This window comes from Nomascus leucogenys, chromosome 10 (assembly GCF_006542625.1).
Source record: "Nomascus leucogenys isolate Asia chromosome 10, Asia_NLE_v1, whole genome shotgun sequence".
NCBI lineage: Eukaryota > Metazoa > Chordata > Mammalia > Primates > Hylobatidae > Nomascus > Nomascus leucogenys.
Window position 1 is genome coordinate 92,173,217 of NC_044390.1, and position 1,153,433 is coordinate 93,326,649.

At 44.7% G+C, this 1,153,433-nt stretch overlaps 5 protein-coding genes, 1 long non-coding RNA gene, 5 other non-coding genes and 2 pseudogenes across 15 annotated transcripts; 4 read left to right on the plus strand and 9 right to left on the minus strand.

The window, feature by feature from the left end:
* Positions 1 to 8,312: 8,312 nt before the first annotated feature.
* Positions 8,313 to 11,235, minus strand: UBC (ubiquitin C). The gene is made up of 3 exons (XM_030821667.1): positions 10,885 to 11,235; positions 9,678 to 10,064; positions 8,313 to 9,598 (listed from the first exon to the last, which is right to left on the minus strand). Exons 2-3 carry the CDS (start codon positions 10,059 to 10,061, stop codon positions 8,375 to 8,377), a joined length of 1,608 nt encoding a protein of 535 aa, XP_030677527.1. The 5' UTR covers positions 10,062 to 10,064; positions 10,885 to 11,235; the 3' UTR covers positions 8,313 to 8,374.
* Positions 11,236 to 18,044: 6,809 nt separating this feature from the next.
* On the minus strand, positions 18,045 to 18,116 carry TRNAA-UGC. Its single transcript has one exon. It is a non-coding gene; the product is annotated as a tRNA-Ala (tRNA).
* A 5,498-nt stretch (positions 18,117 to 23,614) lies between these two features.
* TRNAD-GUC lies at positions 23,615 to 23,686 on the minus strand. The gene has a single exon. It is a non-coding gene; the product is annotated as a tRNA-Asp (tRNA).
* A 446-nt stretch (positions 23,687 to 24,132) lies between these two features.
* On the minus strand, positions 24,133 to 24,205 carry TRNAF-GAA. The gene has a single exon. It is a non-coding gene; the product is annotated as a tRNA-Phe (tRNA).
* Positions 24,206 to 32,640: 8,435 nt separating this feature from the next.
* LOC115837089 lies at positions 32,641 to 33,030 on the minus strand (annotated as a pseudogene).
* Positions 33,031 to 37,209: 4,179 nt separating this feature from the next.
* On the minus strand, positions 37,210 to 37,281 carry TRNAD-GUC. Its single transcript has one exon. It is a non-coding gene; the product is annotated as a tRNA-Asp (tRNA).
* A 247-nt stretch (positions 37,282 to 37,528) lies between these two features.
* TRNAA-UGC lies at positions 37,529 to 37,600 on the plus strand. The gene has a single exon. It is a non-coding gene; the product is annotated as a tRNA-Ala (tRNA).
* Positions 37,601 to 45,039: 7,439 nt separating this feature from the next.
* On the minus strand, positions 45,040 to 89,777 carry DHX37 (DEAH-box helicase 37). Of its 3 annotated transcripts, XM_030821669.1 has the most exons (27): positions 89,568 to 89,777; positions 86,047 to 86,216; positions 82,472 to 82,584; positions 80,473 to 80,794; positions 77,006 to 77,154; positions 75,093 to 75,185; positions 72,193 to 72,289; positions 70,991 to 71,104; positions 68,588 to 68,689; positions 68,253 to 68,367; positions 66,544 to 66,639; positions 66,214 to 66,299; positions 65,090 to 65,234; positions 64,357 to 64,433; positions 63,821 to 64,053; positions 58,982 to 59,093; positions 55,661 to 55,767; positions 55,325 to 55,513; positions 52,275 to 52,399; positions 52,068 to 52,184; positions 50,592 to 50,764; positions 48,887 to 49,001; positions 48,610 to 48,747; positions 48,346 to 48,440; positions 48,183 to 48,256; positions 46,297 to 46,394; positions 45,040 to 46,103 (listed from the first exon to the last, which is right to left on the minus strand). In XM_030821669.1, the coding sequence occupies exons 1-27, from the start codon at positions 89,671 to 89,673 to the stop codon at positions 46,018 to 46,020; spliced, it is 3,447 nt and encodes a 1,148-aa protein (XP_030677529.1). In that variant the 5' UTR covers positions 89,674 to 89,777; the 3' UTR covers positions 45,040 to 46,017. The 3 variants fall into 3 exon arrangements, 2 of the variants coding, with proteins under 2 accessions (XP_030677529.1, XP_030677528.1); XR_004032092.1 differs by lacking the exon at positions 48,887 to 49,001 and having other exon boundaries at positions 89,568 to 89,767; XM_030821668.1 differs by lacking the exon at positions 45,040 to 46,103 and having other exon boundaries at positions 46,160 to 46,394; positions 89,568 to 89,767.
* Positions 89,778 to 94,038: 4,261 nt separating this feature from the next.
* BRI3BP (BRI3 binding protein) lies at positions 94,039 to 131,507 on the plus strand. Its single transcript, XM_030821670.1, has 3 exons — positions 94,039 to 94,397; positions 113,221 to 113,323; positions 125,311 to 131,507. Exons 1-3 carry the CDS (start codon positions 94,188 to 94,190, stop codon positions 125,748 to 125,750), a joined length of 753 nt encoding a protein of 250 aa, XP_030677530.1. The 5' UTR covers positions 94,039 to 94,187; the 3' UTR covers positions 125,751 to 131,507.
* A 26,154-nt stretch (positions 131,508 to 157,661) lies between these two features.
* Positions 157,662 to 237,878, plus strand: AACS (acetoacetyl-CoA synthetase). 2 transcript variants are annotated; one of them, XM_003276260.4, is made up of 18 exons: positions 157,662 to 158,006; positions 166,130 to 166,233; positions 168,682 to 168,802; positions 179,318 to 179,431; positions 184,871 to 184,968; positions 196,492 to 196,606; positions 196,819 to 196,900; positions 200,608 to 200,755; positions 207,937 to 208,017; positions 212,170 to 212,294; positions 218,242 to 218,306; positions 218,439 to 218,561; positions 221,989 to 222,102; positions 223,163 to 223,288; positions 227,835 to 227,904; positions 228,647 to 228,705; positions 230,566 to 230,768; positions 236,645 to 237,878. In XM_003276260.4, exons 1-18 carry the CDS (start codon positions 157,874 to 157,876, stop codon positions 236,780 to 236,782), a joined length of 2,019 nt encoding a protein of 672 aa, XP_003276308.1. In that variant the 5' UTR covers positions 157,662 to 157,873; the 3' UTR covers positions 236,783 to 237,878. The 2 variants fall into 2 exon arrangements, with proteins under 2 accessions (XP_003276308.1, XP_012365560.1); XM_012510106.2 differs by lacking the exon at positions 230,566 to 230,768 and having other exon boundaries at positions 236,645 to 236,766.
* Positions 237,879 to 280,964: 43,086 nt separating this feature from the next.
* Positions 280,965 to 774,979, plus strand: LOC100606383 (transmembrane protein 132B). Its single transcript, XM_030821671.1, has 9 exons — positions 280,965 to 281,481; positions 442,327 to 443,218; positions 520,083 to 520,229; positions 630,283 to 630,469; positions 693,141 to 693,284; positions 757,141 to 757,346; positions 763,314 to 763,584; positions 765,067 to 765,258; positions 766,188 to 774,979. The coding sequence occupies exons 1-9, from the start codon at positions 281,415 to 281,417 to the stop codon at positions 767,331 to 767,333; spliced, it is 3,252 nt and encodes a 1,083-aa protein (XP_030677531.1). The 5' UTR covers positions 280,965 to 281,414; the 3' UTR covers positions 767,334 to 774,979.
* LOC100606052 lies at positions 487,673 to 489,378 on the minus strand (annotated as a pseudogene). Its single transcript, XR_122711.4, has one exon. The product of XR_122711.4 is annotated as a transmembrane protein 183A-like (transcript).
* Positions 774,980 to 1,068,897: 293,918 nt separating the features above from the next.
* LOC115837090 lies at positions 1,068,898 to 1,093,906 on the minus strand. Its single transcript, XR_004032129.1, has 6 exons — positions 1,093,736 to 1,093,906; positions 1,080,347 to 1,080,527; positions 1,076,382 to 1,077,524; positions 1,073,232 to 1,073,304; positions 1,071,964 to 1,072,203; positions 1,068,898 to 1,069,166 (listed from the first exon to the last, which is right to left on the minus strand). It is a non-coding gene; the product is annotated as an uncharacterized LOC115837090 (long non-coding RNA).
* Between the last annotated feature and the right edge of the window lie 59,527 nt (positions 1,093,907 to 1,153,433).

Here is a 1,153,433-nt window from a genome sequence, read left to right on the forward strand (position 1 = left end):
GGGAGGCCGAGGCGGGTGGATCACGAGATCAGGAGATCGAGACCACGGTGAAACCCCGTCTCTACTAAAAATACAAAAACTGTCAGGCGTGGTAGCTCACACCTGTAATCCCAGCTACTCCAGAGGCTGAGGCAGGAGAATCACTTGAGCCCTGGAGGCAGAGGTTGCAGTGAGTCGAGATCACGCCACTGCACTCCAGCCTGGGTGACAGAGTGAGACTCTGTCTCAAAAAAAAAAAAAAAAAGGGATGTGTACACTGAGTTTATCCAGAAGACAGATCAAAAGTAGGTGCCCTTAGGTTCCATCACTGCTGCTTTCAGCTGCCTACCCTCAAACCCATATGGCATTCTGATTGTTTTTTTCAGGGTGGTGACACATTCAGCTTCAACTAATGGATTATAATTGGTCTAAACCAGTGGTTTACAAGGAGGGAAAATTTTGCCTCCCGGGGAACTTAGAAAATGTCTGGAGACTTTCTGGGTTGTCACAACTAAGGATGACTGGGGTCCCCAGAGTAGAGGCCAGGGATGCTGCTAAACATCCTACAATGCATGGGACAGCCCCAAGCAAAGAATTATCCAGGCCAATACGTCAGTCAATAGTGCTGAGTTAGAGAAACCTTGGTCTAAACCAAACATAAAAACCCTACTCCCTACTTCACAGCCTCCTTTGCAGCTATTGACGGCCACTGGACCCAGTTCTGACCAATGAGACCTGAAGCAAGTCAGTAAATGCTTTTCTTCATAAACGAAACTCATGTGGCCGGGGGCGGTGGCTCACGCCTGTAATCCTAGCACTTTGGGAGGCCGAGGCGGGTGGATCACGAGGTCAGGAGATCGAGACCATGGTGAAACCCCATCTCTACTAAAAATACAAAAAATTAGGCCGGGCGCAGTGGCTCACGCTTGTAATCCCAGCACTTTGGGAGGCCAAGGCAGGCGGATCACAAGGTCAGGAGATCGAGACCACGGTGAAACCCCGTCTCTACTAAAAATACAAAAAATTAGCCAGGCGTGGTGGCGGGTGCCTGTAGTCCCAGCTACTCGGAGAGGCTGAGGCAGGAGAATGGCGTGAACCAGGGAGGCGGAGCTTGCAGTGAGCTGAGATCACGCCACTGCACTCCAGCCTGGGTGAGGGAGAGGGGGGGGGGGGGGGGGGGGGGGGGGGGAGCGAGACTCCGTCTCAAAAAAAAGGCTGAGTAAGTGAGCGAGAATCTAACCAGCGAGCTGCAGTAGCAGATCCCACCATAAAAGAATTCAAAAAAAAAAAAAAAAAAAAAAATAAAAAAAAATAAAAAATTAGTCGGGCGCTGTGGCAGGCGCCTGTAGTCCCAGCTACTCCGGAGGCTGAGACAGGAGAATGGCATGAACCCGGGGGGCAGAGCTTGCAGTGAGCCGAGATCGCACCACTGCACTCCAGCCTGGGCAACAGAGCGAGACTCCGTTTCAAAAAAAAAAAAAAAAAAGAAACTCATGTGGCTGACCCCAATCTTCCCTGCTTCTTCCTTTGAATACAGATGTGATGTCTGGAGTTGTGGCAATAATCTTGCAACTATGAGGGAAAGAACAACAGAATCACACCCTGACATCAGACCAGATCCAGACGTCATCTTCTTCTTTTTCTTTTTTTTTGTTTTTGTTTTTTTTGAGACGGCACCTTACTCTGTCTCCCAGGCTGGAGTGCAGTGGTGCAGTTATAGCTCACTGCAGCCTTGACATCCCGGGCAACCCTCCTGCCTCAGCCTCCCAAGTAGCTGGGACTACAGGCATGCACCTCTAGGCCTGGCTCTCATTCTTTTTATTGTTGTTGAAACTATAGAATCTATTTTTAAATTAGCCCAGCTATTTTTTTTATTTTTTTGTAGAGACAGGGGTCTTGTTATGTTGCCAGGGATGGTCTTAAACTCCTGGCCTCAAGTGATCTTCCCACCTCGACCTCCCAAAGTGCTGAGATTACAGGCATGAGCCACCGTCCCTAGCTAGATTTCTTATGTGAGAAAATTTACACCCCCTTGTTTAAACCTCTGTAGTTTGATTTTTCGTGTAGGGTGTTTAAACACCCCCTTGTTTAAACCTCTGTAGTTTGGTTTTTCTGTTTCCTAATCCATGTACTACCACTTAGTCTAATTCTAGTTGGTGCACCAATGAGATTTCAATTTCAGTTCTGCTTATAGGCCTGATGCTTCCCTTCTGCATAGTAAAAAGTTAGGGGCCGGGCGCAGTGGCTGACACCTGTAATCCCAGCACTTTCGGAGGCTGAGGCAGGTGGATCGCTTGAGCCCAGGACTTTGAGACCAGCCTGGGCAACATGGTGAAACCCTGTCTCTACAAAAAATACAAAAATTAGCTGGGCATGGTGGTGCACGCCTATTAGTCCCAGCTACCTGGGAGGCCGAGGTGGGAGGATCACTCGAGCCTGGGGAAGTTGAGGCTGCAGTGAGCCATGATCTTGCCATTGCACTCTGGCCTGGGCAACAGAGTGAGACCGTGTCTCAAAAAATAATAGTAATAATACCAGTCTGGCCAATATGGTGAAACCTCATCTGTACTAAAAATACAAAAATTGACCAGGTGTGGTGGCGCACACCTGTAATCCCAGCTACTCGGGAGGTTGAAGCATGAGAACCGCTTGAACCTGGGAGGTGGAGGTTGCAGTGAGCTGAGCCACTGCACTCCAGCCTAGGTGATAGAGCGAGATTCCGTGTCAAAAAAAAAATTAAAAAAAATTTTTAAATAATATGTTTAATTAAAAATATAAATAAAAATTCTCCTCACATTCACTTGTTTCAGGGATGGCAACCTTGACCCGTCACTGGCCATCCCATTCCCTTTGCCAGTAAATGGTTTAAGAACAAGCATGAGAGTACTGTTATTTCAGACTTTCAATATTTTTCTAATTCATCATTTGAGGAAAGACAACCCTTGTTCTGAGAAAAAAAATTTAATGATTGTTTTGGCCCAAAGGAAAAGCCAAAATTCTATTGTCATATATTAAAAGAAAAGAACCGGCTTGGCATAGTGGCTCACGCCTATAATCCCAGCACTTTGGAAAGCTGAGGAGGGCGGATCACCTGAGGTCAGGAGTTCGAGACCAGCATCTGAGGGGACAGTAAATTAATGCTTACTGATAAGTAAACAAGCCTCTGGAAGTAGAAAGGTAAAAGCATAAATTGCTTGGTCAACCACAACCGCTTGGGAGTGCTGCAGGCTTCATGACTAAACCAAAGTCTGTCCCTGAAGCTCCCTCTTCCGGCAGAAATAAACACTGCACTGCACACTAAGCTGGCTGACTCCTTTAATTAAAAGGCGCTTGCCGATCTATAAACAGTATACCTGTATGGGAGTCATAATTGTAATCTTTTTTTTTTTTTTTTTTTTTAGACGGAGTCTCGCTCTGTCACCCAGGCTGGAGTGCAGTGGCGCGATCTCGGCTCACTGCAAGCTCCGCCTCCGGGTTCACGCCATTCTCCTGCCTCAGCCTCTCCGAGTACCTGGGACTAACAGGCGCCCGCCACCACGCCCGGCTAATTTTTTGTATTTTTAGTAGAGACGGGGTTTCACCGTGGTCTCAGTCTCCTGACCTCGTGATCCACCCGCCTCGGCCTCCCAAAGTGCTGGGATTACAAGCGTGAGCCACCGCGTCCGGCTATAATTGTAATATCTTGGTGAGGGTTTTGTTGTGCTTTCAGGCAAACCATAAAAGGAACACTGATTTAAATAAATACAAACAACGTTATTTTGTTCTTAAGATTCATGCAACCACATCTATGTAAGTGAATCCTTACACAGTATTCATTCAAGTGTGAAACCAAACTTTGGGATGCTTTAAAATTTAACAATCAGGAACAAGCCTCTGTTAAAAAAAAAAGAAAGAAATGTTAGAACTCTGTCAAACTATAAAAATATAAAGTGAAATAACATAGTGCAGACAGACTGTACAGACCATTGCGCTACCTTTCATGTAAAGGGGAATTACATATGTTATATATACACTTTTTTATTATTTATGTATATACATAAACTCTGAAATATGCACTGTATATGCATAAACTCTGAAAGTACATGCTGGGGGGAAGGGGTGGATGGGAGACAAGGATGGAAGATTTTTTTGTTTGTTTTTTTTTGGAGACCGAGTCTTGCTCTGTCATTCAGGCTGGAGGGCAGTGGCACCATCTCAGCTCACTGCAACCTCCACCTCCCAGGTTCAAGTGATTCTCCTGCCTCAGCCTCCCGAGTAGCTGGGACTAACTACAGGTGTGCCATCACCACACCCAGCTAATTTTTGTATTTTTGTTAGAGATGAGGTTTCACCATATATATGTGTATATATATATATATATATATATATATATATGAAAGATATATATGAAAATATATATATATGAGAAAGATATAGCTATCTATATATTGGCCAGGCTGGTCTCGAACTCCTGACCTCAGGTGATCTGCCCACCTCAGCCTCCCAAAGTGCTGGGATTACAGGTGCGAGTGGCCTGGAAGATTTTTTATTATATATTGTTTAAAAGTTTTTAAGTAGTTGAAACACATGAAGCCATCACCTCAAAAAGTTATATTAACAATTCAAAAATATGCATATTAAGGATTGATTTTTTTGAAAAATTTAAAAATTGAGAAATATCATGGGACAGTAATACAGTAATCATGAATAATTATTATTATTAAACAACTAAGTGGTCTGGCCCGGGGCCGCCTCCCGCAGTCGGGCTCCAAGCCCTATGTATAATTCCCTATCACCTACCTTGTGTGGGAGCGGCCCGGAATGGTGTGGCGGGCGGTATATCAACATAGCAGGTTTCCAGGAGATCAAGAGCATCCTGGCTAACATGGTGAAACCCCGTCTCTACAAAAATACAAAAAAATTAGCCAGGCTTGGCAGCGGGCGCCTGTAGTCCCAGCTACTCAGGAGACTGAGGCAGGAGAATGGCGTGAACCCGGGAGGTGGAGCTTGCAGTGAGCCAAGATCGCGCCACTGCACTCCAGAATGGACAACAGAGACTCTGTCTCAAAAAAAATAAATAAATAAGTGCTAAGGCTGATTATTTTATTAGCCCTAAGAATCCAATTAAAATAGAAATCTTGTATTTATGCTATTCTTTCAAAATCTTTACGTAAAGCAAGCTTTTAAAAGGATGTTATAAAAATAGATTTTGCTCCTTGTCTTCAAGTTTCTCCTCTTGAAATCCCACATTTTCATTTTTAAAAAAATGAAAATTAAAAAACAAAATAGTATGATAGTGTTAATTTGGCACTTCCAACTTTAGTAACCTATCTTACGGAAATATGAGTAGACAAAATAAAGATGTGCGAGGATGTACTTTGCAGCAGCATTGTAATAGCAAAAACCTGGAAACAAATATTGATGGACAGGTTAAGTAAATCATAGGGCATTCATACAATGGAATACTACCAAAAATATTAAAAAGAATGAGGTAGAACTAAATATGCTAGTATGGAAAGATGTCCGTAATTACCTAGTTCCCCACCTCAAAAAAAAAAAAAAACCCTGAGAATCATTATACTGAGAATGGTCCAATTTGTGTCTGTATGTACATACATATGTACTAACAAATACAGTATATTTTTACACAGGGGGAAAGTCTAAAAGAATATCAACCTGTAAAAAACAGTTATCCCGGCTGGGCGCGGTTGCTCACACCTGTAATCCCAGCACTTTGGGAGGCTGAGGCAGGCGGATCACAAGGTCAGGAGATTGAGACCATCCTGGCTAACACAGTGAAACCCCGACTCTATTAAAAATACAAAAAATTAGCTGGGTGTGGCGGAGGGCGCCTGTAGTCCCAGCTGTTGGGGAGGCTGAGGCAGGAGGATAGTGTGAACCAGGGAGGCAGAGCTTGCAGTGAGCTGAGATCGCGCCACTGCACTCCAGCCTGGGTGACAGAGACTCCATCTCAAAAAGAAAAAGTAGTTATCCCTGGAAAGTAAAATTGAGTAGGAACTTAAATGGGTTACTATCACCTTTGACTTTATAAACCTGCACACAAACACACAAAATATGTGTTTAATTACAAACAGTAAGAGACCTGGTGTGGTGCCTCACACCTGTAATCTCAGCACTTTGGGAGGCAGAGGCAGGAGAATCACTTGAGGCCAGGAGTTTGAGACCAATCTAGGCAACAAGCGAAATCCCCTTTTTTTTTTCCTGAGATGGAGTCTTGCTCTTGTTGCCCAGGCTGGAATGCAGTGACACAATCTCAGCTCACTGCAACCTCCACGTCCCAGGTTCAAGCGATTCTCCTGCCTCAGCCTCCTGAGTAGGTGGGATTACAGGTGCCTGCCAACACACCCAGCTTTTTTTTTGTGTATTTCGTGTATTTGGTAGAGATGGGATTTTGCCATGTTGGCCAGGATGGTCTCGAACTCCTGACCTCAGGTGATCCGCCCACCTGGGCCCCACAAAGTGCTGGGATTACAGGCGTGAGCCACCGCACCCGGCCTGAAATCCCCTATTTTTAAAAAAGGTAAATAAATCTTGTTTTTTTTTTCTCTGGCAGTGACCATACATGGCAATTTCACTTTCTACATCACTAATTTTATGAATGTGCTTACGTTGCTCTATACTGCTTTTCAAAACTTTCCTAGTACCTATGCTTGTAATTCGTAATTTCTCATTGAACTTGATGGAAGCACTTTAGTTCAAGGGGCCAAGTGTTCTTCAGTGAGTTTTCAAGTGAGCATCCTCACCTCTACAACATTCACACACCTTTATTAAATAGACTCACATTCGCTCACACCAAGATCCTGCTGGCTCTGCATAAATGCTGTTAACACCATGATGACCCAGTTCCCACATCCCACATCTTCAACAGCTTTTGCAGCCATGGCCTTTCTTGCACTTGACTTGATGCAGCTTTGAAGTTTTCAAAAAGCACCTGACACTGATTTGTCAACGCTGCAATGCCTGACACCAAGCGTACATCTTTAAGACACTATTCAAGGGATTTTTTCCTTACACTAAGGTCATCCAGATTTTAACGGGCACTAAAATTACAGAAACTTGCATACTAACTGGAAGTGATCGCCTGCCTAGTAGTGGTTGAGTTTGTTAGGTTCTTGTAACATTTCCTGATTCACGTGCTCACTTTCACGGGAGGGTCATGGAAATTATACGTTGGATGCACTCATAATGAAAACTCACAATGGATTTCCTTAAGATTTACGAATTTCTCAAATTTTAGTCCAGTAACCCTAACCCTAAAGCTAAAACTGGTTTAAGCCACCCTTAGCTGCTTTACAATTGCTAGGGACAACATGAACTTATTCCACAGCAGAAGTTGTTCATGAATCCCCTAAAACTTTAGGGGAGAGAGGAGGGAGTGATTCTCCTTGGGAAAAACATTCCAAGGGCTTTAATGGGCCTCTGGATGACTGCCTGGCGTCCACCCTTGTACTAAACCAGTTTCCCTGCAACTTCCACCTTTGGTTCTAGTCGACATTAACACCTTACCAGGACCATTTGATTGGGCAAATGCTACTATACACTTTGACAAATCCAGAGGTCAATTGTTTCCCCCACTGGTTAGGTTATGTGCCAATCCTCCACCTGTAGTCACATAAAATGTGACATTTTATCAGCAAGAATTGTTTCAAGGAATTGTTTCAAGGAATAGCTCATTCTCTAACCACTAATTCCTTTTCTACACCTTGGTAGCTATGCCTTTACCTGCCACATCCCCTTAAAACTTGATCCCATGACTGTCTATGCAGCTCAATGTGCATTTATATAGACCTATGTAAAGTATCCTTTCAGTTACCCCATCACTCCTTTTAAAATTCCTTCCTCTTTCCTGGTGTTCCAATAATTCTCCCATTCTGCTACCTCACCTGTCACCCACAAACGAGTATTTTTAAAGTTAACTTAAGAGGTAAATCTACATATGTAAAATACTTCCATCTCCCAGTAACCTTTTTTTTTGAGGCTTGCTGTCCCCCCAGCTGGAGTAGTGGCAGTATCTCAGATCACTGCAACCTCCACTTCGTAGGTTCAAAGTATTCTCCTGCCTCAGCCTCCCATGTAGCTGTAATCACAGGCACTCACTGCCACACCTGCCTTTTTTGTATTTTCAGTAGACATGGGGTTTCACCACGCTGGCCAAGCTGGTCTTGAAGCTGGCTTTTATTTGCACCTACCTTCTACAGTTCATACTATTAAGGCCACCCTCCTCACTGATACTTCACCGTTACCAGAGGAACATTTGTAGACCGAAAACCCTGATACCCCTTCACCCAGTCTAATGCAAAATAACCTTAACTTAAAAAAAAAAAAGCCACCAATTGGGAATGCAACAACTTTATTGAAAGTGCAATGAAACTTGTTGAAACCTTAAAGGGGAAACTTAGACACCCCCCCTCAAGCGCAGGACCAAGTGCAGAGTGGACTCTTTCTGGATGTTGTAGTCAGACAGGGTGCGTCCATCTTCCAGCTGTTTCCCAGCAAAGATCAGCCTCTGCTGGTCAGGAGGGATGCCTTCCTTGTCCTGGATCTTTGCCTTGACATTCTCAATGGTGTCACTGGGCTCCACCTCGAGGGTGATGGTTTTGCCAGTGAGTGTCTTCACGAAGATCTGCATCCCACCTCTGAGACGGAGAACCAGGTGCAGGGTGGACTCTTTCTGGATGTTGTAGTCAGACAGGGTGCGACCATCTTCCAGCTGCTTCCCGGCAAAGATCAACCTCTGCTGGTCAGGAGGGATGCCTTCCTTATCTTGGATCTTTGCTTTGACGTTCTCGATGGTGTCACTGGGCTCGACCTCGAGGGTGATGGTCTTGCCAGTCAGGGTCTTCACGAAGATCTGCATCCCACCTCTGAGACGGAGAACCAGGTGCAGGGTGGACTCTTTCTGGATGTTGTAGTCAGACAGGGTGCGACCATCTTCCAGCTGTTTCCCAGCAAAGATCAGCCTCTGCTGGTCAGGAGGGATGCCTTCCTTGTCTTGGATCTTTGCCTTGACATTCTCAATGGTGTCACTGGGCTCGACCTCGAGGGTGATGGTCTTGCCAGTGAGTGTCTTCACGAAGATCTGCATCCCACCTCTGAGACGGAGAACCAGGTGCAGGGTGGACTCTTTCTGGATGTTGTAGTCAGACAGGGTGCGACCATCTTCCAGCTGTTTCCCAGCAAAGATCAGCCTCTGCTGGTCAGGAGGGATGCCTTCCTTGTCTTGGATCTTTGCCTTGACATTCTCAATGGTGTCACTGGGCTCGACCTCGAGGGTGATGGTCTTGCCAGTGAGTGTCTTCACGAAGATCTGCATCCCACCTCTGAGACGGAGAACCAGGTGCAGGGTAGACTCTTTCTGGATGTTGTAGTCAGACAGGGTGCGACCATCTTCCAGCTGTTTCCCAGCAAAGATCAGCCTCTGCTGGTCAGGAGGGATGCCTTCCTTGTCTTGGATCTTTGCCTTGACATTCTCAATGGTGTCACTGGGCTCCACCTCGAGGGTAATGGTCTTACCAGTCAGGGTCTTCACGAAGATCTGCATCCCACCTCTGAGACGGAGAACCAGGTGCAGGGTGACTCTTTTGGATGTTGTAGCAGACAGGGTCAGGTAGCGATCAGTCTGGGAGGGATGCATCTGGTTGATCCATCTGAACGGAGAACAGGTGCAGGTGACTTTCTGGATTGTAGTCAGCGGGTACGACCATCTTCCAGCTGTTTCCAGCGAAAATCAGCCTCTGCTGGTCAGGAGGGATGCCTTCCTTTCTGGATCTTTGCTTGACATTCTCGATGGTGTCACTGGGCTCGACCTCAAGGGTGATGGTCTTGCCAGTGAGTGTCTTCACGAAGATCTGCATCCCACCTCTGAGACGGAGAACCAGGTGCAGGGTGGACTCTTTCTGGATGTTGTAGTCAGACAGGGTGCGACCATCTTCTAGCTGTTTCCCAGCAAAGATCAGCCTCTGCTGGTCAGGAGGGATGCCTTCCTTGTCTTGGATCTTTGCCTTGACATTCTCGATGGTGTCACTGGGCTCCACCTCGAGGGTGATTGTCTTACCAGTCAGAGTCTTCACAAAGATCTGCATTGTCTAACAAAAAAAGCCAAAAACCGCCAGGATTTAGCAATTTACTAGTCTTCCTAATACTAAAAGTTACATGTTATAGTGACCCAAATGATTACATTTTAAAAAGTGCCTAAGAAACTTCACAAAATACACTCGCCAACCCCGAGCGCATAGTTCAAAACCCAAGCTTCCGCTTCTTAAGATAGATACACAAAACTGACCAAAAAAACTGACGTCTCGCTTATCCCTCCCCTCACCAGAGGTCCGGCGCCTGTCGATTCAGGAAGGCCTACCCTAGGCCCAAACCCTGCGTCCTGCGACGGAGAAAAGCCTACTGCACACCTACCGGCAGGTGGCCCCACCCTACATTATGAGCCAACGGAACGGATGACGTCACGACACGACGAGGGCGCGCGCTCCCCGAGGTACGGGTGAACTGCCAAGCGGCACCGCCATAACTGCCGCCCCCGCAGCAGACGACAAACCGAGTTCTCCAGTCAGTGACAGACTTCATTCACGTCAGGGTCCCCAAATGGTGCCCCAGCCCATCTCACCCGAATAAGAGCTTTCCCGCATTAGCGAAGGCCTTAAGGCCTTGGGTTCTTGCCGCCCACCATGCCCCCCCACCTTGTTTCAACGACCTCACAGCCCGCCTCACAAGCGTCTTCCATTCAAGACTCGGGAACAGCCGCCATTTTGCTGCGCTCGCCGCAACCTCCGGCTCAGGGCCACCTTGTTCGCGGACCCAGACTAGAGCCCTCGGCGGTCTCTCGACACGCCTCCATCCCACCGAGCGGCCCAACGGCCACGAAAGCCCGAGCCAGCCCAGCAGCCCTCTACTCACCAAGCGGCGATCACAGCGACCAACAAACAACAACCGCTACCCAAATCCCTGCTGCGACGGAACTAGCTGCGCCACACCCGGCGCGTCCTTATATAGTCATCGGCGTTCACCGCCTCAAGGAGATCCCTCCGCAGAACAGCCGAGAAGGGACTACTTTTCCTCTCCTGTTTCGCTCTCTGGAAAAAAAACCAGTGCCCTAGAGTCACCCAACCCCCGTCCTAAAATGTTCTCCTACTAATACTGGGGTTCTGAGGCCGAGTCTTGTGGGCAGCGGGCCGCCGTCCTGAGCGTCTGGGCGGAAGGATCAGGACGCTCGCTGCGCCCTGCGGTTGACGTGGCAGCGTTCGCCGTGAGGAGGGGGGCGCCCACGGGAGGCGCCAAAACCCGGCCTGGAGCCCGCTGCACCCGGAGCGGGTGGGCGGCCCGCGTTCCTTAGCCGCGGCCCCGCGGCCCCTCCCTTCACCGCCACGGTCCCCTCGGGTCGCGAACCCCGCGTTCGGCGGACGTGGGGCGCGGACCGAGCGCCTTCCGCAGAGTCGAGGTCTCCCTACCCTCCCTCGTGACCCGCCCTGGCCCACCCTGCGAGACGACGGGTCTTTACTTTGGGGTCACATTTGAGGTAATGACGGGGCTTCCTTTTCTCAGCCCCCCTCAACCTCCTTGAGCCTCCCAGGCCGGTCGCGGGGGCTCCCGGGGCCGCGCCCATCCCCCGCTGCGGGCCGCGGGACAAGAACAATGACTCGGCAGATCTCAGGGCGGGCGTGGCCCTAAAGCTGGGGAACGCTCGAGAACTTTCGAGGGGAGACCCTGCAGAGGAGCTGGGTGTCCAGGTTAAATTTGGAAAAGAGAGGCGGTAACCCCACACAGTTTGATTTTAGCTGGAACCCAAGGCTGAGCGAACGACATCCTTCTAGACTGTTCTTTCACCTTCCTCTATATTCTGAGGGCCGGGTATGGAAAGGTCCTGCTTGGTGCCAACAGGGAGGCATGGAAATTTCTCTGGTTTCAATGGGTACGATTATTGTAATCAGGATCCATTCAATAATCGGACCCATTTAAACCGGAGATTTTAAAAGACAGGAATAGAATCCCAGCCCTATTTCAGTGCAGGGTAGGGTATCAAATATGAAATGTAATTCTACAGGGCAATTCTATTTTGATAGAAGAAGTGGGGAGAAAAGAATCACCAGCCAGCTTTTTAAATTTTTACCACAACCTATTTTGTGATCCCTACGTGTCATTTCTTCAGTGTATTTTAAAAGTGTTTTAAAATATACGAACGTGGTGAGATTTTTTAAATGTGTCTTTTTGAAGTGTACAGTGAAAAGTCTCCCTTATGCCCTCAATTTCCCAGCCACTGTTCCTTCTGGACTCTTCTACAAATAGTCCCTGTTGCTACAAATGTATTGGAGGTAGGGAGGCTATTTTGATTTCTACCCTTGAAAGCTTCAAAAAAAGAGAAAAAGAGGCTACGAACTGAAAAATATTTTGCCATTAGGAAAAGGCTGCATACTTAAGTTATGAACATTACATTATTTAAACGGCACACTTAAAATATGCATCAAAGCAAAATGAACCTGCTATATATTTTCTATGGTAACCCATGTTTGTATGTATTTATGAGAATCCAAGATCTGTGCATTATTCAAAACAGACTTTGACATCTCTAATTTTTAACATTTTAAAGAGAATGAATTCATGTGTTACTGGGAAATTAAAACGAATAATAAAAGTGTCATTTTCCAGGATTGGCAGGATACGCCAGTGATTTCCAATACATATTTCTGCAAAGTTTTTGTTTTTTGTTTTTCCCCTAGATTTCGGGAAGAAGTTTTGAAAGGATTAAAAAGCTGAGATTCTTTCTGAGGTGACCAGGCCTGGCTTTCAACCACGCCCTGGTTGCTTTTGGCTGTTACTCTGCTGCAAGCCTTGTGATTCATGTTGTTTAAAGGCTGAGTCACCAGCTTTGTGACATAGCTTTTTTCAGAGTCCAAAAGGTACAGAGAAAAAACAGCCCTGACTGCAGAGGCAGGGGAGGGAGAGGAGGACAGGAGGAGAAAAAAGAAAGAAGAGGGGATGAGGGTAGGGTGGGTAATGGGCCAAAGGTTAGCTACAAAGAGAAACCAATGTTGTCTCTAGCAGAAGAAAATTATTGAAAATACCCCAGCATTCCCTGACTTAAATGGTTATTGAAGCAAACAGAAATAAACCTTTCTCCAAGGTCAATGAGGTTACAGGGAAGGGAAAAGAAAATGGCCTTCCAAAACACAGTTGTCTGATGTTTCTCTAGAACAATGGTTCTCAACAAGGAGTGATTTGCCCTTCAGGGGACATTTGGCAATATCTGGGGTTATCCTTGGTTGTCACAATTCAGGGGAGGTTAGGGGGTGCTAATACTAATACTAGCACTGTTGGTAGACACCAGGGATGCCGCTGAACGTTCTATGAGGGTCAGTCCCCCACAACAAAGAATTATCAGACCCAAATGTTAATAGTGCTGAAATTAAGAAACCCTGTCCTACAAAGGATTCTTGTTGTTGCAACAACTGCTTTTCTATTTTCCGAAAGGGTTCCCAAAGTCTAAATGTCCCACTTGGACTCAGGAGTCAGGTATCAAGTCACGCTCTTAAAACCTAAACCATGCTGACCTAGAATGCGATGTGCTAGAATGTGCGAGAATCGGGATGAGTCACTGGATCCGTTTTCAGTTCGTTCCACCCACAGATCCGTCCTTTGCAGGCGCCCCAGAAAAGATTGCTTCAGAGCTGGCACCAATGGAGAAGAGACGAGGCCCAGCAACAGGGCGGGATTGGCAGGCGGAAGGGAGCATGTGATGAGCTGAGCTCACAAAGGGCCGGGGTGCTGGGCTGCAGCTGGGGAGGGTGGGGGTGGATCAGCGCCTGCTCCTCCGCCTGCCTTTCTCCCCTCCCCCTAAGGATTCAGTTCCCCCTTCTGAAAGTCACCACCTTGTATGTGACTTAATCCAGCCCCATGAAACTGTCTGAGAGCATGAGTGAGGGTCAACAAACCTGTTTCCCCCAAGAAAAAGGGTGGAATCAGAGAGGTGGTGGGAAGGGTTTGTTTTGCTTTGGCATCGCTTATATAACCATAAAAGGTTGTCAAGGACGCCTGCAGGTTAGAGGCCTGGCAAACAGGAAGGAAAAAAAAACCCTAGGGAATGTGTTCTTCTTCCTGTTTCTACTTGTGCTGTATAGCTGTGGTGGAACACAAACCGCTCCAGCTTAAAAATAACCCATTCATCTCAGCAGTCAAAACGGGACTTAAGAGCTAGTCTCCAAATTTGCCTAGTTTAGGAACATTAGGAAGTTATTTAACCTATTTGGGCTTTGTTTGTGTCGTTGTTTGGTTTTGTCTTAAAATTGTGGTAAAATACACATAAAATTTACCATTCTTAAGTGTACATTTCTGTAGCATGAAGTACATTCAGTGTTGTGCATCAGCCATCACCACCAATCCATTTCTGGAACTCTTTTCGTCTTGCAAAACAAACTCTGTCCCCATGAAAAACTAACTCCCCATTTCTCCCTCCCACCAGCCCCTGGCATCCACCATTCTGCTTTCTGTCTCTATGAATTTGACTACTCATGTGACCTCATATAATAAGCTTTGTTTAAGGGTAAAATAAAATTTAATAGTTGAAAAAGCACTTTTTTCAAGGAGTATTTCTAGGAAGCTCCAATTCCTAACACCAGCCTTTAACAATAACAACTCCCTGCGGTATTTTTTTTTCTTGTCATGCACTAGTAGAAATATTTGGCTTTGTTTCTTTGTTTTTTGAAACAGTGTCTCGCTCTGTCATGCAGTGGTATGATCACGGCTCACTCTGCAACCTGGACGTTCCCACTCAGGTGACCCTCCCACCTCAGCCTCCTGTGTAGGTAGGACTACAGGTATGCGCCACCACACCTAATTTTTGCATTTTTTTGTAGAGAGGAGGGTTTCGCACTTTGGGAGGCTGAGGCCGGTGGATCACCTGAGGTCAGGTGTTCAAGACCAACCTGGCCAATGAGCAGAAACTCCATCTCTACTAAAAATACAAAAATTGTCAGGCGTGGTAGCTCACACCTGTAATCCCAGCTACTCCAGAGGCTGAGGCAGGAGAATCACTTGAGCCCTGGAGGCAGAGGTTGCAGTGAGTCGAGATCATGCCACTGCACTCCAGCCTGGGTGACAGAGTGAGACTCTGTTTCCAAAAAATAAAATAAGAGATGGGGATTTCACCATGTTGCCCAGGGTGGTCTTGAACTCCTGGGCTCAAGTGATCCTCCTGCCCTGGCCTCCCACAGGGCTGGGAATACAGACATGAGCTAATGTGCCTGGCTGAAATATTTAATTATAAGGTACAAAGTAATGTCATATAAGTGGGGGTCATAGTAAGAAATAAAAAATAAAAATAAAAAAATATTGAAAAAAATAGCCAGGCATGGTGGCCTACACGTGTAATCCCAGCATTTTGGGAGGCCAACGTGAGAGGGTCACTTCAGCCCAGGAGTTAAAGACCAGCCTGAGCTACATGGTGAAACCCTGTCTCTACCAAAACAAACAAAAATTAGCCAGGCGGTGGTGCATGCCTGTAGTTTCAGCTGCTCAGGAGGGTGAGGTGGGAGGATCACTTGAGCCCAGGAGTTTGAGGCTGTAGTGAGCTGTGATTGCGCTACAGCTCTCCAGCCTGGGCAACAGAAACAGACCCTGTCTCAAGAAAAATAAATAAATAAATAAACAAAAGAAGAGACAAAGTAAAACAGAAGTGAAACTGCCTTTGCAAAAGTCATAACAGAAAATTATTACAGTGAAAGAGATCTGACCTCCCTGACTCCATCTTGCGTCTAACCTCCAAACTGTCTTTGCTCATTCCTAGGTGTAGGCCGAACTGACTTTGGAGGAGCTTAGTTTACAGTTTAATTTTGAAACAAAGGTGATAACAGCCTTTTCCTAAAACAAGCCCCCTTCCTGCCCGCGCACTAGACTGCTTTGCAGGACTAACAAATTGGCCACAAGATTAGAAATTATGCTTTAGGAGTCACGCAGCTGGAGACTGCAAGATTCTGTCCATGCCCAAATTGCTCCTGAGGATAACATCACTATTGTAAAACCTAAAGCCAGTGCTTGAGATATTTTGCATACTCTGCACTCAGTGGGCCAACTGACGCCACCCAGATTGATAGACTGGCTCATCTGGTCTTGTGGCTCCCACCTAGGAACTGACTCAGGGCAAAGGGACAGCTTCGACTCCCTGTGATTTTATCTCCGACCCAACCAACCGGCACTCCCGATTTCCCGACCTCCCTACCCACCAAATTATCCTTCAAAACTCCAGTCCCTGAGTTTTCAGGGAGACTGATTTGAGTAATAGTAAAACTCCCGTCTCCCACACTGCCAGCTGTGTGTGAATTAAACGTTCTCTATTATGGCAGGGCGAGGTGGCTCACGCCTGTAATCCCAGCACTTCGGGAGGCTGAGGTGGGCGGATCACAATTTCCTTGTCTTAATAAATGGGCTCTGTCTAGGCAGCGGGCAAGGAGAAACTGTTGGGCAGTTACAGAAGCATGTAAGTTTTGTGTTAGGCCTGATGACTTCAGAAATTATCTTCAATGTTTTTTCCCCTAAAACCTTGTTGACATTTAGGGAGAAATAACCTTTCCTGAAGCTCATTAGAAACAAGCTGTCACCAATGCATCATCACCTAACTGGTGAGTCACTTCGTAAGTTTCAGTTGCCTCATCTCAAAAATGAAAGCTCTAGATCTAGGATTAGACGCTTTTACCATTTAAAACATGAAGTCAAGTCAAATGAAAGAAAGGGACTGACATGTGAGGAATTCATTATAATTGCAAAGAACTGTACCACAGAACGCAGCCGAATCCCTTCTTTCATTCTTATTATTATTTAGAGAGCTGGGACCTGGTTAAACTTTTAAAAATATTATTTATTTTTATGTATTTATTTTTGCCTAAAGATCATTCATGCAAGTAAATCAATCTCCCCTCCCTTCCCCTTCCCCTTCCCCTTTCCCTTCCCCTTCCCCTTCCCTTCCTTTCCTTTCGGAGCCAAGGTCTCCCTTTGTTGTACAGGCTGCTTTCAAACTCCTGGCCTCAAGCAATCTCCTGCCTCATGCCTCCCAAAGTGCTGGGATTACAGGCCTGAGCCACCATCTTTTGCTTTCAATGATAAAATACAGAAACACAGTGGAGGTGAAAGCAACTCCATCTTGGATGCTAATCCGCCAAGATAACTTCTGATTAATGCCTCTTCCAGGAAGGTCTCTAAGATTTCTACTTTACTGTTACCATAAATTCTGCCCTTAGATCAGAACAACCTAGATCATAAATCCTTCCCTTATGCAGATTCACATAACATTCTTGTCTTGCTTGAGGGGTCGGCTTCAATTGTCCTACATATTCCTTCCCTAGGGTTATGGCGCAGCAAACCTTATATCCTCTGATGACCACCCTGAGACTGTGGCTTCTGTTGGTAAGTCCCTAATAAATGTTTTTTCCTGAGAAACTGGGTTTGTCAGCCCCTTTGGCCTCTCAGCTCCCTTGGCCTTTGGGGTGGGTTTGCATAGGCCTGCTCACCCCGGAACACAGTGTATGAATATAAATGTAAATTGTACGTGCATTACAGCCATGGAGACGTGTTGCTGAGGAAGCAGAGAGCAAAGCCCCGCTGGGATGCGAGTTTGCTTTTGGGTTCCTCCCATGCAAATGAGGTGGTTAGTGGCAGTGCAGAGGAGGAGTGAGATGGCAAACGGGGGGCCCAGACCTTCCAGCAACTTACACACTTGCCCCCTGATGGCCAAGAATGCGTCAACAGCCCTCGAGGCCAGTGCAGTGCAATCACAGTGGCACGAGATGTGGTATACACTCCCCGAATGATCATCCTGCTCACTTTTGCTGTGGTTTCAGTCATCAAGTCAGGTTTTGCCTTAACACTTTTCTGCTGATTACTCCCATCAGCCTCTTCTAACTCATGTGCATTTGAAACATTAGAGATTTCAGAAAGGGAAGATCACGCCTGGTGTGAAAATCTGAGCTCCAAGTAGTGCCTGGAATCATAATACTTACAATAATTACATCCATGGCACTTTAATGATAAAGAACCACGGACCAAAATGAATAGAGAAATCAGCAAAACTACAATGGAGATGCCGGGGATCGAACCCGGGGCCTCATACATGCAAAGCATGCGCTCTACCACTGAGCTACATCCCCCTCCCTTTTCTGCAATTGCTTTTGGAAGTCCTTGCTATACTCTATTCTTAAAGTGTTTTTCCTGTTTCCACGTGTTTCATTTTTATTTTTGGCTTTTATTATTGTTTTGACACATAGCAATTGTGCTCTTTTATGAGGTGTGGTATGATGTTGTGATCTATGTACACAATTTGTAATGTTCAAATCAGGGCAATGACCACATCCATCCCTTCAAACATGTATCATTTCTTTGTGTTGGGAGACATTAAAAATCCACGCTTCCAGCTATTTGAAAACGTACAATAAGTTGTTGCATTCACCCTATAGGGACACTGGAACTTATTCCTCCTATTTAGCTGTACTTTTGTATCCAGTAACCCCCCTTTGGCTATTCCCACCTCCCCCCACCTTCACTGCCTGCAGTAACCACTATTCTCTCTGTGAGACCAACTATTTCAGCTTCCGCATGTGAGTGAGATCATGCAGTATTTATCTTTCTGTGCCCAGCTTATTTCACTTTATGTAATGTCCCCCAAACTTAACCATGTTTTTTTTTGTTGTTTCATAGAGGAAAAATGACAGGATTTCATTTTGTTTTGTATTTGTTTAAGGTCGGATAGTATTCTATTGCGTATGTACACATTTTCTCTATCCATGTATCTGTTGATGGACACATCTAGGCACTTGTGAATAAAGCTGCAATACACATGGGAGTGCGAGAGGCTTTTAGTTTTTGGTTGGTTGGTTTGTTTTGAGACAGAGTTTCGCTCTGTCGCGCAGGCTGGAGTGCAGTGGCATGATCTGGGCTCACTGCAACCTCCGCCTCCTGGGTTCAAGCGATTCTCCTGCCTCAGCCTCCCGAGTAGCTGGGACTACAGGTGGGCACCACCATGCCTGCTAATTTCTGTATTTTTAGTACAGATGGGGGTTTCAGCATGTTGGCCAGGCTGGTCTCGAACTCCTGACCTCAGGTGATCCACCTGCCTCAGCCTCCCAAAGTGCTGGGATTACAGGTGTGAGCCACTGCACCCAGCCAAGGATATTTTCTAAATTAAACTTTTGTGTGTTTAAGTGAGTGTTAGAGTTTAGCAAAACCACAACAACAATAAAAAATTGTTTTATGTTTCCCGAGTAGGTTAGCTCTTCATAACCTTGCAACTAAAATTCTAGCGGATACCGGAACCAAGGAACAAATGTAAACTGACCCATTCTTAAATGTTCCTCTTCACAGACAGAAGGGAAGAGAAGGAGAATCGAGTTTCTTTCCAATAAATAAGGGCATTGGCTTGATTGTACCTTCACCCAGAAACCTCTGATTTCTCATCCTTTAAAACCATACCAACCTTCAGTGACTTTGAGGTTTGCATATCAGCTGGAAGACATTTTTTCCTCCCAAAAGAACTATTATGGCCATGCGCCATGGCTCATGCCTGTAATCCCAGCACTTTGAGAGGCTGAGGTCGGCGGATCACTTGAGGCCAGGAGTCTGAGACCAGCCTGGCCAACATGGCATGAACCCTGTCTCTACCAAAAATGCAAAAAAATTAGCCGGATGTGGTGGCGAGCGCTTGTAGTCCCAGCTACTTGGGAGGCTAAGGCGAGAGGATTTTTGGAGCCTAGGAGGCAGTGGTTGCAGTAAGCCAAGATCATCCCACAGCACTCCAGCCTGGGAGACAGAGAGAGACAGCATCTAAAACAAACAAACAAACAAAAAAAAAACCCTGCATATAAAAATGAGCAAACTGAAAAGAAACAGATCCACTTCCCAGAATGAAGGCTTCGGCTTGGAGGAAGGAGTCTCTTTACAATTGCCCACCGAAAAGAGCCATTCTGTTTGTTTGTTTGTTTGTTTGAGACCGAGTCTCGCTATGTCGCCCAGGCTAGAGTGCAGTGGCGGGATCTTGGCTCACTGCAGCCACCGCGTCCCGGGTTCAAACAATTCTGCCTCAGGCTCCTGAGTAGCTGGGATTACAGGCGTGCACCACTACGCCCAGATAATTTTTGTATTTTTAGTAGAGATGGGCTTTCACCATGTTGGTCAGGCTAGTCTCAAACTCCTGACCTCGTGATCCACCCCCGCCCCCCCGCCCGCCCTGGCCTCCCAAAGTGCTGAGATTACAGGCGTGAGCCACCATGCCTGGACCTAAGAGCCATTCTTTAACTGTGAATTTGTATCTCTTCCAGAGGGTTTCTTAAGCACACCAGGGGAGAGAAGTCACAATGTTTGGTGTCCTTCAGGTCATCAAAAAGCCGTTCCTTGGGGGAAAGAATGGGTGAGAAGCTAGGAGAGGGCAGAAAACTGAAGGCTGTACCTCTTTCCATCAGCCTTGAGATTTCTTGGCTGGAAATAGACACTTATTGTGACAAGGAAACCTTGCATCAAAAATGTCCTGCCACCTTGTTCTCCATAGTTCCCTGACAGCTGCTGGCACCTGAAACTCTGCCTAGACAAAGGCCATGCACAATTGTCAGAAAAGTTAGTAGCCTGGGGGCAAGAAGTGCCGGACACAGCAGCTGTGATTGCATCACCTAACCTCTGGGCCTCATCTGTGAAAGAGATTTCAATGTACCTACCTCATCTGGTTGTTATGACAATTTAATGAGTTACACATAAAGCATGTATAATAGCGTGTGATAGAAAGCACAGACTCTGGGCTGGGTGCAGTGGCTCGGGTCCGTAATCCCAGTGCTTTAGGAGGCCTAGGTGGGAGGATTGCTTGAGCCCAGGCGTTCAAGACCTGCCTGGGAAACACAGTGAGACACCCCACCCCACCCCCACTCAGGAGGCTGAGGCAGGAGGATCTCTTGAGTCTGGGAGGTCAAGACTGCATTGAGCTGAGATTGCACCACTGCACTCCAGCCTGGGTGACAGAACAAGACCCTCTCTCAAAATTAAATAAATAAATAAGGCCAGGCACACTGACTCACAACTGTAATCCCTGCACTTTGAGAGGCCGAGGTGGGTGGATCACCTGAAGTCAGGGGTTCGAGACCAGCCTGGCCAACATGAGGAAACCCTGTCTCTATTAAAAATACAAAAAATTAGCTGGGCATGGTGGTGCAGGCCTGTAATCCCAGCTACTCAGGAGACTGAGGCAGGAGAATCGCTTGAACCCAGGAGGCGGAGGTTGCAGTTAGCCGAGATTGCACCACTGCACTCCAGCCTAGGCAACAAGAGCAAAACTCCGTCTCAAATAAATAAATGAATAGAAGGCAGGGACTGTGAAATGTGGGTCTGGCTTTTATAAATGTGTTATTATCATAGAACTCTGCTGGAGGGCAGTTGCCTTTTCTATTCAGCCCGGTGTGATGCTTTGCTGACCCGTTTTGGGGAGATGGGGGAGAGCAGGAGGGCAATGGGGAGGTGAGGAATGGGGACCACCGTGTAAACCATCCTCTGACCTCATTTCCCCAGCCTAAGTGGGAGCCACGGGAGAGAGACCCTGGCAGCAGAAGAGCAGGATGGCGCCATAGGTGGCATCGTTTTGGATGTGGTTGAGGAGCAAGCCCACAGGTTGTTCTCAGTCCGCAGGTGCCCCTGCTTCCTCTTGTGCCCACCCACCTGGCTGCCAGAGGGCACGCTCAAACAAACCTGAATGTTTCTCTCTGCATGAAACTCTCGAATCAAACCCATACCTCCTGCCCTCCACATCCCTTCAAGGTACGATGTAATCCGGCCTCTGAGGGCTGCTCTGACTTCACCTCCTTCTGCCCCCCTCCTCCATCCTCCCTCTCCTCTTCCATGGGTGCTCCTGCCACACCAGCTTCCTCACTGTTTCTTCCCAGTTCAGGGCCTTTGCACTTGCTGTTCCCTCTGCCTAGAATGCTGTTTTCAGCCCTTCTTTATTTATTTATTTATTTTTGAGACGGAGTTTTGCTCTTGTTGCCCAGGCTGGAGTGCAATGGCGCAATCTCGGCTCACTGCAACCTCTGCCTCCCAGGTTCAAGCAATTCTGCTGCCTCAGCCTCCTGAGTAGCTGGGATTACAGGCATGCGCCACCACACCCAGCTAATTTTGTATGTTTTAGTAGAGACGGGGTTTCTCCATGTTGGTCAGGCTAGTCTCAAACTCCTGACCTCAGGTGATCCGCCTGCCTCGGCCTCTCAAAGTGCTGGGATTACAGGCGTGAGCCACCGTGCCCGGCCTCCAGCTCTTCTTATGGTTGGCTCTTTCTCATTTTCCTGGTCCTGGTTCAAATGCCACCTCCGCAGAAAGGCCTCCCTGACCACCTCTCTAAAGGGGCCTATGAATCCCACTCACTCCATATTCCACGCCTCTGGTTTGCCTGGTTTTTCTTCATGGCATTTACCCATTTTATCCTATTTGTTCAATGCCAGGTCCTTCACTAGGTGGTAATCTCAACATGGCAGCACCTTCTCTATCTTGCTGCCTAGAACTGTGGCTGGCACATAATAGGTACTCAGCAAATATTTGTAAAATGAATATGGAAAGTTAACTCAGCAAAAGATAAGTGCCTGGGAAAGGTGATAGCTGTATTCAGGAAGCTGAGTCTGCAACTGCCTAAAGACAAGAAAACGTCTCAAATCTATCAACATTTTCCAAGGGCCCTCCCTCGGGGCTGGAGCAAATCCTAAAACGGAAGCAGAAGGAGCAGTTACTGGCCTCGGAAGTTGATAATCTTATTCTGAGAAACCATTACATAAACCAAACAGTTTGCAGGACGGGTGCAAGAAATGATGAACACGGCCAGGCACGGTGGCTCAGGCCTGTAATCCCAGCACTTTGGGAGGCCGAGGCAGGCAGATCACCCTAGGTCAGGAGTTCGAGACCAGCCTGGTCAAAACGGTGAAACCCCCATCTCTACCAAATATACAAAAATTAGCTGGGCCTGGTGGCGCATGCCTGTAATCCCAGCTACTCAGGAGGCTGAGGAAGGAGAATCGCTTGAACCCAGGAGGTGGAGTTTGCAGTGAGCTGAGATCACACAACTGTACTCCAGCCTGGTGACAGAGCAAAACTCCGTCTCGGAAAAAAAAAAAAAAAGAAATGGTCTCTAGGCCGGGTGCAATGGCTCACGCCTGTAATCCCAACACTTTGGGAGGCCGAGGCGGGCGGATCACAAGGTCAGGAGTTCGAGACCAGCCTGGCCAATATGGTGAAACCCCGTCTCTACTAAAAATACAAAAATTACCTGGGCATGGTGGCGGACGCCTGCAGTCCCAGCTGCTTGGGAGGCTGAGGCGGGAGAATCGCTTGAACACGGAAGGCGGAGGTTGCAGTGAGCTGAGATCGGGCCACTGCACTCCAGCCTGGGAGACAGAGAGAGACTGTGTCTCAGAAAAAAAAAAAAGAAGAAGAAAAATGGTCTCAAAAAGAAAAAAGAAAGAGACGAACACTTCCGCATGCGAGCACCGCCTTTTTCTTGCTTTCCTGTAACTGTGTGACACGCAGCAAGGCCAGAGACAACCACAGAACCAGAGTCCCATTTACCTGCTGGTTTTATTCTTTATAGGAAGAGTAAGGAAAAATACGAAAGACTGGGAAAAACATCGCTGGCCTCCCCGTCGGGGAATCGAACCCCGGTCTCCCGCGTGACAGGCGGGGATACTCACCACTATACTAACGAGGACCGCCTGTAAAGTGACTTCTTCAAGTGGCTGTCTTAAGGTAAATGCAGCTTTCCCTAAACAACTTCCAAAGAATTAAATATCTTGTATTTCCCACAAAACAACAGGTCCGACTTGACTTCATGCCATTTTAAGGCGATCATTTCCTGCTCGGTCTTTGATTTTGCCGCGAGAGTTCAGAAAGCAGACATTAAAAAACAGAAAGCAAAAATGAACAAACAGGCATCAACAAATGTGCATTTGAGACATGAAGGAGGTGGAGACGGGAAAAACTTGACCTTATTTGATTTACCCAAACGGGGAGTGGCGGGGGAGTTTCCTTTCCCTCTGGCTCCTTGCGGACACTGCTCGGGGCTTTCTTAAATACAGAAAGTAAAAGCCTTTGATCAATTGGAAGGAATCGGCTTCGTCTATGCACCTCCAGAAAGGGAGAAAAGAAAGAGGAAACTGCCGAAACCCGGGATCGAACCAGGGACCTTTAGATCTTCAGTCTAACGCTCTCCCAACTGAGCTATTTCGGCAGCCGTTGAGGACAGGATGCTCTTTTATCCTCCTGGTCGTTTTGCCTCCCCGGGTCTTTGGCACCAACGCTGGGAATGCAGGTTCAGCAGGGACTGCGTGCGGTGGCCTCTTCGTCTGTCAAGGCCACGACCTCTGAGAAGCCTTCTCTGATCACATCTCCCACCAAGGCCCAGCCCTTACTATTTATTGTTAACTTTATCATTTTCCTTGTCTGTCTCCCCAGCCAGCATGACAAACACAAGAGGGGCAGGAACCTTGTCTACCTCGGGCACCGCTGTGTCCCTCAGTACCTAGAACAGTGCCTAGCACATTGTAGGGGCTTGACAAATATTTGTTGACTGATTGACTGACTAAATGAATGAATGCATGCATGAATGGATGAATCCCACCTGGCTCAGAGCTCGGGTTTCTCAAGCCCCCTTCTCCGCGCAAAGGAAAACGGTCATCCCCTGGGCGCAGCTCCGCAAGCAGCGCGAGGTGTGGCAGGGATGTTGACCCCGCCAGGGCCTGCGGGAGGACGCGTCGGCCGGAACGCAGCGTTCCTCGGGCAGGGAGTGACTCAGATCCGGCCTCCGAGTGTTGCCTCCATGCTTGTGAGCACCTGCTCAGCTTCCAAGCAGGAAGACGTCAACAGGTTGGCATCCAGACTGGGCTCTTCGCTTTGGGAAGTGGGCGGTTGGACGGTGCGGGTGTTGTCCGGGAGAGAATCAGGAAGTCCCTCATGACCTGAAGTCGTTCAATAAGCATTCGCCGAGCACCTAATGACCGTCATCAGGTGCTCGGCCCATCAACAAATACAGTTAACAGGCCAGGTGCGGGGGCTCAAGCTAGTAATCTCAGAGCTTTGGGAGGCCCAGGCGAAAGCAGACTCGTTGTGGGTAGGAGTTCGAGACCAGTCTGGGCAAAATAGTGAGCTCCCTATCTCTATTAAAAAAAAAAAAAAAAGCCAAATACAATAACAAAATAAGTCCACATAATAGTAAATGCTAAGAAGAAAAATAAAATACCTGCACTGTGGGGGCAGCAAGAGAAGGGAAGATCTGAGAAGACCAGGAGACTGAAGAGCCACAGGAAGACCTGGAGGAAGAGCATCACAGACGGAGGGAACAGCTAGTACAAAGGTCCTGAGGTTGAAGCCAGGTTGGCTTGTCAGAGGGACAGAAAGAAGTCATGATGGAAGAGGTGGAGGGGAAGAGGAGTGAGGGGAGGGGGCAAGGTCTGAATGTGGGGCAGAGACCAGATCTCACCATCTTTGGAGGCCTAGGAGATGAGCCTGGATGCCCTGGAACTTGGAAAGCCATGGGGGAGTGAGATGATTTTTATCTGCAAAGTCACCCCTGCTGCTGGGGGGAGAATGGACTGGCCAGCCAGAGTGGCAGAAGGAAGTCCAGTGAGGAGGCAGTTGGAGGTATTGATGAAGGGACGAATTTGAGACTGGCTTCAGAAGGAGGGTGGGAGGACTTGTTGATGGATTTCATATAGGGAACGGGGAAAGAAAGGGGTGAAGGATGACACCCAGCGGCTGTCTGGGCTACTGGATGGATGGTGATGCTCTTGCCCGAGGGCAGGTGCCTCAGAGTGAGTAAGGAAATCAAGACTTCAGTCACAGGCATGTTACGTTTTGAGATGCCCACTACACTTCCAAATGGATGCACTGGGTCAGCCAATTTCCTGAACTTCCTGGAGCAAACCGGAGTCCCCTTGAGAGTCCTTAAACCTGGTGTCATGGGCTGAATTCTATCCCTCCAAAATCTGTATGTTGAAGCCCTAACACCCAATTCCTCAGAATGTCACCGTATTTGGAGATAGGGCCTTTAAATATGTGATTAAGTTAAAATTAGGTCATTAGGGGAAGCCCTAATCCAATGTGACTGTTGTCCTCGTAAGAGGAGGAGATTAGGATTAGGACACAGACACACATGCAGGGGAATGGCCATGTGAGGACCCAGCAGGGAGGCAGCCATTCGCAAGCCCAGAAGAGAGGCCTCAGAAGAAACCAAGCCTGCCAGCACCTAGATCTTGGACTTCCAGCCTCCAGAAAAGTGAGAAAATACGTTTCTGTATCTCAAGCCCCCCAGCCTATGGTATTTTGTTATGGCAGCCTGAGGAGACTAATACACCTTCCACCCTACTCACTGTGGCTGGATTTTCTGAAAGAGTGGAAAGATTTCACATTGTATCTCTTCTGAAATTCTTCGCTCCCTGCCTGTCAAGAACAGAGCCCCTTTTGAAGATCCTCCCGCAAGAGCATGGCAAATGGCCTTTGGGGGCGCCTAGCATTGTGTATTCATTTCTGACATCGATATCAGGTCTGGCTAGATCCAGCTCCAGACAGCTAGGCCAGCAATGCAGCCCATCCAGCTCTGAGCCTGTGAGAGAAGGAGTGGGCTTTGGTGTCCATCCAGATCTTCAGTCTACAGCAATCCCAAGCCAAGGTGTGTGTTCCGACAATGTGTATTGTTGAAGAAATTGAGAAGGGAAAACTGGAGTCTCATGGCAATTGTTAATATTTTTAAAAGTGACTTACTCACTTTGTTTTGTTCCCCATAGTTTTTTCTCAAATGATTCAGTTCATACAACCAATGCCCTATTCTTCTCACTTAATAATGTATCAGCTCAGTGCTTTGCATATAGGAGGCTGTCAATGAATATTTGTTGGATAAACAAGTTGCCAGGTCTTAATTACTTAATTACTTAATGGCTTCTAATGCTGCAGTAACAGATCACCACAAACTGAGTGGCTTAAAACAACAGAAATTTATTCTCTGAAGACCAGAGTCCAAAATCAAGGGGTCAGCAGTGCTTGTTCCTTCTGGAGGCTCTGGGGAAGAAACTGTCCCATACCACCCCCCACCCCCAGCTTCTGGTGGTGGCCTCGGTGTCCTTTGTCCTGTAGTTTCATCATTGCACTCTCTGCCCACTTTTTCACATGGCCTTCCTCTCCATGCTTCTGTGTACTTTCCCCTTTTCTTTCTTTATTTTTGTTGTTGTTAAATTTTTTGTAGAAATGGGGGTCTCAATATGCTGCCCAGGCTGGTCTCCAACTCCCAGGCTCAAGCCATCCTCCCACCTCAGCCTCCAAAAGTTCTGGGATTACAGGTGTCAGCTACCACAAATGGCCGGCTTTTTCCTTTGCTGTCTCCTATAAGGACACATGTCATGGGATTTAGGATCCACCCTAATCCAGGATCAACTCATTTGAGCTCTTTCCCTTAATTACCTCTTTAAAGACCCTTGGATTCCAAGTAAGTTCACCTTTTGAGGCTCTGGGCAGATATATCTTGTAGGGGGTCACTATTCATCCCGCTACAATTACCAATCATCACATATTTCTTTTTTTTACTTTTATTTTTTTGAGATGGAGTCTCGCTCTGTCTTCTAGGCTGGAGTGCAGTAGCAGGATCTTGGCTCACTGCAACCTCCACCTTCTGGATTCAAGTTCTCTTGCCTCATCCTCCTGAGTAGCTGGGACTACAGGCGCACATCACCACATCTGGCTAATTTTTGTATTTTTAGTAGAGACGGGGTTTCACTATGTTGGCCGGGCTGGTCTCAAACTCCTGACCTCAGGTGACCTGCCCGCCTCAGCCTCCCAAAGTGCTGGGATTACAGGTGTGAGCCACCATGCCCAGCACACATATTTCATTTTCATGAATTGATTTTTTTTTTAAGCAAAATATGAGGCTGGGTGTGGTGGCTCACACCTGTAATCCCAGCACTTTGAGAGGCCAAGGTGGGTGGATCACTTGAGCCCAGGAGTTCAAGACCAGCCTGGGCAACATAGTGAGACCCCCATCTCTAATGCAAAAATTAGTCAGGTGTGGTGGCACATGCAGGCAGTCCTAGCACTTTGGGAGGCCGAGGTGGGCAGATCATGAGGTCAGGAGATGAATACCATCCTCGCCAACATGGTGAAACCCCGTCTCTACTAAAAATACAAAAAAATTAGCTGGGCGTGGTGGCCGCGCCTGTAGTCCCAGCTACTCCGGAGGCTGAGGCAGGAGAATCACTTGAACCCGGGAGGCGGAGGTTGCAGTGAGCCGAGATCGCACCACTGCACTCCAGCCTGGTGACAGAGCAAGACTCCATTTAAAAAAAAAAAGCTCAGTATCAAGAATCATAGAAAAGTGTGAAGATGTGAACTAATAAGCATCCATATCCTTCTTCTTAGAAACATCCCTCATGGATAGTAATTGAACACCATTCTAAGCCTCTCTCCAGTGGATAGATACAGAGAGCATGAGAGATTGACAGATTGATTGTATTAAAATGGAATCAGATTCTATATTTTATTTTTAATCTTTTTTTGGGGATGGAGTCTCACACTGTCAGCTGGGCTGGAGTGCAATGGCGTGATCTTGGCTCACTGCAACCTCCACTTCCTGGGTTCAAGTGATTCTCTTGCCTCAGCCTCCTGAGTAGCTGGGATTACAGGTGCTCGCCATCATGCCCGGCTAATTTTTTGTATTTTTAGTACAGACGGGTTTCACTATGTTGGCCAGGCTGGTCTCGAACTCCTGGCCTCATGATCTCCTGCCTCGGCCTCCCAAAGTGCTGGGATTATAGGCGTGAGCCACTGCACCCTGCTTTATTTTTAACAAAAGGCAGCAACATCAATTTTAGTTTCACAAGAGAATAAGAAATCAGAAATGAAATGGAAGGAATTACTGAACTTAAGATAAATCTTTTGGGGCTGGGTATGGTGGCTCACGCCTGTAATCCTAGCACTTTGGGAGGCTGAGATGGGGTGGATTAACTGAGGTCGAGAGTTCGAGATCAGCCTGACCAATATGGAGAAGCCCTGCCTCTCTACTAAAAATACAAAATTAGCCAGGCGTAGTGGCACATGCCTGTAATCCCAGCTATCAGGAGGCGAGGCAGGAGATCACGCCATTGCACTCCAGCCTGGGCAACAAGAGTGAAACTCCATCTCAAAAAAAAAAAAAAAAAGATAAATGTTTTTTCACCCCATGAGACAAATTAGTTTGCAATCAATTCCATGTGTTAAGAAAAAATTAAACATTTAGAGGCTTTATTTTTATTTTTGAGATGGAGTTTCCCTCTTGTCGCCCAGGCTAGAGTGCAGTGGTATGATCTCTGTTCACCACAACCTCCGCCTTCCGGTTTCAAGCAATTCTCCTGCCTCAGCCACCCGAGTAGCTGGGATTACAGCTGCCCATCGGCATGCCAGGCTAATTTTTGTATTTGTATTTTTAGTAGAGATGGGGTTTCATCACGTTGACCAGCCTGGTCTTGAACACCTGACCTCAGGTGATCCCCCCCCCCCCCTCCTCCCCCCCGTCTGGTACCTGCCCTCCTGCCAGCTTTTTTTTTTTTTTAGTGTTTCATCCTCCCCTCTTGACCCTCCTCAGGTGATCCCCCCCTCCCCCCTCCCCCCTCCCCTCCCCCTCTCCCCTCCCCCCTCCCCTCCCCCCTCTCCCCTCCCCCTCCCCCTCCCCCTCTCCCCTCCCCCCTCTCCCCTCCCCCTCCCCCCCCCTCCCTCCCCCTCCCCCTCCCCCCCCCCCCCCCCCCCCCCCGCCTACGGCTCCGAAGGTGCTGGGATTACAGGCTTGAGCCACCATGCCCGACACCATTTAGAGGCATTTTAAAATAATTCACATCAGTTGGGCCGGGCCCGGTGGCTCAGGCCTGTAATCCCAGCCCTTTGGGAGGCCGAGGCGGGCAGATCACGAGGTCAGGAGATCGAGACCATCCTGGCTAACACAGTGAAAGCCGTCTCTACTAAAAAACCCAAAAAAATTAGCCAGACGTGGTGGCGGGTGCCTGTAGTCCCAGCTACTCAGGAGGCTGAGGCAGGAGAATGGTGTGAACCTGGGAGGAGGGGGTTGCAGTGAGCCGAGATCACGCCACTGCACTCCAGCCTGGGAGACAGAGCGAGACTCTGTCTCAAAAAAAAAAAATCATATCAGTTTAAATTGGCACGTGCTATTCATCACCTGATATAGAGCAATTCATTTAACTATCTTCTGATCTGTGGCTATTTAGGTTGTTTCTGCATAGGTTTTTCCTTTTGTGTTTAAGATTTGTTCACTAAAGGCAAAATTCCTTCTGTAGATTATGAAGGCCGAGTGTGGGATAACAGGATCTGGAAGCAGTTTCTGAAAAGGCTGAAGCCATTTATAGCTCCATCCTTCCCATTCCTATCTTCTCCAAACAAGGCTTAGGCTTCGTCTTTTTTTTTTTTTTTGAGACGGAGTCTCGCCCTGTCACCAGGCTGGAGTGCAGTGGTGTGATCTCGGCTCACTGCAACCTCCGCCTCCCAGGTTCAAGTGATTCTCCTGCCTCAGCCTCCTGAGTAGCAGAGACTGCAGGCCACCCAGCTAATTTCCACCTAGCTAATTTTTTTATTTTTATTTTTAGTAGAGACAGGGTTTCATGTTGGCCAGGATGGTCTCAAAGTCCTGACCTCAGGTGATCTGATCGCCTCAGCCTTCCAAAGTGCTGGGATTACAGGTGTGAGCCACTACTCCCGGCCGGCCGGTCATTTTTAAAAGTAAATGTTTTTGTTTGTTTTGTATTGAGGTGAAACTCACGTAACATAAAACCAGCTTTAGAGATCGGCTTCTCACTTATATCTCAAACTCCTGGCCTCAAGCAATCCTCTCGCCTTGGCTTCCCAAAGTGCAGCAATTACAGGCATGAACCAATGCGCCTGGCCAAAACCAGTTATTTTATTTATTTTCTTTTTTTGAGATGGAGTCTCTCTGTCGCCTAGACTGGAGTGCAGTGGCATAGTCTCAGCTCACTGCAGGCTCCGCCTCCCAGGTTCAAGTGATTCTCCTGCCTCAGACTTCCGAGTAGCTGAGATTACAGGCACTGGCCACCATGTCTGGCCAATTTTTTAATTTTTAGTAGAGACGAGCTTTTTTTAGTAGAGGCCAGGCTGGTCTCGAACTCCTTACTTCAAGTGATCTGCCCGCTTCAGCCTTACCAAATGTTGGAATTATAGGCGTGAGTCACTGCACCCGGCCCAAACCAACCATTTTATTTTATTTTTATATATTTGTGTGTGTGTGTTTTTTTTTTTTTTTTTTTTTGAGACAGAGTTTTGCTCTTGTTGTCCAGGCTGGAGTGCAATGGCGCGATCTCGGCTCACAGCAATCTCTGTCTCCTGGTTCAAGCGATTCTCCTGCCTCAGCCTCCCAAGTAGCTGGGATTACAGGGATGCGCAACCACGCCTGGCTAATTTTGTATTTTTATTTTTAATAGAGACGGGGTTTCTCCATGTTGGTCAGGCCGGTCTCGAGCTACCGACCTCAGGTGATCCGCCCACCTGGGCCTCCCAAAGTGCTGGGATTACAGGTGTGAGCCACTGCCCCTGGCCAAAGCCAACTCTTTTATAGTGAGCAATTCAGTGGCATTTAGTACATTCGCACTGTTGTGCAACCCCCATCTCTATCTCATTCCAAACATTTTCTTTCTTTTCTTTTTTTTGATGGAGTCTCAACTTGTTACCCAAGCTGGAGTGCACCGGTGGCGCGATCTTGGCTTAGTGCAACCTCCGCCTCCGGGTTCAAGCAATTCTCCTGCCTTAGCCTCCCGAGTAGCTGGGATTACAGGCGCACGCCACTACATCTGGCTAATTTTTTGTATCTTTAGTAGAGACAGGGGTTTCACCATGTTGGCCAGATTGGTCTCGAACTTCTGACCTTGTGATCCACCTGCTTCGGCCTCCCAAAGTGCTGGGATTACAGGCGTGAGCCACCACGCCCAGCCCTCATTCTAAAGATTTTCATCACCCCAAAGGAAACCCCATACCCGTTAGCAATCACTCCCCATTTTCTCCTTTCTCCAACCCCTTGCAACCACAATCTGCTTTCTGCCTTTAGAATTTTGGTTATAAAAACAAAAAAAGCAAAAGAAATTTTATTAATATTGTCAACCTAAATATCAAAGAGAGAGAGGCTCTCTAAAAGAAAAGATACTTATTTGGAAATACAGCATTGCAGTGGGAATATGTGTGCCATAGTAAACTATGTGCACATTCAGGGAGGAAAAGACAAAGGGTTTTTGTTTGTTTGTTGTTTTTTGTTGTTGTTGTTGTTTTCTTCTGGCTCCCAAGTTTTATTCAAGAACTCATACAAAATATTCCAGATAAATGAATTTTTTTTTTTTTTTTTGAGACGAAGTCTCACTGTGTCGCCCAGGCTGGATTACAGTGGCATGATCTCGGCTCACTGCAAGCTCCACCTCCCGGGTTCACGCCATTCTCCTGCCTCAGCCTCCCGAGTAGCTGGGACTACAGGTACCTGCTACCGCGCCCGGTTAATTTTTTGTATTTTTAGTAGAGAGGGGGTTTCACCGTGTGAGCCAGGATGGTCTCGATCTCCTGACCTCGTGATCCGACCGCCTCGGCCTCCCAAAGTGCTGGGATTACAGGCGTGAGCCACCGCGCCTGGCCGATAAATGAAATTTAATCCTCGTTTTCCTCCTCTTCTTCGTCCTGGTTAATTTGGAAGTAACGTAATTTGTAACTCTCTTTGCTGTTAGCAACTACGCGCAACCAATCACGTAGATTATTCTTCTTCAGATATTTTTTGGTGAGATATTTCAAATACCTTTTGGAAAAGGGCAGCTTTGATGTCGTGTTGGTCTTGCTCTTGCTCCTTTCGATGGTCACCACCCCTCCACCAAGGTTCCCAGCTTTTCCGTTCATTTTGATCCTTTCTTGGAAAAACTGCTCAAAGTTGGCAGCATCCATGATTCCATCTTCTATGGGGTGGGTGCGATCAAGAGTGAACTTTGGAAGCTGCTTCTTTTTTTTTTGGCCCCCCTTTACCACAAGCTTTTTCATGGGCGCCATGGTGGTAGCAGAGGCAGAAAGAAGCCAAAAAGTTTGTTTGTTTTGAGATGGAGTCTCTTCCTATCACCCAGGCTGGTAGTGCAGTGGTGCAATCTCAGCTCACTGTAACCTCCGCCTCCTAATTCAAGCAATTCTCCTGCCTCAGCCTCCCTAGTAGCTGGGACTACAGGCGACCGCCACCACGCCCAGCTAATGTTTGTATGTTTAGTTGAGATGGGGCTTCACCATGTTGGCCAGGCTGGTCTCGAACTCCTGACCTCGTGATCCTCCCACCTCAGCCTCCCAAAGTGCTGGGATTACAGGCGTGAGCCACTGCGCCCGGCAGGAAGACAAATGTTTTTAAAGGAAAAAAAGGAGGAGGATTACGTAATTGTTCTGACATAATTATGGTTGGCTACAAAGATCAATAACAGAGGTGACTGTAGTCTGAGGCTGGACAGGCAGCTGCTTGGCAGATGTCCTTGCAGTAGTCTTTTTTGTGTAAGTTGCGAAGGCTGTTGTGCAAGGTTGTGGTTTTTCTAGAGTCTTTTATCAGGCCTGCAAGCATGGGAACCCTCTCTTCATGGCCTTCCCTGGTTCTATTTGTCAGGGTTTATTTATTTATTTATTTACTTACTTAACATCCATGACTTCATTTTGATTCTGACAACTTTCACAACATCATGAGTTGAAAGTAGTAACTTGTGTTTTACTTCCATTTATTTAAATACTTCTAAGAGCCAAGCTTTTCTGTAAGTTTTATTAATGAATCATTTTTCATCTTCTGTAAATTCATTACCTGTTGATTGTGATCTACTGATATTTTTGAATTTTTCCTAGTGATTTAAAAAATTATTTCTATAATAAAGATATTAGGCTGGGCGAGGTGGCTCACCCCTGTAATCCTAGCACTTTGGGAGGCTAAGGCGGGGGCATTGCTTGAGCTCAGGAATTTGAGACCACCCTGGCTCCTCCTAGATGATTGAAAGGACACAACATAATGGATATGCTGTAATTGATAAAGAGACCTTAAAAAAAGTAAAATCAGGAAGATTACCAAATAGTTGGTCTGCTCAAGCTTGCAAGTTATTCGCACTTAGGCCCTAAAATATTTACAGAACCAGGTAGGAACTATCTATACTGACTCTAAATATGCCTTCAGGGTATCTCATACATTTGGAAAAATTTAGGCTGAGCGAGAACTAATTAACAGTAAAGGTAAGGAACTTGCTCGTGAAACACTAGTTGTTCATGTTCTTAATAATCTTCAATTACCAGAAGAAATAGCCATTGTCCATGTTCCAGGACACCAACCTAATTTTTCTTTTAAAAGTCAAGGAAACGGCCGGGCGCAGTGGCTGACGCCTGTAATCCCAGCACTTTGGGAGGCTGAGGCGGGCACATAACGAGGTCATGAGATCGAGACCATCCTGGCTAATGGGGTGAAACCCCGTCTGTACTAAAAATACAAAAAAATTAGCCGGGCGTGGTGGCAGGCGCCTGTAGTCCCAGCTGCTAGGGAGGCCCAGCCAGGAGAATGGCGTGAACCTGGGAGGCGGAGCTTGCAGTGAGCTGAGATCGCGCCACTGCACTCCAGCCTGGGCGACAGTGCTAGACTCCCTCTCAAAAAAAGAAAAAAAAAAAAAAAACTTAATAGAATGCAGTGAGGTCAGGCACTTCCAAGAGCTGACCCATCAGTCAGCACTTATTCATTCCCGAGTGGGTGTATGGTGGTATTGTGGAGAACCTTTACTGGACACTTTGCCAAATAATTGGAGCGGTACTTGTGCTCTTTTACCCTGGCATTTCATCAACCAGAAAAACAAACAAACAAACAAAAAAACACGACATCCTAAAACAAGAGAAGCCTCTCTTACGTCCTTTGACCCGCATGTTTATATAGATACAACTGACATTCCACGAGGTATATCAGATAAATTCAAAGCTAGAAATCAGATAGCTGTGAGGTTCAAATCCCTTCTCCCACAAATAACAATTAATAAGAATGTAAATTGGATAAACTATATTTATTACTATCAACAACAATTTATTAACTATACTTAAAGATGCTATTAAAGGAATAGCAGAACAGTTAGGAACCACTAGTAAAATGGCCTAGGAAAATAAAATGGCTTTAAATGTAGTATTAGCTGAGAAAGGTGGTGTTTGTGTTATAATTAAAACCCAACGCTGTGTACAACCCTCATCCCAAATAACACGACTCCTAACAGAAGTATAACCAGAAGCTTACAAGGTCTCACTGCTTTATCTAAAGCGCTAAGTAGAAATTCTAGAATTAATAACCCTATTTCAAATTGGCTAGGACGATGGTTTGGTCAACGGAAGGAAACTATAACCTCAATTCTCACTTCTTTTACTACCGTAATATGTATACTTCTCCTTCTCGGATGTTATATTACACCATGCCTCCGGAAGCTAATGACAAAATTAATAACGACAGTTCTTACCAAAACTACTAAAACCTATCTTAACTCTCCTCCACCTTATTCTAAGGGACTTCTCCTCTTAAAAGCTCAAGTAGAACAATTAAGCCAAAACATGCTAAAACAGTTTAAAAAGGAAAAATTATAAAAATTAAAAGGGAAGGAATTGTAGAAAGCAAAAGTTCCTCTTCAAAGCTTCCCCTTTAAATCATAAATATTATTGATATCTTTTCTCAAAACTAACTTTCTTCAAGTTTCTTATTTTATAGTAATAGTTAAGTTAAGCCTTAGGTAGCAAATGTAACAGAATAAGCACACTCTGACTTCGGTATCTATGTTAAACATGCTCACAGGCACATAGTACATTCTATGTCCTTGTACCTTTGTCAAAATATTCGTGCTGGACGTGCCCAGGCATGTCCCAGCTTGCAGCCTACACTCCTCCCTTATTTAGGAATATTATTACTTTTCTAAGTCCTTTCGTAAGGAACATCCTTTTTTCTTTTGTTCCTCACTGCCTTTACCTATTTTAAAAAGTTTTGAACTGTTAGCTAATCGGGTTTTAGTTTAAATTGTGAGGTCTGGCTGCAGCCAATGAAGTCAAAACACAGCAATAGGGACCTCATGCGTAAGGAATAAATATTATTTTATTTTTTTGAGACGGAGTCTCGCTCTGTCGCCCAGGCTGGAGTGCAGTGGCGCGATCTCGGCTCACTGCAATCTCCGCCTCCCGGGTTCACGCCATTCTCCTGCCTCAGCCTCTCCGAGTAGCTGGGACTACAGGCGCCCACCACCACGCCCGGCTAATTTTTTGTATTTTTAGTAGAGACGGGGTTTCACCGTGGTCTCGATCTCCTGACCTCGTGATCCGCCCGCCTCGGCCTCCCAAAGTGCTGGGATTACAAGCGTGAGCCACAGCGCCCGGCCGGAATAAATATTCTTATGTCTTTTTTACTTTATGTATGCTCGTGGCAGAATTGGACGGGCACCACCGTTTCTGAGAAAGTAAAAATCTCCTTGCTGAGGAAACTTTTTGTCTAATTGCTAATTCTTCTCTGCGACATCGGAGAATAAGTATTTTCAACAGTAGTTGTATCTGACTTTAAAAAAATAGACGTATCATTTTGATAAAAATCGAATAAGAGAGGAAAGAAAAGAAAGGAGAAAAAATAGAATTCCAAGAGTCCAGAAAGGTACAGAAATGGAAAGTCAAAAAGTCACTCCTCCCACCCACCACCCGTGTCCTTCTCCCCAAAGGCCCCCTAAGTCTACAGTTGATCGTGACTGATGTGAGCTCGGGCGGGCCACGGAGCCTCTGTCTGTGCCTGTATTTCATCAGTTTGATGTGGAGGAAACGGCTCGTTGGTAGGATGCTTGAGGACGTAATGCGTGAACACTGAAGCGCTTGCTTACCAATACCGCCCCGCACATGTTAAGAACTGTATATTGCTGGCTGCTGCTCCTGCTGCTGTTACCGTGATGCCAATCCGAAGTATTAATATACTCACACATTTGTGTGCATATCTATAATTTTTTGACATAAAAATGAACCTATTGTGCACACTGCTGAGCACCCTCTTTTTTCTTCCCCCCAGCTCTCCTTGGAGGGAAAGGAAGCCTCGTAAACATCGTAATTCACAGTGTCGCAGGCACACCTGCGACGTGCACGTCCTCGCTACTCAGTATGTTTTGGAACACTGAAAAGCACCGTCAGCAAGGTCGCCCCTCTGTATTTCAAAACGTTGGTTTAGTTGACCTCCCCGTCGGGGAATCGAACCCCGGTCTCCCGCGTGACAGGCGGGGATACTCACCACTATACTAACGAGGACAAGCCATACTGGTTTTTCTGCAGCTTCCTTCTTATGTCCGTACCATTCTCCCGCTGTCATTCCTACCCTTTCTGGGCCATCCAGGCTCGGCGCCTGGCGCCCTGGCCGCCAGGCTTTCCCAGGGCAGGCAGAGGCCCCTCTGAGTGGCTGGAGGCACTGCACGTTCCTAAGCTAAGGCATCTGAACTAGCAGAGAAAAGGGCACTTCCTGTATCATCATCCCCAGAAAAGATTAACACACGAGCGAGGGGATGTAGCTCAGTGGTAGAGCGCATGCTTTGCATGTATGAGGCCCCGGGTTCAATCCCCGGCATCTCCAGGGTTTTTTTTTTGTTTTTTTTTGTTTTTCCCTTTTTCGGGCAAATTACAGTCACACGGTTTAGAAAAACTGGGAAGAGGACCCAGGCAACCCTCATCAACGTGCCTGCAAAGAAAGCTCCCTTGGAAGGGGCTGCGCCAGCACGTTTCCCTGCCTCCAATCACAAACGCCCTGGGCGCCTCCACAGGAGATTCGCGTTCAGTAGGTCGGTGACCGGGCCGGCAATCGGCCGTTTGAAACGAATTCTCCCAGTTATTTGTTTCATCAAGCAGATAGAGAAACATGGATTCCTTAGAAAGGTTGTGCAACTGACCATCAACTCCTGAGGGCCTCATGTCAGCTTCTGTGCACGCACTGAGCACCTACTGTGTGCCGGGTAAAGTACACGTCCCCTGGTATCCCTGGATAAGACAGGCCAGGCAAGCTTTCTCAGCCTTCTTGGACTTTATAGTCTAGTCCTGGAGACTTAACAATAAGCAAGTAGCGATACGTTTTATGAAGACAATAATAGCGATGAGATGGAAACTCAGGGGTGCATGAGTGGGGGTTGCTTTAGATTAGCTGCCAGGGGAGACCTCTGCAGAAACCTCTCCGTCGAGCGAAGGAAACGGCAGTTGCCAAGGCCCTGAGGCTGGAGGAAGGGCGCTCTGTGTTGAAGGGGCAGGAAGAAAGCCATGCCCTGGAGCTTAGTGAATGAGGATGAACTTTTATCTTCCAAGACACTGCAAGGCCTGACGCAGGGGAACGCGACCAGATTCAGGTTTGAAAAGGCTCCCTCTGGCTGCCAGGCGGAGAATACACCCGGGGCATGGGTGGATGTGGGGAGATCGGGAAGGAGGTGCAGCCACCGCCCAGGAAGCTGCTGGAGACTTCCTCCAGGGGTGCCGCAGACGAGGTGCGAGCATGATGGAGTTCAGGACAAATTCTGGACGTGGTTGCATAGTATTTCCTAACGGAGGGGTAGCACGCTTTATTACCATTCCTCCTAGTGATTCGGGTAATTTTGTTTCGCCTCACTTTAGTGTTGTAGTCAGTGATCTGGTACATGCGTTTTCCTTGCCTTCTGGCGCCGGTACCTCGATGGGACAGATTTCCAGAGGGAGCAATGCGGGGTCAAAGAGCATGGATACTTTTAAAAACGTACTTCTGTCGCCCAGGCTGGAATGCAGTGGTGCGATCATAGCTCACTGCAGCCTCGAAATCCTTGGCTCAAGCAACCCCCCCAGCCTCCCCAGCAGCTGAGACGACAGGTATACTTCACCAGCTCCAGCAAATATTTTTCTTTTTTTTTTTTGTAGAGACAAGGGTCTCACTGTGTTGTCCAGGCTGGTCTCGAACATCTGGCCTCAAGTGATCCTCTCACCTCAGCCTTCCAAAGTGCTGGGATTACACGCATAAACCACCATGCCTGGTTTATTTTAAATATTGGTAGATTTTGGGCCAGGCATGGTGGCTCACACTTGTAATCCCAGCCCTTTGGAAGGGTGAGGTGGGCAGATCACCTGAGGTCAGGAGTTTGAGACCAGCCTGGCCAACATGGTGAAAGTTCATCCCTACTAAAAATATAAAAAATTGGCTGGGTGTGGTGGCACACACTTGTAGTCTCAGCTACTTGGGAGGCTGAGGCAGGAGAATCACTTGAACCCAGGAGGCAGAGGTTGCAGTGAGCAGAGATTGCACCACTACATTCCAGCCTGGGCAACAGAGCAAGACTCTGTCTCAGAAAAAATAAATAAAAACAATAAATATTGCTGGATTTTTTCTAAAGGCTGTGACAACTTACATATTCAATAACAATGTATGAAGGTGCACTTTTCCTTATATTCTCAGCACTGGCTGTGGCCATGATTCTTAATTTTTCCAATCTGTTGGGTAGGAAGTAGAACTGAATTATTTCTTTGCTTTTTTCCTGCCCACTTTCTAGGGTGTGCATGTTTTCAGGTATCTACTAGCCATGCAGATGCAGGTTTTTGTTTTTTCCTTTTCCAGGTGAGAATCTCACTCTGTCATCCAGGCTGGAGTGCAGTGGCGCAATATCAAATCTCCACAACCTCCACTTCCTGGGTTCAAATGATTCTCATCCCTCAGGCCCTCGAGTAGCTGGTATTACCGGTGCAAGCCACCATGCCTGGCTAATTTTTGTATTTTTTTATTCAAGACGGTGTTTGGCCATGTTGCCCAGGTTGGTCTCAAACTCCTGGCCTCAGGTGATTTATTTGCCTCGGCCTCCCAAAGTGCTGGGATTACAGGTGTGAGCCACTGCACTCGACCTCAGATGCAGTTGTTTTTTTTTGTTTTGTTTTGTTTTGTTTTTTTGAGACGGAGTCTTGCTCTGTCGCCTAGGCTGGAGTGCAGTGGCGCGATCTCGGCTCACTGCAAGCTCCGCCTCCCGGGTTCACGCCATTCTCCTGCCTCAGCCTCTCCGAGTAGCTGGGACTACAGGCGCCCGCCACCACGCCCGGCTAATTTTTTCGTATTTTTTTAGTAGAGACGGGGTTTCACCGTGGTCTCGATCTCCTGACCTCGTGATCCGCCTGCCTCGGCCTCCCAAAGTGCTGGGATTACAAGCGTGAGCCACCGCTCCTGGCCCTTTTTTTTTTGAGATGGAGTTTTGCTCTTGTTGCCCAGGCTGGAGTGCAGTGGCACGATCTCGGCTCACTGCAACCTCTGCCTTCTGGTTTCAAGTGATTCTCCTGCTTCAGCCTCCTGAGTAGCTGGGATTACAGGCGCTCGCCACCACGCCTGGCTAATTTTTGCATTTTTAGTAGAGACGGGGGTTTCACCATGTTGGCCAGGCTGGTCTCGAACTCCTGATCTTGTCTGACCTCGTGATCAGCCAGCCTCGGCCTCCCAAAGTGTTGGGATTACAGGCATGCATGAACCACCGCGCCCGGCCTGGATGTAGCAACTAATTTCTTCATGGCCTTTGCCTGTTGTGTTTTTCTCACCAAATTTTAATAGCTCATCCAATAGTATGACGCTGTTTATCATGTTTTGCAGTATTTTTCATCTATTCTTTCATCTTCTAACTTTGTTTATACAATTTACCATGTCAATGTAAGATTTCAATAAGGTAAAATGTCTCCCCTTTCCTTTATAGTTTCCGGGAAGTTTGTTCAACTTTGTTTTTGTTTGTTTTGCTTTGTTTTTTGAGAGAGACAGGGTCTCACTCTGTCGCCCAGGCTGGAATGCAGTGGCACGATCTTGGCTCACTACAACATCCGTCTTCTGGGTGCAAGTGATTCTTCTGCCAGCCTCCCAAGTAGCTGGGATTACAGGCGCCTGCCAACACACTGGCTAATTTTTGTATTTTTAGTAGTGACGGGGTTTCACCATGTTGGCCAGGCTGGTCTTGAACTCCTGGCTTCAAGCGATCCGCCTGCCTCGGCCTCCCAAAGTGCTGGGATTATAGGCATGAGCCGCCATGCCTGGCCTTGTTTAATTTTGAAAGCTTTTTCCAGTGTTCTTACAAATATTAATTGCAATTTACTTTTTTTTTTTCTTTTTTTTTGAGACGGAGTCTCGCTCTTTCACCCAGGCTGGAGTGCAGTGGCGCAATCTCGGCTCACTGCAGGCTCCGCCCCCCGGGGTTCACGCCATTCTCCTGCCTCAGCCTCCCGCGTAGCTGGGACTACAGGCGCCTGCCACCTCGCCCGGCTAATTTTTTGTATTTTTAGTAGAGACGGGGTTTCACTGTGTTAGCCAGGATGGTCTCGATCTCCTGACCTTGTGATCCGCCCGCCTCGGCCTCCCAAAGTGCTGGGATTACAGGTGTGAGCCACCGTTCCCGGCCGCAATTTACTTTTTAACATTTGCCCTCCCATGTTTTGGGGACCCAGGTAAAGCAAGACAGAAGATCTGCTGTCACTGGGCTTGCTGTCCAGAGTGGGTGGCAGGCAGGCCACCCTCCCTGAGGAGGCGTCTAGAGGGGCTTGCCTCTGAAGATGAGAAGCCAGAGGGAGCAGGAGTTAGGCTCAGAGCACCCTGGGAGAGGGAACGGCACCTGCAAAGGCCAACAGGGCTGCTTCGGCGAAGGTGGAAGGAGAGCAGGTTGGCCCTTGGGTGTGGTGTGAGTGGAGTGTCTGTGCAGGTCCAGTCTCAGAGGCCACGTTCGAGTTGGCCTTGATCCCTTGGGAAATGGGGACTCTTCATAGGGCTTTAAAGCAGGGCAGTGGCCGTGCATGGTAGTTCACACCTGTAATCCCAGCACTTTAGGAGGCCCAGGCGGGCATATCGCCTGAGGTTAGGAGTTCGAGACAAGCCTGGCTAACATGGTGAAACCCTGTTTCTACTAAAAATACAAAAAACTAGCTGGATGTGGTGGCACTCACCTATAATCCCAGCTACTCGAGAGGCTGAGGCAGGAGAATCGCTTGAACCTGGGAGGTGGAGGTTGCAGTGAGCTGAGATCACGTCATTGCACTCCTGCTTGGGCAACAAGAGTGAAACTCTGTCTCAAAAAAAAAAAAAAAGAAAAAGAAAACAAACAAAAAATAAAGCAGGCTGGTGATGTGATCTGATCTGGGACACAATTTCCACGGAGGACAACCTAACCATTTCTCCTTTTTCTTTTTTTTGAGATGGAGTTTCACTCTTGTCATCCAGGAAAGCAAGAAAAAGGCAGTGCTCGTCTGCGAAAGTGTTCATCCATTTCTTTTCTTTTCTTTTTTTTTTTTTTGAGATGGAATCTCGCTCTGTTGCCAGGCTGGATCTGCCTTAGCCTTCTGAGTAGCTGGGATTACAGGCACCCGCCACCACGCCTGGCCTTTTTGTATTTTTAGTAGATACAGGGATTCACCATGTTGGTCAGGCTGGCCTCGAACTCCTGACCTCAAATGATCCACCCGCCTTGGCCTCCCAAAATGCTGGGATTACAGGTGTAAGCCACCACGCTCGGCCACCTAACCATTTTTCCAAAGGAAGAATCCCCAAGTCTCTCGACCTGGCAATCCTATTTCTTGGCATTTGTCTTGTGGATATACACCCAGGTATGAAATGACTTGTCTATAAAGATGCTCAACACATCTTTGCTCATTATAGCAAGGTTAGGAAGTACCCATTGCTGGCACTGATTTTAAAAACAATGGTAGCGCTACATACTGTGGAATGTTCTGCAGCTGATAAAAAGGATGGGACAGGCCAGGTACAGTGGCTCACACCTGCAATTCCCGCACTTTGGGAGGCCGGTGCAGGAGGATTGCTTGAGCCAAGGAGTTCAAGACCATCCGGGGGCTGGACACAATGGCTCACACCTGTAATCCTAGCACTTTGGAAGGCAGAGGCAGGTGGATTGCCTGAGCTCAGGAGTTCAAGACCACCCTGGGCAACACGGTGAAACCCCGTCTCTACCAAAAATTAGCTGGGCATAGTGGTGGGCGCCAGTAGTCCCAGCTACTCAGGAGGCTGAGGCAGGAGAATCACTTGAACCCGGGAGCTGAGATAGTGCCACTGCACTCCAGCTGGGTGAGAGTTGAGACTTCGTCTCCAAAAAAGACCAGCCTGGGCAATATAGTGAAACCCTTTCTACCACAAATTTTAAAATTAGCTTGGTGTGATGGCATGCGCCTCTAGTCCCAGCTCCTCAGGAGGCTGAGGTGGGAGGATTGCTTGATCCTGGGTGGTCAAGGTTGCAGTGAGCTATGATTGTGCCACTGCACTCCAGCCTGGGTGACAGATAATGTCTCTTTTAGAGACAGTAGGGAGGGTCTTTTAGGGTCATAAGACCATTCAGTGGGGGAAAGAACTGCCTCTTTGACAAATGGCGATGGGACTACTGAGAGCCACATGCAAAAGAATGTTGACCACCTGACCACACCATATACACAGAAATTAATTCAAATTGGATGAAAGTTTTTTTTTTTGTTTTTTTTGAGACTTTGTCTCAAAAAAAAAAAAAAAGAAAAAGAAAAGCTAAATGACATTGGCCAGGCAATGGTGCTGTTTTTTTTACTCCTAGGTATATACCCAAGAGAATGGAAAATATACATCCACACAAAAACCTGTACATAAATGTTGACAGCAGCTCTATTCACAATAGCCTAAAGATGGAAACAAATAAAAATGTGGTCTACCCATACAATGGGGTATTATCCAGCCACAGGAAGGAATGAAGTACTTCAGGAGCTCAAGACCAGCCTGGGCAACATAGCAAGGGCTGTCTCTACTGAAAATTTTAGCCGAGTATGGTGGAGTGTGTCTGTAGTCCCAGCTATTTGGGAGGTAGGAGGCTTGAACCCAGGAGATGGAGGCTGCAGTGAAGTAGAATCGCACCACTGCACTCCAGCCTGAATGACAGAATAAGATCCTCTTGAAAAAAACAAGAAACAAGCCAGGCGCAGTGGCTCACACCTGTAATCCCAGCACTTTGGGAGGCGGAGGCGGGTGGATCACGAGGTCAAGAGCTCGAGATCATCCTGGCCAACACGGTGAAACCCCGTCTCTACTAAAAATACAAAAATTAGCTGGGTGTGGTGGCATGTGCCTATAGTCCTGGCTACTTGGGAGGCTGAAGCAGAAGAATCGCTTGAACCTGGGAGACGGAGGTTGCAGTGAGCCGAGATTGCGCCACTGCAGTCCAGCCTGGTAACAGAGCGAGACTCCATCTCAAAAAAACAAACAAACAAAAAACCAAAAAAAAAAAAAAAAAAAAGCAACAAGAGATAAATGTCCAGAACAGGCAAATCCAAAGACAGAAAGTGGATTCGTGGGGCCTGGAGCTGGGGAACTGGGAGAAATGGGGGCAGACTGCTGATGGGTACAGGGTATCTTTTTAGAGCTATAAAAATGCTCTGGAATCAGGTCATGGTAACGGTTGCACAACTGTGATATACTAAAAGCAACTGTACACCTTAAAATGGGGAATTTCATCGTATGTTAATTACATAACTTTTTTAGGAAGAATTGCCTAATTACAACCGTAGATGCTCTGCCGTGGTTGTGGAGTGCAATGAGGAGGCAGGGACGTCCCTGAGGAGGCTGCCCTGGCACCTGAGACACTAGTGGGAACGATGGCTTCTGCTTTCATCTCAGAATTGCCAGCCCATGTGCGGTGGGATTTTAGGAAAGCTGGAGGTCAGTACTTTCGAGTGGGAAACAGCCCAATTCTACATGTTAGTGAGGAATTCACTAACAATTCCTCAATCACTGGGCGGGTCGAGGGGAACGTTTCTGCAGGCCGCCCTGGCTCACGGCCCTGCCTTGGGCTCCTGGGGAGGAACGTAGAGTGAGAAGGGCTGGGCTGCCATCTCGGCTACAGGGCAGGTGGAGAGAGGGAGCTGCTCGGGCTTTGAGAGCAGCCAGGGAGGTAAGTAAACCCAGTGGGGAAAGGCCTCCTTAAAGCAGACAGCAGTGCTGGGAAGGCAGGTCGGCCACCAGGCCATGTCCCGGGATGGCACACTGGCCACCTGGGTGTCCTTCCCCAAGTGCATTCCACAACACGATCTGGGTGCAAGGAACATTTTATTCCCTAACTGTCTCCACCGAAGCCGCAGAAGCAAAGCCAGGAGCGGAATCCATCCTGCCAGCGCTGGGCTCTGGGGAGACGTCTGTGCCCTCACCATGGAGGACAGAAGGGCAGGGGCCTCCGGACTGCTTGGTCCTGCCTGGGGTGCTCCTGTCCCTCTTTCTTGCTGGGGGACCTACCCCACCCTCCCCCTCCGACCTTGGCCACAGAGGAACAAGGGAGACAAACTGAGGGCTCTGCAGTCCCCATTCAAAGCCGACATAATAGTCGTGTGGCCCCAGCCCAGCTAGGCCCATCCTCTGCGGCATGGCAGCGGTGACCAAGCACAGCCAAGGTCAGCTCCGCTCCCTGCCGTCTGAGAGCTGACCACAGGCAGATGAGATGCCCACTCTCTATTGCCGTAACACAGGAAAGGTGCTGGCGGCCACCCTCCCAAGAAGGCATGGAGCTTGGGGGGCCCCAGCCAGGCCCCTCAAGGTCAACACAGAGCTCGGTGGCTCACCTAACATCTGGGACGGCTGTGAGGCCAGGGTTGGGAGGCCCTCCCTGACTCTAGAGAGGGAAGAATTGCAGGAAGAGGCCCTCCACGTGCCTCCTCGGCCTTCTGGCAGGGCGGGCGGGGAAGGGACTGCAGAGACCTCCAGCCCTTTTGCTCCACAGGGGACTAATGTAGTCCAAAGAGCACACTGAACAGAACAGCGTCCAGCACGTGAGATGAAATCATCATCCACCATATAATAAACAGTTCAAAAAGTCACCCCCGGGCCAGATGGCACGGGCGGCAGCACGCTTCATACAGGATCGAGCTCTCATGGACGAGGGTTCCCAGGGCTTGACCCGCTTCCTGAGAGCAGGCCATGAAGCCCATGCCAGGTGGTCACGGTCGCAGGGTGACAGGCTGCTGCCAGCCCTCCAGTCCCCAAACCAGTCCTCGGCCCTGCAGCCAGGTGTCTGGTCAGTGGACAGTGGTGGGGGGCCAGGCTTTCTCGATATCGGGGTGCATGGCCTGTGGAAGCCACTCACAGTACTCAGCCAGCAGGTCTGCAGGGGAGGGGAGGATGACAGCGTCAGGATGACCCTGGGCCCAGGGACTCTCCTCAGGTGGCAAAAAGCTGGCCAGCAGCTGTGGGGCCAGATCCTGCCAAGCCAGGACTGACCATGCACAAAGCACAAAGCCCCTGCCTCGGTGACCCCATCCCGTCCACTCCCACCCCCTGGCCTTGGTCAAACTCACATTTGGGGTTTTTCTTCCAAGCAGCCAGCAAGGCTTCATGGCAGTCAGCCTTCTCTGCAACCAGGGCTCGCAGAAGGCTCTCCGTACGGGGCTGCAGCCTGTGGGGCAGGGATGCAGGTTGGTGGCAGGCAGCCAGTGCACAGACGGGCTGCTGCTGGGGGCCCGAAAGCAGGGTAGGCATCACCACCCCACCAGCCCCACCCAGGAGGGTGAAGAGCTGGCTGGGCATGGTGACATGCACCTGTAGTCCCAGTTACTTGGGAGGCTGAAGTAGGAGGATCCCTTGAGCCTGGGAGTTGGAGGCTGCAGTGAGCCATGATTGCACCACTGCACTCCAGCCTGGGCGACAGGGCAAGAACTTGTCTCAAAAACAAACAAACTGGCTGGGCGTGGTGGCTCATGCCTGTAATCCCAGCACTTTGGGAAGCCGAGGCAGGTGGATCACCTGAGGCTATGAGTTCGAGACCAGCCTGGCTAACATGGTGAAACCCTAGCGCTACTAAAAATCCAAAAATATTTGCCGGGCATGGTGGCGGTCCCCTGTAATCCCAGCTACTCAGGAGACTGAGGCAGGAGAATCACTTGAACCCAGGAGGCAGAGGCTGCAGTGAGCCGAGATCACACCATTGCACTCCAGCCTGGGCAACAAGAACAAAACTCTGTCTCAAACAAACAAAACTCAAAAGCAAAAAAACATGATTCTCTAGACAGGCCTTCTAAAAAATAAATAATAATAATAAAAGAGAAGGTAAAGGGTCCCCTTCCCCTAATCATCCCGGGATGGATGGCTCTAGATCCCACCTCCTCCCATCCACCCTGGCTGCCTCTGGTCCACATTCCTTGCCCACCAAGGCTGCTCTGTGCATGCAACTTGTCTCATCTAGAACCTTCCTCCAGATTTGTGCCCAGCTGCAGCCCTGGCTCCTTTGAATCTGCCCAGTGAGGCTCTCCCTGACCAGCCCAGTCGTACTCCACCCCCTGCCCACCGAGGCCTCACTCATGTCCTGCTCTGTCCCTCTGGGGCCGAGCAACGGCGCTGTGGGACAGAGATCGTGTCTGTATCCCAGCCCCGAGAACGTGCCTGGGACAGGGCCGCACTGGAAAACGTGAGCTGGGTGACTGACGCGGCTCCTGACAGCCCAGTAGTGGGTGCTGTGCCCCATGCCCCATCTCGAGTCCCTGGCACCTGCCTGCACCTTCAGGCCTGCCTCCAGTGCCCCAAGGCCCTGCACCAAAGGCCCCACCAGCCCCAGGAAGGGGGAGGTGTCTGTGGGTCTGGACCACAGGCAGGAGGAGAGCAGAAGCAGGAGGCAGAGGGCAAGGGTGAGCCCTGAAGCAGAGGTGGTGGGCGGGATGGGGCAGGGGTCTGCTCAGCTGGGAGGAAGTCCCCAGGGCCAGGAGGGCAGGATGCCTCCCACTGACACCTGGTGGCTCTGTGGGAGCTGCCCAGTGTTCCCCTATCCCAGATTCATGTCCACCCAGAACATCAGCATGTGACCTTATATGGAAAGAGGGTCACTGCAAATGTCATGAGTTAAGGAGAGGTCATCCTGGAGGAGGGTGGGCCCTGAATCCAATGACTGGTGTCCTTATAAGGAAAGAACACAGGGAGGGAGACTAGAGACACACAGAGAGATGGCCACGTGAAGATGGAGGCAGAGACTGGAGTGATGTGGCCACAAGCCCAGGAGGCCGGCAGAGGCAAGATGGACCCTCCCCGAGAGCCGCTGCACAGAGTGTGGCCCTGCAGAGCCTTCAGACCTGAGCACAGACTTCTAATGTTTTAAGCCTCCCTGTGTGTGGTGCTTTGTCCCGGCAGCCCTGGGGAGGTCGTTCAGGCCTCGGACCCCTCCTGCCCACTGCAAGGCTCCCACTGAAGGCAGTACCTGGCCCATGTCTTCAGCATGGTGCTGGGGCTGGACAGCAGACAGCTCTGGTATGAGGCCAGCTTGCGGAAGACCTGATGAGAGACCACAGGAAGGGGTGAGGCCCGGGCTGCTGCTGCCCACGGTACCCGAGATGAGGGTCTGGAGCCGCTGTGCCACCTACCTGCCCTTCCAGCAGGAATCGGGCAAAGTGCTTGTAGCGGTCAATGCCCTCTGGAAAATCCACCTCGATGGCGGGGAGCGGCCAGCCCACGCGATCTAGAGGGTGGGAGCCAGTGAGACAGGGACCCGCCTGCAGCTGCCCTCCCGAGTCCCATCCCTGCCCCACCCGAGACATACACGTCCGGGGGCAGGGGACGGGACCATGTGTCCAAGAAGCCCACGGCTGCAGGAGGCTCAGGTTGCCCAGGACACTGCCCCAACTCACAGAACACGCTGGCCCGGTGACACAGCACCCGCCCCCGCTCGGGGCAGTAGGCAGGGGCTGGCTCCTCCAGGGGCTTGTCAAACTGGCAGTAAGAGGGCAGCAGGGCCGGGATCCACTGGACCTCCACGCTAGAGACGCCTGGGGGCCGGGGGAGGAAGCTGGGGTTATAGCAGCACCCTCCATGGGAGGGGCTCCCATCCCTCTGCCCCAGGGTCCCAGCCACACCCCCATTAGAGCCACCATCGGGGGACAAGGGGCTGTCCGCAGGCCTGGGCACCTTTCATGTACATCTTAGTGGTCTCCACGATTTCCTGGTAGACCACAAACTCGGGGAGCTCTTTGAAAAGGACGGAGCTGGGGTGGATGAAGACAGGGTCGTCGAGGAGAGGGGTCTGCAGAGAATAGAGAGTGATGTGGTCAGGGAAGAACCCACGCCCAGGGGCTCTGCATACTTTCAGCCCAGGAGAATCCGATTATCCACTCCAGCCACAAAAGTGGGAGAGTGTTCCATCTGCCGGGAAATGCGGCCCATCCACACGCTGGAGTCTGATCCAGCTGTGAAAAGGAAGGAAGTGCCGGGTGCGGTAGCTCACACCTGTAATCCCAACACTTTGGGAGGCCGAGGCGGGCAGATCATCTGAGGTCAAGAGTTCGAGACCAGCCTGGCTGGTTTCACCATGTTGGTGAAACCCCATTTCTACTAAAAATACAAAAAATTAACTGGGCATGGTGGCGCACACCTGTAATCCCAGCTACTCGCGAGGCTGAGGCAGGAGAATTGCTTGAACCCAGGAGGTGGAGGTTGCAGTGAGCTGAGATCACGCCATTGCACTCTGGCTTAGGCAACAAGAGCAAAACTCCTTCTCAAAAAAAAAAAAAAAAAAAAAAAAAAAAGGAAGCACCGACACCTGCCATGGTGTGGATGGGGCTTGAAAGCATCACACTAAGTGAAAGAGGCCAGACATGAAAAGCCATGTATGTTGATTCCACTCATGCCAAATGTCCAGAACAGGCAGATCCACAGATGGAAAGCAGGATCATGGTGACGGGGAACTGGGGACTCACAGCTTACAGATGTGGTGTTTCTTTGTTGGGTAATAAAAATGTTCTAAAGTTAACTATGATAATGGTTGCAAAACTCTGTGAAAATACTAAAAACCACTGAATTGAACACTTTAAATGGGGTTAAATGCAGGCCAGATGCAGTGGGTCCCACCTGTAATCCTAACACTTTGGGAGGCCAAGGTGGAAGGATTGCTAGAGGACAGGAGTTCAACACCAGCCTAGGTAACACTGCCTGTAAGCCCAGCGTTTTGGGAGGCCAAAGTGGGCAGATCACTTGAGGCCAGGAGATCAAGACCAGCCTGGCCAAAATGGTGAAACCCCATCTCTACTAAAAATACAAAACTTAGCTGGGCGTGGTGGCACATGCCTGTAATCCTAGCTACTTGGGAGGCTGAGGCAGGAAAATTGCTGGAACCCAGGAGGTGGAGGTTGCAGTGAGCTGAGTTCGTGCCACTACACTCTAATCTGGGCAACAGAGTGAGGCTCTGTCTCAAAAAAGAAAACAACAACAACAAAATTAGTCGGAGGTGGTGGTGTGCCCCTGTAGTCCCAACTACTCAGGAGGCTGTGGCGAGAAGGTTGTTTGTGCCTGGGAATTCAAGGCTGCAGTGAGCTATGATTGTGCCACTGCACTCTATCCTGGGCAACAGGGCGAGACCCTGTTTCTAAAAAAGACAACCCAAAAAGAGTTTAAATGCTGTGTGAATTCTATCTCCACTAAACTGTTATTAAAAAAAAAAGTTGGGAGTGAGAAACTAACCAAGGAAGATGTGGTTGTACTGCAAGCCCCACTTGTTCCTCGGTGGGGACCCACAGCTGAGAGGGAACAGGCCTCCCCAAACCCTGAAGGCCCAGCCCGCCTGCCCCTCGCCAGGTGCCCCAAGCTACCCGGGCAGGGAGGCGGTCGGGGGCCCCACCTTGTAGGCATTCCTCCACTTGTCCTCCAGCAGCTCCTCGCTCTGGACCCTACGAGCCAGGTGGTCCCCCAGGCCGGCCGTCACAATCTGTCGCAGGTAGGTCACCTGGCTCTCGGTGGGCGGCTGCATCTTGGGATCCACGAAGAGCTCAGCCTCGGGGCACACGGCATTGACTGAGGGGAGAACCAAGAGTGAGGCCGGTGGTGGCGAGGCCCAGAGCCAGCTCTGCCCTGACCTCCTAGAAAGTCCGAACCACACTCAGTGCTCTAGCCTCAGCCACCTGCTTGTCTCAGCCCCTCCCCAGAGGCCACCAGCAGGACCCAAAGCCCCCAGCAGGCAGGACTGCAGCCGCTCCCCCATCCCCTCCTTCTCCCTTGGGACAAAGCCCCACATCCTGCCTGGGCAGCAGAGCATTCTGCTAGGAGACGACCCTCCCCTAACACGCAGGTGGCCTCAGACTCAGTTCTGGTCCATGATGTGAAGGAAGTTGCGGCTGGAATTCCTGGGAACGTTCAATACAGGAACAGGACAGCGGTGGGTGCCCTGGCCTCATCCTTCCCTTCTCCTGCCTGGAAGGCAGAGGCGACTAAGCCTCCAACTACCTCCTCAGCCCATGAGGTGACCTTAGGATGGAAGGCGCAGTGAATGGCAGGAGGATGGCAGCAGAGAAACGCCCTGGGCTGCTGACTCAGTGACTTCTCTTCCTTGCAACAATAAAGGTCTAATGTCACCAAGCCACTGCAACCAGCGCTGTCTGGAGGCTCACTGCAATTCTAAGCTGCTGCACCTGGAATGGGGCTGCTCTGGAAAGCCACAGCCAGAAGGACACACAGCATGGTGACGGCCACCACCATGCACCTGGCGCTGGGAGAAGGATCGGCTGGAAGAGAGCCATCAATTCTGGCATCAAACCCTGGGATCTGCTTAAATGGAAGGCAAATTCCCCACTAGCCTTGGGTACAAGAACGTGGCCTGCCCAGAAGAGACCCAGTGTCCATGCTGCCCTCTCTACGCATGGTCCTCTGGCCATATGTTGGAGGACATTTCCTTCCTCTCAAGCTTCCCTGGGTGTTGGTGGCAGGAAGTATTTGTGCTGCTGAGCTGAGGTAGAGTCCAGGGCAAGGCCTCATCCTTCTGCATGAGAAGGGTCTGGGGGACATGTGGGAGGGAAGAGGGGTCCAGGCCACAGTGGTGATGGAAAATGGCAGAGGGTATCGCCAGGGAAAAGGTGAAACCAAGTGACGACCTGGTGGGGGAGGGCGCAGGCTGGCAGCTCGAATCTGTTAGTGCCCTGCTCGCGTGCACATTCTTTCGTGCCTGGAAAAGCTCCCCCAAGTATTGATTTAGGGTTATAAATACATTTTGGTACGTAGCAAGTTTGCAAACATGGACTCTATGGATCACTTTTTTAAACATTTCAAGTGTCCAGGTCAGGTTGCCCGCTGGGTGCAGCGGCGTGCCGAAGCGGGGCCGTACCTGCGGTGGTCAGCTGGCCCCGCAGGCGCCGGATCTCCATCATGGCTTTGTACCGCAGCCCGTTGGCTTCGCAAAACTGGGGTGTGCAGCCAGCGTACTCGCAGGCTCCCACGGCGCCTGGGGAACGAAGAGGGGGCATGCTCTCTCTCTGACCCATCTCAGACCTGGGTGACCCTCCAGCCACCCTCCACCGGGCAGGGCACAAACCCAGCAGCACCATGAGGTCGCCGAGCTTCAGAGAAGCCCCCTGCCCTGCCCAGGTCCTCTTCATCTGGGCCACCCGGGCCCGCTTGCTCTTCAGCCTGGCAAGCTCCTCGTCACTGGCCGCTGGTCTGCAAATACACATACATACGTCTGGGCTGGGGTCTCAGCTGCACTCAGAGCCCCAGCGGGGGGAGCTCCTTTATTCATCAGGACAGGCTCAGAGGCCTTGTGGGGTCGCCGATGAATGTAATTAAGGTATTAAGGTCCAGCTCAGAATTCACCATTGGCAGCCACCGCTGCACCATTTTTGTTTTTGTTTTTTTGAGACGGAGTCTCGCTCAGTCGCCCAGGCTGGAGTGCAGTGGCGTGATCTTGGCTCACTGCAAGTTCCACCTTCCGGGTTCACACCATTCTCCTGCCTCAGCCTCCCAAGTAGCTAGGACTACAGGCGCCCACCACCACACCCGGCTAATTTTTTGTATGTTTTTTAGTAGAGACAGGGTTTCACCGTGTTAGCCAGGATGGTCTCGATCTCCTGACCTCGTGATCTGCCCGTCTTGGCTTCCCAGAGTGCTGGGATTATAGGTGTGAGCCACCGTGCCCAGCCACTGCACCATTTTTAAGTAATAAAAAACTCTGCAAACTGCTTAAATAGCCACCAAGGGTGGACTGGATAAATGAATGATGCCAGTGGTTTCCAAACCTGAAAATAATACTAACACATATGTGTCAGGCACAGCTCAAAGCACTTTGCTTGTGTTAACTCATTTAATTCTACCAACAATCCAATTATCATCATCATCATCATCCCCATTTTCCAGATGGAGAAAATGAAGCTCAGAGCGGTACAGTCACTTGCCTAAGGTCACACAGCTCAGAATGGCAGAGGGAGATTTGAACCATACCTGAGCTCTCAGTCACCACGCTACAGAGCCTTGACACCAGCATCGCGCGGGAGTCTTAGAGATGCTGATGAGGGGATCTGGGCAGAGGCCAAGACACCTCGGTTTTCAAGACCTTACATGTGATGGTTAATTTTGTGTCCACTTGACTGGGCAAAGGGATGCCCAGATAGCTAGTTAAGCCTTATTTCTGGGTGTGTCTTTGAATTGGTGACTGGCATAAAGCTACTGCCCTCCCCAGTGTGGGTGTGGGCCACATCCGATCCACTGAGGGCCCAAGTAGGCAGAGGAGGTGTGACTTCGGGCTCTGCTGACTGCGTGAGCTGGGTCTTCCCTGCCCTTGATGCTCCTGGTTCTTGGGCCTTCAGACCCTGACTGAAACTGACACCACTTTCTGTTTCTCCAGACAACCCTATTATTCTCCCCCAAGGGATTCTGACGAATAGCTGGGATTACAGGTGTCCATCACCATGCCTGCTTTTTGATTTTTAGTAGAGACAGGGTTTCACCATGTTGGCCAGGCTGGTCTCAAACTCCTGACCTCTTAAGTGATCTGCCTGCCTCAACCTCCCAAGTGCTGGGATTACAGGTGTGAGCCACCATGCCCGGCTAAAGCTGCTTTTGAAGTTCAGATGCACTGACCCTGAAAAGATACAGGACACAGAAAAGGCAAGCTGCAGGACCATCTGATCTCATTTCCTCAAATTAAAACTCTGTCCATGCAGAGCACAGGGAAAGGTCTGGAACTGCACTGGCCAATACGGTGGACACTAGCCACAGGTGGCTATTTAAATTTAAACTATTAAAAATAAGTAAGGTTTTAAGTCAGTTTGTTGCCGTAACTGCCACATTTCACAGGTTCAGGCCACGTGTGGTTAGTGGCTGCGATATGGAATGGCCCATGCAGTGACATGGCCTAAACAAAGTTCCTGGTTAGGGTGGGTGGGACTGGGGAGGGGAAGTGGAGAAGGATAAACAAAGAAAAACCATCCAAATCTCAAAAGATTCCCCAGTGTCTACCTAACTGCCTTCCCAACTAGTGTCTGCTCTGTCATCTGACAAGATGGTCCAAACACAGGCAGATTGACCCTAAGGGAAGCAGCAGGCTTTGCACAAGATGCAGAGGCTTACAGAGTCAATGAAGTGACATTGTGGGCCTGCCTGTACCATTCACAGTGGATGAGAGATGGTGGCAGCCGAAGCCTGGCTCACAGCTGAGGGAGAGATGGTCAAAACCGATGGCGTGAAAGGCTGTTTCAGGAGTAATGACGTGAACGCTGAAGACTTACGAAGCCCTTGAGAAACTCAAGTTGCTTCCAGAAATTTCTGCAGAAATGACCCCTTTTATCATCAAGCTGCCAAAGGCAGATCTATGCAACAGGATGCCAGGAAATTATTAAATAATTGTTCATTCTAAGAATTAGCATGTAGTCATAATCTATAAGTAAATTTTGTTAAATACACAATGCACTAAACATACTTTCAACACACTTTCACAGTCTTAGTGTCACTTTTCCTTTTCTTTTTTTAGAGAAGGGCCTCACTCTGTTGCCCAGGCTGGAGTGCAGTGGCGCGATCTCAGCTCACTGCAACCTCTGCCTCCTGGGTTCAAATGATTCTTCTACCTCAGCCTCCCGAGTAGCTGGGACTACAGGTATGCACCACCATGCCTGGCTAATTTATGCATTTTTTTATACAGACGGGGTTTTACCATGTCCAGGCTAGTCTCAAACTCCTGACCTCAAGTCTCAGCCTCCCAAAGTGCTGGGATTACAGGCGTGAGCCGCCGCGCCTCGCCTCGCCTTAGTGGCACTTTTCAAGGGTACTGCTTTTCCCTATTTTGGTCTATGTTTTAAATGGTTTCACTCAAAGTGTCCTTTTTCTGGAATCTATGACCCTCTGATGATCGGGGGGATACCCCCACCTCCTAGTCTCTCTATTTGATGTGACGTATAAGGGGCAACAGACAGGGACCAACATGGCCACTGCAGAGATCAGAATACAGAAGGGCTCAGAGAGAATGAGGGTCTTGCAGGAGGCCACCCAACACGCCGGTGATTCCCTAGGAAGCTGGGGTGCAGGTCGGCTCTCAGCCCGGAGCCCCTGTGGGGACTGAGCTTGGCCCCGAGTGCCCAGCCGCTAACCTCGCACCTGTCCAGCTCCTCAAACAGCTCCCGCACCGTCATGCTGGCCACGATGGTGATGGCATAGGGCAGGCAGCCGTGTTGCCGGCTCAGCGCCAGCATCTTGGCATAGCGGGGTGCCACAGGGAACGTGGCCATTGTCCGGCCCAGCGCAGTGATGGGGCAACTCAGCCGGTTCTTCTGCAGTTGCTTCACCCTGGAGATGGAGGTAGTGGTGGCAGTGCTCTGAGAGGATCTCTGGAGCCAGAGCTGGGAGGCCCCATGCTTGAGGCAGCTCAGGCCCAGCAAAAGGGAGAGGGCCCTGAACGGGGCAGGAACTGGGCTCTGCATCTCTTGGCCCTACCTTTCTGCTTTCTGGGGTGGTTGCAGGGCACCCAGCGCAATCAACAGCTCCTCGGCGGCAAGAAGGGCTTCCACGGAGGGGGGCGTCGGGAAGGGGAAGTTGATGACCTGGGACACAAGGAGACGTGGCAGGGACAGGGTGAATGCCAAGAAGCAAGTCCGGTGCTCTTGCTCCCTCTGTGGCAGGCACTCCCTCCACCCCCTCTCTCCGGGCTCAGCTCATGCCAGTGGGGACACAGGGGCCTGGGGCACTCTCAAAGGCCAGGTCCCAATGGAACCCCAAAGCCTCCTTCACTCACTCACATCATCCATTCACTCAAAAACACGTCCCAAGCACTGGCTAGCCACTGAGGGCTGTGCTTTGCCCCCGCTGGGTGCTTTTTTTGGTTTTTAACAGACTATTATACTCCTAAGGACTGAGCGTCATTTGACCAGGAGGGGCCACAGGTAGTTAGTGAGGCATAATATGAATACATTGGCCCAGTGCGGTGGCTCATGCCTGTAATCCCAGCACTTTGGGAGGCTGAGGTGGGCAGATCACCTGAGGTCAGGAGTTTGAGACCAGCCTGACCAATATGGTGAAACCCTCATCTCTACTAAAAATACAAAAATTAGCCGAGTGTGGTGGCACTCGTCTGCAGTCCCAGCTACTTGGGAGGCTGAGACAGGAGAATCACTTGAACCTGGGAGGTGGGGGTTTCAGTGAGCTGAGATCACACCACTGCACTCCAGCCTGGGTGATAGCGTGAGACCCCATCTCAAAATAATAATAATAATAATAATAATAATAATAATAATAATGTGAATAAATTTATCACAACAGCCAAAAGATGGAAGCAACCCATGCGTCTCTGAATGGAGGAGTGGATGAACAAAACGTGATCCATCCATCAAATGGACTATGATTCAGCTGCGAAAAGGAATGAAGCAGCGACACGCACTACGCCATGGATGGAACTTGAGAACATCACACTCAGGGAAAGACGCCGGGCACAAAGGCCACGTGTTGTAGGATTCCATCTGCATGAAATGTCCCAAACTGGCAAACCCATGGAGAGGAGTGGGCACAGGGGCCAGGGAGCTGGGAGGTGGTGACAGATAATGGGTACATGCTTTCTTTCTGGGGTGATGAAAATGGCCATGGTGGTGATGTTTGCACAACTTTATGAACACACTGGAAACTACTGACCCGCACACTTTCAATGGGTGACTGTGTGGTGTCTGAACTCTATCTCAATAAAGCTAGAGGCGGGGCAGTGAGCCTGCAGCAGGGACGCAGGTAGGGAGGCAATGCTAGTAACCCAGGTCTGGGGGAAGGCAGGTGGGGGCCTGCTCTGGAGCTGACTCAAGAGCCCGGGGAAGCCACTGCGGAGTTCCTACAGAGTGGACTTGATGTCACTTGTGGGAGGCACTCCTGACAGTGCTCCCAGCCACACTGAGCTCCCAGCCCAGCCCTGACACTTTTTATCCATGTGACCCACAGTCAGGCCTGTCTCAGTGCCTCAGGCTCCTCATCTGGGAAATGGGGTGATAACACTAGTAACTCCCTCCTAGAGTGGCTGGGAGGATAACCTGAGGTCACATGTGCAGAGCGCCCAGCACATATTTGGCATCCATGATTTTTTTCCTTTTTTGTGTGTGTGTGAGATGTGAGATGGAGTCTTGCTGTGTCACCCAGGCTGGAGTGCAACAGCGTGATCTCGGCTCACTGCAACCTCTGCCTCTCGGGTTCAAGAATTCTCCTGCCTCAGCCTCCCGAGTAGCTGGAACTACAGGTGCCCACCACCGCGCCTGGCTAATTTTTATATTTTTAGTAGAGACGTAGTTTCACCATATTGGCCAGGCTGGTCTCGAACTCCTGATGTTGTGATCCGCCCGCCTCAGCCTCCCAAAGTGCTGTGAGCCAATGCACCCGGACTTTTTTTTTTTTTTTTGAGACAGAGTCTTGCTGTCTCCCAGTCTGGAGTGCAATGCAATGGCATGATCTCGGTTCACTGCAACCTCTGCTTCCTAGGTTCAAGTGATTCTCCTGCCTCAGCCTCCCAAGTAGCTGGGATTATAGGCACCTGTCACCACACCTGGCTTTTCTCTTTTTTTTTTTTTTTTTTTTTTGGAGACGGAGTCTTGCCCTGTCACCCAGACTGGCGTGCAATGGTGCAATCTCAGTGCACTGCAACCTCCGCCTCCCGGATTCAAGCAATTATCCTGCCTCAGCCTCCCAAGTAGCTGGGATTACAGGCGTGTGCCACCACACTCAGCTAATTTTTTGTATCTTTACTGGAGATGGGGTTTCACCTTGTTAGCTAGGCTGGTCTTGAACTCCTGACTTTGTGATCCACCTGCCTCAGCCTTCCAAAGTGCTGGGATTACAGGCGTGAGCCACCGTGCCCAGCCTCCCTGGCTAATTTTTTTTTTGTATTTTTAGTAGAGACGGGGTTTTGCCATGTTAGCCAGGCTGGTCTCAAATTCCTGACCTCAACTAATCCACATGCCTCGGCCTCCCAAAGTGCTGGGATTACAGGTGTGAGCCACCATGCCCGGCCAGCACCCATGATTTTTATTAGGTGAAGAAATCAAGCCCAAAGCATGTAAAATGTCACAGAATATTCAGAAAACCACAGTAATGAAGTACAGGATATTATGTGTTTGGAAACATAACTGGGACACAGGTCACAAATGGTGGACAGTGGGACGGGCTTCACCTTCTCCCTGATGATCTCAAGTATCTGAAGTTTTTATAATTTTGAACATATTAACATCCAGAAAAATCAGTGAGCACAGATGTTTAAAAGGCACTAGGAGACCATGTGGGTTCTGTCACTTATTAGATGTGTGTCCGTGGACAAAAACCTTCACTTCCCTGCCTCTCTTTCCTCAGCGGTTAAATGGGGATCTGAATGCCCACAGGACAGCATGCAGCATGGCACGGGGCACTGCCTGGCTCAGCCTGCCCTGGAGGAGAGGGAGGGAGGGTGGGTGACCCTAGAGGGATCCACCCCCTCCACTGGAGGACTGGGTCGGAGAAGGCTGCAGCCAGGAAGAGCTGGCAGCACATTCTGCATGCCCCACGGACGGATAGTACACAAACAGCGTGCAGGACCCTGCTGCCTCTATTCCAGGCAGCCATCCCCTGGGTGCCCACGGAGGATGCAGCACTGGGGAGGCAGCGGTCACAGGAGCCCAGAAGCCCTGGGAGCACCTGCTGATGCACTGTTGTGCTGCAGGCCAGGCACCAACAGACCCAGCTCTGGGCTCCCTGCCTCAGGGAAAGGGAGGTGGCCCACTGGGGTGGCTGAGAGCGGGGCTGGGGGCAGCCACTGACCTTTTCAATGTTGAGAGCCTTCATTTGAAGGATTAAGTCTTCAACAGGCCTCCGGGTGATTTCTGGAGGAGGAAACTGCTCGAAGTCACCAAAAACCGCAGATGAATACAGCCTGGACAGAGAGAAACCGGGACAACTAACACAAAACTCAGCCACGCCACTGGGACTGGATCTTGACCTGACAGCAGGCACAGTGTTTCACCTCTTCCTGCCTCGTTCTCCTCACCTGTGAAATGCAGCTCAAATGGCAGCTGCCTCGTAAGGAATTGGTGAAAATTAATTAGATATTATTCCACGGGCTGGGTGTGGTGGCATACGCCTGTAATCCCAGCATTTTGGAAGGCTGGAGGGGGGCGGATCACTTGAGGTTAGGGGTTCGAGACCAGCCTGGCCAACATGGGGAAACCCCATCTCTACTAAAAATACAAAAATTAGCCAGGCGCGGTCGCTTAAATCTGTAGTCCCAGCTACTCGGGAGGCTGAGGCAGGAGAATCACTTGAACCCAGGATGCAAAGGTTGCGGTGAGCCAGATGGCGCCACTGTACTCCAGCCTGGGCGACAGAGCAAGACTCCATCTCAAAACCAAAAGAAAAGGTATCATTCCACTTAAAACAGGGGATGGTGCATAGCACTCTACACTTTAACTACAGTTACTTCTTACTGGTTTTCTTTGTAAATTTTCTAAATTTTCTACTTTTGTAATTAACATGTAGCCCTGACAAAAGGAACAGCAATAAAGCTATTTTTTACATACACGCACACACACACCCATACACACAATTACAGCACAAGGATTAGGAGAAAATATTTGTCAATGACACATCTGATTAGGATCTAATATCCAGGTTATATAAAGAACTTTTTTTTTTTTTTTGAGACGAAGTCTCGCTCTGTCGCCCAAGCTGGAGTACAGGGGAGTGATCTTGGCTCACTGCAACCTCTGCCTCCCAGGTTCAAGTGATTCTCCTGCCTCAGCCTCCCAAGTAGCTGGGATTACAAGTGCATGCCACCATGCCCAGCTAATTTTTTTTTTTTTTTTTTTTAACTTTCATGTCTGTTCTTTAATGTACTGCTATGTTTACAAAGTAGGCACTCAATATTTGTTAAATGTAGAATTCAATTTGAAGATTACGTGTGATCTGTCAGCACTTTAAATTGAAAGTGCCAATATAAGATAATTTTTACATGATCCTATGGCTTAAAAGCTCTAAAATTTTATATTAATAACAAGTCCAGGCCAGGCGCAGTAGTTCACATCTGTAATCCCAGCACTTTGGGAGGCCCAGGTGGGTGGGTCACCTGAGGTGTAGTCCCAGCTACAAGGGAGGCTGAGGCAGAAGAACTGCTTGAACCCAGGAGGCGGAGGTTGCAGTGAGCCAAGATCACGACACTGGACTCCAGCCTGGATGAAAAGAGTGAGACTCCATCTCAAAAAAAAAATTTAATGTCCAAGCCCTCTTTTCATATATATGAAGGTTGGTTTGGGTGGCATTTCATTATACTCTTCTTCAAACCTTTTTTCAAGAGGAGCAGAAACATTTATACTGGTAGATTTCTCCTCAGTTGCAACAGGTATAAACTCTGGAGACTAAAGCTCTGGAGATGTTTCTGCCAGCTGTCTTCGCAGTAGCAGTGCCGACTGCAGCTCCGTCATCCTCCCTGCCGAGGGCCCGGGCTGGCGCCGGGGCTTCCGAAGGGCTGGGGACAGGCTCTGGGGGCGGCTGGAGCGGGTGTGCCGGGAACCGGGCCCGCGACCGGAGCGCCGGAGCCGAGGGAGGCCGGGCTCAGGCGGCGGGAGCGGCGGCTCGCTGCCGGTGCGAGTCTGTTCGCTTCAGCTCTTTTCACAGCGACTCACGCCCGGAAGGGGAGGGTGCCCGGGCTGCCGCGGCGCGCACTGGGCTTGCTCGCCCGCTTCCCTCCTTCACCCGCCCGTCGGCCCCACCGGTGCCTTCCCCCGCCACTGCCTCACTGCGCGCAGGGCCGTTCAGCGCAGGCGCGCTGAGACTGCCGACTTGGGAAGCCTCCCAGCTAATTTTTGTATTTTTAGTAAAGACAGGGTTTCACTATGTTGGCCAGGCTGGTCTTGAACTCCTGACCTTGTGATCTGCCCACCTCAGCCTCCCAAAGTGCTGGGATTACAGGCATGAGCCACAGCGCCTGGCCTAAAGAACTCTTACAGATCAACAATAAAAGGAGAAATAACCTAATTAAAAATGAACAAAAGATCTGAATAGGCAGTTCCCTAGGAAGATGCATAAAGGGCCAATAAGCACATGAAAAGAGGCCATCATTAGTCATTAGGGAAACATATAACCAAAGCCACAATGTGATACCACTTCACACCCACCAGGAGGGCTAGGCTCAAAAATACTGAAGCTTTCATATTAAAAAGAAAGTGGGGGCGGGGGAGGTAGGGGCACCTGTTCTCAGGACCAGGGCAGGGCTGTGTGTGACAGGAAATAGTCACACATTAAAACAAAACAAAACAAAAAAAACACCTGAAGCCAGGCACAGTGCCACGTGCCTCTACTCCCAGCTACTTGGGAGGCTGAGGCAGGAAGACTGCTTGAGCCCAGGAGGCGGAGGCTGCAGTGAGCTATACTTGGGCCACTGAACTCCAGCCTGAGCAACAGAGTGAGACTTTGTCTCTCAAAAAAACCCCCAGCAAAACAAAAATATTAAAAATAAGTGTTGGTGCTGGCCAGGCGCGGTGGTTCATGCCTATAATTCCAGCACTTTGGGAGGCCGAGGCAGGTGTTCAAGACCAGCCTGGCCAACATGGTGAAACCCCATCTCTACTAAAAATCTAAAAATTGGCCGGGCACTGTGGCTCATGCCTGCAATCCCACCACTTTGGGAGGACGAGGCAGGTGGATCACCTGAGGTCAGGAGTTCGAGACCAGCCTTGCCAACATGGTGAACCCCCATCTCTACTAAAAATACAAAAATAAGCTGGGCGTGGTGGTGGTCACCTGTAATCTCAGCTACTTGGGAGGCTGAGGCAGGAGAATTGCTGGAATCCTGGAGGCGGAGGTTGCAGTGAGCTGAGATTGAGCCATTGAATTCTAGCCCAGGCCGACAACAGCGAGACTCAGTCTCAAAAACAAAACAAACAAACAAACAAAAAAATTATACAGACATGGTGGTGCATGCCTATCATTCCAGCTACTTGGAAGGCTGAGGCAGGAGAATTGCTTGAACCCGGGAGGCAGAGGTTGCAGTGAGCTGAGATTGCACCACTGCACTCCAGCCTGGGTGACACAGTGAGACTCCATCTCAAAAAATAAAAATAAAAAAGTGCTGGTGAGGATGTGAAGAAACTGAAAACCTCATTCACTGTTGGTAGGCATGTAAAATGGGGCAGCTGCTGTGGAAAACAGTTTGGTGGTTCCTCGGTAAGTTAAACCAAGAGTTACCATACGGCCCAGTGGTTCTCTTAGGTTCCACTGCAAGAGCAATGAAAACGGAGCCAGACAAATCCTTGCACCTGAGTGTTCAGAGCAGCACTATCCACAATAGCCAAGAGGTGAAAACAACCAAACGTCCACCAGCTGATGAACAGACAAACAAAACTCGGCACATCCATATGGTGCGATATCATTCAGCCACGGCCAGGAATGGGGTGCTGACACCTGCCACCCAGAGTGAGCCTCGAAAACTCACCGTGCTGAGCGGCAGAGGCCAGACACGAGGGGCCACACTTTGTATGACTTTATTGCATTTATCTGAACTGTCCACAATAGGCACATCCCTAGAGACAAAAACTAGTGGACTGATGCTTGTCACAGGCTGGGGCGGGCAAGAAGCGGGGGTGACTGCAATGGCCATGGGGTTTCTTTTTGGGTTGATGGGAAGTTCTGACATTGATTGTGGTGATGGTTGCACAACTCTGTGACTGTCCTAAAAACTCCTGGATTGTACGCTTTAAAATTATGCACTTTATGGTATGTGAATTATATCCTGATCAAACTGTTAACAAACAAACAGCACTCAAGAGCTGGGCCTGACCTCAGTAACAGAATAAAGAAACAGTGGCCGGGCACGGTGGCTCACGTCTGTGATCCCAACACTTTGGGAGGCCAAGGCGGGCAGATCACGAGGTCAGGAGATCGAGACCATCCTGGCTAACACAGTCAAAACCCATCTCTACTAAAAATACAAAAAAAAAAAAAAAAAAATTAGCCGGGCGTGGTGGCAGGTGCCTGTAGTCCCAGCTACTCAGGAGGCAGAGGCAGGAGAATGGCGTGAACCCGGGAGGTGGAGCTTGCAGTGAGCCGAGATCGCGCCACTGCACTCCAGCCTGGGCAACAGAGTGAGACTCGTCTCAAAAAAAAAAAAAAAAAAAAAAAAAAAGAAACAGTGCAAGTAGGCCAGGCACGGTGGCTCACCTGAGGTCAGGAGTTCGAGACCAGTCTGGCCAACATGCTGAAACCCCGTCTTCACTAAAAATACAAAAATTAAAATAAATAAATAAATATAATAAAAATACAAAAATTAGCTGGGTGTGGTGGCGCGCACCTGTAATCCCAGCTACTTGGGAGGCTAAGGCAGGAGAATTACTTGAACGTAGGAGGTGGAGGTTGCAGTGAGTCAAGATCACGCCATTGCACTCCAGCCTGGGTGACAAGAGTAAAACTCCATCTCAAAAAAAAAAAAAAGAAATAGTGTTGAGTATCTGAAAGCCAGCAAAACGGCTGGGGAGCACCCCAAAGTCACAGGGGCCCAGCAGGACACGGGACGCACTACAGATGGAGGTGGGGTCAGCGTCCTTCCCTTGTTCTTCAGTGGCTATTGCAAGGCGGCACCAACGTCCCTGAGGAGGAGCCTGGGTGACCCACCTGTAGCAGTGGCCGGGCTCTGTCCGTCCTGCTCTGCCCGCTCGCTGGTCAGCTGATGCCTGGGAGACCCAGGTGACACGGAAGGAGGATACACCAGTGACGCGGTCATAGTAGCGCTTCTTGACCTTCCCACAGTCCACCACGTACTTGATGCCAGGGATGGTAAGAGACGTCTCGGCCACATTGGTGGCCACAACACACAACCGAATCCCCTCCGGTGGAGGCTTAAAGACCTAGGATTTGGGGAAGGGATGGCAGGGAAACACCAGAATCAGGAAAGAAATCATGGAATGGAGGCTCAAGGACAAAGCCAGCCAGGCTGGTGTGCTGGAGAGGTAGCAAGGACAAGCCATCCCACCTGGGACCCACTGCCTTGGGGGAGGGTTCCCTATTCTCCAAAACTACCCCAGTATTCCTCAAAACTCTGGGGATGCTGATCAAACAGCAGATGGAGAGGACCACCAAGGGCTTGACCAACCCCACTGCAATGCCCTTAAAAGTGCCCCAAAAGCTGGGCACTGGCCCAGCACGGTTACCTGTGCTTGCTTCTCTGGGGCCAGCAGAGAGTACAGCGGGAGCACGTGAAGCGGGAGGGAGGCGTCGGGCTGCTCGCCTGGAGGGAAAGCAGAGGCCACTGGCACCCGGGCCGGGACAGATGCCTGCAGGCAGGAGCCGGCCACAGCGGCCCTGCACCCCCAGGCTGCTCCACCACAGCTCCTTTCTTTGCCCTGCTGCAGAGGCTCCCCTTGGGACCAGCCAGGCCAAGCCTAGGGGGCCTGCTGACGTTCCCAGGGGATCTCGTCTCTACTGCCCTGAACCGGATCTGAACCCCTGTGCTGCACAATCTCCTCCTCCAAACCCCTGGCATGGATCCCGGGGGCCTGACTCCACTCCTCGTGTCCTGGCAGCATTGGTGGGGTCAGGCTGAGCCCATACTGGGGTACTCTCTGCTGCCCCACTCAGCCCCTGGCTGGGCACAGCAGGGCACTGGGTCCGCCTACATTCAGGGGGCCCCTGCAAGCACACGGAGCTGGGCAACACCTCCGGGCCCTGGAGGCCTGCGTCCCTCAGCAAAGGGGTTGGCAGCCCCCATTACATTCAACTCGGCAAATGTTCGAGGCCTCCTCGTGCCGGGCAGTTTCAAGAACTCAGGAAGCATCGGGGACAAAGCTGCTAGAATCCTGGCCCCCGGGGAGCCCACAAGTGCTCTGGGCACATCCTCAGGGCAGAGCTAATGAATGTGAGCAGGAAGCGGTGCTAGGGCCACACCTCCATCTTGCCCGCCATCCCCTAGGTCCAGATCGAGGTCGGAGTCCAGGGCCCCCTCTTCCTCATCCACTTCTGCCTCCCTGTCCTCATCGCCTTCGCCTGCCGGTAACACCGAGTAATGATCCAAGTTGATCTGGGGCAGCACCTACGGCGAACAAGACATAGACACCTGGGCTGCAGGGATCCTGGGTGTGAGGACGCGGCACGTGCGGGAAGACAGGTGCCCTCGCGTAGAAGCCCCAGTCCACACCCATGGGCCGTGCAACCCGGGGCAGGCCACATAATTCTCTCTTCCTGCCTGAGTTTCCCCACCTAAACATTGGGGACTATCATAGACGTTGTCTCTCAGGCTGGTGGGAGGGTTGTGTGAACACACGTGAGGAACCTGGATCGCTGCCTGACACATCAGTGTGCAACAGGCAAGTCAGAGACGGCTGAGTGCTTACGCTACTGTCACGGACCACAAGACCCACGGTGCCTTCACGCAGAGGCTAGAGTAAAGCCCCTCCCAGCCCAGCCATCCCAGAGTAGCTGGGAGTACAGGTGCACGCCACCATGCCTGGCTAATTTTGTATTTTTAGTAGAGACACGGTTTCGCCATGTTGGTCAGGCTGGACTTGAACTCTTGACCTCAGGTGATCCACCTGCCTCAGTCTCCCAAAGTGCTGGGATCACAGGCATAGCCACCACGCCCGGCCTTCTTTTCCTTTCCTGAGACAGAGTCTCGCTCTGTTGCCCAGGCTAGAGTGCAGTGGGACCATCACAGCTCACTGCAGCCTTGACCTCCTGGGCTCAGATGGTTTTCCCGCCTCAGCCTCTGAGCAGCTGGGACCACAGGCATGCGCCACTGCACTGAATTAATCTAAAAAATTTTTTGTAGAGACATGGTCTCACCATGTTGCCCAGGCTGGTCTCAAACTCTAGGCCTCAAGTGATCCTCCCACCTTGGCCTCCCAAAGTCCTGGAATTATAGGCATGAGCCACTGTGCCCAACCAGGAACTGGATTTTTAATTTCATTTTATTCCAATTACACTTAAACCTAAGCAGCCACATGGGGCTGGCAGCCGCCATCCTGGACAACGCAGCCTGACTCTCCAGGAGTCCCTGCCAGCCTCCCACGTACCTCGGCCCGCGCCTTCTTGGCCCTGGCCCTTGACTTCTTAAACTTCCGCATTTCCTCCGCCGAGTCTTTCTGATCGTTGTCCTTTTCTGGGAGAGGGGCAGGTTGGGGAGAAAGGCGTCTGTGGCCGGCATGGTCGCCAGCACACTGCTCTTTGTTGTTCAAGGCACGGCCACTCAGTGGTGGCCATTTATTCGGGGGTGAGGTGGGGGACGGGAAAGGTGCTGATGCTTCCAGAAGGAAGCTCAGAGGCGGGAGCTGCACCCCAGCCAGGGAGCACGAGGCCAAGCCCAGCTGCTCAGGGCAGAGCGCTGGTTGGGGCGTCCTCTTTACCTTGTGGCCGGGCTCTGGAGGGTGGGAAAGCCTTCCTGAGCCTGCGGCACAGCGCATGAACCTCAGCCTGCCCTGTCAGGAACACCAGGATGCCACCTGTGGAAAGAATGGGCCCCTCTGTTATCCATCAGTCACTCACAAACATTTGCTTAGCAAGGAGCACCTGCCAAGCCATGCTCTGAGAGGCAAGGTTCCAGGGATAATGGGGGAGGACAGGAGTACACAGACATAGATGAGCAGGAGGCAGCACCGCCAGACTGAAGGACTTGCCGCCAGGGAGTTCAACAAACACGGCGACCGCACAGCCCAGCAGCACCACTCCCAGGAACAGACCCAAAAGCCCTGAGAAGCATGCTCACGCAGAACCCTGCACACCACACCCACGACAGCGCCAGCGCCACGGCTGCCCTGAGACCCGAGGCTGTAGGAAGGCTCACTGCCCAAGCTCCCGCCTCACCTCCTGCCAGCCCCAGTCTCCCAGAGAATGGATGGGAGCCCCAAAAGGCCGTAAGCAGAGCAAGGACAGAGCATCATGAAGCAGCAACCTCGGCTTCCTTGAAGGACGAGGTCAAGCTTGTTGGGAAGCACCCCCACAGCTCCTTGCCTCCCTAACATGAAGAAAGCCAGCCTTGGGCCGGAATTCGGCACACAAGAGTCTCTGGCTAGGCTGGGTGCAGTGGCTCACACCTGTAATTCCAGCATTTTGGGAGGCTGAGGCAGGCAGCTCACCTGAGGTCAGGAGTTCGAGACCAGCCTGGCCAACATGATGAAACCCCATCTCTACTAAAATACAAAAAATTAGCCGGGACGTGGCAGTGTGCGACGAGTGTGGGACCTGTAATCCCAGCTACTTGGGAGGCTGAGGCAGAAGAATCGCTTGAACCCGGGAGGCGGAGGTTGCAGTGAGTCAAGATCTGCCACTGCACTCCAGCCTGGGCAACAAGAGTAAAACTCCGCCTCAAAAAAAAAGTCTGGCTGGAAGCGATCACAATCAATTCACACAGAAAGGTCACATCCAGGCCGGGTGCGGTGGCTCACGCTTGTAATCCCAGCATTTTGGGAGGCAGAGGCGGGCGGATCACGAGGTCAGGAGATCAAGACCACGGTGAAACCCCGTCTCTACTAAAAATACAAAAAATTAGCCAGGCGTGATGGCGGGCGCCTGTAGTCCCAGCTACTCGGAGAGGCTGAGGCAGGAGAATGGCGTGAACCCGGGAGGCGGAGCTTGCAGTGAGCCGAGATCGCGCCACTGCACTCCAGCCTGGGCGACAGAGCGAGACTCCGTCTCAAAAAAAAAAAAAAAAAAAAGAAAGGTCACATCCATTTCAGTAACATGAGGTGGGTAACGGAGCAGGTATGATGGGGACAAGGCAGAGCTGTGAAGGGTATCCGTGACTCTTGGGGGGATGTGCCTGTTCCCCTGCAGTGTCTATGGTCAGCACTGGCCCGGGCCCTGTGGGTTTTTCTGCTTATCAGATGGGGACGGATGGCAAACTCTACCATCTGGTAGCTGCTGAAGCCTCATAGTATTTTGAGTGGAATAAGGCAGGACAGGTGTCGTGAACACTCTGGAATAAGTGAGGAAGCCGAGGCCTGGCAGGGACAAGGGACTTTTCTGAGCCACTCGGAGATGGGCCCTCCCACACTCGTGCCTTCAGCGAGGGTTTAGGAAGGGAGGCTTCCTTCCCCTGACCCGGCCAGGGCCTCACCTGCAGGCAGCATCCGGTGGATCTTGCGGACCTTCCGGAAGCACTCGCCACTGTAGTCTTCCAGCGGCGTCCGCTTGTTGAAATGCACAGTCACTGGGAACTGCCTGGATTCCACCTGTGGGACACCCAGGAAGGCATGGGGAGTGGGGCGGGGCACGGGCTTCGGCCCAGGGCTGCCTTCCCTTTCCCCATTATTCCGAATCAAGGTTTCTAACACCTCCTCTAAGCTGCTGTCAATCCCCCACGTGACCAAGTGAGGTCTCTCAGGAGGCTCCCGACACCAGGGCATCCTTGTGCCATCCCGAGCACAAAGAGGACATGGGACCCTGTGTTACCTTGATGACTGGGGGCGGCTTGGCGAAGAGCCGCGGGTTCTGGGTGAAGTCCTCCACCCGCAGCGTGGCCGACATGATGAGCAGCTTGAGTGGCAGGTTCCTCTGCGGGAGGACAGGCTCGGTGACCAGGGCCCCAGGACCACATTTGGGTCTGAAGCCTGGGAAATCGTCATGCGGGTGCCCTGCTGCCCACCCCATTTCCAGCCCCCACCCTCTGCCCCTTTCTGGATGCCAAAGGCTCCTTGGAGAAAGTGAGTCAATAGCGGGACCTGCCGCTCCCAGGGCGGTGGCTTGTTCCAGGGGGTCTTTCAGAGTCAGGCTTTGATGGTGGAATATGAGGCAGGCGGGCTGAGACGGGAACCCACCCAACCCAGCTCCCACCTGGCACCAAGATTCACCGAGTATCTGTGCTGGAGGCTCAGGGAAGAGCTGCCTGATTCTCTGGGGTCTGTTGTGGGTGGGAGAGAGCTCCCGAGAGCTCCCTGGTCCCCAGGCCTCTCAGCAATGCCTAATGGCCTCATGGTGAGCTCTGCTTCAAGCCCTTGCTGCCTTTGCTGCTACGAAACCCCAAACCCAGAAGCTAAGGAGTGGCCAGAGCACCTCTGTGGGAGGCATGACACCCAGCATAGGCCCCTCTCTTGCCCCACAGTGACCGTCCCTGTCTGCCTCAGCCCCGTGCCTTCCTGACCCCACCTAACCCTCTCTGCTTGGCCATCCCAGACTCCCTGATGCCTCCAAAGACATAAACCAAGACCACAGTGAGATGTCACTGTCCACCCACAGGGATGTCTAGAATAACAGAAATGAAACAGGACAAGTGTTGGCAGGATGTGGAGAAACTGGAAGCTCTGACACTGCTGGTGGGGAAGTACCACGGAATTCTGCAGCCGCTGCGGGAAATCATTTGCAAATGGTTACACACAGAGTGACCATGGTGCAGCTTCTTGGGGGGCTGAGGCAAAAGGATTCCTTAAGCCCAGAAGGTCGGGCTTGCAGTGAGCTGTGATTGCACCACTGCACTCCAGCCTCAGTGACAATGAGACCCTGCCTCGACAAAAAACAAAAACAAAAACCACCACCACCAAAAACCGTAAAAGGCACAGGGTTTCTTTTTGTTTTTATTTTTCAGATGAAGTCTCACTCTCTCACCAAGGCTGGAGTGCAGCGGAGCGATCTCGGCTCACTGCAAGCTCCACCCACTGGGTTCAAGTGATTCTCCTGCCTCAGCCTCCCGAGTAGCTGAGATTACAGGCATGCGCCACCAGGCCTGGCTAATTTTTTGGTTTTTCAGTAGAGACAGGGTTTCACCATGTTGGCCAGGCTGGTCTTGAACTCCTGACCTCAAGCGATCCACCCGCCTCAGCATCCCACAGTGCTGGGATTACAGGCGTGAGCCACCGCACCCGGCCTAGGGTTTATTTTTGGATTGATGAGTGACAAAATGTAAAACTGTGGTGATGGCTGCACACTCTGTGAATGGACTAAAAGCCACTGAATTGTACATCTGAAAGGACGAATGATATGAAATGTGAATCACAGTCCAATAAAGTTTGTTACCAAAAGAAAAAAGGCACCAGGCAGATGCCCGCCCCAGGACCTTTGCACTGCTCTCCTCCAGTCAGACTTCTCCTCGCTCTGCGATGCACGCCGCTCACTCCCTCCCTCACTCAGCCCTCCACTTGAGCTCAGAGGTCACCTTTTGGGTGAGGCCCTCGCTAGCCCTGCATCCTCCCTCCACTGCCCCCGGCTTTGTCTGTCACTGGCTCACATACTCTGAGTCTGCGCCCTGCCTGCCATCTTTGCTGAAGTGGAGGCCCCAGGAGGGCAGGAACTGTTAGAACAAGACAGCGTCTTGTTCACTGTCGATTTTCAGGGCCTTGAATGTGGCCAGGCTCATGGCACATGTGGAGCGCAGGCCCCTCTCCCCGCCGGGAGGGTGGGACAGGCCTACTGCACGGAGCCCCGCCCCAGGGTGGCACCCACCAACTCAGCAGGCCCCTGTGTCAGGTTGGGGCAGGGAGATGGAGAAAGAGGCCCTGGGGAGCCCCTCTCAGAGCTCCAGGAGCCTGACCCTTGGCTGGGCAGGCCCACCCGCTCTACTGATCCCAGAGGCCTCATCAACCAGCCCCATTGCGCCTGGCCAGGCATCAACACTTCTCCTGAGCCTCTTGCTTTGGATGGGGAGAAGGACACCAGTTTATGAGGCTGGCGCTGGGGCGGTGGGGAGGGGATCACACAGGGGCTGTTCCAAGATTCACGGCCCAGGGAGACCTTGTGCTCGGGGGACCTGCTCATGGCAGCAGCCCAGGGTACAACGGGGAACAGGTGAAGGGAGCCCAAGCCTCTGACAGAGCTGGGGGGGTCCAGGGCTCAGGGCTCCCCAGCACCTGCCTCCTGTGCTACCTTGGCCCGGAGAGTCACAATGCGGGACAGGAGGCCGATGAGGATGTCGGTGTACACGCTCCTCTCGTGGGCCTCGTCGATGATCACCACCTTGTACCGCAGCAGCAGGAAGTCCTGGGGGGAGGTCCAGGGGTAAGGCCCACCCTTCCAGCCTGAGCCCCAAGGGCCGCTTCACGTCCCAGAACCCCCACTTGAGGAGACAGTGTGAGAGGAAGGGCAGCTGCTCTTCATCAGAGGTGAGCTGCTCAACTCGAATGCCCGCAGGGCGGGAGAGCAGGTGTGAAATGGAAATGAGATGTGGGGTGGGGCTGCGGGCAGTCAGCCAGCAGGTGCCACACAGACAAGGGCCACCCAGACCCAAACTGCATCCACCGCCACCCCCAGGAGTCCCAGTGGCCTCAAAGCCAGGAGGGCTGGAATCACCTTTGCCATCCCCCTGGGAGACTGGCCCTGCCCAAGGGGACGTCACAGCCAGCACAGAGCACAGCTTCTTCACCAGACAGCAGTCCCCCACCCGGGCCCTGCATGCTCTCTGGACACACGTGCCACCCACTTGACCGAATGGCCGGCTCCCTAGGAAGCGTGGGGTGCTTCTCCAAGGCCCAAGTGGGCTGACCGGGGAGGCAGCAGCTGGGGTTCCAATTTACAAACGGAAAGTCCTTGGGATGCAGCTTCTGTGGCCAGGGACCGTGAAGACGCTCAAGGGCAAGGCCCAGCGGCCCCTCCCCTGTCCCTCAGCCTGAGGCTGGTACCCCACTCCGAGTCTGGTACTGCCCCTCACCAAACGCAACTGGACTCGAAGCTCCCAAGAGGGGGCTATGTCTGGGTCCCCCGCAGGGCACAGCCTGCACACCACAGGCATTCAGTACACCCTGGGCAAGGTGTGAACTCTGTGAGTCAGTCATAATAAAAATATAAGTTCACATTTCATGAGCACCTTCTAGGTACGGGCCACTGTGCTAAGCTGTTAGCATGCACTCTACAACTTCCACTTCAAAACGATTCTCTGAGGAATGCACCAACATACTCATCAAGAAACTGAGCTTGGAGAGGTTAAGTAACTCACCCAAAGTCACACAGCAGCAGCGTGGGAGTGCTGGATCAACAGGTGGCTCGCCGGTTGCTCAGATCCCAGGTAACATCCTAGCACCCCGCCCCCACGCCCACTGGCCTTGCTCTGTGAGCCAGGATCCGCAACCAACCTTCTGGATTTCTTTGAGCAGCACACCATCTGTCATGAACTTGATTCTGGTCTCCTCTGTCACATTTCCTTCATACCGGATCTGGTAGGAGACGACCCTGTGTGGGCAGAGTTTGGTTTAGGGCAGAGCCGTGCCTGGCTGGGGCTGTCGCCACGGGGCCACTACAAGGCAGGCCGTGGAGCAGGCAGGCGGCTTGAGGGCAGGGCCCGCCAGCAACCCGAAACAAGTCCCAGACATCTCCCCAGTCCACTCTCCCCCTCCAAAATCCTGGTTTCTGAAGGGAAGGGAAGGAGCTGTTGAGGGCAGCTGAGGAGCCAGGCCCTGAACACCTCGGCCAGAGCTGTCCTCGAATGGCGACTAGGCCAGGAGACGCCGGGGAGACCTGCACACGGGCTGGAGTGTGTTCCAGAGACTTCACAGACTTGGCAACTATCCTCGGGGTACTGCGGCTGTGTGTGTTTCACAAAAAGTCCTTGTCTTAATTCAAAAATTAGCCTGGTGTGGTGGTGCGCACCTGTAGTCCCAGCTACTCAGGAGGCTGAGGTGGGAGAATTACTTGTGCCCAAGAGGTTGAGGCTGCACTGAGCAAAGATGGCACCACTGCACTCCAGCCTGGGTGACAGAGCCATCTCAAAAAACCAAAAAATGGCTCACGCCTATAATCCCAGCAATTTGGGAGGCCAAGGTGGGTGGATCACCTGAGGTGAGGAGTTCAAGACCAGCCTGGCCAACATAGTGAAACCCCATCTCTACTAAATATAAAAATTGGCCGGGCACCTGCAATTCCAGCTATTAGGGAGGCTGAGGTAGAATTGTTTGAACCCAGGAGGCAAAGGTTGCAGTGAGCCAAGATCGCACCACTGAACTCCAGCCTAGGTGACAAAGTGAAATTCCGTCTCAAAAAAAAAAAAAAAAAAAAAAAAAAAAAGAAAGAAAAATTAAAAAAATTAGTTCTTATCTCTCAGATCTGTACAGCAAAATATTGAGGATAAAATAAGGTATCTAAGATTTGCTTCTAAACAGTGATGGGGAGGGGGGCCAGGAGGAGAGTACAGACCCAACAGGGTAGGGCAGGAGTTGACAATTATTACAACTGGGTCTTGGGTACCTGGGGGCTCATTATACTATCCTTTCTACTTATGTATATGCCCCCACTTTTTTTTCTTTTTTTGAGATGGAGTCTCACTCTTGTTGCCCAGGCTGAAGTGCAATGGCATGATCTCGGCTCATGGCAACCTCCGCCTCTCGGGTTCAAGCGATTGTTCTGCCTCAGCCTCCCGAATAGCTGGATTACAGGCATGTGCCACCACACCCGGCTAATTTTTTTGTATTTTTACTAGAGATGCGTTTTCTTCATGTTTGTCAGGCTAGTCACAAACTCCCAACCTCTGGTGATCCGCCTGCCATGGCCTCCCAAAGTCCTGGGATTACAGGCGTAAGCTGCCATGCCCAGTCCCCCCATTTTTTTTTTTTTTTTTTTTTCTGAGACGGAGTCTCGCTCTTTCGCCCAGGCCAGACTGCAGTGGCGCTATCTCAATCTCGGCTCACTGCAAGCTCCGCGTCCTGGGTTCACGCCATTCCCCTGCCTCAGCCTCCTGAATAGCTGGGACTACAGGTGCCCGCCACTGCGCCTGGCTAATTTTTTGTATTTTTTGAAGAGACAGGGTTTCACCGTGTTAGCCAGGATGGTCTCGATCCAAAAGTGCTGGGATTACAGGCGTGAGCCACCGCACCCGGATGCCCAGTCCCCAAATTTTTATAATATTTAACAAGTTAAAAAAGAGGATGAGGCAGCTTTTTCTAGACGCCCGCTGACTATGCACAGAATTGTCCAGGAGGATGTGCAGGAGATGGGCAGTGGTGGCTGCTACTGGAGAGGAGGCAGGGCACTGGGTGAGAAGGGGCCCTCAGTACTCCATCCCTGCCTTAGTGTCCTCCCAGCCTAATGTACAAAGACAACAAGTCCCCCAACTGGCATGCTGACCCAGGAGCTGGTGGCTCTGTCTGGTCCACCACCACGTCCTGAGAGCCCAGGACGGGCCTGGCACACTAGACGCTGCCTAGTAACATCTGATGAGTGGGCAGAAGAGGCAGGCTCTCACTCTGTGCTCTTTTGTGCCTTCTGGATCTGAGACCATGTTGGACATGTTAGACACAGGCCTCTGCATTATAAACACATGCTCCCAGCCATTGTAAAGCAAGTGCTATATCTGCCTGTTCAAGGTTACTTTCCAAAGCAACTTTCCTACAGACTTACTGCCAGAAGACTTTTTTTTTTTTTTTTTGAGACAGAGTTTCACTCTTGTCACCCATGCTGGAGTGCAATGGTGCGATCTTGGCTCACAGCAACTTCCGCCTCCTGGGTTCTCCTGCCTCAACCTCCCGAGTAGCTGGGATTACAGGCATATGCCACCACACCTGGCTCATTTTGTATTTTTAGTAGAGACAGGGTTTCTCCATGTTGGTCAGGCTGGTCTCGAATTCCCGACCTCAGGCGATCTACCCGCCTCGGCCTCCCAAAGCGCTGGAATTACAGGCGTGAGCCACCACACCCGGCCAAGATTTTGTACTTTAGAACCTTGAGTTTTAGATTAACCCGGCAATGCTAGGTACTAGCTCCGTGACTGCCTGCATCTGGCCCCCTGCTCTGTTCTCGAGCCCCTGGATGGGCCACTGTGTCCCCTCGGCACACTATGCAGGATGTAAGCCTGCTTGGAGGCCCCCTGCTTGGGCAGGTCCTGGAAGGCTGTCTCCCACAATGATTCCCAGTGCTACATGCAGAGGTGACACTCCACCCAGCACCCTCGGCACAGATGCTGCTCACCTCCTCCTGGGCTTCCCACGTCTGGGCAAGGCCACAGGACCACCCCACAGTCCGCCCCAGGAAGTAGAGCCCTCACCGCTGGGACAGATTCATCTCCTTGGCCACTCGCTGGGACATGGCCATGGCGGCCACTCGGCGGGGCTCCGTGACACCGATGATGCTGTCTTCACTGGGGGAGGAAGAACATGGCCATCAACAGTGCGCGGCCCCACCTGCTCATCCCAAAGCCTCATGCAGTTCCACAGCAAGATTTGCCATACTGACCTGGCGCTCACCCAGGGGCCGTGGGAAACAATGCCAGGTTGCACTACTTTTAACAGCAAAGGGAACAGCCCAGAGGCCAACAACACACAGAAAATGGTTCGACATTCACCACGCAGCAGACACCAGGCAGCTGCTAGAAGGAACAGGGCCCGGGGGAACCAGGCTGGGAGCTCTGTTTGCCCCAGTCAAGCACAAGCTCGTCCAGACACAGGAACCCGCCAAGCTGATGGGTGGCTGGTTCCAGCTCTGTGGGAACATTAACGCCACAGGCCTGCGGCTGCTCTCCCTCAAAAGGCTGTTGACGGGGCTGGCCCTCGCTGGGTGCCTGAACCTGTACAACAGGAGAGCTCCCTCCATTCCCTGTAAGTGCGGGGCCCACTGTGCCCAGGCTGTTTGTGCAAACAGGGTGGTTTATGCCGGACACCTCCTTTCCTTTTAGGCATCTAGGATTTCGTTCCTGCCAGGCAGGGCGGGCTTAGGCGACCCCAGTAACGGCAGTGGACTCTGAATCTCTAACAAGCTTCCCTGGTGAAGGATAGTTCCTGTGTGGCTACTGGAGAATCCAGTGCCTCCTGTGTGAGTCCACCAGGAGGGGACTCTGGAAGCTGGAGCTGGGCTTCCCCAGAACACCCCAGGTGCCACTGCCCTCTGCTGATGGCATCCTTCGCTGTAATGTACCATAGCCACGTGCAGGATAACACGCTGAGTCCTGGGAGTCCCTAGTCAATCACCGAACCTGCGCATGGTCTTGGGGACCCCAACACACATAGCTCAAAAGTGCCAATAGCAGGCTACACAGTGAAAATAGTAAGCACAGGCTGGGCGGGGTGGCTCACGCCTGTAATCCCATCACTTTGGGAGATCGAGGTGGGTGGATCACATGAGGTCAGGAGTTTGAGACCAGCCTGACCAACATGGTGAAACTGTCTCTTGGCCGGGCGCAGTGGCTCATGCCTGTAATCCCAGCACTTTGGGAGGCCGAGGCGGGCGGATCACAAGGTCAGGAGATGGAGACCATCCTGGCTAACATGGTGAAATCCCGTCTCTACTAAAAATACAAAAAAATTAGCTGGGTGTGGTGGCGGGCGCCTGCAGTCCCAGTTACTTGGGAGGCTGAGGCAGGAGAATGGCATGAACCCGGGAGGCGGAGCTTGCAGTGAGCCAAGATGGTGCCACTGCACTCCAGCCTGGGCAACAGAGCGAGACTCCATCTCAAAAAAATAATAATAATTAAAAAAAAAAAGAAAAAAAAAAGAAACCGTGTCTCTGCTAAAAATACAAAAATTAGCTGGGTGTGGTGGCGGGCGCCTGTAATCCCAGCTATTCAGGAGGCTGAGGCAGGAGAATCGCTTGAACCCGGGAGGCGGAGTTGCAGTGAGCCAAGATCACATCACTGTACTCCAGCCGGGGTGACACAGCAACATGCTGTCTCAAAAAAAAAAAGGAAAAAAGAAAATAGTAAGCACATAGCTCTATGTGCCAGGAATTAAGTGTGCTACTCACTTAAGTGTTCACTCAATCCACACGACAATCTTGTGAAGTAGGCGCCACTATTCCCATCTCACAGCTGGGGCCCAGAGAGGTTAAGTAGCTTGTCTGAAGTCACACAGCATGCGCAGGGCAGATCCAGGATTGGATCCTGGGGAGCCCAGGCTCTTATCGACCTTTCGGGGCATCTCCAGTGTCACTGAGGGACCCAGAGAGAACCCTGTGTCCAGCCCCTACCTGCTGTAGCCTGCTTCATAGAGAAACTGAGGCACCTGTGTGGTCTTCCCGCTGCCGGTCTCGCCACACACGATGACGATGGGGTGCTCAGCCACAGCCTCCATGATTACTTGTTCTTCAGAGAGAATTGGGAGCTTCAGCCGTTCTTCCTGGAAGGAGAGGAAGTCAGCACTTAGGAGCAAGACTATAGACAGTGATGTGACCTCCAGGAAGGTGGCAGCTGACACATGGGTGCTGAATAGATGTGCCTGCTGGGGAACAGAGGCCTTGACAGCTGGGGAGGGGACCAGGAGCCATGGTCCGGGAGAGACAGAGACAGGGACCGCATCCTTCAGGACACCAGGCCTGACATTCCCAGGCACAGCTTGGGTGGGGCAGAGCAGTCTCTCAGAGATATGGGAACCCTCGGCTGTTGCTGGCAGGAGTCTCAATTAATGGCACAGCCACTTCGGTAAATAATCTGGTGCGAATTTTCTCAAAGTTAAGGATGTGTGGCCCTGTGGTTCCTCTCCTAGGTACATATTCCAGAGCAGGGGCTTTCTACATTTTTTCCTATGACTCATGGAAAGAAACACATTTTATATCATAACACAGTACACACACAGGCACGTATATGTATCGTATATGGAAGGAACAGTTCTGTGAAACATGGCTCACCCTAATGTGTATGCAATGGCGCGATCTCGGCTCACTGCAACCTCTGCCTCCCGGGTTCAAGCAATTCTCCCGCCTCAGCCTCCCGAGTAGCTGGGATTACAGGCACATGCCACCACGCCCGGCTAATTTTTATATTTTTAGTGGAGAAGGGGTTTCACCAGGTTGGCCAGGCTGGTCCTGACCTCAGGTGATCCGCCCACCTTGGCCTCCCAAAGTGCCGGGATTACAGGCATGAGCCACCATGCCTGGCCAACAAGCTCATACCCTTAATTTTGTTCTATTTCTATTCTATTCTATTCTATTCCACTTGTTGTATTTATTTACTTTTTGAGACAGAGTTTCACTCTTCTTGTCCAGGCTGAAGTGCAATAGTGTGATCTTGGCTCACTGCAACCTCCACTTCCCGGGTTCAAGTGATTCTCCTGCCTCAGCCTCCCGAGTAGCTGGGATTACAGGCACCCACCACCATGCCCGGCTAATTTTTGTATTTTCAGTAGAGATGGGGTTTCACCACGTTGGCCAGGCTGGTGTCAAACTCCTGACCTCAGATGATCCACCCGCCTCAGCCTCCCAAAGTGCTGGGATTACAGGCGTGAGCCATCGTGCCTGGTGTCCATTTTTTTTTTTTTTAAATATGAGGCCAGGCATGATGGCTCACGCCTGTAATCCCCGTGACTTGAGAGGCCAAGGCAGAGGATTGCTTGAGGCCAGGAATTCAAGACCAGCCTGGGCAACATAGCCAGACTCTGTCTCTACAAAAAAATAAAAATAAAAAAGTTAGCCAGGCATGGTGGCACACATCTGTAGTACCAGCTACTCAGGAAGCTGAGGTGGAAGGACTGCTTGAGCCTAGGAGGTAGAAGCTGCAGTGAACTGTGATCGCACCACTGCACTCCAGCCTGGGTGACACAACAAGACACTGTCTCGAAAAAAAAAAGAAAAAAGAAAAGATAAAAAGCTACTCAATTCATGACCCAAAGATGGCTATGACGTCATTTGCAAACACTGCCCAAGAGAAACTTCTGCACGTGCGCTCATAGGAGAGGGACAAGAACGTTTAAAACAGCAGTGAATAGGCCGGGCGCGGTGGCTCAAGCTTGTAATCCCAGCACTTTGGGAGGCCGAGGTGGGCGGACCACAAGGTCAGGAGATCGAGACCATCCTGGCTAACATGGTGAAACCCCATCTCTACTAAAAAAAAATACAAAAAATTAGCCGGGCGTGTTGGCGGGCACCTGTAGTCCCAGCTATTTGGGAGGCTGAGGCAGGAGAATGGCGTGAACCCGGGAGGCGGAGCTTGCAGTGAGCCGAGATCGTGCCACTGCACTCCAGCCTGGAGGGACACAGAAAGACTCCGTCTCAAAAAAAAAAAAAAAAAAAAAACAGCAGTGAAAGCCGGTCACGGTGCTCATGCCTGTAATCCCAGCACTTTAGGAGGCCAAAGCGGGCAGACTGCCTGAGCTTGGGAGTTGCCTGAGCTTGGGAGTTCAAGACCAGCCTGGGCAACATGGCAAAACCCTGTCTCTACAAAAAAAATACAAATTTAGCCAAGCGTAGTAGAGTGTGCCCACAGTCCCAGGCTCCTTGGGAGGGTGAGGCAGGAGGGTCACTTGAGCCTTGGAGGCGGAGGTTGCAGTCAGCTGAGATCAAACCTCTGCACTTTAGCCTGGATGACAGAGTGAGACCCTGTCTCGAACAAACAACAAAAACAGCAGTGAAGATAATAGCAAAAAGCTAAAACAACCAACTATCCAGCAACAGAATACTTATCCTGTGCTATATTCGCACCGTGGAATACTCGATAGTGGGGAAAAAAATAAATGAGCCTCAGCTGCCTGCATCAGCATGGATGTATCCCAGGATATAATGCTGAGTAACAAAAAAGCAAACTGGAATAACATAAATGACATGACACCACTTTTAAATACAGGCAAACCTACGGTATGTATTGCTTAGGAATATGGACAGGATGCGAATAGGGAAAAATTCACAAAGAAGAGCAGGAACTGAAGTCCCAAGGGATGGCACGGACACGGGATGGAGGAGGCCAGGCCCCTGAGTGACCGCGCAGAGCAGAACCCCACACCCTCCTTGCCACCAGATGGCACTGCGTGATGACATCACCTAGAAGCAAACGTTTGTGGTGTGAAGCCACTGGCACTTTGGGGTCGTTTGCTAGAGCAGTCAGCTTACCCTGATGAAGACTTATAAAAGCAGAAAAATGTACTTAGAATCAGGATCCCAATTCCATTCAGCAGCCAACCATTATACCTCTAGGGATCCAGAGTTCCTGTGTGGGCTGTGGGCTTTCCATGCCCCAAATCCTTTCATTGTCTTCACAACCCAGTGAGACACTCATTGTACCAGGAAGGAAACAGGCACAGAGAGGGGGAGCCCCTTCAGTAGCCAGAGTATTTCCATTTTACAGATGAGTGGGAAGTGAGCTGGAGAGCAGGGGAATCAGCACTTGATTTCGGGTCAACTGATTCACAGCCCAAACTCTTGTCTGGATCAGGGCAGCCCAGGCCAGGCCTGCTGGTCAGAGGGCAATGGCAATGAAGCTACTGCCGCCGACTTCCAACGCCCCGAGCCTGCCAGGCGTGCCGCCAGACACCCGCCCTGCACTGTGATCCTCCTCGCGCACCAATCCCTGCCACAGCCTCAAGGGAGGTGCGGTCACTCTCCCCTTTCCTAGATGGGGACACGGAGGCACAGAGAAGGGATGCCCTGGCCCCACTTCACCAGGACGCCCTCTGCACGCCCCTCGCCTGCTAACCTAGATTCTTAATCACAAACACAGGGTGGCGAACCTGCATTTCCGGGGAGCGGTTCACAGGGATGAAGATGGCGGGCTTAGCCAGGGCCCTGGGCAGTGGTGGGGCTGCAGCTGGAGGATGAGGAACAGGCATCCCAGCCGGCATGGGCAGACTGCTGGGTGCTGGAGCTGGCCGCAGAGGTGCCACGGTGGTCCCCACACCAGCCTCAGCCGGCTCAGCAGCCGGGTCCTCGTCCAGCTCTGACTCCTCTGACTCCTCCTCCTCCTCAGCTGAGGGCCAGCGGCGACGCTTCCGGTGGGCACCGCTGAGGCTGCTGATCTTCTCCTGGCCTGGGGCTACCACCTCGTCAGGCTTCCTGTTGAGATAGCAGAGACTTCAGGCACAGAGGCCCCACCTCAATCTCCAGAGGTCAGGACTCCAGGGCCACACCCCTTTCTGCCTCAGGGCCTTTGCACCTGCTGTTCCACTCCCTGAAACGCCCTTCCTGCAGATACCTCCTCTCACTCCACTGAAGCCTCTGCTTAAGCACCAGCTGTCAGGGAGACTCCCTGACCACACACAGACCCCACATCTCTCCCTTCTCCCTCCACCTCACTCTTCCCTGCTTCATTTTCTGCTCAGGGCTTCCCAGCGCGGGACACAGATGCACTCACCTAATGACTTCCCATGATTACATCTCCCCCCATGACACTGGGAAGCTCCTTAAGAGAAAGGACTTTATTTCTGTGCGCTGCTCTATCCCCAGGGCCTAGCAGAGAGCCTAGGACAGTCTCTGCACTCCATAAACAGTCACTAACTGACAGTGCTCACAGACATGGGCCAGGCCTCATGTAAATGAGCAGCACGGGCTGAGGAGACCGCAGAGCTGGGTGGGACTGGGTAGGAGGGGCACACAGGCCATTTAAGGGTCAGCAGCTTGGTGGGGACACTGCTGGTGTGGCCAGATCGTCCAACTAGTCGAGACTAGGTGGGAATATGAATTCACCTTGTCGCCCAGGACGGAGTGCAGTGGTGCAATCGCGGCTCGCTGTAGCTTCAACCTCCCAGGCTCAGGTGATCCTCCCACCTCAGCCGCCAGAGTAGCTGGGACCACAGGCATGAGCCACCATGCCCAGCTAATTTTTGTATTTTTAGTGGAGATGGGGTTTCACCATGTTGGCCATGCTGGTCTCAAACTCCTGACCTCAGGTGATCCACTCGCCTCAGCCTCCCAAAGTGCTAGGATTACAGGTGTGAGCCACGGCACCCTTCCAGCTTGGTTGTTCTAAGCCACCGTTGTTTGCAGTAATTGGTTATGGCAGCGCCAGGAAGCTAACATATTGGCAAACAGCACTCACTCCTTAAAACACGACACAAACCGGTCGGAGGCGGTGGCTCACGCCTGTAATCACAGCATTTTGGGAGGCCAAGGAGGGCAGATCACCGAGGTTGGGAGTTTGAGACCAGCCTGACCAACATGGAGAAACGCCGTCTCTACTAAAAACACAAAATTAGCCGGGCGTGGTGGCGCATGCCTGTAATCCCAGCTACTTGGGAGGCTGAGGCAGGAGAATCGCTTGAACCTGGGAGGTGGAGGTTGCGGTGAGTTGAGATCACGCCATTGCACTCCAGCCTGGGTGACAGAGTGAGACTCCGTCTCAAAAAAACAAAAACAAAACAAAAAACACGACACAAACCAAACCAAACAAAACCCGCTGATGGGCCAAATCCAGCCCTTGACCACCTAATGGGAATTTCTGGCCTAATCAGCTGTACAAAAGCTGGAAGAGCTGTAACAAGGGACTCTACACCACAGGAAAATGACATCACTGCAGCGAGAAACTTTGCTGTCCTGGGTGTCGCAGAAGGTTCAGCAGCATCTATGGCCTTTACCCACTAGAGGCATTTAGGATGACAATGAATTTTCAGCCACTCAGGCCACCACAAAGGTATTTTCTCAAATGTTCCACCCCCAGAGGACCCCATAACCTGTGCGCCCTCCCTAGGGGGCCCTGGAGGGAGGGCAGCGTTAGGGAAGGACCAGCCAACTCACTCTTTGGTGCGGTACATGCGGTCCCCAGTGCCCAGCTTGGAGGTGGTATAAAAGAGTCTCATCTCAGCTTCGGAAGCCTGGACTTCACTCAGCTTCTGTAGCATCTCTGCTCGCTGGGAAAGGAAACGAGTGTGTTACGCATTTGCCATCACGACCCTCTCCTAAGAAGGGAAGTGAGACTCTAATAAAATTTCAGCATCATTAACACCTGGAGTCTTTAAAATCAGAGGTCAAATCGCAATTCTACTGTTGCATGGTGTTCTTCCATCAACAGACACAGCAAGCTGGCTTTTTTAACCCCTTTTACAGAATCTGGGGTTGTATAAATAAGGTTCTTTGCGGCAGGGCATCGCAGTAGAAGATTATGGCCCATCAGATGTCCATCAACAGGAGACGAATAAAGCACAGCTCGGTCATGTACAGCAGCGCTCCCTAGCTGCTCTGAGGAAGGAGGCGGCTTTGTGTGCCTGATGCGAATTGGTCCTGGAGCTACCCTGAGCAACGCTGTCTGCAGGGGGTGGACCCAGTCGGCTTCTTTCAGTTGGGTGAAGGTTTCGTGAGTTTTTGCTTTATTGTTCTTGTAATTGTACATACAGGTTTTATATACACTTCTTTTTTTTTTTTTTGAGACGGAGTCTCGCTCTGCCGCCCAGGCTGGAGTGCAGTGGCGCGATCTCGGCTCACTGCAAGCTCCGCCTCCCGGGTTCACGCCATTCTCCTGCCTCAGCCTCTCCGAGTAGCTGGGACTACAGGCGCCCGCCATCACGCCCGGCTAATTTTTTGTATTTCTAGTAGAGACAGGGTTTCACCGTGGTCTCGATCTCCTGACCTCGTGATCTGCCCGCCTCGGCCTCCCAAAGTGCTGGGATTACAAGCGTGAGCCACTGTGCCCGGCCTACACACTTCTATGTGTGTATTATACACACACACACATACACACACAGAGCAAGGTATAGCACAGCGGGAAAGGACCCTAAATAGGATTTAAAAATGACACGCTGACAAGGCGCAGTGGCTCACGCCTGCAATCTCAGCACTTTAGGAGGCCGAGGCGGGTGGATCACCTGAGGTCAGGAGTTCAAGACCAGCCTAACCAACATGGTGAAACCAGGTCTCTACTAAAAATACAAAAATTAGCCAGGCATGGTGGTGCATGCTTGTGGTACCAGCTACCCGGGAGGCTGAGGCAGGACAATTGCTTGAACCTGGGAGGCAGAGGTTGCAGTGAGCTGAGATCATACCACTGCACTCCAGCCTGGGCGACAGAGCAAGACCTTGTCTCCAAAAAAAACAAAAGAACATGCTCACAGGTGAGTGAGTCTTCCCCCTACTAAGGCTCTGGGGACTGCCCATCCACAACTGCTGGAGAGAGACCCTCAAGCCTCCTGATGCGAAGACACAGCTCCCATGTGCAGTGGCCTCACCAAAAGTCAACCTTGATTCTCATGAAGGCTCCAGGTCAGGGTTCCTCAATCTCAGCACTATTGACATTTAGGGCCAAATAAGTTTTTGTTTCTCTGTGCATTGTAGGCTGTTAACAGCATCCCGTGGCTCCACCCGCCAGATGCCAGCAGCACTCCCAAGTTGTCACAGCCCAAAATGTCTCAAGACACTGCCAAATGTCCCCGGGGCAGCGGGGGGCGGTGCGCAAAACTGTCCCGGCTGACAGTCACTGCTACAGATCCAAATACTAATGTACAAAAAACTCAGATGGCAGAGGAGCACATTTAAAATAAAATTTTAAGGCTGGGCGCAGTGGCTCACGTCTATAATCCCTGCACTTTGGGAGGCCAAGACAGGTGGGTCACTTGAGGTTGGGAGTTCAAGACCAGCCTGACCAACATGGAGAAACCCTGTCTCTATTAAAAATACAAAGTTAGCCAGGCGTGGTGGCGCATGCCTATAATCCCAGCTGCTCGGGAGGCTGAGGCAGGAGAATCGCTTGAACCTGGGAGGCGGAGGTTGCGGTGAGCCGAGATCATGCCATTGCACTCCAGCCTGGGCAACAAGAGCAAAACTCCATCTCAAAAAATAATAAAATAAAATAAAATAAAATAAAATTTTAAAAATCCAGAAGGTAGGACAAACAACAAATAAACTACAATGGGAAAAAAAAACAAGAAAAGGGTGAGGAGTATCCATGAAACAACAGGAAATTTAACCACTTGCTAGATGTTTGATATTAAAATAAAAGATTAGGTGTGCTAATGGTATTCTGGTCATTTTTAAAAGTCTCTACTTACAGAGATACAAATTGAAATATTTATGGATAAAATGCTATGTATAGTGGGTTAAATGGCAGCCTCCCTCAAAGATGTGTTTGTGTCCTGGAACTTGCGAACGTGACCCTATTTGGAAAAAAGGTTTTGTAGATGTAATTATGTAATTACGTGAAGGATCTCAAGACGAGATGATCCCGAGTATCTGAGTGCGACCTAAATCCAATGAGAAGTGCCCTTCAAAGAGACACACAGAGGAAAGGCCGAGGGAAGACGGAGGCAGAGATTGGAGTGACGCAGCCACAAGCCAAGGGAACGCCTAGAGCCGCCAGGAGCAGGAAGAGGCCAGGAATGACCCTCCCCTGAGCCCAGTGAGGAGCACAGCCCTGCTGACGCCTTGATCTCGGACTTCGGGCCTCCTAAGCTGGGAAGGAACGAATTTCTATTGTCCTAAGCCCCTCAGTTTGTGGTCATTTGTATGACATCCCCAGGAAACTAGTTCAGATTCACTGTATGTGGGATTTGCTTCAAAATGACCCAGGGGTGGGAAAGTGACCAGCAGTGGAGATAATCCAAGATTGACCAGGGGCTGATCAATGTTGGAGCTGGTGATGGGCACATGGGAGTTCATCATACTGTTCTCTTTACTCTTGCAAATGTTTGAATTTCCCTTGCAAATGTTTGAATTTCCCATGACAAACTTTTTTCCTCTATGAAAAAATGAAGGTTGGTCGGGCATGGTGGTTCACGCCTGTAATCCCAGCACTTTGGGAGGCCGAGGCGGGCGGATCACGAGGTCAGGATATCAAGACCATCCTGGCTAACATGGTGAAACCCCATCTCTACTAAAAATACAAAAAAAAAAAAAAAAAATAGCCTGACGTGGTGGCATGCACTTGTAATCCCAGCTACACAGGAGGCTGACGCAAGAGAATCACTTGAACCCAGGAGAACCTAAGATCATTTCACTGCACTCCAGCCTGGGCAACAGAGCAAGACTCCATCTAAAAAAAAAAAATTTAAGGTTTGGTAAAGCCAGAAAAGATGTCGGGGATGCGGGAACAAAACAAAAAAAGAAAACAAAATTAAATTTAAATTTAAAAAGAAAAGAAGAAAAAACAATGAAGGAAAAAAGTTTGACATTCTCCGGAATAGTTCAGTTCAGTTCCTTTGCCGTAGTAGCTGCATTTCAAGTGCTCAACAGCAATACGTGGTTAGTGGCTACCGCACTGGAATTTTTCTCATTCCAGAAAGTTCTATCAGTTGCGCCACAGAGACCCCCTCAGGAGGAGAGAGACCCCCCATCTCTCTCTATGCTGGAGAGCCACTTGCAGACCCTGCCCGAGTAGGGCATACCTGGCTCTTTTTCTCCTTCTGTTCTAAGATTTTCTGCAGCACTTTCTTCTCCTTCTTGGTCAGAGGCTTCTTCTCCTTCTTCGACAGGGGAGGGGCTTTGGTCTTCTTTTTCTTCTTCCCCGGTAGAACGAGCGCGTTGCTTGCATCAACTCCCTTCAACGTGTCCTTGTCTGAAAGAGCACAGTTATTAAGGCCCCATTCTCCTTGAGGTAGCTCTGGTCCCGCCTCCCACAGGCCCCCTGACCTGCATGGAGGCCTCCTGAGCCTGCGCACAGGAACAGGGGGCTCTGTGAGGTCAAATCTATTTTCATAACAATACTATGATGTTCTCAAGGCCAGGCGCAGGGGCTCATGCCTGTAATCCCAGCACTTTGGGAGGCTGAGGCAGGTGGCTCACTTGAGGTCAGGAGTTCAAGACCAGCCTGGCCTACGTGGCGAAACGCTGTCTCTACTAAAAATACAAAAATTAGCCAGGTGTGGTGGTGGGTGCCTGTAATCCTAGCTATTTGGGAGGCTGAGACAGGAGAATCTCTTGAAACTGGGAGATGGAGGTTGCAATGAGCCAAGATTGTGTCACTGCACTCCAGCCTGGGCGACAGAGTGAGACTCCGTCTCGAAAAAAAAAAAAACCCAAAAAAACAAAAAAAAATTATGATTTTTCTCTTGTTGTTTTTTTGAGACGGTATCTCACTTTATCCCCCAAACTAGAGTGCAGTAGTGCGATCTCGGCTCACTGCAACCTCCGCCTCCCAGGTTCCAGCAATTCTCTTGCCTCAGCCTCCTGAGTAGCTGGGATTACAGGCATGTACCACCACGCCCCAGCTAATTTTTGTATTTTTAGTAGAGACGGGGTTTTACCATGTTAGCCAGGCGGTCTTGAACTCCTGACCTCAAGTGAGCCACCCACCTCAGCCTCCCAAAGTGCTGGGATTACAGGCGTGAGCCACCACGCCCAGCCTGATGTTCTCTTAAGAGTGTAAGGTGGGGCCGGGCGCGGTGGCACATGCCTGCAATCCCAGCACTTTGGGAAAATCACCTGAGGCCAGGAGTTGGGGACCAGCCTGGCCAACATGGCAAAACCCTGTCTCTACAAAAACTAGCCAGGTGTGATGGCATGCACCTATAATCCCAGCTACACAGGAGGCTGAGGCACGAGAACTGCTTGAACCCAGGAGGTGGAGGTTGCAGTGAGCAGAGATCACGCCACTGCACTCCAGCCTAGGTGACAGAACGAGGCTCTATTTCAAACAAAAAAGAAAGTATATAGTGGACTAGGCTAAGTTTCTGTCATATCTATTTCTAAACATAATAGTTTGAAAGTATACAATCTAGACAATTTTAGAAAAATTCAGTTATCCCAGCACTTTGGGAGGCCGAGGCAGGCGGATCACGAGGTCAGGAGATGGAGACCACGGTGAAACCCTGTCTCTACTAAAAATACAAAAAAATTAGCCGGGCGTGGTGGCGGGCGCCTGTAGTCCCAGCTACTCGGAGAGGCTGAGGCAGGAGAATGGCGTGAACCCGGGAGGCGGAGCTTGCAGTGAGCCGAGATCGCGCCACTGGACTCCAGCCTGGGCGACAGAGCGAGACTCCGTCTCAAAAAAAAAAAAAAGAAAAATTCAGTTATCATATCACTCTTCAACTCCAACTGCAGAATCTTAGGTAAGACAGACCTTAGCAAGTACCTGGGTCTGCCTGATGTCTGATGCTGGGGTTTGCTCTCTGGTGTTCCTGTGTGGGGAGGATCTGATTCTTTGATTAACCATTTGGTTTCTACGTCTTCATGTTACAAAGAGGACAGGTTTTGTGACCCTAATTAATTAAGTACAATGGGCTGGGTGCAGTGGCTCACGCCTGTAATCCTAGCACTTTGGGAGGCCGAGGCAGGCACATCACCTGAAGTCAAGAGATTGAGCCACTGCACTCCAGCTTGGGGACAGAGCAAGGCTCCATCTCAAATAAATAAATAAATAAAAGAAGGTAATCTGAGTCATGTTCTTATAAGATTCCTCTGGACCCTGAGAAAGGCAGGGATACATGGAAATGTCCTGTTCTGATGTGAGAAACATCTTTCCCCAAATCTCTGGGTCTGAGAGACCGCAGCCCTTCTGCTCAAGTGGTCCAGTTCCAAGTGTCAGCCCAGCGTCTACGGCCGTCTTTGAGGTGCCATCCTGAATTGTCACTGCCATCGTAACGGTTGTCACCTGTCCCGGGACATACCTCACCTCTGTAACCTTTCTTTACTTTTCAAAGCAACATATTTTCCCAAATTACCATCTCCAAAACTCTGATAGGCGGTAAGACGGCTACTGCAGGTTAAATATCCCTTTCCAGAAATGCTAGGGACCAGACGTGTTTTAGATTTAGGAATATCTGTATTCTATTCACTGGTTGAGCATCCCTAATCTAAAAATTTGAAATCTGGAATGCTCCAGTGAGCATTTCCTTAAGTGTCATGTTGACACTCAAAAACTGTTGAATTTTGGAGTATTTTGGATTAAGGCTGCTCAACGTGTGCTACTGGTCCCATTCTGCAGACGTGAAAACGAAGGCACAGAGATGTTAGGGGATCTGCCTCAACTCCCAGCCTGTCTGTGGAACTTTTTTTTTTTTTTTTTTGAGATGGAGTCTCGCTCTCTCACCCAGGCTAGAGTACAGTGGCGCGATCTTGGCTCACTGCAACCTCCGTCTGCTGGGTTCAAGCCATTCTCCTGCCTCAGCCTCCTGAGTAGCTGGGACTACAGGTGCCCACCACCACAACTCCTCTGCTCTAAACGCTCCCATGGCTGCCCTCTCCCGTAGAGAAAAAGCCCCAGTCCTCGCCAAGACCGCAGTCCAGGCCCGACCTGCCCTGGCCACCTGTTTTTTCTCTCATCTCCAGGCAGTCACTCAGGTCTCCTTCAGATCTTGACTCTAACAAAGTGATGTCTTCTCCAGCAACTCTATGGGGTGCTGCAACCCACCCAATGACCTCTTCTGTTTTATCTGCTCACTGTATCCACAGAACTTTCTATATGTTTATTCTTTGCCTGTCTCCTCCTATACAGCAGGTAAACTCAGGGATTTTCTAAAAATCTCCCTTTCTGCTATGTCTCCAGTGCCTAGAATAGTACCTAGCATGTAATAAGGGCTACTACTAAAAAGGGGTCTGAGAGAAATGTCAGCCAGCCTGGAGCTGAGCAGACAAGACTGGGCTGAAAATACACATTTGGGGGTCGCTGGAGATTATAAAGAGATTATAATCGAAGTGATGGGAACGGATGGAACTACTCCTATTTTTTTGCCAAATTCTCCATGTTACTATTTGAGGGAGGGAGAAATCCCGGGCATTCCATATACACTGTTAAAACTAGGCTGTCACTAAGCCCCTCTCCTTTGGATCATCTGAAATGGGGGGACCCATTCCCCCATTCCAGATGATCCATTCCACCCCTCTGGGATCCCCACCCGAGTCCTGAAGGCAGGGCACAGGCCGCCCTGGGAAATCCCCGAAATCCAGCCCCCGTCCAGGGATGTCTCACCCTCCAGTTCCAGCTGCACGGGGGGCGGTTCGGGGGGGCCCTTAGAGGGGCCGGGGCCCGCCTGCTGGCGCCCCTTGATGTTGTACCGCCGGCGCAGCTTCCCCATGGCGACTAGGTCCGGGTGGGCGCTCCAGCGGGCCGGACCAGCAGAGCAATCCGAAACCCAGCCCACGTGGGCTCCCAGACCACCAACTCCGGCCGTGAGACTTCCGGGTTGCGTTATCGCGAGAGCTGTAACTGACTTTGCTGCTGAGGGGCGGGGTTGGAAGAGAAACCTAGCGGAGAGGCGGAGCTGGGCCAGGCAGGGGGCGGGGCTATTTAGAGAAGTAGGCGGGGCCTGAGGTCCCAGCGCAGGCCCACGTTTTAAGTCCGGGGCGTTCTCGCTCGGGGTAGTCTCGGTTTAAATATGACTTATATCTACTGATACTAATTTGGCTGCTTGGGAGTGGAAGTGTTTTGCCACCTTTTAAAATATACCCCGCCCCGAGTACTCCAAACTTCTTCCTCCCAACCCTGGTTTGCGCATCTGCATTTTCTGATACTCCTACAAGAAAGGTATTAGTCGTGTAGTTTTAAAAAGGCAGCAAATATTTCCATCACAGGGATAGATGGAAGATCTAAAAGGCGGACTCTACGGGCGCGGTGGCTCACGCCTGTAATCCTAGCACTTTTGGAGGCCGAGGCGGGTGGATCACGAGGTCAGGAGTTCAAGACCAGCCTGGCCAAGATGGTGAAACCCCCGTCTCTACTAAAAATACAAAAAAAAATTAGCTAGGCCTGGTGGCGGGCGTCTGTAATCCCAGCTACGCGGGAGGCTGAGGCAGAGAATTGATTGAACCCGGGAGGTGGAGGTTGCAGTGAGCCGAGATTGCACCACTGCACTTCAGCCTGGGCGACAGAGCTAGACTCTGTCTCAAAAAAAAAAAAAAAATTAAAGTTGTCTATTAGATAACTTTAAATTCCCATTACCGCATCACATAGTAACACACTGGGAAACAATGCATTATTATTATTGTTGTTATTATTATTATTTTTGAGACAAGGTCTGGCTTTGTTGCCCAGGCTGGAGTGTAGTGGAGCAATCTCGGCTCACTGCAACCTCTGCCTCCCAGGTTCAAACGATTCTCCTGCCTCAGCCTTCCGAGTAGCTGGGACTACAGGTGCCCGCCACCACCCCCGGCTAGTTTTTGTATTTTAGTAGAGATGGAGTTTCACCATGTTGGCCAGGCTGGTCTCAAACTCCTGACCTCAGGTGATCTGCCTGCCTCGGCCTCCCAAAGTGTTGGGATTACAGGCGTGAGCCATCACGCCTGACTTTTTTTTTTTTTTTTTAAGCGATAAGATCTCGCCCTGTGGCCCAGGCCAGAGTGCAGTGGTACAATCACCACTCGTTGCAGCCTTGACCTCTCCTCCCACCTCAGCCTCCTGAGTGGTTAGGACTACAGGCACACACCACCACGACCAGCTAATTTTTCTATTTTTTTGTAGAGATGGTGTCTCCCTATGTTGCTTAGACTGGTCTCAAAATCCTGGGCTCAAGGGATTCGCTTGTCTTAGCCTCCCAAAGTGCTGGAATTACAGGCATAAGCCACCTCGAAGGCCTTAATGACATTTTAAAAAAATCATAATTAGCGTATCAAATCTGTGGGGTTTTTTGTTTGTTGGCTTGTTTTTGTTTTTTTGAGACAGAAATCTCCCTCTGACGCCCAGGCTGGAGTGTGGTGGAGCAATCTCGGCTCACTGCAACCTCCACCTCTCGGGTTCAAGCGATTCTTCTGTCTCAGCCTTCCAAGTAGCTGGGATTACAGGCAACCACAACCATGCCCATCTAATTTTTGTATTTTTAGTAGAGATGGGTTTTCACCATGTTGGCCAGGATGGTCTCAAACTTCTGACATCAAGTGATCCACCCACCCTGGCCTCTCAAAATGATGAGATTACGGGCCTGAGCCACCGCACCCAGGCTCAAATCTGTATTTTTATGGATTTTGTTGCTTAGGATGACAGTGATTTAAAGTTTCTTCTTTAAATATGTTTATTTAAATAAATTAAAAGTTTAAGAAACGTTTAAAAAATGTTAAGTAGCGGCCGGGCGCGGTGGCTCACGCTTGTAATCCCAGCACTTTGGGAGGCCGAGGTGGGCAGATCACGAGGTCAGGAGATCGAGACCACGGTGGAACCCCGACTCTACTAAAAATACAAAAAAATTAGCCGGGCGTGGCGGCGGGCGCCTGTAGTCCCAGCTACTCGGAGAGGCTGGGGCAGGAGAATGGCGTGAATCCGGGAGGCGGAGCTTGCAGTGAGCCGAGATCGCGCCACTGGACTCCAGCCTGGGCGACAGAGCGAGACTCCGTCTCAAAAAAAAAAAAAAAAAAAATGTCAAAGGCCAGGCGTGGTGTCTCACGCTTGTAATCCCAGCACTTTAGGAGGCCGAGGCGGGCGAATCACGAGGTCAGGAGATCGAGACCACAGTGAAACCCCGTCTCCACTAAAAATACAAAAAATTAGCCGGGCGTGGTGGCGGACCCCTGTAGTCCCAGCTACTCGGAGAGGCTGAGGCAGGAGAACGGCGTGAACCTGGGAGGCGGAGCTTGCAGTGAGCCGAGACTGCGCCACTGCACTCCAGCCTGGGCGACAGAGCGAGACTCCGTCTCAAAAATAAATAAATAAATAAAAAATAAAATAAAATGTAATATATCAATGAATTACCTTCCAGAAGGTATAGACCATCCTAGACAGCAAGAAGAAGGCAGATACGTAACAGCATGGATGGATCTCACAAAGATAAAGTTGAACAAAAGCCAGGTATGGTGGCTCACACCTGTAATTACAGCACTTTGGGAGGCCGAGGCAGGCGGATCACCTGAAGTCACGAGTTTGAGACCAGCCTGGCCAACATGGCGAAACCCCTCTCCACTAAAAATACAAATATTAGCCGGGTGTGGTGGCGCGTGCCTATAGTCCCAGCTACACGGAAGGTTGAGGCAGGAGAATCGCTTGAACAGCCTCCGGAGTAGTTGGGACTACAGGCGCCCGCCACCACACCCAGCTAATTTTTTTGTATTTTTAGTAGAGACGGGGTTTCACCATGTTAGCCAGGATGGTCTCCATCTCCTGACCTCGTGATCCGCCCGCCTCGGCCTCCCAAAGTGCTAGGATTACAGGCATGAGCCACCGCACCCGGCCTCATTTTGTATTTTTAGTAGAGACGGGGGAGATGTCTCCATGTTGGTCAAGCTGGTCTCGAACTCCCGACCTCAGATCGCCCGCCTCAGCCTCCCAAAGTGCTGGAATCACAGGCGTTAACCACCGCACCCGGCCTACAAAAAAGTTTTTAAAAAGGCAAACAGTACGGGAAAAAATGTGCAAAGGATATGAATAGGTAATTCACAGAGAAGTAATTCAAATGGCCAATAAATCTATGAAAATCTTACTAGGAATCCAGAAAATGTAAATTCAAAAATAAGAGCATTTTTTATTCTTGGGATTGGCAAAAATTGAGTTTTATTTTCTTGGTTGTCTAAAAAAAATGTTGGTTAGACTTGATTTGTTTCATTTAGGATGCAAACAGAGTCCTTGCATTGCATGGGTTATTATGGCTCTTAAGTCTTTAAAACCAATTATCCTCCTCTCCGCTCACCTTTTATATCGCTTATTTATTGAACAAACTGGGTCGTTTGTTTCGTAGAATGCCCCACATGCTGGAGTTAGTTGGTTGCTTCTGCTGCTTCTAAGTTTTCCTTATCTGACATATTTCCTGTAAACCGTGGGTTTGATCTAGAGGCCCCATCAGGTTCATGCTCAACTTGTCTTGGCAAGATTCCAACGCAGGTGGCGCTGGTACTTCCTGGCACTAAGATCGATTGGCGGGACCGGGACTTCGCGGCCTGGCCCCTCCATTTTCAAGTTCCCCGCCAAACCCTCGCCTCTTGGTTTTACCCATTTCTGATGATCATCGCGTGCATCCATCATTCCATTGAGGGGTGCCAAATAATTTTCGGATTCTCTCATTCGTCCTCATGTATTAGCTGGACTTTGCTAAAAGAAACTCCCTACCCAACTATTTTGGGGCTCTGAAATACAGCTCATTCAGGAACGGCAGGAGGATGCCTGATGCTTTCTTGTTATTTAAAATTTTCAGAATGAATGAGCTGATGCCCACGAGGGCCAATTTTGGGGTACCATTATAATACATTCAGGGAGATTACATATATGTGTATTTCATGTTTTCCAGTCAGTTGCAGTCACTTTCCTGGTTGAAGCTGTTGCAAGTTTTACAGGCACGGGTTGCTTTTCCACGGATAAGTTAAAAAAGAGAATTATTTTATTTAAATGATGAGAAGCCACACCGGGTCGTGGCAGGCTTCCGGGAGGCGGGCGCGGGGCCCGGGGGCCGGGTCGCGTTGGTCCCGCGCCGGGGGCGGGGCGCGGCGTGGGCTGGGCCGTGCGCCTTTGCGCGCGGGGCGGGGCGGGTGGCGCAGCAGCGGCGGCGGCGGCGGCTGTGGGTAAAGGCGCGGCGCGCGGCCCCCGAGCGCGCCAACCTTGCCCTAGCCGGAGTCCGCGGCGGCCCAGCGCACGGCCCTCACCCCGCACCGCGACCCCGCACCCTGCCGGCCGAGCATGGGCGCGCGCGCCTCAGGCGGGCCTCTGGCCCTGGCCGGGCTCCTGCTGCTGCTGCTGCTGCTGCTGCTCGGGCTGCTGGCCCCGGGCGCGCAGGGGGCGCGGGGCCGCGGCGGCGCGGAGAAGAACAGCTACCGCCGCACGGTCAACACCTTCTCCCAGAGCGTCAGCAGCCTGTTCGGCGAGGACAACGTGCGCGCCGCTCAGAAGGTGGGCGCCGGGCCCGCGCCCGCGGTCACCTTGCCCCGGCCGCCGCGCACCTGGCTGCCAGGGCCGACCTGGGAGGAGCGCGGCCTCCGGGGCTGCTCGCCCGGCCGGCGCGCGGGAAGAGGGGGTCCGGCCTGCGTCTCGGGGCCTGCCGCCTGCGGTCCCCGCCGGGCCTAACCAGTGCGGGTCTGGGCGGCCGGGCCTCGGGGCGCCCTCTCCTCTGCGCCGCGCTTCTCCTTGGACCTTGCCCCCGCAGTCGGCGCAGCCAGAGTCTCTCCCGGCTGCGCTGACGCCCGCCGCGCGTCTCATTCATTCATTCACCGCGTTTGAATGGCTCCTACTGTGAGCCAGGCAGTGCGCTGGCGCCCTCGGTCCCCACGCGCCTGCGCCCTCCCCAGCTACCCCGGGTTTGTCCTAGCCTCGCATCCCGACCCACTTCCCCTGGGACCTCTGCCCCACTCCTCCTCCTGCTTTGAAGATACTTGGAGTTGCTTTTACTTTACAGGAAATGAAGGGAGCAATGCGATTTGCTCGGTGGCTTTGGGAAACCGAGCACCTACTGTGTGCGGGGCTTTTCGCGTGGAGCCTTTTGTTTAGTTTGGGGAGGTCCCGGATCCTGCAGCCTCCTGGGAAGGGTGTTGAGTCCCAGGAGGAGCACAGGGGGTTTTCCCCAATTCCTGCTCTCGGAGCTAGGTGCGATAGGGGTGCCATTCCGGGCGGAAGTCTGCCGACCAGCTCCTGAGAAGGAGGAAGTTCCTGGGGACACTGGTGTGTGGTATTGCGGTTCCTTTGCTGTTCCCTGGGGAGGAGGGGGATCTTGCTTGCTGCCAGCCTTCCTGGGGTTTTGGAGTCAGAGAAGTTTGGGTTGAAGTTGGAGCTCTATCAGTTGGATGGCTTTGGGGAAGTGACTTCACTTCTTTGAGCCTGTTTCTTTATTTGTTAAATGGGGATAGTAATCATACCCCTTCATTGCGAGGTTGTAATTATGACTAGTTGGTACCTTCCTGGCCCAGAATCATGGCTAAAAAGTTAAAGTTTTCTGCTCATTGAGAGGGAGTGGGGAATAGCAGGGAACATGAAGGCCCAAATCAGATTGACTGCATGTTCTTACTGGATAACATGAAAGGTTAATTTGTTAGGAAAACGGTAACTTTTGACCTCCCTTTCCTATGGGCAGGGGCACCTCTTGCACAGGTGGGTCTGTGTCTTCATACATGTGGGGGAGAGAACGCTTTGTAGGTGGCCAAAGAGGGGCAAGGAAGCAGGGCTGAACGCCTGGATATGAAAAGGTTGCCCTGGGGTCTGGCGGGGGAACGGATCAGGGGTGTGAGTGCAGGGAGTCCCACTTACTTCCTCTTGATGCGGTTCCGGAGCTATTTGAAGGCAGAAATCATTTGTTTTAGAGCAAAAATAAGCCTGTCTTTTTCACGAAGGGTGACCACAGGATCCCCATGTCTCAACTGACGGTGGTTCCATGTGACAATCTAAGGCCAACAAACATGAAATATGAGTGGATATTTAAGACTTTTACTTAAATAAGACAATCTGTATTCTGGCAGAGCATCTCCGAATCTGGGGGTCAGAGCTCTTCCTGGGGTAAACCGGGGTTTGTGCCTTTAATAGAGATGCTAATGATTACTAAGTGCTTTTGTAGATAGAATAACCTTATGTAATCCTTAGAATGACCCTGTGCGGTAGGTACTGTTACTGTTCCCATTTGACAGATGAGGAAACTGAGACACAGAGCAGTGAAGTGGCTGGTTTCAGGTCAGATGGGTGGCACAGCCAGGATGTGAACCTAGGCAGAGTGGACATGGAGCCCACATTAGTATCTCGCCTGTTTTCCTGCCTCATGACCCCTTCCCTGTTCCCCGAGTCCGGGCAGCATCCAGAGGCTGACCTGACTTGTTTCTTTCCTTTTTGTGTTTTTGAGATGGGGGTCTAGCTCTGTTGCTCAGGCTGGAGTGCAGTGGCGTGATCTCGTCTCACTACAACCTCCACCTCCCAGGTTCAAGCAATCCTCCCCCCTCACCCTCCCAAGTAGTTGGGATTACAGGTGTCCACCACCATGCCTGGCTAAGTTTTGTATTTTTAGTAGAGACGAGGTTTCACCTTGTTGGCCAGGCTGGTCTCAAACTCCTGACCTCAAGTGATCTGCCCGCCTCAGCCTCCCAAAAGTGTTGGGATTACAGGCGTAAGCCACCGTGCCCAGCCTGTTTTGTGAATTTTAAATAAAGGAAAATTGGGTCTGCTAGCAACTGTAGTTTTCAGCATGCCTGGGTTTACTAAGTAGAGCCAAACCTGCTTTGTGAAGTTTAATGGTATTTAAAAAAACACCCCATATTCTTTTTTTTTTTTTTCCGAGATGGAGTCTTGCTTTGTGGCCCAGACTGGAATGCAGTGGCGCAGTCTTGGCTCATGGCAACCTCTGCCTCCCAGGTTCAAACAATTCTCCTTCCTCAGCCCCCTGAGTAGCTGGGATTACAGGCGTGTGTGCCACCATGCCTGGCTAATTTTTGTATTTTTAGTAGAAATGGGGTTTCACCATGTTGGCCAGGCTGGTTTTGAACTCCTGACCTCATAATCCGCCCTCCTCAGCCTCCCAAAGTGCTGTGATTAGAGGCGTGAGCCACCGTGCCTGGCCCCCCATATTCTAATCTAGGGCTTGTCTGAAATAAACCTACAACCATCCTGTTTGGAGCATGAGAACAGACATGAGTTTGAATCCTAGCTGTTTCTCACTCACTGTGTGACCCTAAGCCAGTTGTTTTACTTCTCTCTCTTTTTTTTTTTTTTTTTGAGATGCAGTCTCGCTTCTTCTCCCACGCTGGAGTGCAATGGCGAGATCTCAGCTCACTGCAACCTCTGCCTCCCGGATTCAAGCAATTCTCCTGCTTCAGCCTCCCTAGTAGCTGGGATTACAGGCAGATGCCACCACGACCAGCTACTTTTTGTATTTTTAGTAGAGACAGGGTTTCACTGTGTTGGCCAGGCTGATCTCGATCTCATGACCTCAGGTGATCTGCCTGCCTTGGCCTCCCAAAGTGCTGGATTTACAGGCATGAATCACCGTGCACCGCCCAGTTGCTTTACTTATCTGTGTCCCATTTGTGCAGAGGAGATAAATTGGGGAATTAAAGGAGTTTGGTTGGGCTGCACAATGCCAGGCACTGAATAAGCATTTAGTAAATGGTAGAATATTTCTATATGAAGGGAATTTGTCTGGTAGGAGAGTGATAGACTTATTAATTCCTTTAAAAATTATTAAGTGATGGCCCTGGCACGGTGGCTCACACTTGTAATCCCAGCACTTTGGGAGGCCAAGGTGGGCAGCTCATCTGAAGTCAGGAGTTTGAGACCAGCCTGGTCAACATGGCGAAACCCCGTCTCTACTAAAAATACAAAAATTAGGCCAGGTGTGGTGGCTCACGCCTGTAATCCTAGCACCTTGGGAGGCCAAGGCGGATGGATCACCTGAGGTCAGGAGTTCAAGACCAGCCTGACCAACATGGTGAAACCCTGTCTCTACTAAATACGAAAAATTAGCTGGGCATGGTGGCACATGCCTGTGATCCTAGCTACTTGGGAGCCTGAGGCAGGAGAATCGCTTGAACCTGGAAGGCGGCCGTTGCAGTGAGCCGAGATTGCGCCATTGCACGCCAGCCTGGGCAACAAGAGTGAAACTCTGTCTCAAAAAAAAAAAAAAAAAATTAGCTGGGCGTGGTGGTGCATGCCTGTAATCCCAGCTACTTGGGAGGCTGAGGCAGGAGAATAGATTGAGCCCAGGAGGCTGAGGTTGCGGTGAGGTTGAGTCACGCCCCCTGCACTCAAGCCTGGGCGACAGAGACTCCATCTCAAAAAAAATTATTAAGCAACTTATACACATGTGTTCATAGCAACACTTTCTACAGTAGCTAAAAACTGGAAATATTCCGGCCGGGCGCAGTGGCTCACGCCTGTAATCCCAGCGCTTTGGGAGGCCGAGGTGGGCGGATCACGAGGTCAGGAGATCAAGACCATCCTGACTAACACGGTGAAACCCCGTCTCTACTAAAAATACAAAAAATTAGCCGGGCGTGGTGGCGAGTGCCTGTGGTCCCAGCTACTCTGGAGGCTGAGGCAGGAGAATGGCGTGAACCCGGGAGGCGGAGCTTGCAGTGATGCGAGACCGCCCCACTGCACTCCAGCCTGGGTGACAGAGCGAGACTCTGTCTCAAAAAAAAAAAAGTGGAAATATCCCAAATGTCTTATCAGCTGATGAAGGGATAAAATGTGATGTGCCTATATAATGAAATATGATTCAGCCATAAAAAGGAGGCCAGGCGCGGTGGCTCAAGCCTGTAATCCCAGCACTTTGGGAGGCCGAGGCGGGCGGATCAGGAGGTCAGGAGATCGAGACCACGGTGAAACCCCGTCTCTACTAAAAATACAAAAAATTAGCCGGGCGTGGTGGCGGGCGCCTGTAGTCCCAGCTACTCAGGAGGCTGAGGCAGGAGGATGGTGTGAACCCGGGAGGTAGAGCTTGTAATGAGCCAAGATCGTGCCACTGCACTGCAGCCTGGGCAACAGAGAAAGAATCTGTCTTAAAAAAAAAAAAAGAATAAATTTTGGAGGGCCAGTTACAGTGGCTCACGCCTGTAATCCCAGCACTTTGGGAGGCTGAGGCGGGTAGATCACTTGAGGTCAAGCGTTCGAGACCAGCCTGGCCAACATGGTGAAACCCTGTCTCTACTAAAAATACAAAAATTAGCCAGGCCTGGTGGCATGTGCCTATAGTCCCACTTACTTGGAAGGCTGAGACAGGAGAATCGCTTGAACCCCGGAGGTGGAGATTATAGTGAGTGGAGATCACACCACTGCACTCCAGCCTGAGCAACAGAGTGAGACTCTGTCTCAAAAAAAAAAAAAAAAAAAAAAAAGGAAGATCAGAACTTATCAGTACATAAACTTTGCTTCCTCCTTGTGAAGGGCTGCAAAGAGCACATTGCTGTAAGGATGTGCCATTGTTGAACCTGCCCCTGGTGGCTAACATTTGATCCTGTCTCGGGCCACTCTAAACATGGCTGCAGTGTAGGTCTTTCTATATGTATTGTTTTGTGTGCACCTAGGCAAGTTCATCTGTAAATTGTTAGAAGTGGAATTGCTGAGTCAAAGGGTCTGTGCATTTAAAAAGTTTTTTTTTTTTTTTTTTTTGAGACGGAGTCTCGGTGTGTCACCGAGGCTGGAGTGCAGTGGCGCAATCTCTGCTCACTGCAACCTCCGCCTCTTGGGTTCACGCCATTCTCCTGCCTCAGCCTCCCAAGTAGCTGGGGCTACAGGCGCCCGCCACCACGCCCGGCTAATTTTTTGTATTTTTAGTAGAGACGGGGTTTCACCGTGTTAGCCAGGATTGTCTTGATCTCCTGACCTCGTGATCCGCCCGCCTTGGCCTCCCAAAGTGCTGGGATTACAGACGTAAGCCACCACGCCCGGCCTTTTTTTTTTTTTTTTTTTAAGAGACAGGTTCGTGCTCTGTCACCCAGGCTGGAATGCAGTGGTAAAATCATAGTTCACTGAAGCCTTGAACTCCTCGCTTCAGGTAGTCCTCCCAACCTCAGCCTCCCAAAGTGCTGGGATTACAGGGGTGAGCCAGCACTCCCTGCTCTTTTACTTTTTTTTTTTTTTTGAGACAGAGTTTCATTCTTCTTGCCCAGGCTGGAGTGCAATGGCATGATCTCGGCTCACTGCAACCTCTGACTCCTGGGTTCAAGTGATTCTCCTTCCTCAGCCTCCTGAGTAGCTGGGATTATAGGCGCATGCCTCCATGCCCAGCTACTTTTGTATTTTTAGTAGAGACAGGGTTTCTCCATGTTGGTCAGGCTGGTGTCGAACTCCTGACCTCAGGTGATCCACCTGGCTTGGCCTCCCAAAGTGCCGGATTACAAGCGTGAGACACCACGCCTGGCCTTTGACATTTTTTTTTTTTTTTTTTTTTTGAGACGGAGTCTCGCTCTGTCGCCCAGGCTGGAGTGCAGAGGCACAGTCTCAGCTCACTGCAAGCTCCGCCTCCTGGGTTCACGCCATTCTTCTGCCTCAGCCTCCCGAGTAGCTGAGACTACAGGCGCCTGCCACCACGCCTGGCTAATTTTTTTTTTTTTTTTTTGTATTTTTAGTAGAGACGGGGTTTCACCGTATTAGCCAGGATGGTCTCGATCTCCTGACCTCGTGATCCGCCCGCCTCGGCCTCCCAAAGTGCTGGGATTACAGGCGTGAGCCACCAGGCCCGGCCTACATTTTTAATTGAAATGTAATTGGTGTATGTTTTTTGCTTACATCAATCTATAGCATCATGAATTGTCACACACAGAACACACTCCTTGACCAGCAGATCTAAAAATGGATTGTTCCAGCCTCCAGAAGTCCCTTTCTGCTCCCACATGGTTACTAACCCCCTAAGGTCACTACTGTGTTGATGTCTGCCCATGTGAATTAACTCTGTTTGCTTGAGGCCTTGCATAGTAAGAGCTCTATATGCATTGTTCATATTGCAAAGATACTACTAAATGGTCCTTCAAAGAGTGATAGCAGTTTCTCCACTCTCAGTAGACGCGTGTGAAGGCTAATTCCCAAGCCCTTTCCAATGAAGTGGCTCATTAAATTGTTTTTTTTTTTGAGACAGAGTCTTGCTCTGTCGCCCAGGCTGGAGTGCAGTGGCGTGATCTCGGCTCACTGCAACCTCCGCCTCCCGTGTTGAAGTGATTCTCCTGCCTCATCCTCCCAAGAGCTGGGATTACAGACATGTGCCACCACGCCCAGCTAATTTTTGTATTTTTAGTAGAGTTTTTAACCACGTTGGCCAGGCTGGTCTTGAACTCGCGACCTTGTGATCTGCCCGACTCAGCCTCCCAAAGTGCTGGGATTACAGGCGTGAGACACCCCACCCGGCCTCATTAAACTTTTTGGCTTTATTATGTATGAGACAGATGGTCTTTTCATTTATTCAGAATCCATCGGTATGTTCTGGGAACTGCCTTTTGGTTTTTTTTTCTTTTTGCCGTTCTATTGAGCTGTTGGGTTCTTTTGTTTTAGCATTTTTTTTTTTTTTTTTATAAAGAGGCTTGCATTTTTTGCTGTTTGCAAGAAAGTATTTTGAGCAAAATAACTTTGACACTTTCCAGTCCTTTTTCCCCTACCAACATTTTAACAGCTTTTTTGAGGTGTAATTGCACTACACCTCAATAGACTGTGCGTATTTAAAGTGTAAGTTGACACCTTTAGACATACACACTTGTGAAAAATTACCACAGTCAAGATAATGTTTCCCATAATTTTTTTTTTTTTTTTTTTTTTTGAGACGGAGTCTCACTCTGCCACCCAGGCTGGAGTGCAGTGGCGCAATCTCGGCTCACTGCAAGCTCCGCCTCCCAGGTTCACGCCTTTCCCTTGCCTCAGCCTCTTGAGTAGCTGGGATTACAGGCGCCCGCCACCACACCCGGCTAATTTTTTGTATTTTTAGTAGAGACAGGGTTTCACCATGTTAGCTAGGATGGTCTCGATCTCCTGACCTCATGATCTGCCTGCCTCGGCCTCCCAAAGTGCTGGGATTACAGGCGTGAGCCACCGCGCCCGGCCTGTTTCCTGTAATTTTTTATATTGAAAATTTTTCGAAGTACCAAAATGCTGAAAGAACAGAACAAGGAATAGCTGCAAACGTCTCCCCTAAAGTCACCAGTTCTTAAATTTCCCCTCAAACTTTTTTCTCTACAAACACATCTCATAGACACATACACACACGCACACACATTTATTTTTATTTTTTGGCAGGATCATTTGAAAGTTAGTTGCAGACATTTTAATACTTTTTCCTACAGAACCACAATACCATTGTCTCAGCCAAGAAACTTAAATATAGTATAGTATTTTGTAATAGACGGTCCATATTCAAATTGTCTTTATAGCTCATAAAAAATCCAACACCCAGTCAAGGACTGCTCATGCATTTGGTGTTCATGTCTTTAGTCTGTCAGAGTTTCCTCACTTTTGGTGGAGGAAGGGACTTAATTATGAATTTTTTTTTTTTTTGAGACGGAGTCTTACTCTGTCACCCAGGCTGGATTGCAGTGGCGTGATCTCGGCTCACTGCAAGCTCCACCTCCCGTGTTCATGCCATTCTCCTGCCTTAGCCTCCCAAACAGCTGGGACCACAGGCGCCCGCCACCACGCCCGGCTAATTTTTTTGTATTTTTAGTAGAGACGGGGTTTCACCGTGTTAGCTAGGATGGTCTCGATCTCCTGACCTCGTGATCTGCCCGGCTCGGCCTCCCAAAGTGCTGGGATTACAGGCGTGAGCCACCGCGCCCGGCCCCAATTATGAATTTTTTTTTTTTAGACAGGCTCTCACTCTGTAGCCCAGAATGGAGTGCAGTGGCGCAGTCTCAGTTCAGTGCAACCTCTGCCTCCTGGGTTCAAGCGATCCTCCCACCTTAATCTCCTGAGTAGCTGGGATTACAAGCGTGTGCCACCATGCCCATTTATTTATTTATTTATTGTATTTTTTGTAGAGACAGGATTTCTCCTCAAAATCCCTGTGTTGCCCAGGCTGGTCTCTTGACTCCTGGGCTCATGTGATCCTCCCGCCTTGGCCTCCCAAAGTGCTGGGATTACAGGCGTGAGCCACTGCGCCTGGCCCAGTAAGGGACTTTTACGGCATTGACGTTTTTGAAGAGTACAGACTAAATGTCTTTTTTTTTTTTGAGCTATAATTCATATACCATACAATTTATTCATTGAAAGCTCAGCGGTTTTTAGTATATTCACAGCACTGTACAGCTGTCACTACAGTCAATTTTAGAACATTTGCGTTACCCCAGAAAGAAACTCCGTACCCATTAGCAGTCACTACTTTTTTCCTTTGCCCCAACTCCCAGCTTTAAGCAACTGCCAGTCTGCTTTCTGTCTCTATTTCTGAGCCTACGGTGGGCTTTTCATGGGAATGGAGTCCTGTACAATCTGGCCTTTTGTGTCTCGCTTCTTTCACTTAGCCTCATGTTTTCAAGTTTCATCCATATTGCAGGATCAGTACTTTATTCCTCTTTATGGCTTTTTATTTACCCGATCATCAATTGATGGACATTTGGGTTTACATCACCTTTTGTCTATTGTGAATGATGCTGCTGTGAACATCCATGTGCAAATATTTGTGTGGACATTGTTTCCAGTATTTTGCGGTGCGTACCTAGGAGTGCAGTGGCTGGGTCATACAGGAACTTTTTGTTTAACACTTTGGGGAACCGTCGCCCTTTTCCAAGGCAGATGTACCGTTTTACCTGCCTACCAGCAAGGTAGGAGGGGCCTGGTTTCCCCACATCCTTGTCAGCACTTGCTATGGTCTGCCTTTTTGATTCTAGCCATCTTGGCAGAGGTGAAGTAGTATTGCTGTGGTTTTGACAGTCCAGAACTGTTTTTTTTTTTTTTTTTTTTTTTTTTTCGAGACAGAGTCTCGCTCTGTCGGCAGGCTGGAGTGCAGTGGCGCGATCTCTGCTCACCATAACCTCCGCCTCCCGGGTTCACGCCATTCTCCTGCCTCAGCCTCCCGAGTAGCTGGGACTACAGGTGCCCGCCACCACGCCCGGCTAATTTTTTGTATTTTTAGTAGAGACGGGGTTTCACTATGTTAGCCAGGATGGTCTAGATCTCCTGACCTCGTGATCTGCTCATCTCGGCCTCCCAAAGTGCTGGGATTACAGGCGTGAGCCACCGTGCCCTGCCCAGAACTGTCTTTTGAAATGTCCCACGGTGTGTATTAATCGGATTATTTCCTCCAGGTTAGGCTCAGACTTAGCTTTCATGGCAAGAATTCTGCAGAAGGCATCATGTGTCCTTGCTGAGGTAGTACCGTATCGGGGCTCGTGGTGTCTGTTTGTGCCATCGCGTTCTCGTTAGTGGATGCTGAGTTTGATCTCTGGGTTGAGGCTGGGCAGGCCCACTGCGCTGGGGGTGCCCCTTCCCCTCTGTGGTTCATATGTGGTCTGTATGTTATGTTCCAGCATTTTCTGTTCACCTGGTCTTTGCATTTCTGTGTGTTCTTCAGATGCTTGGGAAACCTTTGAATGGCAGAATTGCCCATCCTCTCTCCCTGGCTTGCTCATCAAGATGCCTTTGCCCTCGTGGCCTGATTTTCCATAGGACAAATTTGCATGTGCCTGAGGGTGATGGAGGTAAAGCAAGATTAGGATGCAGGAAGGCCAATGTCACCCAATCCGGGTGTTGGATGTCCCCGGGCGTTGGATGTCTCCCGCCTGACTGCTGCAAGAAGAGGGCTGATGAAATCCCAGGCTTGAAGCAATCTTGTTCCCTCCCACAGAGGCGATGGCTGGGCCTTGTTTGTCTGAGGCCTCAGGCATCCACAGTTTGCTCACCTGCTCCCCTTATTTCAACTTTCCATTCTGAAAATTGTCCAACATACCCAAAGGTAGGGAGAGTAGAGTGAACCCTCGTTCACCCAGGTCTTCCCATGTAGCAACTTTCTGCCATCTGGTTACTTCTTTCCTTCCTAAATTTTTTTGGGGGTGCCTGGAATAATATTTTAAAGCTAATCCAAGACATTAGTTCACCTTTGCATATTTCAGTTAGCATCTTTAACAATAAAAATTTTGTGAAAATCAAAACCACAATACTGGCCGGGCATGGTGGCTCATGCCTGTAATCCCAGCACTTTGGGAGGCCGAGGCGGGTGGGTCACTAGAGGTCGGGAGTTTGAGACTAGCCTGGCCAACATAGTGAAACCCCATCTCTACTAAAAGTATAAAAATTAGCTGGGCATGGTGGTGCTCACCTATAATCCCAGCTACTCAGGAGGCTTAGGCAGGAGAATTGCTTGAGCCTGGGAGGCGGAGGTTGCAGTGAGCCAAGATCGCACCACTGCACACCAGCTTGGGCGACAGGGTGAGACTCCATCTCAAAAAAAAATGAACAAAACACACACACACACACATACAAAAAAAAAAACACACAATACTATCATCACAGCTTATAACAATTCCTTAACATCTAATGCAGGTCCATTTTCTGATTTCCCTGGCCCAAAATGTCTTTACAAAACTTTTGTTTGAATTTGGATCTAAACAAAGTCTACACATGAAGTGTCTTTTAAGTCTCTTTTTTAAATTTTTAATTTTTTTTTAAATTTTTTTGAGACAAGGTCTTGCTTTGTCACCCAGACTGGAGTGCAGTGACATGAACACAGCTCACTTGCAGCCTCAACCTCCTAGGTTCGATGATCCCCCAGCCTCCTCCCAAGTAGCTGGAATCATAGGTACATGCCACCATGCCCAGCTAATTTTTAAATTTTCTGTAGAGACGGTGTCTCGCCATGTTGCCCAGGCCAGTCTCTAACTCCCAGACTCAAACGATCCTCTGGCCTTGGCCTCCAAAAGTGTTGGGATTACAGGCGTTAGCCACCATGCCCAGTCCCAAGCCTTTTTTAAAATTAACTTTATCCTTTTTATAAGTAGAGTTTAAAAAATAGTCTGTTCTTTTAGAGTTATAGAAAAATTGTGAAGATAATACAGGGAGTTGCCATATACCCCTCACCCCGTTTCCCCCATTATTAACGTTGTATATTCATGTTCTATTAATGAACCAATATTGGTACATCAATTATTTGCTGAAGTCTGTACTTCTGTAGTTTTTCCTGCCACCCTTTTCTGTCCCAGGATCCCATCTGGGATCCCACCCCACATTTGGTCCTCAGGTCTCCCGAGGTCCTCTCGGCTGGGAGTTTCTCAGGCTCTACTTGTTTTTGATGACCTTGACAGTTTTCGGGAGCATTGATAGGGCTTTTTATTTTATTTTATTTTATTGTATTATTTATTTATTTTTTTTGAGACGGAGTCTTGTTCTGTCGCCCAGGCTGGAGTGAAGTGGTGTGATCTCTGCTCACTGCAACCTCTGCCTCCCAGATTCAAGCAATTCTCCTGCCTCAGCCTCCTGAGTAACTGGGACCACAGTTGCATGGCTAAGTTTTGTGTTTTTAGTAGAGTCAAGAGGTTTCACCATGTTGGCCAGGCTGGTCTTGAACTGCTGAACTCAAGTGATCTGCCTGCCATGGCCTTCCAAAGTGCTGGGATTACAAGCGTAAGCCACAGCACCCAGCCGGTCAGGGATTTTGTAGGATGCTCCCTATTGGAATTTGTCTGATGTTTTTCTCATATTGAGACTGGGTGATGGGTTTTGGGGAGGAAGACACAGAGTGAAGGATCATTTTCATCCCATGACATCCAGGGTACAGCGAATCATGATTTAAGTCACTTTTTTTTTTTTTCTTTTTTTGAGATGGAGTCTCGCTCTGTCACCCAGGCTGGAGTGCAGTGGTGCAATCTCGGCTCACTGCAAGCTCCGCCTCCCGGGTTCACGCCATTCTCCTGCCTCAGCCTCTCCGAGTAGCTGGGACTACAGGTGCCCGCCACCACGCCCAGCTAATTTTTTGTATTTTTAGTAGAGACGGGGTTTCACCGTGGTCTCGATCTCCTGACCTCGTGATCCGCCCGCCTCGGCCTCCCAAAGTGCTGGGATTACAAGCGTGAGCCACCGCGCCTGGCCGATTTAAGTCACTTTTAATTTTAATGCCCCCACCTCATGCTTTTTCTTGGATGCCATCTTATTCTGTGGAGAAGCTGGGTCTCACCCCATGGCATCTCCACCATCTGCATCTGGCCAGGTGCATCCTCATGGTCGTGTTTCCCTGTGCCCCATTTCCCAGATCCCCAAGAACCACTGGTTAGATCTAGAGGCCTGGCCGGGGACGGTGGCTCACGCCTGTAATCCCAGCACTTCGCAAGGCCGAGGCGGGCAGATCACTTCAGGTCAGGAATTCAAGACCAGTTTGGCCAACATGGTTGAAACCCCATCTCTACTAAAAATACAAAAAATGAGCCAGGTGTGGTGGTTTACGCCTGTAATCCCAGCTACTCGTGAGGCTGAGGCACGAGAATTGCTTGAACCTGTGGGGTGGGGAGCGGAGGTTGCAGTGAGCTGAGATCGCGCCACTGCACTCCAGCCTGGGTGACAGAGCAAGACTGTTTGGAAAAAAAAAAAAAAGAAAAAACAAAAAAGATCTAGAGGCCCGATACGATTCATGCTTGCATTTTCACTGGATTTCTGCTGGAACCACCTCCAGGCTTTGGACTTTGCTGTAAGCTCCTGTGTTTGTGTGCATTGCAGCCCAGTCGCCTAAACAGCGGACATACATTTTCTCCCATTCTGGAGGCTGGAAATCTGAGCTCGAGGTGCCAGGGTTGCTTTCTCCTGAGGCCCCTCATCTTGGCTTGCAGATGGCCGTCCTCTCCCTGGGTCTTCGAGTGGCCTTTCCTCTGTTCATCTGGGTCCTACTCTCCTACTTGCATAAGGACACCAGTCGCATCAGATTAGGGACCACCCTAAAGATCTCATTTCAGCTTAGTCACCTCTGTAAAGACCCTGTCTCCAAATACAGTCCCATTCTGAGGTCCTGGGGTTTAGGGCTTCCACGTAAGTCTTTTGGGGGACACAGTTCAGCCCATATTATTCCCCTCAGGACTCCTGTGTCTCCATCCACACAAAGTGGGTCAGGGTGTCACACACCAGAGCAGGCAGAGCCAGCCCCACAGGGAACAGCAAATTCTCCAGCCAGATGGTTCAACGACAAGAGATGGGATCCTCCCTGAACTCACTCTCTCCTGCCCGGGGCCAGTTTTCAGCAGGGGACAGGTGCCGTTCTTTCCACCGTGAGAAAGAACCTCTGACCTGCACCTTTCTTAGCACTGTCAGGAGCTACTCAGGCACGCCAGCTTCTCAGGCATGGCAGTTTTCAGAGCACCTGCCTGTCAGCTTGTGTTACGTGGGAGGTGACCGCTCGGCTTGCAGGGAGTTCCAGGTTGCCACCCTGCAACCCCTGAATCCGACAAGAAGAACCTCAGCCGCTCAGACGCTCTGGGCACCTGCTATGTGCTGGGCACCGCGCCGAGGTCTTTACAGGTTCTGCTCTTGAATCCTCTCTTAGTCCCATTTCTCCCACAGCGGAGAAAACTGAGGCACAGAGAGGTTCAACATGTGAGCAGGAATGTCTCTCCCTCCCAGAATAACTGCTTCCATGCACCCTTTCCTGGGCACTTGCTGGCATTTTAAAGGCCTGCTACTCTTTTCTCACAGAAACCTTTCTTTTTCCCTCCATTTGAACAAATTATAGAAATTGCTATATATTGTCTGGGCGTGGTGGGTCACGCCTGTAATCCCAGCACTTTGGGAGGTCAAGGTGGGTGGATCATCTGAGGTCAGGAGTTTGAGATCAGCTTGGCCAACATGGCAAAACCCTGTCTCTACTAAAAAGATAAAAATTAGCCGGGTGTGGTGGCACACACCTGGAATCCCAGCTACTTGGGAGGCTGAGGCAGGAGAATTGCTTGAATCCACAAGGCAGAGGTTGCAGTGAGCCAAGGTCACACCACTGTACTCTAGCCTGAGTGACAGAGTGAGACTCTGTCTCCCTCCGCCCCCTCACCCCAAAATTGCTATATATTGACAAACATGTACAAGTCACACATACTTTAAAGAATTGTAGGTCAAGCGCGGTGGATCACACTTGTAATCCCAGCACTTTGGGAGGCTGAGGCAGGCAGATCACCTGAGGTTAGGAGTTCGAAACCAGCCTGGCCAACATGGGAAAACCCTGTCTCTGCTATTTTACAAAAACTAGCCAGGCTTGGTGGCACGTGTCTGTAATTCCAGTTACTCAGGAGGCTGGGGCAGGAGAATTACTTGAACCTGGGATAGGGAGGTTGCAGTGAGCCGAGATGGCGCTAATGCACTGTAGTCCAGGTGACAAAGCAAGACTCTGTCTCAGGAAAAAAAAAAAAAAATGTGGCAGGAAAAGCTGGGCATTGTAGCAGCAGCCTGTGGTCCTAGTTACATGGGAGGCTGAGGCGGGAGCATTGCTTGAACCCAGGAGTTTGAGACTGCAGCGAGCCATAATTACCCCCACTGTACTCCAGACTGGGCAACAGAGCAAGACCCTGTCTCCAAAAAAAAAAAAAGAGCCTACATTCTGTAATCTGTTTATTTACTCATTATTTTCTGCTATTTCTCGATGTTGCTGGATATGTCCATCGTTTGTTTTTGTTGCTGTGGAATTGGACTCCATTCTATGAGCAGATCACTGTCTTACGTGTCTCTTCCATTGTCCACGTATGTCTGGCCTGCCTGCAGCTTTTTAGTGCAGTGGCGCTCTGAAGGAACATGTGCAACTGCCTCTCTCAATCAAGGTCTTCAACCTGGAGTGTGCATCAGCATCACCAGGAGGGCTGTGGAAACAGATTGCTGGGCTCCATCCCTGGAGAGTCTGAGGCAGTGGATCCGGGTGGGGCCCCGTGAGTCTGCATTTTTGGCAAGCTCCTGGGTGACGCTGCTGCTGCTAGTCCGGGCACCACCACACTCTGAGAACCTCAGAGCTGGGATGTGTACCGTGACGTGCAATCTCTGGAAGACCTCTTCATGGTTGTAGTTCTGATTCATGCTGGTCTTCTGCAGACCCTCCTCCAAGATCCCCCCGCCTACCCCCACCCAAGGGAGGGGCAGTCACCCTCCTCTTCTTTCTTTTTTTTTTTTTTATTTTTTTGAGATGGAGTCTCGCTCTGTTGCCCAGGCTGGAGTGCAGTGGCGCGATCTCGGCTCACTGCAAGCTCCGCCTCCCAGGTTCACACCATTCTCCTGCCTCAGCCTCCTAAGTAGCTGAGATTACAGGCGTGCCCCACCACGCCCAGCTAATTTTTGTGTTTTTAGTAGAGACGAGGTTTCGCCACGTTGGCCAGGCTGGTCTTGAACTCCTGGCCTCAGGTGATCTACTCGCCTTGGCTTCCCAAAGTGCTGAGATTACAGGCGTGACCCACCACGCACAGCCTAAAATTTTTTCTTAAGGTAAATTAGAGATGGGGGGTCTCATTTTGTTGCCCAGGCTGGTCTCGAACTCCTGGGCTAAAGCAGTCCTCCCACCTCAGCCTCCCAAAGTGCTGGGATTATAGGTGTGAGCCACCATGCCCAGCCTCTGTACTGTTTTTTAGGGCTAAAATGTTGGTGTCCTCACAGGATATCGTGGAGTCAACGCTTCTGTTAGAATATTGGACATCAGCCGGGCGTGGTGGCTCATGCTTGTAGTCCCAGCACTTTGGGAGGCCTAGGCAGGCGGATCACTTGAGGTCAGGAGTTCGAGACCAGCCTGGCCAACATGGTGAAACCCCATCTCTACTAAAAATACAAAAGTTAGCCGGCTGTGGTAGCAGGCGCCTGTAATTCCAGCTACTCAGGAGGCTGAAGCAGGAGAATCTCTTGAACCCAGGAGGCGGAGGTTGCCTTGAGTTGAGATTGCACCAGTGCACTCCAGCCTGGGTGACAGAGTGAGACCCTGTCTCAAAAAAAAAAAGAATAATAATATTGGATGTGGATGTCAACAGGAGTCTTGAACACTTACCATGTGCTCAAAGCATTTCATGTGAATATCCCATGTAAAGCTCACGATAACCAGATGAAGTAGGTACTGTTATCTCCATTGTTAGTGGAAACCCTGCAGCCCCAGAGAGCTTATGAATATATATAATATGCTCATGGACACCCAGCTAATAAGAGGCAGAGCTGGGATTTGAACCCAGGCAGTCGGCAGCCTGGCTTAGGCTTTCTCAGCCACAGTGCTACCTCTGAGGTTATCGGCGTTTTCTACTCTCCTGTCCCTGATTCAGCCCTGCTCTTATCTCCTCTGTCCCGTAGGAACCATCCAGTCAGGATATCCAGTTTAAAATGCTATAGCCGGCCAGGCACGGTGGCTCATGCCTGTAATCCCAGCACTTTGGGAAGCTGAGGCGGGTGGATCACGAGGTCAAGAGATGGAGACCATCCTGGCCAACACGGGGAAACCCCATCTCTACTGAAAATACAAAATTAGCTGGGCATGGTGGCGCATGCCTGTAGTCCCAGCTACTCGAGAGGCTGAGGCAGGAGAATCGCTTGAACCCGGGAGGAGGAGGTTGCAGTGAGCCAAGATCGTGCCACTGCACTCCAGCCTGGCGACAAAGCAAGACTCCAAATTAAATTAATTTAAAAATAAAATACTGTAGCTGCCTAGGTGTGGTGACTCATGCCTGTAATCCCAGCACTTTGGGAGGCCGAGGTGGGCAGATCACTTGAGATCAGGAGTTCAAGACCAGCCTGGCCAACATGGTGAAACCCCATCTGTACTAAAAATACGAAAATTACCCAAGTGTGGTGGTGCGTGCCTGTAGTACCAGCTACTCGGGAGGCTGAGGTGGGAGGATTGCTTGAACTTGGGACGTGGAGGCTGCAGTGAGCCGAGATCATAACACTGCACTCCAGCCTGAGTGACAGAGTGAGACCCTGTCTCAAAAAAAAAAAACTGTAGCCAATTCACGGAGGCATTTACCCTTCACACGTGAGCCGAGTGGCCCGTGTAGGTGGGTTCTATTATGGCAGCACGCTGCGTGATGCAGCCCTGCAGAGTCCCAGCCCCCATAGATACCTTGGTCAGCCCTTACAAGGGAAGGGGCGTGTTTTACTCAGTTTTGCTCAGTTGTTGGGCTCTCATCATTTAGTATCAAGTTCGAGTTAATCCCCTGGGCCAGTAGACCACTTGATGGCATTCATCATGGGCTCGCTATTTTTTCCCCTGTAATAGCAAAGGCTGGGAACCATGTAGGTGTCCATGAGTATGGGCTGGCTCCAGGTGTACCGTGTTTTAAAAAGGATGAGGCAGCTCTGTGTGGTCTGAGTGTGAGTGATCTCCAAGACAGAGTGTTGCATGAGCAAAGCAGCTCAGCTGCACACCTGTGCTGCCATTGCGGAAAGAATGTGTCCGTGCCGTTATTCACCTGGCACATCTAAGGAAGGGTTCCTCCAGAGGGGGATTCGAGTTGCCAGGAAATGAGAGGGAAGGCTTAGTCTCCACTGAATACCTGTTGGTAGGCTTGAGTTTTATGCTACATGTATACAATATCACTTACTTTTTTAAAAAAAAAAAAGTTAAAATGAGGCTGTAACTTGTATTCATGTTTCTTTAGCCCTGTGTCACCGGGAGGGCAAATAAAGACCTCAGAGGCTCAGGGTCCTTAGAGTTGGATAGAGCATGGGGCTTTATCATTACCAGCTTCCTGGGAGCAGAAACTTCCACTCTTTAAAAATGAGAAACCCACGGGGTGCGGTGCAGTGTTTCACACCTATAATCCCAGGACTTTGGAAGGGCCAGGCAGGAGGACTGCTTGAGGCTTAGAGTTTGAGACCAGCCTGGACAACATAGCAAGACCCCATCTCTACAAAATAATAATAATAAAGCCTGGTGTGGTGGCTGCACCTGTAGCCCTAGCTACTTGGGAAGCTGAGGTGGGATTGCTTGAGCCCGGGAATTTGAGGCTGCAGCCAGCTATCATTGTACCACTGTGCCCCAGCCTGGTCAACAGCGAGACCCTGTCTCTTTAGAGAAATCAGGCAGAGACCCTGACCCAATAGGGAGCATGAAAGACAGCAGGAGCAATGGCAAGTGGCGTAACGCGGCCCTGCAGAGAGTCCCAGCCTCCATAGGTGCCTTGTTCAGCCCTTGCAAGGAAGGGGTTGTTTTCACCAATTTTTCTGAGTGGGGCTGTTATCAGTACCCAGTTCAAGTCAATCCCCCAGGCCAGTAGCCCACGTGTGTGGTATTCATCATGAGCTCGCTATTTTTCCCTTCCCAGGTATAAACTCCCAAGCTCCCCGGTTCACTGCTTGACTGATAGAGGAAAACAGTGATTGGGTGATGACCGTTTTCTTGTTTCTGCAGTTCTTGGCCAGGCTGACCGAGAGGTTCGTGTTGGGAGTGGATATGTTTGTGGAGACACTGTGGAAAGTCTGGACCGAGCTCTTGGATGTTCTTGGACTTGACGGTAGGTGTGGGGGTGGCATTCACGTAAGGTGGCATTCTATTTTGGTGGTTCTCATAGTGTGGAACTGGTACTTACAGTGAGTAATACATGAGAAGGTTGTGGAGGGCTGGCCAGTGAGGATATGAGTGAACATTTTTTATTTTAATAGTCTCATATATAGGCCAGGCATGGTGGCTCATGCCTGTAATCCCAGCACTTTGGGAGACCAAGGTGGGAGGGTTGCTTGAACCCAAGAATTCAAGACCAGCCTGGGCAACATGTTGAGATCCCATCTCTACAAAAAAAAGTACAAAAAAATTGCTGGGTGTGGTGGTGTGCACCTGTAGTCCCCATCCACTTGGGAGGCTGAGGCAGGAGGATTGCCTGAGATCAGGAGTTCGAGGCTGCAGTGAGCTATGATCATGCCACTGTACTCCAGACTGGACGACAGAGCAAGACTCCTCTCAAATAATCGTAAAAATAAAAAACAAATGGCTCATCAAAGCTGAGATTTCCCAGATGCTACTTAGGATAAGGTGCGACTGGGTAGTGCCAATTTGTGTGTCCCTAGGCAAAACACATGGACTAGAGGTGTAGTGCTCTGGCTTACTGGGATCCGTGCAAAAAATGACTAGTTATTTAGGCAGAAGGGGATTTCATGAGACAGAGACACTCACAGAACCATCAGAAAGGCTGAGGGAGAGATGCATGGCCTCAGACACTGCCGAACTGGCTGTCCAGGGTTGCACCTGTTGAAACCATTGAGTTCGAAGTCACACAACTGTAGTATAATTTGAGGACCAGGAGGCCACTGCTGCCACCACAACAACTAGACTTTGCATGTGGGTGCAGGGACCCTTGCCGTTTCTGGAACCATGCATATCAGCTGCAATACTTCACTTAATTTCCAAAGTCGTGTGTGTATGGGGGAACTGTTAGGCAGAAATTACTTTCTGTCCAGTCCCTAGCTGCGAGGGAGGCAGGCTAATGCGGTTCTTAGCTCTCCAGCTTCTGCCATCCAGGAAGGCAGGCTGGGAGCAAGTGTCACCCGATGCTGTACCAGCCCGTCCACCATACCCACCGCATGGGGCAAGAATTGCCAGGGGAGCTGGCCCCTGGTTTTGTGGGCTAGGGGAAGGAGGGTAGTGCAGTTTGATAGTGCAGTGCTAGTCACACGTTTATAGCCAGGAAGAGAACACTGGTGGGGCACAGCCCCTCCCTTTCTACATGTGGCAGGGGGCACTGATACTGGTCTTGGTGGATGGCAAGGCAGCAACGGTCATGGTAACTGAGCTGGGCACCCCCAGTCCAGGCCTGCAGCCTGTGCCACCCCCAGCCTTATACTCCCCTTCCCAGGTAGCTCTGCCCCACCTCCACCTGCATTCATTCCATCAGGGGGTGACAGGAGCTAACCTGGGCAGAGTGCCCAGGGTGTGCACCTTTTATACCCAGAGGAGACCTTGTCCCTTACCGCCTTAAGAGTTTCAGAGGCATCCCATGCTCTCAGGATGAAGTAACCTTCCCGTTTTCTCTACCGTGCCCCGTGGCGTGCCAGGTAAGCAGGGATCTCCTGGCCGCCCCCGCTCCACTGCTCTCCTTCCGTCCACAAGGTGGAGGCCGCTCTTCCCCTGGGCCTTTCCAGAGGCAATCCCCCAGCTGGGCTCTTTCCAGCCCCACCGCCCTGGTCCCTGGTCCTGGCTGCCACTTGTCTCACGGGAAGGTCTGCAGTTGCTGCATGTGGCAGGGTTCCTAAGACCACTTACAGGCTCGCCGGTTCCCTAGGAGCACTGGCAGGACTCAGCATATAGTTGTCCTCACGGCTGTGATTTATTGTGACGGAAGGACGCAAGCACCATCGGCAAAGGGAAAAGGTGCGCGAATTCCCGGGCAGGCCAGGCTCAAGCTTCAGAGTCCTCTCCCTGTGGAGTCACACGGGACACACTTCATTCCCCCAGCAGAGGGTGCCCACCAAGGACTCCATGCCCAGGCTTTTTACTGGGGGCTGGTCGTGTAGTCACCCTCTGCTTGACACGTGTCAAAATTCTAGACTTCCAGAGGGAACGCGGGTGTTGTCATAAACGACATCATTTGTGTCAACAGCCTAGGCCTGGTGTCTCCGGGCTGCACTCTGGCCCCAGCTCTGCACCTGGCACAAAGAGGCCCTTTTTTGTTTTTGTTTAGGATCTCACTCTGTTGCCCAGGCTGGAGTGCAGTGGCTCAGTCACGGCTCACTACAGCCTCAACTTCCTGGGCTCGTGATCCTCCCACCTCAGCCTCCCGAGTAGCTGGGACCACAGGCCCGTGCTACCACGCCTGGCTAATTTTTAGATTTTCTGTAGAGACATGGTCTTACCATGTTGCCCAGGCTGGTCTCAAACTCTTGGGCTCAAACCAACCATTCTCCTGCTTCAGCCTCCCAAAGTGCTGGGATTATAGGTGTGAGCCACCACACCCAGCCCACCCTTGGTTAATAAGAGCAGGAGGGCTGTGGGTCCCACTGCTTAGCCAGTCATGTGGGCTGAAATGTGCTCCCCAGGAATATGTGTTCCAGTCCTAACCCTGGACCTGTGAGTGAGCCCCTGTTTGGGAGTGGGGTCTGCAGATGTGATCGAGTTAAATGAGATCGTCTTGGATTAGGGTGGACCCTCAGTGTAATGATTGATGTCCTTATAAGAAGTGGGGAATTTGGACACAGAAACACCAAGAAACATAGGGAGAAGACGGCCATGCGAAACGAGAATCAGGGACTGGAGGGACGGAGCCACATGCCAAGGAACACTGGGGCCACCAGAAGCTGAAAGAGGCGAGGAAGTGAACTTTCAGAGGGAGTGTGACCCCACCGAGACCTTGATTTCAGACTTCGGCCTCCAGAACCGCAAGTGGATGAATTTCTGTTGTAAACCACCCAGTTTGTAGTGGTTTGTGGCGGCGGTCACGGGAAGCCATTATACCATAGCCCCGTTACATGCAGAATCTCTCAGCACCGCCCATCGGTCCTTGACACCCACATTTTACTGATCAGAGATGGGGGAGTGGGGTCCACTGACCATGATGGGCACACTGGTTCATACCTGTTGACACCCCAGGCCATTCAGAAACATCTCCAGCCTTAATTCATTGAGTTCAACCTTTAAGAGGCCTTAGGCCAACTCAGTCACCTCACTGCTCAGACAAAGAATCGGAGGTGTCAGCATAGCCAGAGGACACTGTGCACCTGGCAGCCCCCCGGGGCCACTCATGGCCCCTCCTGGGACTTGACAGAGTTAATGCACCCTCCCCCAGATGCAGCCACTGCGTGCAATCCTCTTAGCTTTCGTATCCACCACCTGCCGGGATTGTCAAACTGTGTTTTCGTCGCCACCCATTGAACCCTGGAGAAACAAACCTGATTGCAGGAAATCGCACGCAGCTTGGAATGAAAAACTACACAGTAGGAACAGCCTCCTAATCATATGGAAGAAGCCCAGAATAGAGGCATCGGCAGCAGATCCACAAGCCCTGAATGCCTGCATTCATCAGGGGAGCAGCTGGCGCGTTCCGGAGGCGAAACGAGCTTGCTTCCGTGTTGAAGCTTTTCTAGTTCTGTTTGATGCGTAAGCTTCAAGGCATCCAAAGGCCTTTGGAATTCGTGTCTTATGCGTAGAAGTTTGAGTGCAAAATGCTTTACAGGAAGCCGTACACCAACGTTGGATATTCTGGTAAAAAAAGGTTTCTGTGAGCGCAATTCTATAATTTCTCTTCAGTGTTTTTTTTTTTTTTTTTTTTTAAGAGTCTGGTTAAAATGGGAACTCAGTAGCCCTGAATGGTCTAATAGCAAAAACATGTGAGCCCCCTAGGTGATGTGAAGTTTTCTAGTAACCATGTCAAAAGAGTAAAAAGAAATGGTGAAATTAATTTTTCTTCCTTTTTTTTTTTTTTGATGGGGGGTGGTGGGGAGTGCGGGGCGGGAGGGATGAAGTCTCACTCTATCGCCCAAGCTGGAGTGCAGTGGCGCTATTTCGGCTCACTGCAACCTCTGCCTCCTGGGTTCAAGTGATTCTCCTGCCCCAGCCTCCCAAGTAGCTGGGATTACAGGCATGCACCACCACACCTGGTTTATTTTGTTGTATTTTCAGTAGAGACAGGGTTTCACTATGTTGGCCAGGCTGGTCTTGAGCTCCTGACCTTGTGATCCGTCTGCCTCAGCCTCCCAAAGTGCTGGGATTACGGGCATGAGCCACTGCGCCCAGCCTTTTTTTTTTCTGAGACAGAGTCTTGCTCTGTTGCCCAGGCTGGAGTGCAGTGGTGCAATCCCAGCTCACTGCAACCTCCACCACCCCAGGCTCAAGTGATCCTCCCACCTCAGCTTCCCAACTAGCTGGGACCACAGGTGTGCGCCACCACGTTCGGCTAATGTTTGTATTATTATTATTATTTTTTTTTTGAGACGGAGTATTGCTCTGTCGCCCAGGCTAGAATGCAGTGGCCGATCTTGGCTCACCACTGCAACCTCCACCTCCCAGGTTCAAGCAATTCTCATGCCTCAGCCTCCCGAGTAGCTGGGATTACAGGCACCTGCCACCATGCCTGGCTAATGTTTGTATTTTTTTTGGTAGAGATGGGGTTTCACCATCTTGGCCAGGGTAGTTTCGAACTCCTGACCTTATGATCCACCTGCCTCGGCCTCCCAAAGTGCTAGGATTACAGGCATGAGCCACCGTGCCCCGCCTAATGTTTGTATTTTTTATAGAGATGGGGTTTTGCCATGTTGTCCAGGGTGGTCTCGAACTCCTGAGCTCCAGTGACCTGCCTGCGTTGGCCTCCCAGAGTGCTGGGATTACAGGCATGTGCCACCATGCCCAGGTGAGGAAGAGGGGCCCTCTTCCAAAATGTACATCACTGTGCAGTTCTGGGACCTGCCAATCTCACTTCTCCACACTGAGGGGCAGCTGACCAGTTGCACCCAGAGCCAGCTTCCCCTGCTGCAGCCATCAGGACTTGACAGGTGTGCAGGTGTAAACCCGGCCCATGCTGAGGAACAAATCGGCCACCAAAACATTCACTTTGCTTGAACAGTGCCTGTTAGGAGTTGAATTGTGTCCCCCCATATTCATCTGTTTTATCTGTTGAAGTCCTAACCCCCAGAGCCTCAGAATGGGATGGTATTTGGAGATGGGGTCATTGTGGGTGTCATTTGTTAAGATGAGGTCATACTGGAGTAGGGTGAGCCCAAATCCAGTGTGACTGGTGTCCTTATGTGAAGGGGAAATTTAGACACAGACACACGCAGGGAGAAGGCCATGCGAAGGCAGAGTAGAGAGAGGAGTGTGTCTGGCAGTCACGGAGCGCCAAGGATCACAGCAACCCGCAGACACTAGGAGAGGTCCAGGCAGATTCACCCTTGAACCTCTGAAGGAGCTAGCCCTGCTGACACGTTGTTCACAGACTTCCAGCCTCCAAACAAACTGAGAGAATAAACTTCTGTTCTTTTTTTTTTTTTTTTGAGACGGAGTCTCACCCTGTTGCCCAGGTTGAAGTGCAGTGGCGCTATCTATCTCGGCTCACTGCAGCCTCCACCTCCTGGGTTCAAGCGATTCTCCTGCCTCAGCCTCCTAAGTAGCTGGAATTACAGGCATCCACCACCACGCCTGGCTAACTTTTATATTTTCAGTAGAGACGGGATTTCACCATGTTGGCCAGGCTGGTCTCGAACTCCTGATCGCAGGTGATCCACCCGCGTTGGCCTCCCAACGTGTTGGGATTACAGACATGAGCCACTGCGCCCGGCCTTCTGCTCTTTTTTAGCTACTTGGCCATGGCAGCGCTAGGGAAGTCAGACGGTGCCCCTTTGCTGTCAGGCAGAACATGCAGGGCCACTCGTGTTTTCTTTAGGATTTTCAGGGCCTCAGGGAGTGACGTTGCTTTGGACCACCCTTCCTTGGTTTAAAGGACAGATTTCACTGAAGTCACCGAGGGGTGGAAGGCAGGGGTGGCATTGTCGTCTCTGGGCATCTCTCCTGGCTGATCACCTATCTTGGCCCCTTGATGACATGATGCTTCTCAAAGTATGCTCAGAGGAACCCCAGGAGGTCCCCGAGACCCTTTTGGTTAGAAGGGGTGACTGTGAGTTCCTCTCTTCCCTGAGGTCAGGGATTTAGTCCGTACTTTAATACTCCCATATATATTGATGCCATGTTAAGATGATGACATTTTAGATGGATTGGATTAAACAAAATATCTTATTAACATTAATTCCACCTTTTTTTTTTTTTTGGCTTTTTTGCTGTGAGTACTTGAAAATTTTCACTGACAAACATGGCTCACATTTGTGGCTGGTGTTCTGTTCTTCTGAATTCAAAACCAGATTTGGGGGCCAGGTCTCCTCTAAATAGCTAGATAGGAAAGAGACTGGCAAACATTCAAAGCACTGCCACTGTTCTCAGTGTGGTTTGTTCTGCTTTAGAAACAGTTGCTTTTCGTGAAAAATATTTTGTGTTAACCTATTGTCTTGGTCAGTTCAGGCTGCTATAACAAAATTCCATAGACTGGCTTATCAATAACAGACTTTTTTTTTTTTTTTTTTTTGAGATGGAGTCTCTCTCTGTTGCCCAGGCTGGAGTGCAGTGGCACAACCTCGGCCTCCCAGGTTCCAGTGATTCTCCTGCCTCAGCCTCCTGAGTAGCTGGGATTACAGGCGTGCGCCACCATGCCCGGCTAATTTTGTATTTTTTCTTAATAGAGACGAGGTTTCGCCATATTGGTCAGGCTGGTCTCGAACTCCTGACTTCAGATGATCTGCCCACCTTGGCCTCCCAAAGAGCTGGGATTACAGGCATGAGCCACCCTGCCTGGCCTAACAGACATTTTCATTTCTCACAGTTTGGAGGCAGGAAGTCCAAGATGAAGGCACTGGCAGATGCAAGCTGTGGGGAGAGCCCTTTCTTGTAGACGATGCCTCACTGTGTCTCACGTGAAGGAACAAGGCAGTTCTCTGGGACCTCTTTATAAGGGCACTAAACCCATTCATGGGGGCTCCGCCCCCATGACCTAATCACCTCCCCAGGACCCCACCTCCTAAGACCATCACTTTTGGGGTTAGGATTTCAACATAGGAATTTTGTGGGGGACACAAACACTCAAAGCCTAGCGTCTGTAATGGGTTGTTATTTGAAAATGAGTTAATGATAGCAATGTTTTTAAATTATTAACAACGGCTGGGCACAGTGGCTCATGCTGGTAATCCCAGCACTTTGAGAGGTTGAGGCAGATGGATTGCTTAAGCCCAGGAGTTTGAGACCATCCTTGGCAACATAGTAAGACCCTATATCTACAAAAAATCAAAACATTAGTTTGGTGGTGCATGCTTGTAATCTCAGGTACTCGGGAGGCTGAGGTGAGAGGATCGCTTGAGCCCAGGAGGTAGAGGTTGCAATGAGCTGAGATCATGCTACTGCAGTCTAGCCTGGGCTACAGAGCAAGACTGTCTCAAATAAGTAAATGAAAAATAAATAAAATTTAAAAGATAATTCACAACTAATTAAAAACTACCTAATTTTCTGCTATGGAAAATAAATCAGTTAGGTAGAACCCACATAAACAAAAGCTCTGGGGATGCTTCAATAATACTGACGAGTGCAAACAGGTCTTGAGACTGAGAGGTTTGGGAAACACTGGTTTAGCCTCCAGTCTGCAGGGGACAGGTGTGAAAGTCAGCTCCCAAGTCAACCACATTTAGTCAGAATGCTCACGATGCCTCAGGAAGGCACGGTGTAGGGAACACACCCTGGTTCTGGGGAGTCCTGGTGACCCCAAGCCTTTAGTCTCAGAGATGGCTGCTGTTTACAGTTTTGGACTCTAGACACTGGCCAGCTGTGCAGAGTCTGATCATTTTGGGGAACTATGAGACATCCACGCCGTAGGTGTCGTTACTGACCGGAGGAGCTCCAGGGTTGAGGCTTCCCATCTCAGGTCTGCTCTGGATTTGCGCTTGCCCACCCCAGATCATTGTGTCACACTTCTCCGCCATGGTCCTCTCTGTCCCCAAATGCATGAGAGTTCATCGTGCCTAAGCCGGTGGATCTCAAAGTGACCCTTCGATCAGCAGCAGCAGGAGCCTCCCTGGCAAACTTGTAAGAGGTGCAGATTTGGCTGGGCGTGGTGCCTCACACCTGTAATCCCAGCACTTAGGGAAGCCAAGGCAGGCAGGTTGCTGAGCTCAGGAGTTCGAGACCAGCCTGGGCAACATAGCGAGATCTTATCTGTATTTGCCGGTTTCCACACTGCTATAAGGAACTACCTGAGGCTGGGTAATTTATAAATAAAAGAGGTTTAATTGACTCACAGTTCCACATGGCTGGGGAGGCCTCAGGGAATTTGTAATCATGGCGGAAGGCAAAGGGGAAGCAAGGCACATCTTACATGGTGGCAGGAGAGAGAGGAAGCAAGAGCGAGGGGTAAACTGCCAAACACTTTTATACCATCAGGTCTCGTGAGACTCACTCACTTTCATGAGAACAGCATGGAGGAAACCACCCCCACGATCCAATCACCTCCTACCAGGTCCCTCCCCGGACACCTGGGGATTACAATTTGAAATGAGATTTGGGTGAGAACACAGAGCAAAACCACTTCACTGTCTCTACAAAAAAATACAAAAATGAGCCAGCTGTGGTGGTGCATGCCTATAGTCCTAGCTACTCAGGAGTCTGGGGTGGGAGGATCGCTTGAGCCCAAAAGGTCGAGGCTGCAGTGAGCCAAGATGACACCATCACACTCCAGCCTGGGTGACAGAACAAGACCCTGTCTAAAAAAAAAAAAAAAAAAACCGCAGATGCTTGGGCCCACCCAGGACCTAGTGAATCAGATGTCCTGGGGGTGGGGCCCAGCAACCTGTTTACCTAAGCCCTCCAGGGGATTCCTGGAGGACTCACACAAGTTTGAGAACTGCTTGTGTGAGAAGGCTTAGGATATAACTCTCCTTGAACTCATTAAACAACACTGTCAGGAAACAAACAATTGCAGCATGTGGGACTTCCTGCAAGAAAACCATCCTGGAAAAACTAGACTTCAGAATTTCAGTGTTTCTTTTTTTTTTTTTTTTCTTCGAGACGGAGTCTCGCTCTGTCCCACAGGCTGGAGTGCAATGGCAGGATCTCCGCTCACTGCAAGCTCCGCCCCCTGAGTTCACACCATTCTCCTGCCTCAGCCTCCCAAGTAGCTGGGACTACAGGCGCCCACCACAACGCCCTGCTAATTTTTTGTATATTTAGTGGAGACGGGGTTTCACCGTGTTAGCCAGGATGGTCTCGATCTCCTGACCTCGTGATCCACCCGCTTCAGCCTCCCAAAGTGCTAGGATTACAGGCTTGAGCCACCGTGCCCGGCCCCAGAATTTCAGTGTTTCTAAAATGTCATGGGTCTCTTCTCGATTAATGGAGACTAAAGTGATGGCAAATGCAGAACATGAACTGTTGCTGGGTCCTGGTGAGGGTTGGGAGGAAACAGCTATTCCTGGATAACTGAGAAATTCAAGTGATGTTATATGGAATTGTTAATTTATTGTTTATTTATTTATTTATTTATTTATTTATTTATTTGAGACAGAGCCTCACTGTGTCTCTGGTTGGAGTGCAGTGGCGCCATCAGCTCACTGCAACCTCTGCCTCCCTGGGTTCAAGCGATTCTTGTGCCTTAGCCTCCCAAGTAGCTTGGATTACAGGTGTGCGTCACCACGCCTGGCTAATTTTTGTATTTTTAGTAGAGATGGGGTTTCACCATGTTGGCCAGGCTGGTCTCAAACTCCTGATCTCAGGTGATCCACCCACCTTGGCCTCCCAAATGCTGGCATGAGCCACCGCGCCCAGCCTGGAATTGTTAATATTCTTAGAATGATGATAGTATCATGGTTTTGAGGTGAATGATGTCTTTATTCTTAGAAGATGCATGATGAAATATGATTTGTACATCTTTCAAATGGGTTAATCTAAAAAGTATGTAAATAGAGAATGCAACATTCAGCATTTTTAATAATTGTTCAGTCTAGTTGGTTTTGAAAGGAATATTCTACTGTTCTTTTAACTTTTTTGTTTGAATTTCTTCAAGTTAGGCACACAGAAGATGCTACTCTTACATTTCAATGCATTCTTGAGATGGAACTTCGTGTGTGGGTACCAGTTAGGATCAGGTTTGGCTGAAACAGAAATCCAACATAACATTGGCTTAACCAAGATGGACACCTATTTCCCTCTTATATGAAAGTTCTCAGGGAGGTGGTGAGGTGGGTTTGATGGCTCTGATGCATGTGGTGCTCTGGACCAAAGCACCTTCCATTTTGTTGTTCCTCCATGAGTGCCTTCCCTGACCTCATGTTCCAAAACGGCTGCTCCAGTTCCAGCCATTGTATCCATGTTCCAGCAGGCAGAAGAGGTAAAGGACACATTCCTGCTACTTTTAGGGAAAACATGGCCAAAGCTTAGTTACGTAGCTGCAAGAGAGGCTAGGAAATGCTCTAATCCTAGGTAGTTGTGTGCCCAGCCTGAAGGTGGGCATTTGTTACTATGGAAATTGAAGGACAATTTGCAGGCTATGCCCCACTTCCAGAGGTGTTTTAGTAAAAGGTGAAAGTTGTTTTTTGAGACAAAGTCTTACTCTGTCACTCAGGCTGGAGTGCAGTGGCACATTATGGCTCACTGCAGCCTCTACCTCCCAGCTTCAAGTGATCCTCCCACCTCAGCCTCCTGAGTAGCTGGGACTACAGGTGTGTATGACCACACCTGTCTAATTTTTTTAAAATTTGTGTTCTCTAGAGATTGGGTCTGTATTAGTCTGTTTTCACACTGCTATAAAAACATACCCGAGGCCAGGCGCAGTGGCTCACATTTGTAATCCCAGCACTTTGGGAGGCTGAGGAGGTGGATCACTTGAGGACAGGAGTTCAAGACCAGCCTGGCCAACATGGTGAAACCACATCTCTACTAAAAATACAAAAATCAGCTGGGTGTGGTGGCATGTGCCTATAATCCCAGCTACTTGGGAGACTGAGGCAGGAGAATTGCTTGAACCTAGGAGGCAGAGGTTGCAACGAGCCAAGATTGTGCCACTGCACTCCAACCTCAAAAAAAAAAACAAAAAACCTGAGACGGGGTAATGCATAAATAAAAGAGTTTTAATTGACTCACAGTTCTGCATGGCTCAGGAAACTTATAATCATGGCAGAAGACAAAGGAGAAGCAAGCACCTTCTTCACAAGGCAGCAGGAGAGAGAGAGCAAAGAGGGCAGCTGACAAACACTTTTAAACCATCAGATCTCATGAGACCCGCCCCCAACTATCACAAGAACAGCATGGGGAAACCACCCCCATGATCCAGTCACCCGCCACGAGGTTCCTTCCTCCACATGTGGGGATTACAATTCAAGATGAGATTTGTGTGGGAGCACAGAGCTAGTCCATATCAGGGTCTCACTATGTTGCCCAGGCTAAAGGTGAAAGATTTATATGATTTGAAGATAAACCAGTGTATGGAGAGGTTTTTAAAACTCAACATGGCAGATCTTCTTAAAGGGCTTCCCTGGCTGGGCGTGGTGGCTCACGCCTGTAATCCCAGCACTTTGGGAGGCCGAGGCAGGTGGATCACCTGAGGTCAGGAGTTCGAGACCAGCCTGACTAACATGGAGAAACCCCGTCTCTACTAAAAATACAAAATTAGCCAGGTGTGGTGGCGCATGCCTGTAATCCCAGCTACTCGGGAGGCTGAGACAGGAGAATCGCTTGAACCCAGGAGGCGGAGGTTGTGGTGAGCCGAGATCACACCATTGCACTCCAGCCTGGGCAACAGAGCAAGACTCCATCTCAAAAAAAAGGCTTCCCTGTGTGTCCTCATGGAGCAAAGTGTGACTATTCACAGAGGAACTTCCTCGAGTTCCTTGGGTTGTTGCAGAGGCCTTTTAAGCCCGACAGGCCCAATTCTAGCTTGTCAAGAAACCCCTGGCCCCTGTGTAACCAGCCCTGTTCCTCTTTTCTGTCCCGCAGTCTCCAACCTGTCCCAGTATTTCAGCCCAGCCTCGGTGTCCAGCAGCCCGGCCCGCGCGCTCCTGCTGGTTGGCGTCGTCCTCCTGGCCTACTGGTTCTTGTCCCTGACCCTGGGCTTCACGTTCAGTGTCCTGCACGTGGTGTTCGGCCGCTTCTTCTGGATCGTGCGGGTCGTCCTGTTTTCCATGTCCTGCGTATACATCCTGCACAAGTACGAGGGCGAGCCCGAGAACGCGGTGCTGCCGCTGTGCTTCGTGGTGGCCGTCTACTTCATGACTGGACCCATGGGCTTCTACTGGCGAAGCAGCCCCAGCGGCCCCAGCAACCCCAGCAACCCCAGTGTGGAGGAGAAGCTGGAGCACCTGGAGAAGCAGGTCAGACTGCTCAACATCCGTCTCAACCGGGTGCTCGAGAGCCTGGACCGCTCCAAGGACAAGTGAAGGTCAGCCGGCCGGGCGGGTCCACAGTTACCAGCACGCCGTCTCAGAAAACGAAAACGGAGGAAAAAGACCCCAAACCCCAAACAATCTTAGTAAACACGACTGAGCAAGAAAGTGGCGCTGTGTAAGGCTATTTCCACCCACCCGGCAGCTCTTAGGACACATTCCCAGCAGAGCGCAAAGATCATTGACGTGGAACTACACATGAAGTGTCATTAGTGGGGAAAAAATATTTTTTAAACAAAGGATATAACCATATTTAGTTGTACAGTAAGAGAAATTTATCTGTGCATAGAGCATAAAGTTAATTTTTTCAAGCATTTAAATACATCTTTTGTAAGGTTTTTTAATAAAGGCAGATTGAGTCAAGTTTATTAAAACTTTACATGGAGGGGAAGAATATGCTAATTTGACATTTGAGAAAAGTTTAAATGCAAGTGTTTGTTTTCGCAGCTTAGGGATTGGTGGGTGAGGTCTGTGTGCGTTATTTTCATGTTCCCAAACTGTGAGCTTTATTTCATGTTATTTTTGGTGGATGTTGACTTAGTTCATGAATGTTGTCACTTCTAAATGTGGACAGTTGGGCTGCAGGATGCAACTCAACCTCTTTTGGACCCTAGAGACCCCTGCCAAGCCCCCATCAGTCCTATTTTTAAATGAAGACATCGCCATTTCTGGAAGACCTGAGATTTTCTTCCCTCTGTGCTTCGATGTATTTTAACCTCAACATTTTGAAATGGAAAATGCAAGGAGGGGCCAAGAAATGTCCTGGGGATTTGATGCCAGGAAGTACCTGGTAAGGATTGGAGATTGCTCCAGAATCTACTCCGTGTCCCAGTTTGCAGTTTGCTCACTAGGGCTATATACAAAAGCTGTACCCTTGAGGGGTTTTTTGTTTCTTTTTGCTTTTGATTTCCTCAGGACCTTAGAGGGAAAACAAACAGTAGCAGCTAATAACATTCTCAAGTGTATTGCTGCTTAGAAAGATTCTCAGGAACAATGAGCAGCAATAAGCCAGGCTTTGAAAAGATCTGAATTCTTTTTCCTGAAATATTTACGATACACAGGTGCTTATTATCTGAAATCTGTTGTGTCCTCCTTTTAGGCAGTCTCTGTGGGCAGAGAGTGGGACTTGCGAGGTGGACAGCTGTGGGGATCCTGGGCAAGGGAGTTTCAGAAGGTGTGGCTCAGGGGCTGGTAGAAACGCCCCTTTGCTAGGACTCGTTTTTTAAAAAAGGAAGCCCTAGGCCAGGCGCAGTGGCTGACGCCCGTAATCCCAGCGCTTTGGGAGGCCGAGGAGTATGGATCACCTGAGGTCAGGAGTTCGAGACCAGCCTGGCCAACATGGTGAAACCCCTGTCTCTACTAAAAATACAAAAATTAGCCAGGCGTGGTGGTGTGTGCCTGTAGTCCAGCTACTCAGAAGGCTGAGGCAGGAGAATTGCTTGAACCCGGGAGGTGGAGGTTGCGGTGAGCCGAGATCACGCCACTGTACTCTATCCTAGGCAACAGAGCAAGACTTCATCTTAAAAAAAAAAACAAAACCCAGCATTTTGCAGCTTTGAAGCTGCTGGTGATCACGACTGTCTCTGTGGCCCTTATGTGGCCACAGATGTGCCCTGGCAACCCACTCACAGTGCCCTGCGTGCAGGTTTATAGATACCCCTGCCAGACCTGCTAGAACCAAGACCTTATGGTCCAGGTCTCAGTTTGGAGAAGATTTAGCTGTCTACCACTTCTTGTGTAGTGTTCCTGTGAAGTTTTATTTTTGGTTGCAAGTATCTGGAAAACAGATGCAGATGTTTTTGTGGATGTTGATGAGACTTCTGTTTCTAAGGTACACATGATGGAACCCAAACTCTCCTGGAGAGTTCCATTCACTTCCTGAAATGTGCACCTGTTTCAGGTGCATGTTTATTCAGTGTGCATGGATATTTAAGATTTGCTTGAGCAGGCTGGGCAGGGTGGCTCACCCCTGTAATCCCAGCACTTTGGGAGGCCAAGGCAGGCGGATCACCTGAGGTCAGGAGTTTGAGACCAGCTTGGCCAACATAGTGAAACCCCGTCTCTACTAAAAATACAAAAATTAGCCAGGCCTGGTGGTGGGCGCCTGTGAGCCCAGCTACTTGGGAGGCTGAGGCTGGAGAATCGCTTGAACGTGGGATGCGGAGGTTGCAGTCAGCTGAGATCATGCCACCACACTCTAGCCTCAGCAACATAGTGAGACTCCATCTCAAAAAAAAATTATTTGCTGGATCAAATTTTTTTTTTTTTTTTTTTTTAGACGGAGTCTCACTCTGTCACCCAGGCTGGAGTGCAGTGGCGTGATCTCAGCTCACTGCAAGCACCGCCTCCCAGGTTCACACCATTCTCCTGCCTCAGCCTCCCGAGTAGCTGGGACCACAGGCGCCCACCACCATGCCTGGCTAATTTTTTATATTTTTAGTAGAGACAGGGTTTCACCGTGTTAGCCAGGATGGTCTCGATCTCCTGACATCGTGATCCGCCCGCCTCAGCCTCCCAAAAGTGCTGGGATTACAGGTGTGAGCCACCGCCCTGGGCCTGGGTCAAATCTTTATCCATGCACATTGGAACACAGGATTACTGGGTTGAAATCATTCTAGTTTTGTCATTTAGATACTTGTAGATGAATCTATTTTAGCATAGGGTATAAATAACTTGCGAGGTCATCTCCATCTTCTTTCCTTTTGTGCATTTGGCTATACCACGTTTAGGTACTAAAACAGCTTTGCTCATGTTGGCCAGGGGAAAACTGGCGTTCTGTGCACAAAGCTAATGATCGCCAGCCCTGCCTTGGCCCCTCCCTTGTTTATGGTCATTGTAAGATGCCCGCATGTTAAGGCTTAAGCTGTCACTGGGCTGGGTGTAATACCCGCTTCATTCCTCCGCCCACCCTCTTACCCAAAACATGAAGGGCACTGTGCTCTATTGAGATCTTGGTAAGATCATCATTTTAACTTGTATTCAACTGAGGGAGGTAACATGTTATCTGGGTGCTGGTGGATTGAGACCTCAAGCATCAATTCAAAATTGCTGTCGAAAATATGCACTATTTTTTTTCCACTTTGGCTAAGTGTAGGTTCTGAAGCCAATTTTATAGCTTGATACATTCTGGTAAAAGATGTCTTCATTTTTAATGAAAGAACCTACAGTTAGTAGGTGTCACCTCAGGGTAGAAATTCTGATAGAAATTCTGATTATTTGAAATTCTGATAGAAATCCTAGATGCTAGATTTGAAAGAAACCTGGGTTTTATTGCATATATTTCACCTTTTTTGGGGCACATCTTACCCCAAAATAATTGGGGATTTTTTCGTTCCTTCTCCATTCCATGGAAGCTTGTAGGGTACTGGGATTGGGCCTCGCCTCCCCACCCGCCACATCTCTTTGTTTTTTTCTCTCTTTTGTATGTGGAAAAATGTATTTTTGTACCATATCTCATACCTGGAGAGAAACCTCTTTTCTGCCTTCAGGGCTGTAGAATATATTAGTGTAACACTTCACTGAATGTGATGTAAAAGCATTCTGATGAAAACTGGTTCTGTTATAATTAAGACTCAGTGTTTAAAATATCTTAATCAGTGTTAATTTCCTAGTGTTTCAGTATCACAGTAAATACTTGTTTTACTGAGAACAGAAGATAATCCAGAAAAGGAAAAGGACCAGCCCTCTCTAGATTGCTGGAATTGTATGGGTGTATTGGGGTTGGTTTAGTGATCTCTTCCTTGACACCCTAGCAAAGATGCTTTTGTGGAGTGCAAACCTTTCATAAATATACTTTCCAGGCTGGGTGCAGTGGCTCAAGCTTGTAATCCTAGCATTTTGGGAGGCCAAGGTGGGTGGATTACTTGCAGTCGGGAGTTCGAGACCAGCCTGGCCAACATAGTGAAATCCCGTCTCTACCAAAAAAATACAAAAAAAAAAAATAGCCAGGTGTGGCGGGTTCCTGTAGTCCCAGCTACTCAGGAGGCTGAGGTGGGAGAATTGCATGAACCCAGGAGGCAGAGGTTGCAGTGAGCTGAGATCACACCGCTGTACTCCAGTTGAGGTGACAGAGTGAGACCTTGTCTCAAAAAAGAAGTGTGTGTGTGTGATATGCACACACACACACACAAACACTCTTACTTTCCAATATCAATTGGCATTACCTGCCCTTTGGTTTCTTTTGCTTTGGGTTTCAGCCTCCATATCACTTCTGGGATATCTGCAATAGAATTTCTGGGAACCGGGCCTTGTGAATCGTGCCCGTGTCTTAATTCACAAAGGGGAAGTGAATGCCGTTGAAAGGTGTTTAATACACTTCCCCCAGAAATGAGAGCCTGTCTCATGCAGGAGTCAGGAGGCAGCGATGTCAGGGAACTGGGTCTATGTCTTTATGACTGTGATGGTAGTAACCAAGCGGGGGGGGGGTCCCCTCTGGGGAACTGAGTAAGAACACAAAGGTTTGGGTCAGTGATTAGGAAGACTATAATATGACTTTTTGCATGCCCGGGAGGGCTGCCTTGCAGGGAGGATGTGAGCAGCTTAGTCGCTCATCTGGCCCTGTGATTCAGCAGGCTTATGGAGTGTTAAGAATAACAGCTGTCAAATGGCCTAGACATGGTTAATGCAATTTGTTGCTAGTGGAAATCCTGAATTGCTTCATTTCTGTGATCACTGCTACTTCTTAAGATGCTTTTGATGAATGTCATCTGCCTTACAAGTTGACACCTGATAACTTCTCCCTGATGGGTTTCGAACTGGCTGACTTAACCAAAAAGCCAGCTCTTGCCATCTATCTTGCGTTAAAAGGAATTCCTGAGGCTCCTAAGGGGTCAGCTGCCCCACTCCTGACTTTTTTATTTTTAATGGTCTGTACCTTCTGCAACATTTTTGTTCATGGCCATTTGAATAGTTGGACTTTGACTCCTCACTTGTGAATAATAGGAGTATATTTTGCAGAATCTAACATAATACCCTTAAAATTCATACTGGACAACCATCAGTATGATGTATAGTATCTGGTGTAAACAAATTTTATTCAACATATTAAATTATTCTGTGTTTTGCTTTTCCTTGATATGTAGGAGGTGCACCAGTACCAATTTTTCTCTTGTGGTGGCTTAAAACGCTGATTGCCATTTGCATTGTCTACTGAAAAGCTGTGGCAGCGAGTGCTATTATTGACCATGTGTTCTAATGTCTTTTTGCAGATTTAAAGGTTTTATTGTAGTGTCCATTTAATATCTGCATGTGTGTTTAATCTCTGAATACCATGTAATTAAACTGATTAACTTGTGATGGTGATTAGCACACACTAAAAATCCAATGAAGCAATTGTCTCCCTCTTCTTAACTGGAAATCACACTTGTGAGGTATGGTATCTGTTATCAACAGTGGATTCATGATCGACTTCCTATTTTGTGTATCTGGTTATAAATTTTGTATAGCATTTAATTTGGCACTTAATATAAATCCATTTGATTTGAATAGTGTGTGTGTGTACGTGGTGTGTGTGTGTGTGTGTGCACTTTAGTTTCGTGAGCCTTGGGAAACTGATTCTACAAATATCTTATATAGAGATAAATGTATCAGGCATTTTTTTTGCAAAGCGATATATACATTCCTCTTATTTATTAAATCACTGGCTTTGGTGTTATGTAGAGATATTTGTAGATCTCAGAACAGAATTAAAATATTGTGAACATTACAGCTTAATAAATGTTTATTGTAATTTTGTTGTATGGACTTTTAAAATATATTTCATCACTTCTAACCAAACATTCGTGGAGTTTCCCAAGTTTTGATATGTAACCAGGAATCTGTGGTTCTATTCCTCAATCTGAGAAGAGTCATAAAACCTTGAATTTATGTATTCAGTTGGAGGTAAGGTTGCAAGATAAAATACAGGATGCCTAGTTAAATTTGAATTTCAGATAAACAACCAGTAGTGTTTTAGTATATTGTAGAAGTGTTGGTTGCTTATCTCAAATTCAAATGTAAGCAAGTTTCTTGTATTTTTAGTTGCCAAATCTGACAGTCTTAGCACAATGATGTGTGCCTCTCCACCCCACCCCGCGTACCCATGCTGCTTTCTCGGGTCCTAAAAATCCTTTTCTTTTTTTTGTTTTTTTTTTTTTTTTGAGGTGGAGTCTCACCCAGGCTGACGTGCAGTGGCGAGATCTCAGCTCACTGCTACTTCCAACTCCTGGGCTCAAGCGAGCATGTCCGGCTAATTTTTGTATTTTTAGTAGAGATGGGGTTTCACCGTGTTGGCCAGGCTGGTCTCCAACTCCTGACCTCAGTGATCCGCCTGTTTCAGCCTCCCAAAGTGCTGGGATAACAGGCGTGAGCCATCACGCCCAGCCCTAAAAATCCTATTCTTAGTAAACATTTAGGAGCAGATGTAACAGGAGTATAATTTACCTTGACCAAGTATAATTACTCTTGACCCAAGAGTACTGCTCCTGCTTTTTATGCAAAGACAGTCTCACATAGGTCGATGAGGGGACAGTTTGAGGCTAGTTATTGTGAAGTTATTTGGGGGCAGCCTGGGTGGCCTGTCACTGGCAAAGCAGGCAGATGAGCGGGGGCAGTGAGGCACTGGAGGACGTGCAGTAGGTAGTAGTGACAGTAACAGCATAGGGTGAGAAGGAAACCAGAATGAGGGGGGGCAGCTCATTTGAGTAAAGTCAATATCTGCTATTAAAATAATCATTTTGGCCGGGCGCGGTGGCTCACGTTTGTAATCCCAGCACTCTGGGAGGCCGAGGCGGGTGGATCACGAGGTCAGGAGATCTAGACCATCCTGGCTAACATGGTGAAACCCCGTCTCTACTAAAAATACAATTAGCCGGGCGTGGTGGCACGCGCTTGTAGTCCCAGCTACTTGGGAGGCTAAGGCAGGAGAATTGCTTGAACCCAGGAGGTGGAAGTTGCAGTGAGCTGAAATCGCGCCACTGCACTCCAGCCTGGGCGACAGAGTGAGACTCCATCTCAAAAACAAACAAAAAAAAATTATTATTTTGTGGCCAGGTGCGGTGGCTCACGCCTGTCATCCCAGCACTTTGGGAGGCCAAGGCAGGTGAATCGCTCGAGTCCAGGAGTTCAAGACCAGCCTGAGCAGCATAGTGATACCTTGCCTCTACAAAAAGTAAATGAATTAGTTGGGTGCAGTGGTGCCTGCCTGTGCCTGTAGTCCCAGCTACTCGGGAGGCTGACATGGGAGGATCACTTGAGCCCAGGTGGTTGAGGCTGCAGTGAGCCATGATTGCACCACTGCATTCCAGCCTGGGGAACAGAGTGAGATCCTATCTCAAAAAATAATCATTTTGTAAGAATGCATTGAAAGCTAGATTCGAATTAAACACCGTAGGCCGAGGAGGAGGAGGGGAGTGGGTTATGGGATGGGGATTAAGAGGAATGCCAAGTACAAGAGGAATGAGACTTCACAGGAGAAGTCACCGAGGGCAGTGTTCCTCGGCCCTAGAGTGTGCCGGGAACTCTGCCCCAGCCTGACCAGCTACAGCCTCACCATCTCCCACTGCCCCTTCTGCCCGCTGCCAATCCCGCTGCAGCCCCAGAGCAGCTGGCGGCATTGCTACCAGCCCCTTTGCACCTATGAAGGAAAAATAGAATCTCGGGATCTCAAACTCATTATGCCAAGGGCAAAGTTAAGCTTGGGAACTGAATCACAAAACAAAACAAAACAAAAACACAAACTTCCTTCCTTTGGTTCCCAAACAGATAGCTGCCTACTTTATCTTGTGTGAAATGTAGATTTGGGCTGGGTGTAGTGTCTCACGCCTGTAATCCCAGCACTTTGGGAGGCTGAAGCAGAAGGATCACTTGAGCTCAGGAGGCAGAGGTTGCAGTGGGCCGAGGTGACACCACTGCACTCCAGCCTGGGTGATGGAGTGAGACTCTGTTTCAGAAAAATAGATACAAATGAATACATAAATAAATACATAAAATGTAGATTCATGAGCGCTCGCTCGTCAAAGCCGAGCGAGACTCAGCCCTGCCTCATTGACTACCATTCCCCACATTTTTCTTCCATCCTTCCCCTCCTGCTTACGCATTCCCCTTTAAATATTTAAGTCCTCAGAACCCTTTTTGGAAAGAGCACAGGCCACAGATCCTACTGTGACTTGTGTTTCTTTTCCCTGGGCCCGGCCTCAACCTTGACAAAATAAGCCACTAATCCATTGAGACCTGCCCCAGTCACTTTTTGGTTTACACTCCTATTTCCAACCAAGGCCCCCTGTACTGTTTTGTTTTTCTGGTTTTTTTTTGAGACAGAGTCTCACTCTGTCACCCAGGCTAGAGTGCAGTGGTGAGATCTTGCCTAACTACAACCTCCATCTCCACGGTTCAAGCAATCCTCCCACCTCAGCCTCCCTAGTAGTTGAGATTACAGGCACACACCACCACACCCAGCTAATTTTTGTATTTTTTAGTAGAGATGGGGTTTCACAATGTTGGCCAGGCTGGTCTTGAACGCCTGACCTCAAATGATCTGCCTGCCTCCGCCTTCCAAAGTGCTGGGATTACAGGCGTGAGCCACCGCCCAGGCTGTTTTTGTTTTGTTTTGGTTTGAGGCGGAGTTTCACTCTTGTTGCCCAGGCTGGAGTGCAATGGTGCAATCTCAGCTCACCGCAACCTCCGCTTCCTGGGTTCAAGCAATTCTACTGCCTCAGCCTCCCAAGTAGCTGGGATTTCAGGCATGTGCCACCACACCCGGCTAATTTTGAATTTTTAGTACAGACGGGGTTTCTCCATGTTGGTCAGGCTGGTCTCGAACTACTGACCTCAGGTGGATTACAGACGTGAGCCACTGCACCCAGCCCCTTTTTTTAAAAAAAAGAAAAACAAAAACAAAAAAACAGCTTTATCGATGTAAAATTGACATACAATAAACTGCACATGTTTGAGTGTAACTTGGATAACGTTTGATATATGCGTACACCATGGACATCAAACTTGCCACAATCAAAATAGCAAACATGTCCATCACCTCAGGGCCCTTTGGGGTCTCTCTCTCACTGCTCTCCATCCCCAGGCAACCTTTGAGCTGTTCTCTGTCACTAGACATTAGTTTGTATTTTTTTTTTTTTGGTGGGGGGACGGAGTCTCGCTCTGTCACCCAGGCTGGAGTGCAGTGGTGCAATCTTGGCTCAGTGCAACCTCTGCCTCCAGGGTTCAAGCAATTCTCCTGCCTCAGCCTCCCAAGTAGCTGGGACTACAGGTGCCTGCCACCACGCCTAGCTAATTTTTGTATTTTTAGTAGAGATGGAGTTTCACCATATTGGCCAGGTTAGTCTCGAACTCCTGACATTGTGTTCTGCCCACCTTGGCCTCCCAAAGTGTTGGGATTACAGGCGTGAGCCACCGTGCCGGGCCCTAGTTTGCATTTTCTAGCATTTTATGTAAATGGGATGAAACAGCATGTGTCTTCCCATGCCCACCCCCCAGCTTCTTTCACTTAATATAATTATTTTGAAATCCATCCCAGTTGTTGCCCTTATCAATAGTTCACTGTTTTTCATTGCTGCGTAGTATTCCATTGTATGGATGTACCACCATTTGCTTATCCATTCACCTGTTGATGGACTTTTTGGTTGTTTCCTATTTGGGGCTATTACAAATAAATCAACTATGAACACTTATGTATAGGACTTTGTATGAACATACTTTTCACTTCTCCCAGGTAAATACTTAGGACGAGAATGGCTGGATTGTATTTGTTTAACTTACAGGTTTATATAGGTTATATAGGTTTATATAGGTTATATAGGTTTAACTTTTTAAGACATTGTTTTCCAAAGTGGTTGTAGCATTTTACATTCCTACCCACTGTGCGTGAGAATTCCAGTTCCTCCATAGCCTCACCAACAGTTGGTATGATCAGCTGTTTTCACCCAAAACATATATTCACTTACTAATAGGTATTGTCTTTTTTTTTTTTTTTTTTTTTTTTGAGACAGGATCTTGCTTTGTTGCCCAAGCTGGAGTGCAGTGGTACAATCACAGCTCACTTTAGCCTCGACCTCCCAGGCTCAGGCAGCTCTCACGCTTCAGTATCCCACATAAATGGGACTACAGGTGTGTGCTATCACACCAGGCTAATCCTTTATTTTTTGTAGAGATGGGGTCTCACTATGTTGCCTAGGCTGGTCTTCAACTCCTGGACTCAAGTGATCCTCCCATTTTGGCCTCCCAGGGATTTCAGGTGTGAGCCGCCATGCCTGGCCTCTTTTTTTCTTTTTTATTTTTTTTCCATTTTTCATTTTGGGATTACAGACGTGAGCCAGTATGCCTGGCCTGTCAGGTGTGGTCTTAACTGAAAGTTAGCCATCTTTCATTAAACAAAGAAATGCTTATTTCTGACAAGTGTAAACTGAATTTCAGTAAACAGCTTGTGGAAATCTTATGAATTACATACGTTAGCCAACACTTGATCTTCACAGTAGCAAAATATCCACTGAAAAATGATAACATGCATATGTCCAAAGCACCTGTTCTGAAGCCCCAAAGAAAAGCAAACCAAGTCAATAGTCAATGGTCAAATCTTTGATGATGATTAACAAAAAATTAACAAAATAAATAATCTATAGTTTTTTTTGTTTTGTTTTTGTTTTTTGTTTTTTTTGAGATGGAGTTTTGCGCTTGTCGCCCAGGCTGGAGTGCAATGGCGCAATCTCTGCTCACTGCAACTTCCGCCTCCCAGGTTCAAGCGATTCTCCTGCCTCAGCCTCCCGAGTAGCTGGGATTACGGGCATGTGCCACCATGTCCAGCTTTTTTTTTTTTTTTTTTTTTTTTTTGAGATGGAGTCTTGCTCTTTCGCCCAGGCTGGAGTGCAATGGCACTATCTAGGCTCACTGCAACCTCTGCCTCCTGGGTTCAAGCGATTCTCCTGCCTCAGCCTCCTGGGTAGCTGGGATTATAGACACACACCACTACACCTGGCTAATTTTTGTATTTTTAGTAGAGACAGGGGTTTCACCATGTTGGTCAGACTGGTCTCAAACTCCTGACCTTCTGATCCCCTGCCTTGGACTTCCCAAAATGCTGGGATTACAGGCATGAGCCACCGCACCCGGCCTAATTTTTTTTTATTTATTTTTATTATTATTATTTTAGTAGAGACAGAGTTTCACTATGTTGGCCAGGTGGTCTATATTTTTTATTTAGTAACTGCTCATCATTGATTACCTTGGTGGCTTCAATGTAGATAATGCTAGGTTTAGCTCCAAATATGATCTAAATATATCTTAACCATTGCTAACCATGAAACAACAGCTAGCACAATGTCAACACAGGGCACTGTTGGGAGATTTAGTACTCGACATCATGCAAGTCCCTTGTAGAATGCTGAAGTTTTGTGAGCTGGTCACGGTGCTACAGAATGAATGTGTGCGTCCCCTCAGAATGTATATGTTAAATCCCTAATTCCCAATGTGATGGTATTTGGAGACAGGGTCTTTGGGGGGTGATTAGTCTAGATGAGGTCCTGAAGGTGGACCCCCATAATGGGACTTAGTGGCCTTATAAGAAGAGGAAAAGACCAGACACCCTTTGACTCCACCATGTGAAGACACAACAAGAAGGTGGCTGTTTTTCAACCAGGGAGAAGGCTATTACCAAATACTGAGTATGCCAGTACCTTGCTCTTGAACTTCCCAGCCTCCAGAACTGTGTGAAATAAATATTTAGTCTATAGTATTGTATTACAGCATCCCGACCTTACTAAGACAGATGGTTGTCTTCATATTAAAAAATTAAAATGACAAAAGGCTTTTTTTTTCTTTTTGAGACAAAGTTTTGCTGTTGTTGCCCAGGCTGGAGTGCAATGGCACAAGCTTTGCTCACTGCACCCCTGTTTCCTGGGTTCAAGTGATTCTCCGGCCTCAGCCTCCTGAGTAGCTGGGATTACAGGCATGTGCCGCACGTCTAGCTAATTGTTTGTCTTTAGTAGAGACAGGGTTTCGCCATGTTGGTCGGGCTGGTCTTGAACTCCTGACCTCAGGTGATCCACCTGCCGTGGCCTCCCAAAGTGCGGGGATTGCAGGCGTTAGCCACCACACCCTGCCAAAAAGGCTTTATTTGATCTAGTCCCTAAATCACCCCCAGATAGCAGATTGGCAACCTGTGGACACACTAATTTAGGCATAGCTATAGTAGATGAAATGTTCCCTTAATGCCCTGGAGAAGGTCCCGTCTGTCAGGAAATGATCTAATTAGTGGAAAGAAACTGGTGTGTGTGGCCGGGCATGGTGGCTCATGCCTGTAATCCCGGCACTTTGGGAGGCCAAGGCGGGCGGATCACAAGGCTAGGAGTTCAAGACCAGCCTGGCCGATATGGTGAAATGCCGTCTCTACTAAAAATACAAAAATTAGCCAGGTGTGGTAGCATGTGCCTGTAGTCCCAGCTACTTGGGAGGCTGAGGTAGAAGAATCGCTTGAACCCAGGAGGCAGAGGTTGCAGTGAGCTGAGATCAAGCCACTGCACTCCAGCCTGGACAACAGAGCAAGACCCTGTCTCAAAAAAAAAAAAAAGAAAAAGAAAAAGAAACTGGTACATGTATACACGTGTGTCAAGCATGCATTTATGTGAGAAAGTGTAAGTACACGTGTGTATGTGCATTTGGAATTTCTAAAAGTGCTGGTTTCTAGGCTTCTAATCAGAAGTGTGGCATCACTTCTCCCTGATCTTAAGCAGTAGAAGTTCACAATTCTAGCCAGACGCAGTGGCTCATGCGTGTAATCCCAGCACTTTGGGAGGCCAAGGCGAGCGGATCACTTGAGCTCAGGTGTTCGAGACCAGCCTGAGCAACATACCAAAAATACAAAAAATTTGCCAGGCATGGTGGTGTGCGTCCGTGTTCCTAGCTACTTGGGAGGCTGAGGTGGGAGGATCACTTGTGCCTGGGGGGCAGAGTTTGCAGTGAGCCAAGGTTGTGCCCCTGTGCTCCAGCCTGGGTGACAGAGTGAGACGCCATCTCAAAAAAAAAAAAAAGTTCACAGTTCTGTTCATCAAAAAACAAGGAAAGGGGATGTGGGATGCCTTTTCTTGGTTATCTTCAAATGGCAGTAATTATAAGCTCAAAATAAAGCATCTGATGTCTGACACTATATTAAGCCTATTCTAAAAGAAATGAGTTCTCAAACTTGAAACTAAGATGCTTGTGGCTTTCAAAATACTTAATTTTGAATTAAAAATAAAATCCGCCGGGCGTGGTGGCTCATGCCTGTAATCCCAGCACTTTGGGAGGCCAAGGCAGGTGGATCACCTGAGGTCGGGAGTTCAAGACCAGCCTGACCAACATGGAGAAACCCGGTCTCTACTAAAAATACAAAATTATCTGGGCGTGGTGATGCGTGCCTGTAATTCCAGCTACTCAGGAAGCTGAGGCAGGAGAATTGTTTGAACCTGGGAGGTGGAAGTTGTGGTGAGCCGAGATCGCTCCATCGCACTCCAGCCTGGGTGACAAGAGCGAAACTTCATCTCAAAAGAATAAAAATAAAAACAAAAAAGAACAGAATAAAATCCAAGGCCAGGCCTTGGCTCATGCCTGTAATCCCAGCACTTTGGGAGGCCAAGCCAGGCGAGTCACCTGAGATCAGGGGTTCGAGACCAGGCTGGCCAACATAGCGAAACCCCATCTCTACTAAAAATAGAAAAATTAGCCGGGCACGGTGGCCGGCGCCTGTAATCCCAGCTACTTGGGAGGCTGAGGCAGAAGAATTGCTTGAACCTGGGAGGGGGAGGTTGCAGTGAGCTGAGATTGTGCCACTGCACTCCAGCCTGGGTGACCGAGCACAATTCCATCTCAAAAAATAAAAAAAAACCCAAAACCAAATTTCTGTTTTGTATAAAGCTCAGAGAGGTTAAGTGACCTGCACAAAATGAAACAGCTAATAAGGAATCATGGAAGTCCGGACTGAAGCCCAGCAGCTCTGACTCTAAATTCTGTTTTCTGCTGCACTGCACAGAGAGTGCAAGGTCCACGGGTTCCCTCTGTATTGTGAAAATTTACAGAGAGTTCTCTTTTAATAGTTTTTTTTTTTTTTTCAAATGCATGCCTTTGGTCATTCTCAGTCAGTTAAACCAATCTCAGGGGAACCTTTGCTAGGATTCATCTTTTCTGGGCACTTTTTGGCCTGCAGGGTTCTCGAGTTGCCCTATGCAAAGAGGCTATGTTTGACTAGGCTTTAGGAGCTTGTACCAGGCAGGGTTAAACTGTTCTTGCTACTTGCCTTGGGAGGATATAAAACAAATGAACTAATTCTACTCTCATCAACTTAGATTTTGAAAGACTGAAAAATTGCTCCCCTGTTTTTAGATCCTTTCTTGATATTGCACACCCTGTGTCAGTTGTGGAAAATCATTGGAATGTTATTCCAATAGGGTTTTTTTTTTTAAGTATAGGAAGATCATGGAGACATGGAGGCTTAAAAGGGTTTGTTCATTCATTCATCTTTTCACTCATTCATTTGCATAGGTGTGTGGTTCTCAAAGTGTTCCTCCAGTTACATGCATAAAATAACAGGTTATTTATATTTTTCGCTTTCATTCTCTCACGAATGTACAATGGAATTTTCTAGAGGCCACGAGATGTGTGCTCTCCAAACAGAATGAATGTAAAAGTTGCAAAAGCGGAGATGAGGGTCCAGCTGTCTTCTCTTTAGCTATGTATCAGAGATTTGCAAAAATGTAGGACAATGGCTGGGTACGGTGGCTCATACCTATAATCCCAGCACTTTGGGGGGCCAAGGCAGGCAGATCACAAGGTCAAGAGATCGAGACCATCCTGGCCAACATGATGAAACCCCATCTCTACTGAAAATACAAAAATTAGCTGGGTGTGGTGGCGCACGCCTATAGTTCCAGCTACTCGGGAGGCTGAGGCAGGAGAATCGCTTGAACCCAGGAGGTGGAGGTTGCAGTGAGCTGAGATCACAACATAGCACTCCAGCCTGGTGACAGAGCAAGATTCCGTCTCAAAAAAAAAAAAGTAGGACCATGCCATTCTCATTAACACTATTTTTTTCAAAGTATAGGGTTTTTTTGTTTGTCTTTTGTTTGTTTGTTTGTTTTTGAGACGGAGTCTTGCTCTGTCGCCCAGGCTGGAGTGCAGTGGCACGATCTCGGCTCACTGCAAGCTCCACCTCCCGGGTTCACGCCATTCTCCTGCCTCAGCCTCCCGCGTAGCTGGGACTACAGGCGCCCGCCATCACGCCCGGCTAATTTTTTGTATTTTTAGTAGAGACGGGGTTTCACCATGTTAGCCAGGATGGTCTCGATCTCCTGACCTTGTGATCCACCCACCTTGGCCTCCCAAAGTGCTGGGATTACAGGCTTGAGCCACCGTGCCCGGCCTGTTTTTTTGTTTTGACACAGACTTTTGCTCTTTTTGCCCAGGCTGGAGTGCAATGGCATGATCTCGGCTCACTACAACCTCTGCCTCCTGGGTTCAAGCGATTCTCCTGCCTCAGCCTCCTGAGTAGCTGGGATTACAGGCATGCGCCACCACACCCAGCTAATTTTGTATTTTTAGTAGAGACCAGTTTCTCCATGTTGGTCAGCCTGGTCTTGAACCCCCAACTTCAGGTGATGCCCCCACCTCGGCCTCCCAAAGTGTTAGGATTACAGGCGTGAGCCACTGTGCCTCACCTCAAAGTACAGTTATTTTTTATAACAAATATGTTGTTGATGGTAACATGCAATGGGTTTATTCTTGTTATTTCATCTTATTTATTGATTTATTCTTTTTTTTTTTTTGAGACAGAGTCTCGCTATGTTGTCCAGGCTGGAGTGCAGTGGTGTAATCTTGGCTCACTGCAACCTCTGCCTCCCAGATTCGAGTGATTCTCCTGCCTCAGCCTCCCGAGTAGCCGGGATTACAGGCATGCGCCACTACACCCAGCTAATTTTTGTATTTTTAGTAGACGTGGGGTTTCTTCATGTTGGCCAGGCTGATCTTGAACTTCTGACCTCAGGTGATCCACCTGCCTCAGCCTCCCAAAGTGCTGGGATTACAGGCCTGAGCCACCGCGCCTGGCCTATCCTTGCTATTTTTTCTTTATTTTTTTGTTTTTTTTTTTTGTTTTTTTGAGACGGAGTCTCGCTCTGTCGCCCAGGCTGGAGTGCAGTGGCGTGATCTCGGCTTACTGCAAGCCCTGCCTCTCCGGTTCATGCCATTCTCCTGCCTCAGCCTCCTGAGTAGCTGGGACTGCAGGCGCCCGCCACCACACCTGGCTAATTTTTTTTTTTTTGTATTTTTAGTAGAGATGGGGTTTCACCATGTTAGCCAGGATGGTCGCCATCTCCTGACCTCGTGATCTACCCGCCTCGGCCTCCCAAAGTGCTGGGATTACAGGTGTGAGCCACCAGGCCCAGAGTTATTTTAAAATGAATTAACGCATACATATTTTTTGGTTTCTTAGTTTTATTTATAATTCGGTAATTATTTCTAGTTGTGCTACTAATTTTAATGGATAGATACAACCCACAGAAACAAAAGCTCTTGGGGTCCTTTAAGTTTCAGGATACATGTCCCGAAACCCTGCTGGCAAAGGCAATTCACCACATAGTACACAATTCAAAGCTACTTCAGGGTGTTGAATGAACACTGAGCTCCTGCCTGGTCCCCAAACACTATGTTCTGCTGCCCTAAGGCAACTCCTGTTACCAGTATCTTGTGGCTCCTGTTAGGGATATTCGATGACTACATGAGCAAATAAGTATGTATCTTTTTTTTCTGAAACAGAGTCCTGCTGTTTGACTAGTGTGCAGTGGCATGATCACGGCTCACTGTGGCTTCGACTTCTGGGGCTCCAACAATCCTTCCCCCTTAGTCTCCTAAGTGGGACTACAGGTGTGCACTGTCACAACTGGCTGATGTTTTAACTTTTTTGTAGAGATGGGGGGGGGGGTCTCACTATGTCGCCTAGGCTGGTCTCGAACTCCTGACCTCAGGTGAGCCACCGCGCCGGGCCAAGAGAGCCCAAGTTTAACTCAGACCATCCTATCTATCAAAAGCAGCACCAGGCACTATTCTGTGGTCCTTGTATTATCTCAGGGCACTAATGACTAACTCAGCTTGCGAACGTGTTCACTTTCTCCCACTGGGCTTAGCGTGGTTCCCTCCTATTCCCCAACGCACTCATCCTAGGGGCTCATCTGCGTATTTGAATACGCATACGGAAGAATAAACATCCCCCAGGCACTTCAGGCACAACCCTCCTTTGGCAGCGCAGAAGTCAAGCTAGAGGTCGTGACCCCCTGGAGTCTCGGTGGTTTCGGGTTGGGGAGCAGAGCCGCTGGGGGAAGACCGACTCTCCGGGGCCCGTCAGAATGTCAAGGTGACAGCGCCCGGCACTGGCCTCGGTCGAAGGGTGACTCCGCCCCATTGTTCAGCTCCGATTGGGCACGCCTTTTTCTGGTTCTCCCTCAGGATTTGCTGAGAGGTGCGGCCTATGAACCGGAACGTGTCGCCATTGGTTGGCGCTCAGGCCGATCTTCCAGACGCGGAGACCTGGGCTGATGTGGGTCCAACTCTCTGCCAGCCAATCAGCGCTCGGACTGAGTGTGGCGCGTGAGTGGGTCCGGGATCCCTCCGCCGCCCGGGCGTTGGGGTCGCGGGAAGGGAGGGGACAGGGAGGGGATGGGGTTGAGACGCGCAGGAGGCTTGTGAGTTTGACTTGGGCGAGGCGGAGAGGACGCGTGTGCTGGCAGATGGAGGAGAACCGAGCGGAGCCGGACAGCTTCGCCAGGAATCTTCCCCTACTGCTAAGGACCCCTCCTGCAAATTCAGAATCTTGCGTGACACCATGAAGAATAAATTAATAAGCTGGGCGCGGTGGCTCACGCCTGTGATCCTAGCACTTTGGGAGGCTGAGGCGGGCGGATCACGAGGTCACGAGATCGAGACCATCCTGGCCAACATGGCGAAACTCCATCTCTACTAAAAATACAAAAGTTAGCTGGGCATGGTGGCGGGCGCCTGTAGTCCCAGCTACTCCGGAGGCTGAGGCAGGAAAATCGCTTAAACCCGGGAGGCAGAGGTTGCAGTGAGCCGAGATCACGCCACTGCCCTCCAGGTTGGGCAACAGAGCGACACTGTCTCAAAAAAAAAAAAAAAAAGAATAAATTAATAATAAATTTAAAAATTAAAAAGGAACACCACCAAAAGAATCATGAAAACAAATAAACAAAGGCAAATAAAAATAAAGGAACGGCTTAAAGTGCCCAAAATGTCCAAAAGAAATGCACAATACCGACTTACAGTATAGACGGACCTGCAAATTCTGCAGCCTTAATACCTTCAGTCTTTTTGGAAATGTTTCAGGAGCTGCTGCTCTGTGCCTTGCCTCATGCTAGGCGTTGGGGAACCCCCAAGGGAACCACGGGGACCAGAGCCCGGCTGTCATGGCGCTTGCTCTTGGAGGCACATAAAGGGCTTCATTTCAGATGATGAAAGTGCAATGGGGTGATGGAGTGGAGAATGTGGGCGCTCTGAATTGTAACCACGTGCTATGACATGGGGTGGGGGAAGGCTCCTAATCTAGGAGCAGCCTTCTCGAGGCCTTTAACTATCTGCATAAGAGATAGTATAAAAAAGGAAAGGGACATTTGTGTGTGCGCGCAAGTAAGATTTCTTTGCATCTTATTACAACATCTATCCCCTCCCTTCACCGTATGTGCCAGCTGAATACACTAGGGACTTTGTATTTTTCAGGATCCTTTTCTCCAGTAGCCTGGCTACTGAAGAGAGAACTTCACATTTACATAAGAGGAAAAAGAAGCCAGAGGATGGAGTGTCACTTCCTCTGGTCACCTTTTCTTGCCCTGTTAGAAGCAAGACAGCAGAGCATAGCAAGCTTCAGATGGCTTGTTTGGCTGGTCTGAGTCTCTTTAGGATTAAATGAGGCCTCTATTTATGGAGATCCTTTGTTTCACTATTAGCATTAGGCTAATAAGTTTTAGTACTGCCTAAACCCCGTTTTAGGGTATATCACCTGGTTTGTTGGTGATGTTGAATTACAGGGTGTCCTACAGAGAGTAGCAGAAATGTAGCTGTGTCTTCCAAGTATTTGCTATGAGTCCTCAGTGGCAGATATCTGTGAGCTGTAGTATAAGATGCATTCATGTAACAAATATCTATTGAGTGCCTGCCACGTGTGAATACAAGGCGAAAAGTCCCTGCTTTCATGAAATTTCATTGTATTTCATTGTATTAATTTCATTGAAAGTATTAATTTCATTGAAAGTATTAATCAATTTCAAATAAGGATGATTTGGCCTTGCACTTGAAAGAAGCAAAACAAGATCATGTTTACAGTGCCTGGGGGTGGAGAGGGGAGGAACATTTTATAATTGTTGACTGCCTGATTTGGGGTCAGGTGATCCCAGCAAAAGTGGGCCGATTCATCAAAAATGAATTCATTGAAAGTCATTTTGCTAAATAATCAATTCAGTGATTTAGCAGAATTTTCCAGATTTATCAACTTACCAAAAATGGCATTTTATGGCTTAATCTTCTTGATTTAGATTCAATGAATAAGAATACAGTCATCTGAATTTTTTCGGACATATAAGAAAATACACTTTTTTTTTTTTTGAGATGGAGCCTCACTCTGTCGCCCAGACTGGAATGCAGTGATGTGATCTCAGCTCTCTGCAAACTCCGCCTCCCAGGTACAAGTGATTCTTCTGCCTCAGCCTCCCCAGTAGCTGGGAATACATGTGTGCACCACCATGCCTGGCTAATTTTTGTATTTTTAGTAGAGACAGAGTTTTGCCATGTTGACCAGGCTGGTCTTGAGTTCCTGACCTCCCACCTCGGCGTCCCAAAGTGCTGGGATTATAGACGTGAGCCACCATGCCCAGCCCCTTCCAGTTCTTTTTCTACACATATACATTAATGCATAGAAAAAAATATATATGTCAGGCTGGGTGTGGTGGCTCACGCCGGTAATCCCAGCACTGTGGGAGGCCGAGGCGGGTGAATCACGAGGTCAGGAGATCGAGACCATCCTGGCTAACACAGTGAAACCATGTCTCTACTAAAAATACAAAAATTAGCCGGGCGTGGTGGCAGGCGCCTGTAGTTCTGGCTACTTGGGAGGCTGAGGCAGGAGAATGGCGTGAACCCAGGAGGCAGAGGTTGCAGTGAGCCGAGATCGTGCCACTGCACTCCAGCCTGGGCGACAGAGCAAGACTGCATCTCTTAAAAAAAAAAAATATATATATATATATATATATATGACATATATATGTCAACAGAGAAATTTTTAAACACAAATGTTTTCTTGTATGTATTTTTCTACAACTGTACGTTATGTGTCATTCTACAATTTATTCTATCTTCTTCAACAATCTCTTTGAGGCTGGGCGTGGTGGCTCATACCTGTAATCCCAGCACTTTGGGAGGTTGAGACAGGGGGATCACTTGAGCCCAGGAGTTTGAGACCATTCTGGATAACATAGGGAGACCATGTCTCTATTTATGTATTTATTTATTTTTCGAGACAGGGTCTTGCTGTGTCACCCAGGCTGGAGTGCAGTGGCATAATCATGACTCACTACAGCCTCCACCTCCTGGGCTCAAGTGATCCTCCCACCTCAGCCTCCTGAGTAGCTAGGACCACAGGCACATGTCACTACGCCTGGCTAATTTTTTATTTTTTATTGAGACAAGGTCCCATTATGTTGACCAGGCTGGTCTTGAACTCCTGGGCTCAAGCAATCCTCCTGCCTCAGCCTCCCAAAGTGCTAGTATTACAGGGGTGAGCCACTGCATCCAGCCCCCTATCTCCATTAAAAAAAAAATCTCTTTGAGAACTGTGATGTTTGTAAGTGAATGTTATTGTTTTTAGTGGACGTGCATAGCATCGTACAGTATGAATTATACTATACTTTGCCATTCCCATGTTGAAGGACTTTAGTTTGTTTCTAGTTTTTCACCCTAGGCTTAGTGAAGTAAGACTCACCCAGAGTCTTAGGGCCCTGCTTTTATTAATTGTTTTATTTTTATTTTTACTTTTTTTGGGGGGCTAGAGTCTCGCTCTGTTGCGCAGGCTGGAGTGCAGTGGCATGCAATCTTGGCTCACTGCAACCTCTGCGTCTTGGGTTCAAGCAATTCTCCTGCCTCAGCCTCCCACATAGCTGGGATTACAGGCATCTGCCACCACACTCTGCTAATTTTTGCATTTTTAGTAGAGATGGGGTTTCACCATATTGGCCAGGCTGGTCTCGAACTCCTGACCTCAAGTGATCTACCTGGCTTGGCCTCCCAAAGTGTTAGGATTACAGGCGTGAGCCACCATGCCTGGCCTATTGTTTTAAATTGTGAGATGTACAAAGCATACAAAAAGACTGAATATAACATACATGTGCAGTTTACAGAATAATAATTGTGGACCATGTACTCACCACACCGCTTAATAGGGCATGACCTATTAAGTAGCTTGGAAATCCCTCCCTAAATTCAGCCCTTTTGTTTGCTCTAGAAGAAACCATTTCCCTGAATATGGTTAAGCATTTATTTGCTTGTCTTTATGTTTTTCTAATATGTATGGATTTTGTTTTTTTTTGAGACAGAGTTTCAGTTTTGTTGCCCAGGCTGGAGTGCAATGGCACGATTTCCGCTTACTGCAACCTACGCCTCCCAGGTTCAAGCGATTCTCCTGCCTCAGCCTCCTGAGTAGCTGGGACTATAGGCACATGCCACCACACCTGGCTAATTTTTGTATTTTTGGTGGAGACGGGGTTTTGCCATGTTGCTCAGGCTGGTCTCCAACTCCTGACCTCAGGTGATCCACTTGCCTCGGCCTCCCAAAGTGCTGGGATTACAGGCGTAATCCCAGCGCACCCGGCCTAAATACGTATGGATTCTAAAAAGAACTTTTTTGGGGCTTGCCTGATTTTGACCTTCTTGTGAATGGAAACATACAGTTTATACACTTCCAGGATTGCTTGTTTTCTTTGCTTCTCAACATGATGAGCTTCATCACATGCATGCATCTGTGGAGCATGAATTTTCATTGCATAGGATGACGGTTCCATCATTTTCTTTTCTTCTTCCTCTTTTTTTTTTTTTTTGAGACGGAGTCTTGCTCTGTTGCCCAGGCTGGAGTGCAGCTGCATGATCTTGGCTCACTGCAGATGCTTCCTAGGTTCAAGCGATTATCCTGCCTCAGCCTCTTGAGTAGCTGGGATTACAGGTGCCCACCACCATGCCCGACTGACTTGTGTATTTTTAGTAGAGATGAGGTTGTGCCATGTTGCCCAGGCTGGTCTTGAACTCCTGGGCTCAAGTGATCTGCCCGCCTCTGCCTCCCAAAGCACTGGGATTACAGGCATGAGCCACTGTGCCCAGCCGGTCCCATCATTTTCTTATTTTCTTTGTTCCTGCTGAGGATTTGAAGTTGCATGGTCATATTTTCTCCTCTGCTTTCCCCTGGGGGCTGGAGAGGAAGTGAGGAAGCTCAAACTTGAGACATCAACTCCGGCACATCTGGTACTTAGTAACTGGCACCGACTCAATATCCACAGCCCCTTGGGCCTGCGGGGAGTGTTGATGCAACCACACCATGGAGGCCAGAAAAAGAAACCCTCAAGCAACCTTTGGCCTGATGGACTCAGGGGATCTGGCTGAGTCTGCAGCTGGAATCACCCCTTTCCCTTTCTTCTGGCCTGACTTCGGGGAGCCACTGTGTCGGCAGCTGCTGTCTGTGCAGATGCCGTGGCTTCCTGTCCCTCTGCTCCTCCAGCCTTTCCCTCCATCTCGTTGCACTGTTGCTTTGGTTATGACTTGGGTAAATTCAGAGGCTCAAACTTGTTCTCATCTAGTCCAGCTCCAAGTACTCATCAAATCCAGCAGCATATCCTGATGGTTCTCCCTTCCAAAATAGTTCTATGTATATAGAGGTATTCACAGATTTCTATTTATATAAAAATAAATGTATATATTTACATTGTGGGATATAGAGCTATCTGAATATAACATGTATGTACAATTTATGAAATAAATGCACACCAAGTAGTCACCGCCCAGCTTAATAGGGGATGACCAGTATCGTGGAAATCCCTCCCTAAATTCAGCCCCTTTATTTGCCCTATGAGAAACCAGTGCTATATCTGTAGCTCTATATACCACTACGTAAGTATATACATTTATTTATTTATTTTTTGAGATAGAGTTTCATTCTTGTTGCCCAATGTGGAGTGCAATGGCGTGATCTTGGCTCACTGGATTACAGGCATGTGCCACTGCACCCGGCCATAATTTTTTTTTTTTTTTTTTTTGAGATGGAGTCTCGCTGTTATTGCTCAGGCTGGAGTGCAACGGCAGGATCTCAGCTCACTGCAACCTCCGCCTCCCAGGTTCAAGTGATTCTGTTGCCTCAGCCTCCCAAGTAGCTGGGATTACAGGCACCCGCCACCACGCCCGGCTAATTTTTCTATTTTTAGTAGAGACAGGGTTTTGCCATGTTGGCCAGGCCGGTCTCGAGCTCCTGACCTCGTGATCCACCCGCCTCGGCCTCCCAACATGCTGGGATTACAGGCGTGAGCCACCGTGCCCAGCCCATAAATTTATTTTATTTTATTATTATTATTTTTGAAACGGAGTCTCACTCTGTCACCTAGGCTGGAGTGCAGTGGCGTGATCTCGGCTCACTGCAACCTCCGCCCTCCGAGTTCAAGAGATTCTCCTGCCTCAGCCTCCCGAGTAGCTGGGATTACAGGCACCTGCCACCGCGCCCGGCTAATTTTTTGTATTTTTAGTAGAAATGGGGTTTCACCATCTTGGCCAGGCTGGTCTTGAATTCCTGACCTCGTGATCCACCCGCCTTGGCCTCCCAAAGTGCTGGGATTACAGGCGTGAGCCACCGTGCCCAGCCTACTCATGCCTTTTACATGAAACCCCTTTCAACATATTCCAGTATGCAGAGTGTGCAGTGAGCCGAGATTGCGCCACTGTACTCCAGCCTGGGAGACAAAGCCAGACTCTGTCTCAAAAAAAAAAAAAAAAAAATAAAAATAAAAATAAAAATAAAAATAAAAAAAGAAAAAAAAGAAAAAAAAGGGACATGGGAGAAGAAGCAAGGTGGGTCTTGAAAAGACACCTCCAAAGGCCCATGAGTGTCTGGAAGTGTGTCACAGGGGGTGAGGGCTAAGTCTCCAGTCATTCTGGCTGTGGCTCACCTCTGCCTTGGGCTACCTCACAGGTGTTGTGTCTGGTTGGGTGGGCCAAGCTGGAGGAATTAGGAGTGAACCAAGTGGCTGTCAGATATATAAATCCAGGCTTCTCCCTGCCCCATAAAAACTGGTCAACCCACTGGTCAAAGTGGATTTCCACATGCATGAGGGCTGGGTTTGTGCTTTACACAGCTGGGTCCCCATTGCCTAACTCACAGCGGGCAACCGCTAGGCACGTGGTGAGGGAATGAATGTTTCTTGAACTCCTACTGTGGGTCAGGCATTGGGGACCGCATGGTGCACTAGTGAGACAAGGATTCTGCCCCTGTGGAATTTGCATTCTGGTGTTAAAGGAATGAACACAAATACGTAGATCTCTCAAAGATGAGTCTCCCTCTGGGTGGAAATGGACTCATGCCTCGCAAATGCAATAACATGGAGACAAAGAGCCAGAGGTGGGCCCAGAATTTGGAGGCCAGGGAGGGGGCAACCTGGAAGTCATGTTTATATAGCAAGCACCCTGTTTTAGGTTTGAATCTCTGTTTATGTGTGGTGATTGGGAGATGGAAACTGTTTAAAATTAGGTGGTGGAAGTGGGAGGTTACTTCATAAAATTCCAATACTGGTCAGGCATGGTGGCGTGATCCTGTAATCCCAGCCACTTGAAAGGCCGAGGCAGGAAGATCACTTCAGCCCAGGAGTTTGAGGTTGCAGTGAGCTATGATTGCGCCACTGCACTCCAGCCTGGGCAATACAGTGAAACCTGTCTCTAAAAAATAAAAATAAAAACAAATTAAGCTCCAACACTGCAAAAAACTATTTTGGGGGAAGTTGATTGGGTGGCTAAGATAATAAATGAAGACAAACAATTTGGGATGGTCCCTAACACGGAGCCCCCAGCAGGCGTATGATAAATAAACCTCCAAAATATACCTGAAGTCCATCTCTTCTCTCCATCTCCACCCTGGTCCAGTCACTATCATCTTTTGCATAACTTCTCCTGCCTTTGCCCCTGAAGACTATTCTCAACTCAGCATCAGGGAGATTCCTATCACAGCCAGTCACAGCGGGTCCCTCTCTGCTCAAAACCTTCCAGTGGTCTCACCTTAACCCAGGATAAAGGCCAAAGTCTCCACTGGGCTCCAGGACATACCTGAGCTGCCACCCCTTCCTCTGCTGATTTTATCTTCTACCCCAGGTCTCTCACATCAAAAATCTTGTCCTCCTTACAAAGTTCTCTAAGCACCCCCGGCACTTGCCTGCCTCAAGGTCTGAGCCCTGGCTGTTCCCCTGCCCAGAGACTGAATTGCTCACTCCTGTCACCTTCTTCAGGTCACTGGTAGAAGTTGCCTTTTCAAAGGGGCTTTCACTGACAACCCTATTTAAAGAGAAACACCCCTCCTCCCACATTCTGTACGTCTCCCTTGCTTTCTCTCCGTAGCACTTAATACCTTTTTTTTTTTTTTTTTGAGACAGAGTTTCGCTCTATTGCCCAGGCTGGAGTGCAGTGGCACGATTTTGGCTCACTGCAACCTCTGCCTCCTGGGTTCAAGCAATTCTCCTGCCTTAGCCTCCCAAGTAGCTGGGATTACAGGCATGTGCCGCCACATCTAGCTAATTTATTTATATTTTTAATAGAGATGAGGTTTCACCATGTTGGCCAGGCTGGTTTTGAACTCCTGACCTCAAGTGATCTGCCTGCTTTAGTCTTCCAAAGGGCTAGGATTACAGGCGTGAGTCACTGCGCCCAGCATAATACCTTTTATTATACAAATGTTATATACAATATGTAGTTCTCTGTAATGTGTGAACCCAGAGAATCTTAGGGCTCAATTGATTTAGAAAGTTAACTTTGCGAAGGTTAAGTACGTGTGCCCATGACACAGACTCAGGAGGTCCTGACATGTGCCCAAGGTGGTCAGAGCACAGTCTGGTTTTACACATTCTAGGGAGACATGAGACATCAGTCAGTATATGCAAGATGAACACTGGTTGTGTCTGGAAAGGAGGGACAACTCAAAGCAAAGGTGGGAAGACTTGAAGCCTTGAAGCCGGGAGGGGGCCTTCCAGGTCACAGGTAGATAAGTGACAAATGCTTGCGTTCTTTTGAGTTTCTGATGAGCCTCTCCAAAGCAGACAATCAGATATGCATTTATTTCAGTGAGCAGCGGGGTGACTTTGAATAGAATGAGAGGCAGGTTGGCCCTAAGCAGTTCCCAGCTTGACTTTCCCCTTTAGCTTAGTGATTTGGGGGCCCCAAGATTTATTTTTCTATCACACTTTCCCCCTTTTCTTTTTAAAAATCTTTTGGAGAAAGCATTTTTAGAAGAAAATGAGTCTCTGCTCTCAGGTTTCATCTGATCTTTCATGGCTAGAATGGTTTATTCCTAGACAGGTAGGTCCCAAGTTATTAGAAAGGCTCATTTTTAGCAGGTTGTGAAGTCTCATGTCCTGTGAAGAGAAAATAGGGGGAGGCAGGGAGAAAAGCAATAACAAACAAAAGAGCAATCCTGGAAAATTGATATAGGCCACATTAGCCTGAAGTCCATACATCAGTAGGCAGGTATGAAAATGTCCTAGGTGTGTAAATAGGTTGCTGTTATTTTCTTCTGAAGTTTAAGTTGTCTAGCTTCAGTTTGCAGGGCTTTATGAAAGCATAGCTTAGTTTTTAGTGACTCCAAATTAGGAAAAATGGGAAACAAGTAGAAAAAAATTGAAAACGTTATTTTGCAGGCTTGTAGTCAAGAAAAATTAGAATTTGGTCCAAACTGTGGACAATAATAAAAATTGAAGGCCGGGCGCGGTGGCTCACGCTTGTAATCCCAGCACTTCGGGAGGCCGAGGCAGGCGGATCACGAAGTCAGGAGATCGAGACCACGGTGAAACCCTGTCTCTACTGAAAATACAAAAAATTAGCCGGGCGTGGTGGCGGGCGCCTGTGGTCCCAGCTACTCAGAGAGGCTGAGGCAGGAGAATGGCGTGAACCCGGGAGGCGGAGCTTGCAGTGAGCCGAGATTGCGCCACTGCACTCCAGCCTGGGCGACAGAGCGAGACTCTGTCTCAAAAAAAAAAAAAAAATAAATAAATAAATAAAATAATAATAATAATAAAAATTGAAGAACATTAGGTAAGACTAGAATCTAACAACAGGTGTACTATAGTTTTTGAAACATAACTTTTCTCTCTCCAGTTTCGCATTTTTACTAAGGACAAATAACGGTAGGACTTATTTGCCTTATTATACTTGGCCTAATTATTTGTATACAATGCTGCAAGAATAATATTTTTTTTAACATAGGCTTTTAAATTGGCTTTGATGGAACTTTGTTCCACAGAAGGAATCTCAGATGAGACATTTTAAAGCTGAGTCCAGGCGTGGATTTGTACCATCAAATACCTATGAGATGGTTGAATCCCTCTCCTCTTGAGGTTCCAAGATAAACTTGGGGTTCTTGGACCTGTCAGAAAGTGACATTCTTTACTTACCACAGGTCAGGAATCCTGTACAGGGACTGTGTAGGCAAAGGTATGAGGCCAATTTTTCCAAGGGGCTTTTATTGGCTCCATAAGTCAAGTTTGATCCCTTAAAGGAAAGCACACCATTCCAGTCAAAGCCTTGTTTCTCCAACTGTGTCCTGTTACAAATGAAAACAGGTTCTTATTGCACTTATGCAATTAACTGTATTGTTGTAAGTTAAGAATACTCACAAATAGTTTCCAAAATTTTGTAGAAATCAGGTAGAGAGAAACAAATATGCTCCAAATTTTGTTCATAGTCGTATACTATACTCAATTGTTAAAAGCTATAAATAGCTTAAAAGTTTTCTTCACTCAGAAAAACAAAATATCAGCAATGTTTTAAGCAAAAAGTTAAAAAGATTACAGATTACTTCAGACTTCTTCTTTTTTTTTTTTTAGACAGAGTTTCCCTCTTGTTGCCCAGGCTGGAGTGCAATGGTGTGATCTTGGCTCAATGCAACCTCCGCCTCCTGTGTTCAAGTGATTCTTCTGCCTCAGCCTCCTGAGTACCTGGGATTACAGGCATGCGCCGCCACGCTCAGCTAATTTTGTATTTTTAGTGGAGACGGGGTTTCTCATTGTTGGTTAGGCTGGTCTCAAACTCCCGACCTCAGGTGATCTGCCTGCCTCGGCCTCCCAAAGTGCTGGGATTACAGGTGTGAGACACCACGCCCAGCCCGGCCAGGACTACCTACCTCTTAACTGGATCTCTGAGCTCTGGGCAGAGCCCACGTTGTATCCTGGGTCTCCAAAAAGGGAGAATTATTTTGAAGTTAGACCATGTGATGCTTTTACAGAACACTTCAATTTTTTTTTTTTTTAACAAAGATATTTCTTTTTTTTTTTTTTTGAGACAGAGTCTCATTCTGTCACCCAGGCTGGAGTGCAGTGGTGCAATCTCAGCTCACTGCAAGCTCCGCTTCCCGGGTTCACGCCATTCTCCTGCCTCAGCCTCCCGAGTAGCTGGGACTACAGGCGCCTGCCCCCAGGCCTGGCTAATTTTTTTGTATTTTTAGTAGAGATGGGGTTTCACCGTGTTAGCCAGTATGGTCTCAATCTCCTGACCTTGTGATCCATCCGCCTCGGCCTCCGAAGTGCTGGGATTACAGGCGTGAGCCACCGTGCCTGGCCAACGAAGACATTTCTAAGTGTCTAAACTACACTCTTCCTTAAAAAACCCCAGAGTAGCATCTGTTGCAATAGCTGTTAATGAAAAAAACAGAATTCAGTCAACTGAGAAAAACAAAACAAAAACAAAAAGACCTTTGCTCTAAACAAAAAGCATCAGGTCCTAGGAGAGAAAAACAAAAACAAAAACATGATAGCCTTTTAAATACAAACACGAGCACATGCACACACACATCTTGGATGTTAGCTTTTAATTAAGCTGACTTTTAACCATTGAGCTCCTTTAAAAAAATCTTTTTAAAATCTCATTACTATATTTCTGTTAGGACAAATTGCTGCTATTTCAGAAGTACCAAGTAGCAAACCAGAAAGGGCTTGATTTAGGAACTAAATCTAGGCTGTCGTGGTTAGAAAAAGCAGGCAGAGCCTTAGCTATGGAACTGCAGCTTGGGGCAACAGCCATTGCTTTCACTTTGGCCTGGCTAGCAAAAAGGTGACCTTATTATGTAAATAAAGCCCCTTTAGTAATTAAAATCAAACATCTTTCCTCTTTTAATTTTTTTCTTTTGCTGGTTGTTTTCCTCCCCTACCAGGCCACGTGTGTGTGTGTGTGTGTGTGTGTGTGTGTGTGTGTGTGAATTTAGACACTTTAGAGTCCTTGTTCCCCGCAATTTGGAACTTTTCCTTTTGATTTGATCAAGTCAGATAGAGTTGATCAAACCCAACGGGAAAAAGACCAAAGCAACAACAAAAACAGAGACAAACAAACAACCAAAAAAGCATTTAAGCCAAACAAAAAATAGCACAACTTATATGATCAGTGAGCAGGCTCTAATGGTAAGGATAAATTAATGTGAGAGGAAAGGGGTCCCGATCCAGACCCCAAGAGAGGGTTTTCGGATCTCACGCAAGAAAGAATTCAAGGCGAGTCTATAGACTAAAGCAAACGCAAGTTCATTAGGAAAGTAGAGGAATAAAAAGATGGCTACTCCATAGACAGAGCACCCTGAGGGGTGCTGGTTGCCCATTTTCACGGTTATTTCTTGATGATATGCTAAACAAGGGGTGGACTATTCATGCCTCCCCTTTTTAGAACATATAGAGTAACTTCCTGACACTGCCATGGCATTTGTAAACTGTCACGGCACTGATGGGCGTGTAGTAGTGAGGTCACTCTCATCGCCATCTTGGTTTCGGTAGGTTTTAGCCGGCTTTTTTACTGCAATATCAGCAAGGTGTTTATGACTTGTATTTTGTGCCGACCTCCTGTCTCATCCTGTGACTTAGAATGCCTTCACTGTCTGGGAATGGAGCCCAGTAGATCTCAGCCTCATTTTACCCAGCCCCTACTCAAGATGGAGTTGCTTTGGTTCAAATGCCTCTCACATTAAGACCAGCTGGTTGTTAACCTTAACTTTAGCCAAGACAAACCCCAATTCAGTTACTTACCTAGGGACGGGTCTTAGGCTGTAGATTGCTCTCTACCATCCTAGAAGCAGGAAAAAAGACCTCATCTTCCCTGTTGGAAGTGAGCTCAAACTCCATAAAGGAGTTACCTGCCTTCCATTCTCATGGAAACAGGGAACCTTGCCTTCCTTGTTGGGAGCAAGTAAAACTGCAAAGAAGAGAGTGGTACAGCAAAATAAACTTTAGATCTCTACCAAATTTTGGGAGATCAGGGAGGCTCTGGAGGGGGTGCTGTCAGACCTAGGCTCACTCCTGTAATCCCAGCACTTTGGGAGGCCGAGGCGGGCGGATCACCTGAGGTCAGGACTTCAAGACCAGCCTGGCCAACATGGTGAAATCCCGTCTCTATAAAAATGCAAAAATTAGCCGGGCTCGGTAGCTCACGCCTGTAATTCCAGCACTTTGGGAGGCTGAGGTGGGCGGATCACCTGAGGCCGGGAGTTGGAGACCAGCCTGACCAATATGGAAAAACCCTGTCTCTACTAAAAATACAAAATTAGCCAGGTGTGGTGGCACATGCCTGTAATCCCAGCTACTCGAGAGACTGAGGCAGGAGAACTGCTTTAACCTGGGAGACGGAGGTTGCGGTGTGCCGAGATCTCGCAATTGCACTCCAGCCTGGGTAACAAGAGCGAAACTCCGTCTCAAAAAAACAAAACAAACAACAACAACAACAACAAAAACGAAAAATTAGCTGGGCATGATGGCGTGCGCCTGTAATCCCAGGTACTCAGGAGGCTGAGGCAGGAGAATCGCTTGAACCTGGCAAGCAGAGGTTACAGTGAGCTGAGATTGGGACATTGCACTCCAGCCTGGGCGACTGAGTGAGACTCAAAAAAAAAAAAAAAAAAAAAGCAAAGGTGGGGAGGGGGCCTTTCAAGTCATAGGTAGGTAAGAGACAAATGGCTGCATTCTTTTGAGTTTTCAATTAGCTTCTCCAAAGGAGGCAATCAGGTGTGCATTTATCTCAGCAGAGGGGTGACTTTGAATAGAATGGAAGGCATTCTATTCTGGGAACTGCTTAGGTTAGCCTTAAGCAGTTCCCAGCTTGACTTTTCCTTTAGCTTAGTAGTGGGGCCCCAAGATTTATTTTCCTTTCACAAATGTGTATTTTGATACCCATTGGCATAGTATGTATACTGTTGTATTATACTATGACATTATCTTGTGTATGTACACGATGTACTTATTTGTTAATCGTCTCCCGTTCTTCTCACACCTGTACCCCTCCTCGCCTGTTGACAGAAGGCAAGAATTTTGCTTTGTTCGCTGCTGTATCCGCAAGGCTCTCAAAGCGCCCGGAATGCCGCAGGCGCTCAGTAAGGACCTGCAGGAAGAAATAGTCAGTGAATGATGTACACGTGTAGGAAACAGCGGACTCGGACGCCTGGCTTCTCCGGCTGCCCTAGCGCCCTCCAGCTCCAGGTGAGGTCGGGGAGCTGGGGCCAAGGCACGTGGGCGCCCCTCACCCCCACGCCCCCCGGCCGCGGGCGCTGGAGCCGGCGGCTGCGAGCACTCCTTTGCGCAGCGCCGCACTCAGCGGAGGGTTACAGGCGGGAGGGCGGGGCCTGAAGGGGGCGGGGATTCGGGGCGGGGCCTGCGGGGCGGGGCCTGGGCCAAGTGGCCCGCCGGAGGCGGCGGCGGCCCTTCAGTCCGTTGTTCCCCGCCGCCGCCGTCGCTGCCCCAGCCCGGCAGGCGCTCCTGACCATCGCTTCCCCCGGTCCCAGGTCCCCGACCCTCGCCTCAGCCCCGGCCCCTGGTCCCCAGCCCTCGTCGCAGCCCCGGCCGCCCGCCGCCGCCATGTCCAAGGAGGGGCGCCCCGGTCCGGAGGAGATCCTGGAGTGCCAGGTGATGTGGGAGCCTGACAGTAAGAAGAACACGCAGATGGACCGCTTCCGGGCGGCTGTGGGCGCCGCCTGCGGCCTGGCGCTGGGTGAGAGTCGGGCGTGCGGCCGGGCCTGCGGGGGATGGGCAGGGGCCGTGCAGGGTGGTTAGGTGGTCTCCCCATGGCTAGTTTCATGCTTCTGGGGTTGGAGGAGCCACTTGATGGCGGGGAGGCCTTCTGACTGCGGGGTTCCCCCCAGTCTTGGGGAACATCACCCCTCCACAGCACCTCCTGGCACTTCCTGACTCTGCAGCGTCTCCTCTGCATGTGGGAGTCACCCTCTCCCCGGGAGAGTCACCCCTCGGGAGGGCCAGCTGCCTGTTGACTGTGTGATCCCCTGCTAGGCTTTCCTACCTGTGAGGTGCTCCCTGGAGTCTTGACCTCCAGCCTGTGGGGGCTTCCCCCGGACATAGGGCCTTTTTGACTTGCAGCTCTTCCTCTGTTTGTGGGGGTCCCTTGCCAGTCCCCAGTGCCGTGCACTCTGCCTCCCTGACCTCCCCCATCTCCAGCTGCCCCTGCTGGAGGCCAGCACCTAGAAGGATGGTCAGGTAGGAGGCCCTGTCCACACGTCTACACTCCCAGCCCCCAAACAGAACCTAGTAAAAGACTCTCTTTCCACTCATCACCTTGAACCTCAAAAACCACCTCTCTGGGTGTGGGTGGGGCAAAGGCTCCTTCTCCGTGGGGTAACCGCTCCGGGTGCTCTTCCTGAGCTCTGGCTGGCTTGCCCAACTACCAGCTCCACCCTTCCACCCCTGCCCTCCCCCAGGTGTTCCCAGGGCTTTTTTTTTTTTTTTTTTTTTTTTTGAGACAAGAGTTTCGCTCTTGTTGCCCAGGCTGGAGTGCAATGGCGAGATCTCGGCACACTGCAACCTCTGCCTCCCGGGTTCGAGTGATTCTCCTGCCTCAGCCTCCCGAGTAGCTGGGATTACAGGCATGCGCCACCACGCCCGGCTAATTTTGTATTTTTAGTACAGACGGAGTTTCTCCATGTTGGTCAGGCTGGTCTCGAACCCCTGACCTCAGGTGATCCGATCGCCTTGGCCTCCCAAAGTGCTGGGATTACAGGTGTGAGCCACCGCGCCCGGCTTCCTAGGGGATTTTTAACTCATAGTCTCCCCTCCTCACCCCCTCCGCTGGCGCAGGGACTCCCTTGTTTCTGTTGGTGGCATCACTGTTCTTACTCAGGCTCACAGGAATGGACACCCCAGTCACCTGGCCCGCACCAGAAGTCTTCTGCCACAGCCCCATGTTGCTCGCATCTCCTCCTTTGCAGCCCCTCGCCAGGGGTTCTGGGGCCTCCTTTCCTCCTCACCGAACAGTGGTTGGTTTTCCTGCTTCCTGCTTTTCCACCCATTTGCATCCTGCTTGCTTTGCCAGAGTAATCTTGAAGCACACAGGTCTTACTTTGTCACTCCTTGGCTCAGAACTTCTCAGTGGTTCCTTGTTGACTACAGACTACAGACGGCTGCCTGGCAGCTTCCAGGCCCTCCACAGCAGGGGGGAGCTTCCACAGAGTCCCTTTCCTAGGCTAACCCAGAGCCGTTCCTCTCCTTCCCTTCCTCTCCCTTGGAGACCCGTGTAGTCTGTTGCCCCAGGGGCTTCTGGACAGCAGTTGGTAAATGAGTGTGTATTGGATTAGGGCAGCCTGGAGACTCCTGGAAGAAGCAGGAGGCTGCCATGTGGGATTATGTTCTTCCTCTGTGTCACCTTGCCTTGATTCCATCTGTTTCCTCTGCCAGTAATAACAGAATGCTGGTGTGGTGCCTGTCTAGCCCTGATGTTATGAAATAATTTCAGATCGGGCAGCCCTGTTAGATGGGTGAAACCACCTTCCTCCGTGGGAAGTGTTGAAGAGAAGGGATTTGTAATCTAACTATCTGGATTTCTTTTTTTTTTTTAAGCTTCGCTCTTCTCCCCCAGGCTGGAGTGCGATGGCGCGATCTCGGCTCATTGCAACCTCCGCCTCCCGGGTTCAAGCAATTCTCCTGCCTCAGCCTCCCGAGTAGCTGGGATTACAGGTGCCTGCCACTATGCCCGGCTAATTTTTGTATTTTTAGTATAGAGATGGGGTTTCACCATGTTGACCAGGCTGGTCTAGAACTCCTGACCTCAGGTGATCCACCTGCCTCGGCCTCCCAAAGTGCTGGGATTACAGGTGTGAGCCACTGTGCCTGGCCGACTACCTGGATTTTGAACTAGCTCTACCATTTACCAGCTGTGTGTTCAGGAGGAAATAATTGGATCTCCTCATGCCTCGTTTCCTCATCTGTAAAATGGGCATAACAGGACCTGAGTCATTGAGTCGGTGTGCAGGTGACAGGAGATGGTCAAGCCCAGTGCTCAGCTCTGCCCTGGGTCCCTGGGGTTGGGGAGTAAACATGAGCAAGTGCTGGGAGGGCCCAAGCATGGCTGCGGAGCTCCTTTCCCTCCTTCAAGGCTCTCAGACTGGTGGCCCATGGGCCAGGTCTCATCTGCAGACACACTGTTGAGTGGCCTGCATTTAAAAGTTAGGAGAGGGGGCCGGGCGTGGTGGCTCACACCTGTAGTCCTAGCACTTGGAGAAGCTGAGATGGGTGGATCTTTTGAGCCTAGGAATTTGAGACCAGCCTGGGCAACGTTGTGAAACCCCTATCTCTACAAAAAACACAAAAAATTATCTGGGCGTGGTGGCATGCACCTGTAGTCCCAGCTACTCTGGAGACTAAGGCGGGAGGGTTGCTGGAGCCCAGGAGTTGGAGGTCCCAGTGAGCCGAGATCTCACCACTGCACTGCAGCCTGGGCGACAGAGTAAGACTCTGTCTCAAATAAATAAAGGTTGGGAGACCACACATGAAAAGCAAGCTTTCCAACCTCTGAGAACCCCAAGGCCTGTCATGCTGGGTCTGCATTCCCAACGTGGCAGCATTGTCCGGAGCTTGGAGGCCCCTCCCTTTAGTTTGGAGGAGGGCATTTAGCACTGTATTTGTCCTTTTCTCCTCTTACCACTCTTGAAGGTGATTTCCACCTGCCTCTCCCCTTTCATATTCCTGGCCCTGGAAGCTTTGGGCTTTGCTTGAAGATCCGGCTCAAATGCTGTCTTCTTTTTGATTATTCTCTTTGAATATTTCTGCCTTCCCTCTTCTCTCCAAGAACATGTAATTTGGGCTTTCATTCTGCCCTGCCTTTTTGTGTATTTGTGAGCATTCTTTTTTTTTTTTTTGAGATGGAGTCTCGCTCTGTCACCCAGGCTGGAGTGTAGCGGCGCGATCTCGGCTTACTGCAACCTCCGCCTCCTGGGTTCAAGCAATTCTCCTGCCTCAGCCTCCTAATTAGCTGGGATTACAGGCATGCGCCACCAAGCCCGGCTAATTTTTTTGTATTTTTAGTAGACATGGGGTTTCACCATATTGGCCAGGCTGGTCTCGAACTCCTGACCTTGTGATCCACCCACCTCGACCTCCCAAAGTGCTGGGATTGCAGGTGTGAGCCACCGCGCCCGGCTGTGAGCATTCTTATTGCTTAAAGACAGTACCCGCAAACTTGTATCCTCTCCTCTGTGTCCCAGCAGAGGCTCACTTGTAGCCTGTATACAGTATGGGGCCATGTAGTAGAGAGCAAGGCACACGTCCTCAGCAGCCTTGCTCCAGCCCTGCAGGCTTCAGGGAGGAAGGGAGGGGCATTCCCCACTCTCCGTGAGCCCGTCTTCCCAGACCAAGGTTGGCAGGAAGTTTCTATCCCTGCATTTTGGGAGGCTCTGGTAGGGTTACCCACCCTCTTTTCCACTACCAGAGCCACAGGTTGGTTGGCTCCTGTCACTGCTTCCAGCTGAAGCCACCTGTGCACTCCCTGCACATCCACGTGGGGCTCTGGGGTCCCCTGATGCAGACTTCCTTGGGGTCGGCTGCAGCTCCCGCCTGCCGTACGTGCCTGTGATTCCGGGCCTCTAGCAAGCTCTGGCAGACGTGCTGCATGTACTAGCCCTCTGTAATTAGGAGGCAGGGAGGTGGCACCAGTTTCAAAGGCATGCTCTTTTGGAGGACTGTGCCAAGTGTCCTTCTGTGTACCACAAGCTGCACGTCGGCTCTCTGTGCAAGCAGCTGGGATGGAGTTTGCCAACAAATAGAAGGCTTGGGCCCTGTTCTCAAATAGCTCTGGGGGGCTAGGGGAGAGATCTCATGTGAAGATAGTGCCACAAGTTAGTGGACACTGGGCTTTCCACGAATGGGGCATTGGTGTTGACATTCTGGGTACTGCACTGTTGTATGACAGATGCACCTGACGGCTGTAACTTCAGAAGAACGTGTTTTCAGAGTTCCAAGCTAAGGAATCCAGGAGTAGCCAACCTGGATTTACTCCTTGTCTGTGAGGAACATCTGAACCCCTGGCCCGTCCCATGGAACGCAGGCTCTACAGGGGGGTTGAGGCCCTTTCTTCTGGATTAAGTGAAGGTTACCAGGTGGAAGTTGCTAGGGGAGGGCGCTAAGTGAAGGTGCTGTATAAACTGCGTGCATTTTACAAGCGGTTGTGGTTCTCCTATCCAGCCTGCTGCCCCCGGACCATCCCTGTAGGTAAGTTTCCAATCAACCCTGTGTCTGGCTCACTGCTTCCAGATCTCTGGAATCTGGTGCCATCTATTGGAGTTAATAGGGGTCCAGCACAACAGCAGTGTGCTGGGTTTAGCAGAGAATGCGGTTTAGGAGGGCGGGTAGCCTGTCATCTCAGCTACTTGGGCAGCAGGGGCAGGAGGATTGCTTGAGTCCAGGACTTAGAGGCTGCAGTGAGCTATGATCATGCCACTGCGTTCCAGCCTGGACAGAAGAGTAAGATCCTGTCTCTAAGAAAATGAATAATTAGGAAAAAGGGCAGATAAAATCTTCAGCTAAGATTTGAAGGTGTAGGCTGGCCAAGGTTCTCGTAGGTGGAGAGGAAGAAGGGCTGAAAATTCAGAAGCCTGTAGGGACCAGACAGGTGCCCAAGATAATAATAGTGACTATTCAGTGAGCTCTCTGTATATGCCAGGCTCCATCTGGCACCTGATATGTATCAACTAATGTAATCCTCTCGGTAATCCTACCAAGTAGGTGGTAGTAGTAGCCCCATTTCACAGCTGAACAAACCAAGGCACGAAGTCTCAGTTAAGACTTGGTAGCTGTAGGCGGTGGAGCTGTAGTCTGGTTAGTTGTTGCCTCTGGCATTTGCCTGAGGGCCCGATGAGGCAGCTGTTCCCAGTTCTAGCTAATCGTCACTATGTGGTGTGGACAATGCATTTGTTACCTATTGCTGGTGACAAATCAGCCCAAAAGTTAGTGACTTAAAACAAGAATAAACCTTTATTACCTCTCAGTTTCTGTGGGTCAGGACTGGGGAGTGGCTAGTTGGGTGGTTCTGGCTCAGGGTCCCGGAGGGGCTGCAGTGGGAATGCGCCCATCCCCGAGAGCTCACTCACACGGCGGTAAGTTAGTGCTGGTGGTGGCAGCAAGGTAGTGCAGGAGGAATCTGCCATATGCCACCTAGGACTGCGTGAGCATCCTCACTGGCTTCTGGAGCAGGTGACCCAAGAGAGCCATATGGCTGCAGTGACCCTTACAACCTGGCCTTGGAAGTCACGTTTGGCCACTTCCACAATACCCTGTTGGTGACACGGATCAGCCCTCTCAGGTTCGGAAGGGGACCATAGAGGGCCATGAATGCCTGGAGGTGACAATTATTGGCTGATGACCACAGTCAGGTACTCACTTTTCGCAGGAGAAGCCAGAATTTCATTTAAAAATGGATTTATGTGCTTGCTTTGGTAGCACATATACTAGGTAGAAAAATTAGCGTGATCCCTGCACAAGGTGGAGATGCAAATTCACGAAGTAGTCCATCAAAAAGCAAGAACAGGCTTTTAAGTGTGAGCAGATTGCGCAGGCTGAATCAGACCTGGGCTTGTGGTTGCAGCGTCCTCCCCAGTGGAGGCGGGGAGCGTGGGAGCAGAAGAGTGTGTCTGAAGAGTCGCATTTGATGAGAGGGCTGAGTTGCTGACGGTGGGAAAATTTCCACCTGAAGTCGGCCACTTTTGCTGTCGTCTCCCAGGGTCCTTGTGGTGTCAAGATGCCATTGTGGCTGCATCCTTCCAGATTCTTGGGGCTGGCTGCGTCTGCCTTCCTTAGCAATGCTGTTGGTGAATGAACTTTTGTGATAGGCTTTTGTTGTTGTTGTTCTTGTTGACAGAATTTCACTCTTGTTGCCCAGGCTGGAGTGCAGTGGCACGATCTCGGCTCACTGCAACCTCCACCTCCTGAGTTCAAGAGATACTCCTGCCTCAGCCTGCCAGGTAGCTGGGATTACAGGCATGCGCCACCACACCTAACTAATTTTTTGTATTTAGTAGAGATGGGATTTCACCATATTGGTCAGGCTGGTCTCAAACTCCTGACCTCAAGCGATCCACCCACCTTGGCCTCCCAAAGGGTTGGGATTATAGGCGTGAGCCACTGCTCCTGGCCTTTTTTTTTTTTTTTTTTTTTTTTTTTAAATGGGGTCTCACTCTGTCACCCACCCAGGCTGGAGTGCAGTGGCGGGATCATATCTCACTGCAGCCTTGAGCTTCTGGGCTAAAGCGATCCTCTCAGCTGTCCCTGCCCCAGTTCTTGTGATCCCTCCTTGTCCAGCATAACAGGACCATTCCTGGACACCACAGTCAAGAGGGGACACTGCTGAAGGGCAGGGAGCATCGTGTCTCTTCCTCTCTTCCCCACCGGGGCTGGGAACAGTGAGGATGGGCAAGCTTGACTTGACTGATGGCAGTGAGATAATTCAGCTCAGCGGTTGTATTATGCCTTTTTCCCCATTCCTGATACCTCATTGGCCATCTTCCTGATATGTTATTATATCCTTGCCAGTCTCTGCCTTCCTGGAGCCCCAGCAAGGCTGTGCTTTGAAACAGAAGCACTGTATGGCTTCCCTTGGTCCCCGATAGGATAAAATTCTCCTATCCTTAAGGACTGATTGGCTCGCTGTGGCCAATCCACTTGGATCCTACGCAGTTGAGAGGGTAAAGAGTCCTCAGCGAGGCTGGGGTCAGTTTTTCAGTGAAGTCACATTTCCTTTAGGAGTTAAATACATCTCTTTGTATCAGGTTTCCAGCTCATGTCTTGATGGTGGGGAAAAGTTGTTTTGAGTATAACTGAGTGGAATCTGCAAGGGGGAACTCCCCTGGGCATAAAAAGTTAGATTGTTGTGGATTAAAAGGAGGGAGACCTTTTACCATGTAACTTTTTTTTTTTTTTTGAGACAGAGTTTCACTCTGTCGCCCAGGCTGGAGTGCAGTGGCGTGATCTCGGCTCACTTCATCCTCGGCCTCCCAGGTTTAAGCAGTTCTCTGCGTCAGCCTCCCACGTAGCTGGGATTACAGGCACCCGCCACCGTGCTCGGCTAATTTTTTTTGTATTTTTAGTAGAGACAGGGTTTCACTATTTTGGCCAGGCTGATCTTGAGCTCCTGACCTCGTGATCCACAAAGTGCTGGGATTACAGGCGTGAGCCACCGCGTCTGGCCTCCATATAACTTTTTACACTTTCGTAATTTTGAGTCTTGTGAACATATTGCTTATTCAAAAATCAAAATAAGTAGTAACACCCCCCAACATTATACTGGCCTTGAGAAGTCATCAACAGACTACCAGTTTTGAACTTCTGGGTTTTCCAATGTATCGACTATAAATTTCCTAAGGTTATATGGTATAATAATGGTGAACTCCTAATGCCATGGTGGTAATTTCCAAGACCCTGTTCTAAGCACTTTCTACATGTGCTCATTTAAATCCTCACAACAGCCCTGTGGCTGGAGGGGGATTACTAATTATCCCCATTTTGCATTTGCCTGAGGTCACAAAGCTAATAAGTGGCAGAACCAGGATTTGAACCCGGGCATTCGGGCTCTAGAGTCTGTATTCTTAGGCATGGTGGTTAAGATATAAAATCACTGAAGATGACTCAAAACATCACCGCCTCACCTTTGTTCTTTTTGGGGACTAGTGGTGTTGGGTTTGCATCAATACAAATTAAGCTCCTTCCTCCCCCAGACCATTTCTTCTCAGATGAATTTGGCTCGCTTGGACATGCCCAAGACTCCTGAGGTGTGTCCATCTTATTAATGAATTGCCAAGATTTTCCTTCCAAGGTTAATCTGAGCTATTTCATTTTTAGAGAATTATGATGACTTGTACCATTGGTCCGTTGAGTCATATTCAGACTTCTGGGCAGAGTTCTGGAAATTCAGTGGAATTGTCTTCTCACGCGTGTATGATGAGGTAAGTAGAGATTTTCCGTGGACGTCATCCTTTTTGTGGTCGTGCTTCAAAGTGAAATGCTAATTTTGGGGAATACTGAATCGTATCTTCTTTTTACAACCTCATGCGGATGGGAAAAAGTCATTGCTCTGGAGAGCTGGCATTAAATTATCGCAGACCTCATTGAGAACTTTGCAGCCTGTTAATCCTCTGTTGTGTGGGGACCCCAGGCCCTGTCCTGGGAACTTGAGTGATCCTAAATAATAGTTTTGTTTGTTTGTTTTTAATTTTTAAATATTTGGGGCTGGGTGCAGTGGATCGCACCTATAATCCCAGCACTCTCACAGACCAAGATGGGAGGATCCCTTGAGCCCAAGAGTTCGAGTGCAGGCTAGGCAACAAAGCAAGACCCTGTCTTCAAAAAAATAAATGAGCTGGGCACGGTGGTGCATGCCTGTGGTCCCACCTACTCAGGAGGCTGAGGTGGGAGGATCGGTTGAGCCCAGGAGGTCGAGGCTGCAGTGAGCTGTGGTTGCACCACTGCACTCCAGCCTGGGCAATAGAGCCAGACCCTGTCTCAAAAAAAAAAAAAAAAAGGTTTAATTATGTTAAAATACATATATCATAAACTATTGTGTAACCATCTTAACTTTTTTTTTTTTTTTTTTTTTTGAGTCAGAGTCTGGCTCTGTCCCCCAGGCTGGAGTGCAGTGGCACCATCTCGGCTCACTGCAAGCTCCGCCTCCCGGGTTCATGCCATTCTCCTGCCTCAGTCTCCCGAGTAGCTGGGACTACAGGCGCCCGCCACCACGCCCGGCTAATTTTTTTGTATTTTTAGTAGAGACAGGGTTTTGCCATGTTGCCCAGGCTAGCCTCAAACTCCCAACCTTGGGTGATCCACCTGCCAATCTCAAAGTGCTGGGATTACAGGCATGAGCCACCGTGCCTGGCCACACTGTCATAGTTTTTTTTGTTTTTTTTTTTTTTTTTTTTTTTTTTGAGACGGAGTCTTGCTCTTTCATCAGGCTGGAGTGCAGTTGTGTGATCTCGGCTCACTGCAGCCTTCAACACCCTGGTTCAAGCGATTCTCCTGCCTCACCCTCCCGAGTAGCTGGGATTACAGGCATGTGCCACCACGCCCAGCTAATTTTTGTATTTTTAGTAGAGACGGAGTTTAACCATGTTGGCCAGGATGGTCTCGATCTCCTGACCTCGTGATCTGCCTGCCTCAGCCTTCCAAAGTGCTGGGATTACAGGCATGAGCCACCACGCCCAGCAGTAGTTTTTTTTTTTTTTTTTTGAGACGGAGTCTCGCTCTCTCACCCAGGCTGGAGTGCAGTGGCGCTATCTTGGCTCGCTGCAAGCTCCGCCTCCCGGGTTCACACCATTCTCCTGCCTCAGCCTCTCCGAGTAGCTGGTACTACAGGCGCCCGCCACCATGCCCGGCTAATTTTTTGGTACTTTTAGTAGAGACGGGGTTTCACTGTGGTCTCGATCTCCTGACCTCGTGATCCACCTGCCTCGGCCTCCCAAAGTGCTGGGATTACAAGCGTGAGCCACCGCGCCCGGCCAGCAGTAGTTTTTTAAACTATTAGGAGTTTCATTCTTTCTTTTTCTTTGAGACTGAGTCTCACTTTGTCACCCAGGCTGGAGTGCAGTGGCGCGATCTTGGCTCACAGCAAGCTCCGCCTCCCGGGTTCCCGCCATTCTCCTGCCTCAGCCTCCCCAGCAGCTGGGACTACAGGTGCATGCTGCCATGCCTGGCTAATTTTTGTATTTTTAGTAGAGACGGGGTTTCACCGTGTTAGCCAGGATGGTCTCGAGCTCCTGACTTTGTGATCCGCCCGCCTTGGCCTCCCAAAGTGCGGGGATTACCGGCATGAGCCACTGCGCCCGGCTGGAGTTTTGTTACTTTTTTAACGTGCAGTTTAGAAAAACTTTTCAACTCCTTACACTGTGAATCAATCAATATCTGGAAAAAGGGAGTCCTGCCGTTCAAAGTCAAATTTATTGTCTCTTTGGGGCAAACCATTTTGAAATGTTGATTTTTTTGGGACTTTGACAATAAAAATCAAGGTTCCAGCACTCCAAGGAAGGAAGTAAAGGCTGAAACCCCCAAAAGTTGTGGGCAAGGGGCAGGTAGTCCCAGAGCTTGCTCTCCTGGTTTCCGTGTGTCTGGGCAGAGCCTGACGTGTTGGGCGGCGTCTTTGTCTTCAGGATCTCTCACTGAGTAGGTGCTTAATGAATGTTTGTGGAACACATACGTTACAGGGGATGGTTGTTTTCCGTTGGCATTAATCCCTATTTTCAGTTTCTAGCCTTTAGGCCAGTTCAGAGTTCAGTCCATAAAATGATTTAAAAAATGCTCTGGACCAATGAGTGAGCTGGCTTCCCAGGAAGCAGAATCGCTTTTGCTGATTTGTGGCGTAGTCTCGTGTGTGCATCTTGGTTTCTTGTCATTCTCTATAGGTTGTGGACACATCGAAAGGAATCGCAGATGTCCCCGAGTGGTTCAAAGGCAGTCGGCTCAACTATGCAGAAAACCTCCTGCGGCACAAAGAGAATGACAGAGTTGCCCTTTACGTTGCAAGTAAGTCCTGATGGCGAGACGTGGGGTTTCCTCTGTGGAAGTTCTAGATGGTGCATGCATGTGGTGCCACATATTTGGAGAGACAGGATTTCCAAACCATATGTTGGCACCTTTATTACGTAATTAAGATTTCTGTTGACTTTATTTTTGCTGGGGAGGGGAAAGGGCCAGTGTGTGGTCATGCTTTATGGGCAAAATGGAGATGCTCAGTATTAAGTAACTAGCTTGTGTCACACAGAAAGTTAGTGATGGAACTATAACTAGAATCTCTTCCCATTGGCTTTTCCTTTTAAAATAAAGTTGAGCCTGGGCGCAGAGGCCGGGTGTGGTGGCCCAGGCTGGAGTGCATTGGTTCGATCATGGATGGCTCACTGCAGCCTCAATCTCCCAGGCTCAAGCAATCCTCCCACCTCAGCTTCCTGAGTAGCTGGGACTCGGGACTATGCACACCACTATGCATGGCTGATTTTCTTTCTTTCTTTTTCTTTTTTTTTTTTTTTTAAGTAGAGACAGGGTCTCGCTATGTTGCCCAGGCAGGTCTTGAAATCTTGGGCTCAAGCAGTCCTCTCATCTTGGTTTCCCAGAGTGTTGGGAATTCAGACATGAGCTACTGCACCTGGCCCCTGTGCAGCTTTTAAAAATTTATTATTATTATTTTTAAATTGTATGTTCCACTTTGGGAGGCCGAGGTGGGCGGATCACGAGGTCAGGAGATCGAGACCATCCTGGCTAACACGGTGAAACCCCGTCTCTACTAAAAATACAAAAAATTAGCTGGGCGTGGTGGCGGGCGACTGTAGTCCCAGCTACTCTGGAGGCTGAGGCAGGAGAATGGCGTGAACCCGGAGGCGGAGCTTGCAGTGAGCTGAAATTGCACTACTGCACTCCAGCCTGGGCAACAGAGCGAGACTCTGTCTCAAAGAAAAAAAATAGTATGTTCAGCAAGAGTTTATTGGACACTCATTGTGTCTAAGACATCTTGTAATGTAAGACTCAGAAAGAAACTGAAGTCGTGTTCTGCCTCCAGAATATTACATTCTAATCATGGAAATAAGGCCAACATACACAGAAACAGTTGACAATCTATATTAAATGCCAGATTGAGTATCCGAGTTGGCAATTTTTTTTTTTGAGATGGAATCTTCCTCTGTTGCCAAGGCTGGAATGCAGTGATCTCAGTTTGCTGCAACCTCTGCCTCCTGCGTTCAGGTGATTCTCCTGCCTCAGCCTCCCCAAGTAGCTGGGATTACAGGCGAGCACCACCACGGCTGGCTAATTTTTGTAGTTTTAGTAGAGGTGGGGTTTCCCCATGTTGGCCAGGCTGGTCTCGAACTCCTGACCTCAGGTAATTCCCCCCGCCTTGGCCTCCTAAAGTGCTGGGATTACAGGCGTGAGCCACCATGCCCGGCCCGAGTTGGCAATTTTTATTAGAAGCCAGAGAAAGATTAATTCACCGTGGTATAAAATACTCATCAGAAACTTCACTCACTCCCTAGATCAGCACAAGAAACCAAACCAGTGGAAACAGGCAGTGAGTGGCCCTGCCCAGGCTACAGAGCAGGGCCTCCCTTCTGCCACTGTGGGAAGGACTAGCAGCCCCTGTGCAGTTGTTAAAGATCATGGCAGTCCAGTTCCCACCGAGACTTACTGGGACACATCTTCCAGGGCTGGGGCCCAGGCTTCCATGTGTTTTCAAAGCCCCTGGGCACTTCTGGTGCACATTCCTGGTGAAGAGCCGTGGAGCGAAGTCTCGACGTACCATTTGGGGCTGGTCAGTGTTCCATTGCTGTTTTCCTTGGTTCTCAGCCTTGACACGGTCAGGGCAGAGTAGATAGGTGGTCTGGGGTCAGGGCTCTGACTGGCTCTCCCTTGCCCTTTGCGTGCCCACCTGTCTGTTCATCCATTCATTCCTCAGATCTGTATTAAATGCCTCCTTAGGGCTGGGTGCAGTGGCTCACGCCTGTAATCCCAGCACTTTGGGAGGCCGAGGCGGGCAGATCACCTGAAGTCAGGAGTTTGAGACCAGCCTGTCCAACATAGTGAAACCCATTTCTACTAAAAATACAAAAAATTAGCCAGGCGTGGTGGCGGGTGCCCGTAATCCCAGCTACTTGGGAGGCTGAGGCAGGAGAATTGCTTGAACCCGAGAGGCAGAGGTTGCAGTGAGCCGAGATTGCGCCATTGCCCTCCATCCTGGGTGACAGAGCGAGATTCCATCCCAAAAAAAAAAAAAAAAAAAAAAAAAAAAAAAAAAAAAAAAAAAAAAAAAAGGCCTCCTCTGCAAGGTGCCAGGAAGACAGCGTTGAACGGGATAGACAAGCTCCCTGCCCTGGGAGAGGCTGATGTTCTGGGGGGAAAGCGTGGTGGTTTAACAATAAGTAAGAAAGCATATGCTTGGAAGAATAAGTAAAGCATCGTGATGGGAAAGGGATGATGGGGTGGGGTGCAGGGCTGTTTTAGACAGGGCTGCCAGGGAAAGCCCATTTGGAGGAGTCGATGGAACTTGAAGAAGCCTTCCTCTGGCTGACCCCTGTACCTGGAATCTCCTCCCCACACCTCTGCAGAAGTCATGTTCCCAGGCACAGGGAACAGCCAGAAGAAGACCCTGGGCTGGAGGAGGCTCTGTGGCTGTGGGGAACAGCCAGGAAGGCTGAGCTGGGGGGCCTCGGTGGTGGGTCCAGGAGTGTGGGGAGGTGTGAGAGGGAGTGGGCCGTCGTCAGGGTTCTGAGCAAGGGCTGGGTGATCCCGTGGTGACCTGGCTCCTGGGTGGAGAACGGGAAGGGATTGCCTCATGGGAAAGGAGACTTAGGGGACTGCTGTGTGCTCCATCTCTGCGTCCCCAGGGTCACCCCTCTGACAGGGTCTCACTCTGTTGCCTAGGCTGGAGTGCAGTGGCACGATCGTGGCTCACTGCAGCCTCGACTTCCCAGGCTCAAGCGATCCTCCCACCTCAGCCTCCTGAGTAGCTGGGATCACAGGCATGCACCACTGTGTCCGGCTAATTTTTTTTAAAGTTTTTTTGTAGAAATGAAGTTTTGCCATGTTGCTCAGGCTGGTCTCGAACTCCTGGGCTCAAGCAATCCACCCGCTTTGGCCTCCCAAAGTGCTGGAATTACAGGCATGAGCCACCGCGTCCAGCCAGCTCTTTTCTTCCAACTGGCATATAATTCATATACCACAGAAATACCCTTTTAAGGCACGCAGCTCAGTGGTTTTTAGCATTTTTCAAGAGGTTATGCAGCCACCACCCCTAGTTCCAGAACATTTCCATTTTCCAAAAGGAAACCCCATACCAATTAGCAGTCACTCTCTGTTCCTGCCTCCCCCAGCTCCTGGCACCCACCTCTCTGCTTTCTTTCCTGGGTTTCCCTGTTCTGGACATTTTGTATAATTGGATCATACGATATGTGGCCTTTTGTGATTGGCTGCTTTCGCTCAGCACAGTGTTACCAAGGTTCATCCACATTGTAGCATGGATCAGTACTTCATTCCTTTTATGTCCTAATAATCTTCCACAGTACAGACAGAGCACATGTCATTGATCGCTAAGAGGCTCCTATGAGACTGGCCTGCCCCAGGCACTGCAGTGCATGTGGGAACCTCCCTAGGGTGCCAACCCAGTCACCTCTTTCGTAATCCTGAGGAGAACGAGAACGCTGCGTCTCTTTTCTTTTCCTGGTCCCTTTAAATGTGTGTGCTTTAAGCCAATGTCTCAGACACTTCATGAGGTCCTGGTTTCTCCTGGAAACTGGGAACGGTCAAATGTGAATCCTTAAAAAAAAACCCCAAAACCCAAAACTAAAAATCTAAACCCAAAACTAAAAAACTAAAAATATGCTTGATTCCTAGTGATGAAATAAGCCAGTCTTCCCAGAACTTGTAATACGGGTGTCTGGGTGGAGACTGAACTGGGTGGGGTGTCTCTCTCTCTCTCTCTTTCTGAGTTATATACAGTATTGGCTGAACCCAGCCAGTTGCCTTTTATTTTTTTAAACCCAGCCCTGTCTTGAGGGTGGGTTAAGGAGGTAGGGTTATAATTCTGTGTCTGTTTCACACCCCCTACCCCTTTACCTTAGCCTCTCTCCTCTTCACTCCCACCATCTCTTCTCTGTTCAATATTTGAGTCCCCCTCCTTTTTTTAAAATTATTTATTATTTATTTATTTATTTAGAGATGGAGTCTTGCTCTGTCATCCAGACTGGAGTGCAGTGGCTCGATCTTGGCTCACTGCAAGCTCCGCCTCTTGGGTTCATGCCATTCTCCTGCCTTAGCCTCCCGAGTAGCTGGGACTACAGACGCCTGCCACCACGCCTGGCTAATTTTTTGTATTTTTAGTAGAGACGGGGTTTCACCGTGTTAGCCAGGATGGTCTCGATCTCCTGACCTCGTGATCCACCCGCCTCGGCCTCCCAAAGTGCTGGGATTACAGGTGGGAGCCACCGTGCCTGCCCTTTTTATTTTATTTTATTTTGAGATGGAGTCTCACTCTGTCACCCAGGCTGGAGTGCAGTGTCGTGATCACGGTTCACTGCAATTTCCACGTCCCCAGTTCAAGCCATCCTTCCACCTCAGCCTCCCGAGTAGCTAGGGTTGCACGCATGCGCCACCACACTGGCTAATTTTTGTATTTTTAGTAGAGATGAGGTTTCTCACCATGTTGGCCAGGCTGGTCTCGAACTCCTGACCTCAAGTGATCCGCCTGCCTCAGCCTCTGAAAGTGTTGGGATTACAGGCGTGAACCACCACGCCTGGCAGAGCCCCTTCTTTTAATGAGCAATTCCCTTATAATTGCAGTGGGAATAAGGACCCTCATGCCACTGATCACAGTTAGTTTACAAATCGCATCCCTTACTTAAGCAGGGGCCTGAGCAGCCGATTATTGGCTTGGGGGCTTTAAGATCATTGTGTTTCGTTTTCTGCATATTTTCCTGACTTGTTCCTTACCCAGCTGGGTGCAGGTGCTCACAGAGCTCTGCTCCATGCTCACTCAGGCGTTCTCAGCAGAACTCATCTCTCCTATGGGTAATTCTCATCGAGGTCATGTGGTGCCCCGTTTAAAAAAATACATATATGTGCACAATTGCTTTCATGCTCCAGCGAGTGGAGCAAACATGCATTAGCGCATCCGTGTTGAGATTGTTAGAACAGCTGCCTGCGCAGCACATTTTGCTTTTGAAGAGTAGCTATCAGCTTACCGAGTGTTTTCACGTGATAGAAAGTTTTCTGGGCTGGGGATGTGGGAGAGGTAACGAAAAGGCTACCCCAGGGCAGCAAGGAAAGGATGAAGGGCAGACGCATACAACTCTAGGCAAATAGGGAAAAAAAAATGAGTTTTTTTTTTTTTTTTTGAGATGGAGTTTCACTCTTGTTGCCCAGGCTGGAGTGCAATGGCATCATCTTGGCTCACTGCAGCCTCCGCCTCGTGGGTTCAAGATATTCTTCTGCCTCAGCCTCCCAAGTAGCTGGGATTACAGGCACGTGCCAGCTATGCCTAGCTAATTTTTGTATTTTTAGTAGAGAGGGGTTTCACCATATTGGCCAGGCTTGTCTTGAACTCCTGACCTCAAGTGATTCACCTGCCTCCCAAAGTGCTGAGATTATAGGCATGAGCCACTGTGTCCGGCCTGATTTTTTTTTTTTTTTTTTTTTTTTTTTTTTGAGATAGGGTCTTGATCTGTTGCCCAGATTGGAGTGCAGCGGTGCAGTCACGACTCACTGCAGCCTTGACCTCCTGGGCTCAAGCAAGTTTACCACCTCAGCCTCCCAAGTAACTGGGACCACAGGTACTTAACCACTGTGCCTGGTCTTTCTTTTTTTTTTTTTTTTTTTAAGAGATGGGGTCAAGGCCGGGCGCGGTGGCTCACGCCTGTAATCCCAGCACTTTGGGAGGCTGAGGCGGGCGGATCACGAGGTCAGGAGATCGAGACCATCCTGGCTAACACAGTGAAACCCCATCTCTACTAAAAATACAAAAAATTAGCTGGGCGTGGTGGCGGGCGCCTGTAGTCCCAGCTACTTGGGAGGCTGAGGCAGGAGAATGGCATGAACCCAGGAGGCGGAGCTTGCAGTGAGCCGAGATCGTGCCATTGCATTCCAGCCTGGGGGACAGAGTGAGACTAAAAAAAAAGAAAAGAGATGGGGTCTCCCCATGTTGCCTAGGCTGGTCTCGAACTCCTGGGCTCAAGTGATCCTCCCATCTCAGCCTCCCAAAGTGCTGGGATTACAGGTGTGAGCTATAACACCTGGCTGGAAAAAGCCAGATTTATGCCAAAGGGAAATTAGGATGTTTATTCACTTTCTAAAAGAGATAATTTGCCAGCGTGGTGGCTCACACCTGTAATCCCAGCACTTTGGGAGGCTGAGGCGGGTGGATCACAAGGTCAGGAGTTCAAGACCAGCCTGGCCAACATGATGAAAGCCCGTCTCTACTAAAAATACAAAAATTAGCTTGGTGTGGTGGCGGGTGCCTGTAGTACCAGCTACTCGGGAGGCTGAGGCAGGAGAATCGCTTGAACCTGGGAGGCAGAGGTTGCAGTGAGCTGAGATGGTGCCACTGCACTCCAGCCTGGGCGATAGAGCGAGACTCTGTCTCTCTCTCTCACACACACACACACACACACACACACACACACACACAGAGAATTCATATTATAGAACTGAAAAGCGGTGACCAATCAGGAGCAAAATATTTGCATCAAGGGTAATGGTCAAAAGGGTAACTTCTATACTGTAGAAATTATCTTCAGATCATTTTCCTGTACCTTCACAACACTGGGTCTTACTTGTGTTAGTTGTCTTTCCATGTCATAGATTACCTGAAAGCCATAGCTTAGAACAAACATTTCTTACCTCCCAGTTTCTGTGGGTTACAAATCCAGCAGTGGCTTAGCTGGGTGATCATCACTCATCAAGTTGCAGTGAGTATGTTGGCAGGGGCTGCAGGCATCTGAAGGCTCGACTGAGGCTAGAGGAACCACATCCAAGATGGTGTGCTCACATGGCTGTTGGTGGGAGGCCTCGTTCCTCCTTGTGTGGGCTGCCTCCTCCAGAGGCTGCCTCAGTGATCTCACAGCATGGCCGCTGGCATCCCCTAGAGTGAGCCAGATGGGAACCGCACTGTATCTTATGACCACAGCTCAGAAGTCATTGTCATTTCCACAGTAACCCATCGATTCCCCAGGTCAGGTGTGAATACCAGCGGGCAGGGGTCACTAGGGGGCTGTTGTGGAGGCTGGCTACACACTGTCCCTTCCCATTTGTACAGTCTGTTAGGTGAAAATTGGTATCTTCCTGTTTTAACATACATTTCTTTGATAACTAGGGTGGTTGATCATTTTATTTTTTTATTTTTTTCTGCACTATCAAAGTTTTTGACAGTGAGCTTGTGTCACTTTTAATCTTCTAAAAAATTATACTACTGAGCAATAAAATAAGTGAATTTTTTTTTTTTGAGACGGAGTCTTTCTCTGTCCCCCAGGCTGGAGTGCAGTGGTGCGATCTCGGCTCACTGCAAGCTCTGCCTCCCGGGTTCACGCCATTCTCCTGCCTCAGCCTCCCGAGTAGCTGGGACTACAGGCGCCCGCCAACATACCTGGCTAATTTTTTTTGTATTTTTTTTTTAGTAGAGACGGGGTTTCACCATGTTAGCCAGGATGGTCTCGATCTCCTGACCTTGTGATCCGCCCGCCTCGGCCTCCCAAAGTGCTGGGATTAGAGGCTTGAGCCACCGCGCCCGGCCACAAAATAAGTGAATTTTATTGTTTGTTTTTTTGTTTTTGTTTTTTTGAGACAGAGTCTCACTCGGTTGCCAAGGCTGGAGTGCAGTGGCACCATGTTGGCTCACTGCAACCTCCATCTCCTGGGTTCAAGCAATTCTCCTGCCTCAGCCACCCGAGTAGCTGGGATTACAGGTGTCCACCACCACGCCTGGCTAATTTTTATATTTTTAGTAGAGACGGGGTTTCACCACGTTGGCCAGGCTGGTCTTGAACTCCTGACCTCAGGTGATCCACCCACCTCAACCTCCCAAAGTGCTGGGATTACAGGTGTGAGCCACCGTGCCCGGCCTAGAAGTGAATTATTGATGCATGCAATAACTTAAGTGAATTTTAGTGGCATTGCACCAAGTGAAAAATGCCAATCTTAAAAGGTCACCTTCTGGCTGGGTGCGGTGGCTCGCGCCTGTAATCTCAGCATATTGGGAGTTCGAGGTGGGTGGATCACCTGAGGTCAGGAGTTTGAGATTAGCCTGACCAACATGGTGAAACCCCGTCTCTACTAAAAATACAAAAATTAGGTGCAGGTGCCTGTAATCCCAGCTAACTGGGAGGCTGAGGCAGGAGAATTGCTTGAACCTGGGAGGTGGAGGGTGCAGTGAGCTGAGATCGCACCACTACACACCAGCCTAGGCAACAGAGCAAGACTCCGTCTCAAAAAAAAAAAAAAGGATCACTTTCTATATTTCATGTAACATTTTTCCCTCCCTCCCTCACTTCCTCCCCTCCTTTCCTTCTTTCCTTTCCTTTCTTTCCTTCCCTTTCTTTCTTTCTCTTTGACAGGGTCTCACTCTGTTGCTCAGGCTGGAGTGCAGTGGTACGAACATAGGTCACTGCAGCCTTAAACCTCTGGGCTCAAGTGATCGTCCCATCTCAGCCTCCCAAGTAGCTAGGGCTACAGGTATACACCACCACGCCTGGCTAGTTTTTACATTTTTTTTTTTTTCCAAGACAGGGTCTCACTCTGTTGCCCAGGCTGGAGTGCAGTGGTGTGATCTCAGCTCATGGCAGCCTCAACCTTCTGAGCTCAGGTGATCCTCCCACGTCAGTATCCCGAGTAGATAGGACTACAGGTGTGCACCACCATGCTTGGCTAGTTTTTTAAAAAATTTTTTGTAGAGACGAGGTTTTACCATGTTGTCCAGGCTGGTCTCGAACTCCTGAACTCAAGCAACCTGCCCACCTTGGCCTCCCACAGTACTGGCATTACAGGCATGAGCCACCCTGCCTAGCCTTAGTTTTAACATTTTTTGTTAAATGTTAAGATAGTGAGATGGAGTCTCACTATCTTACACAGGCTGGTCTTGAACTCCTAACCTCACGTGGTCTTCCTGCCTTAACCTCTCAAAGAGCAGGGATGATAGACATGAACTACTTCTCTCAGCCTATATAACATTCTTGAAATGGCAGAATTATAGAGCTAGAGTATATGTAAGTGATTGCCCGGGGTGGGGGTGGTGTAGGGGTCAGGGATGACTGTAAAGGGGCAACAGGAGGGAAGGGTTTGGGGTGGTAGAAATGTCCTATATCTCAATTGTAGTGGTTGCAGGAAATTCCCTAAGGTGACAGAGAACCGCACATGCATGTTGCATCCACGTCTGTTTCCTAGAACCACGCACATGCACATTGCATCCATGTCTGTTTCGTGGAACCATGCACACGCACGTTGCGTCCACGTCTGTTTCCCGGAACCACACACGTGCACATTGCATCCATGTCTGTTTCGTGGAACCACTCACGTGCACATTGCATCCACGTCTGTTTTGTGGAACCACATGTGCACATTGCATCCACGTCTTTCATGGAACCATACACATGCCTATTGCATCCACATCTGTTTCGTGGAACCACACACGTGCACGTTGCATCCACATCTGTTTCGTGGAACCACGCACGTGCACGTTGCATCCACGTCTGTTTCATGGAACCACACACATGCACGTTGCATCCACGTCTGTTTCGTGGAATCACGCACATGTACATCACATCCACGTCTGTTTTGTGGAACTACACACATGCATGTTGCATCCATTTATGTTTCCTGTCTTTGCTGGTGTACTCTGGTTATGGAGGATGTAACCACTGGGGAAGCAGGGTGAGGGGGACATAGGACCTCTCTGTACTTTCTTTGAAACTTCTTGTGAATCTGTAATTAAAAAAGAAAAAACCCCACAATTATAATCAAAGGATTCTTCAGTTAATAAAAGCATTTCCAGTAGAAAATCTTATTTATTTATTTATTTTGAGACAGGTTCTTGCACTGTTGCTCAGGCTGGAGGTCAGTGGTGTGGGCATGGCTCACGTGATCCTTCGCCTCAGCCTCCTGAGTAGCTGGGACTACAGATGCGTGCCACTATGCCTGGCTAATGTTTACGTTTTTGGTAGAGATGGAGGTCTCACTCTGTTATCAGGGCTGGTCTTGAACTCCTGGGCTCAAGCAGTCCTCCCACCTCAGCTTCCCAAAGTGCTGAGATCATAGGCATGAGCCCCTGCACACGGCCTAATAGAGAATATTTATGCAGCACATGTTGTTAGTGTATTTTCTCGGCTGACTCTCACAGCCTTTCTTCTGCGTGAGGTTAAGTTGACCTGTATTTTGCTTGTGTTCCCTGCGTCTGTTTTCCCTGGGTGTAGATTAATAACCTGCATTGAAACAGGTGGGATTTTTCATTCAGTGTCTGGCTTGCAACTTTTCTTTTTGCAGTGGTCTGTGTACAATTTACCCTTTTTCTCTTCCCAGGGGAAGGCAAAGAGGAAATTGTGAAGGTGACTTTTGAAGAGCTGAGGCAAGAAGTGGCTTTGTTTGCAGCAGCAATGAGGAAAATGGGTGTGAAGAAAGGAGATCGGGTCGTTGGTAAGCATTTTGGGTGCTGGTGATGGTTTGAGGGAGGAGACCAAGCTAGAATGTGTGGCGTGAAGGTCAAGACGACTTTCAAATAAGGTGGAGTCGTGTCATATTACATGGAACCTTGTGGGACTTGGACTCTACATGCAAGGCAAAAAAAGACCAAGGAAAATTGCTGAAAGAATATGCCGCTCTGCGAAGGCAGGAATTTGCTTTGCTTTGTTCCTTGCTTTGTCCCAGAGCCTGAAACAATTCCAGGAACATCAAGGGAGTGCATTCAATATGGGCTTGCTGGAGGAATGAAGGCACATTCAATATGGGCTTGCTGGAGGGATGAAGACGCGTTCAATATGGGCTTCTGTGCAATATGGGCTTGCTGGAGGGATGAAGACGCATTCAATATGGGCTTGCTTGCTGGAGGGATGAAGACGCATTCAATATGGCTTGCTGGAGGGATGGAGACGCATTCAATACGGGCTTGCTGGAGGGATGAAGACGCATTCAATATGGGCTTGCTGGAGGAATGAAGGCACATTTAGGAGTTAGCCCTGCAGTGGGGCAGGGCGGGAAAGGGCAGTCCCGGCAGCAGAAACGGCCTGTGAAAGGCCTGGAGGCTGCTGGAGGCAGCAAGCAGGAGGCCACAGGCCTGGAGGCAGCGAGCAGGAGGCGTCTACACGGGCATTAGGAACTCTGTGGGGTGGAACATGGAGGGCAGGAGGTGGGGCAGGTGCCCAGGTCTGATCCCAAAGGCCTCGTCCACCTTCTTCCGCTCTGCCTAGAGTTTCCTGAGGTGCTGGTCTGTTCTGACTGCCCCTTCCCCCTTAAGCCATAAAGCAAAGGAAGTAGGACCGAAGAGCAGGCCCCATTTGGGGATTGTTCTGGAAGGAGCAGGGGCTGGAATCTGTAGACCTTGAGGCGTGGCTTGTCGTCCTGCTCTGGACCGGGGCCTTCCTTTGTTCCCTGGGATAGCAACTGAGGATTTCCATAAGAACTACTTAGGTATTTTTCTTACAATTTTCCTTTCACTTTGACTTGTGGAAAAAATGGTAAAGGCCTGTGCATGGACCTGTTCTTTAGCCCAAACAACTTGTTAGTTAATTGAGATGCAGGTAGGTGTGTACATGGGGATGAGCAGGTGCAGACGAAGGAGATTTATCTTCCAGTGCAGCCCTGGTGGTTGGGGCTCCTGACCTCCCTCCCTTTCCCCTCCGTGTCATGGGACAAGGACCACAGGGGGCGGGTGGCAGGAAAAGCCGCTGGGGAGGGGCTTGGGCTTTGGAGCCTTGGTGTTTGGCATGGGTGTGCCTCTCCCGAGGGAACTTACTGCAAATTGCCGTTCAGCTTGTTTGCAAAGAGGCAGGAGGAGCTGGGTGGCCTTGTCACCTATAAGTGCAGTAAGCGGCTGGACCAAGAATCCTGTGCGCCAGGCCCCCGTATCCTGCCCCGCCTCCCCCTTGAGTAACAGGACTGGGCATGGAGTTAGTGCTCAGCATTTGGTAGCTGACTAGAAAGGAATCCAGCGATGGGCATGCCGGCTGCCTCCTGTCTCAGCCCTTGGCGGCCTGTTCTCCTTCGGCCTATCCTCAGGGTTCACCCTGGTTCATCAGGATTGCCGCTCAAACGTTACCTCCTCAGAGGCCGTTCCTGGTTAGCCTTCGAAAAATGCATCCCACTCTTTCTGCACCTGCTTTCATCGTAGTCCTCGTGGCTCACCTGAACCTGCAGGGATCTTGGTGTGTTTGTGCGCATGTGTCCTCGGTACTAGAGGGCAGGGGCTTCGTTTTCTCCTCACTGCTGTATCTTCATAGAGAGTGCCTGGCACCCAGCAGCATCTAAGAAGTGTTTATTGAGTGAATGACTATGGGTATTGGGCTGATCATCAGAGCAGGCTTTTTTTTTTTTCTTTGTGAGACAGGGTCTCACTCTGTTGCCCAGGCTGGACTGCAGTGGCGTGATCATGGCTCACTGCAGCCTCAACCTCCTGGGCTCAAGGGATCCTCCCACCTCAGCCTCCTGAGTAGCTGAGACTACAGGCACATGCCACCATGGCTGGCTAATTTTGGTATTTGTGGTAGAGACAGGGTCTTGCTGTGTTGTCCAGGCTGGTCTCAAATTTCTGGGCTCAAGAGATCCTCCTGCCGTGGCCTCTATAGTGTTGGGATTACAGGCATGAGCCACTTCGTCTAGTCACAGATGCAGTTTTGAGGCTGAAACCTCACTTTTTGGGTGGTTCTTGGTCGTCTGATTTAATCTGTACACTTTTAAGGTCTTGCAAAGAATGCAAAATATTCTATCTCCAGTTTTTTTCTTCCCTCACAATTCTCATTTAAAAAAATCTTCTTTTGGCCGGGCGCGGTGGCTCACGCTTGTAATCCCAGCACTTTGGGAGGCCGAGGTGGACGGATCACAAGGTCAGGAGATCGAGACCACGGTGAAACCCCGTCTCTACTAAAAATACAAAAAATTAGCTGGGCGTGGTGGCGGGCGCCTGTAGTCCTAGCTACTCGGAGAGGCTGAGGCAGGAGAATGGCGTGAACCCGGGAGGCGGAGCTTGCAGTGAGCCGAGATCGCGGCACTGCACTCCAGCCTGGGCGACAGAGCGAGGCTCCGCCTCAAAAAAAAAAAAAATCTTCTTTTGAAGCAAACATTTCTGAGTGAAGGAGAGACAGAACAGGTTACATTGGGGACAGCCAAGGTTCCTCTGAGCTATGCTTTCTTTGAGGAGACGCCTGGCCCCGATGCCCTGGACCCTTCAGAGTTGAGCTGGTCCCTTGTGCCCCAGCCATTTTGTGGGTCTCAGTTGGATACCGATTTGACCTGATCACAGGTACTAGGATTTGGGACTTTGAGTTTTCCAGAAAACACTAGAAAATGATTCTGCGGATTAAATGGGGTTGGATGCTTTAGAGTCTTCAAAAGATGGAGTTAAAGCTGTGTCTAGCTCCGTTTTCCTTTGTCTGTGAAGTGGTCCCCAGGGTTGGTGTCTGATGTGCCATGGGAGAAGGGCCAGCTCCTCCTCACTTGTCAGCCGCATGGAGTCAGCTGGTTAAGCAGCCTCCCCTGGGCACTGAGTCCTGCCCTGCCCCTGGGGGTGACAGTGTTGAGATGTTTCAGTTTACACTCATAGCCAAGTCTCATCTTTGCTGCAAACTCAGCAAACGCCAACCATCTGCCAGATGTGGGTGGAACCCCATGGTGGTGTGATCCCTGCCCCTTGGATGCTTATGGCCCAGCAGGGGAGTTGCGTGTGAATCTAGACAAACAGAAATACCCACTGCAGGGGGGAGAAGGAGGGAAAAAGGGAGCCAGCTGACCAGGGACCCCTGGGGGTGCACCTGGGCAGCTGCACCTTGCTCTGATGAGGCCTTGGCCATGACCCTTCGTATTGCGACTGCCTTCTGTCCTACTGTACAGATCCTTTCCTCTGGAATGTGTAGAGTGATTTGATTAATTGATCATAGTCTCCTGTGGCCATGAGGATTCCCTGCCTCTGTTGTCATGAAAGCCAGCCTGCTAGGAGATGGAGAGCCTGAGGACCTCTGCGCCTTGTAGGCTTGAATATGGCTCTTGACAGTACTGCTTGTGTTCTTCATTCCCTCTCCTCTCTATCCATCCAACCAACCATCCACCAGTCCACCTGTCTGTGCAGCCATCCATCAACCCATCGATCTGCCCGTCCATCTATCCATCTTTCTCTCCACCTACCCATCCATCCATCCATTCATCTGTCCTCCACCCATCATCTACCTATTCATCCATCCATCTTCCATTTATCATCCCTCATCCATCATTCATCCATCCATCCATCCTGTCTATACATTCTTCTCTCCATCTGCCCATTTACCCATTATCCATCTATCCATCCATTTATCTATCCTCCATCCGTCATCTACCCATTCATCCATCCATCCTCCATTCATCATCCCTCATACATCATCCATCCAACTATCCATCCATCCATCTATACATTCTTCTCTCCACCATCCTCATCCCATCCATCCATCTATTCCCTATCCCATTCATCCATCTTCCATTCTCATCATTCTCCATCCATCCTCTATCTTCTTCTCTATTTACCATCATCCATCCATCTATCCCATCATCTCCCCCCCCCTCCCCCCCCCCCTCCATTCATCATTCCCATCCTCCATCCATCCCCCCCCCCCCCTCCATCCCATCCTCTATCCCATCTCATTCCCATCCATCTTCCATTTATCATCCCTCATCCGTCATTTATCCAACCATCCATCCATCCAACTGTCTATACATTCTTCTCTCCACCTACCCATTTATCCATCATCCCTCTATCCATCCATTCATCTATCCTCCACCTATCATCTACCCATTCATCCATCCATCTTCCATTCATCATCCCTCATCCACCATCCATCCAACTATCCATCCATCCAACTGTCTATATATTCTTCTCTACCTACCCATTCACCCATCATCCATCTCTCCATCCACTCATCTATCCTTCACTCATTACCTACCCATTCATCCATCCATCTTCCATTCATCATCCCTCATACATCATCCATTCAACTATCCATCCAACTGTCTATACATTCTTCTACCTACCCATTCACCCATCATCCATCTCTCCATCCATTTATCTATCCTCCATCTGTCATCCGTCCATTCATTCATCCATCCATTCATTCATCCATCCATCCTCCATTCATCATCCCTCATCCATCATCCATCCATCCATCTGCCAGCCATCTGTCCTTTATTCTTTGCTTCCACCTATCTATCCATCCATCTGCCAGCCAGCATATATCTGAGGACCCTTGATGTGCAGGGCATGGTAAAAAGCATTTGGTAAAGCAAAGAACAAAACAGGCAAAGTCCCAGCCCTCATGTGAGAACCAGATACTAAACAGCCAGTTACACAGGTGATTATTCATTTGCAGTTATGCTAAGTTTGGTGAAGGAGAAATACAGTGTGCTTTGCAGGTAACTAGTTGGGGGACCTGAGTTCACCGGGTTGGGGGCAAGACGGCCTTGGAGAAGGCTGCTCTGAGGAAGTTTCATTTGAGTGAAGAGCTGCAGGATGAGTGCACACTGAGTGGAGACTGCTGGTGTGCGTGGACGAGTGTTCAGCAGGTCAGACAGCTGTGCAAAGGCAGGAGGCAATTAGGACAACTGAGGAGTCAGAAGAAGGCTGCTGTGACCAGATCCCAGGAAGGGAGGGGGAGCAGAGGGAGGAGAGGCCACGGGGTCACTGTCATCAGAGCATGGAGAATGGATTGCAGGGGGATGGTGGGGAGTGGACAGGCTGGCAGCAGGCGATTCAGCTGGGTGGGGGCTGTTGGTCAGGATTCGCAGGCAGTTCAAGGCCAGCCCCCTTTCCACTCTGACCCTGGCTCTCAGAGGAACCTTCTGGACATCTGCTACCTCCCATACACCCTGAACCCAAGGCTTCTTCCTGTGTTTTCTCCGCAGGTTATTTACCCAACAGTGAGCACGCTGTCGAGGCGATGTTGGCTGCAGCAAGCATTGGCGCCATCTGGAGCTCCACGTCCCCGGACTTCGGTGTGAATGTGAGTCTGGGTCTGTGACAGAGGGGGCACCCCTTGCCCTGTGAGCATCCTGGGCAGGGGCTGCATGGGCTGAATTCCCAGGGGAGCCGGACAGCAGTGTGAGCCCAGCGGGAGGAGGTGGTATTGCAGCCGCCTCTATGGGGAAAGAAGCCAGAAGGACTTGCGTCTGGTTCTTCTTTCAAGCAGTCCTGACGTTCCCCTGCGCCTCGCCGTGTTCATCGAAGACGTGGGCAGGTGGCGTATGCAGCAGCCAGTGTTGTTAAGGTCTGGTAAGGTCGAGCCCTGTCTTCCTTACCTGGGATTTAGTGACCACGTGAGGTTTGCGAAGTGTGTGTCCTCTGAGGACAGTTCTCTAGATTTTTGTTCTCAAAGTCCTTCCTGCAGAAATTCCCCGGGACCTCCTTGTGTTGGTTTCTGCTGTTACCAGCCCCTTCCTCTGGACCCGTGCTGTGTGGGTGTGCACCCCGGGAGGGTGGCCTCTCTGTCCCCAGACTGCCCCAGAGTGTCCAGCTGCCCAGAGTGGCCCAGGCAGGGCCGGAAGCATGTGCTGATCCCCACTGGGGCCCCCCAGCCTATAGGTCTCTCCACGGGGCAAATGAAGCAACCACAGAGTGGGTCTTCCTGGGGTCCCCACTCCCCAGCCAGGGCCCTCTCCTGGCCGCAGAGCCTTGGGGCGTCAGGGACCTTCAGGAGCCGTGAGACCCTGTTACAGGACATGCAGCATCCATGTCCCTGACCGCTCCTCCTGGTGCCAGCTGCCTCTGTTCTGGGCCGGGCCCTGTGCCGTGCGTCAGTCAGCAGCACTAGCTGCAGGTGTGGGCGCTGGCCCTTTAAAACCCAGTGCCCGGAGTAGGTGTCTGTGCTTGTCCACAGGTGAGGCTTTTGGGTATGAGCTTAGAAATCATGTCCACTTAGAGGCTTGCTTTTTCAGTAAGGTTTTGGAGGAGGAGTGTCCTTTCTCTACAATGTGGGAGGAGAGATCAGACACAGGCCTGGAGAAGTGAGACTGGCCAGCCATGCATCAGGCCACAGCACCAGCTGGGCTGATGATGGAGCCCTGCTGGGTTCAGGGGTGTGTGTGGCCACCCTGTAGATCTGTACTGTGTGGCTGGATGGCCGTGCCCTGCCTTCTGGAACTTTCCTGTGTTCTTTCCCAGGCCATCTCACCCCAGGACCTCCCCAGGTCAGCAGGGACTGACCTGAGACAGAAACTCAACCTGTGGCTTCTCCTGTCCCTAGGGCCCTCTGTGGGAGCTGCCTGGGCTGCTGGGGCCAATGGTGTCCTTGTGGGAGGGTCTGGAGTGGTGGGGTTCCTGGACACTCAGACCCCTCAGCTGACCTTGAGCCAGGCTGTCCAGGGCAGAGGGAAGGGCCCCAGGGCGAGACAGGGTGTGCTCAAGGCCGGGCAGGCTGGCTGCCTCTGCTCCATGTGGCTTCCTTGATCAGTGTCCTTGGGCAAGCGTCCTGGTGTCCCCAGAGGGAGAACAGCAGCAATGTTAGTGCAACTGCAGGGAGCCCGTGCAGACGGCAGGAGCCACTTTTGTGTGGAGCTGGGGACAGGGTGTGACCCCCCAGGCCAGCCCAGTAAGTGTTAGCTACTGTTTTAACTAGTTGGGAGATGGGTGTGTTTTGAGTTAGATTATGACTAACCTTTTGTAAACGGGTTGTGAGAGGCTGGGAGAGCCGTGTGTGGCAGGGGAGTGATCATGGCCTCCCAGGGCTGGAGTGTAGCCCCCTCCCCCTGGAGAGGTGATGTCAGAGCTCCTGGAATCGGCCTTTGGTGGTTTGTCTTAGGCCAGAGGGTGGAGAGAGGGAGAGCCTCTGACTCTGCATGGCTGCAGTGGCAGGGCTGGACCCCAGCCTGTCTCACAGCGGCATCCAGCCTCTCTGGGTCATTGTCCTGTGCACGTCACTCCCCGCTGACTCCAGTCTGGCAGGATCTGCCCATCCTGGCAGGACCCAGGAGGGATGCATGGCTCTGTAGCAAACATGGTCTCTGGGACACTGCTTCCTGGCCGGGGTTGGTCCAGGGTTTTCTGGAATCACAGCCTCCCCGAGCCGCCTCTGGAGCGGGAAGTGCTGGCCGTGCTGCTGGGCGCACTAGATGGCAGCATGGCTCTGCTTGCCCCGTGGCTCCCGCAGCTTCTGGGAAGTGAATAGTCCCAGGCCCTGCGGCTACGTCTCAGGTCAGAAAACAGGGCCACCTGCCCTCCTGCTGAGACGCTTCTCTCTATCCCTCATTTTGCTAGTGTCTGAGGTATAGACTCCATCTTGCCAGAGACGGGGGTGTGTGTGACGCATGTTACTCGCACTCGAACTGAGATCTAGCCGGTTGGCAGGGAGTCTGTCGGCATTTGGTGGCTTCATGGCAGGCATTATTGGGCAGCACTCCTGGCCGCATGCACCCAGCGTGGGAGGCCCTGCGTGGATGCCATGTTCACAGCGCTTGGTCCCACAGACACCTGGACACCCGCTGTCAGAGCTGAGTAAGGACCTGGCACAGGTCAACTGCGCCAAAGCCTCTGCTCACCCTCCGTTTACCATCCTTGTTCAGGGGCTAAAACGAACAGGGATGAATTCCTGGAGTTGCTGACGAGGTGGGGCTGGAACTGAGCCAAGGCTGATGGGTTCTGGGCTCGTGGACAGTTCCCTGCATCGGTTTGCAGATCTCTACTTAAAAAAGAGGTCTTGTTTTTAATTTCCAGCATCACTGTGTTAAACTTCAGATGGTGCCCCGTTTTCAGTAAGGGGCGCTCTTCAGCAACTGCAATGAAACGTGAATGTCTTCCCTTTGAAATCATGTTTTCTCTTGCTTTGAAATTATATTTCTTTGAATCTCAGAGAATATTGTAAAGGGAAATTGCCACTCTCCTACAAATCCTGCGTTGACTTCTGGTCTCTGTTGATGGAGTCACATCGTTAGACTTGTGGGTTCACATGCCTTCCACTGAGAGCTCCTCGGCTGGCTGCGCTGGGTGCTGAAGGGACCCTCTCTGCTGCAGAGCCACAGACCGCAGTGGGCTGTCCAGGGAGTGCTGGGGCATCCATCTTTACTCGATGACACTGGGGGAACGCGTTTCTGGCCTCCGTCACTCCCCTGTGCTTTACTTCTACCCATTCCGGGCTCTCTCCCACCGCTGCCCACCTCCTTCTGCCCGTTCTCTGCTGGCTGCCTGGGCATCCCAGCTTGCCTTACTAATGCTTTTGGTCTCGGAGGGCGTCGCCAGGTTGGGGAAGTGCTCTGTTCTCAGGGTTCCCAACCTTTCCAGCCCCAGCAAGATCTCTAGGTCCTGAGTCTTTAGATGGCTTTGGGTTTTTTGTTTCACTGTTTACCTTTGAGCCTTGCCATTTTCAGAGATGTCAGGGAAGGCCACCCTCTGATCCCTGCACAGCAGAGAGCCCAGCCTGTAGCCTGCAGGCCTCGTCCTCCTGAAGTGCAATCAGGTGGCCGTGTGTGTGTGTGTAAATAGGACAGCCATTCTCGCTCGCTCTGGGTGGCTGTCAGCATGATTCAACACCGGCTGTTGGTTTCAATGCTTGATTGGTTGCTAAGCACCGTATTCAGGTCAGACACATGTTCATAGGTGTGTTTGTTTTGTTGCAACATGAAAGCCATCCTCGAGCAGCTCTCCTGGGCCAGGACAGGCTGACAGCTGGTTTTGGATGCTCGAGATCTTGATCCCTGCTGGTCTAGCCAGGAAAACTTCAGCTGTGTCAGAGGACCCCTGAGTCTTTTCATGGGGCCAGGGGCCAGACCTCTGATTCAGAAACACTTGTCTTGTAGCCTGATCACTGTCACTGCGCCTGGGGTCCTGTGGTATTTGAGCCCCAGATCACTGGCAGTCTCAGTCCTTTCACCCTGAGATCCTGGTCACCCTGTACTGGGCTGGTTCTCTGAGATCCCAGTTTCCTTGTGGAAATTCTCTACTGCCCTCTGGGGCTCTCCCAGGCTTGCTCCCTCTGTTTCTTCCCTGGCCTCAGGCTTCCTGGCAGGTCTTCCTCTGGGCCCCACTCCACCTGACCCTGGGTGTTGATCTCTATGTCCTCTGTTCAGAACAGCCTCTTCTCCCTCCCGCCTACTCTGTGGGACCCGCTTATTCTTGATGCCAGGCTTAGGAGATGCTGTCTTCAGCAGCTTTCTGGGTTTCCTCCTCTTCCTCCTGATTCAGTCTGCTGCAGTATCTCAGCACCCGAATCTGTTCTGCTGTTTTGATTTTCTGTTCCATGTATGGTATTAGTTTTTTCTGAGTGGAGCCAGCACAGTGGTGAGGAGCACCACCACCCACATCAGACAAGCCAGGCTGCAGCCCAGCCATGCCTCTGGCCAGTTGTGAGGCTTCGGGCAAGTCACTCACCCCGTTCCTGCCTTATCAGGGATAGGGAGTGGATACTATTGCCCCTCTTTTTTTTTTTTTTTTTTTTTTGAGACAGAGTCTCACTCTGTCTCCCAGGCTGGAGTGCAGTGGCGCAATCTCGGCTCACTGCAAGCTCCGCCTCCTGGGTTCACACCATTCTCCTGCCTTAGCCTCCCAAGTAGCTGGGACTACAGGCGCCCGCTACCATGTCTGGCTAATTTTTTGTATTTTTAGTAGAGACGGGGTTTCACCGTGTTAGCCAGGCTGGTCTCGATCTCCTGACCTCGTGATCCGACCGCCTTGGCCTCCCAAAGTGCTGGGATTACAGGCGTGAGCCACTGTGCCCGGCCTTATTGCCCCTCTCTTAAGGCTGTGAAGGGCAGTAAGTGCCTCTAATGAGCTCAGACTGGGGCCTGGCACATAGTAAGGATTCAGTAAATGCTCAATATGTTTTACTGGCAATCATTTCTTCCCCACTAAACCAAGAACTCTCAGTCCATCTTAGAATCCTGGGCACAGAGAGGGCGCCAGTGTAGACATGCCATTCGGGGTTTGTGTGTTCGCCACAGCCAAGGTCTGGACAGGCCCCTTACCTGTGGGTGAGGGAGCTTGGGTGTCAGGAGTGTTGGGACTCACTTTGCATAAGGGGTGGCTGGGGCTGGAGGGAGCCAGGTGCAGGGGTACCTTGTCCAGGGCCATGTGGCCAGGAAAGGGAGGAGTAAGGACCATGGCCTTAGAGTAGGTTGAATGTGTTACCTTGATATTTGCAAAGAGACAGTGTCAGAAGTAAACAGAGGGACACCCAAGTCCCAGCAGGACATGAAAGAGTCTGAGAAATCGCTGTGCATGCACTTGGTTAAGTGGACGTGGTGTCTTTCCAGGAAGGGCAGGCACTTGCTCTTGGGGGGTGCATCTGGGCACTGAGAATGGGGAAGAGGGGCACACCTGGCTGGGGGTGAGCTTCTGTTTGGATGCCTTCTTCCAGTGCCAGTGCCCAGGCACTGGTCTAGGGGGTGGAGGCTTCTCTCCCGGATGCTTCTGTCCCGGTCTCCTGCCCATCAGAGGTGGCTGGGGAGGAGGAAGGGGTGGCATTCTCAGTCCAGGAGGGTTTGGTGCCAGGAAGGGCCATTTCTGGACATTATCTTCTGATGATTTTGGGCAGGGTGTATGTTAGCATCAGACCCAAGGAGGACCAGCCCTGGTGGCCTGTGGAGTAAATGCTGGTGGGACCAGGGTGCCACCTGCCTGCAGACTCGGCCTGTTGCTGCTGGACTCCTGGGGGGCACCATTTTGTGGCTTTCTGCAGCCACCTCTGTGTAGCAGTTTAGAGTAGAAGAAGTAGTAGGAAATAGTCTTTGTCCACCAAGGGCGTCACTGAGGAAGGGGTACTGGGGGTACCCTTGAAATGGAGGAGGGAGGAGGTAGACGGTGACCGAAGGCCCAATGTCCTGAGGCCAGGGGCCAAGTTCCTGTCACCTGCATGTCCCATGCACTTTCTTTAAACTGATGCTGAAGTTGGCCAATGTTTTACTTAATGGTTTTACTTAAAAAAAAAAAAGGTGCGTTGGGGCGGCTCCAAGGCCATCTCTGTAATGTCACAGTCATTCCCTTGTCCCCCACCTGCCCGCCATGAGCTTTGCTGAGGGGCAGAGAAGTGGCGGGAGTAGAGAGAGGCTTGGCTGGGTCTGTGCCTCCTCCCGTGCCTTCCGCAGTGGTCAAGGTGTTCAGCTGGAGGAAGACCCCTCGTTCCTGTCATGACTGTGCATCCTGAGACCACTTCCAGCCTTCCTTCCCCCTGTCCAGTCAGCACTGGCGGGGCTGCCAGAAGTTCTCAAGACTCAGGGAGCCCCAGATGAGCTCACAAGTCCCCAGGGGGAGCCCCATCTCAGTAACCCCCGCCACTACACCCCTGCCAAACCAGGAGCTCGGGCTGTGCCCCACACCTTTTCACTCCCTTCCCTACTGTTGGCTATTCTTGCCGCCTCTCCACTGTCCTCCTTCATACGTTTGATTGAGCGGTTCCTCGTTTCCTCCGTGACCCTGGCTAGGCACTGCCATCTCCCACGCGTGCCATCGCAGTAGCTTCAGACCATCGCAGTAGCTTCAGACCAGTCTCGTTTCTGCTTCTCTCCACTGTACACCTTTTTATCTTTTTCTTTGCTTTCTTTTTTAACTTTCATCACCTTTCTACTATCCAGTATACACCCTTTAACAAGTGGATCCGAACCAGTGTTTGTTTCTATCTCTCTCCCAGATTAAATATTCTTCAGAGGGCTGGGCTGGGTAGCTTACACCTGTAATCCCAGCACTTTGGGAGGCTGAGGCGGATGGATCACTTGAGTCCCAGAGTTTGAGACCAGCCTGGGCAACATGGCGAAACTCCATCTCTACAAAAAAGAAATAAATTAGCTGGGTGTGGTGGTGCACAGCCTGATCCTCAGCCTGGGAGGTTGAGTCTGAGTGAGCTGTGATCTGTCTGCTGTACTCTAGCCTGGGTGACAGGGCAAAACCCTGTCTTAAAAAAAAAAAAAAAAATCCTTTAGTGACTTTCTGATTTTATTTTGTTCTGTTTTTCTCATTACCTTTTTTTTTTTTTTTTTTTTTTTCTGAGACAGAGTCTTGTTCTGTCACCCAGGCTGGAGTGCAGTGGCGTGATCTCAGCTCACTGCAACCTCTGCCTCCCAGGTTCAAGTCATTCTCCTGCCTCAGCCTTCCAAGTAGCTGAGACTATAGGCGTGCGCCACCACGCCTGGCCAATTTTTGTATTTTTAGTAGAGATGGGGTTTCACCATGTTGGCCAGGCTGGTCTTGAACTCCTGATCCTCAAGTGATCCATCCGCCTTGGCCTCCCAGTGTTGGGTTTACAGGCGTGAGCCACCGCTCCTGGCCCTCATTACCTTTTCAAACTGTATTGCTGGGGTTTAACACCACTGTTTATTTTGCTGGATTGAGTTATATGTGGCCACCTTGCCTAACTTTGATTTGTTCTAGTGGTTTTTCCGGTGACTTTCACAGATTTTGTGTGCAGCTGTTCCCATTGTGTGCAGGGGGCAAACTGTTTCTAGTTCCCACCCCGGGACATAGGTGGGGGTGTTCGGCACAGGTGCAGGTGGGCTGGGGGAGGGTGTCTTGCATGTCCTTTTCTCATTGGACATCTCATCTTTTACCAAGTGCGATATGTGCCGTCAGGTGTTTGCCAGATACCTTTTGTCAGTGAGAAAGTTTCCTTCAGTTTCCAGCTGATTAAAGCATGGGTGGAAAGCATGTTGCCTTTTATCAGAAGCTTCCAAGATAATCAGGCCATTTCCCCCTCCGTTAGCCTGTTGCTGTCGTCAATAACATTGGTCTGTAGTCTCTCTCTCTTTTGGTTTGTGTGTTTCCTGTTTTTCTCTGCCTTCTGTAATGGCTTACACAGAAGGGATGCTGTAGCTTAGAGACTTGGTGGTGCTTGCCTGCAGAGCTGCCCACCCTGGTGTCCCTGAAGGAGGTAGACCTTTGTCACTTCAGCTGTGGTGCTGCTTTTTGAATAAATTTTGGTAATTTATGTTTTCTTGAGAAGTCATCCATTCTATCTGGATTTCAAAACCTATTAAACATTGTTTTCTGGCTCATGAATCTTTTATTCTGTAGTCAAGTGTGATTTCTAATTTTGAGAGGCCACATGCTTCAGCTTAGTCATTTGCAATATGAGGGTGATAAGGGCACCCATGTCCAAGGTTATTCTGAGCAGTAAATGAGCGAATATCGGTCCAGTGCTTAGGGCAGCACCTGACACACAGTAAGTGTTCTGCAAGGGGCAGCTGGAAATGTTAGGTTTCCTTGTTTGTTTGTTTGTTTGAGATGGAGTCTCGCTCTATCAACTAGGCCGCATGATCTCAGCTCACTGCAACCTCTACCTCCCCAGCTCAAGCGATTCTCCTGCCTCAGCCTCCCGAGTAGCTGGGATTATAGGCATGGGCCACCGTGTCTGGCTAATTTTTGTATTTTTAGTAGAGACGGGGTTTCTCAATTTTTGTTAGGCTGGTCTCAAACTCCTGACCTCAAGTGATCTGCCCGCCTCGGCCTCCCAAAGTGCTGGGATTACAGGCGTGAGCCACTGTGCCCGGCTGAAATGTTAGTTTTTTTCTTGATCAGATTTTTCAAGAAGCTTACTTTTATTTTATTTTAAGACAGGGTCTTTCTCTGTTGCCCAGGCTGGAGTACAGTGGTGCGAACATAGTTCACTGCAGCCTCGAGCTCCTGGGCTTAAGTAATCCTCCCCACTCAGCCTCCCGCATAGCTGGGATTACAGGTGCCCTGCTAATTCAATAAAAAAATTTTTTTGTAGCTGTCCAAGCTCGTCTCCCAAAGTGTTGGGATTACAGGCGCGAGCCACCATGCCTGCTAAGAAGCTTATGTTATTGGTTGTTTTGGAAAAATGATTTTTGGTTTTGTTGGTCAAGTCCATCATTAGTTTTTCCTTATGGCTTTAATTCCTTCTCTTTTTCTTTCCCTGGCTACCTAATTTTGAGTGTAGTTTACTGAAAACATTGGAAATGGAAAACAATAACATTTGCAATTGTTTTCCTGTTGTGTTTCTGATAGATCGTATGTTCCGGGGAGTGGGAACCCTGTCTGTCTGGTTCCCTGGCATGGTGCCTGGCACCTAGCACATGGAATAAACAAATGCTTTCTACTCCCTACTCTTCTCTGTTAATTCAGCTTCTAGTTTGGGAAATCGGACAGTGTTGAGTAAACTCTCAGTCCTAGAACTCTTAGCACAGAGATTCTCAAATTTTATCACACCTCAGGATCATCTGGACGGCTGGTGAGAACAGATTGCTGGGTGCCCTACAGAGTTTCCGATTCATTAGGTCTGGGGCTCCAGGTGAGGCCAACTGGCTGCCCGGGGGACCGACCACACTTTGAGCTGCCCAGCCTCCCTCCCCCAACACTCTGCCCCTTAGAGTCCCGCGGAGTCAGCGCTTCTGCTTCCCTGCTAAGAGTCACCTGGGAGTTCTGAAAACAAATGCCCCGCCGCTCCTGACCCGTTAATTAGTTATCCTAATGAGCTTAATTAACTTAATAGTCCCACCGCAGGTGGTGCTACCAGGCAGCCAGGGTGGAGAGCCCTGTCCTGTGAAGTCCTTACTCAGAGGTTCTGGGGCCACTGTATGTGCCCTGGGGGTAGCCCCAGGTGTTGGTCTTGAACTGCTTGCATCAGGCTCATGTGCGAGGGAATAGCAGCCATCTGGGCGATGCCTACCCATGTTTGCAGATGGCAGTCTCTTAACACAGTGTAACCTTGAGGATGGCTAGGAGGGAAGTGAATAGAAGCCTTGTCTGAGAGTGCTTTAATCTGTTACTAACATTAATAGTCTGTTAATAATTAATAATCTGGATTAACACTCAGGGAGTGTCAGTGAATGTTATGAGTTCCAAGAACAAGCCCATGCCTGCATGGGAGGAATCCCCTGTTTCAGGAAAGCAATGCCCCTGGCTGGACTGCAGACTGCACGTGCAGTACAGACCAGAGACATGGGTGTGGCGATCCTGCCTTTTAAGATGGGGCTTGTTGGCCGGGCGCGGTGGCTCAAGCCTGTAATCCCAGCACTTTGGGAGGCTGAGGCGGGCGGATCACGAGGTCAGGAGATCGAGACCATCCTGGCTAACACGGTGAAACCCCGTCTCTACTAAAAATACAAAAAATTAGCCGGGCGTGTTGGCGGGCGCCTGTAGTCCCAGCTACTCGGGAGGCTGAGGCAGGAGAATGGCGTGAACCCCGGGAGGCGGAGCATGCAGTGAGCCGAGATCGCGCCACTGCACTCCAGCCTGGGGGACAGAGCAAGACTCCGTCTCAAAAAAAAAAAAAAAAAAAAAAAAAAAGATAGGGCTTGTTAACTAGTGTATGCACGTGTAGGCTTATGCCATTGGTTGGCATAAATGCACTGCTTGGAGGATTCAGGTTCCTCTTTAATTGAAGATTCCGAGAACCAAAATATGGGGCCACTTTGCTGGTGGGCCATGTTTGCTTTGCTGTTGTGGCCTCTTTGGAAGATGAATCTTCTTTTGTATACACTAGCGGAGCTGTGCTAACAGGCTCTTTCTGTAAAGTGGGGAATCTTTTTGGTAGTGCAAACACACACTCTATACTCTTCCTATTTCAGTGTATGTCTGTAAATACTTCTGGTATTTCTTGATGTTGATGCCTTCCTTGGCATGGTGGTTGTTCTCAGATATAAGTTGTGCTTTGATCAACTTTTTTTTTTTTTTTTTTTTTTTTGTCTGTCGCCCAGGGTGGAGTGCAGTGGCGCTGTCTTGGTTCACTGCAAGCTCCGCCTCCCGGGTTCAAGCGATTCTCCTGCCTTAGCCTCCCGAGTAGCTGGGACTACAGGTGCACACCACCATGCCTGGGTAATTTTTGTATTTTTAGTAGAGATGGGGTTTCACCTTGTTGGTCAGGCTGGTCTTGAACTCCTAACCTCATGATCCGCCCACCTTGGCCTCCCAAAGTGCTGGGATTACAGGCATGAGCCACCATGCCTGCCTTTTTTTTTTTTTTTTTTTTAAAATAACAAAGAACAGAATCTCCCTCTGTTGCCCAGGCTGGAGTGCAATGGCACGATCTTGGCTCACTGCAGCCTCCGCCTCTTAGGTTCAAGCGATTCTCCTGCCTCAGCCTCCGAAGTAGCTGGGGCCACAGGCATGTGCCACCATGCCTGGCTAATTTTTGTATTTTTAGTAGAGATGGGGTTTCACCATATTGGCCAGCTGGTCTTGAATTCCTGACCTCAAGTGATCCACCTGCCTCGGCCTCTCAAAGTACTTGGATTACAGGTGTGAGCCAGCGTGCCTGGCCTCATCGACTTTCTTTATTGGCTACGGGTGCTGGGGACACAGGGACCTGGTCATGCACTGATGATGTTGCCCTTTCTCTCCTGTGAAATGCAGTGGTCCTGTTGGCTACTGAAGGTTTTTGCCGTTTTGTTTTTTTAGAGACAGGGTCTCACTCGTGCCCAGACTGGAATGCAGTGGTGCAAGCATAGCTCACTCCAACCTTGAACTCCTGGGCTCAAGCAATCCTCCCACCTCAGCCTCCAGAGTAGCTGGGACTATAGGCATCCATCACCATGCCTGCTGGTTTTTGCCTTTTGGATGATCAATGATGAGTTTTTCCTCCTGCTTTCAGGGTGTGCTGGACCGGTTTTCTCAAATTCAGCCAAAGCTCATCTTCTCTGTGGAGGCTGTTGTCTATAATGGCAAAGAGCATAACCACATGGAAAAGCTGCAGCAGGTGGTTAAAGGTGTGTGGCCCTTCTAGCTCCCAGCCGGCATGGCTGGGTGTGTGTGTGGGTACATAAGCGTCTACCAGGAGTCAACCTGGGTAGTCTCTGCCCCAAATTGTGTTATATTCTCTGCCCCAGATTGTGTTACATTTTGTGGAAAAAAAAAAAAAAAGCAGCAGCCAAGCATCTTTGTCCTGTAACCTTGTGTTTTCTCCTCTTGCTCCTTCCAGGCCTACCAGACTTGAAGAAAGTGGTGGTGATTCCTTACGTGTCCTCCAGAGAGAACATAGACCTTTCAAAGATTCCAAACAGGTAATGTACCGCATTCTGACCCTCAGGTCCGTGTGGAACCCACTGGAGCTCCTGCGGGGAAGTAGGCCTCTGGATCTTCCACTTGGGGTCACTCAGAGAATTTTAGAAGTGGAGGAGGTTTTAGTTAAAAGCATTTGTAGATAAGGCACCTGAGGCCCCAGAGCGAATCCCCCAAGGCCACATAGTGAATGAGTGGCGGAAGAGAGATGGTCCCAGGAACCCTCACTCTTCCGATCTGGTGTTCCTTGTGTAGGGGGCTCTGATGGGGCCAAGCCCAACTTCCCAGATTGGCCACAGAAATTCTGCATTGGAAATCATGTGTACATGTATGTGCACATGTGGGTGCATGTGCTGCACACACGTGCACACGATGCAGGCACACATCTACATGTGTACACATACATGTGCATTTATACATGTGCATATGCGCACAGGTGCACATGCACATCAGCAAACACGTGCATGTCCCAGAAGGTGAAAAATACATATACGAGTCGTATATGTATTTTTCACCTTCTGGGACATGCACGTGTTTGCTGATGACATCTTCCTTGGCTTTTCTGACATTTATAAGAGAATAAACCGCATGTTTTGTGTACCAAATAGAATTGTAAGACTCTTAATTTTGAATAGAGATTAAGGAAATGGATTCTGGTTTAGTCAAAGTCGAATTTATCCCAAAGTTCTTGGAGTTACCTTCCTTTAATTTTTCTTGAAACAGTTGTGGGGAGAGGGTTCTGAGCTCAGGCGTTTACCCCCGCGGGGTAAGCTTTCCCTTGAGCCTTGGGTCTGGGCCACTGGAGGGCGCCTCGTACGCGGCTCCTTGAGGCCTGGTGAGGAGGGGCTGTGTAGACATGGCAGGGTGTCTTCATACCAGCCACAGGGACCAGAGGTGGAAGAGCGGAGGAGATGGCAGAGACCTTTTTGTTCCAGCAAGCGGTAGTTGGTGCATGGCTTATTACCGTCTGTCAGGGTGTTCTCAGGGGCACCACAAGGTACAAATCATGTGTCCTGTCCTCCTGGAGTTGCAGTCTAGTTGGAGAGGTGAGACCCACCTGCAGGGAGGATGAGCTGTGACCACTAGGAGTGGGAAGGACAGGATGTGCCCAGGAGTTGACAGCAGGGCCTGGTTGCTTCTCTGTAGGATCTGGGGAGGTGGCATCTGGGGGTGGCTTTGAGGTATAAGTAGGATCTGGGGACAGCTGTGTGTGCAGGGCACATTCCGGAGCCTGGAGGGTGCTGCAGGCAAAGTGGTGGCTTGGCGAGGGCCATGGTCTCCAGATGCGACTTGTCAGGTTCAGCTCTCAGCTGTGTGACCCTGTGCAAGTAACCTCTCTGAGACTTGTGTCTCCATCTGTAAAATGAAGATGGGCTGGTACCTGTATTAGGTCGTTCTTGCCTTGCTATAAAGAAATACCTGAGACTGGGTAATTTATAAGAAAAGAGGTTTAATTGGCTCATGGTTCTACAGGCTGCGTGAGAGGCCTGGTGCCGGCATCTGCTTCTGGGGAGGCTGTATGGAGCTTGTGATTATGGCGGAAGGGAAGTGGAGAGGGCACTTTACATGGAAAGCAGGAGTGGAGGGGGTCAGGGGGCGGGGTGCCACACACTTTTCAATGACCAGGTCTCGTGTGAACTCAGAGTGAGAACCCACTCATCACCAAGGGGATGGTCCGTGCCATTCACGAGGAATCCACCCTCGTGATGCAAACACCTCCCACCAGGCCCCACCTGCAGATTGGGGATTACATTTCCACACGAGATGAGGGTGGGGACAAACATCCACACTCTTATCAGCACCGTCCTCTCAGGCTGGCTGGGAGGATTAAATAAGCCGCTGCTCTGCAAAGCGTGCACAGTCAGCTTTCAGTGATCCTGGCCTGTCATTGTGCGGCTGCGGTGGGCTCTGTCGCCTGAAGCACCTGAGTCAGGATGGGCAGATCCTTCACAGGCAGGCCCAGGTGCCTGTCCCTGTGGACTGTGGGACCCTGCCGACCTTAATAAATTACAACCAGGTGCCAGAGCGCTGGCTTTATTTCATGCAACCTCGGATTTAGTGTCCCAGGTGTATGGATGGAGGCCATGATGCATGGAGGCTAGGAGGAAAACCAGACAGGGTTTACCAGCCCCCTGGTTGGCCCTGCTTTTATTTTTTCTGAATAATATTCATCAGCAGTTGATATAAAATGAGGGCATCCAGCAGACTCGTGTTAGCCACTTCATTTAGCCCGACACCCCAGGGGCTGGACTCCCACTGCAGTCCATCCTTTGACTGTGGATGCCACAGATAAAGCAGAAACGGGTCCATGCCCATCTGTGGAGAATTGACAGGGCCGAGGGAGCCACCCTGTGGGCTTTTCATTCTTAGAAGGGCTTTAACAAAGGGAATCATTATGTACTGTGATTTATGGGCCATTTAACAGAAAAGGCTTTTCTCTGTGTGAAGTATCTGATTAGATCCGGCACTTTATAATGGGATTCTTACAGGAGGTAGAGGTGGGACGGGGTTTTCATTGGCTGTAAAGTTCCACAGTGAATAGTTCTCCTGACATGCTGGAGCAGACGGCTTTGTTTGTTTCTTGCTTAGAGTTGAATTATTTTGGATGCCCTTTTTAAACTGCCGTGTCTTCCCCAGGAGAAACCTTTATCTTTAAGGATGCCTTCTCATGCAAGACAGCAAAATTCTTCATTTTAGTCTGTATGGCATTTGTATTTCAGAGTAATTATCCCTAGCAAATGGCTGCAGGCTGCATTTAACTGATTCCCACCTCCTTCCCTGAGAGAAAGTCCATTTGTCAATTGAGTATAGGGCCAATGTTTTGAGATGGATGTTGCTGCTGATCTCAAAATAGAAAACCACCTTTTCCCAAGATGGCTTGTGGCTTCTGCGGCTGTTTCTAGTGCAGAAAACAAATCTCCTGTTTGTGTCGCCCCTTTGGTGGTTCTTGGCCACCTACAACAATGCTGCCTGTCAGCTTTGGGGGTAAGCCTAGGCACACTTCCTGGGTGACAGTCAATAGCTGCGATTAATTTTATTTGTTCTTGCACAGATATTTGTATCTTGCTATTGTAAACCTCAGGATCTAGTAAGTTAGTGATAACACACGATATTTGCTGAGCGGTTCTCTGTCATTGAGCTGTGGTTCAGGAAATTGGCCCCACATCTGTAGGAAGGGCTCATTAATCTAGCATCTCCTCCTCTCCCTTCTCCATGGGGGAAGCATCTTACTTCAGACCCACTTGGTGAGTGCTTCCTTTTGGGCAATCATTGGAAACAAAGCATTTGCTAATCAGGTGATCAATAGCAAACAAAGGACATGGGCTCAGAAGACTTCAAGGCCATTTCCAAAGCCTCCTTCAGCAGTGTTGGTACACACATGGCTTGTTCATTGTAAGTGATCCTTCTCCATGGTGGTTATGAAAACACTTAAAAGATTCTCTAGAAGACAGCCCTTGGCCCTGTCAGCAGTGCTGATTAAGCAACTTGAAACCTTCAGTCTTTCAATGAGTTTTCCTTCAATTAGCTTGAATCTCTGAGATCTGACTGTCTCCCCTGGTCCCAGAAAGTTTCCAAATCAGGCCACCATCCCCCTGGAATCCTGGCTTTTCTGGGGTAGAAACAGAGGGAAGTGCACGGGTGGAATCAGCGAGTCTGGTCCAGCATTCTGGGACATTCATGGTGTGTTTCCCTGCGTTTCGGCCCACAGTGTGTTTCTGGATGACTTTCTTGCCACCGGCACCAGCGAGCAGGCCCCGCAGCTGGAGTTCGAGCAGCTGCCCTTCAGCCACCCACTGTTCATCATGTTCTCATCGGGCACCACGGGTGCACCCAAGTGCATGGTGCATTCCGCTGGGGTAGGTCTCTGGGGAAGGCTCTGCAGGGCCTCCCGTTGTCTGTTTGCTTCAACAGGGCCTCCCAGCTGTTGATGGCAGTGTTGGAGTTGTCAAACTGCACCCCATCCCCAGAGAGTCCAACGTGCAGCTTCTCTCCAAGTGGGGTGCTGCATGGAAATCCGGCACTGGGTCCAGGGCAGGGGAGTGCTGCCACTTCAAAGGCTGGGATGGCACCTACCACCATGGTGATAGGCTTGGAGGTCACTGTACAGCGCAGTGTGCCTTGGGGGTAGGGGGTGCGCTGGCTGAACCAGCTACATTCACCCTGCAGGTCCGGACCACCTGGCGGATTGTGAACTCAATAGGTGGGCCCTGCCAGCATTTTAAAAAGAACGAATCAGAATAGACAAGAATAGATAATATTAGCACAGTGCCAGACGCAATGGCCCACACCTATAACCCCAGCACTTTGGGAACCTGAGGCAGGCAGATTGCTTTGAGCCCAGGAGTTTGAGACCAGCCTGGCCAATATAGCAAAACCCCATTTCTACTAAAAAATACAAAAATTAACTGGACGTGGTGGCACATGCCTGTAGTCTGAGCTACTCGGGAGGCTGAAGCGGGACAATTGCCTGAACCCAGGAGGCAGAGGTTGCAGTGAGCTGAGATCATGCCACTGCACTCCACCTGGCAACAGAGCCAGACCCTGTCTCAAAAAATAAAAATAAAATAAAGTATTAGCACAGAATAGGCTCATAAGAGGTATGGGTGTTGTTCTGTGAAGCTGTCATTACATGGAGTGGAATGTGTGCATGTGCTGGGGGCGTTGTAAAACTTACGTCTGACCGTGGGTTGTGGTAAAATATTTGAAAGCCACTGGTTAGGTTATTAGAAGGCTAAGTTACTAGGTTATTAGGTTATTATTAGAGTCTAATTAACTGAGAAAGAGCCTACCCATGCTGTGAGTCTGTTAGGGCTGCCATAACAAAATACCACAGGCCATGTGGAACACCAAGGTGCCGCACGGTTGCTCTTGTCTGAGGCCTCTCTCCTTGGCCACCTTCTTGCTGTGTCCTCGTGTGATCTTTCACATGACATCCCTGGTGTCTCTGTATGTGTCCAAGCTTCTTCTCCTAAGGACCCCAGTCAGATTGGATCTGGGCCTGCTTTGACAGCTCATTTAAACTCCATCACCTTTTAAAGGCCCATTTAGTCACAATCTGAGATACTGGGGATTAGGGCTTCAACATACGAATTTTGGGGGTACACAGTTCAGCCCATGACGCATGCTTTTAATTTTTCTTATTTCACCGAAAGTCTAACTTTATTAAAGCACCTGAAATAATATGTTACTATTATGCAATAGAATGTATACGTATAGGTTAGTGACTTTTAACCTTTTATTTTATTTTATTTTATTTTGAGATGGAGTCTTGATCTGTCACCCAGACTGGAGTGCAGTGGTGTAATCTTGGCTCACTGCAACTTCTGCCTCCTGGGCTTAAGCAGTCCTCCCCCCTCGGTCTCCCATGTAGCTGGGATTATAGGCATGTGCCACTATGCCCTACTGTTTTTGTTTGTTTGTTTGTTTTGTATTTTTGTGGCTTTTTTTTTTTTTTTTTTTAGAGACCGGGTTTTGCCACGTTACCCAGGCTGGACTCAAACCCCTAGGCTCATGTATTCCACCTGCCTTGGCCTCCCAAAGTGCTGGGATTACAGATGTGAGCCACCATGCTCAACCAAACCTTTTATTTTTGAAAAAAATAAAATACCTAGAGAACCTCTAGAAAAGCTGCAAGAATAGTAAGCTCCATGGTACCCTTCAGCTGGATTCTTCCATTGCGAACATTCTGTCTTTAATATTTTCAACGTCCTTTTTTTGGTTTTGTTTTGAGATAGTTTCTCACTTTGTTGTACAGGCTGGAGTACAGGTGGTGTGATCATGGCTCACTGCAACCTCTACCTCCTGGGCCCAAGCGATCCTCCCACCTCAGTCTTCCAAGTACCTAGGACTACAGGCACGTGCTACTTTTTTGTTTTTGTAGAGATGGGGTTTTGCTATGTTCCCCAGGCTGGTCATGAACTCATGGGCTCTCACCTTGGCCTCCTGAGTGCTGGAATTACAGGCATGAGCCACTGTGCCTGATGTCAACATCCATTTTTAACATGTCCTAAAAGCCACTTACGCCTTCTTTCTCTCTCAGCGTATATACACACGTTGTTATTTTGCTTTTTGTTGAACCAGTTGAGAGTATGTTGGAGCCACAATGATCTTTCACTCTTTAATATTTCAGCACATATCTCCCAAGAACAAGAGCATTCTCTTACAGAAGAGTGTGTAGCGCGCTCATCAAATTCAGGAAGGTTGGCGTTGGTGCAGTGCCACCCCCTCATCTACGGTCCACATTCAGGTCGCCAGTTTCCCAGTAGTGTCCTAGCAGCTCGGGCGGTGGCACGTCAGTCGTCAGGTCTCGTGCATGTCTGGAGCAGCTCCTCGGGCTTCTTCGTCTTTCGTGACACTGACATTTTCGAAGCGCCCAGGCTCCTGGTTTGGCAGAATGGCTGTGTTTGGGTCTGCCTGGTGTCTCCTCGTGGTTAGGTCCAGGTGATGCAGCTTTGGTGGGAACACGCTGGAAATGATGTTGTGTTCTTCTCCGTGCATCTATCGGGGGGGATACAACGTTAGTGTATTTCATTTCTGTGATTTCACTAGGCCACTCTTCAGAAATGAAATGCCTGGGTCAATGTGGTGCTTTGCTTTTTTTTTTTTTTTTTAATTGAGATGGAGTCCTGGCACTGTCACCTGGGCTGGAGTGCAGTGGCGCAATCTTGGCTTACTGCAACCTCTGCCTCCCGGGTTCAAGCGATTCTCCTACCTCAGCCTCCTGAGTAGCTGGGATTAAAGGCGCCCACCACCACGGCTGGCTAAGTTTTTTTTTTTTTTGTATTTTTAATAGAGATGGGGTTTCACTAGGTTGGCCAGGCTGGTCTCCAACTCCTGACCTCGTGATCCGCCCTCCTTGGCCTCCCGAAATGCTGGGATTACAGGCGTGAGCCATCACACCCAGCTGAATGTAGTGCTTTTCTAATAACTGCTATCACATCTCACTTCCTCTGATCCTCCTCTGCCCCTGGCCTTGATAAGAGAGCTTCTTCCTGACTCGGCCGAATCCTTACCTTGCACTCAGACTTCTGGGCCAGTCTGTGGGAGTCAGGATGCTTGCTCCACGCCGTGGCTCTCGCCCTCACGCTGCTCTAGGCTCTCCTCTGGGCCAGCTCTTCAGCTCTCCCCATAGCTCATTTCCCCATTTCCCTCTCAGTTGGCTCAGCCCATAGGGAGGAGAAAAATCCACCGTATCTTGGTCAAACCTTCTGATCACCACTTTTCCCCCCAAACTCAGAAGAAGAGAATTCTCCAAGTGGAGAAACCTTTGCTTGATAAGACAGTGGCATTTGAAAAGGAAATATACAAGTTCCCTTATTCTAGCTCATTTAGCTTTTACAGATGTTCCCTCTACCTAGAAGCAGTTTGAATCCCTTCCATAAAAAGGAAACATTTACATTGGAATCATTTGAAAGCCCTATTAGGCTTTTTACAGAGTATTTTCATCAGAATGTGGAAAGGAGTCAGTGTGGTTTCATCATCACCTAGATCTGGATTCACTGAAGGTCTTGTTGCAGGCTGTGAAATAGATCCGAAGGTTCAAGAGCCTGTCCACGCACAGCAGGTTAATTCTCAAGAAACCCGGGGGTGGGAGCGAGGGGCTGAGGTCAGTGGTGGGGGGCAAAGGCCTTATTTCTAGCAGTTACACTGGCTCAACCAAGTTGCCTCTTTGCAGGCAGTGAGCTGTCCTGTTGCTCAAATCATCTGATTTTATGAAAGCCAGTCGGGGTGTGTTCACAGACTAAGGTGTAGTTGGAATCACATTTTCCCTGTGAAAGGTCAGCCCTGGTGTACCTGGGTGTAGGTCTGTTAATGAGCCACCGAGATGAGCATTTTTAGAAATCTTGCAGACAAGGGTCGGGGCGGGGGCAGGTGTATGTGGCCAAACAAGACATTTTAGGAAAAATGGAAATGTGTAACTGTACTTTTATTTTTAGTGCTCTTTGCATACTGCATGTCATTTTTTAAGGGGAGCATACAAATGTATTAGATATAATATAGCTTGCTCATAAAATGGTCATGCCTGGTATATTTAGAGTGTGGAAAAATCAGGAAAAATTATATGTACTCCATCTTCACTGGGCTCTTGCATCTCTGGAGAAGTGACTAAGCATCTTGCTCGTTTTCTAGAGTTATCTTGACCACAAACTTGAAAACAGTGAGGCAACACAGGCCAGAGTCCTAGGGCTGCTCATAATCGTCCCGATTTAGTGGGGTGGGGTTCTGTTACTGGTTTGTTGGTTTGCGTTTCCTAAGTCTGTGAAAGGTGTCAGAAAGTGGCTCCCCTTTCTCTTCCTTTACATGAAATTACTCTCCTGCGCTGAGACCCAGGAAACTGTTTACGCTGCCTTACCCTCAGGGAAAGCATTCAGACTTGACCATAAATATTTAAGAATTAAGGGAAAAACGATGGATGTAACTAGTTAAGATTCACACAGAGAAATTCTTGAGAGAGGAGGAGGGCCCATCGTTTGTTTTGTGCCATCTGAGAGAATGAGGCTAATGAACCACTGAACGAAGGTGGGCTTGTAGCTCCGCTGTGCTCTCAGCAGACCATGTGAGTGAAGCTGTAGAGTTAAGTGCTGATTTTAAGTGAAAAAGAAAGTGGGAGAGGGATTTGCCACAGGCTCCTAGAATCAGAGTTCCCTGTCCTTTAAGTGGATTCGTGGAAAGATTTAGTTCATGGAGACAGTTCCTGAAAAGTTCGTCACCCCCAAATTATTGCCTACCCACTGTGCAGGAGAACAGATTGTCATGTAACTTTCTAAGAAGCTTTTGAGTGCCTGGGGAAGGGAAGGGGAGGCTGTCTCTTGACCATGACTTGGGGATTCTTGTTAAACTGCACCCTGCAGCTCAGCTTCCAGAGCCTGGAGGCAGCCTTGGGGGACTGCAGAAAAGGGCAGTGTATTAGTCTGTTTTTATGCTGCTGATAAAGACATATTGAGGGCTGGGCGTGGTGTCTCACCCTTGTAATCCCAGAATTTTGGGAGGCCAAGGTGGACAGATCATGAGGTCAAGAGATCGAGACCAGCCTGGCCAACATGGTGAAACCCCGTCTCTACTGAAACTAAAAAAATTAGCTGGGCGTGGTGGTGTGCACCTGTAGTCCCAGCTACTTGGGAGGCTGAGGCAGGAGAATCGCTTGAACCTGGGAGGTGGAGGTTGCAGTGAGCCGAGATCGCACCACTGCACTCCAGCCTGGTGACAGAGCGAGACTCTGTCAAAAAAAAAAAAAAAAAAAAAAAAAAAAAAAAAGACGTACTGAGACTGGGCAATTTACAAAAGAAAGGTTTAATGGACTTAACAGTTCTATGTGGCTGGGGAGGCCTCACAATCATGGCAGAAGGCAAGGAGGAGCAAGTCACATCTTACATGGATGGCAGCAGGCAAAGAGAGAATGAGAATCAAATGAAATGGGTTTCCCCTTAAACCATCTGATCTCATGAGACTTATTCGCTACCATGAGAATAGGATGGGAGAAACTGCCCCCGTGATTCAATTACCTCCCACCTTGTCCCTCCCACAACATGTGGGGATTATGGGAATACAATTCAAGATGAGATTTGGATGGGGACATGGAGCCAAACCATGTCAGGCAGTGTCTGCCCGTCTGCCTGGCAGTCTCTGGAGGCTTCACTTGCTGCTGTTTGTGGGTTAGGTGGTGGTTGCCTGTTTGAGATGGACTCTGGAATAAGAATTGTGGCTCCTGAATGGGAGCCTGTGTTGGATAGGATTGTTCCTGGTGAGCTCTTAAAGGGGATCATCTCCTGCAACTGGCTTTTGGAAGCTTTTCCCTTGGGTATGATGAGGGCCTTCATGGCTGGGGTTTAATACACAAGTCCTTGCTTCAGCCCTCTAGGCCCTCCACAACCAGGAGCACCCATGTCATGAGGCAGAGGCTCACATTGGTGGACCAGACTGAAGGGCAGTGGTCACTGAAGGAGCAGCATCACTGTCTTTCCTCAGGATCTTGTACGAGATCCATTGGAAAGATAGGAAAACCGAGGCTGGGAGCGTGGATTGACGGGTGCAGGGGCCACTGGCTCTGCTCTCTGGGTTGTGCCTGGCGATGGGAAGCTTCCTCTCCTCCCTGCCCCTGCTGGACATACAGAGTTGCTTGGAACAAGTGTGTTCTGGGCAGTGAAAGATTATATAGTTGTAAACAGACATGAGGGAGCTCCTGGCATGCCAAGGAAGATCTCCCAGGTGTGCTGTTAGGTGGGAAAGGCAAAGTGCAGGACACTGTGTCACAATGAACAAAATGGCATTAATAACTATGTGCTGGCATCAGCAAGAAAGACATTCACAGGCAACTGCTAGGACTGGCTGCCTCTGGGGAGAACTGGGTACAGGACAGGGAGAGAAGATGGATTTTCCTAGTATCTGCTTCAGAGTTCTGGACCGTGCAAATATATTGCCTATTAAGCACCAAAATTAAAAGGTAATAGGGCATAGTGGGTGGGAGGGAGCGGGCCTGCTTGGGTGTTTTAGCCAGAAGCAGGGTCTTGTGCTGTCCCCTCAGCTGAGGCATTCCTGAAATCCGATCTCGAACGTGAGTCCCAGCTACAGTCTTGCTCCGTTGCCGGTGCCCCACTCTCACCACGTCCCCCTCACCCCCCTGTTCCCTGTCCCCCATGAGGCTGGGCTAGCACCCGTCCTGGAGGGTTAGGCCCTGGTCTTTTGCCCGTTGACTCTCTTCTCAGGGTCACTTCTCTTCTGCCTGAAGATGGTGGGCCTCCGTGGTGCCCTTGATGTCCTGGGCACCGAGAGCTCGAGGGCAGACCGGAGTGTCAGGGTTTTCCTCTCCAGACTACAAGCCACGCTCAGCTCTCGGGGCAGAGGGACATGGTCCATGGCTCATCACATGGAGATCCATTGGAGGGGGGGAGCCTCCAAAGTCTGCTTCTCCCAGGAAAGAAAATGGGGATCTGCTGGGGCTTCTTCCTGGCAGCATCTGAGCAGCACGTGGACCAGGTACCAGGTTCCTGGTACTGTATGCCTAACAGAGAGCACCCGCTCCCCCGTGTCTCCCCTGCAGGGCACCCTCATCCAGCATCTGAAGGAGCACCTGCTGCACGGCAACATGACCAGCAGTGACATCCTCCTGTGCTACACCACGGTAAGGGCTTGCCCGGGTGCTGGCCTGTGCTTCACCGTGATAAGGGCTTCCCAAGGTGCTGGTCTATGCTATACCACAGTAGGGGCTTCCCCGGGCGCCGGCCCATGGCACGTGGTAATGTGTCTGGAATTGGTGGGTTCTTGGTCTCACTGACTTCAAGAATGAAGCAGCGGACCCTCGCGGTGAGTGTTACAGCTCTTAAGGTGGCGCATCTGGAGTTGTTCGTTCCTTCTGATGTTCGGATGTGTTCGGAGTTTCTTCCTTCTGGTGGGTTCGTGGTCTCGCTGGCTCAGGAGTGAAGCTGCAGACCTTCGCGGTGAGTTTTACAGCTCTTAAGGCAGCGCGTCTGGAGTTGTTCGTTCCTCCCGGTGGGCTCGTGGTCTCGCTGGCTTCAGGAGTGAAGCTGCAGACCTTCGCGGTGAGTGTTACAGCTCATAAAAGCAGCATGGACCCAAAGAGTGAGCAGTAGCAAGATCTATTGCAAAGAGTGAAAGAACAAAGCTTCCACAGTGTGGAAGGGGACCCGAGCGGGTTGCCGCTGCTGGCCCGGGCAGCGTGCTTTTATTCTATCTGGCCCCACCCACGTCCTGCTGATTGGTAGAGCCGAGTGGTCTGTTTTGACAGGGTGCTGATTGGTGTGTTTACAATCCCTGAGCTAGACATAAAGGTTCTCCACGTCCCCATCAGATCAGTTAGATACAGAGTATGGACACAAAGGTTCTCCAGGGCCCCACCAGAGCAGCTAGATACAGAGTGTTGATTGGTACACTCACAAACCCTGAGCTAGGCACAGGGTGCTGATTGGTGTGTTTGCAAACCTTGAGCTAGATACAGAGTACCGACTGGTGTATTTACGATCCTTGAGCTAGACATAAAGGTTCTCCAAGGCCCCACCAGAGCAGCTAGATGCAGAGTGTCGATTGGTGCATTCACAGACCCTCAGCTAGACACAGGGTGCTGATTGGTGTATTTACAATCCCTGAGCTAGACATAAAGGTTCTCCACATCTCCACCAGACTCAGGAGCCCAGTGGGCTTCACCCAGTGGATCCTGCGTCGGGGCTGCAGGTGGAGCTGCCTGCCAGTCCCGTGCCGTGTGCTCGCACTCCTGAGCCCTTGGGTGGTCGATGGGACTGGGTGCCGTGGAGCAGGGGGTGGCGCTCGTCGGGGAGGCTCAGGCCGCACAGGAGCCCATGGAGGGGGTGGGAGGCTCAGGCATGGCGGGCTGCAGGTCCTGAGCCCTGCCCCGTGGGAAGGCAGCTAAGGCCCGGTGAGAAATTGAGCGCAGCGCCGGTGGGCTGGCACTGCTGGGGGACCCAGTACACCCTCCGCAGCCACTGGCCCGGGTGCTAAGCCCGTCATTGCCCGGTGCCGGCAGGGCTGGCCGGCTGCTCTGAGTGAGGGGCCCGCCAAGCCCACGCCCACCCGGAACTCCAGCTGGCCCGCAAGCGCTGCGCGCAGCCCCGCTGCCCGCTCGCGCCTCTCCTTCTACACCTTCCCGCAAGCTGAGGGAGCCGGCTCCCGCCTTGGCCAGCCCAGAAAGGGGCTCCCACGTGCAGCGGTGGGCTGAAGGGCTCCTCAAGTGCCGCCAAAGTGGGAGCCCAGGCAGAGGAGGTGCTGAGAGCGAGCGAGGGCTGTGAGGACTGCCAGCACGCTGTCACCTCTCAGTAAGGGCTTCCTGGGCACCGGCCCATGACACATGCTAAGGGCTTCCCCTGGCGCCGGCCGTGCTGCGCCCCGGTAAGGGCTTACCTGGGGCGCTGCCTGTGCTGCTCTGTGGTGAGGGCTTCCCCAGCGCACAGTGTCGAGTTGGGTCCCCTCCTCCGCCCACCCTGCCTCAGCAGCGTAGAGTCCATTCCCTGAAACCAGAACTCAACTCAAGGTGTTGGAGGCCTTCCTGCCCTTGCTGAGCACTGACAGACAGAAGGTTAGGACAAGTTAAAGGAAGTGTATTTTACCCAGAGGAGGAGAACTCAAAACATCAAGAGCTTCCACAATGATCTAGCTACAGGTCCTGGGTGGTGCTTCTGTGCTGAGTTTTTTTTTTTTTTTTTTTTTTTTTTTGAGAGGAAGTCTAGCTGTGTCACCCAGGCTGGAGTGCAGTGACTTGATCTTGGCTCACTGCAACCTCCACCTCCTGGGTTCAAGCTATTCTTCTGCCTCAGCCTCCTGAGTAGCTGGGACTACAGGTGTGCGCCACCACGCCTGGCTAATTTTTTGTATTTTTAGTAGAGTTGGGGTTTCACCATGTTGAGCAGGCTGGTCTTGAACTCCTGACCTTGTGATCCGCCCGCCTCAGCCTCCCAAAGTGCTGGGATTACAGGTGTGAGCCACTGCGCCCGGCCTCCCCACCTGGGTTCTAACAGCAGCCTTGGTGGCAGTTGTTTCATGTCCTGCAGCCCTGGGCCCAGCCTATACTGTGACCCACCCTCCCTCGCTTCCTTCCCCTTCCTTTCCCTCCCTTCCCCTCCCTACCTCTCCCTTCCTTTCCCATTTTCCCTTTGCCTTTTGTCCCCCTTTTTCCCTTTGCCTTTCTTGTTTTCTTTTGACAGTCTCACTGTTGCTCAAGGTAGAGTGCAATGGTGATCATGGCTCAGTGCAGCCTCAAACTCCTGGGCTCAAGTGATCCTCCCACCTCAGCCTCCACCATGCCTGGCTAATTAAAAAAATTTTTTTTCTGGAGGCCAGGCACAGTGGCTCACGCCTGTAATCCCAACACTTTGGGAGGATGAGGTAGGTGGATCACTTGAGGTCAGGAGTTCGGGACCAGCCTGGCCAACATGGAAAAACCCTGTCTCTATTAAAAAAACAAAAAAGTTAGCTAGGTGTGGTGGTGGGCACCTGTAATCCTAGCTACTTGGGAAGCTGGGGTGAGAGGATCACTTGAACCCAGGAGGTGAGCCACGATTGTGCCACTGCACTCCAGCCTAGGTGACAGAGTGAGATTCCGTCTCAAAAAAAAAAAAAAAAAAAAATTGTTTTTCCATAGAGACCAGGTCTCACTGTGTTACCTACCTAGGCCCGTCTCAACCTCCTGAGCTGAAGTGATCTTCCCACCTTGCCCTCCAAAATGCTGGGATTACAGGTGTGAGCCACCAGGCCTTGACTCAACTTTTAGCAGCTTTGTTGGACAATGAGGTGGCCAGGAATGCTATGCTGCTCGGGGCTTCCAGGCACTGGTTTCCTCTTTGTTGAGAAAGCAGCTCAATGGACAGGTGTGGTGGCTCATGCCTGTAATCCCAGCACTTCGTGAGGCTGAGGCAGGAGGATCCCTTGAGGCCAGGAGTTCAAGACTAGCCTGGACAACAAAGTGAGACCTCATCTACAAAAAATAAAAAAATTAGCTGGGCGTGGTGGCTCACATCTGTGGTTCCGGCTACATGGGAGGCTGAGGCAGGAGGATCACTTGAGGTTAGGAGGTCGAGGCTGCAGTGAGCTCTGATTGTGCCATGGCACTCCAGCCTTGGGTGACAGAGTGAGACCTTGTCTCAGGGGAAAAAAAAAAAAAAAGAAGAAGAAAGCAACTCAACTAAATGGAGACCTTTGGCTGTGTCCTTGTGCCCTCTGCCTTTGTGCATGGGAAGTAGGTGTGGGTGGGCCTTCCAGGGGACGTTGGTTTTGGGTCACTGTAGCCCGCATGATTTGGGGACGGCACTAGGCTGTGGTGGATGGGAGGCAGGTTCCCGACACCATTCATCATGGATGAACAATGTCTTGGGGATGGTTCCGTGTCAGTCCAGACCTCATTCTGTTTCATGGCTGCGCAATGGCTGCCGTCATGCTGCTGGGGGTCAGGTGCTGTTGGGAATGCCTCATGTGGGTTCAGTGACTGTGTAGGAGTGTCAGTAGCAAGTGTGCACTTCCTGTGGCCTTGCTCGTGTCGATAACACCTACATTGCTTCGTCTCTGTCACCAGCAAGGGTGCAACAGATGTTCTGTGACGCGTCTTCATGCACATGTGTGAATATGTCTGTGCGATTCACTCTCAGATGTGCAGTTGCTGGGCCAGAGTGTCCTGCATTTGAAATGGGCAGTTAGCGCCAACCTGTGACTCCATCTTAGGTGGTTTCTCAGGGACACGGGAAGCTGAGGGGGCAGTGCTCGGGGGAGCTGCCTAGCACCCGCTGAAGCCGCACCCCTCCTATCTTTGCAGGCCGGCTGGATGATGTGGAACTGGATGGTGTCCATTCTGGCCACAGGAGCGGCCATAGTCTTGTACGATGGCTCCCCCCTGGTGCCCACGCCCAACGTGCTCTGGGACCTGGTTGACAGGATAGGGTAGGTACCAAGATGCCATGCTCAAAGCAAGGGACAGGCAGCACCAGGAAGGCTCCTTGGGATCAGATGCAGAGCCGTGCCTGCCTTCTACCATGGTCGGGGCGCCTCCGGCATGCTCTGCCTTTGTGGACGCCTCCTCTCCAAGAGGAGGGCATGGGAGGTGCCAGAAGCAGAAGGTGAAGAGGGAGGGACACCAAGGGCCAGGGCTCTTCCCTCCAGAGTGAGGGCTGAGAAAAATCCTACAGGCAGCATGCGATCTCATTTCTTTTAAGAATCTATTTCTATTTTTAAGATTATTTTTTAGTAAAAATTGTATCATAAGGCACGCGGCATGGTATTTTGCGGTGTATACACATAGTGAAATGAGTACGGCAGTCAGGCAGATTCGCATTTGCATCTCCTCTCAGTTACCTGTTTGTTTTTAGCAAGGAGAGCACCTGAAATGGACTCTCTTAGCAAAGTTCCAGCGCTTATTACATAGTACGGCATTGTCAGCTGCAGTCATCGTACTGTGCATTCATCTTGTTTCTCTAGTTGTGGCATTTCCCAGCAAAAGGAGGAAAACTGAGGGTCGCTTAGAGTCCTGTTTCACACAGGTTCTGCAGACTCAGGAGTGAGATTGTATTCATCCATTTTCCTACTGCTATGAAGAAATGCCTAACAGTGGGTAATTTATAAAGAAAAAGAGGTTGAATGGACTCAGAGTTTCACATGACTGGGGAGGCCTCACAATCATGATGGAAAGTGAATGAGGAGCAAAGGCACGTCTTACCTGGCAACAGGCAAGAGAGCGTGTGCAGGAGAACTGTCCTTTATAAAACCATCGGATCTTGTGAGACTTTTTCACTGTGGAGAGAACAGCTCGGGAAAAACCTGCCCCCATGATTCAGTTACCTCCCACTGGGTCCCTCCTACGACACATAGGAATTATAGGAGCTACAGTTAAAGATGAGATTTGGGTGGGGACAGCTAAAACATATCAGAGATGAAGTGAGGTGAAGGCTGAATGCACAGGGGAGGTGTGTGGATAAGTTCATGAGGGGTGGGTGCAGAACCTGTGACTGGGGGACTGCGTTGCATTTGGATTTTCTGCCACCTTTCTCCTGAGCCCATTGGCAGGAGGAGAGCCCTGTTTGTCCCTAGCCGTCCCCAGGGGCTGGCGGCCACCTGTCTTCTAGGGTCTTCCTCACCTCATCATAACTGCACTGAGTGCTTCCTGGGGCCCCTGGAGGTGGTCACTTCTTTCCTGTGGCCCTGGCTGGATGGTAGACAGGAATTCCATGAGCAGAGGCGGGAGCCAGTTAGGAGAGACACATTGGGTACCCTCCTGGTGCCTGAGAATTCTGCAAATGGGGATAGGTGTAGTGGTCCCTGCCCGCCCCCCCTCCCCGCCCCGACCCCAACTCCTTCTCATCATCATCATTAGAAGGCATCATGAGATCCAGTCTCGTCAGCACTTTGCTGATGAATTAATCACAACTGGCTGGCGTGTTCTGGCCACTGTGGTCTTGGTCACCCTTGGCCTAATGACAGTGTTTCCAGAGATAAGAATATAGAAGTTGCCAGAGCTCCAGGGGCCCAGAAACAACCATGCTCTGAAATGTCCTAATTACATCGAATCTGTTCATGGGGGGATCAGGAGCCACTCATGTTTTTAAATCCTTGGCCATTAAACATTTTAAATATAACTTGGCCTGGGTAATATTTAAATCCTGACATTTGGCTCACAATCTTAGTGAGGAAGGCTATTTCCTAATGAGATTGTTTCCAGCAAAAGGTTAATCAAATCCCCGGGAACTTCAGATGGCTTTAGAATCTTTACCCTTTTACCCTTAAGCCAGGCTCCACGTGGAGGAACTTCTATTGGTGTGTTGGGGAGGCAGGCACTGGGTCGGGGGTTACTGGAGGAGGGGTGGAGAGGGAAATGTACATCAGTGGGGCCCGGTGCTAATGAGATCCAGCGATGAAGCGTCCCAGGGCGACCCTGCTCTGTGTGTGCATGGGTGTGAGTCTGCGTGTGTGCACAAAAGTGTATGTGAAAGTGTGTGTGCGCGTGCATGGAGCGTGATCATGTGAAAGGGAGCATGGGAGTGCGTATGTGCATGAGTATGTGCACATACATGTGTGAGTGCAAGTGAGTGCATGGATGTGTGTGCGTGTATAGGTGTCGGATGTGTGCGCGTGTGCATGCAGCTGTGAATGTTTGCTGTACATGTGGGTGCATGTGTGCCTTGTGTATGTGTGCATGTGCCTGTGTACACGCGTACATGTGCGAGTGTTCACAGCACGGTGGCTGGTTCCGTGCCATAATCACGGGCCCTGGGTTGGCCAGAGCACTGAGGCTGACTGAGGTGTGGTCGTGCTGTTGCAGGGCTCCCTCTGGGTGTGGCCTTCGCCCCTCTGGGAGAGCGTCCTGTGCAGTTTGGTGAGGCAGGTGTAACTTGGCACCCGGGCAGGGGCTGCGGGTGAGGGGCTCTCGGAAGGATGCAGGCTTTAAACCACTGCACTGGTCGCCACCAGCAGTGAGAGGGAGTGGGTGCTGGGTGGGGCAGGACACTTCAGCTCAGTTCTGTCCACCTCCTGGAAACTGAATATTGTGCAACAGTTGAAAGCAGTTATGGCAAACCCTGTTTTGTGGCAAGAGGCGTGTGGGACAGGCAGAGTCCTCGTGATGCTGTCTCAGTTCCTCTGATTAAAACCCATGTCTGTTAGTAAATGTGGGGTGAGATCTCTGTTGATTACCAGCATGTCAGCTCCCAGCCTTATTGACACATTCGATCAAAGAGCCTTTATTTTGTAGGCACAGACAAGATAATTTTAAAAGATGAATTTTCTTCTTCACGGGGGTGTGTTTCTGGGTTCTAGTGAGGGGACTATTCTGGATAGAATTAGGGCCAGGACCCCGGGGACTTTGTCCAGTTTGTTAGTAGCGGGGCAGGTGTGGATGTTGTCTAGGTTGCCCGGTTTTGCCCGTCTCTGAATGGGGCCATTGTCTAAGATGGTTCTAGAGGGCAGGGGCCTCGCGGGCGAGCAGGCTTGTCCTTCTAAGGAAGTGCATGGGTTGGGTAGCACTTTGCCGGGATCTGCACCCCGTCTGTGCTGGACTACGTGCTCTGAGCCAAGCTCCCTGCTGGGTCCTGGGGGCCACACAGCAGTGACCAGGGGCCAGCACGCTCTGTCCTCATGGGGCTGGCACTGGGAGGGGGAAGGTAAGGAAAAGAGACCAACCTCAGGCTCTGAGGAGTGCTGTCAGAGACCTGGGGTCAGGGAGTCCTCGAGAGGTCTTGGCATTTGGGCTGAGGCCGAAAGGTTCAGGAACTCCTTTTGCAGGACGGGAGATGTGTTCTTCAGGCAGAGGGAACCGTGAGGAGATGGGCCTAAGATCCATGTGTTGTGGAAGCTGGAAGGGACCTCCTGTGGCCTGAGTGTGAAGGGCTGATGCGGGGCTGGGGGCAGGAGCAGGGGTCAGAGGGGTGGGGACTTTTGGGGCTGCTTGGAGGGTGAGTTTTTCCCTGAGTGGAATGGAACAGCAGTGGACACTGAATCAGGAGAACACTGATCTGGTTCATGTTATTAAAAGGGCAGTGTTGTAGGCCAGGCGTGGTGGCTCACGCCTGTAATCCCAGCACTTTGGGAGGCTGAGGTGGGCGGATCACCGTGTCAGGAGTTCGAGACCAGCCTGGCCAACATAGCGAAACCGCATCTCTACTAAAAATACAAAAAATACAAAAATTAGACAGGTGTGATGGCGCAGGCCTGTAATCTCAGCTACTTGGGAGGCTGAGGCAGGAGGATTACTTGAACCCTGGAGGCAGATGTTGCAGTGAGCTGAGATCGCCCCACTGTACTCCAGCCTGAGTGACACAGAGAGACTCCAACTCAAAAAAAAAAAAAAAAAAAAAAGGCAGTGTAGCACCTGAGTGAAGAGAGCATTGCCGGGGCAGGGGTAGGGGCAGAAGCTGAGAGACTGAGGTTGCTGGAGCCCACAGGCACAGTGGCGACCCTGGAGGGGCTGCCTGTGGGCTGATCCACACTTGGCTCCGCACAGGGCTCTGGGCAGTCGCAGGCACCAGGTCCCAACGGTTTAGGGCCCTGAGACTGTCTCATGCTTTGGTGCAGCGACCCCTACAGTACTGGCTAGAAATAAGATGTGGCATGAGTGCCCGCAGGTGGGCTTCTGTGCTTCCAAGAGCTGAATGGTGTTGCATTTCCTAACTGTCTTACGTGCACCCTGGAGATAGATGGAGGACTTTGCCGCGTCTTCAGACAAGCAGGGCTGTGACTCACAGGCCGGAGAGCACCACCTCTGAGTGCTGGCGGAGCCTCACCAAGATCAGGGTTTGCAGAGTCTTGCCTGCACTTAGATGCGCTTTAGAACCACAGAAAGCCTTCAAGTTTTCTGTGGGTGGGCAGTGGGGGGATTGCACAAAACCCATGTGTTGTTTGGGCGTGGCTGTTGATTGGAGAGCTTTGTACCTGTAGCTGGAGGAGGTCACTGATGCTCAGGGCCGGGTGATCACCATTAGAGTCATGAGGTCTCCATCCTCTGTTAGTGATACTTGCAAAGGAAGTGACACCTTAATCCTTGGCTATGAAGTTGAAGTAGTTAATCAAACTCTGAGTTTATGAAAGAAGCATGGGGGACGGTGGGAGGAGCTAGTTTCCCTCCCCCAAAACTCCAGCCATCTCTAGGGTACAGTGGTGGCTTTGTTGGTGGCAGGGTGGGTCTGGGGAAGTAAGAGAACGAAGGTGTGGGAGGTGGAAGGACCATGGTAACCTGCCTCCTTGCATGGAGGGAGACCCACCCTGCCATTGCCTTAGCCACGCCCAGCTCAGCCAGCCCTGAATTCCGGGATGTTCTGTGCCATGTTGCCTCGTGGCTTCAGACAGCAAGTGCCATGACAGTCTTCCCTGGCATGAGTCTCTCCACCGAATGTGCAGGACTGAGGTTCTACTGCCCAGTGACCCAGAAGAGTCTGAATCTCACAGCCTCCTCTAGGCCCCGAAGAGAACAGTGTTCTTTAGTTGGACCGACTGAGTTTACATGTGAAGGGCCGCCTGGCTGGAGGAAAAGCTGAGGAAGGAAATAGCATATTAGACAGGGCTGCCCTTGAAAATGCAGTGATGTATATTCAGCAGCTTGTGTCGTTCTGTGAGCACAAATGCATAGAACGGTGGATTCTGAACGTTCAAGAAGAGCTGCACTTTTCTAAGTTTCAAAAAAACGTGAACTTGTTTAAGAAAAGGGGATGGGTGGAGAGTTTCAAGTATGGCACATGTATTAACAAAGAAAGAATTCTCCCAGCACTTTGGGAGGCCAAAGCAGGAGGATCACTTGAGCCCAGGAGTTCAAGACCAGCCTGGCAACATAGCAAGACCCTGTCTCTCAGCTGGGCGTGGTGGCATACACCGGTAGCTCTAGCTGCCTGGGAGGCTGAGGTGGGAAAATCACTTGGTCCCAGGAGTTGGAGACTGCAGTGAGCTGTGATTGCACCACTGCATTCCAGCTTGGGGCAACAGAAGGAGACCCTGTCTAAAAAAATGATAATAGTAATTCTGTAGCCCTCTCTTCATTGGTGAGTGAATGTGTGAGGATGGAATTTGAGGGGACTTGATTTTATGGCCTCCTTTGGTCCCCCAAGATACAATACTCTGCAGTTGGGAAGATAATGGGTTCGGGTGAGCGACTGTTTTATATGAAGCCTTGCGGTAAAGGGAGCTGGCCCTGCATGCTGGAATCGGCGTAAAGAGCAGTCAGTCAGGTGCACCTGTGAGCAAGGCAGGTGCCGTGACTCAGACTTGAGTAAACAGAAAGTATGAGTTCAACCCAGAAAACTGCTCTCTCTTGGGTTTTGCAAACTTGTCAGAAATAAATCACTAACTTTAGAAAGCTTTGGTGCGAAAGCCTTGAATAGTTCAGGTGTTTTCTTTCCCGCCTGCACCCTAGCATCACTGTCCTGGTAACCGGGGCCAAGTGGCTGTCGGTGCTGGAAGAGAAGGCCATGAAGCCGGGTGAGTGTGCCTCTTTAATACTCATTCCCTATACTGCCAATCAAGGAAATTAAATCCATCCTATTTCCTGCTTGCGAGTAAGGCTTCAGGCACTGGGTTTAGTTTTAATCTTTTGGTGATTCTGCACCCCAGTGGAAACCCACAGTCTCCAGATGCTCCATACGATCCTGTCCACTGGCTCCCCACTGAAAGCCCAGAGCTACGAGTATGTCTACAGGTGCGTCAAGAGCAGCATCCTCCTGGGCTCCATCTCAGGTATGGCCCCGGCGGGGACGGTCCTTCCAGCCATCCCCGCCGGCCCCATGAGTTATGCACACCTCTGCCCAGTGCTTGGATTCATCCCAAGGACATGGTCCGCTGGGCAGCCAATACGCACGGTCCCTTCTCATGATCTGAGGCAGTGATGTTCCACAAAGTCACTGTGAACACTGAGCCCATACAGAACCCTTGCTCCTGGGGGAAATATATTTATATCCACACACACACACCTCTCACATCGATTATAGTCTTAAAATCCAAAACAATACATCTTGGTAGGTTCTACATTTTTTATTTTGCAAAAGAGGAAATGCAGTTCAGAAGCATTCAGTGACTTGCCCAAGGCTGCCCCACTGTCAGGTGCCACAGCTGGGATGCCACGCCCGGGAACAGAGCACCCTGCCCCACCCTGCCCCACCCTGCCCCAGGCTCCTGTGTGTGAGAGCGAAGCAGGGAGGCTGTGTCACCTTGTGTGACCTCAGTGGGAATGTGCCTGGGTGACTTAGGGTTTTGACTGCTCTGCAATGTCTGAGAGTGACCGCAAAAGCTCCAGAGTATAGATATGGAGGTGTAACATACATTTTAGTGAGCAGGCAAATTCCCCAAAATAGAATCCGCAAATAGTGAGAATCCACTGTATGGAAGGACAAATATTGCAACATTGTTCATATAAGTAAAAAAGTAGACACTACCTGTATGCCCGGCAGAAGGAAATTGATTGAATAATTTAGGGTACAGTCTTAATTTATGCAGCCATTAGAAGTGCATGAAATACACTGATGGACATTGAAACATGGTCATGATGAATGAAAAAATCAGATTGCAGAATTACAAGGTGCGGTCATTTTTGCAAGTGGAAAACAGGTATATATGGATGTGTACGTGCACACTCATGTATGTATATATATGGGTGTATTATATGTGGATTCCAAGTGAAATTTTTTTTTTTTTTTTTTGAGACAGAGTCTTGCTCCATCACCCAGGCTGGAGTGCAGTGGGTGTGATCTCATCTCACTGCAACCTGTACCTCCTGGGTTCAAGCAGTTCTCATGCCTCAGCCTCCCAAGTAGCTGGGATTACAGGCATGTGCCACCACGCCCAGCTAATTTTTCTATATTTTTAGTAGAGAAGGGGTTTCACCGTGTTGGTCAGGCTGGTCTCGAACTCCTGACCTCAGGTGATCCACCCACCTTGGCCTCCCAAAGTGCTGGGATTACAGGCGTGAGTCACTGTGTCTGGCCCCCAAGTGCATTTTTTCTCATAACTTTTTTCTTAACATAAAGTTGTGCTTTAGACAATGGTTCACACACGTCGTAAAAAAATTCAGAGTCCACAAAGGTGTCCTCATTGCTGCTGCCCCCTTCCCCAAGGAAGCCGACGTTGTTCCCTTCAGAGATGTTCTGTGCGTAGGTGAGCGTGTGTGCTTGAGTGTGTGTGAGTGTGTGTTTACATTTTTACACAGATGTAGTTTAGGGTACACACCTCAGTTCCCCTTCACATGACTTAAGAGTTGATTCTGGCCGGGCGCGGTGGCTCACGCCTGTAATCTCAGCACTTTGGGAGGCCAAGGTGGGCAGATCACGAGGTCAGGAGATCAAGACAATCCTGGCCAACATGGTGAAGCCCCATCTCTTTTAAAAATACAAAAAATTAGCCGGGCGTGGTGGCGGGCGCCTGTAGTTCCAGCTACTCGGAAGGCTGAGGCAGGAGAGTGGCGTGAACCCGGGAGGCGGAGCTTGCAGTGAGCCGAGATCACGCCACTGAGCTCCAGCCTGGGCGACAGAGCGAGACTCCATCTCAAAAAAAAAAAAAGAGTTGATTCCATTGCTGCCCATAGAAATCTTTGGGTCACTTTTTTTTTTTTTTGTAAGACAGGGTTTTGCTCTGTTGCTCAGGCTGGAGTGCACAGTGACGTGATCATGGCTCACTGCAGCCTCCACCTCCTGGGCTCAAGTGATCCTCCCACCTCAGCCTCCTGAGTAGCTAGGACCACAGGTGCACGCCACCATGCTCAGCTGTGTTTTTTTTATTTTTTGTAGAGACGGGGTTCCACCATGTTGCCCAGACTGTTCTTGAACTCCTAAGCTCAAGTGATTCTCCCACCTTGGCCTCCCAAAGTGATGGGATTACAGGCATGAGCCACCATGCCTGGCCTGGGTCACTTTTATTTTATTTTTACATATTTGTAGTTCTGATTTTTCTCCTTGTGATTTAAAAACATACTCTCAAAGCACCTCTTTAAGAGGTGCCATTTATATAAAATTAGCCGGGCATGGTGGCACATGCCTGTATTCCCAGCTACTAGGGAGACTGAGGCAGGAGAATCGCTTGAACCTGGGAGGTGGAAGTTGTGGTGAGCCGAGATCATGCCATTGCACTCCAGCCTGGGCAACAGGAGCGAAACTCCGTCTAAAAGAAAAAATAGGTGCCATTTGCCCGAAGCCTGAGGCCGCCCCCCAGCCTTCCTCCCCACCGTTGGTTCCTCGGCCTGAGGTGGGGGGTCTGAGCCATTCCCCTCAGCAGAGTGAGCAGCAGGAAGGAGGTCAGGAGCCCTGCTCAATCTTGACGGTTGCAGAAACAAACGTGACTCACTCATTTTTGTGGGACACATCAGTCAGTGACATGAAATGGCAGAGAAGACATCACATTTTATTCTCTGCCTGAAGGAAGAAATAAAATCACACTCCACGGTCTTGCAGCTGGGAACTTTTTTTTTTTTTTTTTTTTTGACAGAATCTTGCTGTGTTGCCCAGGCTGGAGTGCAGTGGCACAATCTTGGCTCACTGCAGCCTCCGCCTCCAGGTTCAAGCAATTCTTGTGCCTCGGCCTCCTGAGTAGCTGGGATTATAGGCATGTGCCACCACGCCTGGCTAATTTTTTGTATTTTTAGTAGAGATGGGGTCTCACCATGTCGTCTAGGCTTGTCTCAAACTCCTGAGCTCAGGCAATCCGTCCACCTTGGCCTCCCAAAGTGCTAGGATTATAGGCGTCAGCCACCGCCCCAGCCACATTTCTGATTTTCCAACCATTGAGTCCACATAAACCATGGTGCTCGAGCCTTCCCATGTGACGGGTCCGTCTAGGCAGTGCCTGCCAGGTAGGTATCACAGGCAAAGCTTCCATTTTCTGCGATCCTGAGTCTTGAATTTCAGCATGACCACAGGAGGTCGTTTACTTAGCGGATCCTCTAGCAGGCAGTCGCGGCCAAAATGTCAATCACCAGATGTCGGGGGTTCATTCTAATTTCCATGTCACCTCTTCCACTGCTCCCTGAAAAGAAGCCCCACCTGTCTGGGATGTTGCAGTATTTGTCTAGGAGAGTAGATATTTGTCCTCTTGGCACTTTCTCCTTTGTTGCTCACTAATTTAACACAATTTGTCTTGGGCTTCTGAATTTTGAATCTCCCTTTGCCATTGCTTGCAGGAGGCACCGACATCATCTCCTGCTTCATGGGCCACAATTTTTCTCTTCCTGTGTATAAAGGGGAGATTCAGGCCCGGAACCTGGGCATGGCCGTGGAGGCGTGGAACGAGGAAGGTGATGGCTTCACCAACTGTTTCTTTCTGTGATTAGGCGTGAGTTGAGAGCTTGGGAGCGTTCAGATGTGTAACTTTGCTTGGTCATAGTTCTCCAAAACAGCCCTTGGAGGGGAGGCCCCTGTCACTTGCAGCGTGATGTCCTTTCCCCCCAGCTTGGTTTAACACCCACCGGGCTTCTGGTCCCCAGCCCCTGAGAGGTCAGGGTCGAGCTGGAGGACAGATGGAGAGCTGTGTGCTCAGGAACAGTGGGCAGGTGGGTGGTCGTTGCCCTGCATCTGAACCCTGGTGCTGGATACACAGGCAGCAGCCAGCTCGGAGCTTCTGAGAACCTGGTCATGGAAGGGATAGTCTCCCGCTATGCCGGGCCTGGCAGCTAGAAATCCAGCTGTGCTAGGAGGGGTGAGCAGGGCTCAGTGCACCTGCTCTGCAGGGCAGTGTGGGAGGAGTCAGTGAAGCTGAAGATGCATACGTGCCCTGTGATCTGGGAATTCCACCCCCAGAAGACTTACTTGTGATCCATGCAAGAATGTTTGTAGCGCCCCATGATTTGTAATGGAAAACAAAATGGGGAGCAATAGAAATGTCCATCTTTGGGAGGAAGAAACTCTGTGATCACATGTGGAGAATGACCACGTGGTGAATATGAATGAACCAGAGCGAGCCCTAGTAGCCCGAACGAGCCCAGATGTCATGCTGAGTGAGCACAGGAAGACACGGGACACATAGAAGGACAGCGTGTGTGTGTTCAAAGGCATGCAGAGTGACGACATATGCTATTCAGGGATGCGTGTGGATGGAGCAGAAATGTTAACACACATGGGAATAACAAATCACTACGTCCGAGACAGCGATTTTGGGGAGCACACAGGAAGGGGACTTCATCTGGGAGGAACGCATTGTTAGGCTGCCTTGACAGGTGTGTGGGCATGGACCATCTCTGTACCTTTGTATATGTCTGGTATATTGCATAATAAGTAATAGCTTAAGAAAGAGAGAGAGACAGCCAGGGTGTGTGGCTGTGGTGTGTGTTGGGCTTATTTTTAATTCTCCCATACCAGGAAAGGCGGTCTGGGGAGAGAGCGGCGAGCTGGTGTGTACTAAGCCGATCCCTTGCCAGCCCACACACTTCTGGAACGATGAGAACGGCAACAAGTACAGGAAGGCGTATTTCTCCAAATTCCCAGGTCGGTTGGAGAGATGCAGACAGAGCTGGCCAGCCTCTGCCTTGGCTGGGCCTTCTGTGTCTAATTCTGTACCATCGTGCCCCTCCCCTCTTCCTTCCCCCACCAGGGCTTGGAGAAGCTGCTTATAGCTCATTCCGCCAGTGGGGAGATAATGAATTTTTGATCAATATCTTGTTGTCTTCAGCTTGAAGCTATCGTGCACAACTGTAATCTGGTTTAGTTGAATCTCAGCCACCTCTGCCCAGAGCCTCTTGGCCCCAGCCCCTGCTGCTGGGAGCTGGCACGAGCCTCTGGTTTGCATGTGGGAGGGTGGAGGGCACAGGGCCCACTCGCTGAAACAGGGTGATGCCTGCCTGTTCAAGAGGAGTGGCATGTGGAAGTGGTGTCTGGCTCGGGTCTCTTCCTTCATGTCTCTCACCATCATCCAGTCCTCATGGAGATGCTGGAGGAAGAGCGCTTTTGCGGTGGAAGGATTTACAACCCGACACGTCACTCTCACATAGACTGACACCCTTGGGTGTCGTCTTTTGAGTGGTGCCTTGCCCCAAAGCAGGGAAGTCTTTTATTTAAAGCTCTGATTCCTGCCTCCCTCTAATCTTATTTCATAAGCAGGCTCGAGTTATTGCTGCTATGTAATTCATCGTTTAGCAAGCCTTCTGTTCTAGAGTTATTTATACTCAGTACTTGCTTTCTGCAGTCTCTCAAAAGGTAATCTGGTTTAGCACAGACCACGTATGGAGAATCAGAAAGCGGCAAGTGGTAGGATTTGCCAGGTATCCTTCCTGCCTTGCGTGTTTGCGTGTCACCGTTGAAGCCACTGTGCCTGGAATAGCGCCTTCCTGCAGCAGCGTGGGGCATCCCCCCAGGGGTGGCTCAGCCTCCACTGCATACCTGCTGCACCTATGCCTCACCTTGGCTCCTGCCGTGAGCAGCTGTGCAGACAGATGAATGCAGAAAAGCAAGAGTGGATGTAGAGAAACACTCTTCAGATGACCCTGAAGAGGAGGGCAGGGGCTCCTGCCTTGGGAGGAGAGGCCAGAAGGATTAGAATCTCAGTTTGAGGATCCATCCAAGAAATGACAGACCTTCATCTTCTGTAACATTGCTCTTTGAAAACTCTCTTTTCTGTCCCTTTTTTTGTCACATGTGCAAGGGTTCATGTGATAGATGTCTCTCAGGATTAATTTCAGAATAATCTTTTTTTGAAACTGATATTCCTTCTTGGAGAAGACAAATACTTTGTGACGTGTTATATTTCCATTTTTGCCTAGGCTGCCAGGAAACTCAGAGCTGAAATCATTGCTTTGTTTTTGTAGTCCTCTTACCTTTAGGGTAAGATTTTGCTTCTCTTTGAATAATCCTATCATGAAGTCAGTTTTAAAGGTAGCTTCCTCCAATACTTTCTGGGTGTAGGTGAGAGATATGAATAAATATGGAAAGACAAAGGCAGATCAGATAATGAGATCTGAAGCTGTTTATCATGGACAGGGTGAATGTAGCTGCACTTAGACCATTCCTCAAGCACCAGCGCTGAGACATTCTTGGGCTGTATAGGAAATGGCGTGATGGCAAAACCAAGCAAGTGAAGAGAAATTTCCCAGAAAGAGCAAGCCTTCCTTTCCACAACTCGGAGTGGGTTTATGGACATCGTTACCTTAAAAAATGATGCCAGGTGAAAATGTAAACAGGCCATGTGCTGGTATGGAAAGATACTCAGGATGTTAGTAAGTGAAAATGAGAGTTTAAGAACAGAGGACATAGCATCCCTTTAGTGTAAATTTTAATTTTTTTATTTTAGAGACAAGGTCTCCATCTGGCCCTGGGCTGGAGTGCAGTGGTGTGAGCTCGGTGCACTGCAGCCTTGATCTCCAGGGCTCAAAGGATCCTCCCGCCTCAGCCTCCTGAGTAGCTGGGACTACAGGTGTGTGCTACCATGCCTGGTTAATTTTTGTATTTTTGGTAGAGATGAGGTCTGTCTATGTTGACCAGGCTGGTCTCGAACTCATGAGCTCAAGCAATCCTCCTGCCTCGGCCTCCTGAAGTGCCAGGATTACTAGCATGAGCCACCGCACCTGGCCTTGTGTAAATTTTAAAAAGGAAGTACATATGTGTGATTGTGTGAATAAATGAATAATGAGTGTGAATAAGGGCTTACATGAGTGGTGAGATTATGAGCCCATTTTGGTTTTCTTTATGGCTTTTTGTTTTTATTTTTTGAGATGGTATCTCGCTGTGTTGCCCAGGCTGGGGTGCAGTGGCACGATCTCAGTTTCTCCTGCCTCAGCCTCCTGAGTAGCTGGGATTACAGGCGTGCGCCACCACGCCCAGCTAATTTTTGTATTTTTGGTGGAGATGGGGTTTCACCATGTTAACCAGGCTGGTCTCAAACTCCTGATCTTGTGATCCACCCACCTTGGCCTCCCAAAGTGCTGGGATTACAGGCATGAGCCACCAGGCCTAACCACTTTTTATTATTTTTAAAAACTTAAAATTTTAAAAGAAAGTAAAAGCAGACTTAAGATTTAGGTCATTGCAGATGCCACATTCCAAACAGGCCTGGTCTGTTATCGGCAGTCACCTGTTCCCACCGTATTTCCGCTTTCACCTCAGCCCCCAGGAGACTCAAAGCTTAAGTCCGTGCCTTGAAGAATGAGAATGATCTAAATCTGTTCAGTCTGCTGTAGAAAGGAAGACATTGTTTCTGCGGCTTTGTTTTGCCATCAGGCCACTTCCTCTGTGGTGCCCTGGAGCCAGCCACTAGTGGATTCCTCCTCTCAGCGTGGTTTTGCAAGGGATCAAAGTGTGTCAGGGAAGTTTTCACAAAAAACATTTCTTCAGAGTGGATTTACATCCTCCTTTTTCTCTGCATTTCCGGGGTCTCAGTAATTAGGGCACAGTACTACAGATGGCCCAGAAAACCCAGAAATTTCCCATCCGATTAAAGGGAGATCTGACTCCAGGCAAACAAGACTGTATGTTGTTGCTGGCACTGAAGTTCCAGAATGAGGAAGGATTCCCAGGTGAGCGGCACAGGCTTGCAGCTCCCATCTTCCAGGGCTGCCATTCATAAACTCAGTTTGCTGAGTAGCCATACAGATGTGCTCCTGCAGAAGCCAGGCACATCAATTGCAAGCCTAGGAGTGGATTTTTTTTTTTTCCCTTATTTGTGTATGTGAATCTTTTAAAAGTTCAATAAGAAAGAATTGGTTTCATTCTCTAGCTTGGGGAGGCAGGAGGAAAGACCTGAAGGCCTGCAATTCTCTTTTTTTGCATCGGAATAAGTAGCTTAGGGCTCATTTCATTCTCTTCAGCTGTCTCCCAGGGACTGTGCACTCCCTGTACACAGTCCCCTTGGCCTTCGTCCCCATAGAAGGCTTGGTGGTGGCTTGTGGCAGTGTCTCCTTCACGATGTCACATGAACGCGTGAATAGAGTAGGTAGCTGTTGAGTCATAAGCTGTTTGGGTTAGCTCTTGCCACAGAGTGGAGAAGTGTCTCGAGATTTGGGAGGGAGAGATGCCTTCTGAGGCTGCCACCTGTCAGTGAGGACACAGAAGCTGGCGTCTTTACTGTTTTCCCTTCGCGGATCGCAGGAAATCTTTGGGGCGTTATTGCAGGAGGCCAGCCTGCTGCTGCGGCAGATGACTTCTGGCACTGCAAAATGGCAGAGATGCGCTTTTGATTACGGACAGCCAGTTCCCCTCAGTGTGGCTGATCAAGGGCTGGGGGTGGGTGTCAGCAGGAGGAGGCCCCCAGCTGGTGAAGTGCTCCCTTGGTGACTCTCGGCCGTGTGGCTTCTCTTCACTGTTTGGCGCCTTGGTGGAGGATGTGGTAAAGGAACCTCTCTCCTTAGAGGCACATCCAAAGCTGGGGTTCGATCCCTTTGGTCCATCAGCTTCATGGTGCCACCCCAGCGTGCAGGCCTTCTCTGAACAGCTGCACACGTGGCCTGCTGACACTGTGTTGTTGTCACCCCTGGCTCTTTCCTCTTCCCCGTCTCCTCATCCCCTGGGTTTTACCTACTAATCGGCTCTCTGTCCATGTGGCTAATGCTTTGGTTCAAGCCTGCATGACGTGGACTGGCGCAGTAGCCTCCTTCCTGGTCATGAGCTTATGTATTCCATTCTAAGATCTGGCCCCAACCTCTGCACACCCTGTGCCCTCCACTGCCCCTGCCCACTCTTGCTTCCCAAGACATGGCTTATTCTTTCCTGTGCTACGCTCAGGGTTGTCTCCAGACACTCCTGTTGACCCCCAGTGGCCTGGCCGAGCTTGGTCCTGCCCTCTGTGAATTCCCAGGTCCTTGCTGGTGCCCGAGGAGCTGCGTTCCTCCTCACCGGCTGTGTCAGAGCTGCCCGGGCAGCAGCCCCCCCTAGAGGGCATGTTCCTTGGGGCAGGAACAGTCTGGCTGTCTCCGGCCCCCAGCCCCACACCAGAGCTGCCTCTGGGCCCCAGTGATGTCTGCGGACCTACATCCAGCGCCTGTCCAGGCAGGCTGTCACGGCCCCTTCTCCTCGGGGTGACCAGGTGCCTCTGCTGTCCTTGCAGGTATCTGGGCTCATGGAGACTACTGCAGAATCAACCCCAAGACCGGGGGCATCATCATGCTTGGCCGGAGGTAAGAGCTTCGGGGTTGGCTTCTCTTCCCTGGAGCCCCACCTTCCAGAGGCAGGGGGGTGGGGGAGGAGGCGCTTTCTGTAAAAGTCAGTGACCCCCTTCCTGGGCACCCCACTCCACTCCAGCATCAGGGTGTCCACGCCACCCACACCTCTGCTGGTGTCTGGGACCCCCAAGCCCCCACCGGCTGGTGCGCCGTGTTTCCCCACCCCTGTGCCCATGCACACACCATCCCTGGGCCTGAAGACCCCTCCGAGGAAGCATTGTCTGCTCAGTCTGCGACATGGCTGACTGTCCCCCATCTTGGACCCTTCCTGTGTCGTTCCTGGGGTGGGGCATCTCTGTGCCAGCTTCCTTCCCGAGGGCTGGGTCTGGGCGTGATCCAAGTCTCCCTGCCCTGTGATGGGGTTCTCGGGTAGGGGGTGTCAGGATGGGCGTCCCACAGTAAGGGTCCCACAGTAAAGGCACAGCAGTGTCCACACCCACAATGGGGGACACGTGCAGGTGGGAAGGGAGTGAGGTGACAGATGTTCCTGCACAGAGGTGCCTCCCTTGATGTAGAGCTTTAACCTGAGAGGGAGAAAGAGCCAGGTGGCAGGGCAAGGAGCTACGGAGGGGAGTGTCCATGACTAGTCCTGGGGGGTGCCATGGGGAAGTGGGGGGTGACTGCCCTCCCATGGGACCCCTGGGACTTGCTTCACTCCAGAGCTGCGGTGTGGCCCTGACCTCTTCTCTCTTTCCAGTGACGGCACACTCAACCCCAATGGGGTGCGGTTCGGCAGCTCGGAAATCTATAACATTGGTACGTGCTTCCCCTCCCTGAGCGTTCTCCAGTCTCCAGGAAGGAGGAGGGTGCTGGCGGGAGCCCCAGGGCCCTTTCCAAAGGCCCCACCTTTGGCACAACTCTGGCCCCTTGGTCTCTGGTGTGACAGTGGATGTTTGTGAGCCTGACCTCCTTTCCAGAACATAACCTTGCCCACACTGCTGTCCTTATAAAACCTCAAATGGGGTCTTTAAGGTCCCTTTGCCCATCCCCTTCCTCATTATAGCTCATCCTCCTGGTGAGCTCTGCTGGGTTGGTTACTTGTGTCTATCTACTCTTTTTTTTTTTTTTTTTTTTTTTTTTTTTTTTTTTTGGAGACAGAGTCTCCCTCTGTGACCAAGGCTGGAGTTCAGTGGTGTGATCTTGGCTCACTGCAACCTCTGCCTCCTCAGTAGCTGGGATTACAGACATGCACCACCATGCCCAGCTAATTTTTGTATTTTTGGTAGAGATGGGGTTTCACCATGTTGGCCAGGCTGGTCTCGAACTCCTGACCTCAAGTGATCCGCCTGCCTTGGCCTCCCAAAGTGCTGGGATTACAGGCGTCAGCCACCGCGCCCGGCCGACTTGTGTCTACTCTTTATGGTTGAAGAAACCAGAAACACAGAGAGGGTTCAGGATTGCTGAAGGTCACACAGCACCATGCAGGACACCAAGCACAGAGAGTGTAGGCCTGTGGGTCTCACAACTGCACAGTGGAGTCACCTGTGGGCCTTCAAACTCCCTGGCCCAGGGACCCAGACCCAGCCCAGGCCGCAGAGTCAGTCAGATGGCCTCATATGCTAGTGCTTAGGTCAGAGTCCTAAACTTACGTCAAGGTCGTTTGTGTGGCCAGGGTAGATAAATCCTGATGTCTGATTCCAGCCTTTGTTCCTCACTGCAGTGGAGTCCCCACCACAGGCACCCGCTTCCTTTTTATTTTTATTTTTATTTTTATTTTTTGAGACAGGGTCTTAGTCTCTTACACAGGCTGGAGTGCAGTGGCATGATCTCAGCTCACTGCAACCTCCACCTCCTGGGCTCAAGCAGTCCTCTCACCTCAGCCTCCCGAGTAGCTGGGTCTACAGGCGTGCACCACTATGCCCAGCTAATTTTTGTAGTTTTTGTAGAGATGAGGTTTTGCCATGTTGGCCAGGCTGGTCTCAAACTTCTGAGCTCAAGTAATCAACTCATTTCGGCCTCCTAAAGTGCTGGAATTACAGGTGTGAGCCACTGTGCCCGGCCACCTGCCTCCTTTTTTGGGAGGCCGACAGGGTCTCACTCTGTTGTCCAGGCTGGGGGGCAGTGGCGCAATCATAGCTCACTGTAGCCTCATCCTCCTGGGCTCAGGCGATCCTCCTGCCTCAGCTTCCCGAGTAGCTGTGTCTCCAGGCGTGTGTCCCATGCCTGGCTTAGTTTTTAATTTTTTGTGGAGACACAGTCTCCCTATGTTGTCTAGGCTGGTCTCAATCTCCTGAACTTCAGTGATCCTCCCACCTCAGCCTCCCAGAGTGCTGGGATTACAGGCATGAGCCACCATGCCCGGCCCTCTTTTTCATCTTGAATTAATTTCTCATCAAGTAAGGCCCACACCTGGCCTCCTGGTAGACCATCACCCATCCTGCCAAAGCTGAAGCTCTCTCTGCCTCCCCAGTGATGGGTTTTCTTCCACTTGTGAAACAGCTTCCTCAGCAAATGTCCCTCCAAGGCACTCCTCCTGGGTGGACTGGGAGAACACAGGTACCCCTGGTAGGCTTGGGGGACCCAGCCTGCCCCCCCTGCTCTGCCAGGTTGCTGTGAGGCCCGACCCTGTACTGAGGGGCCCCCTGCGTGAATGTGCGCCCTCTCCTGTCTCCACAGTGGAATCCTTCGAGGAGGTGGAGGACAGCCTGTGTGTCCCCCAGTACAACAAGTACAGGGAGGAGAGGGTGGTCCTCTTCCTGAAGATGGCCTCCGGGCACGCCTTCCAGCCTGACTTGGTGAAGAGGATCCGCGACGCCATCCGCGTGGGCTTGTCTGCGCGACACGTGCCCAGCCTCATCCTGGAAACCAAGGGCATCCCGGTATGGCCATCTCCCACCAGCGAGGAGACCGCAGCCATCGCCCCACGAGCCCACACATTGAGGGGTGCTTACATCTGAGCAGCTTGCTGGTGCTTTATATATCGTTTGTCCACGTTGCCTAGCAACGCCATCCTCTCCCTGCCATCCTTTCTCCTACCCTTCCTAAGACTGCGTTTAAAGCAACTTCTGCTAAATACCCATGTTCAGAGGGTTAGCGGGCCCAGCCCTGCAGGTCCAACTGACTTCTCCCTGCTATCCCCTGGTTTTAGTGTATTCTCAAAATTTTTAATGAGAACATTAATTTTAACTTTTTATTTTTTATTTTATTTTTTTTGAGACTGAGTCTCTCTCTGTCACCCAGGCTGGAATGCAATGGCTCAATCTCAGCTCACTGCAACCTCTGCTTCCCAGGTTCAAACAGTTCTCCTGCCTCAGCCTCCTGAGTTAACTGGTAGCTGGGATTACAGTCACATGCCAGCATGCCTGGCTAATTTTTTATATTCTTAGTAGAGACGGGGTTTTGCCATGTTGGCCAGGCTGGTTTCAAACTCCTGACCTCAAGTAATCCGCCCACCTCAGCCTCCCAAAGTGCTGGGATTACAGGCGTGAGCCACTCTACCCAGCCAATTTTAACTTTTTAAAGTGCTGCTAGGAGCCATTCCTCTTGTCTTTTAATTTTAAGTTCTGCCGGTACAGACAAGACTTGACTCTTTTTAGAGGCAAGTCTTTCTAAGGCTGTGTCGTCATCCCCCAGCCCCTGGCCCCAGTACACTCTACTTTGATTCTAAGTGGGGGAGAAGGAGGGTCACCCAGATTGGATCACAGCTTTCATTTGCATTGCTTACAAAATGGATGCACCGCAAGCTGACAGAAGCTGCTGTGTGTGTGTGTGTGTGTGTGTGTACGGTGTGTATGTGTGTGAATGTACACAACAGTTTAGACAGTGGCAGGCTGTATTTGAAGCCTACGGAATGGCTGTTCGTTAAGGAGAAGATGGGAGCAGACACTCACTGGGTTCCCAGGGGAAGCTGACTTTGAGTTGCCCGGGAGCAGGCCTGATTCTGTGAGGTGTAACCAGAGAAGATTTACCAGGAGAGGCTGCTTCCTGGAGAATGCTGAAATATGTGATGCCGTTGACTTTGAAACCCGTAGATCATTCTCTTTGCCTTAAAAGTTACTTCAACATCTTCAAAACAACCTGTCCAGGAGTGGGGGCTGGGGAGAGTGCTCGCAGCATGGCCATGGCGTGCAATCCCTGACCATCCCTGGAAGACTGACCCCTACTCGGGACCCTGTTCCTCTTCCTCCTGGCGCCTGTCCACATCTGTGCTGACACCCACTCGGGACCCTGTTCCTCCTCCTCCCGGCGCCTGTCCACATCTGCGCTGACGCCCACTCGGGACCCTGTTCCTCTTCCTCCCGGCGCCTGTCCACATCTGCGCTGACGCCCACTCGGGACCCTGTTCCTCCTCCTCCCGGCGCCTGTCCACATCTGCGCTGATGCCTACTCGGGACCCCTGTTCCTCCTCCTCCCGGCGCCTGTCCACATCTGCGCTGACGCCCACTCGGGACCCTGTTCCTCTTCCTCCCGGCGCCTGTCCACATCTGCGCTGACGCCCACTCGGGACCCTGTTCCTCCTCCTCCCGGCGCCTGTCCACATCTGTGCTGATGTGGACCCTGTTCCTCCTCCTGGCTTCTGTCCACATCTGTGCTGACGCCCACTCGGGACCCTGTTCCTCCTCCTCCCGGCCCTGTCACATCTGCGCTGACGCCCCTCGGACCCGTTCCTCCTCCTCCCGGCGCCTGTCCACATCTGCGCTGACGCCCACTCGGGACCCTGTTCCTCTTCCTCCCGGCGCCTGTCCACATCTGCGCTGACGCCCACTCGGACCCTGTTCCTCCTCCTCCCGGCGCCTGTCCACATCTGTGCTGATGTGGGACCCTGTTCCTCCTCCTCCTGGCTTCTGTCCACATCTGTGCTGACGCCCACTCGGGACCCTGTTCCTCCTCCTCCCGGCACCTGTCTACATCTGCGGTGTTGGTTGCTTTTTGTGGTGTCCACACGTTACCTTGGCTTTCTGGTTCTGCATGGGAAGAGCCCTGCAGCTTGGGGCTTTCCATCCATCTCTTTTTCTCTTATTTTTGGTTGGTGACTCTTGGCGGCTCTCTGTGGGGCCACTGGTGCTCTCCAAGAAGGTAATTCTTGAATCAGTGACCCTTATTGTCTCTTTCTGATGAGGGTCTAAGGTTTTCCTTTGGTGAATCAGTGCTGTCTCATCTGGAACATTTTAGGGAAATGGAATTTGAATTTGTCCCCTTGGCTTTATATTATTGAAAAAGAACTTGGGTCTTTTGCTGCCAAAACAGTTATTACCAAACCATATTTGATCACGAGAGTAGTGGAACAATTTATTATGAAGGGCGGAAACTCAGCACGTTTCTTTCCCCGGTTGTCCTGGCTTTTGTGGGCTTGTGGCCAGGGCGCCCAGCTGGGCTCTGGGCTCTTTCTCTCCCCAGATAGGGTCTTCTCCTGGGTCCATTCGGGAGGTTATTTGAAGGGTTCTTCCAGATATTTGAATGTCCTTACATTTTCGAGCCCTCATGGTGGGCTTAGGAGAGGATTTACCTCTTTTATTGCTGGGCTAGGGAGGGGCCCAGCCTCCACAGGGAGGTGACACGGCGTGGCCCCAGCCTGCCCATTCAGGAACTGGACCCACTTCAGGGTCAGAAGAGGACAACTGAGGTCTCACCTGCAAAGTCCCAGGACCTTGCTGAGGCAGGAGAGCGTGTTGCAGGTCTGACCCTTACATGTTGCTTGTGGGGAGTGGGCTACCCTCCCCTCACTACTCTGAGAACAGCCTGAGCCCGGGGTGCATCCAAGCAGTGGGAATAGGCGGCAGCCCATCTCTGTCTCTGCGTGGAGAGACACTGCCGCTTCTGTTCCCTGGGAAGTCAGTGCCATTTTCAGCATTTAGGGGTTCCTGGTGAGTGCGCAGGAGAGATCTGGGCCCAGAGCCAGCCACACTCCTCGTGTTGAGTAAGACTCATCCCGTCTCTGACCTGTGACACGAGGAGAGGAGCCCCTCACCCGCCCGCCACAGCTCAGGGTGGTGATGTGGCATCATCGGAGTGAGCGGCCCCGGGGGTCTGGGGAGGCTCTGGCCAGCGTAGTCCTTGCCGCCAGGCTTCACAGTGGGTTGGTTCTCTGAGGGTCTTTATGCACAGGGGCTCTGTCACTTAGCCCTGGCCCCCACTCTGCCCCTGAGGTATGACTTTGGGCAACTCAGCATCCAAGCCTCAGTTTCCCCATCTCTAAGATGGGTTGACAACAGAGCCTCTCTGGTGGGTGCTGTGGGCCACAGGGTGCCCAGAACGCAGTCCCCCTGCCTCTGTTTCTGTGCTGCCTCCACTCGCCATCAGCCTTCATTCGGAGTAGGTGTGCACGCTGTCAGAGCCCTTCCACACACCTGATCTCAGTTGCTCTCTGTGCAAAAGTCAGAGAGGCTTTCCCTGCATTTCCTGTTTGAACAGTGTCCTGGCCTCCATCTTTAGCTTTGACAGTGTTTACCATGGGGGTGCTGAGGGTGAGTTCTTGTGTATATTCACATCTTTCTGGTGGAGTGGAGGCCCCTTGAGGACAGGAACCTTGTGGGTTTCCCTCCTTTTCTTCAGAGCCCAGCTGACTGCCTGGCAAACAGCAGGTGCTTTTGGTGTCTGGTGAGTGAATGGGGGGTGGGGAGCTGGTCCTGTGACCCTGGTGAGGTGGGACAAGCTTGTCTTCCTCACATCCATCTTACAGATGAGGAAACCGAGAGAGATGAGGGGTCTTGCCCAAGGAAGGGGTGTCCATAGTCGGCTCCGCCTTCTGCTCACCCAGAATAAAGACCTGGGGACCCCGCGAGGGTCATGGCCAAGTGGAATGGACTCCTGGCATTTGAGGGCTTCCTGACTGCAGCCCTCAGGCAGCCATGGCTGTCCCAAGTGCAGCGGGCCTTTGCTCAGGTCATGGCTGGGATGTCTGGCCCTTCCTGACAGGAGGCTGCTGGGCTCCTGTCTACTTGGGGAGGCCTCGTGCAGGAGCTGCTGTGGGGGCGGGCAGGGGAGCGGTGGCTTCTTCCTTTCTCTTTCCCTTTCCTCTACCTTTCCCCTCTCCCCAGAGGAAATGGTAGCAGGATTTCTTTTAAGAGGATGCTGCTGTATTTTGCCAGCGAGTGGAAGGTGGCGGTATTAGCTCCCGTGAGCTGCACGTGGACCCCTGTGTGAAGCGTAGCGGGGCACAGAGCAGGCGAGACGTTTGCATCTCACAGCAGGAGGGCCGGCGACACCACATGAAGTGACAGGCAGGCCCTCGGAAGCCGGCGCTTAGATCCTTAATTAGTTCACACGTTGACTGAATTTTCAAGTGAATGAATTTTAATTACATCTCAGGTTAAAAAAAAAAAAAAAGGGCGCCAGTGATCGAGGATTCGTTACTGGGCTCTGTTGCTCCTGAAGTTTCCTAGCCCACAACACACCAACACTGCCAGGGGTGGTTTGCATTCAAGGTGAAACACATGTGCCATGAATCTTAGAGGGAGCTCTGAATGTTTGGAAAGGGCCCAACTGTAAGAAAAAGTAACACAGCGTCCCCAGCAGATGGCTGGCTCCGAGGAGGAGTTCATGGGAGCTTGGGGACACTCTTGCCTCTGGTTCTAGGAAGCTAGGCCACTTCTGAAGTAATGGCAATAACTACTCTTTATCATAGAATAATGTGATAAAATATATAGAGAAGTAAAGTATAAATAAAAGTCAAATCATCATAAAACATAGTAGCTAGGCACTTCTGAAGCTGTGTGCGTTGCTGACTCATTCATCCCGTGACTCACAGCCTTACAGCCTAGGTGCTGGCACCCCCACTTTCATTCGATGAAATGAACTCAGGTTCAGGAATTCACCTGGCATCCCCCAGATGGGGTGGCAGGAGCCACATCTTCCCTGAAAACTTTCTTGCCCAGGGTGCCTGCTGGGATTTAGGAATGTTCTATGCCTGCATTTTTATCCTGGTCAGGCAGACCTTGAACCCTGAGAGATACTCTTTTTTTATATTCCCATCTGGAATATGCACTGCCCGGGTCAGTGGGGTGTCTGGAGGGCCCTCTCGAGGCCAGCTTGGATGTGACGCGTGTGGTGGGTCCCAAAGGGGCCCAGTGGAGTGTGCAGTGTTAGAAAAATGAACATGCTCGGCCAGGCGCGGTGGCTCACGCCTGTGATCCTAGCACTTTGGGAGGCCGAGGTGGGTGGATCACGATGTCAGGAGATCGAGACCATCCTGGCTAACACAGTGAAACCCCATCTCTACTAAAAATACAAAAAATTAGCCAGGTGTGGTGGCAGGCGCCTGTAGTCCAAGCTACTCGGAAGGCTGAGGCAGGAGAATGGTGTGAACCTGGGAGGCGGATCTTGCAGCAAGCGGAGATCACGCCACTGCACTCCAGCCTGGGCAACAGAGCGTGACTGTCTCAAAAAAAAAATGAAAAATGAACATGCTCATGGTGACCTCTGGGCGACTTTGAAATAGCCTCAGTTTCCCAACAGCCATGCCAGGGGGGCGGGGGCGGGGTGTGGAGAGTGTCAGAGTTGGGTTTCAGCACCAGTCCTTGAAATTGCCTTTCAGAAGAACAGGTTTTATCCCCCAAACAGAGGGGACAGTGGTTAGTTCAGCTTACTTCGGTGCAGTTTGCAGACCTGGTGGGAAGAGGGGCATCTTAGAGCTGAGACCCATTCACTCTTGGTGCTCCAGGTGGAGCTGGGCCTTTGGGGCCTGGATATATCCAGGGCTGTGGATTTTCCCCCCTTCAGGTTTAAATGTTCTTGTTTTTCTACTTTTCCCTCGCAGTATACGCTCAATGGCAAGAAAGTGGAAGTTGCTGTCAAACAGATCATCGCTGGAAAAGCCGTGGAGCAAGGAGGTGCCTTCTCGAACCCCGAGACCCTGGATCTGTACCGGGACATCCCTGAGCTGCAGGGCTTCTGAGTCAGACTGGCTGGCGTGTCACTCAGCCACACCCGTGTGCACTGTAACTTTTGTGTGCTCAAGAAATTATATAGAAACCTACAGCTGTTGTAAAAGGATGTTCGCACCAAGTGTTCTGTAGGCTTGGGGAGGGATCGTTTCTCTGTTTTGTCGTTAAATCTGGTGGGTACCTGGGTCTTCCACACACTGGAGCGGGATTCTGGCCTTCAGAGACCAGGAGGGAGTGTCTGGGCCGCACGTGTGGCACTGTGGTGAGAGTGTGTGTCTTTGCACACACAGTGCAGTGGGAACGGTGGGGCTGGCTGGTGCTGAAGACAGACACACTCCTGAGCCAAGGTCTTGTGTTCAACCTCCCCCTCCCGTCGTCCCATTTTGCTCTGTGAAGGTGTAAATCCCTTTCTTCCCTTCCCGTCTCAGGCTCTCCTGTTTTCCCTCAGGGTCCAGTATGCCTTTGAGCTTTAGCTGTTACAAAGGAACCCCCGTGACTTGACGCAGCTTTTCACAGCTGGCTGCTAGGACCGGCAGGCTGGGTGCTCACGTGTGTCTGTGTCATGGATGGAATGCAGGCCCTGGCGGGCTGTGCGTCACCTGTCAACCCGAGCGCGCCTCCGGGCCAGCTTCCCTCCAAGGAACGAGTGGATTTCATACAGGATCTCTTTAGTGCACAGACTTTGAATGGCTTTACATGTTTCTAATGTGAATTAGGTGTGTGAAGCAGTGGGTGTCCACCCGTGTCCCTCATGGGTGAGCCCTCCAGCTGTGAGCCCAGGCAGCGTGGTCACCGAGGGTCCTCACCAGGAACTGCATCCCTGTGCTGCCTCCACCTGAGAGTTGCTAGGGGGTTCCTGTCGAGATCATGTCATCAGCACCCCTAAGTCACGGGTTTCCATAGCCAGGCAGTTGGTATGTACCATTCAGTTCAGCGTATGAACTTGTATCTGTAATCTGATGTTCATTTTTATATTTTTTGAAACTGAGCACAATGAAATCCTTTCTTGCATCATTTTCCTTTTGGATTATAAAAATATGGGGGAAAGTGCTATGAGGAATTTTATGCAATAAATTTATACGTGTGTGCACATGAACCCATGCTGTGTGTGCAGTGTGCTTGTGTGTTTTCTCTGGAGGGGGGACTGCATCTGCGTGTGTGAGGCTGGTGGTGCTTGTGCGCCCGCCAACATCTGTGCCCTGGAGTTGTGTGGTTCGAATTGTTGGGGGCACTTCCCAGGGCCCTGGTACTTACCCACATTCCCTTGTGACCAACGAGGAGCGCTGCTCAGTGTGAAGCCAGCACCCTGGGCCCCCTCCACACTGAGATCCCCCAACACCCAGCGCCAGCCAGGTTTCTGGCTCCTTTCTTGTCATCGCAAGAGCTGCGTGTCACTTGGGTTGTGTGTGGCTGCGTGCCACGGGATCCAGGCTTGGCCCAGCAGCATTTATGGCTCTCACGTCACAGGAAGTTGGAGCCAGTCCATTCTCCCGGGGCCAGGCAGCAACTCCACAGTGCAGCAGTCCTGGCTCCTGTCTGCCGCACTCTGCTGTCCTCAGGATGTGGCAGTCATCATCTTGGCCCTGCATGGCTGCCCCACCTCTAGTCTTTCATCTGTGCTCTAGGCAGGAAGAAGGTGGGAGTGAGAAGGGGGCTGGGTAAAGGCAAAAAGCTGCATCTCTGGAGTGTGTCCCTTTTTATCCGCAAAATGATGGCTTTTCTGGAAAGCCGGCAGCATCTGCTGGGTCTCACCAGCCAGCCTGGGGACACGCAGCCGCCTTCGCTGCAAGGGCATCTGGGGGTCTGAGTACTTCAAAGAGGACCCGTTCCCTTTTTTTGTGAGTTTCCGACAGCTGCTGTAACATTTCCACAAAGGCAGTGGCTTTACACAGCCCCAGCTTATTACAGTCCTGGAGGTCAGAAGTCTGCTGTGGGTCTCACTGGGCTGAAATCAGGGTGACAGCAGGGCTGTGTTCCTTCAGGAATCTGCAGGGCAGAATCCATTTCCTTGCCTTCTCCCGCTTCTAGAGGCCACTGTGTTTCTTGTCTGGTGCCCCGTTGTCTTCAGCAGTGGCCGGTCACCCCTTCCTTCCACTGTAGCTCTCTGACGCTGATACTCCCACCCACCGCCTCCACATGGAAGAACCCCCTGTGATTGCAGCAGGCCCACTTGAATAAGGATAATCTCCCTATTTTGATGTGTGCTGATTAACAACCTTAATTCCATCTGCAGCCCTCACTCCTCCTCACGACGTCTTAGTCCATTTTGTTTTGCTGTAACAATACCTGAAGCTGGGTGATTTATAAGTTAATAATTTATTAAGGGGTTCATTTGGTTCATGATTCTGGTGGCTGAAAAGTCCAAGACTGGGCAGCTGCATCTGGTGAGGGCCTCACGCTGCTTCCACTCAGGGCAGAACATGGAGGGGGAGCAGGTGCATGCAGAGATCACGCGGTGAGAGAAGAAACCAGACCCTTCAACAACCGTGCCCTTGGGAACTAATCCGTTCTCACGAGGCACAAGTGACGGTGAGAACTCACCGCCTACAGAGGGCATTAATGTATTCAGGAGGGATCTGATCCCTCCCAACACTGCTACATTGGGTGTCAATGTCAACATGAGTTTTGGCATATAGACAAGTCACATCCAACCCACAGCACCATGTAACCTAATGCATTCACAGGTTCCAGGGATTAGGATGTGGGTATATTTGCGGGGCTGCTACTCTGCTGACCTCACTTTGCAAACACAGTCTGGGTCCTGCTGGCTGAGGGAGAAGTGGATGGTGGTTGCTGGGAGCATCAGGGAGCCCTGGTTGATGACACTTGGACTGGGATTGTCCTCCCCCGTGAGTGGCCTGTGGACCTTAGGGTTCAGGTCAGGCCTGGGGCCTGCAAGGTCCTCTCCTCTCCCGGGTGCCTGGAGATTCCCTTCATGTTGACAGTGCCTGAGGAGTCATTACAGCTTAATCAGCGTGCCCTTTAGTTCCAGCAAGACGGCCCAGGCTGAATAAGCCCACGCGTCCTTATTAATAAGCCCTGCCGGACAACTTCATTAATGAGAGACAGATGGTCTGGAACAACAGCCAGTTGAGTGCACGTGGTGCTGAGCCTGCTTTTGACGTTCCTTGGCCCGAGCATCACTCTAAAAAGCCCACCACCTGCCGGCCAGCTGCCTTTTCATCTCTGAGATGGCCGTGGGCTGCACCGTGCCTTCTCGTCTTCTTCCAGCTCCCCACCAGGCCTGGCCCATCAGGAGCTTCTGAAGGCATCAGGATCTGCCACGCAGGCTGGCTAGGGCTGCCAGGATTCTGCTATCTCCCACGGCCAGCAGGCCTCTGAGCAGCTGGTCCTCCTCCAGGCCCTTCCTGCCCACCTCCCGGAACCTTCTCCAGGCTGGAGGCCTCCTCACGCTTGGGCTGCCCAGCCCCACCTTCTTGCCTGGGAGGATTCTCCTCAACTGGAGCTGAACCGATCAACTCCAGCTGCAGGCAGACACCGACATGTCCCCGCAGGGGCATCTGAGCCCTCTAGGATAGGGCCCAGGTTGGCTCACTCATCTGTTTCCCAAACAGAAGGCCTGAAACCCACACGCCTTAGAAAAGGCATCTTCCTGATATTGTAACACCCCATCACCATGGCTGTAGGTGAACAGAAGAGCCCCTTCCCTCGAGTCTGCAAATGCCCAGAAGGGCTCATGGGGAACAAAACTCCCTTTGAGGACCCAGCCACATCCTATCCCGTCATGGGCTCAAGCCTTCATTGGGAATGTCACATGCAGATTTATGGGGGATAATCTGTCACTAGGTTCAAGCTGGGCTGCTTTAACAGGTGCCCCCAAATCTGGCTCAATCAGGAATGTGTCTTCTCTCCCGTCACCGCTCTGAGGTGAATGGGTGGGCCAGGGCGGGCAGGTGGCTTTGTTTTGCAAGGTCACCCAAGGACCTGGGCTTCCAAATGGTTGCTGCCTCCCATGGTGTGCAGGTCTTGTCCGCTTGGAAGATGTTGGCTCACCACAGTCATGGAGGAGGTGACCTAACATTAACCCTCACCCCCTTAGCCACAACCTTGTCACCCGACTGCACTCAACTGTGTAGGAAGCAGGCAGATGTGCTGCCCAGCAGGGTGACGGGTGCCCTCCCAGAACTCTAGTGGTGGGTGGAGATGGCTCTATGACAAGGAAGGGTGGGGAATGGTGATGGGGGACAGTCGCAGCCCCTCCCACAGGAGTGAAGGAATCTGGCTGCTTCCGTGCCCGACTCCATCTGTCCTGGGCAGCTGCTGCTTTGCTTGAGCTGGGATGGGGTTACACCGCTGGGTCCTGCCCAGGAGAGATGAAGAATCGGCTGGGGTGGAGCGTGCGTGTGCACGTGTGCGGAGGCGATGCTGCTTGTGTTCGCATCTCTGTATTTTGAAGGGTAGACTGTGAGGTTTGTGAGGCAACCGCATCGGTTTTTACAACACTTTGGCCTTATGTGTGTATGTGAATGTATGTGTATGTGTGTGTGAACATATGTGTGTGAATATGAGTGTGTGTGTGCCCTTAAAGCTGACATTGCATGCCTATCAAAACCCAACAGAGCCAGGCACAGTGGCTCACGCCTGTAATCCTAGCACTTTGGGAGGAGGCCAAGGCAGGAGGATTGCTTGAGTCCAGGAGTTTGAGACCTGCTTGGGCAACACGGTGAGATCCTGACTACAAAAAAATCTTTAAAAATTAGCTGGGTGTGGTGGCATGCACCTGTGGTTCTAGCTACTCAGGAGGCTAAGACAGGGGGATCACTTGAGCCTGGGAGGTTGAGGCTACAGTGAGCTGTGATTGCACCACTGCACTCCAGCCTGGCTGACAGAGCAAGACTCTGTCTCAAAACAAACAAACAAAAAAACCCCCAAATCCCCAAACCCCGAAGAACAGAGCTGTCAGTATGTCAGAATGTAGTTTCTATTCTAGTTCAAGTTGAATCCTGAAAGCCCAGTGCCCATTCAGACAGGCAGGCAAGCAGGACGATTTCCCTGTTCTCATAGAACACTGACCGACTGCAGCTGCTCACGGCCCCTGGACCTCAGCCTGTGTCCTCAGTGGTTCTCAGTTCAGTGACAGCTCTATGTCCCAATCAAGTGGCTTTTCTTCGGTGTTCTGCCGAGCCAGGGGACCAGGTACTAACTCATGTGTCCAGTGGATATATCTGTGCTTATTCTTGGGCCCAGTGATCACCAGGGTAGTTGAGCTCTTTGCACCATAGAGGGTATGCCTCCTGGAAGGGGACAGATGGCCAACAGGAAACAAGAGGAGGTCTGACGGGACAGGATGCTCTTTAGCCACAGTGGTCAGGGGGCCTCCCTTAGGTGACACTGAAGCCGTAGCCTGGAAGGCCTGACACTGCCATGTGAAGATCGTAGGATGACCAGCCAGCCAGAGTTCCTGAGAAGGGAATGAACTTAACTACAGGAACAAGAAAGGCTATTTGGAGAATATGGGGGTGTGATGGTTACTACTGAGTGTCAACTTGATTGGACTGAAGGATGCAAAGTATTGATCCTGGGTGTGTCTGTGAGGGTGTTGCCAAAGGACATTAACATTTGAGTCATGGGGGAGGGGGGAGGGACAGCACTAGGAGATATACGTAATGCTAAATGACGAGTTAATGGGTGCAGCAAAACAACATGGCACATGGATACATATGTAACAAACCTGCACATTGTGCACATGTACCCTAAAACCTAAAGTATAATAATAAAAAAAATAAAAATAAAAATAAATAAAAAAATAAAAAAATAATAAAATACATTTGAGTCAGTGGGCTGGGGAAGGCAGACCCACCTTTAATCTGGTGGGCACAGTCTAATCAGCTGCCAGCCAGTATAAAGCAGGCAGAAAAACGTGAAAAGGCAAGACTGGCCTAGCCTCCCAGCCTACATCTTTCTCCCATGCTGGATGCTCCCTGCCCTCGAACATCACGCCCAAGTTCTTCAGTTTTGAGACTCGGACTGGCTCTCCTTGCTCCTTAAGCTTACAGACAGCCTATTGTAGGACCTTGTGATCATGTAAGTTAATACTTACTAAACTCCCCTTTATATCTATCTATAGATCTATCTTTATATCTATCTATCCTCTTAGTTCTGTTCCTCTAGGGAACCCTGACTAATACAGGGGGCAAGCGAGTGGGAGAGGAGGTGGGATCGCAGTGCTGGGCATGGACCACATTCTAAGGGCGCCCAGACCAGTGACATCATTGGATGAGCATTTGGAGGATCGCGCCGAGGGCAGTTCCTTTTGCTGGGCTCAGAAGGGGCAGCAGGTGGGTCTGCATTGGGCGCTGACTGGTGAAAGCCCAATGGCTCCATGACGTCGGCTCATCAGCTTCCTCCTTCCCTTCTTGCTCTTCTCCTGTCACTGTGCCTGAGCACCATGTGTGCACAAAACACGAGAAGGGTTCTGACCATCCAGCAGACAGGCACTGAACACACAGCAAAGATGATCAGGAGACTGTCTGACTAGGCCTCAGAAGCCTAAGCTGGCTTTGATGAGCTGAGATTTTTTTTCTCTGAGCCATGACTGCCTTTTAGATTAGTGCAAATGATTTCTAAAAGCTTCTTGCCAATTTGTGTCCAAAGAGAGTCATAAGTAAGTAAAGGCCTGTTAAGAAGGTGTTTAATGGCCAGGCATGGCAGCTCACACCTGTAATCCCAGCACTTTGGGAGGCCAAGGCAGGCAGATCACCTGAGGTCACGAGTTTGAGACCAGCCTGGCTAACAGGGTGAAACCCCATCTCTACTAAAAATACAAAAAAAAAAAACAAAAAAAACCCACAAAAATTAGTCAGGCATGGTGGTGCACACCTGTAGTCCCAGCTACTAAGGAGTTTGAGGCAGGAGAATCACTTGAACCCGGGAGGCAGAGGTTGCAGTGAGCTGAGATCGCTCCACTCTACTCCAGCCTAGGCAACAGAGTGAGACTCCATCTCAAAAAAAAAAATAAATAAATAAAAAAGGAAAAATTAAAAAAAGAAAGGTGTGTAAGGCACATGACAAGTGGAACGCTGGCTTTGTTGTCATGGTTTATCCCGTTGGAGAGCACTCTTGGCCATCACAGTGGTAAACTGATGGTCTAATAATTTCATTAGATGACTTCCAGGGGAGAAATAGGTGTTAGTCAATTCATTATGCTCTGCGACTATTTCCGAACGATTTCATCTTGGGACTCCCTCCTACTTCTTTCTTTCCCTGGCTCAAACAGTGAGATCACAAGTCATGTTGGGTTGTTGGGAGAGTAAAAGGGAGTGGTTGTCAAGTGGCACCACGAGGCTTGGACCAGTTTCCATTTTGCAGGCTCTGTGCTTATCAGTCTCACCGCCCTGCTCACTATTTACCTGTGGTGCCTAGTCCGCTTGTTTTTGACATCCACTTTTTTTTTTTTTCAATCATGACTAGGTATTTTGCTGGCTACTAATAACAGAAACCCCAACACCAACTGGCTCAAGCAGAAAAGGGGTAATTGGCTCACCATTTTGAAAACTCCAATGCTAGGATTAGCTTCAGGTGTGGCTGGATCCAGAAGCTCTGATGACATTATCAGTGTTCTCTCTCTCCATCTCATCTCTGCTTTCCTCCGTGTTGACATTCTCAGATGGACTCTCCTCTCATGATGACAAGATGGATTCTTTCAGCTCCAGGCTTATGTCCTCACAGTGTTCAGAAGGGAAGATTTTTCCCCTCCCAGCAGTTTCAACGTGAGGCCCTATCTTGAAGCTTATTGGCTATTTGGATCATATGACCAAACCTGAGCCAATCACTGGCCAAGAGGAGGAAATATGTTGATTGATTAGGCCTGGGTCATATAACCCCTTCAGGTGCGGAACCGGCTGCAGGCGTGGTGGCAGGCGCCTGTAATCCCAGCTACTCGGGAGGCTGAGGCAGGAGAATCGCTTGAACTCAGGAGGCAGAGGTTGCAGTGAGCCAAGATTGTGCCATTGTACTCCAGCCTGGGTGACACAGTGAGACTCCATCTCCAAAAAAAAAAAAAAAAAAAAAGAATACTATGTATCTCGTGGGGCTGTGATGCCAGTGAAATAACCATGTTGCCAATAAAACACTGCTGGGCACATAGCAGGTGCTCAATAAATGCTATCTCCTATTATTTTATAATCTCTCCTTCCTTCTTTCTTCTGCATAGGGTTCAGTCTCTGTCTTTTTGCCGAAGTTCCAACAAGAGGCCTGAAGAGGAGTCCCATTGGCCTGGCCCAGGTCATGTGCCTGTCTCTGAACCAATCATGGAGACCAGGGGAATGGGAGGTTCTGATTGGCGGCAACTGGATCATGTGACTGCCCGGTGGCAGGAGGAGAGGCCAGTCCAACCGGAGACACGTGACCTGAGCTTGGCGCGTGGAGGTGCCTCAGGGGAGGATAAGGGCTCCGAGGCTGGAAGGGGAGAGGATGGATCTCAGGCATGACAACCACCTCCACCTAATAACAGTCATGGGGCTTTGGTGAAGAGGCGGAATTCCAGGTGAGGAAGAAGTGCCGCGGCTGAGTTGTGAGCTTAGGTCACTGCCTCGTTCTCTGCCTAACTATGGATGGCTTAGCAGGGCTCCCCAAGCCCCGGGCCGTGGACCAGTACCAGTCCAGTGGCCTGCTGGGAACTGCGCCACACAGTGGGAGGTGAGTAGCAGGCAAGGGAGTGTTACCGCCTGACCTCTGCCTCCTGTCAGATCAGCCGCGGCATTCGAGTCTTTTCGGAGCGGAAACGCTATTGTGAACTGCAGGCGTGTCAGGGATCTAGGTTGTGCGCTCCTTGTGAGAAGCTAATGCCTTTCATCCTGAAACAATCAGTTCTCCTCATGGAAAAGTTGTCTTCCACGAAACAGGTCCCTGGTGCCAAAAAGGTTGGGGACCTTTGCCTCAGGCAGTGAGGTCCCCAGTGATGGTGGATGCATGCAAATCGGAAAGACAGGCCTTGTTTTGGGCGGTCGGAGAATTAAAGAATTGCCTGGCTCTGGCCTGGAAGAGTTCCCAATCAGAATTCCAAAAAAAAAAAAAAAAAAAGTTTTTCTGGGTCTGCATGTTCACGGGTCATGAAGACAAATGAGGCTTATTTGCACAGAATGCAGATGAAAGAATTGGGTTTTGAGGATCAGTGAGATTTAAGTGGGAGGCCACCTTTTGAGGAGAAGCAACCCCTTCCAAGATAAATCCATCTTATACAATTGTTGTCCTCTTGAACTTTACAGTTACCTCAGGGGTTGAGGCAGTTAAAGAAAAACAGCTGCACAATTTTTGACACTTCTTTTGGTGAGGGGCATGTCTGTATCCCCTCCCCAGCAATCTAGGTGGGCTGGTGACTGGTTTGTTATATAAAGTATAGTGGAGGTGACGCTCAGTGACTTATAGGCTGGACCAGGAAAACCAGTTAGCTCTGCCTGGTTCTTTTGGGGATGCTCACTGGCAGGAGCCTGCTACCATTTAAGAAGTCTCGGGCCGGGCGCGGTGGCTCACGCTTGTAATCCCAGCACTTTGGGAGGCCGAGGCGGGTGGATCACAAGGTCAGGAGATCGAGACCACGGTGAAACCCCGTCTCTACTAAAAAAAAAATACAAAAAATTAACCGGGCGTGGTGGCGGGCGCCTGTAGTCCCAGCTACTCGGAGAGGCTGAGGCAGGAGAATGGCGTGAATCCGGGAGGTGGAGCTTGCAGTGAGCCGAGATTGCGCCACTGCACTCCAGCCCGGGCGGCAGAGCGAGACTCCGTCTCAAAAAAACAACAACAAAAAGAAGTCTCATACTCTGAGGCACCATGCTGGAAAAGCCACGTGGAGGTGCTGTGGCCAGAAGTCCCAGCAGAGCCCAGTCTTCCAGCCATCCCCACCAAGGTACCAGGCATATGAATGGAGCCATCTTTTAGCCTCCAGATCGGCCATCTGCCAGCTGAATATCATTGAGTAACCTCAGTTGACACTGCGTGGAACAGAAGAATCACCCAGTCAAGCCCTGACTGAATTCCTGACCCGTGGATTCTGTGAAATATAATAAGATCACTTTTGTTGTACGCTACTAAATTTTGGGATAGTTATACAGCAGTCGTAATTGGAACAGGGATTTGGTGATGTAAATACAAGAAGGTTGGGTACAGCCACAGGGAAGCTGAGGACAGCAGGAGCCTGCTCTATCTAAAGGCTGTGGATGTTAATGGAAGGCACAAGTGTGAGAGGACTGACCCTGGATCCAACAGTCTGGGTTCAAGTCCTGGCTCAGCCAGCTGGGTCATACTACAAGTTTTTCGACCACTCAGGGCCTCACCTCTTCCATGTGTAAAATGGGACTAACCATGAATGGCAAATTTAGCAACAAGGGACAGACATCTCAACCCAATGGCCAAGGGTTCAAATCCAGCCCTCAGCTGTATCTTTCTTGCTTCTCACAATCGCTGTTTATTTGGATCCAATGCCAATTGGGAAATTGGGAGATTTCACAGCTTCTCTTGGAATAAAAGGGAAGATCAGGCAAGGCTGGGCCCACATTCCTTGGGTCCCCGATTGCCAGGTCAAAGTGGCTAACGTGGAATGACCACCAGCATGGGCTGGACCCTGTTCTAAGGGCTACATGTGCATTGATTCATGAGCCCTCAGACAGCCCTGTGGGGTCTGCATCATCATCATCCCCAGGCTCGGCCAGAAGGGCCTCCCTGGGCCAATGAGTAGATCCAGAGAGCAATGAGGCCACCTCAGTGGGCACCACGGTGGGGAAGTGATAGTGAGAACAGGTCTCCTCCATCCCCTGCTATGGTGAGACGCACTTCTGCCCAAATTTAGGCACGACGCTGGGGAAAGAAGGGAAGTCTCACCCATGGCAGATTCACCTTGCATCCTTGCGAGAGTGGGAGTTCATAACAAATTAACTTTGGTTACTAAAAAATAGTCATGTTTCTGCAAAGTCTACAGTGTGGGTGGAGCAGAGTGGAAACCACTCCTTGAGCAAACCCTCAGTGAGCTCTTAGGCTGTCCTGAGCACATAAAGCATCAACTTGTTTAACCCTCACAAGTATCCCCAAAGAAGCTGCTTTTATGATCTTTGTTTTTACAGGATGGGAACTGAGGTGCAGAGAGTTTGACCCACCCAGTGTCAGCCAGCCAACAGTAGTGGATTGGGGACTGGAGCCCGGGCAGCCTGGCTGCAGACTCTGTGAGCAGTGTACTGTGCCACCTGTCTACATCAATGGCCTATTTCCCTGAAAAATATCCTGGGAGAGCAGAGATGCCCTTCTATGATCCATCAGAGGCCGCAGGTAGGATGGAAACCTTGAGCAGCCTGGGCAGGAGTCCCTGGCCTGCAGGCAAGCAGTGCTGAAGGACTGTTGGTGGGAACTGGCACTTGAAAGAAGGCATTTGAAGAGGGGGGTGGTGGGTGCTCATGTTTCACCCAGGCTGGGGCGGAGGGAACTGCAGTTTTGGTAATGACTCCTGGGTCCCCTCTGTGCCTATTGCTAAAGTTTTTTGTCAGCCTGGGCTGTCTGGTGGCTAAAGGATATGGCTTCTATTGTGTGGTCTGCCGATCTGTCCTTTTGCAACAGGGCCTGAGACCACTGGCTTCAGGGGCTGGAGTCACAATTGTGTGGGCTTTGGGCTGGGTTCTGTTGAGCCGTTAGGGCTTAGCCACTTGGTGCCAATAATAGCTCACATTGCTCAAGTACATACCATATGCTTGGCACTGTTCCAGGGCCACGATCCTGACTATAACCCTAGGAGGTAGGTGTCATCATTTTCCCTATTTTGAAGATGGGGAATAAGACTCAAGTTAAAGGAACTTGCCCAAGGTCCCATGGGCTAGGGCCAGCCCTTTTGGAAAGAGCTCCCAAAAAGGATAGAGAGACTCCCTCTTTTGACAACCCTGTTTCTCATGGTCCTTTCTTTGGGTACTTCCTGAATATCTAGATTGATTAAAAGAAATCATACCCCAGTGAAGAAGATCAATTACATGTACGTTTTCCAAGCACTTTGACATTGTCACAAACTCTCATATGCTTGAGCCTCTAATTAGATTTGGAGTGAGAATCATTTCATGTGTCATGAAATTTTAAAAGACAACGTTCCAGGAATGGTACTTCCCATTATTCCAGCTTGATTGAAATTGTATGTTTCTAAAAAGATGCTATTTATACTCTTAAGACAATGGAGCTTTCAAAAGGATTCCGACTCTTAAGTCTTCTTATGTGATTTCTAGGGAAGTGGAAATTTTCAAATTTTCGTAATGAATGTGTCTTTGTGGCTTTCCTTCTTTTCGTTCTTTCTTTCTTTAAATAACCTGACTTGACAGTGTTTCTCTCCCCCTTGATGGGAACCTCATGTTCTTGCCAAAGTGTGTATCACATAATTGCTTTCATGTTCAGACGCGGCAAGAGTGCGTTGTAAATGACCGTGACGCAGATGTGACAATTCTATTAGGCCTGGGTTTTTACATGATTGACCTTGCAAATTGAATTCAGGGAAGGCAGCGCTTCTGTCTGACTGCTAGATTTCTTGTTCCCAGTTTGGGGAGGTGTGGGCTGGGATTTCCGTGCCCAGGCAGCCACCCCGGCTTGTCCTGTGCTGCATCCCTCCTTTCCATCTTGGCATCTTCCTCAGCTCTCCAAACAGAAGGCAGCGGCCCGTGATTGATGGGCTCCTGCCCGCTGGTGCATTATTAGCCACTCTGTCAAGGTGACAGTGTCATTTTTAATGTTCCATCTTCAGACTCGAGGTTTATTTTTAGGTTGAGCGTTAGCCAGCCTTGCCAGAGATAGAACCACTAAAAGTTTAGGGCATGGTTCTTGACCCTGGCTGCTGGGGAGCTTGCAACAATACTGATTCTCATGAGGGTACCTTCTGGGGTGCAGGAAATGTTAGATGTCTTTATCCATGTGGTGGTTACTTGAGTTCATATATGTGTACCAAACAACTGGGCTTTGGTGAGGATGTGGGGAAACTGGAACCCTGGTGCCTTGCTGGTGGAAATGTAAATTGGGGCAGCTGCTGTGGAAACACGCTGGGGGTTCCTCAAAAAGTTAAACTTATAATTACCCTGTGAGTCAGGAATTGCACTCCTAGGTATATACCCAAAAGAATCCAAAGCCAGGACACAAACAGATGCTTGTATGCTAATGTTTGTAGCAGCGTTATTCACAATCACCAAAAGGCAGAGACAGCCCAAGCTTTTGTCACTGATGAATGATAAACAAAATGCGTTCTATCCCTGCAATAGAATATTGTAGAAGATAGAAGAACTTCATTCCTTTTTATGGCTGAATAATATTCTATTGTAGGGGTAGAACACATTTTATTTCATAATATTATATGAAAAGGAATGAATATTATTTCATAATATATGAAAAGGAATGAAGTTCTGACACACACTACAGTGTACATGAACCTTGAACACGTTATCATAAGTGACAGACACCGGTCACAAAATGACAAATACTGTATGATTCCATTTCTATGAAATACCTAGAATAGTCAAATTCATAGGGACAAAAAGTAGACTAGAGCTTATTGAGGGACGGGGAGAGAGAAGGAATGGGGAGAGCATGTTTAATGGGTACGCAGTTTTCGTTTAGGATGATGAAAAGGTTCTAGAAATGAATGGTGGTGACTTTTGCATAACACTGTGAATGTACTTAATGCCACTGAACCGTATACTTAAAAATGGGTAAAGTGGCAAGTTTTATGTTATGTATATTTTACCATAATAAAAATATTTGAGATGCACAGTTAAAATTTTTGCTATGGACTATAAATGTATGTTATACCTGAATTGTAAGGCCCTACTCCCAGGGATTCTGATTTTTCTTTTTATTTTTTAGATGGAGCCTCACTTTGTCGCTCAGGCTGGAGTGCAGTGCTGTGATATTGGCTCACTGCAACCCTCTGCCTCCCAGGTTCACGTGATTCTTGTACCTCAGTCTCCCGAGTAGCTGGGATTACAGGCACGCACCACCATGCCTGGCTAATTTTTGTGTTTTTAGTAGAGACGGGGTCTCACCATGTTTCCCAGGCTTGTCTCGGACTCCTGACTTCAGGTGATGATTTGAATAGTTTGGGGAAAAGTCTAGGCATCAGTATCTTTAAAAACTTACCATGAGGCATTTATAGTTGAGGAAAAGGGGCAAAACTTAGGCATGCAAACCCCTGAAGAATAAGAATTGTGGAATCAACGCTAGGCCCTGTGTTTTATGAAGGCCAATGAATTTGAGTGGAAGGGACGTGTCATTTCTAGGCCACAGCACTTAATTGCTGATGTAAGAGTCTCCAAAGCTCTCTTTTCCCTTTGGTAATGTTTGACATGGGGGCTGCCCTGTCTGCCCGGTCCTGAGTGATATAGGTTCTGATATTGGGCCTGGAATGATGAATGGGATTGAAGGATTACAGGAATTGAATGATCCTATGTAACCTCATAAGTGGGGCAACAGTATCAAGGAAACTCATACATGGGGAAAGCTTTGTGAGTTTCTTGGCCTTTTCCTCATGGTCACAAGATGGCTGCTGCAGCTCCGGCACCACATCCTCACATACTTAAAGCAATGAGGTGGCCAGTGCAGTGAGAATTCTCTTTGAAGCCCATTCTTATTTTACCAGGGGAAAATTTATCCCAGAAAGATCCTCAGCAGCCTTCTCCTCCATTTCATTGGCTAGAATTGTGTCTCTTGGCCACCGCTAGCTCTAGAGGAAACTGGGAAACAGGTATCTGTATTCCTTTCCTTTCCTTTTTGTGTTTTGACATAATTTCAAATTAAAGAAAAGTTTCAATAATAACATAAACAGTTCTAGATATTCATCACTCAAACTGCCAAAGTGTTGGCATCATATGACGTTTGTTTAATCTTTTTCTCTGTCCCTACACACACACACATGCATACATACACACGTATGTGTTTTTTTTTCTGAATGGTTTGAGTCAACTGCAGACACAATGTCCCTTTGTCCCTAAATACTCCACTGTGAATTCCTAAAAATGAGGATATTCTCTTACATAGCCATAGCACAATCATCAGGAGATTAACATGGAAACTACTATTATCTAATCTACTAACCTTTTTCAGATCCTGCCTGTTGTCTTAATAATGTCCTTTGGCCGGGCGCGGTGGCTCACGCCTGTAATCCCAGCACTTTGGGAGGCCGAGGCAGGCGGATCACGAGGTCAGGAGCTCGAGACCATCCTGGCTAACACGGTGAAACCCTGTCTCTACTAAAAATACAAAAAATTAGCCGGGCGTGGTGGCGGGCGCCTGTAGTCCCAGCTACTCGGGAGGCTGAGGCAGGAGAATGGCGTGAACCCAGGAGGCGGAGCTTGCAGTGAGGCGAGACGGCGGCACTGCACTCCAGCCTGGGCCACAGAGTGAGACTCCGTCTCAAAAAAAAAAAAAATGTCCTTTATAGCAGAATAAAGGCCCAGATCACACAGTGCACTCTATTGAAACATCTCCTTATTCTCTGTGAATCAGAAGAACTTCTGGGACTTTCTTTGCCTTCCATGACTTTGATGTTTTCGAGAGAATAGGCCAGTGACTTTGCAGCATGCTCTTCACATTGGGTGGTCTGATGGCTCCTGATGTTTGGATTCAGTTAGGAATTTTTGGCAGGACCGTGTGGAGGTGGTGCTGAGGCCTTCTTGGTAGGTCATATCAGAGGCCACACATCAGAGTCCCAGTAGTGGGACCAATGCTCATTATTAATAATGGGACTAATGCCCATTAGTCCCATTATTGGGGATGTTAACTTTGGTTGCTTGGGTAGGGTGGGGCTTCTAGGCCTCTCCACTGTGAAGTTACTATTTAGGTATCGAATTTTTCACCTTGATCGTGGGAATGGCTGTTGGGTTGCCAACTGCAGAGTCCGCTATTCTCTTGCTGATCTGAGTGTGGGACCTGTGGTTCCTCTGTTATTGTTCATCTTGAGTGGCAGGGAAGGAGGTCTTCAGGAAGCAGCAGATTCAATATTCTCTTTTTAGCTACACTTTCTAAGAACCTCCGGGTGTCAGGCTCCCAGACAAGGCCCCACAGAATATAGACAGTAATGGATAGCACTGTCTACCCTCAGTGAACTTCCTGCCCAACAGGAGGGAAGGAACAAGTATTTCTTGTTCACCTACTGCCTGCCAAGCCTCGAGTTAGCCACTCACAGCCACCGTCTCCTTCAAATTAGTGTATCAGCTCTGGGAGTCCAGTGCTGGGACCTGGGTAATGATTTGTGGGGCTTTATTCCTTTCAAACCAGAGGAACCATTCATAGCTTTCTCCAATTCCTGGGTCTGCCTCACTTCACCTCACTTGAGTACAGTTTTTTTAAAAAAGAATCTGAAATTTATATCAAGTGTTTCAAGGACCTAATTATGAACTTCATTATAAGTGTTCATTAGTTATATTTTGTTCAATTACTTTAACAAGTTGCCAAATGGAACACAAAGCTGGCAATTATCATTATGTAATTGTAATGAGACACTCGAATTGGGTTATAGAACGTTGTCTTTGCTGGCATATTTTTCCTTCAGAGGAAGACAAACCAAAGGCAGTGGCTGGGCCTAGTTCTGCTCACTGGCTCCATCCAAGCTGTGCGGGGTGGAAAGAAGCCTCCTTTGATGTACAAAGGTCAAGTTTGGAAAAACAAAAACGTGTAAGTGTGGTACTCAAAATATTTTAGATGATGAGTATTATATCTCATAATAATATAAATATAAATATAAATACAAACATAAATATAAATATAAATATAAATATAAATTTACTGGACCTCGCTGTGATAGCTGCTGTCAGATTCATGTCAGGGGCTGAAGGCTTTTCTTCCCAGTTCTGCTTCCTCCACCTTTTGTCTTTCACAGGAATCATCCCCGATATCCCTTGTCCTCCTGGCCTCCTCTCAGGGCCTGCTTCCCAGCAACCCAAGAACACTCCAGGGGCATTTTCCAAGAAGCTGGCCTTCTTGGAACCAAGGGTTCCAGCAAAACTCCCAGGCCTGACTCTCATTGGTGGAAATTAGGGTACCTGGCTTGTCCCAAACCCTCTCTGTGAATCTGATTGGCTAGGCTTGGGTCACGTGACCACTCATGGTCAGGAGCATCCCTTTTCAACAACATTCCTTTGTAGTTCACCAAAGAAGAGCTGCCTCCTCCTCTCAGCAGGGAAGGGAACGGCTGCTGTGCAGGCAGAAACCGTGGCTCCCCCTTGGCCCCCTTGGCGGGCTGTGAGTGCAGAAGGCCTGGCCCTTGGCCAGCTTGTCACATCACCTGTTTTGGGACTCAGTGTCCATGTCTAGAAAATGGGGCACATGGCAAATGGATTCCTGCCCTGGATCTTCATGGGGCCTTTGTGAGCAGCCTGGGAACAGCCTGCTGAGGCATGGCTCTGGGAGGGGACTCTGTCACAGTGCTCTTCTTGCTCTGGGTCTGACCAGGCTGGGGGAAGGACTTGCTAACTGTCCCCGCCATGGCCGTGTGTGTGTGTGTGTTGGGGGGTGGGTAGGGATGGGGATGGGGGGAGGTGAGAGGGAAAGGGGTTCACCTCCTTGCACTAGAACCTTCTGCCTTCCTCCAAAGGCCCCCGATTCAGGCCAGCTTCCAATGAGGGAGACGGAAACGTGTGCTTCACAGATGCTCCTCTGGAAACCATGGTGACAGCCCCAAATGTGATTTAGTGATACCCTTCTGTTGTCTCAGGTCACCCGCCAGAAATGCCAAGCTGAGGAAGGAGCAGGGGAAGCTGTTGAAACAAATGTGCATAATTAGGACTGTTGTCTCCTGCTATGGTCTGAAGATTCATATGTGGAAACCTCATCCCTACCTTGGGGGTAGTAAGAGGTGGGGCCTTTGGGAGCTGGCGAGGTCATGAGGGTCCCACGGTCATGATTGGGATTAGTGCCCTCATAAAGGAGGCCCAAGGGAGCTTGTTCACCCCTTCCACCAAGCAAAGATGCTGCAAGAAGGGGCCACCTGTGATGCAGAGGGTGGGCCCTCATGGAATCTGCTGGCACGCTGACCTTGGACTGCCCAGCCTCCAGAACTGTGAGCGATAAATTTCTGTTGCTTATAAACGACCCACTAAGGCATTTTGTTGTGGCATCCTGAATAGACTAACACATCTCCCAAGGGAGATTTCTTCCTTTAAACTTTTGTTTTTTTGTTTTTTTAAAAACAATATTTTAAAATTCAGTTTCTGTATAGTATTCCATTGTATGAACTTGTGTAATTTATGCCCCTCCCTTATTAATGGACATTTGGGGTTGTTCCTCATTCTTGTTCACCTTTGACCCCTTAATAGGAGGGCCCCACCTTCCTTTGCAAGGCTGGGCATGGTGGCTGGGAGAGAGGGAAGCACAGCTGTGGCTTTATCTGTCCCAGGAACTTTGTCCCAGGGTACCCTGACACATCCCATCTCTCCTTGTCACGGGGTGTCCTCGACACTTTCTGTCTCTCTTACAGTCCCTGCTACTCAGTTTCCCTCCTTACAACTCTCTCTTGCTCACTCTCCATCTCTTTCTTTGTCTTTTTGTCTCTTTCTCCCCCTTTCTCCCTCTCTGTCTCTGTGTTTCTCACTCTTCTCTGTCTCTATCTCTCTCTCCTCTTTGATTTCCCTTTTCTTTTTTTCTTTTTTTTTTTTTTTTTTTTTTTTTTGAGACAGAGTCTTGCTCTGTCGCCCAGGTTGGAGTGCAGTGGCGCGATCTCAGCTCACTGCAAGCCCTGCCTCCTGGGTTCACGCCATTCTCCTGCCTCAGCCTCCTGATTTCCCTTTTCTGTAAGTCTCTCTCTGTTTTTCTGTCGCTCTCTCTATTTCTCACTATCTCTTTGTCTTTTTCTCCCTTCCCCTCTTTCTATGTCTCTCCCTTTCCTTCCCTATTTCTCTTTCTGTTTTTCTATTTCTCTCTCTCTGTCTCTCTATTTGTGTCTGTCTCTATTTCTCTCTGTGTCTGCTCTGTCTTTCTCTGTCTCTCCCTCCCTCCCTCTCTGCTGATCTCTGCTCACAGCTCTCCTAACAGCATCCATCTGGGCTCCATGCTGTTTGTGTGAGCCTCTTCCAGATGGTAGGATGGATTTGAGTTGATAGCATGGTGTGCTAATGACACAGAGCTAATTCTTAATAATGGTGAAATGTGATAAAAAAAAAAAAAAACCCTCATCTGGGTCAGCTCAATACTTGGCCATAATGGCAACTATCTGCAGCAGTCCTGGCCACTGTCACCTGAACAGATGTGATTGTACTAGAGCTGGGTGGACCTGCGGCCTTGTTCCCCTCCTGGTGTGGCTTCAGAGTTTGGAAAGTCAGGGTTATTCGAATCCAGGGCTGGAGAGCTGCAAAGACCAGAATCCCTCCCACAGAAGCTCGAGTCACAAGGGAGCTTATTGTAAGTGCCACAGCCACAGATCGAGGTTCACAGACACAGATGTGCATCAAATGGGACCCATCAGTTGGGTGTGAGCAACAAAGGCGGACTCCAGCTGACTCAAGTGGAAAAGGAATTTATTGAAACAACACCTGGAGAGCTCGCAGAGTTGTTGAGAAACTGCAAAAATAGACTCCAAAGAGGACGTGCAGACAAAGGGAAGCATGCCACGGAATTCGCCTGATGAGGCCACCGCTACCACTGCTGCCGGGCAATGGGCGACAGAGCCAGAGAACATCAGTGCCGATCATCACCGCCGCCCTGCTGTCCCTGGATATTCGACATTGTTGCTGCCACCGGAATAGCTTCTCCCTGTCTCTGCTTCTTCAGATCAATTGCTCCAGATTCCAAGTCTGGTTGGCCGAGCTCTGTCTCAAGCTAATACCCTCATTGGAAGGGTGGCAAGGCATTAAGTGCGTGGATGCTGGAGCCAGACTGGATTTGAATCCAGGCTCTGCCACGTATCTGTGTGAGCCTGGACGCCATGCATGCCTCAGCTTGCTCATCTACAAAGTGGGGATAGTGTAGTCATGCCTGCCTCTGTGGGGGGAGGGGGCTATGTGAACTAAATAACAGAATATATGTGAAGCATGTAGAAGAGGTGACTGAGTAAGCATTTTAAGTTTTAGTTATTACTATTATTATTATTATTTTGAGATGGAGTCTCGCTCTGTCGCCAGGCTGGAGTGCAGTGGCACGATCTCGGCTCACTGCAACCTCCGCCTCCTGGGTTCAAGCAATTCTCCTGCCTCGGCCTCTGGAGTAGCTGGGACTATAGGCGCCCGTCACCACGCCCAGCTAATTTTTGTATTTTTAGTAGAGACAGGGTTTCGCCATGTTGGTCAGGATGGTCTGGATCTCTTGACCTCGTGATCTGCCCGCCTTGGCCTCCCAAAGTGCTGGGATTACAGGCATGAGCCACCGTGCCCAGCCTACCATTATTATTTTAAAATTATTTGGCATTTATTGTGCTAGGCAGCTGCTGTTTCTCATGAAGACTCAGACAGTGGGGGATTCTCCAAATGTACGGAGGGGGACACACAAGACAGGTGTCTACCACAGCAATTCCCGTTCTTTTTCTACCACTCAGATTTATTTCTATTTTGAGCCCTGATTCCTCTGTGATTTCAAAAAATCCCAGTCAATCTGGAGTCCTATACCTGTTCCCTAGCGTTGTTTTTAAAAGATTAAATTGGAGCGTCTTGAAGCAGGGCGTGCACTCTCCAGTTTATCGCAGTCTAGTCCACTCCCTATTGCCCTACACTGCCCCGTTTCACTCACATACGGTACTTAGCCTGATTCCCATGGACATTTCACTTTATGATTCCAGAACCTAAGAGCTAGGGTCTTTGAAAAACAAAAGGAAGAAGGCCGGGTGCGGTGGCTCACACCTGTAATCCCAGCACTTTGGGGGGCCGAGGCGGGCAGATCATGAGGTCAGGAGATTGAGACCATCCTGGCTAACACGATGAAACCCTGTCTCTACTAAAAATATAAAAAAAGCCAGGCATGGTGGCGGGCGCCTGTAGTCCCAGCTACTTGGGAGGCTGAGGCAGGAGAATGGCGTGAACCTGGGAGGCGGAGCTTGCAGTGAGCTGAGATCGTGCCACTGCACTCCAGCCCAGGCAACAGAGTGAGACTCTGTCTCAAAAAAAAAAAAAAAAAAAAAAAAGGAAGCTGGGCATGGTGGCTCACACCAGTAATCCCAGCAATTTGGGGCGCCGAGGCGGGTGGATCATTTGAGGTCAGGAGTTCGAGACCAGCCTGGCCAACATGGTGAAACCCTGTCTCTACTAAAAATACAAAAATTAGCTGGGTGTGGTGGTGCATGCCTGTAATCCCAGCTACTCAGGAGGCTGAGGCAGGAGAATTGCTTGAACCAGGGAGGCAGAGGTTGCAGTGAACTGAGATCGCACCACTGCAGTCCAGCCTGGGCAACACAGCAAGACTCCATTTCAAAAAACAAAAAAAAAAAGAAAAAAAAAAAGAAAGAAAAACAAAAGGATGAAACTTAAAGGCTTTTGTATCTGCTTTTGTGAAAGTCACATCCCTGCCCCGAGCCAATAATCACAGATCTATTATCTGCTAGACAGGGGGAAAGAACACAAAGCCCACACGATACCACCCAGCCTCATGAGGATATCGAGGTCTCACATGTGGCCCCAGTGCAGGACACACAGCTTGGCCTCCTGGGAACTGGACAGTCAACAGCACCTGCTGTCTCTTTGCTGCTTTCTCTGGGGCTTCTGGTTTCTTGCCTCTCCTGTCGTCTGTGCCTCTGATTCTTTTCCTTCTCCTTGAGGTTAATTCTACGGGCCTAAACTCATTGCTCCACTCCCTTTGTTGTGAAATGAGTCCCCAAGCAATACTCTGGCGGGCTTCTCATCTGTTTCAGTCACAGGGACCTTGGGACAGTTAGTCTCTGCCAAACCTCCTACAGGCCAGGGCTTGCTGACCACAGGCATGTCGTGCGGTCCTTTATGGCGGGTATGCTCGCACTGCGTCTGGAGGTTGGGCACTGCCTCTTGGCTTCTGCTCTTGGGAGCTCATACCAGTGGTGGGCGCACCCCCGATCCATCATACCTGGCCTACAAAGGAGAAAGCCACAGACCTTTTAAGGATGCAAGTGTTCCCCCCATGAATGTATTTCGCAGTTCCTTCATAGAGAAAGCATTTTCTGGGGTCTCCTGGGGGATGTAGTTGGTGGGTGGGTGTGCAGGTTGCCATGGTAAATCCTTTCAACACTCCGATCTCCCTAAGCCTTTGGATTCCCTCCTCCATAACATGCCAGGGTAGCTCTGGCATCTCTGCTCACTAAACTTAGGCCACCATGGAGTCCTAGTTCCAGCCACCAACCAGATAAGCTTTGAGAGCCACCTCCAGCTAAGGAAACTAACACATGATATCCAAAATCTTAGTGCATCTCGGTCTGTGAGTTCGGTCTCTGCTCCTGTTCTTCTGCCTGCCTTGATCTGACACCCTCACATACTCCTTAGGTTTCTGCCAATATATATTGGCAAAATTTTGCAGTTCTCTTGGTGAAAAAGCTATCTCATTTGAGGCCATAGTGGATACTGAAAATCTAAGATTCTACTTATGAGTCTGGTGCCAACAGGTAGTAGTTGTGGTGGGTCTGAAGGAGAATGGGCATCTCCTCATGTGAGATTGTCATACAGTTTTCAAGAAAAGGACAGCTAGTCTCCTTAGATACAACAGAGCAAGCTCCTTCCTTTGGCAGCAGAGGCTCAGAGTGACTTGTGGGTTCAAGATTCTCAGTTTCATCTGAGTCCCACCAGATGTCCCCATTCTAAGCTTCACCATCCCTTTTAATGTCCTACCTTTTTTTTTTTGAGATGGAGTCTTGCTCTATGGCCCAGGTTAGAGTGCAATGGCACGATCTCAGCTCACTGCAACCTCTGTCTCCTAGGTTCAAGTGATTCTCCTGCCTCAGCCTCCCAAGTAGCTGGGATTACAGGCACCCACCACCGTGCCTGGCTAAATTTTGTATTTTTAGTAGAGACGGGGTTTCGACATGTTGGCCAGGCTGGTCTCAAACTCCTGACCTCAGGTGATCCACCTGCCTCGGCCTCCCAAAGTGCTGGGTTTACAGGCCTGAGCCACCGTGCCTGGCCTTTATGTCCTACCTTTCACATGAGAAATGTGGTGAGGCTGTGAATCCACCTGGTGTAATTCCATAACCCACACAATTCAATTGTGTTTTTTATTTTCAGTAGCCCTAGCCCTGGCTAATGTAAATAAGCCAGGCGACAATAAATAAGAATTTTCACTGAGGGCATCAGGGAAGCTCTTTGGCCCTAGGACTGTGCTTTGATATGAGTTAAGGGACCTGAGATTCCATTTTATTTTCCTGTAGGTGCTCCAGTGCACACAGAAGCATCCATCCCACACTGCAGCCCTTGAGGCCATCGTCACGGGCACTATGTCAAGTGCCTCAGCCACCTACCTTCCCAAGGCATGTGCTTCAGTCAGCACTTTGTCAGCACCAACCACAGGTGATGGTGTGACTGATTCGCTGTGATGGCACTGCATGCTATGGGTCACTGGTGTCCCATTTCACATGGTCAAAATCCCAGCATGGCATTCAACTCCAAAGGCATGACAAGTCTCCAAATCCCACTCCTGGAGGTCTGTATCTATCTAGACCCACTTTCTTAACTAGTTCTGTATCAGCCAGGGTCCAATCAGGAGACCCTGACTGATTCCACATCGGTAATTTGAACTAGGAAAGTCCAATATATAGAATTATTGCTGGGCATGATGGCTTACACATGTAATCCCAGCACTTTGGGAGGCCAAGGCGGGAGGATCACTTGAAGCCAGGAGTTTGAGACCACCCTGGGTCTCTACAAAAAATAAAAAAACAGGCATGGTGATGTGTGCCTGTAGTCCCAGATTCTTGGGAATCTGAGGTGGGAGAATCGCTTGAGCTTAGGAGACTGAGGATGCAGTTAGCTGTGATCGCACCACTGCACTCCAGCCTGGGTGACAGAGCAAGACCCTGTCTCAAAAAAAAAAAAAAAAAGACAACAGGGCTGGGTGTGGTGGCTCACACCTGTAATCCCAGCACTTTGGGAGGCCGAGGCAGGTGAATCACCTGAGGTTAGGAGTTTGAGACCAGCCTGGCCAGCATGGCAAAACCTCGTCTCTACTAAAAATACAATAATTAGCTGGGCCTAGTGGCACCTGTCTGTAGTCCCAGCTACTGGGGAGGCTAAGGCAGGAGAATTGCTTGAATCTGGGTGGCAGAGATTGCAGTGAGCCAAGATAGCACCATTGCACTCCAGCCTGTGTGACAGAGAGACTGTCACACACACACACACACACACACACACACACACACACACACACACACACAGACAAGACAACAAAAAAAGAATTATTAACTAATAAGATGTGCTTAACTTACTAATGGGGTCAAAGAGGACTCTAAGGGGTCTAGAAGTATTAGGTATAAAAAGGTTATTACTGCCGGGCGTGGTGGCTTACACCTGCAATCCCAATACTTTGGGGGGCTGAGGCAGGTGGATCACAAGGTCAGGAGTTCGAGACCAACCTGGCCAATATGGTGAAACCTCGTCTCTACTAAAAATACGAAAACTAGCTGAGCATGGTGGCACATGCCTGTAGTCCCAGCTACTCGGGGGGTTGAGGCAGGAGAATCGCTTGAACCTGGGAGGGAGAGGTTTTGGTGAGCCGAGACTGCACCACTGCACTCCAGCCTGGGCAACAGAGCGAGACTCTCAAAAAAAAAAAAAAAAAAAAAAAAAAAAAAGGTTACTACTCCCTCTAGACTGAGGGGAAATGGAGAGTGAAGAATATGGAACTATTCTAGTCCCTGAGACCAAGAACCAGTCCTCTCCGAAGAGAATGTGGCTACTACAAGAACATGCAGTTTGCTGGATGAGGACACTGTCAGATGACGAAGCCTGCAGCTGGTCCATATACACCATCTGCTATTGCCAGAGCATGTGAGTGGCCTGTTCTCTAGGAAATGCCCACCAGGTGGGGAGAGCATGGTTCAAGGGCAGAGTCAAAGGTGGTTGATTGAAGCTGCTTGCTGGGTGGGGTGAGGATGGCCTGCGGGGATGGCTGGAGCTCCTGCAGAAGTGGGCACTGTGTGGGGAGAGTGTAGCTGAGGGTCCCTCAAGGCTACTGTGGAAATGGCCACCAAGTGAGGAGAGCATGGCCTGAGAGGTCACAGAAGCTGGCCTGAGAGTTGCTGGCAGAAGAGCTGCTTGCAGTAGGAGAGGAGGAGGGGAACCCAGAGTGGACGGGCTCTCCTGCTGTATAGCTGCACAGTGTAACCCATGCCTTCTACGGACAAAGCCGAACATTCTACCAGCTGGCAAAGGAGAAATGTTTCCAGGGCTCAGCTCCAGGATCACCAAACATGGCAAAGAAGGATGGGTTTGGAGCCGAGTGACAATAAATTGACAAGTGGAACAGGAAGAAGGACCCAAGAGGCTGGGAGGAGAGGTTTGGGGAGAGTTTGGAGAAATGAGAGGAGGTATGGAGTGTGAAGGACATGGATCAGGGAGGGGAGGATAATTTTAAGAAATATTTCTGTGGACCATGTGTTGCCTTTATAGCACTCAAGAAATGCAAATAAGGGGCTGGGTGCAGTGGCTCACACCTGTAATCCCAGCACTTTGGGAGGCCGAGGCGGGCGGATCACGAGGTCAAGAGATCCAGAGCATCCTGGTTAACATGACGAAACCCCGTCTCTACTAAAAATACAAAAAATTAGCTGGGCGTGGTGGCAGGCGCCTGTGGTCCCAGCTACTCGGGAGGCTGAGGCAGGAGAATGGCGTGAACCCAGGAGGCGGAGGTTGCAGTGAGTCAAGATCACGCCACTGTACTCCAGCCTGGGCGACAGAGCAAGACTCCATCTCAAAAAAAAAAAAAAAAAAGAAATGCAAATAAGGACCATAAGTTATGTTGGAGTTCCCTTTTGGTTGATGGACAGTGTTACACTGACCACAACACTACTTGGAGACTGGAATACTTGGGTCCTGGGTTTCTAAGTGGGTTATGACAGTTTTCTCTTGGCCTAAAGCAGAAATTTACAACGAAAGTTTTTCTTTTTAGGTTTATTAGAGCTGCCCCAGGGATCTTGTTTTATATTATGGGTGCTTGTCTCTCCATAAGTTGCACTGGAAATTTGGAAGTCCAGGTTTTAGTATTTATTTACTTATTGAGATGAAGTCTTACTCTAGCACCCAGGCTGGGGTGCAGTGGCATGATATAGCTCACTGCAGCCTTAACCTCTTGGGCTCAAGTGATCCTTCTGCCTCAGCCTCGTAAGTAGCTGGGACCACGCGCATGCACCACCATGCCCAGCTAATTTATATATATTTTTTTGTAAAGATGAGGTCTCACTATTTTGTCCAGATTGGCCTTGAATTCCTGGGCTCAAGTTATCCTCCCACCTTGGCCTCCCAAAGTGCCGGGATAACAGGCGTGAATGCCTGTGCCTGGCCCAGGTATTAATTCTAAGTTTCAAGTTTCATTGCATAGTGGTGTGATGCTGGGGCAGGTCACTTAATCTCTCTGAATCTCAGATTTTTTGCCTAACGTGGGGGATATAAAGTCTGCCCATGCAAACTCTCAGGGGATATTGCCATGATGAGGTTGGAAAATGGGTATGCAATTGCTTTGGGCAAAAGACAAAGTTTCATTCACTTAAGTGAAGCTATTTGTACCCATACAGTCAGCATATTAGCAAGAAATGTTTTTGCTTACAAACACCAGGAAACCCCACCACTGTGGCATAGTTAGGGTTTATTTTTCTCATATACCAAGAATTCTACAGGTGGTTATTTATGGGTAATGATAAAGCTGCTTAGTGACATAAGGACCAAAAATCTCTGTAATTCTCTTGCCCTTCTCCTCATGGTCACAAAATGATTGCTGTGACTCTAGCCATCAAGGCTACTTTTAAGCAGGAAAAAGGGATAGGGCCTGGTCAGGCACCGCTGTTCTTTTTTTAGGTAGCCTTGCTGGCTGTATGCCAGGGCTGCTTTTAGCTCCTAGAGGCCCCCTACATGTCTTCTCATTGGGCTCCTCCGTCTTCAGAGCCAGCAGCAGAGATCCCTAGATGATCTCCAGACTGTTTTATTTCATCTCACGGGACAGAAGTAGGACTGCAAGAGAGTCCGGGGCAGGGGGTATTTAGGTTTGCCACCCCTTCTAGAGCGAGGAGACAAAAAGGGAGAAAGAAAGAAGTTGGGAACGGGTGTTGGATTAGACAGCTGACAGTGTCGGGAATAGCTGGCAAGTTCTAGATGGCAGCAGCTGAGACTGTTGCGACGGAGGGGAAGCAGCCGCTGGAGGATTTTGACTCCCACCCTTGTAACTGCCGCTCCTGTGTATCCGAGCCCTTTCATGGGGCCTGGCTGCATCTGAATAGCGAACATTTCACTTCGGAGGTGGAATTATATTAAAAATCAGATGCTTGTCATTATGCAAATAGATGTCTCACTATTGCTTAAGATTTTCATTTTTCTATGAATTATTCCTTTTTTCAGTGCTTTTTTTATTCCCCATGGAAGAAATAAAAACAACCACTGGCTGATCAAAGGAATTTTCCAGTCATTCAGTCAACAGATATTTCCTGAGTGTCTGTGCCGGGCCAGGAACTGTTCTAGTCTCAGGGAAATAGTGATGAAAAGACAGTTTCTGCAGCAGTAGAGCTTATATTCCAGGGGAGGAAATAAGCCATCAAGTGAACTAATAAATCAAATAACTTACAAGAATGACACATGCTATAAAGACAGTAAAACATGGTAGATCACTAGCTTCATGGGTGGGAGGTCTTCTTTAAATGGGGTGGTCAGACAAGGTCTCAGAGGAGGCGGTATTTCAGGAGAAGCCTTAAAGATGAGAGGAAGCTAGCCATGCAGCGATCTGGGGGAAGGGTGTTCTGGGCAGAGGGAACAGCAGGTGCAAAGGCCCTGATGTGGGAACAGCATGGTATGTTTGGGGAAGAGAAAGGATATCCAGGAGGCTCCAGCACAAAGAGAGAGGACAGAACAACAGGAGATGAGGTTGGAGATGGGTGGGGCAAATCACACAGGGCTTTGGAGAGGCGATTGGGCTAAAGATTCTGTCTGCTGGGGGCTGGTTTGTTGGCTTGGGCCATTGAAACTTAACCCATTGGCCAGGCATGGTGGCTCATACCTGTAATCCCAGCACTTTGGGAGGCTGAGGTGGGCAGATCACTTGAACCCAGGAGTTCCAGACCAGCCTGGGCAAGATGGCAAAACCCTGTCTCTGCAAAAAATAAAAAAATCAGTGGGAAGTGGTGACATACACCTGTAGTCCCAGCTACTTGGGAGTTTGAGGTGGAAGGGATCATGTGAGCCTGGAGTTCAAGGCTGCAGGGAGCTATGATCATGCCACTGCACTCCAGCCTGGGTGACAGAGCAAGACCCTAAAAAGAAAAAGAAACAGCCTGTAAGGCTGTCCTGGCATTACCTCCCTCTCATATTATCTTGTGAATTATTGTGTCCATTGTGTATTTCTTGCCCATTGTCCATTTTCCTAATTTGAATGTAAGTTCCGTGTAGAAGGAGTCTTGTCTGTCTTGCTCATGGTTATGTCTCCAGCACCTAACAGGGCCTGGCATATAGTAGGTGCTTGAAGATATTTAATGAATACGTATTTGTTTTCTGTTGTTATGTAACAAGTTACTCCAAACTTAGCAGCTGAAAATAAAACACACTTATGAGTTCCCAGTTCTGTAGATGGGGAGTCCAGGCATGGCGTTGGCAGGGTGCTCTGCTCAGGGTCTCACGAGGCTGTAATTAAGGGGTTGGCTGGGCTGTGTCCTCATCTGGAGATTGGGACCCTCTGCTAAGCTCGTGTAGTTCTGTCATGTGGGGGTTGAGTTTCTGTGGTGGTCATACTGGGGTCCCCATTTCCTTGCTGGCTGTCTGCCAGGGCTGCTTTTAGCTCCTAGAGGCCCCCACATATCTTCTCATTGGCCTCCTCCATCTTCAAAGCCAGCAGCAGAGAATCTCCCTCAATTTGAATCTCTCACACTTCAAATCCCTGACTTCAGAAAGAGTCCAGTCTCTTTTAAGGGGTCACCCAGGCTAATCTCCCTTTCTCAGGGTTAACTGCACCCTATAACAACCTAATTACAGGTGTAAAATTCATCATATTCACAGCCCCCTGGGGATTAGACAGGGCAGGAGTCTTAGGGGCCTCTCTAGAACTCTGCCTATGGAAGAAAGTAGGAATGAATCAATGCTCATTCTTCTTCCCCATGAGAGCCATTTCCATACCCTAGCCAGCCCAACCACATCTGCTTGTTGGTGGCTACAGCTTTTGGCTTACGGTTGCTGGGAGCGCTCTTCTTCTGGCCATGGGTCTTCAGTTGTGCCTCTGTAATGGTGCATGGTCCCACCTTAGGGCTTTTGCACTTTCTGCTCCCACTGCCTGAAAGCCTCTCCCTGTAGACCCCTGAGTGGCTCCTTCTCTCACTCTGTATTTGCTCAAATGTCATCTTTTCAGACTCCCTTCCCTGCTTAAAATCATCCCCTTCCACTCTAAAAATACTTTCTTTGCCTGTTTGGCTTTGCAGTTGTTTTCACCCACCCTGCTCCGTAGTTTACTTATTTATTTGGTGATGGTCTGTCTCCCTGCACTAGGCTGGCAGCTTCACAAGCACAGGGAATTTTGTGTGTGAGATCCGCTGTCACATCCCCAGTGCCTGTGATAGTGCCTGGCTCACAGTCAGGGCTTAATAAGTTTCTGTCCAGGGAATGAATGAATGAGGTTTAAGGAGCACATTTTTAACTTTCTTTATCTGATTTTTCTTTTTTCTTTTTGGAAGAACCTGAGCAGGCGCAAGTCTCCCTTCCCCAGGCAGCCTCGTTATATAATCAGGGCCCTGTTCTGCAAGGAGCTGTCAGCGCTGCTTCAAGCAGTTATATTTAGTGTTTACAGCCTCTCCTTTTAGCTGCATGAGATCTCCCAAAGAGCTCTGGAAATTAGGCCTTGCTTCAATAGGGAGAGGGGGCTCCTGGGACTGGTGGGCACTTGTTGGTGGCAGCAGCCAAGCAGCCCTGACCTCAGGGTCAGCCCGTGGCCAGTGTCAGGTTCAGAGCATCCACATCTAGAGATGGAAGGTGAGTTTGTCCTGTAAATCACAGAGATGGGGAAGCCAAGGATGGGAGTAGAAAGACTGACTGGCGTTCATATCTTGGTTCTGACACTTGTTAGCTGTGTGCTCTTAGTCCAGTTACTTAACCTCTCTGGGCCTTATCTTCCACATTTGCAGAATGGGGATAGATCCAGCATATCTTGATTCAGTGGAATCATTCATGGGCAGTGTCTTGCACAGGATAGGGACTTCACCAATCAGTTATTTTTAGTTGTGTTCTGAGAGGCCCCTTGCTTGGTTCTGAAGAAGGGGCAGGTACATCTGAGATGCTCCTGGTGGTGACTGGATGGCAGACCCATGCCCTGGGGGTGACTGATGGCAGACCCATGCCCCTGGGGGGTGGCTGATGGCAGACCCATGCCCCTGGGGGTGACTGATGGCAGATCTATACCCCAGGGGGTGACCGGATGGCAGACCTACACCCCTGGGGGTGACTGATGGCAGACCTATACCCTAGGGGGTGACCGGATGGTATTCCCACACCCTTGGGGGTGACTGATGGCAGACCCACGCCCCAGGGGTGTGACTGGATGGTAGACCCATGCCCCAGGGGGTGACTGATGGCAGACCCATACCCCAGGGGGTGACTGATGGCAGACCCCAGGTTTTCTCTGTTCTCCATGCTGTGCTTCCTGCTCCGTAATGTCCAGGGAGCTCTCACGGATTTGCTTGGAGGTGTTCTTTTGGGATGAGCAGAGCCATTTCTTAGGCAGGGGCCAGCAGATTCCAGTTCATGGGCCAAGTCCAGCCCATCCCCAGTTTCTGTAAAGGCCCTTGAGCTAAGAATGGTTTTTGCACTTTTAAATGGAAAGAAAGAGAAGAAATCTACAACAGAGATGTTGTATGTTTGCAAAGCCTAAACTATTTCCTATTATTTGACCCTTTATGGAAAATTTTGCTGACCCATGCCTTAGAGGATGGAGTGCAGTGGGAGTGGGGGGTGGGCTGGCAGGGGAAGGGTAAGGCCCAAAGCAAATTCCAATGTGGGTATCCCTTGCCCCCCACTGTAAAACCCAGTAAGTTAATAATGGCTGCTCCTTACCCAATACCTAGTATGTGCCAAGCACTTTATCTATGGACATATTCCAAGCCTCAGCCCAACTCAAGACATAACAGCCATCACCAACCCCATTGTATAAATGGTGAAAATGAGGCTCAGAGAGGCTGAGCTGCCTGCCTGAGATCACACAGCCAGTGAGTGGCAGAGCTGGGATTTGAACTGTGATAGTTTCTGACGTGGGAGCCTGTGCTGTTTCCCCTTCACCCCAAGGCTTCCCAAGAGGCAGTATCAAAGGACATGGAGAGGGACTTCTGTGTGACATCCATTGACTTTTCTGCCCCCTCCTCCCCCATCCTGTGGTCACCACAGAAACTGTTGGAGCAGTGACCCTGTCCCCAGCATACCTGGCCAGGGAGGCTGGAGTAATCCATGCCAGACAGGATAATTTGGTTGAAAGTGACAGAAATCAAACTGTGGATAATGGTGGCAAGCTATGGGGAAGCTCATGGAGTCAGCAGGAGACCTGCCGTAAAACTCATCTGTAAAACGGAAAGCCAGGCTGGAAGTGGGTGGTGCCAGGCGAGCTTGCTCCTCCTGCCCTATTCCTGCATCCCTGCTTATGATGGATGTGTTTGAAAGGGAGAGTCTCATGGGTCTGACCTGGCTGCATGTCCACCCCTGGCTAGGAGCGTGCAGGGAGTTCCGAGGGAGGTGATTCTCCAAAGGGATTTAGCTCTGATACAGAGATAAGGAGGATGCCACTGGCCAGCCAGGGATAAATTTCCCCTCCAGTGGCCTCCCCAGGACCAAGAGATGGCAGCCTCAGCCTTCTCTTGACCAGAACGGTGGCTAACTCTGGCCTCTTGCTGGCCGTTTTCTTTGCCACATGAATGGAGACATAGAGAATGCCCATCTGCATCCAGCGGGAAGACTGGAGCTGGCATTGGAGGAGAAGCAGAGTGGGGCTTTCTGTGCTTCTTACAAAGCCAGTCCTGGCTTCCAGCTCACTCTGGAGACCCGGCTGTGCCCACGCCCTTGGGTTTGGTGAAGCAGCCCTGGACTCATGTAATAAATTCCTGTCTTCACACAGCCTCCCTTCATGGGGCTTCTTTTACTTGCAAACCAAAGTGTTTTAATCGATGCAATGGCCAAGAGGCAGGTTTGGGAGGGGGCAGCCCTACTTACTGGCCTTCGTGACAAAGATTCTTCCAATCTCCCTTCTCCTTTTTGCATATGAACAGAAACCTAATTCTAACTGGCCACCCAGAATTAAGAAACGTACATCTCTCAGCCTTCCTTGCTGTGTAATGCGACCATGTTCCAAGTTCTGATCAATGGGATGGAAATGAAAGTGTGTGTGTTACCCTCCCAGGAAGTGTTTTTAAATGGACAAACCATGCCCTTCTCTACTTGCTTTCCTGGTTGCTGGAATCTGAATGTGATGGCTGGAGCTCAGCAGCCACTGTGGACTATAAAGTGACTTGGGAACTGGAGGCCAGTCATAGTGAGGCAACAAAATAGAAGGAATCTGGGTTCCTGACACCATGCAGCATCATACCCACTTTATACTGGCCACCTCTGGACTTTAAGAATTTGAGAGAAACAAAGTTACATCTTGTTTAAGCCTTTTTTTTTTTTTTTTTTTTTTTTTTGGTTACTGATAGCTAAACCAAATCCTAGCTGCCGCTGCCTTGGTGGTGATGTGCAAGGGATGGTATGGATATGTTTCTGGTAGACTGTGCTGTTGTTCCCAGTTCTTCATCTCTCTCTGTTTTTACACTCTTTGCCATGTGATGTTGCCATTTTTCCTACTAAGGGCAGAATATCCTTCTTCACTTTGGCTTTGCACTTGCCCATGTGACATGCTTTGGCCAATGGGATATTAGCAGACATGATGCAAGCACACCCTTGAAATCTGGTTGTGTGGTTGGGCTTGCCCTATTGTGTTTCCATCATTGCCTTGAGATGACCCTGCCCTGGCTCATCTGCTGGCCCAAAGAGAAGGAGAAACACTTGGACACTGGAACCAAACCACAGCTCATAGAAAAGCCCAGCTGAGCCCAGCTTGGATCAGTGGATCCTCAGCCAAACTGCAGATGTGTGAGCAAGAACAAATCATTGTGGAAGCCACTGAATTTCCTGGTGGTTTGTTACACAGCATCATTGTGGCCATAGCTGGCAGATACAGTGTTCTCTCATCCTTTAGTAGAACTAGATGGTAGTGCCTCTCCATTTTCCCCTCCCACTGCTCCTGAACCTCTGCCCAGCAACTCTCCCTCCTTGTCATCCCTCTTGTCCACAGACTCAAGGTTACATAGAACAACCCCGCCTACTTTCTAGACTCCAGGGCTCCTCGGCCTGGAGTTTCTGTCTGCTGCCTCAGTTACCTTGCTCTTGTCTGAATTCTCTCAGGACTTGTGACTAGAAAGGAAAGAAGTGTGATGTGACTCTGATGTTCTTCCTTTGCAATGGCCATGAAAGGAAGACAGAGGGTATAGGAAAGCTCTAGGTGCCTTTCCATCCAGCCCAGGAACCCGCTGATGGTGCATACTAGGGAGACCCTGAGACGATGCTGATGGTTAGCAGAGGCGGGAGCTGGCCTCTGAGAGATGTCACACACTGCTGCGTCCAGGGGCGTGCGTGTCCTTGAGTGTCCAGAGCATCTCAACATACCTTGGGAATTCAGGCAGTGCAAGCATGTCCAGCTCAGAGACTCACTCGTGTTTCTGAAATCTGCAGCAGAAATCAGCAAAAGGCATCACACCTAACAGCATCCACAATCTTGGTGGGAGATTGCACATGCCTGCACGACCTCCTCGATGAGGGAAGCCATTAGCCTCTCCAAGAGCCATCTCAGCGACCAGCCCAGTCCTCAAATCCCAAGGAGTCACGTGGACAAAGGCTCTTTTCATGGCCAGTTTGAGGTCTACAAACTCAATCTTGTTTGTTTTATTTATTCATCTTTAATATATACTCTCTGTTTTATGCAGTAAGAGATTTCCATTTCAGGTTAGTTCATTATATATTATGAATTTACAAATGTCAAGGAGATGATCACAATGAAATATAGATGGTGTGGTTTCAAGGATGCTGTACCCAGGGGGGACTTCAACAGTTGTGTTTAATAAATGCAGTGGTGTCCCTCGTTCCAGAACAGATGTGAGGTCTGCCTGGGGGCTGATGCAGACCCGAGCACCTTGGCATCTTTAATGCACATGAATTTTCATGGCAGGGATCCCAGTGTTTTCAGCAGGTCCTGGCTTTCCCAGCCAATCCGATTCTGTTCCTGAGGTTCCATCATCAGCTCTAATAGCCTGGTTGTTATTCCCTGTTCGCTTTCAACTTGGATGGAGGAAGTTACATAATACTCAGTGGTGAACAACGGTGTGGGCCACACCATGGATACAGCTCCTGCGAGGGCAGCTCCTGAGGGGTGACTGTCACCCAGTGACAGTGCTGTGTCCCTCTGTAGTTGGCTCTGGGTCTTGGCATCTGGAATCCCCTTCTCAAGAGACGGAGGAAGAGCACTGTGGTGGCTCAGAGAGGGCCCTGGGGACAGCTAGGTCTCAGTTCAAATCCTGACTCTGCCATTTGGATGACCTGGGGCAAACTGATTAAACCCTAGAGCCTCAGTTTTCTTATCTGTAAAACGGGGATAAATGACTTCCTTCAGTGTTCCTGGGATGGTTAATGGGTTTGTCACCTTGGAAGGTCTTAATAAACAGTAGGACAAAATGATCATAGTCATTTGGTTAGGTGTTAGAGAATATTCACAGTGGGACACCTGCACTGATAATGGTGAGGTTTCCTCTCTAAGCCAGAGAAGCATAACGATGAGATCTGGACCCACTGGAAGAAGATTCATCAGCTGGGTGAGGTGGTTCATGCCCATCATCCCAGCTACTTGGGACACTGGGGTGGGAGGATCACTTGATTCCAGTAGGTTGAGGCTGCAGTGAACTATGATTGCATTGTTGCATTCCAGCCTGGGCAACTGAGTGAGACCTTGCTTTTTTTTGTTTTTTGTTTTTTGTTTTGTTTAAAACAAAAAACAAAAAACAAGAAAAACCCCAGGCCAGGCACTGTGGCTCATGCCTGTAATCCCAACACTTTGGGAGGCCAAGGCAAGTTAATCACTTGAGGTCAGGAGTTCGAGACCAGCCTGGCCAACATGGCGAAACCCTGTCTCTACTAAAAATACAAAAATTAGCTGGGCATGGTGGCAGGTGCCTGTAGTCCTAGCTACTCGGGAGGCTGAGGCAGGAGAATCGCTTCAACCAGGAGCTGGAGGTTGCAGTGAGCTGAGATCGCATCATGACACTCCAGCCTGGGCAACAGAGTGAGACCCTGTCTCAAAACAAAACAGAACAAAACAAAAAAAGAAACCCAACAACAACAAAATTAGGGTTTCCTGAGCTCTAGGACTTGCATTTTGGGAGGGCCGCCCTTCCCCACTCTCAGTCTGTGCAGTTCAGATGGGGCTCATCTCCCAGCCGCAAGGTTGCACATGTAACTCAGGCCTGGGCAATTACCATAGTCCATCCCCTTGGGCACAGTGATTGGTCCAGGCATAGGCATGTGACCTCACTGTGGCCAATAATATTCCTTTCCTGCCACTTTCCTGCTGAGATTAAATCCTGAGTTTGTTGAGTCCCTGGAACCCGCCAATCCTGAAGCCACGGAGACTTTGAGTATGTGAGTCAATAAATCCCTTTTGACTTACGTTTTTTTGTCGTCATAAAAATAGAACACTATTCTGAGCCCTGTGGCTCCAGACAAGAAGAAAACTCTTGGCCCCTTGTAGGCTAAATGTAGTGACTTGGCAAGCCAGGCAACTCCAAGGCAGGTCCTCTGAGAGGATGTGCAGGACCACATCCATCAAGCAGCCGTCTCACCTCCCCACGACATTTCTGTAATTCCACTCCATCCTGTCCGTGCCGAAGGGATCACTTCCTGTACCTCCATGGAGCTGTAGTGCTTTGCAACCCTAATTAACATTAATCCTGGTATGGTTCTAAATGCGCTCTAATTTTCCCACAGGAAGCTCTCCTAAAGGACTAAAGAATAAATGTAATTTGCAGGAGAAATCAAAAATATTTATAAGCATACAAAGGCAAATGTGGTCAAGAGAAAGAGCTATGCAGATGGGACAACCCACCCATTTTCTCAGCAATGGCATAATTATGGCCCTTCACATCTGGACAGATCTTCAGATTTTTAACAAGGGGTAGTGGACTTAAAAGTAGGTTAATAAGGCCGGGTGCGGTGGCTCACGCCTGTAATCCCAGCACCTTGGGAGGCCGAGGCAGGCAGATCACCTGAGGTCAGGAGTTCGAGACCAGCCTGGCCAACATGACGAAACACCGTCTCTACTAAAAATACAAAAATTAGCCAGGTGTGGTGGTGCATGCCTGTAGTCCCAGCTACTCGGGAGGCTGAGGCAAGAGAATTGCTTGAACTCAGGAGGTGGGGGTTGCAGTGAGCCAAGATCGCACCACTGCACTACAGCCTGGGTGACAGAGCGAGACCCTGTCTCAAAAAAAAAAAAAAAAAAAGTGTAATAAGTAATGGTAAAATTACAACTAGTGATGATTTCACTGATTTTCTAAATTTTATTGAATTATCTTGATATTTACCAATTCTTGATATAGAATGAATACCTGAAGTTTTAATCTTTTAATAGTTGTGTAACACAGAGAGTGTAGGTTTAAAATGAGTCAATTAACCAGGCTGAGTTTGTAGACCTTGAATAAAGATTTGAGCAAACTGCACTGCCACACATTCACAGGAATTCGAATCTGCATAAGGTTTTGGAGAGCCAGTTAATGTGAAATTTCTAAACTGCATATATTTTCATTTTACCATGCATTTTTAGGAATACATCCCAAAGAACTAATCTAGCACATGTATAATGGTGCAGGAATAAGACTGTTGCTTTTTAACAGTGAAAAATTGTAAATGACCTCAAATGTTTGGCAACACAAAAATTGGTTAAACAAATTATAGCATATCCAATGATAGGACTGTGCAACATCATTAAAATTATATGGAAAAACATTTAAATGCCATGGAAAGACGTTCACAATATATAATTACATAGAAAAGCAATTTAAAACAGTGCATGTCATGTGAACCCATTTTTAATTAAAAAAACCATGTTGAGTATGCATAGGAAAGGGACTGGAGAAATACATTAAAATATTAGAAGTGTTTGTCTTTTATTTTTTTATTTTATTTTTTATTTTTGAGATGGAGTCTCGCTCTGTCGCCCAGGCTAGAGTGCAGTGGCACGATCTCGGCTCACTGCAAGCTCCGCCTCCTGGGTTCACGCCATTCTCCTGCCTCAGCCTCTCCGAGTAGCTGGGACTACAGGCGCCCGCCACCACGCCCGGCTAATTTTTTGTATTTTTAGTAGAGACGGGGTTTCACTGTGGTCTCGATCTCCTGACCTCATGATCCACCCGCCTCGGCCTCCCAAAGTGCTGAGATTACAAGCGTGAGCCACGGCGCCTGGCCAGAAGTGTTTGTCTTTTAAAGGTAGCAGTTTTGCTTTTTGAATATTTGTATCTTTGAGTTTCTGCGAGGAACAAAGAATTTGAAAAATACTGAGTTATGCCACATCAGAGAACTAATAATGATAATAATAATAATATAACTCTCACAAAGTCAGTTTAAAAGAAATAGAATTTTCTACTTTTTTTTTAACCATGGGACTTAAGGTCTCAGGCTATTTTGTTGACGGGATAAATGCATATAACAGTCCACTTGGGGCTTTTCCTGGACCCACCGTGATGGTTGATTGGCTGTCAACTTGCCTGGATTAAGGGTGCCCGGATAGCTGGGAAAGCACTGTTTATCCTCAGTGCTCCTGCAGGGATTGGGGCTGTCCCTCTTCTGCTGAAAGGGAAGCCCAGGTGGTTTGGTATTTGATTAGGATGATTGGGCTGTCCCAGGTGCGCTTGTGAGGGTGTTTTTGGAGGGGACTGGATGTGAGTCTGTGACCTGAGTACGGAAGCTCCTCCGTTGGCGGGGGTCCAATACAGTAAAAAGGTAGAGGGAGGGTGAATGCTTGCTCTCTTCTGCATCTGGGTTGCCCTCTTTCTCCCGACCTTGACATCGAACTCCAGGTTCTCCAGCTTTTGGACTCTGGAACTCACAGCAGCCCCCAACCCTGCAGGCTCTCAGCTGGGACTGAGAGTGACACCATTGGCTTCCTTGGTTCTGAGGCTTTCAGATTGGGACTGAGCCCACCACTGGCTTCCCTGGGTCTCCCGCTTGCAGATGGCCTCTTAAGAGACTTTTCCACCTCCACAATCAAGTGAGCTGATACCCCTAATAAATCCCTTTGCATAGCTTTCCTTCTGTGTATCTTTTTTTTTTTTTTTGAGATGGAGTCTTGCTCTGTCGCCCAGGCTGGAGTGCAGATCTCGGCTCACTGCAAGCTCCGCCTCCCGGGCTCATGCCATTCTCCTGCCTCAGCCTTCCGAGTAGCTGCGACTACAGGCGCCCGCCACCACGCCCGGCTAAATTTTGTATTTTTAGAAGAGACGGGGTTTCACCGTGTTAGCCAGGATGGTCTCGATCTCCTGACCTCATGATCCACCCGCCTCGGCCTCCCAAAGTGCTGGGATTACAGGTGTGAGCCACCACGCCCGGCCCCGTGTATCTTTTTTTAAAAAAAATTATTTTTTATTTTTGGTAGAGACAGGGTTTCACCATGTTGGCCAGGGTGGTCTCGAACTCTTGACCTCAGGTGATCTGCCCACCTTGGCCTCCAAAAATGCTGGGACTTATAGGTTCTCTGTCTTTCTGAAGACCCTGACTAAAACACCACCTTTCTTAATTAGGCTGCTTTTTGCTGAAAGTAACGGATGTCCAAATAGCAGTGTTTAAACAATGCAGTTTATGAACTCAATGCAGAATATCAGCTCATTGAATGCCCCTGGCCTTGAGACCACACTTCTAGGTGACACATTGGCTCGAGGATGTTGCCAGGATCTGTCTTTCCACTCTCCCACCAGTAGCCATCAGTGGGCACTGTGGTGCCTCATGGGCACAAGAGGCTGCCAGGGCCCTTCCCATCACACCTACTCAACAAGCTGCCAAGAAGGAAGAGGGTAGAGGGCAAAAAGGAACTTTGTCTCTCTTGTTTGATCAAGGAAAGTGGTCCTCCTCTAGCTCCTCTTTACATCTCATTGGTCACTCTGGCCCCCATGCCTCTTCCAGAACTGTCCCTGGCTTGAGGGAATGTGGTAGGCTGAGACCTGTTAGGATTCTGACCCCGTCCCCAGGGCTGGGCATGTTGCCACTCAAACAAATAAGGAGCCTCTTGGGAAGGGAGACAGGGCTGCATCTAGTTCCTGGGGGTCTTGAGTTGTGCTGAGGCATGGTGGGTGGAGAAGTGATGGTTGGCTTAACTCATCCATCTTGGTTAACAGACCCTGGGGTTGGACTGCTTGGGGTTAAACGTGATTCTGCCATTTGCTGGCTGACAGTGCAGCCATGGGAAAATTGCTTCACCTTTCTGTGCTCCAGTTTTCTTAGCCAATAAAATGGTTATGAGATTAAATGAATCAAAACACGCAAGCCCAGAAGAATTGAAAACAGGTGTTCTAACAGAAAATTATACATGAATGTTTACAGCAGCACTATTCATAATAGTGTTTTCAAGGTAGAAAACAACCCAAATGTTCATCAACGGATGATGGACAAACAAACGTGTTCTACCCACACAGTGGAATATTAGTCAGCCATAAAAAGGGGTGAAGCTTTGACAGGGTACAACGTGGATGAACCTTGAAGACATGATGCTAAGTGAAAGAAGCCAGACACAAAAGATCACACACTGTATGATCCCACTTAAATTAGTTAGTGGAGCAGTCAAATTCATAGAGACAGAAAGTAGTCTGGTGGGTGCTAAGGGTGGAAGGGAGGGGAGAATGGGGAGTGATCGGGTACCAGGTTTCTGGTTGGCTGATGAAAAAGTTCTGGAACTGGAGAGTGGTGATGGTTGCATAGCACTGTGAATGTACTAAGTGCCACTGAATTGTACACTTTGAAGTGATTAAAATGGTAAATTTCGTGTTACGTGCATTTTACCACCATTAAAAAACAACACACGTGCAAACTGCTTCGAGCAGTGTCTGGTACATATTCAATGATGCATCATTATTTATTATTATCATTATTATTTGTTATTAGTCTTGTTCTGCTCTAGCACACTTTACATTTGCTCCAAAATCCCATCCCGATGGTGCCTTCACCCCTGGCTGCCACCTCACACCCTTCCCAGCCCCTGCCGGTCGAGGAATCATTTTATCCTGGGAAGCCAGGGGTGAGAGCTGTTCAAGGTGCTTTCTGCTCAAACACACCAGGAAGCCATTTCTCCCCTGTGGCCTCCTCCAAGTTGGGAGTGGGCCTGGAAAGGAAGTCAAGTCCTTTCTGGTCTGAGTGTTCATGAGCTCACCTCCCAGGGCTCAGTGCTTACCGTACTGTCCAGCCCTGAGCTCCTTTCATTCATACATTAATATAACCAGGACTGATTGGGCCACTCTCTGTACGTATGATGCTGGGTGGTAACCACTGTTACGGAGAAGAATAAAGCAGGGGAGGGGACAGAGAGTGATATGGATGACTGCAAGTTGCCATAAAGAGGCTCCTTCCTTCCATCATGGGTCCCTATGTCCGGGTGTGCGAGTAACTGATTTCTTGAAATTCTTTATTCTTAGTAAATCCTTGATTACCTATATAAGTGAGCTTGGCTGCTATTTTGAGAGGCCCCTTTCCCCTGCCACTCATCTGTGGTGCAAATGCAATCTAAGTCGGTTCTGTGTTCCCTGAACATGCCAGAAACAATGTGTGCAATGGACAACAAACAGTCCCAAACAAAATGCAAATAATTTCAACGGGTGGTCACCACGGCAGCAGCTGCCTGCGTGTTGGCGTTCAAGGGCAAAGGGGTCTGTTATTGCCTCTGCCAGTTGGCTGAGGTGGGGAAACCTCTCTGCCTATTCGCCTCCATCTCACCCCTACCCGCACCCCCACCCTGACCTTCCTTCTGCAGCGCCCTCTAGACCCGCAGTTCCAGTTTCAGCCACGAGATGGCAATGTTGCTCTTCGCCGGTAGCCCGGCGGGCGCGTGGGCTGAGCTGCAGCAGAACTGGGGTGCGGGGATGGACCGGGAGCAATCCGTGCTGGAGGCAGTCTCTTGCTGTGCAGGGGGTGGTGGGGCCTGAGGAAGCCTTGCACGGCTATGCTGGGGCTTGAGGCTGGCTCTTAGTCGAGTCGGCCTCCCCACACTTACAGATCCACGAGAAGGACAATTCCTGGACTCAGATCCCATCTATACTTAGGGAGAGATTGTAGGCTGTGTAATTCTTACGGTCCTGCCCAGGCTATGAGGCCAGCAGGCTGGGGGCGAGAGTCTGGGTAGGAGTGAAAGGAGAATTCCGCTCAGCCCTGGGGTCTCCTCGTTACTGCCGCCAGCCTCTCAGATTTCCCCCCAGCCCTTCAGAATCCAGGGAGGCTTTTTTCTCCTGCTTATTTCCTCCAGAAATACCCCCTTTAGAGATCCAGGCTCAGGGGCCTGGTTAATATGCAGAAATTCTCATCCAACCACAAGACGGACTGAGCCAGGCTGGAATTCTCATCCCTACCCCACATATGAGCTCAGAGAGAATTAGGGGCTTGTCCAAAGTCACACAGCTGGGGCATGGAAAAGCTATCCTCAAAAACAGATTCCTCTCTTCAGCGTCTGGCTCAACCATCATCGGCATATTTTAATGGGGGAAGTGCCCTTCCCCACTAAAAGGTGCTTTCTTGGAGTATGACCAGGTAGTCCTGAGTGTGGGGGTGGGGGAAGGCAACTGCCATCTGCCATCACACCTGGGACTGTGTGACCACTGGCTTGGGGACTTGCTGGACTGATTCACAATCCCCTCCAAGCACTGCCACTAAGCCACAGAATGACCCCTTACCCTGCCAGAAAATGACTTTTTATCTTTGGCCACAGTCTCCCAGCCTCACTGACCTGCTTCCTGGTCAAACACATGGTTCACCTTGGCACCAGCACCCCGCGGTCACTCCTGCCGTGGCTCTCCCCTGCTGTCGTCCATTCATTTCTGCTTCACCATCCCCTGCAGAGGCTGGCACACAGTAGGTGCTCAGCTCTGCAGATGCTTATGAACAAGTGAACAGGAAAGAGCTGTTGGGGGCAGCCGGGCACAGAGGACCCTAAGAGAGCCCTGACCACGTCTCCAGGATCATCTTCTTATCTGGGGAAAGGGTCACAGAAAGGGGACAGATGGGCCCCTTGCAAGGCCACCCCAGGCCCGAGGAGATCCCCAATCCCGTCGTCCAGCCTGTTGTATGGCTGTCCACACATGGCAGGCCTTGCCAGGGAGCCCAAAGGGGGCTTGGCCTGGGCATGGGCCCCTTGCAAAGGAAGCCGATTAACAGCCACGGGAAAATCCCTTTACGTCTCCTAATTAACCTGGACTGGAGACTCACCACCTGCCCCTGGCTTTCTTCCTTCTTTTATCTAGGAAAAACTGAGTGCTGCCTCTGCTAATGAGCTTGTCTGTACTAATCAAGCAGGTGCCGTGTCCCCCATCCCCTCTTGGCAGCCGGGAGTGGGGAGGATTGTTCTTCTGATGTGAGCTCTGGGCCGGCAGAGGAAAATCGGACCTATCACAATAGTGGCCATGATGATGAGAATGACAATGTTGACACTGACTCCTTTAAATGAGTTCCGACTTCCTAGGTCAGGGGTTTTGTATGTGTTATTGGGGGCACCAGGTGATGTGCAATGCCTTCTATCTCTCAGATGAGAAAACTGAAGTTCAGGGAGGAATCAGGGACTCGCCCCAGCTTGCACAGCTAAGGAGTGGCAGAGCTGGGATTCTCAGCCAAGACTCCATGACTCCAAAGTCTTCCCCAAATCTATCTTTTCATCACCCCATGCTGCCTTATTGACCATTTTCAAAGAGTTTGACCCACTTTTTCATGGAAAACTGAGATGGCAGAGCAAGTGGCTGGTGTGATGGGGGCTGGGGTGGAGCCAGGACTCCAAGCCAGCTTCCCAGGTGGACAACCCCCCATGTCCCCTGTCCTCCCAGCATGGTGGGGAAGCTTTCAAGGCATCCGAGCGCTGCTGGAGGCTCCCCCACATGCTCCCCGCATGACTCCTTCATTCGGCTTAGCCCCCCGAGGCTTTGCCCTGGTTGGGGGTGGAGCGCCCAGGAGGATCAGTGGTTTCTGGGATAATAGGTACAGGGGCTCCGTGTGACCTGTGACCTCCCTCCGCACTCTGGCTACGTCCCTGCCCCTGGATGGAAGAATTCGACCACCCAGTACCCGGCCCTGCGCAACACCTCCGCGCCGTCACTGCCTGACCCTGCGCTGGGAACTCATTCCCGGGACCGCCAGGGAATCTGCCCTTGCCAGGAGAACTGGCTGCCTCCGCATGCTTCTAGGGCCTGCGCGAAATGGGAAGGCGCATCCTCTAGCCCGGGTAAATAAGGGACCCTGCCTCACCCGGGTGGACATCCCCAGGCCGCCTTCGTTGTGTTTCAGGTGACCGCACCCAGCCTGCGCGCCCCCAGCCCCCAGCCCCCATCCCGGTGCCGTGCAGAGGCTCCGCACACAGCCTCGGCCTCCCGGAGGCCCTCCCCCCTCTCCTCTCCCCTCTCCCACAGGCACTCCCTAGCTGTGCCACATTTAACCCGGGACCTCCTGTCCGCGCTCAGTCTCGCAGTCTCTGGCCCCGGCAGACACCACCTCTCCAAAGGTCGCTGCCCCATCCCGGTGACCCTCCGCTGGCCTCCTCACCCCTCGAACTTGGCAACTCCTACCGCTGCGCCCCAACACGCCGGATCTAGCCGGGCATCCCCTCTCTGCACTCCGCACCCCTCCCGCAGCCCCTGTACCCGCGAGCGCCCCCGACCCCCGGCGGGCTCCCCGAGCCTCCCGGCCGGGCGCCCTCCCCCGGGCCGCCGAGCAGTGGCGCGTCCCGCCGCCTACTGGCCGGGCTGCAGCCTGTGCCCCGGCTCCCGGGCGGCCCCGCCCCCGGCCGCGGCCCCGCCCTCCGCTCCTCTCCTCCTCCTCCTCCTACTCCTCCTCCTCCTCCTCCCCCCGGCGCTCGCTCGCTCACTCTCTCGCTGGCTCGAGGGGCGGCCGGCAGCTGGCGCTGGCAGAGGCGGCGGCGGCGGCGGCGGCGGACCGGGATGGGACGGGCGCTGGGGCGCAGGAGCCGCGGCGGCGGCGGCGGGGGCCGCGCAACTCGGGCCAAGTGCGGGGCAGCCGGCCAGGGCGCGGGGCTCTGAGCCTCGGCCGCCCCAGCTCCCCAGCCACGCACGGCCGAGCCCAGGAGAGCGCGCAGAGGCGCAGCCGAGGAAGCGCCGCCAGCGCCGGCGCCTGCGTCTGGGGAGGAGCGGCGCGCTGGGAGCGAGCCATGCCCGGCGCCCGGGCGTAGCCGCCGGGGGCTGCTCCGGGAGCCGCGGGCCGGGCCGGGCGCGCGAGAGGAGCAGCCCCGCGCCGCGCCCACCGCGCGCCGAGGACCATGCCGCCCCCGGGCCGGGCGCCGCCGCTCGGGCTCCTGCTGGCGCTGACTGCGCTCCAGTGCCCAGGTAACGCGTCCCCGGACCCCATCCCCGACCCCGGCCGCGGCGCACAAAGTTGGCTGTATGGGCGGCTGCCTCCTTCTCAAGTCCCTGGCAGCGCGCATCTCCCGGACTTGGACAGACCTGGGGAGACCCTGGGAACCCAGGAGCCCCCGGCGCGTTCCCCTTTGCCCAGCGCCTGGGGAGAGCCTGCCTGCCTTCTCCCCCAAACCCCTAGCTTCCTTGCGGATCCTTTCGGGACGCACGGGGGCCACAGACCGGGGCACTTAGCTTCTCGAGGCGGGTGGGGACGCGACTGCAGGAATCGAGCCCCCTCCCCGCCCTGCCTTGGGCCAACATCCCCCCCAGGTCCCAGTTCCTTCCGGGGTTTTGCTGGGCGGGGGCGTCGACGCAGCCCTTCTCCAGTGCCTTGCTGCCCGCGGTCGCACAGTGGTGCGTTCCCGGGACACCTGCGGGCCCCGGAGACGTCTCGGCCGGCGCTGTCTGGCTTGTCCGCAGGCCTTCCCCACGCCCCGCGGCCCTCCCCTGCTTTCACACCGCCCTCCCCAAGCTACCCACCCTCGCCAAATGGCCTCCTCTTGGCCAAAGAGAAGCCCGCTGCGCGCCTCCTGCAAACGCGGGCTACCCCAGCGCCCTGACCCCAAGGCGGGCGGGAGAGGGTAGCGGCGGCCAAGCAGTCCAGGACGCGCCGGGGAGCCTGGAACGCGGTGTTTGTCCAGAGCCATTGCCTGGGCACCGGGGAGCTGGACTCCCTGCTGAACCAGCTCAGCTGTCGCCCAATCCTAGTGAGTGGGAAAAGCAAAATAGTCAGGTATTGCCTGTCTTCGCTGGAGTTTGGAAAGCTTTCTACCCACCTTGGTGTGGCTACATGTTGGTTCTACAGAAAGCGTATCCTAAAATGACAATTCCTCCCCTCCCCCCACCCCATGCAAGCAGTGGAGAAAATCCTAAAGGCTCAGATGAAGCCCGGGAACAGTCACGAGCAGCCTTCATGTGCTTTTGAAATCTCAGTTCTCCAAACCTTTTAAAATCAAGACCCATGATTTGGGAACAGGTAGCTTTTGCTTTAGAAAATCTCTCCCCAATTTCTTAACAAACAAACCGCACAGACAGGCAGAATGCAGTAGAAAAATACAACTATAACTTTTCGGCTTTCACTGTCTTGGTAAGGTTGCAGTTAGGAGCAAACCTTGCATGTCAACTTGATGTTCGATGTATTTTATTTGCATGGAAAAAGTCAGTGTCGGCTTCCTTTGAGATGCCCTTAAGTGACCCAAAATATTTACCAACACCTTCGACTTGGAGAAAACCTTCTATTGGAGATCTCCGTCAGCGTTCGGCTTTGGTTCAGCCTAGAGAATGGCATTGGGCTTAACGTGGATGAATCTTGCCTGCTTGGCTAAGGAGCAGCTATGATCGTTGTTTTGCTTTCGGCATTCCTCTGTGGTCCACGAGAGGGGCTGCTGCTGGGCCCGAGGCTATTTTCTCTTAGCCGAAGCCCTGGGACCTGTTTGCAAAAGTGCACAGTCCCTCGGACTTGAAAATTGCGGTTTTGTCTCTATTTTGTTTCTCCACGGGGGTCAGCATTTGCCTGGATGTGCTTATAAGTGAATATCGGAAGTCTCTCAGAGAAGCTGCCTGCATAATGCTTTGTAAGAGAACAGGATGGTCCCCCTACCCTGCCCCCGCCCCGCCCTCTCCCCCAGCAGCAGAAGAGCCTGTGCCTGGCTCTGGAAGGCCCCATCTTGGGAGGGAAGGTGAGCTCCCACTGTAACCTGCTGCTGGCCGGCTCTTCGCCTGCTCCCCTGCTGCTCTTTGGGAGAGTCTCAGCAGGGCAGCTCGTTCCGACAAATGCCGTCCAGGCAGAGCCCCCAGTGCCATCGCCCCATCCCTGGAAGCACATGCAACTCTTTAACTGGTCCCCACCAGGGACATAAAGAGACGACAGTTTGATAACTATATTTAGCACTAGTTAGGAGGGATGGCAAAAAGAAAAAAAGAAAGAAATTCCTGAAAGATACTTAGCTGCCTACACTTGGTTTTGAGAGGTTCAGAGGAATTAACCAGAGCTTCCTTCAGACCTGGTTGGATTTTCTGGATGATTTCTGCCATGGTTTACCGACCCCCTTTGGCTGAGGCTCTGGAAGAGGGGCTGGAAGAGTTCAGAGGCAAAGATGCACACTCTGTCTCCCATCGCACACACGCAGGGACTGGCTTCTTTGTCCCCCACCCCCCTTCCTGCGTGGGTAGCTGCCATGGTAAAGAGTAGGGTGGGTGTACTTCTTTCAGCCTTGCAAGTGCTTAAACATATGGAACGGTACTTGGTAAGAGTCAGCACAAATCCCCCAGCTTAGCGACTAGGGGGCCCCTATTATTCGAGCCACTTTTGTACATGCTGTGGCTTTGCAAATTAGCGGCACAGTTACAGTCCCTGCTGAGGAAAATGAACGAACCTTGCTTCGTTGACTCATTATGCACGGGGGTCTAGGGTCTATGAAATCAGGGTGAGTGGAGCACCCCCCACCTGCCCCACGATAGAGGGGCCACGTGAGTGGCAGGGGGAAGCTTTGGCTTTCAGGGCAGAGGCCCTCTTCCTCCTGCCTGGCACCTTGGTGTGGCATGTGGTATATTTCTTTCTCATTGCAATAGTGATGGGGGGGGTGCCTGTGTGTGGCACTGCCCTTCAGAGAGGTGGCATTGGGAAGTGGTGGGGAGTGGTATGCAAATGTCGTCGCCTTCCCCAGTGATTTAATGGCTGCACAGTGGAGGTTCCCAGAGTAAATCATTTCATCCCCTCTCCTCCCACCGGATGCAGGGAGTTGGGGAGGCGTGGGGCTTCTGCATGAGCTACTGCACTCAGAGCCAACAATGAGCACGGTGGTTGCCTTGATCCAAGGGAGCAAAAGAAACCCCTCATTTGTTGGCTGGGAGTCTGGGGTGGGGGTGGCCTCTGGGCCAGCAAAGCCCTTTCAGGGGCCTTGTTCCCAGATGCGTCTCCCAGCTCTATGCGGCTGGGTGGCTCCTTTCTTCTCTCCTGTGTCTCAATTTGAATGGCGATGGAGGGGGTCCATTTCCCCTGAAGCCATGGGATTCAGCAATGCATCGCCGCCCATCACTGTGGCGAGATGGAAGCACCCTGGTACCATGGGTGACGGGGGTGCTGCCAACTCTTCAGCAGAGTAGGTGGGTTGACTTATAGAGCAAGAAGGCACCTCAGAGCCTCTCCTTCAGCAGCCCCCTGGCAGATGGGAAGGAGACTTGGGCACAGGAACTGCCTGTTCAGGGTCACACAGTGAAGTGGAGGCATGGGCTCCCCTCTCCTTAACTCCTCACCTACGACTTTCTAACCCTGTACCTGGGAGCTCTTCTGGTAGAGGAGTTCTACCCTACAGTCCTTTAGGGAACTATGACTCCATTCAAGGATCCCAAGGTCATGAGAATGACAGCCGCCTGGCCTGGCCAAGACAGCCAGTGTCAAATCTGAAAGTTAGAGAGCAAGTCTTAGTGGTGATGGTGATGGAAAAGGGGTGGTGATGGGGAAGGGGTGGTGATGGGAAAGGAGCGGTGATGGGGAAGGGGAAGAGGTGGTGATGGTGATGGGGAAGGGGTGGCGATGGTGATGGGGAAGGGGAAGGGGTGGTGATGGTGATGGGGAAGAGGTGGTGATGGTGATGGGGAAGGGGTGGCAAGGGGAAGGGGTGGTGATGGTGGTGGGGAAGGGGTGGTGATGGTGATGGGGAAGCGTGGTGATGTGATGGGGAAGGGGTGGTGATGGGGAAGGGGAAGGGGTGGTGATGGTGATGGTGATGGGGAAGGGGTGGTGATGAAAGCAGGTGCTTCTTCCTGTGCTGCAGGCAGCATCCACGCCTTTCCCTGCATGATCTCGATGGGATGCTCACCACTCTGGCAAGTGGACACTCTCATTATTCCTAGTTTACAAGGGAGGATCTGGAGGTCCAGAGATGCTAAGTAACTTGGCTGGGGTCACACAGGATTAGGATTCCAGCCCAGGCACTGGTCTGTGTCTTACCCAGCACCTCACGCAACCAAATTTCACTCTAGCCCTGTGCAGAATGGTGTGGCCCGGCCTCTGAACAAGCCGGGCTTATACTCCAAGGTGGTGGATAGTTGTTAAGCTCCTTTGATGTGCTAGCCTTTGCCGGGTCTTTCACTTCCTTTCTGTTCCCTCTGTCTTTGCAACAAATAAATGTATTAACACAAACTAAGGCTTAGAGCCGTAAAAATCAAACACATCAGAGTCAACTCTGTAGGCAACTGGGAGTCCTTTCGAATTCTGTGCCCCTGAGCGATTAGATGGCTATGTTGAAGGGCAAGACTTTGGCAGGCCGAATTTTGGTCTCATGCATTGGAATACTGGTTTATCCCCTTGGCCTCTGTGAGACTCAGTTTTCCCATCTGTAAAATGGGCCCTGAAATTCTCCCTGGCTGTTCTCATTACAAGGCTGGGGACTTCAGCAAGAAAGAGGTTCATAAATAACAATGGCGTGCTGATGCATGAGGCTATTAGCACAGGGCATGAGTCCCAGGACAGGAAAGGAGGCAAGAAAGGAAGGGCTGATGGGGGACATGTGCTGCAGCCATCACAGCTGCAAAGAGAAGAATCTTGTGCCTCAGAGTTAGTAGTAACACAATAACTAACCCTGCTGTAGGGCACACTGTGTGTTCTTAGCCCTTCGTAGATTTTACTTCACGGATTCTTCAACAACCCTAATGGGATAGGGACTTCTATTTGCCCCATTTTACAGATACGCAAACTGAGGCCCAGAGAGGCAATGTGAGGTTTGCAAAGTCACACAGCCAATCAGTGATGGGGTGCAAGTATGAACCCTGGTGTGTCTGTCCCGGAGTTGGTTCTCTTAGCTACTACATTCAGTTCATGGGCACTGAAGTTTTGGTGCAATTTATTGGATTTTGAGGCTGATTTTCACCCAAGGGATTAAGGGATGTGTCTTGAGTCAAGGGGAGAGTTGGGTTTTTTGTGAGAAACAGTTTGGAGAATTTTGCCCCTCCCCCGACCCCCACTTATTTTAGAAATGAGGTCTTGCTCTGTTTCCAGGCTGGAGTGCATTGGTGCAGTCATAGCACACTGCAGCCTCAGACTCCTGGGCTCAAGCCAGTCTCTTGCCTTGGCCTCTCAAAGTGCTGGGATTATAGGTGTGAGCCACCATGCCTGGCTGAAACCTGCCCCTTCTAAAGTCCACCTCCTCGTTTGGGAGCCCCGGCCTGCTTTGGCAGGAGGGACTTGGCGTTTGTGGAAACCGCAGATGTGGAAGGTCCCTGGAGGGTGGATGGCTGCAAACTTCTCTTGTTAGTCACCAGCATTTACAAATTGGGAGATGTCAGTGTCACAATCCAGTTTCTGGCTTTGCTCAATAAATTGGGAGATCTTGGAATACTGGTTTAGCCCCTTGGCCTCTGTGAGACTCAGTTTTCCCATCTGTAAAATGGGCGCTGAAATTCTCCCTGGCTGTTCTCATTACAAGGCTGGGTGCTCCAGCAAGAAAGAGGTTTGTAAACAACAATGGCGTGCTGATGCGTGAGGCTGTTAGCACGGGGCATGAGTCCCAGGACAGGAGAGGAGGCAAGAAAGGAAGGGCTGACTGGGGACACGTGCTGCAACCATCACAGCTGCAAAGAGAAGAATCATGAACCATCAGCCATCTGCCAAGTGGTTTCTCACTTCAGGATTTCATGGGATTCTTGGGCAACTGTTGAGTGAGGGGTAGGATGTGTCCTCAGATGGGGACACTGAGACTCAGAGGAACCTAGGGACTGACTCAAGATAAGTCAGTCCATGAAGGGCAGGGTAGGATCTCCTCCCCAGAGCTCATGACTTCTGCCCCGATGGTGCCTTCTGGCAAAACCTGGAGTTTTGCCTCAGTTTCCCTGCCCTCAGGCCTGGGTGCCTTGGGGCAGGTTGGGTGATGATGAGGAAACAAATAAGAAGCTCATAAATACACCCACAGGAAAATCCCAGACATTAATTTGTGTTTTTCATGGTCAATGCAAGGCGATATGATGAAGAGTGACTGTGCGATCCAGAAAGACTTCTTAGAGGAGGTGGCAGTTTTCTAATTTGAGACCTTAATGACCAGAAAGAGCCAACTGAGAGAAGGGGGTTCTGGGCAGAAGGCATGTGAATCCTTGCAAGGTTCTTTGCAGAGTGCCTGGTACACAGCAAGTGCTCATGAAATGGCAACCAGCTCATTCATTCATTCATTCATTCATTCATTGAACAGAGATATAAATCGGGGCTAAGCACTTGGGACACAGCAGGGAACAAAAGAGACAAATCCCACACTCTGTCATTCTTGCAGAGCAAGACAACAGTAAAGCAGTGGACAAAGAAATCTGAACTTCAGTGTCAAGTGCCTTGGGGAGAGAAAAGCAGAGGAGCTGGTCATCGCTCTCCTGCTCCACCAGCTGCGTGGCTTCCCATCTTCCCATTCAGGGCAGAATGGACTCTCAATGCCCATTCTCTGCCGGCTGGGGGCAGGAGAGAAAGAAGCCTGGGTTCTTTGGAGTTGAATTCCAGTGCCTTCCCTTGGCTACATCAGCTGGTTCTGCAGCCAGGGTGCTCCTGTCTCCTTTCCCTGACACCCTGACTCTTAACCGATCAGTACCCTCTCCTTATGCTTCGGCCCCAAAATAGTTACATAAAAAATCAATAGAGTCCAATTTGATTTGCTGTATTTTATTATTGAGGGTGATAGAGTCGCTCGGTGCTCCGAGCCTGGTCTGAATTAACCCGTTGTGGGGGCCTCACTCATCGTGGCCGCGCCTCCGAGTCCGGGATGCAGTGCCCGGGAGGGGTGACTCAGTAAATCATGCCTCAAATGTCTGCTTTGTGTCCTGAATGCCTCCTGCCGGGGCTCTCAACACCTCACAGCAAATGGACATATGAAAATACTGCTGTGGCTGCAGCCGGCACTCCTGGGGTGACTCCCCGGGCCTTCCAAGGGGTCTTGGCTTTGTTTTTGGAACTCTGGAAGGGGGGCTGGCAGCACCTCATTTCCTGGCTCCCGGAGTCCGTGGCTCTTTGTTTGCTGGGTCCTCTCCGTGTTGTTTACTCTGCTGGCGTATTTATGTCTTTGGCTTGGTATTTTTCCTTTTTGTAGTTGTGCCATCTGCTGCTGCAGGCTACTAGCATTCCTGGCGAGCAGAGGGGGCCAGGTCAGTGGGGTTGGGGGGCACCTGGGCAGAGGATGGCAGAGGTGGGAGGGCCGGGTGGGAGGGGAACCTGTTTTCTGCGAGTCTGTAGGTTGGGCAAGGGGAGGGAAGGGGGAGGCATGGTATAGATGGAAAATGTTATTTTGCTAGAAAACTTGTCTCTAAGCAGCGGCGAATCAGAACTTTTCCAGGCTGGTGGAGGGTTGCTGGCTGCCTCTGGGCCATATCTGGCCCGCAGACTTTTCTTATTAGTTGCCGACATTTAAAAATTGGGAGCTGTCAATATCACTATACAGGTTTCTGGTTTTTCTCAAGAAATTGGGAATTCTGGGCAGTGTTGGCCTCGCCTCTTGACCTGAGACTCAGTTTCCGCTTCTGTAAAATGGGCTCTGAACTCGCTCTGGCCAACCTTGTTCCTGGAGACCTCCCTCCAATTCGCATCCTCCCTGCCTTCCTGCCTTTGTCTGTTCCAAGACATTTTTATTGTGCACCTGCGCTGTGGCAGCTCCTGTCCGTGGTGCTGGGGATATCAGCAGGAAGAAGACAGGCAAAAAACCCTGTCTTTGTGGTTAGCATTAAGGTGGAGAGAGACGGATACTGAACACAATAAATAACTAAACACACTGTTCATTACCTGGTGGTCAGTGCTGTGGAGAAATGGAGTGGGGAGGCAGAGATGGAGCGCTGGGGAGGAGGGTTTGCGGGGTTTGTTTTTTTTTTTGAGATGGAGTTTTACTCTTGTTGCCCAGGCTGGAGTGCAGTGGAGTGATCTTGGCTCACTGCAACCTCTGCCTCCCAGGTTCAAGTAATTCTTCTGCCTCAGCCTCCCAAGTAGCTGTGATTACAGGTGCTCACCACCATGCCTGGCTAATTTTTGTATTTTTAGTAGAGATGGGGTTTCGCTGTGTTGTCCAGGCTGGTCTCGAACTCCTGACCTCAGGTGATCCACCTATCTCGGCCTCCCAAAGTGCTGTTTACAGATGTGAGCCACCGCGCCTGGCTGGGTTTGCAGTTTTATACAGCAGAGTCAGGAAGGTGGCATCTGAACAAAGACTTAAAGGGGTAAGGGAGGAGGCCAGGTGGCTATCTTGGGAAGAGTGTTCCAGGCAGAGGGAACAGCAGGTGCAAAGGCCCTGAGGTGGGAATGTGCTTGGCAGCGTCGAGGGACGGAAGGGAGGCCAGTGAGTGCTGTTCCCTCTCTCTTTGGGCTGAACAAGTGAGAGAACAGCAGGAGGAAAGGAGGCCAGGGCAGGGAAAGTTCTAACCAAACTAGTCTTTGGTTAGAGCTTTGAGTTTTACTCTGAGTGAGATGGGAGCTGTTGGCAGGTTAGAGCCGAGGAGGGATGTGCTGTGACACATGAGCAGAAGCCTTGAGGGGCTACTGCAGTAGTCCAGGCAAGTGACAGTGGCTGCTTGGACTGAGTGGTTGCTGCAGAGGGGGTGAGAAGTAGTGAGATGTGGGGTGTATTCTGAAATTTGAGCCACAAGATTTGCTGATGAATTGGGTTCATTTAGTAGATATTTATTGAGTGTCTACTATGTGGTCATTACTGTACTTGGAATTGGGACCAAATCAATATTTCTTAGTGAAGAAATTAACAAACAGAACAACAGAACTTCATCCGTGAGTTGGGCCTTTGCCTTTTGTTTGATCTTCCCAAGAGTCCCAGTGGAGAACGGCCTGCATTTTTGCATCTGTAAGATGGAGATATTTATACATCATTAATGGCCGGGCATGGTGGCTCATGCCTGTAATCCCAGCACTTTGGGAGGCCGAGGTGGGTGGATCACATTAGGCCAGGAGTTTGAGACCAGCCTGGCCAACATAGCAAAACCCCGTCTCTACTGAAAATACAAAAAATTAGCCAGGCGTGGTGGTACATGCCTGCGGCCCCAGCTACTCAGGAGGCTGAGGCAGGAGAATCGCTTGAGCCTGGGAGGCAGAGGTTGCAGTGAGCTGAGATCACACCACTGCACTCCAGCCTGGGTGACAGAGCAAGACTCCGTCACAAAAAAAACAAAACATCATTAAGGAGAATAAAGTTAAGAGGGGTCATGAGATGATAGTTGTGGAATGTTTACTGGCACATAGTAAGTGCTCAGTAAAGAGTGGTAATGATGAATATCGTTAGTATAATGCTGATAATGTTAATAATGATGCTTGACGGCACCAGGACTCAGTTATGCTGCTTGCCCCAGGACAAACACAGCTGGAAAGAGCAGAGTTAGGATTTGACCTGTGATCTGTCAGACTCAGTTTGGTATTCATTTTTCCTGCTGAAATCACTAAGATTTTTATTTTTAATTAACTTTCATTTTAAGTTCAGGGGTACATGTGCAGGTTTGTCATGTAGGTAAACTCGTGTCGTGAGGGTTTGTTGTACAGATTATTTTATCACCTAAGTATTAAATCTAGTGTCCATTAGTTATTTTTTCCTGATCCTCTCCCTCTTCCCACCCCTCCACCCTCCTGTAGGCCCCAGTGTATGTTGTTCCCGTCTGTGTGTCCATGGAAATTAAAAGAAAAAAATTCTAAGATTAAATTATTCTAAGATTAATTTATTCTAAATTAAAAATTCTAAGATTAAAAAATTCTAAGATTAAAAGAAAAAAATTCTTCCTCTGTTTATGATGTAATGATTCTGGCACAGTTTATTGTTCATTTGCTAGTACAGGTGTTTTTGTTTTATTTAGTGGAGGTGTATGTGAAAAGGTGTGTGTCAATCAAATTTTATTTCCTCCATCAACTTCCAGGACATTTTAGAGATGTGTAAATTCTGTTTGACCCTTTGCCGGCCTTGGCTCCTGACTTGTTGCTTGTTATTTTCTGTACCCTTTAATCCAGGCATCAGCAAGCCATGGGCCATGCACCAAATTCGGCCCTCTACTTGTTTTTTAAATAAAGTTTTATTGGAACACAGCCATGCCTATTTGTTTACATATTGTCTACAGCTACTTTTGTACAACAGTGACAGAATTAAGTAGTTGTGACAGGTATCATATGGCCTGCAAAGCCTAAATAACCTATCTACTCTCTGGTCTGGTCTTTTTAAAGACAAAACTTGCCTTAAATGTTCAAGTAGGGAATGCTCTGTGAATGTATGTTTATAGGACACTGACAGCGTTCAAAACAAGTAATCATTTTTAATGTCAAAAAAAAAATTATCCAGCTCCTCGGAATGAGAAGAATTGTGGGTTTGGTAACTCTCAGTGGAGAAAGAAAAACAGATTGATCGAAAGTTGCCATCAACTTAGTAATGCTTTTGAATGAGTAGGTTTTGGTAATTACAGTAGATTTATGTAACATTTAAAAAATAGTAGCACATGTGTGTGAGATATTTTTTACTCTGTAGGCAAAGCTCAGTGGCTCACAGCACAGTAGACCCCTTGTAGGGAGGCTGTGGAGGGAACTGATCAGTGATTTTATACTCAGCGTGATTCCAACCCATAGATGTCTTATAACCTTGTGTTTCTTCATATTGGGTTAAAAGATGGATGTAGTCTTCTTTATGTTTAATCTGTGGCATCCAGGCTTATGATATTTTAAGTTTCCAATGTGATGCTGCAATGGAGATGATGTGCCAATGCAAGGGTATGTCACTATTTTAGTCTGAATTCTCATAGTTGTAAGGGACAAAAATGGGAATGTGGGCGTCCTTGGAGCTGGGAAATTTAAGAGGGAAATGGCTTCAGGTATGGCTGGGTCAGGGGCTTAACACTCTCCTAATGGGGGCTTCTGCTCTGTCTGCCACTTGGTTTCTTAGTTCTTTTTCTCTCTGTGTTGACTTAATTTTCAGACAGCCTCCCCCCTTCTGATGGCAAAGCTGGCCGCAGTTGGCTCCAGCCTGTCCTCCAACCAGCGGACATAGAACGTTTCTTTCCTAGTCATCCTAGCAAGAACCCCAGGACTGACTTACTGGAGTAATTTGGGTCATGTGCTGACCCCTCAGCCAGGGACTATGACTGTGGGGATGGAATCTGATCGACCACACTTAAGTCAGAAGCTCATTTCTGGAACTGGAATTAGAACCACATTGCCAGAGAGGAGCAGAGGTTATTTCCCAAAGGAAATTATGGATGCTTGCATCAGAAGGAAGAAAAACTACTACTGCAGCCCACCAAGTAGGGTGGGGAGAACTCACAGGTCTGGAGAGCACTCACATGTGATTGATGCCTCTGGGATCCCTATGCCAGGAAAGGAGCTAATGCTGCCTCCCTCCCGCCCGTGGAGGCTGCCCTTTGAGCTGCTTCCAAAGCTCCTCGGGCTTCTTTATTGTGTGTGTGACCTCTGAAACCCCAGCCCAGTGACTTCGCACATATTTTGGTTGCTTTGGTTGAGGACGAATACTTGGAAGATAATCTGCCAATATGGATTAGAGTAGTATCTGGTCTTTGACCCAGCAATCCCACTTCTGGGAATTCTATATTGTATAAATAAGAGGATTGCCATGAAACAGGTGTGTGTGCGCTGTTTCAGAGGCAGCACACAGCGGTAGTGATGGAGTTTGGCTCTTAATCACTGCTGTTTGCTGCCCCTGAAACTGGCACACACGGCATCGTATGCACTTTTGCGTAATTTTACAAGTGTGCAGGAAGGCGTGGGGACCCATGCCAGTGGCTAACCTTACTGACCTCAATGAGGGAATGAAGGGGTGATGCTTGCAGGGCTGATGGAAAAGGAGGGGAGAGAGAGAGGGGGAGGAAACCAAGAATGCGTTGGATATCTTAGCTACAGTAATGCTGATATTTAAGTTGTGAGTCCAGCTCTTAGGGTTTCTGGGTCCCTGTTGGAGCAGGTGGAAACTCTCTGAGTTTGCTGCCATGGTTTGTAGGTTCTGGGGGGCCGTGATACAGGGAGCTCAAGTGACACATTAAGGATGATGCTTGGGGCACCTCTGGGGGAACAAGGAAGCCTAGATTTGTTGTGCTGTGTGTATCTGTTCAGATTGGGTTCATCAGTGAGTGAAGAGACTTAAAATAGTGGTGGCTTAAAAAGCAGAAGTTTCCGATAAGATTTTGAAGTTATGTAGCCCAGGACTGTTAAGTTGAATCTGTTCCATGAAGTACTCATGGACTCTCCCTCCTTTCTACCGTTTCAAGGTTGTGATTTTTGTCCTCATGGCTCAAAATGGCAGCTACAGGTGCAGCCATCTCATCTCCATCCCAGGCACCAGGATGAAGGTATAGATTAAAAAAAGGGCAGAGGATACGCATAAATTGTCATTTAAGGAAGAGTCCTAGAAGCAGCCCCATGGTGCTGCCTTGTGTATTGCATTGGTGAAGACTGAGTCGCATGGCTACGTCTTGCTGCAAGAGAACCTGAGAAATTCAGTCTTTATCTTAGGTTGCTAAAAGTCAGGGTTTCTGTTACCATGGAAGAAGGAAAGAATGGATACCGGGCACAAAGTTGTTAGTTTGTGGTAAATCCCTCAGCAGGAAGTAGGATTGCATTTGGAGAAAGGACTTGAACCACCAGTGTTATAACCACACTTGTCTTAATAGAGTTTGTGTGTGTGTGATTTCATTCTGCCTTCTAAGGTGGGGGCTGGGGACATGTAGTTTTTCTGGGTGCCAGGAGGAAAATAAAAGCAATTTGCTGAATGCATAAATGTATCCCTTTCAAATATATAAAATGGTTTTAGAAATATTATAGATAAGACTGCAGTCCTTTTTGACCAATTTCATATTCTCTCAAGAGGTAATCAATTGTTGGTTTGCCATGTATTTTTTCCTGTAGGAAGTCTATTGTATCCCATTGGTTTAAGTTTGTTTTTATACATATACCCCTTGTCTCTTCAGTATTCATCTCCGTCTTCCAGCTACATACAGAACTACCTTATTTTTTTTGAATTGCTGGCTAGTATTCCATGGCATGCATATAGCAAGGTGTAGCTAGTGAATTTCCTCTGCCTCATGAGATGGGGGATTCCTCAGGCATAGAAAGGGAGTTCAGAAAGATTTGCAAATGTCCATCCCACCCACCAGGAATACTGGGTAGGGATCAGCATCCACTGAAGATCTCTAGACATTTAAGGAAAGTGAGGGTATGATTGCATGATGGCAGAAGAAAGAACTGACATCTGAGGAGATTGAGTTAACACAGAAATGACGAGCCTAGGGGCAGTCAGGAAATGGTGGAAGAAGGGGACTTGTTCTTAGAATCCAGACCTCTTGCCCAAGAGTAGCTTCTTGAGGGCAGGACCCAGCCAGTGCTTCCCAAGTTTCTGTGCCTGGTGGTTCTGGCTGTGGACAATTCTCAGAGGTCTTGGAATGCTAGCCCATCTACTCATGGCATTTCTCCAGATTCTAGGAGCTTTGATCTTAGAATAGGAGCACCCTCTAAGTTCTCTGGTCTATGCCTCTGTAGCACTTAGCACAAACACATTTGTTTCTAATGGAAAACTGTCTAAAAGGCACTATGAATTTATGATGGAAATTTTATTTCTTTGATATTTTTTCTCTCTCCACCCACCACCCCCCATGCCCAGCCCAGTGAAGTGTTTCTCTCTTAAATGTATTGGGTTAGCTGCTGAGAGGGTCTGCATATTTCAGGGGGGAAAGTATTGGGGGAGGAGGTGTCGGCCTTGCTGTTTGCACTGGCATCATTTACACAGGCTCCGAAGCAGCCTTGTCTTCCCATTTGATCAATTTGCCTGTCATCTCAGGTCATTTCACAAGGGTGACTAAATTCTGCTTCTCTCACACTGTAGCAGAGAGGACAGTATGAGGGAGAAAGGTGCTAGAATTTCTTTCTCAATATTTCTTGTCCTTCAAGTTTTCCTTACTCCTCTTACTCCCTTTCTTTCTTCATGAAATATTTAAATAAGTGTTTGGGTGAGGGAATGAACTACCACAGCACTTCCTGTCAGCTTTATATCACTCACTGCTTCGTTACATACTGTTTGCCCCTCTGCTCGCTGCTTATGCTTGCTAACTGAAGTACATCACTGAAATTAAGGGCATGAACTTAGGCAGCAGGCTGCCTGGGTTTGAATCCCAGCTCCATCACTGGCTAGCTCGGTGACCCTGGGTGAATTACTTAATGTCTCTGTGCCATAGCATTTTCATCTGTGAATGGGGAGAAGAGGAACTCCTACTCCTTGAGATGTTGTGAGGATTAAGGGAGACATTGTGTAAGAAAAACTTAACGTAGTTAAGCTTGACATCACATCAGTGTTTAATAAATGTCAGCAACTGCTTTGGTCTGCTTTGCCAGTCGGTGAGTTCAGTGAACACCTACTGTGTGCCCTGGTGGTCGTCTCTGTGGTGTTGCTCATCTCTTCTCCCACATTATTTCATATTCAGATTCTGTCATATGATAGTGCTTGTCTGCTTCCTCACCCTGGTGTCACACCCTCATTTTCTTTTGGGGGACCATTTCTCCCTTGCTGTAAATCCCTGTGGCTTGGGTGTTGGTAAACTTTCTCCTCCCCCTCCCATGGGCCAGTTCATGACTTGCACACAACCAATCAGAACGTCCCATCTCTCAGGCCTCAGGGATTGGATCAGGGTTGGGCACATGGCCTAAGCTGGGCCAATGAGGGCCAGCCCTGGGATGTTTGTTGAAAGCGCTGGGGAAGAAGTCTTCCTTTTCTGTTGCAGATGCCAATCTGTTAGGATGTGAGCCTAGAGGTAAGTCATTACTGCTGTGAAATAAATGACCGCAGACTAACAGCTTAAAGCAGCACACATGTGTTATCTCACAGTTCCTGTGGGTCAGGAATCCAGGGACAGCCCCAGGTCCTCTGCCAGGGGTCCTCTGCCCCAGAAGCTCTCACAAAGCTGCAGTCAAGGTGTTAGCTAAGGTTTGGGTCTCATCTGAAAGCTGGACTGGGGAAGGATCTGCTGCTATGCTCACATGGTGGTTGGTAGGATTCCGTTTTTGTGGGCTTTTGCCCTGAGGGCCACAGTTCCTTGCTGACTGTTGGCCAGAGGCTGCTCTCAGTTCCTGTCCCTGGGGCCCTCTCCACATGGCAGGTTGCTTCATCAGAGCCAGTGAGTAACAATCTCTGATCACAGAAGTGATGTCCCTTCAATGTTGAGGCATTCTATCAGTTAGAGGGAAGTTACACAAGGAGGGCTACACAAGACTGTGAACACCATAAGGCCAGATCTTTGGAGGCTGTCCTAGAAGTTACCTACCATTATGGAACTGCCTGAGAATGAAGCAAGATGGAGAAAAACCTGGAGTGCAGGGGGAGTGAGGGAGAGTTTCCTGGTGACCATATTTGAGTGCCCCAAAGTAGCTGTTTCTGATATGAACTTGATCATGAACTTCCCCAGTACATGATCCAACACATTTTTTTTTTTCTTAATTGGGTTTCTTTCACTTGCAACCAGAGAGTCCTGGTGAAGTCCCATGAAGGCTTCTCAGATCCTGTTGCCTGCCACTGTCTTCTCCTTTGAAAGGCTTTGGCTTGACTGAAATCTAGGTTGGAAAATGTGCAGAAGCTTACGTCTGCCTCTATACTGAGCTCATCAGGGGCAAAGTTGCATGAATATTTTTTTTATTTCCTTCCCCACTTTACTTCCACTGCCTAGAATGCTGTGAGACACAGAGTGGAAGCCATCTGCCAGTAATTACTGGTACAAGAGGCCCTTCCTTGTCCCCGTCCCTTCCCCTGCTATCAAAAATGTTTCAAAAATTATCTCTATCGACTGCACCTGGCTTATGGTTGGAAAGCTGAATGTCAAAGACAAAAATATTGTTGATGCTACCCCCTAGAGGCAGTGCACAGCTGCACACAGAAATCTCAGTGAAAGTGTGAATTTCACAGCTTTGAGAGGATCTTCTTCATAGAAATGGCACATTACAAGCAACAGAGCTGATCAGAGGTAGAGCTTACCAGTGTCTTTAACATTTTATATGTTAATTGGTTACTTCTGTGACCATCTTGACATATACAAACATTTACCTGACACCAGTATATTCATTTTTACTGATAGGATTTTATAATTTTTTTCTAGAGTTAGTAGAATTTTACTGCCTATCCAGAACTCATGATCTGTTGGCTGCCAATATATAAAAAATGTTTTCTCCATAAAGCACTTTAAAATATTTTTCATTAATGCATGATGTAAAGTATAATTTTTTCCTCTTCCTTTGTAAAATTGGGATGTATCATATATACCAGAATTTCTCATAGGTTGGCAGACATGGATGGAGTATACACTATCTATAGGGCAAAACCCTGCTGGTGCATGCTGTAGCCTTATCTGCTGACCTGTGAGAAATTCCAGTATGTACGCTGACCTCCACAGAGTACTCTGAACAGGGAAACTTTAATATAAAGAACTATCAACTCCTGTGTGTAACAGGGGATTGGAATAAAAAGGGCTGAGAAGTAAAGAGAACCTTAAAGGAATAACAGATGCCCAAAGCAGCCTACCTAGGGCTGAGATGGAGCGGGTTAGGTCAGTGGACTTGCTGGATTCACTAAATGGCAGTAATCATTATCACTGCAGCCATCTTTCAATGAGGGCTGCATGCGCCAGGCACTGTGCTCAGCACCTTATGTAGAGTATCTCATGTATTCTTTTCAATGAGGGCTCCATGTGCCAGGCAGGGTGCTCAGCCCTTTGTGTGGAATATCTTGTGAATCCTTTCAATGAGGGCTCCATGTGCCAGGCAGGGTGCTCAGCCCTTTGTGTGGAATATCTTGTGAATCCTTTTAGTGAGGGCTCCATGTACCTGGGCACTGTGCTTAGCCCTTTATGTGGAGTATCTCATAAATTCTTTCAATGAGGGCTCCGTGTGTCAGGGACTGTCCTTAGCCCTTTTTGTAGAGCATCTTGTGAATCCTTTCAGGGAGGGCTCCACGTGCCAGGCAGGGTGCTCAGCCCTTTATATGGAGTATCTCATGAATCCTTTCAGCAACCCTGTAGACAAGGAGCCTGAGGCTGAGGGAGGGTGTGACTTGGCCAGAGCAGCTGGGGCGGGAATGGCCGGGGCTGCTGGGCCTCTCTCTCTGCCTCCATGTGGTCTCTCCAGCCTGGCAGCTTCAGAGCAGCCCAACTTCTGTGGGCTTCAGTGTGTGTGTCTCAAGACAGAGCCAGCTGGCAGCTGTATGGCCTTTTATGACCCAGCCTTGGAAACCATGTCCATCGCATTTTACTCATTAGCAGCCAGCCCATAATCCAGGGGAGGGGAATTTGGCTCCACTCTTTGATCAGAGGAATGTCAAAGAATTTGCAGACACGCTTTCAAGCCATCACAAATTATTTGGAGAAAGATTGCAGCAGGCGGGACCCTCAGCAAGGGTTAATCATTAAGTCACTGAAAATGCCTCTAACCCACCTGAATCTGGTCTGCGGAGTGGTGGGGTGGGGAAGGAGCTTCTTAGCTCCTGGATTCTTCAGAAAGGCTGTGAGTGGTGGGATAGAAGGTGGGACTGCCCGACCCCACAGCTAGGAGACAGTGGTCCCATGGCCTTGCTCCCTTAGCTTTTTTCCCTTAGTTTTTTCTGGTGGGATGGTATTCCTTTGGTCTTCCCCAGAGGCACCAGATGCCCCTTTCCTGGTGCTGTGGCTTGGGGGCCTATGATTTTTGTTTGTTTGTTTTGAGACAGAGTCTCACTGTGTAGCGCAGGCTGGAGTGCAGTGGTGCAATCTCTGCTCACTGCAACCTCCACCTCCCAGGTTCACATGATTCTCCTGCCTCCACCTCTTGGGTAGCTGGATTACAGGCATGTGCCTCCACGCCTGGCTAATTTTTGTAGTTTTAGTAGAGGCAGGGTTTCACCATGTTGGCCAGGCTGGTCTTGAACTCCTGGTCTCAAGTGATCCACCCACCTCGGCCTTCTGAAGTGCTGGGATCACAGGAGTGAGCTACCACGCCTGGCCTGATTGATAAAAACGAGGTCCTCACAGTCTCTGGTCTGGCTGCTGGACAGCGTGCTTGGTGTGGGTGTTTAGTCTTCCTCTGCTCAGCCACTTGGGAAGAGCCACTAGCCCATTGCTCGGTTGCCTTGTGTCTCATCCTGGCGGTGGCTTTGGGACCCAGACTTCTCTTCCTCAGAGCCACCTGCCTCCCCTTTCCACTTCATTCGTTTGCTCCGCTCCTCTACAAGGGATCATTTCGAGTTGTTAGCATTCCGAGCTGGTGGCAGCCAGCTACCTTCATCAATGTGAGAAACTTGAATTAGAATATTAATTTCACCTGGGGCTTGGACGCATTGTTTCTGTGCTGAGCACATATTTAACAGCGGGGGAAAATGCAACTGGCTCCTTCCTCCCATGCTTCTCCCAGAGGCTCCTGGGGGAGGTGATTGGGGTAAGAGCCCCGTCTGTTTCTCTGTGCAGGTCTGTGAGCCCTGGCTCCTGATGTATTCGGTGGAAGGAACGTTTACCTGTTCCTGTTCCACTGGTTATCAACCAGCATCTCGTGGCAGATAGAGCCCAGGGCATATCTGTGTGGCCAGCCCAGCGCTTTAATAACTTTTGAGCCAATATTTAAGAGCTAGAAGATTTAATATGAAAATCTGGATGTTTGGCTTCTCATTGAGACAGCAGTGGGGCCGGTAGCACTGGGTCCTCTTCCCAGGGAGTGACTATGGACTGCAGGGAGTGGAGGCTGCTCCCTTTAGACACACTCCCCAGTTCACTCCACTGGCATTTAGTTGAACACCTGCTATGTGCCAGGCATGCTTGTTGGTGCTGGCATTGTAGCCCCTGCTGTCAGGGAGCTGACATTCCATTAAGAATGGTCACTAATTTCTGTTGCCTGTTGGAAGCCTCCAGACCAGTGCTGTTGGATGCATTCTATAGTGATGGAGATCTTCTCTAGCTGCACTGTTCAATATGGTATCCACCAGCCACATGTTGATGTGGAGCATTGAAACGTGACCACTGTGTCTGAGGAACTGGATTTTTTTATTGCATTAAACATACGTAACAAAATTTACCATCTTAACCATTTTTAAGTGTACAGTTCTGTGGCATTGAGCACATTCTCACTGTTGTCCAACCATCGCCACCATCCATCTCTGGAACTTTTTCATTTTGCAAAATGGAAACCCCATACCCATTAATCAATAACTCCCCTTTCTGCCTTCTCCCTTGTCCCAGGCCTCCACCATCTTTCTGTCTCTATTCATTTGAATATAAGTAGAATCATACAGTATTTTTCCTTTCGTGACGAGCTTATTTCACTTAACATTGTATCTTCAGGGTTCACTCGTGTAGCATGTGCTAGAATTTCCTCCCTTTTTAAGGCTGAATAACATCCCACCAGGGAACTGAATTTTTCATGTCATTCCAATTTAATTAATATATATTTAAATTTAAGTAAATTTAAATGGCTTCTCGTGGCTAGCTAATGGCTACTGTGTTGGACAATGTGGGTCTAGGTATTTGAATTTGCATTCCCCATGCCTCAGTTAATCCAACTTCTTCATTTAACAGTTGGGGAAACTGAAGTACCCAGATTGCGCAGAGCCAGAGCGTGAACCCACATCTCCCTGGTAGCTCACCTGGCATGTCTGGTGTAACTAGTATCAGTTAGGCAATGAAAGGAGGGATGGCAGTAGACAGAGTTGGGGAAGGTGGGCAGGGCCATGTGGACTAAGGGAAAGAGTTCAACTTTAAAGAAGACAATTTATTGAGCTGAGATTTACATAACAACCATTTCAAAGTGTACATTCAAGGGCGTTTAGTTCATTCACAGTGTTGTGCAATCATCACCTTTAGCTAGTTACAAAACGTTTTCATCACCCCAAAAGGAAACCCTGTACCCTGCAGATAGCCACTCCCCACCCCCATTCCCCCAGGCCCTGGAAACCACCCATCTGCTTTCTGTCTCTCCAGATTTGCCTGCTGTGGACACTTCATATACATGGCATCACATAGCATGTGGCCGTCTGTGTCTGGCTGCTTTCTCGTAGCGTAACGTTTCGAGGTTCATCTCTGCTATTGCATGTGTCTGGACCGCATAGTGTTTTGTAGCGGAGTCGTCTTCCACTGTATGGATAAGGGATTGGGATTTGATCTAAGAGCAGTGGGGACACCCCTGCAAGGCCTTTGGTGGGGGTCTGTTTCTTGCTGAGATGGCCACGTGGTGGAAAGGAAGGCCCCTTCCACAGCCCTGTGGTAAACAGGTTTCCTCTCCCTGGGTTCCACGAAGCCCATCTCAGCTTTGGGTCCGGGGTCCAAAGGGACAGGGTTCTTGGCTGCCGCAGAAGTGGCTGCCCTCGTGTGCCCCTTCATGCCGTCACCACAGGCACCCTCCTAGGTGCAGAGGACGCTCAGGCCTCGGGCAGGGGCTCTGTAGCTGTGTCCCCTCTGAGTGCTGCGTCCCCTCTGAGTGCTGCGGCCACTCGGGTGTCAGCTGAGCCCGGGGTTATTGATTTACAGGAGGCAGATTATGTTTGGGAAATTGATTTGACTCAGAAGGGAGCTCCCGCATGGAGGGGAAGGGATTGCACTCTGATGTGGCTCTTGCCTGGGAAGCGGGAGCCAGCAGGTGGTGGTGAGAGGCTTGGGGATTAAAGGGAAGAAAAAGAAGAGGGGAAGCCTCTGGCCAGCCTGAGTCTGGGTGCACACGAGGGCCGCTCTCTTTCTGTAAATGAATGCTGGGGAGCCTGGCCTGCTGGGTGAGGCTCACGTCTCTAAGTGGGGCAGAGGCTCGCGGATGGTCCGCCCCGGGGGTGGTGCAGTGGGCTTGCTGGGTGCCTTTGTCCCAGCCCAGGACAGCAGATGCTAGCAGTGGCAGCAGAGCGGCTGGTCACTGGGACAGTGCTCGACTGGGGAAAGGGGGCCGGCCCCCTTTCTGTCCTGGTCACCCCAGGGGAGGAGGGTGTTGGCTCAGTCAGCCCTGCTTTGCTTGAGGGACTGACGGCAGGGACCCTGCCACCCCGTTTCCTTTGTTCCTGGCCGCTGTGGTGCTGGTCATGCTTGGGAGTGTGGAGACACTCGTTCCTTGTCTCTCCAACCCACCGGCCATTGGCCCAGATCGCAGGCACCTCTTTGGCAGATGTGGAGTCTGAGCGGCTCAGACAGGCTGCTTTTTTTGTGTGGTGGCCCTTCTTTGTTCCATGAGTTTCCTTTTTATCCGATGGAATGCAAGGGTTACTAATTTTATTAAAGAACACAATGACACCAGTTGTACCGGCATCGTCTCTCCTGGTGGAACATGAAATTGTTCCCCAATCCTGGTTTCTTTTCTCCTTCCCCAGAGATAAATACCATTAGGACGGCCGGAGTGTCTTCCTCGCCTTGTCCTGTGAGTCTCCTAGGTGTCTGCTCATTCGCTTGGTCATTCATTCATTCAACAGGTATTAATGTAATGGAGTCTCCTCTGTGTCAGGCAGCATCCAGACTCTGGGGATGTATTAATGAACAAGGCAGACAAAAATCTCAGCTCTTGCCGGGTGGACAGTCAGGTCGGGGAGGCGGATGAGAAGCTAGATAAGTCACTAAAATATTCAGCATGTTCGAAGCAGTAAATGCTGTGGAGAAAAATAAAGCAAGAACTGAGGTTGGGTGTGGGGTAGGGAGATGCTGTCATAGATTGGGTGGTCTGAGGAGACCTGGGCAGGAAGGTAATGTTTGAACAGAGATCCAGGGAACTTAAAGGGGCAAATTGCAGGGCTATCTGCGGGAAGGAGTGAGTGCAAAGCCCCTGGGGCAGAAGCCATCAGGTGTGTTAGAGGAGCGGCAGAGCTGCTGTGGGGCCAGAGCAGAGGGAGGGGACGTGGACTGCTGATGAGAGTGATCACACAGGGTGCCATGGGCCATGGCAGGGCTTTCAACTTTTACCCTGATTAAAATGGGGATGCTTTGGAGGGTTTCAGCAGTGAAGTGACCTGGACCAATTTCCATTGTAAAAGGTTCTCCCTGTTGTGGTATAGCAGGCAGACTAATGTGGGTAGTGTGTGGGTGGGGGGGGCAGGAAGGAAGCTACTGCTGTTGTCTGGTGAGCAGTCATGGGAGCTTGGGGTGGCGGGGGAGGTGGAGGGGACAGGGAAGATACTAGCTATATTTTGAAAATAGAGGGCTGGGTGTGGTGGCTCATGTCTGTAATTCCAGCACTTTGGGAGGCCGAGGCGGGCAGATCGCTTGAGTCCAGGAGTTCGAGGCCAGTCTGGGCAACATAGTGGATCCTGTCTTTACAAAAGATAAAACAATTAGCTGGGCATGGTAGCATGTGCCTGTAGTCCCAGCTACTGGGGAGGCTGAGGCAGGAGGACCACTTGACCCCAGGACATCGAGGCTGCAGTGAGCTGTGATGGTGCCACTGCACTCTAGCCTGGGTGACAGAATGAAACCCTGTCTTAAAAGAGAAAGCACAGGAGAATCACTTGTGCCCAGGCGACAGAGGTTGCAGTGATCTGAGCTTGGGCCATTGCACTCCAGCCTGGGCAACAGAGTGAGACTCCATCTCAAAAAAATATATATATATAGAAACAAAGGGATTATTTTTTCGTGGTTTAGATGTGGAGTGTGAAAGAAAGCGGGGAGTCCAGGGATATCCCTGAGGTTTTGGCTTAAGCCAAAACTTTAAGATGGAGTTGCCACCAGCTGAGCTGGGGTGTCTCTGAGTGGAACGGGCTCGGGTGTGATTGGAAACTCCAGGTTGGGCAGGTTCAATTTGAGATACGCCCCAAATATGTGTTCCCCAGTCATCTTTCTATCACATTATCTTCCTCTTCCTTGCTACCTCCCCAAAGTCAGCCTCCAACCCTGCGGGCTTCCTGGGGCACAGCCCACTGAGGGGGAGCGAGGCTGCTCCGAGCAGAGCAGCTGTCTGCTGCCTGTTTTCTGCACCATCTCCAGGGCATAGAATGTTGGAACAGTGGCCTGGAGGCCGAGTTCTGGTGGGAGGACTCAGTGAGGAGTAGGGTGGGAAACCAGGGGATCCAAAAAATAAAGACTAAAAATAGAAGGCAGCATGCACATTGCAACCGCCCTCACTCCTTCCACCCACTGCACACGGTTGACCTCCTTAGCACTCAGTCTGGCTTTCTCTGTCACCAAATATAATAAATGTCTTCTCTTCCTGGCTTCTTGCTGGCAGGGATGAGTGAAGGATGCCCTCTCTTTTTCCCATGCCAGCCACCTCTGACCCTGCCTTTAACCATCTTGTCTGGGGAATTGAGCAAGCTCAGCTCCCTGTGGGCAGAGCAGGTCTCAGGGCGTGTAAACACCCTTGTGAATTGCACCAGCTGGGCATTCATTGATGGGCACTAATGGCCTGAAATAGAGACACAAATGAACCTACAAATCATTTGTTTGAACAGGATCCAGAATGTGTGGATTTGGTCACCTTTCTTCCCTCTTCAGGGACCATGGCAGCCTCCTGCCATAGGTAGTTTTTCAGTCTGACCATGGACAGATGTGAGGCTGATCACTGGCAGCTTGGGTCCTGACATTTGGTGGGCTTTGCTTTGCTTTGTGTTCTGTTTTCGACGGCAGGGCTTCCTGTCCCAGTGCGGAATTTCTCTACTCTGGCTCCCTGGTAGAATCATTTTTGGGCACAGAGAACCTTTAAGATACTGGTTCCCAGGCAGGATCTAGACCTACTGAACCTCTGTGGATGTGACCTGGGTACTTTTCCTGTTTAGTTGCTCACATATTAATAAATTAACTAATTAATATATATTTTTTGTAGAGACAGAGTCTTGCTGTGTTGCACAGGCTGTTCTCAAATTCCTGGGCTTGGCCGGGTGCGGTGGCTCACGCCTGTAATACCAGCACTTTGGGAGGCTGAGGCGGGTGGATCGTCTGAGGTCAGGAGTTTGAGACCAGCCTGGCTAACATGGTGAAACCCTGTCTCTATTAAAAATACAAAAAATTAGCCAGGTGTGGTGGTGGGCACCCATAATCCCAGCTACTCGGAAGGCTGAGGCAGGAGAATCGCTTGAACCCGGGAGGTGGAGGGTGCAGTGAGCTGAGATTGAGCCATTGCATCCCAGTCTGGGCGACAAGAGCAAAACTCCACGTTAAAAAAAAAAAAAATTCCTGGGCTCAAGTGATCCTCCCACCTTGATCTTCCAAAGTGTTGGGATTACAGGCGTGAGCCACCACGCCCAGCCCTCTTTCACATACTTAGAATCCTGTTTAATGCCTCAATATTTTTTGTACAAGCCAAAATACAAAAACAAAGGGTTATATAACCTATCGTTGACAGGGTCTAACTGGTTCACTTCATTTTTTTTTTTTTAAGTTTTTCTAAAAACCGAGGTTAAGTTCACACAACACACAACCATTTTTAAGTGTACAAGTCCGTGGCATTTGGTACATTTACAGTGTTGCACAAACACCACCTCTGTTTGGTTCCAGAACATTTTCATCCTCCCAAGTGGAAGTCTCGTACCCACTAGCAGTCAATCCCTACCGCCCCCAATGCCTGGCAAATACGCTTCTACTTTCTATTCTATGGATGCACTGGTTCTGGCTATTGAATACAAATGCAGAGTCTTACAATATGCACCCTTTTGGGTCTGGCTTCTTTCACTTGCACAGTGGTTTTAAGGTTCATCCACGTTGTTGCCCGTGTTAGTGCTTTGCTCCTTTTTATGGTTGAATCATCTTCCATTGTCTATCGGATATGCCACCTTTTGTTTATCCGTTCATCTGTTAATGGATGTTTGGGTTGCTTCCACCTTTTGGGTATTGTGAATAGCACTGCTGAGAACATTTGTGTACAAGTATTTGTTTGAGCACCTGTTTTCATTCTTTCTGGTATACCTGGGTAATTTTTGAAAGCTCCATATATGGTTCTAATGGGAAGCCAACTGGAAAGCTATCAGAATTTTGAGCCCGGAGTTCTGAGCCTGTAAAAGATTCTTTTATTTTTAGTCAAATGGCTTCTAACTGGTCACTCTCTGGCTTCTGGTTCAGTGATGGCTTCTCCAGCCTAGATATTCTCTATAAATTACTGTGTGATTTTTCTGCTTAGCACTTATCACTATCTGAATGAATCTCCCTTGTTGCCTGGATAGAGGCTTTACTTGTACATGATCTAGCTTCCCTTGCTCTAGATAGAGTGTGATCTCCATAAGTATAGATCATGACTACCTTGCTCATTCATCCATGATGTATTCCTAGCATCAAGGGAGGTTCCTTGTGGCCAGTGCCAGGTTAGAATCTACTTTACAAAAATGGCAGATGCTAGGTTGCCACCAAATCTGTCTTTAGGATAACTCATTCATTTATCAATCTATCCAAATGGATGGATTTAGTCATTCAAATATTTATTGATGCTTTTTGTGTGCCAGTGTACATAAGTTTGGGGGATAGAGAGAACAATAGTACCCCTTCACCAGTGAGCTCTCAGTCTACTGGGGGGATAGACAGAAAAATAATTCCAATACAGTGCAAGGAATGCTTCTGTGGAGGTCTGAATCGGGAGCAGGAGCCATTAGGGTTACCTTCAGGAGGAGGTGTTAGGACTCCTTCAGTTGCAAATGACAAAAACCCAAGTCAAACTGGCATAACTGAAAGAAAACATCTTTTGATTTATGCATCTGGAAAGTCCTCCTAGGCTTCTGATATGGCTGATCCAGGGCCTTAATTGCCATCATCAAGACCCAGCCTCCCTCTGTCTCTCAGCACTAGTTTCTTCTATAGTGGCTCCATTCTTAGGGCAGCTTCTTCTAAAACATGGCTGTTGGGTAGACCTCATATCCCACCAGCTGAGCAGCCCAGCAGGAAGAGAACATCTCTTTCCTGATGGTTCTCACAAAAATCCCAGTTCTGACTCTCATTGGCTAGCATTAGGTCATGTGACAATCCTTGGACCAATCACTGTGACTCGGGCCAAGCCTAGGTCACGTGCCTTCTCCTGGAGCAGGGAGGGGAGGGATCCCTCTGGCTGGACCACTTTAGAGAGTGGACAGGAGGCCTCCAAAGGAGAAAGGCAGGGCATGGTTTCCAGGGGAAGGGGGAATGGCTGCTGTCAGGCCCAAACAACACGTGCCCACTCTAGCAGTCAGGCTGGTGCCAAAAAGAAGATTAGCTGGATATTTCCCAGTTGTCCTCTCCCAGATGCATTCTCCAACCTTCCTTGTCCTTTTCTGTTCCCTGGAAGCTGACCCACAAGGGCTGCAACATCTGGACTTCCCTGCCCTTCAGCTTCCAGATGGATTTGGACAATGAGAGACCCGTCTGGAAATGAGAGGGTTGGAAAAGAGGCTGAGGGCATTGCTTCCCTGCTCCTCTGTACTCGGTCACCACATTTCTGCCTGGGGCTTCGCCTCCTTCTGAGACTTCTGTTCTAATGAGGAAGCCTCTTCTCCCAGCTGCAGCCCTCACTGGCTCCATAACACCACTCTCTCCTTGTTCCTTGAGGCTCAAGAAGTAACAGCTTCCCCCTATTGCCAGCCTCTTGGTGCTACACCTACCCTGTCACTCCCTTGATGCTCCTCCACTTCTGTAAATAGACCCTTCATTGAAATCTCTTCCTTCCAACCATCATTGAGGGCAAATTCTTTTTCCTGCCAGGATTTCTATAGATATGAAGGAGACATTTGCCACTACATTAATTTCCTGTGGCTGCTGCAACATAGTGGCTTCAAATGACACAAATTTATTATCTGAAACTTCTGGAGGTCAGAAGTCAGAAATGGGTGTCACCCAGCTAAAATCAAGGTGTCAGCAGGCTGCATTCCTTCTGGAGGTTCTACGGGAGAATCTCTTTTTTCTTGCTTTTACTACCTTCTAGTGGGTACCTGCATTCCTTGGTTTGTGGCCCCTTCTTCATCTTCAAAGTCAGCAGCATAGTATGTTCTCTTTGTCTCTGACTTCTGCTTCCACCCTTGCATTTTCTCTGACTCCGACTCTCCTGCCTCTTTTCTTTTTTTTCTTTTTTTGAGATGGAGTCTTGCTCTGTTGCCCAGGCTGGAGTGCAATGGCACAGTCTCAGCTCACTACAACCTCTGCCTCTCGGGCTCAAGTGATTCTCCTGCCTCAGCCTCCCAAGTAGCTGGGATTACAGGCATGTGCCACCACACCCTGCTAATTTTTGTGTTTTTAGTAGAGATGGGTTTTCACCATGTTGCCCAGGCTGGTCTTGAACTCCTGACCTCAGGTGATCCACCTGCCTTGGCATCCCAAAGTGCTGGTATTACAGGCGTGAGCCACCATGCCGGCCCTCTTTCTTATAAAGACCCTTACACTGGGTCCACCTGGATAACAGAACGTTATCTCCCCAGTTTAAGAGCCTCAACTTGATCACAGTCTCTTTGCCAGGAGGGCAGTGTTCCAGGGATTAGGACATGCACATCTTTGGGCGCCATTATTCTGCTTACCACAGCCAACTTTATCTGCCCCTTTTTAAGAACCTCTCTGCTCTTTGACCTCTGAACTTGGGCATCCCTGGAGGCCTTGATTCCATCTGCCTCCTGTATTAGTTTGGGCTGCCATAACAAAATACCACACAGAGTGGTTTAAACAATGGAAATTTCTTTTCTCATAGTTCTGGAGGCTGAAAGTTCAAGGTCAGGGTGCTAGCAAGGTCAGTTTTTGGTGAGGGCTCCCTTCCTGGCTTGCAGATGGCAACCTCCTCTCTGTGTCCTAAATGGCAGGTAGAGGGTGGGTGGGGAGGCTTGAAGCAGGGGAGAAGCTCTCTCATGTCTCCTCTTAAAAGAACACCAGTCCTGTTGGATCAGGGTCCCACCCTTATGACCTCATGTAACCTTAATTACCTCCATTAAGGCCTGACCTTCAATTATGGTCACCTTGGGCATTGGGGCTTTCACATATGGCTTGGGGAGGTGAACACAAGACTTCATTTTGTAACACCTCTCTTCCCCTAAGCTTTATTCTCCAACCCTCAGCCTTGGAGGCCTTCTTTGTGTCTTTGTTGAGAAAATCAGTGCTGAGATGTCTTTTCAGCCTTGCATTGCCCTTGGAATTACTCCATTATCGTGGCCTGATTCTCTCTGCTCTGTGAGTGTGGGCAAATTGACAGAATGTTAAAGGATGTTCAAGAAAAGGTCACTGATAACAGGCCTTTGATTAGTTCCTGAGAAAAGGAGTTAGTGATTCCTTTTCTGAGCTGGAATGGTGGGGGAGTGCAGCCGTGGGGACTCAGAGATCCTTCTTCCTGCCAGAGACTCCACAGATGTCTGGACCCAGGGGCTCGGGTGGGTCCACCCAGGCGGCAAGCTGGCCGGGGGCATCGAGCAGCTCCTCCATTATCCACATGCCTCCTGCGTGGCTGGGCAGGATGCTGTGGCCACTGGCTGCGATCTTGGCGCTTCAGAAGCTGGAGCCGTCAGACCCTGAGCCACTAGGCCGTGCAGATGCCTTCCCTGTATGCACTGGCTTGTAATTAAAACTCAACTTGCCAGTCTGATTGGACTAAGCAGTTAAATTCATCTGGAAGAGTTTTTCATCTGCATTGTGTAATTAACAACATATGATGCTTGTATTAGCTCAATTAAAAGTTATGGTGATTAATATGGGTATCAAAGCAGAACCATAAATCAACAGATTCAGGGCACTTGGAGTTTATGGGCTGGGAGGCAGAGAGCCAGCTGCAGGCCATACCTCAGTGGCAGCTAGGCAGGAGGGTAGGGAAGAGAAGCCAGGCTGGGGTCAGGCACATGGCTGGGTAACTCACTGTCCTCTCCGAGCCTCAGTTTCCCATCTTATATATTGGGGTACCAGTACTTTTAGGTCATTCTGAGTTTCAGGGCCTGGGATGGGGTATAGATGTAGAAAGTGTTCTCTTTTGCCTATATACTCCTTCCCTTAATTCTTTGTTTGTTTGTTTGTTTTGAGACAGGGTCTTGCTCTGCTGCCCAGGCTGGAGTGCAGTGGCACAATCTCAGCTCATTGCAGCCTTGACCTTCCAGTCTCAAGTGATCATCCCGCCTCAGCCTCTTGAGTAGCTGGGACGATAGGCAGCCACCACCATGCTTGGCTAATTAAAACAATGTTTTTTTTTTTTTTTTTTGAGACGGAGTCTCGCTCTGTCGCCCAGGCTGGAGTGCAGTGGCGCGATCTCGGCTCACTGCAAGCTCTGCCTCCCGGGTTCACGCCATTCTCCTGCCTCAGCCTCTCCGAGTAGCTGGGACTACAGGCGCCCGCCACCACGCCTGGCTAATTTTTTTTTTGTATTTTTAGTAGAGACGGGGTTTCACCGTGGTCTCGATCTCCTGACCTTGTGATCCGCCCGCCTCGGCCTCCCAAAGTGCTGGGATTACAAGCGTGAGCCACCGCGCCCGGCCAAAACAATGTTTTTTTATGTAGAGATGGGGTCTCACCAAGTTGCCCAGGCTGGTCTCAAACTCCTGGCCTCAAGTGAGCTTCCCTCCTTGGCCTCCCAAAGTGCTGGAATTACAGGTGTGAGTCACCACGCCTGGCCTTCCTTCCTTTAATTCTAAACGCACTGACAGGCATTATGTATCAAAATTAAAACATCCATGCCTTGAACCCAGCAATTGCACACTGAGATATTTATCACACAGGTACATTTCCACTTGTGCAAAATGTCTTAATAATGACTGCAGCAATTGTTCGTAAGAGGAGAGATTTGAGGATAGCCTAAACTGATTAAGCAAATTATGACATATCCATGCAAGGAAATATTTTGCAGCTGTTAAAAAGTGAGGCTGGCCCATTTTAAGGGAGATGGAACTGTAAGATGTGCTTTTAATGCATAAAGCAAGATGTAGGGAGTTAGTACTGCCAAGTGTGGACAAGAGAACAATACACATGTATATGTTTGCAAATAGGTGGAGTAACACCCTAAGGAGTCCTACAAGACTGGGGGAGTTGGTTACCCTCTGGGAGGGTAATGGGTTGCCTGGGGGACAAGGGATGGGAGGTGATAATGTTGTACTGTGTGCTTTTGTACTCTTTGAATTTCATGCCATGTGCATTTTTTAACTTAAGTTATATAATAAAAATATTTTAAAAGAAAAAAAGGCAAGCTCTCAATCCTCCTTTCCCCTTAAAATGAGAAAAAAGGGCCTATTCTAGTATTTTCCATAGATTTTGTCTCTTTGTCCTTGTGACCGAGAGCTTCCAGAGCTATTTTTCTTCGCTGTGAAATTGTGATGTTTTGTATCTGGCTTCTAGATTTCCAGTGCAGAAATGAAATCTAAAAATCTCAAACGCCCACGACATGGCATTCTGGGGTAGGAGGGAAGAAACCCCCACCCTGGCTGTATTCTGCATTGTCGGTTGTGACTCGAATTTGGTTGTGGACCAAGATTATGAGTACAAGAAGGTCAGTGTGAGCTGTTCCCATCAGCTCCTTTGATTGGGCCACCCAGGATCCCACCATGAACTTGAGGCTGATAAATTTTCTAATCTGCAAGAGAAAAGTACTTGGGATGGGTAGGAGAGAGGGAGGGACATCTTTCTTGTTGAGGCGGGTTTTTTTTTTTTTAATTGGAATTACCCCGCAATCCTATTCCTAGGTTTATATTCAAAAGAACTGGAAACAGGTGCCCAAACAAAAACCTGCCCATGAATGGGAGGGAAATAGGGAGTGAGCGCTTAATGGATACAGGGGTGATGAAAATGTTTTGAAACTAGATAAAGGTGGTGTTTGCACAACAATGTGAATATACTAAATGCCACTGACTTGTACCCTTTAAAATAGTTAATTTTATGCCATGTGAATTTCACCTCGATTTTAAAAAATGAGAGCCATCTGTGGTGAGAGGTCTTGAGCCTCTAGATTAGTCATCCATTGCTCAAGATATATTGCTGGAGTGTTGCAATAAGTTGCATTTTTTTCCCTTTAAATGTATAGCCATGATGGTGAGGTTTCTGGTGGCATCTCAGGGCCACATGGCAGAGATGCAGAAATGCATTCCCAGGGTTTGGATGAAGATTCTGGATGACACTGACAGCTCATGATGGTCTCCTCAGAATTCTATTTTCTTCCTTGAAGCCCAAGGAGAGCATTTGGGGGACCTAGTGCATTCTGACTCGGAAGTCGTATCTCAATTAGATTTCTTCCTGTTAATCGGAAGGGTGCTTAACGATGTGAAAAATCAACTGAAGTGTGCCTGGAGTGGGCAGCTGTTTGTGCTCACCTGGCATCTTGGGGGAACTGTCCTTCCCCTAGGCGCAATAAAGGTGTGACAAGGCTCCCTGGATCCCCAGAGCTGGATCGGGGGGGACCTCTTCACACCTCTGTTGTGTGTGGGGGAAGGACCTGGTCTTTCTCAAGACCTGCTCCTCCAACCCTCCCCGCCAGGCTCTGGGCTGCCCATCTCCTTCCATCAGGTCCACTTTGGTTTCCAGCAATTCCAAAAGCCCCAGCTGAGACTGGTCTGTGACAGAAGACATTAGGGGCTTACGTCCTGGTTTTCCCAGCCAGCCCTGGTTTATACCTGGCATAATCAATAACAATCCCTTTCACAGGTGCCTCAGTGGCACTGGATCCATTCAGTGGGCACCCTAGGATCTGTGTATCTGAAGGAGGCACTGTTTCCCCCAGGGGTCCCCCAGCAGCCTTCCCCTGCTGGTCCCCTTTGCTGAGGGACCCCCTTTTACATCTCATCAATAGTGACAGCTAACATTTTTGGAAGCCTGCTGTGTGTCAGTATTTGCCGTAACTATTTACACACATGAACTCATTTGATTCTCTTGACAGCCCTATTAAGTAGGCATTCAACCTTTTCTGTCCCATTCCCTGAGCTCCACGAGGTGACCTTTTAAAGTTCAGCTCTTGTGGATTCTTCTAGAGTTTGTTTATGTAATATACAAGCAACTACTAATACATATTTTTATTTTCTCCACTTTTCTTGTAGCAAGAGTAGCATATTGCATGCATTGTTTTGTGGTGCACTGAACACCACATCTTGGTCAATGGAGGTATTTCTCATCAAGGTTTGGGAAGGGGCCTCCCTCCTTCCTCAAGCCACCTTGTGTCTGGGCTGAGGTTGTTCTTGCTCCAAACCACATCTGTGAGAACCAGGGGCGACCCAGCCTCACCACCTGGAGACACGTAACGAAGTCTACGGGATTTTGTTTGGCTGCAAACCTTTAACAAGCTTTCAAGATAATGCTGTTTCTTGGAGGCTCAGCCGCTGCTTAAACAAGTGCAGATTAAATGCTTGTGTATTCTGTATTGATTCGATCTGGGCATCCTGCCAGTCTCGGAGAAAGTGACGATAGCGATTCAGGCCCTTCTCTGTCGGCATTTCCAAGAGGTCTGGAATGAGAAGCTGACCAGGCTTGGGTTTTCTAACAGTGGGAGACAGGCACCACGGAGCTCCCGGTGTTGACATTCTGTGGTCAGGCAGTCAGTCAGCAGTTCCTGGGGCTGCGGCAGCCTCTGAGGTGATCTCCCTGCCTCCACCCTGGTCCTGCTTCCCAGATCGTAGCCAGAGTGTACCTCTTAAGCTGCTAAATCAGTTCATGTCCTGCCTCTGCTCCAAACCCTCCTATGGCTCCCAGCTCACTCAGAGTAAAACCCACAGTCCTGAGCTTGGTCCACAAGGCCTCTCCTGTCTTACTCGCTCTTTGTCAGCCGCTGGCCTCCTGTTGTCCCAGAGAGGCCCAGCACCCATCTGCCCCAGGGCCTTTGCACGTGCAATTCTGTTTGGAACACTCTTGCCCAATGTGTGCGTGGCTCACACCCTCAGTTCATCATGACTTTAGCCACATGTCATCATTTTAGAGGGGCCGTCCCTGAGCACCCCGCCTACAGTAGCGCTCAGCAGTCATTTCCTGCTGCATTTGTTTTCATAGCATTTCTGTCCAGCTGATGTGACATATCATTATCTGTTCATCTGTGTTTTACACTAGGATGTCAGCTTCATGAGAGCAGTGACCTCATCTATCTAGTTCATAGATATATACCCAGGACCTAGAATGATGCCTGGCAGATAGTAGGTGCTCAGTAAATACTAATGGAATAATGTTCTGTGAGCACTTACTTTGTTCTCTACTCAGTGCATGAGGATTCAGAGTGGATAACCCTTGCCCCTCGTCTTCAAAAGCTTCCTGTCTAGTTGGAGAAATGAGGGGTTGTTTTCTCCACTGGGTTCTGTGGGCACAGTGCTTAGGGCTCATGACTATATCCAGGCCCCCGAAAAATGTTTGAGATCTGAGAAAGTTATTGGTTCTAAGATCTGAAAAGAAAATGGTAATATCAAAACAAGTGTTCAAACAACCACAGTTTTTCCCAACTCGTAATTTTACGTAAGGCAGGTTGTAGGAACATTTCAATATGTTTAGTACAGTGGAAGCCTGTAAAAGAAAGAATGCTTGGGAGCTGGGAAGGTCTTGAAATGGCCTTGCAGATAACTGGCCAGCCTAAAACAAAGTGATTAAACAGAGGGTGTAATTCATCCCTGTAGGAACAGGAGACATTCAGAGAAGGGACATTCATGTGGAATTCAGAGAAGGCTTCCTGGAGGAGGTGTGACTTGCGTGGGGCCTTGAAGGTCTGGTAGAACTTGGACAACTTGTGGGAAGGGAGATTGGAAGGAGGAGTAGCTTTCCTGTATTTGTGGGCTGGAGCCCAACTAGCGTGGTTGGGTCAATCCAGTGAGGCTGGTAAGATGACGCCCGCTCATGGAGGCGTCATGGAGCCCCAGGACTGCAATTCAGAAATAGAGGGCTGCTGCAGTCTCCCAAGATGATGAAACTGGCTTGGTGTAGACCCTTTAAAATCTTCCCTTTGAGCCTTTGCATAAGAAAAACTGGATTGCTGTCAAGGCCCAACGTATTTCAGGAAGAAGGTGAGAAAACAGCCCCACATCACCTTTATTAGAAAGGGGGAGAGGGAGCAGTGGGTGTTTGTGACTCCCAGGGGACACTATGTTTCTCTGCCTTATTTGCTATATAGTTTAAGCTATGTGTTTGTTGCTTATTTTTATCTCTGTTTCCTTCCCTCAAGGACTCAAGGCAGCAAACAGAATAAATCAGTATAATAAGATTAAAATGATTAAGACAAAAGGAAAATAAGGGAGAATTGCATAGTTACTATAATGCTGGGGTGGGTCAGCACGAGAAATGTATGCCAGGAGATTGTAAATTTGGCCTTGGGTATCCTGGCAGCCAAGGCGACTAAGGAAACAATTGCACAAACCAGGCTTTCCATAAATATGGGGACTCCATACAGCAATATGGGGGATTTTCACTATCTGAACATTTGTTCTTGGAACTGCTTCAGGTATTTGCCTGGGAATTAAATGTCCAAACATGAAAATACTTGCCAATGAACTGACCATTTCTATTCTAAATTTACTTCCCACTCAACATCCCTCTAGACCAAGGGTTCTTAGCCTTGGCATTATTTACATTTTGGGCTGGATAATCTTTGGTTATGGGGCTGTCCTGAGAATTGTAGGATGTTCAGCACCGTCCCTGGCCCCTCCATCTGCTAGATGCCAGTAGTACCACCCACCCTGCAGTGTGACAACCAAAAATGTCTCTAGACATTGACAGATGTCCCCTGGGGGGCAAGACTGCCCCTATTGGAGAACTCAGTGGTCTAGGGTAAAATATTGATTGTGTCTGTTCTCACTCATCTCATTTTTTTACTATTCTTCCTTTGAAGGATCAGGCAGGCACTGTAGATTCAATGCATTACATAATGAACTGTAAATTCAGTGCAGATCACGAAGTGAAATTGCAAATCTTGCAAGAAATGTAGGATTTCAGGAAGTCGATGAAAGTGATATTGGCAAATTGCCAGAACCACAGCAAAACCACTGACCAATGAGGAACTCTCTCAGCTAGGGCACTTAGTGCTGGAAGAAAAGGAAATCCACGAAACTAACGGATGCTTCAAAATAAAGTGATTTGAATATCAAAAGAGTAAGAGATGACCTTGAGGAAGTTGATGATGCCTTGAGATATTTTAGCAAAAATGCACTTTTTATGATCATGTTACGGAAGTCAAATGGGAAGGGAAGGAGATTGCATCCTGCTCTTAACGATTCTTTGGATGAATTAAATGACTACCTTCAACAGTTTATTCTTGCTTTAGTCTAAGGATTGACCTGTAGTTGCAACTCTAATTTACATTTTGGGAAACATAAAACAACGGACTTATTTGTAAAATTTTTACTTGATTTTTCAAGAAAAATTTCTAGTCATGCCTTAACTTTTTTGTAGTAAAATACACATAACATAAAATCCATCATATGAAACATTTGAAAGTATATAATTCATTGGCATTTAGAATATTTAAAATATTGTGCAGCCATCACCACTAATTCCAGAACATTTTCATCACCCCAAAATAAAATCATACCGTTTAACAGTTACTCTCTATCCTGCTACCCCCAGCCCTCGCCAGCCATTAATCTACTTTCTGTACCTGCAAATTTGCCTACTCTGAACATTTACTAGAAATTGTGCAATATGTGGTCTTTTGTGTCTGACATCTTTCACTTGGTGTAATTTTTTTTTTTTTTTTTTTTGGAGACAGAGTCTTACTCTGTTGCCCAGGGTGGTGCAATCTTGGTTCACTGCAATCTCTGCCTTCCGGGTTCAAGTGATTCTCCCGCCTCAGCCTCCCAAATAGCTGGAATTACAGGCGCCTGCCACCACACCTGGCTAATTTTTGTATTTTTAGTAAAGAAGGGGTTTCGCCATGTTGGCCAGGCTGGTCTGGAACTCCTGACCTCAGTCGATCCTCCTGCCTCAGCCTCCCAAAGTGCTGGGATTACAAGCGTGAGCCACCGCACCTGGCCTAATGTTTTAAGGTTCAACCCCATTGGAGTATGTGTCAGCACTTCATTGCCTTTTATGGCTGGATAATATTTCATCGTATGGATATACCACATTTTTTAATCCATTCATTTGTTGGTAGACATTTGGGTTCATGGACATTTGGGTTGTTTTCGCTTTTTGGCTATTGTGAATAGTGCTGCCATTAACATCCCCGTATGAGTTTTTGTTTGTACTCTTGTTTCCATTTCTTTTCGGTGTATACCTAGAAGTGGAATTGCCAGGTCATAGGGTAATTCTAGGTTAAAGTCATGTCTTTTTTAATCATGAAAATTCAGTCTTTGTTTTAAGTGGGTCCACTTTAAGTGGACTTCCCCGAGTGCCGACTGTTTTCTGATATTAAGGACTTCCAGGAGATGGAGAGCTCTCCTTGACCACTGTGCAGTGCTGAAGCACTCATCCCATTGTCCTTAGGTAGGCGACTGTCTCGTATCAGGCAGGACTTCTTGTGCTTCCTGAGGGATTGGAGCTGCCCAGGCAGAACCTTCCCTGCCTGTCTTGGGGCAGCACTTCTGAGGGCAACTGCTCCGAGGGACACTTAGATGTGTTTTAAGAGGAAGGGCAGAAAAAAAACCCCAACTGAATATCTGATGCAATTTCTTTTAGAAAGACTTCTTCCTCTCCCTTCCCTGGCCTTTTCTGGCCACTTAAAAAAATTGTTTTCTTGAATCGAAGGCAGATACATGGTAAAAATATGCCAACAGTTTAAAAGGGATATCTGTTGAAAAGCAGGTTTTCTGTTCCATCCCCGACCCCAAGACCGTAATACCTAAACATGCAAACACACACACACTTTTTTGCATTCTTTCTTTCCTAACAGAGATCTTCTAAAGAATCTCCTAAAGGGGATTGCTGTATCCTAGGAGATGTAGACCTTCCTCATCCTTTCTGGTGGAGGTGTTGGATACCGCATGCAGCGGTTCAGGTGGAATATGGAGTGGAGGGAGGAGGGCACAGACCTGCACACATGTGCACATTGACACACCCACTGTGTGGCGAGGTCCAGTTCCCAAGTCAATCAGCTGAGGATGAACAAAGTTCTGGTCAAAAGTGAGGTGGCTGCCCAGGACAGGGGCAGATGCAGTGATTCATGGTGTAACTTTCCTGGGCTCCCAGAGTCTATAGCAGGTTGAGAGGTTACTGGCGACGTAAGCAGGACCAGCCGCACCATTTGTAAGGCCCAGTGAGAAATGAAAATGCAGGGTAGAAAACTGTCAAGAATTTCAAGAGGGCGAGAGCAGAGCATTAAATTAAGGATAAGGGCTTTCTGAGATCAGGTCCCTGTGTGACAGCGTAGGCCACTCACAAATGAAGCCAGCCTTGCACATAGGCAAGTTTTGCTAGAGGTGGGAAGTTCATTTCTGGCTGTGCTATGCCTTTTTTATATTTTGGATTTCCATCATGTTTCTGGAAGGACTTACTCTGTCACAGTGGGCTGACTGCTGTAACAAACAATGCCCACATCTCAGTGGTTTAGCCCAATAGAAGTTTGTTTCTTTTCCATGGAACAGTTCAATCAGAGTGTGAGGCAAGCCTTCCACATGGTGACTCAGGGTTCTTCCATCTTGTGGCTCACTTGCCTCCGCAGGGCTTGCAATTCTGTGCTGGGTCTCTGCATGTAAGAAAACAAATGTGCACATTCCCATATATGGGCCAGGTCTGGAAGTAGTGCACCTCCTTCTTACTTGCATTCCACTAATTCAGGCTCAGTCACGTGACCACTTCTAGCTGCAAGGGAGGCTGGGAAATGTTGTCCACCTGTGAGCCCAGGACAAACAGTATGGTCAAATCACCATCCTAGGGGAGCAAGCAGACAGGATCTAGGTTTTCTAGTACAATAATTCTGCTCTTAGCTTCCTATCAACCTACAAATTCCATTTTACCCTCTGATGGACATTTGCACTATTTCTAGTCTTTGCCTTATGCAAAAAAAAGAATACCGATAGTGTCCTTGTGTGTACCTCTTTGTGGGCTAGTTTCAAGTATACCTGTTTGGTTTTCATTTAAATGCAGCAGCAGCGTCAACTCCCCATCCATGTAGTAGCTTGCTCTCAGCTAAGGGTGTCAAATTTGCATATGACAGAGTCACACAGAGTTGTGACAGACCAAATAAAGGGGCCTGAGTGGGAGTTAGTACCCCAGCTTCCAGCCCCAGCTCCACCTTGGCCCTGCTACTTACCCTGTTTGTTAAGGGTTTGCAGCTGATAATAATATTAGTTGACATTTCTTGAGCACTGGCTGTGACACTTTCCTACTTGCTAACATCTCTTGAGCAGTGTCCTAAGCTCTATACACACATTCCCACATTTAATCTTCACACAGCAATCCTTCTGAGGAAGGCACTATTGTCTGCCCCATTTTGTAGATGAGGAAACTGAGGCATAAAAATGGTCAGCAAATGCCTAAGATTTTGCATTTCTCATGTCTGCTTCCTTCCAGACAGGGGAATCGGGAGAGTCCATTAAGAAGGCCTCATGGGCACAGTGGTAAGAGGCTAGCTTTAGAATCAGGGATAGGCATAGATTCAAATCTGAGCATTACTGGTTCCCTTGGGAAAGTCCACTCTTCCTAGGTCCTCAGTTTTCTCATCTGTAAAGTGGGGTAAAATCTACATGTCAGAGTTTATTGGACTGGTCATTCCTTCATGTATTCATTCAGCCAGTGCTATGCTGGCACTGGGGGGAAAATCAATCTCACCAGGTCCCAGATGTCACGTTTTAGAGGGAGAGTTCTCTAGGATTAGAGGTGATGCATGTTTAACGCCTAGCTGTGCCTAGTGCTTTCAAGGCCCTTGGGGACTGGTGGTTATTATAATAGTGGATAATTACATGTGTCATAAGCTGTTAAGTGCTGTAACGGTGTTAGGTAGCAATAATATTGAAAATTCCATTTTCACTTAAGGATGTTCCCGGTATGTGAGGCAGTGACGAACAAAAGTGCCAGGAATGAATGACTTCCAGGAGACCAGCTCCTTGGTGTGGGATGACTCCAAAGTGATTTTTGGCACTGTCTCCCAGCATTGCCCAGTGGGACTGTGGCCCAGTTACCTGCAGTGTTCTGTGCCACAGCACTGTCCTGGCTTGAAAGAGGACAGCGAGAGCCAGGTTCCATGGGGATTTAATACTGGCTGCATTTGTTGAGGTCTTTCTTGTGGCAGGAAGCACTTCACATGTATTAACTCATTTAATCCTCACAAAACCCCATGAGAAAGGCACTTCATTATCCCCATTTTATAGATGGGGAAAATGAGGCACAGAGAGGTTGAGGAGCTTAGTCAAGGACACACAGCTCCAGGGTGGCAGAGCTGGGATTCAGACCCAGGTGGTCTGGCTCCATAACCTGTCATTTTAATGACAGTGCTCTGTGGGCTCTTGTGACTGGATCTGGATACTGGGTAGGGTGGGAAATACCTGCCAGGCAGCAAAGGGCAGACTCCCTTGAGTCCAAGAGGGGTGGGGTTGCTGGTGCTTTGGAGATCTATTAGGATGGTTCCCTCTTTCTTTTCTTTTCTTTTTTTTTTTTTTGAGACGGAGTCTCACTCTGTCGCCCAATCTGGAGTGCAGTGGCGCGATCTCGGCTCACTGCAAGCTCCACCTCCCGCGTTCATGCCATTCTCCTGCCTCAGCCTCTCCGAGTAGCTGGGACTACAGGCGCCCGCCACCATGCCCGGCTAATTTTTTTTGCATTTTTAGTAGAAACGGGGTTTCACCGTATTAGCCAGGATGGTCTCAATCTCCTGACCTCGTGATCCGCCCGCCTTGGCCTCCCAAAGTGCTGGGATTACAGGCGTGGGTCACCGCGCCCGGCCAGGATGGTTCCCTCTTGATCTCAGTGTCTCCCCTCTCTCAGGATCACACATAATCAGCAGTTTAGAGACCAAGGCAGGTTCAGCATGCTCTCCCTCCCTGCCCTCACCCCCTTGCCATTCTTGTGCAGGTCCAGCATTCCACGACTGACACCTGTGAGTTTCAATGTGGCCATCAGAGCTGCTCTGGTTGTGTGTAGGGCTGAACAAAAGTACCAGGAATGAATGACCTCCAGGAGACCAGCTCCATGGGGTGGGATAACTCCAAAGTGAATCTCCACACTGTCTCCCAGTGTTGCCCAGCGTTGCTCAGCAGGACTGGGCACTAGTTGCCTGCAGTGTTCTGTGCCACAGCACTGTCCTGGCTTGATAACGTACCCTTTGTTGACTTCTTTCTTCTCTGTTAGCATTTCTCCATTCCTCACACGATGCTTCCTGGAATCATCTCCAAATGAAACACCTGTACTCTAATTATTGTCTCAGATCTGCTTCTGGGGGATCCCAAATCGAGACATCAAGAGTAGCTGGAATCTGCCACCTCATTAGCAAAGTTCCTGGGAGCCAGTGACATGGAAGACCCCTTCTTTCCTCCTCTCGGTTTCTAAGCCTCAGAAAGATGGACTGTGAGGCCTCAATGAGCTCGGACTGGCCAGAATTCCCTTGGCCTCTGGTCTTCACCCCGCTGCCCTCGTTAGCACCCCGGGGCTCCAGGACCATGTGTGTGTGAACAATTGCAGATGGTGGGCGAGTGAGGAGGGATTTGGCCCTGGGCTCTTGATTAATGGAGAGTTGTGGAGGTCAGCACCTCTGGGGTGAGAAGGCAGCGGCAACCGTTTTGGCCCAGAAAAGATCTGGGGGAAGAGTCGAACAATTTGGGTTTTGATGCTCTCCTGACCTCAGCATTTCTGCCGTGCTTCTGTTTTGACCAGACTGATTGGAAAACACAGGGAGGATAAAACTCAGTTGCTTCTGCCACAGGGCTGGTGGGCGGAGCTGGACCTGTTCAGGCTTGTTAGGATCAATTCTGTGGTTGGAATGTGTGGGGACATGGTGCATGGAGGGTTGGATCGAATGCTCTCTGCAGCAGACATCACTGGTGCCTACCCACAGCGGCGACCCCCTGTTGCCTGCTAGAATAACATTTTGTTTAGGAGGTGATGGGCCCAGCTCCAGAGAGGGATCCTGATTGGTCCAAACCGATGTATCACTCACTTCCCTCTTTTCCAGTGATTGGTTTAGAAGTGGCCACGTGACCAGGTGCTAGCCCATGAGATAGACGAACCTGTGTGCTGCGGTTTCTTTGACTAATTCTCTCCCTAAGAAAGGAGTGTAGGAGGAGAAAATATTCTTCTATTCCCATCTTTCCTGCCTGGATGCAGACCCTGAGCACCTGACCAACTAGAGCTGCATAGCTATGGTGCTGCCGGCGAGGGAGACCTTGCCAGCAGGCCGAGGAGGGCAGACAGGGAGCTGGAAGGAAGCCTGGGTCCCTCATGACGCAATGGAGTCTCTTAAGCAGCCTGGCCACCACCCACCTCCGAGTTTCTCGTTAAGTAAATAACGCATGTCCTTATGGCTTAAGCCGCTTTTAGTGGGTTTTTCTGTTATTTCAGCCAAATGCGTGCTGATGGATAAGGTCACCATTTTTGAGAAGTCTTTCTGGGGAATTCTTTAATATTTTAACCCTGGATCCAGGACTTGCTTTTGAACTCTCGGCACTTTACTACATTAGAGCATACTTATATTTTGTGCCTGTGATTCAGTCAATGCAGTGAGTCGTGGCCTCAAAGGTCCTTACTGTCACTAGGTTCATTCCTCCTCCATTACCTGCCTGTTAGAACACAACGTTTTAATCTGTGCTAGTTGAAAATCTTGTGGTTGCCATTAAGAGAAACCCGCTGCAACTGGCTAAATACATAAGTAAATTCTATCTGCCTATCTGTGTATCAGTGTATCTATCTGTCTGTCATCTATCATTTATCTATCATCTGTCTATCTATAGAAAAATCGTCAAATAATTTATTGACTCAGCAATGAAAAAATCAAGGCACAAATATTCTCGTGTTGCAGCTTCAGAAATAGCTGAATCCAGGGGCTCAAACAATAACACTGGGAATGTCCTCTGTGGCTCCTGGCTTTGCTGGCTTCTGTTGGCTGTGTTTCTGCACAGGTTTTCCTCATGAGATATCAGGATGGCGGCTGATGTTCCCAGCCTTGTGTGCTCCCAGTCGCCCAGCTGTGCAATCCCAGTGGAAAGAGAACAGCTATTGCTCGATAGATTAATCATTCCTCTCGTAATTTGGTCTAAGGGGTCTCCCTAAGGGCATGTGTCCATTCCAGAACCACTTATTATTGTGCTCAGGAGGATAGAAAATGCTGGGGCAGGAGCAGCCTTAGGTCACATGCCGAGGTGGCACCAATCTCCCTGAACGACAAGGGCCGGGAACAGGGCGGAGGATGGTTCCTCAAAGGAAAGCTGGGCAAGGTGAACAGAAGAAGGAGGACTGGAGCCCGGGCAGGCAAAAACAACAGATGTCTCCTCACAGTCTAAGGTATTTTGGGAGGAGAGGAGACACTGCAGATTTCCTCTAGTTTCTTTTTTTAATTGCTAGTTGTAGAAACTTTTGTTAAAAAAACCTTACACGTGAGGCTAACATGTTAAGGAGAAGGAGGTGGTGCTTCTCAGGTTGGCGCTGCGGGGAGGGGTGTGGTGGCTTCTCCTCTGTGTGAAGCGGTCAAGCAATGCTGCTTCAAGTGTGGCTCCTGGACTGCAGCAACAGCATCTGGAGACCCGTTAGAAATGCAGGTCCTCAGGCCTCGCCCTGGACCCATGCAACTAGAAGCTCTGCAGGTGGGGCCCAGGCATCTGTGTTTTTTGTTTTTTTGTTTTCTGAGACGGAGTCTCCCTCTGTTGCCCAGGCTGGAGTGCAGTGGTGCAATCTCGGCTCACTGCAAGCTCCGCCTCCTGGGTTCACGCCATTCTTCTGCCTCAGCCTCCTGAGTAGCTGGGACTACAGGCGCCTGCCATCACGCCCTGCTAATTTTTGTGGGTTTTTTTGGTGTGTTTTTTTTTTTTTTTTTTTTTTAGTAGCGACGGGGTTTCACCTTGTTAGCCAGGATGGTCTCGATCTCCTGACCTCATGATCCACCTGCCTCGGCCTCGCAAAGTGCTGGGATTACAGGCGTGAGCCACACATCTGTGTTTTATCAAGCCCTCCAGGTGATGCTGAGCACGCTAGAGTTCAATAACCACTGCAACAGTGAAGATAAAGGTGAACCTCTCTTGGTCTGGTTGTTGGTTCGTGGCCTGTCCATACTGTTGTTTACCTGACCTGTCCCTTTGGTGAGTTATGCTAATTTCCTATGGCTGCCATATCAAATTGCCACAAATCTGGTAGCTTAACAAAACAGAAATTTATTATTTTGCGATTCCGGAGGCCAGAATTCAGAAACCAAGTTTTTGGTAGGGCCATGCTCCCTCCGGAGGCCCTGGGGGAGGCTCCTCCCTTGCCTCTTCCAGCTCCTGGTGGTTTCTGGCAATCCTTGGCGTTCCTTGGTTGCAGTTGCCTCACTCCTGTCTCTGCCTCTGTCATCACGTGGCTGTCCTCTGCACGCATGTGTGTGTGTGTGTGTGTGTTTATCTGTGTCCTGCTCCTCTTCTCATAAGGACCTCAGTCATTGAATTTAAGGCCCACTCCAATGCAGTATGACCTCATCTTAACTAATGACATCTGCCAAGGCTCTATTTTCTGGGCGGACATGAGTTTTGAGGGGAAGGGGCCACTGTTCAACCTACTGCATGAGTGACCTTTTGTGGTCCAAGGAATGTAGGGTTTTTGGACTACATTGAGCTCTAAGAACTGGAACTCCAGAGCTTACTTTGGTCCACACAGGAAAATTTGAGCACATTTGTCTTAATAGAAACGATGTGAATAATCTGGCACATTTATATTGCCCATGTCCCAGTGGTTTTTGAAACATATTTTTAGTGATGGAACTCTTTTCTCCCCCTAAGAAATATTATGCAGGAACATAGGCTAGAAAACACAGCCGCTCTGATTGGAACCAGGGTAGAAGCTTGCTAAGGCATATTTTTTAAATTCTAGGATTTCACAGAACAGAGTTTGAAAGCAATTGCTTATACATCTTTTTCTTTAAATTAAAAAAAACCCCAAAGGCTTACAATCTTCGTACCGATCCCTATTAATACTTTAAAAAAATGCATGTACTTTGTAAAAACAGTTCAAATAGTAAAGTTACAAAATAAAACTTTTGTGGCCCCCCCACACCAAAACTCAGTCTTTCACTCTAAAAATACCACCTCTCCATAATTCTAGAAAAATTTATGCACAAACCAGTCGGTGTATGGGTGTGTGTGTTTTTAAAAAATCTATGTGAAGGAAGGCACAGTATACATACTTTTTTGCACTTTGATATAAAATATTTTCTTTATATTCTAGAACTTTCCACACTTATGCATATATAGATCTACCTTACCCTTTGTAATAGCTGTGTAATAGTCATCATCTTCATATATTATAATTTATTTAAAAAAATCTCTCCATTGATGGGTGTTTATGTTGTTTCTAGTTTTTTTCCTCATTATAAACAATGCTGATATGAACATCTTTGCCTTTCCTTTGTGTTTTCACCATCTCATGGTTCTTTGCTTAGATTCTTTTGTTTAATTCTTTTTGGAGCTCTCCAGTAGAGTGTGTCCATTTGAAGAAGATTGAAGTTTGGAACTGAGGTGGCCGAGGTGGGCGGATCATGAGGTTAGGAGATCGAGACCACGGTGAAACCCCATCTCTACTAAAAAAATACAAAAAAAAAAATTAGCCGGGCATGGTGGCGGGCGCCTGTAGTCCCAGCTACTTGGAGAGGCTGAGGCAGGAGAATGGCGTGAACCCAGGAGGCGGAGCTTGCAGTGAGCCGAGATCACGCCACTGCACTCCAGCCTGGGTGACAGAGCGAGACTCTGTCTCAAAAAAAAAAAAAAAAAAAAAAACTGAGGTGGCAGTCCCATATTACAGTCAGTTGATTTCTTAAATATTCTCTTCTAAGAATATCTTCTTGAAAAAAAAATAACTTTTTGCTTTTATCACTTTTCACTTACTTTTTTTTTTTAGAGACAAATATCTGTAATAGAGAATTCTGGATCATGGAATTTTCCTGATGAATTCCCAGCCAATAAACATCTCCTGATTAGTTGAATTATAAATTGGCATTAGGAGAAAGTCCTGGGCACAAATATAGAATTGACACCTGCTCGCCAGACAGGGATGTGCTGTAAATATTGGGACAGGGTTAAATGTACAAAGTCACAATGTGCATTTTTTCTCTCTCATAAATGTGTAAATAGCTCCCATGTTGTTCCTAAGGACCCAAGCTTCAAGCTTGACTTGTTTGGGCAATTAATTAATTGAGGTGTTCAGTGAAATGGCTATGTTGTTCTTTTCTGTTTTTAGATCTGGCAAAAGTATTATTATGGACTCTTCTAGCTAACGAGAAGATCTTTTTGATGAAAGTTACTTTGGTATAAAAAGCTCTAGCCTGGAGAAGTTGGGAAAATCATTTTTCTCCCAAGAGTCTCAACTTCCTAATCTGTGAAATGGGTTGGTTGGATCAGATGGTCTTCAAGACCTTTCCAGTTCAGTGATTCCATATCGCTGTGAGTGTCATAGTGGCCTGTATATGTGTCTCTGATGTCCCTGGCTTGGGGTGTTTGTTTCCCTAGGTAGGTCAGTGTGTTAATCTTCGCAAAAGGGACTTATCCAGGCCAGGACTAGGATTTTTAACTCACCCCAGTGTCTGAAACAAAGTGGTTACTGGGCCCTCAGCAGTCATGTAGAAGTAGGCTTGGATGTGTGTAGCAGAGAAAACCAAAATAATAAGGGATTATACAGGATAGAAGTTAATTTCCATCTCTCACCTCTAATGTGGTGGCTCCATGATGTCAAAAAGACCCAAGATCCTTCTAGTTTCTGCTCTGCCATCTTTGGCTTGTGACTTCCATCCTCATGGTCACCTCATGGTTGAAGATGGCCCCCAGAGTTCTGGCCATCATCACCATCTTCCAGGCAGGCCCTGGTGGAAGCAGATGTCCCAATAGCCATTTTGACTGTCTTCAAGCTGTCTTCTGAGAAGTCCTACCCCATGCTTTTACTTATATCTCATTGACCAGAACATAGTCAGTGGCCACACTTAGCCGCAGGAAAGAACAGAAAAAGAAATTTTCAGCTGCCTCAAATAAACTTGGGCTTCCCTTCTTAACGAGGAAGGGGTGGATGGATGTCGGCATAGGCAATTGAAAGTATCTTCTAGGACCAGGATTTGGCCATTTAGTCTGAATCAAAACAGACTTTTCCACTAGCAGGCTTGGAGCTTCTCCCTTTGGTTGGGGTCAGGGATGCAGAGCTTCTCAGCCACTGCTGAATTGATAATGCTTTATGCTAAGGACCCTCTTCCTGGAGCCTGAACCTCCAGGTTAGCGGACTCTCTCTTATTCAACTGCCTCCCCACAGAGCCTGGCATGGTGCTGGCCCATAGCAGCCGTTTCATGAGCACTTGTGGTCTGATCATGGAATTTTTTGCGATTTTATAGGGGATAGGAATTTCTCTTACTGGCTTCTTATTATGAGGATGTGTATAAGAGTTTGTCTTTCCCACTGGACACCAAAGGATTGCTGTAGTCAGGGATGTAGATATTTTTCCTGGGAATCTCATAGCACAGCTCCTGGCAGGCAGTTGGTCTTTGTAAATATTTCCTGGATTATATTCTGTGTTGGGGCAAGTGGCTGTGGCCAGGGATAGTGCTGGGCTGTGTGTGATGTGATGAAGTTCGTATTTTTTGCATCCTCTTCTTGTGTCTTTGCCTTTCCCCACTTCCTGACTCTTTGCTTTTCCTGATCACACAATTCTTGTTGCCCCAGTTGAAAATCTCCCATCCTGTGACTCCACTGCAAAGGACCCAACCCGCTATTTTCCATGGTGCTTCCTCCCAACCTAGTGACTCAGCTCTGTGAACTAGAGAAGGTGAGGTTTTCCCCATCACCTCCTGCTGAAACCAACTCATGATAGACTGCACAGTGGTTCTCCATGTGGGGTCCTGCACTGGCCACATCAGCACTCCCTGAAGCCTGTTAGAAATGTACATTCTTGGGCCCCACCTGCCGAGTCAGGTGGGACCCAACTGTCCGTGTTGTACCAACCCCCCTTGGTCCCTTCAGGTTCTGAGCCTCGCTCAGGAATCTGTATTTTCAGCAAGCAGTACAGATGATTCTGATGAAGGGGGTTCAGGAGCCACAATCCAAGAGATGTCCTCCGTTCAAGATGGGATCAGATAGGTCCTTGGCGCTGTTCATGAGAAGGTTCTGTGTGTCACCAGACACCAGGATGCACCTAAAAGGATAACACCTCCAGATAGACTTCTCTGCTCACTGGGAGACAAGGCTCTTCCTCTGTCCCCTATCTCTTTGTTTAATATCTCAATTGCTTTATCTTAGGGTGCAGGCTGTTGTGGGGATAAATGGGGTGTGGGGAGAGCTGAGGGGGCATTGTGAACAATGTGGTGGTGAGGAAGGGGTTGAACTGACAGATCTCTTTCCAGTGTACTCTTTGCAGCGGATCCTGCTCCTAGAGCCTGTAGCATCTTGGGGTTGGTGAATATTCCTAAGCCTCTGCATGCTAGTTTGGCTTCCTTCTTAACTACGATCCCCCAATTCCAGGGAGCTGTGCTGCAGCTGCCACTCACTCGTGGTCATGGTGGGCTCTGGATGGTGGTGCCCCTGGGAGAGGCTGCATTTGCATTTCTCACCTATACAATTAGGGGCTTGTGGGAAGTTCAACCCAGGTCAGGCAGCAAATAAAGACAGAGTCCACAAACTCTCACATGATGTCCTGCCAAAGCTGGGACTAGCCTGGGAGTGCCAAATTATGATTTGGAACCTCCAAACTATATCTCAAATGTTGCACTTCTCTTCACCTCCATGGATCCCACCTTTGTCCCAGCTGCTGTCGTCTCTCCTTCCTTCCAGCTGGCCCATTATCCACCTGTGGGCCCATGGAGGCTCTTGCTGCTGGATTTTTTTTTTTTTTAAGCTGAGGTGAAATTTACATAACATAAAATTAACTGCTTTAAACCGAACCATTCAGTGTTACTTAATACATTCACAACATTGTGCAACCACCATCTCTACCTACTTCCAAAACACTTTCATCCCCCAAAAGGAAACCCCATACCCACTGAGCAGCCACTCCCCAATCTTCTGCCCCAGCCCCAGCAATCACTGATCTGCTCTCTGTCTTTATGGATTGGCCAAATTTGGGTATTTTATGTAAATTGACTCGTACAAATATGTGACCCTTTGTGTCTGGCTTCTTTCACATAACATAACGGTTTTGAGGTCTATCCATGTTGTAATGTTTATCAGCACTTCATTCCTTTTTTTTTTTTTTTTTTTTTTGAGACAGAGTCTTGCTCTGTTGCCCAGGCTGGAGTGCAGTGGCACAATCTCGGCTCACTGCAACCTCTGTCTCCTGGGTTAAAGCGATCCTCCTGCCTCAGCCTCCCGAATAGCTGGGGCCACAGGTGTCCACCACCATGCCCGACTAATTTTGTATTTTTAGTAGAGATAGGATTTCACCATGTTGGCCAGGCTGGTCTCTAACTCCTGACCTCAAGTGATCCGCCCACCTTAGCCTTCCAAAGTGCTGGGATTACAGGCATGAGCCACTGTGCCGGGCCAGCACTTCGTTCCTTTTAATAGTTGAATTTTTTTTTTTGTTTGTTTTTTGAGACGGAATCTCTCTCTGTTGCCCAGGGTGGAGTGCAGTGGTGCGATCTTGGCTCACTGCAACCCCCTCCTCCCAAGTTCAAGTGATTCTTGTGCCTCAGCCTCCTGAGTAGCTGGGATTACAGGTACATACCACCACACCCAGATTTTTTTTTTTTTTTTTTTAGTTGAGGTGGGATTTTGCCATGTTAGCTAGGCTGTTCTCAAACTCATGACCTCAAGTGATCCACATGCCTTGGCCTCCCAAATTCTTGGGATTGCAGGTGTGAGCCACCGCTCCCAGTCAATTCCTGTTTATAGTTTAACCCTATTCCATTGTCGGGGTAGACCACATTCTGCTTATCGGGTGTAAGCTTATCTGCCATCTGTTAATGGACACATGAGACCCGTGGAGTCCTTTACAGAGGCAGTTGCATCATGTCTCTTGTCTGTATACGGTGCTACCTTAGAGCCTCCGCACTGCTGCCCCTGGGACAGAATCCTGGTTCCCCAGGCCAGCTGCAGAAGCCCACCCAGCCTGGCCCCACCTGATGTAGCCTGCACCACTTCAAGCTGTCACCTGCACCCTTCCTGGCCACTTACCCTGGCTTCTCTGTCTTTTGAAAAGCCAAGCTCTTTGCCCCTAGGGCCTTGATAGGCTCTTTCCTTTTCCGCATTTTCATGGTTGTCTGAACTTGAGTCTTTCCAAAAGCAGACCCCAAGACAAAGATTTGGGTACCTGTAGTGCATTGGAGAGGTGCTTGCAGGCAGGATGGTGAGGGAGCGGAAGTGGAGACAGGAGGGGGAGGAAAGACAAGCACAGATGCGTGAGTGAGCAGGTCACTGCTGTGGGCAGCTGGGGCTCAAGCCCCACTGAGTGTCCTACAGAGGCATGAAGGAGCTGGGATATTGATCCACTGACCCTCCTCCCTTCTCTATTTGGGTGCTACCCAGAGGCATCGACTTGCTGGCACTGCCAGCATCAGGCTGAGAATGCTCATGCGGCCAGAGAGAGAGCCCAGGTAGAGAGAGGTAGGTGTTCCAGGTAGGAGGTTGTTAGCATCCTGGGGCCGTCACCAATGCCGCAGGTGACCTCCAGGGGGCACCAAGGGGCTGTGGCTTTGCTGCTGCCGCTGGCTTACCCCGGATCCTTCAGCTGTGAAGTCAGTGTTCTCACTTCAGACAGGCTTTCCTGCACCGCCCCAGCCCAAGCAGGCCTCCCCTGTTCTCTCTCCTACCACCCTGTTCATCTCCTTCCTAGATGTGATAGCTTGCCAGGATAAGTTGGCAAACTTTTATATTTTTATTTTTTGAGAAGGGCCTCACTCTGTTGCCCAGGCTGGAGTGCAGTGGTGTGATCTCTGCTCATTGCAACCTCCGCCTCCTGGGTTCAAGCAATTCTCGTGCCTCAGCCTCCCAGGTAGCTGGGATTACCAGCGCCCACCACCACGCCCAGCTAAGTTTTGTATTTTTAGTAGAGACGGGGTTTCACCGTGTTGGCTAGGCTTGTCTTGAACTCCTGACCTCAGGTGATCTGCCTGCCTCAGCCTCCCAAAGTGCTGGGATTACAGGTGTGAGGCACCATACCCGGCCACGTTGGTGTACTTAAAGTTGCATTTGCCTCCTGGGTGGTGAACTTCACAGCACCAGCACTGGTATTTGCAGGCAGTGGCATCCCTTGTGCTTGGTGCTGTTGTGGTACATGGTGAATGCTTGGTTGATGGTGTTGAATGAACAGACCAGGGCTCCTCTGCTGTCATGGCCTCCTCCCCTGGTTCCTCAGAGGGGCCGTGACTTCAGGAGCAGACTTGATGTCCCAAGACCAAGTTTTTAGTGTATGTCACCAGAGAAGGTCACAAAAGCCCAAGATCCAGGGAGCATAGAGCAGCTACACTTTTTATTTTTCTAAACCAGACTTGGTTGTATTTGGATTTTGTAGTTCTTCTTCTTCTTTTCCTCTCTTTTTTTTTCTAAAGGGCCTGACTTCTGAGGACAAAGATGTTGGGGAAATTTCTGGGAGGTTATTGCATATTTTCTCTCAAGTGGTCGCCTCTGTTTGTCAAAACAGTCTCAGATGGTCCCAGCTACTTGGGAGGCTGAGGCAGGAGAATGGCGTGAACCCAGGAGGCAGAGCTTGCTGTGAGCTGAGATCGCACCACTGCACTCCAGCCTGGGTTACAGAGCAAGACTCCGTCTCAAAACAAACAAACAAACAAACAAACAAAAAACAGTCTCAGATGTGGGCTTTGCTTTCTCTGCTGCGTGTAATTTGGTTTTCTATCCCTGTTCCTTTTTCTTCAAGCTTTGGGCTTTTCTGCTGAAGTGAATTCCTGGGAGCATTAGGTGTTGATTTTTGTATTTGCTCGTTTATTGCAGTGCATTCAAATGGCTATTTTGATAAGTCTGGTGCTTCTGTTTTCTGGGTTCCATTTTTGAGAAACATTTTGTTCAGAAAGCTCCTAAGGCCAGAGAAATGCATGGAAGAAAAGGATGAGAAAAGTTGATCAGTGACAGGTGGGGTGGTCAGCACAGACGTTTCACCCACATGGGACATTTTACAGACCTGAATTGATTTGTTTCCTCTCAAAACCCTGGGTGTTTGTATTTAAAAATGTTGAGAATAATGAGAAAGAAGGGAATCAGGGTATTGTTAAGAGAAAGGGGAAGTGAAGCAGATGGCAGGCCTGAAGGAGTTGCATTCATTCCTTTGTTAAGAAAAGATCAGCAGAACCCCACACCAACCCAGTCTCTGACGTGGCGCCTGGAATAGAAGATGAAAGATGTCCTCAAAAGATTTACATTCTCTAGAGGGAGACTGAATTTCAGTCTAATATGGCAACTATCATGGTAACAACGTGTTCAGGGAGAGCATGGTGGGGGGTGGGGTGGGGCAGAATTGAGATGCCTGGTATGGGAAGGTCAGGGAAGGCTTCCTGGAGGAGATGATGGATGGACAATTCGGTTTTGGGGTGGGGAAAGAGAGAGAGAAAGAAAGAAAGATGAGATGAAGTCCGAGGCTTAGAAACTGTTAGGGAAGAGTGTGAGATTTTGTGGTGTGGATGAGTAGCCAGGCCAGGGGGTTCTGTGATGTTCTGATTTGTTCTGGCGTATGTTCCCAAGGATAGGGCTAAGGCTGTCTGGCCTCGGGGATTGAATTATAGTCATAGTCAGGATTCTTTTGGTTGCAGGAAACAGAAACTTAAGTCAAACGGCTTTAAGAAAAAAAATTCCCATTTGGTTTCTATAAAGGAAAAGTTTAGGGGTTCTGGCTTCAGGAATGGTTGGATCCAGGAACTTGGGGAGTTCCACTGGATCCTTGTCTCTTTCTTTTCATCTCTTGGCTCTGTATTTGCCTGTGTTGCCTTTGTTCTCAGGTGGTCTTCTCATAGTGATTAGATGGCTATCTTGTTTCAGCCAACATCCTTGCCTTTCCATAGGACCAACAGGATGGCGTGCATCTTCCCTGATGGCACTAGAGTCCCAGAATTGAGTGTGGCACCCCAGGGGCACTCATGTGAATGCGGAAGGGAGAGGTAAGGCAGGACCACCCTCTGCTCATCCTCCCGGTGAGCACTGCTGTGGAGGTGCCCAGCTTTCACGAGACAGTGTTACCGAGGCCCCACTGCCTGCTCACGGTTTGTTGTGGGGAGGTGGAGAGCAGGTCTTGTGGTACTGGCTTCAAGGGGTGGGATGCCGCAGGCATTGGTGCAGTAGGGGTGGCCTGTGGATTATGGCTTTTTCTTGATTGTAGTGGCTTCCTTATTGCAGTGGTTTCCAAATGGTGGTGGTGGTGGCATGATTTTGGAGCTAGCAGCTGTGGTGACAACATTCCAATTCAGCTGGTGGCATCTTCATCTTATAAGAGAAAACAGCTCCCTTGGTGCCCTGGATCTGCCATGTGGCTTGCAGGATCGTTTCCGGAACATTGACCTATAGAGCTCATTCCTTCCACCTTCTGGTGATTCTGTAAGGACTTTGCCCCTGGGAAAAACAACTCTGCTTCACCGAACTGTAGTGGATTCTGTTCTCTGCAACAAAACCCTGCCTAACACATTAAGTGTCTCTGGGCTATGGCTGTCACCCTGGAGTGAGGGAGTGAACTGGGGCTGGTTTTGGCCCAAGTCCCTATCATTTCCATGGCATCTGTGGTAGAACAGCCCTCACAGAAGTGCTATTTGGGTTAATGGCATGTTCCCAGCTACCTACTTCCTTTTGACAGGGCTGTTATTAGGGCTGACATCTTACTGGGACTCAGTAGTGCATTTTATGGGCCCTGCTAAGCTATCTTGCAAGTAAGTCCTCATCTATGGGCAGTTTGAAAAAGCAGAAACAAAAACAAACCCACATGAGCAAAACTTCTGGCCTTAGATGGCCTGGAGTCAGAGGGTAGGAATGAGTCCCGGATACCCCAGCATTGACCCCTTGGTTCAAGCAGAAGTTTTTAAAAAGGACATGCACTTTACTCTTAGGCATGCCCCTAGGGAGTGGAATGCAGAGCATGTCATCTCCAACACTACTTCTTGGACCCCCGTCTCTCTTCTGGACTGCATCCAGTTTCCAGGTGTGAGCTTCCTGTGTCCCCTAAGTTTTGTGTTCACGGAGCTCACTGTAGTGTGTGATTGCGGACTGTATGGTGGGATTAGTTGATAAATGTCTGTTGCTTTTACTAGGCTGCTAGGCTGGAAGCTCCAAAATGCCGGACCCTTGTCCCATGCCTGACGGAGAGCCCGTGCTCAATGCACATTTCTTGAATGAGTGATCGCATGAGTGAATGGGTGGGTGTGAAAGTCTCCAGAGCCCCAGAAGTGAGTGAGCACCTCCTTTAAAACAACGATTCTTAACCCATTTCGTGCCACGGGTCCTTTTAGTAGTTAGATGAAGTTGTCTGAGAAAAATGTCTTTTAAATGCGTATCATAAAATACAGAGGAGGACAAAAGAAACCAATTTTCTTGAACTCCAGATATCAAAATATAAGGAAAAAGAAATTTGAGATGTGGTAATTTGCTTTTCCAACATGTTAAACACCAAGATACAGTGGGGGATAAAATAGGCATCATTCTGAGGTCATGGTGAGCGTAAATGGTATTTTGAGATCTGAAAAAATGGGAATGGGATATAAAAATACCTGTGCTTCTCTTGGAGGCAAGATCACAGGTCCTGCTGACACACATAGGTTTGCTGCTTCAGTTTGTGATGCTCTGTTTCAGCTGGGGTTTCATGATGTGAGTTTTTTCCATGCACATTCATGGACCCCTGAATTCTATTCACTCCCCCCAGGCCCTGGATCCCCTGTTTAAAGGAGCGTCGTCTGGACTCATCTGGATGTGACTCATGACTCGAAATTCCCTCTTTCCTCTCACTCTCCTTTCTGCACGACAGTGGGTTTCCAGCATCACCTTCTGTTGAGCCTTCAGAGGAAGCATGGTTCTGCTGGCACCTTGTTGAGCCTTCAGAGGAAGCGTGGTTCCGCTGGCACCTTGGTTTTGGACTTTTGGTCTCCAGGGCCATGAGAGAATACGTTTCTGCTGCTAGAAGCCATCCGGTCCATGGCAGTTTGTCATGGCACCCCTAGGAAACGAACACAGTTTCTAAAGCTCTCCTTGCTATAGATGTGTATGAATAGAGTTTGATGACCAATGTGTATAAGTTTTCTTAGCATTGGCTGCACTTGGTGTATCTGTGGTCCACCTGTTCAAGGGAGGTCTCCTTTCTGCAAGTGAAATGGGACTAGAGACCCATGGGGAGCATGGCAAGTCCACTCAGTTGTGGTTTGAAGTTCTGTCCCAGCATCTAGCAGGTCCTCCAAAGATTTGTTGTGAATGAATAGAATAACAACGAGTATTTCTGAGATACTTAACTATATGCCAAGTCCTGTTCTAAAATACCATAGGAGGGTCCCTTTTTAATCCTCACATCAACTCCATGAACCCAGTCCTAGTATACCCCCTTTTTTAAAAATTTTGAGACAGGGTCTCACTTTGTTGCCCAGGCTGGAGTTTAGTGGTGTGATCATAGCTCACTGTAGCCTCAACCTCCTGGGCTCAAGCAATCCTCTTGCCTCAGCCTTCTGAGTAGCTGAGACTAGAGGTATGTACCACCCTGCCTGGCTAATTTGTTTTATTTTTAGTAGAGATAAGGTCTTGCTATGTTTTCCAGGCTGGTCTTGAACTCCTGAACTCAAGCAATCCTCCCACCTCAGTCTCCCAATATCATTCCCATTTTATCCTCAAGGAAACTGAGGCCCAGAGAGGTTGAGTGATTTCTTCCAAATCACATAGCCTATCAGTAGCAGAACCCGGCCTTGAGCCTAGTTGGAACCACTCCAGAACTAAGCTTCCTCTAGGTGGAGATGCAAAGCCTGAGGACATCCCAGTGTTAGGATCTTTCGTGTCCCTTCCCCTCTCCACATTCAGCTGGAGGAGGAAGCCCGTGCACTTGAGGTATTTGTCCCTCTAAGGTGTCTGAGGATCACACTGGGCAGTTCAGAGCCTGAGCCTGCAGGCCTCCTTTGTCCTTCAAGATCTCCTGTTCTCTGGGGCCAGGGTGCTGCCAAGCAGCAGTTGTCCCCTGGTCCAGCCCCAGAGCCTCCCACTGCCCACTGCTCCATCCTGTTAGTCCGCCTTCTCTTTTTAAATTATGTTAAACACATAACGTAACATTTACCATTAGTGCCGTCTGGTGCTCATTTTGCTGAGCAGCCATCACCTCTCTCTAGTCCTGGAACATTTTCTTTTTTTCAATTTTTATTTTAGAATCAGGGTACATGTCCAGGTTTGTGCTCTTTTCTCTCTCTCCATATATATATATATATATATATATATATACACACACACACATATATATACATATATATACACACACATATATATACATATATATACACACACACATATATATACATATATATACACACACACATATATACACATATATATATACACACACATATATACACATATATATATACTATATACACACACACACACACACACACACACACATATATATATATATAAAAATTTTTTTTTATTGGAATCTCACTCTGTCATGCAGGCCGGAGTGCAGTGGCATGATCTTGGCTCACTGCAACCTCTGCCTCCTGGATTCAAGGATTCTCCTGCCTCAGCCTCCTGAGTAGCTGGGACTACAGGCACCCGCCAGCACGCCTGGCTATTTTTTTTTTTTTTTTTTTGAGACAGAGTCTTGCTCTGTTGCCTGGGCTGGAGTGCAGTGGCACAATCTTGGCTCACTGCAATCTCCGCCTCCCGGGTTCCAGCGATTCTCCTGCCTCAGCTGGGACTATGGGTGCCCGCCAACATGCCCGGCTAATTTTGTATTTTTAATAGAGACGGGGTTTGACCATGTTGGCCAGGCTGGTCTGGAACTCCTGACCTCAAGTGATCCACCTGTCTCGGCCTCTCAAAGTGCTGGGACTACAGGCGTGAGCCACCGCGCCCAGCCACAAAAGTATATTGGGTGATGTTGAGGTTTTGAGTACAAATGAGCCTGTCACCCAGGTATGGAGTGTAGTACCCAATAGGTAGTTTTTCCAGCCTTTTCCCCCCATCCCTCTCCCCTCATAGTCCCTAATGTCTGTTGTTCCCATTTTTGGGTCTGTGAGTCCCCCCGTTTAGCTCCCACTTGTAAGTGTAACCATGCAGTATTTGGTTTTCTGTTTCTGCAGATCTGAACGAATGCAGACCTGCAAATGTAGCCACAACATTTGCCTCACCCTGAATGGAAGCCCCATACCTATTAGCAGTCACCGCCAACCCCCCCTCTCCCCACAGCCCCTGCCCACCACCAACCTCCTTCCTGTCTTTCTGAGTTTGCCTATTCGGGACATTTCTTGTCAATGGAATCACACACAATGCAGCCTTTGTGTCTGGTTTCTTTCACTTAGCATGATGTTTTTGGGGTTCACCCACGTTGTAGCCTGTGTCAGAATGTCGTTCTTTTTATGGCTGAATCATATTCTATTGTATGAATATGCTATGTTTTGTGTATTCATCGGTTGATGGACATGTGGGTTGTTTCCATCTTTTGGCTATTGTAAATAATGTTGCCATGAACATGAGTGTGAACATTTTTGCCCCAACACCCATTTTCAGTTCCCTTGGGTCCATGCTCAGAAGTGGAATTGCTGGGTGACAGGGCAGCTCCATCTTCAACTTATTCAACTTATTGGGGAGCCTCAGTGCTTCTGAAGTGAGAGCAGAGGTGGGTGTCAGGCATGACCGTGCTATGGGGAGAGGGTGGCACAGCCCTGTGCAGTGCTGGCCCCTCAGGGAGCTGCTTCTGCCAAACCAGCTTCCAGCCTGGGGACCCAGGGCCCAGACCCTGCTGACATGGGGCCTCGCTTTCCCAGGCTGCATCTTCCGCAGGGTTCTCTGTCCAACACCTCCTCTCGGCCACTGTCACAGGTATACACCCAAGGGAACTGAAGGTGGGTGTCTGGACAAAAATTTTACCAGCCAAGTCCCAGCGAAGTGGTTCCGACTGGGCTGGCTTATGGTTAGGAGACCTTCCTCCCCTCCCCAGAGAAAGGTCAGCTCATTCACATGACAGCGAGACCCCCTTGAACAAAACCTTCAAAGCCACGCGAAGGGATGATGGCTTGTCCTCATCTAAGCAGCCGTTGCAGGATGGCTTTACTATGAAAATTCCCTCCTAGATGAGAGTGCTGGTGGCAGCTCCTGAGCCTCTGAAAGAAGCATGGTGGGGTGGAAATGTCTGGCCAGGGGCCTTTAGGCCACCCCCGCCCCCACCATCTGCGTGAATTCACTTCCCTCTCTCGGCTCCTCCCTCAGTTTCCCCATTTGTGCAATTGGGGGGGATGGAGCTGGGCAACTGTTTCCCAGACATCAGTCAGCACCGACCATCTCTGCTAGTTTTTCCACTTAAAAGTATTTACTCAGGACGACAGCAATTCTGAATTACTAGCACTAATGGAAAGCCTGTATCCCTTGAAATAATTCTAAGGCAACAACTAAAGTACTTTTGTTGGTTTCCTTTCTTTTTATTGGTTGTTATTTTTCTTTTCACTTGGTTTCTTTTCAGAATCATTTTATAAAAAAAGGGCGATGTTGAAAATGAAGAACCTTTCCGTGTTCCCAGACGCCCCCCCAGCCAGCTCCCCGCTGCAGTTCAGGAGGGAGGAAAATGACTTGCTACTCTCGCCCCCACCATGCCTGCCAGGAAAAGACCCCCCGCCACCAGGCAACTCTTGCCCCTCCCGCCCACCCCTCTGCAGGTTGATCCTGGTCACAGGTGGCCGAGGTAGGAACTGTTGGGATCAGGTTGGAATTCTGACCCTGGAAGGTCACAGCCAGGGCAGTCTGTGAAGAGCACATTGCCCTCTGACTCCTGGGACAGGCAGGACCCAGGATGAGGGGCTTCGATGGGGGCTGTGCAGTTCTGTGTAGCTAGACTTGGAGGGGCAGCAGCTGCTCCCTGGCAGGAAACAGTGTCAGACCTAGCTGGTCTCATCTGTGAAGTGTTTGATGGTTCCAGCACCCCAGCCCCTTGCTCATACAGAATGTCGGGGGATGGGGGGTACTTAGCCCTGGGAACAGGGCTGGCAGCGTTGGTTCTTCTGCCAGGTGGGCAGATAGCCCAGGCAGTGCTAGGGGAGTGCTGGGCAGATGTCCCAGACCCTTCCAGCCTCTGGCTTTTCCCACATCACATCCTTGCAGGTGTCCCAGGCTTGTCCCACTACCCCACACCCCAGCAGTCCTCCAGGGTTCAGGCTCTGAAATGGGGTCCCAAGCTCCCAGGTCAGGCCTCCCTTGGGATACCTGAGTTGATTCACCCGACATCTCTGCAGCCAGATGCAGGCTGGGCTAGTGACGATAACAAGGACCATTTTAACACAAAATGGGACCCTCGTTTCTTCTTCCACTGGCAGGATGGGCAGAGCCATTCCACTGACCACTGGGCCCTGGCAGTGACTGGTGCTGCCTCTCCAGTGATCCTGCTGGCTTTTCGCTTCATGACAGTGATAGCTCTCAGTATTGACTGGACTGGAGGTCGCTCTGTACCCAGGAGAATGTCAAGCCCGTTAGATCATAAAAACCGGCATTGCTGTCAGTGTGAGCTTAGCTGGTGGCCCCTCCTTTCCCCGCCTTCCCTGTCACAGGGAACTTAAGCCGGTTTGGGGTTAGGGAGCAAGTTGATCTGTGTACATAATGCAAAGGATTATGAATATGAATAGGGGACTAGTTCTGTCCTAAGGAAGTCAGCTTCCTGGGCTGCGTCTCTCATCCTGTTTATTAACATGCCGTCCACACTCAGATGCCTTGTTTCGAAACAGTGTGCCGGTGTTATGATTGTGATTACTGTTATTATTTGTGCAGCGGCATTTGGAAGCCCTTATTAAGTGATTCCCGTTTGCTTCGGCGTGAATGCACAACATGCGAGACTTCAGGACAAGTTCAGCGTCTCCAGCACACACAGTGCCATTTAAAGATGAAGCCCTGGTTCCAGTGTTGGCTTCAGAGTACAAACAAATACTGATTTTTCCATTTCGGGCTCTTTTGTGAAGTGCTTTGATTCTTAAATAGCCAGCTTTCAGGCACCTATCTTCTCACCCTTTGTTCCTGTGGACAGAAGTGATGGATTTTGCAGTCTGGAGGCATCTGTCATTTTGAATCCATCTGCTTGTTAGGCACTTCCAGTGTCTCTGATGTGACACCATTTGGGATTTCAGCATTTCATCACATTTCCCACGGGGAGAGCCTGGGGTTGGTGGGGGAGGTGGCGGGGGTAGGGGCACAGTCAGGATTTTCCACTTAAGTTATTACTGTTTCAGGCTTGGGATAGTATTTTTAGAAGACATTAAATCAAATAAAAGGAATCTGAGAGGGGACCCTCCCCTATTCAGGACTATTCCTTCTATGTGCTGTTTGGTTGCTTCCAGTAATGAGGCACTCACTACCTATAAGGTAACCCATTCCATCACAGTTCACATCTGACTGTTATGCCTTATTTTCTCCTTTCTTTGTGTCCATAATCACTCACCCCTTTGAACTTCTGGAGTTGTTCAGAGCAATCCTAAAAGTCTTCTTACTTGTATGAGACACAAATATCACATCCCATCTTCAGGCTGAAAAAGCTCCATTCTGTCTGCTTTTAGTTTGATGGCAACTTGCATGGGACAGTTTCATATAACAGGCTCTATCTAGTTTAAAACCTCATAGGAGATAGGTCTGGGGGATCTTTGGAGGTTCTCCCAAGATTCTGCCTATTCACAGATGATGCGACATGAACCCATCTTTGATGCCCCTGCCAGGCCACTCCTGTCTGCACCCTGTTGAAAGGCATTCCTCGATGATTCTTCAGGCTTGATGTCCATGTTTCCATCCCAGTGATCATATTTGGTTTAGGGGTGGCTGACATATCTTGGCCCCAGGGAGACAAGTGACCAATCAGAGATAACATCCTGGCCAATCAGAGCATAGCCTTCCTATTGGCCAATCAGAACATAGCAGCCCACTGGCTGATCAGAGCACAGCAGCCCCCTGACCAATTAGAGAATAGCATCCCCCTGGCCAATCAGAGCATAGCATTTCCCCTAGCCAATGTCACCGGCTCTGGGATAGGCCTGACCTATTAGACCTCATTTCAGAACTTTTACTGGAACGGTGTGGGAATGTGCTGCCCCCACCTCCAGATGGTATGAAGTAGGGACTACTCCTTGCTGTCTCTTTTTTTTTATTTTTCAGCTAATTAACTCACTTTTCACTTAAGCTAGTTTGAGTTGGTTTTCTGTGATTTGCAGCTAAAAAGTACCTTGAGACACTTACTGCTTCAGGGCACATCCTTCAGTGTGACTTTGGATTAGCGCATGTATTCTATACAGCCAGGTTGCATGGCAGAAGACTTTAAATAAAATCCCAGCCACCATGATTTTTATTCCCAGAAGCAGATCTTGGAGGTGGTGACCAGGAAAGAGAGTCTGAAAAGAGGCTGCAACTGTCACCTGCAGGCATTTTGATACCCACAGCTTGTAGTTTAAAGTGACAGCTCTGCAATTCTGAGGTCCCTGATCTTGTCTTTCTTCAGGGGGAAAAATTAGGAGCTAGCAGGAGATATATATAGCCAAGAAAAGAGAACCTCAGAAACACTGGAAAAAGCATCTTTATGAGTGTAAGCCATATTAATTCAATCTGCCCTTATTTAAATATCTTAAAGCTCACAACAGGCTTTTCTCAGAGGAGAAAAAGAAAATGAAATCTCCATATGGAGACTTGAGTTATTGTAATATTTTAGACAGGTTACCAGGGGGCATCAATGATTGCATTGCTGTTGGTTTTTTACTACACTAACTTTATTACCTTTATCTGGATTTATATAGCGTTTGATAGAGTTTATATGCTAGATGTGTAGAAAGCCATCTGAATGTGCCCACAGCATTGTGTCTGAGTGTGCCCCATGGAAGGCTAATAAATTATAAAGTAATCTATTCCACTTAAAGGCATAAGTATAGTTGATTCTGGCTGCTTTATTTATGTGTTGGCTTATGCTTTAGGCTAGCATTTTTTGTGGGAAGGAGACTGGGTTGGGGAGTGGGGTTTGGGGAGCATGTGAGGATGTCTGCCCAGTTGTAGTCAATTTTGGGCCTGCACCACAGTTCCCCTTCTCCCTCTGCCCACTGTGGCTGCTTTTTCCCCTTATGCAGGTGCTGGTCTGAGGGTCCGCACCAACATGTCCTGCTCTCGTCTCCATCAGTCTTCTTCCTGCGGAATCCAACCTGTGACACCTTCCTCTTGTTAACCACCTGTCAGTCACCCAGACTGGTAACCCCTGGTTTAGGGCAAAGGTCAGGTCTAGGTGCCACTGAGCCCCTTATGAGCATGTGACCTCCAGGTGGGGTGGGGGAGGGCTTCACATACCTCTCTGGACTTGTGTTTCTCATGGTGACGTGGGATCGGTAAGATTTGTCCTAATTTTTCTGATCCTTGGACCACAGGACCTGAAACAATCTTTCAGACAAGTGACAGCTCAGAGGCTTAAATTAGCTCAGTGATTCTCACCCTTGAGTGAGCATAAGATCACCTGGAGGATTTGTTAAATGGCATCTCCTGGGCTCCATCTCAGAGTTTCTGATCAGTAGACCTGTGGTGGGGCCCGAGGATTTGCATTTCTAGCGGGTTCCCAGACGCTGCAGGTGCCGCCGGGTCGAGAACCATGCTCTGAGAACCACCGAGTGAAACAAAAGGAAAATTCACACAAGGGCAGGAGCCGTTAGGTCTTTCTTTGAACCACATTGCCGAGGAATTATCTAGAAAGTTGATCTATTAGTGGTGATTAGTTTGCGGTGGGACATAGAATCCTCTCCCACAAAACCATCAGCCGGATGCCACAGTGGGTTAACTTTACTATGAGATGGCGATGGAGATGATGTAATCATCACTGTGTCGTCCAGACTCGCTTTTACAAACGCAGCTGTCTCTGACAGGGGTTCTGCATCACTGAAATTCATACCAAGATGGTAATTACTGGCAATGTCGGGCAGGTTTTGAAGCAATTTGACAGTTGTCATCAAGCTATCATCAAGCACTGGGTGACTGATTAGATGAAGGGATCTGTAAGACCCTTTCAGAGCTCATGGTCTGCCAATGGGAAGGGTGGGACAAGTATCCTTTATCTCATGTCACAGATAGCAAAAACAGGTTCAGAGAGTCCCCCATCGGGCCACACAGCTCATAAGAAACTCAGTGGCACCTAGACATCACCTTTGCCCTGAATCAGTGGTTACCAGTCTGGGGGCCAGGCCAGTGGTTACAAGGCTGAGTTCCCAGGAGGAAGACCCTGAGGCGGAGGTCAGAGTGCAGGGCGTTTTATTGAGAGAATCCCCCATTAAGCAGAGATGCCTGTGTTTGTACACCCTTGACTGAGTCAGTTGTTGGCTCTGGGTCACCCTGGGCACAGGCAGGTCAGCTGACAGCTGAGGCCACCCACAGCAGCTTCACAGCAGCTGGGCAACAAGGCCCACCTTGTGGGGGGATCTGGGTGGCACACCCCAGTGCCCAGCACAGCAGGCGGGAAAATGTGAGCGCTGCAGACAAGGTCCCTGGTGAGCTCCTCATGGTATTTCAGAAGCCTGTGCAAAACTGGCTCATTTACCTGCAATAAGTCCCCATTGCATAAAGAAAATGTCAAGTCACTTTGCTCTTGGCAGAAAGAGTTACCTTGCTGTTCTGTCTTGCACATATCAGGCCTTCTCCAGATTCTTTGACGCCCTCGTGTCTGTGGTCCTCTTGCCTTTGGGACCCTCGTCCTGGCCCTGCTGACCTTTCACCCTCATCGTGTCCCCTTCCCCTCTTGCTCCCACTGCCCCCAGTCCAGGATCCTGTGCGGTCTCCAGTATGGAAGCTTTGCTCACGCTTATCACCAATTCCATCCAATCTTTTGTCTAAACACAGGAGCACTTAGTGTGCTCCAAGAGGTGCAGGCTTTTGAAACTCAAAAATTGAGCATCCCCTCTGCTTTCCTTGGCTCTCTCTGGGTTCCCCCTTCCCTGAAGCAGTGAGCCCAGAAGACCCAGTGGACTGAGTAGGAGGGGGCTGCAAGTGAGAAAGAATCACAGAGCTCAGCAAGCACAGCGATTTATGTTTCAAAAATATCCCATCCACACTCAGGAGCCTGCAGGCCCCTGCCCACGGTCTGCTGGGTAAAAGGAAGTGGCTATCCGCATCTTTACCTCCTGGAAATCTGAGTCTCCCTCTATTCCCTTAAAAAGCCCAGCACAATATGCACACAACTGCCAAGGTGACCTTTCAGCATTTCCTCTGCTTCAGTGCCCTGTTCTCCTTATTTGATTTTGTTGTTACATTTAATGAGGTTTCTCTAAAAAGAAGAGATCATTTCCAACTATTGCTAATTTAACAATAAGTGGAAAAGCAGTACTCAGGATGAGTGGCATCCCCTTTGATTTCTTCAGTAGGACATCATCCTTCAATAGGGCAGAGGTGTCTTCCTGGGCTGGTCTGAGAGATTGAGGATTTAATGGCATGGAGAAGGGATTTGATTCTCCATACATGGTGCATTGAGCTCAGAAAGTGAGATTAGTTTTGAAAATATCAAAAACTATCTTTAATTTGGGCTGAACCAGCTAGTTTTAAACATTCAATATTAAATACCATGAAACAGCATTTTGGAAAAAAGAACTGGATGGAAATGTATTTTGTGTCTTGAGATTTTTCTTCAAGGATGGGGCTTAAGATGGAGTCATGCTTAGGTTCAGTTATATGAGCCTTTAAACCAGGGATTGCAAACTGAAGTACCTGCAGGGCTCACACAGGAAATGTATGAGAGGGAAGAAGTCTGGGTTTAAGAAATTCGCTGCCTATCTTTGAACTCTTTTGATAGGCACTTGATTATAAAGAAATCTTTCTCTACCATAAGAAAAATAACGTTATAAACTCAATGAGGCAACTGATACCCAGGCTCAGGGTTGCTGAGACAATAGGGAATGGTGTGGACTGTGGCAAACTGGAGACCGTGTGCCCCAGATGAAGGGGACAGTGGTAACTCACTTCTAGCTTATTGGTTCTGTTTGGGAGTAATGAACCCCATGTTGCCAGAGCTGATTTTCTTAGAAAGGCCATTCGTTTGGATTTTCATGTGAAATTTCCCAAGTTTATAACGTTAATAATCATAATTTAAAAAATATCGGGTGGTCAAAACAAAGCAAAAGAACAATAACAGCACTTTAGAACACAGTTAGGTGCCACATCTGGCCTGAAGGCCTTTATGCATGATCTGAAGTTATCTAGAATTTGGAGCTGGACGGATTTCTAGGGTGTGCCAATTTCATCCTCCTGCCTAATTGGGGAGAGTTGTATGTGAAGCCTTCTTACAAAGAGGCACTCTTCCTCTAGTATACACTGACACTGGTGCATCCACTACCTAACGTGGTGGGATTGCCACTGTTTCCCAGCAAGAGTTGTAAGAAATTCTCTTGGGTGATAAATAATGACAACCAAGACAAGCCAAAAAGAAGCTCAGGGCAGAATGCAGCTAGTGGGTTTCAGGAAGGGCCCGGAGTAGGCAATGGGAAGCCACCAGAATTCCCCTTTCCTGGGCTCTGCTTCCCTCTGCAACTTGCTTGCCCTCTCCCTTCTCTCTAGTGAGTGCCTTTCTCCAGGCCTCCACTTCCCATGGTGGCATGTGGTGGCCTCACAGCTTCTTCCATTAGGCGTGTCTGTTCCAGCCTCCCACAGAGGCCTGCACTCGCTGTCTCTGGTTCTCATTTCCAAGGGTCCAGGAGAGAGAATCTGATTGGCTCACCTACAAGCAGGTGTTGTGCCCTGGTCCAATCAGCTATGGCCAGGGAGTGAGATCACACAGAACAAAGATGGCTTCTGAACAAACCTGGCCAACTCCACTGGTGGGAAATGTCATGTGATTCCCACAATTCTCCCGGAACCCCCAGGTGTCCCTGTGATTCTGTTGCATGGACCTTTGTCTCAGGGAAGTCTTCTACTGTGGCTCCTAATCCTGCCTCCTGCAGAACCACACAGACAAGCCCAGGGTCCCTGCCCCATGACCAAGGATGACTGTCTCCCCTGAGGGTGGATATTCTGGCTCAGTACCCACAGTTCCTCCCGGTTTCCCAGCTGATTAGGTTCCAAAGTCATTCTCCGGTCTGTGCACTCCCTGGGGAAAAGCTCAAATTGGTCAACATTTTCTTGAAACATGGTACCCGACCTCATCCCAGCCCTCTGGGACAGTTGTAAAAGTGGTGGCTTTCTAAGAACTCAAAGGGGTTAACTGTAAGACGAAAACAACTTTAAAAAATCTGTTTGCTCTGTGTCTGGAGCCCCGTGGAGCCAGGAGGGGATAGCCTTCCTCCTGGAGAGATGCTGAGATGGGAATGTGAGCTGTCTTGTTGTAAGAAATTCATCTGTCACTGCAAAGGAGCTTGGCAGAGGAAACGACCCCCTCGTGGAGGCTGCCTCTGACCCCCTCCTCCCCACACAGAATTAAACCCTCTCATCTCTGCATTTTCTCAGCACTTTATCCACCTTGTCATGAGAGCTGGGTCTCTGAGTGTTGACGTTGGTTCATATTTATGGAGGCTTCACCATGTGCCAGGCACTGCGTTAAGTCCATTAATGAGGACTAGCCAGTTACTCGTCTGTGCAAAATCTGCTAATGAAACAGTAATAATACTAAAGCCTATTTATTGAGCACAGTGCTGAGAACATTTCATACATCTCTTCGTTTTCTTTTTTCTTTCCCCCTCACTTTTTTTTTTTTTTTTTTTTGAGACAGGGTCTCACTCTGTCGCCCAGGCTGGAGTGCAATGGTGTAATCATGGCTCTCTGCCACCTCAACCTCCGAGGCTCAAGCAATCCTCCCACCTCACCCTTCTTAGTAGCTGAGACTACAGGTGTGTACCACCACGCCCAGCTAATCCTTGTATTTTGGGCAGAGATGGGTATTCACCATATTTCCCAGGTTGGTCTCGAACTCCTGAGCTCAATTGGTTCTCCTGCCTCAGCCTTCCCAAATGCTAGGATTACAGGTGTGAACCACTGTGCCTGGCCCATCCCTTCATTTTTTATCCTCATAATAACCCCATGAGGCTGTACTGTTATTATCTCTATTCCAGAGCCCAAGAAAGTTACAATAATGTGCTCAAGGTCACCCGGCTAAGAAACAGAGGATCAGGTTCTGAACCTGAGTCTGACTTTGGCATTTGCAGGTGGCATCACTCTCTTGAACAATGTTGTGTTTGTCTTTGTTTCTGTGGTGCTTGGCTTTTGCAGAGAGCTTGAAATAAACGGGCAAAGGAGGGAAGGAGCAAGAAAAGCCAAACTAGACCGGGTGCGGTGGCTCATGCCTGTAATCCCAGCACTTTGGGAGGCTGAGGCGGGAGGATTACTTGAGCCTAGGAGTTAGAGACCATCCTGGACAACATAGTGAGACCCCATCTCTACAAAAAATGCAGAAATTAGCTGGGCCTGTGGTGCATGCCTGTGGTCCCAGCTATTCAGAAAGCTGAGGTGGGAGGATCACTGGAGGTCGAAGCTGCAGTGAGCCACGTTTGTGCCACTGTACTCCAGCCTGGGTCACGGAGTGAGATCTTGCCTCAAAAAAAGAAAAAAAAAAAGAGCAAAACTAACTTTGAGAAGAAGAGCAAAACCAAAAAATTGTAGACAAGACCTGGTGGCATCCTGATCAGAACTCAAGAAAGGAGCTTGGGTGAGGTTCTGTTTGCCTTCGTCAGCCCCCTTAGACTGGGGACTTCAGGAAGCAGCAGCAGATGTTTCCTTGAGGTTTTGCTTGTAAGTTGGTTAGTGTTCTGTCCATCAACCAAGAGAGCCGCAGCTTTGCCTGGGGAGCCTCCTTATCCATCACCTACACAAAGACCCTGTGAGATTGCCTGTATCCCCTCCAGAGACACTTGGATTAGAGATGGAATTGCGTTTTTGTTTAAGTGCAAGGTCCTCTCTCCTGGGACTTAGGAATGGACCTAGGAGCCTCTTCCTACCTTTTTTTTTTTTTCAGATGGAGTTTCAGTCTTGTCACCGAGGCTGGAGTGTGGTGGCGCAATCTCAGCTCACTGCAACCTCTGCCTCCCGAGTTCAAGTGATTCTCCTGCCTCAGCCTCCCGAGTAGCTGGGATTACAGGTGCCTGCCACCACACCCAGCTAATACTTTGTGTTTTTAGTAGAGATGGGGTTTTGCCATGTTGGACAGGCTGGTCTCGAACTCTTGACCTCAGGCAATCTACCCGCCTCAGCCTCCCAAATTGCTGGGATTACAGGTGTGAGCCACTACGCCCGGCCGCCTCTTCCTACTTTAAACGATAGGGACTGTGATGAGGTTGACCGGGAGCTCTCATCCTCTTTGATTTGATGATATGTGTGGAGCAGCTGAGGGAGGGTGTTGGTTTGCATTTCAGTGGGGGTTGCGGAAATCCACGTGATGTGCCCTTGCCTTTGCCACCCTCCATCCCTAGCTCGGAACCAAGGTAGGGGCTTGGGGGGAGGAGAGGGTAGCAGCTTGCGGAGCAAATTCTCTCTCTTCTCTCTCTTCTCTTCTCTCTCTCTCTCTCTCTCTCCCCCCCACCCGTATGTGGGTGCGAGGGGGTGGGGGTTGTGGAGCCACAGTTGCCCATGGGGGCGGCATGGCTGTGCTGTAGGCTTTAGGCAATTATCAGTTCTCTCTTTAATTCTGTTCAAGGTGACTGTCAAAAATCCACAGAAGACTTTCCTAATGAAATGGAAAAGTGTGCAAATGTATCCTGCTGCATATAGATGCCTTTTCTTTTTATCTCCTAAAAATTGCTCCCTTAGGTTCAGCTCCACCATATTAAAGGATCTTTTCTTGTTCAACAATTAGTCAGAACAGTCCACCTAGTGCACCTGCTTGAGCCTGGTCCTTGGAGAGTGCCGGGCAGGGACTGGGGATCTTGGAGCGAGGTCTCTGCCCTTTTCCTTCCTCTCTTAAAATTTTATTTATTTATTTATTCAGATCTCACAGGGGCAGTTCGAATATAGGTGAAATGAGATGTTCTCGAGAGTGGATGTGTCTGAGGGAAAACAACATCTTTCAACAAGTAGAGATGAAAGATGGCTCTGGAAGGACATGTTCTGGTTGAAGTTGTCACAGCGACTGATCGTGGGTTTGATGAAACTGTTATCTGATGCTGAGAAACAATTAGTAAATTCACCTGGGCCCTGTTCTATGCTTCTGTTGTCAACCTTAATCACTGAGTTTTAAGTCATCTGGTTTTGTGTGTCGCTTTTTTTTTATTTTAAAAAGAAAAACATTTGAATTTCTCATCTCTTGTATTTCACAGAAGATTCTGGGTCAGTCAGTGCGTTCATGTCCTGGCCCCTGTCATCAAACCCTGAAGATCTTGCTGAAGCTAAAAATGATTAGCTTCTGCTGGAAAGAGACAGAGGCCAGCTTCAGGAATCTGCTGCACTTTCTTGACAGCCATGCTGGAAAACAGGGAGGTGTTTGGAAATTGCAATACAGTCTCCAAAAAAGGGAGTGTGCCACATCACAGGATTCATATATTTTTAATGAAGCCTTGCTGAGGGCAACTTAAGAACATCGGCTGTGCTTCGAGGAAGGTCAGGCACGGAGGGGTGGTCAGGGGAGCCTGTAAACTTGCTTCCAGGTCTGTTGGTGGTTGTGTTGGAAGGCCAAACTTTAACTTGGAGCTGTGTTGGTGGTTGTGTTGGAAGGCAAAACTTTAACTTGGAGCTGAGATTTGCAAAGTAGGGTCTTCGGGTCAAATCTGGTCCCCAGCCTGTTTGTTGTAAATAAAGTTTTATTGGAACACAGCCACACCCATTCATTTACATATTATCTGCAGCTGTTTTTGGAGCCACACAAGCAGAGATGAATAGCTGTCACCTGCAAAGCCTGAAATATTCACTATCTGGCCCTTTACAGAAAACATTTGCCCACACTTTCATTAGAGGGTTCTTCTACCTTTTAAGCTTTGTATTAGTTTGGTGCAAAAGTAATAGCAGTTTTTGCAATTACTTTCAGTTGCAAAAACCGCGATTACTTTTGCACCAACCTGATGTTATAAAAGTGAGACAATGAGGCAACCAAATTGTGCAGTCAGTTTAGGGCTGTTGAGGACTGTCCATTGACCTTCGCTTCACCTCTTCTGGGTAACTTTTCTTCATCTAAGGGTGAGCAGTTGAGAGAACAGGGGGCTCTTGACACAGGGATTTCTGCTTCTCAGGAGCAATTCCAACAAGAAGGCTTTTCAGAGAGGAGTTGGAGATCCTTGTCTTCATCAGGCCTGGGATTTATTAGAAATTGCAGTTTTTGTAGGTAAAAAAGGTGGTCAAGGCTGGCACGGTGGCATACGCCTGTAATCCCAACACTTTGGGAGGCTGAGGCTGGAGGATTACTTGAGGCCAGGAGCTTGAGACCCACCTGGGAAACATAGCAAGACTCCAACTCTCAGAAAAAAAAAAAAAAAAAATCAGGTGTGGGGATGTTCGCTTATAGTCCCAGCTACTTGGGAGGTGAAGGTGGGTGGATCACTTGGGCCCAGGAGTTCAAGGCTGCTGTGAGCTATGATCATGCCACTACACTTCAGGCTAGGCAGCAGAGAAAGACCGTGTCTGAAAAAAAAAAGTCAAGTAGCAATTTCACCTGGAGGCTCCCTGTTTCTACCGTTGGTCAGTGCAGGGAGAGTGAATGACCAAGCAGGCTTTTCTGCATGCTGTTGAATCTCTGCTGTTGCTCCTCCAAACAGATTCTATGTTTCTGGTTCTGGCTTCTGTCACCAGATGTGGCACTGGCTGAACCCTGTGCATGTGTGGATGGTGCGCGGGGGCTGCTCTGTTGCCCAGGAGCTGGACCTCCTGTCTTGGATGGTGTGGTAGGCTGAATAAACCTCCTTTCCACCAGGATGACCCCCATTCCTGGAGCCTGTGAATGTCACTTTGTATGCCAAAAACTTCATAGATGTGATTATGTTAAGGATTTTGAGATGGGGAGGCTATCCTGGATTTTTCTGGGTGGGCCCTAAATGTAGTCAAAGTGTCAGAAGTGGGAAGATAGAGATTTGACACAGACAGAAGAGAAGGTGATGTGGCCACAGAGGCAGAGACTGGGATGATGTGGCCACAAGCCAAGGAATGCCCGCAGCCATCAGCAGCTGGAGAGACAAGGAATGAATTCTTCCCTAGGGCCTCTGGAGGGAGTGAGGCCCTGGCTATAAGTTGAATTCAGTCAGCCCAGTGTTGCTGATTTTGGACTTCTGGCTTCCAGAACAAAGAGAGTAAATGTGTATTGTCTTAAGCCACCAACTTCATTCCAGCACAATTTGTTACAGCAGCTATAAGACACCGATGCTATGGTTTTTTAAACTGTGCAAGTTTTTGCCATTATTTCCCTCTATATTTGTTCAGGAAATATTTACAGGGAGCCTCTTCTGTATTGGCACTGTTTAAGGGCTGTGTACAAAGCAGGCATGGTTCCTGCCTTGGAGAAGGCAGACAAATGAGACGATTTCATGAAGCAGTAAGTGCCACGTTCCAGGTACTATTGCTGCATAAGAAATTACCCCAAACCTAGTGTCTTACAACCACCATTTTATTATGTTCTCAGGTTCTGTGAGTTGGGAATTTGGACAGAGTACAGTGGAGATGACTTGTTTCTGCTCCACAATGTCTGGGCTTCAGCTGGGAAGGCTCCAAGGCTGGTGGTGACTCAATAGCTAGCACCAATGACTTCCTCATTCATATGTCTGGCTCCTGGTCTAGGATGGCTTGAAGATTAGAGCTGCCAATCTGAGTATCTTCATGTGGCTTCTGTGTGTGATTGGGTTTCCTTACAACATGTTGGCCTCCAGACTCCAAGTGCAAGGCAAGCTGCATGGCCTTTGAGGATCCTGTCTCCAGAGTCATATAGCATCACTTGTATGGCACCCTGCTGGTCGACGCCCTCACAAGCCCACCCAGATTGAATGGGAAGGGACATAGACCCCACTTCTTGGTGGGAAGAATGACAAGATGACATTGTAGAAGAGCTTGTGGCATGGGACGTGGTATGCTGCTATCTTTAAAAAATGCAATGTGCCACATGTAGAAAAATGATAAAACAGGATAACGGGATCAGGAGTGGCTGGGATGTGGGGGGCTGTTTTAGATTGGATGATCAGCAAAGGCCTCTCTGCAAGGTGTCATTTAATCTGAATACTGAATGCGGAGAAGGAGCCATCCTTGGGAAGATCCGGAGAAAGAGTGATCCAGGCAGGGGAGAGGCACTGTATCCTTAGTAGACGTACAGTACGACATTGAGCAGTCAGCAACAACACCATGGCCAGTTGGGATGGATGTCAGCTGTGAACTGTGAGGATGACTGTGCCAATGATGTTCCAGGAAGAGGGAAAAAATGAGGGAAAAGTCTCTGGGTGGGAATGAGTTTAGCTTTCCCGGTCAACCTATCTTATCACCCCATCACCCTGTTTTATTGTCTCTTCTGCATGTAGTCGCTTTCTGAAATTATTTGTCTCCTTCTTGATGCTTTGTCTCCCCCACTAGATTAAAATCCCATGAGAACGGGGACTTTGTCTTGAAAACCAGCATTCTCAGTGTGTAACGGGATGCCTGGCATCTATAGGCATCCGATAAAATTCGCTGAATGAATGACTTATGCTTGACTAGGTCTACCTCTTAGCCACGGGGCTGCCTGGCAGAGGGTTTCTCCTTGAGTCTGATGTCTGTCACTCCAGTAATTGTCACAAGATTTAAGTAATTAGAGAAAAGCCCAGCAATGTCGTCAGCCTTCTGGACGCTTGAAATTTGTCACCGGGTTGAGTTGGAACCCAGTAATGACACTACTCTTCAGGGCCATTGGGTCTTTTAAATGAAATTCTCTTTCCTGGGTTTGAAAAATGCTCCGAGAATCAGGAGGGAACCCTTCTTAAATGGTTTCTGTAATTAATCCCCCGGGACTCATCGGCAGTGGCATCCCACTCATTACTTACGCACAGAAATAAAGATAAATGTGTCTGGATAATAGCCCTGGGAAGGTATAAATCTTGCTTGTTTATAGGGGAAGGCAGCACACGAGGACTTAATGCTGCGGTTAAGGTTTTGTTGGATTTATGAGAACCCGCATACTGGTAAGAGCTGAGATTTAGAATCAAGGTTAAAAGAGAGGATGGGTGTGGCTGCCGCCCTCGTGGCTTTGGGCTGAGCTCACTGCAGTCTTCCAGTCGGCTCTCAGTGACCCTGTTTGCCCAGAGGGGTCTCTTCACTCATTTGTGGATTTGGCAGCCATCATCCTAGGGAAGGGTTTCTCCCCACTGTAGAAATTATGTTTTGCTGTGGAATGAGCCCATGGATACAAGCTAACTTGGTAGAAACCACTGGTATCCACACTAAAGAAATTGTGCAAGCCAGGTTGGAGCTTTGAGAGAGAGATTGAAGTGAATGTTGGTGCCCAGAGATGTATTTTGTTCTGTCATTTTGCCGCCATTCACTTACATGTTTGGTCAACGTTTGTGGAGCTTTGGGGCTCCTGTCTTGCGCTAGAGCTTGCAGTTTTGGCAAAATGAGTCTTAGTCTCTGGAGTACATCACTACTTGAAATAGTTCCAGGGTTTGCCAAGCTGCCACTATTTCCTAACCACCATTTAACTGTGTACAAACTCTATTATGACTTATTAATGTATGTTTTTCTATTTTTTAGAGATAGTCTTGCTGTGTCAACCATGGTGTGATCATAGCTTACTTTAGCCTCTAACTCTTAGGCTCAAGTGATTCTCCTGCCTCAGCCTTACAAGTAGCTGGGACCACAGGTCTGGCTAAGGTTTACTTTTTTTTTTTTTTTTTTTTTTTGTAGAAACAGCGTCTTGTTATGTTGCCCAGGCTGGTCTCAAACTCCTGGTCTTCTGCCTCAGCTTCCCAAAGTTCTGAGATTACAGATGTGAGCCACTGTGTCTGGTCAATATTTATCTTTAAATTGCCCCACTTGTTTTTAAACTTAATGCCAAGTTTAGCCTTATCCTAAGGTATAAGTATTACTGGTTTGTTGTGCTGGTTATATTTCTTTCTAACTCATATTAAAATAAATAAAGGTGGGGCATAGTGGCTCACTCCTGTAACCCCAGGCACTTTAAGAGGGTGACATTGGAAGATCACTTAAGCCTAGGAGGTCGAGGATGCAGTGAGCTATGATTTCACCACTGCACTGCAGCCTGGGCATCAGAGCGAGATCCTGTCTCTACAGAGTGTGTGTGTGTGTGTGTGTGTGTGTGTGTGTGTGTGTGTGTGATTAATACAAAATAATTTCCCTTGTCTACCACCCCAAATAACCAAATAATGTGTGTGCCATCCGGTCATCTTCTGCCTCACTGATAGGTAGGCTGTGTGCACACTGGTTGTGCTTACATTGGCTGAATAGCGTACCTACTCTTCCAATGCAATGAAACTTGCAACTTCCACCCATTTGTCTTCCCGGTGAGAGGTTTCTGGTCCAGGTATTTTAGGGCAAAGATACATCGTGTCTTAAATTCTGTGACTGTTTTCAGTGCCCATTTTTTCTTTTCCTGCAAAATGATGTAAGGGCACATACAAGAAAGACTCTCTCAGATCACTGTTCATTGACTGCCACAAAATTCAGAGTGAGTCTCCTCAGAGGTCACTTTTCATGGACCTGAAATGTGCTATTATATTCTCTGGCTTCTATCCTAGTGCCTGGGATGGGACTGTGCACCAGGTGGTCTTCGTTGCTCTAATATCATTGTCTGATTTAAAGATCCAGTGGAATTGATTTTAATGCTTAGCTGAAAGAGAGAGGAATTCTGCACACTGGTGATATTTGGTGAGAGGTGAACTCATGTATACCATGACCATATTTCCTGTACCCCAAATCAAAATGTATTATCTGAAACTTATTAATATTCTTTGCTCCACAAGTGCAAAAAATTTGAATTGTCATTAGTAGCTATGTGACTAATCAACGGATTTTATTGAAAGAATAACATTACATGAAAATGTAATGGTTTCAGAATATCTGGAGTGTATGGAGGCTGAATGGACGATTTATTTAACCAGAGGAAGCCCAGAAAAAGGGGTTATATGTGTCCCTGGACACTGGCATTTGCTTCCATAATCAATAGCCCTTATTTCCCCTAAGCAGGAGATGAAGAATGATGCCCACTTGCTCTGGCAGGGTCTCGCTCTGATGCCCAGGCTGCAGTGCAGTGGTGAAATCATAGCTCACTGCATCCTCGACCTCCTGGGTTCAAGTGATCCTCCAACGTCGGCCTCCCAAAGTACTTGGGGTTACAGGATTGAGCCACCATGTGCAGCCTATATTTATTTTAATATGAGTCAGAAAGAAATATAACCAGCACAACTAACCAGTAATACTAATACCTCAGGACAAGGCTAAACTTGGCATTAAGTTTAAAAACAAGTGGGGCAATTTAAAGATAAATACTGACTGGGCACAGTGGCTCACCTCTGTAATCCCAGAACTTTGGGAAGCTGAGGCAGAAGGATTGCTTAATGGCAGGAGTTTGAGACCAGCTTGGGCAACATAACAAGACCCCCTTTCTACAAAAAAAAAAAAAAATGGGAACCTTAGCCAGACCTGGTGGTATGCACCTTTGGTCCCAGCTTGGATTCAGTCCAAAGACTGAATCTGACCAACAGATATGTTTTGTTTTGCTTAAGAAGTGTCTGAAAAAATAGGGGCCAACATAAAAAAAATGGACTATTGCTCATAAATAGCTGTATTTTTGGTCTGTCTTGAGACAGAGAAAGTGCTGGCAACATTGGCTGTGCATCCCCACTTAGAAACAGGCTTTTGGAGTGGTGCTGATGAGTGTGTGCCCCCTTTAGATAAGGCGTGGGCTTGCCACTTTGCCACAGTCACCACCACCCCCTCTTGTCTACCCTACATCGAGGCTGTCAGTTACCATTTATAATCATTCTTGAACTATAGTTTTTCTTATGGGAGGCAAATATCTCTCTGTTTCCCAGAAAGACTCTGTCAAAAATTAGAGGCTTCCAGAGGGCTGTGTGTTTTGAGAACAATAGGAGAGAACATCTTTGTAGAAGTGAAGATCATTCTCATGTATTTAATATTCAAGCAAAGTGTGTTGGCTGCCTCTGTTCATTTACTGTTGCTGTCTGATCCCTGCAGGCATTTGACTTTCTGACCCTTGAATTCAGCTAAGAGGCCAGGAAGGGCCTCTTCAAGGCAGATCGACTATTGGGGAGCACCTTGCAGAGCCTGGTGCCCCCAGATGCAATAAACCAGCCTCTCAGGCTGCTTGAGCATGGAGTGGATTGGAGTCTGTTTCATCCTTAATGAATGAATAGCTCACAGCAGGGGAAGCTTTTACCCAGCAGTTTTCCACTTAGAACTACTCGTTCCTTCTCAAGTAATCAACTGAGTTTGCTATTGTCTATTACCCCATGGTATTGGCGGTGGTGGTTTTAGATCTGTGGGGACAATGATCTCCCGACTTTGAGGTCAGATTTTTCTTATGTAATGTGTCTCTACCCTCCACTTCACCTAACACTGGATGCAGCTCAGAGTGGAATGAACATTTGATGGGAGCAGCTGTTTTTCTGCTGGACAATATGGAGAGGTACATGCCTCAAAGCATCATACTGGAAGCAAGACTGCATGTGGCATTGTGCAAGCTGTCTGACCTGGCTGTGCCTCAATTTCCTCACTTGTTGACTAGGCACAATAATAACACATTCTCATCAGGGTGCTACAATTCTTGATAAGCTCTGACGTGTAAAGTCCTTGGTGCCTGGCACTTGGTGAGGACGTTGTGTTTTTGTTCCCTTCTCTATACCCCAGACTCGGAGTACTGCCTAGCACATGTGAGGTCTTTGCACATATTTGTTGTTTCCGGCCATATCTTCAGCACCCAGGGCAGTTCCAGTCCCTTGGTGGTCAATAAATGTATCAAGAATGAAAGAAGGGTTTCAAAATGTTTTTTGAGGTTGGTGTGTATGTGAGATATGGGTATAAAAACATCTTCTCCAAACCAGAAGTCAGATGTGCGGTGTAACCTCTGGTGCAAGAGGTGGCCTGGGAGATGTGATTGGATGTGAACTGTTGGTGTTTGTGGCCGTGTTAATGGTTTATGAGTGAAATCCAAACAGATGTAGAAAGTCACAACCATCTGAGGGAATTGTGGAGTAGGTTTGCCCCAGACATAGTCCTGGGAACTGGCTGTTTGGGAAAACTTATGGTGTTCCATGTATTAATTTTCTATTGCTCCTGTAACACATTATTGGAAATTTAGTGGCTTACACAACACAAATCTATTATCTTACTGTCTAGAGGTTGGAAGTCTGAAATGACTCTTAAGGAATGGAATCAAGGCAGGGCTGTGTCCTTCTGGAAGCTCTAGAGGAAAATATGTTTCCTTGCTTTTTCCAGCTTCTAGAGGCCACTTGCATTCCTTGGCTTGTGGCCCCTTTCTCCATCTTCAAAGCATGCATTCAGCCTGTCTCCATCATCTCATTGCCTCCTCTGCCTCTGCCTCTCCTGCCTCCCTCTGATAAGTGCCTATGAGATGATGTTGCACCCACCATGGTAGTCCAGGATATCCACCCCATCTCAAGATCCTTAACCTCATCACATCTGCAGAGTCCCACTTGTCTTATAAAGTAACGTATTCACAGGTTCTGGGGTTTAGGATGTGGACATTTTGGAGGTAATCACTCTACTAAGCTTTTGAGGGTCCCAGGAAGTGAGAAAAGGTAGGGTGTTCTGGGTGGGCTTTGGCAGCCTGGAGGGGCCCAAGCAAAGCAAGGTGGGCCATTCTGGGCAGATAGGGCCTGGGGCCCAGGTGCTGGAGTGTTGATGGGGGATGGACTGTTTTGGGTGGGAGGAACGTTACCAGTTGTTCCCAGCTCAGGTCTTCAGGGGTCTCAGAAGCAGTTGGGTCTGGGAGAGTGGAGCAGCTCACAGCTGGTGCACAACTGTTGCGTGCCAAGCATGCAGTTCCCTGCAAGAAAATGACACACCTTGTTCTCAAACACAGTTTAAAGTGACCTAATTTGTTTTCTGGTCTGCTTCTCCTTCACCCCCCAGATTATAAAGTCCCTCTGCATTCTTTTCCCCTTGCATGAATGCAAACACCCAAACGCATGTGCATAGACACGCTCAGCCCATCTTTCCTTATGAAATTCATTTAGTTTTTGAAATTTTCATTGAATTATAATATATAGTCATGCATTACTTAATGACAGGGATACCTTCTGAGAAATTTGCTGTTGGGTGATTTTGTCATTGTGTGAACATCACAAAGTATATTTATACAGACCCAGGTGATAAAGCCTGCTACACACCTAGGCTACTAACCTGTACAGCTTGTTACTGTACTGAATACTGTAGGCAGTTGCAGCCCAGGGATAAGCATTTGTGTATGTAAACATCTCTAAACATGTATAGTAAAAATATGGTATTTTAGTTTACAGGACTGCTATTATATGCATGGTCTGTTGTCCACAGAAATGTCATTTTGTGGTGCGTGACTGTATATAGATACAGTATTACCCGCCTGTCTGCAGGGGATACATTTCAAGATCCCCAGTGGACGCCTGAAATCACAGATGGTACTAAATCTTATATAGGCTGTTTTTTCTATACATACATACCTACGATAAAGCTCAATTTATAAATTAGACATAGTAAGAGATGAATGACAATAACAAAATAGCACAATTATAACAATATACTGTGATAAACATTATGTGAATGTGGCCTCTCTCTCTGCTTCTCAACATATCTCTTTGCCGTACTCATCGATTTTTGGACCCCAGTTGACCACAGGTAACCGAAACCACACAAAGTGAGAGGAAGGATAAGGGGAAACTACTGTATATACAGAAAAGGGCACAAACATTACAAGTGTACAGCCTGACAACTTTTGCGAACTGAACACACTCATGAAACCAGGGGCCTCTGCAATCTGCACCTAATCACACAGCACCCTCCTTGACCCCAGGTGACCGCTATCCTTCCTCCTACCAGCATAGATGACCTTTACCCTTTACCTGATTTTTTACTTTCTATAAATAAGTCATGAGACTGGAGCTCTTGCTTGACTCATGTCTGTGAGGTTTATCCACATTGTTACAAGTAGTGACTTCTCATTCGTTCTCATTGCTGTAGAACAGAGAGGTTGGCAGAGTATAACCTATGGGCCAAATTGAGCTTGTGAGCTAAGAATAGTTTTTAAGCTTAAAGGATTATATATTTAAAAAAAACCCAGGCCAGGCGTGGTGGCTCACGCCTGTAATGCCAGCACTTTGGGAGGCCGAGGCGGGTGGATCACCTGAGGTCAGAAGTTCAAGACCAGCCTGGACAACATGGTGAAACCCTGTCTCTACTAAAAATACAAAAATTAGCCAGGCATGGTGGCGGGCACCTGTGATCCCAGCTACTAGGGAGACTGAGGCAGGAGAATTGTTTGAACCCTGGAGGCAGAGGTCGTGGGTGAGCTGAGATCGCGCTGCTGCACTCCAGCCTGGGTGACAGATACCCTAAAGAAAAAAACCCCAAAATTGAAAAATTAAACTCCAGACAAAGAAGAATATGCAGCAAAGACTAAATGGCCAGTACAACCTAAAATATTTACTTTCTGGCCCTTTATGGAAAACATTTGCCAAGGTCTGCTGTTGAGCATTGACTTACGTGACTCTATCACTGCTTTCCCATTCTATTGCCAATGGGCACTGGGTATTACTTTCCCTTTAAAATCAATTTATTATAACTGAGCATAATTATAATTAAAATCTTAAGAGTAATATATGCACACGGTCAAAATGGAAACACACAGAATGGCATGGAAGCACGTCTAGCTGCTCAGGCCAGGCCTGCTCACAGAGATCAAGTAATTGCTCACAGCATTTTCTGCTTTGGAGATTTTTCTGTTTTGGCATGGTTGGGGCTGAGGGTCAGGTTTGGGTTGGGTTAGGCCTTCTCCACACTACACTTGTAAAAAATGTTACCCAAGTTTTCTTCTGATACTTCAATGATTTCTTTTGAAAGTATTAGATATTTGGAATTTATTTTAGCATCAGGGTGAATTTGGGCTTCTTATCCAAGTCCCAGTAGCTCATGAAATTGGATGTGAGTTATCAATAAGTCCGTGTTTTCTGACTGCCTTGAAGTCATTTAATTTGAAAGTGAATATGTCCCATGGCACTCTGGGCTGGGCTGGGCTGTCCAGTGAGACCACGGTGGTGAGCAAATCATTGTATTGGACCCAGGATAGTGAGCCTTGGTGAGCTCAGGATGGTGAGCCTTGCTGGTCAAGCAGGCCAGGCATTTGAATGTTAAACACTTGGGAATATTCTTCTGGTTCACAAAGAACCATGCTTTCTCCCCATTTTGGGGGACGTGGCAAGCACTGTATCATGGAGACCTCAACGTGCAGTGGCTCAGACAAGACCGTTTTTTCCCTTCGCGTTTAACGATCCCCACGTAGGAGTTGCTCTGATCTCTGAGGTCATCCTGAGACCCAGCTGTTTCCATCTCTTTGCTCTGTTACTCCCTAGGCTGGTGTCTGTGTTTCATGATTGAGGTTGCCTCATCTCCATAGGTGTATTCCAGGCTGGGTGGGGAAAGGAGTGAGGAAGTGCAGGGCCGCGAATTTCCTTTTTAAAGGGTGTGGCTTGGAAATTGCATGCATCACTTTGGCTCATGTCCCAAAGTCTGGAAATGAGCCACGCAGGCACCGTCAGCTGCAAGAAGACTGGGAAAGGTAATCTCCGACCTTGTGTCTTGGGGGGTTCCACGAATAAAACGAAGAAGGGGAGAAGGGAAACTAGAATTAGCCATTTTCTGTCACATCCTCTCTCTTTTTGGTTCGTTCTTCTGATAGGCACATTGTCATACAGAAATGTTTCTCTACTATACAGAAAGTAACACTGCAGTTGGGATAATGAGAGGTAACTGAAACTCGCACTCATGGTTGGGGCATGCAATAGGGAGTGGTGGGGACTGTGGCTCATTACAGAGCTTGAGCATGGGTGCGGGGGGCAGCAGCTCCTAATCTGTGACTGCCACTTATTATTCTCTGAGAATATCAACTTAGAGGTAACAGATTTGATTTCTCGAGAGAAGCTAGAAATCTAGATTTTTTTTTTTAAAATGAGAAGTGTCTTGATTTTTTCAATCTTGGTTCAGTGTGAGAAATGCAGTGTGGACCAATCAATATTGGTGTGCAAGTTGCATTTGGCCCGTGGACCTTTGGTTGGCGCTCTCTACTCTAAAGGCTGCTATGAGCCAGGTGAGGTAGTGCACACCTGTAATCCCTGTACTTTAGGAGGCTGAGGCAGGAGGATGGCTTGAGCCCAGGAGGTCGAGACCAGCCTGAGCAACTTAGCAAGACTCCATCTCTACAAAAAGAAAAAGAAACAACAACGAAAAATAAAGGCTGCTATGCCAAGGTGAGATCATGTTATCCTCTGACTGGCAGAGCTCAGGGATCTATCAACTTCATAAATGAGAAAATTGGGACTCGGCTTTTATACACTATGTTAGAAGTGTTGGCTCACCCTCTCTGGAGGGGAATTCGGCATTATCAATTAAAATTACAAATGCACACACTTTGACTCATCCAGTTTACTTCTGAGAATTTATCATTCAGAGAGATTGTACCTGTGCAGATTAACCCATGCATGAGGTTATTCCTTGTAACCCTACAGTAGCATAAGGCTAGAGGCAACCTGAATGTCCATCAAGAGGGGCGTGGCGTGGGTAAATAAATGGTGGTGCATAGCCGTACAGTGGAATGCTACACAGCGTGAGAAAAATGACAGTGTATATATTGGCTGTAACCATCTCCATAAAAGATTGCTGAGTGAAAAACAAAAACAGGTGCAGAACAGTGTGTATAGTATGTGACTATGTTAAAAAGAAAAAGTAACGTATGTGTGTATATGTGCACTTTTATATACACACAATATTTTTGCAAGGTTCATGAGAAACTGATAACGTTGCTTGCTTCTGGGGAGTTGAGTGTAAGACAGAAGGGAGACATTTTATTCTAGAATCATGTATCTTTTGAAGTTTGAGACATGAAAATGTTTTACCCATTCAAAACATAAATAAAATTAATATAAAAGACAAGAAAGACTAGCGAGGCTCTGAGAGGGCGTGGGTTTCCCAGGCATCACACAGCAGCTGGGGGCTAGAATCAGCATCCCTGTTTGTGCCTCCCAGCACTGCATCTTGTTACCCCAGCAATCTTACCATGCTGCTAGTTTTTGCTCTTAGAGGCTGTTCAGAAGAACTTCTACCTTGTTAACTAGCAAGCTGGAATTTATTTTACTAACTGATATAGTTAATTAGGTTTCTTGCAGGAGCTGCTGTTTTTCTTGGCCTCAATAATAACCGCCCCAAGGCAACACCCTCTTCTGAAGGATCTTGGGTTCCCAGATACACCTCTGATTATATCTGCAGTTACTTTGCAGTTCATCGAGCAGACCTGGGCTGGTTTCCCTTAGGTTTATTTCATCACCTGAAGCATTGCCTGGGCTGGTTTCCCTTAGGTTTACTTCATCACCTGAGCATTGCCAATGACTCAGGGGCCAGGTGCTGCCCTGAGTGCTGTTGGAATTCCGGGGACTTGGAGGGTCTCCTTGCTACTTCACCTTCCTCCCGTGGCACCAGGAAAAATAATGATTCCTTGGCTGCAGAAAGCAGGGTGACAAATGCAGGCCCTTTGTGGAGCGAGGCAGGCAGCCTTTCTGGTTCCCTGGCAGAGGTGCCGTTTAAATGACATTTTTCTTGAAGGTTAGAGAGCTGTTGAGAGCTGCCTTGGGACTCGAGCCTGGTAATTAGCTCTTTACCTGTGTCCTGAGGATTCTCAGCACAGTAGCTTGTCAAGGGAGCTTGGAAGAGGATGTACTGTGTTCTCACTCAGGATGAATTAAAATCTTCTCCTTGTTTAAACAAAACGAGAAATCCAGGTGTCCGGGGATTGTCCTGTCACCTTACATCTCCCTAGTTCAGTAGGATCCAGCATGGAGCGTGATTGATCACTTAAATCCTATGTGTTAGGTTGGCTGCAGGGAACTGAGACCTTAAGTAACAATGGTTTAAGCAAGACGGAAGTGTATTTCCCTCTCATATACAAGCACAGAAATAAGTATCCAGAACTGGTATGGCAGCTCCTCTCGGCAAAACCCTCTTTGTTTCCAGTTCCTTCCAGCTCACCATCATTCCTAAGGTGTGGGTCTCTCTTTATGGTCCAAGATAGAGCTCCAGATGTGCCTCCCACATTCCAGGTAGCAGGAAATGGAAAAGAGCAAGGGAATCACTTGAGCCCAGGGGTTCGAGGCTGCACCATTACACTCTACACAACAGAACACGCTACACTTCCCAGGTTCCTTTGCAGCTAAGCATGGCCAGAAAGCTAATGCCACATCTCACATCTTTGTTTTGTGTGTGTGTGTGTGTGTGTGTGTGTGTGTGTCTATTTTAAGAGACGAGGTCTTGCTCTGTAACCCAGGCTGGAGTACAGTGGTGCAATCACAGCTCACTGCAGCCTTGGACTCCTATGCTCAAGCCATCCTCCCACGTTAGCCTCCTGAGTAGCTGGAACTCCAGGTGCACCACCATGCATCCTGCCCTGCTAATTTTTATTTTCCCTCGTGTTAGCATATGATCCTTTGCTCCCTAAGGCCACTTTCCAAGAAATTGCATGTAGTACCCCACAATGTCCCATTTCCTGAACTTACTGTGTTAACTTGGGTTCCCTCTAAAAGCAGAAGCTGATATAAGGGCTTGAATGCAGGTAATTTATTTTGGAAATGTATTCAAAGGAAGTGGAATGGGGCAACTGGAAAGAGGAAACAGGAGAGGAGGGAAGAATGAATCCAAGGCTGCATGACCCAGGTGGTTACCACTGTAGGCCTTGGGGTTCCCTCCTGCTGAGACTGCTTCCAGCAGCAGAGTGAAACATGCCTCAGGACTGTTCACCAAAGAAATGGATGAGGGGAGTATTTACTCCGTCTGCCAAACCCCACTGGTCAAGAGTTGCTCTCCAGGATGTTGAATCCCTTGTGCTCATGGTTTTGAGCATGTACAGGACAGCTGAACAGGCTCCTGCAGAGACTCTGTCGGGGGGGGCAGGTAGGAGGTGCAGTAGAGGTACTTGGGGGCTCCACATGTGCCCAACTTCTTACAGCAAGAGCCAGGGCAAAAAGATGGACTGAAAGAAAGTGAGATGGAGCATTAGCTTTATGGCCATGCTTACCTGCAAAGGAACTTGGGAAACATAGTTTTGTTTTTTTTCCCCAAAAGAGATAGGGCCTTGCTTTATCACCCAGGCTGGAGTGCGGGGGTGCAAGCCTAGCTTACTGCAGCTTCCAACTCCTGGGCTCAAGTGGTCCTCCCACCTCAGCCTCCTGAGTAGCTGGGACTGTAGGTGTGCACCACCATGCACCATACCCTGCTAATTTTTAATTTTTAATCTTCATTTTTGTAGAGATGGAGTCTCACTATGTTGCCTACGCTGGTCTCAAACTCTTGGCCTCAAGGGATCCTCCTGCCTCAGCTTCCTAAAGTAGTGGGATGGAAATGTGGTTTTTATTCACAGTGGCCATGAGCTTGGCAAAAGCCAGGGGATCGATTACTGTTGCAAGGGTGTTGGAGAACAAATGGCAGACTCTGGCACACCATGATCTTCATTCCACCCACTCATTATGATTGATCGTGGGAAGGAATTCCGCAGTTGTTTGACAGTGTCTGCCATGGGTATGGTGGTGGAGAGGTGGAAAGTTTTGTGTTGAGAGTCTGCTATTCTTGACCCTTGGTATTTGTAGCACTCACAATTCATGAGGGTTGAGTAAAAAAATTTTAAAAATTAGAGTGTGGCCGGGCGCGGTGGCTCACGCCTGTAATCCCAGCACTTTGGGAGGCCGAGACGGGTGGATCACGAGGTCAGGAGATCGAGACCATCTTGGCTAACACGGCGAAACCCCGTTTCTACTAAAAATACAAAAAATTAGCCGGGCGTGTTGGTGGGCACCTGTAGTCCCAGCTACTCAGGAGGCTGAGGCAGGAGAATGGCGTGAACCCAGGAGGCGGAGCTTGCAGTGAGCTGAGATCGTGCCACTGCACTCCAACCTGGGGGACACAGCGAGACTCCGTCTCAAAAAAAAAAAAAAAAAAAAAAAATTAGAGTGAAATGGGATAAGACCCATCTGAAGGTGGTACTTGGCTTATCCTGAGCTATGCTCACCTCTGGGGCTCTCTCTGGTTGTCTTTTATATTTTCAACAGTCTTGAATTGCAAACCTACTATGTGCACAGCTGGCATGTGCATAGGTAGGAAGAAAGGCTACAATGAAGAGGCCGTGTTTCCCAAACTTTGTTTTTTTTAATATATTACCTTCATTACCTTTAATATATTACCTTTTTAAATATATTACGTTCATATAATATATAATATATATTTAGCCATATCTACAGTATTCTCTGGCTAGTTTAAAAAATTTAATACCTATTTTTAAAAATCAACTCAGTTTTTACTTAAATATGTTTATTTTAAAAGCAGACTCTATCAGTACCACAAATAGAAAGCCAGTATCACTTGCCATAAATAGCCAGAAATCTCCAAAATAAAGACAATGAAAACAAAGCAATGATCTTAAATTCCAGCTAGATACTGTGGCTTGCCAAAGGCTCTCAGACAGAGACCTGCTGTCTCCCGTCTAACAAGGGCCATTAGCCAAATGTTAGAGACTCATTAGCAGAGATGGAAGCTTCCTGTCTTTATGAGAAGGATTGCAGGAGAATTAAGAAAGGAATAGCCTTCTAATGGTGGGATTCCACGTTCCTGAAAACCTTTTTGTAAATGGTCTTCCACATTGTTGGGAGGACTTGGGAAAAGGCTGTGGAGGGCTTTGAATGCCGAGCTGAAGGGATTGTTGCATTTGTTGCATTTGCAGAAAAGCCCTTGGGATACCCTTTGGGGGGTCATTTGGGGGTACAGGAGTAGTTTCTGCAGCAGAATATATTGATGAATAGGGCGTCCCTGTCCCCCAGTGGGTGGGAAATGCCCATTTAGGCAAAAACTCCCTCTTTGGTCCAGCGATTGGCAAGAGGCAGGCATGAGCCTCTGATCCCCTGCGCCCAGGCCTGTCTTTGAACAGCCACTGAACAACATCCATTCCTCAGGAGATGTCCTGCACTGCTCGAGCTCCTGAGAGCTCTCGGATAAAAAAAAAATAAACTCGAGTTGGCACCACATCCAAGTGGCATGTGGCGCGGGCGGGTGCAGTTGGATTATTTTTATTTATGATAGCTGATTCACAATCGTCTCCATGGCAATGGGGGAGCTAAAGGCGGAGGGAAGGAGGGAGTCGTCACATTATTAAATGACCCAATGAAAGAATAAAAACCCTCCAACACATCAGGGATTAATTTAACACTGTGGCCTTGCCTGGCAGGTCATTACCCATCCCTGCTACAGATGTTGGCACTTCCGCTTCCAGAGTGTTCTGTGCAGAGCATGGCTCATCTGTTTGCATTTGAATGTCATTCTTCACTCAAACGGTCAGATGCCAGGGGTCAGGAGGGCCACTGGTGACCTCATCAGGAGATGCTCTCCACATAGAACTCTCAGGAACCTATTCACAGTGCCCTTTTGAACACACAAACATCTCTATCTATATTTATCTCTCTCTGTATATGTAATTCTGTTTTTTATACTAACTTGAATAGATACAAAATCATCTTTATAAATTACACCTAAAGAATAAAACCATACAATGAATACCCATGTACCTACTACTTAGTTAAGAAAAATAGGCCGGGTGTGGTGGTTCATGCCTGTAATCCCAGCACGTTGGGTGGCCGAGGTGGGAGGATCTCTTGAGTCCAGGAGTTCAAGACCAACCTGGGCAACACAGTGAAACCTCATCTGTACAAAAAATACAAAAATTAGCTGGGCGTGGTTGCTCATGCCTGTAGTCCCAGCTACTTGGGAGGCTGAGGTGGGAGGATCTCTTGAGCCTGGGAGGTTGAGGATGCAGTGATCCATGATCAAAACCACTGCACACAGCCTGGGTGACAGAGCGAGACACTGTCTCAAAAACAGAAAAGAAAATATTATTTCTTTTACATAGGGTAAAAGGGTGATGTACATATAGTAACAGCATATCTTGATTTCCCCTGACATCCCAATTGTCTCTTGTTACTAAGACAACTAAGGGTAGAGTGCAGTGGTGCGATCTTGGCTCACTGCAAGCTCTGTCTCCCGAGTTCAAGTGATTCTCCCACCTCAGCTTCCCGAATAGCCTGGATTACAGGCACACACCACCACACTGGCTAATTTTTGTATTTTTGTATTTCACCATGTTGGTCAGGCTGGTCTTGAACTTCTGACCTCAGGTAATCCACCCACCTTGGCCTCCCAAAGTGCTGGGATTAAAGGCTTGAGCCAGTGTGCCTGGACTCTCCTCTACTTTTAAGCCCCCTCTGTGCTCTTCCCCAATCTCACTCCCTCTCCCCTCAGAAAGAACCTCTCTCCTGAATTCTGTGTTCGTCATTCCTTTGCTGCTCTGTTTGCTCCCTAAATAATACATTATTTTTTTGGGTCTCTTCGTGAGTGGTGTGTAGTGAAGTTGTACTCTGGGTGTCCTTTGGTGCCACTCTTCTTTCACTAAACATTGCATTTGGGAGACTCTTTCACACTGAAATGTGTAGCAGTGATTCACCCCTTTCTATAGCTGTATGCTCTTCCATTCTAGGAGTATTCCAGGATTTATCCGTTTTACAGCTGACATTTGGGTTGTTGCCTGTCCTTTGCTCCAATCAACAAGGCTGCTGTGAACATTTTTGTATGTGTATCCCAACACAGACAGGCCTGAATCCTCCAGGTTCAGTGTCTACAATGGCTGGGTCATATGTTCACTGCATCTTCAACATTGCCAGATGGTGACAAACTGTTTTCCAAAGTGGTTGTCCAGGTTGATCCCCCCCTCTGGCGACACAGAGGTGTTCCGACCATGGTGCATTGTTGTCAATGCTCATTGTCAGACTATTCAGACATTGAGTGCTGCCTGAGACTATCACTCAGTGCCCAACTTGGGTTCATATGGGGAAGAACCCCAAAGAGGAGAACAGGCTGTATTCCCCAATGTTAACTTTGCAGTAATACAGCTGACATTTTGATCTACATCTGCCTTACATCTTTGTCTATTTAAGTTGGTTGAGAACTTGGGTGCCTCCTAAGGGTGACCTAAAGGCCACTAGCTATGCCGTCTCTGATAACTTAAATGCCCACGGCCTGTCATTCATCTGAGAGGGGAAGATTACTTGAGCCCAAGAGGTCAAGGTCGCAGTGAGCTATAATTATGCTACTGCATTCCAGCCTGTGTGATGGAGTGAGATCAGACCCTGTCTCCCAAAAAAATAAAAAAAATAGCCTAAGGATTCCAAGGATGTAAAAATAACAAAATTACAATAATCCCCAAAGCTAGGAAGGTGGGACATGGTTAACTTACCATCTGTTCAACTCCCACTCATCTTTCAAAACCCACTTCAGAATTATCTTTTGTCTGAGCAACTTCACCCAACTTCCTCATTCAAAGCCCCGTCCCAAACCCAGCTAACCTGGAACTTGGGCTGGACTTTTCTCTCCTTCCACAGAGCTCTGTGATCACCCCAGCTCACAGCTCACTCCAGATTCTGAATTCCTAGGATTTGTTTGTAGATTCAGCTTTTTTGTTGTTTAATCATATTCTATTAGCCCGTTGTGGAGTGTGACTTTGGCTTTCTTAATTTGAGGTCATCTTAGGTTTTCTTCTTCGTAGGACCAGTGCAGTGTTTTGCCCTAGCTCGTTCTTTCAGGAAGTTATTGGCAGCACCCATTATGTGTCAGGCCTGATGGTCATGTCTGAGGAATCAAAGAAACTGAGTCCCTTGCCCTTGATGGAGACATGCTTTTCAGGAGAAACGTAAGAAATAAATGAGAGTGATGTGGTGTGGCTTTGATGGGAGGAATATCCAGATTATTAAGGAGAGTTTCTTTGAATGAGGAAGTTGGGTAAAGCTGCTCAAACAAAAGATAATTCTGAAGTGGGTTTTGAAAGGTGAGTGGGAGTTGAACAGATGGTAAGTTAACCATGTCCCACCTTCCTAGCTTTGGAGATTATTGTAATTTTGTTATCTTGCATCCTTGGAAACCTTTGGCTAATGTGTTTTTTTTTTGGGAGACAGGGTCTCACTCTGTCGCCCAGGCTGGAGTGTGGTGGTGTGATCACAGTACACTGCAGCCTTGACCTCCTGAGCTCAAGTAATCTTCCCATCTCAGCCTCCTGAATAGCTGGGACTGCAGGTATGTGCCAGCATGCCTGGCTAATTTTTTAAGTTTTTGTAGAAATGGGGTCTCTCTATGTTGTGCAGTCTGGTCTTGAACTCCTGGGCTTAAGCAGTCCTCCTGCCTCAGCCTCTCAAAGTGCTGGGATTACAGGTGTGAGCCACTGTGCCCAGCCTAAAATTATTTTTAAAGGTAAATACTAATGAAAATTGACAAACATCTTCTCAGTATCTATGGGTGTTTGACTCTGGCCACTAGAGCGTTAGAAATTAGTTGGGAAATCATTGCCAGTGGTGCCTTTTATGCATTCCTTTGTTTATTTAAATATATAGTTTACATCTGTTGGATATTTGAATAAAGGATAAGGAAAAACAGACAAACCCTATTCTTAGAACCGTGACTTCCCTGGCTTCTGTTCTGACCTCGAAGCGGTCAGACGACTCCAGCTGGTGACAGCAGCTGGTCTCTGCACCACAGAGGTGCATCTCTGAGCATTTTTCAGCCATTTAGATCAGACCGTGGGTCTCATCACAGTGACCAGAATTGCAGAGAGTTGTTTTGGGCATTTGGCTAATTAGAACAAAGCCATCAGGTGAAATGAACTATCCATCCCAGACTTTGTTCTAATAATCATTAGATGAGATTTCTGACGAGCAGGCCATGGGCTATCCTTGATTTCAGGCATCTCAGTGCTGTCTGGGGTGTCCATCAAGGCCGAATGGCTGGAGTGGAGTTGGGAACGAGAGGATGCTTTTTCTCCATGGGGAAACCTCAAGAGTGCATTTGTGTGGGTGTGAGTCCCTCGTGCCTTTGGGGGCTGCCTGTCTGTTAAGCAGTGCTTGCCTATGCCGTTGGCCTTGACCTTGACCCTTGTTGGTGTGGCTGTCAGTCAAATGGCGGAAGCGCTGGCGTCTCCCCTGACAGCTGGTGCAGTAACAACTGTCAGCGTCGGTGAAGTCAGCTTGCTTTCCAAGAGGCACGTGTAATGTTTAAGTCTGAAGAGAGGAATTGATTGAGGGTTTGGACTGTTGAAAAGTTTTCAGGGAGAGGTGCAGCCCTTCCTGGCAATCCAATTTGGGCATAACTTTGGATTCTAATCAAACGGTCTTTCATCACAGTGTCTTACCACATGCGATTTTAATGTAGTGGTTGCGAGTCAGAAGGCCATGAGCTGGATTTGTGGGTACTGTGGGTTGAATTGTGTCCCCCAAAACATATGTCCAAGTCCTAACCACTAATACTTGTGAACATGACCTAACTGTGAAAGAGTGTCTTTGCATATGTGGTCAAGTTAAGATGTGGTCATTAGGGTGGGCCCTAATCCAATATGACTGGTGTCCTTAGATGAAGAGGGAGAACAGGCCAGGCACGATGGCTCATGCCTGTAGTCCCAGCACTTTGGGAGGCTGAGGCAGGTGGATCACAAGGTCAGGAGTTCAAGACCAGCCTAGCCAACATGGTGAAACCCCGTCTCTACGAAAAATACAAAAATTAGCTGGGCATGGTGGTGGGCTCCTGTAATCCCAGCTACTCAGGAGGCTGAGGCCAGAGAATCGCTTGAACCCAGGAGGCGGAGGTTGCAGTGAGCCAAGATCGTGCTATTGCACTCCAGTGTGGGCAACAAGAGCAAGACTCTGTCTCAAAAAAAAAAAAAAAAAAAAAAAGAAGAGGGAGAACACACACACACACACGAGAAGGCCATGTGACGATGCAGCAGAGATTGGAGTGACGTGCCTACATGCCAGGGAACACCAAGGGTTACCAGCGACACCGGAAGCAAAGAGAAAGGCATAGAACCTCTCCAGAGCCTTTGGAGGGAGCAGGGTCCTACCCACACCTTGGTCTTGGACTTCTGGCCCCCAGGACTATGAGAGAATAAATTTCTGTTGTTATAAGCCATCCCTTTTGTGGTAATTTGTTATGGCAGCTCTGGGGAGCTAACAACGATGTTAAAAAAGAGTTGGACAAATGGCTACTGTTTAAAAACAGAAATTTTATGTAAAAGTCTGGATTTTTGGCATCTCTAGAAAAATCAGATCCGTTCACAGAGGGCCAAAATTCTCTGATGGGAAAAGTCTGGAACTCTGCAGTGTGCCCGAGTCACCACCACTTCCAGTTGTCCTAAAACCAGCCTGCTTCTCCCAGTTGTTTTGTGTCAAGACTCTCTAGGTTTCTAAGTTTGCAGCCCCTTCTTTTGTGATAGATCTGGGGTGGAAGGGTTGGAAAGAGCCTATCTCTGGCTTTCTGGTTTCTAGAGCAGAGGTTAGCAAACTACAGCCAGTGGGTCAAATGTGGCACTCTGTGTGTTTTGATAGACAAAGTTTTATTGAAAAGCAGCCATGCCTATTCATGTACATATTGTCTACGGTTGCTTTTGCACCGTAACCCCAGGGTTGAGAAGCTTCAGTAGAAACCATTTGGCCTGCAAGGTGGAAAACATTTACTCTCTAGCCCTTTACAGAAAGACTGTGCTGACCCTTATTCTGGAGAATCAAGAAATCCAGATTTTTATGTGAATTCTCCTTGTTTTTAAGTGAGGGCAACAAACTCATATTGGTTTTTAATTTCAAAAATTTAACTGTCAATCAAGGTCATCTTTCCATGTCAATAAATGGGAATCTTCATCTTTTTTTTTTTTAAGATAAATGGAGTAATATGAGTCATTTAACCAATTTTTTATTAATGGGTATGCAGGCAGTTATAAGTTTATATAAACTAGTGAAGGCTGGCTAGGTATTGAGCATTGAGCTTCTTTTTGGGGATGGGGCAGGAATGAGTGAGTGGGGTGTGTAACCCAGAGTTAAGAAAGCCAGCAGACTCTGCCATTATTTTTATCAGATGTTCATGTTTGGTTTCTAAAGGCAAGATATGAAACACTGGCCTTCCCTGTCCACAGAAGCCTCTGCAAGAAAAAACAGAACTTAAAAATGCAGCAGAAAAGAATTGTTTTGGTTGTAAGGAGGTAGCTTTTGTTGCTCAAGGTGGTGAACCCTGGAAAGAGTGGCTGAGAGAAACTCTTGAATTTCCCTCTCTGAAGACTCTCTAAGAGGCAATAACTCTGCCCAGGTTGGATGTAACCCAGCGAGGGAAGATCTGTTTGGCCACCAATGCTCCAGCACAAATAGCTCCCTCTAGCCCAGCACTGAGAAAGCTTCTGTGTCTACCTTGCCCAACAGGAAGAAGTGCCATGCTGGGTACAGACAGGGGTCATTGGTAGTGGAGGTATTTGGGCATTTAACCATACCTTTGCCATCCCTGGATTAGAGACCAGGAGCTGGGTCAGCTGATCACATGTCCTTCTGAGCTCCAGGGTCCTCATCTGTGATTGGCTGACTCCATTAGTCTATACGAGGCCATTGCCAGTTAGGTCCATCCCAGGCTATAGGGCTGTTTGAAGGGTATGCATGGAAAAATAAATGTAGCAGGCCTGAGACTTATCCCTAGAAAGGCCTGCTTACAAGGTTGACCTTTGGCTGGTGTTTGGGAGCTTGGCACTTGGACTGTTCCCTGAATAAGTGTGTGTCATGGTTCCTAGACTGTACAAACCATGTGACTTATGGTGAACATTTGCTTTCCTTCTGGGAATCTGGAATATGGGTACATGCTAGGCAGAGGGGTCTATGTGACTAGTTCCCAATACAAACCCTGGGCACTGAGTCTCTGATGGGCTTCCCTGGACAGAAACAGCATGCATATGTTGCTGTCTTTTTCTTGCTGGAAGAAGAGTGTGCTCTATGTGACCCTCATGGGAGGAAGAGAGAATATAAGGAAGCTGGTGCATGGATTTCTACAAATCTGCCTGTGTCTTTTCCCTTGTTGATCCTGTTGTGTATCTTTTTGCTGTAATAAGCCTTTGTCATAAGTCCAACCAAATGCTGAGTTCCATGAGCTCTTCTAGTGAATCACTAAACATATGAGAGTGGTCTTGAGAAACCCTCTAACAGGATGGTTCATTGTAAACTCAATTCCATCATTAAAACAATTCAGAGTCCCTGCCTTGATGAAGATGATAATGATACATGTATCAGTGATTATATTAATAACTAACACTTAAATTCCACAATGTGCCAGGTGCTGTTTTAACACTCTGCATAGATTGACTCATTTCATTCTCACAACCGTCCTTAGAGGTAGGTATTACTTTTACCCTCAGTTTACAGATGAGAAAACTGAGACACAGAGAGAGGAAGTGACCTGTCCTTCGTCACCCAGCTCATAGGTGGTGGAGCTGAGAATGAAACTCCCAGGCTGCGAATGGCAGACACTTGGGATCCTCCAAAAACGTAGGACTCTCCTTGGATTGGTGATTGGAGCCAGTGCTTTCTTGGAAACTAGCTTTAGTCTAAAGAAGTTAAATAAGGAGGATATTGAATGTTCCCAACACAAAGAAATGTTTGAGATGATGGGTATGCCAATTACCCTGATCTGATCACCATGCATTATTTGTATCAAAACATCACTATGTACCCCATAAATATGTGCAGTTATTATGTGACAATTAAAAAAATAAAAAGTATTTTTTAAAAAGAGGCTAACTCAGTTGGTCTTCGCCTTTTGACGGAGGGTGTATCAGTGAGAATAAGCTGGGATAACGAAGCATGTCAAAATGCCAGTGGCTTAAAATAACAAGGTTTATTCTTTGCTCAATCTGAGTGTCCATCCCACCTGGCCGTGGGCTCTGTGCCTCCCTCCCCTGAACCTAGGCTGCCGGAGGAGCAGCCCGTCTTCACTTGCTGTGAGATGTCAGGGCGCTGGGAGCAGATGCTGCTGCTCCCCTACGTCGGGACAGCTCACGTCTCATTGGCCAAAGTAGTCACATGACCCCACCCAGGCACTGGGAAGCCAGGAAGTGAGTCCTACCGTGCGTCCCCAGGACAGATAGTACAACTCTTCGGTCAGCAGCACGGGGAATGCTCCAGCGAGGATTAGGAAGGAAACCAGACTTTTGATTTCCGTGACTCCAGGCTTTGCGGGAAGAATGCTCATTGGAGGAAGATTTGGGAGTTGAGAGGAGGGGGTAGGAATGAGCTGATTATTGTCAAAGGCAGAAGTGAGAAAACGGGGGCTGATAGTTAAGTCCTTTCAGAGCAAATGAAAGTGATTTCCATGACAACAATTCAATTAGCGACATGAAGTTCTCTGTGAGGGAACGCTGGGGAATTACCACACGATGAACCTTAAGCATTTTGGCCTTGGGGTGGAGAGGGGTGAGAAAGGCCCCAGCAGGGGACCCCCAGCGGTTCCTGGATACAGGGCACGCCTCCCTAGTGGGAAGAGTCACCCCTTCCAGCACCCAGGGGAGGAAGGAGGGAAGAGGTTGGCAGAAATAAGCAAATGCGGAGTGGGTTGTGAGCAAGAATGGGCCGCGGGAGGCAGGGAAGCCCGGGGACTGGGGCGGGCGATTGAGGCACCTGTGTTTTGCTTCTGAGGTGGGGTGGCTTGGGATGTGGGTTGCTTGGTAGGGTTGGAGAATAGATGTTGAAATGTTTCCCCACAGAATTAAAATTCAGACATGGGTGGTGGCGGGGGAAAGTGGGAAGGAGGCCACAGGATGTGGTGGAAAAAAACCAGGCTTCGAAAGCCCACCCTGGTGGCTTTGAATCAGTTTTCTCCCCTTGCTTTCTGTGTTTGAGCTTAAGTTCCCTTAGCCTCAGTTTTCTTGACCATACAACAGAGCTCAGTTTGCGAGTTAGCAGAGCGATGGGGAAGCACTGCATCACGTAACGTAATACTGGGCACACAGTAGGTGCTCTCTACAATGTACCTCTACTCCCCTCCCTTGGATTAGGGATGAGGGTAAAGCGATTTCATCTCAGGTGCAAACTCTGAAGCTTCAGCAATGGCTCCCTGGGACCTGTGTTAAGAAGACTTTTGAGGTCGGGCGTGGTGGCTCAAGCCTGTAATCCCAGCACTTTGGGAGGCCAAGGTGGGCGGATCACGAGGTCAGGAGATCGAGACCATCCTGGCTAACACGGTGAAACCCAGTCTCTACTAAATATACAAAAAATTAGCCAGGCGAGGTGGCAGGCGCCTCTACTCCCAGTTGCTTGGGAGGCTGAGGCAGGAGAATGGCATGAACCCGGGAGGTGGAGCTTGCAGTGAGCTGAGATTGCGCTGTTGCACTCCAGCCTGGGCAACACAGTGAGACTCCGTCTCAAAAAAAAAAAAAAGACTTTTGAAGCTTGGTGAGAGTGTGCTCTAATTGCTTATTGATGCCTGTCATGGACATGGAAGTGGTGTTGTGTGCATCACATTTGCCATCCTTGGTTTGGCCTGTCTTTCCCATCTGAGCTTTACTTGTTACTACACCCTTCTGTAAATCCTTTGCTGCACTCACACTGCCCAACTCCCTGCCCCCTGCGATGCTGGATGCCGTGTGCTGTCTGCCTGCCTCTGTGCCCTGGTGCCCCTGCCTTCCCCAGCCTGGGACACTCTCCCTCACTCTTCAGCTCATCCAGGCTTGTCCTCTTCTGCAAGGATCAGTTCAGACTGCCCTGCAGGGAAGCTCCTCCAACCCACCCTTGCCCTAACCATTCCACAACCAAAGGATGCCGTCTGTTTCTGAATTCTCATAACACTCTCCCCATCTTCCATGGCCTGCACACACATCTCACGGCACCTCATGTAGGCACTGGTGTCCTTTCCTCATGCCTATTGCTGGCCTCTTAGTGACTGTGAGCCCCAAGGGCAGCTGTGTTGTCCCCTCCCCTTTGTTGGGGACAAAGAGAATATGATTTCGATGATTTAATTGGCAGAGCTTGGATGTGGCAATCAGAGATCCTAGCTAGGGCTCCCGGTGCTGCCACTTGGGGATGTGTGACTGTCCCTAAATCTTTTGACCTCTCTGAGCCTCAGATTCCTCTTCTAATAACACAGAGTCACTGGGAGCACACAGGGAGATGTGTGTGTCTGGTGCATACTGAGCTCTGGGTGCATCGTAAGCACTTGCTTAATAGCTGGTAGTGGCCTCCTTTCCTTCCTGGCCCCGGTTCCTTGAACAACCATTCCAATGTGTTCCTTACATCTGTCTTTGGGATGGCCCTCCAAGGATTTATTGGGAGTCCAAGTGGTACAGCCCGAGAGCTTGGTGCAGGAGAAAGAGGATATTCTGTTCACTCATGGAAAGACCCAAAGTTCATGGGAACCCCAGCATCAAAGGCAGCCCCACTTTAGGCAGCAGCTGTGTTCGCGCACAACTGTGTGCAGTTTCAATTTGATTAGCTTTAACATGAGCCCCCTTTTACAAGTCCCAGGGGACTTGCCAATTAAAGCTCTGTTTGGCAAATCCTTTTGTAAAATGCAGAGTCACCAAACTGTTCTGCTTTGTGGTTCTGGATTCATATATATTAGGTTTTCTTAAAGTAGTTACTATTTTAGCAGTGAAACCTTGTTATATTCTAGCCAATTTTTTGAGCTTCAGTAGTCAAAATTGCTATTTATTTAAATCCGTTGAATATGTATTATATTCCGGAAAGCTATTTTCAACTCATGAAAATTAAGTGAGAAAACTAGAGTTACCAGGGTTCGTCTTCTGTTCCTGCTGTGTACCCGACTCTCGCTGGCGGTCCTGGCAGATGCTCAGCTGTCCTTGATAAAGGAACAGGAGTGCTAAAAACCAGGAAGATGCTGAGAACGAGTAATCTGGCCTGGGAAACACGTAATTACCATGAGTGCCAGTCTCTGTAATGAAGCGTCGATAGGGCCAAGTCCAGAGCATAAATTACCAGGGAAGGGGGCAAGGTAAGATGTCGCGTCCAACAATTTAGCCCCTGAGTAACTTCCGGCAGCTGTCCTGTAATGTGTCTCGTCTGGTGCAGACCAAGACAGATGCATTCCAGTGCATTCCACCTCAAAGGGAGATGAGCATGGAAGGAGTCAAGTGAGACTGCTGGCCTGTCTGCCGCTCCCTCTGCAGAGATGCTAGGAGTTTGAATAGTGTTTGCTTGTTGTCATAGAATCCTAGATTTCCAAGACAGACTTTGAGATCAACTCTCTCATTTTACAGATAAAGGAATCAAGGCCCAGGAAGGGGAGCAGAATTACCAAAGCCTCCAAGAGAGTCAGTAGCCATGGTTGGTACTTGAACTTCCATCCTTTGACTTGGTTTACCTTTGCTACCCCACTCAGTTCTACCCCAGGATGGCCAGATGAGATCAGGCTTGATTCACAGCCCCGTTTCCTAGGGGATGTCACTGTCTAGGTAGAGGTAAAAGATTTTTCCTTCTATGATAGATGATTTTTTGTCTTATTATTTGTTTAGTGAATTTTTTTGCATAGATGTACATGCACATGGTTCAAAATTCAAAAGGGATACATTGATAATTCAGTCTCTCTTCCTCCTACACCTGTTCCCCAGCCTCCCTCACCTCCTTCCCAGATGCAGCCAGTGTTACATGTATCTTTGCAGAGATTTTTCTATGCATGTATGAGCAATCACCTATTTTTGATTCATTCACTCATTCAGCAACTATTTATTGAGCATTGTGCATGTGCTGGGCTCTGTTGTAGGCACGGAGCTGTAGCAGTGGACAGAACAAAGACCCCGCTGCTGTGGAGCAGGGGTTAGACCACAGAGATCTCTCTTCTTACCCCTGCTCCCTTCTCATACCCCCAGTTCTGTGCTTTGATTAATCCTGAACCTTATATCTTCAAGGGTCTTCCATGCCAGTTTGCATAGCATTGTGTCTTTTTAATGATGGTGTTGCATTTCATCACGTGGATATACCATAGTTTCTTTAGCCAGTATCTGATGGATAGACATTCAAATCACTTCTGGGTTTTTTTTTTTAATTTGCTGTTATAAACAATGCTGCAATGTTCTTGTATAAATTTCCTTTTGCACTTGTGAGAGTAGATCTGACAATTTATTGGCCAATGTAGCTAAAATGTCCAGAGAAATGGACAGGCACCATGTTCAGGTGCACAAACCATGTCATTTGGACCTGATCTCTGAGTCCTGCTTTGCTCTGTGTTGGCTTTATCTTCAGAGATAAGAAGGCTTATTAAGTCCTTATTCTACTGTATTAACTACACACCTACAATGTGCTACATGTCTTAGATGCTGGAGATATAGCAGGAAGAAAACACACCCAAATCCTGGCCCACATGGAGCTGACATTGTAAGATACCCCACACCATCAGTCAAAGGTTTGTATTCTCCCAGGTTGGAGGGAAAAAGAAAACCTCCTTCCTCCTCGTAGTAACAAGTCTCAGGATTGGATCTCATTGGACCAACTTGTGTCATGTGACAATCTCTGACCCAATCGTTTTGGCTCAGGGCAGGAGTACAATAAATTGATTGGTCAGGCCAGGGCCTCTGGAACCAGAGGGTGGAGTTAACCTTCCTAAGAACCATGTGGACTGAGGTTGAGGGAGGGATTTCCCCAAAAATGAAGAGTGAAGGTTTCCTGGCTGGCACTAATGTTAGCTACAATGGTGGATAGAGTCAGAGGCAGAGACATAGCTGAAGGAACTACAGGAAAGAGCCAGAAGGGAGAGAGGAAGCCAGAGCTGCGTGGTCGGGGCTCAGCGTCCAGGCCCCAGTGAGTAGTCCTGGGCACTCCCAGCTGAAACCTCCCTTTATTTTGCTGAGCTCTGGGAATCCATCCAGCACTGGACTGAACCAGTGAGAGAGGGGATTCCCACCATTCAAACATGATGTGGAGATTTCAAAGCACATGGTGAAATTTCTTTCGCAAAGTGAGTCAGACCCAGTGTTCACCAGGTGAGGCCACCTGGGCACAGGTGTTTCCCACAGGAGTCCTAGTTCCCTTGGGGCTGCTCCCAGGTCTCCTAGCCCCCACCCATACCCCAGATCCCTGGTAGCAACATGAGGGAGACCCCAGGTCTGGCCGCTGCCCCATCGTACTCTAGGGCCTGGCCTGGGGCATCACCAAGTGGCCAGGGGGCAAAGCCTTTCCCAGCAATTGAGCAGGGCCTGGGGAGGTAGAGGGGAACCTGGGGTGGGGGGGGGCATCACTTAACATTAGAGAAGGTAAACATCCTTGACAGGGAGTTTTGAGTTGCTTATTGCGCCTAGACACCCTGTGCAAGGGTAAGAGAGGCAAGAGCATTTCACTCAGGGCCTATTTACTGAGGACCAGCCATAGGAAACAACCATGCTGAGTTCCACATTAACTCGAAATGAATCATCCTCATATGTTTATCGAGGTCGCCCTAAAGACAGGTACTTTACATGTATACATTTCATCCTCACCACAGCCTTCTAAGATAGGGATTATTTTATCTTTGTTTGGCGGATGAGAAGAGAGAAGCACAGAGAAGTTAATTCACTTGCCCAAGATCACACAGCCAGTAGCGGGAGAGCCAGCTCTTAACCCCAGGCATTCTGCCTCCGGAACTCATGCTCTTGGGTACAATCTTCTTCTGCCTCTGTGTGTCAGGGAGAGCACTGGCACAGAACTAAGCCCTGATGCTTGCTCTGACACCAAGTACCTGAATGATCACGGGCAACTGTTGTTGAATAGTGCCGTGCCTCAGTTTCCACATATAGAGAATGGGATACCAGCCTGACTCTGGGTTCTTCAAGGATCCGGTGAAGTATTTGGCAGGAACACCTTTTGGTGGGAAAATATGATAAAATAATAAATACTAGTGTAATAAAATAATAAATATTAGTTTTCTATCACTACTATAATAAGTTACCACCAATTTAGTGGATTAAAACAACAGAGATAAATTATTTTATATAATAGTTCTGGAGGTCAGAAGCCTGAAATCAGTTTCACTGGGCTAAAATAAAGATGTCAGCAGGGCTGTGTTCCTTCTGAGGCTCTAGGAGAGAATTCTGTTTTTTTTTTTTGTTTTGAGATGAGGTCTCACTCTGTTGCCTAGGCTGGAGTGCAGTGGGACAATCTTGGCTCACTGCAACCTCCACCTCCCGGGTTCAAGTGCTTCTCCTGCCTCAGCCTATCAAGTAGCTGGGACTACAGGTGTGTGCCACCACACCCAGCTAATTTTTTACTTTTAGTAGAGACGAGGTTTCACCATGTTGGCCAGGCTGGTCTCGCACTCCTGACCTCAGGTGACCCATCCGCCTCAGTCTCCCTAAGTGCTGGGATGACAGGCGTGAGCCACCAGGTCTGGCCAGAATTCCTCTTTTTTTTTTTTATCAGCTTTCTGGAGGCTGCTTGCATTCCTTGGCTCGTGGTTCCTTCCTCCATTGTTGAGGCCAGCAGGGTAGCATCTTCAAATCAGCCTCGCTCTCCATCCCTCTCTGTCTCTATCTCCCTGGCCTTGCCCCGACCTTTTCCTCCCTCCCTCCTCTGCTTCTGTGGTCTCGTCTCCTCCTCTGATTTGGACCTCCCACCACCCTCTTATCAGAACCCTTGTGATGACATCATGCCCACCTGGACAATACAGGATCATCTGCCATCTCAAGATCCTTAATTTAATCACATCTGCAAAGTCCCTTTTACCATGTAAGGTAACATGTTCACAGGTTCTGGGAATTGGGACGTGGGCATCTTTTGGGGGAGGCATTTAATTCGGTCTACTACAGTACACATAATTTAAATTATTTCATTATCTAGCACCTATGTAACTATTTTTAAAGGTACCATTTCCAAGCTTTTAAAGCACATGTAGATCAATACTCAGATGAAAACAAAAAGGGCCTTAATCTCCCTGCCCAAATAACCCCAAGGGATGAATTTTTTCTGTTTTGATATTCAAACAGAAAATGCAAGTAATATTAGTAGAAGGACAAAAAATGCAAACCACAGAATTATGCAAAACAAAAATGAAACCCCCCTGCATAGTCTCTCCCCAAAGGTAACCACTTTATAGTTCTAGAGGATCGCTTCCAGCACAAACAAATGCACATGCCAGAATAAATGTATCTATTTATACCTTCCCTTCTAAAAAATACTAGAGAACACACTACTTACACTATTATGCATCTTGCTTTTTTCACATTATTCTATACCTCTTAGATCTTTGTCCCAGCACATCACATAGAGATCCCTTTCTGTCTTTTTTTTTGAGACAGGGTCTCACTCTGTCGCCCAGGCTGGAGTGCAATGTCGTGATCTCGGCTCACTGCAACCTCTGCCTCCTGGGTTCAAGCGATTCTCCTGCTTCAGTATCCTGAGTAGCTGGGACTATAGGTGCCTGCTACCACCATGCTCAGCTAATTTTTTTGGTATTTTTAGTAGAGACGGGGTTTCACCATGTTGGCCAGGCTGGTCTTAAACTCCTGACTTCAGGTGATCCGCCTGCCTCGGCCTCCCAAAGTGCTGGGATTACAGGCATGAGCCACTGCATCCGGCCTCTTTCTCTTTTAAAGAGCTGCCAGCTACACCTGTAATCCCAACACTTTAGGAGGCTGAGGTGGGCGGATCAGGAGCTCAGGAGTTCAAGACCAGCCTAACCAACATGGTGAAACCCCGTCTCTACTAAAAACACAAAAAATTAGCCGGGTGTGGTGGTGCACGCCTGTAATACCAGCTACTCAGGAGGCTGAGGCAGAAGAATAGCTTGAATCCCCGAGGCAGAGGTTGCAGTGAGCTGAGATCACGCCATTGCACTCCAGCCTGGGTGACAGAGCAAGACTCCATCTCAAAAAAAAAAAAAAGAAAAAAAAAGGAAAAAAAAAGAGCTGCCAGCTTTGCAGCAGGGACGGTGCATCACTTATTCACTTATTTTTGTAACTCATCCCATATTGTTGGTTACTTTGGTTGTTTCCAGCTTTTTTGTTACTATGGGCATGCTGTGTGGGTATTCTTGGAATCACATCTAGGACCATGCTATGCTTGTATTTTTAGGTTTTTTTCTTGGCATTTGGGGCAAAATAATTTTTTGTTGCAGGGGGCTGTTCTGTGCATCATGGGATGTTCAACAGCATCCCGGACTCTTTCCACTAGATGCCGGTACCACTCCCCAAATTCATGACAACCAGATATTGCCAGATGTCCCCCTGGGGGCAAAATCATCCCTGGTTGAGAACTTTTGTTTTAGGGGTATTCCTCACTGTGCAGTGCTGGGTGGGAGTTTTCTTGTAAATTTACCCCAGGCCGCTGATGGCAGTTGGCTGGTGGGCTGTGGCCAAGCTCAAAGGGCAGGCAGGGCCATGCAGAGGCAGCAGGGGACTGTGGCTTGGGGTTGGCTGGTAGGCAACGCTGAGTTTCCTAAACCTTATTGCAATGAGTTAAGCAATTATCACACCTTGCCTGTTCTTAAGAGAATTTGTCCAAGCTTTGACGGGCTTGACCTGGAGTGTTCTCAGCAATGTGTGTCTTGCACTTCTGGCTCAAGGGGTTCTGACCCCTTCCAGGCTGAGGTGGGTTCTGAGTCCCATACTCTCTGCGAAAGGAATCTGAAGTATTTATAGATTTATAATAAACAAACTCACACAAACACTGAAAAACCTGGCCTTTCATGAAGGTTCTTCTCTTTTTCCTAAAATGAAGATAGAATTGTTATTTCAAAAGCAGTGGTACAAGGCACCCTTCTGGTGCTTTCCTTGTGTTAACTTCTTTAATCTGCACAGGAACCTGCCTGCCATGATCATCATCCCCATTTTACCGGGGAGAAAACTGAGGTTCGGAGTACACATGATTTGCTCCAGGTTGCATCACTCTTAAGTGGTGAAGCTGGGATTTGAAACCAAGAAGTCTAGTTCTGGCATGGGTTCTACCCACCCCTGTGTTTGGAGGTCCACACTATTTCACAATGGAACCCAGACAGAGAATAACAATAGCGGCATGGATCACACACCTGCCATATGCTGGGCTGGTTCTAGGTGCATTACACGTGTTAGCACTTTTACTTCTCAGAGCAGATGCATAAGTAGATACTTTCACCAGCCACATTTTGCAGAGTCTGAGGCACAGAGACATCAAGTCACTTGACTGAGGTCACGCAGCTAAGAAGTGGCCAAACATGGATCTGAGCCCAAGTGGCTCCAGGGTGCGTGGGCTCAACCATCGGACCACACTGTCTCTGGACAGAGGGAAGCAGTGTTTCTAATGCTACAGCAGTCTCAAAAGTCCTCACCTTGGGAAGGTTTCCAAGGCTTTTGGACAATTTATCCCTTAGTCATGCTGCTGGCATATCTGGGTGCTCTTCAATCCCCCAGTTATAATCCATCATGCTTTATGTCCCCCTTAAATCAAAGATATACCATGTCAGCAAGAGGAAGCCTGGATGTGCTGTGTGTGTTTTTCTAGTGGCGATTGTTTCTTCATTAGAGCCTACAAAGTCGGTATGTTTTAAAATCCAGAATTGGAACAAAATGAAAGCCGTCCGTGAATCTTGGCTGAGGTTGGGCCGTAATTCATTCAAGTAGCTCATTACGTATCGGAATCACCCAACTGCCAAAGCTTTTGAACAGCAGGCAATTCTAGAGCTTCAGTTTCAACTTTCTGCTCTTATTGATTTATGAAACCTTACTACCTTCAAAATCGTGAAATATTCCAGGCATGCAAAGAGGCACAGAGAATATTTTAATGAATATCGTGCACCCACCACCCAACCAAGGAAATAAAGCCTGACAGTTACAGTCGATGCTTCTGTAGACTCCTCCCAGATTTCCTTGCTTCTCTCTTTCCCTAGGGATTACCACTGCCTGAATTTAGCAATTTTTCTTAAGTTTGCTATCCATATATGTAATCATGAACTACATGAGGCATTGTGCGTGTTTAAAAACTTTATATAAATGGCATCTTGCTAAACTTATCCTTCCGCAATGTGTTCATCTTGCCGCGTTGGTGGGACTCGTCTGTGCTGATCTATATTGCTGTAGTTTATTTCACTGCTGCATAGTATTCTGGTATATGAATATATCACGGAGTATTCATCTGTCCTCCTGCTGATGGGCATTTAGGCTGCTTGCTGTTTCTTGCCATGGTAAACAATACTACAGTGAGTGTCCTGGTACATCTCCTTGTGTACAAATGCAGAGCTTCCTCCAGAGTGTATACTTATGATTGGAATCACTGGAGTTCAAGGCATGTATGGTAGACAGAATTGAAGGTGCATATGCCCTGTGTAATCTCCAGGACCGTGGATATGAGAAGTATCGCTCCTGAGACTGGATTGTGTTTTATGGCACAGTTGAATTTAAGATAGAGAGTTTTAAAGACAGGATAATTGTGTCCCCATACCATTGTCATCCTTCCCCGCCCCCCAGCCAATTCATACGTTGAAACCCTGATCCCCAGTGCGATGGCACTGGAAGGTGGGGCCCTTAGGAAGTGATTAGATCACAAGGGTGAACCCCTGTGATGGGACTGGTGCCTTTATAAGAAGAGGTTAGAAGGCTAGCTCACTCTCCCTCTGCCATGTGAGGACACAGTGAGAAGGTGGCCATCTGCAACCCAGAAGAAGGCCCTCACCAGAACCCTGCCAAGCTGACACCTAACCTTAGACTTTCAACCCTTCAGAATTGTGAGAAATAAGTCCCTGTTGTTTATGAGCCATCAGTGGATGGTACTTTGTTATATCAACCTGAACTAACAAAGTGAGATTGTCCAGATGGGCATGATCTAATCACCGGAGCTCTTTAGATGAAAGTCTGTTGGCCAGAGACTGAGAAGTTAGAGGGGTTTGAAGTGCTAGAGGGAGATTCTCCATGCTGGCTCTGAAGATGGAGGGGGCATGTCACCAGGAATGTGGCTGGTGTCTAAGAGCTGACAGTCAGCAAGGGCATGAGGATATCAGACCTCCAATCGCAAGGACCTGTACTCTGCCAGCAACCTGAGTGATCTTGGAAGAGGGTCCTGAGCTCCAGATGAGACCACACCCCAGGGCATGCCTTGACTTCATCCTTGCAAGAATCTGAGCAGAGAACCCAGACGTGATGTGTCTGGACTTCTGACCTATGGGAACTATGAGACACATTTGCTTTTTTTAAAAAAAATTGTGGTGAAATATCCATAACATAAATGTGCCATTTGTAGAGGTACAGTTCAGTGGCCTTAAGTCTATCCACATGATTATGCAACCATAAGCACCGTCTATCTCTAGAACCTTTTCATCTTCCTGAATTGAAACTCTGTCTGTATTAAAATTCACGTTGTTTTAAGTTGCTAAGTTTGTGGTAATCCATAAATAGCAACAGATAATTAACACAATATCCAAAGCCATATTTTTTTCTAACAGAAATTATTTTATCAGAGTAGTCTCACTCATTTGCCTATGGTGAGTATCACTGTTCGAGAATTTCTAGGGTACATTTATTACCAACATATCAGAGAAGAATTAAAATAGCTCAACCTTTGTTTCATTCTCCTGTGGAGGTTTCATGCAGGTAGTGACTTCAGAAAGAAATGGGAATAGTTTCTACCTAGATTAAACCTTCTAATTCTCCTCCCCCCCCATTACATATATAATTTGTTGCTTAGAAACACCTTTATTTCCCATTTTATTTTTAAAATTGCAGTGACAGAATGGAAGGGAGGTGTTAGCTTGAAAGGTTTTACAAACTGGAACAAATGTGAAATGTTTCCATTTCTCTGGTTTTGGAGCTGGTGGCCTACAGCCAGGGAAGATTTGGTTTGATTAAAAAAAAAATTTTGTACTGCATTGGTTGAGTTTGGTCATGAAAGCAAGGACTAGAAAGTGACTATAATGAGACAATGTAGCAGCTACAAATCTGTTTGTGAGTGACAGAAACTCAACTCAAAACTGGCTTGCACAAAGAAAGAGATTGGCTCGCAAAACTGCAGTATCTGGGAGGGACAGCTTCAGGTATGGCTAAATCCAGGGACTCAAATGAAGACATTAGAACTTGGTCTGTCTCCATTCCTTGCCTGTTTCCCAGTTGGCCTCTTTCTGTGGCTACCCCTTCAGGAGTGACCTGTGACAATCCAAATTGATGTCATTCGTAGAGCTGGCGATGAAAAGGAGGCTTCTCTTTCTCAGTCGGTTCAGCAGAAATGGCAAGACTGAATCTCACTGGATTTCCTTGGATCATGTACCTGCCTCTGAACTCATTCAGTGGCTAGAAGTTTGCACAGTGCTGATTGGCCAGGTCAGGGTCACATGACCACCCAAACCATGTGGGCTCAGAGTGGTTTCTCAAAGGAAAATTGAGGTGTTGTTAGCAAATGTATGGGGAATGGTTGCTGGATGTGCAAGAACAATGGATATTTAATTGAGCGAGGAGTTCTTAAGCCAAGGTCGTGGGTTGGATTCTTTTGGGAGCTGGGGAGCTCAGTGCTATGGGGCTGGCTCCTTTCAACACATGTCATTGACATAATGGAGACATGGGGATGAATTGATGGCCAGGGATGTGGTACAGTCTCTCCCTGAGACATTGGCACAATTTGTCAGACTCCTTGTTCACCTGTGGTTGCTCACATGGACAAGAGGACCTGCTGCCCTTGTATTACTTTATTGAGTCCATTCTTAGTAAAGCGTATTGTAGCAGTTTTATTTAACTTTATTTTTTATTTCAACATTTAGATTCAGGGGGTACCTGTGCAGGTTTGTGACATGGGTATATTGTGTGATGCTGAGGTTTGGAGTACGATTGATCTTGTCACCCAGGTTCTAAGCATAGTACCCAGTAGGTAGTTTTTCAGCCATTGTTCCCCTCCTTCCTCCCTTGAATAGGCCCCAGCGTCTATTGTTTTCATCTTTGTGTCCATGTGTACCCAGTGTTTAGCTCCCACTTATAAGTGAGAACATGCAGTATTTGGTTTCTGTTTCTGCATTAATTTGCTTAGGATAATGGCCTCTAGCTGCATCCATGTTGCTGCAAAGGACATGATTTTGTTCTTTTTTATGGCTGCGTAATATTCCATGGTGTATATGCATCATGTTTCCTTTATCCAGTCCACCACTAATGGGCACCTAGGTTGATCCCATGTATTTGCTATTGTGAATAGTGCTTATTGCAGCAGTTTTAAAAACCGGTCACAAAGTTTTGACATTCTACCCCTTGAGAGGTGTGGGGGTCTATGTCCCCTCCCCCTGAATCCAGGCTGGCTTGTGACTGCTCTGAACTATAGCATGGCACTGTGTGGCTTCCAAAGCTAGGTCCCTAAAGGCCATGCAGCTTGGTTCTCTTAGAATGTTGCCTCTTGAGATACTTTCCTCCTGGAGCCCAGCCGCCATGCTGTGAGGAAGCCCAAGCCACTCCATTTGACAGCTGAACCCAGCCTTGCAGCCAGCAAGCCTAGAGGTGACCTGTGAGTGAGAAAGCCTCCAGGTGAAAAAAGTCCCAAGCCTCAGAATCAACCTTGTCACTGAAGTCTCTTTTGTTGAGGCCTCCACCACTGTGAGCATAGACAGCCCATCCCCTCTGTGCCTGATCTGAGTTCCCATTTCCAAGATTCTGTGAGCTATAATAAACTGGCTTTTGTTCTACATAACTGCCTATATACCACTACATTTGGGGTGGTGTGTTAGGTAGCAGACAACTGGATTAGGCGTGCTTGCATTGCTGGCAATATTGGTTGGATGCAACAAGCCAGACCTGGTAGAGATTTAAGAGTTACTCATGCACTGTTGGACCTGGTAATTCCACTGCTGGAAATCTATCAAAAGGAAATAATCTCAAATGGGAAAAGTGGATTAAATATTATGCATGAAGATGTTCGTCACAGAACTATTTATAATGGTAAAAAATTTAAAACAACCTAGTTTTCCAATGACGGGGACATGGTTCCTTGATAAAATAATTATGGCTGCCATTGAATGTCTAAATAAGTGCCAGGCACTGCACTAAGAGCAGTGCCTATATATCAACTACGAATCTTCCCAACAACCTTTGAGGTTATTATGACCTCAATTCCCTACCATACAAACGTGGAAATTGAAGCTTAGACAGCTTGTCACTTGCCCAAGGTGGTAAGCAGCCAGTCTGCTGACTCCGAAGTCCTGCTGGTCACAATATACATGATATTGATTTAAGGCAGGAGAATGATTGAGGAAATCTGTGGAAGAGCCATGCCATGGCATATTAGGTAGTCTTTATAAATAATGTGTATAAAGAATTTTTAATAATAGGAGAAAGTGTTTATGCTAAATGGCAGAAAAAATGCAGAATGAAAGTGGTGTATACAATAAAATATCAACTTACTGAAACTGTGCATAAAGAAAAATGCAGGAAGCATGTACAACCTTAATGGCGGGTGGTAGGATTGTATATGTGTGAGCCACTCTAAGCTTTTCTGTATTTTCAGTTCTTCTACTAGAGGCAAAGGCTACAGAAGAAAAAAAAGCACAAAAAGGAAGTGAACAAAAGTTAATGAGAGTCAGGCATGATTAAACAGCAAAATGACCAAAGAGAACTAAAGTAGCCAGTTAGTTAAAAAGGAAAAAAAGCTCATTAGTGTGATAATTATCTTGTGCTTCTGTTCTGACAAGTCATCTGGGAGAGCACTCAGTGGCTGGGCTGGGAGTGGGAGAACCACAGAGCTCTGGGTGGGGCCCCTTCTTCCAGCCAGGGATCGATGAGATGTTCGAGGGAAGGTCTGTGAGCGTCTCCTATGGCCACTCACACAGGGATCCAGCCTGTTGGGGCAGGAGCTGGAAGGGAACGTGGACATGAAATGATGGAACAGAAACACACTATGTGGTGGCTTGGAGGAGAGACTCTGAGAAGGTGTGGGTCACATAGGCCGGCTGTCTCTCCTCCATGAAACCTGTGTGTGCGTGTGTGCGTGTGTTTGTGAGAGAGAGAGAGAGAGACAGACAGACAGACAGACAGACTTGGGTGTCTCGGGCAGGCTGCTTTGTTGTGATGATGTCTTATATCTCCTTAGACATCTCCTTCGAGTTCATCTCAATAGTGTGCAAAAATCACAGATGTTGCCCAAAGCATAGGAGGCAGACCATGTTATGCTTAAAGCCAGGACTTGAGTCTGAGACCTGACTCTACTCTGAATCGGTGGCTGGGCCTTGGGCAAGACAGAGCCTTAGTTTTGCCTTATGTGGAATGGGAACAAGAATGATGCCTTATTCACAGGTTCATCTCCAGCATTAAATAAAACGATGCGTAACACAATCAGGCGGCACTTAGCACTGTGGCGAAATAACTGTTGCTGATATTAGCACTTAGAGTAACAGATTCTGATTTTAATTGAACACTTTACATGAGTATGCTTTTTCTCCTCTCTTCACATATCAATGGCATTTCTTTTTATACTTAAGAAAAGAAAAGGTTGCCCTTTTGTGAGTTTAGTGAGTTTGCACTATACATTCACAACCACTCCAAGTCAGAGGGAGCCTTCTGATACCCGAGTTCAATCCTCTCCTTCCTCTGCTCGGAATCCATAAGCACGCCTTATCTCACTCCGATAAAAGCCGAAGTCCTTATGGTGGCCCCACGGCCCAATACAGCCAGTTCAGTGCAGGTGCTGGCCAAGCAGACTGCTGGTGCTCTAGACCTCCACCTGTGATTTGGAGGAACAAGAGTCCTGGGACGAACAGGGACAGGATCTTCTAGGAGTGAGTGGACCCATAAATGAAGGAGGAGCCCTGGGGTGGCTCATGGGTTACATCCCATTTCCTCCTCTCTACTCCTTGACTCTGCTGTGGTTCTTTCCCCTCTCTCTTTCTCCCACATTATCCTCCTCCGCTGGACCATTCCCAACAGTAAACAAGCATGCTCCCCTCCTAAGAAATACCTTTAGGCTTGGCATGGTGGCTCATGCTTGTAATCCCAGTGTTTTTGGAGCTTGAGGCAAGAGGATCACTTGAGCCCAGGAGTTCGAGACCAGTCTGGGCAACATAGTGAGGCCACCCCGTATCTACAAAAAAGTTAAAAATCAGTTGGGCATGGTGACGCGAGCCTGTGTTCCAGCTACTCTGGAGGCTGAGGTGGATCACTTGAGCAAGGATTCTAGGCTGCAGTGAGCCATGATTGCGCCACTGCACTCCAGCTTGGGAGACAGAGTGAGACCCTGTCTCCAAAACAAAACAAAACAAAAAACAAAAACAAAAAAACCCCAATACCATTGACCAGTCCATCTCCCTCCCACCCACCCACCCAGCAGCTACTGCCAGTTTCTCTACTCCATTTTGTAGGAAGCGTTCCTCAAGAGTGTTACATCGGCCGGGCGTGGTGGCTCACGCCTGTAATCCCAGCACTTTGGGAGGCTGAGGTGGGCGGATCACCTGAGGTCAGGAGTTCGAGACCAGCCTGGCCAATGTGGTGAAACCCCGTCTCAAACAAAAATACAAAAATTAGCTGGGTGTGGTGGCGGGCGCCTGTAATCCCAGCTACTCGGGAGGCTGAGGCAGGAGAATCACTTGAACCCGGGAGGCAGAGTTTGCAGTGAGCCGAGATCGCGCCACTGCACTCCAGCCTGGGCGACAGAGCAAGACTCTGTCTCAAAAAAAAAAAAAAAAAAAAAGTGTTACATCTACTCCCTCCCATCACTTATTTTTCTTTTTTCTTTTTTTTTTCTTTTTTTTGAGATGGAGTCTAGCTCTGTCGCCCAGGCTGGAGTGCAGTGGCGCGATCTCAGCTCACTGCAAGCTCTGCCTCCCGGGTTCACGCCATTCTCCTGCCTCAGCCTCCCGAGTAGCTGGGACTACAAGCGCCTGCCACCACACCCGGCTAATTTTTTGTATTTTTAGTAGAGATGGGGTTTCACTGTGTTAGCCAGGATGGTCTCGATCTGCTGACCTCGTGATCTGCCCGCCTCAGCCTCCCAAAGTGCTGGGATTACAGGTGTGAACCACCGCCTGTAATTTTTTAGAGATGAGGTCTTGCTGTGTTGCCCAGGCTGGCCTCAAACTCCTGGCTCAAGCGATCCTCATGCATAGCTGGGACTATACAGGTGTGCACCCTGGCGCTCTGCTGCCATCCATTCTTTTACCTTGTTCTCTCTTGAACCCGCTTTTATCAGGCTCTAGCGCCCACTGTTCTATGCAGCAGCTCTTCTCGAAGTCACCCCACTGTCTCTCCAACACTTGGGTCTGTTCCTTTCTCCCTCCCTCCTGGATCTGCTCTTCCCTGGGCCCTGGGACTCATCACTCACTGGCTTACTTCCTGCCTCCCTGGCGGCTCCTCCCAAGCTCCATTGTGGCTCCCTATCCATCTCCCTGACCTTCGGCATCTGGAATGATCCAGGACCTGGTCCTCCAGCCCTTCCCATGTCAATACCTTGGATGGCTGCCTCCAGTCTGCGGCCTTCCAGACTGACTCTGGGCTGATGGTGCCTGCCTCACCCTTCCCTGACCTGCTCAAGAGCTCCCTAGAGCCTTCAGGAGCCACCTCTAGCCCCGTGCAACCTGTTCATCCTTTGGTCTCCCCATCCCAGAAACAGCACCTCATGGCTCCAAGTGTGTAGACCCAAAGCCCTGGGGCCACCCTTGTCACCGCTTTTCCAGATGCATGTCACCACGCCAGTGTCAGTGTTCACATCCTGTCTGATCCACCAGCAAATCCTGCTGGCTCTTCCTCCAAAGGATGCCCAGAATCTGCACTCTTCTCACCCTGGTCTAAGTGACCCCTCCCACCCCGGTTCACTCTCCTGGACCCACCTGCGTCCCCCACTTGCCCTGCTGTCTGTCCACACAGAGCTTGTGGGGTTCTGTAGTTGTCAATCAGATTATGCCATTTCCCTGCTCTCAACTCCCTGCTGGCTTCCTTCCTCACTCAGAGCAAGAACCCAAGTCCTGCTCGTGGCCTGAGGCCCTGCAGGGTCTGGCTCCCAGCTGTTCCTCCCACGCGCCCTGCATGGGCCGCCCCAGGGGCTTTGCACTGGCTGTTCTTGCTGCCTGCAACACCTTCCCCCAGATACCTCCAGGCCTGCTCTCTCCCTTTCTTCACGATTACCCCACCTAAAGGAACCCCTCTCCCTACCCCAGCCATGACCCTTCCTCTTAGCCTGCCCTTTTCTTTTTTTTGGTACGTGTAGAGATAAGGTCTCGCTATGCTGCCCAGGGTGGTCTCCAACTCCTGGCCTGAAGCAATCCTCTCACTTCATCCTCCCAAAGCACTGGGATTACAGGCATGAGCCACTGCACCTGGTCTCTTTTGTTCTTTATATCCCTTGTTGCAGCCCGACCACCTGACACCTTGACAGAGCCAGAGGCTGTAGGGAAGCTGAGCCAGCCCCCAAGTGACATCAGATGGCACCTTGGCCCCTGTGTGTGGCCCTAGAGAAGTGGCACCTACCTATCTGCTTACATCCAGAGATCATGTCACTGCAACCCTGCGCCCAGCCCTAGATAACACTAAGGCCCTGTCTGAGCAAAGGGAAACATTTTTGTAATAATAACTACCATGTATAGAGTGCTTACTGTATACTAGGACCTGTTCTGAGCACATCAGGTGACTTAACTCATTTAATCCTCATGGCAACTCCATGAGGTAGGAGGAGCCGTCATCAGCTCATTTTATAGATAAGGCAACTAAGACATAGAGAGGTGATGTAACGTTAGCCCAAGGCCACACAGCTTGCAAAGGGCATGGCTGGGATCTGAACCCTGGCCACTGTGCCTCCAGAGTCCACACACTTAGGTGCTGCACTGGGCGAGCCTCGTTCCTTGAGCTGCCTGCAAACAGCCTTACCTGTGCTATGCCTGCACTGGGAAGCTTTTGTGATGACAGCTTTCTTGGTGATTTCTGAGGATTGGTTCCCATGGCATATAACTTACAAATAATTCAAATGGAGAATGTTATGAGGTTGCCTCCATTGCTACGTGACTCTGGGAGAGATATATATATATATATGTATGTTGGTATACATGTTGGTATTTATTTAAAAAATTTCTTTAGTTGAAATTTCGAGCATTTGACCTAAGTGGCTGATAATATCTCATAAAAGCTGACATTTGTTAGTGGATTATAATGTGTCAGACTCAGTGCTACCTGCTTTCTGTGGATTATCTCAGAATCCTTGCACTGATCTGTATTTTTCATTTTATAGAGGGATCTATGTGGAGGTGCTGAGTTGTCAAAGGCCACTGGCAGAGCTTGATTGCATTCGGGGCTGAATTCCTCTGCTAAAGTGGCGGGGTCTATTTCTCTACCCCTTGAATCTGAGCAGGGCTCGTGCCTTGCTTTGGCCACTAGAATTCAGGGGGATGGCCCATGCACCAGCCCTGAGCCCAGCTTTGAAGACCCTCTGTGTTTCCTCTTTGCCTCGTGCTCTCTGCAGCCATGAGGAGAACACACCCAAGCTGCCGGAGGATGGAAGGCAAGTGGAGAAGATCCGAATCGTGCCACCAAGGCCAGTCTAGATGAGCCAAGAGCTAGCAGACCCCCAGATATTTAAGTGAGTCTGGCTGGGCGCGGTGGCTCATGCCTGTAATTCCAGCACTTTGGGAGGCTGAGGCAGGTGGATCACAAGGTCAGGAGATCGAGACCATCCTGGCTAACACAGTGAAACCCCATCTCTACTAAAAAATACAAAAAAGTAGCCAGGTGTGGTGGCGGGCGCCTGTAGTCCCAGCTACTCAGGAGGCTGAGGCAGGAGAATGGCGTGAACCCGGGAGGTGGAGCTTGCAGTGAGCCGAGATTGTGCCACAGCACTTTAGCCTGGGTGACAGAGCGAGACCCCGTCTCAAAATAAAACAAAAACAAAAACAAAAAAAAAAGGAAAAAATTGGCTGGGTACGGTGGCTCATGCCTGTAATCCCAGCACTTTAGGAGGCTGAGGTGGATGGATCATGAGGTCAAAGAGTTCGAGACCAGCCTGACCAAGATGGTGAAACCCCGTCTCTACTAAAAATAAAAAGTTAGGCATGGTGGCACGTGCCTGAAATCCCAGCTACTCAGGAGGCTGAGGCAGGAGAATCGCTTGAACCTAGGAGGCGGAGGTTGCAGTGAGCTGAGATTGTGCCGCTTGCACTCCAGCTTGGTGACAGAGCGAGACTCTGTCTCAAAAATAAATTAAAAAAAAAATTAGGCATGGTGGTGCTCTCCTGTGGTCCCAGCTACTAGGGAGGCTGAGGTGGGATGATCACCTGATCCCAGGAGGTGGAGGCTGTGGTGAGCTGAGATCATGCCACTGCACTCCAGCCTGGGTGAAAGAATGAGATCCTGTCTTAAAAAAAAAAAAAAAAAAAAAAAAAAATAAGTGAGCCTGGCTGAGACTGAAAGAACTGTCCGGTGAGCCCAGGTGGAATCATCAACCTGCAGAGGGATGTGTTAGACAAATGCTTACTGCTCTAAGCCACTGAGTTTTGGGGTTGTTCATTACACAGCACTATTGTGGAAAGGTATAGCCAGTGTAGACACACAATCTGTAACTGGCAGAGCTGGATTTGAATGCAGGCCTGCCAGAATCTAACGTCTGGGATGGGACTCTGGATTTTCAGTGCTTGCAAAGAGGGCAAAAGGTGTTTTTCCCCCTTCTTTAAAATTTATTTTTTGTAATATACATAAAATTTGCCACTTTAACCATTTTAAGTGTAATTCAGTAGCATTAATTGCATTCACCATGAAATGCAACAGTCACCTCTGTCTAGTTTCAAAATTTTTAATCGTCTGAAATAGAAACTGTATCCATTAAGCAGGCTGGGCGTGGTGGCTCATGCCTGTAATCCCAGCACTTTGGAAGGCCGAGGTGGGCGGATCACTTGAGGTTAGGAGTTCGAGACCAGCCTGGCCAACATGGTGAAATCCCGTCTCTACTAAAAAACAAAAATTAGCCAGGCATGGTGGCAGGCACTTGTAATCCCAGCTACTCAGGAGGCTGAGGCAGGAGAATCGCTTGAACCCAGGAGGCAGAGGTTGCAGTGAGCTGAGATCATACCACTGCACTCCAGCCTGGGGACAGAGCGAGACTCTGTATATTTAAAAAAAAAAAAAAAAAGAAGGAAATTCTGTATCTATTAAGCAAAAACTCCTCATTTCTCCCCTCCTCCCAGCCTCTGATAACCTCAAATCTACTTTTTGTCTCTATAACTTTGCCTATTCTAGATATTTCATATGTAAGTGGAGTCACACAATATTTGTCCTTTTGTGTCTGGCTTCCTGTATTTAACATAATGTTTTCCAGGCTCATGCATGTTACAGCATCTATCAGAACTTCATTCCTTTTCATAATATTCCATTGTGTGGATAAATCACATTTGTTTATTCTTTTGTCTGTTGATGGACATTTGGACTGTTTCCACTTTTTGGATACTATGAGTGATGCTGCTGTGAGCATTCATGGCCAAGTATCTTTGAATATCTGTTTTCAGATCTTTAGGGTCTATAGCTGTGAGTGGAATTGCTGGATCATATGGTAATTCTATGCTTAACTTTTTGATCAACTGCCAAACTGTTTCCTACAGCAGCTGCACCATTTTATATTTTCGCCAGCGATCTGTAAGGGTTCCAATTTCTCCACGTATTTTCCCAGACTTATTATTTTCCCCTTAAAAATTGTAGCTATCCTAGTGAGTGTGAAGTGGTATCTCATTGTGGCTTTGATTTGCATTTCCTTAATGAATAATGACGTTGAGAATTTTTTATGTGCTTATTTGCCATTTGTATATCTTCTGTGGAGAAATATCTATTCAAGTCTTTTGCTCATTTTTTAATTGGGTTGTTTGTCTTTTTGTTGCTAAGTTGTAGAAGTTTCTATTCTCTGGATAGTAAACCCTTATCACATATGAATTTGCAGATATTTTCTCCCATTCTGTGAGCTGCCTTTTCACTCTCTTGGTATAGTGTCCTTTAATGTAGCAGTCCCCAACATTTTTGGCACCAGGGACTGGTTTCATGGAAGATAATTTTTCCGTGGACAGTGATGAGGGATTGTTTTGGGATAAAACTGTTCGACCTCAAATCAGGCATTAGTTAGATTCTTATAAGGAGCACGCAACCTAGATCCCTCGCATGCACAGTTCACAATAGGGTTTGTGCTCCTATGAGAATCTAATGCCACTGATGATCTGACAGGAGGTGGAGCTCAGGTGGTAACGTGAGCAATGAGGAGCGGCTGTAAACACAGATGAAGCTTCACTTGCTTACTGGCTGGGCTCACCTCCTGCTTTGTGGCCGAACAGGTCACAGACTGGTACTGGTCCACAGCCCAGGGTTTGGGGACCCCTGCTTTAATGCACAAAAATTTTATTTTTAAGAAGTTCAATATATTTATTTTGGTTGCTTGTATTTTTTTGGTTACATTTATGAAATCATTGCAAAATCAATGATGATTTGTCCTTCATGGACTTTGCAATGATTTCATAAATATAACACCCTTGAAAGATCGTGAAGATTTTGCCCTTAGGTTTTCTTCTAAGAATTTATAGTTTTAGCTCTTTTAGTTAAGTCTATAATACATCTTGAGTTAGTTTTGGTGTATGGTATAAGGTATAAAGGTCCAGCTTCATTAATTTGCATGTGGATATCCAGTTTTCCAAACACCGGGAACTAGTGTTTAAAAATTTTCTTCTTTAGCAAGGCATGGTGCTGCTTGCCTGTAGTCCCAACTACTTGGGGGGCTGAGGAGGGAGAATCTCTTGAGGCAGGGAGTTCAAGGCTGTAGTGCACCATGTCTGCGCCTGTGAATAGCCACTGCACTCCAGCCTGGGCAACATAGTGAGACCCCATTTCTAAAAAAAAAAATCTTTTCTTCTTTGACGCTGCTTCACATTCATAGTGCAGGTATTGACACATTCTTAGCATAGCACTGGTGAGCTTTTTCCTGAGTGTTGGGAGGTCATTGTTCTCTCTGGTAATCACTGTTGGAGCCATCGTCTTGTTGGAAGTAAGACATTTGCTTTGCTGTTTCAGAATATTAGACTTGTTACTTTTTAACTCCCCCAGGGGAGGTTGGGCACTCCTTGTCATGGATTGGAGAACTCCCCAGCTACTCTGGATATATTGGTACACTTCTGAAGTCTTACAAATATCAGTTGCCTAGTTTTCAACCCATCTCCTCCAACTTCTTCCAGGAGCTGCCATCATGGAGATCAGACATGGGCAACAGTTTAGATTCAGGGGTTCCCATTCAGCAATAAGAGACCTGTGCAAGTAAATACTGCTGAGACCTTTTAGCTGCAAACCTTGACATACGAGATTCATGCTGAGATTTGCTGTCATGAGGAGGCATCAGCTGGAGCTCGTAACTAAAGTTCTGATGGGAAGCGGGAGTCCAATTTTAATGGCTTATCAATGTAGTGTGAGATGGCAGCCACATGTCCAAAGCCCAGGGTATGGGGGGAAGCCTGTCTGTTAAAAGTTAATGATCTAAGAAGTCCTGGCATAAAGTAAAGCCTTGAGTGAAATTCCATGGCGTTGCGGACAGTTAATTCTTTATTAGGTTTTCCTAAGGTGGAGATAAAAAGCATTTTATCTTTTCTAAGGTTTGTATTAACATGTCATTGCGTTTTATAGATACATTGGTCTTCATTTGGCCAATCTGGGCCAGGTAATGGAAATATATGCTTTGTGGGATGGCAAAGAAAACCTCCTAACACTTTGCTGTGATTTATTATTGTTTTGTTGGAGATCTCTAAGTTTAAAGGACAAGGAAATCTTCATTTAGGGAAATGAGAGCCAGATGGACTGTTCGTGTTGCTTCCCACCTGGCTGACATTGAGTTTCCATCTTTCTCTATTGCTGAGTGTGTTTAACAACTCTGTACTCCGGTGAAGTTAGAGATCATGCTAAGTTATTTTGTCTGCGAGATCCTTGTAATGAGCTTTTTGGGTAGAGAAGGAGAAAAAGTCAGAAGTTCCAGGCTTCACTAGCTTTTTGCTACAGCAGTTGTCTAAGTGGAGATTCATTTCTTAGAGTCTTGTGCCAGGAATGTCACTGATAGGCCCCAGGGGGCCAGGCAGCTAAGGTAATAAGCTTAGCTGGCCAACTGGAGGCTTTGGTTGGCTGCCTGGTCCAAGGAGGTGGACACTGCCCATCTCCAACCAGGAATTGGAGTCTAAAGTTGGCAGATTTTCTGATTTTCCAACCACGACTAGAAATTTGGACTCTTATGAAAAATGTGGGAAATAAATCTAAATTAAAAAATATTATGCAGGCTTAACACAACACACCTGCCGGCCACATTTAGCTCTTGGAGCCTCAGGTTTTAGCAGATGGCAGATGAAACTTATTCACTCTATCTCCAGCCAGGACTTCTCCCCTGGGCTCCAGACGTCTCTCTGACTGTCTACATGATATCTCTACCTCGACACCTCTACCTCAGGTGTCTCATACTTAACCTGGCCCAAAACCATACTTCCCACCCTTGCCCTGAATCTGTTCCTCCCACAGCCTTCCCTACTTCTGATGGTAATTCCATCCTTCCAGCTTCTCAGGCTAAAAAACCTAGAGCATCCCTGATTCTTCCCCTCTAATTCCTTCCAAGCCATCAGCAAATCTTGTGGCTCTGTCTTCCAAATATATCCAGAAATTAACTCCTTCTCCTTCCCTTCACTGCTCCCAGCCATTATTGTTGCTTGCCTGGACCATTGCAGTGGCCTCCTCCTTTGTCCCTTCTCAATCCTTTCTTCCCACAACAACCAAAGCAGCTTTGCTGCATGTCAATTGCACCATGTCCCTCCTCTGCTCAGAATGCCCCAGTGGTGTCCATCTCATTCCAAGTAAAAGCCAATGTCCTTAAAGTGGATCAGAATGCTCTAAATAATTGGTCGTTCCCATTACCTCTATGACTTCCTGTCTGTTTACTTGCCCCAGTCTGGCCACACTGGCCTCCTGATAGCCTTGGAACACCCTGGGCATCCTCCTGCCTCAGGGACTTTGCACCTATTTCCTCTTCTTGGGACCTCCTCCCTTCCCTTTCTGTGCTCCTACCTCTTTAGACCTTTATGATGGTGGCCCTTGGCCTGAGGAGGTTCTTGGCCTCCTACTTAACACTGCAACCACTGGAGTCCACTCCAGTGTTGCTTATCCTTCTTCTTCATTTTTCTCCATGTCATTTGCAGCTATCTAGAATCCTATGCATATTATTATTTATTTCATCGGTGGTCATTCTTTTTCCCACTAAACCCGTCAGCTCCACAAGACCAGGGATTCTGTCCGGCACATAGAGAGGGCTCATTTTTGAACAAGTGAATGAATGGTGTAGACACTCAGGAAGGTTTCGTGCAGTATCATGACAAACCCATGGATTTAAATACGACTAATGTGTTTCAGTCTGTATGGTTGTGATTCTTTTTGATTTAAGTGATTTTCTTAACCTCTCTGTACTGTGGGATCCTTCCTGTAAAATAGGAATAATAATGGCACTCAACCTCTTAGGACTGTTGTTGGATTGAATGAATGAATGCATGGAAAGCACTTATAACAGTGCCTGGCAAATCAGAAAAGCGAGATAGGGTGTGCTATTATTATTATTACTGTTTATCTGTGTGAAAATGAAAACATTACAAATAGGGCTAAAGTCTGTTGTGATCAGCATCCCAAGCCCCACGTCTCTCTCTGCTTTCTCTCCAGAGGTAACCACAGTTATTACACCTTTATTTCAGATCGTATCTATGTCTATACTTGTAATATGTGTATGTTATATAAGTATATATATACTTGTAATATAAGTGTGTATATACTTGTAATAAAGGTATGTATATACTTGTAATGTAAGTATATATACATATACTTATATAAGTATATATACTTACATTACAAGTATATATACTTATAATACAAGTATATTACAAGTATATATACTTATAATACAAGTATATTACAAGTATATATACTTATAATACAAGTATATTACAAATATATATACACATAAGTATATATATGCTATATATAGTGTAAGTATATATATAGTTATATATATGTGTGTGTGTATATATATATATATATATATTCACCTGTAGAAAAATACAGTATTTTAAAAAAGATATACTTTACATAATATTTTTGCAACTTGCCTATTTTCCCTCAACAATGCATCCTGAAGACAGTTTCACACCAATTCACAGACGTCATCCGCTCTGTTCTTTGCTGCTTCTGTATATTGTTTTGGAATATGGAACTGCTCTGGACACCTTAGCTATTCCCCACCTGTGGACATCTAAGCTGTCTCCAAGTGTCTTCCGTTATGAGCAATGCTTGGCTAATATCCTGATATCTGCCTGAGCGCTTAGCCTTTCTCCAGGGTGAATATTAAGACATGAGATTGCTGGGTTCAAGGGGTTATGCATTTGCCATTTTAATAAATTATTGCACATCGTGCTTTAAAATGTGGTTGCCAATTACAGTTCTACTAGCAGGATGTGAAAAGCCTTTCTTTTTTTTTAATTGTAATTTTTATTTTGAGAAATAAAAAAACTTGAAAAGTACAAAGAGTAACATAACAAATATCAGTGTACTCCGCACCTAGAAATGTGAGCTGTTCACATTTTGTCACTTTTGCAGCAGGTCTTTTATTATTTTGCAAAAAAAGAACCCAAACATTACAGAAAACATTGAAGTTCTCTTTTGCACCATCCTCAATTCCATCCCCTCTCCCAGAGGCAAATACGATCATGAATTTAATGTTTTTTATATTTTTCCTTATATGTGGAACCATGAACAATATATTATTCTTGTTCATTTAATTTTTCATTTAAATGCTATATTGATATAGTATTCTGCAACTTGCTTTTTTTCAGCCAGTAATATATTTTGTAGACCTAACCATGTTAGCACTTTTACACTTACCTCAGTCTTTTTACGTGCTGTGTAATATTCCATCGTGTCATGATTTATTTAGCTCTTTTCCACCTGATGGGCTTGTAAACTGATTCTAGTTCTCTGCTATTATGACTAATCCTAAACTGAACATTGTGGTCAGGAGATATTCAGATTCTTTATTATGTATTTTTATAATGCTTCAGTTTTATATGCTATTTGGAATAGGATGCTCTTTATCTTTTCATAGACTCAGAAGCAGCCTTGAAAAGAAAAATATCACTTTATCTGCCTTCCTCTACCTGCCAGATGTTTGTTCTTTTAGGGGTAGTAAGATTAGATCTTTGCAGCTTGCTTTTATTAGTTTGGTTATTGTGGTTACTACTAGTGCACATCAGGTGAAAACATTCATTCCCACACTTTAGAATCTTAATTATTTGGTTCTTTTTGTATCTGATGTTCTCATTCATTTGACCGATATTTTCTGAGCACCTACTATATGCCAGCCTCTGTCCTAGGCAGGCAAAACTCAGATGTGGTCTTTGTCCTCTTGGAATTTCCATTCTCAGGGGAAATGGACAATACAACAGGCAAAAATCAGCACCTCTGCTTCCCCTCCAGGTTCATCACTGAAGAGCTAATGGAGATGTGCTTCCTTGGCAAAGTTTGTCCTCTGGCTGAGCCCTCAAGGAATTTTATAGTGAGCTGTTTGAGTGAGGCTCAAAATTAAAATTTCTGAGTTGTGTTCTTATGATCAATTGCTGTATAACAAACTACCCCAAGACCTGGTGACTTAAAAGAACAATGCCATTTATTTTACTCACTAGTTTAAAATTGGGACAGGGTGTGGCAGGAACAGCTGTCTTTGGTCCACTTGCTGTCATCATCCTAGGCAGCTCAAAGGAGTCATCTCAGGGCTCATTCGAATGTCTGGGGGTTGATGCTGCTGTCTGCCGGGATCACAGCTGGGCTGTGGCTGGAACACCTCCACGAGCCCCTTCCTGTGGCTGCCTGGCTTCCTTGCAATATGGCAGCTGGTTGCAAGGGTGAGCGTCCCAAGAGGACCAGGCAGGAGCTGCATTTCCTTTTATGACTGCCTCACAAGGCCCATGGAGTCCCTTTCACTATAGTCCCAGGCCCACCCAGACTCAAAGGGAAGGGACATTGGCCCATCGCTGTAGGAAGGAATGTCATGTGAGATGGATCTACTGGTGTGACCCTCTGGAAGACACCATCCACCGCAAGCTGTGCAAAGCAGCTCTTCCTGCACACATGTCCAGCCAGATCTCCTGGCGGGCAGTGGCATGGCTTGTGGGAGACCCAGACAGAGGTGGCGGTGTGGACGGTGGCTGGGAATTACAGCAGGATTGTTGGGGGCTCCTGTTTGCTAGGCACACTGCCTGTCTCCTTAGATCCCCACTACACCCATGTTCCCTCCCATTTTACAGATGAGGAAGCTGAGGTGCAGAGCTCTTAAGTAAGCTCCAGGGTTCACACAGTTAATTAGCAGGGAAACTTGGGTTTGAACCCAGGCCTGTAAGTTAGACTGCCCTCTTCTTTTTTTTTTTTTTTTTTTTTTTTTGAGACAGAGTCTCGCTCTGTCGCCCAGGCTGGAGTGCACTGGCGCGATCTCGGCTCGCTGCAAGCTCCGCCTCCCGGGTTCACGCCATTCTCCTACCTCAGCCTCCTGAGTAGCTGGGACTACAGGCGCCCGCTACCGCGCCCGGCTAATTTTTTATATTTTTAGTAGAGACGGGGTTTCACCGCGTTAGCCAGGATGATCTCGATCTCCAGACCTTGTGATCGCCCGCTCGGCCTCCCAAAGTGCTGGGATTCCAGGCGTGAGCCACCGCGCGCGGCCTAGACTGCCCTCTTCAAGTCTACATAACCACTCCCTACCCCAGGGAGGTAAGACTTCTCTACTCGGAAAGCTCCCAGCCCCTGTGGGGCTGTCTCTCAGTGGCTGCTTCCTCTGGTAGGCCTCTGGTTACCGTGGCAACGGTAGCCAGCCACGCAGAGAAACACTTTGACATCCCCCCCAACAACACCCCCATGGTGGTTCTGGGTCTTACTGAACAATGAGAGGCACAGTACATTTAGAGGCTTTGGGAGGGCACCTCCCTTTCATCTGCTAACGTGTGTGTTGATGTGAGAAACGGTTTTAGGATGTCTCCTTGACTCAAGGCACAGGCTGAGCAATTATAGAAATGAAATACGATGTCACATCAAGTGGCCCATCACTGAGTACTGCTGTCCGAGGCTGTTCAATTATATGCACCTGTCTCCAGAGCTTCCCAGCTCTTCAGTGAAAGACCTTTCAGGGTGGAATATTTCCTGCTTGCTCTTCTGGGCTATTTTAGGAAGATGGGCTGAGACAGTGTTCACATCTTCTTAGACATAATTGAGTGTGACAAAAGGTGGGTGTGTACCGGGGTTTGCAGAAGAATCCTGCAGCAGTGGCCCTTTAAAGGGAGATTCTTTCTTACGGATGCTCCTGGCTCGCTGGCACTCAACCCATTTGGCATCCCTGTTTGTTAGTCATAGAGAAACCGGGTTACCGTTACGAGAGTGGTGCCATTTTGATTCTGGGTTATGAGGGGAGGCAGGCAACTGCTGCTTGGGAATGGTGATTTTAAATCAAAGTTAATTGGGATTTCAATTAATTTAAATAGATATGAAAATCATACTTTCCCAGAACACACGTGGCAGCTGACGGCAATTCCATCCTTCCGGTTTGCTCAGGTTGAAAACCCTGGCGTCATCCTGGCTTCTCCCTTTTACATCCCATATCCTATCCATCAGTGAATCGCCACCTCTAGCTTTGAACTCCCGGGGTTCTGGCCCATCTTCTCTCTTCGACCCTGATCCAAGCCCCATCATCTCCTGCCTGGAATCTGCTGAAGCTGCTTCTAGCATCTTGCTTCTCTCATGCTTATCTCTTTCCAGTCTATTCTCATTGAGGAGCCAGAGTGAGCCTTTGAAAATGCAAATCATAGCCCACTGTGCCTCTGCACAGAACCCCAACCAAACAGGGCAGAGAGCGGGTGGGCCAGAGGATGTGTGGCGGGGGCAGGGAGGTTGGGTGGGGATGTGGTCCATCTTTTTTCAGTAGCATGGTATTTCCTTCTGATCGTGGGCCTTTTGGAAGCAGCCTAGAGAAGCTAGGCCAGATCTGACCTCCAGGAACTGCTAGATGAGGGATGTTCCAGATCAGAAGGATATTTGAGACCGAAGTAGCAGGTACATGGCATAAAGGAGTGAAGCAGATGCTCATATACAAACAATGAGCACTCTCTCTCCAGTGCAGTAATAGGGAGTGGTGGGGACTGTGGCAAAGTGGAAAGCCTGTGCCCTGCCTACAAGGGACAGCTGCTCCCAGCTCCAGCCAACTGTCATCATATGAGAGTATAGGTCTAATGCTGTCAGATCTTCCAGTTTTTCAAGAGAAGCTGGAAATCCAGCCTGATAGACTCTCCATATGCTCCATTGTTAGCATCACTGTGAGCCCATGAATTTTAGTATATTTGATGGGTTTCAACCCATTGAGTCATTAGTTGTTTGGATGCTCTAAATCATCCCATCGTTGCCCAGCAGGCGCTCCTTCCAGCTGCCTCGCATGTCCTTTTGATGCATCCCCATCAGTAAAAGCATTTTCCTACTTCTTGGCACAAGATCCTCCAGATTCATCTGGTACATGTCTTGCTATGGATGTGGGATCAGCCATTTCTTCAAGATGCCTGGGCTTGAACTCCCCATTTTTAAAGGTTAGCAAGAAATTCACATTAAGAATGAAAAGATCTGTTCCCGGGGTGGCCCTCTGAGGACCCTTAGGTAGATGTCCCAGCGTCCTCTGGAGAGACCCAGGCTGAGTGCCACCATCTCTGAGGAGGTTGGCCTCTGCTTCTGGAGCCTGCTGGGCTGATGGATGGCACAGCTAATGTATCTGGATGGTTGCATTCCACTCAGGGACAGTCACTGAGAAATGTCTAAAATGTACTCACCCTGAGAGCTGTTCCTACAGGTTTCACCTTGCAGAAATCTGTCAGGATTCAGGTGTGGATTCAGAGTTGGCACAGTGGGCTCTGTATACTGTGGCCATTTCCTCATCCTGTTATCTTCTGTGCTATTGGGGAATTATGAAAGGACACAGGATGGGGGTGAGGGTGTCTAGAATGGGCCATCCCTAATGAATACACCCTAAACCGATGGAGAGCTCTTCCTTTAACCCTTCTGCCTCCACAGACAACTGGTGCTGGATGTGTCTACCAAAGCGTCTGCTTTCCTGGAAGCCTGCACATGCTCAGGATGTGGACCGTGTGCATGATTTTTATTTGACACCTCTCGTATGAGCTGGGAGTGCGAGTGCCTGGGTTTGAATCCTGGCTTGGCTGTGTACTGAATCTGGAATCTTGGGGCAAGCTGCCTAACCTTTCTGTGCCTCAGTTTCCTCATCTTAAAAATGGGGACATAGAAATACCTAGGTCAGGGGCTCGTGGTGATGAGTAAATGAGTCAATACATGTAAATCCCTTAGAACAGTGGCTGACACCTAGCGAGGGTCAGTAAACCTTGGTTTTGAGGATGATTTGAATCTGTGTCCAGTCAGATGGAAGCAATTCCTAGATAGTTACATGATCCATGTATTTCTCTTTTCCTTTTCCTTTCCTTTCTCTTTCTGGATGCCTTCTTGCTCTTTAACTCTTTCATTCCTTCTTTCCATCCTCTCTCCTCTCTTCTTCCCTTCCTTCCTCCCTCCCTTCTTTCTGTCTTCCTTTTTTTCCCTTCCTCCCTTCCTCCTTCCCTTTCTCTCTCCCTTCTCTTCCTCCCTTCCTTCATTTCCCACTCTATCCCCTTCCCCCTCCCCTCCCCTTTTCCCCTCCCCCTCCTTTCCCCTCCCCTCTCCTCCCCCACCTTTCCTTTCTCCCCTTACCCCTCTCCCCTCCCCCTCCTCCCCTCCCTCCATTGGTTTGGGTTAATTTTCTGCCACATGCAACCCAGACTGGCTTCACAGACATGGGACTGGAGCAGTTGCAGGGGATGCTATGCTCAGAAGGACCCCAAACTTTGTGACATGTTCTTGAAATTCTTAATACCTTTTGACCAAAGGCTCCTGCCTTTTCATTTTGCACTGGGCCCCGCATATGACCTAGCCAGTCCTGTGTGTTGCCAAAGTGTCCGGCCAGACGTCCTCTCTGTCAGGACATCTCTTTGTGTCTCTGTCTTCTGGCACATGATGGGCTTTCAGCAAATACAGATTGACCTCAAGTCATCATCCCCAGGATCAGTGCATCTTTTTTGGTCTCTGTTCTTGTCATCCAGCACCTGCCTGGGCGGCGTGCGAACTCATGTATACTTGTGTGCAGAGAGCTTAGCTGAGTGTGTGCAGGGGACTTGGTTATGTTTTGTTTCTGTGAAAGTCTTGCTCCAATTCGAGGTGCAGGCTGCCAAGTCCCAGCCTCCAGTCCTACGCAAACCAGCCTTGACTTCTGTGTGGGCATCTGGAAACAGTAACGAGGGCTCACCTTCTTGGATTGTGGAGATTTTGACAAAGATCAGCAGCGATGGCTCCTCTAGAGAAACTGGAGGTTTTGCCGAGATTCAGTACCAACTCTAGGCAGCAGATGGGAGGCTCTTTCTTTCCTTCTTGCTCAGAAGCCTGGTTTGGAAGGTAAAGCTGCCTTCTGCCCTGAAGGCGAGGAACAGGGGAAAAGTGGTCCTGTGGGCCCCAGAGGTGGTGCTGGGCTTCCTGGGTCTGTTGTGCTGCATTGAGGAGGCGCTTCCTGCATCCGGGCTCAGAGGAGCTCAGCTACTTCTTCCCGGAAGAGACTGAGCCAGCAGGGCTTGAACGGGGCAAATTCTCTAAGCTGGGAACCGCACAAGAGGTCGCGAACCCTGGCGAGGGAGGCACAAAGATCTTTTCTTCCAGCTCAAATGAGTGAAGTTGCCAGAGGCTGCTGTCATTTTTCAGCTAAGTCTGAGGGGTTAGGAGCTGGGATGAGATGTTTCTTTCTTCAGTGCTAATGACTATCTAGGTTGCCTGGCCTGTTCTTTCAGAAATTAGAATAAAAATTAGCTGAGAAATGTCTTCTTTGTGCAAAGTGCCTCTGGTGGGCACTGGCTGCTGCGTGGGAGGTCTGCAGATGCCGCTAGAAATGGGAGACTTGGAGCTGGAGAGGTGAGTCTGGGGGCACTGGCCTGTCTACACTTGCAGGCAGAGTTGGGGCTGGTTAACTGTTCAGGTTTATTTAGTGCTCTGCTCTGGGTTTTTCTCTCCTGTGTGCTCTAGACAGACTCAAGAAGGCATCCTCCTGGACTTGTAAACTCAACCAGTGCCAGGAGCCAGGCAGCTTACGCACAGAAAGAAGTAGGTTAGGGGTTAGGGAATCAGCACAGCTGCAAATCCAACTGATGATACTGTGCCTACGTGAAGGTGCATAATAGTAGAAATTGTTTTTTTTGTTTTGTTTTGTTTTGAAACAGAGTCTCACTCTGTCACTCAGGCTGGAGTGCAGTGGTGCAATCTCAGCTGACAGCAACCTCCGCCTCCCAGGCTCAGGTGATTCTCCTGCCTCAGCCTCCCAAGTAGCTGGGATTACAGGCGCCCACCACCACGCCTGGCTAATTTTTGTATTTTTAGTAGAGACAGGGTTTCACCATGTTGGCCAGGCTGGTCTCAAACTCCTGACCTCAAGTGATCCTCCTGCCTTGGCCTCCCAAAGTGCTGGCATTAAAGGCGTGAACCACCACGCCTGGTCAATAATAGGAATTGTTAACACTATTATTATTTTCCAGCCACTGCTCTGAATGTTTGTGTGTATCTTAACTCAAGCAATCCTCATGATGGCCCCGATGCCGTGGGTACCATGATCCTTGTTTTATAGATGAGGAAACTGAGGCACAGAACAATGGAGTCACTTGGCCAAGGTCACACAACTAGAAGGCAGTAGAGCTGGGATTTGAGCCTCAGATTCTGTGTTACTTGCCTCTTGGTGTTTAAGGGGTGATGGGACTTGGAATGAACAGGAGACCCCATTCCCCGTTAAAGATAGCAGTTGCTACTTGGCCAATTGTTGTCAAGCACACCAGCAGTTTGCAGCTCTTGACGTCTGCCCAGCAGTGGCTCCAGAGACTGAGGATGCTCTGGAGGTGGTTATAAGGGAGGTACTTAGGACAACAGGCAGGGGACCCTGGGTCACCACCCCCCGGATGTTGCGGAAATGGAAGATCAGCATCCCCCTTACCTGGCTGGCTTTTCTGGGGACATAGGTGGTCTTAAAGTAGCAGAGTTTGTCCTGGATACTGAGTTCCCGGAATGTTCTCTCCAACAAGCACTCCCTTAGCTCCAAGTTGCCCAGCTCAAAGGAAGAGGGCTCATTACCTCCTCTTCTGTCTTTAGGTGTTGGAATATTCTTTCTACACAGATCCATATCTGTCTCCCCACCAAGTCCATCCTGGATTCTGGAGATCACACAGGATAAATCTAATTCCTCCTCTACTGGACAGTCCTATGGGCAATTGCTGATGTGGTTCAGAGCTGCCTGGCTTGAGACCCCTTTGAGAATAAAATCCAAGCTCCTTCTGTTGGGGGGCGGGGGCAGTGGCTGCATGGCCTGCCCCTGCCCTGATTCTAAGCAGCGTCTCTTCCCACTCTTTCTCTTTCTCTATGTCAGGCATTCTAACCTTGCTTTTCCTCAATACATCAAGCTAAAGGGTTCTTTTCTTTCCTTTTGAAAATGCTTTATTTTGAACCAATTTTAAATGTAGAGAAAAGCTGCAGAAAGAGTACAGAGAGGTCCTGTGTACCTTTAATCTGGCTTCCATGAGGCTGTTTTCTAGAAGGTGGTCAAAGAAGGCAGCACTGAGGAGATGATGTGTCAGCTGAGGTCTGAGTAGTAGGAAGGGACTGAATATTTAAAGACCTGGGGCAGCTCATTCCTGGAGAGGGGGCAGGAAGTGCAAACGTCCTGTGGCAGAACGGTGCCAGATGTCCACTAGACACAAAGTGGGGGGCTGCAGTGACGTAAGCGAGGGGGACAGAGCAGTGAGAAGGACCATCCCACAAACTGTACTACAGGCCACCGTGAGAACTTGGGCTTTTACTGAGTCAGATGGGAGCCATGGGAGGATTGGGAGCAGCACAGAGGAGGCCTGATGTGACTCGCCTAAGGTCCTCCATAAATAAGTACATCTCTTTCTCAGCCAGAGCCTTTGGCCAGGCCTTCTCTCCTTGCCTGCCCACCACAACCCACCTACCTCTTGTTCCTGGCAGGGTGGCGAGAGGGCTGGAAGCAGAATGGGGGGCTCCCCATCAAAGGATAGTGCCGCCTTCCCAACTTGGGGACAGAACCCCTTGTCATCCCGATCCTTTGCCATCATCAGCCTGGCGGAGACTCCCACCTGTTGACCTTGGGCAAGTGACTTCCCCTCTCTGTGCCTCAGTTTCCTCCTCAGATGGAGCTGATTGTAGTACCTGGGTTGTTGAGAGGATGAGAATGGGTTGGTATACTCAAAGCGATTGGAAGCACCTGGCCCGGAGTGCGTACTGTGACTATTAGGCACGATTGTTTAAATTCACCTGCAGCTTCACATTGCTGCAGGTGCATCTATGTAAAAGGATGAGTCTCCACCGCCCATCAGTCTGCTGTGCAAGATCACCATGACGGGAGCATGGATCCACTGCTCTCGCCCGACGGGCAGAACTGGGAAGTGGGGGTGCTCCCCTCAGTCTTTTGTCCTTGCCTTTTCCTGGGCTGGGAGCAGGATTTTGGGCTTTGGTTTTGGCGAGGGGTCCTGGCTTGAGTGAGGGGGACATCATCAAAGGATAGTGCTGCCTTCCCACCGTGGGGTCACATCCCCTCATCATCTCCATCCTCCTCCGTCATCAGTTTAGTGGAGTCTCCCACCTGTTGACCTTGGGCAAGTGACCTCGGGGCTGGGCTTCCACCTGGAGCCTTCACATTCTGGGGCTGCCAGAAGGGGTGGCCAGTGTGACTTTGAGGGGCCCCAGACCTGCCCTCCTTGTTTCATCTGGGGAGCTCTCAGTGGTTCTCTTCATCATCTTTCTCTGTAAGGGTGTTTTTTCCCCTTAACTCAGAAACTCCACTCCTAGGTAAGTGGAAATGCAAATATAAACATGAAGATGTGTGTGAGAATTGTTTCTTAAAACGTTGTGTGTAATCACAGAAGCTTGGAACCAACCTAAACTTCCAGCAGGAGAATGGATCCATATGGTATTTCCATACAATGGGATACCAAATAGTAGCAAAGTGAGTGGGTTAACGGCAATGTGTGTCAATAAATGTAACTTTCATAGACATAATGTTGGGTGGAAAATGCACGTTGTAGAATCATAGAGTACAATGCTATTTATATAAAATCTAGAAATGAAACAACATATCTTACCATACGTAGGCACTATATACTACAATAAAAGTAAAAAAACCTCACAGCATGGTGAACCCTAAGTTGAGGAAAGAGGTTACCTCTGGGGTCAGGAGGGAACTGTGGTTGGGGAGGGACCACAGAGGACTTCAGCTGTGTTTGCAGTGACCTGTTTCTTTCTTTTTTTTTTTTTTTTCAAACAGAGCTTTTAATGAATTTATTTTTCTTCAACTTTTTAGTTCTGGGGTACATGTGCAGGGTGTGCAGGTTTGTTACGTAGGTAAATGTGTGCCATGGTGGTTTGCTGCACCTGTCAGCCCATCACCTAGGTATTAAGCCCAGAATGCATTAGCTATTTTTCCCAATGTTCTCCCTCCCCACCCCTACCCCTGACAGGCCCCAGTGTGTGTTGTCCCTGACCCACCATTCAGCTCCCACTTACAAGTGAGAACATGCAGTGTTTGGTTTTCTGTTCCTGTGTTAGTTTTCTGAGGATAATGGCTTCCAACTCCATCCATATCCCTGCAAAGGACGTTTCATTCCTTTTCATGGCTGCATAATATTCCATGGTGTATATGTACCACATTTTCTTTATCCAGTCTACCATTGATGGGCATTTGGGTTGATTCCATGTGCAGTGACCTGTTTCTTAACTTGGCTGGTTGGTCCAGGTATAGTCACTGTATTATAAAAATCCTCTTATAAAAATATTACATAATCAATTAGAAATATGTTGTTTGAATAACAGTTTGTATAGCTAAGAAAAAAATTAGTCTGGAAGTTACTGGACTGGATGTCTTTGGCCTCTCTTGCTGGTATTGACCCACTGGGGTCCCCCGGTTATCCCCAGAGGCCATGATATAATCCTGGGTTTCAGGGCAGGTGGCCCAGGGGTGGGAGCATCAGGTGCAGGTGGCTCAGGTCCTGGTTTTGTCCTGGTGAACCTTGGATAAGAGTTGTGTCCTCTATGAATGTCAGTTTCCTCAATTGTAAAACGGGGATAATTTAGTCCCTGTGACTACAGCTCCTGGGGCTGGTGGGAGGGTTTGCAGAGATGGTGGCATGTGTAGCGTGTTTAGCTCAGAGCCGGTGGCAGTGTACTATGAACAACACGCAGTAGATGCTGTTGATGATGATAGTGAACAGTCATTCCATCCACACAGTGAGAGGGACAGGCAGAAGAAGAGGGGAGAAGTAATGAGAGCTCGGCTCTCCAGTATGGGTCCCAATGCCTCCACATTAATGAGGCTCACATCTTAGGTTCAAGCCCCAGGAGGACTGGTTGGTTTTGAGCCACACTGACTGGAAGCCTCTCTTCTGCTCTGGCCACACACCCTGCTGCCCTTCATGTGGCTACAGACTAACCCTGACCCATCACAGATCCACAGCTGATGGTGACCTCAGACTACCCTCCCCACCCCGCTGAGATGGGCACTGACTCTCTGGTTCCCCTCAGGGCTGGGCTGGGCTGTCTTCCTTCTTGTTGACTCAGAATGGGGTCGGGGGCAGCCTGTCCACCCTCTCTGATCTGGGGTGAGCCTTTCTTTCTGAGGATGGAGAGGCTGGACCCCAGAGGGCAGGGGCTCTGTCCAAACCAAGAGAGAGTGGACGGAGGTGCTTACGATACTGCAGCTATCTGGCCTGAGATGTCCTCAAAGCAGAGCCTTTTCAGGAACATCTATGTTCCTTTTTGTCATGAAAGTGGGGTCTGTCCACTTGGTCACTTGTTATGCGCTGGGTGCACGAATTTCTCTTGCATAACAAGTAGTGTAACAGGCGTGCATACACTCCTGGCTCACCTAAGTTTTGATCGAGAGGAAGCAGCCTTGTTAATGGAGTAATTCTCAAGCTTTTGACACCAGACAGTTTGGATTTATGGACATTGTCTAAGGAAGCCAGAAGCCCACACCTGAAGACCTCAGAGAATGGGAAGCTGAGGCTGGGGCCACTCTTCCCTCTACAGACAAGAGCCCCAGGCACTATGGGAAGCTGAGCTTCTTGTCCAGATAGCCCTGAGGGAGCACCCACGGTCTTGATGGGACATTATCTCAGCATTACTCATGAAGACTGATACCATGTATCACCCTCTTTCTCACTTGCCTAAGAACTAGATCTGGGATATCGTGTCCTGGCAGGTGGAATCCTGTTTTCTCAACCCTCTAAAAAGCTAGACATGCCCTTTATTGTCATACAGAACACAATTTGATGATGGGATGGTTTATCTAGAAATCCTGAGAAACGATTCTATTACAGCATTTTTGGTTTCAAGAGATAGAAAACATTAAACAGGGAAAATAGGAATGCTATTGACTCATGTAGTTGAAAAGCAGAGAGCTACAGCTTCAGGTATGGCTTGATCCAGGGGTTCAAATAGTGTTACCAGCACGCAGTATCTTTCCTTGTCTTGCATTTCCTCTGAGGATTGGCTTAATTTTACACATTCACATGGGGGATAAGATATCTTCTTAGTAAAGCCTAGTGGCAATAAAGAATTCTCATCAGATGTTTCAAGCAGAAGTCCTAGCCTTATTCCCACTGGCCTACATTGGGTCTCTGATTGGCTGGGCTTGGATCAGGTACTCATTCCTGTAAATGAGAGTGGAATTGCCACTGTCTGAAACGTGGGAGAGAGGGAGGAGAAGGTAGTTCCCAAAGAAAAATTGGGGTGCAGTTACCGGGAGGCGGATGGATACTGAGGGGCTCAATTATCACATAGGTCCAGTGATCAGAAGGGAGCCACTGGCCAGGTGCAGTGGCTCACACCTGTAATCCTAGCCCTCTGGGAGGCCGAGGTGGGAGGATCACTTGAGCCCAGGAGTTTGAGACCAGCCTGGGCAATATAGTGAGACCCTGTCTCTATAAAAAATAAAATTAGCTGGGCATGATGGCTTGTGCCCATAGGTCCAGCCACTTGGGAGGCTGAGGTGGGAGGATTGCTTGCACCCAGGAGGTTGAGGGCTGCAGTGAGCCCTGATGGTGCCACTGCACTCCAGCCTGGGCAATAGAGCAAGGCCCTGCCTAAAAAAAAAAAAAAAAAGGGAACCACCGGTCTAGGGCAGCACAATTCACCTTTTCTACAAGGACTGGCCTCCCTTGCCTGGACTCTCCTGTGATGTCTCTGGGTCCTGCACTGAGCTTTGGCCTTTTGGGGGCTGGCTTGGAGCCTCACCGTCCTGCTGGAGCCCCTCATGTAACTCTATCAACAATGGCCCAGCTGGCGAGGAGTTCTGATCCAGCAGCCTCATTCATGCAGGCACCAGAGAGAAAATAGGAGCAAATAAATTGCTGGCCTACGTTAAATTTAGACTTATTCTGTTGGAGCTAATTGTAATCTTTATTTGGTCCCAAGTGATTCATTCTTATCGCTCTTATTATAGCTGAGAAAATTAATTTTTATTCTACCATAAAAGTGGCTGTAATAATCTGGGTTCAGGGAGGGGGATTACTTTAATAAGATTTGCCAGCAGGCTTTGAAACAGTCAGCTTTTATTAGCATGTGGAACCGGCCTGTTGCACTGGAGAGGACATTAGGGGGTCCTGGTGGGATTGCCGGGGTGAGCTTGGCTAGCAGAAGGGACAGGTTTGTTTGCTCTATAAAGAACTCAGGCCTGTTTCCATTCCTGTGTTTAAGTACAGGAACGGCGCCACAAGGGGGGAGCTGAGTTGACTTCAGTCTTTGGCCGACTTAAATGGAACCAAATGCATTTAAATGAATCATGAGCCTGCTCCTGAAACACCACGCACCATAGGGACAAGGGAAAAGGCACTGGGGTCAGGCTGGTCTTAGACATTGGGACGGTGGGGAATATGGACAGCAACACACCGTCTAGAAGCAGCAGATCTTACGCACCCGTTATCTATTTGCGATTCCAGATTCCAAAACCTCTGAAAACCAAAATGTTTTTGGTAAATTTTCAGCAGACTCATTGGGTGGTAGAACCTCACCTGAGCTCGTTTATAACTTTATTTGTTCCACTTAAGAGGAAGGCCCTTGTCTTTGACTTGGAACCACTGGTGTGTGGATTCAAAGATGCTGCCCCAGGCCCCACTGAAGGTGCTACTGATATTCAGCGTATGCATTGGTCTTGCCTGTCTAAATCAGAAAAATTAGGAATTGAGAGTTCTGGAAAAGAGGTGCTGGATCTGGATACATGCAATGTAGACCAAAGAAGTGGTAGATTTTTCTGGTTTTGAGGGAGAGAAACTGGAGGTCCTAACTGTTATGTGACCTCTCTCAATTTTGATTTGTTACTGAGTCAAACTTTTACATTTTATGTTTTGAAGACAGAAAATATCCCCATGTGGAGAAACTGTAATCCTCTATGTGCTGATGGGAATGTAAAATGGTGTAGTCACTTTTGAAAATGATTCATCTTTTTAAAATTTTTTTTTTTTTACGGAGTTTTGTTCTTGTTGCTCAGGCTGGAGTGCAGTGGTGCGATCTTGGCTCACTGCAACTTCCACCTCCCAGGTTCAAGCGAGACCCCTGCCTCAGCCTCCCAAGTAGCTGGGATTCCAGGTGTGCGCCACCATGCTTGGCTAATTTTTTGTATTTTTAGTAGAGGCAGTGTTTCACTATGTTGATCAGGCTAGTCTCAAACTCCTGACCTCAGGTGATCCACCCACCTTGGCCTCTCAAAGTGTTGGGATGAACCAAGCTCGCCTGGTTCGTCAGTTTGCTTAAAAATTAAGATACGCCACCATATGACCCAGCAATTCCACTGCTAGTTATCTACCTAAAAAAAAAAAAAAGACCTGTTTATAAATGTTTATTCATCATTGCCCCAAACTGGAAACAACCTAAATGTTCATCAACTAGTAAATGCATGAACACCCTTTAGGACACCCATACAATGGAATAAAAAGGCACGAACTACTGATAAATATAATAACATGAGTGACTTATCAATTATTATGCCAAATAAAAGAAGCCAGGCACAAAGGTCTTCATACTGTATGTTGATATAGTTTGGCTGTGTCTCCACCCAAATCTCATCTTGAATTGTAGCTCTCATAATCCCCACGTGTCATGGGAGGGACCTGGTGGGAGGTAGTTGAATCATGGGGCTGGGTTTTTCCTGTGGTGTTCTTGTGATAGTGAATAAATCTCACAAGATCTGATGGTTTTATAAAGGGCGGTTCCCCTGCACACACTCTCTTGCCTGCCGCCATGTAAGATGTGCCTTTGTTCCTCCTCCACCTTCCGCCATGATTGTGAGGCCTCCCCAGCCATGTGGAACTGTGAGTCCATTAAACCTCTTTTTCTTTATTAATTACCCAGTCTCGGATATGTCTTTATTAGTAGCATGAGAACAGACTAATACATATGTCTACACATGTATATGAATATCTAGAACATTCAAGCCTGCAGAGACAAAAGCGGATTAATAGTTGCCAGGGCTGTGAGTGGAAAGAGGGATTACCTGTCAGTGAACACAGGGAGCTTTTGGGGTGTAGGAAGTATTCTAAAACTAAATTGTGACAATGGTTGCACAACTTTGTAGCTAAACTCATCAAACCATACACTTTAAATGGGTACGTTTTATTGGATGCCAAGTATACCTGAACAAAACTGTTAAAATATTCAAAGACATAATACATTCATGTGGTTCAAATTTCAAAAAGTATAAAAGTGATTATAGTTAAAAAAAATTCCATCTTACCCCTCAACAATCCAGTTTTCTTTTGCACAGGCAGTCAACATGATTAGCATTTCCCCCCAATGTGTTCAGAGATATTTCATGCATAGAAAAGCATAGAAATGTACTTTTCTATGCATATATATATATGCTGTGTATGTTTCCCTATGTATAGTTTGCTTTGCCTTCATAGACAGTAGCAAGCCATGAGTACTGTTCGGTACCTTGTTTTTTTCCACTTAACACACAATATGTCTGGAGAACCTTCTCTGACATAAAGAGCTGCATTTTTTCAAGTACTGTCCTTCCACATTCCATCGTGTGGCTGGCCCATAGCTTATGTTGTCACTCCTCGATTGATGGACATTGGCTTCGTTCTAGTCTTTTGCCACTATGAAAATGACTGGCCAGGGTGCACTGCCTCACACCTGTAATCCCAGCACTTTGGGAGGCCAAGGTGGGCAAATCACCTGAGTTCAGGAGTTCGAGACCAGCCTGGCCAAAATGGTGAAACCCTGTCTCTCCTGAAAATACAAAAATTAGCCGGGCATGGTGGCAGGCACCTGCAGTCTCAGCTACTTGGGAGGCTGAGGCAGGAGAATTGCTTGAACCCGGGAGGCGGAGGTTACACTGAACTGAGATTGCATCATTGCCCTCTAGCCTGGGCAACAAAGCAAGACTCTGCCTCAAAAAACAAGAACAAAAACAAAAAACAAAAAGACTGGCCAAATTCTTTACCCTCTTTCTGCCTCTCAGCTTGTTTCTTTTTTTTTTTTTGAGACTGGGTCTTGCTTGGTCGCCCAGGCTGGAGTGCAGTGGCACAATCTCAGCTCACTGCAAGCTCTGCCTCTGGGGTTCAAGCGATTCTCCTGCCTCAGCCTCCCGAGTAGCTGGGATTACAGGTGCACACCACGATGCCTGACTAATTTCTGTATTTTCAGTAGAGACAGGGTTTTGCCACGTTGGCCAGGCTGGTCTCCAACTCCTGACCTCAGGTGGTCTGCCTGCCTCGGCCTTCCAAAGTGCTAGGATTACAGGCGTGAGCCACCGTACCAGGCTCCTTGTTTCTTAATGAAGCAAATGGTAGTGCCTACCTACCTCATAGTTATAAAGATGAAAGGAGCTCATGTATATAAAGGCATCCACAGGGCCTGGCACCCAGAAAAATCATGTAAGCATTATGGAAAGAAGCCAGTAAGCCAGAGAGCTCCGACCAAAAAGTTGGAAACAAAACCCCCAACCGTGAAATTTCCTTAGAAACACACACATACACACACACAACGGGGGCAAGGAAAGAGTGCAAGAGGTGAACACCTTCTTAACATAAAAATGAGCCAATTTCAGATCAGAAAAATGGAGGCCTCATGTTTCCAGAATTCTCTGCAAAAATATCAAATCTCTGATCAATAACTTTCAAATGCCACAATCCATGCGTTCAAATAACAATTCTTTGAAGGTCTAGTAAATAAATATATTGACAAACAGATTAATTGCTAATCACTTCTCCAATGTTGTCATTACTTCCAAAGAGTTAGATCCAAAACAAGGTGGTCTGCACCAGAAAGGTGCTAGTAGAATTATTGCCTCCACGAAGAATCTTGCAGGTGTGTCATGTCACGCGTGTGCAGGTGTATTCATAGGATAAGTTCTGAGAAGAAGAATTAATTGAAAGGTATGTGCAGATTAATTTTGGATAGATTTTTCCAAATTATCAATTTTACTCCCTAGAGTAGGGTTCCCCAACCCCTAGGCCACGGACTGGTACTGGTCTGTGGCCTGTTAGGAACCGGGCCACACAGCAGCAGGCTAGCGAGCATTACTGCCTGAGCTCTGCCTCCTGTCGGATCAGCGGCAGCATTAGAGCCTCACAGGAGCCCAGACCTTACTGTGAACTGTGCATGCGAGGGACCTAGGTTGTGTTCCCCTTATGACGTGAAACAGTTTCATCCGGAAACCATCCCTGCCCTCCACCATCCATGGAAAACTTGCCTTTCATGAAACTGGTCCCTGGTGCCAAAAAGGTTGGGGACCACTGCCCTAGAGTGACAACTGAGATCGTGTTCCCTTAGCTACCTTAGCTAGACTCCAAAAGTCTGGTCTTTGGATCTTTTCAGCTTGAAAGGTGAGATGAGGACGTGGCAATCTCCTATTTTGGGGGAAAACAGTCCAACTTCAACAGGGCTCAAACAAAACTCCTTTGGGCCAGTTCCTGCCCTGGGCCCATTCGTGTAGACAGTGGTTACCTGCCTGCAACGCAAAACAGAGAGCTCTTCTGGCATGTTTCCACTGAGATAGCTGATAACAAGGGGTGGATGTAGCCTGAGCCACCAGCTCCATTGTGCTTACAATTTTTGCAAATTGAATAAGTCATGCCAGCGATTTCTGAGGACACATCTGCCAGTTGCTTACATTTTTCACAGGCCCAGAACATATGGGTAAGGTAAAGACGCAAACACACAAAACCCAGAAAAAAGCACAGCATCCCAGCCGACAGGAAACCTTTTGAATTCTCATCAAAACACGAGCGTTTGATGCCCCTAGACTGCATGGCCGTGGGAGCAGCAGCCTCAAACCAGGCAGGAGCGGAGGACCTGCAAAGCAGCGCCCAGGGGAAATGGGAACGCTGTCTGGTGCAGACTGCCTTGTTTTGGATCTAACTGTTTGGAAATAATGACAATATCAGAGAAGTGATTTGCAATTAATCTGCTTGTCCATATATTTATTTACTAAGCCTTCAGAGAATTATTATTTGAATGCACGGATTGTGGCATTTGAAAGTTATTGATCAGAGATTTGACATTTTTGTGGAGAATTCTGGAAACATGGGGCCTCCATTTTTCTGATCTGAAGTTGGCTCATTTTTATGTTAAGAAGGTGTTCACCTCTTGCATTCTTTCCCTGCACCCCCACCGTGTGTGTGTGTGTGTGTGTGTGTGTTTCTAAGGACTTTCTGTTTTGTTGTCGTTGTTGTTTCCAAGTTTTCAGGTGGAGCTCTCTGGCTTACTAGCTTCTAGTGGGAGTTCCTCTTCTTTCTCTGCAGGTCATAGGACCACATGCGATGCTGTGGATTCTGTCTTGTGCCTCATGGAATGAGTTGTGGCTATACGATCATATCAGATGTAGCAGCTTGACTGTGTGGGGACCGAGTTTCTTTGACTTCCTGGTTTGCTTTTCATGGTGTTGACCCCACTCCAGGGCCCTGCAGCTCTGAGCTCCCTACGTAGCGCAGTGACATTTGGGGGTTTCTGGCCTCCAGCCTCCTACCACGCTGTTCACAGGGAGAGGGGGACACTCCAGGGAGCCTCTGCACAAACCCAGAGTCTCTCTCCCTCTCCCTTAATGGTCTGCACTAGGTCACATGCCCAGTGATGACCAAATCAAGGTTCTCCACAAAGGGAGAGAAGAGTGTAGACATTGGAGAGGCGACCAACAAATGCCTGATAAGAAAAGAACTCTGAGGAGCTCAGCACTTGGCCTGTCCCCATGCCTTTGAGCTTCAGAAGAGTCATTGTGTGATCTATTGATTGCTTTTGGGGAGGAGAATTACTCTATTCCGAAGTGACTGGTCTCAGGCTGGACAGGCCCCGTCAGTATTCCAGACTTGGTTGAAAAAGCCACTTGCCCTCCTTGCTGACCTGTTTCCAATGAAAACGATATGAGCTCAAAATGGAGCATATGAGCTCTGACATTCCGTTGTCCTGGCAACCTGTGTGGTAAACATCCACTTAATGCTGTTTGATGCGGGGAGGTGGGAATTAGGAACTGGGGGGTGTTGAATAAAGCTGAAGATTTGGTGCCCTCGCCTCAGCTCCAGACTCTACGGGAAATGTTTGGTGCAGCATCCAGAATGGACACCACTGCTCTCTGTACCGGGGGAGGTCGGAAGGGAATGGCCTGGTGCAACCAGGACAGGGATGGGACCAGACCCAAGGGGAGGTTTCGCTATGTCCTGTTCCGATTCTCCCTTTGCAGCAAACTTCTTGAAAGAGTTGCTTGTTCTCCGTGCACCCCTTCCTCTTGTCCTGCTCACTCATCATGCTTCTTGCCACCCTGTTAGCATTGAAACTGTCCACCGAGGCCGCCAAAGCTATTGCCACATGCAGGGGCCACTTCTCCAGGCTTGGCTTTTTGCGGCTCAGTGGCACTGATGGGAGTGATGCCTCCCTCATTCTCGTCTCCCCAGGGTCTCCCTGCCTTCTCTAACAACACAGGCACCTGCTCTCCCTTCCCTCTCTCTCCCTGGATGCCCCCTGAGCCTTCTGTGCAGGCTTGCCCTCTGCCAGACCCTTCCACCAAAACCTCTCTCCACCAAGGCTCTTTCCCTCCTCTTTTTCCCACTCTGCATGTTTCTCTTTGGGCCACTTTTCCCAATGGCTTCTGTCACCACCTCTCTTCTGCTGACACCCAAATCTCCCTCTAGCTCACAGGTCTCTCCTGAGCTCCAGCATCAACATCTAACTCATTTCTACATGGGGGCCCACAAATATCAAAAATTAAATACATCCCAAGCAGAGCTCATCACCTTCTCCCAAATACCCACCTCCTTTGTCCCAGTGACGGGTCCACCCTTGTGCCCAAGACTAAGCTCAAAATGCCTCTTTGTCTTTTCTTCCCTCTCTCAGCACCCTCTCCCCTCCCATCATAGCTAATTGATGTCCAAGTCCTACCAGTATCTCTTCATTTCCTCTCCATCCTGGTGGCCCTGTCTGCAGTAGAGGCTGTGGTGAGTTTGAGGATTTCAGGCCCGATCAGGAAGAGTGAGCTTTTTTACTTGGGCAGCATGCTGACAGGTTGCATGCGGGGCATGTCTCCTACAGCAGGAGACCTTCCAGAGACTGTGGCCATCACCTGGGCCACCAGCCAACCAAGAAGGGAAGAAGGAACTCCTGGGGAAAAGGAGAGCTAGAGAGGGGGCTTAAGTGTCCACGTCACACAGCAGGACCATGGGGTGCCTCTGGGCCAGAGGGCTCCAAGGGGCAGCAGTTGCCTGGGGTCTTCTGTGGCCCAAGGTTTTAAAAAAAATCTGTGGCTGGCAGACGCTGGGTGCAGTTTCTCAGGATATATAAAGCAGGCGGGCTCTACTTAGCTAAAAGTCTGCTTCTTTGGGCTACATTTAAAACAATGGGTTGTGTAAAATTTTGATTTTGGCACCGGGGGTCTTGGAGAATGGATGGCCCTAGCCTACACTGAAGAAGTAAGCCTGGGGCCAGTCTACAAGGATCGTCTTTGGCCCGTTTGTTAAACAAAGTCACCCTCCCCTCGGGGCTGGGCCATCACATTCATTTCCCTGTCTTGGCCTTTCCTACTTTTAGTCCATTCTCCATAATAGCAGAGTGATGTCTTAACCGTGTTATATCAAATGGTGCCGTGAACCTGGGAGCCCAGTCACTCAGGTGGCTTCCCGTTACCCCGGGAAAAAGTCCATACACAACGCAGTGGCCTCCGCCAGCCCTGAAGGATGTGTCCTTTCCTCCCTTTCCAGCCCAGCACGGTGCCCTCACCCCTGCCCAGCCACCAGACCCTCGCAGCTGCAGCAGGGTTCTGTGTTCTCCTGCCCACGCTGTTTCCTCTGCTGGGAGCCTTCTTCCCCACCTGGGACCTGGCTATTCCACGTGTCCTTCGGCTACTGTGTTAGTCTCCTGGGGCATCCATCATGCATTTATTCTCTTTTGAAGGGCAGATGTCCAAAATCAAGGTGTTGGCAGAGCCATACTTGCTCTGAAGGCTCTAGGGGAGGGAGGATCCTTCCTGCCTCTTCAGCTTCTGGTGGCTCCAGGCATTCCTTGGCTTGTGGCCCCATCACTCCAGTCTCTCACTTCATTTTCACATGACCTTCCCTGTCTCTATTCTCTCTTCTGCTTCTAAGGTCACCAGTCATTGGATTTAAAGTCTGCCTTTATCCAATATGACCTGCTTACATCATCAAAGACCCCATTTCCAAGTAAGGTTCCAGGTGGATGTGTTTTGGGGGCACCATTCAGTGAATTACAGGTCCTGTTTTCTCTGGCTCCATCCAGACTGCACTGGGGCCTCTCCTCGGTACATTTGTCCTCATGACTCTCGCTTTTCTTTACTGGAATGGCTTGTTCATTCTTCAGCTCCAAACTAGACTAAACTCCGTGAGGACAGGGCTGCTTTGCTCTATTCTCCCTGCAACTTCAGTGCTGGGCACAGGACTGGCTCTTAATGGGTACTGAATGAACATTGTTATGGACTGAATGTTCGCATTCTCCCCCACCCCAAAACGTATTTGCTGAAGCCCTAATCTCCAATGTGATGGTATCAGGAGGTGGAGCCCTTGAGGGGTAATTAGATTTAGGTGAGGTTGCGAGGGTGGGGCCCCCATGAGTGCTTTTGTAAGTAGAGGAAGAAGCACCAGTGCTTCCTCCCTCATGCGAGGATACGGCAAGAATGTGTGTCCATAAGGAAGAAGGCATGCACCAGACATCAAATCTGCTGGCACCTTGATCTTGGGCTTCCAGCCTCTAGAACTGTGAGAAATGAGTGTCTGTTGTTGAAGCCTTCCAGCCTATGATGGATTTGTTATAGCTGGCCAAGCTGACTTAGACAAATGAGTGTGCCTGATCCATCCCATTGAATGTGACAGAACCCCAGGAGGCAGATGGTATTCCTGTCTTGCTAAGTAGGGCTGAGTCACTCACCAGGCAGCCCAGCCAGGCAAGAGGCAGGCTGACTTTCTAGCCCAAGCCTCCTTCTCTAGAACCCAAGCTCCCTTCACCCTTGGGTCTGGGGTCCTATGAGGCACTGACTTGAGGAGGATGATAGGGTCTGAATGGCTTTTGGCTGGAACGAGATGGGACAATGGGCTGGTTACCTCCCTGGGACGATTCCCCAACAGATGTCTCAGAGCTGTCGTGGCTTTGTGCCCAAGCCACTCATTGTCACCGACACAGGCTGTATTCATCTCTCTTGAGATTGGCCTTTTAAAGTGTTCCCCCCACCCTGGCCCCTTGACACTCAGGTGGCCAATGAAAGGTAACAACAGGAACGGCTTTCAAGCCAGGGACTAGAGAGATTTTCCCCGTGGAGTGAATACCTCTAAACACAAAGGGAAGAAAAGCCCTTTCATAAAACTACCTGATCTTTACTGGAAGGAATGCAACAGATACAGGCAAAAACCAGTTCTCCACTTTGTGATTTCTCAGGGTGAGGGAAGTGGACAAAGGGAAGGGGAGAGAGGGTTTCAATACAGTGGCCCTGCTGGCAGCCTGTGGCCATTGTTCGGCTGCCGTCCCTGTGGTCCGACGATCTGTGTCACGCTGGACTGATGGAAAACCCAGGTGTTTCTCCGGGTCATGGGATGCGTGTGGTGTGGGTGCGTTCCCGCTTCCAAATAGGATTTCATGTTCTTCCGGAGCACAGAGAACCCACAGGGTGCTGGCTACCGCCCGTGGTCTCCTCTGTCCACGCTGGTGGTTTGGGGACAGGGACTCCCTTTCTCCCCTAAGCCTGTCCTGGTTTGGGTTTGTGTGATTTGCAAACAAAGAATCTGGTCCTAGAGAGTAGTCGCGCTTTGTTTAAGGGGTTTCTGTTGGAAAGCAGCAGTGGGCCTTGGTGAAAATCCCCAGATTGCCCTAAACAGCCCCAAATCGGGGTTTCATCTCTGGAAGAGGGGAGGGATGCACCACCGGCTCCTCGTGCAGCGCTGGCGGCGGCGGCCACTGGGTGGCGGTGTTGCCCGCGAGGCCTGGGGTCTGCGGAGGAGGGAGCCGGACTGGGAGCGGGGCGGGGACAGCGCCGGGGAGGGCCTGGCCCGGGTGGGCTCAGTCCGGGCTCCGGGGTCGGTCCCCTCCTCCGCGGTGCTGTCCCAGGAGTCCGCTCCATCCTCCGCTGACTCTGAGCGACATAGGATAAGCTCTGAATTGCATTCCAGGAAAAGGGGACTGAGGCTTTGTATTTTTCCTCCGCACCAACATTCCCAAGGCTGCTGTTAAGGGTTTTTACCCAGGGTGGGGTCCACGGCGTAGTCCTGGGGTCTGTGTGAAGGGGAGGTGCTGTTTCTTTCCCGAGTTCTCCGTGGCTTTTAGTGCACGGGTTTCGAGGTCGCACTATGGTTAAAAGCAGCATCTGAGCCCCGTGCTCCGGGTGAAATCTGGAACCAGCTCACACGCGGCTCACCAGGAAGGAGCTGAGTCTCTCCCCAGGCGGAAGAGGAGCAGGAGCCGCATAGATGCCAGGACCCGGCAGAGCAGGGGTTAAAGCCCACACTCTGGGGCCCACTCTTGCTGCACCCCTTACAGGCTGTGTGACCTTAGGCAAGTTTTTTGATATCTCTGTGCCTTCATTTTTGAATCTGTAAAATGGCTATATTATTACAACTTATTTGATACATTTGGAGATGCGGTGTTGCTCTGTCGCCCAGGCTGGAGTGTAGTGGCGTAATCTCGGTTCACTGCAGCCACGACAGCCTGGGCTCAAACGATCCTCTCACCTTAGCTTCCCAAGTAGCTGGGACTACAGACACTTGCTGTCATGCCTGTTTTTTTTTTTTTTTACATTTTTTTTTTTTTGTAGAGATGAGGTCTCACTTGTTGCCCAGGCTTCTCTTTAACTCCTGACCTCAAGCCATCCCAAAGTGCTGGGATTATAGACATGAGCCACTGAGCCCTGCCCAAATTTATTTAGGTAATAATTATATAATAGTATTAATATACCATGTGAAAATAATACTCTAGCTCATAGGATTGTGTAAAGAATAAATGTCTAAAGAGCTAATACATGTTAATACATTTAAAACATGTTAATACATGTATCAGAACATGTTACTTAGTATGTTTATACATATTAATGTAGTTAGAACAGTGACTGGCACTCAGTAAATATGTGACAAATTCCTAGCAATGACCATTATTGTTATTATTATTTTATGTATTGGATGCTACTGATAAGCTTGTGATAATTGCCAGCCAATTATTCATCTCTTCTTCCTCTGAGATCTGGCAACTCTTGTATCAGGCAAGTGAACAATACATATTTTACTTTCTTTCATTCTTTATCAATTTTTTTTCCCACAGACTTTTGTCTTCTTTTCTCAATTAAGTGCAGCTCCTCAGAAGCAGGCTGTGCCCTCCACCCACTGCATTTCTTCCTAGCTCTACACTTCCTGCGTCACAGGGACCCTTATGTGATCTGAGAAATTAATTCAGAGAGTTGGCTTTTTTTTTTTTTAAGACAGTAGAGTGCTTTGGTAGGTGAAAAGGGGTTTCCAAGCACTTGGAGATTCAACAGAATTGTAAAAGGGATGTTGAAGGCATCTGAGGTCATGCTGTTTAAACACTTAACCCTTAAAAACTCGTCTTACAGATTCACTAAAGCGGGTTCTCTTTGGAACAGCCACTAAGACTGGACAATATTAGTTTTTCCTTTCTCTAGTTACTTTGTGTGTTGGAAAATAATGAACTGCCTTAAAAAACAAAAAACAAGAAAGAGAACAAAAGATATTTTTCCGAGAGATTTTGGATGGCCCAAACTAGCCAGGATGAATGATGTTTTATGTGCATTAGTTTCCTGTGGGTGTTGTAATAAGTTACCACTAACTCATTGGCTTAAAACAACAGACACTGATTCTCACACATTCTGGAGGTGAACCAAAGTGTTGCCCTGTTGATTCCTCTGAAGACTGCGGGAGGCGCTGTCCCAGGCCGGTTTTCCAGCTTCTGGTGTTGCCAGTGATCTTTGGCGTTCCTTGGCTTGTAGACACATCCCCCCAGTCTCTTCCCCTGTCTTCATGTGGCCTTCTGTGTCTCTGTATGTCTCAAGTCTCCCTGTCCTTTCTCTTATAAGGACGTCTGTCATTGGTTTTAGGGTGGGTGGACTTATGTCATCCAATGAGCTCATCTTGAAATCCTTAATTGCATTGGCAAAGGCTCTATTTCCAAGTAAGGTGACATTTACAGGTAACCATGGGTTAGAATCTGGAAAATATCTTTTTGGGGGGACATTACTCAACCCACTACATAAGGCAAATAGAATTAATTACATTCATGAAGAATAAATGTCTAAGTCTGAAGCTGTTTCAACCTAGAATTCTGTCTTCCCCTCCCAGCTCCGCCCTCCTCACATTCTCAGAAAGTGGACCGGAGGGCAGACAGGGGATATATGTGAGTGTGAGAGCTGGAATGGGGCGACAGGGAATGGTGGGGACTGTGGTGAGCTTTAGGATGCAGGTGCTAGCTAAAGAGCAGCAGTGACTCTGCTGCTCTAGCTGATTACTGCCGGGTAAGAATGCATGCACAGCCTAGTCAAAGCTTATTGTATCTTTAAAGAAAAGTCAGAAATCTGGATTTTTGTGCGACTAATTCAGTTTTTAGAAAATCACTGAGTAGGTCAAATAAAAATATGTCTGTGACCCAGATACTGTCCCTGGAGCCTGCTTTTTTAACCTCTGGCCTAAGTGTTGGGAGAAAGTTAGGGATTGTGGCATGGTTATATTTCTGCTGGGTTAACTCACATGTCCTCAGGGCTGGCTACATAATTTGCAGTGCTCAGGGAAAAATGAAAATTCAGCCCCTTGTTCCAAAATCAGGGAAAAAATGCCATGAAAAGTATGAAAATAAAAAGCCCTTTTCCTTCCTTCTGGGGCCCCTCTTTCAACTTGTCATGCTGTTTTTACTTGCTATTTAAGGCCATTCTGAAAAAGAAAAATTAAAATCTTAAATCATTAGTATGAATTTTATCATTTATCTTTTTATTATGTGATATCAGTTTTAAATGCAAATACAAGAGCAATTAACACATATGCAGAATTGTCAGTTACACAATCCATATTTCATAGCTCGTGCGAGCATGGGTATATCATTGCTACCAGGACAGTGGAAACGCTGCCCAGAACTACCTCAGCACTTTCTCATCTCACCTCGTGATACTCCTTCTACCAGACCTCTCCCTTCGCCTCCTGATGGGTGAGGAAGGACTGAAAGGAGAGGAGCTAGGGGTTTTCTGATCTTTGCTGTTCCTTCTGTGTCTTCCTTTTCAGCGGTTAAGTGGCTGGAAGGAATACAGGAAGTAACAGGAATAAAGGACCTGACAGGGTTCCTTGGTTTGTTGTGTTTTGTAGAACGTCTTTGCCTTTTTTCTGCCTTTGAAGCAAGTTCTGGTTTGAATGGGCAGCCTGGTTTCTCCGAGCTGTCAGTGCCCCTGTTTAGCTGTCATGGATGCAACACACTTACCTATACTCGCTTTCAGTCTTGCTGAGTTCCACGCATAATGGATCTACTGGGACCATGATGCTTATGGGGCACTGTGAATGCTATATGCAAATCGTGCAGCAAGGAGCAAACAGCAGGCAAGCGTACTGCACATTTCTCCTCTGCTTCTGTGCCATGCACGACCGTCTCATTAGACTTCACTTACAAAGCACGACTTCAAAGACGCAACTCTAAGAATTTCAGAGGTGAAGAGCATGGCAGCACGGCATTAGGCAGAGCACGATTCCTTCTGAGCGTGCGGCCCTGGAATGCAGTTTGCATGACATGAAGCCGGCCCTGAGTCTACTTCTGTTTTGTCCCTGCCCGCTGAGATCACTTCTGAAGACTTGGGATCCTTAAGTAAACAGATTAGCCCTTCAGCGAATGTTGGTTTATTTTAGGCCCTGGGTTCAGAATCTCCAACTTGTGTTTTGAACACAGTATGTCAAATTGCAAAGGTAACACGTTTCTGCAGGGTAATTGATCAAATGTCTGGTTTCTGACCCCAGGCATGGTCCTGACTTTTCTTTTTCAACACCTATGGTGTTGAGAGTAGTGCTGGCAGGAAGAAATCAGTACTGACTTGGTGTAAATTGTTTTATTTGAAAAATAGAGATTTTTTTTTTTTTGTTTCTTACCTAGAATTCCCTTGTTCTTTTTGTTGAAATGACCCCATGATGATTCTTTGGGGAACCACCCCCGCCTCTCCTATTCAGCTAAAGCTGATTCTACCTCCAGGCTCCTGGGGAGGGGCACATGACACTGGCTGAGCCAATGAGAACAGGCTTCCCCCTGGCCACAGTGATTTGTTCAGGGATGGGCAAATGCCCTGTCATAGACAATGAGATGCACTGAGGGTTTCCCCTGTAATTTTGATAAATAGACTTCCACTAGTTCTCACTGGATTTTAGAAGGAGAATGTGAAGCTTGAAAATGCTGATCTCACTGTGACGTGGAGAATAAAGTCAGCTTTGTAGAAGACAGACCAGGGTGATGGGGGAAAATGCATCTTAAAAAATTACTTTAAAATTTATTTTTGGCCAGGCACGGTGGCTCATGCCTGTAATCCCAGCACTTTCGGCAGCTGAGGTGAAAGGATCACTTGAGGTCAGGAGTTCAAGACCAGCCTGGCTAGCATGGCGAAACCCCGTCTCTACTAAAAATACAAACATTAGCCAGGTATGGTGGCAGATGCCTGTAATCCCAGCTAATTGGGAGGCTGAGGAAGGAGAATCGCTTGAATCTGGGAGGGGGAGGTGGCAGTGAGCCGAGATCGCGCCACTGCACTCCAGCGTAGGCGACAGAGCAAGACTCCCCCTCAAAGGAAAAAAATTATTTTCAGTACATTTCACTCTTTTTGGTATAGAGCGCTGTAAGTTTTTGGCAAATGCGTAGAGTTGCGTAAGCATCAGCACGGTCAGGACACAGAAGAGCTCCATCACCCCTCTTCCAATTCCCTTGTTTAAAATTTTGAAGTCAAACTCTTTCCAGCCCCTTCTGTCTGGCAGTCACCGATGTGTTCTTCATCCCTCTGGTTCGATTTTTCTAGAGTGTTATGTAAGTGCACTTGGACAGCATGTGGCTTTCTGAGGTTGCCTTCTTTTGCTCAGCATGATGTATTTGGGACTTATTCATGATGCTGTGTGTCCATGATTTGCTCCTCTTTACTGCCGAGTAGTGTTCCACCCAACATAGGTACCGAGGCTTCTTTAACCATTCCCTCAAAGGACATTTGTGAAGATGCACAGTGATGACATTGCTTCACTGCTGAATCCAGCCAGACCTGAAGCCAGCCTGTCCCAGCTATGACTGACCTTAAATTCCAATTTTGTTTAGACTTGCATGGTTTGCATTCTTTCATTTCATTCTGGGAAATGAAAGAATCATTTTCGATTTCAGTAATGAACAGATGAAGGAAAAGCAAGTCTGAATTAGTGAGAAGTCTGCAGAGGCACCACCTGTGACATTCCTATACATGCAGTTGCACAGTAACAAGTCACACCACTGGGTTACCTCATGGTGTGTCCCTGATGCACCTGGCAGCAGGTGACACCCCATTTGACACAGAGGGAAATTGAATTGGAGGATGAAGTGAATTGAATTGGAGGATGAAGTGACTTGCCTTGGTACATAAATTGAACTGAGGGCAGACCCGGGGCTCCAGCCCAGGGTGTCTCTCTGCCTCTTGTAAGCCTCAGCTGCTTCCCAATCACACAGTGGCAGAGCTGTCAAGATTACTCACTGAATTTTCCTGTCTTATTTAAACAATCTCCAAGGTGTCCAATTTAGAATAAATATAAATGGAAATTAGAACAAGGTCATCAAAATTTCCTACTGTTTAACAGCTGATGGTGCCTATAGGAGGTCAAAATTCCTGTCACTAAGTAATCTATATGATCCATTTAATAATGCTCCCCCTGCATCTGGCACGGCATGGAAATCTCTCATGTTGGCTGAACAGCTCTTCACTTTTGTTTCTCTGAGTGTCTTTATCTCCTCCTTGCTCACAAAAACACAGTTTACATTAAGGAAGTGCTCTGCAATTTGTTTCCACTTTTTAGAAGGGGGTGGACCACTGCTGTCCAAATCGTAAGCCAATGCCATGTTGGTTTAGTTGGTTATCACTATCTGCTGTGATACATAAAGTCCTAGGAGTGGCTTAACACAATAAAAGATTGCTTCCTGCTCACATCTAGTGTGGGTGTTCACGTTTGGCAGGCAGCTTTCCTCGCGTGGAGGTTCCAGGGCCTGGGCTCCTTCCAGCTGATGGCTTTGTCATGCCCTAGGGCTTCAGTGTTTCCTGCTTCTCACTGATGGAAGGTAAAAGCTACCTATTTTGGCTTTAATGTGATATGTGACACTCCTGCTCCTCTTTCAAGAAGAAATCTTGTGGCCATACGTGGATACAGGAGAGGCTGGGACAGTCCCTGCCTGGGCAGCCATATGCAATATGGTCGACAAGGAAGTTTTTTATTTCCTCCCCCTTGACAGGTAGCCATCCACCCACAGGCCCAATAATGTCTTGTTATCTAGATTAAGGGTGTTCTCCCCTCATCCCTACACTCAAATTTCCAGTATTCTGTTCTATGCTATCTTCCACTGTTTAGCTAGGTTTGGGCTCCTGCACACAAAGGCTTCTCATCCTCAAAGTCATGCATGCAGATGGTGAAATTAAAATGGCACAGAATAACTTTGAAAGAAAGGCCATAGTCTTCCATTCCTCCATATCCTTGATCTCCTTCCCGAAAGTCCACCACTTCTAGCCATTTCTGGTTTTAGTTCTTCTGGTGATGACTTCTATAATGATTCATCTACCTTGACTTCTTGAGTGAATAAATGTAGACAGCAGTGCTCTCTCTATAAAAGATGAGGATTTAGCTAATTTACACACCTTCTTCCCGTTTTCACATTTTAATTGTTTTTACTTATTTGCATTAAAAATATCAACTTTATTCCATTGATTCATTTATTCTTTCAACACATATTTATTTCCTACTTACTTTGGGCCAGGCACTCTGCCATGTACTTCTCTTTTCTTATCATTTAGGATTGTGTTTGGCTGCAAGTAACAGAAACCCTGGCCACAGTGGCTTAGGCGAGTAGGATTTGATCTTATTTTTTATTTGATGCCATACTGTGGCCAGCTCTCTGTCTTCTAGCGTTGTGTCCTCAGCGTGTACCTTTGTTCCTCCTGGTTGCACAGTGGCTGCTGTGTCTCCACCCCTCTCAGGATGCAGCACCAACACCCACACTTGGATGCCTCACATTTCTCTGGAGGGTTAACTCAATGTCCTTAGAGAGGAGTTGCCTTTTTGAAGAGCTACTGGGGAGAAGTATGAAGCATTCTGCCTTTTACTGAGGATGGGGGCATTGGAAGAAGGTCTGCCTGGAGTGGGTGTCTCATCTACAGAATCTAGTTACTCTCCTTTTTTGCAGCTCCAGTTTCACAGCTGTCCTCACTGTACGTGCCAGCAGGTAGCCAGGAGCCCCTCTGGGCTCCAGTGGGCAGAGTAGCCCCTTGATCCTTGGCAGCACATGCAGAATGTTCTAGTCCAAGGTTTCCTCTGCTGTCCTGCCCGTCAACACACTTTTATCCACTTATTCTCTTTCTTAAATTTGTTGAAGTATTTTATTTGCAGATATCCTTCCTCCATTTCTCTTGATAATAGGTTTCTTCCTTTTTGTACTTTCATGCTTTTATTTCATTTGGGTTTCTGTGGAGATGGAGGGAATGAGTATGCTCAGTCTGCTACTTAAAATTAAATTCCGTATCTTTCTTTTTGAAGGAAGAATGTCAATATTTCTCTTAGATTGAATAAGCAGCACATGTTCATTCTAGAAAACTTGAAAATACATAGAAAAATGTGGCAGGAAGTTGAAAGGCATCCACACTCTCAATGTGCAGATCCTCACCTCCAGCTAACAGTCCATTTGAGTTTTGGCATGGGCAACTTGACCATATGATTCTAAAGTTAACTTGGAAGATGGAAAGCAGGGAAGTCTAGCTAATAGGATTTTGATAAAGAACAATAATGCCTGTGTATGAGTTTGCTAGGGCTGCCATAACAGAATACCACATATTGGGCCACTTAAACAGCAGAAATTTATTTTCTCACAATTCTGGAGGCTGGAAGTCCAAGACCAAGGTGCTAGCAGGTTTGGTTTCTTCTGAGGCCTCTCTTGGCTTGTAGATGACCGCCTGCCTCCTGTGCCACCACATGGTCTTCCCTGTGTATGTCCGTGTTCTAATTTCCTCGTCTTATGAGGACGCCAGTCCTATTGAACTGGGGGCTCTTGGCCCCATGTTGGCAAATAGAGCAAGGACAGCATGAAAACGGCTGCAAGCAAGAGGAGTAACTAAATTCTGAAGATAGGACACCCACTCCAAGCAGACCTCCTTTCAATGCCCCCATCCTCAGTAAAAGGCAAAATGCTTGGTACTTCACCCCAGTAGCTCTTCAAAAAGGCAACTGCTCTCTAAGGACAATTAACCTTCCAGAGAAATGTGAGGCATCCAAGTGTGGGTGTTGGTGGTGTGTCCTGAGAGGCGTGGAGATAGAGCAGCCACTGTGTAACCAGGAGGAGCAAAGTTACACGCTGAGAACACAATGCGAGAAGACAGAGGAGCTAGCTACAGCATGCGATAAAATATTTGCCCCCGCCAGTGGGCTTATTTTAGCTATATTGCCTCTTGAAAGACCCTGTCCCAAAATACAGTCACATTCTGAGGTGCCAAGGGTTAGGACTTGAACATAGGAATTTGGGAGGAGGTACAATTCAGTCCATAACACTCCTACATAATAAACTGTATTGTAAATCCACATTAATTTCAGCTACAATGTATTCGTATGAGTGTAGTCACACAGCAAAGAAGTTAAATAAATAAATCACAAGTAGACTTGAGCATGTATCAGGTCTTAACAACATAATCAGAAAGCATTAGAAATCATTGGCAGAGAGATAAATTATACAAACACAGTTTGGAGAAAGTGGCTAGCTATTTGGGAAATCAATTTCTAAGATCAAGGCTGAGGCACGTACCAGAAATGAATGAAAAGAGTAGGTGTGAGTGGGTGTTAGTGAACTGGAGAATAGTGAAAAATGTGTGTGCACCCTGACACAAAGCATTCAAATTCAATTAAAATAAACCCAAACTGCGAAGTCAAACAAAATCTTTCTATTGTCTGAATTCAGTGCGTGCTAATTTTCAACTTTATCAGATTCTCACTTCACATTATACACCAGTAGAGATTTCAGGTAGATTCAAGAATTAAGTGTAAAAATGAAGAGACACACCCATCTATCTATACATACCCATGCACAGAAACCAAGCAAAAGTGTAGGTAGTGTCTATTTGATCCTGGGATATGGAGGAGGACTTTCTCAGCATAACACAGTGGTGGAAATTATGACAGAAGAGGTTGGTATTCTTTGTTATGTTTCAAATCGTGTGCATTTGCCTTCAACTGTCTCTGTAAAATATTTGTAGCCTCAGAATATAATCTCAAGTGCTCTGCCACCTGACTCTTTCTAAAAGCCTTGCCTGGTTTGGGAAGAAAGCACATTTAGGAGGAGAGTGTACAATGTCGGGTTTTCTAGAATCACATTCTGGATTTTCTTTTTCTGTTAAGCTAGACTATCCAAAAGCTGTCAGTGGTCTTGGCACACACCGCTGGGCCCTCTGGAAAACTGCTTTTGCTTCATTGTCCGTAGTTGTTATAGGCCCATTTTACATGGAGCCCACCATAGGAGGCACCCTCAGAAGCTCACAGTGTATTGTGGGAATGATGTCGTGCCCTGCAGGGGCCAGTTGGGAGCACTCAACAGAGGAACTTCTCTTAGAGCCAGGAAAAGCTTTGCTTCTTGCTTTCATCTTATGGACAGTGTCCAAATAGTGACCTAGTCTTGTGCTTTGAGAGCTGGGCAATTCAGAGCCACATATGCAGTTCCCTTTAGTCACTGATTATGCTCTTACAATGTAGATTTTGCTTGCTTGAGCTTTCCTGTGGCAGCAGAACATAGTGGCTAATAGTGAGAACTCTGCCTGGAGCTAAACTGCCTGGGTCAAATTCCACCTCTGCCACTTACTAGCTGTGTGATCTTAGGCAAGTCACGTAACTGCTCTGTGCCTCAGTTTTCTCATCTATGAGTGGGGATAAAAACTAAATCCTCATAATCAAAAGATTATCAGAATTAAAAGTTAATACCTATAAAATGCTTAGAATAGTGTTTGTATTACGATGATTAAGTAAGTGATGACTTAATGATGATAATGATTTTAATACCCGCAAAATGCTTAGTAGATATAAATGATGATGATGATAATGATAATTCTTGTTTTCCCTTTGCCCTTATTTTTAAATATTTTATCTTTTTTGTTGTTTTAATTTATAAAGTTGCCTCTAACATTTTATGGACTTGCTGGCACATGATCCAAGACTTGCCCTCAAGGGTGGCTCTCCTTGCCCTTATTATTCATTTTTATGAGTATACACAAAGCACCTACTGTTTACTCAGTAGTGTCCATGAGCTTTTTTCTACTGCTGTTCATTTGAATCATCTAGCGAACATAGAAAAATACTGAGCCCCACTTGAGGCCATCTGAAGAAACTCTGAGGGGGCAGGTCCTAAGTATAATATATACATTCACCATGCAGCCAGGGTTGAGAATCCTTGTCTTAGAGAATACAGAGGTAGTTGATGATGTAGCATGTTGTGTAAAAGGAGCTTACTTTTGTGGGGAGATAAATTAGGGGTCCACTTCCCCTGAATCCCATGATCTCATATTTTCAGCTGTCTCTCTACCAGTCTTCCCTTTACCTTCACTCAAATGTGTCCAAACTAACTTCCTTCTCTTCCTTCCTCAGACCTGATGTTATGCCTATATTCTCTATTTTGTTGGTAGTTCTGCAAACTATAATACCTAGGTGTTTTTCATGATACTTAAAGCCATTCTGTGGACTCTGATAGAGACAAGCCACTCTGGATTCTGACTTTTTATGTAAGATTTCCACCTTTTAGGTTTTTACCTTATACACCTCTCTAGGATCTTCATGTATCCTTCTGGACCAAGAAGGAGTTATGGATCACCCTGAAGTTCTGGGAATAAGAATTCTCCCTTCAACTTCTTTAATGTGAAGCTGTACAGGGATGGTTAGCAGTGCACATCATAGAGTCAGTTTTCCAGGATTCCTGTCCTGCCACCATCATTTACTAACTGTGTAATTTAACTCCCCTCACCCCATGCCTCAGTTTCCTCCTCTGTTAAATGGGATGTGCCAGTTATTATAGGCTCTAAGTTTTAAACTTGCTCTTCTATTCTCTGGTGTTTGATGCTGGGGTTGGTTCTCTGCAAACCCACCCTTGGCCAGCTGTTCCTTCTTAGGTCCTGGCAATAAGGGAAGTTAGAGGCAACTGCAAGGCTGGAGCTGGGAGCAGGAACCTATCTGCTTCTTCCTTTTTGTTCTGTGTCTGATTCCTTTCCACTTCCTGTTTCTCCCTGTCTGCTTCCCGTTTGCTCCTGCTGGCTTCCTATTTGCCCTTCATCTGCTTCCTGTCTGCTTCATATCTGCTTCCTGTTACTGTGAGCCCCAGGTTGGCCAAGCAGGGCTGCTCAGCTTGAGGGTTGAGAATAATCTTAGGACAAAAGGCAAGTGTCACTCCTGCCTGATGCCTCCTTCCTGATGACCGGCTGGCACTGGTGGCCTCATGCTTGCCTGTCTGTAGTGTCTCTTCTTCTTTCTCAGGCCATGATGTGTTTTATGTAGTTGAGAAAAGTGGAGACTCACCTGACTTCTTGCATCTTGCTTTTATACTGGTGGCTTTGGAATTCAGTAGTCAAGTATTTGCTACCTTTCTTTTTTGATTCTATAATGAATGAATCGTGTTTCAAATGCTGAGGTGTGGAAGGGTCTGTTCTCCAGGGTACAATAAAGGGATACAGCTGGAGGTACGAGCAAACTGGGAATTTACAGTATCACCCCACCACAGCTGTTATTAATGAATGATCACCTTAATTCAAGAGCATTTGGCCCAAATTGTTGCATAGGCTGTTCCTCCTGAGGCTCCAGGATATGTAAGATGGTTTATAGGTAGTAATGTTTTTCCATCTTTATTACTGTCTTAAAGGCAGGGATCACTGGCTGTTTTGCTAGCAGCTGGGTTGAGATGCTCTGGGTCAGCTGTACCTATTTTCCTGCTCTACCTGAGAATCCAGACTGGTAACAGGTACCTGGGATGGGAGATACAGTCACCTGTGACCATGGAGCAATGAAAACCTCACTGGGTGTACGGGGATTGTGTCCATGAACCTGGCCTTGTGAGCATTAAGCTGCGGCTCCTTCACATGACCTCCAAATGGTTAACTCCTTGGCCTCATTGTAGAACCACCAGGCTAGGTAGGCCCTCAGGTAATACGAGAAAGTGGAAAGCCTTTGGAATTGGATAGAGCTGGTTTGAATTCTAACGTTGACCATGTTCAAATTGCTTAATTTCTCTGTGCCTCAGTTTCATAATTTTTTAAAAACGGTCTAACACAACTTATTTTACAACTGCTGTGATAATCAACTGGCATGACTGGTAAATATGCCTAGGTGTGTTGGCCTGTAAATGGTGTGCATCTCCCTTTAAGCGATATTTTCTCCTTCTACTTGAGAATTGCAGCTCTTTGGTTGGCAAACATAGCTGCCAGCTTAGTGACCACAGTGGTGTGATATTTTAGGACCAAATGAATGGAGTGATAGTGTGATGGGCAAATGTTGTGTTAATAAAAACAGTATCTATTAACAACCCTGGGAAGAAGCCAGAGAGAAACTCAGAAGGAACACAGAGAGATTTATTCTCTCAAGCGTTAAACCAAGGCAGTCTTAATTGATGGACATTCATTCAGCAAATATCTATTTAATTTCTCCTGCTAGGTACTGGAGATTGTGCGGTAAACTGGACATCAAAGCCCCTTCTCTCATGGTATCTGAATTTTAGTAGAGAGAATGGATAGTAAACAAGCGAACAAGGAAAAATACAAAGGCTAATTTCAGATGGTGATAATGGCTTTGAGGGAATATAGCAGGATGGAGTGATGAGTGACTGGATATAGTAGTCATGCTTTAGTCAGGAAAACAAATCACTCTAGTTACTTCTACAGAGGGAATTTAATAAAGGGAATTAGTTACTCAGGTGCTGGAAAATCTAAGAAACCAAATTGGGGATGATAAAGTACCATCTGGGGATGGTAAAGTTATTTAGAAATTAAGAACAGCATGAGCAGGAAGCTGTTGTCACTTTTTGGGCTAGAGGGAAAAGGGGAAGAGGTTAGGTTATCAGAACCCAGAAGCTGCTGGGTTAAGCATTAGAACCTGCCACAGGGAACTGGGGCCATGGTGGGGGTTAGAACCACAGAGGAGATGCAGTTTCTGCCAGTGAATTCTGCAGGGAAGAGACACAGGGTGAAATACCCTGGGTTCTCCCCTCTTCCTACTCTCCAGTCTTCTACCAGAGCTTCCGATTGGCTGAACACACGCAGAAGCAGAGAGCAAGGGAACTTGGGAAATGTAGTTCCCTGCGTTGCTATAATACAATGCAGGGAACTGCATTGGCGTAAGTGGAATGGCAGAAGTTGCTGGTCAGCTCAGAGAAGGTCTCTCTGAGCTAAGAAATCCAGACCAGAAGGAGTCTTCTCTGCTCACATGTGGGTGATGAGCTTCCCCAGCAAGTGCAAGTAAGGGCAAGGAGAATGATGTGGAAATAGATGGGAGAACTCTGGGTGGAAGAGAGCATGGAAGATTTTCTAGTCCATTCCGCCGCCGCTAGAGATGACATTTACCACACCAACCTGAACTAATATTAATGCTGACAAAGGCCTCCTTCTAGCTCCTGGCCTTCACGACCATGAAATCAGTAAGGGTTGTGGTTATTCCCACGGTACCCAGGAGGTAGTGAATTATATAATCTCTTAGGGCCACACTTTGACAGACCAGTAAGGAGTTTCTCTTCCTGGTGTTTTTCAAAGACCTGGCGACCTGGTCACCTGGCCACCTGGCCACCTGGCCCACTGGCCACCTGGCCCACTGGAAAGAGAGCTTTCCACACCTGGCTCTCTATGCCTGAGTTGTTTTGTATGAATTGGAGGAGACTCAGCCTCAGAAATGTCGTGGGCCTGTACCCTAAGTGGGTCACCAGTAGCCACAAGACTGGCAAGTTAGCTCCCAGACATGACTGGAGCTAACAGTGAAAGGGACTGATTTCTGAGTGTGTCCCATGTCGTAGCAGGTTCACATTGTACCATCTTGGGGTTCAGGGATTCATGTCCCACCAGTGCTGACTAAGGTCCACGTCCAGGAATATTTTTTGTGTGCTAAGCACAGCAGTGACATCCACTCACTCAGTTTGGGTCACAGGGTCCCTGCCTGGATTCCCAGCACCCTGTGAGTTGCTTCATTCTAGGAGTAATATTAATCTCCTCCCCTTTCTTCCTGCCGAGGCTGTCTTTAGGGCTTCCTTGGAGCCATCTGCCATTGGTATTTTGAGTCGGAGCATCCTTTAGCCACAGAGCATCTGTCTGGTGCACCTTGTGTTTTCTCTGAACCTGAACTTGACTGTCTTCTTGGCTCATAAGGAGGGCAGTGATGAGAAGTTCTTTTCAGCTGGGACTCATTGCTCCTTCCTCATTTCCTGCTGTCAGGGTCCACCTCATTCTGTCCAGTGGTAAATACCTGTCTAGGAAATCAGCAGACTGAATAGGGCCTCATTTCACATTCAGAACGCGGGCCACATGGTCTACCTGCCAGTGGGAAAAAAGAATGGTGTTAGTATGTGACATTTTGGGATTAAAGGGAAGAGTGTTAGCTTTTCAGTGTATTTCTCAGGACACAGTCCCGTGGCTTCATAAAATGCTCCTGAATTCAGATATTATATTTCGTTGCAATCTGGTTTGAGGACAGAATAAGCCTCTGGTAGCTGATGTTTATGGCTTTCCATATACACTTTCAGACAAAATTTGTATTGCATTTTGCTTGAGTTATGGTGGGACAAGAGTGTAAACCTTACACTGCTATTTCAGATAAAATGGAGGCTTTGGCTACAATAAAGAAGAGAAGGTGCAGCTTTACATTTCTTGTAAATCAATTTTTGAGAGGTGTAAAATACCTACATAAAAGATAAACAATAAAAGAATCTACAGTGAAAACAGAGCATATTAAAGTTTGCATTTATTTTAATTTCCTTTTCCATATTTGTAAATAAATCAGAATTTAAGCCTTACCTTGGACTTCCCCTAAATTTTATGAGAAGTAAAATTCAAGCCACTCACTTCCAAGTCTGGTTGCCTGCTTAGCCCAGCTGAAAGATATTGTCATGCTGCACAAGGCAGGCGTAGCCCAGCTGAAAGATATTGTCATGCTGCACAAGGCAGGCTTTCCCTGCTGACGGTGTTCCTGTTGCCAAGTAATTCGTGAGCAAATTCACCTGAATTTAACTTCCTGGTTTGGAGAGGGGAAATAAACCAACGACAAAAAGAACTAATTTAAATTTCATCTGGAGAGGTGCTTCTGCATTGCTTGACATTGTCAAAATACAGATTGCCCCTTGGTGGCGGCAGCAGCTAAAACTTTCCTTTAGATGAGGCTAATTCTTCAAAATCATTTCTCCCTCCTCTATCTTTTGATCCAAATCCTGCCGAGCCTGTATGGACATCATTCTGGAGGAAACCCAGGTCTATACTATGGAAGGGACTATATCGTGTGTTTAAATAGATTTGAGATAATTTAAAGGAAGTTATGAGGTCGTTTTCAATTAACATATTGTAAGTGTTTTCTCTTGACACTACAGATTTGTTGAAATCATAGTTTTGATGGCAGTCTGATGTCGCACACATAGTGTGGCTTTAATCACTTATTTAATCATTTCCCTAATGATGGGTTTTTGGGCCGCTTCCAGTGTGTTGCTGTTATAAATCATGCTTGCGATAAACAGACTTGCACATTAATCTCCTTCCTGATCTCTTGATCATTTCCTTAGAACAAATTCCCAGGTGAATTCCTGGGATGGGTATTTTTAAGCATCTTAATGCCCAATTTCCGAATTGCTTTCTGAATGTTAGCTGTGTCCTCCAGAGCTTCCGATTGGCTGAACGTAGTCTCTAGTTCCTTGGAGGCAGAAATCATGACTGCATTGTCTGTGTAATATTTTTACTTGCCACAGTGCTGGAAAGATAATAAGTGAATAATAAATATTTTTAGATAAGTAATTGGAGGAATGAGTAAGTAATTACCCTGCTGGAGTAATGAATCTAACAAGGGACTGGCCATGTTGATGACATTTGAGGAGAACTTGCTTTCTGAATGCCTTCTTAGAAAAAGGATGCATCAGCCCCTACGTGGGCTGTATCTTTTTCACAATCTAATTACAATTTTGTCACCCTCTAGAAAAGGAACGCTCACCAAGGACAGCCCCAAACAGGCCAAAAAGTGTTTAAATCAATAGAAGTTATATTTTGCAGAATTTGTAATTGCTGCAGAAAAACATGTCACCAGGAGCCAGAGTGAATGGAGTGAGATTTCTCTGCTGTTTCCTCCTCTGGGATGCTGCATTTTAAGCGCCACGGTCAGGTGCCATTTCTTCCTGCACTGGTTGGAAAATAGTACTCCAGTGGTGGAGGTTCATTTTAGGGCAAAAGAAAAAAAAATCTCAGTCTGCCCTTGGCCTGCTTTGCTGACCCTGGTTCCCGGTGGGCTGTCTTCACTTTGAAAAAGCCTGTTGGGTCTTTGCTGTCTGTGTTTTCCCATTTGAAAGAAACATGTTAAGAAACACACATACATGTATGTACTCACGTGTACATGTTTATGTATATGTGCTGTGTGTTTTAATTAACAAAATAATACATGGCTGTAACAAATTAAAAGAAAGTAGAAACATAAATAGTAAAAAGCAAAAACTCTCCTTTGGGTTCTATAGACAAACATAAATATATACATTTACATATACATATGTAGAATTTTAAAACTTTACCAAAAGGATCAAATATGACACATTTGATTTTTGTTTTTTTTTTACACTTAGTTTTTTTTATCCTTAATTTCATATTGTGGCCATCTTTTCAAGTATGTTTATATAGCTCTACCTCATTTTAAAAAATAGTTTCATATTATTTCACTGTAAAATATTTGTTTCCTGTTGATCAACCTATTGAACATGGATTAAAATAATAATTGTGGGTGAATATTGACAGCACATTTCTGCGTGCCAGCATTGTTCTAAGTGCTTTATTTTATTTTATTTTATTTTTTTCTTGAGACAGAGTTTTGTTCTGTCGCCCAGATTGGAGTGCAGTGGTGCAATCCCAGCTCACTGCAATCTCCGCCTCCTGGGTTCAAGATCCTCCTGCCTCAGCCTCCCAAGTAGTTGGGACTATAGGCACATGCCACCATGCCTGGATAATTTTCGTGTTTTTTTTTTTGTAGAGACAGGGTCTCACTGTTTTGCTCAGGCTGGTTTTGAACTCTTGGGGTCAAGCGACCCACCTGCCTTGGCTTCCCAACGTGCTGGGATTACAGGTGTGAGCCACCACACCTGGCTGTGCTTTGTACTTATTAACTCATTAATCCTTGCGGCAACCCAGTAAGGTAGAATTCATGTTTATGTCCTACTTTATGTGAGGACATTTGTGGCACAGAGAGGCTAAGTAACTTGGTGAAGGTTGCTCAGTTAGGAAGTGGCAAAGCCAGGATTCAAATCCAGCCATCCGGCTCAGCACATATGCTCTTAAGTTTGTTTGTTTGCAATTCTAAATGATGCTGTGGTGAACATCCTTGTAGATAGATAAACCTGTGTGCATTCTTATTGGTATTTCGGAAGGAGAGATTTCTAGAAGTAGGAAAGCTGAGCGGTAGCTTCGCTATCTTTTCAATAACAATTGTAGAGATGTCATCATGTCCACGTAGATTGCACTTATAGAAGTGATAGAGAGCAGCATGAGTATCAAAGTAATAAGGTACTAAGATGTCACATACAATGGTGCAATGCCTGATTGGTAGACTTGGTAGGTACGCAACCTTTTGTCTGTGGGGTAGGTGAACAACAATGACCATGATCTTTTGAGTTTATGATTTTGCACAAGCAGCAGAAGCAATGTTTTCCCTTTAGAGAGATAACTGTTCAGCCCCAAGACTATTGGATCAGTGGTAAATGGGGTTCCTTCCCACTCTGTGCTGTCTTTTTGGGAAGATCCCGAAGATCATACTTTATATAATTACAGGGCTTTCATGTGATGAGACCTGGGGGAGAAACAGTGGCCAGTGGGCGGTTTGTTGGAGAGGTGGGTGGAGACTGCACTGCATTTATTTCATTACATCTCAGAACACGGTTTTATTCTTTTGCTTTCCTTTCTTTTGCAGTGACAGAGAGTCGAGGGATTGTGGATAGCCTGCAGAAGTTCTCCTCGCTCCCTGCTTACCTCCCTACGAACTTGCACATCTCCAACGCAGAGGAGTCCTTTTTCCTTAAAGAGGCCAACCAAGACCTCACAAGGAACTCCAGTCTGCAGGCCCGGGTGGAGCCGTTCTTCATCTACCGAGCCAGGACACCCCCTATGGTCAATGCCAGCTATGGCCCATTTTCAGTGGAGAAGATAATCCCCCAGGAGCTCCTGTTGACATCTACAGCCTTTGGAAACATGGACAAATTTCCCTTCAACTGGAAATTGAAATCCCACATCCTCGACAGCTCCATCTACTCCAACAGACCCAAAGTGCAGACCTTGTTTTACGTCACTGGCATGGGCTGGGATGACAGCGACCTCACGGAAGATCTACCCTGTGTCAAGATGTTTGCTTTCCCTGAGGCCAGGGAAGTGGCAGCCAGCTGTCGGCTGCAAGGGGCCCCAGGGCTGTGTGTGGCTGAGCTGGAGCTGCTGCCCGAGTGGTTCAGCTCAGGCCTGGACCTGGAGCCGGAGGAGGAGATCCCAGCCCTGCTCGGTGGCACCGCGATGGAGCTCTTCTTCACGCTCTACCCAGCTGACAAGGCTGGCCAGTGTCCTCTGGAGGAGGAAGGCAAGTGGGAGAACAATATCCACTCAGGCCTGGAGAGCCCCCAGCAAGCGTTTCCAGCCCGAGAGAGGATTGGGAGTGTGGTGGTCTACCCAACCCAAGATGATCTGAAGTGGTCCCTGGTGAGCTTGGACGAGAATGTGGTCATCTCGGTGCCTCTGAATCTAGTCCGGGAAGGGGACACGGCCACCTTTTTGGTCTCTCTGACCAGTAGCTCTGTGGCAGACCAGTTCACTCTTAGGTAAGAGGCTTTGCCAGGTGGGATGGAACAGAAGCCAACTCTTAGTAATCAATGAATTGTCAATGAATAAAATGGGTGTTGATCATTTGCTGACTATCATCAAAAATGAATACAGCTGGTCATTAAAGTGGTGAAAACAGATTTTGTTCAGTAACTACGGACAGTAGGTAAAAGAGCTGAGCTTCATTACAATTTGTGCAGAGGTGATTTGTGTATTTTAAAGGGAGAATGAGGGATGGGGAAGAGTGGAGTCTCCACAGAGCCAGAGAAGCGACATAGTACAAAGGGTTGGGCAGTGTGAGTGCAATGGGGCCAGCTGCGTCTGCTGGCTGGCAGTTATCAAAGTTAGGATTTTATCTTCCCACAGAGGCTGCGAGACAGAGGCACTGTCCTTGCTGATGATTCTGTTTCAGAAGAATGGCTCTCAGGTGCTTGGGAGGATGCTTTTTAGTTGCAAGGGACAGATATTTACAATTGTAAGCCCTTTCTCATAAATGCCATAGGAAAGGGAGGTCAGGGGCCTATCATCAGGTGTGCATTGGCTGGAACAAACGGGAAGTTTCCCTGGCCATGCTGAGCTTTCTTAAGCAGGTACTATAAGAGGTGCAAAAGTGATCCTAGGAAGCTGGCCTTATGCTGCTAGAAGCCATAGTAGAGTTTGGTAAAGATTTTTAGTGTGTGGGTTTGGATGGAGTTGTCATGTGCCGAGAGTTCTGCAGTTCTCAGTATCCAGTGTAGTGAGAGATTCAAAACATGAAATAGAGACCCACACAAGACAACAGACCACGGGTCAGAAACCTTCTGGAAAGGGCCACATGGTAAAAAGACGTCATAGGCCACGTAGTCTCTCTGGTGATGTCTCAACTCTGCTGTTGCAGCATGCAAGTGGCCATAAATGAATGGGCATGACTGGGTTCCAATAAAACTTTAGTTACAAAAACAGAAGGTTGAATTTAGCCCAGGGGTCATGGTTTGCCAACCCCTGCAAGTGAGGTTCAAGTGCTTCTTCTTTAGGAAGGCTTTTAAGGCTCTCACATGATAGTCTGACCCTATCCCTGCCCTGTTTGATGTGTCAGGCAGAATCCTACAATGCTGCATATCAGTGGAAACCTTGTAAATGAATTCCAACTTCTAAATATACGAAAGAGCTTTCTAAGACAATTTCTTTCTCTGCAGTAAATAATTCTTTGTTAAAATGAGTCAGCAGCTTCTATCTGTATGACGAAGATTTGGTTTTAGGATTGCTAAAAGTAGGAGACTTCTATGTGCTGGGGGGACAAGCCTATCTTTTCCTAATTTTCCTCACAAAAATGGTTATCAGTAGGGGACAGTGGTGGCTTTGCCATATACCAGCTGTGTGCCCTTCAGCGAGACACTTAATGTCTCTGGACCTTAGTTTCCCCATTGGTATGACAGGGATAGTGATGAAATCTATCTCCTGGGGTGGTGGTAAAGATTAAATAATAAAGTTCTTAGAACAATGCCTGGCAAATTGTGAGTCCTCAGTGAATGTTAGCCTATGGTTGTTTCCCTGGTATTCAGGAAGTGGGCATATAAATTCCAACATAAGCGATCCTTGCTTTACAGATGCAAAGAAGGAGAAATGGGGAATTCATTGTGAGTCTAGCGTGCTCCTTCCAATCCTGACTGAGGCTGATCATGCCTTTTTGGAGTTGTGCTTATTCAGATGCCCACCAATAGGATTCCAAGGCTCTGGCAGATCCCAAGTGGGTTTTGTAGCTTGGAAGAAGCCAAGATTCTATTTGGAGCCTCTTGATTTAGCCTTTGGCTGTTACTGATTCAAAACTTGTTGTGGACTGAGCCCTGTGCTAGTCATTCCACTGGAAGGGGTGGGGTGGTCTAAAACCAGTTCTTGGCTCTCATAGAAACTAGAGAAGCCTGAAATCCAACCCCACAGAGATTATTTTAATATAAGGCAGTGCCATATGCTTGCTGTAGGCCAAGAATGGCCAAGGGATGGCTTCACTGTCCCTTCCTCTCAGCCCTCCCTCTACCATGGCAGACATTACCAATCAACTGCAGCACTTCAGCAGTCCCTCTGCCATGGAGGACATTGAGCCCACCCCTTCAGGCAGCCCCTATCACTGCTGTGGGGGGTTGGCACATAAGACTAAACTTCTTTGCTACTCCTGATATAGAGATAATATTTTGGATGGGAAGTTAGAGGAAAAGGAGGGCAGATGGTCTGGTGGTCAGCAAAGCCTTGGAGTCTGGCTGGGAAAGGCATTTCAGGCCAGGCAGTGGCATACACAGCATTAGCTGACATTCATTGAGACTTAGAATGGTTCAGCCTATGTGGTAAGTCCATTACATGAATTAACTCATTAAACTCTGTCAACTGACAACTGAAAGAGGCAAGTACTATTATTATTCCCATTTTTTTGAGGCACAGAGAAGTTAAGTAGCGTGTCCAGGGTCACACAGGTAGGGACCTCTACAGACAAGGAGGGGCACCTGCCTCTAACAGAGAAGGAGGGGCACCAGCCACACCCTCAGCTGTGTGTGGCCCAGTCAGGCCAGAGCTAAGGGTTAATTTAGGGAAGAGGAAATTCATTTAGGGATGAGACTAGACGAGGACTCAACATCCAGACTGTAGAAAGCCCTGGAGTATTATCTTCTTGGTAAGTAGAAACCCCTTAAGTATTTTTCTTTTTTCCCCAAGAAGTTAATTTTAGAGCTGAAATGGACTTTAATTCTGACTTGGCCTTGAAAAATCAAGCAGTGAACTATCAGACTTCTGGAAATAGCATCTCTGGGGCCTTTGGAATTTGGATTGTGAGTCTGCAGCCCTCCAGCAGCCTCTTCCTTTAGGGAACCCACTAAGATTTTAGATTCTTGGCCTTTGGAGTTAAAGTGACAGGAGAGGGAGAGGACCAGAGGAAGCAGTTCAGCCAAAGGATGTTCTCAAATTCCCAAATCTTTGTTTAAACTTTAGTTGTGGGGTCTTGATACTTACTTAAAGGAAAAACATCTACTCAACAGTTTGTAAAACTGGTGGCAGTAGCCAAATTCAGCCCATAGAGGTGTGACTTATGCAGCCTACCTAGCATTCTTTAAAATATTTAAGAGAGTTACTGACCTCTAACAGTTGGGAGATTTTATATACCATTTTCTTTGAAAATTTTGAAGATTTAGCAACTTAGAACTAGCTGGTTGTAGTTCACCCCCTTTAGATGCATCATAAATTGTCTAATTCACCCCAGTCCCCACCACTCCCTTTTGTCTCACACCTGGCCCATTTCACTCACATATGTCACCCATCTGGCTCCTGAGGGTATTTGAATTTGGAAACCCTGATCCAGTACTGGGATAAAAAAGGATGCAATGCTAAAAAGGGAGTTTAGATTTTCATCTATAAAGGCAGGCATTGCCAATTCATTGTGCGTGTTTGTGGGAGTCAGAAGTGACCAGTGGGTGCATCACAGGGAGTGAAACCACCCTCCATTATCGCTGGCATTATGGAGTGAATTAGTTACTTCATGTAAAGCACTTACAAGAGTGCCTGGCACACTGTAGGCACACCAATACTCTTTTATGCTATAATTAATATGTATTAATTGATACTGTTAATTCATACTTTTAAATTATCATGTGTACTTGTCCCAGGTTCTGCATTTACCCTTTCTATACATTCTCTCACTGTGTTATCACAGCCAGCATACAAGGTAAGTACTAGTCACGTCCATGTTATGGATATGGAAACTGCGACTCTGAGAGGTGAGCGGTTACCTGTCTGAGGTCATGCTTTGGGGGAAGTGGTGGAATTGGGGTACAGGCCTGTATGTATGAGTTGAGAGCCCCTACTTTAAAACACTCTTCTGGGCTCTTCTGCTTGTCTGGATGGGGACTGATCTTTATTCACTATTAAAGCTCTCTGGGTCAGCATTTATATTACTTATTAAGCTTTATTTGATGGCCAGAGAAAAATGCATTGAGATTGTGGAAATAAATGAAGACCACCCAAATGAGAACAAACAGAGGAATATTTACTCAGAGCTTACTGTGTCAGCAGGGGTTGGCCACCAGCACTTGCATTAGCAGAGACTCAAAGGCAGGCAGAGGAATGAGAAAGCTTCAGGTGTGCTTGGATTGGAGGGTTTTGGCCTGGAGGAGCTGGAGGCAGGATAGCTAGAAGCAGACATTTTATGTGATGGGCTTGGGAGCACATTTGGCTTTCACTGGTTGGCCCGGAGTTGGAAGCAGAGGCAGAAAAGAGAAGAGCTGGGAGTCGTTGACCAGGCCCTGACTATTCTAGGCTGATTGCTGCAGAGGTTATGGTTTGACCTCGTGGCTGGTGCACAGTGGAAGGTCAGAGTTGTATTGTTATATGTTGTCTGGCCATTGTCCATTTGTATATTCAGTCTCTCGAAATAAGATACTTTTCTTAGGCCTAAGGAAATGTGTTATTTCCCAACGTAACTGTCTGTTTTAATCATGTCTCTTATGAATGAAATGTGACACATTTCATTCTGGCTTAGATGAGGACCCAGATCAAAGTGTGAATGTGCACAAGATTTGCTGAGATCTAATTTCAGAGCTGGAGACACATGGAAAAGAAGCAGATGTGTACCATTCCACGTGCCATGCTGCTATTTCAGACTGCACATTGTAGAGGGGCCCGTTTGAACAAAAATTAAATCGGTGATTCTCTGATACCAAGATAGATTCTGTGCAGCATTAGCATGTACATCTCACCCGTGCCTTGAAAAAACCTTTCAGCAAAAGGTCAGAAAGTGGGGTTTGGAGGGGGCTGGGGGCTGGTGGCAGGGAAGTGCTAGGCTGGAGTTGGGGTAGGTCTTTGTTACACTTCCAGGAAAGTTTGAAATATTATGAAATTTGGCCCCCTCCGAATATAATATCTCCGGGGCTGAGAGAGGTCCTGGGAAGCTTTATCTCTGATTTATTAAAATAGGGTTTTCTCAGCTCACACAGAGAGCCTCCTGGGCTGACCTCTCCGTCTCTTGGACAGTGGAGCCCAGTGGTTAAGAATGTGAACTCTGAAGCCAGACTGTCTGGGTTTGAATCCTGACTCTGCCACATACCGGCTATGTGACTTTGGGAAAGTTACTTAACTTCTCTGTGCCACAGTTTCTCAATCTGTAAGTGGGGACAGTTTATGCTTTAAGTGACTATTTATGAAGTGTCAACTTTGTGGTCAGGTCAGACTCTTCCTTTAACTTGGAAGCCACCTTCCTCCTGGGTGTTCAGGCCAAACACCCGGTAACCACGATTGATTCTCCCTATTCTCTGACACTCCACAGCTGAGTCATCAGTAAATTCTGGAGTTCTTCCTCTGAAATATACAGACTCTATCCACCTCCACTGCCATGACCCGGGTCTAAGCCAGCATCCCCTCCTGGCTGGACATCTACAGGAGCCCCCTTGAGGTCTCCTTGCCTCTACTTTTGCCCCTGTAGTCTGTTCTGGAGTAAAGGCTCAGGCTGCCGTGTTGCCTACAAGGCTCTGCATGGTCTGGACCTGTTATCTCCATGACTTTTCCTCTCCCCACTCAGCAACAGCCATGCTGGCCCACCCCCTTTTTGGCCTTTAGGCATGCTCCCACCCAGGGCCCCAGCACCAGCTTCAGTAACTCACCCTCAGCTTCCTGCTTAATCCTGCACCCCCTGCCCCACTGGGCCCCTTGCCCTGTCCTGATTTTTTGACCTACTTTATTTGTGTTAACGACATAAGATATCATTGTTTATTGTCTGCTTTTCCTGCTAGCAAGTCATCTCCATAAGGGCAGGGACCTTTGTCTCCTGTATTTTTGATGTATCTTAAGGATCTAGAACATTGTCTACCACATAGTAGGTGCTCAATAAATACTTGTTGAATGAATGAATGTATCCTAGGTATTGTGAGGCATTGGTCCCACGTAAAGGGAACAATGGCAATGAATGAATGAATGGTCAAGATTGTATGAATTCATCATGTAAATAAATAACAATTTCATAAATATTGAAAGTTAGGACACATAGGGGATGCAATTCTGGCAAAAGTTTCCTCCTACCTGTAATGTGATAACTGATTCGTCGCCTCAAATCAAACGATGGGCTATGCCAGTGTATCCTAAACTTGAGTAATTCATACACTGTCTTTGAGTTTTTTTAGTCATATCAGATACCACCATGTGCCACCTTCATAAGTTAAATCATGTACCTGTGCCTTCTGTGCAGTTTTTTTTTTATTGTACTTTAGGTTTTAGGGTACATGTGCACAATGTGCAGGTTTGTTACATATGTATCCATGTGCCATGTTGGTGTGCTGCACCCATTAACTCGTCATTTAGCATTAGGTGTATCTCCTAATGCTATCCCTCCCCCCTCCCCCCACCCCACAAAAGTCCCTGGAGTGTGATATTCCCCTTCCTGTGTCCATGTGTCCTCATTGTTCAATTCCCACCTATGAGTGAGAACATGCAGTGTTTGGTTTTTTGTCCTTGCGATAGTTTACTGAGAATGATGGTTTCCAGTTTCATCCATGTCCCTACAAAGGATATGAACTCATCATTTTTTATGGCTGCATAGTATTCCATGGTGTATATATGCCACATTTTCTTAATCCAGTCTATCGTTGTTGGACATTTGGGTTGGTTCCAAGTCTTTGCTATTGTGAATAGTGCTGCAATAAACATACATGTGCATGTGTCTTTATAGCAGCATGATTTATAGTCCTTTGGGTATATACCCAGTAATGGGATGGCTGGGTCAAATGGTATTTCTAGTTCTAGATCCCTGAGGAATTGCCACACTGACTTCCACGATGGTTGAACTAGTCTACAGTCCCACCAACAGTGTAAAAGTGTTCCTATTTCTCCACATCCTCTCCAGCACCTGTTGTTTCCTGACTTTTTAATGATGGCAATTCTAACTGATGTGAGATGGTATCTCATTGTGGTTTTGATTTGCATTTCTCTGATGGCCAGTGATGATGAGCATTTTTTCATGTGTTTTTTGGCTGCATAAATGTCTTCTTTTGAGAAGTGTCTGTTCATGTCCTTTGCCCACTTTTTGATGGGGTTGTTTGTTTTTTTCTTGTAAATTTGTTTGAGTTCATTGTAGATTCTGGATATTAGCCCTTTGTCAGATGAGGAGGTTGTGAAAATTTTCTCCCATTTTGTAGGTTGCCTGTTCACTCTGATGGTAGTTTCTTTTGCTGTGCAGAAGCTCTTTAGTTTAATTAGATCACATTTGTCACTTTTGGCTTTTGTTGCCATTGCTTTTGGTGTTTTAGACATGAAGTCCTTGTCCACGCCTATGTCCTGAATGGTAATGCCTAGGTTTTCTTTTAGGGTTTTTATGGTTTAGGTCTAACATGTAAGTCTTTAATCTATCTTGAATTAATTTTTGTATAAGGTGTAAGGAAGGGATCCAGTTTCAGCTTTCTACATATGGCTAGCCAGTTTTCCCAGCACCATTTATTAAATAGGGAATCCTTTCCCCATTGCTTGTTTTTGTCAGGTTTGTCAAAGATCAGATAGTTGTAGATATGCGGCGTTATTTCTGAGGGCTCTGTTCTGTTCCATTGATCTATATCTCTGTTTTGGTACCAGTACCATGCTGTTTTGGTTACTGTAGCCTTGTAGTATAGTTTGAAGTCAGGTAGCTTGATGCCTCCAGCTTTGTTCTTTTGGGTTAGGGTTGACTTGGTGATGTGGGCTCTTTTTTGGTTCCATATGAACTTTAAAGTAGTTTTTTCCAATTCTGTGAAGAAAGTCATTGGTAGCTTGATAGGGATGGCATTGAATCTATAAATTACCTTGGGCAGTATGGCCATTTTCACGATATTGATTCTTCCAACCCATGAGCATGGAATGTTCTTCCATTTGTTTGTATCCTCTTTTATTTCATTGAGCAGTGGTTTGTAGTTCTCCTTGAAGAGGTCCTTCACATCCCTTGTAAGTTGGATTCCTAGGTATTTTATTCTCTTTGAAGCAATTGTGAATGGGAGTTCACTCATGGTTTGGCTCCTTGTTTGTCTGTTATTGGTATATAAGAATGCTTGTGATTTTTGTACATTGATTTTGTATTCTGAGACTTTGCTGAAGTTGCTTATCAGCTTAAGGAGATTTTGGGCTGAGACAATGGGGTTTTCTAGATATACAATCATGTCATCTGCAAACAGGGACAGTTTGACTTCCTCTCTTCCTGATTGAATACCCTTTATTTCCTTCTCCTGCCTGATTGCCCTGGCCAGAACTTCCAAAACTTTGTTGAATAGGAATGGTGAGAGAGGGCATCCCTGTCTTGTGCCAGTTTTCAAAGGGAATGCTTCCAGTTTTTGCCCATTCAGTATGATATTGGCTGTGGGTTTGTCATGGATAGCTCTTATTATTTTGAGATACATCCCATCAATACCTAATTTATTGAGAGTTTTTAGCATGAAGGGTTGTTGAATTTTGTCAAAGGCCTTTTCTGCATCTATTGAGATAATCATGTGGTTTTTGTCTTTGGTTCTGTTTATATGCTGGATTACATTTATTGATTTGTATATGTTGAACCAGCCTTGTATCCCAGGGATGAAGCTGGGATGATCATGGTGGATAAGCTTTTTGATGTGCTGCTGGATTCGGTTTGCCAGTATTTTATTGAGGATTTTTGCATCAATGTTCATCAAGGATATTGGTCTGAAATTCTCTTTTTTGGTTGTGTCTCTGCCAGGCTTTGGTATCAGGATGATGCTGGCCTCATAAAAGGAGTTAGGGAGGATTCCCTCTTTTTCTATTGATTGGAATAGTTTCAGAAGGAATGGTACCAGTTCCTCCTTGTACCTCTGGTAGAATTTGGCTGTGAATCCATCTAGTCCTGGACTCTTTTTGGTCGGTAAGCTATTGATTATTGCCACAATTTCAGAGCCTGTTATTGGTCTATTCAGAGATTCAACTTCTTCCTGGTTTAGTCTTGGGAGGGTGTGTCAAGGAATTTATCCATTTCTTCTAGATTTTCTAGTTTATTTGCATAGAGGTGTTTGTAGTATTCTCTGATGGTAGTTTGTATTTCTGTGGGATCGGTGGTGATATCCCCTTTATCATTTTTTATTGCATCTATTTGATTCTTCTCTCTTTTCTTATTTATTAGTCTTGCTAGTGGTCTATCAATTTTGTTGATCTTTTCAAAAAACCAGCTCCTGGATTCATTACGTTTTTGAAAGGTTTTTTGTGTCTCTATTTCCTTCAGTTCTGCTCTGATTTTAGTTATTTCTTGCCTTCTGCTAGCTTTTGAATGTGTTTGCTCTTGCTTTTCTAGTTCTTTTAATTGTGATGTTAGGGAGTCAATTTTGGATCTTTCCTGCTTTCTCTTGTGGCCATTTAGTGCTATAAATTTCCCTCTACACACTGCTTTGAATGTGTCCCAGAGATTCTGGTATGTTGTGTCTTTGTTCTCGTTGGTTTCAAAGAACATCTTTATTTCTGCCTTCATTTCGTTATGTACCCAGTAGTCATTCAGGAGCAGGTTGTTCAGTTTCCATGTAGTTGAGCGGTTTTGAGTGAGTTTCTTAATCCTGAGTTCTAATTTGATTGCACTGTGGTCTGAGAGACAGTTTGTTATAATTTCTGTTCTTTTACATTTGCTGAGGAGAGCTTTACTTCCAACTATGTGGTCAATTTTGGAATAGGTGTGGTGTGGTGCTGAAAAAAATGTATATTCTGTTGATTTGTGGTGGAGAGTTCTGTAGATGTCTATTAGGTCCGCTTGGTGCAGAGCTGAGTTGAATTCCTGGGTATCCTTGTTAACTTTCTGTCTCATTGATCTGTCTAATGTTGACAGTGGGGTGTTAAAGTCTCCCATTATTATTGTGTGGGACTCTAAGTCTCTTTGTAGGTCACTCAGGCCTTGCTTTATGAATCTGGGTGCTCCTGTATTGGGTGCCTATATATTTAGGATAGTTAGCTCTTCTTGTTGAATTGATCCCTTTACCATTATGTAATGGCCCTCTTTGTCTCTTTTGATCTTTGTTGGTTTAAAGTCTGTTTTATCAGAGACTAGGATTGCAACTCCTGCCTTTTTTTGTTTTCCATTTGCTTGGTAGATCTTCCTTCATCCTTTTATTTTGAGCCTATGTGTGTCTCTGCACGTGAGATGGGTTTCCTGAATACAGCACACTGATGGGTCTTGATTTTTTATCCAATTTGCCAGTCTGTGTCTTTTAATTGGAGCACTTAGTCCATTTACATTTAAAGTTAATGTTGTTATGTGTGAATTTGATCCTGTTGTTATGATGTTAGCTGGTTATTTTGCTCGTTAGTTGATGCAGTTTCTTCTTAGCCTTGATGGTCTTTACAATTTGGCATGATTTTGCAGTGGCTGGTACTGGTTGTTCCTTTCCATGTTTAGTGCTTCCTTCAGGAGCTCTTTTAGGGCAGGCCTGGTGGTGACAAAATCTCTCAGCATTTGCTTGTCTGTAAAGTATTTTATTTATCCTTCACTTATGAAGCTTAGTTTGGCCGGATATGAAATTCTGGGTTGAAAATTCTTTTCTTTAAGAATGCTGAATATTGGCCCCCACTCTCTTCTGGCTTGTAGAGTTTCTGCTGAGAGATCAGCTGTTAGTCTCATGGGCTTCCCTTTATGGGTAACCCAACCTTTCTCTCTGGCCGCCCTTAATATTTTTTCCTTCATTTCAACTTTGGTGAATCTGACAATTATGTGTCTTGGAGTTGCTCTTCTCGAGGAGTATCTTTGTGGCGTTCTCTGTATTTCCTGAATCTGAATGTTGGCCTGCCTTGCTAGATTGGGGAAGTTCTCCTGGATAATATCCTGCAGAGTGTTTTCCAACTTGGTTCCATTCTCCCCATCACTTTCAGGTACACCAATCAGACGTAGATTTGGTCTTTTCACATAGTCCCATATTTCTTGGAGGCTTTGTTCATTTCTTTTTATTCTTTTTTCTCTAGACTTCCCTTCTTGCTTCATTTCATTCATTTCATCTTCCATCACTGATTCCCTTTCTTCCAGTTGATTGCATCGGCTCCTGAGTCTTCTGCATTCTTCACGTAGTTCTTGAGCCTTAGCTTTCAGCTCCATCAGCTCCTTTAAGCACTTCTCTGTATTGGTTATTCTAGTTATACATTCGTCTAATTTTTTTTAAAAGTTTTTAACTTCTTTGCCGTTGGTTTGAATTTCCTCCTGTAGCTTGGAGTAGTTGGATCGTCTGAAGCCTTCTTCTCTCAACTCGTCAAAGTCATTCTCCATCCAGCTTTGGTCCATTGCTGGTGAGGAACTGCGTTCCTTTGGAGGAGGAGAGGTGCTCTGCTTTTTAGAGTTTCCAGTTTTTCTGCTCTGTTTTTTCCCTATCTTTGTTGTTTTATCTACTTTTGGTCTTTGATGATGGTGATGTACAGATGGGTTTTTGGTGTGGATGTCTTTTCTGTTTGTTAACAGACAGGACCCTCAGGTGCAGGTCTGTTGGAGTTTGCTAGAGGTCCATTCCAGACCCTGTTTGCCTGGGTGTCAGCAGTGGTGGCTGCAGAACAGCAGATTTTCGTGAACCGTGAATGCTGCTGCCTAATCGTTCCTCTGGAAGTTTTGTCTCAGAAGAGTACCCGGCCGTGTGAGGTGTCAGTCTGCCTCTACTGGGGGCTGCCTCCCAGTTAGGCTGCTCGGGGGTCAGGGACCCACTTGAGGAGGCAGTCTGCCCATTTTCAGATCTCCAGCTGCGTGCTGGGAGAACCACTACTCTCTTCAAAGCTGTCAGACAGGGTCATTTAAGTCTGCAGAGGTTACTGCTGTCTTTTTGTTTGTGCCCTGCCGCCAGAGGTGGAGCCTACAGAGGCAGGCAGGCCTCCTTGAGCTGTGGTTCGAGCTTCCTGGCTGCTTTGTTTACCTAAGCAAGCCTGGGCAATGGCTGGCGCCCCTCCCCCAGCCTCACTGCTGCCTTGCAGTTTGATCTCAGACTGCTGTGCTAGCAATTAGCGAGACTCCGTGGGCATAGGACCCTCCGAGCCAGATGCGGGATATAATCTGGTGTGCTGTTTTGTAAGCCCGTCGGAAAAGCGCAGTATTAGGGTGGGAGTGACCTGATTTTCCAGGTGCCATCTGTCACCCCTTTCTTTGACTAGGAAAGGGAACTCCCTGACCCCTTGTACTTCCCGAGTGAGGCAATGCCTCGCCCTGCTTCGGCCCGCACAAGGTGCGCTGCACCCACTGTCCTGCGCCCACTGTCTGGCACTCCCTAGTGAGATGAACCCGGTACCTCAGATGGAAATGCAGAAATCACCCATCTTCTGCGTCGCTCACACTGGGAGCTGTAGACCGGAGCTGTTCCTGTTTGGCCATCTTGGCTCCCCCTCCTGTGCAGTTTTTATTTACTCTTTGTCTTTAAACCAAATCACTTTTTAAAACTCATATAAATGCATTTAAACAGGAAACCTAACATCTGGTACCATAAATGGAAACCAATATTACTTATTAACATGAAAGGGTATTATAAAAATAAATTAACATAAAAGAGCAACAACAAAAAACAATGCCATTAAGTTCTAAGTAGGCACCATCACCTGCCGAAGGCCTGGGACCTGTGGCCTGGTCCCTGTAGAAGAAGAAGAGCATGTGCTTTGGAGAGGCCAGGGCCACACTGAGTCACCACTGGAAGTCATCAGAGGCTTAAAGGAGACCTTGATGGGGATGTTTGACTTCCTTCAGGACTTGATGTTATTTAAGGCCACACCTATGCATCAGAACCATCTGCAGACCCAGGACCTATGTCACGCCCTGGGAAACCTGGCTGATGTTGACTTTCTTATCCATGAGAAGACAATGCAGCCTTAGGTGCACCCCAGGCATTACCTGCTGGTTAGCCTCAGTCTCCGCCATCCCTGGGTTGGAGTCAGAAATCTGTTGGGTGCATACTCCCAGTGCCCTGGAGGCTGCCAGCTCTATGTAGTGGTCTTTGATTGTACAAGTGTTTTGTGGTCGCCTACTATATGTGGCATATCTTTGGTTTGCCCTTCTAATTTCCTTCTTTTTTTTGAAATCGAGCACCCATGTTCCCATTCCTAATCAAGTTCACACTCTCTATGGGGGGAGACAGCAAACACACAAATAAATAGAAATACACACAATTAAAACCCATGCAAAGAGCCATGAAGGAAACCACAGTATGTAAGATATTTTCATTTTGTTTTGCTTCTTTTAAAATTTTTTAGCTTTTTATTTTGGAATCGTTTTATACTTATGAAAAAGTCTAAAACTTCAGTTTCCCTTAATGCTAATATCTTATGTAACCACAATACAAATATCAAAACTAGGACATTAATGTTGGTATATTGTCATTTAACAGACATTCTTAAAAGTTGCCAGCTGTCCCACTGGTATCTTTTTTCTGCTCCAGGAACCCCACAGCACAGGGTTGTTATATCTTGCTTGTCTCCATCATTCTGTTTTTTTTACACCTCTTTTTATACTTTTTTTCTATGACTTTAACACTTTTAAAGACTGCTGGCCAGTTATTTTTGAGAAAGTTCCTCAATTTGGATCTGTCTGGTGTTTTCTCATGATTTGATTGAGGATGTACACATTTGGCCAGAATACCAGTGAAGTGCTCTGTCCTCCTCAGTGCACCATATCAGGAGGTACCTGATGTGTCTTCTCAACAGTGATGGTTAAGTTGGTGTCTGCCCCGTGTCTCCACTGTAAAGTTGCTGTTTCTCCCTTTGTAGTTAGTAATAATAACACCTGGGAAGATTCTTTGAGATTACACATTTATCTTGTTTTGCATCATCCTTTTGCTCATAACTTTTGGCATCCATTGACGATTCTTGTCTCAAATGCAGTAATTTCTAAGTGAATGACTTAGAAGTGAATATTGTAGAAGAATCTTGGCTCTTCCTGATCACTTCTTATTTGAATTTATTTTGTGAGGCAAAGGAGCAAACATAAAAGCCATGTTTGCTCATTTCTACTTGCCAGCATAATTTCACAAAACTCCTGACTCCATAATGATGTGCAGCTCTCCGGAAGGATGCTTTAAAGACAAAACAGGATCGAGCACGTGGCCCCCACATCTCTTGCTTGAATCACTGCATTTCTTAATAGATAAATGATCCTAGTTCTTGCCTTTTCCTGCACATAAGATAATACCTGACAGGGTGAACGTTTATGCTTCTACAATCTATAACCAGATGTGCTTAGTAATCTCTAACCAGATGTATTCCTACACCCAGTACAATTAATAAAAATTATGCAAATATATATTGCGATTTTATTAGTTATGTTTTTTCCAATCTATAATATACTTTAGCACTGTTAAATATGTATCACTATATGTAATCTATAATATTCTTATGACAATCCTGTTAAGATGTTATATTGGCTACAAAAAAGACAATGTCAAAAAAATCCCAGATCATATTAGTAAAAAAAAAAGATATGATCCAAATAGTATTTTCTGATAAATAGACAAATATACACTCTGGGCTCAGTGCTTATTCCTTATGGTTACAACTAAAGACCATGAGCTTCCTAAAAAAATAGCCTCCCTAACTACACGAGACAATCAACACTGATTTTATAAATACCAGACAGTTGATTTATGACCAAAAGAGAAAACTTGTAAGAAAAATAACAAATGTAAAAAGCCATGTTTGGTCATTTCTACTTGTCAGCAGAAGTTCATGAAACTGCCGACCCTGTGATGACTTACAACTTTTGGGAAAAATACTTAAAAAAAAAAAAAACAAGGCCAGGCGCAGTGGTTCACGCCTGTAATCCCAGCACTTTGGGAGGCTGAGGCAGGCGGATCCTGAGGTCAAGAGATTGAGACCATCCTGGCCAACATGGTGAAACCCCGTCTCTACTAAAGATACAAAAATTAGCTGGGCATGGTGGCATGTGCCTGTTGTCCCAGCTACTTGGGAGGCTGAGGCAGGAGAATCACTTGAACCCAGGAGGCGGAGGTTGCAGTGAGCTGAGATCGTGCCACTGTACACCAGCCTGGCGACAGAGCAAGACTCCGTCTGAAAACAAAACAAAATAGAACACATGGCCCCCACGCCTCTTGCCTGAGTCACTACATTTTTTAACAGATAAATAATCCTAGTTCTTGTCTTTTCCTACATGTAAGATAACGTCTGACAAAGGGATTTTACTTCTGTAATCTATAACCAGATAAACTTTAATAATCTGTAACCCGATTTACTCTTACACCCCAAACCTTGATGTAATTTTACACACACTGAACCTCTACAATCTATATATAAATTATAAAGTAAAACACTGTTTCAAAACAGTCTGAAACAACCTCTCCAAGAGACTCCTCCTAGACTATGGTCTACAATAAGACTGTAAATGAAACGAATGTCTGAGGAAACAGACATTCCTGACCTGGAGCATTAACTAGCAATGCAAGGTATGGTGTAAGTACCTGAGGAAGTGCTGTGGGTAGGAAGTGACGTCAGGTTAAGGTCATTAGTGCAGTCCATGGGGGTAAATCAGGGCGGGCCTCCTGGAGGAGGAGGCTGTGGAGGATGGGCAGGTTTTGGATCAATTAAAGGAAAACAGGAGAGGGTGTGTGGGTAAGGCAGTATGATCAAAGAATCTGGTATGCCCAGGAAGCTCTCGAGAGGCAAGTTTTCTGAGTGATTAGAATCAGTGAGGCTTGGGGTCAAATCTCAACTCCCCTCCTTACTGGCTATGTGACCTTGCACATGTCACTCCACCTCTCTGAGCCTTGCCTTCCTCTCCTGTACAGTGAGAGTAGTAATAGCACCAGTCTTTTGGGCTGTGAAGAGTAAATGAGATAAGGAAGCTACCAAGCCTAGTGCCTGGGAGCAATTTGACTGTGATGCTTGGTGCCAGTCTGAGTGGTGTCTAAGTGGATTCTGGAAGCTGCCTCAGAGACACACTACAGGGACACGCCCACTGCCCAGCCCACTCTCAGCAGCGGCTCCCACCCCCTATGCACCTGCCACATGCAGGGCTTCCTATGAGGTTCTTATGTACGTTGTCATCACTCATCCTCAGGACAGCTCTGGACATGACTGGTTGCTCCATTTAGAGATGAAGAAACAGCCTCAGAAATGCTTTCACTTGCCCAAGGGTCACACAGCCAGAAAGTGACAGAACCAGGACCCCAACCCAGATCAGCCCGCTTCAAAGCTCATGCCTCTCTCATGATGCCCCATTTCAAAGGTTAATAACCTTACTGCTTAGTTTTTACATTTAAAAAACAGCCTCCTATTTGAGGAACATTCCCCATGTGGCAACAAAAATTTGGGCTTTATTAGTCTCTTTTCCCGAATAAAACTCAGATTTCCCTTGAGGAAAGTGTGCAGAGACACAGATGATCTGAAATCTGCAACCTTGGAGCCCAGATCAAGTCGAGAGCTAAGAGCTTAGATTTTGGTGAGAGCTTGGAAATGAGGACAGGTGAGTGTTTCCCAAGGCAACTGTCACCTGCACATTGTGCTTAGCTGACACTAGTTCCAAATGTTATCTGCTGCATTTAGGGAGCCTGTTTCCGTTAATAAGAACATGGTGCTTACCCCCGAAATCTGCCTTGTTTTCTCTCCCAATTGCACTGGAGTCTGTGAGCTCTGATGGAGGCTGGTAAGAAGTGAGCATAAATTTCAGATGCTTGAAGAGCCTGTGCACAAAAGTAGATTTTTACCTGAGCTGATTACTTTATCTCAGATCACAACTTTGGAAAATTGGAGTATACCTAGATTGTGGTGGTGGCCAGTAACTTAGTGAACACTTAGTTTGTACCAAGCCACACTTAGATGTGCCATGGCCTTAGCCCCTGCCGTCATGCTAGGAGGCTGGAATGATTGTTTTTAAGCCTGTTTTACAGATGAAGAAACAGAGCCTCTGCCTCTGCCGGCCTGCACCTGCTCCCAGGTGTGCAGTGTTTGTTGGTAGGGCTACTTGTCTGCAAGTGGCTGGGGCATGACCTTGGCTGACCTTGACAACCAGCATCAAGACCCTTCTCTCCTTCTCCTGCTCAGCGCTTCCCTGTGCCTGGGTGCTGACTCCCCGACTGAAATGCTTGCACAACGAGGCTCCATCACACCCTGATACTGAGTTCTCATTCTTCAATTATGCTCTCCTTGTACTTACATTTTGTTTCTTTTAGAAAGTCTATCCCAGTAATTTTATTTCAAATGACCTGGAACATTGTTTTTTAAAAAAGAAACCCCAAGGAATTTTATACATGCCCTGGATAGGTATATTTTTTAATGTGGTAAAAAACAGTTGACATGAAATCGACCCTATAAACACATTTTAAAGTGTACAGTACAGTAGTGTTAACTACATGCACACTATTGGATAGTAGATTTCTAGAACTTGTTCATCTTGCAGGACTGAAACTACACTCACCACATAGCAATGTCCCATTTCTCCCTGCCCCTTGGCTCCTGGTAGCCACCATTCTACTCTGTACGTCTGTGAGTTGAGTTTGAGTCCTTTAGGTATCTCATAGAATGGAAACCATGCAGTATTTGTCCTTCTATAATTGGCTCATTCATCTATGACTTTTTAAAACTTTAAAATACACAAGTAATACTGTAAAACAATAATCTGCAACAATACAGACAAGGCCAGCGTCCGTGTTGACAACCCCCTTCCAGTCCTGATTGCTTCCAAGGGGTGACCGACCCATTTACAGTTTAGTGTTGAACCCTAAAGAGCACTGTCTCGTGCCCCATTCTTTGTATCTGCTTGAAGAGCTCTGTGGTAAGTTAACTAGTCATTCTCCCATCAGTGGGCCTTAGTTTGCCTCCAGTTTTTCACTGGCACCTCAAGCAGTGCTGCAGGGAACATCCTTGACTCTGCCACATTGAACACAAACAAGGATTTCTCTGGGGTCGAGGCAGCAGGGTAGAGTGGCTCAGAGTTTGGAGCCTGGAGCCAGACTGCTGGCTCAAATCCTAACTTTACCATCTATAAAGTACCAGTTTTAAACTTAAGTGTAAATAAAGTTAAAAAATGAAGTCTCAATTGAACAAGGGTCCCCAGAGTTGCCAGCCCCAGGGTGTTTCACCATCCCTTACTGATCCCAACAGCCCTGCCCATACCTCTGTGAATAGTCCCTTCATGAGACCTTCTGAAGCCCTGATGGGTACAGTGGTGTGTTAGTTAGCACAGCAGTAAAGAAAGAAGCTGCCTGGATCCAGCTTAAAGCACCTTTAAGGCTTAGCATGATGTTTCCCAGGCTAAGAGTGAAGGTCTAGGGGCAAGCAGTGTGGGGTCTGCCTCCCTGTTGGAAATTTAATCCTATGAGATAGAGCTGGCAGTTTTCAGTGCCTAGTAGTGTTCTTTGGGCCTGAGTGAAATAGGGTTGGTGGCACCCCTCGGACTTTCTGTTCCTTGTGTTTCAGACTCAGAATATTGAGTGTGTGTGTGGCAGGCACTTTGCTATGTGCTTTTTATCCATCCATCTTATGTACTTCTTTTCAATGATCTTCAGAGGTAGCAGAATGAGCATCCTTACCTGTTACGTGAGGAAACTGAGGCTTAGAAAGATAAGTGACTTCCTCAAAGCCACAAAACCAGGAAGCTAGGGTTTGGACCCAGGTCTTTCCATGCCCAGAATCTGAGCATCTCACTACTATGCTAGGCTCAGAGAGGCCACATCTTGAGATGGTTTAATATAAATATTCATTAGAGGAAAGTGGATAAATGAATAGCTACATATTTATACAGATGAATGCTCTACAGATAGGAAAATAAATTCATGTCTCCATTCTTGTATAAATCACCAAGATTTAAGGCTAAGTGGAAGAACAAAGCAAATTATCAGCTTATACCTACAGCAGCATACAGTTTAAAACATGCAATATATTAATAATTCTATTTGTTGTATATAAACACATTCCTGTTTGGTCAATGCATATATGTGGACATCATAAACACCAGAATCAAGGGACTGGTTATCTCAGGAAGGACAAAGGTTGAAGGGTATCTAGGGAACTTCAACTGTATCTGCATATTTTATCTGTTAATCTAGTTGGTGGGAGACATGGGTTTTCATTTTATTCCTCTCCATACTCTTTTACATATTGGGAATATTTTATATTTTCCCATATTTTATTTTTAAAAATTTTAAACATGACAAAGTTAAAAGAAATGTATTGTGAGAATCCATATACCCACCACTTAGATTCTACTGTTAATATTTTACTGTTCTTACTTTACTACATATCTATCAATCCATCTCTTCATCCATCAATCCATCTTATTTTCTGATGTGTTTAAAAGTAGTCTGCAGACATTTGTTCACTTCCTTATAAATAGCTCAGTATGTACATTATTAGCTAGGATTTGATATTCATGTGATTTCGACTGGAATTACATTGACTATAGACATCAATTTACGGAGAATTACCATTGTAACAATGTTGGGTCACCCGATACAAGAACATGGTATATTTCTTCATTTATTTACATCTCCTTTGATTATCTTCAGCCATGCTTTGTGGTTTTCATTGTACAGATCTTGCGCATCCCTGGTTAATTTTATTTCTTAGTATTTTATTTTTTAATATTATAAATTGACTTGATTTTATTTTCATTTTAAGATGTTTTGTTGCTAGAATATAGCAATACACTTGTTTTTTTGTGTGTACTGAGGTTGTATCCTGCAACCTTGTCAAATTCACTTATCTGTATCTTTATACTTAAAATGTGGCTTTTGTAGACAGCATACACTTGTGTCTTGTATTTTTTATGTTTTGATAATTTGATAATCTGTATTTTAATTAGTATGCTTATTCCATTAATATTTAATATGTAATTTCATTAATGTTCTATTAATATTTAATATAATTACTAATGTTATTAGATTTGGGGTTACCACTTTATTATTTATTTTCTCTTTTTTTTGTGTTTGGTATTCCTCTATTCTTCTTTTCCTGCTTTTTTTTTTGGGCATTATTTGCATACTTCTAAGAATTCTAGTTTAACTTTTATATAGGCTTTTTAGCTGCACTTTCTTGCATTATATTTTTAGTAGTTGCTTCAGGAATTACCATATACATGCTTAACTTTTCACAGTCTATTTTGAGGTAGACTTTTCATAAAATGTAGATAGTAGGTCCATTTAACCATCCCATGTCCTTTATGTTAAAGTTACTTTGTGTAATTACATAGATATATGTTAAAAACCCTTGAAGAGAATGTTATAACTTTTACTTTAAATAGTTATATATATTATAAAGACATTAGGAAGAAAAAGCAATAGTAGCCTTTTGCATTTATCCAGATTTTGCCATTTCTGACGTTCTTCATTCCTTTCTGGGGATCCAAGTTTTCATTTGTTATTATTTCCCTTCAGCATGTATGACTTCTCTTGGCAATTTTTTGAAGTACATATTTACTGGCAATAAATTCCTTTAGTTTCTTTTATCTGAAAATTCTTTATTTCATTTTTATTCCAGAAGAATTTTTTTTTGCTATTTGTAGAGTTCTGAGTTGGCAGTTTTTTTCTTTCAGCATTTTAAAGATATTGTTCTACTTGATTTAAAAAATTATATTATAGTTGTACATATTTTTGGGCACATGTGATATTTTGATACATGTATATGATGTGTAATTATCGAATCAGGGTAATTGGCATATCCATCACCTCAAACATTTATCTTTTCTCTGTGTTGGGAACATTAGAATTCTTCTCTTCTAGCTATTTTGAAATATATAATAAATTATTGTTAACTATAATTTCCCTACTGTGTTATTGAATACTATAACTATTTCCTTACATCTACTGTATTTTTGTACCCATTAATCAACTTCTTATCCCTCTCCTTCCCACTTCCCTTCCCAGCCTCTGATAACCTTCATTCTACTCTACCTCCAAGAGGCCCACTTTTTTTTTAAGCTGTCACATGTTAGTGAGAACATGTGGTATTTGTCTTTCTGTGCCTGGCTTATTTAACACTTAACATAATGGCTTCCAGTTCCACCCATGTTGCTGCAAATGTTTGCTGAGTTTTCATGGCTTTTTATTCATTAAGAGTGTATTTTCTTTTACATCACTGATGACAGTTATAATTAGCAACTTTAAAATGCTCTTCTGGTAATTCTAACATCTGGGTCATCCTCAGGTTGATTTCAATTGATTGTCTTTTCATTCTGGAATGGGTCTCATTTTTAAAAATCTTCATATTTTGGACAATTTTTTATTATATCTCAAATATTATGAATGCTAAGTTGTGAAGACTCTGGATTCTTATTATTGATTTTCCAGTAAGTGTTGTTTCTTTTGTTTCAGCAGGCAATTAATTTCGTTGTAGTCAAACTGGATCATAAGTACAATCTCAGTATGAATCTTTTTTCTTTAGCTGACATGCTTTGAGACTCATCTGCATATACAAGATTCAATATTCAACCAGAGATATTGACAGGTAGAATTTGAGCATTCTCTCTTTCTCTTCCATGACTCTCTCATCTCTCTTTAGCTGCCATCTTGGACTCAGTCCTGTGGTTCCCTATCTCCCAATCCCAATGGCATTTTTTCCAGGTTGATGCTCTCTCTACACCCTACAATAATAACTGCATTGTTCTCCAGGTAAATGTGACAAAAATGGGGGAAATTCTTCCTTAGAGTGGGTCTTCCTCTGAGTATGGACTCCCCTCCGTGATCTTCCTGTTTCTGTTTACTCTCTAGTGCCTTTGGATAGCTACTTTAAAAATTGTGTCTAGAGTTTACATAGGACCAACTCTAGTATCTCACTCAACCATTGCCAGAAATAGATTTAGTTCATTTATATTTAAGGTAATTATTGATGTGGTTGGAATTAGGTCTGCTATTTGTTTTTTATTTTTCTCATCTTAGTTTTGTTCCTCTATTCCTTCTTTCTTGATTAATCTATTGTGTTATCAAATATTAGTATTTGATTTTAATTAATCTGTTGACTTTTTAGCTATATCTCTTTGCATGTTTAAGTGATTGCTCTAGGGATCATAATATATATCTTTAACTTTATCATCATCTAATTAGAATTGACATGTTATTTCTCTAGGTAAATATAGCTACTTTACCGCAGTATAGTTCCATTCTCCACATCTTTGTGCTATTTTCATATATTTGATATCTATATATGTTTTGTTTTGGCACTTTTAAGATGACAGGTATTTTGTAGATGGTCTCTTAATTTGGGTTTGTCTGCTGTCTCCTCATGATTAGATTCAGGTTATGCGTCTGTTGCATTAATGCCACAGAAATGATACTGTGTTCTCATTGCATCCTATGAGGTGGTGCATAATTTTAATTTGTCTCATTACTGTTCATGTTCACTTTAATTACATAATTAAGGTGGTATCTGCCAGTATTTTCAACTGTGAAGTTACTGTTTTTCTCTTTGCCATTAATAAGAATTTTGTGGGGAGTCACTATGTGATATTATGTACACATTCCATCCCTCATCAAATTTTTATTTATTCATTGGTTAATTTACATTTGTATGGAGTCATGATTTCCTTTTTTGCATGGATTTGCCCCGTGGGAGGCAACAGTGGAAGACTGTAGGATGGGAAAGGGTAGAGAAAGTAGAGGACTTCCCTCTTGCTCTGCTTCCTGATATGTCTCTGTCAGAGGCTGCATATCCTCCATAGCTTTGCTCCTGTAGGACACATGCTCCTCGGGAGTAGACCCTGCCAGGAATTTAGCTCCCACTGGATGGTCCTAGTTCCTGGGCTTTTAGGTAACAACATCTCTTCCCTGTGTCTTGCTTGGAAATACAATTTTTTTTTTTTTTTACATTCACTTTGTTGCATGACAGGAATAAAACATGTGAAGTTTTGTTCCTGTCATGATTTTTTTTATTATACTTTGAGTTCTATGGTACATGTGCACAACATGCAGGTTTGTTACATATGTATCCATGTGCCATGTTGGTGTGCCGCACCCGTTAACTCGTCATTTACATTAGGTATATCTCCTAATGCTATCCCTCCCCCCTCCCCCCACCCCAAGACAGGCCCCGGTGTGTGATGTTCCCCACCCTGTGTCCAAGTGTTCTCATTGTTCAATTCCCACCTATGAGTGAGAACATGTAGTGTTTGGTTTTCTGTCCTTGCCATAGTTTGCTCAGAATGATGGTTTCCAGCTTCATCCATGTCCCTACAAAGGACATGAACTCATCCTTTTTAATGGCTGCATAGTATTCCATGGTGTATATGTGCCACATTTTCTTAATCCAGTCTATCACTGATGAACATTTGGGTTGGTTCCAAGTTTTTCCTATTGTGAATAGTGCCGCAATAAACATACGTGTGTATGTGTCTTTATAGCCCAATGATTTATAATCCTTTGGATATATACCCAGTAATGGGATGACTGGGCCAAACGGTAGGAAATACAAATTTAGGTGTGTTTGGCAGTTTGATAATAATAACTGAAGCCTTGGAAAGGATGAGATTTTTTTCAGTAAAAATCATGAGAAGAAAAAAGAGCTTATGAATGAATCCTGAAGGACTCCAACATTTGAGAGGTCGATAAATGGCAAAGATGAGACCTAAAAATGTCAGCCAGAGAAGTGGAGAAACCAAGAGAATATGATATCATGCAAGCCAATGGAAGAGACTGAAAACCACAGAAAGTCAACAGAGTTGAATTCTGCTGAGAGCTCAAGCAGGGGAAATGAAAATTATTCTTTGGGGGTGGAGCCAAGATGGCCGAATAGGAACAGCTCCGGTCTCCAGCTCCCAGCCCCAGCGACACAGAAGACGGGTGATTTCTGCATTTCTGCTTGAGGTACCGGTTTCATCTCACTAGGGAGTGCCTAACAGTGGGTGCAGGACAGTCGGTGAAGCGCACTGTGCGCGAGCCGAAGCAGGGCGAGGCATTGCCTCACTCGGGAAGCGCAAGGGGTCAGGGAGTTCCCTTTCCTAGTCAAAGAAAGGGGAAGCAGACGGCACCTGGAATATCGGGTCAGTCCCATCCTAATACTGCGCTTTTCCAACGGGCCTGGAAAACGGCACACTAGGAGATTGTGTCCCGCACCTGGCTCGGAGGGTCCTATGCCCACGGAGTCTCGCTAATTGCTAGCACAGCAGTCTGAGATCAAGCTGCGAGGCGGCAGCGAGGCTGGGGGAGGGGCGCCCGCCATTGCCCAGGCTTGCTTAGGTAAACAAAGCAGCCAGGAAGCTCGAACTGGGTGGAGCCCACCACAGCTCAAGGAGGCCTGCTTGCCTCTGTAGGCTCCACCTCTGGGGGCAGGGCACAGACAAACAAAAACTCTGCAAGAACTTCCACAGACTTAAATGTCCCTGTCTGACTGACAGCCTTGAAGAGAGTAGTGGTTCTCCCAGCATGCAGCTGGAGATCTGAGAACGGTCAGACTGCCTCCTAAAGTGGGTCCCTCACCCCTGAGCAGCCTAACTGGGAGGCACCCCCCAATAGGGACAGACTGACACCTCATTCAACCCTGTACTTCTCTGAGACAAAACTTTCAGAGGAACTATCAGACAGCTGAATTTGTGGTCTCACGAAAATCCGCTGTTCTGCAGCCACCGCTGCTGACACCCAGCCAAACAGGGTCTGGAGTGCACCTCTAGTAAACTCCAACAGACCTGCAGCTGAGGGTCCTGTCTGGTAGAAGGAAAACTAACAAACAGAAAGGACATCCACACCAAAAACCCATCTGTACATCACCATCATCAAAGACAAAAAGTAGATAAAACCACAAAGATGGGGAAAAAACAGACCAAAAAAACTGGAAACTCTAAAAAACAGAGCACCTCTCCTCCTCCAAAGGAACGCAGTTCCTCACCAGCAACGGAACAAAGCTGGATGGAGGATGACTTTGATGAGTTGAGAGAAGAAGGCTTCAGACGATCAAACTACTCTGAGCTACGAGAGGAAATTCAAAACAACAGGAAAGAAGTTAAAAACTTTGAAAAAAAATTAGAAGAATGGATAACTAGAATAACCAATGGAGAGAAGGGCTTAAAGGAGCTGATGGAGCTGAAAGCCAAGTTTCGAGAACTACGCGAAGATTGCAGAAGCCTCAGTAGCAGATGCGATCAACTGGAAGAAAGGGTATCGCTGATGGAAGATGAAATGAATGAAATGAAGAGAGAAGGGAAGTTTAGAGAAAAAAGGATAAAAAGAAATGAACAAAGCCTCCAAGAAATTTGGGACTATGTGAAAAGACCAAACCTACGTCTGATTGGTGTACCTGAAAATGATGGGGAGAATGGAACCAAGTTGGAAAACACTCTGCAAGATATTATCCAGGAGAACTTCCCCAATCTAGCAAGGCAGGCCAGCATTCAGATTCAGGAAATACAGAGAACGCCACAAAGATACTCCTCGAGAAGGGCAACTCCAAGACACATTATTGTCAGATTCACCAAAGTTGAAATGAAAGAAAAAATGTTAAGGGCAGCCAGAGAGAAAGGTCGGGTTACCCACAAAGGGAAGCCCATCAGACTAACAGCTGATCTCTCAGCAGAAACTCTACAAGCCAGAAGAGAGTGGGGGCCGATATTCAACATTCTTAAAGAAAAGAATTTTCAACCCAGAATCTCCTATCCCGCCAAACTAAGCTTCATAAGTGAAGGAGAAATAAAACACTTTACAGACAAGCAAACGCTGAGTGATTTTGTCACCACCAGGCCTGCCCTAAAAGAGCTCCTGAAGGAAGCACTAAACATGGAAAGGAACAACCGGTACCAGCCACTGCAAAAACATGCCAAATTGTAAAGACCATCGAGACTAGGAAGAAACTATAGCAACTAACGAGCAAAATAACCAACTAACATCATAATGACAGGATCAGATTCACACATAACAATATTAACGTTAAATGTAAATGGGCTAAATGCTCCAATCAAAAGACACAGACTGGCAAACTGGATAAGGAGTCAGGACCCATCAGTGTGCTGTATTCAGGAAACCCATCTCATGTGCAGAGACACACATAGACTCAAAATAAAGGGATGGAGGAAGATCTATCAAGTAACTGGAAAACAAAAAAAGGCAGGGGTTGCAATCCTAGTCTCTGATAAAATAGACTTTAAACCAACAAAGATCAAAAGAGACAAAGAAGGCCATTACATAATGGTAAAGGGATCAATTCAACAAGAAGAGCTGACTATCCTAAATATATATGCACCCAACACAGGATCACCCAGATTCATAAAGCAAGTCCTGAGTGACCTACAAAGGGACTTAAACTCCCACACAATAATAATGGGAGATTTTAACACCCCACTGTCAGCATTAGACAGATCTACGAGACAGAAAGTTAACAAGGATATCCAGGAATTGAACTCAGCTCTACATAAAGTGGACCTAATAGACATCTACAGAACTCTCCACCCCAAGTCAACAGAATATACATTTTTTTCAGCACCACACCACACCTATTCCAAAATTGACCACATAGTTGGAAGTAAAGCTCTCCTCAGCAAATGTAAAAGAACAGAAATTATAGCAAACTGTCTCTCAGACCACAGCGCAATCAAACTAGAACTCAGGATTAAGAAACTCACTCAAAACCGCTCTACTACATGGAAACTGAACAACCTGCTCCTGAATGACTATTGGGTGTATAATGAAATGAAGGCAGAAATAAAGATGTTCTTTGAAACCAACGAGAACAAAGACACAACATACCAGAATCTCTGGGACACATTCAAAGCAGTGTGTAGAGGGAAATTTATAGCACTAAATGCCCACAAGAGAAAGCAGGAAAGATTCAAAATTGACTCCCTAACATCACAATTAAAAGAACTAGAAAAGCAAGAGCAAACACATTCAAAAGCTAGCAGAAGGCTAGAAATAGCTAAAATCAGAGCAGAACTGAAGGAAATAGAGACACAAAAAACCCTTCAAAAAATTAATGAATCCAGGAGCTGGTTTTTTGAAAAGATCAACAAAATTGATGGACCGCTAGCAAGACTAATAAAGAAGAAAAGAGAGAAGAATCAAATAGATGCAATAAAAAACGAAAAAGGGGATATCACCACCGATCCCACAGAAATACAATCTACCATCAGAGAATACTACAAACACCTCTATGCAAATAAACTAGAAAATCTAGAAGAAATGGATAAATTCCTCGACAAATACACCTTCCCAAGACTAAACCAGGAAGAAGTTGAATCTCTGAATAGACCAATAACAGGTTCTGAAATTGTGGCAATAATCAATAGCTTACCAACCAAAAAGAGTCCAGGACCTGATGGATTCACAGCTGAATTCTACCAGAGGTACAAGGAGGAACTGGTACCATTCCTTCTGAAACTATTCCAATCGATAGAAAAAGAGGGAATCCTCCCTAACACATTTTATGAAGCCAGCATCGTCCTGATACCAAAACCTGGCAGAGACATAACCAAAAAAGAGAATTTCAGACCAATATCCTTGATGAACATTGATGCAAAAATCCTCAATAAAATACTGGCAAACCGAATCCAGCAGCACATCAAAAAGCTTATCCACCATGATCAAGTGGGCTTCATCCCTGGGATGCAAGGCTGGTTCAACATACGCAAATCAATAAATGTAATCCAGCATATAAACAGAACCAAAGACAAAAACCACATGATTATCTCAATAGATGCAGAAAAGGCCTTTGACAAAATTCGACAACCCTTCATGCTAAAAACTCTCAATAAATTAGGTATTGATGGGACGTATCTCAAAATAATAAGAGCTATCTACGACAAACCCACAGCCAATATCATACTGAATGGGCAAAAACTGGAAGCATTCCCTCTGAAAACTGGCACAAGACAGGGATGCCCTCTCTCACCACTCCTATTCAACATAGTGCTCGAAGTTCTGGCCAGAGCAATCAGGCAGGAGAAGGAAATAAAAGGTATTCAATTAGGAAAAGAGGAAGTCAAATTGTCCCTGTTTGCAGATGACATGATTGTATATCTAGAAAACCCCATTGTCTCAGCCCAAAATCTCCTTAAGCTGATTAGCAACTTCAGCGAAGTCTCAGGATACAAAATTAATGTACAAAAATCACAAGCATTCTTGTACACCAATAACAGACAAACAGAGAGCCAAATCATGAGTGAACTCCCATTCACAATTGCTTCAAAGAGAATAAAATACCTAGGAATCCAACTTACAAGGGATGTGAAGGACCTCTTCAAGGAGAACTACAAACCACTGCTCAATGAAATAAAAGAGGATACAAACAAATGGAAGAACATTCCATGCTCATGGGTTGGAAGAATCAATATCGTGAAAATGGCCATACTGCCCAAGGTAATTTATAGATTCAATGCCATCCCCATCAAGCTACCAATGACTTTCTTCACAGAATTGGAAAAAACTACTTTAAAGTTCATATGGAACCAAAAAAGAGCCCGCATCGCCAAGTCAATCCTAAGCCAAAAGAACAAAGCTGGAGGCATCACGCTACCTGACTTTAAACTATACTACAAGGCTACAGTAACCAAAACAGCATGGTACTGGTACCACAACAGAGACATAGATCAATGGAACAGAACAGAGCCCTCAGAAATGATGCCGCATAGCTACAACTATCTGATCTTTGACAAACCTGACAAGAACAAGAAATGGGGAAAGGATTCCCTATTTAATAAATGGTGCTGGGAAAACTGGCTAGCCATATGTAGAAAGCTGCAACTGGATCCCTTCCTTACACCTTATACAAAAATTAATTCAAGATGGATTAAAGACTTATATGTTAGACCTAAAACCATTAAAATCCTGCAGGAAAACCTAGGCAATACCATTCAGGACATAGGCGTGGGCAAGGACTTCATGTCTAAAACACCAAAAGCAATGGCAACAAAAGCCAAAATCGACAAATGGGATCTCATTAAACTAAGGAGCTTCTGCACAGCAAAAGAAACTATCATCAGAATGAACAGGCAACCTACAGAATGGGAGAAAATTTTTGCAACCTACTCATCTGACAAAGGGCTAATATCCAGAATCTACAATGAACTCAAACAAATATACAAGAAAAAAACAAACAACCCCATCAAAAAGTGGGCAGAGGACATGAACAAACACTTCTCAAAAGAAGACATTTATGCAGCCAGAAAACACATGAAGAAATGCTCATCATCACTGGCCATCAGAGAAATGCAAATCAAAACCACAGTGAGATACCATCTCACACCAGTTAGAATGGCCATCATTAAAAAATCAGGAAACAACAGGTGCTGGAGAGGATGTGGAGAAATAGGAACACTTTTACACTGTTGGTGGGACTGTAAACTAGTTCAACCATTGTGGAAGTCAGTGTGGCAATTCCTCAGGGATCTCGAACTAGAAATACCATTTGACCCAGCCATCCCATTACTGGGTATATACCCAAAGGACTATAAATCATGCTGCTATAAAGACACATGCACACGTATGTTTATTGCGGCACTATTCACAATAGCAAAGAGTTGGAACCAACCGAAATGTCCAACAACGATTGACTGGATTAAGAAAATGTGGCACATATACACCATGGAATACTATGCAGCCATAAAAAATGATGAGTTCGTGTCCTTTGTAGGGACATGGATGAAACTGGAAAACATCATTCTCAGTAAACTATCGCAAGGACAAAAAACCAAACACCGCATGTTCTCTCTCATAGGTGGGAATTGAACAATGAGAACTCATGGACACAGGAAGGGGAACATCACACTCTGGGGACTGTTGTGGGGTGGGGGGAGGGGGGAGGGACAGCATTAGGGGATACACCTAATGCTAAATGACGAGTTAATGGGTGCAGGAAATCAACATGGCACATGGATACATATGTAACAAACCTGCACATTGTGCACATGTACCCTAAAACCCTAAAGTATAATAAAAAAAAAAAAAAGGAAAAAAAAAAAAAGAAAATTATTCTTTGCATTTTTACCTATGGAGGTCATTGGCAACTTTAATAAGATATTTAATGGGCCAGGTGTGGTGGCTTATGCCAGTAATCCCAGCACTTTGGAAGGCTGAGGTGGCGGATCACCTGAGGTCAGGAGTTCAAGACCAGCCTGGCCAACATGGTGAAACCCTGTCTCTACTAAAAATACAAAAATTAGCTGGGTGTGGTGGCAGGCACCTGTAATCCCAGCTACTTGGGAGTCTGAGGTAGGAAAATCACTTGAACTGGTGAGGCGGAGGTTGCAGCAAGCCGAGATTATGCCACTGCACTCCAACCTGGGTAACAGAGTGAGACTCCATCTCAAAAATAAAAAAAGATGTTTAATGAACTCCTGGAAATAAAAGCCAGACTGGAGGGGCTTGAGGATGAGTGATCTTGAAGTTAATCCCTGTTAGGACTTAAGATGAGCTGCATGTGGTAGGAACCCCAAAGCACACTGGGGTCACCAAGACAGGCATCTATTTAAGGAAAGGCGGGAATGTTCACAGGTAAGTATTGGTTTTGTGGATCAAGAATGTTAGAGCATCAAGGATTTTATGATTATCTTGTTCTTTCCCTCACTATCACAAGATAGCTGCTGCAGTTGTAGTCATCACATCTATATTTCACTCAGAAGGGAGAAAGGAGAGAGAGGAGCGAAACATCACGTGCATCCGAGTCTGCCCTTCTTTAAGGAATGTTCCTGGAATTGTCAACCGACATCTTTTGACTGCTGCTCAATAGCCAGAACTGTTCTCACAATCAAGGCCATCCTGTAGTGAGGTAGGGAATTGTAGGTATTTAACTGGGCATCTGGGCAGTCCCTTCTCCCCCCATCAGGGTTTTCCTTCTTTATTTTTTAAATAGACGTGGGGGTCTTGCTCTGTCACCCAGTCTGGTCTCTAACTCTGGACTCAAGTGATCCTCCCACCTCAGCCTCCCAAAGTGCTGGGATTATAGGCATGAGGCACCACATCCGGCCTATTTCAGGGTTTTCTTGATATGGAAGAAATGGGTAATGGATATTGGGTGAGTAATTAGCATTATCTGTCACGTGTGACTTGATGGAAACAGGAAAGGCAATGTCTTTCTACATCATTCCAACGTTTGACTGGTGTATTAGTCAGGGTTCTCTAGAGGGACAGAACTAATAGGATATATGGATATATGACAGGGAGTTTATGAAGGAAGATTGACTTGCAGATAGGCCATCTGCAAGCTGAGGAACAAGAAAGCCAGTAGTGGCTTAATCTGAGTCCCAAAACCTCAAAAGTAGGGGAGCTGATGGTGCAGCCTTCAATCTGTGGCCAAAGGCCTGAGAGCTCTTGGCAAATCACTGGTGTAAGTCCAAGAGTCCAAAAGCCCCAAATCCTGGAGTCTGATGTTTGAGGGTAGGAAGCATCCAGCACAGGAGACAGATGAAGGCCAGAAGCCTCAGCAAGTCAGCTCCTTCCACCTTCTGCCTGCTTTTTCTAGCCGCACTGGCAGCTGATCGGATGGTGACCACCCACATTGAGGGTGGGTCTTTCTGAGTCCATTGACTCTGACTCAAATGTTAATCTCTTCTAGCAACACCCAGAAACACCCAGATAGATGCAGAGACAATACTTTGCATCCTTCAATCAAGTTGACACTTAATATTAACCATCACAGCTGGGAGGAGACAGGGAGGAAGGAGGGCATCCTAGGGACCCGGGGTGTGAGGGGATTCTTTTCCCTAAAGCTGAGAGAAGCTTGTGCATGTTTAAGTTATAAAGTGATGCTCAGAGTCCCAGTGGTAATGTGGGGCTGTTTTCCAGGGGCTTGAAAACTCTCCTCTGTGTACCTTGTGGGTTTCCAAGACACAGTTATGCAACCACCTTACTTTTTACCACCCACTTAAGAGTAACAGAGAATTTTATTTAAAAGAAAAGTATGTAATTGTGTGCACAGTAGATCTGCTGTGTGTCATTAGTTTGTGTGGAGCTAGTTCAGTTTGTCTGGTTGACATTTTGTCCTCCAGTGACTTGTGCAGTAAATAATTACAGGGAAATTCAAGGGGAATCCAAAGGGACAGTATTAGCACTAATCAGAGGTGCAAGCTGCACTTTGTGATCTTTTCATTTTCATTAGCGGGGTATTGTTTGGTTAAGAATTTCATCAGATTTTATTTTAATACAATAGAAGCATAGCATACCATTTATCTCTCTGTCAGCTCTATTAAAAATATGGCCTCGGCCAGGCGCGGTGGCTCACGCTTGTAATCCCAGCACTTTGAGAGGCTGAGGCGGGTGGATCACGAGGTCAGGAGATCGAGACCACGGTGAAACCCCGTCTCTACTAAAAAATACAAAAAATTAGCCGGGCGTGGTGGCGGGCGCCTGTAGTCCCAGCTACTCGGAGAGGCTGAGGCAGGAGAATGGCGTGAACCCGGGAGGCGGAGCTTGCAGTGAGCCGAGATCGCGCCAGTGCACTCCAGCCTGTGCGACAGAGAGAGACTCCGTCTCAAAAAAAAAAAAAAAAAAAAAAAAGGCCTCTATCTCCATTATGTTTAAATTGACTGTCACTCACTTTGGTTAGACAGAATATTTCAGAAGAAATCACTAAAAACCAGGAAAGAAGCAAATGCATTGTGCCAACTGTAATTTTAAGGTTAGATATAATTTTTAATTTCATTTCTTCCTGTCTATGTGGTCTAAATCCACAAAACTTTTTGCAAGAAATTCAACATGTGCTTCTCTTTGGTTTTCGAGAATTTTATTCAAACTTGGAATCTAGCATTTTTCCCAGCATATTTTAGCTAACTGAATTTGTGTCAGTCTCTTTGATTATGAGCTTCTTGCAGACAGGGATTGCTGACTTGGCAGAGCCTGTGTCCCCAGCTAGAACTGGCAGTTTGCTAGAGCTCATAAAGTATCCCTTGAGTGGAATTAAACTTGAAATCCAGAATTAGCAAACTTGCCACTTACCTCCAGGATCCCCAAGTAGTGATTTTTCTTCACTTACAGCAATGCAGTTACATCTGCTACTTTAATAAATATATTGGCAGTTTCCCTCTCAATGGGAAATCAAAACCTCTTCCAGTTCTTATGCCCTCTTTTGTTTAGCCAAAGGAGCTTTTTGCCTGCCCCTGGGATTGCAATGTCAGATCAATGTTAAGAGATGTTTCTCTGGTGGAAAGAAGTAGAAATAAGGACACCCATTTTGCACTAGTTAGGATTGCCATTGGTGATACTTTACATGAAGTATTTGAAATTCTGATTGGGTTGGAAGTAGAAAGGCAGCTGTGAGGTAAAAAGTCCCCTTTCCTGCTACAAATGTGCAGTGGTGTTGACTGTGACCGAAGGGCACAGGGCCTGATGGGAATGAAATGAGTAAAAGGCCAAGCTGCATGTTCATGACGGACCACCCACCCCGCCGATGTCATCTCCCGCAGCGTTCTGGCCACACACGCCGTCTTTTCTAGGCTCCTGGGACCCACCAAGCTTAGTCCAGTCTCATGGGCATTTTCTTTTCTTTTCCCTGGGATGCTCTTCCCTTACATGCCTGCAGGGCTGGTCTCTCCTTGCCATTCATGGCTTACCTTGGATGTCCCCTTTGCCCTGACCATCCCTATGTGGTCCTCTTTGGCAATCCCGGCCCCATTATCCAACTGATTTTCTTCAAAGCAGTCATCGCCACCTGAAATAAACTAAGTTATTTATTTGTTCATTTATTTGTCATCTGTTTCCCCCACATTAGAAGGTCAGCTGCATGCAGGCAGGGATATGTGTCTCCAGTGCCAAGAACTATACCTGACATGTAGCTGAGACTCAGCAAATGGGAACCACATGCCTTTACATCTCGGATACAGCCGTACACTCATGGCTGGATGCCTGCCATGGGCTGAATCGTGTCCCCCAAAGTTCCTATGTTGAAGCCCTAACCTCCAGGACCTCAAAATGTGACTGTATTTGGATATAGGGCCTTTAAAGCAGTCAACAAGTTAAAATGAGGTCATTAGGGTGGGCTTTAATCCAATACCTTCTAAGAAAAGGGAGATTCATGTGAAGACACAGGAAGAAGATGATCATCTGCAAGCCAAGGACAGAAGTCTCAGAAGAAACCAGCCATGCAAACACCTTGATCTTGGACTTCGGCCTCCAGAACTACGAGAAAGTAAATTTCTGTTGTTTAAGCGCCCCAAGTCTGCGGTACTTCATATGGCAGCCCCAGCTTCCTTTAGCTTCCGTTACAGAGTACCATTGTAATGCCCTGCAATGGAAAGTAATGAAAGAGCCTTTAAAGCCATCAGCTATTAATTCAGAAGTTTCTTAATGTCCCTTATCCTTGTCCCCTCCCCTTTTTAACCTGTGTTTTCTGTTCTGTTTCATTATCAGTTTGAGTCTTTTAAGAGCACAGTTGTTTTTTGTTTTGTTTTGTTTTGTTTTGTTTTGAAACAGAGTCTCACTCTGTCTCCCAGGCAGTTCAGTGGTGCGATCTTGGCTCACTGCAACCTCTGCCTCCCGGGTTCAAGTGATTCTCATGCCTCAGCCTCCCAGGCAGCTGGGATTACAGGCATGCACCACCAAGCCTGGCTAATTTTTCTATTTTTAGTAGAGACGGGCTTTCGCCATGTTAGCCAGACTGGTCTCGAACTCCTGGCCTCAAGTGATCTGTCTGCCTCAGCCTCCCAAAGTTCTGGGATTACAGGTGTGAGCCACCACATCCAGCCAAGAGCATAGGATTTTACTTCTGGGATGGATTTGTTTGTCGGTGCCACTCCTTGGCAGGTGTGTGACACACAAGAATCTTGCTCTGCACGTTAGATTTCCTCTTTGGGGATGCTCCTTTGGGATTGAAGCTATGAAGAACATTGTTAGTGCAAAAGGAAGGGTTATTACCAAGACCTCTGACCCTCTGAAGTCCTCTCTGTGGAGGCTCATTCTTCTTAGAGTGGAGATGGCTTTTCCATTTAAATTCTCTGGGGGCACAGGGGATTCTAAAGTATCTGGATTCTCATGGGAGTCTGTATGGTGCAGACCTCAACTCAGCTCACCCACAAACATGTTTTTTTGTTTTTCCTTTGTTTAGATATAGAAAGTGGCTGATTTTAACTAGTAATTAGACAGTCCCTTGAGTCCTGGATGTTTCCTGCCACAGTTGAAACGGTGAGGCTCACAGAGAGGGATTTCTTAAGGGTTTCTCTGGGGGTTTCAGCCAAGTCTTCCTAATGCATGTTTCATTGCAGAGATCCCTCTGCCCCGCCGCCCCGCCCCCGACCCCGGCCCGCCCCGGCTTCTCTATCTTTTTTGCCTAAACTTATTTCTGCTTGGCAACCTTGTATGTTGATCAACTTGTATCCCTTGGTGCTCACTAGCTAATTGCAATTATGTGCTGTTAGAGGAAATAGATAGATAAAAGACACCATTTGTGGCTCGAATGAGAAATGAGAAAGAGTGGATATTTCCAATGCTCCATACAGAAAAAAGCCCTCAATTTTGGTGGCTTCATGTTGCAGAAAAATGTTGAGAGTTAAATTTCATTTTGTAGCAGGGCTAGATTGCACAGCTGAAATCCATAAGATCAGATATAACATTTCCATCACTGAGCAGCTTAATAAAGCCCCTAATAGGATTTGCTGACCATAAGAACTGCAGACCAAGATACAGAAAGGTTTTATTTATTTGCCATCTGTATGTAAATTTTGCTATTATGGAAATTGTGTCAGAAATTGTACTGCAACTGGATAGCACACAATGTACTATAATATTTGAGCTCAGATACAAAAAACAGCCAACCCTTTCTGTGTGTGTATGCATATGAATAATCCAGCTCATTATTGCTATCTATAAGAAACTCAATCTCAGACTCAGAATCTAACCTGTGATCAAGGTGGATGGACTCATTTGAATATGCAACAGTCTCTAAAGACTCAGGAGATGGAGGCTGAGTTTTCAAGGGAAAAGAAGTGTCCATGCCTTGCCTTTTTATTAGCTGCTTTCAGGATCTAGTGCCAATATGTCCTTTTTTGGTGATTCCCCAGGTGACCGCAAAGAGATACATTTTGTTGCTAAAGGACAAATGTTTTTGGAGTTATGTATAACTTGTCATGGAGTGGAGGAACACCCGTCTTTGCTTTTCATCTTGAAGGAAAGGAAACCAACATGAAAAAGTTACATCAGGACTCAGATATGTGATGTCATCTGTGTTATGTAATTAGTGAGTGTCCTGGATGGGCAAGCAAGTGGTTTATTCTGTGGCTGGTGGCTGCCGGCTCTCTTTGAGGTGCACACATCACACTCTGTCACACCCAGGTAGAAAGTTTGACTTACCACGGCTGCGTGTTTCCATAGTAACATGATGGAGGTTCAGAGAATGTGGTAAACGCACGTTGGTGACACCGGCACATGAACTAAATCACCTTCTATGTTCCTGTGAATTCTTAATTTTGTTACTTCCCTTTCTCTCCAAAAGTTATCAGGTTCTGGAATGACTTTTGTCTTCAAGCCATCTTAGAGACCACCTAAAATCAGTCTGTACTCACACCTTGGGAACCGCCAGGGAAGGGGAAAAATGGTTTCAGGTGATAACTCAGATGACTGTAGGTATTCCAGTACCACATACTCTTGGTGCTGAGGTAGCACTGAATTACCTGGTGAGAGATGGTTCCTCCTGCATCCTCTTTGTGTCCTGGTTAAGTCAAGGACGTGGTGTCTGTCTGAGGCTCCAGTCTCTTGCACCCCCTAACCTCTTGCTAATCTCCTTGTCTGATGGCTTGTGTTTGTTTTAAATGAGAGCCCACATCCCAGGCTGGGAGGCTTTGGCAGGCAGCAGTGTCTGGCTAGAATTCAATAACATTGTTTTTTTCCATTGTACTTATTTTAGGGTTTTCTTCTCTTTATGGAAATTGATATTGCTTTTTTTTTCCACTTCAAGTGCTGATATATTGCTTCCTCCCCAGATAAATTTGTGTAAGCCCAGTGAACAGACTTAAATAAAAATATTAAGTAATAATACAGATGGTACCCATGCTAAAGCAAAACAGAGTGACAGGGCACGGGATGCCTGAGGACTGGGAATGTTGGTTGACAGCAGGTGCCCCCTTAAGTGAGGCAGGAGACCAGCCCCGGTGGATGCTCATTTACACTCCTCCCGCTCAGCAGCCCCTCCGGTGGCCAGCTGCCTGGGTTCAGGGCTATTTAAACTCTTGCTGTCCTTGTTTCCTCATCTCGGAATGGGATAGCACCACTTCCCCACTTCCTGGAGGGATATGAGTCTAGAGGGAGTTTCCTACAGGGGAGAAGCTCCCAGGTTGAGGGAGGGATACAAAGAGAGCAAGTTCATCCCCTGCCCCTTCCCCTTACGAGGGCTGAGGCTGCCCTATGAAGCCCACTGTCTAAGGGGGAGCTGAGTGTGCCAGGCAGGGACCCTAGGATTCTGTGGCCATGGCACAGACTTTGGCACCTGAGCCAGTGCCCCCAGGCACATCGCAGTGATCTGAAAGCAGATCTATGTGAAATAAATGCCTGCTCCAGGGGAGCAGGGAAGAAAACTGTGACTGGCTTTTCAGGCCATCCAGAACCCTCCCGAGGTTTCTCCAAGCATGCTCTGGGACCACTGGCAGTGGGATCCCTTAGACGGACAGGACAGGCTGGTAAAATGCAGATCTCTTGGCCATATCCAGACCCACTCAGAGAGGCTAGCTGAGAGTGGGGCCAGCAGCCTGCATTTCCCCAGTGCTGTTGCTACGCAGGTCTGCAAGCTGCTGCCTGTGCACTGCCTCTGAGGCACAGAACACCTGTGCAGGTGGGTAGTGGGGAACATGTGGTTACTGAGGGCTGATTTACTTCAGTTGATGGGGAGCTGCTCATAGGGGCATGAAATGGAGAGAGTTCCCAGAGCTGGGGTGAGACAGCCGGGACTTATCCTGAAGGTCAAGGAGCAGCTGAACCAAGGAGAGACCCAGAGAGGAAGCCCACGTCAGAGGGCAGGAAACTTTGGGTTGTGGGCTGGACTGGGGAGAAGGTAGAGGCGAAGTAGACGTTGGGTAGCAAGACCTTGAGAACAAAGAGTGAGGTTGGGTGGTTAGGTTCAGAATTCCTAAATCTTGGACACTTCTCATGCGTGTTCTGTGCCTCAGTACCTCCTGCTATAAAATGAGGGTAATGATGTCCCCTACTTGAGAGTGCTGTTGTGAGGAATACATGGGTTAATATGTGTAAGTAGCTCAGAACAGGGCCTGGATCAGGGATCTAAATATTATTATTTTCCATGTTGTTATAATTTTTATTCCACTATATAGGTCTGATCTGTCTCATGGGACGTCTGAATATTTTCAAAGGATTCTCCTTGAGTTGGACAGATCCCTTAGAGAAGTGGAATGAACTGTTTTCTTTAAAGAGAATCTCTTTCTAGAGCCTGCAACTCTGGCTGCTTGCTATTGGTTCACTTAACAGCTATTCATGGAGCACCCACCCAGCTGGTGAGATTTAGGAGGCACCAAGGTGACTTGCATGCGGACCTTTCTCACAAAATCTTAAGTTCTTTTGGGGATACAGTGCACACATACAGTCAGGTGAGCTCATGTGAAGGGGGTTTCAAGAATGTTTTGAAAGGTAGGTATTTAGGGAGGCTGGACAAGGGGAAGTGTCACTTGATCTTGGCTGTTAGAAGTTGGTTAAATGAAGATATGGGAATGGGAGCGGAGAAGGCATTCTCACTCTGGTAGAGTTGGTGACACTGAGTATGGAGTGATGGGCCGCCCAGCTGGGAGGGATGCTGGTGTTGGGGTCAGGAGGTAGGTGAGACCTCTACGTTGAAATACCTGTGGATATGGGGTGGATCTCTTCCTTCAGCTTGTCACTAATTCCAGGAAACTGTGTGGTATCATGGAAAAAGCAGGAATAATAAATCCAGGAAGACTGGTTCAGATCCCTATTCTGCCATGGACCAGCTGTGAGCTGATATCAGTTGGAGTGCGTTTGACTGCACGTACCATCAAATCCAATGACAGTGCTTCAATCAAGCAGGGCTTTAGTTTTCTCCCATAATATGAATTTAAAAGTAAATAGTCAAAGGTGGAGGTAGCTGTTCTCTGGGCCATCAAAGACTCAGGCTCCACCTGCTTCATCTTGAACCCATAGTTTTTATCCTCATGGCTGCTACACCTCTAGGAATCATGTCTGGATTCCAAGAAGCAAGATGGCAGCAGGGCAAGGGAAATAGACATGCACAGCCGGATGTGGCCTTTGCTATAAGAAACACTTCGTTTTCCTAGAGCTCCCATCCAGAGCTACCCACTTGCATTTCATTGGCCAGAACTGTGCCATGGTCACTTCTAGCTGCAAGGGAGTCTTTGGAGGTGAATGTGTTTAATTGGACATTTCTGTCCCCCCCTCAATCAAGGTTATAGGTCAGTAAGGTGAAAGGGCAAGTTAACAGTGGCCAAAGGGCAGTGTGTGCTGCTGCTGGCTTTCATTGAATCTTTAATGTCTCTCAGCCTCGTTTGCTCATATGTGGAGAATGATGCTAGAACTGCCTGTTATTGCTGTTGGAGGTTTGAGTGAGGTCTCGTGTGTATAGCCCCACCCCCCTCAGTCCCCAGGATCTGGTGGACTCTCTACAAAGTACCCATCACTGCCTTGCCTGTCTTGGGAAGAATGCAGCAGGTTGAAATGTGGATCTGCCTACCAAGCCTTCTTTTTCAGGTTAAGGATCTCCCTATCAAGAATTTAATTGGAGCTTCCCTGCCTTTGGTAGGCAGAATAATAATGCTCCAAAGAGATCCAAGTCTTAATCACCAGAACCTGTGAATATGTTATGTTACATGGCAAGGGGGAATTGAGGTTGAAGATGGAATTTAGGCTTAATCAGCTGAGATAAGGAGGGTATCCTGGGTTATCCAGGTGGAACCAATGTAACCACAGGATCTTCAATGGGATGAAGGAAGCAGAAGTTCAGAATCAAAGAGAGAGAGCTGAATTCTACGGTTCTGGCTTCGAAGATGCAGGAAGGGGCCCCAAGCCAAGGATGCAGCCAGCTTCTAGAAGCTGGAAAAAGCAAAAACCAATCAACCAACAAACAACAGCAGATTCCAGGACAAACAAACAGAAAACCCCCCAAAATAAAGACAAAAAATGGATATTCTCCTTGGCCCTCCTGAAGGATCACAGCCTTGCTAGCACCTTGATTTTAGCTCATCTTGGATTTTGAACTGTAGAATGATAAGACAATATATTTATGCTACTAAGCTTGTGGTGGTTTATTACACCAGCAATTGGAAATTTTAATAGAGTCCCCTGACCAGTTAATCCAGAAAGTAGACAGATGGCTTTGCCATTAAGCAGGGCCTATCATGAAAGAGAGGCAGATTGAAAATGCATTTGAGCACAAGACTATTACATGCCCTGTGGAATAAATGCTCCCAGCTCCAGAGCTGAGATTTTCCATCATGAATGAAGCAAGGACATTTCCAAGTGCTGCCACTACAGGTAGAGGTGTGTGGAATTGAGAGCTTTGAGAGATGAGGGTTTTTCAGATCACAACATTACATTCAGGGAGGATCTGTGAACTTCTATTTTGCTCGTGTCTCTCTGATTCAGGATTTATCTTCAATTTGGAAAGGAGAGAATACTGTGGTGCAAGAAGAAACAGAGCTGAGGATGGATGCCTTCATTTCCTAGGGCTTTCATAGCAAATTACCACAAACTTGATGGCTTAAAATCATAGGGCTTTGTTCTGTCACAGTTTTGGAGATCAGAAGTCTGAAATCAAGGTATGGGCAGGGTAGGTTCCTTCTTCTGAGGTTCTGAGGGAGAATCTGTCCCGTGGTTCTCTCCTAGCTTCTGGTGGTGGCTGGCAATTCTTGGAGATCCTTGGCTTGTGGTCACATTAGTCCAGTCTCTGCCTCTGTCTTCACATTGTCTTTCCTCCTGTGTGTCTCTTATAAGTACACTGGCCATTTGATTTGGGACTCACTGTAACCCAGGATGATTTCATCTTGAGATATTTACCTTGCTTACATGCACAAATAAATTCATATTCACAGGTTCTGGATGGACATATCTTTTGGGGGCCATCATTCAACCCACTGCAATGAGCAAGATAAGTGCATCCTTCCAGCCTCAGATGAATCATCTCCCAGGGCACCAAGGAGTTTATGGATAGATTCCAAGCACGTCATTGGAGTGGGGCACGTGATCCCAAGCACGTGATTGGAGCGTGGCATATGTTGGTGCTCGGTTATCACCATCAGATCCACTAGTTTCTCTTCCTTTTCCAAGGATGCTGTCCCTGCAGGCTATGGTTTCCAGTTACCCACAACTGGCTTCAGCTGATGGGAGGCACTGGTAGAAGACTGGAAGCAAGAGGAAGGCCGCCCTCCCACCCATGGTGTCCATGGTAGCAGCCACATTTCTCCTGCTTAATGAGTCCTCTGTGGTTCCATAGTCCTTTATGTGACCCTGGGCCCTGGTTCTGAAAACATTACTTCCTTCTGTCCTTCTGGCCTAGGGGTGCTATCAGTTCCTGCTGCACTAATCTCATTTGGGCCTTCCAGATGCCCATGAATGCACACCCTCTTCCCTGGATTAATTTTCCTGTTTTAAATGCTCAGAGTTGCTTCTGTCCTGGTCAGATTCTTAATGGTACAAGAGATACAGAGAGAGAAAGGAAGACACCAAATTTGTGTTAGCCTTGCTACTAAGCACACTATATGCGTAAAACCAGCCTTAGCCCCATTCCAGCTCTGTGGAGTTACAGGCACGGTGTGTTGAGCCCCTGTGGTTGAGACATTGGGGGTTTGATATTCCACACATCTTTCAACCTGCTGGGGGTCCAAGGCCCCACTCTCCCATAGATATCTCATGCTGTACAAGTGCACACAAGCTGTGCATGTAGACACAAAGCAGACTCCTGACCAGGACCTGGGGCCCAGGTAGTTAATCTGGGAGGTGACACCAGAAAGCAGAAGTGAGAGGATGGGGAGAGTGAGACCAAGGAGGAAGATGAAGGGTCCCTGGGATGTCATCCCACTGGGGTGCTCTCTTGGAACTGTGTACAAGGACCCTCAGAATTGTCCCTCGGGAAAATCAGGAGGCTAGCGAGTTTATCTATTGGCCTCCCTTCCCAGTTGGTTGAAGGTTGATCTGGGTCAGTAAGTTGGAGAAAACTGTGGAGAAGTCATGACTGCCTTGGTGATAGCGCCTAGCTGTGGCAGATGGAACTGTCCATTCCAGTGGTTCTGAAAATCAGGTGGGCTGAGGGGCAGCAGAGCAGTGCTTCACATGTGTCTACTACTGTGTGTGTGTGTGTGTGTGTGTGAATGTATGTATGTGTGTGAATGTACATATGTGTATGCATATGTGTGTGAGTATATGCTCATGTATGTGTGTTCACGTAAATCAGAGACTGAATGGGAGCAGAGATGAGGGTCCCTCCTGCTGGTTGATCCACAGGTGATGTGCATCAGTTACTGGGGAAGATATTCTATGGATGCCAATGGGAAACGCAATTCTATGGGTGCCAGGTACACATGCTGTTTGGTGCCAGCTGAAGTGGAAGCTTGGAGGTGGGGTCTGGTGTTTCTGATCAGATGTTCTCTGTGGAGGTCTTGCCAATTACTTTCCTTGAATCTTAGCCCATTTCTGGGCTTGGGTTTCTAGGCCTCTCCTTCGTATTCTACGAGATGCCCAACATCCCTTTTAGAAATCTTCTCATAAGCTGGCCAGAAAGGATTTCTGTTGTTTGCACACAAGGAACTCTAACTTACATTCTCCCTTGAGTGTTTGGCATTTTAGGTTACTATCACATGATTTTATGTCAAATATAAATAATTTCCATGGTGCACCCAGTATCTCCAGGCTCCTAAAATGCAGACAAAAGTAGGATATGGGTCATCTTTTCTTTGAAGGTAAGTGTGATTTTTCAGTGCAGTCATAGTAGCATCTCTATTTTTCTAGTAGGGGTCATGCGGTTTTATCTTTTTCATTCTGAGAGATGGTCCTAGGATACAGAATGATGATTCTGAACAGGATGTTTGGTGTAAGAACACAAAGAAGGCATATTCTTACTGCCTTCTTAAGGAGCGGTGACAGGGGATGGTGGAAAGAGGAGAATTGTGGAGTTGGGTGTCTGAGCCTGGTTCTGACTCTTTATGACCTTGCTTGAGCCACTCCACTTCTCTGAGCCTCAGTCTCTTGATGACAGAACCATTAGACAAACTGAGATGTAAACAAGAAACGGAGGCCTTTGAAAAAGTTTTAAAAGTTTAAAAAGAGGCCTTTAAAAAGTTTAAAAGTCTGTGAAAGATGGGTGGTTTGATTGCTGTAATAATTTGATGCCAAGAAATTACATTAAACTCAGTTCAATAACATTGCTCTTGAAATGTGTTTTAGGGTTTAACCACTCATTGAATTATTCCAGATCAGTCTAACTTTGTAAAGGTTGTGGGTGTTTTGCTTCTTAAAAATCTGTTTTCTTTTGCTTGAAAACTCTTTTTGTTAATGGCTTTCCATTGGTCACTCTGTGAATTGCTGGTGGTGGAGACATAGGAGGCATAGACAGGTTAAGGTAGGGGCCGTGTGTTCCACAGAAGAGTGTTTTTTGACAACTGCTGATAGAGTTCTTTTTTAGCAGATCGATTCCTCCTCCAGATATGTTTTCTTTCCTTTCATCTGAGCTGTTGAGCAAACTCAACCTGGAGTGTGTTTCTCAGACTGTGGTACCAGCTGCTGTCATCTTAGCTGAATTGAACTGGACGGTGAGACGGCCTCTTGTTGTAGATAATTGCCTCTTTGATTTGTTGCTCAAAGACCCCCAGGGTGCAGCTGCAGGATTGGAGTACAGTGTGAGGCTGACTGTGGAAGTCAGTGACAGCCCCAGTCATCTCTGAAGCTGGAGTTATTCGTGGACCACCTTCGTGATTTGTGCTCATAGCAACATACCACCCAAACTCTTTCCCCTTTACTATTTTAATTTTGATTGATACACATTTTTTGGGCAGTAAGTTTATCTTAAAAGAAAATTTTCTATCACTCACTAAGGTGGAAAATCAATCTCTTGATTTTCTAGTTTTATTTTTTCCTAGTACACATTAAAATAAATTCATAGCTATTACAGTAGTGGGTTTACTATATAAACTCATCTTACCTTGGCAACTTCTGACTTCAGGGACTGGGAAGTTGGCATTGTCTCTCTTCCGTCAGACCTCATTATTTCTTCCATGTGTATGCATCATCATTACTACTGTTCAATCCCTATCTTCTTTAAGTCAGCATGTATTTTATTATTATTATTATTATTATACTTTAAGTTTTAGGGTACATGTGCACAACGTGCAGGTTTGTTACATATGTATCCATGTGCCATGTTGGTGTGCTGCACCCATTAACTCGTCATTTAGCATTAGGTATATCTCCTAATGCTGTCCCTCCCCACTCCCCACACCCCGCAACAGTCCCTGGAGTGTGATGTTCCCCTTCCTGTGTCCATGTGTTCTCACTGTTCAATTCCCACCTATGAGTGAGAACATGCGGTGTTTGGTTTTTTTGTCCTTGCGATAGTTTACTGAGAATGATGTTTTCCAGTTTCATCCATGTCCCTACAAAGGACATGAACTCATCATTTTTTATGGCTACATAGTATTCCATGGTGTATATGTGCCACATTTTCTTTTTTCTTTCTTTTTTTTTTTAAGATTCTGAAAACCCTGTCACCTGCTTTATTTCTGGAGAAAGGTAAAGGGAGAAGGGAAAATATTCACTTGAATTTGAGGGGCAGCTAAACTGGAAGCAACAATTTCAGGCCTCTAAGTTTCCTCTGATCCATAAGGGAATGCTGAAACTTCCTTGTTTGAAGATTCAAAGAGTTTAATTTTTCCCTACAGCAAGATCAACAATTTTCACTGGGATAAAAGAATAAAGAACAAACTCAATAGCACCAAATGGAGTTTTAACACAGAAAACAGGGCCACTCCTTTTAAATGCAAATTTTTACATTAAAGTATGTTTATAAATCATAGTAGTTGTTTTCCCTCTTGATTCAACATTTCTCCCTCCCCTAACAGGAGCCCTAGAACCTGAAGAGCATGTACATTACTAACCAGATATACAATCCAGCCACCCTGTCCAAACTGGAATCTGATTACTAATGGACTAGACTCGAGGCTGCCCCCAAGGGATGGGAAGCAGTAACTATGCTCTCAGGGAGAATGGGTACTGAGGATGCCACCAGTCAAAGAGCCGAACGCGTGCACTGGGTCCAGGATGACTTGCACACCCTGTTCACTGCGCAGTTTCCGACCACCATGGACAGGGGAATCTTGGAACACCAGTCTCACTCGATGATGCCACATGTCTGTGCTCACATTGATAGTAAACAGAGTAAATATCATTCCCATGACAATCGGAATAAAGATGAAATTGAGGGTGGTGACCTGCAGTAGGCAGCAGTCCTGGTCTGGATTGGTATGAACATCTTCGTACTGAACGGGAGGCTGCAATCCTCCTGTACACTTGCTCTTTAACCTAGGGGACTGTTTTTTTGAACTTGAAGTTGAATTCCCACATTGGTTCCTGTCTGTTCCCAACAATCTTTCTGCACCAGAAAAGTAAGCATTTGGAATTCTTTAATGTGCTGGGGGTGCTTTCTGGAATGGCTGGATTCTTGAAGATTCGAGCAGCAAATGGCTCATACATATGGTACAGAGATCGGATCACACAAGCCCGGAGACAGTGCAGCTTCTCCATTGACTCTGGTCGCAGACGCAAAGGCAGGGAAGCATCCAGCGTGTAGTGCCTTCGGTACAACCTGGTCCAAAAGGCAGCACTGCAAGTGACAGTCCAGGCATTCTTACAAATCAGGGAAAAATTCACAATGTCCTCAGGACGGATATAGGAGGCCAGCAATAGCCAAATATCCATGGGATACTCTTCTCCTCCAGCCCTGTGCAGTTCTTTGTGTCTCTTGCTTTTCTTTTTTCTGGAGACAGTTCTCTCATGAATGCTTTCCTTCTGGGCATCCATCTCATCACTGCTTTCGATGATGTCACAGGGCTCACCAGCCCCAGAAAGAGCTTCCTCTGTAGGAACCTGAGAGGCTTCCAAGCCACAAAGAGATTTTACTTCCTGCTGAACAGCGTTGGTTGTGGCTTTCTTGACTTGTCCAGACCTCACGACCGCCGGATCCGAGTTGGCATAATCCGCCACGGTCACTCGGCCCGAGCAGGCGTCGTGGGCCCGGAACTTGAGTCACTTTCCTCTCTTGGGCATGGCGACCATATCTGGGCGAGGCCTGCCTAGCGGGCCGGGCCCCAGGGCCATGTCTCCGGCCGGAGAGCTGGCCCCGGGAGCCGCAGGCCAGCTCCGCCCAGCTCCGCGGCCACCCCACACCGGAGCAGCCACATTTGCTTAATCCAGCCTATCGTTGTTGGACATTTGAGTTGGTTCCAAGTCTTTGCTATTGTGAATAGTGCCGCAATAAACATACGTGTGCATGTGTCTTTATAGCAGCATGATTTATAGTCCTTTGGGTATATACCCAGTAATGGGATGGCTGAGTCAAATGGTATTTCTAGTTCTGGATCCCCGAGGAATCGCCACACAAGTCAGTGCATATTTTTACAAAGGCAAGTTTACCTAAAACAGAAACTTTGTCTCTTCTTTTGAAAATGGAAAGCCAGCATCACTCATGATAAATAGATGGCAACTGTAAATAATAAATATATACAAAGCTAGAGTTATTACATCCAAGCTAGATAGGTGAAGGCTCTAAAATGCCTTGACTTTGAGGCTTATTAGCTCTTTCTGTTAAAAGGGCAGATTTGCAAGTGTTAGAGAAGGTTGAAGACTTTAACAACTGCAACTTTCTACTTGATTTAATCAAAAGGGTTGAAAAAGTTTAGAAACTCTCTGTATTTCTTTGTTCCTTTTTTTTTTTAGATGGAGTCTCGCTCCATCACCCAGGCTGGAGTGCAGTGGTGTGACCTCAGCTCACTGCAACCTCTGCCTCCTGGGTTCAAGCGATTCTCCTGCCTCAGCTTCCCAAGTAGCTGGGATTACAGGCGTGTGCCACCATGTCCGGCTAATTTTTGTATTTTTAGTAGAAACGGGGTTTCACCATGTTGGTCAGGCTGGTTTCAAACTCCTGACCTCAGGGTGATCGCCTCGGCCTCCTCAAGTGCTGAGATTACAGGCGTGAGCCACCGCGCCCGGCTGAAACTCTCTGTATTTCTTTTATTCAATATTATTTAATGTTATATCCTTGTCATACCACCTAAAGTTTTCTCATGTACCCTTAGGGTATCTGTCCCATATGCTGAAAACACTTATTTCTATCAGTTAAATTTTTGTTTCTATGTTTTAAAATTTATTTTTTATTTAAAAATGTTTATTAAAAATCATATGTATTTATGGGGTACAATGTGATGTTTTGCTATATGTTTAAAACATGGAATGATTAATTCAGATTAATAAATCCATCACCTCACATACTTATTTTCTGTGGTAAGAATATTTAAAATATACTTTTAGCAATTTTGAAGCATATAATGCATTATTATTTATTATAGCCATCATCCTGTGCAGTAGATCACTAAAACTTATTCCTCTAGTGAAACTGAACGTTTCTTCCTTGTTTTTTTGAGATGGAGTCTTACTCTGTCGCCCAGGCTGGAGTGTGGTGGCATGATCTCGGCTCACTGCAACCTCTGCCTCCAGAGTTCAAGCAATTCTCCTGCTACAGCCTCCCAAGTAGCTGGGATTACAGGAGCGTGCTACCATGTCCGGCTAATTTTGTGTGTTTTTAGTAGAGATGGGGTTTCACCATGTTTGCCAGGCTGGTCTTGAACTCCTGACCTCAGGTGATCCACCTGCCTCGGCCTCCCAAAGTACAGGGATTACAGGCATGAGCCACCATGCCCAGCCAGTTTCTACCCTTTGATCAACACCTCTCCTTTCCCCATCCTCTCAGCTCCCCCAGACCCTGATAACCATCATTCTACTCCCTGCTTCTATGAATTCAACTTTGTACAATTCCACATATAAGTGAGATCATGCTGCATTTGCCTCCATGTGCCTGACTTATTTTACTTAAAAAATTTAACGCTGGGCATTTAAAACAAGTTCCCAACATTTTAAAATTAGGCAAGATTGTTTTCTTTGATGTAGATTGTTTTCTTTTGCTCTCACAGCAAAAAAAGATTAAAAAACTAGGCAAGATGAAAGTTTGGTTTTTAAATTTATTCCTGTTTCTCTTGATAATATTTGAAGGGATAAAAAAAAACTGTGTGAGAGTTGGATATCTAGGGTTGGGGGACCCGTCTAGCATCTTTTTGCTCCCCTGATTTTGGGAGGTTAGCTCCGCAGAGCCTCAGCTTGTCTCTTTGTTTCACATCATGCCAAGGAGCTTGGCAGCTGGAGGCTGCTGCCTTGTGGACCCTATTGTTGGAGGTGATCAATGCACCTTGGACTTTATGGCCAGAGGGAGCCTTTTTAGTGACAGAAGAACTAAAATGTCCTAAGTCACATGAGAATAGATGCTGACAAAATTTGTGTTGGACAAAGACCTTATGTAACTCTCAGGCTTTAATTTCCCAAGGAAAATAACTTTATTATTGTCACTTTCATGTACTTTATAAGTAGGTTTGGCAACTGAAAGAAACATGATCAATTGATCTAAACAACAATCTAGTGAATGCCAGGGGCTTAATGTATTTTTTATTGAAACCATAGGAGGTGAATCAGTGTTACATGATATTTCTCATATGGGAGATTCATTAATTTATTAGTTCAACAAATATTTGAGTGTCTTATATTTGCCAGCCATTGCCTTTGCACTGACTAGATAGTTCTCTGATCTAATGAGACTTATATTCTAGTAGGAGAGACACAGAAATCCTTGGTATTTTGGTGTTTATGGTGACCATTTTTTGTGAATCCAACAAGTAATGAAGTGCTTGTTTGCTTCTTTGTTTGTTTGTTTTGAGACAGGATCTCGCTCTGTTGCCCAGGTTGGAGTGCAGCGGCAAGATTAAGGCTCACTGCAACCTCTGCCTCCTGGGCTCAGGTGATTCTCCCAGCCTCCCAAGTAGCTGGGACTACAGGTGCTTACCACCACTCCTGGCTAGTTTTTGTATTTTTTATAGAGATGGGGTTTCACCATGTCAGACAGTCTGGTCTTGAACTCTTGGGCTCAAGTGATCTGCCTGCCTTGGTCTTCCAAAGTGCTAGAATTACAGGCATGAACCACTTCATCGGCTGTGCCGAGCCATTTGTTGATTTTGAATGCAGCAAGAGTCTAGATGGACGCATGGTGGGAGGGAAGTAAGGTCAGATGGCTGTCAAGGAGAAAAAGTGCCTGGTTACGTATGACTATGGTCTAGATGTGGGTCCACATTGGCACCATTGGTGTTTTATGAATTAGGGAGTGGCATATTGTGATTTTGTAGCAATGCCAGCTAATGAAAAATACCTATTGCACGTGAGCATATTAGTAGATTCTTTTTGCATTTGCATTTTTTGCTTTTTCACTGGATTTGTTGCATCTTTTCTTCTCTACTTGTTTGTTTGTTACAGTTTAAAATGCCCATGGAGACAAGACAAGGAGTGAGCAGGCTGAATAAAGTGAGACAGGCATATCCAAAGAGCCGTGGGGAGCTAGAGAGGGAAGAGCAAGTGCAAAGGCTCTGAGATGCAAATAATTTTGGCTTTTAGGAGGAATAGAAAGGTTTTTCCTGGATCCAGTGAAATCTGATTGAGTTTCCTGGTATGCAAAGATAAGAACAGTTCACCAAATGCGTGCAGCCTGCTGTTTTGATGTCTCACAAAGAAGTGTGATGATCTGGCTAATGTTGCACAAGGACCTGTCAGCTATGTTAGAAATAAATCTCACACTCTCTAAAACCCAGAGCTTCTTTGCTTTGTATTCCTCTGGGTGTGTGGTACTCGTAGTTAGTCTCTAAAGGCTGTTTGTGAAGTGATGACACACAGTTAAGGTGAGGTACAGGGGAGATGTTGTCTAAGAAAAGTGGTTCCGAAGATCCCTGGCAGCATTATCCATGATCTTGATTGACCCAGACAGAAAGAAGTCTTCTATCTTAAAAGTATTTGCCTCTGTTTTCTTGGGGGGTGGGGTGGGGGTGGGGTGGGTAGATTTGTGACCCATTGTGTAGGAAGTCTCTCTTCTGAAAAAAGGGGTAAGAGTTTTTGCTTCTTATTTTCCAAGTCCCTGTTGATAGCACTGGAGCTTAGTCCACAAGCACAGCTAGAAATACTGGACCCTTGAACACAGTAACTCAGATGGGTTGAGTTGTTCGTCCTCTGGTTGTTTATTAATGAAAGAACAGTTGGGTCTCTTATCTGTGTGCAGTGGACAGACTTTGCCCTTGCAGGAAGGTGAATCAAGGCAGTGCCACCTGGAGCTTGGTCTTCTTGGTCTTTTGTGTGTCCCTACATAGACCAGAAGCCCCACTTCACATGTTGCAGATCTGTAGCCGACAAGGTCTTCCCTCCTTCTGTAGGTTGACAAGCTATTGTGGATACCTTTTATGGGAACAGCATTGGACACAGCTTTTGAGATGTGCAACCCCAGTTTGTAAATACCACCTACCTTGGTAGTCATTTATTGAGCTGCTGTACCAGGCTCCAAGTAGGATATTGGAGGTTTAAAATAAGAAATGGTGGTGAATTTTAAGAAGCTCATTACTGAGATGGAGAAACATCTGACTCCATCTTCCATCCTCCTGTTTATTCATTTATCCATTATCCATCCATCCATCCTTAACTAACAGCAAAAGGCAATGTGAAGAATTCTGGATACTGAGACGAACAGAGAGTGAATACTAAGGGAATTCAAAAGAAGGAAAAGTCTTTGGGGGTCAGGACTGTTGTGGAATGATCAGAGTCTTTGACTAGAAAGGAGGAGTCTTCTCTACAATCTGTTCTTCTGACTATGGGTTTGATGTTTGGGTTCTGAAAGGCTGGTAGTGTGGCACAGATGATAATTATACACGAGGCATGGAGGGCTGCATAACACAGGATTTGGTCTTGGGGGAGGTTGTTAAATCTCCTTTTCCAGAGGCATTTTGGAAACATAAAAACCTATTGTCGCCCGGGTGCTGTGGCTCACTCCTATAATCCCAGCACTTTAGGAGGCCAAGGTGAGTGGATCACTTGAGGTGGGGAGTTCAAGACCAGCCTGACTGACATAGTGAAACCCTATCTCTACTAAAAATACACAAAAGTAGCTGGGCGTGGTGGCGCATGTCTGTAATCCCAGCTACTTGGGAGGCTGAGGCAGGAGGATTGCTTGAACTCAGGAGGCAGAGGTTGCAGTGAGCCAAGATCCCACCATTGCACTCCAACCTGGGCAATAAGAGTGAAGCTCCATCTTAAAAGAAAAAACAAAAAACAAAACAAAACAAAAACCTGTTGTCCAGTGTGGTTTAATTGCCAGCTTCCTTGAACCTGGGCCATAATTTGAGCTGATCACTCTAGTTGGAGCGTTGTGTGTTGGTCAACAGTCTGTCCAGGAAATACTCTAGGCCAGGGTGGTGAATATGCAGCAGAAAGCTGCCAGCCCCAGCACTTGCTTATGGCTCACAGAACGAGTCACAGCGTTCTCTTCTGCTGAGCCCACAGGCGGCCTCAACATCTTTTCCAAAACAGTGTTCCAGGCACCCAGGGCTATTTGACTGCATAGATACGCAAGGTGAAATGTCTGCCATCCCTGCTCCTCTTCTCCTGCCCCAGCAGCTATTGTACACATGTGGATATTGTTTCTGAAAATCAGAACTTTTATAGCGTCCTTTTATTCATTCTTATTTTACACTTCATTGCATTTTATCCTCAAACTACAAAAGCAATTCCTACTAGTTACAAGGCAACAACACAGGAATTGAGGAAGGAAAAGCCAATGATCTCTCCCATTCCAGCCTTTGTCTTTCTATTGCCCCTCTTTTCCTCCATATTTTCTCTACACACACACACACACACACACACACACACACACACACACACACACGATTGATAAATCTAGTTTTTAAAATTGGGTGTTGAGGATACAGCTATGAGCAAGATAGATAAAAGTTCTCAGGGAGCTTGTATTCTAGCTGGAGATACAGACAATAAATAAGTAAGCAAATAATTAAAAGAAGTGTAATTTCAGGGAGTACTAAGTGTTATGCAAAAATTAAAGCAGGATGTCAGGATAAAGCATAATGGGACATGAAGAGTATGTTAGATGGTGTGGGCAGAGAAGTTACAGCTCCTTTCCTCCGCCTCCTCCCCCATCCCCTCCCCTCAACTCCCCTCCCCTTCTCTTCCTTTTCATCCTTTCCTTTGCTTTCCTCCCTTCCTTTCTTTCTTCCATCCATCCTTCCATAATTCATCACAGCTATCTCTTCCTGCTCTCTAGCCCTAGAGCCACCACACTTCCTGGGCGTGAATGCTGGCTCTGGCTCTTATTAGCTGTGTGATCTTGGGAAAGTTACCTAAACTTTCTGTTCTCATTTTCCTCATTATTAAAACTGAAGATGGAGTTGCTATGATAATTAAGAGAGATACTATAGAGCCTAGAACAGAGCCTGATACTGGAAAGAACTCAGTAAATGTTAGTGGCCATTTTTGGTTGTTATTGTGGCATTCCACCAGTTCCATGCAGCAGCTATAAGCCAGACCTGTGGACATGTGGCAGGGTTTCTTCTAGATACATTGGCAGTCTTTTAGCACCATTGCTCTCGTAAATAGGGCACCTTTGTAAAAAGAGGCCTGATCTCATAGCCCTATGGTACTTGTATATAATAGGTGCTTCTCAAGTATTTTAAAAGCTTAAAGAAAACTTTATATAGACATATACTCACAGACAGTAAATGCACAGATTCCAATTGCATAGCTCGATGAATTTTTACAAAATGAAAAAACCTGTGTAACTGTCACTCAGTTCAAGAATCAGCATGTGACCAGCACCTCATAAGCTCCATATGCTCCTTCCCAGGGACTCCTCTCCTCTCCATGGTTACTACTGTCCTCACAACTAGTACCATTTGGAATATACACAAATCCATGACCCAGCAATTCCACTCCTAGCTAAATATTCAACAGCAATTCACAAATGTGTTCACCAAAAGACACAGACAAGAATGCTTATAGTGGCATTATTTATAAACGCCCCAAACTGGAACAACCCAAGTGTCCATCAACAGTGGAGTGGATGAATAAGCCACAGTATATTCATGCAGTGAGAAAACAAACTACTGCTATATGCAATAGCTAGGTTAATATTGGTAAACTTAACGTTGATCCATAAAGACACGTGGTTCCTTTTCTGTGAAATTCAAGAACAGGCAAAATGAGTCCATGGTTTTAGTAGAAGTCTCTAAAACCTTTTCGTTTGTAGTGGCTTAAAAATACGTCTACAAATTCTTTGATACTCCTCACTTCATGAGGTGAAGCTGAGTTCTCCACTCTGAATGTGGGCTGGATTTGGTGAGTCACTTCTAACATATAAAATGGAGCAGACATGAGGTTGTGTGACATCTGAGACCAAGATGTAAAAGCATTGCATCTTTCTCCTTGTTCTGTCTCGGATCATTTATTCTGGAGGAAGCTGGCTGCCATGTTGTGAGGATGCTCAAGTAGCATCTAAGGAGAGGGCCACATGGTGAACTGAGGCCAATAGCCATTTGAGTGAGTCACCTTGGAGGTGGATCCTCCAGCCCCAATCAAGCCTTCAGATGACTGCAGCCCCCATACCATGACTGAAACCTCGAGAGAGAGAGAACCACCTGAGTCAGAGCCATCCAGCAAAAATGCTCTTGAATTCTTGAAACTTTAAGAGGAAAAATACTGTTTTGGGGTAGCTAGGTTTTGGAGTGATTTGTCATGCAGCAGGATGTAACTAACCTGTTCCTCTTTATCCTTTTCAACTCTGGGGCCTGCACTAAAGAGTTATTTTTTTTCACAGCAGGATTAAAACAGATTTACTAAAGAATAGTTGTGTGTGTGTGTGTGTGTGTGTGTGTGTCTCACTATCAATAATTGAACTTTACTGTGTCAAATGTGGTGTTAGGAGATTGTGTTCCTGGATGGAGAAAAATGGTCATGGAGGAGAATTTTTGGGATGGTGAAGGAACAGAAACTCCTCAGAGAGTGCCTTCACAGAGTGCCCTCAGGCTGCAGGTCATCTGCAGTTAAGTTTGTGTCAAGGCATGTTGCCTGCTGGATAGAGCTATACAAATGGAAACTCTTGTTAGCAGAGAGCACTTCTTTTTTAGGTTGAAAACAGAGGTGGCTCACAGAGACTTGCCCTTAGATTGCGGCCTGTGAGTGTTAGTTACCAGCTTTCCATAGCCTCTACCTGCTCAGCTACTCACTTTTATATCACTTGCCTGGTCCTGGGGGCACTTGAGATTACTACCATGGATCTGAGTAGATGGGACATGGGTAGCCTTTTGAAAGGTTTCCTAGCCCCAAGCCTGGCAGCACAGTAGCAGAGACCCTCCCCTACTCCCCTGCTGACCTGCAGGGGCCATGGGAGCCACCATGTGGGATATCTCGTGGCAGTCTGTGTGAGTGGACAGTGGAAGTTCTGCTTGCATTCTGCTCCCTCCCCATCTTTGTCCCTACACAGAGCCCCACAACTATACCTCCTCCCAAACCCTAAAAGAGAGTACAAAACCTCAGGAAGGATTCCATCCAGTTAAATTAAATTAAATTAATTAGTTTTTTGAGACAGGGTTTCACTCTGTTGCCCAGGCTGGAGTGCACAGTGACATGATCTCAGCTCACTGCAGCCTCAACCTCCTGGGCTCATCTGGTCCTCCTGCCTTAGCCTCCTGAGTAGCTGGGACTACAGGCATACACCACCACACCCAGGTAAAATTTTATTTTTTGTAGAGCTAGGGTTTCTCCATGTTGCCCAGGCTGGTCTCCCAACTCCTGAGCTCAAGGCATCTGCCTGTCTCAGCCTCTCAAAGTACAGGGATTACAGGCATCAGCCACTGCGCCCGGCCTTAGTTTTATTTTTAAAACCAGCCTGGCCACATAGGACTGAGAATCAAAATTAACTTCGATTTTAGAAAGTAAAGAAAATAATATATTTTTTTTGTTTATAGACTGAGAAATATACCTACTACGTGCTTTCCTCTCCATCCCTGGGGTGGGAGACGAGGGGCAAAGTGGAGTAAGATTTCCACCTTACCTGAAGGCTGGAAGCTAGTTTAGTGGGGACAATTTATCTGGTGTGGTTAAAAATGGGTTGGAACAGGAGATATGTATTTAGTGCTTGTCGTATGCCAGGTCAGGCCCTGTGCCGTGTCATGGAAATACATTCACTCGCTTAATGCTCAAGGCTGCCATCCAAGTGAGCACTGTTATCCCCACTTTCCAGACATGGAAACTGGGTCTTAAAGAGGCTAAAATAACTAGCGTTGGGCTACACAGGTAGAAAGTGGCAGCACTTGGCTTTGAACCCAGGCATCGAGGTCTGGAGGTTGTGCTCTTAGCCCCTTCACGATGCTGCCTTTTTGGGTACTTTCAAAGGGACCTCAGTAGGGTGAGGTTTGGGGCACTTCACTTGACCAACAGCCAAGATCATACCAAGAAAACCCACGTGGCTGAGGCCGGCTCACCTCCTGGGAGGAGTTGCAGGCTGGGACCAATAACCACAGGACCACTAGGCCAGCCGTGGCTCTGCACTACACACTCGTGTGATTGTGGATATGTGAATGATTTCTTCGTTGCAGTGTCGCAGGCTTGCATGGGGGAACACCTGAGGTAATATGTGTGAAAGTACTTGGCAAGTATTCAAGTGGCAATTGGATGTGAGGTGCTGTTAGTGCTGTTCCTCTTGAGTGACGGGAGAGGGTACATCAGACTGAGCCCTGGGGGCCCTGTGCTCCGCTGCCAGCTTCCCTCCTGCCTAGCCTGCCTCTGTGCCCACATTGCAGGAGACCATTTGCCACTAGAAGCCATGTCAGTAAAAGAGAGAGGTGTAAGCACCTTCCTTCCAGGAGCATCTGCCTTAGCTTGAAAAGCCAAAGTGGCTTTGCCTTTGATATCAGTTTGTTGGTTTCTTTCTGTATTGGATAAAGCCTGGCATTTCAATCACAGGGACCTGCTGTATTTTGGGTGTTTTGGTTGTTTGATTAATCTGAGAAGTGCATATTGAGCACTGAGTGTGTACAAAGCATTGTATGAAGTGGGAACGATACAAAAACCAAACAAGATATGTCATTTCTACTGTTATGGGTCTTACTGTTTGAGATAATCACAATGTATATGAAAACTTACACAGGTGATTATTTAGTATTAGTTGTGATAAATATGAGGAAGGAACAATAGAGATGCAATACAAGAGAAAAAAACAACAACCTGGTTTTGTGTACATGGGAAGGCTTCCTGGAGGAGGCATCAGTTAAGATGAGAATCGAAAGGTGGATAAGATTATCCAGATAATTGAGGGTAAAAAGGCTTGGGGGTGGTGTGAGGAATAAAGGTTTCAGGCATAGCAAACAGTATATGCAAACGCCCACATCAGTAGGGGTTCAGGCAGGAACAACCTGGCACACCTCGAAGAGAACTTAATGAAGGGGCTTTTGATGAAGATGGAGGCACAGTCAAGGGAGCCAGCCAGGAACAAGCAACAGTGGCAAACAGTGATGGCTCTGGCCCAAGGAGGCGGAGACAGGGAGGTGAATTACAGTGATATGGAACAGTGCTTCCTGCAGGAACCTCAGGGGACAAACCCAGGCACTGTCACAGGAGGAAGAAGCTGGGGATAGAAATATCTCAACCTCTCTTTTCTCACTGTCTAATCTCCTACTGTCCCTCCTATGGGTTGAACCCAACTGGAAGCCAGAGAGAGGACGAGGGAGCCTCTGAGAAATGCTGCTCATAGCTTTCAGCCTCTAATGGTACAGGGCAGGGCAGAAAAGTCTAGACAGTGGATCTGGAAGGGCAAACAGAGAACAACCCATATAGCCAGGTAGGAACTGAGAAAGCCCAGTAGGAAAGCCTGGAGCCACAAGCCTAAAGAAATAATTAAAACAGCACCCACTAAGTGCTTAAAATTCAATTCTCAGAGGACATCAGTGAGGTGGCTACTATGATTCCATTTTATGGATGAGAAAACTGAGGCTCAGAGAGGTTAAGTAACTTACCCAGCAGATAAACAGTAGAGCCAGGATTCGAATCCAGGCAGTCTGGTTCCAGAGTCCATGCTTGATGGATTTTGGACTTCTTCTAACAATAGAAGTGACTGGGGGAGAGTGTTAAGGTGGGCAGCGACAGCTTGGGATTTTGAGCAGACCACCTGGCTGCTGCATGGTTTGCAGCAGTGGTTGCACATGATGCACATGAGGATGATGGCAGCTACATGGAGAGACACTTGGGACTTGTTGATGGACTTGGGTGTCAAGGGAGCGACAGGGTTGATCCCTAGGTTTCTGGCTTGAGTACTTTGATGTTGGTGGTCCTTTCTCAAGGGGGGACAAGGGAAGTCAGTAGTTTTGTTTTTATTTTGGGTGGGTTGATACCTTGAGTTCAGTTTTTGGACAAAGTAAGTTTGATTTTCTTTGCAACTTCTAAGAGATGATTTCAAGTATTCATTTGGCTATGAATCTGGGACTTGGAAGAAAGTTCTGTGCTGTAAAAATAAGTTTGGGGATCATCATAATGTGGAGGCCATTATCCTAAGTGAAGTAACCCAGAAACAGAAAATCAAATACCGTATGTTCTCACTTCCATGTGGGAGCTACAGTGGGTCACATGGACGTAAAGATGGAAATAATAGACACTGGAGACTCCAGGAGTGGGGAGGTTGAAAGGGGGATGAGGGTTGAAAAATTATCAATTGGGTACAATGTTCACTACTTGAGTGATGGGCACACTAGAAGCCCAAACCTCACCATTATGCAATGTACCCATGTAACAAACCTGCACAGGTACCTCCTGAGTCTAAATTTTAAGAAAAAAATATAGGTGGCAAATAAAGCTGTGAAAATGGATATATGTATATGTGCATGTGTGTGCCTGTGTGTTTCTTTGTAGCTATGAGGACCCAGGTTAGTTGAGAAGTCTTCATGGACAGGAAATATCCAGTACATCAGGGTGAACCCTTGAGTGTGTCTGGGTTGGAGAGGAAGAGGTGAAAAAAATTCATTATGGCTGACAAAATGCTTTAAATTACTGTGATGAAATGATTATTAGCCACCTGAAAGTTCATATGACCAAACACTTTACAAATAGCAGGTTTGACTTCTGTCAATGAGTTTAATTCCATAAAAGGTCAGGTTATTTTTGAGTTATGAATTGAATTTTTGTATCTTAGCTTTTTAAAATTAATATTTATTACCGAAGTGATGGATATGGCAAGAGAGGATCTCTGATTATTTCCATAAATTCCCTTATTTGATATTTGCTCTCTGTGCTCACAAGGGCAGTTGAAATATTGAACATCCTTCCGCCATCTGTTCTCTTGTCCTTGGATTACAGAGGGTAAAGTTATGTGTGTATCTTCTGTGAACTTTGAGAGGGTTTTATCTGGTCCTCGGAGTGGTAGAAATGTCAGAGCCTGATTGTTTTTTGTCAGTGAACTTTTGATTGCAAATAGAAGACACCCAACTCAAAGTGGCTTAAGGGTAATTTCCTGGCTCATGTAATTGAAAAGTTCAAAGAGAGCCTCAGGTCTGGCTGGATCCAGACACTGAGATGGAGTGGCCAGAAAGCAAGCTCATTCCATTAATTGCCTCTGCATTTCTCTGATGGTTTTATTCTCAGGCAGGTGGTGGACTCTTGCATTGCTTATTGCTTAGTGGAGAGACAGCTGGAATCAACAATCCCTGACAAATCCTGAGTCACATGTCTACTTGTGAGCCAATCAACTGTGGCCAGGGAATGGGAAAGTCTGATTGGCTTGGTTCAGTCAAATGGTTCCTCCTTGGACCAATCACTCTGTCATAAGGACACAATGCTTTGGTTGGCCACATACATACCAATCCCTGAAGCCAACAGTGGATACAGCCCAACCTGACCTACCTGGACTGAGTGTGAGTGTGGCTCCTCAGTGGGAAATACAAGCACTGTGTAGGAGTAGGGGCTGGATGCTGGGCAGATTCCATGAATCTTCCTGGTCTTGTGTGTGGGGGACAACCAGGGTTGGGAGTTTGTTGGATGATTCTCACAGTAGTTTTTCTCTAGTTCTCAGTCTTCCCCTGAAGCATTTTAGCACCAAAGGATGATTCTTTTGGATGTCAGCATTTCAGTCTGGGCTGGTTTATGAAGGGGACAGCACTTGGACACTCTTATCACCCACATCGTCATCGTGAACACTGTATAGTACTAGTTATATGCCAGGCTCTGTTATAAGCACTTTGTATATACTGTCTCCATTTAATCCTTGCAGTGACACTGTGAGGTAGGTACTATTATTTATTTGTTTGTTTGTTTGTTTGTTTGTTTTTGAAATGGGGTATTGCTCTGTCAACCAGGCTGGAATCCAGTGGTGTGATCATGGCTCACTACAGCCTTGACCTCCTGGGCTCAGGTGATCCTCCCATCTCAGCCTCCCTGAGGTAGCTGGGACTGCAGACCCATGCCAGCGCACTTAGCTAATTTTCATACTTTTTCTGGAGATGGGATCTTGCTATATTTCCCAGGCTGGTCTCAAACTCTTGGGCGCAAGTGATCCACCTGCCTTGCCCTCCCAAAGTGCTGGGATTATAGGCATGAGAGCCACCACACCTGGCCAGTACTGTCACTAATATGCCCAATTTTACAGGTGAGGAAACAGAGGCACTAAGAGGTTATATGACTTTTCCACATTCACACAGCTAGAGTCTAGAATTCAAGGCAGACATATAGCTTTAACGTCACTGTTGTAGAAATTATGTCTACAGTGGTCTTAACTTCACTATTCTTTTTTTTTTTTTAATTTTTTTTTGAGACAGAGCCTTGATTTGTCACCCAGGCTGGAGTGCAGTGGCGTGATCTCAGCTCACTGCAATCTCCCCCTCCCAGGTTCAAGCAATTCCCCTGCCTCAGCCTCCCAAGTAGCTAGGACTACAGGTGCCTGCCACCAGGCCCGACTAATTTTTTGTATTTTAGTAGAGACGGGGTTTCATCATGTTGGCCAGGATGATCTCGATCTTCTGACCTCATGATCCGCCCGCCTCAGCCTCCCGAAGTGCTGGGATTAGGGACGTGACCCACTGCGCCCAGCCAACTTCACTGTTCTGTGTGTCTCTTAGGACTACCTGTTCTTTTGCACACAGTAGGTTAATGCCTGACAGGTAGCAGATACTTGGCAAATAGACCTTAAATTAAATGGAACGCCTCCCAGACATATTTGAATCCCAAATCCCTGAGACTCAATCTTCTTTCCAAATCCTTTTCATTTCAAAAGCATTTTTAGTTCTTAATTACTCTCCATTTACAAATCCCATGTTCCCATGAAACACTATTACCCTACTAATTGAATCATGAGAAACCCTTTATTGGGCCCTGAGAAAATATCAACTTCCCTACCTCCTGCCAAATGTTGGTCATGGTGTGTATATATTTGTGTATTTAATGATTTTGCTGTGAGAGAGATGCACATTGTCATTAACTTATTGTGTGGAGCATAAGGACCAGAGTCCATGGTTGAGAATGACAGAAGAGAAGACTTTCTGCATTGGGGAACCTCTGTCATGTCAGAATTTAGATGTGATCTGAAGGAGGATTGATTTTCTTGTTAGGAACCAATGCTTGGGGCACCAATGCTTGGGGCTATGAAAAGAAGTGAAGTGGATGAACAAAGCACATTCCTCATAGTGGGACAATAATGGACTTGAAATTGTGGCAGGTGTTGATTTCATGACAGTGACACAGAATACCCAGCGTTTGTAGGAAAGTTGCTTCCTGTTCTGTTTACATGCACTGAAAAATAAGAGTGTGCCCCACATAGGGACAAGGACAGAACAGTTAGGGAGCATCAGCAGCTCAGTTCGGGATCCAGTTTGCTTGGAAAAGATATCATTGGCATTTGCATTGGGGGCAGGCAGGGGTGGGCATTATCTAGACAGGGACTGAAAAACCTATCTAGAGTGTTCTCCATGGGAGAACTATTGGCATTTGATGTGGGATGAGACTTTTCTGTGCACTGCAGGGCATTTAGCATCCCTAACCCTAATCCTCTAAATGCTGACAGTTCTTTGTAGCCTCACCTTACCTGCTTCCTAAGTTATTGGGAAATCCCAACTACCCCTGCTCATTTTTATATTTGTGCCTTCTAGGGGGTGGTATCTCATCGATTGAAAACCATTGCCTGTAGGGACCAGGCTATTAGCGTAAACGATCAAAGAAGACCGATGTGAGAAAACGGTTGACATAGATACAGACACAGAAGTCTTTTCATTTCCTTCTAAGTCAATGCAGAGAAAAAGTGTAGGGTAAACATAGTAATTAGTAGCAACCAGCACTCAGCCTCAGTGTCAGGGAGGCAGTAAGGATTGGGGGTGGGGGGGATGTGGTAACTGGAGAGTGGGCCTTGGCTGATGGAGCAGCTGCTGCTCAGCTCAAGCCCATTGTTACTGGGCAGGAATGCAAGTTCAGTGTGGTCAAGTTTCAGTGAAGTCAGAAATCTGGGCTTTTATGTGAAATTGTCTGATGCTTAGGTATTGGCCATCAAATTGAAAGTTTTAAGACATGGTCTAATTGTTATCCATTGGTGAGTAGCAAAATTACCACAAACTTAAAGGCTTAAGACTTAAAACATCACCCATTTATTATCTCATAGTTTCTGTGGGTTGAGAGTCCAGGCATGGCTCAGCTGGGTCCTCGGCTTTGGATCTCACAGGCTGCAACCCAGGTGTTGCAACCCAGTGTTCTCATCTGGAGGCTCGACTGGTGAAGAATCTGCTTCAAGCTGACTCAGTTGTTGGCAGAATTTATTTCCTTGTTGTGGTGTGGCTGAGGGCCCTGGATTTTTGCTGGCTGGATCCTGGAGGCTGCCCTCTGGATTCATATTCATGGGACATCCAGAGATGGATGACACCTTAGATAAAGACCCTTCATTTGACCAATATTGATTAAGCTCCTCCCATTTTTGCTGGCTGGATCCTGGAGGCTGCCCCACTTCCTCCAGGTCATTGTCACAAAGGTCTTCCAACCTGACTGCCTGTTTTTTCAAAGCCACCCAAGAAGATAGTTCTAGAGTCAGTCAGCTAGTGAGATGGTCTTATAAACCTAATGTGGTCATGGAGTGACATTCCAGTGCCTTTGCCATATTTAATTAGTTATAAGGAAGTCTCAGTTCCTACCCACAATCAAGGGAAACAGATTTACAAAGCTGTGATCACCAGGAGTCAGGGATCATAGCAGATCATCCTAAAGTTTATATATACATACATATGGCATGTACTGTCACCAAATGAGTGGCTAAGTAAAACATGCTATAGGCTGGGTCCACTCATTTTTTGCTAGGTTTAGATACTTGGGGCCAAGGCAGAGTTTTGGACTTGCTTGTCTTGTTGCTGTGGAAGATGTGAAGAAGGAAGTGTGTGTGTGTGTGTGTGTGTGTGTGTGTGTGTGTGTGTGTGTGTGTGTGTGTATTGAGGGATGGGCTATAGGAGAGGCATGGAATCGATTATCTCTCAGAGACTCTAGAAGGAACCCACCCTACCAACACCTTGATTTCAGACTTCTGGCCTCCAGAGCTGTGAGAGCGTAAATTTCTCTTGTTTTGAGTCACCAGTTTGTGGTAATTCGTTACAATTGTTCTGGGAAACTAATACAGCTAGCATAGAACAGGAAAGATCCAACAGGCAGCTTTGGGGTAAATTTACTCTGTTATATTGGCTGTGGAAGGTGTTGAGGTTTGAGATTGGCTAAGCGGCTATGAAGCTGGAGTTTGGGAAGAAAATATTGCATTGTAGAAGCTATCATTTGGTTGGGGAAACAACATAATGACGTCTCATTGTGGCATAGGTGCACAGGTTGAGGATCAGATCAGCTCCACAGGCTGGATGGAGCTTCCTGCATACATGAACCTACTGCTGTTTTCACACTCAGAGCTGCCTTGGATGGGGTGGAGCAGACATTTCTACAATTGTAGCTGCAATGATTATTCTTATCTGTAGTTCTCTCTTGCTTTGATGGGCTCCATTACCTACAAATCACCTCTCCCAGTTGCTGATACCTAGCCGTCTCTCAAAAGGTAACAAACACATGAAATCAAGGCAGCTGTTGTAGTAGAAGCACTGAAATAACTAAAGCCATTCTTTTTCTTGTAAAAATGTGAAATTTCTGATTTGTCCAAAGCTAGACACATAAGTTGCTTAGTATTTGACTTTCTTAGACGAGAGATTAAACTTAGCCATGAGACGAGAGAGTGGCAATAGCTTCTAGAAATCAGCACGTGTTGCCTGGGGAAAGTTCTCACTGGCATGCAGATCCCCCTTCAGGTGTCCTGTTCTCATAGCTGAGTTTCATGATTTCCAGCACTTCTCTCTGGTGGATGTGCTTTTCCAGCACCAGTTGTCTGTTTGTCCATCAAGATGGCTTCTGTTCTGACTCAGAGGCCCAGAATATCTGGGTTTCCAGCCCCCTGGCAGGCCAGGCTGCTGCCTTCTGTGGATCCCTTGGGCTCTCTTTTCCATGCCCTGTAACCTGTTCCAGTTTAAATCTTTGCTTGAAAGGAGCTCTCAGCAGAGTCTGATGTTACTAGCCTCCAGGTGCTTAGTGGGAGATGCAAGCATCTCTGTCTTTGGTTAATTTATCACAGGGAAAGTTGTTTGGTGGGAGGGCCCCAATTAAAAGTATCTTTACAGTTTTCCTTAATCACACCCTGAAAATGTTCCTGTGCCCCAGGGCTGGGCTTATCTCAGAAAGGGTGTTGAACCTCTTTTGCATGACTCTGCTCGACAGAATGTGATGTCCGAGGTGTGTCCCAAACAGTATTGCCCACAGAGTGTTCTGAGGGCCCCCCTGCATCAGAAGGGCAACTTGTTTAAAAACACAGCACTATGGGTCCTGCCCCCCAGACCTATAGCAGCACAGTCTCTAGAGGTTGGGTCCCGATCTCTGTGCCATGACAAGTGGCACAGGTGATTCTGATATGCTTGAAAGTTTGAGAGCCTCTGGTCCACAGGGTTCTGATGCCTTCACCCCCTCCCCTGCCCTTGGAATTTTTTGATGATGTCTCTTACTGGGCATCTTCAGCCCTTGAAGTCTCATATTCATGGGACATCCAGAGATGGATGACACCTTAGATAAAGACCCTTCATTTGACCAATATTGATTAAGCTCCTCCCATTTTCCAGGCATGGTTCTCAGCACTATGGATAATGCAGGAGACAGAAACTGCAGAATCTTTGCTCTCCTCGGGCTTATATCTAGTGGGAGAGACAGATAATAAACAAGGGAAGCAAAGTGTACGTTGGGTACGGTTTAGTGCTAAGGAGAAAAATAAAGCAGGAAACCGGGGATAGAAGTTGTTGAGGATAAGAGGGATTTGCCATTTTAGATTGGGTGGTCTAGGAAGCCTTCACTGAGAGGTGACATTTGTCCAGATCTGAAGGAGATTAGGGAATGAGTCATGGTGGTGTCTGTGGGAGAGGCTTCCAGGCAGAGGGAATGGCAAGTGGAAAGGTTTAGGGACGAGAAGGAATGTGCTGTTTTAGGAACCACGAGGAGCCAGTGTTCTGTTCCCCACCAACATACAATATTAGCATATTTTCACACACATAAATATACATTTTTGAGCATTGCAATTCAAAGTTAGAAGGGTGTGATGGAGAAATTTTCTTTAAGTATTTTTGGCTAATTAAAATTAATTGACTAAAATTGGGAACCAAAATTTCATAGAAAATAGTGAGAAAAAACTTGATTGGGATTTTTTTTTCTTCCTTGAGAAATGAAATAAAGATTATAATAAAAGTTTATTTTATCTTGTAGTAAACAAAATTAGGGGTTGGCAATTCCCAATCTGTGCACTTTGAACAAAGAATACATGTTGATAATCTGTCATTTTTCTTCCAGTTTTCAATAACTATATAATATTGCAGTTTTCATGTTTGACATTGCCAGTAGGATCACAAAAAGGATCCATTTAGCAGAAATATTTGAGGGCTTCCCCAGTTTCCCCAAGAGCTTCATGATACTCGGCTATTGAAACTGCTGTCTTCTGAAGCACTCACTGTCCTCATTGATTTTCTCCTCTTCACTTGTTCTCTATCTGTCTGTCTATCTATCTATCTATCTATCTGTCTATCTATCTATCTATCTATCTATATTTGAGATGGAGTCTTGCTTTATCACCTAGGCTGGAGTGCAGTGGTGTGATTTTGGCTCACTGCAACCTCCACCACCCGGGTTCAAGCAATTCTCCTGCCTCAGTCTCTGGAGTAGGTGGGATTACAGGCACCCACCAACATGCCTGGCTAATTTTTGTATTTTTAGTAGAGATAGGGTTTCGCCATGTTTGCCAGGCTGGTCTTGAACTCCACACCTCAGGTGATCTGCCCGCCTTGGCCTTTCAAAGTGTTGGGATTACAGGCATGAGCTACCACACCTGGCTGGTAAATATATCTTGAAGAGTGATTGTAGACCCTGGCTTCATTCTCTGTCGATAGCTTTGCATGCATTTGTCCATCCTCTACTATTACAAGATATGCAATTTCACTTTGCAATGGATTTGCATTGCTTTTGCATTGTATTTATAGTTGGCAGTCAGCAGAATCTGACCAATCAAGATGGCAGACATGTTGAAGTGGTGGGCAGGGGTAGATACTGCTGTTATCTAAGGGCCGTGTGTGGGCAGGGACTGACATCTGGAAAAGTCCATTCATCAACAAGTGGCTTCTTGTTCTGCCAATTTATCCTTCCCTATGTAATCCCATAATTTCAAGGATTCATAAGCAAATGTTTATATAATGAAGACCCTATGGAAATATATGTGTATATATATATATATATATATATTTTTTTTTTGCTGTATGTCAGAAAGTGGTTATTATGTAAGTGAGATAAAAATGGTACCTGCTCATTGGCCCCTGTGTTGTTTGTTTCTTCACAGCGGGCTGGGACCTGTTAGCTCAAAAGCCTGCTGGCACCAAACTCATATTTTTACACATCCAATTGTTTTAAACATAGCCCAAATAAACAGATTTTTAGCCATTTGGAGCCTGCCTGTTTTGCATACCCTGCAAAACTGAGCCCAATGTCTGTTAGTTGTAAATAAGATAAGCCTTTTAGCTATAAAAGAACTCAAGCTGCAACTGCCCTTTAGAACTCTCTGACCCAGAGACTCCCCACTGTGCTGCTGAGTGACATTATTTAGACATGTGAGCCCCTGTCTTGAATCTACCTCTCCTTTCAGAGTTCCCTTTCCCTCCTTCCTTCTGGCTGGGGGACCCTCAGGCCACATCCTTTGGACAGTCTCATGCTGTGAGGGGCTCCTTTCATGCAAACCTGTCAAAGCGTTGCCCAAATAAAACTCGTTGTGTGCTACTGCCACCTGGTGGTCATATATTTTTCCATGCTCAGAGCCCAAATCCCGCAAACTCATTACAGTGGTGAGACCGTTTATCTTTTCCGCATAGTTTTAGATATTGTAGTTTTTTAAATAACAAGGGCTAAGAATATCACCAAGCCTAAAGATATTTCTCTAAAACAAACTTAATGAATATTCAAGACATAGATGTTCCTGGGCTTAAATTGTTCTAACAAAGATAATCTAAAAGTAGGAAGGATTTGGACTAAGGACTGGGATTTAGAAACAATTGTATAACTTGTGTTTAAGAGAGAGGCAAAATGTCAATAGTTTGGTTTTAGGTTTGTGTTTTTGATACCCAGCATTCATTTGTTCTGTTGTAACTTGAATTTCCTTTCAGGAGCCACTCCTTGCTAACCTCTCCCATGTGATTGGGGCGGGGGGGGTGGTTAACTTCACCCTTAGTGCAGTGATAATTGTTGACCAGCTAAGCCCATGAGCATTGTCCCTCTACCCTAGATGCCATAATGATTGGCTCAAGATTGAGCACTCAGTTTAATTTGGCCAATGAAAACCTGGCTCCAGGATGTTTGATCGAAGGGAAAGAATTTTGCTTTTTTATTGTGGATGAGGATGTGAGATCTGGAGCTGCTGCAGCAACACTGTGATGATGAGGAGATAGTTTATTGGTGAACAAAGCCCACGTGCATGAGAGCTGAACAGGGTCCAGTGCCTAATGGAACTGGGGGTAACATTTGAACCTCTATAGTGAGTTGCATCTGAATTTGGCCCTACCTCTGGACATTTTTATGGACATGCACCAGAACTGGATTTTAAAAAATTAATTGTGACTGCTATGACATATTCAAGAATTTGTCAGGTGTACAGCAATGTCCTTTGGGCCCAAGAGATTGAGGACTGGATGTTCTCTAGAGCAGCCCTTATGAAATAAATGAATCTACTGTGGCAAATGGAGACATTTGCCTTGCCTAGGGATGTTAGAGGAATTTTCTGCTAAGGAAGAGGAGTAGGATCAGGAAATCATATCTGGAGAAGAAGTGTTTAGAATCCTGGCTAGAGACTTAGAGTAGTTCCAAAGGACATCTCACAAGATAGGAGGCTTAGATGCTTGTGCGTCTGATCTCTGGAGACCATATGGTAGTTCATTGTTAGGAAATTGATAATAGCTAATGCTGATCCACGTCTTTGTTCCAGGTGTTCTAAGCACTTAATATACATCAATTCACTTAATCTTCATAATAGCAACACTGTAGGTAGATAGTGTTATTATCCACGTTTTACAGATAAGGAAACTGAGTCACAGAAGTTCAATGGTTATCCAAGGCCTCACAGCTAGTCCGTCTTGCAGCTGGAATTAAAATCTGGGAGTCTTGCTCCTAATCCTTCTCTCTCTATCACCTTCCTGACATTCATTCCTGAGTGTATCCGGCTCTGCTATGGAGGGAGGAATGCCCAGTGTTTCACTCCAAAGCAAAGATATCAGAATTTATTTATTTTTATTTTGTCAGTTTATTTTGTTTGTATGTAAGCCACTGTTTCCCTAGACAGACTGTCTCACTCCCTTCTTTGATTCACAGATACAGCGTAATGTAATGATAACAAACATGCCTGTAGCACTCCATCTGTGCCAGCACTTTATATCGTATTAGCTCACTTAACCCTTGCAGCAGCCTCACGAGATGGCCACTGTGTTAGCTTCCCGGGGCTGCCACAGCAAATGGCCACAAACGCGATGGTGTAAAACAACAAAAATTTATTCTCTCACAGTTCTAGGAGGCCAGAGTCCAAAATGAAGATGTCAGTAGGGTTTAGAAACCGTCTCATGCTTTTCTCCTCCCTTCTGGTTGTTGCTGGCAATCCTTCGTGTTCCTTGGCCCATAGAAGCATAACTCCAGTCTCTCTCTCTCTCTCTCTCTCTCTCTCTCTCTCTCTCTCTCTCTGACTTCACATAGCTGCCTTCTCAGGTTCCCTGTCTGTCTCTTATAAAGACACCACTCATTGGATTTACAGCCCACCCTAAATCCAGGGTGGTTTCATCTTGAGATTCCTAAGTAACTACATCAATGAAGACCCTGTGGCTCAATAAGGTCACGTTGTGAGGTTCTGGGTGGATATGAATCCCTGGGGGACACTATTCAACCTCCTACAGACACTTATTTTTTCATCATTTGAGAGAGGAGAAGTCTTTGTATTGCAGCAAGAGTCAATGGCAGAGCCAGGACCTGAACCTGGCAGGCTGGTGCGAATACCTGTGCTGTGCCGGTCAGGTGTAGTGGCCAGATGGGCAGGCTCAGAAATGAGGACCCCTGCACTCCATCCTGCCTCCACAATGACTTGCCTTCTGATCTTGTTCCTGTTCCTTAATTGTTTGGTGCCACAGATTTCGCATTTGTAAATCTAGGATAACGAGACCTACTCATAGTGCTGTAAAGAGGATTAAATATGTTGATACAGGTAAAGCACGAGAAAATTTATGCAAAGCCCTTGGGAAAGTGTCTGGCTCAGGGGAGTGGCCTCAGTAAAGCTCAGCTATTATAATCCACGAATATTCCTGAGTGGCGCTAGGATGCACATGGCTGCTGGCATCTTGCAGCCGTCAGAGTTTGGACAGGACAGTTTATCATCATCAAGGCGTTTGGTAGAATTGTCTTCAGATGGTTGTGAATTCAAGTTGTAGCTTTCCTTACTTTTTTGGGAATATTTATTAGTTCAGTTTCCTGAACTAATGAAGGACTGAGTTCTTCCATTGTGGGCTGTTTGGTTAACTCTAACGTTAGTTGACATCCTTAACTAGATCTTTTGGCCAGTGAATTTTCAATAGCCTGTGAATACCTTTTTACTGTCCAAACAGGAATCTTCTGTATCTCCTCTGGCTAAAGCAGAATGCAAAACTTCCCTCCCCTGGTCATACCCATGCAATTTGCCTGTCTAGTGACGGTCATCAAGTTTCCTCATGTGGAAAATGGAAGCAGAAGCGATACTACCCCCCATGAGGTTGCATGAGGTGTCCGTGTATTAGCAGTGCAAGGCGGCGGACAGTGCCTGGCTTCCAGAAGGGGCTCGAGACATTTCAGCATTTGTGAACAAGTTCTTTTTCTACTGTGAAATGGGTACTGGGGAAAGGTGAGCCACAGTCTCAGTCTGCGGCCAAAACCATCTGAGACTCACTGGTCTGGACTGAGCGCCATGCTCCTCTTTGCATTTCCAAGCACTTCATGCGTAGTACCTGGAACTCAAGAAATCCTCTTTAAACGTTGGAGGACTGGGTGCATGACATGGGGCATAAAAATATTTCATAGCCTTGATGGCGTGAGTTCTAATTGCATGCTTCCTTCTCCAACCGCCGCCCGTGGCAGACAGTGAAAGACTTGACCCACCCACTGAAAAGCTGGGAAGGTCTCAAGACGACCCTCACTTCTGATGCCATCTGCAAGTCTGGAGGGTCCCCAAGACCACCCTCAGGTTCAATAATTTTCTAGGAGGACTCAAAGAACTCAGAAATGCTGTTGTACTTATAAATATTGTTTATTCTAATGAAAGTTTACAAACTAAGTTCAGCCAAGGGAAGAGGTGCATAGAGTAGGATCCAGTAGAGGTCCAGGGCAAGCTCCCAGTTGACTTTTCCCAGTGGAGTCGTATAGACAGCATTTGCTTCTCCCAGAGCTGATGTGCAACCATAGGCACAGAGTGCTGCCAACTGGGGGAGCTCACCCAAGCTTGGTGTCCAGAGCTTTTTTTGGAACTTGGTCATATAGACATGGCTGACCACCCACTTGGCCGATGTTCCTCTCCAGTCCCTCCAGTGGTCAAGCAGATCCCATGTGGACCAAGCCTCCCTACCATAAATCGTATTGAGGCACAGATTATCTGGCATGGCCCAAGGCCCCAGGTAAGCAAAGACACTCTTATCAGGCAAGAAATTCCAAAGGCTTAAAAGTTAATTCTCAGGAGGTGAAGGCAAAGGCCAGACCTCTCTTCAGGCAAAGTCAATCCTTTACTGCACACCCGCTATGTAGACAACCAAACAAACCCAAAACCCCGTAGAGTTCAGTATTTAGTTCAAAAGTGGCTGGTCTAAGTAGAAGACAGAAAGATGCAGGCGTGTACTCACAGAGCAGGTTTCCTTGTGCCCAGCTAGGTGGTGGATGCTAGCAGTGGACTGGGAAAGACATATGGGGAGTGAGATGGAGAAGGTGTGAACCTGTGCCCTGCCTGTCTGTCCCTGCTGGGTAGAGGCTGGCCTGGAGTCCAGTTGTCTTTCTTTTGACTTATCTACAGCAGCTAGAATGTCTCTCTCCCTGTTCCAACCAGGAGGGATGCTTATCTGGACTCAGACTCTTTCCAGCAGCCAATCCTCCATCACGTACAAGGCCAAGGCTCAGGTCACTCTTGTCGCTCAGAGCCAAAGGGACCGCGGACACCTGGTGGAGGTCTGGGGGAGAAACGCCTCTGTGTGTCTGGGGTGGTGGCATTTGGGTTCACCTGGAGACATCCCAGTGAACAAGGGCAGTGGTGGAGCCACCATGTCCCCCTGGCTCTGACTTACATCCCTGTTGCAATGCACTTGCTTTGTTTTGAACTTCATATTGAACTGTAACATACATGCAGAAGAGTCCACATAAGTGAGCACAGACTGATGAGTTCTCACAACCACCAAGGAACCGGCACGCAGAAGAAGAGACAGAGCATGGCAGGGTCCCCAGAAGCCCAGCGGGACTCCTCCCAATGACTGCCTCCACCACAGGGCGGCCACTGTGCAGGCTTTCACCTCGGAGATCTGTGTGCCTGTTTCTGACTTTCCATGAATGGAATTGCACAGTGTGCACTTTTGGTACCTGGCTTCTTCCACTCAGCTGTGTATTTGGAAGGTCACTGTGTTGTTGTGTGGTGATAGGCTGCTTCCTCTTGTTACTGCTGTGTAGTGTTCCACTGTGAGATGTTACACTTTACCAGTTCCGTTGTCAATGTGTGGTAGGGTCTGAATGTCTGTATCCCCCCCAAATTCACATGTTGAAATTCTAATCCCCAAGGCAGTGTTATTAGGAGGTGGGGCCTTTTGGGAGATTAGGTCATCTGCCTAAAGGAATGGGATTAATGCCCTTATAAAAGAGGCTTGAGGGTGCTCTGTCGCCCCTTCCACCATGTGAGGACACAGCATGACGGCCCCATGTATAAAAAAGCAAGCTCTCACCTGGCACTGAAACTGCTGACATCTTGCTCTTGGACTTCCCAGCCTCCAGAACTGTGAGAAATAAATTTCTGTTGTTTATAAGCCTTCAAGTTTGTGGTATTTTGTTAGACTGTCCTGAACAGATTAAGGCAATGAGCATTTTGGGTTGTTTCCATTTTGGGCTGATGGCAGGGCTGTCGTGCACCTTCTTGTATGTGTGTCTTGGTGAACGGGTGCACGCGTTTCTGTTGGGCATAAACTGAGGAGTGGCAATGCTGTTACAGGGTCTACAGAAATTCAGGCTTTGTAGTTACCACCAAATAGCTTTCCAAAGAGGTTGAACCAAATTACACTCATTCCAGCAATGTTCACGAGTCCCAGTCACTCCATGACCACACCACCATTTGCTTTTTTCTCTCTTTTCAGTTTAGCCATTCTGCTGAGTAAGTGTTTTGACTTTTGTACTGCACAAGGGGATACACCAGGGTGGATTGGTAATAATAATAGTGATAATGATAACTAATAATAATAATTGAAAAGTCAAGACAAAGACAGTCCTGGAGTGCATCAACCCTGTTTTGGCTTCAGCTGTTATGGAGAGAATTACTTTGCGACTTACATGCTCACAGGTACTCTCCTCAGCATCTGTAGAAGCCTGCTGCCTTTACTGCAGTTTTGAGGGCACTTTTGCAGCTCGAAAGTTCACTCTTTGGAGAGTTGCTGGGTCCTAGAATGCCTGCTGAGCCAGCCCCAAGGGAAGAGGGACTGAGATAGGCATCTGGGTTCTGGAGACTTCCTCGTGGCCTGGAAATCGGCCACACTGGAATTTATGGATCCCCTTGTTTTCCAAATTGCAAATGCAGCAAGGGACCCTCTGGGCTGTGGCTTGACTGTGATCCTGGAAGCTACTGGAACCCGAGGAGCCCTGTCCCGTAAGGAGGCATCCGGCGGCAGTGCTTGTGGTGTGCACAGGACCTGATTGATGGGGGGCAGCACTCCTAGGCGGGGTGGGAAGACTGAGGCCAGCGAGAAAAATAATTGTGTCCGGAGCCTCAGTGCCAAGTGGGGTGCTTGGCTGTGGACAGTGGAGTGGAGTGGAGTGGTCAGGAAGTGAAATTGAGAAGGGGACAAAATACAGATGCCCACACAAGAACAGAAAACCAAACACCACATGTTCTCACTCATAAGTGGGAGATGAACAATGTGAATACATGGGCACAGGGAGGGGAACATCACACAATGGGGCCTGTCAGAGGGTGGGGGGCTAGGGGAGGGAGAGCATTAGGAGAAATACCTAGTATAGATGAGGGGTTGATGGGTGCAGCAAACCACCATGGCACGGGTATACCTATGTAACAAACCTGCACATTCAGCATATGTACCCCAGAACTTAAAGTATAATAATAATAAAAAAAAAACAAAAATAAAAACCGGAGATGCCCAATTGGCCAAACCTCTAGGGTACGCGTGAGGGGTCCCCTGCCTCTGGGAAGGAAAGTAAATGGATGGCTGCTAGGATGGGCTGTCATCTGGGCTCCTGTTGACCGGGGGAAAGTAAAGCGTTGGTTGTTGTCTTGAGGGCTTAGCAGCAGTTAGCTGGAAATGCGTTTGTGGTATCATGAGGCTGATCATCCCATCCAGACGGCAACCCGGAGAGGCCACCTTCGTCTTTCCTCTGCTTGTATTCAAATATAATAACTTCACTAAGGGGAAGCAGTCCGATGTTCCTGATGTGCAGCCTGCAGGTGCTGGGAAGGCTGTGCTGGTTGACAAAATATTTCAAAATGTTGCCATTTGTTGGCCAATGGTCAACTTGTCCCAAGTCCTGCCTCCCTGCCTTCCTTGGGTCCCCTGGACCTGTTTAGGACCAGCAAGCACTGTGTTTCCTCAGCCCCTGCCAGGGCACCCCCCGTGCTAGGAAATGCTCTGTGGAAGATGTGGACTGTCTCCCCACACTGGACCATCTGCTTCTCAGACTCTGAGGAAGAGTTCGCCCACTGTGAGAGTCTCTGTCGGGATAAACCAGAGGCCAGAAGCCCCAGTGGAAGAAGCATTGTGCATGGAATCCCACGAACCAATTCAGAGCTGATGAGTGAGGAAGCCCCTGAGGACGAGGGGACCTGTGTCTTAGTTTTGGGTCAGAATAAAAGAAGGAACAAAAATCTCACAGAAGATCCTTCAGTGGGTACGTGCTGTATCTCCAAGACTGAAGGGAGAGAGGCCTGGCAATGAGGGCTCAATTAGGGAGCTAAAATGCGAGACGTTATTGTCCCCAGACTTAACTACTGAGGCATTTGTCAGGCAATAAATGATGCAGTGTGGGTCATAAAAGAAATCCTCTGTTAATGGGCTGGTGCAGGAGGGAAAGGAGTGGGATTTGGAGTGAGGGGATCTGGTTTCGAATCCTGGCTCTGCCAGAACCAGCTGTGTGACCTTCAGCCGGTCGCGCGCTATCGGGTGGGGGGGTCTGATTTGTTCATCTGGACATTGAGGACAACGGTGGCAGGCCTGGCTGCACGGCTGCTTAGTGAAAGAACTCTGTGGGAGAGTGAGAAAAGCTATTATGGTAGCGAGTACCGATAGGAAGGAGGCGGTGTGTGGACAGCGGAAGGGACTCTGTTTCTTTAGATACGGCTCTGGAACATTCTCTGCAGTTGCCCCTTTGGCAACAAGATGGGATGGCTGGGGGCAGGGACAGAACAGGATGCCTCTATTTGTGGTTTGCATAAATTAATTCCTGGAACATCATGACGGCAAGAAAGAAAGCTTTGTGAAAGTGGCAGATTTGGACCCCAGAATTCAGCGGAAGAATGATCAAGTCAAGGCAAGGCATGGCATCTGAGTCTCCGGGAGTTGCAGGCATTGCAGTGACTTTTTGGGGTGTGCAAAAGCAAGCAGAAGGATGTCTTGGAGTCTGTGAAAAGACCTACAGGAAGGGGAGAAAGGGAGGCAGAAACATTTCATTTTCTTTAGTGAGATATGCAGACATTGGAATCCCCTAATTCTACCCTCAAGGTTCCTTACGGTGTGTGGTAAAGTTGGGGCCTTCCCCAGGTTCGAGAATCTCTCTCCTGCTTGAACTCTGCCATGAGAGGCCGCCTTCCTTGAGTCTTACAGGTGTTTTGATTTGATTTTGATACATTCTATCTTTTTAAAGTTTCAGTCGCTCCTGGGAGGGGTCATTTTTCACCTGTGGTTTTTTTTTCCCCCATTTTCTTTTTTGTATTGAGGTAAAATTTACATCACGTAAAATTTACATCACATAAAATTAGCCATTTCACTGGCATTTAGTACATTCACAGTGCTGTTGGACCACCATCTTTGTTTACTTCCAAAACACTGTCATCATCCCAAAAGGAAACTGGGTACCCGTTAGCTAGGCAGCTACTTGCCATTTCCCCCATCCTCACTCTTCCCCAGTCCCTGGAAACCACCAGTCTACTTTCTGTCTCTACGGATTTACTTTCTGAATGTTTCATCTGAATGCAGTCATACACTATGTGGCCTTTTGTGTCTGGCTTCTTTCATTCAGCGTCACGTTGTCGAGGTTCATCACGTAGCATGTGTCAGGACTTCATCCCTTTTTATGGCTGAATACTATTCCGTTGTATGGACAGACCATATTTTATTTATCCATCCATCGTACATGGGCATTTGAGTTGTTTCAATCTTTTACATATTGCCCATAGTGCTGCTGTGAACATGAGTATACAAGTATTTGTTTGAGCGCCTGTTTTCAATTCATTTAGGTGTATACCTAGGAGTGGAATTGCTAGGCCATATGGTAATTCTATGTTTAAATTTTGGAGAAACTGGAAAACTGTTTTCCACAGTGATTGTACCATTTTACGTTCCCAAGAGCAGTGTATGAGGGTTCCAATTTCTCTACATCCTCACCAGCACTTAGTATCTGTCTTTTTTACTTTAACCATCCCAATGGGTATGAAGTGGTATCTCCTTGTGGTTTGGATTTGCATTTCCCTGATGACTAATGATGTTGTTGAGGGTATTTTCATGTGTTTATTGGCCACTTATATAACTTGGGAGAAATGTCTAGTCAAGACCTTTGCCAAGTTTTTAATTATGTTATTTGCTTTTGTTGTTGATTTTGTAGGAGTACTTTATATATGCTGAATGCTAGGCCCTTATCAGATAGACAGTTTGCATGTATTTTCTCCCATTCCGTAGGTTGTCTTTTTGCTTTCATTCACTTGTTTTTAAATAGTATCCTAGACCTGCTGCTGTGTGTGGATTTGATTAATTAATCTTGGAGGGAATCTTTGCTTCCTATCCATCTTTTCTTGGTGGTGCTGGGATGTCTGGCATAATGCACCTGTCTTTGCTGACACTCCTCTAACTCCTCCACATAATATTTGGCTGCCTTTGGTGTCCCTTTTTTGTTCATGGGAGAGGGTGCCCAGGACCTCACTGGGCCTTTCTTGTGGGTCCACAGGCTTCTGGGAAGCAGAGGGGAGCTGGTCACCTCCCCAGTCCAGCACGCACTGACCTCTGCAGCATTAGTTCACAGCATTAGTTTACATCCCCAGAAGTCCCAATGGGCCCTTGTGGTGATACCTGTGTTCAGTTAAGGCATAGTAAGCAGTGGGCACTCCATGGCCTGCCTTCATCCTGGTGACCCTCCAGATGTGTACACAGCATTGGGCCAAGTCCCCAGGTTGCCCTGGGAGAACATGGATGTTGTCCGTGGATTCCCCCCTGTTATAGAGGAGACGTTTTCTGGTTAGTTGCAACGTGAGGATCATTTCAGGAGCAGTGTACAAAAAGAAAGAAACCCAGACTGTGAACTCTCCTTGGCCTTTTCTCAGTGGCAACACACCTAGGTCCTTGATTCTTCCTGGTGGAACCGTGTTCTGTGAACATTGTACCAGGCAGCACCTGGCCCCGTTATCCTGCCTGAATGCCACGTTTGTTCCTCAAACACCTGAGGACTGGGTGCTCCTGTCCATTCCTGCTCCCAGAGTGCCCAGTGCAATGGCCTCCTCTTCCATCCCCTGGGCTGTGCGATCTTCTGGCCTTGCACAACCCACCCCGCAATCTTAAAGACGCTTCTCCATCTCCAGGTGAAGAATAGGCCTTGCAGATCCATCTCTCCTGCCCTGAGGCATCTGTCTCATTTGCATCACGCTGGGGTCCCTGGAGCAGCAAGTGATCTGGTTCCCAGCACACTGATTAAACAGAAAATTAATGCACGTGGCAAAAGCTGGGGCTCCTACTTCCAGGCACTTGTAAAAATTACAAGACACTTAGTTTTTAAAGGAAAGCCGCTTGCCACCACTCTCCCCCACATCTCCCAGAGGAAAGGGGCGACATTACAGATGCTTTCCTGGTGATCTGCTCTCGTGCCATCTTTTACTACCTGTTTCAAACTAAAATGGTTTTACTATATATTATATCATTGTTTTCCCACCCCACAGAATTAAGGCGGCAGCAGGTGTGAAGATAACGGCAGTGAGAGTCAGCAGTGAGGACCAATGGGCAGTCCAGGAGGAAATTGATAATGGCAGCACTCAGACGTCGGCCACCCTCACCTGCATGGGCCATCGCCCGGACACGCAGAGCAGGTAAGCGTGGAGATCCCCAAGGCACCTCGGCAGTGGGGAGGAGGGGAGTGCCCGCCAGAGCTGATAGCAAAATAATGTGCGTGTGGATAAAGCGATGCCTCGGCATTTAATGGGAAATGGTTTCCTTTGCGCTCATCAGCGTAGCTCAGCTGTGCCATTTCTGAATGGCTCCATTACTGGGATGTGCCACGGTATGAGGCTTCTATCCTTGATGCTGTTCATACAAAAATGACCTAATTAGGTCGTCAGTCTCAAAAATCACCAGAGTTCACATCTGTCACAGTGTCGGGTTTGGTAACCGCGTTTTAGATTTTTATCTTTATTATTACTATTGCTATTGTTTGCAGCGAAGAGTTGAAGAAGGAAATAGGGGAAATAAAAATGATTTAAGAGGCAAGGGGAAAATATACTTAGTAATGAGCAAACCGAGGGTAGCTTTAGCTATTGGGCATTCGTCCCTTAGTGCTTAAATATAGTTATTTTGCTGATATCACACTTGGGAATTGGCACATGGCCTCAGAATCTTAATTTGAATGAACTTGGCATTGCTGGAAGGCAGCCTGTCTTCTCTCATTCAGACACCAGCCTTGGGCTTTAGAAGGAACTCACCTGAGACCCAGAGAGAGGTGATCACGTGTCACCTCACATCAGGACACCTGGCAGGTAGAAAGAACTCTCACCTGTGTTGCAGCCGCCTTCCCTACACAGTCTCATTCCCTCTATTTTCTTCTTGTTTCATTAAACACCAGTCTTCTATGAGATTGCTTCACTGGGAGGGCTATCAAGCTTTGCTGGACATGCGGCCTCCTGCTTTAAAACCTCTGGCCCCCACTTCTCCCAGGAGGGGGCTCAGACTCCTCAGCTTAGCACACGAGCCCCTTCCGAGTTTGTTGCTTATCACCATATATTGTCACAACCAGTTCTCTTTCTTCCCTAGTCTTTAAACTCTTCAAGGCCTGCAGCGTTAGGAATGGGGGAGGCCTTCTGTGAATGAATGAAGGCCTGGGTGGAGGGGAGCATGAGAAATGGAGGGTCTTTTCCAATGAGTTGCTGGCAAGTGCTGTCTCTTCTTGGGTGACCCCAGCCAACCTCAGCTAGAACTCTCTTCTGCCTGCTTTAGAAGATCTCTTTCAGAGGGTGAGAAGTGACTCAGATGGAGTGGTCCAAAGCATTCCATTAGGAATCACTGACCAAGTAATCTGGATGCCTCTTACTCTAAACTCTACGTTCCAGTCATCATTCTCTACATCTATTGACAGAGTTTTCAGCCCACAACCCCGCTTGACCCATGGTTTCCCTGCAAATTTGTATCTGCCTGCTAGACACTCCTAAATTCTGGGTTGTTAGTTTCTAGGGAGCCTTGGATTTTTACATTGCTTAGGTGCTTTCAGTTGCAAGTAATAGAATATTTACCTCAAAGTGGCTGCTGCAGCAGGGTTTTGTCATCTCACATAAAAGAAATTGAGAAGTAGATGGTGCCATGGATGGTGAATCCAGCAGCACAACGGTGTCTCCTGGGTGTTTCTGTCTTCCCACTCCAGTATACCTAGTGCCCTGATTGTCACTCTCCAGCTTGGGTTCCTCTTGGTCACAAGATGGCTGCAGCTCTTCCAGGCATCACAGACTCACCCAATGATATCTAAAGACTGGAAGGGGGAGGGGGGGGTGTCTCCTCCTGTGTCCCTTTTTACCAGGGAAGAAAACCTTTCCAACAATATCCATGGAAGTCTTCCCTTTGGATCTTATCAATACGCAGTGGGTTCCATGCTTTTGCCTGAGAGGCAGGGTACCATTGGAAAATGAGTCTCTGGTATTATTTCCAGGCTTTGTGGTGGGAAATGGTCTCTGTTGCCAGGGAATGAGGATGGGAGAATGGGTGCCTGCTGGGTGGTCGGCTCACGGTGTTTGCCACACTCTTTGAAGTTGGTTTCTGTCAAAGGTTTTAGCTTGATTCTCTACTTTGCCTGGGGGCCCTGTGTGTTTGTATTCCCAGTGGCAGACTCACTCTTGGTTGCTGAGCTTATCAGGTGGCTTTGTGTCCCTGCAGGTAGAGAAGTTTGGGGTGGCCTGGTACCAGGAATGTAGGGTCAGGTGCTCAAGCAGTATCCTTAGCAACCTGTCTCCCTGGTTTGGCTTTTTCTCAGACAGGCCCTTCCCTCCTGGAGGCAAGATGACTGCTAGCAGCTCCCAGCAAACATCTGCTGACTTGGTCACTTCAGGGAGAAAGCTGCTGTCCCCAGATAGGCCAGGCACACGTCCCGGTGCTGGTCACCACTGGCTCTGTTTGGCATAACTTAGACTGTGCACCCACCTTGAACCAATCACTGTAGCCAGCCCTGAACCAGGGGTTTTGACTAGCCCTATTAGAAGAGCTTGGGCAGAGAGTAGGGGAGGGATTGTTGGTGGGCAGAGGATGCTGATGGGACAGGAGCTGGAGTGGGCACCACCCTAGTTACCTTAGTCTCATGCCTCCTGCTATTGTGCCACAGAAGTCCAAATGGGATATTCTGGCCCCCTGCCCTCAGAAATCACTGTCTGGGTACAGAATGGTGATATCTATGGTCTATGCTTAGGAGATTAATTTTGTTGATATATTTGACTGACCAAGTGATAATGTTTTAAATTGAAGAGCAACCTGGGCCATGGCTGTCACTTTTTGGTCCAGTGAGAATCAGTTTTGCATTCTCTTTAGAAAAGATTAAAAAAAAAAGATTACAGGGGAAAAAAGTAAAGTAGTTGTATAAGCAGAGTTACATAATTATGAGACACTCTCACATTGTCTCATAAAGGAGAAAGAGTGTCCTCTTTCTCCTTCTCTTTCTTCACATTTAGTGTCTGACCTCCCTTGGGCCCTAAGAAGGGCAGGGATTGTCACTTTGGCATGACAATTTATGCTCACCTAATCTCACAAAATCCATTCCATCATCTAAATAAATAATTGCTTCTTTTTATCCCTTTTTTTGTTGAATTGTAATATCAAATGAGGTGTGAAGTACAGGCTCGTGGACCATGCTTTCTGGCTAACAAAGTGAATGTATGAATATATCCTCAACAAAACACCCTGCAGAATGCTGTAATCTCTGAATTGTGACAACCTTGAGTGGAATAGAGTTTTTGATAGCATATTATGTACAAACTGCCTGAAATTCTGTGATAAGAATTAAAAATGTGTTGTATGGGAAGACCCAACGTGCTCGGTTAGAAAGGCAGTAAAGATATTAATTTAAAATATTTTAATGAACATTCATTGTGAGGAAATGTGAGTAATAAAGATGAAAACCACAAGATAAAGAGTGGTGTTGCCAAAAGAGGAGAGAGGAGATTAGAAAAAATAAGCAAATTTGAAAGTGTTCAGAACAGATAATGCTGAACCAAGGGAACTGAAAGCTAGATGATGGACTATTTGCATGGAAGCCACGTGCAGCTAGGTAGGTTGAGATGAGGTTGTTCTTTGAATGATTCCTGTCTGGCTGTTGGGACCCAAACCTCAGAAGAAATAAACTGCAACTTTTTATGTGGGCAGAAACCACAATACAGAGCCCATTCTTATCTAAAAATTTGAATAGAGGCACAGAAAAGCTCAGAGGATAGTCAAGCAAAAGCCCTAAAATAGACTTCTTCAAAAAAACAGGCATACCCACATTGCTGTAACCCAACTCAAGGAAAAGTCAAGATCCAATCCAGCTGTTCACTGTGAAGGGTACTGTATTAGTCTCTTCTCACACTGCTAATTAAGACATACCCAAGACTGGATAATTTATAGAGGAAAGAGGTTTCATTGACTCACAGTTCCACATGGCTGGGGAGGCCTCACAATCGTGGCTGAAGGCAAATAAAGAGCAAAGTCACATCTTATATGGTGGCAAGTAAGAGAGCTTGTGAAGGGGAACTCCCTATTATAAAACCATCAGTTCTCATGAGACTTCTTCACTATCACGAGAATAGCATGGGAAAGACCCACCCCCATGATTCATTTACCTCTCACCGGGTTCCTCCCACATGTGGAAAATATGGGAGCTACAATTCAAGATGAGATTTGGGTGGAGACACAGCCAAACCATATCATTCCACCCCTGGCCCTTCCCAAATCTCATGTCCTCACATTTCAAAACCTGTCATGCCTCCCCAACAATCCCCCAAAGTCTTAACTCATTTCAGCATTAACTCAAAAGTCCACAGTTCAAAGTCCCATCTGAGACAAGGCAAGCCCCTTCTGCTTGTGGGCCTATAAAATCAAAAGCAAGTTAGTTACTTCCTAGATACATGTGGTAAATACAGCCATTCCAAATGGGAGAAATTGGACAAAATGAAGGGACTACAGGCCCCATGGAAGTCTGAAATCCAGCGGGGCAGTCAAAGCTCTAAAATGATCTACTTTGACTCTGTGTCTCACATCCAGGTCACACTGATGCAAAAGGTAGGTTCCCATGGTCTTGGGCAACTCTGCCTCTGTGGCTTTGCAGGGTACAACCCCCTTCCTGGCTGCTTTCATGGGCTGGCGCTGAGTGTCTGCAGCTTTTCCAGGCACACAGTGCAAGCTGTCAGTGGATCTACCATTCTGGGGTCTGGAGGACAGTAGCCCTCTTCTCACAGCTTCACTGGGCAGTGCCTCAGTGGGGACTCTGTGTGGGGGCTTCCATCCCACATTTCCCTTCCGTACTGCCCTAGCAGAGGTTCTCCATTAGGGCTCTGCCCCTGCAGCACACCTCTGCCTGGACATCAGGCATTTCCATACATCCTCTGAAATCTAGGCAGAGGTTCACAGACCTCAGTTCTTAACTTCTGTGCACCTTCAGGCCCAACAGCACATGTAAGCTGCTAAGGCTTGGGGCTAGCACCCTCTGAAGCCATGACCTGACCTTTACATTGGCCCCTTTTAGTCATGGCTGGAGTGGCTGGGACACAGTGTACCAAGTCCCTAGGCTGCACAGAGCAGGGGGATCCTGGGCCAGGCCCACAAAAGAAACCATTTTTTCCTCTGGGCTTCTGGGCCTCTGATGGGAGTGACTGCCAGGAAGGTCTGTGACATGCCCTGGAGACATTTTCTCCATTGTCTTGGTGATTAACATTTGACTCCTTATTACGTATGCAAGTTTCTGCAGCCAGCTTGATTTTCTCCTCAGAAAATGGGTTTTCTTTTCCATCACATCATCAGGCTGCAAATTTTCTGAACTTTTCTGTTCATCTTCCCTTTTGAACATAAGTTCCAATTCCAAACCATGTCTTTGTGAATACATAAAACTGAATGCTTTTAACAGCATCCAAGTCACCTCTTGAATGCTTTGCTGCTTAGAAATTTCTTCTGCCAGATACCCTAAATAATCTCTCTCGAATTCAAAGTTCCACAAATCTCTAGGGCAGGGGCAAAATGCCACGAGTCTCTTTGCTAAAACATAGCAAGAGTCACCTTTATTCCAGTTCCCAACAAGTTCCTCATCTCCATCTGAGACCACCTTAACTTGGACTTCATTGTCAATATCACTGTCAGTATTTTGGTCAAAGCCATTCAACAAATGTTTAGGAAGTTCCAAACTTTCCCACATCTTCCTGTCCTCTTCTGAGTCCTCCAAACTGTTCCAACCTCTGCCTGTTACCCAGTTGCAAAGTTGCTTCCATATTTTTGGGTATCTTTATAATAGCACCCCACTCTACCTGTACCAACTTACTGTATTAGTTTGTTCTCATGCTGCTAATAAAGACATACCCAAGACTGGGTAATTTATAAAGGAAAGAGGTCTAATTGACTTACAGTTCCACATGCATGGGGAGACCTCACAATCATGGCTGAAGGTGAATGAGGAGCAAAGTCACATCTTACATGGTGGCAGGCAAAATAGGTTGTGTGGGGGAACTCCCCTTTATAAAACCATCAGATCTCATGAGACTTATTCACTGTCATGAGAACAGCACAGAAAAGACCCACCTCCATGATTCAATTACCTCCCACTGGGTCCCTCTCACAACACATGGGAATTATGGGAGCTATAATTCAATATGAGATTTGGGTGTGGACACAGCCAAACCATATCAGCTACCATATTGGAAAATCTGGAAAATCCAGTCTTTCCAGGAGTTTTTCTTTGCCTACTCTAGTCTAGAAAAATATTATAACCATTTGAGCAGAGGGAAAGGTCGTTCTTTTAATTAACTGAACTAATTCATTGTTTTTTTGAAACTTAACATTTGGCCATCAAACAAAAAACAATGTTGACATAAGACAGTTACCATATCAAGTGCCATTGTATGGATTTGTGAAACATGAACCAGCCTAAATTTTTCATTGTGCTGAAGGATTCTTATTCAAGTTTAAGAAAGGAAGAAGGGAGACAGTTGAATGATTATAACAGCTGCCTCTATTTCAACAAAGTAGAAGTAGTTTTTCCTACCTGACCCCATTTGTGTTAGTTTCTTTCCTTCTATAAAATATTTTGTTGAAAGGTAAAAGAACACACAGAACATGTTAGTATGTCTTTGAGGACAATTTTGTTTGATTCTGTTTGTCCATTTCTTATTTTATTTAAAAAACCTCTTGAAAAACCTTATGGCTCTTATTAGGTGCCAGGCACTATGTTATGTCTTCTAGGTGAATACAATTTTAAAAATCAGAAATATTAGAACTCTGTAAAGTGGATATGGAATGTTATTATTACTCCCATTTAACAGTTGTGTAAATTGAGACAGTTAAATGATTTCCTGAGGTCTCAGAGCTGGTATGTGGTCAAAGCAGTCCGACTTTAGAGTCCATGCTTAAACCACCACCCTGGGCTCCTCAGAAGGTGTGGCAAGGCACCCGTGCTGTGAGCTGTGGTGACATCCTCCTGCTCTTGCCCAGCCAGCTTTCAGCTCTCTTGTTCCCACGGGACTGAAAACTTATTAAAAGCAGTGCCCACAGCACCAGCAGGCCACCTGGCATGTGGAAGTAGGGGAGGTAGGCGGTCAAAGCATGGCCCCTCAAAAGACATGTCCATGTCCTCATCCCCAGAACTTGTGAATGTGACCTTATTTGGCAAAAGGGTCTTTGCAGAGGTCATTAAGTTAAGGATCTTGAGGTGAGATCATCCCAGATTAGCTGAGTGGACCCTAAATCCAATGACTAGTGTCGTTTTAAGAGACACACAGAGGAAACAGCCACATGGTGACAGGGCAGGGATGTGAGTGATGCAGCCACGGCCGTGGAGACCAAGGAACGCCTGGAGCCACCAGAAGCTGGGGAGGCGAGACACTGATTGTCCCCTGGAGCCCTTGGCGGGAGCATGTTTCTTTCAACACCTTGACTTTGGATCTCTGGCTGCCAGGAGTGTGAAAGAATAAGTCTCTGTTGTTTTAAGCCAACAAGTCTGTGAGGATGTATAACAGCAGCCCCAGGAAACTGGTCCAGGGGCGTAAAGAATACCTGTGGAATAAGCAGGTTGAGGAGGCCCAATCCTGGATGCCCATCAGTCACCTGGGAGTCTTTACAAAGTGCAGACAGTTCTGGATGAGGAACTCACCAGTAGGCTACAAGCACTGGCCTTTGAAGAAAAGTCTCCAGGTGATTTTAATGTGCAGCCCGGGCTGAGAACTCCTGGGAGACATGAATGAATGAAAATTCATTTAAGCTCCAGGAGAAGATAAAGATATTTAGTTTTAAACGATTTTAGGATTTGAAAGCAATGGATTTGAGATACACAATTCTTAGATTTACAGTCGCATTTGCCACTGGACACTTGGAGACCTCTGAGTACCAGCCACTTCAGGAGTTCAAAGCCAGGATCCCATGTAGGGAAATGCATCATGCACAGGGCACCCGCCTGTAGGGAGAGCCACACTCAACAGAGAGGAGGGAGGTTTGTTTTTGTTTGTTTTTATTCATGCTAGAAAGTGGCAACAGAGTCCTATAAGAAATGGAGGACTCCTCCCTGACCCCTTCAAAAAGCCCAGGCCTGCAGGAGAAAAGAAAAAAGAAACATTTAAAAATACTCCACTTATTTTTTATAACCAGTGGGAAGCACTTTGAATTTATGCTGCTGGCCAGTTTCAGCATAAGCATAACAAAAGGCTTCTTACTTCAAAAGTAATAGATGGTTCAATTGTAGAAAATTTAGAAAATACAATTGGGTAAAATGGAGAGGATAAAAGTCATCTCCAAATCTATGATTGAAAGGGTAATAACTGTTAATATTTTGAGTATATTGGTATTCTATATGATCACATCTGTATACAGAAATATGTTATTTCTGTGCATATTAGACTTGCTCATTTAGCTTTGAAAATTGTTGTTTTCTGTACTAATAAAGAATAAATATACAGTAACATCTTTTCATGTCATTGAATATTTAACTATAATGATTATTATTAAGCCCTTTACAAAAATTGGTCAAAGTGGTTAACCCTCTTCCCAGAAAAATGCAAATACACACACATAAACAATTTTTTCCAACAATTTCAAGATTTGTGGAGCCCTTCAATGAATTCGTAATTTTTAAAGTATAATATTCTATTGATATTATAGCAGTATATTCTATTCATTCCTCATATTTCATTTTTTTCCTCTTTTAAACATTGCTGTTGGCCATTTTTATGAGGTTGCATCTTTTTCCTGTTAAACGTTTGTTGAAAATATTTTTTCTTTTGAAGCATAAAACGTCTGTCTGTAAAATATCTTTGTAGATAAATCTTTAGGAGGGAAAGCTGGACATGAACTGGCAGGTCAAAATACATGATGTGTTTTTAAGTTCTGGATGCTTTGGTGAGCTTGTCCTGCCTGTTTACAGGGCTCTGTGTGTGTCCAGTGCTCACTTCCTTTGCCAACTGTGAGCCTTACCTTAAAAAAATTAATTTGATAGTTGAAATATGGCTATCTTCTTATGGGCATAATTTGCATTGACGTAATTTCTGGTTACATTTAATAACTTTTCCTGTGTTTGTTTGCGAATGTTTTTCCCTACTCGCTTGCCTTAATTTTGGACTATGTTGTTACTTTAGCAAGATTTTAGGTTTATGCGTTGTCAAATGTAGTCATTGTTTTCTTTAAGGCAAAGACTCTAATCTGGAGGAGGATGGAGCAGGCCTAGCGGAATGCCAGAGAGGCTGTGTCAAAATCCATCCATCAGCCTGAACCCCTCAGTGGTTAGGGACAACCAGTGGCTGACGCTAGTTAAAGCAGTAAAGGCAGATTTTATTCAGAGACTCTTCCTGCAACAGTGGAAAAGAGACCTCCATATGGAGGGGGACTCCATTGTGAATACAGTGGAGACAGCTGGGGATTTATAGCCAAGGAGAGGAGGAGGGGAGGAGGGTGAATGAGGGGTAGACGGATGACAAATTACCAAGAGGAGACAGCAAGGGTAGGGGGATTCTTGCTAAGCCTACTTAGGATTCTTGCTGAAGGCAGCCAGATCAAGGGTGGGAGATTCCCTCTAAACAGACTTAGCAGATTCTTCCTAAAATTGGGATATGCGAGTCCAGCACGGATGGGGAATGGAGTGGGGTTGAGGGATGGGGAGGAGGTGGTGGAGGGCAGGTTTGAGACCAAGTCAGGGCCCAGAGGTGCCTGACTCAAGCTTGGTTAAGGAGAGGGTTGCAGTGCCCCCTTGCTGGCCTGTCCGGAGCAGGTAGTGCAATTGAGAACTAAATCTTGGTTGTTTTAAGCCACTGAAGTTATTTGTTACCACAGCATAACGTAATCTATCCTGACTTGTACAAAGAATTTTCAATTATGCATTTAAAAAAATGTAATAGCCTTCTTTGAGGGGAGCAGTTTTAAGTTTATAGAATTAAGTGGAAAGAAAATATAGCAAATTGCCGCATTACCCTTTACCCCTCCAGTTCCCCTATTATTAACATCTTGCATTAGTGTGGCACATTTGTTACAATTAATTAGCCAATATTGATTCATTATTACCTACTAACGTCCACACTACAGATTGGGGTTCACTCCTTGTGTTGTAGGTTTTGCTAATGTATGATGACATTTATGCACCATTACAGTATCACACAGGATAGCTTCACTACCCTAAAACCACCCCCTGTGCTCTACCTACCCTCTCCCTCCTTCTCCCTGAACTCCTGGCAACCACTGATCTTTTTACTGTCTCCATAGTTTTGCCTTTTCCAGAATCTCGTATAGTTGGACTCATACAGTATGTAGTCTTTTCAGATTGGCTTCTTTCACTTGGCAATATGCATTTCAGTTTCCTCGCTGCCTTTTCTTGGCTTGGTAGCTCATTTCTGTCTGTCACTGAATGACATTCCATTGCCTGGATGGACCACAGTTTATCCATTCGTCTACTGAGGGACATCTTGGTTGCTTCCAAGTTTTAGCAATTATGATTAATGCTACTATAAACGTTGATATTCATGTTTTTCTGTAGATGTACAGTTTCAACTCATTTGGATAAGTGCCAAGGAGCGTAATTGCTGGATCATATGATAAGAATATGTTTAGTTTTGTAAGAAACTGCTAAACTGTCTTCCAAAGTGGGTGTAGCATTTTGCATTCCAACAAGCAGTGAATGAGACTTCCTGTGTCTTCACATCCTTGCTAACATTTAGTGTTATCAGTATTTTGGATTTTAGCCATTCTAATAGTTGTGTAGTGGTATCCCCATTTTTTAAAATTTGCAGCTCCCCAATGATACATGATGCTGAGTATCTTTTCATGTGCTTATTGCCATCTATATATCTTCTTTGGTCAGGTGTCTGTTCAAGTCTTTTGCTCATTTTTTAGGTTGGGTTGTTCTTTTTTTATTATATGTTTTGCAACTATTTTTATTCTGTGGCTTGTCTTTTCATTCTCATGATTAAATATACATTTTGAGTGGTGATGCCAGTTCCATAATATGTTCATAGATTTCAAGTGACTACCTTTGGATGACTAAAAAGTTCTAAAGTTCTAATTCTCAAGATGGCTGATTTAGAGCAGAAGAAAGCATACTTGGGTGTTCTGGTGTGGTTGTTAAAAAAATGTCTTATTTTTGGCCCCTGAGTCTTTCTGATGACCAGGAGGTCCTCACTGGCTGAGGGCTATGTCCCTGGCAACATGCAGGTTCATAACAGCTCATTCCTGGAATGTCTGTGTGGCCACCTCAAGGTCTTTCTGACTGGGTCTTTCCCCACTAATCCATCCAGCTGCTAGTCTAGTCTTCTTAAAACAGCTTTCATCACGACCTAGTGGTCCTGTTGCCTAGCTCAGTAAATCTAAGCAATTGGCTGGACTGTTACAGTCCTTCTGAGAATCAGAGCTCGAGATGTTGGAAACCCTAGTCCAAGAGTCAGATGCTGAGACAGTGAATTGAACCAGTAGGCAGCACTCCCCATAGTCATAGGACAAGAGACCAAGTTTGATGGAACAAAGAGAACACAATGGGTTCCATATGGAGAGAATCTAAAAAGGCTTCTCAGAGGAGGTAACATTTAAACTGGTCCCTAAAGCATGAGCAAGAGTTTAAAAGTGTTTAGAAATACACATTTCTGGGAAGGTGACCTATTAAACCATTCTGTGTGTAACATTAACACTATATTATATTCGTCTTGCCAAAATTTGATGTGGCACAGGTAAGGCTTAATAGTGGGGCTGGACGGTCTTAGAGTATGGGAGGGTGCATCTGGATGGGTGCCTCTTTGAGCAGTCGATGCAAAGAGGCCAGTGTGGGAGAAGTTTTCAGGATTCACTGGAAGCAGACCTTCCTGATGTAACATTTATTGAGCACTACTGTGTGCCAGGTCCTATGCTCTATATTATCCCCTTTAATTATCAAAATAGCCAGTGAAGAAGATACCACTCTTAGTTCCATTATAGATGGGGAAACTGAGGGTCAGAGATGTTAAGAGCCCATAGCCATGTAGCTAGGACTGGTGGACCTGGGATTTGAACCCAGGCTTCAAGACTCCAGAGCAGTGCCTGGCACAGAGTAGGCTCTCAACAAGTATACATTGAATGTTTTAAGTCCAACGCTCTTTTCTCAGTATCAGAGTAATCTAAAAACAAGAAGTGGATGGGGCCAAAGAGGAACTTTGCCGAAGGTCAGCACTTTGGTAGGATTTTGGTGGCCTCCCCAGATTCCTGATTTCAGTTATGTTGCTTGAGGTTACAGGATGCTGGGCCTTAATCACCACATTGCCAGGTTCATGCACTGTAGGTCCTTTGTGAAATGGAAATAGAGGATAGAGTTTCTCTTAGAACTCCAAGTGGCATTGAGATTCCAACACGACCTTTCTTACCAAGTGCAGATGTTATTTCTACTGTAGGATTTAACTTTCGTGATTTCCTTATGCAGGCAAAAATTGAACCAGAGGGAACTGGAGTCTTTCTTTCCGTAGATCTGCTAGCATGATGATTTAAAACCAGAGCCTTTATATCAGATTTCTGATGGGGAGTGTTGAAGAAACAAACCAAGGGTAACTTGCCAAGTACATGCTAATGGAAATTACTTTTTTTTTTTTTCTGAGAAAGAAGGTCTATCTCTGTTACCCAGATTGGAGTGCAGTGGCATGACCATGGCTCACTGAGTTTCTATCTTCTGGGCTCAGTGATCCACCTCAGCCTCCCAAGTAGCTGGGACTACAGGCATGTACCATCATACCTGGCTAATTTTTCAGTTATTTTTGTGGATACAGGGTCTTGCTATGTTGCCCAGGCTGGTCTCAAACTGCTGGGTTCAAGTGATCCTCCTGCCTTAGCCTCCCAAAGTACTAGGATTACAGGTGTAAGCCACTGCACCCAGCTGTAAATGACTCTTTATTTGGCCTTTTGTGTTGGTGTTTTTTAGAAACCCAGGCCTCTCCATGAAATCATTTTATTCTTATGTCATTATTTTTTATGCATTTATTTATTCATTCATTTATTGTTTTGACATTTATTGCCATTATATCACTATTATTATGACATTATATCATGTTATATCATTATTATATATGTCATTATGAAGCCTTCCTCAGATCTGCTGCAGATCTTTTACAAAAGCAATCAAATGAACCTTTGAGTGGTTGCCTCTGCCCCCAACCCTCCATCTTCCTTTTTCTCCGTTTCCTAGAGAAAATTCTCCATGATTTGAAAGTATTCATTTAACTCAGCCTGCCTCAACCAAGCTCAACTCATGCACCATGCCTTTAAATCTAGATAAAAGCTAGTGTGCCCAGTTATTGTTCTCTTTTTGGGTGAGAAGAAACCCTCTGTGTCTTTTGAAATGACATTTTATTTGATTTTATCCAATTATGTGGCCAGCATCCTATGTTGCTTTTCATAGGTACAGGCACATGGGGTCCCATGCTATGTTGACTGTGAGCAGTTTGCAGCCTGTAACTGAGTGTGGCTAGTTAGGTAACCTGATGGGATTTGCAGAAGGGGTGTGCAGTCTCCACCCCTGAAGATATTCCCCTGTCTTATCACATGATCCTCTTTTAAAAATAATAATAGACTTTATTTTTCAGAATGGTTATAGATTTACAGAAAAATTGGGCATATACTACAGGTATTTCTTGTATAAACTTCCCACTCACTCTATACCCAGTTTTCCCTACCATTAGTATGGTATATTTGTTACAATTAATGAACCAATACTGATATGTTGTCATTAACTAGAGTCCATAATTTATTCAGATTTCCTTAATTTTTTCCTAATGTCCTCTTTCTTTTTTTTTTTCTTCGAGAGGGAGTCTCACTCTGTCACCCAGGCTGGAATGCAGTGGCACAATCTTGGCTCACTGCAACCTCCGCCTCCTAGGCTCAAGCAATCCTCCTGCCTCAGCCTCCTAAGTCGCTGGGACTACAGGCATGTGCCACCATGCCTGGATAATTTTTTTTTTTTGTATTTTTTGTAGAGATGGGGTTTTACCATGTTGGCCAGGCTGGTTTCGAACCCCTGACCTCAGGTGATCCGCCTGCCTTGGCCTCCCAAAGTGCTGGGATTACAGGCGTGAGCCACCGTGCCCAGCCCTAATGTCCTCTTTCTGTTCTAGGATCCCACATGACATTTAGTCATCATGTCTCCTGAGGCTCCTCTTGGCTGTGACAGTTTTCTCAGCCTTTCCTTGTTTTAGATGACCTTGACAGACGGTCTTGAGGAACACTGGTCAGGGGTTGTATTGAATGCCCCTTTATTGAAACTTGTCCGATTATTTTTAACTTAACTAAACTGAGGTTATAGGTTTTTGGGAGGTAGGCCACAGAGGTAAGGTGCCATTTTCATCATGTCATATCAGGGTACATGCTACCCACATGATTTATGACCGTCGACCTTGATGGCCTGCCTGATGTCGTGTTGCCAGGTTTCTCCACTGTAAAGTTACTTTTCCCTGCTTCCCCCCTTTCCACACTGTACTCTTTGCGAGGAGGGCACAGTGCGTGCAGCCCACACTGAAGGGGTGGGGAGTTATGCTCCCTCCTTACGGGTGAAGTATCTACAGATGTATTTGGAATTCTTCTTGCAGCTCCACTTTAATTTCTGATGCTAATTGCAACTAGTCCTTGAGCTCTGGGAGTGAAGGGACTGTGTTTCCTTCCACAATGAATCACTGTTACCCGGCACCGTACTGCGCCTGACACCATGCCTGACCGTGCCTGACACATATCCTTAATAAAATATTACTAAATGAATGAATAATGCAGGATGATTTGTTTAGGCACACCTGCCCTCTTGTAAATTTCCCTTCCACCCCTTAACAGATTGGACTGTAGCTGTGGGGTTGTCGGGTAAGCGCACTGGCAAGGCTGTCTGCACACTGGAGAGCCAGATGTCACATCATTGATCAGAGTTTCACGGTAGCTCATGTGGATAATGATGTGAGATGTGCAGGGAGCTAAAACAGGGTCGTGTGATAGAGGGGCCTGGGGCTACTGGAGGTAGTGTTGGCAGGAAACCCGGTCTAGGGAAATGCTGTTGGCTCTGAGATGGGAGGAGTGAGGAGAAGCCAGCCACTCAGTGACTTGGGGAAGGACTTTCTAGGCAGAGGGAAGAGCATCTGCAAAGGCTCCCAGGGAAGGTGGAACTGGGTTGGTAGGTTGATGGCCTGGGCAGCACAGAAGTCACAGAATCCAGCCGAGCTTGAGCCAGGTCTTCACGATGGTCATCTCTGCATCCGGCATCCTGTGCTTCGGTCCAGCAGATGTCTATCAAGTGCCACCCACCTTCTGAGTCCTGTTTTGGGTTCTGGGAAATTAGCCAGGAACAAAACCAGTGAGTCGGTCCTGGCTCTCCCGGAACTTACATCTATAGAAAGGAATATGCAATTGTATGTCAGGTCGTGATAAAAGCTAACAAGAAAAATAAGGCAGGTAAATGGACAGAATAACTGGGAGGTTCTACTTCACATAGGGCGGGCTAGGAGGGCCTCTCTGTCGAGCAGAGCCCTGAAGGGAGTGTGGGGAGGAGCCATGGAGAGACGTGGGAGGAGAGCATCTCCCCAGAGTCCCTGAGGTGCCGGCCCTGGTGTGGTCAGGGGTTGAGCTGGCATGGAGTGAGGGAGGGGGCAGTGGGGACCAGGTCAGCAAGGTGGCCAAGGGCTGAATTATATAGGACTTCATAGGCTCTGAAAAGACTTTGGATTTTATTCTGCATGGAATGAGCAGCTACTGCAGGGCTTTGAGGGAAGTGATGTGATCTACTTTACATTTTTTGAAGGATCTGCTTGGAGGAGCAAGGGTGGCGCCTGGGAGCCCAGGTGAGGGCTATTGTCATCATCCAGGGGCTGTAATTGAAACGGAACTTGCCTTTCTGCTTGTTGCCTTGGTAATGGGGGGGGTCCCCTTCATGTTAATGATGACATGATGAGAAACACTGCATGTAAGTGAATGATGGTAAGCAGGCAGAGAAGCAAATGGTCTGGCTAACTCTACTTCGGTGGAAAGACACCAGCCCCCTGGGAAGGATTTGTGGAAGGCTTTGAGCATGGGCAGAAGGTGAGAGTGTCAGGAGAGTCTGGGATAAGGACCGAGGAATCATACTGAGCGACGTGCTTCGGACTAGATTGCTTTGTGTGGATGTCTCAGTATAAATAAAGCAGGTCTTCCTGTGGGCCACAGCTGCTTTTCTTTCCCCTGACTCTACTGCTCTGGGCAGGAAAACCCACGACTGGGAGGAGGCTGTGCTCAGCCTTCCAGGATGGTGGCTTTGGGGTGCTAGCGATGGTGGCAGCCAGCTGTATTGTCCTTGGTGCTCCCAGGTGTGTGGAGGGGATCACAGTGAGTAGACAGGGAGTCAGTGAATGGCGAGGTGGGACAAGGGGGTGGTTGGCTTGAGATACAATCTGCAATGCAGAAGGCTCGTGGTGGGTGGACAGCCATTGGTCATGGGATTCTTAGGGCCTGCAGTCTGAAGCCTGGGGACTCTGAGACCTGGATTCTGCTCTGGAAACCTCTGGTGACTTCACTGCAGTGTCCACCTCCATTCTCTGGGTCTCGCTTTTGCCATGTGTGAGATCGGGGTCTGTGTTTTTAAATGCACTTTTTCCTGTGCTAGGGAGACGGTTCTGATCCTGGGTCATGGATCATGGGTGCTCTGCTGTCATGCTGCCAGGGTGTTGGTGGGGTGTGACAGGGGCTTGATTTTGTATATGCTGTTTGGGGAATTACTTTTACGAATCCTGTAAGCAAAAGCAAGGTTGGGCAGACGCCACGGTCGGCCAGGTCTGCGTGGTCGGCCAGGTCTGCGTGGTCGGCCAGGCTGGTTACAGCTCTGGCATTCAGTCAGGCACATCTATCATTTTATTTTAATTGGAACATAACCACTGTAATCACACAAGCTTGGGAAATTGGAACCTGGAGGAAGCATTCTTTTGTTGAAAGACAATAGTGAATGGGCCAAGGGAATTCCTTGAATATATATATATATATATGTGTGTGTGTGTGTGTGTGTGTGTGTGTGTGTGTGTGTATATATATATAGAGAGAGAGAGAGAGAGAGAATATTAGAATGTGGCCTGCAATGCCCATGGCTTGCTGCCTAGCCAAGAGATGGGGCCTGTTGTTTATGAGCATTACTTTTGCTGGTTGGGAGCATTTTTAGAATTTCATTTCTGATATATCAACTTGCTTACTTAACAAGCAGTGCATTAAAAAGCGTGAAAACCGACAAGCACTGGCTTGTCCGTCCCTTTGATGGGACGGCCATGGTGGAATCGGCATCTGGTATCTGTTGGTGCGATGCTTGGTGCACACATGTTGACACTGATTGTACTCAGATTAATCTGCTATGTGAGAATGTTTTCCCTTCCCAAGAGTGTTCTAGGTTCCACAGACACACTTCATAGTTCACTCATTTGGTCTATAAGCAGTGGACAAAAGCACTTCAGAGTGAAATGCCAATTTGGCCAAGAAAAGTGGGAACGAGAAGGACGCCTTTCCTTAAGCACTTGAGTCTTACTTTAAGCAAGCGTCGGAGCAGACACTTTATGTCTTCTAAGAATGCCACGTGCCCCATGCTGTGCATGGTGAGTCCTGCCAGTAACTTCTGAGTCAGCCCCACAGCCAGTGTCCTTGCAGTGTGCTTATTTTTAAATGTTTTTAATAACTGCAGGTTTACAGGATTTAGACCTGGCCACAAAGATCGCCACGTCCTTCATTAGTTTTAAAGGACTGGAATGAGTGAAGCTTCCCTAGATGCTTGTAAAGGTATTGGCTGTGGAACATTGCGGTCATCGGGGCAATGCTGGAAGCCTTTAGGAAGGAGGTGTCCCCCGACTTGAACTCCAAATGGCTTTATTTCTGGAATGAACCTCTGGTCATCCCTCTTTCAAACACTCTCCGGCTCATCTGGGATTTCTGTGCCACGAGTCTCAGCTGACTGCCCTCTCTAGAATGCTACCCTCAGTCTAGACAATGATATTTTGTATTTTCTATCTTCTGTTTACACTGAAGCCTTTTTCTTAAAGTTTGCAATGTAATGCCATGTCATTATCTCTTTTCCTTTCATATGTGTTATTTTGCCTTGGAAGGGGGCTCTCCAAATTGAGTATTACATATGAGATATTTGTGGGTGTATTAGTTTCCTATTGCTGACATAACAGATTATCAAAAACTTTGTGGTTTCAAAGGATATATGTTTATTCTTTCTTAGTTCTGAAAGTCAGAAGTCTAAAATAAATTTCGCTGGGTGTTAAGTCAAGGCATTGCAGAGTTGCCTCCCTCCTGGCAGCTCTCTGGGAGGATCTGTTTTTTCACCTTTTCCTGCTTGTAGGGGCTGCCTACATTCCTTGGCGGGCGGCCTTGTATCACTCTGACCTCTGCAGCCATGGTCACGTCTCCTTCTCTGACTCTCCTGTCCCCCTCTAGTAAGGACCAGTGTGGCCACATCAGGCTAACCTGCTAATCCAGATAATCTCCCCACCCCAGGAGCCTTACTCTAACCACACCTGCAAAGTCCCTTTGACCATGTTGGGCACCGTGTTCACAGGTTCTGGGGATTAGGACGTGGCTGTTTTATGGGGACACCATTCTGCCTATTCACAGTCTGTAATGTGTGTGTCCTGGGCCTGTCCGGGGTCAGCTGGCTTCCATGTGGGTTTGGCCCTTGGGAGGCCGTGGTGGGAGATTAGAGGATGGGAGGGTGGGGGAAGCTGGGGCATCCCTCCCCATCCCAGCCTCAGTGGCTGCCCTGGCAGTGGCTCCCCACAACCCCTGATTCCAGCCCCTATAGGAGGCACCGGCTGTGGTCAGATGTCAGGCTCCATCGAGGGTTCCCCAGGCTCTGGCCACTGCCAGTTCTCCGTTGCCCTTTCAGCCTAGAGATGGTTGCGACTTCTTGCTGTTCTAATCTCTGTGTTTTTTCACCATCCTGTCTGCCTTCTCAGATTTTCCTTTGCTTGGGTAACCAATTCCCTGCACCAAATTCCTTTTATTGTAAACTCCTGAAGTGGTGTGTGTTTCTTGCGCACACTGGTCTGATGCAGTGGGGTCAGGGGCGAAGAGCCCCTCCTCATGCTGTAACTTCTTTTCCATGTAAAACTCAGAGTGCACGAGGAGAGAAGTCTGAGCCTCCTGAACCAGCCCTGGACTATTTCTTACTAAGTGCTTGGGGAAACCCTCGGGAAAATCCCCTCGGTGGGGGCTCAGGGGTCCCCTCACCCTCTGCACCTCTGCTCTGTAGAGATTGTCTCTTGTTAAGGGGAGCAGGGGGAGGAGAATATTGTGACCACTGTCTCTTGTTCCCTGACAAATCTTGCTCAAGGTATTCCTTCCAAAATGAAACTGAGGGCTGAAATGTGTGGCTGTGAAACCCCCATCTCACACCCCTGGCTGGAAAACCCCAGTTGCTCTTCTGAATTATGTCTGCATGAATAAGCAAGGCAGACCTTTGACCCCTTGATTTCCAAAGAAGGCAAGTGAGAGCTGTGATCAGTTGCCACGAAGGGCCTAGAATTTCTGTCACAGGGACCATTATTAAAGAGAGACTGGGGTGCGGAAGGGGTAGAGCCCTCAGACCTACCCACCCGGGGCTGGGACGGCCCCTAAATTTTCTGCAGGGGAAGGGGTTAGACACATCCTCCCTGGTTGCCAAGCAAGGACATACCAGCCCCAGCATCCAGGACTGCTTGGAAACATTTATTCATTCAGCGCGTATTACGGAGCCCTCCCAAGAGCCAGGCACTAGTATAGGTGCTGAATTTACCACACTGAACAAAATGGTCAACGTCTCTCCTCCAAGAAGTTTGTATTCTAGTGGGAGGAAACAGACAATAATAAAGATTTACTAACAGATGGAAGAAAGTCTCAGGGAGAAAAATAAAGCAGGAGATAAGAATGAAGAATGCTGGTGTAGGGAAATCCCTGATTTGGGGGCAGGAAGTCAGGGATGAGCTCACTGTGAAAAGGTGCTGGACTGGAGGCCTGAGAGATGGGAGGGAGAGGACAAGTGGGCTCCCTGGGGCAGGAGGAGCTAAATGGAGGGGACCTCTCCTAACCAGGGCAGCAGGGAGGCCTGTGGGGTTAGAGCAGATGGAGCAGAGGTAGTGTCAGAGGGTCTCGGTGCTGACGTCTGCCTCTCCATCCTGCCCCTCGGTGCCCCACAGGGAGGTCCTCCGCTTCCCTAACAACAGTCTCCCATGAGCCCTGAAGACATCCTTTCCTCCGTTCTGTTCCGAGGCAAGGCATCTGGTGGGCGTTGTGGTCTTTGCCTCTTTCCATCCTGTCCCTGTGCACGGTCATGTTCCAGGGGAAAGTAGAAAGAGTTTGGGCTCTGGAGCCCAACTGTCTGAACTGCATTCTCAGCGGTGCCTCTTCCTAACTGTGTGAGCATGAGCACATTGTGTGAAGCTCATTGTTAAAATTAGGATCCTAATGGCTGCACCACAGGTGTCTTGGGATGCCCAAGAGAGTGAGTGTGGAAGCTACAAGCCCAGCACACCAGATGCTCAGTCCATCCCAGCCTCACTGTTTGCCACGCTCTCTTCCTGTTATGGAATCGTACCTCCTCCCCGGTACCACACACACAGCCTTATTTCGAAATAGGCTCATGGGAGTTGTAATTATTTAAGATGAGGTTACACTGGAGTTGGGTGGGACCTAATCCAAGATGACTGGTGTCTTTTAAGAAAGGGGGAAATTTGGACACAGACATGCACACAGGCAGAACGTCGCATGAAGAAGGCAGAGGGCAGTGATGCATCTACAAACCAAAGAACGTCAAAGATTGCCAGAAACCACCAGAAGCGAAGGGAGACACACAAGACAGGTTCTGCCTCACAGCTCTCAGAATGGGGAGACCTTGCTAACACCTTCATTTTGGACTTCCAGGCTCCAGAACTTCAAGGGAATAAATTTCTGTGGTTAAAGCCACTCAGTTGGTGGTACTTTGTTACGGCAGCCCCAAGAGGCTAATCCACTTCCTTCATCTTTTTTGGTCCACCTCCCTGGAACATAGACCTGTGGCTGAACTATTTATAGTCAAGTGGCTGGCGTGGTTCCAGCCCATCTTCTCCAAGTCTCAGAAGCATCTCCCCAGAATACGCAAGTCCCTTCTGCCACCTGCAAATGTCCTCTCTGGATGCCAGGTGATTTTGACCCTCAGGCCAGGGTCATCTCTAGAGCACAGGTGTGTTCAGGTCTGTAATTCTGGTGGATGCAGTTTTCAAGGGCCATACCACACCCTTGTTTAGCTGATAGGATTTGGCTATGAGCTTCTATGAAAGAGAGAGACTCAGATAACACCTAAAATTCAATACAGGTGTCTTTGCACCCACCATCCACTCAGGAGGGGCTGCCTGGGAGGGTGCATGGGATTGGGGCAGAGTGACCCCACTCTTCCCAGTTTGGATCCGCTTTCCCTGGCCTGCTCATGGTGTCAACATTTGATGCGCTGACTGTGATTCTGATGCTGGCGGATCTGAAATCTTAACGTAACATGACTTTAACGCAAGGCAGCTACTTTAAACAAAAGGGGTGGACTTTTGGGTTGTTTTCAGTTTGTGATTATTGTGCATAGTGCTGCTATAAACATTCCTGTATAAGTTTTTGTTTGAACACCTGTTTTCAGTTCTTTTGGGTAGGTGCCTAGCAGTGGAATGGCTGGTTCATATGGTAATTCTATGTTTAATTTATTGAGGAACTGCCAAACTGTTTTTCACAGTGGCTGCACCATTTTGCATTCCTACCATCGATGTAAGAGGGCTTCCATTTCTCCACATGCTCATATGAATAAAGAAAAATGTAGCGTCTCCATATACTGGGATGTTATTCAGCCAAGAAAAGGAATGAAGCAGCAACACAGGCTACAACATGGAAGAACCTTGAAAACATGAGGCTGAGTGAAAGAAGCCAGACATCAAGGGCCACATGGTGTGTGATTCCTTTTATATTAAATGTCCAGAAAAAGCAAATCTATAGAGACAGACAGCAGAGCAGCATTGCCAGGGTGTCGGGAGCAGGGCTAAAGGGGAGTGGCTGCTTAATGAATATGGGTTTTCCTCTTGGGGTGATGAGAACATTCTGGAGGTGGGTGGTGATGACTGCAGAGCATTGTGAATGCACTTAATGCCATTGACTTGCCTGCTTTACAATGGTCAATTTTGTGTTCTATTTATTTTACCACAATAAAAAATAAAACAACAAAAAGGGGGAGAAGATTTTTCTCTGCAAAAGTCTCTTGTAATGTGCTTTATGGCCACTTTAAGGGATATTCAAAAGACTTTCCAAGAATTAAACATATTTTTAAGAATTCAAAGGTAATATCTAATACCATCAGAGCTGATATGTCCATCTGGGCAGTAATCTGTAAGGAAGGAGGTTTTTGGAGATTGGCAATGGCTCTGCACTTAATTCCAGAGAGGTGTAACTCTTAAGGACTAAGACTCTTAAAGACTAAGGAAGCAAAGCTAAAGCACCCATTTCTAAGAACCAAAGTAAAACTGGCAACAATAAGCTGGTGCCCATGATCTGCTATACATGCAGGTGTGTGGTATGGCCAGGTCAGCAAATAAGCTAATTGTTTTCTCTTCTTTAAAGGGACAAGTTGTTTTTCTTCTCTTTTCTTTAAAAAAAGTTAAGAGCTATTTCAAGCATACTTAAAACTGTAGAGGATATTGTAGCAAACATCCACCTATGGACCACACAGCTGTGTCACAATTTAATATTTCCCCAAATATGCTGCAGAGCTGGAAAAAAAAAGCAAGAAACAAAACTCTCTATTGCATTGTCCTTCCTCCTTCCTTAAGGTTATCCTGATTTATGTGTTTATCAATCTTATGAATGTTTATATAATTTTACTACAGAGGTACCTTTCCATAGGCAGTGTTTTTTGGTGTATTTTCAAACTTTATATAAATGGCATTGTGCTAAAAGGATCATTCTGCAATTTTCCTATTTTGCTGAATGTAGCATTTCCCAATTTAATCCCTATTGATACATGTAGTTCCAGTGCTTTTATCCCTTTGCTGTATAATATTCCATGATACAGACATTCCATAATTTGTTTTCCCATTCTTCTGTTGATGAACATTATTTAAAATTTTTGCTCTTATAGATCTTAGTGTCTGTTCTTACACACGAAATCTTAAATAATTGTTTTGGTTACCATAACCCTGTAGTATATAGTTTGAAATCAGGTAACGTGATGTCTACAGCTTTGTTCTTTTTGCTTTGGATTGTCTTGGCTGTTCAGGCTCTTTTTTTGGTTTTATATTAATTTAAAAATAGTTTTTTCTAGTTTTGTGAAGAATGTGGTTTGATAGGAATAGCATTGAATAGCATTGAATCTGCACATTGCTTTGGGCAAGATGGCCATTTTAATAATGATGATGATTCCTATCCATGAGCATGGAATGTTTTTCCATTTGTGTCAGCTCCGATTTCTTTGAGCAGCGTTTTGTAATTCTCATTGTAGAGCTCTTTCACCTCCATAGTTAGCTGTATTCTTAGGTATTTTATTCTTTTTGTGGCAATTGTGAATGGCACTGTGTTCCTGATTTGGCCTTTGGCTTGGCTACTGTTGCTGTGTAGGAATGCTTGTGATTTTTGCGCATTGATTTTGTATCCTGAAACTTTGCTAAAGTTGTTTATCAGCTGAAAGAGCTTTTGGGCTGAGACTATGGTGTTTTCTAGGTATAGAATCATGTTGTCTGCAAACAGGGATAGTTTGACTTCCTCTCTTCCTATTTGAATGCCCTTTATTTTTTTCTCTTGCCTGATTGCTGTGGCCTGGACTTCCAATTCTGTGTCGAATAGGAGTGGTGAAAGAGGGCATCCTTGTCTTGTGCCAGTTTTCAAGGGGAATGCTCCCAGCTTTTCCCCATTCAGTATGATGTTGGCTATGGGTTTGTCATAGATGGCTCTTATTATTTTGAGGTATGTTCCTTCAATACCTAGTTTATTGACAGTTTTGAACATGAATAGATGTTGAATTTTATTGAAAGCCTTTTCCACATCTATTGAGATAATCATGTGGCTTTTGTCTTTAGTTCTATTTATGTGATGAATCACATTTATTGATTTGTGTATGTTGAACCAACCTTGCATCCTGGAGTTGCAGCCTACTTGATCATGGTGGATTAGCTTTTTGATGTGCTGCTGGATTCAGTTTGCAAGTTATTTTGTTGAGGATTTTTGCAAACATCCTTTCATCAAGGATATTGGCCTGAAGTTTTCTTTTTTTGTTGTATCTTCACCAGGATTTAGTATCAGGATATGAAAACGAAAAGATTTTTCTGGAAGCTAGTTGTTGTATTTCTTGTTCTGGATTGGCATTCTTCTGGCTTGATTTCATGGATATGCTGTTGGTGTTTTGTCGGAGAAACACTCACACCATTTAATGTCTCTGCTGTCAAGAGGCAGAATTAAATTATTCCTCTTTTTAAAAGAATGATTTAAGTAGGAAATAATGAATGCAAAATGCTGTTGTTAAACATTGGCAGATAAGCTGATGGATTGGTTATCACTTGGATCTTGCTATAAAGGGAAAGAAAGTGATATTTAATCATTTTCAAAGACTGAAACAGATGATGAATTTGATGCATTTTGATGCTGAGTGACTCATTAGGACCTGCAATTATTTTCCAGTTAATAAATGAACTAGTATCTTGCATCTCCCCCCTGATTAAACAGTTGCTAAGCAAAGAAGTCTTTGCTTCCAAGGAGACACCAGATTTCTTGAACTGTTTAAACACGTGAACTATTGCTACTCAGTGTTGATTCAGTTGCAATCTCCAAAATGTAGGCAACAAATCAGTAGCCCATAAACCTGTTTCATTTGTTTTGCTGAGTGTTTTTTTCTTTCAATTTATTTTTATTAAAAATATCAGGAGATCTGACTAAAAATATATATTTCAGGTGTCTCTGGAGAAACTGGAAACTCAGGTCAACCTTGAATGGCCACAACTGCTGGAGCTGACTGTGGCTGCTCAGTGTAGAAGGGGCTATGCTCTCTTGTTTCCCGCAATCCCCTCTGCTCCCTGCTGTTCCCCAAAAACCGAAGCTGGGTATTAGTTGGCGTTTATGAAATGCACAGTGGTGTTTTTCTTCTGGGAGAGAAGTATTTCTTGATATCACCACTTATTAGCCATGTGACCTTGAACAAGTTATTTAAAATCCTTTGGCCTTAGTTTCTTCAACCTTAAGATAGGGAGAATTTTGTCTCTACCTGATAGGTTGTTGTGGGATTAAATGATTTCATCAATGTAACGTGCTTGCAACATTGTCTGGCACAGAATAAATAACCTGTAAGTATTGATTGAATTAATATTATTAGCATCCATGTCTAGATCAAAAGTTGGGGGGAGATAGACAAAGAGTGATGTTTTTCGAGGTAAGTGGAAAACACATTTCTTTGTAACAAAGAAGAGTATTTCTATATGATTAATATGCAAACAAAAGGTTTCCAAGTTGAAAGAAACAATGTAAAACACCCATTATAAATAAACCTTAGTACCTCCATGATAAATACACAGAAAGGACGTATGATGAAAAACTTAATGAACCAGTGAAAGGGCTTAGATTTCACCAGGGTTTCTTTCTAAATGCAAATACGGCGAGTTTTGCTTTGGATGCGCTTTTGTGTTAAACCTGTGTTGGTCTCACTTTGAAGTTATCTGTGGCCCCTCCAGGTCCTTAGGTCCCTCCCACCCTATTGGGGTCTGACAGAGTAGCCCAGTGTGTTACAGAAAGAAGTGACTCAGATCCAGGGGAAAGAGGCTTTTTAAAAGGCTGGCGTAGCCTGGGATCTGAAGGCAGAGAGCTGGAATCAGTGGTGGCTCTTCCATCTCTGATCACTCATGTGAATTTAGTCAGATAACAAACTCTTTCTGAATCTCTTCTGTAAAATGGGGATTTTGTTGCAGGCTTATGGTGGAGATGAAATGAAAAGAAAATGAAAAGCAACCCAGCCTTTGTAAAGATTCTTTTTGATGGTTTCTTCCCTCAGCAGATATGCTCCCTAAAGACTTACATCCAAATGCAGTATTTTTGAAAGATTTTTTTCCTCTAAAATTTATTTTTTTTAAAAACCCAAAATACACCATTAGGGGAATGAAAATGGATCCATCAAGAGAATTTCAAGGTACATTCTGTTTTTCTCCACAGAAACTCTTTTGGATTCCACTTTGACCTGTTTCAAAGGCAACAACAAACACAGCAACAGCTTTGCCAGAGGCCTAGGCCATGATTTATTGAGGAGGAGAAAAGGCAGGAGGTTTAGAAGGTGTTCAGGAGAGAACATTGCTGTGAAATCTGCTGTCCATGTGCTGTTACTGCCTTTGAGGAAATAGAGGCAGGAAATATATGAAATAGGGAACCAACAGATAGTTTAAATTTTATGTCAGCCAGTGATCATAGGATCAGGAATTTGAATATTACCCACTCATTGGGGGATGTTTTGTGATCTCCTGGAATTTGCTAGAGGGAGGCAAATACTACAGTTATTTAAAATTACCATTTTGCGGGTCAGAGCTGAGCTCAAATCCATGCCCTGTCATTTACTAGCTGTGTGGCCTCAGGCAGGTGACTCAGGCCCCGTGACTCAGTTTCTCATCTGTGACACAAGGAAGAGAATAATACCTCCTTGGAGGTTTGCTATGGGGATTAAGTAAATAATTTATGTAAAGTACTATTTAGTATAGTTTACGGGAACAGAACAAGCCCTTATTAAATTACAACCTCAAAAAGATAAGAGAAGATGCTCTGTTCAGGACGATGATCAGGTATTAGATAAGGGGCTCTACTGCCCTGAGCCAGGATGATGGGAGGTATGTTTTTCTGTGGCACCTTTTGATCTTGTATAAAATAATAGTCTGTCCTGGAAGTGGAGTTGAGTTTCAGGCACACAGAAATGCATATCTTTGTATGACATATCTGGAGACTTGTTTTAGTTTTGACAAATACTGAGCAGGTTAAATGAAGTTGATGTGGTGGTCAGGGTTTCCCTGGTCGCTAGTCGACAGTTCTAAGATACTAGCCCATCCCTCTGAGGGTGAGAAAGTGGGCTAAACGATGGATGTGGTTCTCCAGTTTCTCCTTATCCCAGGACACATGCAGACTTTCACGTAGAATTATGATTCCCTTACAGCATCTCAGATCCTGAGGGACCTCCCTTGCTGAGAGAGTCATGCTGAGCACAGAGTCTCTGAGCAGCATTCTGGGGAGCTGTGTCTGCCTTGGGTGATGCAGCCTGGGGTGCTGCTATTTTTCTTCTCAATTGTAGAAAGTAGCCTTCTGTTGGCTACGCTTTTATTTACACATAGCAGGAGACCCAGGTGTGAGGTGGAGGACTGTTTCTTGTGGTTCAGGAGAAGATCACCATTGTAAACTGTTGTGGGGAGAAGAGGGCCAGTTGTAATTTTCAGGCCCATAAATGAAACATTTATGAAGCTTTCTTTGGTGTAAACTTTGGTGCATGGAGGGATTGTAGGATGGCCCCTTTCTCTAACTCCAGCAGAGCCAGAAAACTTCGTGAAGATGGGAGTGGGGAGAGCCTTGATTTGGTCTCTCCTGTGATTATGTGTTAGTCCCTCAAAGACTCTTAAGCTGCAGCTCTGGGATGCCTGCTGGGAAGAATTGACGGGATTCTGTGCTTTAAGAGGGTTTTAGGGAGCTGGGTAACAATCATTGCTGTGGGATTTGTTTTCAGTCTGTTTTCTTGGTAACAGTTTCTTCTTAAGATAGAAAGTGAATTTGTCTTAAATTGAAATGGAAACATTATAATTAAACATTTACAAGCAAAGCAGATTTATAGCTATGGTAGTTACATTTTTTTCAGTGTCAACAGATGCCATTGAAGCTAAATAACCCATTGAAACTGCAAGAAAAATGTTTTTTTTTAAATATAAAATCTGTTAACAACGATAGTCTTTATTCTACTTGTTTTCTCTGGTGCCTTAGTGACAATAAAATAGAAAGCAGTCGTGCACCGTGAAATTGAGCTGAATGGGGAAGGGCAGGGGTGATGAAAGTGTATTTTTTTTTCTGAGGTAATTTATTAAAGTTGCTTTCACAATGGTGGGGAAACATTATATCTATTTGGGAGTGACTATTGGGTTGAAGGAAGTGTAGTTTCTTAACTATCAATCCTTTCCTCCTTTCTCTTAAAGATGAAGTTAGGTCATTGCTCTCATATACATACAAAGAGCTGGAATCTGTAACGGGCTAAAACACTCCTAAATATTGGCACGACATCTCACTTTGTAAATTCATGTTTTATAGTTTGCATGGAACATTCTTTATGTTACTTTGTGCAATTTTTAAAGTAATTCAAGGTCATTGTTGAAAAATTGAAAAACATGAAGTTCAGAGAACGATTGTTAACATTTTCCCCCTACTTCCATAGTGTTATTTTCTGAATTTTTTATGTTCTATATAAACAGTTTTCTCTCCTGTCTTTCTTTTGGCTTAATATTTTATTATAGCTGTTTATAACTGTAATTGTAAACTTTTTGTAATCTTTCAATAGCCTCTTACTATTCTTTCATATAAATGTTACATAATTTAATTCTCCTAATGGAACCGGTAGGGTTGTTTCTAAATATTTTGCTATTATCAATAATGCTTGAATCTTTGTCTTTCAAAGTATTCCCTTAGATGCATTCCAAGAAGTGATGGTACTGGGTATTGATGCTTTTAAGATTTATTACATGCTCTGGAAAACTGCTTCCCAGGAAGTATCAGTGAATTCTTGAGATGATCGGTTTTATATGTTAACCTGGCTGGGCTGTACTCCTCAGTTATGCAATCAAACACTAATCTAGGTGTTGCAATGAGGAATATTGCAGATGTGATTAATGTTTGTAATCAGTTGACTCTAAGTAAAGGAGATTATCCTAGATAATCTGGTGGGCCTGATAGATTAATTGAAAGGCCTTAAGAGCAGAACTGACGTTCTCCAGAAGAAGAAATTCCACTTGTGGAATGCAGCCTTAGCTGCTGCCCAAGAATTTCCACCTTGCTGCCTGCCCCCACAACCACGGAAGGCAATTCTTTGCAACAAATCCCCTTAACATATATCCCCTACTAGTTCTACATCTCCAGTTGAACCCTTTCTGAAACACTGCTCCAAGAAGTATATGAACTGCTCAGCTCATCTCATCCTCAGAGTATGGGTCTAAGGACATTAACATTTTTGCTTATTTGATAAGTGTAAAGATACAGTCAATTATTTTCTACGTTGATTTTCCTTTCCAATGGAAAAAAAAAACTTTTCAGGTATTTATTAATCATTTGTATTTCCACTTTTGGTAATTGTCTTTTCCCACTGATGGAAGTGAAGCTTTGTGGTTGACAAGGTGGGCTCTGCATCTGTGTCCTGACCCTATCACTAGTGACCTTAGGCATAGAACCTCTTGCTGTCCCAGTCTCTTCCTTTGTAAAGTGGCTATACTAATATACCTACCTTTCCCAGTTATAAATGTATCACTCCTCAATCCAAATTCACCCTTCACCACCTGCTCTGAGACAATGGGCCGAAGTCTAAGCCTTTGTCCTTTGCAGTGAGTATGGTATTTAAGCTTTGTCAGCAGAGGACACTGGAGGAACATGGCAGGAGGAGGGATCTGCATCTGGAGTGCTGCTCTTTTTTCTTCTTTTTCCTGCCGACATCTGGCTGCAGTGGTGCATGGGCAGGACATCCAGTGTTAGTCACTCCACCCCAGCTGTGAACCCTGAGTGTGTGGTCCCTTGGCAAGCTCACAAGCTGGCCAGGCCTGGGTACCATCTTTTTGGGGCCTTCCAGTGTGGACACTGTGCACCCCAGGCCTTGTGCTGCCCTGGGGGTTAGGGAACTCCCAAAGCCCTGACACCCTCTGCTTACCCCACCAGCCTGCACTGGGGAGAGTTGGCTCCTTTGACTTGGAGGCAGACATCTCATACCTCAGGCCATGTGCCACCCTCCTGGGGAGGGTGTGCACTGTGACTCACCCCTGCCCACCCACCCACCAGCCTCAATCCTTCATCCCAGGGTAGAGTTCCCTCCTTGCCTCGCAGGGAGACAGCTCTGGGGTGGGCATCCCAGTGGAATTCTGTGCTATCCTGGGGGCTGCAGCCTCGCTTTCTCCGACAAAGTCTGAATCTCAGTCTTGGGGAGGTCTTTCCAGGCCCCCGCCAAGTTATTCCTTTCTTAGATACTTTTCATCAGCTCCACGGTGTTCTTTTGAGTTCTCTTTTTATCTTGATAAGTTATTCCCCATTATAGTTAATAGTTATTTGTTTTAAATTTTTTTTTTCTTGTTCAAATTACTGACTGGACTCCAACTGATACTTGGTCTCACAGAACTGTTGTGAGGTGACTCATACAATGCACTTGCATCACAGACTGCAAATAGTAAGTGCTCAATGAATGCTAGTTATTATTACCTTTGGCATCTTAATATTTTCTTATTGATTTGTATGAGCTATTTATATATTAAGGGTGTGAACTTAAAATAGAGCTTTAGAAAGTAATATAATAAAATGGCCTACAGAATATTTAATTAGAAGACCTAACTTAATGTTCATTAAGAAGTAACCAGGATTAGGCATAACTTTAGGAAAAAAACTTGGATTTGAATTCTGGCTCTGTAATTTGCTTATTTTGGGGAAGTCCTTTAGTCTCTTCTAGCCTCCTTTTTTCTCATTTGTATAGATGCAAATAAAAATAAACACATTTTAGGGTTGCTGGGAAGACTACAAGAGACAAAGAATAATAAAGCTTTTAGGGCAGTTTCTCCTACGTAGTAGGCACTCCATAAATGTTGTTCCTTTGTCCTCTCCAGTTCAAGTCATATTCACTTTCACATATAATGAAGTACCTCATTTGGCATTCTTAACAACCTCAGGAAGCCACCAAGACTGGTATTGCAGCTGAATAAAAACCAAGGCACAAAGTCATTTAACTACTTAGCATTACGTGCTAGCTAGCAACCAAGAAAGGACCAGAGTATTGCATTTTGGATTTGCTTTTACTCTACTTAAGAACTAATGAGTTACCATTACTCAATGAATCCTTGATTAATTTAATCTTTTGTCACTTTGAAGTGACCCTCTTTATCTATATCTGTGCTTTTTGTCTTAAAATCTACTGGATATTGCTATTTTATACCAGTTTTCTTTTGGTTACCATTTATGTGGCATATATATTTTTTCAAACTTTTAATTCCAACTTTTGTTTCAGATATTTTGGATATGTCTCTTGTGTTTTAATTATATTTTTGCCAGTCTGTCAGCCTTTGTCTATTAATTGGCATATGTTGTTTATTTACACTTAATGTGATGACTAATATATGTGTTTTAATCTGTGGTCTTACTATGAATTTTCCCTTGTTTACTCCTATTCTGTTCTATATTTATTTCTGCTTTTTTTGAATTAAATGAAAGGATGAAATAATTAAATAATTAAAAAATTCTCAATTAGCTTCAAAGTTATATACCCTTTTATTGCCTTAGTAGCTACCCTAGAGAATTCAACATCACTTTTATTTATGAAAATCTAATATTATTTGATAACTTTACCACATATCCAGATAATTCCTTATAGTATGTTAATTCCATTTATCATGCTCTGTATATGCCATTATTGTTGTGTAGGTTAATATTCTTTCTCTATAAATGATAAGACATAAGTATTATTTTAATAGTCAACACTCACATATATTACACATGTATTTGCTTCTTTTTTCCCTCTTTCTTTCTTCCTACATCTCTAATCATCTGGGTTCACTTTTCTTCTGCCTTTATAGGTATTCTATTTAGTAGTCTTTGCTACAGGTAAATGGTGTCAGTTTTTATTTGTCTGAAAATGACTTTATTTAATTTTTATTCTGGAATAATATTTTCAGAATAAAATATTATTTTATATTAATTTATTATAAATAAATTATAACCTATTATATATATAAATATAATAATAATTATATTATTTCTACTACTACTAATATTATTATTAGTAGTAGAAATCTAAGTTGGCAGTTATGTTCTCTCAGCACTCTGAATATATCATTATATTGTCTTCTGGCTTACATTGTCTCTGTTGAGAAGTTGCTGTCAGTCTATTTTTACTTTCATGGTAATATTTCTTCTTTCTGTGGCTGCCTTTTTAAGAATCAAAATATTTTGAGGTATAATTTAGATACAATACAACATATCCATTTAAAATGTACATCTTGGCTGGGCATGGTGGCTCACACCTATAATCCCAGCACTTTGGGAGGCCAAGGTGTGTGGGTCACCTGAGGTCAGGAGTTTGAGACCAGCCTGTTCAACATGGTGAAACCCCATCTCTACTAAAAATACAAAAATTAGCTGGGCATGATGGTGGGTTCCTGTAATCTCAGCTACTTGGGAGGCTGAGACAGGAGAATTGCTTGAACCCAGGAGGCAAAGGTTACAACCATTGCACTACAGCCTGGGCAACAAGAGCAAAACTCTGTCTCAAAAAAAAAAAAAAGTTCATTTTGATGAGTTTTGGCAAATTTATTCACCCAACTAATCACCATCAACTAGATGCAGAATAGTGCCATACTGTCTGATCTTAAGGTTTCTTTGTGCTTTATCCCAATCAGACGTTCCTACACCTCTTCCCAGGCAACCACAGACCTGCTTTTCATTTTTATAGATTGAATGGATCTTTCCTACACTTTAATAAAGATGAAAAGATGTGTCTGGCATCTTTTGCTCCACGGAATGCTTTAAGGTTTATCCATGATGCTGTGTATATCAGTATTCAATTTCCCCATCCCAGTAGTATTCCATTGTATAGATATAAATTTATTGTCTATTCACCTGTTCATTGACATTTAGTTTATTTCCAGTTGCAAGCTATTATGAATAAGGCTGCTATGAACATTCGCATGCAAATATTTGGGTAAATACTCAGGAATGGGAATTCTGGGTCATATGGTAAGTATATATTTAATTTTATAAGAAACTCCCAAATTGCTTTTCAAAGTGATTGTATGATTTTATGCTTCCTACAGTAATGTATGAGGGTTTCAGTTGCTCCTCATTCTTGTTGACATTTGATATTGTCAGTCTTCAATTTTAGCCATCCTAGTAGGTATATAGGGGTATCTTACTGTGATTTTATTTACATTTCCATAATAACTAAAATTTTGAGCATCTTTTATTGTGCTTATTTGACATTCATATATCTTCTTTTTTTTTTTTTGAGACGGAGTCTTGCTTTGTGCCCCAGGCTGGAGTGCAGTGGCGCAATCTCGGCTCACTGCAGGCTCCGCCTCCTGGGCTCACGCTATTCTCCTGCCTCAGCCTCCCAAGTAGCTGGGACTACAGGCGCCCACCACCATGCCTGGCTAAATTTTTTGTATTTTTAGTTGAGATGGGGTTTCACTGTGTTAGCCAGGATGGTCTTGATCCCTTGACGTGGTGATCTGCCCGACTTGGCCTCTGAAAGTGCTGAGATTACAGGCGTGAGCCACCGCGCCTGGCCCATTCATAAATCTTTGAGGAAATATCTGGTCAGTTTATCTATTTTGTCTGGTGTGAGCTTTGGTATTTGTCTTTCAAGGAATTTGCTGAATTAACTTATTTGCATAAAATTGCTTATGACATTCTCTTATTGCCCTTTTAATGTTGGCAGGATCTGGAATACTATTTTATTCCTGATATTCATAACTTTTCTATTTTCTGTTTTATTCTTGACTAGTTTGGATAGAGATTTATCAATTTTTTTAATGTTTCCCAAGAATTAGTTTTTCATTTTATTGCTTTTCTCTATTGTTTGTCTATTTTCCATTTCATTGATTTTACTTTTATCTTTATGGTTTCTTCCTTTCTGTTTAATTTGCTCATCTTTCTCTAGTATCTTGTGGAGTATGGTATGACACGGAAGTGTATCAAATTATGGGTTTTTTTTGCTTAAACAACAGAAATTTACTTCTCACAGTTTCAGGCACTAGAAGTCAAAGATTAAAGTATCAGTAGGTTTTAGAGTGGGCCTTAATTCCAAAATCCTGGTGTCCTTGTAAGTAAATATGTTTTATGCATTGGTAGGGGCATAACAACTCTGAAATAATTTTAGAGTTTTTCAAGAGTAAGCAAGTGAGTCGTTTTGGTGTAGTTGGGAGCCAACGAAGAAAAGACATTTGAATATTAAATGTAGAAAGAGTCTTGTGGCCTTGAATTGTAACTGGAGGTAGTGATATGACTTATGATTTCAGAACTGTGTATTCATATTTGTACCTGTATATATGGGTAGGCATGTATGTTTAACTGTATATGTATGTGGATTTGTACATATTATATGTACATATATATTTTTAGCTCTGTTCAGTAGAAGAGCTAAGAATCAATTGTATTTCAGTAGCTATAAGGATAACTTGCAGTCAAATTTTACCATTTTATATTCTTTCGTATTCTTCCCTTTTAAAAGTAGAGAAGAAGTGATACCTTGGAGAAATGGCTGACTTCAGTTCTGGTCAGAGTAGATACGAGGTGAACCTGTTATGTCTTGCTAGTTATGCCAAAAAATTAGGAAGATAAAAAAAAAGAAATGATGATAGCATGTCTTAATTACATAGAACAAAGTTTGAAGAGGTTTCCACTGGTTAAATATGGAACAATTTGAGCACCAAAATAGGCACAGTAATGTGCCTAATAGTTTCAATATAAACTATTGAAAATATAGGAATTCACAAACCTGTGTAGATAATAAAACAATAAAAATAAGTACAGAAATAAATCGTGATGGGAGAGTGATTTTTTGTCTTTCTCTTATGTACAGTAAGATACTGAGGCCCAATTAAATATGGAGGGAATGCTGGCATTGAAGAAAAACCCAGAATTTTAACATCAGCATAAGTAAAGATTGTGTCAGGCACAAGTTATTGGCAGATGCTAAATCTTGAGGAAAATTTTGATGATTGGCACATTATTTACATGGTCTCAAAATGTCTCCTAACAGATTGCTTATTAGTTATAAGGGAAAAAATAGTAATTTTACATGGGTGAAACTGAACAATACCTTGACTGTGTAGTTGAAATTAATACCACCAGTGAGGGGCACATGGACACCCATTGCCCCCAGATTTGATTCTCTGACAAGGACACATCACTTGTGTAAGTATTCCAGCTAGCAATGCGTAATTTAACTGGATTGAATCATGACACTAGACAAACCCCAAACCAGGAGAGATCTTTTTTTTTTTTTTTTTTTTTTTTTTTGAGATGGAGTCTCACTCTCTCGCCCAGGCTGGAGTGTAGTGGCGCTATCTCGGCTCACTGCAAGCTCTGCCTCCTGGGTTCACGCCATTCTCCTGCCTCAGCCTCCCGAGTAGCTGGGACTACAGGCGCCCACCACCATGCCCGGCTAATTTTTTGTATTTTTAGTAGAGACGGGGTTTCACCATGTTAGCCAGGATGGTCTCAATCTCCTGACCTCGTGATCCGCCTGGCTCGGCCTCCCAAAGTGGTGGGATTACAGGCATGAGCCACCACGCCTGGCCGAGAGATCTATTTTTTAAAAGGCAGTGAGGGTGTGTGTGTGTGTGTGTGTGTGTGTATGTATGTTGTACTCTTCAAAAGTGTCAATGTCTTAAAAAACAAAGACAGACTGTAGAAGTGTTCCAAATTAAAGGAGACTAAAGGGATATGCAATAATAGACACCATACGAGACCCTGTCCTGTGGAAAAAATTGCTATAAGGGACATTATTAGGTCAATTGATAAAACTGGAATATGAGCAGTTAATTAGATATAAGTATTGTATAAATGTTAAATTTACTGAAGTTGATGACTGTACTATGGTTCTGTTCTAGAATATTCCTATTCTTAGGGAATGCACACTGAAATATTTAGGGGTAAATGGCCATGGCATAAGTAAATTACTTCTAGATGGTTCAGAAAAAGTACAAAAAGTATATGCAGACCTCTGTATATATCGGGGGGCGGGGAGAGAGACAGAGAATGAGAAAGATTGAGTGCATGTAGATGCACAAGAATAAGAAAACAACAATGAAAATGATAAACAGGATAAAATATTGACAATAAATGAATCTGCGTATTCTTGGTAATATTCTTGCCACTTTTTTGTAAGTTTGAAGTTATTTCTAAATAAGATGTTAAAACAGTAAGATTGTGCCTGAGAACTCCAGTATTACATTCCCCTGTGGGTCCAGTTCTGTGGTCTACTGTTTTTTTACTATTCATGCTTTGGCCGTTACCTTGTCTCCTTGTGTGTGTAGGTATTCTTCATTATGTGTCAGACATTGTGTTTTCAGAAATGTTTGTGGAAATAATTTGAGTCCTTAGATGAAGGCACTTTTCTCCAGAGACAATTTATGAATAGCATGAATAGTCTACTTTTGCATGTGCCCAGAGGCACTAGCATTCCAGGATATCAGGAAAAAACTCAGATCACTTTAATTCATGTTCAGGGACTGACTGTCCACTTCTGATTCACCCTTATTCCCATGGTGTGGTTCTATGGGGTTCCCAAACAAATTCAAGTGTGTTGGGGGAAGGATGTTGAAAGATTTGTGAGGCTTCTTCCACTTTGTGGGCTCTGGATTTTGGTGTCTGTTTTAGGTTTGTGAGGTTGTTGAAAGTTCTTAGCCTCTTAGCTGACCCTCCTCTGGTACTGGCAAATGCCCACAGAAGAAAAGAGGCCCCCAGTTCTGGGCTCATCTTCATGCACCTCTCTCTCATCCCCTGGATTCCAGCTGTGTAATTTTTTCCCTTAAAATTTTATTTTGATGTCTGCTGTAAATCATATTTATATTTTGACTAGTTTCTCTTGTTGTCCCCAGCAGGACAATTTCTTGGGGTCACTGAGACTGCCATTACTGAAAGCAAAAGTCTCCCAACTTGATTCTTTTGACTGCTATAAAGTATTTGATAATGGGGATATATCATGGTTTACTTAGCCATTCTTGCATTGACAGACATTTAGTTTATTTCCAAATTCGTACTGTTTCTAATAATGATGAGTTAATCATCCTTGCATGTGTCTCCCTGTGTACATGTAAAAGTACTTTTCTAGCTATCAGGAAATGGAAGTGCTAGGTTATAGCTATTGAACATTTTAAATAGTAGTGGAGCAGCCACAGTTTTCCAAAATGACAGTAGTATTATATACTCTACCAGTGATGCATAGGAGTTCTCATTTTTCCACAGTCTCCTCAGTGCTTGAGATTATAAAATCTTAGAAATGTAGCCAATGTGATGAGTGACAAAAATATCCCCTTATTGTTCTAATTTTGATTTTGGTGACTGATAACAACATTGAACATCTTTTCATATGTTTATTGGCCATTTGTATCTCCTTTTCTGTGAAATCCCTTTTCATGTCATTTGCCTACTAGTTGATTTTTCATTATTGATTTATATGTATTCATTACATATTTTGGATATTAATTCTTTTAAATTTATGTATCAAATATTATCTTTAGTTTGTCACTTCCCTTCATATTTTCATGGAGTCTTTTGCCTTATGTTGTAAGTATTGTGGTAGTTTAATTGTCAATCTTATATTCTGTAGCTTTGCACTTTATCTCTTTTTATTTTTTATTTTTTATTTTTTTTTTTGAGACGGAGTCTCGCTCTGTCGCCCAGGCTGGAGTGCAGTGGCGCAATCTCGGCTCACTGCAAGCTCCACCTCCCGGGTTCACGCCATTCTCCTGCCTCAGCCTCTCCGAGTAGCTGGGACTACAGGCGCCCGCCACCACGCCCGGCTAATTTTTTGTATTTTTTTAGTAGAGACGGAGTTTCACCGTGGTCTCGATCTCCTGACCTCGTGATCCGCCCGCCTCGGCCTCCCAAAGTGCTGGGATTACAAGCGTGAGCCACTGCGCCCGGCCTATCTCTTACACTAAAGTCTCAAGCCTTGTCTCCTATAATTTAAAAATAATCCTGTTTGTTTTTTGCATCTCAGTAAAACACACACACACACACACACACACACACACACACACACTCCAACACTTACATTTTTTTCATTCACTCACATTCTGTGGGCTTTCATTCCTCGTATTTTACTTTCAAATTTTATAGTATGAATTTTAAATGAGAGCATTTGGTGACCTTTTTGTAGACTGCAAAAGGAGTTGCCTTTTTCCATCATATCTCTTCTTTTTCCTTCTAGTTTTTTTCTCTAATGAGAAAAATGATGATAAGAAGTGTCAGCACGGAATGGCGATGGATGCTGGGCCAAGTATCAGAGGAAAATGGATCGCAGTGTCTGTCTGTGCACAAACATTTTGTCTCTTTGGGCCTTACTTTTGTCGACCTCAAAGCAAGAGCATTAATCTGCGATTCTTAAATTCTCTTCTAGGTCTCATACGTTTATAATATTATCATGATGAAATGTAATCATTGAAAAGATTTGTATCAGTATTGCCTAAGGCCTTTGACTTGAAAGTAAATTATACATTGAAAACCAAGTGCAAAAAATCACTGAAAACCTTCTTTAGCATAGTTATTTCCTAAATGCCAATTACAGTAGGTTAGTCTGTTTAGAGATGCTCCATGAAGCAACAGTGTACAGGATAGGTGATCCAGTCAGTGGGAGAGCTGCTTCATAGTGCATTCTCTATTCCTATTCCACTCTTGGAGATTTCCAAATGCACATTAGCTTATTAAACCCTGCCATTTTGTGGGGGCAGATGCCTGTCACCAAACCCCAGAGCATGCAGGATGCTCAGCCTGGTGTGTACCGACTCTGCTTGTCACCATGCCACAGCCAATCACAGTGCCTTTTTGGATTGTCCTGCCTTGTTAATTACTGTTTGGGCAGCTTGTCCTAATCCCCTACCCTAGGAACAGGGCCAGACTCAACAGAAGACATCTCTTGTCCTTGCTGAATTTACTGTTGTTTTGCTTCTGCACATGGCTCTGGAGAGCTGAATGGAGCTTTCAAGTAGGGCCCGTTTTAACAGAGATTTCTGGGCTCTGGCTTAGACCTACCTATGTAGATGATGCCCTGTGATGAATGCCACGTTTCTGTTTTCAGAAACAGGCAGCAAAGTTATCATTATGACAACTTTACAGTGAAAAAGCACTGAAGCCTGGCCTCAGTCTGGTATCTAAAATAAAATAATAACCAAAATAAGGACACTGGCTTTGAATTTGTTCCACCTTTTCTCCCTGGCTCAGCTTTCCATTGTGAACCTATACATGGCAACGGTTATGCAGAAAGATGGCAAAAAGAAGTGCCTGCCTACAGCCAGCCGTGTGTGTGTGTGTGTGTGTGTGTGTGTGTGTGTGTGTGTGTCTGTGACATTTCTGGCGATTACCAGTATTTCTCTGCATGTGAAGGTGATGAGAAGGCACACCCCCTCTGTAATGAAACCAAGTGCTAGCAGAGAGCTTGGCCTCTTCAGTAATTTAAGGTCTTCATATAGGCATTTGCAAAGACAGAGCTGTGATAGCAAACATCTTGCTTAGCGCTCAAAAGAGAAAACATTTCTGTCATCCGGAAATCTGCTTATTTATCTCTTAGGAAAGCATTTATAAATATAGTTTTAGGAAGATAGAAACCATTCCATTCTGGATGATCTTGTTAGGTTTCTCCATTTGTTTGCTTTGCATCTGAGGACTTTCCTAGTTCCTTGGCTGTTTTTCTCTTTAACAAGTGGATATGATGCCTCGCTTGATGTTTATTTTCAATCATGATAGAAACTATGAACTATCTCTAGGTTAAGAAGTGAAATTTTAAGTGCTATGCACTGATACTTTTTTGGTCCCTGAGAAGCTAATAAGAGAACTTTAAATGTAGAACTTAAAATTCCTGTACTGAATTGGACTCATTAAAAACTTAAAATACACCTCACCATCCAAGGCCCTCAAGCAATCTGAACAGAAGGTGCTCTATGTCTTAAAAGAAGAAATACGCAGTTTGAGTTTACTAGAGTGCAACAAACAACCATTGACAATTCAAGGGAATTCTGGAGTGATTCCTAATTGGGGGGTAAGAGAGGGGAGTCTGGAGTGGAGGAGAGGCAACTGCACATTTCAGGAGGGGGAACCATGGGGTGGAGGAAATGAAAGTGGTGGAAGGAGTAAGAATAAAGACCCGACTAGGGGGAGAGAGAGGAGAGGGAAGGAGAAGAATGCAGGAAACCGTAAAATACTAGTGGTGAATGCTATCTTGGGAACCGAGGGGCTTAGTTCGAGGCAAGAACAAATTGCTGATGAGGATAAAGCCTGGCATTTAGGGACATTTGTGGGAATCACAGCCTGTGCTTAGTGATTAAAGTAAATCAGATTTGAAATTCTGCCCAGCCCAGGAAGGCACAGAGGACTTTCCTAAAGAGCTTGAGAGAAATTTGCAAGGATATGTTGGTGACTGGAGGTTTAAATAAGAAGCAATACTAGTCAGAGAAAGGAAGTGTGTGTGATTTGTGTGATTTTGGTGGGGGCAGTGTCTTTATTCTTTCTTCACTATTTTCTGAGTTCCCTGAAAAGGTTGTTGGTCCAGATCATTTCTACACGTTGTTGTCCAGGGGTGGATTATCTTCAAGGGTTGGATTTTTTTTTTTTTTTTTTAAGTAATCTGAAGGTATGTGTTGTCACTTGTATGTTTCACTGATGATTTGATCACGCCTCCAGCCCCCTTGTGGTTGGGTGGAGCCATATGGGGATTTCTGGCCAGGGAGTTGTAAGTGGAAGTTGTTGCATTTGTTGCTTTTATGCCAGAGTGTTTACTTACTGTTGTGGAACTTTCCAGGTCTCTTCCTCAGGGTGATTCGTCCTGGAGTAAAGACACATGGAGTAGACCAGGGACTGGTGCACTTTCTCTGTAAAGGACCAGATAGTAAATATTTCTGGCTTTGGAAGCCATGCTCTGTTGCAACTACTCCATTTCACTGTTATGGCACAGAAGCAGTAAATGAATGAGTGTGGCTGTGTTTAATAACATTTTAGTTACAAAAACAAGTGGCAGGCCGAATATGGCCCATGGGCTGCAGTTTGTGACCCTTAGAGTGCAGCACCCATCCAATTCCCGCTGGACATGTATCAGCATATCCGTGAGAAATAAGGTTTTATTTTTAAAGCCACCCAAATATTGTGTTTGCCACCGCAGCACCCCCGAGCCTATTTGACTGACACAAGGTGAAAAGGAGCCAACTGTGCTTCTGGTTTTTTAAAGGAAGCAGCTTTCCTGGGAAGATGGCCAGGATGAATCCCCAGACCATTACAGTTAAACCTGCATTTATTGATCACCAGCTGTGTGCTCATAACTGTGCTTTTCCCAAAGCTTCCAAAACAGTTCCCAGGGAACGGTCTAAAAACGTCTCCTTGCATGAAGGATTCAAGAGGCTGCTGGGATACTCACTGCTGGGGCCCTGCCTCCGAGAGCCGGGGTCTAGGGGGGTCATCCTGCCTCCGCCCTCTGTGGGGCTTTGCCTGCCGAGGAGCCTTCAGCCTTGAAGGGAAGAGGAAGGGGCAGAGTTTTAGTTGTTTTACATCTGCCTCGTTACTCTCTTATAGGTTTCTTCTGAGACCTGGGCTGCTCCTGCCTGGCCACCCACCAGGCTGCATCAGGTTCTGCTTATTCCCAGGCCTCCTCCCTGCAGTCTCTCTGTGCTCCCTGGAGGCAAAGACTGTGTCTTGCTTGTCTCTGTGTCCTCAGAGGCTCACATATGGCAGGGGCTTCAGAAAGACCTGTGGACCCCCAAACCTTACATCTGAACTTTGCGAACTTTGTTTTTTTTTTGTAGCAAAATGTATGTTTTCTATTTTTTATGAAAAATCCCCATTCTCTTTTGGGAACCCCTCTCTGGAGCTCTCCTATCCCATTTCCTTTGTGATCTTCTCTTTCCCAGCCCTGGAGACGCACATGCTGCCCAAGTCCCGAGGCCCTCCCCTCCCCGCTGCAGGCAGGTCTGGCTGGAGATGGTCCTGGGTGGGCTCTGCTGCCTGCAACCTGCCCACCTGCCCTTCGAAAGCTCAGGCTCGTTCTGTGACTCAGGGAGGCTGTTTGTTCACTCGCTCTGATGATAAAGCTGCGTGTGCAGCAAGTGACAGGAAGCTGATGGACGGGGAGTGGCCCAGGAAATGTGTCTCAGCTTGTTCCTTCTCTCCACCTCCTTCTCAAGGATTCCTAGTTTCTCCCCTAAGACTGTCTTTTTTTCTTCTGATTTTGCTTGGTTTGAAGATTTTCTTTCCAACTCATGTTTGCCAATTTAATTCCACCATTTTAGCTCCTAATTGGGGTGGAGGGTGAATCGGTCTCCTGTGCTCAGGGTTGGAATTGGGATCTGCATTCTGGGGTCCCTTGATCTCTTTATTAATCATGGCCAGCTCTTACAGCTCATCTGGGCATAATTAACGTCAGCCAGAATGTGAGCATTGAGTTTGGATGAGACCCTTGCAGGGGCCTCTAGGGAAACAGAAAAAATAAAATGCAATTCCTTCTCCATGTGTTTACAACTCTGAGGGGAGAGGCCACTATACACATCCCACTGGGAGGCTGGGGCAGGGGAATAGTTGATTTGGCTGGTGACAGGATCCTACAGGTGACAGTGAAGCTGCCTGGGGATCTGCAAGGGAAGGGCTGGAAGGAGAGCATCCTGGGGCAGAGGAGACAATGGTGTGCTTGTCTAGCTGAGCATGAAGCATAGGCCTGTGGGTGTGCACATTCAGGTGAGCATGATGCAAAGGCCACAGGTGTACCCGTCTAGGTGAACATGATGCAGAAGGCCACAGGTGTACACATCCAGGTGAGTGTGATGGGAGCAGCAGGAGCTGGGTCTGGACAGGTAGGTGGGGATGAGGTGACCCAAGTGTCTTCCTAATGGAAAGCAAAGTCTGCTGTGGTCACAATGTGGGGTAGGGATTAAACAGAGCTGCATCAGGATGGGGTGCACATCTCAGGTGATCCCTGGAGAGGTTTGAAGAAGGAGGCAGAGGGTGGTCATGAGGCAAGGTGAGTAAGGTGTGACGAGTGGGAGGAGAAGGCAGATTCCAGAGACAGGTCTGGCTAGAACCAGCAGGACTCAGGGACAGAATCTGTGTGGGGGATGGAGATGAGTAGGAGGCAGTGGCGTCCCCGAGGCCAAAAACAAGGGCCTTGGGATGGAGCCTGGGACACAAGTCCTAGTCATGTGTGTTTATTATAAAGCGCAGCTCAGGAGCTTGTGTCCATGACAGAGTAACTGGCCAGACTGGTCCCCCACCTCTGCCATAAACAACTTGGAGCTTGAATAGAAACCAGGAAACAGCAGTTCTCAGACACTAAGCAGGCAGCACAGGTCTGTGATTCCAGAGAGAAGGAAACAAACCAGGCTGGGACTCCAGGCGGCCAGCAGGGGTCATTTGGTTTGAGTGGGGCCTTGCAGGTCCTGGGGAGCTGAGAGCTGCACAATTCTCAGAGCTCCCTCAGGGCTGGGGGATGGTCACATTCAGAGCAGACGGGTGGAGATCAGGTCACACATGGAGCCGGCTCAGGACCCCTGGAAATGAGACTCACATCCATGCGGCCAGCGTCCCTGTCCCCTGCCTCTGAGAATGGCCGGGGCTGGGAAGCCAATGGAGATGGTCCCGCCTGCACTGCTGTCACACTGGGTGATGTTGTCAGGGTGACCCACGTGGACACTCAGCATCTGAGGACAAATGAGAGTAGATGTTGGGGTCCTGTACACAAAAGGCACCACAACAGGAGAATGAGTCCTGTCATCACTTGACCTGGCTGTCTTTATTTTAGTTCCGTGCTGTGACACTCCTGACAGCACAGATGTGGCAGTGTGGAATCATGAATGTTATCTTCCCTGTCCAAGTCCATCAGAGAAAGACAAAATAGGTGTGTGGTCATGGAGCTCAGGTTCCCTGTGGTCCCCCCATGTGCAATTAGCATCTTTGGGTGATGTCACCATTTGTCCACAGCACAGCCCCTTTCAGAACACCCCGGTTCATCTTATGCCTGAGTGGAGCCAGCGAGGCCTCTGAGGCTTCCTGCTAATTGCTGTTTTTCATGTGTCCATGCCTGTGTGGTTTGAACACGAGGAGGGGCTGAAACTGGGGCAGCTGGGCAGGCTGCCTCACCTTTCAAATAATGGGACCCTCTTCTACATGTGGGGAACCACCAGCATGTCCTTGGCTCAAGTCACTCTGGAGGTCCCAGGAGTATGAACACTGCTGCTTCCCACTGTTATCCTGTCTGCTTGTCTAGGGTCTTGCTGACAAGGGCATGTTTTCTAAAACTACTGAGAGAACTGGAGATAATCATGCTAAATGAAATAAGCCAGACACAGAAAGACAAACATTGCTTGTTCTCACTTATTTGTGGGATGTAAAAATCAAAACAATTGAACTCATGGACATAGAGAGTAAAAGGATGGTTACCAGAAGCTGGAAGGGTAGTAGTGGCGGGTGGTGGGGATATCTAATGGGTACAAAAAATATAGTTAGAAAGAATGAATAAGATGTACTATTTGATAGCACAACAGGGTGACTGTAGTCAATAATAATTTAATTGTATGTTTTAAAATAACTAGAAGAGTTTAATTGGATTGTTTGTAACACAAAGGATAAATGCCTGAGAGGATGGATACCCCATGGTATGGTTTGGATGTGTCCCCACCCAAATCTCATCCTGAATTGTAGCTCCCGTAATTCCCATGTGTTATGGGAGGGACCTGGTGGGAGATAATTGAGTCATGGGAGCAGCTTCCCCCACACTGTTTTCACGGTAGTGAATAAGTCTCATGAGATCTGATGATTTTATGAGGGGTTTCCCCTTTCTCTTGGCTCTCATTTCCCTCTCTTGCCTGCTGTCATGTTAAGACATGCCTTTCACCTTCCACCATGATTGTGAGGACTCCCCAGCCATGTGGGAGTGTGAGCCCATGAAACCTCTTTCTTTATAAATTACACAGTCTTGGGTATGCCTTTATCAGCAGTGTGTGAACAGACTAATACGACCCATTTTACCTGATGTGATTATTATGCATTGCATGCCTGTGTCAAAACATCTCACGTACTCCATAAACACCTACACCTACTATCTACCCACAAAAGTTAAAATAAAAAAATAAAGCTGGCAGGGCACGGTAGCTCACGCCTGTAATCCCAGCAGTTTGGGAGGCCGAGGCAGGTGGATCACCTGAGGTCAGGAGTTTGAGACCAGCCTGACCAACATGGTGAAACCCCGTCTCTACTGAAAAATACAAAAATTAGCTGGGCATGGTGGTGGGCGCCTGTAATCCCAGCTACTCAGGAGGCTGAGGCAGGAGAATTGCTTGAACCCAGGAGGTGGAGGTTGCAGTGAGCCAAGATCACGCCATTGCACTCCAGCCTGGGTGACAGAGCAAGACTCCATCTCAAAAAAATAAAAAGTAAAAAAAAAAAAAAAAAAAAAGCTACCAAGAATACATCTTAATTTTCATTCTTAAGCTAAATAAATCATCTCTCCTTCAGTCCAATGCATTTCACTCTTCAACAGTACTGCTCAACCGTTTGAGTATCTGTGGCCTTTTCATTGTTCTCAGCCCATAGACCAGAGTCAAAGGATGAAATAAAACAGTTGATTCCAGACCACTGGGGCCAGTGTCATCAGCGTGTGTATGTCATTGGCAGCCACTTCTTTTGAGGACCCACTATTAGCTGCTCACCTACAGGGAAGGTCCTGGAAAATTCTCACAAAATCAAATCTTGGCCTTTCTTTACAATCTTTTACTTCTGCTCTTTTGAAGACAATGCAACATATTGTTTGTTGTCATCATGAAAGTTTTAAAAAAGATCTTTACAATTTTGCTCCTTTCAGAAAGTTATTTTTGTCTTCATATTTTCCCACATCCTGTATTCATTAATGAAACAAAGGAAAGGTGCGTGGCTCTCCCCAGTGGGATAATCTGAGTTATGAGAATGTTTATTGCAAAGGGCTTTCTGATGTATTTGAATAATAAAGATGTTCAGGAAGGTGATCTCAGTGAGAAATAATAGCAAAGTTAGATTGGAATACTCAGCAGGGGAGGCACTGGCAGTCCCAGGAGAGCCAGAGCTGGGAGTTTATGGACCTTCTTTAGGCGGGGCTGTGAGTCCTCCCTGAATTCAGGGAGATGCATTTGGAGCCTGTGAGTCTGATGGGAGGAGGAGATTCTCAGAGTCAGGGTCAGACCCACACATGCTCACTGTGGCCAGGCTGATCACAGGTACTGAGACTGAAGGGCGGTGCGGGCCCCGGGAGCCCCTGCCCCTCTAACCGGGAGATGCCCTCAGCTTCAGCTGATGGTTGCCACAGAGGGATGTGGGGCCAGGACCACACCAACTTCTGTTGCTTGTTTCAAGAGAAGTCAGACATCTGGATTTGAGGTAGAATCTCTCAATTTTTGAATGTTGACACTTTAGAAAGACCATGCAGGGCAACAGAAAACACATCTTCATTCCAGTTTGCAAACTTCATCCAAGAAGTGGTTGTAAGTGGCCCTTTCTCATCATCTGCCAAAGGCACTTTGGGCTCTGTTGTTTCATTCTCTCATGAACCTCAAATCTCATCCCAGTCCTTACGTCCAGGGCGTTTCCTCCCGGCGCTGCCAGGCCACGCTTGCCTTCTTCCTTTGCATCCTGCTGGTCTCCTCACCTTGAGTTAGGAAAGCTGCTCCCTGCCTCGTCCACACGCCTGGTTCTCGACCTGGCTGTGCTGTTCAATCTTCATAGAAAGCAAACTTTTTATTTCCCAGTGATTTCAGGAAAGTCTCAGCTTGGATCTCATTGGCCCAGACTGAGTCATGTGCTCATCTTTGAACCAGTCGCTGTGATTCATGGAATATGCTGATTGGCTGGGCTGGCTCACATGACAGCCGCTGGAATTGCGATGGCAGTCAACTCCATCTGAAGCATGCAGACTAAAAGTGTGGAATGGTATTTTTGCCAAAGGAAATTTGGTGTACTGTTAATCAGAATAAAGGGAATAGATCGCAGGTTGACTAAAATCATATATGTCCCCTACACTTGGATTTCAAACTGATTGACCGTTTAGCCTTTAGAATGTATGAACCAGGACTCTTAGCCAATTTGATTCCTAAGTAGATATTATATTATCTCTTTATTCAAATGAATAATTTTGTTTGTATTCATAGAGGACCAGCTATGTGTGCTATGCCTGGTTGTGCTGAACAGAAAGAACAAGACTGTTTCTGTCTTCATGGAAGGGCGAGTCTGGCCGTGAAGCTAGATCATAAATAAATACCCAAATAATTAATTATAATTATGAGAAATGCCGTGAAAAAGAGAAATATTAGGAGGTTAGAGTGTGTAAAACACAGATATCTGGTATAGCCTGACAAGTCAAAGGTTGCTTTTCTGAATAGGTGACATCAAATTGAGCCCTGCACGATAAATAGGTGTCACCAAAGTGAGGCATGGGTGAGCTGAGGTGTGGCTGGACTATGGGCTGGTTGAACTCGGAGTAGATGTTGACGTATCTATCAGCCTGCGTTCAGTTTCCATAAAGGCTTCTAAATAAAAATATTTCTATGACCTTCTTGAGGGTGATTACTACCAATAAAATTTGGTTCTTTGGAAGAAAACTTGACTAATCCACAGTCAGCAACCTGTGAACTTTTGGTCGTGCTCTATACAGTTATGCTGGCATATTTGTTTGTTTGTTTGAGCCATGCACAAAGCCTCATGACCCAGACCCAAGGGCCCCTGTTAATTTGCTGTTAATAGGATAGAGTTTGGGACCCAAGAATGGCGGTTTCCTCTAGAAAGCTAACTGGTCTCTATGATGTTAAAGCTTTTAACCTTGGCATCATGTTCCAAATGTTCCAATTGCGTGAAAGTTTGCAGGGTAATAATTTCTCTCAAATATTTTTATTTTATTTTATTATTATTATACTTTAAGTTTTAGGGTACATGTGCACAATGTGCAGGTTTGTTACATATGTATACATGTGCCATGTTGGTGTGCTGCACCCATTAACTCGTCATTTAGCATTCATCTCTCAAATATTAAGTAAACTAAAAGCAATTGCAGTACTTCTCTTGAGCTGAATGCAGCCTCCACTTGATACTTCTGATCCTCTCCTGACGCAGACTGCTTTACTCAAATTCTACTTGTGAAGCAAATGGGTTTTCATCAGTGGCAGGATGTTTTAAAAGTGCAATATTCATAGTCCTCTGTTAGCTGACCATACCTTGAGACTGAGTAGGAATGCGCATTGTGATCTGAATTGCTACATCCTTTTATTGTCACAATAGGAATGGATGTCAGTGGGGTGTGCTGTCAGTGTGATGTGCATTTCAGAGTAGAATTTTCTTCTCCCTAAGCACTCTGTTAGTTGTTTATAGCTTTTCTCCTCTTTGTGCTGATAACTATTCACATTTTTCATTTATAAAATCAATTTTATTTCTATTGCATTTTCTCGATTTATGATTGCGATTGCCTGGACTGATTGTCTTTGGGACTCCATGACCGTGCATTTGGAGAGAGATTAACAGAAGGAATATGTAGTCACTCACTGCAGAGTCCTTGGAATCTCAGCTCTCCCTGGTTTGAGAGCAAGCTCTGGGTCATGACCTACCTCCAGCTTCTCATTGCTGGGAGGAATAGAATTAGAGGGATGGTGAATGAAGGGCAAGTTATTCTTTTTCTCCTTGTTCCAGGAAAGGCTCTGTTAATATTCATCTCTATTAGTCCATTTTCACACCGCTATAAAGATACTACTTGAGACTGGGTAATTTATAAACAAAAGAGGTTTAATTGACTCACAGTTCTGCATGGCTGGGGAGGCCTCAGGAAACTTACAGTCATGGCGGAAGGTGAAGGAGAAGCAGGCACTTTCTTCACAAGGTGGCAGGAGAGACAGCAAGAGCAAGGAAGTGCTACACTTTAAAACCATCAGCTCTCATGAGAATTCCCTCACTATCATGAAAACAGGATGGGAGAAACCACCCCCATGATTCAGTCACCCCCAGCCAGGTCCCTCCCTTGACCCATGGGAATTACAATTTGAGATGAGATTTGGGTGGGGACACAGAGCCAAATCATATCACCATCCATTTAAAAGGTGACCCTAAAACTAATGGTAAATAATATTAACCTGATAGCAACTGAACTCCCTCTCAGCCAGGGGTCATGTCTTCTTGGAGCAGGATATCAGTGAGCCTTGGGCATCTGTGGGACAAGAGATGACTGGACTCTGTGGGATCTGCTCTGACTCGGTCTAGAATGCCACATGTCTTCTTGGGGCAGGCCACCTCCCTCTTTAGCTTTTGGGTTGGGGATTGGCAGGAAGTAGCCATGGCTTCCTCTGGGTGTGCCTATATCTGGTTTAAATGTTGGATGGATCGAAACTGCTTTAGGTCCTCTCTAATATAGACTGTTGCTTGTCATTTCCCCAAGTAGATTCTGTGCTTCTTAGCAAATGTCCTTCCATGGACTTGTGAGCTTCTCAGGGTTGGGGAGGTGTCACCCTGGTATACACAGCATCTACTGCGGGTCGTGGCCCTGAGCAGGTGCTCAGTGACTGAAGTATTAATAGTAACTTTCTTGTCTTCATGATTAAAGTCAATCTCTGCATACACTGGCATCATTTGCATTGTGTGGTGTGGGGTGCACCAGGCAACTTTGGTGTCCCATTGTAATTTCTTGAAGTTACTCAATTGCCCTGAGTATGAGTTCTGAAATTGATTTCCAGACCAGACTGTAAGAATATGAATTCAGTGCTCAAATTAGCAATCAGCATCAAGGGCATGGGGTAATCATTTATTTTGCTAAATAACACAGACATGCTCTGGCTTAATTACAGTAGTTTTGCTGTGGAAAAGAATTGTGTTGTTTTCCATGTCATTGTATCTCATTAATGAGACTTTGCACTCTTTTGTTGGCAATAATCTGCAGTACCCTTTGGTCTGAAATGATTTTCCAATTTGCTAATGTCACTTGTGAAAGAGGAACATTTCCAAACTATTTTTTGGAGGTATGATAATTGTGTTTTGGAAAAGCCTCAAATGTTAATCCCTCAAAACCCTCAAATGTTAATCCCTCCAAATCCTAGCTCTGCTACTAGGTAGCTGGATGGTATTGGACATGTTATTTAACATTTCTGGGCCAGAATTTACTCTGTAAAATAAGTGGGTTCATTCTTTTGTCATCTCAATGATCAGAAATTACCTAGAAAATACATGGAATTTAAGGCTGTAATTTGCCTGTTCTTTTCAGTAAGGTCCAATGATGGAAAGTGCTGACACTTCTAACTAGTGTTGATATTATTCTAATTGATGAGATTGGTAAGGAGAACAAGACAGTTACTAAATAATTAATGCCTTCATCAGGTAAGGCAATAATTCCTCTAACTAATGCATTATGACTTTGTGTGTCTACCTGGTGTCTAGAAATGAACTGCTCAGTGACAATATCCTATCCAACTCAATCCACTGCTGAAGAGTTAACAGGAAAGTGTCTTAGAGTCTGGTTTACATTATTGCAGGCAAGCCTGGACCTGGCTTCCTACTACCTTGAAACACGCTGGCCTAGGGTGTCCCCCCTGGATGGACAGCCTCTGGCTCTTAGCTGCATCTCCAGTGGACACAATCTTCCATACATTTTTGCAATTTTATTGGGCTAATTGCTTAATAGGCCATCTGGTCAATACAGCCTTGTGGAGGGATATCTGGGCAACCCATCAATCAAGACACTTGGTCAGTCATTTTATAAACAATTCTTTATCTTAATTACTGAGTTACATGAGATTTGATTGTTTAAAATTCTGGGACCCCCTGCCTCGCTCTGTCTTGCTCCTTCTTTTGCCATATAACATTCTGACTCCCCTTCGCCTTCTGCTGTGACTGGAAGCTTCCTGAGGCCCTCACTAGAAGCAGCTGCTGGCACGATGCTTCCTGTATAGCATGCAGAACCATGAGCCAAAATAAATCTATTTTCTTTATAAATTACCCAGTCTCAGGTGTTCCTTTATAGCAACACAAAAATGGCCTAAGACGCCAGGGTTCGGAAGAGAGGTCTGGCCTGGAGCTACAGCTTCAGGAACCACCAGTGTATAGAGGATATTTAAAGCATGCCATTTCAAGATCATTAGATTTTTAGTATCATCTCCCCAGATTCTCCTTTCCCCACAGTAGCAGGACCACTTCTGGCCATTCCCTCTTTTTTCCCATTCCTTGTCAGATGGGAGATGGAACAAGGGTACAGCTGCCTAAGGATGGGTGGCCACTGGCATATGATATAATGCCTGCGGTAAGAAGGCAGCTCACAGCATGGTGGAAATCACTCTGTTCCCTGATATTGGAGGGGAAGGGAAGATGAAATACAGACATTTTCAGGTAGTTCTCACCAGGACAACCAAAGCACTAACTGAAGGCTTGAGTGATGGATTTCTATGTGCCCCTCTGTGAGGCTTTCATTCCTGTTGTGAGCATCACTGCTCTGCTATGCAGAGCAACTGACATGATTCACAGACTGTAGATACCTCCATGGCCAGGCTGGCGTTTCTGAATTATGAATGTTTCACAGGAGAGTGACCAGAAGTAGAAAAAGAGGTTCTTTGTAGTTGAGGAGAAAGGAAGAAAATGCTGGAATATCAAAACCTGAGCAATGGAGGGCTCTTATCACTTGGAATGGCAGATGGTCCAGATTCTGGGCCTGTGCTGGGGCTCTGCCTTCTGCAGACACCTGTAGGTTTCCACCAAGTGTCCAGTTGTTTATGTATTTCTGTGACAGTGAGTCATTGAGGGCTTAGTCTGGACCTGGTGTTGGATATCAAGGGGTTTCCACCTTTAGGAGCTCAGAATCAGGTGGAAGACACACAGGCAAACAAATAAATGAAGTTTAAGGCTAAAGTAAAGGCACAGTGATGCTCTAAGGAGGATTGGCACACCGTTCGCTATGGATCAAAAAAGACATCTCGGGACTGTCCCTGCACCCATCACAGCAGTTGATGCTGGGATGGGCATATGGTCCAACTGCCAGTGAACATCCCAAGGCTTTTGTTGTACTGCTGGGGAGAAGAACTTCTCCTTCTCTCCCTCTGTCAACCACCACCCTCCCTCTCCTTTATGGATTCGAATAGTCCTGGCAGCCATCCTGCCTCCATGTAGAACCTCAGAATGGAAACAACAAGGAAGAGAATATAGCAGAGACATTGAGACACAGATAGATGGAGAGAGATGGTGGAGTTGGGGATGGGGAGGTGGTGAAGCAAAGGTTCTGGGAACATTATTGAAGTTCCTGGATCCAGCCCTATTTGAAGCCCTATTAGATACATCATCTCCTTGTCTCCCCTCTCCTCCTCCTCCTCCTCCTTTTTCTCCTCTTCCTCACTTTTCCCCTTCTCTTCCCCCACCCTCTTCTTCTCCTCCTTTGGAAAAAGAGCAGCACTGAGTCTTTGAACCATTCCTGTGGGCAGAGAAATGAGATGTGCTTATTGGCTTAGATCCAGGTAATATGGGTCATGTGTCCTCCTACACATTGGTGAAGAAATGCTTTTGTTTTGTGTAATTTTTAAATTCAGGTAAATATCACATAACATAGCTAAACATTTTAAAGTGTAGAGTTCGGTGGTATTTAGTGTATTCACATGTTGTAGAACAATTTATTCACTCTAATTACAAAACTATTTCATCACCCTGTAAAAACACCTATATCCAGTAAGTAATCATTCCCCATTCTTTCTCATATTCCCATAACCTCTAATCTGCTTTCTGTCTCTACATATTTGCCTATTCTGGACATTTCATGTAAATGGAATTATAAACTGTGTGAACTTTTGCATCTGGCTTCTTTTGCTTAGCATAATATTTTCAAGGTTCATAATATTTTCTGATAGCATGTATCAGAACTTCATTCCTTTTTTTTTTTTTTTTTTTTTTTTTTTTTTTTTTTTTCTTTTTTTTTTTTTTGAGAAGAGTCTGCTCTGTCGCCCAGCTGGAGTGCAGTGCGCAATCTCGCTCACTGTAAGCTCCCCCCCGGTTCCCCATCTCCTGCCTCCCTCTCCGATACTGACTACAGCCCCCCCCCCCCGCTAATTTCTTATTTTAGTAGAGACGGGTTCACCGTCTCATCCCTGATCTCGTGATCCGCCCCCCGCCTCCCAAGTGCTGGATACACGTGACCACCGCCCGGCCCCTTCATTCCTTTTTATGACCTAATATTATTCATTTTATGGACAGACCACATTTTGTTTATCCATTCTTTTGTTGATGGACATTTGAGTGGTTTCCATCTTTTGGCTATTGTGAATAATGGTGCTGTAAACATTCATGTACAGATTTCTGTGTAGATGTATTCTTTCATTTCTCTTGCATATGTATCTAGGAGTACAATTGCTGGGTCATATGGTAACTCTATGTTTAACTTTTTGAGGAACCACCAAATTGTTTTCTGCAGTGGCTGCACCATTTTACATTTCCACCAGCTATGTAGGAAGGTTCCAATTTCTCTACATCCTTGTCAACATTTTTTCTTTTCTGTTTTTCTGATTAAAGCCATTTAGTGAGTGTGAATGTCTGTTTGTGCTTAAGCTAGTTTGGCTGTATTTTCTGTCACTTGTGTTGAATAATTTTATTTGTTGTGTTTTGAAGGATGAACAGATTTTGACGTGGGGTAATGGTAAAGGAAATAATGTCAGACTGAGGGAACAGCATGAATGAAATCATGGAGGTGGGGAAGCCCAATGTATGTTCCAGGAATGTCACCTTTGGTGAAGAGACTCTTCTTTCCCCATAGTGTATGTGGCTTTAAGATCATTTGACTAATACGTGAGGGCTTATTTCTGGGCTCTCTAATCTGTTCTATTTGTGCATATGTTTGTGTTTATGACAGTATCATACTGTTTTGATTACATATTTTGAACTTGTAGATTGAGCAGTATGGACATTTTAACAATTAAGTAAGTCTTTCAATTCATGAACATGGGCTGTCTTTCCATTTAGCCTTCTTTATTTATTCAATGGTTTTTAAAAAAATTTTCTGCATACAATTCTCTAACCTTCTTGGTTAAGTTTATACCTAAGTATTTTATTATTTTTGATTCTATTGTAAATGGGATTGTTTTAATTTCATTTTCAGATTGTTCATTGTTAGTATATAGAAACAACTGTTTTTTTTTCTTTTTTTCTTTTATTATTATTATACTTTAAGTTTTAGGGTACATGTGCACAATGTGCAGGTTTGTTACATATGTATACATGTGCCATGTTGGTGTGCTGCACCCATTAACTCATCATTTAGCATTAGTTATATCTGCTATCCGTTCCCCCTAGCCCCACCCCACAACAGTCCCCGGTGTGTGATGTTCCCCTTACAACTGATTTTTATACATTGATTTTGCTGAATTAGTTTATTGGTTCCAACAATTTTGTATGGAATCCTTGGGGTTTTCTACATATAAAATCATATTACCTGTGAACAGAGATAATTTTATTTTTTCCTTTCCAATTTGGATGCCTTTTATTTCTTTTTTCTTGCCTAATTGCTCTGTCTTGGACTCCCAGTACTTTGTTGAATAGAAATGGTGAGAATGGGCATCTTTACCTTGTTCCAGATCTTGGAGAAAAAGCTTTTAGTTTTTCACCATTGAGTATGATGTTAGCTGTGGACTTTTCACATATGGGCTATTTTAGATTGAGGTAATTTCCCTCTACTCCTAGTTCTCAAGGCATGTTAAGTTACGTTTGTGCTGTTGTAAACAAAACACTTTACAAGTACAAGATTATAATTGTTCAAAGTTATAAGTGATGTTATTTTTTCTACCTTAAAAGACCTCATTCATACAATTGGTCAATACATATTTAGGGCTTAGCATGTGCCAGCCAACAAACAAATATTATTTATGGTGATTTTGACAAATATCTCCATTTACAAATGCATGAACATTTGTGTTGTGCTGCCTTGGGAGGGGAGTAGGCGTGCCTGGGTCTTTGATGATGAGGCCAGTGAGAAGTAGAGGACAAGATCACATGAGATCACATGAGGTCACACGAGGCAGGGAAGAATCTCCACTGGAGCTCAGGTCACCCAGTTTCCAGCCTGGTGTCTTCTCCCCTCAAAATGAAGAGCTTTTAGGTTTCATTTTGTGCCATTTCAGGAGAATTCCTTTAACTGAAACTGCTTGTTGAAACAGTTGCCTGGTAGTTGTTGTGTGTGTTCAGCTGTAACATAAAAGTATTCTTTTTCTGATTTTCATGAGAGGGTTGTGTGCAGAGTGCTGCAATCATGATGAAAGCATTGTTCCCCATGCCTCACAGCACAAGCCTCATCCATACACCAGATGGTTCTCTGGTGTGTTGTGAAGACAGATTTGCTCTAGGAAATGCTGTTTAGCAGTGCGTCATCACCAAGGCAGGGAGGCTGCATCACTCCCAATATTAAAATACAATTTATTTTGCTTTCCAGTGACCATTTTTGAAAGGCACATGCAGGTTGAAAGTCCCATTTGCCGGTTACAGCTGGGGACATCCATGGCTGAGCTGGACTTCTATGCTGAGGATTGTACAGATAATTCTGAGCCAGCCATGACGGGCCTGCTTACATCTCCTTTCAAGAGAGAGCTTGCCCTTTGCTGGGAGGAGTGAGCTGCGCCAACAGTCTCCAGTGTTCCCACCTCAGCTGCTGAGCTAAGCTAAGGCCCACTCTTTCCAAGCCCCAACCATCAACTGCAGACAGTGGGGATTCTGGGCCTGGCCATCGCTGGCCCGGGAAAGACTTGTCTGCTACAGACTGGTCTTTGCTGCAGAGTCCTGAGCCTGGCTAGGGGAGAATTTTTCAGCTCTGTGTTGCAGCTGGAGTCTCTCCTTGCCCTGTCCTGCTACCTCTCCTTTTATTTCTTGCTCTTGATACAACATTTTACTCCACATTTGTGTCTGTCTTGTGGAGGATCTAAGTGACACATGATCCAAAGTGCAGTCTGTCTTTGTGTCACTGATGCTTTCCACTCTGGAAACCCAGTTTCTTTCCTCTAAACCCAGTTTCTTTATGAGCTGTATCCCAGTGGTATATCTAGTGGGTATTCAAGATTGGGTAAAAAGAAATAGCAAAGAAAATTGTAAAGAAAAGTCCCAAGTTAGTGTCACTTCGAAAATGAGGCTGGGGACCAAATCCAGACACCAGGGGTCACTCCTGGGAGGTTTGCCTCACTCCTGGGCTCACTGATGTGCTCATGGGTCAGAATAAGGACACACATGGTTTGGCTCCTTTGACACTTTCTAAGTGTACATTCTTCTCTGGGAGTCATTTTTCCCTGCTTCAGTAATCCCGTCTCCCCTGCACTTCCACAAGCGCTTATCCTCACAGAGATCAGGCTCAGGGGAGGAAGACCCCCTTGGCCGACTGCACTGAAATTACCTCGACCTGGCCAGCCCTGGTTAAGCCTGAGGTCGCACCTCAACAACTTTCCTTGCAGCCCTGGGACAGCCAGGAGCTGGCCGGCGCCCATGTGGGGCTGTGCCTCAGCAACTGTGTTGATGCCCCCTGTTTGCAGCAAGGATGGAGCCTCTCATGGTGTCCCATGAGCTCAATCATTCCAGCCTGTCTGCTGCATTCACTTCAGGGGATTTGCCGAGTGGAATATCTCTCTGTGTGATCTCTATGTTTTCAGTCCCATGTGGGACAGAGTCCTTTCTGGTGTGAGGGGCATGGGCTGCTGTGGTCCGGGGGTGTGGTCATATGTGTGCGGGACAGGATGTGTCCTATTAGAGACGAAATAAAAATGAAACCATGAGCACAGACTTTGGCCTTTCACAGAGGTAATTACCAGAGTTGTCATTAAATCTTCCAGCCACACCAGTTCAGGGCCATAACATGTGACCATACCCTTGCTTCCTTCTGGCAGTGAGCATTTGGCTGACTTCTTGTTGTGATAATCACAGATGATTTTAAAGTTAGAAGGGCCTCTGCATTTTCAGCTCCCACTGTAGTGATAATTCAGACATCCTGTCCCCAGTGGACGTGGGGTTGGTCTTTGCAGGGAGCCACTGGTCTGACCTGAATACTAGGTGTCCTCACAGCCCATTGTCTGTGGGGGCTGGAACAGTTTCTTTAGAACCTTGTCCCAGGACCTGCAGTAGAAGGACCTGCTGCTCTATGAGGTGAATGTGTGCTGTGGTCTGAATGTCTGTGTTCCCCTCTCAAACTTTCATATGCTGAAAGTTAATTTTTAACGTGATGGTCTTCAGAGGAGGTGATTAGATAGTGAGGGCCCCACCCTCATGCATAGTACCAGCGCCTTATAAAAGAGGCCTAAGGGAGCTTGTTCACCCCTTCTGCCATATAAGGGGGCACCGAGAAAGCACCACCTGTGAGGAATGGGCCCTCCGGAGACACCAGATCTACTGGTGCCTTGATCATGGACTTCCCAGCCTCCAGAACTATGAGTGATAAGTTTCTGGTGTTTAGAAATCACCCAGTCTGAACTGTTTTGTTATAGCCATGCAAACGAAGTATAGAAATGCAGTGTTTATGAGTCCAGTTATGTTTTCAGTTCCACGTGTGAGCCTTGCCATTCAGCTAAAAGAATACTACCGTGGCTGCTGAGATACAGTGAATAATCCCCGTCATCTGTCTTCATAGTGAAAGCCAAGTGTTCCACCATGGCTGATGGTGGCTTGTGTCTGTCCCAGGCTGGGGCCGCAGGTTTATCTGGCACCCTCTTCCTTACTCTCTGTACCCCAGACACATGGCTTTCCTTACATTTGCCTCCATGGTCAGCTCATTCCCACCTCAGGGCCTTTGCATTTGCTGTTCCCCCTTCCAAGGATGCATTCCCTGCCCTCTTCACCTGGTGGGTCCTCCTCCTTCTATAGTTCTCTGCTACAACACCACTTTTCCAAAAGGCCCACCCCCCACAATTAATTTTTCCCAAGTATCTTCTTATAGTCCCACAGCATTTGCTCCTATTTGTAAGTGTATGTTATTTACTTTCTGTTTTTCTTTCTGCAAAGTTTGTCTCCCCAGTTATTCTGTTAGCTCCATGAAGGTAGATGATATGCTTGTTTTGTTTGCCACTGAATTCCCAGCAGCTATCAAAGTGTGTGGCTTATAATAGTGTCTAATACATGTTCGGTGACTTAATGAATCAAACGTTGTGTGTTGTAATTGCATAAGTTGAAGTATATTTTCATTCTGTATTGGGCCAGTCAACAGCTCTTTCATGGGACTCTCCTCTGGAGTTTCCATCTCCATAGTCCATACCAGATGCTGCTTCACACATTCCACAAGTAATCTGGGAGGATAGCACTGTCCCACATACTTTGAGAGATGCCAAGATGGCTTAGAGGTCTTTCCATCTCTCAAGGGTCCCACAGTTGAGTAAAAAGCCACAGACGCACAATATGGGGTTTATCCAAAAACTTCCTGTTGAAGGAGTTTTTCTTCTTTAAGTTCCCTAAAAGATTTCTTTGCCTTAGCAAAGCCAGGGGATTCAGTCAAGTTTTTTTTTTCTTCTTTTTGTTACCTTCAGGGAATAGAGATCCAAGTTTCCTTATCCTGATAGTAGAGAAAAAATAGCAATGTGTTTTTTTTTAAACTAATTCCAAGATTGAGCTCGCCTTTCCTTCCTTCCTCCCGTCCTTCTTCCTTTCTTTTCCTTTCCTTTCCTTCCTTTCTTCCTTCCATCTTCCTGTCATTTTCTTTCCTCTCTCTCCCTCTTGCCTTCCTGCCTTCTCTTTCTCTTTCTCTCTTCCTCTCTGCCTGCTCTCCTGCCTTCTTGCCTTCCTTGCTTACTTTTTTCTCTTCTCTTCTCTTCTCTTTTCCCTCCCTCCCTCCGTCCCTCCCTTCCCTCCCTCCCTCCCTCCCTTCCTCCTCCTTCCTTCCTTCCTTCCTTCCTTCCTTCCTTCCTTCCTTCCTTCCTCCCCCTTTCCCCCCTTTCCTTTCCTTTCCTTTCCTTTCCTTTCCTTTCCTTTCCTTTCCTTTCCTTTCCTTTCTTTTCTTTTCCTTTCTTTCTTTTCATTTTCTTTTCTTTTTCAACAGGATCTTGTTCTGTTGCCCAGGCTGAACTGCAGTGGCACAATCATAACTCACTGCAGCCTCAAAACCCTGGGCTCAAGTGATTCTCCCACCTCAGCCTTTGGAGTAGCTGGGACTATAGGCATGCCAGCATACCTGGCAAATTTTTTATTTGTAGAGAGGGGGTCTCCCAAGTTTCCCAGACTGCTCTTGAACTTCTGGGCTCAGGCAGTCCTCCTGCTTCAGTCTCCCAAAGTGCTGGGATTGCAGTCATGAGCCATCATGCCTGGCAGAGCATTTTCTTTATGTCATTATTTTATTTGCTAATCTCTAGTGTTCCAAGCCAGATTCTCTTGATGGCAACAGAAAAATCAATTGAAACTGACCTTAGCACAATGATTGGCTGATTTAACTGACAAGTGCAGGATGGGCTTTAGGCACAGCTGGATCCAGGAGGACCTGACCTGCTGTCAGGATACATCCTCTGTCCGTCTCTGGGCTCTGTCTACTGTGGGTTGGTGTTGTGCTGAAGTGGGCTCTCCCCTGTGCCTGGCAGAGGGCTGCCATCAGCTCCAGGTTCACTTCTGGTCTTACAACAATCCCTCTGGAAATGTGCCTATTCTCATGGACTCTAAAGAAAGCCCCAGAAATGGGGGTCATGGGTGCTGATTGTTCATACCTGGGCAGAGATGGGGCCGAGTTAGCCCCACCTGAACCATGTAGACAGAGTGTGGGAAGAAGTGGAGCCCTTAAGGAGAGTCAGTTGCTGTAACTAGAAGGGGGAGGTGGATTACAGGTAGAGATCACCTTACCCGGGTGACATGTTTAGAGGAAAATTTGAATAAATTAGAAGTGTGTGTGTGTTGGGGGGAAGAGGACCCAGCACAGTGCCTGACTCGCAAACAATCAATGGACATTGTAATTTAGGTTAGTATCATTAGCATTGTTATTGTCAACATTATTATAATACTTTATTTATAGCGAAACTTAGCAATATGCATATTTTTTCCAAATAGCTGCTGGCCTAAGGAGAGAGATGGAGAAAATAGGCTTGTGATGGTTAATACTGAGTGTCAACTTGATTGGATTGAAGGATGCAAAGTATTGATCCTGGGTGTGTCTGTGAGGGTGTGCCAAAGGAGATTAACATTTGAGTCAGTGGGTTGGCCAAGGCAGACCCAGGCTTAATCTGGGTGGGCACCATCTAATCAGCTGCCAGCACAGCCAGAATATAAAGCAGGCAGAAGAACATGAAACGGCTAGACTGGCTTAACCTCCCAGCCTACATCTTTCTCCCATGCTGGATATTTCCTGCCCTTGAACATCAGAGTCCAAGTTCTTCATCTTTGGGACTCAAACTGGCTTCCTTGCTCCTCAGCTTGCAGATGGCCTGTTGTGGGACCTTGTGATCATGTGAGTTAATACTCCTTAATAAACTCTCCTTTATATATATCTATCCTATTAGTTCCCCTCTAAAGAAATCTGACTAATACAAGGCCAATTCTTCCTATACCTTTCTTTGTGATGGAGAGAAGTAAATGATCTTGTTTCCTGCCTCTAGACCATTATGGAATCATTTGAAACATCAGTTAAACTTTTCTCAGTATTGCTGGTATAATTCTTGAGTATAAGAGTGTGAAATTTAGCTTTGTTTTTTTACATTGGTATTAGTTGGATGTGTAACCCTGCTTTCTGCTTTTGCTCCTTGTAACTAAAACATGATGTGTTTGAGTTAATGTTTGGGGAAGCCGGGTGGCCAAAAAGTGTTGAAAGAAGAAAAATTGGATGTATGAGTCTGTTTATTCTAAAAATGGAAAGGACTGGCCATTTTGGTAAGGAAAATTAGATTTTTCTATTGAGATGAATTTATATAACATGAAATTAACCATTTTAAAATGAACAATTCAGTGGCATTTAGTACATTTGCAGTGTTGTCCCTCCACCACCTCTATTGAGTTCCAGGACATTTTAAGCACGTAGGGATTGGCTTTCCATTCCCTGCCCTGCTCTTGATAACCACCAGCCTGCATTCTGTGTCTGTGGATTTGCTGATTTTAGATATTTCATGGAAATGAGACCATGCAGCCTTTTGTGTCTGGCTTTTTTTTCACTAAGTGTGATGCTTTTGAGTTCATCCCTGTAGCACGGATCAGAACTTCATTCCTTTTTATGTCTGAATAACAGTCCATTGTATGGATGAATCACAATTTTTTTTTTTTTTTGAGAAGGATTCTCGCTCTGTCGCCCAGGCTGGAGTGCAGTGGCGCAATCTCGGCTCACTGCAAGCTCCGCCTCCCGGGTTCACGCCATTCTCCTGCCTCAGCCTCTCCGAGTAGCTGGGACTACAGGCGCCCGCCACCACGCCCGGCTAATTTTTTGTATTTTTAGTAGAGATGGGGTTTCACCGTGGTCTCGATCTCCTGACCTCGTGATCCGCCCACCTCGGCCTCCCAAAGTGCTGGGATTACAAGCGTGAGCCACCGCGCCCGGCCGATGAATCACAATTTGTTTATCCATTACTGTGTTGATAGACACTTGGGTTGTCTCCACCTCTTAGCTACTGTGAATAGTGCTGAACATTCGTGTTCAAGTATCTGAGTGCTAATATGTTTTGGTGGGGTGGAGTTGGGGGAGAGTACAAACTTAGGCGAAGAATTGCCAGGTCATATGGTAATTCTATGTTTAACTCTTTGAGAAGCTGCCAAACTGTTTCCAGGATTGACTTTTGAAAATCATAGCCACAGATACCTTAGTGCCCAGGCCTGAATGCCAGTTGGATGGCTCTCCTGGGAAGTAGGACTGTGTAAAGCTGGCATTTCTTGGGATGCAGCTCCGTGGGAGATGGGAATGGAATCCGAGCTTTATTCTCATTGATAAGGCTTCAGTGGTGGGCAGTGATTTTTGTGAAACAACACAAAAAATCTTCCTCTCCACCCAGATTGGTAGTTGTTGGTGGACAGCCAACTGTAATATATGGAGTGCTGAGTATACTTTAGTAGAGGATGCTTAGATACTTACAGTCAGGCTCAGGAAAGCATTACTGCAATTCTGATTTAATACCAGCTCTATTAGAACCGGGCTCTCATCAGCCCCATGCAAATGATAATTTATGTCTTTATCAACTGCGCATTTTACTTCTCACTGGGTTTTGGATCAAATGTGAATATATATATATTCCCTTTTTTAAGAGTACAATATATTTTACTTTCACTTAAAGGTGTCTGAATGGATTATGAAAAGATTCAAACTCAAAACTGATCTTATCATAATTTAAAAACTTTATCGGGAGAGAAAGGAGTGATACAGACAGCCAACTAATGTAATTATCTGATTTATGGTGCATATTCTCTCTGTCTGGATCAATCCACCCCTTTCCTTATGAGATAATTCTGAAGAGTCCTTTAGCAAAGATAGTTAACTATTTCTTCACCAGATTTTGCTTTCTCAAAAAAAAATTCCTTAATTTTTTTCCCCAAGAACCTAAATTTTTTCTTTTCCTACTCTGTGGCACAATTGTTACATTTTTGGTCTTGAGATTCTGACATTTTTTCAACTTTAGTTAATATTGGTCAACTTTTGAGGTCTTGGGGTAAAGTTGAAACATACTTATCTGGGTATTTTGGATTTTTAATTTGCTTCCTTTTAAAGTGTAGATAGAAAAACGCCCCTGTCTGACAGCTCTGAAGAGAGCAGTGGTTCTCCCAGCACAGTGAGCTCCAAGAATGGATGGACTGCCCCCTCAAGTGGGTCCCTGACCCCCATGTAACCTAACTGGGAGACACCTCCCAGTAGCGGCTGACTGACACCTCATACAGCTGGGTGCCCCTCTGAGATGAAGCTTCCAGAGGAAGGATCAGGCAGCAATATTTGCTGTTCTGCGGCCTCCACTGTTGGTACCCAGGCAAACAGGGTCTGAAGTGGACCTCCAGCAAACTCCAACAGACCTGCAGCTGAGGGACCTGACTATTAGAAGGAAAACTAACAAACAGAAAGGAATAGCATCAACATCAACAAAAAGGACATCCACACCAAAACCCCATCTGTAGGTCACCATCATCAAAGACCAAAGGTAGATAAAACCACAAAGATGGGGAGAAACCAGAGCAGAAAAGCTGAAAATTCTAAAAACCAGAGCGCCCCTTCTCCAAAGGATCACAGCTCCTCGCCAGCAATGGAACAAAGCAGGATGGAGAATGACTGACGAGTTGACAAAAGTAGGCTTCAGAAAGTCAGCAATAACAAACTTCTCTGAGCTATAGGAGGATGTTCAAACCCATCACAAGGAAGCTAAAAACCTTGAAAAAAGATTAGATGAATGGCTAACTAGAATAAACAGTGTAGAGAAGACCTTAAATGACCTGATGGAGCTGAAAACCATGGCACAAAAACTACATGATGCATGCACAAGCTTCAGTAGCCGATTCGATCAAGTGGAAGAAAGGGTATCAGTGATTGAAGATCAAATTAATGAAATGAAGTGAGAAGAGAAGTTTAGAGAAAAAAGAGGAGAAACAAATGAACAAAGCCTCCAAGAAATATGGGACTATGTGAAAAGACCAAATCTACATTTGATTGGTGTACCTGAAAGTGACGGGGAGAATGGAACCAAGCTGGAAAACACTCTTCAGGATATTATTGAGGAGAACTTCTCCAACCTAGCAAGGCAGGCCAACATTCAAATTCAGGAAATACAGAGAAAACCACAAAGATACTCCTCAAGAAGAGCAGCCCCAAGACACATAATTGTCAGATTCACCAAAGTTGAAATGAAGGAAAAAATGCTAAGGGCAGCCAGAGAGAAAGGTCGGGTTACCCATAAAGGGAAGCCCATCAGACTAACAGGAGATCTCTCAGCAGAAACCCTACAAGCCAGAAGAGAGTGGGGGCCAATATTCAACATTCTTAAAGAAAATAATTTTCAACCCAGAATTTCATATCCAGCCAAACTAAACTTCATAAGCAAAGGAGAAATAAAATCCTTTACAGACAAACAAATGCTGAGAGATTTTGTCACCACCAGGCCTGCTTTACAAGAGCTCCTGAGGGAAGCACTAAACATAGAAAGGAACAACAGGTACCAGCCACTGCAAAAACATGCCAAATTGTAAAGACCGTCGATGCTAGGAAGAAACTGCATCAACTAACGGGAAAAATAACCAGTTAATATCATAATGACAGGATCAAATTCACACATAACAGTATTCACCTTAAATGTAAATGGGCTAAATGCCCCAATTAAAAGACGCAGACTGGCAAATTGGATAAAGAATCAAGACCCATCAGTGTGCTGTATTCAGGAGACCCATCTCGCATGCAGAGACACACATAGGCTCAAAATAAAAGGATGGAGGAAGATGTACTAAACAAATGGAAAGCAAAAAAAAAAAAAAAAAAAAAAAAAAAAAAAAAAAAAAAAAAAAAGCAGGGGCTGCAATCCTAGTCTCTGATAAAACAGACTTTAAACCAACAAAGATCAAAAGAGACAAAGAAGGCTATTACATAATGGTAAAGGGATCAATTCAACAAGAAGAGCTAACTATCCTAAATATATATGCACCTAATACAGGAGCACCCAGATTCATAAATCAAGTCCTGAGAGACCTACAAAGAGACTTAGACTCCCACACAATAATAATGGGAGACTTTAACACCCCACTGTCAATATTAGATCAACGAGACAGAAGGTTAACAAGGATATCCAGGACTTGAACTCAGCTCTGCACCAAGCAGACCTAATAGACATCTATAGAACTCTCCATCACAAATCAACAGAGTATACATTCTTCTCAGCACCACATCTCACTTATTCTAAAATTGACCACATAGTTGGAAGTAAAGCTCTCCTCAGCAAATGTAAAAGAACAGAAATCATAACAAACTGTCTCTCAGACCACAGTGCAATCAAATTAGAACTCAAGATTAAGAAATTCACTCAAAACCACACAACTACATGGAAACTGAACAACCTGCTCCTGAATGACTACTGGGTAAATAATGAAATGAAGACAGAAATAAAGATGTTCTTTGAAACTAATGAGAATGAAGATACAATGTACCAGAATCTCTGGGACACATTTAAAGCAGCGTGTAGAGGGAAATTTATAGCACTAAATGCCCACAAGAGAAAGCAGGAAAGATATAAAATCGACACCCTAACATCACAATTAAAAGAACTAGAGAAGCAAGAGCATACACATTCAAAAGGTAGCAAAAGGCAAGAAATAACTAAGATCAGAGCAGAACTAAAGGAGATAGAGACACAAAAAACCCTTCAAAAAATCAATGAATCCGGGAGCTGGTTTTTTGAAAAGATCAACAAAATTGATAGGGCGCTAGCAAGACTAATGAAGAAAAGAGAGAAGAATCAAATAGATGCGATAAAAAATGATAAAGAATATCACCACCAATCCCACAGAAATACAAACTACCGTCAGAGAATACTATAAACACCTCTATGCAAATAAACTAGAAAATCTAGAAGAAATGGGTAAATTCCTGGACACATACACCCTCCCAAGACTAAACCAGGAAGAAGTTGAATTGCTGAATAGACCAATCACAGGCTCTGAAATTGAGGCAATAATTAATAGCCTACCAACCACAAAAAGTTCAGGACCAGATGGATTCACAGCCGAATTCTACCAGAGGTACAAAGAACTAGTACCATACCTTCTGAAACTATTCCAATCAATAGAAAAAGAGGGAATCCTCCCTGACTCATTTTATGAGGCCAGCATCACCCTGATACCAAAGCCTGGCAGACACACAACAAAAAAAGAGAATTTTAGACCAATATCCCTGATGAACGTCGATGCGAATATCCTCAATAAAATACTGGCAAACCGAATCCAGCAGCACATCAAAAAGCTTATCCACCAAGATCAAGTGGGCTTCATCCCTGGGATGCAAGGCTGGTTCAACATATGAAAATCAATAAACGTAATCCATCACATAAACAGAACCAAAGACAAAAACCACATGATTATCTCAATAGGTGCAGAAAAGGCCTTCGATAAAATTCGATAGCGCTTCATGCTAAAAGCTCAATAAACTAGATATTGATGGAACGTATCTCAAAATGATAAGAGCTATTTATGACAAACCCACAGCCAATATCATACTGAATGGGGAAAACTGGAAGCATTCCCTTTGAAAACTGGCACAAGATAGGATGCCCTCTTTCACTACTCCTATTCAACCATAGTGTTGGAAGTTCTGGCCAGGGCAATCAGGCAAGAGAAAGAAATAAAGGGTATTCAATTAAGAAAAGAGGAAGTCAAATTGTCCCTATTTGCAGATGGCATGATTGTATATTTAGAAAACCCCATCATCTCCGCCCAAAATCTCCTTAAGCTGATCAGCAACTTCAGCAAAGTCTCAGGATACAAAATCGATGTGCAAAAATCACAAGCATTCTTATACACCAATAACAGACAAACAGAGAGCCAAATCATGCGTGAACTCCCATTCACAATTGCTACAAAGAGAATAAATACCTAGGAATACAACTTACAAGGGATGTGAAGGACTTCTTCAAGGAGAAGTACAAACCACTGCTCAACGAAATAAAAGAAGACACAAACAAATGGAAGAACATTCTATGCTTATGGATAGGAAGAATAAATATTGTGAAAATGGCCATACTGCTCAAGGTAATTTATAGATTGAATGCCATCCCCATCAAGCTACTGATGACTTTCTTCACCGAATTGGAAAAAACTACTTTAAAGTTCACATGGAACCAAAAAAGAGCCCGCATAGCCAAGACAATCCTAAGCCAAAAGAACAAAGCTGGAGGCATCATGCTACCTGACTTCAAACTATACTACAAGGCTACAGTAACCAAAACAGCATGGTACTAGTACCAAAACAGAGATATAGACCAATGGAACAGAACAGAGGCCTCAGAAATAACACCACACATCTACAACCATCTGATCTTTGACAAACCTGACAAAAACAAGCAACGGGGAAGGGATTCCCTATTTAATAAATGGTGCTGGGAAAACTGGCTAGCCATATGTAGAAAGCTGAAACTGGATCCCTTCCTTACACCTTATACAAAAATTAATTCAAGATGGATTAAAGACTTAAAAGTTAGACCTAAAACCGTAAAAACCCTGGAAGAAAACCTAGGCAGTACCATTCAGGACATAGGCATGGACAAGGACTTCATGACCAAAACACCAAAAGCAATGGCAACAAAAGCCGAAATAGACAAATGGGATCTAATTAAACTAAAGAGCTTCTGCACAGCAAAAGAAACTACCATCAGAGTGAACAGGCAACCTTCAGAATGGGAGAAAATTTTTGCAATCTACCCATCTGACAAAGGGCTAATATCCAGAATCTACAAAGAACTTAAACTAATTTACAAGAAAAAATCAAACAACCCCATCAAAAAGTGGGCAAAGGATATGAACAGACACTTTTGAAAAGAAGACATTTATGTAGCCAAAAGACACATGAAAAAATGCTCATCATCAGAAAAATGCAAATCAAAACCACAATGAGATACCATCTCACACCAGTTAGAATGGCGATCATTAAAAAGTCAGGAAACAACACGTGCTGGAGAGTATGTGGAGAAACAGGAACAGTTTTACACTGTTGGTGGGAGTGTAAACTAGTTCAACCATCGTGGAAGACAGTGTGGCGATTCTTTAAGGATCTAGAACTAGAAATACCATTTGTCCCAGGGACCCCATTACTGGGTATATACCCAAAGGATTGTAAATCATGCTACTATAAAGACACATATACACATATGTTTATTGTGGCACTATTCACAATAGCAAAGAGTTGGAACCCACCCAAATGTCCATCAATGATAGACTGGATTAAGAAAATGTGGCACATATACACCATGGAATACTGTGCAGCCATAAAAAAGGATGAGTTCATGTCCTTTGTAGCAACATGGATGAAGCTGGAAACCATCATTCTGAGCAAACTATCACAAGGACAGAAAACCAAACACTGCATGTTCTCACTCATAGTTGGGAATTGAACAATGAGAACACTTGGACCCAGGGTGGGGAACATCACACACTGGGGCCTGTCGTGGGGTGGGGAGTTGGGGGAGGGATAGTGTTAGGAGAAATACCTAATATAAATGACGAGTTACTGGGTGCAGCAAACCAACACGGCACATGTATACATATGTAACAAACCTGCACGTTATGCACATGTACCCTAGAACTTAAAGTGTAATTGAAAAAAACATTTACAGTGAATAGTGAAATATGTGAGGAAAAGCAGTGATTGGAAAATATTCTAATAAGATTTATTAGTATTATGCTGTGTTTTAGTGGTTTACAGTCTGCATGTGTATACAGTCAGCCCATCATATCTGTGTGTTCTGAATATGTGGATTAACCAACTGTGGGTCAAAAATATTAAAGAAAAAAACAATGTAACTAAAAAAAAATAAGGTGTAGATAAAAGCAATTTGGTCTTGTTAATTGGTTGAGTTTTTTTTTGCAAAGAGAAACACCAGGTAATTTGGTATCTGTCTTCCTGTTAGCGGAGCATGGGGTGAACTTTTTATCTTCAACTAGACAGGGACTATTGCTTTGAGAAGAATAGAAACAGAGGCATGAGCAAGAAGGGAATTTATTAGGAGGATGCTGGAGTTGCTCATGAAATCCAGAGATTCAATGAGTGAATGGGTATCAGGAAGGAAAAACACCAAGTGTAATTTTAAAGACCTTAGAGGAAGGAATTCCTGGAAACTCACTTTAGGATTCTGCCTTTAATATTGACTCATTTCTCAATCTTATTCTTTGTGTCTTGAAACTCAGTCTATCAAAAGAAAAATATGATTGGCTTGTTTCCAGCCAGTGGATTGGCTTCCTGTGGGTCAGAGGTTGATGGGGTCCTATCAGGTATGGCCTGGTTTGGGAGGGAGGAAGGATTAACCTAACATGAACATAATTGCTGGAGTCTAAACCCATGGGGAGCCTTTCTCAGAGAAGTGGGCTATAAGCTGAGCAGACACCCCTAAGAAAGTGTTCTTTCACACCTTACCCCTCTTTTCTTGGTAATTTTTATAGAGACAGGGTTTCATCATGTTGGCAAGGTTGGTCTCGAACTCCTGGCCTCAAGTGATCTGCCTGCCTTGGCCCCCCAAAGTGCTGGGATTACAGGCATGAGCCACTGTGCCTTGCTTACACCTTACCCCTCTTGTTGGGTATTATCCGCATAATCTAATGTTCTCCAACTTCAGTGTACATGCAGTATGTATGAACACATGGATGGTGAGGACATTGTTGGGGTTGGGCCTCTTGGCAACCATAGCTGCTTCCTTTAGTAGCAGCTCCTTGATTTCCTTCTAGGGGCTTCTCTTGTCATGAGCATTGTGGCTGGGGCTGTAAATCAAGGCGTCCTACTCTGCACTGATGAAGGGGTGAGGAGCTGACCGATGGTCAGCCGATCAGAGGCTCCCTCCTGGGACTTGGAGTCTTGAGTAGATTGCTGCAAGCTTGGACGACAAGACAGTATGAGCATATCATTGTATCTCTGGAACTGGTGAGGCTGTTAATTTGTTATGTAACCCAGACTCCGGTGCTGTCCTGGTCTCTCTGTTGTTTCTGAGACTTATTACTATTTTTGCAACAGGGTCTTGCTTTGTCACCCAGGCTGGAGTGCAGCAGTGTGATTATGATCACACTGAGGGGGGAAGCTCACTGCAGCCTTGATCTCCCAGGCTCAAGCGATCTTCCTCCCTCAGCCTCCAAGCCCAGCTAATTTTTAAAACAGTTTTTTAGTAGAGATAGGGTCTCACCACATTGCCCAGGCTGATCTCAAACTCTTTTGCTCAGGAAATCCTTCTACCTTGGGCTCCCAAAGTTATGGGATTACAGGTGTGAGCCACTGCACCCTATTTAGACCTATTTTTTTCCACCTTTTCTCTTAAACTGGTAGGCTGGTGTCCTCCAAAAACTCAACTTCTGCTCAAGTTAGAATCAGCGCCTGTTGCTTACAACGAAAGATCACGAGTGGATTTACTATGGAAAGTCAGGATAATGGCTCTGAAACATGGGATGACGGGGTCCCTTGTCACAAGACTATTTTTACTAAGGCCAAAAGATAGTCTCAGGGCAATGTCTGAAGTTCGTGAAAGAAGACACCAAAGACTTCTTTTTTGATTTCCACCTAATGAGAAAATCAATCTGGTGTCTCTTGCTTGAGCAACTGACTAATTGTGGTTCTAAAAACGGCCTTCTATTTTAACTGTATGTTCATATTTTTGACTTCCGCAAAGTGTGATGGTGAAATGAGTTCCATTTGCATGTTGTTTCTTCCCCCTTTCCCCTTGGCAAAGTTCTACTTGTCCTTCACTTTCATTCTGCCACCACAACTCCCTGCCAGCAGCATTAATTACTGAGTTTTTGGTGCTACCTACACAGTATCACCACTATTAGAAATATTAGCACACTGTCATGTAATTAGATGGGACAAATTCTCCTCACGTCCTTGTGACCTTCCTTAGTGCTGGAACTAGGTCTAATTCCTCCTCTAACCTGTTATGCCAAGTCCAGGACTTGGCAATTAGTGATACCCAACACCTCTTTATCAAATTGAATTATTTCACTCTTTTTTTTACCAAAACCCATACCGGGTATCTCATTTTAGAGCTCTTTGAAGTTGCTGTAGTTCCATCCATTAACAGTTCTGGGTATATTCTCCGGAAGCTTTGGAATCTGAATATTAAGTGTTCACTGTGATGGGTTAGGCAGGATGGACTGAAAGTAAATACACAGCTACCATTGGCACCTTGACTTATTCTGCTCAGTAGAAATGACATTAAGCTTTTGTTTCTCCCCATCTTTGATTTGAAGAACCAATTACAGTCCACTTTGATGTCTTTTTTCTTTTTATTACTACTAGCTTTCAACTACAGAATCCACTTACCGTGCAGTCTAACTACTGGCAAGAATGTTGGAATTGCCTGAGACCAAGAAAATAATGCATCTCTCTCTCTCTCTCTCTTTCTCTCTCTGTATGTGTGTATGTATTAGGACAGTTGTGGGCAGAGTAGAGGTGGTATGGAGACTCATAAGATTACCTCTGGAAGAAATATCACTTATGACTTGCTTATGCTGCATTCCTCTAAGTCCTAGACCTGTTCAGTTAAAGTAAATGTATTTGAACAACAAGATCTTGGTGAAGAGACAGCCAGGATGATTTCCGAGTGAAGAGGGCATGGGTATAAAGGCTGGCATCATCTCTGATATATTATGGCATATTATTTTGTATCATATTATTAGTGTGTTATAGTATTAGTGCCCCATATTGTTAGTGTCTTATTACATGGTGTTACAGTGTATTGGTTATGAGTAAGGTCTATGGTGTTAAGCTGCCTAGGATTAAATCTTGGACCTGCCATTCGTTGGCTGTGTCACCTTGGGTAAGTCAGGATAGTTTGACCAAGAGACTTATTTTTGAGATTTTATTAGAACAAAGTGGTTGGTCTTACACATTTCTGTTGCAGATGGGAAGTTGTCTGGGTCTAAGGAACAGGGGCTCTCAGTGCATTTTAGTATTATGTTTAAAAGTTTGAGAATTTATGTTAAAGGCCTGAAGGGCTGTGACAATTACTTCTGGCCCACGCCCCAGAACATTATTTTGCCGTTGAATGATATTGACTTCTAAATACCAAGTTTCTAGGCACTGCTAGGACCCTCTGAGGGTTCGGTCACTGTAAAATTTCTATTTCCCAGTGTCAGGAGACAAATGTGTATGATTGCTGGCTGTCCTAATTATTTTTGACTGACTTAATGTCTTCATTGGATTTAATTACCATCTTCCTTTTGGTAGAGCCGTTGTTGATAGATGTTAAGCTTATGTTACTCTCTTAGCTGAAGTTCAGGAGATTGAGTGGGAACTGAACAGTCTGAAGACCTCAAAGAATGTGTGCAGACCTGAGTAGCATTGTTCTCTTTCACATTACTGGATTGTTGTTCTTTTAAAATTTGTTCTGAAACCACAAGGAACCTGAAATCTGCTACCTTTGACTGTGGAAGCTCTCATCTGCTTGAGAACAGAAGGTCTCAGTCTGTTCTCCACTTTTTACTTTGAAATACTATTTAGCACATCCTTCATGAGCCCATTATTCAATAGCCTTGATAGATGTTTGTTTATTATAACAGGTACATCTCCTTTCACAGGAAATGCAAAAAGGCTATTTCTTCCTTAGCTCCCAAAATGAAGGCTGTCTTGGAAAATGGGAAGCAGAATGCCAGAATTCCAGGCCAATGGGTATAACACAGCGTGGCTGGTCGCTAATAAATTTACTAGGATACTATTGAACTCTTTTACCTCTACTATTATAGCTCGTTGTACTAGTTAGGGTAATTAATGTTAGCTTCTGTAACAAATAACCCTCTATCTCAGTGATTTAACACAGTGTAATGAGGCTTGGATGGAGTTTCTGAGCCACATCCAAGTAGCTACAAACAAGTCCAAGTAGTAATCAGCGATGCTGGCCACTTCTGTCCTATGTCTATGTCATCTGGAAACTATGCTTGTTGCTATGCCATCCTTGAAGTTTCCATGGAAACCCTGGAAGATCTCACAAGATGTTTTCAAAGGCCAGGACTGGATGTGGCTTATATCACCTCCACCCACATTTCATCCATCAGGCTGCAGATACATGGCTTTAAGAGAGGCTTGGAAATGTATTATTCCTATGTACCCAGGAAGCAGAAATGGCGAGGTGAACATAGAGGAGTGTCAAACATGTTTTTGCCATTTTCTACACGTCTGCTATGTGTCTCTTGCTGTGCTGTCATCAAAATGCTTTTCATCTACTACATTTTTTTTCAAGGCCAGTCTCACATTCTCCTCTGAACTTCTATTGGACTTGAGTTCATATCTTTAATATATATCATTTGATCATATTATATCCTGTATTATGATTTAAATGTTTCCTATGTCTTGGTTTTGTCTCTTCCATTGTAAGCCAGTCCTGATATTCCCAAGGTGGTCTGGTTGAAGAAGTTTTCCGTTTGTCTGGAAAAGGCTGTTCCATGCTTAAAGAATGAAAACAGCTTCTATTTTAGCTCTTAATTTATGCAAAAGCTTTTAGCACAGTAGAAATAGAAGGAAACTTCTTAATTTGATAGTATCTTCTAGAACTTTAAAATGAACATTATATTTAATAGGAAATCAAAGTTAGGGAAAAGACAAGGAAAGCTATTATTATCATTGTTCTGACATTGTACTGAATGTCTAGCCTAGGCAATAAGACATGGAAAAGAAATGGGTTATAAAGTCTATAAATCAATTTTTGATGCAAAACAAATCACCCCAAAATGAAGTTTTCTAAGATAACAACCATCTACTTAGCATATGATATGGTTTTGCTGTGTCCCCACCCAAATCTGATCTTGAATAATAACTCTCACAATTCTCATATGTCGTTTGAGGAACCTGGTGGGAGGTGATTGGATTATGGAGGCGGGTCTTTCCTATGCTGTTCTCATGATAGTGAGTGAGTCTCGTGAGATCTGATGGTTTTAAAAATGGGAGTTGCCCTGCACAAGCTCTCTCTTTGCCTGCCACCATCCATGTGAGACGTGACTTGCTCCTCTTTGCCTTCTGCCATGATTGTGAGGCCTCCCCAGCCACGTGGAACTGTAAGTCCATTAAACTTCTTTTTCTTCCCAGTCTTGGGTATGTCTTTTTCAGCAGCGTGAAAACAGACTAATACAGCATATAATTATCTGGGTCTGCCATTTGGGCTGAGCTGGGCTGGGAAGGTTTTTCTGTACTTGGCTTAGACCACTCATGTGCCTATGGCAAACTGCTGGATGGTTGACTGTAGTTTTCAGCCACTGAATTTTGAGGTGCTTCATGATAAAGAGAAACCTAATTGATACAGATTAGAAAATAAGGGACAAAAATGCTCATCATCACTGGCCATCAGAGAAATGCAAATCAAAACCACAGTGAGATACCATCTCACACCAGTTAGAATGGCCATCATTAAAAAGTCAGGAAACAACAGGTGCTGGAGAGGATGTGGAGAAATAGAACACTTTTACACTGTTGGTGGGACTGTAAACTAGTTCAACCATTGTGGAAGTCAGTGTGGCGATTCCTCAGGGATCTAGAACTAGAAATACCATTTGACCCAGACATCCCATTACTGGGTATATACCCGAAGGACTATAAATCATGCTGCTATAAAGACACATGCACATGTATGTTTATTGCGGCACTATTCACAATAGCAAAGAGTTGGAACCAACCCAAATGTCCAACAACGATAGATTGGATTAAGAAAATGTGGCACATATACACCATGGAATACTATGCAGCCATAAAAAATGATGAGTTCATGTCCTTTGTAGGGACATGGATGAAACTGGAAAACATCATTCTCAGTAAACTATCGCAAGGACAAAAAACCAAACACCACATGTTCTCACTCATAGGTGGGAATTGAACAATGAGAACTCATGGACACAGGAAGGGGAACATCACACTCCGGGGACTGTTGTGGGGTGGGGGGAAGGGGGAGGGACAGCATTAGGAGATACACCTAATGCTAAATGACGAGTTAATGGGTGCAGCAAAACAACATGGCACATGGATACATATGTAACAAACCTGCACGTTGTGCACATGTACCCTAAAACCTAAAGTATAATAATAAAAAAAAAAAACAGAAGGTGAGAGAAAAAAAAACTCAACATTTGTAGATGAAATTCTAGTCTATTTTAAAGATCTTAGGAATAAGGCTGAATTGGAAAAATTGGTTTTATCACATGCAAGTGTATGTTTATTTATTTATACCAATCAGCATTTTGTTTTTACCAGTTATTGGTCCTGAGAGGCTTTTTCCCCAAAGCAATACATTTGCAATTAGCAGTACATTTGCATATGCAATGATCTCTTTAATTTTCTCTGGGTTTGCCTACGTAAGCTTTTTAGTTATCCAATCTCAGATATCACCAGCAGATAAATTCAGAGAATTAAGATAGTTAGAGATTGACAAAATATGAGAAATCAGGTATTTAGCACCTTCATTTATGGTTGAGAAAACTGAGGCTGAGAGAAGTTAAGTGATTTGTCCAAGGTCACACAACTCACATATAGCAAAAGCCTGTGTTGTTAGTATAAATATTTTAAAATTATTCTTTAAAAATTTTTACTTATTTAGTTTTTTTTTAAATTTAGTTATTTATTTAGAGATGGGTGTCTCACTCTTTTGCCCAGGTTGGAGTGCAGTGGCGCGATCTCAGCTCACTGCAGCCTTGAATAGTCCCAAGTGGTCCTCCTGCCTTAGCCTCCAAGCAGGTGGGACTACAGATGTACGCCACAAACCCAGCTAATTTTAATTTTTTTCTTTTTATAGAGGTGGGGTCTCGCTATGTTGTCTAGGCTGATCTTGAACTCCTAGGCTCAAGTGATTCACCCACCTCAGCCTCCCAAAGTACTGGAATTACAGTCATGATCTGCCATGCCAGGCCATTAGTTTAAGTATTATTATCACGTTAGAAGCTGAGAGTTTTGATATCTGGATCAATTCTCCTGTAATATCACATTAAATATTTTCTGACTTATTTCCATTCAAAGGGAGAGGTACCCAGTTTGAATGGTCCAAGATGGAAGAGGCCTGCAGTATAATTCTCAGTTGGTTCTGGAACCTTCAGAGGCAGAATATACATAAAAACTTCTAAGAATTTTGGGCGTTGAATGTGTTGGGACTATCAATGACCTTATATGATGTTGTCATTTGTAGGACACTCTTCAAACTTTATCAGTTATCAATTAAAAATAATTATCTATTGTTTAGCTACATAAATTCCACCTATGATGTTTTAGTTATGTTGGGGGGAGTTACTCCAGAGATTAACTCTGTAAAGAGTGCTAAATGGTTTTCCTTGGCTCTTAATAGTAATTAAAATACTAATGATGTTAAGTTGAATTCTTACTGTGTGCCAGGTACTGTGTTGAATACTTTACATATATTACTAATTAAATTCTCATATAACTTGGCAATGTAGATGTTATCTTCATTTACAGATGAGGAAACTAAAGTGTGAAGAGATTAAACCCAAGGTAACTAAAGACAGAAGGGGAATTCATACCTGTATCTGCCCAGCCTCAAAGTTCAACTCTTGTTGATGTTTTTTCAGTAGGCCTGTGGTAGTATTCAAACATATATGCAAATTCTTTGGATACTCCCCTTTAAGAGGTGAAACTTCATTTCTTTTCTTTTATTTATTTATTTATTTATTTATTTTTTGAGATGGAGCCTTGCTCTGTCACCCAGGCTGGAGTGCAGTGGCGCAGTCTCAGCTCACTGCAAGCTCTGCCTCCCGGGTTCACGCCATTCTCCTGCCTTAGCCTCCCGAGTAGCTGGGACTACAGGCGCCTGCCACCACCCCTGGCTAATTTTTTTGTGTGTGTTTTTAGTAGAGATGGGGTTTCACTGTGTTAGCCAGGATGGTCTCGATCTGCTGACCTCGTGATCCACCTGTCTTGGCCTCCCAAAGTGCTGGGATTACAGGCATGAGCCACCGCGCCTGGCCAATTTCTTTCCTTTTGAGTGTAGGCAGGACTTAGTGACTTACTTCTATAAAGTACTCTACGGTGAAAGCAATGTGTGACTTTGAAGACTGGGTCACAAAAAGCATTGCACTTTCTTCCTTGCTCTTTCTTGGATCATTCATTCTGGAGGAAGTTAGCTACCATGGTGTAAGGACACTCAAGCAGCTTTATGAAGAGGCCCATGTGGTGAAAGACTGAGGCCTCCTGACAATAGCATATGGGTGCGCCATCTTGGAAGTGGATCCTCCAGCACCAGTCAAGCCTTTGGATGACTGCAGCCCTGGATGACAGCTTGACTGCAACTTCATGAAAGACCTGAATGAGAACCTCTCAGTTAAGCTGCTCCCAAATTTCCAATCCATCAGAACTGTGAAATAATACATGTTTATTGTTTTAATCTCCTAAATTTTGGGATAGTTTGCTATTAGCAAAAGCCTGTGTTATTAATATAAATATTTTTAAATTAGTATTTTTAAAATTTTCCTTATTTATTTTTTTTTTACTTTTAAAAATTATTTATTTAGAGATGGGGTCTCACTCTGTTGCCCAGGCTTACTAATCCAAAGCTTTGGATTACTAATTACTAATACAAAGCTTTTTCAACGTAAAGATAAACCCAAGTGAACCTATCTGAGTGATCACAGACCCTGAGCTGTTAGGGCCATCATTAATCAAACTTCCTTCAAAGCCACAGCTCAGCAAGGGTTTGCTCCATGACCATGGTGTTCACTGCATCTGCAGACAATGCTGCCTGTGTGCCATTGCCATTGGCATATTCATTTCAAATTACTTCTGCAAGAGCTGAGAGCCGTCTACTTACCTTCACTGTCTCAGATATGGCTTCCTATACACCAGCGAGTCCACTGTGGAGTGGAATATTCTGCTGTGATTTGCCGCTGGCCCATGTGAGCCTAATTGAGCTTGGTCCATTAGTCAGATATGGGCCAACCCACTGGCTCGATGGATCGATAGGCATTTGTTTGTTTGATTCCACCCAGCTGTGCACCCTGGCAAGGGCAGAAAACAGCATCAAAGTACATCATGTGCACCAGAGACTGAGGAATTCCTTTTTTGCTTTTACCTGAGGCCACTTTGGATGAAATAAACACAATATTTAAACTGACCAGCTTTAATGAGCATAAATGGAAACGCCAATATCCTTCTCTGGGAAACACAGTTAGGATAAAGGGAGTTTGCAAAGCCAGCTACCGAGATGGCAATTAAGCCAAGTTCATAAATTGGATTTTCAGGGTATTACTGGAAAAGGGAAAAATTTAATCAAGGAGGATCAATACTGCTTATGTGGAGTGAAAGTGGCCCATGTCACGGGGATCTGGGTTTCTGGGGACGGGTGAGAGCACCCTGCTGTCCGCCCCCACTGCTCCTCACCTTGCAGAAATGGGGGACTGGGGTACATAAGGGGCTCACTGACCACTTGTGCAAACGTTTCCTGTGCAAGTTACACCTACTGTGGCAGCGCAGCCTTCCTCATCTGTCGAAGTGACTGCTGCTCACCTGTCCTTAGTGGGCTCTTGCGTGTCCTCCAAACACTGCTGCATGCCATGACACAGCTAATCACACGAATCTGCTGTCTGCAGCTTGGGTGGGAATTTCCCTCTTGAAACCAGAGGGTAAGGGAAAGGGACTGCGTGGCTGCTTTGCAGGAGCCCCGGCTGCTCCTTCCTGGGACGTGCCGCCGCCTCCCCAGGGCCTTTCCCTACTGGCCTCCCCTGGTGTCCCCAGCCAGCTTCCTGCACAGGGCAGACAGGAGCCAGGACTCCTGGAGGCAGGTGTGTCCAGGGGCCCTGGGCGAGGAGGCTACGGCAGCCTCGGGTCCCAGCAAGGTAGGCACAGGGTCTGAGAGGGGCAGGAAGGCAGTGGTGGCCCAGCCTGCACTCTGCCCCTGCGCTCAGGAGGGCGCACCCTTGGGAGGGTCTGTCCTGTGAAAGAACCCCACATGTTGTCCACTCAGCCACGCCTGCAGATCTCACTTGGCTCCAAAATGGGCCGGGCCCTGTGTCAGGCCCCAGGGATAGACACAGCGCCAACCAAAGGCTCAGTTCCACCCTCAAGAGCTTGTAGTCCAGGAAGAGAGATGAAAATAAACCCGTGAAGATGGATAACTATCTAAGGATGAATGGCAAAGAGCCTTGTGAATGAGAAATACCAGGCGCTCTGAGAAAGGGAGGTGACACTCCATATCAGGACTAGTGGAGTTACGGAGTTCCACCCCTGCAGGTGGCATGTCACCTTCGACCTGGAAACCTTTGATAATAAATAACGAGCACCTGCAGGGCAGCGGCCTGGCGCTCCACACCTTAGCTCATGCAGTTCTCAAAACCACACTGGGAGGTCTCACTCCACAATGCTCCTTGCTGGAGCCGTGGCCAGACTGCTGGGAGCACTTTGAGGAGGGCATTCCCAGCTAGTGATTGCTCAAGCGAAGGCCAGAAAACATCTATGGGAAGACATCTTCAATGTGCAAAACCTGCATTGGATTAATATTTCAACATGCCCCCTTCTGCCCTCCACGATTTCCCAGGAATCTTCTTGTGGCCAACCCTAACGAGAAACACACGTGAAAAGGGATATGGGGAAATGTAGTTCAGAGGAGCCAAGTGGGTTCCCTGCAGAGTGGAGACAGAGGGTGCGGGGGGTGAATCTGGAAGGTAGCTTGGGGTCACACCAGAGGGAACGTCGACTACCCAGTGTGTTAGTTTTTCTCCACCGGCCCTCACTTCCACTCACCTTCCTCTCTTTTCTTCCCTGCTGTGTGCTTGGGGTGGGGGTGGTTCATACCAATCCATGGCTTCACCTGGGTTCTCTTGCTGCTAGCTTCTGGCTGGGCGCTGCCAGTGCACCAGCATTGATGGGAGACCAGAGGGCAGGCAGGAGGAGGGGGAGGTAGGGTGAGCCCCTCCTTCTGCTTCTCTGCATGCACATGAGCACAGAAGAGAGGCAGCAGGAAGGATGTACCCTACCTCCCCTTCCTCCCTGGAAATGGCCATGTCCCTCCTCTCAGCCCTCCCTAGAAATGGCCGCATCCCTCCTCCCCATCCTCCCTGGAAATGGCCACGTCACTACTCCCTCTCCTCCCTGGAAATGGCCACGTCACTACTCCCTCTCCTCCCTGGAAATGGCCTTGTCCCTCCTCCCCCTCCTCCCTGGAAATGGCTGCGTCCCTCCTCCCCTCCTCCCTGGAAATGGCTGCGTCCCTCCTCCCCCTCCTCCCTGGAAATGGCCGCATCCCTCCTCCCATCCTCCTGGAAATGGCCACGGTACTACTCCCTCTCCTCCCTGGAAATGGCCACATCACTACTCCCTCTCCTCCCTGGAAATGGCCTTGTCCCTCCTCCCCTCCTCCCTGGAAATGGCTGTGTCCCTCCTACCCCTCCTCCCTGGAAATGCTGGTCCCTCCTCCTCCTCCCTGGAAATGGCCGCGTCCCTCCTCCCCCTCCTCCCTGGAAATGGCTGCGTCCCTCCTCCCCCTCCTCCCTGGAAATGGCCGTGTCCCTCCTCCTCCTCCTCCCTGGAAATGGCCGTGTCCCTCCAAGGCTGTAGCTCCTGTTGGGTGGCCCCTCCTCCATGGCTCCAGGTCTCAAGGGACTTTTGTGACCCTATTTCTTCCTCTTGGCCCTTCCAACTCAGGGTGGTAGCAGCTTTTTGTTGTTGCTCATATCTGAGTTCTTTGACATCCCTTATTATTTCTCTTATTCACACGTGCACCTTTGAAACAATTACCTTCATCCATTTCTATTCCATTAAACCAGTGTAAGTGGAATCCTGGTTCCTGCTGGGATCACTGCAGATTTGCCAGGTTACAGTGCTCAGATTTCTTTGTGTAAACAGTGGACAGAAATGCCTGGGCCTGCTCATCCCTTCTTGGCACTAAGTCCCTGCTGAGGACACAGGGCTGGATGGATAGACCATCCCTGTGATATCACAAATGCACTGGGATTAGTATATTTGGAATGATGTTGAGGCTGGTAGGACATTGAGCATTCCTTTGGTGGTAGTTCACGAATGTGTTTTGGTCTTTTAATATTAAGATCCTTTTAAAAAATTCAGTACTTTACTGCAGTTGTTTAAAGGATATCTGTGAACATTTAATGCACAAGGTGTTTGAGAGGCTGCTAAAGGAGCTTAATTCATTGAGATTCGCTGAAGTTGTAACACAACACAATGTCATGTCCTCCTGGAGTCGCATTGTCATCAACCCTGTGGGCTCTTCACTTGGTTGAATCACAGTGGGATGCCAGCCACTTAACTCCAGTTTTTGAAACAGAAAAAACTGGAAAGTAGCCTCCCTGGATTTCAAAATAAGCTTATAAAATGGGGCTGAGAGATGTGTAATTGTAAGACTTGGTAATTTAGCCATTTCAGGGAGGTTTTATACTGGCATTCCAGGACATTTTCTGGAAAGATTAGGCTACCAATGGAAGAAAGTACTAGGCTTTAAGAAAGGAGATTCACGTGGCACTTGATACAATTTATTGCTCTGGCTTTCCCTATACATCAGTTGAAATATGGTTAAATGCCAGTTAAGTCACCAGTTGAAATTATGAGGCAAGTAAAATAATGCCACTTATGTGTCATAAAATACCACATCTCTACCTCATGATAGGCTTTAATGCTCAGACATTAGTATGCCAATTTTTGTTGTTGTCGCAAGCAGTAGAAGCTTAAATCAACTTAACCAAATATTAGAGAGAATACATTGGCTCAAGGACGGGGGCAACCCAGGAGGCAAATGCGGTGCGTTGGCTAGACCTAGGGCCTGATGTGATGGAATCCTCCCTGTCACTCCCTGCCTTTGCCAGCACTGCTGCATTCTCTCTGGCCTTCATTCTCAGGTGCTCTTCACGTGCTGGGAGCTTACCTCCTGCTAGTTCAGAATCCCCTCCAGAAAGAGGTCAAGTCTTCAGTTTCCCCTACCCCCACTTCTTTCTGTAGGCCTTGCGAGGACCACTCTCTGTTAGTGCGGACTTTCTTTAGGCTGTGAGCGGCACCATTGATTAGGTTTCAGTGCTTTTCATAATGAGCATATTCTAGTCATGCATCTCTCATTAGCTTGATGGGACTTGCTGTTGCCCACATTTTTAAACCATGCATTTAGGCAGTCTTGTAGGTCTCTAACACGGTTGATGAAATGCACTGATTAATTTAGAGTCTCACCGGCTTCCTCTTTAAAGGATGGTTACCTGTATTTCAAAGCTCCAGGAGAGGTGGGGTCCCCCTATTACCCAGCCTGGGATGCCCTAAATCTGCTCTCCTCCAAGGAGACTGAAGCACTTTCCTCCCTCGTTCCCCTGCTGTTGACCTACATGGAAGCACTTGGCCAAGCAGTACTTTAAGTGTCTAGGGAAGAAGCACTTCAAATCTCAGCTTGGATGTTCTGCCGAAGTTGGAGAGTGATGCTCTCAATTATTTTCAACTGAAGGATGCCATTCAATGTTATAGCAATCTGGGATTTTCCTATCATGGCCTGTGCTGGGTGTGGGGTTGGCAGTTTGAGGAATATTTCAGGCCGATTTCATTTAGTGTGGTCTTGACAAGGTGTGGGGGCTTTCCTGTCTACATCATTTCATCCTTACAGGCTTCCAAGGTTCCATCCTTTATTCCAGGGGATTTATAAAAGTTGTGGACCGTTGAAAAGTGAGTTGGGTGGTGACTGAGCAGAGTCTTGAGCCACAGATACTTATTGTTCCTTTCGAACCCTCGGTAGTGTTGGCTGTGGACTGTCCAGACTGTTTTTATCTGTATCTCTTTCTTTGTTAAGTCATTCGGGCCCTCTCCTTCTGAACCAGGGGTTTATTCCTCTCTTTACCTAAGCATAAATTGAGCTGCTTTATTACTTTAATTGATTTCTGAGATGTTACTGATCAAGCTAGGAGTTTGACTTTGTCTGAAAAACCCATTTATTGATGAAGCTTTAGGTAATCGTTTCAAGTAAGAGTTCCTGCTCAGCAGGTGGCCAGGAGTTGGGGTTGAGCAGCCAGTGGCTAACGGGAACATGCCTAAGGCAGGCACGACTGACAGGTGCGATGGTGAACAGGAGACACGTTTACATCTTAGCCATGCTTGATCATGAGTTGGCAAAGGACTCTGCTCATTGTTGTGAGTTTAGACAAAGCAACCACCATCCTGACTGTCATCCTTCACCACGCCAAAGGGGAAGAGAGCTCCGAAATTCTCCCACCAGCGATTAAATGATCAGTCCAGACCTGACACACGCTGCTTTATTTACCACTCACTGGCCAAAATTGATCACATGACCCTACAAGCAAGTGTGTTTTAAGCTAGAGGCATCCTCTGGTTCTCTCAGGGTGTATATTTCTATGTCCTGGTCAGAAGGCTGGGAGGATAATGAGAAGAACAGTAAAGGATGATTTAATTTACATGGGAATGCTGAGTTGATGGCTAGGTGTTTTTTCTGTTTAGCATTAGGAGGAATTGCACTGAATATGTGCAATAAATCACTGTGTGTATGTGGGTGGTGGGTGAGGGTGTGGAGAAAATCACACACAGCATCCTTTGCTGCCCCCTTCACTTGCAAATCAGTCAGTTAAGCAAATAGCTCTTGTTGGCTGGAGACATCTAACCATGTTGTTAGCATGTTTCAGAGACATATATGACTTCCTAGCAGAGAAATGTCTGTGATTACATAATAGGACATTGCAGTCCATGTGCCACGTCTCGTTAGTCTGTGTTTTATCAACCAGCCAGGCTGGTCCCCTGGTGGAGGGACTCAGAAAACATAACTCAGGAGGCAGGTAAAGAGAATACCCCCGATTCTAGTTGGCAAGACCAGCTTACACTCCAGGCTGCGGGGTCCTTAGAACACATTTACTTACTCTGAGATACTAGGGTCCCATAGGGCTTGTTCTAATGTCCTTACAGAGGACACTGCTTAACGGGGTCTCTGGAGGTGACTTCCTAAGAGCTTCCAGCACAGTCTTCCATTGGTTTCATTTCTAGTAAATCAGGTCTCCTGCCCAAAGGTCATGCAGGTTTCCTGTGGGTTATCTTTGGGGAAAGTGACCTGTACCTGTTGGTGATTAGCTTGGGAATGCTCAGTTAGCCAAATAATCTCTATAGGATTGTCCTTTGCTTTTGAGATTGCTTTTGAGTAAGTCCCACAACATTAATTGAGCCAATTCATTCGGGAGAAGCAAGGCCTCTACTAGGCCTTTGGTGTGGTTATCATGTTTAATTAAGATACCAGCTGCAAATAAGAAGCTCCTAAAGCTTACCAAAATCACGGACCATCCCCAAAGCATATCTGCTCTCTGTGTAGACATTTGATCTTGTATCTCTAGACATTTGATCTTATATCTCTGGCTAATTGACAGGCCCTAGTAAAGGCTAAAATTTTGATAATTTGTTGACCAAATTTAGTATTCTGGCCTTTCAGAGGAGATTGGATTTGAGCAAGACTGATTTCAGTTGAGAGCTGTAGGGAGACTCCCTGAGACTATTGCTATGGAATAAAAGATGAAATGCTCCTGATTATTGTAAATACAAAATTGCATGCAGGATTGTGTAAAGACAATGCCAGGTTGGATGCCAGAACGAGCCAACAGCGCGTGATGTGCTTCCCCCTGCAGAGAGCCTATGAATGGACGTTCAGTCAGGGAGGTTTCACATCACCAAGATTCCTATCCCAGAAAAGCAGATGTTCATAGCTCTGGGAATGGAATGTGACCCTTGTGGAGAGCCTATAAATGGACACATGAGGGGTGCCTGTCCATATGGATAAGATAGGGCTATAAACGCCCTCATCTTGCCACGGCTCTTCTAGGCCTCTTCAGGGTTAAGGCATACTCCCTTCTGAGAATTTCTGGTCTAATCGGTTGTCTAGCTTCATGTCCTGTTTCTATGGATTGTTTGTAACCAGCTTTTGCTGAAACTGTTACTGCTGATTAATATTTTGCTAATCATAGGTTATGGAAAGACTGTGTTTCTGTTTTAAGGCTCTGCTAGAAATTACTGACGCACACACTATATTGTAAATTCTTATCTCTGTATACTGTACTTCTGCATACAAATGTTATGTTAAAGAATTACTTCATCCCTATGTGACCATCTTACCTCATAATCGAATGACCCTAAATCCCTCACTAACCTACCCCTGCCCTCACTAAACTTAATAATAAATGCCGGTATATCCAGTGCATTGTTGGCACCACGGGACCAGAAGGCGGTGACCCCCCTGGACCCAGCTTTCACTATGTTGTGTGTGTCTGTAATTTCTCAACCTGCCGATCCGCCTAGGAACAAAAAGAGAGCCCCGTTGCATTGCAGGCTGCTGGCCAGATCCTGCAATAGAGAGCCTCTTTGGTTCTCAAATAGGCCTCACAAACACTCGTAAGTTTGAATTATCTAAGCAGAATGTCTCAGCTTTTGACACAATTGGTATTTCAGGCTGGGGGAATCTCTACAAATCTCTGGGCATTGTAGGATGTGCAGCAGCCTCTTGGCTTCTACCCACTGGATGCTGCTAGTAGGACCTCCCCCAACCCTGGGGTGACAACTGAAAATGTCTGCAGACATTGCTAACTGTTCCCTGGGGGACAAAATTGGTGCCATTTGAGGACCACTAGTTTCAAGGTGTTTCAAGGAAGCTAGAGGGAGGCAAGAAGCATTCCCATTTGAGGACATGACAATCTGAGGTTCCTCTTGCAGAGGGCGAGGCGTGGAGGGGTTTATTTGGAATGTCGTAAGAATGGATAAAAACATGTGAAATGGAAGGAGAAGGATTTTGTAGGACGTCAATCTAGAAATAGAAAAATACTGGGTACTATCAGGGAAGAGTAAGGTGTGAATGGCTCGAGGGGCTGTGAGGTTATGTGGATGTCCTAACACCAGGTAGCAGGCTTAGGTCAACTTGGTTGCAGCAAATGAGGAGGGTAGATTTTTCTTCTATGGAGTCAAGTGAGAGACTAATAAATGGTGGGTCTCTGATCTCCCTTGTGCTATTGAGTTAGGATCGCCAATGCTTGTCCCTATCTTTGATGTACAAGTAGAGAGAGAGTCGTATAGTAATTGGGAGGGCCTAAGGATAGGGAGGTTTTGAAGGAAGTCCTCAAAGAAACAGAAGACAGTGAAGACAGTTCAGAGCAAGGGTTTTATGTCAGCTTTTGTCAGATCGAATAAAGGGAGAGCCAGTTCAGAAAAGTTAGGAATCGAATCTCTTGTAAGGCTGAGAAATCCTTCAACTTGTCTTTCGGTGATTGGATGGGAAGGTTCACAAACAGCTTCCTATCTTTGAGAGAAAAGAGACTTTCCATTTTGTGGAGAATTGCCAGATAAAATACAAGATACCCATGTAAACATGAATTTCAGATAAATGAGGAATAATATTTTAGTATACGTATGTTCTATGCAATGTTCTATGTTCTCTGTTCCATACAATATTTGGGACATACTTATATTAAAAATTATATGTTGTTTACTTGAAATTCAAAATTAACTGGGTATCCCATATACAGTTTAATTTTAAGTTGCAAGGTACGTGTGCAGAATGTGCGGGTTTGTTACATAGGTAAACATGTGCCATGGTGGTTTGCTGCACGTATCAACCCATCACCTAGGTATGAAGCCCAGCATGCATTAGCTCTTTTTCCTGTTGTTCTCCCTTTCCCCACCCCGCCCCTGACAGGCCCCAGTGTGTGCTGTTCCCCTCCCTGTGCCCATGTGTTCTCATTGTTCAGCTCCCACTCGTAAGTGAGAACAGGACATCTCATATTTTTATTTGTTAAATTAGGTCCCCAGTTTTATGGGATGCCATGGCTGAATGATGTACTTGGGTCTGACATATTTGGAGCTCATCTTTGGAGATTTTGTGTCCTTTGTATGCTAATATTGACAGGTGGAGGGGACCATTTTGCAAGACTCTTAGTCTGGAAAGCATGACAGATTATTCATGTCCTATATAGGGCAGAGTGCAGGTGGATGTCTCTAAGGCTAAGTATTTGCAAGATGTAAGAGGACACTTCTGCAAACCCTTGAGGAATAACTGTTCAAGTGTAGCATTGATTTTCCAGTTGCATGAAAATAGGGTACTGTCGTAGTTCATTTTGTGCATGTATGTGCACGTGTGTGTGTATCTGCGTGAGTGTGCATGTGCACATGTGTAGGAGCTGTGTGGTTGAGTGGAGCAAACTTACTACACTTTGGGATCTTTGCACTTGCTGTTCCCCTTGCCTGGAACCCTGATCCTTGTCCTCTGCCACTGAAATCTCAGCTCTCAAATCTCTCCTCTTTGGAAAGTCCTCCTTTCACTACTTTATCTAAATGATCTCTCTCCCCATCACTTTATCCTGTTTTATCTTCATCTCTGCATCCAGTAGAATGGGCTGTTTTATGATGTGATAACAAACCACCCCCAAATCTCAGTGGTTTAGAACTACAAAGGTTTATTTCTCACTCAAAATATGAGCTCTTCAAGGTTCAGCAGGAGGAATCTGACAACTACAGTGCCTCAGATGGCTGAAGGGGCACTTCATCTTGAAAGTTGCTGGTGGCTGTGGCAGAGGGAAACAGAGATTCATGCTAGTAACTAAGTATGTATTCTGCACTGAAGGGAGATACAAAATGGGTTGGCTGAAACCAGTCACCTGGGCCCCCCAATCCCAAGTGGAGCAGATGTGCAGTACTCTCGTGTGTTCAGAAAATGGGGAGCTGGACGTGTTTGGGAAAGGTGACTGATTATACCAAATTCATGATTGAATAGTTGCCTTATCTATTTTTTATTTGCTTGTTAACTGTTTCTTTCCACTAGAATATAAACTCCAGAAGAGCTCACGGTTGATCCAGTGCTGAGAACAGAGCTTGGAACAGAGTAGATGCTCAAAAATATTTCATTGAATGTTTGAATGAATATGTTATAATTCATAACTTGGAGATCTAGACAAAGAGTATAAGTTTGTGAAACCCTGGTAGAATTAGGGGTTGAGAATGGACAACTCTGTGGCTCCAGCTTCTTTTTATGTTTCCTGGCTCCTTTTTGATGTTCTGGGACTGTCCTAACTTTAAACATTCGGTTCCCATTAGAAGCGCACAGATCTCAGACCATGTGTGCTCACTCTGAGTTCAGCAGGTGTGGCCCCAGACTCCTGGGATCTCTCATTAGGGTGCATCGGCTGTCTGACATCAGTGAGAGCGGACGAATTATTGCCTTAAGGCGGAGAAGAGTTTTCAGAGAAACTGGCTCTGCAGGTGCTGACCTTGGAGGTTCAGATCTGAGAGAAGATTTACTCTTCGCTTAGTTGTGAGGCCCAAGCCCAGGCCCCTCCCATCCCCGGGCTGTGCTTTGTCTCCTGGCACCCTGGGGGCCCTCTGTGGTGGTGGTGAGTGTACGGGGGACATAGACATGATGTCACAGGTCAGCTAGCCGGATGGCCATCACACAGCCACACAGCCTCTCATTAGTGCAGCCTGGCTCAGCCACCAAAACAGGTTTTTGCCTTTTCATCTCATTGTTTCAGGCCAATTAGTGGTCTTTTTTCTCAGAGGGCCTGACATGGTGCTGACTCACCGCTGGATCTCATTGTTATTTGAAATAGTTTTCATTCCTTGAGAACATACACCAGTGGACCGTTTCTGAAAATAAGATTGATGTGCAGTGAGCGTTGGGCCAATTCAAGGAGGTGGTAGCTGAATCCTGTGTGAACTTGATGTCCCTTTCCCTGGAATCCAGATAATCAGCTACTTGAGTCACGTACACGAGGGCTTCTCCTGTCCTGGACCATCTTATTATATTTTTGCATTCTGCAACTGGGTAGATGAGAAATCTTGTGAGATGAAAGGACAGAATCCAGCTGCTTGCCACCGTGTGCTATAACTGATGTATCAGTCTGGTTCACACTTGCTCCTCAGGCCCAAATTAGTTTCTCCTAATCAAAATATGGCAGGGTAAGAATGGGCTCAGTTCCGTGTAAAGAATTTCAGGAGTGCTTTAAGAGACACAGTCAGCAAAGGAGAGGCTAGAGAAGTTACATGCACATAATTTTTTCTATTTGTAGTTGGCTTAAGAGCTAATTTCTTTAGAGTAATTGGCCTATAAGGAAGATTTTGAGGCTGTTGTAATTAATACAATGGGCCAAGTCATAGATGTGATACAATCATTGGGTATTAATTAATTGGTGATGGGAGAATTTCTGTCTCCTGGAGGAGAGCTCTTCACTTAGGGAGATTTACACACTTTGGGATTACAGGAACCTGCAAATCCCTTCCATTGACTTTCTGCTTAGCTGACATTTATTGAAAATCTGCCAGGTGAGTGGAAGGTTACAAGAATTCTAATCTGATTGTTGACCCAGATGGCCTTCAGAGTGTCAATCGATTTGTGGGCTTCTCCCAACTATGCTAATCTCAAGGTTAATGAGGTTGAAGATTCGTTTGGATTTATTTTTTTAATATCTCAAGGTGTTTGTCTGTCTCTCTCCCTCTCTTTCATTTTTTTCCTTTTCTCTGGTGGTGTTGAAATAATTCTTTGTGACTCAGAGGTGCCATGTGTTTTGGGAGTGACTAAACCAAAGGTAGTTACTTTAATTTTAGAGAAAGCTGGTTGTCATTTGTGATACTCCTTGGAAAAGTTGTCTTCATCTTTTACCTGTTACTGAATCTGTTGTAACAGCACCTGCCTGCAAAACATTAGCACTGGTGATTCCTTGTCTAATAGTGGTGGAGGAACTGCTACAATGCTAATATTCACACCGATGACCACTATAAACTCGGGAGAAAATGCAAAAAACAGCTATTTAAAGGATACAGAGAGTAACCAAAAGCAGCAGACACTTGGAAGCAGGGAATGGCATTGGATGAGTTTCTCATTTTATGACTTAGACACTGATGGAAGTAGCCATGCCGGGAAGCTGAATTGCAGAAAGCTCAGTCTTACCGGCTTGAAGAACCAGAGGCAGTGTTTGGGGCAACCACAACCACTGGAAAATGAGGGGAGAATGCTGGGAAAAAAAAAGATGTAGAGAAAGAGAGGCCTCACATTCTGTATACAATCTCTGCCCAAATCTATGGCTGACCCTGGAACCACACATGCATTATGAAGACTCCAGGAAGCTCAGCTTAACTCCCTATTTAATAAAAAAGTAACAACATGATTCTTCGGGCATGTACAATAGAATCCAGAGTCTCTACAATGCATTGTTCCACAGTGTCCAGGACGTGATCCAAAATTACTCGACATAAGAAGGAACAAGAAAATGAGACTCACACACCAGAGGGAAAAAAAAAAACAGTTTAAGTGGGGACTAGTGCAAAGGTGACCCAGATAATGGAATTAGGCTAGGATTATAAGCTAGTTATTATTATTATATTATAGATATTAAGGAAAATATGCTCCTACTGAAAGGAAAGATATGAAATGGAGAAAAACAGAAACTACAAAAAGAATAAAGTTGAAGTTGTAGAACTGAAACATATAATATCTAAAATAAAAAAGTTTACTGGGGCCGGGCACGGGGGCTCATGCCTGCAATCCCAGCTCTTTGGGAGGCCACAGTGGGTGGATCACTTGAGGTCAGGAGTTTGAGACCAGCCTGGTCAATATGGTGAAATCCTGTCTCTATAAAAAATACAAAAATTAGCCGTGCCTGGTGGCACGTGCCTGTAATCCCAGCTACTTGGGAGACTGAGGGAGGAGAATGGCTTGAACCGGGAGGCAGAGGTTGCAGTGAGCCAAGATGGCACCGCTGTGCTCAAGCTTGGGTGACAAGAGCGAAACCCCGTTTCAGAAAAAAAAAAAAAAAATTACTGGGTGGCTTACCAGAGGATTGGAGATGATGGAAGAAAGAGTCAGTGAACTTTAAGACAGACCAATGGAACTTATTCAGTCTGAAGAACACAGAAGAAAAACATTGACAATGTTAATTAAAAGGGCCTCAGGGCCCTGTGTGACAATAGGAAGTTGTCTATGTGGAATTGAGTCCAAAAAGAAGAAAAAGGAAAAGGGACAGAAAAAATATTTGAAGAAGTAATGCTTATAAATTTCCCAATTTTGTGAAAGACCTATACTTGTCATATGACCAAGCAAACTTACTTCTAGGTATTGCATTAAGATAAATGAAAACATATGTTCATACAAAGATATATATATATATGAATGTTTACAGCAGCATATTCATTTTCAGTCTAGCCAAGAACTGGAAAGAACTCAAGTGTGCATTAACTGATGAATAGATAAACAAATTGTAAACTTCTGAACAACACAATCCTACCCAGCTATAGAAAGGAGTTTGCTACTGATGGGCACACAAACGTGGATTAACCATCAAAGCCTCATGTTAAATGAAAGAAGCCAGATACAAATTATATTCTGTGTGATTCCAATTTATATGACATTCTAGAAATGGAAAAACTGGAGTGAGAAAAAGTGGATCAGTGGTTGTCAGAGTTGGGGAGTGTGGCAAGCGAGTTGTCTGAAAAGGGTCATAAGAGCACTTTTTCAGGGTGGTGGGAAGATTCTGTATCTTGAGTGTGGTGATAGTTACATGACTATGCATTTGTCAGAACTCGTGGTATATTCTTAAAATAGTGGATTTTATTCCATGTAAATTATAGTTATTTTTAATATTAAATTTTATAATGGAGTTAAAAGTAAAAAAAATTATATTTCTATGTAACTTATGGCTCTTTCCATGCAACTCTCTTAAGTGGAATATAACTTTTGAAAAAAATACTTTATCAAAATACTTTATCAAATACTAACCAGCTTAATGCACAAAAAAGGATTGAGAGATAGAAGTCACCTCTGACATCAACGTGATGAACATATAGCTTCAATACCCTTCTGGGTCTCATGCCAGCCTAAACTTGATAAGCTAAGGTATAACTGTTTGCAAGGACAGGGCTTGGGTCTTATATCTTTCTTGTATGCTAGTAGTTCATATTTTAAGGTGTTCAATAAAGAGAAGATTGTTGCCCCAGAAGCACTGAGTGCCAAATAAGTTAGGATTCAAATATTATGTTTATGTTTTTGAGATTCCAGTATGTCACGGCTTTCCCATTCCAAACTTCTGCAGGGCAGAGGGAAACTCCTTTGCAGGAAAATTGCCAAACAGAAATTTCCTCATGCTTTTATGGAAGGTAATGCAGAAGCCCATAGATGAATATTGAAATTGGAAGACTGGGAGATGAGTGGTGCCTGTGTAGACCTAGGCAGGTTGGACACGAATAAGACCTCAGATACAAGGATAAAAACATTACAATCTAGGGAAGCTAAAGGGGTGTCATGTTGAAGTGTCTTTACTTTGAGGTTCACAGATTATGCATGCATTCATTCATTCATCCATCCATGATATGTTTATGAAGTGCCTACTGTGGTACTTTCCTAGGCACTGGGGGGTAATATAGGGAACATGCAGACAAAACCCTTGCCCTCACTGGGCTTACAATCTAGTGGACAGAAATAGCCCAAAGAAAGGCAAATAAATAAAATAGAGTATGTTCGATGGTGCTGTTGAGAAACAGCAGGGAGGGCGATAGGGATCGCTCTAGTGTAGGAGATGGGTCTTTCAGCAGGCTCATCAAAGAAGACACCACTGAGAAGACAGCTGTTGAGTTTAGTCCTGAAGGCAAGGCCGAGGATGGTGTAGCTGTCATAGGGAGGAGTGGCTCAGGTAGAGGCATGAGCTAGTGCAAAGGCCCTGAGGCAGTAGCATGGCTGGAGCTGGGGGAACAGTAAAGGCGCCGTTGTGGCTCAGGCAGAGTGAGCAGGGAGAGAGTGGGAGGACAAGTGTTTAGGGAGGTATCTGGCCATAGAGCTAAGGGTCCGGGTATAGATTCTTATAAGGACTTTGCCTTTTATGTGAATGAGATGAGAATTCCTCAAGGTTTTGAAAAGAAGAGAGAAGAATATCTGACTTAAGTTCTAACAGAAACACTCTGGCTGCTGTGTGGAGAGAAGAGATTGTGGGAGTGGTGGTGAGAGTGGACACAGAGAGATCAGGTAGGAGGTTATTGCAGTCGCCCCGGAAAGAGACGATGGTGACTTGGCCTAGGGCAGAAGCAGTAGATGCAGTTAGAGTGAGGTATTTAAAAAATACGTGTTTTTAAGGTAGAACCAGCAGGCTTTCTGGACACATTACACGTGCACTATTAAGGAAAGAGAAGAGTTAAGGACGACCAAGATTTTGACCAGAGTCACTGGAAGGATGGATGGAGTTGCCTTTAATGGGGAAGACTGAAATAAACTTCATGATCTTTGCACCTTCTAACTCCATCCTTTGAGAGTAGTAAATTCTCCTAGTAAGTACAATCAAATATCTGCGGCCTTTACATTTTGCTCTAGGTGAATGTGAGCACTCTTCTGATCTAGTGTTCTGCAGGAAGTTCATCTTGGGCCTGATCTTTGCAGGTCAGCCACGAACAAAGCCCTGGTCATCTCATTGTTACAGTTCCCTTAATGGAGAGCCCAGTGTAATCCTTTGTGCGTGACGCTGCTCCTGTGCCTCAGCAGGGAAGACACCAGGTCTGGGAAAAAAATTGGCACTGATTGCAGTTGCAGCCGCCAACTAGCCCCGGGTAACCAGAGTGGTCTTCAGGGTGCCGGACTTATAGGAGCCCTCCATGGCCACCTGGGAAAATCTAGCTAACCAGCGTGCATATGGCATGACCCCAGGACCCTGGTCTCATTAGCAGATGCTTCCATTTGGTGGAGTCAACTTGCCTATTAGGCATGTGAAGGATCCCCACTTAATGAGGCCCTTCCCAGTAGAGATGCAGAGTAATCCTGTGCAACACGACAGGAGGAAGTTTCCACTCAGAAGCAGACTCTTTGAAAAGTAATTAGAGTTTTCTTTTCTTTTCTTTCTTTCTTTTCTCTTTTTTTTTTTTTTTTTTTTGAGACAGAGTCTCACTCTGTCACCCAGCCTGGAGTGCAATGGTATGATCTTGGCTCACTGCAACCTCTGCCTCCCAGGTTCAAGTGATTCTCCTGCCTCAGCCTCCTGAGTAGCTGGGATTACAGGTGCGCACCACCATGCCTGGCTAATTTTTGTAGTTTTGGTAGAGACAGGATTTCACCATGTTGCCCAGGCTGGTCTGGAACTCCTGGCCTCAAGTGACCCTCCCGCCTCAGCCTCTCAACGTGCTGGGATTACAGGTGTGAGCCACCACACCCAGCCAGTAATTAGAGTTTTCTGTGTGTGACTCTGCTCTTCACTTTCCCCCTGTGGATATATAACCAGCACAGGGCTGGGGACCTAGTGGTCACTCAGTAAATGTGGATGTATGAATGCACAAGTGTTACATTCAGTCTCTCTCCAGCATGAACTGTGGCATCAGAGGTGTGGTGGGTCCTGGACGCTCCGCTTCATAGCTGTGTAACCTGCCTGGGCCGGCCTTCCTGGCGCTCTAGTTATGGGTACTGTTCACTACTTCTCTTCTGGGCATGCAGGAGGATTGCCCTTGCTGGCTTTGTGGTCAGATGGGGCCATGTGACTGGTCATCGCTTCCAGGCCAGGGCATTCCATAGTTACTGAGGAGAACAACTAGGCCTCTCTTTTCCCTTTGGGCTGGAGATCAAATGTTCTAGATGCAGAACAGAGTGTATAATATGCACGTTTGTGTAAAAGTGGGGCAGAGCATCACACTTTTTCATGCCTGTAGGTGCATCGAATATATCTGCAGGGCTAATAAGCAAAAGAATAATTTGGGTTGGCTGTGGGGAGTGGATTTGGGAGTCTGGAGAGGTGGCAGTAGAAGGAAGACTATTCTCTTCTTTTATACTTTTTGAATTTTACATCCTAGGAATGGATTATCTATTCAAAAGTTAACATTATGTTATTAATCAAAATCAGACCCCCAGTTCCACTCTGAGGTGAAGCTGCGAATGTTTGCCCCGGGAATCAGAGGACAGTAACAAGATTCAGTCCTGCATCCTCCGTGTCTGGAGTCTGGAGTCTGTCGTTCGATTTCTCATGTCTGTCAGCATGGGTTTGCCTCTTCTCTTTAAGGAGACCTGAATAGAAATGGTTTTCACTGAGAAATCCATTGTCCATTTTTTATGTAACAAGCATTTTCCTCCAGGTTGGTAATAGAAAGAGACGATTCTGAAAAGTTGTATTTAAGAACGTGGTGTAAGATGATTTCTGAGTCATCATTTGCTGGGAGGGTTTTGGGATGTTGTCAGAAAGATAGAGGCAGTGGGGAAAAAAATTGTGGCAATTGTCTTAGCTGTCTCTGGGCTTGTCACAGTGATGCTGATAAAATCAGATAAGCTGGAAGTAAGGGTGAGCTGTTAGTGTGAGAAATTGTCATGGGTTTGGCAGCCGAGAAAGCGGAGGTGCCTCAAGTGTTTGCTCATTATCAAGATTTATTGTTTTCCGCTCTGGGAAAATGTTGGTAGGCAAAAATAAGACCACTCATGCCAGTCTGCAAAGTACTTTACACATTTTAAAAACAGAAAAATAAGAAGACTCTAACATCCTTTTCCTGTGTTTGGGAAGTGGGGCAATGGGTTGGCTGACTTATGTGCTGACTTAGGAGTCAGATGGAGAGGTTTTGGAGTATTTACAAGGGAAAAATATATTTGAGATTTAAACAAAAGCAGAAGAAACCAAACAAGAGAGAGTTGAAGATGGTGATCTTCTATGTTTATGTAAAATATTTCTTGATTAGAGAAACGTATACAAAATAATATAACAAACACTCATTCCCCTACCCCCAGCTTTATTACCTCTTGCTATTTAGCTTTCTTTTCTTCAAATTTTAAAAGAAATATATTTTACAGATATAATTGGAGCCCTCAGTACCTCTTGTTGATTCGTTATTTCTCTCCCTTCTCTGAGGTAGGCATTATCATTACCATGCATGTTTTTTGCAGTTTTTAATATAAACTATAGAAATAATTATTGCATGTTTCTAATTTTTATAAAAAGTATTACACCATTCGTATACTTGTGCAACTTGATTTTTACTCTCATTTCCTTCTATTTAAAAACAATTGAGTTATAATGAACATGCCATGTAATTCATCTTTTTAAAGTGAACAATTCAGTTGTTTTTAGTATATTCAGAAAGTCATGGAATCATCGCATTATGTAATTTCAGAATATTTTTGTCACACTCAAAGAAACTGTATCCAGTAGCAGTCACTTCTCATTCCCCCCCTTGCCCCAGTCCTTGGCAACCACAATTCTACTTTTTGTCTTTATGGATTGACCTACTTTGGACATTTCCTGTCAATGGAGTCATACATTATATGGTCTGTTGTGACTGGCTTCTTTTACTTAGCATTATGCTTTTAAGGTTCATTTGTATTGCAGCATTTCTCAGTAATTCTTTTTATGGCAAAATAATATTCTATTGTATAGAAATACCACATTTTGTTTATCCATTCATTGCTTGATAGAAAATTGGGTTGCTTTCACCTTTTGTGGGGAATGAACTATAAGGATTTGAAGGTGTTTCATGGAACCTAAGAAAAGCATTGTAGTGGGTTCCAGGAACTGCAACCAGGAAGTAAAAATTTACCAGAAACTTTGGAAATATTTATTCTAACTTCTACCCTGTCCTTTTCACTCTCATCTCTTTTTTCAGTTCTTAGTCTGCTTGGTAGAAGAGATCACTGCACAGCTGGTTAGAGTTCACATCTCTGCTTGAAAAAGCATTCCAGGTCGGTCGCGGTGGCTCACACCTGTAATCCCAGCACTTTGGGAGGCCGAAGTGGGCGGATCACGAGGTTAGGAGATCGAGACCATCCTGGCTAACACGGTGAAAACCTGTCTCTACTAAAAATACAAAAAATCAGCCGGGCGTGGTAGCAGGCGCCTGTAGGCTCAGCTACTCGGGAGGCTGAGGCAGGAGAATGGTGTGAACCTGGGAGGTGGAGCTTGTGGTGAGCCGAGATCGTGCCACTGCACTCCAGCATGGGCAACACAGCGAGACTCCATCTCAACAACAAAAAAAACAAAACAAAAAAAAAAAAAAAAAACAACATCCAAAATTCCAAATTTCCTAGCTGGAAATCACATTCCTAGGAAGTGTCCCTCATCAAGTTGTGGTGAGGGTTCACCACCAAGTCCAGCCCATGGCTAGAGATTAGGTCTCATAAGGTCATGCTATGTCCCGCCCTATGGACAAGGGTAAGAGTGGAAATAGGTACTTGAATTCTCAGCAGATGAGGAATCATTGGTGAGCTGAAAACACAGTGCAAAAGGTGTCTACTAGGGAGTTCAAAACCAAGTGTGTTTTCTCAGAGATCACAAATGTCCGCAGGGACTTGGGGGACATAATAAGTGAGTAAAGTGGCTCAGGCCTATTGGAAAGTTTCAACCCCAATAAAGGGGACAGTGTTCTGCCCCCGCTGGTTATTACCACATGGGAATGTGGAATAGTGTTGCCTAACCTTCTCTGGAGAAGCCAGAATTACTATTTTGGGGGGTATAGATTCTCCATATTTAAAAATATTGCCAGCTGATCCAAATTTTGTAAAACATGATAGTGGGGATGATTAAGCAAAGTATGGCTCTGGCTGTGAGCAGCTCAGTCATATGAAGCTGCAACCTCTGGGATTTCTATTTAATTTCCCCCATCAGCCAGAAATGCCATAAAGGAACCCAATTTCTTAGAGTATGCCCAGTTGGCACAGTCCTAGATTTTTTTTTAAAAGTTCTATGTAACAATTGGATGATGAGAAGTCAGAAAATCTAACCAATAATGAGAGAATGTTTTGAGTCCTAAAAGATAAGTCCCTGATTTAGACTAGTGGCCCTTAAGTATTTGTAACCTCTAGACCTTTGACTGCCAACCACTGCCTGCCTGGTCTTTTCAGAGCATACTCAGAGAAGGCAGAACTGCCCTTGACAAAACGGAAATTAGGAGGCGGTGCCTGGATCCTATGAAACTGCAGAAGGAGATGGTTTGTTTATGCCCCATTCTGAGAGCCAGCCATTAGATCCTGATGAAAAAAAGGTTGTATGAGAGGCAGAGAGACGAACTAAAGACCTCTAGTCTGTTGAAGGGATCCGTGAGCAGGAATGTGCCCTCTCCTCTCCAGGACACCAGTGTTGGTGGGGACTCAGGGAGTGGGAAGGATGTCAGGAGGGGAAACGGGTGATGAGGGGACCCACGCAGTGGGGCTGTGGCAGCTGCCTGTCATCAAGCCCAGTCCTCAAAGCTCAGCCACAGCCCAGCCTCTCCGGGAGCCTTCCCTGGCCTCCCCGCCTATGCAGGTCTGTTTCCTCCACTCACCTGCAGCTCAGGGGCTCTGCTGCACTCAGCACATGCTCCTCTGAGACCCGATCAAACTGTGTTTAACACTCCATTCATTCACTCATTCATTCATTCATTCAACAGATGTCTAATGAGCATCTCCTATGTCCCAGACAGCCTTCTAAGTGTGGGGGATACATTCGTGAGCGAAACAGGCACTTACATACCTGTATGTGCATGTGCGTGTATGCGTGTGTGTGTGAGAGAGTGAGAGCGTGCGCGCACGAGAGAGTATCAACATTATCAATAAATAACAGTATGTTAGAAGATAAAAGCCATGGAAAAGCTAGAGCCAGATAAGGGGGTTGGAATTGTGGAGATGAGAATAGAATTTTAAGTGGGGTGGTCAGAGGAGGCTTTACTGAGCTGGCCGCATTCAAACAAAGACTTGAAGGATGCTCTTTTTTATTTAGCACCTTGTGTTCATGCTGATGGTTTGGGATGCAGTTTTCCTATGAATTTTTTAGCTTAAAATAGACTTATTCATTCAAGAAACACTTGCTGAGGATCTGCCTGGTTTCTACTCACCCTTCAGGTCTCAGCTCAGATGCCAGCTTCTTACTCCAGAACGCCCTTCCATTGTCTTCTGTTGTCATTTATATTCTATTTTGAAATTTAAGGTGACCATTTTTAAATTTTTTTTAAATTTTTAAAAATTGAAGAATTTTGTTTAATTCTTTATTATTATTATTATTATTATTATTATTATTATTATTATACTTTAAGTTTTAGGGTACATGTGCACAATGTGCAGGTTTGTTACATATGTATCCATGTGCCATGTTGGTGTGCTGCACCCATTAACTCGTCATTTAGCATTAGGTATATCTCCTAATGCTGTCCCTCCCCACTCCCCCCACCCCACAACAGTCCCCAGAGTGTGATGTTCCCCTTCCTGTGTCCATGTGCTCTCATTGTTCAATTCCCACATATGAGTGAGAACATGCGGTGTTTGGTTTTTTGTCCTTGCGATAGTTTACTGAGAATGATGGTTTCCAGTTTCATCCATGTCCCTACAAAGGACATGAACTCATCATTTTTTATGGCTGCATAGTATTCCATGGTGTATATATGCCACATTTTCTTAATCCAGTCTATCGTTGTTGGACATTTGGGTTGGTTCCAAGTCTTTGCTATTGTGAATAGTGCCACAATAAACATACGTGTGCATGTGTCTTTATAGCAGCATGATTTATAGTCCTTTGGGTATATACCCAGTAATGGGATGGCTGGGTCAAATGGTATTTCTAGTTCTAGATCCCTGAGGAATCGCCACATTGACTTCCACAATGGTTGAACTAGTTTACAGTCCTACCAACAGTGTAAAAGTGTTCCTATTTCTCCACATCCTCTCCAGCACGTGTTGTTTCCTGACTTTTTAATGATGGCCATTCTAACTGGTGTGAGATGGTATCTTACTGTGGTTTTGATTTGCATTTCTCTGATGGCCAGTGATGATGAGCATTTTTCGGCTGCATAAATGTCTTCTTTTGAGAAGTGTCTGTTCATGTCCTTCACCCACTTTTTGATGCGGTTGTTTGTTTTTTTCTTGTAAATTGTTTGAATTCATTGTAGATTCTGGATATTAGCCCTTTGTCAGATGAGTAGGTTGTGAAAATTTTCTCCCATTTCATAGGTTGCCTGTTCACTCTGATGGTAGTTTCTTTTGCTGTGCAGAAGCTCTTTAGTTCAATTAGATCCCATTTGTGACTTTTGGCTTTTGTTGCCATTGCTTTTGGTGTTTCAGACATGAAGTCCTTGCCCATGCCTATGTCCTGAATGGTATTGCCTAGGTTTTCTTCTAGGGTTTTTATGGTTTTAGGTCTAACATGTAAGTCTTTAATCCATCTTGAATTAATTTTTATATAAGGTGTAAGGAAGGGATCCAGTTTCAGCTTCCTACATATGGCTAGCCAGTTTTCCCAGCACCATTTATTAAATAGGGAATCCTTTCCCCATTGCTTGTTTTTGTCAGGTTTGTCAAAGATCAGATAGTTGTAGATATGCGGCATTATTTCTGAGGGCTCTGTTCTGTTCCATTGATCTATGTCTCTGTTTTGGTACTGGTACCATGCTGTTTTGGTTACTGTAGTCTTGTAGTATAGTTTGAAGTCAGGTAGCATGATGCCTCCAGCTTTGTTCTTTTGGCTTAGGATTGACTTGGTGATGGGGGCTCTTTTTTGGTTCCATATGAACTTTAAAGTAGTTTTTTCCAATTCTGTGAAGAAAGTCATTGGTAGCTTGATAGGGATGGCATTGAATCTATAAATTACCTTGAGCAGTGTGGCCATTTTCATGATATTGATTCTTCCAACCCATGAGCATGGAATGTTCTTCCATTTGTTTGTATCCTCTTTTATTTCATTGAGCAGTGGTTTGTAGTTCTCCTTGAAGAGGTCCTTCACATCCCTTGTAAGTTAGATTCCTAGGTATTTTATTCTCTTTGAAGCAATTGTGAATGGGAGTTCACTCATGATTTGGCTCTGTTTGTCTGTTATTGGTGTACAAGAATGCTTGTGATTTTTGTACACTGATTTTGTATTCTGAGACTTTGCTGAAGTTGCTTAGCAGCTTAAGGAGATTTGGGGCTGAGACAATGGGGTTTTCTAGATATACAATCATGTCATCTGCAAACAGGGACAATTTGACTCCCTCTTTTCCTAATTGAATACCCTTTATTTCCTTCTCCTGCCTGATTGCCCTGACCAGAACTTCCAACATTGTGTTGAATAGGAGTGGTGAGAGAGGGCATCCCTGTCTTGTGCCAGTTTTCAAAGGGAATGCTTCCAGTTTTTGCCCATTCAGTGTGATATTGGCTGTGGGTTTGTCATAGATAGCTCTTATTATTTTGAGATACGTCCCATCAATACCTAATTTCTTGAGAGTTTTTAGCATGAAGCGTTGTTGAATTTTATCAAAGGCCTTTTCTGCATCTATTGAGATAATCATGTGGTTTTTGTCTTTGGTTCTGTTTATATGCTGGATTACATTTATTGATTTGTGTATGTTGAACCAGCCTTGCATCCCAGGGATGAAGCCCACTTGATCATGGGGGATAAGCTTTTTGATGTGCGGCTGGGTTCTGTTTGCCAGTATTTTATTGAGGATTTTTGCATCAATGTTCATCAAGGATATTGGTCTGAAATTCTCTTTTTTGGTTGTGTCTCTGCCAGGCTTTGGTATCAGGATGATGCTGGCCTCATAAAATGTGTTAGGGAGGATCCCTCTTTTTCTATTGATTGGAATAGTTTCAGAAGGAATGGTACCAGTTCCTCCTTGTACCTCTGGTAGAATTCGGCTGTGAATCCATCTGGTCCTGGACTCTTTTTGGTGGGTAAGCTATTGATTATTGCCACAATTTCAGAGCCTGTTATTGGTCTATTCAGAGATTCAACTTCTTCCTGGTTTAGTCTTGGGAGGGTGTATTTGTCGAGAAATTTATCCATTTCTTCTAGATTTTCTAGTTTATTTGCGTAGAGGTGTTTGTAGTATTCTCTGATGGTAGATTGTATTTCTGTGGGATCAGTGGTGATATCCCCTTTATCATTTTTTATTGCATCTATTTGATTCATCTCTCTTTTCTTCTTTATTAGTCTTGCTAGTGGTCTATCAATTTTGTTGATCTTTTCAAAAAACCAGCTCCTGGATTCATTACGTTTTTGAAGGGTTTTTTGTGTCTCTATTTCCTTCAGTTCTGCTCTGATTTTAGTTATTTCTTGCCTTCTGCTAGCTTTTGAATGTGTTTGCTCTTGCTTTTCTAGTTCTTTTAATTGTGATGTTAGGGTGTCAATTTTGGATCTTTCCTGCTTTCTCTTGTGGTCATTAGTGCTATAAATTTCCCTCTACACACTGCTTTGAATGTGTCCCAGAGATTCTGGTATGTTGTGTATTTGTTCTTGTTGGTTTCAAAGAACATCTTTATTTCTGCCTTCATTTCGTTATGTACCCAGTAGTCATTCAGGAGCAGGTTGTTCAGTTTCCATGTAGTTGAGCGGTTTTGAGTGAGTTTCTTAATCCTGAGTTCTAGTTTGATTGCACTGTGGTCTGAGAGACAGTTTGTTATGATTTCTGTTCTTTTACATTTGCTGAGGAGAGCTTTACTTCCAACTATGTGGTCAATTTTGGAATAGGTGTGGTGTGGTGCTAAAAAAATGTGTATTCTGTTGATTTGGGGTGGAGAGTTCTGTAGATGTCTCTTAGGTCCGCTTGGTGCAGAGCTGAGTTCAATTCCTGGTATCCTTGTTAACTTTCTGTCTCGTTGATCTGTCTAATGTTGACAGTGGGGTGTTAAAATCTCCTATTATTATTGTGTGGGAGTCTAAGTCTCTTTGTAGGCCACTGAGGACTTGCTTTGTGAATCTGGGTGCTCCTGTATTGGGTGCATATATATTTAGGATAGTTAGCTCTTCTTGTTGAATTGATCCCTTTACCATTGTGTAATGGCCTTCTTTGTCTCTTTTGATCTTTGTTGGTTTAAAGTCTGTTTTGGCAGAGACTAGGATTGCAACCCCTGCCTTTTTTTGTTTTCCATTTGCTTGGTAGATCTTCCTCCATCCCTTTATTTTGAGTCTATGTGTGTCTCTGCACATGAGATGGGTTTCCTGAATACAGCACACTGATGGGTCTTGACTCCTTATCCAGTTTGCCAGTCTGTGTCTTTTAATTGGAGCATTTAGCCCACTTACATTTAAAGTTAATATTGTTATGTGTGAATTTGATCCTGTCATTATGATGTTAGCTGGTTATTTTGCTCATTAGTTGATGTAGTTTCTTCCTAGCCTCGATGGTCTTTACAATTTGGCATGTTTTTGCAGTGGCTGGTACCAGTTGTTCCTTTCCATGTTTAGTGCTTCCTTCAGGAGCGCTTTTAGGGCAAGCCTGGTGGTGACGAAATCTCTCAGCATTTGCTTGTCTGTAAAGTATTTTATTTCTCCTTCACTTATGAAGCTTAGTTTTGCTGGACATGAAATTCTGGGTTGAAAATTCTTTTCTTTAAGAATGTTGAATATTGGTCCCTACTCTCTTCTGGCTTGTAGAGTTTCTGCTGAGAGATCAGCTGTTAGTCTGATGGGCTTCCCTTTGTGGGTAACCCAATCTTTCTCTCTGGCCGCCCTTAATATTTTTTCCTTCATTTCAACTTTGGTGAATGTGACAATTATGTGTCTTGGGGTTGCTCTTCTCGAGGAGTATCTTTGTGGCGTTCTCTGTATTTCCTGAATCTGAATGTTGGCCTGCCTTGCTAGATTGGGGAAGTTCTCCTGGATAATATCTTGCAGAGTGTTTTCCAACTTGGTTCCATTCTCCCCGTCACTTTCAGGTACACCAATCAGACGTAGGTTTGGTCTTTTCACATAGTCCCATATTTCTTGGAGGCTTTGTTCATTTCTTTTTATTCTTTTTTCTCTAAACTTCCCTTCTCACTTGATTTCATTCATTTCATCTTCCACCACTGATAGCCTTTCTTCCATTTGATCGCATCGGCTACTGAGGCTTCTGTATTCTTCACGTAGTTCTCGAAACTTGGCTTTCAGCTCCATCAGCTCCTTTAAGCACTTCTCTGCATTGGTCATTTTAGTTATACATTCGTCTAATTTTTTTTTCAAAGTTTTTAACTTCTTTGCCATTGGTTTGAATTTTCTCCTGTAGCTCAGAGTAGTTGGATCGTCTGAAGCCTTCTTCTCTCAACCCGTCAAAGTCGTTCTCCTTCCAGCTTTGTTCCGTTGCTGGTGAGGAACTGTGTTCCTTTGGAGGAGAAGAGGTGCTCTGCTTTTTAGAGTTTCCAGTTTTTCTGCTCTGTTTTCTCCCCATCTTTGTAGTTTTTTCTACTTTTGGTCTTTGATGATGGTGATGTACAGATATGTTTTTGGTGTGGGTGTCCTTTCTGTTTGTTAGTTTTCCTTCTAACAGACAGGATCCTCAGCTGCAGGTCTGTTGGAGTTTGTTAGAGGTCCACTCCAGACCCTGTTTGCCTGGGTGTCAGCAGTGGTGGCTGCAGAACAGCGGATTTTCGTGAACCGCAAATTCAGCTGTCTGATCGTTCCTCTGGAAGTTTTGTCTCAGAGGAGTACCCAGCCGAGTGAGGTGTCAGTCTGTCCCTACTGGGGAGTGCCTCCCAGTTAGGCTGCTCGGGGGTCAGGGACCCACTTTAGGAGGCAGTCTGCCCGTTCTCAGATCTCTAGCTGCGTGCGGGGAGAACCACTGCTCTCTTCAAAGCTGTCAGACAGGGACATTTAAGTCTGCAGAGGTTACTGCTGTCTTTTTGTTTGTCTGTGCCCTGCCCCCAGAGGTGGAGCCTACAGAGGCAGGCAGGCCTCCTTGAGCTGTGGTGGGCTCCACCCAGTTCGAGCTTCCTGGCTTCTTTGTTTACCTAAGCAAGCCTGGGCAATGGTGGGCGCCCCTCCCCCAGCCTCGCTGCTGCCATGCAGTTTGATGTCAGACTGCTGTGCTAGCAATCAGCGAGACTCCGTGGGCGTAGGACCTTCCGAGCCAGTTGCGGGACACAATCTCCTGGTGTGCCGTTTTCCAAGCCCGTTGGAAAAGCGCAGTATTAGGTGGGAGTGACCTGATTTTCCAGGTGCCATCTGTCACCCCTTTCTTTGACTAGGAAAGGGAACTCCCTGACCCCTCGTGCTTCCTGAGTGAGACAATGCCTCGCCCTGCTTCGGCTTGGCTTGCGCAGTGTGCGCTAAACTGACTGTCCTGTACCCACTGTTTGGCACTCCCTAGTGAGATGAACCCGGTACCTCAATTGGAAATGCAGAAATCACCCGTCTTCTGCGTCGCTCACGCTGGGAGCTGTAGACCGGAGCTGTTCCTATTTGTCCATCTTGGCTCCACCTCCTCCAGAATTTTGTTTAATTCTTAAAACAACTTTAATTCTTCCATTTTGTGTTCATGATAGCATTTGTCATTATGTGGTCTTTTATTTTCCTGACTAGTAAGACAGGAGTCTCATATGTTTTGTCTACTAATGAATCTCAGTGCCCAACACATCACTGGGGGTGCCAAATAAATATTAGTGAATAATGTGCCAGGAACTGTAGTGACTATGGTGTTACAATAGGTTCTGGCTTTTGAGGAACTTACTGTGGTCCAGTAGTGAAGACAGACGTGTCTTCTCTAAGCAGAGTCTATAAACAGACTTACGGCCTGGAAGGAGAATATGGCTCAAGGCTCTGCTGGCTTGTCACTTCTTGTCTCCCAGAATGCAAATGCCACGCACCCCCCACCCCACCCCGCTGAGTTTTACAGGGTATCCTATTGGGTCTTTTAAGTATGTTCAAAGAATTAAACAAATACTCATTGAACTCCTACAATTTTTCAGGTGCTGTGTCAGCGCTACAGTCAGGGCAGCAACAGTACAGGCACATCTGTGTCCTCATGGAGGTCACGGTCGAGAGGAGGAGTCAGAGGTCCCCATCTCCCGTTGTATTTCCTGAGAGGCACCAGCAAATCCTATCCTGGGACATTCGTTCAGTGTAATCATCACTCAGTAGTTTACCTTGCTTTTTGGTCATCTTAAAAATTAATGCCTAGAAAAAGTCTAAGAAAAAACAGAGACCTGAGACCAGAGACAGCTTCTCTTGTCCCATTTTTAGAATTCCCATGTGGGGAAAGTGTTACCATCTCTGCCTGGTAGCTCAGAACCATCCAGACGTTTGCAAAAAATAATCTATGTAAGTGACACAACTTGCTGGAGAACAGTTCAAGCTTTCGAACTTGCCCACTCTTCTTTATTTCTTCCTCCCTCCCACCTTTCTGATCCCTCCTTCCCTTCCCTGGTCCTGTGAAGCAGTCACTCTTGTGATCATGAGCAACTCACTGAGAAACAGCCAGATGTGGTCCTGGGGACACACTGCTGGGTTGGGTGCGCTGTCCCTCTCTGCTGCCCCGTGGCTCCTCCTCCTCCTGGCTGGCACGACTGAGCTGCAGCCACACTGTGCACTAAAAGGTGCCTCAGCCTCCCCTCAGGGGTTCCAGGGCTCCAGAGAGGACGCTCAGCTTTTATGGAAGGGGGGTTTCCATGGTAAACAGGGCTTCTGGGAGGCAAGTCGTTTTGGAAGGAAGGTGTGTGCTGGAGCTTGAGGGAGAAACAGCCAAGCAGTGTGGCCACTCCATGGCGGATTCCTCCTAACACATGCAGACACACTCACACAAACACATGTATTCACATCTTCTCTCCCACACTCACACACGCATTCTCCCTCATGCTCAGACACTCACGTTCACACATTCTCTCGCACACTCACGCATTCCCCCTCACACATACATTCACACATTCACTTACACACAAATTCACACACTCATACACACTATTCACATGTTCTCTCACAGAAACACACATTAACACATTCTGTAACACACACACATTGACACATTCACTCACACCCCCTTCACACATTCTCTCCCACACTCACATTCTCTCACATGCAAACACAAACATTTGCTCACACACAAATTCTGTCACACACTCATACACACATTCACACATTCCCTCACAGAAACACATTCACACATTCTGTCACACTCACACACATTGACACATTCACTCACACCCCTTCACACATTCTCATGCTCACACACATTGATTCATACAGTCTGTCTCCCACACTCACACATTCCCTCTCACACACACTCATACAGCACATATTCACACATTCGCTCACACACACATTGACACATTCACACCCCTTCACACATTCTTAAACTCACACACACATTCCCTCTCACACTCACACAACACATATTCACACGTTCTCACACACATTCACACACATTCTCACACATATTCACACATTCTCACACACATTCACACATTCTCACATTCACACATCTCTTTCACATTCACACAAATACACATTCTATCAACACATTCACACATTCTCTCTCACACACACCCACACATTCTCCCTCTCACACAGACACACTCATAGACATTCTCACGTACACATTTACACACACAAACACAAGCACATATCCTATTTCTCTGTCACACACAGAGCTGCACATTCTCGTGCCGACACACACACTCACACATGCACACATTCTCCTTTCTCCCACACTCCTATGCACTCCCACACACTCCCACACCCCCGCGTTCACGCATTCTCTCACATATACTCACACAATTACACTCTCACACTCACACACAATCACACACAAACACAATCTCACACACACTAACACACTCACACACTAACACTATCACACACACTATCACATTCTCACACACACTCATACACACACTCACACACACTATCACATTCTCACACACACTCACACACACTATCACATTCTCACACAGAGTCATACACTATCGCACTCTCACATGCATTCTTCCCCACTGCAGGAAAAATTGCCCAATGAATGTCTCATGGCTGAAACACTGATCCTGACTCCTGAAAGGCAGTTTTAATTATTAAACTGAGGGAATCATGAAACACTTCTTGATATTTGAAAGGCTTATCAAGACTACATTGGGAGCAGGTCAAATTACCAGTTATGAACTCATTTTTGTAGAAATGGACTCATTAGCAAGCATGCTCATTGTCTAAAAGTGTAAGACCTCTTTCCTCTGGATAGAGAGAAATGACTTTAAAAAGAACTTTTGCATAAAAGCAGCTCTGCCTTAATTCTTATTCCATTCATTGCTGGACTTGGGCAGGTTCCTGCAGCTGGTCCAGCTCACAAGCTGGGAAGTTGGAGAGGGGCAGGACATGCCCACAGTCAGAAGGGCTGATCATCTTATGCAGACCTACCCTCTTTGCCTAAAGACTGGCCACTTCTCTTTCTTTACCCCAGGACCAGAGTGTGAATTTAGCAGCATAAAATGGCTGGCTCATTTCTCCTCTCACTGGATCTTCGCTTCCCTGGCATTAGCTTCTCTGAGGTCTACGGAATGCTGAGCGCCTGGGAGGTTTTGGAAGCAGCTTCCTACTTCTGGTTACAAAGCACAGTGCAGCCCAAAGAGAAATTGAAAATTTGGTCTGACAGGACCAAGCATCTCTTGTAGGAGGTGACCTAACAGATGGATTCGTGGAGAATTTCTGTGACTAGTGAAGGAAATTAGGCTGGAATATGGTTGATGGGAAATGGCAGGGGTGCGCATGGGGTGACTCTAGCTGAAAACTGAGCTAAAAGCTCAGCCCTTCATCTCTACTTTCTTTGCCTTTCACTAAAGATACCCAGGTAAATAGGGGTCCCCTGATGAGAAGGGGGGTCCCATGTGTGCACACTTTCCGTCCTCTCATGAGTTCAGAAACTGCTATTCAACATATGTTTTCTTTTCTTTTCTTTTTTTTTTTTTTTTGAGACAGAGTCTCGCACTTTCACCTAGGCTGGAGTGCAGCAGCGCGATCTCAGCTCACTGCAAACTCCACCTTCCGGGTTCACGCCATTCTCCTGCCTCAGCCTCCCGAGTAGCTGGGACTACAGGCACCCGCCACCATGCCCGGCTGATTTTTTTTTTTTTTTTGGCATTTTTAGTAGAGACGGGGTTTCACTGTGTTAGCCAGGATGGTCTTGATCTCCTGACCTTGTGATCCATCCGCCTCGGCCTCCCAAAGTGCTGGGATTACAGGCGTGAGCCACCGCGCCCAGCCCAACACACATTTTCTTACAAAACAACTTGTACCAATGGATATTTGAAGATGTATAGATCCCAAGTACGTATGTGCAGCTTAGGCTCAGCTGGGACCACCTGGCTATGTTTGCCCATGGGAGCCCCTAAACTTTTCCACAGCTGTGTGTCTCCTGTGATTTTGAGATCATCACAGTATGAATTCATATTACTGGATGGTACATGAAGTGAATACACACCCATTCCCTCATTCCATCCCCATAATTCTACTGAAAGTAGAAAGACCAATATTATTGTTATTCACTCATTTTTCAGACAAGGAAGCTGATGGTGGAAGGGGCATAAATGTCTTTCCCAGGGTACAAAGCAGGTCAGCAGTTATCTACCTGCCCTGTGCAACATGTCACCATGGGCCACATGTGGCTGGTGAGCATTTGAAATTAGGATACTGTGACTGAGAACTGAATTTAAATTTGACTTATTTTTAAATTATTTTAATTTGCATGTAAATAGCCATTTGTGGCTGGTGGCCACCATATTGGGCACTGTGGTATCAGAGTTCCTTAAAATCTTGGCTAAATGGGAAAAAGGTTGCCCATGACCAATTCTACGTGGAGTTCAATGTGGTTTCCCTTTGGGTAGAATTTCTTACCAATCAGGTCAGTGTGATTTAGTGTTGTCAGTGCTGTGTCTATATTCCAGTGTTCCTCTGGTACCTCTTGGCATATACAAGGAAGCAGGTGTGGTTTCCCCACCACTGTTCTTATGGGAGTCCTGGTGCAGGGGAGCTGTCCATGGTAGGAGAGTCCATTAGACAAGCAGCAGGCAGCAGGTTCTTTTTCAAAACTCCACACAGGTTGTGAGTTTGGGAGCCCAGACTGCAGACCTTGCCTAGGCCCCCAGAGGCAGGAATGAGACTTCTCAGCCTACACTGGCCCTGGGAGGCTCATTGGCAGAGAAGGAGCTACTGGTGTGTGTGGCTCAGGCCTTGGGGGAGCTTGTGGATCAGCTGCTCTGCTATTGCCTTCCTTGTATCTGGGTGGAGCTAGATTCACTGGGATGGAAACAGGCTGATGAATCAGGGTCATTCACAATCCTGTGCTGCGTGGCTTTCTGTTTTAACTCTGTTCAGTGACTTCCCTGACAATGTGATAGCCTGCAATTTACAAGTCCATGTCAATGACAAGGGGCTCCCTGCACATACAAATACCAGAATCACACTAGTCTTTTTCAGTTATAAAGAATTCGCCAACTTCATAGCCCCCCCACCTCCAAACACACATATGTTGTCATTCCATGAATTAAGGCAGGTGGGATTTTTTTACATTACTTCTAATCCCATTTGGTGAAATGAGAAGTCCAGTATAGTATCTTCTTATGTTGCTCATAGTTTATGTAGTAAACCACGTAGTGTGTGAAGTTCTTTCTCACTCTCAGTCTCCTGATGCTTCTACACACCCATGAGGTCCCCACTATTCTCTGCAAATTCTAAAGCTTTGAGAGTTTTAACAACTGGTCTACAGACCTCAGCTAAGTAGAAGCAGGAATGGCCAAGGTCCAGGGTGTGCTTTGTGATTGGAGGAGCAGTGAAGCTACATGAAGTGGCTTGGGGGCCTTTCCTGAGTGTGGAGCTTGGACCGTGGCATGCCCATGCCTGGGCTGGGGAGGGGAGAGCTGTGCGTGGCATGCGCAGAGGTGAAATGCTGATCGAGTTACTCATCCAGTGAAAGACAGCCTGCTTTCTGCAACACGGAGCCCTAGAGACGGATCGTCAGCCCATTCTGAGGTGTGGGCTGCTGATGGGCAGCTGTGAATTAGGCTCCAACAACACTGCCGTGTGACTTGTTGAACTTGGCAGTCATTCTTTCGGTTGACAAATAAGAATGCGGCAATTTATTACCTTCTTGACATTCTGCTGAGTCTGAGGTTTTAAATGGAACCTTAATATGTGTTTGTTTTCCAGGGTAAATGGATCCTTCTATGAGATCTTGCAAGTGGACTTTGGAATCGATAACAGCAGTGACCTGGCTGGGGCCCAGCAGATTACCTGGCAGGTGGAGTACCCGATTGAGGACTCCATGAGTGAGCTGGTCGTCTCCGAGATCTTCGTCAGCCAGACAACCTTCGTGGGCATCGTCCCTCTTGCCATGGTGAGGAATCTGGGGGCTTCAGAGAAAGTGTCACAAAGCAGTTTTCTTTAAACATGATGCACTGTATAATCTGTTATTTCCGACATACCTGATACACTGTTTAAACAAAGAAAATATACTTAAATTGCATTTGATCTACCCGCTTTTCATAATGATTCCTTGGGAACTATTTAAGATCTACCATGTAAATCCCTTTTCATTTGTGGATATTGCAGAACTGTTTCCTGAGGAGCCCTTATTCTTTATTTTCTCAATCAAACCTGCGTGCATATCAGGACTGAGTGCTACACTGAGTGAAAACAGTTTTGTCGAAATGCATCAGGGTTACATGGTGGGAACAGTGGCTCTGTATGCCAAGTAACTGACCCCTTGTCAATTGGCTTTGCCCTGAAGGCTCCTGGGTAACTTATGGATTGGAAAACTCTAAAATGCAGATGGACTGAAAGAGCCTTGCTGGGAACTGACCACTTTAAGCTGGGTAGAGCCCCAGAGTCCACAAAACTGCCTGTGTTTCTGCTTCACTGGCCTGGAGGTGATTGGACTTCTTCCCCTGGGCTTGGTTGAAGTTATGTTCGTAGTCAAGCTCAGGGGCTACATCTGAGATCAGGGTCATGGGTGAGATTCCAGAGCCTAAATTCCAGAGATTCCACGGAGACAGTTAGTCCTTGGGTACCACCTGCTTAATACCCTTTTCCACACTAGAAATGTTCAACCATTTTCTGCACTGCCTTGACTTTCCTGTCTGGTACCAAAGTGTGGGATCCATGTCCAGATACTCTGGAAAAATCTGTGGGTGCTTTTGATCATTCATCATGCAAGTTAAACAACAGAGATGAGACTCCTTTGAACCCTATATCTTAGAATTAATTCTACCATTCCCGAACCTCGAGTGTCTCAAGTGTGTTGAGTATCTCTCTCTGCTGGGAACACACTTTCCCTACATCTCCCATGTCTGGGTCCTTTTCCCCACCTCAACTGTTAGGGAGTCACCTTCTCTGACCTTGTTGTCTAAAATTGGCCCTCCCTCCCCTGCCAGCTCATCACCCTCTACCTGTCATCATCCTGTTTCATCTTCTTCCTAGACATTATCACTGGTTGATATTTAGGGTTCATTTTCTGTCTTCCTCCCCAGAAGGTGGGATTCATGACAGTAGGGTTATCCTGGTCAGTTGTGTCCACATCTTTCACCCCTGCACCTAGCACAATGGCTGGCACAGTTAATGTTTGTTGAATGAGTGAATGGATCTGTGCTTTAGTCCAAGCTTCCAGGGCCATTTAGTTTTTGAAGATTAGACTGACGGAGATCATTCCTATCGTCATTGACCCACATTGTGGTTTGAAGGCAGCCACATCTAGATGGGGAAGTACCTGTTAGGGAACAGAGATGGATGGGTGTGGGTTTTAAGGTGGAATGAAACTGCATTTCCTTGTGTCTGGGAACCCATCTATAAATTCTCCAGCTCAGCTAGGTCAGGCTGAGGTTGGGGAATCTCAACTCAAAGTCCTTACCACTTTGCTCTATGCTTTATCTGCAGCACTCCATTCACTGTGGGTTTGGAAGCTACCACTGCTGCCACCTCCTCTACTTCCACCTTCTCCTTCCTCCTTCTCTTCCTCTTCCTTCACTTCCCCTCCTTCTCCTTCTCTTTCTCATTCTCCTTCTCCTTCTTTCTCCTCCTTCTCCTTCTCCTCCTCCTTTCTCTTCCCCTTCCCCTTCTTCTTTTCCTTATTCCAAAGCAAGTCATGGAAAGATCAGTGGCAATTAACGCTGGACCACCCTGCATTAAGTAAGGGCACTAGGGTACATAGCTACACAATGTACAGAAAATGGGCTCACTATTTTCAGAGTCTGACGAGAAGCAGAAATTCCTCTGTAGTTAGAACAGAGCAGCTTTAAATGCAAGGACTTAAGTACACAGGGAATGAAACAGATGAGAAGCAGACATAGAACAGGGGAGAGCTGGGCACCCTAGTAAGAGTGGGAATCTGCTCCCACCCCCAGGCCAGAGGGTGAGGGTGGAGGGGGTATAACCAGAGCCCAGGATCTGGGGGTCACTGCTGCAGCTAGAATCACATTTGAGCAGCCTGGTTAGGGCTGGAGTGTGGGAGAGATTCAACTGTTGCAAAGGATGCTACCTGAGGCAGGGCTAGGAGTGGGGTGAGGAATTACCTGGCTTCTACCTCCCTCCTCCTGCCAGATCCTGCAAAGTCTTTCACTTAATCTCATCCTGCTGGCTGAGGCATAAGCTTAGGAAGCAGCATCTTCAGGGGTCAACACTACTATGATCCAAAACTGATCAGAGGAGGGCCAGGGCCTGGATTTGAGGGTGACGGGCTCCAGCCAGTGCTGTTATCTTGCTTGTTTTATTGCATGATGTGATTCCTGCGAACCAAATCCAGCCTGTCCCTCAGAAGCTTGCATATTCAGAACGTGGCCATGCCAAGTCTCGTTCCTCTCAGGTCTCCTTTTGGCTCCCTCGGCCCAGAATGCTCCACTACGGCTGATTTCTTGTCACTTTTCATTTGAAGGTCAACTCGTGGAGAGGCCTCTCCTGGTTGCCCTGGCTAAATTAGTCTCCCCCTTTCTATTTTCACTTATTTGTCCTTGTCTTGTGCGGATCCCATCACTGTCTGTGATCTATGCTTATTTATGTGGGTGTTTGTGTCCTGTCTGTCTCAGTCTAGGTCCAGCCATAAGAAAGAATGTGAACATGGAAAGTTTAACATAGAGAATTGTTAACTATCACAGAGGACTGGGATAGTGAGGGATTGGTTAGTTAGAAGTGAAGAGAACTCTAAAGAACATAGGAATGGCAGATATAGGGAGCAGCTACTAGCCTGAGGGCTGAACTATAATGCTCAAAGAAGAGGTTTCCCTGCCTATCCCCCCAAAGCAACATTTCTGGAGAGGTTGTGGTCACAGCTCACTGAATGGCAGACAAGTTGCTGATGCAGCACTTGGATGGAGCTTGATGGAAATCTGTCCTCTGTAGTGCTAGGGACAGCTGTTCACAAGGGTGATGCACTTGCTACCAAACTACTGAAGGTGGATGTTGGGGAAAGCTGCCAGCTGTGAGGTGCTGCTGGCCACCATGCACTGCAGGAGTGGGACACCGAGGAAGCCACTCATGCTGGAGAAGGTCCATGCATGGCAGGAGCTGCAGAGAGAGGGCCTCAGCATCAGAAAGCCAACCCTTTCCTCCCAAACCGTCTCTCCAGCATGTTCTACTGACAGCCTAACATTGTGCCCATTGGAAAAGCAAAAATATTGAAATAGGGCTCAGATCTATTTTCACAGAGCAGGTAATGAGGGGTGAACTTGGAAATGAGAGGCCATGAATCCATAGCCAGCATACTGCAGGTCTTCCCCGCTGGATTTCAAGCTCCCTGATGAGAGGGGACATGTTTGTATTGCTCGCCAGATATTTTTTCAGCATGGTGCCGAATATATAGTATTTGCTCAGCAAATGAACAAATGGTTATGTCTACCATTAGAGCCTGAGTCCATTGGCTAGAGAGCTCTTGCTTGCTGTATTATTAATTTTCCTGTGCTGCTCCAACAAATTACCATAAACTCAACGACTTTAAAAACCTACAAATTTATTCCCTTGGAGTTCTGGAGGTCAGAAGTCCTAAGTAGGTTCCCTGGGCTAAAGCGAAGTTGTCAGCAGGGCTGGTTCCTTGGAAGCTCTAGGGGAGAATTTATTCTGTACTGTTTCCAGCTTCTAGAGGCCGCCAGCTTTCCTTGGCTCATGGGTCCACATGACTGTCATCTCTGCTTCCATCATTGTATCACCTTCTCTGACTCTCCTGCTTTCTCTTCCTTTTTAAGGACCCTTGTGATGACATGGGGCCCACCCAGATAATTCATGATAATCTCCCCATCTCAAGATCCCTAACTTAATCACACTTGCAGAAATTCCTTTGGCCATGCCGACTAACATATTCACAGGTTCTGGGATTAGGTTGTGGACATCTCTGGAGGGGGCTGTTATTTTCCTACCACACTTGCTTATGCAGGATTCCAGCTCTCTCTAGTTGGAGCTTCCTCAAGCTGGGTGCTCAGGGCTCTCCATCCCTCCTCCCATGATCTGCTCTGTCGTTGTGTGTAGCCCCAGGCTGCTGCCTGTACCAGCTTACAGCTTGATGCCTCCCAGGTTGCTGCCTTGGGAGCTCTCTTGGCCTCCATGTCACTCTGGCACCTCTGACAGCTCCAAGATCCTAGGGATACTACTCTCTCCTCACTGGGGATGCACTTTCATTGTGCTTGGCTCTTCCAGAGGACCCCAGAGCAGAGCTTCCAGAGCACCAAGGAACATGAGTCTCTTAGTTTTCACAGGCATCCTCATCCCCAGGGGGGATGTGGACAACCACGGGACAGGGGCTGGGTGGGCTCTGGTCGTAATTCCACATCACTGTCCTCTAATCCTGGGACTGGGAGGAGGAGACCCGAAGTCAAAGCCCAGCTGCCCTCTCATTCTCCACGTAGCCTCAGGCTGGTCATCTAACCTCCCTTTGCTTTAGTAGCTCATGTGTGAGTTTCCAAGCGAGAGTACCTCTTCTGTCTACCTCACAGTGGTGTCAGATGGGTAAACTGAGCCATAAAAGATATGAACATGCTTAAACTATCAAAGCAAATATAAAAGTCATGTATGTAGAGGGAAAGTGCCCCAGATAGGGCACCGGATCAGATTCAGCTGGTGTGTGGGATGAACAATCCTCTCTATCCAGCCAGTTTCATTATCCTATTGATTTGCCTGGGAAAATTTCAATTATGATTACCTTCAAGGTAGGTGGCAGTGAGATATTTTGGTCAAGAGTGAGGGCTGTTGGGTCAACCTGCCTAGTTTGAAATTTGAGCTCCAGCTACTAGCTTCATGATATTGGGCAAGTCACTCAATCTTTCTGAAGCTCCAATTCTTTATCTGTAAACTGTAAAAATCACACTGACTGCCTGATAGTTTTGTGAGGATTAAATGATATACTAAGGTAAAGTGTTTTCCCATTGGCCTGGCATACTGCATGCACTCAATAATGTTGGGCTGTTATAACTTTCATCATTGTCATTGTGTTGTCTAGCTATCTGTAGGTGTAGTTGTCAAATTTGGGAGAAGGTAAAACAGAAGTTCAACCTCAGGATGGATGATGGTGGGTTCTCCTCTTGGAGAAAAGGAGGAGGAAAGGAGTCTGATTTGCTGAGTCAGACACAGCCAAAGGGTTTAGGGTGGGCACATTATGGGTGCAGAGAGAGAGAGAGAGAATCACAGAGGGTCTGGGAGCCCATGGAGGGCTCCTACTCTTTGGGAGGGTCAGGGTAGAAAGGGGAGGAGGAATGTGCTATCTAATTCTTGAAGGTGAATGGACATTAGCCAGGTGGAAAGAAGGAAGGTGTTCTAGGCAGATGGAATGATGTGTGTGATGAGTAGGAGCAAGAGCATGGGTGCTTACAGGGCTGCAGGTGGCTCAGTGGGGCTGGTGTTTGGGCTGAGGGGAGGTGATAAGGGGAACAGAGAAGGGGGCAGCAGAACACTCTAGTAGGCTTGCATACTATGCTAGGATGTCTGATCTTTGTTCTGAAGTTATCCTTTATTCATTGGTTTGGATCATTTATTGAGGATCACAAAGAATGTATGAATCCACAAGTATTCATTGAAGTTCTGTACGTTGTGGTTTGAATATGTCCTCTCCAAAATTCACAAGGAAACTCAATCCCCCTTGTGATGGTGTTACCAGGTGAAGCCTTTTGGAAAGTGATCAGCCATGAGGGCTCTGCCCTCACAAATGGATGGCTTCCTTATAAAAGGGTTGGAGGAAGCTGGCTTAGGCCCCAGTGCCTGTCCCTTCCGCCATGCGAGGACATGGTGTTTCATCCTCCCTGGAAGATGCAGCAAGAAGGCACCATCTTGGAAGCAAAGAGACCAGATCTTCAGCAGACACTGACCTTGCTAGGGTCTCTGTCTTGGCCTTCCAGCATCTGGAACTGTGAGGAAGTAAATTTCTGTTCTTTATAAATGACCCAATCTCAGGTATTTTGTTGTAGCTGCACAGAAGAAGGACCTGTGGTATACTTGGCAGGTGGAGTGGTAGCCAGTGGTGTTCTCTTAGCCCATGGCCACTCCTGCCTCCTGCTTCCTTCCCAGCTTTCTTGCTAAAAGGGCCTCGGTTATGATCTTTGCCCTCTGAGTGGCCACATCCTTTGGTCCACTGGGTAAGGTTGGACCCTTCCACAGTCCCAGGGTGGCATCTGGATTGGCCTAAACCATCACGGTTTGTTCATCCCCTTCCCTTGTGATTATTGAACCCTGGGGGAAGTTGCCTAGTTGGGCGAGGGGTCTGGAGAAGTAATAACTTGTCGTTAAAAAGGATCGAAGCACAGGGCTATTCCTGCTTTCTGTCCCTGAGCGTGACTGTGTAAGGAGCGGGAGGTGTCACTGTGAGAGGAGCTGCACACACTCTGGGGCAGCAGAGCAGAGAGAGGGTGGGAGGCTGTGTCCTCGCCAGTGTCACAGGCTGCCCAGCTACCCCATTACCAGCCTCCCTCCTCTGGGCCTCCTGCCTTGTGACACAGTAAACCTGCCCACTGTAAATCCCCTCTGGCTAGCGCTTAGCTTCAACTTGGAGGGTTTCAACTGAAGGCTCTTCTTAGCCTCCCATCACCTTCCTAGGCCTGCTGGGCTCCTCGCACAGGGGTTGTCACTATCAGGAAGGAAGGGGCAGGGATGCCATCCACTGTGCCGTCCCTCATTTCTCCCTGGAGAGGAGACTCATTCCTACAGGCCCCAGTTGGCTGTGGCACCTTCCTTCCCATTGGTTAAAACTGGGTGGCATACACAGATGCTGGGGGAATGAGGGTCTGGCCTTGTAATCTTACCTGTGACAGCCATGGACTGGGCAGTTGAAGCATCTACACTCATGGAATTGCCCATGCAGTGCCCCTAGTGCCCTCTGAGAAGGTGCTGCTGTCCTGGGATTCAACCCCAGGCTTATGATTTAGGACTTTGCTGCCACAGGTGTGTGATCCTGGATTGTGTTGGTTGCTGTTGACATTTTGGGTAGCAAGTCAGCCTCTATTTCATGAAGATAAATATGCAGCTTTTGGGAGAGTGCCTTATAGGAAGTGGGAGAGACCCAGTCATAGACACCAGGGTGGGGCTGATGTAGTAGCCAAGCAGGCATGCTGGCAGAGGGAGGCGGCTGTGGGGAGGTGCTCACTCATTCATTCTTCCTTCCTTCCATTCATCCAGCCATTCATCCATCCAACCACCCATCCACCCTTCCATCCACCCATCCACCCTTCCATCCACCCATTTACCCTTCCATCTACCCATCCACCACCCTTCTATCCACCCATCCACCCTTCCATCCACCCATCCACCCTTCCATCCACCCATCCACCCTTCCATCCACCCATCCACCCTTCCATCCACCCATTTACCCTTCTATCCCCCCTCCACCCTTCCATCCACCCATCCACCTTCCATCCACCCATCCACCCTTCCATCCACCCATCCACCCATCCACCCATCCACCCACCCATCCACCCTTCCAACCATCCATCCACCTTTCCATCCACCCATTTACCTTTCCATGCACCCATCCACCCTTCCAACCACCAGTCTACCCTTCCATCCACCCATCCACCCTTCCATCCACCCATCCACCCTTCCATCTACCCATTTACCCTTCCATTCACCCATCCATCCTTCCAACTACCCAGCCACCCTTCCATCCACCAATCCACCTTCCATCTACGCATCTACCTTTCCATCCACCCATCCAACCCAGCCACCCGTCTAGTCAAACAGTGAACAGCAAACATTTATTTAGCATCACTATGTGCTGGATTCATAATTTTTTAGTGAATGAAAAGAGAGAAAATGGAATGGATGGAAGTTTTGGAGTTGAAATTATTAGGCCTTGGAAACCATTTGTGTCTAAGATTTCCATTTCTAGCAGAGCAGCACAGATGGCCAAAAGCTTCAAAAACCCCTTCTTGAAAAGAGTGGTCTAAGAAGAGGGATGCTGCCACCCAGGGTGACAGTGGTGCTTTCTGCATTATCTTCTACATCTGTATCATCTTTTTGCCCCCTCTCTGTGGCTAAGAAATGCTAACAAATGTGTCTATTTCTTTTTTTTTTCCTCTGGAGGCACAAATTTTCCTTTTTCCTTCAATGGTGTCCCTTCTTTAGGTTTTCTGCCCAATTACTGAGCTTTGAGCTTAGAGCTTTATTTCCGTGGGTGGCTTGGTGTTGAGGGCTGCAGTCCACCCTTCAACGACTGTTCTTAAAACTAAAAATCCTGGCTCTGCACATGCAGATAAAAACCACATTATCTTTCAAAAAGATTGGAATAAAAAAATGAGCACACTTGTGAGTTTCTAGGCAACTGGGCACATGGGCTCAGCACAGGCTACAACGAGAGATCATCAGATTCCTTTTTAGTCGTGTTGGCCTGAAACCTTACAACAAGGCCTGGACACAAATACTTCTTTATTCCAGAGAGCGTTTGTATGCCTCTTCTGTGCCGAGCACTGTTCTAGTGAATGGCGATGAATAAGGCAGACAAGGCCTCAACTCTCATGCTGTCATGCTAGGGGAGGGGACTGATGAATGCAAGAAACATAAACAGTTGACCTTTGAACAATGCAGGCATTAGGGGCACTGACCCCTCTACAGTCAAAAATCTCAGTATAACTTTTGACTGACTGAAAACTTAACTACTAATAGACTACTGTTGACTAGAAGCCTTACTGACAACATAGTTAATCAACACATTTTGCGTGTTATATGTGCTATGTATCAACAGTCTCCAACCTTTTTTGGCACCAGGGATTGGTTTCACGGAAAACAGTTTTTCCATGGACCAGGATGAGGGGATGGTTTCTGGATGACTCAGGTGTATTACATTAATTGTGTACTTTATTTCTGTTATTATTCCTCCTTTCTTCCTCCCCCTCTTTCTTTCTTCCTCCCCCTCCTCCTCCTTTCTCCTTCCTTCTCCTTCTTTCTTCCCCCTCCTTCTTCCTCCCTCCTCCTTCTTCCTTTTTCCTCCTTGTTTCTTCTTCCTTCTCCTCCTTCCTCTTCCTTCTTCTTTTGAGATAAGGTCTCAGTCTGTTGCCCAGTTTGGAGTGCAGTGGCACAATCACAGCTCACTGCAGCCTCGGTCTCCCAGGCTCAAGTGATCCTCCTGCCTTAGCCTCTCAAGTAGCTGGGACCACAGGCATGCCACCATGCCTGGTTAAGTTTTTACTTTTTAATTTTTAAGTTTTTGTAGAGACAAGGTCTCACCACGTTGCTCAGGCTGGTCTCAAACTCCTGGGCTCAAGCAATCCTTCCAGTTCAGCCTCCAAAATTGTTAGGATTACAGGCGTGAGCCACTGTGCCTGGCCTGAAACTTATTAAGTACCCAGGAGGCCTTTTATTTTCTTCGAATGATTCTGCCTGGTGACCGCAAAGGCCAACAGGGACTTGACTCTTGCAAAGCTCTCCTTCCTGTCAAGAGAGTCTTTCTCTGCCTTCCCACCTCTGTGTGTCCTGTGCTCACTGACTTTGCTGGTTGCTGGGATTCAGACGGGAGCAGCCTCTGTCTGTGGAGTCTCCAGTGGTGAGTAGGGGTGCTTTACCCCAAGCAAGGGCCAGCAGATGCCACATGGACCCTTGCGTTCTGTCCCAGCTTTGGGAAGCCATAAGTAGGAGGGCATTTTAGAAAGGTTTGAAGGCTTCTGGAGCAGTCTATGTCTTGTCTTTCATCTTTTGTGTAAAACTTTAAAATCTAAACAGTGCTTGAATACATCTTCCTAAAACATCACAGATAAGTGCCCGTTGGCTGCTCACTAATTCCTGCTGCCTCACCCGAATGAATGATTGTATATCATTTTATTTCTTTTAGCCAGAACATTATCTTTCAATGTATCTACATTCTCATATATATATGGGGCCGCAGGAGTTCGAGGCTGCAGTGAGCTGTGATTGTGCCACCACACTCCAGCCTGGGTCACAGAGCGAGACCCTGTCTGTAACAAAACCAAACAAATGTATATGGGGCTGCAGAAAATCCATCGTATGGCTTTGTGTGTGGTTGTGTTTTAAAACAAATGGCATTATGTTGAGTGTAATATTCTTTACAGTCATCAACATGCTTTGGAGGCCTTTTGTGCTAATATGAATAGAGCTTAATCATTTTCTAAAAACTGTTATATTCTGCAGTAGGTTATTCCATAGTTTTTTTTTTTTTTTAACCATTTCCCTATTGATGAATATTTAGGTTGCTTCAATTTCTTTTCTTTTCTCCTCTCTCTCTCTTTCTCTCTCTCTCTCATCCACTCCCTGACCCCCAACTAGGATGCATCCTGTAAAGCTCCATCTGGTTTGGGGGTGGGAAGTGGGTTGTACATCATGTGCCAAATGGTTGACTGCTGGAGCGCTATGTTAGGCAGGAAAAAGGATGCCAATCAGTAAACAATGTCTGTTTTGGGTGCTATATTAGTTTTCTAGGGCTGCAGTAACAAATTACCACAAACTAGGTGGCTTAAAACAATAGGAATTTATTTCCTCACAGCTCTGGAGGCCAGAAGTCTGAAATCAAGGTGTTAGCAGGGAGGTGCTCCCTCTGACGCTTCCCGGGAGGAGCCTCCCCTGCCTCTTCCAGCTTCCGCTGGCTCCAGGCGTTCCTTAGCCTGTGGCCACCTTGCCCTCATCTCTCCCTTGGTCATCACATAAGCTGTGTGTGTGTGTCTGTGTCTCTGTGTCCTCCCCTTGTAAGGACACCAGTCATTGCATTGAGGGCTCACTCTAATCCAGTATGACCTCATTTAAACTAATGACATGTGCAAAAATTCTATTTCCGAATCAGGTCACATTCTGAGGTTGTTGGTGAACATGAATTTATTTTTATTTTTTATTATACTTTAAGTTTTAGGGTACATGTGCACAACGTGCAGGTTATTACATATGTATACATGTGCCATGTTGGTGTGCTGCACCCATTAACTTGGCATCTAACATTAGGTGTATCTCCTAATGTGAATGTGAATTTTAGGGGGACACTAGCTCGCTATAGGTATAGGAGGCGGGCGGGGGGCTACATGAGTGCCATTAACTACTTAGATCTGGGGCAGCCCAGTCACTGCACCTTCCGCACGTGCAGCGAGAACTGGAGTTCCAGATAATGACTCTGCCAGGCTGCTAAATCTCCAGCCATTCACTCAGCTACACAATACTCACACTCAGTCGTGTTGACTGGACTCTGCTAATCAGGACAGGACAGAACTTTTACTGTCTTTGAATGTTATTTTATTTTTTTCTTTTTGTGTTGTTTTGTTTTTGTTTTTGAGACAGAGTCTTGCTCTGCCACTCAGGATGGAGTGCAATGGTGTGTTCACAGCTCACTGCAGCCTTAACCTCCAGGGCTCACGTGATCTTCCCACTTCAGGTTCCCGAGGAGCTGGGACTATTGGCACATGCCACAACACCTGGCTTTTATTTATTTTTTTGTAGAGACAAAGTCTCACTATGTTGCCCGGGCTATTCTCCAACTCCTGGGCTCGAGTGATCCTCCCACTTTGGCCTTCCAAAGTGCTGGGATTGCAGGAGCGAGCCACTGTGCCTGGCCTGAGAGTTATTTTTGTTGCACCCTGATGTCATAGCCTACCTAGAAGGTCCATGTTTCTCCCCCTTCCCACAAAACCCCAAGTTTGTCAGTATAATTACTGTTGAGGAAGACACAAAACATTTGGCAGTCGGTATCTAGAACAGACTGAAGGTCTCTGTGTCTTAGGTTCTGTAATATACCAGAATGAGCAAGGTGTTTTGCAAACAGCCGTAACCTCAGTTATATACGCACCATTTCACCTGATTGATCCTACCCTCTCACAGCTGAAAGGAGCAATTTTAAATGGTCAAGGAGAATGCCTGTCCACTGGGTACACTTTACAAATGGCCACAAGTAACCGTCTTTGTCAGCTGAGCTGAAAGCCATGTGCTTTGTAAATGCCGCCGTAGCACTTGGTGCAGAGTGGCCACCCTACTTGTGGCATTCCTGGCGCTGCAAGCCAACTACCCACACTGTTATTCCAGCACGTGGTGCCAGGCAGGCCGTTTAGTAAACCCGTCGCCGCAGTGGCCCCATAACTGGATTTAGCTGTTATGCCATTTCCTAACTTACATTAAAAACATAACAATATTAAAGGACTGCTCTTGCAGAGTGAACTGGAGTCAGCTCAGTGGAAAGGAAGGGAAAAGCCCATTAAGATGTTCGGTTCAGTTGACCTGCCTGTATTTGGGAAAACCTTTGCTGATGTATAATTTCTGAAGGCGAAAGGGAAAAATAGGCCCAGCTAAGCAAGTTTGGGAAAGAAATGGGTGGTTGTCAGTCAGAGCAACAAAGTAGTGGAATTCCAGGTGCTTCAACGGCAGGGATGAGACATGACAAATTTTTAAAGACTCCGTCAATATCATTAATATCTATGACCTGTCTCACAAGGATGGCTGTCTTGCAGCCCTGGAATTGTCCTGCTTGTCGGTGGGCCCCGAATCCCCAAATTGAGACTGATTATGCAAGGGATTTTATGGTCCTATTTTACAACCCTTTAAAGGTAGTAAAATAATCAGGAAGCTATATCTTTGTTTGTTTGTTTGTTTTTGAGACAGAGTCTCACTCTGTTGCCCAGGCTGGAGTGCAATGGTGCGATCTTGGCTCACCACAACCTCTGCCTCCTGAGTTCAAGCAATTCTCCTGCCCCAACCTCTTGAGTAGCTGGGATTATAGGTGTGTGCCACCATGCCCAGCTAATTTTTGTATTTTTAGTAGAGACAGGGTTTCACCATGTTGGGCAGGCTGGTCTCGAACTCCTGACCTCAGGTGATCTGCCCCCCGACCCCCACCCCACCCCCCCGGCTCGGCCTCCCAAAGTGCTGGGATTACAGGCGTGAACCACCACACCCGGCCTTAGGAACCTGTATTCTGAGACAATAATTTTCTTTTAAAAAAACAACTCACTGTTGACGGTGAACTTGATTATGTATCACAGTTTGGGGGTTGTGAACATGCAGGCTGTCTCTGAGCACTTTGATGTTGAGTTGCCCGCTGCAAGCCTGATATTTATGTTTGGAAAACCAGAGCTCTTGCCAGGGAGTCACTTTGCCAGCCTCTGTACTGATCAGGAAAGGGCCCCTTTTCCACAGCTGGGGAGATGTGAGATGCGTGTGCTTAAGAAAATCAAGCTGCTGTCGTTCAATTCCAGCCTGGCTTAAAGCTGTGTGACCTTCAACACAGTCCCCCTTACCTATCCCATCGGTAAAAAGTGTAATATAATTCCTACCAGAAGCCAGAATAAGCTTATCTTGTTATCATGAGGATGAAGTGAAGCAGTATTTGCACACTGCTTGTCACATAATACATGTATGATAAATGTTAAGAGTTTGTTTCTTATTTTTGTTTGAAGGTGAAATACTTAAGATAGTGGTGAAATTCAACATATTTAATAACGGGGTGGTGTTGCCACTGGCCAGTCGGAATAGATGCACCTTGTAAATAATTATTACAGCCTCTCCCCTTCCCAGGGCACTCCAGCTGCACATCAGCCCCGCCTGAGACAAACAGCGAGGGAATGTTCCTAAACGCTTGTTTTCCCCTTGCATAGCTGATTGCAGAGCCCAGCAAGTCTTTCTCTAAATGGCTTTACTTTGACAAGGGGTCGCGATGGCATTTTGATTGCCATCAGCCTCTCCTCCGGGGAAGGGCCTCGTGGGCGATGGTCCCGGCGCACCCGCTAGATGGCGCCGCAGACCAGGTTGTACAGGCCGCGCGCCCTCCCCTCCCCCGCGGAGGCTCCTGGAGCCCCTGCCAGGCCCGACTGGCCGCGTCCTCAGGACCTGCGATTTCCAGGGATTCCCGATTTCTCTGAGTGTGAGCAAATAAAGGCTCCTTCCTGCAGCCCGAGCCAGCGCTCAGCGCAGCCCGTGACCCCTGGCACCTGACAACCTGCTTCAGCCAAAATCTTAAGAGGCTTTATTATTTTTATTTAAAATGATGCATGCTCATTTTAACATTTTTGAACAATATATGGAAAAATCAGAATCTCAGCACCCCCGATATAGCCAGCAGTAATACTGGAAAATTATTTTTCCATGTACGGAGTCAGAGTCCACGTATGGGCAGAGAGATGACTGTGGCTGGACACGCAAGTGGCCGGCGAACTTCATACTTCATGAAAATGGGAGCATATTCTGTGTGCTGGGTTTTTTCTTTATTAAGTGCTAAGTCCTTCCTTTTACTTACATTTAAGAGAAGACAAATAACCTAATATGAAGTTTCTGAACTTCAAAAAACCATTAATCACTACAAGAAATACTGGTTTTTTAAAAATCACCTTGCTGGCTGGGCACGGTGGCTCACGCCTGTAATCCCAACACTTTGGGAGGCTGAGGCAGGAGGACCGCTTGAGCCCAGGAATTTGAGACCAGCCTGGGAAACACAGTGAGACTCCTATCTCTACAAACATTTAAAAATTAGCCATGCATGGTGACACATGCCTGTAATCCCAGCTACTCCAGAGGCTGAGGTGGGAGGATTGCTTGCACCCAGGAGGTCGAGGCTGCAGTGAGCCATGATCGTGCCATTGCACTCCAGCTTGGGTGACAAAGCAGAACCCTGTCTCAAACTTCCCATCCCACAACCAAAACCAAACCAAACCCAGACAACAACAGCAACAACAAAACAGTAAACAAAAATCATCTTACTGTGATTAAAGGGAAATGGTTCATGGTAAAAACAAGTCAGTGATTAGAGTCATTATTTTTATTATTACTATTACTACCATCATTACCACCATTACAGTTACATCCACTCTTCCTATTTTTATTATTACTATTACTACCATCACTACTACCATTGTAGTTACAGCCACTCTTTCAGATGCCACAATTTAATTTTAGTGTAGAACCTGAAGCTATCCAATATGGTAGCCATTAGCTTCATGTGGCTATTAAAATTAATAGTAAATACAATTAAAAAATTCAGTTTCTCAGTTGCACGTGCCACATTTCAAGTGCTCAGTGTCCACATGGAGCTCGTGGTTACCACATCTGGCAGCACAGATACAGAATCTTCTAGCAGTGAGGAAAGATCTGTTGGACGGCGCTGCTATTGATTAATTATCTTCCCTGACAGATGAATAAACAGCACCGTGAGACTCCTGCCTAGGTATTTATTAATTGTATATAACCTATATATCTAATATATGTATTTACACTAAGTTTTATCACATTTATATTTGCTCGTAGAACCCAATGCTTCCACTTAATATTAATTTGTTGTTCATATTCCATAACAGGCATCCCTACTCACTTCATCAGTTACCACCATTGTTCCAGAAAAGACTGGTCTCTTTTGTCACTGATGGCCCCTTTGTGTTGAGAATTTTTGACTTTTTCATTCTGTTAGTCTCATTTTAATGAGATCCTGAGCGAGGGAAAAGATGAATCAAGTTTCCAGCCCGCTGTGTTTAACTGGGAGTCCCACAGGGCTTGGTAACCTGTGAAATGCTGCTGAGATTTAAAGGGTTGTTTGCCAGTCATTCCTCCCACACCTTGACCGAGGGCCTGTGTGCCACCACCAGGCTGGGAGCCAGCACCTGATGAAGGAGGCTCAGTTCTTGCCATCAGGGATTTCAGGAAAGCTTTTTTTTTTGCCAGGAACACAATTCTCCTACTTTTTTGTGAAATTTTTTTAATGAAGGAGGAAAGATTCTCTGCCACGATTAAAGACCAAGCTGAACTCCTGGGGTGAAGGTATTGTGTCTTTCTATAATTAGACTCAGCTGAAGAAGCTGCTGGATTCTTTTCTGAGACAGACAAGGCATGAGAGTATTTAGAAAAGACCAAGAGAGGGGTTGGGGCAGACTTGCCCACCTTTGCATTTTCTCCAGAACCACCTTTGACTCTGGAAAATGTCCACTTTGCACAGGTGATGGTTGTAAGGTCCCACACTCTTTGCAGGAGAGGGGAGCTTTCAGATAGAGTAAATTTCTACCTGTCCAGGCAGCAAGAAACCAAAGGCGGCTGAATGCAGTCTACTTTCCTTGCAGGACTATGCCTCTACTCTGTGATTTTACAACCACATCAGACTTCTCCTGTGACTGTGCCTTGTGGGCTGTTAAGAATTCCCACGTGAAAAGCAGCCACAACAAGCCAGGATTGCTTCTGCAGGGAGGTGGGTTGCATCTGGGCATGGTGGAGCTGCCCCTGTTTTCCACATGCCATGTGTCAGCTGGCCCTGACCTTGCTGTTCCTCTGACCTTTAAGAATGAAGGACAGGGTGTCAGGTCTTTGCTCTGTAAGGTGTGGCTGAATCCACACATAGTTTCCTTGCCAGGTGGTGACAGACTGCTGCACAGAGTGGTTGCATGTCAGAGTTAAACAGAGGCTGCTGTCCTTAAGAGGCGCCATCTCCCAGGGACGATGCCATCCATCTGAATTTCCCAAACGTAAAGCATCAGGAAGCTTCAGTAGGAAGCAACACTGGCTGGCAGGTTCTATTGGCTCCAGGGGTGATCATTCTGTTTTTTTGTACCATAAACCTGCTGGGGGGCCACAGAGTCCGCTGGCAGATAGCTAGGACTCAAATCCAGCACTTCCATGAACTCGCTCTCCATCACTGCACCATCCACTCAATTCAGGTGCATCTCATCTGTAATATGCAGTGAATGATGGTGCCCACCTCACACACTGGTTGTGAGGATTAAACAAGTTAATATAAGTAAGTGCTTAAAACATTGCCTGGCACATAGTAGATATTCAGTGAATGTTGTTTATTCGTCATTATCTAAAGACACCTTCTTTACCAGATGAATCATTTGAAAATAACCAAATCACACTCTGGGCAAAACCTTATATCCATTGTGGTAGGGAGACTAGTGGCCCTCCAAAGATGCCCACGTGTGAATCCCTAGAACCTGTGGATATGTTTCCTTACATGGCAAATAGGGCTTTGCAGCAGTCATTAGGTTAAGGATGTGAACTGGGGAGATTATCATGAAAAAAAAAATACTGGTAAATACATATGCATGCCATGCCTTGAAAACCTAGCTCAGAGATATGATAGTGCCAATACGAGACTTATTGTTTACTCTTTTTGAGATCTTTTTTAACTCTTTTTGAGATTTAAAAAAAAAATCAGAGTGTATCTGATTTGGATGGAAACATTGTTGATCATCTAATTAACGGGATATATGTCCAGCTGTCCCTGGTATCCTTAAGGGATTGATCCCAGGACAACCCCATGTATGCCAAAATCTGTGCATACTCAAGTCCCAAAGTAGAACCTGGGGAACCCACATATACAAAGGGTCGGCCTTCCTCATACACGGGCTTTGCATCCTGCAAACCCATATATAAGTGGACCTGCACAGTCCAAACCCATGTTGTTCAAGGGTCAACTGTATTACCTTTCAAAAACTGTTTAAGCATGAAAGACATTTCCCACAAAACACTGCAATAGGATAAATTTCCAAAAGCAAAACAAACCAACACACAAAACACAAATGCTTTCGAAGACTCCAGGCGGCAGAAAGACTCATTAAAGACACCTGCTGGCACCTCTTCTGGCTACTTCTACTGTTCCAGGGGCCTTCCTGGGAACTTTGGGTGCCTTGTTGTTGGTCTGTGGCCTTCTAAGCCACCTGGGGTGGACATCTGTTCTTGACAATGGCTGCAGTGAGGGGCATCACTGGGAGAGGAAGGAGGACGTGTGTTCGAGAGATATTGATTGATGCCATCCCTGGCTGTTTCCACATGACAAAGGCAGAGGGGAGCAGAGGTAGAAGCTGAGTCAGCTTCTTCCTGGATGGGGACATCAGGTCCTGTTCTTGTCTTGGCCAGGCTGAGCAGGGAAGTCTAGGAGGTGGCATATCAGGGACCACAGGTGGCAAAGCTCCTCTAAAGCACAGAGTTAGGAGCACTGGGTCCCAGGGCCAGGCCAACCTGGCTTCAAATATCCGCTCTGCCACTTATTGGCTGTGGGACCTGGGGCAAGTCCCTGGATGTCCCTGAGCCTCAGTGTCCCCGCCTGCAACATGGGGATGACAGCACCTCCCCAGAGGCCACTCGACTCCAGAGTCCACACACTCATCCACCACCCCGAAACTCTGCAGATCTCCACACCGTGCCCATCCCCATCCAGGCCTGCTTCCCCAACGTGCACGCTCAGCTGCTGTTGGCGTCAGCATCACCATCCCCGTCTCAAGTCTCCATCCACTGTGCTTCGGCAGCTGAAAGCCCACAGAGTGCATCTGATTTGGATGGAAACATTGTTGATCATCTAATTAAGGTCACCCTCCCAGGGAAACTGAGGCATGGGGTGATTTTTTTTTTTCCCAGGTTATTTATATTGTTCTTACCCTGGTTCAGAGAGAGTTTATTTATGATATCCAGCTAGGCAGGGCTGAACTGACCTAAGAATTCACATCTCCCAAGTCTCAGCTTTCTGTGATGAGGAACCAACCGTGTGAGGAGTTAGGGTCAGGGTTAGGATGCAGATAACTCTGGTCTCTGTTGGGTGGCCATCACCAATTTTAGGGATACTGCTGTTGGCTGTCACATCTCAGACGAGACACACAGACCTTCCTCAGCGGCACGCTAGCAAGCACATCTCAAGTGGTAGCTGTTAGACAGTCACTTGGCCAGGGACTACTTGCATTTTCACCAGGAATTCATTCTTGTTCCATTGCCAATCAATTAAACTTTCTATTCCTTATCCGTGGGCTGAATGCTTAATGATTCTGACGTGAGTCCAAGTTCAAAGGGCATCATTTGTAACTCTGAGAACAAGCCTTTTATTCAGTGGAATTCCTGTTTATTAACTCTGCCAGAGGCATTCATTTTTGAAAACCTAATTTGTCAAGGGTTTACTAAGATTTTGGTAATTCCAGGGTTCAGGAGGTTCTTCAAGTCCCATTCTTTGTGTTGACAGAATCTTCCGCCAGTCTTTCCTATATCAGCAGATGGCACCATCATCACCCTGTTGCTCGGAATGAAAATAGAGGAGTTACCCCGCATGCCTCTTCATTTTCAAGCATCATATTCAGCCCATCAGCAAGTCCTAGGATCTGTAATCTCCAAAATATATCCAGAATTCAACCATTCACTCCATCTCCAATGCCAGCACCCGAGCCCAGCCACCACCATCTCCTGCCAGACCGCCTGTCCTGGCCTCCTGCCTGGTATCCCTGTTCCACTCGTGTGTTATTGTCATCTATTCTCCACACCACAGCCAGGCCCTCTATTTAATTCATTAAACAGATTGTATGAGTCCCCTGATGAAAATCTCTATTGGCTTCCCATTGCATTGTGAATGACGCCATGACACACACATTCTTAAGTGGCCGAAAGAGGTCTGTGTGCTTTCTCTTGTCTACCCTCTTCCCTCACTTCTCATCCCTTTCCTATACTTTCTGGCCATGCTGACCTCCTTTCCTTTCTGGAATTGGCCAATCTTGTTCTCACTGCAAGGCCTTGGAACACGTCCTTCTCTCTGACAGGCTCTCTCTGACCCCAAGAGCAGCTTCATCTTCTCCCCGTTCAGGTCTTAGGTCAGGCATGTTCCCCTCGATGAGGTAATGGTGCTGTCTCTCAGTGACCCGTTATGACACCCATCTGGTTTCTTTCCTTTGCAGAATGAGCACTCTCCAAAATCCTCTGGTTACACATGTGTTTGGCAACTTATTAGCTCTCTCTTCCTGGGAATGTAAGCTCTGTGAGGGCAGGCCCTTGTTCATTTCCACAATTCTTTGATGAGTGGTTGGCTCTCATTTTGAGTGAACTTTGACATGCAGTCACTCATAATATTCCCCTATTATGCTTTTGATATGTCTAGACTCTCTAGTGATGTCACCCTTCTTATTCTGGCATTGATTCTTTGTCTTCTTTCTTTTGTTCCTGATCAGTCTGGCTAGAGTTTTATCAATTTTAATAATGATCTCAAATAATCAACTTTTGATTTCATAGATTTTGCATTATATTTTCATATTTCATTAGCTTTTGCTGTCATATTTGTGATTTCTTTTTGTCCGCTTACTTTGGTTTTAATTTTCTCTTTTTTAGTATATTAAGGTAAAAGCAGAAGTCACTGATGTAGACCTTTCTTTTCTCCCCTATAGACATTTAGTGCTATAAGTTTTCCCCTAAATTCTCATACATTGTATTTTCATTTTTCATTCAGTTCACAACATCCTCTAATTTTGCTTTTGATTTTTTCTTTCGTCCATAGGTTTTAGAAATGTGTTGCAGATTTTCCAATGTTTGGGGGCATTTTCCAGATATCTTTCTATTACTGATTTCTAACATTTATCCCATTGTGGCTGATAACATACTTTATGTCACTTAATTCCTTTTATATTTATTAAGACTTGCTTTATGGTGTAGAGATAATTTCTCTTGATAAATGCTCTTTGCACACTGAGAAATGTATTCTGCTGTTGTCGAGTGGATTATTCTATAAATGTCAATTGGTCAAGGTGGTTGATTGTTTTGTTCAAGTCTGCTAAGTCTTTGCTGATTCTTTTCCCACTTTTTGATATCAATTATTGAGAGGGGGTTCTGACATAGCCTACTGTTGTTGGAGATTTGTCTTTTTTTTGTTGTAGTTCTATCAGATTTTGCTCTATCCATTTTGAAGCTCTGTTTTATTAGATATATAAAATTTAAGATGGTTATATTATATTGATTAATTGAACCTTTTATCACTATGAGACGAACTTCTTTGTCCATGGTAATATTATGTGCTGTGGAATCTACTTTATCTGATACTATTATAGCCACTGTGGCTATCCAGTCCTTAATCCAGACTTTTCAGGAACTCTACAGCGAGCACTCAAGTCCACCAGCATCTCTTGCCTGGTTTGTGGTGTAATCTCTCCTGCTTCTACCCTGGCTCATTACAGTCTGCTCTCCACGCAACAGCCAGACCGATCATTTCTGACCTCTGATCCGTTGTTCCACTGTCATCTTCTCTCACTCAGAAAAACGTCGGAAATCCTTATCATGACCTAGTAGACCTCACTGGATCTGGCCCCTGGCCACCTTTCTGACCTCACCTCCTAATCACTCTCTGTCTTCCTGGTATCTCCCCTCCAGCCATATTGGCTTTATTGCTGTTTCTCAGATGTGCCATACATGGTTTTGCTGTAGGGCCTTTGCACTTCCTGTTCCCTCTGCCTGGCCTTCTCTTCCTCCAGATGTCTACAAGACTCATGCTTTCAGTTCAATCCGGTCTCTGCTCAAATATTACCTGGTAAGAGACGCCTTCCCTGATCACTCTGGAGAGAATGACCAACTCCTGTTATGCTGCTTCAGTTTTCTTGCTTTGTTTTTCTTCATAATAATCATTGTCACGACACATTTTGCTCTATCTTTCGCATCTGGAACAGCAGCTGACACATATAGAGAGTCCTCAACAAATAGTTGTTATCGAGCAGGAAACTTGAGTTTCAGAAGGAGCCAGGCAGCCTCTTCTGTGGGAGCTAGGGCTTGACCCTGGCACCCCTGATTCTGTCTGTCCTGACACTGTCCCTTCTGATATAGCCTCTTGGGGTTTTGCATCATTGGACAGATGCTCATTAAAACAGCCTCCTCTCTCATGTATTTCTTGGCACACAGGATATGACTGCATGGGCCTTGAAAAATAAGAGGTTGGAGTGTCAAATAAATATGGAAGAAATTTAATTAAATAAAGCTAGGTGGATTTCATTACCACAGGACTTCTTAAGAGCCTTTAATATACCAAAGTGCTTTATAAATCTTACCCTAAAAGGTGAGAGTGTTCAGCATTCCTCGGCTTCCATAGTCCTATCCTGCCTAAATGACTCCCTCAAATCAAGGGAGGAGGCACAGACAGATGCAACCCTGTGAGTCCACCAAGACCTGGTGTTTTAAAGAAGTGAACGCCTTCACGCCTGTAATCCCAGCACTTTGGAAGGCCAAGGCTGGCGGATCACAAGGTCAGGAGATCGAGACCATCCTGGCTAACACGGTGAAATCCTATCTCTACTAAAAAATATATATAAAAAATTAGCTGGGCGTGGTGGCAGGTGCCTGTAGTCCCAGCTACTCAGGAGGCTGAGGCAGGAGAATGGTGTGAACCCAGGAGGTGGAGCTTGCAGTGAGCCGAGATTGCACCACTACACTCCAGCCTGGGTGACAGAGCGAGACCCCTGTCTCAAAAAAAAAAAAAAAAAAAAAAAAAAAAGAAGTGAACACCTGCTTCCTCAAAGTGGACCTCACCAAAGGTGGTGCAAAGTCACTCTGGGGAACATAAAATCATGTATGAGTTAGAAAAGTTAGCATGAATTTGACTCACTCTTTGACCTGTACATTAATGTGTACCTGTAACCCAGAGAGAAAACAGAGCTTGTGTCCACGTTGCTGCTCAACAATGTCTTTCTTCAAGGCTCTGCTAGGGTAGAGGTCAGGATTGTTGGAGGAAAATAATGTCTTCAGATGGTAGATTTGTTTTTTCCTGAAGTTTTTGCTGTGGTAAAATATAACAAAACTTACTATCATCACCATTTTCAAGTGTACAGTTCAGTGTTATTAAATATATTCATACTGTTATGCAGCCATCACTGCCATCCATCTCCAGGACTGTTTTCATCTTACAAAACTCAAACCCTGTACCCATTCAACACTAACTCCCTATTCCCCTTTCTTCGCAGCCCCGGGCACCCACTGTGGTGCTTTCCGCCTCTGTGATTTTCCTCATATAGGTAGATTCATAGAGTATTTATTATTTTGTGGCTGGCTTACTTTGCATAGCATGTTGTCCTCAAGGATCATCCATGTAGCATGTGTCAGAATTTCTTTCCTTTTGAAGATTGAATACTATTCCATTATATGTGAGTAGACCACATCTTGCTTATCCATTCATTCATCTGTTGATGGACACTTGGGTTGCTGCCATGTTATAGCTTCTATGAATAACACTGCTGTGAACATGGGTGTTCAAATATCTCTTCAAAGCCTTGCTTTCTGTTCTTTTGAGTATATTGGAGAGCAGGCTTTTAATTATTTTGGTGTCTTACTATACAGGGTACTAGACGCGCGTCAGCAATGTGGCAGCTGTTGGACTGTGTGATGGCCTCCATTCTGATGATGCTGTTTGCTTTCTCAGGAAATGAGAAATGCACATTTCAGATCTAGGAAGATGATCCCAGAATATGACCCTTATTCAGTCACTTATTTCAGTTGCATGTAACAGAAAGTCTAACAGTCCAGGGATACTTGGGGTTTTAGAAACAGCTGAATCCAGAGACCCATGTATGTCTTTATTCATTTCTAGGCTCACTTTTCTCAGAAGTCCAGACAGTCTCTGTCAATGTGGTGACCCCTATCATACTTACAGCTTAGAAATTCAGTTATATGATAATGCAGTCATCTCTCCCTATCCCCAGGTTCTGCATTTGTGGATTCAACCAACCATGAATGGAAAATATTAGAAAATGTAACAATAAAAAATAATACAACCATAAACTACAATACAACAATAAACAATAATACAAATTTAAAAACCCAATGTGGTCTAACAGCTATTTACATAGAATTTACATTGTTTTAGGTCTTATAAGTAATCTAGAGATTATTTAAACTACACATCAGGATATGAATAGGTATATGAAAATACTGTATAATTTTATATAAGAGATTTGAGCATCCTTCAAGTTCTGGATCCTGGAGCCAATCTTAATGCAGATACCTAGGGATGACTGTAGTGCTTTTTAAATACCTTCTGCATATGGCTAGCCAGTTCTCCCAGCACCATTTATTAAATAGGGAATCCTTTCCCCATTGCTTGTTTTTGTCTCACACCAGTCAGAATGGCGATTATTAAGACGATTATAAATATCAGATGCTGGCGAGGTTGCGGAGAAATAGGAACGCTTTTACACTGTTTGTGGGAATGTAAATTAGTTCAACCATTGTAGAAGACAGTGTGGTGATTCCTCAAAGGTTTAGAACCAGAAATACCATGTGACCCAGCAATCCCATTACTGGGTGTATACCCAAAGGAATATAAATCATTCTGTTATAAAGACACATGCATGCTTATGTTCACTGCAGCACTATTCGCAATAGCAAAGACATGGAATCAACCCAAATGCCCATCAATGATAGACTGGATTAAAAAAAAACTGTGTACATATACACCATGGAATACTATACAGCCATAAAAAGGAACAAGATTGTGTTCTTTGCAGGGCCATGGAAGAAGCTGGAAGCCATTATCCTCAGCAAACTAACACAGAAACAGAAAACCAAACACTACATGTTCTCACTCATAGGTGGGAGTTGAACAATGAGAACACATGGACACAGGGAGGGGAACAACAGACACTGGGCCCTGTTGCAGGAGGGTGGCGGGTAGGGAGAGCATCAGGAAAAATAGTTAATGCATGCCGGGCTTAAGATAATGGGTTGATAGGTGCAACAAACCACCATGGCACACATTTACCTATGTAACAAACCTGCACATCCTGCCCATGTACCTCGGAACTTAAAAAAAGCTTTCAAGTATAGTCACAGATTTAAATTTCATATTTTAACTTGGAATAATCACTGTGTCCAGGGAGATGAAAGAGGCTTATTAGGTGGCTTGGGTCTGGCTCTTCCTCCATGGAACTGTGGGATGGGTTCAGCTCCCAACTCTCCATATACCACATTCATTTAGGGCCTAGAAAAAGAGGCTTCCTCCAAGAGATACTGATGAAGGCGCTGGTATCAGAAGAGGGTAAATGGGTAAAGAGTTGACCCCAAAAAACAGATGTTCATGATAAGCTCCCAATTCTCTGTATTTCAGACTTTATTCCACTCATCTCTATGCCATCTTCTACACCTGTCCAGCAGTCAATGCATGATGGCAAGAAGCCATATAGGATCAGAGTAAAGTGGACGAAGGGTAGAGTGGTAGGGCTGAGGTCAGAGGAGCAGTGGGTATAGGGTGTGGGCAGATTATGCAGGGCCAACAATGTGACCCTGAATGAATGAATGGATGACTTTGCAGACATCTTGGTGTTGCTGCGAATATGAAATAATACAGTAAGGGTTGAATATCTAGCAGTATTCTTGTCTTTCCAGAAAACAATAGTAATCAAAGTCATGACACTGGGTGAGCAGAACCTATTGTTTAATTGATTACTTCTATGGGTCAAATGGCTGTGTGATTCAGAGAATATAAACTGTAGGCTTGTTTCATGGGGGAGAGAGAGATTACCTAATACTGAGTAAGTGTGACCTCCAGGTCTGTGGGGGCAACCATAATCACAAGGGGAGGAGGCTCAATGTTAGTGGAAATCAAGTGACCCCAGGCTTCTGGGTGAAGGACTACACATGTGGCTTGCTCTCCAAGGTTAGTGTTTGTATAAATAAAGTGAGTCAGAGACTGCTGAATGCTGTGCTTGCTGCCTGCAAATTAGTTAAGAAGAGCCTTATAGGAAATCTTTGTAGTTTTTGGCTGCGATAAACCTTTCTGGTATTCTGTACAGTAGGAACGGCCACACAAACTATAGATCATTTAGGATACATCCTTAGAATAGGGCAGGTGGTCACGAAGGCTCAGATTGCTCTTCATTTCCCAACCAGAACACACCAGTGTGGATGTCCACTGTCTCCACCTGCTCAAGATGAATTCTGTCTTCCTCTGGTCATGGCACCATGATATTCCTTTGGGGAAATACCTTTCCCTGCCACACAGACATGAGATTTGGTGCTGACACCGTCCTGTTTTAGCCGACCAGCATATTGCATCTCCCTGACCACTGTGTGTCACTGTGTACAGTGTGACTGTGATTAAGATGGTTCAATGATAATCAGTCCTTGGTTCTTTGCTGGAACGTTTGAAGGAGCTTCCAGCTGCCATCTTGCTACCATGAAGGGAGAGGCTGTCTAGGACTGAAATCCTCAAAAATGAAGAAGAGACAAGAGATAATGAGAACAGATTCCTGGTGGGTTCTTTGAATCCCTGGATCCAGTCATACCCAAGCTACATTTGGAATTGTCACTTGCAGGAGTCCATGGGTGACTTTTTTGATTAAGCCAATAAATGTAAGTTTCCTTCACTTGCAGTTCAAAGAGTTCTGGCTTCTAAAGCCTTCAGAAGATTGGGAAAAGGGCATATATTTTTGGTAGAAGCTTTTGTAAGGCATAACTTATATATAATACAATTAATCCTTCTTAAGTATATCATTCAGGGAATTTTAGCAAATGAATGCAGTTGTGTAATCACCACTGCAATAAAGAAAGAGAACATACCCATCACCTCCCAAGTTCCCACATATATATAATATGTATATCTTTTGCAATAAATTTCCATCCCCAATCCCAGCCCTAGGCAGGTATTGTCTTTCTTTTCTTTTTTTTTCTTTTTTTCTTTTTTTTGTTTGAGACAGAGTCTCGCTCTGTCACCCAGGCTGGAGTACAGTGGCATGATCTCAGCTCACTGCAAGCTCCGCATCCCGGGTTCACGCCATTCTCCTGCCTTAGCCTCCCAAGTAGCTGGGACTACAGGCACCCGCTGCCATGCCTGGCTAATTTTTTTGTATTTTTAGTAAAGACGGGGTTTCACCATGTTAGCCAGGATGATCTCGATCTCCTGACCTCATGATCCACCTGTCTTGGCCTCCCAAAGTGGTGGGATTACAGGCGTGAGCCGCCACGCCTGGCTGCAAGTATTGTCTTTCTGATGCTGTTTTGCCTTTTCTAGAACTTTATATAAATGGAATCATGTTGTATGTAATTTTTAGTCTGGCTTCTTTCACTTAATGATGCTTTTGAAATTCACTTATGTTTTCGTGTGTATCAGTAATTTGTTCCTCTTTATGGATGGGTTGTATTCCATTGTATGGATACATGAATTTATTCATTAGTTGAAGGACATTTGGGTTGCTTCCAGTTTTTATTACGAAAGCCATATTAAGATTTGTATAGAGATTCTGAGAATGTAAGTTTTTATTTCTCTTGGGTATATACCTAGGAGTGGAATTGATGGGTACTGTATTAATCTGTTCTCACACTGCTATGAAGAAATACCCAAGACTGGGTAATTTATAAAGGAAAGAGGCTTAATTGACCACAGTTCTGCATGGCTGGGGAGGCCTCAGGAAACTTACAATCATGATGGAAGGCACCTCCTCACAGGGCAGCAGGGGAGAGGACGAGTGCCCAATAAAGGGGGAAGCCCCTTAGGAAACCATCAGATCTCGTGAGAACTAATTCACTATCATGAGAACAGGACAGGGGAAACTACCCCCATGATTCAATGACCTCTACCTGGTCCCTCCCATGACACGTGGGAATTATGGGAACTACAATTCTAGATGAGCTTTGGGTGAGGACACAGCCAAACCATATCAGGTGCTATGGTAAACATATGCTTAATTTTGTAAGAAACTGCCCAACTTTCCCAGAGTGGCTGCACCATTTCCCATTCCCACAGCAATCTATGAGAGTTTCAGGTGCTGTACGTCTTTTGTCAGCACATGATATTGTCATTGTTTTTAATTTTAGCCATTTTTTGTGGCTGCATAGAGTTATCTTGTGATTTTAATTTGTATTTCTCTGATGACTGAGAATGTTAAGTGTCTTTTCATGTGCTTTTGGGCTATTTGTGTGTCGTCTTTTTTAATATGTCTGTTCAAATCTTTTGCTCATTATTTTAATGGATTGTTTTGAAAACAGCTTTGTCGATAATATATTGTAGATATTTTGGAATCTGTTTTGTTCTTCTGAAGATTTTTGTCTGTTGTTGTTGTTCTGGTAGGTAGTTAAATTGTCTAGACTTAAACTGCAAAATTTGCCTCCCTGGTTTTGCTGCTTTTTAAGCCTGGCTCTTTGCAGGTTTCCCTTGATCCTGAGTAGTTTAGTGGGAAAACAAGGCATTGGCAGAGTTTAGACTCAAATTCAGGGAATTACCCCCTCTGTGGTCCCCAGGCTTTCAGAGTCCCGACATATCCCCCATATTCCCAGTTTCTCTCAAGTCCTGATTTCTGGTCTCTGCCACTTCAAGCTTGTATGCCTTCTGTGCCCTGGCAGGTTGCAGGATACACCAGCTGGTCTTCTCTGATGCAGTTTCAGTCTCTTGTGAGTTAACTCTTGTCAAGGTCCTGCCTGCTGTTGGTTGTTTCCCAGTGGGTCCAAAAACTTATTATTTTTAAAAAGAATTATGCTCAGTTTTATAATTACTGTTAGTGGGAGGAATAATCCAGGCATTTCATGCTGCCTTGAACAGAAGTCCCCAGAGAGAAGAGTTCATGACTTCAGAAAGCTTCTAACAAAACCTCAACATGTAGCTCGTGAGGAACTGAAGCCCCAAAGGGCCTTCCCTAGGGTTACTCAGTACGAGGCAGGATGGATTCAGCTCAGGAATTCTCATCCCCAGGCTAGTGGTCCCTGGCTCCAGGTGCCCAGCAGTGTTTCCAGACCCTGATGCCCAGGAATGCCAAGAAACAGCCAACTCTGTGATCTGTCTGCCTGCTGCCCCATGTGCAGCCCCGAGTTAGCACATGGCCAAGATGCAATATTTAAAGGAAACTGAGCTATGCTTTCCTGCTGCTTTTGAGATTCCTTTTTATCTGGTGTTATCTGGGCGATTCCTGGTATTGAGAGCCCTTCGAGAATGAGAGTTACTGTCTATATACTTTCAGCCCCTCCTCTGAGCCCACTGTGTCTCCTGGGGCCACAGAGAAGGGAAGGCAGAGAGGTCTGCCCCCACCAAAGGCTCCAGCAATCCCAGCTGCCTATGTGGAGTGAATGGGTCATACCTGGAAAAACAGTTCTGGAGGGTCTTGCTTGGCAATTGAGCGCTCTGGGCTGACAGTCCCACATGTCACTTCTTTTCACAACTCATTGGTGTTAACAGTCATAGGCCTCCCTTCCCAAGACATTGGAGGGTCAGGAAATACCTCCTATCATGTTGCAGATGCAGGCAGATATCTCGGAATATTTGGTGGCCAAAAATTGATACTAATGACTATAATGATGACCACAACTCTACTTTTTTTATTAAAAAATGATTGAGTCTACTAAGTTGATTTCCTGACCCATTAATAGATTGTGACTCACAGTTTGAAAAACATACCCTGTGAGAAAGTGACCTTTAAGCTAAGGATCGAAGGATGAGAAGACAGTCCCTGGTATGAAAAGTGTGTGAAGGCTGAGAGACAGGGAAGACTCAGAATGTTCCAGGAACAGGCGAAAGGCTGGTGGTCTGGATGTCATGAGTCTAGGGGACATGGTAAAGATGAGGACAGAGATGTTGGTAGCCTTGCAGGGCCATAGAAGAGAGGGAATGTTTCTCTATGAATGTGGGAAGTCATGGGAGGGTTTGAGCAGAGGAGTTGACATGGTTTATGTTTGAGAAATTATCTGGAAGTCTGGCTGCTGTGTGGGAAATGGGCTGAGGGTTACAAGATTGGAGGTTATTGCAAAGGTCCAGGCAAGACACAATGGTGGCTTATGCTAGGAAGGAGGCGCAGGGTTATTAAAAAGTGGAAGTACTTAGGACGTTTTTGATGGGGAGCCCCTGAGCCAGTTTCCTGTGTTACCCTGTGAGAAAATAACTTGGGAGTTCTGGGTTGCATCATGAATTAGAAATAAAGTTTTGATACTTAGCCATATTTACTGTCATCAGAGATCCTCTCTAAAGTTGCCTTTAGCAATGGGACATGATTGGTCCCAAGGAAGTTTCTAAGAATACATGATTTGATATAAGCTACATCTGAAAATGTCACTTCATAGGACAGACTTTGTCAGCTGTTATGATGTATTGTTTATCATTGTGGAGATAAATTATGCTTGTGATAACAAGCAGTGTGTTGAAACAGCTGCTAAGCATTTATCAGGTTAATCTCCATTATTAATGAAGAAGGCTAATGACTTTCAGTGAGTCCACCTCCTCGCCTCTGTTGAACCCACCCACACTCCGAGGTCTCTAGAAAACAGCCTCCCTTTCAGATCCTGCTGTGTGAGCTAAGGGGATCTTTGAGAAGTTGCTAATTCATGGCCTCATAGGTAGGAGGTAATGGTGCTTGTTCCTGCTCTATTGAAGAAAGAAGGTAGAAAACATGCACACAGTTCCCTCCTTGAAAATGAATTTCAGGTCTCTCTGCTTAGTGGGAACACAGCACAAAGCATTTTATAATCTTTCAGGCTTACTCAATCACTGCTCTCTTGATTTAAAAAACTCATGGAAACACATGTGATGGAAGCTCTTAAGAGCACTGGCCTGGGAGACAAATTTTATTTTTTGTTTTATCCCTACTTTGTTGTGTGATGTTAAACACATTACTTAACTTCTGTTTTCATTTCCTCCCCTGAAAATTTACATTCTGCAGAAATTAAGAATTGTAACCCTTTACCAAGCCTTTCAAGTATGTTAGTTTTTCACTGATCATAGATTTTGAACACCCAGTAGAGAGAAAAAATTAACACCAAACATCGTGCTGTGAGGTATGATGGGACTCTGCACACAGATGCTCTTGAACCTTCTAGAACGAGCACATGCCAGTTGTCAATTTGATGCTGGTCATCTTCTATGCCATCCTTCTCTCCCTGCTTCTTGGTCTTGGAGCTGGACCCTGTAAACATTTCTCCTTTGGCAGCTGGTGCAATACTGGGCCTTTCCAGCAGAGGACACTGGAGGGACAGTGTGGGGCACATCAGGGAAAGGGCTTTTCATCCTGATGTGGTATCTTCTTCGTTCTGTTCCTGCGGCACAGCTCCCAGAGCCTGCAAGGGCCATCCAGTGAGTTTGACTCTGCTTACCAGCTGGGGACCAGCTCTGGCTCAAGACACTCAGCACACTTCCCCACCATCCAGTGGGCTGCAGCCACACCTGCTCATGAGGGCTGAACCTCAGGCTGGGGGGCAGGCACCCCTTCTGTTTGTTCCTTGGGTATTCTCTCTCAGCTCTTAGAGGTGGTAGCTGCTCCTTCCATGGGCTATTTCTATATTCTTTTTTTTAAAAACTCATTTATAGTTATCTATCTTTTATTAGTTAGTAATTCTTATTTTGAAAATTTCCTGATCAAATTACTGCATTTCTGTGCAGTTACTGGTGCAGTTTCTGTCTCCTGGCTGGACTCTGACTAATACATTACCATAGATAGTTAGGTACTAACATATGTATTAACATAGCCCTAAAGGGATATTAATTTTCCCATTACCAATTCATATTTTTCTTTCTGTTTAAACAAGTTTCCCCAGGACACCTTCAGACTACTTTCTGGTGAATGAAAGAATCTTCTTTTTTAAGCTGATTAGGGTATTACATATATCTAAGAGTAACAGCACAGCATTTCTTTTAAAAACTCTTGGTAATTTAGGCTGGTGGTTCTTCTTGCCTAGCGGGCTTCAGAATCACTAGGGAAGCTAGTTTATTTATTTATTTTTTTGAGATGGAGTTTCACTCTTGTTGCCAGGCTGGAGCGCAATGGCGCGACCTTGGCTCACTGCAACCTCCACTTCCTGGGTTCAAGTGATTCTCCTCCCTCAGCCTCCCAATTAGCTGGGATTACAGTTATGTGCCAGCACACCCAGCTAATTTTTGTATTTTTAATAGAGACAGAATTTCACCATGTTGGCCAGGCTGGTCTTAAACTCCTGACCTCAGGTGATCCACCTGCCTCAGCCTCCCAAAGTGTTGGGATTACAGGCGTGAGCCACCGTGCCTGGCCCGGGAGCTGGTTTAACATGTGTATTCTTGGGCGTCGTTGCCAGATGTTGAGTTACTCTGGTTTAATTCATCATTAAATAGCTTTTCTGTATATATTTTTCATACTTAATTCTTACAACAATCCTGTTAGGAGCCGTAACTTCATTTTACTGGTTGGTGGCTTGGAGAAGTACTTGCAGACAGATCAGCAGTGAAGGTGACAGAAACCAAGCCCTGGGATTTTGACCCCAGATCCTATTTCTTTTCCATTAAATTCCACTTTCTAGCTCTAGCATACAATAAAACCCCTTTGTTCTGTTTCTTTTGTACCAATGATGAGGAAATTGAGGCTAATAATTTCATTTTTCAAAATTTTTTTCTTAGTCTAGAAAATCTGTGAAACATAGACATTCATAAAGAAGAATAAAATAAAAATAATCTATTGCCTAGAGATGAGTTTTGACACATCTATATCTGGTTTCTTTTCTCCACATCTATCTTTTTCTTTTTTTTAACAAGATGATGCTCATTTTAACCTTTTAACCTTTTGCTGTTTTCATTTTATCGTTGTATTGGCTTGCTACTTTTGTATAATAAAATACCCTCAAGTTCAGTGGCTTGGAACAACAGTCTTTTATTCTCTCTTATGCAAGGGCTGGTCATCTGGGGGCAGTTGAGCCAGGAGGGTTCATCTGGGGTGGCTCAGCTGGGGAACTTCTGTGCCATGGGTCTGTCATTCTTCTTCTAGGATAAAGGATCTAACCTGGCACATTGTTTTCATGGTCCTGGTGGCAACACAAGAGAAGGAGAGCTGCCTTAGCCTTGCTCCATTGTCTAACTGTGTAATGGGGGCACCATGATTTGGAGCTGTCATCTAGAGAAAGCAGAGTCCCCAGTCCCCAGAGAGTCACTGTGTGATGCAGTCCCATTGAAAGAAACCCAAAAGTCGCCTTGCAAAAGCTACCTCTTCACAATCCCAGGCCCCTCCCCATGCCTTCCTCGACCAGAAGGGGCTACTTCCGTTTTCTCAGCTAGCTTTTCCAGAATGTCACTGTTTGATTTCTCTATTAGATTTGTTGTATCAGCTTTTTGCATGATGGTTTGACCCCATGATGTGGATAACTTTCTACATCTGTAGCTTCATTGCCTTATATTTTATTTGAATCTATTTTTGTGGTTTTAGAATCTGTAATGTGTCAGTAGATGAAGCCACTCTGGAATGCATGGGGAATGACAGACACGTCCCCTGCACAGGGAGTCAGGAGAGCGGCACAAGGCCATCAGGCCTGGCTGCAGCAGGATCAGCTTCTGTTCTCATTGAGTGGCCTCCCAGCCCAAGCATGTCTAAACACACTTAGGACTGCTGAGTAAGGTTGTGCAGGTTGCACACTGCTCATGGCATGTTTAAGGCAATTTTATTCACATTCTAGACATTGTAGATTTAGGATTTTACTGGGACAGTTGTACAGCACATGGCAACAAAGTGCCTTGTACCCAAATTGGTATATTATGACAATTTTGTGAGGGATGGAAGAGGGACCATTTTCTAATTTGCCTGGGTTCTTTAGGGACTAATATCTTCTCTGTACTGAATACCCTTTAGGGAATGTACTATTTCCTGCAGTGGCCCAGAACAGTCATTCATTCAACAGCATTTAATGAATGTTAAATGAGCACCTGGTAGACGCCAGTCCCAGGACTGGGCTGCAGGATGCAATGGAGAGGAAAAGGAACAAAGCACCCCGTCCTTGTGATCTGACAGGGAAGGCTGATGTGAAGCAACCAAGAACATACTTGATGATGTGATTGCAGTTGTGGCAAATGCGCTACCAGGCCTGTCTGGGGTGTTAGGAGAGCACAGAGTGGGGTTATGAGCAGGTCCGCTGGGGCTCAGGGGAGGCTCTGAAGTTCGATGAGGATCATGGCCCTGGAAGTTGGATAGTTCACGTTGGGTGGGGTCTGAAGGAGGAAAGTCGTGAAGACTGAGTGTAGTGGAGACTCATCCCAGAAGCTATGATGAGTTTACATAGTGCATGAGCTTTGTGTTAAATGAAATGAATCACATGGGGAGAATATTTTAATTCTCTTTCAGCATTTCTGATTAGGTCAAGAACAGATTCTACTGTGTTTTTAACAGCTTTCTAATTTGCTAATCTCCCTTTGTAATAGAGAATAACAAGTCCTTTGCCAAAGCCTTGGACAGGCAACAGTATCCAAATGTAATTTAATACAGTTGCTTTGTTTTAAGTACAGGTGTCCCTGGCTTTGCATGGTAGTGTGGGGCCATGAAAATGACTGTGCGAGCTCAAACTGTTCAATATTAATAATGAATTTAAAAAACTGTGACTGTTCTGTGACCTTTAAAAAGTCTTGTCAGAACATTACAAACTCTCTTCCTGTTGATTATAAATGTACAGAGAAATGAAAAAAATAGTAAAATTATAATATTTATTTAGCATATTGTAATTTAAAAGATTAGCAACATTGAGAATTAAAATGTTTTCTTTCTTTGTATAAGATTTATCAACAGTAGGCCAGGCGCGGTGGCTCACGCCTGTAATCCCAGCACTTTGGGAGGCCGAGGTGGGTGGATCACCAGGTCAGGAGATTGAGACCATCCTGGCTAACATGGCGAAACCCTGTCTCTACTAAAAATACAAAAAAAATTAGCCGGGCATGGTGGTGGGCACCTGTAGTCCCAGCTACTTGGGAGGCTGAGGCAGGAGAATGGTGTGAACCTGAGAGGCGGAGCTTACAGTGAGTTGAGATCATGCCACTGCACTCCAGTCTGGGTGACAAAGTGAGACTCCATCTCAAAAAAAAAAAAAAAAAAAGATTTATCAATAGTAGTCTAATACTGCTTGAGTTCTTCTAATTGTGTGGCTTATGATATGGAGTGGGCTTTTCTCTGCATTGGCAGATCATCATGCTCTTTTATAATGTTCAATCAGCCTCCAACATTTTGTCCTTTGCACTTTGAATGCTGTGAAATATCTCCAAGAATCCCTTTAATGTGAGGTTTCTTGGCTGGTGTCACATCCTCTGGAACTTTTCTTCCTTTCAGTTACAACCACTTTTCTCATTTATGTTGCTGGGTTCACTGTCCTCACATTCTCTTGGCTGCATGTCTATAGTGCCCTGAACGGCGGGAGTGTCAACATTTCCTCAGTCAGCTATTTCTTCTACGACTACATTATCAGTTAATTTTAATGTTACTTTCACCATTTAATTTTACTTGGTATTTCTTTGCCGCACTTTCATCTTTGTTGGCGAGTTTCATCTTTTGATTATCAATTTTTCAGGATGTGTCAGGTGGTTTTATCACTGGGGGACAAGGAGGCAACACAATTATATACTTTGCTGTCTGCGTGTGAATTGAATAATGGACACACGACAACCAGTCACCAAGAGAATGCGAAATGATTGATGTGACTGGTCGCTCATCATGATGTGCATCTGTTATTTATGTAGTGATTTGTGGGCTGAAGGGCTAGCAATGAGGTTTGTACTTTATGTGCTTATAGTTAAGGAAACCTGGAAACTGAAAATTGAACTGTTTTGTTAAGAGGTTGATGTTACTCAACCATCTTGTAACTGAAATTCCTGCATATCGGAATCTTGCAAAATGAGGGCTGCATGTGGATGTAAACTTTAAATAGGTATATTTTACTGGTTGCAAATTAAACTTCATTGAAGTTAATATAAAAACAAGTGATGTAATATTTTGGTTGAAGGCAGGAGGATGTTAAAATGTGTCCCAGGGTTTCAGCCATAGTAAGATTCTTGAGAATCAGGCTGGAAAAAAAAAAAAGAGTGAACAATATTGAAACTGTTTCCTTTCAGGTTTAAAGAAAGGAAAGAAAAACAAAAACAAGTGCCCAGTACAGTGTTTTGGAGAGGTTAAGTATAGGAATAATACCAGCTGAGATAAAGGGCCTGTTGTGGGGTGGGAAGAGCGAGGAGGGATAGCATTAGGAGATATACCTACTGTAAATGACAAGTTAATGGGTGCAGCACACCAACATGGCACATGCATACATGTGTAACAAACCTGCACGTTGTGCACATGTACCCTAGAACTTAAAGTATAATAAAAAAATATATTAAAAAAAAAGTCATTTCACAGACCCTTACTGCAACTGAGATGTCGAGTTTGCATAAGAAACAGAAAGTAAGACAGTTTCTCCTTTGGTGTTTATATATTTAAAATAAGGAATGCTTTTGAGAATACGTATGTGTATTTTGGGGTGATGTTAAATGGATGGGGGACCCAAGGATAAGATAAGCTGTCATGCAACTTTGAAAATCAGAGAGATCTACAAAAATAACAGCAACCTGCTGTCTTGGGTGTCTGCTGTCAAATGCACATCTGTGTCTTTGGAGAAGAGGTCTAACACATATTCTAGTTCATTAAAGAAATCCTATTTTAACTTGGAATAAAAGGCTGCCAATTCAGAAATTTTATTCGAGCTGTCAGAATTGGTATCAGTTGTTGCTCATGTCTTACAGTGTTTTCCTGTACCTTCTTTTTGCCATTCGTCTCCTCAGTTAACTGATTTTTCATGTTCTTTATCTTTTGTTGCATTTCACAGAATGCTAATGTCCAATTGGTCCCAAGTTCTTTTGTTATCCTGACCTGAACTTCACAAAGCCTGTAACTAGTATATATCATTTATAAATGCTTTTGGCTGCACGTCAAAGACTATGATTAGAACCCACTGCTTCTGCCCTTGTTCTAAGGTAGAGAGCAAACAAACTAAACATAGTTTATGGGAAGAGCTAAGAGAACAAATATATCAGTTAGACTAATTTCAGACGGTGGTATGTGATTGGAAGAAAAAAACAGGGGATGTGGAAGAGTGTCTTCCACTTGAAGAGTATGCTAAGAATATAAGAATTATCCCATTTTAGATGATAAAGTTGAGTCTTTGAGAAAACCAGTTCCGTATGAATAGGAGCTCAAACTAACGAGTTTATATTCCCATGTGACAAGATATCTGGAGGTTGTTTCAGCAGCTGTATAGCATCAGGGCCAGCTTCTCTGAGGTTTTCTTGGCCTTTCCCTCATATATGTAGCCTCATGATAAAAGTTAGCCATTGTCACTACAGACATTACATTACATCTGTGTTCTTTTTTTTTTCTTTTTTTGAGACGGAGTCTCACTCTGTTGCCCAGGCTGGAGTGCAGTGTCGCGATCTCAGCTCACTGCAACCTCCGCCTCCCAGGTTTACGCCATTCTCTTGCCTCAGCCTCCCGAGTAGCTGGGACTACAGGCGCCCACCACCACGCCCGGCTAATTTTTTGTATTTTTAGTAGAGATGGAGTTTCACCGTGTTAGCCAGGGCATCTGTGTTCTTGACTGGAAGAAAGACAAAGGAAAAAGGACCCTCTCTTTAACAATATTTGACTTACGTGCCTTGTATGTGGCAGGTTCTTAGAACGGTGCCTGGCACACAGCACTTTGTTACCATATACACACTTACTCCCATATTTAGACATATTTATCTTTATATGCATGCTAATATATACACATATGTTCATATACATATGTGTATATATAGTTATTTTTGTATATTTCCAACCCTTTACCTTAGAAGACTTTCTAAGTAGCCTCCCTTGTGCTTATTACCCAGAGTTGAACTACATGCCGGCCCCTGGATGTATGCTTTACCTAGGAGACTGGGGTCTCTGTGACCAATTTACACCAATCGTGATTCACCTCTTGGGGTTGCTGTAGGAGTCTGCCTCCCCTGAGATCAGGGGCTTCCTGCAATCTGAACAAATGGGTTCTGATAGCGTGGAAAGAGGAATGAATGTTGGATGTATAGCATCTATTACATATCGTCTGGGTCAATTATCTAGTCTATCTTATCAATCTATCTTATTTATCTATCTATCATCACTAATCTATCTACTATCCATCTTAAGTAAAATGCCAGTCCAACTGTGCTTTTGTTTAGTAGGATGCATTTAAGGAAGGACTGGACACATTGCTTCAGGATAGCTTAAATTCATTCATTTATTCAGTGGGTATTTACTGAGCTCCTATTATGTGCCAGGAACTAAGGACATTGCAGAGATAAAAAAAATAGGTAAGTAAATAAGATAATCTCAGAGACTGATTAGTGGTGTCAAGGGGAGAAAACAGGGTGATGGGTTAGACAGTGACTGTCTGTCTGGGTGGCTAATGTAGGTTGTTGGTCAAAGGAGACAGTCTTTTCTTTCGGGATGATGTTTGAGTGGATGCTGAGGGGCACCTGGCTTAAGAAGGGCTGGAGATGGTTAGAGTTAGAGAAGGATTACTGGAAAGGGGAAGGGTCACTGATAAAAGGCCCTCCTGTGAGTAGCTTACAGGGCAGACGTATTCTGTGGACTCTGGTTTGTGAGATAACCAGGACTGTTCACGAGCAGGCTGGCTTTCAGACAATTGATTTTACCTGGTATCAGGATCCAATCATCCGTCCTTCCTTTCCTTTCAAGAGGAAAGGCACTGGAGGACAGGCTGAATGTGTCCTCTTGGTGCCTTTCCCAGTGCTCTGAAGTTGGCATCAGAGGTTGTCACTGGATGAGTGAATCTGCTAGGTGACTTGGGGGATTGTCTTTGATGTCTGTTTGCTTGGCCCTGCCATCTGTAACTTAGTGGCCAGTGTGTTCTCTTCTCCCACCTAGAGAAGGGATAGACAGTTCTACTTTGAAGAACTTACAGGTTTCTTAGGTGAACTCTGTAAAGTTGTAAAAGTTTGACCCAAGGCAGAATTCACGTTGACATCAACAATTCAATGATTTGGGGAGAAACATGGGTAGGAGCATCTTCGTTCAATGTCTGGAGAATTCTCTATGATCTATGGCTAATCTGAATTCGTGGTATAGGTGAATTCCTTAAATTTAGACTTTTGTGGAAATGAAAATGCAAGATACATATACCAAATAACTAGGAAACCTTTATATCACTTCACAATGCAGACTTTATTCATTGATTTGACAAAGGGCTTCAAAAATTGACTGAAGTACTTACAGAAACAGTACTTAGGAGAGCCAGCACTTTCTTGTATCAGAGAACATCAGCATTAGAAACAAATGTTAGTTCCAAGGCATTATAGATCAAGAAGATGAGTCTAATCAATTGATGTATTCATTAAGCTATCAATTGATCCACCCACTCATCCACCAATCCTTTCTCCAGCAATTACTGTTTCTAGCCATGTTCTAAGGCAAAGGGCAAACGAACTTGACAAACAAGGTTCCTGTCTCACCAATTTCCCCTACAGAAGGAGCTAAGACGACAAATATATTAGTAGGTTAATTTGAGATGATGGTATATGATTGGAAGAAAAAACAGGGTGATGTAGTTTAGAGTATCAGGTTTTTGGAGAATATACTAAGAATATAAATAAAATTAATCCTGTTTTTAGATGATAAAGTTGAGTCTTTGAGAAAATCAGTTCCTTATGCAAGTCCACTCAGTTAGTGGAAGGCCCAGGATTCCAGATCAAGAAAGACTGGCCCAAGAAGGAGGATGGCTTGAGGCCGGGAGCTCAAGACCAGCCTGGACAACATGGTGAGACCCCCTCTCTACAAAAAATTTAAAAATTGGCGGGGTGTGGTGGCTCACACCTGTAGTCCTACCACTCAGGAGGCTGAAGTGAGAGGACTGCTTGAACCCAGGAAGTCGAGGCTGCAGTGAGTCATGTTTGTGCCATTGCACTCCAGCCTGGGTGACAGAGTGAGACCTCGTCTTCCCCTCCCCCACAGAAAAAGACCCAAGTTCTTCCCTTTTTCACAAAGCCATACTGCAGGTACAGGGTCTGAAAACAACCCTTTCTGAGATAAGTAATAAGAAAAATACCCCAGGAGAAATATTTACTAAGAATAGAGAAGATGTGGGTTCTTGCCCTGGGAAGATTTTGTAACCTTGAGCCAGCTAGACGCCCTCCTGGCCTCAGCTTCCTCCTCTGTGTGATGGGGATGGTGGGACCTTCCCTGCTGACCTCCTGGGGATGCTGTGACTCTCCTGACATGAAGGTGGTGTGAGCGGCATGGTGGCTATGGAAGCTGAGTCCTGATTACTTTCAGGGGAGGGAGGAGAGTGGCAGGTGTAGTTAGGAGAGGAAATTGCTGGAGTCAATTATGGAGACTGGGGCTCTGGCTCTGCCATGCGCAGGAAGGCTGGCTTCGTCTCTGATTGAGACATACGTCCTGAATGACAGCTCCACGTTAAATGAGGCGGTGGCTGAATTCAGCCCATCCTTGTTCCCGAGTCCACCTGGAAATTAGATGAGACAGGAACCTGTGGGCAGCTCCACGTGTGAGAGAGAAGCCAGTGGAAAAGACTGGGAACCCATGGCCCTAAGTTCGAATCCAGCTCTGCCAGCCTCTCTGGGCTCCTGCTTCTTAATGCAAGGAAGTCACTACCAAGCCAGAGGCTGCTGCCAGCATGGGACCTGGTGTCCACCAAGGGCTTGGGGTCAGGGAGGCTGTGTTTTCCCAGCTACAGAAAGCCCCATCTGATTGGTCCAGCTGCAGTCATGTGCTGGAACGTGAACTAATCACTGGGGCCCAAGGAATGCCAGGTGCTGATTGGCTGCTGGCCTGGGTCACCAAAAGCACCTTGGGAGCTGCGGGTGGGCTCAACTCCAGACTGAAGTGGTCCTAGCTAGGTCAGGGCTGACCTGGACCCAAGAGAGAACAGATCTGGGGCCAGTGTTTATCTGACCTTAGGTGTCTGGGCATAGTCAGTGTGTATCTTCCTGAAATAATAAGTCATTCTGTCCTGTTCTCAAAAGAAGACATTTATGCGGCCAACAAACATATGAAAGAAAGCTCTTCATCACTGGTCATTAGAGAAATGCAAATCAAAACTACAATGAGATAGCACCTCACACCAGTTAGAATAGCGATCATTAAAAAGTCAGGAAACAACAGATGCTGGAGAGGATGTGGAGAAATAGGAACGCTTTTGTACTTTTGGTGGGAGTGTAAATTAGTTCAACCATTGTGGAAGACAGTGTGGCAATTCCTCAAGGATCTAGAACTAGAAATATCATTTGACCCAGTGATCCCACTACCGGGTATATACCGAAAGGATTATAAATCATTCTACTATAAAGACACTTGCACACATATGTTTATTGCAGCACTATTCACAATAGCAAAGACTTGGAACCAACCCAAATGTCCATCAATGATAAACTGGATAAAGAAAATGTGGCACATATACACCATGGAATACTATGCAGCCATAAAAAGGATGAGTTCATGTGCTTTGCAGGGACATGGATGAAGCTAGAAACCATCATTCTCAGCAAACTAACACAAGAACAGAAAACCAAACACCGCATGTTCTCACTTATAAGTGGGAGCTGAACAATGTGAGCACATGGACATAGGGAGGGAAACATCACACACCAGGGCCTGTCAGGGGGTGGGGGGCTAGGGGAGGGATAGCATTAGGAGAAATACCTAATGTAGATAATGGGTTGATGGCTACAGCAAACCACCATGGCATGTGTATATCTTTGTAACAAACCTGCACGTTCTGCGCATGTATCCCAGAACTTAAAGTATAATAAAAAAAATTAAAAAAAGAAATGCATTTCTTAAATAATAAGACCTGAAAACCAAAATTACTCCTTGATCAATGGGATGCTGAATGGATGTTGTGTTATCAGGCATGAAAACAATCTCCTTATATCTCCATCTGAGCTCTTAAGTGACTGTGCGTTATCAATAAGCAGTAATAGTTTTAGAGGAATCTTCTTTTTTTCTGAGCAGTAGGTCTCAACTGTGTGCTTGAAATATTCAGTAAACCATGCTATAAACAGAGGGGCTATCATCCAGGCTTTGTTTTTTCATTTCTAGAGTACAGGTAAAGTAGATTTAGCATCATTTTTAAGGGCTCTAGGATTTGGGGAATGGTAAATGAGCACTGGCTTCAACTTAAAGTCACCAGCAGCATTAAACAAGAGAGTCAGCCTATCCTGTGAAGCTTCGAAGCCAGGCATTGGCTTCTCCTCTCTAGTGATCCTAGATAGTATCTTCTTCCAATATAAGAAGATGGAAGTGTTTTATCTACGTGGAAGATCTGTTGTTTAAGTATAGCCATCTTCATCAAAGATCTTAGCTAGATCTTCTGAATAACTTGCTACAGCTTCTCCATCACCACTCACTGCTTCACCTTGTACTTTTATGTTATGAAGACAGTTTATTGACTTAAGCCTTATGAACCAACCTCTGACAGCCTCCAGCTTTTCTTCTGCAGCTTCCTCACCTCTCTAAGCCGTCATAGAATTGAAGAGAGATAGGACCTTGGAATTAGGCTTTGGCTGAAGGGAACGTTGTGGCTGGTTCAAATTTCTATCCAGGCCACTAACATTTTTCCACATAAGAGAATATGGGGATTAAGGCTGTTTTGTTTTCTTACCATTTGCGTGTACACTGGAGTTAGCACTTCTGATTCCCTTCAGAAACTTTTCCTTGGCATTCACAACTTGGCTGTTTCGTGCCAAAGGCCTCTCTTTTGGCCTCTCTGCTTTTGACATGCATTCCTCATGAAGCTTAATCATTTCTAGCTTTTCATTTAAAGTGAGAGATGTGGGACTCTTCCTTTCACTTAAACACTTACAGGCCATTGTAGGTGATATGGTTTAGCTGTGTCCCCCGCAAATCTCATCTTGAATTGTAGCTTCCATAATTCCCACATGTTGTGGGAGGGATCTGGTGGGAGATAATTGAATCACTACCCCATACTATTCTCATGGTAGTGAATAAGTCTCATGAGAGCTGATGGTTTTATAAGGGGAAACCCCTTTTGCTTAGTTCACATTTTCCCTCTTTTCCTGCTGCCATGTAAGACATGCCTTTCACCTTATGCCATGGTTGTGAGGTCTCTCCAGCCACATGAAACTGTGAGTTTCTTTATAAATTACCCAGTCTTGGGTATGTCTTTATCAGCAGCATGATACCAGACTAATATATTAGGGTTACTAACAGACTTAATTTCAGTATTGCATGTCTCGTCTCAGGGAATAGGGAGGTCGAAGGAGAGGGAGAGAGACAGGGGAATGGCTGGTCAGTGGAGCAGTCAGAACACACTGTTAAGTTTGCATCTCACATAGGCATCGTTTGTGGCACCCTCAAAAGAATTACAATAGGAACATCAAAGATCAGTGATCACAGATCACCATAACACATATAATGATAATAATAATAATAAAAGTTTGAAATAATTTTGGGAATTACCAAAATGTGACAGAGAGACTCTAAGTGAGCACATGCTGCTGGAAAAATGGTGCTGATAGACTTGCTTGATGAAGAGTTGCCACAAACCTTCAATTTGTAAAGAACACAGTATCTGGCCAGGCGCGGTGGCTCATGCCTGTAATCCCAGCACTTTGGGAGGCCGAGGTGGGTGGATCACGAGGTCAAGAGATCGAGACCATCCTGGCCAACACGGTGAAACCCTGTCTCTACTAAAAATACAAAAATTAGCTGGGTTTGGTGGCATGCGCCTGTAATCCCAGCTACTTGGGAGGCTGAGGCAGGAGAATTGCTTGAATCCGGGAGGCAGAGGTTGCAGTGAGCTGAGATCACACCACTGCACTCCAGCCTGGCAACAGAGCGAGACTCCGTCTCAAAAAAAAAAAAAAAAAAAAAAAAAAAAAAGAACACAGTATCTGTGTGGTGCAGTAAGTGAGGTGTTCCCATAGACCCTTTGAAAAGTGAATAAGAATCCTGAGAAGAGGTCATCCTGCATTTATGGTGGTGCCTAAATCCAATAATTGATGTTCTCATCAGAAAAAAGGAGAGGGGGCTTAAGATACACAGACAAAGGAGAAATATAGAGAAGAAGGCCATGTGAAGATGCAGGCACCTCGAGATGAAAGTTATGCTACCAGAAGCCAAGGAACTCCTGGAGCCACCAGAAACTGAAGGAGGCAAGAGAGCTTTCCTCCCTGGAGCCGTCGGAGGAAGTGTGGCCCTGCTGACACCCTGATTTCAGACTTCTGGCCTGCAAAACTGTGAGAGAATAAATTTCCGTTGTTTTAAGCCACAAAGTTTGCAGTAATTTGTTAAGGCATCCCTGAGAAACTAATACAAGCCCACTCATGTGTTTGAAGACTTAGGCAAAGAAAGGGTACAGCTAGATTTGATATAATACAGCTGTGAAGACAAAAATAGATTTGCAGCCAGCAGTTTCATTAATTTGAGTCCTGAAACACTATTCATGAGAGCGAGGGCAACACAGCAGTTACTTTGAATGATAATAAAATAGCAAACTGCTTATTTTATATATTAATCAATGCTTATGTATATTAAGGAAAAGATGTTGAATAATTTGTCACACAGATTGGAAGAATGGCTTCAATACTGACATAACACATTTGCTCTTGGTGCGTTCAATGTGAAAAAACAGAGAATAGGATGTAATTTTCATAGAGTTCTGCTTCTTGCTTCCTCCTTTCAGCGTTTTCTTGAGATAGAAATTCTAAGATGCACTGAGTGGAAAAAGGGTTGTTTTCTGTTCGGTTTTCTCAGAAGGATGTGCAGCCTTCTCTTCTGTCCATAAGACAGATTGTTCTTGAAGGCTTCTTAATTAGACAAGCTCTTCTGTGGTGAGTTTTGTATTTAAGGGGAATAGGATAGGCCCAGGATTGAAGGGCTTAAGGAACTCTTTGGATCTTTTCTTTTCAAGGATGTGACCTCTTGTTTTTTCCTCCTCCTAATTCACCAGCACTTGCCACTTTACTGTGTAGGTTCAGTGGGTTCTATAATTATGTTGGTCTTTACTAATTTGTTCAAACGTTCTTCATATTCCCAAACTTGTGCTAGAACCCAGGCATTCAAAAGCACAAACACAAACATATCTGAGAGACAGCCACGCAAACCCTGCTAGCATATGCTAAGAGGGGGCGTTTACAGAGTGTTATGGGGCATATTTGAGGAAGCGGTTGATTCTGACTGTGAAACAATGTTGTGTGGGAGGTGAGAAGGATGAGTAGGGGTTTTCCATGAAAAACTGAGGTGGGTGGAGGAGGAATACAACCAATAACTAACCTTTTTTGAGCACGTTCTTCAGGGCCAGACATTGTTCCAAGTGTTTTAAGTGCATTGCCTTAATTAATACTCCTGACTTCTTGAGGCATGGGTACAGTTGTGATCACCCTTGACAGATAAAGAGAGTGAGTGAGAGGGAGCTTAAATGACTTTCTGAAGTGACAGAGCAGGATTTGTGCCTGAGGCTTTGCCTGCACCCCAAGTCCAGCTGAAACAGGAGAGTTCCCTGACCCCCCTCGTAGGATGCGAGACAGAATTGTGGCTTGTCTGTTGAGCTGCCATGCATGCTCAAACCCCCTATGCGAGGGGGTACACACAGACGGGCAGGTGCAGGATCTGGGGCAAGTGCCTCTGGGCTCCGGCCCCACAGCAGCATCCAGGGGTGGGACCTGTGACTCCTGAAGCCCAAGTGTGCATGTGCTACAGTGTGCTCTTTTAGCCTTGCCATCTGTGACAGCTGAAGTGTTAACCAGCTCAGTGTCCCCTTGGTACCCAGGTGCTTGTCCAGCATCCAGGAAGAATCAGGTCACACACAGACTTGAAGGGTGAATGTGGGGGTTTTATTGAGTGGTGGAAGTGGCTCTCAGCAGGATGGATGGGGAGCTGGAAAGGGGATGGAGTGGGAAGATGATCTTCCCATGGAGTTTGGCTGTCCAGTGTCCGATGTCCTCTCCGACTGCCCCCAGCTGAACTCCTCTCGGCACACAGATGCTCCTTCTCTTTTCTCTGCTGCACCATTCTGCTATTCTTCTCCTCTTTTGTTCTTCTTTTCCTGGATGCGATCTCAGCTCACTGCAACCTCCACCTTCTGGGCTCAAGTAATTCTCCTGCCTCAGCCTCCGGAATAGCTGGGATTACAGGTGCCTGCCACCACACCGGCTAATTTTTGTATTTTTAGTAGAGATGGGGTTTCACCATGTAGGCCAGGCTGGTCTTGAATGACTAACCTCAGGCGATCTGCCCACCTTGGCCTCCCAAAGTGCTGGGATTACAGGCATGAGCTACTGCACCCGGCTGTCTTTTTGGTGACAGCCACAGCCTGCTTTCACTTGGCTGACTTTCTAGTTCTCATTGTTTGTCTCCCTCCATTTGTCCATGGCCCTCTGCCCTCTTCTCAATTTGTCTCACCACACCTGTCTTTCTCTATCTGTCTCTTTCGCTGTCATTCTGTCTATAGAGCTGTCTAATGTCTCTATCTATATATCTCGGTCTCTTTCTCTCTCTTTAGGACCCTATGCTCTCTCCCCTCTCTCCCTTTCCCTGTCTCCCTTCCTTTCTCCTTCCTCATCTCCTTCTTGCTCTGACCCCTGCCCCACGCATCTCTTTCCCTCTCTGCTTCCCCCATCGGTCCATGGGGCCTAATCCAAGGACTGGGGACCAGTGGAGCCCCCAGCCAAGGCTCTTCCTGCTCACCGTAGTCACCAAGGCACCAGTCAGCTCACAGGAATGATACAGGAAGGCTTATCCATATTTAAACAAAGTTATGAGTTCGGGCTTGGATTTTGATAGTGCTAAGTGCTTCCTCGACCATTTCTCTCTGTAATGCCATCCACTCAGGTTTAGGTTTTAACTGAACAGGTGCCATTTGCTTGCCGGTCCTGTGACAGCCAGAAGCTGTGTGAAATTTTAATGTGGCTCAAGCTGGATGAGAAGACTTTTTTTTTTTCCCCCAGGCAACAAAGAAATGTTTTTAACAGGTTACAGTTCTAATTGAAGGAGTGCTAGTATAATAGGTGGTGCAAGGAATTAGAGAATACACACATAATTATTACTCAGAGCTGGAGCTGGGACGTGTGAATGAACAGGGCCCACCTGGGTTGGTAGAGGCAGAGGGAGGAAGGACTTCTCGGAGCCAGCCCAGGGTCTAACCTTGCATGCGTCTGTCTCTCTCCCTGACCCTCTCATTGTCTCCATGACTCTGGCTTTCTGTGTCTCTAAGCTCCAGCACCCCATCTTTCTAACTCATCTCATTCTGTCTGTCTAGCTTTGTTTAAACATGTGTGTTTTGTCTTCTGTCTCGATCTGTTTTTCTGTGTTGCATATAAGCTGTGGGCTCTGTGCTTTTGTCTGTGTATCTAGCTCTCTGTCTCATTCTCCCTCTTCCCTTTCCTTTCTTTACTTTTAATTTCTGTGAGCACAGAGTAGGCATATATATTTATGGGGTACATGAGATGTTTTGATATAGGCACGCAATGCATAATAATCACATCAGGGTAAATGGGGTATCCATCCCCTCCAGCACTTCTTCCTTTTCTTCTTCTCACTGCAAGGAGGAGTCTGTCCATGAATCTTCAGCCCCTCCCCTTTGGCCCAGCACCAGAGGTTTCCCCCCATGCAATGCCTGATAGACCCTGTTCTCAAGGTCAGCCCTTATCAGCCTCGTCAGATGGAGACTGGGGTGCCGAGTGCCGACAGATCATCACAGCCTCACTCTGCCTCCTTCTTATATACTATCAGATACAGAGACTGAGCCGTGGATAGAATTTCCTGAAGTGTCTCATACTTTTTTTTTCCCCCTCTGGCTCTTTTGATGGTTCTTGTTTAAATATCCAATACTAATTTCAGAGCTTTTACCACTCACTTTGTAGGTCACAATGGCTTCCATTTGCTGCATATCCTAAAGAAGCGGGTGTGTAGCTGGTCATGATTTGAGTGACCACATTTACTTTGATTAATTATTTGCCCTTTATGTGGGTCTCTTGCTAAATGCAAAATTTACTATGACATGGTATAATTCTACTCTGGTACCAACAGAGTAAAAACCATCACACTTTATCTCTGACCTCGATGACCACAGCAATTGTATCCTTTTGCAGTGTGATTCCCACCCAGTTCTCTGGGGCAGTGATCAAGAGCATGTGTTTTGGAGTTGGGCGAGTCCCAACTCAGCAGCTAACTTGGTGGGTGACCTCAAGAGCCTCGGTTTCCTCTTCTGTAAAGTTGGGTAATGACAGTAGCTGCTCTGGGCATTGCTCTTTCTGTCTCAGTGTCTGTCTGGGCTGCTCTGCTCATGTCCGTTGCCTGCTTGGCCTTTGTGGGCATTTGTGTTACGCCCCAGCTCTACTGGGAGTTCCCAAGCTGGCATTTCCCCCAGTCACTCAGCGGTATCACCATTGCTTCCCCAAAGCATCTTCCTATCCCCAGGAAGCTGTATGCTGGATATTATCATCCCACCTTACAGAAAAGATTATTGCTGCCCCAGGGTCACCTAGGAAGTTGGTGGCAGCATCCAGGTCTTTTGACTCTGAGTTCAGTGCCCGTCACAGTGGCCTCGGATGCCCTCTTAGCACTTAGCTGCAGGTTCCTTGAGGGATGGGCTCGAGATCTGGTGTCCAACTGCAGCTGATGAGGTGAAACATTTGTGCAGCTGAGGATGTTCTTGTTACCATGGGCTACTTTTATCAGTGTCCCACTTACCTTCCCTATGGGACTTAGGTTGCAGGGGGCATGGATATTTTTAGAGCTCTTGGTTAAGACTCTTCTGGTGGTAACAGAAACCAACTAGGGCTGATGAAAGCATAAAGGAGAATTAATGATGAGGACACATCCTGGAATCCAAGGGCAGGGAAGGAGCGGGGCACAAGGAATGAACTGGAACCAGCACGGGAGCTCCTTAGGAAGCTTGACCAACCCACCCATCTCTCTGCTTGCCACTCTCCTGGCAGAAAATGGCCAACAACTGCTTCTTAGTTTATATTCCTTACTTTCTGGAGAGGCGTCAGAGGCTGGAATCTCTTCATTTTCATTCCACATTCTTTACAGAAAGGGCTCATTGGTTCAGCATGGTTCATTACTCATATCTGGACCAATCCATGGTGGCTTGAAGGGGGAGGCCATTTTGCATAAAGCGGCGACATGGAGCCTTGTCACTATTATAATAGTGTTGGGGGAGAAGGGAAGGAAGGTTTCCATAAGATGCTCCTTATGTCACTATTGAACGGTTTTACCTGCATTTAGCCACGTTTGAGATCCTACTCCACCCTAGGCAGTATGTGAGGCAATGGGAAAAAAGAAACCTGGTCCTTGTCCCCATGAAGTTTGCAGTCTGGTGACTTTAACTGGTTGAGTTTCCACTTCTTGTAGAACCTCCATATGTACTGAGAGCTGTAGGGCCTTACGTATTTGCAGTCTGTTGTTTCAGCAGTGGAGGAACTGTTGTTCTCCTTCCCTGTGAGGTAAACTTGCTTGTAAGGCCTACTGGATGCCCATGTTCCCTGTGAGCGACCCCTACTCGTGTCAGTTAAGCAGCACTTACCACCTCACTGCTCTTAGTTACTGGTTAATGAACTTACCTGGGCACTGGATAAAGCTCATCCCCACCAGCCTTTGCTTCTTCCATCGTTGTTACCACCTAGGAGACACAGGTCAGTCCTTAACAGAGCCACATTTTATTGCTCTCTCTCTCTGAGTGCTATTCTATTTGAAATAATTTTCCTTGTGTTATTCAGAGACTCAGAAAGAGCTGAATTTTGAAATCACTTACTGCCTTGTGGATAATAAATGATCTGAGTCTAAAAATAGCCATCAAGTTGGGGGAGCTGGCTGATTTCAGCGTTATATAATACACAACAGTGGGATTGAAAAATCAATATTTAAATTGGAGCCAACATCCTTGCTTATCTCTGAGTGAAATTTACATCTGCCTTGCAGTTTTAAAAATCAGAAGTCAAGGTGTCTGAGGGCCCAATGTGGTCAGAATTAGATTCCTACTCAGAGGCTGCCATTTCTGTGCCAGGGATCAAAGAGTGTAGGTGGCCAGGCCTTGGGGTTGTAAGCCAGAACCTCACAGGCTGGAAGAGCAGCTGGAGTGGAACACACTGGAAGTCACACGTGGTCGTGACTTGGGCCTTTGTGGCTACTTAGCTGTTTCTACTAAAAACTAAGTTTTGTATCTATAAAACATATTTTTAAAAATTTCAAATTAAAAAATCTGTATAAAGCTATCTTTTAGGCTGAAAGCTTTCTTTTGAGTTGGGAAAAGAAATGGGATTGTTAGGTTTATTTTCCAAGTGAGGAGCTGAGAGGAGACCCAGCGCAGCAGCCGGGATCGGGGGCTCTGGTGTCAAATGTTTTTGCTCCCATCCTGGCTCTGCAGCTTAGCAGCAGGGTGATTCTGGCCAAATCATGGAACCTTTCAGCTTCAGTTCCCTCATTTGTAAAATGAGGATAAAAATAGTAATGCTTCAGTAGGGATGCTTGAGGATTACATAAGATGTTAATAAGACCAGTTAGTGTTTATCAATTACTTACAATATACCAGGCACTGTTGTTGGGCACTTTGTTGGTTATCAGATACTGATACCTATTGTAGTTTATTGTTACAAATATGCATTATTATTAACAGATAATGCATGTAAATAACTTGGCACACTGCCTGGAACTTATCTAAGTGTTTAAGAAAAAGTAGTTGTCACTAATTATGTTTGTTAGGCACTTACCACATCCTGCATCTTTGTGCATTTATTTATTGATTCATCTCCGTTGTCTGTTCTCTTGGTTTTATCTTTGAGTCTGAACAAATGTGTTTCCCAAATATCTTCACCAAAATGCCCCAAATGTGCATCTTCTCTCTTTCAACACAAAGACACATTGTTGTTGTTTTAACGAACTGCTTGAGAGTAAGTTACACACATGATGATCCTTTTTCTGTAAATATGTTTGTGTAAATTTCCTCAAAACTCTTACATAAGTAGAGTGAAATGTCAGTATCAGGAAATGAATGTCAATGCAAAGTGTTATCTTGTTCCCAGACCATGTTCAAATTTTATCTATTATTGTACTAATATCCTTTACAGCAAAAGAAAAATACTTTTTTCTGTTTGAGGATTCAATTCAGGATCGCACATTGCATTTGGTGTGTCCTTTAATCTGGAACAGTTTCCTAGTCTTTGTCTTTTAGGCTGTGACATGTTTGAAATGGACAAAATGTGCCATATTGGGGTTTGTCTGATATTTCCTTATTATTAGATTCAGTTTACATGATTTTTGTTGAAAACAGTCCAGAAGTGATGCTATCTGCTTTTCAGGACATACAATGCATATTTATCCCATTGCTAGTGATGTTGTCTTTGATCACATGGAAAAGGGGGTGTTATGGTCTGAGTGTGTCTCCCAAAATCCATGTGTTGGAAACTTCATCCTCAATGCAACATCATTGAGAGTTGAAGCCTTTTGGGAGGTGTTTATGTCATTAGAGCTCTGCCCTCATGAATGAATTAATGCTGTTATAAAAGGGATTGACCAAGAAGTTCGTTCCTTTTTGCCCTCTGCCTTCTGCAATCCTCTGCAGAGGCGAGGCCGTTCAAGGCGCCATCTTGGAAGCAGAGGCCAGCCCTCACCAGATGCTCGTGCCTTGATCTTAGACTTCCCAGCCTCTATCACTGTGAAAAAAAAATTTTGTTCTTTATAAATTACCCAGTCTGTGGCATTCTGTTATAGCAGCACAAAATGGACCAAGACAGGTGGTATATGCTAGGTTTAGACACCATAAAGTTACTGTTTTCCCTTTGAAATTAGTGTTTCTTTCACAGAGATACTTTGGCACTATGAAAATGTCCTGTTTCTTATCATCCTTTCAATCAGTAGTAGAGCCCATTAATGATTCTTGTGTGAAACAATTACAGTGATAAATGGTGATTGCCAGGTGGTGGTATTCTAGTGTCATCATTCCTTTTGATATTTATTAGCTGGAATTCTGCTCTAAGGATCAATCTTCCTTTCTTCACTGTTTGTTTATAACAATATAGACTCAGAAGCTTATTTTATTCTACAGATTATAATTGACTACTGTGATTATTTACTGTGATGCTAAAATTGTCCCAAACTGGAAGTGGGTGCCCCTCCACTCTGCCTCTTGTGTCCTTTTGACATTTTTTTTGAGCACTTTGTTACTTTCTGCCTCCACATGATATTTTAGGCTCATGTTCTTGTACTTTCTTTGTCTTGGCACTTAAATCAGCCATTTCTCTAAGGAGCTCTGTTTTCTTTTATTGGAGATTGGTTTTTAGAGCTGCATTCTGGGTACTAGGTGTGCTGATCGCTAAAGGGGTGTTATTATATCTAAGCCCTCTCAGTGAACAGAACTAGGAAAAAGCTATATACATGTGTACATATATACACACCCACATTATACATAGGTAGGCACATGTATGTCCCTGCTCCTGTGATTTTGTGCTGGTACTTCCCATCCCAGTTCATGATTGCAGAGTTCACTCTAACTCCTTCTCCTTTCCATTTTTAAACTCAATTTTCTAGCAGTGAGAATCCTGGCTCTCATTACCCAACACATATTGTTTGCTCAATCCTAGAATACTAAAGCAGTTTTAGAATTGCTAACCCATACTGCTGTGGAAAACAAACCTAACTAGAATTCAATCTGTGTTTACAGTTATTTTTATCTTTAGCCTGAGAGTACATAGTCAAAATAATGTGCCGAAAGTTACTTGTGACTCCTAAATTTTAATAGCTTAAAGCAACAGAGGTTTATTTGTGCTCACACTTCCTGTCTGACACAGATCAGTTGGAGAATTTTGCTCTGGGTCACTTTGGGAGCCAGGATGATGGAGCAGCCACCATCACCATGGCATAGAAAGGGAGAGTGTGAGGTCTTGTGTTCTTAGAGCTTCTGATTCAAATGAGCACATAATTCCACCCGTGTTTCATTGGCAAATTCAAATGGGCAGTAAAATACAATCAAACTGTGTGCTCAAAAAGAGCGCTTGTGAGGAAATTTTATTTATTTAATGCCATCTTTATGAATTCTTTGGAAAAAAAATTTTTTATAGCTAAGAAAACGGAAGTACTCCAGCTTATTTTTAACCAATATAGGGTCCAATTCATCATGTTATCTGTTACATAATATTTTATACTGCGGACCTGTACCAAGTTCATTGGGCCATTTCCCAACTAATGGATACTTAGATAGTTTTTACCTTTTCATATTAGAAACAATGCTTTGATGAATATCCTTCATGAACTGATGACCTTGTTTGGGCATCTCTGTCAGTAAAGATACCCATAGGTGGAGTTACTGAGCAGTCAGTTTTTTTTTTTTTTTTTTTTTTTTTTTAAATCAATCAGAGATTCCTTATTTCCTACATTCTTCTCTGTAAAGTGAAAGTAATAATAGAAGCAACCTCGTTAATTAATATGAAGCCCTTGTCACAATCCCTAGTACATAGCAGATGCTCTCTTATATGAGAGCTATTATTATTCTTTTCTCTCAAATGTGGTACCAGATTGTGATGTTCTCTTTTGCCTTGGTATTTTCTGTGGGTAGTTCACCTCGTCCAATGGGGTTTCAGATTCCCAATGTGGAAGGAGTGGCTGCTATCTTTTCTTCATAAAACAAGGTACTTTAAGGCAATGTGTTCTTCAGTTCTTTCTAGATCTAAGATATCCCTAAGATTCAACTGACTCTACAGATTAGAAGCTAACAGAACTATTGTCATGTAAGGAATCATGACCATTTGAGAAACAGGAAGAGGAAAGGAGATACTGTCAATATTTAGGGTGGCTCGCTCCCTGATGTAAGAATCCTTCTCATGGCCTTAGAGTATGAGGCTGTTGCTCACCCTGGTAAAACTTCAGCGGGTCAAAAAGGGTGTTGAAGATGCCCTGTATTATATCTACTTATTGGAGTTTATTTATATTCTGCCAAATTGTTTCTCATTGGCAAAGTTGTTGTCCCTCTTTCACAAAACACTGGATCATCACTGGCATTGAGGAGTGGTATGAGACTTTCTACTGATATCTGTACTGATGTTCCCAACACATGAAATGCCAGGACATATGGCATTACCTCACTATTCAGAATAACTTGCAATCTTTTGTTTGTTTGTTTTCACTATGCAGTGGCTTTCAGTTGATCCGCAAGGGTTGGCAGCCATCAACACTAATTCTAGAATATTTCCATCACTCCTCCAATGAAATCCCAAACCTATTAGCAGTCATTTATATATATATATATACATATATACACACACATATATACAGATATATACACACATATACATACATATATATATACATACACATATATACATATATACACACATATATATACATATACACACACACACATACACACACACACACACACACACACACACACACACACACACACACACATACATATATCCAGGAGTAGAATTGCTAGGTCATATGGTAATTCTCTGTTTAACCTTTTGAGGAAGCACCAAACTTTTCCACAGCAGTCACACGATTTTACACCCCACAATGTACGAGAGTTCCAATTTCCACACATTCTTGCCAGTCAACACTTGTTATTTTGTGTCTTTTTATTTAAAGCTGTCCTAGTCAGTGTGAAATGGTATCTCTTTTTGGTTTACATTTCCTTAATGAAGTTGAGCATCTTTTCATGTGTTTATTGGCCACTTGTATTAATATATCTTCTTTTGGAAAATATCTATTCAAATCCTGTCCCCTCATTTTTAATTTGGGTATTTGTCTATTTTGTGTGGTATAATAGTTCTGTAGATATTCCAAACATTAGACCCTTATCAAATATATTATCTGCAAGTATTTTCTCCCATTCGTGGATTGTCCTTTTACTTTCTTGGTGTTATCCCTTGAAGCACAAAGGTTTTTAATTTCGATAAAGTACGATTTGTCTATTTTTCTTTGTTGATTGTGCTTTAGGTGTCATATCTAAGCAATATTTGCTGAGTCTGAAGTCATGAAGATTTATACCTAAGTTTTCTTTAAAGAGTTTAATAGTTTGAGCCCTTAAATTTATGTCTTTGATATATTTTGAATTAAATATTGAATGTGGTGTGAGGTATGGATCCAACTTTGTTCTTTTTATGTGGTTATCCAGTTATCCCAGCATCATTTGTTGAAAAAACTATTCTTCTACCATTGAATTATCTTGACATCTTTGTTGAAAATCAATCTGCTGAAAATGTGAGAATTTATTTCTGGAAAGTCAATTCTAATCAGGAAGTGTGAGCCTTCCAACTGTTATTTATCAAGATTGCTATGGCTATTCTGCCTCTTTCATGTCCATATGAATTTTAATGCTAGCTTGTGTATTTCTGGAAAAAAGGCAGCTGGAATTTTGATAGCAATTACATTGAATCTGTATATTTCTTTGGGGAGTGTTGACATCTTAACAATATTAAGTTTTCCAATCTATGAACATAGGATACATTTTATTTATTTATTTAGGTATTTTAAAAAAATTGTCAATAATACTTTGTGAGATATTTAAGTTTAACCAACTACTTTCATTAAACTTATTTCCAAGTAATGTATTAATTTCGATGCTATTATAAAGATAGTCTCTTAATTTCATTTATGTATTGTTCATTACAAATAAAATTGAATTTTAGATTTTCATCTTGTATCCTGAAATTTGCTGAACTCCTTTGTTAGCTTTAATGGTTTGCTTGTGGATTTCTGGAATTTTCTAGGTATGGGATCATGTCATCTGCAAATAGAGATAGTTTTACTTCTTCATTTCCAATTTGGATTCTTTGGATTCATTTTAATTAATCCACCCCCCCGCCCCAATTACCTTGGCTAGAACCTCCAGTACAACACTGGATAGAAGTGGTGAGAGTCATCTTTGTCTTGTTCATGATCTTAAGAAAGCTTACAGTCTTTTACCACCGTGATATTAGCTGTATGTTTTCCATAGATGGCCTTTATTATGTTGAGGAAGTTCCCATCAATTCCTAATTTATCGAGTAATTTTATCATTAAAAGGTGTTGGATTTTGTCAAATGCTTTTTTTCCACATGTCTTGAGATGATCCAGACATGCATTTTGGTCCTTTGTCCTATAATAAGGTATATTACATTGATTAATTTTCATATGTTGAACCAATCCTGCATCCCTGGGATAATTCCCACTTGTTATGATGTTTAGTCCTTTAAAAAAAATGTTGCTTCCGTTTGTTTGCTAGTATTTTGCGTGTGTGTGTGGCAGGGTGGTGGGGTTGGCATCTATAATCATTAGGGATATTGGCCTGTAGTTTTCTTTTCCTGTGATGTCTTTTTTTTTTTTTTTAATTAGGGTAATACTGGCCTCATAGAATTAGCTGGGAACTGTTTCATCTTCTAATTTTGTGAAGAATTTCTAAAAATTAATATTACTCTTTCTTTAAGCTTTTGTTAGACTTTATTAATGAAGCCATCTGGTCCTGAGCTTTTCTTTGTGGAAAGTTTATTTTTTAATCGTTAGTTCAATCTCTTTATCAGTTATAGATATTGAAATTCCAATTTCCTCTTGAGCCACTTTTGGTAGTTTTTGTCTTTTTATGAGTTTGCTCTTTTCATCTAGGTCATCTAGTTTTTGGCATATGCTCTAGTATTCCTCTATAATTTTTTTTCCTGTAAGACTGAGCCCCTTTTTAATTCCTTATTTTAGAAATCTGAATCTCCTCCCCACTGCTCCACTCATCAGTCTGGCTAAAGTTTTGTCAGCTTTAAAATTTTTCCAAAGAACTTACTTTTGGTTTGATTGCATTGATTTTCTGTATTATATGTCATTTATTATTTTGTATTAATATATAAATATGAAATATAATATCTAATATTATTTAACATAACATTATTTAATAGTAAATACCAATATTTAATATAATGTGATATAATATTTATATTATTATTAAACTATACTTATTTTTTCTACTCTATTATTATTGTCTTCCTTGCACTTGTTCTAGGTTTAGTTTGCTCTTTTTTCTCTAGTTCTCTAAGGTAGAAGGCTAGGTTATTAATTTGAGATATTTAAATTTTCCCATATAGGCATTTACTGCTATACATTTCCCTCTAAATACTACTTTTAATGCATCTCATAAGGTTTGGAATGTTGTGTTTTCATTTTCACTCATCTCATAGTATTTTCTGATTTCCCCTGTGATTTCTTTTTTGAAACACTGGTTGTTTAAAAGAGGATTGTTTAATTTCCGAATGTTTACAGATATTCTTGATTTCCACCCCATTCTTTTCTAATTTCATTCTATTGATATCAGATAATCTACTTTGTATAATTTCGGTCCTTTGAAATTTGTTGAGACTTGTTTAATGGCCTGACCTGTGGTATGTCCTAGAGAATGCTCCATGTAAATGCAGTAACAATGTGTATTCTGCTGTTGCTGGCTACTGTGTTCTATAGATGTCTGTTAGGTCTTGTTTCTTTATAGCATTGTTAAAGTCTTCCTTTTCCTTGTTGATCTTATTACAGTTGTTCTGTTAATTACTGAAAGTGGAACATTGAAGTCTCCAACTCATATTGTTGAATTTTTTATTTCTTCCTTCAACTGTGTCAGTTTTGGCCTCATGTATTTTGGGGCTTTGTTGTTAGGGTGCATCTGTTTTATAATTGTTATTTTTTCATGTTGATTGACTCATTTTATACAACATTCATCTTTGTCTCTGCTTTTTTCATACAAATTGCATCTTTCTGCAAGATGTGTGTCCATGAACAAACATCTATAATTATTCCTTTATGCAGTCCCCTTTAAATAAGATAGAAGAAATGTAATGTCACAAACAAAAATATGTTTGTACTGTCTTTTATATTTATCAATGTAGTTACATTTACTGGTGCTGTCTATGCCTTCATGTGTAATTGAGCTACTGTCTGGTGTCCCTTCATTTGAGCCTGGAGGTCTTCTTTTGGTGTTTCTTGTAAGATGAGTCTGTTAGTGAATAACTCTCTCACTTTCTGTTTCTCTTGGTTTATGACAGCTTCTTCATTTTATTTTGAAAGACAGGTTTTCTGGATATAAAATTGTTGGTTGACAGTCTTTTTTCTTTCACCACGTTGAATGTGTCATCCTTCTGCCTTTTTGCCTCCAGTTTCTGATAATACAACAGGTCTTAGTCTTATTGAAGATTGCTTGTATATAATGAGGTATTTTTGTCTTGCTGTTTTCAATATTATATGGTATTTTGGTATTTGACAGTTTGATTATGATGTGTCTGGGTGTGGATCTCTCTGAGGTTATTTTGAGTTTGCTGAACTCTTGGATGTGCAGATTAATGTTTTAAATAAAATCTGGGACACCTTTGCCATTAATTACTCAAATATTATTTATTCCTTTTTCTCTGTCTCCTTTTCTTCTGGGACTACAATTGTGCTTATGCTGGTATGCTTGATGGCATCACAGAAATCTCTGATGCTGTATTTATACTATTTTTGTTCATTCTATTTTCTTTATACTCCTCGCATTTTAATTTTAATTAGCCTATCTTTATGTTCACTGATTCTTTTTTCTGTCTGCTCAAATCTGCTGTTGAGCCCCATGAGTGAATTTTCCATTTCAGTTATTGTACTTTTCAACTTTAGAATTTCTAATTGATTATTTAAGAAAATAATTTATATCTATTGATATTCTCTCTTTGGTGAGACAGCTTTCTCATAACTTGCTTTTTTTTTCTTTGAGATAGAGTCTCGCTCTGTGGCCCAGGCTGGAGTGCAATAGCACCGTCTCTGCTCACTGCAATCTATGCCTCCTGGGTTCAAGCAATTCTCCTACCTCAGCCTTTGAAGTAGCTGGGATTACAGTGTGGGATTACAGGTGTGGATTACAGCTACATCTGGCTAAATTTTTATATTTTTAGTAAAGATGGGGTTACACCATGTTGGCCAGGCTGGTCTCAAACTCCTGACCTCATGATCTGCCTGCATCAGCCTCCAAAAGTGCTGGGATTACAGGTGTGAGCCACCGCACCTGGCCTCTCATACTTTCTTTTAGTACTTTAGATGTGATTTTCTTTATTTCTTTGAATATATTCAGAACATTTAATTAAAAATAATTGTTATCTTTGTCTAGTCGGTCCAATACCTTAGCTTTCTCAGGGAAAATTTGCTTTGATTGCTTTTTGTCCTGTGTATGGACCATATTTTCTTGCTTTTTTGCATGTCTCATAAGTTTTTGTTCAAAGCTGGACATTTAAAATAATATAATGTGGCAACTCTTGGAATCAGATTCTCCTTCCCTCCCTAAGTTTGTTTTTGTTGTTGTTTGTTGTAGTAGCTGTTGATTGCTTAGTGACTTTTGCAAACTAATTCTGTAAAGTCTATAAAGTCTCTGCTTGGTTAGCTTGGTGGTCAGCCAATGATTAGGCAGTTTTCTTTAAATGCCTCACACCTGCCTTAGCTTTCACTTCCTTCTTTCACAGAGCCTCAAAATCAACCAGAGGTGAGAGCTTTAGGTCTATTCTCTGATCTTTCCTATGTATGAGCACAGCTCTAGGCATGCACACAGCCCTAAGTATGATTATGATCTTATAGATTCCCAGGAATATGCCATAGCCTTTCAAAGACCCTATGGACATCTCATTCTTCATCTTTTCCTTTGAAGCTTTTTGATTAAGCTGTTATCCACTGCCTCAGGCAGCTAAAAGTCAAACAGTTGCCTGGCAAGTATCTCTAGGGAAAGAGCTTCCCACACTGGGTGAACTGAGAGTGAAGCCAAATACCGACAGCCTTGCAAGTGTTTTTTTCAGGGAACCATTAGACAAGTCAATAAATTACAATTATTTGGGAATGAGGTTTTGAAAGATCTCCAGCCCTGACCTGCCCCCTCCAGTGGCTTCTAGACTGCTGGTTTTTACTGTCCATGTGGGCTGTTATTTTTCAAAGATACTACAGCACGAGAAAGTGTGAGATTTAAGCAGGTCAGGTTAAAATGTCACAAAGTTCTGTTTTTACCAAGAATCAGCCATTTTTTATTGAATAAATGATCTCCTGGTTGCCTATAAACCTTTGGTTTATTTCCAGAGTTATAAAAATGTTGGTCTTGACACTGTTTGACAGTTTCCTCATTGCTTTTATGGAGAAGGGAATTTTCTGATGTTTTGACTCTGCCATTTTCACTGGCATCACCCTAACATGCAACATTAATGGAAACACATAGTCATAAAGTACTATAAATATGCTTCAAAGCATGAAACCTAGAACTCACACAAATAGGAGGAGAACAAAATACTTGGTTTTTTGATAGGTTAGGAATTTTTAGCATCTCTGGGATCAGGGGACAATTTCAATGTAATATTTACCATGCTAAATTGCTTTCTCATTGTGCTAGGTAGGTAGGAATTGCCTTTGGGATTTTTGAGAGACTGTTGATGGAAACAGGATAAAAAAGGTACAAAAATCTCAGCTACCCATGAAAAAGCTGAAGGAGGAAACATGGTTGCAAAGTTATGTGTAATAGAATCATAAGTTTGCATCAGTTATGATTTATTATAAAAATTAAAGTCACCTTTCTTGAAACTCAATTTGGGAAAGATATTGTAATGTCTTCTTTGAAGGCTGTGAGCTTCTACAAAGTAGAGATTGATGTTTAACCTTTTCTCTTTCCCTAGTGTCTAGCCTGTTACCTGTCCTTATGTGTTAAGAATTTTAGTTGCAACTGACAACCCAACTCAAACTAACTTTAGTAAAACAGTTAATTTTGTATACCTAAATTTCCAAAGATAACAGACTTCAGGTATAGTTGGATTCAGGAACCTAGAAATCTTTCCCAGGAATATTTCTAGCTCCTACTCTTGTCTGATTTTCTTTGTTTGGGCTTCACTTGAATCTGTCTTTGTGGGCCAAGGGCTAGAATAGATTGACTGTATTTTGGTCTTGTGCTCTTCTGCGAAGTCTGACTGGGTGTTCTGGGGTCAGCGCCACCCAGGCCACATTCACTGATGGCAGGAGTCGGGTGATACAGAGAGAAAAAAAATGAAACATTGTCACTAAAGAGGAAGGAAGGAGGGATGCTCATTAGACAAAATCAATGCCTGCCCACCACACACAAAAAATACCTGTATTGATTTTTTTTTTTCAGCTGCATGATTGAGTTGAACTTAGCAGTTTGTTCGGGGACTATGATACAATCTCTGTTCCTTGTATTCATGAGATTACTCCCACTTCCATATCATTACCCCACCTAGGTGAGTTCTCATCTCAACTTCCACAGTGCTTCCAGTCCTATGTGCTTTAATATAAATACATGTAAGTGTGCACAGAATTAAGCTCCCTGGGCAGAGGGGAGTGCTCAGGAACATGGAGTATAGTTCTGTTCTTTTGGATTTATCTCTTTAAAATTTCATCCAGAAGAGGGGACACATGTAAAAAACAAACCTAATTTTTCACATTTCTTAGATTGGGTTGTTATTGTTTTTAAATATTCATTACAAAGTTGATGTTTTCTGTTAACAAGTAGCTATTATTTGCAGGTTTAATATCAATGAAAAATAAATCATCTATAAAATGGGAATAATATCCGTAACTACCTTGGGAGAGTTGAGAAAACTGAATGAGGACGTAATGACATATAAAACACATAGAACAGTGCCTGTTCCATACATTATAGCTAAGTTTTAGCAATTATTATTATTATTATTAAAGGTTGACTCCATCTCTTACTCTATTAAGCCTTCACAATCAAGTTTGGAATAGAGAGTGCGGGGCTGACTTAGAATCCACTTAGTGCCTGAGCTAAGGTTAGGGACTCCAACTGTGAAAGCAATACTGAAATAAGGATCTCATTGATGCAGTCTGGGAGACACTGAAATAATTATCTGGTTGGATCATTCTAGTGAGGCCAATTGTGGAATGTTTGGTGAACTTTCATTGCTGGGCTGTGTTGCCCAGGTGTCTACCATCTTCTCTGGTTGACTCTCTTTCTCTTCAGGCAAGTGCGAAGTGGCATCTCCACCACAGTCCCCTTGTGAATCTACTCAGTGGTTCTTTAATTCACTCATGGAGCAAATACTGTAGAGAACTTACTGTAACAGCTGGATTTATTGTGTGCTTGTTGCCCATTATGTACCAGTTCTGTTCTAAGCTTTGTACATTGATTGATTTATTAAATTTTCATAAGGTTCCCATAAGGGAGCTGTTTTTATTATCCCCATTTTCCAGATCAGAGAACCCAGGCACAGGGGAAGTACCCTGTGGTAGATGCTGTTGATGGGATGTAAATGGGCTCAACTGTGGTGAGGGACAGAAAGACAGGGGCAGGAGAGAGAGAGTAAAAGGTGAGAAGGTCAGATCAGTCCATGTCCGTGAGTTTGGATTTTATCTTAAGAATAGCAGGACACTTTCAAAGAATTATAATCTAGGAAAGAAATAATCTGCATTATATTGAAACAAAAAGATAATCTTTGTTGTAAAGAGAATGGACACAGGGAAACCAGTTGGGGAGGGCATTGTGGTTGTCCAGTTGAGAGAAGATGGCTTGAGTAGGGAAGTTGGCAATGGGGATGGCAAATATTTGGCAGACTGAGATAAACTATGAACATATATTAGAACCTATAGAAGTCTGAGGGGATCAATCAACAGAGGAAGTGAGAAACGCACATGTCAGCATTTTAAAAATACCGGGGTTTGGAGGGAGATCTCTGGAGATTCTGGAGGTGTCGGGGAGGTGGGGTGTGGTGGTCAGCTTGGGTGTGCAGAGGTTTGTAATGTTCGACTCGTGCTCTTCTGTTGTTTCTGCCGTTGTCTTTCCTAATTTAAAATCACAATGAAGTGTATGTTCACTATGTTAATAAGCCCAGAATATAGGCAGTCACTTCCCAAATGATCCTTGAGCCAAGATTTGAAAATACTGAAAGGAACTCGTGTGCTATGTGTGAGTCTGTGGGACGGAGAGTGGCGGTGATGGAGTAAGGGAGAGGCAGTGAGGTCAGGGAGAGGGAGAACGACCCTGCGCCTGGGGACTGGGAAGACATTCCAACCAACCATCAGGTTTGATTATCTCAGTCTGGGATGAAACACTGTCCGATTGTTTGGAACCTTCCATTTTGTGTGAGCTTTGTGGCTTTGTCCCTTCAGACAACTGTCTAAATTGCAGAATGAGAATGAAGGCAGTAGGGAGCTTGATGGACACCCCTCTCCTGCTCGCCCCTGTAGTGTGCGCGTTTGCTGATCTGAGCCTTCTCCTCTCCTGTTTAGGACACTGAGGTTTTGAACACCGCCATTCTCACCGGAAAGCCTGTTTCGGTTCCTATCAAAGTCGTGGGGGTCCAGGAGGATGGTTCTGTGGTCGATGTGTCTGAGTCTGTGGAATGCAAGTCTGCCGATGAAGACGTCATTAAGGTAAGGGGGGATTTATCTACAGCTGTCCTAAGTGCTCAGAGCATTTTGTCGCCCCTTCTTTTGCCTCCAAGGTCTTGTTCTGACTGAGCATCCCATGCTCTAAAGGGCTGGAAGCCAGAATGACCTCATGAAGGAGGAAACAGCTGACCACAGAGACTCCCTGGAATCAGCTGCAGCAGATGCTGCTGCTTCCCTCTCCCTGGAAAGGGGAATCCCTGACACTTAATCTCCAGCAGAAAGAATTTATTCTCCTCCCCTTTCTTGTCTCCCCATTCTTCCCTCTATCTTTCCTCATAAGACAATATTTTCCTAACTTTAGCAATCCAAATAAGACTTTCTCATTTTTTGCAAACTCACTGTGCCTAATAATATTATTTACTCAATACATTTTCTTTAAATGCCTTGCTTCTTTGGGGTGGCCAGTTAGCTCAGTGGGTTAGAGTGTGGTGCTAATAAATGCATTACTTTTTCAAACTTAAAAACTAATTTAGCTTCATTATAAGACAATAAAATCCATGAGCTTGGTGTATTAAATTTTTTAATATGCATTAAAATAAATAACTATTAAAATAAAAATAAGTTCACCCCTGTGCCACCTAACTTAATTTGAAATATAATCAGTGGGATACAGTTTAGGAATTAGGAATTAGGGATATTTCTGCTAGATTCTTCACTCAAATTAGCTATGTTTCTGATTCCAAATTCTGCTAGGAACCAGACAATATTTTTTTCATGCTCTCTGAAGGGGCCTTTTTGAACTACCAAATTTAGTATTTCTGCCTATTTTTTCTTAGCACATTGGTTGCCATTGCTTTTGCAGCAGAGACCTCAGGGAGAAAGGATTTGAATTTTTAGAATGATTGATCCTTCCTCCTTTAAATTGTTAAGAGAGCCCCTAAGTCCAATCTATTCAGCTATTTTAGAAAAATACACTAACTCAGAGTTCTGCCCTTCCTCACATTCTATCAGCTCTTGTTTAGAGGTTACATGAAACTTGGTCTCGGTATTGAGAACTTCGTGGTAGACAGGAAAACTTTTAGGGGTTTCCCTGTGGTAGAAATGGTCTGGGAGGGGTTGACTTCTTCTTGTTGTGACCTACAGGATGCTGTGTCTTAAGCCAGAGACAGTTTCAGAAAAAAAGACTGATGTATTCGTGAGGTCTAATTAACAAAGAAATTAATTCCTAGGAAACTCAAGTTTGGCATAGACTCTTTCCTGGACTTGGAATGCTCATTGTCCTTAGAGATGGAAGGTGGACTGGCTTAAAACCTGCACACATAGCCCTGCCTGGGGTTCCTGGTGGTCCTTGTATTCCATAGGCAGGTTTGATTAAATATATGGCCTTAAATATTCAGAGTTTAGAAAGAGCTGAACCAAGTCACAGGAGATTATCTGCACCAATGAAAAATATGGATGATGAACTGCTGTTAGTTGCTATTGACAATGTGCAAGTTTTACACTATTTTTATTATTCCCATGTCATTCTAGAAAGGAGACGCTGATAAGAGATGGTATCTGTATGCTTATGTCATAATGGGCTCAAACAAATGATTCAGTCTGTAGATTCCTAAGCCTTTTGTTCTGACCTAAGAGCCTGCTATGAAGCCCCATGGGGTGGAATCCTCCTTCTCTTGCCCTGAAGAGCTCTGCTGTAGAGGGACAGGTCCAAGTTCACAGATCCCATTGTTGCCATATACTTGGTTTTCTCCACTCCACACGAATGTACTAAAAGTATCCTCTGCTCATCCTCATAGACGTTGTTTTGGAAGATGATGCTTTTTTGCTCACCTGTCACCTATATAGCCTCAGGAGAATGGGGGTTCTTCTAACAGATGATTGCCCAGTCTTCAGAGGAACAAAGTGAAACCTGCAGATTGCAGGCTCAGGGCTGTATTCACACTTTTTTAGGGGATTCCAGGACTGTTGCAAATTTGGGGGCTTGTGTCAATTGAGGGGATTTAATTAAATGGCTGTGATGCATTTACTATGGCTTCAGTGTCAATGTTTGTAGTAAATTTTACTGTAACTCCAAGTTGAATGGAGTTGTCCACGGAGCTATGACCTTGGCGTCATCCCAGGGACATCCTCAAATACATGGCACATTCATTAGCACTCTTTGGAGAGATCCTCTCAGTCTGCGGAGTTGTCACACAGTCATACTTCAGAGTACAGAAAACACTGAATGATTTTTAGGGAGAATCTTGCAGGGCCCCCCAAAGATCTTTGTGCCTTGGAACCATGAGTTAGATAAGGGAAAAATGTGAATTTAGAAAGATGTAAATAATGGTAATATCCAAACAAATGAAGTTGTTTGGCCTGTGATTGTATGACTTTTGGGGGACAGAATCAGAGGACATACATGATTTTGAAAAGCTGGAACCTTGGCCTAATCTGGCAAGATTAAAAGAGACAAATGTAAAATTTCAAGTTGTCCTTCCTTATCTGTGGTTTCACTTTCTGTGGTTTCATTTAACTGTGGTCAACCACAGTCCAAAAATGTTAAATGAGAATTTTCAGAAAGAAGCAATTCATGTTTTAAATTGTGCACTGTTCTGAGTATCGTGAAGAAATCTTGAGTCTTCCTGCTCCATCCCACCTGGGTTGTAACTCATGACTTTGTCTGGCATATCCATGCTGTAGACACCACCCACCTCTGAGTCATTTAGCAACTGCCTGGGTGATCAAATAGACTGTCACGGTATCACAGTGTTTGTGTTCAAGTCGCCCTTACGTTATTTACAAATGACCCCAAAGTATAAGAGTAGTGATGCTGGCAATTCGGCTAGGCCAACAAGAAGTCATAAAGTGCTTCTTTTAAGTGAAAAGGTGAGAGTTCTTGACTTAATAAGGAAAGAAAAAAATCATATGCTAGAGTTACTAAGATCTACAGTCAGAGCGAATCTTTTGTCTATGAAATTGTGATGAAGGAAAAAACATTCATGACAGTTTTGCTGTTGCATCTCAAACTGCAAAAGTTAAGGCCACAGTGTGTGATAAATTCTTCATTAAGATATGAAAAGACATTAAATTTAGGTGGAAGACACGAACAGAAACTTGTTCTGATGGATGACAATCTGATTCAGTTCTATCTGTGGTTTCGGGCATCCACTGGGGGTCTTAGAATATATTACCCATGGATGGGAGGAGACTGGGAGACTGCTGTATTTTTAGGTTAAAAAAAAAAAACAAGTAGAGGATTGTGTGTGTGTGTGTGTGTGTGTGTGTGTGTGTGTGTGTGCGCGTGCACACACAAGAAGCCTTAGCATTTTTATCAGTATTGGGATCCAGTGAGTCAACTGTTTGATAAGGCTGCTACAGGTTGATTTTCATTAGCATGAATGTGCGTGTGACTCAGAGCAGAGGTCACAGGCAGGCAGTCTGCAGACCAGATCTGACCCAGAAATGTGTGGGGGGTGCGGGGAGGGTCTGCATAGTTTAAAAATTCTTACTTAATTTGTTGCCCCCATGTAAAAATCGGCAAGTTCACACAGAAATCTGGATTTACAGTTTCTTATGAAAAATCACAGGACCAGGTAGTCATGGGTCCCCATGATATCCTGTGAACCTTGTCTGGAGTTGAAGAGAGGATGCTCCTCTGCATAACACCTGTGCCCTCCAGTGCACTGTAGTCTCCACCACTCCCTTTTGTCTTTCACATGGAGGCTGAAGGATATTTGTCATTTCTTGGCACACTTGTGCTCCTAGTTTTTGATAGTGGATTTCAGAGGAAGGTGAGACATTTTTTGTACTCCAGTCTCTAAAAACAAATAAGCAACAAATGATGAACTTCACTCTCTCACTCTGATGGAGAATTCGGTATCTTTCTAGGCCATAAGAAGAACAATAAAAAGTTGGGTTGTGCTCTGCCAAAAAGTGTCTGAGAGGCTGAGGACTCTTGAAATCAAATCACAGGAGAAATGATTGAAGAAAGTGTGAGTGTTAAGCCTATTGATGAGTAGAAAAGGCTCAGGGATGAGGTGGAGAGGGAGACATGACAGCTTTTTGTAAGTCTTTCAAGGGCCATCATGTGGAAGATGGAGTAGCTTTGTGCTTTTTATATTCCAAGAATGGAAGTTGAAAGGTACCATTTTTAGCTCAATATAAAGAAAAAGACTGCAGAGGTAGTGAGTTCTTTGGGTGAGCTTCCAGATATGTGATGTTGGTAAAGATCCTGACTCCACCTTCTTCACTGTTTGACCTTGGGCAAATTACTTACCATCTCTGAGCCTAGTTTCCTTATCTATAAAATGGGAATGATAATGATACAGTGGAAACGTACTTTTCTAGAGATTTGTTCTAAAGTCACAGTAAATGGCAGAACTAACAATAATCAAACTAATCCCTAATCCTTGAAAATCCTCAGTCTCGCTGGGTCATCCAGGCTGGAGTGCAGTGGCATGATCTTGACTCACTGCAGCCTTGACCTCCCAGGCTCAAGTGATCCTCCCACCTCAGCCTCCCAAGGAGCTGGGACTACAGGCTCCTACTGCCACACCAGGCTAATTTTTGTATTTTTTATAGAGACAGAGTTTTTCCGTATTGCCCAGACTGGTCTCCAACTACTGGACTCAAGTGATCCACCTGCCTCAGCCTCCCAAAGTGCTGAGATTACAGGCATGAGCCACCACACCCCTCTATACCTGGGTTTTTAGAAATACAAAAGACAGTTGATTTTTTAAAAAAAATGTTTTCCTGGCATTTGAGCTAAGGCACATTTTCAGGAGCAGTCAATGGCAAGGTTTTAAAGGGAGTTTTGGGGGAAGTCTAGATGAGTAACATTTGGGCGCATTTGAAGATAAATTTCCCGCTCATTCTCTTCTATTCTTTTATGTCTTCTGGTGGAAATCTTGTCAGATGGTAATCTTAAGTTATTCTGTATATTTGTAATTGAATTGTTAAATCTATGTGTGATAAAAAGCCCAATGCACAGTTTAGAGGATGATTAAATAAGAATGTATATCTAGAAAAAGTCACATAGTGCTTGACCTGTAATATATCAATACATATTATATCAATACCCATTCACCTGCATATTTACATATATATGCTAACATGTGGATATAAATATGCAGGTGAATGGGTATAGATATAACATGTATTGATATATTGAAACATCCAAAATATTGTTTAGATATTTGTCTCCAAGCTATATTTAGATATTTGGGCCTCTGTATTATTTTGTTCTCACATTGCTATAAAGAAATACCTGAGACTGGGTAATTTATAAAGAAAAGAGGTTTAATTGGCTCTGGTTTCACAAGCTATACAGGAAGCCTGGTTCTGATCTGCGCAGCTTCTGGGGAGGCCTTAGGAAACTTACAGCCATATCAGAAGGTGAAGGAGGAGCAGACACATCTTACATGGCAGGAGCAGGAGCAAGCAGGGCAGAGGAAGGTGCCACACACTTTTAAATGACCAGATCTCACGAGAATCACTCACCACTTATCGCGAGGACAGTACCAAGTGGGATGGTGCTGAATCATTCATGAGAAATCTGCCCCCATGATCCAATCACCTTCCACCAGGCCCCACCTCCAACATTAGGGATTACAATTCAACATGAAATATCAGCCTCCAAATCTCATGTTGAGATGTAATCCCCAGTGGTGGAGGTGGGGCCTGGTGGGTGGTGTTTGGGTCATAGGTGCGGATCCCTCATGAACGTCTTAGTGCTGTCCCCTTGGTGATGAGTGAGTTCACATGAGACCTGGTTGTTTAAAAGTGTGTGGCACCTCCTCACTCCCTCTCTGACCATGTGGGCCACCTGCTCTCCCTTTGCCTTCTGCCATGATTGTAAGCTTCCTGAGGTGCTCGCCAGAAGCAGATGAGGGTACTGTGAGCCAGTTAAACCACTTTTCTATCTAAATTATCCAGCCTCAGGGATTTCTTTATAGCAATGCAAGAATGGCCTAACACAACATCCACATTCACATCCGTGAATGTTCACTGCTACTTGATTGTAAGGTCCACAATATCTATGATTATGTCTATTTTACTAACTATTCTTTTCCCAGTCCTAAGCACAGTATCTGGAACACAGTAAATATCTGTTGAATATGTGAATGAATGAATGAATGCTAGAGCTTCCCCGAGATGGAACAAGATACGATGCACAAATGGCTGTTGCGTCTTCATTGGAACATTGCCGGTGAATTTTCTGTTACTGAAAATCTTCAAAGAGGCAGAAGGTTCCCTGTAGTCAAAGGGATTTGGCATCGGGTAAATACTTGGACCTGATCCTGTGATCCAAACCGTCTTCTGTTCTCGTGGGACTTCACAATACTTCGTAATCATCCACTTGTGGAGGGCAATATGTAAACAGCTTTGGGAGATATAAAGGTGTAATGCATATGACTGCTATCCGTAGGAGCTTACTACAGCTAATGAGTATGAATAGGTAACATTTTTTGAGCATTTATTAAGTACCAGGTACCATTATAATAAGAGCCCTAGAAGTGTTGACCCATTTCATCTTCACAACAAGCTTTTAAGACAGGTAATCCTACTATTCAAAGTGTATACATGAGGAATGGCATCTAGAAAGGTGCTCTAGCTCAAGTTCTAGTGGATACAGGGGTAAGAGTTCCCACCTAGGAGGTGCGCACCAGATCCTGTGACCTCAACCTCTGTACATCTAAAATTGTCATTCTTGAAGGTTATGTAGGGCATTGTGTGTATGCACGCATGCATGCGTGTGTGTGTGTGTGTGTGTGTATGTGTGTGTGTGTTGGGGTGGGGAGTGGCACACTGGTGTTTCTATGAGCTAGTAGCCAAATTTTGTTCCCATGATTTTCCCATTAGGGAATCAATTGATAGTGGACTTTTTTTTGAATTTGCAAAAGATGTATGTTCATTTTTTAATCCGTATCACCTGGAACAACATATATCTTACAGTTCTGGAGGTCAGAAGTCTAAAATAGGTCAGTAGGGCTGCATTCCTTCTGGAAGCTCTAGAGAAGAATCTGTTTCTTTGCCTTTTCCAACTTCTAGAGGCCACGTGTATTTCTTGGCTGTGAAGCTGTGAAACCCTTCCTCAATTTTCAAAGCCAGCAGCATAGCATCTCCAACACTGTCTCTCTCTTCCCCACATTGCTAATTCCATCATCACATTGCCTTCTCTGACTCTGACCCTGCTGCCTCCCTCTTACAAGGACCCTTGTGATTACTTTGGGGGCTAGAAGATAACCCATATCAAGATCCTTAATTTAATGACATCTGTGATGTCCTTTTGACACAGGCATTAGTTTCCTAGAACTGTAACCACAAACCTGATGGCTTAAACCAGTAGAAATTTGTCCTTTCACAGTTCTGGGGGCCAGAAATCTGAAATCAAAGTGTCAGCAGGACTCCAGTCCCTCCAAAGGCTCTAGAGGAGAATTGTTTCTTGCCTCTTCCAGCTTCTGGTGGCCCTGGGTGTTCTTTGGCTTGTGGCAGCATCACTGTAATCTCTGCCTCTGTGGTTGCATGGTCTCACCCCTGTGTCTCTGTATGATCTTCTTTTCTTATAAGGGTACCTGTCATTGGATTTAGGGGCCATCTAATTCAGGATGGTCTCTTCTTGCGATCGTTGAAATTACATCTGCAAATACCCTTTTTCTAAATGAGATCACATTCACAGGTGCTGGGGGTTTGGACTTGGCTATATATTTTTTGGAGGCTACAATTCAACCCACCCTACTGTGTAAGGTAGATATTCTCTGGTTCTGGGGTTTAGGACACAGGTATCTTCGGGAGGAGGTGACTTTATGCTGTCTGCCACAGTGTGCATTCTTTTCTTTGCTGAGTCTTTTCTAAGGTCTTTGGAAAAAGAAAGAAAATGCAATGTTCATACTGTAATTACGATTTAATCTTTATGTGGCTATCTTTTTGACTTCAGGATGGCTTCATGTTTTCATGCATTTGCAGTTGTATTGTTTATAAATGAATTGTGGTTTTCGGAACCACAGAAGCCAGTCTTGCCTCTTCAGTGGGGGATGAACTCTTTCACACTTGCAGATAAATAAGTATAAGCTCACATGGATCTTGAAGATGGTGCTTCCCAACTTATGGCTGCAATAAATAAGTTTCCGGCCTTCCAGTATCACTGGACTTGAAATGAAGAGATGTTAAATTGTTAATAAAAGGACATTAATATTTTAAAGCCTTCCCTGTCCCAGGGAAGGACTTTGTTTCCCAACTTGGTTTGTGAGGGGTAAGGTAAGGTAGTGGATGTCAGAAAAAAAAAATAACATTTTTGCTGTTTGCTGAGCAGTGTGTGGGGAGCTGGTCACTAGATAAAGCCTGATGGAAAACATCAGCACTCTGGAAAACATCAGCATCTTCCATAGAGTGGCTGCATTTCTTGGGGTAACATGCAGCACCTACAAAACACTATATGATCAAAGTTTCCTTAAGTGGTTGTGTTTACAGAGAGGGTAAGATGGAATGTGGATGTGTGCTGAATGTGGTCCTTAGAGAGGCGCACCTGAACTGATGTCACTGAGCAACATACATCACTATTCAGGTAGAGGAGACTGAACAAGTGTGGTAGGTAGTGGGATGTAAGGCAGGAACAAGTGGAATTTCTGCATTGGTGAGTATTGTTTTTGTTTTTGTTATAGCAAGTCACAGAAACCCAAATCCAGCTGCTTAAGACTAATCTGAATTTTACTTAGAAGAACAAACAGAAAAATTCAAAAGAGATTTAAGGCTATTTCTTTCCCCTTTAGCAACACCTGACAAAAATTTATGTAAAAACACCATTATTCTATTTCTGGGCATGAATTTCCTTTCCTTTGCCTATCACTGGGAGCTGTGCAGCTAAGAATAAGTTATCAGGCAGTTTGGATGTTATTGCCTAATTTTGTCCTTCTTTATGCTGGTAATTTGGACTTCTATTGTTCTATTCTAATTGGAGATGTGTCATGTATTTCCTGTTGGCCTGGGATAGATATTGCTGCATTCTCAACCTTTTGTTCCTGTCAGCCTCATTATGATTGCAGTATTAATTAGATCATTTGTTCATTTCTGGCTTTGGCATCTCTAATTAAGAACCAACACTCTGAAATTGTTTCTGCATAATTCAGGGAAATCTTGGAATGAGCCAGTGTAAACCTGCAAGCCTCCCAGCTCCACCTGCCCAGTAAACATGGCCATGTGCTTCCTTCTCTTCTCTTCTAGAAGCCTTTCATCTGGTCTTCTCCATCCAGGCCCTGCTTAGGTCTGAGGTTAGGGGATTACTAGAGAATTGGCCTGTGAAAGTGTCTGGGATATCAGGCCTGATCCAGTATGGCCCTAGGGTCTTCTATCTCCCAGAGACATACTTATTTTGTGTTAACTAGGAGGGAAGGGGACTCTCATTCATGTTTGGGTACTTGGTTCACAATTTAAACTCCTGCCATGCAGCTTTGATGGTTGAAAAAATATGTCAGCTTCATATTCAAGTTCATTTGGTTTCCTGAAGAAACTCAAATTAAACAAACTTTATAAATTAACTAGATCACATAATTATAAGATGTAGACACAGGTATGAATGGATCTAGATACAAAGGCAATGTGTGAGGCTACTGCCACCCTCTACTATTTTTCTTTGTAACAGCTTTATAGAGGTGTAATAGTCAGTAAACTTCACATATTAAAGTCTACAATTTGATTATTTTGACGATTTCACGAGTATGAAATTATCACCAAAATCAAAATAGTGAACATATCCTTAACTTCTGAACTTTCTTCATGTCCCTTTATAATCTCCTCTCTTCTGCCCCTCTCCACTTGTTCCCAGATAACCACTCATCTTCTCTTTCTCACTGAAGATTTTCATTTTATAAAGTCTTATGCAAATAGAATCATAGTGTATGCTCCCTGTCTTTCCTTATTTGCTCTTGCTTCTTCCATCCAGTTAATTTGACATTCACCCATGTTATATGTAACAATAATTCATTCCTTTTTATTACTGAGTAGTATTCCACTGTTTGAATATATCACTGTTTATCAATCTATTGATGGACATCTGGGTTGCTTCTGATTTGGGGATCTTACAACTAATGCTGCTATAAACATTGAAACCAGCCTTTGTCTGGACATAGCTTTCACTTCTTAGGAGCAGAAAGGTTGTATCATAGTAAGTGTATTTTTAACTTTTCAAGAAGCTGCCAAACTGTTTTCTAAAGTGGTTACACCATTTTACTTTCCCACTATCAGGATTTGAGAGTCCTGTTACCTCCACATCTTGGCCAGCACTTAATATGATCAGTCTTTTTAATATTAGCCTTCCTATTGGGTTTACAGAGGTTTGTAATTTTGGTTTTAATTTGCATATCCCTAGTGATTACTGATATTGAGCATCTTTTCAGTGTGCCATTTTGCCATCTACTGATTTTGGTGAAGTTGCTGTTTAAGTCTTTTAAATTGGGTTATTGTAAAAACATTATTGAGTCTTATGAGTTGTTTTTATATTCTGGATACAAGTTAGTTATCTAATATGTGATTTGAAAATATGTTATATTTGAAAATACGTTATTCCAGATTGTGGTTTGTCTTTTCATGCCCTAATAGGGTCTTTAGAGGAGCAGAAGTTTTTCATTTTGATGAGGTTGAATTTATCAATTTGTTTTCAACCTCATCAGCTCCCACCCTGCCTGTTGAGCTCAACATTCTCAGGAAATGTCAGCTAGAAGAATGAATGGATGTCATTCCCATGGACAAACAAAAGGCATGACGGGAACTCAGCGTAGATCAGCCTTTCCTTAGAGTCAACCTCTTCCTACTCAGTTCTCTCCCACATGCATGTATTGAGCAAGTGCTATTGAAGGCAGCTTTGATGTCATGGCGGATGTGTTATAATGTGCTGGTTTATTGCCCTGTTGAACTCTCTTTGCCCTTAGCTGGCAGCTCCGTGAAGGCAGAGGGACCTATTGATCTTCCTCATTAGTTCTTCCTGTCACTAGCACTGCACCTGGCATGAGTAGGTGCTCTATGAATAGACTTGAATGTAGGCTAATGGTAGAGCTTATTGGTGCCAGCAATGGATGTCGCTGCTCCTAGAAAGGTGGGCTTCAGAGTCCAGTGGATGTGGGATTTAAACCTACCTCAGCCATCACTTTCTGGGGAATTTGGGGAAATTTGCTTTTCAAAATGAACCTCAGAGACAGGCTTTGTATGTGATAATAACTAGCATTTATTGAGCACTTGCTATGTGCTCAGCACCTAAGCTCTTCACATGTATCAATTCATATATTAGGTTGGTGCAAAAGTAACTGCGGTTTCTGCTATCAAAAGAAAAAAAAAGGCAAAAATCGCAATTACTTTTGCACCAACCAGTGATACTCAAAATAATCCTGTGAGGCCTGACTGTGAGGATCCACATTTTACAGACAAGATACCTGATGCACAGGGAAGTTAATCACTATCACCTAAATGGAGATCACCTAGCTGGTAAGGGCTAGGGCTGGGATTTGAGCCTTGGCAGCTCTTACAATAGAGTCCAGCAGGTTCTAGACCACTGCATTAAAGAGAGTGAAATTTCACATTGAACCCAGCCCCACTGGAGCAATTTCATGCTTATTTGTCAGGGCGGCTTTTTTTTTTTTTTTTTTTCTCCCTGCTCTTGGACTATCCACAAACTAACTTTACCCTGAGTGGTTAAGATTACTTTCCACAGACAAACACATGTCCTCTTTTTTCTCTTAAATATTTCAAATGTCCACAGAGAAACTCACTCATGTCAGGAACTAATGAGCATGAAAAGAATGAAACAGGAGGTAGAACTCCTTTTCCAGCCAAGAGTTACTTGTACTAACAGAGATGTGATGGGCATAGATAGGAGACTCTTAGAGTCTCCCATGTTCTCCCCAGATAATCAGGGGGTTTAGAATGAGCAGTTTATTAGTGTTTTATTGATTTATATCACTAAACGGATATGGACTTTCAGAAGTTCACACTGCCTTTTGCAGCTGGTGGTAATAAAGATTCTGTCTCAGCTGAAAACAATGGGATGAGCCTTCTCAGGGGGCAGACGAAGTGGATCACACAGCTTCCTATTAAACAAATGTGTGCTTCTCCTTTCCATTCCATTGTCAAGAGGGGTGAGCTTCCAGAAGCAAAAGATCATTTCCACTCATATACCCAATTTATTCCTTCTGTTCTGACTACATTTTCTAAACTGCTCTTTATTTGCCATCCAGACATTCAACATTTAACTGAAATGCTAAGAGAAAAATCTTAGCTCTTTTTATTTTATCAATTTTTTTTGCACACAAAACAAACATTTTCTAAAGATACATACAAACAAAAAGATGCATCTTAAACATATTAGGAAGGTTGCACATGGGAAGATGGGGAATAGAAATGGGGGGTGGGAATTAAAGGAAGTAAATGAGAGAGGGACTTTGTATGGATCAATGATAATAACTCAATCCTCTATTTGACAAAGAAGAAGGAGAAGGAAGAGGAAGAAAAAGAAAGTGGGATAAAGGATCAGAAAGGGAGGAAAATAGAAAAAATTAGAGTATGACTCCAGGGTAGACCTGTTTTGTTGTCACTGGGTTGGTTGGTTGGTTTGTCTGTTGTATTTTTCATATGTTTCGCCATGTTGGCCAGGCTGGTCTCGAACTCCTAGCCTCAAGTGATCAACCCGCCTCGGCCTCCCAGAGCGCTGGGACCACAGGCGTGAGCCACCACATCCAGCCCCCATATTGCGTCTGGCCTCAGTGGTAGACCTCCCAGACGGGATGGCCGGGCAGAGGCGCTCCCCACATCCCAGATGGGGTGGCTGGGCAGAGGCGCTCCTCACTTCCCAGACGGGGCGGCCGGGCAGAGGCGCTCCTCACTTCTGGACGGGGCAGCCGGGCAGGAAAAATCTTAGCTCTTAAATCACTTTGTCTGATTTTCTGTTCCTCCTTGCAATGTCGGATTAGCCTTAAAGGGCCCCTCCTCAAAATGTTTCCTGTGTTTATTACCACTTCTAAAGTCCAGTTTAACAAGCCTTTTTTAAAGAGTAAAAGTCTCAGCCCCAAGTGATTGCCATCATAAAATCATCTTTTGATGCCCTGAACTACTGAACACTTTCTGTCCTCAAGAATGTCAACCGTGTCACTCCCCAGAGTATATGTTCCCGAGAACAGAGAGATGAATAAGTATTTCAAACAATTTCTTGACATCCTTTGTGTCTAACAAATGACAAACATTTGAGTTACAGTCTGACTTCTTTTCATAGAAGCACAGTTGTAGGCAGAGCCCTAGATGGCTATGTGCTGAGACATCTATGTCTGAAGGCCACATGTAGGGACAGTGACTTCTCATGTGCTTTTACTGAAAGTGTCCCGAGGTGACAAAATAACACTGAGGACCCTGCAGCAGTTGCCAGCTCTGATACTACAGCATGCACCATGGCTCTGGCTGGGAGAGATGGGACTTTGGCCAGGTACATGGAGTGAAAGAATTTTGGTTTCATAAATAAGTCATGTATAATAAAGAAGATAGCATATTTAAAATTCCTGGTAGAGTTTCTGGCACAGAATATGCAATGAATAATTGTTAATATTCATCATTACAATTATTACTTGGTCTTAAAGTATCTTCTAATTGTTTTCATGTTGAATATATTGTGTTCCCAAAAGAAAAATTGATAAAAAACCCACTGGCTGGGCGTCCGAAGGCTGGGTTTCAGCTCCTGCCTTGCCATTTTCGTGCTGTTACATAGCTGAATGCTTAATGTGCCTGGCTTCAGGTTGTTCATCTCTTGGATAGGTGTGGAGGCACTTGGCCTGCCTCCCTCAAAAAGACACTTGTAATTTCTACCTCTCTTAGAACTGCAAGGAGAATTCCTCTTCAAACCTATCAATGCATGTTGTGTAACAATAAATCAGCATGAGCAAGCAGGCACTGTATCTATCTTTGTATATTACAGCACTGGGCTCATTGTATGTATTCAAAAATACTAAATTCACGAGTGCTTTTTTCATTTAAAGAAATCGCTCAATGAGAGCTCTCAAAGTTTTACAGATTGTTCTTTCTTTTCAGCAGCTTCATAAGAGACAGAGATGGAGAATTCAGATTTGTCCAGTGCCTGCCGGGTGCCTGTCATTCCCCTCCAGTGTCCTTTGCGCTGGCTATTTCAAGTAGATGTCACAGTGACCTCTTCAGATATCAGGAATATTTTCTCTATTGCTAAGGTTTAGAGAGTTAGGTGTCCAAGGTCATGCAGGTATGAATCAAGGCACATGGAGCTTGAGTCCAGGTTCACTTTATTCCACAATCTATATTTTACTGTGTGCTGCCACCATAAATATGATCTGTAGAATTTAGTAAAGACAATGAATCCTAAGGATTCTGAATTTGGAATGGGAGTGTTTGTGGTGTGTAGGATGTGGGAGGATTACAGAGATTAAGGCTGAACATGAATTATACAAGTAAAGCTAGAGAACTGCTATGATGAAGGAAGTTGTGGTTGATCAGAGCCCTAGAAGGAAACCCTGGCCCTCTAGAAATGTCGAAAGCACTGCATAAACAAACTGAAATCATTGCCTTGACACAGCAATCACACGCCATTATTTTAATGAAGATGAAGTGAACACACAGAGCAATACAGATGGGATACATTGAGGAAAGGAAGTCTTTCAGTGCTAATAAAGATTTCCCTTCAGACTGAATCTGTAAGAGGTGACACATGTTCATTGAACATGGAATGTGGAATCATTGAAAAATTAACCTGCCCCAATCCACAAAAGTTCAGGGACCACAGCTTGTGAGATAATTGAGGCAGCAACAAAGTTATGATACTATCACTGAGGAGGGGTCTTTCAATGTAAAACAATAGGCCATCTGCAACTTGCCTAAAACATGAATTCTTTACAGAGTTGTCTCAGTAAGTTGGGGCTAATAGCCCCAAGAGTGCCAAGAGTTAATCAAAGATGGGACTGGGACACCTACAAGAATAGAAGCAAATCAATATAGAAAAGGTGCCAATGAAAACTAATGTGCAAATGAAAATCAGTTCTTTCAGATGAAAACTTTCCTTTAGTAGGATGGATGTTTTGTGGGGTTGACATGCAAACCTTACACGATCCGCTGCTGCATGCAAAGGGGCTGAGCATTGCGCCTCAGAGTCTGAGGTAAAAGTGTGTTAATCATGACTCCTGGTTATGAGTGCTGAGGTTGAACTATCTCAAATTCCCCTAATAGAGGGGTTGTGCTGGTTCTTTGAAGCAACTTTGGGGAAGGCTGGGGTCTTGGGGATGGCAGGAACCAGAAAATGGATCTATGTCAGGATACTTCGTGTTTCTTGTTTCCACGCATCAATTTCCTTCTTTCAGACCGGCTTATCCTCAAAGCAGTGATCACAGTCGTAATCAGCTTCAAGTCACATCTGTAGATCCTTGTAGTGAAGGAGCAACATAGTTTGGCTGTGTCCCCACCCAAATCTCATCTTGAATTATAGCTCCCATAATCTTCATGTGTCATAGGAGGGAACTACTGGGAGGTAACTGAATCAGGGGTGTGGGTTTTTCCCATGCTCTTCTGGTGATACTGAATAAGTCTCACGAGATCTGATTGTTTTATAAAGGGCAGTTCCCTGCACACTTCTCTTGCTTGCTGCCATGTAAAATGTACCTTTGCTCCTTCTTCACCTTCTGCCGTGCTTGTGAGGCCTCCCCAGCCATGTGGAACTGTGAGTCCATTAAACCTCTTTTTCTTTATAAATTACCCAGTCTCAGGTATGTCTTTGTTAGCAGTGTGAGAATGGATTAATACAGGGAAGAAAAAATCTTTCCAACCATCTTCGTTGAAAAACTTTTGGGGAAGGGCCCTAGCCAGCTTAACATAAATCTGATTCCTATGCTCCCTGTGTGGCCTATGATGAGAATTGAGGGTGGGGATGGGCTGTTGAGCGGTGTGGGGGTATGTGGGAGTTGAACGATCATGCTTGGGTCCCATGCTCATTCTGTGGGCAGGGATTCAGGACAAAATAAAGAAGTAGTAGAAGTTGCTTGGGAAATCAATGAAGCAAGATCCCTTCTGCAGGAGTTTTTGTTTTAGATGTTAAAAGTTCAAATGTGTTCTCAAACTTAACTATTGAGTCTGGGAAATCTGGAAAAAGAGGCATTGTCTGAGTTACCTGGGCCTTTTTTTCAGAATTCAGCTGTGGAAGGGAAGTAAGCTTAGCACCAGGAATGACTATACTCTATTTGGTGAGTGGGGAAAACTTACTGTTGGTCTTGATGATTACATAGAAGTTCACCAGGTAGTCAATTAAAAGAAATGTCCTCTTGGCAGAAGTCAACAAAAGCACAGCTCTCTGGCAGAGGTGCATAGGTAATAAGGGATGAGTTAGGAGGCAACAACAGGTGGACAGGATTAGATTGTGATGGCTATTTCAGCTAAGGCAAGGAGTCTGGGTTTTATCCTATCATCATTGGAGGATTTTATTTTATAGAGTGAGAATTTTAGAAAATTAACTGAAAATAAATGTGATTTTGGCAACAGTGTGAGGGATGAATTGGAGGGAGGAAAGAGCCCTTGAAGAATTCTCTTCTGTCTATCCAAGACACAAAAAACATTGGACTAATTAAGGGAGCCCAATAAGAAATATGAGACAATGTAGTTGAAAAGACTCAGCAGAAACAGAAGCATGTCATCATCCATCACAAGTCCACTCTTTCCTTCACCTCTGACCAGTCCCTGCTTTGACTCTCTCCATTCCACTTTTCCATTTCTTTTGTACCACCTGCCATTGGCTGACATTACTATACTGTGTTTATTTATTGACTTGTTTACATGTTGCTCTGTTTGCTTGTCAACTTGTTATGTGTATCTGTCTCTCACAGTAGAAAGTGAGACCCATGAGGGCAGGGTCCATTGTTTATATCTGCATCCACAGTGTCTAATCCTGGGCATATTAACTGAGTAAATGAATAAATGTGAATCTTTTTGCCTTTTGATTGATTCATTCAATTTTTCAAGGCAGCATTTAATGAATGCCCACTTTGTTCAATGTAATAAATCAAGCTTTCATATTTGGTGTTTGGGCATTTTCTGTCCCATGTTCCACATCATTATGTGAAATGACATTGTGTCTAAATTGATGAGCAACAAAATAAAGGGATGGAGGAAAATTTACCAAGCAAATGGAAAGAAAAAAAAGCAGGAGTTGCAATCCTAGTCTCTGACAAAACAGACTTTAAACGAACAAAGATAAAAAAAAAAAGACAAAGAAGGGCAGTACATCATGGTAAAGGCATCAATTTGACAAGAAGAGCTAACTATCCTAAGTACATATGCACCCAATACAGGAGCACCCAGATTCATAAAACAAGTTCTTAAGACCTACAAAGAGACTTAGACTCCCACACAATAATAGTGGGAGACTTCAACACCCCACTGTCAATAATAAACAGATCAATGAGACAGAAAGTTAAAAAGGATATGCAGGACTTGAACTCAGCTCTGGATGAAGTGGAGCTAATAAACATCTACAGAACTCTCCACCCCAAATCAACAGAATATACATTCTTCTCAGTGCCACATAGCACTTATTATAAAATCAACCACATAATTGGAAATAAAATACTCCTCAGCAAATGCAAATGAACTGAAATCTTTTTTTTTTTTTTTTATTATACTTTAGGGTTTTAGGGTACATGTGCACAATGTGCAGGTTTGTTACATATGTATCCATGTGCCATGTTGATTTCCTGCACCCATTAACTCGTCATTTAGCATTAGGTGTATCTCCTAATGCTGTCCCTCCCCCCTCCCCCCACCCCACAACAGTCCCCGGAGTGTGATGTTCCCCTTCCTGTGTCCATGAGTTCTCATTGTTCAATTCCCACCTATGAGAGAGAACATGCGGTGTTTGGTTTTTTGTCCTTGCGATAGTTTACTGAGAATGATGTTTTCCAGTTTCATCCATGTCCCTACAAAGGACACGAACTCATCATTTTTTATGGCTGCATAGTATTCCATGGTGTATATGTGCCACATTTTCTTAATCCAGTCTATTGTTGTTGGACATTTGGGTTGGTTCCAACTCTTTGCTATTGTGAATAGTGCTGCAATAAACATACGTGTGCATGTGTCTTTATAGCAGCATGATTTATAGTCCTTTGGGTATATACCCAGTAATGGGATGGCTGGGTCAAATGGTATTTCTAGTTCGAGATCCCTGAGGAATCGCCACACTGACTTCCACAATGGTTGAACTAGTTTACAGTCCCACCAACAGTGTAAAAGTGTTCCTATTTCTCCACATCCTCTCCAGCACCTGTTGTTTCCTGATTTTTTAATGATGGCCATTCTAACTGGTGTGAGATGATATCTCACTGTGGTTTTGATTTGCATTTCTCTGATGGCCAGTGATGATGAGCATTTCTTCATGTGTTTTCTGGCTGCATAAATGTCTTCTTTTGAGAAGTGTCTGTTCATGTCCTCTGCCCACTTTTTGATGGGGTTGTTTGTTTTTTTCTTGTAAATTTGTTTGAGTTCATTATAGATTCTGGATATTAGCCCTTTGTCAGATGAGTAGGTTGCAAAAATTTTCTCCCATTCTGTAGGTTGCCTGTTCATTCTGATGATAGTTTCTTTTGCTGTGCAGAAGCTCTTTAGTTTAATGAACTGAAATCTTAACAGTCTCTCGGACGACAGTGCAATCAAATTAGAACTCAGGATTAAGAAACTCACTCAAAACCACACACAACTACATGGAAATTGAACAACCTGCTCCTGAATGACTCCTGGGAAATAATGAAATAAAGATAGAAATCAAGAAGTTCTTTGAAACCAATTAGAACAAAGAAACAACATACCAGGATCTCTGGGACACAGCTAAAGGAGTGTTAAGAGGGAAATTTATAGCACTAAATGCCCACATTAGACAGCTAGAAAGATCTCAAATCAACACCCTAGCACTACACTTAGAAGAGCTAGAGAAGTAAGAGCAAACAAATCCAAAAGCTAGCAGAAGATAAGAAATAACTAAGATCAGAGCAGAACTGAAGGAGATAGAGACACGAAAAACCCTTCAAAAAATCAATGAATCCAGGAGCTGGTTTTTTGAAAAAATTAAATTAGATGGACCACTAGCTAGACTAATAAAGAAGAAAAGAGAGAAGAATCAAATAGACACAATAAAAAATGATAAAGGGGATATCACCACTGACCCCACAGAAATACAAACTATCATCAGAGAATACTATAAACACCTCTATACAAATAAACTAGAAAATCTGGGAGAAATGGATAAATTCCTGGACACATACACCCTCCCAAGACTAAACCAGAAAGGAGTCGAATCCCAATAACAAGTTCTGAAATTGAGGCAGTAATTAATAGCCTATCAACCAATAAAAGCCCAGGACCAGACAGATTCACAGCCGAATTCTACCAGAGATACAAAGAGGAGCTGGTCCCATTCCTTCTGAAACTATTCCAAACAATTGAAAAGGAGGGACTCCTCCTTAACTCATTTAATGAGGCCAGGATCGTCCTGATAGCCAAAGTCGGCAGAGACAGCTAATAAAAGAAAATTTCAGGCTAATATCCCAATGAACATCGATGTGAAAATCCTCAATAAAATAATGGCAAACCGAATCTAGCAGCACTTCAAAAAGCTTATCTACCGTGATCAAGTCGGCTTCATCCTTGGGATGCAAGGCAGGTTCAACATATGCAAATCAATAAACATAATACATTACATAAACAGAACCAATGACAAAAACTACATGATCATCTCAATAGATGCAGAAAAGGCTTTTGATAAAACTCAACACTCCTTCATGTTAAAAACTCTCAGTAAACTAGGTATTGATGAAACATATCTCAAAATAATAAGAGCTATTTATGACAAACCCACAGCCGGTATCATACTGAATGGACAAAAGCTGGAAGCATTCCCTTTGAAAACCAATACAAGACAAGGATGCCCTCTCTCACCACTCCTATTTAACATAGTGTTGGAAGTTCTGGCCAGGGCAATTAGGCAAAAGAAAGAAATAAAGGGTACTCAAAGAGGAAGAGAGGAAGTCAAATTGTCTCTGTTTGTAGATGACACGATGCTATATTTTTAGAAAACCCCAGCGTCTCAGCCGAAAAACTCCTTAAGCTGATAAGCAACTTCAGCAAAGTCTCAGGATACAAAATCAATATGCAAAAATCACAGACATTTCTATACACCGACAACAGACAAACAGAGAGCGAAACCATGAATGAACTCTCATCACAGTTGCTACAAAGAGAATAAAATACATAGGAATACAGCTAAAAAGGGATGTGAAGGACCTCTTCAAGGAGAACTACAAACCACTGCTCAAGGAAATAAGAGTGTACACAAAGGGAAAAACATTCCATCCTCATGGATAGAGAGAATCAATATCATGAAAATGGCCATACTGCCCAAAGTAATTTATAGATTTAATTCTATTTGCATCAAACTACCATTTACATTCTTCACAGAATTAGCAAAAACTACTTTAAATTTCATATGGAGCCAAAAAAGAGCCCATATAGCCAAGAAAATCTTAAGCAAAGAGAACAAAGCTGGAGGCATCACGCTACCTGACTTCAAACTATACTACAAGGCTACAGTAACTGAAACAGCATGGTACTGGTACCAAAACAGTCATATAGACCAATGGAGTAGAATAGAGACCTCAGAAATAACACCACATCTACAACCATCTGATCTTTGACAAACCTGATGAAAGCAATGGGGAAAGGATTCCCTATTTAATAAACGGTGCTGTGAAAACTGGCTAGCCATATGCAGAAAACTAAAACTGGATCCCTTCCTTACCCCTTATACAAAAATTAACTCAAGATGGATTAAAAACTTACATGTGAAACCCCAAACCATAAAAACCCCACAAGAAAACCAAGGCAATGCCATTCAGGACAGAGGCACAGGCAAAGACTTCATGATGAAAACGCCAAAAGCAATTGCAACAAAAACAAAAATTGACAAATGGGATCTAATTAAACTGAAGAGCTTCTTCACAGCAAAAGAAACTATCATCAGAGTGAACAGGCAACCTACAGAATGGGAGAAAATTTTTGTAATCTACCCATCTGACAAAGGTCTAATATCCAGAATCTTCAAGGAACTTAATTAAATTTACAAGAAAAAACAACCCTATCAAAAAGTGGGCAAAGGATATGAACAGACACTTTTCAAAACAGGACATTTATGCAGCCAACAAATATATGAAGTAAAGCTCAACATCACTGATCATTAGAGAAATGCAAATCAAAACCATAACGGAGATACCATCTCATGCTAGTCAGAATGGCAATTACTAAAAAGTCAAGAAACAATGGACACTGGCAAGGCTGTGGAGAATTAAGAACAATTTTACACTGTTGGTGGGAGTGTAAATTAGTTCAATCATTGTGGAAGACAGTGTTGTGATTCCTCAAGCATCTAGAACCAGAAATACCATTTGACCCAGCAATCTCATTACTGGGTATATACCCAAAGGAATGTAAATCATTCTACTATAAAGACAGATGCACACATATGTTTATTGCAGCACTATTTACAATAGCAAAGAGATGGAACCAACCAAAATGCCCATCAATGATAGACTGGATAAAGAAAATGTGGCACATATACACCATGGAATACTATGCAGCCATAAAAGGGAATGAGATTGTGTCCTTTTCAGGGACATGGATGAAGCTGGAAGCCATCATCTTCAGTAAACAAACACAGGAACAGAAAACCAAACACCACATGTTTTCACTCATAAGTGGGAGTTGAACAATGAGGACACATGGATACAGGGAGGGGAACAACACACACCGGGGCCAGTTGGGGGGTTGTGGGGGAGGGGAGGGAGAGCATTAGGACGAATAGCTAATGCATGCAAGGCTTAAAACCTAGATGACAGGTTGATGGGTGCAGCAAAGCACCATGGCACGTGTATACCTATGTAACAAACCTGCACGTTCTGCACTTGTATCCCGGAACTTAAAGTAAAATAAAAAAAAATAAATTGATGAGCAAATGTTTGAACAAGTGCCCACAAGGTGCAATATGAATTATTCCAGGAGCTCCTGGGATGTGGTGAGTTACCCAAGAGGAGCATCTTCCCCTGTAGAGGATTTTTTCCTTTTTGCAGGCAACCAAAGGAAGGAACATTTTCTGAAATCTTTGTTTGTGAATAAGGGAGATAACTCTGGAATGCAGTGCCTGGCGCTTTGTAGCAGACAATTTGCTTTCAAAATCCTGGCTGATTAAGTTCTCATAGGCATGTAGCCAGGTTCCATGAGGGAGATTCTATGACAGACAACCAGAGAATTTCAAGCCATCTGACCCCCTTTAGTGCACAAGGAAAGAAAGTTTGTGCACAAAACTGTTTGGGGGTGACAGAAGGGGTGGTGGTTATTGAACAGTGGAAGTTTGGACTAAGAAAAACAAAATGAAAAACTGTTGCTTGGGTGATTCTTGGCCCATATGAATGTGAATATGGCATCAATCATCACTAATGAGAAAGCAGCCGGTTTGAAAATCGTGTTCACTTAATTATATCAACATGGCAGACACCTTCTGGGCGGTCTTCCCAGGTTGAGATAATTATCTTTCTTTTTTCCCTTTCTTTCTGATAATTGCTTCCTCTCATCTCTGCTCACACATGTGAGTGGGTGGTTAGCAGTCATCTTTATATCGGGTCACATTCCCTTGGTACTGATTGGACAGTTAACTGAGCTGGACCAATCAGACTCTATGATTTGAAATAAGTTAGTGTTGGTGGCAACTGTAACAAGTCTCTATATTGTGTCTGCCATGTGCATGGAAGAGCAGAATTAATCATTCTGCAGAGTGAGAATAGGAAAGCAAAGAGAAGAGCAGAGCCGAGAGGCAGAGAGACAGACCTGGTTACCTGTTTCCTGGTTCCGGTCCTTGGTGAGGTTCTAGCACTGGCAGCATGTCAGTTGAGCAGAATTCCCTACATTAGTATGAAAAATCTCTCCTCTTAATTTTCAGTGGGCATCTGTACTCTGTAAGTAAAGAGTCATTACTAACAATTTCAACATACTACTTAATTGTTACTGAGCCCTACACTTTCTTAAGTACTTTTCATGCAAGACAAGCTTATGTGTTAGGAGTTCTGATCTCCACATTACAGATATGGCAACTGAGGCAAAGAGATTAAGGATATTGGTTCACCATTCCCCAGGTTTTAGGTTTCAGATCCAAGCAGAGTGACTGAAGAAGAGAGGAAATTATTTTGTATTGAGAAGATGAACCAAAGAAATTGGAAGAATTAAATACCGGCAGCAAAGACTGATGATGCATGATACATTGTGAAAGCTGGCATCAGAAACAAGAGGGTAAAAATGATGGCAGTATTTTGGTGGAAATGGATAACATGTGTGACAGTAAATCTGAACACTGAGGGAGAGATATGAAAAGCTGAAGGGAACAATATATTGTATGTCATATATTTTGCTGAAATACAATTAAAGGGTAGAAAGTGGGTGGAGATAGAAAGGGTTGGTGACCCCAGAGAGATTGTGTCCTCTGTGTGGAATCTAACATAGGAACAGTTCAGATTTCAGTCAATGGAGAACGTGACTCTCTATGAGTTAAAATATGAATGAAAAGATGAAGACTCTTTATCGCAGATGACAGGAATTCAACTAAAATTAGCAGGGCAAGGACTGATTTCTTTCCTTTTTTTTTGCTCATGTGACAGGGAAAGATGATGTGTGCATATCTGTGTACATGTATTAGTGTGATTATAGGTATGAATGTATGTGTGAATATGTGTGCACACATGAGTGTGCAGCTGTGTGCATGCTAGCTACTGTGTAGATATATGGGTGCATGTATGTGTGTGGGCCAGAATGCACATGTATGCATGTGTGCCAGCACATGTGAGTGTATGCACATTTGTATGTGTGCTTATATATGTGAGCATGCACATGTTGTGTGCTAGTGTGTGCATCTGTGCACATACAGGCATACTCCAGCATCAGGCATTTCGGTATCTGGGGCTTCCATAACCATTGTTGTCAGATCTCTTATCCCTCCCCTGCTACCCATCAGAAGTGGGTCTTCTCTGTGACTCCCTGCCTCCTCCTCAGGCAGCAACAGCTCCAGTCCCGGTGACCTGGGACCACTGAGCGCAGAGCAGCACTGAACTTAGAGCAGCGGGTGCTACTCTGCCTTACATTCTGCAGGAGGGCAGGGAGGAGCTTCTGTCCCAGAAGACCTGAGCAAATATCCTCACAGCTCATTGGCCAGAACTGAATCACTTGATTATTCCTGAACCAATCATTGTGGTGTGGGAGATGGGATGTGCTGATTGGCTTGTAAAGGCCCACCCAGTCAGCTTCCTGGAAGTCCCTGGACTATTGCTAGGAGGAGTCTTGGACACCCGGGAGTCCCACTGCAGAGGTTTATTCCTAGTCCCTTCCAGGGTGAGCTCCGGTACAGCCTGCGTAAGCTCTGATTCTGTCCGCAGAGGGTTGACCTGGATCCAGTGAGGTGGTATAGCATACAGAGAACACAATTTTAGAAAGTGCAGAGACGAACATTTTTAGCATAATACCCTTCAATGTGTTTAACTTATGTTTAAATAAAAATTTTAGATGATTAAATGTCACATAGTTTAATTGAGCAAAGAATAGTTTGTGAATTGAGCAGCTCACAGAACGAAAAGAGGTTTACAGACCTCTGCTCCGAAATGTGGGCGGATAGCATTTATGGACAGAAAATGGAACGAGGTATAGAAACAGTTTATTGATTAGTTTGCTTTATCTGAACCTGGACTGATCAGTTAGCTGCCTGTGACTGACTGAAGCTCAGTTGCTTTGCTTGGCTGAGACACAGCTATTTGTTACTAAAATACCTGAAGTCAGGGTTTCAGTTAGTTTAATTACAGTTGTTTATGTGGGGACTCAAAGCATAGAGGTATCCTTAGACCAAATTTAGTTTAACACTCATAACAATACAAAATTAGCATATAAAATATGGACTTTCATCAAGAGTTTGGCTGAGAAAAATGTAGAAATCAGTGTAAAGTCAGCTCTATTACCACAAACACTTTAAGAATATTTTCTTACCCCCATATTAAATCCCATACCCATTAGCAGTTATTCCTCATTTTCTCCAACCCTTCCCAGCTCTAGGCAACCACTAACCTACTTTTGAGCTCCATTTATTTGTCTATTCTGGACATTTCATATAAATGGCATCATACAATATTTTGGTCTTTAAAGTCTGACATTTCCACATAGAGTAGTATTTTCAAGGTTCATTTCCACAGTAGCAAGTATCAGTTGATTCCTTTTTATAACCCAATAATATTTCACTTGGAATTTTACTCGTCCTTCAATAGGTGGACAATTGGGTTGATTTCGCTTTTTGAGTTTTATGAATAAAGTCACTATGGACATCTGTAAACATGTTTTTGTGTGGGCATATGCTTTCATTTCTTTTGAGCATATACTTAGGAGTGGAATTTCTGGGTCATGTGGTAAATCCAATGTTTTACATTTTGAAAAACTGTTGAACTCTTTTCCACAGTGGTTGCGCCATTTTACATAGCCATCAGCAATGAATGAAGGTTGCAGTTTCTTCATATCCTCTCCAAAATTTATTATCTTTTTAATTATAGCCATTCCAGTCTGTGTCAAGGGGCATCAAATTGTAATTTTGACTTGTATTTCTCTAATGGCTGATATTAAGCATTTTTGGATTTTTATGAACAATATAACTTGGAGAAATGTCTATTGAGGTCCTTGCCCATTTTAAAATTGAGTTATCTTTTGATTTCTCAGTTTTGAGGTCTCTTTATATATTCTGATATTAATATTTTTTTACATACTTTTTTATTATTAAGTTTTTTTGCACACAAAACAGTAAACATTTTCTAAAAATACATACGAACAAAAAGATGCGTATCAAACATATTAGGAAGGTTGCACATGGGAAGACGGGGAATAGAAATGGGGAGTGGGGATTAAAGAAAATAAATGAGAGAGGGACTTTATATGGATCAATGATAATAACTCAATCCTCTATTTGACAAAGAAGAAGGAGAAGGAAGAGGAAGAAAAAGAAAGTGGGATAAAGGATCAGAAAGGGAGGAAAATAGAAAAAATTAGAGTATGACTCCAGGGTAGACCTGTTTTGTTGTCACTGGGTTGGTTGGTTGGTTTGTCTGTTGTATTTTTCATATGTTTCGCCATGTTGGCCAGGCTGGTGTCGAACTCCTAGCCTGAAGTGATCAACCCGCCTCGGCCTCCCAGAGTGCCGGGACTACAGGCGTGAGCCACCACGTCCAGCCCCCACATTGCTTCTGGCCTCCCTGGTAGACCTCCCAGATGGGGCGGTCAGGCAGAGGCGCTCCCCACATCCCAGACGGGGCGGCCTGGCAGAGGCGCTCCTCACTTCCCAGACGGGGCGGCCGGGCAGAGGCGCTCCTCACTTCTTCCCAGACGGGGCGGCCGGGCAGAGGCGCTCCTCACTTCTTCCCAGACGGGGCGGCCGGGCAGAGGCGCTCCTCACTTCATCCCAGACGGGGCGGCCGGGCAGAGGCGCTCCTAACTTCTTCCCAGACGGGGCGGCCGGGCAGAGGCGCTCCTCACTTCCCAGACAATGGGTGGCCGGGCAGAGGCGCTCCTCACTTCCCAGACGATGGGTGGCCGGGCAGAGGCGCTCCTCACTTCCCAGACGATGGGTGGCCGGGCAGAGGCGCTCCTCACTTCCCAGACGATGGGTGGCCGGGCAGAGGCGCTCCTCACTTCCCAGACGATGGGTGGCCGGGCAGAGGCGCTCCTCACTTCCCAGACGATGGGTGGCCGGGCAGAGGCGCTCCTCACTTCCCAGACGGGGCGGCCGGGCAGAGGCGCTCCTCACTTCCCAGACGGGGCGGCCGGGCAGAGGCGATCCTCACTTCTTCCCAGACGGGGCGGCCGGGCAGAGGCTCTCCTCACTTCCCAGACGGGGCGGCCGGGCAGAGGCGCTCCTCACTTCCCAGATGATGGGTGGCCGGGCAGAGGCGCTCCTCACTTCCCAGACGATGGGTGGCCGGGCAGAGGCGCTCCTCGCTTCCCAGACGGGGCGGCCGGGCAGAGGCGCTCCTCACTTCCCAGACGATGGGTGGCCGGGCAGAGGCGCTCCTCACTTCCCAGATGGGGAGGCCAGGCAGAGGGGCTCCTCACTTCCCAGACGGGGCGGCCGGGCAGAGGCGCTCCTCATTTCCCAGACAGGGCGGCGGCCGGGCAGGGGCTGCAATCCCAGCACCCTGGGAGGCCAAGGCAGGCGGCTGGGAGGCGGAGGCTGCAGCGAGCCAAGACCACGCCACCACACTGCAGCCCGGGCAACACCGAGCACCGAATCAGCGAGCCTCCGTCTGCAGTCCCAGCACCTCAGGAGGCCGAGGTGGGCAGAGCACTCGGGGTCAGGAGCTGGAGACCAGCCTGGCCAACATGGCGAAACCGCACCTCCAGCCAAAGGAGAAAAAGCAGGAAGCGGTGGTGGCGCGCGCCGGCAATCCCAGGCAGCCCGCAGGCCGGGGCAGGAGTATCACGGGAGCCGGACACAGGGAGTGTGGAGCGTGGCGACTAGATTGCAGCCTGGGCCACAGAGGGAATAAAAGAAAAGAAAAGAAAAGGAAAACGGAAGGAAGGAAGGAAGGAAGGAAGGAAGGAAGGAAGGAAGGAAGGAAGGAAGGAAAGGAAGGGAGGGAGGGAGGGAGGGAAGGAAGGAAATATTCTGATATAAATCTGTATCAGGTATGTGATTAGCAAATATTGTCTCCCATCCCATGGGTTGTCCTTTCATTTTCCTGACGGTATTCCTTGAAGAACAAAGGTTTTCAGTTTTGATCAAGTCTAAATTTAACCAATTAACTTTTTATTCAATTGTACTTTTGATGTAGTATCTATGGAACCATTGGTTAATCAAAACTCATAAAGTTTTACACATTTTCTTCTAATATTTTATAGTTTTAGCACTTATATTTAGATCTTTAATCATTTAGAATTAGTTTTTATATATGGTTTGAATAGAGATAACTTCATTTTCTTTGCCAGTGGCTACGTAATTGTCCCATCACCACTTGTTGAAAAGGCACTTCTTTTCTCCCATTGCATTGCTGTGGCACCTTGGAAAAAAAAATCAATGGACCATGTATTAGTCTGTTCTCATGCTGCTATGAAGAAATACTAGATACTGGGTAATTTATAAAGAAAAGATATTTAATTGACTCACAGTTCCTCATGGCTGGGGAGGCTTCAGGAAACTTACAATCATGGCAGAAGGTACCTTTTCACAGAGCAGCAGGGGAGAGAAATGAGAGCCAGCAGGGGAAATGCCAGACACTTATAAAACCATCAGTCTCCTGAGACTCACTCACTGTCACGAGAACATCATGGGGGAAACCACCCCCATCATTCAATTACTTCCACTTGGTCCTGCCCTTGACTCGTGACGATTATGGGGATTACAATTCAAGGCGATATTTGGGTGGGGACAGAGCCAAACCATATCAGACCATAAATGTGTTTATTTATTTACTCTAATTTCTGTTCCATTGAATCATATGTCTATCTTATGTCAATACCACACTCTCTTGATTTAGAAAGTTTTGAAATCAGAAAGTATGAGTTTCGACTTCGTTCTTTTTCAAGGTTATTTGGCTATTCTGGGTCTGTTGCATTTCCTTATGAATAATAGAACTAGCTTACCAAGCTCTGTTAGAAAAGCTGGAATTTTGATAGAAATTGCATTGAATTTGTAGGTAATTTTTTGGGGGGTGGTATTGCCACCTTAAGAATATTGGATCTTTTGGGCCGTGCCCGGCTCACGCCACCGTGGGAGGCCGAGGCGGGCGGATCACGAGGTCAGGAGATCGAGACCATCCTGGCTAACACGGTGAAACCCCATCTCCACTAAAAATGCCAAAAATTAGCCGGGCCTGGTGGCGGGCGCCTGTAGTCCCAGCTACTCGGGAGGCTGAGGCAGGAGAATGGCGTGAACCCGGGAGGTGGAGCTTGCAGTGAGCGGAGATGCGCCACTGCACTCCAGCCTGGGCGACAGAGTGAGACTCTCTCAAAAAAAAAAAAAAAATTGGATCTTTTGAACCTTGATTCTGAGGTGTGTTTTCATTTGCTTAGGTCTTTCATTTATTTCAACAATGGTTTGGTTATAAGAGCATGTTTTGTACCTCTTTCTTAGTTCATTCCTAAGTATTTTTTTCTCTTTTCATGCTTTCGTAAATGCAATTATTTTCTTAATTTAATTTTCTAACTCTCATTGCTATTCTATAGAAATACTATTTATATTTGTATATTGATCTTGTATCTTGCATGCTTGCTGAATTTGTTCATTGGTTCTAATGGTTATTAGTGGATTCCATAGGATTTTCTCTATATATAATAGCATGTCATATGTAGTGAGAGATAATTCACTTTTTCCTTTCCAATCTAGGTACCTTTTATTTCATTTCCTTCCCTAATTTTCTTGGCTAGAACTTCCTGTGCAATGTTGAATAGAAGTGGTGAGAGAAGATATCCTATCTTCTTGCTAATCTTATGGTGGCATAAGATCATCGTTAGTGACAAACTTTCACTGTTAAGCTTGATGTTAGCTGTGGGCTTTGGTAGATGCCCTTTATCAGAATGAGGAGTTTCTCTTCTATTCCTAGTTTGTTGATGGTTTTTAACATGGACTGGTTGTATATTTTGTCATGTGCTTTTTCTGTGTCCATTGAGTTGATCATGTGTTTTTGTTCTTTGCTGATATGCTCATTTTGCTAATTGATTTTCTGATGTCAAACTAACCCTACATTCCTGGGATACTGGGATAAACCTCATTAGGTTATGGTGTAAAATCTCTTTCTCTCAGTCTCTCTCTCTCTCTCTCTCTCTCTCTCTCTCTCTGTGTATATATATGTTTTATTTAACCATTATTCGTTTTATTATATAAACCAATGGCAATGCAATGGGAGGAAAGAATTGCCTTTTCAACAAATGGTAAAAAAAAATAAATATATGAAGCTATATATTGTTGGATTGGTTTTTTATTATTTTCTTGAAGAAAATATTCATAGGATATACAGATCTGGAATTTTCCTTTTATATGACTTCTTTGGTTTTGATGCCAGGATAAAATTGGCCTTACAGAATGATCCAGGAAGATTTCCCTCCTCTGTTATTATTTGGAAGAGTTTGTCAAGGGTTGGTGTTAATTCTTCTTTAAATATTTTGTGGAATTTACTAGTGAAGATATCTAGACCTTGGCTTTTCTTTGTAGGTTTTTCTTCTTATTTTTGACTACTAATCTAATCTGTTTACTTGTCATAGATCTATTCAGACTTTGTATTTCTTTCTCAGTCAGTTTCACCAATTTTTATTTGTCTTTTTAGGGATTTGACCATTTCCTCTTGGGTTACGCAATCTGTTTGCACACAAGTACTCACAACATTTATCTACAACTCGTTTTTATTTCTGTAAAGTTAGTCGGAATGTCCCTTCTTTCATTACTGACTTTTATAACTACTTGGGTTTTTTTCTCCCTTTTCCTTGGTGAGTCCAGGTAAAGGTTTATCAATTTTGTTGATATTTTTAAAAAACCAATTTTTGGTTTTGCTGACTTTTTCTCTATTTTTTTCTATGATATATTTCATTAATTCAGCTCTAATGTTTATTTTATCCTTTCTGATGATGCTTTAGGTTTCGTTTGCTTTTCTTTTCCACTCTCTTAAGGTGGAGCATTAGGTTATTAATTTGAGAACTTATATTTTTATATAAGCATTAACTACTTATATTCCTACTGTTTCCATCTAAACACTATATTAGCTACATCCCATAATTTTGGTGTATTGTGTCTTCATTTTCATTAACCTCATAATGTTTTCTAATTTCCTTTGTTATTTATTGGCTGACTGGTTATTTAGCAGTGTATTTATTTCAAAATATTTGTTAATTTCTTAAGTTTATTTACATTTTCTAAATTTCTGATTTGTCTATTAAGATCTGACAACATTATTTGTATGATTTTAATTCATTTAAATTAACTGTGGCTTGATTTATGGCCTAGAATATGGTCTATAATGGAGCATTTTCCTTGTGCACTTAAGAAGAATATGTATTTTGTTGTTGTTTTGTGGAGTATTTTATAGATATGTTAGGTCAAATTGGTTTATAATGTGGTTTGAGTCTTCTATTTCCATGTTGATCTTCTTTCTAGTTGTCCTACTCATCATGAAAGTTGGGAATTTAAGACTCCCACTAGTATTGTTGAATTTTCTATTTATTCTCTCAGTTCTGTCCATTTTTGCTTCAGAGATTTGGGGCTGTATTTTTTGGTGAATATATTTGTAATTGTTATTTCTTCCTAATATATTGACCACTTTATCATTAAAAAATGTCCCTTTTGATTTTAATTTTTAAAAAAATGACCAATAAGGCCAGGCACGGTGGCTCACGCCTGTAATCCCAGCACTTTGGGAGGCCATGGCAGGTGGATCACAAGGTTAGGAGTTTGAGACGAGCCTGACCAACTTGGTGAAACCCTGCATCTACTAAAAATACAAAAATTAGCCAGGCGTGGTGGTGCATGCCTGTAATCCCACCTACTCAGGAGGCTAAGGCAGGAGAATTGCTTGAACCTGGGAGGTGGAGGGTGCAGTGAGCTGAGATTGCTTGCCACTGCACTCCAGCCTGGGCACCAGATCAAGACTCCATATCAAAAATAAATAAATAAATAAATAACAAAATAAAAATAAAAAAATGACCAATACAATTGTGTGTATTTATTTTGTACAACATGATGTTTTGAAGTGTGTGTGTGTGTGTATATATATACATATATATATATATATATATATACTGTTGTCTAGTAACATTAAAAATCCATCTTATGTTTGTATAGCCACTCTGGCTTTCTTATGGTTGTTGTTTGGATGATACATGTCCCTCTATCCTTTTCCTTTCAATCTAATTTATCTTTAAAAATATATTTTTTAACTTTTAATTTTTGTGGGTATATAGTGGATGTTTATGGGGTACATGAGATACTTTGATATGGGCATACGTGTGTAGTAATCACATTAGAGTAAATGGGATATCCACAATCGAATTTTTCTTTGAATTCAAAATATTTCTCCTGTAGACAACATAGTTGGATCTTCCATTTTAATCCAGTCTGTTAATCTGCCTATTTGTTGAATTGTTAAATTAGTTAACATGAATGTTATTATTGCTATGTTAGAATTTACATTTTCTACTTTACTCTGTTTCCTACATGTCTCATATCACTTAAATTTTCTAGTGTAACATTTTAATTTCTTTAATGATATCTTCACTATTTTTGAGTTATTTTCTTAATAGTTGTTAAGGGGTTTACCATATATCTTATCAGATAAACTTCAGATTTTATAACTTAATTCCAGTGAGATACAGAAGCATTAATTTTATATAACTCCTTCCTCTTACCCCTTTTTGTGCTATATTTGTTATAGATATTACATGTCGATATGTTATAAAGACAACAATGCATTATTATAATTAGACTTTATATAATGTTATGTCTCAGAAGCATAGAGAAGAGGTAGAGCAAGTACATATTTATATAGTTTGTTTATTAACTTCCTCATGTACAATTTCTGGCTTGCTCATTTTATTTGATTCTGTGAATCGAAGTTTCCATTTGATGTCATTTTCTTACTCTCATACAGTTTTACTCCCACCTACATTCTTTTTGCTGTTATTGTTAAATATATTACATTTATTCATGTTATTGGCCCAACAATAATACTGTTTTATATTATTGCTTTTAAAGCAGTTAAGAAAGGAAGAAAAAGAAATATACTTTTACACTGTCTCTTATAATTATGTAATTGCTTTTACTGGTACTCTTCTAATTTCAACATTTATTTTAGAAATGTGGGTACATGTGCATATTTTTTACATGGGAATATTTCATGGTGCTGAGATATGGAGTATGGATCCTGTCACCCAGGTAGTGAGAATAGTGCCTGATAGTTTTTTAACCCATCCTCCCACCCTCTACTCTATAGTAGTCCACAGTGTCTGTTCTCTTACTTATGTCCACGTGTGCTCAGTGTTTAGTTCCCACTTATAAGTGAGAACATGCAGTGTTTACTTTTCGGTTCTTGTGTTAATTTGCTTAGGATTATGGCCTCCAGCTCCATCCATGTTGCTGCAAAGGACATGATTTCATTCTTTTTCTTATGGCTGCATAGTACTCCATGGTGTATGTATCCCACATTTCTTTATCCAGTCTACCACTGATGGGCACCTGGGTAGATTCCATGTCTTCGCTATTGTGAACAGTACAGCATTGAACATATGAGTTCACGTGTCTTTTTGGTAGAATTATGTATTAAAAATTTGAAAAACAACAAATGCTGGCAAAGCTGTAGAAAAAAGAGAACACTTTTAGTGGGAATGTAAATTAGTCCAGCCCCTGTGGAAAGCAGTCTGAAATTTTCTGAAAGAACTTAAAACAGAGCTACCATTAGACCCAGCAATCCCATTACTGGATATACACTTTTTAAAAAATGTGGATTCAGAATACTGTCTAGGTAACTTGCTTTCAGTCTGAAGAACCTCCTTTACCATTTCTTGTAAGGTGGGGCTGCTAGAACCTCTTTCTCTTAGTTTCTGTTTATCAGGAATATATTAATTTCCCCTAATTTTTGAAAGATAGTTTTGTTAGTTGTAGGATTCTTGGTTGACAGTTTACTTTTTGAGCCTTTTGAATGTTATCCTGCTGTCCTCAGGTTTTATTATTTCTGATGAGAAGTCAGCTGTTAATTTTATTGAGTTTCTCTTATACAAGATGGGTCATTTTCTTTTGCTGTTTTAAGTATTTTCTCTGTGTCTTTGTCTTTCATAATTTTTACTGTGATGTGTCTGAGTGTGAACCTCTGTCTCTATTCTACTTGAAGTCTGAACTTCTTAGATGTGTAGACTAAAATTTTTATTAAATTTGGGGATGTTTTCAATCATTATTTCTTCAAATATTTTTTCTACTCCTTTCTCTTTCTACTCTTCCTAGAATTCTCATCATTCATATACAGATAGATAGATGATATCTATCTGTCTGTCTGTCTGTCTATCTATCTATCTATCTATCTATCTATCTATCTATCTATCTATCTATCTGGATGCTTAATGATGACCACATTTCTCTTAAGCTCTTTTCACTTTTATTGATTCTTTTTTCTCCTTTGTTCCTTGGATTGCATAATCTCTATCAGTCTATCCTCAATGTTGCTACTTATTTCTTCTTCCACCTCAAATCTATTTTGAGCGAATCTAGCAAATTTTTCATTTAAATTTTTCTACTTTTCAACTCTGCAATTTTCATTTGGTGTTTTTTAAAATTTCTTTTTCTGATATTGTCTATTTATTGATACATTGTCATAGTGCCTTCTTTTACTTCTTTATGCTAATTCTGAACATATTTATGTCTTCAAAGATATTTCTACATTGTTTAAAAATGTTTATAATGGCTGCTTTCAAATCTTTGTTAAGTTGAACATCTGTGCTCTTTCATAGGCAGTATCTGGTACCTGCTTTGTTTTTTTACCACTTTGAGTGGTGTAGGGGCCAAGGCTAAACTTCCACTTTGCCTTCTGAAGACTTGCTGAAAAATCAACTGACAAAAGGCAGATTAATAGGAGAAGAGTCATACACATTTATTAATGTGCAAAAAAGTCATACAAAGAATTCAAAGAAATAGCTTAATGGTTGACAGTTTTTTTTTAATTATATTTTAAGTTTTAGAGTACATGTGCACAACATGCAGGTTTGTTACATATGTATACATGTGCCATGTTGGTGTGCCGCACCCATTAACTTGTCATTTAACATTAGGTATATCTCCTAATGCTATCCCTCCCGCCTCCCCCAACCCCACAACTGGCCCCGGTGTGTGATGTTCCCCTTCCTGTGTCCACGTGTTCTCATTGTTCAATTCCCACCTATCAGTGAGAACATGCGGTGTTTGGGTTTTTGTCCTTGCGATAGTTTGCTGAGAATGATGGTTTCCAGCTTCATCCATGTCCCTACAAAGGACATGAACTCATCATTTTTTATGGCTGCATAGTATTCCATGGTGTATATGACACTTTTATACCATCTCAAGGTTACAGAAAGAATGGAGGCTTGGACCATGGCAAAAGAGGTTATAGGAGAGGCAGAAGAGGAAGTCTGGCTGGCAAAGGTGGTCTTGCCATGTAGCTGAAACCCCACAAGGAGCAGCCCTCAGAGAAGAGATAGTAAGTGTTTCTTTCAGGCCTCTAAAGTTGTCAGGCTTATTTCCTGATCTGCACAAGGGAGGGTCCTCAGAGAAAGCTTAGCTATATCAATGCAGAGTATCTACAGATGCAAATCTGCTCCACAAAAGACAGCTTTGCAAAGCTACTTCTGTTTTCAGGTCCTCTGAACAGCCATCTAAAGATATATCGAAATATATTTTAAGAATGAAATATTTAGTTTCCTTCAGTGGGTAACACTTTGCTGTTATGAACTTAATTTTGTGTCCCCCCCACCCCAATTCACCTGTTGCAGCCCTAATGACCAACATGATGGTTTCTGGAGATGGGGCCTTTGGGAGGTAGTTAAGTTGAGATTAGTCATGAGGATGGGACTCTGTGATGGGATTAGGGCCCTTATAAGAAGAGAAAGACACAGACATCTTTTCTCCAGAATGGCCATGTGAGCACACAGTGAGAAAGCTGCTGTCTACAAGCCAGAAAGTGGGCGTCTACTAATAACCAAGTCGGCTAGCATCTTTATCATAGACTTCCCATCTTCCAGAGCCATGAGAAATAAATTTCTGTTGTTTAAACCCCCCAGTCTATGGTATTTTGTTGTAACAGACCAAGCTGACTAAGACACCATTTCTTTTCGTGTTTGTGATTTTTTATTGCTTTTGAAAGCTTTTACCACTCTAGGTACTGATCTCTATGCCCATGGCTTTTTGTTGTTTGCTTATTTGTTCGTTTAGCAACCCGACTGATAAATTTAATTAAAGTCTATTTCCCTTCCAATGTGAGCACCTTATGTCATTTCTCGGAAGGCACATCCTTGGGCATGCTGATAGTCACCCTGCTATGACAGTGATTTTAGTAGGGCTCTTTCACTGCCCCCTTTTTTTTTTTTTGAGACGGAATTTCACTCTTATTGCCCAGGCTGGAGTGCAGTGGTGCCATCTCAGCTCACCACAACCTCCACCTCCTGGGTTCAAGCAATTCTCCTGCCTCAGCTTCCCGAGTAGCTGGGATTACAGGCATGCGCCACCACACTCAGCTAATTTTGTATTTTTAGTAGAGATGGGGTTTCTCCATGTTGGTCAGGCTGGTCTCGAACTCCCGACCTCAGGTGATCCGCCCCCCTCGGCCTCCCAAAGTGCTGGGATTACAGGCGTGAGCCACCATGCCCGGCCTTCACTGCCTCTTACATGATATTTCTGTTAAATTGTTCATTTCTGTTGGTATCATACCAAGGTGTTAGGCTCCACTACTTTCCAGCTTATCACTCTGTTGTTTCTAATAATGCCCCGGGGCATAAGTTGTTCCACAGTCTGATACATTAAATTCAGGCCCCTTTGAGGGGTAGTGTTTGAGGTGTCTCTGATGTTTGTCCAGACCCCAGGAGAGCTCTTTATCTGATTCTTTCTGGGAAACTGACTTTGAGTTTATATATTAATAGTTGCTCACCTGCAGCTGCCAGTCCCCTTTTAATTGCTTACTACAAAAAAAAAAAATCTCCATTATTTTTGAGAACACCCTTAGGTTTGAACTTCCCTACACTCTGGTCCATAAAGACTGAGTTCCTTTAGGGAGAGCTTGGGAGCTCTTTGTTCTTATGACCTGCCCCTCTTCCTTCTTAAATATCTGAGACATCAGGTGCAGTTGTCCACCTTTCTCTGGGTGATACCTTTGTTTTAAAAGCAGGCTGCTGGCTGGGGACAGTAGCCTCTGGTATTCTCAGCCTGCCTCTCCCAAATTGGAACTTACGGCCTGTGAGTGAGCTGAGGTGAGGGTGATTTGGCCATAGTAGTCTCAGCTTGCCATGCATGGAGTGGGGCATCTGACCTGCAAGTAGGGCTGGGTGGAGGAAGGGAGCCTGTTCTCGCTCAGTCACACTGACCTGGTATTTAGACTCTGCCACGTGGAGCTAGAGTGGAGATGAGCAACGTTGGTAGCCCGCCTCCCCTTGGGAAATAACATAGCTATACCTGGCGTATGGGGGTAGTAAGAGCCCCATCTTTGAACACATCTGTCTGAAATAGAGATTCTGTTATTCTTAGCTGAGTAGTGTGGAAGAAGGAAGTGGGTTCTGGCTCATGGGCCACTTGCTCTTCTTTCTGAGATTTCAGAGATTTTCTTAAATCGATGACTCCTTATTTGATGTCTGCTCTTAGGATGGTTTCCATTTAAATGGTTAAACCAGTATCCTTTAAATGTTTTTTTTTTTTAAAGAATATAAATTTTCTCTAGTTATGATTGTTTTGGTGGAGAGTGGGTCCACAAAGGTCCTTATGGAGCCAAGTCATCTCTAAAGTCAGCACTTCAGAATGTTATGTTAATAATGTTATAGGTGGTATGTAAATATCATACAAATCTTAAAGGTAGTATGCAATTGACTCCAGTTTGGTAAACAATGAAGTAACATACTTGAAGTACCCTAAACTGTCAAATTTATCAATATTAGTTATTATTTTTAAATTTTTGGTAATTTCTGGGATTACCAAAATATATAAGGAAGTAAGACAGTTGGAAGTGCAGTGCTAGGCAGCAAGCATTCTGCCCCTGACTGACCTTGAAAATTTGGTAGTGGTAGAGGCAGTGGGAAGTGAGTTTTTGATTGAGTTATCTCTGCAAAGGTATCAAAGGGCTATGTTTATGTTGCCCCAATGATTTTCTTCTGGCTGTTTTTGAAACAGCTAAATGTGTACTTGCTGGATAAAGGGAGCAGCACTTGGATTGGCACTCAGAATCTCTGTACACAAAAATCCAGGCAAAGAGTCAGCACCTGGCTTCCCAAGAAGCTCTGCTCATCTGTGTTCTGCAGGCTATTCTGGGCCTTCAAAGTGCCCTGGACCACCTGCCTGCTGTAGCATTTATTTATATTTATTTATTTATTTATTTATTGAGACGGAGTCCCACTCTGTCACCCAGGCTGGCATGCAGTGACACGATCTCGGCTCATTGCAACTTCTGCCTCCTGGGTTCAAGCAATTCTCCTGCCTCAGCCTCCCAAGTAACAGGGATTACAGATGTGCACCACCATGCCTGGCTAATTTTTATACTTTCAGTAGAGACAGGGTTTCACCATGTTAGCCCTGCTGGTCTTGAACTCCTGACCTCAGGTGATCCACCCACCTTAGCCTCCCAAAGTGCTGGGATTACAGGCATGAGCCACCACACCAGGCCCTGCTGTGGCATTTAACTGGGCATGTGGTCTCTGTGGCAGACAGGATTTATAGTCTATTCTGAAGAGCCTGACCACAGGCTGCTGGACAGAGGGATACATATCCTTAAAAATACACAATTATTAGAATATTATAAGCATTGCATCTTCCTGCAAGACAAGAGAGAGTCAGGTGACATCCCATTTTGTGAAAGGAAAGGGAGGCTCCTGTGGCCATAAATCTGTTTTGAAACAAGCACCCTCTGTATGAGGAGTTGCCAACAGTGATTTAGGGAAGACAATTGAGCATCAGACTCTTCAACTGAGTTATAATATTGATCTTGAGTGAGTAGGAGGTGCTGTCATTCTGGGACTTCTGTTTAGTCATCAATAAGATGGGTATCTTAATGGCATCTTCAAATGAGATTTATAAATCATACTTGCGATGTGTCAGCAGAGCCTTTCAATTGTGCCTACTGTGTGCTTTCAGGAAATACATCTCTTACTTCAGCATTTCTTCAAACACAGCACATGTGCCACTGGGGGTATATCAAATGAGGCTTGGTGGCACATAGACATACCTTTCAAGATTTTTAATATCTATACATTTATTTTAATGTACTTTAGAAAATAATGTCATTATCACAAAGAATTACAGATATATTCTTGTTTGGGACAAAGCTGAGTAGGCAGAGCTGAACTGGCCATTCCCAAACTGTGTGAATTTGAAGGACAGTGGCCAGTCATGCCTATGAAAGTTATAAATCTTTAGCAAGTGAGCCTCCTTCCACAAGTTAATGGAAGGATGGAGAAATCAGATGTTATAGATCACCAATAAAATATCCCATATTATCACTTCAAATCAGCTTAATGTGCTGTCTTTCTCCAGTGATAAAACAAACTAGTTTAAGATCTGAAGACATGACAAAAGCTATGAGAGTCCCACACTGTAATAGTCTGTTCTCACACTGCTAATACATATATACCTGAGACTGGGTAATTTATAAAGGAAAGAGTTTTAATTGACACACAGTTCATCATGGCTTGGGAGGCCTCAGGAAACTTACAATAATGGTAGAAGGGGAAGCAAACAAATCCTTCTTCACATGGCAGCAGGAAGGAGAAGTGCCAAGCAAAAAGGGAAAACGCCCCTTATAAAACCATCAGATCTTGTGAGAACTCACTTACTGTCACAAGAATAGCAGCATGGGAGTAACTGCCCCAGTGATTCCATTGCCTCCCGTGACACGGGATTATGGGAGTCCCTCCAATGACACGTGGGGATTATGGGAACTACAATTCAAGATGAGATTTGGTTGGGGACACAGCCAAACCATATCACACAGACAACTGAACTTCAGGAGACTTGGACCAAGATATGCCATTGATTCAAACCTCGTAAGAAGTTAAATCACCATTAATAAATAAATTCCATTAATCCATAAATACATTTTGAGTCCGTTGTGGTGCCAGGTATGCCAGAGACGCATAGATAATTAAGACCTGATTTATGACCTTGAATGGGTCACATTTGTAAATCCTCCTGTAAACATGGGTAAAATGTAAAAGTAAAATGGGGGCACACGAGTGTTATGATTGGAGAGACAGGGAAGACTTTATGGAGAAGGTGATGTTCGAGCTGTGTCTTGAGGGGTGCACAGGAGGCAAACAAGAATGATGAGGGCATTTCAGACAGAGAAGAACATAAGAGCAAGAATTATAAAAGCAAGGTGAATGTAAGGAATGATGATCTCTTTGAGTAGAGGGAAGGGGGAGTTTGAGTGTCAGGTGCATGTTGGTGGGAGGATGGGAGCAGGGCATGAGGTTAGAAAGATGGAGATTTGAAGACCATCAAAACTCTGCTAAGGTATGTGGACCAAATTTATGGATCACAGTGGCAAATATAAGACATGCATGTGGTAAGACACTGCTCCCTAGCATGTGGCCATAGTAGACATCATTAATCAATCCCAGCACTCCTTCATGCTGGAGCCCAGATTCCTTCTCAAGCAGAACTCCCTTGAGTAACAACTATGAATTGATTTACATTGGCCAGCAAGATGAACCTATTTCCTATTTCTGGTAGAGTCTGTGGGGAACCGGCAAAAGTTTTTAATAAGGAATGGAGAGCATGAAGTGTGATATACTTTCCTACCTTTCCTCTGGCATCATACTATATGTATCAGGATGATGTGATCATAAAATGATAGGCCTTGAGACAAATATATCCCAAAGACACGCTCTATTTGTCTAGAAAAGTACTTTAAAACTATACATAACTTACGTGCCAATATTGTATCACTAAGAATCTAGATTTCCCATTTCTCTGGAAAAATCAGAAGGTCTCTGAACACAGTCCTGGCATTCCCATATGGCAGCAGTGGGCTCAGCTGAGGTCGCTTTCAGTAGGGCTTGGGGTGTGCTCTCTGCAGTCCCATGTCCCTGTCATTCACAGCAGACCCACCTTCCTCATTTAGGTCACCTCCCTGTTCTCGACAGGGATTTGGTTGTTGAGTTAGCGCCCAACAGCACCTCCTTAAAGCTCCATCCCAGGCCAATTGTGCTGAAAAATATGGCTTAATTACATGTTTAAACTGAATTCTATTACAAATACGTTAGATAAGATTACCTGCATTAGATAAGTTACACTAGAATAGTATGTTAGATGTGATTATCTTCATTTATTGCTAATGTAAATCGAGGGTTTCACAAAGCAGAGTCTTTTAAAGTAGGAATCACAATAAGTCACCATGGGAGCCAGGTCTGAGGCCACACAGAACTAGAACTTTCATAGCCAGGATTCCAACCAGCCTTTCCTGTGCTGGAAAGGACTCACAGTCAAGAAAGGTGTACATCCTGCAGACTGCGTGGAGGCCATGCTTTCACATCAAGCCTTCCTCAGTGACTCGCTCAGCCTGACTGTTCTTATTTGCTGGGTGTCTCTCTGGAAATCTCCACTTTGAGTGTGAGTTTGGGTGTCCAGCCTTCTCTTGGCAGCACTGAACAGATCTTAACCTCTGCCATGTCTTTTCAGCTTGGGCCTTTCTAGAAACCTTTTTCCTGCTCTCATTCTGGAGCAAGTGGTGGGGAGGACATCATTCGTATTTACTTTTCCCTTTTCTCAAAGTCTCAGAGACAAAAATGCTCAGCCAACAAGTTTTATACCTTGAGTTCACAATTCACAGCATTCATTTTATAAACATTTCTTTTCTAAAATAAATTTTTATAATTTCAAAACAAGTTTAGAAAACACAAGCCCTGCAATTCTCTCTTTCTCCCCTGAGAATATGCTTATCCTGCCAAAATGTTTATCTTTTCTTTGACTAATTTATGTGCAGACCCTGAACACCTAAGCTTGTGGCTTGAGCACCTGTGCCAATGGCACCTAATTAACAGCACTTTTCTCCAGTAGGTCCCAGGGAGTGCAGTCAGAACTGGGGCTGGGCAGCATGATATGCTGGGGTTTCACCAGATCATCAATCCCCAATCCCTTCTCCGGCACCGTTTGATGAATAAGAAGTGCTTAGATATTTTCCTAGGCTTGCAAATGTTGGTGGTGCTTTTTAAATCTCCCTATGCCATGAAATAAATGCCAAAATGAAAACATCCTACAGATAAACATACGCTAAACTTTGTAGTCAAATCATAATCATGGGCCTGCATTGCTTGTATAGTCTTGATAAGGGGCAACATTTTGGTAACACTTGACTATAAAGGTAGAATCAAACCTTGTTCCGTATGGTTTGGACAGGGCTTTTTCTCCTTGGGTAAGAATATTTTGTTGTCTTCATAGGAGAGTCCTACCAAGCAGATTCCAGAGATTGTCTGTGCTCTATGCTGGTGCCATCTAATAGGGAGTGAGATAAGGTCAGGTTGTGGGGGTCATTGAGGCCTGTTGGAACAGAGATGTCCTGGGAATCTCAAATTAAGATGAGTATGAGCCCCTTCTTGTAGTTGGGTTGGGCTGAACACAGCCACTGAGTCCTGGCGTCTTATAAGCACTGTGCAAACCCTACTGTCCTACTAATCATTGTATTTTACAATATTTTGCAAATGAGTCTGTCTCCTTCACTTAGTTGGGCTTCCTGCAGGGCATCGCCTCTCTGATTCACTTTGTGTCCCCAGAGTCCTGCCCAGAGCCCACCACATAACATAGCTGGCCCCAAGGCAGGTCTGAATTTTAACCTCACATTCAGTGTGAACTCTGTACCTTTAAGACAGATGTCCTCTCTGGGCTACATCTCCACTAAGTGGGCACAGATCAGACCTCCGAGTTCTCATTCAGTGCCAAGATGTTAAGATTCTGTGATGGAAGTGTGTTGAATGAGATGGGAAGAGAAAGCAGTGCAGTGATCCCCATTCTGCCCACCCTGCCCCAAGGCCCACACTGGCTGGGAGGCCTGGACATTCAGTCAGTTACAGGCTGAACACTGAGCAAACCAACAGAGAGATGAAGAAATGGCACGTCCCAGCCAAGGTCCAATCATGGAGGCCAGATGGACCTGTGTGAGATGAATTGATAAAAAGAAATGTAGCCAAGTGCAAAGCATCATGATCTGAGCTTGAAGGGCTGAGCTAGGGAGATCTTTTGGAATTGGGGCTGAGAGTGACTTCCAGTGCTGGTGAGGAGTAGAGAGGGGCTCCCAGGACCTGCCAGTTGTCAGCTGTATGATCCTGGACAGCCCACTTCATCTCATTTACTCTGCACCATTCTTGCATGTCTACAATGTTCCAGGCCCCATCCATGATCTTGGGGTGCAGAAAGTCAAATAAGGAGACAACCTTGTCTTCAAAGGACTTATATCACCATCCAGTAAGGGCAGAGAAGTGTTAACAGGTTAGGTCTTAGCGTGAGAAGATACAAAGGTGACTGGGGATTCCTCAAGCCCCAAGGTTCATGGACTTACTGTCCTCGAGCTCACTGTGATAATTATTTGACTTTGCATATTCATTTCTAAAATAATCTTTCAAAACATATCATCCTATACCATGGACAGTAGACTCAAAAATTGCTACTCAAATTTAGTTATGATGCCTGCGTTTGTGTTCATGATCTTACTAGAGCCCAGTGTTTGTGTGCAGTCCTTTTTGTCTTCAGCCATATCTGGTCAGAACAATGTTTTCCGGAGTTACTTAGGTCAGTGCCTTTCTCCCCTACCCGCTTCAGTGAGATCCTCCAAACATCGTGGTTGATGTTTCGATTAATATGTACAGAGTAAAATTTGCTTTTTGTGTAGAACTCTATGCGGTTCTATGGGTTTTGACGCATAGTCATATATTCACTACCGCAGTAACCCGAAGAACAGTTCTGTCACCCTCACCAAATTCTGTTATGCTGTGTCTTTTAGTTACCATCACTCTTACCTCTCTCAACCACTGATTCATTTTGTGTTCTTACAGTTTGGTTTCTTCCAGGACAGGACATAAGTGGAATAATATAATATGCAGTCCTTTGGATTTGACTTCTTTTTTTTTTTTTTTGAGATGGAGTCTCCGTCTGTCACCCAGGCTGGAGTCCAGTGGCTCAATCTTGGCTCACTGCGAGCTCCACCTCCCGGGTTCACACCATTCTCCTGCCTCAGCTCCCTGAGTAGCTGGGACTACAGGTGCCCTCCACCACACCTGGCTAATTTTTTAATATTTTTAGTAGAGACAGGGTTTCACCGTGTTAGCCAGGATGGTCTCGATCTCCCGACCTCGTGATCCGCCCACCTCGGCCTCCCCAAGTGCTGGGATTACGGGCGTGAGCCACTGCACCCGGCCGGATTTGACCTCTTTCCCTAAAAAATGCATTGAAAGTTCATCCATGTTATTGTGTGAATTGATAGTGGGTTTCTTTTTATTGCTGTGTAGGATTCCATTGTATGGATTTGCCACAGTTTATTTGCCTGTTGAAGGACATCTGGCTGTTTCTAATTTTTGACACTTCTGAACACATCTGCTATAAACATTCACATAAAAATTTTTGTGCAAACGTTCTCAGTTCACCTAGGTGTGGGATTAATGGATCGTATAGTAAAGTGAATGTTTAACTTTATAATAAATTGCCAGACTGTTTTCAAAGGTAGTTGTACAGCTTTTCATTTCTATCAAAAATGAATGAGAATTCCTGTTGCTGTTCCACGCTCTCAACAACATATGGTATTGAAATATTTTTCTTTTGCCATTCTAATGAGTTTGTAGTGTTATCTGTTAGTGGTTTTAATTGGTATTTCCCTGATAATTCTTGCCGTTATGCATTTTTTTCTGTGCTTATTTGCTATCTGTAAATCCTCTTCCTTAATGAAATGTTTTCAAGTCTTTTGCCAGTAAAATATGGTTGTGCTATTTTGATATATTTTATTTTTACTTTTGTTACTAATATTAACACACAATGCATTGTTACTAGTTTTGCTTTAGATAATTAGCTATTTTTTCAGAACAATTATAACTCTGAAAAAATGAATTTTATTCTTCCTTAAATTATTCCATTCTTAAGTGTAGATCTAGATTTCCAGCTGACACCTTCTTTTTTTCTGCCTGAAGGACTTTCTTTAATATGTCTTATCTATTCCTTTTGGTTTTCACCAGTTTAAGTATTACATGCCTAGGTGTTTGTTTCCATTCATCTGTTGGTGGACTCTGAGGTTGCTTCCAAGTCTTGGCTACTGTGAACAGTGCTGCAACAAACATGGGAGTGCAGATATCTCTTCAATATACTGATTTCCTTTCCTTTGGGAATATACCTAGCAGTGGGATTGCTGGATCATATGGTAGCTCAATTCTTAGGTTTTTGAGGGACTCCCAAGCTTTCCTCTGTAGTGTTTGTACTAAGGTAGTTAGGAATTCTCTTAAGCTTTTGTCTAAAAAAATTATTTCACCTTCATTTTTGATAGATTTTTTTTGGCTGGGTATAGAACCTTAGGGCAATAGTTATTTATTTTGGAATCTTCATGATGCCATCCTATTGTCTTATTGCTTGCCTGATTTCCAATAAGAAGTCTGCTGTGATTATTATCCATCTTCTTCTGTAGCTAATGTCTTATTTCTCTGGCTCCCTACAGGATTTTCATTTTGCTTTTGGTTTTCAGCAGTTTGCATACTACATGCCTAGGTGTTTGTTTTGTTTGTAATTGTCCTCTTTGGTTTCACGTGACCTTCTTGGATCTGTGGTTTGGTGACTGCCAGTAATTCTGGAAAAATCTTGGTTATATAGTTTTTTCAAATATTTTTTGAGCCCTGTTTTATCTCTCTTTTTGGGATTCCAATTACGTGTACATTAGACCATTTGACCCTCTCACAGCTCTTGGATGCCCTTTTCCTTTTCTTTGTCACTCTTATTCCCTTTGTGTTTCAGTTGGGGTAATTCCTATTGATTACCTTCAAATTCACTGCTTCTTCCCTTGGCTCTGCCTAGTCTACTGATGAGTTAATCAAGACATCAAGATCTTTGCTACTATGCATTTTTATTTCTAGAATTTCCATTTTATTATTTCTTACTGTTTTAACCTCTTCTGAAATTACCCATCTTCTCCTTTATGTTGACCATCATTTCTACTAGAGCCTTTAACATATTCATCATAATTATTTGAAGTTTCCTGTCTGATAGTCCAAATAACTGAATCATATCTGAGTCTAGTTCTAATTATTGATTTTTTTTCTCCCTGGGGGTGTGTTTTGCCTTGACTTTTGGTATGCTTTGTACTTTTCACTTAAAGATGGACCTTTTGTATCACATATTTCATCTCAGGAGATACTGGGATGAATCCTTTTTATGATTAGAGTTGTGTATACCTTTCTTTCCAATAGGCCTATAATATTTGGGTTTCTGTTAATATAGTCAGAAGTTGGGCTAGGTTGAGGGTTTTTCAACAATTTTTTTAATTTTTAATTTTTATGGTACATATTTATAGGGTACATGAGATGTTTTGATACAGGCGTGTGATGTGTAATAATCACATCATGGAGAGAATGGGGTGTCCATCCCCTCAAGCATTTATCCTTTGTGTTATAAACAATCCAATTATACTCTTCTAGTTATTTTAAAATGTACCATTAAATTATTGACTGTAATCATAGTCACCCTGTTGTACTATTAAATACTAAGTTTTATTCTTTCTATTATTTTGTATCCATTAACCATCCCTACCTCCTCCACAACACCCACTGCCCTTCCTAGCCTCTGGTAACCATCCTTCTGCTATCTTCATGAGTTCAATTGTTTTGATTTTTAGATCCCACAAATAAGTAAGAATGTGTAATGTTTGTCTTTCTGTGCCTGGCTTATTCACTTAAGATAATGATCTCCAGTTCCATCCATGTTGTAAATGACAAGAGCTCATTCTTCTTTTACAGCTGAATAGTACTCCATTGTGTATATGTACCACATTTTCTTTATCCATTCATCTGTTGATGGACGCTTAGGTTGCTTCCAAATCTTGGCTGTTAACAGTGCTGCAACAAACGTGGGAGTGCAGATATCTCTTTGATGTAACGATTTCCTTTCTTTTGGGTATGTATCTAGCAGTGGGATTGCTGGATCATATGATAGCTCAATTTTTAGGATTTTGAGGAACTTCCAAACTTTTCTCCACAGCGTTTGTACTAATTTACATTCCTATCAGCAGTGTACAAGGGTTCCCTTTTCTCTATATCCTTGCTAGCATTTGTTATTGCCTGTCTTTTGAATAAAAGCCATTTTAACCGGCGTGAGATGATATCTCATTGTAGTTTTGATTTGCATTTCTCTGATGATCAGAGATGTTGAGCACCTTTTCATATGCCTGTTTGCCATTTCTTTTGAGAAATGTCTATTCAGATATTTTGTCCATGTTTTGATTGAATTATTCAATTTTTTTCCTATTAAGTTGTTTGAGCTCCTTATGTATTCTGGCTATTAATCCGTTGTCAGATGAATAGTCTGAAAATATTTTTATCCCATTCTGTGGGTTGTCTCTTTACTTTGTGGATTGTTTCCTTTGACATGCAGAAGCCTCTTAAATTGATGTGATCCCATTTGCCCATTTTTGCTTTGGTTGCCTATGCTTGTGGGATAATATTCAAGAAGTTTTTGCCCAGACCAGTGTTCTGGAGAGATGCCATAATGTTTTCTTGTAGTAGTTTCATAGTTTGAGGTCTTAGATTTAAGTCTTTAATCCATTTTGGTTTGATTTTTGTATATGGTAAGATACAGAGGTTTAGTTTCATTTCTCTACATATGGATATCCAGTTTTCCCAGCACCATTTATTGAAGAGACTGTTTTTTTCCCAGTGTATGTTCTTGGCACGTTTGTTGGAAATGAGTTTACCGTAGGTGCGTGGATTTGTTTCTGGGTCCTCTATTCTGTTCCATTGGTCTATGTGTCTGTTTTTATGCCAGTACCATGCTATCTCGGCTGCTATAGCTCTGTAGTATAATTTAAAGTCAGATAATGTGATTCCTCCAGTTTTGCTCTCTTTGCTTGGGATAGCTTTGGCTATTCTGGGTCTTTTGTGGTTCCATATAAATTCTAGGATTTTTTTTTTCATTTCTGTGAAGAATGTCATTGGTATTTTGATAGGGATTTCATTTAACCTGTAGATTGTTTTGGGTAGTATGCACATTTTAACAATACTTCCACCCCATGGACATAGAATATCTTTCCATTTTTTGCTGTCCCCTTTAATTTCTTTCATCAGTGTTTCATAGTTTTCAGTATAGAGATTGTTTACTTCTTTGGTTAATTCCTGGGAATTTAATTTTATTTATTGCTATTGTAAATGGGATTATTTTTTAAATTTCTTTTTCAGATTGTTCATTGTCGGCATATAGAAATGCTACTGATTTTCGTATGTTGATTTTGTATCCTGCAATGTTACTGGATTTGTTCATCAGTTCTAATAGTTTTTTGGTGGAGTCTTTAAGTTTTTCCAAATATAAGATCATGTAATCTGCAACAAAGGATAATTTGACTTCTTCCTTTCCAATTTGGATACTCTTTATTTCTTTCCCTTGTCTAATTGCTTTAGCTAGGACGTCCAGTACTATGCTGAATAACAGTGGTAAAAGTGGGCATCCCTGTCATGTTCCAGATCTCAGAGGAAGGGCTTTCAGTTTTTCCCTAATCAATATAATACTAACTGTGGGTCTGTGGTATATGGCTTTTATTATGTTGAGGTATGTTCCTTCTATACTCAGTTTTTTGAAGGTTTTTATCATGAAGGGATGTGAAACTTTATCAAATGCTTTTTCAGCATCAGTTGAAATGATTATATGGTTTTTGTCCTTCATTCTGTTGCCATGATGTATCACATTAATTCATTTGCGTATGTTGAACCATCCTTGCATCCCAGGGATAAATCCCACTTGATCATGATGAATCATCTTTCTAATGTATTGTTGAATTCAGTTTGCTAGTATTTTGTTGAGGATTTTTGGATTAGTATGCACCAGAGGTATTGGCCTGTAGTTTTCTTTTTTTGGTGTCTTTGTCTGGTTTTGGTATCAGGGAAATACTGGCCTTGTAGAATGAATTTGGAAGTATTCCCTCCTCCTCTGTTTTTTGGAATAGTTTGAATAGGATTGATATTAATTAATCTTTAAATACTTGGTGTAATTTAGCAATAAAACCCTCAGTCCCAGGCTTTTCTTTATTGGGAGACTTTTTATTATGGCTTAGATCTCATTACTTGTTATTGGTCTCTTCAGGTTTTAGATTTCTTCATGATTCAATCTTGGTGAGTTAAATGTGTCTAGGAATTTGTCCATTTCTTCTAGAGTTTCTAATTTATTTATGTATAGTTGCTTATGGCAGCCACTAATAATCCTTTGAAGTTCTGCGTATCAGTTGTAATGTCTCCTTTTTCATCCCTGCTTTTGTTTATTTGGATCTTATCTCTTTTTTTTTCTTAGTTAGTCTGGCAAAAGTTTGTCAATTTTGTTTAACTTTTCAAAAAACTAATTTTAGAAAAATTTTATTTTAGGTTCAGGGGTATATGTGCAGGTTTGTTATATAGGTAAACTCAAGTCATGGGTACTTATTGTATAGATTCTTTTGTCACCCAGGTACTAAGCCTAGTACCCAATATTTTTTCTGCTCCTCTTCCTCCTCCCATCCTCCATCCTTGATTAGGTCCCACTGTCTGTTGTTCCCTTCTTTGCGTACATAAGTTCTCATCATTTAGCTGCCACTTATAAGTGAGAACATGTGGTATTTGGCTTTCTCTTCCTGCGTTAGTTTGGTAAGGATAATGGCCTGCAGATTCATCCATGTTCACACAAAAGACATGATCTCCTTCTTAAAAAAACCCAACTTTTTGTTTCATTGATCTTTTGTATTGTTTTATTTAATTTAAATTCATTTATTTCTGCTCCAATCTTTATTTCTTTTCTTCTACTAACTTTGGGTTTGGTTTGCTGTTGCTTTTCTAGTTCTTTAAGATGAATCATTAAATTGTTTATTTGAAATTTTTCTTCTTTTTTTGATGTAGGCATTTACAGCTATATACTTCCCTTAGTATTTCTTTTGCTGTATGCCATAGGTTTTCTTGTGTTGTGTTTCCATTAACATTAGTTTTAAGAAATTTTTCAGTTTTTTTTTCTTAATTTGTTCATTGATCCAATGGTCATTCAGGAGCATGTTGTTTAATTTCCATGTATTTGCATAGTTTCCAAAATTCCTCTCATTATTGATTTCTAGTTTTATTCCATTGTGGTCTGAGAAGATAATTAATATTGTTTCAAATTTTTTTTAAGTGTTTTAAGACTTGTTTTGTGACCTAACATATTGTCTGTCCTTGAGAATAATCCACATGCTCGGGACAAGAGTGTATATTCTGCAGGCTTTAGATAAAATGTTCTGTAAATATCTATTAGATCCATTTGGTCTATAGTGCAGATTAAGTCCACTGTTTCTTTGTTGATTTTCTGTCTGAAAGATCTGTCCAGTGTTGAAAGTGGGATGTTGAAGTGTCCAGCTATTATTGTATTGGAGTCTGTCTCTTTAGTTCTAATAATATTTGCTATATATATATCTGAGTGCTCCAGTGTTGGGAGCATATTTAGTTAAAATCGTTATATCCTTTTGTTGCATTAACTCATTTATCATTATATAGTGTCCTTCTTTGTCTCTTCTTAGAGTTTTGTCTTGAAGTCAATTTGTCGGATATAAGTGCAGCTACTCCTGTTCTTTTTTGGCTTCCATTGGCATGGAATATCTTTTTCCATCCCTTTATTTTCAGTCTATATGTGTCTTTATAGGTGAAATGTGTTTCTTGTAGGCAACACATCAGTGGGTCTTTTTTAAAAATCCATTTAGCCACTTTTTTTTATCGAAGTTTAATCAGTTTACATTCATTGTTATTATTAAGTAAGGACTTACTCCTTCCATTTTGTTACTAGTGTTCTGGGTGTTTTGTACTATTCTCTTCCTTCTTTCTTTGCTTCTTCTTTCTTGTGAAGGTGATTTTTTTGGTGATACAATTTACTTTCTTGCTTTTTTATATTTTATTTGTTTGTTACATTTTTTTGTTTGAGATTACCATGTGGCTTGCAAATACTATCTTATAACCCATTATTTTAAACTGATAACAACTTAACACGGTTTGCATAAACAAATAAGCAAAAAGAAAACTAATAAAAACTCTACACATTAACATCATCCCCCCACTTTTAAACTTTTTGTTGTTTCTGTTTATATTTTTTTGTACTATGTCCTGAAGAGTTGTTACAGTTATTATTTTTGATTGGTTCATCATTAAGTCTCTCTACTTAGGATAAGAGTAGTTTACCCATCCCACTTATTGTGTTATAATATTCTGTATGTTTCTGTGCACTTACTATTACTAGTGAGTTTTGCACCTTCAGGTGATTACTTATTGCTCGTTAATGTCCTTTTCTTTCTGATTGAAATACTCCCTTTAGCATTTCTTATAGGGCAGGCCTGATGATGAAATCCCTCAGCTTTTGCTTGTCTGGGAAAGTCTTTATTTTTTCTTTATGTTTGAAGGATATTTTGGCCAAGATATACTATTCTAGTGTCAAAGTTTTTTTTTTTTTCCTCCTTCAGCACTTTAAATATGTCATGCCACTCTCTTCTGGCCTTTGAAAATTCTGCTGCTAGATGTATTGAAGCTCCATTGTATGTTATTTGTTTCTTTTCTCTTACTATTTTTAGGATCTATTCCCTATCTTTGATATTGGAGAGTTTATTAAATGCCTTGTGGTAATCTTCTTTGGGTTAAATCTTCTTGGTGTTCTATAACCTTCTTGTACTTGGATAGTGACTTTTTTTTGTAGGTTTGAGAAATTCTCCGTTATTATCCCTCTAAATAAAGTTTCTACCTGTCTCTTACTCTACCTCCTCTTCGAAGCCAAGAACTCTCAGATTTGTCCTTTTGAGGCTATTTTCTTTCTTTCTTTTTTTTTTTTTTGAAGGAGTTTCACTCTTTTTTTTTTTTTTTTTTTTTTTTTTTTTATTATTATTTTTTTTTATTTTATTATTATACTTTAGGGTTTTAGGGTACATGTGCACAATGTGCAGGTTTGTTACATATGTATCCATGTGCCATGTTGATTTCCTGCACCCATTAACTCGTCATTTAGCATTAGGTGTATCTCCTAATGCTGTCCCTCCCCCCTCCCCCCACCCCACAACAGTCCCCGGAGTGTGATGTTCCCCTTCCTCTGTCCATGAGTTCTCATTGTTCAATTCCCACCTATGAGTGAGAACATGCGGTGTTTGGTTTTTTGTCCTTGCGATAGTTTACTGAGAATGATGTTTTCCAGTTTCATCCATGTCCCTACAAAGGGCACGAACTCATCATTTTTTATGGCTGCATAGTATTCCATGGTGTATATGTGCCACATTTTCTTAAAACCACAGTGAGATACCATCTCACACCAGTTAGAATGGCCATCATTAAAAAATCAGGAAACAACAGGTGCTGGAGAGGATGTGGAGAAATAGGAACACTTTTACACTGTTGGTGGGACTGTAAACTAGTTCAACCATTGTGGAAGTCAGTGTGGCGATTCCTCAGGGATCTCGAACTAGAAATACCATTTGACCCAGCCATCCCATTACTGGGTATATACCCAAAGGACTATAAATCATGCTGCTATAAAGACACATGCACACGTATGTTTATTGCGGCACTATTCACAATAGCAAAGAGTTGGAACCAACCCAAATGTCCAACAACGATAGACTGGATTAGGAGTTTCACTCTTGTTGCCCAGGCTGGAGTGCAGTGGTGCAATCTCAGCTCACTGCAACCTCTGCCTCCCGGGTTCAAGCGATTCTGTCGCCTCAGCCTCCTGAGTAGCTGGGATTACAGGCATGTGCCACCACGCCTGGCTAATTTTGTATTTTTAGTAGAGATGGGGTTTCTCCATGTTGGTCAGGCTGGTCTCGAACTCCCAACCTCAGGTGATCCACCTGCCTCGGCCTCCCAAAGTGCTGAGATTACAGGCATGAGCCACCGCGCCCGGCCTTGAGGCTATTTTCTTGTAGGTGTGCTTCCTTAATTTTTATTCTTTTGTAAAATTTTGTCTCTGCTGGAGATATATTTTCAAATAACTTGTCTTCAAGCTCACTGATTCTTTCTTGAATCTCCTTGGTCAATTCTGCTAATAAGTGACTGGTGCGTTCTTCAGTATGTCAATTGCATTTTTCAGCTCCAGAATTTCTGCTTATTTTTAATTATTTCAGTCTCTTTGTTAAATTGATCTGATAGAATTCTGAATTCCTTCTCTGTGTTATCTTGAATTTCTTTGAGTTTCCTCAAGACAGCTATTTTGAATTCTGTGTCTGAATGGTCACATATCTCTGTTTCTCCAGGATTGGTCTCTTGTGCCTTCTTTAGTTCATTTGGTGAAGACATGTTTTTGTGGATTGCCTTGACACTTGTAGATATTTAAATGTGTCTGGGCATTGAAGAGTTAGGTATTTATTATAGTCTTTACTGCCTGGGCCTATTTGTACCTGTTCTTTTTGGGAAGGCTTTCCAGGTATTCAAAAGGACTTAGGTGTTGTGATCTAAGCTGTATCTGCTTTAGAGGGCACCCCAAGCCCAGTAATGCTGTGTTTCTTGCAGACTCAAAGTACCCCCTTGATAATCTTAGTCAAGATCTGGGAGAATTCTCTGGTTTATTAGGCAGAGATTCTTGTTCTCTTCCCTTAGTTTCTTCCAAACAAATGGAATCTCTCTCTCTCTGTTCTGAGCCACCTGAAGCTGAGGGTGGAGTGACATAAACTCCCCTGTGGCCACTCCCACTATGACTGTGCTGGGTCAGACCTGAAGCCAGCACAGCACTGGGTCTCATCCAACGCTTGCTGTAACCATTCCCTGGCTACCAGTTATGTTTGCTCAAGGCCCTGGGGCTCTACAATCAGCAGGTGGCAAAGTCAGCCAGGTTGGTGCCCTTCCCTTCAGGGTGGTGAGTTTCCTCAGGCCCTGGGTAGGTCCAGAGGTGCTGTCTGGGAGCCAGGGACTGGATTCAAAAACCTTAGAAGTCTGCCTGGTGTTCTATTGCACTGTAGCTAAGATGGCACTCAAACCACCAGATGCAGTCCTTTCCCGTCTTCCCTCCCCTTTTCAAATGCAGAGAAGCCTCACCCTGGGGCCACCACCACCACAGGCCCACAGAGAGTACTGCCAGACTACTGCCAATGTTCCCTTAAGGTACAAGAGCTCTTCAGTCAGCTTGTAGTGAAGGCTACCTGGCCTGAGACTCACCCTGCAGGGCAGTGGGCTCCCTTCTGGCCCAAAGCAGGCCCAGAAATGCCATCCAAGAGCAAGTCTTCTAATTGGGGGCCCCAAGAGCCCACTTGGTGCTCTACCCACGCGTGGCCAAGCTGGTACCTAAGGTGCAAGAGAAATTCTTTACCTTTCCCTCTGCCTTTCTTAAGCAGGAGTCTTGTCCTGTAACCATCACAGTTGGGAATGTGCTGAGTTTCACCTGAAGCCAGCAAATCTCAGAGGCTTACCCATGGTCCTTGATGTAGTACCAGGATATTGCTGCCAGTTTCTCAGGACCCAAGAATTCTTCAGCTAGTAGGTAATAAATGCTGCCAGGACTGGGTCCTTTCCTTCAAGGCAGTGGGTTCCCTTCTGGCCCAGGGTATGTCTAGTAATGTTATCCGGGAGCTAGGGCATGGAAAGGAGGCCTCAGGACTCTGATCAGTGCCCTATTCTGTTGTATCTGAGTTGCTATCCAAGATGCAAGACAAAGTTCTCCGCATTCTTCCTTCTCTCCTCAAGTGGAGGAAAGGGGTCTTTTGTGGTACTGTAAGCTGTACAGCCTGGGGTTAGGGAAGGGTGATGCCAGCACTCCCTTAGCTGCCCCAGCTGGTGTCTCAGTAGGTCACGTGCCCCCAGGTCCACCGGCCCTGGGCCCAGTTCAGCACTAGGACTTGCCTAGCTGTTGTAATCCTTATGGACTAGACTGCCTTTCAAGTTTATTTGGGAACACAGAGCACTTTAGCCCACAGTGGTAAGGATTGCAGAAATTCAAGTTTGGACTGCTGGGATTGGAGATTCCTCTCTGCCTAGGGCTGGATTTATTTATTAATTTATTTATACTTTAAGCTCTGGGGTACATGTACAGAATGTGCAGGTTTGTTACATAGGTATACATGTGCCGTGTTGGCTTGCTGCACCCATCAACCTGTCATCTACATTAGCATTTCTCCTAATGCTCTCCCTCCCTTAGCCCCCCACCCCCGACAGGCCCAGTGTGTGATGTTCCCCTGCCTGTGTCCATGTATTCTCATTGTACAACTCCCACTTATGAGTGAGAACATGCAGTGTTTGGTTTTCTGTTCCTGTGTTAGTTTGCTAAGAACGATGGTTTCCAGCTTCACCCATGTCCCTTCAATGGACACAAACTCATCCTTTCTTATGCCTGCATAGTGTTCCATGGTGTATATGTGCCACATTTTCTTTATCCAGTCTATCATTGATGGGCATTTGGGTTGGTTCCAAGTCTTTGCTATTGTGAACAGTGCCACAGTAAACATACGCGTGCATGTGTCTTCATAGCAGAATGATTTATAATCCTTTGGGTATGTACCCAGTAATGGGATGGCTGGGTCAAATGGCATTTCTGGTTCTAGATCCTTGAAGAATCACCACATTGTCTTCCACAGTGGTTGAGCTAATTTACACTCCCACCAACAGTGTAAAAGCATTCCTATTTCTCCACATCCTCTCCAGCATCTGTTGTTTTCTGAGATACCATCTCATGCCAGTTAGAATGGCGCTCATTAAAAAGGGCTGCTTTAAATGCTCCCTCTGTAGGTGGGTGTCAGTAAATTTGGTCTGATTTCTCTTTCTGCTATAACAGGGTGGCACTGAGTTCAATGCCTCACAATTGCTGTGCTCTCCCTCTCCCAGTGCACTGAAATGCTCTCTGCAGCACACTGCCAATGCTGGGAGTGGGTGTGGGTGGTGGTGGTGATTCGAGACTCCCTTTTCTACCTCTTCAGTGCCTCTTTCAGTGATATTAAGTTAAAGCCAGATACTGTTAGTGCTCACCTGAGTTTTGGTTCCCATGAAGGTGCTTTTTTGATGTGTAGATAGTTGTTAAATTGGTGTCCTTGTGGTGGGGACGGTCGATGGAGCCTTCTATTTCACCATCCTGCTTTCCTCCTCCCCAGCTTTGATTGCTATATGGTTACGTTCAGGGCACCATGGGCGTGAAATTCCTTTAGTGATTCCTTGCACTTAGAATGTGAGCTAATTTTCCAGAGGTTATTTTCTCAGTGTCTGCTTCCTTCTTGGCTTTGAATATTTCCATTGTGCTGAAGAGAGAATCTGTTTCTTGTAGCTCTCCTAATTGTATTCCCTATTATTTTTACTTGGTGCTTCTTAGCCTAGTGGAGGACCAGGGCCAAATTCTCTGATGTTCTGATTAAGCATTAGGCTTAGTAGACACTGTACCACTTAGCCTCTAGTGTATGGCTTTCAAAGGTGCTCCTAACCCTCTTCAAGCTGTAGTGTGTCTAGCATGCATTCTCATCCCTCCCTCGGGATACGGCTTTCTGTTTCCTTTCCTTTCCTTTAGATGCAATGAGTTTCCACAGTATCCTGATTGGCAGTTTTTATTATACTTCTGCCTGAAGACTAAGACTTTTGTCCCATGGGGGAAATAGAAGAGATGAAACTGCAGAAATTTAGCACTGACTGCCGTTTCTCTCTGCAGCCAGGATCATGAGGGAAGCTGTCTCGAGATTATCTCACATCTTCTCTCTAAGTGTCTGGTGAGATTCTTAGAACCTACAAGAGGGTGCAAACTCCCCTGTATTTACAGTCCCCAGGGTCTTTACACTCTCACAATAGTCCACATTTGTTCTGTAGAAATGTATCTAAAAGTTTTACTTGAATCCTTCTTATCAGCTTATGTGGCTTTCAGCAATGTCTACCCCAGGGAAGCAAATGCTTAATATATATTTCTCCCTGCAGGATCATGTCTTTCTCTAGATTGCAGGTTAGTTTGTTACCCTGCAGCCACAGTTGTCAGAAAAAACTTAATAAAAATTATTAATTTGTAGTTTGATAAGGGTGGGAGAAATGCTTTTCAGTGCTCTACATTTCTGAGTTGAAACTGGGGACCTGGCTGTCTTGATTCTGTCTCTGATTTTTATCAGAGAATAATCCAGGCTGCTTGAAATATACAAAAACTAATAATGAACTCAACATATAGAGGGGATCAGAGGACACTCAACATAGAGAGGGGATCAGAGATCCAAACTTATTTCTTTAGCTTCGTGAACCCTGAATATCTGAGACAAGTCCTAGTCAATTTAGAAAGTTTATTTTGCCAAGGTTAAGGACACGCACCCATGACACAGACTCAGGAGGTCCTGATGACATGTGCCCAAGGTGGTAGGGCACAGCTTGGTTTTATACATTTTAGGGAGGCATGAGACATCAATCAATATATGTAAGATGAACATTGGTTCTGTCCGGAAAGGCGGGACAACTGGAAGCAAAGTAGGGGGACAACTTGAAGCGGGTAGGGGACTTCCAGGTCATAGGTAAATAAGAGAAAAAATGTTGCATTTCCATCATTGTGGCTGAAAGCAAGCAGGGAAAAGAGCCTGGGGTAACCACTGACACAAGTAACAATAAGGATGACTCTCAGAATCGTCATACTTGTGAAAAAAGCCAGACATAAAGAGTGTATATTGTGATTTCATTTATATAAAATTCTAGAAAATGAAAACCAATCTGTGGTGATGAAAAGCACATCAGTGGTTGCCTGGGGCCAGGCGAAGAGGGAGCCATGGACTGAAAAGACACATTAAGATCTGTTTTTGGGGTAACAGAATATTCTGTCTGTGTAGTGTTTTCATGGGTGGACACTGCCAAACTCATTGAACTTTATCCTTTAAACGGATATACACTGTATTCCACATAAATTGTAACTCAATCTGGTTGATAAAAAGTACTGATGTGTGTATTTAGGTTTTGCCTTTTCCGATCAGCCTGTGGTCCTCTGGAGGAAGGGCCATGTCTTCCTTGCCTGGGCTGCACTGAAGCAGTAACACAGTGCTGAGGAGGCCTCTGGCACAGAGAGACTGAGTGGGAATCCATGCTCTGCCTTTCACCAGCTGTGATCCCTTAACTAGCAGCCTCTCCTTGGCCTCAGTCTACCCTCCATAATATAGGGACAAAAATGTAATGTACAGAGTATTTGGAGAGGTTAACGGGTATAATTCTACATAAAATTTTGAAAACAATGCAGGGTTCATAGTAAGAACTTAATACATGATAGATATTATTATTCCTTTTGGCATTTATTATTAGTTAAAAACTCAAGGTAAAAGAAATATTTTTGAGTACATACTGCACCTCAGACACAGTACACTTCACTAAACTCAGTAATACATACAAAGTGTTTGATTCAGGTGATAAGTGAATATCAAAGGTTTTTCTCTACATAGTTTTGATTCTTTTTGCCTATTTTAATATAGAATTTCAGCATTGTTTGTAAGTTTGTGAGAAACATACTACCTGATTCTGTGCATTTTTTTTCTTCTAACATAGCAACACATGTCTCGCGTTGGGAGAGGGGTCATGAGAGAAGTCCAACGCGCAGTCAGCCTCCCATCAGTGCAGGCAGGTGGGTCAACAGTGTGGCAAACACAGAGGGTCGCTGATGCACAGATTAAATTCTTGCTTCTTTTTAAAATAGAACATGAAGTAAATGATGTGTCTTACAAGATACCCAAAGGAAACATATTCGCATCTGGAGAGCCCCTTTTAGCCTCTTTTATTATAAAGCAATGTAGTTGCAAAAGTGCAATTTGACAGTAAAAATATTAACCTCTAAAGGCAACTTTCCCAGGATGACATTTAAAAGCCATCTCACACATGCTCACAGATTAACATGACACAAATCATCTGTTTTCAATCTCCATGTTCCTGTCCTCAGCTCTTCTTATATTAGGATTGACAGCATTTGGTTTTCGATGTTCCTCCTGGGGCTCAGAGAGCCCTGAAGGTATCATTTAGATGAATGATGGGAATCTGGCTCTGATCTTTATTTTGCTATGTCTTCCTGTCATCTCCCCACATCCCTCCTTCCCCTGCCGATAAAACACACATGTACCTCATACACAGAGATCTTAATTCCCAGTTAAAAGGCCAAATTGACCACTGGGAATCCAAGGCCTCACATTTATCAGCTTTATTCCTTCTGGTCTGTCTTCTCTCATAATATATGAAATCACTTTCATTTTTCTTAATGCCATTACCATGATAACCTTGTGTAAGTGACCTTCTTTGCCTTCTTACAGATACACACACTACTGGTGGTGGTGTACAGAAATGAATGGGTCTCAGAGGAAACCGTTGTGACATATTCATTCACACACTCAGCATCTATTTATTGACTAACTTCTATGTGCCCAGCACTGTGCTATTAGTAGAGGCAGCAGGGAAAAGGAGAAGGGTCCATGTCTGAAGCAGATTACCATCAGGTGGGGAAGATAGACAAGCAACAACCAGGGGCATTATGAGAGTGGTAATTATTGTGAAGAAGTTCATTATATAACAGAGCAATCTGGTGCGATTAATGCAGTGTAAGTGACATGATATAAGCAATATGAAGAGTCTAAGTAATGGAGCAATGTTGTAAATTCAGTGTACACAGTAGCACACACAGCAAATTAGATACAGGAAAATAGTGACCAGAGGCGGGTGCCGAGTTTAAATGAGGAGTGGCTCCGGGAACGCATTCTGAGGGGTGGCATTTGAGATGCAGTCCTGTGTCGTTTATAATACTTTTGGTGGCAAGTAACAAAACCACATAGGCCAAGATGGCTTTAGCCACAAGAATGACAATCACCTGATAAAACGCCTCAAAGTTGGGGGGTCCAGGTGGGCTGCTCCAGCGGCTCCTCTAGGTCATCAAGGGCCCAGATTCCTTAGCTTCCAGGGTCAGCCTGGCCCACGGCTGGCTCCCTCAGGGCTCTGGGATCCCTGCAGCAGTTCCTGTCGTCAGTTCCCACACGACAACATCCAGTGGGAGGAGGAGGCGCCACTTTCAGTGAGTCTCTGATCAAGGAGATGTTTCCCAGAAGCCCCAGTAGCCTTCTCACAGCTCACTGGCCAGAGTGAGAGTGCATGCTTTCCCCTAAACCAGTCACTGGCAGAGAGGATGGAGGTTTAATGATGGAGTTAGGGAGGCCTGTGGTGAATGGAGGGCAGTGGATTTCCTGAAGAAAACATTATTAGTATTAGAAAAGAGGAAAGTGTATGTGTGTCAGGCAGAGGCGCTGGCGCATAGTTGACTGGCCAGTAGAAAACCAGTTATGAAGGACATCAGATCACATCCTGAGAAGACCGTGGCATGGCCTTGGGATGGGGCTAAGCCTAGGAGAGCTCAGGGGAGCAGTGAAGACACATGAAGAGGGGCCTGTGCCGGGTAGGGAGGGTGTGCAAGGTGAGGCCAGAGAAGGAGGCAGGTCCAGGGCATTAGGACCTGGTAGGCCCCTGTAAGGTGTTTGGATTGTATCTGGTGTAGCAGAAGAAGTTCCTGGAGAGGACAGAGGGGATCAAGCAGAGGAGACAGCCCTGGGCTGGCAGTCAGCAGTCAGGTGCTGGCTCATAGTGTTAGACACATGCAAAATGCTGTGCAAGAGGTGGTCCCTTTCTCTACGCTGGATTCAGTACAGGTAAAATGAGGCTATGGCACCCCCCTTGTGGCATCACCGTGGGACTTATCACATTGAAAGGAGAGTGTTGCGACAATGAGGTCCTGTACAAGTATGAGCTGTCTTGTTCTCAATATTTGAGATAGTTATAAAATCCCTGTGAACACTGAGTTAGTGAGTACTGAATCTTTGCTTGTAGGAGAAATACACACACACACACACACACACACACACACACACACACACACACCCCCCTAATAGACTGTAATCTTCTATTACAAAAGAAATATTGAAGTTTGGAAGTGTTAGGTGACTTGTCTGAGGCTGCCTCACTAACAGGTGCCAGAGTAGGGATTCAGATTCTGTCCTACTGGATCCAGCACCCAAGCTGAAGCTTCCCACACTGTGCTCGGCTGCCCCCTATATTGTCCATGCTCTGGTCTTTGTATGACAGCTGAGACAAGAAGGCAGAGCGAGTACTTGCTTGACCTCAATTGGGGATGCGTGCATGGCAGGTGGTTCAAAATTTTCCCCTCTCTGTGCAATTCCACAAATGACCAAAAAGGCACTGCAAGTACTGACTTTGGGGTTACAAATAACTTTTAGGGAGTAGATGAGTTTGCAAATATGGAATCCACAAATAATGAGTCATCTGTAATTGGTGAGACCATGAAGTGAGAAACTCTGGTTTCTGTATATCTAATATATCCTTTGTACATTGTTAGATACCTCAAGTCTTAGTACTCAATATGATTAGCCTTATTTGTGCTGTTTTAATTGAATTACTTAAAATGGAGGACATACACTTTTTTAAGGGTATGCATATCCCAGGAGAAAAAACTCAAAAGATAGTCAACATAAAGAATTGCTAAGCCCTCTTACTTTGTTATATTTTTAATTAATTTATTTTTTCCATATGGGCTATACATCACTTCTTAAAAGATGGGACAGATTTAAGACTGTAGTGCTCCAAAAGGATGCAGACAGTTACATTACTTCATTCCTTATGAAACATAGAAAGGGCCTCACAGTTTCCAAAACTGGTGTGTTCTCTCCAGTGGGATGTGATTCAGGGTGATTTGAAGTGTGATTGGGGGTGGTTGGGTAGCAGTAAACAGGGGAGAACCGTAATTTTCCACAAATGCAAGAGGGTTGAGGTCTGTTCTACAGGACATTGGACTGAGAAAGTTCTAGCAATAGGTGATAACCACCTGAGCTAGGGAGAAGTGAGAGCAGAATTCCCCAATGTATCCACTGCAGGTTTCTAAATCACAGGGGACCTCAACCTCTTTTTTTCTGAGCAGGGTTGGGGGGACTTCCTTCTCTCGAGGTAGTCTGCATGCCACAGGCAGAACAAGCAACGAGTTCAGGGGAAATCAGAGGTCTTACTGAGCCTTCACCTTCTCCTAGTGCAATGCTTCCTTGGGAAGGCAGATATTTCTCTACAATGGGGCTTCCACACCTTGAGTACCTAAATGGATGGCGTCAGGCTCAGCATCGTGTCAGCATCTATTAAAAATAAGAACGTGACCCTCCACTCCGTTTTCTTCTCTGAATGGAGATCTTGTTCTCATTATTCTCTTTACAGTCGTGGGCACAATGAAGCAGATTTAACTGCCTCAAACATGCTCTAAAATACAGCTAATTTGCTTGCTTCATTGTTGTTCTTCTCTCTCTTTTTATAAAATAAAGCAAAGAGAGGGATAGAAGTAGATTCTTTTCTTTTTTTTTAATTTGAAAAGTTAAAGAAATGCCCTATTCAGCTCCCCCTGGAATTTTGGGGATGAGAGACACATTAGTTGTCAGGCCTAATGGTAGCTCTATCTACTGCCGTCTTAGGCCTGGAGGGAAAAAGACTTTGGACTGCTAAGTTCTGAGAGGATAGGAAAGGGGCTCCAGAAATGAACTTAGCCAGACTCCAGTAACTCTTCAGCAATCCTTGTTCGTTGCTTTGTGGACTGGGATTATGAAGTCCAAGTCTCAATGATTTCAGCAGATCTCCCAGCGAGTAGCCTACATTAATTATACTTAAGGATTCCTAAAGACGTCATTGGTGTTGAGAAGTGGAAGTGACAAGGATCCATCCCTGCAACTGGGGATGCAGGGTGAGTCTTAAGTGTCCCATTAGCTATTTTCTCCTTGGTTTCCATGTCGAGCTACAGTGTAGAGCTGTTGGGTGGCAAAAGGCTGATTTCTTCATTTCCAAGGAAGCACATTCATATTAGTGCCATTTTCTTGGCGGAGGGTGGGGAGATGGTAATTTATCTCAAACAACTTGGAAGTTTACTCTTTAAGTTTGGAAGTGGGCACTTCTGACATTGTTCTTGAGCCATTCACTTGACCATGTCAAATAGGCAGTTGGGCACGTGTGTCTGGGGCTCCGAAGGGAGGCCTGAGTTGTAGTTACAGATTCAAGTGAGGAAGAGAAGCAACAAGAATAAGTCCTCATTTCTGGCTTGCAAAAGTAGGGCTGTGGTGGCTCCACTGGTTGAGGTGGGGGCCCTGCCAGCAGCGCAGGCTTGACACTGCCCCTTAGCAGTATGAATGCAAAGGTTGCACACTACTTTTTATTTTCTGTCCTCTGCTCATGAAATGATTTGTAATCCCTCTTTCTTCTCTCCACCTAGATACATAAATATATTTTCCTGATTGTCCAGGAGAGAAAGTCAGCAACAATTTATTTGCTTATCCTGAGAATGTGAAGTAAAGTGGGGACTTAAATGGTCTAATGCTCAACCTGCTGAAGCATGCACATTAGAGAGGCCACCCCCAAGTGCTGAGTCAAAAGACCATGGTGAAATGCCACATTCATTCTGCAAAATTATAGCTGAATGGGGCAAAAATAATTATATCCATGTTTCTAATGCATTTCACAACTATTTTGCCTACCAGGATTTTAAGCTAGTGCAAAGCTCTCCTGATTTTTCAGATATCCTCAGTGTGACTTGAATAATGTGCTTTTTCAGTAACATAAAAACCTTTTATGCATATTCAGGTATGGTGCAAGAGTGAACTATGAGGCACCTGGGGTTTGATTAGCAATCGTTTGAGTACATAAAAAAGGTAAGATAAAGAAAAGCACACATACACACAAAAGGCAACAGAGGTTATATAACTCCATTAAATTATGTTAATGGTTTTACTTGTCAGTATTTTGTAATACGAAATAGTTTTCCTGGAGTCTATTTGTCAGTATTTGTCACTAATTAGTGCCTACAAATTACCTTTTGTACAAGTTCTGTTCATCGGGTTGTTTTGGTGTCTAATAAATCAGAGCTGCTGCAGTTCATGAACTTTCACTGTTGTTGGTTTTTGCTTGTGCTTTTCCTACTGATGCATCTCAAGGTTCTACCTCCTCCCCAAAGGTTTCCAACAACTGTGATTCCATTTTTGTGAATGGGAAGGAAATGAAGAGCAAAGTGGACACGATTGTGAACTTCACCCACCAGCACTTCACCTCCCAGTTCGAGGTCACTGTCTGGGCGCCCAGACTCCCCCTGCAGATTGAGATCTCAGACACCGAGCTGAGCCAGATCAAGGGCTGGAGGATCCCGGTTGCTGCCAACAGAAGGTGAGGAATCAAAGAGAAGGCTGTGGATCCATTTGTCCTGGGGCCCAGATCTTTGTGGGAGGCAAATTGGCCCTCAGGGACTCAAGCCCCTGGGAACCAACATCCATGGTGGGAAGCGTGGTCTGGGCTTTGGGTTCAGATGGATCTGACTTGAGTACTTACTAGCAACTTGACATGAGGAAATTATAATGAAGATAATAATAATAATAGTAACAACCTCATAGAATAGTTGCTAGGATTCAGTAAAACGAATGCAATACATAACAAGCACCTAGCACAAGATGTGGCATTTAGGACATAGCTATTTTCCATTCCCCACTCACTTCACTATTGTTCATTCCTATGTTACTCACTCTCAGTTCCCCTGCTTGTAAATGTCAGCCTTCCTCCATGGAGCACAGTACAGTGGTTAAGACTGTGGGCTATGGGATAAGGCTGCCTGAGTCGTTCCCCACCACCATCCCACGCCAGGCAAGACTCTTCATTTTATTGCCTGAATTTTAACCCCAGCTTTACAACTTGTACCTGTGTGACATTGTGCATGTGATTTAACCTGTCTCTTTCTCAGTTTCCTCATCTATCAATTAGGGATGGTAACATTACTGAAGGGTTGTCCCAAGAACTCAGTGAATGGTTACATACTATAGTAGACAGTTCTAAAGATGACTCTCGCCTGTAATCCCAGCACTTTGGGAGGCTAAGGCAGGCGTATCACAACGTCAGGAGATCGAGACCATCCTGGCTAACACGGTGAAACGCCGTCTCTACTAAAAATACAAAAAAATTAGCTGGGCGTGGTGATGGGTGCCTATAGTCCCAGCTACTCAGGAGGCTGAGGCAGGAGGTTGTCCTGAACCTGGGAGGCGGAGCTTGCAGTGAGCCGAGATCGTGCCACTGCACTCCAACCTGGGTGACAGAGTGAGACTCCACCTCAAAAAAAAAATGATAACTCTCCCTCCCCATGATCCCCATCTCCTGCTTCTTCAAACACTGACCTCGTAGTGCTGGGAGGGGATTTTACAGATGTAAGTGCAATCCCAAATCAATGGAACTTAAAATACAGAGATTAGCCATGTGGTGGGACCCATCAGATAAGGCCTCTGCAAGCAGAGAGTTCCTGCCAACTGGTAGCAGAAGGGGAAGTTGGGAAGATTTGAGGATGAGAACGACTTGATGATGTACTGCTGGCTTTGAAGGTGGATTGAGCCACTTGCTGACAAATGTGGATTAAGCCACTTACCGAAGAATGTGGGTAATCTTTAGTAGCTGAGAGCAGCCTCCAAATGACAACCAGCCAGGAATTGGGGCCTCAGTTCTATAACCTTAGGAGCAGAATTCTGCCAACAACCTGGCTGACCTTAGAAGTGGATTCTTCCCCAGCACTTCCAGATAAGATACCAGCCCAGCTGACGCCTTAATATTGAACTTGTGAATCTCTGTGTAGAGAATCAAGTTGAGTCCGCCTGGATTACTGGCTTGCAGAACTGTGAGTGTGTTGGTGTGGGCATTGCTTTAAACCATGAAATTTGTGGTCATTTGTTATGCAGCAATAGAAAACTAATACAGAGCCTGTTGCCCAGTGGTGGAATGTAGCCGTAACTCATACCTCAAATGTGAGCGTGCCATTGGAATCAGGCAGTGAGTGGAGGCTGGAAGATTTTGAGGAGAATAATGGAAAAAGCCTCAATTGCCTTGAACAGATTGTTAGTAGAAACATGGGTGTTAAAGATGTTGTACGTGATGCATGAGGATCGTTGTAGAGGAATCCCAAATCACCTTACAGAAAGCCGAGATCATTGTGGACAAATGGGAAGTAGAAATCTGAACTTCAAAAACGCTGCCAGTGAGGGTTCAGGGGGAGGTGAGGAGCATGGATTCTGGTTAGGTGGTGACAGAGTGCTTAGCAAGATTGTGCCCTGCTGGTGTGTGGAAAGCAAGTGAGGTCAGATAGTTCGCTGAGGAGAAGTCCAGGCAAACTACTGAATGGGCCCTTGGATTCATCTTGCTGCTAATAGCAGAATGCAAGAGGAGAGAGAAAATTTTGGAAGGGCTATGAGACAAAAAGAAACAGGGACCTGATGATGTTGAAATTTTCAGTATTTCCAGACAGCAAATGATGAAGACATTTTAAGAGATTCACTGTCAGAAAAGTGTGCTCTAAACAAAAGGCCAAGGGTAGATCTCGAAAACCCTTGCTGAAACTTGACGGGCCGCTGGACAAGTACATGACGTCTTCCAGCCTCCACCCAGCCCAGGGAAGTGCCCTCGTCTCCTATGGGCAAATCCAGAGGGATTCAAGTGGGATTCCTGCTTCACTGTGGGAATCCACAGTGCCGGGGGAACAAAACAGACCAGAATAGCACCTGCGGGCTCTCAAGCCAAATTTTCATTAGAATCTAAGTGCACAAAATTAGGCTACGACATATGCACTAAAACAAAGCCAATTTAACTACAATAGATTTCAGCTGCACCCAGGGTTTCCTGTCATAATGGACAAAATGTCCAGAATATAACTGAAAAAATTCACTCGTCATACCAAGAATTAGATAAACCACAACTTGAATGAGAAAAGACGATCAACTGATGGCCATGCCCAGATAAATCAGATGTTAGAATATCTGACAAGGATTTTAAAGCAGCAATACCAAAGGGAAAAAAAAAAAGCTTTCAGTAAGAAATTACAAATAGCCTTGGAACCAATTAAAAAGGAAAATATCTCAGCAAGGAAACATAACTTATAAAAAAGAATCAGCTGTAAATTATAGAAAAATATAGGAAAGAGGGAGAACAAAAGCCCTCAATAGGCTCAGAGTACGGTGGAGATGACAGAGGATAAAATCGATGAACCTGAGGACAGACAATACAATTTACTTAATCTAAATAACAGAGAAAATAGTCTTGGGGGAAAAAAGGAACAGAGCATCGGGGACCTGTGGGACCATAACAAAAGATCTAGGATTCACGTAATTAGAATCCGAGAACAAGAGGAGAAAAGCTGTCGGGCTCAAACAGTATTTGCAGAAATAATGGCTGAAAACCTCTCCAGTTTGTCAAGAGACATAAACACATAGTTTCAAAAAGCTTGGGAAACCACAAACATGATAAACCCAAAGAAATCCATGTGAAGACACGTTGTAATTACACTTCGGAAAATTAAAGACAAAGAAAGTCTTAAAAGCATCCAGAGAGAGGTTATACCAATTTGAATGGCAATGAATTTCTTGCCTGAAACCACGGAGGCCAGAAGGATTTGGCACATTTTTCAGGCGCTAAAAGAAAGGAACTGTCAGCCTCAGATTCTTTACTTGGCAAAAGTATCCTTTAGGAATGAAAGGAGAATAAAGACATTCTTACCTGAACAAAAACTTGGAGAGTTTGTTTCAGGAGACCTACCTTTAAAGCATGGCTAATGGAACAGAAAAAATTATAATGGAAAACGATTTTGAACTTCAGAAAGGAAAGAAGAATGATAGAATGAGTAAAAACACTGTTAAATAGGATAGACTTTCCTTCGTATCAATTTTTTACATCATGTTTGGTATTCAAAGGGAAAATTATGACATTATCTGATGTGGTACTTAGGATAGACAGGAAAACATACTTAAAACAATTGTATTCTTAAAAGCAGTCAGGGTAATGAGACTTACAGGGAACTAAGGTATCTACACTCAAAGTAGCAAAGTTAGACTGTAATAAGTTGTGCTTGTATGTTAATAAGCTCTATGTATACCATTGCCAATTTCCTGGTTTTGATGTTTTCTTATAGTTAGGAAGATGCTAACTTCAGGGAACTGCGTAAAGAGTGTGTAAGACCTCCTGGTTTTTATTTGTTCTTGTTGTTTTAGCTTTTAGTGAATTTGTAATTATTTTGAAATTGAAAGTTTAAATAAATGAATAGGATACAATCTGTCCTAAAATAACAGGATTGTTTTGTTTCATTACTACAAGATTTCTAAAATCTCATATATTCATTGACCATTATTATGATACTGCCACATTTTAATGAAACACAAGCCTAGTGGTGTTCTTCTTAAATTTTACCCATTAATTTAAAGGAAACTTCCCATTGCTAGCACAAGTGGGTCAACTAGTGTCATTTATCATAAAATAAATTTAACTAAAATTATTGCAAAGAAAATTAAACAGTGTTGTTAAATTCTGAGTAGACACTGTTGCCTGCCTATGTGAGCTTGTCTTTATTAACTAATGGAAAGTAGTTAGTTCCGAGAAGCTTTAAAGACATCCTAGCACAGAACAGAGACATTCCCTGTGACATATTCAGAAGGATTGAAAAATAAAATGGGAATAACTTTTCAGTATGTTATTCAAATTTTTTTTTTAAATTGAATGCTGTTTCTTTGCCACCTAACATCATCTCTCTTACTCATGGAGATACTCATTTCTTACTTTGGGAAACCAAAATTGTTATGCTATTGTGCTGGTGAAAATTTTTTCTATCATTTTATAAATGGTTCTCAGACCTTTCAGGGAGGCGGAATGTAATATAGTAAAGAAGGTGGGTTTTGGTAGTCAAATGGAGCTGTATCCAGACCTGCTAATTGCCAGTTATCTGGGCTACATATTAACCACTCCGAGCCTGGTTTCTTTATGCAAAAATAAGAACGTGTTTCATAGCTGTTGAGAAGACGAATGGACTTAGCTATAGAAAGGAAGGGGACACACATGATGGGGCAGCTGGTCTGGCTGTGTGAGCCCTGCCGCGGGAGACAACTAGCTTTGTGGCCCTGGCTGAGTGGCCGCACAAACCATGTCTTGGTTTCCTCATTGGTAAGATCAGAGAAATAATTCAACCTCGCTCTTTGGGGGTGTGTGAAGATTACATGAATTAAATATGCACGGCTGCCGTGTGTTCCGTGGGCAATCGATGTCTGCTCTCATCCTTATGTAAGCACGTGGAAGAGGACACACACTAGGTCTAATTCAGCATGCATGAGTCACTCCCCTTCTCCCCTTTCTCCCCTGACAGAATCGCCAGGCACTGAGGGCACAGACTGGTCTATAGTCACCAAACAAAGCACTTTCATAAAGGGACACAGGACTGCTACTTCTTGAGGGGAAGGTTCTGGAATTGCAGAGCCAGAGAGGGTTTCTCAGGATGGACTGTGGACAGGTGGAGGTTAGAGGATAACAGGTGCCAGGGAGAGAGGAAGGACCAGAGCCATAAGGAAGGAAGGGAGAAGCCAGGATGGGGAACAGGAGAGACACATTTCAGATGTTTTAGCAGTAGCATGAGCAGGTTTGCTCACAGAGCAGTGATTTTAGATTAGTGTAGGATGGTGGAAGGAGAGGATTGTTTGGCAAAATTTAGGACCATAAGCTCGAGAAGCTGCTTCTTTCTGTACAGACTCGAGGGCCTCAGCTGATGAGGAGGTCCGGTGTTAGAACCGTCCACTGCTGATGGTTCCTGGTCGGTCTGGGGTTCCTAAAGGGCCATTTCTGAGGTGTCATCATACCTTGACCTACTTAGTCCTCATGTGGAACTATGAGAGAGGAAAGGGGGCCAGCTGTTCCTATGTTCATTTCCAAGGGGAGGTAGCTGAGCCTGTGAGAGGGTAGAGAACTTGGCATGAGGTCTAATGGGAGGAGTCAAAATGAATCCAAACAGCAGTTCTGATTCATATCTTAGGTTCCTCCATCCCACAGGGGAATGATTTTAAAATTACCAGTTTCCAGGACACCAAGACCAGAGTCTCAGCCTCTGTCTGGGTCAGGAAGGCAGGAGCTGCCCTTGCCATTCCTGTTGCAAGCACAAAGCACATCATCCTCACCAAAGTGTGCTTGTGGAATGAGTGAATGAAGAGGGAACGGACAGATGGCCGAGCAGGTCCGGCAGGAGAAGGACCATTTCGTTTCATTCTGTGGGCTCACCTAGAATCTGAAAAACAAGGGCATGTGGAACTTCTTAACAATGAGGACTTTATTCTGTTTTGATTCCTTGTGCTCCAGGCCTACCCGGGAAAGTGATGACGAGGACGATGAGGAGAAGAAGGGACGAGGCTGCTCCCTGCAGTACCAGCACGCCACGGTGCGTGTCCTCACCCAGTTTGTGGCCGAGTCACCTGACTTAGGGCAGCTGACCTACATGCTGGGCCCCGACTGGCAGTTTGACATCACTGACCTTGTGACCGAGTTCATGAAGGTGGAGGAGCCGAAAATCGCTCAGTTACAGGACGGCAGGACCCTGGCTGGTCGGGAGCCAGGAATAACCACGGTGCAGGTACATGCCACCACGCCTTGCCACTTTGCCCAACACCAGTCTGTGTTGATGAGTGGCCAGGTAGATGCTGTTGTGCAGATGTGTGTCTGTGTGCACATGTGCATGTGGACATGCATATCAACATGTGTCACTGTGCATGTATTGCATCTGTTTGATTGTAAGAGAATCCTGAGAAGCAATAGAGCATTCATCAATTTTAATAACCTAAACTCAGATTAATGTTTATATTCTAGAGACTTGAGAAAAATACCTAATCCCTTTTACCAAGAAGGCTAAATGAAACATGTAGTGTAAATAATCTTTTCGCCAACATCATACTCTCCATTTTGTATATCACCAATAGAAGGTGATACTGCTGAGAGCTAGTTTTTTCCCTCCTAACCTTGAAGTGTAACCATTTAGTTCTATCATACCTTGTACAGTAGACAAAAATTTTTAAAAATATAGTAATCCATAGCTATTCTTTATCATAGTGATAGTTAAATTATATTCTAGCCAATTTGACAGGATAATTCTGCAGAAATGGTGCAGAATATTTCTTTATACAAAATTAAAATGTTTCTGCTCAGAGTTAACTAAGTCAGATTTTATTACAGCCAAAGCTATATTTTTGGCAAAGCCGGATGAAACATGGTATGTTCTGTGTTTTCTATTTTTGTGTAACAAATTACCACAAACTAGCAGCTTAAAAAACACCCGTTAGTCAGCTAATATTTCCGCAGGTCAGGCATCCGCGTGGGCCTGCTGCATTCCGTGCTCAGGGCACCATGAGGCTGCACTCCAGGTCTCAGCTGGCCTGGGCTCTTATCTGGGAGTTTGGGGAAAGGCTTGCCTTCCAAGCTCCTTTAGGCTGTTGGCAGAACTTAGTTCTTTGTGATTTTAGGACTGACTGAGGTCCCTGTTTCCTTGCACTCTGTCAGCCAGGGGTCACTGTGCCCCAAGGCCACCTGCATTCCTTGTCACGTGGTCCCTTCCGCCTTCGGTAGTGGCTGGATGGAGTCATTCTCACACTGTGAATCTCTGACTTCCCCTTCTGCCCCCAGCCAGGAAAAGGTCTCTGCTTTTAAGGACTCATGTGATTACATTGGGTCCACCTGAGTAATACAGGGTGCTCACCCTGTTTGAAGGCCAGCTGTGCCATTCTAAATGTTAGTTGTTGGGAAAATGTTGCTCTTTGAGTACCTAATATCAATGGACAGTTTTTTATTATTGCCTCTAAATTAAATCAAGATTCTCTCAGAAAATACACTGCTGTTATCATGACATAAATCAGAGGAAACTAAATAGACCAAGATGATCTTTATAAAACTCCTGCAAGTGTTAAGTGTGATTGAACGACAGCATAACACTTCCCTAACCGATTCCCACAGGTGCATGCATTGAGCCGAGGGCTGGGAGAGCACTTTGTTGGGAGCCCCAGTTAAGGGACTCATGGTGCTCATGAGGAGCAGAGATGCATGAGCCTCCTCGCTGACTTTTCAGGTCCTCTCGCCGCTGTCGGACTCCATCCTGGCCGAGAAGACGGTAATTGTCCTGGACGACCGAGTCACCATCGCAGAGCTGGGAGTGCAGCTCGTAGCTGGCATGTCTCTCTCCCTGCAGCCTCACCGAGCAGACAAAAGGGCCATCGTCTCCACAGCTGCTGCCCTAGATATTCTTCAGTCCCCACAGCAGGTGAGTGTCCCAGGGGCCCTGCATCCCTCGTCAGTGGAGACGACCTCTCTCTCGGTTAGCACATCCTGTGAAAGAGCAGGAGAGCCCTCACGCCTAGGACTGGGGATTCTTGAAGCTTCTTGCTTCTTATCTGGGCTGCCCTGTCTCTGAGAAAAGTATTCAGTGGCTTAGACACATTTCCTCTTATGTGCTTTTCCACGCCGACCACATCCCCATACATTTGCTTTCCCCTGGGCTTATCTGTGCCAGGCACAGCCTGCTGCTAGACCGTGACCAAAGGATCACGTGTTTTCACTTCTGCCAAAGCAGGTGGTTTTTGATACTTGGAAATTCCATTTCAGCTACTTAAGCATGGGTAACAGGCACCAAATTGCTGTTTACAATAATTATGGTCAACTCTAAAACGTCCTCCCATCTCTAAACTTCTGTAAATTATTTCTAAAGATACCAGAGCCACAGAGCCACTGTGTCATTCAAGCCAGCCAGCCTCACAATGCATCTTCCCGAGTCTTTCCAGCCAGTGCATGTTTTGCTACGTCACCACTGGCTTCTTAATGAAGAATGTTCAAAGTGATATTATCTTGAGCAGTAGCCTGATTTGTTGCACCTGAAACTGATTCAGATAAATTGCCTGATCTTTCAAAATGTTTTTAAAAAGGTCAAAGTCAAATTCTATTGTATGTATGCAATAAATTAATTTATAGTTTAATGCAGTCGTTAAAGTTTATTATTTATTCCTTGTACCAGTGAGGCTACAGCACATTATTGATGCCGGTTCAACCAGTTCAAGGCATAACAAGAACTGTTCAAGATTATAAAACTATAGAAATCTCCTTATATTTAAACAATTCATATAGGAAATTATACTTATGTTTTCAAATTTGAAGGAATCTGATTATAACCTAATGCTTTGGTTTCATTTTCCTTAGGAGGCAATAGTAAGTTCTTGGATTTTGTTCAGTGATGGTTCGGTGACACCTTTAGACATTTACGATCCTAAGGATTATTCTGTTACTGTCTCATCATTGGATGAAATGGTGGTGTCTGTCCAGGCAAACCTTGAGTCCAAATGGCCAATTGTGGTTGCAGAGGGTGAAGGACAAGGGCCTTTGATTAAGTTAGAAATGATGATAAGTGAACCTTGTCAGAAGACCAAGAGGAAGAGTGTTCTTGCCGTGGGTAAAGGAAATGTCAAGGTCAAATTCGAACCAAGTAGTGATGAGCACCAAGGAGGCAGCAATGATATTGAGGGCATAAATCGGGAATATAAAGACCACCTCAGTAATTCCATAGAGCGCGAAGGAAACCAGGAGAGAGCAGTCCAGGAATGGTTCCACCATGGCACACCTGTTGGCCAAGAGGAAAGTACCAACAAAAGCACAACCCCCCAGTCTCCCATGGCAGGGAAGAATAAGTTACTCAAAAGTGGTGGTCCAGATGCCTTTACAAGCTTCCCCAGTCAAGGGAAGTCACCGGACCCCAATAATCCTAGTGACCTCACAGTGACCTCAAGGGGGCTAACGGACTTGGAGATTGGCATGTATGCCCTGCTCTGCGTCTTCTGCCTGGCCATTCTGGTCTTCTTGATCAACTGCGTGGCATTTGCCTGGAAATACAGACACAAAAGGTTTGCTGTGAGTGAGCAGGGCAACATCCCCCATTCCCACGACTGGGTCTGGCTTGGGAATGAAGTGGAACTTTTGGAGAACCCTGTTGACATTACACTCCCGTCGGAGGAGTGCACAACCATGATAGACAGGGGCCTGCAGTTCGAGGAGAGGAACTTCCTTCTGAACGGCAGTTCTCAGAAGACTTTTCATAGTCAACTACTCAGACCCTCTGACTATGTCTATGAGAAAGAAATTAAAAATGAACCTATGAATTCTTCGGGCCCAAAGAGGAAGAGAGTCAAGTTCACTTCCTACACCACCATCCTCCCAGAGGACGGCGGCCCATACACCAACTCCATCCTGTTTGACAGCGATGATAACATCAAGTGGGTCTGCCAAGATATGGGGCTGGGGGATTCGCAGGACTTTAGAGATTATATGGAAAGACTGCAAGACCAGATGTAAACTCCTTTCTTATGTTTGTATTCACCTTTATGCCTTCTGTTTTTTGAATGCTGGAGCAGTGAGTTTGATCAGCAATAGGGGATGATTTAACAAAGTTTGATTTGTGGAGGTCTGGTGGGATTCATTTCTCAGCAGGTAAAAGAGGTCTGGAGAGCTATGGAAGCTGGGTTTTAAGTCTGGAAATGCCTCTAAAACAGCCACATGTGGGGACTGGAGAAATTCTAAGACAACAGTTTTATGGACTGCCTGATACGAGCTCAGTGCAAATGTATTAAACCTGACCCCACAGACATTGTTAGTCATCTTGTGACAAATGGCCATGTGGAATTAGAAAAGATTTGGGTGTTGATTTTTCTATTCCTAGACCTTTTAAAGCACAGTGGACACTTATTGCCCCTTGGCCTGAGTTTAGACATACATGAAAGATGACTGAATGTAGCTATCCTGATTTGTCATGAGCGCTGCTCATTATTTTTATATACATTTGCACCTGCACCTGTTCCTTTGACCGCTGGAATTCTTTTTGAAACATGAAGAGAAGAAATTTCAGTCTTTTCCTTGAGCTCTGTTTGATTTACACGAGTTTTCTTCCCTGGGATTTGCCATGTCGTGTTATTTCCTGGGTCTCCATACAGGATGTCAGGTTTTTCCAGTTTTCTGCACTTCATCATCTAGGGATGGTATCCAAGAAGCTTATTCTCACTTTGTTTTTCCTTCCTTTTGTTGTTGAACTTTCTTGTATAACACTGGGACAAAGGGTTTTACTTAAAATGTTAATGTACAGTGAGGGAGGGCCATCTCTTTACAGTTTTCTACGTGAAGTTTCAAAAATTTGGAGAAAAGTTGTCAATCACAGACATTTATTTTTATTCTCTGCTTGTTGAAAACTCATGGGGAACTCCTGGAGTGCATTTCTGAGGGTAAAAAGGCCCCAGCATAGCTGTATTTATACAGGTGCTTTGTGGCCAACACAATTTATTATCCAAACTGAAGTCTTAAAGTAGAATTGACCTACACAGAAAGGAAATTGCCTAGGAAATAGATGCAGATTACACTTTCCATTTTACCAGAACAAAAGTTTTTTTTTTTTTTGAATAAGTAGAATGACATTTCAAGTTAGCAATATATAGAAATCCATCCATACAATGACCAAAAAAACCAAAAAAACCCAAAAAACTCAATCATACTCTGGCAGAGATAAAACATTGACAGCGTGTGCATTTGTGGAGAGAAGCAGTGGGTTTCCCCCCAAAATCCATACAAATAAATGACTGTTCCAGAACTCCAGAAGCAGGTATTGTAGAAAACAAATTTAAAAACCACAGCTATTGAGAAATCAAAATGGCAAGAGAAAAAAAGAAACAACTCCTGCATAATGGTTAAATAAAAATGTTAATAGCATCATGAATGGTCTTAAGGCAAAAATTTCAGATTAGCAAAATGTAATGACATATTTATTAAGATCGTATTATTGGAAATGTAGACACTGGACTGATATGCCTCATTATGAGCTTTACTGAGGCATTTGCATCTCTAAGAAATATAATTTTAAAGGCCCAAAGTAGAAAGGATCTGCAGGAGGTCGCCTGAAGCAGTGCCCTGACTCCAAATGGCTGATAACTGAGCTAATCCAAGGAGAGGCGTTCAGCTGTTCTCCTATTATAGATTTCCTTGGATGGGAACAGGACAACCCAGCCTCCTCTAGCCATGACGTGGCAGCCAAGAAGTTCTTCCTGTATCTCTGGCCCACAGGACTGTAGTATGTTTGTGAACAGTGCTGAAATTGCAAGTGATGTAGGCCTGACCTCCAGAGCCCAGTGTTCAGTTAGTTCTATAAAATGGGGCTTAGGAACCGAAGCTGGTGAAGTTCCAAAAATAGTTCAGTTTGATGGGATAAGGAAGCGAGGAGAGCCAGGCATCAGCTGCAAAAGGAGCTTGCAGAGAGATGGCTGACAGTTTATGGGAAGATTCCTCAGTCAGCCAAAAGCTTTTCAAAGAGTTTGGTGCAGAGGTAGCTCAGAGCCAACCATACAGGACCGAAGAAAGTTCATGTGCTGATTGACACGTAGCTATGCAGGTGAGTCGGCTCCTTCTGTGAGGCTTTTCAGTCCTCTCTCTCTTTGGATCTCTAGCATTCCAGAAAGACTGGGAAATCATTTCTGAAAATGAAGAACCTCCGCTGAAACAGGGAGGAAATCTCTCACACACATACAGCAGGGTCCTGCCCACTGGTAAAGTGAGACTTTGGGTAGGGGGTATAACTGGGGAGGAGGTAAAGGAAATTATCCCTGCCATGGGGAGTGTTATTAAGGAACATACAAATTAGAGCATTCCCTCTGATGGCAGTGCTTGATGGGGTGCAGGGAGCAAACTGGGGAGCATTCAAACATGCCAGCAGGGCTGGAAACTGGCCGCAGTCCTGAAGATGCTTCTTGTGATAACTTAGAGTCACCCTGAGTGATACGGCTCCTGTGTAGCCACCTTTGCTCCTTTGTGTTAAAACCCGGTCAGTTCAAAATAACAATCAAATGGAAGGCCATGGGGGAAGGGTTCCTTCCACCATATAACCCACACCCAGATGTATAGAAACACATATACATACATATACCCGTGTGTGTGTGTGCGTGTGTGTGTGTGTGTGTGTGTGAATACTGAAGAGCCAGACAACAAACTATTTAGTAAGAATCAACAGTGACTGTCAATTGTTCTCAGATTTGGCATGGATACTATTTCTCATGAAAGAATTTCATTAAAATATTTCCTCCTCTAAATATTTCCTGAAGTTTATAAACCATGGGTTATAGCACCTTGTTTTCCAGCTAGTCAATATACAACTATTAGGTGCTGTGCCCCAAAATATCTAAAGTGGGGGTAAAGATATAAACTATTAAGCCATGAAATCTAATTTTCTGGGGACCATGCATTTGCCTGGATTTTCCAGGATTTTATGGCTGATAGACCCAAATTATTAGTCTTGATAAATAACCTGAACCAAACATTTATAAAGTCCCTTCCTCTCCCATGGGAATGGAATGCTCAGACTCCCGCTGAGGGAGACACCAGCAAGCCTCTTGAGAAAGCACCAGACAGTGAACTCTGTGGTCACATGAAGGGAGGTTCAGACGCTAGACGACCAGCATATGACCTGGAACCACTGAGGATTGCAACCGCTGCCTCCAGGGTCCAGATGTGCTGCAGTAGAGGCCAGAGCACGGGAATCAAGAAACAGCTGCCACACCAAAGAACTGATGCTTAAACACACAGGTATGTTGCATTTGAGAGAAGGCAAGAAGAAAAGACAATAGAAGGTTACCCTGGAAAAGCAACACCTAGCAAACCTCAGAATACTCCATGTGTCCCAAGAGAAGGAAGAATTGACTTCCTAGCTGTTGTATATTGCACACTGGCCAGGATCAATTCTCAGACTATAACAATCCTGACTATCTAGACAGAAGTTTCTATTTCTAAAGTCATGCAGGGGGAAAGTTGATTAAGTTTTGTCCCATTGCCACATCTGTAGACTAAGTAATTTGTAACTTGCTAACTTTTAAGTTTTAGAACGTCCACCTTTGTGCATTTTGGTAGCATTCTTGTTTGATTATTTTAGAAAGAGGCCTTCCCATTGCTGGGATGTTGGGGCCCTGTCAGAGAACTATTAAGGCTCTGTGAGGGAACTATTCAGTCTCACAGCCAGGACCACAGAGTGCGGTTTCATCTGAACCCTACGTGTCAGGGACACCAATGTGTTTTCTACTCTAGTTACCTAAACATGGTCTCAATTTTCCATTTCATTCTCTGTAAATGACACAATAGATGGTTTATAAACTCAGCAACCCTCCCCTTTTATTAAAATTATATATATGTGATGTAATGCATATCACCTGTCATGTAAAGGGACAGTATGGATGGTGGAAAAGTTATGCTAAAATATGGATTGCAGATATTTTTGTATGTAATATAGGCAATATAATGAAACACCGAGTTTTTTAAAGTGAAAGCATGCAAAATTGTAGCTTTTAAATGTACAGACATCCCACTCAAAAATATCTAAACTGATAGTGGGAAAAACATTTGAGACCTAATAACATCTGAATTTGGAATTCTGGCCTAGAAAGGCTGTGGCTTATGTGGGGATTGATGATGGAATCTGCCAGAACATTTTCATCTTATTCTTCTTGACTTCTGGATTTTTTCCTTTTCTTTTTTCCTGGAAATATTTCGGAAATAAAGTGACTTCATTTTTCAGCATAAAGGTATATTCTAACCACAGGGTAACACATCGTTTTTAACATGAAAATAAACATTTAAACATTCTTCAGTTGTTTCATTATTTTATCTGCATGTTCCCTAAAACAGCTGTATGGTTGGCTATAATATAGATTTATTTTTTCTTTTCAGCCAGAGATTTTAATACCCTTGATGCAGTAATAAATGGACATCAAAAGAAAACCTTTCTTAAAAGTTGCCAACATATTTTACCTTGAAGACATTTCTTATTTGTTATCCTGGTAGGCTGGGGAAAGCTCTCCAGATGTCTCAGAAAAAGATCTCCTGTGTCTCATGGCCCCGCCCAGGTTCAAACCATGTTGAAAGTCAGTGCTGAAATGCATGATGCTGCGGGTGTTTGAGAGCCTTTGACCTCTGTCCACCCTTTGGTCTTTGCTCATCAATGGCTTGGTCTTGTATATGTATTTGGGGCAGGGGCTTTGTACTGGGCCCAGGGTGCTGAGGTTTCCAGACAGGCAGAGCTCTAGAGACCTAAGAAAACCACAGGACAGGTGAGGATTCTATTTGAGAGGCCGAAGTAGATGTTTCAGCTGAAAGACGGGTGGTACACTTGCCAAGTCCCTAGAGGGGCTAGAGGCTCTCTGTTGGTGTGTGTGTATTTCTTGAAACTGCAGAGTCGTTTCTGGCATGCTGGCAAATGCTGCTCCTTGCTTTCAGGATGAATAGGGATGCCTCTTTGGCAATAATTTGATGTGTCATAATAAATGCCCAATACCAGATCTAATCTTTCTCCAGGCCCTTCAGATACCATTCAAGTAACTGGGTGTAAACACAGGAGTTGGCTTTGTGAAACTGAGGCGGGATTTCCTGCCTCTAAACTATTGGCAGCAAAAGAGCCAAAAATGTGCTCCCGGGTGCAAAACCCCAGCCCCATCAGAATTGCTTCTCAGCAGTTTGGGTAACTGTTTTCCACTAACAGCTTCCTCCTTGTCTTTTCCCTGGGAAGATGGGAGCCCTGACACAGAACTCAACCGGTCCAGCACTTTGGGAGGCCCAGGTGGGCAGATCACCTGAAGTCAGGAGTTTGAGACCAGCCTGGGCAATGTGGTGAAACCCTGCCTCTACTAAAAATACAAAAATTAGCCAGGCGTGGTGGCACGTGCCTGTAGTCCCAGCTACTCTGGAGGCTGAGGCAGGAGAATCACTTGAACCTGGGAGGTGGAGGTTGTAGTGAGCCAAGATCGTACCACTGCACTCCAGCCTGGGCAACAAGAGCAAGACTCTGTCTCAAACAAAAACAAAAGAAGAAAAACAAAAAGAACTTAACCAGTTCTCCCCAGATCTCAGCGTGCATGCATATATAGAGTTTAGTAAAATATGTTTCAAAAAAAGAAGGATAAAAGAAAGTTTGAAATAAGATTTGTGAAAGAATGAACACTTTATATTTAGGTTTTGTGTGTGGGTGCAAAATGTAAACACGGCATTTGAAATTTTTTCGTATTGAAATCCTTAATGCCTGTTAGTTTCTTTATGGTTTCATACAATCGAGATAGATTCTGAAGTCTTTTTGTTGTTTGCTTTTAGAAATTTTTAAAAATACAAAAAAAAAAAAAAAGCGCAGAAACATTTTCATCTGGGTTACTGTGTTTATAGACTATTCTATGGCTCAAGACAAATAGGGCACCATCATTTTCCAGATAAGAAATAACAGTTCAAGTTCATTAGGGAAATTATCTTCCCAGTCCAAGCAAGCAATAACGTTATCAACTTACAGTACTGGACAATCTTCATATTCTATGAGATGCCTTTAAAATTTCTTTGGATTTAATTGCTGCTCTTGGTCAGTTGTTCAAATGAAACATTGTAATTTTATGTTAACGACAAGAGTCTCACGGGAGTCTCTTTAGATGCTGCAGGAACTGAGAGGATAGAAGACCTCTCTATACATTGACATTGCCCATTGGAGTAAAGCACTTTACGAACAGAGAGATGGATGCCGCTTTGGGATTTGGGGTCTGTGTGATGCTGATGTTTTTCAAACCTATTTGGAAATATTGCTTCTTTGGGATGGCTGAAATAACTTTTGACCTGACACATCTTTCTGTACTTCCTGTGGCCAAAAAAGCAAGTGAGACTTTCTGTTTCCCATTATAAGGCTGGAGATGAAATAGTCTGCCACGTTATTTTTACCTCCTTTGTAAGAATTTGACTTTCTGAATGAAATAACAGAATGCCAGTGTCAACACTGACCATATGATATAGTTATTTCACTTAGAGATGCTTCCTCAAAGAGCGTGCCTTTTTCCTCCATCATAACCGCTTTAGGATCTCTGTTTTATCCACGTATTTCCCACATAGTAGAAGCATTTTCCATTTCCATGAATATTACAGGCTGAGAAGGAGCACACATCTGGCACTGATAAGCACACTGGCCCAGGCACTCAGCCTTCTCATTTCATTAATCTGGTTGGTGACAGTTTCCATCGGGCACACCTGGAAATGTCCATCGGACCTATTGCCGTCTCAGTTGCTGCAATGCAGTGAATTACCCCAGAGCCACCAGTTCACATGCCCAAAGATGAACTGGCCCATGGAGGGACTTGATCGCCAAGTGACTTCCTTTCTGTAGTTATCCTCTGATATGACCCTTACTTTGGACTTCTAGCAAGGGAAGTGGATTCCAAGAACAAAACCAATTGTCCAACCTCCATTACAGGGGTCTCCTAGGTATTCTCCACACATTATTGTGGGCATAAGCAAACACCACAACTATGAAAGGCTGAGAGTGGAGAATTAAGCCATAAGGAAATGATCAAACCTAGGAAAAAATAAGTGGCTATAAAACACTGAAAGATAGTCACATGCACATAGCGCATATCATGCAGCAGACCCGTGCTCTTAGAGGGAGGCAGTGTGTGTCTTCCCATGGCAAGTAATCTTTACAATACTGCCCATGTATAACGTGTGTCTACAGGGCATGCTGTTGTCTCAAAATTGAAATGTGCATCTTAGGTATCAGTTCCCAGCCTCAGACTCTTCTCAGGCAGGTGGACCGGATCTCAGGTGCAGAACATAGTGAGTGGCCAAACCTACACAGGCCAGCCAGTAGTGTGCTTTGGGGTGATTGCAAGGCAGCAAACAGTGGGGACAAGTTTTGTCTGGCATTTGAAAAGGTGTTATCCCTTACTTTCCACATTTCTGAATCGGATTCTTGTTCCCTGGTAAACGCCAGATATTATAAACAGAGCATGCTGTTATGACATTGTGCTTCTATATACCTTTTTGTATAATGTATCTATCTCATTATATTACCTATGGTTTCAGTATGATCTGTTGTGTATGTTCCACCGTATATTTAATGTCTCTGTAAAGGCACTTCCAAACATTTTGAAAACGAAGAAATAAAACATGTTGGATGATTCCTTGTTATAGTAAAACAATTAATTGGTAGGTTCCAGGAAATAATCTTTTCTTCAAATAGGTGTTCAGAGGTAGATATTCAGATGTCCTTAAGTCTGCCATAGAGGAAGCTATGTCTTCAGGTTCTTGATGGCAGTTATGGGCTGAGACCTTGAGAATAAAGGAAAACAATGGCTTATTTAAGCATAAGGGCAAGATTCCCAGAGAAATGGGCTGGCTCTCGAGCCCCAAAGAAAATACTTTGGCAAAACATCATGTTGGGCCCTAGTCTACATTAGGAAGGGACCATCCAGAAAGAAGACAGTGGTGCCCCGTGAATGTCTATAGCTAAGACATGCAAACTCAATTCTTGGAAAAGGGGAAGAAAAGTCAATTTTTCTTTAAACCTGACAAAGTTGAGTTTTAGTGAGAGAAAAAGCTTTATTCAGATATGTCTCTGCCTGTAGGGAGAAGTTTGAAGTGGCAGGAAAGTATTTATGAGGTCTGAGTGGCAGGAAAGCTCATTCAGGCACCAAAAATTCCAGTTCATGTTCATAGTCTTGGGATGTGTTACATTTAACTTCATAACAACTAAAATATTTCAATGTGTTGAGTCTCCACTGCTCTGCAGATATTAACCAGGAAAAGGACCTCTACCATGCCATACCTCTACCCTCTCCAGACAATTGGCTTTAATGGCTATGTTGCCTGAACTAACGTCTGCCATTGCTAACTAAAATCTCTTAGAATTCAGCTTTAGAAATGCAAATACCCACCCATGATAGTGTCACGTTGGCTTTCTTAGATAACCGTGGCAGTCTTAAGCCAACATCCATGCTCCCTGTGATAGTTACATGGGTCTGTGGCAGTTTCTTAACCAATAGTGTGGTCAGCACTACTCTAGACATAAAGAGTTGTTTACAGAAATCCCTTCCCTTCGTGCAAAGGGCAATAACTTTATAAACAGAACATGGCTGAGATACGACCATTTCTTCGATGCCTTGACACTTCCTTTAAACAAAGATGCAAAACAGAACTCAAGAAGGCAGCATCTCCAAGACCTCTGACGCCACCTTGGAGCACGGTTAATCTACAGGTGAGTTTCCATGGTGGATTGGACACAAACTTGGCTTGAGCTACACATAATGGAGAACCTTGCTTGGTGCTACAGATTATTATGGGTCAATGCTGTTGAAAGTTGATCTTTTAGTATTCTAAATATTTAAATAATACTTGTCCTAAAAATTGTTAGCATGAACTTGTACACTGTATATTCAGGTATTCTTGTTTTAAACCTGCAAGATTAATGACAATACTGACATTGACATTACCTACTATTGATAGTTTTTTTTCATACAAAGCAGGGGGGAGCTTATATTTCTAATTTCAGTGTTTTTTACTTTGTTTCACAAAATCTCAAAGACATTCTATGACCTAGGAGCCTTCCAGTGCCCTTTTCAGCGGGAATAAGAAAGCATATTTGGGCCGGGTGTGGTGGCTCATGCCTGTAGTCCCAGCATTTTGGGAGGCCGAGGCCGGGAAGATGACTTGAGGTCAGGAGTTCGAGACCAGCCTGGCCAACATGTTTAGTGAAATCCTGTCTGTACTAAAAACACAGAAATTAGCCAGGTGTGGTGGCACACACCTGTAGCCCCAGCTACTCAGGAGGCTGAGGCAGGAGAACCACTGGAACCCGGTAGGCGAAGGTTGCAGTGAGTCGAGATCACACCATTGCACTCCAGCCTGGGGGACAGAGTGAGGAAAAAAAAGAACGTATATTTGGATTTTTATACATTATGGTGTCTGTTAACTGGATGACTAGTGTCCCTTTGTGTGTGCATTGAGAAGTTGATCAGAGATGAAGGAGGAAAAATCGGGAAAGCGATGTTAACCAAGAGCCAATTCAGGGAGCATATTATTGTTCATCATTGTCACTCTATATGAGTCATATCTGTCCTTGCGTTGGGAGGGTTCCTTCCTATGTAATTAGGAAATGTTAGCCCTTAAAGCTCATCTAGGGAGCATGATTAAATAACTGCTGCAAGTCTGAAGCTGCTGTACCTGGAGGATCTATAAACTAAAGAGCTCTTTGTCCCTACAAAGGAGTTGATGGGTACAGCACATCAACATGGCACATGTATATATATGTAACAAACCTGCATGTTGTGCACATGTACCCTAAAACTTAAAGTATATATATAAAAAAAGAGCTCTTTGGTCCTAACCTTTCTCTTCTTCTCAAGGAGTCTCTAAACTACCCGTCTTTCCTTATGTGATCTGAAATCAAGTTATGATGTTTGGAGACCTCTGTCAGCCCTGTGGCAGTTCCAACTCATATTCAAACTCTCAAATGCAAAGGGGAAACTACCAAACCTAAAATGACTGCAGATTATGTTTAAATGCCTGCAAGGCTTAATATTATGCCAACTTCATCACTGCTAAATTTAGAACCCATGAAATTTTCATGACGTTTGAAAACAATCCATGGTGGGACTTCCTAACTTTCCAAGAATTTTCAAATGCTTACAGTGAATACCAATAAATTGTAGCCTATTGAAAATGATAAAGAGTATTTAAAACCAGATAATTTCATAGGCAAAACAATAACTTTACCAAATAAATGCATTTCATATTTACATGTGGTTTTACCATAAATGTTAGATATGCCTTGTAGTGGAAACTTCAGATGGAAGAGCATATGTGGGGTCTGCAGCAGCCCTGAGAGATGGCCCTGGTTCCAGGAATCACCTGATGTTGTCTTCATCCTGGTGATGAGAAGTGTGTTTGGAGAAGGCACAGGAAATCGGAGACCTATTGGTAAATTAATGGAACCAAGGGCGCTGTTCACTTTATTTTATCTATTTATAACAATGAGTATGTGGTTGAAATATGAATATGAAAAGTTAAATACTTTTTAAAAACCTCACATTACCCCAGTCTTCAATGTTCTAGATTTTAAAACTACCAATATGCTTTACTTAACATAAAATTATAGGGCAAAATGGGAAAACAGCTTGTTTTTCATGTTGAGAGGAACACTTTCATATGAAATGGGAAATAATGATCCAAAATAACCACTAATTTGATTAATGTGACAATAACAGGTAAAAGTCCTCATTACCAGGTTTATGGATCTGGCAAAGAGGCAATGAAAACCCATGACTGCAGTGAGCTGATACTTTGAGGAAGAGAGAATTCTGGCAGTAGTGATTGGGTATAAACTCCCTATGGTCAGATTAAAGTCAAAATCATATTCCAGGCTAAGGAAGCAGCACACACAGAGGTATGGAGTTCCATGTTCTTGAAATGTAAGGGACAAGAGCTCATTAGAGCCTGGCTGAGTCAGGGAACTTCACTGTGGAGCTCAGACTTTTTGTATTGTGATTCCTGTGGGAAGGGGGTGAGCTGGCCACCAGCAGGAAGGAGATGTGACCTGAGTTATATTTGAAAAATGAACCTACAGCATATCAGCCATGTACAGGGCTCTAGATTTGGGTCTGAGGTGTTAAGGTGTTTCTTACTCCAAAGAGTTTATGGTCATCTAGGAGATGGGTGCCTGGGAACATGTCCTGAATTCTGTTCAGTTCTTAAATGGGGGGAAACAAGAGTTTAAAGGTGTTGATGGAGCACATGAGCTGAGTAGGCAGATTTGAAGTAAAATATGTTTGGGTCATACTGTAGTGAACTCTTTAGCATGATATTTCTCCAAGAGCGTTATAATTAAGCTTGGCCAGATTAGATGATGAAAAAAAAAAAAAAAGAAATCACTAAAAAATATAATTCTGTGAACACATTCTGTTTTTGGGAATGCTTTTTAATCTTCTCCCATGAAGATTTTCAGGCCATATTTAAGACTTAGAAATATGGCTGTGAAAAAAAACATTTTAAGCATTTCTTAACTCTGAATTTTCTATACGTTACCCACTTTTCTTTTCTTTTTCATTTTCCCTATTTAAATTAATTATTTATTAATTAGATTTGTTATTTGCTTATTTTCATCTAAACCTATTTAAATCCTCATGGACTGCATTGTACACTTTGAGGAATGCTCCTGTAGAGTGTTCTGTCAATATTGCTAAAAATTCAAATTCTACTTTATTTTTAGTTTCAGCAGTGTTTTTAGGAAGTGAAAGTACCCATGGAGAGAGAGGATGGGAGAATGGAGAGGAGGTGGATATTGAGTGATTTTAGAATAACTGTTTGATCCTATGGATTATTTTCTGTGCTTAAATACGTACCTGGAATCCGTAAAGCTTTGGGATTCAACACAAACCACAAAACCCATCCAAGAGTGACGAGTGGGGCAGGAAGGCAGGTACCTGCTCAGTTCGAGAAACTGTGAGCCCTTTTGAGGCTAAGCAAGGTAAATAAGCTAAATGCTTTTATAAAAATACATTTTTTACAAGAAATAATCTGTCTCGTATCAGCCCAAACACTAATGAGACATTCACACTAGAAAATCAAAATCAGCTACTTTTGCTTGAGTTTACTTGTTTTTCTAATTAGACCTTATTTTTTAGAGCACTTTTTGATTAATAGCAAAATTGAGCTGGAGGTTCAGAGATTTCCCACGTACGTCCTGCACCCACACCCACACATGTATGTGTAGGAGATTGAGTTCACCTTTCATTTGCTAACAGGCATATTGAGATATACTTCGCATACAACACAATTTAAAGTATAGAGTTCGGTAGCTTTTAGTATATTCATACTTTACCACAATCAATTTTAGAATATGTTCATTTTGCCTAAAAGAAACCCTGTACTTAATAGCAGTCAGTCCATTTTCCTCAACCCACTAGGTCTAGAAAGCCACAAATTTGTTTTCTGTATCTGTAGATTTGCTTTTTTTCCGAACATCTCATATGAATAAAATCATAAAATACGTGTATTTTGTGCCAAATTTCTTTCACTTAGCATACTGATTTCAAAGTTGATCCAACTTATAGCATATTTCAGTACTTTATTCCTTTTTAGGGCAAAGAAATCTTCCATTACATGGATACCCCACATTTTATTTATCTACTCGTCACTTGCTGGGCACGAGTTGTTTGCAACAAATATTCATATACATATTCTTGTGTGGACATATGTTTTCGCTTCTCTTGGGTATATATCTAGGAGTAGGATTGCTGGGTCATATGGCAAGTCTCTATTTAATGGTTTAGACTCAGTACTTTGTTTTCTGCCTTTCCACAGCTCAGTTTCATAAAGAGGCAGGAGCCTTTTGTTCAGGGCTCCTTGGCAGTAAGGTAATTTCTTCTTCTGCATTGTATCCAGCTGACCCTTGCTCAGTGCTGTTCTTTGGCGGAAAGACGGAATGCTGGGAAGCCAGCACCTCTTACTCCTTCTAGCTAGCAGTTTTACAGTGATAGATATAATAGATATCTTCAGCTAGTATTGTTGAATTATCTCTCTGATTCTGTCCAATTTTGCTTTATATATTTTGGGGCTCTGTTATTAGGTATGCATATATAGTCATTATTGTTATATCTTTGTGATGGTGTGACCTTTTTATTATTTTAGCACTTTTATATCTTTAGCTCTAATAACATTTTTAAAGATTGAAAGTTGATTTTGTCTGATGTTAGTACAACCACTTCAGCTTCTTTGTAGTTGCTGTTTGCATGATGTATCTTTCTCCATTCTTTTACTTTCAATTTATTTGTATCTCTGGGTCTAAAATGTATAGATAGCACATAGTTGAATCTTTTAAAAAATACAGTTTACAATCTCTGATTTTTATTGGAATGTTTAATCCATCCACATTTAATGTTATGATTGATGTAGCTGGATTTATTTCTGCCATTTTACATTGTGTTTTTAAAATATCTCATGACATTTTTATTCCTGTATTTCTATTGTACTTTTTTTGCATTAAGAAACATTTTCCAATGTAATATTTTAATTCAATTGATAGATTTTTCACTATTTGTTGAGTTATTTTTGAGTGGTTGTGCTTGAGCTTGCCATCTATGTCTTAACTTCAGTTTTGTACTAACTTAATTCCAGGGAGATATAGAAGCATTGTTCCTATATAGCTCTATATCAACTCCCGTTTCCTGTGGTATTATTGTTATACAAGGTACACCATATATGTTACAAATTCAATTATTTATAGTTATAATTATTACTTTAAATATATCATTTATGTCTATTAAAGAAGCTGAGAGCAGAGAGGAGATAAAGTATATATTTATAGAGTTTGTTATATTAAGCCTCTTATTTGTCATTCTGATTCTCTTTATTTGTTCTGGTGGACTTGAGTAAATATGTGATGTTATTTCATTATGCACACACAGCTTTGCTCCTTGTCATTTTATTTATGCTGTCTTTCTCAAGTATATTGCATTTAAATACATTATAGGTCCAACAATTCAAATATATTTATGTTGTGTTGTACAATTGCTTTTTAAAATCAGTTAAGATAGAAGGGATATGCACTGATAGTATGGTTTTTAAAATTATACTTTAAGTTCTGGGTTACATATGCAGAATGTGCTGTTTTGTTACATAGGTATACACGTGCCATGGTGGTTTGCTGCACCCATCAACCCATCACCTACATTAGGTATTTCTCGTAATGTTATCCGTCCTCTAGCCTCCAACCTCCCGACATGCCCCAGTGTGTGATGTTCCCCTCCCTGTGTCCATGCGTTCTCATTGTTCAACTCCCACTTATGAGTGAGAACATGTGGTGTTTGGTTTTCTGATCTTGTGATAGTTTCCTGAGAATGATGGTTTCCAGCTTCATCCATGTCCCTGCAAAGGATATGAACTCATCCTAGACAATAATTCAAATGCGCACACACACACACACACACACACACACACACACACACACAAATGGCACTAGTATCTCTACAATGTTTTATAATTACATTACTGTCTTTGCCAGTGCCATTTGTGTGTGTGTGTGTGTGTGTGTGTGTGTGTGTGTATTTGAATTACTGTCTAGGGTCACTTACTTTCAACCTGAAGAACTTCTTTCAGTATTTCTTATAAGGAAAGTCTGCTAGCAACAAATTCTCTCAGTGTTAGTTTATCTGGGAGTATCTTTAGTTTTCCTTTTTGAAAAATAATTTTTCTAGCTATAGGACTTTTGGTTGATAGTTTTGATCTTCCATCATTTTGAATACATTACTCCACTGCCTTCTGGCCTCCATTGTTTCTGATGCAAAGGCAACTATTAATCTTGTTATGATTTCCTTGTGTGTGATGAGTTGTTTTTCTTTTTCTACTTTCAGGATTTTCTCTTTGTCTTCCAACATTGTTATTGTTATGTCTTAATGTATATCTCTTTGAATTTACTCAATTTGGACTCTGTTGAGCTTCTTGGATGAATAGATAATGTTTTTCATCAAGTTTAGGACATTTTTAGCCATTAACTAAAAAAATTTATTCTGTTTCTTTATGTCTTTTCCCTCCTTTTTGTACCCCCCTTTTCCATATATTGGTGTATTGAATGGTTTCCCACAGTTCTCAGGGACTTGTTCATTTTTGTTTGTTCTTTTTTTCCTCCATGTTCTTTATATTATTTGGATGCATAATCTCTATCAATCTTTCTTGTTCACTGATTCTTCTGTCAATTCAAGCTTACTATTAGGCCCCTTTCGTGGATACACACACACACAGGCAGACACACACACATATATGTGTATATATGTGTGTATATATATATTTTTATTCATATATACATACACACATGTGTAAAGTAAATTAAATCAATAACACAAAACACAAGAAGGATTAAATTGAGGTACATTGCTAAGGTTTTACATTATACATGAAGTGATCAATATTAATTCATGGTAGAAAGTGATAAATTATCTAGGAAAAGACTAAAAGTGCAGAGATATAGCTAATAAGGCAGTAGAGGAGATAAATTGCAGCGTCAAGTTATACTTGCTATAAAGGTATTCAGGAAGGAATAAAAAAGTGAAAAAGAACAGATGACAAGTAGAAAGAAAAAACAAGATGGTAGACTCAAATTCAACATATCAGTACTGTCAGACTAGACCAAAAGGAAGACCCAATCATATGTAACCTACAAGAGACACACTTTATATATAAAGAGGTTAAAAGTAAAAATGTGGGTAAAGGTATATGCAAAACAAATCACAAAAGAGCCAGAGTGGCTAGGTTGAGTATCAGATAAAGCATACTAAAATAGAATATGATCAAAGATGAATTACATCATCTTCAGCATCATCACAACAACAATAACACTGCAGTCAATTTTTCAAGAAGACATGAAAATCCTAAATGGCAGTGCACCTAAAAGTAGAGCCTCAAAATAATAAGCAAAAAATAACAGAACTAAATGAAAATTTAGAAAAATCTATCTCTATGGTGGAAGATTTCAATACTCTTCTTTCAGAACTGATACAAGTATAAAAACAAAAAAGATATAGTTAATTGGAACTATAATGTCAATCAATTTAAATACATAAAACACTATATTCAATAACTGAACATGTTTTTCAAATACCCATAGAACATTCACCAAGATAGAACCTATGTTGGGCCATGAAACTACTCTTAATAAACTTTAAAAGATTGAATTACTACAGTATATGTACTCTGATCACAACAAAATTAAATTAGAAATCAACCGGAAAAATGTTATCTTGAAAAATCTCTGAATATTAGAAATTAAGCAACATAATTCTATAGAACTCATGGTTAAGAAAGAAATCACAATAATTAGGAACATTTTGAACTGAATGATAATTTGAGTAGCTCTAACAGAGACTGTATTGTCCACAAAATCTCAAATATTTTATAATCTGGCCTTTTTTATAAAAAGAGTTTGCCACCCCTTGATCTAAAATATCACCTAAGTAGTATGTAAAAAAACAAATTAATACCAAAATAGGTAGGAAGAAGACATAAATAATAATCAGACATAAATAAAATAGAAAAACAATAGAAAAAATGAGGTAAGTTGTTTCCTTAAAAGTAATAAAATCAATAAAGTCCTAGTAAGATTAATGAAATAAAAAATGCAAATTACCAATATCAGCCAAAAAAAGAGGAAATTACTACAACTGTACAGATACAAAATGGTTAATAATGAAATATTATGAATAACTTTGCCAATAAAATAGACAATTTAGATAAAATGGTCCTTGAAAGGCAAAACTGAGATGAGAAAGAATCAAAATATGTATGGACTCATGTCAATTGAATACATTCAAAGATTTTCCACAAAGAAAACTTAAGGTCTAGGTGGCTTTACTCGTGAATTATGTCAAATATGTAAGAAAGAAATAATATTATTTTTAAAGCAAAGCTGTCAAAATACAGAGGAGGAGCAAACAGCCCAACTTATGAAGTCATCATTAATGTTGATACCAAAAACAGACAACAAACAATATTAAAAGCAAGGTCATGGCGGCCGGGAGCGGTGGCTCATGCCTGTAATCCCAGCAATTTGGGAGGCCGAGGCGGGCAGATCACAAGGTCAGGAGTTTGAGACCAGCCTGGCCAACATGGTGAAATCCCATCTCTACTAAAAATACAAAAATTAGCTGGGTGTGATGGTGCATGCCTCTAATCCTAGCTACTCAGGAGGCTGAGGCAGAATTGCCTGAACCCAGGAGGCAAAGGTTGCATTGAGCCAAGATCGTGCCATTGCACTCCAGCCTGGGCGACAGAGTGAGACTTCATCTCAGAAAAAAAAAAAAAAAAGCAAGGTCATGGGATACAAGGCCTGTACATAATAATTCACTGTTATTTCTATATCCTAGAAATTAAAATTTATACAATAAAATTAAAGAATAATACAATTTATAATATCCAGAAATATAAAATACTTAAGAATAAATATAACAAGTGTTCACAAGTCCTCTATAGTAAAACTACAAAATATTGCTGAAAGAAGTTGAAGACACAATAAATGGAGAGATGTTTCTGGATTGAAAGACTCAACATTGTTAAGATGTTGATTTTCCCAATGTGATCTACTGAGTGAAAATAATCCCAATAAAAATCTCAGCCTTCCTTGTTATGGAAATTGACAAGCTGATTCCAAAATTTTAATTGGAAATGCAAAGTACTTAGAATAGCCAAAACAATTTTGAAAACAAACAATCTTTGAAGACTTAGATTACCCAATTTCAAGACATATTAAAAGCTACAGTAATTAAATATAATTTAGCATTGATATAAGAATATGTAAATAAATCATTGGAACAGAATAGTGTCCTGAAATAAATTCATTCTTTTATAATTGTTTGATTTTGAACACAGGAGTCTGAGGAATTCAATGGAGTAAAGAAAGTCTTTTCATGAAATAGTAGTGGGAAAACTTGATATATATATATGTATATATATATAAAGAAAAATGAAATTCAGTTCTACCTCATACCATACAAAGTCTAGATTCATTACATACCTAAATGTAAAGACTAAAATTTATGACATTAGTTGGAAATTCAACTAAATTGAAATTATAGCTTTAGTTGTTTGAAGAAAACATGGGAGAACATTTTTCTTTCAATCCTGGGGTAAGAAAAGATTTCTTAATTAAGGCCCCAAATCACTTTACCTCAAAAAGCAAATTAATCAATTATACTTTATAAAAATACAAAACCTATGTTTTTCAAAAGACAGCATTATGCAAATAACTAAGCAATCCACAGGGTAGAGGAAAGTATTCTCAATCCAAGAGTTGTGTCTAGAATATGTGAGGAGCTGCTGACTCAATAAAACGACAAACACCACAATTTAAAATGGGGAGAATATTTGAACAGAAACTTCCGGAAAGAAGATCTATGAATGGCACAAGAAAGAATACCTTATACCATTTGCCATCAAGGAAATGCAAATTTAAACCATAATGAAATACTACTACACACCATCTATCATGGCTGATATTCACAATAGCAAAGACATGGAATCAACCTAAATGTCCATCAATGATAGATTGGATAAAGAAAATGTGGTACAGATACGCTATGGAATACTATGCAGCCATAAAAAAGAATGAAATCATGTCTTTTGCAAGAATATGGATGGAGCTGGAGGCCATTATGCTTAGCAAACTAACACCAGGAACAGAAAACCAAATGCTGCATGTTCTCATAAGTGGGAACTAGTTGATGACAACACATGGACAGATAGAGGGGAACAATAGACATTGGTGCCTATTGGAAGGTGGAGGGTGGGAGGAGGGAGAGGATCAGGAAAAATAACAAATGAGTAGTAGGCTTAATACCTGGGTAATGAAATAATCTGCCAAACAAACCTCCATGGTGCAAGTTTACCTATGTAACAAACCTGCATAAGCATTTCTGAACTTAAAATAAATGTTAAAAAATAAAGATGGAAACACCCATTGTTGGCAAAGATGTGGAGGAACCGTAATTTTTAGACTTTGTTGGCATGGCTGTAAAATACTATCATCATTTTGGATAATATTTTGACAATGTCTGGTTAAGTTAACCATACACTTACCATATTGCCAAGAATCACATTATTTAGTATTTATTCAGAGGGAATAAGAACATGATTCTGCATGAAGACGTGAATAAGAATGTTCATAGCAACTTTATTCATAATAGACAAAAACAGGAATCAACCAAAATAGCCATCAACAGGGGACTGGGTGAACAGTTATCTCTTCGTCCAACAGTGGGGTGCTCCTCAGAACTAAAAAGGAACAAGCTACTGATTTATGCAACTCCATGAACTAAGTGAGTGAAATAAGAGAAGGTAAACCCGAAAGAGTATATACTACATTATTCCATTTACGTGACATTCAACAGTAGGCTGACTTATTTATGGGGCTGGACAGCAGAGCAGTGTTTGCCTTCACATGGGGAGCATATTGACCAGAAAAGGACTTAATAGGGTGATGGAAATGTTCTTTATCTTGATCAAGGACTGGATTACATTGGTAAAAGCCTTTTTAAAAATTCACAGAACTGGCCGGGCGCGGTGGCTCATGCCTGTAATCCCAGCACTTTTAGGGGGCTGAGGCAGATGGATAGGATCAGAAGGTCAGGAGTTTGAGACCAGCCTGACCAACATGGTGAAACCCCATCTCTACTAAAAACACAAAAATTAGCGCGTGTGGTGGTGAGTGCCTGTAATTCCAGCTATTCAGGAGGCTGAGGCAGGAGAATCGCTTGAACCCAGGTGGCAGAGGCTGCAGTGAGCCAAGATCGCACCACTGCACTCCAGCCTGGGCAACAGAGTGAGACTCCATCTCAAAAAAGAAAAAAATATCACAGAACTGTATGCTTAAGATCTGTCTGTTTTACTTTATTCAGTTATACATAAAATAGGTCATGTCATGAGAAAAACTATTATCTTCCAAAACAAAGAAGGCAAGTAAAAACTGACTCTTCTTGGTAAGGCCCTTATTGCCTCTGTTCCTGCACTTGTGGCCAGATTCCCTGCAATCTCAGAATCGTTCTCTTCCTCCACCTCCTGCCCCTGCAGAAAAGAAAACAAAACTAGGCAGAAAGACACGGAGAGGAAGATGTCTGTGACCTTTGTAGACAGGGCCAGGCTGCTCAGGGCTGCCAGAGAAAAGTTTAAATGGAGAGGAAGGAGCAGCAGATGATGACAAGGCAGGCACCCCTCCCGCTGCAAGGGGCCCAGCCTTGATGCCAGAAACCACAGGCACGGAGAACAGGCAACCAACTTAACTTTGATTCTCTTAGTGTTTTGTGGGACCAGCTGGGGTCTAGAATAGCTAGAGTCACAGGCCGTCTACCTGCGGCTTCAAGCACACATATCCAACTCCACCTTATCTACACAAGTGTTCTCATTATCTGTGTTCCTTGACAGAATGGTTGGACAATTCTTCCTTATTAAAGCTGGCCCCCACTTCCTCAGCCCTATGGATGCTCTTCTCTGGTTGTCAGGCTGCTGCTTGGGTTCCCAGTGGAACACTCTGCAGGGTTCTGTATGGCCTGTTGTGGCCCCAGCGGGAGACTAGTGACCGGAGGAGGATCTGCGGGGTCCTGCAGTGCTGACCGCTACACTGTGCCACTTCCAGCTCAACCGGAGAAGCTGGGCAGGACTTCGGTGGTGGTGTCTGAAGGGTTGAGGTAAGGCCCAGGTTGCTATGGGCTTTCCTTGAGAGAGGGTGGCAACTACTGCTGTGTTTGTTTTTATAGTAAATATTCAACTGACTTTAAGGAGGGGACAATGGTGGTCCAAATATTTTTCTGCACATGTTAAAACATTTCATGGTGTTCGTGACAAGCCTCGCCTGATTACAAAGCTTATGGAGACTTTGAGTCACCTTCAGTTGAGGCACGTACTTTGGACAAGTTACAGATACTTATTTTGGCACCAAGGAATACAAATCTGAGCAAATACATCTTTGGCTGAGAACAAAGTTCTCCTCAAAGAAATGGAAAAAGAGCCCCTAACCTTTCATTTCAACTGTTTATGGCTCATATTCAAAGGTAGATTTTTTTAAAATAAAAAGCACTCCAATCCCAAGTGGTTTAAGCCAAAAAGCGCGTTAGAGTTCTCTCAGATGAACTTCAACTTCAGATATCAGCAATAGGTAGCTTTGGCAAAAATGCTCATCTTCTTTTGAAGTCTAGCTTGCTTTCATAGGAAACAGAAAAGGGAAGGACGAGAGAAGGACCTGAATGAGTAGAAAACATCTTACACATGCAGGGATCATGTTCTAACAGTCAGGGTCAGCTTATGACTCTGATAGAAACCAGCTGAAGGTGACAGATTTTCCAGCTGTCCGTTGAGAAGGTGCAGGAGGATGGCAACTTGGAATTGGGTATAAAGAGTGAATCAGAAAGTGGAGACCACCTGGACTATTAGGTAAAAGCTGCTTTGTAGAAACTGATTTGCACAACAAAGTTAAATGCAAGGAGAATGTTAGAATATATGCAAGCTATCTGGAGAAAATAAAATAAAGCACTCAACATTTCAAATAAATTCTCCAAAATGGGCTAGCATCTCTGTGGTTAGAAAATTCTATCAGAAAAGGACAACGTAAAACTTAAGGAGAAACTTAAAATACAGCCTGAATTATACACCAACTATATCTAACAAAACACAGAAAATGACCTTCAGTAGTTGAGGCGATTAACCACTTGGGGATAGAAAAGAGCTTTCCAAAGTGTGTAAAATAACCAGTCACACTTCTCAGAAGATGCAAAGGAAGCATCAGGAAGGGAGCACTTTCTTTTATCAGAGCCAGATTAGCTAAGAGAAAAGAAGTTTCAAGTATGTGGCCTGTCGACTGCGCTGAGAGAAGCTCAGCGACACAGGAAAAGCAAGTGTACTCAACAGACATGAATAAGCTGGAGCAGTTTAAATATGAGATTTTGTCAAAAGATTCTTACACCTCTTTACTGTTCCCCGTACAGACCTCAGCAGAAGGCTAGGGGAGCGGGGCGGGGCGGGGGGGGGGCTGGATTTTCAGATACAACGAAGGAGGAGGGATGAGCAAGGCTGAAAAGCTGAGCTGACTAGATAGTCTCCTTTCTTCACTGTCCAAGCTTAGAACAATATCACCATTCATGAGAATAATTTGTAGACATGCTATTTTATGCCTTTTAAACAAGTTTGATGTTGGGGTGGGGGCAGGGTAAAGTAACATTTTAAAAGCATGGCACTTTTTTTGTGTTTGCTAAGATAAACACTTTGTGTTTATCTGAGCATTTTTTTGTAGCCCTCTCCCTAACCAGGTTCCAAGAAACTGAAGCAGTCAGGTAGCTTGTGGAGGATGAACACAGCCACTGCCCAAGCAATCCACAACATGTCCAGATTATCAAGAATACAGAATTAATCACTTCCAGATGACCGCTTGGAGTTTTCTCTTTCTTTGGGTTGTGAGCGCCAAGAAGTGGAGACAAATGCCTGGTACAGAAGAGTTCTTGAGAACTATTTGATGAATGAACATTTGAATGGATGAATTGTGTACTTGTCAGGAATCTTTTGATTGACAACGGAAATCCATTAAACAAACACAAAACCAGGGAATTTCTTGGCACTTGTAAGTGAAAAGTCAAGGTTGTCAGTTCAGGTATAGCTTGATCCAGCTGCTCAATCAATACACTTAGCAATTCTCTCTCCATGTCTCACATATATTATCCTCTGTTTGACTTCATTTTCAGGTAATCTTTTCTCACATAGTAACATGTAAGGATAGAAGTTCATCTATACCTACAACCTACCAGCTCAAATTCCATAAACACACATATACTTGGAAAAAAGATACATGAATGAGGAAGCTTTCAGATTCTCACCTTACGAACGATTTCACCATGGCATTTCTTTATGGAGATTTGTTGGGCAAAGCTAGCTTCTTAAAGGCCAGGGAGAAGAAACGCTTTAAGCTGACTTGTCAGGTGCCTCCAACAATTGAAGGCCAAGGAGGTATAAAAATAAGATAGCTTAAAAGTCAAAGTGATATCTTCTCAAAAATGTAGCCCATTTTGGAAATTTCCTTGGTAGGTTGCTTTGGAGAATATTTCTGTTTTGTAAAGTGAGTTCATTTCTGCATTTTGGGATATGGTTTAATCTATAAAAATCTGAGGTCCCATCATCCCTTCCTCTGACAATCCCCCTTGTCACATTGCTGGGTACCTCATCTAAGCTAGCTACATGTGAGTCATAACATCCTTGAGATAAAATGTGAGCCACCAAATAGACCAGAAACAACAAATAAAAGAAGAAATGAATATGCTGCAGCAGGCGCATTCGTGTGGCTATCACAGACTGTTTCAATCATTTTGGGCTCGTGATGGTGATGATGATGATGATGATGTGATGGTGATGATGGTGATGATGGTGATGATGCTGATGATGCTGATGGTGATGATGCTGATGGTGATGATGATGATGTGATGATTATAGTGATGTGATGATGATGTAATGATGATGATGATAAGGATGATGACATGATGACAATAGTGATGATGATGATGGAGATGATGATATGACGATGGTGATGATGATGATGTGATGATTATAGTGATGTGATGATGATGTAATGATAATGATGATGATAAGGATGATGACATGATGACAATAGTGATGATGATGATGGAGATGATGATATGACGATGGTGATGATGATAATGTGATGATGGCGATAATGTGATGATGCTGATGCTGATGTGATGATGATGGTGATGATGTGATAATGATGATTTGAGCATAGTGGTAATAATGATGTGATGATGATAATGGTGATGATGATGTAATGATAATGGTGATGATGATAATGATATGATGATGTGATGATGATGATGGTGATAATGATGATGTGATGATGATGATAATGGTGATGACGATGTAATGATAACTGTGATGATGTGATGATGATGGTAATGATAATGATATGATGATGATACGATGATGGTGATAATGCGATGATGATGGCGAAGAGGATGATGTGATGATGATGATAATGGTGATGACGATGTAATGATAACTGTGATGATGTGATGATGATGGTAATGATAATGATATGATGATGATATGATGATGGTGATAATGCGATGATGATGGCGACGAGGATGATGTGATGACGGTGACAATGTGATGATGATGGTGATGAGGATGATGTGGTGATGGTGATATGCGATGATGATGGTGATGGTGACGAGGATGATGTGATGATGGTGATATTGCGATGATGATGGTGACGAGGATGATGTGATGATGGTGACAATGCGATGATGGTGATGAGGATGATGTGATGATGTGATAAGATAACATGATGATGATGATGGTTGCTGCTAGCTTCTGAGGTGGATTGGATTATTTGCTCTCTCCCATCAGGTTGTGTATAGCCCTACTCTATTGTTTTTGGATTTGGTCATGTGGCTTACTTCAACCAGTTGAAGGAGAACAGAAAGGACAGAAGATTCTTCAGGAAATATAGTGGATTTCCACTGGCACTCCTTTGTGTGCTGTCCACCATGAGAACAGCAGATTTTAGACTTCTTAGTCTTAGGACATAGGCAGAGTCTTCAGCCTATGTCCTGAAATGAGAAGACATGTGGAGCTACCTGAGCCCAGGAACGGCCAGCCAAGTTGCAGGCAACCCACAGCTGACCCACAGTTGACCCCCAGAGTCATGGAACATGAGGAAGAAGGGAATATTAGCACAAGCAATTGAGATGTGGTGTTGTTTGTTGCCAGAGCAAAAGTTACTGGTATGGCTGACAATATTCACTGGGGTCCTGTGCTGGATCACGCTGTTCTATATACTAGATAAGGATTATGTTGTTCAATCCCCACAAAAGCCTTTTGGAGTGGAAGTTATTAGTATCCCCATCTTACTGAGGCACGGAGAGGCCACATAATTGGTCAGGGTCTCTAACTAGCATGTGGTAGCACCAAGACTTGAATCCTGGTAGCATAAAATCGATGGGAAGAACTGACTTTTACAATGGAGCATGTTATGCTCACATCAGTCTCAGGATGTAGGTGGGACAGAGGCTCCCCACTCGATGTTGTTGAAAAAGAAACAGGTTCAGAGAATATTACATCATGAACTTTAACATCAGGGTGTGGTGTAGTTTGGGGTCTCCTCTCCTCCTCCTTTGCTTCTCAATCTGTTCCCAACGTTGCAGTAATGAGTCTGTTAAAACCTAAGCCAGATCACATCTGCTCCTAACCATACACACTCCTATTTCACTCAGAGTAAAAGACAAAGTTCTTACAATGACCCAAAAAGATGTCCGTGATCTTCCTTCTTCCCTACTCTCACCTCACTTGCTCCTTCTCACCTGGTCTGCTCCAGCCACTGACCCCCATGTGTTCCTCAAACCTCACACTCTCCTGTCTCAGGGCCTTTGCACTTCTTGTTCCTTCTGCCTTCGACATTAAATCCTCAGGTAACTGCGTGTCTCCCACCCTCTTCTCCTGGAGGTAATACATGTCTCCCTCTCTCACCTCCCAGAGGTAGCACCTGGCTCCTCCCTCACCTCCCAGAGGTAGCACCTGGCTTCTCCCTCACCTCCCAGAGGTAGCGCCTGTCTCTTCTCTCACATCCCAGAGATACTTCTATGGCTCGTCTCTCACCTCCCAGAGGTAGTGCCTGGCTCCTCCCTCACCTCCCAGCGGTACTTCCATGGCTCCTCTCTCACCTCCCAGAGGTAGTGCCTGGCTCCTCCCTCACCTGCTGGAGCTCATTGCTCTTCCCTTGGCCACAGTGTCGTTCCTCGTACTCCCAGCTCTCCTTGTCTCCCTTCTCTGGTCTACATTTCTTCAGGACACTCATCTCATGCACCATTCAATTTCCTGCTTTATATGTGTTTCTCGGTGTCCCCTTCCCGGAATGTCAGCCTCTGGAATACCTGTCTCAGTCATGGCTGTGTCCCAAGCACCTAGACGCACCTGGGACACAGGAGGGTGTACTGGAGATGAGAATCCATGTGCCCAGACTCCTGGCTCAGTTCTCTTTCTATTCTATATGGCAAATGGCTGACAATAGTGCATGGCCCAAGGGTAAGATCTGTGCACAGAAAACACCTATCAATAGATTGATACTCCATCGTTAATTAATGCTTAGGGAGCTAAGACTGGTACTCAGATGCAAAAATAATAAGCCATACAAACCTCATCTACCAGTCATTATAACAGACATGAGTAATTTACAATTTTAGTTTTGGCAGTCTTAACAATCAACTGCAAACTGGGATCACCATCCCTGTTTAGAGATGAGATAATGGAAATTCAGAGGTGACATCTCTTTGTAATGCCACACAGAGGTGAAACCAGCTCAGAAGATGTCTCATGTGTAGGTCAGGACCCCTGCAGAGGACAAGACCCTGTGAGTTGTCATTGTGATCACCGTGAACAATCCTGTTTATGAAAGAATTTCTCTGAGATGGGCTCTGAGATGGGATGTGGAAGGGGAAATGGTGGGTCAGTTTCAGTCTGCACACAGACTTTATTTGACCCTTGTGGCATTTATTCACAAACTTTAGGATTAATGGCTAATATTTGAAAAGTCAGGCTTTACATGTGAAAAATCCAGTACACTGGTTTCTCTTGAAAACATGGGCATTAAATCTCAAATCTCCAAAAACGAGTTTGGATAGAGAAAGGGAGGCCAAGTCATCAAGCTGGCGTGTGTGTGGAGTTTGTATTTTGATGTTTATTCATTCTCTGTTCCAACAAATATTTATTGGGCACCTAATATATGATGGTCTTTGTTTTAGGCGTTGGAGAGAGACGATAAACAGAACTTATATTTTTGAAAGAGGAGACAGGCAGTAAACAAGCCCATCAGTAAATACAGAGTCAGTCATGTGGGGTAAAGAGCTACGGAGAAAAATAAAGCAGGAGAGATGCACAGAGTGGTTGGTGGTGGAGACAAAAGTTGAAAAGGGAACAGTCAGCAAAGCCCACTGACAAGCTGACATCCAAGCATGGACCTAAAAGGAGCGGGTGGGAAGGGCAGGGGATATTTGAGGAAGGGAGTGCTCCAGAGACTGAAGAGGAATAGTGAAATGTAAGTGGGGAGCGTGGCTGGTGCGTTGGAGGTCTGACAAGACCACCCAGGGCCAGTAGTGGGTGATGACGTCAGGAAAGCCCAGGCAGGGGCTCCAGGTCATGCAAGGCTTGGCTTGGACCTTGCTGAACAGAGTACAGGTGACATGAACAGCTGGGTTTTCCCCTGTCTCCCATGGATTTCCCTTCCCAACCGCACTCACTTCTTCTGCTCACAGTCCATTGGAATCACAGGGCCTGTCATCTGACCCACCGAAAGAGAAGCGGTTGAGAGTGATAATCCTATCACGTTCTTGGTCAAACAGTAACCTGAAAATATTTGGTAGGCAGGATAACAGCTACTGTAATAGTGTTATTTTGTTGACGTGTGTCTAAACACATAGGGAAAAGGGTGCACAATAAAAACTCTTTGGAGAACACTACCCTAGAGAAATCATATAGTCATTCCAGCACGAGAATTTTGCAGGCAGGTAATAATTTCCAGCATTCCTTCTGTGATTGGTGTTGAACTTTGGGGAATTCTGAAGTGAGTTTTAATCTATTGATGGACTTGGCAGCAGGAAGGGTGGTTATCATTAAGCCTCACTGAAATGGAGAACGCATCATAAGTGATGGATGTGGTATTCCCATTTGTGCTGTTAACCTTTGGTTCTCTACGTTGTATCTTTCTCTAACATTGAACAGGCTTTCATGCAGAAACTCATTATATCATCTCTTTCCCAATAACTAGAGGCTCAACCTAAGTCCAGAAGTCAAACCAACAGTCGTTTCGGCCACAGAGAAACAATAATGATGAATTCTTTATATACACAAATATATTCCGAATGATACTTTGGTGTTATGAGATGCTAGAAAACAAAATTAATATTTTAAATATCATGTCCTATTTAGATGACAGTTAAGCTTTTGGCTGGATCAGGAATCAGCACATCGTTTCATTCAGTTAGGTAAATGCCAGGCTGCAATGACATACTGTAATTACTTAGGGCTTGGGAGAAAAATACAATTTCCTTTGCTACCTGTAGCTTTAGGTCATGATGTTCTTGTGAGAAACCCTCTGACCACAGAAAGTCCCGTTACTGCCAGGTGGGTTGTTGGAGCAGCTGAAAACAGCTTTTCTTAGCTCAGGGTTAGAATCTAATTCTAGACTTGGGTAATTGGATCAACAGCCAGATCTAATTGCCAACAAATAACAGAGTAAAGTTTAGGCTGATTAGCTGTGCAAAGCTATTATTTGATTTAATGAAAAGTGCAAAATTTGTTCACAGAGCCCTGCGTGGGTGCTCGCTATGTCTCTACCAGGCACGCTGTGTGCTACCTGCAGGTGCAGAATCTCATTTAATCCTCACTCCAACCCTATGACTTAGGCGCGCTCATTATCCCCATTTTAGGAGTGGAGGGAACTGAGGTTCAGAGCGTAAATTTCCTTGTCCAGGATTGCACAGTGAAGGGCAGAGCTGAGATTCAAATGCAGGGATTCCTGACTCTAAGACATCCTGAGAAATGATTTTGCAATGATTACTGGACCCTTTGCAACACTGCCTCCCAAACTCCCTTAAAAAAAGCAAGAGTGCCCTCAAAAAGTGCCCTCAGGATTTGTAAGAGGTGAGATGTCTTCCGCCTGTGCACAGGGCACTCCTCCCTCCAGCCTCGCCCACTGCCCCAGGGGTTGGCAGAGTGGCTCCACCTGCACCTGCACAGGTGGCCCCGCGCCTCTCACGCAGGTTCGGCTCCCGCCGGTCCCTGTGCAGAGCGCCCCCTGCCGGCCCCTCTTGGAGGCTGGGCCAGCGCCGCGAGTCTTGCCAGGGACGCGCGCTCTAGCGCCGGAGGCTGGGAACGCACCGCGGGGCCGCCGCGTCCTGCAGGCGCGGGGCGCGCACCTGGGGATGCACCTGCCCTGGGCCGCCTGCGCCTATGCCTCGCCCGCCCCATCCTTCCCCTTTTCACTTCTTTCCCTGTTCTGCCCTTTCCCTCTATTTATAATAATTTAATTCAATTAGCAGACCCTCTCGCCAAAACATGTACGCGACCACAGAATTCAGCTGGAAGTTTCAAAATTCAGTACATCACAGGCACTTTTTGCAGGTCATCCACCAGCGTTCTGGCCTATTTGGGTCTCAGCAGGGCTTTTCTGATTTAAAGAGAGGAACAGACCACTTCATTTTTTCCCATTTTTTTTACTTAATATAAATGAATAAATAAAGCCAACATGTAGTTTCCAAATATGTGATATATTTTAAATGTTCACATTTGAAGATGTAAATGCTTTTAAGTTGCAGAAGGTATAATGCATAATTCACAAGATGCCTACAAGATTTGGGAACATCATTCCCAGTGCAGTACAAGAAATGCGGTCAGAAGTTTTCAGTGGTGTGTTGAGTATCTGCTTTGCACAATGGTGACAGCTTGGCTGCCATTGGTCATGTAGCTTTCTTTGAACATGATGCCAAAGGGCCCAAGTTGATTGCTGTCAAGAACGTGGGGCCTGAGAACTCAGTTTGCTCTCCTTTGCCTACTAAGACCACCTGATGGAAGCTTTTGGCTTCTGTCTCTGGTTTCCAGTACGCGGGGATGCCTGTGTGCATTTGTGTGCATGTGTGTGTGCAGTGTCTGTCTTAGTGAGTGCCCTTGATGGTCTGGACTTTCTCTCATAGCAGCCTTTGAAGGAGATGCAGTGATTAACTCCCTTCTTAGAGGAGGGGAGGGAGGAGCACAGAGATGCAGGTACAAGCATTGGAGGGTAAGAACCTGAGCCCAAGGATGTCTGAGTCAGGAGTACTCACTAGGCTGTTCCAATGCTGCATGACTGATACAAGAGAAAACTAGGAATTGCAGTGAGGAACAGAACAGCTGAACAGTGGGGGAGCAACTAAAGGCTGGTCGGGCACAGATCCACCACTTCTAGAGCCTAAGTTCTGGCAGTTGTTTTATAAGATTCAAAGGTCCTGTTTTTGGTGAGACAGAACACACTAACACTCAGAAGATACAAGGCAGAACTCTGTTGCTTGCAGGTCCAAAAGAGAGGGAACTTCCAGGTGGGGCTATGCAGATGGCTGCTTTGTGGGCAGTGAAGGCTGCAGCATGGGCAGTGAAGGCTGTGTCATGGTCAGGGAAGGCTGCGTCATGGGCAGTGAAGGTTGCAGGGCACATAATGTGTGGCGACTGCGGTGGCTTGGTTGTTTCCAAGGCTCCCTGTGGACTGGCAATTTGAGGACTTTCTTGGGCTCTTGGGCTCAGAGCTGTCTCTAGTTGTTTGATACCTGGCCCTAGAGCACTAAGGGAGATGCATAGTGGCTTGGAGGGTGGGAACCCCATAAGGGAAGTCGTGGGGGACATGGACTTAATCAGATACTGAAGAAGGGGAACTGCCCCTGCCTCTTGCCAGAAGCCTCAAAAGTGGATCAGGACAGCATCAGACAAAGGAACGAATGAACTATATTATATAGCCAATAACTTCAGGGAATGGTGGACTGTCGACAATGAGAAATGCCTCCCCTCTTTCCCAGGCCAGTTCCCCCAGGACATCTGTGTCTTGCAGAACCAACTGAAACAGTGAACTAGAGAAATTCCTCTTTTTCTCAGCAGAGGAAACGGAGCCACTGAAAGTTGGAATGATGATTGCAAAACATGCCGACAAGCAGGGCCAGCCCTAGGCCTGTGTGTCTTTTCTCCCAGCTTCCTTTGCTGGCAGTTTTATTGGTAAAACCATCAGTCTTGTTAGCACTCATGATCCGGTACTGATGACCAGGCATTTTTTTCTGTGTTGTGATTATTCTAACATAATTACTGTGGGAAACATGTGTTGCTGAACAAAGCACTGTAGGCATAGCCATGCCTGATTGGTTTCTATTAATTCCATTCATAAATCATAGATTAAAGTGGATGCAGAAGTAGAGAGGGAGGTGAAAGGAGCTGTGGAATGGTAAGCCAGCCCCTGCAAATTTTCCTCCTGGGGAAGGTGCTGGAAGTTTGTCCATCTCCCTGTTGGCTGCTTTCTCTTCTCCCCAAGCCCTCGCTTTACGTGCATTTCCCTTTCAGATCCCCAGTTGTTAAAAATCACAGACAATTGATCCAGGTATGTTCCTGGAGGATGTTTTTCCAGCCATCACTGTGATCTGCCGAGCTGTGTCCAAATGCTGTATTCTGAGCTCTGCTGGGAGGGACCCCCTTCGTACAAGCCTTCCTTGTCTGTATTTAGCTTCATGATGCAGCATCACACCCAGTGTCACAGTTCATCCTCACAACCCTGCTGAGAGGGTACCATAGCATGGAAAAAGCTTGCAGGAGAGAATTGAATGTCTTTTGAGGAGCTTCTCTGGCATGCCGTTGGGCCCTGGCAGAAATGGAAACCTTGATGTGGGTGAGGCACTGAGTGACCAGTGATTGTGCCTCTGGAACCGTCTTTCATGAGCTGGATTCTTTTGGATCCTCCAAGTCATAACGTTAGGTTGGCTGAGTAGCATCCACTGGAAGATGGAAATGGTAAATCCAGCCCTGAGCCTGAGCAGGACCAGAGGGCACGAGGAAGCTGCATGGGCAGAATCCAGACCCCAGGTCACCCACCACTGTTGAACCCATCATCCCTCAGTGTACACCTGTGGCCGGATGACCCCATGTCACCCACCACTGTTGCAACCCACCATCCCTCAGTACATACCTGTGGCCATATTGAGGGTCTCTGACACCTGGAGGAGGGGGAACACACTGGAGCTTAGTCTAAAGATGAACCCACCAACATGTGGATGCAAGACCAAAATGGTCAGCTGCTGCATCATAGCCATACCCAGGCGTGGCCTTAAAAGGCAGTGGAGAGGAAAAATCTTTACACTGGGCAGAACCTTGAGTAGAGCCCTGTCCAGCCACTTTGTGTGGACGGGGACATGGCTTGAAGTGAGAATTTATATGATCTCATGGGCAGTAATGAGTGGCCTGGTGGGCTAGTCATGGATCTGAGAGATTGAAGACAAGGAGTTCTGGGGATGAAGCACTGGATGATCACCTGGGATTGGACACAAAGTGGAAATCCTTCTATTGAATGTTAATGTGTTAGCACTCACCCAGCCACATCCGTTACAGGTGAGGCATTCAACAATGAGTAGACAAGGAGGCCCAGCCCATTGACGTTAGCTGGTCTGTCATTGGCCACCCCAAACTGGAACAATGATCACATGCCCAGAGGGGCCATGGCAGCAGAGACTGAGGAGACACAGCCCCAGCAGTGTGGACTTCACTGCTCAAGGCTGGGTCATCAGCAGCCACCTCTGAGTGTCCAGCATGCCAGCTGCAAGAGCAATGCTGTGCCCTGTGATGGCAGTGTCCTCGCGGAGGCTGTGCCAGTGCAGGATCTCTGGGAAGCAGACACCAAGGTGGAGCTGGAAGTACAGGAGATGCCCACTCAGGGAAGGGGAGAGAGGGTGCAGAGGAAGGCAAGGGGAGCCCTCGGACGATGATGCATGTCTGGCACCTGTTAAAATGAGGAGGGAGGAAAGGGTTTAGGAAAGAAGGAACCCAGATCATAGAGCAGCTTGGAGAAGGCCTCAGTCCACCCATGGGGGATCTCCCATGCTGGGATGTCCACGGAGGAGCCTCACACCAGCAATGTGGAGTTGTTGTACCCACGCAGTGCTCACTGGCTGGGAGCATCCCAGGAAAAGCATGTCCTTGGCTCAGATGCTGAGGCCGAGCATGAGGTGCCCACAGCTAGAGGCTGTCAGATCTCTGCACTCTGTGGGGTGGGCTCCGTCTAGGAGGGGGACCTCAGAGAGCACATCACTGACTGCCTCAGAGACCAGCCCATCTCTCGAGGCCAGCCAGGCTTCCTGGGGCCCTTCTGTACTGGAAGGGCCAGGAGCTTGTTCCCACTGAAACATGCACCTGCGCTGGAAGGGGTTTGCCCCTCTTGGCTGCAAGGTCCCAGCCAGCACCTCTCCCCAAGGGGTTCTGGGGTGACTGATGCACAGACTTTGAATCCCACGCAGCATAGCATCAGGGGAGCCACAGCACAGGAAGGAGGTGCTGATGTGGGCTGGAGCATGATGCACATTGGTCATCTCATGTGCTGGAGCTTACCGAGCTGCCTGCCTGGCAGTGCAGGGCAGTGGCGTGGAACCATGCTGCTGAAACACCAGCTCCACAATAGCTTCTGTGAGAAGGGGCTGCTGCCCCAAACCTAGGGAGAATCAGACCTCTATGTGGTGCTGTGTCCCCAACAGGAAGACCACATGGGACCAGGAATCAAGGTGCAGAAGCAGGAGTGGCCCCACTTCCCATAGTCCCCAGGTCCTCAGAGGGAGTTTGTGTTGACATGGCCACAACTCTGGGCTCTGTGTGCTGGAGGTTATGGCTGAATGTGGGGTTCATGCTTTCTGGGGGACAGAGAAGGGGTCTTGTTGAAGTGCAAGCTATGGCCACTGCCTGGGCTCCTGGACTCCTGCATGTGAGGACCAGCAGCCAGGGAGACATGTGGCCATTTATCCAGGGCACCTAGAACTATGGTCACACATGAAGGGAAGGAGGAATGAGCGTGGAGCTCAAGTAACCCCCATGGTTGCCTCTTGCCCCATTGTGAATGTGAGTGGACATGGGCAGCACCCCAGCCTCTGGAGGGCATGGCCACAGGGCTTGGGGGCCCCAGGGAGGGAGGTTTGGTCCTACTAGACTGTGAGCCACCAGGACCAATGGAGGGGAGGGGGGGTGGGAGAATCTGGAATGGACATTGGCAAGGAAACCATGAGCAGCAGAGGTGGCCTTGAGATCAACTGCACGGTTGGGGCCTGCATAGCTGGGTGCAGTGGTGTGCGTCTGTAGTCCCAGCTACTCGGGAGGCTGAGCTGAGAGGATCACTTGAGCCCAGGAGCTCAAGGATGCAGTGAGCTGATAGCTATGATTCTGCCTGTGAATAGCGAGTGTGCTTCAGCCTGGGCAATGCAAAGAGACTCGTCTCCTAAAAACAACAAAAAAAGGCTGGATGTGGTGGTGCTCACATCTGTAATCCCAGAGCGCTGGGAGGCTGAGGCTAGAGGATTGCTCGAGCCCGGGAGTTTGAGAGCAGCCTGGGCAACATAGTGAGACCTCGTTTCTACTAAAAATTTAAAAAATTAGCCAGGGATGGTGGCGTGCACTTGTAGACCCACCAACTCCGGAGGCTGAGGTTGGAGGATCTCCTGAGCCCGGAGTTTTAGGCTACAGTGAGCCATGATCGCACCACTGCACCACTGCACCCCAGCCTGGGCAACAGAAAGAGATCCTGTCTCAAAAAAAAAAAAAAGAAAAAAGAAAAAAAGAAAATCCTCAAAACGCCCTGACTGCCTCAGAGACCAGCCCATCTCTCAAGGGAGCTGCTTGTTGCTCCTGCCTGAGGCTGGGGGTGGCTTGGTGGAAGGTGCGGTGGTCCTGAAGGTGTGCTGCTTGGATGTCCCCTCAGGCAAGAGCTCAACCTCCCGCATCAAGTGTGTGGCCTCTGGAGTCTTTCCAGATCTGCCTGTGGTCTGAGCTCTCGCAGCCCGACCGTGCTTCCTCCCGTTCACAGGCTTTCCCCTCAGGGAACTCTTACTCCTCCAACCTTGTTTCAGCATCCACTTCCCTAAAGACCCGTCCCACGCAGGAAGGGGCCACTATTATCCTCAGCCTGCATACAAGGGAGTTGAGGCCAGAGTCAGAGAACACGCCCGGGGTGCTTGGAGGCAGAGCCAGGACTGATCCCAGAGCTGCGGATCCACAGTCCTGTCTGTGGTTGAGGGTGGCCACAAGGAAACGGGACTGAGGATGCTGGGGAGAGGATCAGGCCGCTTGGTGAATTCTCCCAAACTCCTTGGCCCAGGGACTGTGGTTATTGTTTGGGTGGTTGAGTCGGGAGAGAGGCCCTCATCTCTGTTACCTTTCAGATCATTCACTGCATCCCGGCCTCCTGTGGTTCCCACTCACATTTCCTAAAGAATGAATGTAACAAACCTGCACATTGTGCACATGTACCCTAAAACTTACAGTATAATAATAATAAAATAATAAAAAAAAGAATGGCATCAGCTTCAGAGAGCTGCTTCCTCCTGTTTATTCAGTGCAGCACGGGCAGGTCCCAGGCAGACACTGTGGCACTTTGGGGGCCACATCCCTTTTGCCTCTCTTTCCCCATCCCCAATAGGTGAGTTCAGAAGTTGAGTCTTTGCCAGCCCAGAGGCAGCTGGCACTGCAGACAGGCACCTGGAAGGGACCACACAGCTCTGGGTGAGGGAGGGAAGCTCAGGCTTCTGAGGACCCTTAGCGGGCAGGAATCCCAGGAAGGCCCGGGCCATAATGGGGTTGGTGCCCTGTGAGCGAGTGTTTTCTCCACGGCATGTCCGCTGCTACGTGGCCAGCATGTACCAGGAGGCACATATTTTCCTCTAATATTTAGATTTGGGGACATTTTTTTCCTCCAGTTGCTCTTGAAACATGCAACCTTGGCAGGAGAAAAATGTACTTTTTTTTCCCACTTAATTCTGATTCTACCAGTCTCATTTTTAGCTCATGGGATTGAATGCTGTGTAAATGGTTTTTCACCCTATGGCCCCACTCAGAAGCATTTTTCCATAAGGAGGCATTTAATGATAAGCACAATAGCAGTTGCAGTGTTTTTCTCTGACTGCGGTATCTGTCAGTAAATAACCAAAATGACACTAATGAGCATTTTATTCAGCGGTCCCAAGGTCCGCCCTGGCCGTGAAGATGTGCTGAACCCATCCCTGGGGCTCAGTGATGACCTCCCTACAGGACGGAGGGAGCTGAAATGTTCCTGGTCTGGGTGATGCTGCTGGTTTGCTTTGCAACATTGCACAGGTCATGATGCTCTTTGAAATTTTGTTTCACAACTGATTTGGGATTAGCCCAAATCAGGGCTGCAAATCCATTTTCAAGAGCTGAATGCATTTTTTGGAAATGCATTTTCCTTTCTTTCTTCGGGATGTTTCCAACTCACATAAAGCAGAAAGACTAGTATGGTGAAATTCCACATTCCCATACTCCAGACTCCACAATTATGAACTCACAGCTGGTTTTATTTCAACCCTATTTCTACCCTCTACTCACCTTCCTCTTGGATTATTATATCAAAGCAAAATGCAGACGTCTTATAATTTTGTGTGCATTTCTAACAACAACAACAAAAAGACTCGGCCAGGCATGGTGACTTAACGCCTGTCATCCCAGCACTTTGGGAGGCCAAGGCAGGTGGATCATGAGGTCAAGAGTTCGAGACCACCCTGGCTAACATAGTGAAACCCTGTCTCTACTAAAAATACAAAAATTAGCTGAGTGTGGTGGCGCATGCCTGAGGTCCCAGGTACGTGGGAGGCTGAGGCAGGAGAATTGCTTGAACCCGGGAGGCAGAGGTTGCAGTGAGCCGAGATCGCACCACTGCACACCAGCCTGGCAACAGAGCGAGACTCTGTCTCAAAACAAAACAAAAAACTCCTCATTTTTAATATTGTCATAATACCGTAAACTGATTAAAATTTAACACTATCCTCAAACATCCAGTCTGTGTTCAAATTTCCCCAATTGCATCATAAGTGTCTTCTTTTCCTCCTCCTTCCTTTAATATTTTGCATTCCTATGGGCAATGTGTGAGAGCACCTGCTTCCCCACAGCCTGGCCAACAGGGCATGCTGTTAAACTTTTTGATTTTGCCAATTTAATGAGCAAGAAATGATACTTCATGCAGGTTTAATTTATATAATATTATGGGTGAGGATAAACATCTTATATGTTTATTATCCATTTGAATTTATTTTTGGCAAAATTCTTGTCCAGATCTCTTGCCCATTTTCCTGTGATTTTGAGTCATATTGAGGAAGTTTTACCTTTTCTTAAGTTGTAAAGGAATTCACCCATGTTTGGCTCTAATATCCACATAGTTGTATTCTTGCCTTCTTTCTTTCATTTTTGTGTTTATTCCTTTAAGAAAACATCTTACCTGTTTGGAATTCATCTTGGTATAGCAGATTTAGGTTTTGTAACCTTCCCATATTGCTCACCAGTTACTCCAAAACCATTTAGTCGGCTGGGCACGGTGGCTCATGCCTGTAATCCCAGCACTTTGGGAGGCTGACGCAGGCAGATCACTTGAGGTCCGGAGTTCAAGACCAGCCTGGCCAACATTGGTGAAACCCCGTCTCTACTAAAAATACAAAAATTAGCCAGGTGTGGTGGAGCATGCCTGTAATCTCAGCTACCGTGGAGGCTGAGGCAAGAGAATTGCTGGAACTGGGGAGGTGGAGCCTGCAATGAGCTGAGATCTTGCCACTGCACTCCAGCCTGGGTGACAGAGCGAGACTCCATCTCAAAATAAATAAATAAATGAATAAATATAATAAAACCATCTAGTCTGCTCCATTGGTCTACCTATCTAAACAGTCATACACTCTGTTTAATGTTAGAGGCTTGGATCTACTGACATCCTTCCCACTCCCGGGCATTTTTGGATATACTTGCTTGTTTATCTTTCCAAGTTAAATTTCTAAAATTAAGATGTTTTAGCTTCAGGGAAAATTATTTTTAGTGGAATCATATTACATTTATAAATTAAATTATGAAGACATGACATTTTTCTGAGGATGCATTTTTTCCTACGAGAACAGGGTATTTTTCCATTTTTTTGAGTCTACTTTCATATTTACCAGGATTAACAACTTTCTTCATGTAACTAGGGACAAATTTTGCTAATATTTTCACCTAGGTGTTCTATTATCATTAATTACTCTTCTATTATGTCATCTAACTCCTTTTGATTGTATATGTGAAGTTTATTAAGTTTTTATGTTGACATTTTACATGCGAATTCCCCAACTTCTCTTCATATTTGTAGTTTTTTCATTCTTTGGGATTTTCTAGGTATGTAGTTACATCACCTACAAATATTTTTTATTTGTAATTTTATCTCTAGAGGTAGATATAAGAATAGTTTCATCTCTACCTTTTCAATTTTTATTCCCCGTTTATATTCTCTTTTTTAATTATATTGACTTCCAACACAATCCCAAATCAAATAGTAATGGAGAGATTGGGCAATGCAGAGATTCTAGGATTTCCATTAAGTAAAGTGCTGGTGTTCAGCTGAGATATGTTCGTGTGTGTGTCTGTGTGTACGTGTGTGTGTGTATACATACCCATATACACATAAAAACGTATGCATCCATCCATTTTTTAATACATGTGCAGAATTTCATTAAATGCAATGCATTTGTGGACATAATCTAATGATTTTTCTCCTTAGCTCTTTTAATATAAGGTTTACATTACATTAATGCATTTTAAAATATTTCACCACTCCGCATTTGAAGAATAAATCCCAACTAGCCATACTGTGATTTTTAAAAACATGCTAGTGGATTTTCTTCGTTAATTTTAAATGTACAATTTTTGCATCAATATCATTGAATTGATCAAGTTTCCATTTTTGGCAAGTCATTTGTCAACTCTTGGAGTTGATTTTATATTTGATTCATTTAAAAAAAAACAACTGGAGGCTGGGTGTGGTGGCTCACACCTGTAATCCCAACACTTTGGGAGGCCAAGGCAGGCAGATCACTTGAGGCCAGGAGTTTGAGATCAGCCTGGGAAACATGGTGAAACTCATCTCTACCAAAAATACAAAAATTAGCCAGGCATAGTGGTGTGCACCTGTAATCCCCCTACTTGGGAAACTCAGGCACAAGAATCGCTTGAGCCCTGGAGGTGGAGGTTGCCATGAACCAAGATTGTGCCACTGCATTCCAGCCTGGATAACAGAGTGGGACTCCACCAAAAAACAAAACAAACAAACAAACAAAAAACCAAAAAAAACCCCAAACCTCAAACCAAAACCAAACAAACAAACTGGAATGTTTTAAAAATCCATGCTGGGGCATGGTTTTAAGTAGCTTTGGGGAGTCATGTTTTTTCATGTTTAATGAAATTATGCTTTTTGCTTTGAAATAGTGAATTATTTGCTAGAAAAGATTTCTTATAAAATCTAAATGTTATAGAAAACAATAAAAAATCGGAAAAATTATTGACCCTTGTCTCACGTTAATCCCGTAGCTAACACATTCATGCTTTCATTTATTTGTGCAGCAACTAACTGACTGAAGCTGAGTTCTCATTGCTCCAAAGCCTTCTCTAGGTTGCTAGAATTCCCATCTAGCCTGCCTCAGCCCTTTGTAACATTCCCTGGACAACTGCCATAGTGGCCATCCTGTTTCCTGGCAAAACACCCACCCTGATAGAATTGAGCTCTTCACCCTTGGGCACCCACATCCTGTGCTGATCTGGCTGCAGGCAACATCCATCCTTGCTGACTGTTCTCACTGATAGCCAGGTGGGTTCTTGTGTGGTCTGACAGTCCACTCACCTGCTTTCCTGGTGACTATTCTATACTGATATGGTTTGGCTCTGTGTCCCCACCCAAATCTCATCTCCAATTGTAATCCCCATAATTCCCAGGTGTCAAGGGAGGGACCCAGTGGGAGGTGATTGGATTATGGGGGTGGTTTCCCCCATGCTTTTCCCCTATAGCGAGTGAGTTCTCATGAGATCTCATGGTTTCATAAGTGTTTGGAAGTTCCTCCTTTGCTCTTCTCTCTCCTGTCGCCTTGTGAAGAAGGTGCCTGCCTTGAAGAAGGTTTCATGAAGCCTCCCCAGCCATGTGGAACTGTGAGTCAATTAAACCTCTTCTCTTTTCAAATTGCCCCGTCTGGTGTATTTCCTTATAGCAGTGTTAAAATGACTAATACGTGTACTTTGCCTTTTCTCCTCACACCTACGACACCCTTCCTCCCCATTTCATGCTCAGCTGATGTCCAAGCTTCCAATTTAACAAAGGAAATAAAAACAAGCAGAAGAAACCTTCAACAGCCTCTCCTCCCAACCCAGTCTGGATCTATGGCATTAAAATCTGCCCTCCTTCCTATGCTATGGACAGACCACCTAAGGCAGCCCCTCCTGGCTGCACTAAGTCCCATCTGCTCTTGCCTTCTGGGGACATAGCTCCAGCCATTCTCCCCTGTCCCAGCTCATCCTTGACTATGTCCCACAAGCTCCTTGCTCAGGGCCTCTCCCCAGCTGTCCTCTTTTGCCTGAACCTCTTTCCTACAGAAACCTGCATGCGTCCTTCCTCACCTCCTTCAACTCCTTGCTATGCTGTCCCCTTCTCAGTAAGGTCTCTTGCCCATCCTATTGATAATGACACCCCACAGAGTTTCTATCCTCCTCCTGCTTTCTAGGCCCCTGGATTTCCATATGACTGCTTACTTGTTATCTCATTTTCTATGTGTCAGCTCCATGAGGGCAGGAGTCCTGCTGTTCTGTTTTCTGCTCTATTTTCATTTTTAACAACAGTTCCTGGATCATAGGGGATACTCAATAAATCCTCAGCATGAGAGGAAATTGGCTGTCATTATTCATTGGTTTTGTTAAGGCTACAGTCTTTCGCTTTTGCACCATCTTAGTGATGTACTAAAAGGAGCCACAGCTGAGAAGCTGCAATATCACAAACACTGGTATCTTAGACTACTTGGGCTGCTGGAATGGAATACTCAGACTGGGTGACTTAAACAACAGGCATTTACTTTTCACAGTTCTGGAGGCTGGGAAGTCCAAGATTAAGGTGCTGACAGACCTGGTGTCTAGGGAGGGCACTCTTTCTGGCATGCAGATGGCTGTCTTCTAGTTGTATCTTCACGTGGTGAAGAAAGAAAAGAAGAAAACTCTTTCCTGTCTCTTCTTATGAGGACACTAATCTCATCAAGAGGACTCTACCCTGGGGGCCTCCTCTAAACCTAATCACCTCCCAAGATCCAACCTCCTAATACCATCACATTGAGGTTAGGATCTCAACATATGAAATTTAGGGGAAAACAAAGATTTAGTCCATGGCAACTGGATGAAGAGTGACAAAGTAGTCAGCCAACCCAGATTACTGGCCAGATCAGTCTCAAGTTTCAGTCTATGATGGAAAACACTTGGCTGTCTTAGGTGTTCCTAGCGAACTTCCAGCTGTCTTTGTCTCTGCATCTGCCTCAATGTGTCACCTCTCACAGGCCTGGTTCTTAGGAGCCAGACTATCCTGCCTATTGTCATGGAAAGATATTGATGGGCCTCCTCCTCTGTACCTTTTCTTCTTAGACGGGTTTATTCTCTGTCTCTCTCTCTCTCTCCTTCTCGCTCTCACTCTGGTTAGAGGACAGTGACCAGAAATGTGTGTTCAGCTTTTTCTTGAAAACCCAGTTTTTTCCTTATGATACTAACTTTCAAATCCTTTATTTATTAATTAAACATCTACAGTGTGCAGGGTATAGCTGCCAGCTGAGAAGGGGAGCTAACAGCTATATTAAACATTTACCATGTGCAGGTATAGCTGCTAGCTGAGAAGGAGAGGCAGTGTGGTAGCTTTGAGGAGAGAAGACAAAAGCTACTGCAGTGAACAGGAGAGGAAGATTCCTGCCCTCAGGTAGGGCACCCTAGTGGAGGGAGATCATCTGTAAATAAGGCCATAGTGTAAAATGATTTCAATACCAATGGCTGCTAATAGTAAAATAACATGGGATGATAGTGTAGAGAGTGACTGGGATAGGGACTTTGATCTAGGAGACCAGGGGAAGCCTCACTGTGGGACGTGAACTGCAAGGAGGTGCAGAATGTCAGCCATATGAAGAGTGTCAGCTTGGAGGGGCATGAGCTTGGGGTATTTCAGGACAGACGAGGGAAGAATTGCAGGAGGATTGATCTCTATCTTGGAGAGAATATTTTGATGACTATATTAACTGGATTCATGGCCTTACTTAACCAAGTAATATGGTTTCTTTCTGTGCCCTCACCCAATCTCATGTTGAATTGTAATCTCCCAGTGTTGGAGGTGGGGCTTGGTGGGAGGTAATTGGATCATGGATGCAGTTTCTAATGGTGTAGCACCGTCCCCCTACAGCTGTCTCATGGTAGAGTTCTCAAGAGATCTGGTTGTTTAAAAGTGTGTAGCATCTCCCCCTTCACTCTCTCTTCTGCCACCATGTGAAGATGTGTTTCCCCTTTGCCCTTCCGCCATGATTGTAAGTTTCCTGAGGCCTCCCCAGCCATGCTTCTTGTGGAACTGTGAGCCAATTAAACCTCTTTTCTTTATAAATTATCCAGTTTCACGTTGTTCTTTATAGCAATGTAAGAACGGATTAATACGCCATGAGATAGTCCGTTATTTAACAGTGAGCACAAAAGCCATAGGATCTGCTAGAATTTTCATACAGGGATGGGGGGGGAAATGCCCAATTCATAAATTTGAAAGGGGCAGGAAGAGACCAAGTAACATTATGTTTTGATCCCATGTGACAATTATATATTCAATGTATCAGATGCACTTGGACTTAGGAAGAACTAGAAGATATTGTATTACGGACAAAGTCACAATTGCAAAGTTACGGTATTCTGATCGGTGTTTCTTCCTCTGTACCATCTGCTCTCAGGGTCCCTCCCCACCTTCCCCAGTGAGGCTGCAGCCATGTTGAGCTGGGCTCTGCCTTCTCTGTGGACTCCACAGCCCCAGGCTCATGACCACGAGGAGGGGAAGATGTGGTGGGGGTCAGGAATGTGGACTCACCACACCATGTGCTTCTAACTGTTCACAGTAGTCACTCGCCTCACTTCGGGTGCTTTATGCAGCAGGTAGGTCAGGTGTCCTTTATTTTACAGGAGGGGAAATGAAGCAGGTAGAACCTGTGCAATGGCGGCGTGAGCTGGAGGAAGATTTGGGGCCAAGTTCTGTCCTCTGACCCCAGGGGCATTATTTCTCACCCTAGTTCTCATAAGGGGATGACTCCTGGCTGCTCTTGGGGCAAGAGAGCAATGCTGTGATGTGTGAGGTTGAGGACTACAGACAATTCAGCATCACTGGCTGTGCCATTCATGAAATGCTTTGGCTGGAGTAAGGGCTGGAGTCATTTTCAAGTATGCAAATTAAAGAAAACACGTCCTGTGACTGGCTCTCTTCCCATGCAGCTCTGAAACTCTTATAAAAACCGTCAATTTCACTCCAACAAGGAGGGAGGGGAAGAGGCCCTGGAATTGGGACGGAGGGTTATGATATTTCAGCAGGTTCTGAAACCACAGAGTCAACCACCACCCTGCACTCATGCATTTTCATCCCGTCGATGCTGTTAGATGCAGTCCATTTAGCGTGACATCACAAGCTGGAGGAAGAAGAGCCCAGAGAGCTCATTATCAGGAGCTGTCCAGGAAGGTGTGGGAATGAGTTCTGAATTAATTAAACTTTCATTTGAATAATGAGCACATGTATTGTTGAGCTGCTCCAAGATAAGCAAGGAGACTCACTCCTGTGGAATGCCTGGCATTGGGGGGCCTGCCGTTCTTTGCTTGGAGGAAGTGAGAGAGTTCTTTTTAACTCTCTGTTATTGGAAGAAATGCACATAACTGGAATATTGTGGGGGTGACTGTCAACTGTTCACCTGAGAAATGGCCTGGGGTCAGCCATCCATTATTTTCTATCCATTTTGACACTGCTCATTGCTGGGTACACCTTGGACATCTACAATAAGGCCCGTTTAATCTCCCTAAATTGTATTGTCTCAGTCTGTCATGGAATCATGGTTTAATGCAATCTCTACTTTTACTAGGCAGCAAAACTGAGAGGGATGGCATTCTGATGGGTGCAGTAGCCCATGGTGGGTGCAGTAGGAGACCCAGCAGAAGGAATGGAGTTCTAACCCACAAAATGTCTAGACGTGTTTGATGTCAGCCTGGGCTCTGAGAAAGGATGGACATTTCTGAACCGGAAAACAATTTGTATTCACAGTTGGCTAATGGGTCTTGGAGCTGTATAAGGGTTTGCTAACCAGGCTGACAATAGAAAATTTAACTTGTATATTTTCCCTATGAATATCTGGCAGGTGGTGGTATAGGGTAATTGCACTTCTCATGCAGGAGGAAAGAAATCAGCCAGATTCCCACACCCCGATAATTAAATTCCACACACCCATGGTTTTGGCTGTATCTCTGGTAGTCCTTCTTCATTGAAACTGCCCACTTCCTAAATTCAGGTCAGAACTCTGAACTCATCAAAAACATCAGAGGTGATGGCCTACTTTTGTGGGTTTGTGTCATAAGAATACACACCAGCACTCACAAAGATTCACAGAAGCAGGAAAGGGCATGTGGAAACTGCAACAGGAAAGATAGCACTATGCTGCTCAGATCAATTTTATACTCCTGTGACTTGGATCGTGCTCTGTATTTTATATTTTTAGGGCATTGGGGAAGGATACTTCCAACACCAGAAGATCTTCTTCATGTGTTTATAATGGGTCTTGGAACTTCACAATTAGAATCGTAAATTTCTTTGGAATCTTTAATGCTACCTGGTATTAGTGCCATGTAGCAGAATGTTGAACTAGAAAGACTTTAAACAAGAGAGGCGATTATCTCAGACACCAGGAAATCTAAAGCTGGGTGGTTTTAGGGTTGTCTCTGGAGCTCTTCCGTGTCCTCCTCAGTGTACTGACTGGGTCTCAGTGTTGTTCCCTCATGGTCACAGAATGGCTGTCAGGACTCTGAGCATCACATCCTAACCCATTCACATACACAAGTAGGAAGAAGGTGTGTGTGTGTGTGTGTGTGTGTGTGTGTGTGTGTGTGTGTGTTGATTTCTTATGTAATGTAAAACCGAGAAATTAGCATTTCAGGATGGGTGCAGCCAGATGATACCACTGTCTCTCAGCTGTGTTCTCAGCCTGGTACTTTCATTGCCTTGGCCTACTTTATAGGAAAGAAGGGATGAGGCAGAGGCCAAAAGGTGAAGAGAAAATGCCCAATTGTGTCTCTCTTTCTGTGGTGTCTCTTAGAAGCCACACCTGGGGACCTCTGTCTAATTTTATTTGACTGGGATGGTAGGACTTGTCTACTCAAGGAAAGCTGGGAGGAGTCTATACATTTTTTCCCAACTGCCAACTTGAGCAAAATTCAGATTTCTTAAGAAGGAATAGCTACTGGGACAGCAACCAGCTGTATCTGCCTGTGTCCCCATTATATAGATGAGAAGACTGAGTTATGCAAAAGCTGTTATTTTTCCAAAGCCACATAGGGGCAGTTAATCCTGATCTTTTGTGGTCCTCGAGGATGGACTTCTCCCAATAGGTGTAAGTGGGATGTCAGGGCTAATGACACTCCAGACACTAAGAGAATTGGAGAGAAAGTGCATTTCTCACTCGAGGGAGCCCTGTGGAGGGCAGGTAGCACAAGCAGGGTCAGACTGGCTTAAGCAAGACAGAGAAAATGGTTTGGACCCTTCTGGTGGATAGAGGTGGGGCTGGGGAGAAGTTCCCATGCAGCTGGGGGATTGCATGGTTTGAATTTGCCCCTGGTGCCAAAGGAGGCAGCAGCACTGGCTTTCTTGTGTCTTGCCTGGATGGGAGGCAGAAGAGGAGGAGGGAGTCGTGGAAGGTGGGTTTGAAAGTCTCATGGGGCTAATGTAAACAATGGAGTCAGACTCTTGATCACACCTGTGCCTGTTTGCTCCTCAGCTTCTGAGCCCTGGCTGAGAAACCTGGTATTGGAGAGAGATTTGAAACACCAGCTTCAGCCTCTGGGCTCTCAAGTTGAATGTGGTCTGATGCTAGGTAGGATATCTCAGGGCCCTGATAGTTCTTCTTGGGAGAGGAAAGGGGCATCAGTGGGTCTGGGAAGAGGGAGACTGGAGGATGAGGGGCCATGGCACCCTTGTGCCCAATATGATGCCTCCTGTCTATGGGGTGGGGGGGGGGGTGGCAGGCATCTGTGAAGGGTCATGGTCGTCTGCCTCATGGTGGTTGTGATGACAAATGGGAGATGTAGCAACCTTCTCAGCATAGTGTGGGAGGCACGGTCAGTGCTCAGAACAGCAGCCATGAGTTGGCTGTGTTTTTCTTCAACTACAACAGAGAAAAGCCTTTTTCTGTGATTTACTGTCCATGTCCAATTCCACAAACGCCGCTAGTTCAGATGTCCTTAATTTGAAAGTCATGATAATTGGGACGAGGCACATTGACAGGTCATTATGAAAATATTCGGTGAGCCAAGAAAAAGTGCCCAAGTTAACATCATAAATATGAGTAATGAGCAGGGTTATTGCAGCCTCTTAAAGGAAAACAACAACAACAACAGCAACAACAACACTCTCTGGCCACATTTATACTGGCCTGACAAGATAATAGCAATACATTATTATTTAATTATTTATTTGTAATGGCTGAGCCTTGATGTTTGCCACTGTTACTTAAATTATCTTTGATCAGAGTTGGATGGTAATACCATTATATTTCTTTTTCTCATTTCTCAAACTTCAGACTTTTAAACCAGCGTAGACTGAGTGTTCTCCTACTAATTCAAGATGGAAGAGGTTTGATGATTTCTACCCTTGGTGCTCAACAGAGTTTGCTTGTAAAAGAGAAAATAAACATTCACCAGAAAAGGAAATTAGAACGTGCTTTCATTAGTGGGCACTTACCACATTCTGCTTTCTAGAGACCTGCCAGCTCTTCTGAAGAATCCATCATTACTCTTTTGCTTTAAACCTTAGGTCCAAACTTAAGAAAGTCATAACGTGATGATGGCTAATCTAAGAGGAGAACGCTTGTGCTGTAAGCTGTCCTGGCTGCAAAAAGTGAGCACTCTTGTTTTGTTTAATGTGCTTATTTTTTGATGTACTTCACAAGTTCATTTCACCCTCTGTTACACACTGTCATACCCAGGAACCTCTGTCTTAGTCTGTTCAGTGCTCAGGAGTGGTGCTAAAACAAAAATTCCATAGACTGGGTGGCTTATGAGCAACAGAAATTTATTTCTCACAGACTGGAGGCCGAAAGCCCAAGATCAAGGTGCCGGCAGATTTGGTGTCTGGTGATGAGCTGCTTCCAGTTCATAGATGGCGGCTTCTCCCTGTATCCCCACCAGGTAGAGGGAGTGAAGGAGCTCTCTGGGATTTCTTTTTCTTTTCTTTCCTTCTTTTTTCTTTTTCTTTTCTTTTCTTTTCTTTTTTTTTTTTTTTTTTTTTTTTTTGAGACAGAGTCTCACTCTGTCGCCCAGGCTGGAGCACAGTGGCACAATCTCGGCTCACTGCAAGCTCCGCCTCCCGGGTTCACACCATTCTCCTCCCTCAGCCTCCCCAGTAGCTGGGACTACAGGTGCCCACCACCATGCCTGGCTAATTTTTTAATATTTTTTGTAGAGACAGGGTTTCACCATGTCAGCCAGGATGGTCCTGATCTCCTGACCTCGTGATCTGCCCACCTTGGCCTCCCAAAGTGCTGGGATTACAGGCGTGAGCCACCGTGCCCGGCCTGGGATTTCTTTTGTAAGGGCACTAATTCCATTTGTGAGGGCTCCACACTCATGACCTAATCACCTCCCCAAATCTCCACCGTCTAATTCCATCATCTTAGGAATTAGGAGTTTAACATATGAATCTTGAGGACAGCAACTTTCAAACCATAGCAGGCTCTAAAGATCAAAGAGGTTCTTCCCCAGCTAGGACGGATTCAGTGGGTTTCTGTGTGGAGACAGGAGAATGGGTAAGATAGCTAACAAGTTCCTCACACATGTCTCCTCAGCCCTGGGATTCTGCTCAAACAGGGTCTGGACCCCTGCACAAATTGCCTTGCCATGCACTAGAGCTCAGATTTGCCTACACATCAATCATTCAGGATTCATCCTTATGACTGTTTAAAAATCTGCTTGTCACCACACACCATCTCATACCGACTTTGTGCGAGTTAGCATTTTTCTTTAACTCCACTTACTGCTTTAAGAAACATCATCTAAAGATAAATCACATATCACTGACATAAATGTATTAGCCCATGGCTTTCTCTGTCATTGTAATTCTAAATTTTAGGGCAAAAATCAATGTAGTTTGAATCATGACCTTGCATACTTCAGCTTGTTTTCAGAAACCATTGTAACTGTGGCAGCGATCAATGGGGAATGCCAATGTGTTATTCAGTGAATGATACAGCAGCCCACTATCTGGCCATACATGAATCTGCACCAGCCAGGAAACTGGGGTTTATCTGGAGTGGCAAGATGGCATCAGAGGAAAATAAGCTTAGATTTCTTAACTATGAAATAAGCTGACATAAGTCTAGATTTCTGTTGATTTTGCCTTAAATTAATGAAGATGCAATTTTCAGTTTTCCCTAATACATAATGGGTTATCTTGGACCTTGAGAGGTCCCTAAACTTTCTCTCTCAGGACTCTCTACCCAGTTGCCCAACTTTCAGTCTTTTTTTTTTTTTTTTTTTTTTTAGACAGAGTCTTGCTCTGTCACCCAGCCTGGAGTGCAGTGGTGCAGTCTTGGCTCACTGCAACCTCCACCTCCTGAGTTCAGGCGATTCTCATGCCTCAGCCTCCTGAGTAGCTGGTATTACAGGTGTGCGCCACCATGCCCAGCTAATGTTTTTGTATTTTTAGTAGAGATGGGGTTTCGCCACATTGGCCAGACTGGTCTCAAACTCCTGACCTCAGGTGATCCGCCCACCTCGGCCTCCCAAAGTGCTGGGATTACAGGGGTGAGCCACCATGCCCAGCCCAATTTTCAGTCTTTTGTGCAACACTCTTACTGCTTTTTAAATAATATTTTTCATACTATTTGCATTGTTAATTACTTCATATTTTTATTTTAAAATATGTTACTTATATACAAATGTTTGAAATGGAAACCACATGAACAGTATGAATAGAAAACCAATATAATTTGTTTATAATAGAAAATATTTATGAAAATAGGGACAAAAAGAAAACAGAAATGAGCCTGATGCCTCCTTCCTATTCATTGTAAAGGGAGAACAGTGTCTGTTAAGGAGGAGAGGAATTAAAGGTTGCTGGGTATTCCCCCAGCAGCCATCGCCAGTTTTGTTCAGATATTAGGTGGCAGCGTTTGCCTATCCTCTAGTCCAGGGCATAGATCATGATTGTTGTATCATGCCAGTTATAGTAGTTCTATTACTCTGTGGCTGTCAATGGTGTTGCATGCATCGTTTGACCCACTGAGACATACTTAGAAGTAGTCTTCTGGCATCTTCCAAAAAAAACTTTTCTCTGATGTAAAAGTAATGCAAAAAAACAAAAAAACAAAAAAACCCGTTCCTCTCCCTTTTACTCCCTTTTACTTTTGGGGGCTGTACTATGAGGGTGTGATGTCTGGATATGTGGTAGCCATATTGTTACCATGAGGTACAACCCTGCACGTTAAAGTCAATCAGCTGAGGGTGAGAGAGGAGCCTGGAGCCCTGATGGCATAGCTGAGTTGTTGAACCCCTTCTCCATGCATTTCAATGCTTCTTGCTAATCACATCTCTGTGGTTTAACAAAGCATGAATGTGCTCTCTATTACTGTGGCTGCACTCATTCCCAACAGACACATTCATCCTGTATTACTCCTAGTTAGCCATAGTTACTTCCAGCCTTTGGCTTTTACTTGTCCAGCCCCTGCCATTCTACATCCTTCCTGCCCTTGACCTGTCCATATCCCAGCCATTTCTCTAGTCCCTGCTTAATATTTAGCTCCAAGATATTGGAATCAGCGTAGATGTCAAAGAATTAGTCTTTTTGGAGGTGTCTCTGAAAATAATTATTAAATAATTAGTAATTAAGTTAATGTAGATTAGTATTAATAATTAGATTAATAATAGTAAGCATTAGTAATCAGATAATTAATAATCACTTAATAATTAAATAATTAAAACACATTTTCTATGGAACAAATATTTAAAAATGTTTTAATATTTATTATTGTATGGAACATGTATTTATTATTATATGGAACAAATAATTAAAACAGATATTTTATATGGAACGACAAAATTATTTAGGATGTGTATGGACCAAAAGAGAGGGCAAACAGAATAAATTTAAGTGACTTTCCTTTCTTTTTTCATTCATCTGTTAAATATTTAATAATTATCTACTAAATGCCTGGCACTTTCCTGCACCAAACAAGATAGACATTTTTCTTGTTTTTATTGTTATTGATGGTGGTGTGTCTTCATTATGCCTGGCTGGCTGCCTAAAGGTATCTGTGCTTCCTCTGAGGCATAAAATGCACAGACTTTCTGAAAGCTGCTTTGTACTTTTAAATGCAAATTACTGTCTGGATGAGCTGAATGAGGCCCTGGAACAGATGAAATAATGAAAAGGAAGAAAATGAACTTATCTTTCTTTCTTATTTTCGGTTAGTCCATTTATGACCTATTGTCTCTTTCCTAGAAGTTAGACTCCAGTGCATCCAACGTCTTTCTTTCATCAGGAATGCCTCCTCAGGATGATGCCGAACATGAGCGGTTATGGAAAAATGGTCATCAGAAGTGAAGAGGTGGCCTCCTATTTGAATTCTTCTCTCTTGGGGCTGTCACTTCACACTCTTAGTTAGCACAGTGACCCCAGCCAGCTTGTCCTGTTGAGAATGCGCAGGGCCTGCACTTTGATGATGATTTTCCAGGAGCAAATATACCATCAGTCTGGGTGTTAGTTCGGATTCGACTGTGGCAGAGGATGGCAGGGAAAAGTGGCAGTGAGAACAAAACTTCTCCAAGGGCTAATGGAAGAGGAGGGTGAACACCATGCTCAGGCAGGATTTTCAAGTTTTCTGCGATGGTTTTGTAGTTTTGACTTATTCACTTTAGCTGCAAAGATTTACATTTTTTAATTAAACTGAGTAATAAGCAGCTCACCTGCTATAAACTGAAGTTTAAACCTAATGAATTGGGACTGTTAAAGGTTTTTTATTTTAAAAGGATCATGATACACAGGGAATTGGAGGGAAGAACATAATGTAAAAGAATAATCCTGAATGAAAATTGCCAAAGACGAGTGGCCCTTGTCATGCGCGGGGCTAGTTATTGAACTTAACTGGAACCTGCAATGCTTATTCTGTACTGAGGTATGTCAGAAATCTCTGTACAGTTGCTCCTTTCTTCCTTCTTCTGGAAGTGCTGGGAGAATCCTGCCACTCAGAACCAGAAATTAATATCATACATGTATTAGAAGAGAAACAAAGGCTGGGGGGGAGACGAAGACAATGAAGACATTTGGTCTCAGAATAATACCTCTTTGATGGAGTTAAGAGTATCTGACTCGAGACTTCTAGCACAAAATGGAAGCACATACAATAGCTGAATGGGGAAGAGAGAGGGAGGAGAGAGAGAGAGAGAGAGACCAGGTGGACCAGATTCAGATGCCCAGGTTCTTGGGTTAGGTTGTAAAGACCCCAGACATGTGTATGGATTTTGATAGACTGAAATGGATATATATTATATATATTTCTGGCTTACAGGAGGGGATTTCCATAGGCTGCTACTGAATTTATAACCAAAGCAAAAATTTCTTTAAGTTTGACATGCCAACATATGAATTCCTAAATACTTATTTTGAAATAGTTACAGATTCCTAGGAAGTTGCAAAGAAACATACAGGAAGATGCCGTGAACACTTGACCAGCCTCCTACAAAGTTAATATCTCACATGACTGTAGTTCAATATCAAACTAAGAAATTGATGTTGGTACAATCCACAGTGCTCATTCATGTTTTGCCAGTTACACATGCACTTTTGTGTGTGTGTTTGTATGTGTGTGCTTACTTTATAGCTCCATGCCATTTTATCACATGGATAGTTTTTTTTGTTTTTGTTTGTTTGTTTTGTTTTGTTTTGAGTTGGAGATTCAGTCTTGTGGCCCAGGCTGGAATGCAGTGGCACGATCTCAGCTCACTGCAACCTCCGCCTCCCAGGTTCAAGCGATTCTCCTGCCTCAGCCTCCCAAGTAGCTAGGATTACAGGCATGTGCCACAATACCCTGCTAATTTTGTATTTTTAGTAGAGACGAGGTTTCACCATGTTGGCCAGGCTGGTCTCGAACTGCTGACCTGAGGTGATCCACCCGCCTTGGCCTCCCAGAGTGCTGGGATTACAGGTGTGCATCACCACACCTGGCCACATAGACAGTTTTGTGTAACCACCACAATCAAGGTACATAACTGTGCCCTCACCCTACGACTCCTTAGTGCTATCCTTCTAGAGCCTCAGTCTCTTCTCCACCAGCCCCTACATCCTAGTAACCACTAGTCTGTTCTCATCTGTATCACTATGTTATTTCACAAACTTTATTCAAATGGAGTCGTGTCATATGTACTTTTTTGAGATTGGCTTTTCTTTCCCTCAGTACAACGCTCCTGATATTTATCCAGGTTGCTGTGTGTATCAGTAGGTTACTACTCATTGCTAGCTGAGTAGGATTCCATGATCTGCCTACACCACAGTTGTTTAACCATTCACCCATTAAAGGGCATGTCGGTAGTTTCCTGGGGGCCATTTTGAGCCTTACAGATAAATCGTGTAATGTCTCTCTCCATAGCATTTAAAGAAGTATCTGGGATTGAGCCATCTCACGTCCTTCTAACCACACTCACACAAATGGGATGGGTCCACAGCCTTCGGACATGATTGCCTAACTCTGGCAATAGAGAGATGAAGAAGATAGAGAGATGAAGAAGATAGAGCCATGAAGAAGAAACACATACAGGTAATTGCCAGATAGAGAGATGAAGAAGAAACACATACAGGTAATTAGCTTAAAAGCACATTCTGTGTGTGTGAGGCAGAAAGAGTGGAAACTGGGGCAAGTCCATTACAGAAAAATAGGTAAACATTCACATGAACCCCACGATGCACCAAAGAGAGAATGCTTCTCCCCAACATCAGAACCAATTAAAAATGGCAGCTGGGGTGTCCCCAGTCTAAACTCTGCAGAGTTTCCCCAAGTGGAAACTTGTGGAATGGCATTGTTTGCCTGAAGTCTTTATTCCATAAAATCTATTATAAACATTAAACAGGAAAATAAAATTAAAGTTGTGAGAAAGATTAAAGCCATCTTGTACTAATGAGAGACATCTGTTTGTTCCTGTTTTGTGAATGTGCATTTACCCAATAGATGGGAGTTTTTTTTTTTAAAGTTGGAAATAAAAGTTAAAAAAAGTAAAACAAGCTAGAAATGGTTGCTGGTCCTCTGGGGAAATGGACAGAATCAAGGCCACATTTGGAAAAGCTGTGTTTAGAGAAAGGCTCTGAAGCACGATTTCACAGTTTCTGATAAACATATTTGAATTTTAATCCTGCCAATGCTCAGTATCATATGCATCCATACTGTTCCTCATTTGTCTGTTTGGCAGGTGTTAACTGAGCATCTTCTACAAGCTGGCACCCGCTAGTGCCAAGAACACATTGGCAACTAAATCAAATATGGTCGCTGTCCTTAGGGAGACTGTGATAGAGGTGAGACAGGTGTGAACCATAACACTTAATGGCTAATGCTCATCTATCTTTTGTGACGCAACCTGCAGTCTTTTAAGGGCTTTGCAAATATATTAGCTTTTAAAATTCTTCTGATAATTCTAAGACGGACTCAGTCTTATTATTTTTGTGCCATCCATTTCTGTTGCTGTCTGCAGGCGGTGTTGACGTAGACTTAGAATTGCCATGAGCGTTTTCATCCGTGGCTCATTCTTGCTCATGGCTCATTGCTCTTCCCAGCTCTGCCTTTTCTCTGGGAAGCTGGTGTCTGGGTTTGCCCTTCATCCTCGCTCCTTGGCTTTAGTCCAGGACAGGAGGCAGGGGAGAGAGTGTCTCTGGCTGGAGCGTGAAGGTGGAATCACAGGTGAATCGACTGTGGACCTGCCTCCTCCCCAGATATAAAGCCTGCTAGGCCTCGCCCTTTCCTCACAAGGCCACGTCCCTGCAACCATTTCTTTGCCTCCTTCAGAGGTTACGGCCCCTCTTGCCAAGCCTGAGTGAAGTCATGGATTAAATATCCAGAACCCAGGTGAGATCCCTTCTTTTGTTTCCAAACAGCTTACAGGTGGGCTCAGATTTGGACGCTAACTGCTTAGAGAAGTTCACCAGGAAACCCTCTCTGCCTGGCACATGATCTCCATTTAAACCTTTTTCAGTTCAAGCAATCAGAAGAAACTTACTGGAGAGAATGAGTTTTTGCAATGACAATTATAGGAAATGTAAAAAAGAAATGCACGCCTGGGGCTTTCAGATGTCCACCTTAAACTACAGACATGTTGATATGTCTGGGTGTTTTCAAAGGTGTGCAAGGGGCCGGGCGTGGTGGCTCATGCCTGTAATCCCAGCACTTCGGGAGGCTGAGGTGGGCAGGTCACGAAAGGGCTGCATCTTTTCCAGGACATCTTCTGCCTTCAAGGTGGCAATGTGGGCCCTGGATGCTTCGATTCTGGCTTTTCTCCATTGCTCAGCACTGAGGACCTGCCTGGACCTCCCCGCTGTGAGTGAACCCCAACACTCCTGTGCTGTGCTGCCCCCAGGACTTTGGAGTAGCCAAGGACGGGCGGTTTCTCAACAGTTGTCAGAGACTGTCAGGTGTGTGGGCTGTGGTGTTTGCCTTTCTGCATGTGAGAGGCCCTTTTGCTCTGGGCTGGCCAGAGAAGGGAAAAGTGGGGGCAGAGGACAGAAAAGGGAAAAGGGAAAGAGCCTGGGAACCACAGGCTGGTCTTCCCCATATTTTCTGGTGTAAAACTCAGTGAAGTTTGAGAAGTTTAATCCAAACTTGGCTTTTAAAAAAGTGGTTATAAAGGTTAAAACTAAAGTAGAGGGACAGAACGTGCTTTAAGGACTGTTTATCAGATTTTAACTTTGAGCTCTTAGGCATAGGGTACATGGTGCTCCGTTTCCCTTATTCGCTGGACTCTGTAGATATTAGAGGTCAGCCTGCAGGAGAGGCATTGCCTTAGCAAACATTTAATTCAGGCTTGGAGGAAATGGATCTATGTCTGCACATGAGAGTGGAATACTGGAATGGTTCTCTAGCAGTTCCGGGGGGGAGTGTGTGAATCCCGAGGTGTATGACTCAGTGTACCCAGTGGCCCCATGGCACCCCCTGAGGCCACCTAGAAGGAGGTGAGGATACAACTCCAGGGCTGAGTGGGGTCCTTCCTCTGACACCTGCCCTTCTTGCTAGTGAAAGACAGCTCACTACCCGAACAGTGTCCTGAGCATGGCAGGAACAGTCCCTGGGGCTGTTTATGTGGAAACTGGAGTTTTAAGAGAAAAAACTGGGTGGGATGGGGTGAGATGGGGCATTGCTGAATATTAAATGGTAGAACCCTACCAGGCAGCTTCTAGCCACTTTAGATTTGCAGATCTTGGCCTTGAGGTTTTTGGTTTTTTGTTGTTTATTTTTTTCTACGTGCAATTTGATGATTTGTTTTCATTTGGTGCAATTCAATTCAATTCAGCTGGAAACAATAATAAGCGTCGACCTATACTTCACCTTGTTTTGTGCTGGGTGCTGGGGACACAGTGGGTGGTAAGACCCTCTTGTGGGTTCAGTTGCATCCCCACAAGATGATATGTTAAATCCCAACCCTGGGCACCTACCAGTGGTGACCTTATTTGGAAATAGGGTCCTTGCAGATGCGATTGAATTAAGATAAGGTCATACCGGATTAGGGTAGGCTAATGACTAGTCTGGGTTAGTCACTGAGCTAAATCCAGTGACTAGTGTGCTTATATGAAATCCATGTGATGACTGAAAGAGAGAGGAGAAGCCTTGTGAAGACGGAGGTAGAGACTGGAGTGACGTGTCCTCAAGCCAAGCAATACCTAAGATGGTGGCAACCAAAGAAAGCTAGGGGAGAGACAGAGAAGAATTCTTACCTAGAAAATCCAGAGGGAGAATGGCCCTGCCAACACCTTGATTTCTGACTTCTGACCCCAGAACAGAGAGAATGGATTTCTGTTGCCAGATACCCAGTTTGTGGATATTTATTAGGACAACCCAAGGAAACCAACATAAGCTTCCTCTCTGCCCTCAAGTTGCCCAAGTGGCCACATAGGTAGGGAAGCGCCTTGTCTTGAAAAGCCCACAGACTGGGAGTTGTCAATGGCTTTCCAGCTTTGGTATTTCCTCGGGAACACGTTTAGGGAAGAGGAAAGCCACCACATGTGAGCGGGCCTTGATGTGAATTGAGCCTGATGTGAATTGAGCATTCCTCAATTCACACAGGCTGTCAAGTGCTGGGGCCACTGCTGTGGGCTTCTCCTTGGACACTGGCATAATCCATAATTAATTACAGCCCCTTTACCCAAAGAATCCACTTTAGAAATAAAATAAGCTGTTTATGTTGCATTCTCTGTTTACTGTGAATTTTTCTTTCTTCCCTTCTCTCTGCTTCTTGCATTCTGAGAAGTCGGTGTGGATCCTTGTGTGCAAAATTCTAATTACTGTTCCCAAGACTGGCACATCTCTTTTTCCTCTTGTATCTCCTCAGAAGTTTCATTTCTGGGTTATTGTCTATTATTTCAGCACGGAAAATAAAAAGAACGCTCTTGGCATGCGCTGCGCATTAATTATCATTTGGGAGCTTGCCAGAGCTGCTTCAAGGGGCATTTAGAGAGTTGGTTGTCTTTAAGTTCAAAGGTGCAAACACACAGAAGAGAAGAATGAAGAAAGCACTGCCTGGGTCTTAGAGTAGCCGACTCTATGGAACGGCTTTTTAAACAGGTTGCTTTCTGTTTGGGGTTAAGGATAAATCGGGCAATTATGGTTTTGACTAATTGTGGAAATAGTCCTGAGCAGAGAGTGGCTCTCTGAAGACTCAGCTGTGGATCCTTTGGGAGAATTAGTTCATGGGTTAAAATAAAACCAAGCTACTTCTTTTGAAAAGTGATGACGGTAAGTCTCTGACTGCCTGTGTGAGGGCTTGGAAATGATTTTTCCTCTCTGGACCTCCAATTTCTCTTCCTGCAAAATGAGATGGTTGTGTAAGGTTCATGATCCTGTTTTTCATGGAACACTCCTTAAGAGAAGTGCTTCTGGGAAAACACAAGCTGTTCCAGAGTCAAATAATACTGAGGAACCTTGAAAACTGTATCTTATTTTTAAGTGATTCACAAGGTACCACAGAATATAAAAGATGGAGATGTCCAACTATAAAAAAGCCTGTTGAAATTTGCCACACTCTTTCGTTTATTCATCCATTTCTTCTCAATTATTCAATAGGACTATAACTTAAAAGGATCATAAAATAATGTATGAAATGTACTTATTTAAGTGACATTCATATCTCTATGTATTTTTCAAGGTATCTTCTGTGTCTCTACGTTTCATTCCATTTTCTCCAGTCCTATTTTGTTTTATTTTGCCATTTTATCCTATTTATCCTATTTTGTTTTATTTTGCCCACTCTTAACACCTCTTGCATGAACTGTGCTTTCTAACTGGACTTCCCACGTCCCCTCTTGCACCCTCAAATCCATTCTCTACATTATAACCAGTGGGATCATTTAAAATGGGAATCTCCTTGTATTTCCTTTTTCTATAAAATCCTCCTCTTTCCCACAGGCTTTAACCCTTTCCCCGTTTCTCACCGTTCTTAGAATAAAAGCAAATATTCTAAATTTTTCCAACAAAGCCAGGCCTCTTCTGGGCTCCTTCTGACTTTCCAGCCTTGGTCACACTAGGGTTCTCCATGCTCCTCCATGACCCATTCCTGCTGGCCTTTCCCTTAGTTCACAATTTCCCCTCTGCTAGGATCAGTCTTTACCTGTCGTTTTCTGGTTAGCCAGTCACCTTCCAGGTATCAGTTCAAACATCACACTCCTAGGGAAGCTGTCTTTGATTCTGCAAGAGCAGGTCGAATCACACTATTTTACATTCTGTTGGATTTTCTCTGTAGCTATTACCCCATCAAGCTCTTTCCACACTAGCACAACCATGTAGATTGGCCCTGTAGCTCTCCTCTGGTGGTCATTTGACATACGTTTGTGTGAAGACTTGATTGTTTCCCCACTGGAACTGAGACCTCATGGTGCTGGGGCAGGTCTGGTTTTGCCCACCTGATATGGCTTAGATCTGTGTCCCTTCCAAGTCTCATATTAAGATGTGATCCCCAATGTTGGAGGTGGGGCCTAGTGGGAGGTATTTGGGTCACGGGGGCGGATCCCTCATGAATGGCTTAGCACTATCCTTTTACTGATGAGTGAGTTCTTGTTCAGTTAGTTCACACAAGAACTGGTTGTTTTAAAAGAGGGTGGCACCTCCCCAACCTTGCTCCTTGTCTCGCCATGTCATGCACTGGCTACCAGTTCACCTTCTGCCATGATTGTAAGCTTCCTGAGGACCTCACCAGAAGCAGATGCTAGCACCGTGCTTCCTCTGCAGCCTTTAGAACTGTGTGCCAATTAAATCTCTTTTCTTTATAAATTACCCAGCCTCAGGCATTCCTTTATGGCAGCAAAGACAGACTAACACACCACCATTATGTTTCCAGCTCTTACCTTGGCATGGAATTACTGTGGGCATGGAATTGCGTTTGTTAATGGATGAATGAATGAATATCCCAGGCTCTCTACTACATACTCGAGATAGAGGGATGGATAAGTGATGATCAGTGCCCTCAAGAAAATTAATAAGTAATTAAAATAAAGTGTGTATTGGCAGGTATGTGTGAAAAATATGAGTATATAAAATAGAAATGGTGAGACTTCGTGAGAATGAGGAAATAACGAGGAAAATCTTCCCAGTGGATATTTCATTTGAGCTCAGCAGAAAGAAATAAGCAGGAGTTACTGTCAGCATATTTGTTTGTTTCCATGGGCAGTATTTCTTCCTGATTCTTCTGGTAACCCCTCAATGTTTATTTTTAGTTCATGTAGTTATTATAGGGCAGACCTAGGATACCAGATAAGTGATCAACCAAACCCAGAAGCTTTTATGAGTAAGATGAACACCAGATTTTTTGCAGGAAGAAAGGACTGCGCAGGCAAAGCAGAATGTGCTGTGCTCTAGGGAGGGCTAAGGGACCAAGATCTGAGTGATCAGAGCCCTCCCTCACTGAGGCTACAGGGAATTCATGGCTAGGCATGTCACTCTGTTTTTGGCCAATAAAAGTAATTTAAAAGGGTTTCAAAAGATGCAGGGGTGTGTGTGTGTGTGTGTGTGTGTGTGTGTGTGTGTGTGTGTTTGTGTGTTGGGGGGTGTGCTTGAAGTTGGTAGAATGTTAACCAACATAACAAGGAAGGAGTGCAAAGAAAGTCTGATTATTCCCGGATCCAGCCACATCTGAAGTTAGTCAACTGTCAAAGACAAAAGCAAGGCTGGCTCATGCCTGTAATCTCAGCACTTTGGGAGGGCAAGGTTGGAGGATTGCTTTCTTGAGGCCAGGAGCTGGAGACCAACCCTGGCAACATAGTGAGATTTCTGTCTCTTGAAAGAAAGAAAAAAAAAAGGCTGTGCATGGCGTGGCACGCCTATAATCCCAACTACTTGGGAGGCTGAGGTGGGAGGATCACGTAAGCCCGGGAGTTGAAGGCTGCAGTGAGCTATGATCACTTCACTGAACTCCAGCCTGGATGACAGCAATACTCTGTCTCAAAAAAAAAAAAATAGACAAAAACTAGACAAGTTAAGAAGACTGATTTTATCCAACCAATTGTAATAGGAATAACACTGAAAATCTAAAGATGAGAGTGTCTCCATAGAGTGGTTTTGTCTTAAATGTTTACAGGGAGGGTACGCAAGTTTCAGATGGGAATATTTACAGTTGAGTTATTCTACAAGCAGGGGAAGTCTCCATCAGCTGAACAGGAAATGTTCTGCAGTTAGCTCATTTCAGAGGGGCAAGCAGTTCTAATCTCAGCTAATCCTTCATGAGACACAGAATGAGAAACTGGCTGGGAATGAGGCAGGTTCAGATGAAGGGAAGGGTCTGTGAAGGACAGTGAAGTGGTAGGGGTGTCACACACTTTTAAATGACCAGATCTTATGAGAACTCACTCACTATCGCAAAGTTGGCACCCAGCCATGAGGGGTCCGCTCCCATGATCCAAACACCTCCCATCAAGCCCACCTCCATCACTGGGGATTATAATTCAACATGAGATGTGCACAGGGACAAATATCCAAACTATATCACTTGGGTGAGCCAATAAACTTTCTCTTTTGTTTAAGGCAATTTGGATTGGGTTGATGATATGGTTTGGCTGTGTCCCCACCCAAATCTCATCTTGAATTGTAGCTCCCATAATTCCCAAATGTCATGGGAGGGACCCAGTGGGAGGTAATTGAATCATGGGGGTGGGTCTTTCTCATGCTGTTCTTCTAATAGTAAATAAGTCTCATGAGGCCTGAGGGTTTTATAAAGGCGAGTTCCCCTGCGCACGCTCTCTTGCCTGCCTCCACGTAAGATATGACTTTGCACCTCCTTTTCCTTCTGCCACGATTGTGAGATCTCCCCAGCCATGTGAACTGTGAGTCCATTAAACCTCTTTCCTTTGTAAATTACCCAGTCTCGGGTATGTCTTTATTTGCAGTGTGAGAACTGATGAATACAGTTGGATTTCTATCACAAAAACCCCCATTCTTATTGGTGTCAGAGCCTTCTGGGCAGAAAATTTGGGAATGGACTTTTATAGGATCACTCCAAGCTGAGGCATGGGGCACAGCAGAGCGAAGGCCAGGAGGCCCCTGTGGCTGGGGCGCAGGCAGAGGGAAGGCAAGTGCACTGATTTGCTGGGGCTGCCTTAAGAAATCATCACAAGCAGCTGGGCGCGGTGGCTTATGCCTGTAATCCCAGCACTTTGGGAGGCTGAGGCGGGCGGCTCACGAGGTCAGGAGATCAAGACTATCCTGGCCAACATGGTGAAACCCCGTCTCTACTAAAACTACAAAAATTAGCTGGGCATCGTGGCTCGTGCCTGTAATCCCAACTACTCGGGAGGCTGAGGCGGGAGAATCACTTGAACCAGGGAGTCAGAGGTTGCAGTGAGCTGACATCATGCCATTGCCCTCCAGCCTGGTGACAGAGCGAAACTCTGTCTCAAAAAAAAAAAAAAAAAAAAAAAAAAAAAAAAAAAAAATCACAAGCTGAATGGCTCAAACAACGTAAGTGTATTTTCTCACAGTTCCAGAGCTCAGAAGTCTGAAGTCAAGGTGTGGGCAAGGAGGCTGTGAGGGAGAATCTGTTCCGTGTCTCTTTTGCTACTGGTGGTTTGCTGCAATCTTTGGCATTTCTTGGCTGGTAGAAGGAACTAATCTCCTCCTTTATCTTCATGTGATGTTCTACCTGTGTGTGTGTCTACCTTCAAATTTCCCCTCTTCATCAGCGCACCTATCCTGTTGGATTAGAGGTCCACCCTTCTCCAATGTGGCTTCTTCTTAACTAATTCCACCTGCAATGACCCTGTTTCCAAATAAGGTTACGTCTGTGGTACTGGGGGTTAGGAGTCCAGCATATGAATAAGGATGGGTACAATTGACAGGAAGGTTAATAGGAGGCTTTGGGGTCTTCTGAGGAGTTTGCGTTTTATGCTGCAGAAAACATAGTCCCTGAATTTTCAGGTGAATCACATCACCTAAAACCACTCTGTATTTCCTCTAAGAAAACAGGGAGTTTGATGTCCTTACTTTGTCCTGCTCCCACCCCCAACATCCACAAAACCTTAAGACTGGTGTCCTGTGTGAACCCTTAGCATTGCTGCTTTTAGATGGAAATGTTCTCCCTCTTGACACATCTCGGCAGGTGGAAGTGACTCTAGACTGGATTTTTCTGGGCTGCTGAGCTGCAACGGGCCTGCCATTGGCTGCCATTGCCACACACCCCTTCACTGTTCCCTCCAGACCCCTTGAAGTCCTATTTTCTTCCTGGGATTCAGACTGTGATGGAGGCAGTACAATGGCTCCCATTTGTCTGGGGAATCTTCACCATAAGGCAAGGGCAGAGCTCACCAGGGCTCCTGGAAGTGGTCACTGCAGGGCTCAAGTTCCAACCTGGTGTCCAGCAGCCAACATGGACCTCTAGGTGTGTTTCAATCTTCCCAGAGTGTTGTGTTTCCTTTAAGAAATGGAAACAGATGCTCACATTAAAAATGAGCAGATTTTACATGAAAATGCAGATTCTTCATTTCTTTTTAAAAATCAGAAGCTTTGGCATCATTGGGAGTGGATTTCTGCATGCACTGTCCTGCAGGATCTGAGGCAATGCTTCCCACTTTATCTCACATATCACTTCACTCCTACCCTTTATGCCATCAGACTGGCCCCTGTGGGCATTTGAGTTTGAGACCTGGGTTACCTGTTTAAGGGAGAGAGCCTTGGATTCAGACAGAATTGGTAGAGTCCTAACTCTGATACTTAATAGCTTTGGATGCTAGGGCAGGCTGTTTGCTCTCTTTGAGCCTCAGTTTTCTCATCTATAAAGTGGGAGGATAAGGATAGTACCAACCTCACTGGGCAATAGTGGAGACTACATTAGGCAAATTCTGCAACTGGCTCCGCAGGGGCCTGGGCCACTATGATTGCCTCTTCAACACTGGCAGAAGCCAGTGTCCTAGGAGTGGCAGCAATAGTAGAGTTAGCAGTCATATTAATAGCATCCAGCTTGCATACTGCACTTTTAAAGGAAAAGCTTTAGGGATGTCCTTTAGGTTAAAGCTCCTTACAGTGTGCCCTAGATGGCTTGCAATATTTCTATGCTGAATATTGAAAGGAGTCAGATGCTGGGTTGAAAAAAAATGCCACACAGGTTCAGGTTTTTGTTGTGTGTGTGGGCATGAGTGTGTGACTGTATGTGTGTGCATGTGTGTATTTGTGTGTGCACATGGGTGTATTGCATGTGTGTATATGTGCACACACGTGTGTGCATATGCATGTGTGCACGTGTGTATGTGTGTGCACGTGTATGTGTGTGCCTGTATGTATATGTGTGTGCATAAGTCTATGTGTATATGCATGTGCACGTGTGTGCATGTGTATATACGTGCATGTGCGTGTGTGTGCATGTGTGTGTGCATGCATGTATGTGTGTGCATGTGTGTGTGTGTACTAGTGAGTCTTGACCCACCCTAGGTTCCTAGCTTTGCTTTTCCTATATTATTCTAGATGGAGCTCAGCGGCTTCTGATACTGGGAGGAAATTGTGAGCAGAAAGTGTATATGATCACAGAGCAGTGATCCCAGTAAAGGGCACACATTTGTATGCTCTTTTAGGAACAGTTATAAAGGACCTTCAATTCAGAGTTTGATAAAATGAGGCAGAAAGGAGAGTATGATATGAAGGTTCAAGAGGAAATAAAAGGTGGAAAGGGATAAGAAAAGGAAGGAGAAAAGAAGAGTAGGCTGTTGCCAGCATATTAATTAGAGGCAAATTAAGTTAGTTGACGGTGCAAGAGTTCTGAGAGAGAAGGGTTGTGTTTCCAGCAGGCTCTTTGCACAGGTTCAGGTGCCAGAGAGAAGACAAAGCTGCCAATAGTTTTTGCACCTGAATCCAGGAAAGTCAGGCCACTATCAGCATGCAACCCTCCCTGAAAGGCAGCCTCACGCCTCTTCTGGGGCCCTGGGTATTCTGGGGAGTCCTCATGATAGGGAGGTGTGACAGTGCCATTGATGGGGTGGTTCTTGTTTAATCTGAAAGCGGAACATCCTTTGATTTCTACCGTGATCCCTTATTTAGATGCCAGAGTAGGAAAACCCTTTAGTTTTTCTCTCGTCCCTTGATGGTCTCATGTTGAGGTCCCTGACTGTGCTCCTTGGAGACACCGGTGTGCCGTATATTAGTGTTGAAAGAGATGAACCTGCTCCTGGACAAGCTGATGGGCAGAAACCTGACTCCGTAGGTCCTGGAATTCAGATAAACATCTGAACTTTTGAATGCTTATTGTATAGACCTTTACTGTTGATTTCGGGATGGGGGGCATAATCTATCACTACTTCTAAATTTATAAAGCAGAGACCATTATCTTTCTGCTCCAGGCTTCAAATAATGGTTGTACAATGATTTTCATTCCTGCACTGCACTTGGAGAGAAAAACTTTTCAGCAGATTTTATTAAAAGGCTTTTAATCCATGAAAGCTTAACCAGCTCAAGTGGGTTTAAAGCACCACTGCTACTTCACAGAGGATACATGAAGCCTAGTTGTCTAATAACCACCACTTGCTATAATAAAGATTTTGGATCAGAGCTGATGAATCACAACGTTTCTTAAATCCGTTTCTGCCAATATCTCTAGACATTCATAACCTCTTTTATTGCCTTCTCCTCCTTTGGGAGCAGAAGGGAGGGATGTTCTGTTACCTCCCAAGTCCCTACAGCACCTGAATTGAGTTCCATTTTTTCCTCCATATATAAAGATACTTTTAGCCTAATCCCACAGGAATGGTTTAGGGGTTTGTGGGAAACAAAACCTCATGGTTTTAAGCTCTATTGTATGTTCAGAGAGATCTGAGCTTTTACATAACACATTTTCTTATCCATGTTTCTCCAAAAAATAGTATTGAACAATTTTGTGCCCATTTTTCTTTCCAGGAGGAACACTTACCTCACAGGCTCTTGGCCTTTACTGAAAGGGGCTCATATACAAGTTCTCTGAAATGACGACACAATATTAATGATAATAATGGGCACTTGACCTTGTTTGCAAATATTTTTAGATCTAATTCACACATCTAATAGAAAAATTACTAATATTAATCATAAGCCAGGCGTAGGGCTCAGCGCTGCGCTTGCATTCTCTCCTTTAGTTGTGCCAACAATATTCAAGGATGGGTGATGCTATTGTGGCAGAGACTGGCCAGCTGGTTTCCAAACATTGCCTTTGCCTCTGGGGCTTTAGCTGAATGGCACTTTCCAGTATCCATCAGTTGTATTCTGGCTTATGGAATGGGATGTGCACGTCTGTAGCTCTCTCCACGTGGCCTCCTGCTCAGTCCTTTACACACTTCCTTCCCTTAGCTCTTGGCCAGATGCAGAAGATCTGAATAAAGATCCTGAGGCCCTAAAGGATGGCAAGGCTTGAGCGGGAGGAAGCCCAAGTCCCTGAATGACGGCATGAAGCCTCCCTAGGAAGATAAGCAGGGACATCATCCGCCTGTGAGCCCAGCTGATTCGTTGGTTCAGGCTGCTGTGTCCGGAATTGGTGGGTTCTTGATCTCACTGCCTTCAAGAATGAAGCCAGGGACCCTCGAGGTGAGTGTTACAGTTCTTAAATGCGGTGTGTCCGGAGTTTGTTCTGTCTAACGTTCGGATGTGTTCGGAGTTTCTTCCTTCTGGTGGATTCGTGGTCTCGCTGGATCAGGAGTGAAGCCGCAGACCTCTGCGGTGAGTGTTACAGTTCTTAAGGTGGTGCGTCTGGAATTGTTCATTTCTCTGGTGGGTTCGTGATGTCACTGGCTTCAAGAGTGAAGCTGCAGACCTTTGCAGTGAGTGCTACAGCTCATAAAGGCAGTGTGGACCCAAAGAGTGAGCAGCAGCAAAATTCATTGCAAAGAGTGAAAGAACAAACCTCCCCCAGTGTGGAAATGGACCCAAGCAGGTTGCCACTGCTGGCTTGGGCAGCTTGCTTTTATTCTCTTATCTGGCCCCACCCACATCCTGCTGATTGGTCCATTTTACAGAGAGCTGGTTGGTCTGTTTTACAGAGAGCTGATTGGTCCGTTTTGACAGGGTGCTGATTGGTCTGTTTTGACAGGGTGCTGATTGGTGCGTTTACAATCCCTGAGCTAGACACAAAAGTTCTCCACCTCCCTACTAGATTAGCTAGGTACAGAGTGTCCATTGGTGTATTTACAAACCCTGAGCTAGACACAGAGTGCTGACTGGTGCATTTATAAACCCTGAGCTAAACACAGAGTGCTGATTGGTGCATTCACAATCCCTTAGCTAGACCTAAAGATTCTCCAAGTCCCCACCAGATTAACTAGATACAGAGTGCCGATTGGTGCATTCACCAACCCTGAGCCAGACACAGGGTGCTGATTGGTGTATTTACAAACCTTGAGCTAGATACAGAGTGCTGATTGGTGTATTTACAGTCCCTTAGCTAGACATAAAGGTTCCCCAAGTCCCCACTAGACTCAGGAGCCCAGCTGGCTTCACCTAGTTGATCTCCCACCCAGGCCGCAGGTAGAGCTGCCTGCCAGTCTCGCGCTATGCGCCCGCACTCCTCAGCCCTTGGGCGGTTGATGGGACTGGGCGCTGTGGAGCAGGGGGCGGCACTCGTTGGGGAGGCTTGGGCCCTGCAGGAGCCCAGGGCAGAGGGGGAGGCTCAGGCATGGCAGGCTGCAGGTCCTGAGCCCTGCCCCACGGGGAGGCAGCTAAGGCCCGGTGAGAAGTCGAGCACAGCAGCTGCTGGCCCAGATGCTAAGCCCCTCACTGCCCCCGGCTGGCGGGGCCGGCCACTCAGAGTGCGAGCCCGCCAAGCCCACGCCCACCTGGAACTCGCCTTGGCCCACAAGTGCCGCATGCAGCCCCGGTTCCCGCCCGCGCCTCTCCCTCCACACCTCCCCGCAAGCTGAGGGAGCTGGCTGCGGCCTTGGCCAGCCCAGAAAGGGGCTCCCACAGTGCAGTGGCAGGCTGAAGGGCTCAAGCGCGGCCAGAGTGGGCGCCAAGGCCGAGGAGGCGCCGAGAGCGAGCGAGGGCTGTGAGGGCTGCCAGCATGCTGTCACCTCTCACTGCCATAACAAAGTGCCACAGACCCAGGATCCCAGCTTTACAACCTCATTTAACCTTAATCACTTCTTGAAAGGCCCTATCTCCAAAGTCAGTCCTGTTTGGGGTTAGGACTTCAACATTTGAATTTGAGGAGAAAACAGTTCACTATAACAACCAGTGTGGTCCAGCCTTGGATAATGACTCTTCTGGATATTAACAGAGAATAGTCACAGAGGAGAGAAATTGATTATCAAATTTACTGGAAATATATTAGGACTTGTCAATTTGTCATTGTCTTGTGTTCACTAAAACTGCTGAATTCCATGTATTTGAGCATTTGAGAGAGATATAGATATACATACATATATACACACATATGTACATACATGTGTGTGTGTGCATATATATACATAGAACACACAGAATTCAGCTCCCTGCAGTGGATTCTCTTGAAGGGAGATGTGAGAAGAACATCTATGTGGTCACCCAGCGTGTGACCATGTTTGTCCACAAACAGGAGGTGTTTGACCATTAAACACCTTTATTTTATATTTTGATAGTTTTATAACAAACGAGTCATTTTCAAGGAGTCATGCCTCATTAATTTATAGATTCCAGATGCATTTAACACACACAATCCTAGACAGTCCAGGTTTATCCTGCTAATAGGTAAGGCTTCTCCTGCTAGAAAATACCTTCACTCTGTTTGCTGGAAGGTCTCCCAATAAAGGTGCCAGATTGAACAAATAAAACCATAAGATGCCTAATTAAATTTGAATTTCTATGTAGAATTATTTTAGTATAAGTATGCCCCATGCAGTAATGGGTACACACAGCTACTAAGAAAAGCACCATAGTTTATCTGAAAGTCAGACTTAACTGGATATTCTGTATTTCATCTGGCAACACTATCTTCTAATAGCTAGTTTATTAGGACATGTGAGTGGGGTGGGGGGTGTCTTTTCTTCCTCCCAGGGGTGGACCTAGTAAAGGAAGAGGATGAATTGCAAACTTGCAACTAACCTTTTGCTTCCTAATGGATATTTGAGTTTGGAAAAGATGCTTTGTCTTTACCCATTATCCATGCCTTTCTCACCGAGCCGTTAACACTTATAGACTGGGCAGGCTTTATAACCAAAGAAAGCTTAGGGAGGGTTTTGAGTGCGGGAAGGGGCTCTCTGGGCAGAAATAAAATAAGAAACTAGGCAAGAAGCCCAGGGAAGTGGCCAATCTGTGAGGTAGCATTTTCTTTTTTTTCCTTCTTTCTTTTTCTTTTCTTTTTTTTTTTTTTTTTTGAGACAGGTCTTGCTCAGTCACTCAGGCTGAAGTGCAGTGGGACGATCATGGCTCACTGCAGCCTCATCCTCCTAGGCTCAAGCAATCTTCCCACCTCAGCCTCCTGAGTAGCTGGGGCTACAGGTACATGCCACAATTCCTGGCTATTTTTTTTAAAAAAAATTGTAGACATGGGGGTCTCACTATGTTGCCCAGGCTGGTCTCAAACTCCTAGGCCCAAATGATCCTCCTGCCTTAGCCTCCCAAAATGCTGGGATTACAGGTATGAGCCACCACACCTGGCCAGCATTTTCTTATGTTGTGTTAGCAACCCTTTGGGCTCACATCTTACATAATTTTTTTTAGCAAGTCTTTTTCTTGTTTTTTATTGGGGAAAAGCTGAGGGTTGGGAAAAAAGCTGAGGCAGGGCTTGTATGTCTGACATAATGTAAAAAAGTCTTAGAACATGTCCGGGGTCCAGGGTCTAAAACCCCTTGTGGCCTTTGGAACACCAAGCTCTGTGCCAAAGGGTGGAAGGCTGCCCTGCCACACCACAATCTAAGCCCAGGGCATAAAACCCCTCATGGCTTGGATGGAATCCAGGGCTCAGGGCATAAAATCCCCTCGTGGCCTCTGGAATGCGTCTAGACTTGCTGGCTCCTTGCTTCTAGCACTCCCAGGCTCATGGATCGATTGTATCTTAAACTAGAAGAACATGTTTCTCATTATCTCAAGTAGCAGAACGTGTTCCACATGCTTCAAATAAAAATGCCAAACCATCACAGCTGTAGATCATGCTCTTGATACACTGCTTTCTTTCAACCCCCACATCCTCACCACCTGCTTCTTCGTTTGATCACCAATAAATAGTGCAGGCTTCCAGAACTCAGGGCCTTTGCAGCCTCCATACTAGCATTGGCGCACTGGTCCCCCTTTATGCACTCTTAACTTGTCTTGTCTCATTCCTTTGACTCTGATGGACTTTGTAGCCCCCACGGCCTGATGTTGGGTCTGATCACCCAAACAGTTTTTCACTTTTTTCTTGTCCCTCCTCTCTCTGTAATAAGCAAGACCTAAAGTTCAGCACATTGCATGATGTGACACGAGCAGAAAATGCATGCTGCATTTTGCAGCAAGACCCATGGCCATTCATCTGAAGAGTCTAAATCTGGAAGAAAGGCCAAATGCTGTTGGATGTTGTATTAGGCTGTTTTCACACTGCTGATAAAGACATACCTGAGACTGTGTAATTTATAAAGAAAAAGAGGTTTAACAGACTCACAGTTCCATGTGGCTGGGGAGGCCTCATGATCATGGCAGAAGGTGAGGGAAGAGCAAAGGCATGTCTTCTATGGCATTGGGGAAAGACAGAATGAGAGCCAAGTGAAAAAGGGAAACCCCTTATATAATTATCAGCTCTCATGAGACTTATTCACTATTATGAGAAAAGTATGGGGGGAAACTGCCCCCATGATTCAATTATTTCGCACAGGGTCTCTCACACAACACATGGGAATTAGGGGAGCTACAATTCAAGATGAGATTTCAGTGGGGACACAGCCAAACCATATCAGATGTGGACTTAGTAGGTTAGGGTACTTTTGGTGACACACTACATTATTATCAGTCTGTCCTAAACAATAGAGAGAATTTATAGGTTCACATAAATGTAAAAAACCGGTAGCACCAGGCCTTCAGGCAAAGCTGCATCAGAGTTCTTATTTAATTTCTCCACAAAACTACAAGCTGAATTTCTCTTAACTTTACCCTTCTCATGTGGCCTTCAACCTCACAGCCACTGCAATTCTACTGCGGTAAATTTCCTAAGGTTATAACCCAAGTATGTAAGATGTGGAGCCTGGATTTACACCCATGCCATCTAAATCCAGAACCTGCGCTCATGGCAGGTAGGTTGCCTCCAGGCTGGGTATGACTGTTTTCTACAGGCATGCCTCATTTCATTGAACTTCTCCTTACTGTGCTTCATAAACACTACATTTTTTACAAATTGATGGTTTGTGGCAACTTTGTGTTGAACATCTGTCAGTGCCATTTTTCCAGCATCATGTGCTCACTTTGTGCCTCTGTATCACAATTTGGTAATTCCTGCAATACTTCAAGCTTTGTCTTTTCTTTTGAGACAGAGTCTTGCTCTGTTGCCAGGCTGGAGTGCAGTGGCATGATCTCTGTTCACTGCAACCTCCGCCTCCCAAGTTCAAGTGATTCTCTTGCCTCAGCCGCCCGAGTAGCTGGAACTACAGTCACGCGCCACCACACCTGGCTAATTTTTGTATTTTTAGTAGAGATGGGGTTTCACCGTGTTGGCCAGGATGGTCTCGATCTCCTGACCTCGTGATCTGTCTGCCTCGGCCTCCCAAAGTACTGGGATTACAGGCGTGAACCACTGCACCCAGCCCAAGCTTTTTCATCATTATTGTATATGTTATGGTTATCTGTGATCAGCCATCTTTGATGTTACTAGTGTAATTATTTTGGGTTGCCATGAACCATGCCCATATAAGATGACAAACTTAATTGATACATGTGGTGCGTGTGCCCTGACTGCTCTACCAACTGGCTGTTCACCCATCTCTCTCCCTCTCCTAGGGCTTCTTTATCCCCTGAGACACATCAATATTGAAATTAGGCCAATTAGTAACTCTGCAATGGCCTCTAAGTGTTCAAATGAAAGAAAGGGTCACACATCTCTCACTTTAGATAAAATACTAGAAATAATTAAGCTTAGTGAGGAAGATGTGTTGAAGGTGGAGACCCACAGAAAGCTAGTTAGGCCTTTTGTGCCAAACAGTTAACCAAGTTGTGATTTCAAAGGAAAAATTCCTCATTTCATTGAACTTCTCTTTACTGGGCTTTATAGACACTGCAGTTTTTACAAATTGAAGGTTTGTGGAAACTCTATGTTGAGCAAGTTTATCGGTGCCATTTTTCCAAGTTGTGATTGCAAAGGAAACATTCTCTAAGGGAAATTAAAAGTGCTACTCCAGTGTACATATGAATGATAAGAAAGCAAAACGGCCTTAGTACTGATATGGAGGAAGTTTAAGCAGTCTAGAAAGAAGATCAAATGAGCCTCAATATTTCCTTAAGGCAAAGCCTAATTCAGAGCAAGGCCCTAACTCCCTTCAATTCTATGAAGGCTGAGATAGTCGAGAAAGCTACAGAAGAAAAGTTTGAAGCTAGAAGAGGTTGGTTCATGATGTTTAAGGAAACACGTTGTCTCTATAACATAAAAGTGCAAGATGGGCCGGGCCTGGTGGTTCATGCCTGTAATCCCAGCACTTTGGAAGGCCCAGGCGGGCAGATTATGAAGTCAGGAGTTCGAGACCAGCCTGGCCAATATAGTGAAACCCTGTCTCTACTAAAAATACAAAAAAAAAATTAGCCGGGCGTGGTAGTGGGCACCTGTAATCCCAGCTACTCAGGAGGCTGAGGCAGGAGAATCGCTCGAACCCAGGAGGCGGAGGTTGCAGTTAGCTGAGATCATTCCATTGCACTCCAGCCAGGGCAACAGTGCAGAACTCCATCTAAAAAAAAAAGTGCAAGGTGAAGCAGCAAGTGCTGATGGAGAAGCTGCAGCAAGTTATACAGAAGATCTAGCTAAAATCATCGATGAGGCTGACTACACTAGACAAGAGATTTTCAATGTAGAGGAAACAGCCTTCTGCTGGAAGAAGATGTCATCTAGGACATTCACAGCAGGAGGGGAGAAGTCAATGCCTGGCTTCCAAACAGGGGACAGGCTAATGGTCTTGTTAGGGGCTAATGCAGCTGGTGGATTTAAGCTGGAGCCAATGCTCATTTATCATTCAGAAAATCCTAGGGCCCTTAAGAATTGTGCTAACTCTACTCTGCCTGTGCTCTATAAATGAAACAAGAAGCCCAGATGACAGCACACCTGTATACAGCATGGTTTGCAGAATATTTTAAGCCCACTGTTGAGACCTACCTGTCAGAAAAAAATATATATTCCTTTCAAAGCATTGTTGCTCCTTGACAATGCACTGGTCATCCAAGAGCTCTGATGGAGATGTACAAGGAGATTAATACTGTTTCATGCCTGCTAACATAACATCCATTCTGTAGCCCATGGTTCAAGGAGTAATTTTGATTGTCATGTCTTATAATTTAAGAAATACATTTCATAATGTTAGCTGCCATACATAGTGATTCCTCTGATGGATTTGGGCAAAGTAAATCGAACATGTTTGGGAACGAATGCACCATTTTAGATGTCATTAAGAACATTGGTGATTCATAGAAAGAGCTCAAAGTGTCAACATTAACAGGAGTTCCAACACTTATGGCTGACTTTGAGAAGTTCAAGACTTCAGTGGAGGAAGGCACTGCAGATGTGGAGATGGCAAGAGAATTAGAATTAGAAGTGGAGCCTGAAGATGTGACTGAATTGCTGCCATCTTATGATCAAACTAAAATGGATAAAGAGTTGTTGCTTATGGATGAGCCACGAAAGTGGTTGATTGAGATAGAATCTACTCGTGGAGAAAATGCTGTGAACTTTGTTAAAATGACAACAAAGGATTTATAATATTTTATAAATTCAGCTGACAAAGCAGGAGCAGGGTTTGAGAGAATGTATTCCAATTTGGAAAGAAGTTCGACTATGGGTAAAATGTTATCAAACAGCATCTCACGCAACAGAAAAAATTTTCATGAAAGGAAGAGTTCATTGATGCAGCAAACTTCCTTGTTGTCTTATTTTAATAAATTGCCACAGCCACCCTAAACTTCAGCAGCTGCCACCTTGATCAGTCAGCAGCCGTCAACATCGAGGCAAGATACTCCACCAGCAAAAAATTTACTGAATTATTTTGAAAACTGACTGAAGGCTCAGATGATCATCAGCATTTTTTAAGCAATAAAGTATTTTTAAATTAAGGTATGTACATTGTTATTTTAGACATAATGCTATTGCAGACTCAATAGACTGCAGTATAGTGTAAACATAACTTTTATATGCACTTGGAAACCAAAACATTCATGTGGCTTGCTTTATTGCAATATTTGCTTTATTGCAGTGGTCTGGAAGGGAACCTGCAATAGCTCTAAGGTTTGCCTGTATTCTTTTATGTGATAGTCAGGTACGGGCACAAGAGGAGACCAGGGAGATGTTCACGAAAATGTTTGCACACTTGTATGTCCTAAAGACAGGAGGTAGGCTATGCCCTTTGTCACAGGGACATGTGGGAAAGACATCAAGGTGGTCAGGAGGCAGAAGACAGGAGTGGGGGAAAGCATTAGGTTAGAGCCTTTATTGCAGTTTCTGTGGGAAAAGCAAGTCAGGGCAGGATTGGCTAGTTTGAATGATTTCAGCAGGCTCTGAGCTATAGGTGGTCCCTAGTTGTGGGGTCCTGGGTCCTGGAATGATAATGGCAGAGTAATATTGCCTCCTGAGGTGTCTGGGCTGGATGGAGGATGTCTGGCTCTGGATTGAGTTATTTGCATATCAAATGCTCCTGGCTGAGTTCCTTGGCTATTTTTAAGAACTGACTAGCCCCTGGAGAGGCAGCATGTCTTCAGTCATAAAGGGTTTTATTAAAAAATATACATCATTAAGATAACATCATAATATAAATATATATATACATACAATTATGTATTGTACATTTAAACTGTCACCTCCCTCAACACAAAGGATCAGTGATTAGAAGATTAAAGAAAATTAAATGTAATTTTCTAGGTTATACAAGATCCCATTCTTATAAATGTTAATATTAATTGCAAAGATAATTTTAGCCAATTTTTCAATCTTTCAATATTTTTATTTTGGATACTAAAATATGGTAAGAGATTAGTATATGGATTATAATGACAGTAACTGAATTAGAGATTTCATCCACAGGGAAGGATCAGTTATAAAGCTATATTAACAAACTTCCCTGTAGCCTATAGGAGAGAAACACTTTCGCTTGTGGTTATAGGAAAAAAATATATATCTAAGACTCATGCATGTATATATTAAATCGCATATTAGAATAAATGTCAGATCAGTTTTTCTCTTGTTGGCTTAATACACAATAAAGTAAATGGCCCGTAACAAAGAAAGAAAAGGTTTTCTTTAACAAGAAAGGGTTTAAATATGCAAACATTTTGATAGTTAATAGAGCAGGTAATAAAATGAGCTGGATGCATACCTCAATAGAGTGTTTACAAGGCTTTTATAAGAATTTTGGTTAGTTATTGTGTTTAATATTTTATTCCTTTTGTCACCAGTTTGACGGACTATTCTTACTATATTAGTATTAACATTCTTATAAATATTAGAGGTTGTTGCAATCAAGACTGAATGCCAGGAACTTTAAAAACACTTAATGACTAGAAGTTATAGATAATGGAATTATCCTTTTAATGATGTCTTGAGTTAAAAGATATATATATTTTAAGTCAGGCCCAGTGGCTCCTGCCTGTAATCCCAGCACTTTGGGAGGCCGAGGTGGGCAGATCACCTGAGATCACCTAAGGTTGAGACCAGCCTGGCCAACATGGTGAAACCCTGTCTCTACTAAAAATAGAAAAAATTAGCTAGGCGTGGTGGTGGGTGCCTGTAATCCCAGCTACTTGAGAGGCTGAGGCAGGAGAATCACTTGAACCCAGGAGGCGGAGGTTGCTGTGAGCCAAGATCGCGCTACTGCACTCCAACTTGGGTGACAGAGTGAGACTCCATCTCCAAATAAATAAATAAATAAAATATAAAATATATTTTTAGAGTAGAAACTGAATTTTGTTTTGAAGACATCCTGTTTCTGCAGTGATATCTATCAATTATTCATGGCTTCCCTGTATGTGTTAAAATAATACTAGCTGCAGCAACAGATAACCTCAAAATCTCAGTGGCTTGACTTAATAGAATTTTATTCCAGTGAAGTTTATTTATCACTTAAGTTGAATGCAATCAGCTGGTGGTGGGAGGGGCATCAGGCAGTCACTCAGAGACCCAGGTTCCTTCCATCTTGTGGCTCTGTCTTCCCTCGAGAGTTTAGAGTCTTCTGATGGGCTTGGCCAGTAGATGAGGTAAGAGAACCAATGTAGGGGAAAAGGTAGGTTTTTATGGGTCATCTAGTTGACTCTGTGGCAGAATCTGCTAGTGTTCACCAATATCTGCTTTCCTTTCTTCTTCCTGGGCACACTGCTCACCTCTTTTGCAAATCCACTGAGACCATGAGACTATTTCTTGCACATGGTGTAAAAGCAGACATGGTGTGTGTAACCTTTCAGAGGATGCAGTTGAGAGCAAGCCTGCCTTATCCTCACTCTTTCTCTTACTCTTCTGTTGGTTGATCATAGAGAGGTTTGAGGCTTAAGAGGGTGACAGGGCCACAATATGCAAGGTGCTCAGGTCCCTGAATGACTGCATGGAGCACAAATCCTCTATCATTGTATCTTTGTAGGTGACTTGTTTTCTAGGTTTCAGAGGTCCACAGATGAATGGAATTTTACCCCAGGGTGGACCTTACCCTAAGTCTAACCCATAACTAATACAGTTGAAATTTTTGATGCTGGAATGGACCGAAGCTTTGAGGGATATTGCAATATGGTGTATGACTCTGGGAAGAGCATGCATTTTGGAGGGCTAGAGGGTAGGCTTTTAGGAACTGAATTATGTCCTTCCCCAAAAGATATGTTGATGTCCTCTGTGCTGGATCCTAGCATTCTAACCAGGAATACAACATTGTCTCTGCCTTCAAATATTCACTGTCCGGGAGAGAGGCAGACTTGTAAATATGCATCTCAGAGTGATGAATTGGAAGTGAAGATGGAAGAGTGAAAAAGGCATTGAAACCAAATACCAATGCGAGGTGTGAGGGAGACCACTATGAGACATTTCAAAGCTGATTAGATGATTCATCTCCATTGAGGGTATTTATGGATCAGATTCTTGGGGGAGGGGTGTCTGTGGAGCTTGACCTGAATCCTTGCAGTTAGGTGGGCGTGAATGGCTGGTGTGGATTCACATCAGAGACAGCTAAACCCATCTGTGACAGCAGAGTAGAGGGCTGCATGGGGAGAACAGGAGGAAAAAAATATACTTTTTTGTTTGTTTGCTTGTTTGTTTGTTTGTTTTTGAGACGGAGACTCACTCTGTTGCCCAGGCTGGAGTGCAGCGGCATGAACTTGGCTCACTGCAACCTCCGCCTCCTGGGTTCAAGCAATTCTCCTGTCTCAGCTTCCTGAGTACCTGGGACTACAGGTGCACGCCACCATGCCTAGTTAATTTTTATATTTTTAGTAGAGACAGGGTTTCACCATATTGGTCAGGCTGGTCTCAAACTCCTGACTTCACGTGATCCACCCACCTTGGCCTCCCAAAGTGCTGGGATTACAGGAGTGAGCCATCGTGCCCAGCCTAAAAAAAAATTATGCTTTTTCTCTGCTAATGGAATACAATTGTGTGAATCCTAGTGACCTATTATAGAACCTACAGTGGATATATTGGTCTGGAGATGTTTTAAAAGGGTAGCCAGCCATGGCACTGTGTTAAACAATATGGCATTGTATACTTTACAAACGGTAAAGCTCTACAACTTAATCATCTGCATAACTGAAACTTTATACCTATTAGAACACAATATTTAAAAAATAGTTTTAGATTTTTAAAAAATTGAACAGAAAAAAACAGAGTACCCATATAACACTCCTCCCCCTACGTGCAACTTCCCCTATTGGTAACATCTTGCATTTGTGCGGTTCATGTATTCCAACTAATGAATCAATATGAGTGCATTATTATTAACTAAAGTATAAATTCTTTCAGATTTCCTTAGATTTTTACCTAATGTCCTTTTTCTACTCCAGGATCCCATCCAGAATACTGCATTTTGTTGTTGTGTCTAATCAAGGTACTTTTTAATTTTGTTTTTGAAATACAGTCTTGCTCTGTCGTTCAGGCTGGAATGCAGTGACATGATCTCAGCTCACTGCAACCTCCGCCTCCTGGGTTCAAGCAATTCTTCTGGCTCAGCCTCCCAAGTAACTGGGATTACAGGCACCTGCCACCACGCCCAGCTAGTTTTTGTATTTTTAGTAGAGAAAGGATTTCACTATGCTGGCCAGGCTGGTCTTGAACTCCCGACCTGAAGTGATCCACCCACCTTGGCCTCCCAAAGTGCTGGGATTACAGGCATGAGCCACCATGCCTGACCAAATCAATGTAATTTTTGATTTCAAATTGAGACTAGGTTTATCATAAGGTTATACAGTCATGTGCCACATATCCATGTTCCAGTCAACAGTGACTGCATATACGATGGTGGTCCCCTAATTATAGTGGGAACTGTCTATACACATGTGTCATTTTTACTGTTACACCTTATTTTCACTGTACCTTTTCTATGTTTAGATACACAAATACCACTGTTCTATAATTGCCTAGAGTATTTAGTATAATAACCTGCTGTACAGATTTGTAGCCTAGGAGTCATAGGCCCTACCATATAGCCTAGGTGTGTAGGAGGCTATATCATCTAGTTTGTGTAAGTACTCTCTACGATGGTCACACAATGACAGCATACCCTAATGATGCATTTCTTAGAATGTGTCCCCATTAAGAGACGCATGCCCGTACATTATCTGTGTGACAGTTAAGGTAACAGTAGCTGTTGTCACAAAGAAATCCCAAACCTTAATGGATGAACACAAGGTAATAATTGTCCATTTTCTCCACCTAGCAGATGTATGACCTGGAAGACCTTGGCATCCAGCTGACAAACAGGGGCGGGAGAGGGACAGAGAAGGCAAACCCACTTCTTAAGCACCTTGGCCCAGGAATGACACCCCTCATTTCCAGTCTCATTCCATGGGAGCACCAGCTATGTGGCTGAACCTGGAGGGTAGCAGGGCTGGGAGACGTTACCCCAGGCTCTTCAGTGGCCATTCTCCACTGTGAGAAGGGCGAACTGGGATAAGGGAAGCCCTCTCTGCTGCAAAGTGTGAGCCAAAGGTCTGTGGAATTGACTGAGTTTTTACCCAGGGGAAAGGATGAGGAAGGGATAAGGGACTTCTAGGAAGGGGTGCCCTCCTGTGAAAGGCTTAGAGGTGAGAGAGTGTGGGGTGTGTTATGGGGGCCTGGGGAGTGAATTACAGGGTTTAACAGTATTGGAGGGAGGGCCCCGGTAGGGCTTCGGTATTAGGCAGATACCAAATTGTGATGGGTTTTGTTTCCTTGGAGTTTGGGATTTATCCTCAGGGTGACAAGGCAACATTAGAGGGTTTTAAATTGGGAATGATGTAATTAGTTTTTTATTTAAGAAATATACTGGTCAAAGGATACAAACCTTCACTTATAAGGTGAACAAATACTGGAATCCTAGGGTTCCGCATGGTGACTGTATTTATTAACAATGTATTCTCTGCTTTAAATTTACCAAGAGTAGATCTCAAGTGTTCTCAACACACACACAAAAAAAGTAACCATGTGAGGTGATGGACGTGTTAATAAAGTTGATTGTGGTAATGACTTTGCAATGTATATGCATATCAAAACATCATGTTTTGCATGCCCTAATAGATATACAGTTTTTTATTTGATGATTATACCTCAATAAAGCTGGAAGAAAGATAAACATAGAACATCAGGGCCACAGTGAGAGAACAGACTGGACAGGATGCAAAGAGAAGAGAGCAGCTCAGTCGGGATAGGCCACATAGGAGAGAATGTGGTGGCTTGAACAAAATCAGATGCTGCTCCGAGGGTGAAGGGAAGTGGATGCCTCGATGGGAGTGTCAGGAGATATCTCTGCTTTCCCTTTGCCCAATCACTGAAGAGGCACAAGTCCAAGTCCCGCCTCCTCCAGGAGCTCCACCCTCTTTGGTTCCTACAGGTCTTAGGATCAGGATCAAATAATTTAACCTTTCATTAACATATTTTCTTTAAGCTAAAACTCCCTCAATTGTACAATGCACCAGTATTATTTTGCACCACTAAGAAAGAAAGAAGGATGCTAACTGAAAATTTAAGGTGTTGTTAGATATAAAATGCATTTCACTTTTAGGAATATTAAAATGTGAAAGAATGTTCATTAAATAACTTATTATAATAATTCATTAAATAACTAATTATAATATAGTTCATTAAATAACTAATTATAATACAGAATGTAAATTCTGTAGTTTTTTTATGTCTGTCTTAAGCTGGTCTGAGTTCTTTGAGGACAGGGACTGTAGTTTACATTTCTGTAAAATCCTTGGGACCCATATTTAATCTAGGAAGATAACAGTTGGCCGGGCATGGTGGCTCATGCTTGTAATCCCAGCACTTCGGGAGGACGAGACAGGCGGATCACCTGAGGTCAGGGTTCAAGACCAGCCTGGCCAACTTGGTGAAACGCTGGCTCTACTAAAAATACAAAAAATTAGCCTGGTGTGGTGGTGCACACCTGTAATCCCAGCTACTCAGGAGGCTGAGGCAGGAGAATCACTTGAACCCAGGAGAATGAGGCTGCAGTGAGCCAAGATCGTACCACTGCACTGCGGAGGAGATGGGAGTTTTATCTATAAGCCCCTGAATGGGGCTGCTGCCTTTCTTTTAGAGATGCCCTGCCAAGAGAGAAGGAATCTAGAGAGGCGGTCTGGCTACAGTGGCTTTGCCAAGCTGTGGTGGGCTTCTCCCAGTTTGAACTTCCCAGTGGCTTTGTTTCCACTGTGCGGGGTAAAACCGCCTACTTAAGTCTCAGTAATGGCGGACGCCCCTCCGCGCACCAAACTTGAGCATCCCAGGCTGACTTCAGACTGCTGTGCTGGCAGCAGGAATTTCGAGCCAGTGTGTTTTAGCTTGCTGGGCTCCGTGGGGGTGGGATCCACTGAGATAGACCACTTGGCTCCCTGGCTTCAGCCCCCTTTCCAGGGGAGTGAGCAGCTCTGTCTCGCTGGTGTTCTAGGCCCACTGGGGTATGAAAAAAAGACTCCTGCAGCTGCCTCGGTGTCTGCCCAAAGGGCTGCCCAGTTTTGGGCTTGAAACCTAGGGCCCTAGCGGTGTAGGCACCGGAGGGAATCTCCTGGTTTGCGGGTTGTGAAGACCATGGAGAAAGCGTAGTATCTGGGCGGGAGTGAACTGTCCCTCACGACACAGTCCCTCATGCCTTCCCGTGACTACAGGAGGGAGTTCCCCGACCCCTTGTGCTTCCCGGGTGAGGTGACGCCCCACCCTGCTTCAGCTTGCCCTCATTGGGCTGCACCCACTGTCTAACCAGTCCCCATGAGATGAGACGGGTACCTCAGTTGGGAATGCAGAAATCGCCCACCTTCTGCATTGATCTTGCTGGGAGCTGCTGACTGGAGCTGTTCCTTTTCGGCCATCTTGTCAGCTACTCTGGCATTTACCTTAAATCTGCGTATATTTTAATTTTTTAGAGTCTTTTCTCGTCTTTCATGACTTTGATTCTTTTGAACCATTATGGTTAGTGATTTTGAAGACTGCCTCTCAATTTGGATATGTATTGCATTTTCTCGTGGTTTAACTGAAGTCACGATTGTTGGATAGCATATCACAGAAGTGGTGGAGCCTCATCACACTGTAATCAGGGGGTGTAAATGTCAACATGACATCACTGGTGTTGTTAACCTCGATCATTTGGCCAAAGTCCTGTCAGCCAGGGTTATCCACTGTAAGGTTACTATTTTTCTCTTTGTAATAACTATAAATTTTGAGAGATACTCTTTAAGACTGCAAATATCCTGCATCTGCTTAAATTTTCAAACATTAATATTAACATCTCTGGGTAAATGTTGTCTGTAGCGATTATAACTTAGGTATTCTAGCAGTGGTTTTCCATTTCCCTCATTCTTTTTACAATCACTAATTGGAATTTTCTGTAGGGAAGGGTATCTGAGACAGTATCATCTACCACATTGAGTTTTTTCAGTTATTTGATTCTATATAAGCATGAACTTAAGGAAATTGATGTTATTCTCTTGTTTACTATTCAATAGAATTTTTATTTATGTTGTGGCTACAATTGTCTCAACTTTTGCTCCTAGCATCTCTTTCAGGTTGGTCTCCTGTCTCTTTGATGTGTGTGTGTGTAGTATTTCCTTACTGGTGTTACAAGATGCTCCAGCTCATCTTGTATTTTCTCTATCCAGCCATAGAATTTGCAAGTTCTCCGAGGAGTCCTGGTGTCTTTTATTGGTGAATGGTTGATATGGTTTGGCTCTGTGTCCCCACCCAAATCTCATCTCTAATTGTAATTCCCACATGTTGAGGGAGGGTCCCAGTGGGAGGTGATTGGATCATATAGTGAGGGTGTTCTCATGAGATCTCATTGTTTGATAAGTGTCTGACACTTTCCCGTTCTCTCTATATCTCTTTTGCCACCTTGTGAAGAGGGTGTTTGTTTCCCCTTCACCTTCTGTCATGATTATAAGTTTCCCAAGGCCTCCCCAGCCATGTGGAACTGTGAGTCAATTATGCCTCTTTTATTTATAAGTTACCTAGTCTCAGGTATTCCTTATAGCAGTGTGAAAACGGACTAATACAGGAAATTGGTACTGAGATAATGGGGCATTACTACAACATACCTGAGAATGTGGAAATGACTTTGAAACTAGGTAACAGGGAAAGGCTGGAACAGATCGGAGGGCTCAGAAGAAGACAGAAAGATATGGGAAAGTTTAGACCTTCCTAGAGACTTGGTGAATGATTTTGACAAAAATGCTGATAGTGATAGGGACAATTATGTCCAGGCTGAGGTGGTTTCAGATGGAGATGAGGAACTTGTTGGGAACTGGAGTAAAGATCACTCACGCTATGCTTTAGCAAAGAGACTGGTGGCATTTTCCCCTGCCCTAGAGATCTGTGGAATCTTGAACTTGAGAGAGATGATTTAGGGTATCTGGTGGAAGAAATTTCTAAGCAGCAAAGCATTTAACATGTGACCTGAAAGTGTTCCTTTATATGCGTTCAGAAACGGATGGTTTGAAATTGGAACTTACGTTTAAAAGGGAAGCAGGGCATAAAGGTTTGGAAAATTTGTAGCCTGAACATGTGGTAAAGAAAAACCCATTTTCTGGGGAGGAATTCAAGCCCAATGCAGAAATTTGCATATGTAACGCGGAGCAGAATGTTAAAAGCCAAGACAATGGGGAAAATATCTCCAGGGCGTATCAGCAATCTTGGCAGCAGCACCTTCCATCACAGGTCCAGAGGCCAAGGAGGGGAAAATGGTTTCATGGGTCAGACCCAGGGCCCCACTGCTCTGTGCAGCCCTGGGACATGGCACCCTGCATTCCAGCCACTCTAGCTATGGTTAAAAGGGACCAAGGTACAGCTAAGGCCATTGCTTCAGAGGGTGCAAGCCCCAAGCCTTGCTGGCTTCTGCATGGTGTTGGGCCTGTGGGTGCACAGAAGACAAGAGTTGAGTCTTAGGAGCCTCCACTTAAACTTCAGAGGATGTATGGAAATGCCTGGATGTCCAGGCAGAAGTCTGTTGCATGGGCAGAGCTCTCATGGAGAACCTCTACTAGGTCAATGCAGAGGGGAAATGTGGGATTGGAGCCTTCACACAGAGTCCCTGATGGGGCACTGCCTAGTGGAGCTGTGAAAAGAGGCCACCGTCTTCCAGACCCCAGAATGGTAGATCCACCAACAGCTTGCACCATGTACTTGGAAAAGCCATAGGCACTCAATGCCAGCCCAGGAAAGCAGCTTTGGGGGCTGTATCCTGCAGAGGCACAGGGGTAGAGCTGCTCAAAGCCTTGGGAGCCCACCCCTTGCATCGGTGTGCCCTGGATGTGAGACATGGAGTCAAAGGATATTATTTTGGTGCTTTAAGATTTAATGAGTGCCCTGCCAAGTTTTGGAGTTGTATGGGGTCTGTGGCCCCTTTCTTTTGGCCAATTTCTCCTATTTGGAATGGGAACATTTACCCAAGACCAGTACCCCCATTGTAGCTTGGAAGTAACTAATTTGTTTTTTATTTTACAGACTCACAGGCAGAAGGGACTTGTCTCAGATGACACTTTGGACATTTCAGTTAATGCTAGAATGAGTTAAGACTTCAGGGGACTGTCAGAAAGGCATGATTGGTTTTGAAATGTGAAAAGAACATGAGATTTGGGAGGGGCCAGGGTGAAATAATATGGTTTGGCTCTGTGTCCCCACCCAAATTTCATCTCAAATTGTAATCTGCACATGTTGAGGGAGGAATCTGGTGGGAGGTGATTGGATCATGGGTTTGGTTTCCCCCTTGTTATTCTCATGATAGCGAGGGAGTTCTCACAAGAGCTGTTATTTGATAAGGGTTTGGTGCTTCCCCTTTCTCTCTCTCTCCTGCCGCCTTGTGAAGATGATGCTTGCTTTTCCTTCTGCTATGATTGTAAGTTTCCTGAGGCCTCCTCAGCCATGGGGAACTGTGAATCAATTAAATCTCTTTTATTTATAAATGACCCAGTCTCAGGTATTCTTTAGAACAGTGTGAAAATGGACTAATACAATTGAATTTAGAAATCAAGACCTGGGTGCTAGCTGTGCTCATTGCTGCTGTGGTGTCACTGCTTCTAACCCATCTTAGCAGAGGGAGCTGGGAGATATGTATATATACTAACATTCATGGCATTTTAATAGCAAATATATGCATTTACATTACAAAGATTCACATGGTTCACCAAGGCTTTTTACAAAAAGGAGCAGTTCTCACTTCCCTCCTTCCAGAGGCAATCCCTGCCATTTTATTATTTTCCACCATTTATTATTTTTATATTTATTGCCATTTTATTATTTTCTATTTTAAACAAAATATTTCTATTCTATTATTTACCTCTATGTATTTCAATAACAAACCTATATTGCTATTTTTTTCCTTATTTGGAGTTTTTTTTCTTCCTGTAGCATCTCCATTTCCTCCAAGTTGCTATTTGTTTTGGAATCTATTTTTTTTTTTTTTGAGACAGAGTCTTGCTCTGTTGCTCAGGCTGGAGGGAAGTGGCACAATCTCGGCTCACTGCAACCTCTACCTCCTGGGTTCACGCCCTTTTCCTGCCTCAGCCTCCCAAGTAGTTGGGACTACAGGCACCCACCAACACGCCCAGCTAATTTTTTGTATTTTTAGTAGAGACGGGGTTTCACCATGTTGGCCAGGATGGTCTCCATCTCCTGACCTCGTGATCCACCCGCCTCAGCCTCCCAAAATGCTGGGATTACAGGCGTGAGCTACCACTCCTGGCCTTGGAATCTATTTTTTATGCAAGAAGGTCTCTCTGTCCCAGTCTCTCTCTCTGTGTATTTCCTATGTCCTTAGTTTTCTGCTCAGATCAAAGAGTGGGGAACATCACAGTTGAGCATGTCATGGGGCTTGTCTTTGGTGGGCTTCACTGTAGATGGTCAGGTGAGCTACTTCAATTAGGAAGCCCTAACGCCAATACACTTAGACTTATCCACATGGGCTGGTCAAATTTTCCAGACAGTTTTCAACCTCTTTTCTGGAGGGTGGAGCTCTAGTTGTAAGAATGTAGACCCCAACTGGAGAAGAGTTTTATGTCTCTGTGTTCTGGATATTTACATGTAAACTGGGCCTGGTTTACATGTAGATATCCAGATACCCATGCTCGGTCCAGAGGTTGTTTACTTAAAAGGATGAATGTCAGTGTTTTTTAGAAGGGCTAAAAATGTCTTAGCTCTGTTTCTACTCTCATGTTTAGAAGCACCTGGCGCTAAATTTTCCTGAGTATTTGGGGGTTTCTGTAGTACGAATTGAATTGACTCCTGATTTCCCAGACTGTGAATGATTCATCGTTCTTGATCTACCGCTGGAATTAAGCATCCAAAAGTTTATGTCCATGGTTTCTGCTCCTAAATTCTTTGTCACTGTGGTTTAAGCAAGAAGATGTCTCTCTGTCCCAGTCTCGGCCTCTGCCTCAGTGTTTTTCTCTCTCTCTCTCTCTGTGCATTTCATATCTCCTTAGTTTTAAAGGCTTTATGCCTTTAAAAATTGATTTATGCTTCCTTTAGTGCTGTCTTGAAAACAAGTAAAAGTAACTGCTTATGTTAATCTATAATATTTAACACATGCAGATTCACTGAATTTTTAATTGTTCATTTAATTACTTCATTATCTATGGACAAAATTATAATGTGGTATGAAATTCAAACTTTTGAAACTAAGGAATTCAATTTTAAGTCACATTTAGTCCCTTAAATTATTCTTTGGTTTTTGGTGCCTTCTAGTTAGTTAAAAACAAACAAACAATCATGGATTGGTGATGACAAATATGTTTCTTTTTTCTTTTCTAATTTAGTAGTTTTGAGTGAAAGCTAAGAATTTTGTGGAATTAGAGAAAGGTGGAATAAAGGAAGCAAGAAAGTAAAGACCTATAAACTATTTTTGTTCTTTCTGTTCTGATTTCCTTTTACCATTCAATTTTTCAGATTAAAAATAAAATCTCAATCAAGACACCTACATAATTGCTCTTTGCAGTTCCATAGAGCAGAGACAAAAGGTAATAACATATTCATAACTTAAGTTTTCCCTTTAAAAGCTACATTGATTGGGTCAATAGATTTTTGTGCCAAATGATGAGTGATCCCTAGGTTTTACCTCTGTAACACTACATGATTCATGATACCTGTGATCAATAGGTTTTTTTTTTTTTTTTTTTTTTTTTTTTTTTTTTTTTTTTTTTTTTTTTGAGACAGAGTCTTGCTCTATCACCCAGGCTGGAGTGCAGTGGCACGATCTCAGCTCACTGCAAGCTCCGCCTTCCAGGTTCACGCCATTCTCCTGCCTCAGCCTCCCGAGTAGCTGGGACTACAGGTGCCCGCCACCACACCCGGCTAAATTTTTTGTGTTTTTAGTAGAGACGGGGTTTCACCGTGTTAGCCAGGATGGTCTCCATCTCCTGATCTCGTGATCTGCCTGCCTCGGCCTCCCAAAGTGCTGGGATTACAGGCGTGAGCCACCGCATCTGGCCGATCAATAGGTATTATTTGCCTTTTATTTTTTTTTCCTACAAAATCAACCCAGTAAGGGAGTAATAGAGAGTATCTCATCTTTATCTTAGCCAGTGAATAAAGAATCTTTTTACATTTACAATTCAAATTATTAGCATATACCTGAATCCTCTTTGCATTTTATCTTTATTACCATGATGATCATATTAACTGTCATTCACTTCACAGACAATGGCATATTCTCTGCATCATACAGTAATTGGGGTATAATTTTCAAGTCAAAGACGAAATCGATTCATCCTATAGGATGCTATCCTTTCTTTTATCAAGATTGAAATTAAAATATTTTTAGAAAGTATTATATATTTTTTCTTGCTTGGTTTAACATACACTTCAGTATTTGTGTTCTTTTGTGATGGTGGTGGGAGAGAGAGACCCCGAAGGAATGAAATATACCATTAGGTGCAGTAAACTTATCCCTTAATTCATAAAGCAGCTATTGGCTCTAATTTTATATTCAGTATTTAAATTCATTAAAGTCATAAAGGGTTTCATTTCATATACTTTATCCTTTTCCTAAAGATAATAATCTTAACTTTATTTTCTTAAAAGTCACATTTTATATTTTATTAGAAAGTCAGAACTTTTTCTTACTTTTTTTTTTTTTGAGACGGAGTCTTGCTTTGTCACCCAGGCTGGAGTGCGGTGGCATGATCTTGATTCACTGCACACTCTGCCTCCTGGGTTCACGCCATTCTTCTGTCTCAGCCTCCCAAGTATCTGGGACTACAGGCACCCGCCACTTTGCCTGGCTAATTTTTTTGTATTTTTAGTAGAGACAGGGTTTCACCGTGTTAGCCAGGATGGTCTCGATCTCCTGACCTCGTGATCCGCCCGCCTCAGCCTCCCAAAGTGCTGGGATTACAGGCATGAGCCACTGCCCCTGGCCCATCTTTTTCTTGGTTTTAAAATGATTGTTCATAAAATTAAAGAAATGAAGAAAAATATCAGCTAAGAAAAGATGTTGAAATGACACACAAGGAAGACAGATTTGCCACCAGGCTGGAGAACGTGGGTGAAGCGTGAGATGACCCACCCTCCAGAACCCTAGTAGAGGCACCAGGGACAGTGGTTCTGTCATGTTATTGTTATTTATTAACACTTGTTAATAATAAATGTCTTGTTATTTATTAACACTCTCATTCCTAGGATTGGTGAAATGTGTGCTTTTTATATGGATATTTAAGTGTATTCCAGAGGCAGCTTCATCCCTTCTCAATTTCATGATTTTTAGAAGTAGCAAGAAGGTTGGGCGTGGTGGCTTGTGCCTGTAATCCCAGCACTTTAGGAGGCTGAGGCGGGTGGATCACTTGAGGTCAGGAGTTCAAGACCAGCCTGGCCAACATGGTGAAACCCCGTCTCTATAAAAATACAAAAAAATTAGCTGAGTGCGGTGGCACACGCCTGTAATCCCAGCTACTTGGGAGGCTGAGGCAGGAGAATCCCTTGAACCCAGGAGGCAGAGGTTGCAGTGAGCCGAGATCGTGCCATTGCACTCCAGCCTGGGCTACAAAGCGAGACTTCATTTCAAAAAAAAAAAAAAAAAATGCAAGAAATGCTGCAGAAAGTTAAGTGGTATTTTGCAAATTGCAGTGGTGGGTCTCTTCCATATCATAGTTGTCTATGGACTTTAATTCCAGAACTCCTTCATAGATAAACTTTGGTGTTTAATTCATCCTAGGACTTAAAGGGTTTTTTCCCCATCTAAAGATTCTATACAAAAATGATTTTTTTTTTTTTTTTGAGACAGAGTCTCACTCTGTTGCCCAGGCTGGAGTGGAGTGGCACGATCTTGGCTCACTGCAACGTTTGCCTCCTGGCTTCAAGTGATTCACCTGCCTCAGCCTCCCAAGTAGCTGGGATTACAGGCATGTGCCACTGCGCCTGGCTAATTTTTGTATTTTTAGTGGAGATGGGGTTTCACCATGTTGGCCAGGCTGGTCTTGAACTCCTGACCTCAAGTGATCCAACTGCCTTGACCTCCCAAAGTGCTGGGATTACAGGCATGAGCCACTGTGCTCAGCCTTATTTGTTCTTAGAAGTAAATCTAGTGACTTTAATTTCTGGATGCAATCTTATTTGCCACAAATTGCTAATAAAATTTCCAATTCCTCTCCTTTGGACATCTGTCCTTGGAAATGTATCCTTTAGTACACCAAAATTTTCTTCTATTTATAAACTTATTTTGAAGTGTCATCAGAATCTCAAAGCCTTCTTCACCTTTAGGAAGAGGCCTCTTCCAAATGTATCTTGTTCTTTTCTCAAAAGAGTCCAGGGTGACCCCAGTGGCATGACGGATGGAGTCAGAACTAGTGATTCCCATTGGCTCTGGCTCTCAGCCTGCTGGATTTGTGTGTAAGCCTGAGGGTGCGTCTTAGACCCTTGACCCTATGTTCCTCTTCATAGACTAAGTGTTGTTTCTGATCTCACAGTGGGCCTTCTACATTCTCCTTTTTGATTTTTACAGTTTCTCTTCTCAGACTTCCTACCAGTCACTCTCACATTTCACTCCTCTTAGAGTATTCTCCTATAGTGTGGTCTCAAGATTTCAAATTTGCTTCTTGGGAAAAAATATTTTTTGCCTGAGAAACCATCTCACCTGCAGACCTGTGCTGTCTGATACGATAGCCTAGCCATCTGTGTCTATTTAGATTAATGAACATTAAATAAAATTCAAAAGCTAGTTTCTCATTTGCACTAGCTACTTTTCAAGTGCTTAGTAGGCACATGTAGCTAGTGGTGACTCCATTGGGTGGTGCCGATATGAGCCATTTCCAGCACTGTGCTCTATTGGGCAGTGCTGATGTCAGCCATATTTCAGCACTGTGTTCTATTGGGCAGTGTTTATATAAGTCATTTCCAGCTCTGTGTTCTATTGGGCGATGCTGATATAAGCCATTTTCCAGCACTGTGGACAGTTCCATTGGGTGGCGCTGTATCTAGAGCCCAAGCTTCAGGAAGGAAGACGCTTGTTTAGTTTGCTCACCCAGCGCCTAGCAACACTCTGGTCTGTGACAACTGTTCATTTATTTATTTACTTATCAAGCTATATGTAGGTATTTGCAAATTGGCTACTTCTTTTATTTTTCCCCCAAAGTGCATGAGCTTAAATTCATAGACCCATTGGGTGTATCTCAGCCTCTATGAAGTTTTATAAATGTCTTCCTAGTTACTAAAAGTAGAACTACTATATGATTCAGCAACCCCGCTACTGGGTATTATCCAAAGGAAAAGAAATCAGTATATCAAAGAGATACCTGGACTCACATGTTTGTTGCAGCACTATTCACAATAACAAAGATGTGGAGTCAACCTAAGCACCTATCAATGGACGAATGGATAAAGAAAAATGTGGTTTACGTACATGATGGAACACTATCTGGCCACAATAAAGAGTGAAATGTCATTTGCAGCAATATGGATGAAACTGGAGGTCATGATGTTAAGTGAAATAAGCTAGGCACAAAAGGGCAAATATCTCATGTTCTCACTCATATGGGGGAGCTATAACGGCTGATCTCAGGAAGGTAGAGAGCAGAATAACAGATACCAGAGGCAGGGAAGGGGGAACGCATGAATGCTGGGTGTGAAAAGAGGTCAGTTAATGGGTACAAACATACAGTCAGATGGAAGATACAAGTTCTAATGTTCTATAGCAGAGTAGGGTGACTATAGTTAGCAACGATGTATTGGATATTTTTTAAGTAGCTAGAAGAGAGGGCTTGAAATATTCCCACCAACACATAGAAATGATAGATACTTAAGGGGATGGACACCCCAAATACCCTAACTTGATCATTTCATGTTCTATGCATGTAACAAAATATCACATGTACTTCATAAATATGCAACATATTATGTATCAACAAGAAAAGTCCTCAGTTCTCAGCTGAATTGCTGATGGATGCATTACACCATGTCATTACTCTGTGATTACTCTGTTACATTGATTTTCCATCTGTCCTGGCTGTATACTCTGAAAAACTTCCTTCTACAACCAGTAGTTTCAGAAGTTGTCAAGGGTTAACACTGGGAGACACTGAGTCCGGTGCTTTACTTGAGTTTTACTGTGGGGCCAGGCCTGGTGGACAAACTCATCAAAAAGAACCACAGTCACTTCTCCCATTGCTTTTTCTTGCCCTTGTTTACTTCTCACTTCTTGAAATTCTTTGAGTGCTATCCTGTTGCATTGGCAGCTGTTCGTATCCATTTAAATCTCTCCAAATCAGCAAGTTCAACTTGCCTTTTCCTTGGTAATTAACTGACACAGATGTTATCATGTGTGGTACTTGTTTGGAGAATCAATATAAGCACTGGCATTTTTTTCCAACTACCCTGAGCACCACTTTTTAAAAAATTTTACATTAAAGGGAGGAAGTTGACAGAGATATGTTCTCATTTTGTTCATCTAAGTGGGAAGAGTCGACCTTTCATGTTCTTCATACCGTGACGGGAGTGGCCTCGCTAATTCACACTCTGACCACAGTGATGCAAATGGCCACATTTCTGTTGCCACAAGGAAGGGCACCCTAAAATATTTTTGCATAATAGAAATCACATTATTTCTTTTGTTCAATATAATTTTGCAACTTTGGAAATCTTTTGAAACTGTTAAGGTATTGAGGATTTCCCAGATGTTCCTTATCCTCCACACATCTTTGCCCTTTTGAAAACAGTGTGTCTCTATAAGCATTGTTATCAAATGCTTCTGGTTATACATTTCCACAAAAGAATGCTACCTTTTGCAATTTTCTACCAGCATTTTATTTACTGAGACTGGAAATAATCAAATACTGCATAAAATATTAGTACTTCAAAAATATATTACCTCCTCCTAAATTTAAATGTTCAACACTGGTACATATTAAAGAAAGTGAATATGACTTTTGCATTGGCATTTGGATTATGTATGTCATTTACTGTTTGAGGGATTTTTCCCCTTTGTGACCTGAGGTTCAAGTAATCAATGTAGAAAGGCATTATTTAACATATTTCCCTCCGATCTCATTATTTATCAGCTGAGATTTCTAAAGATGAAGAAGAGCATAAAATAAAATGGGAATAACTGCAGACACTGAACCCACATCTCACAGGAAAGGAAGGAGGAAGAAGTGTGTGTTGGGAGTAGAATTATCATTATACCAAGTAACAGTGCGGGATCCACGGTTAAATTTGAAATTCAGATAAATGATGAACGGTTTTTAGTATCAGTATATTCAGAGCAAAATTTGGGATTTGCTTATATTAAAAATTTATAATTTATCTGAAACTAAAATGTAGTTGGATGTTCTATACATTACCAGACAACCCTATGTATGAAGGAGTTGATGGAGAGGAAAGTGTGTGGAAAATAAAATAATAGCTTAATATATTTTACATATATAGGGGCTCAACCAGATAGTTCAGAAGCATAAAATTGCTCTGTGAGAACAAGGAATATTTTTAAAAATCATGGTAGAGAAAGAGTCAATGTCCCAAGTTGATGACTGTGCTTTTTTTTTTTTTTTTGACAACAGTCTTACTCTGTCACCCAGGCTGGAGTGCAGTGGCATGATCTCAAGTGATTCTCCTGTCTCAGCCTCATGAGTAGCTGGAATTATAGGCATGCGTCACCATGCCCGGCTAATTTTTGTATTTTTAGTAGAGATGGGGCTTTGCCATGTTGGCCAGGCTAATCCTGAACTCCTGACCTCAGTGGTCCACCTGCCTCTGCCTCCCAAAGTGCTGGGATAACCGGCATGAACCACCGCGCCTGGCTGATGATTGTGTTTTTATTATTGCATAACATTTTCCTCCCTTAGGATCTGGGCATCCTGACATTATACATATTGTGTTGCTAGTGTGTTGCTTACCTTGCTGGGATACACACTACGAGGCAGTGAGGTATGGTAGGAAGAGCATTCATTCAGATTCAGGAACAGCAGGCTTTGGTCTTGTCCAAGCCCAGTACTGGCCACGTGCCCTAACTTGCTGGGCTTCAGCTGTCACACCTAGAAATCGAAAAAATGGCCTTTGTTTTGTCTACTTTCCAGGAATGCTGTAGGAATCAAATGACTAGATGAATGTGAGTGAAGACCGTGAGTGGATATACTTATCCATATGTTTTAAACTGTAAGTTCTAGATCATCGGCTGGATCTGTCTTGTTCACTATTTCATCCATAGCTCCTAGCAACTACATAACCCACAGTCAGATTTAAGAACAAAAAAAAATGTGTTGAGGGAATGGATGAATACCAGTACATACACTAATAAACTTAACTAGTCATGCAGAATACAGAAATACCCATTGTGTGTGTGTGTGTGTGTGTGGTTGTGTCCTATTAATGTAATGATGGCTGGTGTTACAAATTCCAGAATACATACAGGCTCAAACATAATTGATGATTAATTCTTTTTCGACAAATCCCAAATGCTTGTTCCAGATCACATGGTGGCTCTCTTGCGAGCAGCAATTAGAGGGACTCAGGCCCTTGTGTCTTGTGGCTTTTGCATTTTCACCAGGTGGCTTCCTAGATAGATGGAAGAATCTGTGAAAGGGGGCAAGAAAGGAACGGACAAATGGAGAAAGCTCACCTGCACCATAAGCTCCTTGGGCCCCACGTACTACATGTCACTCCTGCTAGCCTCGCATTGGCAAAATCCACTTACATGGCCCTTACATGGCCCTTACATGACCCCACATAGAGGCAAAGGCCTCTGGGAAATGTGATCTTGGGCTGGGAAGTTTCTTTCTAGCTAGAACCCCGCACCTTGGAAGGAGATGCCATCTTTGAAGGAGACTTGGTCACGTCTACCCTAGTGTGTGTCTATTTACCAAGCCCAGTGTGGTGGGCAGCTTCCTGCAGGGCTCCCAATCACCCCTGCCTCTTGATACTCATGCCTGCAGGTAACCCTTCCTCTTGAATGTGGGCTCAGTCTAATGTGTTCCTTCTAACATATAGAATGTCACGAAAGTGCTTAAATGTCACTTCTTGGTTGGTTATGAAAGACTGTGACTTCCGATGGCTGGGTGTTCTCCCTTTGCTTCTTGACACGTTTGTTCTGAGGGGAGAGGGCAACACAGCAAGGATCCGATCTTTGACCAACAGCCAGCAAAGAGCTCAAGCCTCAGTCCAACAGCCTAGGAGGCACTGAGTCGTTTTCCAGAAACCACTGGTTGAGTTTGGAAGCAGATCCTGCCCCAGCTCAACCTTGAGATGGCGGCAACCTCAGCTGTTGCTTTTGTTGGAGCCTTGTGAGGAACCCTGGGCTGGAACCTTGATTACAGCCTTCGGAGACAGCATGAAGCAGAGGGCTCAGCTAAGCTAAGCTGGGATGTCAGAGCCACAGAAATTGTGAGATAAGTGTGTGCTGTTTTACATCTCTGCGTTTTGGGGTAATTTGTTACACAGCAATAGATAACTAATTGCATACAGATTCCAGCTTAGGAATGGGCAGTCCAAGACAGCTCAAGAAGGTAGGAAGTTGGAACCTCATCATCAGTCTCTTAGCATAAAAGTATATAGGCCAGGCGCCATGGCTCACGCCTGTAATCCCAGTACTTTGGGAGGCCGCAGCGGGGAAATCACTTGAGGTCGGGAGTTAGAGACCAGCCTGGCCAATATGGTGAAACCGCATCTTTACTACAAATACAAAAATTAGCCAGGTGTGGTGGCAGGCGCCAGTACTCCCAGCTACTAGAGAGGCTGAGGTGGAAGAATCGCTTGAACCTGGGAGGCAGAGGTTGCAGGGAGCCGAGATCATGCCACTGCACTCCAGTCTGGGTGACACATCGAGACCCTATCTAAGAAAAAAAAAAAAAAAAGGTATATAGAAAGCAGAACTTTATTGTATGATACAGAACTTGAACCATTTTTAGGTTCTTTGCTCCTCTAAGCACAAAGGATTTCTCACTGGTCTGCCTTGGGTTATTGATTAATCCTCACACAAGAGGATGGGGCATTCTTGCAGCTTCACACAGACTGTTGCTTTAATCAACTCCTAGTCACCTCATTGGTGAGGGAAGAATTGCTGCCCTAATGTGAGGAGGATAACCAAACACACAACAGCCGGCACTGGACAAATGAGATTTATTAATCATGTATACTCAGCCCAGGGGAGAAGGACACATGACACCCTGGAAGGCCACTGTGGGTTGCACTCATTAGTAGGTGACACTTCATGTGGACGATTTTACATAAGAAAAATGATGCAGCCCCTCAAACAGGGGCGGTGGGAGGCAGGCTTTGTAGTATAAAGAGGCCAGGGTGACCCTCATTCTCACAGGAAGATATGATTGGCTTGTTGGAACAATTCCACTGGTTGGCAAAAAACTAAAGGCTGCTACTCAGGACCGAGAGCTGTGCCTGGTCTGTTTGATAAGGAGGGCTTTTGGGCCAGGGGATCTTATCTGTGAGAGCAGGTGGGTAGTGGAACTTGGGCTTAATAAATCTGAGTTTCTCCTGATTCCTCCAGATGTCAAGGGAGCACATAATATTGGGCCTTCATTTTAGAACTTACTGCAAAACTGTTCAATGAATAAAAAATAATTTTAGCCTAAGAAATAGGATGATATTAAGAAAAGAAACTGGAAAGATACATAAAAAATAAATCAAATAGGGAATATCCACCTCATTTGGTAGTGCAGTTTTTTTTCTTATCTTTCATCTCTCAGTGGTGAACATTATTTGCATAACAAGGCTCCAATCAACCATCAGTCCTGTGCAAACCACAGGAATTTTAACCCATTTTTTTTCTAGTTGATTATTCATATTGGCATTACTTGTCTATATGTAAGCACGTTCCTACATCTTGATTTAGTTCAAGGCATAAGAACTATTGATGTGCGATTAATTGCTATTCATCATGGGATAAAATAGAAGCCGACATGATTGAGCCAATTGTTAGCAGGAGCTGAAGATTTTTCCATTTAATAAAAAAGTGATAAATTTGAACCTAATAAAAGCCTAAAATACCAAATTAAGCCTTTATTTTTCATTTTCTCAGCATTTTTAGATGTGTGTTCTCTGTTACAAAGAACTTAGAGAGGGAGAGGGCTACGTGTGGACTGATGATCAATCATAAATCCAAGCAAGGCTTCTTCTGCACATTTAGCTGAAAGCCTGTGCAGGAAAAATATGTATTATTTTGTGCAATACCTTTGTAATAAAGAATAAAGCCCATAATCTATTCAGTTTTTCCTTCTCCACACTGAGATCATTTTACTCTGCATTGGCATTCTTATCCAGATTGCTTTTTAAACCAGATTCCAATGTACTCACTTTTAAAAAAGTACCCACATTGCTTTCTCCCATCCCAATGTAAACTTTTAGGTTATTTTAGGTCATTTTTATCTTTTGGAGTCTTCTGTTTCTCCTGTGCCCGTTTCATGCTTAGGGGATTGTTTGGTCTGTACAGACGGTCTCCAGATTCTGGTATAATCTGTATGTCTCAGACTCTCTTCTATACCTGGGGTGCACGTGTTCCAGGTATCAGATCGTATCTCCTCTGTTCACAACACGTTTTAACACATGAGGGCATGACACAGTCATTTGTAATATCATTGGCTTCCTTGACCCCGTATCTGGTCCCTTATCTTATCTTTTTTTTTTTTTTTTTTTTTGAGACAGGGTCTCGCTCTGTTGTCCAGGCTGGAGTACAGTGGTGTGATCATGGCTCACTGCAACCTCTGCCTCCTGGGTTCAAGCGATTCTCCTGCCTCAGCCTCCTGAGTAGGTGGGATTACAGGTGTGTGTGACCACGCCTGGCTCATTTTTTTGTATTTTTAGTAGAGACCAGGTTTCACCATGTTGGCCAGGCTGGTCTCAAACTCCTGACCTCAGGTGATCTGCCCACCTCGGCCTCCCAAAGTGCTGGGATTACAGACGTGAGCCACCACGCCTGGCCCCTTATTTTATCCTTTGAATTAGCTCCCTAATCTTTCTGGGGTCAGTTGCTTCCTTTCTTTTTGTGACACGAATCATTATCTGGAACTGGGCTTTCTGATGATCTCCTCATCGATTCCCTCACCTCCATTTTTATGTGCACCAGTTCACCTTATTCACTTCTAAGTAAATTAATTTCTCTTCTTAGGATAGATCTGTTTTAGTTCTGTGTGTATGTATGAATACAAATAAAACTGGGTGACTCTGTATGTAAATAGATTTACATATGGATGGGGGATTGAAACAGCCTCTCTCCTCACCCACTAGGGTACAACCATGACTGACATGCAAAAGGGCTATGGGCAAGTAAAGTTTTTTTTTTTTTTTAATTGCTTGTGAGCTATACTTTAGTAAAGCTGACATAAAACATAAATCTGTATGTATATAGATTTACCCAGATTTATTTGTACTCATATATATAGTGGGTTAGAAGCTACTCACAGGTCCTGCCTATACTCTGTACGTAATAGAAACTTAAATTTTTTTTTATTATACTTTAAGTTCTGGGATACGTGTGCAGAACGTGCAGGTTTGTTACATAGGTATACACGTGCCGTGATGGTTTGCTGCATCCATCAACCCATCATCTACATTAGGTATTTCTCCTAATGCTATCCCTCCCACTCCCTGACAGGCCCCGGTGTGTGTGATGTTCCCCTCCCTGTGTCCATTTGTTCTCATTGTTCAACTCCCACTTATGAGTGAGAACATGCGGTATTTGGTTTTCCATTCTTGTGTTGGTTTGCTGAGAATGATGGTTTCCAGCTTCATCCATGTCCCTGCAAAGGACATGAACTCCTCCTTTTTTATGGCTGCATAGTATTCCATGGTGTATATGTGCCACATTCTCTTTATCCAGTCTATCATTGATGGGCATTTGGGTTGGTTCCAAGTCTTTGCTATTGTGAACAGTGCCACAGTAAACATACGTGTGCATGTGTCTTTGTAGTAGAGAGCTTTATAATACTTTGGGTATATACCCTGTAAGATTCGTGATAGAAACTTAAAACAACAATATACATACAGATTTACCCAGTTTTATTTGTACTTATGTGTGTGTGTCCCTGGTTTTCTTTTTCTATTGTGATAAAACATGCAAAACCCAGAGTTAACCATTTTAACCATTTTTAAGTGTAAAGTTCAGTGGCATTGAGAATATTCGCAATGCTGTGTAACCATCATCAATCATCTAGCTCTAGAACTTTTTCATCATCCCATACTAAAACTCCTTGCCCATTAAACAATACTTCCCCATTCGCTGAGATCCACATTCATGATGATGGAGGGTGATTCTTATAATCTCCAGGGAAGATCCACAATCTCCTGTGGATGAGAGACTTGAGACACACATTCTTTAAATTATCCATCAGACTCAGCCCTGCTGGCTCCCAAATGGCTTCCTGTGGTTGGCTTAAAAAATGCCTGGCTGCAGCCAGGTGCGGTGGCTCACGGCTGTAATCTCAGCACTTTGAGAGGCCAAGGCGGGTGGATCACAGGGTCAGGAGATCAAGACCATCCTGGCCAACATGGTGAAACCCCATCTTTACTAAAAATACAAAAAATTAGCTGGGCATGGTGGTGCATGCCTGTAGTCCCAGCTACTTGGGAGGCTGAGGCAGGAGAATCGCTTGAGCCCAGGAGGCAGAGGTTGCAATGAGCCGAGATCTTGCCACTGCACTCCAGCCTGGCGACAGAGTGAGACTCCATCAAAAAAAAAAAAAAAAAAAGCCTGGCTGCTGGGAATCAGTATTTTGAGCCTTTTTCATTTGTATTTTACTTGCCCTTCACCCTTTCGCATTTCAGGAATCTGGTTGTGCCCTAGTGGGTGAGGAAGAAGAGGCGTTCCAATCCCCCATCCACAGGTGGGAAGACCGATGCCAAGGGCTCACACATCAGCATCACGAGCATCACTTGCAGGGCTTGGAAACCACACATCAGTGGTCCCCATCCTTCTGCACACCTGAGGATCCTTAAAAATTAATGCTATCTTGTTCCACCCCAAACACGTGCTTTAACTGGCACTTGGCATGATGTGGGCACTGGGGGACAGGGGATTAAAGTCTTCCCAGTTAATGCTAATGTGCAGCAAAGTTGTATCATGCAGACTTACAGTATCAACCCCACTCCAGAGTTGCTGGGCTGAAGCCTGGGAATTTGCAGTTGTAACATGTTCCCAGGTGGCACTGATGTTGCTGGTCTGGAGGCCATAGGTTGATAGCCTCCAGGCAAGGGCACCCTGGCAGAGGTTGGAGGGAATCTGGTCTCCTGGTCTCATGTGAGGGTGTGGTCATCAGTGATGCAGCTTGAACTGGGGCAGGTCTGGAACTTTGATGTAGGAAGAACCACAATTCACTTTTCAAGCCTTCTCCTGGAAGGTGCAATCTTTAGAGTAGACTCTAATGTTTCAAAATGATCACAACAGACAGGTTTGGCAAGCACATTTGTTTTCTTGGTGGAGAGACACATTTCTGGTGCTTCCTACTTTGCCCTTTTCCCTAACATCATTTCTATATTTTTAATATACTTAAATATTATATTAATCGATAGAGAAGGAGTATAGAAAGGAGGGAAGCTAGAAATTTGCTAAAAATCATTTAGTTATACACTTCAACGGACTGGATATTTTGGTATGTAAGTTGCACCTCAATAAAACTGTTAAGGAACTTTGCCAACTGTGATGATAGTCACATGACAGTGTACATTTGTCAAAACACTTCTAATGGTAAATTTAAAATGGGTGAATTCTATTGCCTGCGAGCTATACTTTAGTACAACTGACATAAAACAATGAAAGAATAATCCCAGCACTTCTGGAGGCCAAGGTGGGTGGGTCACTTGAGGCCAGAAGTTTGAGACCAGCCTGGCCAACATGGTGAAACCCCATCTCTACAAAACATACAAAAATTAGCGCAGCATGGTGGTGTGCGCCAGTAATCCCAGCTACTCAGGAGGCAGAGGCAGGAGAATCGCTTGAACTCCAGAAGTAGAGGTTGCAGTGAGCTGAGATTGCTCCAGCATAGGCAAAAGAGCAAGCCTTCGTCTCAAAACCAAAGCCAAACCAAAATAAAGAAACAAACAAACAAAAACAATGAAAGAAAGGCTTATTTCCCTGAGAACTAAGTTAAATGCGTTGGAGATCTTTATGAGAGTTCCTTTAAAAGTACTTTCATACTTAATGTATCACTTATCAATTGCTGCATAGCACATTACCACAAATGAGGAAGATGAAAACAACACATATTTATTATCTCACAGATTCGGTCAGGAGTCTGGGCATAGCTTAGCTTGGTCCTCTGTATTATGGTCTCTCACAGGGCTGCAATCAAAGTGCCAGCCAAGGCTGAGATCTTATGGGAAGGTGTGACCAGGGAAAGATCAGCTTCCAAGCTCATGTGATTGCTGGCAGAATTCAGTTCCTTTCAAGCTCTTGGCTGAAGGCTACTCTCCAGTCTCTTGACACATGAGCCTCTCCAGCACGGTCACTTGCTACATCAACATGTGCAAACCAAAAAGGTAACAGAGTCAGCCAGCAAGATGACAGTCAGAGCTTAGGCAATTTCATCAGACAAATGGCATTCCATCACTTCTGCTAAATCCTGTCGGTTAGAAGCCATTCACAGGTCCTGCCTATACTCAGAGGGAAAGGATTACATAATGGTGTGAAATTCCAAAACATGTCAGTGGGTCAGCATCTTAGAGGCTGCCTTCCATATTAGGTACAAACAAGATATTCTAAAAATTAGATAAAATTTTAAAAATTGAGGCTTATTCACACAGATTGCTTTCCAGGTACTTTATGTTCTTCCTTCATGATAAGAAAATTGGCTGGGTGCAGTGACTCACACTTGTAAGCCCAGCACTTTTGGAGGCCAAAGCAGGATGATTGCTTCAGTCTCAGAGTTTGAGACGAGCCTGGTCAAGATAGAGAGGCCCTGTCTCTAAAAACAAACAAATTATATATATATATATATATCTGTGCCAGGCATGGTGGTGTGTGCCTGTAGTTCCGGCTACTTACGAGGCTGAGTTGGGGGGATTGTTTGGGCCCAGGAGGTTGAGGCTACAGTGAGCCATGATCCCCACACTGAATTCCAGTCTGGGTGACAGAGTGAGATTCTGTCTCACTCTGTCTCAGAAATGTCTCAGAAAAAAAAGAAAATTAAAGATGGACATTATAGTAGCTGATAACATGATGGGAGTGGTTTGCATAAAGACGATGCAGAGCTTCAGTCTGCAAAATAAAAACTACAGAAAAGTTCTTATTCCTTGTCTTAGTTTAGGTTCCTCTGAAATCAGAGCCTGGGAAAGAGTTTGGGATAATGTAGCTTATTAGAAAGTAATTCCAGGAAACCGAGGCCAGGGAGTAGGAAAGGTGAGACAAGGATGGGAGAAAAGTGAATAAGGGGTGTATTAATACGCTAAATACCACTGTATCAGTGAGTGTGTTCTATGGAACTTCTCCCACAATAGAAACTTAATAATTATTTTCTCAAGGTTTTGTGGGTCAGCAGTTTTGGCTGGGTTTTGGATGAACTACTCTTATGTCAGAGGTGATTCTGTTGGACTGATGGGGGTGTGCTAGTCCTGGGTAGCTCTTGTCATGTGTCTGTCACTCGGGTGATTATTGGCAATGGACAGAGACATGTAGGGCATGTGACTGTCCTCATCCATTAGCCTAGCTTGAGTTTATTCATATGGAACTGGTAGGACTCCAAATACTGCAATTGCAGAAGTTGCAGAAGTTCATGAAGCTGAGGCTTAGAACTCATACAAAGATGTGAGTTCCATATTCTGTTGGTCACAGCAAATTATAAGATCAGCTGGACTGGAAAGGTTTGGAAAGTAACTACTTTCCAAATTATATTCAGACACTTAATATAAATACAAAATGTCTGGCATTAAATAAAAAACTAATAGGCATGTAATACTACTGGAAAAAAAGTATGACCTCTACACAGGAGAAAATTCAGCCAGTAACAGCATACCCAGAAATGACCAAGGGCGAAAATAGCAGACAAGAATGTGAAACAGCTTCTGTAAATATGTACAAGGAAAACGTGAAGCTAATAGAGAAATGAAATGTTAAAAATACAAATAAAACTTTTGGACATGAAAATACAGTATCTGAGCTGAAATATTGCTGATATAATAAATACTAGTTTAGACATCAAAGAAGAAAGGATCAGTGAATTTGCAATATCACCAGCAATGTATGAGAGTTCCAGTTGCTCTACATCCTCACTAGCCATTGTTACAGTCAGTTATTTTCATTTCTTAAGGAGAAGAAATGCAAAATATTGTGACCTTTTAATTTTTGCAATCTCTCAAAATCCTTGTGGTCAATGGGGAATTAGTCATGCTGGGGTCTACGTAACTGTATAGACTATACCTCAGAATTGTCGCAGTGAAGGACAGGAAGGTTGGGGAAATTGTCTATTGTAGCTTATCCACGTTTGTCTGAGTCCTCACCCTGCAGGCAATAACTTCCCTGCCCCTCTAGCTATGCCTGTGTACAGATACACAATGGTGGACTTGAAGTGAGATGCTATGCAGAAATAAGTTGGGCTAAGGGGATAAATGTGACATGTAGCAATACAAGCATTACTACAACACCTGATGGGCCAATGCGTGTATCTTATATTTTAAGTTAAAATAAAATGTGTAGTACAGGGGTCCCCAGTCCCTGGGCCACAGACCAGTACTGGTTCGTGGCCTGTTAGGAACCAGGCTGCACAGCAGTCAGTGGGCGTTGGGCAGGTGGGCGAAGCTTCATTTGGATTTACAGCCACTCCCCATTGCTCACAATACTGCCTGAGTTCCACCTCCTGTCAGATCAGTGGTGGCATGAGATTCTCATGGGAGTGCAAACCCTATTGTGAACTGTGCATGCGTGGGATCTAGGTTCTGTGCTCCTTATGAGAATCTAATGCCTGATGATCTGTCACTGTCTCCCATCGCCCCCAGATGGGACCATCTAGTTGCAGGAAAACGAGCTCAGGGCTCTCACTGATTATACATTATTGTGAGTTGTATAATTATTTAACTGTATGTTACAATGTAATAGTAACGTAAATAAAGTGCATGATAAATGTAATGTGCTTGAATCATCCTAAAACCATCCCACTGCCACTAGTCTGTGGAAAATTGCCTTTCACGAAACCAGTCCCTGGGGCCAAAAAGGTTGAGGACTGCTTGTCTAGTAGATACCTACTTCTGACTATGAATTGAGAAACAGTTACCATACTGGATTTCTATCTATAGACAGCAATAAAACCACAAAAAATATGTGAAACAACAATTTTCAGACATTCTATAATATACAATGTAGGAACTGATTCCTGAGAGAAGGAATACAAATGAGGTGAGCCTGGCAATTGTGATACTTTTTTCCTAAAAGCAATATTTGGAGCACAAAGGCCTGCGGAAACCAAACACAGCATAGTGACTACTCTGAATGAGGAAGCTCTGAATTTGGAAGCTCAAGGCAGCTGAAAGTTCTGCAAAAGAAAACAAAACAAAACAAAACAAAAAACTGTAAATCTGCTTTGGGGTCACCTTTAGTCTTTGCTGAATGAAAACTTCCTAAACACAGGCAAAAAAGGACTTGAGAGTTGTGATGAACTCATCCAGTGGGGAGACATTTGAGATCTGATCAGCCAGAGTGGAGATTCCTTGGGGATCATCTGGAGAATTTAGTGGTGATGCCCCAAAAGCTTATATATTATAATAGGAATGAATGATTCCTAGAGTGAAGGCTACTGTAGACCCACCTTAGTGAAATCTGAAAACAGGCCACAAGGCCACAGGCCTCACATGATTGACGAGTAATTTAAATGCATGACAGAATAAAGCCCAACACTCTTTAAAGGAAGCCCAAAAGAAAATTCAGACACTTAATATAAATACAAAATGTCCAGCATTAAATAAAAAACTACTAGGCATGTAATACTACTGGAAAAAAAGTGTGACCTATAAACAGGAGAAAATTCAGCCAGTAACAGCATAGCCAGAAATGACCAAGGGCGAAAATAGCAGACAAGAATGTGAAACAGCTTCTGTAAATATGTACAAGGAAAACATGAAGCTAATAGAGAAATGAAACGTTAAAAATACAAATAAAATGTTTAGACATGAAAATACAACATCTGAGCTGAAATATTGCTGATGTAGTAAATACTAGTTTAGACATCAAAGAAGAAAGGATCAGTGAATTTGCAATATCACCAGCAATGTATGAGAATTCCAGTTGCTCTACATCCTCACTAGCCATTGTTACAGTCAGTTGTTTTCAGTTTAACCATTCTAATAGATGTCATTGTATGGCTTTATTCTTCTTTTATTTTTATGTATTTACTTGTTTCGAGACAAGGTCTCACTCTGTCACCCATGCTGGAGTGCAGTGGTGCGATCACAGCTCACTGCAGCCTCAAACTCCTGGGCTCAAGCCATCCTCCTGCCTCACCCTTCCAAAGTACTGGGATTACAGGTGTGAGCCACCAAGCCTGGCCCACAAATAATATTTAGAAGATTTTCATGGACTTATTAGACACTCATATTATTTATTTGTGAAATGTCTGCTGAAATCTTTTTCACATTTATGATGCTTGTCTTCTTATGATTGAATTATAAAAGCTATTAAATTATTATTATGATGAGAGTAATTATTATTGAGTTCCAGTATACTCCGGATACACATTCTTTGTTGGGGTAAATATTTTATTGAAGTCTGTAGTTTGCCTTTTCCATTTTTAGATGATGTCTTTCATAGAGCAGAAGTTTTAATTTTAATAAAAATGAATTATTTTTATTTTTTGTTCATGCTTTTTTGGGGAGATGTTCCATATAAGAAATATTTCCTACATGAAGTTTTTTTTTTTTTTTTTTTTTTTTGAGACAGAGTCTCACTCTGTAGCCCAGGCTGGAGTTCAGTGGTGCAATCTTGGCTCACTGCAAGCTCCACCTCCTGGGTTCACACCATTCTCCTGCCTCAGCCTCCCGAGTAGCTGGGACTACAGGTGCCCACCACCACGCCCGGCTAATTTTTTGTATTTTTAGTAGAGACGGGGTTTCACTGTGTTAGCCAGGATGGTCTTGATCTCCTGACCTTGTTATCCTCCCACCTCGGTCTCCCAAAGTGCTGGGATTACAGGCGTGAGCCACTGCCCCTGGCCTCCTACATGAAGTTTTTAAAGATTTCTCCTAAGTTTTCTTATGGATGTTTTATAATTTTATCTCTTACATTAAGGTCTAGGTACCATTTCATGTAATTTTATTTATGGTACAAGGAAATAAAGTTCATTTTTCTCTTTTAGAAAATCTAGTTCTTCCAACAACATTTGTTGAAAGATTATCCTTTTCCCCACTGGAACTGCATTGGCACTTTGGTTGAAAATCAATGAATCATATGTGTTGATCTGTTTTTAAACTCTATTCTGTTTCATTGGTGCACATCTCTGTGTATACCAAAAATACACTGAATTGATTACTACAATGATTACTGTAACTTTATGGTAAGCTTTAAACTTACTATTCAGTAAATTGGCCATTATAAATACATATGCAGTGTTCATTGTCAATATACAATTCGTCCATGTGGGCTTACCTGGTCTCCTTCAACATCCCCGACCTGGCGTCCTCTGACTCAGCTGTCTTGGTGTGGCTACTGCTTCTCCGTCTACGCATGACTTGCCCTTCAGCCTCTCCGGTTACCATGACTCAACCTGTGCAACCTCTGTTTGCTGTAGTTCCTTTTCCCTCCCTTGGACAATTTTCATGGTAAAATCCTTAAAAATGTTCCCAAGCCAACTCTCTCTCAAAAAGAAGAAGAGCGGAGTCACATGTCATCCCCAGGAAACACACCTTCGCCATTGGTAGGAGTGACACCCTCCATGCCTCCTCCTTCTGTCTTCGCCTGTCGTCAGATTGTCAGTTACAACCAAAATCCTTCACTTTTAAATTTCTTCTGGTGGGGCTTATATTCCTCTCTTCATTTTCCCAACTCCCAAGTATCTTATGTTAAATTTTGTTTTTCTCTTGAAAACTCCAACTTGGTTTGATGCAAGGAAGGCACCCCACACTGTCCCCCATGAATATCAGAAAATACAGTCTGCCTCAGCAACCCTATTAAAAGGCTTCATTGCTCTTGGCCTTTGACTTAACCCTTCATTCTGGAAAGAGGCAAGTGATGGGTAGTGTCTGAGAACCCCTCTAAGGCTCTGGAGTATCCTGCCCATGCAGGTTCAGCAGATGACCAGTGATGCTGAAGCCCTGGCACTCTGACTCAGCATATACTGCCAGGGTGGTCCAGCTGATCACTGAAGCTGCAGGATGAGGAGGCAGTTGACCTACCTGTTTTAACCTTGGCGTTTTGGGACCAGCCAAACCAAGATAGAGTCCCATTTCAACATCCTGTTACTTGTGCGCTTTCCTTATGAGAGGTTCATAGCTTTCATCATATTATCCAAAAAGCTTATGTCATCGAAAAGAGGTTAAGAACTACTATATAGACAATATTTGCTCACCTGAATTTTAATAAATGCATTCATCACAGTTATGCAGCAATTTTTTTTCCTGCCCAATACTGGGACTCAAAAAAAAAAAAATCCATCCAAAGTTTGTGTGACTGCCATAGTCCAAAACTAAAGTCTGGATTAGATACATGCGATCAAGGGACATTTTGTTGCTGGAATTAATCTTATTTTTTGAGCTTTACCTCATGGTACTACCACCAGCAAAAAATTGTTTTTGAAGTCTTGTGGTGTTCTGGATTTGGCTTGTGCTGGCTTTCAAGGGCTGATTGTATGCATCTCTCTCTAATTCTAGGTGTGAGTTTCCCTGAAAATGGCCACTGTGGGTGTATTTACACCAAGGAAATTGGCAAACACTAAAAATTCAGGGTTTATCTTCAGAGATCCAGTTGTTAAATCTTTATCATATATCATTAGACAAGACTCTCATCTGGAAAGGTGTTGCTTGATCCAGAGAAACAAACATTAATTTTTAAAAAAATTGGAGACACATGTCAATCCTGCAGAAAAGTATAAAGAATAATATAAGAAACATTTGTGTTCCCATTACTAGACATTTTTAAATCTTTATTTTGCCACTTGGTTTTAGGAGGGAGGGAAAAAGATGACAGAGAGAGAGTGTGTGTGTGTGAGAGAGAAAATGCATGACAGAGTGTGCTTTTTGTTTTGATAATGGAAAAAATATAATTTTTCAATTCTTCAGCAAGCTAAAACTATTGCATTAATTTAGTTTAGGGTGGAACTAAACTAAAATTTTGTATATAATCTGATTAGATAATTATAGGTATGTTGCTGTGCCAGCTAACTATTTTTAAAGGCAGAATATGAAATGTCTGCTATTACTTTTGGTTCTCTGAGCCCATGTTTCCAATACTCACTAAACCTCATCTTCATAAATAGTGCTGTGCTAGGACCAGTGACTGGAAAAATATCAGTCCTTCATCCTCAGAAGTTCACAGCAAAATTGCAGAGTAAAACTTATTATTAATAAATACTTCTATTTGGAAAAGGAATAATAATGTTATTTTATAATTAATAATGATAGTTACTATTAACTGGGAAGTAGACTTAAAAGGTAGTAGTAGTGTTGATTACTTTACTTCTAGTATCTCATTTTCTCCCTAACCACCCAATGAACCAGGTACTGTAATTTTTCACATTTTATGGATTTGAAAATTGGATTTGCCTAAAGTATAACTTTTATACACAGCAAGTATTGGTTTCAGGAGTGGAACCCAATCCTCTTTGACTCTAAATCCATGTTCTTCACCACTGAAGACTGATCAACTCATGTGGATGTTTCATGGCGGGGGGTGGGGGTGTGACTGGAGGATGCTTGTCGGGCCATGTGCGTGGGCCGTTTGTGTTAGGTTGTTCTCACATTGCTGTAAAGAAATACCTGAGACTGGGTCATTTATAAAGAAAAGAGGTTTAATTGGCTCACAGTTCTGCAGGCTGTACAAGCATGGTGCCAGCATCTGCTCTGCTTCTGGCGAGACCTCAGGGAGCTTTTACTCATGGCAGAAGGTGAAATGGGAGCAGGGACCTTACATGGAAAGAGTGGGAGCAGGAGAGAGTGGGGCTGGAGGTGCCACACACTTAACCAGATCTTGCAGCTACTCACTCACTATTGAAAGGACAGCACCAGGCCATGAGGGATCCATTCCCATGACCCAAACACCTGCCACCAGGCTCCACCTCCAACGATGGGGATTACATTCCAACATGAGATTTGAGTGGGGACAAGTATGCAAACTACATTATACCAAATTCCTCATTGGCCTCAGGTGAATTCTTTAGTGTTATCTGCAAGGAAAGCTGCGGCACTAAGAGACTGCCATTGAAGGATGGGAAGAAGACAGACAGTCCTTAAACAACTTGAAGTTTACATCTTATTTCCCCAATACAAATTTGCGATTGCTGTAAATTAACATTTTAACAAATGCCATAATTACAAGTGACTACTACAATTATGTTACAATGCTTTTGCATGTGTTGACGGCATTTATTTAGAAAATGTCAATATTAATATACGCCACAGTTTCTGTCAACTTGTGTTGACATTGCTCTTTAAAAGAAAAAGAGGAATTTGCTGGGCTTCTCTTGTCTTTAGATGGACCCATATCTTGTAAATAAATTGTTGCTAGTTTTTTAAAAAAAATCCATGTGTATAAGTGATAAGAGATGTTCATGACAAGGGAAGGGTTCCATACAGTGGAGGGAGTGAATATGATAATGGCCAGTGTTTGTTTATCCAAATACAATTTTTCTTAATCAAACAAAAACACACAAACCCAGGAAAATTAGCCCTTTCCTCGAATGCCAAATGTCCTCATCTTTTCTTGGAGATGTGTTTTCTATGCTGAGGCAGCCTTGACCTCAGGTGAAAGGGAAAAGCCTCCCTCTACCTGATTAGAGCAAATGATGGGTAAGGAAGCCATCACACCTGCCCATGCAGCTGAGCGACAGCACAGAGTGAGCATAGCAAGTGAACAAGGAGAGTGGCCATGGCCTCTACTTCATGATTCTGCAGCCACGACCTGAGGAGGCTGCACTCCCAGCGGTGGGGAAAAGCACAGCTGCCCAGCTCTTGTGGTTTTCTGGCTCTGAGACACCTGTTGAGCCAACATGAACACAGCTCACTCTGGCCCAATGGCCTCAGCAGGTGCCACTGATGCAGCCCTGTATTCATTTTCCATGGAACCTTTCAGTGTCTCTTATCACAGAAATCAATACACATTGTGAGCCCCGCTTTAACAAGAAAGGCAATTGTCAGGGCAATGATAAAGCATTTTCTAGAGCATGCTTCCGCAGTACCAATTTAACCTGGATAAAGAAGAATTTGCTGAAAATTTGACATTTTCGTGGTATTACGTTGGTTATATTGTTAGGATATTATTTCCTAATTGAGTGAACTGTCTAGATTTTCCAATAGCTCCCAAATACTAAAAGCGTTACAAAACTTTAGTGTGGATTCTGATATTTTCTCAGTAAAATCTTTCTGTCTGGGACTATATAGCTCCAAATTAGTTAATAAACGTAATTGTCCCAAATAAAATATCCCAGCAGCCCAAATTCTTTCCCTGGAAGGGGAGCTTTAGCTTTGGTATCAAATGCTTGTTGCATGATCTGTGGCTTAAATGGGCTGACCTGGCACCCGCATGTTTTAAAGGCGTTTCCATTGACCTTCGAGGACACTCAGTGCCCCCTAGTGGATCACACCTGCAGCCTCCACCAACACCTAGCACGTCGGTGACGTCAATTCCCGCCCCGCAGCCAGGCTGAGTAACTCCTTCAGAAAAGGAAGGGCAGGGAGCCCTTACACCCCATTTCTTCCGAAGTCACACCCAGAGACTGACAGCAGACAAATAGTTTCCCATAGCTTCCAACATGCCTGTCTGGAGACCAAAAATAAACTTAAATGCCTCACCAAGATGTTTTGATTACTTGAATCACACACTGTCACAAAGAACCCAAACGTCTATATTTTTGCTGAAACAGGCGGCTTAGAGCTTTCTGTGTCCCCAACACATATTTTGGTTATTTTTCTAACTCTGCTCTTCCCCTGAGTCCTTTCTCGAGTCCTTCTCCATATTAAAAGTGGTGCTAGCAATGCGGAGACCATGTACTGAACAGTAGGCCGAAATTAGCTTGATGAAAACCTCTAATTAAAGGGGAATCATTTTTTATTCAAACAAACTCTGTGCTTGACAGGATTAAATATCTTATATTTAAGTCAATGATAATTGTGAATTACGGATCCTTTGCAAGAAGCAATGCAAAATTGGCTACTGGGCCTGTTTCCAAAGTTAGGGTAAATTTATGAAAAATTTGATATTGACCAATAATATTTTAACAGCCTTTAAAATTACTAGCACTGCTGCTTACAGGAATTTATTAGATGAGATGAAGTAAAATCTATTGTAATAGATATCTTTTTGAAATATTAGTAGACCGTATACTAAATCACAGTAAATATAAAACTTCTCCTTTATGCGTATTCCTACTTGAAATTATAAACAGTGCTTTTAAGTTTTCATGCCAAGAAGTACCCAAAGTTAAAAGAATATCCCCACAAATAGCGGTTGCGATGGAGGGATTAAAATTAGGGATTTATAATTTAGAGATTTCATAAATTATATTCACAATTTTCATCCCTAAAGTACTGAGCACATGATTATTTGCTATATTATGCTTTATACCTGCAACAACATATTGCAAGGGTATTCTTTTTGTCTTAATGAAGGATAATTGCCTGGAGTTCACAAGTTCTACAATGAGGTGCGGACCACCATGGGAAAAGGGTACCTGGAGATCTTGAGGTAGATATTGCAAGCAATATAATGGCCCCATTCCCATAATTGTCCAGATCTTAATTCTCATGCTATGGTTTGGATATGTTCCCCAAAGACTATGTGTTAGAAACTTAACCCCCAATGCAGCAGTATTGAGAGGTGGGGCCTATAGAAAATGATTAGGTCATGAAGGCTCTGCCCTCATGAATACATTAATGCCATTATTATGAGGGTGGGTTTCTTATAAAATGAAAAGTTTGGCCCAATTTCCTTTCTCTATCACCCATGTGATGCCTTCCACCATCTTATGATGGAGCAAAAAGGTCGTCACCAGATACGATTCCTCAATCTTGGACTTTTTAGCCTCTGGAATTGTGAGACAAATATATTTCTGTTCATTATAAATTACCCAGACTGTGGTATTCCATTATAGAAACACAAAACAGACTAAGACACCCTAGAACCAGTAAATATGAGAGGTTAAATGGCAAGGAGAAATTTAGGTAGCCAATAGAATTAATATTGCTAAGAAGCTGATCTTGAGATGGGAAGATTAGCCTGGGTTATATGAACGAGCTCAATGCTATTACCAGGGTTCTTAGAAGTGACACAGGAGGCAGAAGATGGAGACCGTTAGGTTGGAGTTATATAGCATGAGAAAGTCTTAACTAGCCATTGCTGGCCTTGGAGATTAAAGACAGCCACAAAGTGAGCAATTGGAAAGCCTCTAGAGTTTGGAAAAGATGAGAAAATGGGTTCTACCCTAGGGGATCTAGGAAAGGACCCTTAATTCTAGCCCAGAGACACCCATTTCAGACTTCTTTCCAAAATAGAAAATAAACTTGTACTGTTTTAAGCCACTAAGTTTGTGATAATTTGTTACAGAAGCAATAGTAAACTAACATGGTATAAAAGTGTTGACATTTGGGGGAGGGGCCCAAGAAGCAGCACAGTCTAGGAAGCCTCTTTGTCCTTGTGGGCTGGAGACTCCTTTCTTCTGCCCAGAGACATTAGGCTAATTGAAGGCTCTGGTAAGGAGATCCCACCACTAAACCCCCTCCCTTCTAAAAGACACATACCAGTCTGGCCTGGAGAAATCCCTTTTAGCCTCTTAGGTAAAGCCAGCAGGGATCCATGAGACCTCTAGTGCCACTAGATAAACCAAGCAGACCAAAATAATATCGCAAGGGCTCTGAAAATGAAGCTCTCTTTGGAACCATAGTCCACAAAACTGACCAAGACCCACATGCTAAACATCAACAGGGTAACTGCCTAGTTAAAAAACCAAAAGAAAACAAAACTGAATGAAAGCAAGTTTTCACACTTCAGTTGTTGTGATAAAATGTTGACACCAGTAGATTGCAATACATCACACAAGCATATTGCGACACACCCAGAACAACCACCACCAAACCTACACAAAAATATGTGCTCTAAAACGCTAAATAAATCAGAATGGAATCCTAACAAAGTTCAAATAACCTGTGGCATTGTAAGAGAGGAAAAATAGAATGAGAATCATAAAAGTAGTCTCCTAAGATAATTGACAAATTTTGGAGAATAAGATAGAAATTACCACATCAGGATGCCAAAAAATCACAACTTGAATGAAAAAAAAAAAATCAACTTGATGCCAATGCTAAGATGAATAAGATATTGGAATTATCTAAAAGAAACTTAAAGCAGGCACCAGAAAATGGTGTCTCAAAAATCAGTTACAAAATCTTTCAAAACAAAAGAAAATATAAAATCTCAGTGAAATAGTAAATGCTATTTAAAAAACCAAGTGGAAATTTTATAACTAAAAAATACAGTAACAACGTGAGCTCAATAATAGAATGGAGATAACAGAGGACAGAAGCACTGAATTTAAGAAAAAGAAAATTTATCCAGTTTGAATAGCAGAGAGAGAATAGACTGAAATAAATAAATAAATTGAGCTTCAGTGACTTGTGAGACAATACAAAAGGACTCAATGTTTGTATCATTGCATTTCCAAAAGGAGAGGAGTAAGAAAGCAGGTGAAAGATTGTTTTAAGAAAGAATAGCTTAAAACATCCCAAATTTGGTGAAAGATACAAACCTACATATCCCAGAAGCTGAGAAAACTCCAAACAGGACACGTGCAAAAAATGCATGCCAGATTGTTTCGTAATTAAACTTTTGAAAAGTGACCAAAAAGTAAATGTGAAAGCACCAAAGCGAAACAATAAATTGTCTTTAGGGAAACACAATTTAAAGAACAGTGGATTTCTCCTCTGAACCACAGAGGATATGAAGAAGTGATACAATATTTTCAAGTGCTGAAAGAAAAGAACTATGAATTCTATATCTGGTGAAACTATTCATCAGAAATAAAGGGAAACTAAAAGAATTTGCTGTAGACCTACCATTAAAAATTGTTAAAATAAGAAACAGAAAGAAAATGAAAGGGCTTAGATGCATCAGGAATTATGAAGGACAAATAAAAAGAACAGAAATGATATGTCCAATGGACTACTTTTTGCTTCATGACTTTAGAAAATCATATTTGATTATTGAAACAAAAAGTACCATCTAAAACTCAAGACAATGACATTTAAAGGCAGGAAAGCAAAAATAACCTAAACGGCAGTGAAGTTTTCACACTTTACTTGTGGTAAAATGTTGACACTAGTGATTGTGATACATCATATAAGCATATTTGGGACACATCCAGAACAACCACCACCAAACCTACACAAAAATATACACTCTCAAATGCCATAAACCAATCAAAATGAATCCCAAAAAAAGTTCAAATAACCTGCAGGAATGTAAGAGAAGAGAAACAGGAATGGAGAACCATAGAAAGGAAATTGTAAAGTGACAGATTTAAAAACAAAAAATCTATATTTACCTTATATTAATATATAAATAATGTAAATACACCAATCAAAGACAGAGATTAGCAGAGAGGATAAAAATGTATGATTCTACTGTACGTTACTTAAAAGAGACTCACTTCAAATTCAATGACATCAGTAGGTTGAATGCAAAAGGATGGAAAAAGATATGAAATGCCATCATTAAAAAAATGAGCTGGAGTAGCTGTATTAGTATATAGTAAAGTAGAGATCAGAGCAAAGCAAATTACTAAAGAGAAATGAGAACATTGCATAATGATAAAAGGATAAATCAACCAGAAAGACAATAATCCTTTATATGTGTACACCAAACACCAGAGCCTCAAAATGCATGAAATAAAAACTAATAGAGCTGAAAAGGAGAAACAGAAAATCCACAGTTAAAGCTGGAGACATCAATAAACTCAGCAACCGATAGAACAACTACTCAGAAAATTAACAAGGATATAGAAAATGTGAACAGCACAATCAATTGACAGGATCTAATTGACATTCATTCCAACAACAGAGGAATGCTCTTTTTTTTAAGTACCCATGCAGTGTTCAACCAAGGTAGACCATATGAAGGACCATAAAACTAAGCTCAACAAATCTAGAAAAATTAAAATCATGCAGAATGTGTTTTCTCACTATAATAAAATCAAAGTAGAAATTAATAACAGAAAGACAACAGGACACCCCCCAAATATGTGGAAATTAAGCCACATGCTTATGATCAATTTATGTGTAAAAAAGGAGGTCTTCAAGGCACTAAAGTACATAACACTGAATGAAAATGAAAACACCATATATCAAAATGTATGGGAAGCAACTAAAGTGGTGCTAAGATGAAATTTTATAGCACTAAATCCTTTTGTTAGAAACAAAGAAACAAAGAAAGATCTCAAATCAACAACCTAAGTTTCTACCTGAAGACACCAGAAAATAAGGAGAAAAATAAAACCAAAACAAGTAAAAGGTAGGAAATGATGAAGATATGAGTAGGAAACGATCAAATTGCAGATAGAGGCTAGGCCCGGTGGCTCACACCTGTAATCCCAACACTTTGGGAGGCTGAAGCGGGTGGATCAGTTGAGGTCAGGTGTTCGAGACCAGCCTGGCCAATGTGGTGAAACCCCCGTCTCTACTAAAAATACAAAAATTAGCTGGGTGTTTTGGCACACACCTGTAATCCCAGCTACTCGAGAGGCTGAGGCACAAGAATTGCGTGAACCCAGGAGGCGGAGGTTGCAGTGAGCCAAGATCACGCCACCGCATACTAGCCTGGGTGGCAAAGTGAGTGAGACTCCATCTCAAAAAAAAAAAAAAAAAGAAAAGTAACAACAAAAACCCCAAATTGAAGGTAGGAAACAAATACAGAAAATCAATAAAATAAAAGTTGATTCTTAATCAAGGAACATTACTTGTGTGACCTTAAACAGATCAGGATCTCAGAAAAAGTAGACCCTTTCAGCTTTTGGAGTGTTTGAAACAGTTCCACATTTTAGAGTTTTTGCATAATACCAAGCCTATTACTACAGAGAAAAAAACAATTTAAAAATTATTCATAATTAAAACTTTCACGTTAGTGACATTTTTCAAATTTGACATGTCACTTTTATAACGCATTTAACATCAGAAAAGATTTTAGGCATTGCCATATGGGAATTAGGTAATGCTGAAATGGAAATAAAATATTGTGTTCTCGGCCAGGCGCGGTGGCTCACGCCTGTAATCCCAGCACTTTGGGAGGCCGAGGCGGGCGGGTCACGAGGTCAGGAGATCGAGACCATCCTGGCTAACACTGTGAAACCCCATCTCTACTAAAAATACAAAAAATTAGCCGGGCGTGGTGGCGGACGCCGGTAGTACCAGCTACTCGGGAGGCTGAGGCAGGAGAATGGCGTGAACCCCGGGAGGCGGAGCTTGCAGTGAGCCAAGATCGCACCACTGCACTCCAGCCTGGGCGACAGTGAGACTCCATCTCCAAAAAAAAAAAAAAAAAAATTATATTCTCAAGACAGAATCAAGTGGAAAATATTGTTTATAAGAAAACTAGCTTGCATCATAAGTAAGATTCACAAGTATTTTAAATTCTCTGGAGGCATTTTTCTCATCTTTGAACTAACTCTTTAGACAGTTACATCAACTGTGTTCAATTTTTTCTATGAAAATAAAAGCAGAACTGCCTATCACACTTCAGGGATGGCCAAGAAACATGGTGGGACTGGCTGGCTAACAAATTGAGACTCTAAGTCAATATTCTAAAAAAAAAATTCAGCATTAATTTAGAGGAAAGGAAGAAGTGTGTAGGAAAAAAGAGGACAAAAATAAACATTATTCAGTCTTAGTCTTATTATAAGCAACTCAACAGTGGCCCTCGTTTGCATACTTCATTCAACAACATGACAATAGCAACAAAGAAATGCACTAAGATGTTAATCAGGAGCATCCTCCTTAGCAGATCTACTCCTCTACACAGTAAAGATTTAGCAAAGATTCTTCTATCTCCTTATGACCCCACAAGTGTTGACTTTTGAGTGGTTGTCCTTCTTGATGGCGTCTTCATCTGGTTCTGGAAAAAGTTGGTTATGTATAAAAACGGAAAGAAAGATGGGGCTGATATTATCAAGATTTGGACTTGGGAGAGACTTGGAGGCACTGTTTTCAGTGTAATTTGCATATGGTAGGAAGTGAATGTTTTCTTCCAAGGGAAGGCCAATATATTTATTAAACTTACACCCATCTCCCCTTAAATTTACATTGTCTGCTCTATAATTTATCAAATATCCACATGTATTTAGTTTAGTTTCTTGGTATCCCAATTTATTCAATTGGTCTATTTTGTTAGCCTGGAGTTTTGGCCTGGCCAAGTAGATCCCTGTGTCCAGTCCTGGTCCCAGGCAACTATTGTTTTCTACTAACATGCATTGCACATTGGAACCTCTGCTAAATATTTTGCAGTATACCCAGCATTGAGGCCATGCCATGAAGTTGGCTGGAAGTGTGGGCTTGGTAACTTTGCCACTTATCAGCTAAGTGTTTTGGGAAAATTACCTACCCTCTAAGCATCCTTTTCTTCATGTGTAAATTAGCATACAAATAGTGCCCATTCACCTGTTTTCTGTAAGACTAAAGTTAGAAAAGTGTATCTAAGTGCTCAGCCCATTAATTGTAACATAAAAAGTGCTTCATCAGTGACATTATTTACATTAGCCGTTGCACTATAAATTATAGTACCTGGAACACAATAACTTTATAATGATTACAATAGTTAGTGTAAGTAAAACACCTAGTACAAAGTAATGCCTACCATATATTATATGGCTAATAAATGTTAATTTCTTCCCTAATACCTCTCCACTTATTTCGTTCCCTAATGCATCTCCTTCTCTGCACATGCATTTGATATCATTAGGATCGAATTTGGGGAAAAATGTGTAAAAATAATATGAAACAGCGCAGGAATATATATTTTAAAATTCTTTAATGGCCATCTTTCCAAAGCATCAATAAATAACATATCCTGGGGCAGGTGTTTAGGGTCTTATTTTATTTTTAAGCATTTTCTGCCATGGACAAATTGTTGAACATGGAGATTTAGAATAAGTCAGTGTGTTGCAATGTTCTACATGTGTGAAAATAAAAAAAAGTAACAGAGAACTTCTATTTAGATACAAGAAGTGACTTTTCTCTAGTAATTTTCCCTTTATTTCACTCCATCCAGATCCCTTTTTAAAATCTCTGTCTGAATTAAGCATCTGCTACTAATTATGACAGCACTTCAAATCAGAAGGAGTGAAAAAAATACTACAAAAAGGGAAAGATCTATTTTTGAAAAAAAAAATAATTCTTTTTTATTCTGCAACTAGGGCTCCATTTTAATGCTCCAGAAATTCCACAAGCATTAAGCAAAACTGAAAAAGGAGGGTGTGAGTTGGGAATGACTGCTTGGCTTCGTGCTAAGAAAGGGATGTGTGTGTGGCCATGATGAATGTGCTGCTATACGTACTTAGGCTGGTCTCAATTACGTGAATGTTTGTCTCTATATGGAAACACCGACCAGGTGATACAATGAAGAATGTTTGCAGAGTACACAATTCTGATGGGCTGTGCAAATCACTACATATATGAAAACATCCATGTCACACTGGCTGCATATATTCTGCATGCACATAAGTAAGACTTTACATCTTACATATATGCAAACATAGCACACTAACTGCGTCTTACATATATGCAAACATACATAGCACACTAACTACACATGTTCTATGTATGTATAAAATGTTATATATCTTGTCTATATACAAGCTTCAATTTACACTAACTGCATATATGTCTATAAAGTTGTACATATTAAATGTACAAAATACCAATATTCCACTATCTCCATATAATATAAATGTATATAAAATCATTGTACATTTATACAACCCTATACTAAAGGGTTGTATAAGTCCCTTTAATAAATTAGATCACCCAACTGAAAGAATAAATGCAACTGTTTTGAAAGTGGTTTGGGGGTTTATACTCCCTACTGAAACCCAAGTGCCTCTTCTAATATTACTGTCTTTTCTGCCATGTATAGCCTGAGATTAAGACATGCATTGATTATAAGACCAGTTAGTCAAGGACTAAATACAATAGCAATCGAACTCCTTGATTGTATCTAAAGCTTATGTGTTTTATATGCATTCTATGAAAGCCTGTGACCTCTGGATTCTTAAAATTGCTCCAATCTTGTGTAGCAGGAGGTGTATTGCAAGACTAGATTTTGAACTTTTGTAGTAAAAATCCATAACGAATTCAGACAAGCATGTGTTGGGCAGTACCCTCTAGTGGCAGTACACTCTAATATAATGATTAAATTATTATTAATGATTATTGTGAAATTGTTATTATTAATTGAATCCACTAAGTCTTCCATAGTCTTGACTAAATATCTCTAATATATGTATATGTCTATGTGTGTGTATATTAGTACATTTTGCATGTTTAAAGTTGCTAAAGCTTGCTAATTCTTATTCTGCATTTTTATTTTTCAAGTCTCTTAACAGGGTACCCGAACACCATATCAAAACAGGTTACACCTAAAAAAGGAATTTACTAGCCCACGTAGTCAGGAATTTAAGGCTTGGGTGGGTCTAGAGGCCATTGAATCTCTTCACTTTTCTTTCATTTGATGAACTCAGCTTCTGCTCTGCTGTTGACATTTTAATTTTCTTTTTTCTTTTTTTGAGATGGAGTCTCACTCTGTTGCCCAAGCTGGAGTGTAGTGGCACGATCTCTGCTCACGGCAACCTTTGCTTCCTGGGTTCAAGCAATTCTCCTGCCTCAGCCTCCCAAGTAGCTGGGACTATAGGTGCAGGCCACCATGCCCAGCTAATTTTTTGTATTTTAGTACAGATGGGGTTTCACCGTGTTGCCCAGGCTGGTCGCGAACTCCTGAGCTCAGGCAATCCATCTGCCTCGGCCTCCCAAAGTGCTGGGATTACAGACATGAGCCACCGCGCCCGGCCTGCTGTTGACATTTATCTCAGGCAGCTTCTCTCCACTAGCTGAAAAGATACTCCCCAGCAGTTCTAGGCTTGTCTCCCTTATAAGTAGCAGTCTCAGAGTAAATAGAGTGATGTTCTCTCCCCGAGTAGCAGGCCAATCCTTGCAACAGAATCTATCTGGAGCTGCAAACTTATATTCCAACTCCAGCTGAGTGCTCGTTTCTAGGGGCTGGGGAAACATAACTGGCCAGGCTGAATTATAGCTTACATGTTAGACACGGACATGCATGGTATAGATAAATAGTTATAGATATTTAAATAGTTATGTTCGGATCTAGAGTTGGATTGCCTGTTCTCAAATCCCTACTCAGCCACTTAATAACTACGTAAATTTCAGCAAGTCTTATGACCTCCTCTGTAAGTTTCCTTACCTGTAAAATAAATACGATCAAACCTAACATATAGGGTTGTTCTGAGGATTAAATGAATTATTGTCTGCAGAGGATTTAAAACAGTGACTAGCATGTAGTAGGCACTACATACTACCTAAGTGTTACTGATTAATGAAGCTGGAGATTTGAAAACCCCGAAAGGAGCCCATGGAATTGGATAGAGAAAGTTCTTAAAAGGAAAAGATACAGGGCGCACACACACGTACAAGGGATTGTTGATCACTCCCCAATTTGCTTATTGATGATATAATTAGCATAACAGCTATATGAAGAAGACGCTGTTATTATGTCTATTTTAGAGACGAGCAAGCTGAGGCTCAAGATGTTTAAGCAAATTGACCAAAGTCACCTCGTTACCAAGTGGCAAGGCAGGTACCTGAATCCAGGTCTGCCGTAAACCAAGTCCGTGCTCCAAATCCAACTTTAAACTGCTTGTCCCTGCTTACACCCATGCCCCAGAGGGCTTTTAAATGGATTTATAAAGAGAAACCTCAATTAAAGTGACAAACTGAAAACAAGCACCTCCCCTGTCCTTATTGGTGTCATATTGATAGGATAAGTATCTCCGTGAGCAAAGCTAGTTATCTTGGCTCCACAGAGCCCAGGAGCAGGACACACCCTCAAAGGATACACAGCCCTGGGGTCACTGTCAGCACAAACTCTCTGTCATTATTTCTCCTTTGGGAAAACCAAGCTTCATAGCACCAGTGGAGAAACCAGTGAGGATCCAAAATGACAACTGGTAACTTTTCATATGTTCCACCCATTCTATAGTCCAATTCAAGAATGTGCAGAGAACATGAAAACTCTGAATTGTATGGAATATCTTAAATAAAAATTTTCACATTGTGAGATCTTAACACTAGAAGATTTTTCAGGCCAGGTGTGGTGGCTCATGCCTGTAATCCCAGCACTTTGGAAGGGTAAGGCGAGTGGATCACCTAAGGTCAGGAGTTGCAGACCAGCCTGGCCAACACAGTGAAACCCTGTCTCTACTAAAAAAATATAAAAAATTAGCTGGGTGTGGTGGTGGGTGCCTGTAATCCCTGCTACTCGGGAGGCTGAGGCAGGAGAATCTCTGGAACCTGGGAGATGAAGGTTGCAGTGAGCCTAGATTGTGCCACTGCACCCCAGCCTGGGCAACAGAGTGAGACTCTGTCTCAAAAAAATAAATAAATCAAACAAATAAAATAAAATAAAATAAATAGAAGAGTTTTCAAATGTTCCTAGCTCAAATTTGTAGCTTCCCCCACCTCGAGTATAGCTATTCTTTAAGTGAGAGTATTTTTTTTTCTTGAGATGGAGTCTCACTCTGTCTCCCAGGCTGGAGTGCAATGGTGCGATCTCAGCTCACTATAGCCTCCACCTCCTAGGTTCAAGCAATTCTCCTACCTTGGCCTTCTGAGTAGCTGGAATTACAGGTGCGTGGCATCACATCCAGCTAATTTTTGTATTTTTAGTAGAGAAGGAGTTTCGCCATGTTGGCCAGGCTGGTCTCGAACTCCTGACCTCAGGTGATCTGCCCACCTGGCCCTCCCAAAGTGCTGGGATTACAGGTGTGAGCCATCGCGCCCAGCCTAAGTGAGAGTACTTCTAAAGTGAGATGAAATAGTAGACACTGGATAAAAATTAGCTTATATTATGAAGAATATACCTAAGACGTATGCTTTCAAATACACTGTTAAAAATAAATTTCTGGAACAACAAAAAAAGGAGAATCAGATGCTGAATTAAAGAAAATCTTAATTCCTTCAGTCCTTGTCTTAATGAAGCTATGCAGTTGGCTTATTCAAGAAAGATTCCACATGTGAAATTAGAGAGATTAAATGATGCCATGAACTGTTTTATTTACATGAAATGTGGGTTTATTGGCATCCAGATTGGTGTAAGTTTTTTTTTTAAGTGTTAGAAATGGTTTGGGGAAATTATCTTTGCTTTTCTTTAAGTCCAAGAGTTAAAGACCCAATGTCAAATAATAGGTCTTCTTTCCCCCAAATTAGTAATGTTCTTGATGGTGTCTATTCTGTTCCTTATTTTGGCCATTTCCTTGTCCTATAGCCAGACATTCATTACTGTACTAGATATGGTTGCAAACTTCCTTTTACAAAGGACAAGCTAAGGAAGATGTCCATTAACATCAGAGGTCCCAAGAGCATGACTCTTCGAGACCTCCTCTACCTCTCTCTCTGTCTCCTTAAATACGGAATTATAGGAGGAACACCTGTCACTCTGAATGAACAAATTCTAACAGAAATTCCTGATATATTATTATGGTTATTATTTTCTATTTTGCTTCCCAGAAACCAACATTTTAGCTTATCACAAACAGGCAACAGAATAGGTATAAAGATCTATTTATATGAGATTTTGTCTCATCTGTCTTAATAAATATATTGGGGCTTATAGCCTGTGAAGCTGCAAACCTTCGTCATTTTAGACGTTTCCCTCTTCCTCATGGTTTGAAAAAGTTTTCTTCAGCTCAAGTCCCAGAAAACAAAAAGTTCTTGATGTCAAGGCAATTGAGAGATGGTGCTCTCAAAGTAGTAATAACTGTGTGTGTGTGTGAGCTTCTCACCTGAAAAAAATGAACTAACATTTTTCCTCTCACTTGAATCAGAAGCAGACATATGTGAGTCACAGCATCTCTTTCGCATATGAGTAAAATTGCCTCTTCATAGTAGGGAGAGGCGAAGCCAACCATGTGCCCTTGGGCAAAGCAAGAACAAGGACGCTTGTGGCTCTCCACTCTTATTTCTGTCACCTGGACCTTAGACAAGATGTGCCCAACTCTCTGGGCCTTAATATCTCCAATTACAAGAGAGATACAATAATAGTGCTGCCTGAGTAGGATGCACTGTGAGGATGCCCAGGAGAGGGGAAGGAGATTTACTGCTGGTGATAGCCTTTGACCTTGAAATCACTGCTTCCTGCTCAGGAATTTAAGTCTGTCTTCTGCAGTGAAGGAGGCACGAATCATCTTCTAAGCCAGACCTTTTGCTAGTGAGAAGGAGATATTGGCTTTCCCAGAAATATTACCTTCCCTGCTTCCAAAATCTAATATTTCCCTGAGGCTCTACCATATCAAGAGTTCTGGTTGGAAAATCTGAGTTTCAATACTAATGTTACCATCAGCCTTCTGTGTGATTCATCTTCAGTAAATTCTAACCTCAATTGTTTTCACAAGGGATTATTAATATGTTCTTCATCTAGTGTGGAAATAGATAATCAATTATTGTTTATTTGAATCCCTGGAAGCATTAAGCATTCATTAAGAAATGAGCATTTGAGGACATTTTATAAAACGATTGTGAAAGTGCTAATCTATCTCCAGGCACAGTCTTCTCTAATTTTCTTCTCTTTCTTTCTTTTTTTCTTTTCTTTTCTTTTTTTTTTTTTAAGGAAGTCAGTATCCAAGAGAAGGCAAATGCCTGCCCTGAGTGCAGACCTCCCACCCCTGAAGTCTTAACCCCTAGTACCCCTTAATTGAAAATAGGGTTGTTGCAGATGTAGTTAGTTAAGATGGGGTCATATTGGAGTATGGCGGACCCCTAATCAAATATGGCTGGTGACCTTATCACAAAGAAAATTTGGACACCGGGACAGGCATGTATGCAGGGAGAATGCCGGGTGAAGGCTGGAGTTATGCTGCAAACTAAGGAGTACCAAGAACTGGGAGATAGGCCTGGGACAGACCCTTCCCTGGAAACTTCAGAGGGAATGTGGCCCTGCCTATGCCTTAATATCAGACTCCTAAACTCCAGAAGTGTGAGACATACATTTCTGTAGTATGAAGCCACCTAGTTTGTGGTGCTTTTTATGGAAGCCCCAGGAAATGAATACAGCTGGTCTAGTCAATGATCACACACTTCCTGGCCCACCTGCCTGCTTTCATTTGTGACCATGAATTCTTTCCAACACACTTCTCTAGGGAACCAATTTGAGTTGACCTGTGAGAGATCAATCTGCTGCAGTCTTTGCATCAGGGAGCTGTATTATATAGGAGCATGGACTTTAGAGTGGAAGAACTTGGATTTGGGCTGTGGTCACTACTTACCATTATCACATGATTTGGAGAAAATAATTGATCATCTCCAAGCCTCAGTTTCCTCTTCTGAAAAATGGGAGTAATAGACCTACCTTACTGGATTGTTGTAAGCATTTAATGGAATAATGCTGAGAAGCACTAGGGCAGAGGGCCTGGTACATAACTCGGTTCAAGTAAAAAGCAGCTGTTATGATTACACTTTAAGCTCCTTGAGATCTGAAGAGTATTATTTTTTTTTCTTCACTATTACTCATTGGAATAATTAGGACACTTGTTTATTCCATCTCCAGTAAAACTGAGTTGGTTTGGCAGCTGCCATTAATCATCAACTAAGTGGCCTCATTAATCCAAAGTCACAAGGGACCTGGACTCTTTCTCTTTTGTTGCTTGGCTGTTCCTGGGATGTTATCCACTTGGTCCCAGGTGGTTCAACACATCCCAGTACAACCAGCAGGAAGGAGATAAGGGGAAACAGAGTTATGCCTTGGAAAAGGCCCATCATTCCATTGGCCTGAGCACAGTAACGTGGCTACATCTTCCTACAAGGGGTGCTGGAAAGTGTGGCCTTGATCCTGAGAAGCTGGTGAAAAGTGGGTATTCTATTACTCGCTGAAGGAAGAGGAGGATGGGCTTGAGGGCAACTCCCTGTCTCCATCTCAACAATGCATCAGCACACAGATGGCAGTCAACAAAATATGGTTAATGTATTATTATATGTTACTATTATGATGATGAACATGTGACATCAAAGAACGTCTCTTGTCTTAAACAACCAGAGAACAATTTTTATGCCATCAATTAAAGATCGCCTAGGACCACTGTATTTTTAAAATGTTAATCAACTTGTTTTATAATTTATTTTACAAATATGAGGAAATTGTTATCCTTGGTTTCTAGATATTTGTGCAATGATTTCTTTTTTTTTTTTTTGAGACGGAGTCTCGCTCTGTCGCCCAGGAGAGTGCAGTGGCACAATCTTGGCTCACTGCAAGCTCCGCCTCCCGGGTTCACGCCATTCTCCTGCCTCAGCCTCCTGAGTAGCTGGAACTACAGGTGCCCGCCACCACGCCCGGCTAATTTTTTTTGTGTTTTGTTTAGTAGAGATGGGGTTTCACTGTGTTAGCCAGGATGGTCTCGATCTCCTGACCTCGTGATCCACCCGCCTCAGCCTCTCAAAGTGCTGGGATTACAGGCGTGAGTCACTGCTCCCAGCCGCGAAGATTTCTACTGTTAGAAAATCAGTGGAACTATGAGATTCCTTCCAAGCCATGGTCCACCAGAACACAGGAGACTTAAAAATGCACTAACACTGAGAACTCCCTTCTTCATCCCATCATTTTCCCACACTGTGGCTACTACTGTGCTGCATTCTATAAGTTAAAAATGGTGGAATTAGAGAAAGCTGCTTAGTGTTACCCAGCCTAATTGTCAGACATGGCTTTTTTCTCCAAAACTGCAAAATTACCAGATAGGTGAAAGTTAAACATAAGGGATGGTGCATAACAGAGAGAGGTAGCTGGAGTGAACATTCTGAGCCTGGTCTTCCATGCGACTCTCCTGTTGTATTAGTCCATTTCCACACTGCTATAAAGAACTCCTGAGGCTGAGTAATTTATAAAGAAAAGAGGTTTAGTTGACTCACAGTTCCACATGGCTGGGGAGGCCACAGGAAACTTACAATTATGTCGGAAGGTAAAGGGGAAGTAAGGCACATTTCACATGGTGGCAAAAGAAAGAGAAGGGGGGAAGTGCCACACTTTTAAACCATCAGATCTTATCAGAACTCACTCACTACCACGAGAACAGCCTGGGAGAAATCCGCCCCCATGATCTGTCACCTCCCTCCAGGTCCCTCCCCTGACACCTGGAGATTACAATTCAATATGAGATTTGGGTAGGGACACAGAGCCAGCCAAGATACTCTGTGGAAAAATAGTGGGTTTGGAAAAGAAGTCCATGGTCCTGTATGAGACATAGTGCATTTTGCTTTTAAAATCAGTGCAAAATCTGATTTGTATGCTAAATTATTAATGATTTCTCTCTATATTTAGAAATTTGTTTTAACTTTAAAGATGATGAAGCACGATTTAAATGGGGAAAAAAAGCTATTGAATGTGAAAACATCTGTAACTAGGTAACTGAATTGTTTATCTGCCAAAGATGTGTCAAAAATAAGAAAATAGCAAAACAACTAAACAACTAACTCAACTGTCAGAGTTTTATATATATATATATGTATATATATATATATATATATATACATATATATATTTTTTTTTTTTTTTTTGAGACGGAGTCTCGCTCTGTTGCCCAGGCTGGAGGGCAGTGGCATGATCTCAGCTTACTGCAGGCTCAGCACCCGGGTTCACGCCGTTCTCCTGCCTCAGTCTCCCAAGTAGCTGGGACTACAGGCACCCGCCACCTCGCCCAGCTAATTTTTTGTATTTTTAGTAGAGACGGGGTTTCACCGTGTTAGCCAGGATGATCTCAATCTCCTGACCTTGTGATCCACCCGGCTCAGCCTCCCAAAATGTGGGATTACAGGCGTGAGCCACTGCGCCTGGCCCAGAGTAACATTTTTGATAGGCTGCATGGTGCTAAAGGAAAAAGAAAGTTAGAAGTATTTCGGCATTTTTAGCTTTGGGTGAGCTGGTGAATTTAATTTCCCGATTTGTTGCTGAGAAACACAATTTTTCTGTATGGGTAATTACACAGTTGTATTGTTAAATTGCACTCAGAGTTGACAATAGTTAAAACAACAACAACACTTTAACACAATAGTTAAAGAATAAAAACACAAAGAGCCTATAGCAGCAGAGATGGAGAGAGGGGGAAAAATTCTCTGCTGCTCTTGGAGGGTGGATCTAAGTGTTATGAATCTTGGAGACATATTACAACACAGTCAACAGTCCAGATATTGGTATGGGGATATTTTAAAAGATGGCAGTGGGTTGCAGCAAGGAACCCCGTGCTGAAAAGGGCTGTACTATTCTGCATGGAACAGAAGCTCAGGGGTCATGAGGACTCAGAAACATCTAGTGGGAAAGATAGGACTCATCTGTACCAAGGAAATTTTGCTTGGGTAGATTCAGCAGATATAGCAGCTTCTCCAGAGGAGGGTCTTGGGAGGACCTGTGGATGTATATGTATAAGAAAAAGGGTCAAATTTTAACACCTTAGGGCCAGGCATGGTGGTGCACACCTGTAATCCCAGAACTTCGGGAGGCTGAGGCAGGCAGATTGCCTGAGCTCAGGAGTTTGAGACCACCCTGGGCAATATGGTGAAACCCTGTCTCGACTAAAATACAAAAAATTAGCCAGGCATGGTGGCAGGTGCCTGTAGTTCCAGCTACTCAGGAGGCTGAGGCAGGAGAATCCCTTGAACCTAGGAGCTGGAGGTTGCAGTGAGCTGAGATCGCACCACTGCACTCCAGCCTGGGTAACAGAAGGAGAACTTGTTTCCAAAAAAAAAAAAAAAATTAACACCTTCCATGTCTAGGGGGATGCAAAGCCACCATACTTAATGCTAATCAAAGAAGAATATGTTTGCTTGATTTATACACCACCGTTGGGATCAAAAACCGTAGCTAGTGCTATAGATGGAATGTTGTGTCCCCCTCCCTAATTCATAAGTTGAAATCTTAACACCCATTGTGATGGTATAAGGAATTGGGGCCTTTGGGAGGTGATTAGATCATGAGGATGGAGCCCACATTAATGGGATTAGTGCCTGATACGGTTTGGCTGTGTCCCCAACCAAATTTTACCTTGAATTGTAGTAATCCTCATGTGTCATGGGAGGGGCCCAGTGAGAGGTAATTGAATCATGGGGGCAGGTCTTTCCCATGCTGTTCTCATGATAGTGAATAAGTCTCCTGAGATCTGATGGTGTTATATACGGGAGTTCCCCTGAACATGCTCTCTTGCCTGCCACCATGTAAGATGTGACTTTGCTCCTCCTTCACCTTCCTCCATCATTGTGAGGCCACCCCAGCTATGTGGAATTATGAACCCATTAAACCTCTTTCCTTTATAGATTACCTAGTCTAGGATATGTCTTTATTAGCAGCGTGAAAACAGACTAATACAGTATCCTTAAAAAAGTGATCCCAGAGAGCTCCCTCATCCCTTCTACTGCATGAAGACCAGGAGGCAGCAGGTCCTCACCAGACACTGAATCTTTAGAGCCTTCACTTTGGACTTTTTAGCCTGCAGAACTGTGAGAGACAAATTGTTGTCGATAAGCCACCCAGACTATTGCACTTTGTTACAGAAGCCCAAATAGACAAAGGCAGCCAGCATATATGGGGGAGAAGGAACAATGTTCAGTGGGGAGGGAGCCAGACTTAAATAGGGACATTTTACTTATAGCAAGTTTATAAAGTTTTGATTTATGTAATTAATATAATTTTCAAATAACACATCGAGACTATATGATCTTAAGGATATTATAAGACTGATTATAGGGGAATATAATAGAATAGCAGTAACCAGAATACCAAATAAATCCCCAAATCTCAATGGACAGACAAAAGAGAATTATGTCCCCTTACATCTGGCTACTAGAAGTCCTTTTGAAACCAGCCTAAGAGTCCCATAGACAGTTGCTTTTGGATAAACATAGAAATGGACCCTTGTGCTGTTAAAGCTTGAAGTGTATATTTGTTTTATCTGAGTTCCTTTCTCAGGAAATGATCTTAGGCTTCTCACAAAAAATATCAAAGAAGGGAAACTAGATCACCGCACCAGATGCTGGACGCCTTATTCACCATGATGGCTTCCTTGTCCTTCCCAAGTTCCTGTTTCCTTACACATTGTTACATTTCTTGCCTGTTATGTAAAGCCCTGGTTTTAGTCAGTCAGGGATATGGATTTGAGACTGCACTCCCATCTTCTCAGCTGCAGCAACAAATTAAAGCCTTCTTCCTTGGCAATACTCGGCGTCTCAGTGATTTGCTTTCTGTGTAGTAAGCAGTAGGACTCAGACCAAACCCCTGGTGTTTCAGTAACAACTTCCAGGTGCTGCTGAGAACCCGGCTATTTCCATTTTGTATATTCGTATTTGGATAGGGGAAGAGAAAGTACAAAGCTGACACTCTCTGTTCCTATACACCTTGGCTCAGAAGCAACACATCACCACTGCTCACACCATATTGGTGAAAACTAGCCACACACCCCCATCTAAATGCCATGGTGGCAAATGTTATTCCCAGCTGGATAGCTGCTTCCCTGTGACAGCTCTGCATATTGGAAGAGGGAGTGACACATTGTTGGATAACAACCTTTCTGTGTCAGAACTTGTGAGCTGTAAACCCTCCTAGTCATCATCCAGGGGGTAAGACAAAGGGTCATCCCTCTAAGTGGTAGAAAGGGAAGGAAAAGACAAAACCAGAATTGTTTCTAGATTATTTGCCTTGCATCCTGACGGTCCAATGCAGCAGCTATTTGTGGCATAGGGCTCCAGTGGGGACACGAGATACCACGGGAAGTCACAGCAGAGATGTTGAACCCACACTTGAGGGGACTGAGCAAATTAAATATTTAAACAGGAAACTTAGAGTTGAGGAGGAGCTAGCCAAACAACAATGGGGGTTAGGGAATGTCCAGGCAAACATGGCACCCAGAAAAGCCTTAGCAGGGGGACAGCATGATGCATTCTTGGGACTGAATGGTCCTATGGGGTGTCAAGGGCAAAAGGGATGGGGCTGAAGGGTTGGCAGCCACCAAATGGGGACACATATTGTTACCCACCAGCATTTGGGGAGCCCTTGGAACATCGTCAGGAGGAAGTGGGGTAATTCGATTTACATTTCAGGAAGATCCCTGGGGCTGCAGGGGGAAAAGCCTGAGGGAGCAGAACTGAAGGGTTCAGCCCAGATGGCACTGGTGATCTGGGGGTAAGAAAACTGTGGCTTAAAGGAAGGCAGATGCCCTGGGTGTGAAGCAAGTGGGCAAATTTGAGAGATGGTTAGGAGGCAACACCTCACTTCTCTGTATCTAAACATGATGCTCAAATCCTGCTTCCTCTAAAGAGTTTTCCCTGCATGCTCCATCTTTGCACTCACATAACAATTAGAGTCTGTTTTGAATAACTTAATCTTTAGTTACATATTCCATAAACAGGCAACTTCGAAACTATATGGATTAAAAGATATTATTTTATATAGCACTAAGAAGCAAACATCATATATTGTAAGACACAATTGATGGTAAGATGCTTTCTAAATTAAGTGATATGAAACTGAAAAAATGTCATGTAAGAATTTATGAAATACTCAAAGTCACTTTATTCTTTTATGCCTTCCCAATTTCTTTCTCCAGTGAGCTTGTGGATTCTTTAAGTATAGACTATGATTTATACTTCCATAAAGTATAAGACCTATCTTTGAATCAGTTATACAGTGAGTGGTAAATGCATGCATAGAAATGAACTACAAAATGTCAGACCATTTGAAGAAGAAATCAGAAGTTCCAACGGGTTATGAAATAGTCTCATCTTTAAGTGAAGAAATTGGACATTTGGGAGAAAAACTACATAGAAAACTTACAAAAATTCACTGCACTTTTAATAAAACAAAGTTATACATTACATAATTTAAAGATTCAATTATTTCAACCAGATTTGTTAAAAATCCAAACCAAACCAAACCAAAACAGTCCCCTACTATTTGCCTAATTCCCCTGAGCGACAGGCAACCACTTTAAACTGTTTTGATAATTTTTGTGGTACTTTGCTCTATTATTCCAGGTGATATATTTTCAGCTCTTCTTCTTCCTGACTTCCTGCCTTTGAGCCTGAGAATTCAGTTGCAGTGCAGCTCTAATTCTCTTTTTGACACACTGAAATATATTCACATTTTGTGCCCCATCACCTACGAGTTATATTGTTATCTAGATTAGGTAATATAATTTTTACATATTTAGGATGGTGAAACATGATTCACATGTAAACCATGTGGATTACTAGATTACATTTTATTTTATGTTACTTTTTGTTTTACCTGGAGTTAGTAATTGTGTTAGGCCCTTTTTGCATTCCTCTAAAGAAATACCTGAGACTGGGTAATTTATAAGAAAAGAGGTTTCATTGGTTCATGATTCTGTAGGGTGTACAGGAAGCATAGCAACATTTGTTTCTGGCGAGACCTCAGGAAGCTTCCAAGCACGGCGGAAGGCAAGGGGGGAGCAGGCACACCACATGGCGAAAGCAGGAGCAAGAGAGAGAGTAGGAGGGGAGGTGCCACACACTTTTAAATGACCAGATCTTGTGTGAACTCAGAGCCGGAGCTCACTTATCACCAAGGGGATGGCCCAAGCCATTGATGAGGGATCCACTCCCAAGATCCAAACACTTCCCAGCAGGGCACACCTCCAGCATTGGGCATTACATTTCAACATAATGGGTGGGGACAAATATCCAAACTATATCAGTAATTGTCCTGGTACTTTATTTTATTTTATATTTTTAAGAAACTCATCATTAACAACCCCATATTCTCCACTAGTTGGCTAAACCTCCTATCGATACATTCCATCAATATTGTTTTTTTGATGGTCATCTCTCCTAGAGTCTTTTGACCTACTCCAGCATGGGCAAGTTGCTGTCTACACCTAGTGAGAAGCTCCCATCTTTGATCTTCCTTTAGCAACATCCCAAGGATTCTGTTTGCTTCTTTTATGTGCTGGTCTTCCTTCTTCTTGACTCACTTCCTAATCTTTGTGGTTTATGTCATTACTGGCTTTCCAAAAGACCTAGAATATAGGGGAATGTCTTTATTTTCCTGTCATACTTTAATTTGTGTAGGTATGGAATTCTCAGTTAAAAATGTTTTTTTTTCTTTAGAATATTGAAGGCGTTTCTCTATAGTCTTCTAATTTCCTGGGTTGTTGTTGAGAGGTTTGAAGCTCTCCTGGGATAAACCAAAGATTAGGAAACAGAAGCTCTCAGCCAATGTTTTTCAATCTCAGTATTATTGGCATTTTGGGTTTTATAATTCTGTGTTGTAGAAAGCATCCTGTGCATGGTAAGGTGCTGATCAGCATTCCAGGACTCTGCCCACCAGCTGCCAGTAGCACCCCCTGTCCAAATGTGACAATCAACAATAAATGTGTCCAGACACTACCCCTGGGGAAGGTGGAGAGCAAAATCACCTCCAGTTGAGAACCACTGCTCTCAACTTCAGTTCAGACGTAGCCTTGCTAGATGTTTGACCATGGGAACGTTGTTGAGAGCCTGGATTTATAGTTGGAAATGGAGTTAATGATCTCTGCCTTGCTTACACTGAAGAAATGTGAGAATCACATGAGTTAGTGGATGTGAAAAATGACTTTATATGTTAATGTATTACATAAATGGAAAGCCATATTATTACTTGATTAAATATTTTAAGCTATATATTCTAGGATGTTGGAAACGCGACAGACCTGGTTTGAATTATATTTGCAAGTCCTAACAGAATACTTATCAAATGATAGGATTTCAGCTAATACTTGTTCACTGAATAAACTTGTCTAAAACAAAGCAGTCATGTAAAATATAGAAATTTCTATTGTGTGTGTGTATCTGAGTGTGCTGTTTAGGATAATACTGGTTGCTATGACAAATAAATCTAAAAATGCAAAATGGCTCAAACACAATAGATGTTTATTTCTTACTTCTAGAACCCTCTGAATGGTTGCTCTGAGTCATTAGATGAATCACTTTTCAGCAGTGATTAGTTCTATACATGACTCTGCCAACTTCAACACATGGCTTCCAAAATGGATGTGATAACCCATGACAAGATGGCAACAAAGGAAAAAAAAAACAAGTAGAGAAAACACAGCTGCATCTTAAGACACATCAACACACACTACTTCTGTTCATATTTCCTGAGTGGATTCTAGTCATATGATCCCGTCTAGGTTCTGGGAAAGGGGATACTAGGGAATGTAGCTGTGGGACAAGCCTTAGTTGCCTTCCAGCAAGTGCACGGGGAAAGTGTATTTGATGAACAGGTGGCCACGCCCATTACCAGGTATTAATATGTATCCTCACCAGCCCAGGTATTCTAGCTCAGTTCCAATGCTAGAAATCATTGAATTGCTAGAAATCAGATCAATGCAGATCCAAAGCTCCAATGTTTAGAGTTTTCTGTGCCTTTATTAAAGTCTCTGTCTGTGTGTGTACTTATAATGCAAACATGATTCTTCGTTTCAAAGTGTAAAGATATATCCAGCATTTTCCACATTGTGGAAATTTCTTCCTCCCTCTTTTTCTTTCTTTTTTTTTTCTTTTTTTGAGATGGAGTCTTGCTCTGTCACCCAGGCTGGAGTGCAGTGGTGCGATCTCGGCTCACCGCAACCTCCGCCTCCTGGGTTCAAGCGATTCTCCTGCCTCAGCCTCCCGAGTAGCTGGGGCAACTGGCACACGCCACTATGCCCAGCTAATTTTTGTATTTTTTTAGTAGAGATGGGGTTTCACCATGTTGGCCAGGATGGTCTTGATCTCTTGACCTTGTGATCCACCCGCCTCAGCCTCCCAAAGTGCTTGGATTACAGGCATGAGCCATCGCGCCCGGCCCCCTCCTTTTTCTTTACTGAAACCTTCCCAGTCCATGTCCATGGACTATCGGGGGATTTCTTGAGGTTTTGGGGGCAGGGATTATACAGATCTTTCAGAGTGCTAAGCTAAACTCTGGGCACTTAATTGCTACTCAATAGATATATTAGTAAATCAATAATATTTTAAAAATATGTAGATATATGGTCTAGAATTCTTTCTTTGCAAGCAAAAAGAAATCAACTTGGGTTAATGTAAGCACAAGGTGATTTACTGAACAGAGATAAGGGTGGTGGAGAGCGTGTGCCCCTGGAACTAGCAGGAAGCTCAGTATTGGCCTGGGTGGCCCAAGGCAGCCGAGGAAGACACTGGGAACCTCATCAGTGCTCCCTAGATACAAAGGGATTAGAGAACAAGCCATCTTTCAAATGAAATTGAACATAAGCTCCTTTCAATTATTTGTCCCTCTGTTTAAAAAGGGATGCCTAGTTGACCTACCTTGGCAGAAGTAACCACCGGAATAGATCACGTCTAACACGGAAGAGGTAATTCCAATTTAAATAGAGTGTTGTTAGGAAAGAAAATAAATAAATAAACAAGAAATGTTCACCACATTTGGTGCTATTCTTTTTTTATTCTCAAAGCACATAGTCCTCTGAGTGGTGAGGAATCATTTGCATCACGAGACTCCAATCACCCATTATTTGAGAAGAAGCCAAAGAGATTTTGACCTCTCTTTGCTATTTAGTTTTCAATATTGACGTACTTGAGGTTGGGTAAACGTGTTACTACATCTCAATTTTAGTTCAAAGCTCAGAAACAGTTAACTGGCCATTAGTATTGATTTGCCATAAATTGCTTTTCATTATGGGCTCAAGTAGAAACCATCCAGATTGAGTCAATTGCAGCAAGACCTGAGATTAAGTTTCAAGCATTTATGGCCTCATTATAGAAATGAAATTCAATTACAGAAAACTCTCTCTGTCTCTTTCTTTCTGTAACACATTTAAAACAATACCCTTATATGTAGAGAGAGAAGGTGATGCAAAGGGATGATATAGCATGAATGTGCAAATTTACATCTATAAAGTAAGAAGAGATTTAATTTTGCTTTTCTTGGTCCTGCAGCATCTTTTTAAAAAACGCCTTGACATAATAGCAAGAGACCTTCATTTATTCTCCATTAGTGCAGTGGCTGCTCACACAATCAGTCACAGGATGCGTGAAATCATCAATAACCAAAGCAGTATAGTAATTGAATGTATCTGTTCATGGAAGCCAAATTCATCTGTAATGCCACTCAAGTCTTACATCCCACTGGACCGCCCGTATTAAATGCAAAAGGTAACAAGAGCATGACTCTGCACTTTCCTTTTCCAGCTGGAATCCTAGACTCTTGAGTCTGTGGGACAAGCTGTTTCCTTCATCTCAGTCTTACTCCATCAAGCGTCCTTTGACCACATCTGGTGACAGCAGAAATGCTTCACAGGGGCCTTGGTTGTCTTGGCCATTGAGTGCAGTAGAGAGCAGCAGGGCAGGTCAGCCCTGTTCTACTGCTGGCTTCTCACATGAAGCAACTGAATGGCTCATCTTTGTGAGAATGGGGAATGTGTACTGAAGGAAGGCATGGCAGTCACTGCTGCTGAAGGATTTGAAGGACAAATGTTGAACCGTAATGACTGGCAGCAACAAAAGGAACGTACGGCAATTGTCATGTGATTGTCAAATTAGTGTGGCCAAGGCATATTCATATTGGGGTCTTGAGATATTATTGTTCATATTGTGCATGTTAGCTTTGCATATCTTATATAATTAGAAAATAAAGACCTGTTATTACACACACACACACACACACACACACACGCACACATCCACATGCTGTAGTTTACACATTTGTGTTTAGGGTAAAATTAAGCTAATTTTGACTTGAGGAATTTATGGTATGTGTAATATTCATAACTATGGTTGATAGGTTACAAAGCTAAACTTAGTGATAAGCAAAATAAAATAACTTTCAAATTCCTATGCGCAAGAAGGAAAAGATTGGCCCATAGGGTTAGTCATTGAGCAAATACTTAAAACTATGACCATGAGGAGTCAACGTACTGGAAACCCCTTAGGTCAACTTAGTTTCTTTGTAAGCAATAATGGAGAGAATCCTGTGAAATTCTCTCTGGACCGTATTCCCAAAGTGATTCATTCTCTGAAAATGACCACCATTCAATGTATCTTACTCTGCTTCCTCTGATCCTGTGGTCTCGCCAACTGAGCCCATTTTCTGATTCTTTTAGGGCATGCTGGGCAGTCACGGCTTAATTATAAAATAACTCTTAATCATTAACTCAAGAAATCTTTGCTTGGCACTAAATATATTTAGGCCTTATTTCCAGGACTGAAGAGACACAGATGAATAACATTGTCCCTGCCCTCAAGAAGCTTTTAGTTCACTGGAAAAGATCTGAGTTTGTGTTATACTGACCTTGAGGGTTATCATGTAGTTGAATCATAGGAATGCAGACTCCAATATCAAATTCCAGCCCCATCCTACTCTGGCTGTGTGGTCTCAGGACAGTTACATGCCTTCTCTGGGCATCCATTGCCTTACGCGTGAGTTGGGTGCACTAACCACACCCCACATCCTAGGGTTGTGGTGGGGATTAAATGAGGTGATATATACACAGCACAGTTGAGCTCCTATTGAGTGCTCAGGGACACTAGTCATGATTCCCATTCCTCCAGGGGACTCTAAGACTCAGTGATTGACAAGGGGTTGGGGGCAGATCAAGATCTCTGAGGGAGAGTCATTTATGTCTTAGCAATTCACAATTACAATTTTTTTTCTGAGACAGGGTCTCACTTGGTTGCCCAGGCTGCAGTGCAGTGGCACCACATCAGCTTACTGCAACCTCCACCTCCAGGGCTCAAGTGACTCCCCTGACCTCAGCTTCCTGAGTAGCTGGAACTACAGGAACGTGCCTGCGTGGCCAGTGCACCACGCCTGGCTAATTTTTTTTTTTTTTTTTTTTTTGAGACACACAGTCTCTCTGTGTTACCCAGGCTGGTCTTGAACATCTGGGCTCAAGTGATCTGCCCACCTCAGACTCTCAAAGTAGTGGGATTACAGGCATGAACCACCATGCCCAGCTTACAAAATCTTTAAATAATAAGATACATTTAGCAAAAAACCTGGTATTGTTTTTAGCCTAAATGTCAGAGTTTATTTCCTGAAGTGTTTTTTTTTCATTGTTACAATCAATTTTCATGTATAAATTGGGTTATATTTTCATGAACAGCTCTACTTAATATGCTGATAACATAAATCAACTGAGAGTAGCATTATCGTGTTTGTGTTCCATAATGGGAAAAAAAATATAAATTGTGTGAGTCCTGCTTTTTTATTTAAATCTTTATGCAATTATAGGCACTTAATAATAAATTTTGCAATATATTGGTAATCTTGGTCCAAATAAATAGCAAATAGCTTAATGTAAAGAGAATCAATATAATCATTTAAGAGAAATCTTTAATAAGAATGTGTTGATTATCTTATGCCAGGCACTGTCTTCACAGAATTTGTTTCATCTTGCATCTTTGTGCTTTGTAGTTTCAGAAATTAACAAGATAAATCTGTGAAATAAAATTTTATGATTTGATGAAAACAAAACAAATTTGACTCTCTCAATGAGGGCTGTTCGGAAAAAAAATAGAAAATGTGCTAGTATGCTGAGGAAATATCAAGACCCAAAATACTCTGCCCAGAGTTTATTTTTATTATTTTTTATTGTACATCTTTCTGGTGCACAATATGATGTTTTGATATATTCATCCATGGTGAAATGGTTACTGTAGTCAAGCAAATTAACATATCCATCATCTCACATAGTTAGGCTTTTATGTGTGGCAAGAGCCCCTAAAATCTGCTCTCAACAAAAATCTCTAATACAGGAAAACAAAAACCTTGTTTGTATAATACAATCCGGAGAAGGCAGCACTCAGCACATACTTGGTGGGCAAATGAAGAATGCAGCAATGGTTTTCAATGGAAAGGTATAAAAAGAGGAAGATTCCCCAGCTCTGTCCCACCTCCGTGGTGGAGGTAGAAGGGACTATCAAGACATGTAACTTTTTTTGGAAAAGAAGGAATGAGTTAAATAAACAAATTTTGGAAACTCCAGCCTAAATCCACTTGGATTAAGAAAGTCCTTAGGAATAAAGTTAGTGGTGGGGACTTTTGACAATGCCACTGAACGAAGAAACCAGATTTAGGGGAAGAGTTACTTGAACAGCCCTGTCCTGTGGCAGAGGGCCTTCTGCAGGGGGATAAGGCTGCTCTTGAGAGCTAGGGGACACGGTTATCAGGATAAATGAAACAGGAGTACCTCCTCCCACCACAGAAAAAGCCTCTGGCAATAGGTGGCCAAGCTTAGGCTGATCATATCCGGGTTGTACCATTTGCTACGCTGTGTGGGGTGCAGTGAAGGTCTGTAGGTTAAGCCTGAAGAACTCATGTTGGCCAAACCAAAATGACATTTAATACTTGCACTTGTTGGTGCTTGCTATGTAAAGTGACCTTGCAGAAGGTGGCACACACAGAGATGACACAGAGAAAGAGGAGCCTGGTGCTACCAAGTCAGGCAGTCTCGTTCCTTGTCTTCCTGTACTCTGTACCTCTTGGAGGTGATGAAGGCCAAAGAGACCCTTGGGAGTAGCCTCACTTTCCAGGCTAATCTGCGTTCATGAGAATGACATCAGTGAGTACTGCTGACATTAACAAAACAAAATAATAAAGTAATGAAATATGCATCCCCGTTATGAACTGGACCCACATAATGCCCAAATATGCTTTGTGTTGATTTTGCTTTTGGTCCAATTAGTGTTTCTCAACCCTGGCTGCACAATGGAATAAATAATCTTAGGAGCTTTAAAACAATCATGCCCAGGATTCATCCCCAAAGATTCAGGTTCAATTGTTTTGAGATGAGACCCAATCGATGATATTATTTTAATTAATTAATTAATTTTGAGACAGAGTCTTGCTCTACCGCCCAGGCTGGAGTGCAGTGGCATGATCTCGGCTCACTGCAACCTCCGCCTCCTGGGTTCAAGCAATTCTCCTGCCTCAGCCTCTCAAGTAGCTGGGACTATAGGCGCCTGCCACCACGCCTGACGGGGTTCCACCATGTTAGCCAGGATGGTCTCGATCTCTTGACCTCGTGATCCACCCACCTCAGCCTCCCAAAGTGCTGGGATTACAGGTGTGAGCCACCATGCCCGGCCTTGATGATACTATTAAAAAGCTTCTCCAGTGACTGTAGTGTGAAGCTGGAGCTGAGAATCCCTGGCTCAGGGCTGAAATCTTTGCAAGGAAGATTTATCATGTGGATTGGAATGTACGTTAGGGCAACTTCGTGTCCTGACAGACTGTGGGGGATTTCTTTCACATTAAAGGTTGACAATGACAAAGACTCGAGATGCACTCTGTGACAACCATTTGTCATGAACACTACCACATACGTCACCTCTTACGACTGAAGGTGGAAGATCCTTCAGAATTGGGATCTAGGAGGATGCATTTCTTTTCTTTTTCCTTTTTTAGAGACAGGGTCTCGCTCTGTTGCCCAGGCTGGAGTGCAGTGGTGCCATCATAGCTCACTGCAGCCTCAAATCCCTGAGCTCAGGTGGTCCTCTCACCCAAGTCTCCCTAATAGCTGGGATTACAGGCGTGTGCCACCTCACCCTACTAATTTTTTATTTTTTATATAGATGAGGTCTTGCTCTGCTGTCCAGGCTGGTTTCAAACTCCTGGCCTCAAGCAGTCCTCCTGCCTGGGCCTCCCAAAGTGATGGGATTACAGGCATGAACCACTGTGCTCAGAGAGTGGGGGTGTATTTCTATTTATAAAATAAATGTTCTGACGTCAACGCCATTTCATGTTTCATGGCATAGGTTAATGAGTTGCATCTCTGGTTTAAGTTTAACAAAGGGTAAAATAAGGCAGAAGGTTTGTGGAGCATAATTTTCCCAATTTGCTGGCCTGGAGTTGCTGTGGGGAACCATGCAGAAATCATAAGTACTTCCTAGCTTAGAATGCTGCCTGTCTTAGGGTTCCTCTGATCTCTTGCGGCCAAGATGTGCAGTAACTTAGAAACTCACAACAGAGGAGTTGTCACGACTTTTAAGAAAAATGATGGTAGATATAAAAATATCTGTTAGACCTGCTTTTAAGTGTTTTTGTAATGTGGCTTTATTGAGCTATAATTCACATAACATAAAATGTATCCTTTAAAAGTATACAATTCAGTTGCTTTTCGTGCATTCACAGCATTGAACAGCAATCACCACTATCTGATTCTGGAACATTTTCGTTACTCCATTAGCAGTCACTTCTCATTCCCTCAACCACTGGCCCCTGGCAACTACCCACTCTGTCTTCATGGATTTTGTCATTACAGATATTTCACATAAATGGAATCATATGATGTATGACCTTTTGTGTCTGACATCTTTCACTTTGTATAATGTTTTCAAGATTTATTTATGTTAGTTCATGTATCAGTACTTCCCTTCTTTTTACAGCATAATAATATTCCATGGCATGGATAAACACGTTTTGTTTATCAATACATCAGTTGAGAGATACTTGGTTTGAATTCTTGGTATTATGAATAATGCCAATGTGGGCATTTGTGTACATATCTTTGCATGAACATTTGTTTTCAATTCTATTGGGAAGATATTTAGAAGTGGAATTTCTGGATCATATAGTAACTTTATGTTTAACTTTTTTGTTTGTTTGTTTGTTTGTTTTTTTTTTTTTGAGACGGAGTCTCGCTCTGTCACCCAGGCTGGAGTGCAGTGGCGCAATCTCGGCTCACTGCAAGCTCCGCTTCCCGGGTTCACACCATTCTCCTGCCTCAGCCTCTCTGAGTAGCTGGGACTACAGGCGCCCACCACCACGCCCGGCTAATTTTTTTTATTTTTAGTAGAGACGGGGTTTCACCGTGTTAGCCAGGATGGTCTCGATCTCCTGACCTCGTGATCCACCCGCCTAGGCCTCCCAAAATGCTGGGATTACAGGTGTGAGCTACCGTGCCTGGCCTACGTTTAACTTTTTGAGGAATTGCTAAAATGTTTTCCAAAGGGACTGTGCAATTTTACATTTCTACCGGCAATTTTCTAGTTTTTAAAAATATCTTCACCAATTCATGGACATTAGGCCATTCTTGCATTGCTATAAAGGAGTACCTGAGACTGGTTATTTTATGAAGGAAAGAGGTTTAACTGGCTTACAGCTCTGTGGGCAGTACAGGCATGGCACCAACATCTGCTTGGCTTCTGGTGAGGGCCTCAGGAAGCTTGCAATCATGGTGGAAGGCGAAGTGGGAGCAGGTGCGTCACATGGCGAGAGCAGAAGCGAGAGAGAGAGAGAGAGAGAGAGAGAGAGAGAGAGAGAGAGAAGGAAGGCTCCATATTCTTTTAAACTACCAGATCTTGTGTGAATTAACTGAGTGAGAACCCATTCAGCACCAGGGAATGGTGCTAAGCCATTCATGAGGGACCCACACACGATCCAATCACCTCCCACCAGGCTCCACCTCCAACACTGGGGGGCACATTTCAAAATGAGATTTTGTGGGGACACACATCCAACCCATATCAACATGGTATTGTCTAACTTTTGGGTTCTAGTCATCCTAATGGGCTTGAAATGATATCTCATTGCGGTTTTGATTTGCATTTCCCTACGGACTATGGTGTTGAATATACGTTTTAGTCTCTTTGTAAGAGAAATGTCTATTAATTCTTTTTGCCTGTTTTTTGGTTGGGTTGTGTGTATTTCGATTGCTGAGTTGTAAGAGTACTTTATATAGGCCTGGCACGGTGGCTCACGTCTGTAATCTCAGCACTTTGGGAGGCCGAGGTGGGCGGATCATGAGGTCAGGAGATCAAGACCATCCTGGCCAACATGGTGAAACCCCGTCTCTACTAAAAATACAAAAATTAGCTGGGTATGATGGTGCACACCTGTAGTCCCAGCTACTTGGGAGGCTGAGGCACAAGAATCTCTTGAACCCGGGAGGCGGAGGTTGCAGTGAAACCAGATCACACCACTACACTCCAGCCTGGTGACAGAACAAGACTGTCAAAAAAAAAAAAAAAAGTACTTTATATATTCTAGATCTAAATTCCATGTCAGATATATGGTTTTCAAATATTTTCTCCCTGTAGCAAAATCTCCACTCACATTTACAGAATTCCTGTACAGCTTTATGGTGCCTTACTACTAATATAAAGAGACCTTCAAGAATTACCTGAGAGTGGCCGGGTGCAGTGGCTCATGCCTGTAATCCCAGCACTTTGGGAGGCCGAGGCGGGCAAATCACGAGATCAGGAAATTGAGATCATCCTGGCTAACATGGTGAAACCCCACCTCTACTGAAAAATACAAAAAATTAGCCGGGCGTGGTGGCGGGTGCCTGTAGTCCCAGTTACTCCGGAGCCTGAGGCAGGAGAATGGCGTGAACCCGGGAGGTGGAGCTTGCAGTGAGCCAAGATCGCGCCAGTGCACTCCAGCCTGGGCGACAGAGCGAGACTCCGTCTCAAAAAACAAACAAACAAACAAAAAAAACAAAAGAATTACCTGAGAGTTCAGGTAAGCCTACATTAAAATATAGAGGCTATACTAAACCAACAGACAAAAGGAACTTGGAGGAAACAGAGAATACAGGGAGAGGACAATAAAAAAAAAAGATATGGAATCTCTAAAATAAGAAGCTATAAAAGAGAAATGTTAGAGGACAAGATAACTTTTAGAAATAGCGGATGATCTTTGATTCTTGACGTAGCATCTGAATTCTAGAAGTAGAAATTTCAAGATGCCCTTTGCCTTGATTTTCCAAGAAATAAGTTCTGTGTAATGAAGCTAACTAGTCACATCTTTCTTTAATACTGATCTTGATTAATTCATTAAGCAAATACTTACTAAGCACCTACTATGTATCAAGCACAGTTCTAGCTGGCTGGAATAGGGCACTGGAACAAAATCTATAAAAGTTCTCATCTTGATGGTATTGATGATCTAGCTGGGTGAGGCAGACAATATAATTAAAAATGTTAAGTGCTAGAGAATTTTAATATAGCCGGGTAAAAATCACTGAGGCAGCCTGCTAGTGGTGGCAGCAGTGGGGACAAATAGTTTAAATTGGATCAGTGTTGGCCATTCTGATAAGAGAACATTGGAAAGAAGCTTGAATGAGGTGAAGGACTGAACCTGGATTTTATTTTATTTATTATTATTATTTTTTGAGATGGACTCTTGTCGCCCAGGCTGGAGTGTAATTGCGTGATCTCAGCTCACTACAACCTCTGGCTCCCGGGTTCAAGAGATTCTCCTGCCTCAGCCTCCTGAGTAGCTGGGATTACAGGCATGTGCCACCATGCCTGGCTAATTTTTTATTTTTAGTAGAGATGAGACAGGGTTTCTCCATGTTGGTCAGGCTGGTCTCGAACTCCCGGCCTCAGGTGATCTGCTCCAAAGTGCTGGGATTACAGGCGTGAGCCACTGCACCTGGCCCGAGCCTGGATATTGATGTGAGTTTCCTCCTGGCTGAAACTGCAGCCAGTGCAAATGCACAGAAGACAGAGGTACATAGATGGAACAGTGGGAAGTCGAGTGTGGCTGTAGAGGAGTGAGCAAGGGTACCCCATGGGGGATAATAGCCCATAGAGCTTTGCAATATTGGTGCATACTCGGATTCTCAACTTCAAGGGGAATGGAAGCCATGGGAGGGTTTTGAACATAAGAGAAGCTCAGTGTGACTTACGCTTTAACGAGGTTACTCTGGTTGCTGATGGAGAACAAATTGCAGGAGGCAGCACAGGTGCAAAGCAGAAAGAGCCATTAGGAGATAGGGTGATAACAGAGAAGAGGGATGGTGGCACAGGGCAGGCTGGTGGCAATCCAGGCAGGTCCAGCAGGAGTTTTGAAATATTGGATGTGGGGCATGAAGATAAAAAGAGGAGTCAAAGATGGTTCTAAGACTTCTGCCCTGAGCAACTCACAGGTGGAGGGATACTTAATGGGATGGAGAAGGCAAACTCTCTCTCTCTCTCTCTCTCTCTCTGTGTGTGTGTGTGTGTGTGTAGAACTGCAGTTCAGCTTTTGATATATTCAGTTTGAGATATTTATGAGATATCCGATACTGATCGAAGGGTACACAATGGGGTAACAACTCATCTTTACAAACTAACTCAGTATTGCTGGACTTCTCACTGGGAAGAAGAAACGGGAGCCCTTCATGGTTGCCAGGAAGAGTCTCAAGTACAAGAACTGCTCACCTCCAGCTGGACACTACAGAATCCTTCTCTGAGAGTTGATAATCTTGCACTTAGATGTGGGACATGAGGATAAAAAGAGGAGTCATAGATAGTTCTAAGACTTCTGCATTGGCAGGAGGTGAGGGGACCACAGCCTTAAACGTAAGTCTCTGAAATGACTTTAGGCAGTTCCTTGTCCCTTCATCTTTCCTTCGTCTTTCTTTCTGTCCCTCCTTTCTTCCATACTCTGTGCATTCTCCTCACTCATTCTGTAAATATTTCCTGAGTGCACACCAAATGCCTGCTACTTCCACAGACAAACAGCACAGAACCAGTCCCTCCTCTCTTAGTTCTTTTGGCCCAGTGCAAGAGTCAGACATTAAACAAATATTCACAGAATAAACACAAAATTACACATGGGGCTAAGGTATGGTAGGACCATCCAAGGTACTGTAAGAAAGATGTAAGGGATGAGTTAGCTTTGATTCAGGTAGGAATTCTTCGACTGAACAAGTCAACATCAAATTAAAATGTGAAGAATTAGAAACTGGCAACCAGGTTAAGAATGAACAAAGAGCATTTCAGGCAGAGGGAACAACGTATGTGTGGGGGCACAGGCACAGGGAGAAAATTGGCAGATCCCTAAGAATGTCATTCAACTTTCTTTCAGGTTTTGTCCCAGATATTTTAAGCAGTTTATGTACCTTCAGAGAAAAAAGAGGGATTCAAGACAAAGTGGAATTCAATTGGGAAAAATAATTATTTGTAAAATCTGGATTATTGACCTCTTTTTTTTCCTTAAATTTTAAATTCTGATTCATTTGCAAATTTACATAGAAGTTTCAAGGGCAATACAAAGAATTCCTGAATAAGGTCACTCAGACTTATTAACATTTTTTCTCATATGTTTTATCTATCTCTTTCTCCATATAGGTAGGTGTGTGCACATGCGTATGCTTGTGTATGTATATCCTGACCCATTTAGTAGTAAGTTGCAAAAAGCATACTTCAGTATGTGTTTTCTAAGCACAAGGGTATGGTTTTTCCTAACCACACTGTAACAATCAAAATCAGGAAGAATATGCGTATTACTAAATGAGTCACTGACTTTAGGCTGATAGGATGGTGTTACATTGGATAAGTGTTTTGTAAATGTCTCACCTCACTTTTCTTCTCTCTATGGCCAGTGGGGAGCCTGCTGGTGGGAAAGGTGGCTGATTCTTAGGGTCTCAGATTCCATCTGCACATCCTCTGCAGCCTGAGCCTGCCTCTTACGCTGTGTCTGTAATGGGCTGTTACCAGGTGGAATACATCCCTTCCCCATGAACTATCTCCTTTTCCTTCTACAGGATAAAGGATATGGAAGCATTTAAATAAATATTTTGGGTACCAGCGGGACTGAGGAACCTGTGATGACAGGCTTGGTGGATGCTGAGCTGCTCCTGACCAATTGGGATTTTGCTTTTAACTTAACCAAGGGGATAAGGCCAATTAAGTTCCTTCTCGTCCCTGTCTGTGTCTCTGTCTGTGTCTCTGTCTCTGTCTCTACTACTGTGTGTGAGTGTTTGTGTGTCCTGTCTTCTTTGTTTACCCTTAATTTGGGAAGGAAAGTATTATTACATTGCCCATTTTTCTGTCTCTACATCTCACAAAAATTAAGTTGCATGAAGACTGGGGTTCCATGCACTTTGCTTACTGCATATTCCCAGGGCCTGTCACCTAATACAAGCCCAATAAATGATTGTTGAGTGACTATATAAATGAATAAGCACATAGCATTCTATTTGAAGAGTTGCTTTTGCTCTTTGTAGAGGGTGCAGGGGTTGAAGGAATAAGGGTGAGGCAGTCGGGGCCCATTGTCCCGGTACTCTCCTGGCTGGTGAACCCCATGACACAGGAAAGGACGGGTGATGGAGGCTCTTCCTGGACATTACGTGAGTCAGAGGACCTCTGCCACGTGCTCCTCTCTGTCTTAGGTGCACTGCTTATGGTTTTTATTTATTTAATTATTATTAGGTTTTTTGAGATGGAGTCTTGCTCTGTCGCCCAGGCTGGAGTGCAGTGGCATGATCTCTTCTCACTGCAACCTCCACCTCCCAGGTTCAAGCGATTCTGCTGCCTCAGCCTCTGGAGTAGCTGGGATTACAGGTGTGTACTACCACACCAGGCTAATTTTTGTATTTTTTGTAGAGACAGGGTTTCACTATGTTGGCCTGGTTGGTCTCGAACTCCTAACCTCAAGTCATCCACCCACCTCGGCCTCCCAAAGTGCTGGGATTACAGGCGTGAGCCACTGCACCAGGCCTGCTCATGGCTTTTAAAGCAACTCCACATGATGCAATGCTTCCTTCCCAGATGAATGTTATTTTAAAAGCTTCTTTCCTGCTTCATGTGAATAGAGATTTGCATTCACCCCTCCTCATATTAATTTTGCATTATGGGTGGGGGTGAGGAAGAGCATCCTCCCTAAAGTGAGTGTCTTCAATCTGTTTATAATTCATCTCTCAGCCAGGGAGCAGCGTCCGTGTCACCTGAGGAGGCAGATGCTCCCCTGCCCTGGTGTCTGGAGGGAAGACGGCGCCAAGGCGGAGGCACGGGAGCATCTTTCATTCCTCCCCCCATGCTTGCTGCTTCATCAACATCAACATCCTGCTGCCAGGGCTGATGAATGGCTACGGAGCGTCACAGCTCGGTGGCTCTTATGCCACGTGCGCTGGCAGCTGTCACCGCCGTCCTACCTGTGACCCGCACGTGTCTTCCTGAAATGACTGAAAACAAGCTTCCCCCTCATATTTTGCTATCTTCTCAGAGTCAGTCAGCAATGCTAATCAAGTCTGGGTGGTCAGCTAGGATTTTGGACCTTCTTACGTGAAGGCGTCTGAAACGAGGTCCCCTTTCCTGAAGGCTGACTGTTGCTTTGTCTCCAGTGAGTAACCCTGAGACTGTGCACAGTGAGCAAGAGGAAGGGGCAGGAGATGGAGGGTGGAGGTGGTGTGTGAGCTGGGATCCGTCACACACTCAGGACTCTGTATGCAAATTTTATTCCCAATGCAATGGGTGTTGTTGAAGACTTTGAAGTTGAGGGGCAAAGTCTGATTTACTCTGTAAGGGGATGGCTCTGGCAGAGGCTTGCGAGGATCTGGGGGCAATTGGGAGCTCTTGGAATTGTCAAGATAGGAGGAGACAGATAGTGGTGTGGACCAGGTTAACAGACATGGGGGGATGTGGACAAACCTGCTGATTACGAGTCTACGGTCTGCATTAGTAGCTGTGGGATTTGTCCCCCTTGCTGTTCATGGCTCTGCTGATCCTTTGGGTAATAGAGCTGGTGGGACTTTTGTGGTTCAATCTCCTTGAGGAGCCCTTAGTAATCATTTGGCTTCTAGTAAGTTAACCCCTAATATTCCCAGGTTATTCACGCAACTGGGTATGGCCAGAGAAAAATGGCTTCAGCTGATGAAAACTGGAGTGTGAGCAGATTGAAGAAAACCTACCCATTATCGAGTACTGATGACTGGAAAATAATGGGAATAGAAGCCTTGGGGATGCTGAAAGGAGACAACGGTTCTTAAATCCCCCAAACTAGCTTTCTTAAAAGCAAAAGTATTCTAAAATTTTTGATAATAGTTATAGCCAGCATTTATAGATTGCCTCGTGTCTACTAGGCACGCTGCTTGTTTTTTCAGGTGGAAGAAAGTGATTATTAGGTCATTGTCGTAAGTCAACTTACTGTCTTACTCCTTTGTCTTTGATGGCCTTTAGTTGCAGTGGCCAATTTCTAGTGAATGAGAAAGAAGTAGAATTATTCTGTGGAGATTTGGGAAAGCATTTGATTTGCTGGTGATGCTATCCTTTTCTGTCTTCCCCCTTCTTCTTGCCTTGAATACAGCAATGATGGCTGGGTTACAGCAGCCATCTTCTGACCACAAGTCAAAGGGCCAAAAAATCCAAAGTCTTGGTCCAGACATCACTGAGCCCCTGAGCCAATGCTAAAGTCTTTTGTTCCTAGACATCTTACTATATAAGGAAACTGGGTCAGGTGCAGTGGCTCACGCCTGTAGTTCCTGCACTTTGGGAGGCCGAGGTGGGCAGATCATGAGGACAAGAGATCAAGACCAGCCTGGCCAGCACAGTGAAACCCCGTCTGTACTATAAATACAAAAATTAGCTGGGCATGGTGGTGCGTGTCTGTAGTCCCAGCTACTTGGGAGCTGAGGCAGGAGAATTTCTTGAACCGGGAGGTGGAGGTTGCAGTGAGCTGAGATCATGCCACTACACTCCAGCCTGGGCAACAGAGCAAGACTCCATCTCAAAAAAAAAAAAAAAACAAAAAAGGAAACTAAACCTGTTTGTTATTTAAGCTACTGCCATCAGGTTTTATTACCCATAGCCAAAAGTATCCTTAACTGATGCACAAATTTTATCTCATTTAATCCACAAGTAAAACTTCCTTTGTTACAGAGGTGGGAATTGATGGTATTTACCATGGTTCAGCATTTAGTGGTAGAGCCGAAATCCGTGCCCAGGTAAGACTAATCATTTTCATGTTACCATGTGGCCTTTCCAAAAAATGTCAGTCTCAGAGAATAAGTCCTTAATATAGCATGTTGTGGATTATTTAGAAAACTAGTCTAAAATGAAATAGAAATTAGCCATAATCCCACCTCCCAGAATTATGGACTATAATTTTTTTGGGGGTAGACATAATCTTTTATATTTTTCTTATATCAAGCTTAATATGGTGAGATTATAGCACACACACAAACAGACACATGCACACACACACACGAACACATGCACACACTTAGCCCTCACAATTCTGCTGCAACCGACAGCAATCATATTTATATGCGTCCCCAAATTGCAACAAGTCCTAGTCCCTACCTAGTCACATAAGAATTTAGCTACTTTATGTGCAGGTTTGTTACATATAGTATAATAATAATAAAAAAAGAACTTAGCCACTTTAGATTTCCAGGGTTTTCTTTCTATAAAATCTCAGCAGGGCATCTCACCTGAGCCCACAAACTAGCCTTTATCTCTTACCAGCCACCATCCAGGAAGAGCCCATCGCTGTCCCTGCTGACAGTGCCCATTATGAAAATACCAATGACTACACTTTTCCCCAAAGCTGTCAAGCCAGCTGTACATAGGATGCCCAAAGGGTGTGTGGGTCCCTCATAGAGGCAGAGTCCCGAGCCCCCTCCCCAGCTTTCTACCACACTTGGACATCTCTTAGCAGATGGAGCCTCCATCCTTTCAGTTGCTCAGGTTATGCGCCTCCTGGTCACCTGGGACTCACTGCTTTTTCTTACCCCACGTCCATCCTGTCAGAATAACCTTTGGCTCTGCCTTCAAAGTATGTGTAGATTTTGACCACGCCTGTCATAGGCCAAAAATGACCCTCCAAAAACGTCCCTCCAAAAATGTCTGTCATAACCCCCAGAACCTGTGAATATATTACCTTCTATGAAAAAAGGAGATTTGCAGATGAGATGAAGATCCTTGATATGGGCAGAGGATCCTGTATTATCCAGGTGATCCAGTGTAATCCCTAGTGTCCTTAGAGGAGGAAGGCAGGAGGGTCAAAGTCAGAGAAGGCGATGTGATGATAGAAACATAAGATAGGGAAATCAGGGCGAGAATTTGAAGATGCTATCCTGCTGGCTTTGAGGATGGAGGAGGGAGCCATAAACCAAGGGACGCAGGCAGTCTCTTGTCTCTAGAGGCTGGAAAAGGAAAGAAAACAGATATTTCTTTAGAGCCTCCAGGGGGAATACAACCCTCCCAGCACCTTGCCTTTAGGACTTCTTACCTCCAGAAATTTAATAGGAAACATTTGCATTGTTTTCAGCCACTGCTGGTGGTATTTCTTATAGCAGCAATAGGTCGCTAATACAACATTTTACCCCTGCAACCACAACCACCTGGTCTGAATCCATCATCTCTCACCCAGATTCTGCGGCAGCCGCACAACTGATCTACTTTCTTCTACTTTCCCCCTTTTCAGGGACAATGCAGCAGCCAGAATGATGCTTTGGAAATGTAAGTCTGATTATACCTTGCCTCTCTTCTGCTCAAACCTAATGGCTCCCCATTTTACTCTGAGTAAAAGGCAGCATCCTTATCTTTGCTTCATAGGTGTTGCATCTCCCGTGGGCTGTACCTGCCTTACCTCTGACTTCACTTCCACCTGTCCTTGCCCTAAATGACTCCACTCCAGCCTTGCCAGCCTCCCAGCACTTTCTGGAATACACTAGGGTTTCTTCCATAGCACAGTCTTGAAATTTAACATTCCCTTTGCAAGACCAATAAATTCCCTCGGCAAAATCAAGTCTTAGCTAAATGTCATCTTTTCAATTAGGTTTCTCTCTACCCTGTTATTTAAAAATCACCCAAGTGCTATCAACACCCCTTCTCCCTGCCTTACTTCCTATTTTTATAGCACTTGTCGCTTTCTAATATCCCTTACAATTTAGTTGCTTATGCTGTATCATTTTCCTTCCATCAGAATATTCACAAGAGAGATCTTTGTTTTTTTAACTAGCACATTCACATAAATGTATTTGATAAATAGCAGCCCTGTTTGTTCCCATAGGCACACAAAGTGTTTGATGAAAACTGGCCTATTTGCTTTCTTGAAATAATTGGATTCCTGAGTAAATGGAATGTAATTAATATATGCACATATCTTAGAACATATGTCCAGCACATGGTTACTGCACAATAAAAGTTAACTATCATCTCTGTATTATTATAAAACGGGTCCTCTCTCTTCTAAATAGAGAAACTAAATTTAGTCCAGAGTCAGATGGGGAAGGCATGCCAGCCCAGCCCCTCTCTATCGTTGCACTGCCTCTGCCTGTCTTCCCTGCATCCAACCAAACAGCATCCTCCAGTTGCAAAAGGAAATTCGCAAAACGTGCATGTTCATGGGTGCAAGGGTTGCCACTTCTGTGCAGCATTTGCGGAGCAAGGCTGCCTACGCCTACCCCAGCTGGAGCAAGCTTCCAAGGAGAGTATTATTCCAGCTTTATTATTTGTAGTATTATATAAAACCCATTTTACCACAGCTATTAAAACAATCTGTGTAAACATAATTTTTACAGCTGAATGATACTCTAGTATATGGCTACACCATCATTTACTTATTTCTTTGTTGTTGAACATTTAGGATGTCCCGTGTTTTTTGTTATTATGAGCAAGGTGATGATATTCCTCCTTGAACATAAAATAGAAAGTCCTCCTGAGGGGAACTTTGATGATGGCATAAAAAGACTAACCTCAGCCATAACCATCTGTAGTAAAATGATTTGGCGTAGCTGCGGTGACAGGTACCTTTTTGGGGGAAGGGCTTCACCAGGGTGCTGGGAATGAAATCCTGGCCCCTCAAGGCCAGGTGTGACCGCACTTAGATCTATGGAAAAGATGGCTTGGGAGATGGCATGTTGTGCAAGAGGGCAATCATCTCTTGGGTATGTCCACAGAGGCTTCTTAACAATCAGGAGACACCATAAAGCCTTCATTCATTTATCTGTTTTACAAATATTTATTAAGCACCTACCATTGGCCAACAGTCGTTCAGGTGTTGGTTCTAGAAGTGTGATCCCTAGACCAGAAGCATTGATATCACCAGGGAACTTGCTAGAAATGAAGATTCTTGGGTACCACCCCAGACCTACTACATCAGAAACCCTAGGGATGGGGCCTGACAATCTCTATTTTAACAAAGCTTCCAGGGGATTCTGATACATGCTGAGGGTTTGAGGACAGTGGTTGTAAAATGTCCCGGGATTGGGTGCTGTGGCTCACGCCTGTAATCCCAGTACTTTGGGAGGCTGAGTTGGGTGGATAACCTGAGGTCAGGGAGTTTGAGATCAGCCTGGCCAACGTGGTGAAACCCTGTCTCTACTAAAAATACAAAACTTAGCCAGGCGTGGTGGCGGGCACCTGTAATCCCAGCTACTCGGGAGGCTGAGGCAGGAGAATCACTTCAACCCGGGAGGTGGAGGTTGCAGTGAGCCGAGATTGCACCACTGCACTCCAGCCTGGGGGACAAGAGCAAAACTCCATCTCCAGAAAAAAAAAAAATTTCCAGGGTTACAGCAGTGGATAAGATCCCTGCTTTCTTTGAACTTACATTCTAAGGAAAGGAGATAGAGAATAAGCACGTATTTAAGTACAATCTAGTATATTGAGTGGTAAGTTTGAAGGAACAAAATAAAGCAGGGGTGTTTGAATGGATACGTGGAAGAGAGGAAGGAGCAAGCCATCGGGAGAGAGGCCACAGCAAGCATTGAGGCTTGCATAGATGGGATGGGTTGGCCAAATTCTGTGTCTCCACGTTGGACAATGGACTAGAGAGCTGGTTTATCACCTCAGTGCTGCTGGTGGAGCAACCTGCAATGGAGGGTGGGGACTCAGAGGTGGAGGGGGACCATGAGTGGGGTAGGTCCTGGAGGAAGTCCCAGGAGGAGGGCACGGAACAGGTGTGTGTGTATGTGTGTGTGTGTGCCTGACATTATTCTAACATTCCCAGGGAACTATGCATTAGCTCTCAGATCTGAAAACATTCTGAAAATATAAGCAGCATTATGAGTAGATGAGCTTCTTCCCATGCTCCTCTTTTCACTTCTTACTCAGCAACCTCGCTCAGGAAGAGAATGAAGACGGGTGAGAAAACTCTGAAAAGCTCTGCTTAGCAGGATTAAAATAATTGATGATGTTTGAAATAGAGTCCAATTTACATCGTCATCAAAGAACCCAAGAGGACCACTGTCTGTGCCTGCAGTTGTCAGGCAATGCAAGGACATTTTGTGACTGTTCCTAATGTTGCCTCTTTCAGAGATCCTTTTTTTAAACGCCAAGAAGATGCTCATTAACATGAGAATCTTCCCTCAGCATTCGGTCAATCCGTTAACACTTACTGAACATATTACCCCCAAAACCTCTTCTCTATTACCAAGCTGTCATCTTGGGAATGGAAGAGAGGGGACATGAGGGTACAAGCCACCGCATGGAAATGTTTTGATGTGCGAAGGAGCTGCAACAAAAGTCTGAATGATATCAACTCATTTCTTTGGAAGGCACTATTATTTTGGCTTTCTGTTAGAGTCTTGCTTTGATTGGCAGGGAAGTGTGCATGTCATTAAGTAGCATTTTGGAAAGAAGGGAGATAATCAAGTACTTGAGGGGCATCCCCCTGTGACTTCTCAAGTGTGAAGTGATGAGTTCTAACCTGGGACTGTCAGAGCATCTGCATTTGGTGATGGGAGGAACCACCCACCTGGTTTCCATTAGACCAGAACACTGAGAACACTGTAGCCAGTAAGAGTCTTATCTTGTAAGCTTACAGCTAAAACTAGATGGAAATAATTGATATTTCAATTTTCACACAGAGAGACTCTATGTGTGATCATATCTTTATATTTGGAAAAGGGAAAACAAATCCCTTTCATTTTGATGTTGAATTTCGTTACTTTACATGGGCCTTGGACAGGATTGAAAAAGTGCTAGATGTCTCCCACGAAACAGTATCTGGAAAACACTTTGCAGCACCTGTTAACATAAATGATTCATTGTTAACTGATTCCAGGGGTGCCCCTGAAACTGCCATGCCAAATAGGACGATGGTGTAATGGAAGGTGATAATATGATGATTATTTGTCCCATCCCACCCTGTAGGTTACAACAAAAAGAGAGGGCCCAGGCTCTTTCTGATTTGTCTAAGAGTTAGTCACAGACAAATGTTTACAAAAACAGTGTGTTCTGTTGCCTTCATATTCTAGGTAAAAATGCTACAATTTTAATTTAATGATAATTTATTTTTTAAGATTCTGGTTTCGATCAGCATCTTTGAGATGACATATATTTGACTGGAATGACTCAGTGTGAGTCTTGGCAACTCAGTTTTCCAGAGTGTACTATTAGGGTAGGAGAGAAGGAAGGTGGGGAAAACAGGATGTTTAAGCAGGTGTAAAACTCACATAAGGCCTCACGTGTAGTCATTTAACTTTATCTCAAAAGACCATCATTATATTTTGGAGCATATGCTTTTAAAAATGCAATAATTAATTAAACATATTAATTTGTTAAATGTAAGCACTTAAAATATTACACTTTTTTGTTAGCTTTCTCAGATTTTTTTTTAGAAGCTCAACCCATATTCAGCTAATTTATTTATTTATATATATATTTTATTATTATACTTTAGGTTTTAGGGTACATGTGCACAATGTGCAGGTTTGTTACATATGTATCCATGTGCCATGTTGTTTTGCTGCACCCATTAACTCGTCATTTAGCATTAGGTATATCTCCTAATGCTGTCCCTCCCCCCTCCCCCCACCCCACAACAGTCCCCCGAGTGTGATGTTCCCCTTCCTGTGTCCATGAGTTCTCATTGTTCAATTCCCACCTATGAGTGAGAACATGCGGTGTTTGGTTTTTTGTCCTTGTGATAGTTTACTGAGAATGATGTTTTCCAGTTGCATCCATGCCCCTACATGCACACGTATGTTTATTGTGGCACTATTCACAATAGCAAAGAGTTGGAACCAACCCAAATGTCCAACAACGATAGACTGGATTAAGAAAATGTGGCACATATACACCATGGAATACTATGCATCCATAAAAAAGGATGAGTTCATGTCCTTTGTAGGGACATGGATGAAGATTTCTCAGATTTTAATGGATACAGAGACTTATAATAGAGCCCTGGGGTCGGGTTGTTCTGAGATGAGACCCAGCCCTCTTTTCTGGAACTCTCACCTTTCCCAGCCTCTCTCCTATACCTGGCTCCACATTGGCCCCATTAACCTAAAATACTTCAATTAACCTTATCCTTCCTGGAGCTGAACTACCAAACTCAATGCTGGTGGAATGGCAGGGCTCCTTATACAGGTCACTAATAGTTTAATGCCCATTTCCGCCTTTAGGTTGTGAGCTCATTCTGCTTGGGGATCACATGTCAATGTTTTCATTATTGTGTCTCAGCACCTCTTATAAGACTGGGTCTGACATATGGTCATCTTTGAAAGTGGATTCATAAGGTCAAAGCACAGTTAAATTGAAAATTTTGGCATGATGCATCTTTGCAATCAATACAAATGAAAATGCAAATGGAGAAAATGACCATGCACAACATTGTATGTTGTTAAGTCAATTTATTCTGTTCATTTGTGGCCAGCAGGCAACAGAAAAATAAGTGAGCTTCAACAGTAGTAGTTCCAGTTCCTTACAAAGATTTCTGAATAAAAATCTAAGCTTTGTTTGCTGGCTAAAAAAATGGAATCTTCTGTACTTGAAGGATGTTTTTAAGGAATTCTCCCTGTGCTCCCCTCATTTTTCCCTCTTGCGGGAAGTCATCTCTGCTGCTTCAGACCATGCTGGCTCCTCCTTTATCTTAGTTCCTCTGCCAGCACTCAGATGGTAAAAGCTCTGGATTATCTCAAGGTGTTAACTCCAGGGTCTCCAGGGGCCCAGCAGATGATGTGAAATGTAAGTGGGGACAGCTGCTCCTCATCCAGCTGAGAGCTGCCTTGTGGAGGTGCAGGGCTGGTGTCAGAGATCTCCAATTTTTTTTTTCTTTGAGATGGAGTCTTGCTCTGTTGCCGGGCTGGAGTGCAGTGGCACGATCTCGGCTGCAACCTCTGCCTCCCAGGTTCAAGTGATTCCCCTGCCTCAGCCTCCTGAGTAGCTGGGACTACAAGCATGCGCCACCACATCTGGCTAATTTTTTGTATTTTATTAGTAGAGACGGGGTTTTACCATGTTGGCCAGGATGGTCTCAATCTCTTGACCTCATGATCCACCTGCCTCTGCCTCCCAAAGTGCTGGGATTACAGGCATAAGCCAACGCACCCAGCCCACAGATCTCCAATTTTTGAAGAGAAGTTAGAAATAAGGGTTAACTCAAGCAGGCCTTTGTTGTCCAAACCCTGAACATTTCAAAGTGGGATTTGGTCCTTGACCTGCCTTGGGCCACACCAGATAGTCTATGTTAATAATGTGATTTATGGCATCAGTTTGATCTTTGGAGGGGCTAAAGACTGAGTAACTAGGGTCAGCCACATGCATGCTTATGTGGCCAACCTCCAATAAAAACTCTGAACACCAAGGATCAGCTGTGCTTCCTTGGTTGGCAATATTTCATGTGCATTGCCTTACATCATTGCTGAGAGTGGTTGAAGCTGGTGTGTGGTCTCTTCTAGACTCTATCCTGTATGCCTTTCACTTTTCCTGATTTTAATCAGCATGATTTTGCTATAGTAAACCATAGTTATGAATACAATAGCTTTTTTCTGAGTTTTGTGCATCCTTCTAGCAAATTATTGAAACTGAGGGTAATCTTGAGGACCACTGACCACAATTTTTAAAAATTCTACATCAGATCAATACAACTTGTCCCTTCATAGAAATCAGCCCTTGAGCCACCTTTTCATTATCTCATATTTATAGCCTTAATTTGTTTTCCATTTCTTTATGGTGAATCCAAGCAGAGTGAGCTCATTAAAAGCTGAAGCAGGCTCCTATGGCCTCTGAACATTTTGTACCTTTCCTCCCTCTCCACACAACTGCATCTTGACCTGGGCCAAGCACGGGAGGTTAATAGGTACTGATTAATTGGTTGTTTCATTAAAAAGATAGTGCAGATGCTGCAACCTGGCAGCCCTTGAGCTGCCCTCAAATCATAGTCATGTTTCATCTGATCTGCACACAGTACAGGTGGCCCCTTGAATAGATTTGCAGTTTATCAGTCCATGACAGTTTCCGTTTTCATTCACTTATTTGTTCATTCATTTATTCCACCAATACTCATTAGTTATCTCCCAAGTTTCAGGAACTGGTCTAATCTCTGAGACAGAGCAGTGAACATAAAAGATCCTTGCCCCCAGAAGCTTCCATTCTAGAAAGCAGAAAACGGATGATAAATGCTTAAACAAATGCTATGTTTCAGGTGCTTGTAAGTCCCAAGGCAAAAAAAAAAAAAAAAAAAAAAAATAGTAAGTTTACCACTAAACTTACTATTTCTCCCCAAGGAGAGATAGAAGTGCCCAAGCATAACTCATATTTCATAAGGATGTGTCTCTCTGGGTGGACAAGGGCTCCAGATGAAAGAAAGAACAAATGTAACGGCCCTTAGTGGGAACAATTCTGGCTCATTCTAGGGATGGTGAAGGGCCAATGACTGGCGTTAGAAATAAGGGTTAACTCAGCAAGCCTGTGTTGTCCAAACCCTACACATTTCAAAGTTTGGCCCTTGACCTACCTTGGACCACACCAGATAATCTATGTTAATAATGTAATTTATGGCAACAGTTTGATCTTTGGAGGGGCTAAAGACTGAGTAACTAGAGTACAGTGGGTAGGGCTGAAAGGTGGGGGGAGTAGAAGGAAATCGGAGAAGTTAGAAGTTAGGACAGGGAGGGGATCAGAGCAGGTCAGGTCTAATTTTAGGCCCTTATAAATAATATGATTGCTTTTACCCTAAATGATGTGAGAGGCCATGGAGGGTTTTGAGCAGAGCATAACACAATCTGCATCAAACTTTCATAGGAATTCTCTTCCAACAGTGCCCATAACATCAGGGTCAGGTACACAACTGGCACTGCACCATCACAGCTGTGCTGTTGTTTCTAAACCAGGCTTACATCTGTCACGGACATCACCTGCCTGGCCCATGCAGTCATTCTGTTACACAACCCCCGGTTGATAGCAAAAGTGCAGGATTGAAAGAGGCAAAGGTATTCGGAGGTGAAAAAAAGGCCCATGTATTTTAGGTTACACCCTGTCTTAGTTTGTGCCCCTATAACAAAATAACTGAGACTGTGTAATTTGCAAAGAACAGAAATGTATTTCTCATAGTTCTAGAGACTGGGAAGTCCAACATCAAAGTGCCAGCAGGTTTGGTGTCTGGTGAGGACCCCAGTCTCTGCTTCTGAGATGGTACCTTGAACACTGTGTCCTCCAGAGGGCATGAATGTTGTGTTCTCACATGTGGGAAACACAGAAAGGCAAAGGGGCTGAACGCTGTGTGAAACCTTTTTAAAATAAGGGCTCTTTGGGAAGCTGAGGCGGGTGGATCACAAGGTCAGGAGTTCAAGACCAGCCTGGCCAACATGGTGAAACTCCGTCTTTACTAAAAATATAAAAATTGGCTGGGCATGGTGGCACGCACCTGTAATCTCAGCTACTCAGGAGGCTGAGGCAGGAGAATTGCTTGAACCTGAGAGGTGGAGGTTGCAGTGAGCCAAGATCATGCCACTGCACTCCAGCCTGGGTGACAGTGCGAGACACCATCTCAAAAACAAAACAAACAAACAAAATAGTCTTAATCCCATTCATGAGAGAGAAGCCCTCATGAACTAATGACCCCCTAAGAGTACCACCTCTTAATATTATTGTACTGGGGATCAAGTTTCAACATGAATTTTGGAGATAAACTATAGCACACTCTTAGAGCTTATAATGGTGAATTTTGCAGGTCAACTTGACTGGGCAATCAGGTGCCCAGGTATTTGGTGAGACATTGTGCTTAGGAGGGTGTTTCTGGATGAGATTAAAATTTGAGCTGATGGCCGGGCGCAGTGGCTCAAGCCTGTAGTCCCAGCACTTTGGGAGGCTGAGGTGGGAGGATCATGAGGTCAGGAGATCGACACCATCCTGGCTATCATGGTGAAACCCTGTCTCTACTAAAAGTACAAAAAAAATAGCTGGGCATGGTGGTGGGCACCTGTAGTCCCAGCTACTCAGGAGGCTGAGGTAGGAGAATGGCATGAACCTGGGAGGTGGAGCTTGCAGTGAGCCCAGATTGTGCCACTGCACTCCAGCCTGGGCAACAGAGACAGACTCTGTCTAAAAAAAGAAAAAAAGAAAAAGAAAATTTGAATTGGTGCACTGAATAAAACAAACTGCTCTCCCCAATATGGGTGGACCTCACCCAATGCACTAATACCTGAATAGAACAAAAAGGCTGGATTTTCCAGAGTTGGAGACAATTTTTCCTGCCTAACTGCCTTTGAACTGGGAGATTGGTTTCTTGTCTGCCTTCAGTCTGTAACTACACTATTAACTCTCCTGGTCTCCAACTTGCTGTCTCATTCTGCAGATCTTGGGACTTACATACCTCCCAAAGCACATCACACACACAGACACACACACACACACACACACACACACACACACACACACACACCCTATTGGTTCTGTTTCCCTGGAGAACCCTGACTAATCCAGAGTCCCCTGCTCACATATGGACTTTTCCAATAGAGGAGAAATTACCTCACTGCCAGGACTTTAAAAGTTTAGAAGGAACAAAAATGCAATAAAAACAAAAGGTCGGCTGGGCGCGGTGGCTCACACCTGTAATCCCAGCACTTTGGGAGGCTGAGGTGGGCGGATCACAAGGTCAGGAGATTGGGACCATCCTGGCTAACATGGTGAAACCCAGTCTTTACTAAAAACAAACAAAAAAAAACAAAAATAAAAATTAGCTGGGTGTGGTGGCCGGCACCTGTAGTCCCAGCTACTCAAGAGGCTGAGGCAGGAGAATGGTGTGAACCCCGGGGGCAGAGCTTGCAGTGAGCCGAGGTTGCGCCACTGCATTCCAGCCTGGGTGACAGAGCAAGACTCCGTCTCAAAACAAAACAAAACGAAAACACAAAAGGTCATGCGTAAAACACTATTATTATTTTAAACTCAGGCCTTGAGAATTTTATTTTTATTTTTATTTATTTATTTATTTTTTTGAGACGGAGTCTTGCTCTGTCACCCAGGCTGGAGTGCAGTGGCACAATCTCGGCTCACTGCAAGCTCCGCCTCCCGGGTTCACGCCATTCTCCTGCCTCAGCCTCTCCGAGTAGCTGGGACTACAGGCGCCCGCCACCACGCCTGGCTAATTTTTTGTATTTTTAGTAGAGACGGGGTTTCACCGTGGTCTCGATCTCCTGACCTCGTGATCCGCCCGCCTCAGCCTCCCAAAGTGCTGGGATTACAAGCGTGAGCCACCATGCCCAGCCGAGAATTTTAACTTAAAGGCTGATAAGCAAACCATTAGGGTCAAACCAATCATTGGAAAGTTTCTAACCTCTCCAATGTTATTTAGGTAAATACATCTGATAATCCTTTAAAGGTCAGAAAAAGTTACTGGTCAGGCGCCCTTACCTTGGCTTTCCAGTAATATGGAACTAAACTGTGCAAACTTTTGTGATCACGTTTATTAGAGTTTACTCGAACTACAGTTGATCATCTGGTGGGACCATTTACTGAGCATGCCGTGTGCATGAAACTGCTCTCCTGGTACTTATTGGGTCTTCAAGGGTAAGAATCTGGCCTCCCCTGGCATTCTGTACTGTTCCCACCCAACAGCCTTTGTAGAGCAATGATGGTACTGTCTAGGTTAATTCTGAGACCCTGATGCGAACTGGGCTTTCTCTAAGCTAATGAACCAGGTTGGAAATTGCAGGCTGTATGACTGTGTTTAGATGTGACTTTTCATTTCCCTTTGCCCCAAGATTGGCTAAAGTAACCCCTGGCTTTTGTGCACCAATCACACTGGTTTCTTCCCATCTATCCAGCCTCAGGGCCTTGGCACCTGCTCTAATTCTTTGGGTATGGAACCTTCTTTCCCCAGATCTTGGCATGGCTGACTCCTTCTCAGCATCAGGCCTCCCCTCAGACACATGATCCTTTCTAGGCAGCCTTCCAGTCCAGCTTGTTCCACACAGTCATTTCCTACCACATCACCCTTTAACTTCTTTCATAGCGTGTGCCTTGATTGGAAATTATTGTGTCTATTTCTTTGTTGATTGCTTATTGCCCTTTGCATCCCATTATGAGATAAGCTCCAAGAGAGAAGAAATCATATCGGTTCTGTTCAGAGTAGTAGCTCTGATGACAGGAATTATTCCTGATTCCTAATAGGTCCCCAATAAAAATCTTTTAAATGAATGAATAAGGCCATTGTTACCACACAAGTCAATATTCATCATTTCTGCTGAATGGCCCATGTTGCTTTATGCAAAGACCTGCTCCAACTATATTTCCTTCAACTAATGCAGCAATGAATATCCTTGGGCCTATAGTGTTGGTTGCTATTGAAAAATATAAATTGGATATGTCCTTGAAGGTGGATTAGTATACAATTTAAAGTTATAAATATTGTTAAAAGGTTTTCACAATGTTAGGTCAATTTCCCACCAGAAGGGTGAGATAGAATCTGTTTTCGTATCCCCTAAGCAAAATTGGATAGTACCAATATCTTGACCGTTAGAATGGAGTTTGAAAGTGTGAAAAGATGTTCTCCTTCTAGAGACCTCCCTCAGATACAAGTCTCAGCGACCCATCAGCACCTGAAGAGGATTACACTTGTCAAAATGCATGGGCATGTGTTTGTAGGTGTGTGTGTTGGAAGAGGCTAAGCTACTGCTCAGGGACCTCAGAAGCTGTAGGGAGTGCCATGTTGATGCTAAGTGAACTTTCTTCAGGTAAGATGAGAGGGATTATGTAGGTTCTAAAATTGTCCTGAACTCTCCCAGAATTCAGATTTGTTTCCAGGCCCCCATTAGCCTGTATGAAAAAGGAAATTCAAGGGCCTCACCCTCTGGAACATGGTTCCATGACTGCCTATGCAAGAAGAAAAGTTCTTCCAAGTTTAGGGGCAGCTGGGAAAACATTTTAGAAGCTTAATGTTTGCTTCTTTGAAATTTAAATAAAAGCCTCTGGAAAAGTTAGGCAGAAACTCAGATTTAATACAGAATTTGATATTTGGTGCAAAGCTGAATTTTGATAATAATAATACATAAAAATATATTAATAAAATATCACTTGTGCCCACTTTACAAATAGCAGTTATTCAAGATATAATGACTCATTACAAGTGTAGAGCTTTAAAATGTACAGATTCAGTTGTTATAGTGGTTATGTTAGTTTGACTAATAAAAGGCTACACCTGCTACTCTTTATGAGGAATAAACTAGGATTATGTAATTTTTAAATTATTTTTAATTTTCTGGAATTTATTCTTTTCAGAAAATAAGCTTACTCTCTATTAAAAGCATATCACAAACACAAAAGCCTTGGTATTCCCTGCCTTGCATAAGCACTGAATGGTTTTAAAATAGCATTGGTTCATTGCAAAACAGATGAAAGGGCTAGAAGTAAATGAACATTTTAAAACCCACATAATATAATAGATTTTTACTGAATACTAAAGATGTAAGTACTCCGTGTGTTAAGGAAATATTTTAAATGCTTTACGGGCTTTTATCTGATTTAATACTCACGAGAGTCCTAGAGGTAGACACTATTACTTTTTCCCATTTTAGTGGTGAAGACACTAAGGCTTATAGAGGTTAAGTACTTTCCCTACATTTGTACTATCAGTGAGTCATAGGGCTAGTTCTTGAATCAGCCCCAGGCAAAGACCTGCCCTATTCCTTCCCCCTAAAAGAACAACAATGAAAAGGAAAGAATAGAAAAGAAAAGAAAAGAAAGGAAAAGAAAAGAAAATCCTCTGTGGGAAGGGAAGAAAAGTCTATTATAGGCCAGGTGTGGTAGCTCCTAGCACTTTGGGAGGCCAAGGCATGCAGATCGCCTGAGCTCAGGAGTTCAAGACCAGCCTGGGCAACACGGTGAAACCCCTTCTCTACTAAAATACAAAAAATGAGTCACACATGGCAGCGGGCACCTGTAATTCCAGCTACTCAGGAAGCTGAGGAAGGAGAATCTCTTGAGCCTGAGAGGCAGAAGTTGCAGTGAGCCGAGATTATGCCACTGCACTCCAGCCTGGGAGACAGAGTGAGACTCTGTCTCAAAAAAAAAAAAAAAGTCTATTATACCCAAGACACAGGTAAAGAACTTTTGTGCTTGGGAAATATCAATGAAAAGATTCTCTACCCTTGAGGGAGAGAAGGAAACCATCCTGGGTAGAAACATTAGACATCTCTAACACTGAGAGTATTGGTTAGCTCAGGATGATATAACAAAACCCCATAGGCTGTTGGTTTAAATAACAGAAATTTATTTTCTTGCAGTTCTGGAGGCTAGAAAGTCTAGGTTCAACATCCAGCATGGTTGTTGTGTGGGGAGGGTTCTCTTCCTGTCTTTCAGGCAGCCACCTTCTCACTGTGTTGTCACATGGCATAGAGAGAGAGGGAGCTCTGGTCTCTCTTTTTTTTTTTTTTCTCACAGTGACAATAATCTCATCATGGGAGTTCCAACCTCATGACCTCATCTAACCCTAATTATCTTCCAGATGTCCACCCCCAAATGCCATGTTATTAGGGGTGAAGATATCAATATATGAATTTGGTGGGGGGGGGGGACAAAAACATTCAGTCCATAACACAGAAAGAAAAATCAAATGACTGAGGAAGCTCCTCTTTCAAACTTGAGAATGAAGAGAATGTGTAAGTCTGAAGCTAGATCAGAAGGACAAGGACTCTCTCACCTACAACTACCAGGAGTAACAGCAATAATTACTCTCCTTTACTGTTGGGGAAGAGACCAGAACATGGATACAGGCAAACTAAGTGGTTGGATGCACAGGGAATGACTAAAGCTTAGGGTGGAAAGGGAATGCTGAGAAAAATCCTTTGGCAAACAAATCCCCACAGTAAGTACTGGCTAACATCTTAAAAATTGAAGCCAGTGATAACTACAGCAACAGGAAAACCCAAACCCAGCTTAATTCCTGATTAGACTTATTCAACCTGACCCTAAGCAGCAGAAGAAATGCCCTCATTTGTAAATATAGATAATAATTAATCTCTACAGTCCCACAAATGATGTCCAGCTTTTAACCAAAATTGATGAGACATGTAAAAAACCAGTGCAAACAAAAACAGCCCACTATAAAGAGATAAACCAGTCAACAAAACCAGACTCAGAATTAACTTATGTGCTGAAATTATTTAAAAATTAAAAATAAATATGATTAATGTGCTGAAGTCTGTAATAATAGAAGTGGACAACAAACATGAACATATAGAGAGTTTCAGCATAATATGGAAACTATTAAAGTCATATACATCCTAGAGATGTTTTTAAAAAGGTAACAGATGAAGACTGCCTTTTAACAGTTTTATCATTACACTTATACAGCCAAAAAAAGAATCAGTGAACTCAAAGCTAGATCAATAGAAATTGCTCATATAAAACACAAATAGGAAAAAGAGAGGGGTGAGTATTAGAGTATCTAAGAAATGTGTGACAAAAATCATATTTAAGAATTGCTTAAAACAAAAATAAAGATAATCAGAGGAAAGACAGATTACATATGAAACAATGTTTGGTATCAAAGCAGACTGCTCATCATAAACTATACAAACAAGTAAACAATGGCTTGATATCTTTAAAATTTGGGGGTAGGGGAGGCGAGGGGAGAAGCTGTCAGTTCCAGAATTTTATGTGCAGGTAAAACATCTTTTAAAACATAAAAATAATAACTTTTTAAAAGAAAACTATAGAATTATTAGCATATCTGCAATACAAGAAATGTTGAAGGAAATTATTCAGATAAAAGGAATAAGATATCAGACAGAAATGTACACAAAGAAATGGATATCCAAGATAATAGTTAATAAAGGCTAATATACAAGACCTTTTCTTTAATTTGAATTGTGCTAAACAATAAGTTACTGTCTAGAGTGAAATACTCGTAATGAATTGCTAGTATACTGCTAGCACATATAAAGGTAAATTGAATGACAATGCTATGAAAGGTGAGAGAAAGCAACTAAGAGTGTGCTCTTGTGAGGCTCTTACACAACATGGGAAGTGGTATATTATTTAATGGTGGTCTGCAATTAATTACATATCTGTATTGTAGATCTTATGGAAAACACAAACATAAATTTTAAAAGAGATATAATAACATGCATTTTAAAACATAAATTTTGAAAGAGCCAATAGTGAACATGAAAAGTATATAAAAAATAATATTTTACCCAAGAGCAGACTCAAGAAAATGAGGAATCAAGAAACAAATTAAAGATAGAATATACATAGCAAGATGGTAGATATTAAGCTAACCATATCAATAATTACACAAAATATAAATGGTCTAAAAATACAAATTAAAAGACATTTTCAGATTGGATAAAAAGGCAATTACATGTTATCTACAAGAAAGCCACTTTAAACATACAGATTTAGGAAGATTAAAGGTAGAAGGACAAAAACAAAAAATATACAATTAAAATATGAGTGAGGCCGGGCACGGTGGCTCACGCTTGTAATCCCAGCACTTTGGGAGGCCGAGGCGGGCGGATCATGAGGTCAGGAGATCGAGACCACGGTGAAACCCCGTCTCTACTAAAAATACAAAAAAAGTAGCCGGGCGTGGTGGCGGGCACCTGTAGTCCCAGCTACTTGGAGAGGCTGAGGCAGGAGAATGGCGTGAACCCAGGAGGCGGAGCTTGCAGTGAGCCGAGATTGTGCCGCTGCACTCCAGCCTGGGCGACAGAGTGAGACTCCATCTCAAAAAAAAAAAAAAAAAAAAAAATGAGTGAAATGAAAGCCAGAACCACAGTAGTAATATCAGACAAACTGAAATTCACTAGAAATATTTCCAGGGGTAGAATAACATTAGACAGTTACAAAGGTGTGGATTCACCAAGAGGATGTAACAATCTTAAATGAGTATGTTCCTAAAAACTGACTTTCCAAACATATAAAACACCAGTAATAGAACTGAAAAGAGCAATAATTGGATAAATGCAAAGTCCACAGCTATACTTGAAATTTAATACTCCTCTTTCAGTTATTGAAAGAAAAAGTAGATAGGAAATTAGTAACGATTTACAATCATTAATAATTATTGAGCAATACTATCAACCACCTTGATGCAATTGATATTTATCTAACATTTCACTCAACGACAGCTATTCATATTTTTCAGGTGCAGGTGAAGTATTCAGCATGATAAACCGTATTTTGGGAAATTATGCAAACCTCATCATCCCTCATGAACACAGAAGCAAAAAGCCCTCCCCAAAATTGTGACCCATAGAATTCAGGAATATATAAAAATGGTAATCCATCATGACCACGTTGGCTATACACAACAGTAAAGGGTTGTTTTAGTACTCAAAAATCAATCATTGTAATTTATCACACCAAAAAAGAAAAAAGCATTTGATTACCTAAACAGATCGAAAAAACAATCTGTTCATGATAAAAAAAAATTACAACCTAGGAATAGAAAAAAAGTCCCATAGTCTTATAAAAGTCATCTAAAATAACCTACAGCTAACATTGACCTTAAAGGTGAAAGGCTGAATGCTTTCCTCATAAAATCCAGAACAAAGCAAGAGTGTTCATTGTCATCAGTGTTCAACATCACGTTGGAGAACTTGGTGCAATGAGGCAAGAAAGAGAAATATATCACACACTGATTGGAAAGGAAGAAAAAAACCCCACTGTTCACAAATAACATGATTGTTTACATAGAAAATATCAGAGAATCTCCAAAAAGCAACTGAACTTGTAAATGAGTTTAATTTGGTCACAGTATACAAGGTCAATACACAAAGATTGCAAAGATTAAGTATATTCCTTTATTCTAACAATGAATATTGGAAATAGAAATTAAACAATTCCTTTTACAATAGCAAAGGATAGTGAAATTCCTAAGTATAAATCTAGAAAATACGAGCAGGCTCTACAAGCTGAAAACTTTAAAACATTAATGAAAAAGTAAAACCAAAAAATTGAGGTATATACCATGTTCACAAACTTTTGAAATGTTAATTCTCCCTTATATAATCTGTATATATAATGCAATCAGAAACAATATACTGGCATTTTTTTGCAATATCTACAAGATGGATCTGAAGTTTATATTAAAAGGCAACAAATGGAATAGCCAAAACAATTTTTAAAAGAAGAACAAAGTTGGAGCAGTCACACTATCTGATTTTAAGACTTACTATGTAGCTCTAATAATTAAGGCAGAGTAGTATTTGCAAAATAATGCACAGATTTGTCAATAGAATGAAATGGAGTTCAGAAATGACTTACACAGGTATGATAAATTGATTTTTGTCAAAGCTTCAAAGGCAATTCAAAGTATAAAGAATGGTCTTTTCAGCAAATGGTTGTAGAATAAATGAACATTCATAGAAAGAAATGTATCTCAACCCTTATTTTACACCTTATAAAAATTCAAAATGGATCATAGACCTACGTATACAACGTAGAAATATAAAACTTCCAGAAGGAAACATAAGAAAATGTATTTAGGTTAAGCAAAGATTTTTTTTACGTATGACACCAAAATATAGAAAATACAGATTGGACTTCATTAAATTTTAAAACTTCTCCTTTCCTAAAGATTCTATTGAAAGAACGTTGAAATGATACTGACTAGGACAAAATATTTATGAAACACGTATATGATAAAGGACTTGATTGAAAATATATATGAAACTTCCCACCCTACAATAAGAAAATAAATAGCCCAATTTAAAAATGGGAAAAATATTTGAATAGACATTTCACCAAAGCAGATATACCGACTGATGATGGTAAATAAACAAATGAAAAGATGTTCAATGTCACTGGTCACTAGAGAAATGGAAAATAATTTCACAGTGAGATACCACCACATACCTATTCGAATGGCTATTAGTTTTTAATGTGTGAATGGCCAGGGCTGTCAGTGGAAACATCATGTGTTGCTAGTGGGGTTTAAATGGAACAGCCACCTAGGGAAGCAGTTGGGCAATTTCTTACAAAGTTAAACATTCTTGGCCGGGCGCCGTGGCTCACGCCTGTAATCCCAGCACTCTGGGAAGTCGAGCCGGGCAGATCACGAGGTCAGGAGATCGAGATCATCCTGGCTAACACGGTGAAACCCCGTCTCTACTAAAAGTACAGAAAATTAGCCAGGCGTGGTGGCGGGCGCCTGTAGTCCCAGCTACTCGGGAGGCTGAGAGAAGAGAATGGGGTGAACTCGGGAGGTGGAGGTTGCAGTGAGCCGAGATTGCGCCACTGCACTCCAGCCTGGGCAACAGAGTGAGACTCTGTCTCAAAAAAAAAAAAAGAAAAAAAAAAAGAAGAAAAGAAAGTTAAACATATTCTCACCATATGACCCATCACCACCATTCCTAGGTATTTACCTATGAGAAATAAAAGAAGCACAAGCTTAAGTTCACATTAAAATTAATAATTACCAAAAAATGAAAGTGCCACAAATGAGTGTGTGTGTTTGTGTGTGTGTGTGTGTGTGCACGTGCTTGGGCATGTATATGCACATGTATGCATGTGTACATGTATACATGTTTGTGTCCATCTGCATGTGCATATGCATGTATATGTATATATGTGCATGTGTGTGTGTATGTGTGTGAGTTTTCATGTGTGCGTGTGTATGGTGGGGGTTGCTTTTTATTACTTGCCTGTCGGAAAGGTTCAGCTTTTCCCTGGAGGAATAATCCCTTAACTCTCCCATGTAGTTGGAGTTTCCTTGTAAAAATCTCTGGCCTGCAGCCTCAGAAGTAATTCAGCGGCCTTGTGATTATGGTATATGCTATGAGACTTAAGCTATTTTATCTTTTTATTACTCTGAAATCCACTTGGTCTCAGTTTTCCTTGCAAATGAGAGCTTCTGGGCATATGGGTAACTTCTCAGGCTGAATTTGGTGTCCAGAGGCCAGTTTTGGCACTAAGGAGCTGTCATTTTTCTTCATTTTCTTCAAAACAAGTTACATTTTATTGCTACATTGTTGGAGTAATCAATGTTCCCTAATACCTCAAAGTCCTAAACAAGACCAAATTGGATTGGGTAAATCAGGGAGTGTTGGGTGAAGTAGAAGACTGTGAATGTAATTTCCTAATTATTGTTTCAATCTTGTCCTAAGTATTTACAATTAGTTTCAGGGCTTATTTTCAGCTCCCTATGCTATAGGTTACAAATTACTGACTAGGAGTAGAAAAAAATAAATGTATCAGGTAAGTGGAAACTTTGCTAACGCGAAAAAGATTCGAAGATCCAGGGAAGCTGCTTACACATAGGGTGCCTCAGCTCATTGATGGAGACGTAGGGGTGGGCTTATTCCCATTCTCATCATTGTCTGCAGGGAATCACACCTTGGGCATGATTGATGGTCCTTTCAGGTGGCTACTTGGCTGCATAGCTCCAAATTTCCTGTCATGACCTCTGAGCAGAATTTGGGGCACTTACCACTTTTCCTTCTTTAAAATATTCCCCAGATTTCTGTGACATTAGTCACTTTTGATTCTCACCCTAGCTCCTTGTATTCTCGTGATTAGCCTTTGAATAAAGAGCTCAGAAAATCTCAGGAAGAACAGTATATATGGTAGTCTCGGAGAAACCAGAGGCTGGAAAACAATTTTGATTCTTGAGACTCTCCAATTAAGATTTAAATTCTAAGAAGAATCCAATGGGTTTGGCCTGAGTCATAATCTTGTCTTCAAGGATGGTTCTACGAAGGCTAAATGCAATTGGGTGGGAGGGAAGCGGAAGGTGGTTCCTCCAGAGAAAATTAGAGGATCTAGTTCTAAAGGAAGTAGCTAAAGATATGGGTGGAAAGAAAAAAAATTAAAGCAATTGATGGCGTCTATTCTACCTTGGAGTATAAAAAATTGAGATTTGCCTTTTCGTACAAAGCAGAATAAATTAATCTATAAAAAAATTCCCTGGAATATTTTTTAGAGGAAGAAAGAAAAACATGGAATTGTGGTTGAAGAGTCTGGAAATTCACTGAGTATGGCCCTGTTGCAATCAACAATTATTACTAATGGATTATTAGCAGTGGTGCTAATATTGAATTACTGCAGTATTTTGTTTTCCTCCTAAGTTTCTTTGGGGTTTGGTTAAAAAAAAGATATGTGTCATTTAATATTTGTAGTATGGCCAAATAAATAAGTAAATAAACAATAAAAGAAACTCTCATTTGTTTAAACACTAGAAACAAAACCTAAAGATCACAGAAAATCTTTGATCTTTGTTATTAGGCAGATTTAAGTTTACTGACTCGTTGCAACAGCAGAGAACACACCCGATGGGGGTCCTTCGGGCTTCTCAATATGAAAATGCTGAAAGGGGCAAATTATAGGATTTGAGGTCGTGTGAAGTCCTTTTGGGAAATGTTAAAAGAATGAAGGCTTTGGTTTGGATTAGATGCCTTCAGAAAGTAGAGGTAATGCTATGAGAAGGCATCTCAGTTTTGCCTTTATTTGGAGTCATCACATATTCCAGGCCAATAGGAAAAGAGATATCTCAGGAAGCCAGTAACATACTTTAATAAAATAGAAACCATTTTCCCCTTTCTCCAGGTTGGAATACACACATACTATTAAATATTATTTCTTACTAAGTGCAAACACACTTTTTCACTTTTGTCAAAATTAGAATGCATATTTTTGGTGATATTATTTCACAATCACCTTCTTGAACAGCATATTCTATTAAAAAGAATTCTAAAAAAATACTTTTATATTTGTCACTTTTTCCTGAAGGGTGCAGTGGCCAAGTGACACATTCTGAAATATCTTGTATTTTCATCACCTGGGTTGAAAGAAGCTATCAGCCACATGAGTGCATTTCTATTTCATGTTGTATGCTTCCTGTTTCTTAAATATGGATGATAAGCATGAAGCTGGAGCTGCAAGATGTTTCTCTAATTCATTTCTCTGGAACCAGTAGAAATCAATGTGTATTTTATGTATGAAGTCACCTTCTACTTTGTATTAGTTATCTATTGCATTGCAAAACTTAATGCTTTAAAATGACAGGCATTTATTATCTCACAATTATGGGTCAGGGAACTGGCACAGCTTAACTAGGAGCCTTTGACACAGAATCTCTAATGAGACTGCACTTAAGGTGTCAGTTGGGCTGCAGCCATCTGAAAGCTCAACTGGAGAAGAGGCAGTGTAACCTCACTCATGTGGCTGTGGACAGAATTCAGGTCCTCCCTGGTTATGGGACAGAAGCACCAATTCCTTGCTGGATTTTTCCACAAGTCAGATCACAACGCAGCAGCTGGCCTTTGTCAGAGCAGATGAGAGAAAGCAAGAGAGGCCGGGTGCAGTGGCTCATGCCTGTGATCCCACCACTTTGGGAGGCTGAGGCAGGCGGATCATGAGGTCAGGAGATCGAGACCATCCTAGCTACTGACTAACACGTGAAACCCCGTCTCTACTAAAAATACAAAAGATTAGCCAGGCATGGTGGTGGGCACCTGTGGTCCCAGCTGCTCGGGAGGCTGAGGCAGGAGAATTGGCTTGAATCCAGGAGGTAGAGGTTGCAGTGAGCCAAGATCTCACCACTGCACTTCAGCCTGGGTGACAGAGTGAGAGTCCGTCTAAAAAAAAAAAAAAAGAAAGAAAGAAAGAAAAAGAAAGCAAGAGAAGGCAAGTAAGAGAAAGCTATACAGTCTTTTTGTAACCTAGCCTTGGAAGTGACATCTCATTGCTTTTGCTATGTCCTACTTGTTAAGAGTCAGTCCCTAGATCAAATCTACACTGAAGGAGATGAGATTACCTAAGGATTTGCATAGCAGAAGAGAGGAGTCTTTGGGGTCTTCTTAGAGATTGTCAACCACACCCTTTAAGAAGGAGAATGTGAGAATCTCAGTGACCTTGTAATTTTGCTTTTGTGTAAGTAAGAGTTCATATCTGACTCCTTGGTTGACATGAGACAGAACATCTTTTCAACTGAAACAAAACAAAACAAAACAAAACCATAAGATCCCCCTGGGAAATGGTTCTTTTCATGCATATACAGAATGGCAAAGACTCTTGGATGTTCTCAGCATCTGGGCAAAACCATATACCATTTACTCACTGAACATTATGCCAGTCAAATTGGAATGGACATCTTGTCTTTGGGGTCTATTGATGTTCTTGTGTTTCTCCTATTAGATTCAGAATCCTCCAAGTTCCCAAACATAATCCCTTAGAGACATAGCAGATGCATTTTCAATTTTGTCTTGTGAATTATTCTGGGATGTACTTTTCCAGAAATATCAGTAAAGGAACTGTGAAAGATGATGTCATAATACTGAGCCTCAGTTAATCATCCACTTGCCAGAAAGATGCCAGAGAGATGTGACGGATGTGCAAGCTTTGACATTCATGGCATTAGAAAGTTCACAGCTCCATGAGAATTTTAAGAGGCAATTCAGAAGCAACGCCGTATCTTGGGGCGCTGGTAAGTAGGAGGTGCTTAGCCCATTACAGTGAAGGTTCTCCAAAGCCATGGGGATCAACAGGAAACTTTAATTTAGGTCATATTGGTACAGAATCACATTTCACCCAAATACCCTCTTACTCCTTACCAAATAAATAAGTAGATTAATATCATACTCATTTCTTGCCAGTACATTCTAGACACTGCAGGGACTGCACAAAACCTATAAAGTGCAATGTTTGAGCTCTAGGAACTCACAGCCTAATTAGGGAAATGAAAGATTAGAATTAAGATAGTATTCCACTGTGATTAGCAGACAATCTGGCAAACAGAACATTCAACAAGTCCGAATGTGTCAAAATCCATCAGAGGTACAAAGTGGTCAAGGTAGGTATGATGGTTCCAGGATGCCACAAGGGGTACAGGATCCTTCCAGCTTTCTTCTTTGTCATCTGTAGCTTATCCTATTGTTTGCTTATGCTACTGTGAGCTTATCCCATTGTTTGTTTTCTCAGTCACAGGATGGTCACTCCACTCTAGCATCACAACCACCGTCCAAAAGAGGGAAGGATAAACAAAGAGCAGAACAAAGTCAGTTGACAGGCTCACCCTTTGAAAACCTTCCCTGGTAAGCCCCTCCAAGCAACATCTGCTTATATCCATTTGGCCAAAACTTTGTTGTGGATGTTATTAGCTGCAGAGAGGCTAGGGAGTGTGATTTTTTAAAACCTGCAATAAACTTAGAAGGTATACTTTGGATATTTGTCTCCTCCAAATCTCATGTTGAAATTTGGTCCCCAATGTTAGAGGTGGGGCCTGGTAGGAGGAATTTGGGTCATGGGGCAGATTCTTCATGAAAGGCTTGGTGCTGTCCTCAAGGTAATGACTGACTTCTCACTCTATTAGTTCCTGTGAGTTCTGTTGTTAATAAGAGTCTGGTCGCTCTTTGCCTTCTCTCTCTTTCCTCCTCTCTGCTTCCTGCTCTTGCCATGTGGCTGCTTCCCATTCCCTTTCCACCATGATTGGAAGCTTTAAGGAGCCCTCATCAGAAACATGCTGGCTCTATGCTTCTTGTACAGCCTGAAGAACCATGAGACAAATGAGCTTCTTTTCTTTATAAATTGCCCAGGCTCCGGTATTCCTTTATAGCAACTGAAAATAGACTAAAACATTAGAGTTATTAAGCAGGAAATACTAAATATGGGAGGACCACTAAAAGTGTTTGGTAAGAGCATAAAACAAAAACAGCAAGGTTACGATTAGTGGAAGGCAGCAAATACTGTTACCCACCAAATGTTTGGATCGTAATGCCTGCAAAAATTAAAACCCAGTATTCAAAGACAGAATACTGGGTATGATATAGCCTATAAGAATTTTTCCCTGTTAGAAATTTCTGAAACTAATGCTAGAGAATAGAAACTTTTTTGTTTTGGGTTGTTGGAACTGGTGGTCATTAGCCTTTTGCCTTGAGTAATGAAGAGGATGTGAAGTGGTGGTATTCCATTTTTAGTAAACTCAGTGTCCCAATTCTATTTCCTTTTTGTCTATAAGAACACCTCCTTAATCAACTTTCAGTTACTTATCTTATAACCCATCCATAAAATCCTCTTGGATCCTTATGAATAAGTGGGATTCTTCCTGGCTACACTCTAGAATCTTAGGAGTTTTTAGAAATTTTACATCCACGGGCCAGGCACGGTAGCTCATGGCCTGTAATCCCAGCACTTTGGGAGTCCAAGGCAGGTGGATCACAAGGTCAAGAGATCAAAACCATCCTGGCCAAAATGGTGAAACCCCGTCTCTACTAAAAATACAAAAAAATTTGCCAGGCGCAGTGGCATGTGCCTGTAGTCCCAGCTACTTGGGAGGCTAAGGCAGGAGAATCACTTGAACCCAGGAGGTGGAGGATGGAGTGAGCCGAGATCCTACCACTGCACTTTAGCCTGGGAGACAGAGCCAGACTCCGTCTCAAAAAAAAAAAAAAATTTACATCCAGACTACACTCCAGAGAAATTAAATAGCAATGTATTGAGAGGATTGCCATTGTTTAAAAGCAAATATTGAGAACCACTAGTCTAGAACAAGGATCAGAAAACTATGAACTGCAGACCAAATACGGTCCACCTTCTATTTTTGTCAGTACAGTCACAAGTTGCTTAAGGATAGGGACACATTCGGAGAAATGAGTTGTTAGGTGATTTTTGTCGTTGTGTGATCATAGAGTGTTCTTACACAGATGTAGATGGCATGGCCTACTACACACCTAGGCCATATGGCATAGCCTATTGCTCTTATCACTTTCATATTTGCAGTTCATTTGACCAAAACGTGGTTATGGGTGCATGACTGTAGTAAGGTTTTATTGGAATGCAGCCATATATCATCACTGGCGGTTTTTACACTTCAAGGGTAAAGTTGAGTGATTGTGATCGAGAACTAATGGCTATTAATTCCTAAAATATTTACTCTCTGGTTCTCTCCATAAATAGTTTTCCAACCCTTGCTCTAGGTCATAGAATTATAGTTCATTAGAATTTATCAGAAAATACCTCAAGATAATCAATGTAATCCTCTCATTTTACAGATAAGAGAGGGGTTATGATTGACCCAAGGTCACATGGGAAGGTTATGACCTCCAGGCCAGGCATCTACTCATGACATCAGGCATGCAGAAGGTTCCTGTATGCAATGCATGTGGTTTCCCCTATTATTATTATTATTATTATTATTATTATTTGAGTGGACCCTGGCTCTGTTACCTAGGCTGGAGTGCAGTGGTGCGATCTCGGCCCACTGCAGCCTCCGCCTCCTGGGTTTCAGCGATTCTCCTGCCTCAGCCTCTCAAGTAGCTGGAATTACAGGCCTCTGCCCCCACACCAGGCTAATTTTTGTATTTTTAGTAGAGATGGGGTTTTGCTGTGTTGGCCAGGCTGGTCTCCAACTCCTGACCTCAGGTGATCCACACCCGCCTCAGCCTCCCAAAGTGCTGGGATTACAAAGTGTGAGCCACCACGCCTGGCCGGTTTCCCCTGTTAATATTGTATGTCAGTATGGTACATTTGACGGAATGAATGAAGCAACATTGACACGTCCTTATTAACTAAAGTCCATTCTTTATTTGGACTTCTTTGGTTTTTACCTAATGTCGTTTTTCTGTTCTGGGATCTCATTCAGGACACATTACATCTGGTCATGGGGTCTCCTTAGGCTCCTCTTGGCTGTGATGGTTTCTCAGACTTCATTTTTGGTGACCTTGGCAGTTTTGAGAGTTATTGGTCAGGAATTTCATAGAATATCCCTTAATTTGAGTTTCCTAGATGTTTTCCTCATCATTTGTTTGGGGCTATAAGTGGGTTTGGGGAAGTAAAATAACACTTTCATCACACTGAATGAAGGCTGCATACTATCAACGTGACTCATCACTGTTGATGTTGACCTTGATTACTTGTCTAATGTAGTGTTTGTCAGATTTGACCACCATAAAGTTACTGTTTTTCTTCCTTTGCATCCTTTCCTCTTTGGAAGAAATTCGCTATACACAGCCCACACTTGAGGAGTTGGGAGTTATGCTCTTTCTTGAGGATGCTGTATTTCCATAAATTATTCCTCTGAAAGAGAGCTATGTCTCTTCTCCCTCATTTATTTATTCAATCATTTATTTATTTCAGTATAAACTTATGGATGCTTGTATTTCAACATTCATCAAGTCATCAAACATTATGGAGCATGATCTCTGGGCCATGCACTATGCCCAGAGGCAGAGAGTTACAGCAGCAACACAGAAAATAGCACCTGGCCTCAAATAACTCAGGTTAGTGGTCCCACGTTCAAACAATCAAATCTACGACACAGTGAAAGTCGTAGTGTGCACAAGGTGCTGTGTGCAGGTGCTACTGAAACCAAACTGTGTGATTAACTCACTTATTCTTCACAATTGTCCTACCAAATGGATATTATTGAAATCTTATGGATTAGGAAGGGATACACAGAGAGGTTAAGTAACTTACCCAAGATTGCACAGCCATGTACAGAGAGGTTAAGTAACTTACCCAAGGTTGCACAGCCATTAAATGGCAGAAACACTTGGATCAGGATCAAGTTAGGGCTTTTAATCATGGCATTAAATTGTTTCTTATGTGTGGTGGTGTACGTAAGTAAAGGGACCCACAAAACACTCGTGCAACCCAGTCTTAGGTGTTGGCGGGTAGGGACAGGAACTCTTCCAGGAAGTACTGACAGTGCAGGTGAAAGAAATAACAACCCCCAAATTGTAATACATCTGAGGCAAGCTCTCCTGAGAATTCTGGTGGGCTAGGGTCAGGAACCTTCTCTTAAGGTATAGAAGAAGCGTAGGAAGCTTGGCTTCTTTGACTAAAATGTTTAGGACTTTCTTTCCCACTCATCTGTCCCAAATGACTTCCTTTTGAATAAGAATTTCTGCCTCTTTCTGTGAGTGAGTGACAGGCTATCTGCTGGGTCCCCTTTTCTCTCACTTCCTAATAACACGTTTGGATATTGATGCTAAGTGCAGAAGAGCTGGTGCTCCTAGGCTGGCAGTAATGAAAATGTTTTTAAAAGGATGTCTGCTCCTCTAAGTTTCCCTCAGTCTTGACTGCCTTCAAAGGCTGAGGAAGGTCACATGAAGGCTCCTATAACTATAGTATGGTGTTGTCCAAAAAGGAAAAAGAAAAAGTTAAGAGCTTTAACAATCTTTCCTCTCTTGCTGCTGTTGCCAAGATGCTGAACGTCCTGCCACCCATCCCCTAACAGGTTTTTACAGGAGAGTGGCAGACTCCGCCCACTTCATGGTGAAGGTCAGGAAGATAAAGGGTAAGGCAAGAAGCTGGGGGTGTGAGGGAAAAGGAGGGAGGAGGATGTTTTGTGGACAGGGCCCTGGAAGAAAGCAGAGGGTGTAAAGAAAGTTACACGGCAATTTCTGTGCTATTTAGCAACTATATATTGAGTCTAGGATTGTAGGGGCTGCAGATACAAAGATGATTGGATGACTCTGACAGCTGCCACACCTTAAGTGACTCGCTGTCCATTGGGACTGCACAAGGTCTTGGGATCCCTGGGGAGGGGTCCACTGGTCCATCCAGGAAGAGCCATGGAAGAGCAAGCATTCAACTTGAAGAAAGGCTGAGAATTCACCCAACTGAACAAGGGAAAGGGCATTTTATGAATAGGGTACAGCATATTTAAAGGCACAAGAGCAGGACAGAGTGTGAACTGGGAGAAAATGATGAGGGAGATGGGAGGCAGAGTGTGTGTTGAGTGGAGTTATCAAGACTCTTTTGGTTGCAAGTGACAGAGACCCCACTCATGTTGGGTTGCATTTTTAAAAAATTAATTATTATTATTATTATTTTTGAGATGGAGTCTCGCTCTCTTGCCCAGGCTGGAGTGCAGTGGTGCGATGTCAGCTCACTGCCACCTCTGCCTCCCAAGCTCAAGCAATTCTCTGCCTCAGCCTCCCGAGTAGCTGGGATTACAGGCACACGCCACCACACCCAGCTAATTTTTGTAGTTTTAGTAGAGATGGGGGTTTCACCATCTTGGCCAGGCTGGTCTTGAACTCCTGACCTTGTGATCCACCCACCTCAGCCTCCCAAAGTGCTAGGATTATAGGTGTGAGCCACTGCGCCTGGCCGGGTTGCATTTTATTGAAGAGGATTAAATTATATTGGCTAGGTCTAGGACTCAAACAGTGCCCCTTATCATCAATCTGTGTCTCTCCTTTCTTCTTAATTGGCCTTTCTCTCAGATAGACCTTCCTCAAGTGGGGACAAAGAAGGCCTCCAGCTCCCATCCTGGAAGCTAAGAAACCTGAGTGAAGGAAAAGTGTTTCCCCAGTAGGCCACTGAGAGTCCCAGGTAGGGCTCATTGGCTTGTGCCCTGGTCTCTGAAATGATTCTACGGACCACTCACTGAGGTGCTTTGATTGGCCAGTTCTAGAACTAGGGCCTTCCCTGCAGTCTGGGGGTGAGTCCACCCAAATGGAACCAGATATGTGAAGAGTAGGGGAGGACTGTTACCCCTAAGAAACCATGTGTTGCTACACAAAGGGATTTCCCCTTTTCTCTCTGCTGAACCAGGGGTTGGAAGATGAAATTGAAAAAGTAATTTCAGCTGCCTTGTTATCTGAATTGAAAGCTGAAGAAACGTGGCTTTAGAGGGGAGAAACAAGATGTCCAAGGGTCACAGAAATAGTTCTCTTGGTATTGTTTTGCTGTATTATGAAAATAAACTGTTGAAGCAATTTAAGAAACCATTTTTTTTTTCTCTTTGGAACAGAACTCTAGCTTGGCTCAGAGATATCATTTTTATTGTCTTCCTACTGTTTGCAGTACTCAAGAACAGGAACATAAAACAGTGTTATTAAAATGAAATAGAAAGTTTTTATTTTTCCTGACGTTTATAGAAGGGAGAAGACTTTGGGTGGATGGATGGATGAGGAGACTTGAGTATGAAGTTTAAAAGAGAAAGAGAGAGGGAAAAAAACCCACTTCTTCCTCCATCCATTCAGACCTATTGTCTTTGAAGGGGTGAAGGCATGGGTACACTGAGGTGGTGTTTTGCCTGTCTTTTGAATAGCCAGGATGGAACAATCCGTGGTGGGAGGTGGGAGAATGCCACTCCTTGGATAAGTTGATCCTGGTCTTGGGTTTGTGTCAAGTTCCAGGAAAGTATTATTTCATTAAAGAAAAAACAGAAAAGCAAGCCAGTGGGCCATTGGTTTGAAATATATTTGTGGTTCCTCTCGACACATCCCATCCTTCCTGCTCTGGATGGGAAGGGAGTGTAGAATCACTTTCTCTTGTGTAGCTGCATCTCAGGCGTGAGAAAGCATGAAGGATGTTAGGTGCCCTGTGCCTGCTGACCAATGCTGTATTTCACACAAGGCTGAAATAATCCTATCATTGGTGTGAAAAGTGGACACTGGAAAATGTCATTTTCTCATTAGTCAACATCACAATTGCTTAACTATGATGAATACTAATGAAAAGGGGAAGTTTTCACATAACCAATTTATCAGAAATTCAACTGCTTTATCCCACTAAGGACATATAATACTTTGCCAATTTTTTTTCTTAGGGCCACTGTTTAGAGAGTTTCCTCAGTCCATTTCTCTCCCCAGAATTAACAATTCCACCTACTATGACCTAAGATTTATTTTAAAAAGAGCGGCGTTTTCTTCTAAGTTCTCCTTGGCTCTGTGTCCACTGTTTGTGAATAGCGTGGCCTTCGTGGGGATAAGATGGTTCTGTAAGTAGATCGTCAGTTGCTAGCATTTCAAATGGTTGATTCCAAAGTCCATTCACTTCAAATAGTGGTTACTTCATTAAAACTGCATATTTTTATTCATTTTGATAACACAATGTAGTGTTTAGTAAAAACCAGCCTACAATGAACTACTGTTATGTTAACTGAAGTACCCTTATCCTTTAAATATTATTAGGTTGAGGATCTGATGTAACACTCAAAATTTCTGTAGCAGGGATTTAAAAAAATTTTAAGTATTATGGGCTCATAATACTTATGTATTTATGGAAGTACATGTGATGCTTTGATACATGCATAAAAATAGGGTGGCTATAGTTAACAGTAATTTGTTTCAGAATTTTTTGGGGGGTCTGATATATTTAGTCTCCACCCACAGTTTCAGCAAACATTCCAGGATGAAATCTCTTTGGCTCAGCTTGGGTCACATGACCATCCCTGAACCAATTACCGTGTTCAGGGAGATGGGGTGCTCTGATTGGCCAGTGAGACTCACTCCTGAGCTGGAGTGAGAGACTGGAGTCCAGGGCCACGCTCAGCACAGAGGAGCTGCCAGTGTTGGGTGGTGACTGTGTCTGTCTCCAAAACTGTCCTTTTTTTTTTTTTTTTTTTTTTTTGAGACAGAGTCTTGCACTGTCACCCATGTGGAGTGCAGTGGCGTGATCTCGGCTCACTGCAAACTCTGCCTCCTGGGTTCAAAGGATTCTCCTGCCTCAGCCTCCTGAGTAGCTGGGATTAAAGGTGCACACCACCACTCCCCGACAATTTTTGTATTTTTCATAGAGACGGGGTTTCACCATGTTGGTCAGGCTGGTCTCAAACCCCTGACCTCATGATCCGCCCACCTCAGCCTCCCAAAGAGCTGAGATTACAGGCATGAGCCACTGCACCTGGCCAGATAGAGGCATTAGGAGGGCAATGAGCTAGTGCTGCAGAATAAAATTCACAATCTCTTGACATGTCCTACTGTTACCAAAACTTCAGATGTTCAGTCTAGGTCCTGCTACTCACTGCACAGAAAGGCAATCACTGAGACCATGTGCATTGTCAGGAAAGAAGGCTTTAGTCAGATGCTGCAGTGGAGGAGATGGGAGCTCAGTCTCAATTCCCTCTCCCTGACCAACTAAAATCGGGTTTATGTAGCAGGGAAGAGATGTAACCATATGTGGTAAACAGGAATGAGGGAGGGGGAAGGAAGGGGAGTTGATCAACTGGAAGCAGGTGTCTGGTTAGACAGTCATGATGGGTGAGGGGTCTGGCATATCATTGTCCAGGTCCAGTGACCTGGTGAGTTTCACTTCCTTGATACTCTCTGGGAGGCCTGATGGTTGGTTTCCTGAGAAAGGAACTCAGATAAGACAAATGGAACTTTCTCAAATTTCAAGACTGAGAGGATCAGTTTCTATGTTTATTCAAAGAAATCTTTAGGCCAGGCACAGCGGCTCAAGCCTGCAATCTCAGCACTTTGGGAGACCGAGGGGGGTGGATTGCTTGAGGTCAGGATTTCCAGACCAGCCTAACCAACGTAATGAAACCCTGTTTCTACTAAAAATATAAAAATTGGCTGGGCATGGTTCTGCATGCCTGTGGTCCCAGCTACTTGGGAGGCTGAGGCAAAGAATCACTTGAACCTGGGAGGTAGAAGTTGTAGTGAGCTGAGATCATGCCACTGCACTCAATCCTGGGCAACAGAGCAAGACTCTGTTTCAAAATAAAATAAAATAAAACCCCAAACCAAAAAACCAAAGAAACCATTAAACACCAGTTCTAATGGACAGTTGGGTGGGTTTCACTTTCTAGGGGTCAAGCAGCTCATTTTATAATCTCAGGAACACTTGCCACCTATTTCATGGTTTGCACTAAGAATTGACTAAAAAGGAACCCATGGTTATACCTTTTACACCCAGTGTCTCCGGGTGGCTTCTTCCATCCTCTCACCCTCTCTCTCCTCTGAACTCCTAAGTCCTTTCCACATGATCCATGCCAATCATGAGTATTACAGCTTCTGGAGCTTGTCTCCTTAGGGACTTTGGTATAACAGGCCCCAATTTCTGTTTTTAATAGGGGTAGGTCAGTACAGGCAATTTCTTTCCTCAAACTCATTTTGGAGCCTGGAGAATTCTCAGGTATTCCATGAAGCTCAGAATCAAAGCTGGCCACCCCAGCTTTAGGACCCACCTGGCAAGTGAATTCTCCTCTGAGTAGAGCCCTCAGGTCCCCTGTCTCCATCAAGGCCTGAGGGGCTGCAGCACAGGGAGAACTTACAAGCTAACAACAGCTCCGTGCATGCGGCACAGCTTTCCTGCGGGAACGGGTGTCCAGTTACAAGAAGGGACATCCTCCTGGGACAGCTGGTCTTACAGCTGCTGTGTCCACCTCTTTCTGTGTAACCCTTCTTGGAAGATGCTTTGTCCTAAAGCATTGTCCTTGTCATGGACAGCTGTGTGACTATGCTGGCCTCACTTCTTTCCCCTACAGCTCACAACCACTGTGCCCTGCCAATCTGTGTGCAGCAGCAGCACTTGATGCTGGACCGGAATGCTCATTTCCTGTCATTAGGGTCACTCGGGGACACTGTCAGGTAGGGACATGCCAGTCATGGAAAAGTCCTCTGGTTAAATAAGACCTGCCTCTCCCATTTCTTCTTCAGTCTCTCTATAGTGTTGATAGCAATGTCCTGTCCACATATTTGATACCCAGTCCCTTAAAAAATACAGAATATGTGAGCATGTGGGCTCATTTTCAGCATTGTATCATGATTTAAAATAGTCTACCATTTGATTGACAAATGTAGAGGGAGAGACAGGGAAGCTATAATAGGTACCTAGATGGGAGAGGGGCCTCTCTAATGCCTACTTAAAATCATCATCATCATCATTATTATTATTTGGATACAGGGGTTGTCACCCAGGCTAGAGTGCAGTAGTACCACCATAGCTCATGAAGCCTCAAACTCCTAGGCTCAAGCAATCCTCCTGCCTCAGCCTCTGGAGTAATAGGGACTACAGGCGTGTGTCACCATGCCTGGCTAATTCTTGTAAGTTTTTGTAGAAATGGGGTGTCACTATGTTGTCCAGGCTGGTCTAGAACTCCTGGCTTCAAGCAACCCTCCCACATTGGCCTCCCAAAGTATTGGAGTTACAGATGAGAATCATTAAAAATCATTACGATGAATTATGGTAAGGCCCATAGGAAAGCAGTGGCTAATGTACAGACTGTTTCATAATTTTGTCTTCAGGAGACCTGTATGTTATTTCTGCTTTCTGAGAAGGACAATGAACCTGTGTCTATAGTTTTGCTCCAGCCCCCAGCCTACCTAGGCTGCTATTAAATTTACAGCTACTGAGCTCCCTGTAGAAGATAATGTCCCGTAGTACACAGCTATGCAGCATCTTATATTCCGGGGCCAGACTCACAGCAATTTTCGCAGCTCTGTTTGGCAACAAAACTAAACAAATGCACACCAACATTCTTTCTGCTAAAGTTCAAAGTACTGACATATTTTAGCATATTTTAGTCTCTACAAAAACCAGAGGGTCATTTTTCTCTTTGGAACATTAGAAACAAAGATGAACTTGAGCTATTTGGAGAGAATATTTAGATTTTTCTATTAACTTTATTTCACCCCAAGGAGCATTTTCACGGTTCTGTGAAAGTGCTTAGATTGATCTCTGAAAAGGAAGACACAGCATGTCTTAAATTTGACTGTTTTAAAACCAATTAAGGTCCCTGCTCTCAGCCAACAGTGCAACGGGGGAGCCTGAAAAAGCACACTTTGTTCCATTATGCATGACTTAAGTGTGCAGGTGGATGCATGCAGTACCCTTTCAGAAAACGCAGACCCCCCAGAGAGTTGCAGCGAGTACCCCAAACATATAAACTCAGGGTCATTTGCGAGAGGATTATTAGAATTTTGATAGATATTTTTACAAAGTAGGGAAGCTGTGAAGACTGAATCCCAAACACTGTTTGTGGATTTCTTTTCCTTTATTTTTTGTTTCTTTTTTAAAGGATATTTACTCTCTGTAGCAAAGCAGAGGCCGTAAGAATGAATATCTGGGGACACAGAAATAGGATAGAAACTCAAAATAAAGTGGTGAGGAAAGGATCGATTGCTCAGGCAGAATTATCAGGATTTCCAGTGAGATCAAGTAATGAAGAATGGTTGGGCAGGTTTTCCTCCTCTGACTCATACAGCATAGATGGTATCCAGGCTACTTTGCAGTCAGCTAAGAGTAATAGCTGTGATATACAATATTTTACCAAGAACAATGGCCATTGCAGTTTAGAGTCAGGAGAAAAAACCTTTCCGTAATAAACACTCTTGATGAGCTAAAGTCAATAGTGTGTTGAGATGCAATCGCTTTGGAGGTAGAGCTGCTTTGGGCAGGATCTATGGAAGCTAAACCTACACTTACCTTATAATCCAGTAATTACACTCCTAGGTATGCACTCAAGAGAAATGAATATATATGCCCAGCACAAGACATGTGCATTTATCTGCATAGCAGATTTATTAATAATAGCCCAGACTAGAAACAATGTGATGGAATATTATACAACTAAAATAATTAACTTAACTTGCATTTTTGAACAAGATAGAATAATCGGGACTGGATTTATCGTCTCATCTAAAACAACAAGTAAAATAAAATGGACAAAAGTATGAAGCAATGTATTTTCAAAACATTGTATACCAGGCAACAGAACAGAGTGATCCCTGAAAGGCAGAAACAAATATGAAACCTACAGTTGCACTCTAAGTGCTTTGAGAGAGTTTTCAGGACAGATGCAGGATGAAGCCTAAGATTCCCTGGCTGGAGGAGGTGGAGCTGAAAGTCCCAGGAGACCAGGTAGCTGGAGTTTGCAACACTAGGTGCCCATGAGAGGAAAGCTGAGAGAGGGAAGCTGTGAGATCTGTAGGGGCTTCCCTTGGAGTGCTCCTCAGTGCATGCCTGTGGACAACTCAAGAGGGCTGAGGATCAGAACCACCCCAAAGCTTAAGGAGCAATGCCTGCTACTCACAGCGGGCCTCCCCACCTGGATTCCTCTGCACTTTGTTTTTTCTCAGATCCTTCCAGTTGCAAAGTCCAGCCCTCCCAGATTACACTGGAAACTGTCTTAAGCAGACACATATTCAAGATTTAGGTAGTTGACTGCATTTTTTTGAATTGTGTAGAGTTTCTCATTTTTAGCTTGGTTTTCTTCGCCTCCTCCATCTCTACCTCTGAGCTCCATCCTTAGAGATGCTCCCCTCCCATCACCCCAGGCATTCTAAATTCTCTAGTTATCCTCTCCTCCAGAAGGAAGCTTTGCCATTAGATATCCGTCCTACACCAAGCTGTTCATTAATGTAATCCTTTCACGTGGAATCCCATATACACCATACTCAGTTCCCCTATTATGAACATCTTGCTGTAGTATGGTATACTTATTACAGTTAATGAACCAATACTGACACGTTGTTATGAAGTCCAGAATTTGTTCCAATTTTCTAGGTTTTCACCTGATGTCCCTTTCCCAGTCCATGATCCCATTTTAGATGTTATGTGGCACATGCTTAGGTCTCCTTAGTCTCCACTTGCATGTGGCAGTTCTCCTTCTTTCCTTATTTTTGATGACTTTGACAGTTTTGAGGAATTCTTCAAAAAGGTATTTTGTAGGATGCCAACTGCCCTCACTACTGAAATTCGTCTGATGTTTTTCTCATGATTACATGAGGGGGGATGATGGTGTTTTGGGAGAGAGACCATAGATACTGACTTTGATTACCTGGGTGAGGTAGTGTTTGCCAGGTTTTCTCCACTGTAAAGTTACTCTTTTTTCTCCTGCTTCCACTCCTTGAGGGCAGAATATCCATGCAAATTATTTGGGATTCTTGTTGCATGGAAGATTTGTCCCTTCTCCCTCATTTATGAATTTATTCAATCATTTATTTATATCAGTGTAAATTCATAAACGTTTATTATCAGCATTTCTCCAAAGAATCCTGGCCCCTTTTTTATTGGAGAATGACATTAGAAACCAAAATCTGACTAGGTGTGCTCATTGCTACTGGGTAACATTTTTTATTTTTATTTTTTAGAGACAGAGTCTTGCTATGTTGCCAGGGCTAGAGTGCAGTGGCCATTAACAGGTGTGATCATAGTGTACTACAGACTGAAACTCCCAGGCTCAAGTGATCTACCAACATCAATACAGGGATGCACCACTGTGCCTGCTTTAAAAAATTATATATATATATAATTATATATTTCATAATATATATATTATATATATGAATCATTTCTTTTAGGCCCTTTTAGCTAACTGAGCAAGGAAATATATGTGTGCATACTAACCCATGCATATACATGTATCTATAGCTATTTCCATATGTAGTCATCTCTGTTAAGGTAAACGAATTCATGTTGATGTTCCCAACTCTAATTCATTATCACATAGATAGTTCTAGGTTCCTCTTGGTTATCTATAAATTTCTACTCTGATCGCAAGAAATATACATCCCACCGTGCACCATCCATTTACTGAATAGTTCAATTCTACATAGGTGCTATTTCATTTTATTTTATTTTGAAATAATTTTAGACTCATCTAAAAGTAAAAGTAGCCCTGAGAGTTCCTGGGTACACTTCCCTCAGCTTCCTCCAGTGATAACATCTTACATTACCATAATACAATTATCAAAACCAGAAAATTAATGTTGGTACAACACTACTAACTTATTCAAATTTTACCAGTTTTTACATGCATTTTTTTTTTTTTTGGTGAATAGTTGTAGGAAATTTTATCACATGTACAGATTCACTTAACCACTGCTCCCAAACAGGAAACAAAAATATCCCATCCTCCTAAAAAAACCTCCCTTACGCTACCTCCTCACAGTTTCATCTTCTCCCCAGCTCTGCCTTCTACGCTTCATCATGATAACTTGTTCATTCACATGAGATGGTACATGACCTCTCAATTGCTTTTCTTCATTCGCCATCATACTCTTGTGATCCATTCAATTTGTCTATCAATAGTTCATTCCTTTTTCTTGCTGAGTGAGGATTCCACCCTAAGGATGTACGACAGCTTACTTGTCCTTTTGAAACCAGCCCAATTGTCCCATAGAACTGATGGTTTATTTGTAATTTCTTTTGAATAAATGTAGAAATTGAATCTTCCAGTCTTGAAATGTGAGAAAGTTACATTTTTCCTATCTCAGTTTTTTTTTTTTTCTGGAAACTGACCATCAGGCCTCCCAGAGAGTATCAAGGAGCTGAAACTCACCAGGTCACTGCACCTGCACAATGAGTTGCCAAACCCCTCACCCGTCATGACTTCCTCACTGACTGCCTGCTTCCTGTTGACTCCTCTTCCTTACCCCTCCCTAATTCCTGTTTTCCTGTACATGGTGACATACCTTCCCTGCTATATGAACCCTTAATTTTAGTTGGTTGAGGAGACACATTTGAGATTGATTTCCCATTTCCTTGGAGCACATGATTAAAGCCTTCTAGCACCCTATTAAAGTCATCTTCCCTGGAAATACGCCTGGTCTCGGTGATTGGCTTTCTGTGCAGCCAGCAACAGGACCTAGATGGAACCCCTGGAGTTTTGGTAACATTTTCACCTTTTGAAAGACATTTGGGTTATTTCTGGCTCCTGGCTATTATAATTAAAACTGCTATGAACATTTGTGCACAGGTTTCTGTGTGAACATGTTTTATTTTCTCTAGGATAAATACCCAGGAGTTGTTGGAATACAGATGTGGTAACTGAGATACAAAGCAATTAGGAGACATGTCCAAGCTCACCCCGTTTGTAAGAGAAAACGCAAGAGTTAAGTGTGAGAACTCTAACTCCAGACCCTGTTTTTATAACCACTATGCTATGGTGCTCTTTAATAACCAAAATTATAATAATGTTAACATTACCATTAATTTATCACTTAACGTATCTGGGCCAATATGAAGTTCTGCATTATAATCATCTTTAATATTCACAGCGTGCTCCTGTGAGGGAGGGTCTGGCATGGGTCTTCATTACAGATGAAGGACTGAGGCTTAAGGAAGTTATGTAATTTGCTGAGGAGCAGACTAATATTTGATGGTGAAAGACAAAACCCAGGGTCAAGACAACTGACCTCTCTGGAAGGGGAGGGGGCAGAGACTTTGTTCTTGGCTGTGTGGTGTTTATCATATGCATAATGGTGGCTACTCCTGGCTCCATGATGAGATAGAGCCACATCTCAGTCAGTGAGAACTGGGACGGTGAACATTCTAGGACAGTACATCCCTCTAAGACTCCGACAGAGCCAGCTCATTCCTGTGGGTGGCATATTAGATTGCAATGGCTTCTGTGCCGATTCTGTGTTTGCTTTTCAGGGTTTTAGGGCCAGTTTATTAGCATGTTGGTAATTCAATTTGCCATAGTTCCATGAGATATTTGAGCCATGAAATGTCTAATAAAGATTTAGGACTGGGGATATTTTTATTTTGAGCAAATGATAGAAGTATTTGCTCTAAGCAATAAGCTTCTTTGGTCCAAGCAACAGAAATCATCTCTGGCTATCTTAAGCAATAAGAAAAGTAACCGGGAGAGCATCAGGTGGCTCCAAGAATCAACCAGAAGTCTGGAGAACAGGCCTTATAAGAGGAAGCTCCAGGGACCCAGGTACAAGAAAATATCCCACATTTTCTTTAGTCAGTTGTTGCCAAAGGAAGTTCCAAACATTTCCAGCTTCCTGCATTTATGAGACCTGCTCTGGGTTTCCACTCCCACTTACTTATAAGTGAATGTAGAGTCACATTCTCTTCCCAGGAGCTATTTACAGCTTTACCCTAGCTTCCAGATATAGTTTGAAAACGTCTACTTTTCCCAGACTCAAGGCGGCTTTTTTCCCCTCTCCATTTGTGAACAAATGGGAATTGGTTTTCTAGGCAGGGGGCCTCCTTCCACATTTAAAATCTTGCTACTTAGGCCCCCTCCCCAGGTGCTGGCGTTGAATTACAATATTAGTTTCCCACGTAAGTGAGAATGTCTTTTCCCCAGGGAAAGGGGAAAGGTAAAGTCCCTGCAGAATCAAAGCAAACACAGGCTTTTGTCACTGACAACCTTGGCTGAGGCCATTCTTACCACTTCAGGAAGATGATCCCTCTGTTGTGTTTCACAGGCTCAAATACACCCTACTCCTCAATGGAGATCATATGGATGAAGCCATTGTTCACACAGAGATCAAGGTGAGCTACTGTGCTGGACTCTGACTCAAAGCCTGGGTGGTGAATGGCACTGCATGAGAGTGGCAAAAGAGTATCCGAGTTTATTATAAGAAGCAAAGCCTTAATTCTTCAACTTTTAAGCCCATTTTGCCCACCCATTGTATATAGTGAAGGCCTATCTGATATGGTTTGGATTTGTATTGCCACCCAGATCTTATGTTGAACTGTAATCTGCAGTGTTGGAGGAAGGGCTTGTTGGGAGGTGATTAGATCATGGGGGGTGGATTTCTCCCTTGCTATTCTTGTGATAGTGAGTGAGTTCTCATTAGATCTGGTTGTTTAAAAGTGTTGTGATAGCAAGTGAGTTCTCATGAAATCTGGTTGTTTAAAAGTGTGTAGCACCTGTCCACTCTCCCTCTTTCTCCTGCTCCAGCCATATAAGACATACCTGCTTCCTCTTTGCCTTCCACAAATGATTGTAAGTTTCCTGAGGCCTCCCCAGCCATGCTTCCTGTACAGCCTGCAGAACCATGAGCCAACTAAACCTCTTTCTTCATAAATTACCCAGTCTCAGGTAGTTCTTTATAGCAATGCAAGAATGGACTAATACACTCTCCCTGCGCCAACAGCTTAAAGGCTACCTCATTCCACTGCTGTTCTCTGCATTCAAGTCATGGAGCCTGATCTTTTCACCCAGAAAAAAAAAATTTTCCAGAAGACTTGTGTTTTCACCTGCCTCTCAGCTGTGGGAAAATTCATCCCAAAGGAGGCAGCACTTTGCCTGGTGAGCTCTGTTTAGTTACTTTCCTCCCACTAATATTTCCATTTTTTTTGCCTGAAGAATGTTGTTGGGCACTTCTAAAAAGAGTAGGAAAAGCTATACTATAATAGAGTTTGTGTCTGCTTGTTGAAGTGTTATGTGCCTAACTGACCTATAATGGGAAAAATAGAAAATTGTTTTATTTATTTATTTTATCAACTGGATTACAGTATAGGAATTGGGTTTTATATAAAATCCTATGTGGTGTCTGGTTAGCAATAGACACTCATCAGTGTAAAGAGACAGTGGAATATCTACCTTCTTTTTGTTGCCCTAGCATATATTTCAAGATTCATTTCACTGGGTTCTAGATTTTCTGAAGCTAAAACCTTTGACCCCCATACCCATCTTTCAGGGAGACAGTATGAGATAGAGGTGAAAAGATCTGGTTTGAAATAATAGCTGACATTAATTTTGCACTTGATGTATAGCTGACATTAATTATGCACTTGATGTATTTCAAGAACCTAAGTCCTCATTTGTTTTCATAAAATCTTCACGGTAGCTCTCCAAATGAATGAAATGTTTGTTTTTATTTTGCAAATAAAAAGTCTTCTTTAATGTTTGTGGTTTTGTAGTTTTTAGTGTACAAGTTTTTCACCACTTTGGCTAAATTTATTCCTGTGTATTTCATTCTTTTTTGATGTTATTGTAAATAGTATTATTTCTCTAATTTCCTTTTTGGATAGTTTCTTGTTAGTGGATATAAGTGGAACTGATAGTTGTATGTTCATTTTGTAATTTGCAATTTTACTAAAGGAATTTACTTATTCATTCTAACAGAATTTTTTGTGTCATCATTTGGGTTTTCTTGATGTGTCATCTGCAAACAGAGATCATTTTACTTCTTCCTTTGTGATTTGCATGCCTTTGTTTATTTTTCTTGACTGATTGCAGTGGCTAAAGCTTCCAATCCTATGTTTAATACAAGTGGTGAGAGTGGGCGTCCTTGCTTTGTTCTGGATGTTAGAGGAAAAGCTTTCAGGTTTTCACCATCGAGTACGATGTTAGTTGTTAGTTGCTATTCATATATAGCCTTTATTATGTTAAGTAAATTCCTTTTTTCAGGTGAGGGCGGAGTATCACTCTATCATCCAGGCTGGAATGCAGTGGCTGGATCTCAGCTTACTGCAACCTCTGCCTCCTGGGTTCAAACAATTCCCCTGCCTCAGTTTCCCGAGTAGTTGGGATTACAGGTGTGTGCCACCAGGCCCAGCTAATTTTTGTATTTTTACTAGAGATGGGGTTTTGCCATGATGGCCAGGCTGGTCTCAAACTCCTGACCTCAAATGATCCAGCTGCCTCAGCCTCCCAAAGTGCTGGGATTACAGGTGTGAGCTACTTCGCCCGGCCTAAATTCCTTCTGTACCTATTTTGTTGAGAGTTTTTATTATAAAGGAGTTGAATTTTGTCAAATTTGTTTTCTGCACCGAGGTGATCACGTGATTTTTATCTTTCATTCTGTTAATGCAATGTATCACATTAATTGGTTTGCATATGTTGAAAAATCTTTGCATCTCAGTAACAAATTTCACTTGGTCATGGTGAATGATCCTTTTAATATGCCATTGAATATCGTTTGCTAGCATTTTGTTGAGGATTTTTTTTTCTATGTTTCTGAGGGATATTGGCCTGTAATTTCGTTTTCTTGTAGTATCATTGTCTGTCTTTGGTATTGGACTAATGTTAGCCTCATAAGAACAGTTTGGAAGTGTGGCTTCTTCAATTTTTTTGAATCCCCAAAGTAAAAAGCAAAAACAAAAATAAAACTGTTGTTTTTCTTTTTCCATCATGCCTTATCTTCCCTGAAGCAATAAACATGCAATACTCTAGCTGTTTCCTAAATGGGAAGAAGAATTACAGGACAAAACTTTAATAAATGAGCTCCCATTAAAAAATATTATTCCGCCACATGTGCCATGTTTTAAAAGATATGTTGCCAAGTGGAATGGAGGTGTATACAAACGAAGCTGGTATACAAGGCTGAGATCTTCTCACTTATTTGTTCCTTTCTGTGCTGTTATTTTGTTATCTCTCAGTGACTCAATAGTTCCCGGAAAGTATGATTATATGCTTGAGACACTGTTCCCAAGCCCAGCGCTTTTGCTCTGTTCCATCAGCTGATGGCACAAACGTTCATGCACATCATGACTATCGTGATGCATCATACTCGAACCATCTGCCTCATCTCATCAGTCCCACCCTCGTGGAATATTTTTTCCTCTTGGATCCCTCCTCATGCCTCTTTAGTAGTTTTTCTTTATTTCCCCAAGTATCAATGCCAGAGAGCGCCCAGGCTCAGTCTTGGACCTCTTCTCTGTCTGCATTCTCATGGACTCTTGTGGCTTTAAACATCATCTATATATCAATGTTTCTCAAATGTGTATCTCCAGCCAGAGGCATCCCTCTGACTCTAGAGTCATATATCCAAATTTCTTCTTGATATTTTCTATTGGATGTATAAAATATTTCTCAAATTGAGTACATCCAAAATTAATCCTTATCTTCCTAGTGCATTTATTACAGTTTTCATTATCTCATTAAATGGCACCATCATTCATGCAGTTGCTCAGGCCAAAATCTTTGCAATTGTTCTTGAATCTTCTCTTTTTCTTATAACTCACAGCAAGTCTATCAGTAAATCCCATCAGGTCTATTTTAAATAACCGGAATCTGATCAATTTCAGTGACATCAATGCTACCTGGTCCAAACCACCATTATGTCTCTTGACTGAATTACACAACAGCCTCCTGACTGATCCCCCTATTTTTGCTTTATTTTCTCTATAAAAGTGAGGACAGTGAGGGTAGAACCTGGAGTTTATGTACTTCTGAATCCCCAGTGTCTACAAGAGTGTGGACATGTATCATGAACTCAAAAAAATATTTGATGGGACGGGCATGGTGGCTCATGTGTGTAACCCCAGCAGTTTGGGAGGTTGAGGTGGTGGGTGGATCACTTGAGCCCAGGAGTTTGAGACCAGCCTAGGTGACATGATAAAATGCTGTCTCTACAGAAAATACAAAAATTAGCGGGCATGATGGTGCATGCCTGTAGTCCCAACTAAGCAGGAGGCTGAGGTGGGAGGGTTGTTTGAACTCAGGAGGCAGAGGTTGCAATAAGCTGAGATCCTGCTACTGCACTCCAGCCTGGGTGACAAAGCCAGACCCTGTCTGAAAAAAAAAAAAAAAACTATATATATATATACTCCATAATGGAGTATATATATAACTACATAATGGAGTGTATATATATATATAAAACTACATAATGGAGTAAATATATATATATAACTACATAATGGAGTGTATATATATATATATATATACAAAATGAATCCTTTATGTAGCCTTTCACTTTAAATATTTTCTTCTAAACATTTTTAGAAGAAATAAAGATACTGAAAAGTTATTGTTTTAAATCAAAATTCCTGCTTGAAGATTCAAGAGAATTTGTGTGTTTGGGGAAAAAGAGTGTCTGACATTTTGAGCTTCCATTACCCTGGTTCTCAGGCACCAGAAGGCTTGGAAAGCTGATGCAGGATAAATTCTGGGGAAAGAGACATTTGAGTGGATAATTTATATTATAACCTTGTTTACAAGCACAAAGAGAAGGCTGGACTTAGGACATGCTCTTTACAAAACTTTCCAATTGGAATCAAATCTAGATCCTAAGTTTTCTGTTGTCTTAAGGGACAGCACAGTATGCTCAACCAAAAATACACTGTTCCCTTGAAAGCTGTTGTCATCATAAAACACTGTTTAAGAACACAGGTGCCACCTCATATTTTTAGCTCTTGGTTTTGGATGAGAGCAGCGATGAGAGATTTATGTGCCTGTCAAACAAGGACAAGATAAAGCATATTCTCCTGGTGCCTCATATATTTTCCTCCTATATTTTTAGTTACATATTTTGCTTATGGTGCTGGTGATATCTCCTTTTTTTTGGTGTCTGTCTTCTCACTCTGCTTTGATTCATATTAATTACTAGGAGACAAAGATGTCATTGCTGTGAGCAAGATTGAAAGAAATTTCAAACTGAAGGAGAACGTCATTTTCTAGGATGCAGACTTTTCTTTCTTATACAATCCGTTATGAAAATGTAGCCTATGTATGACAGACATAGAGATATGCTATGCAGGTGAAGTTACTGTGCACAATCTCTGGCTTTTTAACACCTGGAAAGTTTAAAAGAAATGGCTTGTGTTATTTATTATTGACTATTCCTAATGATTCAATAGCAGTCAGAATTGGTGGATATCTGGACTCCAAGTCTTTCAGCAGCTAAATGTTTGATTTGCATTGTGCCTGAGCTTTGGAGAGCTGGAAAAGATTTCAGCACCTAGAGGATAAATTGGGCTATGAATTTATGTGTTTGTTGCTATGGTAATTTATATTGGCATCATTTCAATACCCTCCTCAAACTTAGGCATTTCATAACAATGCGACACCTTTACATAATTTAACAACAAACTGTGTGCATGAGAACTTAAAAATCCATTTGAAATATTCCAGAAAATATTAAATCAAGTGGGAATAAATCATTTCAAGCTTGAGATGTATAACCATTTGAACTATGAGAGTGGACATTCTCTGAAAATAATTTTATAAATGTAAGCATTACATTTTTTTTTTTTTTTGAGATGGTGTCTCACTCTGTCACCCAGGCTGGAGTGCAGTGGTGTGATCTCCGCTCACTGCAATCTCCACCTCCTGGGTTCATGCCATTCTCCTGCCTCAGCCTCCCAAGTAGCTGGGACTACAGGCGCCCGCCACCACGCCCGGCTAATTTTTTGTATTTTTAGTAGAGATGGGGTTTCACCATGTTAGCCAGGATGGTCTAAATCTGACCTTGTGATTCACCCACCTCGGCCTCCCAAAGTGCTGGGATTACAGACGTGAGCCACTGCACCCAGCTGCATTACTTCTGATAAATGATGTAAAACTGTGATTTTTCTGTAAAGGAAATACCTTTGCATCCAGACCAGATTGCCCCCTCCCCACTTTCAAGTAGGCAAAAGAAAACACGTGTTTGCTAATTATTAGGACATGTGGCATGAAGAACTTTTTCACAGGCTTCAGTGATATATTCATAATCACTGACCACAAGACCACGGGACACTAGTTTTTGACATGGATACTGCTTATTTAAAGATGTGATTACTACAGACTGAATTTGTGTCCAAAATGCTGCCAATAGGTTAAATTGACAATGGTGTTAGTCCTGATCATGATTAAATTATTTACATTCCTATACATTCTTTTTTCCTCTTTTTAACTCAAACACATTTTGTTAAGAAAACAACAGCAGTATTATTCCCTGATGTGTCATTTTTCACTGGGATGAATGGCATAGTTTCTATTTGTCATTATTCTGATTTTATCTGAATGCTATTAGTATTTTCTTGCATCAAAGAGAAATATGTTTATATAACCAAGATAAACCTTGATTAACGCAGGGTTGAAATTAATTTCAGAGTTAGGAGAAAATGTCAGCTGTGCACCATGCTGTAAACAGGTTTCCCCAAGTTCCATGCTCCCATTCAGGACCATACAACCAGGCCATCAGTGATGTCCTTCATGCAAGTATCATATTTTGTTTTCAGAGTTGAGCCTAAAAGATGATTTGAAATTACGAATACATCAATAAAGGCTGTATAGATACAAGTCAGAATTGTTCTCTCCTTAATTTCTGCATACTGTTTAACCTTTCGACTCTGCCACACATTAAGCTGTGCCTTGTGTTAGAGTTAAAGTGAGCATTTCTATCCTTTTCAATCCTGAACACCTGGAAAAATAGTTTATTGCTCAACTCTTGTGTCCCAGTAACCTAGCCCAACTCTTCACTGTACAAAGTAGGTTCACAGTCAACATTTTTGAAATTACCTCTTGGAATTCTAAGCCTCTTGGCCTTTCAAGGATGAGATTTATATGCCTTTTCTTCAGGAGATGTGAATAAGCATGACAGGAGAACAATAAATACTTATAATCTTGTCTTAAAATCTTGAGCAAGTGAGTACTTCCATACTCATCAAATTACTGGGGTCTGTGAAAGATATATTAAATATCAACCCAGTAAATTATTTGCTGTTTCCTCTTCATTAGGAACAGGAAAAATATAAACACACATTTCTAGGAGTTACTGGCTAGTTCCTTCCTTGATATACATGACGTCATCTTCAGATGACTGGCTGGCAGCCATGCTGGAGGATACACAATGGTGTCAGGACTTTTGGCTGCCTCTTCAGGTAAGTGAGACCCCATGGACTAGTTTTAAGCTTAACTAGCCCTGTGTGGCATTTCATGTTAATCCAGGGTCTCCAGACACCCTTGCAAAGTTAGAAATGCTGAGGGCATGGTGCTGTGTATTTGTACTAGACTATTTTTTATTATTCCCTTTGCCTCTCTAGCCTGGCTGCTTCCATAGAATCTCTTGCCTCATGCTTTGCTGAGTGGATGACAGGTGTAGTGAGGCTGGCTGGCGTTAAGATGATTAGATCAAAGTGAAGGCTTAGGTCAGAGCTGGACCTATCAGAATCTGTTTCCCGCAAATATAGACTTAGAGATTTACTATTCAGTCTCTCTGTTGGACACTTGCAAGAAAAAGCCAGGGTCGAGGTGGCCAGGTTTGAGTCATATGCGATGGGATCAGAGAAAGCTTGTCTGCACAGAGAGAAAAGAATGAGGAGGAGAATCAGAGAGAAACAGAGGAGGAAAGAGATCAGGAATCTCTGGAAACAAGGATGGACAAAGGAACTGTCTTGTTTATTGGGAGTTATTACTCTCTAAATCCTAGCTCTTGTGAGGTCCAGTCACACTTTTTTTTTTAGGAAGTGTAATACACATATTTCTAATAAACCCCTTATCTATGCAGCAAGCCAAAGCAGGTTCTATTCCTTGAAAACAAATCAACAACTGGCCAAGTCAAATCAATTTCTAAGCTAAACCTCTGCAGTGTGTCTTTTCCCTCCTCAGTAAGCTTCAAATGAACTCTGATGCCCTCTAATGGATTCTCTCTGCAGGAGATGTGTCTCCAGGTGTCTGCCTGTCTGCTTTGATATCTGGTGCTATGAGATCCTAGTTTTAGAGATCCTCAATCCAGAGAAATTGAATATTTTCTGTTTGGTTGATGGCTAACGGCAGAACATTTTAACAAACATATAGACGGTCCCTGGCTTACAACGTCTCCACTTAATGATTTTTCGACTTTATGATGATGTGAAAGCAATATGTATTCAGTAGAAATTGTACTTTGAGTACCTCTACAACCATTTTATTTTTCACTTTCAGTACAGTATTCAATAAATTTCATGAGAGATTCAACACTTTATTATAAAATATGCTTGTTAAGATGGTTTTACCCAACTGTAGGCTAAAGTAAGTGTTCCGAACATGTTTTAGGTTGGCTAGGCTAAGATATTTGGTAGGTTAGGCATATTAAATGCATTTTCTACTTACAATGGGTTTATTGGGACATAGCCCCGTTGTAAGTGATGAAGCTCTGTACTGATCTAATCATCAGGTGATCCATCCTCTAGAACATTAATGAATGAGCCACATATGTGTTTACTTATTGGAAAGCAGGACACATATTGATTAATGCACATGAGTCCATTTCATGATTAGGGGTCGTATGGTTTGGATCTGTGTCCCCACCAAATCTCATGTCAAATTGTAATCCTGTGTTGAAGGTGGGGCATGGTGGGAGGTGACTGGATCCTGGGGGTGGAGTTCTCATGAATAGTTTAGCATCATCCCCTTGGTGCTGTTCTTGTGAGAGTGAGTGAGTTATCATGAGATCTGGTTGTTTAAAAGCATATAGCACCTCCCCTCTCTCGCTCTTCCTCCTGCTCCAGCCATGTAAGATGTGCCTGCTTTCCTTTTGCCTTCTGTCATGTTTGTAAGTTTCTTGAGGCCTCTCCGGAAGCAAAAGCTGCTATGCTTGCTGTACAGCCTGCAGATCCATGAGCCAATTAAACCTCTTTTCTTTATAAATTACTCAGTCTCAGGCATTTCTTTTTTTTTTTAGACGGAGTCTCACTCTGTCGCCCAGGCTGGAGTGCAGCGGCGTGATCTCCACTCACTGCAAGCTACACCTCCTGAGTTCACGCCATTCTCCTGTCTCAGCCTCCTGAGTAGCTGGGACTACAGGCGCCCACCACCACGCCTGGCTAATTTTTTTGTATTTTTAGTAGAGACGGGGTTTCGCCGTGTTAGCCAGAATGGTCTCGATCTCCTGACCTCGTGATCCACCCACCTCGGCCTCCCAATGTGCTGGGATTACAGGGGTGAGCCACCGCACCCGGCCAGTCTCAGGCATTTCTTTATAGTAATGTGAGAACTAATACATGGGGTTAATCACGTAAACATCACATACAATAAAATACTCATTTACCCATATTTAATATTCCTTTAAGGATAATGTATTTTGCTATTTTACAGATATGGCTGTATAGAATTTTTCACTAAGAGTATGGATGCCGGAACCTACCCAGGTTTGATTTCCTGCTCTGTCATTCATTAATTGTCTGACTTGGGCAAGGCAAGTCACTTAACCCATGCCTGTTTTCTAATGTGTAAATTAGGACAATAACATCTACCTCATAGGGTTTTTTTGTTGTCCATCGCTTCTTTTTACCTTTAAATGAGTTATTATGTTTAAAGCACACTAAACACTGCCTGGCACATAGTGTTTGATAACTATTAACTATATTGTTGTCAGGTTAAATAATTAAGTCACACAACTAGTAAGTGGCAGATTTAAATAAACGGTTTAACTGTAATAATCTTTTGCGCTTTTATTGTATTTTAGAAATATCCAAGGACTTTCATATTAATTAATCCCTTGTAGCCCCAAACAGTTTTTGGCTATAGAGACTAAGCCCCATATTACAGTTGAGGATATGGAAGTTGAGAGAAATTAAAAGATGGCTCAAGTTTATATAGGTAGTATATATCGGAAACCTTCATGTTTTTTTCCAGTCTCCTAGTGCAATGTTGATTCTGCCTTACCAAATACGTATTTTAGAGAGATGTCAGCTTTGTGGCTTAATTACAATATATAAAAGGTAGGGGTACTCTTTTATTTGAGCATTCCAGTTAACTTTAATAACAGAAATGCTGAGAGAAGGGTTTATTCTAGCAAATTGAGAATTAGGAAGAAAAGTCCTGCATTGTTAGTCCTTAATGAAGTAAAGTTTAAATTAGATAGGTCCATTTCCTGTGGTAGTGAGTAGAGGATAACTCATCATAACTTGCTCTCTTTGATACCCCATGATCATCGTTTTGAAGAATGCAGTTCTTATCTCATAGGCCTGCAGATAGTGATGTAGAAAGAAGCAAGAGATGAAATAATTGTGCCCTCAACCACTTGCTCCCCAAATTCTCTTCTAAACAAGTCACCTTATGTCACCCTATATACTTTATAAATGTCTCGTCTTCTAAAAATGGAATTAATGGCTTTGGCTAGTCATGACTTCACTGTACTCTCCTGTGAGGCCCAGACCTGTATAATGCCAGGCTTGTCCATACCCAGCACGAAGTGAGTTGTATGTGTAGATATCTGCCCCTCACTCACAGCTATAGGATGAGTTCCTGTTTATAGAGTAGGAAGTGGTTTGGAAGAGGCAGAGCACAGACTTATTAATTTCAATAAATACTGAATCATCCCATCTATCCATCATCCCATATAGCCCAGCACATGGTAATGATAATTCTTTCAACAAATACTTACCAAGAATGTGCTCTGTTTAAGAGCTGTGCTAGCAATGGATGCTGGGAATAGAGCAAGTAACTTGTTTGAGATGTGAAGGATGTACAGGAGTCAGCTATATACAAGAGAAAAGAGGTAGAGCTTATAATTCAAGTGATGTTTAAACTGAAGCTGGGAGTGATATGATCCTATAGTTAAGTGTGCTTTATGGTTTGAGTCCTAGTTGAGTTTAATGATTTTGGTTTGAATCCTCATTGAGTTAAATGATTTTGCCCTTCTTTCCAGAGCTGGATAAAAAGAGGAGAGCTAGAAATATCTTGACATTGGGAGAGATTCATACATTCTGTGAATGTCGAATAATAAATTCTCTTTTATCCACAACCCTATCGTAAGCATCACAACTCTATTTCTTTCATTGCCGGATAATTATGGCACAGGCTAATACAGCAAAGGCAATACATGGGCACTTCCTTTCTACCCATCACAAGTCTGAGTGTTCCCCATTCTTTAGAGCAGGCGAGTGACTGCAAAATTATGCATAAGTAAACCCCTTTGAAAGTTCCTGAAGGACTTCATTGTTTTATTGAGAAAACGAAAGTACTGGTTATTTCTGGTATTTTTGCTGAATAATGACTATATATGCAAATGTGAGATATTTCATATAAACAAGTACATATGTTAAGTATGTGTATGTTTATGGGCATGTGTGTATATAATTGAAAACCTTAGTTTTGTTTTCAACGTATCAACGAAACTTTAAGATCTCTAAGTACAGGAAAGAGTTCATTTTTGCAAAGTCATATGAAGAGAAATACTGAAATTTTCATGTTTCAGATTTCCCATCTTCTAGGAGTACTACACGCAGAGTTATTTCTATAAATTAAAAGCTCCGCTTCCCTAAGAAAGCTCAGTTCAAGGTACTGTTCCGTAACGGTTCTTGGATGACGACAATGGTCAAATAGTGGGGAGAAACATCAGGAACAGACAAGTAACGGAAATGTGGCAGAAGCAATTTTCTCCCTATCATTAGAACCCGCCATTGTTATCAGAGCGGGAGTATTTTCAGAAGATGAATCCCGTTTGGGGTTTTCTAAGTGTCTGAGCTTGATGAGTTTTTCCATACATCTACGGATGTGTATCCCAGCAGTGGTGTCAGGTATGCTTGTGCTTAAATATGCTAATGGGAGCGCCCCAGCAGGGAGGGGATGCTGCAGGTGCAGGGGAGCGGAGGGGGACCCGCTGAAGCTGGTCCTGGAGCAAACGGAGGTGTGAGGTTGCATTTCAGGTAGACAGGAGGCTGCACACGGAGCTCGGTGCTGGAGGAGGAAACACAGGAGAGCACAGATGCAGTGGGCAAGGCTTCTGAAAAACCTTGGCTACCTCAATATTCTCTGAAATGAGAGGCAATTCGCGTGGATCCAGAACCGAGTCAGCAAATCCCTAGGGTCCTACCTTGGCTTAACGTTCACGGAATTCCCAGGTAGGCCTCAAGAGGAACGGATCCTGCATCCTGAGCTCTGGGACTCGCGGGCTCTGGAGTTCCCGTGGTGTTCAGGCCCCGGGTGCTGGGCCGGGCGCACTCCCAGGCAGGGAGAGGGGTGGCCGCGGTCTCCGAAGCCCGTTTCTTGCCGGGATGCCTGGAGGAAGTGGTTTCTGGGTCTGAATCCGGTGAGCGCGGCCTCGTCTTCTTCCCGCAAACTCTCCGCCCTCGAGGAGCGGCCGCCTCCCACCAGGGGCCAGGTCTCCCTCGGGACACGGGTTTCTGGAATCCATGGGGGGCACAGCCCACTCCCGGACGCTCCTTCCCCACCCCCAGCCCCGACCCTGGCCTCCTCGCAGCGGCCGCATGTGCAGTTGGCGGGAGCGGGTCAAAGCCTGGCTGGACGGGCTCCCAATCCCGCCATTCTCTGCAGCGCTCGCGGTAGGACCAGGAGGATGCTGAGCAGGTGCAGAGCGAGGCCGAGCTGGCGGTGAGGCAGGGCTGAACGCTCCCGGAAGGGCCAAAGCTCAATCCGAGCCCAGACGCAGAGCGGAGGCCGAGGTGGCCACGGGGCGGGGCAGAAGGGCTCCTGTGGGGCCCAGACAGTTTCCTGGCGCAGGTGCAGAAGCCAGGCTGCGGTGCTGGAGTGGCGGGTTGTGGACCCAGGAATTTTCTGGGAGCGGCTGGGATGGATTGTTACAGTTTTTTAAAAGTGGCTTTGAGAAGTGTCTGTTCATATCCTTCGCCCACTTTTTGATGGGGTTTTTTTCTTGTAAATTTGTTTGAGTTCATCGTAGATTCTGGATATTAGCCCTTTGTCAGATGAGTAGGTTGTGAAAATTTTCTCCCATTTTGTACATAGACTGGATTAAGAAAATGTGGCACATATATACCATGGAATACTATGTAGCCATAAAAAATGATGAGTTCATGTCCTTTGTAGGGACATGGATGAAACTGGAAACCATCATTCTCAGCAAACTATTGCAAGGATAAAAAACCAAACACCGCATGTTCTCACTCATAGGTGGGAAATGAACAGTGAGAACACATGGGCACAGGAAGGGGAACATCACACACTGGGGACTGTTGTGGGGTGGGGGGAGGGGGGAGGGATAGCATTAGGAGATATACCTAATGTAAATGACGAGTTAATGGGTGCAGCACACCAACACGGCACATGTATACATATGTAACAAACCTGCACATTGTGCACATGTACCCTAAAACTTAAAGTATAATAACATTTAAAAAGGTGAATTTAATGGAAAATAAAATAAAAAATTATCCCCCCCCCAAAAAAAAAATAAAAGCGATAAAATAAAGAGTTGTTTAAAAAAAAAAGTGGATTTGAACGTTTTTACAGATGTCGGCCTTAAGAAACAGCAGTTTGTGCAAACAGAGGATTCTCTTTTCACAGTAGCAGAGCCGGGTATTAACTAGCCCGGAAGGCTGGGGAGGGAGTTGTAGACACCTGTGCAAATTGGCTTTTTGCTTTATTTTTATGTTAATTTCAAGTAATTCTTGATTGGGTCTCAGCTTAAACTGCTCCACCATTTTTTTTACCTTTTGGTAACATTTAAGTACTCATTTCCAACATGGAAGGTTTCCAGTTTTGGGGAGAGTGTTAGAATTGAAAACAAAATCCCCTCCCTACTCAGATAACCTCTCTACAAAAATAGTGGAGAAAGAAAACAGAATAGAGAAAAAAACAAAACAACAAACAGGAAAAAATAGAGAAAACAATTTTATTATAGAATAAGCCTTCAATCAGCACGTGATATGCACCACGTGCAATTTGTTACCAGAAAGGAGTCCTGATCCAGACCCCAAGAGAAGGTTCTTGGACCTCATGGAAGAGTCAGAAAGTTAAGGAACAGGCCAGGTGCGGTGGCTCATGCCTGTAATCCCAGCACTTTGGGAGGCCAAGGCAGGCAGATCACTTGAGCTCAAGAGTTCAAGACCAGCCTGGGCAACATGGTGAGACCCCATCTCTACAAAAAATATAAAAATTAGCCAGGTGTGGTCGTGTGCATCTGTAGTCCCAGTTCCTCAGAAAGCTAAGGCAAGAGAATCCCTTTAGCCTGAGGCGGAGGTTGCAGTGAGTTGACATCCTGCAGCTGCACTCCAGCCTGGGTGATAGAGCTAGACCTTGTCCCTCCACCAAAAAAGTAAAGGAATAAAGAATGGCCACTCCATGGCAGAGCAGCAGCATGGGCTGCTGGACTAAGGATACTTGTAGTTATTTCTTCATAATATACTAAATAAGGGGTAGATAAGTTTTCCAGGAAAGGGGTGGGCAATTCCCCAAACTGAAGGTTCCTCCCCTTTTTAGACCTATATAGGGTAACTTCCTGACATTGCCATGGCATTTGTAAACTGTCATGACGCTGGAGGGAATGCCTCTTAGCATGCTAATGTTACAGGACCCCACCATTTAGCCTTTGGGTCGGGGGTTTCTGCACTCTAGACCCTTCTGTGGTTGCCAGGAAGGTATTACAGGAAAGGGGTCCCAATCCAGAGCCTAAGAGAGGGTTCTTGGATCCAAGAAAGAATTCAAGGCAAGTCCATAGAGTAAAGTGAAAGCAAGTTAAGAAAGCAGTGGAATCAAAGAATGGCTACTCCATAGACAGAGCAGCCCCAAGGGCTCCTGGTTGCCCATTTTTTACGGTTATTTCTTGATGATATGCTAAATAAAGGGTGGATTCTTCATGCCTCCCCATTTTAGACCAGGTAGAGTAACTTCCTGACATTGCCATGGCATTTGTAAACTATCATGGCACTGGTGGGAGTGTGGTAGTGAGGATGAGCAGAGGTGACTCTCGTCATCATCTTGGTTTTGGTGGGTTTTCTCCGGCTTCTTTACTACGACCTGTTTTATCAGTAAGGTCTTTATGACCTGTGTCTTGTCCTGACCTTCTGTCTCAACCTGTGACTTAGAATGCCTTAACAGTCTGGGAATGCAGCCCAGTAGGTTTCAGCCTCATTTTACCTAGCCCCATTCAAGATGGAGTTTCTCTGGTTCACATGCCTCTGACACTAGTGTATTCTAATTAGTGTATAATGAGCAGTGAGGATGACCAGAGGCCGCTTTTGTCAGTATCTTGATTTTGGTGGGTTTTGGCAGGCTTCTTTACCACAACCTGTTTTATCAGCAAGGGCTTTGTGACCTGTATCTTGTGCTGACCTCTATCTCATTCTGCGACTAAGAATGCCTATTCTCCTGGGAATGCAGCCTAGTGGGTCTCAGCCTGTTTTACCCAGCGTCTATTCAAGATGGAGTCACTCTGGTTCAAATGCCTCTGACACAATCAGCTAAGAGGCTGCAAAGGTAATCTTATTCTTTTGTACAGCCAAGGAGGTACAACCATATGCATGTGTTCAAGACACGTAATAACTAGTGAGAGGGTGTTCCAGCACCATTTGCTTATAGTTCATCTTAAATTCACCAGGCGATTGGGGTGGCCATCTGTGTTAGCTCATCAGCCTTATCTAGAGAAGAAACACACTTTTCATATCTTTTTGAAACTGCTTTTGCAAAAATTATAACAGTGAGAAATTTATGGCAGTGAAAGGGATCTGATTTAAACCAACCCCCCAGTCTTGCCTTTCCCTTAATTATTCCTGGGCTTGTGGGCCGAGCTAACTTTGGAAGACATTTAGTTTATGGTTTAAATGATAATAGCCTTTTCCCAAAACTCAACTGCTTTTGTAAAACTAATGAAAGGCCATCAGGTTGGGTGAGGAGAGGAATCTGTATTCTACCAAGGTGTAGACATAAATGACTGCCAGTCATTCCTGCAAATAACGTCAATATTGCAGATTTGCCTTTTGAGATATCTTTTCAGGTTTTTTTTTGTTTGTTTCCTGTCTGACACCCATGGCTCCACCTGAACCCAACCATCTGGCTTCTGGGAACCCACCCAGAAGCAATTCAGCTCAAAAGGACAGCTTCCATCCCCTGCCTCCATGATTTCATCTCTGCCCTAACCAGTCAGCAGCAAGCACGCATTACCTAGCCATCCCCACCAGTTCCCTCAAGCTGCTTTTGAATAACCCCTAACAATGGACCTTTGGGGAGACCTATTTGAGTACTAACTCTATCTCCTGTATATTGTAGCTGGCCTTGTGTCAGTTAAACTCTTTCTCTTCTGCAATGCCATGGTCTTTATGTGTGGAGTGGCAGGAAGAACCCATGGGGCAGTTACTTTTTTTGGAGGCAGGGACAAAGTCTCACTCTGTCACCCAGGGTGGAAAGCAGTGGTGCAATCTCAGCTCACTGCAACCTCCACCTCCCAGGTTCAAGCAATTCTCGTGCCTCAACCTCCCAAGTTATCGGGGCAACCAACCCCCAATATTTCAATGTAGGTTATTTTCTATTTTCCCTAAGTGTTGGCCAGTCTGAGAAATAAAGAGAAAGAGTACAAAAAGGGAAATTTTACGGCTGGGCCTCTGGGGGTGTGGTGTCATCACATATTGGTAGGACCATGATGGCGACCTTGAGCCGCAAAACCAGCAAGTTTTTATTAGGGATTTTGAAAGGGGAGGGGGTGTACGAACAGGGAGTAAGTCACAAAGATCACATGTTTCAAAGGGCAATGAAAGATCACAAGGCAAGGGCAAAATTAGAATTACTGATGAGGGTCCATGTCCTACTGTGCACGCATCGTCTTGATAAACATCTTAACAGAAAACAGGGTTCAAGAACAGACAGCCAGTCTGACCAGAATTTACCAGGCTGGAATTTCTCAAGCCTAGTAAGCCTGAGGGCACTGCAGGAGAGCAGGGTGTATTTCAGTCCTTTTCTCAACCGCGTAAGACAGACACTCCCAGAGTGGCCATCTATAGATGTACCCCTGGGAATGCATTCCTTTCACAGGGTATTAATTATTGATATTGCTTTCTGGGAAAAGAATTCAGTGATATTCTCTTATTCACACATCCATCTATAGGCTCTCTGCAAGAAGAAAAATATGGCTCTATTTTGCCCGACCCCGCACGCAGTCAGACCTTAGGGTTACCTTCCCTCGTTCCCTGAAAATCACTGTTATGCTATTCTTTTTCAGGGTGTCCTGATTTCATAGCATCATGTTCAAACACACATGTTTTACAAACAATTTGTACAGTTAACGCAATCATCACAGGGTCCTGAGGTGACATACGTCCTCAGCTTACGAAGATGGTGGGATTAAGAGATTAAAGTAAAGACAGGCATAAGAAATTATAAGAGTATTGATTGGGGAAGTGATAAATGTCCATGAAATCTTCACAATTTATGTTCAGAGATTGCAGTAAAGACAGGCATAAGAAATTATAAAATTATTAATTTTGGGAACTGATAAATGTCTGTGAAATCTTCACAATTTATGTTCTTCTGCCGCGGTTTCAGCTGGTCCCTCCATTTGGAGTCCCTGACTTCCCGCAACACTGATTAGCTAGGATTACAGGTATCCGCCACTGCACCTGGCTAATTTTTGAATTTTTAGTAGAGACAGGGATTCACCATGTTGGCCAGGCTGGTCTCAAACTCCTGGCCTCAGGTGATCCACCCGCCTCAGCCTGGCAGTTACATTTTTGACAGGAGGCAGTTCTGCAACTGGAGGGAAAGGCCTGTGGAAGTTAAGGCTCTTGCCCTTCCTCAGAAGCTGGGAGAGGGGTACTATTCTTCCTGATGATTACATTTCAAAGAGATGGGTCCCATGTCCTTGAGAAACGCATTCCTAAGTCATAAAGCTGATAAATGGCCTCTTTAGTCTTTAGGAGGATTAATGTACAATTCAAAAGTTCTCTGAGAAAAAGAAGGAGAGGGCAGTCTCTTCCCTTATTTTCAACAGGGAGAATTAAGCCTCTTATTTTTAATAGGTATTTGTCCTTTCAGGGACAATGGACAGGGAGCTGGGAAAAGTCCCCATGTTACAAATATGTCTTAAATTGTACTCGGTATTTTAACTTGAATGCAGACAGCCAAGGTAAAGCTTCACCATATTCTAGCTGTTATGGAAAACAATTTTGTTACAGGAAAGGGGTCCCGATCCAGACCCCAAGAGAGGGTTGTTGGATCTCAAGCAAGAAAGAATTCATGCCGAGTCCACAGTGCAAAGTGAAAGCAAGTTTATTAAGAAAGTAAAGTGGCGAAAGGACAGCTACTCCACAAACAGAGTAGGACGTTCCCGAAAGTAAGAAGAGGAAGGCCTCCACCCTAGGTACAATGCTTGTATATATGAGGAGATGCATTCTGCTATAAGGGTTTGTGGTAAATAATTAATTTTCTTAATTACTATATTTTCCAAGAATCAGTATTATTATCTTTAAAGCAAAACTAGGAATGCCTTTGTTATCCAGATAGCAGGATTATCTGGATACTTCCAAGTCTGGGTCTGTTTTAGTAAACATTATTAATGTGTTCCCTTAACCATAAACATCTAGAGGCTAGGAATGCCTAACTTTCTGAGAACACAACCCAGCAAGTGCCAGCCTCATTTTCTTAGCCCTCACTCAAGATGGAGTTGCTCTGGTTCGAGCACTTCTGAAAATTTCACACTTAAATGTTTATCCGTCGATGCTTAGCAAATATTTTTCAAGCACCAGGTGCGCTCCTGAAGCTGGGAATAAGGTGGTAGAAGAGACAAAGTGGAGGCCTCCTGGAACTCACATTCTAAAGCAGAGCTGTCCAATGTAAGCCATGTCTGTAAATTTAAGGTACATACTTAAAACAGGTTAAATTAATGTTATAATATAATTTATTTAACTTATATTGTAACTGCCCAAGGCATTCACCTTGCCCACTGCCTCAACAGAGCTGATTCATCAAGACAGGGGAATTGCAATAGAGAAAGAGTAATTCACAGAAACCTGGCTGTGCAGGAGACTGGAGTTTTACTATTATTCAAATCAGCCTCTTGGAGCATTCAGGAAGCAGAGTTTTTAAGGGCAACTTGGTGAGTGGGGGGAAAGCTAGTGAACCAGTAATTCTGATTGGTCAGGGAGGAAATCATAGGGATTCGAAGCTGTCTTCTTGTACTGAGTCAGTTCCTGGGTAGGGGTCTGAAGATCAGATGAGCCAGTTTATCCATCTGGGTAGTGCCAGTTGATCCATCAAGGGCAGTCTGCAAAATGTCTCAAGCACTGATCTTAGGAGCAGTTTAGGGAGGGTCAGAATCTTGTGTCCCCCAGTTGCATGACTGCTAAACCATAATTTCTAATCTTGTGGCTAATGTTAGTCCTACAAAGGCCATCTAGTCCCCAGGCAAGAAGGAGGTCTGCTTTGGAAAGGGGCTGTTATCGTCTTTGTTTTAAACTATAAACTACTAACTAAGTTTCTTCCAAAGTTAGTTCAGCGTATGCCCAGGAATGAACAAGGACAACTCGGAGGTTAGAAGCAAGACGGAGTCAATTAAATTAGATCTCTTTCACTGTGGCAGTCATAATTTTGCAAAGGCGGTTTCAATATATCTAAAATATTTTCATTCAAACATGTAATTATATAAATTATTAATAATATATTTTAATTTTTTTCTTTTTCATACTAAACTTGGAAAGGTGGTGTGTGTATTTTATACATATAGCAACCCCCAATTTGGACTAGACCCATTTGAAGTGCTCGATAGCCCCACGTGGCTTATGGTGACCATGTTATACAGTGATGATCTAGAGTGTGAGGCAGAGTACAAACCAGAAAAAAAAGAAAAATTTGATTAAATTTCAGATGGTGGCATATGTAGCACTTGTTATTGAGGGAGAGTGTCTGAGAAGGGAATTCTCTTTAAGACAGGCTACTGCAGAGACACTATAAGAAGAAGTAATATATTGGCCAGGTGTGGTGACTCACTCCTGTAATCCCAGCACTTTGGGAGGCTGAGGTAGGCAGATCACGAGGTCAAGAGATCGAGACCATCCTGGCCATCCAACATGGTGAAACCTCGTCTCTACTAAAAATACAAAAATTAGCTGAGTGTAGTGGCACCTGCCTGTAGTCCCAGCTAATCTGGAGGCTGAAGCATAAGAATTGCTTGAACCTGGGAGGTGGAGGTTGCAGTGAGCTGAGATCATGTCACTGCACTCCAGTCTGGGCAACAGAGCAAGACTCTGTCTCAAAAAAAAAAAAAAAAAAAAGAAGAAGAAGAAGAAGAAGTAATATTTTGACATAGCTGCAAGTGAAATGGGAGAGTCACCAGCTCCGGAGACCTGTGCCTTACAGGCCAAATATCTTCCCCACATGATGTGAGCTGTTAGAGGACTCAATAAACAGATGGAACCCTTCCCCAGTGCCTTGACACTGTCAGATTCTGCAGCCATGGCAAAAATCTTTCATTGGGGTTTTCTTAGTTTGTTTGGACTGCAGTAACAAAATATCCAAACTGAGTAGGTTATGAAGGAGAAACATTTACTGTATTTTTTCTGGTTCTGGAGGCTGGGAAGTCCAAGATCAAGGCACTGGCAGATTCAGTGTCTGGTGAGGGCCTATTCCTTATAGGCGGCAACTTCTCAATGGGTCCTCATGAGGTAGATATGGAACGCAGGACAAGGAACCCTTCCCACTTTTTTTTACATGCTGTGCTGACTACAGATGCACCCAGATCCATAGCCTTCAGCCACTGACACTTCCTCTCATAAAATCAATTAATAAGACCTAAAAGAAATAGAGTGCTTTAACCACAAACATCTTGGCCATCAGCATAGGGACTTTCCAAAAGACCCTCCCCAAATACATATGTGCTATAGAGTTTTAGCTTGCCCTACCCCAACCTTTGCATCATTTTAATAGTAAAAATTATACCCCTGGGTGGGTATTTCAGATGCTAATAAGACATGGGGTGTATGAAGAAGCATGAAGACAGACTGCACAGGTGCAGCCAAGGGGTCACCTCAAATATTTGATGATGTTACCTGGAAGAGGCCCAAAGAAGAATAAAAACTGAGACTAGCTAGCTTTCAGTGAGCCAGCTGCAGGTTTTCCTCCTTTGCTGTTTTTCTTTCTGCTGAAGTTGAAAATCCCAATAAACTGCCTTTCTCAAGCTCTTATTAGATTCTTGGTCAGTTTAGTTTCTGAGGCTCAAGAAGCCACTGGCCATTCATGGTGGAAGACATGAGCAAGCTTTTTAGGGGCTCTTTAATAAGGGAACTGATTCCATTCATGAGGATTTTGTGACCTAATCACCTACTAAACTCTCCATTACTGCATTGGTGATTAGGTTTCAACATACAAATTTCTCAGAACACAAAATTTCAGACCATAGCATGGGTGGACTCCCCCTAAAAAGTCAGAAGTTAAAATTCCTAAAATGGTTTGGCTGTGTTCCCACTCCAATCTGATCTTAAATTGTAGTTCCCATAATCCCAATGTGTTGAAGGAAGGACCCAGTGGGAGATAATTTAATCATAGGGGCAGTTACCTTCATGCTGTTCTTGTGATATTAAGTGAGTTCTCAAGAGATCTGATGGCTTTATAAAGGCTTTTCCCTCTTTTTGCTTAACATTTCTCCTTGCTGCCACCACGTGAAGAAGGATGTATTTGCTTCCCCTTCTGCCATGATTTTAAGTTTCCTGAAGCCTCCCCAGCCATGCTGATCTGTGAGTCAATTATACCTATTTCTTTTATAAATTATTACAAACTACCCAGTCTCTGGGTATGTCTTTATTAGCAGTGTGAGAAGGGACTGATACAATTCCCAACATGTGAAGCAATAACATGAAGTCCCATCTACTACTGATAGAAACATAAATTGGTACAACTTCTTAAGAAATCAGCATGGAATTGCCATGCATAGCTGAAAATGTGCATATATGATGACTCAGTATTTTCATTTGTAGGTGTATAACCTAGAGTAATACTTGCACATGTAGAACAGGAAGCATGCATAGGGAAGTTTACAGCAGCCTATTGCTGGAAAGAGTGTTAGTGACTAAGGCAGAAAAATAAGTAAGTGTAAATAAGAGTCAATGAAAGAATGAACTAAGAAGTGTAAATAAGAATTCAGCAGGGCAGGGTGCGGTGGCTCACACCTGTAATCCCAGCACTTTGGGAGGCTGAGGTGGGTAGATCACGAGGTCAGGAGATCAAGACCACGGTGAAACCCCATCTCTACTAAAAATACAAAAAATTAGCTGGGCATGGTGGCAGGCACCTGTAGTCCCAGCTACTCGGGAAGCTGAGGCAGGAGAATGGCGTGAACCCGGAAGGCGGAGCTTGCAGCAAGCCGAGATCGAGCCACTGCACTCCAGCCTGGGAGACAGAGTAAGACTATGTCTCAAAAAAAAAAAAAAAAGAGAGAGAATTCAGCAGTAAATAGGAATGAACTAGTGAACTAGAGCTACACTTATCAACATAGGTAAAGCAAAATAAAAAAAAGCAGAGCAGGATAACTAATCAAGAACAAAATGGTTCATTTATATATCAGACAAACTATATATACATGTATACACATATGCATATGCATCCCATGGGAGATAAGTAATAGGAAGTAAAGGAAGTTTTAAAATAATGAATGAAAATGGTTACTGCTGGGAGAGAGATGAAGATGCAGTGTGTGAGGAATACATAGCAGTCATCTACCTAGTCATGTTCTAGTTGTAACTTGATGGTGGGGGTCAATGTGAAGAATTCATGACTATTTGCTGCTCTTGGAATGAGTGATATATTTTATCAATTCAGAAAATCTCACCAGCCCAACCAGGATAGGAATTTTGAATTTTAGTAATGAAAAAATATAGTTCTTCCTCTTGACCATTTGAGAATGTGTGATCAGTGATTCCTACCTGCTACATGAAAATGTGCAAAACAACAACAAAAAGAAAATAAAACAATAAACAAAGCCATCACTCGATCCCTAGTGTTTAGTCCTATGCCCAGAATTTATCCCATCCTGGAGTGGCGGTCTAATTTTACTGTGAGTCTGATGCATTCTGGACCCCTGGGTTCATCTTGACACTCACTCTGTCAGTATCCTGGTGGGTTAGTCTCAGAGAAAAAATGAGAGTCAAGGATAAATGATTTAGAGATGTGCTGAATATGCAGGTTGGGGTGGGAGGGAGAGGTTCTTGGGGTGTTGGGTGGGACGGGATGAAGTGGAGCAAGAAATGCACAGAGGCAGCAAGGCAGCAGGTCAGAGGGGAGGGATGGAGGCCAAGAGAGTGTTTAGTAGCTGTCCCAGGTGGGAAAGATGGGAGAGAAGGAGAGCTATTGAATAAATATTGTACATTTTATCCTGTCATATAAACTTCTACACACGCACATGCGCACACACACACACACACACTCACTACACAAACTGCATTGCTTTTTAAGTCTTTGCGGAGCGGATCTCTGTCTTTTTGTAACTCTGCTTTAAGGCTGACTTAAAACTTACACAGTGGCTGCCTCATGTTGATGGAATTCTTCCTTTTCCCAGAGGAATCTAAGGCACACAATGGACCTTCTGAATGCCTGGAAAAGCCAAGTATCAATTGATAAAGATGTACTTAGTGCCAGGCGCTGCGAAATGCTTGCTTTTAGTTCCTGCTCTCAAGAAACATTTGAAGTAAATATGACTGGTACCCCATTTTGCAGATGAGGACACAAGAGATTAAGTAACTTGTCTGAGTTGCACAAGTGGCACATGAGAGAGCCAGGGCTTGTCTCCAGACCTTGTATTTTATCCTTGCTACCAAGCTACCCCATGAGCCCCCAAAGAGTTGACACAAGCTCCCTGGCTCAGGGGGAGGCCATGGAGCCCTGGATGGGGCACACCATGAGTGTGTGCCAGGAACAAAACAGGGATGCTATGGTCAGCCCTCTTGGCACAGTCTCTCAGTGCCACTATCTCTGGCAGCAATTCCACTAATATTAATAGTTCTAGGAATTCCTGTGACCAGAGTCTGTTTGTGAAGAAGGAAGTCAGCATGATTACCAAGATGAGCTTAATTACTCAGGCCTTATGACTGTGTACACTTTAGTCTTCCATAGGTGATAAAATTGAGGCCTGCGGTGATGCTATAGTCTGAATGCTTGTGTCCTTTCAACATTCTTATGTTGAAATCCCAACTCCCAGTGTGATGGTGGCAGGGGGTGGGGCCTCTGGGAGGTGATTAGGTCTTGAGAACAGAGCCTGCATGGATGGGATGAGTGCCCTTATAAAAGAGGGCCCAGGCTGGGCGCGGTGGCTCACACCTGTAATCCCAAAACTTTGGGAGGCCGAGACAGCAGATCACTTGAGTTCTGGAGTTCGAGACCATCCTGGCCAACATGGAGAAACCCTGTCTCTACTAAAAATACAAAAATTAGCTGGGTGTGGTGGCACATGCCTGTAATCCCAGCTACTCGGGAGGCTGAGGCAGGAGAATCTCTTGAACCGGGGAGGCAGAGGTTGCGGTGACCCGAGATTGTGCCATTGCACTCCAGCCCAGGCAGAAAGAGTGAAACTCTGTCTCAAACAATAAATAAATAAATAAATAAATAAAAGAAAAAAATGAGGGCCCAGAGGGCTGCTTTGCCCCTTCCACCATGTGAGGACACAGCGAGAAGACACCCCCTGTAAGCCAGGAAGCAGGCCCTCAAACCCGACAAAACATCTTAGATGCTGGGCTTTCCAATCTCCATAGCTGTGAAAAATAAATTTCTGCTGTGTATAGGTTATTCATTTTATGTTACTTTGTTATATATCCCCTAATGAACTAAGAAAGATGGTCATGGACTTGAATGTCCAGAAGGTGTTTTGAGTGACTTCAGCTCCCTGGGTGGAGGGAGGCGAGAGTAAAGAGGTTAGGTCACTGACTTCTGCAGTAGCAAGATCTGAGTGGGATTCCAGGCTCTGCCACTTACAGGCCTTGCGGCGTTGGGCAATGACTTCATTTCCCTGAATTTTCATTTCCTGGTCTGCAAAATGAAGGTAATACGAATTCCCGCCACAGAAGGCTATTGTAAACATTAAATGAAATAAATGGGACTGTTGGCCAGAGGGACTCCAAAGGCCACAAGTGAGTCACTATGCTAGACCCATCATTGTCCTTAGCTGGCAGAAGCAGGGCGGATTAAGTTTCTGAAATCACTGCGTGCATTCTGCTGCAACTACCTCAATGCATCATAATCATTTATTTATAATTTTCATGCTCATTATGTAATATTTGATACAGCCAAAGGAATACATGTGAATTATTTTAGTTTGAAAATGTATGAAAAGTAGCATGGGGCTTTTGTTTGTCTTTCTTTCACTCTGGGTCCTGGGCTGAGGGATGAACCATCATGGGGGACATGGCTGGTGATATGGTTTGGCTGCGTCCCCACCCAAATCTCATCTTGAGTTGTAGCTCCCATAATTCCCATGTGTTGTGGGAGGGACCGGGTGGGAGATAATTAACCTATGGGGGTGGTTTCCCCCATACTGTGTCGTGGTGGTGAATAAGTCTCACAAGATCTGCTAGTTTTATAAGGGAAATCCCTTTTCACTTGGTTCTCATTCTCTCTCTTTGCCTGCTGCCATGTGAGAACTCCCTTTGCTCTTCCTTCATCTTTCGCCATGATTGTGAGGCCTCCCCAGCCATGTGGACCTGAGAGTGAATTAAACCTCTTTCTTTTATAAATTACCCAGTCTTGGGTATGTCTTTATCAGCAGTGCGAAAATGGACTAATACAGCCAGTCATTGTGGCAAGGTAGAAGAGAGAACGTGGTGGTGCACTGTCTGTCTCTAAATGCTCCCTCCCACAGGTGAGATGCTGCTTGTGCTCGTGTTTCACAGGCTATAGCAAATCATATGACCACACTTACCTTCAGGCTGGTGGGTGTCTTAGCTTAGGCTGCTATAACAAAATACCATATAGTGGATGGTTATTCATTTTATGTTACTTTGTTATATTAGCCTTAATGAACTAAGACATTTATGTCTTACAGTTCTGGGGGCTGAGAAGTCTAAGATCAAGGTTCCGCGAATTCAGTTCCAGGTGTGGGCCTGCTTCCTGGCATGCAGATGTATGCCTTCGCGCTGTGTCCTCACATGGTGGAGAGACAGTGAGAGAAGGAGCGAGCTCTCTGGTGCCTCTTCTTATAAGGGCACTAATGCCATTAAAATGGTTCCACCCTCATGAACATTTATGAACATAAGTACCTCCATAAAGGCCCTATCTCCAAATACTATCACACTGGGGTTAAGTCACCAATATACGAATTTTGGGGAATACAAAGATTCAGTCCATGATAGGCTTATCCTCAGAAGGGAAGACAAAACATGTGTGAAACGTCCTGGTGACTGTCATGCTTGTTTAAATGGTCTATCCACAAAGGATGGCCAATTGCTCCCCAGAGAAGACTCTCCCTATCTGACTCTTCCCCTGTCCTGGAAGATGAGACTGTTACCAGTGATGACTGATTGCTCACAGTGGAGGGGCTGCAGTGAGAAACTGGAGCAAGAGGGGGCATTTCCAGGGTTGATTCTTAGGGTCCCTGGACCCTGCCACCCATGTAGCTGCAGTTTGTGATCACATATGATCACACCAACTCTATATTCAATAGAAGACACTGAAAATAGCCTCCCACAAATAATAGTCCACAAAGCCAGCAGCTGTAAGGTCAGCAAAAGAGGCTGCTATGGAACTTGGGATGGAGAAAGGAATCCAGGCCCTCATGTTGGCAAATGATGAACAAAGTTTGGGGACTGTCACCGTGGAGCATGAAATACTAATTAGGGAGAGCATCTGGCATCTGTGCATCACAGAGACAAACCTTTGAGCTGCATTTGATGAGGAAAGAAAGGAAATGCTCCATCAGCAAAACAGAGCCATTGCTCATGAAGTGAGTGCAAATGTGGTATTATCCCCTTTCATCATCATCCGATGCCTTGCTAATCAGTAATAAAAAAGATTCTGATAAATTAGGCCTGATGTTCTGCTCTAAAATTAAGTGGGAAGAAAAATAAATTGGGAAGGTGTTAATTTTGTCTGTGGCACCTTAGGAATAAGAATATGTCCTATTGCATCCAAATCTTGAATATCCTGTCATGCCACTTGTGTTGCATGAAAAGTGTCCTAGCACAGGTCTATACTGTGGCTGACATGCAGACGGCCAACTGAAAGTGCCAGTTACATTTCTGCATAGTCAGATATCACCAGGTCAAGAAATTTTATTTGCTATTGAAGGCAACATAATTATTTTATTTTTTATTTTTTTGAGACAGAGTCTCGCTGTGTCACCCAGGCTGGAGTGCAGTGGCACAATCCCAGCTCACTGCAACCTTCGCCTCCCGGGTTCAAGCGATTCTCCTGCCTCAGCCTCCTGAGTAGCTGGGATTACAGGCTTGTGCCACCACGCCTGGTGAATTTTTGTGTTTTTAGTAGAGACAGGGTTTCACCATGTTGACCAGGCTGGTCTCGAACTCTTGACTTTGTGATCCACCTGCCTCGGCCTCCGAAAGTGCTGGATTACAGGCATGAGCCACCGGGCCCGCCCCTGAAGTCATCATAATTATAAAAGCCTATTGCTTATTATAGGAATAAAAAAGAAACTAAAGAAAAACAAAAAGAAGAAGAGAAATATTACCTCTACTCCCAACAGAAATAACCATGATTAATATTTTGATTTATTTACTGTTAGTGCTTAGTTTAGGCATAAAAGAAAGAAAGAAATACATATATTCATAAATAATGTTCATGAACTTTTGGAAATGGATTTTATTTTTCTGAGGTTTTAATAATTAGACTCATTCTGCTTTTCAAACTTGGCATATTTTAAGCATCTCCCCATGTTATTAAATATTTTTAGAAAACACGAGGTTTTAAAATTATCTCAATAACTTTAAAATGCAACTTGCTCTTCTTCTCTTTTGTATATTTTAATAGTTGCTTTTTGGCATATGTACCACAAATCCCAGAATTATTACACTTAGGATTATCCTTAGCAAACTATTTCAGGAACAGAAAACCAAATACTGCCTGTTCTCACTTGTAAGTGGGAGCTGAATGATGGGATCACATGGACACATAGAGGAGAACAACACACACTGGGGTGTTTCAGAGGGTGGAGGGTGGGAGGAGGGAGAGGATCACGAAAAATAACTTATGGGTACTAGGCTTAACACCTGGGTTATGAAATAATCTGTACAACAAACACCCATGATTCAGGTTTACCAGTGTAACAAACCTACACATGTACCCTTGAATTTAGAATAAAAGTTAAAAATAAATAAAAATTTACAGATCTCCAGGTTGGGTAGAATCTTAGAAGTGGCTTTGATAGATCTCTGTTCAACACACCCTCTACAAAAGGGTTAGAAAGAGTTGGGTTCAAAAACTTAATAACAGTAACAGCAATAATAATAATAGTTGTATTTGAGCCCATAATGTATACAGGCCTTGTTCTGAGTTATTTGCATGTATTTTTTTATATGTCTATATTTTTATTATACTGTAAGTTCTAGGGTACATGTGCACAATGTGCAGGTTTGTTACATATGTATACATGTGCCATGTTGGTGTGCTGCACCCATTAACTCATCATTTACATTAGGTATATCTCCTAAGGTTATCCCTCCCCCCTCCCCCCACCCCACAACAGGCCCCAGTGTGTGATGTTCCCCTTCCTGCGTCCAAGTGTTATCATTGTTCAATTCCCACCTGTGAGTGAGAACATGTGGTGTTCGGTTTTTTTTGTCCTTGCGATAGTTTACTGAGAATGATGGTTTCCAGCTTCATCCACGTTCCTACAAAGGACATGAACTCATCATTTTTTATGGCTGCATAGCATTCCATAGTGTATATGTGCCACATTTTCTTAATCCAGTCTATCATTGTTGGACATTTGGGTTGGTTCCAAGTCTTTGCTATTGTGAGTAGTGCCGCAATAAACATACGTGTGCGTGTGTCTTTATAGCAGCATGATTTATATTCCTTTGGGTATATACCCAGTAAGGGGATGGCTGGATCAAATGGTATTTCTAGCTCTAGATCCCTGAGAAATCACCACACTGACTTCCACAATGGTTGAACTAGTTTACAGTCCCACCAACAGTGTAAAAGTGTTCCTATTTCTCCACATCCTCTCCAGCACCTGTTGTTTCCTGACTTTTTAATGATCACCATTCTAACTGGTGTGAGATGATACCTCATTGTGGTTTTGATTTGCATTTCTCTGATGGCCAGTGATGATGAGCATTTTTTCATTTGTCTGTTGGCTACAACTATCTGATCTTTGACAAACCTGACAAAAACAAGAAATGGGGAAAGGATTCCCTATTTAATAAATGGTGCTGGGAAAACTGGCTAACCATATGTAGAAAGCTGAAACTGGATCCCTTCCTTACACCTTATACTGAGATTAATTCAAGATAGGTTAAAGACTTAAATGTTAGACCTAAAACCATAAAAACCCTAGAAGAAAACCTAGGTAATACCATTCAGGACATAGGCATGGGCAAGGACTTCATGTCTAAAACACCAAAAAACAATGGCAACAAAAGCCAAAATTGACAAATGGGATCTAATTAAACTAAAGAGCTTCTGCACAGCAAAAGAAACTACCATTAGAGTGAACAGCAACCTACAGAATGGGAGAAATTTTTGCAATCTACTCATCTGACAAAGGGCTAATATCCAGAATCTACAGAGAACTCAAACAAATTTGCAAGAAGAAAGCAACCCCATCAAAAAGTGGGCGAAGGATATGAACAGCCACTTCTCAAAAGAAGACAGTTATTTGCATGTATTATCTCATCTAATCATAAACAGCCCTATGAAAGATAGGTATTATTATCCCTTTTTTGTAAAATGATTAGCATAGGGCACAGGGAGCTTTAATTGCCCATCGTTAACACAGCTAACTAGGATGGAGAAGAATAGGGGTATGAACCACACTTGACTGATTTCAGAAGGAACCCTCTTTAATTACTCCTTCACTTATTGTCTCTTGGCAGTGTGAGTGACTGTCAATAATTAGTTAAGTTGTGAATAGCATGCCTATAATGTTCCTTTGAAGAAAGGAACACTCATACAGCCCGACAGACATATTTCGTGTTAGGTTGTGTCTGAAAGACACACGGACGTGTTTCCAAGCCCCACTGAGCATCACTGGGAGGACACTGCCTTTTCCACATAACTCCGCAATGAACATTCAGAATAAAAGTTACAAGGTTAAAAACAACAAAGCTTTTCCCTATCTTCTCACTGGGGTCTTCGTGCCTACATGTTCACATCTTTCAACAAATGCTTATCGAGCACTCTCTGGGAGCCAGTTGTAGGTTAACAGCTCTGCCATGGTGCCTTGCTCGTGTCCACATAATCTCTGCAGGCAAGGCTTGAACCCCAGCAAAGCTGAGTCTCAGCAGAAAGCCTTCTCATCCTCCTGTTTAAAAACAAACAAACAAAATCTCCCACTAACGTCTCTGTCTCCAGTGGAGGCTGCCAGAATCCATCATCCCCTGGTTTCTGATAAGGCATGAGGCTTTTCTCCCTGTCACACTCAGAACAGATGTGATAAGACTACAAACCCGCCTCGCTGCCATCTAGACCTGGCTCTTTGGCAGTGGTGGATCCCAGAATTCACATTGCAGCTTTGGTGTTCTTTCTGATGTGTGTGACAAGAACCATGGGGAGCAAGCACCTTTGGCTGCTCTTTCTTTCTCTACATAAGAAATAAACTGTCTGCATTTAAAAGTGGCAAACTATATCTTTACTGCTCAAACTAGCCCTGCCTTGTGTGTGCTTAATACCATTTTCTTTACGGGTGCAGAATCAACACACTGAATAAAGCAGACATGCTTCTTGCACTCAGATTGTGTGTGTGAAATTACAAATTGTTACAAAATAAAGTAACTGAATTCTAAGCAATTGAAAACACAATCCTTAGCAAACTATCACAGCAACAGAAAACCAAATCCTGCATGTTCTCACTTGTAAGTGGGAGCTAAATGATGAGAACACACGGACCCATATAGAGGGGAACGACAGACAGTGGGGCCTGTTGGAGGGTGGAGGGTGGGAGGAATGAGAGGATTAGGAAAAATAACTAATGGGCACTAGGCTTAATAGTGATGAAATAATCTGCACAACAAACCCCTAAACACAAGCGTACCTTTGTAGGAAACCTGCACATGTACATCTGAACTTAAAATAAAACTTAAATGAAAAATAAATGAGAGCCCAGGCCAGGCGCAGTGGCTCACGCCTGTAATCCCAGCACTTTGGGGGGCCGAGGTGGGCGGATCACCTGAGGTCAGGAGTTCAAGACCAGCCTGGCCAACATGGTGAAACCCTGTCTCTACTAAAAATACAAAAAGTAGCCAGGTGTGGTGTCACATGCCTGTAATCCCAGCTACTTGGGAGGCTGACTCAGGAGAATCGCTTGAACCCAGGAGGTGGAGGTTGCAGTGAGCCAAGATTGTGCCTTTGCACTCCAGCCTGGGGACTCTGTCTCAAAAAAATAAAAAAAAAGAGAGCCCAAGAGCAAAAAATCCCATCCATGCAAACAGCTTCAAAAAAAAAAATCCCATCCATGCAAACAGCTTGAGAGATACTGTCTCCTCAATAAGCATTTTTTTTTAAGTGCAAGGAAAGGGAGAATGCTTTTTCCTTTAAGTTTCTGTAGTTACGTAAAAACAACAGAAGTCAATTTTTTTCTAGCAAAAAAAAAAAAAAAAAAAGGAAAACACAATCTGAAGACAACTTGAAATGTCTGGAATAGATAAGTTAGAAATAGGATAACACAATTTGCCCTACTCTTCCTGGGTATCTACCACTTAAACCATACCCACCACTGAAGTGTGGGAAACTGTGAAACTCTTCATTCTAACACTGGTCCTTCCCAATACCCACTGGAGTAAGCAAACCTCACTTTGTTGCTATCGGGGAGAAACAAGACTCCTTGGAGCTACTAAGGATCTTGAATCAGCAGTTAGGCTCCTCTGTGAGGGATAATTAAGATCTAGAAAAGTCTTCATCACTTCATGAACTCAACTATTGAGCTGTTTGGGGGCAGAGTGTATCTTATATCTGACACAGAATGGCACAAGAACCAAAAGCCAGGTGAGGAAAGCCCAAATGCACTAATGAGATACTAATTATTGGAATAAAACAAAAGACAAGGTGAGGTCAGGAAGGCCCACAGATTAATTAGCTTTCTTCTAGGAAATTCAGGAAGCAGTTAGAGGCACCAACTCTGAACATTCAGTTGCAGCAGTTATTAAAGTCTCATTAGAAGAACAGCTCCAGGCAATAGGCATAAAAATAAGCTATTAGAAGGAAGAATAAGGTTGATCCATTGCATTCTCTGAAACTATTCTTTTCATGTGTGCTTCCTTGCTTTCCTCTGCTCAGAATAACTAATACGATAGGATAATGTGAAGCCCAAACAGAACAAACTGGAAGACTGAGAAGTATAGTTCCTAATGGAAAGAAGAAAGGTCCTCTCCAGACACTGACTGTTCCAACTGAGAAATGGGAGCTAAGCTATGAGGATGGAAAGGCATAAGAATGATACAATGGACTTCGAGAAATTGGGGAAAGGGTGAAAGGGGCGGGAAGGATAAAAGACTACAAATTGGATTCAGTGTATACTGCCCTGGTGATGGGTGCACGAAAATCTCACATATCACCACTAAATAACTTGTGTAACCAAATACCACCTGTTCCCCAAAAATCTATGGAAATAGAAAGTTTTTTTTAAAAAAAGAATGCATTTCAATGAGACCCAAAACATCTGGGAGTGTGTAGCAGAGGAATTTGTACAGATCAAATGTCTCATGTTCTTTCCTTAAATTTCCCAGCTTTCCTTGCAGTAATGTTGAGGTCATGTGACCAATTCTGGCTAATGAGCTGTAAATGCAAGTGATATGCGTCACTTCTGGGCTGGAGCAGTTAAGAGCTGATGGGCCCTCTCCTTAAGTTCCTCATCCTGCTTCTATGTTCTTTGAGGCCACATGTTCTAGATGATGCAGCTGTAAGACACATGAGAGATGACTGACCCACATCATGCTTACCTAAGTTTCAATAAAGTGTATTAAGCTTCTGAGATTTGCGGATTTGTCTCTGTTGTAAGGTGTCCTGATACATATAGACTTCCCTGTTCCCTAAAACTTCTCAGAGCCAATGCAGGCATGACAATTTTCAGTTAGAGGCATCCTGGTATAGGGTATCTGTGCTGGAGCCAGAGGTTGCTGTGGACTTAGGAGGTCTGTACGTTCCCAGACCCTAAAAAGTCTTTACACCTTCTGAGTGGCGTTACACACAGCTCCAAGAGAAAACTGGGCTCCTTGGGTTAGTGGTGATAAATTATGTTCACATGGAATAAGAAGATTTAATTAATCTTACAATAAATTTTCCAATGGTGACTGCACTATGAGTTGAACTGGAACCAGAAGTCTGATATTCTATTTTAAATCAAGCATACTAAGTGATATGGTTTGGATGTTTCTCCGCTCCAAATCTCATGTGGAAATGTAATCCTCAGTGTTGGAGGTGGGGCCTGGTGGGAGGTGTTTGGACCATGGGGATGGATCTCTTGTGAATGGCTTAGTGCCATCCTCTTGGTGATGAGTTCTTATTCTGAGTTCATGTGAGGTCTGTTTGTTTGAAAGTGTGGGGCAACTCTCCCTTCACTCTCTTGCTCCCACTCTCACCATGAGAGCTGCCTCCTCCCCCTTTGCCTTCCACCATGAAGGCAAAGGCCTCCCTGAGTCCTCCCCAGAAGCAGAGCCTGACACCATGCTTCTGTGCAGCCTGCAGAGCCAGGAGCCAGATAAACTTATTTTCTTTATAAATCACCCAGTCTCAGGAGTTTCCTTATAGCAATGCAAGGACAGACCAATACCCTAAGTACAGCCTAATACATGAAGGTTTTGGTCTTTTATGCAGTAAATTAAACAAAATATTAGAACCAAAGGATATTTTAGAAACAACTGGTTTACGTCTTTCAATTTAGCTCACATATTGGATGATGGCTACTGGGTTCCTAGCATTCTTCAGTTCACTGGGAAGTCAGAGATAATGCAACTCAGTTCCTCTGTGGTGCATTCTTGACTGGGCATCTGCAGTGGCGCTCATTCTCCTGCCAAGCACACGAGTGAGTCTGGTTTGCTGGAAACCATGGCAACAGCTACCTCAATAGCTTTGCCTCCTCTCTGCTGTTCAGTTGCCTGAGGACAAACTGTCCAGAAGGAGGAGGTAAGAGATGAAGAGGTCAGTGACAAGGCTTTAACAGGTGCACATATCACAACCAGCCATGCACCACTGAGGAACATGGAATTTATACTTACGTGGTTTGGAAGCAGCCTTAGAAAGAGGAGATTTATTTAAGGTCACATTATTCGATTTGCCTAGACCAAGACCAGAAATATATTATGTCTTTCTGGCTGAGGGCAATTTATTCCCTTTCATACCTTCTTTCCTACTTTTCACCCTCATAAGCTATCCTTTTATTCTCTTATTGATATCCTCTTATAGAAAATCCAAATACTAGTATGTTTCTCATCTTCCGAAAACAGAAAATTATAAAAATATTATGAAGGGCATAAAAACAGGTTGAAAGGGAAAAGACTTTCCTGAACATAGAAGGCAAGGTGGTCTGAGAAGCCAGTAATATGTCACTTATAGGAGGGAAAATTTTCAGGATGGCTGAGTGAGTTTTGTAAAGGAGGGCTGTATGCATCAAAAATTCAGTTCAGATTAGATATGGCTTTCTAAATGTACTTTTCAGCTTACAATATTTATGAACTGAGATTTTCCCAAACATTGTTAATAAAATACTGACTACCGCCAACCTCTGTAGATAATTAGTAGGTTATGAAGGAGATTGAAGCCAGATCCAAACTCCAGAAGACATGATCTATGTTGGGTTGGGACTTGGAAAGGCACAGCACATAGGAAAAATGTACTAAGGAATAATAGATGTTCCCACGTTTAGGATGACGCAGATAACTTCCTCACAAACTCATGGAATAAGGAAGAATCATGACTGGTTTAATAATCATATAACGTAATCTTAAATAGTCTAGGCTTTGGAGTGAGATTTTTGTCCTCCTATCGCCAGTTTCTATCTTGGCAACCTTGGGCATATTCCTTCGTGTCTCTAAGTCTCAGTTCAATATTTAAAATGAGGATTATACATGGGGTTTTGCCTTAGAGTTTTATGAGGGTTAAATGGGAAGATTATGGAGAGGAGCAGAGTCCATCCTGAGCAAAAGCTGAGATGCTCTGTAAAGACCAGAGACAGCCCCTTGCCATTCAAGGGGGCACGCATCTGTGGCTGAGACTATTTGGTGAGTGGTTCCCCAAACCTGCATCCCCTCCTTCCTGAACACATAGCTAGGTGACATTTCCCAGCCTCCCTAACCAGTTAGTTGTGGCTGGGCATCTGAGTATTAGCCAATGCAATGAGAGCAGAATTAAAGTGTGTGGCATCCAGTTGTAGCTTTTAAAAACTCTCACGTGCAATCCTGTGCTGCTACTCCTTGCACTGTTTGTCTCAGCTGAGCACAGCACACTTGAAGCTACTTATTGAAGATGTGGAGCTTTAAGCTGGAAGGAGACTGCATCAGCTCCCTGATTCGGTACTTGGAAGAGAGAACTCGCTGAACAAAAACACCTATTCTGATTCTGCATGAAATGAGAAATATATTTCTTTATATTCTAGTTACTATATATGTTTCAAAGTGTTTGCAACAACAGTTAGTTCAGCATCTCAGCCTGCAGCACCATATTGCCCTGACTGAGAAGCACTGGTGATTATTTTTCTCACTGTTGGGTGAGGCCTTCCTCATGTGACCACTAGTGTCTGTGGATGATCAGGTCTGCACCCTTACACTTTGCTAGTTCCAATGCAAAATTCAATCTCAACTGCTCAGGATAAGTCTAAGCCACAGCACCCCCTAAAAGTTGAGATTCTCAGTTCCTTGAAGATTAGTAGTATAGAAGGCAAAGCAGCAGCCCTATGATAAGGTTTGGCTTTGTGTCCCCCACCCAAATCTCATCTTGAATTGTAATCCCATAATCCCCACATGTTGTGGGAGGGACCTGATGGGAGGTAATTGAATCATGGGGGTGGTTTCCCTCATGCTGTTTTCGTGATAGTGAGTGAGTTCTCACGAGATCTGATGGTTTTATAAGTGTCTGGCATTTCCCCAGCTGGCACTCATTCTCTCTCCTGCCACCCTGTGAAGAGGTCCCTTCCACCATGATTGTAAGTTTCCTGAGGCCTCCCCAGCCATGTGGAACTATGTGTCAATTAAACCTCTTTTCTTTATAAATTACCCAGTCTTGGGTATTCATAGCAATGTGAGAACAGACTAATACACTATGACTGAACTTTGAGAATGGACAGCAATGTGACCTACCCCAGTTAAACTTACTGTAAATCATCATCACCATCATCTTACCATCACTATCACCATCATCGCCATTACCATCATCACCGTTATCTTACCATCATCATTATTATCACCACGACCATGACCATTACCATCATAATCCACATCATCACCATCATTACCACAACCATTATCACCATCACTATTATCAGCAGTACCATTGTGTTGTTTTTATTTTTGGTAGACATGAGGTTGCATTATGTTGCCCAGGCTGGTCTTAAACTACTGTACATTCTGTGGATTTTGACAAATGTATAATGACAGGTATCTACAATTATAGTGTCTTATAGAATATAATACGATATGATACTATACATACAGTATATGTAGAGTATACAATACTATAGTTTCAGTGCCCTGAAAATCTTTCGTGCTTCATCCCTCCGTCATCCCTCTGTCCCCTCAACTCCTAGAATCACTGATCCTTTGACTATTTCCATAGTTTTGTCTTCTCCAGGATGTCATAGAGTTGAAATCATACAGTATGTGGCATTTTCAGATTGGCTTCTTTCTTTTTTTTTTTTTTTTTCGAGACGGAGTCTAGCTCTGTCTCCCAGGCTGGAGGGCAGTGGCACGATCTCGGCTCACTGCAAGCTCTGCCTCCTGGATTCCCACCATTCTCCTGCCTCAGCCTCCCGAGTAGCTGGGACTACAGGTGCCAACCACTGTGCCCAGCTAATTTTTTTTTTGTATTTTTTAGTAGAGACAGGGTTTCACCATGTTAGCCAGGATGGTCTCCATCGTGATCCACCCACCTCGGCCTCCCAAAGTCCTGGGATTACAGGTGTGAGCCACTGCGCCCGGCCAGCTTCTTTCACTTACTAATATGCATTTAAGTTTCCTCCATGTCCTTCCACGGCTTGATAGTTCATTTCTTTTTATCACCAAATAAAATTTCATTGTCTAGATATAACATTGTTTATTTATCCATTTACCTTTCATGTTTTGGAAATTGTGTTTCTATAAATATCTGTGTACAGGATTTTGGGTGGACTTAAGTTTTGAACTCATTCGGGTAAAAAGCAAGGAGTATGGTTGCTGGATTTCGTGATAAGACTATGTTTGGTTTTGTAAGAAACTGTCAAACTGTCCTCTAGGGTGGCTGCACAATTACGTGTCACCAGCAACAAATGACATGCTGGTGTTCCTGTTGCTCCACATGCTCACCAGCATTTGATGGTGTCAGTGTTCTGGATTTGGGCCATTCTAATTGGTGTATGGTGATATCTCATTGATATTTTAATTTGAAATTTCCTAATGCCATGTGATGTGGAGCTTCTTTTCGTATGCTTATTTGCCATCTGTATATGTTCTTTGATGAGGCATCTTTTCAGGTCTTTTGCCCAATTTTTAATTGGATTGTTCCTTTTCTTATTGTTGAATTTTGAGCTGTCTGTTTCCAGTAACAGTGTTTTATTAGGTAGACATATTTTTTCCAATATTTTCTCCCAGGCTATACCTTTTATTCTCATTCTACCGACAGTGCCTTTTGTAGAGCAGAAGATTTAAATTTTAATGAAGTCCAGTTTATTAATTGTTTTTCATGAATCATGCCTATGGTGTTGTATCTAAAAAGTCATCACCATGCCCAAGGTAGTCTAGAATTTTTTGCTGTTCTCTCCTAGTAGTTTTATAGTTTTTCATTTTACATTTAGGTTCATAATCCATTTTGAGTTAATTTTTATAAAGAGTATAAGGCCTGTTTGTTGACCTTTAAAAATATGTATATTCTATTATTCCAGCACCATTTATTGAAATGATCTTCATCTTTTCCCCATTGTACTGCCTTTCCTCCTTTTTTTTTCTTCTTTTTTTTTTTTTTTTTTTGAGATGGAGTCTTGCTCTGTCACCCAAGCTGGAGTGCAGTGGCACGATCGATCTCGGCTCACTGCAAGCTCTACCTCCCAGGTTCACACCATTCTCCTGCCTCAGCCTCCTGAGTAGCTGGGACTACAGGTGCCCGCCACCATGCCCTGCTAATTTTTTTGTATTTTTAGTAGAGACAGGGTTTCACGTGTTAGCCAGGATGGTCTCAATCTCCTGACCTCGTGATCTGCCCACCTTGGCCTCCCAAAGTGCTGGGATTACAGGCGTGAGCCACTGGGCCCAGCCCACCTTTGCTCCTTTTCAAAGATTCTTTGACTATATTTACATGGGTCTATATATATGCTCTTTCACCTATTCCATGCATCTCTTCTATTCTTTTAACAGTGCTGTACTGTTTTGATTACTGTAGCTTCATGGTAAATCTTGAAGTTGGGTAGTGTCGGTCCTCTGACTTTGCTCTTCTTTTTTTATTTATCTTTTATTATATTGGCTATTCTAGGTCGTTTGTTTCTCCATATAAAACTTAGCATAAGTTTGTCAATATCCACAAAATAACTTGTTGGGATTTTGATTTGAATTGTGTTGAATCTATAGGTCTAATTGAAAATAACCAACGTCTTGACAGTATTGAATCTTTCTATTCATGAACGTGGAATATCTCTCCATTTATATAGTTATATGATTTTTTTAAAATCAGAATTTTGTAGTTTTTGTTATATAAATCTTGTACATATATTGTTAGATTTATAGTTAAGTATTTCAGTTTGGGGGATGCTAATGTAAATGGTACTGTGTTTTTAATTTCCAGTTTCACTTGTCCTTTGCTGGTATATAGGAAAGTGATTGAATTTTTTACATTAACCTCGTATCTGGCAACTGTTGAATGGTAAAGACCTTTCCTTGGTTACACAGTTCATGTGTGGTGTTGGTAGGATCTGAATCCAGGTTAGTCTGACATCTAGGTTCTCTAAACCATTATTAGCTTTCTCTTCTGGAATCCCCTTCACCCATTTATCCCCATTTGTGATCCCTGTTTAACATTCTGTGCATTATAAAGACTCAGCTATGCCCCCACTGACTCTAAAGAGCTTCTGCAGCTGCCTTTTGCCCCACTCCAAAGAAGGCTGAGAGCCACTATTACTTATTTGTATTTTTTTCACTCTAACCCTTAGTTCCTTTAGGGAAGAATCTAGCTAATTTATCCCTGTAATCCCAGAGCTTAGAACAAGGGTTGACCCAGAGATAGCAGTGAGTAGATATTGTTTTAAATAAATTACTATATGTTAATATCTGGTCCATGTGGGGTGCGAAAGGCCTGGAGAAAATTAGGTGTTTAGAATCAAAATTCTATGCTTAGGCAGACTACCAGGTCTGCATGTTTACTGAGGCATCAGGGATCTTGTGGTTTCCTTCAACGAAATCCCAGGCATGTAGATTTTTTCCTGTCCTCACATTGTGGCTTGAGAAAATTGAGATGGAGCCTGTAAACATAATTTAAGAGCAATTTAAGTAGTGAACCAAAGCCAAGAACAGGGGCATGCTTTCCCTGATTTACATGAGTGTCAAAGTATTTCTCATGCAAACATTACTTCATCCAAATTCATTTATTAACTAAAAAGATGGCTGAGCAGAGACAATGGTTAGGAAAAACACTAGCGGAAAATTAAATGCTCTTTGATTTACTTATTTTCCTTTTTTATTTGAAATAACATCAGTTGCAAAAGCAAACTAAAAATTCCTCTACTTCTTCCATGAAATCAAATAAAATTAAATCTGGACCATAACATATAAATAGAACATAACCCTAAAGTAAGATCAGGAACACAACTATTTGCTTAAAAAATGTCGTTTGCTTTCCCTTCTGATTGCTAAATAAGAATGCATTTCAAAGCCTTCGGGATGGTGAAACAGGCTTTCTGAAGATTGTTAGAATTTCCAAGTTCAGAAGATGTTTTCTCAAACCGACTAGGAAGCAATGACAGCTCAACCTCCCTAACTACCGTAAAATGAGGTATCTCCCAAATCTAGGAACAGCCCATTAGAACAGTGCTTCAGATTTCCTCTCGAGAAAGCTGGGCGAGAGTTCCCACCAAGGCGAAGATCATTCACAGGTGAAGGGAGACAGGGCAGGCGATGGGCAAATTGGCAGAGGATGCTGCCCTGGGATTTTGCCCACTGTTTTAGCATCAGAGCTCTCCACGCAAACCCTGGAAGGGTCTAATGCTGGGACAGCTCACAGTGGGACACTAGAACAAAGTCTGCCTTTAAATATGGGAATTATTCCTAAAATGTCTTTGTTGACAGCTGGTGAGGCACAAAATAAACACAGGCCTATTTGCAAGTAAGCGAGAATTAGCATAATCAGCAGCTGCAGCCTTACCCACGGACACAGAGCCATAAAGAACCTCATGCCTTCTGAAACAAAGTTAGGGAAGGGGCCTGCTTGGAATAATAGTCACCACCTGCCAATGTCCCCAAACCAGAGCAAGGAAGAGCTGTTTGCTACCGGCCTAAGCATCCTTTAGAGTTTTCTAATTAAAATAGAAACTAATCTTCTGTTAATAATATGACACTCGAGTATTTAGAAATAAGTTTCCTTTGCAGATGAGGCTTTTTTTTTTAAAAAGATAGCTTTTATTCTCCACCATCCAAAATGTAACAGATAATCTTCAGAGTCATCTATGAAGAGGGTTTATGTAAAATCTCTTCCATTTTATCATCCTAGAGGATGATCAAAATACAAGAGAAAACAAGGGGGAATCTGAGAAAATAATGGTTTTATGTTTTGCTGGATGAATGCCACCAACATGCCCATGGAGACTTTGTTTTCCAAACTTGTGGAAAGTTAGTCTCAGTGTCCATAATTAGAAATGGAACATCGTGTTACATCATGGTCAGATTTTCTGCACAGCCCCAGCTCCTACTTTCTTCTGGTGCTTGAGTGGCTGAAATGAAATTATTTGCACACTCAAGACAAATATGTACTCTCCTCTTAACAGGGGTGGAACAATTCTTAAGAAAATAGCTTTTTATTGATCGAAATCCGTGATAGCGAATGGCATATAGAGGGCAGACCGAACTGTAATCAATCAGTCATGCACGTGCCCTACGTCTCTCACTCTCCTTCTCCTTCAAAAACGTCATTTCTTAACGCACAAACTGGTATGTATACCTTTGGGCTGCATATTTCTGAGTTTTGAAGCTTATCATTGTCACTTTATTCAGGACAAACTTTGGTGAGGTCCAATTTGTTATATCAAATTTCATTAAAATAAAAGAGCTTCCCTAAAATCTCTCCCTCAACTCATTTCTACTGAAACTGTGCGTGGCTGTATTTCCTCGGCCACGGCCTGCTGCGATTCACCTTTGTGCACATCACAAAGCTTCCAGAGCTGCTGGGATCACAGTCCCTGAGGCCTGACCTTTCCTTGTGCCCATGTCTTCCACAGCTCTGCTGCCTTTCTCCCTGACGCTGCGAAGGCAACTTGCCCTTATAGATTCCTTCCCACTTTAGTCATGGAATGTAGGTCAGTTTTAAAAATAAACACAAGTGGGTAGCCCTGATCCCAGGAAGTGCTGGATGTGGAGAGCAGCCCTAGGCATAGCTCTGGAGTAAGGAAGCAGACAGGTAGTGTTACTTAGTGATTTTATTTCCAAATTTGTTGCTCTTTTCAGGTGCAAGAGACTTAAAAAATAAAAATAAAAAACCCAACGACTCAAAGTTGCTTAGTTTTTTAAAAGGGAAAATTTATCAGCCGACGTGTAAGTCCAGGGTATCAGGCTTGACTAGTTCTTGGGCCTCAAATAATGTAAACAGGATGATATGGTTAGGCTTTGTGTCCCCACTCAAATCTCATCTTGAATTGTAATCCCTGTAATCCCCAGGTGTCAAGAGAGAGACCAGGTGGAAGAAATGGAATCATGGGGGCGGTTTCCCACATGCTGTTCTCATGATAGTGAGTGAGTTCTCATGAGATCTGATGGTTTCATAAAAGGGCTCTTCCAGCTGGGCGCAGTGGCTCACGCCTGTAATCCCAGCACTTTGGGAAGCCAAGGTGGGCGGATCACCTGAGGTCGGGAGTTCGAGAGGAGCCTGACTAACATAGAGAAACCCTTCTCTACTAAAAATACAAAATTAGCCGGGCGTAGTGGCGCATGCCTTTAATCTCAGCTACTTGGGAGGCTGAGGCAGGAGAATTGCTTGAACCCAGAAGGTGGAGGTTGCAGTGAGCTGAGATTGTGCCTTGGCACTCCAGCCTGGGCAACAAGAGCGAAACTCTGTCTCAAAAAAAAAAAAATTAAAAATAAATAAATAAAAGAGGCTCTTCCCTGCTTGGCTCAGCACTTCTCCTTCTTGCCGCCTTTTGAAGAAGTGCCTTGCTTCCCCTTCACCTTCTGCCATGATTATAAGTTTCCTAAGGCCTCCCTAACCATGCTGAACTGTGAGTCAATTAAACCTCTTTCCTTTATAAATTACCCAGTCTTGGGCAGTTCTTTATAGTATTGTGAGAACAGACTAATACCCAGGGCTTCATTGTCTTACTTTGTCTTTATTTTGTCTTATTACAAAAGTAACACTTCTTAACATAGGGGATAGGAAAATATGGGTAAGTGCAGAGAAGAAAATACAATTTATAAGTTATTTCAAATTCAGAGGAAACAAGGGTCATAATTTTAGCATATTTTTGATGTTTTATTTGATTTTTAGACTTTTATTCTTTGCAAAGATGCATTTAGACTGTGGTAGCCAGAATTCTAGGTTGGACTCAGTGGATCATACCCCTTGGTATGTTTGTTCTTCTTGAGTGTGGGTGGAACCTATGGATATGTTACACTCTATGATAAAAGAAAAGGAATTTTGTAGATGTAATTAAGTTTTCTAATCAGCTGACTTTGAGTTAATAAAAAAAAAAAGAATGTCGGCTGGGCATGGTGGCTCACACCTGTTTTCCCAGCACTTTGGGAGGCAGAGGCAGGCAGATCACTTGAGGTCAGGAGTTCGAGACCAGTCTGGCCAAAATGGTGAAACCCTGTCTCTACTAAAAATACAATAATTGGCTGGATGTGGTGGCTCATGCCTGTAATCCCAGCACTTTGGGAGGCCGAGGCGGGCAGATCACGAGGTCAGGAGATCGAGACTGTCCTGGCTAACATGTTGAAACCCCATCTCTACTAAAAATACAAAAAATTAGCTGGGCGTGGTGGTGGGTGCCTATAGTCCCAGCTAATTGGGAGGCCGAGGAAGGAGAATGGTGTGAACCCGGGAGGCGGAACTTGCAGTGAGCTGAGATTGCGCCACTGCCCTCTAGCCTGGGTGACAGAGTGAGACTCCATCTCAAAAAAATAAATGGTCCATGGTGGGCCTGACCTAATCAGGCAAGCTCTTCATAAGGGACTTCAGGCTTTCCTGTGGTCAGAGACCTGAAGCAGCAATGAGACACATTCTTGCTGGCCTTGAAGAATCAAGTAATCATGAGCTCTACAGCTGCAAGAGAGGAATTCTGCCCATAATCAGATGAGCTTGGAAGAGGACCCCAGCTTTTAAATGAGACTGCTGCCCTGGCTGACACTGTGCAGCCTTCTGAGACCCTGAGCAGAGTGCTTCACGAAGCTGTGCCTGGACTCCTGACCCTCTGTGAGATAAACTTGTGCTGTCTCAAGCCATTCACTTTGTGATTTGTTAGGCAACATTAAACAAAACAAAAACCTAACACAGGTCAGGCATGATGGCTCACACCTGTAATTCCAGTGCTTTGGGAGGCTGAGGCAGAGTTACTTGAGCCCAGGAGTTCAAGACCAGCCTGAGCAATATAGTAAGGCCCTGTCTCTGCAAAAAAAAATTAACCAGGCATGGTGTCTCACATCTGTAGTCCCAGCTACCTGGGAGGCTGTGGCAGGAGGATCACTGGAGCCTAGGAGCTGGAGGATACAGTGAGCTGTGTTCATGCCACTGCACTCCAGCCTGGGCAACAGAGCAAGACTCTGTCTCAAAAAAACAAAAAAAAACCCACAGAGACATGCAAATAAAGGAATCATGTACATATTATATAAATTGTAACATATTTATTACATGGTTTAATGAATGACCAGTGTTCCATCATATGGATGCATTGTTGGCTACTTCATTCCAGTGTCATAAATCCAATACTTATAGGATTCCGACAGGAATCTATAAAATTTTATCTTCTTACAGTCATGATGTAATAAGGAGCAGGGGTGTGTTAGAGAACCAGAAAACACATGGCCAGGCTAAAGGGGACATTTATTGCATAGCTGCAGCCAAAGGATTTTTTTTTAATTTTTAAATTTAGTTATTATTTCACACTGGAATAGACTATTCCAGGTCTTTCTATGTTTTTTAAAGAGAAGCTAGAACTCTGGAATTCTATATGGGAAATGATTTTTACAAATACAGTCATCTAATTCAAAAAAAAATTTTTTTTTTTTTTTGACACGGAGTCTTGCTTTCTTGCCCAGGCTGGAGTGCAGTGGCGCAATCTCGGCTCACTGCAAGCTCTGCCTCCTGGGTTCACGCCATTCTCCTACCTCAGCCTCCCGAGTAGCTGGGACTACAGGCGCCAGCCACCATGCCTGGTTATTTTTTCGTATTTTTAGTAGAGACAGGGTTTCACCTGGGATTACAGGTGTGAGCCACCGCACCATGCCAATCTCTTGATACTTATTTCACATTTAGATACTATATTTTTTTACATATATATTTTAAATTTCATCAGTGTAGTTAATATAGTGTAATTTGTAAGTGTCTATTATTGGTGAGGTTGAACATTTTCCGTCTATTTATTGCTCATTTATATTTTTTATTTGATGGATCATCTTTTCATATTCTTTTTTTATTAATTTTAGAGCTCTTTATATATTAGGAAACTTACATAGACTTTCAATTCCGTATCATACTGAAGCTGTGAAAAAACTTTATCCTAACAAAAATTAATATTTAACCATATGGAAATAATATGTGTTAGAATGCTTTTCTCCTGATTGAAGTATTCCAGTATTTGAAACAAGAATTCTTAGACTCAAGTTTACTGCATGACAATGGGCCATCCTTCCACGATATGATTCCCACTCTGGTCTATGCATAGGCTTTGCCATTGGAGCAAGGTAATATATCATGTCTCAGCAATAAGAGGAAGCAAGAGCAGAAGCATTAGAAAGCAGAGAACTAAGAAAAAATAGGTTCAGCTTTCCCTCCGGCTTAGGCTTTAGAAAGGAATAAAGAACATCACTCCTGTTCTAGTAACAAGAGAAACCTGGGTCACCTAAAAAATCACACATTTTCTTGTGCTCATGAGAGAGCTGAGATTTCAAGGCCACCAAATAAACAATTCCAGAGAAGGACCAGACCTTCCAGAGACAGGACACTCAGACTGTTTTCCCCTTGCCAGAGTACGGGACAGGAGATGGTTGCCACACTGGCGGGTAAGAATAAATTAGATAAAGTTTTCATGAATTGTTTTGGACCACATATGAGTCAGGCTGGAGTCTGGAGTAGCTGGGGGCCCCAGACACAAGGAGAGTTCAGTGCATGTGGAAGGTCTTTTCCTGGACTTTGCTCAGGGGAAAGATTGGAGGTAGGTCACGTCTTACCTAAGAGAGACTCCAGGGTGCCTTGGCCCTGCAGATGGTGATCTGTGGCTTCCCAGGGAAGGACGCAAAGCCCCATCTGCTTCCCAGATGTCTTTCTTCAACTAACCAAAAGCGTTTTGTTGCTGGGGGAGAGGAAGCACGCCCTTTAGCCTACAGGACAGTGGCAAAAATCTATTGCTTCTCCAGAAGCAGTAGGAGCTAAACCTTCATACCTTTCTAAGAGAGACAACAATCTCTTTAAATTCCCAAAACACGGGCTAAGATGCTTTGCTGCTGGTAGAGGCATAGAAACAAGAATTCTCCACTTCTAGGGAGGACAGGAAACCGCGCAGAGAAAGAGTCCACAGACACAAGGCAGAGTTTGACTGTCAACGTAGGGTAATTTTAAAAACCCAGAACACTAACACCCTATGCCGGAATGAATCCCAGGTACTGAATTCCATTTCTGAATCCTCAGTCCCTGAGTAGGACTGAGATAGAATCAAAACGACAGTGAAATATCCCTGTTCTTACAGCCAGCCAATGATAAAGTGACAGCATGTATACAGATTTTTTTTAAATGACATATGCATACAAAGGAATAGTACTCAATAATAGCAAGAAACAAACTAATTACAAATGTAGCAACACTCATGAATCTCAATATAATTATGCTGAAGGAAAGAAGCCAGACATAAAATAATCCTTATTCTCTGACTCCATTTATTTTAGTTTTCTGGAAATGGAAAACTAATTTATTGCATCAAAAAGGATATTATGGTAGCCTAAGGGCCAGGAGCAGAAGGAAGGATGGACTGTAAAGGGATACAGTCCCTTTTGATGAAGAATCTTTTGGGGATGATGACATTGTTCTGTATCTTTTTTTTTTTTTTTTTTTTTTTTTTTTTTTTTTTTTTGAGACGGAGTTTCGCACTGTCACCCAGGCTGGAGTGCAGTGGCGTGATCTTGGCTCACTGCAAGCTCCGCCTCCCGGGTTCACACCATTCTCCTGCCTCAGCCTCTCTGAGTAGCTGGGACTACAGGCGCCCGCCACCACGCCCAGCTAATTTTTTTTGTATTTTTAGTAGAGACGGGGTTTCACTGTGGTCTCGATCTCCTGACCTCGTGATCCGCCCACCTCAGCCTCCCAAAGTGCTGGGATTACAAGCGTGAGCCACCGCGCCCGGCCGACATTGTTCTGTATCTTAATTGTGGGAGTGGTTTCCAGAATATATACCAATATCAAAGCTCATAGAATTTTACACTTTGAATGGGTGCAGTCTGTGTGGTTTTTAACACATACATCTTACTTTATATGGGTTGACAAGAAAAAAAGTCAGCTTGATTCGGAATGAAAGATGCCTGTTCTAAAACTGGACCATGAGTAGAATCAAATGCACATGCGTATGGTTCTATTGATGCATCAAATTAGACTTGGTTCAGACCCCGTCTCTGTCTCTTTCTCCACGTGTGACCATGACTGCAACACTTCAGTGCCCTGCCTGTGTTTCCATGGTTTCACGTTGGGAATCCATGTAAGACCCAGTGCATGAAGTTAACATGAGGGGTCGATCAGTCGTTTAGTCAATATTCACGGAGCTCATACGATGTTTTATGCATGACACTGAGTCCTAGAGTTATACAGGCAAAAGGCAGACAGTCCCTGCACACACGGAGATTAAATTCCAGCAGGAAGACAAAGAAAATGAACCAATAAATAATAAGAAAATGCCAGCCAGTTATATGTGCTGTGAAGAGTTCAAAATGTGCATGCTATGTTATGAACTGTAACTGGGGTGCTACTTCGGATTGGCGTTTAGGGAGGACCTCTCTGAGAATGAGTCTTAACCAGAGACCCGAATGGCAGAGAGAGACCAGCAATGCAAAGACCAGACATGGAGATTTCCAGGTGGGGGAGAACGTTTTTGAAAAAATCTAAGGCAGAAAGGAAGGTGATGCTTTAATGGAGAGGACGGGGCCTGCATCTGGTGGGTAGTGAGAGGGGGAAGAGGGAGAAGATTGGACACGGAATTTGGGTGGGGCTCCATCCCAGATGTGTACTAAGGTCGTGGTATGCTCAATGGTACAAGTAAAGTTTGTGTTTATTCTTGTCCTGGCAACTCCCTATCAAGAACCAGGCATCATAGGATTCTAATCCTTAGTGAGAAGGGAAAGCATTCACAGCCACGGTTCTCTTCCCACAGTGTCATCGAATTTCCTTGGCTAAATGCTCATCTTGCTGGTTAAAATGATGCTTCCTTTTTATTAAATTGCTCTTCCCATGTTGAATGTCCAGACCAGATGTGACACTGTCCTTAGCGGGAGTGTGGAGTCACTGGGGCCTGTAGGCAAAGATTTTGTGATGGCCAAAGGACTCAGCCGCCCACGGGAAATGCTGAACTGGTGGATGAGGATGGGAAACAGACACGGCCTTCCTGAGAAACTCCAGGCGGTACTGAAGACTGTTCCCCAGATGATTGTTTATGGTACGAGATAATAGCTTGGTAATGAACTACGTGACTACTGTGATCAGGGAAGAGGGAAGTCCCTGTGGCTGCAGAAGCCTGCAGCCTGGGTCCAATCAACACTTAGGAAGGATCATTAACACTCAGGAGTAGAGGGGACTCTTTGGCGTGATGAATTTGGTCTTAGTAAGTAAATCTGGGCTGGGCATGGTGGCTCACACCTGTGGTCCCAGCACTTTGGGAGGCTGAGGTGGGCAGATCACTTGAGGTCAGGAATTCGAGACCAGCCTGGCCAACATGGTGAAACCCTGTCTCTACTAAAAATACAAAAAATCAGCTGGGTGTTTTGGTGCGTGCTTGTAATCCCAGCTACTTGGGAGGCTGAGGCAGGAGAATCTCTTGAACCCAGGAGGTGGAGGTTGCAGTGAGCTGAGATCATGACATTGCACTCTAGCCTTGGTGACAAGAGTGAGACTCCATCTCACAAAAAAAAAAAAAAAAAAAAAAAAAAGAAAAAGAAAATCCGGGCTCCACAGACAGGGCTTCTCAGAAAACTTCCAAGGGAAATTACTCCAGTGTGACTTGGTGGAGGCCTAAAGAAGACCTCACCTTAGGCAGAGTAAGATGGGACTCCCTCTTTTCCCACAGTGCTCCTCTTGGGAATGCCTTTCACTAACACTAAGGAGGGGGTTAGTGTTCAGAGGCCCACGCAGTGTTCCCGGATACGGGAGAAGCCCAGAGTTTTCCAGAGGCCCTGGGAAGACTTCAGTGGTGGTGATGCCACTGCATGCTTATTTGAGCAGTGATATTAGTTTAAATCTCATCCACCACTCTGGATGCTCTTTTTCAGGAAATCCCACTCTCACTTCCAAACCATTTATTTTTCTGAAGCTTTTCTCTGCCTGGCATTTATTCTGGGTGGTTTTTTTTTTCTAGTAATCACACCTCAATTTTTGATTAGGAAATCCTGATTCTATTATCTTTATTTATTATTATTATTTTATTGAGACAGGGTCTGGCTCTATTGCCCAGGCTGGGGTACACTGGCACAATCTTGGCTTACTGCAGCCTCTGCTTCCCAGGTTCAAGAAATTCTTCTGCCTCAGTCTCCCGAGTAACTGGGATTACAGGTGCCCACCACCATGCCCAGCTAATTTTTGTATTTTTAGTAGAGACAGGGTTTCACCATCTTGGCCAGGCTGGTCTCGAACTCCTGATTTCAGGTGATCCGTCCACTTCGGCCTCCCAAAGTGCTGGGATTAGAGGTGTGAGCCGCCACGCCTGGCCTATTATCTTTAATTTTGTGGTCCACACTGGTGTCAACTCATTCCATCATATTGGCCTGGATCATCAGAATGTACTTTGCCCCTGACCACAGTGATTGTTTCAGTGACAGCCATGTGACTAAACATAAGTCAGTAAGAGCCAGCCACAGATTCGGCCTGGAACCATTGGAAAAACAGCCTCTCTCTGAGTGTACGTGTGCTTGTGAGGTCTGAGCACCTACTACCAATTTGCTACATTGTAAGCCTGGAACTGCCCAATTCGCTGTGATACATGGAGAAGCTTACCTGTAAATATATAAGTCCAACCCGGAAACATATATGAGAAATGAAGCTATTTCTATGGACACAAATTGAGCACCTAGATCAAGCTATATCTGAAGTCACTGTTCATTCATTCATTCTTCAGACAGCTAGTAGGCACTGTGCTGGGGGCTGAGCCCTGCCTCCTTAGAGCTTGCCACCCAGAGGAAGAGGGTGCTCCCAGTGACTCTCTGAAAGATATAAAGCCTGGGAAGCCACTGACCTTTGGTCTGAGCAGTAGAAAGGACACTATCCCTCAAACTGGCATCATCCCAATTGTCCATAGCCTGCCTGTTCGTATTTTTTTTTATTATTTTTCCAAATTGTCTTCCTTCCTTCCTTTTGCTTTTCCTTTCTTCTCTCTCTCCTCCCTCTCTCCCTTTCTGTGTTCCCTTCTCTCTGTCTCTTTCTCCTCCTTCTCTCTCTCAATCTCTCTTGCTTTTGCTCCTTTCAAAAATGGTGAAAGAAGTCAGAAGATGTTAAATTCTTAATGTGTTAAGCACAGACATGGCTGTTGTCATAAAATATTACTTCTTGCTGCCCCACCACAAATAATAAAAAGCATAAAATTATATATTCATAAGATTTTTCAAGAAATGAGGTGATTTCTGGCAAACCTGAGCAGCAGAGACAGGATACAGACTGAGTTTTATTACTCAGTGGCCCACCTCTGCCTGCTTAGACTCTGACCTCTGAGTCCGATCTTCCAAGGGATCCCCGAGGTGGTCCTGACACCTGCCCAGGGCTGGGTTTGCGGCAGCAGGGCTGCAAGAGCGAGTCGATAAAAGCTGAGATACAGAGTCTTCTTCAGGTAATTAGTGACTGTCATGCACGTCACCTTTTCTTAAGTTACTAAGCTTGTTCTCAGCGGACATCACTGACAGCCAATGTTTGCAAGCTTCTTCCCTATAGGAGAAAATCTGGCATTGATGACAAAAAAAAAAAAAAAAGTGGTACATTCAAGCCCTTTGGCCAGCTTTGGGTCATCTCGAGGTACTCAGGGGGCATGGCTGACATTTTCAGGTACTTCAGAAAATGTCTTCTCATTCTCTAAGTGGTAAATTTCTTCCCCAAGTAATCTGCTTTGGCGTTTTGTTGTATGTTCCCAATATATTTCAGATGGTATTTTGAATTTCTGCTGAAGCTTTTGAATTTCACTTTCTGATTGTACATTTTCTGACTGCAAAGATGCTTGCTCAATTTGGAAATTTTAATTTGAACTCAGATCGCTTCAATTATTTGCTTTTCCTTCAGATGTTGTATATATCCTGTCTTTCTTCTTCCTGGGATATTTAAAGAAGCAGTGAACTTAGCAGCAGAGTCTGGTTTCTGCAAAAATGACTTGTGCCTGACTGTTCAGGTCATTTCTACTTTTGGATTCACTTGGTATGCAATTCCCAGTCACTGCCATCCACGTTCCCCTCTGGGAGGACAGCTCTCTTCTGCAGGTGTCCACCAGAGAAGTGAATGAACTCACTTTTACTATTTAGGACTTGGGCCATGTCTTTGTTCAAGACTCAAGATAGGATTTTTAAAAAATTCATTCATGTTCCCCATTCTTTCATTTTTCAGCTTCTGGAGAACAGTTTTAGACTTTTCCTGAACTGCAGCATTTTCATTCAAACTATCTATTGGCTTCATTAGGTTGTTCTTCATTCTTCTAGAATGGATATGAGGCTTTTGGGCTTAAACACTTGTATTTGAGAGCTTTTAATTTGTGTTCTAGTGACCATTTCCATCATTAAATACAAACCCAAACCATGTTTAAAATGAAAGCTAAGGGCCCTCTTTCTAGGTCTTCTTTGAGAAGGTCTATTTCATCTTCAAGTGGGAGATGAACCTGGTCAGATTTTTAATACTTTTTGCTAAATATAGGGTAAATATGAGCCCAAACATGCTCCAAATGAAAGCTAGGGACTTTTTCTTTAGTTATTCTTTCAGATGGTCTATTTTATCCTCAAGTAAAGATGTGGAACTCATCAGATTTTGATTCTGAAGTTTATAACGTGTTGAAAGAGCTGGCTTCCATGGAATGTGACTTTCATGGTCTCTATGGGCTTTGGCAGTCAGGCTAAGCTTGTCATGAGTTTATAATTCTTTTACTCAATCAGAAAACCTTTGACTATCTCTTTTCCCATCCTTGAATTCAATAGGCATTGTGCTATAAAAGCAATTGCTTACCACCATTCTCTCTTTTTTTAAAATTATACTTTAAGTTCTAGGGTACATGTGCACAACGTGCAGGTTTGTTACATATGTATACATGTGCCATGTTGGTGTGCTGCACCCATTGACTCGTCATTTAGCATTAGGTGTATCTCCTAATGCTGTCCCTCCCCCCTCCCCCCACCCCACAACAGTCCCCAGTGTGTGATGTTCCCCTGCCTGTGTCCAAGTGTTCTCATTGTTCAATTCCCACCTATGAGTGAGAACATGCAGTGTTTGGTTTTTTGTCCTGCGATAGTTTGCTGAGAACAATGGTTTCCAGCTTCATCCATGTCCCTACAAAGGACATAACTAATCCTTTTTTATGGCTGCATAGTATTCCATGGTGTATATGTGCCACATTTTCTTAATTCAGTCTATCATTGATGGACATTTGGGTTGGTTCCAAGTCTTTGCTATTGTGAATAGTGCCGCAATAAACATATGTGTGCATGTGTCTTTATAGCAGCATGATTCATAATACTTTGGGTATATACCACCATTCTCAAGGAAACGCAGAACAACCTAAACCTTGGCTGTGGTCTTCAGAAAACACTGCCCAAACCTGCCCGGTGTCTCTAGAATGAGTTGGAAGTGATGAGTTATCATGGTCAGCACTGAAAGACGCTGCAGATTGGCCTGTGGTTGCCAGTACCTTGCAGGACCTCAACAGGCCACACGAAACCCAATGGAGAGTTCCACTTAGAACCAAACAAGCACCTGGAAACCAGCAGTGACCATCGGGGGGACAGGGAAGGGGAGGACTGATTGAATAAAGACGTGCTTCTCAACCTTCTGTAGTCAAGATGAACATACAGATAATGATAACATTTGTGTAATGCATGGGAGGAAATGGATGAGGACACTTAAAGTCAGAGGTGACCAGTCTAGGAGCTCTGGCTGCCCCAGGGCCCACCTGGAAAATGAAGAAAATTAAAGTTAATCCACGCCTGTTTCCCATTCTCTACACTTGAGTGTGCCAGGTGCCGGGCGAGATGCTCTGCTTGTAGAGGGCAAAGGTGCCCACTGTTTCTTCTTCTCTTCAGTTAGAGTCTTCCTCCTGCAGCTGTGAAGCTTTACACTGCCTCCAAAGGTCACATAAATATTCCTCCCTGAGTCTACCCCTCTAGTTTTATTTGGGGAGAAGGGTGTCTGGCCATAAGTGAAGGGTTTTTTACCGAAGGTATTTATTTGTCTTTGTTTTTGATGATAACTGTTTTCCTATGACACAGCTTCTTTGAAGTATAATTTACATAGAATTCTTCAGGATAGAGTTCTGAGATGTTTTAGTCATGCCTGCACCCATGCAACCCACATTCTCATCAAGATAAATAACATTTCCATCATTCCAGGAAAACTCCTTGTGCAAATTTTCAGTCAATGCAATCCCCAGAGGCAAACATGGTTGTTTGTGATGTCTGTCTATCACCATGGTTGTTTTGTCTCCTCTTGCATTTTAATTATATGGAATTACATGTTTGGTGCTCTGTGTTTGACTTCTTTTACTCCTCACCCCTTTTTTGAGTTTCACCCAGGTTTTTGCATAAATATTAGGTTAGTGCAAAAGTAATTACTTTTATTTTTAGAATAGAATAAACAGGCTATTCCTTTTTTATTGCTGAGCAATATTCTATTGCATGGATAAAATACTTTTTTAAATTCATACACTTGATATGCATTTAGATTATTTCCATTTCTTGGATATCATAAAAAATCTGTAATGACATTTTTGTACAGTTGTGAAGAAATATGTTTTTTTTTTGTCCACAACAAAAATGTTTTTATATTATTATATGTCAATTTATAGGGGGATTGTGACAGCTGTGATTTTATATGTCAGCTTGACTAGGCCATGAGGTGTCTAGACATTTGGCCAAACATTATTCTGTGTGTGTGTGTGTGCACGTGTGTGTGCGTGTGTGTGTGTATGAGGGTATTTCTGGATGAGATTAACATTTGAATTGTTAGACTGAGTAAAGATGATTGGCATGTGTGTATGTGAAGGTATTTCTGGATGAGATTAACATTTGAATTGGTAGACCAAGTAAAAATGATTGTCTTCCCTAATGTAGGTAGGCCTCATCCAATCAGCTGGAGACTTGACTAGAACAAAAAGGGCTAAGTAAGAGGGGAATTCCTCCTGCCCGACTGCTTGAGCTGGAATGTTGGTCTTTATTCAGCCTTCAGACTCAGACCAAAACATTAACTCTTCTTCTGTACTGAGGCTGCCAACTTTTGGACTGGAACTTACACCATCAACTCTCCTGCTTTTCAGGCCTTGAGACCAGACTGGAACTACACATTGGCTCTTCTGGGCTTCCAGCTTTCTGACTGCAGATCACGGGACTCTTCAGGCTCCCTAACAGCATAAGCACATTCCTTATCATCAGTGCCTTTCTCTCCCTCCATATACATGTCCTGTTGGTTCTGTTTCTCTGGAAAACCGTGACTAATACAGAGATAATTATCCATATGTCAATAAAAGCCATGAAATTTTGGATACATCTCTATTTATGTCTACATCAATATGCCTGTATCTATATCAGTTATGGATATGTATGCATATATATTGTAGCTATAAATATGCATATAGTTATCTCTATATTTTTAGATCTGTCTCTTTCTGTGTGTCTTTCTCTCTATCGAAAGAAAACACTGAGAATCAACCTATAAAGTCCCTTCTGAGAAAACAGTGCTGGGAATGCAAATTGGAGGACATTCTATAAATTCCAGGGCTATTATAGGAGTTATCAGATAAAGGATTTTTTTTTAACTTCAGGTACTGGAAGGAATAGAGATAATGAGAGCCTGGAACCAGAGTCTGGTGGTTCTACCAGAAGAGGAAGCCAACACTGCAGGTGGCAGAGTTAAGAGGAGAGAAACTGAATTGTGATGACTTCCTCGAGTCCATGAATCCACACAGAGTCAGTTATTCCCTTGCACATTTTATTTGCACTGATTACACTGAGCCACTTTTTGCTAAAGTCAGTTTGAGTGGGGTTTCCTAATACCTGCAAACAGCAGAACGACCATTGGCATGAAGATTCTGGAAGAAGCCACCATCCAGTCTTGATATGCAGGTAAAGGCATAAAAAGTGGGCCGATCATGGGGCAGGTGAGCCCACATCACCGGGAAGTCTTTGTGTGATCAACAGGCTGTATAGCAACACTGATGGGAAGCCCAGGCATGGGCAGCTCTGATATCGAGCTGGGGCCCGGGAAGGGTGGCCAGACTTCATCTGGAAAAAGCAGTCCAAGGGTGAGGCTGGGCCTGCCCATTGGGTCTGTTCAACACAGAGGACAACCAAACAGAAAGACAGGCATAGACAGCTGAACGCTACTGCAGCCGAACCACCAAGCATGAAGAGGACACATCACAGAGGAAACTCTCCTCTCCCAGTACTACCTTGAACCTTGGATCCTTTTCTACCTCCCAGGCCACTGAGTTCCTGGACATTTATCCTTACCAAACCCTAGCAATGAGTTCAACATCAATCAGTGAGGGGATTTAAGGACAGTCTGCCCACTCTGTTACTCATATGAATACATATGAGTAAATATCTGGGAATGAGTAAATATCAAATAAAATCATGGACCTATTTACTCCTTCAAGGATGAGTCAACAGAACACACATACTTGCAGGCACACATGCACACGCATGTGCACACAGCATGTAGCTTGTAAAAATAAGTTTAATAACATTGGAAGAATGCAGTCTTGAGATACAGATGGAAGAGGCTCCTTTCAATAAAGATTTACTAAAGGGAGATAGACATAAATTTCAGACAGCATCTGCTCTGGGTCCACAAATAAGGCTGGTCCTGGTGGGCAGAAGTGAGAGAGAGTTATAATTCTTTCCACTGAAGCAGCTATCTAGATTAGTTGTAGATATTGCCTTTGGCCATCATCTATCTTGAGAAACTAAAGGAATTAAGTACAGGAACCTGGGGAGAGTGAGAAAGAGAACCAGCAAGCTGAGTGATCATCCTCCATGTCTGTGATTCTCCATGTTTTAATAAAAGTGGACAGTGAAGATGGATGTGTCACTCACCAGGACAGGCCTACAAGGCTCCCCACCCCTCAGCTGACCCTGTTCTCAACAGCAAATACATTACCTAATGTATCAGTCCTTTTTCACACTGCTGATTCACACTGCTGATAAAGACATACCTGAGACTGGGCAATTTACAAAAGCAAGAGGCTTAATGGACTCATAGTTCCACGTGGCTGGGGAGGCCTCACAATCATGGCAGAAAGTGAAAGACACGTCTCACATGGTGGTAGACAAGAGAAGAGAATTTGTGCAGGGAAACCCCCCTTTATAAAACCATCAGATCATGTGAGACTTACTCACTGTCATGAGACTAGCAAGGGAAAGACCCGCCCCCATGATTCAATTATCTCCCACCGGGTCCATCCCATGACACGTGGGAATTATGGGAGCTACAATTCAAGATGAGATTTGGGTGGGGACACAGCCAAACCATATCACCTTATGGTCCCTTACACACTCTGTCAGCTGATTTTCTAAATGCGGCAGTGATTGTGCCATGAAGCAAAACAAGGAACAAAGCCCTTGGATGCAACCAGTTTCTCACAGGTGAGGAGAGTTGAGTTTGTCCCGTAAGGAAGTAACATGAATCTGGAGATGCCCTACATTATTCTGATGATGGAGGTTTGGGAATTTCATCAGTAAAGAACTCAGTGGGCAGGTCTGAGGGCAGGCATGCAGGTTTTTTCCTTCCTCATATGGTGTCTATTATTCTAGTGAAGCAAAAAAAAAAAAAAAAAAGAAATTTGGAGGGGTCCTAAGGACAAAGTAGATTCTCCGTCTTAACGTAATACCCTGCCATGCCATGTTGATGGTGCAGACAGATGTATTTATTAATGGCCCCATAAATATTTAGAATGGCAAAGCAGCACCAAAGGGGAGGCCTAACCAAAAGCTGTGTGGCTGCTGCACTCACTCTTAGAGTTTTTCTAGTGAGATGATTTATTTTATCATCAAAGAGGATAAATTTTTAAATAAGTCATAAATTAAGACTGGGTCAGGTGCAGTGGCTCACACCTGTAATCTCAGCACTTTGGGAGGCTAAGGTGGGAGGAAGACTTGAGCCCAGGAGTTTGAGAGCAGCTTGGGCAACATGGTGAGACACCATGTCTACAAAAAATACAAAAATTAGCGGGCCAGGGTGGCACACTCCTGTGGTCCCAGCTACTTGGGAGACTGAGGTGAGAGGATTGCTTGAGCTCAGGAGGTCAAGGCTACAGTGAAAAGTGATTGTACTACTGCACTCCAGCCAGGGTGACAGAGCAAGGCCCTGTCTCAAAAAAAGTATTAAATTTTAAAAAGTAAGACTATATTTTATGTAAATGAATACTTGGTATTGAAAATATAAATATATATTATATGTGACTATACATATTTTATAAAACTAAAGTAAAAATAGCATTATATATCATGTTTTTATATATAGTATTATTTTTACATTATATATATTGCCTATATATTTTAGAAAAGTAATGTAAGAAGTAACATTATATATAAAACACACACTTATGTGTTATACATCTAATATATGGTAGGATAAATCATGCATTCCGGGGTGAGTTTCTGACACCCAGTTGGTTTTCTACTGTTCTTCTTGCTGAGTGCACCCCAACCTGCTTAATTATTATCTCCTTTTCTGCTCTCTGCAGCCACTGGTGCAGAGCTCCCCAGCAATTAGTAACCTGCCTGTCACATTTTTCTGTCTGTAGAAACGCAACCTCATCTGACTGCTTTGAGGTCCAATTTTAATTTAGATGCAAACTACTCCCAGAGTACCAATAGTCTAAAAGGAACCTCAGGCTGACTGTAATTACAGAGGGCCGGAGTTTTCCCTGTGATGAGAATGTCGTTGTTGCTCCTGCAGACATCACTCAGGAGCCTCATGGACTCCAGCATTTTTATCGCCTCCTCCCTGTCTTCTAGGCCCTGGGACACCTGTTTATCACATGTGATTCCCCAGTCTCTTTGGTTGTTTGCTTATTTAAATGTCTGGAAGCAACGTAGTCCAAACAAAGGCAAGGCATTTATAAGCATACTTAAATAAATATATATGTATATGTGTTTGTGCTGTATGTGTTTATATATATATATATATATATATATATGCATATAGCTTTGAGAGACAAAATATATTAATTATGTCCACACACACACACACAGATATGTTTAACTCTAAAGACAGTCTACTACTTTGTAAGCTGCAAGATCACTAGGACTTGCTCTGTTCTCCTACAAAACCCTAGGCAGGCAGCACTGGACTTGGCATTAAGACTGCCAGGAAACAGTTGTTAAATTTAATTGGAAAGGAAGTAACAGGGGCTTGGTCAAACAGAAATGAACACTGTGTGTGTGATTGTGTGTGTGTGATTGTGTGTGTGTGTGTGTGTATGTGTGTGAGAAGCTACCAGTTTTTATCTGGTATTTGAATAGTAAGTCAGCTGTCTTGGAACAGATTTTTTAATGCTTCTCACCTGAATTAATTTCCCTTTTGGTGTGGTGAGCAGGCAGCTATTGTGGGAAGGGGTAGTGGTTTGGGGCAATGGGAGTTGGGGGAGGAGCGTCAGTGGCTCTCAAAAGCTGCCCCTACCTGTACTCGCTGGTTTCTAGGGAGAACCCTTTCCCATTTAAAGTTCAATGGTATTATTTTATGTCTGATGGATTTAATGGTTGTAATTGATCAGAAATAATGTCAAGGAACCTGAAAATAAATACACCATAAGCCAAGCTGAATTAAGGCCAGAACTTAGTATATTGATTTAGAAAAGCAATTTTCAAACTCAATTATACATAAAAATTACCTCAAGGACTTATAAAAAATGTGGACTCTTTTAAAATATATATTGTTGTTTTTGACACAGGGTCTTGCTGTGTCATCCAAGCTGGAGTGCAGTAGTGATCGTAGCTCACTACAGCCTCAAACTTCTGGGCTCAAGCAATCTTCCCATCTCAGCCTCCTGAGTAGCTGGGAAAGCCTATGCCACCACACTTGGCTAACTTTTTAATTTTCTGTAGAGATAGCAGGGTCTCGCTATGTTGCCCAGGCTGGTTTCAAATTCCTGGCCTCAAGCTATCCTTCCACCTTGGCCTCCCAAAGTGCTGGGATTACAGGTATGAGCCACTGTGCCAAGCCAAAAAATGTGGATTCTTGACACCTGATATGATTTGGTTGTGTCCCCACTCAAATCTCATCTTGAATTATAGTTCCTATAATCCCCATGTATTGTGGGAAGGACCCAGTGGGAGGTAATTGAATCATGGGGGCGGTTACCTTCATGCTGTTCTCATGATAGTGAGTGAGTTCTCATGAGATCTGACTGTTTTATAAGGGGCGTTACCCCTTTTACTCATTCTTCTTCTCCCTGCTGCCAAGTGAAGAAGGACATATTGCTTCCCCTTCTGCCATGACTGTTAGTTTCCTGAGGCCTCCTCAGCCATGCTGAACTGTGAGTCAATTAAACCTCTTTCCTTTACAAATTACCCACTCTCAGGTATGTCTTCATAGCAGTGTGAAAACGGACTAATACAACTCCACTTCTGAGATTCCGATTCAGTGGGTATGGTAGGCCCAATAACTGTCCCCCAGAGATGTCCAAGTCCTAAATCTCATAACCTGCAAATATATTGCCTTGTATTGCAGAAAGGCCTTTGCAGATGCCATGAAGGGTCTTGAGATGGGGAGACTGTACTGGAGAGTCTGTAATCACCCACTGTAATCACAGGGTCCTCATAAGAGAGAGGCAGGGTGTTTAGCCTTAGCAGCAGGAAATGTGATGTCAGAGCCAAAACATGGGAGTGACATGAGGAAGGGGCCACTAGCCAGGGAATGTAGGTGTCCTTTAGATGCTATAAAAGCAATAAAATGGATTTCCCCCTCAGGTCTCCAAAAAGAATGTAGCCCTGCTGACTCCTTGATTTTAGAATGTTGACTTTCAGAACTCTAAGAATAAATTTGCGTTGGTTTAAACCACTAAGTTTGTGGTGATTTGTTACTGAAGACATAGGAAATGAATGCAGTAGATACCTCAGGTAGAGTTTCCAGGAAATAGACTCCAGAATAGAGTTAAGCTTACATATGCAGGGCTCAGCACAGTGCTCTAGGAACAGATTTCCTAGATTTTAGAAAGAGCCACTTGAGGTCTCCTTTGTAAACATGTTTATTAAGAAGTCCTCATCACCCATGCCTGGAAGGAAAGGAAGCAGGAGTGGGCAGAAGGAGAAGTCAAGGCCATTGTAGGTGCAACTGCACCCATGGGGTGCTCTGGCACCAGGAAGAAACTTCAGAGGTGCTCAAAATCAGACAGAGATGGCCAGACCTTTATGGGGCTGAATAGATCAATCACTGGATGAAATATGCTCTGGGAAGGGTGTACCTTGGGGAAGGTAGCTTCTGTGGTCTTGGGCTATAGCTTAAGGCTATTTGCTGACATCCCTCCCATCATCTGTGCAATAGGCGTTGTGTTGAAGGAGGATCTGGGCAGCCCTTCACAGTATCCCCCACAGGAGGTCCAGCACAGACCCCAAAGGGCTACATTTTTAAGGACCCCAGGGGATTTGATGGCCGCACTTTCAGCAACTTGGATTCATGCAAGAGACATTATTCTAGTGGGTGCAAAAATAATTAATTAGAAAACAGAAAGGGTGTGAACATATTTGTACCTGTGATAGGTAGGCTGAATAATGGCCCACAAAAGATGTTTACATCTGTATTAGGGTTCTCCAGTGAAACAAAACCAATAGGAGACACACACACACATATATATGTACACACACGCATGTATATATGCACACATACATGCATGTGTACACATATATACTACACACATACGTGTGTACATGTAAATATATATACACACATATGTCTGTGTAAATATATATACATACACACACATGAGATTTATGGCAAGGAATTGTCTTATACAATTATGGAGGCTGCCAAGCCCTAAGATCTGCAGGCTGAGCTGGCAAGATGGAGATACAAGAGAGCCAGTGGTTTTGTTCTTGTTCCAGTCCAGAGGCCTGAGGACCAGGAGAGGGGATGCTGCAATTCCAGCTCCAAGGCTGACCGGCTTGAGATTCAAGAAGAGTCAATATTTCATTTTAAGTCTAAAGGGAGGAGAAAGCCAATGTTCTGGTTGAAGGTCAAAAGGCTGGAGAATTCTGTCTTACTCAGGGAAATCAGCCTTTTTGTTCTATTCAGGCCTTCAATGGATTAGATAAGCATAGACAATCTGCTTTACATAGTTTACCAATTTAAGAGTTAATTTTACCTAAAAACACTCACACAGACACACTCAGACTAATGTGGATCAAATAACTGAGCATCCCATGGACTAGTCAAGGTGACACATAAAATGAACCATTACCGTGTCCTAATCCCTGGAATCAGTGAATATGTTACTGTATATGGCAAAAGGTATTTTGCAAATCCTGGCATTGGATATTATCTGGATATTTCAGGATTTATTTAAGGAGGGTTAGCATCAAAGAAGGAAATGTGATCATGAAGCAGAGGTCATGGAGGAGAGAAGACAGCTACATGGCTGGCTTTGAAGATTGTGGGAAAGGCCACGGGACAAGAAATTTCTGTGTTTTCTGGAAGCTAGACAAGATATGGAAACATATGATCATCTAGAGCCTGCAAGAGGAATGCAGACCTGGAGATCAAGGTTGATACCTTGATTCAAGACTTCAGACCTCTAGAACCATAAGATAATAAATCTGTGTTGTTTTAAGCCACTGAGTTTGTAGTAATCGATTATAGTAGTGATAGGAAATTAACACAGTATCTTCAACTCATAATGCAGAACAGGTAATAAAAGCTATAATCATCTACCCTAATTCAGATTTTTATTTATCAAATATTTTGGGACATTGATATACATTGACTTTACTTACAATTCATTCACAATTAATTATCTTGGGAATTATGTAGTAGGACCAATTATCGGGTTTTTCGTTGTTGTTGTTGTTGTTGTTTAGACAGAATCTCACTCAGTCACCAGGCTGGAGTGCGGTGGGGCGATCACAGCTCACTGCAACCTCTGTCTCCAGGGTTCAAGTGATTCTCCTGCCTCAGCCTCCTGAATAGCTGGGACTACAGGTGTGTGCCACCATGCCCAGCTAATTTTTGTATCAGGTATTTTTATCTTCGGCCAAAGTATTTCTGGTGACACATTAATAACCAAGCTCTTTTGAGAAGGATCCAAGTTGAACCATCCCTTTCCCTAATTTTTTTTTTTTGGTAGAGATCGGGGTCTCACTGTGTTGCCCAGGCTGGGAGGATTACAAGCCTAATTCTTCTTTATGTTAAATAGGGTCACACCAGATTTTCCAGGTGAGTAGGGGAGAGGGTAGTGTAATGGTTAAACACACACACTCTGAAGCTGGACTTACTGTTTCACTGTGTGACCTTGAGCAAGTAATTTAGTCTTCTAATACCGTGGTGTCCTCACATGTAAAATGAAGATAATCATGCATAACTTATAGATTACTGTGCAATTACCTGGGCCAATATGTGCAAAGTGCTTAGAATAGTTTCGACTTACTGTACATGCTCAATAAATTTTTGCTGTTGTTAAAATACATGTATGCATTGAAAATAGCCCTTTCTGGCAAGAATGTGAAGCTTGGCCTTCTCCTGATGTGGTTTGTTTAGGACTCACTGATCCAGAATCATTTGAGTTTCCATGCAGAGTACCTAGCAATCATTGTGAATACACAATGAACTACTGGACCACTTCATTCTGGCAGAAATTTTGGATTTTGAGAAAAATGCTCTCATTTACTGAAATCAGGTTGGAAGCATACAATGTTAATGATTTCTACACAAGTATCAACTCTTCAGATATTAGCTTTGTAGTAATAATGCTTTGTGTTTAAGAATTGTAAAAATTTCCCATTGCCAATGTAAATTACTTTTTTGTTGTTGTTAGGAGAAGCAGTGTAATATGGTGGCTAAATATCAGACTTGGGGAGTGAAAAGTTGCTGATATGGGTTGGCTCTGTCCCCACGCAAATCTCATCTTGAATTGTAGTTCCCATAATCCCCACATGTGTCATGAAAGGGACCAGGCGGGAGGTAATTGCATAAGGGAGGCAGTTATCCTCACGCTGTTCTCATGATAGTGAGTGAGTTCTCATGGGATCTGATGGTTTTATAAGGGGCTCTTCCCCCTTTGCTCAGCACTTCTCCTTCCTGCCACCATGTGAAGAAGGACAGGTTTGCTTCCCCTTCCTCCATGATTGTTAAGTTTCCTGAGGCCTCCCCAGCCATGATGAACTGTGAGCCAATTACACCTCTTTCCCTTATAAATTACCCAGTCTTGGGTATGTCTTTATTAGCAGCGTGAGAATGGACTAATATAGTTGCATTTGAAGTTCAGATCCACTGCCTACCACTGAGAAATCACTGGCTAGATATGCAAACTCCATGAGCCCCAGTTTCTTTACCTGTTATAGGAACAAGAACAGCACATGCCCCATGGGGTGGTTAGGGGATTAAATGACACCCTTTGCACAGAGCCCTCCACATGGCAAGAGCCTTGTAGCTGTGAGTCATTGTCCTTTTTTTGGGACCATCAGAACTTTCCTTTAATTAACAATAAAAAAGAGCTTCTCATCAGCATGATTGGTTCCTTCCTTAGCAGGGTGGACGAGGCGTCTTGGTGGAGACCATGCCTATGTGGCTCCCTGTATGTCCTTCCCCAGTCACACTCCCATTCTGTCCCCCCAACCCATTCCTTAGCTCCTCAGGCATCCAGCTCCTCCTTGCCTTCATGGCTTTGTTATGCTGCTTCAGCCTGGAGCGCTCTTTCCCCATCTTGGTTTTGGGACAGCTTTACCCTTCAAGACTCCACTCGGTCGTGGTCTCTGCTGTGAAACTTTTCTGATCTCCTCCCCAACCTCCTGCCACAGGATAGAGTTCATCACCACATCCTCTAAACTGCTTTGGTCCCTGGCAGTTCTCCTTGTTGTGCTCCTCTCTTGATGGACTCTGTTGGATGAGAAGTCTGTTTCTTGTAAAGCCTGTGAGATCTCAGGGGAATATTCACATCTTAGTCCTCCTTGGCTTCTGAGCAGATGGCAGTGCCTGCCATATGTAGATACCACAATGCCTATTGAATGAATGACATTAGGCTCCGTTTGATTTTGCCCCTATCTCATAGTCCATGTTATTTTCTTTTTAATACATTTATGGCACTATAATTTACATACCCTAAGATTCAACTGTTAAACTGTACCACTCAATGGCTTTTAGTATTCACAGAATTGGGCAACTTTCACTATAATAAATTTTAGAACATTTTTGTCACTGAAAAAGAAACTTTGTACCTGTTAGCATTTCCTCCCCCATTCTCTCTCCTCCAAGCCCTAGGAAACCACTAATTGACTAGGTCTCTATAGATTTGCCTGTGATGGAAATTTTATATAAATAGACTCATACAATACTTGGCCTTTTGTGTCTGTCTTCTGTCACTCAGCATCATGTTTTCAAGGTTCATCTGCATTGTAGCATGGATCAGTACCTCATTCCTTTATATGGGTGAATAATATTCTGTCATATAGATCACATTTTATTTCATTTTATTTATTCATTCATAAGTTGATGGACATGGGATGCTTCCACTTTTTGGCTTTTTTTTTTTTTTGATGGAGTCTTGCTCTGTTGCCCAGGTTGGAGTGCAGTGGTGTGATCTTGGCTCACTGCAACCTCCACCTCCCAAGTTCAAGCAATTCTCCTGCCTCAGCCTCCTGGGTAGCTGGAATTACAGGCATGCACCACCATTTCCAGCTAATTTATGCATTTTTTTTGTAAAGACAGGGTTTCACCATGTTGGCCATGCTGGTCTCAAACTCCTCGCCTCAAGTGATCCGCCTGCCTCGACCTCCCAAAGTGCTTGAATTACAGATGTGAACCACCATGCATGACCACTTTTTGGCTATTTTAGATAATGCTTCTATTGAACATTGATATGTAGGTTTTTATATGGACATATGTTTCAATTTTTCTGGGTATATACCTAGGGATTGAAGGTGCTGTTAGATTTTATTTTAATTTTATTTTGTCTGCTCAGAAAACTTTCCTTTTCCCACTTTTCTGATAAACAGGGTATGAATTCCCTCCTCTGGCCAAAGAGGGCACACGGCCCTACTGGGGCCAATCATGTGGGCATGAGACCCAGGCCTGGCCTCTCAGTCTTTCTCTGGGACTTTACAGTTGCAATTGTACTTTTGGAGTCACAGACTAGAAGGAGGGAGTTGGGGCCTCTGGGCATTGGGTCTACCTCATGGTAAAGGTCTGGCTGTTGTAAGAAAGAGAGAGGCCACACAGAGGCCAGCAGTGAAGCGCTGGACCTGCAAAGATAGGGCAGCTCTGCCGCCATCTCCCATATCCAGGGTGCTGGTCCCTATGGCTCCCCTTCTTCTCCCCAAGTCCATGAAAATCCCTAGTTTTCCTTCAAGACACATGTGCTCAAAGCCACCTCTTAGGTTCTTAGTGGCTTCTGACTCTGTTTCTGTCCCTTACAACGGAACAAACTTGAAAATTAGAATGAAGTTGAACCAACATCTTAGTGTTAACAATTTTCAAGGTGGTATGTAAGCCAATTGTGGTGATCAGAAGATGAACAAGACATGCCCCCTGGTACTCATAGGACTTCTAATGAACTGTACCCATCTCCAAAGTCTAGTCTCTCTAGGATGCATCCTTGATGAAGCCCCGAAATCTGCTGCCACTAAGAGGTGGGACCATCATCTGGCTCCTTCTCCAGGTGACATCATTTCACAACCAGCTGCTTTAAAAAAATACAAAAGGGACCTTTCAGGCAGAGGTGTAGGAAAACCAAGACTATCAATGCACGGCTGACGTTTGCATGTATTCAACATGCCTGAAGAAAAGTGGTCTGCACATTCAGTTTAGGGGAACATTTCTATTCAAAACAGAAGTCAAAGTGAATAAATGAAAGCATTTCAGGAAATGTTTGAACTTTTAAAGCAAGGAGGTAAGAAAGCTGGGGTTTATCACAATTGTGTTCCTTCCACAGCAGGATCTCTTCATTCCTCTACAAATCTCTTTTTAAAGGAAGAGTAAAGGAGGAAGGAACACATATAGTTGTTCTGCGGATGGGCCAGCCCCTGGAATGCAATCAGTATGTGTTCAGAGGGGCAACCCTCCCCTCTCCCTGGTTGAAAATGTTAGCCAGGCCAGGACCAGCCACCTCAATATTGGGCTAAAAAAAAAAAAAAAAGTCCAGTGGTCTTTCCTAAATTAAAACAGCACATCTGTGATGTTTGATATTAGATGTCAACTTGATTGGCTTGAAGGATGCCTAGATGGCTGGCAGAGTATTGTCTCTGGGTGTGTCTGGGAGGGTGTTGCCAGAGGAGATGGACATTTGAGTCAGTGGACTGGGAGAGGAAGACCCTCCCTCAATATGGGTGGGCACCATCCACTCAGCTGCCAGCGTGGCTGGAACAAGGCAGGTGGAGGAGGATGGGATGACATTGCATGCTGGGTCCCCTGGTTTCCTTCTTTCTTCTGTGTTGGATGCTTCCTCCCAATCCTCTTGCTCTTGGATATCAGATTCCAGGTTCTAAGGCCTTTGGACTCTGGGACTTGTACCAGTGTTTTCCCAGGGGCTCTCGGGCCTTCTGCCACAGACTGAAGGCGGCACCGTCAGCTTCCCTAGTTTTGAGGCTTTCTGACACCAACTCAGCCATTATCGGCTTCTCTTGTCCCCAGATTGCAGACGGCCTATGCTGGACTTTGCCTTGGGATCCTGTGATCCTGAGAGCCAATTCTCCATAATAAACTCTCTTGCATATATACATATATCCTATTAGTTCTGTCCTTCTGGAGAACCCTAATACACCATTAAACTATTAATCAAAATTCTAAATATTATGAAATATCAAGTGATTATCTTTAGCCTGCAAATCTGCAGTGAAAAGGATTTCTTCTCTCTTTCTGCTCTCACTCAGCCCCCGCCCGCCAGCCAGGTTCTGATACTGCAGACTGGAACAGAGATGGAAGGAAAGCGGCAGGAAAGATGATAAGTAAACCCCTCACCTTCTCAAGCTGGCTGCATTCTCTGGGCCCTGGCAGAAGTTTCCTCCTTCTCTGGGCCCTGCGAAGGTTCCCTGCTCACATTTCAGTGGGTAGACTTCTCTGCAAGCTCTTGAATCAATGAGACTTTCACAGCCCCAGAGAGAATTGTGTCCTGAGATTAGCACATTCACCCAGGAAGCTGAATTGGAGCTAGGTAGAAACAAAAGGACCGCACACTGGGGAGAGTTCCAGGATGAGGGATGAGTGCAATGGACTGAATGTTTGTGTCCCTTCAACTTCCCTATGTCAAAATCCTGATGCCTGGTTTGATGGTATAAGGGATTGGGGCCTCGGGAGGTAATGAGGCCATGAGGGTGGAGCCCTCATGAATAGGGCTAGTGCCCTTCAAAAGGGAACCCCAGACAGCTCTCCAGCCCTCTTTCCACCATTTGAGGACATAGGGACAAGCTGGCAACCCAGACAAGGACCCTTCCAGAACCGGATCACACAGGCAACTTGATCTCAGCCCTCCATCCTCCAGAAGCATGAGAAAGACATTTCTGTTGTTTATAAGCCACCCAGTCCACAGGACTTTGTTGTAGCCACTGCAAATGACTAAGATGGTATTCCCCATCATGGGTTACTCTGGCTTACTCTTGACCGTGACGCCCTGTGCCACTGGAGACAGCATCTTTGGGAAAGGGTTCTGCAAGGAGGTGGCATGTGAGCGGAGAGAGACCTGAAAGAGAATCAAATAAAGAATAGAGAGGGGACGATGTCCTGTGGGAGGCGGGGTGGAAGCTCTGAGCCTGCATCCTGGACAGCCTTAGGCACAGGGCTGATTTAATATGACCACAGCTTCTCATGTTGGGACTGTTCTATGTATTTTATTTATAGAATCACATTGGGCCGGGCGAGGTGGCTCATGCCTGTAATCTCAGCACTCTGGGAGGCTGAGGTGGCGGATCACGAGGTCGGGAGTTCGAGACTAGCCTGGCCAACATGGTGAAACCCCGTCTCTACTAAAAATACAAAAATTAGCTGGGCATGGTGGTGCACACCTGTAGTCCCAGCTACTCAGGAGGCTGTGGCAGAAGAATCGCCTGAACCTGGGAGGTGGAGGTTGCCGTGAGCCGAGATCGTGCCACTGTACTCCAGCCTGGGTGACAGAGCGAGACTCTGTCTCCAAAAAAAAAAAAGAAAAAAAGAATTACCAATTTTAATTCTTCTTTTGCTGGTCAATGTAAAGAAAATAATAATACCAAAGAGTTCCTTTGCATTTCAGTTTCAAAAATATTTCCTACGTGGGCAAGAAATGGTGGTCAGAGGCAGCTGGTTTTTCCAGAGCCATATTCAGAAGGTTTTCCACAAGTTTCATATGTGGGTCTCATATGTAGGTACAAGTTCATGGGTTCTCAAAATTAGCTTCTGGGCTGTTCTTTCACACCGGAGGAAGTAAATTGATTGGCCATGAAATTAACACCTGGAGAACTGGAAATGTGTCCTGGAATTCTTCCTGTCTGATTTTAAATCCTACTCAGTCAACTAGTGTATATATATTTATTAGAGTTTAGTCACATCTATCTCAGGAGGGCCCTGTGGTGTTGGCTTTTGGAGACAAGTGGAAGCAGAGCCCTGGCACACACCGAACATGAATTAAGACCATCTATCCAACTTCTTCCAAAGCTTTCAGGCTCACTCACATTTATCTCCCACCATCCATTCTCCATGGAGCAGGCAGAGAAATCTTTCAGAACATAGATTATATCATGTCACTTCCCTGCCAAATCCCTCACCATTGGAGGCTCAGAGGAACATCTGAGACCCTCATCGTGACCCACAGAACCCCACAAGACCCTACCTGCCTCCCACCTACCATCGTCACCAGCACTTGGCTACACTGGCTTGCTCCTGACCAGGACACCCTAAGCCTCTGTAGACAGCATTGTCGGGAAACAGTTCAGCAAGGAGGTGACATGTGAGCTCAGAGAGACCTGAGGGAGAAGAAGATAAAGAAGAGAGATGGGGAAGATGTCCCGAGGCAGGAGCAGTGGAAGCGCTGGGCCTGCATCCTCATGTCCACTGCACTGTAAGATCGTTCTGTTTCCTGTCCTTCAAAACACTCCTTACAATCTGAAATAATAGTGAGGATGTATTTATTTGCTTTCTGTCTCACTCACTAACATGTAAATTTCCTGAGTAGAGAGACCTTGCTGGTTGCTTCTGCAGGACCTAGAAGCCAGCATGACACAGCCTAGGTCCTCAGGCACATTTGTGGAATGAATGAGGGGTACACAGGCCACTCACCAGCCACTACCCCCCAAAGAGACAGCCCTGTGTGTTCACCAGACCCGTGGCATTCTTTCTGCCTAGAAGTGCCCTCTGTGTCATCTTTTGCATCATCTGCAAAGCCAAGCTTGCTTTGATTCCAACCCCCTGCCCTTTCTCCAAACTTGCTGGCTCCTTATAAACTCCCCCAGCAATGGATGGGGACCTCTACTACCAGCTCTTGGCTGTGGAACTGACTTGCTGAATTTGAATCCTAGCTCTCCCACTTTGTAACCCTTCCATGGACAGCTTAAAACTTGGGGGCACCATGGATGGTGACATGGATGGTGACACCCAGGAAGTCTGCAGGTCTCTGGGGGGGCCAGTCTACCTGCCCAGGTGGCAGGGCTGCTGGGGGTTGCTCTATGGGAGGGGGCTACATGACCAGAGTGTGTTGTAGCTGAGGATGTTGAGTGTCTCTGTTAGCAGGTGTGGACCATGCTAGTGCAACTGTGTACTTTATTCTCCAAACAGGGATGCTTTTATGAATAAAACAGTTGCTATTACTAATTATCCCACAACTGCCCTGGGCAAACAGGGGCTTGTGGTCATCTGCCCATGCAGGATGGAGAGCCGGCCTGGAACCTTTTTGAGGGCTGCCCAGAGGGGGCCCTGCTGGGAACAATGTCACCCTAACACTGACAGTGTACTGGGGCAGCCAGCAGGATGAATAGAAGCTGGATGAGAGCTCAGGAAAAGTCAGCAGAAGCAAAATGTGCCTGGGGCAGGACATGATTCTCTCGGTTGGCACAGGTCTCATTAATTAATGCAGCAGCTTGAGGGGAATTCTGCCCATTATAACAGGAGCCCCTTGACCTGTATCCCTTGCAGAGAGAGAAAAGTCTATAGCCCTTCCACATTCTGGTGTTTAAATGGTCCTAACATTTCACATTACAATCTTTTGTGACTATTTCCCTATATATGTTCTTCTAGGTGTCGGCTGTCACCTGCTTAAGTGGCTCAAAAGCTGCTGGCAGAAAATTCATGATTCTGACAGATGCACAGTATCGAGCCCTGCAGCGAATTGTGTTAGAGCAACGGAACCATGTGCAGTTTATGACTCAGTCATACAAGGCGCTGGGGCTCGCTGGCAAATTTGCACTTATAAGTGGATATTTAGAGCAAAACAGAAATGCCTAATAGCTAAGCAGTCTTCTAAATTCATCTGAAGGAAATAGCCCCCGGGGGTATCAGATGTTTCTAAAGGGAGGAGGTTAGGCAGTTTGATTGAATGAGAAGCCTCGGTTTAGGTGACTGCTCAGAGGGTGCTTTTGGACTATTTTATTTGAGTAAAACCAAGGTCAGGGCCAGGGCGAATATCTGAAGATGAAGTAAGTTTTGGAATCCGATTTGAAGAAAGTGTACATTAATTATATTAATGTGGATTTTAGTCAATATTTGGGTGGCTCTATCTGTTTAGTTTGGTGACTCTTACTAAATTGGCCCATGTGAAATGGCTGATATCTGATCACTTTCGCCGATACGATTACAATGTCATATGACTAAGCATGATAGATGGATGTAATTTGTGTTCAATACACTTCTTGGGATGACTTTGTGATAAAAACTGGTGGCTGTTACAAATTTTGGGTCTTGTTATATAGTGATCTCTCTAAGTTTAGATTAAATTAGAGTTAGTAAATTAGAGTTAAACTTCAATTCCTTCACAGGACAAAATTACTACAGTTCTCCATGAAAAGATAAGAATCTCTTACGAGAATCTTCCTTTTAACTCCTCAACCAATTATTGTTTTTTGCTAGAGCCTAAAATAGAGTGAAATGTTTTCACTCACTTAGCTCCCTTTCTTTTTTCCCCAATTCATTCCTCCCAGCCTTCTTCCACCCTAGAGACCTGAACACTGGATAGAACTTTCCAAAATCTAATGTATTCAATAGAACCCTCCCCGACTCCATCCACCCCCTCCATCCCTCACCCTCCCAGCCCCGCCCCCAAGGAATGGCCATGCCCTGACCATTTTGACTATGGGCTTTGCAGACCTGACCTCATTTGGTCCTTATAGAAGTCAGGGAGGGTGTTGCTGCTATTACTATCTCCATTTGGCTAGTGTGGAAACTGATGCATAGAGCGCAAGGATCCTGCTCATGGTCACACAATTACTCAGTGGCACAGGAAGAAGACATCTCACTCTGGTGTATCTGATCCCAACCCCTGTCTCATCCTCTGTGTGGAGCCATGTTTTCTTTCTGCATGCCCCATCGCACGGGTCGTGTGTACATCTCCCTTGAAGAGTGAAGTGGGGCCTTCAAGACAGTAAAGATGTGGGGCCTGTTCTCCAGGGTCTTTCAGGCAGGTTAGAGCCAGGAGAGACCCAGAAAGTAATGCTCAAACAGCACAGAGGTAGGGTGCCCGCAGAGGATTTGTATGTACAAACCAGGAGAATTTTTATCTTTCAAAGGCTTAGGAACTTCAGAGATGAGTCTAAAATCGGCTTGCAAAAGTAAGAATATTTTCGAAAGGCTGCACTATTTCTGATGATGGAAGTTAAGACATATAATTTAAAGAACCTAGGCTGGGTGTGGTGACTATTTCCCTATGTATGTTCTTCTAGGTGTCGGCTGTCACCTGCTTAAGTGGCTCAAAAGCTGCTGGCAGAAAATACATGATTCCAACAGGAATCATGCCTGTAATCCCACACTTTGAGAGGCCGAGGCGGGTGGATGACTTGAGGTCAGGAGTTTGAGACCAGCCTGGCCAACATGGTGAAACCCCATCTTTACTAAAAATAACAAAATTTAGCCAGGTGTAATGGCAGGCCCCTGTAATCCCAACTCCTCAGGAGACTGAGGCAGGAGAATCGCTTGAACCAGGGAGGTGGAGGTTGCAGTGAGCCAAGATCATACCACTGTACTGCAGCCTGGGCAACAGAGGGAGACTCTGTCAAACAAACAAACGAAAAAACCTGGAAGTTTGTTATAACACAGGGTTTTGTAAACTACTTTTTGTCATTAACTCAACATATTGTTTGCCACTTATATCTTGATTTCTAATAATACAGGTGGCTTAATGTACTGAAGGAAGGGCATTTGATTCTGTATTCTAGAATACGGTTTGTGCATAAACTCTGGAAGTTATTGCTATGTAGTAGGTCCACTGAGCTATCCAAAAGGCTTAGCAGGTCTCATCTGGTATTTTAAGTGCCTGGCATCTTGTAACTGCTCAGTAAATAGCTTTGAAAAGAATGTGCTCAACAATATTTGCTGACTACAGCAAATTGCTCTAGGAATTCAGGATGCAGCTGTGAAAAAAAAGTTCCTCCTCTAAGGAGCTTAGATAGTAACGATGAGGAATAAATGCAATAAGCCAATTAACATATTAAAATAAAATAGGTGGTAGTAAATGCTGTGAAGAGAAATGAACCGTTCTTCATACCTAGTCGGGGCGGGTGACCACTCACAGACAGAGGCCTGAATGAAGGGAGTGAAATAAAAGTTTTCTTCCTACAAATAAGAGGGAGAAAGAAAGAGGGAGAGGGAGAAGGAGAGAGGTGGAGAGGGCGGGGGAGAGAGAGAGAGGGAGCATTTATTAGCGAGTAGGCATTACTTACTAATTCTCATGCATGTAATAGTACCTTGAATATGTGTACAAGGTCTGGACAGAATTTCATTCAACTTTGTATAATAAAGTGGAAGAGAGAACAATGAAAAATTCTCTTTTTTTTTTTTTTTAAGAGATAAACAGATGTACCTGGGATTGTTTCTGGTATTCCTTGTGGGAGACACCTGAGCTAATTCCAGAGGCACATGCCCACAGCTCCAAGGTCAGGAGCTCAGGATCCTTGGGTCATGAAATCAAAACACCTGGTGCCTCCTGGACGGATGATATTTCAAGGAGATGCCCTGGGAGGGTGGGGAGGCAGCTCCTTTCTCATTAAAGATAATTTCATCATTTTACTTTTACACAGGCAGAGGGATCAATGACCCCTGCACAGGCTAGGAGGTGGGAGTGCATTTTGTGTGTCTGAAAAGCATCAGGGAAGCCAGAATGGGAGGGAAGGAAAGAAAGGAGGGAGGACGGGAAGGAGAGAAGAGTGTCACAGAAGGAGGGAGCAGAGAGGAAGGAGTGGGGGGCATACAGGAGAGAAAGAAGAGGGAAAAAGAAGAGAGAAAGAGAGGGACAAGGGATGATGGATGGAGGAGGACAAGGAAGGAAGGAAAAGGGAGAGGTGAAGGGAGGGAGAGGAGAAGGGACAGAGGAAGATATGGGGCAGAAGAGAGAAAGAAGAGAAGGGAAAAGAAGAGAGGAACCAAGGATGAAATGGAAGAAGGAATGGAGAGAGGAAATGATGGCAGGAGGGAGAGAGAAAGGATGGAAAGTAGGGAGGGGGAGTGTATGTTTGTTCCTTTTTAATCCTGAGTAATAGTCCATGCTGTGGATGTGCTGCAGTTTGTTTAACCATTTTTTTCCATTGAAGGACATCTGATCTATTTGCAGGTTTTGGCAATTATCAATAAAGCTGCTGATACTGTTTGGATGTCCCCTCCGAATCTCATATTAAAATGTAACCCCCAGTGTTGGAGGTGGGGCCTGGTGGGAGGTGATTGAGTCATGGGGGTGGGTTTCTCATGAGTGGTTTAGCACCATCCTCTAGGTGCTGTTCTGGAGACAGTGAGTGAGTTCTTGGAGATCTGGTTGTTTACTCGCGTGAAGCACCTCCCTCTCCTGCTCTGTTGCTTCTGCTCTCACCTGTGACATGCCTGCTTTCGTTTTGCCTTTCAATGTGAGTAAAAGCTCCCTGAGGCCTCCCAGAAGCCAAGCAGATGCCTAGCATCATACTTGTACAACCTGCAGAACCATGAGCCAATAAAGACTCTTTGCCTAATACATTACTTAGTTTCAGGTCTTTCTTTTTTTTTTTTTTTCTTCCTTCCTTCCTTCCTTCCTTCCTTCCTTCCTTTCCCTTCTTTCCTTCCTTCCCTTTCCTTCCTTCCTTCCTTCTTTCCTTCCCTCTTTCCTTCCTTCCTTCCTTCCTTCTTTCCCCTTCCTTCCTCCCTCCCTACCTTCCTTCCTTCCTTCCTTTTTTTTTTTTTTTTTTTTTTTTTGAGACGGAATCTCGCTCTGTCACCCAGGCTGGAGTGCAGTGGCGTGATCTCGGCTCACTGCAAGCTCCACCTCCCGGGTTCACTCTTCCTTCCTTTTCTTTCTTTCTTTTTCTTCCTTTCTTTCTTTCTTTTTTCTTTCAGACAGAGATTCGCTCTATTTCTTTCTTTCAGACAGAGATTCACTCTATCGCCAGGCTGGAGTGCACTGGCGCGATCTCGGCTCACTGCAACCTCCACACATCCCAGGTTCAAGCGATTCTCCCGCCTCAGCCTCCTGAGTAGCTGGGACTGCAGGTGTGCACCACCACGCCTGGTTAATTTTTGTATTTTTAGTAGAGATGGGGTTTCACCATGTTGGCCAGGATGATCTTGATCTCTGGACCTTGTGATCCGCCCACCTCGGCCTCCCAAAGTGCTGAGATTACAGTTGTGAGCCACCATGCCCAGCCAGGTATTTCTTTATAGCAGTGCAAGAATGGACCAACATAGTTGCTATGAAAATTTATACACAGGTTTGCATGTGAACCTGTTTTCATTTCTCTGGAATAAATACCCAGGTGTGCAATTGGTGAGTCACATGGTAAGTACATACATTACTCATTTTTAATTTTATACCAACACACTTTATAATTGTATTTTATTGTACATATATTTTACTCACAAATCAGCTTGAAATAATACATTTGAATTTTAGTTTTTTACTGATACTTAGTATTTTATAAATAATGCTTGATGGAAACTCTGCCAGGTGGCTGCAATTGACTGTAAACCCTTCTGAACATGATTTTCTTCCCACAGTGAGAGAAAAATAATTTTCAGATAATTTTGTTGGGCCGGGAGTAGTGGCTGACGCCTATAATCCCAACACTTTGGGTGGCCGAGGTGGGTGCATCATTTGAGTTCAGGAGTTCGAGACCAGCCTGGCCAACATGGTGAAACCCTGTCTGTACTAAAAATACAAAAATTAGCCAGGCGTGGTGGCAGCCACCTGTAATCCCAGCTACTCGGGAGGCTGGGACTGAGAATTGCTTGAATCTGGGAGACGGAGGTTTCAGTGAGCCAAGATTGTGCCACTGCACTCCAGCCTGGGTGGCAGAGTGAGACTTTGTCTCAAAAAAAAAAAAATTTGTGTGTACTGATTAATGTGCAAACATACACAAATATACACATACTACATTTTTGTTGAATAAAATAATGTATACATGTTTTTAACAGGTGATAGTAGATGTTGCCAATAATAGTGTCCTTTTATATGTCTTTAAAGATGTCACAAAAGGAAATGCACCCTGGGTAGTGGAGTTTCCGCGTCTTGGCTAAAATTTTTGAAGACTTCCAGCAGTTTTCCCTGACACTTGTCATAAGCACATCATGAGCATGGTGCCTCAGTTATTTGGAGTGGCTCTTGTCTCTGAAACCTAGGGCTGCAACTTTTCTTGATACATGTACTTTTAAATTTGCATTTACTCAGAAGGCTGTGTTGGCAGGCTTTATTCAATAATTTCATATAGTTATTTGCTATGTATCTGCTCTGTCTTATATGTTATCTACTTACTTTTTCTTATTTAAGGTATCAAACTTGGGAAAACAGGGAACATGGGGAAAGATAACATAGTTATGAGTTAACAGAGGTGCTCCTCCTGCTGCTCCCTCCTGGGCTCACCGCATTGGGCTTCTCTCTCAAATCTAGACATTGTCTGAAGGTTCACGTTTTCATGGGGATCCAGAGAATGAAGACAGTAAATCCTTGACTTTTAATTTTAACAACTTTAATTCATCTAAGTATAAAATAGGAAAGTTCCAGAAGATATGTGGCCTGGAACTGTTTTGAGTTTTCTTTTCCCCAGAAAATTTTTAAAATCTAGTTTTTATGGACTGAGGGAAGGACAGTTGCAAGGCATCATGTGGACAGGAGACATATTTATTTTGAAAGACCCCTAAGCTCTGTCAAAGTATATGGCATCCACTGTCAGTTTCAAAGATGTGTAGAAGCTAACTCGGTCTCTGATAACTTCCCCTTCTCCATTCCAGTGAACATATGGATCAACCTGTACCAAGAACCTCCCTTAGCTGTTTGTTTTTATGCCATCTGGTAGAACTGCCCATCACAAAGACCAATGCATTGACCATAAGTGATTCTCAATTGTGGAGCATACCGCATCCCTAAGGAGCATTTGTAAGGGTGGGGGGGGGCATTTCTAGTTGTCACAATGAATGGAGGGTGATGTGGCATCTACTGTCTGTGTAACTGAGGGATGTTAAATCCCCTAGAATATGTTGGACTTTTCCATAATGTAAAGAACCACCCATCCAAGATGTCGTTAGTGCCCCATAGGGCAACCAAGTAGGGCAACCAAGTGGATTGACACCTGTTTGTGTCCCAGGTTTGTGCTCCACCAACATCTGACCAGTCAGTCACTTTCAGACCATCCACTCCCTCTCTATTCAATGGCCCTTATATGCAAAGCTGCCTTTGCTAGAATGTAGAGTAGAGCCTTCTTCAGAGAGTTTGAGTAATTGATCAAGATCACAGAATTAGTGAGTTTCATGATTCCTTGTCTTTCAGGTTAAATAGTCACCCATCATCTATTTTACATCTGTAATTCAAAACTTGTTTTCCTCAATGGCTGATTCTATGCTTTGCAATAAATGCAATTAATTAGTACATGGCCTCATATATAGAACTTACATTTACTTTGCATGATGCTACATTACATGTTACTCTTTTATTTTTTTCACAAAATTCTAATTGTGATGTGGGATGATTAAACATGAAATATGCCTCTACTTGTACCCTGGAATTAGATCCAAGGAATGTTTTTTGTCTCATATTGTCCACATGTGGCCAAATAATATTAATTATAAGACAATCAGATAAATTTGGTATCCAACTGTCCACAATGTGGGTTGTATAAACATTTATACTAAATATTAATTGGTTTGGTCATTGTTATTATTATGATCCTGTATCAGTCCGTTTTCACACTGCTAATAAAGACATACCCAAGACTGGATAATTAATGCAGGAAAGAGGTTTAATGGACTGACAGCTCCACATGGCTGTGGAGGCCTCACAATCATGGTGGAAGGCAAGGAGGAGCAAGTCATGTCCTCCATGGATGGCAACAGGCAAAGAGAGAGCTTGTGCAGGGAAACTCACCCTTATAAAACCATCAGTTCTCATGAGACTTCTTCACTATCACAAGAACGGCATGGGAAAGGCTCACCCCCATGATTCAATTACCTCCCACCAGGTCCCTCCCACAACATGTGGGAATTGTGGGAGCTACAATTCAAGGTGAGATATGGATGGGGACACAGCCAAACCATGTCAGATCCTAATTATTTCTGTGGATAAGTAGATAAAGCCCTGATCAGCAATGGAGAGAAAGCATCAAATCACACTTCTGAGTGCTGTTGCCTTGCAGCAGGCACTTAACCTATCTACCCTCATTTTGCCCATCGACAAAATGGGAGCATGCTGCCAATGTTAGTCAAGTGGCAACCAACATCCCAGTTCCCCACAGACTAGAGAAGATGTACCGCCCTTCCAAATTAAAACGGAGACCATTAGCACAATCACGGTCATTTCTTAAAATACCTTATGGACTTACAGTGGAGAACTTAGTGCCTTTCAGAAACTTTGATTGGATGACTGAGAGTTTTCTAATTTTCAGCTCACAAAATGGTCAAAATGGCACAGACTTCAAATCCCCAGGGTCTGAGGCTCCATGGCACTATCACTGAGGATGGAGGTGGCCCAGGCTGTGCTGGATTCCAGCCGGGTCCAGGGCTCTCATGCTCAAGCATCCAGCAGGATGAGTCAAGGTTTTCTTGGTGCTCTTGTCTTGAAGTTGGATAAAAGCAATGCTATTTGCTTTTCAAAATACGTACATCTAAAGCTGTAGTGATTCTCATTCCAGCACAACGCATTGCTAGTAGTGGATTTCAGTGTGATACAGTTTGGTGTTTAAAGTGATTAAGATTTGGAATCGGAATATCCATTCACCCAATGTAATATATTAGAGTCCTCAGAGGAAAATGTTAGATGCTTCTAGTCACAAATATAAACCATAAATCAGGAGATTTGTTCTAATTGTATAATTGTACAATAATTAATGTGAGTTGTGCTACCTTGTTTGATCCATCACCTATTGTCCTAATTTCCCTTTATTTATTTCACAGATGTTCCTAAACTCCCCTTATTAGAGCTGCTTAGCCTTTAGTATCACGTATATGCGTCTATTAATAAACATGTACAAATATTTATCCTCTACTGAGTTTCCACTGTTTGAAAACACTTTCTCTATGTCTTAAGACAGAAAATTCAGGCTGGGCGCAGTGGCTCACGCCTGTAATCCCAGAATTTTGGGAGGCCGAGGAGGGCAGATCATGAGGTCAGGAGATTGAGACCATTCTGACTAACACGGTGAAACCCCGTCTCTATTAAAAAATAGAAAAAATTAGCTGGGTGTGGTGGCGGGTGCCTGTAGTCCCAGCTACTCGGGAGCCTGAGGCAGGAGAATGGCATGAACCCGGAAGGCGGAGCTTGCAGTGAGCCGAGATCGCGCCACTGCACTCCAGCCTGGGCGACAGAGTGAGAGTGTGTCTCAAAAAAAAAAAAAAGACAGAAAATTCAGAGATCACTGTTTCCCATGCCAATGTGATTGTTAGAGAGAATCATAAACAACACAGTTTGTTTATCAGAGACAAGTTTGAATAATCTCTGATTTCCCCCAACCCTTTTCTAGATCCGAAATTCAGAGGAAATATTGGTGTCTTGATTTTATTTTTTTATCATCACCAAAATGTGTTGAGACAATCAAGTTTAATTCTTCCTGTCTGAATTCTAGAAGAGTCCAGTCTAGTTGGATGAGACAATACTCAATGATATTCCCAGGATTCTGTGATTGCAAATGTGATGAGAGTCAGCAGGAGCCAGAGGAGCCAGCCAGAGTGGATGGGAGGGCAGGGCCTGGGTTGTGCAGGAGCTGCAGGCATTCCTGCCCATGACCTGAAGGGTGCTCAGCGGCTGGACTCTCACTGAAACTGCACAGGGAGAGGATGAAGCCCAATAACCCCTTTCCCAGACCCTTATTCTTCTATTTCTCTCATGTCTTTTTCCTGTATCTGTGACAACGTGGCCTTATGTCACACTCACTGCGGTCCAGAAACTGCCTGAGCACCTTTACACCTATGTTCCCATTTAGTCACCTAAGAATCTTTTTTTTGTTGTTTGTTTTTTGATATGGAGTCTCACTCTGTTGCCCAGGCTGGAGTTCAGTGGCATGATTTTGGCTCACCACAGCCTCCGCCTCCTACGTTCAAGCGATTCTCCTGCCTCAGCCTCCTGAGTAGTTGGGATTACAGGCCCCTGCCACCACTCCCAGCTAATTTTTGTATTTTTAGTAGAGATGGGTTTTGCCATGTTGGCCAGGCTGGGTTCGAACTCCTGACCTCAGGTGATCTGCCCTCCTTAGCCTCCCAAAGTGCTGGGATGACAGGCTTGAGCCACCCCACACAGCCATCCTAAGAATCTTAAGGGGAAGGTGCAATTATTGCGCCCATTTTCCAGATGAGAGAATTGAGGCAGAGACAGAGATAAAGCTACTTGCCCAAGACCTCACAGTTTGTAAGAAACACAGCTGGATACAAGCACAGACACACTGCGTGGAGCGTCAGACATCACCAGTCCTGGGCACTGCCTCTGGAGCAGTTGCCACCTCTGAGTCAGGGCATTGGATGTAGCTGCCAGTTGCCAGAATAGATTCTGTGTGGCTCCTTTATGGTTCCACTGGTTTCTGCTTAAAGCCCCACACAGGGGCATCGAAATAGGGCAGTCCAGTGCACAGGTCTGGGTCCTGATGTGAGGGAGACACAAGAGACGTTTCAGCTTACGGTGGGAGTAGCTGAAGTGTCCCTAGGCAGAGCAAAGGGTTTCAGATGTTGGTAGGATACAGGTGATGCGGATGTTCCAGGGCTGTGACCAGCGCTGTGCCATCTGTTCTTTATTTAAGGACAAAGTTTGCAAAATGTGTAGTATGGCCGAACATCATTTCCTTAACTCTGTCTGAATTTTGCTTCCTTTAAATGGCTGAAAATAATAGAATGGCTAGCACGTAGAGAGCAGATACAATGTGCCAAGTACTCTTCGACCACACGTACCCACACCCACATGAAACATATACATATAACATATTGCACACTCATATACGTAGTGCACACACATACAATCTTCACAACACTGAATTTGTTGCTATTATCATCATCCCTGTTGCAGAGATGAACTTAAGACACAGAGGTGTTACATTGAATGCAGTTTGGCCTAAAGCTGCCCCATGCATGTGTTAAGTTTGGCCTTAAAGCGTTCTTGGTACATAGTGAAATGTAACCTAAGCTGGTAGGTAAACAGACTGCAGCCTAACTTGGAATTACACGCTTGTAACAAGCACCTGAGTCTCAGCTAATCACAGCGGCTGAACCTCCAGCCAATTAGAAGCTGAGCCTGCCAGAACATGACCAGTTACGCAAATGCAGGCTACAGCCAATCAGGCTTTTCCATGTGTCGCTTCCTTTCCTGTGGCTATAAATAGGACCTGTGCATGTCGGGGGAGCATTCCCAACCATTTTCTGTTTGGATTGTTGCCTGATTCTAGAACTGCGGTTAAACCCGATGAAGAGCTACAAAACTAGATTCCTTGTAATTTTGTCTTTTAACAGAGGAGTCACCTGCACAATTTCTTGTTATTCTTGTAGTTGGAGAGTGGTGAAAGTTGGAACCAGGATTCAAATTCAGAACATCTGGCTTTGTGGCCCCAGTGCCTGTGCTCTAACTACTGCCTGGCACTGTTGTCTCTTCCACGTGCTCTGTGTGCAGACTTAGTTCAATTTAGCACCTCTGTGTCTAAGTTCATCTCTGAGATGGAGATGATGATAATAGCAACAAACTCCGTGTTGTGAGGATTTTTTGTGTGTGAGTGCACTATGTGTGTGTGTGTGTTCTATGTTATATGCATGTGTTTTGTACGCCTGTGTGTGTTTATTGTTTGGAAAGGCACAGGGAATAAAATCTCACTATTAACTTCTCCACCTCTTCCCACCCAAGTGGGGTCGGCCAGTCTCTCTCTCTCTGTCTCTCTCTCTTTCTGTCTCTCTCTCTCTGTCTCTCTCTCTCTCAGATTCTTAGTTGCTGTATCCAGGAGTTTCCCTTTAATTGCTCTGCCAGTTGGTATTGATATCTTCGTATTGTTTGGTAAATTACATGCATCCAACCTACAAAAGGACTCATTGCATTTGTTTAGCTTCATTAAATCTCCCTTGAAGGTGTTTAACAGCCCCTTTTTATTTTTAATAACTTGGATGAGAAGCATTGAAAGTACTGGAGCAGAAGTAGTGAAGAATACATTATTAACTCACATTTACATAAAAAGTAGATTGAAACGTAGGAAGGAGAGTAAATAGTTCGTCAGGTAAAACCATTGCCTGGTGTAAGGAACGTATCCTGTGATGTGGGCTTCAAGCACTCTAATGTTTTCCTTGTAGCACGTGTCACAGTTATAACTAATGGAATTTTTTTTTTTGAGACGGAGTCTTTCTCTGTCCCCCAGGCTGGAGTGCAGTGGCGCGATCTCGGCTCACTGCAAGCTCCGCCTCCCGGGTTCACGCCATTCTCCTGCCTCAGCCTCTCCGAGTAGCTGGGACTACAGGTGCCCGCCACCACGCCCAGCTAATTTTTTATTTTAAGTGGAGACGGGGTTTCACCATGGTCTCGATTTCCTGACCTCGTGATCCGCCCACCTCGACCTCCCAACGTGCTGGGATTACAGGCTTGAGCCACCGCGCCTGGCCATAACTAATGGATTTTGTATCCTCTCTACTGAATTGTAAATTCTGAGGGCAAGGACTGAAATTTTTTATTTATTTTCATGCTCTCATAGCACAGACCAGTGTTTGGAACATCAGAGGCATCAGCAATATTTGTTGGAGGAATAAACAAATGGATGAATACACGCAGATCTAGTCAAATAGGTTGTCTTGAAAACCGGTAAATGCAAGCTCCTTTACTCTTCCATGATGACTTAGCTCTGGTTCTGCATATGGGCTACCATATTAGGGTTATTAATATCGAAATCAACCCGGATCCTAAGGCTCCATCCTCTTTCATTTAGGCAAAGGCTATGTTGTGTCTGTTCCCACTCTGTGTCCCCAGCAGGCATCATTGAGGTAGAAGATCAGTAGGATGTGTTTTTATGACAGGATGTAGCAAAGACACCAGCTAAAACCAGCTTGGACTAGGAATGATAATGCATTTGCATGCTATGGGACACTGCCACCAGCACTGTGACAGTTTACAGATGCAATGACAATGCCCAGATGTTACCTTATATGATTCTGGAAATTCTCTGCCCCCTTTCTAGAAACTTTGTGAATAACCTGCCCCTTATGTAGCATATACTTAGGAGTAGCTATGAACATAGCTAGCCAGCAATCCCTGAGTGCTATTCTGCCTATGGGGTATCCCTGCTCTGTCTATGCAGCAGGCACTTAACTGTACACTGTCGCTCTAATAAACTTGCTTTCTTTCACTGTTGGCTTGCTCTTGAATTCTTTCCGGAGCAAACCTAAGAACCCTCTGAGATGAGCCCTAATTTGGGGGCTTGCTTGCATCATCACTAATCAATCACAGCATTCTCACTGAGGTGGGACCAGGTCTCTGTCAGGCCTCTGAGCCCAAGCCAAGCCATCGCATCCCCTGTGACTTGCATTTATACACCCAGATGGCCTGAAGTAACTGAAGAATCAAAAAATAAGTGAATATGCCCTGCCCCGCCTTAACTGATGATATTCCACCTCAAAAGAAGTGTAAATGGCTGGTCCTTGCCTTAAGTGATGACATTACCTTGTGAAAGTCCTTTTCCTGGCTCATCTTGGCTCAAAAACACCCCCACTGAGCACCTTGCGACCCCCACTCCTGCCTGCCAGAGAGCAAACCCCCTTTGACTGTAATTTTCCTTTACCTACCCAAATCCTATAAAACGGCCCCACCCCTATCTCCCTTCGCTGACTCTCTTTTCGGACTCAGCCCGCCTGCACCCAGGTGAAATAGACAGCCATGTTGCTCACACAGAGCCCGTTTGGTGGTCTCTTCACACGGACGCGAGTGAAAGTCTCAGATTCCCTGTGAACGCCTGAGCCCATGTTGACACAACCAATTTATCAGAGTTAACAGGGTAGCTGGACACCCTCTCGAGAGGCAAGAGGCAGAGAGCAAATTTGGGGAAGGTGACTTCTAGGTAAATCAGCAGAAGAAGTGAAGGCTCTGGGGCTTCTTCATTGTGCTTCAAACCTCCAAAGTTGGGATCATTCTGCAAGATGATTTCTTCATTGCTCAAAGTCAGTTTGCATTTCCCTGGTTATAACCACACTCCTGGGTCTGGCAAGCAAGCAGGTGATACAACAGTGTCAATTAAATACTGTTTCTGTTACTAGAATGGAGAAGAATACACTTTCCCCCTTATATTGCCTTTTTATTGACTCAAATAAAAACCATCCAGAAAACAATTGCCCTCCGTTAAACATAAGTATTCAGTCACATAAATGAGCAAGGTATTATGATGTGCTACGTTAATAGAGGCAATCAAAAGTGAAAAGGAGGAAATAAATAACCAAGCGCAGGTGTCATCATAAGAAATTCACCAAGAGCAGAAGTGAGTGGTCCACGTTAGATAAGAAATACTTCACAGAACAGCATCCCTGGAATAGGTCATGGGTGGCAGATCCCAATGCAACCACTCTGCCTTTGGGTGGAGAATTGCATCTTGCAAAATTGGACCTCTATAGCTGACTTTTAAGGACAAAGATTGTTAGGTGTGTCCTTTGCAAGGAATAAATCACATAGCCGTCTTGTCTTTTCTTCTATAAATAAAAGGAACACAGTGGGGGTTTTGCTGTAGCAGAGTGTACGGTGCCGTGCTCAGAGCTTGAGCAAGATAAGAGTCAAAGATGGAGCTTCCCTCTTGCTTTGATACGGACACATTCCCAAGCCCTAGCAAAATGCATGGGTTTCAGTTAGTGCTGGTTTGCTGTAGTTTGGGTTTTAGGCAAGGGATGGGTATTATCATTGGATATTACTGGAATATTCCTTCCCAGTGTGGTCTATCTAATACCAGGTCCCATGCTTTGAAGCACATTTATCAGCTTTCAACCAGGAGTCCTGTTCTGTTTATCCTTGAACTGAGAGTAGAATATTACTGAATTTATACTGCTTTGTTTGAACCGATTTACTACTTATCTTTATTTATTTCACAGAATATCCTGAATAGTTTTCACTAAAGTCAATAAATTTTTTATTCATCCCATATGCATGTAAGCCATAATATTTGCAAAAGCTCTTTCTAGACTGGGTCTCCATAGTTTTGCAAAGTACATATATTTTTAAAATTATTTATTTATTTTTATTATTATACTTTAAGTTTTAGGGTACATGTGCACAACGTGCAGGTTTGTTAGATATGTATACAAAGTACGTATGTTTTTCTGAAGCAAGAGGATTCATATACATACAGTTGACCTTGAACAACACAGGTTTGAATTGCATGGGTCCACTTATACATGGATTTTCTTCCATCTCTGCCACCCTGAGACAGCAAGACCAACCCCTCCTCTTCTTCCCCAGTCTACTCAGTGTGAAGACCTTTATAATGATCCACTTCCAGTTAATGAATATAAAAATGTATTATTTCTCTTTTTTATAATTTTCTTAAGAACTTTTTTCTCGAGTTTATTTTCTCATAAGAATACAGTGTATAATATATATAACGTACAAAATATGTGTTAATTTACTGTTTATGTTATTGGTAAGCCTTCTGGTCAACAGTAGGCTATTGGTAGTTAAGTTTTTGGGAATTTTGGACTGTGCTGGGGGTCAGCGGCCACTGCATTGTTCAAGAATCAACTGTATTATATGCATATACCTTTATACCTATGTGTGTAATATGGATACACATGTGGGCACATATACTTTTCCTAATGGAAATTTTTAATTTAAAAAACCATGATTTTTGAAGAAGGACCAAAAGCAACTCAGCTTATTTTGTTTTCTGGGAGTAACTTTGAATAATCTCTGATTCCTAACCTTATCTTTTTCTATTTATGCAATGCAGGAAAAATGCAGGAAAAGATGAATATTTTAATCTTGTTTGCCATCTTCAATCTGGGTAGTGACAGTCACATTTAATATTTCCTACCTGGATCCTAGAGGACTCTGGTTAGATGAGACTCTGGCAATGCCTCTTTTAGGTGTCAGTGATGATAAATATGGCAAAAGAGTCTCAGATCTTTGAAGAGCAGGTCAAAACAGGAGTCCAAAGAGAGTGGATTTGGGAGTGTGGGAGCTACAGCTGTTATCCTACCTGATCAGATGATTTCCAAAGGACTCCTTTCTCCCAACTTGCCCTAGGATTCTTCGAAAGAATCTACAGATTCAAAGTGAGAAAATTATCTTACTTTGGTTGTATTTAATGGTTCTTTTAGACCTCAACTATCCTTTCCATTCTAATAATGGCGTACATTTATACAGCACTCACTGTGTTCCAGAAACTAAGCACTCCAAAGTTATTTAATTTTCACAACAGTGCATGAGATACTGTTACGAGCTTTGTTCTCTAGGAGTAACGAATAACTGAGGCACAGAGAGGTTAAATAACTGATATGGTTGGCTATGTCCCCACCCAAATCTCATCTTGAATTGTAGTCCCCATAATTCTCACATGTTGTGGGAGGGACCCGATGGGAGGTAATTGAATGAATCATGGGGGTGGCTCCCCCATGCTGTTTTCATGATAGTGAGTTCTTATAAGACTTGATGGTTTTATATGCATCTGGCATTTCCTCTGCTGGCACTCATTCTCTTTCCCGCTGCCCTGTGAAGAGGTGCCTTTTGCCTTGAGAAGTTTCCTGAGGCCTCCCCAGACATGCAGAATTGTGAGTCAATGAAATCTCTTTTCTTTATAAATTACCCAGTCTCAGGTATTCCCTTATAGCAATGTGAGAACAAACTAATATAGTAACTTTCCCAGGTTCTCACAACACATAAGAGGCAAAGTCAGGCCCAGAAACCAGGGCTGCATTGCTGACATCCCAGCCCTGATGCTGCTTCAGGAACTATTTCCACTTCCATATCTGCCCCTTGGATGAGGCTGCCCCACTGCCATTTTGGAGTCCCTTCATTACATCCCCAGCTTCTGGCTGAAAGCTTACAGGGTCATATCTGGCAAGGAGTCCAGCTCCTGGACCTATGCACTGGTTTGAGGAGAGCTGGCGGAGGTAGGTCCCCTAATGTGAGAGGCAGCATACCTCACCTAAGTCAGAGGTGTCCCTAAACACAGCAAAGGGGAAGGGCACTAAAAACACAGATGTCCCTGGCACTACAATGATATGCCATGATATTTTTCATGTAAGGAAAGAGGTTGACTTTAACACCCTCTTAGCAGCTTCCAACATGATAATCATGATGATAGCATCAACACTTAGCATTGCTTATGTGTCACTCCTCTTTTAAAGCTGATGAGCCTGTGAGCTGGTTGTTGTTGTCATGGTGCCCATCTTACCAATGAGAAGGTAGGTATTGTGTCCACAACTTGCAGGTAGAATGTAATTGATATGCTTTGGCTGTGTCCCCACCCAAATCTCACACTGAATTGTAATAATTTCCACGTGTCAAGGGTGGGGCCAGGTGATGGGAGTAGCTTTCTCCCATACTGTTCTAGTGGTAGTGAATTAGTCTCATGAGATCTGGTGGTTTTCTAAATGAGAGTCCCCCTGCACATGCTCTCTTGCCTGCTGCCGTGTAAGACATAACTTTGTTCCTCCTTTGCCTTCCACCATGATTGTGAGGCCTTCCCAGCCATATGAACTGTGAGTCAAACCTCTTTCTGTTGTAAATTACCCAGTCTCGGGTATGTCTTTATTAGCAGAGTGAGAACAGACTAATACAGTAATGGTGCCAGGATTCTAACCCAGAACCCCTAGCTCAGAGGCCAGGTTCCAATCCCTGAGCCATAAGGAAGCTCCCTGGCATCCCTTTTGCCTTTGCTTGCCTTGAGGATATAGTCTCACCATGGGCCTCTCCCCTAGGCAGACATAAAGGGCATTTTTCTCTTTCAGCTCCTTCATTACAGTCTCTAGAAATTTCCCTTTGATGTACTATGTCAATATGTTATTAATTTCATCAATTGCATAGAGTGCATTTTGTGTCCCTAGTCATAAAGAGCCAAATTGCAGCCATCGGCTGTTCATTAAATATTCCCTAATGAAGTTTATCAGCATGCTTACATATTAATACCTAGGATGAAAATGCATCATAAATTCAACAAAAGTGGTGAGGAATAGGTTACCTTCACAAAAAATCAGACTGAATTGTAGGATAGACGGTAAGTAGACTTAGTTCATCAGGTTAAAACAGAATCTATGCTGTAAGAAAAGGGTTTGGCATAAACATTAATGTTGATTTAGAGCACCCAGAAAGTCCTCGTTTCTTTTTTGCACTCTCCACAGTTGTAATCAGTTGATGTTTTGTCATCTCCTGTGGTAGGCAGAATAATGAATGTCCATGTTTTGGATGCCCCAAAGATGTCTACATCCTAATCTCTGCAACCTGTCAAAATGTGACCTTATATTACAAGAGGGACCTTGCAAGTGTGGTTAAACAAGGATCTCGAGATGGGAAGATTACTTTGTATTATCTTGGCAAGTCAAATATAATCATAGGGCTCTTATAAGTGAAAGAGGGAGGCATGTAAGAACTAGAGACCGAGATGTGATAATGGAAGCAGAGGTTGGAATGATGCTGCCGTGAGCCAAGGAATGTGAGTGTCTCTAGGAGCTGGAAAAAGAAAGGAAATGGATTCTCATCTGGAGCCTCCAGAAGGAATGCAGCCCCATCAACACCTTATTTTTAGCTCTAGGTGACCCATTTCAGACTTCTGACTTCCAGATCTGTGAAATAATATATTTGTGTTGTTGTAAAAGCTTCTGTGCTTGCGGTCATTTGTTATAGCAGCAATAAGAAACTGACACATTCTTCCTAAGTGTAAGTTCTCCAAGGGCAGGGGACTTGGCTTCTCTAATAAGTTTCTATAAACTGTTGGCCAAGGATAGTCCTTAGACAATAATAGGTATTATAACATATTGTGTGGAGTGAATAAACATATGAGTGAATAAATAGATTCTAAAATATTTTAAGCACCATTAACTGTATACCCACCTAACTAACAAAACTGGCTTGGCTTTGGCCCAGTGAATAGGTGGCCCATTCAGACATTGATCTAAGCGTTGAGACCCCATCTACTGACCTTTGGAATTGCTTCCATTTCCCTTCATTCCAGGCAAGTTTGGTGTAATTTTCTATTGAATGCCCATAGCATGCTTTATTAATCTATTACAGTATTCACAGTGAGATGGTACAAAGTTTTAGAATTCACTCTATACAGATACATAAATCTCTGAATTGATAGAGCTGTTAGAAACTATTTGCCAACTTCTCCAGAAGCATGAGACATACTGGATCTTTGGAAAAGTGGTTATTAAGCACCCAGGTAGAAAAGGGTCCTCAGGCATTGCATGTTTTAAATTAACTATTATGGGTACATAACAGTTGTATATGTTTATGAGGTCCATGCGATGTTTTGATACAAGGATACAATGTGTAATGATCAGACCAGGGTAACTGGGATATCCATCCCCTCAGGCATTTATCATTTCTTTGTGTTAGGAACATTCTAATTCCATTTTTTAAGTTATTTTTAAACACACAATAAATTATTGTTAACTATAGTCACCCTATTTTGCTACTGCATACTGGATCTTATTAATTCCATTAAACTTTATTTTTGTACCCATTGACCATCCCCACTATCTCCCTTTTTCCCTGATACACTTCCCACCCTCTGATCATCATCATTCTACTCTCCATAGGTACTTTTGTTAGGCTGCAAATCCCCACAGGTGGAGGAATTTCTCCAAACGCTGTTCCTATTTGCCCCACACAACTTGGCATTTCGAGAGTGTAGCCACATCCCTCAAGTCTAACGAGTGAGTGGCAAGGGATGTCCCTAACCAACAATTAAAACAATTATAGGTTGTTTCTTTACTCTGGAGAGTAGAGCACCATTTATTTTCCCCTAGATTTCCACTTTATGAATTCAAACAAAGGCCACCCCAGAAAACACAGATTCACTTTAAATTAAACATAAATTGCAGTGCACATAGAATGAGCAAGACATTAAAATGTAGCATATTGATCAAAGCAATCAAAAATACAAAACTGGAAATAAATACCCAGCTGTCATGAGGACAGATTCCCAGGCAGCAATATGTTGGAGAGAAACAGAGAACACTGAACCAGGCCAGAGCAAACTTGCAGAAGACTATGGGCCTTGAGGCAAAAAGCACCTGCTCTGCCTGGGATGAGTCCTCAAAATCATCTTTTGCAAAATGCATCTTTATAAATTATCTTTTAAAGAAAAGGCTTGTTAGAGACACATTCTGTTGTGAATACATCTTTAGCTGTCATTTTTATTTTTATTTTTCCTTTTCCTAAAACTAAAGGAAGACAGCAGAAGTCTGGTCCAATCTAGTAGAAGTGCTTTTTGCTCTCACCAAAGTCATTTATAAGGAGAGGAACCCTGAGTGTGACCTGCAGTCTTGAATCCACTCTCAGCCTTGGCAGTGTGTGAAAGTTGATTATAAAAATTGGGTCATTCTTGTCATGCTCAACTAAAATAGAATCGAAAAGCTAGGGGGAAAAGCACGCAGCGTACAAAATATTGCTCTGCGAATACAATTGTCTGCAAGCCTGACTGATAAAACTGCTAAAACTGCTTGTTGTAACCTGAAGTGTTTCGTCTATAGCTTCTGAGATAACCTGCTGCAACTTCAGGACTAATTTTGCCCACCGCCCTTGCTCACCAATTGGAGCTTACCAGTTTCCCAAATCCTTACTAGTTGATATGGTTTGGCTCTGTGTCCCCACCCAAATCTCATGTTGAATTGTAATCCCCAGTTTTAGAGGAGGGACCTGGTGGGAGGTGATTGGGTCATGAGGATGGATTTTCCTCTTGCTGTTCTCGTGATAGTGAGTGAGTTCTCACGAGATCTGGTTGTTTAAAAGTGTGTAGCACTTTCTCCTTCACTCTATCTCTCACCTCCTGGCCATGAGAAGACATGACTGCTTCCCCTTCACCCTCTGCCATGATTTTAAGTTTCCTGAGGCCTCCCTAGCCATGCCTCCCGTAAAGCCTGTGGAACTGTGAGCTAATTCCATCTCTTTTCTTCATAAATTGCCCAGTTTCAGGGAGTTCTTTATAGCAGTGTGAGAACGGACTAATACACTGGTGCCAACAAACTCTTTCTCAAAGAGCAACATGTAACATTTCTTTAAAAAAAAAACAAACCTGTAACCTTTGTTCTTTGGACATATGGAAGACCACACAATCTATGTGTATGCCTGGAACTGCAATTCTTTCTTCCCCAATAAAGCATTAAATTTAGACATTCATCTCTACATTTGTTTTTTGACTTCAACAAGTGGAAAAGGGGGGCATAAACTCCATGGACCAAGTCAAACATCTGTGAATTCACCTGCCCTTCTTCTTATGATTTCACTCACCTTGGGCCAGCGATGCTGTTCAGGAAAATACGAATTCTTGAAGTGACTTTATTTGCAGTTTAAATTTCTACTTCTGTCACCTACCAAACCATGGATTCTGTTTGCTAGTTTATTTCATCCTTTCTTTGCAACCAAGGGCGGAGCTGACAGTGAGTAGAAGATGAATCAGAAACTCATGCTCCCAGCATACCGTGTCAATGGCATCATTAGAACGTGAGATAAGATCCAAGAAATCCAAGGTCTCCCTGATGACTTGGCTCTGCCTGGCTTTAACTCTGTCATGGCCTTCAACTTTGTTTAATAGTTATTTTTGTTTCTGATTCCCTTCTTGAAAATGCAAGGATATCTAAAATAGTTATTTTATATATATATATATAAATATACATATGTATATATATACGCACGTGTGTGTATATACATATACATGTATATATATATATACACACACGTGTGTGTATATATATATAGATATATATTTTTATTTATTTTTTTTTGAGATGGAGTCTTGCTCTGTTGCCCAGGCTGGAGTGCAGTGGCACCATCTTGGCTCACTGCAGCCTCTGCCTCCCAGGTTCAAACAATTCTCCTGCTTCAGCCTCTGAAGTAGCTGGGATTACCGGCACGTGCCACCACACCTGGCTAACTTTTTTCTTTTTTTTCTTTTTTTTTTTTTGTATTTTGGGTTTCCCTATATTGGCCAGGCTGGTCTCGAATTCCTGGCCTCTAGTGATCCACTTGCCTTGGCCTCCCAAAGTGCTGGGATTACAGGCGTGAGCCACCATGCCCAGCCTATATGTATATATTTTAAATGTTCTTCCTCAAAAAAAATTTTTTTTGGTGGTAATAGACTAATTGGCATCTTGGAAACACTCCTTGATGTTTTATGAGGGTGAACTCCTGTGGCCTGAGAGGGAAGAACTCTGTTGGGATGCAGGATAGAGAAGATTCGGTGGGGAGGGAGATGCTCTTCTGTTTTCTAGTCCTGCTGTTGCCCAGGGCATCACAGTGTGTCTCCTCATCTGGCAGGAGCCCCCATCACCCTACTGCAGCTGATGGTGGGGCTGACTCCTAACCAGTGCCCACCAGGGAATCCTTCTCATGGGTCCACAGCCTTGTAACAGGTTTGGGGTTTCCAGCCTGTGGGTTTTCTGTGAGTGCTAATCTGCAACCCAGGAGGCAGCTGGGGAGAGAAATTTCTGCTCAGATCAGTTTGTAGGGGAGGAGGATGAGTCAACCACAGTCTCTCATAAGTGCTTCTAGGGGAGGAAATGTGTGCAGCCTCTTTCGATGTGGAAATGGTAAATATCCATTATAAGCCTTACACATTTTGGAAAACCTTTGAGCCAGAAATTTTACTTCTAGGAAATTATCCTGGAAGTAATTAGAAAAGTTATCAACCACGATATCCAAAAAGATGCGTATCACAGTAGTAGTAGTAGTAATAGTGACATGTATGAAACAGCTTAAATATCCAATAGTTAAATAGTTAAATATAGTCTAGCTCTACATGGGAATATAATGAAGACACTTAAAAAATGCTGAAAAAATATATTTAATGATATGGAGAAATGGCAATTACATATAGTTAAAGTTAAATCAGGCTACAGTGTAACATGCACAGCTTGCTTAAAAAATCTATAGCATATATATATATATATATATATATATATATACACATATATATGGTTTTGGATAACAGGTGGTATTTGGTTACATGAATAAGTTCTTTAGTGGTGATTTCTGAGATGTTCGTGCAACCATCACCCAAGCAGTGTACACTGTATCCTATGTGTAGTCTTTTATCCCTCACCCCGCTCTCACCCTTTCCCCTAAGTACCCAAAGTCCACTGTATCATTCTTATGTCTTTGCATCCTCATAGCTTAGCTCCCTACTTTAATATATTTTTGAATGAGATAGAGTGTTCTTTATATATCGTATTGATTCATAATTTAACCTTAAAATTGTACTAGAACAGCATGATGGTTTTAGAAAAAATAATGACTGAAGCTATATATAATTTCTTATTATATATATTATAATTATATATATTATATATATTTCTTGTTAAAGCAAGCTTACTTCCTTATTCTTAGAAAAAAAGATTTAAAAATAATTACAGACTTGCAGAAAGTTTTAAAGAAACATAGAGGGAGGTCCCAGACAACCTTCACCCAGCCTGCCCTGATATTAGGATAATTGTACAACTATAATACAGCACCAAAACAAAAAAGCTGACATTGGTCTAATTCACAGTTTATTCAGGTTTCACAAGTTATACATGCATTCTGCAGATGTGTGCATGTGTGTGCCTGAAATTTTATCACATGTATACTTTTGTATACTTGCCACCACAATTGATGACAGTGTATAAATGTACCTTGCCACAGGGCACCCTCCTGCTAGTTCTCAGACCCTTCCTCTCTTATCCCTCCATCCCTTGCCTCTGGCAATCACTAATCTGTTCTCATCTTTATAATTGTATTATTCACAAATATAGATGGAGTCATGCAGTATGTGTCCTTTTGAGATTGGCTTTTTCACTCAGAGTAATTTCCTTGATGTTCATCCAAGTTGTTGAATGTGTCAGTAGTTTATTTCTTTTTATTTCTGAATTGTGTTCTATAGCATGGCTGTGCCACAGATTAATCAACCATTCACCCATTAAAGGACATCTGGGTAGTTTTCAGTGTGGGGCTATTATGAATAAAGCTGCTATGAACACTAGTGTACAAGTTTCTGCATAGAAATCAGTTTGCATTTCTTTGAAAAAAAAAAGAAATAAACCCGAAACACTCAAGAATGCAATTGCCAGGTCATACGGTAAGTCTACATTCAATTTAAAGATGAACCACCAAACTATTTTTCAGAGCAGCTTTTCCATTTTCCATTCGCACCAGCAATGTATGGATGACCCAGTGATCCAGTTTCTCTACATCCTCCTTAGAATGTGACATTCAGTGTCCTTCTTTAATGCATATGTTTTCATAAGAGAAAAAGAAAAGAAAGACTGAAACGACGTTCACTGAAAGTGGTTAAACACAGTGGGTGGTAGGATTGGAAATTGTTTTTCTTTTTTCCTCCATGAATTTTCTACTGTGAATATAGATGGCTTGCACTTGGGGGAAAAAAGTTATGGTTTGATTCAAGAAAGTATTGGGACATTATTGGCCTGGGGCCATGAATGAGATTAACCTTGGAAATCAAGGGTCTGTACAGATTGAAACGTGCATGTTACTACTAGTTTATGCAGCATGGATCCTTCCCCAGGTGATCTATTTGAAATAAATAATCTGGAATTTGATCTCTATTAATTATATTCATGTTTTACTGTTGCTGTGGGTAAAAATAATTTTAACTTAACCAATATCTAACTAAGTAAAACACAGTAAAAGTTGGATTGACATGCCATGGCAATTATAAATGAGTAAAAATAAGAGATGCTTTGAAAGCCACAATTTTAGCTGGCAGATGAAGGCAAAATCATCAGTTGGCAGCATATTGGAGCTAAGCTTTCTGAAGGAATCTGTTCATGTTCATTCTGGAATTCAGGAACCATTCTGAATTTATGGTTCTTTCCAAAAACCCCTTTAACCCAAAGGGACACATACAGAGATTATGTTTAATGCTGGTTTTGCTACCATAGCTTAATATTTTAATCTATTTTATCCAGAAACAAAGATTTGTAAATTGCACTGTTCTTTATATTTCACTCTACCCAATGGAAGTCATTTCGAACTAAGTCTTCATTTTCTTAATTGTTAGAATATAATTAATTAGAACTGTGGACAGATCATATTTGCTAATATGCAAATTTTCAGAACTCCTGATAAGTTTGCTGTTGCTGGATACGACTTCATAAATGAAAGCCTGACCTCTTAAAACGTATGTCCCAGGCTCCCACTGCGAAAGAGAAAATCAGGCATCATCTGTGAATTTGAGATTTCTTTTCCTGTTTTTCTGAATCCCTAAAGTCTCTTCTTTCCTTATTCTGAAGCCTCATAAAAGCTGCCTGGACAAAGTCTTTGGGGCTGGAGACTTCTGGACAGTAGCCTGTATGGCGATACAGACACAAAATGAATTAGCAGGCCACCTCTGAAATTCTCCACCTCCACTGTCAGAGGGCAATGGGGAAATGTCAAATATTCTAACTGCACTTTTCAGTTTTCTGTTGTGTTCCAGTGGCTTGTCATCTTGCTACATAGCAAGTTGGATGGAAGATGCATTGATGTCTCAGGGCCTTTGAGATTTCTGTGCAAAAGCCCAACTCACCCATGACAGGTGGGAAGAGAGGCATTTATTCCCTTTGGTCCTGCATCTTCCTGAGGCTAAGATAGACTCACATTTTTCACCCTGGAAGAGTTCAAGTCACAGGAGAGAAAACGTGGCCCCCACAAGTGGCATCCAAGTTTCCCTCCCTTCCCCCAGTCTCCAGACCTATTTTGTTATGTGTATAGGAGCAGAATGCAGAATGGTTATTTGTTTTGATAAATGTTGTGCCCTTAGCCCAGTCACAGTGTCAGCAGAGTTATCAGGAAGGTTCTTTTGTTGAGTCACAGCGGATCTCTTGAGAAAAGTGGGGCCATGGTATCCTGGGTCATACCACATCATAAATCTGGCTGGCTTTTCTCAAACAAAATAGAAATAAATTTGAAAAGGAATAAAGATGCGCATACCCAGTAACAGGCTGGCTTTCAGTGAAAATAATTTGTGTGCAGTCCTTATTTTTAATCAACAATTAAATATTGAGGAACACAACCTGTACATGCTACAGGTTGTACAGGATGCCTGCCCTCAGGGTACTTCACCTCCCTGAGCCTTACCACTCTCCTTATGTATAAAACAGGGATGGTGACAATACCCACCCCTCCTGGCGCTGCTGAGAGCTAAATGAGATACTGCATGCAATGTGTGTAACGTTAGGCTTAGTATCTACTAGATAGTACTTGTGGCACTACTAATACTCTAGCACTGATACTCCAGTAGTACTAATAGATATCTACTAGGTAGTACTAGTACTAAAAATAAATGCTATGTTTTTGTTTGTTTGTTTGTTTTTTGAGACGGAGTCTCTCTCTGTCGCCCAGGTTGGAGTGCAGTGGCGCGATCTCAGTTCACTGCAAGCTCTGCCTCCCAGGTTCACGCCATTCTCCTGCCTCAGCCTCTGGAGTAGCTAAGACTACAGGCGCCCGCCACCAACCCCGGCTAATTTGTTGTATTTTTAGCAGAGATGGGGTTTCACCATGTCAGCCAGGATGGTCTCAATCTCCTGACCTCGTGATCCACCCGCCTCGGTCTCCCAAAGTGCTGGGATTACAGGCGTGAGCCACCACGCCCGGCCCATTAAATGCTATGTTTTAATGTAGTTCTTGCAACAACACCTGTCCCTAATACAGCTACAGCCTCATCATGATGTATGGAAAGAATTCACTTTTATTTGGGCCAGCTTGCATTTACCTTTTGTGTTGTGGGGCATCAGAGAAACCTCCTATAGATGTAGGTTGGGAGTTGCCCCCTTGATCAAGAGTTGCTGCAGAGTACTGTTCACAATAGCAAAGATTTGGAAGCAATCTACGTGTCCATCAACAGATGAGTGAATAAAGGAAATGTGGTATTTATACACAATGGAGTACTATCCAACATGGATGGAACTGAAGACAATTACATTAAGTGAAATAAGCCAGGCACAGAAAAACAAACATTGCATATTCTCACTTATTTGTGGGATCTAAAAATCAAAACAATTGAATTTATGAAAGTAGAATGTAGAAGAGTAGTTACCAGAGGCTGGGAAGGGTAGTGGGGACTGTGGGAGAGGTGAGGATAGTTAATGGGTACCAAAAAACAGGAAGAATGAAGAAGACCTAGTATTTGATAGCACAACAGGGTGACTGTCGTCAATAATAATTTAATTGTGTATTTTAAAATAACTAAAAGAATACGATGGTATTGTTTGTACCACAAAGGATAAGTGCTTGAGGGGATGGATACCCCATTTTTCCTGATGTGATTACTACATATCGTATGCCTGTATCAAAACATCTCATGTACCCCATAAATATATATACCTGCTATTACCCACAGAAATTAAAATAAAACATTTTTTAAAGGATCGCTGCAGAATTCTTCTGGTAAGTTCTAACCTGTTGGGATGTCAATGAAGGACACAGCCAATGTTTGTGGATGATTGTCTTCAATTTGCATCTACTTTTCTCTACCTGTAAATGTATCAGGATCTTCCAGGGCAGACTCAGAGGGAACAAAGAAATTGCCTGTGGTTTTAATGTGTTTGGAGACACTTTGGTAACAAGACCCTTGGGCACTAAAAAGAATAAGGAATATTTTAACAGTGGAATCATCAAGAAAAGGAGATTTTCATTAACTGTGAAGAAGCCCTTTCTGATAAATGAAGCTGTCTAAAACCTCGGTAGATCTTGGAGGATTTTTAAATCCTTTGAAGGGTGCGTGCGTGTGAGTGTCTGTGACAGTTCCCATGTGTTAAAATGTGTGTTTGGGTGAGTGTGTGCATTGGGTGCGGGGACAGGGTCTCAGAGCAGAGGTGGCACACTTGTTTATAAAGTTACCTAAGGTATTCCAATTCTGCCACTCTTCCATATTTTCCATCTCTGTCTTTGACACTGGTAAAGTTCCCTGTCCTTCCAGTGTCAGTTGCTGTATTAGGATGTGAGATCCTGAGAGTGTGTACTTGCCTGTTATGGTTATGACTGCATCCACAGTGCCAGAATAGCACTAGGCATAGAACACGTACTTAGTAAATACTTGTCAACTTAATGAGTTAATTAAAGGGAGAGGCTCATTAATCCAACTGCTTTTTCAACTTTTCTACACTGATTTTTTTAAGCACTTAAAGTCAGTGTCTCATGGGCACACCTCAATCTTTCATGGCAAAACCAATTTTAAAACAGTTGCGTATATTTAGAAAGGTGTTGAAGCTGTGTGTCTCAGAGCTGCTTCCTGGGGAAGGTATGTTGGCATAAACACCCTTGATAGCTTCTAAGCAGGGATTATTGTGGGATATTGCTGAGAATTTTTATCCCATGGAGAAGTTTGTGAAGACATTTTTAGGTTTCCTGGTCCTGGAGTGAATCCAAATACTGTCTGAATTAATATAGACTGAGAATAGTGAATAACAGGAAGTTTCTAGACGACATTGGTTAAAATGTTGCTTTTTCTTTAGAATGCAAAATAAGAATAAAAGAGACATGGTCTTGAATAATCATTTCTGTTTCGATTATATGAAGCATGTCAAACTTATATAACTCTGTTCCAAATAACTCGAAGTCCATATTCTCTTCCCTCCCTTCATCTTCTGTTTATCCCTCTTCATATTTCTAACATAAAGAAAGAGGATCACACTTTTAGATGCCTTAGTGAGTTGCCAGAAATGAACTAAAAATTTTTAAGGATTCTGTTGCATTGGTTAATTTTATGTGTCAACTTGACTGGGCTAAGGGATGCCCAGATGGTGGGTGGAACATTAGTTCTGGGGGTGTTTTTGGAAGAGATTGACACTGGAATCAGTAGACTGAGTAAAGATCCCTTGAGGGCTTGAATAGAGCAAAATGATGGTGGGTGAATTCTCCCTCTCTCTCTTTCTTCTTGAGCTGAAACATCCATCTTCTCTTGCCTTTGGACATTGGAGCTCCTAGTTTTGGCTGTTTGGACTCTGGGACTTACACCAGCCACAACCCCCAGCTCCATTCCCCACTCCATTCTCAGTCTTCAAACTTGGACTGAATTACACCAGTGTCTTTCCTAGTTCTCCAGCTTGTTGATGCAAATGATGAGACTTCTTGGCCTCCAAAATTGCAAGAGCCAATTCACATAATAAATTTCCTCTTAAATATTCATATATAGCCTACTAGTTCTGTTTCTCTGGAGAACCCTGGCTGATACAAGAGTCAGGATATAACATTGGGCACAGCTCTGGATAAGTTGCCCTAGTAAATATTTACTGAGCCTATTTTGCCATAATAATTTCCCCATAGTACGAGCGTTATGACAGCTCACATTTTATCCTAATAGACTATCCAATGTTTACGTTGCATAATCTATAGTAAATATCGATTTTGGCATAACTGCTGCTGCTTACTTGTGCCTCCTTAGCATAGATTTCCACAGGCAACTTTAAGGATATCTAAGAAGCAAGTCGAAGTGCTTTTGTCCTTTTGCAAAGAATAACTCATACGCTAAGAAGCTGGATACAACACATTTTATGGACTAAAAGTTTCTCTCTACACAGGGAGGCAGAATGGAGGAGAAAGGCCTCACATGGACTCTGCAGTCAGAAAAAGCTGAAATGAAAACTCACCTCTAGCACTTGATACCTGAGTAACCATAGACAGTTCACCTAATCTTTTTAAACCCCAGTTTTGCCATCTGTAGGTGGGAATAATGATAAGATCCACTTCTTAATGCTGCTGCAATGATTAAATTAGGTAATATTATACTTTAAAAGCACTTAGCATTGGTGATTGGCACATATTTATATACATTATTGGTCATGTTAATTCTTAAAATTATTGCTATTTTGGGATTTAGAGCAGCCATTCTCTGCTTGCATTTTGAGGCCGACCTTACTTCCATATGGAGATGTTACCCATTAGAATAGACTGTTTTGCAAACAGCTCATTGGCAATTCTGATCAAGAATACAAGCCACTAAAGGGTGCTACTTGTTGACAATCCTTGCCAGTTTGGTGAAATCTATAATGAATCAAAAACCATATTTCAATCTTGGTTGTTGAAAATTCCATATCTTTGAGTTTCAAGTAAGTGCCTCTTTTAGACTGGTCCTCAGTAGGAGAGTTTCATTTAGTGTTTTTTTGGTAGTAAAATCTCTGCCTAAACAAATGAAGAGACTCCTTGAAAAAAAGTCTGGGGTGAACATTTTGCTCTTAGCAAAAATGGAGTTTCAGGGACCAGATTTAGCCGCTGTCTAAAACAACAACAAAAAACAGATAAAAATAAATGAAAAAACAACTTGTAGTATAACCGCAATAAATCAATGAAGGACAGAAAGATGAGGAACAAATGAAGTGAGTGATTCAGCTTCCTGCCTTGAGTTTCTGGACTGTGGTGCAGGGCGGGGCTGAGGTGGGGCCTGGCAGGCTCCCCATCTTGAGAGATGGAGCTAACAGCTAAGAAAGACCAAGGCAGCTACAGCCTGGAGGACAAAGGACCAGGCAGAATAGAGCTGTGCAGAGACAGAGATGCAATGATGTGTTGAGTATCTCAGCTCAGTACTGCTTAACACATGTGTGTGAGAAAACTACCTGAGGCCTGGACAAGAACTACCAGAAAGAATTAAGAGTCCCAGGGCCTGGGACACACATAGTGCTGGGGATACTGCCTATATAAATATACATATATATTTAGAGACAGGGTCTTGCTCTATCACCCAAGCTGGAGTGCAATGATATGATCATAGCTCACTGCAGCCTCGACCTCCAGGGCTCAAGTGATTTTCCTGCCTCAGCCTCCCGAGTAGCTGAGACTACAAGTGCAAGCCATCATGCTTGGCTATTTTTTTAAATTTTTTGTAGAGATGGGGTCTTGCTATGTTGATCTGGCTGGTATTGATCTCCTGGGCTCAAGCTGTCATCCCACCTCAGCCTCTCAAACTCTGGGATTACAGGTGTGGGCCTGTATCATTAGCCACATTAGAAATCCTCAAGATCAGTGGGGCATTGGTGAAAGTACTCAGAAAGGTCTTTCTTTTTCAGTAGGAATAATCAACTCTAAACTGAGTACTAGTCCTGTTCAGCCAAACAATTCCTAAAAGCAGAACCATTTTTTATGGCTGCATAGTATTCCATGGTGTATATGTGCCACATTTTCTTAATCCAGTCTATCGTTGTTAGACATTTAGGTTGGTTCCAAGTGGGAATTGAACAATGAGAACACATGGACACAGGAAGGGGAACATCATGCACTGGGGACTGTTGTGGGGTGGGGGGAGCGGGGACGGATAGCATTAGGAGATGTACCTAATACTAAATGACGAGTTAATGGGTGCAGCACACCAACATGGCACATGTATATATATGTAACAAACCTGCACATTGTGCACATGTACCCTAGAACTTAAAGTATAATAATAATAAAATTAAAAAAAAAAAAAGGAGAACCAAAGAGGCTCAAACTGCTTCTCATTAACTTCGGTGAACCCCAGAACAAAACCCAAGAACATTTCTAGGAATACAAAAACGTCCAGCAGTCAGCAAGGTAAAATTACAACGTTTGATATTATTAACCATGCAAAGTAGGTCATGAGGAGACCAATCAATCAATCAATCAATCAAACCAACCTAGAATGAACAGTTGGCAAATAAGAAAAGTAAAATGGAATGACTGTATTTTCTATGTTCAAAGAGTTAAGTTAAATCTTATTTTTTACTTATTTGTGAAAATAAAATTAATTAGGAATATGGATAGATCACATGTTCCTTTTTTATTTTATTTTTGTCTCTGACAGAAAGGATAGATCACATTTAAAAAATAGCACTTTTCAGAAATACACGGACGTTTCTTTGGCTGGTTGTGGCTTTCTAGATGCAAGCTCAAGCTTTTAAACCATGGCTCTCAGACACTCGCTGTCACTTTTTTCCCAAAGAAGCTGATGTTTTCCTATTCCTGGATATTTTGGCATTCCTGAAGTTGCAGCTATCCAAAAGGTTTTCCTGCTGATGTTAAGGTCAGCATTCTGTTCTGGATAAATTCTGCTTTGCTGGAAATCACATCTACAACAATTTCATCAAAATTGTATGCCACCATGTGAAACTCAAAGGGGATCCAGAGTAAAAGGAAACCCAAGTAACGAAGGCATTCGTATTTAGAAACAACAGGCGATTAACTTTCCAGGTAATTCTGGGAGTCAAAGCCAGGAATAAATAAAGTGTCAAACAATAGAGGCTATAATTAAAAATCATTTTCTTCTATTACATTTATCACATTCCAAAGGATTCCCTGATAAATCTTCATGCAAGTCGAAGTCCAATATGACAATGTGCTCTAACACCTAATTTAGAGGAATGAAAAAATATAGTTTCCAGTTTAGTAAATATAGATTACTAGGTAAACTGGTAATCTATATTTTTCTTTATTGCTAATATTCTTGTCAGTATTTTAGGACTACACCTGACCAGATTAAATACAGATAATTTGTAAAGTGCCGAATTTGAATAATATTTCTTGATAATATTAAGGCTAATTGCATACTGTATATTTCATAGGATAGATATAGTACTTATTGTTTTCGGCATATGTTTTGCACTCAGTAAAAGAAAGTGCTAAATCAAATATAATTATTTCAGGTTAGTCTTTGCTTCAAGCTAGAAAAAAAAATTCTCTCAAAGCAAGAGCTAGGTATTGTTCTATTATATATTCTTTGAACTTCAGTCCCTGGCATAAGCCCAGATAATTCTTGAACTAAATTGATTCAATATATTTGGCCTAGAAGTGGAGACAGAAAGGCAAAGATGGTAAAATACCTGCAATCAATTCATTTTTACAAGAGTCTGACTCCTTTACTTGCAGAGACAGAAATAGCAAACATGAGGCTATTGTTTCTGACCACGATGAAATAGTTGTTGGCAGACTAGCCCTCCCTCCGAGAAAATGTTATGAAAAATATGACAAATAAAGTTTTAATGGCCAATATATTAAAGGGTATTACATGCAGTTGGTACTTACAGATATACCTTTATTAATGCATTTTTATATTTGCTATTTGCTGATAGACTCCCAAAGAAAATTCATAGTGTGTTAAAACAATCGTCTCTTATTTTATTGGGGACTACACAGGCAAATATATCACAAAAGAAAGCAGGACTTGAAAAACGGATCTCATTTCAGTCTGTTTTCCCAGTAAATTTCAGAAGACTTCCATATTCCATCTAAATGTAGTCACCTGTGTTCTCCAAGGACACACATTTACTATAGTCCTGACAGGTTCAGGTCTTGAGCTTGGGGAAATTTAGAATTATGCCCTACCACTTTCAAGTCCGACCTAGTTAATACTAAAGACAGCCAGGCTGCAACCACCTTCTTATTTGTTCTATTACTGTTTTGCTTTCCCCACTTTTCAGGTCCTGAATCATGTAGGTGTGAAAGCAAAATATAATTTACATCCCTAGAAAATGTCACTGCAATGCCAGAGGGCTGTATATTAAGAACATTGTTAGCTAAATATATCATTCTGCCTTCGTGCTTAGAGTAAATGTTTTAGCTTATAATTTTTCATTAGTAAATAAATAATTGCTCACACCAAGAATGCCTTAGCCACTTCTCACGGGCCATCTTGAAGGCACTTATGTTGCCAGTCCTGGAACACAGATCCAGATTTCTGGTTGGTGGCTTTCCCGCACAGCACTGCAGATGGTGCTCTTATGTGATAGAAGCAAAGTGTCATTTCCACGGAGGAGATTTCAAAGCCTGCCACGGCTGCAGATGCCTTTCGTGGGAGTTGAGAAAGGAATTCTCTGTATTGTTAGGACAAAATTGGCCCCTGCCTTTTGACATGACCCTTGGATGGGCAACAGTGTTTTATTTAATAATTAACTATTGAATGAACTACCAACATTTATTCAATTATTTATGTATTTAATGATAGTTTTGAATTTACAGAATAGTTGTCAAGACAATATAGAGACTTTTCATATACCCCATACCCAATTTTTCCCTATAGTTAAAAAGATTCCATGTCCATGATACATTTGTCACAATGCATGAACCAATATTGATATATTATTATTAACTAAAGTCCATATTTATTCAGATGTCCTTAGTTTTCACCCAATGTGCTTTTTCCGTCCTGGGATCCAAGAGATCACATTGCATTGAGTCATCACGTCTCCTTAAACTCTTCTTAGCTGGGACAGTTTCTCATACTTTGTAGTGAATTGTATCCACTATTCAACTTTTTTGATGATCTTGACAGTTTTGAGAAAACTAGTCAGATACTTTATAAAATGCCCTTCTATTTGGGTGTCGTTTTTCTCGTGGTTAGATGAGGGGTTATTTTTTGTTTTGGGGAGTGGTTAAAATCTTTTTGAGATAACTCACAGGCAGTTGCAAGAAATAATGCCCACAGATCCCTTGATCCCTTTGTCAAATGTCCACAATGGTAACATTTGTAAAACTATATCATAATACCATAACCAGGATATTGACATAAGTGCATAAGTATAATCCATAGTTTTTTTTTGTGTGTGTGACAGGGTCTTGCTCTGTTGCCCAGGGTGGAGGGCAGTGGTGTGATCATAGCTCACTGCAGCCTTGACCTCCTGCACTCGAGAGATCCTTCCACCCCTCAGCTTCTTGAGTAGCTGGGGCAACAGGTGTGTGCCACCTGCTTAGCTACTTTTCTTATTTTTCCTAGAGATGGTGGGGGAGGGGTCTCAGTATGTTGCCCAGGCTGGTCGTGAACTCCTAGCCTCAAGTGATCTTCCTGCCTCAGCCTCCCAAAATGCTGGGATTATAGGCATGAGCCACTATGCCCAGCCCCAGATCTTATTTTGATTTCACCAGTTATACGTACACTCATTTGTATGTGTGTACTAACTTGTATACGGTTTTCTCACCTGTATAGGTTCCTATATCCCCTACCAAGTCAACATACTGAACAGTTTCAACACCACAAGCATCCCTTTGTTGCCCTTTTCTAACTAAACCCATCTCCCAGCTACCTTCCATTATAGCTCCCCATTCCCTAATCTCTGGCAGCTACTCCTTTCCTAAACAATTTTCCCCTTTAAATAATATTGTATATATAGAATCACAAATCTGGCTTTGTGGTATTAGAGTATCTTTCCATAAAATTATTTTTTTCAATATAATTCCCTGGAGATTTGCTCGAGTTGTTATGTATATCAATATTCCATTTATTTTTAACTAGGGAGTGGTCTTCCATTGTGTGAATGTACTACTGCTAGTTGAGCCATTCACCTGGTGAAAGACATCTGAGCTAATTCTCATTTTGCGGCTATCACAAATAAAGTTGCTGTTAACACAACTATACAGTTGGTGAGTCTTTTCTTGTTTGGTAGTAAAGAAAAAAAAACCTCAAAATTTAACAAAACTCCTTTTCTAGGATGGATGATTTTTTCAATTTCCAGGAGATAAATAAGTTTCTGATAACCATCATTTTTAATTAAAAACTCTTGTCTCCTCCAAATTTCATCATTACAAACCGTTCCTCAGATATATTAAGTAATTATTTTTTGAAGATTTGGGCTTTACTAATTTCTCTCGTTTTTTTCCTGGAATTGTTGTTTATTCCACACAGCACTGTCTAGGGAAAATGTGAGCCCTGTTTCTCACGAGTCTTCTGAGAACGTGAATAGTGAGGAAGAAAGAGGAATCAATGTATGAGACAGCTATTACTCTGCCACTGCAGCAGTGCTGATGGAAAGATTACCTAGTTCTGTTGGTGAAAATTGGAATATAAGTGTTGCGGAAGCAAAGAAAAATAATTCTGATGGCAAAATATATCCCTACACTAACAACTGAATGTCTTGCTGAAGAATCTGAACTGCACACACCACGGTTTCAGGAGATGGGCTGTGATGTGACGCTGGAATACAATATCTGTTGTTTCCGTGTACTTATTTTTTTCCTTAACTATCTTTCATTTCATTAAAACTGTATTATATGCAGGCTGGATGTGGTGGCTCATGCCTGTAATCCCAGCACATTGGGAGGCCGAGGTGGGTGGATCACCTGAGGTCAGGAGTTCAAGTCCAGCTTGGCCAACATGGTGAAACCCTGTCTCTACTAAAAATGCAAAAATTAGCCAGGGTGGTAGCGCACACCTGTAATCCCAGCTACTTGGGATGCTGAAGCAGGAGAATCACTGGAACGCAGGAGGCAGAGGATGCAGTGAACCAAGATCACTCTATTGCACTCCAGCCTGGGTGACAGAGCAAGACTCAGTGTCAAAAAAAAAAAAAAAAAAAACAACAACCCCCAAAACTATATTATATTCCCTCTCTCACCTATGTGCCTCTTCATACTGAATATAAATACCCTGAAGTTAAATCCTGGATTTAACGCATGGAGAGATATAGTTTTCAGTGCAGCCTCTTGCCAGTTAGCAAAATTTAAGGAGCTCACAGGGGTACATATGACTTTGTCTAGCCCCAAACTCAACCTGGTGGATTATTCCTACAGTCCTCATGTTAAGGAAAACAGATTTAGTCTTGGGTACACATTTAAGAAATTGAAAATAAGGGCAGGGTGAATCAATAACAGTTACCAAGCAAAACGTAAAGCTCTATATATACCTGCATTGGGTTTTATGACAAATAATTTCAGTCCAGTTGGTTGGGGCATCGATGAGTGATATAGCCAGGCTGATCAATAGCCTGCCTAGAGTAGACGGCACTCACTGTGTACCTAGCTCTATGTTGGGTGTGTTATATACTAGGGGATGTAAGTTTTAAAAAACCTACTAGTTGCCTTCTGGGGAGCTTGCACTTTGGCTGGGAAGACAAGACATAGCACATAGAAGATGTGGCCAGGACATAAGGGTTAGATCATGTAGAGTAGACTGTGTCTGCCATTGTAGTTTGGAGCCAGCTGGTTTATGGATGTGGTGGAGTTGATTGGCCCCTTTGAGAATGGGGTACTTACGGGTTCTCCGAGGGGATATTGCAGGTGGGAGAAACAGTGAATGAAGGTATTGGCATGCACCTGGTGAGGAGTGAACAGTGAGGACGCAGCTTCTCCAAGTGAGAAATTTGATCTGGGTCCACAGAGAAGAGGACAGAAAGCACAAGACTGGCCAGTTGTGGTCAGGGACAGGAAGATGTATCCCTCAGCTTGACATGAATCAATGAGTAACCTGTAGTGCCCAGGATGTTACATCTTGTAACCTTCCTTGCTATGTTCTATCTCAATGATGCTCACAAGTTAAGTATTAATAGTATGATCCCATTTTATGTAGGAGCAAAATGAGGTTCAGAGGAAACATGGTTTATTATGGTCCCCTGAGAACTAGATTCCAAGCAAAAATCTTGAGCCAAATAGTGAACAAGGGCTCAGACTCTACAGTCAAACTGCCAGGATCTGAATTTCAGCTCGCTTATCAGCTTGGGGATCCTGGCAGGATCTCAGCCCCTGTGTGCCTCAGGTTCCTACCTCCAAAATGAAGATAATGATAAGTCCTATAGCAGTGTCTGACTCTCAAACTCAGTGGGACAAAACATCTACATTTGTGCCCTAAGAATAATTTTAAACTTTTGGACATAGTGTATTTAAGATGCATCTAGATGTAACTAGGTTATTCTCCCTGCAATAACGATATTTAATCATTCCAAGATGATTCTTTTTTCCTTTTTTTGTTTTTGAGACAGGGTCTCGCTCTGTTGCCTGGGCTACAGTGCAGTGGTGTTTTCTTGGCTCACTACAATTTCTGCCTCCTGGGCTCAGGTGATTCTCCCACTTCAGCCTCCTGAGTAGCTGGGACTATAGCCACATGCCACCACACCTGGCTAATTATTGATTTTTATTTATTTATTTTTGGTAGAGATGAGGTTTATCCATATTGCTCAGGCTGGTCTTCAACTCCTGGGCTCAAGTGTTTCTCCTGCCACAGCCTCCCAGTGTTGGGATTACAGGCATGAGCCACCACACCTGGACTAGATGACATTCAATAATCCCGTTTTCCTTTCTCCCATTTCCTACCAGACACACACACACACACACACACACACACACACACACACACACACATTTCTATCTCCGGCTGTTGTAAGTATATGTCCAGCATCTCCCCTTGGTCTGACTTAATATAAGTTGTGGTGAGATATTCTCAGGGCAGGAAGTCATCCTGCTGTGGCTGCAGATGTGTCTGATTTACATTCATGGATGACACCGAGCAAGGCCCACGAACTTTAGCACTAAGAGCAAAGATCCCACTGCAACTAAGAAAGCAGAGAAACGTCCAAGAGGCGTGACTATGAGGGCACAGATATAGTGCTCACAGGTGCTTTGATTTGTGCTCGCTGAGGTGGGGCACGCCACACCTTCCATGGAACATGGCCCGTGTGGGGATGAATCTCATGATGGGTGCCAAGCTTATTAACTAGCATGTTAATATCTGTGCACTGCACGGAGGTTCAGCCTGAGTGAGGCAGCCTGGCCCTTCACACGTGAGTCAAGCCCTCGATAGTCCAGCCCTCCAGGTCTGGAATATCAGGTGCAGGTTCATCTTGTGTAAAGGCGGCTGTCTCCCAAATTTAGAGTAAGTGACTACCCTAACCACAGAGACCTTTGGTTTTCTAGAGCTTAGAGTCCTGCGGTCATTCACGCCCCAACTCAGGGTCCCGTGGTCATTCCCACCTGAGGCAGGTGCCGGGTGAGGTGGCTGCACACCATGCTGAACCAGGCTTCAGAGCATCATCAGGTGGAGAGGAAGCTGAGGAAGAAGAGGATGGCATGCCTGGTGCTGGAAAACTAGCATCATCAGGATAGTGAGATGGAGACCAGCAGACAGGTCTCCTGCCCAAGTGGCATGGGCCACTTCTGGTCTCCAGGCTCTAGGGCCAGCTCTGCCAGGACATAGGATGCTGGACCCCAGAGCTTAGTGCCTGAGCACACTTGCCTCCATAAAGTGGGGAAGTGGTTTGTAAGGACCCATCTCCACACACGTGGAGTGGAGAGAACTTATCTTTACGGACCTACAGGGAAATTGATGCTACCAGCACACCTGTGGGCCTATGTGATAATGTGAGGAAGCCTGTGGTGATTTTCACGTGACCCCAGCTCCAATTCTGACAAAATAAAACATTTTGAGATCCATAACGAGCATCTATTTCCAACACAGCCTCTCCAAGAAATGTACCTCGTTGATGACATGTGTGATGCTCAAGCATTTTTAATTCAAACATCATTATGAAACTCAATCAAAGGACATCACACATTTTTGATGAAGGCCTTATTTCCATGTGGATCTTGTTTTTCCCCTTCGTTTTTTTCTGTCATCATGATGGGAATAAGTGTGGTTTCCAGAAGGACATTATTTAGGAGTTTGGCAGGGTTGATTCTTTGAAGGAGTGAGGATAATTGTTCAGAAAGACACCACAGAGTTGGAATGGACATGAAGGAGGATTCTAGAAGACACAAATCATGCTCCTCTTATGAACACAGATATTCCTGAATATTACATGTGTGAGGCCAGATATGAGAGTTCAAATGCAGCAAGTTGCTACTTTGAACATACTGAGATTGTCACAATCCCTGCACTTTGATGTGGCAGACATCATCAGTGCTGGCAAGAATAAGACACTGCTTGGCGCCCTTTTCACATAGCTCGGCTCTTGGGTCACCTTAATATTCAAAGCCCACCCTACTTTTATGTTAAAACTGCTGCTATTTTAACATGTCCTTGGTTGGAAATCAAAGAGAAAATGTTTCCTCATGTTCTCACTGATTTTAAGCCAAAGATCAGACTCCTTGAAGACAAATTTTCTGGAACTTCCCCATGGTGTGTGTTGTACTGGGGAATCAGATGAAGTTAGGCCTGCTGCATTAGTCTGTTTTCACACTGCTGTTAAAGACATACCTGAGACTGGGTAATTCATAAAGAAAAAGAGATTTAATGGACTTACAGTTCCACGTGGCTGGGGAGGCCTCACAATCATGGTGGAAGGTGAGGAAAGAACCAATGCACGTCTTACATGGTGGCAGGCAAAGAGAATGAGAGCCAAATGAAAGGGGTTTCGCCTTGTAAAACCATCAGATCTCATGAGATTTATTCACTACCACGAGAACAGTATGGGAGAAGCTGTCCCCGTAATTTGATTATCTCCCACTAGGTCCCTCCCACAACATGTAGGAATTATGGGAGCTACAATTCAAGATGAGATTTGAGCGGGGACACAGCCAAATTATATCAATCTGCCTTGACCCCAGTGCAGGGTCTTCACTCACTTGTTCATGTACCATTTGTCCATGAGCACCTCCCTCATGCCAGACACTGATGTGGTCCCTGGTGGCACCATGGTGACCATGACAATCAAATTCCTGCCTTCAGGATAGCCACATACAATGGAGGGGTTAGACAATGCACAAGGCAACTAATAAACATACCACTTCAAGTTGTGATAAAATGCTATAAAGGTACTAAACAAGGTGGCTTGATGGAGGGAGACTAGAATGGAAGTGACGGAGCTGCCTGAGAAAGTGAGGACAGGGAAGGCTCCTCTAGGTTAAGGCATGGGGTGCTGTTCTGTAAGGAGGAAAGATCCAAAACAGCCAGAACAGGAGAAGGAGCTCCAGGCACAGGACACTCCAGGGCACAGCCCGAAGGCAGGAATGGGCTTGGCTTGTTTCAGAAACAGAGATGGATGTGGGTGGCCAGCATGTGCGAGTGTTTACTAAGTGTCCGCATGGCAACAAGACCATAGAAGGCAGGTTTGGAAGCAACAGATTCTAAATTCTGATTCCAAATTGGCTGAAGAATAAGGACGGTCTTTGGAGATGTTTCGGTTTATAGCTCTTTTCCAACCACCTCTCCTGGCAGGAAGTAAGCTGCTCCCCTGTGCCCCAACTCATATCAACGAAGGATCGAAGCCTCTGTGTCCAGTCAGGATTCTGCTAAGACTTTCCAAGCACAGGCGCGATGGTGCCAGGACAGAATTGGATTTTTTGTAGAGCAGGCACGTGACATCCGCGCTTCTACATAAAAAGAATGCCTGATGGCATCTGGAGTTGTCCAACATTGCCCTGAAAATTCTACGGATTAAGATAATCCTGGTGCTTACTATTGTCCTCTGTGCAGTTGCAATTCTGACCTTCGTTATAGTAGCCAAAAGCTTTATTTATAACATAGCAAAAGCAGATTTTACTTATGTCAGTCAATGCTTTAATTTTCCACCAGGATGGTAACTAAACTCTGCTTTTAGAACAAACTACGTCTTCTTCTGTCTGTTGAGCAATTTAGCTTCAATCTTGCAGGAAACCAAGCCCAATCAGAAGGAGCTGTGGACAGTTTAGTGAAGGTGGTTCTAAATATGGGATTTGCTGGGTTTAAAGGAAGCAAAGTGAAATGAAAGGCTGATACAATGATTTATGAATATAAACTATAAAATCCCACATGTATAGAAGAGATTTAAAATAGGTTCACATATTTGCAAAAGCAAGTGCTTATTAGGCCTGTGATAATATACATTTTTTTATCATTTTAGACAAGATATGGTCTTGTGATCATGTTTGAAAAATGGTCCTTTTCAAAGAAATAAACTAAAATATTTACAGATTGTTTTCTACTTTTATTTATTTTCTTAAAAGAAGGTGTCTCACTGTGTTGCCCAGGCTAACCTTGAACTCCTGGACTTAAGGGATCCTCCAGTCTCAGCCCCCAGAGTCTCAGGGATTTTAGGCATGAGTTACTGCACCCAGCCCCCTTACAGATTTTATGAAAAAAAAAAAAAATCTACCTTTGAAGGGATTTTTTTTATTTTTTATTTATTTTTTTTTGGGACAGAGTCTCGTTCAGTCGCCCAGGCTGGAGTGCAGTGGTGCGATCTCAGCTCACTGCAACCTCCACCTCCTGGGTTCAAGCAATTCTCTGCCTCAGCCTCCAGAGTAGCTGGGATTACAGGCGCCCCTCACCATGCCTAGCTAATTTTTGTGTTTTTAGTAGAGACGGGGTTTCACCATCATGGCTAGGCTGCTCTTGAACTTCTGACCTCGTGATCCACCTGCCTCGGCCTCCCAAAGTGCTGGAATTACAGGTGTGAGCCACCACACCCAGGCTGAAGAAGGGGATTTTTAAACCTTGCAGAAACCTGTCATCACAGTTTATTTGCAATGTTTTGCTTCTGCGGAAGCTTTTGCTGACCTGACCCACTTTGATATTTAGAGTTCAACTCAGTGCTTCAACTCGGTGACCACACAGCCCACAGTCATTATATGTTGTCTCTAAACTCTTAAGCATCTATTTCTCAGGTACAGACCCATCTTAGACCCTTCACCCATGTTTTTATTACTGAATGTGTGGTGATCAATCCTTTCAGAGCCAATTCTAACTTCCAGGTACAACGGAAGCTTCCAAATGGGTCTTGGCCGTGGTGAGAAGCCCTTACTGAACATTTCTCTGAATGGAATAATTGAATAGGCATAATTACAAGGCTCTGTGCCGTGTGAAATTGTAAATAGCACTGACAATGTGATTTGCATTCATTTATGATACAGTAACTCATTACAGCTCCAATTTTCATCCCCTTCATTAACAAGCTCATCTGTTTCTCTGATGGAAGCCCCTTTTGTGTTAGATACAGCTCTTTGCCCAGAGAGATGCCCACGGACTGGTGCTGAGAAGTGGGCTTGGTGTTGCTGACAGCAGGGTGCATGGCAGAGTGGTGCCCCCCGGAGCATGTGTACACCCCAGCCAAAGAAATGTGTGTGTGAAGTCTGGGCTGTTTAGCTTTTTAAAAAAATATGTACATTTTGCTTGCTCGGATTGCAGGGAATTATTATATTAAATAAGTAATGGAAACAGACCTTGCCACCAATAAAATAATAATGAGGAGGAGGAGAAGAGACATGTCATCAATTCATAGAATAATATTAATAATAATGGGGAGTAGGAGACACAGACAAGGACCATATTCCTTGTGAACTCATCCATGGATCAATCTCATGTAGTTATTCAGAATCCTCCACTTGTCATTACTTCACCATTTCAAATCATGGGTCCCATGGTTTGCTCATCTTTATTTTTTTATTTTTATTTTATTTTATGTTATCTTTTTAGAGATAAGGTCTCGTTATGTTGCCCAGGCTGGAGTGCAGTGGTGCAGCCATAGCTTACTGCAGCCTTGAACTCCTGAGCTCAAGCAATCCTCCTGCCCCAGCCTCCTAAGTTGCTGGGACTACAGGCCGGCACCTCCACACTCGGATAATTTTTTTGGTTTTATTTTTTGTAAGAGACAGGGTCTTGATATGTTGCCTAGGTTGATCTTGTATGCTGGCCTCAAATGATACTCCCACCTGAGCCACCCAAAGTGATGGGATTACAGGTGTTAGCCATGGTGCCTGGGCTCATCTTTATTAAAGACATCATTTCTGCTTTATCCTCCCCAACAGCAACTCCAGCTTATTCTCCCTGGACCAGGAAAATAGGAAGTTTTTCCCTATCGGAAGTGTTGGGATCGACTGCCTCTTCTTTTTTTTTTTGCCTTAAACTCAAACTTTTTTTTTAAATTAAACTAAATTAAATTAAATTAAATTAAATTTTAAGTTCCAGGATATATGTGCAGGACGTGCAGGTTTGTTACACAGGTGAAAGTGTGCCATGGTGGTTTGCTGCACCTATCAGCCCAACACCAAGGTATTAAGCCCCATATGCTTAGCTATTTATCTGGATGCTCTCTCTCTCCCTGCCCCCACGACAGGCCCCGATGTGTATTGTTCCTCTCTTTGTGTTCATGTGTTCTCATTGTTCAGCTCCCACTTATAAGTGAGAACATGTAGTGTTTGGTTTTCTGTTCCCGTGTTAGTTTGCTGAGGATAATGGCTTCCAGCTCCATCCATGTCCCTGCAAAGGACATGATCTCGTTCATTTTTGTGGCTGCATAGTATTCCATGGTGTACATGTACCACATTTTATTTATCCAGTTTATCATTGATGGGGATTCGAGTTGATTCCGTGTCTTTGCTATTGTGAATATTGCTGCAATGAACATATGCTTGCATGTATCTTTATAGCAGAATGATTTATATTCCTTTGGGTATATACCCAGTAATGGGATTGCTGGGTCAAATGGTATTTCTGGTTCTAGGTCTTTGGGGAATTGCCATACTGTCTTCCACAATGGTTGAACTAATTTACATTCCCACCAACAGTGTAAAAGCATTCCTATTTCTCCACAGACTCACCAGCATCCAACTGCCTTTATGTCCATTCATCCTTGCAGGTGGGGGAGGGACGTGTACTGAGGGGAGGGCAGGATGATGACAGACATTTGCCCATATTCCCCCGTTGGGCAGGATTAATATCTGTATGTTGGGGTCACAAGTGGCTTCTGTTGGCAGACTTCTGCTCTCGGGGCTTGTCCAGATAAGAGAAAGCTAGGTCTGCCATATGAGTGGACCCACAGGTCGAGTTTTTGTGTGAAGTATCAGGAAGACAATTTTTACCTCAGATCCACTCATGTTTCTTCAATTTTGCCGAGGCAGCAATAAAGGTATTGTTTTTGATACAAATTTAACTTTGTTTTTACTGTCCGTTGGTTCCAGTCTTAAATAGGGTGCATTTGGGTTGGTCTCCACTCTCAGAAAACCCAGCTATGAACAGTAGGTTTGCATCAGGTAGGGGGCTAAAGAACTTGTGAGATTATTCCTATGGTGTATGCCTTCACTGAGGGGCTCTGGGTCCTGCTAGGGGGCAGAAACTGGGTCTTATTTTTGTATCCAGAACATGTAACATGTAAAGAGCTGGGTTCAAACTTTTGTTTTTTAGGAAATATACTAGATCAGAATAGGTTTATTTGCAAGACACCACAAACAGCAATTGCTTATATGACAATGCAAGGTAATTTCACCCCAACATAAAAGCCCTAATGTGGGCAGTCAGGGCTTCAAGGGGATCTGACTCACGGGGTCTTCAGGAACCCAGGCCCCTTCCAATGTGATTCTCTCCCATGCACTCTCTCCATTCCCAAGGTCACCTCAAGGTCCACGGTGGCCGTATCAGATCCAGTCATGATGACAGCATGACAGTCTATGGGAAGGGAGAATGAACAATATAAAGTGACTGTAAGGTGTGGCATGTTTCATCTATGTCTGGAAGTTATCACTGACTATATTTCCCTTTGGATAGATGTGGACACCTGAGAGTCTGGGAAGTGTTATTATTGGCAGTCACGTGCCAGGCTAAAAACGAGAAATTTTATTACTATGGGAGAACATATGCTTTTTGTCCCAGAAGATTCAGTTGCCTGTGGAAGGTGAAGAATGTAAAATTCCCTGTAACTATAATTGTAGGGCCAGATAAGTTGGTCTACAGGGAATGTGTATGGGGAGTGATGGAATGATGTCACAAGTAACTGTGGTTAGAAACCACCTATTAGGTCAGACATGAAAAGGTCACTGGCCTGGGATGTTTCAGTGGCAGGAGTGTTAACAGCCCTGAACTTCATTTCCATTCTCTCAAATAATGGGTGATGATATCTAGAAGTGAGAATATAACATATTATCTGTTTAATCTACAGGACTGTTATAAAAATCAAGTGAGATAACATGCAAAGGTAAAAGGGTGCCTTTTTAAATTTTACCTGTTGTACTGGATTGAATAGTGTCCTTCCAAAATTTATATTCACCTGAAACCCCAGAATGTGACCTTATTTGGCAATAGGGCCTTTGCAGATGTAATTAGTGCAGTAGAGTTCATGATGGATTATGGTAGGATCTAAATCCCATAACTGATATCCTTATACAAAGACCATGTGAGAACACACACATAGGGAAGAAGGCTATGTGGGATGGAGGCAGCAATTGGAGTGATGTGGCCACAAGCTGAAGAACACCTGTGGCCAGCAGAAGCTGGAAGAGGGGAGGGAGTATCCTTCCCTAGAGCCTCAAAAAGGAGCACAGCCCTGTTGACTCCTGGATTTCAGACTTCTGTCTTTTAGAACAGTGAGAATAAATTCCTGGTGTTTTAAGCCACACAGTTTGTAGTATTTTGTTATGGCAACCACAGGAGGCTAACACATCTGCCACAGTAACAGTCCGTGCTCCATGGCTCTTTTGTAAGGATTAAATGAACATCTAAGTGGTGAACACGGTGCCTGACACAGGGTCAGCACTTCTGGAACATCTTTAAGGGAGCTGTGTAGAATGCTCCATCTATGGATTAAACCAAGCTTGTCCAACGCATAGCCTATGGCTGCATGCAGCCCAGGATAGCCCAATACAAATTCGTAAACTTTCTTGAAACATTGTAAGGTTTATTTGTGATTTTTCTTTAGCTTATCAGGTATCATTAGTGTTAGTGTATTTTATGTGTGGCCCAAGACAATTCTTCTTCTTCCAGTGTGGCCTAGGAATCCACAAGATTAGACATCCCTGGATTAAAACTTCCATTGTGAAAATATAATACTGGGAGATAGGTGCTGTGTTAGTCCATTTTCATGCTGCTATAAAGTAATACCTGAGACTGGATAATTTATAAAGGAAAGAGGTTTAATTAACTCACAGTTCAGCATGGCTGGGGAGGCCTCAGGAAACTTACAATCATGGTGGAAGGGGAAGCAAACATGTCCTTCTTTACAAGGCAGCAGGAGACAGAAGTGCAAAATGAAGGGGGAAGAGCCCCTTATAAAACCATCAGATCTCAGGAGAACTCACTCACTATCATGAGAACAGCATGGGGGGAACCACTGCCATGATCCAATCACTTCCCATGAGGTCCCTACCCCAACACGTGGGGATTACAATTTGGATTACAATTTAAGATGAGATGTGGGTGGGGACACTGAGCAAGACCATATCAGGTGATGTCCCAGAGAAAGAGAGAATATGTTTGCTCGGTGGTGCCAGCTATAAGCAAACAAATCTGATTCAGTCATTTACATCAAGTCATTCAGTGTGTGAGCAAAGATGCTAAGACCACGGGATGGGTGACTTCAAATTTCCCTGGCTCAGTGTCTTGATATAAACTGTAAATTAAAAATAGAGAATCTTGGCCGGGCATGGTGGCTTACACCTGTAATCCCAGCACTTTGGGAGGATCCCTTTGGCCCAGGAAATTGAGGCTGCAGTGAGCTATGATTGTGCCACTGCATTCCAGCCTGAGCAACAGGCAAGACCCTGTCTCTAAAATAAAATGAAGTAAAATAAAATAGGAAATACAGTTTTGTAAGTTTCAGATGCTCACTGTTATGGGTAGAAGGTGGAAATTCCTGATGACTTAATCTAAGCACCTAAATCCAACCACTTCTGAATCTCCTAAGTAGGCATTCAAATCAGCAAATCCCCTTCGTAACTTCAAAATAGTCATTGTCTTTCTCTTCGCACTAAAGTTTAAGATATATGTGGGGAAAGGTTTTGTCTTTTTTATCAAGGTATCCTCAGCATTTACAGAAATGCCTACTACATGGTAGACACTCTAATAATATTAAATGAACGAATAGCAAGTATAAGAAGCCCAATTCCATCTGGCTTTAATGAGGAAATGTTGAAGAATGTGAATGCACTTAACATACTTTCGAGTAGATATACCATTGGGGGCAACTGTAGGAGGCACTGGAAGATGTAACTACTGATACATGATGCATAACTGCTTAATATGTCAGATGGTGTAGCATTAATTCCAGATAAATAGAGCTGAAATAAACTACTGCACTGTAGTCACTTGTGGTCTATCTGCATGCATGCTTTGTGATTTCATTTGTTCAGTAAGAAGCTTAGCTAACTGTATATTCCTAAGCTGGCATGTTCCTTTGGGTTTTGATTTCTTGTTTCCCCTACATAAGCCAATTTGAGTTGGGTTAAGCATAAAAAGAGAAGTTTTGACTTACCTTAATAAAGTTCTGTACATTCATGAACCCAAGGAAATTGATAAATCCATTTTGACTTTAATTTAGCTTTTCTTCAAAAAGCAAAATGTTGGCATTTCTTTGGCTCCCTTCATTCTTCAGATGTCTTTTCTTTCTTGCCTTTCTCCAGTGTCTTATCTAATGATATGGTTTGGCTTTGTCCCCACCCAAATCTCATCTTGAATTGCAGCACCCACAATTCTCATGTGTTGTAGGAGGGATCTGGTGGGAGATAATTGAATCGTGGGGGCAGTTTCCCCATATTGTTCTCATTGTAATGAATAAGTCTCACAAGAGCTGATGGTTTTATAAGCGGAAACCTTTTCACTTGGTTCTCATTTCCTCTCTTGCTGCCACCCTGTAAGCTGTGCCTTTCATCTTCTGCCATGATTGTGAGGCCTCCCTAGCCATGTGGAACTGTGAGTCCATTAAACCTCCTTTTCCTTTATAAATTACCCAGTCTTGGGTATGTCTTTATCAGCAGCCTGAAAACAGACTAACATATCTAACAATCATCACCACCTGACAACACCCACTCTAGAATTTCACTGCAGTATGTGATGCATTCTAATGCGGCTGTCATAGTTGGGGTCCCTCAAAGCAGAGCCTGAGACAAGGACTGCAGTGCAGGTAGTTAATTTGGATGAAGGATAGACCAGTGTATTAGTCCATTCTCATACTGCTATAAAGATATGACCTGAGACTGGGTAATTTATAAAGGAAAGAGGTTTAATTGACTCACAGTTGTGCATGGCTGAGGGGAGGCCTCAGGAAACTTACAATCGTGGTGGAAGGTGAAGGGGAAGCAAGGACCTTCTTCACATGGCAGAAGGAGAGAGAAGAGTGAGCAAGAATAGGGAAAATTGCCATATAAAACCACCAGATCTCATGAGAACTCACTCACTATCATGAGAACAGCACGGGGGGAACCACCCCCCAATCCAATCACCTCCCACCAGGTCCTTCCCTTGAGACTTGGGGATTACAATTCTAGATAAGATTTGAGTGGGGACACAACCAAACCATATCAACCAGAAAGGGAGTAGGCTGATGAAGCAAGTCTAGAAAGTGTAGGCAAACAATAAAAAGTGTGGGTGGATCACCTGAGGTCAGGAGTTTGAGACCAGCCTGGCCAACATGGTGAAACCCCATCTCTACTAAAAATAAATTTTAAAAAAATTAGCTGGGCATGGTGACAGGGGCCTATATCCCAGCTACTTGAGAGACTGAGGCAGGAGAATCCCTTGAACCTGGGAAGTGGAGGTTGCGATGGCCAGGATCGCGCCACTGTACTCCAGTCTGGGTGGCAGAGGGAAACTCCATCTCAAAAAAAAAAAAGTGCAGTGTCAATGTCAGCCATTACCACGGGCAATGGTGCTTAAAACTACTGTGGAAACATGGAGGACAGCAAGGAGCCCAAACTTCACCTCCTGAAGCCCTTTGATGAGGGCCAAGGGGACCAGAAGTTGTGAAAACTAACTTTCATCATTCATTGATGGAAGATTGTTTCCCTTGACATTAAATCCCCCACACTCCCAGCCACACAGGCAAGACTGAGCTCATTTGAGTGGCAAGCTCTCAGGTAAGGACATGCAGGTGCTGATCGTGGGAAGTGAGCCCAGCAAGCATCGATATAAGGGCTGGTGAATGAATGGATATGGCATTGACAATGACTGGGTACAGGAGGTTCTATTGAGGCTCCTCGTATTTATGTCAAATGTATTTTTATTCCCTCTAATAGTGGCTGCTTTTAATCCTGAAAACTGTTTAAACCCGCTTTAAAGATTTTTAAATAATACATCTGTTTGTGTGAGATTTTTAAAAAATCAATTCTAATTTAATGCTTGAGTTCATGCACACACTACTTGAGGCGACACTTGGGTTGAGGTTCATGTTCTAGGAAAGCACTTTTGTTGAACATGAATGCAGAGGATGTGAGTGCATCACTGGTCTATCAGTGGGTGTGAAAATTAAAAAAAATGCGTGTCTGCCTTGTTTCTCATATTTTGTTTGTGCACTTTTCTTCCCTTTGCATGAAGTATCTGGTCCAACTCCCTCCTCCAACACTTGTCTATTTCAAGATTCAGTTAAAGTGTCACATGTTCTATTAAGTCTTTTATGATTCTTTCCATCATCCCATAGACAGATGCTGCTTCTGTTATGCATATATCCTTTTCTTCCTTCTAGCTCTCCTCCCCACTGTCCCCCAACACAGCCCCCAGAGAATTCCACCTAAACTATCAGATCATGTCCATCTCTAATTAAACCTATCAGTGGCTCCCTGCTTCCACAAGCCCAATTAATTTAGTCCTCAACACAGACACACACACACACACACATGAACATGCACACAGGTGCAGGCCCACACATACACACATGTGAACACATATATGCCTAGACACAGACACATCCCCTTACACTTTCTTTTCACTCTTCCTTCTCACAGAACATATCCCTCCTTTTTACCCTCTACTTCACCGTGTATGCATTTTCATAAGAACCCGTCACTCTTTACTGTTATTATCTATAAATATGACCCCCCTACAAAAAAAAAACCTGAAATATTTGCAAATGTCTGTCTCATCCAGCTCTGTGGCTCCAGTACCAAGCTCAATGCCTGCAAACATGGTGAGCATGAAATAAGTTCTGTGATGGAAACAGTGAAAAAATCAAATGAGGGAAATCTGTCCCAGATTAACTCTATTCATGTTCACGAACCTGCTCTAAATGCAGCATCAATCAAGAGCTTAAATAAAGTCAGATGGAAACATATAGATCCTTAGAAACTTAGGGAATTACTTTAAAAGTTATTAACTAATTTTCACCTCTCTGTGCAGTTAAATTGGTTTCCACATAAAAGTCAAAAGAAGACATTTATGCGGCCAAGAAACATATGAAAAAAAGCTCATCACTGGTCATTAGAGAAATGCCAATCAAAACCACAATGAGATACCATCTCACGCCAGGTGGAATGGCAATCATTAAAACATTTGGAAACAACAGATGCTGGAGAGGATGTGGAGAAATAGGAATGCTTTTACCCTGTCGGTAGGAGTATAAATTAGTTCAACCATTGTGAAAGACAGTGTGGCGATTCCTCAAGGATCTAGAACCAGAAATACCATTTGACCCAGCCATCCCGTTACTGGATATATACCCAAAGGATTATAAATCATTCTACTATAAAGACACATGCACACATATGTTTATTGCAGCACTATTTACAATAGCAAAGACTTGGAAAGAACCCAAATGCCCATCAATGATAGACTGGATTAAGAAAATGTGGCACATATACACCATGGAATACTATGCAGCCATAAAAAAGAATGAGTTCATGTCCTTTTCAGGGACGTGGATGAAGCTGGAAACCATCATTCTCAGCAAACTAACACAGGAACAGAAAACCAAACAGCGCATGTTCTCACTCATAAGTGGGAGTTGAACAACGAGAACACATGGACACAGGGAGGGGAATTTCACACACTGGGGGCTATCAGGGGGTGGGGGGAAAGGGGAGGGAGAGCATTAGGGCAAATACCTAATGCATACAGGGCTTAAAACCTAGATGATGGGTTGATAGGTGCAGCAAACCTCCATGGCAGATGTATACCTATGTAAACAAACCTGCACGCTCAGCACATGTATCCCAGAAGTGAAAGTAAAATAATAAAAATGTATAGCAGGGAAGGAGTCTATGATATAAAATAATCATCCTCTCACTCCACTCTTAGGGCAAACGGAAGCATAAAAAATGTCATTGCGTGAAGATGGAGCTCCACACCTGTCCTGCATGTTCCACGAGTGTTATTGCATGGATGCCACCTAGGATCCATTGAAGTCTACAGATAGTTTTTTAAATGAAAACCTTAAGCTCTATTACACCTATTCTTGTCTCTATAATATTAGTTACTTAGGGCTATTTCATTACTGGCTTATGAGAAAATAAAACATAACTTTCCTTTTTACGAGAATGTCCAACAAATATTAAAATAGAAAATGAAGAGATAGTAAATGAAGCCCTAGGTACACATCATGTGTTTCAGCAATTATCAGCATTTTGCTTACCTGTTTCTTTGCACTTACTCCATCGGGAATATTTTTTAAACGTTCCAGATATCAAAGCATTTCATTAGTTAATACTATATGATGTATCTATAAAGGAAATAACACTCTTTTTAAAAAATAAACAAAATCAGAGCATCATTATGTCTAATAAAATTAATAATGATTTCTTAATATCTTCTGACAACCATTCAGTGTTCAAATTCCCTGATTGTTTCAAAACTGCTCGTTGACCACTTGATATGTTTGAATCATGTTCAGAGAGGATGCACGCAGTGTATTTAGTTTATACATTCTTAAATATTTTTAAATCTATAACAGCATCCCATTCTTACCTCCGTTTCCTTGTGCCATTTGTTTGTGGAAGAAACTAAACCATTTGTCTGGTAGAAATTTTCATATTCTGGATTTGGCTGATTAAATCATGGTGGTGTCATTTCGTTTTTTTCCCATCACATATTTCCTGTAAGTTAGGAGTCAAAACTAGAGATTTGACTGGATTTGGTTTATTTTTTGGAAGGATTACTTTATGCATAATACTTTCTATTGCTTTCTCTCAGGGGGCACCAGTTTTTGGTTGTTTTCTTTAAGTGATGTTTCAAATGATTAGTGCAGAGAAAAGTTCTTTTGATTCCAAATTTAGAGCTCAGAATTCAGTTCAGTTTTTGGAAGGGTTAACTCATAGATAGTACTTTTTATTCCATCACATACTTTGGGTTGCTTTTCATAAATTATGGCCAGAATGATGATTGCAGAGACAAGATCCTTGGAGTCTGTCTTTACTACTCAGGGATATATTATTCTCCATATGTAGCAAAAGGCTGTGAAATTCAGAGTTAGGCAGATATGAGCTTAAACCTTGGATTCACTTCTGACTAAGTGTCCCTGGACGAGACACTTGACTTTTCTGAGCCTTGAGATGAATCATTGACCAGAGGCAGTAACATTCGCTGTACAAGGTCTTTGTGAACATTCAATAACACATGGAAATTCGATTCAGTTCTTGGTGCAGACCACACGTGCTGCCAGTGTTTCTCCCATTCACTGAGGCAAAACCCAGGAAGACACTCCAGAGAGCTGGACCAGGGCAGACCAGCCTCGGAGATTCGGAAAAGCATTTATTTCCGTAATTAGACCATGAAGACAAAGATAACCACAACTCAATAGAAACAACTTTTTCCACAATTCTATAGAGGACAGTTCATGTACTTCATTCTTTGTAGAATGAAAAACGGAGGCCCAGGCTGATCGTTCTACCTGTCAGAATACATGGTGCGTGGAAAAGTAATTAAACTACGATGACGGAGCTGTATTGATTGTGTAACTTACCCCATTTCCCGTTTGCCACAATAATGCCTGCCAGGCGGGGCGCGGTGGCTCACGCCTGTAATCCCAGCACTTTGGGAGGCCCAGGTGGGCGGATCACGAGGTCAGGAGATCAAGACCATCCTGGCTAACACGGTGAAACCCCATCTCTACTAAAAAAAAAAAAAAAAAAAAAATCAGCCAGGCGTGGTGGCGGGGGCCTGTGGTCCCAGCTACTCCGGAGGCTGAGGCAGAAGGCCTGAACCCGGGAGGCAGAGCTTGCAGTGAGCCGAGATCGCGCCACTGCACTCCAGCCTGGGCGACAGAGCAAGACTCCGCCTCAAAAAAAAAAAAAAAAAAAAAAAAAAGAAAAAGAATGCTTGCCAGTGGTGCTTGCGGCTACAGCCTTTACCCCGAGATAATTGCCACAAAATATCTCGCTTTTATTATTTTCGCATTGCTCCGGTATATCAACTTTGGGGAAGAAAGACATCATTTATTTATAGCATGCTGTTTTTAGTAGTGGTATTTCCATTTACAAAATATAGTAATTCTTGATCGCTGAAAATATCAAATCCCAGAAAATGTAGCATTTCTACACGTGATGTTAACATCACTCTGGAACAGTTGTTGGCCGAATATTATTTGATGAGTCCGAGTTTTCTGAAATAGACGATTCTGATTATTCAGATGATTCTGATGTTAGTTCTGTTTAGAAATAGCTTCAATAACAGTTTTTATATTCTATTTTCACATTGAAAATCAGTCAGATTGGCTTCAGCCTCAAGAAGTGTGTTTATGTAAAATTAAATGAGTGCTGGCAGTGAGCTGTACTTTTCTTTTTTTCTAAACGGGAAAAGGGTTAAATTACCTCCCCAATAAAAAAATTATATTAAATATCTTGGTGATTTATATAGCTCTAATTCTCACTATCTGTCTCTTTGACTTTTTTCTCTCTCTCTTTACCTAAATTATATATTCTGCTGCTATTCTGGCTTGCAGCAGGTGGTTGGGAATATGTGGCTGGCTGTGGAATCTTCAGCTGTTCGTTGGGTCTCATGAAGCAAGAGGATCTCACCTTCTATTTGGCTTATTTATAAGCATCTAGGGTCTCCTTCACTGGGGTACACATTATTCTTTATTAGGCTAGAAAGACAAATACTAGGATCATTGAGATTGTGGGACCCCATTTGTTCATATTTCCTAGAAGTGTTGAGTTTACTAATCTGGTTTCACCTTGCAAGGGAAATTTCCTTTACTTATTCAGTACTGACAGGGCCATTGCACTTGGAAATTTTAAAAAGAGGAAGAGCGGTTGGGGAACTCCAATCCTGACTTCTTCAAAATACGCCCTTAGAGACATCACACACATGCCTCCTTCCTGTTGATTCCTATACCTGGTCCCTGTCAGAGGCTAAATCCTCAGAGGCTAAAAAATTATGGGTTCTTCATCAGTAAATATGGAGGAGGGGGTGGGTTCTGTCACCAAAACCCTTGAAAACCTGATCAACTAAGTTAATTTCATTTCACTTGGAATTTACTGATAATCAGTGCAAAAAAAATTATTTTGGGCTTTGCTCTGTGAATTCTTGGGCTTGCTGTGACGTCACTAATTCTGAGATCTGCCACCTGCCCAGCTCTCCAATTAATCCTGTGTCCTCAGAGCACAGATTGGAAATGACAGGCAGAGAGGATCTTTAATTTGCTTTGGAAAACTGTCTCTGATATCTCCACCGTGTCCTAGTTAAATGGGCTTGAAAATGAGAAGAAACACCTCACTGATGTGGCTGGGGGCACGGAGTGAGGTATAGGGGTAATCTCAGAGAATTGGGGCTCCTCCCAGATATCCTCATCCCATCTGTCCAGATCATATATTTTCCTCACAGGCCCATCAGCTTTAGAAATTATAGAAATGGGGTAAAGAATGGTGGTAGAGAACAAAGCTGCCACATTCTGCCTTGTGCACAATTACAGGAGATGCTACACCTTTTCATGTAGGGTTCTACTTGGCTCCTTTTCCCAAGTTACCAATTCACACTCATGCACCACCTGCTTTCATATGACAATACTGGGCCATGCCTATGTCTGTACTTTGTAGTTGTTAAAGCTACAAGAGAGACCTGGAATGCTAATACCTTGGTAATTAGATATCACGTTCCTCAAAGTTTAACCGCTGAGGGCTCATGACTTGAGTTCTATAAGGGAGTGAATTAAGACTCTCAAATTCTCATCCCAAGATGGGATTTCCTCTTTGTACCACCATACACAGCTCGTTCCTTCCTTCCTTCCTTCCTTCCTTCCTTCCTTCCTTCCTTCCTTCCTTCATTCCTTCCTTCCTTCTTTCCTTCCCTCCTTCCTTCCTTTCCTCCTCTTTTTTCTTTCTTTTTCTTTCTTTCTTTCTTTTCTATCCTTCCTTCCTTCTTTCTTTCTTTCTTCTTTCTTGCTTTTGTTCTTTCTCTTTCTTTTTCCATCCCTTCCTTCCTTCCTTTCTTTCTCTCTCTTTCTTTCTTTCTTTCTTTCTTTCTTTCTTTCTTTCTTTCTTCTTTCTTTCTTTCTTTCTTTCTTTCTTTCTTTCATCTTTCTTTCTTTCGTCTTTCTTTCTTTCTTTCTTTCTTTCTTCTTCTTTCCTTCTTTCCTATTTTTTCTTTCTTTCTTATTTTTGTTTTTAACTTTTGCTACAAGTCTGTCATTTGCATTTTTCCCTTCCATCAAGGTACTTACTATTTAGGGGTTTCAGTAGTAGTAACCGTTAATTATTTCAATTCTAACCACAAAAAAAGGAATATATTAAAAGGATATGGAGCTAACTGCTCTGCGGGGTGTGTTAGAGAAGATCCCTCTCACTAAAACACCCTGGACATTGTAAATTAAGCAAAGAAGAAAAACTCAGAAACGTGGCAAGAAGAAGGCAGACCAGCTAGGGATGGAGAGATCTAAGAATGGCACGTGGTAGTTTCCCGGGTTTCTCTTTGCCTTACATATTCTATGTTCTCACCAATGGAATGTGAGCTGATGTGACGCATGCCAGTTTTTAGCCACGGCTTTCAGAAAGTCTTTGCCTTCTCCATCTTCTCTCCTTCCCTGTGTATGGCAATGTGCAGGTGACGATGAGATCTAAAGTGAGCCACAAGATGCAGGGAGCCTGGGCTGTAGATTTACTGCCTGGAGAAAGCCACCTGCCAATCAGGAGCATTTGCCTCGGTTACGTGGATGAGAAACAAACTTCTGTTTGGTTCAGACACTGAAATCACTGAAATTTGGAGATATATTTATTCTTGCAATCCAGGATTACCTTAAGAATACAAAAATACTAGTGAGGGATGGTTGATTTGCTACATATCATAATGTATATTTCTGTAAATTTACGGCAATTAAAACAGTATCATGCCAATACGGATCTTGATAGACTGGTCAATATCACAGAATTCAGCAGATCCACAGACTCATCAATTTAGCACACAATTAAGACAATATTCAAATAAGTGGGAAATGGGGTGTGAATACACCGACGACAGTTCAATAAATGATGCTTTGCTACTTCAGGAAAAAAATTTAGGTTCCTACCCCATGCCTTAGGAAAATAAACTCCTGATGAAATGCAGAGCTAAGCACAATGCGACTGCAAAAATATTTTTAAGAATTATGTAAGACTATATACTAGATATGAGGAAGAATATTCCTACTTAGTAATTAATGAGGTTCATAATAACTTTTAATAAAGTATAAAAGTTATTACTAAATATTTTCATAAATTTGAATATTAAAAATTAAAATGAATCAATAAAGTTAAAATAATGGTGATAAATTAAGAATTATAGCTATAATATATATATACCAGATACGATTAACATTCACACATCTAAAGAACTGATATATTTCAGAAATAACAATATAGACAACTCAAAGAAAAATGGTCAAAGCATTTGAACATAAAAAAAGAAACGAAAATGTTAAAGAAACATACAAAACTCTTCCCACTCACAGCAGTCCTTAGAGAAACTCATTTAAAAAAATTGAAATATTTGGAGCAAGATTAGCAAAACAATAAATTCAGTAATATTCAGGTTTGGAGTAGTCATATTGTTGAAAGACTGATTCTATTGTATAATTTTGTTCAATATATTTAGTTCTTCTTTAACAGATATTCTGCGTGAGTCCTTTGCCCACATAGTGATAATTGCTAGACAAGTATGAAGGTAAATTTTATTTTTAAAAGTTTACAAAAACAATGTTTGCATGATTACAAGTTTCCTGGGAGATCTCACACAGCAATGACGTTTGTTAAACAGTAATTAAACACTATATCATCTATCTGAAATACCACCTTTTGAAAATAATTTTGAAAATAAAAATATGAAATAAAGTAAATTGTCATTTACATATAACAAAAAACATAGAATTCTAGCTCTATTCCCTGACTCAGGGGTTCATGTATTACTCCTTTTATAAAAAGTATACACAGATTATAAAGAAAACACAAATAACTTAGAAGATAAACTATAAGAACAGCTGCCGCAATAAAAGTCTTGAAATTCTGAAATGCCAAAGGCTAAAGTTTATTACACAATTCATGATTGATTTAGCTGGGGCAAGTTACTGAATACTCCAAGATTTCATTTCAAGGCTCAAGTATTTGCCCAGCCACCTGGGACAGAGTATATAGAAAAGTTTGTAGAAGTTAAAAAACAAAAAAAGAGTTCAGAGTTTTTGTCACTCACATTGTCTCCATCTGTGTCTTTCCTGTCTGTCTTTTATTCACCTCTCCTATTTTTGAAGGATATGTTTACATGGTGGCTCCTGCTTCCCACCAAACCACTGGAATAGCGGATTCAGGCTGGGAACCTCCAGCAGGAAGGGACTTCTCAGTGTAACTGCCCAGAGAGGCTGCTAAAGTTTCCTCTGAACCAGTGCCTTACCCCACCTGGAGAGACCAGGGAGCCTTTGTTCTCTGAACTGCAGGCTTCACAGGAACTCAGGCATGTTGCACTTACAGTAGGGTTTTTGTGCCTTTCTTCCATTCTTTTTTAGGAGGGGCGATCGAACTGGTGAGTGGTGAAGGACAAGGGGAACATCAGCTCGTCAGCGAAATATTTTCATTGATCACATTAAAATTGGTTCAGATCTTTTGTCGATACTGCTTGTTCTTTCTCCTAATATTATGAATTGTAATAAATGTTGTGTACAAATCTTTTTCTTTGTGTTATTTCTAATTTTGGAACTTGCTTTTGCTGTATGTAGTATTATTAAAGAGGTGGGCACAATTTGAAGGCTCTAGAAGCCCAGCTTCCCAGGTGGTTCCTTCCTTCCTTTCTTTTTCTTTTTTCTCTCCCTTTCTTTCTAATTTTTTTTTTTTTGAGACACAGTCTTGCCCTGTTGTCCAGGCTGGAGTGCAGTGGCATGATCTGTGCTCACTGCAACCTCCGCCTCCTGGGTTCAAGTGATTCTCCTGCCTCAGCCTCCCTAGTAGCTGGGATTACAGGTTCCTGCCACTATGCCTGGCTAATTGTTGTATTTTTAGTAGAGACAGGGTTTCCCCATATTGGCCAGGCTGGTCTCCATCTCCTGACCTCAGGTGATTTGCCAACCTTGGCCTCTCAAAGCGCTGGTATTACAGGCATAAGCCACCACACGCACCCCGCAGGTGGTGTTTCTAACGGAGACTTTACTGTGTAATCCACAAGGTTGGAAAGGTGCCAGGAAAATAGTCTGTTTTTTGGGTAGTGGGTGTGTCAAACACATAGCCAGGAGGGCTCTTCCTGGGCCCCTCAGCTGGGAAGATCTGGTTTTAGGCATGTTTATGCAAAGGGTTGTATAGCTTCTAGGCTGGGATGTGTCTTCAAGGCAGTGTTTTAATAAGCTGCAAGTCATGATGCGTTTGTGGTATGAAATAAATGCTGAGACTAACATTAAAAGAAAAAAAATGTAGCGGGCATGGTGGCTGACACTTGTAATCCCAGCACTTTAGGATGCCAAGACAGGAGGATTCCTTGAGCCCAGGAGTTAGAGACCAGCCTGGGCAACACAGTGAGACCCTGTCTCTACAAAAACAAATTTGAAATATTAACCATTCATGGTGGTGCGCCCCTGCAGTCCCAGCTACTTGGGAAGCTAAGGCAGAAGCATCACTTGAGCCCAGTAGATTGAGGCTGCAGTAAGCTATGATTGTGTTACTGTACTCCAGCATGGGTGACAAAGCAGAAGCTTACCTCGAAAAAAAAAAAAAAAGAAAGTAATGGGATAGGATGGAATAGAATAGCTCAGAGAATTAGAATAACTTACTACCTTATTACAGGTACTAAGATAAATTTAGATTTTGGAAATGTTACTTGAATTATTTGTGTGTACTTGTAAAATGTAAGATGAATTTCTTACTCTGAATTCTAGTCAAAAGCGTAGTGGCTCACACCTGTAATCCCAGCACTTTGGGAGGCCGAGGTGGGTGGATCACAAGGTCAGGAGTTCGAGACTGGCCTGGCCAACATGGTGAAACCCCATCTCTACTAAAAATACAAAAATTAGCCAGGTGTGGTGACCAGTGCCTATTTTGGGAGGCTGAGGCAGGAGAATTGCTTGAACCTGGGAGGCGGAGGTTGCAGTGAGCCAAGATTGCACCACTGTACTCCAGCCTGGGTGACAGAGCAAGACTCCATCTCAAAAGAAAAAAAAAAAAAAAAAAGAAATTCACTTTTCTAAAGCTTATTCCATATATAGGCAATATTTATATTAAAAAAGAGAAAAGCCACTACTTGGGTAATGTTAATTTAGCATTAGTATAGATCCATGGGGCTTAACATTAATATAATAATAATAGCCAATATTCCAGGGTGGCTCAGTTATTTCTCAGAATTTCTAACAGGCCTTACAGGTGTACCGGAAACTTCTCTTAGCATTAGTATAGATCCACAGGGCTTAATATTAACATAATAATAATAGCCAATATTCTAGGGTGACTCACTTATTTCTCAGAATTTCTAATAGGCCTTACAGGTATACTGGAAACTTCTCTGAGGTCCCATGAGTTTGTGGGTCCCAGGACCAGCTTGTCCCTGGGCGCAGTGAGCCCATAGCTCGCACCTGCCATGCTGCATGAGCTTAGACTTTTTCCCTTTCTTCCACCTCTCTGTGAATCACTAAAGTGAGTGCGTGTGTGCTACCCAAGTCTGTGCATGGACCTCTGTGACTCTCAGCACAGGTCCATTCAAAATACTTTGTTATATTTATAATAGATAAAATTAGAATCACCAAAAAGCAATAATAAATGTAAAATAATTGTTAAAATTGGTAAGACCTTATATCTAACAAAATATTATGCAGTTGTAGGGAGACCCCCTGAGACTATTGCTATGGAATAAAAGATGAAATGCTCCTGATTATTGTAAATACAAAATTGCATGCAGGATTGTGTAAAGACGATGCCAGGTTGGATGCCAGAATGAGCCAACAGCGCATGGTGTGCTTCCCCCTGCAGAGAGCCTATGAATGGACGCGCAGTCAGGGAGGTTTCACATCACCAAGATTCCTATCCCAGAAAAGCAGATGTTCATAGCTCTGGGAATGGAATGTGACCCTTGTGGGGAGCCTACAAACAGACGCATGGGGGACGCCTGTCCCTATGGATAAGATAGGGCTATAAAGGCCCTCATCTTGCCACGGCTCTTCTAGGTCTCTTTGGGGTTAAGGCATACTCCCTTCTGAGAATTTCTGGTCTAACCAGTTGTCTAGTTTCACGTCCTGTTTCCATGGATTGTTTGTAACCAGCTTTTGTTGTAATTGTTACTGCTGATTAATATCTTGCTAATCATAGGTTATGGAAAGACTGTGTTTCTGTTCTAAGGCTCTGTTAGAAATTACTGGTGTACACGCTATATTGTAAATTCTTATCTCTGTATACTGTACTTCTGCATACAAATGTACTGTACTTCTACATACAAATGTTATGTTAAAGAATTACTTCATCCTCATGTGACCATCTCACCTCATAATCAAAATGACCCTAAATCCCTCACTAACCCCCGCCCTCACTAAACTTAATAATAAATACTGGTATATCCAGTGCATTGTTGGCACCACGGGACCAGAAGGCGGTGACCCCCCTGGACCCAGCTTTCACTATCTTGTGTGTGTCTGTTATTTCTCTACCTGCCGATCCACCTGGGAACAAAGAGAGAGCCTCATTGCATTGTGGGCTGCCGGCCAGATCCCGTAATAAGCAGTCACTAGATTTTTTTTTTCTTTTTTTTTTCAGAGATGGAGTCTTGCTCTTGTTGCCCAGACTGGAGTGCAGTGGCACGATCTCGGCTCACTGCAACCTCCGCCTCCCGGGTTCAAGTGATTCTCCTGTCTCAGCCTCCCAGGTAGCTGGGATTACAGGTGCCTGCCATCACACTAGGCTAATTTTTTTTTTTTTTTTTTTTTTTTGTATTTTTAGTAGAGACGGGGTTTCACCATGTTGGGCAGGCTGGTCTCAAACTTCCGACCTCATGATCCACCTGCCTCAGTCTCCCAAAGTGCTGGGATTACAGGCGTAAGCCACTGTGCCCGGCCACCTAGAATTTTTAATTCACTAATTTACTAGTTCGACAAATATTTCTTGAGCATGAAATACGCGTCCTCACCTTGGCTAGAATGCCTATAGAGAAAGGCATATGTTCTAACTTCTGATGCTTCTGGTGCAGTGGAGAGGGCGACAATAAACAGGAGAACAGGTGAAATGAATATGACAGCCCTTATAGGGCTATAGTAAAAATAATCAGAGAACAAGAAAGACAAGCCTATTGTTCTCAGGGTGCTCAGAGATGGGCCCACCTAGGAGGCAGTTAGTGTCTTTAGTCTGAGATGTAAAGGATGAGAAAATTCAGCCAAGAATAGAGCAGTAAAAAAAGATGTTTCGGGACAAGGGAATAACAAAAGAGCCCAGAGACTAGAGGTAACTGGAAAGTTCCAGTAGTCAGTGTGGATTGTGTGTGCCAATGGGGAAAGGCATGAGAGTGTCTGAAGTGGAGGCACAGCTTAGGCCATGCTAGACCTGCTGGGGAGAAAATGCTACAATGTTTACCATCATAGAAGAAAGTCCTAAAATGCTTTCTCTAGATTTAATGCATTTAATCTTCACAACAACCTCATGAAGGAGGCACCGCTATTGTGCCCCATTACAGATGGGGAAATGGAGGTTCTTGGAGAGTAAGAAACATGCCTAAACTATCAATAACCCAGCACTATACGTGGTAGAATCAAAAGCGTGTTCACACAAAACTTGTACACAAATGTTTATAGCAGCATTATTCACAACAGCCAAAAAGTGCAAACAACACATGTGGCCTGGATAATCATCCAATCAATGAGATACTATTTAGCCATATAAAGGAGTAAAATTCTGATGCATGCTAGAATATGAATGAACTTAACATCACACTAAGTGAAAAAAGCCAGACACAGTATGATATTGTGTGCTTCCACTTATATGTAAACTTCAGAATAACTGCATCCATACAGACAGAAAGGAGATTAACGCTTGCAGGGTCTTGGGAGACAGCAGAAATGGAGAGTGACTGCTACTGGGTACAGGGTTTCTTTTGGGAGTTATGAAAATGATCTGGAATTAGTAGTGATTGTTTTACAACTCTGTGCATATAACAAAAACCATCGAATTGTATACTTCAAGGGGGAGAGCTTTATGACACATAAATTATATCTCAATGTAGTCATTACTCAAAAATGAAAGAACGTGTTCAAAGTCACAGAGGCAGTGCCAGTTCTTGGATTTGGAGCTGGCAATCAGGCTGTGGTTTGTGCTCATTTTTATTGTGCTATGTACCGTCTGTTCCTTCTGATAACTGGAGAGAGGCATGATTTTTACCCAATTAAGAAAAATAATCCCCTGCTCTGCAGATTAAAACTTCTGTGATGCGTGGATGTTTTAGAAATTAATTTTAATCAGTGCAGTGGGTTGGAGATTCATGGCAGATAGTGTTTGTGCTGTCTTCATTGAACATTATCATTACTAAGCTGATTTTACAGTTTTTTTACATGAACAGAGCTGTGATAAATTCCTAGTTAGAAATTATATAAGGCTGGGTTAAAATGTCCACATATCAAAACTCTTATGCATATGTTATCATATGCCTACATATAATGCATGCTTAGTGGCTGATGGTCTTGGAGACACATCCCATGTATTTGGCATAGAATGTTCAAATACATTTGGCAAAGAAGAGTGGCCCGTAGGCTGCACCTGTGTGAATAAGGGCCATTGAGTCAGAGGAACCTGAGACCGTTTCCTGGGTCTTCCACGGACAAGTCTTTGATGTTAGACAAATTAACTCTCCAGAGCCTCGGTTTCCTTATGGGTAAAACTGGTATATTAGTAGTATCTAGTTTATTCAACTGCTCAAAATGTAATGGCTTAAAATGATCATTTATTGTCTCCCTTGGTTCACCGGGCTGTCTGGGCTCAGCCATCCAGATTCCTCTTTAGTCTGAGTCTTATGTGATTGCAGATATTTCTTTTCTTTTTCTTTTTCTTTTCTTTTTTTGAGACAGAGTCTCACTCTGTCACCCAAGCTGGAGTGCAGTGGCGTGATCGCGGCTCACTGCAAGCTCAATTGCAGATATTTCTTCATTGATGGTGGCTAAGTCTGCCTTCATCTGAAGGCTGGGCTGGGTTGATGTCCACTGTGGCTCACAGACATGGTAGCTGATGCTGACCCGTGCTCCTACAATGTTTTATTCCCTAGTTCTAGTTTATAAACGTTTGGGTTTGGGGCAAATTAACTTCTTGTAGCCTCAGTTTCTTCATTGGTAAATGAGTAGTAAAAGTTAATAAATAGAATAGTAAGAGTAGCCACCTTGCAGGGTTGTTGTAAATGTTAAACACAATGATCCATGGGTTGTACATGCTTGAACATCCTAAGCCCTTAATAAAGTTAGCTGTTGTTATTTTTGTTATGATGACGAGATAATGCATTCAAAATACCTCTTGCTGTGCCTTGCATGGAGAAGGTGTTTAACAGATTGTAGTTATGAGATAGAGCCTTTTGCATGTGTCATATAAGATTATCACATGTGGCTTGGTGAAGATGGATCATAGGTCCCCATGTCCTTGCTCCTTTGTTTTTGTAAGGGAAAGTTAACAGAGAAGGCTTACTTAGCTGAGAAGTGACTATGGGCTGGAATTTTACCGAAGATGAAGTAATTCTGTTATTGTACCAAAAATCATCTGTTCAAGATGAAAGGCATGGCAGATTTAGCCTTATGTGCACAATCCCTGACCTTGAGGTGTCTTTCCTAAAAGCTGCAGGTGCTTTTTCTTCTGGAAACATTTAAGTGTGTCCCGTTTACATCAAGAATAGGTGTGTTCATGGAGGTGGTCAGGGCAGGCAGGGGACAGGCTGGGTGACATGTGTTCTGGCCTTCTCAAATGGCTGTCACTCTATAAAAACACAGTGTAATTTGTTAAATGTCAAGTAGATTAATATGTCAGACCTGGGAACATTTGCCTTGTAGCATTGTAGCATTTAGATAATTGAATACTGTAATAGCTCAGCATCTTGCTTTAAGTTAAAATATCGGGATTTATATGATTCTTAGCCACAAAACCATTTTTCAACAGCTTAAAAAATCTCCCTAATAACTAGAAGATCTTGTCTTTGTCCTTAGTCTGGCCAAGAATTTTTGAAGCAGACCAGCTCCTGGTAACAGATGTATTTAGCCAGAATAATATGCATATTATCAGGCAAAGATGAATAGCTATTTAATGGAGCTTGAAATGACTCAGGGTGGGTCAGAAGCTTTACCTGGCTGGCCCTGTCAGTGCTGAATCCTGCAGCCTGATTTTGGAGAAGTCTCAGGGGCTGGGACCTGAGACTAGGGAAGATCTCTCCACCCCATGTAGCATGTTCTTTAATTTTTCCTTTGCAATGCGGATTGCTGATATAATTAAACAAATTTGTGAAATCAATTTTTCTCAGAAATTGCAATCTAAATATAATATTAGTTGGAAAAGTGAATTAAGTGAAGCAGTCAGTTAGGGATGGTAGTGAACTGAAAGGTGTGCGGCCCAGCTAAAAAGAATGACTGGAGCTCACTTGCTCTTAGTTTAGCGTTGCTATAAAGGAATGCCTGAGGCTGGGTAGTTTATAAAGGATAAAAAGGTTTATTTGGTCCACAATTCTGATGACTGGAAGGTTAAAGCTTGGGCATTTGCATCTGGAAAGGGCCTCAGGCTGCTTCTATTCATGGGGGAAGTTGAAGGGGAGCTGGTGTGTGCAGAGACCACATGACAAGAGAGAGAAACTGAGGAAGGCAGACTCTCCTGGAAAGTAAGAGAGTGAGAACTCACTCACCACCACCCAGGGAGGACATTCATCTATTCATGAGGGATATGCCCTGTATTCGTCCATTCTCACACTGCTGATGAAGACATTCCCAAGACTGGGTAATTTATAAAGAAAAAGAGGTTTAACGGACTCAGTTCCACGTGGCTGGGGAGGCCTCACAATCATGGCGGAAGGCAAAAGTCACATCTTACATGGTGGCAGATGAGAGAGAATGCGAGCCAAGTGAATGGGGTTCCCCTTTGTAAAACCATCAGATCTCGTGAGATTTACTCACTACCACAAGAACAGTATGGGTGAAACCACCGCCATGATTCAGTTATCTCCCACCAGGCCTCTCCCACAACGTGTGGGAATTATGGGAGCTGCAATACAAGATGAAATTTGGGTGGGGACACAGCCAAACCACATCATGCTCCCAGGAGCTAAACACCAACAGGCTCCATCTCCAAACCTGGGAATCAAATTTCAACATGAGGTTGGCAGGCGGGGGGCGGGTGGTGGGGAGGACATCCAAACCAGAGCACTTGCAGTCAGCTGTTTTCATGCAGTAATATAGGCCCAGTGTGAATTAATCTGTGTTTCAAAAGGAAGAAAGAAACACTATTTTTACATGTAATATTCTGATATTTAAATGTTGATGATGGATTTGATTTTTTTAAAAAGTACACACTGTTCTAGGAAACATAGATTTGACTCTGTGCTGCCACTTTACAGAAGACAAATATCTGACCTAATATTTGTCTCTAAGGTTGATATTGGGTTAAAATGGAAGAGACCCTTCCCTTGTAGCCCACTGTGTCTCCAGACACTAGCCCAACATACATGTATTAAACAAATGAATTTGACAATTAAACACCACCATGCAAATAGTTGGCATCCTTGGGTAAACAATGATATTTATTCTAGGGAAGAAATGTGAGAGATGTTATTTATTTCTAGTCATGAATTGCTTACATTTATTTCTAAGCTATTTCGGGTTTGTTTATGATTTCTTATTATGAAACAAAACGAGACAAGTACGTATAGTTTGCAGGTGCAGAATCATTACAGGAAGGATAACTCAGCTTTCAAAAACCACACAAGAGGAGAATGCACCATTACAGAGTTCACTGTCAATCTTTGCAACTTCAAGGTTAGAAAAAAAAGGATTGACTTATTTTCTTTTCCATTAACTAAGACGTTTACTAAGTAGCTTTTTAGAAAACCTTTAACTTTTGCCCCCAGGATGAGTACAGCATGAATTGAAATCTGCACAAAAATAATGTTGGACAAACCACAAGAATGTCATTAATATCATTAGTCTCTAACCCTCTGTAAATGTCAGTGCTTTATCTCCATTAGACTTCATTTATCCTTTGGAAAATGAGATCAAAGGAAGTGTGAGGAAACACACAAAAGCCCAGAAACAGGGGTGTGAGAATTAATGCGTTAATTGTGAGTTCCTGAGAGGTTGTGCTGAAAGAAACACTGGGATTTGCTGCTCTCTCTCTCTCCTTGGCTACCGGTCTTCTCTCTCTACTCCCTGCACAAACATGTCTGCACACCTATCAATGCAATGGTATTGTTGTTGCCTAGAGAGTTCCTATAAATGCATTTGTTTGTATCCTTGTGAATCTTGTTCCTGCAGAGACAGTGCGTGGCAGCCTGTTCATTCCAGCACTTTCTATAACATCTGCTGACACGGTAGCCTTTTTCTACATATAAGTGGATATTGAGGCATCTCCCCACTCTGTCATTCCTATCACCACACTGCTGTGGCTAAGCTCAGACTTCTATTCCTGAACTTTGTCTCTGTGGATTTGATCCTATGTGGCTTCAAACTTAAGTGGGTGGTGGCCGACCACAGAGATTAAGCCAGGGAACTGGCTTCTCTCTCCCTCCAACCTTCAGGAAAACCCAGGACCTGATGTTGCAGTCTCGCCAATGCACCTTAACCTAGCAGTTTCTCATTGTCTGAACTAGTATCCCGGGTTCTGTGTCCTAAATCCAAGAAAATTAAGGAACTTGGACACAAACTTGGGGTTGGAGCAAAAATTTAATAAGTGAAAGAAGAAAACTCTCTGCAGTGGAGAGGGGAGTGAAAGTGGATTGCCAGTTTACAGCTGAATTCAAAAGCTTTTGTTTTTGAGATGGAGTCTTGCTCTGTCTCCCAGGCTAGAGTGCAGTGGCATCATCTCGGCTCACTGCCACCTTCATCTCCCTGGTTCAAGTGAATCTCCTGCCTCAGCCTCCCGAGTAGTTGGGATTACAGGTACGCGCCACCACACCCGGCTAATTTTTGTATTTTTAGTGGAGATGGGGTTTCACAATGTTGGCCATGCTGGTCTCGAACTCCTGACCTCAGGTAATCTGTCCGTCTTGGCCTCCCGAAGTGCTGGGATTACAGGCATGAGCCACTGCACCCCGCCTCAAAACCTTTTTACAAGAAACTGCTCTCCTCCCTGTAATTGTTTGGGTACCTTTTCTTATCAGTAAAGGTGTCTGTGCAACTCCCCTTCTCTTATGTGGCCGTGGGTGTGTCTCTAGGCAGGCACAAAGTATAGCTTCTCTTGTTTGTATAACTGTGGGTTTGTTTTAGGTAAGCTCCCTCCCCCCGTGCAAGTTCTCATCGTGTAGATGCCTGAAAAGAGGAGGAAATTTTTCCTGGGAGCTCACCAATTACACAAAGAACTAAGAGATTCTGTGCTGGACCTTGTTTGCTTATGTGTCCAGGTGCAGTCTGAGTTTTTTCCCAGGTTGTTTTATTTCTGCCTGTTGCTGTGACTATTCAGGCCGACTGCTTCTGCAGTCTGACTTTTTCCCAAATGATTTTTCTTTTCCTTCTCCCTCACTGATGTCCGACTGTGCAATACTGGCTCTGTAGCCTTGGGCTGGCTTCCCTGAGCTCCCGTGTCCTCACCAACAACAGGGATCGTCACATCCACCTTGTAACGTGGTTGGGGATGTAAAGACCACCTGGCAGGGTGCTTCCATGTGCAATTGTTCAATAAACATTTGCCAGTCGCCCATGTGTAAGGTAGGGGGAAAGGTGAGATACAGTTTTTTTCTAATTTGCTCATTTGAGAAACACCTTCATGATTTTTTGTCATATATCTACTACCTCATCACACTGACTTGCTTTTTGTTTGTTTCCTTAAAAAACATATTTTAGTCCCAGTGCGGCGGCTCATGCCTGTAATCCCAGCACTTTGGGAGGCCGAGGCGGGTGGATCATGAGGTCAGATCAAGACCATCCTGGCCAACATGGTGACACTGCGTCTCTACTAAAAATACAAAAATTATCCAGGCGTGGTGGCGTGTGCCTGTAGTCCTGCTACTTAGGAGGCTGAGGCAGGAGAATCACTTGAACCCGGGAGGCGGAGGTTGCAGTGAGCCGAGATTGGACACTGCACTCCAACCTGGGTGACAGAGCAAGATCTCGTCTCAAAAAAAAAAAGAAAGAAAGAAAGAAAGAAAGAAACAAAAGAAAAAATAAAAGAAGAAAAGAAAAACGTATTTTAAAAGGAGGTTTGCTATCATTACTGAACATGGAAAATCACCTCCAATTTCCAAATTGACAAAATGCAGATGTGATTAAAAATAAAACAACTTAGTTAAATTTAAAATAGAAAAAATAATGCAATACATGTTTAGAGAAGTGCATACCTGAAAACAAGTTCTTCAAGGAAAATGGAACTATTGACAATCCCTGGGAGACACCAGGAGAGGCTCCTGGTGGGTCGGGCAGTTCCTGAGCGCCCTGGGTGCGGGGTCTCCAGGTCTGAGACAGAACGGCCCTGCTCGGATCAGAAGACAGCTGTGATGAGTGAGCGAGGTGGCCATCCTGCCTTGCCCTGGACCTTGCGTAATATTTTGCTGCGTTTTGAGGATAAGGACAAATGGTAGTCTGATGCGGATCAGGGCGTAGGTTTCCTGTGACTCCCAGAAAAAGGGACACACAGAATTGCAGTCCCTGCCCAGCTACAGCCAACACCCAGGTCATCTGTCACCAGGCCCAGGGGAGACAGCAAGTCTGTGCAGGCCTCACCACCCCTTCCTGTAGACTCTACCTCCAAGGATCCTCTGGGAAGTGTGTTCTTTACCGTCCTCCAATCCTGGTCTCTGCCAGTACCCTGGGGAGGAGGCTGTGAGAAGATCAAGGTAACTAGACAACCCTTTGCACACCCCCAGGGGCAGAGTGCCTGGCAACAGGACTTCCCAAAGAAGTCTCCAGGCTCCACGAAGCGGCGCTGACACTATGGGGGCTTCTGCTTAGCGGAGGGTGGGGCCAGTGGACAGGACCCTCCCCCCCCAGCCTCCTCCCAGAAAGAGCGCGAAGTGTAGGGGAGGGGCTGCACTTTCCTGGTGTTGCCTATTAGCGGAAACCATCAGCGGATAAGATACCCCCCTTTCCTGGACTCCTAGGGGCAGAGCCCCGTGAGAGGGGGAGGCACAACCTCTTCACCTCTTCGCTGGACTTTGCCTAGTTCGGGGCGGGCAGGTCCAGTGGTCTCAGCCCCACAGGCTTCTAGGGAGGGGGAGGGGCATACTTCTTTGTGACGTTTACCAGAGGTGGGCGTGGCCAACGGAGAGACCTCTCCCACAGCGAGGAGGGCAGGCGCCCCACACACCTGTGGCCTTTTTCTTAAAACTGGCCAGGGGCCCTCACTAGGCTCCCTGGGGGCAGGGCGTGGTAGGGGAAGGTACCCTCGCTGTGGGGCATTTGCTCTGCTGGGAGAGGCTAGTTGTCCTCCTGAGACCTCCAATTCACAGGCTGCAGGCGGCAGCTCCTGTAGGAGGGGCTTTGTGGAGTGACCTTCTCTTTGCAACTTTTGCTCAGGACTGGGCAGGGCTGGCTGTCAGGCTCTGCCCAGGCGGGTCCCCATCACTTTGCTGGCTTTCTCTTGGTGCCCCTGGGGCCAGGGGCCAGGGTTGGACCCCACGATCTCCTGGGCTACAGGAAATGCTGTTTAGGAAAGGGTGGAGCCTGCCCCCTTTACTGGGGGGCTTAGTGCTGAGCTTGGTGGCTGGACAAGGTCCCACCCCTCAGCCCCCTTGGGATCAGTATCTGGTGGGGTGGCAGGGGGCTGGGCACCACCTCCTTCTATTCTTTGCCTAATTCTGGGAAAGACTAGTTGACTGGGCCCAGCCCCCCACGCCCCTTGGTGGAGGACTCAGGTGGGGAGGGGCTTCAGCCCAGCTGCTCCTGTGAGGAAGCGGCGCTCCTTAACTGTTAGAGGAGTGGTTACAGTTAAAAGAGATCAATCTGTAGCGCCTCCCTCCTCCCAGTGGGCCGTCTACTGAGAACAACCTTTTCTTGGAGCTTTTTGTCTTTGTGCTCCTTGGTGGTCCTAGGTTGGAGGGCCAGGGTGTTTAGGATGCAAAAGTAAACAGCATCCTTCCTCTTCCCTGGAATTCTGAGGTCCCTAGCCGCTACACCTTCTAATCTCCACATTTCAGAGCCTTCTGTGGGTTGCTTTCTGTTTTATGTCCAGGAATTTTTTTTTATATTTTATTATTATTATTATTTTTTGAGACGGAGTCTCGCCCTGTCCCCCAGGCTGGAGTGCAGTGGCGCGATCACTGCAAGCTCCGCCTTCTGGGTTCAGGCCATTCTCCTGCCTCAGCCTCCCCAGTAGCTGGGACTACAGGAGCCCGCCGCCAGGCCCGGCTATTTGTTGTTGTTGTTGTGATTTTGTATATTTCAGTAGAGACGGGGTTTCACCGTGTTAGCCAGGATGGTCTGGATCTCCTGACCGCTGATCCGCCCACCTCGGCCTCCCAAAGTGCTGGGATTACAAGCGTGAGCCACCGCGCCCGGCAGAAATTTTTGTTCTTATTAGTGGGAGAAAAGGAGGAGAATGAGCTTTTATTTTCTTCACCTTAACCGGAAGCCTGGTTGAGATGAGAAGCTTCTTACCTTAACAATACGCAGTTGACAGGAGAAAAGAAGGCAGCTCAACCTGGCTAAGTAACGCGCTCAAAGTCCCTCTAGTGATGATGGGCTGGGATTCCATGCCACCTCTATCCAGTGTGAAAACCCAGTCCTTTAAAATGCATTGTGCTGTTTTACTGCTTAATGTTTAAGGGAATGTGTTTTGCCTACATCTAGAATGAAATTAAAATCAAATTAGAAGGAATGCTTACAATTTTGGGAGGATTAATGTTTTGAAGATAACGTATCTGTCTTACCTCTAAGTTTTATGGGGAAAGGCAACATTCATCTCATAAGTTTGCAGGGTTTTTATTCAGAAAAACACCTTTGTATATTTTGGTTGAAAAAGATATAAACTTTTGGGCACAGTCTAGGTTGAGTAAGTCACTGTGATGAGCTGAACTGCACTCCCCTCCCCCAATTTATGTATCGAAGCCCTAATTCCCCAGTACTTTAGAGTGTGAATATATTTGGAGACAGGGTCTTTAAAGAGATAATTAAGGTAAAATGAGGTTGTTAGGGTGGACCCTCATCCAATACAACTGGTATCCTTGTTAAGAGGAGATGGGGACACAGACATGCACAGAGGAAAGACCATGTGAAAATGCAGGGAGAAGACACCATGTGCATGCCAGGATGAGGGTCTCAGAAGAAATCAACCCTGCCCACACCTGGGCTCACACTTCCAGCCTCCAGAACTATGAGACAATACATTTCTGTTGTTTCACCCAGTCTGTGGTCACTTTTAAATGGCAGCCCTAGCAAACTAATACAGACATCTTTTTAAATAAGTAGGGAGAACACCCAGGGAATGGGACGGTGCTGTCAAGAGGACATGGAGAAGAAAACTCTTGAACCAAGGAGGACTTAGAAACACGGAGGAGGACCTGGATGTGCCCCCATGTATGATGGCACTAGAGCCACTGGCTTCTCTCTTGCTCGCTCTAGCTGTCTTTTCTTAAGCTCTGGGAAAGTGATATTTAGCTCTCAATTTCCAGGGCTCTCATTCTATATTTTGCCCCAAGGTTGTCACTAAATCCAGTTTGGTCAGCATTAGGTAAGTAGCTCTTTGGGTGACTGAGTGGGGAGGAGTGATGTCCAATAAACATCAAGGCATAATGGGCAGAGCCACAGGAACCAGGACATGGCATGGAGCGAGCCGTGGCTGGTCCAGAGCAGGTGCAGGTGGTGTGATGGGGAGGTGTGTGTGTGCAGTGCTCAGCTTGCCACTACGAAAGCTCTTCACTTGAGCTGCCATGTGCAGACATTGAAGAAAGGAGAGCTGAAAGACATAGGGAGCATCTGGCTTATACCTATGAACTCCTAATTCCATACAATTTTTATTTTACTTTGAAACCAACACCCCTCCCCTTTCTAAGAACCACTCTTGGTTATCGATGTGCTGGTTGTCAATATGAACCTTCTTCCGATAATTGCATGTAATTAAAAATATCCATTTCTTCATGGATACTCTTTGTTAAAATGTTAACAAATTTCCCATCAAAATTTCTCCCCCTCCTACTCTTGCCTGAAAGAGAGAAATTTCACATATTTTGGAACCTACAAAGGCTTTTCTTTTTTGGTATCTGGAGTTTAGTCTTCCATTGGCAAAATCATCTTAGTTATTCTAGGACTATTGCGTCTTCAATTTTAGCCATGGAACTCAGCTTAGACGGTGCTTCCCAGATTGTGGTGGTCCTATCACTAGTGTCGTTTTATATGGGAAAATAAAAACTAAAACTTTGGTGATGACTCACTTATTTTAAATGTTTTAAAATGATTTTCAATACATCCAAACTATTATTTCATGAATTGCAGTTTAGGATGAAGCTAAGTTTAAGAATCAATGAATTGAATAAAAAATTAAATAAAAACAGTACAGGTGTAAAGAGCAAATGCAATTTTAAAATAAGAGACTTACTTCTCCCTGTTGAAAATAAGAAAAATGAAGAAAGAGATACCTCCTTCCTTTTCTTGGAGCACTTTAGAGATTTCCTAATTGTAATTGTTTTTCTCTGTCTCTTTGAAATGTATGTAAATCTCTTTAAAAGCTAAAGAAGTCTTTTCTAGATTTATGACCAGAAATGTCTTTTCTTATGAACCTGGGACTCATCCTTTTGGAATATAGTTTTCAAGGAAGATAGCTGCCCTCTCTCCCAGCTTCTGTGAAAAGGTAGGAGTCAAACTTGCATCGTCTCCTTACTCTAAGTTGCAACACTATCTCCTGTCATAAAGATAGAAAAAGTGTATTTTTTTCTGTATAAAGCCAATTAGGTAACACAGATGGTAACCTCAATTACTCGGTGAATTTAGAATAAACTATGTGTGACAAATGGTGCTGTTAGGTCCTTTACTTCAGAACTAGTTATTATTTATCTTGAGAACATGTGTAATGAGCTGTATTGCTTTGACTATATTAAAGGGTGAGATTTCTTTCTATCTTTGCAGTCTCTTAGCAGATTGCCTGTGATGTGTATCACATTCTGGTTTAACACTTATTCAATAACAAAATGATAAAACTACATTTTCTTTCTCTACTGTCTTTATGGGGAGATTTTCTGGGTTGGCCAGATATTTTGTTTTTAAGTGTATTTTCCCAACACTGGTGATACACACCTATCAAAAACTGCATATGTAGGTGAGATGTAGATTATCAATGGCTGGGAAACACAGAGCTAGAGAAAGACATAATACTCCAGCGAGCTAGAGAAAGACATAATACTCCAAATACCTAAGCATTTGGGTGTCTGTTGGTTTTACTGGGTTGCCTCTGGCCTATTGGTCTATTTGTCAAAAAGTGACTGTCAGCATTTCCTCAAATGTTCTGATACAATTATTTTTTCTCCACGATAAGAGCTAAGAAATGGGGAAAATACTGGCATTGGTCCATTGTCTCTCTCTCTCTCTTCTTTTTTTTTTTTTTTTTTTTTTTTTTGAGATGGCGTCTTGCTCCGTGGCCAAGGCTGGAGTGCAGTGGTGTGATCTTGGCCCACTGCAACCTCTGCCTCCCAGGTTCAAGCGATTCTACTGCCTCAGCCTCCGAAGTAGCTGGGATTGCAGTTGTGCACCACCATGCCTGGCTAATTTTTGTATTTTTAGTAGAGACAGGGTTTCACCATGTTGGCCAGGCTGGCCTCGAACCAGCTGGCCTCGAAGTCCTGACCTCAGGTGATGCACCCACCTCAGCCTCCCGAAGTGCTGGGATTACAGGTGTGAGCCGCCGTGCCTGGCTGATTCATTGTTTCTTTTCATAGATTCTGAAATCCAAGGGCGGTTGGAGGTAAACAGGTATACATCCTTTCATCAACCTTTCCTGGAAAACAGACAGTATTATAGAACCAGTGATGGGAGTGTTGTATCTTTGGCTTCCCAGAGATCTCAGAGAAGTGCGAACCACTTTTATGTCAGAAAGGTTGATGTGTACCTACCAAAGGGGCTAGGGAACATTTAGAAATATCTTACGAAAGGCTTTGCACTGCTCCCAGGCTGCACGATGCATTTACATCACAACCTCATGCCTCTGGGGGAGTTCTAGCAATGAACCTATTGTTTGCCTTATAGTGGTTGCTCTCCTCAGTTAAGTCCTAGGTGAGGTAACTTTGGATTTAACCGTGGTACATCTCAGCAGATCTTTTTCATAGTTTTGCCAGGAAACAAGGCCTTCTTCATTAGTGCAATCATATTATTCAAGAAACAGCATTGATGAGTAGCCATCAAAAGATTTCCATCTAGCAGGTGATGGAGATGAGAAGGAAATGCTCATCATCATTAGTTATGAAAGAAACAATGTCTGCAGTCCAACACACTGACTGAATCTAGACCCAAGTTTTCTTCCTGTAAAAAGGGATATCATATCTAAAGGTCAAGATCAATTGTGAGGAAATGTGTGAAGGCACTTAGACAAACCGCATTAAGGTAGGCTATTGATCCATAAACTCAGCTTTTGCTGTTTTTCTCTGAGTAGACATTTACATTTAGATTCTCTTGACAATTGGTATAAAACCTCTTCTCTTTATAAAGTCTACCCTCCTTTTAACCCCACAGATACTTCAGTAACTTTTAACATTTCAACCTTTAAGAATGAGGCAAAACCCCAAATAAGTCAACATTAGAGCTTATTAGCTGTTTCAATAGTTTAGTGATGAAAGAGTATTAAATATTGTTAAATAAATGGCTTGGTTATATGTAGGTTTCATTTGCATTCTCCATATTAGTACTTTCCTAACAGGCAAAACTGAGAGTTACGTGTTCTACACTTTGAAAATAGACAACATTTTCCATGACTAGGAACTAGACGTTTAAAGCACAGGAATTGCTGATAATTTAAAAGTTTATATCTTTTCTGAAATGAACTTACACTCATATTTTATAATCAACTTTTCCTGACATGGCCAAAATAATTTGGCTGTATTTTCACCAGCTCAGAGATAACAAAGGAGGGATGAAAATACTTGTAGATTTATTAATACCAAGTCATTATCATATACAAAAAGGCAACTCCCAGAAGAAATAAAAATCACTTATAAGCCCATGAAAAATCATTTATCATTGACCAAAAAAAATCAATGAAACTAAATAAAAGAATAATGAAAAAAGCTTTTTACTTAAAGTCATGGCAGGTTAGGTAATTTTGGGATGATTCGCGGAAAACTCTCCCATTCAGGACAACAACAAAAAAAATGCAAATAGCAGCCAATGGTTTATTAATAAAGGATCCCCAGGCTAGTATCCAGGGTTGTGCAGAGAGATCCAGGGAAGGAATTCTGGACTTTGAGGCCCCTCGTTCCTGCAGGCAAATTCCAGAGGAATTAGCTGGAATGCTCAGGTCTGAACATCTGGTGTGACTAGGGAGAAAAGGAGTGGTATTTAGGGAGTGACTGGATGGGGGCCTGACGGACCGACAGTATATTTTGGGTCTCCCCGGGATAACACCTTAGGGGTAAATGTGAGCCACAAATGGGCAGTCCCTCACAAAGACCTCATCCCAATTTGAAATCACCCCAACTGCAGAAATAAGATAGAGTTCATATTAGTTTGCAAGTGTCCATGGGTGACTTACACCATCACATACAATTTCTCTCTGGAAGAAAAAAATTCATCCTAGCATTTCAAACAATTTTGAAGAAACATAGTCCCCCACAAATAAAAATTAAATAGGCTCATGAACAAACCAAAACACTATAGATGAAAACCAGCAAAAACCAACACATGACAGAAACATATAGATTAAATCCACAAAGCCTCTGCATATTGTAATTGCTACCCACAGACTTCAAGACAACTATACATTTATGTTAAGTGAAATAAAAGATGAGACTGAAAATTATAGCAGAGGAATGGAAACTATTAAAAAATCACCTAATGCTATAAAAATAAGTTTTAGAAGTAAAAACAAAGAAACAAACAAAAGGCAAAATGTAAAATTTAGTGGATTAATTTAAGGACAAATTAATCATTGAAGAGAAAATTAGTGGACAAGAAGATGCATCAGGGAAAAAAGTCCAGAGTAAACACCAAGAGACGACAGGATTAAAAAGAAAGGAGATAAAATAAGAACGGCAGAGGATACAGTTAGAAGGTCTAACATTTAAGAATTTATATTTTTAAAAGCACAGAAGCAATAAAATGAGTCAGAAGCAATATTTGAAGAGACAATGGCTGAGGACCTTCCAAAATTGATTAAAGACATCAAGAAAACCGAGAAATTCCTATGAACTCAAGAAAAAATACTTTTATAAAGGATCCACAGCTATGTCAATTACAGTAAAAGTACTAAAATTCAGAAACAATTAAAAATTTCAAAAGAAGGCAAAGAAAAAGACAGATTACCTTCATAGAAACAACAAATAGACTGACATCTGACTTTTCAACATAAACAATGGAAGACAGTAAACAGTGAGATAATATCTTTACATGGCTGAAAAAAATGCCAATCAAGAACTCTGTAACCAGTGAAAAATATCCTTAAAAATTTTGAAATAAACATATTTTAGACAAATAACAGATAAAAATGTATCACAGACCCACAGTAATGAAAAGTGTACTGAAGACAGAAGGAAAAATGATCCCAGATTTTAGGTTAGAGGTGCAAGAAGCAACAAAGAGTAGAAAGGGTAAAAATGTGGGTTTATATTTCAATGAGTATTGACCATGTAAAACAAAAATGAAAATGACTTGTGGGATTTAAATACATGTAGAATTAAAATACAAGACATAAACAGCATTTATGTCAGGAGGTGAGTACATGGATATAAACTGTTCTAAGACCATTTTATGGTCCTAGAAGATATGAAAATTATCAAATTATATTCAACTTCCATAAATCAAACATGGTTTTTAATGTCTAGGGTAACATTTAAAAATATAGCAATAGAATGTAGAAGGGAATATTAGAAGCAGTAGAATTAAGACTTATAAAAATCCATAAAAATGAGAGTGGCCTTTGGGAGATTTTACGGTGCTACTAATATTTGCCACCATTATGTTACATGGGTAAACTTTGTGACTATCACTTTGTAATAAGTTAATGGACAATACATTTTTGTTCATACACTTTTTTTGCATGTTTATGCTATATTGAAGTATTTTAAGAAAAAATTCTCTATAATGTTAAATTCTAAAATTGTCAATGAGTTGAAAAATGGAAAAATGTGCTAAAAATGTGCAAATAAACTTTATTGTGTACTCTTACACTGAACCACTTGTTCTATATATTTACCCAGTGTTTCTGGAGTATATTTGATCATACATATTTTCAAAATAAATGTTAACATTTATATATCCTTTGATCTAACAATTATTCCCAGGACTATAATAAGGGATGTGAGTAATGATATTAGGTTGGAAATTATCAAGAATATTATATATTTTAGAGAATAATTAGAATAAAATATTATAGGAGATTAGTTAAGCAAATTATGACCTTAGCACATAACGGAATATTAGTTATCATTAAAACTATATTGAAAAGTAATTTTAAAAACATAAGAATTTATTCAAAATATACCATTAAATGAAAAAATAATCTATAATAATAACAGCAAAAGGAAAGTCTAGTATGGTGTTTATGGTGTGTCAGGCAGCGTTCTTAGCATTTAATATTAACCTTTTAGTCTTCACAACAGTCACATGAAGCAGGTACTGTCATCCGCATTGAACAGGTGATGACACGTGAAGTGTGGAGAGGGTGAGCAACCTGCCCAGATTTGCACAACTTTCAGATGGCACACTGCTGCCTCTCTAAATGAGCATATGCAAGAGAGGCCAATCCCAGTTTCATCAACTATTATTTTTTCTAGATAGATAGTATCAAATAAAAACAGATCTAAACTTAGATAAAAAGAGAGTTTACTGAAAATGATGATTTAAACAAGAACCAGCCAGATGAGGGAGAAATGCATATTGCAATAGGGAGGATCTTCGCATAAGAGATTTGTAGGCATCTCAAAAGCCAGGCAGAAAGGGGACTTTTCTTCTAAAGGGAGGAGAAAACAAGGCTAGAAAAAAAAGGCTAGGCAGAAAGGGGGCTTTTCTTTTAGAGCAGTGGTCCCCAACCTTTTTGGCACCAAGGACTGGTTTTGCAGAAGACAGTTTTTCCATTGACCAGGGTGGGGGAATGTTTTCAGGATGATTTAAGTACATTACATTTGTTATGCACTTTGATTCTATTATTATTACATTGTAATATAGAATAAAATAATTATACAACTCACCATAATGTAGAATCATTGGGAGCCCTGCATTTGCTTTCCTGCAACTAGATGGTCCCATCTTGGGGTGATGGAGACAGTGACAGATCATCAGGCATTAGATTCTCATAAAGAGCGCAAAACCTAGATCCCTCGCATGTACACTTCACAAAAGGGTTTGCACTATTGTGAGAATCTAATGCTGCTGATGATCTGATAGGAGGCGGAGCTCAGGTAGCAATGTGAGTGATGGAAAGAGGCTATAAATACAGATTCAGCTTCCCTCTCTCACCTGACAGTCACCTCCTGCTTTGAGGCCTGGTTCCTAATAGGCCGTGGATGGCCAAGGGGTTGGGGACCCCTGTTTTAGAGGGAGGAGTAAACAAGGCTATAAATAATTAGGTGTCATGGAGTGGAATGAGTCAGTGGATTGATTGGATGATTGATTAGGAATTACTTTTTTCCTGAGGTCAGCTGAGTTTCAAGAGGGGTTATTAGAAGGGGTTGTTCTGAGTTCTGATGCTTAAAGGTGAGCCAAAATTTGTGACCCTGGGGAAGGAGAGAAACCTGACTAAAGTTTGATCAAGTCAAATTAATCAAAGTTTTATCCAGACTGGTTGGTGGGGTCAAAGGACTTGGCTAATCATTTGCCAGACAATGAATGGGAATTTGGAGGATCTGTGTTTGTCCTTGTCATGGGGAAAAAGAGGGTTATTTGTAAATTTTATCTAAGTCATATGGGGAAGGGTGGTTCTTTGCAGTAAACTCTAAGGGTGGGGGGATTTTTTTGACCATTGCTGTTTCTGAGAACATTTCCAATGTCCATGCAGTAAGACACAAATGTACATGGGATTGCAGACCATGACAGGCAAAAAAGAAAATTGTAAGATTAAGGGTGATGGAATTACAGATTATTTTTCCCTTTCTTTCTTTTTTGCACATGTATAGTTCTGTGTGTGTATCTATCTATCTATCTATCTATCTATCTATCTATCTATCTATATCTATCTATCTATCTATCTATCATCTCTCTATCTATCTATCATCTATCTCTCTCTATCATCTCTCTATCATCTATCCTATCGATCCTCTATTCTCTCTCTCTCACTCTTTCTTTCTCTCTCTCTGTCTCTCTCTCTCTTTACCATTAGTCTATTTTAGGCTGTTATATTATCAAATGAGAAAACAAATGTAATGAGGAACACAATGATCAGCACATAATAAGTAGGCAAGTGTTACTTCTGGCATCATCATGTCCATAAAATTAAAAGAATGTGAAAAAGTCTTTTTTTTTTATCAAAGAAAAAAGAGGAAAATCAATACCCTGTAGACCTTACTATTTCTAACAGAGTTTCCTCTTACGAGAAAAGCAAAGCCCAGACCCTGAGTACTCCCTCTCTATCCTGATGACTGTGAAGGCATTTGCAATAAATCTTCTCTTGGACATTAGGTGCACATCTGAGGAAAGGCAGTGGAAGACAGGAACATATTCCCATGACTATTGTCATAACTTGGCTAGGAAAGGTTCTTTACACTGGCAGATGCAGGCTTGTCTCTGACAGAGCCCTGGTATTTTCTTCCATTCTGGGGCCCTCGGGGAAGCCTTGACTGTGTCATGGCACATCTGGCCACCTGTGGATCTTTTGAGTATGCTTTGGAGATTGGTGCCAGTGGTCTTTCTGTTCTGGCGGCATTCCTGGAAGTATTTCAAGTGCTGGTTTTAGGAGCCCACATTCTGAAATGCCCGTCTCAGGGTTTTGTTTTCTTGCATTTTGTTCTAAATATTGGAAGGAAAATATATCAAAAGTTGCTTGGTTTTGCAGTTCTCACCGGGGAGTTGAGTCTGATAATTCAGTGCTTTGTTCAGAAGCCCAGGAATGTGAATTCTAGGGAAAATCTTGACACATATTAAGGAAGCTAAAGAGAATATTGTTCTTGGTCATTTCCCTTCAAGCTGATGCTGCGCAGCTGGCCACCTGGGACAGTGTCTCTACTGGGGCTTGAGTAAGTTCATAGCACAGCTGGAAATGATGATCCAGGAGCTATCACTGAAACCAAATGAGAAGTAAGAAAGGCATATGAGCCTGGACTTTGGAGCCAGTCAAATAATCCTGAGTTTATTCAAGTTAGATAATGTCTCTGTGCCTCAGTTTCCTTATCTGTAAAATGGGTTTATTAATCTGCACCTACCACATGGGGCTTCGGTAAGATTAAATGAATTATGACATGCGAAACGTTAGGAGAGGCTACTGCCTGCAGTAAGTTCATATTATATGATGGTCACTATTAAACCTAAGCATGTGAACAAATGGCCCCCAGTCAAGTAATTTTAAACAGTGTTATTTGTGTACAATATCACAGGTATCTCATATATATACCCAAAACTTCCAGAGTGGTCACCAGTGTCTGTTTCCCTTTAGTATTTTTGTCTGTTTTTAACCCCACCCCAGACTCCTGAGCATACATGCAGAATAAAGGTTGCTTTTAAAACATAACAAATGTGAGAGATATCTTCCTGTTTTTATTTTTTAAATGGAGGAGTCTTTGGTGGTGTAGCAAAGTATTTTATCATTCCTACTACTTTGAAAATGAGGCTGTATAACCCACTCTGATTATATCTAAATTATTGCTGCTCCTGCCTCATTTCAGTGTCTGGAAAAGAGAAAATTGGATGCTGCACACTAATAGCATGTTAACAAGGGCAGATTAGATGTAGCAAGAGGGGTTCTTTTACTAGACTAATTGAAAGTACCACTTGGTGATTGGAGGACATTGGCTCGTGACTTTGAGTAAGCGCTTCTCACAATTAATAGTGACTAATGAAAACTAAATAGTACAATAAATCATATCACTGATAGTGTAAGGGGAAACGTCAGTGGCCCGAACAACCCTCATTTAAGAACTTGGAAGCAGCACCAATAACAATTTTATAGGTGAGGACAGTAAAGCATAAGGGTTAAAGCTGTTATGGTGCAGCCAAACTGCCTCAGGTCATATATCAACTTTGTCATTTATGAGCTGCGTGACCTTGGGCAAGTTACTTAATCTCACTGGGCTTCGTGTCCCTCACGTATAATCAATGCTTTATAATAATAGCACCGAATTCATATGACCATGCCTATGTTGCCTATTAATATTGTTAGGGAAGGTGTATCAGTCAGAAGGGCAGAAAACAAGTAGCACATTCAAAGACAGTAACTGGAGTGAGTTAATACAGGCAATACCCACATAGGTGTGGACAAAATTAAGGGAACCAGTGAGAAGGGGCAAAACACATGGGAACTTCTCCAGTGGAGCTGTCTTCACGTGCAGGCTGGAAGGGCAGAAGTGGGCGAGATTGTCACACCCCATAAGAGTGGTGGCCATGAGAGAATGGCTATCCAATGGTACTGTGGGCCTCCCCAGAGGAACAGACATCACCAAACCATGACCAGCAGTGAGGGAGTAAGCAAAATACATTGCCCGATCTCTCTGTGCTCTTGTCCTCCACAATTCTGTGGTGTCTCCATTGACTAAACTTCATCAGAAGTCGAGAGAAAGGGAAGCCAGTGATGCTGTACAAAGAAGTCAGTCTTCAGAGCACAGAGGAGGGCGGGGAAGGGTGAAAAGTGAATCTGGAGGGAGAGGTAGGAACTATCTAACCCAGAGGACAATCAGCTTCATGAATTCAGCTGCAATGGGCATGCAATTAACACAAATAAATAAATTGCCAATGTAATTGCACACTCTTTTCTAAGTATTCCTCAATGGATGAAAATAGCTTGCACAATCCCTTCCTTGCTTCATAGGGGACAGTTTCCTGTAGTTCAGCTAAAAGCAGAAACGGGGACAATTCTATCAAGAACAACATGAGCATTAACAGAAACAGCAACTAGCATTTCTATAATGCTTTATCATTTACAAATGCTGTAGTCTATTAAATCACAATTGTACCTCATCATAACAATGTTTTAGTTAGATATTTAGAAACATTTACAAACGAAGAAATGGAAGCGTGGAGAGCTTACTTGGCTAACTGGAGGACATTATGGTAAGCAGAATAAGCCAGAAACTGAAAGTTAAATACAGCATGTTCTCACTCATACGTGGTAGCTAAAATAAAAGTTTATTTCAAAGAGGTAAGAAGTAGAACAGAGAATAGCAGAGGCTGGGAAGACTAGGTGAAGTGAGGGATAGAGAGAGATTCATTAAAGGGTACAAAATTACCTGGATATCATTACTATACATTATACGTATTGAACATCACTATGTATCCCATGAATATGTACAATTACGATGTGTCAGTTAAAAAATAACAGATAAAAATTTCAAAAAGAAATGAAATAACATTAGAGCCAATTTAAAAAAAGACTACAGTGTATTTTTTTAAAAAATGAGGTAACATTCAGGTAACATAAAATTAACTATATTAAACAATTCAGTGGCATTAAGCAGATTCACAATGGAGTACGACCACATTGTAAATCTACACCCTTCCCAGTCTTAGTTCCTGAGGGTTGTAAGATACTGTGAGATACTGTCTCACAACAAATCTTGTCATCACAGTCTTCATATATTCATATATTGTTTGTTCCCAAAACATCATAATGAGATATAAGTTTTAAAGTAATCAACCAACCTGAATATCTTGCTGAAATAAAATTGTTGGCTGAAAAATTCTAGAAGTGTTTATGAGAGAAAAGTGAACATACATTAATTTTTTTTTTCATTTTTTTTTTTTTTTTTTGAGACGGATTCTTGCTCTGTCGTTCAGGCTGGAGTGCAGTGGTGTGACCTCGGCTCACTGCAACCTCTGCCACCTGGGTTCAAGCGATTCTCCTGCCTCAGCCTCCCGAGTAGCTGGGATTACAGGCGTGCGCCACCATGCCTGGCTAATTTTTGTATTTTTAGTAGAGATGGGGTTTCAGCATCTTGGCCAGGCTGGTCTTGAACTCCTGACCTCGTGATCCACCATCTCGGCCTCCCAAAGTGCTGGGATTACAGGTGTGAGCCACCGTGCCCGGCCTAATTTCTAATTTACACATCCCTACATCCAATTTGTTTCCTCAGAATTGCCTTTAATATGGAACTAATGTAGGTGAGAAGAAACCTTTGCAGAAGTTCAACAAAAATGGGCCATATGTGTTCTCTTATATTCTCATATGCTTCCTCTCCTAAAATTGAGAAAAAGCGTAATCTTTCTCTGTGCCCATATAGTTTGTTTTATATTAGTTTTCGATGCTAAAAATCACTTCCACTTCTGAGAAAATGGCTTCAGAGTTTATACATTTCTTGCCTTTCTTAAAATTGAATATCAATTACTTTCTCTTAAAAGGTTTCAGAATCTATTAATGGGAAGCAGTCATCAACCTTTAATGGAATACTGTCATCCCTTAAATGCAGCTTTTGGTTTTCTGAGTTTGAATGAAAATGATCATGTAATCCATAACTTATCTCTACTATAAAATGCTGTAGACCAATGGTAAAATTACGTATTATCATACAATTGATATTCAGATAAGATACATTGGATGAATCCTTGGCCAAAATGAATATTGTGTGACTCCACTCATTGTTTCCAAATCCACAACCATTTTGGACTTAATTAACTAATTATACAAGTTATGTAATGAGTGATTGACCTATTGATTAAGCAGCTGAATGAAGAGAATACCAATACCCTAACTTATTTATCTTAACAGGATAAATTTATGACTCATAAATGTACAAAAAAAGGCACTTGCTTGTACAAAAAAGGACTCAGAAGATTTAGCTCTGGGATTAATGATTTTATTTTCTTCTATATCAACATTGTAGATAATGTAAGATGTTCTTAACAATGGGTCATGGACAAATAAACAAATAAAAGAGGACCATTTAAATTGGAAGGATGTGTATAACTTGTGTAATTAGACAATTTAGCCAAAAATGGTTGTGATTTGGATACAGACAATTTATCAGGATAATAATGAAAGGAGCAAGAAGTGGTCAAAGCGTATGCACTGGCTACAGTTTTAAAATATCAGATGTGATATGTTTCACTTCACTCTAAAATAGGGCCCAGAATTGTGGTTCAAAGACCACAAGCCTGAATGTCCGAAGACAACAAAACAATGCTGACTTTCCCCTCACAAATTATTTTCATAAGACATTGATGGTATTCACTCAGCAAATAGTTATTGAATACCCGTGGTATGTCAGGAACTATAAAATAGGTTATTTAGGATGTGATGATGAACCACTCAGTGAGAGTGATCTCAAAAACACAAAATGAAAATTAAGCAAAGGAAATCCAAGTTAGAGAATGATGTAGGTTCAAGAGGTGAAGATAATATATACTTGGCAAAATAATGCTCAGAGCTAGTATGTCTCAGGTCTGGGGTCAGACAAACCTGGTCTTGAATCCCAGAGCACCCATCTGGTAAAAACTCCTTATTTATTTCATCAGAAAAATGGGTGCCCAAGTTTCTCTCTATGTATGTGTAATTGTCTCTATCTCTTTTTAGTTCTCAGTTTTGCTTCATATATATTTCAGGCTACATCATTAGATGCTCTCACATTTAGAATTGGCAAGCTCCTACTCCACATTTTTTGCCTTCTTAGTACCTTGAGAGTGCTTTGAACTTTGATCTACTTTTTAGCAGCTTTCTGTTTAGATGCACAGCACTCTCCCCGTGTGGTTTAAGAACCTGGCAATGTTTTGAGAACAAAGTTGGAGGGTATATTTACTTCTCAGTACCTCCTTGCTCTTCGGGATTATGGCCCCTCAAGTGTTGGCTTCCTTGGCAGCTGTGAACCCAATATTTGTCTTTCCATCCATGTGGAATTCCTAAAAGCCCTGCTGGATTCTTATGATATTTAATTCAAAACACTCTGGAAACACATGCCTCATAAAACCAAAGGCAACTTGGCAGATGCATCGCCGAGTGGGGATGCCAGAAGAACAAGTGTGATCGCCAATTTCGGGCAACCTGAAACAGCATCAGAATTCTAGATCATTGCACCAATCTAACAGTTTTTGTTAAAAAGCCATCTCTTTCTTTCATTCTTGAGCCGTCTTGCAATATTCTGCCATAAATCAAGAAGATGGGAAATATGTTATCTAGATAATAAAAACCCAGGTCAGATAGACAGTGTTCCAGTGTGTGGCCCAAAATTATCCATTTAGTACCCTGAGTGATGAAGTTTAGGTGAACAAAGGGGCTTGGGCATGTTTACCCTGCACAGAATTAGGGGAGAGAGTAAAAGATGGAAATAGGAAAGAATTTAGTCCAATCATTCCCTATTATCTGCTTTTAAATAATTTCAAATTATCAACACACTGCTCTCCACTGCTGAATTATGATTTCTCTGTACACACCTGCCTCTTTCTGTCACTAAATTATCTTTTTATTAATTGTCAGGGAAGTGTTGACTTTTGTTTAACTTATCTCCTCCAGAATGCCCACGCTGCACAGAAACTGACCGAGAGAGGCATTTGCAAGATAAGGACCACCATCACATCTCCCAGTATTTTTTATTGTTCTGAGATATTTGAGGAGATAAATGGTTTTTAAAATACAGGTTTGTCATGTGTAAGAGTGCAAATGACTCTGGGATATTAGACAAAAAAACCTGAATAGTTTTCAGAAAGGACTCAAGTGCTTCTTCTTCCAGTGGGAATGACTTTATTTATTTATTTTGAGACAGAGTCTCCCTCAAAATTAGTAGATTTCTGTGACTCATTCACTGTGTCTCAGGTTCCTATCTACATGATGAGGATAATAGTAATACCTGTTGCCTAGGATTGTTGGAAGTATTTAATGAGATAGTGCGTGCGAAGCTCAGTGCTTGGCACACTCCTGACTGGACTTTCTCTTTCGTGATCATGTCAAGGTAAGGACAGCTTCAGAAATTTTGCATTTCTCATTCCCTCTGCTTGGAATTCTCTTCTTTTAGTCTTTGCACAGCTATTTCCAAGTTTTGTGATTGTAGCAGCACTTACAAGCATCTAAACTATTGTTTATGTATTAGTTTTCTTGTCTTCTCTCACTAGAATGCACCTGCCTGAGGGTGGGGACCATATCTGTTTTGTTCACCTCAACAATCCTGGTATCTGCAAGGGTGCTGACACACAGGAGCTTCTCAAAAACAATTCATGAATGAGCAAGTGAGCAAGTGAATGAATAATTATTTTTATGAGGGTGGGGAATTTTTGTAGTCATGATGGTTCCAACAAAAACAAAAATGAGAAAATTATATCAAATAGCATTTTTTGGAGTAATTTTTCTTCCTCTCCCATACACCTCTTGAGAAAGTCTCCTTCTAGTCTATTTTCTTTGATGGTTTTCTCTGAAGCTCAGGCTGAGTGCGTGATGTGATCACAGCTCACTGCAGCCTTGACCTGGGCTCAAGCAATCCTCCCACTTCAGCCCCCTGAGTAGCTAGGACTACTGGTGTGTGCCACTATGACAGGCTAAATTTTTAAAATTTATTTTGTAGAGACAGAGTCTTTCTATGTTGCCCAGGCTGGCCTCGAACTCCTACACTTAAGCAATCCTCCCTCCTTAGCCTCCCAAGGTGTTGGGATTAGAGGCATGAGGCACTGCACCCAGCCTCTCCTACATTTTTGAAGTTTTGGCTAGTCTCCACTTTTTATATTAGTCCAAAAGTCATTGTCAAATCTTTTTTTTTAGATTAATAGACTATATTTTTAGAGCACTTTTAAGTTCACAGAAAAAAAGAAGTATGGAGAATTCTCATCTACCCCTTGTACGCACACACATGCAACCACCCTAGTTTCAACATCCCTCACCAGAGTGGGACATTTGATACAATCGATGAACCTACATCAACACATCATTATCACCAAAAGTCCAAGGTTTTTTGTTTTGTATTGTTTTGTTTTCCACTAAGTGTTCACCCTGGCTCCCTAAGGGGAAGTTCATCAATTAAATTATCTTTACCTGCTTCTGGACTTATATGGTCAACTGTGAGAAAGGATAGGAGAGAACGCCTCAGTGGAAAACATAAGAAAGGGCTCTCATTCATGAGACCGGGCTTCATGAAGACTTGGAAAAGGGCTATTAGACAGTGCAATTTTGTGCTTCCATTCCAAATTCTGGTTCCTAGAATTCAAGAACAAAGGCGTTCTCTAGGTAGCAAGTTAGTTGCCTGGAAGAGCCATGCTGTTTGTTGCTCAATGAAAGAAAAGAAATTGCCCAAAATCCAAGTTGAGGTTTCAAGATAATGCTATTTACAAATGGTGCACAAAACCTGCAGAGATCATCAATTTAGGGCACCAAGATTTACACTTTAATCATCAGCAATTTATCTTACTGGTATGTGAATAATATGCTTCTGCTTATTTTAATCTTCATCTCACATTGAAGTCTGTGCGGTGATTCTAACAGGACTTCTCAGTAAATGAAGGGAAATAAGAAAAAGCTCTTCTGTCACCCCAAGTTTCCCTTGATCACTGTCTCACTTTCATCATATTGTTTGGCTCTACTCCCAGATTCATACCAGATTTATAACAAATTGCTCAATACAAGGAGCCCCTCATTAGTATCCGGGAACAGTGTGGAGTGTCGACGGTAGTTTCTAAACTCTCATGATCTGGGGGAATCCTGAACTCAGTCAGTCATTATAACTGAGGGAGAAAAATCACTGAGGTCTATTCGAAGGGAATCTTACAAATAGTGTCTATATTGTATTCAATACTCTAATTGAATATTGCTTTTCTGTCAGAGACTTAGGTATGGAGAGTGCAGTGACTTGTGCATTAATATTATGAAAAGGCAATCATGGCAGGGGTGGGTGAAACCATCCGTCGTGATGCTCTCTAATTAGGAGGATGAGAAACCCTGTGATGCAGTTTGGATTTACCCTCCAAATCTCATGGCAAGATGTAATTCCCACTGTTGGAGGTGGGGTTCTGTGGGAGGTGTTTCCCTCTGGAGGGCGAATCCCTCATGAATGGCTTGGACCATCTCCTTGGTGATAATTGAGCTCTCACTCCAAGTTCTTGTGAGATCTGGTCATTTAAAAATGTGTGGCACGGCCCCCCCCCGTTCCTGCTTTCACCAGGTTTAGTGCCTGCTCCCACTTTACCTTCTGCCACTAGTAAAAGCTTGCTGATGCCTCCCCAGAAGCAGATGCTGGCATTATGCTTCCTGTACAGTCTGTAGCACCATGAGCCAATTAAACCTCTTTTCTTGATAAATTACCCAGTCTCAGGTATTTATTTACAGCAATGCAAGAACAGCCTAATACAGAAAATTGGTACTGAAAAGTGGGGCATTGCTATAAAGATACCTAAAAATGTGGAAGTGACTTTGGAACTGGGTAATAGGCAGAGGTTGGAAGATTTTGGAGGTCTCAGAAGACAGGAAGATGGGGGAAAGTTTGGAATTTCTTAAAGACTGCTTAAATTGTTGTGACACAATGCTGATAGTGATACAGGCCATGAAATTCAGGCTGAACAGGTTGCAGATGGAAATGAAGAACCTATTGGGAACTGGAGCAGAGGTCACACATGTTATGCCTTAGCAAAGAACATGGCTGTATTGTGTCCATGCCTTAGGGATCTGTGGAAGTTTGGACTAAAGATTTAGGGTATCTGGTGGAATGAATTTTTAAGCCACAAGCATTCAAGTTGTGGCTTGCCTGCTTCTAACAACCTATGTTCAGATGCAAGAGCAAATAAATGACTTAAAGTTGGAACATATATTTACACAAGAAGCAGAGTGTAAGAGTTTGGAAAATGTGCAGCGCAACCATATGGCAGAGAAAGAAAAAGCTTTTTCAGGAAAGGAATTCAAGCAGGTTGTGGAGCAGCCACTTACTAGAGAAATTTGTATAACTAAAGGAGACCCAAGTGCTAATAGTCAAGACTATCGGGAAAAGGACTCCAAGGCATTTCAGAGAACTTTGTGGCAGCCTCTCCCATCGTAGGTCCAAAATCTTAGGAAGGAGGAATGGTTTTATGGGTCAGGCCCAGGGCCCTGCTACCCTGTGTAATCTCAAGACACTTCTCCCCAACATCCCTGCCACTCTAGCTCCAGCCTCAGGTCAATGGAACCAGGAGCTGAAGGGGGAGGGCCTGGTTCACATACACATTAAGTTTGCAATACTATTTTAGGAAAAACATAAGTGGGAGCAATCACAATGTTTGCCTGGCTTTGTACTTTCTTCCCTGGCAAACCTTCACAGAGATGGCCTGTTCTGTCAGTTGAACATTTAGGCTACAAAAGTTGGAATCCAGGCACCTGGGGAAGAGTCTAGAGACCCAGCACCTGCAATTGTGTATTTTTCTGAATCACTTTTTGAATCTGAGAGAATGTCACTTTACCTCATTAGTCCCTGATCCAAATCACAACTAATCGTTGGCATCACCTATCTTCTATATCTTAAAAAGTCCCTAGATAAGACCTGAATAAAATCTGTTTCTGTGGAAATTCAAGAAACGGGGAGGATGGCCAGGTGCAGTAGCTCATACCTGTAATCTCAACATTTTGGGAGGTCGAGGTGGGTGGATCACCTTAGGTCAGGAGTTTGAGACCAGCCTGGCCAACATGGTGAAACCCGATCTCTACTAAAAATACAAAATTAGGTGGGTGTGGTGGTGCGTGCCTGTAATCCCAGCTACTCGGGAGGCTGAGGCTGGAGAATCACTTGAACCTGGGAGGCGGAGGCTGCAGTGAGCCGAGATTGCACCACTGCACTCTAGCCTGGGTGAAACGGAGCAAGATTCCATCTCAAAAAAAGAAAGAAAAAGGGAGGAGAAGGCAGAATGTGACCAGATCAGTAGTGTCATCTCTCCATGAAGCCATGTGTAGAAGGTCTGGCCCCTTCTTCTGAGCACAGCCCAAGTGCTCTGTCCCAGAGACACAGGATGTTTGCTGAAAAACAAACTGTTCAATGGCTGAAATGAAGATATCGTGTCCCCTTACCCAGGACACCTGAACTTCCCCCACCCCCTACCTGCATAGGGAAATTCAGCAGTAGTAGAAAGAATTCCGAATTGTAATTCAGAGGCAGAGGCTGTGAGGTTGGGCTCCCCATGTCTCCTCTCTGAATCGGAATGAGAGGCTATTGCATGACATCTAGGGTCCTTCCCAATATATTGAAACCAGACACTAACAAGTCTCAGTTTCTACTTGTACCCTCTGGGTTCCACCCACCTGCCTGAGGACCTCACAGCTGCTAAGTGCAAAAGAGGTGTCTGGTATTTGGTTCAGAATGGAAAAGCTATGGAAGCATTTAAGCTGCTGGCTTCCTAGAAAGCTACAGTCCTTGCGGGGTTTTAGGATGGAAAGGCAAGCATGGGGGACAGGGCAGCACGCTGAGGTCTAGGTGAGATGGCTGAGGAATCCATTTACTGGAGTGTTTTTAATGAGGTCAGGTCAGGGCCAGCTGTGAGGCTGGTGTTGTGGGGATTCCAGGTGGCAAATTGCAGATTCCTTCAATACCTCTGTACCAGGGAGGTGAATTTAGAGCATTTTGGTGTGTGTGGTAGAGGCAGATCACTTGGTTATGTGACTCTAGAGGCATCGTCACATTATGTTTTATGTAAAGGGAGCCCCTTAGAAATTGGATTATTAGGGATGAAGAAACACTTTGGAGACCGCAAACCTCAGGGGCAAGGAGCAAACTTGGTAGTTTCGCCTGGGAGAACTGATACTGCTGGGATAGCGTCTAATTTCTATTTTCTCCCTACGTAAGAGCTAAATGACTCCTCATCCTTCCTTTCAATTCCATGTGCTCAAGCACTTTCAACTTCAAGAATCCTAAATATTTATAGCTTCCTCCTTAAATTGAATCTTAAATAACTTGATCTCAATTGATAATCAACTCATCCATCAAAGCAAATACATTTTAAAAATCATTTTTATTTATCCCTATTGAAATGCATTTCTCAAATTGTCAGTGCTTCTAGGAACATGACTTCCACATAGTAGGGATGTAGTAAATAGCTGTGGTTTGATAAAGTGGCATCAATTTTCTAAATTGTGCATGTGGAAGAAATGACAAATCAGCGTGACTCTTTCCCTTATGTTTAAATTTTCAAATGCCAACTTATCTGGTACATAGTGAATACTCAATACACATTGGTTAATTGAGTTGCTTAATTGAATTTTTTAGAATAATCTTCACACTCTTCCAGAAGCAGACAGGATTATGCTGAAATAATCTTTACTTTCCATTTGAAAATGCTTTTTCTTCTTAAAAACTGGCACATCTTCAAACTTTATTATATTAAAAAACACACTGAGGGCTTGGCACGGTGGCTCATGCCTGTAATCCCAGCACTTTGGGAGGCCGAGGTGGGCAGATCACTTGAGGTCAAGAGTTTGAGATCAGCCTTGCCACCATGGTGAAACCTAGTCTGTACTAAAAATACAAAAATTAGTTGGGTGTGGTGGCACGCACCTGTAATCCTAGCTACTTGGGAGGCTGAGGCAGGAGAATCACTTGAACCTGGAAGGTGGAGGTTGCAGTGAGCTGATATCGTGCCACTGCACTCCAGCCTGGGTAACAGAGCAAGACTCCATCTCAAAAAAATAACAAAAAAAGAAGAAGAAGAAACAAAAAAACACTGAAAAATGAGGAGTCAGCATAAAAATTTCCAAAATACTAAAAAATAGTTATAAGCAAAAGACAGCTTTGTAACTTTTGGGTGACTCACTATAACTCATTCCCTAATGTTTTGTAGTTTAAACAAACTATCTAACTATTAAATGTAAATATACTATATTTGTTTGTTTGTTTTGAGATAGAATCTTGCTCTGTTGCCCAGGCTGGAATGCAGTAGCATGATCTCAGCTCACTGCAAACTCGGCCGCCTGGATTCAAGCAATTCTCCTGCTTCAGCCTCCCAAGTAGCTGGGATTACAGGCGACCACCACCACTCCCAGCTAATTTTTGTATTTTTAGTAGAGATGAGATTTCACCATGTTGGCCAAGCTGGTCTAGAACTCCTGGCCTCAAGTCATCCACCCACCTCAGCCTCCCAAAGTGCTGGGATTACAGGTGTGAGCCACCACACCCAGCCTGTAAGTATACTATTAAATGTTTGTAATTTATACAAACTACCCAACTATTAAATGCTGAATCTCCATAGAACTTCATGTCCATGGTGGAAAGCGTGAGTTGCCTTCCCACAACCTGTCACCCTTGTCTTTCTTACTAACTGAAGGCAACCCCTCTTCCTGACCACATCCATGTGCCTCTGGGGACCTGACCCCTCAATCTGGCACCAGCATGAATTTGATTTATACCAAGGTAATCCCATTTCCTCACCCAGCTCCCAACTCTGATTAATAAGGTGGGAGGGGAATTCTGCTATGGAATTCTAGGAAAATGTTCCTTTCTCCCGAGGGACAGGCAGAGAAAGAAGGAAACAGTTCTGTGAATATTGCCGTAACTGTATGGAGCTCCTGGAATTTCTGCCACCCTCTGGCTACCAACCTGTAGAGGAAGCCATCACGAACTTCAACAGAGAAACTGAGAACCTCAGCCCCTGTTGTCGTGGTTCAGCCACTGAGTCAACACACTCGGGGACCCACTTGGTTTGTAGTCTTCCTAATGGACATAATGAACCTCTTTTGAACAAGCATGTTGAGACTGCATTTGCTGTAGCTGAAAGCAGTTAATGACAAACACCTTTGTCAATGGTGTGTTGCTGCTATATTTTACATATCTTTATTGCAGCACTTATCACCTTGTATTTGAGAAATTGTTTTTTCTCTCCAGGACACTGTGAATTTTTTTAGGGTAGGAGCAGTACTTTATTCCCCTGTTAAGTCCAGAATCAGGAACAATGATTGGCACACAGCAAGAGTTTATAAATTCTTGTTGAATTAGATTCCTAGGATAATTTTCAATATTCTTGTAGACAACTCAATCAACTTGAGTTGACTTAAGAAAGCAGAGCAGACACTGTGCTGGGGACTTTGAGCAGTGCAGAGGAATGGAGAATGGCCCTCAAGAACTTAAAGTCAAATAGAAGAGATGGACATTTGCATTATTCTCTGTAATGACTGCACACTGTGGTGAGTATTGTACTTTGCTATTGGGTATCAATCACAATTGCAATTGGATAACCTTAATAGAATACATAGAGAATTATTTTTCTTATATCAATAAATGTGAGATTTTTTGGCTTTATTTTAGCAGCTCCTCAGTATAATCTAGGTGAATGCCTTTTCAAATTATGGACATTTTCCTCATAGTTGCAAATGGCTGCTGAAGCTCCAGCAATCACATTCCCATCCAAAAAAAAAAAAAAGAAGAAGAATGTAAAAGGAGTAATGACAGTCATGTCTTGCCCTTTATTAGGACAGCAAAACCATTTCCAGAACTACCACCCTTCCATAAACTTAAGACAGTGTCTCATGGGCTAGAATGGGATCAACTGGCCACCCTAGGTGCAAGGAAGAATGGGGTCATGGAAAAAAATTAAGCTAGGCATATAATGTTCAGAAGACAATATGGGTTCTGTAAAGCTGATAAAAAAGCAGAGGAAGAATGTTAGAGAGGCAGTTTAGAGAATCTGCTATATTAGATGTACAATGTGCTGTAAAGCCTTTGTAAAGGAAGAAAGAATTAATTTCATTGGGCACCATCGCTTGACAGGGAAACCTTAATCTGACCTACAGAGTGGATTTCATGACTTTGCTGTGTGAGTTGTTGGTGTAGGCCTTGCACAGGTATACGTTGGAGATATTGTGGGCTTGGTTCCAGACCACCACAATCAACTGAATATTGCAATAAAGCAAGTTACACAATTTTATGTGGTTTCTCAGTGCATTTAAAAGTTGTCTTCACACTATATCCTGGTCTATGAAGTATGCAATAGCATTATGTCTAAAAAACAATAAATATACCTTAATTTTAAAAATCCCTTTATTGCTAAAAGAATGCTAATGCTCATCTGAGCCTTCAGCCAATCATAATCTTTTTGCTGATGGAGGGTCTTGCCTAGATGTTGATGGTGGCTGACTCATCAGGGTGGTAGCTGTGGCAATTTTGTGGAATAAGACCACAGTGAAGTTCGCCACATAGACCAACTTTTCTTTACACAAAACATTTCTCTGTAGCATGCATTGGTGTTTGATAGCATTTTACCCACAGTAGGACTTATTTCAGAATTGGAGTCAATCCTATAAAACCCTGAAGCTACTTTATCAATTCACTTTATATAATATTGTAAATTATTTGTTGTCACTTCAACAGTGTTCATAGCATCTTCCCCAGGAGTAGATTCCATCTCAGAAACCATTTTCTTTGTTCACCCATAAGAAGCAATTTTTCTCATCTGTTACAGGTTTAACATGAAATTTAAGCAATTCAGTCATATTTTCAGGCTCCACTCTTAGTTCTAGTTCTCTTGCTATCTCTACCACATCTGCAGTTACTTCCTTTACTGAAGTATTGAATCCCTCAAAGTCATGCATGAGGGTTGGAATCATCTTCTTCCAAATTCTTATTAGTGTTGATATTTGGACCTCCTCCTATGAATCATAGATGTTCTTAATGACATCTTGAAAGGTGCATGCTTTCTGGAGGCTTTCAATTTACTTTACCCAGATCCATCAAAAGAATCACCATCTAAGCCACCTGTATCCTTACAAAATGTATTTCTTAAATAATAAAACTTTAAAACCGAAATTACTCTTTGATCCATGGGCTGCAGAATGGATGTGGTATCAGCAGGCATGAAAACTACATTAATTTCCTTGTACATCTCCATCAGAGCTCTTGGGTGACCAGGTGCATTGTCAATGAGCAGTAATATGAAAGGAATCTTTTTGTTCCTGAGCAGTAGGTCTCAACAATAGGCCTAAAACACTCAGTAAGCATGCTGTAAACACATGTCCTGTCACCTAGCCTTTGTTGTTTCATTTATAGAATACAGGCAGAGTCGACTGAACATAATTTTTAAGGGCCCTAGGATTTTCAGAATGGAGTATTGGCTTCAACGTAAAGTCACCAGCTGCATTAGCTCCCAACAAGAGCATCGGCCTGTACTTTGAAGCTTCGAAGCCAGGCATTGACTTCTCTCTAGCTATGAAGGTCCTAGAAGACATCTTCTTACTGTAGCAGGCTGTTTTGTCTACATTGAAAATCTGTGGTTTAATGTAGCCTTCACCAATGGTCTTAGCTAGATCTTCTGGATAACTTGCTTCAGCTTCTCCATCAGCACTTGCTGCTTCACCTTGCACCTTTAAGTTCTGGAGATGGCTTCTTTCCTTAAACCTCATGAATTAACCTCTGCTAGCTTCCAAATTTCTTTTGTAACTTCCTCATTTCTCTCAGCCTTCATAGAAATAAAGAGAGTCAGGGCCTTGCCCTGTGTTAGGCTTCAGTTTAAGGGAATGTTGTAGCTGGTTTGTTCTTCTCTCCAGACCACTAAAACTTGCCCCATATCACCAAGGAGGCTGTTTTGCTTTCTTATCATTCGTGTGTTCACTGGAGTAGCACTTTTAATGTCCTTCAAACACTTTTTGTTTGGTTTTATAATTTGGGTAAGTGTTTGGCATAAGAGGCCTAGATTTAAGCCTATCTTGGCTTTCAACATGCTTTCCTCACTAAGCTTAATCTTTTCTGGCTTCTGATTAAAAGTGAGAGACATCCAACTCTTCTTTCACTTGAACGCAGGCAGGCTGTTGTTGGGTTATTAACTGGCCTAATTTCAGGATTGGTTTTTCTCAGGGAATAGAGATACCTGAGGAGAGGAGGAGAGACAGGGACATGTCTGCTTGGTGAGGCAGTCAGAACATATACATTTATCAATTAAATTGATCATCTTTTGTGGGTGCCATTTGTGGCATCCCAAAACAATTTCAATAGTAACATCACCGATCCCAGTTCACCATAATGGTTATAATAATAATGAAAACGTTTGAAATATTGTGAGAGTTACCAAAAGGTGACAGAGTTTGAAGTGAGCACACGCTGTTGGGAAAAATGACACTTGTAGAATTGCTTGAGGCAGGATTGCCACAACCTTCAATTTTAAAAAATGCATATTTGGGAATATGCACAATATCCCATCTCACAACATCTCACAATATAGTGAGATGCACTAACATGTGGTGTACCTGGATTATTTTCCTATTGCTGCTGTAAGAAATTTCTGCAAACTTAGTGGCTTAAAACTTAACTTTATTAACTTACAATTCTGAAAGGCAGAAGTGTTGCACAGAGCTCATTGGCCTAAAGCTCAGGTGTCTGCTGGACTGTGTTTCTTTCTGGACATTATAGGGGATAATCCATTTTCTTGGGGTTTCCAGCTTGTAGTGAGAGAGGCAGGAGGCAGCCAAATGCCTAGGCAGATAGTGGCAGGTCCTTGGTGAAACCCCATCTCCAAGCCAAAGACAGCGTAAGGTCTAAAAACCAAGCCACAAGTTAAATCCTCAGACCAGATTGAGAACTCATCTTCTCATTTGGTGAACTTTCCTCTGACTGATCCCCACCCTTTACCAATTTTACATATACCTACCCTTTCCTAATTGGTTTTCTACACTGTTCTGCCCACTTTTAAATGGTGTCTTTGCTTTAACCTTTTTTGCACATTCAAAAACCAATCAGCACAAACTCTCCATTCTGAGTCCTTAAAAGGCCCCAGATGCAACCACATGGGGGACTTTCATGCCTTTGGGTGGGGGAACCACCCCTCTCATTCCATCTCCACTGAAAATTTTCCTTTTGCTTAATAAATTCTACTCCACTCACTCTCTGGTGTCCATGAGCCTAAATTTTCCTGGTCATGAGACAAGAACCTGGACCTAGCTGAGCTAAGGAGAGAAAGACTGCTACACTAGCAGCTGCCTGTATTCCTTGGCTCCTGGCCCCTTCCATCTCCAAAGCCAGCAACTCCTAGCTGAGTTCATCTCATGCTGCCATCTCTCTTTCCTCTCTCTTCTGCCTCCCTTTGCACTTGTAAGGTCCCTTGTGATTACATCAGGACTGCCTGAATAATCATTTTGTTTTTGCTTTGAGATGGAGTCTTGCTCTGTCACCCAGGCTGGAGTGCAGTGGCAAGATCTTGGCTCACTGCAGCTCCACCTCCCAGGTTCAAGCGATTCTCCTGCCTCAGCCTCCTGAGTAGATGGGATCACAGGTGCCTGCCACCACATCCAGCTAATTGTTTTGTACTTTTAGTAGAGATGGGGTTTTACCATGTTGGCCAGCCTGGTTTTGAGCTCCTGACCTCAAGTGATCCACCCACCTTGGCCTCTGAAAATGCTGGATTACAGATGTGAGCCACAGCACCTGGCCTTAATCAGGATAATCCTAGGATAATCTCCCCATCCCATGGTCAGATGGTTAGCAACCTTAATTCCATTTTGCCACTGAAAGTAATATAATCACAGGTTCCAGAGATTAGGACATGAAGACTTTTGAGGGACGATTGTCGTTTCAATTATAGATCTCTAGGCTTTGGGGTACATGGGGTAAGGAGGGAAAGAAAAAAAAAAGTCACTTCACCAGGATCATTCTTCCAGAAGATTGTTGTGTAGAATAAGATTGCTCTCTTCAGGGCAAACACAGAACCAAATTACTTTGTTTAAAACTGTTAGTGGCACATGAAATGTGGAGGTATTTTTAAGGTGAGAAACCCCAACTAAACTAGAATTAGTTCATTTATTTCCCAAAAGACTACCATTGGGGACATAATTCACTGCTAGTAACTTGCTATGTGAAAATGAAACTAACATTACAAATAAATCAGGGGCAGGGATTTGCATTACAAAGAGCTTCACTTTATTATTATATCATAATAATTTATAATCCTTTGCGTATATACCCAGTAATGGGATTGCTGGGTCAAATGGTATTTCTGGTTCTAGATCCTTGAGGAATTACCAAGCTGTCTTCCGTAATGGTTGAACTAATTTCCACTCCCACCAACAGTGTAAAAGCATTCCTATTTCTCCACATCCTCTCCAGCACCTGTTGTTTCCTGATTTTTTAATGATCACCATTCTACCTGGCATGAGATGGTATCTCATTGTGGTTTTGATTTGCATTTCTCTAATGACCAGCGATTATTTTTCATATGTTTGTTGGCTGCATAAATGTCTTCTTTTGAGAAGTGTCTGTTCATATCCTTCTTGGTACTTTTAGAAATTGATGAGGTATAGCTAAATGATTGTGAACTTAGACCCTGAAGACTTGTGTTCTGGTGCTTCTTTTGCCAAAGACCTTGAATAAATCACATCCTCTGTCTGTGCTAAAATCTCATCAGTAAAATGAAGCTGTTAGACCACATCAGTCTTTCCCAGGGCAGAAGACACACACACCTGCATCAATGCTGGGTGATTTTAGGTTTTAGGTGGCACCAGATACCTCTTTAAATAACATTATATCACATATTTCCATTTCAATTGTCCTTCAGACCTTTTGATTACATAAAAGAGAGAGACTATTTGGTGTCAGTGAATTTGTAATATGTTTTAGAGAGAGAGCCAAACCTAGACTGAGAAGCCCCTGCAAAAAAGAATAGCTATGATTTTGTAACATTTTATCACATTAATTTGCACAATACTTATCTCCTGTAGTTACTTCCTACGATGGTAGGTACTACTGGATTTCTATTAACAGTGTAATGCAGTGTTCCTGTTTTAAGAAATAAATTAGGCTCACATCTTTAATCCCAACACTTTGGGAGGCCGGAGCAGGAAGAACACTTGAGCCCAGGAGTTTGAAAGCAGCCTGGGCAAAATAGTGACGCCCCATCTTTACAAACTGCCCGCCCCCGACACACACAAAAATTAGCTGGGCATGGTGGCTCCTGCCTGTGGTCCCAGCTACCCTGGAGGCCAAGGTGGGAGGATCTCTTGAGGCCAGGAGTTTGAAACCAGCCTGGTCAACATAGTGAGACCCCATCTCTACAAAAGAAAAATTAGGCCGGGCGCGGTGGCTCATGCCTGTAATCCCAGCACTTTAAGAGGCCAAGGCGGGTGGATCACCTGAGGTCAGGAGTTCAGGACCAGCCTGGCCAACATGGTGAAACCCTGTCTCTACTAAAAAAAAATACAAAAATTAGCCAAGCGTGGTGGCAGGCACCTGTAATCCCAGCTACTTGGGAGGCTGAGACGGGAGAATTGCTTGAATCCTGGAGGCAGAGGTTGCAGTGAGCAGAGATCATACCATTGCACTCCAGCCTGCGACAAGAGCGAAACTCCATCCCCACCCCCCAAAAAAAGAAAAATTAAAAAATTAGCCAGGCAGGGTGGTGCACACCTGTAGTCTCAGCTACTGCAGAGACTAAAGCAAGAAGATCACTTGAGCCCAGGAGGTCAAGGCTGCAGTGATCGCACCACTGCACTCCAGCCTGGGTGACAGGGCAAGACCTTGTCTCAAAAAATAAGTAAGTCAGTAAGTAAATAAATACATAAATAAAGAGAAAAAAAGAACTAGAGTAAAAGCATAAGTTTCTAGATGTAAGACATTTTAAATTCCAACCCCATTATTCTATACTTGGGCTTTTACTCCATAGTCTTTGAAGTTAGAAATAACTTAGGGTGAATTTCATTTTTCTCATCTGTCTTCTAGAGTTCAGGTGGCTGCATTCTTTGTATACAGATAAGCATTGAAAGAATCCCTTCAGAATGCAAATCTCAACCTCAGGGGACTTGTTGGATTGTGGATTTTGGCCCTCTCATGCCCCTAATCAGCCTCCCCATGTGAACTTTATAACTGTGAAGTAGCAGAAGTTTCCATGCACACCCTTTTACCTGCTGTCAGTTATTGAGGAAAACCTGTCAGGGCCATCATGTGTCACTGAGTGTCAAACAAAAGTGGAATACGGGTTAAAGGAATTTTCACTTGAGACAAGTTTGACCGCATTAGAACTGAAGAGCAGAAACCTGTAACTTAGGGAAGACACTTTTAAGATGGCGTGCTTATGAATTGTAAACTCTGCTTTAAATCAAGTCATGGGGCCATACCCGGAAGACACAGACTAAATTACTATTCATTATCAGAAGGAAATTTAGATCACTCCTATGCATACTTAATTCCCAACATCTCACTGGCAGTAGAAGTTAGTGGGAGTGACTTGTGTTCAAAAGCTCCAAAAATTAGGTTTCAAAATTCTCCTCTGGGTTACAAACAGGGCTCGGTAATCAACAGCTTTCAGTTCAAGCTCCTGAAATTGCAAATCAATGTTCTCTGCTTGCTGCTTCCATAAATAAATGTATTCTTAAAATGAACTAAATTGTTTGTAGCATGAATATAAGATAGTTTCAGGAAATTAAAGAGTAAAAATGATTAAGAATCAAAAGATAACTTTTTATTTTGCTCAAATATTAGTATTTCTTCAGAAATGAGATATATTTTATGGAAAACATGTCAATTCGCAAATAGGATAGGAAAATGTTAATCAACTCTCCCCCCCACCCTCATCTCATGCATGTAGAATCTTTCTGAATTTTCCATTACAGGGAGAAAACTGAAAGAATCATCTAGCTTAATTCTCTATTACAATTTGAATTTGCCACTCACAAATATATGAGCATTTATAATCAGGAATTCACTATCTTGGCTACCTGGTGACTGGAATTTTATTTATTTTATTTTATTTTTATTTTTTTGAGACAGATTTTCACTCTTGTTGCCCAGGCTGGAGTGCAATGTCATGATCTCAGCTCACTGCAACCTCCACTGCCTGGGTTCAAGTGATTCTCCTGCCTCAGCCTCCCAAGTAGCTGGGCTTACAGGTATGTGCAATCACACCCAGCTAATTTTGTATTTTTAGTAGAGATGGGGTTTCACCATGTTGGTCAGGCTGGTCTCAAACTCCTGGCCTCAGGTGATTCACCCACCTCGGCCTCCCGAAGTGCTGGGATTACAGGCGTGAGCCACTGCGCCTGGCCTGAAATTTTCTAAAATTAGAAAAAGAGAAATTGAATTGTGATTTCACATGACATCCACAAGCAGTAAACTCAAATGGCAACAGGACCCAGCGAAGCCAGTGAGTAGAGTGGGCCATTTAGAATACTCTAGAGACTAATGGAGTGAACACGGGAACTGACATTCTGTCTACGAAGGAACATCAGGGCTAAACCAGAGGCAACTGTTTCCAAGGAAAAGTGAGAGCTTAATGTTGCCAGAAACCATGTGGGGGTTATATAAGTCACATTCATGAACCTTAGTTAACCTCAATCCCTAAAAACCAGCGAATAATCAGAGATATCTAGGAGAAGAAGGACACAGTGAGAGTCAAATTTTTAAAAAGTGTTAGAATTCAATTTTTCAATTTGCCTCCTTTCCGAAAATTCTATCTAACAACTGGAATGAGAGCCTGACTGAAGCCTAAGAAAAAAGATAAGATAAAGGATTAGATGTTATCCATTGCTCTAAAAAAATTCTACCAGCACATAATGCAATTTTGTTTCAGTCATTCACCCCCATTTTATTTAAAGATTTTGCTTCTGATATTCTTCCCCTCCATCCTCTAATAATCTTGAAGCCAGAAAAACTAAGTTCTATCACTAGCTTGATCACTTAGAAGTTATGTTGGGTCAGATAAGTAACTCAGATTATTTTTTAGAAACGAGAATATTACCAATATTTGTATGATTGAATAATTTCAAACAAAGAAATATAATCTCAACTCAAATCATCTTAAAACGAAATTTCTCTTGCTTCATAACAGATTCCAGCCTACAATAGGCCACTGAGTTGATTGATCCGGAAGTTCAGTGATGTTAAGGCTCTTTCCTTTTCTCTGGTCTACCTTCCTGGGCATTTCCTTCAACCTCAAGTAGGTAGCAGGACTGTTGTAGTGGTATCAGGTATTACATCTAGATATGGAACAAGAGAAATTATTTTTTTCCTATAACTTTCTATGGAACTAATTTTTTTTCACTAAGTACTTCCCAGCAGAAGAACTTCCTTCTTTTTGGAAAATACTAACTCATCTATCCACGTATGAACCAATCAATGCCAAGGAGATGGATTACCATCACACCCATCCATGAAGATAACCCCAAGGCTCATGGTTCTGTGCAAAAGGAGTAGACATCTGAACAAGATTTTGACTCTATTGGAAGCAAAAGAGGATGATGGTTGCTGGGAAGGTTACCAACTGTGATCACTACACTGGCCCAACTTACTGTTGACACAGTAAAGTGTCCTGCACTTGTATGCTAGGATTATTATCACAGGTTTGTGAATCTTTCCATAAGAAACAAATAGTTAATCTTATGAGACCATTCAGTCTACTGCATCAGTTAAGTCTGTATTCCTGGTTTTATTAAAACTGTTGTAACTTAGCAATTCTGATTAGAGCTTAATATAGGGTCATATAATGTTAAAGCTAAAGAAGACCTTGGAAAATTCTTTCTTCAAATTCTGAACTACAAAGGTGCACAGCTTCAGAAGAGAGAACAGGTTGGGTAAGAGGACAATACTTTTCTAAACAATCTTAATTCATGTAAGTCTATTGCAAAATCTACATTAGTCATTGAGAGCTTTCCTCATATGTATTGCTGGGAAACATCATAGGAATGCCCCTTATCTCTATGTTTATAGCTTGGCTTTCTGATCAATATTGAAGTGTGAAAATAAAAGGCATTTGTGTTGGTACGACATTTAAAAATATTAACTGATATTTCTTCTAAGTATTTCATTTCATCTCATGATCCTTCTTATATTTGAAGATTTGGATTCTGAAACACTCATTGCTTTGGAGAGAACTGTTAAGTCAGAAAAAAGACTTTTGAGACTCAAAATTCTGGACCCCAATTCTGCTTGGAACCAAGATAAAGTGAGAGAAGTAATATTTACCCTCTCCCTTGAAACAGCTGGAAAGTCACACAAATATACGAAATGATGGTTTTTAAGCTATTGAACATAAAGCAATGAACAACTATCTCTGAGATAAGGAACATGAGATGAACTCTATGATTGCTCTAGCTTAGTGTTTGCAGAGAGATTTCAGACCATGGTGCAGAGAGGAACCCAGGTAGAACTTGGGAGTCTTGAGGACATTGCAGTGAACAGTACCAGAGTATAGAGAGTTACACTGAGAGAGAACGCTGGAGATTTGTGGAGAAGAGACTTAGAGTAAACACATAAGTACTAATGACTGCCTGTGTGTGAGGAGAGAATACTTAGAACTTCTTCATAAGTCCAGTATTTACTCTGATACAAGAATATTACAAGAAAAGAATATTACAAAACACATGTCATTCACAGATGCAAAAATATGGACATAGATGAAAAAATGTATCAAATAGAATGCTAACAATATATACCAAAGAAAAAATGCATCATGACAAAGTGAAATTCTAGGAATGCAAGGTTGGTTTAAAGTAAAAAAATAAGTCAATGTGATGCAATAAATTAACAAACTGTATTAGTTTGTTCTAACATTGCTATAAAGAACTACCTGAGACTGAGACATTTACAAAGAAAAGAGGTTTAATTGGCTCTTGGTTCTTCAGGCTGTACAGGAAGCATGAGCTGCGGGAGGCCTCAGGAAACAGAATCACAGTGGAAAGCGAAGGGGAAGCTGGCATGTTCTATATGGCTGGAGCAGGAGGAAGAGAGTAGCGGGAAGTAGTACACACTTTTAAACAACCAGATCTCATGAGAACTCCATCATGAGATAGCACTAGGGGCATGGAGCTAAACCATTAGAAACCACCCCCATGATCTGATCACCTCCCACAAAGCCCCACCTCCAACACTGGGAATTATAATTCAACATGAGGGACACAGAGCCAAACCATATCACAAACTAAAAGAGAAAAGACACATGATTATCTCAATGGACGCACAGAAAGTATTTGAGAAAATCCAACACCTATTCCTAATCAAAACCATCAGCAAACTAGTAACTTCCTTGACTTGATAAATGCATCTCTGACAAGCTACAGCTAATGTCATAATAAATGATGAGAATCTGGATTGTTTCCCACTGGAAACAGGGATGAGAAAAGGATGTCCACTTTCACTACTTCTCTTCAATATTGTGCTAGGAGTTCTAGCCAGTACAGTAGGGTAAGAAAAAGAAGATATCCAAATTGAAAACTGTCTTTACAGATAATATGATTATTTATTTAAAAATGGACCCAACAGAAAAGCTACCAGAACTAATAAGCAAGTTGAATAAGATTGCAGGATATAAGATCAATATAAAATCCAAGTGGATTTGTATATAATGGTTTCCCTTTGGAGGCTCCTTGGCTCTTATACAAATTTTTTCTAAATTATCTTCTGAAAAATTCTAAATGTGGGCATTGGGAAAAAATAGGTGTTTCCTTCTCCTTCACTTAAAAAGTAACTGAAGATATTCAAATGGTTCCTCCTACAACAAAGGAAGCCCTATATGAAAATTTAAAGTTTTATTTGAATTGAAATGAAAAGTGTGTCTTGTCTCTTATGTAGCGATATGGCTATATCAGCATAAGTAGGCACCTTATCCAAAAAAAACCCCATCTGGCCACTACCTCTCACAAACTGAGCCAGCTTTTATGGATCTTGTCTGTAGAGTTCCATGAGGAGAAGAGCAATGACTTGCCCCTCTCTCCACCCTCTGCCCATTGCAGGGTTATGGGGAGAGCAGACACTCAGTTGAAGTTCAGTGAAAGTGTATGTGAATTAAATAAGGGACTTCTGGAAAGGGAGAGCTCAGTGTGCTGAAAGAACTACTTAACCTTCTGGCATGATTATTTGTAGTGACATTACTTGCTTGCTATTGAGAGTTTCCCAACAATTTGTGTAGGGGATCAGTCAGAATGGTAGGAAAAACTATAGAGAAAGTACACAAACCTTCTGAAAGGTTGGAAGGTTCTGCAGAGCCCCAAGGGACAATGGCTGAAGGCAGCTGTTCTGTAACCCTGAGGCAGAGGGCAAGGAGTAGGTACAAGGGAGTTTGGGGGAATTTATCATAAACAAGCTTGTTTACTTATGTTGACCAGGAACTGACCTTTGATTATCTGCATGACGTTCCCTGAAAGGAGAACAATAAATGTTAATTACCTGCAGGTTGTGTTTGCTCCAGGTTTTCGGCATTGTGCCTGCATTGAATAAAAGCAAGCAGCTCCAACTTCTCAGGGCTGCTCTCTGGCCACTAGAGCCAGGCAGTCACCTAGCTGCTCTTACACTGCACACCTGTGTCTGAGTACACACTTCATCCATCGGCCAGGGTCTGTGGGATAGACCAGGCAGGTGGTGCCCCATGTGAGGAACGCTGTAATAGATTGCGAGGGAACCCTCGAAAACAAATGTGAAGTGACTGAGCAGTAAGTAATTGGTGCCCATTGGGGATTTCCAAGTTTGAGGGGATTTTCAAGCTAGGGTTTCATCATGGGACAACAATTATCAGCTCAACAGCAACAGTATATAAAGTATTGAAACAGCTGCTTAAAGCTAGCAGAGCCTCAGTCTCAGAGGCCCAATTAAGGGACCTAATGCAAACTGTTGTTTTCCACAACCCATGGTTCCCAGAAAAAGGCACATTAGACCTAGAGCTCTGGGAACAAGTGGGAAAAAAATCTTAAACAACATCGTGTGCAAGGGCAATGGGTGCCAGTAACATCTTTAATGTTATGGGCCTTAGTTAGGGCTGCTTTGGCCCCACTCTACACAGAAGAGCCTAAAAAGGGAGGGGAGGAAGAACCATCGTCTACCTTATCACCTCCTCCACCTCCCTCAGCCCCTCCATTACTGGGTAAAGGTGCCACAGAGGAGAGAGAGGTTTTCCCTGAGCCCCCTCCTCCAATAAATTGGAAAAAAGGCAAAGGATACACTACAGTTATGGGACCCTGTCTTAGGCAAGTGGCATTAGAAGGGGAACCCTTGTCCTGCCTGGTGATGCAAGATCAACAAGGCAATCAGTTACATGAACCTGTTACTTTCAGCACTTAGATAAGAAAAAGCATTAGAGAAAACGGAGCTGTTAGCCCATTTATGAAATGATTGAGGCCATAACAGATAATCTCCATATAACCCCATGGGACTGGTCAGTGCTAGCTAAAACAACTTTAGAGGCAAGGCAATATCTCCTCTGGAGGGCAGAATATGATGAGTTGCGTGAACAACAAGCCAACCAAAATCAATTGGCCAGGCAAAACGTAACGGCTGCTATGCTCCAGGGGAGGGGTCCCTATGTCAATGTACAACAATTAAATTTTGTCCCCCAAGCCTGTGCACAAGTGTCCTTATGTGACAGCAGGGCTTGGGACCAAATTCCTGAAGCTGGAGTTCAACAGGGATCTTTTGTAAATGTTTGACAAGGGCCTCAGCAGCCATTTGTTGAATTTATCAATCAGTTAACCCAGGCCATTAAGAGACAAATTAGTCATGCCCAGGCCGCTGATATCTTATTGTTGCAATTGGCTTATGAAAATGCTAATATAGACTGTTACAGGCAATGCAGGCAATCAGAGGAAAAGCAGCTATCTGGTGGAAACCGCATAACTCCCTCACTCGATCTGGATTTACTAGCACTCAGAGAGCTGAGGTTGGAGCCCTAATATTGGCCCTGGAAACCTTTTCCGTTCAGCCCATCAATATCGTTAGTGACTCTGCTTACTCTGTTTATTTAGTGCAAAACCTTGAAACAGCTCTCATTAAGTCCACTCTTGAGCCCACCCTGTGTGCACTTTTTCTCTGACTTCAGCAACTGCTGGATCAATGAACACATCCTGTTTTTATCACACACATTCGGGCCCACAGCTCGCTGCCTGGCCCACTGGCTCATGGCAATGATCAAGCACATTTGCAGGTCATGAGGTCACTACTCGACTAAGCCACACAATCACATCTATTTTTTCATCAGAATTGGAGAACTTTATCTAAACGATTTCAACTTACCCAAAGACTAAACAAATTATTTTACAATGCTCAGATTGCCAGCTCACAGGCACATCCCGCTCCTTCAACAGGTGTTAACCTTAGAAGACTAGAACCTAATCAGTTATGGCAAACAGATGTTATGCACATCCCTGAATTTGGAAAACTAAGATATGTACGTGTATCTGTTGATACCTATTCCCACCTAATTAGTGCTCATGGTCTTCCTAGAAAGTCTGCCCGATATGTCATTAAACATCTTCTCTTAACCTTTGCATTTATGGGACGGCCCGCAAAGATTAAAACTGATAATAGTCTGGCTTACACTAGCTCACAGTTTCAAAATTTTGTCACACATGGAATGTCCAACATTCCACGGGTATCCCGTATCACCCCCAAGGACAGGCCATAGTAGAATGTGACCACTCCACCCTTAAAAATATGCTCAGAAAACAAAAAAGGCGGAATATGAGTAAGCACTCTGCAACACTATTGGCACAAGCCTTATTTACCCTAATTTCTTCGATTTAGATGATAAATTTCAATTAGGTATAGAAAAGCGCTTTGCAAAAATCACTCAAAATATAAAACCTTCAGTTTTATGGAAAGATGTAAATAGTAATATATGGTGTGGTCCAAATGATTTGCTAACGTAGGGGAGAGGATATGCTTGTATTCACACCCCCTCAGGTCCTCTTTGGATTCCAGCACGAGGCATCAAACTATACCCTGGCGTGGCTGGGACCCAACCCGGTACCAAAATGAAGAAAATGACCCCACAACCCCGGATGATGTGGCTTCCTTGGACGACACAGGCCCTGGACATTACCTGGGGGGATGTTGAAGAAGACAACTCAGGAGTCTGAGCGAATCCTGCTCCGGGCACAGACACCATTCACTCCAGATAATGTGCTCCTTGCTATGCTGTTGTACATTGCAACTCTCGTAGGGTATTAACCTTTTTTATTCTTTCACTTTGCCTGCTACCTGTAACTGCTACACTCTATTGGGCCTATCTTCTAGATCTGCCTTTTTTCCGCCCTGTTACTTGGGCAGACACTCCCTTCCCAGCTTCTAATAACGTGACTGATTGGCTAGGAGGGATTGACATACCCCCAGTGGGGTCCCTCAGTAATGGCACACATTGGACTGAGGTGCCAAGTAACACTACACATCACACCTTGCTTGGAAAAGAATAATACTGATTATACTCATATTTGTCTTATGTTATTTACTGGTTCTGGGATGCAAAGCTGGAACACAAGCTGTAACTGCTGTGCCAGTCAAAACTGTTGCTGCACACATCTGTATGCTTTAATCAACAAAACCTAGTGCAAAAAAACACAAAAACCAAAAAAAACAGAAAAGGGGGAGATGTGGGGGATTGCTCAGAGTGGTGGGAAAACTACAGGGAAAGGACGCAAACCTTTTGAAAGGTCGGAAGTTTCTGCAGAGCCCCCAGGGGTGAATAGCTGAAGGCAGGTGTTCTATAACCCTGAGGCAAAGGGCAAGGAGTAGCTACAAGGGCATGTGGGGGAATTTATCTCAAACAAGCTTGTTTACTTATGTTGACCAGGAACTGACCTTTGATCATCCACGTGCATGACTCTTCTTGAAAGGGGAAACAGTAAATGTTAATTACCTACAGGTTGTGTGGGCCCCAGGTTTTCGGCATTGTGCCTGCACTGAATAAAAGCAAGCAGCTCCAGCTTCTTGGGGCTACTCTCTGGCCACTAGAGCTAGGCAGCCACCCAGCTGCTCTTACGCTACCTACTTGTGTCTGAGTACTCATCTCATCTATTGGCCAGGATTTGCAGGACAGACCTGGCAAATTTGAGTCCATTTAAGTAACACTGGTAGCAATCATTTGAAAATGTGTCAGAATACCAGTGACACACATACACCAAAAGTCCACGTAAGATACCAACAGGTAAGTCAGGTCATTCACAAGATAGTGAAGTTTCAGAATCAAGTCACTAAATTCACAAATAGTAGGTTAATTAACACATTTATCAATCTTTTATGATGATCTAAGGGTAAGTGAACTGATTTGTGAAAGTCGCTCATTTGGTAAGACCTGGGGACAAAACGTGAACAACGATTATTCTTATAGCAGATTTAATGGTTTCTCTGCTATATTAGATGAAAGATATCTCCTGTCTGTCTCTACACCATGTTGAGTGAGGAATTCCACCTGCCACTGTCTCTCAATCACAGCGAATAAGAGACACCATCTGCCTCTTTCCATCCTTCTGAACGTGGAGGGACACCTTCCTGCTCCAGGCCTGTTGGGCACTTATTAGGGCATAGTACTCCTTCAATTTCATCCTAGATGGGATCTGTCCAAGCTCTCAGATGTGACAGTTGTTCACTCCGTACTCCACTGAATTCATTACTATTATCAACTTGAGCAATGTGCGTAACACATCCTCCATTTTTCTTGAGAAGCCAAGAAATTGGCCAGGTGCAGTGGCTCACGCCTATAATCCTAGCACTTTGGGAGGTTGAGGCGGGTGGATCACCTGAGGTTAAGAGTTCGAGACCAGCCTGGCCAACATGGTAAAACCCCATCTCTACTAAAATACAAAAATTAGCTGGGCTTGATGGTGTGTGCCTGTAATCCCAACTACTCGGGAGGCTGAGGTAGGAGAACTGCTTGAACCTGGGAGGCGGAGGTTGCAGTGAGCAGAGTTCATGCCACTGCATTCCAGCCTGGGCGATAGAGCAAGACTCTGTCTCAGAAAAAAAAAAAAAAAAGAAACCAAGAAATTCTGTCAGGTATTTTCTCAATGGAACCCCTGAGAATAATTAAGAACTGTCACATAAAAGGGTGATTTTTGAAATTCTATTTGCAAATATTTAATATACTTTTGTTGTCAAATAATGGAGTCTTTATCTCTTGTTTTTAATACCTGGGCTTAGGAAGCCCACCCGCAATGAACACAGGCCTTTTAGGTCACTCTGATAACTCAACCTGGACCAGAGGCTGTATGCTTGGAAGACGACAGGTAATAATAATGATAGCAACAACACAACAATAACTTTTAGTGAGTGATATCTAGCATGAGGCAGTGAGCTAAGTCCTTTACATCATGGTCTAATTTATTGTTAGGATCCAAGGTCGCATGGTAGGAAGGGAAGCCAGGACCTGAATGACACGTGTATGCTCCTGACCCTGATACTGCACAGGAAGACAAAGCCTTGTATCAGCAAGTACCAGGACATTTTGCAAATGTGGGGATAACATTTGCTGAGATGTGAGCTGGATTTTGTTTTTCACTAACTTAGAAAATATTTTGTGGGAAACTGAAAACTACAATTCCGCTTCTTCTGCATCCTTTATATTAATCTTGGCTATTAATTTTAACTAAAAACAGAAGTTAATAGCTCCAGTTGGCAGTTTAATAAGGAGCCTTGGTAGGGTGGGAGGTGGGGAAAGGGACCGTAGTTTCCAAAGGCCACCCCAGGCTTCACAATTCAGTAGGAGGACTCACAGGCCTCGGCATACAGTGTTATGCTGATAAGTTACCTTAACAACAGAAAATCGTGTTGTTCTCTCAGGCTGTTTACTAAAAAGTGCAAATAAATTCTCTAAATATTAAAAAAATGTTTATTTTAGTAGTGCCAAGATGTGCTGGTTTATAATTATGGCTAAGTTTTACTACCACAAAAAGATATGAAGGACCGTCAGCCAACGTAAAAGGTGGATGGTGTGAAGTCTGGGGGAGATGAGCCTCAACCTCTCCCCATGGAGTCACATAGGACACAATTCCCCAGCAAATACATGTGACAATGTGTGTGAAATCTGCCAAGTATACCGGAGAAGTCCATTAGAGACTCAATGCCCAAGATTTTTACTAGGGGCTGATTCCATAGGCACCCTCTTCCTGGCAGGTTCTAAAATTCCAGAAGGAAAGCAGGTATATGGCAGGGATTGTATTATTTGTACAAAATGTCTGGGCATAGTGAGCCACCTTTACCAGGTGCCAGCCAGGGTCTCCTGACAAATGCAGTCCTAGGCCTGCTAGGTTAAATCCTTAAGAAAGGAGAAAATACAGGGCTGGACTTTATACTGTCTTAGAGAGAGAATGACAATGTTGGTGAATATTTACATACCATAAAACTTAGGTCACAGCTATACCTGTTCTGTATCTTACCAACATAAAATTGAGTTGCTCTCTCCAGCTATTTACTAAGAAGGGCAAATAAATTCTCTAAATATTAAAAGTGTTTATTTTAGCAGTGCCAAGATCTGCTGGTCTGTAACATTGTGATTATGTGCAAGTGTCTGTGAGAGATAAGTGTGTTAAGAGGATTCTGCAGAATAATGTGTTTGATATAAGCTAGATGGTTGACAGTTATCCTACTGTGTATCTTGCTGACTTGATCCTGGAATTTCACTACTGTGTAAATGACCTGAGTTTAGCCAGAAGCAGAAGTTTTCTTTGTCTTGGAGGTTTCTCTTTTTAGGCCTGCATGTAAATCAGATGCATTTCTAAAAGGCAGTGCCAACTAGTGCTTTTCACCACTCTCTACAAAAAGAGAGAGAGAGAGAGAGAAAATGATCTTCTTCATCGGCAAGTGTCCAGCATACTTTCTGCTCAGGAGGGTCTTGTAGGCACAGGAATGGGAAAAATTAGGTAGGAACTTTCCAGGCCGGGCACGGTGGCTCACGCCTGTAATTCCAGCACTTTGGGAGGCTGAGGCAGGTGGATCAGGAGTTCGAGACCAGCCTGGCAGAGTGGAACCCAATCTCTGTTAAAATACAAAAATTAGCCAGGCATGGGGGTATGCGCCTGCAGTCCCAGCTACTCAGGAGGCTGAGGCAGGAGAATCTCTTGAACATGGGTGGCGGAGGTTGTGGTGAGCCAAGATCTCACCAGTGCACTCCAGCCTGGGCAAACACAGTGAGACTCTCTCAAAACAACAACAAAAACAACAAAAACAAAAACAAAAAGAAACTTTCAAATGAGGCCCCTGAGACACCTAGAGAGATGGGTTCCAAGGAGAAAGCTCTTTGGTGATCTCCTTGCACAATATTGTACTTTGGAAAGAATAAAGTTAAACTTGAGGAATTAACAGCAAATGATTTTTTAAACTAGAGAATGTAGCAGAGAAAGACGGGGCTATCTTCCATCCTTGTAAGTTCCTTAGCTGGGCTACAAATTGAACTGATGTAAGACAGACTAACAGGAGAAAAACCATATTGAACTATGCATGTACACATGGGAGTCCCACAAAACATCAGAGTAGAAGAGACACGTGATTGAAGCTTATGTAAGATCCCAAGCTACAGAAAGGAACAGGGGCTTGGGGCTTCTAGAGGGAGGTGATGACACTGGGAGGGTGAGAGGAAGAAGTGTAGGGTCGTCTTGTTATGCAGCGTGTTCATGCGTTTTCATACTGCTATGAAGAAATGCCTGAGACTGGCTAATTTATAAAGAAAAAGAGGTTTAATGGACTCAGAGTTTCACATGACTGGGGAGGCCTCGCAATCATGGCGGAAAGTGAAGGAGGAGCAAAGGCACATCTTGCATTGTGGCAGGCAAGAGAGCGTGTGCAGGGGAAGTGCCCTTTATAAAACCATCAGATCTTGTGAGACTTATTCACTATCATGAGAACAGCACAGGAAAAACCCTCCCTTGTGACTCAATTACCTCCCACCCAGTCCGTCCCATGACACGTGGAGGTTGTGGGAGCTACAATTCGAGATGAGATTTGGGTGGGGACACAGTCAAACCATATCATGCAGATAAAAAGTCTCTCAGGTAATAAAAGTATCCAGGTGCTGTCGACCTCCAGTGTTCTCTTCTGTAATCCAAGTTAATCTTCTCTGGTTGATAAGATTCCTTCCTAGGGAGGGAATTCAAGACAATTGAGTTCCTTTTGGAGGATCCCTTTTTAAGCAGATAAGATAAGCTCAAAGAAAGCCTCTGCCTGCACCTGCTGTTTACCAAATTCCCTTGGTTCAAAGTAATTAGTCATACCAAAGTGTCATATTTTGGGTGGCATTTTCTGCACTCCTTCCAGGGAAATTGAATATGTTACAGTTCCCTCACTCTACTTAAGTGTACACCACAAACATTGTAAGATGCCACAGGTAAACCATTTTTCTCCACAAGGGCTTTTATGCATCATAAACAATTTTTGTACAGCTCTCACAGCCCTCTTCACAAGTGCTTCCTCCCACTGAGTTCAGGGGAGGAACTGGTGCAGGTGAGTGTTTACAAACACTGCACCTGGCCAAATGACTGCAGTGTCAACAAGAAATCCCACAAAAGTTCTTCAAAAGCCATCTTTTTTCACCCAAGCTATTTCTGTAAGGTGGATGTTTTCATTACTTTTTCTCATACAAACCAGAAAGTGAAAAAAGCCAAAACCAAGGTCTGTGTAGATTCCATTGTGAAGTGTTTCTGTGTTCATCATCATCCTGACCTCCTTTCCTCATTTCTTTGGAAACAAGTAATTTTTTCAGCAACATTGGCTGATAATATGTAAAGAAGCATTTTTAAAGTACCTGGTATATGTGTGGCTTTATTCTGCTGTCACAGTTAAATTCACTGGGTGAAGCTTGGTGCAAAATTCATTTTAATGAAATGCTTTGCAAGTCATAACTGAAGAGATGTGATTGGCATTGCTGTTCAACAAATGGTTATGAATTTCCTAAACAATAATTACATTTATATAAAGAAGCTGAATAAAAAGGAATAAATATAATTAGTATTTGGAAGGGCAAGAACTTCTGAATAAAAATGTTCATCTTTTATTAATCACATATATTTTGCATAAGAAGATTATTTTTCCCAGTTTGGACTAACAACACAGAATTATTGTATACAATTATGAGAACAGTTGGCCTGTGACAATTTAATGGTATTTTGCAAAACCCTCATTTTGTAAGCTGCTCATATTGGCCTACTTCCCCCAATTGTTTTCTTAATCACAAATCATTTTTGAGAAACACTGACACAGGATGGCAGTTCATATGCAGCTAAATGTTGCTAGCTCCTGTATAATAACCTCACTGTATCCATTTTCCACTGATATACTGCAAGGGTCAGGAGAACAAAGACTTAAAATAATTGACAGTGGTCACTGGATTTACTGTTAGCATTTTGACCATGGGAATTTATTCATCTCACAGCCAGGTTTGCGTCTGAGTATTAGTTTGCTAGGGATCTTTTAACAATGCACCACAAACTGGGTGGCTTGAAACAACAAATTTATTATCTCAAAGTTCCGGAGGCTAGAAGTCCAAGATCATGGTGTTGACAGGGTTAGTTCTTTCTCGAGAGAGAATCTTGTAGCTTCTGGTGGCTCACTGGCAATCTTTGAAATACCTTGTCTTGTAGAGAAGCACAGCCCCAATATCTGCCCTTCATCTTTACATAGCGTTCTCTCTCTCTTTCTGTGTGTGTGTGTGTGTGTCTCCAAAATTCCCCAACCCCCTCTTTTTTTTGAGACAGGGTCTTGCTCTGTTGCCCAGTCTTGAGTCAGTGCCAGGATCACAGCTTACTGCAGGCTTGACCTCCCAGGCTCAAACAATCTTCCCACCTCAGCCTCCTGAGTAGCTGGGATTACAGGCATGCACCACCATGCCTGGCTAATCTTTTTATTTTCATTTTTGTAGAGAAGGGGTCTCACTATATTGCCCAGGCTGGTCTCAGGACCACTACATTGCTAGTCCTGGGCTCAGGCAATCCTGCCTTGGCCTCCCAAAGTGCTGGGATTTCAGGCGTGAGCCCCTGTGCCTGGTCTCCCTTCTTACAAGGACACCAGTCATATTAGATTAGGGTCCACCCTAACGACCTCATCTTAATTAATTACCTCAGCAATGAAACTATTTCCAAACATGGTCACTTTCTGAGTTACTCGAATTTAAGACTTAAATATATGAATTTTCGGGGAACACAATTCAGTCCCTAACAGCTGGTCACCTATGAAAGTCTTTTGTACTCAGATAGATGCCAGCAGACTTGAAGCACAGAACTGCATGCTTTGAGCACAGAGCTTTTTGGTAGTGCTTGGGTATCCACACCGGAAATGACTTCACAGGCAAACTTGCAGCCCACACAGGATGACAGACAGACGTTGCTTCAAGGAAACCAGGGGAAAGAAACTGCTTCAGCCAAAAGCGACTTGCACAGCAGAAAGGTGGCCTCTTTTCCAACAACCCAGCAACAATCTCAAAGCTGGGATCTGTGTGTCCATCCTGAACCCATCACTGTGGTCCTAGAGGACCTAGTGCCCTGACTGATTGGGGTCCTATGCCTGGTTCTCCTGACCAAGACCACAAAACCCCAGAGGAGCAGAGAGAGGAATCCTCAAGGAAAAACCTCAATGCTGTTCTTACAAAAGGAGAAGAGGATGAGAAATAGGATTCCAAGCAGGCCAAAGAATATCAATGTCTAAACTCTTCAGACCTGAAGAGGCTTGGAGAAAAGGCAATTTTATTGGAGGAAAGTTTCATTCAAATTGTTAAAAGAAATGTGCAGCTGCAATCATGAGCATCTTTAGAGACAAACCAGTTCAACCATTTGCCATGCAATGGAAACTCTAGATGTATCAGTGTTTAAATGCAACTCTTTTTTTTTTTTTTTTTTTTGAGGGAAAGAAGTTGCCATCGGAACCTGGAATTCATTCTGACATAAGTAGGTACTTTTCACCCTCATCTTCAGATTGACTTCCACTCCAACTAAATTTGAAGGATGTATGCCTCATAAAATAACCACAGGTGCCACTTTTTAACTGTTAATGAAAATTGGGAGTGGAAGTTAAAATGAATATGGGGGTGAAAAGTGATATCAAACATGAGCTTGCTATCCAATGATAAAGAGCAGGAATAAAAATCTGTCAACATCCCTAAGAACGTAGCACTTCAGCTTCGTTCAACAATACACGAAGAACTCACAGGTGCCATTGACAGCTAATACCAACCAGTTCAACCATTTACCATGCAATGGAAACTCTAGATGTATCAGTGTTTTAACACAAATCTCTTTTTTTTAAGGAAGCTGCCATTCATTCTGACATAAGTAGGTGCTTCACCTGATAAGCGCTGCTTGTGTAATTTATCAATGACAGAGAAGGCAGATAGCAGCATGCATACTTGGGGCTGCATTTGAAGGAGAGCAGTATCCTTTTGTTTTCACAGAGGTATAACTGTGTTTGTAGATCTCTACCTTAGACGAAAGTTACGATAGGCTGTATAGTGGCGGGAAAGTGGTGTGAGACTACAAAAGTGTCCCTGACACTGTCATAGCTTGTAAACTAGTTCCTTTACTAGGTTGCCAGTAAATCAAAGTCACCATGAGGAAAGTCATACATGTGCATGATTTGAATGTTGACGTATCAAACTTCCCTGGAGGGCTTACTTAGACTCTCCTGCCAACAAAGGTTGCTTAAGATTTTTTACAGTTAAGAAGGGAATGGAAGATTGAAAGGAAAATGCAACCCTGAAATGTTTAAGATTCAGAGAATGGATGCTCCTCAAGTGCAATAGAAATGAAAGAAATTGTAACATCTTCCCACATCTTCCATGAAATCTTGACTTGTTTTGGTGAAGAGAAATGTCTTACTTTAGGGATGAGAAGACTAAAAATATGATTTCATTTATATGATGTCTAAAGACATGCAAAGTAAATCTAAGATGGTAGAATTTAAAAAGTGGTTGCATTTGAGGAGTTGGCTATTTCTGGAAAAGGGAAGGAACAGCTTCCTGGGTGATAGAAATGTTGTATGTACTGACTTGTGTAATGTTTATGCTGGTGGATATGCAGGCTGAAGGGGCAGTTGTCACCCAGGATTAACTCTTCTGTTAATCACAGGAGAACAAGCACGAGTTGAGATTGTGGTGCTTCTTGAAGTCTCATCCAGATCAGAAACCTGCTGCTCTGTCCACATTGCATCCACCAAAGCAACCCATATGGCCGTGTCCGGCATCAGATGGGGAAAGGCAATTCTCCTCTAGCATGAGGAGCTGCAAAGCCACATGGCAAAGGATGAGTGCGTACAAAATAAATGTAGGGAGGGCAGGAGGCATTGGGAACAATGATCCGATCTACTGCAGTGTGTTATTCTCTCCAGCTTGGCATGCGTTCCCTGTGTGCAGCATCCTGCAGTGACAGGAGCTCATGTTGGTCCTTTAATATGGGCCAGATCCTGTGCAAAGCACAGCACATGGTTTATCTTGGTGTAGCCTCACAGCAACATTGGAGCAAGGCACAATGTATAGCACCATTTATTCATGAGAACTTAGAGCTTCATAGCATTTAAAGCAAATTCCCAGAGTTGCACAGTGTTAGTCAGTGAAAAAGCTGAAAATTGGACCCAACTATCTTCTGACTCCAGAGTCATACATGTCTTGCTCTCCTAAAGTATCCTTACCTAGGGTAATGTACATCCTAGGGTCCTGTGCATCTGTCTTCTTGCCCATTTTGACAAGCATTTTATACAGATACCTTCCGTACCAAACCTTGTTCCAGGTGACAGGGGCAATGGTAGACATGGGATATAAGACCCCTGCACACAAGTAGCTCATCTTCCAATACAGAAAGTGTATAGACAATACACAAACACATAAAATAAAATAATTTTAACAAATGATGTATAATTCCAAACAAGAAATCAGGATGATGGAATAGAAGAGAGCATCTCCAAGATATTTAGCATAAGTGGAGGATATTTGACTCTAGTTAGATAGGAAGTCAGGCAGGATCTCCATGAGGAGATGGTATTTGACTTGAAGCCTCAGTGTTGAGACGGACACAGCTGTGCAAAACTATAGATGAATATTGATCCAGGCAAAAGGAAACGCAAAGCAAGAGTCATATTTGAGAACCAAAGATCAGTCGGGTATGGTTGGAGCATATTGAACAGAGGGAGGGAGGGACAGGATGAAGTCAAGAAGGAAGGCAGAGACCAGGTCATGTAGAGCCTTGGAGCCCATGGTGTAGGGCTGCACAGTGTTCTTGTCTTTCCCTAGAATGTTTGCATTTAATCTCCAAACCCATGGAAAGCTCCTGAGAGATGATACCTTGGCATCTACACTTTGGACATTTCATGCACCTTGGCTTTGCATACAGGTAGATGCAATAAATGCTGCTGACTCTCTCACTCCTATAGAGACACCACTATGTTCACTTGTAGTCAGAAAGCCCCGGTTCACATCTGTCTCCCTTCGTTTCCATTTGCTTGAACTTGAGTCGGGAAACCACTTAACTTCTCATGGCCTCAACCTCTTTACCTGTAAAATGGGGATTAAAATCCCTGCTTATCTTGGGTATATGACATGCAATTCTATGTATAAAAGCTGCACATTTTGAAGTAATATACAGGTATAAATGGCTATGATTGCATATGGAGAAATGTAATATCTTATGAATTCAAAATGACTCTGGACAGTGGATTTGGCTGCTTATTTCCCCCATACAGATTGCAGGCATCATTGCTGGGATGACAGGTGTCTCACTGTGAGGATTGTTAACCATCAGGGCTACAATCAGAGTCGTAGAGGGCTGTGAGTGAGGGACACTATGTGTGTTAGCTTCCTGCTGGTGCAATAAAAAAATACCACAGCTTTTAGTGGCTTAAAACATATGCTGGGCCTTATACATCACACACATTATCTGACTTAGAGGCACAGAAAGTTAGACAATTTGTCCAATGCTCCATGACTAATAAGATATCCCACATTCACCCACAGCCAATATAATACTGAATGGGGAAAAGTTGAAAGCATTCCCTCTGAGAAGGGAACAAGACAAGGATGCCCACTCTCACCACTCCTCTTCAACATGGTACTGGAAGTCCTAGCCAGAGCAATCAGACAAGAGAAAGAAATAAAGCACATCCAAATTGGTAAACAGGAAGTCAAACTGTCACTGTTTGCTAACGATATGATCGTTTACCTTGAAAATCCTAAGGACTCCTCCAGAAAGCTCTTAGAACTTAAAAAATAATTCAGCAAAGTTTTTGGATACAAGAATAATGTACACAAATCAGTAGCTTTTTTATACATGAACAGCGACCAAGTGGAGTATCAAATCAAGAACTCCACCCCTTTTTCAATAGCTGAAAAAAAAAAAACTACTTAGGAATATATCTAACCAAGAAGTCGAAGGACCTCTACAAGGAAAACTATAAAACACTGATGAAAGAAATCATAGATGACACAAACAAATGGAAGCACATCCCATGCTCATGGATGGGTAGAATCAATATTGTGAAAATGACCATACCACCAAAAGCAATCTATCTACAAATTCAACACAGTCCACATCAAAATACCATGATTATTCTTCAGAGAGTTAGAAAAAACAATTCTAAAATTCATATGGAACCAAAAAATAGCCCGTAGAGCCAAAGCAAGACTAAGCAAAAAGAACAAATCTGAAGGCATCACACTACCTGATTTCAAACTACACTATAAAGCCATAGTCACCAAAACAGCGTGGTAAAGGTGTAAATGTAGGCACATAGACCAATGGGACAGAATAGAAAACCTAGAAATAAACCCAAATACTTACAGCCAACTGATCTTCAACAGAGCAAACAAAATCATAAAGCGGGGAAAGGACACCCTTTTTAACAAACAGTGATGGGATAATTAGCTAGCTACATGTAAGAGAATGAAACTGGATCCTCATCTCTCACCTCATACAAAAATCAACTCAAGATGGATTAAGACCTGAAAGTATAAAAATTCTAGAGGATAACATTGGAAAAACACTTCTAGGCATTGGCTTGGGCAAGTATTTCACAACGAAGAACACAAAAGCAAATGCAATAAAAACAAAGATAAATAGCTGGGACCTAATTAAACTAAAGAGCTTTTGCACAGCAAAAGGAATAGTCAGCAGAATAAACAGACCACCCACAGAGTGGGAGAAAATCTTCACAATCTATACATCTGACAAGGGACTAATATCCAGAATCTACAACAAACTCAAACACATCAGTAAGAAAAAAACAAACAATCCCATCAAAAAGTGGGCTAAGGACATGAATAGACAATTCTTGAAAGAAGATATACAAATGGCCAGCAAATATATGAAAAAAATGCTCAACATCACTAACGATCAGGGAAACGCAAATCAAAACCACAATGTGATACTACATACTCCTGTAAGAGTAGTCATAATAAAAAAAATCAAAAAACAGTTGATATTGGTGTGGATGCAGTAAACAGGGAACACTTCTACACTGCTGCTGGGAATGTAAACTAGTACAGCCACTATGGAAAACAATGTGGAGATTCTTTAAAGAACTAAAGGTAGAACTACATTTTGATCCAGCAATCCCCCTACTGGGTACCTACCCAGAGGAAAAGAAGTCATTATTCAAAAAACATACTTGCACATGCATGTTTGTAGCAGCACAATTCACAATTCCAAAATCATGGAACGAACCCAAATGCCCATCAATCAATGAGTGGATAAAGAAACTGTGGTATATACACGCGATGAAATATTATGCAGTCATAAAAAGGAATGAATTAACAGCATTTGCAGTGACCTGGATGAGACTGAAGACTATTATTCTAAGTGAAGTAACTTGGAAATGGAAAACCAAACATCTTATGTTTTCATTGATATGTGGGAGCTAAGCTATGAGGACACAAAGGCATAAGAATGATGCAATGGACTTTGGGGACTTAGAGGGAAGAATGGGAGGGAGTGAGGGATAAAAGACTACAGATATGATGCAGTGTATACTGCTCGGGTGATGGATGCACCAAAATCTCACAAATCACCACTAAAGAACTTACTCATGTAACCAAATACCACCTGTACCCCAATAACTTATGGAAAAAAAAAGATGTCCCATGTTCAAACCCAAATCATTAGGAGGGTCTTGGGGTAAGATAACATGGGGAGGAGGAGAGCAATGTGTCCTAGAAATTTCATGTTATCGTGGGGTTTTTTTTTGTTTTGGTTTGGTTTTAGTTGTTTTTTGTTTGTTTGTTTGTTTGTTTGTTTGTCTTCTGAGACAGGGTCTTGCTTTGTTACCCAGCTTGGAGTGCAGGGGTGTGAGCATAGCTCACTGCAGCCTCAAACTCCCAGGCTCAAGCAATTCTCCCACCTCAGCTTCCCAAGTAGCTAGGACCACAGGCATGCACCATCATGCCTGGCTAATTTTAAAATTTTTTTTGCTAGAGACAGAGTCTCACTATGTTGCCCAGGCTGGTCTCCTGGCCTCAAGCGATCCTCCCACCTTGGCTTTTCAAAGTGCTGGAATTACAGGCCTGAACCACCATGCCAGGCCAGCATTATCTAATATGGCATTTATCAGTGGTGTGGTGACCATTCAGCCCAGTGAGAGAGTTTCACTAAATGTTCTTCTGCCCTTGAGTTTCTGTTTGTGAGAGAAAATACATTCACTGCCTTGGTCGCTTAAGCACAACTTATGAATAATATATTGGAACAAATCTCAGATCATTTTTCTCTGTTACTAAAAGCCTACATTAATATCCATGTTAACATAAAGGCTTAACAGGAAGTCCTGTGATGAGTTTTATGATGGGAAATGTAGTGACAGACTCTAGGTTCCCATGGGTGTGTGTTGTTTTCTTCTTTTCTCAACCTTGTATTCACCTCTATGTCCACTGTCTTCCGCATTCCCCCCGACCCTTTCTTTTCCTATCCATTGCTTTTGTAATTTCTTCATCTCACTTCCTTTACACTCAGTAAGGTGATAGGATCCTTGGGGTCTTCATAGTTTGTGAAAAATAATCATACAGGAAAAGAAATCCCTATGAGTATTAATTCTGCCTCTTGGCTTATGTGCAAATCTTCACTGTGTTATGTGTAAGTATCGATTCCAACACTGAGCTGCAGTCCCTGTGCGGCTCCACGTCTGCCTGACTGCACATTCATGCTACACTACGACTGATGGTGTAGATCTTTGAAGATCAGCACAATATCTTTCCCATTCCAGGTAACATCTACGAGCCTCCAAATTAGAAAAATGATAGTTCTGCTATAGGATTTGTAAAATTCCAAAGCTTTCATGTTTACGTTTTTGTTATCTATTAAACTCTGATTTCTGAGGAACTTAGAAGGGAGTCTTAAAGCATTTTAGATGATATGAAGCTGCTTACAGCACAGATGAAGCAAGGGTCTTTAATGGAGATCCCTGGCTTTTCTATATCCTGTTTTTTGGACAATGGGCAAGCATGAATCTCCCATCTGTGAAATGGGAATGACAAGAGCCCACCTTCCGGGAATACGATGAAGATCACACAAATTCAAAGACAAAAAGTAATTAGAAGAACGCCCAGCACAGAGTCCAGCTAGCTGCTGTTACATTGGTAACAGGGGAATGATAATAGCATCTCCGTACAGAGCGGAGGCCATGATTAAAGGTGAAAATGCCCAACGTCTGGCACACAGTAAGGGGTCATATATTAGGACTCATTATTAACCCTATTGGCATGATTATTCCATGTCTAAGAACATAAATATCAAGGACATTCTCTGACCCCAGTGGAGTCAGTTGCAAGTTGTCAAAAATCTGTAAGTGATTCTGCATTCCACAAGGGCACTTTCCACCAGGAACCCTGTTGAACCCTAAGGGTCCTGGTTGATTCACAGCTTAAACTATTCCGTAAGATGAAGAAAGAATATGATATCTTTACAGCTTGGGATCCACTCTGCAATTTTATGAAGTGCGTATTAGCCGCTATTACTAGTGTCATTGTCAGGAAATTGGCTCTGTGGGGATTGGAGAAAATCTCTATGAAGTGGCCTAGAGATAAGAAGCAAGTGAAGACAGAATCAGCCTCCAGTCTTGGTCAGAGAAAAGGAAATAACGGGCACCCCTTTTACCTCTCCTGTTGTTATCCCAGCCCTTGCAGTAATGCAGGCTCAAGCAATTTGCCTGAGAGTGATAATAGGGCAGCTGTAACTCAAAGAAGGTGGCAGGGTCCAGAGTAGAAAAAGGCAGGTGTATTAGTCCATTTTCACACTGCTGATAAAGACATACCCGAGACTGGGCAATTTGCAAAAGAAAGAGGTTTAACTGGACTTACAGTTCCACGTGGCTGGGGCAGCCTCACAATCATGGCAGAAGGCAAGGAAGAGCAAGTCCTGTCTTACGTGAATGGCAGCAGGCAAAGAGAGAATGACGAAGGCGCAAAAGCGGAAACCCCTGATAAAACCATAAGATCTCATGAGACTTATTCACTACCACGAGAATGGTATGGGGGAAACCGCCCCCATGATTCAATTACCTCCCACTGGGTCCCTCCTACAACATGTGGGAATTATGGGAGTACAATTCAAGATGAGATTTGGATGGGGACACAGCCAAACCGTATCAGCAGGCAAGTCACCCAGGGGACAAGATTTAAGATGGCACTAGTTCTCAGGCTCCTGCAAGTGCAAAGATGGCACCTGACTGTGAGAGCCTCCTTAAGGTTTGAGCTGTGGGTGAGACTCACCTGTCTCACCCTAATCTTAGCCCTGAAAGGTAATTCAGATGATGAAAAATGTTTTTTTGTCTCTTTTTTTATTTTTTATTTTATTATTATTATACTTTAAGTTTTAGGGTACATGTGCACAATGTGCAGGTTTGTTACACATGTATACATGTGCCATGTTGGTGCGCTGCACCCATTAACTCGTCATTTAGCATTAGATGATGAAAAATGTTTAAGAAAAGAAGTGCAATGTCATTTCAGATGTAGCTTCAGTGAAACATACTTAAATTGTATCCTGCTTTTTTCAAAAATATATTTCTGTAATCAATTATCTATGAATTAATTATTGACTTCTTTAGCCTAGTCAGTTTGGAGTGGAAAGGTCTCTGTATAGCTAGAGGTAAGTTAATGATCAATACCTGACCAGCATGGGGTTTCAGGCAGAGTAAGGGGCTGAAATTACAAGTGTCTCTTTGAACTGCAGATGAGCTCTTTTGTTAGCTTTGTCCTTTTTCCTACTCAAGACAATGGTATTTGATGATATGACAAGGAAAGTAGCTACTATTCTTGGTCCTCACGAATCTTAGGCACTAGATAGAGTGTTTATCTACATTATCACTGAATCCTCACATCTGTGAGACAAATCCCTTTATTATCAATATTATATAGATGAGATCATTGAAGTTCAGAGAGTCTGAGAAATTTACCCAGGATTATGCAATTAAGATGTGAATAAACAGTCAGGATGGGAACCAAGTTTACTTCCTGAGCTCTTAATCTCTGTGTATTATTAACCAATACCTGTGTTGGCAGAAACCAAATGCTGGGTGGTTTTTAATAGAGACATTTCTTTTCATACTGGGACCTGCTGCAGATCTATGGGGTTAGACTGACCAGAACCAGAGGGGTCTGAGGCTCTATGGACTCGGAGTGAGTACTGATGACTTACAGCCATGGGTTCTGTAAAACATGATCACTATACAGTAAAGGATCTCTACAGGTTGAGGATGAAAAGACCAGTTTTAGTGAGGAACTACTTTCCAGAATGAACGGACTCCTGATTTAAGAATGTAATCCAAACTCCTCATCATGGCCTTTGCAGGGCTTTGCAGGATGCAGCCTCTGTCCTGTCTGCACTCTGGCCTCACCCCTCCCACTCACCCTTCACTCACTGAGCTCCTGTTCCTCTAGTCCGGCTCCTACTCACCACACTTGGTCTCCAGTGGTTACTCTAATTGCAATGTTCTTCCAGATCTTCACGTGCCTGAATCCTTCTCATTATGCAGCTATTAGATAAAATGCTACCTCTCAAAGAATATTTCTCTGAACACTCCATCAAAGTCACTCTCATCACCTCCTCCCAAGGACACTTAGGAGGGTCCTGCATAACCCTCTCTCACTATCGTGTCTCCCTGCTTCAGTTTCCTCAATGCACTCATTGATAACTAAAGTGATCCTTTGTGTCAACCTATGCTTTTTCTTCTCTATTTTAATAACAGGAACTCCAGAAGAGAAGGGCCTTTTTCCACTGTGTCCATTGATGAATCTTCATCACTTAGAATGGAATATGCCACATAGCAGATGCTCAATAAATATGTTGAATTATTAAATAAATTAAAAAGCACTTTTAGTCATGTTCATGTTACCATTAAGATTACCATTTGTTTGCAACTTCATTGCTTTCCCCAAGAGATACTTAGCATCAGTTAGGGATACTTTTAGCTGCAAGTAACAGAACAGTTAAGTAACAGTGGCTCAGACCAATAGGGTTTGCATTTCTCACATAACAAACAAACAAACAAAAAACTGGAGGTGGATGTTTTCCATAATTGGTTTAGTGACTCAACAAAGTCAGGGCCTCAATTCTTACAACCCAAGTCACTTTTTCCTTTTGGCCTTAAAATGGTGGCTGCAGCTCCAGCAGTCATGTGCACAGTGAAGACAGGAAGGAAGTGGAAGAGAAGGAGTCAGCAACAGCTGCAACTTCTCCAATTTACAAAAGACATGAAAGCTTTCTCGAAAGCTGTGTATTTTCCCTCAGCAATTTCCATTTATGTCTCATGGGGCACCTTAGTGGCAGATGAATCTGGGAATGGGGTATTTAATGTTAGCAGCCTCTAGCCTGTAAATTAGGGTTAAGGAGAGGGTAAGGGCTTTTATGGCTGTCTACCACACACTTTTTTTCAATTTAACGTAATTGTTAAGCTGAAGAGTCAATAAACACATGAAGGTGAACATCATTAGTCATCAAGGAAATGTAAAATAAATCACATTTATGAAACTCTATGAGTCATCACAATGGCTGCAATTAAAAATTCTGGCGAGACAGGGAGTTGGCAAAGACATGGAGTAACTGGGATCCTCCTGCTTTGCTGGTGCAATCAATATAGCAAGAGAACAATCACTCTGGGAAATTGTTTGCATGTTTCTTAAAAAGGTAAGCATTCTCATCCAATATGATTCAGAAATCATGCCTTTAGGTATTTATTCAATAAAAATAAAAATGTATGTCCTTACAAAGACTTGTGTACAAATACCGTTTTGTTTTTAATAGGTGATAGTCTAGAAACAGCCCCCCACCAAACAAAAACAAAAACAAAATCAAAAACAAACAATTTATATATATATGATAATATGGATAAATCTTTTATTTATTTATTTATTTTTAATTATACTTTAGGTTTTAGGGTACATGTGCACAATGTGCAGGTTTGTTACATATGTATCCATGTGCCATGTTGATTTCCTGCACCCATTAACTCGTCATTTAGCATTAGGTATACGATAATATGGATAAATCTTAAAAAACATTTTGCTTAGTAAAATAAGCCAGACACAAAAGAATACATACTGCAGTCATTGTCCTTCATAACAGTGATATGTTTTTTTGTTTTATGTTTTTTTAGAAAATTTGTTGTTAGGCAGTTTTTTCAGTGTGCAAACATTATACAGCGGACTTATATGAACCTGGAAGGTAGAGCCTACTACTCACCTAGACTGTATGGTGTCGCCTATTGCTCCCAGGCAACAAACCTACACAGCATATTGCTGTACTGAATACTATAGACAAATGTGACACAATGGTAGGTATTTGTCAGGCTAAACATAGAAAATGCACAGTAAAACCACGGTATTATAATCTTATGGGACCATCTTTGTATATGACATTATTATGTGGGCCATGACTGTATGATTCTTTATGTGAAATTCTGGAAAAGACAAATCAAGCCAACAGTGACACAACATGTCAGTGGGGCCCAAGGCTGTAATTGCAAGAGTGTGCACAATGAAGTGGTGATGATGGAAGTGGTATATACGTGACAGGCTCGAGCAGGTCCTGAAGGTACAAGTAAGTTACATGAGGAAGGGACTCAAATGCTCATGGCCTTCACTCCTGCCACCCGGCCTTCTCTCCCCCAGCTGGCACTGATGGCCTCATGGGGAGTTTCCTATGCTCAGTTGACAGAGGAAAGAAGACTAGGGTCTGGTGTACAGATGGTTCTGCCTGATATGCAGGTACCACCCGAAAATGAACAGCTGCAGCACTAACAGCCCCTTTCTAGGACACCTTTGAAGGACAGTGGCAAAGGAAAATCTTCTCAGTGGACAGAACTTTGAACAGTGCACCTGGTTGTGCACTTTGCTTGGAAGGAGAAGTGGCCAAATACGTGGTTCTATACTGATTTATGGGCTGTAGCCAGTGATTCAGCTGGATGGTCAGGGACTTGGAAGAAGCATGACTGGGCAATTGGTAACAAAGAAATTTGGAAAAGAGGTATGTGGTGGACCTCTCTGAATGGTCAAAAACTGTGAAGATATTTGTATCCCATGTGAGTGCTCACCAATGGGTGACCTCAGCAAAGGAGGATTTTAATAATCAAGTGGATAGGATGGCTCGTTCTGTGGACACCACTCAGCCTCTTTCCCCAGCCACCCCTGTCATTGCCCAATGGGCCCATGAACAAGGTGGCCATGGTGGCAGGGATGGAGGCTATGCGTGGGCTCAGCAACATGGACTTCCCTCACCAAGGCTGACCTGGCTGTGGCCACTGCTGAGTGACCAATTTGCCAGCAGCAGAGACCAACACCGAGCCCTCGATATGGCACCATTTCTTGGGGTCATCAACCAGCTACTTGGTGGCAGGTTGATTATATTGGACTTCTTCCATCATGGAAAGAGCAGAAGTTTGTCCTCACTGGAATAGATACCTACTCCAGTTATGGGTTTGCCTGTCCTGCATGCAATGCTTCTGCTAAGACTACCATCCACGGACTCACGGAATGCCTTATTCACTATCATGGTATTCCACACAGCATTGCCTCTGACCAAGGCACTCACTTTATGGCCAAAGAAGTGTGGCAGTGGGCTCATGCTCATGGGATTCACTGGTCTTACCACGTTCCCCATCATCCTGAAGCAGCTGGATTGATAACATGGTACAATGGTCTTTTGAAGTCACAATTACAACACCAGCTAAGTGACAATACTTTGCAGGGCTGGAGCAATGTTCTCCAGAAGGCTGTCTATGCTCTGAATCAGTGACCAACATATGGTCCTGTATATCCCATAGCCAGGGTTGATGGTTCTAGGAGTCAAGGGGAGGAAGTGGAAGTGGCACCTATTACCATCACCCCTAGTGACCCACCAGCAAAATTCTTGTTTCCTTTTTCCCACGACATTGCATTCTGCTGGCCTAGAGGTCTTAGTTCCAGAGGGAGGAATGCTGCCACCAGGAGATACAATGATTCCATTAAACTGGAAGTTAAGATGGCCACCTGGCCACTTTAGGCCCCTCCTACTTCTCAGTCAACAGGCCAAGGAAGTTACAGTGTTGGCAGGGATGATTGACCCAGACTATCAAGATGAAATCAGTCTACTACTCCACAATGGAGGTAAGGAAGAGTATGAATGGAATACAGGAGATCCATTAAGGTGTCTCTTAGTATTA

Coding starts and splice junctions, on each gene's coding strand:
- UBC (XM_030821667.1), bottom strand. CDS start 10,061: ATGCAGATCTTTGTGAAGACTCTGACTGGTAAGACAATCACCCTCGAG. Junction 9,599..9,677: donor GAAACAGCTGGAAGATGGTC/GTACCCGCTGAC, acceptor CATCCCTCCCAG/ACTGATCGCTACCTGACCCT.
- DHX37 (XM_030821668.1), bottom strand. CDS start 89,673: ATGGGGAAGCTGCGCCGGCGGTACAACATCAAGGGGCGCCAGCAGGCG. Junction 68,690..70,990: donor TTGTGACTCTCCGGGCCAAG/GTAGCACAGGAG, acceptor GTCCTCCCGCAG/AGGAACCTGCCACTCAAGCT. Junction 48,257..48,345: donor GATTCCTGCTGGAAGGGCAG/GTAGGTGGCACA, acceptor GTCTCTCATCAG/GTCTTCCGCAAGCTGGCCTC.
- BRI3BP (XM_030821670.1), top strand. CDS start 94,188: ATGGGCGCGCGCGCCTCAGGCGGGCCTCTGGCCCTGGCCGGGCTCCTG. Junction 94,398..113,220: donor ACGTGCGCGCCGCTCAGAAG/GTGGGCGCCGGG, acceptor TTGTTTCTGCAG/TTCTTGGCCAGGCTGACCGA. Junction 113,324..125,310: donor GGATGTTCTTGGACTTGACG/GTAGGTGTGGGG, acceptor TCTGTCCCGCAG/TCTCCAACCTGTCCCAGTAT.
- AACS (XM_003276260.4), top strand. CDS start 157,874: ATGTCCAAGGAGGGGCGCCCCGGTCCGGAGGAGATCCTGGAGTGCCAG. Junction 166,234..168,681: donor TCTCACGCGTGTATGATGAG/GTAAGTAGAGAT, acceptor CATTCTCTATAG/GTTGTGGACACATCGAAAGG. Junction 196,901..200,607: donor CTTTCAAAGATTCCAAACAG/GTAATGTACCGC, acceptor TTCGGCCCACAG/TGTGTTTCTGGATGACTTTC.
- LOC100606383 (XM_030821671.1), top strand. CDS start 281,415: ATGCCGCCCCCGGGCCGGGCGCCGCCGCTCGGGCTCCTGCTGGCGCTG. Junction 281,482..442,326: donor GACTGCGCTCCAGTGCCCAG/GTAACGCGTCCC, acceptor TTTCTTTTGCAG/TGACAGAGAGTCGAGGGATT. Junction 520,230..630,282: donor CGCCCGGACACGCAGAGCAG/GTAAGCGTGGAG, acceptor TTTGTTTTCCAG/GGTAAATGGATCCTTCTATG.